The 996169-nt window shown below is 40.0% G+C and overlaps 2 protein-coding genes, 1 long non-coding RNA gene and 6 other non-coding genes across 12 annotated transcripts; 6 read left to right on the top strand and 3 right to left on the bottom strand.

Moving 5' to 3' along the window:
* The first annotated feature begins 21497 nt into the window (after positions 1-21497).
* Positions 21498-233952, top strand: ARHGAP10 (Rho GTPase activating protein 10). Its single transcript, XM_049770194.1, has 23 exons — positions 21498-21683; positions 80126-80221; positions 80302-80363; positions 98739-98810; positions 102485-102586; positions 104214-104324; positions 106832-106936; positions 110595-110724; positions 113722-113828; positions 116618-116712; positions 124615-124696; positions 127152-127188; positions 130639-130704; positions 145157-145231; positions 154021-154108; positions 158006-158064; positions 162781-162886; positions 164704-164863; positions 182918-183068; positions 210897-211056; positions 228657-228788; positions 229821-229912; positions 233387-233952. The coding sequence occupies exons 1-23, from the start codon at positions 21530-21532 to the stop codon at positions 233473-233475; spliced, it is 2331 nt and encodes a 776-aa protein (XP_049626151.1). The 5' UTR covers positions 21498-21529; the 3' UTR covers positions 233476-233952.
* Positions 137078-137210, bottom strand: LOC126005114 (small nucleolar RNA SNORA51). Its single transcript, XR_007494291.1, has one exon. It is a non-coding gene; the product is annotated as a small nucleolar RNA SNORA51 (small nucleolar RNA).
* Positions 231687-231818, bottom strand: LOC126005110 (small nucleolar RNA SNORA51). The gene has a single exon (XR_007494287.1). It is a non-coding gene; the product is annotated as a small nucleolar RNA SNORA51 (small nucleolar RNA).
* A 3027-nt stretch (positions 233953-236979) lies between the features above and the next one.
* NR3C2 (nuclear receptor subfamily 3 group C member 2) lies at positions 236980-580965 on the bottom strand. Of its 4 annotated transcripts, none has more exons than XM_049770010.1 (9): positions 580527-580965; positions 571009-572785; positions 400578-400717; positions 330091-330207; positions 294442-294780; positions 292657-292801; positions 271933-272063; positions 265937-266094; positions 236980-239676 (listed from the first exon to the last, which is right to left on the bottom strand). In XM_049770010.1, exons 2-9 carry the CDS (start codon positions 572781-572783, stop codon positions 239521-239523), a joined length of 2961 nt encoding a protein of 986 aa, XP_049625967.1. In that variant the 5' UTR covers positions 572784-572785; positions 580527-580965; the 3' UTR covers positions 236980-239520. The 4 variants fall into 4 exon arrangements, with proteins under 4 accessions (XP_049625967.1, XP_049625966.1, XP_049625965.1 ...); XM_049770009.1 differs by lacking the exon at positions 580527-580965 and adding an exon at positions 579821-579937; XM_049770008.1 differs by lacking the exon at positions 580527-580965 and adding an exon at positions 579529-579643.
* Positions 580966-593521: 12556 nt separating this feature from the next.
* LOC126004961 (small nucleolar RNA SNORA72) lies at positions 593522-593657 on the top strand. The gene has a single exon (XR_007494162.1). It is a non-coding gene; the product is annotated as a small nucleolar RNA SNORA72 (small nucleolar RNA).
* Positions 593658-600025: 6368 nt separating this feature from the next.
* Positions 600026-600189, top strand: LOC126005747 (U1 spliceosomal RNA). The gene has a single exon (XR_007494783.1). It is a non-coding gene; the product is annotated as a U1 spliceosomal RNA (small nuclear RNA).
* A 49413-nt stretch (positions 600190-649602) lies between these two features.
* On the top strand, positions 649603-675969 carry LOC126003851 (uncharacterized). The gene is made up of 2 exons (XR_007493828.1): positions 649603-649696; positions 675843-675969. It is a non-coding gene; the product is annotated as an uncharacterized LOC126003851 (long non-coding RNA).
* A 106275-nt stretch (positions 675970-782244) lies between these two features.
* LOC126005528 (U6 spliceosomal RNA) lies at positions 782245-782351 on the top strand. Its single transcript, XR_007494579.1, has one exon. It is a non-coding gene; the product is annotated as a U6 spliceosomal RNA (small nuclear RNA).
* Positions 782352-834481: 52130 nt separating this feature from the next.
* On the top strand, positions 834482-834588 carry LOC126005589 (U6 spliceosomal RNA). The gene has a single exon (XR_007494636.1). It is a non-coding gene; the product is annotated as a U6 spliceosomal RNA (small nuclear RNA).
* Positions 834589-996169: the final 161581 nt, after the last annotated feature.

Genomic DNA, 996169 nt, shown 5'->3' with positions numbered 1-996169 from the left:
AGGTAGATGAATGAGAGTTTTTGAGCACATAGTCCTGGCGCTTTCCTATCAGCACCCATTGTGTCCCGAGGATGAACTTAGCCCCAAAACGAGGAACTTCCTCAGTTGTCAATGAAATTTTTAAAATAGATCTAAAATTGGCCCTTTGTTCTAAAGTAGGCTTCATAAAAGTGGAAACTAGTTTAAAATGGTTCTAAAATTTCTTCCTCCCATGCCCCCAAAATTCCCCATATAAACACATACACAAGAGCTGCCCTCACCACAATGACCTGCTCTCCCTAACTGTGGTTCTTGTTGGGTTTTGGTTTGTTTGTTTGTTTGTTTTTGGCTTTAGGGTCATACCTGGCAGTGCTCAGTAGTTACTCCTGGCTTTGTGCTTAGTTATTACTCCTAGATACTTTTCTGCCTCGTGAAAGCAAATGCCCTCCCTGCCCCATCCCCACACATTAGAAATATTCTTCTAACTAGCTTGCATCCTTAAACTTGAAATTTTGGGGGCACATTCTAATGATTCCTTACCTAAAAATTCCTAACAAATAACTAAGTCAAAGGTTAGATTGTACATTTCTTTCTTCATTCTTTTGCTTTTGGGCCACATCCAACAGTGTTTAGGGCTTGTTTCTGGCTCTGTGCTCAGGTATTGCTTCTGGCAGTGCTCAGGAGACCAGATGTTGTGCCTGGGTTGAACTGGAGTTGGCCACATACAAGGCAAGTGCCTTAACTTCTGAATTTTGCTTTCGGGCCAAATCTGGCTGTGCTCAGGAGTTACTCTTTTTTTTTTTTTTAATGGTTTTTTGGGCCACACCCGGTGACGCTCAGGGATTACTCCTGACAATGCGCTCAGAAGTCGCTCCTGGCTTGGGGGACCATATGGGAAGCGGGGGGGGGGGGGGAATGGAACCTTGGTCCGTCCTAGGCTAGTGCTAGCAGGCAGACACCTTACCTCTAGCGCCACCACGCCGGCCCTCAGGAGTTACTCTTGGTTCTGCATTTGGGAGTCATTCCTGGCAGTGCTCAAGGGACCATATGGAATGCCGGGAATCAAACCCAGGTTGGTCTTATGCAAGATAAATGCCCTCCTGCTATGCTATCACTCTGACCCCTGAATATTTTTAAATGTCTATGTAGTAGTACCACTTTTAGCTATTTCTATCATACTAACAACAACTTAATGAATATCTAAAGGCTTTTTTTTTAAGTTTTTATTCTTTTTTGTTTTTATTGAGCCATGCCAGTGGTGTTGGAGACTGCTTCTGGTCTCATGGTCACTCACTCTGAGGATTGTTAATTGCAGGACCATTTAGTATCAGGGACTAAACCAAGGCCTCCTGTGTATGAAGCATGTTACTCATCCTTTCATCTATCTCCCTGATCCAGTAACTTATTTGGAAGGGTGTCACACCCAGCAATGCTCACGGGTTATTCCTGGCTCTGCATTCAGGAACTAATCCTTGCAGGCTCAGGGGATACTGGATATTGAACTCTGCTGACTGTGTGCAAGGCAAACACCTTAACCATGGAAGTATTTCTCTAGCCCCAGATGTTTCAAAGAGTTTTAAGTAGAAGAATGGTATAATTTTCATTTCACTGCTTTTGGAATCATACCTGGTAATGCTTGAGAGTTATTCCTAGAGCAATTCTTTTTTGTTTGTTTGTTTGTTTTGTTTTTGGGTCACACCAGTGATGCTCAGGTGTTACTCCTGGCTATGTGCTCAGAAATCGTCCCTGGCTTGGGGGACCATATGGGACCCCGGGGGATTGAATCGTGGTCCGTCCTAGGGAGCGTGGGCAAGGCAGATGCCTTACCGCTTGAGCTACCTCTTCGGCCCCCTTAGAGCAGTTCTTGAGGGAATATGCAATGCTGAGGATCAAACCCAAGGCTCCCACATGCAAATCCTGCCCTTCAACCCTTTGTGCCATTTCCAAGAACTCTGATTTCTTTATTTGTTTTTCCAGATAAAGGCCCACAGAGTTGTGAGTTGACCCTCAGACATGTGAAGGCAAGTGTTCTACCATTGCAACTACCCCAGTGACCCAGAATGAGAGGATTGAGTTTTGCTTCTGTTTGGGGGCTGGACTTGGTGGTGCTCAGGGCTTACTTCTGGCTCTGTGTTTAGGCATCACTCCTGGGGTTGGGGATCAAACAGAGAATGGCTACCTGCAAGGAAAGCTCATTACCTGCTATAATATCTCTTCAGACCAGTATTATATGGTTTTCAAGAGAAAGATTCCTCTGATCTCCCTGTGAAAGGAGACTTTTGGGGACCATAGGGAGAAAAGTAGTCCTACGATAAAAAGCAATCATTCTTTTTTATTTATCTATTTATTTTTTCTTTTTTGGGTTTTTGGCCATATCCAGTGGCGCTCAGAGGTTACTCCTGGCTCTGGACTCAGAAATTCCCCCTGGCAGGCTCGGGGCACCATATGGGATGCCAGGAATCTAACACAGGTCTGTCCTTAGTTAGCTACATGCAATGCAAATGCCCTTCCACTGTACTATCACTCTGGCCCCAAGAAGCAATAATTCTTTTTTTTGGGGGGTCACACCTGGCAGCGCTCAGGTGTTTTCCTGGCTCTACGCTCAGAAATTGCTCCTGGAAGGCTCGGGGGACTATATGGGATGCCGAGATTCGAACCACCATCCTTCTGCATGCAAGGCAAATGCCTTACCTCCATGCTATCTATCCTGTCCCAAGAAGCTATAATTCTAATGCTCAACACAGTGGCTGCAGCTGGGGAAACAATGGGGCCAGAAACTAGTGTGTAGTTTTCTGCATGTATTTAAAAAAATGGGTAGGGGAATCACATATGGTAATGCCCAGGCTTAATCTTGGCTCTACACTCAGGAATTACACCTGGCAGGCTCAGGGAACCATATAAGGTAGTTGGGATTGTGGTTGGGGTAGCCAGTTGTGGGTTGGCTGCATGCAAGACAACAACCCTATTCACTGTGTCATCTCTCTGGCCCTATGCAAATGTGTATTTTTGCAGGAGGACCCTGGAGGTACAGTGGGAGATAAAGAAGTGTTGGTTTAATTTGATTTTGTTAACACACCCATCAGTGCTGAGGGATCACTCCTGACCCGGCACTCAGAAATTACTGCTAGTGAGGTGCCAGAGAGATAGCACAGCAGTAGGGCATTTGCCTTGCAAGTAGCTGACCCAGGACCAATGGTGGTTTGATTCCCGGCATCCCCTGTGGTCCCTCATGCCTGCCAGGAGTGATTTCTGAGCGGAGAGCCAGGAGTGACCTCTGAGCGGTGCTGGGAGTGGCCCAAAAACAAAAACAAAAACAAAACAAAATTACTGCTAGTGGAATCAGAAAACCATATAAAATATTTAGGATTGAACCAAGTGCTCAGGTCCCAGATAATGATGTGCAGACTGACTATTTGGAAGGATCAAAGTGCTGTGAAGCTGTAGGTGGACAGGTGTGGAAAGACGAGACAGCAAAATTGGCAGGAGGTTTGAAGGAGTTGTGAAGTCCCATTGCATGTGCCTATTAGCCTTGGAGTGTGAGTGAGTGTAGAACTCTGGGGAGAGTAGGGATTGGAAAGGCACATTCGGGGGTTACTGGCATGGAGAAGGTCCATGTGGCCAGGAGCCAAGGACTGATCTGGGCAGGAAGAGCTAAAACTAAAGGAAGAGTAAAACTAAAGGCTGGGAAGAGCGAGACCTTGCCTTCATGAAGGTCACTAGTGTCATTCATTAGACACCCGCACCCAGCTCAGTGAAGGATTTTGCTGCTCCATTCTGCAGAGAAGGGGTGTGGTCACAGAAGGGGAGACTAAGCACACAGTCCCCTGGGGCAGGAGGGGAAGGGATGCAATGAGATACCGTTCCCCTCTTCAATAAGACTCATTATCTTGGAAGCAAGCATGTGAACTTTTCTGCTCAGGCCTTCTTCATTACAACCCCAAACCTTAGCCACAGTCTACATTCCAGTTATACTTTAAAGAATCAGCATGACTAATTGGTTCAAAGGTGCTTTTCTTTCCAGCTGACACACATTCCAGGGAAGAATATTGATGAACACTTAAAAAAGAAAAAATGTTTATGTTCAAGGACTGGAGAAGTCCTTAGTAACTGAGCACATGCTTTGTATGCAGTTGGTCTATTTCTTGTAGCCCTGTGGGTCTGAGAACCACCAGAAAATACTTCTGAAGCACTGAGTCAGGAGTAGACCCTGATCAAAAAATCAAAATAATTTCAACAAGATGAAGATAGACAAACAGAGCACATGTGCTTCAAATGGTCGAGTAGGGTAGAAGCAATATTACAGTAGATAGGACATTTTCTTTTTGCCTTGCAAGCTGCTGACAACCATCACCCAATATGTTCTCCCCTCCCCAAGTCCCACCAGGAGTGATTCTTGAGCACAGAATCAGAAATAAGCCCTAAGCATTACAGGATGTGGCTCAAAAACAAAGAAAAAAAAATCAAGAATACCCATAGGAGTATTTGTCTCCATTGGCCAAACTGAAATATCATTAACATTTGCATTAATGTACATTTGCCAATGCCACGTGGCTCTTGTATAACAATAACAGGAAAAATAGATTCCAGAATGATCAAAGAGATATAAGGGGCGACATGTGTTTTTGTTTTGTTTTTGTTTGTTTTTTGGGGGCCACACCCGGCAGCGCTCAGGGGTTACTCCTGGTTATAAGCTCAGAAATTGCCCCTGGCAGGCTTGGGGGACCATATGGGATGCCGGAATTCGAACCACCTCCTTCTGCATGCAAGGCAAACACCCTACCTCCATACTATCTCTCAGGGCCCCCCACTTATTATTTTGGTTTTTGGGTCACACCCAGCAGTGCTCAGGGGTTACTCCTGGCTCCACACTCAGAAATCGCTCCTGGCAGGCTCGGGGGACCATATGGGATGCGGGATTAGAACCAATGACCTTCTGCATGAAAGGCAAATGCCTTACCTCCATGCTATCTCTCCAGCCCCTTTTGTTTTGTTTTTATAAAGCCAAAACACTCGGGGCCAGAGAGATAGCATAGCGGTGTTTGCCTTGCAAGCAGCCGATTCAGGACCTAAGGTGGTTGGTTCAAGTCCTGGCATTCCATAAGGTCCCCGTGCCTGCCAGGAGCTATTTCTGAGCAGATAGCCAGGAGTAATCCCTGAGCACTGCCAGGTGTGGCCCAAAAATAAATAAATAAATAAATAAATAAATAAACAAATAAAAATAAAAAGCCAAAACATCAGAGCAGGAGAAATAACATGGAGGTAGGGCATTTGCCTTGCATACAGAAGGATGTGGTCCAAATCCCGGCATCCCATATGTCCCCCGAGCCACCAGGAGCGATTTCTGAGTGTAGAGCCAGGAGTAACCCCTGAGCGCTGCCGGGTATGATCCAAACACTGAAAAAAAAAAAAAAAGCCAAAACACCATAAAGTGTCCTTTTAAGGTAATGTTCACAGCAAGCACGAAAATATGAACTCCCAGGCAAAGTGATGTAATGTCCATAAAATAGAATGAAAGAGAGAGCAAGAAAGAGAGCAAGAGTGAGAGCCAGCAAAAAGAACTGCCTACAGGCTACTCCCTAGCTTCTCTTGCTCCTCTTGTGAAGAGGAGGGGTGGAGGGTAGCAACAGGCAGGAAAGGGAAGAAAGTGGGCGATACATTTGCAGTTCCCTTTATTTCCACGAGTTTTGTTTTTATGTCCAGATGGACTTTATCCTGCCATTTTCATTAATTTCTTCCCTTCCACCCCACCCACTTCCTTGTTGTGATTTGGGGGTGTTGGGGGGAGGGAGAATGTTTTTTTGTTTTTTTTTTTAGTTTTTGGGCCACACCCAGCAGTGCTCAGGGGTTACTCCTGGCTGTCTGCTCAGAAATAGCTCCTGGCAGGCACGGGGGACCATATGGGACGCCGGGATTCGAACCAACCACCTTTGGTCCTGGATCGGCTGCTTGCAGGGCAAACACTGCTGTGCTATCTCTCCGGGCCCAGGGAGAATGTTTTACACACACACACACACACACACACACACACACACACACACACACACACACACACACACACACACCGGGCTGAGGTGTTCACACCTTTAGCTGAAGACCCCAGAACCAGTTCTGATGTCCCAGGACAGAAAATGTTTAGCATGTCAGGTCCAGAAGAAGGTGGTCAGCCTATCACATCTGTGGGTCCCCGTCTATGCTCCCACATTGGAGAGGGCAGATAAATGTCTTCTTCAAACTTCTGAATCCATTCTCATCTGCCCCAGAAAGAGCATCACAGACACTCACCTGGGAAGAATGTTTCTTGTTTGTTTTGCTTGTTTTGTGGTCACATCTGTCCTTCTCAGGGTTTATTCCTATCAGTGTGCTCAGAAATCACACCTGGCAGAGCTAGGTACCAAATGGGTGCCGGAGATCAAATACAGGTAATCCTTGTTCAAGGAAGATGCGCTCCCTGCTGTACTAGCTCCCCAGTTCTAAGAATGCCTTACACGTTTGGGGGTTCCCTGAGTCCAGTCAAGTTGTCACATAAAATGATCTATCACTGGGGCAGGTGTAATAGTACAATGGAGAGGGCATTTGCCTTGCACACAGCTAGCATGGTTCAATACTGTGCATCCTATAATGGCCCCCTGAACACTGCCAGGAATAATTCCTGAATACAGAGCCAGGAGTATGCCCTGAGTGTCACTGAGAATGGTCCCCAAACAAAAATAAACAGCATTCCTATGTTTATCACACTATTCACAGTAGCCAGAATCTGTAAATAACCCAAATGCTTGAGAACAGCTAAGTGGATGAAAAAAAATGTGATACATCTACACAATTAAATACTATGCAGCTATTAGGAAAAATTAAGCCATGAAATTTGCTTATACATGAATGGATATGGAGAGTATTATACTAAGTGAAATGAGTTAGAAGGAGAGGTATAGACATAGAATCATCATTTATTTGTGGGTCATAAAATAAAGATAGGATGGCCAAAGATAATAGAAATAAGACCAGGTATAGTAGTCCATGGTAGAAAACACGTTACAGGGGCCGGAGAGATAGCATGGAGGTAAGGCGTTTGCCTTTCATGCAGAAGGTCATCGGTTCGAATCCCGGCGCCCCATATGGTTCCCCGTGCCTGCCAGGAGCAATTTCTGAGCATGGAGCCAGGAATAACCCCTGAGCACTGCCGGGTGTGACACACACACACACACACACACACACACACACACACAAAGAAAAGAAAACACGTTACAATGGTAGGGGGGAGCAGTTACTGCAGAGAAGAGACCTCTGTGACAATGATAGTGGGAAGTGATCACTCTGGACAAGAACTAGGTGCTTGGAAGGAGGAAAAGTAATTGGCATGATAGCCCTTCAGTAACAATTTTGCAAACCATAGTGTATAAAAGGAAAAATTAAGAGAAAGTGAGAGAGTGTGAGAAAAAATGTCTGTCACATAGGGCAGGGAGGGCAGCTGGAGGGAAAATGGGGACATTAGTAGTGGGAAAAGTGCACTGATGAAGTGAGTATTGGACATTGTCTGACTGAAATGCAATCATGAGAAACTTGGTTTCAGTGGGAAGAAAAAAAACAACTGTATTATTAACAACCTTGAAAACCAGTTTTAAAATAAAGTAATAATAATCATAATATTAATAATAATAAAGAGCTATCAGTGGGTTTCAGGTCTTGGTGAGTTAGTTACGTGATCTAAGATGGTAATTACCCACTGAGACTCTCTTTGCATCTGTCACTACTACCCACTGAGTCTCTTGTTGCATAGGCTTGAGACTCCCCTCTTAGTGAAATGGGAAAGTCACTGTTTTCAGCTATAGCACAGCTATATGTCTGGGGTTCAGATACCCTCTCCCGTATCTCCCATGTAATCTCAGGATCTATTCATCAAAATTGGGTGCAAGGAGATAGTCCCGATCCTGGAAGTCCAGGAGGCATCGCGTTTGAAGCTAGCTGGCTGGCTGTCCCTTGTGGAACAGGACATAGACAAGGAGCACGTCTCTGTGGACACTGGTTTGGAGAAGCCAGCTTTGCTTCTGCTGCCCCTGTTTCACCCTATGTGCAAGTCAGAGTCTGGCACAGTAAATTTGGTTGGTGGAGTCAGGTCCTAGGCTCAGCCGTGGCAGTGCCAGCAGAGAGGAAGGGCTTGCAGCAAGCACCCAGACACACATCAGCCAAGACTGTGTGCCATGTGGTAAAACCACCACCCAGGAAAGCTGAATATCCAAAATGGCCTGTGTCCACTCTAGAAAGCAAAACAGCGATGATTCAAGGGGCCTCAGAGTCTGCAAAGCCACGAAGTTAAGCAGTTGTTGAGGCTTTTTACCTCTTCTGCTTTCTGTTGGTTAGATGGCTTCACTCTCTTTCCTCCTGCAGCAAAGAACCCATCGCCTAGACATTAACATTCAACCATATTATTTTCTTGGACTTGTCAGGTATGGGAGTCAAAAAAGATAAAACTAGGTTAAAGGGGCTGGAGTGATAGTACAATACTGTAGGTAGGGTGTTTGCCTTGCATGCAGCCAAACTAGGATTCAATTCCTGGCATCCTGGATGGTCCCCTGAGCCCACCAGGAGTAATTCCTGAGTGCAGAGTCAGGAGTTAGCCCTAAGCACAGCTGGGTGTGCCCCCCCACCACCACCACCAAAAAAAAAAAAAAAAACCCTCAATGTCTGCCTGTGTGGCAGACATTCTGGTCAGAGAGATTATAGTACAGGAGTTAAGATACTTGCCGTGAATGTGGTTAAACTGAGTTTGATCTCTGGCAATGCATAGGGTTTCCAAATCCTACCAAGAGTGAGTGCTTAGCACAGAGACCTGAGCACTGTAGAGCATGGTCCATCCACCTGCAAAAAAATCAGAGATAAAACTGTATGTATGATGCTGGGCATCTTCTCTTTCACCGGATGCCTGTGGATCCTGAGAACATGTTTCTAGTAGGGTCAGATGGGTTTCCCCAGGCTGGGTCCATTTAGGGAAGCTGTGACTCTCTCAGGGTGTGGACTTGGGAACCTGCTCTGTCTTCCTGACCCAGGACCCTGGCACTGCTGCTCTGGGGACCATGTGCACTGCAGAGCCACTTCATGAGACTGTGGGCAGGTGCTCTGGGAAAGCATGTAACAGGGCAGAGGGCACGGAGAGCTGCAAGGAGACTGAGGGGCCACAGATCAGTCAGGCTCTGTCCAATCTACAGTCTCCATTCCATGCCATGGAGGGGAGAGAAGTGCTGACTAATTCCCCCACCCCCTGAATTCTTCTCACTCCACACCAGGGAAAATAAAGGGTCCTACCTGGCTTTGGGGACTTTCATTTCATAGCTGACCTCTTTGAAGATGTCAGCTTTGCTTTTTTAAAACTTACTCCCAGAAGGCCGGAGCAATAGCACAGTGGTAGGGCATTTGCCTTGCACGCTGACAACCTGGGACAGACCCAGGTTCAATTTCCGACATTCCATATGATCCCCCAGCCTGCCAGGAGCGATTTCTGAGCATAGAGCCAAGAGTAACCCCTGAGTGCTGCTGGGTGTGGCCCAAAAACCAAAACAAACAAACAAACAAACAAACAACAAAAACCTTATGCCCAGAAATGCAGAAAACAGACTGCAGGCCATGTTTCAAAACAGCTGAGGCAGAGCCAGGAGTGGCCTGAGGGCACTTGAGTCAGGGCCACAAAATCTAATGTTCTTGTGATGGTCACAGTCTCTCTCTATAATAAAGTGTGCTCATACCCTTGCTCTGCAGATGATAATGCGTGTAAATTTCTGCTTCTCTCCTCTCCGGCCACCTGCCTGCCAGTGCCCTGTCTGCTGACAGATATTCCGTGAAATAAGCTTAGCCCTTTCTTTGGACTCAGGTTCCCAAGTACTAATTTGGCTGGGTCTACCAGCAGGAATCAACCTGAGTCTTCCAAACCCTCAGTTGAAGTTGGTTGGTTTCTTACTGGCTCTCAGTGAACATTTCCCCCCACTGGCTTTATGCTCAGCTCAGGAGTCACTCCTAGAAGTGCTTAAGGGGGCACCCCCAAGGGAGTCAAGAATATACCCCATGGTAGGCTGTGTGCCGACCAGTGTACTATCTGGAGGGCACTGACGGTCACCGTACATTATATTACCAGTGTACTGTGCAAGGCCTGTGTACTATCTCTTCAGGCTTTATTTTATTTTATTTTTTTGGTTTTTGGTTTTTGGGCCACACCCGGCATTGCTCAGGGGTTACTCCTGGCTGTCTGCTCAGAAATAGCTCCTGGCAGGCACGGGGGACCATATGGGACACCGGGATTTGAACCAACCACCTTTGGTCCTGGATCGGCTGCTTGCAAGGCAAACGCCGCTGTGCTAGCTCTCCGGGCCCCAGCCTTTATTTTAGCCTCCTCGGTGTGATTCTATTTTGTTGAATAACGCTTATTTACGTCACCATTAAGCACTCAGGTAGGGACAAACATCAGCATCTTGAATAAGTACATTCCAGCTCGGTGTGTAGGTCAGTGTAGGAGTCTTGCATTCTGCTAGGTATGAGGTCATAGACCCGCTCTACCACACCTTCAGAACTTGGTAGATTAACTGGCCATGAGAGCCCTGGCATGTTCCAAGGGGAGCAGAGGTGAAAATTCAGTTAATGGGGGAGGGGTGCATGGTATGAGACTGGAAGGGCAAACCAGTTGGATCAAGGGGTGGGGGGCAGCACAAGGAGGAAACAAAAGTTAGAATGGGGCCACAGAGGGGAAAAAAGGTGGAGAAGCACTGGATTAAGGCTTTTCCAGTGCCTAGGGTCTCTGTACAAGCCTTTCCCTTTTTATATCTCCCACTTGGGCCTCCGTGAAGGGCAGGGTGGCCTCCAGCCCTTGAGTCACCAGTTACTGTCCTGGCTAAGTCACCACCCACAATGGGGTAACCATGAGTGGGAGCATCTTTCTAAGTCAGAGAGACTTTATTTCTAGGTGTACCAGGAGATGTGGGTGCCATGAGGTCTTTTGGAAGGCCCTGTCACCTCTAGAAGGCTGGAGTGACCAGCCCAGAGGACAGAGAACATGGAAAGGCAGCAGGAGCACAAATCTTGGAGACTTCTGGGTAGGCTATGCTGCCTTTTCTGCCCTGTTCCCCCCTCAGGTTGAGGCATCGAGTGGCCCTCAGACCACATGGAAGAGGCCCAGAGACTTTGTGTCTTTCTTCTCCTGCTGTCTTGTATGTTTTGTTCTGGCTGTGATTAAGGCCTCTTGTTGGGAAGGTGTGGCACAGGTGACTGCCAACCTAAAATTCATTGTTCTGGGGGCCAGAGAGATTGCACAGAGGGTAGAGCGCTTGCTGCCTTGCACGTGACTGACTCAGGTTCAATCCCCAGCATTCCATATGGGATGGGTGATTCTGGGTTGAGTGATTCCTGAGTAAGAGTCATTAGTAAGCCCTGAGCACCATCAGGTATAGCTTCCCAAACAAAACAAAACAAAACAAAACATTGTCCTGGGATGGAGAGATAGTACAGCAGGTAGGTGCTTGCCTCACAGGAGGTGACCCAAGTTCTATCCCCAGCACCCGAGGTGTAATTCCTAAGTACAGAGTAACCCTTGAGCATTGCCAGATGTGGCCTCAAAACAATTAAAAACCAAAATCAAAAGCCATTGTTCCTTTTTTTTTTCTCTTGGAAAGAAAATCCAGATTTCTCTTTGTAAGAAAATCCAGATTGAGGGCTGATGGTGTGGGGCACACCATTTTCCTGGATTATATACCCCATTTCCCATATTTTCTAACCAGGAAGTATGGCCACGTGGTGACAGTTGGCCAATGAGAAAAGGAAATGAGAAAATGATGCTTTAGACAAGAGGCTGACCCACAGCAGAGGGGTGTAGAGGTTCCTTCAAGTGACCCTTCCTCCTTCCCACAGAGACTCCTGGCAGGGGTGGCAGGTTGGGATTCTAAGAGGTGCTCAGTGCAGTTCCTTGCTCTGCTCCGGAGTAATGTCTGCTGGTTCTTGTGGGACCATATGTGGTGCTGGGGACTCAAACCAGAGTCTCAGATGCCTTTTTCTGGTACTTTCTCTCTGGCTTGGGGAGAGTTCTGCATCCTGTACTTGTACTTCATTTCTGTTCTGGTGTCAGATCCAGTCCTGGGGCCTGGAGATGTTCAGAGGAGTCCATGGCACCAAGACTGAGGATTGAACTAGGGCCTCTTCTATACACAATTCCACCTTCCAGCCCTTTGAGCTGACTCGCCCGTCTTCTGAGAATCCTCAGAGACTACAATACAAGGTGGCCTGGCTTCCTTGGGAGCCCTTGAACTTGCTAGACACTTGATTCTTTTAGATTTCTTACACACACACACACACACACACACACACACACACACACACACACACACACACACACACGATGGTCTCAAGCACTGCGGCCTTGGGGTTCCTCTCTGATGGACCTCCAACCTAAAACATACTGAAGAGTCAATGAATAGAGGCACCATTGGTTTTGATGGTCAGCAGGTTGCAACTTGTCTGAGAAAAGTCAGGACTGCAGGAAGAGGATCTCACTTAAAGGAAAACTTTTTGAGAGACCCAAACTGGACCAGCTTGCATTGCTTCAGTTCCCAACTAAGCCAGGCCAAGCCCAAAAGCACCCACCCCTGATGTACTTGATACTTCTTATAGGCCCAGAGTCAAATGAGTAGGAATTAAAATTCATCTCTTTTGCGTCTTGTCACTGCGGAGGCCTTCTTACTTCCAGATCTTCCTGCCACCAAGTTCTACCCATTCATCTCACCTATCAGAGCAGCAGCCTGGGGGACTTCGGCAATTTGCTCATCTTTTCTTTATTTCCTCTTAGAGCTATAAGTGATATCTAACATGACATCTGTTCCATAATGACCGAAAATGTATCTATAGGAGCCAGAGCAAAAGCACAGTGGGAAGGGCATTCGCCTTGCACACGGCCAACCCTGGTTTTGATCTCCAGCATCCCATATGGTCTCCTGAGCCTGCTGGCTGTGACCTAAAACAAAATAAAAAAAAGAAAACATGTCAATATTGCATGAAGATCACCATTATAGACTGGTTAACAGCTCTCACCACATTTGCAATTGTTTAATTTTCTTTTCTTTTGGGTACCATGGCTTGTGATGTTAAGGGGTTACTCCTGACTGCACTCAGAAAACATTCCTGATGGGCTGGGGGACTATAGGGATGCTGAGGATCAAATCTGGGTTAGTTGCATGCAAGGCAAATGCCCTCCCCACTGTGTTATTGTCCTGGTCCTGTTTTTTTGGTTTTTTTTTTGTTTTTTGTTTTGTCTTGTAATGTGAACTTTGAGGTTTTGCTTCCCTCCACAAGCTTCCAATGCACAAATACTATTATTGACTGTGGTGAGCAACGAACAGTGGTGAAATTGCTGGGTGGGAAAGGGCAACTATTTTAGGGCTCTGGGAAGCTCGGTCCCATTTTCCATGAGGAATCTACATTAATTGACAACCTCCTTGAGGTCACCCAAGTTCCCTTTTCTCCACATTTTTGCCCTTTTTTTCCTCACTTGGTTTTTATTTTTGGCTACACGGAGCAGCACGTAGGGTTTACTCCTGGCTCTGTGCTCAGGGATTATTTCTAGAGGCGCACGGACTATATAGGGTGCTCAGTATCGAACTGCAGTAGGCATAAGGAAAGAGCCCTAACTCCCTTTTATCCTATTCTATGTCCCACTCTGTTTCCTGCTCTATCTCTCACTCTGTCTCCAGCTCTATGTCCTGTTTTTGTTTTGTTTTGTTTTGTTTCTGTTTTTGTTTTTTTTTTTGCCACACCCGTTTGATGCTCAGGGGTTACTCCTGGCTAAGCGCTCAGAAATTGCCCCTGGCTTAGGGGGACCATATGGGACGCCGGGGGATAGAACTGCGATCCTTCCTGCTAGCGCTCGCAAGGCAGACACCTTACCTCCAGCGCCACCTCACCAGGCCTGCTATGTCCTGTTTTATGTCCTATTATCTCTCCTGCTCTGGTTCTGGCTCTATCTCCTGTTGTCTCCCTTTATCCCTGCATCATTTGGCGGAGCGCTCTCTGTGCCCAGCTCCCCACCAGTCCTTCTGTCTTTCTCTTTTCCCTTATAGGGACCTTGCCAAGGTGTCTTAAGGGTCTTAGGACCACCCACACAGTGTTGGGGGCTCCTTTATGGCCATCCCTGTGTCACCTGGTATCCTTGCAGTGTTGGACATGTTAGTGGGGCCCCTTGTGCACTAGGCATGTGCTCTGCTTAGCTATTTTTTTTTTTTTTTGGTTTTTGGGCCACACCCGTTTGACGCTCAGGGGTTACTCCTGGCTATGCGCTCAGAAATCGCCCCTGGCTTGGGGGGACCATATGGGACACCGGGGGATCAAACCGTGGTCCATCTTACGCTAGCGCTTGCAAGGCAGACACCTTACCTCTAGCGCCACCTTCCTGGCCCCTCTGCTTAGCTCTTGAGCCTTGCCCTGGGCTGACCTTTTTGCTGTGGTCTGTTGTGGTTCCCACCTGGCCAGTTACTCCCCAGGGTGGTGTGGGAACACCTGGTGCAGGTCCCAAAGCTCAGATGCCACATGCTGAGCCAATTGTTCTTTCCAGGCCTTCAGAACCACCTCCTGGGCCTGAGCCCTTAACTCTAGAGAGTCTAAGAGAGTCTAGAGAGTCTAAGATGCCTCTGGATTCCTCTCCCAGAACTTGCAGAGGAGGCAGGTCTCTGCTTCTCTGCCTGGTTCTCTGGTCACAGATGAGATGGGACTGCCCTGTAGTCCTGGGAACCCCACAGCCAGTTCACAGCTGCATCCTCAGTTGTGCTCTCTTACACTGTTTGGGGGGCCATTCCAAAGTGGCCCCCAGCCCAGTAGTGTGAGTCATAAGCCCAACGTGGCATTTGTTGGGCCCCATCAGCTCAGGATATCCACGGACAGGGCAAGTGTTGTGGTGCTTGAAGCTGGCAACCATTCATGGGCTCTGGTGGGGGTACACTTGACAGTGCGCAGGGCTTTCTCCTGGTGTGGGGGGGGGTTCAGGGGATTGTATGAGATGCCAGAAATTGAATCCTGGTTGGTGGCATAGAACGCAAATGCATTACACACTGTGCTATCACTCGGGCCTCTCATGTGTTTTTTAACTTAGTTTAATTGATTTTAGTTTTGTTCAGGACTGTGCTCAGAGTTCACTCCTAACTCTGTGCACAGGGATCATTCTTGTCAGGGGATCAGACCTTTTGTGGTGCTGGGGATCAAACCTAGTTTGACTATGTGCAAATTAAGTGCCCTTACTGTGTACTTTCTCTCTGTTCCTGTTAATTTACTTTTTAATTCAATTATTTGTGGAAATGAAAATTTTACTTTTATTTTTTTTGCACAATGAAAACTTCCTCTAGGGACTCCCAAGTCCAGTGAGGACTTTTAGTGTTATGCTAAACCCATTAATGACCAATGGTGGCTGGTTCACTTAGCAACATTTCAATATGTGTGTGGGGGGAGGGAAGGCAAAAGAGAAGGAAGGAGGGACGAAGGAGGGAGAAAGGAAGATAGAAGGAAGAAAGGATGGAAGTAAAGAAGGAAGTAAGGAAGGAAGGAAAGGTGGAAGGAAGGAAGAAAGGAAGATGAAACCTGGCAACTCGGAAGCATGGTTTTTTTTTTTTTTTTGGTTTTTGGGCCACACCCGGTGACGCTCAGGGGTTACTCCTGGCTATGCGCTCAGAAGTCGCTCCTGGCTTGGGGGACCATATGGGACGCCGGGGGATCGAACCACGGTCCATCCGAGGCTAGCGCAGTCAAGGCAGGCACCTTACCTTTAGCGCCACCGCCCGGCCCCTCGGAAGCATGTTTTGTGATCACTTTCCTTGAACATGTGTGGCTTGACACATTGATACTACCTGCATTGGGATTGGTTCATGCTTGAATGTTTTATTTTATGCAAATAAATTGACTTGCCTGTTTGCATTATTACTTGCCATTTGCCTGCTTCAAAGTGTCACTGCTTTGTTTTAACAGGGATGGGTCTCCTTGGCCCCCAGGTCCCTGCACTGTTGGGATGCAGCTTTCCTCTCCTCTCCACCCTCACCCCATCATCTTCTCCCCCAATCACTCTCATCATCACTTTGAACAGATATTCTCCAAACAAGGGCTGGAACCATAGCATGGCAGGGAGAGCATTTGCCTTGCATGCAGCCAACCGGGATTAAATCCCCAGCATCTCACATGGTTCCCAAAGCACGTCCAGGAATGATTCTTGAGTACAGAGCCAGGAGTAAGCCCTGAGCATGGCGTTTGTTCCTCAAAGACCTAAATAAAGAAAAAGTAGAAGATATTCCACAACTGGCTCTGTCCAGTCTTCTCAGCAGAACAGCAACAGCCCTGCCTAACTCTCAGTCTCAGCTGGTAAATTGCGAGTTAGAAAAATTTCCTCTTAGCCAAGGTTATACTGCAAAATAGTGAGGTTGATTTGTTAGTTTGTTTATTTGTTTTCCTATTTTGGAAGTGGTCAGGGATCAAACCTGAACTCAAGAGTGACTCTTGGCTGTGCTCAGGGGATGTACATGGTCAGACTAGTCACTATTCTCATGGGGATGAGTGCCTCAGGCCCTGTCTACCTCAGTGGCCCTGTTCATTTCCAACTTTCCTTTGGCCTGGAAGCAACTCTTTACTGGTTGTAGTAGTAAATAATTAACGATGGGGCTGGATGGCGATGGATGGTGAAGGATGGAGGGATCTTTCTCTCTGCCACCCCAGGCCACGTGGCTCCGAAACCGCCATCCAGCCGGCGGGTCCCAGGCCCAGGTGAACGGCGAAATCAAGACTCACTCACAGGCAGGCATCAGGAAGCATCAACTTTATTCACCCCTATTCGCCACATGTGTGTGGCCTATCTCATAACCTTTCAAGCATTCAGCCATTCTAGGCTACCCTGCATCTTAATTCCTTTCAGCCATCTTCCTTTAACCTCCATTCTGGTCAAAGACCAAAAGAGGCAAAAACCCAAAAACCAGAGAGCCCAGCAGGGCAGAGCGCCCCTAATCCCTTCGCTCAAAGGTTTATCTACCTATTCCAAGACCCCTCCCAGGAATGGGCGGGGTCTTGCAGGTAAGGTCACACCTAATATTCAGTTCCCAAGACCCCTCCCAGAAATGGGTGGGTCTCAGATAGGTACACCTACAAATGGTGAGTTTCTAAGCTTCTTCCAGTGGGGCTGGACTGAATCAAGTCAAACCCAATAGGTTCCTCCTCCATGGAGATCATAGCGGCTTATTTAGTAGGGGGCTTGCCTTGCAGGAAGCCAATCTGGAGTTTAATCCTCTGCTTCCCATATTATTCCCTTAAACATTGCCAGGAATAATTCCTGAGCTTAGATTGAGCCAGGAGTAACCCCTGAACACGGCTCCATATGGCCCCAAAAGAAAAAGAATATGAAACAGATTTATAACTACTTTCTGAGAGAGAGAGAGAGAGAGAGAGAGAGAGAGAGAGAGAGAGAGAGAGAGAGAGAGGAGTGATAAGTAACAATGTTTTGTTATTATGCTGTAAAATGGGTTTTCAGTACCTTGTTTTGCTCCTATTTGAAAAACTGGCCACACTGAATTTTTGTGGGGGGGTGGGAGGGAGAATGAACCCTTTCTGTATGTTCATGCTACAGTGCAAGGCTGGAGATCCCCTGGACTTCCGCATCAGAGCATGTGATGCCGCCCTTGGAGCCAGCTCCCCACCCTGGAACAAGCCCCTTTATCTAAAAAAAAAAAAACAAAAAACCTTTTTTGTAGCAACAAATTTCCCATAGTATAATAAAGGACTTTACCCAGTTAAATTATACACTTTAAGTGACTGTGGCTTCATAAAAGAGATAGTACATCAGGTAAGGTGTTTGGGTTTGGTCCTCAGCATCCCATATAGACCCCAGAGATTTCAGTGTATCATGGGCTATAAATCTTTGGGGTGGGGGGGGTGCATCTGCTGTGCTGAGGGCTTATTCCTGGCCCATCTCCCGGGGATTATTCCTGGTGGTGCTAGAGGATCATATCTGGTGCTGGGGACTGAACTCAGGTCAGCTGAGTGCAAGGGAAGCGCCTTCTCTATTATGTTAGCTCTCTAGCTTCCCCCAGATATGTTTCTAAAAATTTCATTTGGGGGTGCTCAGGGAATACTCCTGGCTTGCACTCAAGGATCATTTCAGGTGGGGCTCAGGAGATAATAACGAATGATGGGGATAAAATGTGGGTTGGCCATGTGCAAAGGAAACACCTAACTGTGCCATCTCTCTGGTCACGAGACCTTTTAACTACTGTATTATTGCAGGAATCTATTCACACCCCACCTCCTAGCTCCTGATAATTGAAATGAATTTTCCACCCATTATCTCTTCCCTATCCTGGCTCTTTTGTTTGGCTAGAATAACATTAGATATGGTCTTTTGTGACTGCATTGTCTTAGCCTGATGTTTTCAATAGTTCAGTTTGTATCATGCCTTTTTGACTGCAGGTTAATACCCGCTGTACAGAAACACACTTTTGTTTCTTTACCTGTAGGCCATTACATTGCTTTTGTCCTGTGGGATTAGAAGTAATGTGCTATTGGAAGGTCATGCTTTCATTTCTCTTGAGCATATACTTAGAGAGTTGAATTTTGGCTTAGAAGCAAACTCTAAGTTTAACACTTGGATGAAATGTGACAAGTTCTTGTGAAGAAAGGCTCAGGTTCTGCTCAAGGACTGCGAGTTTGGTTGTCTGGTAAAATACCACACTGCATCTTTGCATCTGTTCTCTTTGCAGTATTTTTGTTTGTTTTTTTGGGCCACACCTGGCGGTGTTCAGGGGTTACTCATGGCTCTGTGCTCAGAAATCGCTCCTGGCAGGCTCAGGGGACCGTATGTGGGGGATTGACCTGGGTCCGTCCAGGGGTGGGCAGCATGCAAAGCAAATGCCCTGCCACCGTGCTATTGTTCTGGCCCCAGCACTTAAAATTTTTAAACATTAAAATAATTTTCTTCTGCTGATTTTTACTAAGAAGTGAAGCTTTTCAACATCTAGAAGTTATTTACTTAGTCTTTGAGCCACATCAGGCAGTGCTCAGGGATCACTCCTGGTGAGGCTTAGGAGACCATCTGGGGTGTCAGTGGATCCAAGCCGGGTTGGCCACAAACAAGGCCAGCTGTACTATTGCTCAGGCCCTAGAAGTTATTCCTAAATCATTCTGACTTCTCAGGACCAACATGAAAGCAATGTTTATCTGTTTATCTGAGGTTAGCCACTCACAGGCTGTTTTGGAACAAGAGCTTGAGGAGACTTATTTGACCCTTTCTCAAAGCTACACTCCTCAGAGGTTATCCAAACAGATTCCTAATTACCCAGCCCAGAATCTGAACCTCTTAAAGAATCACTTTGAAATTTCTGGGGGCGACATTGGCATCGTTATTAAACCTATGTAGTAAACATAATATCGAAGGCAGGTAAAAGTATGTAGCTTTCCGGACATATCTGTCCAAGACATTGTTAGTTGCTTTTAGGAAAAGTTCCTCTCACCAGCACTTGGGCACAGATCTCCTGGGAATAGATTCCAACAATTTAAATGGCCCGCGGGCCACATATTGTATTTGTATCTTTTTTTTTCTTCGTTGCAAAATAAGATATATGCAGTGTGCATAAGAATTTGTTCATAAGTTTTGTTTTTACTATAGTCAGACCCTCCAATGGTCCGAGGGACAGTGAACTGGGCCCCTGTTTAAAAAGTTTGAGGACCCCTGGTTTAAAGCATTGGGGAGGTGTGTTTGAGGGGGAGCCTTTGAGTTTAGTTTCTTTCTTTTTTTCGGTCACACCGGCAGCTCTCAGGGGTTACTCCTGGCTCTATGCTCAGAAATCACTCCTGGGGGGCACAGGGGACCATATGGAATGCCGGGATTCGAACCACCGTCCTTCTGCATGAAAGGCAAACGCCTTACCTCCATGCTATCTCTCCGGCCCCGGGTTTAGTTTCAGGAGTGTACCGAACTTCTGGCCGCAAACCTCAAATTTCAATTTGACCGCTACCACCTCCGCCCCGCCCCGCCCAGGCCTGCACCCCCATCCCGTGCAAACCACATAGGCAACCTGGCATTTGTTTTCCGGCGGTTATTTTTAGAATAATAGCGAACCCGGGTCTGTCTACGGACTCCAGCAAAGTCAATTTGCTGAATGCAATAGAAACAGCTCCCGAGGTGATTTCGACACCCGGTCCCTTCCCCCCCCCCCCCCAAGCCCTTCAGCGAGGCTGCAAAGCGTAACCCGAGCGCAGAGAGAAAACACTCCGAGCTTCCAACGGACTGCGGGGGGCGCCAGCACGCGCCCTGCTTGAAACCGGGCTCGGAACGCTGGGGATCCCCCGCGGCTGGGAGACGCAGACGCTGGAGGTGGCTCTGCAGTGGTTGAAGCTCTCGAGGCTGTGATTATCAGCTTTTGTAAATAAACCACGGGGCTTACAGTATATAAAAAAGGCGGGGTGGGAATAAAATAGAGGGAGCCCCACTAGTGAATCCATCCATATCCAAAGCCATGCGCCTTGGGATCAGTGAAATAAAAGCGCCTTTAATCAGTCGGAGCTATAGAACAACGGGTAGGAGAGAGAGCACAGCGGGAGGGCGTTTTTGCCTTGCAAGCAAGCGGTGGTTCGAATCCCGGCATTCCCTATAGGTTCCCCGTGCCTTTCCAGGAGAGATTTCTGAGCAGAGAGCCAGGAGTAACCCCTGAGCACCACCCGGTGGGACTCAAACACCAAACAAACCAAACCAAACAAAAAAACAACAACGGATAGGTCACTCGCTTTGCAGGAGGCAGACCCGGGTTCCATCCCCGGTATCCCACATAGTCACTATCGGGAGTGATCCCTGAATGCAAAGCCAGGCCAGCAGGGACCCCAAACACCGCCGCTGGGACCCAGCACCAAAACAAAGCCCAGCGCGCACACATTGTCACACGTGAAAAAGAGCTTGTAGTTTCCACCTCTCCAAGGCAGACCCCCCTTCAACCGCCAGCGCCAGGACTACTCGGTGGTGTCCGAGTACCCCCTCGGCCAATCCCGGGGAGCTCAGCTGCGCCGGATGAGTCACCCCCAATTGCAGAGGGAAGGCGAGGGGAGGGGCGACGCGGGACGAAGTTCGGGCGCCGGGAGGCCTCGGAAGGAAGAGGAGGGGCCAGCGCGCGCGGAGAAGGCGAGAAAGAGGCGTCCGGGGCCGGGAAGGGGAGGAAGGAGAGGAGGAAGGAGGAAGGGGAGAAGGCGGAGGGGGAAAAGCCGGGGCGGCGCCCGGGGCGGGGAGTGGCGTGGCGGGGCGGCCGGGCCGGGCCGGCGCGCGGGGACTGCCGGGGTCGGGGCGCCGTGCCGTGCCGTGCCGTGCCGCGCGGGCTGAGCTGCTCGGCGGGCGGGCACCCGGCTAGCTCGGCGCGCTCCGCTGGGCTCCGCTGGGCTCCGAGGCACCCGCGCCTGCTTGGAAGCGAGCGTCTCCGGGGCTTCCAGCCCGCACCTGGCGGCCGCCCCCGCAGCCCGGCTCGGACGCCCGCCCGCTGACGGTGCCAGGCGCGCCCCGTGCGCCCCTGCGAGCCAGCCCTCGGTCATGGGGCTGCAGCCCTTGGAGTTCAGCGACTGCTACCTGGACAGCCCGTGGTTCCGCGAGCGGATCCGCGCGCACGAAGCGGAGCTCGAGAGGACCAACAAGTTCATCAAGGAGCTCATCAAGGACGGCAAGAACCTCATCGCGGCCACCAAGAGTAAGCGAGCGCCGTGGGCAGCGGGGCGCGCGAGGCCGTGGGGGAGCCTCTCTCGGGTGGAGACGGGCGGGCGGGCGGGCGGGCCCCGGCAGCTGGAAGAGGAACGGGAGATCCCTTTGGGAGCAGGCGGAGGCCTGGGATGCCTCTTCTCTCTCGGGTCTGTTTTGCCCCCCCCCCCTTTTTTGTCCCGCCTGGCTGCTGGAGCCTGGAGCTGTGCGCAGAGCGCGCGTCCCGAGAGTGAAAAGAGGGGCCCTTGCCCGGACTCTCCGCGGAGTCTTCGTTCCGCGGTCCCTGTCTATATTATTGCACCCGCGAGCTGCACTGCCAACGCGTGCACAGACAGAAGTTTGACTAGTCGTGACTTGTGATCTCTCCAAAGAACTCGGCCGGGGAAATTCTTTGGCTGTAGAATCCGTCCGGAGTCCCCTAACCCGCACCTGGACCTTGTCATTTCCTGCCCTTCTCTGACAGCTTGATTCCTGGGCCATTGCAACGCGCCCAAACCCAGAAGGGCCACCTGGCTTGCTTTTGCATAGCTTGGTTGGGGAGGGGGCGCATTCCTGCTCTCCGCCCGCGCGCCTACAAGGGTTCAAAGATTGCATCTTGCAAGGATGAGGGGACACCGCCTGCCTGCCCCGGGGCCGCAGCCAAAGCCGGCCCTTGCGCCAGGATTCCGCCCTGCCCAGCTCGCTGCCTCCCGCCCCTGTTGTCCACTTCGAAAAGCTCAGACGACCTGGCTGCTGGAGAAATCCGCGACGACTCCGACTCCGTGTTGGGCTGGGTTGGCGCGGATGCGGGGACTGGAGAAGGCAGGAACAGTGGCAGCGCTGGGTGCACCTGCCAGCCCTCTCTGTGCCCTCTGCCCTAGACAGAGGCTTGTCCAGACAGCGGCAGACGCACCTTAATGAGGGTCTTTATCTCATCTCTGGCTTTTTGTTTTTTTAACTTTAGTCTCCTCCTTTAAAGAATTTACTCCTGAGCCCTTGCTGGTGTCATTACTTCTGGGAAAAAGATCCCGGATCCCTCCTGGCCGCCCCCACCACCCTTGCACTTTGCATTCCCAACGCTGCAATCGTGCTGGACATACCCAGCATAGTGTCTGTGGTCGCAACGACTTATTTAATGAATGAATTGGAATATTTTAATGGGGAGGATGGAGGGTGCCCTACCCTGTAATTTTGGAGGCAGGTCAGCTACTTATTCCACTCCTCTGGCCAGTGGCCAGGGCTTCCTTTATTTAGGTGCTGTGACCTCTTTGGTTTTGTAAAATGTGAACAGAGCAGTGACTTGGGTTGTGTGGGACTGTGGGTGATGTAATGCTGGGGCTTATTTGGTTAATGGGTTGCCAGTGAGTTGGCATTGAGAAGGTGGGTGTGCTGGGAGTGCCTGGCCTATGTGTGCCTGTGTGTGTGTCTGTGCCTTTCCCCCCTGCTTGCTAAGCTGTGCCCTCTGGACCAAGGCTTTGGCACAGAAATAGGCAGGTGGCAGAGCTTCCACGCATTCCCTCCGAGGCCTCCTGTTCACGCTTCCACGGACAAGTACTCATGCCACATCTGGGCAGCTGTGATTCCTCCTTTCCAGGACAAGATTTCTCTGAAATTATCTTATGTCTCTTGAATTTTTTTTTTTTTGGTGGGGGGGGGGCGATGACACTCGGTGGTGCTCCGGGCTTACTACTGACAACCTCCGAGGACCAAATGGGACTCTGGGGATTGAATATGGGTTGGCAGCGTGCAAGGCAAAATACCTTATCTGCTGTGCTATCACTCTGGCCCCCTTCTTTGACTCTTGTTTTTAAATCACAAGCAACATAAATTTAAATCTTTTTTTTTTTTTTTTTTTTTGGTTTTTGGGCCACACCTGGCATTGCTCAGGGGTTACTCCTGGCTGTCTGCTCAGAAATAGCTCCTGGCAGGCACGGGGGACCATATGGGACACTGGGATTTGAACCAACCACCTTTGGTCCTGGATTGGCTGCTTGCAAGGCAAACGCTGCTGTGCTATCTCTCCGGGCCCCATAATTTTAAATCTTATTGAAGAGTGCCATACGAAACAATCCAAACCCCTGGCCCCTTTAATGTTTAATTAATGTTAATTAATGATAAGTTTCTTTCCAAGAAAGCAAGGAAAAAAATCAGCTTTAGCTCCTGTACTTTCTGGCATGTGAGAAAGTTGGTGTGGCCTGTTCACTGCATCTCACTGGCTTCTTGTTCCTCTCAAGGACTCTTCTCTGAAGTGCTTCGAAGGACTCCAGGTTTCCCTTCCCTGGACAGCTCACGGCGGTCTTAATCCTTTTGTCTTCATTTTCTCTTGTCCTACTTCTGGAGGCATCTGTAAGGCTCGGCAGTATGTAGAAATCGTTTAAGTCATTTGAAATTGCAGCCTTGGTCCATGGTTGGCTGAACCAGTTGAGCCTTTCCGTAATGTTGGGGCCAGGGAGACAAGGAAGGGCCAAGCTGGGGGAGGAGCCGCAGCCGGAACAACACTCATCTAGGTCACGTTGCTTCTAGTTTCAGATGTGTTAGGCTGCCTGTTGCAGAAATGATGTTCTGTGCATGTTCAGAACTGTGTGTTCACATTGCTTGTTGCTTGTAATTGTAAGATGCCGCCTTCTGCCCGTGCTAAGTACTTGTTGAATTTGTGTAATGTTGATGACTTGATGCTTTGAGCGTTTCATAAATGATGTTTTTATTATTGTTGTTGCTGTTGTATTTGGGCCATACCCAACCGTTCTCAGGGCTTGCTCCTGGCTCTGTGCTCAGGAATCACTCCTGGCAGGCTTGCGGCACCATATGGGATGTCAGAGATTGAACATTGGCTGGCTGCATGCAAGGCAAAATGCCCTACCGTATGTGCTACCTTTCTCCCACCCCCCAATCTAATGGTATTTCAAGAAGTTGGAGGCTGTTCTTTAGGAGCCAAAGGCTGGATTCAGCTGTGTACAATCAGTAGCTACTTAGCAGCTGCAGTTTGGTAAACAAGAAGATGGAGAATCAGAGACCCAGGGAGGCAGGACGAGACTCGTGTACTGGAGTTTATTGTCCTGGACTTCAGTTTGGTCCAGTCTTGGGGGCATGTTTTGAGCTTCAGTCAGCACTATACTAACTTCTTTTTTTTGCCTTGTTTTTTGGTCCACACCCAATTGTACTCAATTTATCCTGACTTAATGCTCAAGGAACCTTTCCCTTCGGGAACCATTAGTGGTGCTGGGGATCCAACTTGAGTTAACCCCATGTAAAACAAGCTCTAAAACAAGCACCTTAGCTTTCCTTTCCCTATATTGTCTCCAGTTCCTGTGTTTAACTTTTTCATCTCTTTTTTTCTGGGACACACCCAGCAGTGTTTGGGACTTAATCCTGGCTCTGTGCTCAGGCATCCCTTGGTACTTAGGGGACCTGATGGGATGCTGGGGATTGAATCGAGGTCAGATACAGACAAGACAGTCATATTGTGCTGCATTCTTGAAGGAATAAATGGTTAATGGACACAGGTTAAGAAACTGAGTTCAGGGACAGTGTAATGTCCTAGAAACAGCAGCTGGCTGGTGTGGAGTACAGAGCTGTCAGTAAGGTTGAGGCTTTGTGGACCCCTGGCGGATGGGATAGCACACACACTGGAGAGCATAGGGCCTGCAAGCCTGGGGCAGGACGAGGAGAGCAGAGCAGCTGGGCTAGAGGGGGCCCGGAAATGCGGTTTTATCTGGGGTCAGTTGCTGCAAGCCTGATAGACCTTGGAGGTTGTGGAGGGACCTGTCCCCCCAGCCTCTTCTCCTGTGACCTCCCTGTCTTGCCCATCGTCTCCAACTCTTGTACTATCCCTTCCCCGATTTCCGTAATTCTCACCACTTCCCAGGACCCTGGATATCCTAGGAATCTCAGGGGGCCCTCAGGCGCCTGCTGAGACGCTGGTATGGACCAATGTTGTTCAGTAACGGATTCTGTTAACTTCTTCATGGCTGCTGGGTCTTAGGTGCAAGAAGGAGGGAATCTGTGGCAGATACTGATCTCTCCCACTCAGTTCTCTATTAATTCCAGTTTCATTCTCCCCAAGTAATGCAGGTGCTGGTGATCCAACTTCATCGGTCTAACTCATGGTTCTTGGTCTTGCCAATGATTCCAGCCCAGCAGTCAGGCCTGAGAATGTTAGACACTTCCTAACTCACTATCCTGGCAAACTTCTCTTCCCATCTGTAATTAGATTAAGAACAAGAGTGTAGGACTGTTCTGGACACCCAGAAGAGGGTGGGAGTCTGCTTAGTACTTGGGAAGATACCCTGGCATGTGAGAAAGAGGCTTATATATGTGTTGTGATGGCTGGTGCTTTGACCTCCAACCTGGGACCATGAGTAGAGCCATGCGAGTACCTCAGTGAGCACTACTCAGAGAATCAGGGTTTCTGATGCCTTTTTGTGCCTCACTGGTTGTTCTGTCTCTAGCCCACCTTTAGGATAGATTGCTAATGGGTGTCAGGTGTTTGTCAATTGGAGGTGGTTTTTTTTTTTTTTTTTTTTTTTTTGTGGTGATCAGCTTAACTTTGAAGGAGTGCTCTTCTTCTTACCCTGGTGCAGGTGTTTCTCCTTTAGAGTTTAGAGGGCACAGAACAATGCTATTTAGAAATGTTGTTCAAGGGCTAGCCAGAGAGAGAGTACAGTGGGTAGGGCACTTGTCTTGCAGGTTTGATCATTGGGGTCCCTGAACCCAGATCCAGAAATAACCTCTGAGCACAACTGGGTGTTGTCCCAAAACAAAAACAAAAGGAAAAGAGAAGGATCTTACAGTGTTTCCCTGACCTGAAATCCTCCACTACTGCTATGGCAGCACATGGCAGCACATGTGCCAGGGCACATCCCCGGGAATCTTGGCCTGTGTGAGGAGTGGTTGGGCTCTGCAGGATGCTGACTTGCTGTCACTCAGCCTGGTCCTGGGACGAGCATCCACATGGTCAGAGTTCAGATTACTCCTGCAGCTGGTCTTTGGGTGGCTAGGGAACGCTTCCAGGAATGAACCCCCCCTCTCCCCCCAGCAACCCCACCTTGCTTGTTTACTCATCTGCTGGACCCCAGTCAAGCTCACTACCTTTGCCCTGCCTCTCCTCTGGGGCTTCTTTGGCCACTTGCCTTCTGCTCAATTTCTAACTTTGGGTGGGGGTAGATGGGCAGGGAGCATCATTAACTTTTGTAGATGATGCAGGGCATATGTGAAATTTTTTTTTTCCTTCTTTCGTTTTTGGGCCACACTTTCTGATGCACAGGGATTACTCCTGGCTCTGCACTCAGGAATTCCTTCTGGCAATGCTTGGGGAACCATATAGGATGCTGGAGATGAAACCCTGGTTGGGTGCTTGCCTTGCATGCCTTGCTAGCATCCTCCCCACTGTGCTAGTGGTTTGGCCCCATAGTGTGAAGTTCTTTTTTCTGTTTTGGGGTCACACTCAGTGGTGCTTGGGAGTTACTCCTCACTCCACACGCAGGAATTACTCCTGACAGTGTTCAGGGACCACAGGGGAATCTAGGGGTTGAACCTGAGTCAGCTGTGTGTGAGGAAAGCATCCTTCCTTGCTGTACTGTCACTCCGGCCACCCAGGTATGAAGTTTCTTATACTGCTGAGGAGTCAGGAGAGCATAAGAGTGCAGACAGAGGTTCTGTGAGGGTGTCCGCCCCATCAGGACAGCGGCACCAGGGATAGGTGTATGTGTTCTCATTAGTAAGGGTGGGGAGTATGGTCATATTCCATGAATAAAGTTGCTCGCTGGGCCAAATGGTGTCTCACACCCTGAAAATTTGGAATAAGTGTTTAGACTCAATGCCACACTGCCCACACTGTCTACATGGCAGCTGGCTGTTTCAGTAGCAGAGTCCTTTGCTTGCCTGGAAAAGGGGCAGGCAGTTGGGGTCTGAGGTCCAGGGTCTAGCCTGGAAAGGTATTTAATTGCCCTGAGTTGAGGTTTTGTTTTATTTATTTTTTTTTTGGCTCTATCACTGCCAGTGGCCTGGAGGAGCATAAAAGCCTGAATGGGATGGAATGTGTTAGAATCCCTTGAAATCATGAATTAACTAATCAAAGCACAGGGGGTCTTGGGAAGATGATGCTGGAGTGTTCTGGTCACGGAGGCTGAAAGGCATGAAGCCCATCCCTGAATCTCTGGGATCCCTAAATCTCTGGGGTCTCTGAAACTCTGGGATCCCTGAATCTCTGGGGTCCCTGAATCCCCAGAAATGTGGCTGTAAACTTAGACTCTCGCTGGGGCCTGACCTAGAGGAAGAGATCATGGCTTGGCTTTGGTTTCCAAGATGCCAGCAGTGACAGAGCCTAGAGGTGATCTCTTTTGCTGTGGTCTCTTTTCCAAATATCCCTGTTCACTGTTTAGCAGCAGAAAGGCCTCCCTGCTAAAAGGCCGGTTCAGACCTTTGCTGAGGAGGTTTGCAGGAGCAAAAGCAGGTGGCAAAGCTGGCCAGACTAGGATGGTTCAAGAGTGGCCTCTGTCCCTCCCTCTGCAGAGACCCAAGTGTCCTGGACATGCTTCCAGAACAGTAGCGTGTTTGAAGTCTGGCTCAAGAGCCACTGTCTCCCTCATGGTTTCTGTTCTGTGTCTCAGGAAGGATTGGGAATTAAGGAGGATCAAGTGTGTCTCACCATGGGGTTAACAGAAATCTGCCTGTAAGAGACTGAGGCTGTGGGTTGCAGAGTATTAAGTGTTGGTGCTGGAGGGAGGGAGGATGTGTTTGTACAGTAGGTTGTGAGTGGTGAGTTTTTGTGTTGGAACCCTGTGAGTGGAGTGTTGGTATGTTGGACTGTGAATGGAGTTTTGGTGTATTGGACTGTGTGAGTGGTTTGTATGTTGGCTCTGTGAGTAGTAGAGTGTTTGCATGTCATCGTAGTTAGGAGCTTATGGTGTCTTGTCACGTTTGAAACATTGGAAGTTTGCATTTTCACTCTGAAATCATTGCACTATGTGTTTCTGCTTGCCTCCCACCCATCCCCACCCTGACCATCTACACCTTGTTTAAAGCTGTCTTGGTCTGGGGAGATTGCATAGGCCACATTCTGTGTTTGGGCCTGTCTGTCCCCTGCACTGTATGCGACCCTGACTAATGTTGCTGGCTGAAGACTGGTGAACCCGAAAACCATGTTGGGCCTGGGGCATCTCCCACATCCTTTCGAGGAGAGTGGAGGCAGCTAGGCCAGTAGCTGGAGTGTTCCCTGAGCGCTGCTTGGGTGGCAGAAAAGGAAACTGAAAAAGGGAAACAAACTGTAAGCTGGTTTTATTTGAGGTTTTTGGGGCAGTGAGTCTTTAGAAATTTGTAGATTTTAAATCTGATTAGTAGATATCTTGGATATTTTGCCAGTATTGGGTTCCTTTTTTAAATTTAAATTTTACTTTATTTTTAAAACTTTTGTTTTGGGCCATACCTGGCAGTGCTCAGGGTTTATTCCTGGTTTGGTGCTCAGGGATCATTCCAGTTAGTGTGTGTGGGGGATTGAACTTGGGTCAGCATGCTTAAGGCCAGTGCCTTGACCCTTGTACAATATTTCTGGCTATTACGTTCCTTATTTTTGCTTTGTTTTGGTTTGGTTTTTGGCCACACTCGGTGGCACACAAGGTTAACTCAGGATAACGTCCTACTCGCTGTGCTATCATCACTCCAGCCCCTTATGTTCCTTTTTCACTTTGTAAATCGTACTCTGATTTTTTTCTCAGCCCCTCCTGCTGCTGTTGATGATGCATAGTTTTGGGGGTCACATGCTTAGTTGTGTGGTCCTCGCACATCTTTCCTCGTTGTACTCACCAGGTTTGTGCACGTGAGTGATGGCTCAGGTGTTCTAGACAGCAATGTAGTCAGGACCGAGCTAGGTGCTTTTGGTTCCTTTGAGTGATTCCCCAGTACAGAGCCTGGAATAACTGCCTGAGCATCACTGGCTGTGGCCCATCCTCCCTTCATCTCGCCCCCCCCCCCCCAACAAATAATAGTGACTAACTTGTACTACACATTTCCTGTTTGCTTTTTGCTCATAGAGCATTCGTGGCAGTTCGTGTGAAGCTGTGAGTGGTGATTGACCCTGTCTCCTGCGCTCAGGTAACCTGGGAAGCTGAAGCGAGCCAGGTTCTGGCCCTGGGAGGCAGCAGGAGCTGGATTATGAACCAATCTGTCTGCCTCAGGGTGCATAACCACAATAATAGGGATTGTGAATGCGGTCTAGTGCTAGGGGAAGTGATGATGCTGAGTCTTGGGGTGTCTGGAATGTGAGTGCAGCTCCTGACCCAGTGGGGATAGATATCTTTTACTGTCTCTCTTTGTGGGGCTGGTGGCTTATACCTGAGAGCATGGGAGTCCCCTGGGATGGCGATGGGGAGGCCTCTGATATGGTGATGCCAGTACAGTGGAGTGCTCCGGAGATATGTGGTGGTGTGGGCTGGTTTCTGGGTGATGCTCAGGTAGATTTCTACTCCGAGATAGTTTCTCTTCCTGTCTCTTGATTTCCTCCATTCAGCTCCTTTTCTTTCCTCCTTATTCTTTCCCATTCCTTTTGTAGGGTTCATTTTACTTTTTACACTCGTGTAATTTGAGACATTTTTGGTTTTCTTTTGTTTCTTTTGCTCAGAGATCACTCCTGGTGGTGCTCAGGGAACCATATGGGATGCTGAGGATTGAACCCTGGTTGGCTGCATGCAAGGCAAATGCTCTCCTTGCTGTGCTGTTGCTTTGTGTTCCTGCCTTATTTGAGACTTGTTGTTTTTGAGCCATACCTAGTGCTACTCCAGACTGAATTCCTGGCTCTGGATCAGGGGACACTCTTGGTAGGGCAGGGGGCTATATGGGATGCCAGGGATTGAACTTGGGTTGCCTGTGTGCAAGGCAAGTGCCCTACCTGCTGTATTATCACTTGCCCAATAATAATCCCAGGCGGGTTTTTCTTTTTTTCTTCTTCCTTTTTTTCCCCCCACACCTGGCGGTACACAAAGTTTTCCTGGCTTTGCACTCAGAAATCACTCCTGGTGGGCTCAGGGAACCATATGGATGCCAGGGATCCAACCTGGGTCAGCCGAGTGCAAAGCAAACAACATACCTGTGTGTTATTGCTCTGGCTCCTTTTCTTGTTTTTTTTTTTTTCTTTCTTTCTTTTTTTTTTTTTTTTTTAGGGGGCCACAGTAAGCAATACTGGCTCTATACTCAAGAACTATTCTTTGCAGGTCCATATGAAATGCTGAGGATCGAATACTAGTTGCCTATATGCAAGGCAAGGGCTCTCCTTACTGTACTATCCACTATGATCCTTTTAACAACCATTTTAAAAGCATTTGTAGGGACGATTTTTTTAGACGTCTATATGTAGGAAATTCACACCAATAGGAAGCTGAGTAGGGTAGGGGTTCGACCACAGCTTGAAGCCAGGACAAATCCCCCAACATGAAACCCAACTCTGGCTGTTACATTTTCAACACGCCCAGAATTATTAAAAACTTGAGCATCAGGGCTGGAGAGATAGCACAGTGGTAGGGCATTTGCCTTGATTGCAGCCGATCCAGGATGGATGGTGGTTTGAATCCTGGCATCCCATATGGTTTCCTGAGCCTGCCAGGAGTGACTTGACTTCTGAGCAAATAGCCAGGAGTAACCCCTGAGCACCACCTGGTTTGCCCCCCTCTCCCCTCCCAAAAAACAAACAAAAACCTGTGCATCAATGGGTTAGGCTCAAAAACCAACCATCCAGCAAAACAGGTCTCTGGCTTCTTAGACATTAGACCTTCAGCATTCAGATGTAAAAAGAAAAAGAAGTGACATGTTCCTGGTTCTGGGACACTGTGGTTCTGGTCAGGCCAGATGAACTCGACTGGTCCAGCAAACAGGAATCACGGTGGCTTCTTTAATCACCCTGGAGCGTGATGTCTGGACGGGCCAGGGCAGCATTGGCACTGCCGACTTCCTTTTCTGCGCCCGCCCCTCCCCTGCATCATGGGGCTCAAACCTCGCTGCCTGCCTCCCTGGTTGAACTTGAATCTCCTCCCTGTGTGTCTGCAGCAGGATGGAAGGATGTTCCTCTTGCACCCACTTAATACTTGCTGGGTGACTGTCATTTCTCCCCCAAGGGTGCGTCTGCCCTGGGCTGCCAAGTGGGTCAGATGCCCCTCTTCTGGCAGTGGCTGACCCTGGGGCAGGCATGTGGCGAAAGGAAATCAGCCCAGGCTGTACTCACGAACACTCTTTGGGTTTGAATCCAGGTGGTCTTCGTAGATCAGTCCAGCCTGAGTAAGGGAAGGAAAACCCAGATGGCACAATTGCAGGAAGATTGAGCTCTACTGAATTCAATCTGGGTTCAACTCTCCTGGGTGCTCAGGGTCACTGCTGGCTCAGTCCTGGCTGTGCTCAGGGCACCGTGTGTAGTAGAACAGGGTTTGTGTGTGCAAAGCAAGCCCCTTTCCTGCTGTGCTGTGTCCCTGGCCCTGCAGAAAGAAATGCGGCTCTTAATTCCAGGCTTTGATCTGCTTCTGAAGCTGGTCTGGTAGCCCAGACACTGTGGCTTTGGCCTGATCCTGAGTTCCTGCTATTTCGGCTTCTGTGAATGGAGGGAGGAGATAATACACAGGGCTGGGGAGTTGTGGGAGCCATGGCACTGCAGGTAGGGCACTTGCCTGGCACATGGCACACCAGGTCCAGTCCAGGCTTCATACTTGATCCTTTCCAGCTCTTTCAAGAGTGAGCCCTAAGCCCTCATTGCATGCAGGTTGGATGATGGGGGAAATTCTGGCTAGGAGGAGATGGTGATGAGATGAGGCCTGAGATTTCCTCTGGTCCAGCTCTGGCCCATTGTGGATTTGTGAGTAGGGACCAGTGGGCGTTGTGAATGTGTATGTTCTCTTTCTTTTCTGTTTTTGGTTTTGTCTTGCTTTGCTTATGGGTCACACCTGGCGGCACTTGGGTTACTCATGGCAGGCTCATTGGACCTTATGGGAAGCCAGGGATTGAACCTGTGTCTGCTGCCTGCAAGGCAAACTTCCTCCCAGCTATGCTATCGCTCTGGCTTCCTTTTTCTAATAGATTCATTTATGGGAAGGGAGATCTTTGCTGCTGCTCAAGGGCTACACCTGGCGCTACTCCAGGCACTGCACCAGAGACTCCGTGTGCCTGGCCTGTGCTATAGTCTGTCCCTTTTCCTGTCTCTGGCTAATGGCACTTTGAGACTCAGCAACTACTGTGGTTCTCATCTCTGTTGGAGAAACATTTGCACCGGCTTCTCACCACCCAGCCTGTGACTTGTTGGGACCCCACTAGAGGGTTGGGGAGAGCTGAGGACTGGCTGACAGGTCAGTTATCTGGTCCCACAGTGTGGCAGACAGTCCTTTGTCTCACAGTGAGAAGGTGTTCATTTTGAAGATCAGGTCAGAGGTGGCCCAAGCCTAGGCACAGTGATCCTGCAGCATGGTCCTTGGAACCAAGGTGACTTGCCGTGTGACCTTAGAGTCCTTGCTAGCTTTCTCTCTCTCTGTCTCAATGCCACCTTCTGTAGAACTGGGTGCTGGTTTGTGACTTGTAACCAAGCCTGCCAGAAGTAGAGGCTAAAACTTTGTTCTGCAGGTTTGTAGGGAGAAATTGAGGCTTTTCAGACAAAGGCTTGATGCCAGCAGAGGTTGCTCTGGCCCGAATGGAAGAAGTGTCATATGAGGGAGGGCCGGGGAGGTGGGGGCATTGGAGGGCTTGGACTTGGGGGTGGGGGGTGGGTAGAGGAGATGGGGCCAGAGAGGACGGTTTGGTTCGGTCTCTCCAGTCCGGGTTCCTGAGTCTGGTAACGCAGACCTCTCCCTGAGGTTGTCCAGCCTGACAAACAAGTTTGTGGGCGAGAGGAAGTGAGGCTTGTCTGTTCTGGGCTCTGCTGTGGAGAGGTACTCCTGAGTTTTGGTGGACTCCCACTGCCTACTGGGCACCTCTGTGCTCCTTGCCTGGGGGTTGTGCTCAAGGAGTCAACTGGGGGCACCTGTCTGAGTGGAGGAAGCTGGATCTGGACTGTCCCCATGGCACTTGCTTCTGCATTGGATGCAAGAGGCTGAGAAAGGGGGTTTGAGAACACTTGAATTCTTTGATGCACTCAGCGATGCTCAGGACTGACTCCTAGTTCTGTGTACAGGACTGACTCAGGTATATCATTCCTGACAGGGCTTAGAGAACCCAATGGAGAGCCAGGAATCGAACCTGGTCTGCTGTGTACAAGGCCAAGGCCTTAGTGTCTCTTATGTTTGTTGTTTTAAAGTCTCATGTGGGAGGAACCCCTTTTTCTGTTGTTCATTGGAGCGACGCTGCTGGTTTTTCCATTTAGTCTGCTGCTACTTGGTGGAGTCTCCAGAGAAGAAATTTCCAACAGCATTTAAGAATATTCTGGATCTTTCATTTTCAGCCTTTTGGTCTGAGGAAAGAGGATTCAAGAGTTAAAAAAAAAAAAAAAAAAAAAAAAAAGAAGTGATTATCTGTGATCTCAGATGTTCTTTCCTTCCTGTTTTCTAACTAACGACTTGGTTCTAGTTAGCGGCAAAACTAGAAGAGAAAGAAATTCTCAAGAAAGAGGGTTAGATGTGGGAGCCTTGAGTATGGTCCCCTGAGCACTCTTGGCTTTAGTTAACAAAAATATAAATAAAAGTGGACATATACCCACCCTCTCCCCGCAACCCAGGACCATGCAAGGACATGCAAGGCTGGTCCCTTTCTGTGCAGCCACCCTTCCACCTTGTTTTAGAATTATGCTGACAAAGGGCTCTAGTCCAGTGTGTGTGACTTTGCTTCTGCCACTGTGGCTCTGGCCCCTGTCTGACTACAGTGGAGCAGGATCGGATCTGTTGCGTGCTCTCTTTCTCTCTCTTTTTTTCTCTCTCTTTCTCCACACATATACACACATACACACACTGATTACGTCTTTTATAAAAAACATTTCTTTTTTCTTCTTTTTAAATTTTTGGGTTCCATCAAAATTAAATTGAGGGCCCGGAGTGGTGGCACAAGTAGTAAGGCATCTGCCTTGCCCGCGCTAGCCTAGGATGGATCGCGGTTCGATCCCCTGGCGTCCCATATGGTCCCCCAAGCCAGGAACGATTTCTGAGTGCATAGCCAGGAGTAAAACCCCTGTGCGTCTCACTGGGTGTGGCCCAAAATCCTCTCAATTAAATTGAATTTTATTTAATAAAATAAATATTTTGGTCCATTACATTTTTGGATGTTGCTCAGGGGACCATATGTGGGAAGCCAGAGATTGAACCTGAGTCAGCTAAATGCAAAGCAAATGTCCTTTCCGCCTATCCCCTCCCTCTGGCCCCTGGATTTCAGTGGGTCCAAAAGGTCCCGATGTGTTTCTTGGCTGGTCAAGGTGAACAGAAGTGTTCGCCGGAAAAGTGCACATTTTGGAGTTCTCATGATAGTGATGGTGGGTGTGGAGGATGGACGGTGCCTGGTTCCCCTTTCTCTGTCCAGCACTGTGTCATTGTGTAATAAGCCTTTTCCCCCCAAGAATTAGCTTTTACTTCTCAGAGTTCTCTTGATAACCAAGACAGTCTTGGATGTGAATGAAGAGAACTTAGATGATTTGCTCAGGGTTATTACCTAGAAAGCTGTGTGTGTGTGGGGGGGATGTCCATTTCCACACACTTTGAAGCTTTTAGTTTCCTAAATGAGTAGAACATAGTAGCATTGACGCAGCATTTATGAACTTGTATTAGAGGTGTTAAGAGAGATAGTAAAGAGGTTTAGGTCTTTATTCTTGCATGTCCCTGATCTAGGTTTGATCCTCAGTACTATTGGGATCCCCTGTGTATTTCCAGGATTGATCCCTGACACTGCCAGGAGAAATACCTGAACACAGAGCCAGGAGTCAGCCCTGAGCACTGCTAGGAGTGGCCCCCAAACAAAACAAAACAAGCCCTTTAATAGTATCTTTCATAGTATTCCCTTATGTAAAGCCATGTACTGATTTCTGTGAAGTAGGTGATAGGAAATCAATAATCCCATAAAGCAGGGGTCTCAAACTCAATTTACCTGGGGGCCACAGGAGGCAAAGTCGGGGTGATCCTTGAGTGCAAAACAGTAGTAAGCCTTGAACATTGGGGGGTGTGACCCAAACAACTAAAACAAAACAAAACAAAAAAAGATTCCTCTAGGGCAGGGCCACAAAATGTTGTACAGAGGGCCACAAACGGGGCCGCAAGTTTGAGACCCCTGCCATAAAGTGACAAACATCCCATGGGGGCCGGGCGGTGGCGCTAAAGGTAAGGTGCCTGCCTTACCTGCGCTAGCCTAGGACGGACCGAGGTTCGATCCCCCGGCGTCCCATATGGTCCCCCAAGAAGCCAGGAGCAACTTCTGAGCGCATAGCCAGGAGTAACCCCTGAGCGTCATCGGGTGTGGCCCAAAAACCAAAAAAAAAAAAAAAAAAAAAAAGTGACAAACATTCTGGAAGGAAAGCAAAGTCCGGGAAAAGGGAATAATTTCCGAATGATCTGGAACAGGCTGTGCTATTAGTACTTATGTTGCAGAAAGTTGAAACTTGCTGCTGGATCTGGGAGATTAGCTCTACACTTGGGAATTGCTTCTGGTGGTGGTCAGGGGGTCATACGGGATGCTGAGGATCAAATCCTGGCTTTACTATCTTTGTGCTCTCCCAACCCCACTATGTGGCCAGCCTGGGTTCAATTCTCTGCACTGCAGCCTTGGCCTCACTTTGAGCCTCCTGTTCGCCTTTTTGGCTGGGCAGTACCTGGAGGCGCCCAGGCTCTGAGCACTGCTTGGAAGCTTCAGACACAGAAATGAAATAGAGGAGCTCCTGCCCCTATTTAAAATGAGTTTTCTGATGAAGGTCAGGGCGAAAGGGAGGTGGTACCAGGTTCTCATCATTGTGATTCTCCAGAGCCCCGGAGTTTGTTTTGGAAGATGATGCAGCAGGCAGAGTGATGGCCTTGGTTAGAGGTCTGGAACTTGTCTCCCTCTGCTGCTGAGTGATGGGCAGAGCCAGGTTCCTTGTTGCAGTCCAGAGGCATCTTGGCAAAAACCAAAAGAAACAAAAACAAAATTAAAACAAGGGGCCAGAGAGATAGCATGGAGGTAAGGCTTTTGTCTTGCATGCAGAAGGCCGGTGGTTCGAATCCCGGCATCCCATATGGTCCCCCATGCCTGCCAGGGCGATTTCTGAGCGTAGAACCAGGAATAACCCCTGAGCACTGCCAGGTGTGACTCAAAAACCAAAAAAAAAAAAAAAAAAAAAAAAAAAAGATCAGAGGCTCCTTGGGCATCTGGGAACCCCCGTTCTGCCTGGGCCAGCTCCTTAACGGCTCCTCCAGGATTCTTGGATCTAGGAAAATGGAGTGTTGTCCACCCGGGCAGGCACCTCTAGTCCAGAGACTGTGTGTGCTCAGTTGGGTAGACTCATCCTTGGGGCTGAAGATGGACTCCCAGGGGCTGTGCAGAGCTGTTTTAGAGCTCAGATCCTTCCCCTGACACTGCCCTAACCTCAGGGCTCAGGCCACCTACTCATTCACTTGTCTTGGTTCACTCCAGGTCATTGTTCCCTGTCACTGCAGCTGGAAGCAAGTTTTATCTGTAGTCCTCATCCATGGCAGGTGGGAATAGGGGGGTGAGTTTTCCCATGACACATGAGCTGAGCCTGTGCTCTTGTGTTCTGGCATTTTTGTGTTCTGGGAATTCATGTACGTTTAACCACGTTCACCTGTGGCACATTCAGCGTCACATAATGAAAAATAAAGGACATAAACAGATAAGGAGCTGGCCACACCTTAGTGTACATGCTTGTACAAGATCTATGAGGTCCGAGGGAGAATTGAAGCACTTTCAAATGATAATTTAAGAGAAAAAAGATTCCCTAGGCAGTAATGATCAAATACAAGCCAGTGCATTTCAGCAAATCCAAAGCTAGCGTGTTTAGAAGAAGTTGTTATTTTTAAGGAGAACAAAAGGTCATGTTTTCTGTAGTAAAACTGTTTTTCCCCTTACATAACTAGTTTTGGTGATAAAGTCAGTCTGCCCAGGGCCTCACTTCCCACCGGCTCCCCAGCGCGGCCAAACTTTGTTCAGACTTGCGTGCAAAAGTGAGTCTGGCTTCCCCTGAGACCCGGACAAGGGAAGGCTGGGAAACACTCAGGGCTCAGCCTGGGCCTCGCTATGCACTGAATGCAGTGAACACAGCAAACCTCTCTCCCTCCCCCTTCTCTTGCCCTTATCTAGTGTAGGTGAGACTTTCTTTTTCTCTCTTACTGGCTAGAGCATAAGGTCCCCAACTTGGCATTACTGCTTTTCTGCCCAAAGGCTTCTTTTGCCCTTCTGGATTACTCCAGAATCCCTGCCTTGGGAAGCAGTGTCACTAAGGAATGGGCATGTGTAAACAGCTTAATAAACCTCAGATAATGAGTTAGTGACCTCATATATTAATTTTTACTAATTTTATTTTGCTTTAATCCCCCCCCCCCCCGCGTAATATCATTACCATTTAATCGTTGACAAGCAAGGTAAAGTGAATTATTTCATGCCTGCCAAGGTGGGACAAGCTTGGGGATGGGTGGGAATCCTAGGACACAGTGGAGCGAATTTCATACTGGTGGTGGAGTTGGTGTTGGCACATGGAATGACAGAAATAAACATTATGAGCAAGTATGTAAACCTTGGTGTTTAAATAAAGTAATACATATTTTAAATAAACTAATACATTTATTTTTATAGAAATGAAAGGGACATGCATGTGTATAAGTGTGTGAGTGTGTATATAGACCTCCTATGTGATTCTCCATTTTCTACCCTGCTGTCGAACCTTCTGGAAATCACTCTACACAGCACATGGCTGCAGGAGCAGTGATCACAGCTGTTGGATCACGACAGGGCTGGGTCATACTTGATATCCAGGGAAGTCACTGGAAATGGGGCTGGAAAACTTGGGGTGGGGTAGGGTAAGGTGGGGTTCCAAATTTCTTGGACTTTTCCTTGTGGAAACCCTCTCTGTAAGGCAGAAGCAGGAGGAAGAAGAGAGGACCTAAATTGGTCTCAGGGACTTTCCCTTGGGTTCTTTCTCTTGGGCCCAACTTTCCCCCTCGCTACAGGGAAGTTGGGGGACATTGGCTGGGCTGTCCCTCTCCTCCATGGAGAGGAGGAAATGAAAGATGGAATGGCAGATTCTGGGCTGGCCTAAACCACTTAGTAATAGCACAGTGAGGGCTAGAAAGAGCCCAACAGTTTGAGCATAGCCTTGTTTGCAGGAGGCCCATGCAAAGTCCTGGCACCCTGTGCTCCCCTCAACACTGCTGGATGGGACCCCAAACAGATCCCACCTACATACCAGGTCTCTGTTGGGGCAGGAGACCTAGCTCAGGGCTGAGTTGGGCTCTGCATGCAGAAGACCCAGGCCCACTCTGGCACTGCAGGGGTCCTTGGCCACTAGCCGTGAACCTGAGTATTTTTCTGTTCTGCCTTGCTGGATGGTTCCCGGCTTGGGGCCTGAGAGGTGGGCACAGGAGTGTAAGGTGCCACCTTCCAAGGCATGACAGTGGGTAGCCGAAATGGGGTATCCGACACGGGGTATCTGACACCAAGAACTCTGCAGATGTGCTGACTCAGCTCTTGGAAGCATTAGAGAGGTGAAGTGGAACTGGTGTGGGGTTCTGGGGAAAGCGAGACGTGTTACTCGGTTGGGTTTGGGGTGACTTCTCATGTGGTGGAGAGTAGGGGACAACAGGAGAAGCCACGAAGGTTCTGGGAGCAGAAGGTGCTGTGTCTTCTGTGCCCAGGTCTGTCTGATTGGCTGGCCTGTGCTGGTCACAGTCACTGTCACCTGGGCCAGATTCCCCTCTGGGGAGACTTACCCTTACTTCCTCTCTCTCCTCCCCTCTCTACCTCCCTTTTTCCTCTCTCCTCCTTTCCCATTATTTTTTTTTTGTTTTTGTTTTTTGTTTTTTGGGCCACACCCGGTGATGCTCAGGGGTTACTCCTGGTTATGCGCTCAGAAGTCCCTCCTGGCTTGGGGGACTATATGGGATGCCGGGGGATCAAACCACGGTCCGTCCAAGGCTAGCGCAGGCAAGGCAGGCACCTTACCTCTAGCTCCACTGCCCGGCCCCCATTCTTATTTCCCTTTCTCTCCTCCTCTCCTCTCCTTTACTCTCTCCTCCTCTCCTTTTCTCTTTCCTCCCTCTCTGCTGATGATGGAATCCAGGCATCATGCTTTGAGTCTTGAGTCTTTGTTTTGAGTCTTGCATTCCGCCATTGAGCGACATCCCTGGCCCCATTTCCATGTTTCTATATGCATCTTGGAGCTTCTCTGGAAGCCCAAATATCCCACTGCTAGTTTCTGAGATCCCTGGTAAAGAGAATAAGTGCCCAATAACAAAGTTTCCTGCGAACCACCTTCTAGTAATTTCCCCCAGATAGGATTGCTTCTACAGAGCACCAGGATGTTTTGCGAGTATCTTTTCCTCTGACTGTCCCAGTATCCCAGCATTCCTGCTCTGACAGGGCAGGACTTGTGTCCTGGGGTAATAGAGGCCCATAGAGCACAAACCCCACTCCATGGATGAGGCAAACCCTACAGGTCACAGTGTCTGTTCAGTGGAAAAGTCCACACAGCCCAGGATGGATTGCTGGAGTCTAAGGGACTTGTTCTGATCCACCAGGTTCCAGGGTCGGAGCCTTAGTCCTATGGAGGGCGCTTGCCTTGCACTTGGTTAGCCTGTTTGAACTCCTGCATCCCATATGGTCCCTGAGCGCTCCCAAGAGTGATCCCTGTATGGAGAGCCAGGAGTAACCCGTGGCTCTATTTTTTCTTAGTCATAAAAGTTTTTTTTTCTCTCATATATCATCAAACATATATTTTAACATAATTTTACAGCCACAGTCGAAGAATCAATGGCTGGTTTTTCTGCTCTGATGACTAAGTGCCTGCAACTTCAGGCTTCAGCAGATACCCCATCCTGTCTTGATGTTTCAAGGAACAGCTGGACCTGTTTTGATTATTCTTGGGCCACGGTGCCTGTTTTCCCACTTATTTCCTCTTGCCCAAGTCAAGGCAGAGAGTGTCTGTCAGATAAGGCCTTACTTCCAGTCCAAGGGCGGTTGGATCTGATCTAGAGTCTATGAGGGATCAGGCCTTGTCTGTCTTGGCCCTGTCTAGTGCAAAGTTTATCAATCAAACCTCTCGAAGCTCTGTTCTGCATATCACATCACTGTGAACTGTGTTTCCTTCTTTTACTCTCCTCCTCCTCCTCCTCTTCCTCCTCTTCCTCCACCTTCTCTTCTTCCTCCTCCTCCTCCCTTCCCCCCTCTTCTGTTCTCTTTTCTTCCTTCCCCCTTCCCTATGCTCACCTCTTCCTTCTTCCTTTCCTTCCTCCCACCTCCTCCTCCCACTTTTCTCACTTTTCTTACTTTTCTGTTTCTCTGACCCTCCTCATTTTGGTTTTCTTTTGGCCCTGCCTGGTGGTGCTCAGGGTGGGTGTGTCCTGTGTCTTGGAATTCTACTTTCACTTGGCCCTTTGTGCTCTCTGTCTGTCTGTCTGTCTGTCTGTCTGTCTGTCTGTCTGTCTGTCTGTCTGTCTCGCTCTTCCACCCTCTCTACCTCTTCCCACCCTCCCTCCCTCTTGGCCCTTCTTTCCTGTCTTTTTCTGGGATGGGAAGGATGACTTGTTCCAGAGATGTGCTCCAGGTTTGAGCCCCACACTGCACCCCTGCACCTGGCTCTGAGCAAGTCGAAGCCAGCTCCCATCTCTTGTAGGTTGGTAGCAGGCTCAAAGCTGGGGCTCATGGGACCTTACTTCGGGGCACAGAACCCCCTAATCACCTAGGCAATGGTATCTCCTGGAGCTGGAAGCCCAGTGCTTTCTCAGTGTTTCTGATGCTGCAGTTTCCTTCAGTTCTGTGGCCTTGGTGTCAACATTTCCAAAAACCCTGGTTTCCTTTGTAGTGTGCTGGCATCCAACATCAGAATTGGGTGTTGGTGCATTTGGACCTGGGAATTTAGGGTGGCTCCAGGTGGACCCTGTAGCCCCTGGGAGCAATGAGCCCTAAGCAGAAGTGGTTGATGTGCAAAATCAAGCTTCCCCTGCTGTGTCCTAGAATTGAACCTGAATCAGAACTTTTGAGGTTTTCTGCTTCTTGCAACTTTTCATGGATCACACATATTGCCTGCTATGCGTGTTCTTGTTTGTAGCTTCTTGGCTGTCTTCTTGGTGACTGTGATGAGTAAGTGGGCTCCATCAAGACTCTGCTGCTGTTTCTGTCGCCCCCTTGGGTTGGTCTTCAGGCTTCAGGAGCTGTCTGGCACGCAGCTGGTCTCAGTTTAGACCTGGAGTTGGCCCTGCGCAAGGCCAGTGCCCTCCCTGCTGGACTATCTCTCCCTCCCTTAAGAAGTTCTTTCTTCTTTTGGTTTTTGGGCTACACCCAGCAGTGCTCAGGGGTTATTCCTGACTCTGCGCTTAGGAATTACCCCTAGCGGTGCTCCAGGAATCATGCAGAATGCCGGGGATTGAAACTCTTGTAAGGCATCACCCTGCCTTCGAGATGGTCTCTTGCCCTGGGGAAATTCTTAATAAGGACAGTATGTAGTGTTTTTCCTCATTGTGATTTGACAAGCATGGTTATTTTGGAAATATTATCAGTGCCTGCTGGAAGACTGCCACTTCACTAGGAATGTTGGAACCTTTAGAATATCTAGTATAAGCAAGAGCCAACATTTCTACAGGGAGGAATCTGGGGTCCTGGTTCTGATGTGAAGGTTTGGGAACATTCTGAAGTCAGTGCATAGCAATTCCCATTGGTGTAGACCCCAGGAAAACACAGAGGATGGATCATGAATTAACTGCTATGTTAATCTAAGGACATTTCTGGAGATTGGGAAGTATAGGTGTTGGGTGGCATTTTCTCCTTTAATATTTTCATTATTTATTTATTTTTGGTTTGGGGGCCACACCTGGCAGTGCTCAGGGGTTAAGGAATCACTCCTTGCAGGCTTGGTCACCCTGCGAGATGCCAGGGATTGAACCTGGATTGGCCCACATGCAAGGCAAATGCCCTCCCTGCTGTGCTATCGCTCCAGCTCCTTTTCTCCTTTTATTATTAGCCACAATTCATCCTGACATGGGAGTAATTCAGCATTTCTTGAGCTATAGATTGAAGTTTGCATGAGCCACAACAACCAAGTGTTAACTTGCATCCTACTACTATAAATATAGATTAGAATATGATGTGTGTGTCTCTGTCCCATCTGTCCATTGCCAGCCACATATATTCATAACTATTAGATCTTCAGAGGTAAAACCAAGACCCAGCGTTCTCAGGCAGTCCCTGCCACATTTTCTGAGGAATGCTGGTGTGGAGAGAGAGAAAGCAGCTTCGGGACAAGAGCATCTGAGGTCAAGGATTCTTCTGAAACTCAAGGCAGGTTCTGTCCTGTCTGAGGTGGCCTTGTGGATGCGACTCTGGCTGGGAAGAAAGCCTTTGCTTTAGCTCCACGTTCCTCAGTTTGTTTAATCAGGACCTCTGGGCTCTAGCTATGCTCTGGATCGCCTGGGAAATACTACTTGAACCTACTGTCCTCATAGTTGGCACCTAAAATAGAAAGAAGCACGGCCCCAGCTGTAGGCACGAGAAATGTTTACCCCCTTGTAGAGGAGAAACACACATGGCAAAAATCCTTTAAGTGTGTGAGTGTGTGGTGTGGATTTAGTTTCCATGCAGATCTGATGTCAGCATTTTGGACCTGTGAGGTCTGCAGTGAGGTCTGGCTTCTGCCTGGACAGAATTGCAGAATGTGGCCCCTGGGGCCGGAGCAATAGTACAGTGGAGAGGGCATTGCCTTGTATATGGCTGACTCAAGTTCAATCCTCAAACTCCCATGTGGTCCTCTGACTACCACCAGGATTGAATTCTGAGTGCAGAGCCAGGAATTGCCCTTGAGCACTTCCAGGAGCGATCCCAACACCACACCCAAATAAATATTAAAAAAACCAAACCCACAAAATTGTGAACCCCCCCCCCCACCTTCTATAGAAAAAGACCAAGTCTCTGTTTACTGGACATCAAGAATCATGTGGAAAATCAAAACATCATTGTAGGATTTTCTGGTGTTTTTTGCTTACCGGAGGCTTTTTCTTAGTAGAAACAGCAAGTTTGAAAGTAGTTATGTGGACGATGACCAGAGAGTTCAGTTAGTACTTGAATGGTCCTAGGACTAGGTAGGTGTTAGATAACAGGACCAATTCTAGAACTTTATGTCAGAAGGAGGGAAAGACAAACGATTACAAAATCATACAGGATATTATATCTGAGCATGCTGAAAGGTGTCTTTCCCCCCCAGATAGTATGTTCTGTGCAAATAATTCAACGTTTTATTACTATGTGGTATTACGCTGTATGGATATAGAATAATGTGTGTATCCTATTTTAGCTGGTGAAATTTGGATTGTGTCTCATGTTTTGAGAGGGGTGTGTGTGTGTGTTCAGCTACACATTGTTCCATGTGGTGCTGGAGCTCAAACCAGAGTTAGATACGTGCAAACTAGCCTCATCCCATCGAGGCTGCTCTCAGATCCCTATTTGGTGATGATACACGAATCTACTGTGACCACTAATAAGAACTCATCCAGAAAATATATTTTCAAATATTAGTAGACATAGTCTGACATAACTAAATATCTAGCAGAAAGGTTACAAGGTATATAGTTATATGAGTAACTCTTAAGTAAATATTATTAAATATTAAAAGTTATATAGATGTTCCAGTTTACAATAACTCCAGCAAGGTTTTGAGTTTCAGTCACTCATCTGCAAACATTATTATCAGATTTTATTTTTATATTTTTCCTTTTCCTTTCTTATTTTTATTTAACTTAAATTTTATTTATTTTGGGTTTTGGGGTGGTCACACCTGACTGTGCTTGGAGGTGACCAGGTGGCATTGAGGATCAAACTGAGGTTTATATTGGGCCTGTTAAGCCTCTCTACCTGGTCAGGCTATTTTAATTAATTCATTAATTAATTTGAAAATTTTGTCACACAACACTGTGATTTACTAAGTTGTTCATAATGTAATCATTTCAGGAATTAAATGTTTCAACACCAACCTACCACCAGTTTGACCTTCCCTTCACCACTGTCCCCAGTTTCCCACCCATCACCCTAGCCTCCCTCCTTGCAGGCACAAAATGGTTTATTTCATATTATTTGTTACAACACAAAGGCAAATGGAATTATCAACTTCGGCCAGTACTGTCAATTTGAGATATTTTTTCTATCTCTCTGGTGTTACTAAAGTCAGTGTCTAAGGATTTACTGTGCTGTGATTGTTGCTAGTCAGCTAGTCAACTTTCCCTTACTATTTAGGCTCACTGAACTTGTTGATCTTCTCTGCAACTTTCCCATCGGGTTAGCTGTGATCCTTCTGGGTTGAAGTTGTGTCTGTTGCAGGGTGGTGGGCTGCTGCAGCTTCAGGCAGAAAGGTGGCTACCCCCACCTCCAATTCTGAGAAGGCCCCAGAGTTTTCAGCCCAGCCCAGACTACCTGGGAAGAACCAGAGCCCCTCATTTACATACTTTTCTTTTGGAGTTTCGTGTGTGTGTGTGTGTGTGTGTGTGTGTGTGTGTGTGTGTGTGTGTGTATAGATACATGTATATAGATGTGATTTTTGGGTGGGGGGAGTGATTATACTCAGTGGTGCTCAGGAATTTCTGTCTCTGTGCTTGGGAAATCTCTCCTGGCTGTGCGTAAGGGACCACGTGTCGTACCTGGAACCAAACTGGAGTCAGCTGTGTGCAAGGCAAATATCTTTACCTCATATTATCTCTCCAGCTTCATAACAATAAACATCTTTTTTTTTGGGGGGGTCACCCTGGGAGCACTCAGGGGTTACGCCTGGCTCTATGCTCAGAAATCGCTCCCGGCAGGCTTGGGGGATCATATGGGATGCTGGCATTCGAACCAATGACCTTCTGCGTGAAAGGCAAACGCCTTACCTCCATGCTATCTCTCCAGCCCCAACAATAAACATCTTAAGATGTTAAAAATGAAATGAATGTTGGCCCTTTAGGTAGCCCAGCATGTATGTTCCTCAGGCAGCAGCTCCGAGTTTCAACTCTGGCATTGCCTGGTCCCTCCCTTCAGTTCCCTGAATATCATTGGGTATGACCCAAAAGCTCTCTCTCCAAAAATAGTGAATCATTCCTTTTATAGTTTCTTGATGGAAAACTTCCAAATTTTGTTGTTGTTGTTGTTGTTGTTGTTTTGTTTTTTGGGTCATATCCAGCTGTGCTTAGGGATTACTCGTGGCTCTGCGCTCAGAAATCGCTCCTAGCAGGCTTGGGACCATATGGGATGATAACCACCATCTGTCCTGAATTGGCTGCGTGCAAGGAAAATACCCTACTGCTATGCTCTCTCTGGCCCCCATTTTCAAATCTTTAACTGGTTTACCTCACAGACCAGGCATTGACTTGCCATCGAGGGATTCCTTCCCCTGTTGCTAAATGAATGTTCTGGAAAGAATCAGAGCTGCCTGATGGCTTGCTCTGTGGTAGAGCTGGCTTTTCCCTGCCCTGGATGGTGCCTGTCTTCTCCCCGTGCTCCCTGCCTGCAGACCCTCCTGCAGGCCCCTAGCACCATCCCTATCCATTCCTGTTTCAGCTCACTTCAGCCTCCTGGAGGGATCTACTGAGCACAGCTGTACTTCCTGAGCTGAATGCACTGTGAAGCATTTCCTGATCGAAACACGCCTGAGTGGGATGTCCTGAAACTCTCGGCTCCTCTCCATACACAATTCTCCAGGCTTGATCCTCTCTGAGCCCCACAGACTTGAGATCGTGTCCTTTGCTGCTAGGCTTGAGTTTAGCACAGTTGCTGATGTTTTTTTTTTTTTTTTTTTTTTTTTTTTTTTTTTTTTTTTTTTTTTTTTGGTTTTTGGGCCACACCCGGTGACGCTCAGGGGTTACTCCTGGCTATGTGCTCAGAAGTCGCTCCTGGCTTGGGGGACCATATGGGACGCCGGGGGATCGAACCGCGGTCCGTCTCCTAGGCTAGCGGAGGTAAGGCAGGCACCTTACCTCGAGCGCCACCGCCCGGCCCCAGTTGCTGATGTTTTGACCTTGAATGTATTTTACTTTTTTTTTTTTTTTCTCAGAAAGGGAACCTTCAGTGTAATGTCTCTTTAAAGCATTTACTATTACTTAGTTGACAGGTTTTTTTTTTTTGGGGGGGGTTGCAGAATATCTGGCTGCACTCAAGGTATTGGTTTTGGCTTTGTGCTCAGAAATTACTCCTGACAGGCTCAGGGCACTCTATGTGATGCTGGGGATTGAACCCACAGGTATTGTTTGTGTTGCTTTGCCAGTTGAGTCTACAACTTAAGTGGTGCATTTTATTTTAAAGGTGCTTTTCTTTTGAAAAACTATTTTTTTGTTTGTTTTTGAGTCACACCTGGTGACGCTCAGGGGCTACTCTGCTCATAAATTACTCCTGGCAGGGGCCGGAGAGATAGCATGGAGGTAAGGCGTTTACCTTTCATGCAGTAGGTCATCGGTTCGAATCCCGGCGTCCCATATGGTCCCCCGTGCCTGCCAGGAGCAATTTCTGAGCATGGAGCCAGGAGTAACCCCTGAGCACTGCCGGGTGTGACCCAAAAACCACAAAAAAAAAAAAAATTACTCCTGGCAGGCTTGGGGGAATCCTATGGATTGCCAGGCCATGAACTATAAAGTCTGCAGCATGCAAAGCAAAATCCTTACTGCTGTACTATCACTCCTCTCTCTCCTCCCCCCCGACAGGTTTTGCTTTTTATTTGGCCCCCACAGCTAATCTCCGCATATTCTTGGGGTGAAATTATTTACCTATACACTCCGCTCTGCCCAGTTTTCCATTGAAAAATGTTTGTGCCATTTTTTTTCAGAAGTAGAGATTACTTGATAGAAACTGTAGAAATGGAAAGAATTTGCTGTCATTAACCACCCCCCTTGGAAAGTTTTGTTATAAAAACTTAAATAATTCCCAATGGGGAGAAATATATTTTGCAGCATTGACGACCGGAAGCTGGATGATATTTCTACCTTAGCGATGGGGTGCTTTCCCTATCCTGTGTGATCCTCCTGGGGCCATTTTGGGGGGGGGTGGATAGTGAATGTTCCTGAGGAGAAAGGGACAATGAAAGCTCTCCTTAACCTTGGTCCATCATTTCAAACATCTGTGACCCCAACCCTCGTTAGAAAACAGGTCGGGGGCCCAGAGAGATAGCACAGCGGCGTTTGCCTTGCAAGCAGCCAGGACCAAAGGTGGTTGGTTCGAATCACGGTGTCCCATATGGTCCCCTGTGCCTGCCAGGAGCTATTTCTGAGCAGACAGCCAGGAGTAACCCCTGAGCAACGCCGGGTGTGGCCCAAAAACCAAAAACCAAAAACCAAAAAAAAAAAAAAAAGAAAAGAAAACAGGTCTGATTCCCACCCGTTCTGCCTCTGCCCAGGTTCGTCATTGCTTCAGTCCTGTTGCATTAGAATATTACTCTGGTTTTTCTCTCTTTCCAGAATGTTCAAATTTCCCTTAGCTCAAGTTTCTGTCACCCTGGAATTCCATTTGTTAACAGGCTCTTCCTGCATCAGTGATTCATGCTTGTCGCACTTTTACCCCAGGATGTACAGAGTGCTCCTGAGTCATCAAGAGGATGAATTACACTTTATCTGCCTTGGCCGGTAACCCGCCTGTGACCCGTAATTGTTGGAAAACGGACCCTGCGATTTGATTGTGCGCTTTGAGTTTCAATTAAAGGCTCTTTTCCTGATGATGCCACAGAAGAGGCTCCTGGATGCACCTGGGTGGCATTTTCCTGTGCTGGGGAGGGTCAGCCGGAGGGAGGGCTGTGATTTGTCAGCTGGGGTTGATGGGATGAGTGACAGTGACTGAGAGGAGGGAGTCTGGAGTGATGCTCACATGCTGGTCATGGTGGCAGAGCAGAGGGAATGGTCTGGGGACCCTGTGGTGGTGTTTGACCCACATACTAAATGTGTCTCCTCAGTTCTGGACTGGTTTTTTTGTTTGTTTGTTTTTGCTCCATTTCTGGCAGTGCTCAGGGGTTACTCCTGGCCTTGCGCTCAGAAATTACTCCTTGAAGGCTCTGGGGACCATAGGAGATGCTGTAGATTGAACTGGGTCTGCGGCATACAAAGCAAATGCCTTCCCCACTGTGCTGTTCTTCTGGCTGGCTGGGTTCTTGGTAGGGTTCACCTGTTCTGTCTCATCGTAGGGGGAAGAACATTTGCCTTGATTTGTGATTGACATCCGTTTCTTTGATTTGGGGATCAAGGTTCAGTTCTGATTTCATGTGCTGTGCTTGCATGACTATGCCCCCTTCTGTTTCTGGTCTTTGAGGGGAATGGATCACGAGAAGAGGAGCCAGCTTATAGCATCTCCGCTGAATACCCGGCTAAGGGTTCCTCTTGCTAAAGATTGTCTTTTGCACTAAGTTCCAGTTCCAATACCGTGTGACCATGATTATGTGACTTGCCTTTCTGAGCCTCAGGGACCTAATTTGGGCGGTAGCTGTGTCTGTGGTTGCTCCCTTCCCCTCAGCACTGGAGGAGGCTGGAAGCGTGAGGTCTGGGGGTTGCCTCTCTTTTTGGTCTGAAGACGGCTGCCTTCCCTCATCTACATGGCCACCTTCACGCTGGTGTCTGCTCATCTTTGCTCCCTGTGGACAGGACACATCCCCTCTAGCAAGACTGTACTGTGAGGTGTAATCACTTACAGGTTGCAGCACAGGATTTTGGGGAGCATAGTTGAGCTGCCCATAACTGCCTGAGCTCAATTCTTGGGGAGACTCTTGGGAAGGTTCTGTGTGGCAAAAGATGCAGGACCGGGGTGGGATGTGATGGGTCAGCTCGGGCTTCCCCTTTGCATCTCTGCAATAGCAGGTGTTGCTCTTGACTTTTAGCCTCCTAGGACAGACCCCCGGACTTATTGGAATTGGGGGACCCCCTTGGGACTTCCCTTCCACAAGTCCTCTTGTTTGTCTCTCTTCCTGCTGCCAAAGGAGTGTCTGCTTCCAGGCTATCCACGGTGTCTCTGTGTCATTCCCTGTTTCTCCCATCCCCCAAACAGTGTCATGTCTGCTAGAAACTCAGCTGGGCCTTCTAGAACTTTGTAGACAACTACAGGGGTCTGACTCCCTTCTCTGAGTCTCTGTGGCACAGACCATCTTGGCCACTGGCCACTCTTCAGATGTTGAATTTGTGGGTTCTGGACCACCCCTGCCACAACCCTTCCCCTAATTTCTCCATAGATTGATGCTTCAGAGCTGGGAGTATTATATGGGCAAGGAGGCAGCCAGGAAGAAACATATGCAAGCTTAGAGTCTGGTTCTAAGTGGAATTCAGGCCTACGTCCCAACATGGCCAGGACCCCCAGGGAGGCAGGTGGTATGTAGGAGCCTTGGCAGAGCATTGCACTTCTAGAGAATTCCAAATCTACAGAATTCCAAATCTACCTAGGCCCCTTGCAACCTCCTGGGGTCTAGCTGGCCACCAGCTTCGTTTTGTGAAATGGTGCTTGCATTGAGGCTGTGGTTCTGGCTAGGAGGAGAGATGCATTGGTCTGAGTGGTAGGAAAGGCCCTGTGGCCTATGCACTGTAGAAGGGGCCCTTGATGGCATTTTCCAAGGGGGAGCTTGGTTTCCGGGAGGCTATTCTGGGTGCATGCAGCTGTCCCTATCTCTCAGCGCTGCTGCTGCAGTCACGGGGTGGCCAAGCTGATTAGAATTCCTAAGGCAGTGGGGCCTTGGGTGGGCCTCTCTTGGCACTGGCCATGTAGAGTCTTATGTTCTAGAGTTAGACAGCAAAGAGGGTCTGACTTTTTGGGAGCAGAGGGGAGGTGACTTTTGTATCAGTCTCTCTGTGTTTCGATGGAATGTAGGCTTTTGTAGTAAATAACTGCCAACCTAATCTTCGGCATTTGGACTCTTGGAAAATATTGAAAAGAACGTGTTTTCTGTCCCATACTTAGCTTATTTATCATAGGTTAATGGTACCTAATGTTTTTAAAGAGGGTTTAGGGTTTTTTTGGGGGGCATACTTGGAATTTATTTATTTATTTTTTTGTGTTACCATTTGCTCTGCAGTCAGTGATCTCTTTCCTTTTGGGACACCAGGGATCAATTGGTGTGCTAGACAAGTTCCTTCTCCATCGTCCTATGGCTCTAGCCCCTCAAGAGTGGTCTTTTGTGTATGTAGATTATGACAGATCTTTCTCTCTCTTTTTTTCACTTTTAGTTTTTGGGCCACACCCGACGCCATTCAGGGGGTTAATCCTGGTTTTGTGCTTAGAAATCACTTTTGGTAGACTTGGTGGGGGCGGGCATATGGGATGCTTGGGATCAAATCTTGGTTGACTGCATGCAAGGCAAACACCCTACTGCTGTGTGATCGCTCTGGCTCCCATCTTTCTTTTAAATGTTTAATTGAGCCTGATAGTAATTCCACCTAGTATATCACAAGCTTTCGTGTTTTGGGAAAGGGTGTTTGAACTGAGGCTGGTTGTGTTCAGAAATCACTTCTGGTGGTGCTTGGGGAACCCTGTACCTTGTCAGCACTTAAACCTGGGTTGGCCATGTGCAAGTGCCAGGTGCAAGTGCCCCAACTCCCATATTATTTGTCTGAGACCTCACAAGCTTACAGTTTGTTGTGTCCCTCTTGGTAAGAGTTGTGTCGCTGAGTGAATGGACACTTGCTAGGGGCTGGCTTGCATCCTCATGCCTGGCATCATTGCCCGGTGTGTAATGCCTGGTGGCACCATTGCCAGGGCAATGGAAGGTGTCAGTTTGCAGGATCCTGGCTGCCTGGCCTCAGCTTGCCTTTAAAAGTCTGCCTCGGTCTCAACTCCAGTCCTGCTGTGCTCCCGAGTTATAGCATACACGATCTGGCAAGGTTGTTGGTTCCAGTTTCCAGGGCTGCCTGAAGGGAGCTCTAAAACCACCATTTTAAGGGGCCCGAGTGTTAGCACAATGGGTAACATTGCCTTGCACATGGCTGGCCTGAGTTCAATCCCCGGCAACCTATATGGTATCCAGAGCCTCCTAGGAGTGATTTCTGAGTGCTGAGTCAGGAGTTACCCCATACACTACTGGGTGTGGCCCTAAATCCCCCAAATAATAAAAAGGCAAGATAATACATTAAAAAAAGTAAAACCAGGACCGGAGAGATAGTATGGAGGTAAGACGTTAGCCTTGCATGCAGAAGGACAGTGGTTCGAATCCTGGCATCCCATATGGTCCACCGAGTCTGCCAGGAGTGATTTCTGAGCGTAGATCCAGGAGTAACTCCTGAGCACTGCCGGGTGTGACCCAAAAATACAAAAACAAAGTAAAACCACCATTTTTTGTGGGTAAAGCTGATCCCCACCCAGCACAGCCCTTGTGGGAACCCCAGGGAAGCTTGAAGTCACTGTGGGTCTGCACGGGGTGGGTGTCAGTGACTCTACCCCTGATCTCCAGAACACGAATCAGCACAGAGAGGGCACCTTTGGTTGCCCCTACCGGCCTTGTGGTGATGTTCCTTTCCTGGTCATTCAGCCCTCTGGAGTTCTGAGGTGTAGCCTGACGTGGCCATTGAAGCCTTGTGGAGCAGCGCCTGGACCTCGGCCCTGAGGGTTCAGTGGCTGCTGACCTCGTGCGGTGCTGTCTGAAGAACCAACAGCTTGTCCAAGCCTTGACTTCTCTGTCTGCGGAGTGGACATTGGAAGGACTGTGCGGTGCTCCTGGAAGCATAGCGAGCCAACTTAGCACTGAGGCGTCAGTTCCAGTCGCACAGATATAGTGTTGATGCTGCCTCCTCCCTACAATGTGAACCTGTGTCTGCACTTGCTCAGGTCTGAGGCTCCCTGATATTCCCTCATTTCTTTCACGTCTGTCCTGGGTTTTTTTTTGTGTGGACCTTGGCTCTGCAGGCCCGAGGAAAACTCCTCTCTGGGGTGCTCGGAGCTGATTTTCTGTCTCTGTGCTCAGAGCTTACGTCTGGCTCTGTGCTCAGGTCTCACTTTTGGTTGTGTTCAGAGGGACCATCTGGACTTTATCTGGACTATGGCACATGCAAGGCATGTGTCTGGGCTCCTGGACAATCTCTTTGAGTTCCTGGACCATCTCTCTGGTTTCCTGGACCATCTGTTTGGCCCTATCCTTTTCTTCCATTTTTGGAGCACTTTTGAGAGAGTGAAGGACACCTTCCTCCAGAGTCTTGCAGTCAGCCCTGCAGGACAATTCACTGGTGTGCAGCTGTGAATGAGAGCCCTCTTTAGTCTTCGGACACCAGCTCTCTCATCGCGTCACAGGGTGTTGCAAGTCAGCCCCTGAAGAGGTTGACTGATGGAGGGATGGATGATGAGGTTTTTTCTCTCCAGCTTGGCGGTTCTGAGGTGAAACGGTGGGTAAACAGCTCGCAGACAGTCAGGCTTGTGGAAATATTAGCTTTATTTGGTGGACAAGACTGAAGTCCAACATCTCAGCTTCAGTTCCAGCAAAAAAAGCCCCCTTCCTTTCACAGACCCTTGTTTTTATCTCCCAGAATCAGGTACCACCCAATGGTGGGATCAGATACCACCCAATGGTGGAAGCAGAATCAGGTACCACCCTAGGGTGGGGGGCAAAATGCCAGATCACACTGTAGGGTAGGCATAATCACCGATCAGGGTAGGGTCAGTAACATAAGAATCCCATAAAATGTTTACATACACAACAACAGGGGAACCTTACTTACTTCCGGAGGTTTCAGCCATATATGGCATTGCTCAGCGCTGGGAGCTGGTCCCCCATCCTGGCCGAATTTGGTTCCCAGCATCCCGGGCTGATCCTGAGGATCTGTGGCTGCCTGGGGAAGGACCATGTCTCCCGGGGGCTTCCTGACCACTTCCTGGCCAGGCCCAAGTGTCTCCTGATGTTGGTTTTGAGCTGAATGTTTCCACCTGGGGTTTCCGATGCCCCTGTGTGCCTGGGCACCACTAGGGATTTTACGCTAGTTGGCTGGTGTGACAGCAGCCCAGAAACATCAGGCTGGGCTGTGGGTTCAAACGTGGCCTCATGCTGACCCCAGTCTTGAATGGAACCTTCCTGTCCGAGAGACCATGAGTCACACAGAGGGACAGATGCATGACAGGCCTCCAGGATGAATCAGGGGCCTGAAATTTACAGCTGTGTCTAACTTTGCCTCTGTTGCAACTCTGGTTTCTCTGAGTAGTAGGGGTGTGTGTGGAGGGAAGGAAGGAGGAGGAGTAAGAAGAGGAAGAGGAGCAGAGAGAGGGAAGAGAGAAGAGAAGAGAAGAGGAGGGGAGAGGAAGGGAGAGTAGAGGGAGAGAGAGGAGAGAGAAGAGAGGTCCTTTAGTGTAAGCCACTGCTTCTAATTATTTTCTGTCATGCCCCCCCTAGGAAGAAGAAAACATTCTTTCTCGCCCCCTGCAAATAGAATCTTTATTAAAAAAAACTTTAACCTGCAAAACAAAAATATATAAAATAATTTGAGCTGATTTTTTAATCAGAGGTGATGTCTGGATTCATGACTACAATGAGTACGTTTTACAATGCATAGCTTTTTGAAGCGGGGTTTGAAGCAGGACACAGTAACTCTCAGCTCCAGAGACATACAGAGACATAAACACTGGGCTTAGCTTGTTATGACAGTGTTTGCTGAGGTCAAACGCCCCTCCCTTTACAGAGCCTCACGCCCCTCCCCCCAGGAGAGCACCCCACTATTTGAGAAGCACTGGTGTAAGCCATAGTTTTTCTTTTAAACCAATGTGTTTCTGGAAATGATAGCACAAAGGGAAAGTGTTTGCCTTGCACATGGTCCATCTGGGTTCCGTCACTGGCATCTCCTATGGTCTGCCGAGCACTTCCAGGAGTGATTTCTGAGTGCAGAGCTAGGACTAATCCCTGAGCCAGGTGTGCCTCCAAAGAAAACAAAACAAAACATCCCCCCCACCCCCCAATGTGTTCCTGGGCTAGAGAGCTAGCACAATGGGTTAAGGCACTTGTCTTGCACACAGCTGATCTGCATTTGATTCCCAGCATCTCATATGGTTCCCCTAAGCCAGGGGTCTGAAACTCGCGGCCCTCCGTACAACATTTTGTGGCCCTGCCCTAGAGGAATCTTTTTTTGTTTTGTTTTAGTTGTTTGGGTCACCCCCCCCTCATGTTCAAGGCTTATTACTGACTTTGCACTCAAGGATCACCCCAACTTTGCCTCCTGCGGCCCCCAGGTAAATTGAATTTGAGACTCCTGCAAGCCCTTCCAGGAGTGATGCCTGAGACCAGAGTTATGAGCAAGTCCTGGACACTTCTGGATGTGACCCTCCCCAAATAAACAGAAAAGTGGCATTATTTATTATGCTCTCTTTCCTTCCTACCTGCTTTCCTTAACTGTGGTAATGGGGCATTCGGGCCTGACTGGTATGCAGACAGCAGTTCTGGTGTTTGCAGAGGATGTACCTCAGGTTGTGGTGCTCCCACTCTTGGCCACAGTACTCAATAGATTGTGCTCCCCTAGTTGCTACACAGTGCTCACCTTGGCCTACATTCTCTGTTTTTGGGTTTTGGGCCTCACCTGGTATGCTCTGAGAGGAATAGGGCTGGAAAAGACCAAATGATAACAAAGATGGAGCCTGGGGCTTCTGCTTGCACAGTACTTTCAGCTTGAGTATCTCTGCCCAATGTGGGGGGGATGGACACATCCTTGGCTGGGGTGCACAGTGATGGATGTGGGTGCCTGCTCATATGGGACTCAGGGTTTGTGCCGCGGCACCCCAATAGTCTATATCATTCCTGATCACCTGCACTGATAATCACTGGGAATGGCCCTGGGCTGGGGGGACAAAGCCTGGAAAAAGAAGCAAGAACGGGAGACACCCCCCCACCCCCTCCCCCTCGGTGCCATCTGCTGTGGAATTGGGGTATGGCCTTTGCCTGCTAAGTCTTAGGTCATGACTTGGGCTGGAAGCTCTTCCTGCGGCTCTTCCTTCCTCATCTCTGGCAGCTGTTTGCAGAAATGTTTGCAGGAGGGCCCCCGGATCCCCCATCTGACAGAAGTGTGAGTTTCTTCCCCCCTGGAGTCATAGCACCCCTGGGTTCTGCCTATAATTGTTCTGTGCTTAGAACCAGTGCCTATTACACCCCTGGAATTCTGAACTACATGCTGAAAGGGCTGGCAGCTTCTCTATTTGCCACTTTTCTATTTTTGGGCCATACCCAGCAGTGCTGAAGGCTAACTCCTGGCAGGGCTCAGGGAACCTTACAGGATGCTGGGGATCAACCTGGAATTGGCTCGTGCAAGGCAGGTGCCTGAGCTACTATTATTCTATCTTTAGCCCTAGTGTTTTATTTTGTATTGTTTTGGATCATACCTGGTGGTGCTCAGGGTTTGCTCCTAACAGGCTCGGGAGACCCAATGGGATGCTGCAGATTGAACTCGGGTATGCTGTCTCCAGCCCTTAAGTTCTGTGTTTTTCATTGCAATCATGTTAGTTTACATGACTGTTCTAGGGACCAAACTTCGTGCTTTCTTTACAAAAGAATTTTTTTGGTGGTTTTGGGCCATACTTGGTGGTGCTCAGGGGCTGTCCCTGACTCTGTACTCAGGAATCACTCCTGGTGGTGCTTGGGGTGGGGGGTGGGGATCATATGAGATGCTGGGGATTGAACCCAGGTTCGTAGCATGCCAGCAAATGCCTTCCCCGCTGTGCTATCGCCCAGGGTACCTCAGTGCACGTTCCCCCACTGAAGTAGCACCCCCTTCCCTTGGGACCCCCATCTCAGGTGACCTCAGTTCTGAGATCTGGGTCCCCAATTTGGTTTCTACGATTTTGTCTGTTCTTTGCCTCTGGCTTCTTGATGCATGAGATCAACCCACAGTCTGTTTCTGCTAGTTTTAATTTCTTCTTTCTTGGACTCCCAAGTCATGCTTCGGCCCAGCAGTGTGTCAGGTCTCTAGGGCTATACCTGGGGGTGCTTTGGTGACAGCCATTCAGTTCTGAGATCAAGGCTTGCCTCTGTGTGTCTGCAAGGGATTACACATGCCCTAGACCCCTGAACCTGGCCCTGTTCCCAGCTCCGTCACTTCTTGTCTTTGGGCCACATCCGAAGTGGTGCTGGCTGGGTGGGGGTCATTTTTGGTGGTGCCTGAGGGCCCCTCTGGTGCTGGACTTCCACAAGCCAAGCCTGCAGGCTCCTTGTTGAGCCTTAGTTACAGTTCCTCCAATCGCTTATCTTCTCCAAGATTATTGCCTATCTGCTTTCCAAAACACAGGGTCTGTGCAATTTCCCAGGCCTTTCAGTTATTTTGTCTCTAATGTCAAATGTTTCCCTGAGTCTAAACATGCAATCAGTTTCTTTCCCAAAATTGATTTTCTCCTATCCTAAGATTTAAGTGCAAGGCTATTGTTCAGAAACAAAAACAAGACAATAAATGACACAAATAACACAGCAAACAACCCAACCCAACAGCGTTGATATTCCTGTTCCTCTTGTGCCCAACCCTGCTTCATTTTTTTATTTTTTGGTTTGTTTTTATTTTTTGCTTTTTGGGCAACACCCTGTGATGCTCAGGGGTTATTCCTGGCTATGAGATCAGAAATTGCTGCTGGCTCTGGGGACAGACCATATGGGACACCAAGGGATTGAATCAAGGTCCATCCTAGATTGACCACTTGCAAGACAAATGCCCTACTGCTGTGCTATTGCTCTGGCCCCTCCTGCTGTTTTTTTTTTTTGTTTGTTTGTTTGTTTTTGTTTTTTCGGGCCACACTCGTTTGATGCTCAGGGGTTACTCCTGGCTAAGCGCTCAGAAATTGCCTGGCTTGGGGGGACCATATGGGATGCCGGGGATTGAACCACGGTCCTTCCTTGGCTAGCGCTTGCAAGGCAGACACCTTATCTCTAGTGCCACCTTGCTGGCCCTTCCTGCTGCTTTTTGTTGGCACTTGTGTTCTTGGAGCCACAACCTGAATTCGGCTGGATCCCATCAGTCTCTGATTCCAGTTCCCTTTTGATTGGCTATGAAGAGCACCCATATCTGTAGGTGCTCAAGGCTTACTTCTTCCTGGCTCTATGCTCAGGGCTTACTCCTGGTGGGGCTCAGGATCCCCTGTGTTGCCAGGGTGGAATGGGGGTGGACAGTTTTCAGGACAAATAAATGACTTAACCCCTGGGTGCTATCTCTGGGCCCCGTCTGGTCTGGCATGTTGAGCTCTGCATTCATTTTCAACCTCTGCAGGGGACTGGAGTTCATGCTCCGCCTTTTGAAGGCCTGGATTCAGGGGCCCCTACATGGGCCCCTGAGTACTGCCCCATGATACAAAAGCAGGTAGCGGTGAACTTGCTTTCTACATAATTTTTTTTAAGAGTGTGGGTTTGGGCCACACCCGGCAGTGCTAAGGGTTTTCTCCTAGCTCTGTGCTTAGGAGTCACTCTTGAAGGAGTTGGGGGACCAAATAGGATGTCAAGGATTGAACCTAGGTTGGCTGTGTGCAAGGTAAGCTTGCCCTTGCTGCTGTATTAGTGCTTGGCCCCACCTCTGCATTTCTTTCCTGCTATCTGTGGTGGCAGGTGACAGCTCATAGGCAAATCTGCGACTTTCTCAGTATTTCTATAGGCATTCTGTTCTTAGAAGCATGAGATCAGCTGGGAAAATTCTCCTGGTAAAGTTCTCAGGCATCTCCTTAAATATGAATTGTTGATTGGGAAAAGCTAGGGATGGGGCCACTTTGGTGGAGAAGTGCTACAAAAAAAAAAAGCTGAGTTTACAAACAGACTTGTGGTATTTTTCTCTTGAGAACTGGACCTCCAGGGCGGGCAGTGTTCATACAGTGGACATTGTATTTAAATTAGGAAATTTAAATAAGGAAAACCGTTTAAATACGGAAAATGCTTTTCTGCTGATGCAGCAGGCTTGAGCAGTGCCAGAGCCTGGAGGAGGCCATTTGGGCTGTGACAGAGCCCATGCTGTGAAAAGCCGATTTTGAGCAGAGTGCATGGGCTTGGGGTCTGCCCTGTGCGACCTTCACCTGGAACATCTGGCACTCCTGCCACGGCCATTGGCCATTGAGTGTAGGGAGCGGGGCAGGGCCTTTTCCATGCTCCTCCCTGCACGTCTGGCTTCGCCTCCTGCGAATGCATTTGCAGCAGTAGCTCTCCTACAGGCTTGTTGCTTCTGCTTAGAGAAACGAGCTGCTCAGGAAAAGGCTGTCAGCAAAACTGCTTCCTGAGCCCAGAGAGAAGTGGGGCTGCTGAGAAAGGCGCTAACCTACGTAGCTGCTGGCTCCTTCAGGCTCGGGACTCAGTGCAGCTTCACATGAGTTGCAGCTCAGCCACTGTGTTTCGACTTGCTCAGAGGCCTGAGCAGTCTGCAAAGAGCAAAAAGCAGCAGAGACACAGTGGAGAGAGGAGGCATTCAGCATTCCTGCTTCCTTTGAAAACAGCCCTGACTTGGTATTTCAACTTTAAAGAGACAGTGGAATCCTCCTTCGGGAAGAAGTTTTCTTGTATTTTTAGGCACTACCTGCTGCTTGGGTCGATTTCAGTTCCAGGATGCCGAGGCTGGGCATGTCTGGACAGGAAGATCCTTTGCCGTCGTGGCTCTTCACTTTGCTCCTCATCCCTTTGCCAAGAAGCCTGGTCAGTGCAGGAGGCATTTTGGCTGCTCCATGGGATCTAAAAATAAAATCGTGAAGCTGGAGTTGATACCTTCCTTGGGCTCTCAGTTTCCTCCTGGCAGCTCCTGGAGGTTCATTCCTTCTGCTGTGGTGTTCCAGAGAACAGGTTGATGGATGGAGTCCAGGGATGGGCAGGCATGTGCCTGTGAGCATGTTTGTGCGTGTTTGTGTGTTTGTGTATGTATGCACTTGAACCCAGGATCTCAGCCACACAGAGCATGTGCTCTCCCACCGAGCCACCTCCTTGGTCCTCCCAGTTGTCTTTGCACGATGCCTTGGCCATGTGAGGCGTGTGTGGAAGCTGAGCCCTGGGAGTAACCCACCTTTGGCATCAGGGCTACTGTGGACGGTGCCTTTGATGTCTGCAGCACCGCCTGGTGTTTTGTGGACGGCCCTGAAATATATATGTCCACACTCGGCCTCCGTAGACATGATGTGTGTAGGCAATCAGAAAGCGTCATGGCCAGAGAGAGCGCTCAGTGGGCTTGAGCACATTCCTTGCATGAAGGAGCCCTGGGTTCCTATCCTATGGTCTCTTAGAGTACTGCTGGGATTGAGCCCTTGAGCACTGAGATCAGGGTGGATGAGACAACCCCCAGATCAAACAAATCGATCAGGCAAGATGGTTTCCAGATAAGAGGTCCTGAGGGAAGGTTTTCCTGCAGCATTTTAACTTTACTTTTTACTTTTTTGGGTTACTTCTGGCTCTCTTTTGAGGAATCACTTCTAGTAGACTCATCCTGAATTGGTTGCCTGCAAGGCAAACACCTTTCCCTGCTGTGCTATGGCTCCAACCCCTCGGGGATCACTCAAGGCTCAGGGATTGCTCTAGGGATTTGATCAAGACACCATACTGGGTATTAGGGATTGAACCCAGGTTGGCTGTATGTAAGGCCAGTTTATCATCTGTCCAGCCCTAGTACAAGTTTTAGCTTTTGAATTCTTTTATTCAGCAGCATATATCGTGAACACACACAGCCCAGCTATCTAGGCATGTGCACGTACAAAAAAGTGAATTCCGGGGCCAGAGAGATAGCATGGAGATAAGGCGTTTGCCTTGCATGCAGAGGGACGGTGGTTCGAATCCTGGCATCTCATATGGTCCCCTGAGCCTGCCAGAAGCAATTTCTGAGCGTAGAGCCAGGAGTAACCCCTGAGCGTTGCCGGGTGTGACTCCAAAACACAAAAACCCCCCCAAACCAAAAAAACAAATTGAATTCCGCCATAAACACACACAGCCCAGCTATCTAGTGTGTGTGTGTGTGTGTGTGTGTGTGTGTGTGTGTGTGTGTGTGTGTGTGTGTGTACACAGATAAGTGAATTCTGCCAGGGTTCTTTTGGAACGTGGGTGTCCGTGTGAGTGTGTGAATGTCCTGGTGTGTGCGTGTGTGTGTGTGTGTGTGTGTGTGTGTGTGTGTGTGTGTGTGTGTGTACAGATAAGTGAATTCTGCCAGGGTTCTTTTGGAACGTGGGTGTCCGTGTGAGTGTGTGAATGTCCTGGGGCCTGTCTACATGGGCAGAAGTGTGAGCAGATCCGCTGTCAGCAGTCAGCTGCCCAAGGAATGGAAAGGCTCCATGGGTGTCTGCACAGAGGCCTGTCTTTTCCCTGCTGCTGTTTCTTTGCTTAGCTCCCTGCCCTCTGCTTTTTGTTTTCCCAGGGCAGTGACAGTGTCCTCCCCAAGGTCACACCATCACCTTGGACTGCTGGAGCTCTCTCCTTCCTTCTTATCACTCCCCCCACCCCCAGCTGCCTCTGATACCTAAAGTCTCTCCTTTGTTCTAGAGAATCCGCCCTTCTGCCCTTTCCAGCCCAACCTGCTCCCTCCTGGCTAGGAAAGCTTCAACTCCCCTGGTCTTATCTCCCCATAAACAGGCCCCCAGAAGGCCAGGCCTGTGCCATGCACCTGTGCAGTGCCCACTTTGGGGAGACAAAAGAGAGACCTGAGAGCAGGAGCAGCTTTCCTGGGGATGGGGGAAAGACCCCTCTTCCCCAGTGGGAGGGAGGGCAGGCCACTGTCCTGGGGCTCAGGGCTTGAGTGAGCCAAAGCAGGGCTCACGCTAGCCTTCTGTTCTGTTTGTTCAGAGTTTGGAGACAAAGACTTGGAGGGTGGTGGCAGGTTATGGGCTGGGAAAGGCTAGTCCTTTACTTGGCTGCCACTGGTCTGTTCCCTGACTGACCTTCTAGAATGTTCCTGTGTGTGGTTTCAACAACAGGGAAAATCCAGGGAAAAGCAGCATCATCCCTTCACATGGTGTGGGTGTGAAATGCTTCTTTTTCTTTTATTGTTTTGTTTTGTTTTGTTTTGGGGCTACACCCAGCGTTCTGACTCTGAGTTCAGGAATAACTCCTGGTAGGGCTTAGGGGACCATATGGGATACCAGGATCGAGCCCAGATCTGTGTGTGCATAGCAAATTTCCTACCTGCTGTGCTATTATTACTCCAGCCTCCTTTTTTCTTATTTATTTATTTATTTATTTATTTATTTATTTATTTATTTATTTATTTATTTATTTATTTATTTATTTGGAGGGACCACATTTGGCCCCTTTGCAATGAGTCGTTCTTTGAGAGTTGGGTTGAGGTTTGGTTATCCCACAGTTCTCAGAAGGGAAAGGGATATCCCATATCCCCTATCTAGGGAGGACAGGAGAAGCTGGTTCGGTAGCAATTCCCTGCAGTAAGTAATCCACACAGATATCGTGGTTATAGCAAGCAAGAAAGCTCACACTGCAAGCTGTTCATCCACATGCCAATTACTCTACCACGAGGAACCACAAGCCTAGATGGCAGCTCACTTTTTTGTGGGGGAGGGGGTTCACATACGGCAGCTTTCAGGGGTTATCCTGGCTCTATGCTCAGAAGTCGCTCCTGGCTCAAAGGACCATATGGGATGCCAGGATTTGAACCACCGACCTTCTGCATGCGAGGCAAACGCCTTACCTCCATGCTATCTCTCCGGCTCCAGCAGCTCACTCTTTTTTTTTTTTTTTTGGGGGGGGGTCACACGTGGCAGTGCTCAGGAGTTACTCCTGGCTCTATGCTCAGAAATAGCTCCTGGCAGGCACGGGGGACCATATGGGACACTGGGATTCGAACCAACCACCTTTGGTCCTGGAGCGGCTGCTTGCAAGGCAAACGCTGCTGTGCTATCTCTCCAGGCCCAGCAGCTCACTCTTAAGCTCTCCTGCCTCCCATTTATTGAGATCTTATTGTTTTGTTCTAAGCCCCACTCACTGCAAACAGAACCTTTTGTATCTAACTTTAGAGCCTTAATATTTGTTTGCACAGTTCTGGGGAAATGCATGTTAGAGTTTTCAAAGTTCTCAGCTATCCTAGTGAATATTTTTCAATTGCTATGATATTATATTGTGTATCTTATGTAGCAGCTTATTTTCAAACTGTATTATTATCTGCAGAAATGTTCTTGTGATTTTGTTTAGAGAAGCTTATGAAGAGAAACTTGGATGTTATAGACTTATTAATAGTGCTTGGTATAATAATACAAAAAAGGTGGAGAATGTGGGTATCCCCTCCCCAACTTCTTGTTTATCCCACCTGAATGATCAGAACCGCCCATACCTGGAATGGGCTGGTAGAAGAGTCTGCCTGGGGGGAGAAAGAAGGTCTGAAGGAGAGTTAGAGAGAGAGAGAGAGGAGATAACAAGGAAGCATAGAAAGTAGTTGAAAGAGCTGAGGCAGGAGAGATCTTAGAACAGCTGGAAAGAGGCTGCTAGCTTAGAAGCCATGTGGCACATGGTGGTTAGGGCCTTATAATAAAGCTGGATTTCTCCTGAAACTTCAGCTGATTGCTTTGTGAATTTATCTGCCATCACCCTGCAACCTTCAGACCCACCAGGCCACAGGGGCTGCAGGAGCCGGGCCGAGCCGAGAAAGGCCTCACTATCTCCCTACCAACACTGGGATTCATTAATTTATATTTAAACAACACCCTTTATTTTATTTTTTTGAAGGAGACTGAAGAGTGTTCAGGGCTTTCTCCTGACTGTATGCGGTGTCAGGGATTGAACTGGGGCTGACTGTTTCTGCCTTCCTTGCTGGCCCCTCTGTCTGGCCTGCAAGGTCCTTCGTGTGGGAAGCTCCACTTTGTTGGAGCGCTACGGGTCTCCTTCACCATCAGGAAAGGTGTGTTGTGTGGTTGCAGAAGCTCTTCAGGCTTTTGCAATGTTAGGCCAGCAGTTATCAGCTCAAGCAGCATCTGAGGGAAGTGAGTATGTGTGTGTTCAGAAAACCAACTACCACAGCACCTGGACAGGCCTTAGGTTGGGACCAGGCCAAATCCAGGTTGTCATTGGTGAGTCTTTGTTGGGTGAAGGTCACCCTGTTGTGGCCGTGACCGACTCCACCCTTTCAGCTCAAACGTGATGTGGAGTGCTCCAGGGGACCCAAATGAACCATTGGAGTGGTCCTTGGTGCTCTGAGAACTGTCTGATCAGAGGCTGGGGTGTGCTGAGGGCTGAGTTCCCCAGGCTGGGGCTGCCTTGAGCTTCTGCAGGGAGGGGTTGAGACATCAATGTTCCCTCCTGCCCCCACAGGGGCCCTGCTCCCCAGGGCATGCCTCACCCTAATAATAAAGTTCTCAGGGCACCACAAGACTGATGCACATGTTTGCACTGCCCTTCGGGGCCCCTAGAAACCAGTGTATCTGCTGGACAGTGGTGGGCACACAGTGAGTAAACCTGAACATCCTCTTACAGACTTGTGGCTATGGTGGTACCTCCTAGGGGTCCCGGCTGACTTTTCTGAGGTGTTCACTTTTCCGAGGAGTGGTGAGGTGGGTGTAGGAGGTTCTTGGTGCTGTACAGAGTCATGCTGTGAGGCAGCACTAGGGAAGGCTGGTTGGTCTCTGGGGGAGAGATTTGGTGTGGGTGGATGGGGCCTCTGTCCCCCTTTGGAGCAAGCCAGCCTTACCCTCCACTTTGCCTTCTGCCCATTGTCCCCTCATCTTTTCTCCTATTTTTGACTTCCTCCAGCCCCAAACCTGCCACCAGGAAGGTCTCCAAGTGCCAGCACTTTGGGGACCTCAGAATAAACTTGGAGAGGGCAGTGCATGCCATCAGTCACACATGGGGACAAGTCGCACTTGTTTTCCCATTGTGGTCATTTTTAGTTTTGTTTTTATTTATTTTTTTTTAATTTTTTTTTAAATTTATTTAAACACCTTAATTACATACATGATTGTGTTTGGGTTTCAGTCATGTAAAGAACACCACCCATCACCAGTGCAACATTCCCATCACCAATGTCCCAAGTCTCCCTTCGCCCCACCCGACCCCCGCCTGTACTCTAGACAGGCTCTCCATTTTCCTCATACATTCTCGTTATTAGGACAGTTCAAAATGTAGTTATTTCCCTAACTAAACTCATCACTCTTTGTGGTGAGCTTCCTGAGGTGAGCTGGAACTTCCAGCTCTTTTCTCTTTTGTGTCTGAAAATTATTATTACAAGGGTGTCTTTCATTTTTCTTAAAACCCATAGATGAGTGAGACCATTCTGCGTTTTTCTCTCTCTCTCTGACTTATTTCACTCAGCATAATAGATTCCGTGTACATCCATGTATAGGAAAATTTCATGACTTCATCTCTCCTGACAGCTGCATAATATTCCATTGTGTATATGTACCACAGTTTCTTTAGCCATTCGTCTGGTTGAAGGGCATCTTGGTTGTTTCCAGAGTCTTGCTATGGTAAATAGTGCTGCAATGAATATAGGTGTAAGGAAGGGGTTTTTGTATTGTATTTTTGTGTTCCTAGGGTATATTCCTAGGAGTGGTATAGCTGGATCGTATGGGAGCTCGATTTCCAGTTTTTGGAGGAATCTCCCTATCGTTTTCCATAAAGGTTGAACTAGATGGCATTCCCACCAGCAGTGGATAAGAGTTCCTTTCTCTCCACATCCCCGCCAACACTGTTTATTCTCATTCTTTGTGATGTGTGCCATTCTCTGGGGTGTGAGGTGGTATCTCATCGTTGTTTTGATTTGCATCTCCCTGATGATTAGTGATGTGGAACATTTTTTCATGTGTCTTTTGGCCATGTGTATTTCTTCTTTGTCAAAGTGTCTGTTCATTTCTTCTCCCCATTTTTTGATGGGGTTAGATGTTTTTTTCTTGTAAAGTTCTGTCAGTGCCTTGTATATTTTGGAGATTAGCCCCTTATCTGATGGGTATTGGGTGAATAGTTTCTCCCACTCAGTGGGGGGCTCTTGTATCCTGGGCACTATTTCCTTTGAGGTGCAGAAGCTTCTCAGCTTAATATATTCCCATCTGTTAATCTCTGCTTTCACTTGCTTGGAGAGTGCAGTTTCCTCCTTGAAGATGCCTGTAATGTCCTGGAGTGTTTTGCCTATGTGCTGTTCTATATATCTTATGGTTTTGGGGCTGATATCGAGGTCTTTAATCCATTTGGATTTTACCTTCGTACATGATGTTAGCTGGGGGTCTAAGTTCAATTTTTTGCAAGTGGCTATCCAATTGTGCCAACAGCACTTGTTGAAGAGGCTTTCCCTGCTCCATTTAGGATTTCCTGCTCCTTTATCAAAAAATTAGGTGGTTGTATGTCTGGGGAACATTTTCTGAGTATTCAAGCCTATTCCACTGATCTGAGGACCTGTCCTTATTCCAATACCATGCTGTTTTGATAACTGTTGCTTTGTAGTACAGTTTAAAGTTGGGGAAAGTAATTCCTCCCATATTCTTTTTCCCAATGATTGCTTTAGCTATTCGAGGGTGTTTATTGTTCCAAATGAATTTCAAAAGTGTCTGATCCACTTCTTTGAAGAATGTCATGGGTATCTTTAGAGGGATGGCATTAAATCTGTATAACGCCTTGGGGAGTATTGCCATTTTGATGATGTTAATCCTGCCAATCCATGAGCAGGGTTTGTGTTTCCATTTCCATGTGTCCTCTCTTATTTCTTGGAGCAGAGTTTTATAGTTTTCCTTGTATAGGTCCTTCACATATTTAGTCAAGTTTATTCCAAGATATTTGAGTTTGTGTGGCACTATTGTGAATGGGGTTGTTTTCTTAATGTCCATTTCATCCTTATTACTATTGGTGTATAGAAAGGCCATTGATTTTTGTGTGTTAATTTTGTAGCCTGCCACCTTGCTATATGAGTCTATTGTTTCTAGAAGCTTTTTGGTAGAGTCTTTAGGGTTTTCTAAGTAGAGTATCATGTCATCTGCAAACAGTGAGAGCTTGACTTCTTCCTTTCCTATCTGGATTCCCTTGATATCCTTTTCTTGCCTAATCGCTATAGCAAGTACTTCCAGTGCTATGTTGAATAGGAGTGGTGAGAGAGGACAGCCTTGTCTTGTGCCAGAATTTAGAGGGAAGGCTTTCAGTTTTTCTCCATTGAGGATAATATTTGCCACTGGCTTGTGGTAGATGGCCTTCACTATATTGAGAAAGGTTCCCTCCATTCCCATCTTGCTGAGAGTTTTGATCAAGAATGGGTGTTGGACCTTATCAAATGCTTTCTCTGCATCTATTGATATGATCATGTGGTTTTTATTTTTCTTGTTATTGATGTTGTGTATTATGTTGATAGATGTACGGATGTTAAACCAGCCTTGCATTCCTGGGATGAACCTTACTTGATCGTGGTGGATGATCTTTTTAACGAGGTATTGAATCCTATTTGCCAGGATTTTGTTGAGGATCTTTGCATCTGCATTCATCAGTGATATTGGTCTGTAATTTTCTTTTTTGGTAGCATCTCTGTCTGGTTTAGGTATCAAGGTGATGTTGGCTTCATAAAAGCTATTTGGAAGTGTTTCTGTTTGTTCAATTTCATGAAAGAGTCTTGCCAAGATTGGCAGTAGTTCCTCTTGGAAAGTTTGATAGAATTCATTAGTGAATCCATCTGGACCTGGGCTTTTGTTTTTCGGCAGACATTTGATTACTGTTTTAATTTCATCAATGGTGATGGGGGTGTTTAGATATGCTACATCCTCTTCCTTCAACCGTGGAAGATTATAAGAGTCCAAGAATTTATCCATTTCTTCCAGGTTCTCATTTTTAGTGGCGTAGAGTTTTTCAAAGTAGTTTCTGATTACCCTTTGAATCTCTGTCATATCAGTAGTGATCTCTCCTTTTTCATTCCAGATATGAGTTATCAAGTTTCTCTCTCTCTCTCTTTCTTTGTTAGGTTTGCCAGTTGTCTATCAATCTTGTTTATTTTTTCAAAGAACCAACTTCTGCTTTCGTTGATCTTTTGGATTGTTTTTTGGGTTTCCACTTCGTTGATTTCTGCTCTCAGCTTTGTTATTTCCTTCTGTCTTCCTATTCTTGGGTCCTTTTGTTGAGCATTTTCTAGTTCTATTAGCTGTGTCATTAAGCTACTCAGGTAAGCTCCTTCTTCCTTCCTGATGTGTGCTTGCAAAGCTATAAATTTTCCTCTCAGTACTGCTTTTGCTGTGTCCCATAAGTTCTGATAGTTTGTGTCTTTATTGTCATTTGTTTCCAGGAACCTTTTTATTTCCTCCTTGATTTCATCTCGGACCCACTGGTTATTGAGCATGAGGCTGTTTAACTTCCAGGTGTTAAAGTGTTTCTTCTGAGTCCCTTTGGAGTTCACAAATAATTTCAGAGCCTTGTGGTCAGCGAAGGTAGTCTGCAAAATTTCTATCCTCTTGATCTTATGGAGGTATGTTTTATGTGCCAGCATGTAGTCTATCCTGGAGAATGTCCCATGTACATTGGAGAAGAATGTGTATCCAGGTTTCTGGGGATGGAGTGTCCTAACTAGGCCTCTTTCTTCCATTTCTCTCCTCAGGTCTAGTATATTCTTGTTGGGTTTCAGTCTGGTTGACCTATCCAGTGTTGACAAAGCCGTGTTAAGGTCCCCCACAATTATTGTGTTGTTGTTGATATTATTTTTCAGATTTGTCAACAGTTGTATTAAATATTTTGCTGGCCCCTCATTCGGTGCATATATGTTTAGGAGAGTGAATTCTTCCTGCTCTACGTACCCCTTGATTAATATAAAATGTCCGTCTTTGTCCCTTACAACCTTCCTGAGTATAAAGTTTGCATTATCTGATATTAGTATGGCCACTCCAGCTTTTTTATGGGTGTTGTTTGCTTGGATAATTTTTCTCCAGCCTTTTATTTTGAGTCTATGTTTGTTCTGACTATTTAGGTGCGTTTCTTGTAGGCAGCAGAAGGTTGAATTGAGTTTTTTGATCCATTTAGCCACTCTGTGTCTCTTAACTGGTGCATTTAGTCCATTGACGTTGAGAGAAAGAATTGTCCTGGGATTTAACGCCATCTTTATTTCAAAATTTGGTGTGTCTTTTGGGTAGTCTTGTCTTAGATTAGGTCTTTCAGTTTTTCTCTTAAGACTGGTTTTGTGTCTGTGAAATTTCTGAGCTGTTTTTTGTCTGTGAAACCATGTATTCTTCCGTCAAACCGGAAAGTGAGTTTTGCTGGGTATAGTATTCTGGGTGAAGCATTCATTTCATTCAGTCTTGTCACAATATCCCACCACTGCTTTCTGGCATTGAGTGTTTCTGGTGACAGGTCTGCTGTAAATCTCAGGGAAGCTTGCTTGAACGTGATTTCCCCTTTTGATCTTGCTGTTTTCAGAATTCTGTCTCTATCTGTGGCATTTGTCATTGTGACTAGGATGTGTCTTGGGGTGGTTTTTCTGGGGTCTCTTTTGGTTGGTACTCTTCGGGCATGCAGGATTTGATCACATATATTCTTTAGCTCTGGAAGTTTCTCTTTAATGATGTTCTTGACTGTTGATTCTTCCTGGAAATTTTCTTCCTGGGTCTCTGGGACTCCAATGATTCTTAAGTTGTTTCTGTTGATCTTATCATAGACTTCTATTTTCATCTGTTCCCATTCTTTGACTAATTTTTCCATTGTCTGCTCATTTGCTTTAAGTTTTTTGTCCAATCTCTCCTGCTGTATGGAATTGTTATGTATCTCATCTTCCACAGCACCAAGTCTATTCTCAGCTTCTGATACCCTGTCCCAGAGCTTATCCATTTTGTCATTCACTTCGTTTACTGACTTTTTTAGTCCTGTTAGTTGACATGTTATTTCAGTTTAGAGTTTTGTGATTTCTGTCTTCATATTTTCTTGGTTCTTATTAGTGTTCTGTTCAACTCGATCCATGGTTTCTTGGAGATTGTTGAGCATCTTCCATATTGCTAGTCTAAAGTCCTTATCTGAGAGGTTGATTAGTTGGTTGGTCATTATCTGGTCATCAGAATTGTCATCTTCATTCTCTATGTCTGATGCTGGCTTGCGTTGTTTCCCCATTGTCACACTTGTATTGTGGGTTTTTCTACGTGTTGTGGTGGTATTCATTGTCTATATGATGCAGGCAGCACACTCCTCTGGCTCCTCTCTTTCTGGATGGGCTGACTTGCGTCTAAGGGAGGGGAGTCCTCCGTGGATGAAGCCTCACACTGGGTCAAATCTTAGGCCCGAGCATGCAACAGAGAAGACAGTCCGGAGAGAAATGTTTGCTTCTGTGATATAGCACCGTTCTTAGTGTGATTTTTCCTTCTTGTTGCAATGGTGTTCTTTCCTTAGAAAGAGTGCACGGCCGCGTAGCGAAGCGGAGCGGCTGTGCTCCGCTGGAGCCTCTTTTTGCCCCACTCGCAAGAGTTTCACGCAAGAGGACAGTAGACAGACATAGACAGGTCACACTCACAGTTTTTCACAGTTGGGCCCCACTGGGCCAGTGTACTTTCGCTGACTTTCCCCGCCTGGTGTCACACACAGGGAGCCAGCTTTTGCAAAGTCTTGCCGGTTTTCATGCTCTGTCTTAGTTTTGTTTTTAAAGGATTGATGGTAGTAAGTGGGCTTTTAATTAATCAATCATTCGATTAATGGGTTTTGGGCAATACCCGGCAGTGCTCAGGGTTACCCACGGAGGTGCTCAGAAATCACTCCTGGCAGGTTTGGTGGGACCATCTGGGATGGTGGGGATCAAACCCAGGTTGACTGCATGCAAGGCAAATGTTCTCCCCGCTGTGCTATCACTCTGGCCCCTGTTTTTTTTTGTTTTTTTTTTTTTAACTTTTTGGATTTTGAGAAAGTGTGTTTTTAATTACTGAGTTAGGCCCTTGTAACATCATTGCTGGTGTTCCCAGACACTCCGAGATGTGAGTAAACACTTGAAAATATTCAGCTGGACTTGACTTGTGTCTGTTTTTTTTTTTCCCTGCAGTTTATGTGAGAAGGTTTTAGCAGCCAGGCCTGGCACAGTTCTGGGCCATGAGGGGATTAGTGTGAGCGGTGGGAAAGCTGGCTGGCTGGGAGCAACTAAGTGAAGGGTCTCCCACAGCCACCTTCCCTTCAAGGGTCTGTCCCACTGCAGGCAGTGTATGGACAATGTATGGGCATCATAGTGGCTATATGGTCCTTATCTGCTCTTAGGAAATGTCCAAACAGGTTTTAAATATGAGACAAAAGCAGCACTGGGAATTGGGTCCCATTCTCCTGCCCTGGATTCTTACTTCCTTTCTACCTCTCTAGTTGTAACCACTGTCCTGAATTACTTTTGGGGTTGGTGGTGGAGATGGGTACACTTGATAGTGCTCATGGTTGGCTCTTAACTCAGTGCTCGGGCTTCAGTCCTGAATACTGAGTTTTGGTTATTTGGGGGAACTTATGAAGTGCAAGGATTGAAACAGCACCTTCTTTCATGCTCTCTCTCTCCAGCTCACTACCCTGAATTTTTTTTAATTAAACAATTTTTATTTTGACCAAAGTTTATTACAAATTTTTCACAGTAATATTTTAGGTACATAGTGACAATTGCCCTGAATTTGAAGAATATTCAGTGCTGAGCATGTTTCTTGGTTTACTTTTGGGACACATCTGCCAGTGCTCAGGGACTGTGCAGTGCCGGGGGTGGAATTCAAGGCACCTGCCTTCAAAGCTGAAGCTGAGCATCTCCCCATGCCCATCAGCTCTCGTACAGGAATGTTCTGGATGTGAATCTTTCTGGTTCATCTCTTGAAAGCTCCCTGCATCAAAAAGTTAGATGTCCTGCTCTCTAACTTGGCTAGTGAATGCCAGTGTCCCATCTCTCCCTACTGCTCTGGGTACCATTTATGTTTCAACAGGCACCTGGTTAGATTTCTGTGGAGCTTGGTTCCAATATACTTTGCTGGGTGGGGGAAGGCTTAGTGTCTCATGACTGTACAGCAGTAGCCTGTCCTGCCCACCACTGGGAGCCCACTGTGTGAAAGGACAGAGCCGGGCACCTGGGAAGCCAAAAGTAGTTTCAGAGGGACTTGAACTCTGACAAGCTGACTGGATCTTAGCTTTTGTGTTTGGTTATTTCAGTTGTACCGTTTCAAAGTTCTAGAAGAACATCTCCAACTTCGCCCTTGCTCTTTGTAGTCGGGTGGTGGGTCCTACATGTGGATGCCATTGAGAATGGGGATCTCTGGGGAAGTGTCAGGACCCAGCCCAGGACCTCCTTTGTGCAAGGCTGGTACTATTGTATCCACCGAAGTGTCAAGGAAGCTGTACAGAGCTGAGACTGGAACCTGGGGCTCAGAACGGACACTTTACTCTGTCCTTTTGAATTAATCTCTAGCCTTGTTCCTGCTTTAATACGGATCATCTCAATTAAGTCTAAAATAACTTGGCTTCTCCAAGTGCCTGAAAACAGATGAGCAGATGAAGAAACTATGGTACATTTACACAATGGAATACTACGCAGCTGTTAGGAAATGCTTATATATAGATCAATATGGAATGTTATGTTGACTGAAATGAGTCATAGGGAGAGGAGTAGACCTAGAATACTTGTACTCATTTGTGAGGTACGAAAAAATATATTATGACAATAATAACCAGGGACAATAAAGATGAGGGCCAGGAGGGCCAGTCGATAGTAGGAAGCTTGCCACAAAGAGTGGGAGAGTGTAGTGAGGCGGAGAAGGGACCACTATGACAATGAGAATTGGAAATGATCATTCTGGATAAGAACTGGATGCTGAAAAGAGGTAAAGTCATAGGTACGGTACCCTTTCAGTAACAATATTGCAAACTATAGTGTCAAAAAAAGAAAAATATAGGGGAGGGAAGGAGAAGAGAGGAGGAGGGGGAGAAAGGGAGAGAGAGGAGTGAGGGAGAGAGGATAGAGGAGAGACAGAGAGGAGAGAGCTGAGCTTAGGCAGGCAGGGGGAAGGGGTGGAGGGGGAAGGGAACTGGGAACATTGATGGTGGGAAATGTGCATTGGTGAAGGATGTTGGACATTGTACGACTGAAACTCAACCATTAACAACATTGTAACTATCTCACAGTGATTCAATTAAAAATTTATAAAAAATATTAACGGCCTTTTCTTTAGCTATGAAATACATGAATGACCTTATAAAAGAGGAGTTCTCCAAAACTTACCAAGTCTAGCCTTTCTGGAAAACAATATGGAGATTCCTCAAAAAAAAGGAAATTGTGGGGCTGGAGCTGTGGCACAAGCTGTAAGGCATCTGCGTTACAAGCTCTAGCCTAGGATGGACCACAGTTCGATCCCCTGGTGTCCCCCAAGCCAGGAGCAACTTCTGAGCACATAGCCAGGAGTAACCCCTGAGCATCAATGCTCAAAAACAAAACAAAAAACAAAACAAACAAAAACCTCCTTGGAAATTGTGCTCCCATATGATCCAGCAATACCACTCCTAGGGATATACCCTAGGAATACAAAAATACAATACAGATAGGGCCGGAGCTGTAGTGCAAGTGGTAGGACATTCGCCTTGCACATGCTGACCTCAGACAGACCGCATTTGATCTCCCGGCATTCCATATGGTCTCCCAAGCTAGGAGTGATTTCTGAGCGCATAGCCAGGAATAACCCCTGAGTGTTACCGGGTGTGGGCCAAAATCCAAAAAACAAAACCAAAACAAAAAACCACCAATACAAAAATGCCCTTTGCACTCATTCATTTCAGCACTATTTGCAATAGCCAGAATCCGGAAACAACCCATATGCCCTACAACAGATGAGTGGCTAAAGAAACTAGGGTATATATGCACAACAGAATACTATGCAGCTGAAAAAAACAAACAAACAAAAAAAAAGAATACTATGAAGCTGTTAGGAAAAATGAAGTCATGAATGTTTTTTATATATGGATAGACATGGAAACTATTATGTTGAGTAAAATGAGTCAGAGGGAGAGAGATAGACACAGAATAGTCTCACTTATCTGTAGGATTTAAGAAAAAATACAAGATAGGATGGTAATAATACTCAGACAATAGAGATGAGGACTGGAAAGACCAGCACATGATATGAAGCTTACCACAAGGAGTAGTGAGTGCAGTTAGAGAAATAATTACCCCAACAACTATCAGGACAATGGTAGTGAGTGAGAGAAATAAAATGCCTATCTTAAATACTGGCAGGGTGTTGGAGAAAAGAGAGATGGGGCCATTGGTCGTGGGAAGGTTATACTAGTGAAGGGGGGAGGTGTACTTTTTATGACTGTAACCCAACTACAAACATGTTTGTAATCATGATGCTTAAATAAAGATATTAAAAATATGGGCCCAGAGAGATAGCACAGCGGCGTTTGCCTTGCAAGCACCCGATCCAGGACCAAAGGTGGTTGGTTCGAATCCCGGTGTTCCATATGGTCCCCCGGGCCTGCCAGGAGCTATTTCTGAGCAGACAGCCAGGAGTAACCCCTGAGCGCTGCTGGGTGTGGCCCAAAAACAAACAAACAAAAACAACAACAACAACAACAAAAAGAGGGGTTCTCTACCATCAGTTCTCACTACCTCTCCTACCCTCCTTCAAAGAGAGCAAAGAACATAATTTAGACTGCTGGAGCCATCCACCAGATCTTAGATTAATATTCCCCATAGCTCTGCTTGGGTGTCCATAGATGTTACATAAATATCGTTTTTCCTTAACAAGGTTTTTTCATTAGGGAGAGTTAGAGACGGACAGAGTGAAGTCTCTGGGGTTGGCGATCACTTTAGAGACCTCGGAAACAGGGTCAGAATCTGAGCATCTCCTCAGATTCTGGATGCTCAGATTCTGGGGGCTGGTACTGCAGGACTAGGTCTCCAGCAGGACCCACACAGAGTCTCACCTATGCTGGGTGTTGCTTGGGCAGTAGAAGGGGTGCAGCTGCTTCACTCATCTGTGCTTTGTTCCTGTTTCTGCTTGTGCCTTTCTCTCTTCTCTTCCTGTTGTCCATTGCTGGACTGTGAAAGCTTTGCTCTGAGCTGAGGAAAGGGAACAGGCCATCCTGTGCTTAAGCAGAAATGCAAGTCTGAGCAGCGCAGCTGCCATAGTCTGCAGGCTTTTGTTTTTTCTTTTTCTTTTGGTTTTGGGGTCAAACCTGGCAGCACTCAGAAGTTACTCCTGAGGGCTCAGAAGTCACTCTTGGCAGGCTCGGTGGAACCATATGGGATGCTGGGATCCGAACTGGGGTTTATCCTGTGTTGGCTGTGTGCAAGGCAGACACCTTACCACTGTGCTATCGCTCCTGCTAGTCTGCAGGATTTGGAGGCAGATTGTGTCTGTGGGTCACATAGCTTTTTCATGCTGGGGGAGGGTGTGGAGGGGGACAAGAAAGGGAGACAATGAGGGCTTAGAGGTCCCATGCAGAATCTTAGTTTGGGTTTCTCTTTTTCAGTTGTGACACATGGGTGGTGCTCAGGGGTTGCCCTAGCTCCGCACTCTGGGATCACTCCTGATGGTGCTCAGAGGATCATGTGGGATGCTGAAGATCGAAGTTGCTTTTCTTCTTCTTCCTCCTCTTCCTCCTCCCTTTTCCACTCCCCCCCTTTCATCCTTTGCTCCTTCCAGTATCCAGGAGTCTGGGGGCCCCTCCTGACAGTTCATGGCTGTGCTATGATGCTAGACCAAAGATGCTGTGCTGATCAGAGGATGTTTGGTGCCAGGAACCCACTAAGGCCACTTACGGCCACTAAATACCCACTATACTATCTTTTACCTTTTCTCACTTAAAGACACTGACCTGGCCTGTGGAGAGATACCACAGTGGGTAAAGAAAGCCCTTGCCTTGCACATAGCAGTACTGGGTTCAGTCCACAGCACTCTATAGGGTCCCCTGACCACCACCATAGGTGATCCCTGAACGCAGAGCCAGAAGTAAGCCCTGCATACCACTGGCTATAGCTCCCAAACGAAAATAAATGATGAAATGACAGTGTAGTGTTGCTTTTATACGAGTCTGAGATTGAGAGTAATTTTTACATGATATAGTATGATACTAGATTAGGAACTAGATTAGGAACCAGAGATTTTCAGACTTTCTTGGCCTATTGTGAAGTTTTCAGGGGAAAAAAATACCCTCTAGAAATCTACCTTAAGTAAACAAACAGAAAGATCCTTCTCTATTAGGTATGACCCACCTCCCCAGTTTGGAAGCAAGAATAGCCCCTGAGTACAATCTACTGGGTATGATACCACTCCTACCTCTCATTAGTATAAGCCTGCTGGAGTAGATGGGAAATTTGAAGTTCCTATGTTAGTGTCAAGTTATACTTTCAAGTTCTGGTCATGAAGTACAAACGAAATACTAGAAAGTAAAAAACTTCAATTTTGAAAACACGACACAAACACAGCCATGAAGCCATGAACCACCCCTCCCCCGTCCATTATCTCAAGGGATTATGAAGTCAAGTTCAAGTTTGGGTTGTGGTGGCTGGTCAGGGAATGTCTGTTAGTCTGGTTTGTTCTTCACAGGCTTAATCCTCGGGTTTCCAGGTGTTTTGGCAGCCTCTGTGTTTTGAGCATAATTGGCATGGTGTCTGGCTTCGCTTCACCAGTTGGTGGAAAAATAGAAAGGAAACTCAATATTTCCTTTTGGAATCATTCCTAGACATCCCCCTTCTCTGATTCCGCCTTCTCAGTCCTGCTGCACTCTGACGGTTTTACTCTCTTGGAGGCTTGACGCTGTCTAGTTCTAGTTGGCGAATGAGGAGGTAATGTCAGCGGAACTCCTGCTCAGGGTGTACTTTTTTTTTAAAACAGTTCATTTATTAATTGATTGAGTTTTGGGCTACATCTGGTGATGCTCAGGGGTTACTCCTGGCTCTGTGTTCAGAAATCACTCCTGGCAAGCTCGGGAGACCATATAGGATGCCAAGAATAGAACCGGATCCGTCCCGGGTTGGCCACATGCAAGGAAAATGCTTTACCTCTGTGCTTTCTCTCCAGCCCCCCTGCTCAGGGCGAGAAGAATAGGCTCAATCCTGAGAAACATGGAGTTTTGGACTTTTCTCTTGCTTGTTTGTATTGGACTGGAGGAGAGGGACTCCATGAGGTGATCGAAACTTTACCTGGAAAATAAGCTTTTAGGGGCATGTGGCAGTTTATAAACTACTTCTGACATATGCACAGCTGTACTCTTTCTTTTCTGTCATGGCCCCCTCTTTGAAGCACCATTCTACTGCATTTTATTTTTATTTTTTGGGTTTGGTGCCATACCTGGCAGTAGTGTTCAAGGCCTATTTGTCTTCAGGAGGGATCTCACGGTGGGTGGTGGGCAGAGGGCAGGTGTCACCATATTCTGCCCTGTTTCTTGGGCCTGCGTTTGCGTTTTAAGGACTTTTCTGCAGATAAGTGCCTCCATTTATCTGCGGCTGCTTTCATAATGACACTGGAATCCACCCCTTTCCTAAAGATCTAAGATCTTTCACTTAACGTCCTGGCTTCACATTGGTTATAGGTAGGAGGAGAAGTGGAGTGAGTGAGTGAGTGAGTGAGTGAGTGAGTGAGTGAGTGAGTGAGTGAGTGTGTGTGTGTGTGTGTGTGTGTGTGTGTGTGTGTGTGTGTGTTCCTTCAAACTGCCCCCCCCCCCCCCGCTCCATTATGCAAACAGGACTGAGCCTTTGGGCCCCATGACAAAGGGGGGTGTCTATGGCTGTGAAGTGCTGGTGTTCTGGGAGGTGGTCGGAGAACATTCCAGAAAGACCATTTAAGGAAGGGGAGAATTTAACACCCTTGGGACTTGCAGGGAAGTGGATGAAGACAGAGCTTTTAGGGTTGTTTGATGGGACAGGAGAGCCAGAAAGGCTCAGCTCATTCAGTGTTTGTCAACTTTTGGTGATATGGTTTGTATTTTAGCCTTAGGTCCACAGGGATGATGATGATGATGATGATGATGAAAGTGTGAAACTGGGAAGTGAGAGGGGATGACCAGTGCATGTTGGCTGTGCTTTGTGCTTCAGACATAGTGTTAGGGTATCCCAGCCCAGATGACTTGGGGAGCTGTTTTTTTTTTTTTTTTTCGGGCCACACCCATTTGATGCTCAGGGGTTACTCCTGGCTAAGTGCTCAGAAATTGCCCCTGGTTTGGGGGACCATATGGGACGCCGGGGGATCGAACCGCGGTCCTTCCTTGGTTAGTGCTTGCAAGGCAGACACCTTACCTCTAGCGCCACCTCACTGGCCCCTGGGGAGCTGCTTTTAGCAGGGCCAGGCATTTAGCGGATATGCAGCAGAAAGATGAGATTGAACTGTCAGGGCCGTGGAGGAAGTGGGGCAGGGATGATTGTCCAGGAGGTCTCTCCCAGTCAGCCTGGCAGCTTGGGGGGTACTTAAAGTCTTTCTGGTCCCTCTCATCTTGGGACCTGTTGATGCCCTCTGCCTGTCCTATCACCTAGACTTTGATCTTCTCACAGGCCTCTCTGGAGGCTGATCTCTCCAGGGGTTCCACTTCCACACCTCTACTAAGAACCTCCCTTTAACAATCTTAGTTCCTGGCTTTGGGCTGGAGAGATAGTAAAATGGGAAGGTAGGGTACTTGCCTTGAGTTCTAGTGACCTGGGCCTTTTCTCTTCCGGTTTCTTTTTTTTTTTTTTTTGAGGGAGGTCGGTCATACCCACTTGTGCTTAGACCTTACTCCCAGCTCTGTGCTCAAGGATTTCTCCTGGCTGGTCTGGAGGGATCATGCAGTGCTCAGAGCTACCTGCAAGGCAAGTGTTTTTGTCCCCTTTGTTATTTCTCTGACTATCTTTGAAGCTGAGATTGGAGATGCTACTGAGATTAGAGATGCTACTGAGATTGGAGCTGAGATTGGAGAGAGGCAGGTGCTGTGGCTTTGGCTGCTGGCGCCCTGGTGGACCAGGCTGCAGTTGATTTCTGGCCCAGAGCCCCACACACCTGGCTCCCACTTCCTGCTGGTATTTGCTTTGGGCCAAGCTGACTCTGTGGTTAGTGGACGGCTTGCCTGGACATTAACCCCAATTGTGGTTTCTGCTTTTCTCTTCCTCTCTTTTCTTAGGCCATTTTAGAAACAACTTGTCTGCCGTGGTGCTATTTTCAGCACCAGAATGTTTTTATAATCGCCTCTTGGTCCTCGAGCCTCAGTGGTAAATACCTCCAAACTGTCCTTCTCGGTTTATTTCCTATCTCTGCATTCCTGCCCCAGGGTCTCTGTTTTGTTTTATAGTCACCAGGCACTGGCTCGAAGGTGGGCTTCAACATAGGCAGGTGGGGGGGCAGGACCTGCCCAGCAAATGTTCTCTGCGGCTGATGAGGCAGATACCATGTGGGTGGTCAAGCTGCCTTCCCAGAGGTCTGGGATGTTGGAGATAAAATGATGGGTCAGTAACAGGAGCGGGTGTTGTGGGGAGAGATGGAGAAGGCCGTGCATCTCTGGGTGTGTGTCTACGTCTTTGTGCGTGTTTGTATCTGTGAGTGTGTGTCTATGTTTCTATGTCTGGTGTCTGCACACACGTGTCTGAGTGCATGTGTGTGCACATATTTGTGTCTGTGTATCTCTGTGTGTGACCTTGTCTATCTGTGTGTGTCTATATGTGCGTGTATCTGTCTGTGTATCTGCATGTATGTCTGTACATGTATGCCTGTGTTTGTGTGTGTCTTTATGTGTGCATGTGTGTGTCTGTATGTCTGTCTGTGGTCAGAAGAAACTCTAGGCAAAGGACAGGACCCTCAGACTCCATGTTGCTCAGGGCTCTGTTATGCTCTGGAATCACCAGTCACAGGGGTCCTTGCTCTGGGTCTTTGCACCACAAACCTAACGTGTGAGCCTGACACTAGCCATGCAGTGAGCATCCTTGCCCAGGAGTCACTTAATCAGGCTCAGCTTGAAATAGCTGCCAGGTGCCTTGGACTGGGAGGAGGCAGCAGCTTGGGGTGTTTGCTAGGGTGGCTCTGAACACTGGAGACCCCTGTGAATCCCCATTTGAACCTAGGTGGCCAGTCATGTCTCTGCCAGCTCCAGAAGATATGAACAATTTGTATGTGTGTATGTCTGTTTGCGTGTGTCTTATAGATATGCATGATCTTCTCCAATCCCAAATGTGTCTGTCTCTGTGTGTGTGTGTGTTTATACACATCTCTCATCAGAGTCTGAACACTCTTTTTTTGGTTTTGGACCATATTTGGTGATGCTCAGAGGTTACTCCTGGCTCTGCACTCAGAAATCACTCCTTGCAGGCTCGAGGAACAATGTGAGTTGCTGGGGATCTAACCCGGTTTGGCCATGTGCAAGACAAATGCCTTACCCACTAAGGCATTATCTGGTCCCAAAGCCTGAATTCTTGTTGTCAGTTTCTCACTTATAATTGCAAATGGGGCCAGTCCTTTAGGGATGGATCATTACAGATAGCTCCAGAAGTGGAATGGGGAGCAGCTCTTTGTGTCTGGTACAGAACAGCTGTACTGGGGATCTCTGAAACCTTTTCCTGAGCTGAGCATGTGAAAGGAGGAATAAATGCAGGAAAGGTCTCATTTATGGTGTTCTCTGTCTCCCAGGTCTCTCGGCTGCTCAGCGGAAGTTTGCACACTCTCTTCGGGACTTCAAGTTCGAGTTCATCGGGGATGCGGAGACGGATGACGAACGCTGCATAGGTGGGTGCAGCGGTGAGCTCGGTTCCTCTGCACCCCTCCATGTGGCTCAGCCCCTCTTCACCCTTCCTCTCTCTCTCCAGATGCTTCTTTGCGGGAATTTTCCAACTTCCTGAAGAATTTGGAAGAGCAGAGGGAAATCATGGTGAGTGACTTGTGGGATATGGCATGGAAGTCGGGGAAAGTCTGGACTTGGTGCCAGTTTTGGTGCTATTGACGGTGTCGTGAGAAGCAGTAGCCCCAGGAGCTCTGGCCCTGGAGTCAGGGCCCCACTGTCCTGGTCCTCTGGTTGGGATGATCCCAGAGGTAGGGTACTGGGAACATGCTTGAATCACACACAAATTCCTGTTCCTTCGTTTGTCAGGTGTAGTGGGCTAGTCCAGATGCACTTGCTCTGTCTTGTCTGACAGTAGGTCATTTGATGTTAGTTGATGCTCACGATCCCCTGAAGCCTTAATGGAGAGGCCAAAAGGCAAAGGTGTCCTGAGCCTGGGACAATGGCTGAAGTTCACGTCCTCTGCATGCACTGTAGGTTTCTGCAGAGTGAACTTGGGCCTGGAAGCCTTTAAAACTGCCCATTGCTGGGGCTGGAGCTTCAGTTGGGGCATTTGCATTATATACAACCAGTGTGGGTTTGATCCTCAGCATCACATAGGGCCCCTCTGGCATCACCAGGAGTGATTCCTGAGTACTGAGCCAGGAGTAATCCCTGGGCTCCACCAGGTGTACCCACTGCTCCTAGTTGCCCTTTGCCTTAGGGATTCATGCTCACAGTGATGGAACTGACTTTCTGCCTGATGGCTGAGAATCAGCAGAGATGTACCACGGAAGGCTGGAGTCATATTTGTTTTCTCATACCTTGCATGTGGCTGACCCTGGTTTCTTTTTTTTTTTTTTTTTTTTTTTTTTTTGGTTTTTGGGCCACACTCGTTTGACGCTCAGGGGTTACTCCTGGCTATGCGCTCAGAAATCGCCCCTGGCTTGGGGGGACCATATGGGACGCCGGGGGATCGAACGCGGTCCTTTCCTTGGCTAGCGCTTGCAAGGCAGACACCTTACCTCTAGCGCCACCTCACCGGCCCCCTGGTTTCTTTTTTTTTAAACATTATTTATTTACTTATTGATTGGTTGGTTGGTTGGTTGGTTGTTGGGCTATACCCAGCAGTGCTCAGGGGTTATTTTTGGATCTGCACTCAGAAATTGCCCTGGCAGGCACCTTTGCCAGGCTGGGGGACCATATGGGATGCCGGGAATCGAACCAGGTCCCTCCCGGGCTGGCCACATGCAAGGCAAACGGCCTACCGCTGTACTATCTCTCCGGCCCTGACCCTGGTTTCATCCCTGGCACCCTATATGGTTCCCGCAAGCTCTACCAGGAGTGACCCTTAAACACAGAACCAGGAATAAGTCCTGAACACTGCAGGGATGGCTCCCAGACAAAACAAAATAGAAAATTGTTCCTAGCATCCGACACATGGTTATATGATGAGATTATCAATTCTCACCAGTTTTGTTGGGCATGAAGAAAGAATGTGTTTTTTATTTATTTATTTTTTGGTTACACCCAGCAGTGCTTGGAGGTTACTTCTGGCTCTGTGCTCAGAAATTACTCCTGGCAAGCTTGGGACTCTATGGAATGCCAGGATCCAGCCCAGGTTGGCCACATGCAAGGTAAAGGCCCTACCCACTGTGCTATCTTTCTGGCCCTGAGAGGATGATTTTTAATTGTTTTTTGAGAATGAGCACTGCCTTTCACTTGGCGAGTGTCAGGTCAGGCTGGAAAGGATGGTGCAGGGGTTCCAGTGTGCGGTGTTCATGTGATCTCAAGCTCACTTTAATCCCGGCACCACCTGATCCTCAAGCAGTACCAAGTATGACATGGTAGCAGGTAATTACACCACTGTGCTCAGCATCACCATACTTGGGGTCCTGGTTTCGAACCCGGACTCCTCAGGAGGGTTCCTTGGACCTTGGTAGGTAGATTTCCTGGACAGACCATGTCATGTTGGGTTATTGGTCTTCCCTCAAGCTCAGGCATGGCTTCGACTGTGATAATGCAGTTAGGCTTCGCTCTATGCAGGGTTAGATATACACTGCTGAGTTGAATGAAGTGATTCTGTCGTTGCTCCGCCCTGGAGACAGACTCTTTGCCCCTTTACGGGAGAGACACCGAAGCACAGGGTCTTCTCCAGTATCCTAAGGCAGCTTAGAGGTAGAGCTGGTCCTCAAAGCATCAGTTCCTCTGGCCTACCCCACCCTGATTTCTAGATGTAACTGCCACCTCTTGGAAGGTAGGGATGGTGGTGGGTCCTTAGGGGAGACAGTACAACCTTCTTTCTCTTTTTGATGTTGCAGTCACACCTGGCTGAGCTCAGGAATCACTCCTAGCAGGATTTAGGGTGCCATATGGGGTGCCAGGGATCAAACCTGGGTCAGCAGCTTGCAAGGCAAAGGCTTTCCCTTGCTGTGCTTTCTCTCCCCACCCCTGGGCTTTCTGCCTAGTCTGCTGAGGATCGAAGGAAGAGGGAGGCATTGATTGAACCAAAAATGATCATCGCTATCCTGTTTGGTCATTACTATACTTCAAAGTTCAATGAGCGATCAAAATGTTTTATTAATTAAAATTTTTTTTTGTTTCTGCTTTTGAGCTACCCTGGCAGTTCTCAGGGCTTATTCAGAACCCCTAAGGACTGCCAGGTGTAGCCCCCAAACCAATATATATATATATATATATATATATATATATATATATATATATATATATATATATATATATATATATATGAATCTAGCTCTGGGATTTGTTGGGGAAGGGTCCGGGGTTTGAACTATCTCAGATGTGCTCAGAGGTCACTCATGCTAGTGTTTGGGGTGGTGCAAGGGATCGAACTAGTGGCTACTGGGTTGTGAGGCTACTCTATATCTATACTATATCAACTGTACTAGAGCTCTCTGGCCCATGTTATCTTTTTTGGGGGTGTGTTTGGACCATACCCAGCAATGCCCAGGGATCGCTTCTGCCGCTGTACTCAGGAATGACTCCTTGGTGCTTGAGTAATCGAATGAGCTGCTTGGGATTGAAACCAGGCCATCCACATGCAAGGCAAATACTCTTCCTGCTGTTCTCTCTTCAACCTCCCAAGTTAGCTATTCTTTGTTGTTGTCAGATAGACAGTGAAAACACTCACCATTATTGACAGTTGTGAAGATGAAAGCCTACTATTTGTTTTTTGCTTTGCTTTTCATTTTGGGGCCACACCTAGTAGTGCCCAGGGCTCACCCCTGGCTCTGATCTTCAGATGGAACTGTTGGGACAGCCATGTTACAGGCTGACATCTTCCCTGATGAGCTGGTCCCCACCATTCCCCTTGCCTTGCCTCTCTCTTGCCCTCCCTCCCTCCCTTCCCTCCCTCTCTCCCTCCCTTCCCTCCTTTCCTCCCTCCCTCTCTCCCTCCCTCCCTTCCCTCCCTTCCCTCTCTCTCTTCCTTCCTCTCTTTCTACCTTTCTACCCTAGCAGTGCTCAGGGATTACTCCTGGCTCTGTGCTCAGAAATTGCTCCTGGCAGGCTCATATGGGATACTGGGGATCGAACTCAGGTCCTCCCAGGTTGGCTGCTATGAGGCAAATGCCCTACCACTGCGCTATTGTTCCAGTCCCCAGCCTTGTTTCTGATGAATGGGCTCGCCTTTGGGAAGTCCCTGTTGTCCTCCTTAGGGGCCAAATTCCAGGAGGATTAGCTCTCCTTGACAGTATCTGCCTTAGAGTGCTTGTCTAATGAGTGACAAGGAGTGGCCAGAAAGTGCTTGTTTTGTGGTGTCGCTGCCAAAATTCTGGAGATGTGCCCTCTGGTGGGGCAGGACATGGTGTCCTGGGCAGCAGTCCAGGAACTGAGGGCTTCCAAATAGTGCTGTGGGGTGTGGTACTCTCTCTTCTCAGGACCTTCTCATCGTGCTCCCATCTCCCTGTCTACCTATCATCCCTCAGCCCCCCGGAGCTGGAGAGGAGTGTAGGGCCCTGGGTCTGGCCATTGGGGAGCAGTAAGGTCTGGGTGAGTGATGAACTTCCAAAAGAGGAGGCTGAACTCCTCGAATGGTCTTTGCTTTCTAGAAAGGCAGGAGGCTGGCAGGGCCTCCCAGATACTAGCCCCATCCCTTTTTTCCTCACTTTTTCCTCCACTCTTTTCCTACCCAGACCTAAAGGAGGTTTGTGAGACTCTTTTTTGTTTGTTTTGTTTTGGGCCGCACTAAATAGTGCTCAGGGGTTACTTCTGGCTCTGTACTCAGGAATCACTTCTGGTGATACTCAGGGGAAGATGGGATGGAATTCCTTTGTGCCAAGCCAATGCCCTCCCTGCTGGACTCGCTCTCCAGCCCAAGACTTTTTTCTTCATAGCACGTAGTTGAATGTTTTAAGGGCATCAGATTAGGGCTGCCACCCGGCTGCTAGGCCTAGGGCTTATGTCTCAGGAGGGTGGCTTGTGGCTTGAGGCCAGGCAGGCTGGCATCTCCTTGCACAGGTCAGCTTTGCATCTCTCCTTTCTCCAGAATCTTGCAAAGCTGATAGTCGAATTTCCCTCTCAGGGGTGCTGGGTGTCTCGGGTGGAGGGAAGCGACACAATACCAAGCTTTCTGTTTTTGTTTTGTTATTTTGGTTTTTGGACAATACCAGCCGTGCTCAGGTCTCACTCTTGGCTCTGTACTCTGGGCTCACTTCTGGCAGGCTTGGGGGAACCTTGTGAGATGCCAAGGATCAAACCTGGGTTGGTCTCTTGCAAGGCAAGTGCCCTCCCTGCTGTACTATCATCCTGGGCTGCTGTGCCAAGCTCTCTATTATGATCACTTATTTCCCTCCTCAAGGTGCTTTGTGATGTTGTTAAAATAATTTATGTGGGGGTTAAGTTGAAACCAGGCTCTGAGTGGGGTGAGGAATTTCCGGGATGGTTTCTTAACACACTCTAGGGTGGGGACAGAAGGATCATTGTGCTTGAACTCAGAGAAAGAACCCCACCCATATCTGCTGAGTCAGAAACTCAGGGGTGCGCATCCCTCATCCCTGTTTCTAAGAGGCTCTCAGCTTACTTACTTAAGAGTCTGGCTTCAATCAGCTGTTGGCCCTGAGCGAGTAGTTTTCTGCCTGTAGTTCTAACCTTGGCCATTTGTCAGAAGTTAAAATAGTCACGAAAAATCCACCCTCTTACCTTTGACTTCAAACAGATTGTGGGCTCCTTTATTATTGCTTTGTAATTTTGTTTTTGTTTTCCGCCACATCCAGCAGTGCTCAGGGTGACCTCCTGGATTTAGCTCAGGAATCACTCTTGACAGGGTTTAGGGGACTCTATAGGGTGATGAGGATGGAACTCAGGTCAGCTGCCTACAAGCCAGGGGAAGGAACCTACCTGTTGTCCTATCTTTACGGCCCCCATGGACTTGTCTAGATGGGAGCGTTGCTTTGACATCGTGCATGGCACTGTGATAGGTACCCAAGGCCTTACATGCTGTGGGAGATTGTGCACAAAACCGGTTTTTTTTTTTATGATAAATCATCGCAGTTTTAATCTGTTATTTTAAAAATAAAGTGACATGGTTTTCTGTGGTATTCTCTTGGCAGGCACGTTCAGTTGGGGGCGGGCTGATAATCCATCTTGAACTTATTTATGAAAAGCGTTTCTCAGTTTAAAAATTGTCAGTGACGTCCTTGATGAACAACTTTTCTCTCTGCCATTTGGCAGAAACATTTTTTCTTGCCTGTAAATGTTCTGTCCTTGTGAAGCTCTGTCCAGTCTGTGCCACGTGGAGCCTGCCTTTCTGGAAGCTTTCCTCCGAGACATGGGGGGCTTGTGCTGACCCTCATACCCTCCTAGCTGCTGCTGTCAGTGCCCATGCCCATCTACTGGGTACCCGCTTTCCAGGTCAACCCTCTTTATTTTTGGAAGTTTTGGTACCATGCCCTGTGATGCTCAGGGCTTACACCTGGCTCTGTGCTCAGGAATCACTCCAGGAAGGCATAGTGGACCTTAGGAGATGCCGAGACTCAAACCTAGGCCAAGTCAAGGCAAATGTCCTTCCTCCTAGACCAGCTCTCCAGCCCTTTTTTATTTTTTAATAATTTTTATTGAGATCAATGTGAATTACAAGCCTTTCACAGTTTTATTTAAGGTATATAGTGACTGAATGAGGGCAATTCCCACCACCAGTGTTGACCTCCCTCTGCCACTGTTCCCAGCATGCATCCCATACCTCCATCTTTAGCCCCCTGGACTGCCAGCATAACAGGTTTCTTTTGTGTATAGCTTGTTGTAGTTTGGGTCTCTTGGTTCTATTGTGGTTGACTTTGGGTTGGGTATATAGGTCTGATCATTTTTAAATTTCTACTCAATGTTCATGAGACTGCTTTGCCCTGGTACCATCCACTTTTCTTTTTCTCAATTTCTAGGAAGACAGAAATATGGGGCAGAACAAGATGATTCATGTCCTCCCTCTATTTTTAATTAAAAAGAATTCTGGGGCTCATGTTCACACTCAAATCAGAGGCTCACCCTGTTCCCCCACACATAACCACACCCCCTACGTCCCCCTTGTTTCAGGGCCTGCCTGCTGCTGACTCACCAGCATCGTGGCCTCTAGCTCTGACACCCTCAGGTGCCACTTCCCTTTAGAAACTCAGCTTTTCCGTCTCCTGGGGCTTATTCTTGGGTTCCGATGAACCAGTGAACCAGAGCTGTGTGATGGGAAGGAGGAAAAGGTAAAGCCACCTCATCCCACCCAGCCCTGCCCAGGCATGGCTTTCTGGAGGGTGCCAGGAATCCCCTCCCAGCTGCTGCCGTGGTGCAAGGTGCTTCCCTGAGCTATGGTTAGTGGCGGTAAAACCTCCCGTTGCACCACAGACAGTTGCTTATCCAGATCTGGTCATGGAGCAGTCATCGAAATGGTTTTGACTTCCCAAACCAAGAGTCACACTCAGGCAAGAAAACTTGTATTCCTTTTTTTTTTGGGGGGGGGCACACCCAGCAGTGCTCAGGGGTTACTCCTGGCACTGCTGCTGCTGTCCAGCACTGCTATCATTCCTGCCCCAGGATTTCCTTTATTTAAAAATAGAGTGCCAGAGAGCTGGTCTGGTAGAGAGGATACTTGCCTTGAACTCAGAGTTCAAGCCTCGGCATCTCATGGGGTCTCCTGAGTCTGTTTGGAGTGATTCCTGAGTAAGCCCTGAGCATCACAGTTGTGGTACAAAAATAATAAAAAATAAGGGGGATTGACTTGGGAAGGGGGTGCACCTCTTTGGTAGAGGTGTAGGGAATCAGCTCCAAGCTGCTGTCCCTGGTCTCCATTGGATTCTGTCTCCTCTCCCTTTATAGGTCCCCGCCCACTCAGTGCCCTCATTGGCTCTTGGGTTGATGGGTGTGGCCCCGACCAGCCCCATCCACCACATTAGCTATGTGCAAGAACTCACATGGTTAGGGGCTGAGCGGTGGCGCTGGAGGTAAGGTGCCTGCCTTGCCTGCGCTTGCCTAGGACGGACCGCAGTTCGATCCCCCGGCATCCCATATGGTCCCTCAAGAAGCCAGGAGCAACTTCTGAGCGCATAGCCAGGAGTAACCCCTGAGCGTCACAGGGTGTGGCCCAAAAACCAAAAAAAAAAAAAAAGAACTCACATGGTTAGTTCTCTCAAACTTTTCATCTGTGCACCCTCAAATGATCACTTTCGGGAGAAATTTGACTTGTCACTTGTTTTTTTTTTTTGGGGTCACACCCAGCAATGCTCAGGGGCTACTCCTGGCTCTACGCTCAGAAATCACCCCCGGCAGGCTCAGGGGACCATATATGATGCTGGGATTCGAACCACTGTTCTTCTGCATGCTGTGCTATCTCTCCGGCCCCTTGTCACCCGTTTTAAGACCCTGCCCTGGAATGTCACCAATACTTAAAAATGTGTGCTTGGTGTGGAAGAAATCCTGTCAGATATTAGCCCATAGTCAGTCTTGGGGATGCTACAGAGGAAGAAGTAGGGTGGTTGGGTGTGGGTACCCGATGTTGGTGGGGAGATTGATTTGGTTTAGATGGGTTTGTTCTTGCCTTGTAAGACTGACTTGCCTTGTAAGTGGCTAACCTAGGTTCCATCTCTGACATTTCATATAGTTCTCTGAACAATGTCCTTCCTCTGCTTCTCCCTCCTTTTCCTCTCCCTTTCCCCTCTGATCCCCATTCCCTCTCTATCACCCCCCTTTTCCAGTTCTGCTTTTTGTTTTTGGGTCATACCCAGTGATGCTCTGGGCTTACTCCTGGCTCTGAGCTCAGGACTCACCCTGCAGGAGCCATGGTGGTGCTGAGGATAGAACCCAGGTCTGCTGCACCTTACCACTTCTCCACTCATCAACTTCTTACCTTACTCATCTGATTCTATTTCTGCCAGCGATTCTGAATTCGACCACTTAGTTCAGAGATGAAATTTGCCCTCTTATTTAAAGCTAAATAATTTTATAGTACTTTGATGGGCTTATCTTTTGCTCACTTCTCCCAGGCTTTATTCTATTTATTCAGAATGTTCTGCCCAAAGCATTTGTTTCATTTTGTTTTAAATAGAAGCAATGTCTGTGCTATTCCTCAGGAGGAGGGATGGTGAGAGGGAGGTTTCATATTTCAGCACACTTTATTAGGGGACTGTCCCTAATATAGTTGCTTTGTTTGTAGATTTTTAGTCCCCCCCCCCAAAAAAAAAACACCTCCCACTAGTGGTGGAGGCTTTGATTCAAGCAACGTGAGTAAAGTTCTTGTTTTCTGTTTTTGGAGATGTTCCTTTCTCATTGCCACAAGTACCTCCTCCACAAAAACCCTAAGATGGACATTAATACAATCCTACACTTCAGTGAGGAGTGGGTCTGAATTCTTTTAGCCTTTTTTTTGACAACCAAGTTACTATGATCAGGATACATGGAATTAAGTCAGAGGCCTAGAATTGCCATAACTTCGACTCAGATTCTCTTGTTTTGACCATTTTTAAAACTGTTCACAGTTTAGGATGGAAATGATGAAACTCTCTGGGGACATTTTATTCTTGGACTCCCGGGTGAAAGCAGAAAGTGGGAAGGAGCCAGTGGACAGGGAATATTTACAAACCAGGTTTTGGCTCTATGCCACCTTGGCCCTGGCACTCTCCAGCCTGTGCCAACTTGTGCCAGTTTCTACTCTTGACCCTGAACTGGTCCGAGGACATTAGTCTTTTGCCAGTTGTGGTTGCGGGACAGGAGATTATTGGGGTACCACCAGTGGGCGGGGGGCTATGGGTGAACCCAGGGCTCCCATTCTAGGCCAGTGTTCACTCGTTCTAACTTCTAGAGCCACATACTGGCTCTTGTTTGTTTGTTTGTTTCTTTTTGGGGGGGCCACACCTGGTAAGCTCAGGGGATACTCCTGGCTCTACACTTCAGAAATTGCTCCTGGCTCTGGGGAGCATACAGGGTGCTGGGAATCAAACCTACATCGGTCCTGGGTCAGCTGCTTGCAAGGCAAATACCCTACCAAGTGCTACCACTCCAGCCTCACATTCTTTTTTTTTTTTTTTTATACATTTTTTTTTTTTTTTGGTTTTTGGGCCACACCCAGCGGTGCTCAGGGGTTACTCCTGGCTGTCTGCTCAGAAATAGCTCCTGGCAGGCACGGGGGACCATATGGGACACCGGGATTCGAACCAACCACCTTTGGTCCTGGATCGGCTGCTTGCAAGGCAAACGCCGCTGTGCTATCTCTCCGGGCCCAATGTCTTTTTTTTTTTTTATAATTTTTTTATTTTGAATTATGAGAACAAAAGATGCAAAGAAAGAGGATAAGGTAAAGTTACAGTGGAAGGACAATCACCCATAACATAATAATCAGAAGAAGTCCCCTTGCTGATATCTTAAGTTTGAACTTTCAGCCAAAGAAAGTTAAGATAAATAAAACAGAATCCATGTGCAATTACTTTGTCTCTCAAGTTCCCAGATTGTAGCACATTATAATATTTCTTAACAGCACACAAGGCAATCTAAAGCCATCAAACTTACATAACTCCTTAAACATTAGAGGCATAGTATTTTTTACATTTCCATGTATACATGCATATTAGCTTAAGTTAACCTCAAATTTTAAGTGGGTGCGTTTTAAGGATTAGAGTCAAAGGAGCACAGTAAAAACGGTGTTAGAGTGGCAATTGTTGTTTGCATAGGCCCACCAAAATATGAGAGGCATGGAAAGGAATAACCTTGGCCTAAATACAAAGAGATCCTACCCCTGAAGTTTCCTGGCATAAGACCAGCTCTAGGCCTCAGGCAAGTTATCGTTCGATCCAAGACATTGTCCGTAGCGCCAACACACTTATCACAGTCTCTGTTGTTGGTATCATGTTTCTGTATTAAAGATTCTGGAATCTGCATGTCCTACATTGAAGTCATGATGTGGAGTGCCTTCTCGTTTCACCTCACCATGAAAGGGCAATGCAGGAAGCCCTGTCCTGTAAGCAGGTTGTTGTTGTTAAGTCTTCTCAGTGTTAAGGGAAGTCTCTTCAGCCTCACATTCTTGCCTGGATGAGGATGAATGCATCTTGATGCAACTTTTCTTCTACTTGGGAGGTAAAGACCACCTTAGGTTTGGTCTCCTGCCAGTCTGGGGCTGCCAGTAGGTGATCTTCTGTTCTGTGGGTTCTTCCCACTGGGACCCAGGCTCTCCTTGTTTTATGCTGGAACAAGGGCTTGTTTCTCGTTTTTCCTGTGTTCAGATGTTATAAGTAGATAGAGCAGAGCCAGAGGGGAAAGTACTTATCTCCTGTTTGCCTTTTGGTTCTTTTGATTTCTTTGTTTAGGTTTTTTGAACTCACCTCTCAGTGCAATGGTTGGGCCTTGATTATCACCACAAACCACTTCAGGGGACCCTCACCTGTCCCCCTACCAGAGTATTGGGTCACCTCTAGCTCTCTGTTTAAAAGACCATGCAGTGCTGGGCCGGGGTATCGAACTGAAGATATCTACATGCAAAGCAAGTACTGTATTCCTGGCCAGTTAGTCTTTCTCTGTCATTCTGAGGTTCTAATCCTGCTGCAGGCTGGATTGTCCGCTCTAAGGTGCCTCTTATCATTGGTCTATCATAGGCAGGAAGTTCTCAAAGACTCTTCTTCAGATACCTGCAGTGCCTGCGTTCTGGAACTGTGTAGTGTGGCCTATACAAAGTCTTTTTCTTCACTGGTTTTGATGAATGTGAGGACTGCAGACAGCCAGTCCTTGCAGGTTTGCTGCAACTTTTCTGGAACCAGGGCTTGTGTTCTTGGGAGACATTGATGATTGTCATCGTAGGAACCACACCACTGGTGGACTTAGCTTTCCTGCTTCCTCCTCTGTCTGCAGTCTAGGGTAGTTAAATGGAAGCAGTAGGGGTACTTGTCTGTCAGCCGCAGAGTACTATTGGTCTGGGTGGTTGGTGGAACCGCTTCCCAGATGGGATTCATTTCTGTCACCCAGAGAAATCTCTGGTCACTGGGTTTTTCAAAGCACCAAATCTTAGGGGGCCAGCTGGAGAGCTGGGTCAGTGGCTGGAGCACAAAATCTGTGTGAGGTGCTCTGGGCTCTGCCCCCCACAGCTCAGGGTCCTTAGGGTGATCTTTAAGTGCCCAGAATAGCTTTAAGCAGCACTGGGTGGGAACCACCAAAGCCAAACAAATCTCCTGAGGTGTCTAATGATTGTCAGTTTGGGCAGATTTTAGGGTTTTCCTGTAGGGTGTCTGGGCAGGGCACATAGCGTGCAGGGGCTCAGGAGTTGTACCACGTGGTAGATTCCTCGGGCGGAGGGCGGCCTGTCCTGCTGCCTCTATTGCCCAGTTGTATACCATTGCCCAGTTGTTTCTTTTTTTTTTAAATAAAAATTTGAGGGGAGGAGACTGGAACTATAATACAGCAATAAGGTATTTGTCTTGCATGCAGCTAACCCAGGACGAACCCTGTTTTTAATCCCCTGTATCCCATATGGTCCTGCGAGTCTGCCAGGCGTGATTTCTGAGCACAGAGCTGGGAGTAAACCCTGATCGTCACTGGGTATTGCCCCCACCCCCCACCCCAGATTTGTGAGGAAGGGCTCATTGTGTGGTGCTCAGAGGTTATTTCTGATCTTGCACTGAGGAATCACTCTTAGTGGTGTTTGTAGGACCATATGGGAAGCCGGGAATTGAACCTGTGTTGGCTACATGCAAGGCAAACACCCTACCTGCTGTACTATATAACTCAAGCTTTATTTTTTTGTTTTTTGTTTTTGTTTCTGTTTTTTGTTTGTTTGTTTTTGGGTCACACCCGGCAGCGCTCAAGAATTACTCCTGGCTCTATGCTCAGAAATTGCTCCTGGCAGGCTCAGGGAACCATATGGGATGCCGGGATTTGAACCACTGACCTCCTACATGAAAGGCAAATGCCTTACCTCCATGCTATCTCTCCGGCCCCTCAAGCTTTAATTTTTAAGCTAATTTTTTTCTGAAGAATAAAAAGAGAAGTGGCAGAAAAGGACTTTTTCTTTTAAACAATTTTGGTAGCACCCCAGCACCCCTATACCTTCTTCCTCTGGAACTCCAGGGCTTATCCTGACCACATGGCTGGGCAAGCCAGTGAGATGGGTCCCTTGGAGGAGCTTATTGGTTTCCCTAGGCTTTCTCCATTTCCCTCCCGGCTCCAAAGGGAGGGTTTGGGGTGGGGTCTCTGACCTTCCTTCCTTCCAGCTCTGGAAGGATTTCCTTCCTACTCGGAAGCCAGGAGGTTCTGCCAGCATGGGGTTTGGCAGCCCTCCGCCATGCCAAAGGCCTCTTTAATCAGGCCTATGAAGGGGTGCAGGACATGGGTCACCCCAGCACCACTCTACCTCCTTCCTCCAGAACTCCAGGGCTTCTCCTGGCCACAGGCTGGCCAAGCCAGCGAGGTGGGAATAGCAGCACAATAGGTTCTGGCTTTAGGACTTACCAGGGAAGTTTCCTCACTAAACCTGTCCTTTGTGAAACTGCGCAGGGAACATATTGACAAATATTTGGATATCATTGTGTTTCATCTGTTTGTCATAATCTGAAAGCCGTCCAGGAGCTCATTTTATTCCTTTACTCCCTCACTCCCATCTCCTGTTAGCCCACATTTAACCATTTTTCTGTACTAATGCTTTTTGTTTTGGCCAAGGTGGATTACATATCTTTCACAGTAATTTTTTGGGTTGAGTCTGAAGCTTCAGCAGGCAACACGTCACGGCAAGGCTCCACGCTGTAGGCTTTTTGGCCAAGATAAGGGAAAGATGCAGCCTCAGCTGCCCCCCACAGCCTTCTCTCCTTCCTCCCTGTCCCTAGGGTCCCAGCAAGTGGGTTCTGGCGAGGTGCAATTTAAAAGAGACCCCAGGCTTCCTTGTTCCTGCAAGGGGCTGGGAGGGAACTGGTGAACTTCCAACTTCCAGCAATTAGGAAGCAAACGTCTCTCGGGGAGTCGGAAGCTTCAGCAGGCAACAAGGGGAGGACATGGCTCCATATGTTCTTTGCTTGTCCAAATCACAGACCAAAGAGGTGTCTCGGAAACAAATCCCTCCCTCTTGATTTTCTTTGTTTTGTTTTTTTTGGGCCACACCCATTTGATGCTCAGGGGTTACTCCTGGCTAAGTGCTCAGAAATTGCCCCTGGCTTGGGGGGACCTTATGGGCCGGGGATTGAACTTCGGTCTCCAAAATTCCTTGGCTAGTGCTTGCAAGGCAGATACTTTACCTTTAGCGCCACCTCATTGGCCCCCCCCTCTTGACTATTTCTAAAACATAAAAGGGACACGTGTATCTACTTTGTATATCTCAGATGTATTTCCTTAACATCTATAACTCTTTTCGAACATCCTCATATAGTGACAATTTTGCCCACTGGATTTGTTATTTGATTGTTTGATCCTTCCCCCTTTGAGATTTGTTTTATAAGCAATACTGGTAGAAGAGTATCTCTGTATAGATTTCATGTTTGAACCAAGTTACGGGAAATGTTGGACTTTATTAGTTGGCCCCCAGCTGCACCTGTAATCAGGTCAAGGATTTTTTTTCCCCATTTTTCTGGACCTATGCAAACAATGGCGATTGCCACTATCACACCTTTACTATATTTTTTTTACTCTTATCCTTTAAGGAAAAAAATACAATTTACTGAACTTAGAAACAAATAACTGTAGTAGAATGCCTGTCTCGAATACAGGCAGGGGATGGGAAGGAGGGAGGGGGAATGTTACACTGGTGAAGGGGGGTGTTCTGTTTATGACTATAACCCAACTATGATCATGTTACTTAATATATTTATACTTAATATACTTAATATATTTAAAATAAAATAAAATAAACCATGAAAAAAATACCTTGGTAGAAATTTCCCTGTGAAAGGTACCTTCTTACTATGAAGAATGAGAGAACTGAATGCTGAGATGCTTGCACAAATGATAGGTTTATGTAAATTTAAAAGATAATTTAGTTTGGGCCGAAGTGATCTGCCTTGCTCGTGGCTGACCCAGGACAGACCTAGGTTTGATCCCTGGCATTCCATATGACCCCCCCCCCCCCCAGCCAGGAGTGATTTCTGAGCGCATAGCCAGGAGTAACCCTGAGCATCACTGGGTGTGGCCGAAAAACAAACAAGCAAAAATTTTGTTTATTTTTACTGATTGTGATTTGTAGTTTACCGTTGTTAATAATGTTTTCTCTTGCACATCATTTCTAGCATCAAATCCATTACCGGTGTACCTACCTCCTCCCAAGGACTCCAATATCCCTCAGCTCAGTTGTGTAGATCAGTTTTCCCGTTCTGTTGCCTTTGGCCCCTTGTTGTTCCCCTTGCTATGCATAAAAGTCCTGCACAACAGCGATCACTCTATAATTATCCCTCTCTTGGGACTGGCCCTCATTCATCATGGTCTCCTCTTGTTCCAACCATGTTGCTACAGATTTCACAGTTTGGTGCTTCATTCAAGCAAGTTTTGTGGACCAGAGTGATAGCACAGTAGGTAGGGTGATTTCCTTGTATGTGGCTGACCCAGGTTTGGTCCTTCACTTCCAATATGGTCCCCCGAGCCTGCCAGCAATCGATTTCTGAGCACAGAGTCCTGAATACCAGCAGGTATGGCCCAACCCCCCCCCCCCCAAAAAAAAAGGTTTTATGCTTTCTTAGAGCTGTGTCGTAACCACTGTACATACAGCCCACAGCTTCATGACCCACGTAGTTGGGCATTTGGGCCCAAAATTTCCCTATGCTGGCTATTGCACTGTGTGATGATGAGCACAGGTGTGCAGAGATCCTTTTGAATGAATGTGTTTATGTTTGGGGAATCAATGCCAGGAAGTGTATTGCTGAGATAACCCGGTTCTCCCATGAGAAGACGAGGCTGATTTTACTTTGGTCAGCTCGAACCTTTCTGCCTACAGTTATGCGTGTCTCTACCTGCTGCCCCACAGAAGTCAAATACATCTATTTATAGCTTATTGAAATACATGTTCCTCAAAGACACCTTTCTTGGGGAGTTGGCACTCCTGGTCCATGCTTGGGAGTGGCTCCTTGCAGTGCCAGGGACTCATCCTGGGGCTCTGGCATCTGAAGTCTGTAGTCTAGCCTTTGGAACTGACTCCCAAAGCCAAATAAATGTGCTGCTGTTTTCTAAGTAAATAATTAGGGCCTGGGAGTGAGTTCGGGAGATGAGGCGCTGGCCTGGCATGTGGCCAATCCCTGTTCAAATCCATGGCACCCATGTGCTTCCCTTGCGCTCCTGAGCAGAGCCAGGAATTGTCCCTGAGCACTGCTGGGTATGGCCCCAAATGAATCACCTGAAGGCTAGAGAGAAAATAAACAAGGACAGCACATGGCTTGCACACAGCCCCACCCTGGTTTTCTCTTTAGCACCTAAGAGTATTCTTTGAGCACTAAGCTGGGAGTGAGCCCTGAGCACAGAGCTAGGAGTAAGCCCTGAGGATCTCTTTGCTACCTGCTAAGTATAAATCAATACATTGGCCCCAATTTCTCTTCCTTCCTTCCTTCCTTCCTTCCTTCCTTCCTTCCTTCCTTCCTTCCTTCCTTCCTTCCTTCCTTCCTTCCTTCCTTCCTTCCTTCCTTCCTTCCTTCCTTCCTTCCTTCCTTCCTTCCTTCCTTCCTTCCTTCCTTCCTTCCTTCTCTCTCTTTCTCTCTCCTCCTCCCTCCCTCCCTCCCTCCCTCCCTCCCTCCCTCCCTCCCTCCCTCCCTCCCTCCCTCCCTCCCTCCCTCCCTCCCTCCCTCCCTCCTTCCTTTTCTTTCTTTTCTTTCTTTTTGGTTTTTGGGTCACACCCAGCAGCACTCAGGGCTTACTCCTGTGCTCAGAAATTGCTCCTGGCAGGCTCGGGGGACCATGATTATCCTGTGGGTTGGGAGAATGAACAAATGAGCCAGTTTTTTGTTTTGTTTTGTTTTGTTTTTGGGTCAGGGGTTATTCCTGGCTCTACGCTCTGAAGTCGCCCCCAGCAGGCACAGGGGACCATATGGGATGCCGGGATTCGAACCCCCATTCTTCTGCATGAAAGGCAAATGCCTTACTCCATGCTATCTCTCTGGCCCCCAAATGAGCCAGTTTTGCATGAAGGACTCCTGGTTTTGTACTGGCCCTGGTGGCCAAGCACTGCTGCCAGGACCAAACTCTTGAGTACAGTGTTGGGAACAGCCTCTGAGCGTCACTGGGTCTCCAAACCCATCTTTTCTTCCTCCAAAAGATTATTTATCTAGCGGTAGGCAGAATCTTCCGGGTGCTTTTCTTCCGGGCTCTCCCTGTGGTTTTTGACACGACCTTTCAGTTTTTCCCCTAGACCAGTGGTTGGCAACCTGCAGCTCGCGAGCCACATGTGGCTCTTTTCACTTTTAATTTGGCTCTTCTGTGTGCCGGGCGGCCACTCCAGGAGTCAGGACTCCGCTCCTAGCCTCTGTCAGTGCACGCCTTGTGTGGCTCTCAAAATAAATTTCAATCGTGGTTTTGGCGAGATTTGGCTCAGTTGAAAAAAAAAAAGGTTGCCGACCACAGCCCTAGACAGACCCTGCCTGTCTAGGTTCATGTCTGAATCTGTCTTCGGGCATCTGTCTCACCCCTTGGCTGTGTAATCCAGATTCCTCAGCTCTCTTCATCTGAAATTAGATGTCACTAGGGCCCTCTCAACGAGATCCCTGGAACAGTTTCTTGTTGTTGCAAATAATAAAAAGTTCACTCCTTTAGGAGATGTACCCACTTCTTTATTTTTGAGAAATAATTTTTGGGAAAATGTTTCTTACGTTCAGATAAGTAGGATAGTTCCTGGCACCCTTTTGTATCAAAGTTGTGCTTCGAGGAGAAATAAGGCCTGTCTGCTGTTTTTCCTGACCTCAGAGTGGAGGGGTGACCGTGTTCCTTCAGAGAAAAAGGGAGTGTCTAGGGGTCATGGGAGAATTGAGTGTTCCATCTTCTTCATTCTCCTCTGGGGTCCTGTGGGGTCTGGAACATGCAGATCCAGGCTTAAAATAACGAGGACCCTGGGGGCGGGGTGGATTCTGTCTGTGTGTCAGTCTCCCTTGGTCCTGTCCAAATGGAGCTTCTTTTTATTTTTTAAATTTGCTTTTGTGCCATGTCTTGAAATACTCGAGTTATTCCTGGCTCTGTGTTTGGGGGTCATTCTTAGAAGTCTCCGGGGAGCATATGAGATATTAGGGATCAACCTCAGATCAGCTGTGTGCAAGGCAGGCACCCTAATATTGTTCTGGCCCAAGTGGAGGAATTCTCGAGGTGTGTGGTCGCTTGTCAGGGTTTTGCTGTCCTGGCTTCTTTGGTCTGCTGGAAAGAAGTTCCTTCTGGCCTGGGAAAAATCCCAGTGACTCCGATTTCTCCTGCATATGTCGTGGCACTTTTGGGCGATTAGAACAGGAATGGAAGGGTTTATGGGTTCTCGACAGAGAAAAAGGGGAAAGTTCTTGTTCAACCACCATTGTTTTTCAGAAGTATCAGTGAAAGTATGGAAGTGATGTTCCCATCTCCCATCCCCTCCTCTTCCTTTCTATCCTCTCTATTCCTCTCTTTCCTTCTGTCCTCACCTCCTCCACCTCCCCTTCCCCAACTCCCCACTCTACTTCTCCTCTACTTTTTCCCTCCCCATCTTCGTTTTCCTTGACACCCCCCCTTCACCTCACCCTTTGCTTCCAACTCTATTGACTCCAGATTTTACCTTGAAATATAGAAGCCAACCTGCCCTTTCTGGGACTCTGGCATCTTCTCAGGCAGCCATGACTGTTTTTGCAGGGAGGACAATACAGGACAGAAGTGTCATCTTTGGGACTTGATCTCCCCTCCGTAGCTTAGAGACCCCCCCACCCCTGCTCTGCTCCTGAAGAACACCCCCCCTGGGGCTGCCTAGCCTGTGGCTTTTGTAGTGGTTATAGATGTTGGTGGCTTGGGTCAAGTGGTAGCATCTTCGCTGTCACTATCTGGATTGGGTCACCGACCTCCAGGGAGCTCTAACCTTGTGCCTTGTTTTCCCTCTAGGCCCTGAGTGTCACCGAGACCCTCATCAAGCCCTTGGAGAAATTCAGAAAAGAGCAGCTTGGAGTTGTCAAGGTTGGTGGGTCAATGAGTGGCGGGAGGGGAGTGGCCTGCCAGGCTTGGAGGTCACCGTCTCTGGGGAAACCCTGTCCACCACCTCCTGGGGTCCCTGTCCACTGTCTCTTGGGGTCCCTGTCCACCATCTCTGGGACCTCTGACCATCTACTGTCCATGGACATCAAATGTGAAACTGATGAGGCAGACCAGGCCTGCCAGGGGATAGGAAGCCCTTCTCATGCCGAGTCTGGAACTAGGCTGCACCCTCCCTTCTACTCCCCTCCTTCTTCATCCCCTCTTCTCTCCTTCCTTCCCCTCCCTTCTCCACCCAACTTCTCCCCACCCCTTCCTTTTGTAAGTCCACAGCTTTATTGTCAGCTTTCGTTTATTTTCTAATATAATCTAGTTCTATGGCTTCTTTAAGGTACTTTTCTTTATTTTTCCCCTTGCTTACAAGGTTTTTTCTCTACTGAGATCTAATGAAAATATTCTTTTCTCTTTTCTCTTTAAGGCTTCATTTTTTCCTTATGACTCTTTCAGCCCATCTGGAATGAATTTAGATATGAATGTGATTTTTTATTTCCAAGTAGTTAACCAATTATATAAGCCCTATTGGCTATTATTTATTACCTAGTGATCTTGAAAACACTATTATGTAATGTAAACACAGATCGCTTCTAATGTGTTAAAGGACTTGAATTTATGTTTATTTTTAGGCATGTAAATTGATTCTGGAATTCATACACTCACATGTTATCTGACTGAATATACATTATTTGTCTTTCTCTTTGATTTTTGAGACCACACGGTGGTGTTTAGGGACCGAGGCATTGCATGTGGTGCTGGGTTTCAAACCCAGGTCAGACCTGTACCAGGTCAGCCAAGTACCTTACCTACTTCACTAACTTTCTGGTCACTGAATGACTGGTTTTAAGTGATATTTATTACTGCTTTTTACTTATTGGTATGGGTAGCCACTGACTTCTCCTTAGACATATTTAACCTATAATTTCTTTTGGCTGACTTATGTTAAAATCACACACACATACACACATGAACAAACATTTTTTTTTTTTTTTTTTGGTTTTTGGGTCACACCTGGCGGCGCTCAGGGGTTACTCCTGGCTCCACGCTCAGAAATCGCTACTGGCAGGCTCGGGAGACCATACGTGATGCCGGGATTCGAACCAATGAGCTTCTGCATGAAAGGCAAACGCCTTACCTCCATGCTATCTCTTCAGCCCCACAAACACTGTTTCTAACATTTAGAAATCATTGGTATGTTCTTGTTCCGGGAAAAATCAGTAGAGGGTGTGGTCTCAGTTACAGGGCGTAATCCCACAGCCCAACTGCCAGAGCTGTTTCTCAGCTTCACCCTCAGTTTGATGGGTTAGCTGCTGTACCATTCTCTTTACTCCTGATAGTTCTTTAAAACTTTGTTTTATTTTTGGGTTACAGAGTCATTGATGGCTCTGCATTTTTTAATGGAAATTGATATTTATTGAAGTAACATTGTTTTTTTTATTTTTTATTTAAACACCTTGAATACATACATGATTGTGTTTGTGTTTCAGTCATGTAAAGAACCCCACCCATCACCAGTGCAACATTCCCATCACCAGCATCCCAAATCTCCCTCCTCCCCACCTCACCCCTGCCTGTACTCTAGACAGGCTTTCTATTTCCCTCAGACATTCTCATTGTTAGGATAGTTCACAATGTGGTTATTTCTCTAACTACACTTATCACTCTTTGTGGTGAGCTTCCGGAGGTGAGCTGTAACTTCCAGCACTTTCTGTCTCTGGAAATTATTATTGCAAGAATGTCTTTCATTTTTCTTAAAACCCATAGATGAGTGAGACCATTCTGTGTCTTTCTCTCTCTCTGATTTATTTCACTCAGCATAATAGATTCCATGTACATCCATGTATAGGAAAATTTCATGACTTCATCCCTCCTGACAGCTGCATAATATTCCATTGTGTATATGTACCACAGTTTCTTTAGCCATTCCTCTGTTGAAGGATATCTTGGCTGTTTCCAGAGTCTTGCTATCGTAAATAGTGCTGCAATGAACATATGTGTAAGGAAGGGATTTTTGTATTGTATTTTTGTGGATGGCTCTGCACTTTGGCATTACTCCTGGTGGAGTTCAGTGCCATATGGGATGCCGGGGATCGAACACTGGTTGGCTGTGTGCAGGGCAAATGATCCACTGTCTTCATTGTGGTCCTAGACGCATGTGTGATATCACTCACAGCTTCTCCCTGTTAGACCTTCATTACTATATACTACCTGTCCCAGGTTTCCTTTTCACAACATGTTGCTTAATATAAAAATTTTTATTGTATTATTTAATTTTATCCTGGATTGCTCAGTTTAGAGTGTGTGTATAAATAAACCCATTTTTGTATATGTGTGTATATTTTAGTGGTGAAGAATAAATCACACCTTGTCTGCTGTATCTTAAATCCCTTTAAATACATATTTCAGCACAGAAAGTCATCTGAGCAACAGGGCAACATGGAACGAATTGGTCTGGTCATCGTCATGAACACATGCAAAATCAAGGCTTAGGATCCAGTACAAACCCCAGTTGTATTAGCCTGTCCCTAGAGAAGCTGTTTGTAGTTACAGTTGAGGCTAATCTTCTTGGCTAAATTATTTTTATTATCTTTATCATCACCATTATTATCAACATTATTAGTATTTTAAACCATACTCTAAGGATGCTCAGGGTCTGGTGCTTGAATGGCCAAAGGAAAGCAAATGTTAGTGTGACCAGAGTTACCTGAGTTCTTCAGGGTCTTCCCCAAGGGTCATATTAGTTAGTCGGGACCAGGAACCAGACTAGGGATCTTCTAGCCGCGGGATAAATTGCAGGAAACAAAGTTAGACAGTGGCAACCAGGCAGTGAAAGAGGCCGAGATGCCTTGCCAGGCCTGTCCCGAAAAACCTTGTTACTGGATCACCCAGAGGTGCTCCAGAGCCTGTGATTCCTGCCTGTTTCTATGAGTTTGTCCTGCCCTGTGAACAGAGTTGCGCTGAGCCTTGGGGAGCTGAGGGTGGGACACTCATTTACTCTATGGCTGTCATGTCTGTGCTTGTAGGGACTTTGAGGAAAGCTCTTTCCATCCATGCCCCTCCCTTCTCCCAGATGGGATTATTATGATTGTTTTAAATAATAAAGGGGCCATTACGTTTTAAATGAGTTTCATTTTTGAGCCACATCTGTATTGTTTGCCTTATTAAACTTACTGGTCTTGGTATGTAGTTTGTTTTGGTGGGAGTGTTGAGAGAGGGATGGGGAGGGATTGGGACATAAATGACTTTGGAGTAATTCTAAGAACACTGATAAGACTGGAGCTGAAAGAGCACAGGCTTGGCAGAACAGCTCATGAAAGGGGAAAAAAAATCTTCAAAGAGAAGTTACCGAGGAATTTGATGCTCTCTTGCTGGATGCTTAGTGGGGGCCTGGACATTACTGAGTTTTCAGATAACTCCATCACATCGAATGGTATTTTGTTTTATTTGCAGAGAGGGAGAGAGAGTGAGTGAGTGAGAGAGAGAGGAGAGAGAGAGAAGAGAGAGTGTGTGTTAGTTTATGGTTTGGATATTGCAGGGAATTAAGCCTGTGTTGGTTTTTCTTTCTGTTTCATCCTGGTTGTGTTCTCTCTCTTTTTATTTTGTAGGAAGAAAAAAAGAAGTTTGACAAAGAGACAGAAAAGAACTACAGCTTGATTGATAAGCACTTGAATTTATCCGCTAAAAAGAAAGACTCACATTTACAGGAGGTTTGTTTGTGTTGTTCTGCCAGTTGGGTCTACAATTTAAGTGGTACCTTTTTTTTTTTTTAAATTAAAAAAAAAAGATGCTTTTCTCTTGAAAGCTTTACATTTTTGTTTTGTTTAGTTTTTGGGCCATAATTGGCAATGATCAAGTGTTCCTCCTGGCTCTGTGCTCAGAAATTTCTTGTGGCAGGCTTGGGGCACCGAAAATCAAACGGGGGTGGGTTGTGTGCAAGGCAAACACCCTACCTGTGATACTGCTCTGGCCCTCTTGAAAAACGTTTCATCTGAGATGATGAGGGATGCAAGAATGAAGAGGTACAATTCTCTTCAGCTAAGGAAACTAGTTATGGGGAGGACAGAGAATAATCAGTCTCCTCAGGATGAAGTGTGTTTTCCTTGGGCCAGCTGTTTTCTTTTCAGGAATACATTATTAATTGGCCTTCTGCATTTTTCATGGAAGCAAACTGGGCAGAATAAACTCACGGACCATTCATAATCTGTGAGATTAGCCTTGAACCAGACCTTCCAGCTTTCTTGGAGAGATGGTTTGATTGATGAGCTCAGGCCTCACGGCTCTGCAAGGAGCCTCCTGGCAAGAGAAAGTGACCCACTCCATATCTCTGTCTCTATCTGTTTCTCTTTCCCTCTGTTTCTGTCTCTTTCCCTTTCCCCCTTTCTCCTTCCTCTTCTCTGCCACCTGAACAGACCCTTGGCGATGTACATGAAGAGTACACTGCCGTTGTTTGGCCTGGCCTTCCCACAATTTCTTAGCACAGAGGCATTAGGGCTCCAGGGCCTGGGAGCACCCCCTTCCTGGTGAGGCCCTCTGTCCGCCTCCCAGCTGTCTCTTCTCCTTTTGTCTCTTAACACCTGGGAACATCCGGTGCTGTTGTTGGGTGAGATGGAGCTTTGTGTCTCTAATCCCACTGGAACAAGCTTCTTCCTTTCTGCCCATAGCTGCCCGTGCAACATTCTGGAACCTTCTCTCCGGCAGTGTGGTTACAGCTGGTGCTTCCTATGCCCTCTGGCACTGCCTATTGTCCCCCTCTGTCATCCCTACTGTTGTGTTGTCAGGACTCCTGGGGGCTTATCTGTGCCCCAGTGTGTTTGTAACCCCTTTGCTCAGTCCTTGACGTCCTGGCTCTTTCTCTCACCCAGCAACCCTGGGGTTGGGCACCTGGTCCAGGTCCTCTAGCGTTCCTTCCTCTAGTTCTTTCCTTGCCCATTTCTCCTCATCTCCAGGCCCCCTCAGAGCTATCTCCATGCTTCCAGAACCTGCTCTCTTCTGCCCCCAACTCCTCTTTCCTAAAGGTTCTAAGTAGGCTGGAGCTATAGTACAGCAGGGAGGGCCCTTGCCTTACACATGACGGGGATTCGGGTTTTATCCCTTAGCATCCCATATGGGACCCTAGCCCCTGAGTTATCCCTGAGCACAAAGCCCAAAGTAAGCCCTGAGCACCAATGGTTCTGGCCCAGACACCCTGCCTTTGAGGCTTCGGGGTTTCTGCTGCAGTATGAGCACACGTAGTTGTGGTTGTGTCTTGCATGGTGTGATGTGGACAAACACACTGGGCATCCTGCAAGACCTGGCCCTTGTGGGCTCTGACCCATGTCCTCTTGTACTGCCCAGGCGGATGTGCAGGTGGAGCAGAACCGGCAGCACTTTTACGAACTGTCCCTGGAGTATGTATGCAAACTCCAGGAAATCCAGGAACGGAAGAAGTTCGAGTTCGTGGAACCGGTGAGTGTCGGCTGCTGCAGAGACATGGGTCTGGGGCAGGGACACCCCCCCCCCTTTCTCTCTGTCTCTGTCTCTGTCTGTTTGTCTGTCTGTCTGTCTGTCTGTCTGCTCTCGTTCTAACCTACCCTGCCAGCACACATGTTGTCCCTCAGTGTTTCTGGGCAAGAGACACACACTGGCCCAAACTTCTCTTGTGCTTGTGGTCTGGATCCTCTGTCCTTTGACTTTGTTCCACTGCTCACACATTCTGCAACAGGAGGATTTGGCTGGGGATGAAGCATGTGAGGTTGTGGGGTCAACCCTAAGACCTCAAAATGCTGTGAAAGAGATGATGTGGGAATAGGGTTGAGGGTGCTGTGTGTTAGGGCATGGAAGTCCGCCTCCCCCCCCCCCCATTTTACAGCTCTATTTCTAAAGGGAGCCAAATCGCATCCTTCCAACACTTTTGGGGTATCTAGGTTATTTCTAGTGCAAATCACAAGGCCTGTGGTAGCTGAATGAATGTGGATGTGGTGCTGTGGCCTGGCCTTGGATGATACTAGTACTCATCTCTATGTAGAAACATGTGGCTTTGATTATGTTCATAGAGAAGTGCTCATATCCTTCTGGAGTTATATATATGGGCACATGATTTATCTTCTGCATCAAAATGCCAGAGTATTGGGGCTGGGGTGATAGCACAGTCGGTAGGACTTTTGCCTTGCACAAGGCTTACGTGGGTTTGATTCCCGGCATCCTGCATGTTTCCGTGGGCACCATCAGAAGTAATTCCTGAGTCAGAGCCAGGAGTAACCCCTGAATGCTGCTGGATGTGACCCAAGAATCAAAACAACTAACCAGCCAACCAGAACCCATAAAATATAGAGCGTTTAAAACTGGCCTTGAGCAAAAATATGTATTTGCCTAATGAATTATCTTAAATAAGATTTACGGATATTTTTAGACTTTTCTCTGAGTGATTTGTAGAAAGAATTTAATTCCGTCCACACTGAATCTGTGGGTGCGTGTGGCTATGAGGAACAGTCACGACTGAAAATAAGCTCTGGGCAGCTGTGGTGATGTTGGGGTGAGTGAGTTGGAGGGAGTGAGGGACAGAAGCACCCTATCTTGTCACAGCTTTGCCACGTGACAGAAGGAATGACTGCAGGGGGGCAATGACACTCCAGAGACACCCACTCTGCTCTGGATCCCCTAGAGATGTCCTTATGATCCTGTGCAAGTCAGAACGGGGCGTATCACTCAGAGGCTCGGAGCCCCCTGACATCAGGGATCATGCTAGAATCCTAATTTCTAGCCCTGTGGAGGTGAAGTCCAAGTTCAATCAGATAAACCCTCAGCCTCAGTTTCCCCCAGGTGGCCGTGAGCTGCCCTCACATCCAGAATCATCTCTGGGGGCTCCACCCTGGTCAGAGCAAATGTCCTTTGCTGTGAAGTGGATAGATTTGCTCTCCTGGAGCTTCTCATATGAATCTAGCTTCCCTGACTCGGGTCATGACACAGCTGGTCCTGTTGGCCCTGGATCCTGAACTGACTGTGTTGGGCCTTTAGGGAAGGATGATGGCACCTTCTCTTATGAGAAGAGAACCTGATGCTCATGTGGTTAACTGGGGTCCACTGGAAGGTTTTCTCTATTTTATTTAGAAAGAACTGCAGCGCCTGGAGAGAGTACAGTGGTAGGGCGTTTGCCTTGTGGTTCGATCCCTGGCATCCCAAATGGTTCCCCATTCTGCCAGGGACAATTTCTGAATGCAGAGCCAGGAGGAACCCCTGAGCGTTGTCGGGTATGGCCCCAAACCCAATAAATCAATAATCAAGTTTAAAAACTAATAACTGGGGGCCAGGCGGTGGCGCTAAAGGTAAGGTGCCTGCCTTGCCTGCGCTAGCTTTGGACTGACCTCGGTTCGATTCCTTGGTGTCCCATATGGTCCCCCAAGCCAGGAGCAACTTCTGAGCACATAGCCAGGAGTAACCCCTGAGCGTTACCGGGTGTGGCCCAAAAACCAAAAAAAAAAAAACCAAAAAAAAAAAAACCAAAAAAAAAAAACTAATAACTGCAAGGTGATTAGGGGACATAGGTGCTAGTTGTTACTAATTAGTAACATTACTAATGTTACTGTCAGTACCAATGCTATCGTTATTACTGCGACTGTTAACACTTGTTCCTATTGGTACTGTTCGTACCACTGTTACTCTCTCAGTACCACTGTTGAATTTGCCATTGCCCAGACTGTCAGCACCATTATTGCCATTATCCTCAGTACCACTGTTACCATTGCAACTGCCAACACTTCTGCTACTATTGCTGTTCTTAGCATCATTACTGCTCTGCCCTCAGTATGTGCCATTGTTGTTATTGTCAGCAATAGCACTGTCATCAGCACTGTTGCTACCAGTGTTCCTGCCACCTGCCATTGTTACTGCTATTACTGTCACTGCTACTGTTGCTACCCTCATTCCTTCCCAGCTGCTTTTTGGGTGCTAATGCCTGTCCTCTTTTCTCCTCTTAGATGCTGTCATTTTTCCAGGGAATGTTTACCTTCTACCATCAGGGCCATGAACTTGCCAAAGACTTCAATCACTATAAGATGGAGCTCCAGATCAACATTCAGAATGTAAGGAAATGGAAGAATGGAGGGAGATGGGAGCTTTCTGGCGGGAGAGCGTCCTTGGAGCGGGTCCCCAACATTTATGACTCTTGATTTCAAACCCAACTTCACATTCTCATGGGTCTGAGCTATGGTGCCCGGGCTGTTGTGCTGTGCTGCCACCTACTGGTCAGCGGGCTGCACTGCGCACTGACCTTGGGCGGGACATCCCGCCACCTAGTGGCTGTCTGGAAAAATGCACTTTCCTGTCGAACTTGCCCTCCTTTCCAGGGCATGAAAACTGTAGGTTTTCCTCATTTCGATTTCACAGCTTGTTTTGTTCTTTTGTACTTTTTTACATCTGCCTCTACCCCAGCTGTGCGGAGCTTTAATAATAGAGAGAATCCACTTGCTCCCACCGCCAAGGGCATTGCCCTAATCAAAGAGTTGATGACAATCAGCACCAAGTGGAAGTCAGTCTGTCACTTGACTCAGCAAGTGCAGAAAGTGAGCCCAGACATGGGGCAAGTGGGTCTCCTGGTGAGAACTAACCAGTCACCTTGTGACACCACGTGTGGCCTTGTGTCTGCATCCCAGGTATTCCCTCACTTGAGGACTCTGAGGATTTCCACAGTGACTTAAATACCCTAAACAGCCATGAGGGTGTAGGGTGTTGATTCCCCACTTTTCAGTCCTCTGCCAGTGAAAGAATGACAGATAGCACCTTGCTCTAGATCCGGGCACCTTCATTCTACGAAGTTTTCTCCTCTGTGCTAGTTGCTCTGTTGTTGTGATGATTTGGGTTTGGGGCCACCTCTACCCTGTTGTACTGTGGCTCTTCCTGCTGGTAACCAGGGGGTGTACTCGTGGAGCTGAGCCCAGCCCGGCTCTCTACCAGCACAGCCTGTGTTGGTCCGGCCCTCAGTGACCTTCAATCCCGGCTCAGCCGATGTCCTTTCTCTTCCGTGTTTTGAGCACTTTGAATCCACGTTTTGCCTTTCCGAGATGCTGTCAGCTTTGTGCATTTCCTAGAGGTTGTTCAGGCTTTCTTAGGGTCCTGAGTGTAGGGATCATCCAGGCCAGGTTCAGAGAGTTGGAGTGTTGGTTCTGTTTGGAAGGGGGTGACTTGCCTTTAAGTACAGATGCTCAAACATCCATTCTGGTAAAACTGGTGAGCTCTGGGGGCATATTGTATGTTGGGAAGGAGGGAAGGAAATTTAAGCTTTATTTCTCATCTAGACTCCTCTACTGTCTCTTCAGCAGGTGTTTGGTCTTAATACATTGTTTCTTAGCTGGGGGTTCAGGAGAAGTGGGGTCTCTGGGCACGTTGGGGTTCCTGGAACTGAATTACTCATTCAGCTGTTGACTCCTGGGGTTCCCTGAAGCCCCATCTCCTGGGCTCTGGAAATGTGATTTATATTCTTGGAGCTACTTTCTTCATGAGTGAGATCCTCTCTGCCACCCTGCTCCCCATGTCCTGGGATGAAATGACATTTTTAATTATGTTTAAATTTCTGGTGGTGATGCTCAGGGCTTACTCCTGACTCTGCACTCCTGAGCAGTGCTCAGGGAACCATATGAGGATCAAAGCCTCTTGCAAGACAAGTGCTCTATTTGTTGTACTATCTCTCCGTCCCTAATTTGTCTTTTTTGAAGGCAGCTGTCAGGACTTGGGGAGAAAGAAACTTACTGAGATTTTGCAAAGAAGTGTTATGTTTTCCAGATGCTTTTATTTAGTTAGTTTTAGTTTTGGGGCCATACTTGGCAGTGCCCTGAGTGCTGTGCTCAGGAGTCACTCCCCGAGGACCTTATGGGGTTTGGGGGTTGATTTCCATCACCATATGTGAGGCCAGTGCTTGTCTGCTATCCTGTGTCTCTAGTCTCCGTGTGCCAGGTTCTGATAGGAATGTTCAGGTGAGTTGCTGATAGTGGCTCATGACTGACTACAGCTTTGCAGACTTTGTGAATTTCTTTTTATCTTTATTTTTTTTTCTTTTATTTATTTATTTTTTTGGTCACACCTAGCTGTGTTTAGGGTTTACTCCAGCTCTACACTAAAGAATCAGTCCTGGCGATGCTTGGGCGATCATATGGGATGCCAGGAGTTGAACCCGGGCCAGATGGCATGCAAGGCTAACACCCTTCCTGATGTCCTGGCCCCAACTTTGAGATTTTTGATGTGCTCAGCCTCTGATGCTGAGAGTAATGGAGACTTGGGAGTAGATAATGGGTTGAGAAGGTTCTTTGTTGACTTCTGGTTATCTCTTAGCGTCTTTGTCATCTGTTCGACTTGACATGAGAGTTTCATCAGAGTCTGATGCCCAAGAGAAGTGAGTGCTTCTTGACTTGTTCCTGGCCAGGCCCCTGCTGACTATCTTTTCTCCCTGTGGGACCCCCAAACTCCTAGGATTAGTCTCCCCTCAATTCCATGCTGTGAGTGCGCATCCTCCTTTGGTACCATTTCACCTGTAGGCTGCTTGCAATATCTTTGGGGCTTCTTGTTGTAAAATGCCAGAGAGGGGCCCATCTACTAGGTTCCGTGGGGCCTTCGGATTGTTGGAGGCCAAGCAGGCAGGACTCTGACAAGATACTTCAAGCCTTTCTTTTACTTTTTTTTTTTTAACTTTTTTTGTTTTTTGGATCACACCCAGCAGTGCTCAGGGGTTTCTCCCAACTCTACGCTCAGAAATCGCCCTGGCAAGCTCAGGGGACCATATGGGATGCTGGGATTTGAACCACCATCCTTCTGCATGCAAGGCAAACACCTTACCTCCATGCTATCTCTCCTGCCCCTACTTCAAGCCTTTTTAATAGAGAAGTTCAGGGCTCTATGATAAACCCCTAGGCCGAGAGAGGGAGAGAAAGAGAAAGAGCTGGGTTTGGGACCAGAGTAAGGTCAGATTAAGGGCCAGGCAAAGGAACAAGTATATAAGGTAGAGGATAAATAGTCCAAAAGGATACAGCTGGAACTCTGTCAGAATCAGAGAGAAAAGCCATAGCTAAAAGTAGATCCAGTTTGGTCAAATGCTTCTCACACTGCCTTTTCCAACTGCCAGACACTTTCTACCATTGGTCCTCAAACTATGCCTGCGGGCCACATACTGTATTTGTTGCTGTTTTGTTTCTTCACTTCAAAATAAGATATATGCGGGGCCGGCGAGGTGGCGCTAGAGGTAAGGTGTCTGCCTTGCAAGTGCTAACCAAGGAAGGACCGAGGTTCTATCTCCCGGCGTCCCATATGGTCTCCCCAAGCCAGGGGCAATTTCTGAGTGCTTAGCCAGAAGTAACCCCTGAGCATCAAACGGGTGTGGTTGAAAAACAAACAAACAAAGAATAAGACATATGCAGTGTGCATAGGAATTTGTTCATAGTTTTTGTTTTTGGTCTAGTCCCGCCATCCAGCAGTCTAAGGGACAGTGAACTGGCTCCTGTTTAAAAAGTTTGAGGACCACTACTTGACTGTCTCTGTACTCCCAGCCTCCCTGGAGGGGGTGCATTTAGAGTCCCAGCCAGCCACTAATAGTTGTTGATTAATGTCTTTCTTAAAGGGGCGGACCCCTTTTATGGCTGGGGCTGGAGTAATACAGTCATGTAGGACAAGTCAAAAGATCCGCCGACTTCAAGAGGCACAAAAGAGATCAGAACTTCAAGCCTTTGCCTTAATTTACTCTAAACTTCCTTTCAGACGCGGAATCGGTTCGAGGGCACGCGGTCGGAAGTGGAGGAGCTGATGAACAAGATCAGGCAGAACCCCAAGGACCACAAGCGTGCGAGCCAGTTCACTGCCGAGGGTTACCTGTATGTGCAGGAGAAAAGTGAGTCCGTGCACCCCCTCCTGCGGCTGCCCCTGCTTTTTTGCAGGGTCATATCCTTGTGCCTGTTCCCTGTCCCTCAGGGCCAGGATGGTAATTTGGGCATATTGAGGAAGCTCTGAAAGTGAGCACAGTGAACTTGGGGACAAGCACTCTGATTTCAGGCCAAACTCCCAAGTTCTGCACCCCTCTTGATATCGGGCTGAGTGCCAGGGTGGTGAATGTTTACCATGTTTTTTTTCCTCAAAGACACATCTGATCATAAGAGCACATAGTTTTTATTATTTATTTATTTATTATTTATTTTTTTATTTTTATCTAGTTTTTGTCGATTTCTTTGTTTTGGGGTAGATATTGAAGTAGTTGTCCATTTTTTAATTTATATATTTACTTTTCCTTTCTTCTTTTCTCTTCCTCTTTGCGCCTTGTCATATTTCCTATCTCATGACCATGGCAACTATGTGGTGCATATTTTTATTGCTGCAGTGCTCACTGGATATCTTAATTGATTCCTCTTTTTGAACTGTGGTGGTGTTTCACCTTCTTCTTTTCCCCTTTGTCCCTCAAACCAAGGATGATAGCCTCTAAAATGACTCTGCTCATAGTCGGCATAGTCGATTTTTACCCCATTATATTACCTTTCTCTTCCTCAAACAAAACAACATAACTTGAACTTTCTAGTCCCGCTTCCTAATTAGAGGGGGCAGTAATGGAGGTACCAAGACCAAACAGTTATAAGACCACTAAGTAATAAATTAGACACAGAAGGGACCACGCATTCTAGCAGCCCCTGGGAGGAGAGTGGAGGATATGGGAGGCAGATGGGAGCGGATGTGGGAGGACAATTCGGTGGTGGGAATTCCCCTGATTCAATGTAAATATGTACCTGGAATATTACTGTGAACGATATGTAAGCCACTATAATTACAATAAAAATCATATTAAAAAAATCCTGGTTAAAAAACAAAACAAATATTTCTAAAAGATTTCAAAGCTGAAAACAATGTAAAACACATTCTATTTTTTTTTATTAAAACTTAAAAAAGTAAAAGTCTTTTAACTAAGAACTACCCTATTTCATGCATTAAGAATATTTTTGAGCCACCAGCACCAAAGCCCCATGCTTGCACAGGAAAGAAAGGTCTTTGTAAACAACCCCAAACCCTTACTGACACCAACCTTGCAGACCCTAACTCGGCAGGGGTGGGGCAGAAGGACCCCCGAGTCACCTCTTAAATTCAGAGGCACATAGTTTTTAGACGAAGAAAACAAGAAAAAAAATATTCCAAAGCAAATGGTGCAGTGGAACATGCTGTCAGGAGATGGGTGCTGGGAACAACCAACCTGCGAGGCCAAAGTATATTTACAATATGCTGATCCACAGCTGGTCAAACACATTTACCTAACTTTTTCCTTTTTACATCAGAAAATAAAATACTGCTTTTTTAAATACTTTTTTCTTAATATAAATAAAAGGTCGCAGTAACGATCAAATAGTCTTAAACAAAAGCTCTATATGTGACAATGAACGTATGTAAACCTGGGGCCAGAGCGATAGCACATCTGTAGGATGTTTGCCTTGCAAGAGGCCCATGATGGACAGTGGCTTGATTCCTAGCATCCCATATGGTCCCCTGAGCCAGCCAGAGGCGATTTCTGAGCGCAGAGCCAGGAGTAACCCCTGAGCGCCACTGGGTGTGACCCAAAAACAAACAAACTAAAAGTGCGTTAACCTGATTGCTCATACTATGAGGCATGTCTGTGCAATAAAGTGGGAGTAACACTGCTGATATCAAGTGGCTAGTATATGCTCTCCTTCCCTGCACTCAGGCTTCAGCTCCAGGCGGCATTTGCTCCGTAAGATTCACAGGCATTTTGGGGGGTGAGGGGAAGAAATGTGTATTATAGTATGAAAAATATAGTACTTTTCTTCCTCTCATCCTTGTTGCTTACACAGACATATGTACATGCTCATATACTCAAACATGCTTATACTCTCAGGCACTCTCACAGAGACATACAGACTCTTACACAGACATACAACTCCCACACATGCACACAGACTTACACTTACTTTTGTTTGTTTTGGGGCCATACCCAGCAGTGCTCAGGAGTCACTTTTGGTGGTGCTTGGGGGACCATATTGAGGTGCCGGGAATCAAAACTGGGTTGGCAAACACTCTCTTGTTTTGTCACTCTGGCCCAATTCACACTTAACACACTTACCTACATTCATGCACATTCATTTACTGAGTTGGATACATTTACAGCTTCACACACATTTTCTTTTTTTGTGGTTTTTGGGTCACACCCAGCAGTGCTCAGGGGTTATTCCTTGCTCCAGGCTCAGAAATTGCTCCTGGCAGGCACGGGGGACCATATGGGGCGCCGGGATTCGAACCGATGACCTCCTGCATGAAGCGCCAATGCCTTACCTCCATGCTATCTCTCCGGCCCCTCCACATTTTCATATCTACTGATGAACTCACATAATGATATCATATCACGTACGCACATTCACACACAAACTCTTCTGCACTTTGAAAAAACTCCTCTGACCCCCTCCTCCTTATAACCTTAAAAGGGGATGTTTGTGTTTGTGAGGTTTTTTTCCCCCCTTGGGCCACATCTGGCAGTTTTCAGGACTTCTTAGGACTCAGTGCTTGGGGTTCATCCTGATAGTTCTGCTGAGAACCCCCTGTATGGAACTTTAGGACCTGACGCTCTAATGCAGGGATCCTCAAACTTTTTAAACAGGGGGCCAGTTCACTGTCCCTCAGACCATTGGAGGGTCTGACTATAGTAAAAACAAAACTTATGAACGAATTCTTATGCACACTGCATATATCTTATTTTGCAATGAAGAAACAAAACAGATACAAATACAATATGTGGCCCTCGGGCCATAGTTTGAGGACCACAGCTAGTCATGCGTTGGGGATGGGGTATCTTCATCTCCACACATTCACAGACACTCACATGGATGTGTTTGTGTTGAAGGGCCTGCTCCGTTTGGATCCAGCTGGGTCAAGCACTATTGCATGTACCGGAAAGCAGCCAAGAAGTTCAACATCATCCCGTTTGAGCACAGGTCTGGGGGCAAACTCGTGAGTATCTGTTGCCTGCCATGTCTGCCTGTTTGGATGTTTGTTTCGAGGCTTAAAACCTGATTTCAGCTGTTTTCTTTTCTAAAATAGATCGGACAGCAAGAATGAGAGGGAGAGGAGAGAGAGAAAGAGAGAGAGAGAGAGAAGAGAGGAGAGGGAGAAGAGGAGAGAGAGAGGAGAGAAAAAGAGCAGAGAGAAAGGAGAGAGGAGAGAGTGGGAGAGAAGAAAGGAGAGAGAAGTGAGTTATCTTGTGTGAGAGAGAGGTGAGATTATTGAGTTATCTGGGGGGAGAGAGAGAAGGAAGGAAAGAGGAAGAAAGAAAGGAAGGACAGAAAAAGAGAGAAAGAAAGAAAAGAAAGAGAGAAGAGTGAGTTATCTTGGGCTACTCCTGGGTCCGCACTCAGGAATCGCACCTGCTGGTGGTGCTCAGGGGACCAGAGGAGATGCCCGGGATCAAAATCAAACCCAGGGGCCGGAGAGATAGCATGGAGGTAAGGCGTTTGCCTTGCATGAAGAAGGACATTGGTTTGAATCCCAGCATCTTATATGGTCTCCCGAACCTGCCAGGAGCTATTTCTGAGCGTAGAGCCAGGAGTAACCCCTGAGCGCTGCTGATGTTACCCCAAAAAACCAAAAACCAAAAAAACCCCAAAAAAACAAAAAACACCAAATCAAACCCAGATTGGCCGGGTACAAGGGAAATGCCCTATACATTGTACTACCTTGCATGTTTTAAATCTTACCCATGAATCTTCTGATTTTGTCTTCTAAGAGGAAACTGCTTCCCAGTTCCCCACAGCAGATGATAAATTTGGCAACCCACAAATGAATTGCTCCTGTGTGAGGACCCAGAGAGCTAGTAGCATGCATGTATGCACAATTGAAAACTCGCTCTAGACTGGCTGGTCTAACTGTGGCCTGCCTGTCCAGGGCTCTTGCTCAGACAATCCCACTGAGATCACTCTTTCTCACCCACACACAGGTGAGCAAGAAAGGCTGGATGGCTGCAGGGTTCTGTTTCTATGTTTTTAGACAGAACCACCAGCTCTCTACCAGAACCCAGAGCCTGGGGTGAAAGTCCTTTTCACCACACATTCGTGGTACATTTGAAGAGGGTTCAGGCCCATTTCTGGGGCCACAGTTTTTTTTTTTTTTGGGTTTTTGGGCCACACCCGGTAACGCTCAGGGGTTACTCCTGGCTATGTGCTCAGAAGTTGCTCCTGGCTTGGGGGACCATATGGGACGCCGGGGGATCGAACCGCGGTCCGTCCAAGGCTAGCGCAGGCAAGGCAGGCACCTTACCTTCAGCGCCACCACCCGATGGGCCACAGTTTTTGCCATGTGAGGAAAGATGGAGTCACAGGCCACTCACATTTTCATCTCTTTGCTCCTTCCCGAAACATCCCAACACCACACGATGGATACGAGCTTATGTCTTATGGGGAAATGGAGTCTGGGTGCCAGAGAAAGAGAGAAAGCAGGGTTCACCCTCTTGGAGCCTATATAGGGGAGGCTGAATTTGACCTTTGAATTTGTTTCTTCTTGGGCCTGTCTGCTTCATAGTCTCCCTAATGTCAGCCACCAACTTGTTAAAAAGGTGTTTTAGGATAGAATGGCAATGATTTTGCATGTCAGTTTATTTGAAGGTTGAATACTATCTTTTGGAGGTCCTCATTTGAATACTGCTCAAAGGCTCGAATGTTCTAGAATTGTCTCCTCATGTGTCTCCACTGAGGCTCCATATTGCTTGTTCCCTCACCTGTTTCTGATGCTCTCAGAGAGGATGGATTAATAATGATCAATATGGTTTAATATATTTAAGAACATTAAGAGGGTTGATCAAGTGCGTACAGCACTTGGCTTTGCAAGTGACTGACTTGGTTTTGATCCCTGGTACTTGAGATGGTTCCTCGAACCTACCAGGAGTAATCCCTGAGCACAGAGTCAGAAAGGAATAAGTCCTGAGTAACTTCTGGGCATACTCCCAAAACAAAAAGATTTAAGAGCAAATACATTTACTTAAGGAAAGGAAACAGCAGGTGGTTGGAGCAGTTCTAGCTTTCAGGTCCTTCTCAGAGTTTATGGAGGCTTGAGTTATTGGTTCTCAGATTCAAATGGAATCCAAAGTTTTTATAGGCCCAGAGTCTGGAGTGATAGTACAGTGGGGAGGTCATTTGCCTCGTGTGTGGCCAACCTGGGTTCAATTTCTGGCATCCCATACAGTCCCTAGAATCTGCCAGGAGTGATTCCTTTGTGCAGAGCCAGGAGTAACTTACGCCTGAGCATTTCCAGGTATGGACCTTCAAAGTAAAAATAAAAGGTTTTTAATAGGTTTCAGAGTTGCTCCTGGGCTGCTTTATTCAGAGTAAACAAATGAACATACAGGCCTTGGTCCTTTTGAATGTAGCGCAGATGCTGGAGCATGTGGGGACTGTCTCTCCCCTCCCTTCAGAGCCAGCCTACGATGGCTGGTACCATCAAAACAAGTTCTAGAAAACCTTCAGGAAAGGAGAGTCCACCATAGTGATTCTAGGTGGTGGTGAAATGAGTGAATCAGTATGGGACAGAGCAGAGAAGACAGGATTGCACATGGACACCATCCCTATCACATTCTCTCTCTCTTCCTCTCTCTTCCTTTCTCTCTCTCTCTCTCTCTCTCTCTCTCTCTCTCTCTCTCTCTCTCTCTCTCACACACACACACACACACACACACACACACTTACACACACTTAACACCCACACACACTGCAGGACTCGGCAGACCCCGTTCTGAATGTGTGTCTTTGCAGGGCGATGGTGAGGCCTTCTTCCTTCGAGAGTGCACCAAGAGGCAGGCGGACTCCATCGACAGGAGGTTCTGTTTTGATGTGGAGGCTGCTGATCGGTGAGTTGGGTGTGGGAGAAGGGTTGGGGTGGTCTGGACCGTCCTTTTGGCCAAAATGCCTGTGCAGAGGGTGATCTCTGGCGTGAATCTCTGCTTGCTCTCTGCATGGGGCTGTGGATCAGTCGCTTTATTCTGGCTCCTGTTTGCTCACTTGAATCTGTGATGCCTCTTAACAAGTAACTGTGGACTTTCTTTTTTTGTGTTTGTTTTGGGGCTATACCCAGTGGTGATCAGGTTACTGTGGGCTCTACTCTCAGAAATCACTCTTGGCTGTGCTAGAGGACCCTATGGGATGCCAGGGATCAAACCCAGGTTGACTGCAGCAAGGCTAGTGCCCTCCCTTCTGTGCTATTGCTCTCCTTGGAGTTACTTATTCTAGTCATCTGCTGACACACTGTGACGGTTGGTTTCTGTGATATCACCCCATCCATGGTATTTCAACTCTGGGTGATTGGGCCTGATATAGGGTAGCCACAAAGAATTAATCAACCAAGCCAGTCAGGAGAAAATCATGGAGTTGATTGGCTTTTCACCTTGTGGTCTCTCTCTCTGGGCCTGCCAAACTGACCTTTCTTTATTAACCCAGTACAAATTGAACTGGGCATTAGAAAGTTGAGTGAGATCCAGGACTATTACATATCAAAGGGATAGGTGAAGGAAAAAGGAAATTGGGGGACTGCCTATATTTTGGGTAAAAGCAGGGTGTCATCTAACAGGTTTCTTCTCTAACCCACCTGCCTTCTTAGCAAACTCATTAATGAAAAGAGTTTCTTAGGGTTTGGGTTACTAGTATTGGTTCTTGTGATGCCCATTGTTACTGCTTCAACGCCACTGTTGTCCCTGACCCTTGACCATGGATGTCCTACGTTCTCTGCTGCCTTCTGGATTATTCCACAGCTCATTGAAGGCTTCCTCTTGGGAAGAGACAGTGAACAGGCTTCTTTTATGCAACTGATCCTGGTTCCATCCTTGGGACCCCCGAACCCCATCATTAGTGAGCACACAGTCAAGAATAAGCCCTGAACATAATGAAGAGGTGTTCATGATGAGAAGAAAATTCAGGCTACCCTTAGTGTGGGTTCCTTACCTGGTTCCCTCTAGGAAAAACACTCCCCAACACACACTCACAGTCTCACACACATACTCTCAAATACACACATAATAATCTCTTATACACATATATACACAGACTCACATTCACACACTCACACTTATATACATACTATCATAATACATTTTACACATACACTCACATACTTAAACATGAACATGCACTCATAACATACTCATAGTTACACATACACGCACACACACTTACACAGCATTAAGTCACCGACACATACTTAATAACGTACTTACATTTAAACACAAAGTTGTGTACACACACACACATACATACAACTTTTTCTGCTTGCCAATTTCTCCCTCCCTCCCTCCCTCTCTCCATCCCTCCCCCTCCCTCTCCCTCTTCCATTCCCTCTCCCCCTCTCCTGTCCCTCTTTGTCCCTCTCTTCTTTCACAGGGACCCCGACAATGACTTCTCTTTCCCCTTTTCCTCCTCCAAATTGGCCTACATAGCTCCTGCTGGCAGCTTTTGCCAATGCCATCGCTATTGGCTTTCCCAGCCCTGCTCTATCCTGACCAGACACTGGCCACGGACTCTTCACAGCCGCTGCTGCTGCCTTTCGCTTCTCCCACTGCGGCCTCCTCCCTAGCTCGTCCCCAGAGTTCTGGAAGTGGCACTCTGCTCCTCAGTTCTTGCAGGCCATCCTTAGGTCTCATCCACCTCTACCATCCTAGAGCAGCCTCGGGGCTCTGCGTTGCTCCTGTTGGTCCCCATTTATCTTTTCTATCCGTTTCTCTTCCCACTCAGATTCTCAGACTTGCAGCCTGACACTGGTGTGTCAGGTGTCTTGGCAGTGAGCAGTGAGAGCTGTTAACTTGTATTTTAAATTTCTAGGAATTTTTTTTGGGGAGGACAGGGTTTTATTATATGCAGGGAGATGTGACCTTTCATGTAGCTAGATTGATCCCTCTTACATGCTAACCACATGTATATTTTTAACAAGCAGAAGTTGATGGTCTTGTATTTTTTAAAAAGAACTTAAAAATAATATCTTTATTTAAGCACCATGATTACAAACATGTTTATAGTTGGTTTAGGGTTAGGGTTAGGATTAGATAGATAGTCTTGTTCTGAAGCTCTTTGGTGAGCTTTTTTGAAGTCTTTGAGTCCTCCTACTTTTCTACTCAACTGTAGACTTCTATAGTCTTGATTTGCTCATTTTAGGTCAGGCTAGTAATACTCAGGCTTTTTGTCACTGGTAGATAGTGCTGGAGGGGCAGTAGATATCTGCTTCTCTCTTTTCAACCCCCCTACTCCATGTGACTCTTTATACCCCTAATCCATGTTGGCTGTTAGCCCTCATCTCTGGGTGGCCACCTGGGGGGATTACTTTGAGGCCTCATGCCGAACGCTGGGATCTGAAAGCTTTGTTGGTAAAACAAATCCCAACACTGGAATTAATTCCCACATGTTGTATTTCTACTTCTACCCCCAGGTAACGCGTCTGAAGCAGGTAGGGTAAGGTAGCTGCAAAAGATTAATAAACCAAGGCAGTCAGGAGAGAGTCATGGAGTCAGTGGCTTTTTTGCCTGTGGTAGTGGTCCTCAAACTATGGCCCTCGGGCCACATACTGTATTTGTATCTGTTTTGTTTCTTCATTGCAAAATAAGATATTTGCAGTGTGCATAAGAATTCGTTCATAAGTTTTGTTTTTACTATAGTCAGACCCTCCAATGGTCTGAGGGACAGTGAACTGGCCCCCTGTTTAAAAAGTTTGAGGACCCGTGTCTGAAACCAACCGACTTTTCTTTATGTTCAGTACAAACTTCACCCAGATGATCTCACCTAGAAATGAGTGAGATCCAGGTGGGCTTTTAAATATCAAAGGGATAGGTTTAAAGGAAAGAGAAAGATGGGAAAATGCCTTTGCTTTGGCTTAATAGCTGGGTATCATTTTATACTTGTTCTCTGGAGTTTTCATAGGATCAGATTTTTTCTTATCTCTCCTGGTTCCTGGCTAAGTAGACTGCCAGAGAGTACAAGTCAGCTCTAGTTTCTTATCTGCTAGGATAAAAACTTTTTAAGACCCGGATCCCTGGTTTGGGCAAGTCATTGGGGTCTTGTCTGAGATTTTGATGTCATACTGCTTAGGAAACATCGTCTATTGCTGCTTTGTACCTCAGCACTAAGCCAGTGTTTTCTTATTGTGGGCATTCACCAGCCTCGTCCTCGATTAAATGCAGTTGAACTTCACGTGAAAGTGTCAAAACTTAGACTAGATTCAGACAGATGCTGACAGCCAGTCATCTTTTCTTTCATATTTTCTGCAGATCTGTGGGCTCTAGAGCTTTCTTAAGACCCTGAGTGGGTGTCAGGACTGGATTTCTGATAGGCTTTGCACAGAAGACCCAGTCCATCCTTTTGTAAGGCTGTGACTCTTTATACGTTGATTGTCTTTAAGTGTGTCACTTAATCTTGACAGATTTTGCCTTTGAATGCTTATTAATTTTATGTTGAAAAGCACCTGGAAGATTGTGGCACTAGTTTAGACTCTGCCAGAATGAGTGTGCTTGCATTTGATATGGGGGTGTGGACTGTAAAGCAAAGCTTTCCTGAGGATGTGTCAAGTTGGGTCACACATAGCAGAAAACTTAGAGGGCTTAACTGGTAAGGGAGTTTGTTTCTGCTCCAATTGGGAAACATGGAAGGCAGAGCAGTCTTGGGAGTAACAAGGGTTTGGATCCTCTTGGGGACTTATATTCAGTTGTGCTTGGAGGCTACCCTTCTTTCTGTACTGGGGGATGCCAATGCTTAGGGACCATGTGATGCTGTGAAATGGACTGGAATTGGCCATGCAGTTATAAGCATCCTGGCCTCTCTGCCTGACTCTGTACTGTCTCTTCAGCCCCTGGATTATTAGAGGAAACCACATCAGTTCTTGCTTTTTTTCCATATGAGACATTTATGCCTGTCCTTGTTGGGCAGGAGAATGAAGTTCTGTGAGCTGGGGATGTTTGTAGGGATGAAGGCCATGCATGTAGTCAACCTTTCAATCATTGGCCTTATAAGTATCCATAGTATTTTTGGACCAACTCTGGAAGTCCCTGAGCACCACCTGGTGTGGCCTAGAGATCTTGAATACTCCTAGGTTGTCCTAGGGCCCCTAGGGGAATCCCCACATTGAGAGAGGTTTCTCCATTCCCCCAAAAGCTATTAGAGTGATGCCTTCACTCTGAGTAAAAATCCAGGCAGATTGCTTGTGTCATCTCTAAAAAGTATGTGATTGATAGGTTGGTGTTTAACCTTCCACCCAAGAACTGTCATGAAAATAGGTTGTAATGTTCTAATTTCTTTTTTTTTTTTTTGTTTTTTTTTGGGCCACACCCTGTGACGCTCAGGGGTTACTTCTGGCTATGCGCTCAGAAGTTGCTCCTGGCTTCTTGGGGGACCATACGGGACGCCGGGGGATCGAACCGCGGTCCGTCCTAGGCTAGCGCAGGCAAGGCAGGCACCTTATCTCCAGCGCCACCGCCCGGCCCCGCAATGTTATAATTTCTATAGGGTTTCAGAGTGATTTGCTTTCCAGTGCATGACTTGATAATGTGCTGGCCTGGTTTGTTTTTTCCTTTATAGAGAAGCGTCCAGGTTTTCCCAGGAGTTTTCCTTTTCCTATGGTTTATTCCTCTCCCTTTCCCCTCTTATCTGATCAGAAGTCTACCTCTATTCCAGGGTCTCCCAAACTTTTCACTGTCTCTCTCCATTTGGTTCTCTGTATATTTTCTTACTTGATCCCTTTTAGAGGATGGAAGGAAACACATCTTCACATACATTGATTGGACTCAGTGGGGAGAGCACTAATAGAGAAGTGGCTGATGCAGTCTACTGAGACCGACTTCTTTGACTCTATGTGGGTCAGGATAGATCTAATACTTAATCGTCTTTAAAAATACATATATAGGGTCCGAGACATAGCACAGCAGTAGGTCATTTGTCTTGCATGCGGTCAACCTGGGACGGACCTGTTTTCTATTTCTGTTCTTCTGAGCCTGTCAGGAGTGATTTCTGAGCACAGAGCCAGGAAGGAATAACCCCTGAGTGCCTTCAGACATTGCCCCAAAACAAAACAAGCAAGCAAACAAACAAAACTTATATACTGGGGCTGGAGCTATAGTACAGTGGATGGGATTTTTGCCTAGCATGTGGCCGACCCAAGTTCAGTTACTGGCTCCTGAGGTTTGATCAACATGGACCCATGAGCACAGCCAGGAGTAACCCTGAGCACTGTTGGGTATGGCCCCAAAACGAAAAACTAACCCAAAAAACAAATACCCAAAGAAACACTATATATGTATAGGCTGGAGCTATAGTACAGCGGGTTGGGCACTTGCCTAATACACAGCCAGCCTGGGTTTTAATCCCTAGCATCCCATATGGTCCTCGAGCACCACCATTAGGAATTCTTGAGTCTCCATGCAAGCCAGAAGTAAGTCCTGAACCCTGCTGTTCATGGCCTCTAAAGAAAACAAACAATTCTGTATTTCCTTATGAAAATCTAAGACTCAAAACTCCAAGTGGTCAGTATATTTAATGATGCATTGCTTTCAGTACTGAAATTTGAGATGTGTCTTTACTGCTGCAGTGACAGTAGAGTGGGCAGGACACTTGATTTGCATGTGACTGACCCAGGTTAAATCCTGGCACCAGAGAAACTTCCCTGAAACTGTTAGATGTGAATCTTGACACAGCTAGGTTGGCCCCCAAAACAAAAAACAAAATATGTCTCTTACTCCCTGAAGTGTCATTTTGCTTCATGATTTCCTAGTAGAGTTGGTGATGAGCACTTAGGTAAAAGATGTGGAGCTGTTGGGGCCGGGCGGTGGCGCTAAAGGTAAGGTGCCTGCCTTACCTGCGCTAGCCTAGGACGGACCGCGGTTCGATCCCCCGGCATCCCATATGGTCCTCCAAGCCAGGAGCGACTTCTGAGCGCATAGCCAGGAGTAACCCCTGAGCGTCACCGGGTGTGGCCCAAAAACCAAAAAAAAAAAAAAAAAAAAAAAAAAAAGATGTGGAGCTGCATAGTTCATATGTGAAATTGTATGAATCACTGTAAACCACTGTGCCTTAATAAAATGCATTTAGTGGAAAAAAGGAACTGGTGCAAACCCAGGCCAGCTACATTTCCTTCCTGATACTGATGTGAGTGCGGAGAAGTCTGCTCTGGCCCCAGAACTCCTGCACTGTCGTCTGGACTAGTTGCTTTACCCCCAGACTTATGTAACCTGTGAGGAAGGGCTGCAGGAATTGCTGCTGGGGAATATGTCTGTCATGAATTAATTCTCAAACACCCCATTGTTTTGCGTTCCGTGTTATTATTTGTCACAGAAGGAGCAGAAATATAATTCTTTCTCTGTTGGTGCCACGTCTCTCTGGCCTTTTTGTGGCTCTTGGTGTCACCAGGAGCTCGGTGGCGGCTCCCAGCCTGAGTCATTGGTGCTCTGGGCAAGGCTCAGAGTGATGCTTGTGGGTGGATGCCATGTGGGGTTTCTATTCAGGTTTCTATTCAGACTTGGCTGCTGGATAGTTGGCCTCTGGCCCCTTCCACACTCAGGAGCTATAATTTTTTTCCCATAACATTTTTTCCTCTCCCCTCATAATTCTTTAAACTCAGCATCAGTCAACACTTTCCCCCCTTGGGTTCCAATCACTCTAGAACTGACATTTGTCATATCTGACGCCGCTGTCTTCTGCAGGTGTGATATGGACTGAGCCAAATCACAGCCCTCCCTTTGGGTAAACATTAGTCTCATAATATTCCCATATTACTATTCCCATAATTTATTCTCATAATATTATTCTTGTAATATTCTCATAATAAGCAGTAGAAGGCCTAAGGGGAAACCCAAAGTGGGTTCTCCTTCTGGCCACAGAACAGCCTCTTGGGGTGAGAGCAGACCATCCACCCATTATTCTTGGGATATTGGGATTTGTTTATGTTGTTCTCTGGGGGAGTCACACCCAGCGGTGCTCAGGGGTTACTCCTGGTTCTTCACTCGTGGGTCACTCTTGGTGGGCTCAGGGGACTTTATGGATGCTAGGGATTGAGTTTGGGTGGTTGGGCAGATGCAAGGCTTGCTCACTGTACTATTGCTCTAGCCCAAGTGTCTGTAACAATTGTTAAACTGTGGTCGGTTCCTTGGGTAGAAAGCAATTGCCATAGCAGTTCCGAGTGGGAGAATGGCTGGAGCAGGTGAATGGGTCCCCTGCAAACAGATCAGACAACAGCGGCAGCTCCCTCTCTGGGGTAGAGACGCACAGGGAAAGGAATAGGGTGTGTGGGGCTGAGAGATCCTCGGCCTGGGGTACAGAACTGAGATCCTCAAGAGGGAGGGGAAGGAAGTGCTGCTGCTTGGGGACCTGGGAGGTAATGGGCCTCAGATTTGCACACCCAGGTCAAGTCCTACCCAGTGGTGGTCCCCCACTTGCAGCACTGCCAGAAAACATGGCATATACTATTTTAATAGTATATGTTATGTATATTTTTCACAATTAAAAATTTACAAAATTCACAGCAGGGAGGGCATTTGCCTTGCACACAGCTGGCCCTGGTTTGATCCCAGGCATTTTATATGGTTCCCCAAGCCTGATTCTTGAGCCACAGACCCAGGAATAACCCCTGAGCACCACCAGGTGTGACCCCCAAAACCACAAAACAAAACAAATTACAAAAACAATATTGATTTACTTCTTGGGTCCCAATCATTTGGAGGAGCAAGGGTCAGGCTGGCTGGGGAGACATGGTTGTAAACCTAACAGCTCTTTCCTTTTCATGTTTCCAGGCCCGGTGTGTCCTTGACCATGCAGGCATTCTCGGAAGAGGAGAGGAAGCAGTGGCTGGAGGCGCTGGGTGGAAAAGAAGCAGTAAGAGTAACTGGGTTGTTGGGAGCTTTATTTCATATCCTTGAGCCTGTTGGGGGTCATTGCTGTGGGCTTTGTGCTGTTGTCCTTATTGTCCCTTTTGTCACTGGCCTTCACTTTCTTCTTAATAATATATATTATCTCAGAACTTGAGTTGTAGCAAATGAGCCTCATGGCAGAGGCCTCGATCAGCAGTTTTGTTTGACTTCTTTTTTGGAGGCCACACCTGGTGGTGCTCAGGGGTTACTCCTGGCTCTGCACTCAGGAATCACTCCTGGTGGTGCTCGGGTTACTAGATGGGATGTCAAGATCCAATCTGGGTCAGCTGTGTGCAAGCACCTTACCTGGTGTCCTGTTGCTCAGGTCCCTGATTTCTTTGAGTGTCCCACTGGCTCCAGTGCTGGAGGAAAAGTCACCAGGACTCATAGTGTCTTCAGTCCTTTCCTGGTGGGGTTTGGATGATGAAGAGAGTGAACCCAGTTGCCTGGGCCTGATGGCCTGGGACTGCCAGTGAGAGCAGTGAAGATGCCAGCTGCAAGTGATGCTGTAATGATGTGGCTTGGTTGAGTAGTCAGTGGCCACCTGTGGGTAGTTTCACAGGCCTGGCTGAGGGATCTCCGTAACCCCCTGTGAGAGAAATATGAATCACAGCAGAGATAGACAAGTGTTGCAAATCAGCCCTTGATGGGGTTGACTGATGGAGGGATGGAGGGTGAGGTCTTTCCCTTCCAGCTCGGAGCACGTGTCTGCCACCCTGTTCAGCCGCCGGTCCTGAGGTGAAGCAGCGGGTAAACAGCTCGCAGACAGTCAGGCTTGTGGAAATATTAGCTTTATCCGGAGGACAAGACTGAAGCCCAACGCCTCAGCATTTGTTCCAGCCAAAAGCCCTTCGCCTTCCACAGACCCTTGTTTTTATCCCCCAGAATCAGGTACCACCCAATGGTGGGATTAGATACCACCCAATGGTGGAAGCAGAATCAGGTACCACCCTAGGGTGGGGGCAGGATGCCAGGTCACACCCTAGGGTAGGGCACAATCACTGATCAGGGTAGGGTCAGTAACATCATAATCCCATTAAAATGTTGACATACACAACAGACAAGGATCACCTCGATTTTGTGATTCTAATAAATGGCCCATGTAGGAGCCAGGGGCCCTTTTCTGGGAAACATTAACCTTTCAGCCTGGGATAAGAAAAGTTATAATGAGGGGCTGGAGTGATAGTACAGCAGGTGGCAGGTGCTTGCCTAGCACACGGCTGAACATAATTCTGTCCCTGGCATTCTATATGGTTCCTAGAACCTGCTAGGCATTTCATGGGGCATCACCCACATCTCTGAGTGTGTTTATTGGCGGGTTGTGAAATGTTTACCCCTCAGCACAGAGCCAGGATTAAGCCCTGAGCACAGCCAATGTGGCCCCAAATCCAAAAAAGAAAAATAATAATGAAAGGAAATGAGAGCCTGGTTGAAAAATGGGAAAGGATAGGAAACATGGAGGCAGAACAGAGTGTAGGAAATAGGCCAAGGGCTCTGGAATATTTTGGCTAACACGGGTGCTGATCCTGATAAGGACCTTGTGGCCAGTTGTGTGGGATTCCAGCTGGGGAGGTGCACCTGGGTGTTCATTCCAAAAGGAAATCTCAGCTGGGGACTCCTGGCCCTTTGGGCTTCCCCAGGATACTCTAAGGGAGTGAAGTGGCATTACTTTAAAGGTCACAGCCCATCTGGTAGATAAGGGAGGCCTGGAAAGGAAGGGAGGCGGTCACATGGGAGGAAGGCTGAACAGCCCTGACCATGAGGGGCAGTTCTGAGTGCCACACAGCTGGCCACTGCTGAAGTGAGGTGAGCATTTGGTCTCTGGTACATGGCTTGAGATGGAGTCTGCTGGCACCTCTAGGACTTTCTAGTCATTTATTGCCTTTTGGGCCAGAATTCTCTCGAGCACCATGATGCTGGCTCAGCACTTGCTGTTTCTTGCCATTGGGCATCTCCAGGAATAGTGCTCGGTTTGGTTGGACATGCAGACCTTGAGTGTCGACAGTAATTATTGCTATGGGTACATGCAGTGCAGGGAGAGGTCCTGCTGGGACATACCCTTCCTGGGCACCCCAGGGTGAACTGAGCCTTCAGTAAGTGCTGTGTGTGATACAGTGGGGACCAAAGGCTCTTCGTTCACCCCCTTTTGGGGATCTGAAGCAACTTCTGTGCCATTCTTGGCCTCTGTGCCATTCTTGGCCTATGCTGCGATTTGGAATACCCATAAACCAACTGAGGTTCCCGAGGTCTCTGGCCCTCTGTGTTCTTTTCCTCCCTTTTCTCAGTTCCTTGAGGTGTTGGAGCCCCTCATGGGGCGTCACCTACCATCTCTAAGTGTGTTTATTGGCAGATTGCGAAATGTTTCTGGACTGGCTCCGTGGATGTGCTAACAATACTGTCTTGTTTTCTCCTTTCACCAGCTGTACCCCAGAGCCATCCTCCCGAGGCCCGAAGGAAGTAAGTGCACCTTTCTCGAGCAGTGCATCTGCTCGGGATTCGTCAGTTTTCCCTCATGACTTTTCACCCCTTTTCACCATTCCTTCTTCCCACCCCCTTTCCTTCCCACCTTCCTGTTGCCTCCTCTTCTCTTTGTTTTTCTATCCCTCCTCTCCCTTTTCTCTTGCCTTTGTATTATTTTTGTGTAGAGAAAAATAAGATGAAAGCATGTTTTTTGGGGAACAGTGTTTTTGCTAAGCAGCAAGAAACACTTTTTTTTTTAAATACCGTGAATTATAGAACCTTAAACAGTAAACCACCATTCAGTTTTTCCCTGTTCTCTTTGCTTAGCACAAAACCTCCTTAGTTTATAGCCATGACTGTGTCCTCTGAGTGCCAAGAGTTACAATGATTATTTGCTAGTTGTAAATGCGGCTACAGCATTCCTTCCCTGATTCCATTTTTGAAATAAGAATTATCTTCTGGGCCCGGAGAGATAGCACAGCGGCGTTTGCCTTGCAAGCAGCCAATCAGGACCAAAGGTGGTTGGTTCGAATCCTGGTGTCCCATATGGTCCCCCGTGCCTGCCAGGAGCTTTTTCTGAGCAGACAGCCAGGAGTAACCCCTGAACAATGCCGGGTATGGCCCAAAAACCAAAAACCAAAAAAAAAGAATTATCTTTTTTTATAAGATGCATATATTCCAGCCTAAGCATAGGCATCTATATTTGAAAAATACTGTATTTTCAAAGTGGATCTTTCCTATTACACAGATCATCTGTTTTAAATTCCTTGTGAAAATAATAAAGTATTTTAAATGTTCTAAGCATTGTATATATATAATATGAAATCCTTAAACACAATGCCTAAATAGTATTTTTAAAGCATGTTTAAAAGTTTTTCTTCAGTTATGGAAAAACTTGTGTTACTTCTCCAACTGCAGTAATTTAAGAACGTTTACCCATAAATATAACTGAAAAACAAATCCTGAATTATTGTTAGAAATTTCACAAAATATATGTTAATGATTTCTAGATAGCTTTCTCTGGAAGATTTGTATCTTTTTTCTCTGCTGTTGAAAGTGTAATAATGTTTTGATGATACACTGATGATTTATTCATTTTCTGTCCAAATATTTCATATGTGCTCCTATTTATGACAAAATTCTCATTAGACAGGAAATAATTGATCTTCAGCTTAAAAAGTTGTTTCTAGGTAGTTTATGCAATTGTCAATGGGATTTTTTTTTCATTTTTATATTAGTGTATAGAAGTGGAATAGATGATTTTTTATTGACTTTTGTATATTTTTTTTGTTGGTGGTGGTAGATGGGGTCCTCACTTGGTGGTCCTCAGTGGCTACTCTGGGATCAGTGCTCAGGGCTTGCTCCTGGCAGTGCTCAGTTGATCAACACCAGGTCTCCTGTTTGCCAGCTGTGCCCTGAAGCCCTGGTCCATTATCTGGCAATTTGAAATGATTTGCATTATTTGGACAGGTTTTAAATTTTCTAAATGCCAGAAATATTGGAAGTGTTTCTCCTTCTTTTCCAATTTGTATGCTTTTATCTCTCTCCTGCCCAAGAAAGTATAGTATTGGGTAAAGGTTTATGTTAAGGTGGTAAGGTGGTGTCCTTGTTCTGTGTTTTGATCTTCAAGGGAAGACTTACTATTTAGTCCTCAAGTTCCTAGACTCAGTTTGGCTTACTGCCGTATTTTCGGTGTCCCCAGAAGCATCTTCTTTAAGTTCCCTGAGAGAAAGCACCCCTCACCCTCCCCAATGAACCTGAGGATTTCTGGATTTTTTTTGGGGGGGGGGTCACACCTGGTGACGCTCAGAGGTTACTACTCCTGGCTATGTGCTCAGAAATCGCTCCTGGCTTGGGGGAGACGACCATATGGGACGCCGAGGGATCAAACCGTGGTTTGTCCTAGGCTAGCACACACAAGGCAGATGCCTTACTGCTTGCGCCATTGCTTTGGCCCCCTTTCTGGCCGTTTTGATCCTTCTAGACCTCCCAGGCTATGAAATTGCCCACTTTCGGACATGCTGACTGAAAATTTTTTAAATAAATTATATATATATATATTTTTTTTTTTTAATTTTTGATTTTTGGCCATACTAGGTGGTGCTCAGGGGTTACTCCTGACTCTGCACTCAGAAATCACTCCTGGGAGTGCTTGGGGGACCATGGCTTGATCAAACCCATATAGATCAAACCCAGATCAGCTGCATGTGCAAAGCAAAATGCCCTACCTGCTGAACTATCCCTCCAGCCCTGACAATGATTTTCTTTGCTGTTTTTGTTGTTTGGGGCCACATCCAGTAGTGTTCAGTGGTTACTCCTGGCTCTGTGCTTAGGGATCAATTCTGGCGGTGATCAGGAGTCCACATGGGATGCTGGCCCTTAAGAATGAATTTGCTATTGCTGATCCTGTAGGACCTTTGTGATGCTGACATCTCTTCCAAACTCTTCCCTCTGGATTGTTGAGGTTTTTCTTTTTTTCTTGTAACATCAAATGCTTGTTGAATTTTTTCCTATGTTCTCTATCTTTTCAGCTGATCGTTGGATTTGTGATGTCCTGGGATGAAGCCCAGGGTCTTACACAAGAAAGGCCATCCCAACTGCAATAATTTTTCCTTTTGAATCTTCCATGCAGTACTTAGGAAGCCTTGGGCGTCCTCCATGAAATGCCCAACCCACTGAGTATTTGACTCCGCTTTGGCCCTGTGGTACCTGGTTTGCCCAGGCCAACCTTCTGATGCTTGTGGGAGTCTCCAGGCCACATCTTGGGTGGTTGGCCCAGAGCTGACTTTATGCAAGCTATTGTCCTCTCCTCTGTGTCAAATCTCTGTTTTGTTAATGCATACATATGGTGATTAATAATTAGGTATGAGAGCCAGAGAGATAGCACAGTGGTTATTTTAGGCCAACTCAAGGCAGACGTGGGTTTGAATCCTGGCATCCCATTTGGTGTCCTCCAAGCCTGCCAGGAGATATTTCTGAATCCAGAGCCGGGAGTAACCCCTGATTACTGCCAGTGTGTCCCCAAAACAAACAACAACAACCACCACAACAACATAATTAGGTGTGGGATGTCCTTGCATCTCTGGAATATATCTCAGTTGGACCGTCTTTTAATATTTTGTTGAATTTGGTCATTTATTTTTTAGCATTTTTACCTCTAAGTTTATTAGAAACCATGGTATTTTCTTTTGTAACTTCCTCTGGCTTTTCTGTCAGAATAATGCTCTTCTTTTAAATAAGTTTGACTTGGTCCCTCTCCTGTTCTTTTGGAAAAGTTTGAGAATTGGGGTTAATTCTTTTTTTTTTTTGGATTAATTCTTTTGGCAGAATTTTACCAGTGACTTTTTAAAAAAGAGTGAATTAGATTGAATTTAAATAGTTAAGTGTTTATGTTTTAAGGGAGGAAAACTTAAGCTCTATGCCCTTAATATTTTATAATTCTTTCAGGTGCACAGTTGGATAAGATGGGATTCACAATTCTCAGAAAATGCATAAGTGCTGTTGAAACACGAGGTAACATGATTGAATCATTTTATTCATGAAAGGCTTATAGGTATGTAAACTAAGAGCCATTTCACACACTTATGTCATGCCCAAGTGTTGTAGAATTAAATTGAAGGAATGTAAAATAAGGCGTAGATGGTGCCAGAGATTCACTTTTTTCTTCTACAATGAAAGAGTGGAATTTTCCTCTTTTACTTACTATTTTTCTCCCCTGGACTGAAACCTAAAGTGATTGTTAAATCAACTTGGCATTTGTATTGGGTCACCACCAGACACCAATTTCTGTTCTTACTTAGTTAAAGGAGCTCCATATTCTGTTGCCTTTTTGGCCTCCATGAACTAAGTATCTTCATTGACTTAACATCCAAATTGTTGTAGTTTGACAAATAGGAATGGTTTTATAATCACCACTGTAATCAGGGAAGAGTTCTAAACCCACTTCTTTCAATTCCATTGTTCCCCTTTGCAGTCAAGCCATATTCTCTCACTGGCCCCTGGAAACCACCCAGCTTATTTTATTATTTTGCTAAAGCATATTATAAAAATGGAATAACACTCAATGCCTAGAATTGTATTTTTTTTTTAGCAAAATGATTTTGAGATTTATCTTGTTGGGTATTAATGCATTTCCTTGATTTGTGAAGATACTGTTACTTGTGTGCCTATTGATAAGTATTTGGGTTGTTTTTGTTTTAACTTCAAGGAAAATTAACTCCTCCTTCAACTAAGACAACAAAGGCCTTTTCTTTATTTTTTTTCTAAGAAAAGATGATATACCCTTGTTACTTTTTTGCTGTTCTAACCACCTTTGGAGAAACCCAGTGTTAAGCATTGCAAAGTTCTGTCTTTTGAAGGTCAAATTTTCCTTTGTCTAGAGAACAAGTGAATTATGGATGAACTGAATATTTAATTTACTCTCTTGCATTGTATGTCCTAGTCCGACTTTGGATGGGTTAGTGGGCCCAAGCATTGTACACATGCTTTCTGTCTGCACAAATCTTTGTTCCAAAGCCAGGACGGCCACCTGTGAAATGAGACTGGCGGGTAGCAGATGGATATGAGCTGTTTTATGATTTGGGGATTATAATAAAAGAGTTGCTCACAAAGATAATAAAAATCCAGGCTGCAGAGAACCTTTTCATCTCTTACTCTCTTCAGAGACAATTTAGGCTCTGATCGGTTTTCATTCATTTTAACCAACCATGAAGTTGGACCGGCAGAGTTCTTAATTTACTTTACGCTGCAGAAATTTATAGAATTTAGAGGAAGAAATGCTACCGTTTTCATATCTTTGACATCATCATTTGTATTTTCTTTTTCCCTTGAATCTCTTAGTGAGACTGAATGATACAGTTACCTTATGAGTGTGATTTATCCTTTCTGCCCTGTGACCAGGAGAAAAGCCAGGTGACTGATTCCTGGTGGGGCTGGGCATTCTCATGGCTTTTGAACAGAATGATTATATGGAATTATAAATAGATACATCCTTGCATATTTTTGGGGGTTTTTATCTCAGTGTCCTGAATGTTCTCAGTCAAACCAGGCCCACATTTTAGTGCAAGACCTTGAGGATATGAAGTAATTTGGGCCTACAGTATAGGGTCTCCCTCAGCATCCTTCGGGTACTAGGGTGCCTCTAAGGCTGTACCCAGCAGTGCTCAGGGGATATTATGGTATCTGTGATTGACTGTCACTGCTTGCCGAGTATGGCAAGTGCCTTAGCCCCTATATTATCCATTTGACCCCTCTTGGGTTTTTTGGTTGTTGTATGTTTGTTTTGGAGCCACACCTGCAGGCTCAGGACTGACTCCTATTTCTATGCTCAGGATTGACTCCTGGCAGTGCTCAGGGGGACTGTATATAGTGCCAGGGATTGAAACCAGGTCAGCCATACACAAAGCAAATGCCCCACCACTGTACTTTGGCTCTTAGATGTTTTTTTAAACAGTGTAATGAGGCTACACATATTAAGGTAAAAAGCTTTTATTTTTTCCATTCTAATTTTTTCCTATTAAAAATATTCTCATTAATGAAGCAAAAAAAAAAGCAAGTTAAAAATGTTTTTGTTAAAAATTTTTTTGTTGTGAAAGGGCTTCTAATGATTGGTGCCTTTTAATTTAAGTAGAGTAACAGACTAAAAATAGTTAAGTGTCAGCTGTTGGATGATGTTATTAAGAATGGTAGAGAGCTGTGTTCAATTTCTGAAGCTTTAATTCTAAATCAGAAAGTTCCTTTAAGGAACACAGCATTCAAGGATTTCTTCTAAATCAGTCATCAAAGCTACTGATTTTTGATGCTGAATAATAGCACTAACAACAATTTTTTGGGGGGACACACCCAGTAACGCTCAGAGTTTACTCCTGGCTTTATGCTCAGAAATAACTCCTGGCTTAAGAGACCATATGGGATGCTGGGCATTGAACCCTAGATCCTTCCTGGGTCAGCTGTGTACAAGGCAAATGCCCTACCTCTGTGCTATCGCTCTGACCAACAACAATAATTTTTACTGTAATTAGCCAGGATTGAGAAAGCTTGTGTTCCTGCAAATGTTGGGGGCTTAAGAAACACGCAGCCCAATACCTCGTTCTAGTTCTCATGGGTGGCATTTGCCTTTCACCTGTCCTGGCCTGATAGGGCTCTTGGTTGCTTTTCTGTATTAGCACTTGGCTAGGGGAAAACTGCTCTTGAGGATCCAAGTAGCGAGTGAATGCTCAGTCTTGAATGGACTTTTATTTGTACGGTGATTGGTCAGGAATAGCCAGAAGGTTCCACTGAGCCCCAAAGAGTCTAGGTAGATGACTCTGCCAGGAGCCTGGAACAGAGGAGAGGGAATCAGAGAAGAGCATGGATAACCCTGGTGCCCTTCATGGACCAGCATGTTCAGAGGCATTGAGTAGAAAACTGAAGAATACTGTGGTGGGGAATGGGGATGTTGGTGGTTTTTGTGGGGCATTCCTGGCTCTGTGCTCAAGGATTACTCTTGGCTTTGCTGGGGGTGGGGGGGAGTATATGTGGTGCTGGGGATTCAAACCTGGGTTGGCTGCATGCAAGGCAAGCTCCTTACCACCTGGACTATGTCTCTGGCTCCAAAGAATGACTTTTGATGATTGTGCTTTGAACTTGACCGTCATAGTTTGCACTCAATAAAAATGGCAGTTCTGGTAGGCAGCTTACTCTCCATGTGAGGGAGAAGACTTCCATACTATACATTTTTCACCCTCAGCTTGGTTGGATTATTTCATGTGTGACTCTGATTCAGACTCATTCACCTGGGGTTGGAGATATAGCACATGGGTATTGTGTTCTGTTGCACTAAAAATTACCCAACCTAACCCCATGAAAAAAAACATAATGCAATTGTGTGTATGTTTGTGTTGGAGAAAAATATTCTCATCCCCCCATGTACATGAAAGAATGAAGGAGGGAGTTTTCTCATTTCTCATTTGCCTTTATTTGGGGTGAGGCATTTCTTCCTTTTTTTTGTCCTAAGAGAGCACTCATAGATCATTTCTGATGGGGAGTGGGGGGACCATACGGGGTGTTAGGTTCAAACTCAGGTTTGCCGTGTACAAGGCAAGTACCCTTTCCACTGTACTATCACTGTAGGCCTCTCTCTGGTGCTCCAAAGAACACTCAGCTGTTAGTGCTCACCTGCTATAAATATTCAGGAAGGTGGTGCTTTTTGCTCCAGTATTTCAAAATTCGTTGAAAATGCCACCATGGCTGTATTACGTGTTCCTACTGATTGAATATTATAGGGAGCATTTATGCTTCTCAGTGTACTTTCAAGGAACAGCTGTTGTATGGGTTTTTATGTCTTTTTTTTTTTTTTTTTTTGGGTCACACCCGGCAGTGCTCAGGGGTTACTCCTGGCTCTATGCTCAGAAATTGCTCGGGGGACCATATGGAATGCCGGGATTTGAACCACCGTTTTTCTGCGTGTAAGGCAAACGCCTTACCACTGTGCTATCTCTCTGGCCCTAGGTTTTCATGTCTTACTGAATTGTTAGCATATATTTTGAGGAGGATTTTGGACCACAGCGCGTGGTGCTCAGGAGTCACCCCTGACAATGCTCGGAGACCCTGTGTGGTGCCAAGGTTTCAGATGAGGATTGGCAGGAAACAAGAGAAGGGCTTGACTCCTGTATTATATCTCGAGCCAACATTTTTTTTTTCCTTGAATTACAGGCACTGTTTTGGGACAGAGAAATACACATCTTGTTACATGTGATAAGACTCTTAGGAACCTAGTGCTTGGAAAGTATTATAGTTATAGTATAGTTATAGTTATTAGTTCAATGACTAACTCCCCTTGCCGAAGAGGAAAAGATAGAGTTGTTTTTTTTTTTTTTTCTGGAACTACAAAGCACTTAGCTTTTCAGGTGCATTGTGTAATATGCAACTAGAATTTGACTCCTTTTCCTTAGAAACATCTTTTGCATAACTTTCAAAAAAAAAAAGGTCATCTAAAACTAAACTTGTCTACCATGCTTGTTTATGAAACAGCTCTGAAAAAGTCTTCCATTATAAGTGGATTCCCAGACTCCCAAAACTAGGATCTGGGTGAGATGTGGGTCTGGAAGCAAACGTCAATACAGGAAATAATCCACACAGTGAAAGGGTGCAAGAATGGATTCAGTTTTGGAACACTCATGCCAGGAATCTTTTTTTTTTTTTTTTTTTTTTTGGTTTTTGGGCCACACCCGTTTGACGCTCAGGGGTTACTCCTGGCTATGCACTCAGAAGTCGCTCCTGGCTTGGGGGACCATATGGGACACCGGGGATCGAACCGCGATCCGTCCTAGGCTAGTGCTGGCAAGGCAGACACCTTACCTTTAGTGCCACCGCCCGGCCCCTCATGCCAGGAATCTTACCACACAAGCCTTCAGCTCTTAAGAAGGAAAGCAGCTTAGTGGAGGAAAACTGAAGAATCAGCCCTTGCCTTCCTGAAACCTGGGTTTTTATTCCCAAAAACTAGGCCACACTTTAGGGTGAAGAAGGATTACCAAATAGGGAGTGATCATGTGATTCCATACCAGATCATACCCTAGGGTGGAGTATGAATACTGATAACCAGTAATCCAACATTCCATTTGGAACCTTCACTGTAGTTTCTAGGACTAGACAAAGTTTTCCCTGTCACTTTGTCTAGTGCAAGGTGTGAAGTCCTGGGTTGGTTGGCAGGAGCTGCAGGTGAGATGTGACTGAAAGGCAGAATTTTGAGGACTTTGAGAAACTTCCCCGAACTTGGCTTGAGGACTTTTCTGTTTCCAGAACACTTCTGGGATCGTGGGGTGTCTCTAGCAAGCAGAGGAGAATTTCTGCTCTTTGAGGTTGGGAAGACACCCTCAGGAGTTGGCATTTGTCACCTGGAGCCAGTTATGTGCAGAGTGAAGGGAAGGAAGAACAGCTGTTCCCAGAGCATCCTGGGCCTGTCACTGGGCTTTCTGGCTCTTGTGGCTGTTGTTATCTTAAGTGGTGTGAGATACATATGGGCAGACCCACAGTCTAGTCCCAGCCTGAGGTCGATGCAGTGCCATGGAATCTGCAGAAATGCAAATAGAAAATGGAAACATGGAAACCAAGCAAGAACTATGGTCTCAATAGAGAGGTTTTATTAGTTGGGTATAATAAGCCTCCCAATGAGTGGTGGGATGGAATGAATATGGTCAAATAGTCCATCTGTTTTGCCAGTGTCCCTTTTTGTTTTGCCATGTTCCCTTTGGATTCTGGAATTAAGCTTGTTAGATTCAAGACTCAGTCCAGACTCATTGTGCTCTTAGACTCACCAGGGAGTGTAGATTTCAGAGGAATTTAAAGCAGTTTTGCATCCTGAACTCCAACATTAGAGTGAGTTTGTTCCATAAATGATCTGGGTCTTGACTTTAATTGTATATAATAGAGGTGAAACCCCCACACTCCCCCTTTTGTTTGTTTCTGTGGATGTAAATCCCAAGTCTCAGGTGTGCAGAGTTTGCGCCTGCCTCTTCAGATGCTTTGGAAGGAGAGGAGAGTGCTTGAAACATTGGCATTTTGGAAGTGCTCAATGTATGTGAGTAATTGTCTAGAGCTCAGTGTTAATTGTGGCTAGTTGTAATTAACTGGTTGCATTTATTGATTTAGGGCTTTGGGGGCAGGAAGGGACTTTGTTTTCAGCTTTTTATTAGCAACTTGCACGGGAAATTAATCACCCAAGTTCACTTTACTGGGTAACTGTTCAGTGACTCCCAGCTTGTTTGCCTTTGTCTCCTGTCCTTCGAGTCTTGTGGACAGACATCTGGACAGGAAAGTACCTAGAGCAGTAGAATGATCATAGATGGGAAAGCAAAAGGACACTCAGGAATGAAGACTTTGACTTTTATTGTCATTTATTTATTTATTTATTTGGCCCCCAATTCACAATACAGACCAGGCAAAGGGCCTAAGTTGAGGTGTATATGAGGTGCATTTACTGTACCTCCTCTTTCTATACAGTCAGAGTAAAGAACACAGCCTGTGGTAAGCATTGGGAGGCCTTATCTTTTATTTTTTTATTTTTTTCCATTACCAATATCCCAAGTGTCCTCTCCCCCCCTCCCCCACTGGCCTGTACTCTAGACAGGCTTTCTAGAAAGCCTATTTAGAAAGACTTTGACTTTTAAATTAGCTTACTTTCCCTAAAAGAGATGGTCTAGATGGGGGCCAGAGAGATAGTATAGGGGTCAGAGTAGTTATATATCGCATGTGGTGACCATGTTTGATTCCAAGCACTACAGATGGTCCCCTGAGCATGTCAGGTGTGATCCCCAAGCTCTGAGCCAGGATTAAGCCCTGAGCACTGTTAGGTGAGACCTCAATGCAAAACCAGAAATAAAGATTATCTATGCTGCTCACCACCATTGGTAGATTCTCCGATTCCACAGTGGCCCTGAACTGAAGAACTAGAAAATGGCAGTGAGGTCCCTTGAGGCATTGGAGGGAACAAAGAAGAGTCAGTGTTTTAGCTTGAGTTTGATTCTGTTTTCTCACTTAGGAAGGTGACATTTTCTCAGCTAACAAGCTTCCCGAATCCTTTCCTGTTTCTGAATGCTACATGGGAGATGCTTGAGTATTTACATTCTAGATGTCCCATGTAGGAGGGCACTGGTTACTTGAGGGGCCAGCTACATTTGAGCTTGTTCATGGAAGCTGGTGGTGATGTGAGCAGGGCTTTGTCTGGGCAGGGAGGGAGCCAGTGTGGCAGCCTGTAGCTGGCCAGAAGGGGACTATGCAGCTGACCTGGAGCTCTTGGCCAAGTACAGCATGGTTTCTGAGACACACAGAGAAGTCCAGGAGAGAGCTATGGGTCTGGGAGGGACAGACACAGTGTAACAGGACTGACATTACCTGTCAATAGCTAATCTCTTTAGCTTTCACCCACGCCTGCTTCCCAGGCATGCTTTGATTTCCACTCAAGTGAAGGGACTGAAACCTGAAGGTTGAAAGTGTTTCCTCTCTTAGTTTGGGTAGCTCAAATCTCATGACAATTTTATTGCTTGAAATCACCTCATACCCTGCTGTTTTGTCGTCATCAACACAGTGGGTGTGTTAAAAATAGTTTAAGAATTCTGCAATTTTATAATAGAATATATTTCTGAAGTTGTGCTATAATTCCCTGAAACAGGGAATTATTTTTGATGCTAAGTACTTACATTTGAAACTCTTCATGTAAACGTGAGTTGTTTTTATTTCACAGAAACTTTCAAAGTTTGTGAATTGCCCAGTGTCTTGGAGGGATGTCAGGGTATGGATGTTTTTATTTTGATAAAACCCAGAGCAGTGGGTAGCTTAATGTGTAGGTCTACAGATATTAGATGTGCCACTTCCTGAGGGTCTAAGTGTATAGACAGAAATTGCATTATTTTTAAATTCACCTTTGATGGGGCCGGAGAGATAGCATGGAAGTAAGGTGTTTCATGCAGAAGGCCATTGGTTTGAATCTCGGCATCCCATATGGTCTCCCGTGCCTGCCAGGAGTGGTTTCTGAGCGTGGAGCCAGGAGTAACCCCTGAGCGCTGTCGGGTATGCCCAAAAACCAAAAACCAAAAAAAAAAAAAAACAAAATTTTTTTTTCACCTTTGACCTGTAACTATATTCACAAGCCAACTCATTGATTTATCTAGTCTCTTTGCTTGCATGTTATGTTTTACCTGGCTGCTTGGTATTTCTTGTTTTTACTTACATTGCTTTCTTCCTTTAATTTTCAAGATTCCTTCAGGGTTAGTTGTTTGTAATTGTGTGTAAGATACACACTAGAAAACATTGAGAAAGATGACTCCTCTATTTTTTTTCTTGATGCATGAGATGGCATTGCCAGAGGAATTTGTCTTTACAATGCGGGTGTGATCTGTAAACCGTGTTTTAGTCATTGTGACAAGTTGTATTACATGATGTTGGCCTCAGGAATGTGGGACCTTTCACCCCTGTTGTCAGCATGTACACGTACTAACACACCGTCCCATTCTTCCAAGTCCTGACGATCCACCCCATTGCATGTCAAGCACTCCTCTGGCAGCCAGGTAAGAGCTGGATTAGTTTTAGTTTCTAGGCTGTGGAATTTGGTATTTCATTTAAAAAATTCTTTTTTGGGTGCCAGAATGATCGCACAGTGATAAGGTATTTATCTTGCACGTGGCCAACCTGGACAGACCTGGGCTCGATTTCCAGCATCCCATATGGTCCCCTGAGCCTGCCAGGAACGATTTCTGATTGCAGAGTCAGGAGTAACCCCTGCCTGAGCACCACTGTGTGTGGCCCAAAAACCAAAAAGAAAAAAAAATTCTTTTTGTATTATGACACCATAATTTTCAAATTTGTTCATAATACTGTTGTTCAGGCATGAAACATTTAAACTTTAATCCACCACCAATGTGACTTTCCCTTCACCAGTGTCATCAGTTTCCCACCCACCACCCCAGCCTGCCTCCTTATAGGCACAGACAGATGTACTTCATATTGTTTGTTACAATCCAAAGGCAAATGAAATGATCAAAACTTAGATCAATAAGGGTCAGTTTGTAATAATTGTTCTATCTCTCAATGGCATTCTGAAAGTCTCTGCCTGAGGATTGACTGAAGTATGGTTATTTCTAGTTGAGCCTTTTGTATTACTGTCGAGGCTCATTGAGCATGCTGGTCTTTTTTTTTGGGGGGGGGGTCACACCTGGCAGCGCTCAGGGGTTACTCCTAGCTCTATGCTCAGAAATCGTTCTTGGCAGACACTGGGGACTATATGGGATGCCAGGATTTGAACCACTGACCTTCTGCATGCAAGGCAAATGCTTTACCTCCATGCTATCTCTCCGGCCCCGATGGTCTTCTATGTAACTCGTCCATCAGATTTGTTGTGAGCCTGTTGAATTGACACTACTATGAAATTTGGAGGTGTCTGGCTGGCCACATGGTCCAGAATCTCTAAATCTAGAATAAATTTGGTGGCTTGGTAGTTTGACAAGGTTAAACTGTGGACCTGTTCCTTTGGAGGAGTGAGGCTTGACTTCAGGCTGCTGTGCTTCAGGCCAAAAGGAGAGTCTATCTACCTGTCCCCAATCCGGGAAGGCGGCAGAGTTTTCAGCCTGGGCCAGACTACCGGGAAGAGTTGTGCCATTGTCTCCTGTCAGAGCCTAATAGAGGAGCTAGACCTGTTTTTTTTTTTTTTTTTTCATTTTTTATTTCTGAGACTTAGATGCCTGCATAACTCTTATGGGGACCGGTTGCCATTAGGAATCACATTTTGTGACGGAACACATCTTTAATCTTTTTCATTTCTCTCTTCTCTCTCTCTTTTTTTTTTTTTTTTTGGTTTTTGGGCCACACCCGGCAGTGCTCAGGGGTTACTCTTGGCTGTCTGCTCAGAAATAGCTCCTGGCAGGCACGGGGGACCATATGGGACACCGGGATTTGAACCAATCACCTTTGGTCCTGGATCGGCTGCTTGCGAGGCAAACGCCGCTGTGCTATCTCTCCGGGCCCTCTCTCTTCTCTTTTGAGTGACATTTTGCATCTCTTTTGTTATGAAGCACTAGCTTATTATGCTTTATTTAGTTTATTCATCAATTTATTGTTTGTTAAATGCATATCACCTATAGAGAGAGGCTCATTTTTTTCCATTTGTGATCTCCCCTTTTTATTACCCAAGAAATGCAATCCTGGGTGGGTGCTGCCAGAAATGCCCCAGACCCATTCTGTATTTGAGCTTGAGTGAACAGCATTGATGCCTGTGTAGTTTGTGTTCCTTCGATCACTGGTTGTACATGCTGACATTGGCTTAGTTTTTGGCCATTGTCCAGTTGGAAATTTCTGACCAAATTTAATGTGATCCACAGTTTAAGAAACTGGTGTAGAGGACCACATATAACACTGCAATGCTGAGCTACCAGGTAGAGAAACTGGGTTGATTGCTCCCCTCTTGCTCTCTCTTTTTTTTTTTTTTGGTGGGCGGAGGCACACACTGGTGGTACTCAGAGATCACTTCTGGCTTTGTGCTCAGAAGTCATTCCTGTCAGGTTCAAGGGACCATAGAGGATGCCAGGGATTGAACTCTAGTTGTCTGCATGATAGCCAAGTGTGCTATCACTCTGGCCCTTTCTTTTAATCTTTGCCCCAAGTCTTCAAATCAGTCATTCTTCCCTGGCACTCAGATATGGTCATCTTTAGTGAAATTGTCAGGAAATTAAAGATGATTCCATTTTAGCTTAGTTTTCTTCTCATCTGTTTCCAGTTCCTTCTTCCCTCTATCTCCTGCTTTCCTCTCCCTGCTTACTGTATTTCACCCGATAGTCATCCCCGCCTCCACCCCATATTCATTGCACTCTGGCTGTTTAGTCAGTTCCCTTTCATCCTGTAATAGTGACATGCTGTGATTCTGTTTGTCGTGTCGTGTAAGGATCAATAGAGTAGCAGCAATTCACCATCAACGTCTGGACTGGATGCACATTTGTCCCTGGAACTCCTGTGCATTGTCAGTTGCTCATTTCTGAGCACTGAGAACATGCTCACAGGACTGGGCACATTGGCTGGGCTCTGGCTCCCTCTCTCTCCCCCTCCCCCTCTCCCTCTCTCCCCCCCCCCCCCACGCATGGCACTTGGGTTACTTTGGTAGGCTTAGGGGACAATATGGGACTCTGGGGACAATATGGGACTCTGGGGATTGAACCCGGGTCAGCCACGTGCAAGGCAAACACCCTACCTGCTGTGCTATCGTTCCAGTCCCCAAGGACTGAGTCTTGATAAAGGTGTGTTTGTTCTCTTTATATCACAAATGTGTCCCAAGATGAAAAGTGTGTCCCAGTTGTCCAGGCCAGAGCTTTTTAAAACTAACTGAGAGCAGAAACAGAAGCTCTGAGGCCTGGGTAGGTTGATTTAAAGGTGCTGCAGGGAGAACCAAGTGGGAAAGCAGTTTTTCCTCCTCTGTCCCCTCCTTCATTATGCATCAGCAATTAACTCTTCCTCTCAGGTTGATGAGTTTGAATTTGATCAATTATCTGATAATAATTACCACTACAGGGTGATGATTATTTAAGCGGGGACATCCTTATTTCTCCATCTATTTCTTATGTGAGGCACTTTTCAGAGAGGTGCCTGGTATGACTACTTGCAGGCGAGGTCTTGCAGGCTTCAAGGTCAAACAATCCAGGGTTTCCTGCAGAGTTGGAGAGTCACACCACTGCATTGGAAACTCTAAGTCTGGCTTGCAGGCTGTGGCTTGGCTCTGCTATGGCAGCAGGTGCCTGTTTTAACTTAGTGTTTCTGAGTCTTCTCTGCATTCCTCCTTCCCATCCCATGCTTTATTTTGCACTAACCCGCCCCCCCCCCCTCCTTTGCCGTCAGGGAGGGTGTAACTAGCTACTCGTATCCTCTAGATTTCTGCAGAAACTCACCCAGGTGCAAATGTTCCCAGCCTCTGTACTCCGCATTCTGGGGCTTGGTGGAGACCCTTGAGGAAGGAGCCACTTTCTCTGCCTACAGCTGCCCTTGTGTGAGACTTTGGTTCTGTGGCCCTGTCCTCCTCTGCTGATTCATCTTTTCTCTGTGTCTTCATCTGTCTCCCCCTCTCCAAGGGTCTGGGTGCTAATCTCTTCTTCGTTGGTGGGTTCCTGAGTAGTTCTTAGGAGGTTCCAGTTTTGGCAAAACTGCACCCTTGGTTCAGCATGAGGGCTTGAGGGCACGGTGCGGTTTAGGCCATGAAGAACTGGGGACACCTGGGTCACTCCATTGGTGTTAGGGGCCTCCAAGGATGTGCCCAGGGATGCCTGGGGACTAGGAGGTGCTGGGAATCGAACCCTGGCTTTTGCTCAATGTTCGGCCTCTCCATCTCCTCAGGACACAGTTACATGGATGAGACCCATCCAACTGCTTACTTAGGAAAAGCAGTACATGGGTTTTTTTTTTTACACACAACCAACTCGGGTTTGACCCCAGCATCCCATATGGTCCCCTGTTCACTGCTAGGAGAAATTACTGAGTGTGAGTCAGACACTGAGCATCACTGGGTGTGGCCCTCAACCCAAATGAAAATAAAAGACCAAAAAATATAATAAAATAATAACAACAACACTCATTTTTTTGTTTGTTTATTTTTGTCTTTGGGTCATACCCGGCAGTGCTCAGGGGCTACTCCTGACTCTATGCTCAGAAATTGCCCTTGGCAGGCTCAGGGGACCATATAGGATGCCAGGATTCAAACCACCATCCTTCTGTATGCAAGGCAAATGTTATCTCTCCACCCAAGAACACTCATTTTTGTGAAGGGAATGCAGGATCCCAGTGGTGCTAATGCAGACCCTTACCATGGGTGGTTTTGGGGTTTGGGGTTTGGACCTTCTTGCTGCCTCCCTAACCCAGAGTGTGGTGCTAGTGTGCCTGGCAGAGGTGGTGTTCTTCTTCATGCTCACCGGCTTGGCTCTGACTGTCATCCTTCTGTGGACCATGTCTGATGTACTTCCTGTCACCCCATGCTGGGACAGAATCCCTGGTCTTAGTAGTGACCCATTTGTGTTTTTTGTTTGGAAATTTGGGGGACACTAGAGACATCCCCTCATACAAGTCATGCCAGCGTCTGCATTAATGCTGCAGGGAATAAACAGCCAGTAGAAAGTTCTTGTGCTTTTTTGTTTGTTTGTTTATTTGTTTTTGGGCCAAACTCCTGTAGTGCTCAGGGCTTACTAACTCTTGGCTTTGCATTTAGGAATCACTCCTGGCAGGGTTCAGGGGACCCTCTGAGGTGCCGGGATTGAACCTTGGTCCACCATGTGCAAAGCAAGTGCTTTCCCTACTGTATTTGCTAGGCTTTTTTGAAATAAAGATAATAAAAATATGGTTGGGGGGGTCCTTTTTTTTTCTTTTCTGAGCATTTTCTATCAAAGATAAAAGGGGTGGCCCAGTGAACTCTCATGTTCTTCTGTTCAGCCTCCCTGACAAAAGGACTTTGCCCTGGTTGTCTCAGGCCTTGTTTTTCTCAGCTGTACGATGAACCTCTTTCCTTCCCTGCTGTGCACTACTTGGAAACACCACTTTAAAGTCTTCTGACATAAATTTAATGGGACCCCATGTTTCTTGATTGTCGCCCAAAGGACTCTTTACAGCTGGTCTATGTAAATCAGAAACCAAACAAGCCCGTGTTTTCCCCAACAGAACAGAACGATCTTTGATAATACAGTTTCTTCTCTTTGCTTCTTGTCTTCCTGCTCAAGGCCTGCTTTACTTTCAGGTCTGCAAGGAGGATGAATCCAGCAGCTTTGCAAGGTTTCAATGTCCTTTCTCACTCCCTTCATCAGCAGCCTTTGCAAAAGCCAGAAATGGTTCTGTCCTGTTTTAAGTGTGTTTCAGTGGTCTTAAAAAAAAAAATCCATTGAACATGTTTTGTCGTTGGGTTATTTTTTGGGGGGTGGGACAGTAATTACCAGATTACTTTTTTTGTTTGTTTGTTTTTGGTTTTTGGGTCACACCCAGTGATGCAGAACTCCTGGCTCTGTGCTCAGAAGTCGCTCATGGCTTGGGGAATCATATGGGACACCGGGGGATTGAACTGTGGTCCGTCCTAGGTCAACCACATGTAAGGCATGCCCCCTACTGCTGCGCCACTGCTTTGGCCCCCCAAAATTACTTTTAAAAGGCTCAAACTTCAAGAAAAATGCCAAGAAGCAAGTTTCAGACCTGAAACTCAGGCACGTGTGCAGGGACACTGGTGCACTGGAGTGTGTCTGGCTGACTACATGGACATGGATTTGGTACCTCAGCCTCCTGGGACACTGTTCCAGGAGATTTTTTACCTTTCAAGGCACAATTCACGAAAACCAAACTGCATAAAAACCCACATTGGTGTCAGTTCTTGCTTTTGTTTTTGTTTTATTTGACTCAGGCCCCTGGTGGGTCTGAGTGTGGACACTAAACTTGTGAAATGTGTTGTCTGTGTCTTGGTCTGACCTCTTGTCTCTTCCCTTAGGTATAAACGACCAAGGATTGTACAGAGTTGTGGGGGTGAGTTCAAAGGTCCAGAGACTTCTGAGTATGTTAATGGGTATGACTCTTTTCTCATCATTTTCATGTGTTATTTGTTGATGTTTGTTGACTCACTACTTGATATTTAATACTCCCAGTCAGTGTCCCTGGGAAACACTCCTTGGGTGCTGCTGCCCAGACAGTGCTCCCTGAGCTGGACAGAGAGTAGAAGTTTGGCCCTGCACAGGTCTCTCTCCCATCCTCTCTTTCTCTCCTATTCCCTCTTCCTCCCTCCCATTCTTTTCCTCTTCTTTCTCTCTTCCTCTCTCCCTCTCTTTCTTTCTTCCTCCCTCCCTCTCTCTCTCTTCTTTTCCTTTCCCTTTTTTTTGGGGGGGGCCACACCCGCTGGTGCTCAGGGGTTACTCCTGGCTATCTGCTCAGAAATAGCTCCTGGCAGGCACTGGGGACCATATGGGACGCCGGAATTTGAACCAACCACCTTAGGTCATGGGTTGGCTGCTTGCAAGGCAAACGCCGCTATGCTATCTCTCTGGCCCCTCTTCTCTTCTTTTCTCTTTCACTCTCTCTCCTTCCTTTTTCTTGTTTCTCCCTCCCTCCCTCTCTCTCCTTCTCTCTCCCTTTCACTCATGCTTGTTTTCTGTCCACAAACACAGCCAGGCCCTGGGTTCTCATGGCTTCCTGCATCAGAGCACTGGGACATGCTTGTTTCTCCTGTCCCTTCATCCCCTGTCTTTGGCAGTGTGGGCCCAGGCCATTGTTGATCGTGCAGGCTGTGGGTATAACTGACACCAGACCCTTCTCCTGAGCCACGAGTGCCCCATCTGTGTGTTCACATAGACCATGAATTTGGTCCCTCACCCAGGGATGTTTCTGAGACTATCTCACTGTCTTGGATGCGTCTCCTTGGGAGAAGTCATGAGCTCCTCAGGCTGGAGACCCAAGTCAGAGGAATATCTACTCATCCACTCTCACTCAAAGGAACCAGTTTATAATGATACCCTGGGAACACCTGATGCATCTAAACCAACCTGTTTGCATCATGGTGGTGGGAAATTCATTAAAGGAAACAAACCTGGGTGAATGAAATGAAACAACTCCTTCCAGGCGGGATTGCCTCTTTAGCTGCACTAGAATTGAGGGTTTAATAAGCAGCAACCCTACCTTACCTCTTTAAAGCCCAGAGCCACAGGAAATAAAAGCTCAACATCAGTTGGAGAGTTTTAAGAAGACTCTTAAGTCTTTCAAAGGCTGTTTGCCTCCTTTTCTGGTGAAACAGGGCTGATTTTGGCAGCCTGGAGTTTCCTTCTGCCCATTAGTGGTTTTTAGATCGAATCAGCTCAGATTGCTGGTGGGAGCAGCGTGGTAGCAGCCGGAAGAATTTCTTGGGGCCCCGGAGACTTTGTGGGGCAGCAGTGGTTGCTTTGGTTAAAGCTGAGCCCCAAGCACCACTCTGTTCACTGACAGAGCCCTGTGCTGGGCCCCACAGTCCATTCATTGGCGCATGACACAAGTGCTGGAATTTCCAATTCTGTGTTCTGAAGGTCTGATTGCATGGGTATCTCCAGGGTCACCCTGCAGGGTTCTTTCTTTCTTTTGTTGTTCTTGTTATGGGAATGGGAGACAGGTCCCGGAAGAGCTTTATTGGCACATGCATGCAACTTAGAAAATACTAGATGCATGTTCCTCCTCAAATACATCCTGCCCACGGGGTCATTGAAAACAGTTTTTTTATAGGAACAGAGAAGAAGCCATACAATTTCAGAAAAGGGATTTGAAAACTCACCTCAAAGTGTTTAGCTGACTTAATTTTTATTCTCAGGACACAGTGGGTAAAGCACTTGATTTTTTTTTTTTTGTTTGTTTTGTTTTGTTTTTGGGCCACACCCAGCAGTGCTCAGGGGTTACTCCTGGCTATCTGCTCAGAAATAGCTCCTGGCAGGCACAGGGGACCCTATGGGACGCCAGGATTCAAACCAACCACCTTAGTCCTGGATTAGCTGCTTGCAAGGCAAACGCTGCTGTGCTATCTCTCCGGCCCCAAGGCATTTGCTTTGCATGTGGTTGACCCCAGCTCGAGACTCAGTACCACAAATCTGTGGACACTCATGAGCACAGCTGTTGGTGCTAAGTCACAGTGCTAAGTCATGACAGTCATGTGTTCATCTCAGAGATACCCTCACACCTCCCTGCTCTTGGGAGGAGATGCTATGCAGTATATAGCCTGGAACTTGCAAAGTTTTGGAAATAGAGGAGCTGTCCAGAAATTCACGATCTGGTCTTTCCCTTCCCATGATACTCAGACTAGAGAAGAGGACACAAAGGTGGCAAAGCCCTGTGTAAGTGGTCAGCAGAGGAACTGCTATTCGATTGTCCTGCAGGAAATGAGAGGCGAGGGAGGCATCAGTTCGAGTTTGCAACTTTCTGAATCCTGATGAAATCTATCATTCATTTCTGGGACCAGGGAGGTCACATAATAGACTTTGCTTTGTTAATATCTCTATAAATTACTAGTATGAATTTAAGATTTTTCAAGTCATAGAATTTTGATGTCTGTCAACATGACTGCTATTTTCTTGCCAACAATGTAGGTCAATTCCAACATGGTGAAATCACCCCATATGCAATATTTTCACCTTGAGGCAGATGGGTCTGAAGAAGCAGGGTAGCCACAAAGAATTAATAAGCCAAGCCAGTCATGAAAGAGTCATGGAGTCAGTTTGCTTCTCGCCTCATGGTCTCCTTGCACACCAAGCCAAAATTGACTTGTCTTTATTAAATCAGTACCAATTCACCAGGTGGAGGAGAGGAGAGTAAATTCCATGTGGGCTTTTATATATCAAAGGTATAAGTTTAAAGGAAGGAGAAAGTTGGGGGAATGCCTTTGTTTTGGATTAATAGCTAGATGGTCTTATTGTAGGTCACCAGCTCAAACTTGAAGCTTGAATATGGAGTCGCTTTATTTCCATACATATTCAAGACTTCCTTAGGTACCTCCACTGCTTTCACTTTTGATTCAGAAGTGTTCAGTTTGAGATTATAATTCTTCCCCTGGAAAGATGTCTGAGTTTCTGAACAGTTCTGTCCATACTTTCAACTCTTGCGTAAAGTGATCCTTGACTGACTTTGTTCATCACACAGCCACCTCATTTAGAAGTTACAGATTCCACAGAGAAAGAAATGAGAGTCTAACAGACTGTCTCCTTTCTTTTTTGGTATATGGGCTATGCCTGGCTGTGCTCAGGGCTTACTCATCTATATATTTGAGGATCACTTCTGGTGGTGATTAGGAGACCCTATGTGATTACTGACATTGAACAGGGGTTGAGTATGTGCAACGCAAGCACCTTCATCTCTGGACTCTGTCTCTGTCCCTAATAGATTTTTCCTTATCGGAGTCACGCCCTATGGTGCTCAGTTGAGCTGCTCCTCCTGGTGCTCCAGGATCACTGGTCCCCACCAGTAATGGAGTGGCGGGACATGGGTGCTGAGTTCAGTTTCAGGGATAAGACTTGGGCAAGTCCTGTGCTCTTTCACTCTTTCACTCAAGGGCCCTCTCCATCCCGCACTCCCTGATTTTATTTTATTTTATTTTTGATTTTTGGGCCACACTGATGACAACTCGGGTTACTCCTGGCTATGCACTCAGAAATTGCTCCTGGCTTGGGGGATCATATGGGATGCTGGGGATCAAACCCAGGTTCATCCTGGGTCAGCTGCATGTAAGGCAAATGCCCTACCACTGTGCTATTGCTCTGGCCTCTCTTCTGGATTTTAAACTTCGCTCTTTCAACATAAATGATGTCATCCTCTCTTAATTCTGATAATCTTATTCATCTGTTATTCTTCAATGTTTTATGTTTGTTATAGTTAATTTTTTCCTTTTATTTAAACACTGTGGTTACAAATTTGTTCATATTGACTTTTAGTCTTACAATATTCACTACCCTTGTTCCTATATGAACGTTTTCCACCATCACCAATGTTCCCAGTTTCCCTCCAACCCTCTGACAGGCATTTTACTCCCTCCCCGCCTTCTCTCCCCCTTTTCGTTTTTCCTTTTAGACACTGGTTTTCACTATTGTGAATGAAGGGGTACTGTGCACATTTTTGTTCAATACCCAGTTCTTGTCCAGAGAGTGATCAGTTCCAGCTATCATTGTTCTAGTGGTCCTTTCTCTACTCTTACTGCACTGCCAATGATATATGTGTTTTTAATTTTAATTTAATTTTAGTTTTATTTTTTGGGTTTTCAGAGTATATCATGCGGTGCTTAGGGGTTACACCTGGCTCTGTACTTTGGCATCACTCTTGGTGGCTCGGGACCATGTGGGATACCAGGGATCAAACCCATTTCAGCTACTGTGCTGTTACTCTGGCCCTGAATTTTTTTTAAGCAAAAAGTTAATCCAGTTAATCTAGTTTTGTCAAGTTTGACTTTTTTATTTTCCGAAGCACATATTGTTTATACTGCAGTTTTCTTTGCATCAGTAAAAAAAGATTACTCAAAAAAATTTTTTTTTTTTTGGTTTTTGGGTCAGACCCAGCAGCACTCAAGGGTTATCCCTGGCTCTATGCTCAGAAATTGCTCCTGGCAGGCTCAGGGGACCAAATTGGATGCTGGGATTCAAACCACTGTCCTTCTGCATACAAGGCAAATGCCCTACCTCCATGCTATCTCTTCAGTCCCAAATTACTCCATTTTAAAGTATTTGAGGAAAAAAAAATCCCAGGGTCATTTTGTCTTTTCTGTTGACAGAATCCATTTTCCTGGTTCCCTGTAGTTCTTGAGAGCTATTGATTTATTTGATAAAATTTTCCACATGTCCAATTTTGCATAAAAATGTTTTTAAGCAGTTAAAAATACTCTAATTATTCTTTCAGTGCCCAAGTTACAGTCTCTGGTGCTTGCTGAGGGATGCCTGCTTGCCTCTTTATTAATTGCTTTTTGGGCCACACCAGTGGTGATCAGGAATTTCTCTTGGCTCTCTGCTCAGAAATTACTCCTGTCAGGCTCAGGGGACCCTATGAAATGCCAGGGAGCGAGCCCAGATTGGCCACATGCAAGGCAAATTCCCCCCCCCCCCCCCCCCCCGCTGTGCTGTTGTCCAGTGCCTGCTTGTTGCCTTTTGTGGATACATCTTCCCAAAACATAACAGGGCCAGGGCCAGTACAGGGATTAGTGTAACTCTCATTCAGTGCTGGCACCAAGTTGCTCCTGCAAACACTAATAGCACTGGTGGCTGCTGTGTCCTTGGGTCCTGGTGTTGAACTACAGTGTGCCCAGGTCACTGCTGTGGCCCCAAGCTCCCTCACTCCACTTTGGGAATTCCTCTGCCCCAATAAATTCACAACAAATGTTTGTGTTCTTCTTTCCCTGCCCCTTCACACATTCCCATTCTCCTTCCTACTGCCAACAATAAATACTTATGGCCCTCCATCATAGAATGTTCTCTGAATGGGGAGTCATTGTTTTTCATTCAGCTTGTGGCCCATCATAGTCTGGCCTGGGTAAGGTAGATTAGATGTCAGTCAACTGTCTCCAGCACACCATTTAATCACTGTGGCTCAAGAAATTATGCTTTTAGAATAAAAGCATATTTCCGTGAGGTTAGAGTGTATAGGAAGTAGGGCACATGCCTTATGGCGGGCACCGTGGCCAGCCCTACTTTGATCCCCAGCATGAAGGCCAATCCTCTGAACACTGCGAGGTTTCATTCCTGAGTAAAGATCCAGGAGGTAGGACCTGAGCACTGCAGGCTGGTGGCCAACCCTTGCCTTAGCCCTCCCCAAATAAAGCATCTTTCCAAAACTCATGCCAACACTCATGTTCTTGACAGGGTCCAGGTCAATGTTCAGTGGGGGCACTGCTCATTGCATTTTAACTGGGTTGAAAATATCCATTAAAAAATAAGTCTGGGGTCTGGAGAGATAGCACAGCAGTAGAGCATTTGCTTGCACGCAGTTGATCCAGGATGGGTGGAGGTTTGAATCCCGACATCCTATATGGTCCCCTGTGCCTGCCAGGAGCGATTTCTGAGTGCAGAGCCAGGAGTAACTTACCCCTTAGCACTGGCGAGTGTGATCCAAAAACAAACAAACAAACAAAAAACCTCTGGGTTGTATGATTATGGAAAGGGTAACTTAAGTTAAAAAACCTTACTGCAAAAAAAGAAAAATCATTGCACAAGTACGTATTAATTTTTATTTCTAACTAATCATGACTATGGACTTTTGAGCAAAGTTTTAGTTGTATAATATACACTTTTTTTTTTTGGTCACACCCAGCTGCGCTCAGGGGTTACTCCTGGCTCCATGCTCAGAAATCGCTCCTGGCAGGCTCGGGGGACCCTATAGGATGCCGGGATTCGAACCATTCTTCTGTGTCTAAGGCAAATGCCTTACTGCTGTGCTATCTCTCCGGCCCCAATATATACTTTCTGATCCAAGTTTTTAAGACATAAGTTTGGATTCCAAATAAGTTGCCAACAATTTCTCCTGTCCCAGGGTACACAGCTGATCATAAAGAACTGTGGAAATGATTGAGTTATTTGAAAACAGTAAAAATTTAATAGAGGATTAGTAGTGTAGTCATTCACTTCTGCTATGACAGCTACTTGTAATTCCATGAATTCAAAGGATGGTTTATTTTTCCATAGAAAGAATATGATTCTCAAAATATAGACTGATAATTTGGCAGAAAGCTAAAAATATAAGATTCTCTTTAGAAGCCTTCTGGATTTTAAAATGGTGATCTCCCCCCCCCCCCCATTTTCCTGGTAGCAAGTTGATTGAAAACATTATCTGACTTGTATGTTAAAATGAGATTTAAATAATTGATTTAATGAGAGAGAATATTCAGTTACTGGAGTAATTGGTTGGCAGTGCCTTTCTAGCAGAATTATTTCGTCCTAGTGATAAAGGATTGCACCTTTAATCAGGGTGCTTAATTTGATTTCTGGAGTGTATCTGGGGCTTGTCTGACAAGCTGAGTAACAAATGAGTTCTGAATTGTAGGAACTGATCAAAATGTAATCAGTGTCAATTGCCATTGTTGTATTTTATTGCGCGTTGCTGTCATTTTCTGTAATCAAGAGCCCTGGAAGGGCTTTAAAAAGCCTCCAGACTCTAGAGTTATCGGAGGAATCACTCTGTGAGATCTTGTGGCTGGGAAATAACCAGCCCTTCCTGCAGACTGGATCCTCCCAAGTCTGCCAAGAGCTTCCTTCTTCCTTCTGATCCCTGAGTTCTGAGCAGCTTAAGTGACAGAAGGATCATGCATGCTCATCCCATCACCCCTTCACAGAGACCCCTCTCACCTCTTTTTTAGTGCTTTTCAAAGGGAAACAGGAATATGGTAGACAGATACTAGTATAAAGAACAATAAAATACCAAACGACTCGAGTTTTTAAAAAATGGTTTTGGAGGGGATCCTGATGGAAACACCATGCTGGCATGAAGGAGAAATGAAATCCTGGCCTTTTCTTTTTTTCTGAGTATGTGTATTTGTGAGTTTGTGTCTGTGTGTATATATGTGTATGTGTATGTGTATGCATATGTGTGTGTGTGTGTGTGTGTGTATAGAGAGAACCAGGCTTGCCCGTGTAGATGGTTAGGTAACACCCATTTCTGCTGCCATCGGTTCCCTTCGTGACTCAGCTCAGCCCTTGGTTACTTGTGTTGTCATTTTGGCAAGTCTGTCTCGTTCCAGATTGCTTTGATGCTCCAAGTCCAAAGCATCGAGGCTTCTTCCACGTGCAGATGGGGCTTTGAAGTCAAGATGGGTTTGACCCTAAACTTGTGTGGGACTTGGGGTATCCTGGTTTTGAGCCCAGGCCCCTGTCTCTGCCACTCATTCCTTTTGCCAAGCCACAGCTGGGTGAGGTGGCCCGGCCTCTGTGAGAGATGCCTATATGCACCCAGAGACTGGCTTGGTCCTACTGTTTTCTCCTCTGATTGCAGCCAAAGGTGCCTCTTCCTCAGCTTCTCTCTTTCCTCTCTCTCCTCTTCCTCTCCTCCCCGCCTTTCCCTTCCATCCCCATGTCCTTTTCCTGTAGAACTTACTAGCTCTTTTCAGGGGTTCATGGAAGGAACAGTCATTAGTAGGCATTTCAGGACATGCATCTAGATGTTGGAAGTGTGGGGACAGAATGAATCTCTTTTGTGCTCACATGTCATTGTGATGGTGCCTTTGCACTAGGGCCCTGCCCGCTCCCCCTGGTACAGTGTGGCAGGGCAGTGGTGAACTAACAAGGAAAGTGTCAGCTTTCTGAGCATGACCGAAGGGTGGGCCTTGTAGTAGAAGATACTCTTGATGATTTCATTGGAGATGTCAGAACTAACTGGACACAATACCCAGTTTTTCTGATCCCAGCTCAGCCCTCATTCTCTTTCAATGGGATCCTCATTACAAATTTTTTTGAGTTGTATGAGAAATATCTGGTAATAGGGGTGGCACATACATTATAAGAAATTGTATAGGATTTTTTTAAGTAAGAAATTAGAGAATTAAATATTTGTGATTTGGCCCCTGGAAAAATAGAAACTGGACTGGAGAGAAAGTAATGGGGCTTGAAGGGTTCCATCCCAGGCACCCCCTATGAGTGAGTCACCCTGAACACTACCAGGATTGATCCTGAGCACAGAGTAGGAGTAAATCCTGAGCAATGCTGAGTGTGCCCCAAATTCTTTTTCCCCTTCAAGTCAATGCATTAAAAAAATAAAATGGTAAGAAAAAGAATGTGTTAAGAGCTTCTGAAATGAAATAATGAAATGTGAATGCTCTGTAAGTCAGTCACGAGGGCTCTAGAGTATTCTCCATTTTCATTGCTTTTTTTTCTCGCTGACTAGATGTGAAGACATGTAATGAGGTGGACCTGGAGAATTCCGTAGACTGGGAAGTGAAGACAATAACAAGTGCCCTGAAACAGTATTTGAGGTGAGCAACTTAGTAATAGGTTGCAAGAATGGACAGTTTGGCTCTCTCACCTGTAACAGATTCCAGCTCTGTACCTAAATTTAAGCAGTCACATGAAAGTTTTTTGAAAAGAAATTGGGGCCAGGAAGATTTCTCAGTGGGCAGTGCACTGGTCTTGCCTGTGCAAAGCTTCAGTTCTGTTGTTGGCCCAGCTTTAAGAGACCCCCAGCATTGATGGCTTTTCTGAGCATCTGTTAAAATTGTATCCAGATTCTTTGACTATTTGGGGGGGGTTCCCTATAGAAAATATTTGGAGGCCACATTAGGTAGTGCTCAGGGGTTACTCTTGGCTCTGCACTCAGGAATCACTGCTGGCTGTACTTAAGGGACCACATGTGGTACTGGGATTGGCCTTGGACCAGTTGTGAGCGAGACAAGCACTTTCCCTTCTGCATTATCTCTCCAGCCTCATCATTATGGTTCTTGAGTCCTCAGAAGCAAACCTACTATCACCCTTGGTCTCCTGTTGCCTTTCTGCCCTTTTCACTCAGTGCCTCACTTCATCTCACCTAATTCCATTTTCTGGCAAGCATTGCCTCTGGAACCAGATGTGACTTTGCTCCTAACAGCGTTGATATTCTCACTACATAAAGCGCTGAGGTGATTATTTGGAAATGGCAGTGCCTTAGGAAGATTGGAAAGCTGTTTTCCCACCTCTCCCCTCTCCACCTTCCTCAGTATTTTTAGCCCCTGTAGCCATTGTGATGCTGAGAATTGATTTTGTGGATACTTTGGTGGTGAGACTCCGAGTAGGAGAAAGCCAGGTAATCTCTTACCAGTACTTTGGTAACACAGTGCTGCCCAAGCTGGGTATTTTTTGAGTTCTGGAGGTAGCACAGGGACTGATGGCCCTAAGTCAAGGAGGGTGCTGTCACCCTAAAGGAACGGAAACAGTGGAGGGGTCAGTGGCTCTGTGCTGGGGCCTCATGTCCCTGTGGTGGCACTTTCTGTTTGTTGGTGTGGCCCAGGTCGATTTTAAGGAGCAGAATTATATATATATATATATACATATACACACATATAAAATATAAATATATATTTTTATATATGTGTGTGTATATATATATATATATATTTTTTTTTTTTTTTTTTTTGGCTTCCCTGAAAAGTTTGGGGCAAGAGCCATAGCACAAGGGTGAAGGCAGGTGGCTTCCTTGCATGTGGCTAACCTGGCTTCATCACCCACACCACAAGAGTTCTTCTGAGTCCTGCCAGCAGGTATGACCCCAACTGGAGGAAAAACAAACAAGAGGCTGCAGACATGACAGTTTGGGACTCTCTGGTTTGGCAGGTTTGGAACCTGCCTTTGGGGCCTGAAATTCCAGCTCTGTTCTCTTGGGCATCAGTGGGATAGAGCCACCAATTGTTACATCTGTGCCAATGCTGTTTGAATGCCTTTCAATTTGTCTTGGTGCAACAATTCAACCACCTTTTGGGTGGGAGGAAGCAAATAGATAAGCCCTTCCCTTGAAATGCAAAAGGGAAGAACAAGAAAAGGATTCATGGGAGCTGTGGATACACGAGGCACCTCCCTGGACCCTTCTCACTCCTTCTAGAAGCTCAGCCCAGGTCTCCTGTCCCCACACTGTCCCTGGTCCCCAGTGACATCTTCCATTTTTCAGTTTTTCTCAGGATGGAGGGGCTGTTTGGTGGCTTCTTGTAGAAAAAGGATGTTGCCTCAAGGACATTTTTAGTTCGTGACGTGGACAAAAGATGCCAGCGTAGGCGGATATTTGGACTTTCATTCCCAGCCCCATGGATGGCAAAGAGCAGAGAGCCAGTGGGGGCAGTAATGAGGAGCATCTTGCTTAGGGCTCCTGTAGTGAAAATTAATACTTCTCCATGCACAGGCCGGCTCTGGTTTTGGGAAGCTTCTGTTTCTCTCCTTCTTAGCACTTCTCTTTCAGTTGGGCTCCTTCTTTATACCTGTTTGGATTTTTGAGCCCCTGAGGCTGACTATTGGCTTGCACCCTCTTTGTCTTCTTTTGGGCTGACTCAACCTTTCCTGGCCTGGTGGAAGTGAAGGAGAATAGGGACCGAGGGGAAAATGAACTTTTCTTCTGCACTGCTTGTAGTTTCTGTGGATGTGTCCAGGGTGGCAAACGGGCTGTCCTATTTTTGTGTGCCTTTGTGTGTGTGTGTGGGGGGTAAGGAAGGATTTTGTCGGAGTTTAATTTATAGACTCGTATTTGGAGTATACAAGTTGATGCTTTGACATGGGTTTGTCTTGTGAAGACAACACAGAGTCAAGTTCGAATCTGGCCAACACTTCAACCCTATATCTTCCCTGTGCCCATGGGTATTCCTTTCATATCCTTCTCTTTCCCTCATCCCTAGGCATCCCCTGGCCTGCAGCATACCAGTTTGTATTTATGATCATTTCTTCTGTATAGGATCAAAAGTATGCTTTCTTTGTTTTTGTTTTGTTTAAGTTTTGGACCACATCCAGCAGCACTCAAGTTATTCCTGGCTCTATGCTCAGAAATGACAACTGGCAGGCACAGGAGATCATATGGGATGCTGAGGGATAAAACCTGGGTTGGCCACGTGTAAGGCAAATTTGCCCTACCCACTGTGATATTGCTTTGGCCCCCAGTATGTTTTCTTTTTAAAAATAAATCCGCGGGGCCACAGTGGTGGCACAGGTGGTAGGGTGTTTGCCTTGCACACGCAAATCTAGGACAGACCATGGTTTGATCCCCAGGCATCCCATATAGTCTTCCAAGTAACCCCTGAGCATCACTGGGTGTGGCCCAGAAAGCAAAAAAAGAAAAAAAGTCCTTTTGGGAGGCTATTGTAGGATGGAGCCAGAGAGGTGCTTGGGTTGCACCTTGCAGTACTTGGGGTCCCTGTGGCTCTGAGCCCAGAACCTGGGCATTCCACATACAGACCATGTATTCCAGCCCTCTAAGCCATCTCCCAACTCTTGATTCCTGTATATTTATTTCATTAAAAATTGTCGGTAGTGTATAAAAGAGCTTCTGTTATGCCTGGCATTTTTCTTGACTTTGCATATATTTAAAAGTTATTTTTGGGGAGTGAGGAGAATGTGAATCTTTGGTCTTTAAGTTTTGAAAGACAAATTTCTGGATTTGTAATTTAAGTTCTTCATAAGAACTTTTATGAAGAAGGGCTATACAGATTCAGATTGCTATTCGTCTGTGTGTTAGGTCCTTCAGAAGTTTGGAAATTTAGTGTTGTAGAACTTAAGCTGTGTATAAGAATAGATAGAACTATATATAACGTTCTGTTGACCACAGGATAAAACAGACTACTGTTTGTATGATCTGTTTTTGGAAAATTAAAATAGTCTTTAGAGTTGACATCATTTTATTTTATATATCTTTTTAACTCATTTTGTAGGCATAAGTCAACGATAAATCTCATTTTTATAATGAGATAGTTTGGGAAGATTTTATTGACGTTTCTGAATCTTTTAATCGTGTTCTTTGTGCCACCTTCAATTAATACCTAGAGAAGATTTTCAAACCTATACATTGCTTTTGGTTTGAGTATTGATTTTAAAATCATGATTCTATGAGAGAAAATTTTTTTATATAATCTCTGATGTGTGAAACTAGGTGCTTTCCAAGACTGATGTCAGCTTCTCTGTGCTTAGATCTGTTAGAAATTTGTGACTACTTAGCCTTCTATAGTGCTCTATGCAGGAAACACTTAATAATTCATTTGATTTATGTCTCTTTTTGGTATGTAAAAATATTCCTTAGGGAAGTTTTACATTTGAGCTTAAGAAAGGCATGCTTGATTTCTTTAGTGAATAATGTGCAGAGTGGTGATGTGTCTGGATATATGGGTAACTGTGCATTTGCATTCTCTCTATCTTTCTCTCTCTCTCAGGAGTCTACCAGAACCTCTTATGACCTACGAGTTACATGGAGATTTCATCATACCAGCCAGTAAGTATGTAGAGACGCTGCAATTTCAAGGGTAATTGTGTATATGTACTGATTTTATTTTTATAATTTTTTATTGAGAACAATGTGATTTAAAAGTCTTTTACAGTTGTATTTAAGATACATAGTGATAGTGAATTAGGGCCATTCGCACCACCAGTGTTGATTTCCCTTCATACATGCATCCCATACCTTTACCCATAGGCCCCCGTATTGCTAGTGGTTTTGACATTTTCACATAAAAATTTAAGAGTGTATTGGGGCCGGAATGATGGCACAGAGGTAGGGCATTTGCCTTGCATGCTGCCGACCCAGGATGGACCGTGGTTCGATCCCTCAGCATCCCATATGGTCCCCAAGCCGGAAGTGATTTTTGAGTGCATAGTCAGGAGTTATTTACCTCTGAGCGTCACTGGGTGTGGCCCAAAAACCAAAAAAAAAATTTTTAAGAGTGTATTATTACAATCCGTGTTCAAATAATAATCACTTCAGAAAATGTTAATTAATATAGTCGTTCATCTATTTCCTTTTTTTGTTTTATTTTTGGGCCTTACCCAACTGTGTTAAGGGCTATTTTGACTCAGCACTCAGGGCTGTATGGGATTGAATTTAGGTCAGCTGTGTGCAAGACAAGATCTCTATCTGCTATACTATCTTTCTAGCCCATTTTTCAACATTTATTTAAAAAATACCTTTTTTTTTTTTTTTTTACCTTTATACACTATGGTTTATAAAGTGGTCTTTAATACAATGTTTCAGGTGTTCATTGTTCAAGCACAGTTCCACCTCCAGTGTCAGTTTTTTTTCCACCTGTGTCCCTAGTGTTGTCCCCCAAGCCAGCTCCCTTAGCAGGCACAACCAAATGCACTTAATATTGCTTATTACAATAAAATGGGAAATTGAATTATCAGATAATAGAACAGTAAATATCATTTTGCGATCATTGTTATATCTAAAAGTTGTGTTATTAAAGCCTTTGAGGGTTTCCTGAGCTTCTGTGGTATCGTTTCTGCTCATTTTGCTTGGCGGGCTTCTATACAACTTTCTCATCTAATTTATTGTGCTCCTACTGGGCTGTCAATACTGTGAAAATTGGAAGTGTTACGCTACGGGAGTTATTCAGTTATTCAGTTATGTCTCTTTGGGATTAGTCGTGAAGCTGGGCCATTTATATGCTGAAGGATATGGCATGTGTGTAGGACTGATGGGTCTTCTGGCAGACCAGGGGGACTGGGAGAGGCTTCCCAACCCCACTCTGAGAAGATCCCAGATACCAATATTTATTTATTCATGCCTCCTGCATGCTAGTCAGGTAAGGGTATGACCAGTACACAGACCTTTCACAAGACCATAAAATCTATAATAATGACCTGATCTGACCTCAGTGGAACATGGAACATTATAATTTGCAGAATTGAGGAGATTTAGCAGGTATGGAAAGAGTATCAGACTGGAAATGGTTTCACATTGAAAGAAATTTGGATGAAAGTAGAAGGGATATTATAAGAGAATACCTATCCAGGTGGGTTTTACATATCAAAGAGATTTAAATGAAAGAGGAAGATAGGGGAGCACCTTTGTTTTGGGTTAATAGCTAGCTTATAGACATTGATTACTAAACCTGTAATTTACTCAGGCCATTGACGCCTCCTGTGTTTTTGTGCTATTGAGTTATGTCCTTAACTGCATTTGAGCATGGCCTTCAGCTCTGGATCCTTGATAGATCACACTGGGCCCAACCAACACATTCATTCTCACTGGACTAAGGTCCGACTGATGCCGAAGAGGACAACTAAAACCTGAGTGTCCAGTATAGTATCACATGGAACATCTCTACCACGGAACAGGAACTCGTCAGAGTATTGTCTCCCGTATTCAAGTTAACTAAGTTGTGAAGCCAAATCCCAAACCCAAGACCTGAGTCTTCCCTGATGATGAAAGACAGAGGGGCTATTACAGGGTTCAGCACCCAGGGGTTTTACCTGCACAGAATATACCACCTACCCTATTTAGTAAGCCCCCATAGGAGGGAGTCTAGGTCTGAAGAGAGGAATTGAGAATGAATTCCACTCCTGTAGATAATGTTTGCCACAAAAATGCGAGAATTTTCTACATCTGTTGACCAGAGAGCCTCGTCCCTTGTGGGATGTTGGCTGCTTTCCTTAATATGACAGTATTGATCCCTGGATTTCCTTTTGGCCTGAGCCTACCAGGGGTGATCCCTGAGTGCGGAGTGAGGAATAAGCCCTGAGCACCCTAAGTGTTATGACATACCCTGTCACCCTCAAAAACAAACTAAGATGCTAGTATTATGACATCTTAAGTATTGAATTTTATACTTCTCTGTCAGTATCTTTGGTTGAGTTAGGACTGTATCTTCCTTAGTCTTTATTATTTGGCTCAGCATTAAACTGTGGTCAACATCTCACAATCTAAAATCATTTACAGTAGATGCCTGATTCTCTGACATATTTCAGGAATTTGGTGCTATGATTTGTTCAGATCCAAGATTTCAAAAATCATGCCTATAATTCTTTTTTTCCATTTTCCCCATAAAAATGCAATGTAGCATCATCAACTAAAAGTGATTTACTTGAGATGTTTTTCCGAGTGCCTTGAAGTTGTTGCTATTTTGCAGCCACTTGAAAGTGGTCATGCAAAGTCAAGCAGAGCAGTAAAGAAGCCTCACTGAACTGAAGTATTTTTTTTTTTGAAGTAGCCTTTAAAAAGTCTCATTGAAAAATGTTTGTTTTGAAGAAGAGCGGAAGAGAACAGACTTGGAAAAAGTGGGTGGGCGTGATTTAAAGCAGTGGGAATGGTGGGGGAAGGTAGGGGAATATGAGAAAGGAAGCGAATGGTTTGGCCCCAGCTTTCCAAAACAGATTTTTACTGCTTATTTTTAGGAAACAAATCATCCATAGAGGGTGGGGAACAATTTCTCGTGCTTGCGTTTTTTGAGAACATAATACCCAAGTACTAAAAGGATCTTTTTGGAGAAAGAGGATTATACATGAATTAGAAGAAGCTTTCCATTCAAAAATTTTAAGAACTTTCACTATTTTAAATACAACATTCCTTTCCTAAGTCATCATCTGCATGGGTTTGATATTCTTTATTTTAATTTTTTTCTAAGTTCCTGTTGTGATTTCATATTGGAAAACAATACTCTAAATCAAAAATGTCTTACTTTTATTGCTTCTCATTTTCTCTGGCATTGATTTGGCAAAGCATTAACTTGGCTATGATTCTAGATTAAAACTGAAGTCTGTAGATCCTGGTTTCCCAAAGTGGGTAATACCTCCTGGACGCCATTGGAAAGATTTTAGGGTGGGGGTGCCATAATAGAAACCTGGGTGCAGTTGTAGGGTGCTTTCTGTGAGTTCCCTTAAGGAAGGAAGATGTATGTTGAGCTATCACAGATTTTTTTTTTTTGGTTAATGCCCAACATATAATTCTGCAAATTGGTTATGCCAGATACAAAAATGTTCCTTCGAGAGGAAATATGCAGTACTGTTCATTGCCAAGATATGGAAACAACCCAAATGCCCAAGACAAATAAGGAAGTGCCATCCAGAAGTTGTAATAAAAACACACAAGGGGATACTATGCTAAGAACAAAATCTAGCCATTTGCAGCAACGTGGATTGAACTAGAGGATATCAGGCTGAGGGAAGCCAGTCAGAAAGAAAGGGATAGATACAGAATGATCACTTTCATGTATGAGGATTAAAGATACCAGGTATCAGCCAAGGGCCAGATGGACCAGACATAATGGGAGGATTGAGAACTGATACACAAAGTTGAGTTTTTGTAGGGGACATGAAAGGCAAAGGGAGGAAGGTGGGTACACTGGTGACCAGTGTAGTTTAGAAAATTTTGTGCCTGGAGACCATCATTGACAATGTTGTAAATCACAGAATCCTAGTCAGTAAAAGTAAAGAAGTGGATGGTTCTCAGTCCATTCCCCATGTTGTCTTCATCTTTTTCTCTACCTGTGCACAGCATTGGTTGTCCTGTCCTCTCTGTGGTCCTGGTCCACAATATGACTTCTGGCCCTGCCCTCACTGGGCTCAGCAGGCCTCCTCTGTGGTCTGCCCCTCTTCAGCAAGGTTCCCTGTCCCCTTGTGAGAACTCTGGTCTTCCCGCTATCCACCTGGGCCAGGTAAAGGATCACAGTTGCCTATCTGGCTAGATCTCCATTTTCTTTAGTCTGTTGTCTCTTTTGACTGCTTACCTTTTTTGGCCAGGAAAAAAATTAAAGGATCAAACATATTGTCCAGATTACCTGTTTCCCTCCACACTCATACACTATAATGTATGAGACCTTGGGCTTGATCTTGGTCCCCCGCATGGTGTCCTGAGCACCACCACATGTGGCCCTGGTGAACGCTGAGTACCAGCTGTGACCTCTATAAACCTCCTGGTGCATCATTCTCAAATTTAACTGAAATCCTAAATGTATCTAGTTCTAAGAGGTGCACACAGTGGGGACTGGCCTACACACAGCCCAGGGTAGAGACCCTAAAGTCTCCTGATTTGGAGCTGGTAGGGAGAGAGGGAAAGGTAAACTCTTCCATTATCCTTTTCAAATTGACAGAATATATCCAACTTCCCTTGGAAGACTGGAAACAGATGAGCTGTTGTCACGGTTGATTTGGAGGGACCTGAGGGATCCTTTTATGCACTGATTCTTGGCTCTTCTTTTTTGGTGCTTTCAAGAAAGCGGCAGTCCGGAGTCTCGTGTGAACGCTATCCATTTCTTGGTCCACAAGCTGCCTGAGAAGAATAAAGAGATGTTGGACATTTTGGTGAAACATTTGACGAAGTAAGTACCCCTCTTTGTTTGGCTACAGGTACTCGGCTAGGCTAGTGCTTTTGTTGCTGTGGTGAGTGAGAATGGGGAGTCCACGGTTCCCGGGGCCTCACGTGGAAGGACTAACAGACATTGACTCACCTTGTGTTTTGGACAAGAGTGTTGAAACATGATGCTTTCACAAAGTTATGCAATTATTTGCTTAGCGTCCCTGCCAGCAATTCAGGGCTGATTGGAAGGAAAAGAAGAGAATATTACCACATTTCCCTGTCCATGGATTCTGGAAATGTGATTCTAAGGCTGTTAGCAAATTTAGCTTGGTTTCACACCTACCTAACTCTGAGTTTGAACATGTTGTCTGAGTTTGTTTTAATCCAGTAATAGGCAATTCCTTCCTAGGGTCTGTTTTTGCCTCTTAAAAGGCAAGCACAGTCTAATTCTTTAGTGCTGAAGCGCGCCCTTCAGATGTAAATGACTCTGAGATCATCATTATTCTAGAATTTCAGGGAGGCGTGGAACATGAAAACTATGTATTAGAAAATTTTACTTAGTAAAAAAAGAAATGGCTAATTTTCTGACTTGCCAAGTTCCTACTACCAGTCTGAACATTGATTCATTTGGTTAGCAGCTATTTTTTTTTAATAACTTCTGAAAATAATATATTATTGGGAATGGGCACATGGTATTTAGGGCTTACTCCTGGTGGTGCTCAGGTGAACCAAATGCAGTACCAGGATGTGAATCAGGAGTCAGGGTCAGCCATAACCTCTGTCCCCTCTCCACCCCAGCAGCATATTTTTCTTTTTTTTTTTTTTTTTTTTTTGGTTTTTCGGGCCACACCCGTTTGATGCTCAGGGGTTACTTCTGGCTAAGTGCTCAGAAATTGCCCCTGGCTTGGGGGGACCATATGGGGCGCCCGGGGATCGAACTGCGGTCCTTTCCTTCTAGCACTTGCAAGGCAGACACCTTACCTTTAGCGCCACCTCGCTGGCCCCCAGCAGCATATTTTTGAATGTAGTTTTTGAAAGGCTGATGGGTCTACTGATACACAGTTGAACTAGGAAGGATATAATTCTACCTTATTTAAAGTCTCTCTGAGAGGAAAAGGAGAATAAACAGATCATATGTAAAATTGGAAAATTATTTTAGGAGGTAAAAAAAGATCAGGGGGGCCGGGCGGTGGCGCTAAAGGTAAGGTGCCTGCCTTGCCTGTGCTAGCCTCGGACGGACCTCGGTTCGATCCCCCGGCGTCCCATATGGTCCCCCAAGCCAGGAGCAACTTCTGAGCGCATAGCCAGGAGTAACCCCTGAGCGTCACCGGGTGTGGCCCAAAAAACAAAAAAACAAAAAAACAAAAAAAAAAAAAAAAAAAAAAAAAGATCAGGGGTGAGGGGATAGATAGTTTATGTTGGGTGTTGGAGTCTGAAGAAGGTTATTATGGAAGGCTTTCTTCAGGGTGAGACCTCTGAACTGGAAGCTGAATAAAGTGGCCTATATAGGTGTTTCATGAAACATAGCACAGGCTTATGGGTAGAAAGTGTGGGTGTCCTGATTCAGTTCTGTGTGCTGGGTGCTGACTGCTATTTGACTGCTGAGGGAGGTGTTATGAGTAGAGAGAAAGTGGTTACTGAGAGCCTCTAAGGTAAGTGCCTGGATCCTCCATGGAAAGATCTGGAAAGTCGCTGTGTGGTACAGCTCGAATGGTGTATCAGAGAGGAGCAGCGAGGAAAGCCATGGTCTGCCATGGAGGGCTCTGAGTCTTGGCTGAGGGTGCATTTCACATGGTTCCTACTCTTCACCACATGCCTTTCTCTGTTCCCCACTTGCAGCGTTTCCAATCACTCCAAGCAGAACCTCATGACCGTGGCCAACCTGGGAGTGGTGTTCGGCCCTACTCTGATGAGGCCACAAGAGGAGACTGTGGCAGCCATCATGGACTTGAAGTTCCAGAACATTGTTGTGGAAATCTTGATTGAAAACCATGAAAAGGTAAAAGTGGGCTGATGGTCTGCCTCTTTTATAGAGTTTGTGTTTGTGTTTAGCATATGAGGGCTCACTTTCCTTTCCCATTTCTTGTCAATCTTTCCTCTCTCCCAAGCTCAACTTGGGGTGGTTGGTGAGCTTTGTGCTAAGAGGCACTCACAGGGCTGGCCTGCCCCAGTCTGAAGTGTCCCTTTTTTCTTTGTGTCTCATGTATATCCCTATCATCTCTCATTGCTGGTGTTGAAGTGAGACAACGTGGGATGCAGATGCAGATGGACATTGGCCATGTTTTGGCAAGCTGTGGAGACTGTTTTTTGCTGCTTTCACTCCTATCCTTAAATTTCTCACTCAAAGTCTATTTCTATAACACAGGGAAAATATTTGTGTCAATCTATGTCACACTTTCTTTGGAAGAAATGCACATAACTCCCCCTCTTCTTTCAGTTAATGCTTCAGATTTCAGGGGAATCATGAGGGTCCTTGAATTTGGGAACCCTAAAGTGAAGATTTTCTGGTTTGCAATGAATAATCTCTTAGGGGACAGGTAAAAGCTTCTCTGTAATAGAGGGAATAATTGATATTTCAAGGCACAATAGACTTAGTGTTGACTTTTGCACCCCTTTTTCCATTCTCTCAACTACGAAACTTTGCTAAACATTTTTCTCACATCTATGTTGAAGATATGAAAATTGGAAGCTATTTACATCTTGGTCATTCTTCTTTTTTTTTTTTTTAACCGAAAATTTATTTTTTGAGAGGACTCCCAACGGGAGTTCAGGGGTTCTCTGTCAACTAGTTCAGTGTTGTGAGTGATGATGTGGGTGAGTATTGAGTGTTCGGATGTGGATGAGTGCTCAGTGTTTGATGTAGGTCAGTATGAGGGTCCAAGGATGAGGTACTGCTCAGACTTTATGTTACGGGATCTCTCATATCACCGTAGGGCCCTCAGTTCATGTGGCTCAAATCCTGCTCAAAGCTCAATGCACCCCTAACCCTGGCCTGTTTACCCATCCCTCATCAAAGGCGGTTTTTATTTTAAGTTCTTAAACTATACCTGGATCTCAGGCTCAGGAATCATTCTGGCTGGGGGGACTTGTTTTACTCCTCTCTCCCTCCCTCCTTCCCTCCCTTCCTCTCTCCTTCATTCCTTCAACCTTCCTTCCTTTAATCTTTTTTTCCTTAATCTTCCTTCTTTTCTTCCTTCCTTTCTCCCTTCTTTCCATCCATTTTCCCTTTCTCCAGTTTTTATTTGTATTATTACTTTTTACTTTGTAAGATTTCTTTTTTATATTTATTTATATTTATTATATTTATATTTCTTTATTTAAACTGTGGTTACAGAAACATTCATGATTGGGTTTCAATGATTGAATGTACACTACTCTTCACCAGTGCGCTCTTTCTGCTACTCTCTAAAAACAGGGGGACTTTGGTGGCGGGAAGAGCCACATAATTGGGCTCCTGCCTCTGAAGTTTCCTGGAGCACCTCCCATTTGATTCCCACAGAGGTGCAGTCCTGCCTCTGGTCTGTAGCTACTTCTGTCTTTAGAGCTTCACCACTGGCTACTGGTGCTGCAGCTGCTTGTGCCAGTCTCAGCTGGTGGCGCAGAGGTATCCCAGGATGCTCTCTTTTCCCTCCCCAGCCTGTAGGCTCTGTCTTGGTGGGTGAGCTAGTTAGAGCTTTGGCAGTGGGCTTGGACTCAGAGTGGTACTTGTAGAGGCCAGGGGATTCCCTCTTCCTTGCTTGTCTCTCTGTTGCCAGGCTGCCTGGTACTAGGAGAATTCAGCCTACTGGGGAGGAAGATCCTCCACTGAGGGGCTCTGAAGTACTGGCATTGCTGGCCCATAAGCACAGCCCCCCTGAACCTTCCTGCCAAGAACCACAGTGACTGAAGACAGGATCCTTGGATCCTGCCTCTATCACACTCTTTTTTTTTTTTGCAGTTGGGATTTTCATAAACACACAGCGAGCCAGGCCTGGCTCCTAGAACCGTTGTTCCCCCTGATTGTTCCAGGCTGGTATCATCCAGGCCATGTGCCCAGCAGAGGCTCTTCCGTGGTCTGGGTTGGCTGTGGTGGTGATGGGGCAGGGAACATTCCAGTGGTAATAGATGGGAAAGGCTGGGAAGGAATCATGTAGAAGGAAGACATTATGCTGGCTAAGGGGATGAAAGGAGCCTAGCCAGAGGCCAGAGACAGACAGTATCATACCATCTTCTTTTCTGTGGTTGTTTATTTTTGTTTCTTGAGGAAAACAGAAAATGTGGATTGGAGTGTTCAGTGCATGAAGGTGAGATGGGGGTGTGTGTTCCTCCAACCTGTAATTAAGGCAAGCAAGCTCCAGATTAGCATTGGATCTCGAGAAAGAGACCTCCCGAGGTTGTGGGCCCGGAGACCCTAATTTATCCTCTTCCCCGGGCTGTTTTTATAGGATCCACATGTGCTCGCTGGGAAACTTAACTCATCTGTACTGGCAGTGGGTTCCTTAATACATGAGGATGTTGTTTTAAAGGAAGTGTGTGGAGGCCAAAAATATTATCAAGGTCTTTCTTCCTTTCTAAACCAGAAAATTGCATTTCCCAGGTGGAATCTGGGACCTGTGAAATTCTCAAGGATTTTCAAATTGGTGGGAGGCCATATCTCTCACCCGGGGAGTCAGGGCCTTTGAAAGAGCCCCAGTTCCTGGTTAAAGGAGATTGGAGGAAAGGAAAGGCGAGGAGTTGAGGAGGGGGAGGGAGAAATGACCAGGCATGGGGGTGAAGGGACTTGTGGACCCTGAGCCAAGACCGCTAGGGCTGGGGAGGAGGCATTGATGTTTTCAAGGGGGCTTGGGGGTGTTTTAGGGGTTACAGCATGGTGCTAAGCAGGTGGAGATGCGTGAAAGGTTTTCCTAAGGTGTGGGAGATCAGACCAGAGAGAGGGCTCAGGAATGGATCCTGTTGGAATGTGAGATTAGAGACAGAGCAGGTTGGGGAAGCAAGTGAGAACACCAGTGTCCAGGGCCAGAGAGATGACACAGGACATAAAGCATCCACCTTATATGCAGCAGGCCCTGGTTTGCTCTCTAGCACCATGTCTAGTTCCCTGATCTCAGAGCCAGGAGTAGCCCTCCCGCCTCCTTTTTGTGAGTTTTCTAGTAAAGGGGTTGAGGAAGCTGAGACTGGCAGAATGATTTTAGATTAAAAATAGAAGATCAGAGAGCACTCAGGGGCATGGGGTGTAGACAGTGTGGCACAAGGCTAAAGCTATCACTGTGGCTAGCAGAGCATAACAGAATCCAGGCGCTGGGTTGTGGTCATCCCAGAGACAATGATCTGGAGGGCTCTGATCAGTTGAATAGGGATACCGTCAGTATGTGGAAAAGATAGTTGTTGGGAGGGCCAGGAAGTTGGACTCAGCATATGATGTGCTGGATGCCCTCTGTTGTCTGGATGGGTAGCCTGTGTCGACTCTAGCATGGGAGGTGATGGGTGGTAGAAGCAGAGGGGGTGAGAAGGCCTAAGAAAAATGTTGGTATTGGTGTTGATGTGATGTGCACACTGCTGTTGCTTGTATTTATTTATTTATTTATTTATTTATTTATTTATTTATTTATTTATTTATGTATTTATTTATGTATTTGTTTATGTATGTATTTATTTATTTGTGTTGGGACACACTCAACGATGTTCAGGGCTTATTTCAGCCTCTAACTCAGGAATCACTCATAGCTGTGGATGCCAGGGGTTGAATCTGGGTTGCAAGGCAAGTACCCTTCCCACTGTACTATCTTTCTGCCCCCTGCTGTTTTGTGTTTGATAGTAGCACAGTCATGTTCTTCTAAGTCCAAGACTTGGATCCTTGTGGAGGAAGCATCTTTTTTTTTTTTTGCTAGGAGAGCCTGGATTGAATGTGGATCAGCCGTGTGCAAATCAAGCCCCACTTCTATTTCATCTCCCCCAGATTTCGCTGGGGTACCTAATAGTCATTTAGTACCATTATTGCCCAGTTCCTTGGTGAGCCTGCTACCTTGGTGGCACTCAGTGTTGGGCTTAGCTAGGGGTGACCCTTTGTGTCCCCTAAACTCACTGTCATCCAGCGCTTTCTCCTAGAGATCTGAAATGGGGGTGTGATAAACCCAATTTGGTACTCTAGGGTGGCCCCTGAGTTAGGTCAGGTGTGCTGAGCCAAACAGAGAAAGGCTCTGGAAATGTCAGGGCCAATTAGAACCCCCAAAAGAGGTTTAGAAGCAGGGTTTAATGAAGGGAGATGCAGAGCAGGGAGGCGAGGGACTTTACAGCCTGTCCACTAGGTCAAGAGAGGGAGAGAGAGAGAGTGAGCCAATGTTGGGACCAGGGCAAGAAGTCAACCAGGAAAAGGATCAGAAAAAAGGAAACAGCAGAGGCTGCAAAAGGCAGCAGGAGCAAGGAGTCTGTTAAACAGTTTCTCCAGCAATCAGGCAGCAACCAACCATCCAGCAGGAGCAATACAGCAGGTGTAGCCGCCACCTACTTCTTCAGCCCAGGTTTTTTTGTTTTGTTTTGTTTTGGGTTTTTTTTTTTTTTTTGCCCCCTCCCTTGCCCCCTTCAGCCCAGGTTTTTTTTTATATGGTTTCTATACTGGGCCAACTGCTCTCTAAGGTCTTCACCCTAAGGGACAGTAGTCTGCTAATGGCTTACCAGACAAATCTGTTTCCTTATAGGAAAAAAGGTAGATGCATAGATAAGAGGTGGAAAGTTGCTTTTGGCCTGTCAGTTCACATAGGTGCTGCCATTCATTTTAATTAAACCACATACAAATGTGAACCACTGGTAGTACCCATCAGCTCACTGTGTTGTGTCTCCAGCCTTCTAACACCTTCGAACTGACACCTGCCTGCCTACTGGGCCACACACTGGCAGTTGGAACTAAGGCATAAACCAGGGGTTTGCTCTTTCCAAACCATCAGCCTGTGTCCTAGAAGTTGAAGAATACATGTTTAAGTTACTTGTACATGGCAGCTTTGAGTCCTGGCTTTGAGCTCCTTCTGATCTTTGTCCTCAGTCTCTTTTTACTATATCAGCTGGGTCACATGTTAGTTTGGGTTGCAACCAAAATATCTGAGGACACTGAGACAATAGAGCCCAGAGTATCTGCAGTTTGACAAATGGACAGACACAGCTCTCTGCGGACTGGACTCTGTTTTAGTTTTCATGTCATGCCTCTGTCCTGAGTAAACTTGAGGCTGGCTCTTTGCTAAGCCCAGACTTTATGCAAACAGACTAATGGTATCTAGTAGAAAGTGTGACCTCGAGAGTTCCTGCAACCTGGACCTGTGGTTGTGGCACTGTCTTTATGACCAGAACTTGATCGGCTTTCACTTGTATAGATTGAGCGAGAAACTAGAAGCAACTTTTCTCTTCATGTTTCAGTTGTTTTCTCGACAGTTGCTTTCCTCATTCTTGATCTCCAGCTTCATCTTTCTGTCGATCACCTTTCACTCCTTCCATACCTCCTGGTGGTTGACCCTCCAAGTTTGCATCCCTATTCTATCCCAGGCTTATTTTGTTCCAGGTAGCACAGTGGCTTTGAAACTTTAGTTTAGTGTTATTCATCCTTTTCCCCATAGTGGCTCCCTCTAACTTTCTGTAAGGATGTGTCTCATCTCTGATTCTCCTTTTTCCACAAGTCATGCTCTGATGCCTCTGATCTGTCAGGGTCCCACTACCAAGGAAATCTGTTCTTAAACCCTCATTCCTCAGTGTGACACTGTAAAAAGTGAGTCCCAACTTCAGGGCATTCTTCTTTTATGATGATAGACACTCCCATCTTGTTCTTTGGGGTGCAGATCTCTGTGGGTGTGCAGCAGAGGGAGGGGTCTCTGGGGAAACCCCTAGATCCAGACCTAATCTCCAGTGAATGAACTCTCCCCCCAAAATCAAACCAGGCCGAGGAACCCCCATTGCCTTTTAAGGACTCTGTACTGGGGCATCTTTGCAAATCAACTTAGTTATTTGTTCTCAGAAGATGCCTATTGTCCTCAATGGCAAGATAAAGGAATGGTTTTTTTTTTTTGGTCACATTCAATGATGCTCAGGGGTTACTCCTGGCTCTGAACATTGGAATCACTTTTGACTGGACGTAGGGGACCATACAGGATGCCAGGGATTGAACCTGGGCAGGTCATGTGCAAAGCTAGCATCTTATCTGCTATTCTATTTCTCTGGTCCCCTTTCCTAAGTGTTTTGTCCTCTTGATTGGAGAATTCTGGTCCTTGCTGGTTCTCGCATCCCTCTTGCCAGGACCAGCCTGCGAGCCTGGGGAAGTTAGGCAGTGCTGCTTTGCCTGCCCTGTAGAGGCGATTGGAAGAAGCGAAGCTTGGAGCATTGACATAAGCATACCCAAGGTCAGGCAGCTTTTTTATTCATTTACAGCAGGCCTCATTCCAAAAAGGATTTCAGCAGTTAAGCCACACAGCTAGAAAGTTTTCTATGGTTTTTCTACAGGCCCAAGATAAACAAGACTCCTTCCCCCTCTCCTTCTCTTAAGCTTAAGTGATGCATAATGTTTCAGTTAATTTTGCTGCATGGTGAGCTCCAAGTTTAAATTGTGCAAAAGTGCTTATGTGCGCCTTTGTTGGAATGTGTGGGCATAAGAAAGAAATCTCAGTATTTGATTTTGTCAAGTCAGGAGGTTTCACGAGGAGCTTGGGACCCCATGTTGGGCCAGGTCGCTGGCACCAGAAGATTAGGCGGGACTGGCATGGCTGGAGGGTCTTTTGCCTTCATCATTACTTACACACGATCACCGGAAGCACACATGGGCTGCAGGCCGCTTGTTGTGCCAAACCAAGTCCCTAGAGTGGCTGGATTAATAGGTTCGGAGGGAGATTTATAATCCTTTGTCAATAAGAGTAATTCTGCATGTACAAAAGAAATTCACGTGCAGTCTGCATCATATATCTCTGGCAATACCGTCTCCAAACCCCCCAAACCCCCCTCCTGCTCTCCTCACTCTGGCACCATATCAACATTGTGGCTTTTGTGTGTTCACAAGGAATCTATTTTATAGCCTTGATCTGTTTTCTTTCTTTGCCATAGCTGTATGGGATGGTGGAGGCATTCTTTCTTTACTTTTTTCTCCTTTTATTTCTCCTTTCTTCCCAAAGGACAGGCCTCAAACTCTAGGATGTTACTTCTGTGCAGATGATGAATAAGGTCCATAAATTCACCCTCATTCCCAGAGTGTCCTGAATACATACACTGGGATATTTGTGCTGAATGTGTGATGCGCTCTGAGTGAGCTGCTTTGGGATATGCTGGGAAACCAGCCCTTAGACTGATGTGTTGGTAGGATCCGATCATGTTTCTTATTTCTCCAGGATGCCTGCTGGGCCTCCTCCAAATGGGCACATCCACTCTTGAACTCTGTTGGAAGTCTGCTGGGACCTTATCAAACTTCCTTATATATCTAAAGAAAAGCCCTTTGATTTTGTTATTCAGATGAGTTATTCAGATGAAGACCTTTTCATTCTACCTCAGCCCGGTTCAGTGTCTCTGGACCAGTTTTGAAGTTTTGTGCCCCTTTGGGAGTTTGGTGAATGAGAACAGTCCTGCTTTCTGAAAATGCATAGTAGAATAGACATACTTTATATGCAGTTTGAGGGTAAACACTTGTACCAGAGAGTCTGCAAGCGATCTCAGCCAGGAACGCTCTGCTTGGGTGAATTGATTCAATAAAAGTTTGTGGCCCATGTAATGTGGAGAGTGGGGAAGTGGTGATGTTGGTTAAGTTAAAGGCTTCCACATGTGACGGTGCATTCCTGAGAATGTTGTATTTATCAGTGTTATTTATTGCTTATTTATTATCTAAAACATATTTCAAATGTGTGCTTTAGGATGGCAGTATAAAGTCAGTTCTCACAGTCTCCTAATAGAAGCCAGAGGGAACTTCAATAAAAGAGATGAAAAAAAAAAAAAAAGAACAAAACCCAAAAGTAGCTTACAGGGAAAAGAAACTTAAAGCTAGGCTACAGAGTGATTGCTCTGCCATTTAAAAAATGTTTTGTTGGGGCTGGAGTGATAGCACTGTGGGGAGTGCCTTTGCCTCGCATGTGGCCGACCTGGGGTTGATCCCCAGCATCCTATATGGTCCCCCGAGCCTGCCAGGAATGAATGACCTCTTAAGTGCAGAGCTAGGGTAATCTCTGAGCAGCGCTGTGTGTGGCCCCAAGACCAAAAGAGGGTTTTGTTGTTGCTTTACTGTTTGTGGCCTTCTTTAACTCAAGAGAGCAGCTGAACTCCTCTGAAGGGGGCGGATAGCCACCACAGTCACCATGTAAGTTCCAGTCCTGTCACCACAGAGACCCACTCACCATCCCACTATTCCCCTGCTCGTCCCCCAGCCACCATAATTTTCAATTTTGTTGGGTTCCAGTGCTTCATTTGCAGTTTTGAGTATTTACCTTGCACAGGAGGGAAGCTGTCTTTCACCTCCTTCTTTTCTTCACTTGACCTCATTACCTCCAACTACAGGACCGATTTCTACCTTGGAACTCTGCACAGTTTTGACTTCCCCAGTGGCTCAAAGGCTGTAGTTTCTAAGAAAGCATTCAACTCAGTGAGTGGCTCCTGAAAATTCAAACTGTCGGGCTGGAGTAAGTGGGTAGGTTTCTTGCCTTGCTTGAGGCCAACTGGGTTTGAACCCTGGCATTTCATATGGTCTCCCATATGGAGTAATTCCTGAGTGCAGAGCAAGGAGTAACACCTAGGTATGGCCCCAAACTATAAAATAAAATAAAATAAAATAAAAGGAAATCCTCACATAAAAAACCCTTCTGCATGGATGTTTTCTAGACCCCGAATTCAAACTATCCTAATGAAAAGTTGGAATGTGACTGTGCCCTAAGGTGTCTAAACACTGAGTAGGATGCCAGAGGGATTGTATAATGGGTAAAGCTCTTCCCTTGAATGTATCTGGCCTGGCTTCTATCCCTGATACCCAATGTGGTCCCTTAGGCACTGCCAGGAGTAAACCCTGAACACTGCTGGGTGCAACAACTCCCAAAAGAAACAAACTCAAGCCCAAATGTATTTCTGAGAGAATCATTGTCGGAGGTTGGTCACCTCCTGGGTACATCTAGCAACCACATCCTGGAAGGTTCAGGAGCCCAAGTGTGATGCAGCATGGTGCCATGAACACGGGGCAATACTCCACAGACACCAGCGTTTTCACTCTTCTGTCTTGGCAAAGGGGACAAAAGGGGAGGTTGGGCAGCTTTATCTTCTAAGAGCATTCTTTTTTTTAATTTTTAATTTTAATTTTTTTGTTTTTTCTGGCCACACCCATTTGATGCTCATGGGTTACTCCTGGTTAAGCGCTCAGAAATTGCCCCTGGCTTGGGGGGACCATATGGGAAGCCGGGGGATCGAACCGTGGTCTTTCCTTGGCTAGCGCTTGCAAGGCAGACACCTTACCTCTAGCACCATCTTGCCGGCCCCTAATTTTTTATTTTTAATTATGAGAACAAAGATGCAAAGAAAGAGGACAAGGTAAAGTTATAGTGGAAGGGCAATCACTCATAAACAGAATTCTCCGAAGAAGTTCCCTTGCTGATACCTTAATTTTGAACTTCCAGCCAAAGAACATTAAGAAAAATAAAACAGAACCCATGTACAATTACTTTGTCCCTCAAGTCCCCAGATTGTAGTACATTATAATATTCTCTAAGCACATTCTTTGTCACATGTTTTTACACATGAAATGTCATTTATTTTCTTATTTTTGGGGGCCACATCTGGGGTGCTCAGGGGTTACTCCTGTACAATTTATATTTGTTACCATTTTGGTGCTGCCAATATGTTTAGGGGTGGAAAGTTTTGATAGGCAGATCAGGAAAACCTCAAACTCCCTAAATGCTCAAAGTGGTAAGTACACAGAAAGAGTTAATCACTCCCTTCTCCCCCACTTCCTTGAATTTACCACATACAAACCCTGGGTTTCCTTGAGACATTTTCATTTTCTTGTGGGCTAAAATAAAAAAGAAATGTGTTGTATTATCTTTAAATATACTCCAGGTCATGCCTAGGGCATGGAAAGAATTGCAGATGATTTTGATAAAAACAATCCTAGATGTACCTGCTAGAGAGGTTTTTTCCTCTAGGTCTTGTTTTAGCTATTCTTTCTTGGAAAATGGCCTCACAGCTTACCTGCGATGGTGCTTGGCATTGGGAAGAACAGGCCTGCAATATGAAAGTTTCCTAAATTGTTGAGTTTATTCTCCATGTATTTATGTATATTCAGGTTCAAATCTTAGGGATGACCTTAAGAGAAAAACTTGCTTTTATTTTTTAATATAAGCTCAGCTCTGGGTTGGGTGGGGAACAGTACCCATTGTGCCTTTGGAGAGATCATGAAGAGTTGGTTTATTGTGCTTCTGACACTATTGTAGAGCCAAGTCATCTCTAAAATTTGTGCCTCAGAATTTAGCAACTTGGTAAAGAAGCTGAATCTTGGAAGCATCTGTACCCTAGCATTGAAGGAGAAAGAGGAAGAGTGAAAGCAAAGACATTTTCTGTGGAATTGGTCTGTTTCCTGGGTGGTCTTCTTGACTGTGTTGGCCAAAATAACAGCTCAGGCTTGTAGTTGAGTGGAAGATTCATTGGGGAAAAGAAAAGATTCTAGCGAGGCTTGACTTTTGAAGCAGTGGAGAATATTTGTAGACTTTTGGGTTATGAAAGTCAAAGTTGCAGCTGTGTTTGGGTAAGTGTTTTCTTCTGGCGTGGGAAGCGTGTGCTGCGTTTCCCAAATGTTTGCAGGTGCAAATTGATAAAACTGCACCTGGAGTGTTTATAAAGGTTTGCAAACCAGAAAACAACGTTTCCTAATTGGGAGTGTATGTTCACACTGTGAATGGAAAAGTGGCACCGCCCTGGTTTAATTAGAGATTCACCTTGTGCATCGGGGAGAAAGTGCCTTTACCAGCCGTTGAAATGCCTTGAATGCTGTTCAGCTACAGATGAATGATTAGTTATTTTTTATTCTTATTAAAACTGGGGGTGGGTGCTAGACCACATTATGCTCTTGTGCAGAGGTCAGTGGCCAAGGGCAGGCAATTCTGAACACAGTTCTTTGTGGCCCATTTGTAGACATCATTGTCACCCTGACTCTGCTCAGTGGAGTCAGGCATCATCATTGGCATCCCCACTGGGGTAAAGGAAAAGGACCTGGAAATACTTCTAACAACTAAGGCTAAAAGTTTATATATATATATATATATGAAAATAACACAGGAGTTTGTCTTTTGGCTCCTTTCCTCTACAGTGTATGTTTGTGTTTCTCTCTCTCTTCCTCATGGTACACCAACATTACAATTGTTTTTCTAGGAAGGCCACTAGCTCCACCCAGTTCCTGCTTCCCTTCTCCCATTTCTCCTCCATGTGCTCCTGTGGCTTCATGGAGAGGCCTCTTGCTTATGGCCAGCTGCATGCCCCAGGCAGGACCTGTCCAGCCCTGGTTCCTCCAATATCTAAAAGCAAAGCATGTGGAAAGATTGCAGCCTCTGAGAAAGGTCTCTGCTGATGGGAGGGGGGGGGGCTCCTGAATAAAGATGGTTTGTAGGAAAGAGATCAGAGTTAGTGGGATGGGAACACAAGTGCTTGGTTTGCAGACCTTGGTCTTGGCTTACAGGTTTGGTCTTGGTCTTGGCTTATAGACTTCATCTTGAAAGGGAAGGTGAAGTTTGCCATGACCACCAGTGTGAGAAAAAGCAAATCATTAACCACTGGGACTTCCGTTTGTTCAGCTGTAAAAGGGAGATTGGCCCTGTAAAGACTTCAACTTAGATTCAAAATTTTCATGCTCTGAGACTCAGAGTTAGGAGTGAGCCAGAGCAAATCTGGGGTCTTCAGCTATATCCAGCAGCCAGCTTGAACTCAGTGCATGATTCTTGTCAGTCCTGGGCAGACCCATATTTGATCATGGGATGTGATTCTCTCAGACAGGTTCTGAGCATTCTGTTGAGGTCGGTGCCAGCGATTTTGGAGCTCCATGGTGAGGTGGGTAGAGGAAAGCAGGTCACTTAGGGCCAGCCCAGGCCTTTCGAGTGCATGTTCTCTTTTGACCCCGAAGCTGATGGTGCCATGTGGCCATTTGGAAATTATATTGGTGCTTTGGGATTATTCTTGATGCTATGCTCAGGTGTAATCCCTGGTGGTGTTTGGGGGTACCTTATACAGTGCAAGGGTTTAAACCAGGGTTACATGCTAAAGGCGAGTGTATTAACCCCCTCCTCCCATATTATGAGGTGGTTTTTTTGTTTTTTTTTTTTTAAATCTTACTTTGACCCTGGCTTCCGTGTCAGGGACTTTCTAAGTAGGTATTGCTCTGCAATCTCTCCTGGTTGACTGTCCTGTCTGTCTGGCCAGGTGTGAAGATAGCATTACCCAATATGCCACACTGTGGGGCGCTGGAATAATAGTGCAGCTGGTTGGGCATTTGCTTTACCTGTGGCTGATCTGGGTTCAATTCCAGGTATCCTGTATGGTTACCTGAGGACCACCAAGAATGACCCCTGAGCATAGAGCCAGGAGGAACCCCTGAGCACTGCCAGGTGTGGCCCTACCCCCCCAAATAGTTGGGTCCAGAGCAATAACACAATGGACAGGGCATTTGCCTTGCATGTAGCTGATCCAGGTTTAATCCATGACATGCCATATAGTCCCCTGAGCCTGCCAGGAGTAATTTTTGAGTGCAGAGCCAGTGGTAACCCCTGAGCATTACCAAATGTGGCCCAAAAACCAAAACCAAAAAAATGTTGGAGCCAGAGCTATAGCATAGCATGTAGGTCATTACCTTGCACATGACCAACCCTGGTTCATTTCCCAGCATTCCATATAGTCCCTAAAGCCTGCCGAGTAATTTCTGAGCTTAGAGCCAGGAATAACCCCTGAGCATCTCTGGGTTTAGTCCAAAATCAACAATAACAACATCAAAAAAAAAAAATGCCACACTCTGAACAGTGACCAAGATGCCTCTTAATCAGGTTCAAAATCAACTTGGCCTGATTTTAGGCATCTGTCAAATGCCCAGTGGCCACAGCTGTTCCCAATGGGATAATGGAAAAATCCAAACATTCTAGTCATCCACCCTTGGGCAAGGCCGGCAGCCTTAGCTGTAGAAACAGCTTTGCTAAAACAGGGCATCCTCACTCCCTTCTCCCCTCCATTCCCCAGCACTTGACCAAGCAGCCAACCTCGGTGCTGTGGGTCTGCGCTGGGCCTTCCTAAAGTCACATTCCCAAAGTATCTCTGTTTTCTGCCAGCCATGGTGTGTTGATATGTGGGCTTCTGTGCTGTTGGCATTTGATTGTCTTCTTGGTGCTTGTGTTTCGTGCTGCAGGGACATAGATGCAGTGAACGCAGTTTCTACCCTGGGGAAATAAAGAAAAAGAGAAAGCTTGGAGTTGACACAAATTATTCTAAAGACTGGGAATCTGGTGCTGGATCTGAGGAAGGTCTAAAGCTGCAGCCATAGGGTGGTGGGTTGGAGGTTCATTTTTATTTGTTACCCGTTGCCTGTTCCTGATGGGATGAGCTCTCGTGACTGGTAGACTCTTGAAGACTGCCTGTTCTGTAAGTGTTCTCTCATTTAATTGCTATAATACCTTGGGATGTAGTGGTGGTGGTCCTCATAAACAAAACAGCAGGTTTATGATTGTAAGGAGTGCGTCCCAACCTGGAGTCCTGCCAAGCCAGTCACTGTGCCTTTAGTAGTTGGTGTCTGTGCTTTGGCACTGGTTTTGCCTTCTGATTTTAGGTCAGTTCTGTGACTTGCCAGTACAGTATGGCTGGTTGATCTTGAGAAACTCAGGAATGAGTCCCACTTACCAGGCCTTGGGAAGTCCAGGGAATGAATTAAAAAGGCCTAGTGCTTTCTGGGGTGTGTGTATCTGAAATGACATTTCTGGTGTTTTGATGCTGGCTTTCATTTTGGTCCTTCCAGCCCATGCTTAGAAGACTTTCTAAATGTAGCTGCTGCTACACATTAAAATTCTGTCAACTTCATGTATTAGACCTAAAAGAAAAACGTGAGAAAACCTGAAGCTGAGGCCCAGGTCCTAATGAGACAGCTCTCTCCCAGTTTTATTGAGATTGTCCCATAGCAGTGTATTAGCTCAGGAATACAAGATAATGTTTTATTATTTGAATATATATTGTAAATTGATTCTTATATTAATAGCAATTATATTTTACATAGTCACTTTTTTTTTGTTGTAGGATATTTTTGCTTGGTTGGTTGGTTTTGGGGCCACACTCGGTGGCTCGAAGGGATTACTCTTGGCTCTGTGCTCAGAGATCACTCCTGGCTCAGAAGACCCTATAGGATGCCAAGGATTGAACCTGCATCAGCCACATACAAGGCAAACACTGTAACGGCTTTGACTTCTGTGTGGAGAATTTTCAGATACATTTTCCTAGCAAATTCCAAATATCAATAGTATTTTAACTTATTTGGGTGGGCACACCTGCCAGTGCTCAGAAGCTTTTCCTGACTCTTTGCTCAGGAAACACCACCACCCTGGTGGTGGTGGAAAACTGCAATACGGAGAATTTGAGCCAGGGTTGGGTGAAAAAGGCCATGTATAAGTATGTGCCCTGCTCCCTACTGTCTCTGTGGCCCACAACAGTATAATTAACTATCATCACCACATTCTATTTTATATTGTATAAAAAAAGGGAAGAAATTTGTACCTTTTGACCACCCAGCCTCATCTCCCCCTCTCCTGCCTCCCTGCCTCTGACATTCAATCCATTTGGTTTTTTGTATCCATGAACTTTGTGGTCCCCCTCCCCCCATATTATAAGAAAGATTGTACAGTTTTTTGCCTTTCTCTAGCTTTATTGCACTTAACATCCAGGTCCACATATTGTCATTCTGCCTGGCAGAATTGAGGATCAAATCATTCTCTCCTAGAGATAGAAACAAGGCAGTGTCTGTTGTCTGTGGGATGTTCAGCCCTGGTGCTTCTGACCATACCTTCTGAGCACTTAGGCACACTTGGACGACTCCTGCTGTCCTTGTAGCTTCCCATTTCCGTGTCCCCAGGTAAATTCACAGAATGGGGAAGACCAGGAATCTGCAGCATTTGTCCCCTTCCTGCCAGTCTCCAGATTACCCAGGAGTGCCATGGGCAAGTTGGCAGCTCACCCGGCCCAATCGTTGGGATATGACTGCTGAATCATTTACTGAAGCTCTGCATATCTTGGCTGCGATTTCTTCAATAACATCTTGAAGGCATTTGCCCTGTTTGTAAAGATCCAACATGATTGTGAAGTTAGGGCTGGTCTCTGTGTGGGTCACACGTGGGAAAGCTTTCCTTTCTGTGCACAACATGTTCCCTACTTTCCATGTTGCCTCCCTGTGTCACACATACTCTTCTCAACCTGACTTCCTCTTGTTCCTACTGCTCTAATGACAGACGGTTGTAAATCCGGCTCTGGGGCAACCGTCTAGACAACTGTGGATTTCTCAAGGCAGACGAGTACTTTGCTTGTTTGCCAGAGTGGCTGATTGGAACATGGCATCTGTAGAAATGTGGTGCTAGCAGGCTACCAGTTGGAGCCCGAAATTAAAATCTCACCAGCAAATATTTGTCCCCAGTACTTTGAATCACTTTAAAAAAAATTTCTGCTTACACGTGAGGGGGCAGTATGATACTGTCAAGCCAAAGGCTCTGTGGAAATGGTTTATTTTTATTAGTATATAAAAGTTTCTATGTGAGAACCAACTTTCAGAGACTGCGATTAGAACTCCAGCTTGGGGATGAGTTAATCAGTGGAACATGCAGGTACAAGTGCCATCCTGGCTTGTAGTCACAGGTCACATGCCTGTTTACATGCATAAATAAGCATTTTCTACTGACTGCAGGACACTTGTGCTGCGTCTTTTAATTGTGTTTCATATTTGCAATTGGTTTTGAGCTCACTGGTTTTCTTCCTGTTTCCTCCAGAAACAGAGCTCTGGCCCTCTGCAGAGGCAGTATCTGTCAGGCTGATGTTTCTAAATATTTGATGGTATGCTCAAGGATCTCCTGCATGGAGGGACAGGAAGTGTCTTCCCAGGTCTTGGGGACCAGGGGAAATTGATAGTAAATCACCCCCTAGATGAATTACACTGTTGAATTACCTAGATGAATTGACTGTTCTCAAAGGACAGCATCGGCTAAGCAGATATCCTGTTACTGCTCATCTGTGGAATGAGCAGTAATCAGGGGTCAGATTGGGGGGTAATTAAGAGAAACCAGGAGGATAAGAAATGGATGAATGAAAATTCTGAAAGGTAACTTTCTAAACAATTAGCTATTTTCAAATGTGTAAAAGAGAGGTCCAACTTTGACAACGGAGACGAGCAGAACTTCTGGAACCATAATGAAGACTCTGTCCTAGGCTTCAGCCTAGTATTTGAGCAAAAACCAAGACTATTTATTACAGAAGACTTATTACAACAACAGTGCACTTCTAGAACCATAAAGACTCTATCCTAGATACTGTCCTATAACCTGTGCAAATACCAAGATTTCTAGCTACAGAGGCCCATTTTATCATCCACAACTGAGTGGAAAGTTTCCTGGCACCATAAAAAAGACCTTGGGGTGAAGTAATGAGCATGTACGGAGCCAGTAGTTGTTCTCATGACATTATGCTCCAAGGGCAGAGAAAGGTGAATATCTGAATCTGAATCCTGAATCTCTTAGGCCAAGGGAATTCCCTTTCTTACTTCCCCAATACTTACTGTACCTATGTAGGAAAAAAAATGGAGGGAGCACAAAACCTTGCCACACCAGCACTCCTTTTTTTTTTTTTAACTTTTTTTTTTGTTACGTTTTTCTTCTTTTTCTGTTTTTGTTTTTGTCTTCTTCCAGCAGAACCACACAACTTGAATCATTTTGTTCTGCCTCATGAATTTAGGGGGAAAATAAAAATTAGTGGTACCGGACCAAACAGCCATATGAACATTGAGTGGAATTAAAAATGATCAGACTTAAACACCAAACCCAAAGTCAACAACAACAGAATCAATACCCTATCTATAACAAGCTATCCACAGAGGGGAACATTTACACTAGCACTCTGGGGGGCAACGGAGGGAGATGTGGGACACATGCTGGGAAAAGGGGGGAGGAAGGACAACCTTGGTGGTAGAAATGGCCCTGATTCATTGTCACTATGTACCTTCAATATTACTGTGAAAAATTTGTTATTTACTTTTTGGTCACTATATTATTATTAAAAGATATTTGAAATTGTTTGTTGCTGCTTGTGTTTAATTGGGGGAAAATCAAGACCAGAATCTTGATGTAAATACAATCCAGTGATGGGGCCAGAGAGATAGCATGGAGGTAAGGCGTTTGCCTTTCATGCAGAAGGTCATCGGTTCGAATTCCGGTGTCCCATATGGTCCCCCATGCCTGCCAGGAGTAATTTCTGAGCATGGAGCCAGGAATAACCCTTGAGCACTGCCAGGTGTGACCCAAAAACCACAAATAAATAAATAAATATAATCCAGTGGCAAACTTAGTAGGATGTTTGTTTTTGAATATTTTGTCCTGGCAACTTTGATAAAGAGCAGGGGAGGGTTAGGTAACACTTGGTCAACACAATCAGACCTGCTTTGGGGGAGAGAATGAATTTGTTTTTCACTTTACATGGCTTTCCTTGATTTTTATTTTATTTTATTTTTTGTTGTTGTTTTTGGGACATAACCAGTGACATTCAGGGGTTACTTCTGGTTTTGTGCTCAGAAATCGCTCCTGGCAGGCTTGGGTACCATATAGGATGTCAGGGATTGAACCTGGATCAGCTGCTTGCAAGGTAAAAACCCTACCTGCTATGCTATCGCTTCGGCCCCTGGCCCCTGTCTAGATTTTTAAATTGAAATTTCATTTCATAATCTTCTGTTAAGCACATAAGAGCTTGTAGTCTCTCCCTAAGTAGGATCTAAAGGATTTTGAGAACAAACTTGGAAATCCAATGTTTGATGATGGTTATCTGAGAGAAAAGCATATGTTCAGGAGAGATAATTAATGTCCCCTCTTCTTTACAGATATTTAGAACCCTGCCTGATGCCACATTCCCTGAGCCAGTGCCCCCACCAACATCACCTCCCAACGCTCCTCCCAGGCAGTCGAAGCGACAAGGCCAGAGGACGAAGAGGCCCGTAGCTGTGTATAATCTTTGTCTGGAGCTGGAAGATGGTAAGTTAAGAAAGACATTATTCTGAGTTGTAGGTATGATCATGGTTTTACCATCGGTGTTAGAGCAGAATGATCTTCTGCTTCCCCTGGGCTTTCATGCCTTTTCCCCCAGAGATTTTAACAAGGTGCTGCGTGAATCGCTTTTGTCAGCAGAGAATGACAAGTTTGAGTTTTGCATTTGCCTGGCGCAGTTCTTTTTTATTTTGAACAGAGAGCTTTGATTTCTTTTTCTGGGAAACTTGTGTGACCTCTGGTGAGGTTGCATAACCCAGAGACACATGGCAGGCGGAGTAAAATTAAAGCAGATCTTTGTGAGAGGAGCTGAGAGTCGCATGTTAAATGTGTCTAGATGCAACACGCTTTCCTGTTGTGCTTTTCAATTAAGTTGTTGAGTTTGAGGCTTTCATACCTTACTTGCCCTTCTTCCTATTTGTTGTTTGTTTGTTTTGGCAACATACCTAGCAATGCTCAGAGGTTATTCTTGCCTCTGTACTCAGTACTCACTCCTGGCAGTGCTCTGGGAACTATATGCAGTACCTCGTATTGGCAATGGCCAAGGCAAGTTCTGTAAGCCCTGCCCTATCTCTGGCCAAGAGTTCTTCTTAAATGACTTTGTCATAAGGCATCGGGTGGGTATCCCATTCTATGACAAGGTACCCTGGAGAATCAGTTGGAGTGATTTGTACTTCAGGGAGTCCTTGACAGGCACCCACTCTCAGGTTCCATGCAGACTTCCATGGCCCTGCTGGCTGACCCATTGGCTCAGCATGGCCAGACTGCCTGACATGGAAGAGAGCGAGGATGTTTGACTTGGGAGCCAGGGCTTGGCCCAGCAGGACACAAGGTGCTGATTTTTGGGTGCCTGATAGCAGGAACAAGTGACCCTTCTGCTTGCTCCCCCATTCCAAGGAGTCTCTCCTGTCCCAGAGCTGCCGAGGTTGATTTGACACTTGTCTGACAGTACTGTTCTTGACGCTCTGGGGTAGGTTTCTTGAATTTGAATTCCTCATTTCCTTTCTTTCATTTGTTAGCCTTCCGAGGTGCCCAAATTTTTTTGAGAAATGCAAGATGACTGTTAGAAGGGGAGGAAGGGAAGGAAGGTAGAGAGACATGGAAGCTCCATAGCTAAATGTCTGTGTAATTTCTATCCAAAACCCAAGTGGACACCAACTCAACTATCTTCTGACTCCTGGGTGGCTGCCAAGGACCTAGGAAAGCCTTCTTGGAATAGCACTGGGGGCCAAAACCTCCTGGGACCCTTCTAGATGGTTGAAGACCTTATCACACAAGCCAAATAGGGTTTCACAGCAGGGTACAATTTTCTGGGACAAGGATCATAAAAATCAATTCGTAATGCCAAAGCTTCCTTGTATACTGTGGTTTTAATTTTGAAGCTTGGGTAACTTGTTTATTTTCTCTCTCCCCCTCCCTCCCTCTTTACCCCTCTCACTTTCACTCTTTCTCAACAGTTGCTAATAAGGAGTAAAACTGACTGGTTTGAATTGCACCTTTTTGAGATCTCACTTGTCCTCTACTGGTGGTGTTAATAAATAGTGAAAGAGGCCTTGTTGCAGAGTGGGAGGGATGAGAGAAGTCGGGAGGACAGGATAAGACCTATTGAGGTTCTATTGCCTTCGAGCAAAGTGACTCTTGTTTTCTTTAAGGAAATCACCTTAGAGGGGCATTTTGGCCTTAAAACCCCATTATATTTTGGGCAGTGCTTGCATAGTTGGGTTGAACTATTCAGCACTTGGGCCCAGGATTACTTGCCATTACTTGAGATGGGACCATAGGTGCCAGGGGGCCACCAACCTGGTCCCAGTGATTGTAGTGACTGCCTGCCTGCCCAGGACTTGGATATGGCCCTTGGGTACTCCCACTTGACAGCTGGACTTGGACATACTCCTTGGATATCCCCACTGTAATGACAGTTGAACCTGAACACCCCCCTGGACCCCCTTGTCATACCGGGTGTAAAAGAAAAAACTTGGATGGTTGGGTGGGGTGGACAAGATAGTGACCAAAGCTCAGGCTTAGGGAGCTGCAGATAAGCATCGCGAGATGCTGCCTGTTTCTATCCTTTTATCTCTCTTTCTTGAACCCAGGCCTCCCCCAGCCACCTCTGGCTAGTGAATTTCTCTCTCTCTCTGTGTCTGTCTGTCTGTCTGTCTGTCTGTCTCTCTCATGAAAGACCGTGTGATATGGACACTTAGCTCAGAATCTTGTGAATTCAATGCATGCTCCCTGATCCCTGAGCTATTCCTGTCACCAAGAATCATCAATTCTTAATTATCACTGGCTATTAAGATTCAGAAGCTTTTTGGAAAGGGAGCTTAGTGCTAGCTAGTACAGGGGTAAGGTGCTTACATTGTACCCACCTTGGTTCAGTCTCAAGAATCACATATGGTTCCTTCGAACCCCACCAGGAGTGATCCCTGAGCACAGAGCCAGGGAGCTTGAGCACAGCTAAGTGATGCACCAGAGCCAAAACAAACAAACAAACAAACAAAAAAAACAACTAAATCTTTCCTTTTGTTTTTGTGCCACATACATATGCAACTAGGGCTATTTCTGGCTCTACTCAGGAGTGACCCTTGGTTGTGTTTGGAAGATGGTATGTGGTATCAGGGATTCTAGTAGGACTTAGGAACATGCAAGTCAGTCATCTTCCTCCTCCGCTGCCTCTCTAGCCCCAAGAATCATTTCAGAATCTTAAATAATTTGATTCATAAGAAGACTCAGAACTGGTATTTTTTACATTAACTTATTTCAAAATTAAGGACTCACTTTTGATGGGGCTTAGAAGACCATATAGGGTATAGGGTACCAGTGATCAAATTGGGGTTATTTGAGTGTAAGCATCCTACTTACTCACTGTACCGTTGCTCCAGCTTCCTCTCTACATCTTTTATGGGAACACAGAATGTGGGAAAGACAAGAGCTTTTCTTTAGTTTCATTGACATAATTCTTAGAAATTGTTGGGTTATAAGGGGCACAGGAGGTCAGAGCTTTTACTCTTTTTATGCTCACTGTTTATGATATTTTAGTCTGTGTCTCATATTTAACGACTTTAAACTGCATTGGTGGCAGTCTTGGGATTTCTTTTCTGGAAGGTTGTCAGACTCGGAATGCCCATGAGTTTGATTATGGAAGGATTTTTATCATGGAGGTCATAAAAATATATAAAATGATTTTTTCCTCCCCCAATTGTTTACAGGCAAACTTTTGTGAAATTTAGGCTATATGAAAATGAGTTTCTTTTTTTTTTTTTTAGAGAACACAGTAAGGACCCACTGGCATTGTTTTTACTTATTTATTTTTAAAGGGAAGTCATTAAAAAGGAAAAGTGAAGATGCTTTTACAAAGAGTTAATCTTGCAGTGGGTGGATTCTGAAAATTGTTAAATTTTGTTTAGCATTATTTTTTCAGCCTCCAATTGCTTGCATTCTTTTTTCTTTTTTTCTTTTTTTCTTTCTCGCCCTCTTCAGAAAAGAATTATTCTCATTACTAGAACTTGTCTTATTTCAGGTGGTTGAGTCACCTAATTGTTAGATCTACTTGAAGGTTTCAGAATCTGTCATTGTCCTCCTTGGTGATTTTTCTTGTTGATGTTAGTGGAGCTGCTTCCCTTTTTATCCCCCCATGTTCAAGTTCAGCTGTGTGTTATCACCATTTTTGCGCCCCCCCCCCCCAAATTCTATAAGTCTGGTACAAATGTCAGTGTGCAAAGTGTTCTTCCTTTTGCTTGTGTAAGTAAAATCCGACATTAATATGATCCGGGACACGGCATTTTTGTTTCAGGATTGAGGTAGATCCTGTGCCAAGAGTCAGGGTTGGACATTGTCTTCAGCCCAAACATTTGCTCCCAGATTTGGTATTTAAGTGAAGTGGTTTGTGGTTAGTTATTTCTTCACTTACATTGAGTATAGCCTGAAACTTGGGAGCTCCCAAACAGCGACCCTTGAAAATGCTCAATTTGGGTCTCAGTTGAGTGTCAGGGAACTCCCAGAGCCAGAAGGTCTGTGGAATTGGGCAGATTGGCTGTGTATGAGATGAGAAAGACCCCTCTGCTGGCCTCTAACAGGACTTTTCCTCTGTCAGCCACATACCCCTCTCACGTGAGTGAGAGTGTTATTTGATCATGTTCAGTTAATAATACATGGTCTTATCTTTTCTCTGATAAGGCCTCTATTTGACCTAAGGCCTAGCTTACCATTCTGTAGGCTCAATGCCCATTCCTTCTCTTTGCAATAACAGTTAAGTTGACATTAAGCTTACTATTTAGAAGAATTTAAAATTCTGGTTCTTGCTTAAGGATCTCAGTGGGTGATTAATATGTACTGTAATGGAGATAATATCTAGCTAGATTAATATTTTTTATAGAGCAGCCATTAAATCTTTACAGCAACCCCTTTCTTTCATTATTTTATAGAAGTTACTTTGTGTGTTTTCATATAGCCACACATAATCTTTTTTATTTTAGTAGTACTCTCAATATTTATTCTGCTAGGTAGTTAAGGGAAGGTAAAAGTTTTTCATAGGGGCTGGAGAGATAGCACAGCAGTAGGGCATTTGCCTTGCACACAGCCGACCCAGGACAGATGATGGTTCAAATCCCGGCTTCCTGTATGTTCCCCCGAGCCTGCCAGGAGTGATTTCTTTTCTTTCTTTCTTTCTTTTTTTTTTTTATGTTTCCTAAGCCTGGTATTTTTTTTTTTTATATTTTATTTAAACACCTTGATTACATACATGATTGTGTTTGGGTTTCAGTCATGTAAAGAACACCACCCATCACCAGTGCAACATTCCCATCACCAATGTCCCAAATCTCCCTCCTCCCCACCTGACCCCCGCCTGTACTCTAGAACACGCTTTCCATTTCCCTCAACATTCTCATTATTAGGACAGTTCAAAATGTAGTTATTTCTCTAACAAAACTCATCACTCTTTGTGAGGTGAGCTGTAACTTCCAGTTCTTTTGTCTTTTGTGTCTGAAAATTATTATTGCAAGAATGTCTTTCATTTTTTTTAAAACCCATAGATGAATGAGACCATTCTGCGTTTTTCTCTCTTTCTCTGACTTATTTCACTCAGCATAATAGATTCTGTGTACATCCATGTATAGGAAAATTTTATGACTTCATCTCTCCTAACAGCTGCATAATATTCCATTGTGTATATATACCACAGTTTCTTTAGCCATTCATCTGTTGAAGGTCATCTTGGTTGTTTCCAGAGTCTTACTATGGTAAATAGTGCTGCAATGAATATAAGTGTAAGGAAGGGGTATTTGTATTGTATTTTTGTGTTCCTAGGCTATATTCCTAGGAGTGGTATAGCTGGATCGTATGGGAGCTCGATTTCCAGTTTTTGGAGGAATCTCCATATCGCTTTCCATAAAGGTTGAACTAAACGGCATTCCCACCAGCAGTGGATAAGAGTTCCTTTCTCTCCACATCCCCACCAACACTGTTTATTCTCATTCTTTGTGATGTGTGCCATTCTCTGTGGTGTGAGGTGGTACCTCATAGTTGTTTGCATCTCCCTGATGATTAGTGATGTGGAGCATTTTTTCATGTGTCTTTTGGCCATTTGTATTTCTTCTTTGTCAAAGTGTCTGTCCATTTCTTCTCCCCATTTTTTGATGGGATTAGATGTTTTTTTCCTTGTAAATTTCTGTCAGTGCCTTGTATATTTTGGAGATTAGCCCCTTATCTGATGGGTATTGGGTGAATAGTTTCTCCCACTCAGTGGATGGCTCTTGTATCCTGGGCGCTATTTCCTTTGAGGTGCAGAAGCTTCTCAGCTTAATATATTCCCATCTGGGGCCCGGAGAGATAGCACAGTGGCATTTGCCTTGCAAGCAGCCGATCCAGGACCAAAGGTGGTTGGTTCGAATCCCGGTGTCCCATATGGTCCCCCGTGCCTGCCAGGACCTATTTCTGAGCAGACAGCCAGGAGTAACCCCTGAGCAATGCCGGGTGTGGCCCAAAAACCAAATATATATATATGTATATATATATTCCCATCTGTTAATCTCTGCTTTCACTTGCTTGGAGAGTGCAGTTTTCTCCTTGAGTATGCTTTTAGTCTCAATGTCCTGGAGTGTTTTGCCTATGTGTTGTTCTATATATCTTATGGTTTTGGGTCTGATATCAAGGCCTTTAATCCATTTGGATTTTACCTTCATACATGATGTTAGCTGGGGGTCTAAGTTCAATTTTTTGCAGGTGGCTAGCCAGTTGTGCCAACACCACTTGTTGAAGAGGCTTTCCCTGCTCCATTTAGGATTTCTTGCTCCTTTATCAAACATTAGGTGATTGTATGTCTGGGGAACATTTTCTGAGTATTCAAGCCTATTCCACTGATCTGAGGTCCTGTTCTTATTCCAATACCATGCTGTTTTGATAACTATTGCTTTGTAGTAAAGTTTAAAGTTGGGGAAAGTAATTCCTCCCATATTCATTTCCTCAATGATTGCTTTAGCTATTCTAGGGTGTTTATTGTTCCAAACGAATTTCAAAAGTGCCTGATCCACTTCTTTGAAGAATGTCATGGGTATCTTTAGAGGGATCACATTAAATCTGTATAATGCCTTGGGGAGTATTGCCATTTTGATGATGTTAATCCTGCCAATCCATGAGCAGGATATGTGTTTCCATTTCCGCATGTCCTCTCTTATTTTTTGGAGCAGAGATTTATAGTTTTCTTTGTATAGGTCCTTCACATTTTTAGTCAAGTTGATTCCAAGATATTTGAGTTTGTGAGCCACACATAATCTTGAAGGGACGTCAAGGCTCAGTAGATCTAAGTCTGTAGTCAAAAAATAGCTAAGTTTGAGTTAGAGTGCTGAGAAGATGATGGAAAATGCAAGTTTTGTTCACGTTGTTTGTTTGAACTATTTTTTGGTTCAGTAAAGTAACTCGGGGAAAACTCTTTTTTCTTCAGATTTATGTTCTTACCACCTCTTCTCTAAAAAAAGACTGTTGGTAGTTTGTGTTTATTGTAATCCCGGCCAATACATGTTAAGTTTACAGGGTGTTAGGGAGAGATTATCTTTTTGTTTGTGGCAGAGAAGGATTTTATTTTCATTTAGATTTTGGTTTTGGGTCACACCCAGTGGGGTTTAGGGCTTACTCCTGGCTCTGCCCTCAGGGGTCATTCTTGAAGCTGCTCTGGGAACCCTATGGGATGCCAGAGATTTAACTCTGGTCAACCACTTGCAAAGATTCCTTCCTCTCTGTACTATGGCCCCAGCTCTGAAGCAGAATTTGAGAGGGTGGTCTGGTGGCTGATCGAAAAGCCTGTTGGTGGAACCAGAAGCCCCTTGCTTCTTGCCATGAGCTCTAACTTTTTTTTTTTTTTTTTTTTTGCTTTCCCTTGGGTAGTCACCAATTCTGCCCCCAGGGTCTTTCTACATGATGCAGCCACTCATTTAGTTAGGTAGCTAAGGAATCTGAGAACGAAGGAGAAAACACAAGCATTTCAGAGCCAGTGGGCAGGATTTGATTGTGTTTGAGCGTGGGTGCGAGGGGTGCCAGTGGGATGGGTACTCTTGGATGCACTGGTGCGAAGGCTGTACATTCTGTTGAGCAGGTGGTATTGGAGGCCCAGACACTACCATAGAGAGGCAGATTTTCCCCGGCCAGTGTTCAGAGACACTATGGAAGGCTCGAGGAGAAAACATGGAGAAAACTGTCTTTCCTCTGCTGTTAAGGAGTCATCTGTGCACTGTGAAGATCAGTTTAGAAAACAGACCAGGACGAGCCAGGTCTCTTTAGGGGTTTTCCCCGACACCTTTTGCTCCTCCCTTTCCCTCTGTGAAGCCACATCTGACTGAGCCACAAAGTGTCACAGACTTTATTCTGGTTTCACATGCAGTACCCATGAACCACTGCTTGATTGATGCTTTATCCACCCTGGTTTGCCAAGTTTGGTGTCCAGCATTGAAGTGGCCCCTAGCAGTGAGACTACAGTGGATGCCATCTTCTCTCTGTGGGCCACAAGGAGCTGGTGGAATTTTCAAGTCCAGGCAAAAGAAAACTGAAAAGCTGTTCAGTTTAATGTAAACCCTTTGCAAATGGACAGCTTGTCTCCTTCCGAAACATAGAGGCCTCTTAGGACTTTGGAGTCTGGTCTCTGTTCTTTGGTGGGGATTGGGACTGAAAGTGAAATTGGAAGCATGAAGCTCCATCCCTACCTCCTCCTGCCCCTGCAATGTGTGAACCTTTGTAAGTCCTGCATCAGGCCTCTCATGGTCACTCCTTTTGGAGAGTTGTTTGCTCTAGGGCGAGATAGGAGATGGAATAGCAGGAAATGTCCAGCTCTTGGCTCCGAGGAAGGAAGCTCTCAGGCTGCGGAGGTGGAAACGTTCTATGGTTTCCCATGCCAAGCCATTTCAGCAGGAGTGTGAGTAATGGTCATTACCTCAGTGAGATGGACAATGTGACAATGGAGGGCTTGGCTGAGGTGGCATGATAGGTCTCGTTACGGGACCTGGGAGAGAGGTCTTGGGAAGTAGGGAATGGGTGTGGGGTGCAGTCTGGGCTGGAAACCCACATACCAACACTAACAATGGATAGGTAGCTGACTTCTCCCTACCATCCATTCCTTGCACTGTCACAGCAGCTGTTATGGTAAATCCATAGTAAGAGCAGATCACTGCCATCATCTTAAGCAATGTCTTAGAATAATCTATAAACATTAAAGTGTGCTAGTAAGACACTTAAAATCTTTAGGTGTTTTAAGCTTTAAAAGGGGGCTGGAGAGATAGTACAGTGTAGATGGCTCTTGCCTTGCACTCAACTGACCCAGGTTCAATCCCCTAAATCTCATATGGTCCCCTAAGCCCTGCCAGGAGTGATTCTGAACAAAGAGCTAGGAATAAACCCTGAACATCACTAGGTATGGACCTAAACCAAAAACCTTAAAAACAACAACAAACAAATAATAATAACAACAAAAACCCACTAGGAGCTGGGGAGAGAGTGCTAAAGGAACACCATTCACATTGTCTGGCTCCTGACTGTGACTTTTCAGTCTCTGATGCTATTCAAAGAAGCCTCATTTTCAGTAGCAGGAGAAATGGTTGTTTTTCAGCAAAGGAAAAGAACTTGACATGGGGATGAACATTAGAGGATGTTTTATCTGTCTGCGGATCCTCAGGAGTCAGAAAGGCAAGGCTGGCTAAATAATTCATTTAGAGATTGATGCTGGCAGAGACCAGTCCTAGGAATGGATCCGCCACTACACGTCTGCAGAGATGTTAAATCCAGTGGTTGGGATAGATACAGTATGAAGGCCCATCACTGAAGCCATGTCCTCAGCCAGGTTTTGATTTTCTGGGTACATGGGTATGTCTGTTTATTTACATCTCAGCTTTGCCTTGGGGTTTTTAAAAAACTGTGTTTAGGTCATTTTTTCATGGAAAAGAAAGAAACTTCTTAGTTTGTTAGCATCTTCAATTCATATTGTTTTACATTACTGTCTTGGAACGAAGGAATAATAAAATTAGGAAAAGATGTGCTGATATATATCAGCGCTACTCAAGATAAGATGTACTGATATAAATTAGCGCTACTCCATATTTCTATCTGAGGACTGATCACTATCCTGTATGTGGGTCCTCAGACTGGCAGTTCTAACCGATGGAGGAGGTTTTTAGCATCTCTGTCTATGGACCCGCACCCTGAACTGATGGTTGAAGACATTGCTATGGAGTGTCTGTGGAAAGCCAGTGACCAGAGAGAAAGCCTGTATTACTAAAGTTGCCATCATCTCAGAGGAAGAGGAGTCCTGAGTCACTCCTGTCTTCTGCTTTTCCAACATCATAGACTTGTCTTGGTTCACGGGAAGCATTTTCTGCATCCACTTTTGTAAGCAAACAGTACTGACTCCCTTGTGACCAGGACATGTTCAGGGACGAGAAAGCTCACCTAACCAACAGCCACTTGGATGGTCTGTGTCATGCAGCCAGCGATGTCTCCTTGTAGACAAGAGCTGGGGAGCTTGGTGGATTGCCCAGGTAAAAGTGATGTGCAACTTGGCCATTGTCACTGGAGTCTGACCGTTTCTCTCACATGACACTTTGCAGATAATATGTCCTAAGTGTCAGGGTCCTGTGGTCCCCTTTAGAGTGTCGTGTTTTGCCACCTTGATATGGGCTCACTGTGCGATGAACTTTTAAATCCACAGCGGGGCTCCATTCAGTGACTATCTATGTAGACATATAATTTCTTCCAAAATGTGGAGATAAATGGAAGGGGAAAGGCAGCCAGAAATTTCGGGGCTGTGATTGAGCCATGGTGTGACCATCAGCCAATCTCCCCTGTGCCAGCATCTCCACAGAAACCAGTTCCCCCCCTCATATTGGTGACAAAGCAGAAAGTGGCTTTTGAGGGCCTTCCTGCATCATGCTGCTGTGTGGGCTGTTTGCTCCCTTCTTTGCTTTGGAAGGAAGAGAGCAGAGGGGGAGAGACATTATTTAACAACTTAAAAAAAAAATCACATCACTGCCTCTGTGGTGAAAATAAGTTCATAGCAGGTAATGCGGACTTATAGAAGAAAGAGAAAGCTCTAAAGCTCGTCTCCCTGTGGCGTGGGGCATTTTCTTCACTTCTAATAGCTTTTATTTTAATTTCTAGCTCAGGATTCAAGCAGCTGTCACTCTCTTTATAGCCCTCTTTGGAACTCTTGCAGCGTAGGAGGAAGCCGGGCTGTCTAAGAAACATCTTTTCAAAACCACCAAAGTATTGTTTATCCTGAACCAAATGGAATTTTTCAGGCTGTCAGGCATGACTGATTCAAAGCATCTTTCTCGGGTAGCAGGAAGATGAGCAGAAAGTTTGGACAGGGGTGTGGGGTGTGTCCAGGTACCAGCTCTGCATATCTGGTTCAAGAAGTTCCTGATGCCTTAAAAAGTTTGATGGACTCCAGATGAAAGAAACAGAAGCAAGAATAAAAGTTCAGCATGAAGCCAGAAGGTGGCTGGCATGTCATGAAGATAATTAAGCATTTGTGCAGTCTTTGAGAACCCCCTGAGGAAAAAGACCTGGAATGGGGCTGAGTTGATGGTGAGCCCGAGCCTGGAACCTAAGTCTCCAGGTGTCTGTTCTGTTTGGTTTTGGGTCCATACCTGGTTCCATTCATGGCTTACTCCTGACTTTGAGTTCGGGGATCCCTCCTGGTGGTGCTGGTAGATAGGGGGTAGAGTACTGAACCTGAGTTGCCCTTGTCCAAGTCAAGTGCCTTACCTACTGCTGTACTATCTCTTTGTGCCCCCACCCCGTGGTTTTCCATGGGCTTCATGGAGAAGCTCCCGCACAGTGCCCTTTGCTGTTGAGGTGCATGGCTTCTCCTGGCCTATCTGCTGGCTTCCACCCAGGGTTTACAAGGAGCCCAATGTCATCTCTGAATAAACAGAAATGATCCAAGCCTATGAAAATGTATTTGCAGGCTGACATTTTGCATGCACTAATAGTTGCCCTCTGTGGTCAGCAATGTGATATTTTGAGCTTGTAATGTGATTATGGTTCATGATTTTATTTTTCTCTTTGGGTCAGACTAGAAATAGTCATTAAGTTTCTTCTTCTTTTTTTTAATCTTGGCCTTTAATTTTTTTTATTTTAGACACTGTGGTTTGCAGTATGTTAATGGTAGAGCTTCTTGTATAAACCATTCCAGCACTACCCCCTCTAGCACTGTCTCTTGCACTTCACCATTGTCCCAGCATCCTACCCCCTCTATGGGCAGTGTTCTATTGGGGACCACTTCTCAGTGTATCTTGCCTTTGGACATCTGTTATTCTCCCGTCATGCTTCTTTCCACCCCACAAATGAGGCTGAGTCTTCTGTGTCTGTCCTCATTCTGCCTAACTTTACTCACTTTGGAACTATGTAAATACAGCCAGGAAGCAGCACATTGCATGACTTCGTATTTTTTTTATGGCCAAATTATATTCCATTGTGTTTGTGTTTCATAATTTTTTCCCCAGTCATCTGTTCTCAGACACTGAAGTTGTGTCCAGATTGAAGAATGATGCGATGAATACAGGAATATAGGTGTCTTTTTTGAAGAGTTTCTGATTACTTGGGAGTAGATGCCAAGAAGTGGAATTACTGGATCATTTCAGGGCTTAAATCCTTTTTTTTTTTTTTTTTTGAGGAGTGTCTATAATGTTTCTTTAAAGGTGAAAAAATTTTCATAATGCAAGGTTGTCCTACATAGCGGATACCTGAAAGCAATTAGTTGAATCACTATGCCATATTAGCTGCTATTTCTCATAACATATATTAAACTTTAGGGCATCTCCATGTCTCTTCTAAAGGTGTAGTGTCAGTCTTGATTTGGTTTGGGAAACTGAGGCACAGTGAACCTTGGTCTCGATTCCAGGTAGTCTCGCAGTTGGTTAGGCAGAGCCAAGACTGGACACAAGATAGCTGTCAGAATCTCCCCTCCATTGCTTCCAAGATCTGTGCATTTTCCTTCTGTTCAGAATGTTCTTTAATCATAATAAACGTGGCTAATTTTGTTGTAAGGGATTCAGAGCTCCAGATGAAGGAGAAGAATGAACCAGAAATAAGTATGTTTTTCTTCCTGGGGTACTCAGTCTGTTGTAGCAAAAATGGGCCCTCCCAAAGAAAAGGGGAGCTTGTTTTTGTGGGTGAGGCCGGGGCAGACACAGTGATTATTTCAGTAATACCTTTTGTCACAAATGCCACCGTTGACTTAAGCAGGGGTCTCAAAGTCAATTTACCTGGGGGCCGCAGGAGGCAAAGTCGGGGTGATTCTTGAGTGCAAAGTCAGTAGTAAGCCTTGAACATTGGGAGATGTGACCCAAACAACTAAAACAAAACAAAACAAAAAAAGATTCCTCTAGGGCAGAGCCACAAAATGTTGTACGGAAGGCCGTTTGCGGCCCTTGAGTTTGAGACCCCTGACTTAAAGGAAGAAACTTCTGGTCTGACGTATGTGATGCTGTTTCTTTCAGGTACCTAATGCTTTAACAGGTTGTTCAAAATGAGTAAGCACAATTAGGAGTTTGACATTGATGAATATTCTAGATTTCCGGTTGTTGTTTTTATTTCTTCCTCTCCTCATTAAGAAAGAAAATAAAACCAAAACAATGATAGTGATGTAAGGTGAAAACTTTGCTTACCACATCACTTCTTTGGCATCTGCAAACCAGCTCTGTGAACTCAGATCCATGCAGGTTGGAATGGAAAAGTAATATTCATGAGGCTAGAGCGATAGCACAGTGGGGCAGGCACTTGCCTTGCACATGGCTGACCCAGGTCTATTCCTGGGTCCTCAAGCCTGCCAGGAGTGATTCCTGAGTGCAGAGCCAGGAGTAACCCTTGAGCAATGCTGGGTGTGGCCCCCAAACAAAAACAAACCATTGTTTCCTCCTTTAGTTCACATTCATTTGATACTTTGCATTTTTCAGACCGTGTTCGTGTGTGTGTGTGTGTGTGTGTGTGTGTGTGTGTGTGTGTGTGTGTGTATTTTTCCACTGAGAAGATTGACATATGGTGAGATACCAAAGATCCAATGCTGTTCACACCTTAGTTTCCTGGATCCTTTTCTCCTGGAGATTCAGGTTACATCACCAGCACCATTACTAAGTCTGCCCAGTGCAAAACTGCCATGTGTCAAAACATGATTGAACAGTGGCAGTTTCATACTCACCTTTACCCTTCAAAGGTGAGAGCCAAACTTTCATGATGTTTATCCAAGCACAAGTGCTTGTTTTCCTCCAGGATACCCAGTAGCAGCTGTAGCTAATGAAAATAGTTTTTAAAACAATATATCTTGTGTTTCTTCCTTAAAAAAATTTTTATTAATGGAGTTGTCTTAGCTACAGTAGTATTGAAGACTTTATATTTCAACTAGTATGCTCACACTCTTTGCTTTGTGAGTGCTGTGTAAATGGCCTCTAGTTCTATAGGTGGATTTATTCCTAAGATGATCTTGTCTTACTACAGCCACACATACCACCTGATACATTTCCCCTACCTAAAACACACAGGATTATGGCCTTCAGGTATCCAAAAAATGTTTCCAGAGTAGCAAAGACACAGGATATCAAAGCTATTTTTAACTGTAAGATTTGTAAAGTGACATACATATACACAAAATAAGGAAAATAAAAAAATCACTAACATAAAAACTTCAAACAACATAAAAACAGAAACAAAGAACAACAAAAATTTGTAAAGGGAAAGCCTGGAAGTAAATCTTGAAGGATATTAGTTATGCCATAGCGATGGCTGCCCCTAGGGGGCGTGCCAGCTGAGTTTCTTTTTTAGTTATTTTGGTTTTCCTCCTGCATTTTACTGATTATGCACACACAGTGACACATGCACACTTGTTCACCTGTGTTAAGGTAAATTGGTCCCCACCTTATTCATGGGGACAGGTCCAAGACCACTCATGACTTGCCTAAAATTGCTGATAGGACTTCACCTTGTCAGTATTATGTGATTTCCTACACAAACATATTGTAAACAACTCAAGTGTCCAGGAATAAATAATTGGTAAAGAAACTATGGTACATCTATGCAATGGTATACTAGTCTGCCTTAAGAAAAGATGAAATCATGCAATTTCCTGCTACATGGATGGATCTGGAGAGTGTCATTCGAAGTAAAGTTAATCAAAGGAGAGCGACAAACACAGAATGATCCCTCCCAGGAGTAGGATATCAAAACACAAAGTAGAAAGCTAACAAGTACCCCCAAGGCAATAGAAATGAAGGTCATGAGAACTGGTCTTAAGTTGGAAGCATTGGGGTGGGGGTAGGTAGGTCAGGTAGGGGACTAAGACAAAGTAGAGGGGGTAAAATACCGGCTGGAGGGAAACTGGGGATTATAGTGGAGGGAAGGGGGACACTGGTGAAAGCATTAATGTTTTTGGAAAACGTATACCTGAAACTCAAATAATTTGTAGTTTTGAAATTGTTTTTTAAATTTTTCTTCTTTATTTTTAGTTACTTTATTTTTCAATTTATAATTTTTTAAAAAATATTTAAACACCTTGATTACAAACATGATTGTTGTTGGGTTTCAGTCATGTAAAGAACACCCCCCATCATTTATAGCTTTGTAATTTAATTAAAAATATCCTTGTTAAAGTTATATAAGGCATGGCAAGAAATAAAAACAATAATGAAAAAAGAACCATCAATATCAGTAGAAAAAGCTCTGTAAATATTGTCTCTTATTCACACCCATACCTTACTATGTCTAAGAGATTTTGTTTGTTTTTGGGCTACATCTGGCAATGCTCAGGGATTACTTCTGGCTCTACACTCAAGAATCACTCCTGTGGGTACACTGAGGACCTTATTGGGATGCTGGTGATAAAACTCAGGTTGGTCATGTGCAAAGCATATGCCCTACCCATTGTATGGTGTTTTTTTTTTTTTTTTTGGTTTGTTTTTGTTTTTGTTTTTTTTGGGCCACACCCAGTGATGCTCAGGGGTTACTCCTGGCTATGCACTCAGAAATTGCTCCTGGCTTGGGGGACCATATGGGACACTGGGAGATTGAACCACAGTTCGTCCTAGGCTAGCACAGGCAAGGCACCACCCTACCCATTTTATGATCTCTCTGTTCCATGTGAAGATTTTAATCATACTTTTTTTTTTTATAAACAACTTTATTTATTGATTGATTGGTTTTTGGGCCACACTTGGCAGTGCTCAGAGGTTACTCTGGCTCTGCACTCAGAAATTGCCCCTGGCAGGCTGTGGGGTCCAAATGGGATGCCAGGAATAGAACTGGGTCCTTCCCGGGTCGGCCTCATGTAAGGCAAACATCCTACCACGGTGCTATCTCTCTGGCCCCAATTTTAACCATAATTGACCATTAGAAACTGCAGTCCTGAAAAGAAACAGTGGGTAAGGAGTGTGTGTATGTGGGTGGGGGTGAGAGTGGGGGTGGTGTACAAGTATTTATTTTTGAAGCCTTCATTTGAATGCATCTATATTCTGTGCAGAGTACTTGGTGCACTGGGACTGAATGGAAGATATCTCGTGGGAGAGTGTAGCAGCACCCTAGGATGACACATGGGAGATCCCTCTCTCCTGAGTTGGCCTGGAGACACTTCAGTAGTGCCATATTGAGAGTGATGCTCAGTGATTGGGTGTTTCTCTGCCCAATTGGATATGTCTTGCCTCTTTTCAGTGATGGTATCAGGGCCACACCATCCCAGCATGCGTGGGGCTCACTGAGCCTGGAAATTTTTAGATAGCTAAGAGATTTATTGCACAGAAGATTTGGAGAGGATTGAGTTTGGGTTTTAGCTAACCTAGGCCTAAATCTCCACCCTTTTCTTGCAATCTCTTATGATCTCAGCAAACTCCTCCCAAAGCCCCAGGAGTGTGGGCAAGAAAGATTTCACTGGCTTTCTCATTAAACAAATGAGTTGCAGTCACTCAGTATTTAAGAATTTTAGCTCAAATATGCTTGAGCTGATCAAGTAGAGGTAATACTTTCATATTTGGAAAGAAGATAGATGCAACTTAGTATTTTGCTTTTGTTTTATGGATACTTTTGTCCATTCTTTTTTTTATTTTTTATTTTTTTTTTGGTTTTTGGGCCACACCCGGCGGTGCTCAGGGGTTACTCCTGGCTGTCTGCTCAGAAATAGGTCCTGGCAGGCACGGGGGACCATATGGGACACCGGGATTCGAACCAACCACCTTTGGTCCTAGATCGGCTGCTTGCAAGGCAAACCGCTGTGCTATCTCTCCGGGCCCATTTTTGTCCATTCTTAACACCAAATCTTTTTGGTTTCTAGACAACTGATGATAATGAGCATTGTTCAGGGGATGAAATGTGAATGGCTAAGAAGCCTAGTCCTTGTCTCAGCCCAACCAGGGGTTATGCTCTGAGCTCAGGGTCTTTCAATTTCCTGAGCTGTCACGGTGAGGCTTTCCCAGAAGTTTATGGAAGACAGTTTCATTCAGTGTGTGATTTCTTTTTTGGTTCCTAAGGATAGTAGTATATGGTTGTTATATTTTTGTTTGTTTATGTAGGCAGAAATCTGTCTGTAAATAATGCCTCAGGACTGTGATTATGATATTAAAATGCTCTGCTTTACTGAATAAAGCAATTTGCTTGGACTTCTGTTGACATTGCAGCTCACTGATCTTAGTCCTGTTCTAATTGAATTGCTAGAGACTTTCACTGACCTTTGCAAGTAGTGGAGGTGGTTCCTGGAGTTATAACCTAATGCCCATTAGCTGCTGTTACAGCATTATAATAGCTGTGTTTGATATTCTGCGATTGTAACACATTCAGCTTCCTCCACCCCTTATCCTCACTTGCACTTTAGCATACCTTAGCAAACCAGGAACTTTAGTTAGCAAGCAGGATACTTTGAAAAAAATTACACAAAGAAAATAAAATGTGCTCCATAATTTTATGGACATTTCATTCTATCGCTTCATGCTTTAATGTGATATTGATTGCACAATGCAGCGATTTCTCAGGTTTTTTTTTTTTGGAAAGCAGTTTGTTTTGTTTTGAGGGAGGGAGCCTGCATAATCTTTCTATAGTTCTGGGTTTTATACTTTGGGGCCTGAAGATAGGGTGGGAGGCTATGCTGTTAGGTTGCATGTATTTTTTTTTTTTTATAGTCATGGTTTCAGCTCAAAAAAATTGAATTACCCAAGTAAGTTATTTCTCTTTGGCCACAGTCATTAATCTTTGTGTTATTTAGCTTCATTTTGGCTCCCAGTATGGATGGTTTCTCCTGTTCTATGAGGGCAAAATGAAATGCAAGGAACTAGGACATCTTGCCCCCTACCCAGCATGGCATTGCCTTAACTGTCAGTTAGACCAAGAATTGGGGTAAGTGGGACTTTAGGAACTTTTCCTTCCACTTGGCAATTCTATCCAGTATCAGTGCACCTCCCATGGAGGGGACAGGCCATTAGCTTCCTGTCCTTAATGCACAGTTGATGGGTTTAATAAGACTCAGGGAAGAAGTTGTGATCAAAGACTGTAGATTGTTTTCTAGTAAAAGTTGCTTACCACCTGCTATGGTGAAGTCTCTGTGATTGGGGGACTTGGATTTGCTGCTTAAGGAGAGATACCCAATTGCATTAGCAATGTGAAAAAAAAAAGTGCTATTTTCAAGACTAACTTGAACCTCCCCAACCTGTCTTTACAGGTTTAATTCGTTTCAGAAATTCTGTGTGAGTGTGTGTGTCTATGTGTGGATGAGTTTGTGTGATTTGATTTGATTGTGTGTGAGCACACACCGGACGTGTGTGCTTTTTCCTGGAATCCAGTGTGGAAAAGACCAAGTTGTAAGTGGTCTGGCCTGGGTTGAGAGGAGAAGAATGAAGCATACACTGTGAAGAAGTCAAATACTGCTGGCTTTTGTCTTGCTTTGCACTATCGTGTGTTTTTTCTCTGAAAATCCGATCTGTTTGATGCTGCCTGGAAGCTGCCTTTTACAGCAAGTGGCATCAATTCTTTTGACCCTTGTATTGGAAAGAGACTTGCCAGTGGACCATGTGGAGAGAGTGCTGGGCTTTCTCTGGTCAGAGGTTGGGTTTTGGATCTGTCACAAACCCCATCCACCAGTGCTACTCATGCAATGTTCCTCTGTGTCATTAAAGGTGAGGGTGAGCTTGGCCTTTGATCTTGTTCAGCACTAAATCTATTTATTGGCTCAGTGAGAATCAGTGGGGAAATGACTACTTTTTCCTGTTCATACATCTGATGCTTCTCACCAGCTCCTAGATGTATTGACCTTAAGTCTTATAGGCCACTTGCACCTTTTATTGTCAGCATTTGGTTTTATTCAGTGTCTAGTCCCAATAATACATTGAGATGGGGAAGGCTTACTTTATTTATTTTTTTTTTGGTGTTTGAGTCACACCCAGTGGTGCTCAGAGGTTACTCCTGGCTCTCTGCTCAGAAATCACTCCTGGCAGGAGTGGGGGACCATATGGGATGCTGGGATTCGAACCACTGGTGGGCCTGGGTTGGCTACTTGGCAAGGCAAATGCCCTATCTCTCCAGCCCTAGGGCTTATATTTTGACTGTGTAATTTGTAAGTGTTGGAAATTGTTTTTTAACGGATGAGCTGTAGCCACTCACTCTCTTTGGAAAGTGAGAATGATGTCAGAATACACAGGCATCAATGACTGACTTGGGAGTTCTATTCTCCAGAGTAGACTCTCCTTTTCAGCAGCCTATGTCGGGATGACACTGGGAGGAAAGGCCAGTGTGGTCTGAAAGAGATTTTGTTGATGTCCTAAGGTCAGGTAATGGTAGAAATCAGGGCAGCAGGACTATTTCAGGCTTACTACAAGGGTGTGTTTTGAACAGACTTATGTAAGTAAAATAAACACACAGAACTTGCCTTCTAACCAAGCATTTCCTGAAACCACCCAGTTTCAGTCTCTTCCTGTCAACTACATTCCTGGAGCTGTTCATTTCTGCTGTGACTTTTACCTAGATGAGATTTGCCCTGGACAACTGTGTTGACCCTTCCCTACATTCTGACAGCTCCAGAGAGTAGCTGAATTGTTGGTGCTAGAGTTTGCCTCGGGTTCAGCACCTTTAGGGTAGACACATGAGATGGACAAAAGAAGACAAACAGAGTATTGTTGGTTATTGTGGAATGGGGATTTATGATTATTTTAATGAGTTTAGGAATTTTATTGATGGGCCAGAGATGTAGTTCAGTTACCACTTGCTTACTACACACAAGGCTGAGTTTGATCCTGGACAACCCCTGGCTCCTACTTTTTCACTTCTCTGCTTCCACTGCAGCCTACAGCACTGGTGGCCTCCAGGCACCATTGGGTAGGAGTCCCAGAGTGATTAAAATGTTTATAAATTGGAAATAGTTTTGTATTCTATATTTTGAGGTATGTATCATTGCAGATAGGCATTTGTGTATTGTACATTATATTCACTATTGAAAATCTCACCCTGTTCTTTCCCACATAGTTGTGATAGGGATGCGGGTGCTTGGTAGGTGTGTTGTGATGGACACTAGTGTATGTGGTAGCTGTGTTGTGGTAGGTACTTCCTACCACAACTGGTACACTGGTATGTGTGGTAGGTGCGTTGTAGTTGATACTGGTGTGTGTGGTAGGTATGTTGTGGTTGGTACCTTGTGGTTGTGTTGGGTGTTTGGGCATTGAAAGGAAGCAGGGATTGGATTATTCTGCTTGAGGAGAGGAGGGCTTATGTCCTTCAAACTCTCAAGAGCTGACACATCTTCCTATTCTTCAAGCTCATATCTGGATTCTTGGGTGAACTGAAGTGAACTAGTGAGTTACCATCTTTGCTTTTTCTCATGCTTGTGCAAGGATGACACAGAATCTTTCCTTTCTCTTGCCTCTTTCTTCCCCTTCCTTCTGTTAACACTGAAACCAGAATGTTAAAGAGAAGGGAGCAAGAATATTCTAGCTGCAAGGGAGTTTGTGTTTGAGGCATGGTAAATCCTGCTGTAGTTTCAAATCCTCCCCTGATGTTTTTGCTCTTGTGGAGGACAGCAGGCAAGGGGGTTCACTGTGACTGACTTCTTTCTTCCAGGAAGCATAACAGCAGGGAAGGAAAGGGAGGAGAAATAGAAAGGCTTGTTTCTTGAAATAGCGCTGAAGTAGTTTTTTGGAGGTGAGGTATCTAGAAATTAGTGTGGGGAACAGTTTGCCATCGTCAGAACCAGAAGGTCCAAGTAACTAGAGCCAGTTTATCAGTACATTGTATTGTAGGAGCTAACTGGTCGCCTCATTCTTAGTGTCTTGTTCCCTTTCCTTGCTCTGATGTTCTGTTGGTCTTTTTTGCTTTCGATTTTCATGCAAAGAAAACCCTGATTCATGGGCCCTGGACGTAGCTCAATGAAAATGTGCTTTGCAAACAGAGGCCCTGGGCTTGCCAGGGGATACCACTGAATTTGGAATAGACTTGAGTACTGCAAGGTGTGGCCTCCAAACCCAAAACTGGATAAAACAAAAGAGAAACTCCAAACAAACCCAAGTTCCTGAGATCCTGGCCAGAAAGAAATCCAAGGAAATCCTGACATCCAGTATTTGTGACAAGCCTTGTACTTTTCCCCCCAAACTGAATGGTATGGCAGCTCATGTCTGTGGGGACTGCTCATTACAGAACTGATTTGTCTGAGTTTAATGTCATGCCAATTCCTTTTGCCACTTCCACCTCCAACGCCACCTGTAAGGAGATTCCTGCTTCTTTTTAAATCCTCCCAAGGATTGATTGTCTTTCTCTGACTCCTCCTGTCTTTTCTCCCTGCAGTGACTCCAACTGTACCCATGAGACTTGCAAATAAAGCATAAAAATAGCTCCAGCCCGAGCTTCCAAGTTCCCAAGCTTTCAGATTCCTGCCTTAGGACCCTCTCCTATGGGTCCCTTCTGGATTTTGTATTGATGCCTCATACCCATCTGATTCCTGTCAGTTCTTTTCTGTCTCTGCTCCCCATCCTAGTGACTAACTCAGCCATCACTTCAGTTACCTAAGTCAAGCACTTGAGGGTCCTCTCTCACCCTGCCCTGCTTTCAGAGTTTCAAACCATGACTGGGTTATCTCTAGAATCTGTTCTGTCACTCTTGTTGCTTCCCTGCTGAATCTCTGCCATGACTTCCCAGTGCCTGCATGGAACTGTCAAAAGAGTCATGCATCACTCTCCATTACATTCTCCTGCCCTGGACCACCCCTCCACCCCAGCTCCAGTGAAGCTGACATCACAGAGACCCCTCCATGCCTCTAGTATTTATTGGCTGTGGCTTAGGAATGTGGGGAGCAGCGAGATAGACTTGAGAAAAGAGAGGCCCTATCCCTTTTGCTTCAGTGCTCAGAGAAGTGCTGGCTTGGATCAGGACTGGTAAATTTTGCTGTGAGCATCTACAGAGCACAGATAGATGCTCACATCCCGCTAGCCCACCGGGCAGCTGTCAAGTTGTGCCTTGAGTCCAGTTGTTCTGCCCAGTGTGGGAGATGATCCATACCACTCACTTTGTTGGGGAGCTGAGAACTCAGGCTGGAGCAGGGCATCGCCTTTTGCAGGACAGTGCAAAGGCTAGCACCCTACCCGCTGCAGCATCTCTCTGGCCCCTTCCCTTCTGCATGTCTCCTGGACTTTCCAGCCGTTCTGTCCTGATAGTTCCCAAATCAGAACCTGGCTGCGGAATCAAGGCTCAGCAGGTATGAGGAATGTGCTATGCTATCCAAAATGACTTCAAGGAAATGGGGAGCAAAAACTAGATTGTGACAGTGCCCACAAACCTGACTGTTGCTTTGAATTGTGGAAAGAGACATGAGGAAGTAGGAGAGGTGTTTTTGTTGGAGAAGGTGCCGACCAGGCTGGATGTGGCAAGAGAGTCATGTTGGCTTGTCAGTTCAGGCACTCGTGATCCGAGGGAGCATCTTACCTCCCAGCTGCTCCTCACAGAAGCCCTTGGGCGCCATGTGTGTTCACCTCCCCAACCACCTTGTTACGCTCAGGCGATGAGTCTGGCTGTAGAAGCCTGTTAAGTGGTAACACCTAAGAGCTAGTGTGACACCCAGAAGAAAAGTAAGGTGAGAAGTAACGAGAGGATCTGGCTTCAGTTCTCAAGTACAAATTCATCTCCTTGGACTTACTTTAGTAAAAAGAAACTTGTAGAATTGGTTGAACCGAGGCTTTCTTCAAGATTCGTTATTTTCATACTGCTTTAAAAAGTAGTCATTTGATTTTGATAAGTGAACATTTCCAGCGATGGAATACTTCGTGTTTATGTGCCTGACATTTATGTCTCCTGGAATTAATGATTCTCAAGTTGATTGGCTCATTTCTTTTTTTTTTTTAAATATAAATTACTCTATTCAAAGACCATGTATCACAGAGTTGACAAAGTTGATAATAGTACATCTGTTTCCAGGTAAGTGGGAGCAAAATTATTAAAAAAAGAAAACAAGAAAATAACAGAAAGAAAAAGTAGAGCAGGAAGGAAATTTGTGAAAATCATTGTATCTTGTAATGAGGTTACTAAGTCATTGTCAGAAGGTTTACTAAGCTCTTGCTGCTAGTTGATCATTCTGTTACTTATTTCTGAACATCTGATGGTTTCAGTGATTGATTCATTTCTGAACAGTGAAGGGGAAAAGAGTTTTGGCGACATGGGAAATGGGGTGATTGATGTAGTTCTTTGGTCAGTTTTGTGTCAACAGACTCCTTTCTAGAATATTCTTTTCACTTGAAGTTTTAGGTTAGGGCTGCTTGGCCGGAAGGAAGAGAGAGTTCCTGTTACTAGCAGGCGATTGAATGACCGCATTTGGATGGCTATTTATGCTGTGTCAGTCTCGTTGGGCAGGGGACAGCAGGCAGAGATGAGCAGTATCTGGTGGCAAAAGCCTCCAGGTAACCTTTGAAGGCAACCTGAGTCTCTGGCTCTCCAGTTTGCCAAACTTACTGCTTCTCATTGACTAATTTCTCCTTGGAGCAGAGTGTCAGGGGAGAGCTGGCCCCAGACTCTGCTGCTTTTGCTGTTTCATGCCCTGCTCTGCAGACAGGGAATGTGGCCCAGACAACAGAGGGCCAGGATCCATCCTCTCACAGCCAGAAAGCTACTTGTGCCTGGCATAGGGGGGACGGGGCTGTCCTCTGCTTCAGAGCTTAGCAGATTTTGCTGCTTCTTGCCAAGCCTCACTTGGCAGCTGTTGTGCAAGTCGTCTCCTTGTCCAGACGTCTACTTGAGACAGTGCTGGGGGTGGGGGTGGGGGCCTTCAGAGGCTGTCTACATTCCAGACCTTTTCTTGTTCTCAGTAGCATGAATGGGGTTCAGGAAAGCTGAAGTTCTAGCCACTTTTTCTCAGGTTTCTTTGACAGAAAAGGTGGATGCTCTTAAGCCAGCCAGGCTGGCGAGGGTGGGTGGGGGTGGCATAGTGTAACATTAGCTTCCCAAAGAACTATGCCTCAGAACACAGTCTATCCTGAGGACATCCTGGTGGCCATCAGAAGGGCCCAATTCTTAACCTGCAGTTTGGCCCTGCTAGGTGGATCCTAAGTTCTCCAGATAGGTAAGATGTCCATGGTAAAAGGCTGCAGAAGGGAGTTCATTGGAAGAGGAATCATTAGGACTTGGAGACTAATGTGGTGGCTGGACACAGTGAGGTTGGGGGATCATAGGAAATGTACCCTCAGAGATGGCTCACATGCCCACTAGAGTACCTCACCCCACCCCTGCAGTTCCACACACTCCTGCCTCCCCCAAACCTTCCACATGGGTCACCTTGGTTTCCTCTTCTCATACTTTCCCCTTCTCACCCCAGAAATTTCTTCTTCTACCTTCCACCACCATCTCCAGCTCCTGTCCTTCAGCATCTGGTTCTTCCAGCTATATCTCAGCTTCTCTCTCTTAATATTCCTGGGAAGCTGGGTCAGAATCTTTTTTATGTTAAGAAAATGGATCACAGAGTTGACATAGTTGGCCATAGTACATTTGTTTCCAGATAAGTGAAAGCAAAGTTATTGGGGAAAAAAAAACAACAAGGAAGGGAAGAAAGTTTAAAAAAGACAGAGGGGCCAGTGAGGTGGCGCTAGAGGTAAGATGTCTGCCTTGTAAGCGCTAGCTAAGGAAGGATCTCAGTTCTATCCCCAGGCGTCCCATATGGTCCCCCCAAGCCAGGGGCAATTTCTGAGCGCTTAGCCAGGAGTAACCCCTGAGCATCAAGTGGGTGTGGCCCAAAAAACAAAACAAAACAAGATAGAATAAAGAAAAAGTATAGTAGCAAGCACATTTGTGAAAATTATTAAATTTTCAATGAAGCCATTACTACAATGGTAGACTGTTTAGTAAGCTATTGTTAGCTGTCCATTCTGTTAATTTGGGGTGTAACTATAGGGATAACAGTATCAAACAAATGAAATTATCCAGAAATTCAAAGCACTATTACTGATACTGTGACATTTAGGGGTGTGTACAGAACGGCCAGCTTTTTGTTGCATGGACCAGTATACCCCTTGTACTTTCACAGCTTGGTTTACATCTTTTTTGAGAAAAGAGTGACACTCTGGAGTTGGCCTGAGTTTGAACATGGCAACTGCATTTGTGGGCGTGGTTACAGCTGCCAAAATTAACAGGAGAAGGAAGTGCAGGGTGGGTGCCTGCAATTGCTCCAAGAAGCCCTGTTAATATTAGCCAAAGACCTGCGTACCTGAAATTTGGTCAGATTGGTGCTCTGAAGGCAATTGTAGAGGGGAAATGAGGCCAGGGGCATTAGGAAATGGTGATTCTGAGTAGTGGAGACAGCATGCATGGCTTTGTCAGGACTGAGACTTGACCCTCCTTCTGAGATGGCCATTTTTCTACTGCATGATCTTTTATGGCTTGGTTTATATCTCATTGGAGAAGAGTGAGCCTATGGAGCTGGTCTAGCTTAAACAGTCTTTGCTAGAATCTTAAATAAGAAACTTAAGTAAGAGTCACTTAGTACAATCAATTTTCTTGGGGCTGGAGCAATAGTACAATGGGTAGGGCTTTTGCATTGCACGCTGCTAACCTGGGTTCAATTCCTGGCATCCCCTATGGTCCTTCGAGCCTGCCAGGAGTAATTTCTGAGCCCAGAGCCAGGAGTAACCCCTGAGTGTCATCAGTTGTGGCTCCAAAACTAATGAACAAACAAACTAAATGAATTTTCTTTTTCTTTTATTTCTTTCGGGGTGGGGATGGGTTGGGTCGCACCCAGTGATACTCAGGGGCAACTCCTGGCTCTGTGTTCAGATGTTGTTCCTGGCAGGCTCAAGAGACCATATGGGATGCCGGGAATTGAACCGGAGTTCGTCCAGGGTTGGTCACGTGCAAGGCAAACTTTCTACAATGCTGTTCTATCGCTCTGGCCCAAATGTTTAAAATCCCCCCCACCCCCAATTATTTTTCCTCCTGGTATAGGGCTTATTGACCTGAATTTTAAAAGAGCTGGTTTTCTGAGGCAGGACCCTTTCTGTTCCTGGGAACTGGGAAGATGAAGGCTACTCTCAAAGCAATTAGAAGATGGATTTGCAGGAGAGTCTGGTGACTCTCATGCCCTATTATATCCACCGTCAGCCCTGAGTCAGAGTCTTCTCACCAAGCCAGGCTGCCCCTGCAGGGCCCCCAGAGAACCAGTAGTTGATGTGATCATGCAGTTAGCAGAGGGGTTTGGGACCTACTGTAGACATGGTCATCGCTGTGGATGCGTGGAAACTAGAATGGAGCAGCTGCTCTTTCCTGTGATCTTTTCTGTTCTGATTTTCACCCAAGTCCAGACCATGTACCTGTGTCCGTCACCATATTTCTCAGCTTGTCTTCTTGAAATAGTCCTAGCAGACAACCCACCCAAAGGGCTTCTTAAGCTGGGTTTACCACTTGTCTCTCTGACTGACTCTTGGTCCACAGCCCTTCTCATGACTATAGGGAAAAGGATCTTTCTGTGTTGGGATTTTGGTAGCTGAGGCTATCTACTAGCCAGAAGACGAGTACCCTTAGGGTTGTCAGTTTACCAGGCACCAAGTGGCAATTATCAGGGAGAGGAGGAACCAGTGGGGCAATCATGCCATTCTGCTGTGTCTGGGGTCCTGCTCACTGGTCCCTGCTGCCTTCTTGCTTATAGATTGCCATCATGGCCCTCATCAGAGCTGTCCTTTGCCGGTCTGATTTTCATTCTTCTGTTTTCTCCTAGGGAGAGACTTGCTTTGCTGTGTATTCTTTTTAAAAATTTATTATAATTCTGTAGTCTACCAAAGCTATTCATAATACAGCTGTTTCAGGCATTAACTTTTTCAATACCAATTCCACCACTACTGTGACCTTCCCTCCATTAGTATCCCTAGATTCCCCTCTAACAGTACAGCCTGTGCTCCTGCAAACACAAATTTATTTTATATTGTTTGTGACAACACAAAGGCAAGTGGAATGATCAAAACTTAGATTAGTAAGAGTCAATTTGAAATATTTGTTCTATTTCTCCACGTGGTTACTAGAGTCAGTGTCTAAGGGTTGTGGTTGATGCTAGTTGAGTCTTTGTGTTACTATTGAGGCTCATTGTAACTTTGCTATTAAATTTGTTGTGATCCAACTAGGCTGACACTACGGTGAAATATTGAGATGTCATGCCACCCTGGGGCTATAGATCTGGAATAACTTTGGAGGTTTGGCAGCTTGATAAGGTTAAGTTGTAGAGCTGGGCCATTTCTGTTGGAGTTATGGGGTGTGGCACTGGGCTGCTGTGGCTTCAGGCAGAAAGAGGAATCTACCCCCAACTCATTCTGAGAAAGCCCCAGAGTTTTCAGTCTGGACCTGACTGAAAGCTACCTGGGAAGAACCAGCGACCATCATTTTCTTTTTCTCTTAGCTGTGTTCTATCTGTGATTTGTTTTAAGTGTCTTAGGCTTGACAAAATAAACCACAGTTACATAAGAAGAATGGAGGGGCCTGGAAATAGCATAGTGGTCAGGGCAGATACTGACCATCTGTGAGGTTTATTCCCAGCACCACTGCTGGTCACCCATGCTTCACTGACTGCAGCCCTGGAGACCTCCAGCACTGCCAGTGTGACTCAGGGATCGCTGGTGCTATGGTATCCAAGCAGCATCACATTCTGGGACCTTTGGCAAGAGTTACCGGCAGGGGGCCCTCAATTTCCCAGAGAAGCTTTTGGAAGCACCCCTCTCCCCAAAAGTAAAGAAAATTCGGGTATCCAAATGCTCTCAGGAGGAACTGTGTACATAAACCTGGATATATTGGCCAATCAGGAAATGCCCTGGGCTCTCTATGAAGGCTTCTGAGTATGTGAGTCTTGATGCCTTTTCCTTCTCTCCCCAGGCGACAGTCCTCACCCTTCCAAGGATGACGCCTTCACCAGCAGTCTGGACTCACTTTCCTCCCCTTCTCCTACAACTACCACCTCCATCCTAAGTACCCCCGGGTCAGACAAGAACCACCTCACAGACGGGGGCGGCCCAGGGGACTGGGCATCCACCACGTGAGTAAGGGTACTCCCATTGGGGCACAGTGGAGATGATCACAGATAGTGACCCTGGGTGCTGTAGACTTCGCAGGGTCTGGGTGGATGGGACCATCTCAAATCTCTAGCCAGGTTGGCAGCTATTTAGGGGTACATTGAGGAATCTGGTTATTATCTTAGCTGACTGTCTTATTATGATTTCTTTTAACTCTCAAAGCTCTAACAGGCCACACCGAGTGTTCTGTGGAGCCTGGCAACTCCAGAACATTCCTAGAATCATGGAAATTTTGAGGTGCTTGGTGTTCTTTCTCTTTCAAGGCACCCTATGAATTGACAGTTGTGGGATGAAATGTCAAGTTTTCTCTTTTAGGTTTGGTTTCTGAACAGGCCTCTGCCTATGAGGTTCAGGCACCTAATCTGTGAGATTCAGCTGTGCTATATTAGGGCAGAGACTTTACAGACAGAATCCCGTGGTCTGGTTTATCTTTCTGGCAGAGTCTGTAGGTAGACTTGGTGTGATTCATCAGAAGGGGAGACCAGCACTGGTCATTGTTCCATCATGGTGCACACCCACACACTTGTATACTTCAGCCTGAAAGTTTTTGGGTATTCATTCTTATTAAGTTAACACACACATGGTGTGTGCTTGCAAAGCATTCCAACCTTTTGGACCATCTCGCTGGCCCTAACAAATATATGTGTGTAAATATGTGCACAGTATATAAAAATACGTTATATATGGGCCGGAGCGATAGCGCAGCAGTAGGGCATTTGCCTTGCATGCAGCTGATCCAGGAAGGACCTCTGTTCGATCCCCGGTGTCCCATATGGTCCCCAAGCCAGGAGCGATTTCTGAGCGCATAGGCAGGAGTAACCCCTGAGTGGCACCGGTGTGGCCTAAAAAACAAACAAAAGTTTTATATATGTATGTGTGTGTATACATACATATATCTACATACATACACACACACATAAATTTCCCCCAGAATTGAAGTTGCCTAAAATAAGATCATAATGTCATCCACTATGACTTGGTCATTCTTAGGCTTTAAGTGAAATTGGAAAGTGTCCTCAAATTACTTGACTTTTTATAGTTTCTGCTGAATTCACATGAAATCATTATGAACTTATTAAATATTAAAGGAGACTGGGAGAAATTTTGCATGCTAAAAATTGGAGGGACCGAGTTTCTTTGACAAACTTCACCAAAAGCCATTCAGGCCTCACTCTTCACCCCATGTTCTCCCTTGAACATGTTTCTCACTTGTCTCTATGTTTGCTTTTTTGACCCACTGGAGAAGCAAATGTACATGTATTTCATCTTTCTCTCACTTCATCTATTTGATTGTTTGATCATCTGTTTGATTGTTTTATCATCTGTTTGATTATTTGTCTTTGGGCCATACCCATCTGTGCTCAGGGGTAACTCCTGTTCTGCACTCAGAAATTGCTCTTGGCTGGTCAGGGGATTATATGGGATGCCAGGGACCAAACCTGGGTCAGTCCCAGGTTGGGTGCATGCAAGGCAAACAACCTACTCACTGTGATAGGTTCTGGCTCCCCCATCAGATATTTCTAAGGCACCTGTTATTGGTGTTAATCATATCAGGGCATCTTCAAGGAGGAAACTGCCCTCTCCAAGCAAGTGAAAGCAGAGACTAACAGATGGGAATATATTAAGCTGAGAAGCTTCTGCACCTCAAAGGAAATAGTGCCCAGGATACAAGAGCCACCCACTGAGTGGGAGAAACTATTCACCCAATACCCATCAGATAAGGGGCTAATCTCCAAAATATACAAGGCACTGACAGAACTTTACAAGAAAAAAACATCTAACCCCATCAAAAAATGGGGAGAAGAAATGAACAGACACTTTGACAAAGAAGAAATACAAATGGCCAAAAGACACATGAAAAAATGCTCCACATCACTAATCATCAGGGAGATGCAAATCAAAACAACGATGAGATACCACCTCACACCCCAGAGAATGGCACACATCACAAAGAATGAGAATAAACAGTGTTGGCGGGGATGTGGAGAGAAAGGAACTCTTATCCACTGCTGGTGGGAATGCCGTCTAGTTCAACCTTTATGGAAAGCGATATGGAGATTCCTCCAAAAACTGGAAATCGAGCTCCCATACGATCCAGCTATATCACTCCTAGGAATATACCCTAGGAACACAAAAATACAATACAAAAACCCCTTCCTTACACCTATATTCATTGCAGCGCTATTTACCATAGCAAGACTCTGGAAACAACCAAGATGCCCTTCAACAGACGAATGGCTAAAGAAACTGTGGTACATATACACAATGGAATATTATGCAGCTGTCAGGAGAGATGAAGTCATGAAATTTTCCTATACATGGATGTACACGGAATCTATTATGCTGAGTGAAATAAGTCAGAGAGAGAGAGAAAAACGCAGAATGGTCTCACTCATCTATGGGTTTTAAGAAAAATGAATGACACCCTTGTAATAATAATTTTCAGACACAAAAGAGAAAAGAGCTGGAAGTTCCAGCTCACCTCAGGAAGCTCACCACAAAGAGTGATGAGTTTAGTTAGGGAAATAACTACATTTTGAACTGTCCTAATAACGAGAATGTGTGAGGAAAATGGAGAGCCTGTCTAGAGTACAGGCGGGGGTCGGGTGGGGAGGAGGGAGACTTGGGACATTGATGATGGGAATGTTGCACTGGTGATGGGTGGTGTTCTTTACATGACTGAAACCCAAACACAATCATGTATGTAATTAAGGTGTTTAAATAAATTAAAAAAAATCATATCAGGGCAAAAACTCTTGCTTTTTTAAAAAAAATTCTTTATTGAGACCATAGTGAATTACAAGTTTTTGTAGTTGGATTTCAAGCATAGTGACAGTGAATTAGGGCCATTCCAGCTACTAGTGTTGACCTCCTTCCACCAAAGTTTCCAGTGTACATCCCATACCTCCACCCTTAGCTTTCTGACCTGCCAGTGTAACAGGTCTATTTTAAGTATATATTATTATAGTTGGGGTCTCTTATTTTATTGTCATTGAGTTTGGCTTGGGTATTTTAGTTCAGGTCTATTTTTCCCCTTTATCAATGCACCCGAGACCACTTGGTCCCTAGGCCCCATTCTCTGTCTCTGTCTCTGTCTCTCTCTGTCTCTCTGTCTCTCTGTCTCTGTCTCTCTCTCTCTCTCTCTCTCTCTCTCTCTCTCTCTCGCCCTCCCTCCCTCCCTCCCTCCTCCCCCCCTCTTCTTTTCTCAAAATGTAAAAAATCCACAGGAATATGAGTTACAACAAAGTAATTCATGTCCCAAGGTTCTCTGAAAAAGGCAGGAGCCCCTATAAAGAAGATACAAATAGAATTTAAAAAAGGGGGTGTGGAATTTTTTTTTTTTTGCATAGGTGTAGCAAACCTTGGGAAAATTAGAAAGGAAATACCCTTGGCCTAACCAGAAACAGGGTGTCTCTACACATGAAGCATTCTGTCCTAATATTGACTACTGACTCCATGCATACTAATTGTCCAGCCCCACATTCTTTGTTCATGAACCCAGGAAAAGTTCTACTCAGTCACATTTGTCGCAGTCAGGCATCTTTTATTAGAGACCTTGGTTTTTACACAGATTCTGTGTTGCATCTGGGGTGTCACTAGTGTCTTCTGATTTCATCTCACTATTAAGTGGAAAGGCAGGGAAACTTGCCCTGAAAGCATGTTGTTGCTGTTTTCTAGATGTCAGAGTGTCCTATGAACCCACCCTGCTAAAAGTTAGTGCCAGGGTGACATTAAGGTCGCTTCAGGTGGAAGTTTGATTTCCAGTGCAGAAAAAAAATGCTAGTTCAAAGAATGGGATCCAAGGTTTGGGGTTGGACAGTTGATGTTCAATCAGCTGAGGCCTAAGTCGAGTCACTATGGCAAATATTCAGGGTGAAAGGTGTTCCTGTGTTACAAAATTTATGAGTTCCTGTACCTATTAGATAAGAACTTCTTTCAATTCTTAAGATTTCCCCATTTTAATTGTGCCTATGCAAAAAAGAAGATTGCCACATAAAAAGTGCTACTGGTACATATGGGGTAAAAATAACAAGTTCTAACCCAAACTCAGATCCCAAGAGAGACTTATTGACTAGAATTTCCTACTAAGCAGATCCAGAAAAGGAATGGAGACAGCTACCTCTACATATGGAAATATACACTAAGAATTATAGCTGTTAAGGAAATACATTTAAAGAAATATACAAAGGAAATATAGATATCATTTGAAATAGTCTGGGGGGTGGTTTATACAATCAAGAACACAGTTTCATCCTGCGCTGTGGTATTGTGGAGTGTCCTCGAGCTCTCGAGCTGAGGGACTCTCCAGGGCTGAATCTGGTAGTGAGCAACAGTCTACATTGAGGGGAGCTGGGATAAAAGGGGTCGCATAGGATAAGTCAACAGGAGTGGTGGTGGCAGCTTCTTCCCGGGCTGTGACAAGGCAGGTTGGGAGGCTGTCTTTTCACTTTGGGAGTTGGCTGGCAGCTTATTGGGCCAAGGGAAATTTTGGTTCCTGAGGGGTTAAGAACTGAGGGTAAAGAGGGCTATATAGAGAGAAGTCATGGATCAGGGTTGAGAGAGGGAGAGGATAGAAGAGGATTTGTAAGGTGGTAAGCAGGGGAGGGTTAAAAAGGAGGGGGTTATATAGAAAAGGAGCTTTATACAACATGTATACACTTTATACAACATGCATACATGTATACAACATGAATGTCATAGACATACATAGAGTTGTCCATCACTTACACACATACACACACATGCACATACACAGACATTGAAATTTGATTTGTAGGCTGCAGTTGAAGAACTAATTCTTGTGGAATGGGTCATACCACTTAAAAAAAAAGGTCAGCAATTCAGGAGGAGAGCTTTTTCATTTTCTAGGCAAATAATTATTGGTGAGGATAAACTTTGCTAAGTAGAGGCATCTGGGGTTAGATTGTATATGGAGTATTTTTAGAACAATCATAATTTTACGTCTAGAGTAATAGGCTGTATGGTAGTGAGCGTTGTAAGAGGAGTCTAACCCATGAGGTATCGCCTACTAGGTCTCGAGCATCCAGATTCCTTTCCTGAAAGCAAACAACATAGACATTATGATGTAAAAGTAAACTAGCTTGAACTGTAAAAGAATAAATTGCAGAAATATAATCAATAAATGAGGACTGTAACAAAAATCTATGGTGTGCAGTTGTCTATTTCAATGGTTTCTGTGGACATAAACATTAGATCATAATAGCAGGCATAATAGAATGGAAAATGGTTAAATCAGAATATTTTGTCAAGTCATTACCCTAATTAACACTGTATTTGTAGTCTAATATGATATAGCACTGAAATGTGAAACTAGGGCAGCCGTCTTATATCTCTAAGAATCACTGAACAAAGAAGTTAAAAAGTTATTATAGGTATTTTAAAATTAAGACACTAGAACATTCTTATAGTGGGCACTGTAGTGGGAGTCCCTGGCTGCCAGACTCATTCAACATTTATCCATTTCTGTGGATAAAAGCCTTAGAACATTATTATAGACATAAATAAAGAGCAGTTGATTGGACACCTGCTCAATCTAAACAGCTGTATCCATTGCTGCAGGTTTCTTTGAAGTATAAAAGAGAATGAAGGCTTTTGTGTTTCTTCTTTTTCAATTTATTTCTTCTCCTTACTATGACCTGGCACCAATAATGTTCAAGATATCTACCATTTAGACGATTGTGATATCATTCTGTATTTATCCTTCTTCTGGCTTACATAATATCTTCTAGTCCCATCCATATTGTTGCAAATTGCATGATTGTATCATTCCTTACCACTATGATGTATTCTATTATATATATTATATTATATATATGAGCCACATCTTCATGATTCACTCGTCTTGTGTTGGACAACAAGGTTGTCCAGGTTTTTAGGTTGACCTGATTTCAGTTCTTAGCTAATGCAATGAGTGCTGCAATGAATAGCGGTGTATATACATTTTTTGTATGAATGTTTTTGGGATAGATACCTAAGAGAGGGATTGCTCGGTCATATGGCAGCTCAATTTTGAGTTTACTGAGAACCCTCCATACTGTTTTGCAAAGGATCAAGCAGCATTCCTACCAGCAGTGGCTAAGAGTTCCTTTCTCACCACATCCCCACCAGCAGAGATTGTTCCCAGTATTTTTGATGTGTGCCATCCTCACTGGTATAAGATGGTACCTCATTGTTGTCTTGATTTGGATTTCCTTTAGGATAAGTGATGATGAACATTTCATCATGTTGGCCATCTGGTGATCTTCCTCAGAGAAGTGCATGTTCATTTCCTCTCCCCATTTTTTGAAGGGTTTTTGGGTTTTGTGGAGCTAACTTTTGTGAGTACATTTTATATCCTAGATATCAAACCTTTATCTGTTGTGTTGAATGCAAAAATTTTCTCCCAATCAGTTAACTGTTGCCATACAAGAACTTTTTAATTTGGTGTAGTTTATTTATTTAGGTTTAATGCTATAGTTCTTGCCATGGCATCCTATCATTGAATACTTAAGTAGGGCGTTCGCTTTGCATGTGGCTGACCTGGGTCTGATCCCCAGCATCCCATAAGGTCCTTCAACCTTGCCAGGAGTGATTTCTGAGTGCAGAGCCAGGAGCAACCTCTGAGTATCAATGGGTGTGACCCAGAAACTAACAAAAAACAATAAAAAATATCAAGTTTAATTAAAAATAGTCAATAAAGAATATGTAATCAATAAGATTAAAAAATAAAACTTTTTATGGAATAAAGACACAGTTTACAGATTCATTCTGGTATAATAAGCAACAATAACAGGTTCCATTGAAACTGGAGCCAGTCATCCAGGATACCCTGGGGATGGAAATTTAGCTGTTTTATTTTTTATTTAGAGCAAACCCACATCTCTAATGGTCACTGCTTAGCTAGAATCCTTCTTTCTGGGCATTCTGCAGCCCATATATTCCGAGCACGCTGCGGCCACTGCTCATTTCATAGCACGTCCAGGCCCGAAACCTGAGGAGCTTGATATTCTTGCTCATAAATCAAGTGGGGAGTGAATTCCCAAGCTCCTCTTCATACACATTTTAGAATGTCAACCTTGAGAGGCCAGAATAAGGGTGTGTGGAAGGCACCGTTGAAGCAGTCTTGAAAGGAACTTTCTGGAACAGTGCAGCCTTTCCCCTAATTTCAGAAGCTGATTTGTTTCTTTCTTGTGCATTGGAGAAAATCCACGTGTGTCTGTCAAGTATTTTAGAAGTGTCTTTGACCTTCCTGTATACATGCAGATTGGCACTTGTCCTGCATACAGACCTATAGACAGGCAATTGTAATCAAAGTGGGAGACACATGGTGTTCACCTGTCTACACCTGCGGACTACTGGCTCAAAATTGATGATTGGAACGTGCCATTGCATAGAGTGTTTGCTGTCTTTTTGAAAGGTTTCACTTGTGAGTGTCCTTCAGTCCAGAATCATCATGCCACTTGGCTTTGAAAATGTGAGGGCTATTGGGGTTACATCGCAGAGTTGCTGAACCCATAGAGCCAGGTCTCAATTTACAGAGCTACTTAAATATGAGAAGGAGCTTGAAAATGCATTTCCTGGTATGGAGAGATAGCACTGCAGGTAGGGCGTTTGCCTTGGATGAAATCAATCTGGTTTCGATCCTCAGCATCCCCTATGGTCTCCCGAGTCTGCCAGGAATAACTTCTGAGTGCAGAGCCAGTAGTAACCCCTGAGCATCCTTGAGTGTGGACACCCCCAAAAGCAAACAAACAAAAACAAAAACAAAAACAAAATGCTCTGAGAACATCCCCTCCAGCACCTCACCAGCTGTCCATGGGCCCCAGCCTCCCTTTAGAGAGCTGGAAGGGGAGGTGGATGTGCTCCTAAGATGCTGTTTGCTGCTGTCTGCTGTCCACATGTGCTTCTGCAGACTGGAATTCTGCATGACATGACTCCCCTCGTTTTATCTCTCAACAATCCTGATCTCACGTTAGGGTTTAATTTACAGGCCAGGACACTGGCTCTGGTGATTATTTGGGTCCTTGATACCCATAGCTTGGTATTTGCCTTTGAGGACTAGTTAACAGTTTTCTTTCTTGTTTGATACTTATGTGATCTTTGTATGTAAGTGGATGACTATAGCCCTATCTCAACCTGCCATCCTGTCCTATCTGTCCATCTGTCCAGTCTACTTTGATTTATTGTGTGCTGCTGAACCAAAGTGGCTTAGACCTAACAATAACACCAGGGGCCGGAGTGTTGGTGCAGCGGAATGGCGTTTGCCTTGCAAGTGGCTGACCCAGGATGGACCACGGTTTGGTTCCCTGGCATCCCATATGGTCCCCTAAGCCAGGGACTATTTCTGAATGCATAGCCAGGAGTAACCTCTGAGCATCATTGGGTATGGCCCAAAAACCAAAAAAAAAAAAAAAATTACAACACAGGAATATTTTGAAGTTCTGAGGAGGGAAGTCACTAGACGGGTCTCCGCATAACCAGATTCTGGCAGGAACCTGCTCCTGGTCCTCAGATTGTTGGTGCCTTTTATCTGCTCATGGTGGAGTCTTGGAGGATGGAGGAGGGAGCCTGTTTTCTCCTGACTCCTATGAGCCCCCAAATCCCATTACTGAGCAGTCTCACCATGGCATCATCTAATGCAAGTCCTTCCCTCTGGTCCTGCCTACAATAGTCCACAAATTTGTGGGGGGAAAACACTAATACTTTCCCTTATTCCAGAATAGCTTACAAAGTTCTATTTCTTTCTTCTGGCATTTGGATGGCAGGATGAGGTGAGAGGCCTGGTTTGCACAGCTGCAAATGCTGGGGACAGAACCTAGATTGGGCATAGCCAAGGCAAGCATCTTAACTCCTAGACTACCTCTCTGGCATTAGGTCATATTGCCATTAGGCCTGGCATAGGCTGTGGAATTGGGTCTTAAAATTCTTTGAACTCTTTTAGAGATATTAACAGTTGTCCATAAATATTTTACTTCCTGTCGTGGTGCTGTTGTGCTCTTGAAAATGCTTCCCTTTCACTTCCTTTCATCACTGGGTGTCTTTCAGGTCACTGGTGTTTGGTTTCAGGTTCGCCTTCCTCTTCCTCCTTCCTTAAAAAGATGAAGAGTTCTTCCTGCTGAAATCCACAGGACTCATCTCACTATTTTCTTCTTTCAGCATTTTCCTTTATTTCACTGCTGTTTGCAAGTTTAGTTTTCCATAGTTGTGAGTGTGTTTTCTTGATACTTCTTGTCTCTGTCTGGTCTCTGTTTACCAGACAATGGAATTGGACCCAGTCAGATCTGAGTGAATACTGATGAAAAGCCTGGGTCCCTTTGAACCAGAGTTGCTGAATTGGGCCCCGGGGATCTTCCTCAGAGATTTTCAAAGCAGACATTGCGGGGCGGCCTGGGTTTCATCCTTGTCAGTGGCTCATTATTAATAAGCCTGCACTGTCCTGACAGAGTCCAAATGGATTTGTATCTCACAGGCCCCACTAGCTCTTTCATGCAGGGATGCTTGTGACCCAGGCTGCGGGAAAACACGTTTGCAAAGAGAGAACATTTGCAAAGAAAGAACTTTGAGCTGCGAGATTTTGTGTGTAAATATAGCAGTGCCACTGATTGGCAGGAAATAAGACAGAGGAGTTGGATGGCTTGAGATTCCACTGCTGATTCTGACTTGTGGACATTATTTATTGCAGCCAGTCCATGCAGAACTATTACTTACCTGCACACTCAGTAAGGTGATGGGCAAGTTCGTTGCCAGTGAAGAATTGCTAGCTCAATCTCCTTGGAGGATGTTACATCATAGGTCAAATTATTCCCAATGATGGGTCTGGAGCAGTGGCACAAGCGGTAAGGCATCTGCCTTGTCCGCGCTAGCCTAGGACGGACCGCAGTTTGATCCCCTGGCATCCCATATGGTCCCCCAAGCCAGGAGCGATTTCTGAGCGCATAGCCAGGAGTAACCCCTGTGGCCAAAAAAATATTTTCAGTGTTCCAAAGTCATACAATTTTTTTGTTCCTATAAGCAAATTTCTCTGCCTACCATTATAAATGATGGTGTGAAATAAGGCCTCACTTTTAGATTGCCCCACTGAAGAAAGCCTTTATTTTGGGGAGCTATACCCAGCATTGCTCATGGGACCAGCTCAAGGAAAGTCTCTTTTTAAGAAAGATCAGAGTTAATTGTATATCTGAAATTCAACTATGAAGGACTCTGTAAATCACAATTGTTTCAATAAAATAAAATAAAAAAAAAGAAATATCAGAGTTAGAGAGTACATATTTTAAGGTGCCTGCCTTGCTTGCTGCAGCTATGCTTCAAATTAATCCCTATATTGGAAAAGGTTCCCTGAGCACTGCCAGGAGTGACTCCTGAGCATAGAGCCATGCCTAAGCCCTGAGCAGTGCTAGGTGTGACCTCAAAACAAAAAAAATAAACACATCTTTTTCCTATCTCTCTTTCCTCCGTCTTTTTTTGACTTTGTAAGGCAGAGCAGACAGCTAGATAAATTTATTAGGAGGTCAGGAGGGGAATGAAATTGCCCTTCCGAAGAATTTTCCGCACCCTGATCGGATCCTGGAGGGTGGTCTCCGTGTCAGTTTACATTTTCTCTGCTCACCTGGGAGTCAGCTCTGTAGTGGTGTGTCACATGGAGCCAAAGCTCAGGAAGAGCAGATGACTTCCTGTAGGAGTACAGACCCTGTGGGCTACTGCCAGAAAAGATGCCCAGTCTTGCCCCCCAGAGGTTGCAGAGACTGGGGCTAAGGTAGCCCTGTTGTCAGTGTGCATGAGGACTGGGGCCAGCTTGTGGGAGTGTGGGGCTGCCTTGGAATACTGTTGGGGCTCATTGCTTCTGGAACTTTGAATGGGCTGGACTCTCCATTGTTAGCAGTGGCTAGTGGCAGGTCGCTGCAGAGAAAGGCTGGATTAAGGGGCTTCTCAATATCTTCGGAGCAGGAATGATTGTGGCCACCAGGATTTGGAGGGAGGGAGGGAGGGAGGGAGGGAGGGAGGGAGGGAGGGAGGGAAGAAGGAAGAGGAGGAGGAGGAAGAAGAAGAAGAAGGAAGAAGAAGGGAGGAGGAGGAGGAAGAAGAAGAGGAGGAGAGAAGAGAAGAGAGAGAGATATAGATATGGGGAGAGAGGGAGAGGAAGAGAAGAAAGGAGAGAGGAGGAGAAAGAGAAGAAAGGAGAGAGAGAGGGGAGAGGGAGAGGAGAGGAAGAGAAGAGAGAGAGAGAAGAGAGAGAAAAGAGAGGAGAGAGAGAGTGTAGCAAAACCAGGAAACAGACATCCAATAAGAGGCTTGGGGGAAAGGCTTCGGGAGTTCTGTGGACACTGTACCACCCAGTGAGTGTGTGTGTGTGTGTGTGTGTGTGTGTGTGTGTGTGTGTGTTCATTCACTTTGGGAGCCTCTTCTGTGTGTGTGTGTTCATCCACTTTGGGAGCCTCTTCTGTGTGTGTGTGTGTGTGTGTATAACTCTGTGGACACTGCACCACCCAGTGTGTGTGTGTATAGGTGTAATGCTGGGGGGTAGAGCCTGGCACTGCACTCCCCAGTGAGTGAGAGTGTGTGTGTGTGTGTGTCTGTGTGTCTGAGATTTGGGGTGGGGGCCTCCCTTCCTCACAGCTAAGCCCCAAGACTTGGTCCATCTGGATATTGCCCAGAGCCACCTGACCATGGAGCTTCCTAAAGCTTCTGCAGTGAAATCTCGAGGTCCATGGACTTTGCTCGCAGGAAGTGACCTTGAAAGTTCCGTGATCTGTAGAACCATGGCTCCTTATGCTCAATCTTTCCAGCTTACTCGATATTAGTGAGAGGGAGCTCTGAGTCAAAAGGGCATTTCTTCCTGGTGAACCCACCTGGGCCTGCAGTAGATGGTGCAAAGCGGGAAAATCATGAGAGTTGAGAGTTGGGGGTTGAGGATTGGAAGGGATTAGACCACACCTGGCTATGCTCAGGCTTACTCCTGGCTATGTTCAGGGATTACTCCTGGTAGTACTTTAGGGACCATATGGGATGCCAGGGATGGCATCATTGCTGAATGCAAGGCAAGTGCCCTCCCTGCTGTACACAGCTCCTATCACAGTGGACTCTTCCTGAATCATGCATGGCCAGGAAGGGAGTACTAGGGTTCTATGTGGCTGGGCTCTCCACAGCAGCTTCTGGCTGGTGCCTTGGTCCTTGCTCTTTTTCTTGCAAGACATTTCCCTCTGTAGGACAGCAGTTTCCGGCTTCTGTTGCTGACCTAAACTGGCTCTCTCTCTCCTACATGGGAGATGGGCTGTGTGAGTTTGGGGTGTGCTGTTCCTGAAGCACACCCAGAAGTTTTCCAGCTGCTGATAAGTCTTAGAGGATGTGGGGGGAGGGCCAAGGTGCATTCAGCCCTAGGAGTTGGCCTTTAGTGTCCGCTCACTCCACTTCTGAATAACTCCTTGCCTGGCCCATCTAATCCACAGACAGGGTTCCCTGCAACATAAAGACATGCAGCTCCACCTATATTCATTGCAGTGCTATTTACAATAGCCAGAATCTGGAAACAACCAAGATGCCCTTCAACAGATGAATGGCTAAAGAAACTGTGGTACATGTACACAATGGAATATTATGCAGCCGTCAGGAGAGATGAAGTCATGAAATTTTCCTATACATGGATGAACATGGAATATTTTATGCTGAGTGAAATAAGTCAGAGGGAGAGAGATAATCACAGAATATTCTCTCTCATCTATGTTTTTGTATGTTTTTGTTTTTGGGCCATATCTGTTGGCGCTCAGGGATTACTTTCTGGCTATGTGCTCAGAAATCTCTTCTGACTTGGGGGGACCATGTGGGATGCTAGGGTATTGAACCATGATCCGTCCTAGGCTAGTGCTTGCAAGGCAGATGCCTTACCTCTAGTGCCACTGCTCTGGCCCCCTTGTCTATGGATTTTAAGATAAATAAAAGACATTATTGTAATAATATCCAGAGACAATAGAGATGAGGCTTGGAAGGACTAGCTCACAACATGAAGCTTACCACAAAGATTGATGAGTGCAGTTAGAGAAATAACTACACTAGCAACTATCATGACACTGTTAATGAGTGAGAGAAGTAGAATGCCTGTCTTTAATACAGGCAGGGGGTGGGGGAGGAGGGAGATTGGGGGGTATTGGTGGTGGGAATGTTGCACTAGTGAAGGGGAGGGTGTTCTTTTTATGACTGAAACCCAACTACAAACATGTTTGTAATCATGGTGCTTAAATAAAGATATTATTAAAAAAAAACATGTAGCACCACTCTGGTGCCATTGGTCTCTGCCAGGTAGCCAATTAGGCAAAGAGGAGATGCACCTGCAGCATTGTGGCTCTGTGGTCTGGCCCACCTCTCTGTTCACTAGCAGAAGCTCTTGGTGAAGGCCATGGCTCCTCCTAGTCTGTTTTTTGCTGGGAAGTGGGTGTGCCGAGTAGGCTAGTCATGCCAGACACTGTCCTGACTGACTTTTTACAAAAGGAGCTTGAGGCCTTCATGTGATTCATATGTGCAGCACAGCTTTCTGGAAAATTCTTAAAATTCAGCTTCAGGAAATGTCTCATAGAAGGATGCCCTCACTGGTCCCACCTCTCGTGCCCATAATGGATCCACCCAGAATTGACTGTGCTTGTCACCAGGGACCACACACAATTGACGCTCCTCCTTGGCCTCACCCATTGACATGATTTACCCCTATGGCCTCCTTGGAATATCCTGTTGGTATTCAGGGTGTCCATAGAAAAATGCTGGTGTAGATGGAGTCGTGTTTTGGTGTAGATTGACCATGATTGCAGGAGGATACACACACACACACACACACACACACACACACACACACACACACACACACACACGTGTTCTTCTCTGTACCCATCCCTAGAATTATTAGACAAACATGACTTTTTAAATAATATATTTAAGCACAGTGGTTATAAACATGGTTGTAGTTGGATTTCAGTAACAAGAAGTACACCCCCTTCACCAGTGCAGTGTTCCTACCAGTAATGTCCCCATTTTCTTCTCCCCCACCTCCTGCCTATCTTCAAAACAGGCATTCTGTTTCTCTCATTAATTAACATTGTCATGATAGTTGTTGGTGTAGTTATTTCCCTAACTTGATGTCGTAAGCTTCATGTCATGAGCTGGTCTTTTAGCCCTCATCTCTATTGTCTCTGGATAGTATTACCATACTGTCTTTTATTTTTCTTAAATATCACAGATGAGTGAGACTATTCTGTGTCTGTCTCTCTCCCTCTGGCTTATTTTACTCAGCGTAACCATTTCTGTGTTCATCCATGTATAGGAAAATTTCATTACTTCATCTATCCTGATGGTTGCATAGTATTCCATTGTGTATATGTATAGCAGTTTCTTTAGCCATTCATCTTTTTATTGGGCATCTTGGTTGTTTCCAGATTCTGACTATTGTAAATAGTGCTGTAATAAATATAGGCATGCAGAAACAAAACAAGATTAATGCTTGGATTGAGGATGTGGTTTAAGAGATGGAGGTCCTGGATTCAACCCCCAGACCCTACACAGACACGTAAGCACCACCAGCTATGTCCTCACTGCCCACCAACAATGATAGAGAAAGTTACCATTAAGTCTAAACCTCCCTCCATCTCCCTACTGTAGAAGGAGATAGATCATCTAAGATTCACCTTCATTATATGTCAAACAGGGCTTATATATATCTAAGCTACCTCAATCACTCTTAAAAGGTCAGAATCAAATAAAGCAAACTGAACCAAAAATTATATGACTAGACATTTCCTCAGATGTATAAAGATGTGCAATGACACGTGAAAAAAAATGTTCATTGCTGATTTTCAGGGAAAGACAAGTCAAAATGACGATGAGATATCACTTTCTAATGAAAAGACCAATATCAGTAACTGCTGGCAAGGATGTGGTGAAGGGATAATTCTTGTGCACGGTTGATAGTCCTGTTGCATGGTTAAGCTTCTTCAAGGTGGTTTGGAGGTTTCTCAAAACATGACAAACAGGAAGAGGTGAGGTTAAGTGATTGTGATATCAGCAGCAAAGTACTTGGACCAAAATTTGAATATGCCAAAATAATTTGAACTTGAGATACTTATCCTTACTAAAAGAACTAATACCGGAAGTCAGTTATCTACAGATTGAACATCTATTGATTTAACATCAAACATTGAATGGTGGTTTGGCTATTCTAATTTTATCATGATGGAATTTGCTTTTTTAAAAATTTACCGTGGATCCATGTTAAACTGCAGTAAATAAAATTAATTTTCCATTCAATTTTCTTTTAGAATATGGTATAGTATATTGATTATACATAGACTTAGTACATGTTATAAAACTGCACAAACATTTTTTATGTTGAAGGACAATAAAAGCACATTGGAGCCAAACAAACAGAAGAGGTTGGTGCGTTAGTCATTGTTGGTTTTAGCTACGTGTTTGGGGGCCTGGTGGGAGGAGGCTGAGCACAGGGATAGGCCCTGGGCCTTGAACAAGAGGTTCTATTTCCAAAAGGTGGTTTTTTTTTTTTTTTAATGAAACACAAAGAGTCACATTACAAGGAAAAAAAGAGAGGTAAAGATCAAGTACATAATAGCCATGAAATTTATGATCTATATTGTTAAACAGCCTTGCAAATATATTCGCAGTTTTATTCTATCTCCCCCCTCTAGTTGTCCTCCCTCTTTGCAAATGGATCAACCATCATTTATGCAGTTGGCTATTGATGTCAAGAAAGAGGGGATAGGGGTGTGGCAAGACCCTCTCATCTCCTGGGCCCCATCACCCTCTGAGCACCTTGAATAATGGCCCGGACAGAAAATAGCAATTGTTTGGCAAAGTGTGGCCTTAAATTCTCTGTTGGCACATGGCCCATCCCTTCCTCTTCTGGGCTGATTAGTCAGACACCATTAAAGGTTCATTTTCTGCTAAAGAATTGGGTAGCTCTCTTGGCTGGGACTGCAGCTCGTTTTGAGATTTATAGGCTTCTTCTCTTGGCATGAAATAGATTTTATGACTTTCAAATAAATGGCCGGATAGGGGGATTGTATATAAGTTGCTTCGAGAATGATGTTTTGAAAAGTAACTCCCCTCCACCCGCCTTCTCACACTCACTTCAGTTGCCCCCAGCCTGCCAGCCTTTTGTGATCCAGGGATAGGAAATTGGTGACTTAAATACCTATCAAGTCAATGCGATACTGCAAGCACCCACTCACAGTGTCTCATTAGAGTTCTCGCACGTCTGAAATGGGTGCTCAGCTGTTCCTTTCTGCCTCGCTCTAGGAAGGGAACAGTTCAGGTTCTGATCATGTCCCAAAGCAGGGGACAGCTGAAAACATCTCCCATTAGCCCCCACCAGCCTGCCAATGGCGTGTACAGTTGTAGTGACTGGAGAGAGGCCAGTTGGGAACACAAACTGGGGCCCTGAGGGGTGGGATGAATCCAAGGAGAATGAGCAGAGGTATGACAGGGAACCCCCAGAGATTGGAATGGGGGTTCACTCATTTCTGGTGAGGAATATCAGGGAGAATGTGGCTTTGGTAGGTAGGAAAGTAGATAGGGCTGATGGACAAGTTGAGCTTGTCTGGGGCTGGGACTTCGGTAGGGGACTAGTGGTGATACCTGTGACTCCAGTAGGAGAGATGAGGTAGAAAAGGGAGGAGGAGAGAAACTCCTGGAGCACTGAAAGTAAACAGACAGGATGTTAACTGAGGAAGAGCCACCCATGGCAGGGCTCTTGGATGGTGAAGGACACAGAAGCCACTTGTGGAAACTAGTTTTTTCTGATGAGTGAATCTGAGTCCGGAAAACACCTGGGGTGAGTGACTAAAGAAAGCTTCTTGAACTTGAAAATGGAAAGAAATGGACATTTCTAGCTCTGTGTTCCCAAGTCAGTGCCCCATCCATGAGCCTGTATTGTTCACCTCTAGGGAAAAAGTTTAATTCAGGGTCACACAGGCCAAATTGGCTGATTGGTGTTGAGCAGTGCTGCTGAGAGTCTGTTTATTTAAATGACTAATAGTAGGCATGTGGAGGACATGGGGGAGTTTCTGACACAGTTTTGCTGCTCCCTAGTTTCCCCTACATCCCTCTTTGCTCTCCTTAGAAACCTAGAATTCCTGGGCATTTTGCATGCATAGCTGACCAGGTAGAAGAGTGTCCAATGTTCCAGGCGCCATTGAATCTTTGGATCTCCTGATGGCAAGCTTGGCTGCAGATTCCTTTTTAATAGACTTTCCTCATTAGTGGATAGCATCACGGCCTCACTGGTCTTAGCATCTTGTGTGAGCACTAGTGAGGACCTGGGGTCCTTTTGGTGAACCTGTTCAGCGCTAGCTGGACCCACAACTGTCACCAAATATCTGGAGAGGTACAGTGACCTCTGGTTTGGGAGAAAAGACTCTTATAGACTTAGACCTGGCTTGATGTGGAGAAAATACAGTTTCATCTGCTTGTCAGGAAAGAGGACGGAGCTACCTGCTAGCCAGTTCAGGGGTGCTACACGCCTGGTATTCACAGCCATCCTGCCATTTACCGCCCTCTCTGCTTGTACCCTTAGTCCCTGCCAGACGCGATCATCCATGGTCCAGTGGCTGAACCCGCAGTCTCCGCACACGCAAAGCAGCAGTCCAGCAGCCACGCCCCTGTTACCCCAGGCCTCACCTGGCCCTGCAGAGAAACCACCAGAAGGGTATGTGGCTGCACCAAGATGCAGAATGGGTGTGGACGAGCGTGGGCAGCCTGAATTCATCTCTAGGGAAGATTCCGAGGTTTTTCAGGCTCCGAGGCACCACCTTGGCTCAGGCTGAGCCTCACTTTCCACTCCAATGCTTCCTGACCAGAGGTCAGCTGGAGCCTCAGATACCAGCACTGGTTGTGCATTTGGGGCCTGTGGTACTGTTCCTGAAAGAGTTCTGGTTTTGGACTGACTCCTTGCACATGCTCTGTTTGGTTTTGTTTTTTTCTGTTTGGGGTGATAGGTGGGAAAAGATGGGGTTAGGTGCACCCCAGGAAGTGTTCAGGAGTGACCCCTGGTGGTGCTCTGAGGATTTGAACTGGGCCAGGCCTACATGAAGTGTCCTAACATGCGTCCAGTGGCTGTCATTTCCAGACCAGTGAACTGGCCGATGGGAGGCACTGTTCTTATCCTTCCGGGCTCCCTCACTCCAGTTGTGGTCCACAATGACCTGGGGTCTGCCCCAGGACTTTTGCACAGGCCGTGAGAAGCAGAGCCTGTTGCATTATTTTCTTTTTTTCTTTTTTGGGGGGTCAGGAGGGTGAGGGCACCCTAAGAAGATCAAGGAGATCCAAGTTAGAGCAGAAAGCACCTTGAACAGTGAGATTAACTCTAGTAAGTTGTGTAGACAGAGCAGAACTTTACCAAAGCCACTGAGCCACATCCCACTTGTAGACTCAGACCGAGTTTTATGATTTCACCAGGTGGGCCTGGGGACCTCAGGGTTGCTGAAGAATGGAGGACAGAAGTTCAGACTGGAGCTGAATCTCTTGTCAGAGGAATAAGTGCCTAGGTCCCAGGGATTCAGCCCAGTGCTCCCCCAGCAGAGGTGGATTGCAGCCAAGAGCTGTGTCAGGTGTTAGCTTCACTGTTCCTTTAATTTGGGGATAAGGTAGGGGCAGGGAGAAGAAACTGCTCCGCAGGTGACATGGAAATGCAGTTGGTGCCATGTATCTCACTATCACCCTCTCTCCCGCTTCCCCTCAGCACCAGCACCCGCAAGGCACGAGCTGTATACCCCTGTGAAGCTGAACACAGCTCTGAGTTGTCTTTTGAAATTGGGGCGATTTTTGAGGATGGTGAGTGTGGGTGTGAGGGGGGCTATCTGCAATGGCTGAGGGAAGAGACTATGCTTTGGGGACCCGGGACTCTTGCCAAGGGGCTGCATCCTGGGTGCATCTTATCCCATCTTGCTTACATCACCCTCAGTCCCTCTCCTTTCTCCTCCTCTCTTCCACTTCCTCCTGCTTTACCCCTTCAGCTCTTCCCCTGGCAGCAGCTTCCTTTAGCTGTGGAAGCAGCTGGCACCCCTTGGAATTCAGAGATGCCTATGACTGCCAGCCTTGCTTTCCCTCCCAAGCTGCCACTCCTGGTGTTTGAGCTGGGCTGGGTGGAGCTCTCAGTCTGAGCACTGTGCTAGAGCAGTGTGTTACGAGTTCCCCAGGCCCATGCACATGTGTGGATCAGAAGTGTTTGTGAGCCTCAGTGACAGCTGAGGTGCTGACAACTTCTGTCTTAACAGGAGGGGAGGAGTGACCCGCAGGCCTCTTGCCCACACAAAGGTCTAGGGCGAGGCATGAGCTGGAAGGATAGAATTCTTACAGATTTCGTCTCCAGCTCCGTGTGTGGCCCTGTCCTGCCTCTTTCTCTTGTCCCATCTATTAGGAAGTTTTTGCATTGCTATGGAAACAATGATGTCATGTATGTGGGAGTAACTGGCCAAAGGGGTTCTTGGGGAGCCAGGAGCACCTCAGAGGCCTGGAAAACAACTGGCTACTTAGCCCAAATGTTTGAGCTCAATGGAAAATAGCGATGCCACTTTGGGTGGCAACAACACATATTGGCTGATTTATGTTTTTGTTTGTTTTGGTGCCATTCTGAGCAGTGCTCAGGGATCATGCCTGCCAGTGCTTGGGGGACCATATGGGATGCTGGGATTGAATTCTGGGTGACTGTGTGCAAGGCAAGCACCCTGCCTGCTGTTTTATCATTCTGGATCCGGTAGAAACAATTTTTTCTTTCTCCTCTCTCCTGCCCATCTCTCATCAGAGTGCAAGTGTCATATACTGCCCACATCAGCCTTTTGCCCCATGGAGAAAGCTTGTTCTTGGGGTTGAAGCAATAATATTTCTCCCAATACTACTTTGCCTACATGTCCATACTGATGTTCTCTCTAGGAGAGAGGGCCAGCCATGCCCTGCTCACTAGGAGAGCCATTCTGCTCCCGATGGGAGTACCGGGCAGAAGGAAAGTTGAGGTGCTCACACTGAAACCTGCCAGCCTGAGAGATGATGAATGGGATTGTTAGGGGCCCTGGCACCCCTCAGAGAGAATTGTTTGTGAGAGACTCATACGGGGAGAAGGGGCATCTCTTAAGATGCTCAAGAGAAAAACACACAAAACCTAAAACTAGTGCTCATGGCCCAATCACCCATAAAAATAAGCATGTATTAAGTCTAAAAGGTGTGGCTTCCAGAGTTGTTCATTCATAGTGTTTGAGGTAGTATAAAACCCTTCAGTTGATCTGTGTCGGCTGAACTGTTCTCAGTTTGTAGACCCAGGTCCTCCATCTGTTGTCCCATCATGGCCACACCTACCCTAGAGTGGGCAAGTACTTCATCCTGGTAATCCTCTGTTTTTTTTTGTTTTGTTTTGTTTTTTTATTGAGACAATTGTGAATTACAAGTATTTTGCAGCTGTATTTCAGGCATATCATGACATTGAATTAGGGTCATTCCCACTACCAGTGTTGACCTCCCTCTACCAGAGTTCCCAGCATGCATCCCATACGTCCACCCATAACCCCTTGGTCTACTATTGTAACAGGTCCATTTTATGTTTAGCTTTTTTTTTTTTTGTCCTCCAATTCACAATACAGACCAGGCAAAGGGCCTGGGCTGAGGTATATATGGGGTGCATTTCTGTACATCCTCTTTCTATACAGTCAGTATAAAGAACACAGCCTGTGGTAAGAATTAGGAGGCCTTTTCTTTTCTTTTTTTATTTTATATATTTTGACGTTTTATATATATATATGTATGTATGTATATATATATGTATGTATGTGTATATATATATATATATATATATATATATATATAAAATCCTTCACCAGTGCAACATTCCCATGACCAATAACCCGTGTCCTCCCCACCCCACACTGGCCTGTACTCTGACAGGCTTTCTACTTCCCTCATTCAGTCACATTTTGTTATGATAGTTCTCAGTGTAATTATTTCTGTGACTGCACTAAACAATCCCTGTGGTGAATTTCATGTCAAGAGCTGGACCCTCCAGTCCTCCTCTATTTTGTCTGGGAGAATCCTTACACAAATGTTTTTCATTTTTCTCAAAACCCATTGAGTGAGACCATTATGTGCTTATCTCTCTCTCTCTGACTTATTTCACTCAGCACAATAGATTCCATATCCATGTAGCTTGTTATAGTTTGGGTTTTTTGATTCTACTGTCGTTCACTTTGGCTTGAATATTTAGATCTGATGATTATTTTTCCCACTCATGCTCCTGAGACCATTTGGCCCCTGGATCCCATCCACGATTTTTTCTTTTCTCAATTTGTAGGAAGGCATAGAAATATGAACAAATGATTCAAGTTCTAAGATTCTATTAAAAAGGCATGGAAGCCCCTATCTAGAAGAGTTAAGTAAAATTAAAAGGAAAAAAAAAAGGGCAGATGTGAGGAGAGTGGTTGTTGTTGTTTTTTTTTTTTTTTCCATAGGTGAAGTAAACATTGGAGAAATTAGAAAAGTAAATTTCCTTACCTAAGAGTTACAGAGTGTTTCCACCCATGAAGCATACTGTAGTAATAATGACAGCTGGCTCTGGGCATGTTGGTTATCTAACCCCAAGGTATTTCTTTATGGTTCCAGGAAAAGTTCTGCACAGTTGCAGTTAACAAAGTCAGTCTTCTGTAATTAGAGATTTTGGTTTTTGCATTTTTTTTAAAGACAAAGACATGAGTGATCATATTGGGGTAAACCTCTCATGAACCAATCCAGATTCAATATCCAGCATCCCATCTGTAAGCCCATCAGGAGCAATCCTAGAGCATAGAGCCTGAGCTCTGTACTCTCTTCCTTCTGTGTGACCCTATGAATTCTTTGCATGCTCCTTATGCCGGCTCTTTCAACTCTGTCTTTCTGGCCACTTAGGATAGTGCCCCGGCTTGAGCCTCTGAAACAGCAGTTGGGGAACCGGCTCTTCTTGGCTCACTGAGGATAGGACTCCCTTGGTTGTGCTCAGATCTGGAGCTCTGGGCTGCCTTGTCTGGCTCTGTCCATACTTGTGGTCAAAGCAGCAGGTTATTGGGGGTGCCCCTCAGCCTCTTCTTGGCTACTTCCATAGCTAATTGCCTGGTCGCAATCCTCCTCAGCTTCCTCTAGGGGAATTAGGGGTGCTGGTGAATGAGCAGAGGGTGGTCAGATCAGCTACAAGAGCAGCTTGTTTCTGAGGGACACAGTGCAGGAAGGACCCCACAGGGCTGACTCCTCTCTGGGATGCCCTGTTGAAATGTGGCCACTCTTCCTTTCCAGTGCAAACCTCACGGGAACCTGGCTGGCTCGAGGGGACGCTGAATGGCAAGAGGGGGCTGATTCCACAGAACTATGTCAAGCTGCTGTAGCTCTGATCATGTGAAGGCTCTGCACAGACCCTGCATGGGCTCCACCGGCCTGCTGCCTCCTCCCACCCCTGAGAGTGGGTTATATCATTCTTTGGACACATGTGGCTCCTAGCTTGGATTGGCACTTGGGGGCAGAGGACTCCAAGCAGCTGGAAGCTGGTGTCAGAATGGACAGATAGAACTTGGTGCTGGCTGAGCTACAAGACCCCTGATTTGAACTTGCCTGGCCAAGGGATCAGAACGAGGCCTGTGGGCACCCCAGTTTCCATGGGACTCCTGAGGACGACTTCTGCTGGTACTGACTACTGGACCTAGCAGTCTTATCCCAGATGCTGCCGAGGGTGCTTCCTATACAGTGCTCTGCATCCCACAAGGCCCCCACACCGTGGATATGAAACCAGCATGCTCCTCAACTGGTTCTGTCCAACACTGCCTTCTCACCCCGTCTCTGTTCACAAAATAAACTTTCATTTGCTATTTGATGTGTGTGGTCATGGGGGGAGATGCAGGGGTCCCCAGGGATCACTGGGGTTCTTTGTCTTCTTGCTGCCACTGGACATGGCTTCTGGTCTCATGTGGCAGGGGGTGGTGCAGGAGTGGGGTGGCAGGCTCAGGGGATCAGGTGTGGTCCACGGCCCCCTGGTTTTTGCAGGATGAAAATGCCAATCAGTGAAACTGCTCAGACTGTGTGCGAGGCTTTTTTTTTCAGAGAAGTTTTCTGAAAAGCAGGAAAAATGGCCCTAAAGGGTGAGCTGGGACTGAGCCATGGTAAGACTTACTGTAGGGGTTTATTGGATTGATTGGTTTGAGGGCCACACTTGTCTGTGCTGAGGCCACTTGGGGCTCTATACTCAGATCTCTCCTGGCAGGGCTCAGGGGCCAGATGTGCTAGGAATGAACTGGGGCAAGTTCCCACACCCTGGTAGTCTCTTGGGCCTGTGCACACGTGTGTGTCTGCCTCCTCGCTGTCCCCCAAAGAACCCCTCTCTGCCTCTCCTCTTCACTGGTCCAGGTCCTGGTCCCGGTCATCTGGCTCTTCAGGCCTCTTCCTATCCTCCCAGTCATCTTGCTCTTTGAGCCTCTTCCTATCCTTCCTGTACAGAATGGGGCCTTAATTTTGGGGTGGGGAGGGGAGGTGTCCTCAGTAGCCTGTCTGGTCTGACTCAAACCCAGTGTCTGGCTGTCTTTAGCTTTCAAAGGAAATGGACCGGGAGGTGTTGGTCCAGTTGGCGGGGAAGGCCTGAGTTCCAGGGATGTGTGAGTGTTGGGAGTTCTGGGTTTCTGTCTTCTGGGCAAGTTGAGCTGCAGAAGGAGACCCCACAGTGGGAGAAGGGATGAAACCAGTGCCAGGAGCTTCCCAGAGCGAGAGGAGCTTCTAGAGGGAGGAGATTCTGAGTGGGAGGAGCTACCTAATACTGGGAGGGGCTTCTGAGATTGGGGAAGCTTCCGAGGGAGGAGCTCCTAGATTGTGGGCGTGGCTTCTGAAAATGGGAGGAGCTTCCAGGTAGTGGGTGGGACTTCTGAAACTGGGAGGAATGAACACTAACCCAGGGCTGGATTTACGGCATGAAGAGCCAAAGAAATGGACGTTTGAGATCATAGGAACCTTGAAAACTGCAGCTTTGGCAGCTATGTTCTCAAAAAAGAACATCTTCCAATAACATTGGTTTGTATCACTGCTCCCTACTGTCCTGCCAGAGGTTGACTCTAACTGTGACTGTTTGACTTGCCCTGGTCTGTGGTTGGGCTAGAGCAGACTCCGTGGAATTAGAGGCTAGATGATGTCTGAGTTTGAACTGGCCCTCATTTTGGTGGTGGTGATGGTGGGGACATCTTAGGGGTGCTTGGAGAGCCTGGGGCATTCCCGCAACACTGGGACTGCAGGCACGTGTGCATGCCCAGAATGGGGTCTGATAGTCCAGCAAACCACTGCATGCTGTTATTTGACTAAAAGGCAAGTTCTTCAGATGCTTGTCATCTGTGCATACTCATATAGAGGGACCATGTTTTCTGTTTGTGGGAGGCTGTTCACCCTACAGAAGCAAACACCCCCTAATTATAAACACATCACACTGCATAATTGTTGAGGCCTTTGCAGACAGTGCAGGCCAACTTATCAGCAGAGGCTCCATGCTCAGAAGACAGTTTTCAAACACAGAGTGGGATTCTTTAGATCTAAGAGCAGTTTTGGAAGCTCTTAGAAATAGTGACACTTGACCATGAAGGAGCCAACTCTGGTAGTATGAGCCAGCTTTTGCTTAAAGTAGAGGCTGTGAGTGGGTAGGGCACCTGCCTTACACCTATGTGGTTCAAAGTTGGTCCCTGGCACCCCATTAAGGTTCCCCCCCCCCCACCAAGAGTGATTCCCTGAGCACAGCTAGGTGTAGCCTAAAGACTAAACAAAAAAATCCAGGATTGTGGAAAGCCTGGCTAGTGAATAGGGTATATTTATGATGTCAAATTATCATTTATAGCAGGCAATTTTCAAATACATTTACACATAAACTTTAAAGTAGATAAAGCAGCTGGTTCTCCAAATAAAACTACCATACTCTTAAGGTTGCATTTTCTTCCAGTGCCATGTTTACTAGTTAGGCTGTGTTCCAGACATACAGCTATTGTATTGAAGTTGAAGTTTAACTCTCAAAATTCTCTTCTGAAAGTTGTTTGACCATAAAAAGAAAATGTCAGTCATTAAAACAACACATTAGAAATAGGCTTGAATTTATCTGATGGGAAATAAATGTTTTCCAGTTTGAAAATTAGCTCATTGCTGGTTGTTTTTCAGTAGTCCTGATAATGAGAACCCTGTAAGGGGTGGGAGGTTTCAAGGCTTGGGCCCCCAACATATTCATATGGGGGTTGATGGCCAAGGCCACCGTATAAGCCTGGGACTTCAGTACAAAGAATTCGTTAGGTGTCTGCACCCTGATAAAATTTGTCAAGCAAGCACAGTGGAACAGCAATAATAATGTGTAATAAAATCTGTGTGAAGGTGGCTTCTCTCTCAGAATGCCTTATTGTGATAATTTCAGACTAAGACTATGAAAAGAACTTGGACAAGGATTCTTCCTCTTGTCTGTTTAGCAGCTGTGAAGGGGTAGCTACTGTTTTCAGACTGTCACAGGATATTGTAGAGAAGCAGGTATGACAGTAATAAGCCAGGGATATAAACAGTTCCTAAATATTATTTTTAATTTTAACACAGGTTGTTTTGTTTTGCTTTGCGTGGTGCTCAGGGGTTACTTCTGGCTCTGCACTTGGGGATCACTCCTGGTAGAATTCAGAAGACTCTGAAATGCTGAGGATTGAACCCTGGTTAGTCATGTACAAGGCAAGCGCCCTATCTGCTGTACTATTTCTCCAGCCCCTAACACAGGGTCTTTGTAACACTTTATATAAGCTTATATATATAAACCTTTCAAATGTCCCGGGAAATGCAAAGACTTTAGGAAGCACAGGTGTTCCTCTAGACATTCAAATGAACTCTTTCCAAACAACAGGTGATTAAAGGAAAGGATTTATTGTAATCTGCTTACAGTCCTTTGCAAAGACAGACGTATGTTTTTGCATAAAGATATAAATTGCTTCATTTTAAACTAATTTAGTGTTTTTAATTATATGAAGAAGTTTTGGTGAATTATGAATTGTACCAAATCAAGATTTTTTTTTAAAGAGCAATATGGTACAAAAATAAGAGCAGACAGACAATTTGGACTGGGACAGGCATTCAACAGTGAATTTAGAATATGGCTTTGCTGTTTAATCAAGCAAAGTTACCCGGAGACGCGTGACGAGCCAGTAACTTTGTTAATACAGAAAAGCTGCTGCAGACCATCTCCCCACATCCGGTGAGCGTGGAAATCCTCCCTTTGCACATGGCACAACCTAGCTGCTCTTTTCCCGAGCTGCCTTTCATCTGGAACTAGCCTAGTCCGCATGCTGCTGTGTTTCTTGATGCCTTCCAGGTGTGGCTTTCATTCCGCTGTTGCAGGTTAAGTTGGCTGTATTGAAAGATATGCCTAGAAATGAAATATTCCTGAAATTGCAAATGATGTCAGATAAGCCTCCTCCCTCCAGCATGGCGCCCACAGGTCTCCCGAGCATAAGGCCGGTGTCTTCGGAAAGACAAGGTGATGGTGCCTGCGTGGTGACCGCCGGGGATTTCTTGGGGGGGGGGGGGGCATGGCTCTGCCTTCTCCAGGCCTGGAGCATCTCCAGCTTTCAGGTTTTGGAAAGTAGTGATTTCACCGAGTACCTGATGATTATCATCACGTTCGAAAGATTAATTTGGCCTCTATTCAAAGTAGTTTAGTGCAAGCATATTATTAAAGTCTTCCCAAAGATCTACAGCTAAGCTAGCTCTAGATAGTTGTGTTTTGGGATGGGGGTGGAGGTAAGGGGTGTTGGGCATGAGAAAAGTCATCAGTTGCATCGGTCAACTGCAAAAGTCATCAACTGCCAAACAGATTCATGAATTAAAATTTTTTTTGTGTGTACACTGTCTTGCATCTATGAGCTTCAGGAAATTTTTTTTGTTGGTTTTGTTTTCCTTCCAAAATTGTTTTCTGTATAAAATTTATTTCGAAAACCTACCTTTTAAAAATCTAAAAACCCTCTCTCATCCTGGCTTGGTCTCCACGTGGTTGGGACCTAGCCAGGCTCTTAAGCCATGACCTACGTGTCCGTGTTCCCAGAACCGAGACCAGAAGAAGCAGAGACCCCACTGCTAACCCTGGGCTGGGCTCTGCATCTGGCTCTTTCTGGAGCCCCCACGCTGCTCCAGAACCATCTCATGGGCATAATTTGCCAAGTGGCAGCTTTCTTTCCCCACATGGGGAGAAAAGCCTGGAAATGAGGGTGAGGGTAGAGGGTTCACCAGCACCCCCGGTGAAAGCCCCAGGACCAAACCAAAGCACGGGAAGAATAGAAAGGCGTCAATAACCCAAGAGGTCAAAGTGTAGTTATTTACAACAGAGACTGGAAAGTGGTAAATTAGATATGAAGCTAAAAAAGGCACAACTTTCCCTTTCTTAAATACACTGTAAACGGTTCAGGAAGCATGCAGAACAGCTCACGTTACCAAAAAAAAAAAAAAAAAAGATAAAGAAAAAGGATTTTTTTTTACTTTGTTTAGACAAAGATAGTACTTAAATAGTCTCCAGCAAAATAGAATTCTTTCAAAAATACTTTCCCATTCATCCTTTTAACCATTAAAGTTTTTTTTTTATGTCATTTACAAAAGTTCCTTATACCTTATTTCAGGTCCTTCACAATTTATACATACAGTAATGTACACCACAGCAAAAGACTGCAAAAATTATCTGTAAAGCCAACACAATAGATACTAGAAATCGAAACCAAGGCATTTGTTTTAACATCTTATCTGTTCTAATTAAATAATAAATGGACGCTAAAGGGTATGTGTTCACCAGTGATGCAGAAAAACGGGCCTCGCAGGAGCCACCGAGGGGCCCCGCCTGCAGCCTCGTGCTTCGTTATTACACAACAGGAATCTATTTTTCCCTCTGTGTGTCTTTTAAATAACAAAAGAATATTAATGCCCCATATTGACTATACTTTGTTGTTGTTGTTGTTTTATGTGCAAACCAAGGGTAAAAGCTTACAAAGTTCTTTAGTCCTTGAACCCTTCGAAAACAAGCCAGTGATCCCAGAATCTACATGGCAGAGTTAAAACTTCCATCTGTTAAAATATCAGAATCAGAGTTATTGACTAGATATGGCTTTTCATCCAGAGAAACAGGAACTGAGTGTCTTAAGCGGCTGGGATGGGAAGGGAAGGAGCCTTTTCTGACCCGAGATCGGTCAGCCCCTCTGGGTCCACACTGCCTTCCCGGGCTTCCCAATCCCTGGAGACAGGATTCTTTTTGTTTTGTTTTTCGAATCTTGAGAAACTGCTGGACAAGTGTGATCCTTCATTGTGTGTTTAAAAATAGGATCGCTTGGGTCCTTCATGGGTGCAGAATGAATGATATGGGGGAAACGTTTAAGGCAAAGTTCTTCGAGGTTGGCTGGCCCACCCGGTCACTTCCGGTGGAAGTAGAGGGGCTTGGCATTCCCCGACTCCACCTTGGGCAGCTGGTCGCTGATGATCTCCACCAGCATGGCAGGGAACTCCACCTTCAGGGCCTGGGACTCACGGAAGGTGTAGAAGCAGAATTCCAGCAGGTCACTCACCAGCTGCAAGACACAGAGCAGGTATGTGACCTCAAGCTTGCATTACCCACCCAGACCCCAGACCCCAATCAATGGCAGTCTGAGTGTTGTATCCAGGAGCTGGGCTCCTCCCACTTCCCCCCCACCCCAGCCACCACTTTTGCTGGCTTTGGTGACTATGACTATGTCTGTCCTGCAGGAGGAAGATAGGACCTGGGAAAGTTCAGAGTGGTTGGGGCCACAGAATTCCTCTTATCCAAGTCTCACTTCTAATGCACATGGGCTGGAGAAAAGGCTGAACTGGCAGCAGTCAGGGCCCTTTCAGCCACTGGGGCACTTGGCTGGAAGGAGCTGAGATCATGGTACAGGGTCAGCTCCCTGGCCCCCCTCTCTTCTGCAGGCTTTGACCTTGAGCAGGGCTGAGACTTCTCACACCACTTTACATCCCAGCCCACAAAATTGAGATTTTGTGTAAGTTAAGGTACAAAGTAGTTTATGTGATGCTTAACCGATACCAAGGGACCAGTCAGTGTGCCTCTAGCATCACACAATTGCTATTTCCTTCCTGTGGCCAGAATGCGAACCATCACACTACACGTATCTAAAGCTGTAATACACTTTTCTGAGCAATCATCCACACCAGCCACTAATTCCCGAAAGGACCTGGTCACTCCCATCTGAAAGTCTGTACATTGTCTCCAGCTAGTCACCATTCCTCTAAGCCTCTTCACTCAGAGGAGGTCACACAGCATTTGTCTTCTGCTGGCCTGAACCTTCAACAGTGTGTACTAGCATGACAGAAGAATAGTGCATACAGCATGTTTGTATACACCCAGTGTGACCACTGGTTCATTGTTTTCTTGGCCATTTTGGACAAGCAAAGGGGTCCTTGGCCAAGGACCCTCTTAGGCCTGAATGACAAAGATGCAACCATTACCAGTTGGCCCCTAGAAATATAGTGTCAAAGATGAAAATATACACTCAAAGCCTTCTTAATTTCATATACATTTATGGGGAAAAGGCCTTGAGAATACATCTACTGCAGTAGACAGTACAAAAATAACTCTATTGGGCAAGATTACATCTCCAACTTTCTCTTGGGATTTCCAAAACAAAATTCAAGACTGGGAGATGGATATATTAGAGGGCTTGGAGTGTATGTAGAGTCCCTCAGGCTTGCTCCTGACTCTGTCAAAATACCCCACCTCACCCCAAGTATCCCCAGGAGTGCATCCCCACCACTACCCAAACATTCAACATTCAACTAGCAACCTTGACTTGAGTCAGACAGTAAATAACTGGGATCAAGTCTTTGGGACACACCTAGAATCAAGGAACTTGCATCTGGAGAAAAAAAAATCCCTTTAGGAAAGCATGGGAGCCAGAGGGATTGCATAGTGGGGAGGGCACTTGCCTTGCATGAAACTGACCCAAGATCCATCTGGTATCCCATATGGTCCCCCAGGGCCACGGGGAAATGATCTCTCAGTGTAGACCCAGGAGTAATCCCTGAGCACCACTAGGTGTGGCCCAAGCCAAAATAAACAGAAAGCATTTGCCCACTCAGGGTTTCAAGGAGATGTATGAAGGAGGCACAGGGTAGATGATCTGGCACGGTTTCCCTGCTACCGTCTGCTCGGCCTCAGTCTCTGCATCTGTGAAATGGGGATAATGACTCAAGAAGCTGCTCCTGTCCTGGAATGAGTCTGGAGGAAGACCTACTCTGAATCAGACCAAGTAGTCCTGGAGGGGGGCCTTATTCTCCCTTTACCTATGGCCATTTGTTGGTGGGATTTGGTGAGCAAAACCTGTCAAGGTCATCTCCCCTTTCTGGTGTAGCTTTGCAGGCTGTGCACTAACCAGCCATGCCCTTGTCCTGCCCTTCCTGGAGAACCAAAGAAGCAAATTCTTTCAGGAGCTAAAAGCCGGGGGTTGGGTGCTGTCCAGCAAGGTAAGAAGCACATGATACCTGTGAGTTTGCTCAGCCCCATGTACAAATTCACAGGAACCATTATGGCCCACCCAGGCTTTGAACACGAATAAGGTTTCAGCTCAAGCAGACCATGTGCATTTCTCTATGATTCTTCTCTCATGCTCAGAGAGAAGACATAGGGCCCATGTTCTCAAGCCACAGGGACTCGGATGACCAAATACCTGTAGGACTTGCTCTTAGGACCAGCTGGGTTCAGACAAGTTTCAGTGTGCACCATTGGCCATGGTTGCAGACAGTGGTGGCCTGTACTTCTGGAGCCCAGATATGAAGTGGCATCCAGAGCAAGTGGCCAGGCAGGCCCTAGGCCCAGGACTTGGCACTGGTCAGCAGGCACCTGTGCTCCTCTGCAGAAGTACTAAGTGACCCAGAGCACAGTGACCCAGCTCTGGACACCTGCTGGACTGACCTCTGTGGACCCACACCCCAGGCATTTCTGTGCCCAGAATGAGGGAGAAAATTGCCTTGGAGATGCAGAGCACAAAGACCAGGATGGGGAGAGGCCTGGGAAGGGGTGTTGATAGCAGCAGGTTGGCTGGGGACAGGTGTCCCAGACACAGCCCAGCCAGCATGAATATTCCCCACAGCTGCCCATCTACTTTTGTTCTAGTTCCCAGGATGGAAGAAAGAGCTCTTTTCTAGACACAAGCCCAGAGCTGGTTCTTTTCCAGAAAAGCTGTGGTCAGGCTGGACTTCTGTCCCTAGGGGCTCGATGTTACCTTAGGGAGCAGCTCAGGGACCAAGCTTGCTATGGGTGAGGCCAGACAACCGGGGACTCAGCAGTATGGATCAAAACCAAGAATGTTGGACCCTAAGCTGGTACTGCATCCAGTAAGCAAGTCCCTGGCCTGGGATAGTGGGTACATAAAGGGGTAGTCAGTCTGGGCCAGGGAACAGAGACCTCATTCAACCTTGGCCAGCTGCAGTGGGTCAGAACAATTCTCAGGGATCCCCAAATGATGTTGGGGTGGTGCCGATGGTCAGAGTGGAAGGAGGTAAGGCCCAGGCCTCAGAGCTGAGGGTGTGACCTGAGCCTGTGGGGGGGGAGCTGGGCTGCTCTGCTCCACTCAGGGAACACAGAGATGGTCCCTTGCCCCCCCAAAGCAGAAGATCACCATCCCTAGTGGTCCAGCCATCACCTCACCTCAGATATTCATGCTGGCAGGGAGTGTTTCTAAACACAAGTCTTGTGTCCCAATTCCTTCCCTCAAATCCCCCTCTGCTCACAGATGCAGCCTTCTTTTCATCTGCCTTGGCATGAGTCAGGGGACACCACTTTCTCCATGACCCAGGAAGGGCCCCTTCATATTGGCTTTGCTCTGAGCTTCACCCACTTACTTCTTCCAAATGCCAAAGCACTGTAAGCAAGTGCCTGATTCAGACAATAAACTGGGGGTGTCACACAGCAGAGCTCAAGGCCGATTCCTGGCTTTGTGACCTGCTTTGGGGTCACTCAAAGTAGTGCCAGTGCTCAGTGGGGTTGGCCATGTGCAAGGCAGGCAGGCGCCCTCCCCTATTATTGCTCCTGCCCAATAATAGAGAAGTACTATTCTTTTTCATTGTTGCCAGTTTGAATCAATGACCCCAAACAAAATCTAAGCCATGAAAAGAAGCATCATTTTGAGGAGCATTTAAGAAACACAGCAGAGGGCCCGGAGAGATAGCACAGCGGTGTTTGCCTTGCAAGCAGCCGATCCAGGACCAAAGGTGGTTGGTTCGAATCTCGGTGTTCCATATGGTCCCCCGTGCCTGCCAGGAGCTATTTCTGAGCAGACAGCCAGGAGTAACCCCTGAGCACCGTTGGGTGTGGCCCAAAAACAAAACAAAAAAAAAAAAGAAAAGAAAAGAAACACAGCAGAACTCAGCTTCTCTCTAAAACAGGAGGCAAAACTCTCTCTTTTTTTCTGTCCCCCTTGCACCTGGTTTAAACTCAAGTTTGATGGAACAGCTCCCAAGCCAGAATGCCACCCTCAGGGCCCAGCCTGCCAGTTCTCTGGAGAGTTCATGGTAGGTAAGTAGGTTGTAGTGGGGTGACAAGAACTAGTAATACCATCAGTTACAGAGTCCTGAGTCAGGCGAAGTCTGGTGCATTTACAGCCTATTTCTGCACAAAGTGCATCTGCAGTGCCCCTAGAGGTGAGCCAGGCTGCTCCGTGGGATGGCCCAGCTTACAGGAGAGCAAGGGTCCCTGGGAGGTCATTGGAAGGTCCATGGTGCTTGGACCCTATTAACACTATACCCTGCTTCCTCACCAAGTGGTCTTACCTTATCATTTCAGCAGTTCAGTACCAGTTCCTTTAAGAAATACCTTAATCAACTACTATTGGCTGGCTGGGGCTATAGTACCACCCCCCAACCACCACATACACACAGTGAGGCTCAGAGTGGAGAGTTGGTATAAGTTGGTGGTAGTTGGAAGAGTCAGGTGGAGCTGCAATCTGACCGAAATGTTTCTACTCCTGGCTATGGCTATTCTCCCTGATTTCGACAGACATTCAGCTGTATCTTTTTAGACTGTATCCTTTACTTCCTTTACCTGTTCCTTGTATCTGGCCCTGAAATTTGACCTTACCCTGGTTCCCGAACCAGCGCTCTCTCTGTCTCTCTTTTGTTCTTATTTCCATAAGGCCTCTGACTTCTCTTCTTAAAAAGGCTTAAAGTATCTTGTCAGAATTCTACCTGCTTGGTCTCTAATAAATCAGGTCTGTTCCTGTTGGCACCTGAGTGGTGACCGGTGCTATTGGCCTCTGGAAAGTCAGGCAGGGTCCCAGCTGGCCTCAGCTGTTGGCTTATTCCTCCCAGTGATCTGCTGAGTCCAGAACTTTTAGCTCATTAGGAATGAGAGGATACAGGGAAGTTTCTCTTCCCTGCTCTGGGTTTCAGCAGTTCTCAGGATAGGTCAGGGGCAGAGACACAAGCTTCAGCTCCAGAGGATGAAACAACCACAGAAAAGGCCACCAGCCTTCCCCTAAGGCACCCAACCTATGAGCACTGACAGTGGATGTCCCAGAAAAGAACAACAGCTCCTCTGAAAAAGAACAACAGCTGCCTCTGACAATAGGCAGCTTTCAGTGCATGATTTTAGCTACCTCTCTAAAAACAGACCTTAAGCGGACACAGAGAAAGCACCCCCACCAGTTGCACAGGACATGTTCTGTCCCTCTGCCCACACTGAGTCTAGCACCCCTTAAGGATCATCAGCATCCGCTCTGGGCACCAGTGTGAGCTGCAGAAAGATGGCATGAGGGAGAGGTGGTAAGGCATGACCCTTTAACTCTCCCTTTCCAGAGAAAAACTGGATTTCAGCCCCTCTGCTGACAGTCTGAGAGCATCACATTGGCAGAACCAGGGCTCCTGAAGCATGCTGGGAACTGCTAGCTGGGGTTGTGCTGGGCCCTGGGGTGATACCAGGGGAAGTAAATGGGAAGCAGCAAGTTAGGGGATTAGGGGGTAACTGCTTCTGCATGCAGTTATGGCACTATAGGCTTCCCTGAGCACTGGATGGGGCGGGGGTAATTCTTATGCTCAAAAATTTCAAAAATAAGAAGTGTTGGGTCAGCGAGATAACATAGCAGGGAAGGAACTTGCCTGGCACAGGGCTGACCTGGGTCCAGTCCCCAGCATTACATGTGGTCCCTCAAGTACAGCCAGGAGTGATTTCTGAATGCAGAGCCAGGAGCATCTTGGGGTGACTCCAAACAAAAACAAACATAAAAATGCATTGATCTGGACAGCAAAACTTTGGAAGCCCAGTATGGATATCTCAGCAACTGGAGATTAAATAAATAAAAAAAACAAACCCACAGATGGGGCCAGAGAGATGGCACAGCGGTAGGGCTTTTGCCTTGCACACAGCTGAGCTAGGATGGACCTCGGTTCAATCCCCCGGTGTCCCATATGGTCCCCTAAGTCAGGAACGATTTCTGAATGCATAGCCAGGAGTAAGACCTGAGCGTCATTGGGTGTGCCCCCCACAAATAAAAAGCCCAGATCAAGGTGTGTGTGTGTGTGTGTGTGTGTGTGTGTGTGTGTGTGTGTGTGTATGCGCGCACGCTGTGGAGGAGGGCTGCCTCTACAGGGGTGGGAGGGAGATGGGGTCCACATGTCCACAGAGTACTGAGAACCCAGATGAAGTGAATACCGGAGGAGGGGTGGCCCAGGAGCACTGTGAGGGCTCCGCAGCCTAGGAACCTCAGAATGAGGTTCTGGCTGGTTGAGTTTAGCGTGTCTCCCTCCAAGTCTCCCTAATGGTCCCTCTGTCCCGAAGACACAGAGCTCCACGCCATGGCTAGCTCGGGCACACTTCAGGAAGCACAGGCAGAAATGTAGGGCCACAGGAGCCACTGAGCTGTAGCAGCACCTTTTGGAAAAGCCAAGTGTGCAGCCAGCCTGGTGAGGCCTAACCAGAGAGGAGCAAGAGCTTATAAATTCAGCCACCAGAGGGCGCAAAGACAGAGGAGCAGGTGTGTCCATAGAGGGGGAAGGCCCTACACCTGGAGTAAGAAACCAACCTTGCACCTATCTGAGGTGAACAGCAAAAATTCAAGGTCTGGTGTGAAGTATGACAGTGGAACACAAGAAAGTGAGTGACACGAACAGTCAAGCCCACACCTTGACTATGATTCTTGATACACCAAGAAGTCTCCACTAGCTGAGCTCAAAGACATGGGATTCATTTTGTAATATAGCTAATGAAGAAGTCAATAAGAGACACCAGCTACAGAGAGGAAATAAAAAACTCCAGAGAAGTTTTCCAGCGGAAGAACTCAGGAGTGAAATGAAAACAGGCAAAAGAGAGAGCATCATCTGTGTAGAGCAAAGGAAAGAAAGAATTAGTGAGTTTGGAAAAACCCATTTGGAGAACAGAGCAAAAACTGAAGAATGCCTCTGGTGATCAATGGGATAGCAGCAAAAGGACATTTAGATTATAACTGGCATTTCAGAAGGGGACAGAAAGCTTACTAAGAAATAAGTGCTGAGAACCTACACATTTTTGAAAGTAATTGATCACTTCATCTCAAAGCAAAAATGCCTCCCCTAAGAGGCATTACTATGTAGTAATGAAATAGTCAAAAATCAAAGGTAAAGAATTCTAAAAGCAGCTCTGAGGGAAAAATACAGATTAGACACAATAAAAATTATTTTAAAAAATACAGATTAGAACCCATAAATGAATCCCTTCGGTTAGGTTATCAGCAGATTTCTCAGTAAAAACTGGAGCGAATAGGATGACCTATTCAGTTTCAAACATTAAGAGGGAAAAATTAGCAGCCTACAAGACTCTTATCTGGCAAACAGATTTCAGATATGCAAGAAATATACTTTGCTAGATAAATGAAAAGCCGAGGGGAAGAGTAATCAGCACTTTCTTTGCTTTATGAGAAATGCTATAAGTTCTCTGAGCTTAAAAGACCAATCTGTGGTTGGATGACAAATAAAACTCTACAACACAGTGATAAAAGTCAATGTACTGGGTCAGTCAACTCACTCTGGATCTGCATGGTGTGTTAACCACTTAGCTAGAGGACAAAGGTCGAAGTCAAAGAATATTAAAATCTAATTATAGCTACAATCTTTATAAACATACAGAGTAAAAAGTAAATAATGCCTAAAATATAAGAATAATGCCTAAACATAAGAAGGAGTAAAAGGGTGTGGATGTAAAAAAAAGTAAAATGCCACTACATAAGAGGACTAATGTGAATCTCATGGCTAGATTACACTCTGCTTTTACCCAAAACAAAGGCGACAGTCCACAGCTTTCTTTTTCCTTTGACATGTAAAAGTCCATCTAGCCTAGATTAAGGGTATAGGTACTTTGGTCTCTCACTTGGCCCTCTCTTGCCTGGTTGAACTGGTAAATAGAGGTTTAGATTTGGTGGGCTCAAAGAGAGACCAAGAGATCTCTCACTTGGCCCTCTCTTGCCTGGTTGAACTGGTAAATAGAGGTTTAGATTTGGTGGGCTCAAAGAGAGACCAAGAGATAAGAAGCAACTCAACTCCATAATTTTCTCCCTATGACTGACTTGGTTTATTAATTTGCGCGGCAACCCTATTTTAACCTGCTCACTCGGGGTTGGACATATAGCATGTGGATTTATTTTACACTCAGAATAACCACAAAGCAAAAATCTAGAGTAGATGATTAGAAGATAAAGGGGAGACACTACAGAAAATGCCAATTTCTAAGGATTCACCAAAACAAAAAGCAAAACAAAACAAAAAAATACAGGAAAGTGGAAACCAAAAGAGAGAAGCTATTGCTATACTTATATTATAGGCCTTAAGCCAAATAACAATTGACAAAGGTCAAAATAAGATGATAAAGGAATTGATTCATTAAGATGATAACATATATACCCAACAGTGGAACTTCTGAATATACTCGACAAATTAAATAAGTAGACAACAATACAATATTGGAGGGGATATACATGCTTTACTACAGTGATAGACTGACCAATTGAAAGACAAGCAACAGGAAACATTAACATGTGTTCTATATTAGACAAAATGGATCCTGTCTAGGACAATACAATTGAAAGCAGAAATATCTATTCTATCAAGTATACATAAATTTCTCCCTAGAATAAGACCCGCTGATGTGTAGATCTGATATAGGAGCTTTAGAAAATTTAAGAAGACTGAAATTGTACTAGATAGTTATAATAAAAATTTGGCATGAAAGTAGATATTAAAATGAAGAGAAAAGATGGAAAATTTACAGATATGTGGAAATTAAACAAACCTGTTGACAACTTATTCATCGAAGAAAACAAAAAGTGAAATAAAAATTTATCAAAACATAAGGAAATGGAAAGGCAATAGATCACAACCCGTGATGGAAGGAAAAAATTTCTGAGATTGATATTTACAACATTTAATAATGAAGCAATCTTTATAATAAAAGGAACCTGAAAAAGAAACAAGTCCAAAGTTAATATGATCAACATAGAGTGGAAATATATGTACTAAAAATGGTAAAGGAAATATCAATAAAACCAGGAGTAAATTTTTCAAATAGTTATAAGTATTTACATAGAAAAAGAAAAATCAAGTCAAATATTTCTGACTTGAGTCTAGTTCAAAATATAGAAGATAATCTGAGGTTACTTATTATAACAGCCATAAATGAATATATTGGACTGTCTTAGACACACACAACCAAGCTCATGGAGAAATAGGAACTCTGAACAGATCAACAGTACAGTAAGGAATTTGACTCAGTAATCAAAAACTTTCCAATACAGAAATCTCCAAGACCAGATGGTTTCACTTGCAAATTCACCAAACATTTAAGGAATAATTAACACTAATCTTACAAGCTCCCAAAAATAATAGCAGAGGGAACCCTTCCAAGCTCATCTGATGAGGACAGCATTCCGTTGATAATAAAACCAGATAAGAACATGATAAGAACACTGAGACTTCAAAATAGTGGCAAATTAAATTCTGTAGTACATTGAAAGGATTATTTTTTTTTTTTTTGGGTCACACCCGGCAGTGCTCAGGGGTTATTCCTGGCTCCAGGCTCAGAAATTGCCCCTGGCAGGCACAGGGGACCATATGGGATGCCGGGATTCGAACCGATGACCTCCTGCATGAAAGGCAAACGCCTTACCTCCATGCTATCTCTCCGGCCCCTGAAAGGATTATTGTACACAAAGTCCAAATGGGAATTTACCAGTGAAATGGAAGGATGGTTCAATGTAGATAGGCAAATTGATCAGTGCAACTTAGGTTTTGCTAAAATACAACATCTTTTCTTTTTTTTTTTTACAACATCCTTTCTTGACAAAAGTCCTCTACATGATATAAGATATATACCATATTATATATATATATATATGTGCACATTATGTTCAAAGTGTAAATGTAAGAGTTGATTATTACTATTTATATAATACTAGAAGTCCTGGCAATGCCAGTCTAGCAAAACCAAGAAACAAAAGCATTCATATCAGAAATGAAGAAGTGAGATTATTGTTTTATATAATAATATAATCTTAGATACATAAAATTATAGACTCTGCTACAAACTAAGTTGGAAGATATAAGATCAGCTTACTGAAAAAAAAACAGCTCTTTTTTAGGTACTCATAACATCAACAATGAAAAAATGCTTTCACAATAGCATCAAAAAACAATAAAGGAAGTGAAAGATCTAAATAATGAAAAGACAAGATTTCAATAAGTGGAAAAACATCTGGTGCTCATGGTTAAAGAATTAATATTGCCAACAAGTTCATACTACCTAAAATCATCTATAAATTCAATGCAATTCTTACTAAACTTACTTGGCATTTCTGAGGAGAAATAGAAAAAACTACAATAAAATTTATTTGGCTCCTCAGAGTTCTTGGGAAGAGAGAATACGGTTCTTCACAACACACTGATTCCAAATTATTCTACAAAGTCACAGCTACTAGAAAAGAATGGTACCGGCAGAAAGACAAATACCTAGGCCAACAGAACACAATAGAGAGTTCAGAAATAATATTCTATAAATAGTTACCAAAATTTGACCAGAGAGCTGAGGAGACCAACAGGAAAAGTATAATATCTTTAAGAATTGGTGTTGAAAAGCTGAATAACTAGACAAAGTTAAATGAAACTGGACTCCCAATTTAAAGACATTCAACATGAATTAAAGAATTAAACAGTGAGACTTGGTTCTGCTAAATCCTAAGAAAACACAGGAAAGTAAAAATTCCTGAAACTTGGTTGAGGCAAGGTAGCTACCCTTAGCTAGGACACCAGAATCCCAAGCACTCAAGTCTACAAAGGAGATGACATCAAAGTAAGAGGCATCTGTACAGCAACAGGAAGTACAAAATGGAAAGTCAACCTATGAATGGGAGAAAATATTTGCAAGCCAACCATCTGGTCAGTCCCAGGAACATGAAGACACACACCCCCTTTACCGCTAATCATGGCAAAATGCCAATAGAAACCACAATGAGATCACACCTCACACCACTAAAAATAGTTGTCATCAAAGAAGACAAGAGATAACAGGTATTGGAAGCTACAGAAAGAAAAGGGAGCAGTTGGTTCACTGTCGGAGGGAATGCAAATTGGCTTAGCACCTATGCATGGAAAACAATATAGAAGTTTCTCAAATAAATTAAACTGGAACACTCCATGAGATAGCACTCTTACCCAATGGAAACAGGATATCAAAGAAGTATCTGTCAGCATGACTTCAATAGCCAGGGTATAGAAATAACCAAAGTGCCTGCCTAGGAACAAAAGGCTGTGATGTTGAATGAGTGAGGGGGTTCTGTCCCTGCCCCTGTGAGGAAAGGGGGAACTTAGCACTCATCACACAGATGGGCCATGAGGCTTTAAGCTGTGAGGCAAGTGAGATAAAGAAAAATAAAGGGTGATATCTCTTTCGTGGGGGACAGCATTTGTCAATACTCAGAGCTTACTCCTGGCTCTACACTCAGGCATCACTTCTTTTGGTGCTCAAGGTTATTTACCATTGGGTACCCAGGATTGAACCCAGGCAGGTCTGCCATGTGCAAGGCAAGTGCCTTACCACTGTATTGTCCTCAAGCCCCTTGTTTGGTTTCTCTCTTCATGTGGAATTGTAAAAAGTCTAATTCACAGGAACAGACTAAAATGGCAGGGCCAGGGCCATCGAATAGCACAGTTGGGGATATGATAAAAGATGCAACCAGAGGTAAATAAGTCTTAGAAGTCTTATATGCCCCACACTTAGAGACAATACTGTGTTATAATCTTTAGAGGTGCTGGTGATTTATGTAATGTGATAGAGGTGTTTGCTGTCACCATCATGGTGATCATAGTAATACAGAAAGATGGTTTGTGACTATGTACATAAACACGCTGCAACTCTCACATGGATGCAGTGTTACAAATATCACTTTTATCTCAGCAAACAGCTAAAAAGATCGGCTTTGAGAACCTCACCAAGACTTTCTGGGAGCTGAGCAATGAGCACCATTTGGAAGATGAGCTAAAGATTCTAGGCCTGTGTGCTGCTTGGGATATACTCCTGGTTTGAAGCTGACTTTCAGAAGAGGACAATCCCTTTGCTGACTTCCTGTTTTCAAGAACCTCCTCTTCAGACCATGCACACAGGGCACACCTGGTCCCAAATGCATCCATCAGGGGGGCTGCTGGCTCAAATATTGGAGCTCTGTGTGCAAAGCCCATGCTGGAATGGAAGCCCACACTAGGCCCAGATCCTCTTAGATTCCAGAAGGATTGGGCTGTCTGGAGGATACCCTAGACTAGAGCCTCACATAGTGAGTTCTGGGTCCTATGCTGCCTCTAGGCTCGGAGAATGCTGCCAGATCAGGTGAACAGGCATTGGGGGGAGGCTTCAGGGGAGGGAGAAGGGTTTACCCTATTTCTTCAGAACCCAGGACACTTTTGGATCTCTGACCTGCCCTCACCCATTTGCATTTCCTTAGCATTTGACATCACATGGTCACTTGTCCTTCCTCACCATTTTTCATAACAAATTCAGCACACATAATTTCTCTCCTCTCTGGTGAATAGTAAAACCTTTAAAATGTTATGTGGCTGCTGTGTTAATAAATAACATGGCATCCATTTCCTTCTTGCTCTCTCTTTTTTTGGGGGCTACTTAGATTTATTTAATTCCTACCCTGTTTAAATTTCCAGTAGCTGAAGCCCTGTGCAAGGTCACAGTCTTGCCTTCTTGTGAATAAGGTCTATTGTACTTGTGAAAAACACAAAGGAAAAGAAAAAAATGACACAGTGGAAAGGGAAAAAGCAGAGCTTGGAAATAAAGGATAATTAGAACATCACGGCACTAAGGAATCCTAATGAAAGGGTTGTGTTTGAAATACATTGGCAAGTTACTGTATATAGGAGTATGAACTTTGCCTAATTTTGTTTTCAATATTTTTTTGATCCTTCTTGCCAGAGTAACCAACTCAACTATTCTTATTAAGAAGTTACCAGTTTTGGAGTTAGGTGAACTCCAGGAGATTAATCATAATTTCAATCTCGGAAAAATAAGGAACAATAAGTAAGAGTAGACAAACCCCACTGGATCAGGCATGTTGCTTCTGATCCAAGGAGGGACAATGGGAACCAAGTTGGTTTACTTTACTCCATAGATCCTCTGATACTATCAAATGCATCAGGAAGTAAAAAAAAAAAACAAAAAAAAACCAAAGTCAAATTTTGTGATGTCTGGAAGGCATAAGATGATTTTACTAGGATAGAAACAGGTTCAATTACTGAGACACTGATGGTCACTTTTATGTTTCACAGCTGAGTAATCTGGGCACCCATAAAGCCTTACTAGATCAAGGATCAGGCCCTTTATGGGATGATTTTATGGGTCCCTATAAGGCATGTCAAGGATTTAGTCTCAGACTGTAGGAGAACAGTGGAAGAATAGGCCCTGGCTATTGACTAAAACATAAAAATCAGGTATATGAGATCTTGTAATTTCAACAATCTATATTAAACATATAAAATTGTGTGTATGAAAAAAATATATATAGCTTGGAGGCCACACTCAGCAGTGATTAGAGCTTACTCCTGGATCTGTGCTCAGTATCAACCCTGGGAGTGCTCAGGGGGCCAAACGTGGTGTTGCGGATCAAATCTGGGTCAACCATGTGCAAGTGCTTTAACCCCTAGACTATCTCTGAAATACTTAGATTTGGAAATAAAGACCATGATTCAATCAGTATGGGGCTGCTAGGTAAGGCTCCCACATCGTATTTGGCCCCTTGGAGTATTAGGGCAATGCTTCAGTAGGAATCCAGGTACATAGAACTGTGCTCTGAGCCCAGAGGTTGCACAATCCACATTTTCCTATAGTCCCATCAGTCTCATCCTTCTGACTTCATCTGAAGGTCTCACATATATGGCGTATCTCATTATGCCCGGCTCAATAAGAAATTCGGGTTATGTCCATCCCTACTCCTGCCTACTGTGACCACCCTGTTTATTTGACACAACATACCTAGCTTGGTTTTGTGTGTATTTGTGTGTGTAGGTGTGTGTATGTATGTAGCCTTACCCAGTGTGCACCGTGAACTCTGACAATGTATTCACAGATAACAATTACAACAGCACCGAGTCTCCAGCCTGCGTGCAACCTTATCAATTTTCTTCTCTGCTGGGCCAGTGCAGCCTCCTGTGTTTGCGCGCATGCTCCATTTGGGGACCATTTTACACAGCAAACTCATCAACACAAAAACAAAAACATGTGGCATTAAATGGACCATGCAAAGGACACTGATCCTCAGAGCTGACAGGGAGGCAGGCCATCACCTCGTGTGACCTTGACTGGAAACATGCATGTCACTTGCCCCACGTGTGATGAACTGAGTCGTACAGGAGTGTGGGTGTTAACGTTCACAACTAGGTGCGTCAGTGAAAGACACAGCCAGTAACCAAGGGGTCAACTGAACCTATTCAAGTCCTGGGCTTTGTCTAGACTCTTAATGGGGTTTTGGTGAGCAATGTTGATCCTGATCAGTGACCTTTCTGAAGCCCTTTGACCCACACTTGGCTCAGATGCCACTGGTCTTAATACAGCCACCTCCTTTCTCTGGCTGACAAGGATCTCCCTGGAGAAATGTCCTCATAGCTCTATTTGAATTACTTCTGGCTCTGCACTCAGGGATCACTCCTGATAGGTTCAGAAGACCATACAGGAGTGTCAGGAATTGTAGTCAGCCACCTGCAAAAGCAAGTACTACCTCTCCTGCATCCCTCACAGTTGGTTTTTTTTTTTTTTTTTTTTTTTTTAGTTTTCTTATAGTGTTCTTTTGTAGTAGAAGCCCTCTATGCAACTGGGGGTGGGAGGAAACCTTGGTTCTTACAGAAGGCAGATTTGCAGGTGAGCAATGAATGAGGTAAGTCTTGTAGTGCTAGACCAATTATATTGGGGAGCTTCTGCCTATCCACAAGGTTCCTTCATATACTGGAGTCTCCCTTTTCCTATTCCCTGCCCCACACTACAGCAGCTCCAATCCAGAGCTACATCTGTGTTCAGAGCCAGAGTAGCACAGTGTATCATGCCTGTGCAGTGGCCAGCACTCTCAAGTGCATCATGTCACGCAGATGACTAGCCCAGAACAGGCTGCATCACTTGTGAGGATCTGTGCAGGGGAAAGAGGGGATCCTGGGGTCAAAGCTTATGGCAAATATGAAGACTGGGCAGGAGAGTCTTAAGGCAAGGGGAGCACCTGTCCACTGCCAGGTAGACATTCTAAGGGGATGTAGCTCCAGTCTGGGGCCAGCCCCCTCCACCCCTACTTTCCCTTCCCCCTATTGCTTTTCAACTTAGAAAATGCACCTCCCTGCTCCCAGTTTGAATTCTTTTCTCCAAGAGAGAGAACTTATTTCTTTATTTTTGAAGAATAAACAGGGCTACAATTTCCCTTTGGTAAAGGGCTTCAGAGGAAGTGATGGGAATAAAGAGCATTATTGACTCATTCCAGCCCCATGGAGACTGTTAAAGGATTTCACAGCAGGTCATAGGGAGAAAGGCACCAGGAAAATCCCAGGGGTTAGTGAATTATTTTATTACAGGGAGTGGGATTTAGGCTTGTGAGAGTGGGGACTCTATTGACACAGGTGTTAGGCTATGAGCTGCTTTTCCAAGACCATCCCCAGACACAGTTTGCAACTGGGAAAGCTCCCTCCATGTTAGGCTATATTGAGATGTAAGAATCCGCAAACACCACCTCTATGATGCAGTGGTTCTTTCTTCTGATATATTGTTCTTTTAACTAAGAAGGATCATGCATCTTAAAGAGGTGGGTGGGAATGAAATACACAACTTCTTTACTCTTCCCCAAGCAAAGTCCAGCACTCTGTTCTCAAAGAGATTTTTCCAAACTCCCAGTGACCAATGACAAGTGTCCTGTGAACATGCAGTGATGCTCTGACTTCAATGAACAAGGCCAAGGAACATCTATTGTTGGAAAACATGCATTTCCCCTTCCTTCAGTTAGTTGGGGTGAGTTACAGCTTTTCATTTTGCCAGTTCATGATAACAGGATAACTGCCCTTTATCAGGATTGTTCTTCAGAGAGAGTGTGGTGCAAGGCCAAATCTGTGGACCAGCAGGAGAACACTTTCCTGGAAGGTGCTCCTGAAACCCTAACTTCAATTCCCAGTTCTGGGAAAATAAAAAAGAATCCTGGGGCTGGAGTGATGGCACAGTGGGTAGGGCATTTGCCTTGTACATGGCCAACGTGGGGTTGAATCCCGGCATCCCATATGGTTCCCCAAAGCTGCCAAGAGTAATTTCTGAGTGCAGAGCCAGGAGTAACTCCTGAGAACCACTGGGTGTAGATCCCAAACAACAACAAAACAAAGCAAAAGGGCCCGGAGATTTAGCACAGTGGCATTTGCCTTACAAGCAGCTGATTCCAGAACCTAAGGTGGTTGGTTCGAATCCCGGTGTCCCATATGGTCCCCTGTGCCTGCCAGGAGCAATTTCTGAGCAGATAGCCAGGAGTGACCCCTGAGCACCGCTGGGAGTGGGCCAAAACCAAACCAAAACAAAACAAAACAAAACAAAACAAAGGTATTACCAAAATAAAACAAAAACAAGAATTCTGACCCCCAAACAAAACTCATAGAGGGATGAAGCATTCACAAATCCCTGAAACTCAACAGCATAAAATGAGACAGCTTGTGTTCTCCAGACACAGAAATAACCAACAAGCAAGTGGAAAGATATTCATCATCAATCATAATGGAAGGGCAAAGATTGAGATAACACTCGGAGACCTGTGAGAATAGATGCTACCAGGTGCCAGCCAGGACCAAGTTACCGTAACCCTGTGTTCTAGTGGTGGGAATGACAGCCATGGAGAAAGGTTTGGCAGCTCTGTCAAAAAGTAAAGACAGACGTCTCTTATGATACAGCTACTTTGCATCTAGGAATGTAGCCAAAGAATTGGAATCAGAGTCTCAAAAGAAATTTCTGTAACCCTTCTTCAAAGTGGCACTATTCACCAGAGTCAAGAGGATAATATAGTGCCTAGGATACAAAAGCCACCCACAGAATAAGAGAAGTTATTCACCCAATACCATTAGACAAGAGGCTAATATATAAGAGGATAATATCTGAGACAGAACTTAACAAGAAAAAAACATCTAGGGGTTGGAACGGTGATGCAAGCAGTAAGGCGTCTAGACGCCTTGCCTGCGCTAGCCTAGGACGGACTGTGGTTCAATCCCTTGGCATCCCATATGGTTCCCCAAGCCAGAAGCGATTTCTGAGCCCATAGCCAGGAGTAACCTCTGAACACCACCTAGTGTGGCCCAAAACAACCACCACAACAACAAACCCAAACATCTAACCTCATCAAAAAATGGGGAGAAGAAATGAACAATTTCTCAGAGAAGAAATACAAATGCCCAAAAGGCACATGAAAAAATGTTCCACATCAGGGCAGAGAGATAGCATGGAGGTAAGGCTTTTGCCTCGCAGGCAAAAGGATGGTGGTTTGAACCCCGGCATCCCATATGGTCCCCCTAGCCTGCCAGGAGCAATTTCTGAGTGTAGAGCCAGTAGTAAACCCTGAGCACTGCTCGGTGTGACCCAAAAACCAAAAAAAAAAAAAAAAAAAAAAGTTCCACATCACTATCAGTGAGATGCAAATCTATGAGGTACCATCTCATGCCACAAGACAGGCACACATCACAAAGAACAAGAACAATCAGTGCTGGTGGGGATGTAGAGAGAAAGGAACTCTTATTCACTGCTAGTGGGAATGCCATCTAGTCTAGCTCTTATGGAAAACAATATTGAGATTCCTCAGAAAACTGGAAATTGAGCTCCCATATGATCTAGTTATACCACTCCTAGCGATACACACTAGGAACACAAAAAAATGCAATACAAAAATACCTCTTTCACACCTATATTCAAATTTTCCTATTCATTGATGGACATGGAAACTATTATGCTGAGTGAAATAAGTCAGAGGGAGAGAGAAACACACAAAATAGTCTCACTTACCTATAGGTTTTAAGAAAAATAAAAGACATTATTATAATAATGCCCAGAGATGAGGCCGCAAGGACTAGTTTGCAATATGAAGCTCACCTCAAGGAGGGGTGAGCGCAGTTAGAGAAATAATACACTAACAATACCAATACAATCTTAATGAGTGAGAGAAGTAGAATGCCTGTTTTGAATACAGGCAGGGGGTGTGGGAGGAGGAAGATGGGGAACATTGGTTGTGGGAATGTTGCACTGGTGAAGGGGGCTGTTCTTTTTGTGACTGAAACCCAAGTACAGTCATGTTCATAATCACAGTGTTTAAATAAAGATATTATTTAAAAAAAGAGATAGAAGCAACTTATGTGTATGTCATGCAGCTAAGGGAGAAGCAAAAGGTGACCATCTGCAAACCAGGCCAAAGTACTCAGTCTTAAAGAGCTAATTGTGGGCCCGGAGAGATAGCACAGCGGTGGTTGCCTTGCAAGCAGCCGATCTAGGACCAAAGGTGGTTGGTTCGAATCCCGGTGTCCCATATGGTCCCCCGTGCCTGCCAGGAGCTATTTCTGAGCAGACAGCCAGGAGTAACACCTGAGCACCGCCGGGTGTGGCCCAAAAACCCAACCCCCCCCCCCCCAAAAAAAAGAGCTAATTGTCCTCTATGCGATAGCATGGATGTTCCCAGTGGCTATTGTGTTAAGTGAAAGGTGCCAATCTTTAAAACACAAAGACTATAATGTGCCCATATACTTGATGTTCCTTGTTTCAGTTGAATCAGAGAAAGTCATAATGGGATCTATACATGACATGTTTTAAATGATGATTAGTGGTCAGTTGTTAGATTCTACCATGTTTCACCCAAAACAAAGATGATCCCCGGTTCCTTTGTATCTGTTTGTTTACAATGTGGTTTTACCCCAAAACAAATATTATCTTACATGTAAACCTGGGTGGGACTTGCTCAGTATAGACTGAATTATCTGTCCTTACTCTTTCCTTACTCCTCTACCTGGGATGCTCTGTGTACTCAATAAAAACGACAGTTCTGGAAGGTAACTTACCCTCCATATGAGATAGAAGATTGCTAGATTACATGTGTTTCACCCTCAGACTGGTTTTGGATTATTTTATGAATGACCATGCTTTAGACCTGGTCACCCAAGGCTGGAAATACAGCAGGTGGGGTGATTTTATAGTCAGTGGCTGATTCCATTCAGGGTACTGCATTCAGAACAAGGTTAGACCCTGAACATCATACCTGCTAGAGATGAAAAAAGATGTTCTAAGTCACCATCACTATTATTGCCATCGTCATCAGGAACCAAATAGGACTCAATGGTGCTGGGGTCACTCCCAGAGACACTATGCAACTGGAAGAGGTGCTGAAAGTTATGAGGGCTTTATTTAAGAATGTCTGGGGCATTGAAAAGTGTGCCACGCCGGAGAACAAACTGGGGACCTCTAGTCCATTGTGCCACCTTCTCAGGCCCTACAAACAGCTTATGAACTGGTGGGTGGAAGAGACAGTGGCACATGGTGTGAGGGGCCTTCATCCTGGGAAAACATCACCCACCACCAGAAAGGACCCCAGAAAGGAGCTAGAATGTGGGGTGCCTCCACCACTGTGCGTAACAATAACTCTGTCTCCCTTCAAACAAAGCATTGTTTCTGGTATGCCTAGTTGTGCTTTGATGATGGATTAGCTGGAAGGGACCAGTATAGAATACCTGGGGTACTTCATGCCCCACACTGGTCTTTCCTTCCTACTTCCTGGCTTCATTTTGCCAACAGATTTTCTGCATTTCCTGAACTGAGGCCCCTAAGATGTTCCTCTAGGGCCACAGGTAAAGACTGCCAATTGGGAACCATAACAGATTAGGAAGGAGTTGGAAGAATGCAGGCGCAGGTGCAGGCGCAGGTGGGGAAGGCAGGTATAAACAAGGTCACTGGAAGAGTCACTGCTGGAAACCATTGAAGACTGTTCATTCCTGAGCAGTACCCAGCTTGGGTGATGGTGTTTAAGTCATTAAAACTGTGCAATGGGAGCTCCTTGGGGGAACGGAGGAAATCTGAGAGAATGCCAGCAAAACTTTCCTTGCCCAGGACTAAGTCTCCAGACCTCGGTACTGCATTCACTTCCACTTTTGGCTCCATTATTCACACCCAAAGGCAGCATGGTTCCCGTGGAACAGTGAAAGAAACAGAGTGTGGAAAAGTGGGAGTCTAGCATCCAGGCTCCCTGCGGTCCTCAGAGGTCACATTACAGAGCCAGGCTTCTAGTCTCGACTCAGAGTGGGGTAACTCTTTTTCATGATCCTCAGTGCTAGATTCCTGATAGCCAAAGAGGAAGCCCAGTCTAAAACTTGACAGCTTCTGTCAGTCTAAGGCTCCCCACTGGGTGAGTGCTGTCTTTCTTGTGCACTAGGTAGAAGTTAAAGCCATGTGTGTACCCCGAGAAATGATTCCCTCTGTCTCCTTCTTCTTCTAAGTCAGCCAACAGTCTTAGGTTAGGTATGCTCAGTTGTTGTACCTTGGGTTCCAGAACAGTGGGTGATGGATACAGAAATACAGGGATGAATGAATGGATGAATAAAAAAATGCACAGGTGTTCTCTAAGGTCCTGCTCAGGCAACCAATGTTGGCATTATTTTCCAACTGCCTCTAGAATCTAAACTATTTGAGGGCTGGGTTGATGGCATGCCTTTATTTTGTGTAATCTGTGTCAATATACATCTTTGCTATGAGTGTTTCAAGTTGAGAAAAACTTGAATCCAATGGTATGAACTTGAACTCGTAGAAAGGGGCATTGTTTTTTGCCTCTGTGAAATACTATTAATATCCTCACTTAATATTCACTAACTGATCGACACTGAGCATAACATAAATATAGTCCTAGATCTCTGTAGGTGAACAGAAATTTCCCATAAAGTCAGTAAAAGTGTGCTTCTTACACAAACAATATTAACTATTTATTAATATTTCCTAGGAATGACTAAAATAATTGATCAATTTTTTCTAGAAGAATAAGGAATATATATGCTTTATATCTAACAGTCATACATTTACAATGCAAAAATACATCGAGGCTCAGGAGTCTGTCTATAGCTCCTTTCTTTGAAATGCTTTTTTTGAGAGAGAGAAAGATTAGTGATGATGAGGTTATGACTCATCCAAGCTGCTAATCAATTCAAATGTTTAACTGCCAACCTAGTCTACCAAAATGTTCCTTTCACTTACCATGGCACTGGTATGCCAAACACAGGCACAGTATGTGGGATAAATGCAGGTGTCTTGAGAACCAGGTTCATGGGTCCGAGAGGTGGGTGAGCTAAGTACACTCAGCACAACTTTGATTGACACTCAGGGGCTCTTATTTGTGGGATGCTTAGGAACTCTTTCTCTTTCCACAGGGGACCAGAACTAGGTTCTGAGCACCCAGCATGCACCGTGCTGCTCTGTTCCCTGGAAAAACATTCCACAAATGTTGACTCACTAATTTACTCTAATGAAAAAGCTGTAGGCAGTCTCAAGTCTGAGTAAGCGTGAATGTTAGAAAGGTCCCTCTAGACTTAGAATGCATTTTTCAATGTTCTGTCTGGAATAGGAGTATAAATAGAGCATTCAAGATGCTTTTGTGAGGCTACTTCTAAGATCAAACATTTTGGAAGATCCAAGCTCAAGTCTTCAAATTAAAATGACTCAAATGATATCCCCCAAGAGTACTGTTCTTCTAGCCAAGATGGAGTAAGATTGGTTAGATTAATCCTCGCAATGGGCACAACCAAAATGACTCAGAAAAATAAAAATTAAATGATAGTGTCTGAGACTTTATCAGCAAACAAAGGTTCTAGATAAACTTTTATGGTACTGGCTTACAAAGTATTTCTTAGAGATGAGTAATTCAAAAGCAGGCTTCATTAAAGATTAAAAAAAGGCCTCAGAAGAATGGGCATTCTCCATTCACTCCTGATCTAGGGAAGCCATCTACGAAACATCCAGGGTTGTCTATAACATCACCTGAAAGCAATCCTCTACCAGGGAAGACCTTACTGCTGCTCTGACATTGACCTACTCAAAAGAGACTTCCCTTAACACTGAGAAGACTTACAACAACAATGACCTTCTTACTGGACAGGGCTTTCTGCATTGCCCTTTAATTGTGAGGTGAAACGAGAGGATGCTCCACACCAGCCTGACTTTAATGTAGGATATGCAGATTCCAGGATCATTAATACAGAGACCTGATGCCAACAATAGAGACTGCGTGAAAAATAAAACTGTATTGGCACTACAGATAATGACTTGGATTGAACAAACTAGTTTGCCTGGAGCCTAGTGTTGGTCTTATGCCAGGAAACTTCAGGGGTAGGGTCTCCTTGTATTTAGGCCAAGGATTTTCCTTTCTATGTACCCCATATTTTGGTGGGCCTATGCAAACAATATTTGCCACTCTAACACCATTTTTACTGTGCTCCTTTGGGTCTAAACCTTAAAAAATAACACAAACTTTTGATGTTAACTTAAACTAATATACATGTGCATGAAAATGTAAAAAAAATACTATGCCTTTAATGTTTAAGGAGTCACATAAATTTCATGGTCTTAGATTGCTTTGTGTACTGCCAAGAAAAGTTATAATGTACTACAATCTGGGGCCTTGTGGACAAAGTAATTGTACATGGGTTCTGTTTTACTTTTCTTAATGTTCTTTGACTGTAAGTTCAAAATTTAGGCATCAGCAAGGGGATTTCGTCTGAGAACTCTGTTTATGGGTGATTGTCCTGCCACTGTAACTTTACCTTGTCCTCTTTCTTTGCATCATTGTTCTCATAATTAAAAATTAAAAATAAAAAAGTCACTTGATGGCTATTAAAATGGAAAATGGTTCTTCAAAAGTATTAAGAGAATAAGAAGACAAGCCAGAAATTGGGACAATATTGACAACTGACAATATTTAAAATATTTGACAATCATAGAGCTTATAAAGGGATAGAAACTAGAATACATGAAGAATATTCAAAATTCAGAAAACAAATGGTTTAATAATTGTAAATAAGCAAATAGGGATTACAGAGACAGTGCAGTGGGTAGAGTGTTTGCCTTGCGCATTTTGGTTCAGGTTTGATTCCTGGCACCCTATATAGTCCCCTGAGCACTGCCAGGAGTAATTCCTGAGTGCTGAGCCAAGAGCAATCCCTGAACATAGTCAGGTGTGGCCCCTAAAACAAGTAAAATAAAAAAATGAGCAAACAGCTTGAATAGACACTTTGGCAAAGGACATGCAGATAGTGGCTTTCATACATGAAAGGATCCTTAATTATTATAGCCAATGAAAAGCAGAGTGAGCTATTACCTGGGTCTCTGAAGACACAGAGAACTGAAGAGACTAGCAAGCAAAGGTAGGGCAGCTGTTTCAACTTCCACATACTTCAAGTGCATGTACAATATGTGGCCACCTCAGAAAACTGTCCATCTATCTCATACATGCCTATCCTGCAGGCATTCTGTTCCTTGAGATTTCCTCACATAAGAAAGCCAAATCCACACCAAGAGGTGTGCACAAATGCTCAGTGAAGCTCAGTGTTACTTAGTCCCTGATTTGGAGGAAAAAACCTGAATGCCCGGGGCCCAGAGAGATAGCACAGCAGCGTTTGCCTTGCAAGCAGCCGATCCAGGGCCAAAGGTGGTTGGTTCGAATCCCGGTGTCCCATATGGTCCCCCGTGCCTGCCAGGAGCTATTTCTGTGCAGACAGCCAGGAGGAACCCCTGAACAACACCGGGTGTGGCCCAAAAACCAAAAACCAAAAACCAAAAAAAAAAAAAAAAACCAACCCTGAATGCCCACCAACAGTCTCCTGGACTACCAGGGTGGGTAATAACTGGACACTCATGTGTTACTTGACAACAAAGACCATACTCTACTGATAAATGCAAACACATGGACCAGCCACAGCATACTTGTGATTAAGTGGAAGTCAGGCATTGAAGATGACATTTGTGTGATTCCATTTATATGAAGTTTTGGGATAGAGAAATCAGTCCTTAGTGCTAAAAAGCCATGGAGAAGGTAAGTGGGGAGCAGGGCCTGGTAATAAAGATTAAAAAATGCCACAAAAGAATTTTTGGGGTGCTCTTACCATAGAGCTAATAGAATGGGGGGCCTGGAAAAGTTTCTAGGTGGCTTTGTTCTATAGTGGGTATCATGGTAATATACACATGATATATCTCTCAAGTTGTATGTTTCAAGTATATTCATTTTTTCTGTATTTTGCCAGTTATGGCTGGATGGAAATAATCACTACAAAGACCATGATTTGCCTTGGGGGACCTGTGTACACAATCATTACTTTTAACAAAACCACTCAGCAACAATTCCTTGACTTCCTTCTATCTTGTGCCAAGTGTTCTGCTACATTCTGAAAGCTGAGTAAAGACAGTGTGATTCTAGGTGTGGCCTAGGTAGGTTTTACCACACTTCCTCCATGAAAGAAGGAAGGAAGACTTACAGAGAAGTAGAAGGGCATGCTTTAACTTGTCTTCATCCTCAATACATGGAGATTGCTTCCAAACAGAACATCTATTATCATATTTTGTGCTGCAACTATGGCATCATTTTAATCCAGCACTTGGACTGACCATGACTTTGAATGAATAAGTGATTTCATCAAGAACTACATAGGCCAAAAGATGTTAGGGTGTGAAGTGAATTCACCAAGAGCTACATGGGCCAGAAGATGTGTGCCCAGCTGAGTTTGATTCCTGGCATCACCTGGTCCTTAAAACACTGCCAGGCAAAGTCCTTGAGGCCTCCAAGCATTGCCAGAATGGCCTGGGTATCCTTTACACTCAATGCCTGAGCAGAGCATATCCATAGGCCTGTCTCTGCATTGAACTGCTGGCCAAGTTGGCTGAGAATTGCCAGAACTTAGAATTGCTGAGAACTTAGGTATCCTAAGTTCTGCTTGGGAACTTACTGAAAGGGGAAAAGAAATAACACAAATCCCCTATTCTGAGCTCTACTAATAAGGGCCTTTAATAGGACGAACAGCCCAAAGCAATTCAGTTCTTATTCTCATGTTCTCAGTTCTCAGTGTCCCAGTGTGAAGTGTGGGGAATATTATATGGTGTCACCCACAAAGTCTTGTTTATTCTGATCTCTTATTTCTACCATTTTCTTCTAGCAATCTCTGCTTGAAAAGCGACCCTTGAATCCAGCTTGTGAGGATTTGACTCTGAGTATGCAACAAGTTCTGAGGAAGTAGCAGGCAGGATGGTGCACAGACCCTTCTGTGGAAAACACAACAATGTGACATTCTTTCATCAACTCATCCCCAGAGAGATAACAGCCCACTGGCATAAACAAAATTCTAGAGTATGAGCCATTATTTCAGTAGGAAGACTACAAAAATAAAGAGTCTTCAAGCCTGTCAACATTTTTATTAATGACAGAAATAACTGAAATGATGCAAATCATATAGGCCAAATGTGTTCAATCCAGTTTCTAAAAGGAAGATTGGAAACCACACAAATACAAAAGGATGAAGTTGGCATGACCCTGATCAACTTTCTTTGAGCTGAGATCAGAGAAAGTGTTTGCAACAGGAAACAAGGGGGGGGGGGGCATGTTTTAAATGACAGAACAAAGCAAGTTTTCCAGATCCATTGTTTCGGGTCAACTGCTAACAGCTCCCTCTGTATCCCAACAAGCTTGGAATTTACTATTACACTAACACAAGTCCAGCAAGAGGCCCCTGATGAAGAATAATGAACACTGGATTCAGCACTTGGCAAAGACTGAGGTGATCCCTGCTGGCCCTGGCCCACAAATAATGTTTGGGGAAGGTCAGGTTATTAGCTACAGAGTTGTTGGAGATGGGACACTACTTTTGCACTGCTAATGCAAGCATTTCTACAACCAAACATTTCCTAAATTGCAAGCAGGGGAAACCTGATCAGGCTTACATGGCTAATATACCTACCTGGAGACCTTGTCTCTCCGTTATGGTGTGTTCAGTGTTCGGATCCTGCTCAGTGAAGGCACTAGCTGCACCTTCCAGCTTACCATATTGATGCCAGAACTGTGATCTGTGTTACTTAGACCATATTCAAGTGTGAGCCATTAGTGGTATGTGCTCATGTTAAAGGTGGTCTGTTCCAAAATAATGTGAAGGTACTCTACCCACTTCCCCCACTGGAAACTCTCTCCCTATTCTCCTGAAAGCCCCAGGGACTCTGTCTCAACTCACTTGTTTCACTGGATCCACAGTGCATACTGGTTGAGTGAATGGATCCCTACAGGTTCTACTCACATCATGCATGGAGTCCAGAAGTTTGGTCAGTTGGTAGAACCGCTGCCAGCTCTGCCCAGAATTGCTGGGGCATTTCGTCACCACCTTCCTCAGTTCTTTGATGTAATTTGTCCTCATTTCTTCAAACGCACTCTGGCATTTGAGGCCATCCTTTGGAACTGTGTTGAAGGAAACATGTAAATTCCCAGCATGTTGAAAACAATTTTAGAATCTTAGTCATGAAGGACCTAGAACATTGTGAGGCTCGTAGGCTCAAACTGGAGAGATTAATTAACTCTTAACTAATTGCACTGATGAATAAATATGGCAGGTACCTAAAAGGAAATTCTTATATAGACACATAAGCAAAATAAAAGCATTTTTGTGACTACACCCAGCAGTGATGAGGGATTCCTCCTGGCTCTATGCTCAGTGATCACTGCTTGTTGGCATGGCTCAGGATACCATATGCAGTGCCAGGTCAGCCTGACTTAAACCCAAGTCAGTCATGAGAAAGGCAAGTGTCTTCCCAACTGTAGTATCTCTCTGGCACCATTAATAGCACTTTGAGTATTTTTCTATACAGTTTGCATAAGGTACAGCTCCTTATTCTTGACATCAGTCTTCAAACATGGATGTTTCTCAATTCTTACATTATAGATGAGGAAAAGGAAGACAGAAGGTTTAAACCAAGGATATAATGTGAGCCTTTGGAATGCTATCAACTCAAGTCTCTTTCCAGAGGCTGCCTCTTTGCCCCGATTGCCTTATGGCCTCTCATAAAAGTATTTTCTGAACACAAACTTGTCAATACTTCAGAAGTAGGAAAATGGACTTTGATTTTCCAGGACAACTGGCAGAGCTACCACGTAAGCTAGGGCTAGAATTAGAATGCCACATCTTCAAATTCAAGTTCAAATATCAAAGACACTTGGAAACTGGCTGCCTACCAATGGGAGAATGTGCATGCTAAGATGCACTTTCCACCCTCTCTGTTCCAGGGCCACTGGCCTTGGTACACGGTCACATGATCTCACACATGGCCAGGGTGTGGGGGCGAGCACTGTTTTTTTTTTTTTTTTTAATGTGTGTGTGATGGTTATTAGCAGTGGGTGCACAATTCAAAGTACTATTTGCAGCCAGGCAAAAAGTGCAGGCCTGTGCTTTCTTCACGTATGCAGGGACTCCATCTTATATTGAATCCAAATATGCTTCTTTGGAGACTCTGGGACTCAGAATTTGGGAGTCAATTAAGTATTTCTTGGACCTGCTGGAAAGTGTAGCTTTCCTCCACGACACATGGCAATCACAGTTTGCCTTCTGAAAGGAGAAGCAAGCTCCAGGCCCCCATCTCAATAGCTACCTGCAGGCTTGATTTCTGGTGACAGCTGATACAGAGCTCGCTGAGAAAAAAAAATCATTCCAAACTCTATATTTAGAAGACCATGAGTGGATGACAATTCATCGGGAGATTATGAACATTTGGAGGCTGATGCTGCCCTTACTTGCTCATGTTAATCTCACAGCTGGCTGATTGGTCGGTCATGTCTTGGTTGGTCGGTTCACCCTTTGTGTGGTCAGTAACACTTTGAAAGGGGTGTGTGTGTCTGCATGTCTGTGTGTTCTGGTAGCCAGAAGATGCTGTTTCCAGAAAGAAAAAAAAAAACTGTCCCGAAAAGGGCTATCTGTGGATTCTCTCACCCACCAGCTTCAGGGGTTCTGTTCAGAACCTCCTTACCTCTGCTTTATTTCCCTTCAGGGAAATAAATTCCCACCAGCAACAACTTGGCCACCCCAGTATTGGTGGTTTCATATTGAGGGTTTGAAATTCAGATGAATTAAACGCCATCTACTCTATGCTTTTTTTCCTTTTGAAATCTAAAATCACCTCTCTTTAAAAAGCTATAAAACATACCTACCCAAGGCTGGTAAAATCCTGGATGTTACTAGTAAAACTATAGGCTGCCTTTCCCCTAGTTGTAATGTTAATTTCGAACTTTTAGAAAGAAATGAAAAGTACCCTTGGAGTCAATCATTTATCACAAAGTGAACAATTCTGATCTTCAAACTAAGCCACTTTTCTTCAGACTTACTTCAAAATGAGTGTGGAATTTTATGAAATGTTTTGCAGTCAACAAACCTTATTTTTCAATTTATTTAGGGCCATTACCCTGTACTTTGGGCCACATCCATAGACATACTCCTGGTTCTGTGCTCAGGGATCTTTCCTGGCTGGCTCAGGGGACCAAATATGGTACCGGTGATTGAACTTGGGTCAACAACATGCATGGCAAATGATAGTACCCATGGTACTATCCTATCACTCTAGCCTTAAAACTATTACACAGTCAACAACCTTATTTTTCATTTAGGTATAGGTATAGGCTAATACCCTATACCTAAAAGTAAAAATGGAAAAACATTTCACTCCCATATTCTGATAATCTCCTCTCATTGACCGGACTGTCCAAGATCTCACTGCTGTACTCTGAGAAATTCTCCATAGCATGACCTCATGTCAAATATCCCCATGTATGTTTGTTACATTGTGACTTGCAGTTAGGGCACTGATTTCCCAGCCAGTTTCTTTTTTTTTTTTTAAAGACACTGAAACAAACTCACAAATAAAAGAGAACTTAAGCAAACCCTCAATTTTTGGAGGCATGCCCAGATTTTCTGATTTACTTATTAAATGCAGCAGGGCATTTGGAAATCACCCAAAATCTAGGGGCTGGAGAAGAGCAAAGGGACCACAGGGCCGGAAGCTCATCTGTTTTCCTTCGGAAGCAGATGGCTCAGGAGGTCCTCTTGATGTCACTGCTCAAAACCATCCCCTATTCCAGCTATCAGGTGTGCCACTGAACATTCTCAACAACCAGAAACATGTTCATGCATCCTTCAGAGATGAGCAAAATAAGCTTATAACTAAAGCCTGTGGCTTCTATGATTCATGCATCGTTCATGTTTTGCTGCCCTATTCAATTTGCTTTCCTTGCTTCTACACACATCAGAATTCAAAAGTACTGAGCTGCTGGGAAACGTCATGAATTCATTCAGGCCACTTCAAACTGAGAGCAGAATTGACACGAATGAGCCGTATGACTTAGTGGTGGAGGATAATGCTCAAATTAAAGTTGTGAACGTTTGTCACAAATCAACATCATTTAGTGGTTTTTGTTTGTTTGCTTTGTTTTGGACCACACCAGACAATGCTCAGCTGTTACTCCTGCCTCTTTTACTCAGGAACCACTCCTGGAGGTGCTTGGAAGACCATATGGAATGCCAGGGTTGGCCACATGAAAGGAAAACATGCTACCTGTTGTATTATTTCTCCAGTGCCACATTAGCATTTCTTTTGAGGAGAAAAGTTCATAAATGTATTTAGGGCACTAAAAAGCATTTTGTTTGTTTTTGGGAGGGAGCATAGCTATCTGTGCTATGGGCTTATCCCTGGCTCTGTGCTCAGGGATCATTCCTGGATAGCTCAGGGGACTAAATATGGTAAAGTGATTGAACCTGAGTTAGCATTATGCATGGAAAATGCCCTACCTGTGGTTACCATCACTCTGGCCTTCAAAATAATTTTTAAAAATATTTTTTCTCGGGCTGGAGAGACAGCATAGCCATAGGGCATTTGCCTTGCATACAGCCAACCCCAGAGATGGTGATTTAATTTCCAGCATCCCATATGGTCCCCTGAACCTGCCAGGCATGATTACTGAACAAAGAGCTAGAAGTAACCCCTGAGCAACACTAGGTGTGACCCTAAAACAAACAAACAAAAATAATAACAAAAAAAATTTTCTGGGGAGGGGGAATAAATTTTTTTCTTTAGGTTTAAGGCAATAGTATTGTTTGGGATTTCTGCCCTGTATGCAGATGATCACCGTTCATTCTCACCATAAGGCTCCCTAAATCCTACCAGGAATGATTCTGAGTACAGAACCAGGAGTAAATACTGTGCAATGCAGAGGAAAAGAAAACTAACCAACTATGACATCATCGATTGTGTGTTCCACAATCTCCAGAGAGGGAGAGGGATCCCCATGGCCCCAATTTGGGTAGGACAAGAGATGCAAGTCCGGCAGCAATTCCGATGCAGGAAAAAAATCACACATGGTTGGGAAGGAATAGCAGGCCATAAACTCACACCACAAGCTGTTTACCCACAAGCCAGTTATTCCACTAGGTGGAACAATGAGCCAAGATGGCATCTTTCCCTCCAGACCTTTATTGGGAAAAAATAAAGCCCACCCCCAAGGGAGGGGAAAGAGCCAGATGAGGAGGCAATGGGGAAACATCTTTTGAACAAGTAAACCAAAGGAACCAATCAAAAGACATCTAATTAAAAGGCAATATGAAAACCAATCCAAAGGCCAGTTATTACAAAGAAAGAAAAAATAGCTAGTACCAACAACCAACCAATTTCCCCCCCCCTAACCAGAGTAACATCACTTGGGAAGGGAAATCAAATCAGCACGTTTCTGATGTTACATCCACCTGGGATAAACAGGAGCATAGCATTGGTTCTGGGGGTCCAGTGGATGATGTCTCAGGAAAGGAGTTTGTGTGAGGAGTGACCACCAGTGAGGTCTGTGGGAAAGAGGAGGGAGGTCCCGCCCCGCTAACAAAACTGATGACAATAAAACCGAAGGCCAAAAGCAACCTCAAAGATCTGGGCTGGCCAAACCAAACACAGCTGGGAAGGAATCCCTATGCCCCGCAGGGTCACAAGTCAGCTGCTCTTGGGGCATCCAGACACCTTTGCCCAACATGCTCTCTCCATCATGCCTGGGGACTTCCCAGCCTGATCTTAACATCCAAAATCCTGGGTGTGGCACTTTGGTTCTCTGCTTCAAGTCAGTGTTTCTTATAACCTAGGCTGGTGAGAATTCCACTTCTCAATGGGAGCAGCCAGCTCCAGCACCCCTGGTTTCTGCTCATCTCCCAGGCCTTGAGCACCCAAGACATGTCCCCAACAGTTTCATAGGAAGTCTTGGCTTCCTCTGAGCCTCAATTCTCTCTTTGCTGGTCTTTCTCCTTTCTTTTCCTCACAACCTAGTCTACTGCCAGACATATCTCCACAAAACCATAAAACTGGCATTGGGCATGTCCCCAAGTGCCTTCAGTGGGTCCCCTAACCAAGGCCATATGTCCGTGGCAGAATGACAAAGTATTCTGGTTCCCTCTCCATCCCAACCTTATTCCCACACCTCTTGACCCGAGAGTAGCTGGTGCAATTTTGAAAAGTTAAATGGACTTACAAGTAAAATAAGAATAAAGAAACTTAGGAACCAGAGAAACTACATAAGGTGCTTGCTTTGCCTGGCTTGTGACTGACCGAGTTCAAATCCCATGCAACACATACTGGTTCCCAAAAGAACCACTAGGTTCATTCCTGAGCACAAAGTTAGGAATAACCCTCAAGCACAGTGGGGTAAACAAAAGTGAAAAATAAAAAAAACTAAAGAGGAGGCTCATAAGCCTTTTGGACTGCCTAGCTGGCAGCTTGGCTGGCCACTTGTCCACACTTGCTCACACTATGTTCAACAGGAGCATATTATTTCCAACATTTGCTCATCCCCTGCTAAGTTCTCCAAGAATCTGCCTCCCCATTTTCACTCCCACAAGAAAACATGGTCTTCCCTCTCCTGAATCACTGGACATGTTCTATCTCTATCCTAAAGCATGTCTAGATCATGGAGCGGAGGCATCTTTGAACTTCTGTAACAGTCTGTGCCCCATTCACCCTTGCAGCTATTGACTTGACCAGCTCTTACCCTATAACAGACACTTAATAAAATACTGTGGTTGCATGGGTGAAGCAAGGAGGGAAGGCCCATCATTAACCCAAACTCTGAAAGAAACTCGATACACAAAGCACCAAAGCCTTCCACCCACCAGATCCATTTTTTTTAAATACAACAACTCCCCAACCACTATCAGCAGATGAGCCTCCTTAAGATATGACAAGAGCAAAAAATAAAAACTGAATGCCTGGCTGGACACCCACTTACTTGTGCTTAGCAGCAGCAAGACTTTCATAACTGTGTATTCTTCAAACGTGAGCTGCAGGCGGACAAACTGAAGGCTAATTTGGTGCATCCCCTGGCAGAGTTCATACATGGCCGACTGATGCATCTTCTCTCTGAGGAGAGAAAGAAAACAGTGGCTGAGAAGGCCAGGTCAGCTCCCACCTCAGCTGGGCAGCCCTAGGCACCTTAATAAGATGCCTGAGTCTGAATTTTCCTTCTTGGCTTTACTCCATAACAGATGCATATTTTGAAGACTAGTTAGAGACCTTTCACCATGGCTGACAAATTGCTTAGACCAATGGTTCTAGGCCATTTTCTTGTCAGGAACGTGCTCAAAGTACTGAAACCAAGTTCCCCTCACTCTTTTGGCCAATGTATTTTGTACTCTTTTGTTACTATTGTTTTTAATGATAGAATTGGTGACAGGATACAATAGATTTTATGTTTCAGGCCTTGACATACAATAATATTTCCCAAAGCACCCACCACCAAAATGTCCAAGTCCTTCCGCTATCTCTTCATCCACTCTGGGCCAATGTTTTAATCACTGTATGTATGTATGTATGTATGTATGTATGTATGTATGTATGTATGTATGTATGTATGTTATTGTGCCAGGGCAAGAATAATTCCAGTGGGATGTGTGTATTATAATGGAATCATCCACAAAGCAGAGCTCCTGCTCGATTCCTTCTCACTCAGAGGTTACGAGCGCTCCCTACAAACTCAGGCTGGCCTCCACCAATCTTACTTCCATGGGGCCAAGATTTGTAGCTGTGTTTTTAGAAAGGAAAATGTGAGTACTATCCTAAAGAGGAGAAGCCCTGCTGGGACAAATCTCTCCAACAGAGACAGTGAGTGGTAGGGGGTGCAGGATGGATATAATTCTACTCCCACTACCAACCAGTCCTCTCCCTCCACCAAATCCAAATGGGTCCATCACAACCCATGGTTATGCCAAACAAGGCATCATTTTCTTGTTCTGGGAATTCAGCACAGCCTCATCTGCTTTTATGTTCCTGACTAGCAATAGATACAGCTCAACCTATCTGATAAGGGTCCGTAAGGTATTCCACCTTCCCCTCATCAGAGTGTAATAAATGAGACTCTGAGTAAGCAACTAGAATGGACTTCAGCAAGGCCACAGGACCAGAAGAGTCTAGTTGATAGACATGTTCATAGGCAAACGGGTATGTGTGAAAACAACTTTGTGTCACCTCCTTCTGCCTGGGCCACTTCCTCTCTGCTTGCAGAAGTCACCCTCATCTCTGGAAGCTATATATGGCAAAATCAACCCTAAAATGCTTTGTTCTGCATCATTCTTCTGTTCTTTCTCTCCGCTAAGAAGCTGGGAGTTTTTCTGAAATAAGGAAATATTTTCAAAACATATAGGCACACATACATACAGAGAAAAATAAAAGTCTATGAATAAATTGTTCAGGAATAACAATGAAAACAGATGCTAATATTTGGGCAATTTTTCCTTCCCTTTATGCTCTTTAATCTTGAGGGTACCCAGGGCTAGTTTCCTACTCAGTTTCCTTTCCTTTTCTTCATCCAAAGAAGGAGCCGCCTGCTGGGATTTCCCTTTCTTAGCAGTGGTATGCAGAGTAGCTCACTCAGTAGCTGTAACAAAGGACACACAGATGGCTTTTCTCATGTGAACGTGCCATGGATTACCCACATTCTCCTACCATGCGAAGATGGGTCCATGTTCGCACAGGTAACTACATGTGTTCTCACGCGGTGCTGTCATTGCTGGACTATGACACTGTTTACTGAGCCAGTGCCCTCTTAATGGACACATACTGGGCTGGTTACTCTTTATGGCTTCCACAAACGATGCCCAGAGAACACCCCCGCACAGTAATTTCACTAGGGCAGGGAAGGAAAGCAGAAGAGTAGGAGATTTGTGAGCATCTGCTGCTGTTGCCCCTGTCAGAGCCTCCATGCCACACCCTTGCCAATACTTGACAGGAGCCAATGAGCATGTGATCACTCTGAGCTGGGTTGAAAGGGAAGCCCGATTTTGCTGTTTTTTTTTTCTTGCATTTTTATTACTGCCAGTTGAAAGAACATTTCTTCAACGTGCCCTCTCCCAAATGTTTACTAACCATTTGAGGTTCTGTTAGAGATATTTGTCTCTTCAGAGCATTAGCAATTTTTACTATATATTTTTCTATCCCCCTTCTACCGCTAAAAAGCAGTGACAGATGCTTACTCCTAATGATATATATATATATATATATATATATATATATTGCATTTAAAGTTTGGTCTGATATTAGTATTCCTTCCCCCTCCCTTCTCATCCTTCTTCTGTTCCCTCTTTAGAATTTGTCTTTTATACCGTTCCTAATTGTTGAGTTCCAAACTTCCCACATAATTATATTCCACACATGTCTCTTATAAACAGCAAAAAAAAAAAAAAAGCTGGATTCAAAATGGAGAATCACTTTATTTGAACAGCTCACTTTAATCTGTTTTCATTTATCATGATTACTGATACATTTGGATTTTTTCCAACCATTTAAATTTTCTCCCTTTCATTCCTTCAACTTTTCCTCCTTTCATTTGATTGTGGCAACCTTAAAAAAAACAAAACCCATTCTTTGCTCCTCTGCTGGACTGAGAAGGTTTATATTCCATTTTCCTCTTTAAATAATAAAAGACTCACAAAGAATATCTAAAAACCATCTAGGTTTCCTACTTTAAAGTACTTTTTTATAGTTTCCTAAATTATGCTCAATTATATCTGCAAATACTTAAAATTTGTTGTTTTTGTTTTGGGCAGACAGGACTTTTACCTGGCAGTACTCATGGGTCACCTGGGGGACCATATATAGTGCTGGAGATGGAAATGGGATCCTGCTGTGGGCAAGGCAATCTTAATTCCTGTACTCTCTCTCTAGACCTAATCTATACATTTTTTTTGTTTTTGGGATCACACCTGGTGGTGCTCAGGGGTAATTCCTGGTGGTGTTTGGGAGGCCAAACCCAGGTCGGCCACATGCAGGGCAAACACACTACTTGCTGTGCTATTGCTCTGGTCCTGTCCATACTTTTAACATGTTTACTTTAGTGTTTACTTCCAGATCCTTTTATGTGGGAGCATACCTGGTGGTACTGGGAGGTGGGGGGACTGTAGAACTGTGGATTAAATTGAGAGCATCAAGCATGCAAGGTATCTCTCAACTCCTAAAAGCACATCCCAAGCCTCAGTTTTTGCTATTTTTCAGTTTTCTTTTTTCTTTTCTTTTCTTTTTTCTTTTCTTCCTCCCTCCCTCCCTCCTTTCTTTCTCTCTTTCTCTCTCTCTCTCTTTCTTTCTTTCTTTCTTTCTTTCTTTCTTTCTTTCTTTCTTTCTTTCTCTCTCTCTTTCTTTCTCTCTCTCTCTCTCTTTCTTTCTTTCTTTCTTTCTTTCTTTCTTTCTTTCTTTCTTTCTTTCTTTCTTTCTTTCTTTCTCTCTCTCTTTCTCTCTCTCTCTTTCTCTCTCTCTCTTTCTCTCTCTCTCTTTCTTTCTCTCTTTCTTTCTCTCTTTCTCCTTCCTTCCTTCCTTCCTTCCTTCCTTCCTTCCTTCCTTCCTTCCTTCCTTCCTTCCTTCCTTCCTTCCTTCCTTCCTTCCTTCCTTCCTTCCTTCCTTCCTTCCTTCCTTCCTTCCTTCCTTCCTTCCTTCCTTCCTTCCTTCCTTCCTTCCTTCCTTCCTTCCTTCCTTCCTTCCTTTCTTTCTTTCTTTCTTGGCTTTTGGGTCACACCTGGCAGCACTCAGGGGTTACTCCTGGCTCTACACTCAGAAATTGCTCTTGGTAGGCTCAGGGGACCATATGGGATGCCAGATTTGAACTACCATCCTTCTGCATGCAAAGCAAATGCCCTACCTCCATGCTCTCTCTCAGACCCCCATTTTCACAGGTTTTTATAATGCTAATGTTCTTCAGTGTGAGGGGCCAGCGAGGTGGCACTAGAGGTAAGGTGTCTGCCTTGCAAGTGCTAGCCAAGGAAGGACCGAAGTTTGATCCCCCTGGTGTCCCATATGGTCCCCCCAAGCCAGGGGCAATTTCTGAGTGCTTAGCCAGGAGTAACCCCTGAGCATCAAACAGGTGTGACCCCCCCAAAAAACAAACAAAAAAATTCTTCAGTGTGAGCAAAAGAATGGCTGGCATTTCTCCTTTTGGTTTTTGGGGCTACACCCAGTGATGCTCAGGAATCACTTCTGGCTCTGTATTTGGAGACCTTTGAGGGCTGGGGATTGAACTCAGCTCTCTTGCAATGCTCTGCAAATGGTCAGCCCATTGTGCTCTTTCTCTGACCCTAACACATATTGCCTGGATGTCAATTATCTCCTGGGTGAGTGCCAGCAACTGGTGAAAGGGATTACCTATTTAGGAAGTTTTAGCCTCGATAACTAGCTGGATTATAAGGATCACACTTCTTCTGGAAGTGTTTGTTCTAATTTCTTGGCTTGCATACTTGGGTGAAACTCATGTAGTTTCAGTTACATTTGGATGCTTGCTGCATCCTGCTAATCTTGACATTGGATGGGTGAGAGGGAATGTCCTTATTCCTGGGCAATATTAGTAGAACCTGCTTGGCTGATTAATGAGCTCCCAGTGCCTCTCAGTCCAGCAGGACACTCGACAACTTCTGATTCTCTTGTTGTTTGTTTTCTATTGCCCACCCATAAGACATCAGTACAGAGTAAGCTTGTAGGCCAACTGGGGCTTTTGTTCACACTGAAAACCCTCTAGCTGTAATTTTTCTGTGCTTGCACCTTTTTCTTCCTTTTCCTTTTGAGCTTGGCTATGTATTTAAATAACATTTTCCCCCTAAATGCAGATTTTTTTATGTTTAGAGTAAAAATTAAAAAAAAAAGGGCTCGATTTAGTTCCACTATTCTCAGTGCCAACCAGAATTCACAGCTGATTTACTTAGGGGAATGGCAAATAGTATAGGATGACATAGCCTGAATGTTGGTCTTTATAGATATTTCCTGAGTGAGTAAAAGACAGAAAAAAAAGAAAAAAAAAGAAGAAGAATCCATACAAACAATCAAAGGAACTGAGAACACAGATGTGCTTTGTAGGAGACAATGTTCAAGACAGAGAGATGGCACTGGGACATTCATGAAATCTCTTACAGTAAAAATGTAGTTTTAGATGCAGAGTGTGAAAAATAGATTGCAAATTGAGGTGTATGTGTAACTTAACGCAGCATATACCTGCTTCTTGAACCTATGAGGAAAAGTTCGTCTCAGCAGGGTCTGCAGATTGTGAGTGTAATAGTGTGACTCAGACAAAGTGTGAGTCTGCCATGGGCGTGCTTCTGAGATACAGCTTGAGACATGCACATGGGATGGTGATAATAGTAATGCAATCCATGCAAGGGTGGAGGAACAACTCCATAGGACCATGAGGGGAGGCAGGATTTAATATGATTTTTAAGACCTAGTGATCCTGCTTCTGGGTATTTACTTGATGACTAGCAAGTGCATCTGTTTCAAGAGACAAGGTCCTGCCCACTCATTCTTCCCAACAGTTACAAGTTGGGAAGCCACCCAGGTATCTGAACTTGACAACAGATGATGAAATCTTGCCAAACTATGCAGCTCCAGGAGAGTGGATGTCTTGTGCTTTCCAAGAAATGCAATGGGCCTCCGTACAGGCACACTCTGAGATCCAGATGAGTCTGATGGAAAAGAGATCTCATTCAATCACACAAGACAAGCAACAATCACGTAAGCAAAATAGGACAACGGAAACTTTCAGGTTTTAAGACGGAACTGTGGGTTTCCAAAATGCAGAGGAGAACCAGGTGGGGCCTATGGGATAAAAGACTACAGAGGCACTCCTGAAACACAGCTTTTGATAAAAATAATAAACAAAAAACAAAAAGCCCAAGTACTATTAGATAAAACAATAACAACCACAAACTAACTCAATCACTCTTTCCTGTTCCACCCACTTGTCTCTTTCCAATGTTTTCTCTCTCTGATACAATATAGAGAAAGTTCTTGAGACATCCATGATTGACTTTGTTGAAACAAACCCAGGATGGGCTGGAGTGATAGCACAGCAGTATGCCTTGCATGCTGCCAACCCAGCATGGTTGGGTCCTGGTTCGATTCCTGGCATCCCATATGGTCCCTCAGAGCATACCAGGGTTGATTTCTGAGTGTTGAGTCAGGAATATTCCCTGAGCAGTGTGACCTACCCCCTAACCCCCCCCAAAAGAAACAAATGCAGGAGAGAACTGAAATAATCATCTGGCTTTCCAAGAAAGATTCCATCTTTAATGGGATGTACCAAGGGAGGGCAGTGAATCCAGGGTAAAGTGAGAGAGTTAGAATAAGCAAATAACCTGCCAGAGATTTGTCAGCAGTGAACATCACCCACAGATTAAAGGTTTGAGAGAGCCTTCAGGATATTAAGAATATGTAATGCCCCTCTGAAAGTGACTTTTGTTTTTGGGCACGAAGAGAATCTTATTCCCATTGTTTGCATAGAGCCAACTCTAGTTCAATCATTGGCACTGCATGGTCCCTCAAGTACTACCAGGAGTGACCCCTAAGCACAGGGCAAGAACAACCCCTAATCACCACTGGGTGAGGACCAACCTTATTCCCCTTTCTGCCTATAGTGGAAAAAACAGCAGGATATAAATGAAGCTGGAATCACTTCTAAATTGAACCAGTATTGGACCTAATGATAACTGAGAAGCAGTGATCTCCAAGGACAGGGCCCTGGATCCAATTTAAATATGCTTTCACCTCCAGGAACAAATTCTACTTCTGGATAAACAAACTCAGTTCCTGCAAGAGAGACAGTACAGGGGTTGGCATGCTTGCCTTATATTCTGTCAACCAATGTTTGTTCCGCAGTATACCATATGGTTTCCCCAATCCTTACCAAGAGGGATTCCTGAGCACAGAACTGGTGTAAGCTCTAAGCACCACTGGGCATGGTCCCCAAACAAAACAAACAATAATCAACAAAATAAGATTAAACACCTCCCAGTCTCAATTCTAAATACTTAGGGTTCTAATTTTTAAATACTTTGGACTCTAAATTCTAAATATTTTGGATTAAAATACAGGAGAATGGTAGTTCTAGAGAAGTCTTAAAGAAACAGTGTAGGGTTGGGAGAGGGTTGTAAACTTGTTATTTTCTCAAAGTAGGAAACCAATTTTATTCCTCACTTCATCTGTGAGAACATCCATTATCCTAAACTACAGCCATACGATCATTTGGAAACAGTTTTTAAAACATTCAATTAAATAATTTACTACCTCCAAACCCAATTTGCTTGGCAAGAAAGTAAAAAAAAATCAAGGAGTTAGAAAATATTTTTATTTCTAGCTCTTGAGAAAGTTGGGCATTGGAAATGTCATTTATTTACATAGAGTGGGAATGAGGAAATTCCCCATGAAATCAAGAGGGAGAATGGCATTTCTAACTTAAAGATTTTTTTGGTAGTTTCCTGCCTTAAATTTAGTAGCCAAACAATCTGAAAACACTTTTCTATCTATAAGACCTTCTTGGCATCCTTAGACATTACAATGGTGTGAAAATTTTAAAAAATAGTAGAACTCAGAGAGATAGCACAGCGGTGTTTGCCTTGCAAGCAGCCGATCCAGGACCAAAGGTGGTTGGTTCGAATCCCGGTGTCCCATATGGTCCCCCGTGCCTGCCAGGAGCTATTTCTGAGCAGACAGCCAGGAGTAACCCCTGAGCACTGCTGGGTGTGGCCCAAACCCCCCCCCCCAAATAGTAGAACTACATATGGTGCAACAAATCCATGCCTAACACATGAGAGCACAAAAGGATGAGTCCCCAAAGCTATATAAACCTATGTTCACTGCAATGCTACTTACAATAACCAATTCTGGGAGTGTCAATGACAACCAGTGTCAATGACAGATGAGTGGATAAAAAATGTGTGGTATGTAGAAATGAAGGAATACTACTCTCAAGTTAGCTGCTGAGGATGACATCTGTCTCTGGTGCTCATGGTCCTTATAAAAGAATGCACATGGTGAGGTGTAGATCAGGGCCAGTGTGTCTGCTTTGCATGAGTGAGCCTGCAAGTTTGATGCCTGTGCCCAGGCCTGTTCTGAATCTGCATCTCCAGCAGTGACAAAAAGTGAACCCAGTGTCATAACTGTGTGAATTATGGAATAAGCCATCAAGGCTGGGAGCCCTTAACATCATGACAGTAACAATGAAGGGACAGGACAAGAGACACTGATCTTCCAATCTTGGTCCAGAAGAAACCTTGTTTCTGGGAAAAACAACAGCTTCCACAAAAAGACTCTCTGGGGGCCAAAGTGATAGCACAATGGGTAGGGTGTTTGCCTCTCAAGCCTCGAACCCGGTTTGATCTCTGGCATCCCATATGGTATACCCCAAGCCTGCCAGAAGTGATTCCTGAGAGCAAAGCAAGGAGTAACCCCTGAGCACCACTGAGTGTGGCACCAAAACCAAAACCAAACAAAAAGAAGTGAGAAGTGAAACCAGGGCCTCAAAGTGGCATCTACATGCCAGGTTCAGTGCAGCCCCATCCACGAGTCCAAGAGCACTGAGAAGGTGAGCACATGAATAGCAAATGCTGTTCACACACACCTGGAATAGTCTATGCAGGAAGGACACTGTGACATGTGCTACAATCTTGAAAACAAGAGGACTCAACATTATGAAAGGACAGGTGCAGTGTGAATCCACTTAGAGAAGATATCTGTGGCACCCAGACTCACAAGACAAAAAATAAGAGGATTGTTCCAGGGGCTGGCACTGGAGGGTGGAGTGAAGCCTTGTCTACACAATAACACAAATGCATTTAGAATACTAATGTGAAATACGGTTAAGATGGCAAATGTTGGGGCAAGAGAGATAGTACAGCAGGGAGGGTGCTTGACTTGCATTCATTTGACCTGGGTTTGATCCCCAGCATCCCATTTGGTTCTCTGAACACTGCCAGGAGTAATTCCTGAGTGCAGAGCAAGAAGTAATCCTAAATCTTGCAGGGTGTGCCCCCCAAAAAGATGGAAAATGTTTAATTATGGTATTTCATCAAAATTAACAATTATTTTTCTAATAGAGTATTTTTGCCAATCAAGACTTTACCCCTACAATGTTTGTTTGCTGGAGATGAGAAAACAGATCTGTGTTCATCTGACAACTTCTGTTGAAGGTCAGGATTTTTATTCATCCTTCTTTAAAATAAATAAAATCTCATTTCCCCCTGCTCTCTTGCTGCTTGCCTTTTGGTGTGTTTTGCTGGACTTCGATTCTCGCTGTTTGAGTGCTTTTATAGATGATAGTGCCAACACTTTCTGAAGGCAGGAAGAGTAAAAAATTCTTTAATAGCTGTTACTCTAAAGAGTCACTCAGAAACATTCTCTCAAAGGCCTGTGTTGTAATTTTGGGATCTGAAGGGGAAGTACAATTACTTTGATCACTCCTTTTCTTTAAAAAACTCACATTTAATAAGTGTAATTCTTAAACTTTGGGGAGTTTTATAGAGGCCAGAGCACAGGAGACACCTAAATCCTTCACCTCTAAAGTCCTATGAACGATGCAAGGAATTAAGCTGCTTTGGCAATACTGAACTAAATGTACCTTTGTCCCCTGAACTTATCTTTGAGGTAGGTAAGACACCACTATTTTACTTAGTAAGCAGCTATTTTACAAGGAACATTAAGAAAACTTTAGACTAATTCACATTAGCTTTGAATTATAAAAAGGCAAATTTGATCTTTTTTTTGGGGGGGGGGGCAACAGGGAGCCACACTCAGCAGTACACAAAGCTTACTCATGGTTCTGTGCTTAATGAGTTAGAGGGGATTGAACCTGCATGCAAGGAAAAAACTATCAGCTGCCTATTCTATCTCTCTGGTGTCAACTTTTATTTCTTTGAAAGTCTGAGTTCTTTTATTAGATAATAAAGTGCTACTAAGAACAGAAAAGTCATCACAATTTCAAATGTTTTGAGTGTTGCTTCAAATACAGACAAAACAAAGCAACTTTCTCTTAGGACTGGACTTGCTTACACCAGTAACATTACAAGAAGAGTCTTCTTAATAAAATGTTCGTGGATGGATGGTACAACTTACAAGAACTGTTTCTAGGGGTGTGTGCAAATGCATGTGTGTTACATTGTTAGAATGCATGCAGCATGTCAATCTTACAACAGAGAATAAACAACTAGAGAGGGTCATGTACAACATCCATACAACATCACTGCCCATCTTGCAAGGTCAAACCATACAAATGACACTGCAAACTGCATCATTATGTCTGAATAAAGTGATCATCTTTGCTACATGGACAATGTAACAGATGGTCCCTGTCTCAGGCTTGTTATGTTCCTGAAAAACAAAAGAACATGCAGAAAAGGATTTTATCTCAAACCTCACTTAAATAAAAATGACCTCAACTCAAGCATTCAAATTATTCCAGTGGATGATTTTTAATTTGTTTTTCAGACCAGGTTTTTCCTTAGCTGACAAAAAAGATTAATCTGTATGGCCCCTGCTAATTGTCATTTTCATGTTGGTTCATTTTCATAGACGGTACATCATTTAGTTACAGTCAAGGCAGAGCCCAGATTGCTGGTCCTTGGGATTTCTAGAGACTGCATGCGAAGTTTGTTTAACTGGAGGAGAGGAGGGAACGGGAGAGGATAAAATGGGTTGAGGAGGGAAGGGGAGGAAATCAAGGTAGAGAGAGAAGTGGGAAGAGAAGGGGTGAGAAAGAAATGGGTGAAAGTGTGAGGAGGGAAGGGGGAAGAATAGAGGGAGAAGGAAGGGGTGAGAAGCAGTGAAGAGAAAAGGGGAGAGAAAGGGTGAGGAGAACTCCTGGTGAGGAGAACTCCATTATGACAATGATCTATTCTCCATTCCATGGTCAGTTCTAGTAATAAGTGACTTCAATATTTTTTTTTTTATTGTCACCTTAGCTGATGTTCCAGAAGGAACGTATTTTCTAGACCTTTCCTGGAACTTTAACATCCACCTTCCTTCTGTATGTCACAAAAATCACAATATTAGGTGACAAATTAAAAATGCACAACGAAGTACATCACTGTAATGTAGCGGGGGAAGGCACTTGCCTTTCACTCAGCCTACAGAGTCAGGAGTAACCCCCGAGCATCACTGAAATGCCCCCAAACTTAAAACCAAAACCAATCTAAGTGCCAGAGAAGGGATGAGTGGCTAAAGAAACTATAATTCATCAATGAAATACTATGCAACCATTAGGAAAAATTAAGCTATAAAATTTGTTTATACATGGATGGATTCAGAGAGCATTATTCAGCTGGAGATAAGCATAGAACGATCACACTCATTTGAGGGATATTAAAAAGAAAGTAATAATATTCAGAAATAACAGAGATGAGGACCAAGAGGACCAGTCTATGGCAGAAAACTTGCCAGAAAGGGTGTATATGTGTGCAGTTAGGAGGAGAAGGGAATAAATACTATGACAACCATAGTTAGAAATGATGACCCTGGGCAAGAAATGAGTGCTGAAAGGAGGTAAAGTGACTTAAATGATATTCCTTCAGTAACAATATTTTAAACCACAGTGCTTATAAAAAAAAAGGAGAAAGAAAGAGAGGAAGAGAAAGAGAAAGAATAAAAATGTTTGCCATAGAGTCAGGCTGTGGGGCAGGAGGGAGGGAACCTGGGACATCGATGGTGGGAAATATGCACTGGTGAGGGGAACACGATATGACTGAAACTCAGTCATGAACAACCTTGTAACTATGTGTCTCATAATGATTCAATTAAAAATTAATTAACAACAACAAATCCCAGAAGGAACCAGATAACATGGCAACCAGAACCTGTCATTGACAATCCCAGAAATCTGAGACAAATTTTCTTTTTACCAATAATTTTATTTTAGTTATTTGTGGAACATTTTCCAGTACCTAAGCTTTGGAATGCCCCAACTGTGAGGATGGACTCATCTGAGTACAAGGCCACATGTTTTTGGAAAATGGGCACTATCACCCACTGTGAAAAATTCCAATTTTAGAGAAAGTTAAATTGGGGGTTACTGTGATAAATCACGTAAAAAGAATGCTTTGGCAGCACCAGACATTTCATCTTAGTAATAACCAAACTGTGAATTTCCCTCAGGCCAGTCACAATGTCTTTCATTTAAAAAAGTGATGTTTAAAGCAGCCTTTCATGACTCATGCCTGTGCCTCATACCTGTGACTCTCCCTCTAACATGATGTAAGACTCTATCAAACCCAGGCGAGAAGACAGCACCTGGTGAGGCTGAATGCCACGCATGGGTACCCAGTAGGGTATGAGTCCCAGCACCATAGGGTTCCTCATTATCTCCAGGGGAGGCCCTGGAGGCCCCCAGCAGTGGCCCAGGCAATGCCAGCATCATTATCACAGCCACAGGCTGGAAAACTGACTTTGTCATTTCATCAGGTGGGAATCACTGTTAGGCCTCTTATGGGCCAATTGGATCCCCCAAATTCAGCAAACCACAGATTACTGAATCAGGACAATCCCATAGACAGTCTATCTTTGCAGGGATACTGTACCTTTGACTCAGGCCTATGGTTTGCTTTTCTGACAGGAGGCAAGACCACCACCGGCCACTCTCCTCACAGGGCACAGAGAGCTGTGAGGCCTCCCAAAGAAGCTTTAAAGAGCTGGTGTACTCATGTCTTGACTGCTGGGTTTGGGAAGGAAGTTTATATATGGCAGAGTATTCCTGGGTCCCAGTGTGCTCTTAGTATCAGTCAGTCAAAAGGAGAGAGACAGATATAGAATGGCATTTCTCTTTTGCAGGACTTAAACTATACATCGAGGTAACAGCAGAGAGTCAAAGGCAACACATAGAGAAAGAGAACTGACCCACATAGTTGGTAGGAGGGGATGGATAGGAAGGAGTGTCGGGGTTCTTGGGGTAGGGAGGTACGTTCAGTGAAGGGCACAATGTTGGAATGATACGTAAAGAAAACTATTATTAACAGAATTACAAATAATTAAAACATCACTTTAAATAAATCACTAAGATTCAATCAATTTAAAAATTAAAAAAACTTTTTTAAAAACCACACACTACTAGGGACGAGAAAGAAGGTATAAAGGTTAGGACGCTTGCCTGAAATCCAGCCTACACTGACACCACATGTTTCCCTGAGTGATGCTGGGTATGATCCTAAAACCTAAAAAGATTCAAACAACCTGGAGGGTCAAAAGAGCCCTTCATAAAGTAGTTCCTATTCACACTTTCCACTCCCCAACCTTCAACTTTTATTCTCACACGAAGGATCTGAGAGACGAGTCTCTTGAAGCAAAGAACTACCTTTCATTCTTCATACTCTTTGCTTAGGCTCTGGATTTCAATACTCAATCTCTGGGAACATAGGGGGATGCAGGACCTAGATGGTGCCACAGAAATCAGACAGCCTTAGCAGCTACTCCATCCCCTCACTGGTGGTGCACAATCGGCCAGTGTTTTCCTCAATTGTACTAAGGGCCTGTGTCACAAGGTCAGACTACTTGAAATCTCTTGAATCTCAAGAAAGTGAACAAAGCTACTGTCACCAGACTCTTGTTTGCTGAAAAGGTGAGAGGAAAAACTACTTTTCCCTCACACAGTAAAATATCTGCAGCCACCTGCATCTTTGGGAATCATTCAAGGTATGATTCTGAGGCAAGAATCTCACTGTGAGGGCTGTTAGTATCCTTCTCTGGTTCTAAGGAGGACAGAGATCTGGAAAAAATAAATGTCTAGTTATATTCCCTGGGCAGCCTAAGAGACTATCTCAATCTCCAGTCACAGAACTGGACAAGAGGTACATTTTAAGGGTGTTCTTCCTCCACAGTTTCCCGAAACCCTCCTGCTTCCTCCTTAACTTTTTCTTTAAAAGAAAAAAATAGCAAAATTCTCCCAATATTGTTATCCCAGAAAACCTTTGATTCATGAATCCAGCTAGGACCTAGAATACATATTGGAAACACAAATTCTTGGGGAAAGGTAGATGGTTCCTTTTCCCTTGAGAGATCCTAAAAGCAGATTTATTATATTCCTAAAGATATATGTATACTCAACTCAATGAATTCCTTTGAGATGAAGTCATGAGTCCATTCTTGGCTATGATATGGACTATATGTCACTGAGAGGTTTCTGCAGGGACATTATGAACTGCATCATGGGGATGCCCATGGGAAGCATGTCTGGAATCATGATGGAGAAGGAAAGGGGGTAAATATAATTTGGGGTCTTTAATATTACCCCATAGGCAAGAGGGGTAGCCAGTCAGATAGATAATAAAAGGGTGAAGGGGTGAAGACAGGAATGCCTGAAAGGGGGAGACAAGGCAGATAACTTCCTCTTTGGCCCTATTCTCATGCCCAAGTGGACAGAAGATGCTCTCTGACATGCCACCTGTACCTGAGCACAGAAGTAGTAGCAGTTTTTACATGAAGAATCAAGTCCAAATAACCAAGAGAAACAATCACATACATGACTCAGAGCATCAGACCAGCAAGTCACTGAGAGCATCAGCATCAGATACACCCAGTCCAGCTGAGGAACACTGGACATGAGGAGCAGTGTCAGTCAGAGACCAGCATGGACCATGAATGACATGCAAGAGGCACTGTCAAGGGGCCCCCAAACTATCTTTTTTAACTATAACTTTCTGGAGTTTTGTATGTTCAGTTGACAAGGCCCCACATGTAAGGAGTCACATCCAATTTGTGGCACTGCCTGGCACATGTCTAACTGAATTAGGGGCTATCAGTTTCCCCTACAATGTGCACCTTGGGCTACTGACCACAGGCTTGGGACATGAGGGCCAGGCTGGTCCAAAGCCAGCATGGTCCTTACTTTTTTCTTGATGCTTAAAGAACAATTACCTCAACAAGGAGGTTTGACAGTGTTTGTGTTTTTTTGTTTTGTTTTGTTTTGTTTTTTTCGGGCCACACCCATTTGATGCTCAGGGGTTACTCCTGGCTAAGTGCTCAAAAATTTCCTCTGGCTTGGGGGGACCATATGGGATGCTGGGGGATCAAACCGCGATCGTGATCTTTCCTTGGCTAGCGCTTGCAAGGCAGACACCTTACCTCTAGCGCCACCTCGCCGGCCCCAGATTGACAGTGTTTAATATCTTCTCTTATCTTCTCTGAAAGTCTCACCTTGTCAATTTCCGGAGAGAAAGCCACAAGACTATGACAATGCCATCCCAGAAGCAAACAGATTTTGGGGCTACACTTCAAAGGTTCCCAAGCAGGTAGAAATTCCAGGCTTTAAACATCCAGCACCACATGAGAGAGATGGGAGGACCATGCCAAGCCTTCCTCACTGGATCCCAGTAGCACCGAGAAAGGGTTGGCAAGGGCAGTCACTTGGCAACCAAGTGTTCTGAAACAAGGAGAGGTTCTGGAACTCTCCAGTAGACAGGGGCTGTCTCCAATGAGGGAGTGTGTGCTGCTGAGCTCTGGCCTCCAGTGACTGGCAACACCATTAAATGAGCCTCAGAGGGCCAGGACCCAGGCCATCTAAGCAGTGAAGTATGCATAAATGGAATCCATCTTAATTACAGCGATCAGATCACCTGGTCCAGAGATTCTGAAAGGGGCAGCCTGAAGACTTCAGATGCGATCATTGTTTCCAGAATCTATAAAGTTCCTCCTTTTTCCAAATACCTATCTGGATGAGGCTGAATTTGGAAGGTTATTTTTGGCCATACCTGGCAGTGCTCAGGGTTTCTCCTGGATCTGTGCTCAGGAAACACTTGTGGAAGGTTTGTAGGGCAATATGGGATGCTAGGGATTGGAACCTGGGTCAGCTGGATGCAAGGCAAGCACCTGATCCACTATATAATCACTCTGGCTTTTGAATTTCTGTCATATACTTTGACCAAAACAACTGAGCACAGTAGATGAATGTGAGAAGGATGAATGAAAAGAAAGCACTGAGTCCATTTAAACTTGATGGAAGAGATTTTTCTAAACATTATGCAATGCCAATTTTTGTTTTGTTTCAAAATAATTAGCTACGTTCCATAAAAATATGTGTGCTCTGTTATCTATATGACATAACACAGGCTCACTATTATTTTTAGGTAAGTTGATATAGCAATATTTTAAAGTTTCTGCTTCACTTTCTAACATGGGTAAAAATCATTAGCTGAGATTTACATAAAAATAAGCTCTTTGATCATTTCAGTGATTTTAGTATATCTGTGGGGGAATTGGATGGGGGATGGTATTGAAAATGGAAAGTCTATGAACTACCTAGCTGGTCACTTCTGCCAATGCTGGACTATGGCAGTATCACTGGGTGCAAACTCAAGATAGAGACCCAATAATTTATAACTCAGCTCCAAAATAACATAATCATGATAGCAGAAAGGAGATATTTGAAGGAATAATTCCAATTCTAAACCATGTTCCAGTTTGCCTAAGGAACATCATCCTACATTCATGTTCTTTGTACACTGGGCGTCTTCTCCCTCATTGAAGTAACTGTATGGTGGGAGATGAGACACGACTATGCAAGAAGATAAAGTACATGACATCTGTAAAACTATCCAATAAACCTAGTATCTACTCCTAAGGTCAGCACAACAAATAGTGCCGGGAAACCAGTTCCATCATCTGGAACTGTCTTGAGAAAGCTGCAGAATGGTGAGTTTTGTCATGAAAGATCTATGACATTACACCTTTGACCATCATCTTTTTTCTTTCTTTTTTTAAGGCCATACCCAGCAATGCTCAGTGATTATGTCTGTCTCTGCCATCAGGAATCACTTCTAGTATGCCTGGAGACTATCTGGGATGCTGAAGATTGAACATGGGTTGGCCATATACAAGACAGGCTTCCTATCTTCTGTACTATCTCTCCAGGCCCACAACTCCTCATATCTCTCTCTCTCTCCCTCCCCCCCCCCTCTCTCTCGCCACACTAAGTGGTATTCGGGTACTATTTCTGGCTCTGAGCTCCACAATACTTTCCGATGAGGCCCATATGGACCATATGGGGTACCAGAGATCAAACCCAGGTCAGCTGCATGTAAAGCACTGTACTATGCTCCAACCTCCTAACTCATCTTTAAGATGAGGATAAACTCCCATTTCAGAGAGCTGTCTTCAAGAAGGTCTGGGAAATGGTAGGCCCTGACACCCAATGAAGATTGTGCTAAAGCACATGAATGCTGGGGCTGTCATTCCCGTTTCTTGCCATCTGGTTGCTCATCAGTGGTACTCTGCTTTATCAGAAAGTGCCTAAACTGAGGTGCAATATGAAAATTTGGCTTTCATCCAACAAACTAACTAAAACTTTAGAAGAATCAGTGAATAATTTTTCAGCTCAGTAGCTGTTTATTTAAGTCTATCAGAGGGAACATCTAAAACAGGAGCCCCCAGTGGTTCTCACCAGTGTCAACATGTTAAATTTCTTTTTTCTTTTTGTTTTGTTTTTGGGCCACACCTGGTGGCACTCAGAGGACTACTCTTAGCTTTAGGCAGGCTTAGGAGACCATATGAAATGTTGGGGATCAAACCTGGGTCGGCCACATGCAAGGCAAACACCCTACCCACTGGGCAATCACTCTGGTCTCAAATTTCTGATTTGTTACTGGGAACTCTTTGATTTCTACTTCTAGGCTGCATATTTCTGGATCTGGGGGTGGTAACAGAGAAAAGCTACAGAAGTCCTGGTGCAGGGATCAGATGCCTCTGAGCTCACCATCTCCCATGTGCTCCCACCCCCATAACTAGCCACTTTTGTTCCTTTAAAGGCATTCCTGCAGGGAAAATGAAGCATCAGAAACTGAGTGGCTGGGCCCCATTTCCAAGCTGATACTGCCCTGCAATGGGGGAGGGAATTTAGGAGGTAATATAGGGAGGGCTGGAACCCTGATGGAATCAGTGTCCTCAGAAGAAGCAACAGTTGGGGTCAGAGTGATTGCACAGCAGGTAGAGTGTGTGCCTTGCATGTGGCTGACCCAGGTTTGATCCCTGGCCAAATGGTCCCCAGTAGCTTGCAAGGAGTTCTGAACACAGAACCAGGAATATTCCCTGAGTACTGCCAGGTGTTGCCCATAAACTAAAACAGAAGATAATAGTAATGGTCTCTGTAATATCTGAGCACAAGAGAGAAGGCTCAGACGTGGAGTTCACCAGAGCATGATCCCCCAGTAAAGCCTGGGGAATGATAGAGCCAGGGATTGAAAGGATGGACAATGCATCTTAATCTTGCTCCCCAAGTTTCAACTTTATTTATGATTAATGAGCAAGGTATTGAAGGGCCATGGGGCCTAATGCCTATATCAACAGGCACTTGTTCCAGTATCTTGTTTTGGATGTGCTCTTGCTGATGCATTAACATTGAATTCACAGCCTGTAGCACTACAGTCTTTGCCTCACTGAAGCTGTCCAACACCTTTGTGCTCCTTTCAGAGCACATCACAGCCTTCTAGCACCCACAAGCACAGGATGGTATTTTTGCACTCTGCTGGAAGAGCATCAGGTGAAAAAAGAAAACTATCCATAAAGAGTAGGAAACACGGTGCTGGAAGAACATCAAGAGGGAAGGTGCTGAAAGGCCCAAGAGTGCAGGAAACAAGTAGGCAGGGCATCTCTGTTGAAACATGCCATGAGCTACTTGAGCTGATGACTGTCCTCCCCATCTCTGAAAAGGTGATGGTGGACTGGTGGAGGTTCAAGTGCTGACTCTCGGATTCCCAAGTGCTGGTCCCCCAGTCACAAATTGACAACACCCAACTTCTCATGTGGTGGGCTTATTACACATCCCACAAAATCCTGATCTATGTCCCGTCAGGAAAGAGTCCTGAAGGCACCAAGGTAAGTGAGAGAAGCCAGGCACAAAGGGAAAGATAGTCTCTGATTCACCATGTACAGAATAACTCCAAGAGGCAAGTTCATGCACTCGAGATGACCAGGGGCTGGAGGAGAGCAGACAAAGAACTAATGAACGATTCAGCAAGTGCCTAGTTTCTGCTGAGAGTGATACAAAGTCTGAAGGTGGAGCTAGAGACCAAGAAGCACAAGAGAGGGTGGATCTTCCAGGTGCTGAAGGAACTGAAAATGGGTCAGGGCTGGAGAGATACTACAGAGGTTTAGACATCTGCCTTCCTCAGTTCTATGCCCTGTACCACATAAGGTCTCCAGAACATAACCAGGGTAAGTCCTGAGCACAGAGCCAGGAGTAGTTACTGAGCACCATCAAATTTAATTTCCAACCCCTTACCCTATAATAATAATTATATAAATATATGTAAATATATAAATTATATAAATAAATATATAAATAAATTATATAAATATAATTAAATAAATATGATTGAAAGGGAAGCTTTTATATGATGCACATAGACATATCTATATGTATAATAAAACTGAATTAGTACATATGATAAAATTAGATAAAGCAAATTGTTTAAATCATTAGTTAAAACCAAACTCAGTACAGACCCAACTGTTGCCACACTCACAAAGATGTTTATTTACCAATAATCCATTTTTAAAATAAGACCCTCCTTGCTATGTTGGTGTTTGGGCTTCGCACTAGGTTTTACTAGCAATGACGGCAGCTCACTACTGAGGAAAACAAGTAAAAGAAAATGTGCCTATCAGCTGCCTGGTCTCACCTCATGCTTCTGGTGAAAATTTATGCAGTACTTTGCAGTGCTCAAGGTGATGAGCTGTCAAAAGAAGGGCCACACAAAGAATCAAGAGCTGATGTTCTTAAATTCATCTCAGAAATAAAACAGCCTTTGTGGTGCATGGGAACTGGATAGCCCGGAAGGCACAGGCAAGGAACTACTGGAAATATTTAGGTGTCTTGGCAATAATGTGTTCACTCTGCCTTGTTTTCACTACTTTTCTTTCTTTTTTATCACTGGTCTATTCCTTATCTGCTTCCTTTCCTAGTGAAAAACCTCTACTTTTATATCTCTGGAGAGAGAGTGAACCGTCTGTTAGAAAATGGCTGTGGTTACAGTCATAATTCCAATGTTCCTTTTTAAGGAATTCTCGACCCAACAATTACAAAGAAGCACTGCTGGAGAGGAACAGAAATGGAACGTGCTAATGTGGAAGGCAAACAGTAGGAAAATGTAAACGGAACATAAGAAGGATTGAGGCCAATGCAGAGAGGGGAGGGAATCTATTACGATTTCTTCCATCTTTTTCTAGAATGCAATAGGAAACTAAAAATGTTTCACTACAGAACATTTTGGCTTTTTTTATTATGGGAAAGGAGGATAATTATGATAGTCATGAAAACATATTGGGCATCTGTAGACTGTTAACAAAAGGACCATTCTACAAGTGCTCATGAAAACTGGCACTTGACATATTCATGTCTCCTAGAATTTGACAATCCAAGGAATGGCCCAGAAGGACTGTTCTCTATTGACTGTGGCTCTGTACCATCTAGTGGTGGGAGCCACCTGGATCATCCTCCTTTTGGGACAATTCTGACATACCACTATGTGCAATCTATCTATACTGATTTATATATATATACTCCGATGGGTGCATGATACATTTATAAAAAGTTATCTTGGCATTGTCATCTTTAAAAAAACATACTCCTAGTCAGGGGATTCTTTCACAAATGAACATCCGTTTTGAGATCATGGAAAAAGGAAAGTTAATAAATAACTGCAACTTATTTTATGAAGGCTAATTAATAGGTACTTACTCATTAAAGACTAGGTCTGGTGCAAAATAGAGAAACTGGCTGTTCGTATGTTTGTACGATCTCCAGCTCAAGGCAAATGATGACAGACACATCCAAGAATACTGGATTAGGGTAATTTGGTCCTCAAGAGGCAAGTTTTTAAATCCTGAAGAACAAAACAATCACAGAAATACACTTAGCATTTAAGTAAGCATCTTCCAGATGAAGCTTAAACTGCTCCCTTTTTTAAACAGATCCTATTCAGTGTCACACATTTATGGAGCATTGGTGTGTGTGTGTGTGTGTGTGTGTGTGTATGCGCACATATGTGCATGAATGTGTTCACACAGACACACACACATCTTATCAGGGGTCTGGCTCTTCTTGCCTCATTTTAAAATCACCTATGCTGGCTGTGAATGTAATGGGGAACTCTGTGTGGATGAAGGTCAAAGCCCTTCAGAGAAGAGCAGGTATCCACTTAGGGGCTTCATCTCATCCTATAATCAAGAACACAAAAATAGAACTAAGATACTAAATAGAACTTGCTATAAACACTAACTACTATATTATTGAAGTATTGTAAATAAATACTATGAGAACAGTAAAACAGACACCTGCCAACATAGCAGAAGTAATAGAGGACGATTAAATTTCCATGAATTCGTGGTGGTTGAAAAATCTCTCTCCTTGAACCCCAAGGCCTGAGATAATACCAGGCATTTACAAGGTTTACAAGGAGAATAAGGCTGCTGGGATCTGACTTCCTTTCTCTGTCTTCATGTCACTTTTCTCTCTCTTAAAAATAAATTTTAATTGAGTCAACATGACGCACACAGTAAAAAGTTGTTGATGATTAAGTTTCAGTCATACAATGTACCAGACCCTTCACCAGTGCACAGTTTCCATCACCAATGTCCCCAATTTTTCTTCCAATCTCACCTCCTGCTTCTGAGGCAGCCATTCCTCTTCTCTCTCCCCACACCTTTTTTCCTTTATGACACTGCGGTTTGCAATATTGTTACTGAAGAGGTATCATACACATCCCTTTCCCTCCTTTCAGCATCCAGTTCTTGTCCAGAGTGATCATTTCCAACTCTCTTTGTCATAGTTCTCTCTACTCTACCTTCACTGCATTTCCTACTCTTTGTTTTAAGCTTCCTAATGTGGACTGGTCTTCCTGGCCCTCATCTTTATTGTCTTTGGATATTAATAGCATATATATATATTTAATAGCCCACAAATAAGTACAATTATACATCCCCATTGGCACGTTGAAAACTTTCTTTTTGCAGATCATCTAAGTGTTATTTTGTAGGTAACAGTCGTCAATTAAGACCTATCATATAAAAAAATGACTGTGAATTCCAAAAAATAAATGAAAGGGTTCAGGTATATGTGTATGTGGGTAGCTGGGGATATAACTCAACTACAGAACACATATCTGGCTGTCAGGACCTGGGTTTGATTCCTGATGTGGCATATTGGGGTGGGAGTTTTAGAAGCAACAGTTTACTGTTTCAGGTCTAATGTGTCTGGGCTTCCATTCATCCTAGTTCTGGGGTTTCCTCAACAACCAGCCTGGATTTGATCTAATTCCCTTTTCAGGATGAAATTTCAATCGCTGTCCTGAAAAGTATCTCTGTTACGTCCCCAAATCAGAGCCCTTCACCCTAAGGACTCACAAGAACTGGATTCCTTGGCTGTATTTCTGTGATATTTCCCAGGACTTAGATTTCCATGACCCAGACCTGGCCTGGATCGGGGAGCAAAGACCCCACCAAACGATATGCGTGCCAGTCTTACCTGGAAGTACCTTTGCCCACTTCACCACCTGGATCATCTGTTTGCCGGCCAGGCGGTTGAGGGTGGAGAGCAGACTTTCAGGGGTGTCTGGTTTGGAGTTGTCGTAGCCCGCATACACCACCTCGGGCTCGATGGTCTCCAGGATCATGGCCGGGGATGGCGTGAGGGCACGAGACAGGGTGGACAGCTGAGGCACCAGCGCACTGTTGACCGATGGCTCCTTGGCGGGGGCGATGTAGGTGGTCCCTTCCTCGGGGCTTTGGGGGGGCGGAGGTGGGGGCTCCTGAGACTGACTCTCGTGGATCCCTTTTAACTTGCCCAGCTTCTTCGACTTTCGAGCTGTAGGAAAATGAGGAACACCAGTGGCCAATAAAAATCTGATTTGCAATGGTGGATAGGGAGCCTTCATGGTGCAGATTAAGGTCAAACAGTCAAACACGTGCTATTTATTTATTTATTTATTTATTTATTTATTTATCTATCTTTGGGCCACATCCGATTGTGCTAAGGCTTGCTCCTGACTCTGCTCTCAGAAATCACTCCTGGTAGGTGTCTTGGGGGACCATCTGGGATGCTGAGATTTAAACCCAAGTCAGCTACATTCAAGGTAAGTGCCTTACCTGCTACTAAGCCTCCAGAAATCTTATTTATTTGTTTTTAGGGCCACATCTGGTGATGTTAAGGGGTTACTCCTGATCCTGAACTCAGGAATTACTACTGGTGATGCTCAAGAGACCATATGGATGCCAGGATTGAACCTGAATCTACTGTGTGCAAGGCAAATACCCTGCCTGCTATACTATTGCTCTCGCCCATCAAAGCACACTTTGATGATGTTCTGTTATCCAACCAGGAAAGGTACTTTGTCAACATTCTAATATCAGAGCCGGTCCTAAGCTTTATTCAAATGAGCCAGTTTAAGAATTCATGAGCTGGTAACTCATTTTATAATGAGCGACCTAAAACTAGAAAAGTTAAGGAATTTGTCAAGTATCACACACAAGAGAGAGAGAAAAAAAATAAAAATTAAAGTTCTGATGAATAGCTTCATCCATGAATAAATGCAAGTCCTCAGCTAAATTTTTGTCTTGTTTCAGGACCTCATCTAGCAGTGATCAGGGTTTACTCCAAGCTCTGTGCTGAAGGATTACTCTTAGAGGTACTTGGGGGGCCATAAATGGTGCTGGGAATTGAACCCAAGTCAGTCACATGCAAAACAAAAGCTACCTGCTATCACTCTGGCCTCAAGCAATCACTTTTTATTCCAAGTAGTTTTTGTATAGATGATCCCTGCCCTGTGTTCCCAGCTATACTTTGAAACACTGAGTGTGGGTGTTCCTTCCAGAACACCGATGCCCAGGAAAAAAATTTTCTAGACTTCCCTAGAATGGATGGGAGTCAATCAAATCCAAAGAAAGGCATTAAATACTTAGAGAATTTCAAACTGGATAGCTGACTAATGAATATTAAGGAATCTAGTCCCCATTCAAACTGAGTTAACTTACACACCTACAGAATCATGAAATTTCAGGGAGAAGCTAGGACAACAGAGAGGATGGACCAACCCAGATTCCAGCCCTGGCACCATATGGTTCCCAATCTTAAGAGGGACAGCTTTGGGGAGGCCTTGAACACTGCAGAGAATTGGGGTAGCTGGATAATTCACGGTACTTCAGGATCTGAGACACCCAGTTAGCTGAGAAGCAGAAGTGGGGTCCATGGATCCCCTGAGTACTGTTTGGAAGATCCCAATAAAAGAATCAAAAAAACTATTCCATTTAATAGTATTCACATGAAAAATCCAGATGCTAGAGAACATCACACTGAGATGAGGCTTGATGCTGTACCAGAATCACAGCTTGGGCCCAAAGCCCAAAAATTCATATCAGACTCTAGAAGAAATGCTTCTCTTTCATGTCTTTCTGGAGTTTGTGTAACTAGATTGTGGGAAACATAAGCATGGATGTGGAAGGGAGGATAGATTGGGCAGGCAAAAAGGTACCGGGGAAGATTGGAGTGGATGGATAAGAGATAAGCTGGGTCTGAACTTCACTTTCACTGGGCTGAGAGACAGTACAGTGGAGAAGGCCTTGTGCACAGAAGACCTAGATTCTGCCTGGGGTTCACTGCACAGAATCCCAAAACCGCTACTGAAGTGATGTCTGAGCATAGCTGGGTGAGACTTCAAAACCAAAAGCAAAGACAGAAAGTGTAGAAGCATCCAAATAAACTCAGAGTTGTGGGAATATCTTCATGTCACAATATATATTCACTTTAAGGTTTGACATCTTATTGAAGGAAAAAAAATTTTTTTAATTCACAAAGAACCAGACACTGTTGACTTATTGAGAGCACATGGAACCTAAAATGGGTGTTGCCCTCCCGAGGCACTTACATTCAAAATAACCACTCAGGGTTAGAATGACAGAATTTGTGAGTTACCACAATGGGCTAAAAACACCAAGTCAGACCATTATTATAAGTTGTTCTTCCACAATACATATCTGTCTCCCGGCCCAGAAATGGTCTCTGAAATACCTTCCCATCTACTTAAAATGACAGCACTGTTTTAAAATACCCGTCATTTCAAATCAACCTGTTTCTCTGTAGATGGTCTCCTGCTGTAAAAGATCTCAGGGGACACATTCACAACCAAATTGCGAGTGAGCTGTAGACACACAGGGTCCCCCAGGTGCACAGGAAGCGGTCAGTAGCAATGCCCAAAAGGGGTCGCACATGATACTTCTGATAAATGGTCTAGAGCATTCATTACCAGGGATGTCCAGGTGGTCCTCCGGTCTGAATCCATGTCCTAGTTGCTTAAGCATCTCTAGAAGAGGCACCAGGTTCCCTAGAGCAGCGTTTTTCAATCACTGTGTGGCTGCACACTAGTGTGCCGTGAGATATTGTCTGGTGTGCCTTGCAAAATATTCCAATTTCATTCATAACATGCGGCTTCAGCTCACAAATAGACCAATCATTAGATTATTTCATAGTAAAGTAATTATAAAATAATTTCTTTATGTTTATTTGATCCCTATTTAAGAGAATTATTTTATATATAGTCAATGTAGGCACATAATAGTGTGCCTCGTGATTTTTTTTTTTTAATGAAAAAGTGTCCCTTTGCACAAAATGGTTGAAAAACATTGCCCTAGAGCATACCAGGTAGCTCATCCCCCACCCTAATCTGCAAAGGACTTAAAATATGAGGGCAAAACAAAGGTAAAGATCTATTGAAAGCTTCAATAAATTACAATGCTGGTTGGTGCTGACTCTATAAATTCCCAAAGGTACAAATGACCAGTATATCAATTGGGTGAGTTTAATACCCATAGCTACTGCTAAATGTTCAGTTATTCATCTGTAAAATGGGCACATGATACCTCCCTCACCAATCTTACAGTGTACTACATGGAGGTGGAAAATAACATCCTCAAAATTCTTAGAACTGATGAAATTTTTAAAAGCTACTTCTACTCTTTCTATTATTTTGCAAACACAGAGACTATTTCAGTTCATTAAAATTCTCTCCTGCCTTATAAAACTGCATCTGACCATAACCATGATTTGCCTGACTACAAAGAGCCCAGGGTGATATTTTCAAATTTTATTAAAAGTGATATTTACTCGTAAATTAATTATAAAATTCCTATTTACTCTAGGCCTTAGGTCTATAAGGCTTTATTTATTCTCGTGACTGATGTAAGGTCAGTGCTGGGAAATATCATAAAGAATGCTTAGCATTTTTTCCCTAGCAAAATAATTATGCAGGCTGGAGCACATACGAATTCAACAGATTATCAACATCATGTTTAGCATTTCAGTTCTATTCAACTGCAGGCTACACTTTTATGAAATATGTGGGACACACTTGGAATTGAATAATAATCTATACTAACTTAAACAGTTCAAGGTAATAAATATTTTCAGTGTGCAGGGTTTTTCGCAAGAGGATTTACATACTTTCTGTTCAGAAAGAGAGTATAATGTCACAATTAATTGCACTTATATCAAAGTAGTACTTCCTAAAGACCGAAAACTATTGTACTGTTTTCCTAATACATGTTGTATTCTGAAAAGAAAACTCTTCCCTTGATTCTGTATTTTGGTTTGATTCCTGCTGGTACTCCTTATTACTGGAGCTTCACTCAGGGATCACTCCTGATGATGCTGGGGGGGCCCTATGAGGTGCCAGGGATTGAAGCTGGGATGACCACATGCAAGGTAAGACCCCTCTCCATTGCATTATTGCTCTGGCTCCTGAAAACTTTTGAGAACTGAAACTCATACTTTGTTTTCTTAGTACATCATTTTCCCTAAAATTTATGAGTAGTCAGTATTTGTTGATACATCTGTGTAAAATTTTAACAAAGCTTAATAAAACATTGACCTTTAATAAAAAATATCCTATTCTATCTATGCAGTATTGATTTACTTCCATGTTGGAAGTATGGGCGCGCTTTGGGGATCTGAAGATAAAATTTCTGTAGTATTATTCTTCTTAGAAGCTTCTGCTGTGTGAACCAGATACTTGAACACTCTTGTAACTATCAGACCACAACTACAATTAAAAAGAAACACACCCATATAATGATTTATTCAGTTATTTTTAGAAGCTACATTTATGTAGCACTTGGGTGCCAATCACATCTCCTAACCCTTTTGCTAATGTAAGTCTTTGCATATCCACTAAGACCGAATGATGAGGCCAGACTGGACCCACTTTGCAGATAGGGAAACTGACCCAGAGCAAAGTGTTTCTTTTAAGGTGGTAGAGCTAGGAAAGCCCAGACAAAGCCTGATTACAGCTACAGCTCACCACCTGCACTCAGCTTCTCTGTGCTGTGAAGTGGCTCATTTCTTTTGCTGTCTGCCTTTTATTTGGGAAGAGGGTGACTGGGAAACACCCAGCATTGTTCAGGGCTATTCCCAGCTAGGTGCTCAAGATTGACCCATGGCAGACTTTGGGGTCACTATGAGGTATTGGGGAATTCAAATCTGGGTCGCTGCATGAAAGCAAGTAAGTACCATACCTCTCCTACTATCTTCCCAGCACCCTAATTTGTATTATTTTTATGTTTTAAGAGTAGTAAAGGCTTCAAATCCAAGAGCCCAATAACCCAGGGGCATCTGTGGTCCATACCCTTAATGAGCCCATTTCCATTATGCAGGACCTTTTTCTGAACATCAAATTTAGGGCAGTATCCTGTTAGCCTGTTTTCTGCAAGAACTCTGTCAATCCATGCTTGTTCCAATAACATACAGTTCCTCCTTGACTGCTAGAGTTTGTAGAATGTGTATCTTTGAAAACTGAATACAAATCCCAAGGAAATTCTGTGATTTTCAAAGACCCTGATACACAGCGTTGTTAGGCTGTCAGTCCTTCCTCCTGAACTAGCTGATCTAGCCTGTTATCCATATAGCCTCTGACAACTTACTAATGCAGGAGAACAGTGTGTGGCAAGGGGAGATTCTTCCCTACAACCCATGCACTTCCATCACTGCTTTCTCAAATTGCTCAATGACAGTCTGCAGTTCGAATATTTGAAGTCAGAATAGCTCTCCCATTCCTCCCCACTTTTCTTTTGGAATAAAATGAAAGACTGCTATCTAGAGGAATATAGCATTTTTTTTCAATCACAACATATCACTAGAAATTTTTAAAGTGAGAAATATGTCATTGGAGAAGTGCTTCATGCCATGTCTTAACATTCAAGGTCTTGGCAGTAAATATTAGAGATGATAGATTGAGATATACAAAAACATCTATTTTCTGATCACAGGCCAAATGTAATTACTGGTTTCAACCCACAGGACAATAACAGCACTCGAATCTCTTTAACAGACCCAGTCTCTCACCACCGTCATCCTGATTACACTTATTTTGCTATTTTCCACATTTTCTTTCTTTTGTATGAATTTTTGCCTTTCTCTAGCCAGAGGATGAATTCTCTGCAGTTAGGGTGGTACACAGCCAACTATTACTGTGCCATGAAATCAAAGGACTGTGATTCTTTGAAGGGTTTACCATCCATAGGCAGCCAAATTTCTCTCATTAGTACTCAAGGAGAAAGAGCATCTCGATGGTTTTGAAGGCCTCACACACTTGCATAACTGGGCTCAGGCCTCCAGCCACACAGCTTTAAGAACTCACTAGATTCTCAAATGATCAAAGTCAGTGAGAGTGCAACTGTTTATATATATATATATATATATATATATATATATATATATATATATATATATATATATATATGCTTCAAGTGTGTCTAGGTTATCATAAAAAAGTATTGTTATCTTCAGGTGGATCTATAGCAGGGATCCTCAAACTTTTTAAACAGGGGGCCAGTTCACTGTCCCTCAGATCATTGGAGGGTCTGACTATAGTAAAAACAAAACTTATGAACGAATTCTTATGCACACTGCATATATCTGATTTTGCAATGAAGAAACAAAACAGATACAAATACAATATGTGGCCCGCAGGCCATAGTTTGAGGACCACTGATCTATAGAATTTAAGAAATATATAAAGGGCCAGAAAGCTTGTACAGGGGTTACATCACTTGCATGCAGCTGACTCCAGTTTGATCCCAGTAGCCAGCACTTATAGTTCTGCAAGTATCCCAGGGCCCACTACTGAGCACAAAGCCAGGAATAGCACCTGAGCTATTGAGGTGTGGCCCTCAATTCTCCCTTCCCCCAATGACAAGCTTTATCAATTTAATTAGCAGAGGAAACATGCTAAGACAAACTCAAACTAAACAGCACATAGACACACCACATGCACAAACTACTAATATCAAAAGTAATAGGCATCATCTAGTTTGACTGTTGGCATCATACAGGCAAGTTTACATCAAATTACCATTCTGAGATGTCAAATATTTGGTATTTTTTCTCTTTGTCAAACACAATGCAATATAGCTGGAAAAGAGATATTTCTTTTTGCTACCATTATGCTACACTCTGCAGTACTCAAAAGATACTCCTGTCTCAGTGCTTAGGGATCACTCTTGCAGAACTGGGGGGAATGTATGGAGTGCTAGGGATTGAACCTCAGTGGCCAAGTGCAAAAAAAAGCACCATATCTGCTGTATGGTCTCTCTGGTCCTTATTTTCTTTATCATTATTTCTATTTTATTTGTCTAATGCGTAACACTATTTTTTCCACCATGTTTTTTCTTTTACTGCTAGCCCATCAGGAATGTATGTACACAGGAGCATGTATAGAAAGAGTGCCCAAGACAGAATGTGTCACACAACTCTCTCTGACCAGGTAATAAATTGGTTGTCCCAAGACAGACTCTCTGGAAAGGGGAAATGGTGTACAAAACGCCTATTGCTAATTACCAATGACTGGTTAGCAAACATCCAGAACTTTCTTCTGCTAAAATCTCAACTAGTTCAGTATTAAAAAAGGAGCAATTATTACAGCATTGAGTGATGGGAGTGGAGAGCTAAGCTTCAACAACTATAAAACTTCTTCTAGCACCTCTGCTGGGAAATCGTGATAGCAGCTGGAGAGACAGTGCAGTGGAGAAGGTGCTTGTCTTGCACTCAGCTGATTTGCATTTAGTCCCACCATATAGGGTCCTTGAAACCCTATCAGAAATGATCCCTGAGCACTGCCAGCTGAGGTCCAAAAACAAGGAGGAAACATTCGAGCAGAGGCAGAGCAGTGTGGTGGGCCCATCTAGTACTGGATCAGATACCCATGACCTGGCTCTTGCCACTGCAGAGCTGTGGGAGAGTACAGATGGAGAGTGGAGCGACAAACCCATCACACACTGAGGCTTGGACAAAAGTGCTCATGGAAGAGGGAAAGCAGAAAAACTCCGGGGCTGCCTTATTTCTGCCTTATTGCAGGGTACATATGAGTGGCAACAGAAAGCAATGGGTCATTTCTAGTCTTGGGGAGGCCTGATTTTCAATTCTCACAGAGTCAAGCTAAACTGCAGAGGGTTTAAAAGGCAGAAGATGGGACTCAGATTAGACATCAGGAAAATTTCCTCCAATGGTTCTGGAATGTGCGATGGAGAGACTGGAATGTGTTACGAGCAAGAACATGCAAGAGCCTATTCTGAAAACACTCCACAGGGGCGCAGGCCTCCCGCATGTCTGAGTGCAACTGCAGCAGAGAAACGTAGAGCCCACAGCCCTGGAGATCTGGTGGGTGCAGAGGGAAGGCCACACACCCAGTCTTCACTTTGTTTGGAATGTTAGTTCCACATCTAAAAGAGACTGTTTTCTTTTCTTACCGAGAAAGTCGCTTTAGAAAGTCATCATTAATAGAGAGCATCAAGGACAAGGCCAACATGTAAAGCTCTTACTTCATTTAATAAGGAAACACCCTATAAAATAGGAGAAATCGCTTCCACACAGAGCAGAGTTACAGTGATGCATGCATAGTAGTAAGACAGACACTGCTAGAGACTGATAAAACCAGCCATTCAGTGACATGAGAAGCCAGAGACAAGAAACCCCATTAGTTTTGTTGAAGATATTTCATCAGGTAAAAGGGGGATACTTTTTTTGATAATAAAGAAACTCCAGTTATTTGTGGGATTTAAAAAATTAGAGCCAGGAGGACTAGTTAATGGTAGGAAGCTTGTCACAAAAAGCAGTAGAGTGCAATTAGGGCAGAGAAGGGACCACGATAGGACAATGAGAATTGGAAATGATCACTCTGGACACGAACTGGGTGTTGAAAGAGATAAAGTGATAGGAATAATACCCCCTTCAGTAATATTATTGCAAACCACAGAATCTACAAAGGAAGGAGGAAATGAGAGAGAGAGAGAGAGAGAGAGAGAGAGAGAGAGAGAGAGAGAGAGAGAGAGAGAGAGAGAGAATGTCTGCCACAGAGGCAGGATGAAAAGAGGGAAATGTGGGGCATAGTGACAGGAGCTATATACCAGTGAATGGTGTTGTTGGGCATTCTATGACTGAAACTCAGTCATGAACAACTTTGTATCTGTGGTGGAAAAAAATCCTCCAACTGTATTATGAACAACCTTGTAACCACAGTGTTTAAAGAAAATAATTTAAAAAGGGTGGGTGCCAGGACCCAGAGCCCAGTGCCTTCTCCAAATAATAAGCCAGTTCAGCCCTAGCTCAGGTCTACTGAAGAGAGGAAATCTTTTCATGGGGGCACAGAACATATGCTCATCTTCAGATGTCCCCCTCCACCCTAGACTCCTAACTTCTCTGAATAACAGTTCATTTTGCAAGTTTGGGGTTGCTCTCAGAATGGATAACTCAGGACTTCTGCTTCTGCTCTGTGAACCTATCACCTTCATGAGACATGACACCTTCATGGGAGAACAGTTCCAAGGATGCAACACTGGGGCAAGCCTATTGCAGGAAACAGAAAAGACTAGGGAGAGGACTTCACTCTTCTGATAAAATCTGAGAGTCTAGGGGCCTGAAGTGATAGTATAGCGGTAGGGCATTGCCTTGCATGGGGTTGACCAGGACTGACCTGGGTTTTATCCCTGGCATCCCATATGGTCCCCCAAGCCTGCCAAGGAGCAATTTCTGAGAGCAAAGCAGGAGTAACCCCTGAGCACTGCTGGTTGTGGCCCCAAAACTAATAAATAAATAAATAGTAAAGTAAATAAAATCTGAAGGTCTTCAAATTCATTAGTGGAGAGTTGAGTTCTTTGAGCACTTTTTTTTTAGGTTTATAGTGCTCAGGGGTTACTCATGGCTCTGCACTCAGAAATCACTCCTGGTGGGTACTGGGGTGCTAGGGATTGAACATGGGCCAGCTGCATGCAAGGCACATGTCCTACCCAGGATGTTATCACTCCAGCCATCTTGAAAAAAATTTAAATCATATGATCATTCTTTAGAAACTACCCATAACTTTATATGCTTTATAAAATCTAATTCTTTGGGGGGATGGGGTGGATGATACTTACAAAAACCTTTGGCGGATGAAGGAGAAAGCTCCCAAAGTGGTCAAGCTTTCCACTGCCTCTTATAAACCATTTTAAATAAGAACAACAATGTGGCAATTACTGAGGCCTCCCAGATCACGATCCCTTTCCTCTGTGAAGAAGTTAATTTTTGAACAGAAGTCGGGCTGCTTGCCTGGCCTCTGGTTTGAACAGAGAATTTATTACACGAAGCACGTTCTCATTGGACATGCAAGGTAAATAGCCTCATTAGGACTGTTTTAGGCAGAAACATTACTGTTCTAACAAGGTCAAGGGGTGAACAAGGTCCAAGAAAGAGGCACAAGGCAGTGACCTGGAAACTGACTGTGGCATGCAGCTTAATTTACTGTGCCCTCCCAAGTCCTGGCATGGGCTAGAACAGCTGCCAGGGACAGGCGCCGTGAGAAGGAAGCCAGGCCTGGCTCCACGCAGGCGTGACCAGGCTGAGTCTGCCCCTGGCCATAAATGTATGTATTTATAAGTCTTTACACGGCATGTAAGTCAGAGCCAATCTGACAGATGGATGAGAAGGTTATTTACACCAAGTAATGGCAGTTATCTGCCTACGATTTTCAACAGGCAATTCTGGAAAACCCTCTCAAAGCATTTCCTTCTCTCCCTTCCTTTGTTCCTTTGCCCAGCCATTTCTCAGGACTTACTCCTTGCTCTACATTTAGGGACCACTCCTGGTAGTACAGGGTACCATATAGATGTCGAGATCAAAGTGGACTTGGTCACATGCATGCAGGGCAATTGCCTTACCTCTTGTACTAACTCCCTGGATTCAAGAATCCAATATTTCCAAGTACACAAGCTGCCTAAATGCACTCCAAAAATGTTGGTTTATTATTACTATCTATGCACAATGAAAAAAAAAATGTTGGGGTGAGATGGAAAAACAGAAGACAGATTTTTTTATCTCTAATACCTCCTAATATTTCAAGATACTCCGTTCCTTTTGGTTCAAGTTTCTTCCTGTAATTACTTAAGATTATATTTTATATTATATTATATTATATTAAAGTATTTTCCTCAAGAACTATCTCCTAGCAGCAGATTGTATGTAAAAGTGCCTTAATTTTAATCAAATGATAAGCAAATTTTCAGGTGAAGAGTGAAATAGTGGAGAATGCCTACAATGCTGAGATGACAATCTTTGAAAATTATTAAGGGGAGGGCTCTGACTCAGTGGCATTCCTCACCTATTTCCATTCCTGGCACCACACACACAATTCACTTTGCTTAGTAAGAAGAGGAACTGCTGGGGCCAGTGAGGTGGCGCTAGAGGTAAGGTGTCTGCCTTGCAAGTGCTAGCCAAAGAAGGACCGCGGTTCGATTCCCCAGAGTCCCATATGGTCTCCCCAAGCCAGGGGCAATTTATGAGCGCTTAGCCAGGAGAAACCCCTGAGCATCAAATGGGTGTGGCCAGAAAAAAAAGAGGATAAACAAACAAAAGAATAATCCCCTGAGTTGAAACAAAAACATCTTTTCACAAGTAGTATAAAGGAGGAAGAGCCTCCATCTTTCTGAGAAGTGGTATTCTGGCATTAGAAACATACTCAACATGAGTCAAAGAAATCAAATAGACTTTGAAAACATCTTTTTGCGAGAAGCTAAGATGTTAATAAGTTAACAGGAAGCACTCAAGTTTGGATGGGGGTGGCAGTGAAGTCAACAGGCCTAAAAAGAATGAGAAAATGAAAATCCATGTTTATTGCTCTCAGGCATTCTAAATAAATATTCCCCCACATTTTATTCCACTGACACTATCAGAATGGGTCTAAATTAAGAATTCATGGTAGCCAATGATGCATGTTCTGGAAGAAAAAAAATATTTTTCTAGGCTGAGATTTCTTCAGGAGAAAGGCTGAACTAGTTTGAAAACTCCAGAGTGAATGGAGCCAAACCAAATTATTTTTCTTTTTCCTGAAGAAATGATTTTCTCAAACTGACTTATCGTGTTCCCACTTCAGCTCTTCTCTGCACATGGGGTTCGGGGGAAAACATCTCATGGTGCTGTGTTGAGGCCTTGTGTTGACATGTCCTGAGGGTGGGGAGCCTGGGACTGCTGCATCAGGATGCTGGGCAGACCAGCACCCACGCCTGACTTCCATGGCCTGCTCAGGAGACTAACTGCTGTTTCTCATTTGGAATTTGGCCACTGTGGACATTGCAGAGCCTCAATGACTCTCTCCCAACTCAGCCATGCATGGCGGGCTGAACAAGTGTCTTCAGGAGAATATTCTGGAGTTTACACTTCACAAGCTGTCTTCAAATTCATGATCACTTGGCTATATCTACAAAACACACACACACACACACACACACACACACACACACACACACACACACACACACAAAACCCAATGGCTCCAAAAATGACCTAAGAGAGAATTAAAAATGGTCCTTAATAAACAGGATGCCAACTTTAGGGTAGGAGGAGCATACTTCTAGAAGGAAACACTGAATGCCTTTTTAAATTTTTAGTGTGGCCATAGGATCAGGATTTTTCCTTTCATGAACACTAGAACCACCAAGGGCATAGCTGGGAATAACCCAGACTCCATGACTCCATGCAAGTGGCCAAGATGAGCCAGGTCTTCTGAAGACACTTAAGGCACTTTGGAAGACTCCCTGGGCGACTTCTATTTCTCTGGAATGGCAGATCACATGAAGCTCTCAACTGGCCGTTACTAGCAGTTTGACTTCTGGAATATATACTCCTGCACAGCTGTGCTTGGGGGTTTACTCCTGGCTTGATCCTTGAAGGTGCCTCATGTTTGGGGGACCATACAATGCTGGGACCAAGCTTATATTCAAGCACTTTTTATTGAAGTCCTATCACTTCTCTAATAGAGAAAGCAAAAACAGTTGCTTTTGCAGCATAAATTGCTCATTTTCCTGCTAGTATTCTTCCTTGTTCTAAAACTGGGTTCTGGTCAATTCAGTCAACCCCACACTCTATAGGAGTTATGTAGCACAGCTTTAAGGGAAGTGGAGGGTACTTTGGATGACAGGATGTTTTTTGGGGGTCTTTTTAGTATGAGCTTCTCCTAGTATCAGAATGGGTGTAGACGCTCATTCTGGAATTGATTATGGTTACTGGTGAATGGAAAGAGTTTGATGACAATTTTATGGGGAAGTCTATAAAAGTGCTTTTCTGGAGCTACCCAAAGATGACTAATGAAAACCATCCCTCTGCTTTTTCAAATATAGCATTTCAGCGATGTCAAGAGATACAATCAAGGGCTGGAGTTGTCCAAGCTGGTGAGCTGACTGACTCTGCTGGCATGACCAAAGTTCACCTACCTGGTGAGAAGGACATCTATGCTTAGAAATAACATGACGGGGCCGGAGAGATAGCATGGAGGTAAGGCGTTTGCCTTTCATGCAGAAGGTCGGGAGTTTGAATTCTGGCATCCCTACCAGGGGCGATTTCTGAGCTCAGAGCCAGGAGTAACCCCTGAGCACTACCGGGTGTGACTCAAAAACGAACAAACAAACAAACAAACAAGAAATAACATGACAAATAGGTGTTGAGAAAGGACTCTCTAACTGTTACTTGTCATTCTAAGTGAACATTCAAGAACTAAAGAATCACTTCTACATGAAGCTCACCACAGAGTGGTGAGTGCAGTTAGAGAAATAACTACACTGAGAACTATCATAACAATGTGAATGAATGAGGGAAGTGGAAAGCCTGTCTAGAGAGTACAGGTGGGGGTGGGGTGGGGAGGAGGGAGACTTGGAACATTGGTGGTGGGAATGTTGTACCGGTGAAGGGGGATATTCTTCACATGACTGAAACCCAACTACATTCGTATTTGCAATCAAGGTGTTTAAATAAAGATATTAATATAAAAAAAGAAAAGAAGGAGAAGAAATCGCCCAGCTCTGAACTTGTGCAAAGGCATGAGGCCCAAATCACTTTGAGATGTTGAACTCTTTTGAACTCTTTGAAGATGGAGAAACTAAGGCACCACCCAGATATGGAAACTGGGGGGACAATCCAGAAAGGAATGAGGTCCATACCTCAGAGAAATTTCAAGAGAATCTTAAGGTCATATCTGAATATAAAGAAATCACCAAGAGTGCAAGAACTTCTCTGAGACAACCACCCTGATTTTTATGTAAGCAGCAGACTTCAGGTCAATACTATTCAGAGAAATTGCATATAACCTTTTCCCTAAAGCCCCTCTCTCTGCATTTCTCCCCCTGGAAGAACCCATGTTCTCTCTTGAAATCTCTCTCCCTCTTTAGGTCCCTTCACATTTCTCAAAGCTAATTTCTTTAAAACCATTCTGCTGTGTACACACATAAGGCAAAGTAGCCAAGTTGTCATTTTCTTTTTATTTCCAGAGAGTCAGTATCAGTCAACTCCTTATGGGAAGGGCATATAATGCTACTAAAAACATGGGATTAATTTAAAAATCCAGGGCAGGGAAATGGTTCAAGAGTTGAATTCCCATGTGCTTTTTCTGGCCCTGTGTCCTTTCCTTCCCAAGTCTGGCCAGTTTGAGTCCTGATGGCCACTAATCACCATTGGTTTGGTCTAGGGGCCACTCTGAGTACTTGGCCCGATGTTAAAAGAAGTGAATAAAAATTAAAATGGGAAGAAGAGATGAGTGATTTGTGGAGGAAATCTGTCCACAAAAGAAAAAAGCTACATGGGTATCTTTGAAGACCCAAATATAATGTTGAGTCCGGTGTCATTTAAACTTCTTGACCATGAATAAAGTTGAACTGAGTTATTTCCCAAAGTAGAAGCAATTATAAAAGAGAAGGCAGGAAGCCTGTGTTTTTGTAATTTGTCTTGTGTTTCTTTTGAGACTTTTGGTTGTTTGGGACAAACCTAGTGGTACTCAGGCTTACTCCGATTTCTGAGCTTAGTAATTACTCCTGTTGGGTGATCATAGAGATCTCAGGTCAAGACAAGCACCTACATACCACACACTCAGTCCAGCCTAAAGGAAACCTGGGTTTTCTGTTTGTTTTTTGTTTTGTTTTTGGGTCACTCCTGGTGGTGCTAAGGGGTTACTCCTGCCTCTGAGCTAAGAAACTGCTCTTGTCAGGCTCAGAGAACCATATGGGATGCCAGGGATTGAACTCAGGTCCATCCGGGTCAGCTACATGCAAGGCAAATGCCCTACCTGATATGCTATTGCTTCAGCCCCTGGAAAGCCTGTTTTAAGAGCTTATGAAAATCACAGAATATAATTGAGAAGTTCCACTGATAAGGGATGTATGAAGAAATGGTATAGGGCCAGAGAGAATGGAAAAAAAAAGATTATCTTACTAATTGTTCTTATTTTCTCATTTTTGGTGGCAGTGAGGTGCCCAGGGGCTACCCATGCTGTGATGCATGAAGTTGCTCCTGATGGTACTGAGGTTTGAATCTGGGTTCCCACTCACAGAGCCTGTGGCTTCTCCAGCACTTGGAGTCATTTCCTCAGCCTCTATACTCCCACTTTCTAGATTTTTGGTCCAAGTATGATTTTCCTTTGGACAACTTGGGTGCAGAGTTTCTTGGTTGTCTCAAGTCTACATGTAAAAGATCTGCAAGTGGGGACTGGGAGTCTCCATATCAGCTAATTCTGAAAAGATGGTGAACTTGAGAACTATCACCATCTCGGTTCTTTAGTGGCATCAGAGAAGGAGGTGAAAAAAAGTGAACCAGGGAAGAGGAAGAGATGGGCAGAAGTGAAAATAGGTATAAATATACACAGGATATCTCTTTGGCATCACTACTGACATTCTGAGCTGGATAACCATTTGCTGTTGGGCTCTGTCCTGTGTCATGTAGAATATTTTATAGCATTTCTGCTCCTCTAGTCTCTAAATGCTACCAGCATCTCCTTGTTGCCTATGTGACAATCAAAAATATTTCTGACATTACCCAATGTCCCTCTTGAGAGTATAACTGCCCCTGATTGAGAAGCCTATCTAAGCTAAGGACATTGTTAAAACCAAGAAGAGCGAGCTAGAAAGATAATTAAATCCCTTGACTCTGAAAAAATCTATCAGAAGAGAACTGAAAGAAGCCGCCTCATCCATTGTCTTCCTAAAGTTAAGTTTCCTTGAGAGCAGAAGTCATAAACCAGAAAGTGATTTAAAAATAATTAAAATAATTTCATTTTCATCTTACAAAAGCTGGCATGTTTCACAGAATCTTGTGGATTTGTGGTATCTATCTCAATTCAGAAAATCCAGTACTTTCTGTTGAAAACAGAACTGCTCCCATTTAGATGGGCATTGTAGGGTGGGATGGGGTTCCCTACTGTGCTCTGTGCAGAGCGGACACCTACGACACACCTTATACATAGGGGTTCTGTTGTAAAGAGGCACACCTAGTCACCTACCTAAGCTTGGTCTTTCTGGACAGTTCAGTGCTTTTGAGGTAATATATCAAAACCCTAAGAATTGGGGCTGGAGAGGTGGCACAGCAGTAGGACATTTGCCTTGCATACGACTGACCCAGAACAGACTGAGGTTAGATCCTCCACTGTTCCATATAGTCCCCCAAGCCAGGAGTGATTTCTGAGGTCAGAGCCAGGAGTAACTCCTGAGCATCACTGGGTGTGGCACAACTCCCCCCCAAAGCAAAAACAATCCCAGAAATCCTCCTAAGAATTAGCACTATTACAAACATGTGACCCAAAGTATAGTAATAAGAAAAATCTTGCATTATTGTATTTTTCTACTTTTAGGAATTTGGACTTTTTATCAAAGCTTATTAACAGGGTCATACTTTTCAATGACAAGCATAGTTGATGATTAACTTCTAGGCAGGTATATACCCACTGAACAAGCTCCCCAAAATAAGGCTGGACCATAGCAAAGTGTATTCTGGATGCTAAACTACTCATCAAAAATCAAGGATGACAGGCAGATTTCAACATTCCTTCCCACATTCAGACCCAAACTGGGCTTCCAGCAATAGGCATCTTTACTAAGCAGCCAATAAATGCCAGTATTTGTTGCTATGCCCCAATAGAGTGTTCCATACTACCCTCAAACTCATTCTCCTCCAGCTGGGGGAGGGGCACTGTTTCCTAGGTCCAATTGTGTGCTGTCATCATCACAAGAATAAAGAACTTCCATGCTCTGAATTCTATAGTCTACTCCTCATCCTTGAAGGTACAACCTTGTACCAGATCCAGGAATGACAGACTGTACCCAGCCCATGTAAGAGTATGATCATACAGGGCACTAAGGAGGAGGTATTTCTGAGTAACCTGCATGTTTCCCTCAATCAGGCTTTGCTCCCAGATGAAGGTCTCCTGAGAGCCTCCCTCAGGAGACTGACCACTTCCTAGAGACAGGGCTAGAAACCCATCCCTATCCCTGTGTTTTTGGCTAAGGGCATAGCACTATTTATGTTCATGGCTCAAAACTGGGATGACTGAATTTGGGAGGTATATTTCTTATGGGAGCTTAGGGTACAAAAATATTAAAAAATATTTTCCCACTTCTAATTCCTGACTTTTGACATTGGGTTACATTAGGTTATGATACTCTTACACTAGATTATGACTCTTCTAGAAACAATGAATTCCACTGATATGATTCAGTCTTGAAATTTACTCCTTGAAGCTTCTATAAGGAATATATCTTCTCAACCTACTCATATTGGGCTTTCTCCTCCTTCATTTTTTAATTTCTATTATCTTAGTTCTCACATTTTCAAATTCATTTAGGAGCTTCATTCTCTTACTCTTTTAACTCAAGGTCAAATAATATTGACCCAGAACTACAAAAAATAGTCAGGGCTAGAATTCCTCTTGGGATAACATTCATTCTGCTGCTAAGTACCCACCAATACCATCCACTTGTGCAAAAATAGTGGTGCTACAAGACTAAGCTCAAGACAAATCATGTGTTGATTTTTTCCCCCCTTAGGTAATTGACCCTTTTTGGCACAGAGACAAAAAGAAAAATATTGAATTAGAACCTTTTCTTTTCTTACAGAGATATATTTATTAACTTAAACACAAGATGTATTTGATCAAGATTCTGGAGACAAAGATTTAAATTGCAATTAAATAGGCAAATCTTTTTTTTTTGTTTGTTTTTGGGTCACACACAGCAGCACTCAGGGGTTACTCCTGGCTCTATGCTCAGAAATCGCTCCTGGGACTGTGAGAAATTGTGAGTGCTGCCTGTGTATGTCTGTTTCCTGTCCTGTCACCTGAACCTCTTGGGAGTGTGCCGAAAAGAGGCTCCAGCAGAACACAGCCACTCCGCTTCTCTACGCGGCCATACGCTCTTTCTAAGGAAAGAAGGCCATTGCAACAAGAAGAAAAAAATCACACTAAGAACTGTGCTGGATTACTGAAGTCCAGCATTTCTCTCCAGACTGTCTTCTTTGCTGCATACTCGGGCCTAAGATTTGATCCTGTGTGAGGCTTCATCCACAGAGGACACCCCTTCCTTGGAGGCAAGTCAACCCACCCATAAAGGGCGGAGACAGAGGAGCGTGTCCGCGTACATCTTTTAGCCAATGAATACCACCACAACACATAAAAAAACCCCACAATACAAGTATGACAATGGGGAAACAATGCAGGCCAGCATCAGACATAGAGAATGAAGATGACAATTCTGATGACCAGAAAACGACCAACAGACTAATCAATCTCTCAGAAAAGGAGTTTAGACAAGCAATATGAAAGATGCTCAAAGAACTCAAAGAAACCATGGATCGAGTTGAACAGACACTAATAAGAACCAAGAAAATATGAAGACAGAAATCACAAAACTCCAAACTGAAATAACAGGTCAAATAACAGGCCTGAAAAGCTCAGTAAATGAATTGAATGACAAAATGGATAAGCTCTACACCAGGGTAACAGAAGCTGAAAATAGACTTGGTGCTGTGGAAGATGAGATAAATAACAACTCCATACAGCAGGAGAGATTAGAAAAAAAACTTAAAGCAAATGAACAGACAATGGAAAAATTAGTCAAAGAATGGGAACAGATGAAAATAGAAGTTTATGATAAGCTCAACAGAAACAACTTAAGAATCATTGGAGTCCCAGAAACTCAGGAAGAAAATTTCCAGGAAGAATCAATGGTCAAGAACATCATTAAAGAGAAACTTCCAGAGCTAAAGAATATATGCGATCAAATCCTGCATGCCAGAAGAGTACCAATTAAAAGAGACTCCAGAAAAAATACCCCAAGACACATCCTAGTCACAATGACGAATCCCACAGATAGAGACAGAATTCTGAAAACAGCAAGATAAAAAAGGAAAATTATATTCAAGGGAGCATCCTTGAGATTTACAGCAGACCTGTCACCAGAAACACTCAAGGCCAGAAAGCAGTGGTGGGACATAGTGACAAAATTTAGTGAAATGAATGCTTCACCTAGAATACTGTACCCAGGAAAAATCACTTTCTGGTTTGATGGGAGAATACATGGTTTCACAGACAAAAAATAGCTCAGAAACTTTACAGACTCAAAACCAGTCTTAAGAGAAAAACTGAAAGACCTAATTTAAGACAAGACTGACCAAAAGACACACCAAATTTTGATATAACGATGGCATTAAATCCCAGGACAACTCATTCTCTCAATGTCAATGGACTAAATGCACCAGTTAAGAGACACAGAGTGGCTAAATGGATCAAAAAACTCTATCCAACCTTCTGCTGCCTACAAGAAACGCACCTGAATACTCAGAACAAACATAGACTCAAAATAAAAGGCTGGAGGAAAATTATCCAAGCAAGCAACAGCCACAAAAAAGCTGGAGTGGCCATAATAATATAAGCTAATGCAAACTTTATACTCAGGAAGGTTGTAAGGGACAAAGATGGACATTTTATATTAATCAAGGGGTATGTAGAACAGGAAGAAATCACTCTCCTAAACATATATGCACTGAATGAGGGTCCAGCAAAATATTTAATACAATTGTTGACAACTCAGAAAAATAATAACAATAACAACACAATAATTGTGGTGGGATTCAACACGGCTTTTTCAACACTGGATAGGTCAACCAGACTGAAACCCAACAAGAATATACTAGACCTGAGAAAAGAAATGGAAGAAAGGGGCCTAGTGGATATATATAGGCACTCCATCCCCAGAAACCTGGATACACATTCTTCTCCAATGTACATGGAACATTCTCCAGGATAGACTACATGCTGGCACATAAAACATACCTCCATAATATCAAGAGGATAGAAATCTTGCAGGCTACCTTCGCTGACCACAAGGCTCTGAAATTCTATGTGAATTCTAAAGGGACACAGAAGAAAAACTTTAACACCTGGAAGTCAAACAGCCTCATACTTAATAACCAGTGGGTCCGAGATGAAATCAAAGAGGAAATCAAAACTTTCCTGGAAACAAATGATAATAAAGACACAAATTATCAGAACTTATGGGACACAGCAAAAGCCGTACTGAGAGGAAAATTTATAGCTTTGCAAGCACACATCAGGAAGGAAGAAGAGGCTTACCTGAGTAGCTTATGACGCACCTCATAGAACTAGAAAGTGTTCAACAAAAGGATCCAAAAATAGGAAGACAGAAGGAAATAACAATGCTGAGAGCGGAAACTACTTTGAGAAACTCTATGCCACTAACAATGAGAACCTGGAAGAAATGGATAAATTCTTGGACTCTTATAGTCTTCCACGGTTGAATGAAGAGGATATAGCATATCTAAACACACCCATCACTATTGAGAAAATTAAAATGGTAATCAAAAGTTCGCTCAAAAACAAAAGCCCAGGCCCAGATGGATTCACTAATGAATTCTTTCAAACTTTCCAAGAGGAACTACTACCAATCCTGTCAAGACTCTTTCATAAAATCGAAAAAACAGAAACACTTCCAAATAGCTTTTATGAAGCCAACATCATCTTGTACCTAAACCAGACAGAGATGCTATGAAAAAAGAAAATTACAGAACACTAGCGCTGATGAATACAGATGCAAAGATCCTCAACAAAATCCTGGCAAATAGGATTCAATGCCTCATTAAGAAGTTCAACCACTATGATCAAGTAGGTTTCATCCCAGGAATGCAAGGATGGTTTAACATCCGTAAATCTATCAACATAATACACAACATTAACAACAAGAAAAATAAAAAAATCACATGATCATACCAATAGATGCATTTGATAAGGTCCAACACCCATTCTTGATCAAAACTCTCAGCAAGATGGGAATGAAAGGAACCTTTCTCAATATAGTTAAGGCCATCTACCACAAGCCAGTGGCAAATATTATCCTCAGTGGAGAAAAAATAAGAACCTTCCCTCTAAATTCTGGCACAAGACAAGGCTGTCCTCTCTCACCACTCCTATTCAATATAGCACTGGAAGTACTCACTATAGCAATTAGGCAAGAAAAAGATATCAAGGGAATCCAGATAAGAAAGGAAGAAGTCAAGCTCTCGCTGTTTGCAGATGACATGATACTCTACATATAAAACCCTAAAGACTCTACCAAAAAGCTTCTAGAAACAATAGACTCATATAGCAAGGTGGCAGGCTACAAAATTAACACACAAAAATCAATGGTCTTTCTATACACCAATAGTACTAAGGAAGAAATGGACATTAAGAAAATAACCCCATTCACAATAGTGCCACACAAACTCAAATATCTTGGAATCAACTTGACTAAAAATGTGAAGGACCTATACAAAGAAAATTATAAAACTCTGCTCCAAGATGTAAGAGAGGACATGCAGAAATGGAAACACATACCCTACTATGGATTGGCAGGATTAACATAATCAAAATGGCAATACTTCCCAAGGCTTTGTACAGATTTAATGTGATCCCTCTAAAGATACCTGTGATATTCTTCAAAGAAGTGGATCAGGCACTTTTGAGTTTCATTTGGAACAATAAACATCCCAGAATAGCTAGAGCAATCATTGGGAAAAAGAATATGGGAGGAATTACTTTCCCCAATTTTAAACTTTACTACAAAGCAATAGTTATCAAACCATCATGGTATTGGAATAAAGACAGGCCCTCAGATCAGTGGAATAGGCTTGAATACTCAGAGACTGTTCCCCAGACATACAATCACCTAATTTTTGATAAAGGAGAAAAAAATCCTAAATGGAGCAAAGAAAGCCTCTTCAACAAGTGGTTTTGGCACAACTGGCTAGCCACTTGCAAAAAATTGAAATTAGACCCCCAGCTAACATCATGTATGAAGGTAAAATCCAAATGGATTAATTACCTTGATATCAGACCCAAAACCATAAGATATATAAAACAACACGTAGGCAAAACACTCTAGGATATTGAGAATACAGGTGTATTCAAGGAGGAAACTGCACTCTCCAAGCAAGTGAACGCAGAGTTTAACAGATGGAAATATATTAAGCTGAGAAGCTTCTGCACCTCAAAGAAAATAGCGTCCAGGATACAAGAGCCCCCCACTGAGTGGGAGAAACTATTCACCCAATACCCATCAGATAAGGGGCTAATCTCCAAAATATACAAGGCACTGACAGAACTTTACAAGAAAAAAACATCTAATCCCATCAAAAAATGGGGAGAAGGAATGGACAGACATTTCGACAAAGAAGAAATACAAATGGCCAAAAGACACATGAAAAAATCCTCCACATCACTAATCATCAAGGAGATGCAAATCAAAACAACTATGAGGTACCACCTCACACCACAGAGATTGGCACACAGATTGGCACACATCACAAAGAATGAGAACAAACAGTGTTGGCGGGGATGTGGAGAGAAAGGAACCCTTATGTACTGCTGGTGGGAATGCCACCTAGTTCAACCTTTATGGAAAGCGATATGGAGATTCCTCCAAAAACTGGAAATTGAGCTCCCATACGATCCAGCTATACCACTCCTAGGAATATACCCTAGAAACAAAAAAATACAATACAAAAATTCCTTCCTTACACCCATATTCATCGCAGCACTATTTACCATAGCAAGACTCTGGAAACAATCAAGATGCCCTTCAACAGATGAATGGATAAAGAAATTGTGGTACATATACACAATGAAATATTATGCAGCTGCCAGGAGAGATGAAGTCATGAAATTTTTTTATACATGGATGTACATGGAATCTATTATACTAAGTGAAATAAGTCAGAGAGAGAGAGAGAGAAAAACGCAGAATGGTCTCACTCATCTATGGGTTTTAAGAAAAATGAAAGACATTCTTGCAATTATAATTTTCAGACACAAAAGAAAAAAGAGCTGGAAGTTCCAGCTCACCTCAGGAAGCTCACCACAAAGAGTTATGAGTTTAGTTAGAGAAATAACTACATTCTGAACTGTCCTAATAAGGGGACCATATGGGATGCCGGGATTCAAACCATTGCCTTTCTGCATGCAAGGCAAATGCCTTACCTCCATGCTATCTCTCTGGCCTCTAAATAGGTAAATCTTTAAAGAAATAATCTGTTGACTTTTTGAGCAGTTGAAGAACAAGCCAAGGATTTTGGTTCCTCTTCAACTGCCAGGAAAGTCAATGAAAAATAGTTGAGACAACCAAGCTGTCTTCTTTCTTCTCATTTCATTTTCTTGGGCAGTAGTTTTTGTTTTTAATTTTATTGTGACCAAAGTGCAGTATAAGTCTTTCACTGCATCATTTATGATATATAGTGACAATGAATTGGGGCATTCCCACCACCAGTGCTGTCCTCCCTCCACCCCTGTTCCCAGTATGCATCCGAAATCTCCCTCCTCTACCCCCCAATATGCTAGTGCAACTGGTCTCCACTTTACAGCTTTTTGTAGATTGAGCACCTATTCCACAGTCATTGGAGACAAAAAGGATAAGAAAAAGAGGAGAAAAAAATTTGGTGACAACTACCAAAAAAAGAAAGAAGAGAGAAAAAAAAGAAAAGAAAAATGGAAGAAAAAAGAAAAAAATGAACCTGGCAAATAAAAATAAATCTCTAAATAATAACCACAAGAGTGAAAAAGAATGAGAAAAGTGGAAGAAAAAAGAGAAGGAAAATAAAGTCAAAAACTAATAAATCAAAACAAAACAAGAAAAAGTATGGATGCTGGAGTGGTAGGGTTTGGCGTTCCCCCCACTTTTTTTTTTTTTTTTTTTTTTTGCATAGGCACAGTAAGCATTGGAAAGAAAGGGAATTCCCATGGCCTAAGAGATTCAGAGTTTCTCCATCCTTGAAGCATACCATCATGGGATCAACCCCTGACTCCATATATACTCATTACCCCATCCCAAAGGCTATTTTGTGATGCCAGGAAAGTTTCTTCTCGGTTGTGTATGAGAAAATCAAGTAGTTTTTTTTTTTTATACTAGGACTTTTAAAATATCATTTCTCAAATCTATGCAATAGGACTTACTTTTTGAGCGAAGCCTTGGTGCTTTTAACAGCTGTCCAACTGAGCTCTGCCTTTTGGGTGAGATGAGCTTTCATGAATGTTTGTTCCCTCCTTTACTCAATAAGTTTTAAGTGTTTTGAGTATCTACTTGGATTAAGCACTTTAGACAGAAAGACAAAAGGCCAACTTGTTGAGAAGTGTAAACATTATATAGTAGGAAATTTCTTTACACAAAGAATTATAATAAATCTTGAGAAATACTACAAGAGATTTTGGAAGCAGAGAAAAGGCACTGATTAACTCCACTGAGAAAAGTTATCAAAAGGTTTAGATGTCTGAAGAAATCTCATAGATAAAAAAATAGCCTGATTCTATCAAAGAAGGGGAGAGCAGATAGGTAAGGTGGATGAGGGTAACAAGGAAGGCATCCAGGAACCTCATCAACAGCCATAGCTTTTATAACTAATAAAAATATAACAGGTGGGTTTGCCTAATTTCCATTTTAGAATGGTTGAATTTGAAGACTGCTAGAGTAGGAAAATTTTATATTGAAAGTTTTTTAGGAATTAGTAAAACTTCAAAAACCACCACCACCACCACCATCACCATCCCTGGTTCATACAGGGCTGTCTCCTCATTTCTTGGAAGCTGGGTGAGATATGTTCTAAAGAGATTTGAGGGGTCAATACATGTAAGGGTGGACTTATGAGACAAGTGGGATGGCATCTCACTGTAAGTAGCTCTATGAGTCCTAAGCATTGTTCACATCTATTCTATTACAAGAACTTTGTGAGAGATGGGCCAGGCATGTGTTCCTGAACCAACCCAGGTTAGTCTTGTTGTCTTCATACTAGAAATGACTGAACAAGCCAAGGCAGCCAGAAATCTTTATGGTGAAGTAGAAGCTGTTTTTTGGTAAGCATGAGAAGGAAAGATTTTCAGAGTCTAGATTCCAGGAGTAAGTGGAATGGGTGAAGGGTTTTTTCAAGCAACACACGAGGCAGGGACCCTTGTGAGTGGGTCCTGTTAGGGACCCCTGTGTGAGGTTGGTAGCAGCAGAAACTGCAGCCTCCTATATACTATCCTACTGTGGAAGCTCCTCTGTAGACCAACTGCGTGTCCATGAGTATCAGGAAATGTTGCAGGATCTGTGCCTAAGATCCACGCCCAGAAGAAGTGACCAAGTGAACCAACCAAAGACTGGGAGTGGAGGCACAGAGAGCCTTCCCAAGGGCTCATATGGGGTAGGGATGGGGGAGAGAGGAGAGAGGAGAAAGGAGAGGAGAGAGGAGAGAGAAGAGAGAGAGAGAGAGAGAGAGAGAGAGAGAGAGAGAGAGAGAGAGAGAGAGAGAGAGAGAGAAAGAGAGAGAAACAGACAGAGGGACAAAGAGGAGAGAGAGGGGGGAGAGGGGGGAGAGAGAGAGAAGGATGAGGGAGAGAGAGAGAGTACACTACAGGGATGTGAGCCGAGGGCCTTGGAAGGAAATGCCATGTGCATTGTTATTGAGCATCCCACAAGCAGCTTCCCTTGGCTCTGTACCTGCATGTGTGAACATCAACCCTGGAGCACGAACCCAATGTCCGCCTTGTTCTGACTACATGACATCAGTATGTGGAATTCTCATGTTAGGCCATGCAGTGGATCTGCTCTAGGGATGGTTGAGAGATGGTTGATTGGAGATGCACCTTTTTTTAAAAATGTTTACTTAAATATTTTTCTGTTCAGGTATTACTTCTGGCAGTGTTCAGGTGACCCATATGGGGTGCTTGGGACAGAACCCAGGTCAGCCTTGTAAAAGGCAAGCAACCTACTCTACTATCTCTCTGGTCTAGCAGATGCACTTATGAATGCTCTGATCTTCTCCTGAGTTAATTATATCCATGAACTGATCTTAATATCAAAAAACCAGGACTGCTTTTTTGCAGCACTGTTTCACCATGTCTCACTTTATTTCTACGCTTCGAAAGAAGGTACAAAACCCTGAAAGAGGAATAGAGGACAATCTTAGTCTGCAGTTTCTTCTTTCTGTGATTTTACCCAGAAACTTTATTTATATTGTTGTTGACAGATCAGAATCATGAGCAGCCTGTCCTGCTGGTTCCATTTTAAGAACCTGTCAAAATGCAAATCATTCACTGTTCATCTGTAAAGAAGGTACCCATAAAACATCTTGTCTTCATCATTTATCTTCTCATAATCAGAGAACCTCCATTCTCTTTATTAATCATGATGACATGTGTAGAAGTTGATACATGGATAAAAATATTAAAATATGTTGGTATTTGGTTATACTTTAAAAGGTATGTTTATTGGGTCAAGAATGATCAACTTAAAATATATTAATCACATTAATGTCATATAAATAACAAATATTTAAAACAGCATTTAAAATGGAAGGACAATTGATGAATTAATTGAATGCTGTTTTGTATCTCTAGAGGTCAGAGTTCATAAGTTATTAGTGACATATTTTCTTCAATTCATCTTCATAAGCCAAAGATTTTGTGTTAAGATCAGGAGAAAGACTTCTTTCTTATAGGAAGCCTATGAGCAATAGATCAGTTTATGATGAGTACAGCAGTAATTTGGTTTCAATGGAAAAATAAGAAAGTTCTATCCCTCAGTGAACATACCCATAGACTAAAGCAAAGAACCATTCTTCTAACTTTGGGGAACCAGAGTCTGAGGCAGATATACAAATGTAGAGAGAATAAGCAGGAACTTCCTTTTTTTTTTTTTTTTTTTAACTCTATCTAGCAGTGCTCAGGGATTACTCCTGGCTCTGTGATCAGGAGTGACTCCTGGTGGGGCTCAGCAGAACACAGATGGGATTGAACCTGGGTCAGCTATGTGCAAGGCAAGTATGATTGCTTCTGCACTATTGTTTTTACTCCTATGAAATTTTTTTTGTGAGAGAGGAAAGATGAGAAAATTAGTGAACCTCCCTCTCTTTTCCTCCCTCCCTCTCTGTTCCTTCCTTTCCTTCTTTCCCTGCCTGGACTTGTGAGCTCACCCACAGGGACAGAGAGGACTATTTGCATACAAAGAGATGTTTCACAAGAGAATTTACACTTTACACCCCAAAGGCTGTTATTTTGCTTGGCCAACCTGCTTACTAAAAATGGAACCCTCCTGACCTCTAAATAAATGTATGTGAGTGCCTGGTGGGGTGTTGGAAAACTTGCTATGACTTCAGAGATACACTGCAAGGCACAATGCGCTTAGCATTTGGATGGGAGCTCAGCTGCTCCTTTATGAAAAGTGGGACCCACATGTTTGCCACACATCAAGGTGCTCTGAACCAGAGAAACCACCATGGGGGGTATGAGAGATTAAGAGATAGATAGAAAATGTGTGTGTGAGAGAGATAGAACACGAGTATGTGTGAGAGTGAGCAAGTGATAATCCATACCCCCCACTTCTTTCCCTACCACTATACTCTACTGTTCAAAAGTCCCAAGGAAATTCTGATTGCCTATAAACAAGAGGAAAGGAAAGGAAATTAAAAATCCTGAACAATGGCATTTTTACTAAAAATTTTCTTCCAGTGGGGCTCTCAAAATATCTATCGACTGGCTATTGCCTTGTCAGTCACAAGAGGTCCTTAAGGATATATAGTTTTTCTTACTGGATTTCAAATATTAAACCCACACACCGCTTGGCATTTATCTGCCTTTTTTTTTTTTTTTTTTTTTACTCTCTCCTTGATCTGTCATATTTAGCTCTCAATCTACACTGCCTTTGAGAAGAGCAGCTGAGTCCCATGAAGAGTTACAGCCAGAGGTGAGCAGAGCTAATTTTCCTCCAGGGAAAAGCTTTCTTTGGGTGAGTCCAGATTCTGTCTGGCTCTGGGCTCTGGAACTGCATTTTTGCTCATTCATTTCCAGTTTAGAGGTGAAAGCTACAGAAATGTTGATCCCTCAAGTGCTTCTTTGATTTCAAGTCCTTTCTCTCTTCCTCCTTCCGGTTCTCAGAATTTGCCTGTAGTTTGAGTAGGCCTGACTCTTCACCTCTTCTCTCACCTGCAACAGGAGGTTGCAAATCCCTTACTTTTCCTCTCAATATTGTGATGTCTCTTTAGCATAAAATTGGCTCCTTTATTAATGAACTGGCAAAGAGAGGGACACATTTTATCTGTGGAAAATCCCACATTTCCTCATTGTCTTCTCCCTCATGCAAATGTTTTTCAATAGAGTTGTCATCCCTGACATTCAGAAGCTCCATTTTTCTTAGGACTTAAAAAAATAATTCTGGACAATCATTCTAACTGCCCCATTTTCCTTATTAAAAAAATTACTGTCCTCTTTATAGGCTGATTAATATCACACTCTGCAAAGGATTTCAAGAGTTTTTCCCTTGCCTGTTGTTACTTTTCTTAGTATCTAGGGTACTGTATCCTTAGGAGATGCCAACTTTGTAGCCTGACATCCACTTTTCTTTGGACCTGGCTGCCTTCTCTCCCTCTCCAAATCTGCTATCATTATCTGCTGGTGTCAATGCTTCCTGGGACCATGAATCTCCCCCTTTTTTTTACACGACAAGTCCCATTATTGGAGGCCAAGGCAGAAAACATGGGTTCCCACTCATTGAATGCAAGTGGGAGGTGAACAAAGAGTGGAACCTGAATGAGGATGATGCTGTGACTTGTCAAGTCCTTGGTTTTAAAGGGAAGGGAAGCAAGACAGGTGCCATTTTAGAGCTTCAAGAAAGCAACATGGAAGTAGACATTTGATTTTATTTTGGGGAATGGGAGATTACTCATGCTATCCCATGGTTCATACTAAGGGCTTACTCCTGACTTGGAATTCAGCATGAACTCCTGGTATTGCTCAGGAGACCTATGTGGTGCTAGGGATTGAACCAAGACAAATGCCATATTTCCTCTACTCTCTGTGGTCCCTGTGAAAGTAGACATTCTAGTTTGCCTAATAAAAAATGAAACAAGAGGTGTAGCTTGGAATGATGTTGAATACGAACCGTGATCCCGCAGTTTTCACAGCACACAGTCATGGAATCCAAGTCAGTGATGTTTGAACTGAGAGGGCCAGTGAGACACCCTCAACCCCCACTGAGATCTCTGAATTCTGCTATCCTAGTTTGCCCAGTTAGAAACACCCTAAATGACTCCTCATTCTGAAGATCACTTAACTTCAACACTGTGACAGGGCTTAGAAGATGCTCTGAAGGATACATATCAATTTCTTCAGAAAATGCCAAGCAAAAGTCAAGTCATTTATCCCTCAGCAAGGCCACAGATTCTCATGTATCAAGAACTACGATTTGCAGTCCCATTTAAGGGTCAATAGCAAGAGTGGCAGGTCATGCCTGCCACCAGAAAAAGCTGTTATTTTCCTTTCAATTTCCTTTTGACATTCTCACATCCTCTGCTATTTCCCTTTGCAGGCAGCCTGCAGCTCAGCAGGAATTTAGTGAAAAAGAAAAAGCTTGTGGTAGGAGGAAGGGAGTGGATCTAAGGAAAAGGGAAGAGGCACAGTGTAAAATTGTGAGTTTCTGAGAAGCTCAGACCTACTTCCTCCTTTCTTTCCCTTTCAATGGCAGAGGTGACTTTGGGGACACTAACGCCACATGCTAAGGAAACTAAAAGGAGAGAGAATAAATCATTCCAAAGCAGTGAGAATTGCTGAATTGTTTAAAAAAAAAGAGAGAGATCTTCCAAGGGATAAGAAGGAGAAAAAGGAGGCTAGCATGAAGGAATGGTAGTCCAGTGAGTAAGTCTTTTACCTTCCATGGAGCTGTCATAGATTTAGTCCCAAATAACACATATAGTCCCATGGGCCCTGCTAGGAGTGATTCTTTGAGCACAAAACCAGGAGTAAGTCCTGAGCACCACCAGGTGTGGCTTCCAAACTCAAACTAAATGAAAAAGGAGTAGGACAGAAGTGTTGAGTTGGGAAAATAGGGATGAGGTTGAAGTACATAAAAGGCTTCAATTTCATTTGCAGCTTTTAATTGCCATGATTTAAAATCAGTTAAACAGTTATACTTTGGATGATTTTTCTTAACATAAACAAGTTGCCTGTTTTTCTTTCTGCCCACCATTGAAACTGAAAAAGTGAGGCTGCAAAGTAAATTATTAAAGAAAAAGAAAATTACAATGTATGTCACTACAACTGGGTAACCGGATGAAGTTAATTATTTAGTGCACGAGCCAGAAGTGGTTAAATTATAACATGAACCTAAAGAAAACAGCAGATTCATAAATACTGATTTCCATTAGGCCCTCTGTACTTACTGGCCTCTGTAAGAGAATGACCTTGAGATTTCAAGTACAGTTTCTCTCTAGTGAGTTTGAGTAAAAACTATAAATCAATCTGCCTGTATAGAAACCAAAAACAAATTCTATGAATCTGTACTGTGAGCTAAAACCACACCATGCATATAGATCTTTTGAGACACAAAAAGATGCTGGAAGAGTGTAGGGTTATTAAGCAATTGTGTGATCTATTTTATTTTTAATTTTTGTTTTTCTGGGGTCATACCCAGTGGTGCTTGGGGCTCACTCCTGACTCTGGCTCAGGGATCACTCCTGATAGGACACAGGGGACCATATGTGGTGTTGGGGATCAGAATTGGATCCCTTGCATGCAAGGCAAATACCTTACTTACCCATTGTACTAAAACACTAACCTCCACCAGAGAACCTAAGTTGTACAAACAACTGATACTGGCCATGAGATGCCAGGACCAGAGACCTGAGTTCTGGCTCTGCCAACTCTGTGGCCTTATGGATGTTTTTAAGGGGAGGTTCCAAGATGTGCTCAGGGGCTTTTTGTTTTGTTTTGTTTTGGGGCCACACCCGGCAGTGTCAAGGGTTACTCCTGGCTGTCTGCTCAGAAATAGCTCCTGGCAGGCACGGGAGACCATATGGGACACCAGGATTTGAACCAACCACCTTTGGTCCTGGATTGGCTGCTTGCAAGGCAAACGCCACTGTGCTATCTCTCCGAGCCCACGCTCAGGGGCTTTTAAGTCAATCCCAAGGGTAGTTCATCAAATTGGGTAGATGATTTCATGCTTGAGATCAGTGTTTTGGGGGGCCACCTGGACAAATCTCAAGATTTGTCTCAAGAGATCTCAAGGGCTACACCTGATGCTTAAGATGACATTGGGTGTTGGGGAATGAACTCAGACCCTGACACACGTAAAGAATGCACCCTATGCACTGCCACTAAGCTGACCCCCCTTGGCCAGCTCTTAAACTTCTCTGACCTCTAAAAAGATCCCCTTATTGTGGGCAAATTGTTTACATGTATCACTGAGGGTGATATGAGAGATTTCCAAGGGTGGCTTGCTGTTCAAAATATTAGTCCTCCCAAAATGCCAACCATGCTATGTTTAGCAGCTCCCTTCAGAACAGCAACAATGTAGGAGTCAGAGCCATAGAGCAGGGCTTACAGCAGTTGGCCTTGCATGTGGCTGACCCAGGTTCCATCCCCAGAACCACATATTGAGTCAATTAATCCTAATGCAATCCTAGGAGGTAGAATTCTAGGTGTGGTTGCTTTATCCTTTTAATCAGTAATAATTATATCTTATAGAGTACAATTAAATAAAATCTATAGTATAATTACATACTACTGTCTAGCACATAATTATATCATGTTTTAAAGGTTACATAAATTGTATGCAGATAGGTAAAACATTTAAACAGTATGTATAAGTGTTTACATGTTTAGTTGGACTTTTGATTTTGTTTTGACCTCACACCTAGTGGTGTTCAGGGATTTCTGTAGTTTTGTGCTCAGGGATCACTCATGGCAGAGCTTGGGAGACCATTTGGGATGCTGGGGCTAGGTCATATGCAATTCAACTAACTGCCTTACTATACTACTTCTCCAGGCTCTCAAAAGACAAGTTTTAAAAAAAATTGACTAATGAGGACCCAGAGACAGGGCATTTGCCTTGCATGCAGAAGGACAGTGGTTCGAATCCCGGCATCCCATATGGTCCCCTGAGCCTGTCAGGAGCGATTTCTGAGCACAGAGCCAGGAGTAACAACCCCTGAGTGCTACCGGGTGTGATCCAAAAAAAAAAAATTGACTAATGATCACTTAAGAGTCCATGCTGATCCCTAGTGCCATTGTGATTTTTATGGTTAAATGCTCTACCTTCCCTTAGATTGCTCTAGGGGCAAAGATGTATGTTTGCACCATGTTTATGATTATAAAGATAGTAGACAGAGAGAACTGCAGTTAACAAGTAATGCCACGAGTTCAGAGAGCTAATATCTAGCATAATCATCTACTAGCAGCAGTATCTTTGACCAGTTGGGTACCTGAGCTTCATGATCACCCAAACATGGTAATCTAAGAAATGTCAGAGCATGAGAGAAAATGTTATAGACAGAGAGTGGGTGTTATCTTGCTATCTACTGTGCCATCCTGGCTACCCATGTCTTTGCAGTGTGTGGGCTCATTCAATTTGCACTTCAGCAAAGGAGGTAATGACGCTGGTTAATATGACATGATGAAGGAGCAGGCACAGGAGGATAGCCGTGGCCATGACTGAGGGTCACAGATGAGGAAGGCGGAGATTAACGGTTCCACACAGCCATCTGGCTCCTGAGCTCACCCTTATAACCAGCATCAGATTCTCAAGCATTTGCCCCAATCTCAGGCAATCTCAGTCTCTTTTCCCACAGTTCCATCTGCTTCCTACTTTTTTACTAGTCAAGCAGCTATGGTTAATTCCTTCATCAAAGCAGATAGGCAAAAGTTTTGTGCTTTTTTTTGAGGTGGGATGTTTGGACTAAACCTGACAGTGATCAGGATACAGTCCTGGTCACTCATGGTTGTGCTCAGGAGCCCATAGGTGGTGCCAGAGATAGAACCAAGCTGAATGTGCGCAAGGCAAGGGCCTTACCACTGTACTGAGTCTCTAAAAAAGTCCCACTTATTCCTTTGTCAAAATATTTCTTTTAAATAGATAATGCATGTGTTGTCTATACATGCATTACATACATTCAATATGTATATTAGACACATATACTGTCTATATTGAATTAAATATAAAACAAAGATCAAGGACACAGAAAATATATGACAATTAGTTCTTTCTCTAACCTTGTCTCTAAGCTATGCAGGTCTGTCTACTGAGATAATTATCATTAATGATTTTGTGTCTATCAAACAAGCAATGTTCTATACAGAATGCATCCTTTCTCAGAAATCACTATCACTGAAATATATGAAACATTCTATTCTGAAACCTGGATATTTGCACTAAATAATATTTTGCAAATCTGCCCTTCGAGTGTTTCCATTATTTTATATTGTCTGCAATTGATTTAATCAATTCCAAACAGATGAATAGTTCTGATTTTGAACAATACTAAAATGAAGAGCCTAGCTGTATTTCATTTCTTATGTTTCAGAAATGTACTTAGAATAAATTCTTAAAAGTGGAACTGTTGAGTCAGAGGATGTGTGTGCTTTTAACATTTTATTGAAATAGCTAAATTGCTCTCCATAGGGGTTGTATCAATTTATATTTCCACCTAAAATGCATGAGATCACCACTGAGTTTTACTTTATTTCTATATTCATCAAGCAACATGTCATAAAAATGCTTTATCTTTGCTATTTGTAAAAAATATACCTCATTTTAATTTTCATTTTTCTTACTATGATTGAGAATCCTGTGTATCAAGAACAAATTGTATTACATCTATGGGTGTTCTTTCTCTTCATACTCTTGCTCTGTTTATTTCCTTTTTTTTTTTATAATGAGTTGGCTTTATTTTCCTGTGGGATTACAGGAACTCTCTATCAATGCAAGAAACAAACTCTCTGCCTATAAATTGCAAGTCTCCCCCCAACCAATTCCTTATTTTTTTTTTGCCTTCACAATAATAATATTTAATTTGTAATAACTAAACTTAAAATTATTTTCTTTTAGAGCTTCTGGGTTTTATATTTAGAAAGGTTTCTATTTGGTGAATTATTTTTTTTAAAGGCCTTTTTTTCTTTAAGTATTTCTGTGGTTGTATTTCCAAGTTAAAAACTTTGAAAGACCAGAATCAGTTTTGTTATCTGGGAAGTGTCTGGATTCAACTTTCTTGTTTTGCAGATGGCTTTCCAGTTGTCAGAATAATTTCTCTTATTGAGTAACCTCTTCTTTCTTTCTCTGATCTGAAATGCCAAATTTCATTATGCAAAATTTTTCATATTGCTTTAGTTTATTTCTTAGATTTCTGTTAACAGAACAATCATCTACACATATATATTCTATAGTTGTATCAAAAGTTTGATTTGGTAGAGCTCGTAGCTCTTATTTATCTTTCCAAGATTTTTCTGGTTGGTTTTTAGAAACATAGAATCAGTAATTGGAATTTATATTTGAATATATTAATATTCAAATATAAATGTTATAAATTAATATTTAACATAAGAATATTAGAAAATTTGTTTACAATTATCAGTTAGTTTGGGTGAAAATTGATACCTATAAGAAAGATATTAAATTTTCTCCTCTATGGATGTTGTAAACTTTCATCTTTACCTCTCCACTGCTCTGGGAAAGTTTCTATAACATTAAAAATATTTTTTTCTATACACATCTTATATTTTCATTTGTCCTAGAGTTTAGAATATATTCTTATATGTTTGATGTTATCATATACCGCTCTTGCTTCTAAATCAATGTACATGGTAAAATAACCAACACAGCTACAGTTTTCTATAAAAAGTCATTCATTGAATGAGGGAAGTAGAAAGCCTGTTTAGAGTACAGGTGGGGGTGGGGTGGGTAGGAGGGAGATTTGGGACATTGGTGATGGGAATGTTGCACTGGTGAAGGGGGGTGTTCTTTACATGACTGAAACCCAACTATAATCATATTTGTAACCAAGGTATTTAAATAAAGATATTAATTAAAAAAGGAAAAAAAGTCACTCATTTTTTATTTTGGCTTTGTTTTGTGTGCCTAGTTCACAAGGGTTTAGAATACCCAGGATTTAAACCTTCACAAAATAATCACATACCATAATTCTTTTTAATTTCTGCAGAGAAATGTTGTCCTGCTAAAATGTTTTAACGTGAAAAATAGGACTTATTAAATTTTTAGCCGTCTTTGTGCTATGTTAAATTCTGAAAGTCTGGGACTGGAGAGATAGCATGGAGGTAAGGTGTTTGCCTTGCATGCAGAAAGATGGTGGTTGGAATCCCGGCATCCCATTTGGTCTCCTGAGCCTGCCAGGAGTGATTTCTGAGTACAGAGCCAGGAGTAACAACCCTGAGAGTTGTGGGTGTGACCCAAAATCAAAAAAAAAAATTCTGGGAGTTTATTATGCCTGTTAGTGCTATCATATCTATTAATAATTTTTATTAAACAACACACAAATAAAACTTACCTCCTAAATTCATTCCAGCTTGAAGGCATTTCTGAAGTCTGCAGGCAGGACAATTCTTCCGTCGGATTTTATCAATGATGCAGTCATTTCTGCCAGCACATAAATAATTGTGTTGCCCTGAATAAAATGAAAAAGTTGTCAAAAAAAAAAAGAAGCCAATATGGTAATCTAAAGCACTAATAAATAGAGTTTGAATATAAAATTCACACACCTTCAAATCTTCTATTCAAAAGAAGGAGAACTAGCAGGTAAGAGAGACAGACATGGTCAGGTGCAGTCCACTGGTTACACAGTGGGTGGTATTCCACAGGATGGGATGAACCCCAATGTGTGAGATTGTGGGAGCCAACTTAATTGAGGTGTGCATCTGACAGCTGCGCGCATCATCTCAGGGGATGGGTCCAAACTTGATTCCACATCCACCAACATTAAGTTCTTGCTGCAGCTGTCAAAGCTGAAACGCTGCTATCTACACGTGTGGCACATATCTAGGAACACACACACACACACACACACACACACACACACACACACACACACACACACAATGTAAGCAGAGCAGATGCTTAGAAAGTGGTGGCACCTACTGGCAAGATATAAGACTGCAACCTAGCTCTATTATTCAATTCTTCATTTCCAAGATACTGATAAACATTTTGTGATATAGTGATACAGGCCTGGTAAGAAACACTGAAGAGAACTGGAATAATGGCACAGCAGGTAGGGTGTTTGCCTTGCACATAGTTGATTCAGGTTATTTCCCAATATCTCATTTGATCTTCTGAGCACTGCCAGGAGTAATTTCAGAGTAGAGAGCCAAGAGTAACCCCAAAACCAAAACCACCACCAACAAAAAAACAAAGCAAACACTGAAGAGACAGCAATAAGCAACACATAGAAATCCATGCTTGTATTCTATTAATTCTTACATTAACTCTGAAGGGAAAGCATACAGGGCTAAGACTGTGGGCATACAGGAAGAGCTACTCTGAGAAACAGAGTAAATAAAACAGAAACAAAGAAAATGTCTCTGAAAGGCGATCCTGAAACCAGGTCTGCAGAAAATGAAAGTGCTCTGTGACAGTCAATTTGGGGAGGAAATACACTTTACACCAGAAGAAACGAATGAGCAATCAGCAGGAGTGGGGAGGATACTGGGCAGATTGAGGGATCAGCATGAGAGAGTGGAGAGAAGAATGAAATTAAGAGCAATGCTGCCAAGTGAGTCAACTGATCCCAGGCATCCAAAAGACCATATCTAAGATGCTGACTGCAAGAGAGATGGGAAGTTGCTAAGGCTGTAGGGTTTGGCACAGAGAAAGAAGTGATTTACACTTGAGAAGATGCTTCTGGCTGCTGCACTGGCAACTCAGGACTGGAGTGTAAGGTCAGAAGGAGTCTCAGAGGACTTTGATGATCTTGGGGAGGGATGCCGGGTCAGAGTCAGGAACTGAGGACTAGTGAGAAGTGTGGCTGATTTACCCTCTCAGAATAAAGATGCCAGGGTTTGTGGACAGAGCAGAGAAGCAGGGAGGCAAAGAGGTGGTTCAATACTTAGGAGAACTAGAACAATGGAGTCTCTGAATTCAAGTAAGATGGCAGGACATATGGCTTATGGGGAACTATATCCAGTTTGATTAGTTTGTGGTATCCAGAGCAATTGAAATGCAAGTCAGCGGAGTCCAGAGCTTACTACTAAGTTAGGAGAGGGCTGGGAGAGAGAGGAGGGGAGGGTATTTTCAACCAGGAGGCTGGCTGGAATCCCAGGAAGCATGAACAGAGATTGAAAAGAGAGATCTGAACCGAGTTAAAGGTCACTGAAAACATGCAAGGTGGGGAGGGCACTTCTCGGATCCCTGAATGCTCCCTGCTGCCTGGCACATCACATGCTTTTGATGGAGAGATGCTTTGTAAATGAGAGGAAATGCTCAATGAAAATAATATGCATCATTTAATGTAATGAAAATAACTTAACCTGGTGCACATTCTCAGAAACAGTAAATATTATGAATAAGGCTAGTAATACAACCCCAACAATGCAAGAGGGAAATCTATCAAAATGAACAAATGAAACCCCAAGGTCAGAAAAAGCCAACAATGATTATTAGCTTTTATTTCTTTTAATTAAAAATCTAATTTTTTCAAAATGTTGAAGACCCATTGTTAAATATGCCCATGTTGGTAACTCCACAAAAGCAATTAATATCTTTGGTAAAGATCACAATCGATTAATATGTTTCATGATACCACACAGAATCTTAAAGGGAGAGGGCACTATTTTTATTTAGGGAGGAGGAGATTTGGTCTCCCCCAAGAGGTGCTCAGGCTCAGGGCTCATTCCTAGTGGAGCTCAGGGGTCAAACCCAAGTTGACTATGCACTAGGCCTTAAAACTTGTGCTCTTTGGTCCCAAGAGGTCACCATTTATTTTTGTTTGATTTTGTTAGTTTTGTTTTTTGTTTTTGGGGCCACACCCAGTGGTGTTCAGGGGTTGAAGAAATAACTCAGCAGTTAGGTACACAACAGTTAGAGAAATAATGACACAAACAACTATCATGACAATGTTAATGAGTCAGAAGTAGAATGTCTGTCTAAAATACAGGCAGGGGGTTGAGGAGGAGGTAGATGGGGGGCATTGGTGGTGGGAATGTTGCACTGGTGAAGAGGGGATATTTCTTTTAATAACTGAAATCCAATAACAAACATGTTTGTAATCATGGTGCTTAAATATTTTATCAAAAAAAGAAGTAATAATAAATATATGAAGAGCCCCACTGACTTGAAAGTAAATACTTCTAAATAACTTATGGCTCAAAAAATCACAAGGAAATTATTAAATATTTCACAGGCAATGATAATGAAAACAACCTATTAAAATTCATGGTATTTATCTAAGGCAGTTCTCAGTAGAATTTAGCTTTCATATATGTAGAAAAAAAGGTTTACTCCCAAGTAATATTCTCTTTTTGAGGGGGCACACCTGGTGATGCTCAGGGGTTACTCCCAGCTATGTGCTAGAAATTGCTCCTAGCTTGAGAGCCTTTATGAGATACCCGGGGATTGAACTGTGATCTGTCCTGGGTCAGCCACATGCAAGACAAACGCCCTACCTCTGTGCCATTGCTCCAGTCCCCTCTCAAGTAATATTCTAAATTTCTTTTATTTCCTTTCCTGTTTTCTGATTTTTTTTCCCCTCCTGGTATTTGGGTCACACTCAGTGGTGCCAGAGACCACTCCAGGCTCTGTGCTCTGGGGAATAAATCTAGTCCTGAGGATTGAACCAGCATCGATCACATGTAAGGTAAGATCCCTAATCCCTGTACTATATTTCCGGCCTCTAGATACTATCTTTTTTGGGGTTGCCCACACCTGGCAGTACTCAGGGACCACTCCTAGCTCTATGGCCAGAGGCACACTGGGATTTCTTGGGAAACCATATATGGTGCTGGGAATTACACCACTGTCCACAGTTGTGATCAAATGCAAGGCGAAGTCAGTGCTGTAACTTCTGCATGATAGCTTCAGCCTCTAAGATTCTAGAACAGAGACATAGTTTATGACAGTAAGGCCAGATTAGTAGTAGAAATCTGAGTCAGAGAGAAAAGAGAGTACTTAGGCACTTGCGTGGGAAGATGAGTCTCCACCCACCTGCAGCACTGATCACTGTTGGGCTCATCCATGGAGGTCTCCAAGCATCCCTGAGCTGCCCCACCTGGTGATTCTGAGTTACACTGTATCCTCCGATCCTTGCACTGAAGTAAGACCCCTAGAAGGGGATCCCAACCCCTCTGAGTATAACGTGGAAGGCCCTCACCCTCAAAAATAGTACAGAAATTAATGACAAAGAACAAAAGACAAGCAGCAGAGAAAAGTCAGCATGGCCAGAGGTTGTTCTTGGCTATGCCTAGCAGCCATCAGCAATGGGGGGAACAGGAAAACCCCACATGTTCTCACCCCAATCCAGGCACAGACTCAGCTTCACATGTCTGTCAACTTCATGGCAGTGGGGCTGGAGAGTCTGAATTAGCCAAGATATTTGTCTCTGAGCTATTCCTGCCAGTGCTCAGGGCTTACTTTTGGCTCTTCAGCTCAGGGATCACTCTTAATGGAGATCAAAGGACCCTATGCAGAGATCCAGCTGGGGTTGGCCACATACAGGACATGTGCCTTAACCTTGCACTCATTCCTCAGGCCCCAGATTCTGATGAAATTAGGAATGTTCCATTCCAAAGGACCATTCTCTTCTTACTGCTCATGTTTCTTCCAGTAACCTCACCCAACCATGTAAAGGCCATGAGTGAGAATTTCCCCTTCCTTGAGAAGCCAGAAGATGAGGCAACATGGTGACCCTCAAGCAGATGAACCACAAGAAGGAGAAATTAGATCATATAAACTTCTGTCTCTGACACTCTCTCTTCTAAGCAGCACTTTTGTTTTATTTTTGCACAAAGTACTTTTAATAAATGAAGTTAAGGGATGTAACATTTCTAAGTCAATATAAGTCATTTTAGAAAAAAAAAAAGCCATGGGATAGTTCAATAAAGATAATTCAGTGACCACTCTTTCTCTCCCAAGCTCAAATCCTCATAAGGTACTTAATGTTAGAATATGATACTCTAAAGCCGGGGTCCTCAAACTTTTTAATCAGGGACCAGTTCACTGTCCCTCAGACTGTTGGAGGGCCAGACTACAGTTGAACAATAGTGGCTCGCATGTTGTAGTTTGAGGACCCCTCCCAGAAAATGAGGAGTAGAGACAGAGAGGAGGAGGGAGTTGGAGAGTGTGGTGCATATCCTATACAAGTGCACTGCAGCCTCGGATGAGTTGGCAACTAAGCAGGACAGGCAGCAGTGGCAAAACCACTGGAAAGTCTGGATAAATGTCCTTGTGGTCCACATGTGGTCCATGGGGCACAGTTAGAGAACCCTTGCTCTAAAGTATACATACTCAGGAATCTGCACAAAACACCAGAAAGTAAATAAATTAAAGGCAATTAGGAGAATTTCCCACAATTTTCAGATAGAGTATGATTATTTTCCTTTATAACAATTGATTCAAAATACTTTCGAACTAGCTGTTAGGAAACATCAGAAAAGATGAACCAGTCGAAAGAAGGGCAGCCCACAACGCAACAGTATTGGAAGAGACAGAAGGAGATAGAAAAGCTTCATCTAAAGGCAACATATTTTTAACATAACATCCCTTTCCAATGAAACTTTCGTTTTTTTTTTTTTTTTTTTTTTTTTTTTGGTTTTTGGTTTTTGGGTCACACTCAGCGGCACTCAGGGGATACTCGCTCAGGAATTGCCCACCCCCACAGGGGACCATATAGGATGCTTAGATTCAAACCACCATTGCAAGGCAAATGCCCTACTGCGGTGCTATCTTTCCGGCCCCCCAATGAAACTTTCTTACAACCACCAGAGGCCAAGGCTCTCTACTACTACGAGAATTCATTTCCAAGCTCCTGGAGGAGGAAGAGCGAGAAGACAAAGAAACCATGTTACAATTACATGCACACAACTGTTAGTGAGAAAATGCCGGAAGAATGAAGTGCACATATGTTTCCAGACACATAAATGCGAGTACAGCACCCAGAAGGCCTGTGGCAGACAGAAAAACCCACAGGGAAGTTTGTGGAGGGCTTCTAGTCGAGAGAAGCCCTGCATATACAAATGGGGCTTCCTTCCTCAAACCCCCTATCCTCAACCCCTTCTCTTCCTGCAAAAGACAAAAGCTCTGAGGATTGGCGATTCTTCACTGCTATTTGTTTACAATGGTCTCCATTTCATTCTGCTCCACTTGCCACACTGATGGCTCTCTGCCAGAGTCAGATACTGGGAGGTTCGAAGGTCCTTGTTTGCTGGTGTCACACAATCTGCTTGCCAAGTGTGACTTAGCAAAGATTCTTGAAGGTGAATAAGCATCTCTGTTTGGGGGCAGATGGTGAACAAAATACCATTTGCTTTTGCTTTTTTTTTTGTTTTGTTTTGGGCAGTGCTCAGGGTTTACTCCTGGATCTGTGCTCAGGGATCACTCCTGCAGGATCCAGGGGAGTCTATGTGATGCTGGGATTGAACCTGCATGGAAGGCAAGTGCCTTAACCTGTGTACTAGTTCTCTGGCCCAAATCTTGTTCTTTCAGGAGACTTGAGGGAGACTATACCTCTGGAGATTAAAAGAGTGAGGGAGCAGATAGGAATTCTAATTTGTTCCTGATTTAATTATATTTAAAAAGGTTCTTGTTTTTTCTTTTTCTTTTTTCTTTTTTTTCCTGTATGGATGGGAGTGCATTTGGTGGATCTAGTGTTGGGGCTCAAACCTGAGATCAGTATTTTACAGGATGAGCCTATCCCTTGAAGTCACACCAATTTCCAACCCTATTTAGCCAAGATTTTAAAAGCAAGATGGAAAAAAGCAAAGTAGTGATTATTTATGTCTCTAAGATTCAAAGTTCCAGGAGGAATGAGCGGAGGTGGAAAAGGGTGGTCAATAAGATAAATCATGTGAGTTGGGGCTGGTATGGGGTGAAGGAAGTTGGGAGGGTGTGAACTTGAACTTGGGTGGACAAGCAGACAGGCTTCAGGTTCAGGAACTGACTGGACTACAGTCTACATATTGATGCCAGCCCTGCACATCTGTGTTCATTAAGCTTCATCCAAGTGTGAGTCACTGGTGCTACCTGATAGTGTCAATGTGTTTCACAACAACAGGGAAGGCAGATGCCGCAGAAGATTGGGTAGTAGGAGTTGCATTGCCCCCAATTTCTGGTGGCCACAGGCTGTCCCAGGCACAACCTCCAACGTGGGTTAAGAGGCCTTTCTTCTCATCATCCCACATGACTTTCCAAACCCGTCTCAAAGACAGAATCACGTGGGCCAGAGAGTTAACTCAAGGGTTAAGGCACATGCTCTGCACACCACAGACCCCAGGTTGAATCTTGATATTGAATCATCAAGCTTTTACAGTGACCCTCTAGCCTGACTGACCAAGATGACTGGGAGCAGTTCTTGGTCTCCAGAAATTGTTTGGGGTCCTCTCCCTATCCCCCAAAGGAAAAAGAACATATGCAGATACTCCCCACCCCCCCACAGACAGCACTCTGACTGGCCTTTGAGAGCCCATCTTTTGAATTTTTGACTGTGAAACCAAGCTCCATATTTTCTCTGACACAATCCCCAGCAATCCTTTCCACTCAGTAGGTCCCAAGGTCCTGATTCCTCTCAGAGACTCTTTCTGGACTGGTTCCTGTCTCTTCATTTCTGGGGTCAAACTATGAATTGTGGAGCTGAAGCCTTGCCTTGCTTATTGTCTATTCGTGGGATCTAAGGTTCTTAGCCTTAACCTAAGGATTAATCTTTCAGGCCATTTCTCCTCCTTCCTCTGCTCAGGAAATTTGTCAGCATGCAGCATGGGAGGCCTTAGGTACCACCACTCTTGCTTTCATCCAATTATTGTGACAATGATGATGACTTGTTGCCTAGAACTGTGTCCTTTCCCTGCACTTTATGACAGAGACTTCTCTCTATCTTATCTCTCTTCTCCCTCTCCTCTTTCTCTCTCTCCACTTTCCTAGCAAATGTTGTTTCTAAACTTTACCTCAAAAAATTTCTAACCAAATGCACTTCTCAACTGGTGAGAGCAGCAAAGGAAGAGCCACTGGGTTGAAATGATCTCTGAGTCCTCCCAGTTGCAGCCTTGACTATTCCCAAGAGCACTCAGGGTGCTGTCACCAGTTCCTGGAACTGTCCTGAGAGAGTCTAGGGTCTCTTCTGGAGCTGTTCAAAGACCTTGACTCATGGACCCCACAGTTCCATTTCTCTCACAAGGCTTCTTGTACCAGTCACTACTTAACCTTCCCACTTTCCAGATTCTTTTTCAATTATGGTATTTAAACACTGTGGTTGCAAGGTTGTTCATAGTATATTTATTTGACTTTTCTTTTTTAGTTACAAAATTGTTCAACACTGAACCTTAGTCAGACAACGTACAGCATCCTTCACCAGTGCACATTTCCCACCACCAACATCTCCAGTTACCCTCCTGCCCTCATCACTGCCTGTCTCTTCTGCTTTCATCTCTCTTTTTCTTTATCTCTCTCTCTCACACACACACATTGTAGTCTACAATATTGTTAAGAAGTGAAGAGGTATCGTGCACCTCATTTTATCCTTCATTTTCTTTCAACACCCACTCAATTTTTGTCTAGAGTGATCATTCCTATCAGTCATTGTCATAGTGGTCCCTTCTCTGAACTTTGCAGATTCTTGAGTTCATTATTCTGAGATAATGCAGGCAGGTAGGTCCCAAAGAGGGGGCACTGACAGAATTCAGATACAGAACAAGTTTGTTGCCCTTTCTGGTACACAAGCGAAGCAAAAACCAAGGATATCTAAGCATCACAATGAAGATTTTAAAAATATTCATATTGAAGTCACATTAATTCACGTTAATGTTTACATGTTTGGTGGCCAGTTCTTATACTGCCACTAAAGTACCCAAAGCCCTGTATCACTGTCCTTGTGTCACTGCTGTCCCAGGGCTCTTTCCTGTAGGAATTTGGTTTGTTTTGACTTGGTTTTTGTTTATTTGGGGGTTATATCCAGTGATTCTGAAGATGTAGTCCTGGCTCAGTGCTCCTGAGCAGAGCTTGGGATCTGTATGTGATGCCTGGTATAAAACTTAGGGCAGTGGCAGGTCTGGCCAAAACCAGAACCTTGTACTTACTTTTTATTATGAAAATAATACCCAGCAATGCTTTGGAGGCACTCCTGGCAGTGCTCAGGCAATGCCTGCCCCTAGCCCTGTAGCCTTACTCTGATGCTTGAGTCCAACAGTGCTTGGGACCTTGGGGCTATACACATTGGTACCAAGGTGCCATTTGATTTTTTTTTTTTTTTTTTGGTTTTTGGGCCACACCCGGCGGTGCTCAGGGGTTCCTCCTGGCTGTCTGCTCAGAAATAGGCTCTGGCAGGTACAGGGGACCATATGGGATGCCGGGATTGGAACCAGCCACCTTGGGTCCTGGATTGGCTGCTTGCAAGGCAAACACCGCTGTGCTATCTCTCTGGCCCCCAAGGTGCCATTTGGGGCCTGAGAGGGTGCCAGGGCCTTGCACATGGTTAAATTTGTGTTCTACCACACTGGGCCAGATCGCTGTGTTCTTTTATTTTTGTTCTGGTGTCACACCCAGCAGTGCTCAGGGATTAATTGCAGTACAGTACTTGGGAAGACACTTCCTGCAGTGCTCAGGAACCAGGGGTGGTTGGGACAGAACTCAAGCTTCCTGCATTCAAAGCACATACTTAGTCCACTGAGGTCTCTCTCCTGGCCTGAGCTATTATTTTTATTGGTATTTTCAGGTGCTTAGTACTGTGAATGCTTTATTTTTATTATCATTAGCAAAAAGACAGTGAGGAAAGTGCTTGCCTTACACACAGCAAACCCAGATTCTATCCCAGGTGAAGTGAAGCCTCATGGCCCAATCCCAGGGAATTGGGCAGACACAGGTCTGGAAGCAACATCGACACAGAAAATAATCCACACACAGTTATGGAGATAAAACAGGTTCATTGACTTTCACCTCGAGCCTTGGCTCACTAGTCTTAAGACCAACAAGCAGAAATTTCAGTTATGGTACTAAAACTGTAAGCAGCTTCTTCCAGAGGCACATTGGCTTTATTGGGAACCCAAAGATCATATCCAGGAGAGGAGAACAGGTGATCTTTGGCACCAATCTAAAAGGTACTTCAATCCAAAAGTGCTTCTGTCCAATGACAGTACCAACAAAAGAATTATCCTGACTAAAGTGAAGACAGTTAATCCAATACCCTGGCACCCGATTTGGTCTCTTGAGCACTGCCTGGAGTGACTCCTGACTGCAGAGTCAGAAGTTAATCCCTGAGCACCACCAGGTATATCCCACTCCCCTCACAAATAGACAGTAAGTTTGGTGGCTTGATCTAGCAAAACAGAAAAAAATTAAAGTGATGATTTGTGCTGGCCTTTCTATTTAAGGCCTCAATAGTTTTGCTCTGGCAATGCCAGACTTGAAGCTGGGCAGTGCCACAGCCCTGAACCCCACTCCCAGAGAGCAGGGTTGCTCACACAGAGATCAGAATTTAGCCTCCCTTATTACTCTCCCACTACATTCAGATTACGGTCACAAATCCTCTATCTGCTCTGTCCTGTTCTGCTCATTTCATCCTCATAATACTACATACTTTGCAACCTCCCACCATGTTCTGTCCTCCTGGTAATGTTGTCTGGTGTTTGGGGGGAACACACACAATTCTCTTCCTGCAACACCTGGAAGCCACATCTGGGAATCAACTATGGGGTCAGGGTGGTCCTCTAAACTAGCCAAATCACTAAGCTGTGGACAAAACCAGAACTGGAAGTAATCAGGTTACAAAGTAGACAGCATGAGGCAAGCACCTTATTTTGTTTCCTTCCTTGCTTCTGGAAGGATCTTTAAAGGAAGGTGTCCAGGGACCAGAGTGAGAGATAATATAGAAGGTAGCACACTTGCCAACCTAGGGTGTGATCCTCAGTATCCTATCCCACAGGTTTCCCTAAGCCTGTCAGTAGTGATCCCTGAGCACAGAGCCAGGAGTAAGTCCTGAACACTGGGTGTGACACCATCCCCCACCTTTTAACAACAACAACAACAACAACAACAACAACAACAACAACAACAACACATTTAAGGACAGTAAGATACCCAGAGCGCCTAGTGAATGATTTCCTGGGGAGGCATTAAACTGGGTGCAGCAGACCCATGGCCATATTCCCCCCAAAGCCTGGAGCCTGAGGTGGCACTAGCTCAGGGTGTGGGGGATCACCGCCTTGACCTCCTGCAAAGGCCTCTGCAAATCTGCTGCATCCAGCCTCCTCACTCTCAACAGGCCCCTTACTCCCTACTCCCCTCAGGCTGGGAGCAGGAAATCCAGGGACACAAACAGGCCCATCTGCCAAGCACCAATCTTTGTTCTCTGGGACCTTGGGACCCCCTGGAGAGCAGGGCCCAGACAGATCTGGGTGTTAGGGGGAGGGATTCCCTGGACCTGTCAATGCATGAACCTGTTTAGGGGCTCAGGTACCAAACCCTTCCCTTCTGTTTTTTGTTTGTTTGTTTGTTTTTGGTTTCTGTGCCACACCTTATGATGCTCAGGGTTTACTACTGGTGAGCTTGGGAGACCAATATAGGATGGTGGGGAATGGAACCTGAGTCTACTGCATACAAGGCAAACAACCTCTCAATTGTGGTATTTATCTAACCCTACCTTTTATTTTTTGGGGGAGGGTGATCTACCTAAGCCAGACCCTTCACTTTCACCAGGAAGTGGCTCTTCCCTCCTGTCCCCTAGTAGCTTCCTTTACATTCTAACTTGCTCAAACTGGGTGGGGGCGAAGAAGGCACCATTTGACAGTTCACAGAGAACATGAGAGGTCTAAACAGTCTCCCCAGGACCTAGATCTCAACAAGAACCAGCAGGATAACAGACAAGGTACTTCTCAAAGACCCCTATACCCCCTAACCTGAAATTTCACTTCTGGGTCCCCAACCTACTGTTTCAGGACAAGGGACACGGTCCCCATGGGAGTTCCAAGGGCAGCTAAGCTGCTGGAGCTCCTTCCTATTCTGTTTTCCTTCTAGAAGGAACAATCTGTTAGAGATGTTTCACTGCAGCACCCTGCTTTCCTTGAAAACCTCATTTCCTTGCCTCTGTTTGATCTATATTTCTTTTGCACACCTTGAGGTTACAGGAGACAGTCAGGACCGACATGGGTGAAAATGCTTCATTTTACCCTTTTCTGCTGGGTCTGGCAAGGGTGGTGATTTTGATACTCTGAAGCCCACGGAGGAGATGAGAGATGGGAGAAGGGCGAGCTGCCTTTCTCCCAACAATGAACCCTCTGTTGCCATGCCAGGAGGCGGCCCTGCCCTTCGGCAGAGAAACCGACTTCTCCCATGAGGTTCTCTTAGGACCCTCGAAAGGGTCTGTAATCAGAAAACCCCCATAATTTTCTTTTATGCAAAAATATCCATTCCTTTTCAATGAGAGAGGAGCCTCTGGTCCCGTTTAGAGTGAGATTTTTTGTTTCAATCTGCTTTTTATTTTTTTAAAAGTCCATTTGTTGTCCTGCAGGAGGATTTTTTTTTCTTTTTCTTTTTCTTTTTTTTTTGAAAGCAGTTGACAACTGCCCAGCAACTGCAGCCTGTGTTTGCAAGTCACTATTTTGGGCTACATCACATGTCACTTACATAACCTTGTTTAACTGCTCTTGAACTGGTTCGAACAACCTGGGAAACAGATTAGGGCTGTCCCAACAAATTCCCCCAATGCAGAATCTGATGGGCCATTTCCCACCCCCTCCTGCCCCCCCCCAATCCCTGCACCCCTGTTCTCTGTCCCTCCACCTTCTAATGCTGCCCTGTGAGTGAGTAAAACAGCATCCGGCCAGAACTGGTTCTTCACTGTTGCAGCCAACTAAAACATTTGATAATTAACTTCCTCTGCTCAGTTCCAACCAGTCCAGTCTGCATCAGGAACCCAGGGACAGTGATGGCTGCTGCTGAGGTTGGGGCATGAGCCTGAAGAAACAGGCTTTAAAAATGCCCGGAACCATCGGGCCCCTCTAGAGCAGTAATTATGGGTGCCTCAGCAACCCTGATACTCAGATTTTTGAAGTCTTCGGGATTCAAAGATTTTCAGTAATAAAGTAGAATGGGGGAGGCTCCTCCCTTCTTTCCCTCATCCTGTGATCTTTCAAGAGTTTTTCCCATGAAGGAAAACACAGAATATCCAGAGAAACATGCTTATAGGTGGAAAAGGTAATCTTTCATTAAAAATAATCAATAGATGGACATAAATAATTTATAATGATCACTACTTAAATTTTAGGCATGAAATTTTAGAGTAAAAGGCAGAGAAATTAGTATAGGACAAAAGGCAAGAGCTATAAGCTTTTCTAAAGCAATTTTATTTTTAATTATTTCATGAGGGGTTATACACAGCAGTACAGGTCTGTATGAGACAACTTAGGGCTGTGGGGTTCTGGGACAGAGCCATGGGATTGGTTTTCTGGAAGTGCTTGAGAGGATGTGAGAGGCCTGGCTGCACTCCAATCTTTGCGCCCAATCCACTGCCCAAATGCTGCTACCTTTAAACTTGTGTGTACCACAAAGTTCACTAGGACCAGAGATGGCTCTACAGGGCCCAGGAATATGCCTGTATCCTCCAGATAGCTGACTTTTGCACATACACATTCATTAAAGCTTCACTTCATCATAAACATCTGTTAACTAGATAAGCAAGTAACTTATTGCGAGCAGTGGGCAGGAAACCACATTTGCAGAATTCCTAGTATATGACAAGGGCTTTGCCAATCCTGCCATTTAATCCGTAATTTAGAAAAATCCAATGGGGGAAACTCCCCATCCCTCAAAATGTCCCCCAAGACTACTTGAGGGAATCACATGGGATGTTGGGGTTCCACAGTTGGCTGTGTGCAAGGCAAGTGCCCTACCAGGTATTCATTCTCATTCTTGTTTTTTTCTCTCCTCTCCTCTCCTCTCCTCTCCTCCCCTCTCCTCTCCTCCCCTCCCCTCCCCTCCCCTCCCCTCCCCTCCCCTCCCCTCCCCTCCCCTCCCCTCTCCTCTCCTCTCCTCTCCTCTCCTCTCCTCTCCTCTCCTCTCCTCTCCTCTCTCCTCTCCTCTCCTCTCCTCTCCTCTCCTCTCCTCTCTCTCCCTCCTCTCTCTCCCTCTCTCCTCTCTCCTCCCTCTCTCCCTCCCTCTCTCCCTCCCCCTCTCCCCTCCCCCCCCTCTCTCTCTCCTCTCTCTCTCTCTCTCTCTCTCTCTCTCTCTCTCTCTCTCTCACACACACACACACATGTCCCCTTCCTCTCTCTTCCAGCCTTGCAGAACAATTAATTTCGGGGTCTGCTGAAGAGCTTGATTCCTGGGAGGTAGCACAGAACCAGAAACTGAGTCTGAGCAGGAAAATCCTTCACGCTCACTCCAAACACTAACTGGCACTACAGAAGGAGTAGGTGGACAGCTCAGTGCAGCCCAAATAGGCCAAGGGCAGCAAGTTTCTGCACACCTCAGTTATGGTCTGTGGTGTCCTCTGAATACACTCTCTGCCCCAGAGCTCGAAGCCATGGCCCAGCAGCAGTGGAAAAATCTTCATGCTGCTTTCTGATGCACCACTCTGTGCCTGTAAACCTAACCCAGGAATCATTCACCATCTCAGAAACAGCAACGAGTCCCTGAGGGGAAAGGAGAGAGGATGCTTGTTTGGCCACTGCAGCATCAAACTGTTTGAGATCTGAAGGTGCTACCCTAGTTCTGGAACTATTTGCCTCTTACATGAGTTTAGGATCTAACTATTTGCACAGTGTGAGGCAAACACAAGTCTGATGAGATGTTCTGGTAACAGAGGTGGCAACTGCACCATTAACTACTGGGGGCCAAAATCCTGCTGGAAGGGGCTTGAAAGATAGGGCAATTCCTGTTTGCTGTCCAGCCCATGGCCTCTGAGGGTACTGGGTAGAGCCTGCTGAGGTGGCCCAGATATTCCCCAGCACTACAGCGTCTGAAAAGCATCACATCCTCATATGCAACCCCTGATATGAGTGACCAAGTAACGCTGGAGAGGCCCCTGAAAGTTATGAACATCTTTCAACATTCCCTTCCCATATATATGTGTGTGTATATATGTATATATATATTATATATATACACATATTTTTTATGTAGAAAAGAAATGATGCATCTGTTTTTTATGAGGTTGTTATGCTAATCCAGAAATACACCCTAAATTAGAACAGTTTTCACATTTTATGTTGTTTTTTTTCTGAGGGGGGAAGCCACACCCAATATTGCCCAGGCTGACTGACTCTATGCTCAGGCATCATTCCTAGGGCTGCTCAGGGGACCACATATGGTATCAGATGGAGTTAGAATCAGCTGCATGCAAACCAAGTGCCCTACCCACCGAACTATCCTATCTCCCTGGCCTCTTGCATATATTATGATACAAGGCACTCTCAGGGCCCAAGTGCAAGGGGCACTTTTCTCTCCTTTCCTCTATCTTCTATCTATTATTTTCCTTCCCAAGAGGCAACATCTTTTTTTAATTAAAAAAAATTTTTAAATATATTTTTTATTTAAGTAACATGATCATAGTTGGGTTACAGTCATGACCAGTACACCCCCCCCTTCACCAGTGTAACATTACCCCCTCCCCCCTTCCCAATCCCCTGCCTGTATTCGAGAAAGGCATTTTTTTTTAATTTTTCTTTTTTTTTGGGGGGGGGGCACACCCGTTTGTTGCTCAGGGGTTACTCCTGGCTAAGCGCTCAGAAATCGCCCTTGGCTTGGGGGGACCATATGGGACACCAGGGGATTGAACCTCGGTCATTCCTTGGCTAGCGCTTGCAAGGCAGACACCTTACCTCTAGCGCCACCTTGATGGCCCCCAAGACAGGCATTCTACTACAGTTATTTGTTTTTAAGTTCAGTAAGTTGTTTTTTTCCTTAAAGGATAAGAGTAAAAAAATATAGTAAGGGTGTGATAGTGGCAATCGCCGTTGTTTGCATAGGTCCAGAAAAATGGGGAAAATGGAAAAAAATCCTTGACCTGATTACATAAAGGCCTCACCACAGAAGTTTATTGGCATAAGACCGACTCTGGGTTCCAGGCATACCAGTCTGTCCAATCCGAGTCATTCTCGGTGGTCCTGGTGAAACTTTTTCACACTTTAGCTATTGTTGGTATCAGATTCTTATATTTAAAGACTCTGGATTCTGTGCATTTCTTTCATCGATGTCAGGCTGATGTGGATCATCCTCTAGTTTCAGCATACCATTAAATGCGGAGCGATCTGCCCTGCATGCAGACTGTTGCTGAGTCGTCTGGGCGTTGGGAGCACTCTTTGGAGTAAGTCAATGCCAAAGCAGTGGTAGGTCTTCCCTGGTAGAGGCTTGGATCCTGGTAATGTTATAGACAATTGTGGTTGTTTCCATAGATGGTATCCATTGTTCAGGTGTGTGTGGGCGATGCCCATTCTTCTGAGGCCTGAGCCAAATCTTTATGCCAATGTTCAGGGTAAAAGGCCTAATTACATTACCAAATTTGTATAACACCTCTTCATCCTTATGCAGGTTTCTCAGGGTCTATGTTTTTTAACCACCATAAACATGACCTCTTTGTTAGGTTATGTGCTACTGGCTCAAGGTATCTGCTTTTCCTTTTTCTAATTAATTCAACGAAGAGTTACTGGGACACTATTAAGCCATGTCTGTTACTTGGAGCAACACAGGGCAGTTAAGCGAGGAAAAAGACAACTCTTTCTCCTAATTAAGGAGAGACTTGGGTCAGGGGAGGAGATAGAGTCTGAAGCAAATCAGAAGCACAAAATGTGAGAAGAACTCAGAAGACGAAGTGATATCCTTTGCCTCTGATGTCAGAAAAATCTTTTTTCTAAGAAGACTTATGTGAGACCTGCCATCTTGAGGCATGTTTGTAAACTGGAAAAGGGGTTAGAGGCGCTTTCAGCCAGACACAAAGACAAAGTCTTTGGCCCAGAGACACACTTGCTTTTCACATGGCCAATATGGGTTCAATTCCCGGCACCCCATATGGTCAGTCGCCTGAGCCACTTCCACAAGGGATCCTGAGCAGAACCAATAGTAAGCTCTGAGCACTGCAAGGCATGGATCCCCAGAAAGAATACTGTTGAAGGGCAGCATGGATTCGGGCAGTGCAGACCTGTTGGGTCTACCTTGCTAGAGTGAAGCTCTAGGACCATCTGTGGATGCTCAGGTCATGAGGAAGCCAGTGCAGGATTAACCTGTGATCTAGGACTTCTCTGGCAGCCTTGGAAAATGACAAAATCCTTATGCCAAAGCTCAGAATCCAGCCCCCAAAGCAGTTTCCCTAAATCGCATCTTGTCAGCATTTACTCATTATCCAAGCAAGAAAAGCTGAAGCCGACTACAATGATTTCTATCTGGCTCTAGCCCTGCGTATAGTCCACAAAGGTTTTCCAATTCACAGGGGCAGCCTTCTGCCTGCTGGATTCCATCACTGTGATCTCTGAGGCTTTCTGGGGCAGCATAGTCATGTGCCTTTTTTTTTTTTTACCTTCCAAACAGTCCTGTCCCCTTTTAGTAATTATTCCCCATAATAGTGACACATCAGTTTAGTGTGTTTGAACAAAATGTGGGTACTTTTGATGATAGTATGATGCAAAAATGGAATCTGTTAGAACCCCATTCGTGTCAGGCATTTTCAGGGTTAAATGAGAATCAGTTCTGTGGCATCCCACATGCTATTGCTGGCTGGAAAAGAGACAGGCAGGGGTGGATGAGGGACCAGATCCAAAGAGTCTGGAGCAGACATAGGAACCAAAAGTATGAGATAGAAGTGAGGAGAAGAGTATTGGCTGGGCATCTTCTCTGCTCAAGACTGCAAGATGCTTTTAAATTTAAACTCTCTGATTTGGGGTGGGGGGGTGGGTGGGCTCACAATTGATGGTGCTCAGATGTGACTTCTACTCCTAGCTCAGTGCTTAAGGGTTGCTCCCAGAAATATTTGAGGGATCATTTGCATCATCCAGGCCTCCTGTATGCAAGGCACGTACTCAGCCCCCTGGCCCCCAAGGCAAGGTTTTAGATGCTCTTTTGAATGGGTAACATTTTCCTCCTGTCTTGGGCCAAGAGATATGTCAATAAGGATATGTCTGTGATGCACTGTGCAGCCAGCAGGATGATAGCTGGTGGTGGTGCAGTGGGATTAAGACAAAGCCCAGAACCACTCAAAGGCTCTCTGGCCAGAAGCAAACCACACATTTATTTGCATTCTTGGGAATCTGCTACAAGCTCCACCTCGGCCATCGGTTTTTTTGACTCATATGCTTAAATAAGGAATTGCCCAGCTAGACAGAAGCTTACTGCATTTCATTACAGAATCACTGCAGGTTGCTTTTTCATTTTTTAACTTTTGTTTAGTTTATTTATTTTTTAATAAAGTCCTTTCTCCCCCTATTCTTTGAAAGTAATTTAATTCATTTTTAAAAATATTTTTTAATTGAAAGAATTGTGATTTACAAAGTTCTTCACAGTTGGCTTTCAGACATAAAATATTTCATAAAATATATCCCACCACTAATGTCAACCTTCCCCCAGCAATGTTCCCAGAGTCCATCTCATACCACTCCCATCCCCATCCCAGACTGCCAGCATAACGGGCCCATTTTTAATTTTGATTATTAAAAGTTTCAGTGTCATGATTTCACTGTTGTGACTCTGGCTTGGATATTTAACTCTGTCCTCTTTTTTTTTTTTTGTTTTTGGGTCCCACCCGGTGGTGCTCAGGGGTTACTCCTGGCTGCCTGCTCAGAAATAGCTCCTGGCAGGCACGGGGGACCATATGGGACACTGGGATTCGAACCAACCACCTTTGGTCCTGGATAAGCTGCTTGCAAGGCAAACGCCGCTGTGCTATCTCTCTGGGCCCACTCTGTTCTCTTTTAACTCCACCAATGCACCTGAGTCTCCTTGACCCCTGCCCCCACCCTTTCATATTTGTGTTTCTTCTTCTTCACTTTCCTTCTCCTCACTATACTGTGGGACCTACAGTGTTCTCAACAATCCCCATTTAAACCATTCCCTTTCTTCATGCAGTTATTTTAAATGCCACATATAAGTGATATCATTCTGTATTTATCTTCTTATTATTTCATTTAACATAATATCTTCCAGTTCCATCCATGTTAAAACAAATTGCATGATTATCACTGCTTATAGTTATGTAGTATTCCAATGTATATATGTACCATTTTTAGGGCTTTTGGGCCACACTCAGTAGTGCTCATGGAGTGTGTATTCCTGGCTCTGTGCTCAGAATCACTTGGGGATACTATAAAGTGATATTGGTGATTTGAACCAGGGTCTGCTGCATGTAAGGCAAGCATTCTATATTACACACCTTAATAGTACTATCTCTCTAGCCCTTGCTGCCAATTTTATGTCATATTTTTTGGCCAAAAATACTTGAGTGTGGTGACTAATTTTCTGAAACTTTAAAAACTATAACAGTATTGCTTCCTACAATGTGTTGTTATGCAGTGGGATGACCAAGGAGTAGCAGACTGCAGTATGTCCAGCTATTACTTGGACATGAGTTCTTCCGACTCCATAACATAATATTATGAGTAGGCAAACTTCAGATTCTGTTACTCTGTAGCTTCAGAGGGCTGAGCAAGCCACTGACCCTTCTCCATGACATTCTACACTTGATCTTCTCCAAAAGGCTGAGAGGCGATAGTCTCCATGATATTCTAAGGGAGATCAGGGGAATAGTGCAGTGATATATTTCGTGCACCCAGCACCCAGTCTGGAATGAGGCCTTTCTTTTTTTTTTTTTTTTTTTTGGTTTTTGGGCCACACCCGGTAACGCTCAGGGGTTACTCCTGGCTATGCGCTCAGAAGTCGCTCCTGGCTTGGGGGACCATATGGGACGCCGGGGGATCGAACCGCGGTCCGTCCGAGGCTAGCGCAGGCAAGGCAGGCACCTTACCTTTAGCGCCACCGCCCGGCCCCAGGAATGAGGCCTTTCAAATGCACAGCTCTTCCTTGGGTCATTCCATCAGAAGGTTTTGGAGCAGGTAGTCTGGTTCCCTCTGGGTCCCTTATTCCTTGACCATGACAGTTGGGGTGGACCATGGTCATGAAGGCAGAGTGTCCCATTCCTTCAGTCATACAGGGACAAGGATGGGATCTCTCCTGTGAGGCCTGTCCCCACTTTAGCCCTCTCTTCCAAAATAATGAGAAGCCCCTTTTCCATTTCAGGCTTCTCTGCCAGACTCTTTGTTGGTGCCTTCTTTCCCCAAGCACCAACCCCCACATTGTACACAGAAGCTAACTTCATCTGAGACCAAATATTCAGTCTTGCACCAGATCTTGGGGGGCACTCTTGCCGTTCACGAGTGCCCACCTGTCTCCTCTTGCACCCACAGCCTTTCATGGTGTCCTGCCATGTCACAGACTTCTCGACAACCCCTTCTGGGCTGATATTTTTCACAAGTGGTTACTGCCTTGTGTTGGTGAACAGGTTTTGGAGTTGGCTTCATTGTCACCCCTCTTCATTCATTTTCAGAGACAAAATTTCTAGCTCTCATGACAGTCGCCCTTTCTCTTATGTGAAAGATGCAAGACATGAAGAGAAAGAAGTGATTGTATTAAACTTATTTGCACTGTAATGAAGCCTTTTTCTCTCTCATAAAGCTAAGGCTCACCACCAGGGACAAATGCAAAATGCTTTCTTTAATCATTCGGTATAAACATTAACAAGCATTACCCAGTTATCGTCCTTGCCCTCTTTCAAGGAGAGAGACATACTCATTTTAGTAGCCCAGGGAACTGGCACATTTTCCATGGAACTGGAAACCACAAGATGGTTTTTCATGCAATGGGAGAGGGGGCTTCCTTCTTTCCTTTTTACTTCCTTTATCCCTGCAATTCCAAGTCTCCTATTCTCATATTTCATTGAGTTCTAAGTCTCAGGGGTGAAGTTGGGCCTCTAAATCCCTCCAGCCTATCCCACACTTATTCTCCCAAATTCAGGACCTCTGGAGTCCATTTGCTCAGCACTGCTTAATGTTGACCAGTAAAGTGACTTTCAAATTTAGTTTCTCTCTGGGTCACAGATCTTCAGTCAAGAAGGTCCCTCTGTTTGAAAAAAGGGGACTAACTAGACAGGTCGGCTACCTTTTTGGCTAACAAAATGAAGGTGTAGACAAAGGCTGGTTGGACTCTGAGCTCCTTACATCCTATCTACAAAGGCAGAATGCCAGGCCAGTGATTGACTGCCAGAGGGCTGGTTTGCTGCCTTGCTTGAGCACCAGAGGCATTCCCAAAGGGAGGGAAAGAACTGGGCTTTGGGGATTGTGGGGCCTTGGATCTAACTCCCATCCTTTATCCTAATCTTCTGAAGGGGCTGTAAAGGTGAAACTTCAGTTTGCTCATTCTCCTCCTGGACACTTACTCCTGGGCCCTGTGCTTCTGTCCACAAAATCTAATGTCCGTGAGTGCTCTGCCTATTCCCAATCTTCTTCCTGTTTGTCCTAAGATGCGCTATAAGTATAGCACCCCATTGTAAGAAAGAGAAAGCTCTGCCTAACAACCCATTCACAGCAATAACAATCTGGTTTGAAGCCTTTTCTATTCATGGTACCGAAAAAATAATTAATTTACTATAATAAATATTTACCTAGAAAAAGTTCCTGGCAATCTTAGTAAATCACAACCTTGGGGGTCATAATCTGTCTCTAAAAATATAGATTTGGGATCAGATAAACTCTTGTCTCAATCCTTCTACTTCTTGGTTCCATGACCTTTGAGAAGAGGGACAGAAAAACAAACACAGTTCACTACAATGGATTGGTGGCTAATGGAGAAAGAAACCTTATTGCCATTGTGCAAACATGCAGCGTCCTTCATGTAGCCAGACCAAGAGCAAATTGCTAAAGGCAGGAGCGGGAGCCATATTGCAAATCTTTATTTCACACCAGAGTCTTGGAACTGCAAGTCAAAAGGATTCAAAGGATTTTGATAAGAAAGGCAGTCAAAGAGGAGGGAAAATAGCTTAAAAATAATTCTAAGTTAGCGAGCACATCACTAGGAGAAAAACCCAAAGCAAACACGTGTACTTTGCAGAATCATCTCTAGTCACTCATATTTACAGTAAATTGCTGTGCAGGGCTAAGAGTCAGACAGAGATGGCATAGTGATCTGCTAGTGAGGCTCTAGGAGAGACAAAACTGGGGTGCCTTCATTAGACAATCAAAGATAATAAAATGCAGAAATGAAGGTTGACTTTCCTATTTCTCTGCTTGGCACAGTCTTAAGGGGACTTTGCTTATGCATTTAAGCTGTAATGCCAACATCGATGAACTGCAGGGGGAAAATAATTGAGAAGTACTATTTCAAGTCAATGAAGAAGTAAGAGATGATGATACTTGATAAACTGTGGTCGTGCTGGAAAAAAAAGACTGGTGCAAGACATGTAGCAGTTAACGCCTTAGATGGAGGTACTGGGGATACAGCGACTGTAGGAAGCAGGACTGTGATAAACACAATGCAGCTTGTAGGCCAAAAATAGTCCCCATTTCCACCAGCACTGAATTCTATCTGTCAAAACAAGGTGTATAGGGGCCGGAAAGATAGTATGAGGTAGTGCATTTGCCTTCCATGCAGAAGTATGGTGGTTCGAATCCTGGCATCCCATAAGGTCCCCTGTGCCTGCCAGGAGCAATTTCTGAGCTTAGAGCCAGGAGTAATCCCTAAATACTGCCAGGTGTGACCCAAAAAAACAAAACAAAACAAAAAATAAAATAAGGTGTATAGTATTCGCCAAATAGCAGCAATGCATAGAGAATTGGGCTAATTTCATCGTCTGGGTGATCTGGTTTTATTATGCATGATTCTTAGTGACCATCAATGCATGGAATCCATTACCATGGTTAAGCAATCATGGCTCTGCTCATTGGAGCTCAGAGATTCAACCAGCCTCTTTCTGGACACAGAGGCAGAAAACTTTGGTGGACAGAATACAGACTGCCTCTCTCTAAGGCTCCACTAGCCCTCAAGCTTCTCTGAAATATTTTTGAAACATCTCTCATGGCATTCTCCCTCCTCCCTTTCTTTGAACTTCTGGGACCCAAAGAGCATAGACCAACAGCTCTGGGACACTAAATCCTACACTGAATCATTTTCATGAAGATTTGCAAGAAGTCTCTGCTAATGCCAAGCCCTGGGAAGTCAGTCAGAAGAAAAGAGAGCATGTGGACTTTTCTGCTCATGTGGAACTTTGAGATACACAGCAAGGGGCCAAAGGCAACACAATCAGAGAAATGAGCCTCACCGCTGAGTTGGGGTGAGAGAGGGGTTGAAAGGAAGGGTGTTAAAAAGGTCTTTGGGTTGGGAGGTGGGTACTTTGGTAATAGGTGTGGGGTTGGAATTATGTGCACTAAAACTGCTGCTAATGGTATTATAAGCCACATAATAATAATCAGTAAAACTCAATCAATAAATATTAAAATATAAAAGATTTTCAGGAAGACCACCTACTCTGGAAATGATGGCCAAAGCATGCTCTTGTGGCCTTGGGAAGTTCTTAACAGTCAATTATTTCCTTCTTCTTGGAGTGCAGGTTGGGAGTTTGTTGCTTCAGACCTTCATCACAAGCCTTCAGAATCAGGGAGCCTATCCCAGAAAACTAGAAACCCAGAAACTTTGGACATGGAGAACCGAGAATGTGGACATTTACACTTTTCACAGCATAATAATTAATAATTTTATGAATTTATTTTTCAAAAAAGTAGACTGTAACCATTAAATGAAGCTTTAAAAAATGTACTATTACTGAAAAAAAAATTACTGGTGAAATGTGATAAAGGGGCACACTTATTTTTGTTTTTGTTTTTGTTTGTTCTTGGTTTGGGGTCACTCCCCATTGTGCTCAGGAATCACCCCTCATGGAGTATGGGAGACTAAGTTCTGGCGATCAGAACCAGGCTGGCTGCATGCAAGGCTTATCCACTATACTATTGCTCTGGCCTCACTTTCCCTCTTTATTTTTTAGCTCACTTTAGGATCCACATCTGGAGGAAATAAAATATTCATGAAGAGAATTTTGCAGCACTATTTGCAAAGCCATGTACGGAAACAGCCAGAGTGCCCATTAACAGAAGGGTGGACAAGGAAAACATGGTGTGTGTACATGTATGTGTATATCAAGACAGATGACACATATATACAGAAACATAAATCTATAAGAATACTATGCAACCTTGAGGATAAAGGACATCCTGCCACTCACAACAATATGGAAGAACCTGAAGGACATTCTGCTAAGTGTAGTTAAGTTAAAGACAAACAGTGCCTGGCATGAGTGGAATCCAAAATAAAAGTTAAAATTGTAGACGAGGAGTGGGAGACAGTGCCAGGGGCTGAAGAGTGAGAACAGGCAGAGCTCAGTAAAAGGTCATTAGCTTTTGGCTGTATGATGAATAATTTCTGAGATTCTGATGGTATTAGCTACCATTAGACTGAGGGATCAGGCAGATAGTGTAGGTATTTAGGCATTTGCTTTAAATGTGACTGCATGGTTTCAATTCTAGATACCATATGGTCACCTGAGCATCTCCAAGAGTGAACCAGCAGGGATGCCCTCAAGCATCTCCACCAAAGGGCCGGAGTGGTGGCACAGTAGTAGGGCATTTGCCTTGCACTTGGTTCAATTTTTGGAGTTCCATATGGTCCTCCTAGCCAGGAGTGATTTCTGAGTGCCTAGCCAGGAGTAATCCCTGAGTGTCACCGGGTATGGCACAAAACCAACAACATCCACCCCAAAACTCCAAACACATCTTTACTGTTCCATAAAAATTATTTTACTGAATAAAATCCACAAAGAAAGTAGAATGTAAATGAACTCACAGGAAGAACCTAAACAGATAGTAGTGTGGAGTAATTCAACAGTGGAAATTATTTTACACATATGTATATATCAAATCATATTGTACATTTTATCTTTTTTGGGAGGATTGAGATTTTGCACACTTAGTGGTGCTCAGGGGCTATTCCTGGCTCTGTGTTCAGATGTGACTCCTGGAGGTATCTAGGGGACTATTTGCTGTGCTGGGGATTGAATCTAGATTGGCAGCATGTAAGGTGACTGACTTACACCCTGTACTATCACTCTACCTGTGTCCCCCCCCCCCACTTTAAATACAATTTTGTCAGTTGTAGTTCAAAAAAATCTGACTTAATACAGGGAAGAAATAAATAAGGAAAGGTGGTCAGAGAAAAGAGATGAGGAAATCACCTTTAGTCCTTACTTCAAAGAGGAAAAGCCATTTCCTGAAGTGCATAAACTAAAGGACAGAATTCGTCAAGGGAGATGAAACCCCCATAGGAGAGGTCACACCCGACATCAAAAGTGCCTTCCACAGAGGGTTCGTTCGAAACCAGTGAGTGATGTAAGGGAAAGTCAAGAATAAGCCAAGTCATAGGTCCCAATTTTGAGTCCCAGTAATGAAGATGAATTATTATAAAAATATAAGAAAAAACAACCATTCTACCTAAACCAAGAATAAGAGAAATATATAATTCTAAAGTCATAGTGAGAAAATGAACCCTCAGCTGAATGAAATTTTTGTGAGGGTCTGGAGGCACACTGTCACTTAGTAAAAATCCATCTTACATTGGAATATTTTTGGTGGTATGTTTATCCCATATAAAATTAAAGTGGAACATTAATTATGTGATACTTTCTATGGATATGGCCTTTCACACATACTCAGCCTTTAAGTCAATACAATCTAATAGCTTAAAAAAAACATTATGTTTCAGACAGCCATTCTGCCCCCAAACACTCTAAATTATTTAAATTGAATTTTGATTAAAGTGAAAATAAAATCTTCAACAGGGCATGCAAGGTTCTTAGAACATGTGCAAATGAGATCTTGGTAATCTGATTTGTTTCATCGAGGAATGCCATGGGATGAAGAGACCATTAAATAGTCACTGTAACTGTCTGAACATCCAAACGTACATCCCGTGTCCTTGAACTTTAAGCAAGGTAGGGAGGGGAAAATGGGACAAGTGATTCTCCTTGAAATATAAATGCTAGCTACTACCTTGAATTATTGAATTGCAGAGGCTATTCCTTACAGAGAACTGTTTGATATGTCTGTGGATTTAGAAAATCATATTCATTGAGAGTTGGAGGGAATCTCCCCCTCTTGGATATAATGGAGAGGTGTTAGATTTTATAGGAGGTAGGAAAAAAGGTGGGGTTAGGCCACATCTGGCTCTTGCTCAGGGCTTGTTTTTGGCTCTGTGCTCAGAGATCACTCCTGGAGATACTCCAGGGGTCATAAGTGGGGGGGCCAAACTGAGGTCAGTAGAGTAGAAAAGAAAGCACCTTCACCACTACACCATCTTTCCAGCCCTAATAGGTAGGCCTTTCATTTGAGAGTCCAGTTACTAGCTGTGTTATCTAGCACAAGTTTGTTTACATGGTCTTAGTTTCTTTTTTTAATTTATTGAAACCATTGTGATTTACAGAGTCCTTCATAGTTGGGTTTCAGACATACAATAAATCAGGTCCAATCTCATCACCAGTGTCAACCTCCCTCAAACATGTTCTCAGAGTGTATCCCAATCACTATCCTTTGCCTCCACAACCTGCTAGTCTAACTGGCCCATTTAAAAGTGTAGATGGTTAGATTTGGGGTCTCTTGATTACATTGTGATTGACTTTGGCTTGGATATTTAGTAGTTCTCCTTTTTCCTCCACAAATGCACCTGAGACCGCTTGGCTTCTGGACCCCACCTTATCATATGTGTTTTTCCTCCTCCATTCTGTTTTTTGTTTGTTTTTTTTTTCTTTTCTTCTCCTTACTATACTCGGGAGCCAAAGGAGTTTGAGACAACTCCCATTTAGACACTGCATTTCTTTATTTCTTCAAAATACCACATTTGCCATAAGTGAAATTTTGTATTTCTCCTTTTTCTGGCTTTATTTAACATAGCATCTTCCAGTTCCATCCATGTTGCAGCAAATTGCATGTCTGCATCATTCTTTACAGCTATATATTATTCCATTTTATATTCCATTGTACCACATCTTCATAATCCACTCATATCTTGTTGGACATGTAGATCTATTCCAAGTCTTAGCTATTGTACTAACTGCTGCAACAAATAGCAGTGTGCATATATCCTTTTGGATGAGGATTTTTCTGTCCTGGGGATACCCAAAAGAAAAATTGTTGGGTTGTATGGCTTCTTATTGTACAAATAGACTGTACCTCCTACATCAGTCATTGAAGGTACTAAATAAAATGACTAGCAGGAGAGGTGAGTCAACAGCTAAACTATTAATACAGATTATGAGGCTCAGCTCCAGAACCAAACAACCCCCCCCCTCCCCTGGCTCAGTCAGCCCCCTTCCTGTCTGTTAATTTGGTCTCTGCTGGTCAACTTTACAAACAAATGCCAAAGGAAACATGATTTCCCAAATTTAAGATAAAGCCAAGATGTCTGGGGACAGGGGCCTTGAGAAGACAGTGACCTTGAATCACTGAAGAAAACAGAGGTGCTAATTGAGTTCGCCTAGAAGGTGCACCCTTTCCTGTGCCATCCAGGAAGTGGCCCTGAGATGAAGGACTGAGCGGTGTCCTTTGGGAAAGAGCAGATTTAGTGGTTGTTCTGGGGCTGCCTGGGACCAGTGAAGGAGTTGGGGAGAGTCTTCCCCATTCACTGCCAGCCACTGAGCTGTGGAGCTCTAGAATTCTACTTGAGCCTGCATTCCTTAGCTTCCCTGTCCTGTCCATCTCTGCTAGGCCCAAGTTGTAGTTTCTGAGCTTTATGGAAACAACATTCAATTGGAGACAGCTCTCTGGCTCTCAGGAAAATTATTCCAGTTCACTAGGCTGCAAATGTTTGGAAACACCCTTGAGGCCTTTCTCCTCCTCCTGCCACATTTGGTGCTGCTGGCTGGGAGCTTGGGTGAGCTGAGCTCCTTCCTTGTGAGGAACCCCAAGTCTGAGAGGATAAACAAAAAGGAGAGGATGGAGGTAATTGATTAACCCAAATCCTGGGGGCTGCACACACGGGACCTTGGCAGGCTTTTATGAAGGCGGAGGGACTAACATAGCTATGGAAGCCGTGTCTCTGCCCTCAGCCCCTTAGTATGTCAACAGAAGAACCACCTCATGGCAGAAAAGAGTATCCAAAGGTTTGCCCACCCTGGTGGAGGGTGTCCATAAGGCTCTGAGTGCAGCAGAGTCTCAAGATTTTGTGGGTTTTAGAGGAACTTACAATTGCTGTTTTTCTTGGTGGTGTCCCACTGAGGAATCGCAGCCACAGATCATGGAAGAGGATTGAGTAGAGGTGTGTTCCAATAAAATTTTGACACTCAAATGAGAATTTGCTGCCATCATATATATCACAAACTATTTTTCTTTTCTGTTTATTTTCTTTTTGGAATAAGTGATCTAGGGATAAAAGGGCCACTCTGAACAAGCCTTCACCAACTGATCTTGATAGTTTAATGTTCAGGTGTTGGGTCGCCCTAGTAGCAATGGGGTCCACCGGTTTATTACCAACATGCCAAGGGGCTATGAGGTACTATTGGGGGCAACAAAGGTTTCATGTATGCAAAACACATACCTATCACCACTATGCTACCTGCTTGGCCCTTGCAAAATATTTTCCTTTGTTCATTCCACCCCCATAAAATTTTAGCTTAAATAGTCTTTTTTTTTTTTTTTTTTTTTTTTTTTTTTTTTTTGGTTTTTGGTTTTGGGCCACACCCGGTAACGCTCAGGGGTTACTCCTGGCTATGCGCTCAGAAGTCGCTCCTTGCTTGGGGGACCATATGGGACGCCGGGGGATCGAACCGCGGTCCGTCTCCTAGGCTAGCGCAGGTAAGGCAGGCACCTTACCTCCAGCGCCACCGCCCGGCCCCGCTTAAATAGTCTTTAAAGACAATAGTCTTTAAGCTTTTTGCTGCCCAAATAGGCAGCAGGCTGGGTGCGGATTCTAATTTGGAGAAAAATAGCAATTCTGGCTCACCCACTACCAATAAAGATGGGTACTTGATTGCATCTATTCCTTGACGTATGACAACAACCACATAAAATATTCTCTGATCACCAATAGCTCATACAGAAACACTGAAGCTTGGAGCTGTCAAAGAAGTTTCAGAGATGCACAGGTTGGTTGTGGTTTCAGTTAGAAAAGTTAGAAAAATTATATAGGCTCTAGTAAATGAAATAAAGGAAAAAGTCAGAACAGTGTCTTGGTACTGGCTGGGCACTGGAATTTTACTGTAGAGTTTTAGAAGATACTGACATCTGGATAGCATCCTCCTTCCTAAACATACTCTTCTCTCTCTCTCTTTCTCTCTCTCTCTCTCTCTCTCTCTCTCTCTCTCTCTCTCTCTCTCTCTCTCTCTCTCTTTCACCTGCCATGGGATCCTGGCATCCTGATTCCCACAAAGGTCTTTGAAATTCAAGAAGCATCTCTCATCTCTCATATTTCTTGTCTAGTCTCTTGTATTGTGGGATCAAGTATGATAGAGATGGTTCTATTGATTAAAGAACTTTTTATATGCTCAATCTTCCCCATGCAATGTAAACCTGCTACTTCAATCTTGTTCATAATCACAATTTATTTATAGACATCAGTTATAGATCAGGCATACCAGAAGCTGAGTAGCAGATGGTGCCCAGAGTTTCATACAACAATGCCACCTTTGCTGAATATTATTGCCATGAAGCTGTGGATGAGGCATCCTTGCATTAAACTGCATCTCTAAACCACATCAAGAGCAAAGAATGGCAAAGACAGAATGAAAAAGAAATATAAATCATGAGAGAACTTAAAAAAAAGTGTTTACATAGAACAAGTCTAGCTGGACAGAGCTTATTTGGGATGAAACGTTTAGAGGCCATGACTATAATGGAGTCCATGCAGTGGCGGTCAGAATCTCAGTACAGCTTTCAGAAGTGTAAGAAGTGTAACATCAGTAAACTAATATGTAACATCTCAGAAGAAGTAACATCTCAGAAATGTAACATCACTGAGTTAGAAACTACTGGTCATACTTCGGGATCCCCTCTGCCTAAAGGAACCCAATGGAAAACACATAGAACACCTCTGAACAAAAACAGAAAGCTCTCAGCTCACATACATGGTAAAAAATTCACTCCTGGCCTGCAGACAGAACCTACCTAGTCCTTTACATCTAAGATGTTCAACCAAGAGCCAGGGCTGGTCCCTTTGTCTACTAGAACTTCCTCTCCTCAGAGACCACTTATGTAACAGATGTGGAACTTTCTAGAGTGATGTAACTCTGTTCTAGTTGCCCAGGGATACATCCATTCTCCTCCCGAGTCTTTATACTAGTGCAACATGCCTGTCTGCTTCTGTCTTTTCTTCTAATGAACCATGAAGATAGGACACCAGCCAATATTTCCTCTGGTTTTTGTCTATCATTATATGTCTGTGATATCCAATGGGAATCCAGGGCTCTGAGGTCCAGAGCGGTCTAAACATAATCAATCTCTCATTGGAATTATGTTAATCCCAATACTCACACAAAACACTGTTTAATTCAAGCAGCCTAAAGCTGGAGAACTTATTTATCTAAAGAAGCAGACAGAGCCTAAGTGTCAAGAACTGGTAAAGAACATTTATTGCCACAAGCCAAAATAACCCCTCAACAATGGTATGTTGAATATAAAGTGCCATGAAAATGGCTTAAAATAAGTATAAATCTACTAGTGCAAGAGCATGTCTTTAGTTGCTCAGAGAGTGATTCAATCTTATAGTTGTGCTATTTTGTTCTAATTTTCTAAAGGATACTGAGTAACTTAACTGGAGTGTGACAGAAGAAAGTCACCCACAATTGTTCATGACATCTTGAGACACTAGAATCCCAATATTGAGAGTGAGTTAAGGCTGTGAATTGGCTTTGAGCTTAAGTTCAAAATAAGGGTAAATGAGTCAGTCACAATTATGTCGTGTTGGGTGGATGAGAAGAAATGGAAATAAGAGAAGATTTGAACAACAAGAATGCCACTCAATCCAGGAGTACTATTAGGAAAGATTTTTGGACGCACACACACACACACACACACACACACACACACACACACATTAATATAAACATTTAAAATATGTAGGCTCTAGTAAATACAGGAAGAAAGAAAATGTTTTGGCCCAATGAGAATCTTCAAGTAAGTTCTATGTGAACATCACAATAACTGAATGGTACACAGTTCTGGAGAATCACAGGAAATGTTATTGTTCCTGGGGATCTAACTCACTTAAGGACATAGTCACAAAGACACTCTTAAGTGAAGGAAATACTGGAGTGACTTGCAATTATAGAAGTCACCTGCAAGCATTCTCACTAGCCAGAGCCAAACAAACACAATTTACATAATCAAAGATAACTTGCCTTGGGGGTTCAGCTAGAGGTACAAGAAGCATGAACAAAGTGGGAGAAGTAGGTATTCTCTGGGCAAGGGTCTCTGCTCCTGGGCTTTGGTGGTAAGGATGGTGGTTGGGACTGCAGAGAGTCATGGATTGATGTGAAAGGATATATAGAGCGAACCCTGCTGAATCTCTGGTTTGAGCATCAGCTTTTTTACTTAGCACATGTCAAACATTTTTGAAGTCTTTGCCATCACATCCTAGCAAGTAAATCAAGAAAGTATCAATTAAGGAAAGTCTGGAGGTGAAACTGACTTTCCCAAGAGACCACTGTTGAATATTCATCACTTGCTGTAGCAGAAGGCATCATTCAAATAGTCTCTGGGGGTATACCCTGTCCTCCCAATCAATTCCACTCACCCAGTTCTACAATGTTTATCTACTTCTAAGAACGTAGTGGTCAAAAGAGAGAGACTGAGGGTAAATTGAAAGCTTTTGTGTGTGTGTGTGTGTGTGTGTGTGTGTGTGTGTGTGTGTGTGTGTGTGTGTAAATTCACTATCATTTTCTTTGGAATACATTTGTGGAATCTCATGATTTCCTAACCAGCAAGCACTAGAAAATTCTTTGAAGTACATTATAACTCAGAATAACTTTTCTTTTTCTTCAATCACTGTATATCACTGTTCTCAGACAAGCTCAAGTTTGAAGAGGATTATCTATCAGGCAGATGGTCATAATATGTCATGAAACATTGTAAATGACAATAAAATTGATGAGCAAAATTGGAAGAAAAAATGATTAAGAAAATTGCATAAGCACCTTCAAAACAAATTAATGAAAAAGCTATAATATCCATTCTACTGAGACTAAAAATTAACAAAATCTACAATAGCAACCACATTTAAATGAAAGGTATAACATTTCATTATCACATCGCTAAATTTTAGAGCAGGATGATAATTTTAATGATCATATGGAAAATTACAGCAATTCTAATATAGATGTGTGTATTAAACTAATATAGCATATTAAGTATGGCTGGAGAGATGGTACAGTAGCTGAGTACTTCCTCTGCACATAGTCAACCGGGTTCAATTCTTGGTATCTATACAGTCCCCTGGACCTACCAGTGCTGAGACAGTAATTCCTGAGCATCTGGGCTTTCTAACCACCTTTCAATCTGATCACTGAGTGTGGCCCATAGACAAGAAACTTATAAAAAAAAATTCCTAAGAGGTTCCTATTTCTTAAAAGATAAAGCATTTGCTATGTACACAAATCCTGGTGATTTACTAAAAGAAACTCCCATTTGATCCTAAATGCCTGAAATAAATCAAGTATCAAATTCTATTAATAAACTTGACACACCTTGTTTTGTTTTATACATCTTTCTTTAATCGTAACTCTTCTTCCTATTAAAAGTGGAAATAATTCTTAAAAAAGTTAAATGATGGGGCCGAAGCTGTGGCACAAGTTGAAAGGCATCTGCCTTGCCTGTGCTAGCCTGGATGAACCTGATAGCCTAAGATGGATCGCGGTTCAATCCCCCAGCATCCCATATGGTCCCCAAGCCAGGGGCGATTTCTGAGCATATAGCCAGGAGTAATCCCTGAGTGTCACCTGTGTGGCTCAAAAACCAAAAAAAATTTTTAAATGATAAAAAATGCTAAAAAAAAATCTAGTATTATATAAACCAGGGGTCTCAAACTCAATTTACCTGGGGATGCAGGAGGCAAAGTCGGGGTGAGGCAGGATCGCATAAGAAATTTCACAAAATATATGTCTTCAAACATCATTATTAACAGTTTTAGTTATTTCTTCTGAACATGAATAGAACATTGAGTGAAGATCATAAACAGTTCTTCTGAACATGGCATCTTTTGCCTATTCCTTGCTGCCAGAGACTTGACAGCACTTCTTCTCACAAATCTGAACCACATTTGGCTTTAGAGAGGAAGCAGTTGAGACCCTCAGTATGGCTTGAAGATGATCATCATTAAATCTAGACCTGTACTTTGACTTATTGAAGTTCAATGTGGAGAATAACTTTTTATACAAATATGTGCTCCCAAAAAGGCACATGGTGTGTTTGAACATTCGGGAAAGCTCAGGGAAGATGGGGCAATTCTCCCAAAAACTGCCCATACATGTCTGCTTTTCCACTAATCTCCCTGAACTTGGCTTTGAGATCAGAGTTGCATTGCAGGTCAATGAGCTCCATTTGAAGCACAGGAGGGGCATCTTGCACATCAAAGGAAAAGGGGTCCACAAAAATTTGGAAAGTGGCTCAGTGCTTTTTGAAGTCTGCAAATCTGTAATCAGATTCTTTCTCTAGCTTAAAAATAGCATCAACATATTTTTCACCACTGAATGGTATGCCTATATCCACAAGTTCCTTGCATGCTGGGAAATGGCAAAGGTTTGACTGAGAGAGCTGGGATTTCCATAACACAAGTTTTGTGGAGAATGCTCTCACGTTGTCATAGGCAGCACTGATAAGCTGCCCTGAGTCTTGTAACATCTTAGTACATTCTTGTAACATCTAGTACATTCAGCTTATGTGTGATGTCAACAAGAAAAGCTAAGTCCATGAGACATTTGTGATCACTCAACTCAGAAACAGCATTCCTATCCTTCTCCATAGAGGCTTTCACTTTTCTCAACTCAAAAAATCTTTTCAGGACCTTTCCCCTCCTGAGCCAACGTACCTCGGTGAAATAGAGCACATCTCCATATTCTGACTCCATTTCCTCTAAAAAAGCACGGAACTTCCTGTGCTTTAAGCCCCTGGATCTGATTTGGTTGATGCATTTCACAACAACAGACATCACATTGTCACAAAGCAGGCATTTACTGGAAAGGGCCTGCTGATGGATAATGCACTGAAGAGCAATGGCCTTCTCTACAACCTCCTCTTCAAGTGTTTTTTATAAACAAGTGCCACCAGTCCATTTTTTCTCCCTGTCATTGATGGTGCTCCATCGGTTATTATTCCAACAAACCTCTTCCATGGCAAACCTGCATTCTCAATGGCATCACACAGATGCCAAAATATCTCATTAGCGGTGGTCTGGCCATGCATTGGAATTATTGTGAGCAGCTCCTCTGTCAATTCAAAATTGCAATCAACAACACGGACATAAATTGTGAGCTGCACAGTGTCTGTTATATCTGTGCCATCCTCAAGAGCAACTGAGTATGCATCAAAACATTTGGCTTTCTCACACAGTTGATGATAAATATCACTTGACATGTCAGAAATGTGCTCTGCCACAGTGTTGGCAGAAAGGCTGATTTTGCTAAACTGACCTTTCTTTTCTGGACAGATAATACTTGCAGCCTGTAACATGCATTTTTTTTTTTTAACAAACTCTCCCTCTGTGAATGATTTCCCTGCCTTAGCAATCATCTCACTAATCATGTAACTAACTTTGACTGATGCAACATTCTCTTTGGTTGCTTTCTTGAAGAAATCTTGTTGCCTCATTAGACATGCTTTACGACTGGCAACCCACTTGGCTCTCTCATTTCCCTGATATTTTGCACATTCCTCAGCATGTTTAGTTGAATAATGGCGTTTCAAGTTGTATTCCTTGTGCATTGCAATTTTCTCTGAGCAAATAAAACATGTGGGGATGACCCTGTGCTCAACAAAGCAATACAGCGTCTCCCACTTTTCCTGAAATTGTCTGTGCTCGTCATCAACTTTCTCTTCACTGCAGGCTTTGATGAAGTCATGATGAAGGTATGACAAAATCTAATTCTGTAATAAACTTCTCTCCCTTCTCTCCCTTAGGCCCTGATAATGCAAGGGACAGAGTGGGCAGGAGCAGCGGAAATGACGTCTGCGCTAGGCACAAAGTATTCGCGATTATTTGCTTACCGAATATTCGCAATAAAGAATTGCACTAGTAAGAAAAAAAATCACATTAAACATTTGCATACCCTGAACGGAACTGCTCGGGGTATGCGAATGTTTGATGTGATTTTTTTTCTTACTAATGTGATTTTTATTGTGATTATTCGGTAAGCGAATAATTGCGAATACTGAGATATCTGAAGGCCAGCCGTGGGCCACAAAATGTTGTACAGTGGGCCGCAAATGGCCCGCGGGCCGCGAGTTTGAGACCCCTGATATAAACTCACTTATTACATATTGACAGAAAAAATTTAGTGTACTTAATTTTTCATTATGAATGCTATCATTTAGAGAATTAATAAATTTAACAAAAACAACTCATTTATAATGCACACTCTGCATTCTATTTGACCAACACTCTTTTACTTAGATAATTTTCTAGCTTGCCATTAGAACTATTAATTTAAAAGGTGCAGAGAAGTCAGAAGTTTGCCATCTATTTTGCTGCATTTCAGTAAAAATAAGTGCTGATTGGTCATGTGCTGAGTGTGTGTTCCTCTTGGCTTTTTAAATGTGTAGGGAATACAAAGACATAGAGAGGCCATGTTTTATGCCCTTGGGAACTCATGTAAGATACTGGATATGACAAAAAAATCAATTAGTTTGTCTAAATGTGTGGAAGATAAGAGAAAGAAGAAAAAGAAAAGAGAGAAATATCAGGGGCAAAATATCTAGTAAAAATAAATATGATCATTGGGTTAAAACGGAATAAATTTACAAACAAGCATTACATAGAACTATCCTAGGAAGAACATCAAAAGTGGAGAAACATTCAATAGTTAATGAATCAGAAAATAGTCTGGACTTGGTGGGAAGCATAGTGATAAAAAGGGCCTGCCTTGGAAAAGCGAGACCACGAGTTCCATTCCCAGTGCCACCCACCCCTACCAGGCACAGTCTCAGAGGCTCTGCAGTCAGGAGACCCCAAACTGAGTACCGAAAACAGAGTGTGCCATCTCTGGCAGCCAGCGGTAGACAGCAACACTGAAATTAGAGAGTGTCACCATCTTGTGATTCGCAATGATGGAAAGATACATAGGTTCTATCCTGGGAGTCTGGACCAGGCTGACATGGATGGAGGTGAGCAACACAGTGCTAGTGTGCAAATACCACTATGAAATAAACGACCTCCGGGCACTCATGCATGCAAACACTCCAACTAAGGAAGGTGGACTCCAGACTAGCCCTAGCAAATCCTGTGGTGAAGTATGCAAGCACCACAACCAGGCAGAACCCGCAGACAGGACAACTGCTGCAGCGACCAAGGGAAAAAGGAACATCCACAATACAAAGGTATTGTGGCTCTACCCTTGTTTTTCAACCTGAACATCTGAGTTACCCAACACTGATGTTCCCCATCAATTACAGGGGTCAGATTCTGAGCCACCTTCAAATTGCCATCTCCCTTTCTCCCCAATCTCAAATGCATTCTTTCTACCCTGCTCCTAGACAAATAAATACCCTCTAAGACCCAATGGCAGACCCAGAAGAATCCATTTGGTTCTCATTAAGCACTACCATGTATCATGGGTTGTTTTCACACATGTTTTAGTTCTCCAGCTCTACCATAAACTGCCTGGGCACATGGGCCCTGGATTATCCAAATCTGTGCATTTCCCTCTGTGCTTGGCAGGATTTCAATCAATTTTTGGTAGCTGATGAAGGCAGAATGTGATTTAAGAGCAGACAGTTAAATTTATTGAGCTGTGATAAGCTTGACCGAGGAAAGGCCTAAAGAAATAACAATGAAGAAAAACAAGTTGAGCAGGAGAAGGGCTGGCTTTGTTTTGAGAGAGTCTGCCACATGATAGAGAATAGAATACCTGAGTAAGTAGGAGAAAGTATTTTTGAAATTATTTTCAATCAAGTGAAATACGAATTGTAGAGTAATTTTTTGCTTAAGAACAATGGCAAGAGTTGAATCTGAATGCCTTCAAGGCTATAAATCTTAGTACCTGCAAAAGGAGGTTGTTGTCATTAATAGCGCTGCCAAGTTTGCAAGATGTAAAAGGCTAAATTTTCTTCTTTTGCCTTAGCTATTTTCAATATATAGACACAGACAGATTCTAAACACTACTGAACAACCAAAAATTGAAGATGGATGTGCAGAAGATACTGAATGGGAGACTGTCACAAACCTATTATATATAACAAAGGGACTCCGTAAAAATGGGAAAACTTCAGGGCTAGAGCGATAGCACAGTGATAGAGATTTGCCTTGCATACATCTGACCCAGGATGGACCTATGTTCAATCTCTGGCATCTCATATGGTCCCCTGAGCAAGGAGTGATTTCTGAGGACAAAGATAGGAGTAACCCCTGAGTGTTAAGGTGTGGCACTCCCCCAAAAATACAAAAAAAAAAAAAGGTAAAAGATCAAGGAGTCACCAAAAATAAGAAGGGAGGTTATGAATATGAAAATAAAACCCAAAATCAAATGGGTATAGCAGGTATGACTGTGCCTTACATGCAGCTGATTCTGATTCAATTCTGACATCACCTATAGATCCCTGAATCCCAGCAGGAGAGATCTTGAGTGCAGAGCCAAAAGTAAGCCCTAACTAAACACAGCTGGATGTATCCTCAGAACAAACCAATGTGGAAAGAAAAGAGAGATCAAACATAGAAAACAGGGGGCAGACCCAAATCTCAGGAAGATGAGGATTTGGGCACAATAAATGACATCAGCTAGACACTCAAAATGCTCAGATGTTCCCTGAGGACCTCAGGGAGGGTGAGAGGGAAACTTGACATTGGTGATGGGAAATGCACACTGATGAAGGTTGTTGTACATTGTATGACTGTAACTTAATCATGAACAACTCTATGTGTGAAAAAACAACTGTTGTATGAGCAATCTTGTAACCATGGAGTTTAAATTAAAAAATAAATAAAAATTTCTGTTTGAGGGACAAACTGAATTTTAGTTTCAAGATTTAGTGTCTGCATAATTTTTGTTTATTTATTTATTTTGGAGTCATATTGGTTGTGCTCATGGCTTATTTTTGGAGGAACTCAGGGATCATAAATGCTGCCAGGGATGGAATCAAGTTGGTCGTATGCAAGGCAAGGACCCTGCCAGTTATAATCTTTCCAGCCCCAGTTTAAAGATTCTTATGAGACTATATACATGTATTAGCACTAAATAAAATGAATCATAGCAATTTATGATCTAATATTCAAAGTCCAGGTTTCTTTTTATCTATTTCATTTCTTTACATAGTAAGGCTAATACAAAATCCTGCCTAAAGTATGCTATGAAAGAATATCAGTCACAGACACATGCAAAACATATCTGAGGTAGCAAAACATTGTGGATTGCTGTCACCAGATGATAAAGCTCTGTCCAGTTCAATGGAGTTTGGCATAGGAGATTGTGTGAGATGTTTCCACATTCTATGAGTTCCCCAGATTTTAAGCTTCAAGAGCTAGTTGGCATAGCAGGGGTAAGGAGGTTGGGGGAAATTTGAGATTTGGAGCTGAACAACATGGGAAGAATCCCAACACTACCATTTGACAACTCAGTTTATTTGACAACTTTGCAGGTTCTGGAAGGAACGAACAGTAAATAAGAGCATCTAACAAGAATGGAATAAATAAAAGATTCTATGTGTGACAATCACACATAAAGACTGGGCCTGACTCAAAGGAGGGGAATGAAGAAGTATAAGTTTACTTTCTTCCCTATTTCAGGAGAGCAAACCATATTTTGGCTACTCACATCATCCATGTTCAACAAGTATTTCCTCTTAGTGCCAAATCAAGGCATAATTTGTGAGCAAAGCAAAATGAGCTTAGGACTAGAAATGAAGGATGTGGGCATTATTAAGGCATTATTAAGCCAGGATGTCATCTATGAAAAACTGGAATCTTAAACTTTGTGTGGGCCAACTGGAAACCATGAAGATACAGTTGATAAAAAGATTATTTTTTTCTTTCTTTTGAGAAACTAGAATTCAGTATGCCCCATTCCACTTCCCACTGAGTGGGTCCAAGAGTCTAGGCAACCTCCCATCAAGTCTTTATAGTTCTAACTGCAGGCGAACAAGCTGATTTGACAATTCACAGGGCTTTTTTGTTGTTGTTGTTGATAAAATCCAAGTCAGAAAATGCTGTGCTCATTTCTAGAAAAGTTTATTCACCCACACATTAGAAAATATGAGTTACTGTTTGCCAATATACCTCATTATGAAACAACATAAAACACTTCCTCGAAAGATAGATATAAAAATATGAATTTCCTCATCTCTGGAACTTTGTTTTCAAAAGTTTATACATAATAATTTTATGAATTCTGTAGGAGTTTAATTTTTTCTACTGCTGAAACTGACACAAATATTCATTTAGAAAATATTCATTCCCTTCATCTCCTAATGAATTATATGTAATTTGTGAATATTAAAACTTGACTAATTTTGAAATAATTAAAGCTCTTTTGAAAAGAAAATTTCAATTTCTCTTCTATACTCATAACAGCTTTACTCAGTTCCAGAAAAGTGTCACCCAAAAAAGCCCCATGAAAAAACATTTTTTTATTAACAAAAACCAGCCTCCTGAGAAAATGAGATGAATGCAAGGTATTTAATAGCAGATTCATCTAGAAGATCATAATCTGAATATTTTTATACTCTTAGCTAAGCAAACTCAAACATCTGGCATTCTGTTCCATTACTCACAGGGTCATTTCCCTTCTTTCAGAAAAGATGATTCTAACTTACTAATAGGTGTGCCAGCTTCATGCATAAGTTGACAGAAGTAGAAGATATTTTGAGATGTATGCAGTCCACTAGCTATATTAACAGAATAAAGATGAAGTTAAAACATTTAATTAGACTTTCCTAAAATATGCCTGATAATCAGTAAAGTTTCCTTTGGATACTTATCACAGAAAAGTAACTGAAAGATGAAAGGAGAACATTAACTTAAGGCTCATTTTTTAGATCTTCTATTTTTGTCCAAGTTATAATTTCTTCAAATCTTTCTAAGGTCTTCTTCTCCATCTGGGCCTTGTTTTAAGAGATAAAAGGCACTGCCTGACTCAGTAGGTTGAGGTAAATATCTACACCCATAAAAGAAAGAGAAAAATATTTTTTATCATTTCATAAAGAGCACTTAACTTCCTTGAGCCATCATCTGTGTTGCTGACCACTTGATGGCTTTCAGCTCCCTCATTCCTCCTCATTAAATGGATCTCCACTGTTTTAGGAAGGAGTTATTTCATACATGATATTGCTCAGGGGTTACTCCTGGCTCTGTGCTGGCAGTTCTAAAAGGACTATGCGTGGTACAAGGGATTCCAATCAGGGTTGTCCTCATTAAAGAAAAGTGCTTTATCTTTGTGTGGGAGGAAGGAGGGCAAACTTAGCAGTGCTCAGGGGTTATTTCTTGCTCTATACTCAGGAATCACTCCTGGCTGAGATCAGGGAACCATATGAGAAGCCAGGTATCAAAACACCCTCTCTGCTGGACTACTGGTCTGGTCCCTAGGTGCTTTATCTTTTGTACTGTCTTTCTGGCTCTTGGAACATTACATAAAAGAAGAATCATTACTTTTCTCCCATTTACACACTTATCATGAATGGAATGAGGTGTATTTAATATATGCTATGGCTTATCAGCTGAAACTATTGTTCATTTATTTTGTGGTTCAAATTGCCCAGGATTTGCCATTAGGTGTATTTCCAATTAGCTCTTGTGTTGTTTTGACATGTTTTCATCATTCTGTTGACTCCTGAACGTTGAGTGCCACCCGATGTTCTAGAGTCAGCTTACCTTCCCCAATATCTTCTTCAAGATCTTGGTCCTTTTGTTAGGAGAATGCTATTAAAAATAAAAATCTGTCTGCTAGATATGAATTTAATCAATGCTTCTGACCAAGGAAATGTCTTTTAACTATAAACAACTATGCCTACACACACACACACACACACACACACACACACACACACACACACACACACACATTCACTTTTATTCCTTATTTTATCTACTTAAAATCTTTCTCAAATAAATTCAGAAAGATCTTTCTCATTCCTCTATTTAGTCATAGGAAACTATTCTGTGCAGCCATAGAATGAGTTATTTAGCAACCCTATGGAAGACATTTAGGTGGCTTCTAGCATTTTATAATTATAAACAAAAAGCCTCAAAAATTGTTTGCAGTGATGTATCCTCAAATATATCAATATATACATCTATTATAGATTATGGACAAAACTGTCAAATATGTACGATATAGGGGAATTTTTCTTCAGTCTTCAACTTCCCTTTGTATATCTTTACAATTTGATGAACAGAGTTTAATATTTTAACCATATCCAACATTTGGATTGAAAGACAGTAAAAAAAACTTTTACAAAAATCTGTGACAGAGGTGTTTTAGTGGTGGACCATATGCTTTGCATGTGTGAGGCCCTGATTTTGATCTCTGGCATCACGAAACAATTCTTTAAAATTTTTTTGGAGAGTCACTAAAATTTGATCACTGATTTAAAAATAAGCCCCAAATATGCAAGTGGAAAATCTTGCAATTTAAGAAATCTTAAATTGAAGCCTCAATAATAACAGTGTTCAAAACCGTGAAGTATCCACTGCAGTCAGGCTGCTGGCTGGTGGGAGAGCCAAGGGCAAAGTCTTGGCTTGTAGTATGACAAAAAATGTGTTGGGCAGATAGAAGACAGGAGCAAAAGAGGATGAAATTTGAAGGACAAAGAAACACACGTTGCACTGGTGAAGAGGGGGGGGTGTTCTTTTTATGACAGAAACCCAACTACAATCATGTTTATAATTAAGGTGCTTAAATAAAGCTATTATTATAAAAAAAATACTGGTCAGACCCTAGGAGAAACGGATGAAGCCTGAGGGCAGAAAGAGGCTATAAAGCCATCACTTAAGGCATTGTTGGAAGTGGAACAAACCCAGTGAGAGCACAGGCTGAAAAGTAAACGTGAAAGAAATTATGCTGCTTAAGTCATACATCCAACAGTCCATGTGGTTTCCTCATATCCCGTTCACATACCTTAGTTGTTAAAACATAAGTAACTTCAAAATACAAATGTCAGTTACTGAAAAGCAACACTTGTTATTCAAAGTTCAAGAGAATTCTAAAATGTAATATTTATCCAAGTGCATGATGGTACACATCCTAATAAAATAAGATGGTTTTATTCTATGTATGAGAGAGAGAAGAAAGAAAAAGAAAGAAAAGAAAAGAAAAGAAAAAAGAAAGAAAGAAAAAGAAAGAAAGAAAGAAAGAAAGAAAGAAAGAAAGAAAGAAAGAAAGAAAGAAAGAAAGAAAGAAAGAAAGAAAGAAAGAAAGAAAGAAAGAAAGAGAGGGGCTAGAGAGATAGCATGGAGGTAGGGTGTTTGCCTTGCATGCAGAAGGACAGTAGTTCAAATCCTAGCATCCCATATGGTCCCCCAAGCCTGCCAGGAGTGATTTCGAAGTATAGAGCCAGGAGTAACTGGAGCGCTGCTGGATGTGATCAAAAAAAAAAAAAAGAAAAAGAAAGAAAGAAAAGAAAAGAAAGAAAGAAAGAAAGAAAGAAAGAAAAAGAAAGCAAAAGAATGAAAGAAAAGAAAAAGAGAAAAACCAGTAAAGAGCTTGCATTACATACAGTCAACCCTGGTTTCATCCCCAGCATTTCAAATGGTCTTTCTTTGGTCACAGTAAGAGTGATCTCAGAGCATAGAATTAGGAGTAAGCCCCAGTAGTACTGGATATAGGCACAAAATCAAAACAAAAAATAAGAATAAATCAGGAGAAGTTTCTTGAGCTATGGGTTGTGTCTCCAACATTCAGCCATGTAAATTAATGTGGGGATCTCAAAAAAATAAAAAAACTTTAAAAAAGTTCAAAAATAAATTTGACTTATTTTATTAAAAATGCTTTATTTGCATACCTATATTATATATTGATAAGTCATGGGGTTATATAAATATTTCTTGGGTGAAAGGGTGGAAGGTCGAATCTAATGACTGTCTGATAATACAAGTCTAGGCAATTTTTGCCTCTGGAGAATATTCAAATGCCTATCACATCTCAATCAACTCAAAAGATTTTCTGCTTGAGGAGAATTCTGTGAAACATGATGCCTGGGAGAATAGTTCTATCCTGGAAGTAAAGCTTTGGATTTCAGGTCCAGATAAATGAAAGAGCCTAACCAAACTGATTGAAACTTTTCAATTAAGTTTTTTTCCTTAAAAAAAAAAAGAAAAGGCCCCAAAAGTAAAATAAAAAGACTTGTCACAACCACTGACACATGCTTCTATGTTCACTTTGAGAACAAAATAATCTACTTCCAAAACATGTGAAATAACACATGGTCTGATTTAATGATAATTGAAACTCTCTCAGCTATCCCCACAGGCAAGCCTGATTTCTGCCCGGGATTCCCAAGGTCCTTAGCATATTCTGTACACTAAAACCAGGACTCAAGAAAGCATTTTCCTCCATGGCAGATAGGAGAAAAATAAGTGAGAAACCAACATCTTTTAAAAATTAAACTTAGAAGATCTGCTGTATTATACATGGAAATATTTTCATAAGATATTTGGGCTAAACAACATCTGCTGTTTTATGGCCTAGCATGAAAACATTTGCAAGACCTTTGGTATGGTTAACAAATCACATTTAAAACAGCAATTTCTAGTTTCTAAGATGCATCTTATATATGTACATCTGTATGTACATATATAGTACATAGACACACACATATATATGTGTGTGTATATATATATGTATATATATATATATATATATATATATATATATAGTAGGACATTAAGATTTGAAAAGCATCTGTGGTTCCTGATTGGAACAATCAGAAAGACACCCTAGGATGTTAAGGAAAACCTCAATAATTTTTGGTGAAATTGTGTTTAACAATTTACACTCATAATTCTACACACATAATTTATTTAAAAAATTGGGGTAGGTCTCACCTGGTGGTTCTCAGGGTTTATTCTTGGCACTGTACAATCTCTCCAGACCTTTAGCTATCTTTTAATTTTTTTTGAAGGGGGTTTGTGCCATACTTAGCAGTGCTTACTGCCTCTAGCTATATTTGGGGAAGCATGCAGCTGTGCCTGGGGGGGGTGGGGCGTCAAATCTGGGTTGGCTGCATGCAAAAAAAGAAAAGTACCTTAATCCCTGTATCATCATCCCTATAGGCCTGAGATTTACTTTTTGAAGAAGATATCAAAGATACATATTGAAGAAATGTTGGACACACTGTAAAATAATCCAGTGAGGCGAACAATAAGGAGAGGTTCGGGGGACCATATGAGATGCTGGGGATGGAACTGAAGTTCTTCCTGGATCAGCCACATGCAAGGCAAATGCCCTATCACTGTGCTATCACTCCGGATCTTTTATTTCCCTTTTAACTGCTTCTCTGTGGTGGAATTCATATATCAGAATTTGTCCACCATCAAGGCATACACAGATGTACTTCCACACAATTACTCTATTTTATTTTTTGTGTGTCTTAACACATGTCCTATTTTTTTTGGATAAAAATCCCTTTACTTTTTTAATATTTACTGTAGTAAAATGCCTGTCTCGAATACAGGCAGGGGATGGGAAGGGGGAGGGGGTAATGTTACACTGGTGAAGGGGGGTGTTCTGGTTTTGACTATAACCCAAATATGATCATATTACTTAAATAAAAATATTATAAAAAAGTAGTGCTATTAAAATATGAAATCAGGCAACTAGGGACAACCACTCATTCTTACAAGCAAGTCATGAGAAGCAAATTTTAAATAACTGAGAATGTGACTCAATGGAAGAGGATATACCTTGCATGCTTGAGATACAAGGTTTGCTCCCCAGCATAACACACATTTTTTTCATGAATGGTACTTAACAACAGCCCTCATTAAAGAACTTTCCAATAGCGGGCCCGGAGAGATAGCACAGTGGCATTTGCCTTGCAAGCAGCCGATCCAGGACCAAAGGTGGTTGGTTCGAATCCCGGTGTCCCATATGGTCCCCCGTGCCTTCCAGGAGCTATTTCTGAGCAGACAGCCAGGAGTAACCCCTGAGCACTGCCGGGTGTGACCCAAAAACCAAAAAAAAAAAAAAAAGAACTTTCCAATAGCTAGTCTCAAGTTCTAAACTTAGACAACATGAGCTCTCAGTATTACAGAAACTAAAAAGAACATTAAAAAAACAACTGTTCCTTCATAGCTATTTTGCCTTTACACCCTGGATATACTTATCTTTGATTTTATAATACCAGTGGACTATGAATTTCATTAACTCATAGTCAGTATGGCTTGAATTTTCTACTCATATTGAAAATACTCCATCCAACATCTCACCTTTCTCTTGCACTGATTTCACATTTTAACTTACAATTGAAAACAGTATGCAAAGGTCCCTCTTTTCTCTCTATTTGGTACACAGATGGGGTAGAAGGAAAGGGAAAGCAAGCACTTGAGGACTGCAGGAAGTCCAGGCCTCACACATGGAAAACACACACGCCTGCCTCGACAACTGTCTTTCAAGGCTACAATAATGTTTGCCCTCAGCCATGGGTTACCACTGAATTGATCCCATCAGTCAAAATTAACACTCTTTTCTCACTGGTAGTTGGTAAGAATGTGGAATGTGAGATATTGGAGCAAATCATTCTAACTTAGCCCAGGAATGAAAAGGGTATAGGCTGAGAGTCAGAGAAACCAACAGGAACATGGAACTCAAGGAAGCTCTTGAAAAGTGTTTGGACAATGTGAAACTAGCAACAGATACAAATAGCATCCATAGACCATCATTAAGCATCTGTGTTCTATTTCTCAGAGACCCCATTCATGGGGAAATAAGCTGCCTTTGCTCCCAGTGACGTGGTGCATGACTTAATGCTTTATTTTTTCTGATATGACATGAGGCTTTCATGCCTGTGGTCTACAGGCAAGGTAGAGGAGATGCAGGTTTCTTGTCATTCCCTGATTTACTTAGCTCATGTGCAACAGGAGATAGAGACTGAGAAAGGGCCCCAGGAAAAGGTCTATGCTTGGGAGCTAGGAAGCTACCCCAGGGAGCCCCATCTAAATGGGCAGCTGGATCTCTGGCATAGTGAGTGGAGTGATTCATTGATGGCAAAGGGGTAGAGGGCCAGGAGGAGCAGCAGAGAGGCAGTAGGCTGCAGAGGGCATCTGCCCTGCAGAGAACAGGGGCTCCTGGTGCCAAGTGAGTAGACGTGCAGACTATGAGCATAAGAAATGATTCTCCCACCATCTGCTTCCCAGTGTCCACCCCTCTCACCACAAGGCTCCCAAGCAGTGCTCTGAAGCATTGCCAAAGGCAACTGCCTTGAGATCAAGGCTCTGGGACAGGCACAGTAGGAGTTTGGACCTGGAGTACTCATGTCCCATGAGTCCAGGTGTCCTGACTTCTGTCCTGGCTGTTCATGGGTCACCTATGTAGCCACTATTATGTGCCACTACTATCACGATGGACCAGTGACTTGTGGGTAGGAAGGACTCACAGGGTAGCCATGACTCTTAACTCCATGGAAGCCTGGGGTACCAGGCTCTGGTAGGTGGGTGAGGCCCCATATTTCTAAATACAGCTAATTCGGGTTTTGCTCTAGGGCAGGTAAAGAAAATACAGCACTAGGAGAGAGACACCACTCTTTGGGGGAAAGTCCCAGGGAAGTTTGGTTTCCCAGGGGTCCAAACCAGAAAGGGCCAAGGTGATGATTCGATAAAGGGGATAGTGTTTCCTTTGGAAACAGTCTAAGAGCAGAGTGTGAAGATGGGCCTGTGCCTATTGTGTGTGCATATGACTGGATGAGACTATTCATGAGCACCCATACACATGTGCATGCCTTTGCCCACACATGCTTATGTGTTATCATGTGTAACTGTATGCCTGTGTAGAGATGCGTGTGACTTCATGTGTGCAACACATGCCAAGAAGTGAAGTAACAGTCAAAAAAGATCCTGTGAGAGTTAAATTAAGAAGTCAGAATCAACAGGTGAAGTTAAGTGCATTTCCAATTCAATATATCCTGAGTTTACAAGAGTCTTTAATCTTTAAACAATCTTTTCTGTTAAAACAAATTCTCCAAACCCCAGAGTTTGTAGCACATTTGCAACGTATCTTTACCCAAACCAGCCATTTTCTGTGTGAGAAAAGCCTATGTGGCTGGGGTCTGCCCTATGGCAATTGCAGATTTAGGGTGCTGAACTCTGGGATCCCTCACCAGGAGACATCAGCAAACAAGTTCTTGGGCTCAGGGTGGAAGGAGCTCACCTGGGGGAAGGGGAGGGTCTTGGGTGAGGAACTATGGCAAAAATGGACCCAGAGGCAGAACCTGGTAGGGCTGGAAAGGCATTGGACTAACCTAAAACTCAAGTTGACAGTGAGCTCTTTGGAATGTAGATTTTGTTTTGTTCTGTTTTCAAAATACCTTTCACAGCCAGTTTTATTCCTGAAGACTAAAGGTCAGACACAGCTTTTTTAAGTGCCAATCATATCTCTATAACACAGTTAGTTACAAAAGCAGTAAAGACTGAGGAGCAAAGGAGAGCATCTTCCCCGACTGCAGGGAATATTGATAGTGAAAAGGCTCCTTGTCCCCTTGCCTCTGAAATAGGAGGTGAGGCTGTGGTGGTTTCAGCCTCATAGGTGGTTCCTGGGTATTTCCCTTCCACCCTCTGTCCTTACTTGGGATGTCATGAATATTTGCCTAGACAATAGAGTGGAGCCACCCCACAGCTTATTCCAAGTATCTTGTGGAAAAAGAAAGTCCCTCTAGCTGACAGTACTCCTTGAAGTCCTCTGTCCTTCAACTCTACTTGGTTTATCTTCCTATCACCTGCTTTCCAATAATGCTCAGGTCATATTCTTGGGGCATTTGTATGCACCAGGACACAGGCAGGGATTTATTTCCATGTCTGATTCTGTGTCCTGATGACTCCACTAAGTATTGTGGAACATAACCACCATTTCTTTAGACCCCAGCTACTCTCATCTTTATTTTCCCCCCACTAATTCTAAGTATCTTCTTTGTAAATCATCATGTTCCTATTTTCTGGGCAATCAACAGGGATTGGCCCAACCCCCAGGAGATGCTCAATTAGTATTTCATGATAATAGCAGTTAATGAATGCTATCAAATATAGTCTTTTTGCCATTAGCTATTCAGGTGAATCATGTCTTTAGGAACAAATCTTTTATCACACACAAAATATTTTTATTGAGAACATTATGCTAAGCAAGATAAACTGGTCACATGAGGCCCCTAGAGTTGTCACAGAAACAAACAGAAGGCAGAATGGTGGTTTCCAGGGACTGAGGAGTCAGTAGCCGATGGGCAGTTTCCATTGGGCAAGAGGCAAAGATGTACAGACATGGAAAGGGGGGCAGGAGGTGAGGGCTCAGCTGAGTGTCACTGAGCTGAACAAAACGGGGTTAAATTATAGGTTCTGTGTATTTTACTGCCACTCTGAAATGGCATCTCCACATAATTAGAGAAGAGAATCAAGTAAAATGTATGGAGGTGTGATAAGGGAGGGCACAGATCATAAAATGCCAGGGCAAGTGTGAATTGCTGAATCTTTAAAAAAGCTATATGGGAGCATTTCTTAATAGGAGACTTCAACTTGATTCTGAAATCCTAGCCTGAAAATGATCAAACATAATAAAGACATATAGGAGGGCCCGGAGAGATAGCACAGTGGCGTTTGCCTTGCAAGCAGCCGATTCATGACCAAACGTGGTTGGTTTGAATCCCGGTGTCCCATATGGTCCCCCGTGCCTGCCAGGAGCTATTTCTGAGCAGACAGCCAGGAGTCACCCCTGACCACCGCTGGGTGAGGCCCAAAAACCAAAAACATACAAACAAAACAAAACAAAAAAAAAAACAAAAAACAAAAAACAAAGATTTTGGGGCCAGAGAGATAGCATGGAGGTAAGGTGTTTGCCTTTCATGCAGGAGGTCATCAGTTCGAATCCCGTTGCCCCATATGGTTCCCCGTGCCTGCCAGGAGCAATTTCTGAGCCTGGAGTCAGGAATAACCCCTGAGCACTGCCAGGTGTGACCCAAAAACCACAAAAAAGAAAAAAAAAGACATATAGGAGATCAAACTAGAAAATATTCTTCTTCTATATGGGATGGGTCCATAATACTTTTATTTGGGGGTGTATCCAATGTGCTATTTCTATTAAGTAAAGCAAATGTCATAGCAGCAATCCGCTATCATAGAAGTCCCATTATGTTTAAAAATTTAGTTTACTAAATCATTTTCCAAAAATATAGACATACAAAAATGGCATCTTTACTCAAGGACACTCACTGATGGATAAAGGAAATACTATTTGGTTTTAATGAAGTAGGAACTTTACTTAGTTACAAAGAAGCTACCTTTTTTTACACAGTAGGTTTTCTCTGAGCTTTGGTTTTCCTTTTTAAATAAGATTGGTAGTTGGCTATGAAGTAATTTCTTTAACTCCAGAAAAGATGGTCCCATGTTAAATAGGATTTTCTCAAGTACCACTAATAAGCTAATTACTATAATGAAAAACAACTCAGAGTGAAGTTAATTTTACTTTAACCGCCTCAATGATTGGTTTTTAAAAGGATTTTCCAGAACTTACTTCACATACTTTCTGAGTTCTATTTGAGACCAGACCAGTTTGCCTTGATTTTCAAGGGCTCCCTGGTTACCTCCTTACATATCAAGGAACTATATATACCACCTGAAGACTCATTTATACCATTTTCATTTCTCTAAATACAGACTTCCACAGAGTGGGCTTTCTTGAAATGAATAAGTGAGACAGCACACACCAATGCTCATGACTACCTCCCAAGTGCCCTATGTGTCCAAGAAAATCTACAATGACACATTCACAGATTGAAAATGTAAATCATTCCCATTCTGTTCAATGGTGCAGGGATTTGAAACAGTTGGAGACCGAATCAGCTGTTGACTTGAACACCAGGACGACTCCAATCACTCCAATATCAGCTGCATAAAGAAAGGTGCTCTATGATTGAAGCTTATAGTTTCTGCAACAGAGTCCTTGCCTGGATTGACATCACTTAAAACTGACACCAAGCACCAGTCATGAAGAAGCGTTGGCTTTTGCAGCATGGCAATAAAAAACACATTTGTATTATAGGAAGTGTGGCTAATACGGATCAAGAGAGTCAGCCCCACAGGCAGGGGGCTGTGACAAAGTGACAAAGCTGCTGCCATCTTGTCCTGAGAGCACCCTTCCTTCCAAATGCCAGCAACACAAAGGTTATTCCAGTCAAAGTTCCCTTCTTACTCTTCACTCCATACCTTCTCTTAAGGAGTTGAATGCAGGCTTGTAGATGAGAGGGATGTTGCATCTCAAGAAAATGACTAGCAATTAAACTTATTTTCAGAAGACCCTGCCAATCAATACTAATCTGAAAATTTTAGCCAAAGTCCATCCTTTTCAATTTTCTCTATGGGCTAGTCCCTTTGCCAGGAAATGACACGGGGTTTGGGGGATCAGGTTTGGGGTTGAGTATATGCTTTAGTCATTTATTAGCTGTGTCAAAGTGTCTACATCCCTTACGCATCAGCATTTCTTGATACAAAGGAAAAAACGGACAAATATGAGCTATTCTTCTGTTGAGCAGACAGGAAGCAGTGGAGGTGACCTTTGCTACATATGGCCTCTCAGAAGCAAGCCCAGAGGTTAGAGGTTGTCAATCTGGGTTGACATGGTTACTAGTGAGCTCTAGTTTCTACACACTTAAATAAGAAGCCAGAAAAACCTTTGCTCTCTGTGTATCCACACGTGTGTATGCATTGCAAGCACTAAATTTTTCCTTAATAAAAAAGCTTTTAATTTTATTTATTGGCATTTGGGCCACACTGTGCTGTGCCCAAGGCTTTTTTCTTGGCTTTGTGCTCAGCGATCACTACTACAGTGCTCAAGGGACCCTCTACAATGCTGAAGATCAAACCAGAGTGTACAAGGCAAGTACCATCCCTGCTGTAATTTCTCTCAACCCCTTAAAAGTTACATGATTAGTCAATGAGCATCAGAAAAGCCTCTGTGTGTATGTACGTATGTGTGTTACTGTGTATCTCTTTTAAATTCCCCTCTAAAAGTTTTGAAAATGATACCTCCATATCTGTCTACAGGGACAGACTTTTAGGAAAATTTTCTTCTAAATTAGAATTCAAATTATGCCTTTTAGAAAAAAATTACAGTTTAGGACATTTGACCTGGGTCTGCACTGAATATCATGTGGTGAATCTCTTCCACATAGTGGTACTGAAGAGTATTATAGCTTTTAATGTCATCCATCATCCTATTTGATAATAAAACAGAGTTATTTTAACAATTGGAAAAGCTGCTTGCCCTAGACCTACAGCTGATTTCAGTGGTATTTATTCTCACCAGGATTCAAAGCAGTGCCTTCCTGGTTTTAAACCTACTTTTATATTTAATGAACATCTACAGGGTGGAATTTGACATATAAAATGATTGTTCCCCTGACATTTATACCCTTCCATCAAGCAACTTAGAGAGCTTTGCATACACTGTGTCCACACTGACAAGTAATAAGTGCATCACGAACAGCTATAATTCGCCATCTGTGAGGAACAGAGTGATTGGCACACAGCATCTCTAATTGGCAAAACATTCCCATAAGTGAGGCATTACCTGATTTTTATTTGAGCATTAAAGATTAGGAAGACACTGGATAATTTGTCCCAGATCCTGGGCCAGTAGCACAATGTTGTGGAGTCACATACATGGAGGGTTTGAAATGAATTTCTGCCTTGCTCCTTCTCCTGAGGACTATTGACCTATGTCTGAATTCTAATTATATTACCAGTCAAAAGCAGAGACACTACTGAACTACTACAGAAAGTGTTCAGAACCAGGGAATGACCATTTCTGCAACCAGATTACTGTAGCATTTTTTAAACATCAAGTATGATGAGTCCCATACTTAGGGAAACAAAGTTTGAACACAGGCTCCCAAGGCTGTTTTTGACTCAACTATGGTGCAGCTAAAGTCAGCATGCAAGATGACATTGATCACCATCTAAGCTTGATGACAATTAAGACGTTGAAATAAATATAAATAAAACGCTTAAAGGGAAAAACATAATAGTGATTTTTAAGAATTAGGGGAGGGGCGAACAGGGAATTACTCGTGAATGAGCAGAGATATTTCAAATTCATAAAATGGAAAAGTGTCATAGTGAGGGAATGGTAGTGAGATGGTTACTAATAATGAAAATATACTCAAAACAGTTTGCTTTTTGACTAAAAATGGTTAGCATGTAAGTTTTATGTTGTATGTCATTTTCCATAATTTAAAAAACAAGCTTTCCTAGACCTAATCTGGAAATACTGACTTTAATGGACTTTTTGTGGGTTTTGTTTTTTGTGGTGCCAGGAATCCAGCCCAGATCTCATGCAGTCTGGATATGCACTTACTTACCACTAATCAACATCCCTGCCTCTGATGGAGACTTTGCACAATAAAACTAAATTATGACCTATTTTATATGACAGTCTGTCTTGACATCATCTGAACACATCAACACCGGTTATGTATTACTAGTGGCTCATATCTGAATCTGGTTTAATGACAAGCAAAATGCCTGCTATTAATAGGGTCTTAAAGAGTGAGAGTACTACCCTATGATTTACTTGTTCTCATTGATGTTTCCAATTTGCCATTGATGAAGAGCAGTGAGGACAGGGTTTGAAGCTTGAAGTTATGAACTTGACTGAGCCCCTGAGATAGACATGCATGGAGTAAGATTTGATGAGTAGTAATTTATAGCTTAAAAAGAGACTGGTATGTGGTAGGTGTGTTATGGACCCCAGCAATGACTCTCTGCATACTAACATTTCCTTTACTAAAACAAATATACAACACATACAATGAAAAAGTCACAATGACTTCAAATGTCAACCAGACTAATGACACCATGCAATCCATGTAGAAATCATTAGTGCAGGGAAAAGCTTCTAGTACATGGAAAAGACTTGCCAAGGTCTCAACTTGCTCGTATAACCATGTTTTGAAGTAACTATGAAGTATTTAATACAAATGGGATTTTGAGAAATTATTTGCGAGTGGTATGATGCTCCGACTTAACATTCCTATTGTAGTTCAGTTAGCAGCTGAGGCTCTTCAAACACTCACTATTACTGTAAGTAAGAGTACATCACTTCAAAGACCTACAGGCAGGCTGGGGTATTAAGCTCAGAGGGGAAGGGTATGCAAGGAGCCCAAGTTCAAAAGCTGGTACCACAGATTCCAGTTCATGGGGGTGGTTTGGGCTCTCTGGGTATGGGGAGTTCCATATCTGGGGCACTGTCTTGAGTCTCCTGGTCCATAGGCCCTTTAAGCAACACTTGGGAGGAGAAAAACTCTCCCTTCAACATATTTTTAAAAAGAATCATAATTTTTTCTCATAGACCATTTAATAATAGTACTTTAAAAGATGTTTTCTTATGAAGTATCCATTTTCATAAAAATTATATTTTATACATAAATTTTCTAATAAAAATGGATTCTTATAAATTAATTATAAAATATAAATATATAAAATTCTTATAAATTTCTTGTGTAAACTAATTTTTATAAATCACAATGGTTTCAATAAAATATTTTTAAAAATTAAAAATTAAATTAAATAATACTCATTTCTACTATTAATACTATTTTCTACTGTTCTTTGAAAAATGTAATTGCAGTTCATTCTCAATAGTTAAAAATATGATAAAGCAAATTTAATACTCTGGAATGGTTAAGTCACAAGAAGGCCAGAAGAGAACAGAGATTGTTTTTTTTACATAAAGTCTCATGTGCACACACTAACCTTCTGACATGCTCCTCACGCTCCGAAATACAATCTGCTTGATGTTTTCTCAGGTAATTTTAAAAAGCCTTTTACTTTACGATTTGTTTTGCAGACGATGTGTTAATGGTTCTATGGAGGTTAATCTTTGCTGCTAAAATAATTTCTTTGTTGTTTCTCTCCTCTCCCTTGAGGGTCACAACTAAAAATTACAACTTATGCCATCTAATAAAGAAAACTACCACCAAGACTAGAAAACTTTCATTTTTGGCCTACCAACTCAGTTCCACAGCGAGAAACTTTGTCAACAGGGCCTCTTACATGGTTTCATGGGCCCAATGACGGCTCCCCTGAAACAGACAAAACTCCATTCCTATGGTGCAATATGGTTAATTTTTGTTTTAGGGAACATCCAAGTTAGAGTAGTGATGTCAGACATACACAGTACCAAGACTAGAATGAAACAGAGGGAATTTGAGTCTCTCATGCATCTTTGTTCAGGAAAATGTCCAACACACACCAGCACCTTATACATAGTTGATGCTCAACAGATGTTGGCCCAGTCAAACCAATGGACTTGGATTTTTTTCTTTTAATATTTTTGTTTTGGGGGCTACACCAGCTCGGCTCTTGGTTTCATGTTCAGGGTGGGGGGGTCACTCCTAGTGATATTCAGGACACTGTATCTTGTGCCAGAAAGTAAACCAGTGCCAGTCAAGTGTCAAGGCAAGCAATTATAGGTAAGTCCTGTATTATCTCGCTAGCTTGGACCTGATGCTTATCTAGTCCCACACTGTGTGCCCTGATGTTTTTAATTATGCTTTCTTTATCTCCAAGGGGCTGTGATTCTATCAGTTCCTTGCTACTACATTTGTCTTTGTTTCTCCTCAACTGAATTTTTCACATTTCTGGGAAACAGATTGGATGATGGTCACCCCCAGAGCTCTACTCTATGAGCTGTTCACTAAAGTAGTAGGCAGAAGCTAGGAACCATCAATACCTGGGTTATGAAACAACTCTGAAAATTAACTGTTGTCATTTATAGCAAAGGTAGGCTCTTCAAATACATCTAAATTTTAACTGGAAGTATAAGAAGCACATTTAAATGGAATGCTTGGGACTGGAGCAATAGCACAGCAGGTAGGGCATTTGCCTTGTATATGGCTAATTGTAGTTCAGTCCTCACCATCCCATATGGTCCCCTGAGCCTGCCAGGAGCAGTTTCTGAGCACAGAGCCAGGAGTAACGTCTGAGCACTGCTATGTGTGGCCTCAAAATCAAAAGAAGAACAAAGGGATGTTGAAGGAGTTTTTAAATGTAATATTTAACAACTGTGCCTATTACAATTTGATTTTTCTCTTTAAAGAACGGACTTTCAACAAAAACAATGGTACAGGCCACTCATCTTCAGTGGCTAAAACCCTGGTTCCAATGAATGGCCAGATATCACTCTTGAGCAGAGAATTAATTAGGATCCCTGGGTAAATCCAAGTCCAACCCCTTGACCTCCAAATGAATAAAAACAGATTCTTTCTGGCTACAATCTCCTTCCTATATCCTTTTTTGGGTGAGTGGGGGGGGGGCAGACCTACTAGCACTCGGGTTACTCCTGACTTTGTGCTCAGAAATAACTCCTGGCTTGGAGGACGATATGGGATGCGGGGGATGGAACCCTAGTCTGTCCCTGCTCAGCTACAAGCAAGGCAAATGCCCTACTACTTTGCTACCACTCCAGCCCATTCCTATCTCCTAATACAAATTCAGTTCACACTAGCTAGTGATAAACAAACAGATAAAGAAATAGCAGTAAGGGGCCTGTGAAGATACTGCAGGGATTAAGGAATTTGCTTTTCATGCAGCCAACCCTGATCCCTGGAATTGCATATGGTTCACTGAGCACAGAACACTGAGCAACTAGGCTTGGCCCCAATCCTTCCTCATCTGCCACCTCTTGATAAAGAAAAATCAGATTTAGTAATGCTGGTAATATCAAATAGTTAAGCCTGGGAAAATACTAAGAAGTCAATGAGGTTTTTCCCAGTTTGTCCTGCAATAAGAATAGGATAAAGGGAGAACCCAATGCTTTATTTATTTATTTTTTAAGAAATCTTAATTAGGGCCTGGAGAGATAGCACAGCGGCGTTTGCCTTGCAAGCAGCCAATCCAGGACCAAAGATGGTTGGTTCAAATCCCGGTGTCCCATATGGTCCCCCATGCCTGCCAGGAGCTATTTCTGAGCAGACAGCCAGGAGTAACCCCTGAGCATCGCCGGGTGTGGCCCAAAAACCAAAAAAAAAAAAAAAATAAAAAAAAAATCTTAATTAAAAAAAAAAGATCTGGGGAACGGAGTGATAGCACAGAGGGTAAGGTTGCCTTGCAGACAGCCAACCTGAATTTGATCCCCTGCATCCCATATGGTCCCCAGAACCTGCGAGGAGTGATTCTTGAGCACAGAGCCAAAAGTAATCTCTGAGTACCACAAGGTGTGACCTAAAGTCAAAACAAAACAAAACAAAACAAAAGCTAAAAGTAATGGAATCATCCATACTGTCTTTTTTTTTACAAAGAATGTGAATATTTCTTTTAAAATTTTTTAAATTATTATGAGATTGTTAAAAAGTTATTGATAGTTGAGTTTCAGTATGCAATGTTAAACACCTGTCCCTTCACCAGTAAGAATGAAAACATTTCTTTATTCTTTTATATCAGATGGATGAATTCAGGCAGACTTAATAAATCCACCTCCTTATTTTCTGGAGGGCCACATTTGGCTATGGTTGTGAGGTGTCTCCTAGTGGTACTCAGGAAATCTTGTGGTACCAAGGATCGAACCTGGAGTGTCAGCACTCAAAGTATGTGCTCCAGTCCAGTCAAATTATCTCACCTCTGAACTTAAGTCCTGACCTTAAATGCAAGGTTGCCCACTGTGGCCCCTGAATAGGACAGCTAAGGCCAAGATCCAAATACTATTTTTTAAAGTCTGTCTTTGTTCATTGCTATTGATTCCCTTGACTGGTCTTTCTCTATTCCATAATAATTCACATATTTTCCTTCTTTTTGGATGAGAAGTTGGGCCACTCCTAGCAGTGCTCAGAGGTTACTCCTGGAATCATTCATAAATCACTCCTAGCAAGCTCAGGAGACTATATGGGATGCTGGACTCAAACTCAGGTTGGCCTCATGCAGGGCAAATGCCCTACCCACTGTGCTATGACTCTGGCCCCAGGATCCAAATTTTGTCTAAAGGAACATACATTTTATTTCTTCTCCTTCAAACAAGCTACTTAACATGCACACAATCTTGCAACCATATAAATATTTCATTAAAAAAGAAAACCTGAGTATTTGAAATTATTTCCTAGAATGTAAGATTTTAAAGTTGTAATGTTTGCCAAGCAATAATTCTTTACTGTGGGTAAGACACATGTTACATGTACTAATTTTTATCCTCACTCAGATAGAGAGGACAGATACTTCTCTAAGACTTATTTTCTTTGCTTTATAAAAAGTGAAACCAATTTTACTTATAAAATCAATTCAGGGATTCACTTATAATCTCAGAGTGGTTAGTGTAATTCTTGGTCTGATGCCAAGACCAATTCTCTTGCAACTCATTAATTCTGTCCCCAAATGACTTTGCCCTTATTTGGATGGTGCCTTTCTGGAGAACTCTTGTAGCATGAGTTCAAAGTGTGAGATAACATCCAGGTTAGTATCCACTAGGAAATCAGAAAGTGGTCAATATGGCATACGGGACCTCCACACCCAATCTCTTCCTTGTCCTTGCATGCCAGAGAAGGGAAATACAGAACAAAGATGCCTTCAAAAAGTGAAACAGAAACTTCATATGAATTGGCAATGCTACTCCTGGGAACTTAGCTAAAGTATATAAACACTTGTAAGGGTCTTTGCACCCCTATGGTCAGAGCAGCATTATTTACAAAACAGGAAATCAACAGGTGATTGGATGTTTGGGACAAAATGTTTGTGTGAGGGTAATGGGGAGGTGTTTATATAAAGGGAAAGACCTTATCAGATGGCTTCACTCTAAGGTAGAAAGTGAACGACTAAACCAAACGGGTAGAACACTATGACATTCACTCCTGGACGTGGTAAAAACTATAGGGACTAAAGGCCAAAGTGAAGAAATGGTATTAAAAATGGACAGTTACAGAGAGATATGGGTCAAACCCTGACATTCTCAGAGTTTCTATGAAACAAGTAAATCAATGAAAAAAATTAAATGGATACAATAAGGAGAGATGGATGAAGAAAAAAAAAACGTGACTTTCTCTTCTCCAATCAATTTTTATACACTGAGACAAATATGGAAAGAGGTTAATGAGCCTGTACTATAGTTGTTTCTCTTTAATAGTCAACACTACATAATAAGTATGCACTAAGTATGGATTCATATTAATAAGTCTAATTTGTTCCTTAGCTGCTTTGTACAATTTTTCAATTCTTATTGATAAAAGTTATGATACCGCTCTAAATATATTGTCCTTTAATCTTTTTTTAATTACTTTGCTTTAGTTAATATTTTCACTATTGTAAATGTAAAAAAAGTATCTTTGGGGTGACACCCAAGGGCCACATAGGGGTGTTCGGAGATCACACCTGGCAGTGATCTGGGGATCTATGTGCACCAGATATTGAGAAAGGGGACGGGTGAATCCAAGGCAAGCACCTACTATACTATACTATCACGCAGGCCCCAAGAAAGTATTTTTATACACATGGATAGGTTTATTAAATGCTGGTATTCAACGGTGCCTTGCTTAGGCCAGTGGAGAGAGAATACATTTCTCACACTTCCACCGGGATCCTTCTTTGCTCTGCACAGTGAGAGTTCATGGATTAATGATAACACCACCCATGCAGGAAAGTGACACTTGTTCCTGTAATATTAGAATCCACAAATTCCAAATATTTATTAAAAAGTTTCAGCTAGGGACAGCCCTGGAGCTGAATGGAATCAAATATGCCTGGGCTGTGGAAAATCCAGGAATTTAATGAGTATGTCCCAAGTTCTTTGATTGGAATCTGTTTTTCTATGTATGCAGATCTATTCTATGATATGGGAGAGGAGAAAGAGAGGAGAAAGAGAGGGAGAGGGAGAGGGGGAGAGGGGGAGAGGGAGAGAGGGGGAGAGAGAGAGAGAGAGAGAGAGAGAGAGAGAGAGAGAGAGAGAGAGAGAGAGAGAGAGAGAGAGAGAGAGAGAGAGAGAGAGAGAGAGAGAGAGAGAGAGAGAGAGAGAGAGAATATGTGGCTCCAGGGTGATCCCAGCCCAGTCTAAAGTCTTCAAGTTGACATTTCAGGTCTCCCCCACTCCCAACCCAGCCACTGGGGGAAAAGAGCACAGCTCACAAGTGTGTGTGAGTATCATATTTTACTTATCTCTTATCTTATCTCTAGAAAAATCAGCAAAAGCCTTGCTCTTATCTAAGAGGCAAAGGAGAAGGTAAATTGGCTATCAAGGAAGAAGGTTAAAGGGAAAATTCTAGGTCTTGAAAAAAGCACAATGTTAGGGGACAAAGGGTGGTTTGGAACAATGGTATCTTTTATGAAACATCTGTAGCAGGCTTACAGACTTCTTCATCAGGAATGACTATGGGTGTGACTGGGTGGAGGTGTCAGAAGCTGCAAATAGCATCACAGAAGAGTCTCCAAGGAGGAGTCTTAGAGCACATGTCCTGCAGTGACTCCCACGATTGACCCCCAACTCTCTCCTGATGCCAATTTTATTGTACAACCCCCCACACTTCACCCTGCAGGTTGCAGAAATTCAACCCCACATCCCCAGACCCTGGGTACCAGGAAATAAGGCCAATGAGTGCAAATGCTCAGAATCTATGGGAACATTTTCCCCATGCCACACAGGACTCAGTTGTGGAGTATACCCTCAGAGCTTTGTTTCTGCCCTGCTCCTATGGATCGTCCCACCTAACCAATTCACAGATCCAACTTACACTGAGGGCTCCACCTTTAAACTTCTTCCCAGAATCCCACACTTCTCAGAAATAACTGGCCTAGAGACCTGCCAGGCCAAGATCCTCTCTCAGCTCCACTCAGGCTTCACTTCTAACCCACTGCTTCCAGACTGAGGGAGAGATTCTCCCTGTTCAAGTCCATGCAATTCTGGACTGCCAGCACTGATATGTTCTCTGAGAAAGCTACTTAGGACAGATTTGTGGTACTTAAAGGAAGGGCTGAAATCTCTTCTCTATAGAAGGGCTCTCCTCCTTGATCCCACATCTTCATTCCAAGTCCTGCCTTCTCAGGGCAGGGAGCTGTGGGGTACCAGACTGGGCTTTTGTTAAAATGGTTCTGCTTAAGGCCTCTCTGGACCACCCACCTCCAGGTCTCTGTTCATGGTAGTGTCCCTTATATTCCGCACACCCCATTCTCCATGGCTCTACTTCATCTGCAAGCAGATGCTGTCAGTTCAACAGCTTTACTGCTCTGGGTTCAATCTCAAGCATTAGGCCACACCAGCTGCAGGATGCAAACTAGCAACAGGAATTAATGCAAGTTCAGGGGGGTGGCCTGTAGCTCTTAGGTCTGTCACCATGTCTGAGGCACAGAAGAGATGCTGAGGAATCAGAAGCTTTCATGGTTATTGGGATTGTGTGGTGGGTTGGCTCACTCAGGTTTGGATGTTGGCACCAATATGGTCCCCAGGTATTTCCAAGAGTGAGCCCTGAGCAATGCCAGGTGTGGTCCCTAAATATTTCTCTTCTCTTTCTCTTTCTTTCTCTCATCTCTTTCTCTCAAGAGCCTTCAGCTATGTATCAAGAAGGCCATTATCCATGGTTCACAAAGGTTGATGGGCTACATCTAATTTTTATCATATATAGGAAATGAAATACAGGGAGTTAAAAATGTTAAGAAAAGCTCTTGATTAATATTAATATTAAGGTATTAATGAGGATGAAGATGACTATTTTAAAAATATGTATATACACATATGGAGTTAATGCTTTAACAAAAAAATATATGGAGACTACCAAATTTTTTCCCTTTAGGGCAACAGACATTCAAATGAGAATTTCAACTTGGAATGGCCAGGAGTTAATTATTTAGAGGCTTGCAGGATAACTGTTAAAGTATAATGTGCTCTTCTTAAGCATTTGAAAGCCAGAGATGCTGCCCTACTTTTGGGTAAAAATAGCTGGGATCTGATATCACTCTGTGAGAGGTAGCACAACCTATGTGTTAAGTACGCAGGCATTGTATCTGGGCTTCCTCAGTTCAAGTCCCAGTTCCACCATTCCCTTCAGTCTGGGTGACCTTGGACTAATGAGTCACTTCAGAGAGGTCTCAGATGAGTCATTACTAACCTGAGACCAAATCCTCTCTGGGTTTATTGTACAGAATTGTGACAGATGACACTGAGAGCTTACAATCAAGTTCCTAGCATAAGGAGCATGGAACTAAAGTTCTTAGATAATTACTTTTCTTATTTGTTTTAAGAATTGGGGAATCTCATCCCATAAAGGCTTGGTGAAAATTATTCAATGTTTTCCTTTTCACAATTGCTTAGAGAATTCATATGTAACAATTCTTACAATTCTAACACACCAAAAAGAGTCAAAGAGATATAACTGGTTAAAGCACTTGCCTTGCATTTGGCCAACCTTGGTTCAATCTCTAGCATCAGTTAGGGTCCCCTTGAGGCCTATCAGGAGTAATTCTTGAATGCAGAGCCAGGAATCCTGAACAATGTCAGGTGTGGTCCCAAAAGAAAACCAAATTCAAATGAAAAAAATAATGACAAAAAAGACCAGATTTCAGAAAGTTGTTGTGGGGAATGAGATAAGCTCAGGAGGATTTGGCACTGTGTTTGGTATCTAGTAAGTACTTAGTTAATGTCGTTATTTATTGACACCAGAGCAGGAGTTGATAGAATAAAGGACCATTATCCTTTAATAATCCTTAAATTATCCTTTAATAAAGAATAATAAAGGAACTCCCTCAGTTCCACCACACTCTTCCATGAGTACAAGAGAGATGCTGATGTAAATCTGAGGGTAGAATTCTCATGTTTACATAATAATAGGTACCTTCTTGCCCAAGTATTTCATGGAGATTTTCTTATAAACAGACAATACCCTAAACTAGATATTTTGGTGGAAAGGGCCACACTCAATTGTGCGCAGGGATTACTCCTGGCTCTGCTCTCCTGAATAACCTGTGTAAGTACCAAGAAGATCAAAAATGGTGCTGGGGATAAATCCTGAGTTGGTCACATGCCCAGGAAGCATTCCCCCTGCTGTACTTTCTCTTAGGTCCTACACTAGATTGAAGAACAAAGAGGTAAAGTATCTTTTCTTTGCTTTCCAATTGGCTACTAAGAAAAGCAGGACCATGTATGATTTTCCAAAGGCCCCAGGTATGAATTCTCCATCACATATCTTTTTTCCCGGGCCATTTCTCTCTTCTTTGATCTCTCATCTTCCTGTCCTCCTGTTTTTTATCTCACTTAGAATTTCATTGTAACCCACAGAAATCTGTGAGTGACTTTTAGTATTATTTGGAACATAATGGGTTGTAAACTAAACACACAAACATGAGGAATAGCTTTAAAATTACTCCATTCTGAATTTATGCTCAATCTGGCTTATTAACTGTGTTTAATTGAAAAAAAAAACTTGAAGTACAAACATTTCTTTTTGGATAACACTTACCTACCTTCTCCCTCAATTTTCTCAGACTAACTCAATTCTAATAAATGAATTTAAATATATTTTTCTATGTAATAGAAAATAAAGGGGATATGGACAGACTCAGGGGTTATCCCATATACCGATGTAAGAGTCACTGAACTGAAGTCCACAAATGGGCCTGAACAATCTTTGGCCCATTATGCATTTTACTTGCAGTATTTAGAAAATCAAAGATCCTTGAAACCAAAGCTTAAGGATGAATAAAAAACCCAATAAGGCATGAAAAACAGGAAATGCAGGAAGTTCTGATGTTCAGGTTAATTTTGGGCAGTCAGAAACCAAGGAACGGATATTTCTTCTAGGAGAAATTTGGAAGAGACAATAAAGCGATTCTCAGTGTAACATGTGTGTAACACACATTTACAGTACAGGGAAATAAAGGCTACAAACAAAATGGCAACATGCATGTGTACTGCAATGCACATAAGTAATATTTTATGTTTCTATCATCTAAGCCTCTTATTTGTATTGTAAATATCTAGTTCATAGGAAAATGTATGTTTTTCTTTCTTGTTTTGAGGCCATACCTGGCAATGCTCAGGGTTTACTTCTGACTTTGCTTAGGGGACCATAGTGGGTCGAGGATTGAACCTGGGTTGGGAACATGAAAGGAAAATACTCTACCCTGCTTTACTGTCTTTACTGTCTTTCCTGCCTATCTATATCTTCTTTAATGAAAAAAATATCTTAGTTTCAATGATGCCTTTCATAATCCAATGACCTTTTGGGAATGTCCTATAGACATTTGAAACTCATTTTTAGAAGTTCAGTCATCTCCATTTTGGCAATGATTTCTCCAGAGGACTAAGCAACATTTTCTCTGCCACATTAATAAGTCAATGAGTTAGTCAATAAGTCAATGTTAGATGACTTCCCTCACCCCTAGAATTTAGGCCCCACCATCTTTTTGTGTTTGCTTGATTTTCCTCTAAGTGCTCCCTTAAGTGTCTAGAAAGGTCTGGCATTTAGTAGGTATTGAATAAGTATGTGCTGGATGGAGAAAACTTGCTCATCCCTTCAAAGGTGCTCCTCCTCCCAGTGTTTGTAATCAAAGGTCCTGTGAGAAGGAACCTGGTGAATCTTTTTGGGTCTCTGCTTCCTGACTGTGTATGTTACTTTCCAGGAATCTTGTTAACTTTGTCCCCTCTTGATCTTTAATCCTGCCAGGTTAGGTCAATCCTTGAGCATCTATAACTTGAACTGATTTAATGAGCCACCTGAACTGTCTTCTGACCAAACATCTCTCCCTGCAGCCACAAATTATATGCAAAGCTTCTGCTTATGAAAACACTCAGAGCTTCTTTTTGGTCTGAGAATAATTTCAGGCTCTTCCTGGGAGAATGGGACAGAACAGGTCCTGGGGTCAACACAGTGCTCCTGGCTTCTTTCACACTAGAACTTAAATTTTCACAGCATCAACACAAAATGACTTCAACTGCCCTGTGTTGACAGGCTGCCCCCCCCCCCAATTGGCCAATTCAAATCAATCAAGATTCAGCTTGGGGGTCAATTCTTAAATAAGCTACCTTTGACCTTCCAGGTGAGCCTAAATGTCAAGGCTGTGTTCCCATAACAACTCCCTGATAAAAGTTATCTCAAATCTGAGGGGACATTTGCAATTATCACAGAATTTTGAGGTTCATGGAAAGAGGAAAGTGAGTGTTCAGAGTAATTATGGATCAAATATTCTTTGGTTGGGTACATAATGCTTGAAGCTGACAGTCATCAATGAGTAAGAATTGGGTTACTGAGGTTCTAATTTATGTAAAAGAAAAAAAATATCCTTAATCTTTCCAAAGTTTCATGAGATAATTATAAGCCAGAAAAAGAATTCTTAGCATCCTTTCATTTTTTTTTTGGAGGGATTTGGGTAGAGAGAGACCACATCCAGTGATGCTCAGAGTTTACTCATGGCTCTAGACTCAGGGATCACTCCTGGTGGTGCTCAGGAGATGTCATCTGAGGTAATAGAGATCAAACTTGGGTTGGATGCATTCAAGGAATGCATCCTGTAGCCTTGAACCCTTGGGTACGTATCTCTGACTCAATCACTTGGCTGGTAGTGATGCTGAATTTTGCTGGCCAGTAACAACCAGATCTCAGGGAGGGTCATGTCATATCTCAACTGAAAACATAGAATTAAATACACCTTAAATTATTGGCTGGCATGATCACTTCCTTATTTTACACTGCCAGCTGTAAGGGAATAAATTCTTATGTAACACCATCCTGCCTTAGGGTGTAATCACTAAATTCTGAGGCCTTGAAAGGTCCAATCTCTGTCTCTCTCATGCAGACACAGCTTGTGCTTTTTCACAATCTTGTTTATTTATGGCCCCTGGTATGTGTCTATGCACATTTTATACAAGGATGTCTTGGGTATATGACATAGAATTCACTCAGTTTATTTAACTTATGTTAGATAAGCAAACACAAGAAAGTAGTAAGCATCTCCTTAAAACTGTTGCCATACTTATAGACTAATCAATCTGTAAGATACAAAGATTTTTTGACCTTTATGCAGTGACTGACCAGCAAAAAAAAAGTTAAGATTCATGTTTATAGGTTTCACCATCGCCTTAATATACTGTAACTTTGGGGAACCTGGGTCCCATTCCCCATATCTTTTAGAGAAATCTCTTCAAGAAATGGATGTTGGGCCCGGAGAGATAGCACAGTGGTGGTTGCCTTGCAAGCAGCCAATCCAGGACCAAAGGTGGTTGGTTTGAATCTCGGTGTCCCATATGGTCCCCCGTGCCTGCCAGGAGCTATTTCTGAGCAGAAAGCCAGGAGTAACCCCTGAGCATCGCCGGGTGTGGCCCAAAAACCAAAAAAAAAAAATGGATGTCAACAAAATAGTCTCACTCATCTATGGGTTTTAAGAAAAATTAGACATTGACATAATTCCCAGAGATGAGGGCTGGAAGAACTGGCTCAAGATATGAAGCTCACCACAAAGAGTGGTGAGTGCAGTTAGAGAAATAACTATACTGAGAACTATCATAACAATGTCAGTGAGTGAGGGATGTAGAAAGCCTGTCTAGGCGGGCTAGGGGATGGAGAGGGAAGAGGCGGGGGCATTGGTGATGGGAAGGTTGCACGGTGAAGGGAGGTGTTTTTGTTCTGACTGAAACCCAACTACAATGTTTGTAATCACGGTGTTTAAATAAAGAAATTATTAAAAAAAAAAAAAAGGATGTCAAAGACTCTTACTTAAAAGCCAAATGATTGGGTATGAAAACTTGCCTCATTAGGTCTGGCTGGCCTGACTCTGGAGACTCTGCAGTGTATGGGTCTGCTCACAACACACATATACACATTCTCTCTCTCCTCTCTCCTTCTTCCTCTCCTCTCCTCCCCTCCCCTCTCCTCCCCTCCCCTCCCCTCCCCTCCCTCCTCTCTCTCCATTACCAAATTAACAAGTCTCCCTTTTCCAATCTTCTAACTCTTCACTGATTAGTGGTCACTGTGGCCTCTGGAGTTCTGTGTTTACAGAGTGTCTAAAGAGGAAACTAACCAGGTTATGAAATCACATGGCTCTACTTCAAGAGGAAATACATATGAGATGAAACCAAGGGCAGTGACTGTGGGACAGATGGCAATGGGAGAAACTCACACTAGAACTGGAAGTTAGATGCTCGAGAGGCACAAAGGCCAGTATAGCTTCTCGGGGCCACTTACTGATTTGGCACAAAGTATTGTACCCCGATGGCTCCTATGCCACCAAGAGGCACTCATGTGTCTCTTCCAACATTCCTTTGGTGGCTACTGATTCCACCTCTCCAGCTGGCATTAGGAGAGAAGACTCCAAATTCCACTGTGCAGTCTAACAGAGCAGTGTGCTGAGCAGTGGGTGTCTCTCTGGCCGCTCCTCTGGCTCCCTCTTCCTCAAAGTGGGACTCCTCAGTCAATTTCATATGGGGGCACTCAATAAATAGTCTTGAGAGCAATGGAATTTTAGAGAATCTCAACAGACCTTTCCACCTTGTAGCTCCCCCTGGCTTATTAAGAACTTGAGCTGTGATGCCCAAGGATCTATCAACTCTACAGAAAAGCTCCACAGACACAAGAAACCAGTACAGGGAAAATGAAGGTCAAATGAAGACCTTGGAAGATTGTCCTAACATCTGTGGGCAGTCTGTGCCCAGGCGCTGTCAACAAGCCTTAACGCTTGTTCCTAAATGCTACTAAAGGTGGAATATTTTGATAACACTCTGTGACTTATGAAATGTATTTTTGTAGCAATATTAAGGTTAAACATCTCTATATTCAAGTTAAATACCTTGCCCCAAATTGATAGCCCAGTTTTCTGAGCCTAAAATCATTTCAGTTTTTCACAAAAGGGAATCACCAATGAACATATGTGAAGCACGTGGAAAACATCTGTCTCTATGCGCAAGCTCATTCTTTCCCTTTGCAAGGCAGAAAGGTTCTGACAACCAGGAAGCTGTCAGCTCAGCTTTTAAAAGAAAAGGATGAACTTCCACTCGTAAGGGGCAGAAATATGGCTCTCCACTGATGGTGTCACATAAGGGGCACTGGAGAGTATTTGAGTGGTTTTATATTAAACATTTAAGAGGCAAACACACAAACATAGCTACATCCCATTAGAGGGAATACACAGGATGTAATTTACACTTGTAGAACTGTCATCACCATCCACCTTACACCGTACAACAGAATTTCAGAAGGATGCGCTCATGGCAGGGGGCACAGAACCTCCAATCAATCAAGTCCCCACTCTGCCTGTGAGAATTCATCTCCAGGCTCCTGGTCTTGCCCTGCTGTTGTTGTTTTTGGATTTCCCTGGTACCTTTCAGCTTCCCCTACCTACTGCTGCCCAGAATTATCACCTTTCAAGAAGTAGTTTAAAGATATCAAAAGGAAACAAACAAACAAACAAACAAGTGAAGTAACTAGAGAAATCCTCAGGAAATACTCAAATAAAAAACAGCCCTGTGTGTGTATGTGTGTGTGTGTGTGTGTGTGTACATATAAGCAGATGGACAACAGAGAAGGCACATGGTGTCTAACTGCCTTCTTAACATGCTTCTGCTTCTTTCATAGCTACTACCTAGGCATAAAATATTAAAAGGAAAAGAACACCCATAAACTTTGGAAACAATGTGGAAAGTAGAATAAAGAGTTATGATATATTCACTTGGGGTTTAGTTTGGAGTGAAATACTTTAATATGGTTTGTCTTTGGACACATGAACTTACTGATTCTGATTGCAAATACCTTTATCTCTAAAGGGGAATAAAAATAGTATATGTATGTAATACTTTTGTTTATTTTTATTTTTTTTATTTTATTTTGGTTTTGGGGCCACACCCGGCAGTGCTCAGAGGTTACTCCTGGTTATCTGATCAGAAATAGCTCCTGGCAGGCACAGGGGATTCAAACCACCTTAGGTCCTGGATCGGTTGCTTGCAGGGCAAACAGTAATGTGCTATCTCTCTGGCCTCATATACTTTTGTTAATAAATGTTTCTCATTAATTTCTGAAGTTCCAATGTAAAGATATCCTTTCCAGGTACCCAACTTGCATATTTATTTTATACACAAATATATAATACACATAATATACAAAAATAACAGATGCCACACCACTGAACAAATCAAAACCCAACTAGTCCTTTCCTCAGAGAAAATTTAGATTTTAAACTGAGAGCCTTGTTTCATACAGGTGAGTGAGAAAAATCCCACCTTCTTGATAAACATGGAGTAAGCTATGCTAATCAAGGTCTTAAGAAGTGACTCATCCACTTCCCTTATGGGTTAATGAAAAAAGATAAGATATTTAGGCTTTTAACTATTCCTCAGTTACAAAAAATGACTTGCAATACTACCAAAATAATTCAGCAAACAAAATGAATGATTAAATGATCAAAAACAAACAAAATCCTTTTGCTTCAGAAGCAGAAATGGGCTTCAAGAAACAATAGTCTTCAAGAAACCAAGATTTGGTATCAAGACAGGCACCTGTCTCTAAGTCTCTTCTCTATTCCAGAGAATTATCTTAAGACCCCTTCATTGGATAGGGTCACTAATTAGCCAGGGGAGGAGAGCAGCTCCTTCATCAGAAGGTGCCAGTGGGGTGTTAAGAAGGTACTGATTTATCTCCTACTGAGCCCACCAGCGAGTTATGGAAAAGTGACAGGGGCTTAAAAATTAGGTACTGTACATGGTCATTGTGCCACCTTGCCTGGTAACCAGAGATTGCCTTTTCCTTTAGGAGAAAGCCCTTCCTCATGCTCCTCTAGGTGGTTCCATCAGATCAGTTCCATCCAGGATTGGTTTGTCATCCACTGCATCCTCCAGCCATGGTCATACTAGGAGGGACTTTTGAGCCAAGTTCAGTGTATGACGGTTTAATGGGAGACTTATAAAATAAATGCTGGAAACAGCATCTATATAAGAAATATTGGGTAGTGCATCTCTTTTTCATGGGAGCCCAGAAGCCATCTCAACCTCATGAGGTGAGTAAGCAGAGGGAGCCCCTGGTTATACCAATATGATGGGAAGAACAGGGTTGATTTTTGATGACCTGGCTAAGGACCATGACTTGCCTGAAGCCAGCTCCAGGCAAGGACATTGGAGGTATAGGTGCCACTGAGTTTCTTTCTAATGGTGCTCAAGACAGTGTGTGTTGGATTTTATCATTAGTTACCAGGAGCCTATATTCTCTGTAAGTGATTCTGAATACTATGTATTATTTCCATGCTAGTTTGGAGCATTAGTGAATAAATGGTAGTGTGAATAATGTAAAAATCAAAGATAAATTAAATAATGTCACATTCATAGCAAAAGAAAAGGACTTAGTTCTTGGGTAGTTTTTTATATCTTAGACAAGTGACATGCTTTTGTAGCCTCCAGCAATACAAAAATAAAATATTTGACAAGTTTATACTAAGTCTCTAAAATATACTTTATCTTAAAAACTTTGCCTAAGAAGTAAAACTACAGGCATCTTACTATTGAGATTATTTCCAGCAAATTGGTGTCAATTACTCAATAATACTTCTATCAATAGCTATACAGCCTACACTTTGACCCATGATGGTATTCAACATTAATAAAACCATCTGGCCTAAGTCTGTTGTTCATTAATTGCCTGTAAGTGGGGGTAGAGAAAACAAACACAAAAAAACAATTTTTTCTTATGAAGTACCATTATTTGGACAGAAGCCAAGCTAACCTGAAAGAGAATCTCACATTTCTTTTTTGTTTGTTTTTGTTTTTAGGGTCACGCCCAGCAGCATTCAGGTTACTTCTGGCTCCTCATTCAGTAATCACGTCTTTCTTTGCACTCAGGAGTCCCAATTCCTGGTGGGACTTGGGGGCCCATATAGAACTTTAGTGGTCAAACCAGCATCCACCACATGCAAGAAAAGAGATCTACCAGCTATACTATCTTTTCAGCCCCGTACAATTCCATATTTCTTTTTATTGGTTCTTATTAAAATGAGTTTTTCTTTTAATTTCAGGAAGGGCTATGGCAGGATTTGAACCTGACCCAAGGACTGTGTATAGAACACAGCTTAAATCACAGATGTGGCCCTGATGATCAAAGTTTTAATTTGCCATTATACCTATTTCCCCAGAAAGAGAAAAAGGCCATGATGGTGTATTCCACTAAGTCACTTAGTGGACTTGAAAATGCTCTTCCAAATCTTGCAGATTACAATTTATGATAACACAATTATTTTTTTCTGAGTCTTGCTGGGGGAGAAAAGAAGAGAAACACACAACAACAATAATAACTATTCTTGACTGATCTCAGTTCAATTTTCAAATGTTGTCCATTAAATAGTGCTTAGTGGAAAATTTCCAGTAGGTTTGTAGATAAGGCAATAGGACTATTTATCACCGACAGATTACATCAAAGAATCATTTTAAAGAATTTCCCAATAATGCTATAGAGTCAACCGTGCAAGCAAATCACACCCTATGAAAAAATGTGCAAAAGTAACACCCATGTGAACATTTACCTTCCACTGCTCTTTTGAAGAATACTTTGCAGCTGCCACAGGTTACCACCCCATAATGACATCCTGAAGCCTCATCCCCACACACCAAACATATTTTGGAAGGTCTTGAGGATCCAGTAGAAACACTTCGTAAAGTAGAGCTGGGGAAAGAAATCAAGATTCACGTAACTACGCTGAAATGACACATGACATATGCTGTATAGCTTATTAACTCAAAATGTCAGCAATCATGGTTCTTGAAATGAAAACCAACTCAAAACTCATCCTTCCCTATGGCATGTGGCTTACTTAGCACATCAATGCAAGGCCCATGGTGTGCGTGTTAACTCCAGAATTCTGGGGAGCAAAGTCTCTTCTCAGTCTGGAGAAATGATAATCACAGAGAAACTTTTTGCATTTTTCCTATTTCTAGTTTTGGGAAAATTTACCACCACATCCCCAAATATTACTTGTATGCCAGGTGGGCAAGAAAAAGAATCCTAAAGCCAAGTTATCCTGAATATATTTGGGGCATCAAAAACTATTAGCCAGATTATTATTATTATTATTAATTATTTATTAGCTAGATAATTTATCTAACTGACACCAGATTTTTCTTTTTCAAACTCCTCTATTACAAAAAATGGGTTAAAAAAATCCCTGCACATTGTATGGAATGTAAGTATATTTTGGAACAGATTTGTAATTTGTACAATTTAATGCTTTAATTATTAAAAAAAAATCCCTGCGATATCTATATTGCCACCAGTTTGAACCCTGTAATCTCCTGCATGATTTCTCATGTTATCCTATACAGATAAATTAAGGCAAAATCAAAGTATTTCTGTTTGCTTCCTCAGCTGACAATGCAGAGTCATATTGGGTAGACAGAGAAAGGCTCTGGGCTCTAGTTCTCAGGAAGAAATGTAACCCAAATGATGCAGTAACCTGCAAGAACTCTTATAAAGCCCCCCCACCCCCCACCTCATGATGAGATGACACTGTTGGCTAATGATGTCCTCTGAAGAGTGTTTTATAGTTGACAGGGGAACCCCAGGTGACAGATGTGTGCCATGAAGCAAAGGAGCCAAGAGTTGTTATTTGTGACACATAATACACCTGTTTGAGGTACTGAGGACACAGATGTGAAGAAGCTAGTCTCTTTCCTCACAGGACCCATAGTTAATGCTGTGCTCATAGGGTCATAGCACAGTGTAGCTTCCACCGGCCTGAGTGGGAAGTAAGGCACCCCAGGTAAACAGCACAGCCTTAGAGGTGACAGCTGAGCTGAGTTTTGAATCATGGGTGGGTAAGCCAAGTGACTGAGAAAGTGGGGGGTACTTGTCAGAAAAAGAGCCGAGTGTGTTGGGAAACAGGGTAGATTGACTGTACGCAAGCCAGCACTTTGCAATCCAGTATAGCATAAAGATGTAAAGAAAACAAGTCCAAAGGTGATAAGGTGATAGGAGGAAGCTGATGATTATTTTGTCTATTTTCAATGGGCTAAAATGTGATAGTATAGTGTCTGATCATTTTTAAGAAAGTAATTTAGAATGTTTTAACACTCCCCAAAAATAAATGCAGGAACAAACCAAGCCTCTGTGCTTGGAGCACTGTAGCATGACTGACTTTATAGAAAATGAGTTCCTTACATCACGAGCTACAACAATGTTCTCTAAAGTTGTTTGTCCTCCTGAGAAAAGTGCTCTTTATGATTTTTATTTGTGTCCTTTGACTTCTTTATGGCATTCAAAACATTCCATTTCAGCCCCAGTAACTTCTTCAGCACATTAGCCAGGCAAACTCAATCCACATTTTGTCTGGCTTGCTTAGATTTTACAGGAAAATACCATGACTTTGTAAAACAAGGAAAGAGATGAAGGGACATCATCACTGAAAGGAAAATGCTTTTCACAACTTTTAAGCACACAAGGAATTTACACTGAATGTGTTTCTGAGGATTGCTCTTGTGTTGGGCTCCCTGACATTTAAATTTTTTTTAAATTATAGTTTAAGTCACATATTTATAGTAATACCTAAAGCTTATAGGCTTGATGTACATAGTTACCTCTCCATGATCAAAAGGCCCAAGGCCCTCTGAAGTCCCCATTATTTTCAGTCCAATTCATCTTTCCCCACCCACCCACTCCCCACTTATTTAATAATCCTAGTTCTCTAAGCCAGGGCCAAAGTTTGCCACCATTTGCTAATTCCCACTCTTTTATTCCATTTCCTCTATGTTTGGTCTTCAAACTTAACTGTTCTTTAGCTTCTATGGTGTGAAATCCTCTCTTCTGGCTGATGCGGATATGGTGATATATGATGATATGGTGATATAAAAACACAGCTATCTCTGTGTTTACTTTGTGAGCACCTCAGTCATCTTATTCACAGGGAGTTCTCCCTGTCTGTGTGTTTGACTCCTTAGTTCTTAGCCCCTTTCACATAGGCCCTCCAATACTCTTGGTCTAGGTGAGCGCTTCACCATATCAGCATATCACCATATCTCTGCTGGCAGAAATAGCCAGCAAACTACCAGAAGTTGAGAGAAAAAAGGGGCCCCCTCACAAAGGGGGAAGATTCTGCTTGCACATTCTTCCCAGCTTCTGGCCCCAGCAGGAGACAGTCCTTCCCTATAAGAAACCTGCAAGTGGAACTTTGTCCTGGAAGCCCTGCACATAAACTAATTCTCCTGTATTTCCTCACACCTTATGCCCACTCTGTTCCCTTGACCTCATTCCATCCTCCGGCTTCACTGTTCATTTTCCAACCCTCTCATTGGAACCCCTGAAGCTCCCCTACCAACACTTCTTTTCTGGGACGTTTTTCAAAGCTTCCTCAGCTCAGCTTCCAATTCCTTTCCCCTTCTTCATAGCCAGAATGATTCTCCTTCAAACCTTTACTCAAAGGCATCCAAAAGCTCAGCCTCACTCTTGGAGTCAAAGCTGAGGTCATGTCTCTGACCCTGGGGCAGTCTGGCCCCTGACACATCTCTATCTTCATGCCTTCACCTTATACAGCTTGGCAAGGCAACATGAGCCTCCTGGCCAGTCCTCACACATACCTGGAAAGGAGCCCATTTTAGGGCCTATGACCCTGTAGTCCAGCCTCACTCAGCTCTCTAAGAACTACCCTTTCTTCCCTTCTCAGCACTTTACTGATCATTGTCTCAGAGAGATCCTTCTATACACACACACACACACACCTTCCTACTTAGCATCCAGCATATCCACCATATTGTCTATTTTACTTGTCTAGTTTATTTACTGTTGCATCTGCACAAGAACTGTGAATAGGGGCCCTGATTTCTCTGTGTCCTGTGTCACTTCTGCTGTGTGTGTCCCCCCATCTCCCCGCAGAACTGTATCTCCACCACAAGCATGCACTCACTTGAGGTGAGAGATACACCTAGCTCTTATGCCTCCATTCTGAAGTCCTGGTGTGTCTCTGTAAATAAATACACATGATTCTGTTTTCAACTCTCCTGTGAGGAGAGAGAGGGACAGAGAGACAGAACAAGACAAAGTCTTATAGTGAGACAGAGTGAGAGCACATGAGTGTGTACACTGGTGTTCAGAACATAGTGAATTCAGAATTCAAACAGTTTCATGCAAAATCAAGGCAAATACACATTATATTTTCTTTGTTACAAACAAGTCTTAATGACAAAGTACAGAATCTGGAATCCCCTTTGTGCCACATGAGGCTTCTGGGCTTTCTAGGACACAGTACTGAGATTATCTGCTCCTAAGGTCTCTATTTTCAAACTCTTTATTGTGTCTCCATCAGTCTTCTAACTCCTACACAAGACATCTTCTTCCTGATTTCTTGTCTACCTCTTAATAACCTCATCCCTTATCCCATCTCTAGCTCCTCTTATATGCACCTTCAAATACTTATTTTTTAACTTTTAGGTCACACCCAGCAGTGATCAGGGGTTACTGTTGACCAGTAACCCCTGATCACTGCTGGCTCTGCACTCAGAAGTTACTCCTGGCAGGCTCAGGGAACCAGATAGAATGCCAGGGATTGAACCTAGGTTGGCCATGTTCAAGGCTAATGTTGCTATTCACTCCAGCTTTGTGTCTTCCAATACCTTAATGTCCGGTTCCAATTTTCTGCCATATTTCAATTCATGTCTTTCACTTAAGGTTTCTCATGTCCTGTTGACTTTTGAAAGTGCATTGATACCTGCCAGCCACTGGGTCTCTCAATTTACCTGCTGTCCAGAAGTCGTGATCAGCTTGTCAATGGACAGGGGCCCAAGACAGACACTCTCTCTCTCTCTCTCTCTCTCTCTCTCTCTCTCTCTCTCTCTCTCTCTCTCTCTCTCTCTCTCTCTCTCTCTCTCTCTCTCTCTCTCTCTCTCTCTCTCTTTCTCTCTCTCCCTCTCTCTCTCTCTCTTCCTTGGGGCTGTGTCCTGACTCTACGTCTCCACTGTCCACTCTTCTCAATAGGCTCACCAAAGAACATTCCTATTCAGATCTCACAACTTCCTAGCTGGATTATCTTCAACTGTCATCCTTTCCTCCATGCCAACATCTAGGAAAACTTTATGGCCCTCAGTCAAGCTCTGTTGGTCCTCAAGCTTCCCCTGTATAAGCTTCACTTGCCATGTCAGAGGATATCATTTCACTCCTGTTTTTCTTCCTCACTCAATCCAAAAACCCTGTTCCCCTTCATAGTCCCTGATGCCATCTCAGACAGAGGCATCACACACCTTCCTGATACCTTTTGTTCTGGTTAACCTCACTTATTAGCCATCCTTAGCCTCATTTCTGCCCCTTCCATCAGTGACCTACGCCAACAGCCTAATCTCTTGAGGGCAAAACCATTGTGCTATATATTTACAGTGCAGGCACTAAGTATTGAATAAATAAATAACACTCATAAGCCTGTTAGAGTAGAATATACATTTCCAAAAGGAGATTTTATGAAAGGTCAATGAAAAGGGCCAAGGTTAGAGGTTCTATTTCCATATAGCTCCTTAACCTTTGCACAGAGGGAGAAATAAAACCCAACTCAACAACATCCAGGAACTTAGACTATTTTCAAAAGCTTAATTAATGTCTTACCATATTCTACAAGATTGGGAACAAAGAAAGGAGGAAAAAGGAGACAGATATGGACTCTGTTAGACATCAAGTGTCAACCAAATGCAAAGCTGAATCAATGACCTGATGTGCCAGAATTTATCAATATGAACAATCTTACGGAATTTATTTCCTAAGTCTTAAACAAGGAGCTCAGTCTCAGCATGTACAGGCAAACAAGCAGCAAAAGAACCAAATAAGTCCAGTGAGGTGGCCTGGGTTCTATTTAGACTCAGTAATAATATGGAAAATCTTTAGCAAAATCACCTGTATTCTTCTCACCCAAAGTCTCAGCATTAAACAAAGTTAAAGAGATGATCTCTAAGACATGTTTCAAGATACCCTTTTAAGAGAAAGACTGAGTAGAAAAAAATAAATGGGATGGTCTGTCATTATCAAGTTTTACCCAAACTGAGTATCAAGATCAATGAAAGATGACGCATTATACACAAAAAGTCACCATTTTCTGGTGTGGATCAAGCAGGGGGAAATTTGCATATGAAGTTAGGTTTGTTCTAAACAAGTTCATTGTGGAGCACTTAATCTGCATTCCCTACAATGGCATCTATGGTAAATATGGATAAAATGTCTTTATAAATATGTATTCAAATGGTACTCTACCCTCATTCTATCCCACCCCCAAAATTCTTTTCTGAATTGACAAGGTGGAAAAAAGTGACCCAAGCTGGCCATTTCTGACAATCAAATAAATACTGCTCATGGAAAGAGGTGGTTCCTAAAATTTTATACCAATGTTCAGCAAATATGAGAAACTTTATTTCTACAGTGAAGACAAGTATTTAAAAAAATTCAAGTGTATTGTATCAGTTTTCAGTCACAAATATAATAGTTCTAGTGAACCAATAAACAGACTGAGAAGATCAATGAATGATGATGATTTGAGTGACCACTGGGAAAAGATGTACCTACCAATCAGCAAAAACACTTATTGGATGCTCCTCCCTTTCTAGTCACCCCACCTTTCTCCATTAGATGCTTAGGGAAAATCAATAAATATTTATGTAAGAATAAATAGTTTTTATTTATCAGCAAGTCTGGAAAAACCAGCTCAATGAGATTTTCCACTTCCCAGGAATTACCCTATGAAAATTGTATTTCCTCATCTTTATAACAATTATGCAACAATAGAATAGTGATTGACCCACTAGGCAGAGGCCAGAAATTCTTCGTAAGAAAAAATAAGATTAATATTTTCTCAACTCACTCAGTATGCCTTAAACCTATCTCTTGACTTATTGTCATCTATAATTGCCACCAGCTGCTAAAATGATTTTGTACATGTATAATCAATGGAAGCCTTCATTCTGCTGTGAGGAGCAGAGAATATAGATGAATATACAGATCACACTCAAAACACACAAACACCCTGACATACTCAGCCCATCAACCTGGTATATTTAAGTCATTTGTTATTAAAGTCTTCTTTGAAAGCCTAGGGTGAGTCCCACTCAGATGAACAAAAGAAAATGCCTACCTTCATAGTTTATACTGTCATGAAAAAGAGAAATAATTCAGAAGTAAAGTAAAAATAAATTTGGCTAGTGAAAGAGGTTATGAAGACAAGGGCAGAAACTGAGAATGTGTGGAGTAGAGTAAGCGGGTAGATTTCTATAGAAAGGCAGCCAGAAGAGGTCTATTGGAGAGAATGATGTCACAAAGTGAAGAGCCTAAACAAAGAGAATTGCAAATGTAAAGTTCTGGAATGAATGGGGCATGTCCCAGAGTCAGGATGCAAGGGACTGGAGATGGACCATATGGTCCCTGGAGAAGATGGAAGAAGATACCAAGCTCTTTGAAGCACCATCGGTGAAGAATGGGTTGAGGGGTAAGGCTTCTGTAGGCTGTGGGGGGATGAGCCAAGGAAGGCCCTGCAGTGATCCAGGCCAACGATAATTCTGGCTAAGATTAGGTTTAATGCAGTTGAAGCAGTGCCAAGTGGCTGGATCAGGGACTGTTGTTCTTTCACAAGTAGTGCCAAGAGAATTTTCAGATTTGGAAAGCAGAGCCTGATAGTTAAGACCAGGATAAAGAGGTTGGAACTGGGAGGAGTTGTTTTGAACCAGAAAGTGATAGCGGAGTATTAGGGGTGAATAGTTATTTAAATAGTGCAATAACAATGATAATAAAAGATTACCCCCTGTAAAGACTGTATATATGTATTATTATAATTTTAAACTTTTAATTATATATATTTTTATTACTTAAACAAGAGAGTTACAATAGTGGCCAGTAAAAAGTTATTGCACATCCCCACTGCCTAACTACTAAGGATCCTCCCCACATCCCTACTTAAACTCTAGTCAACATTCCTTCTTCCAATCTGTGAATAAATGATCAACAGAGAAAGTTATGGTTTTAGGAAACAGTCAGCTCATCATCACTACCCACAGGATCAAGACCCTCCATGTCCCCATGTTACTTCTGTCAACCTATTCATCTTCTTCCCGAATCTGACACTTAGACCTGTATTCTTGCATCTGAGGGTTATTACTGATATTATCCATGTTCTTGATTTGGTTCTCTATACACTACAGGTTAATGAGGTCATCCTGCATTTGTGCTTTTGCTCCTTTTTTTTTTTTTGGTTTTTGGGCCACACCTGGGGACTTCCAGGGGTTACTCCTAACTCTGTGCTCAGAAGTTGTTCCTGGCAGGCTTGGGGGACCATATGGGATGCCAGGGATCAAGTCCAGGTTGATCAATCCAGGTCAGGGTTGGCTGCATGCAAAACAAACACCCTACCACTGTGCTATCGCTCTGGTCCCTGTTCCAGCTTTTTGATCAGCATGATCCCTCCAGTAGCATCCAAAGTATTATGTACTGCATGGCTTATACTTACTAGTAGCTACATAGTATTCTACTGTGTGTATGCGTGTATATCTATTTATCACATCTTTTTTTTTTTTTTTTTTGGTTTTAGGGCCACACCCGGTGACGCTCAGAGGTTACTCCTGGCTATGCGCTCAGAAGTCGCTCCTGGCTTGGGGGACCATATGGGGCGCCAGGGGATCGAACCGAGGTCCGTCCAAGGCTAGCGCAGGTAAGGCAGGCACCTTACCTCCAGCGCCACCGCCCGGCCCCTATCACATCTTTTTTAATCTATTCATCTTTAGTTGGACATTTGGCTCACCTATAATATGTGGTTAATAGTGTTAGTTTCCAGAGTTGCACTATTCATTTTGTGTAAGAGCACTTAGAAGACTGTCAGGAATGAATTCCAGTGTGAGTTAAATCATGGTTATTAATCAGTAGTACTTACTGGAGGGTCTGGAGGGTCAATATTTCTAAAGAGTATCTGATAGATGTAGAATCACTGATAATTCTACTTTTCTCTCACAGTTTTCAAAACTGCTTTTACTCTGATTAATAATGTACAGAATACTGGAAAGCAAAAGAAAAAAATACTAAATAGAGTGGTACTGTTGAATTTATAGTTCTTAATAGTGATTGAAGTGGAGCAACCAATAATTCTAACACCTTAATTTTTAGAACTTCTCTAATCTTTATTTTTAATTGGCATGTGTATAGAATACTGGTAAAAAGCAGAAGAAAAAATATATCAAATATTGGTGTTGCAAAGGCTGTGTTGTTTATTTACTGAGCAGGCTGTTTTTCTTGGCCATATGGGTCTGAGTATTTCTTGTAACAATTCCTGAGACTCTGGTGTTTGTAGAATATAGGCAGGGAACACTCACATTAGATTAGTAGGGTAAATAATTATTGGGATTTAAACATACATTCTTTCATATACAGAACATCAAGTTTAAGAGAAATAGAATTCAGGAGAACATTAAAAAAACATTTCTTACAAGCATAATCAACTTTTAACAATGGGTATATTTAAATCCTTATTTTAACTCTCCAATATGACTATGATATTAAACCAAAACTTTATCTTTGTTTGGTAAATATATATTTTGAGTCATAATATTTAATCTAAACTATTTTGTTCCAGCTTCCTTATCATTTAAGAATACATGAGAATGACTCCTGTAGTGAAATTTCTTTTATGGTGTTACCAGTAATGATAAAAATTATTAATCTTTGGGAATAACATAGCATTAAATAAGGCATAAATTCTTTTTTCAGTTTTTGAATCATATCTGGTGGTCCTCAGGGCTTAATTTTTGGGTCTGCAACCAGGAAGCAGTCCCAGCAGTGCTTTGGAAACCATAAGGAGTGCTGGGAATTAAACATAAGTAGGCCACTTGCAAGGCAAACACCATACCTATGGTATGCACTCTCTGACCCAAGGACTCACCCTCTTACTCCATGAACTTTAATGATAACTCAAAGAAATTAAAATATTGTGATGTATTTTAGCTTTTGTGATGTATCAAACTCAGTGGTATGAATAAAGGTATAACCAATATCACCTGGCAGCATATTCAGGACAGATTCAGGACTAGCTCAATTTAATTTTATTCCATTAAAAGCACCATGATGGCTGATTAGCCTTTCCAATTTACTTTCCTTTGTTTGTTTCTCTAACAGCCTGTATCATTAATAATATTTATTTGAGTGCTTCTATTTAATGAGATTATGTATTTTATGCTCCAAATTTCATTTAAATGAATGCAATTTGCACACAAAAGACTTAAAAATTATCATCAAGAAAGCAGAACTATAGCACAGCAGAAAATATTCTGCAATATAGTCAAAAGATTTTACAAGGTGGGAATATTCTGGGCCACAGCAACTGTAACCCACACTAACAGGTGAGTAGGATTCCACCTAAAATAGGGATCTGCTCCTTATATTGTGGCTATGGCAAGTAAGCATCTGATAAAATCATGCAAAATATTTTAATAAGCAAAAGTTTTATTCTAAATTAAAATGTACTTTCTACAAAAACAAAAAAGTCAAAAGTAATGAAGGGCAACTATGCCATTAATGAATCATCTTATTCAAATGATTTCTTTTATGAAAATCCTTTTGAGAATACGAAGGTTACACATGTCTTTTAGTCTGTCAATTTGTTATAGCATAAAGAAGATAAAGTCTAGAAATTAGTAAATATTAATCACCATGACAATAATTTAAAAATAAATCACAAATTTGATAAATTTAACCAGATTGAAGGAAAACTTTGAGGGGAGATAGGGAGGTGGTGGTCATGGCGGAAATGAGTCGTACCCTATACAAGTCTGTGGACAAAGCATACTGGGATCCAGAAATCAATTAGCTGCCTTAAAACAAGCAAGAAAAATGGCCAGAAAAATGACCCAGTCAGACTAAGAGTCTGTAACAACAGCTTTAATATCTACATATTAGTCTAAGACAATGAGCTGAAACAAATATAAAAAACGTAAAAAAAAATTAAAAGTGATGAGAAAAAATCTACCAGGTAAAACATTGACATTGACTGCAATTGTGAATGATGGCTTGTAATGTATACACGATGGGATAGTGAATTCAAAGTGGGTGAATGAAAAGGAAAGTAAATTACAGAAAAGATGGTGATCACAAAAATCTATTCAGCAAGAGAAAGTGTGGGGCACAACTTTAATGACAGGTTATTTTTAGAGAAAGGAGGAGAAAAGGTTGTAGAGGAAATCCATGGAAAACTAACATGTTTGAGTAAGCAGGGAAAGAAGAACTTGCTATCAGACCCGAAGAAGAAAAAAACAGAAAGAAATACAGAGGAAAGAGAATTCTGAGCTGAAGTTAAAAAGAGGTCCACAGGGTCAAATGTAATCAAGAGTAGTCTTAAGGTTGACCATTGGTATGTGGTCATTTCTGATACCACTAATCTTTTTATGAATTCCTTTTTTATGAATATTAGATGTCTATATAAACCATCATGAAGTGAAAATCTCTCCTCAGCTTTTCTGTTTATATTTCTATACTCATGGACACTGTCTTTGTCACAAAGTTGTACCTGAGAATGTAGTATCATATTATCTCCAAATATATTAATGAAGCAAGTACACAGAAGAGAATGATTTTCACAAAAGGTTCAAATAAACATGCATACAATGACCTTTATTTTGTTTTCTGCAACCACTGGGTACAGTGAGTGAATTAATATGCATCATGTTAGGTCTTTAGAATAAAGGACTTAGGTCAGTGCTTTTTGATGTCTTTTTTAAGGAGATTACCTTTAAATGCTTTCTTGAGTACATAGCATCAGCTCACTGCCTTTCCTCTCCCAACCTTACACTATGGTTTTACATGCTATATAGAGTTAGCCTTTTTAAACTCAAAAGTCTACCTGTGGCAAGTTTAGAGATGTGCATTCCAATAAAATGGAAACAAATGGCACTATGAGAGAAGTGTAAGAGTACTTTTAAAAGCTCACCTGACACTGAGTCCCATTTCCTTAAAATCTACTCAATGTTTTAATTTCAAAAAAGAATCTTACCACTCGTCAGAATCCCCCAAATGACTTAAATGCCACAAAAAAATCCTAAGGAATGTTTTTGTTAGTGAGATCAAATGAATTCATTCTTTACATGTCAGTTTCAGGGAAAAAAATCAAAGTTTGCACTTGAAAGTCAGAAAAATATTCTGAAAAAACTTTGAAAAAATTACCAAGTAATATTTTCATAGGGTTAGAGTTGTAACTACAAAATAAATACCAGTGCTTTCAGATAAGCTTCAAACTGAAATATTTTAGTAACAAGGAATATATTAAAAAAATCTTCCCATTCACACATTAGCTTCTTAAAAGAAGCCAAGATTACTTTTTAAAATACAAATTGTTCCAAATACCATGCATTCTCTGTTTTATTATTTAAATCAAACACTGTATTATAACATTATGTTTCAGGATGCATCATTAAAACCATGTTTTAAGTGCATTAAGTTCACCACTGAAAGTCTGATCTATCTTTCCACATATAATCATTCCCTTTCTTCAGACAAATCTAACCTGCTTGTCTTCAAGTAATCATGTAATGAGTCTTAAAGTTCAAATGTTTGCTTTGTTTTACTTAATTCATCTGTTTATTTGTATTCCCTTTATACACATGAGTGACTTCATGTGGTGTTTATTTTTTTTACATCTAAAATATCTCACTTAGAATACCCTCTAATTCTTTCCATGTAGTTGCAAATGGGGTAGGATTTCATCTTATTTTTAATAGCTGAATACTATTCCACTGTATATATCTACCACATCTTTATCCAGTCAGCTACTGAGCTTTGAGATTGTTTTTATTTCTTAGCTACTACACTTAAATAATATTGCAATAAACATGAAAACATGCCTCCAAATTCATGTTTTTGTATTTCTTGAATGAGTACCCAAAGGGGATAGTTTAATCATATCAAATTTATATTTTCCATTGGAGGGGGGTTCCTGTTACCTTCTAAAACACAAAATTATATCCTCACTAACAGTGCAGAAGGACCCTCCCCTTTCTCATTTGACTCACACTCTTTGCTCCTGGGATTTTGAAAACAGTCATCCTGACAGATGGAAAATGACATCTTATTATTGCTTTGATTTGTAGGCACTTTCTAAATAGTAAGAGGTGATCAACATCTTCTCAAGTACCTCTTGGTCAGTTCTATACATTCATGGAGAAGAGTTTAGACAGACCAAAGGGCCATTTGCAAACAGGAATGGGCAAAGGAAGTCTTTCTGGGAACCACACACACATGAAAGATCAACCCTGCCCTTATTTGGTTGAAAAGCAGAACTTACACATAAACACCACAGTTGGTCACCACAGAGCAGAAAGGGCTTTGTTAGCATTGCAGCATGGTACTTGAGATAGACTTAGATGCACTGGGAATCTCTAAAGAAAGAGTGAGAGTACACACACATGCACCCACATAATGAAGCATGCATACATCTTCTGCAGAGTCAGGTACTTTTTACATCAAGAATTATAATACAGCATCGGTTAACGTGTTTGCCTTGCCTGTTTTCAACCCAGGTTTGATCCTTGGCACTGTGTATGGTTCCCTGAACTTTCCAGGAGTGATCCTTGAGCAAAGAGCAGGTGTAAACCCAAAAGCAAAATTAAAAAATTGGGAAAAGAAAAGAAAAAGAACTCTCACCCCAACCCCTTCAAAGGAAGCAGCAAGTGCTTGGCCTGGAGCAACCATAGCTACTAATCCTTAGTTACTAAACAATACAGGAAAAGAAATTTTTGTTGTTGTTGTTTTTGGCCACACCCAGTGATTCTTAGGGGTTCCTCCTGGCTATGCGCTCAGAAATCACTCCTGGCTTGGGGGACCATATGGGACACCGGAGATTGAACCCCGTTCCTTCCTAGGCTAGTGCTGGCAAGGCAGACACATTACTGCTTGCGTTTCGGCCCCAGGCAAAGAAATTTGTGGCCCCCTTTCTACTCATCCACAAGGGTCTTAAAGGATGTGTAACTGCTGGTTTTTTTTTAATTTTTTATTTTTAATTATGAGAACAAAGATACAAAGAAAGAGGACAAGGTAAAGTTACAGTGGAAGGACAATCAACCATAAACAGAATTCTCAGAAGTCCCCTTGCTGATATCTTAACTTTGAACTTTCAGCCAAAGAACATTAAGATAAATAAAACAGAACCCATGTACAATTACTTTGTCCCTCAAGTCCCCAGATTGTAATACAAAATTTCTTAGCAGCACACAAAGCAATCTAAAGCCATAAAACTTATGTAACTCCTTAAACATTAAAGGCCTAGTATTTTTTTTATATTTCCATGCACATGCATATTAGTTTAAGTTAACCTCAAAAGTTTTAAGTGGGCTTTTTTTTAAGGATTAGAGTCAATGGAGCATAGTAAAAAACTGTATTAGAGTGGCAATTATTGTTTTCATAGGCCCACCAAAATATGAGGGACATGGAAAGAAAAAAACCTTGGCCTAAATACAAGGAGACCCTACCCCTGAAGTTTCCTGGCATAAGACCAACTCTAGGCTCCAGGCAAGCTAATTTGTCCAATCAAAGACATTGTCTGTAGTGCCAACATACTTTTATTTTTCACACAGTCTCTGTTGTTGATATCATATTTCTGTATTAAAGATCCTGGAATCTGCATATCCTACATTGCAGTCAGGATGTGGAGTGTCCTCTAGTTTTACCTCATAATTAAAAGGTAATGCAGAGAGCCCTGTCCTGTAAGCAGGTCGTTGTTGTTGTTAAGTCTTCTCAGTGTTAAGGTAAGTCTTTTTTGAGCAGGTCGATGTCAAAGCAGCGGTAGGGTCTTCTCTGGTAGAGGATGACTTCCAGGTGATGTTATAGAAAACTTGTATGTTTCGTGGATGGCTTCCCAGGTTCAGGAGTGAATGGAGAATGCCCATTCTTCTGAGGCCTATGCCAGGCCATTATGTCAATGTTCAGGGTGTAAGGTCCCATTGCACTACAAGATTTGTGTGTTCCAATCTCTATTAGATACGATCTTATTTGTATGTATAGTATTTTCCCATTTTAACGTGCCTATGTAAACAAGAAACAATGCCACATGGCGTTATCGGCACCTATGGGGGTCATAAGAACAAGTCCAACAATCCCCATGACATGGTTAAATCATAAGCATTAAACTGGGAAATCTTTCACCAAAATTCCTTATTGAACAGCTCACAAAGGGAAGAAAAAATAAAAATTGGTTAGAATCGTCACTGTATAAGTGAATATTTAGTAAGACTTATACATCTCAGAGAAAAAACACATAAAATATTCAAAAGACATTCGTGTCCATTTTATGTCTTTTGAAATAGTTGGGGGTTGTTAGTGCCAATGCATGGCTTTGGTCTGTGATTAGGATTGTGCAGTACTGAAGTTAAAAAGAATAATGTTGGTTACTGATGGTTGGGGGGATGAGAGAGTTAAGGAGAAAAATAGCTTTGTAGGGGTTTGAAAAAGGGCAGAATACAAAATGGACATTCTGCATACGCGAAACATAACTTAAGGATACGGAATACTCTTAATATATACTAGCAACCCCGCGCGATTTTGAACATGTAGATTGGTAAGAAATTGCCAGTAACATCCTTAGTGCAACCAAACAATCTCAGCACACCCTAAGTTAGGGCCCACTATTTTTGGTCACTTGGGCTGGCACCCAGGGAAGGCCTGGAGGCCAGGGGCAGAAGGGGGGACGGGTGGGGGCCTATCAAGGCTCCCAGCACACCCAAGTTAGGGAGAAGGCCTTCGACATGGGGTCTCCCCAAACCCCATGCCAGCTAGAGCTAGCCTCCAGAATCAAGAAATGAGTCGGTAGAGAGCCAGAAGCCAGGATCTGCCCGCCCTCCATCCTGTGCCCTTCCCACCCTAGTGCTGGGGGAAGGGTGGGGAAGCTTGGAACCCCATCCAGGAGGGACCACCCGACACCCATCTTGTCTGGCCGCCTGGGCTGGCACCCAGGGAAGGCCTGGAGGCCGGGGGCAGAAGAGGGGACGGCTGGGGGCCTATCAAGGCTCCCAGCACACCCAAGTTAGGGAGAAGGCCTTCGACCTGGGGTCTCCCAAACCCCATGCCAGCTAGAGCTAGCCTCCAGATCAGATTTGTTCAGATTTTGTTCAGATTTCTATGCTCACTACTATGTTCTCTAGATAGCACTCTTTTGAAATGTCTTCAAAGCACAATGTGTGAGGTTTACCTAGAGAGAATACTTTGCTACTTTTCAACTGTTTTTGGACTTGTAAATTCAGAAACTTCATATGGTTAGACGAAACAAAAGTCTTTATCATAGAAGCACATTACTAACTTAATAAAACAATTTTTTATTGTTCACCTAGATCATCATTACTTGAGAGTAATAATGTCGCATTGAATTACCTTCTACTTCTTATTTCCAAACGTCTGAGTTCCCTTCCATTGCCATGTTTTCTCCATTAACTTGGATTATTTTAAAAACTGTTCTATTACTAGATTCAATAAAAACAATGGTGGTCCCAGAGGTAATGGAGAGAGGCTGGAAGAAAAAGGAGGGTTGAGTTGTACTTGTGTCTTTGATGACGGAAGTGACGGAAGTAGAGACAATCTCATCTATTTAGAGATACCAAATAAAATAAACTTTATTTTCCCTAATAAAACCTGTCACATACTTTGCTCATTTTCCCTGATCAATTTCACTATATCTTTGAAGTGAAAACATGAGCTTTAAAAAAAAAGATTTTAATAAACCAAATTATGTTCATTTCCGGACTTTGCATGAAAGGAACAATGACAGAATCCCAAATATATTTTTTTTTGGAGTCTTTGTTTTCGTTAGGGTTTGAAGTGCTGAGGGCTGGTTCTTTGATCTCCTCCCTGCAAAAGAATTTGAAGCCTAAGGTTTAGACTGTCCTTCAGCTTGCTGAGGTCATACCCAGCCAAGCTGCTGACAGAGTGGGTCCGTGGTTCATAGAAAGGCACATCAAAGTACATTCAAAAATGGACTGGCCACCACCCTCTTTTCCAGAGACTTCATATTGTCTCTTCCTTTTAAAGAAAAGTCATGAGAAAAAAAACAAAAATAAAAAACATCTACCAATACTCAGCCTCTCTTGTGCTTCCTTTCCCTCTGACTCTTTCTTGTCTCTTGTCTCTTGTCTCTTTCTTCCTCCTTCTCCACTAACTCATACAGATTTTTTCCTTTGAAAGAAGAGCCACCATCATCACAGGTATGGGTGTGGTTGAGTACCTTAGCAGAAAAGGGTTAAGAATTTTTTTTTAAATTAGTTTATCCTTACTTTATCCCTGAAGCAGCAAACCCAAGAGCAGAAACTGGAAACATTTTCCTCCAGGCATCTCTCAGCACTCAGTAAGCAGGTGCTGAAACAACCACTTTGTCTCTTACGTCTTTGCTCAACACCCTTACTGAACTCCCAGAAAATGCCAGGCTTGGGTCTGGGTTTCTGATAGATTGGTGCATCAAATGCACTAACATCCCTGACAGTTTGAGAACATGATCTACTACAGGACTGGAGATAAGAGATGTTCAGTGAAAGTAAAGAGAGAGAATGTACATGTCGCAGATATTATATATATATTCTTATATACACTTCTCAAATGATTGCTTGTATTTTTCTCCACTCTTTTATTTAATCACCATGAAATTATAAAGTTATTTCATGATTGGGTCTCAGGCATGCAATATTTCAACACGGATCCCTTCACCAGTCTGTTTCCTTCCACCAAGGTTTCCCAAATCCCTGTTTGCTTTTCACTTACCAATTGCTTCTATGACAAGGACTTTGAAAATACTACTATTATTATTATTATTATTATTATTTTAGGTTTTGCATTGTTGTTTATAGCACTGTTGCTGATAGAATTTTATACATAACATTTTATCACCTTTCAGCATCACATCTTCCTGGTTGAATGCTTCCCTCCACCACAGATGTTGGCCCCTCTCCGTCCTATTCCCTTACCTCAAATAGCATATTTCTTATCAAATACCAATTCTCAAGCCTTCTGAAAAATAGCCATTGCCCAAAGTAAGGGGAAGAAATCAAATAAGAGTACTATTGTTTCACTTAATGAGAAGTGTTTCTTTTAAATGAGTACATGACCTGAGAATAGTGGAGATGAGAGGAGAGGTCCCCAGATGACTGAATTAGAATGTAAATGAATATTTTACTAATTAGTCCTGGTGAGTGTTGTGTGTGTGTGTATGTGTGTGTGTGTGTGTGTGTGTGTGTGTGCACGCGCGCATGCGCACCAAGGATTTTATGTAAGTTAAGTATGCTAGTCTCTTTCCACATTCAGTGAGCTAAGAGGCAGTTCATCCAAATATATATATATATATATTTGTATATATTTATATGTGTGTGTTCTTACATTCTTATTCCCAAGACTGAATTGCTTGGTTTAATTATTTCCAAAGTTACAAAAATCTCCACTTGAAAAGACAATTGTTAACTCACATCCAAATAACTCTTATCATTTCCTTGACATTCTTGAGAGCAGTTACAAAAACCTTTCTCAAAAGCTTTAAAAATTAAGGTGGGTTTTGGCCTTTTGCAAGAGATCTGAGGAAAGATGAAAACTGTGTTTAAAATGAGGCCATGGCAGAGATCATCAAAGCCAAGGCAACATTGTCTGGTGACAGGAAGTTGTGCCACAGGACATATAAACAGCAGAAAAGGGTGTTGTGGAGCTCTTAGGGATGAGGCAGGCATGTCACAAAGGGGCTGAGGGTTCTCCACCTGATTGGCCCCCAAAAGGCTATAGGCTGCTTAAAACTCACCTTACTCACTTCCACATCTTCCTGCGACTGACTCAGCCTAGAAATCAATGCAGCAGGAGAGCTACCACCTTACCATGTTGCCTGACCTATGTCAGGATCTGAAAAAAACCTAAAGTGAGAATTAGAAAGCCTGCCCAGCTTTATTCCAGCACCTCAAAGCTGGTGGCTTCCCCATACCCACTTGACAAGAATATTGCCTATGCCTATGCCTATGCCTTTCACTCCAATAGTGCTGGCCAACTTGTTGACCTGAAAAAATGTGGTAATTGACATAGAGATTCCCTCCCCACCCTAGTGTTTGCCCCATGTTGGACATCCTATAGGCACTTGGACTTAGGGGCTAAGATGAATATCAACTATTCTACAACTGAGGGATTATAAAACAAATGTGTATACATACATATGATTCTAGACAAAATTTATTGTGTATTCAAGAAAATGGTCACCGATGAAAATATTTTAATATGATGAAATAATGTTCAGGATGTCAGATGGCATCTTGGCCTTATTTAATAAAAATTATCCAAACTGAGAATGAGAGAGGGATTGTCAATGTGCTGTTGTGATTTGAATGTAATGGGTGTCCTGAAAACAGGTAGGAACTTCTGAAAGTCAACAGCTTCTTCTGAGGTGACCCGGGTCACCAAGAACTTAGCAGAGGGAAAGGGAGAGGTGGTCTAGGTAGAACTGGACATTTGGTCAAGAAGGTGAGGCTGCTGCAATTCCCAAACTTTTTGGAAAACTGGGAACAACCCCATCTCTCTGGTGAATAGAGCAAGAGGCAGGTTGCTTGACTTGCCAAGATTAAAGACCTTGCCATCAAATCCAAAATTTATAAGTTATATAGAAGAAAAAGTAGGTAAAATACCCCATCAATGTCTAGTGTTTTGAGGCATATTGGTATTGTTTCCCAGAAAGGCTGGACTAGACAGCATTCCTACCAGTAGTGACTGAGAGTTCCTTTCTCCCCACACCCAAGCCAACACTGGTTGTTCTTGTTTTCTGTGATGTGTGCCAGTCTCTGTGACGTGAGTGGTACCTCATTGTTGTTTTGATTTGCATCTCCCTGATGATTAGTGATGTGAAACATTTTATGTGCCTTATGGCAATCTATATTTCTTTGAGGAAATGTATGTTCATTTCATTTCCCCATTTTTTAATGGTGTTAGTTTTTTCTTGTTCTGTCAGTTCTTGTATATCTTAGTTCTGTCAGTACCTTGTATATCTTAGATATTAGCCCATTATCTAATGGGTATTGGGTGAATAGTTTCTCTCATTCTGTGAGTGGCCCTTGTATCTTCATCACTGTTTCCTTTGAGGTGCAGAAGCTTCTCAGTTCAATGTAGTCCCATTTGTTTTTCTCTGCTTCCACTGTTTGATAAATTGTGTTTCCTTCTTGCAGACACCTTTAGTCTCAATGTCACGGGTCTTTTGCCTATGTTTTCTTCTACATAACTTATAAGTTTCAGATTTGATAGCAAGGTATTTAATCCTTTTTGAATTGACCTTTTTGTGTATGGTGTTAGATGGAGATCTAAGTTCATTTTTGCATATCGCTGACAAGTTGCCCTAACACTTGTTGAAGAGGCTTTTCTTGCCCCATTTTGCATTTTTTGCTCCTTTATCAAAGATCAATTGATTTTATGTCTGGAAGTCACTCTCTGTATACTTAAGTCTAGTTTTTTGAACTGAGAATCTTTATTCCAATACTATGCTGTTTTAATGACTATTGCTTTGTTTTTTGTTTTGTTTTGTTTTTTGTTTTTGGGCCACACCCGGCAGTGCTTAGGGGTTACTCCTGGCTCTATGCTCAGAAATCGCCCCTGGCAGGCACGGGGGACCATATGGGATGCTGGGATTCGAACCACCATCCTTCTGCATGAAAGGCAAATGCCTTACCTCAATGTTTTCTCTCTGGCCCCAACTATTGCTTTGTAATACAATTTAATTACAATTTATTAAATTGATTGACTTGTGTATGTTAAAACAACCTTGCATCTCTGGAATGAAATCTACTTGGTCATGGTGTATGATCTTCTTGATGAGGTGTTGGATCCTATTTGCTAGGATTTTGTTGAGTTGTTTTTTGCATCTGTGTTCATCAAGGATATTAGTCTGTAGTTCTCTCTCTCTCTCTCTCTCTCTCTCTCTCTCTCTCTTTTGGTAGCATTTCTGTCTGCCTTTGGAATCAGGGTGATGTTACTTCATAAAACTATTTAGGAGCATTTTAATTTTATCAATTTCCTGGAAAAACCTGAAAAAGATTGGTAGTAGATACTCTTGAAAGGATTTAAAGAACTAATTATTGAATTCATCTGGCCTGGGCTTTTTTTGGGAAAACTTTTGATTGCCATTTTAATTTTCTAAACAGTGATGAGTCTGTTTAGATAGGCTAGATCATTTTGGTTCACCCTTGGGAGGTTATAAGCTCCAATAATTTATCCAATTATTCCATGTTTTCTTGTTTTATGGCATAGAGTTTCTCAAAGTAATCTTTAATTACCCTTTGAATCTCGGTAGTATTCTTCCTCTTTTCATTTTTTTTTTCGTTTTTGGGCCACACCCATTTGACGCTCAGGGGTACTCCTGGCTATGTGCTCAGAAATCGCCCCTGGCTTGGGGGGACCATATGGGACACTGGGGGATCGAACCGCGGTCTGTCCTCCGCTAGCGCTTGCATGGCAGACACCTTACCTCTAGCGCCACTTTCCCGCCCCCCCCTTTTCATTTTTAATTCAGTTTTTTTAGTTACTCTCTCCATCTTTGTAAGTTTTACTAGTGGTTTGTCGAGATTTCCTTTCCTTTCTTTTTTTTTTTTTCTTTTTTGGATTTAGTCCACATCTGGTGGCACATAAGGGTTACTTCTGGCTATGCGCTCAGAAATCACTCCTGGCTTGGGGGACCATATGGGACACTGGGGATGGAACAGAGGTCCATCCTGGGTCAACCACGTGCAAGGCAAGAGACCTACCACTGCACTATCACTCTGGCCCCTATTGATCTTATTTTTTCAAAGAACCAACTCTTGCTTTCAGTTATCTTTTGTATTTTTTTAATTTCCAATTCATTTTTTATTTCCAATTCATGTCTAAACTTTATTATTTCCTTTTGTCTATTTATTTTTGGTTCATTTTGTTTGTCACTTTCCAATTTTATGAGCTGTGCCATTAAGTTATTTACATAGGCCCTTCCTTCCTTCCTTCCTGATGAGAGCATGCAAAGCTATAAATTTTTCTCTTGGTACTGCTTTTGCTGTGTCCTACAAATTCTGATAATTTGTGTCTTTGTTCTCATTTGTTTTCAAGAATATTTTGATTTCCTCTTTGATTCTATCTCTGAACTATTTGTTGTACAGTAGTGAGTTGTTTAATTTTCAGGTCTTAAAGTTTTTCCTCTGCATATGTTTGTAATTCACTTCTAATTTCAGTACATTATGATCTGAGAAGGTAGTTCATATAATTTCTATCCTCTATATTTTATAGAGATACATTTTATGGGCCAACATGTGGTCTATCCTGGAGAATGACCTATGTACATTGGAGAAGAAGGAGATCCCTATATATCTACTAATTCACTCTTTTCCATTTCTCCTTTCAGAGTCAGTATATTCTTATTAGAATTTAGCCTGGTTGTCCTATCAAGATATGGCAGTGGTTTTGAAGTTTCCCACTATTATTGTGTTGCTACGGATATCTTCTTTCAAATTTGTCAACGATTGTATTAAATATTTTGCTGGTTGGTCCATCATTAGGAGCATATATATTTGGAATGTGATTTCTTCCTTTTGTACATATTCCTTGATTATTAATGTCATCTCTGTCCCTTTTAACTTTTTTAAGTCTAAAGTCTGTGTCATCTAATATTAGGATAGCCACTCCAGCCTTTTAAAGGTATTCTTTGCTTGGATAATTGTCCTCCAACATTTTTTTTGAGTCTAAGTTTGTTTTGACTATTTAGATATGTTTCTGTAGGCAGTAGAGTGTTGAATTCTTATGTATGAAAAACTAAGTTACTATTAAAAGAAATAGAGACACAAGAAAATTTAAAAAACTCTTCTTTGTTCACAAACTCAGCGTAATTCTAATGGAATTTCAATGGAGTTCTTTCAAGATCACAGAGAAAACATTATTATTTTTAGGGAACCACTATATATATTTATATATATGTACATATATAAATAGATTAAGCAATCCTGAGGACAAAGATAGTAGGCTTCACAGATATCAATGCTAAGCCATATTATGTAACTAGTAATCAAAGTTGTATAATACTATAAAAGAAACAGTCACTTAATCAATGGAATATAATTGAGGGCCCAGGAGTAAACCTTCAGATTTATGGACAGTTTATTTATGACAATGGAAGCAAGTTTGAAAGAATAAATGCCTCTTTAGAAATGGTGATTAGCATTGAAAAGGAGTATAATTGGACTCTCACATTGTGCATAGAGTTAGTAAGTCAAAATGAACTCGAAAGGACTATGATATACAGTTCAGTAGCAATAAGGCTGTGAACTCAGTCTTGAGTGCCACTCACATATACCAACTAGAGTCCTGTGACTATGCTATCTATGACCCATGGCTCTGCAACACAGTATGTGATTTGCAGAGCACTGCAGTTATCTGTGTATAAAAAAATATACTAAAAATGGCCAGATATTTGATCCTGGTTAAGTATGTTTTAGCACAACTACAGTGTACCAAAACTATAGTACTCACCACAACCAACTTTTCTGTCATTAACACAAAACAATATCCTATTTTGGGGGGCTAGAGCTATAGCCCAGTGGTAAGGTGTTTACCGTGCAAGTGGCCAATACAGGAGGGACCCCAGTTTAAATTCTGGCTCCCTGTCAGGAGCGACTTCTGAGCACAAAACTAGGAGTAACCCCTGAGCACTGCAATAATTTTCAGAGACAAAAGAGAGGAGGGCTGGAAGGTCCAGCTCATAACATGAAGCTCACCACAAAGAGTGATGAGTGCTGTTAGAGAAATAACTACATTGAGAATTATCCTAACAATGTGAATGAATGAGGGAAGTAGAAAGCCTGTCTAGAGTATAGGTGGGGTGGGGTGGGGAGGAGGGAGATTTGGGACATTGGTGATGGGAATGTTGCACGGGTGAAGGAGGGTGTTCTTTATATGACTGAAACCCAACTACAATCATATTTGTAATCATGGTGTTTAAATAAAGATATATTAAAAATGAAAAAAAAAGAATGTTGAATTCAGTTTTTTTTTCCATTTCTAATCTTTGTGTCTCTTAAATTGTGCATTTAGTCTATTGACATTGAGAGAGATAATTGTCATAGGATTTAGTGTCATCTTTCTGTAGGAGTTTGATGTGCCTGCTGGTCTGTCTTAAAGTAGGCCTTTCAGTTCATCTATTATGCTTGGTTTTGAGTCTGGTTTCTGAACTGTTGTTTATCTGTGAAGTTGTGTATCTTTCCTTCAAACCTGAATGTAAGCTTGGCTGAGTGAACTACTATTGGAAAAGCATTACTTTCTTTGAGTTTTGCCACTATATCCCACCACTAACTTCGAGCCTTGAGGGTTTCTTGTGACACATCTGCTGTAAATCTTCAAAATTCTCTTTTAAATGTAATTTCCTTTTTTGTCTTACTGTTTTCAGTATTCTATCCCTATTTATGGGATTCATCATTGTGACTAGGATGTGTAGTGGTGCTTTTCTTTGGATCTCTTTTAGGTGGAACTCTGGGAGTTTCTCTAAAATGATGTTCTTATGTTGTTTCTGTTGAGTTTTTTTCTCTGTTCATATTCTTTGAAGAATTTTTCCATTATCTGATCATTTGTTTTAAGGCTCTTTATTTTTATTTATTTTATTTTTGGGCCATACCTGGTGATGCTCAGGGGTTACTCCTGGCTATGTGCTTAGAAATTGCTTCTGGCTTGGGGGACCATATGGGACACCAAGGGATCGAACTGTTCTGGGTCCGTTCTGGGTGCAAGGCAAATGCTCTACTACTGCGCCACTGCTCCAGCCCCTTAAGGCTTTTTTAATCTTTTCTGTTTTATGAAGTTGTTTTATTTATATATATATATATACATATATATATATTCTTTCAATCACTAACTCTGTCCTTAGTATTTATTAGTCTGTTAGAAAGGCTTTCCAGTGAGATTTTCATTTCGCCTACCAACTTTCTCAGGCCTGTTATTTCTGTTTGGAGTTTTCTCATTTCTACTTTCATATCATCTTGATTCTTATTTGTGAGTTTTTTTCCAGTTCATTCCATGCTTCCTTTGAGTTATATAAACATGCTCCATATTTCTTCTCTAAGGTCCTTATCTGAGAGGCTAAACAGGTGGTTGTCACTTTTCATGTTATAGAGCTGCATCTTTATTCTCTAAGCAGCATTGTTCTTCCATTATTATACTTGTAGTGTGGTGTCGTCTACATATTATACTGGGCTTCATTAACTAGAAGTGAGCAGCCTTTGTGTGGAGTCTGTTCTCTTGCATTGACATGCTGCTCTCATATGAATGGTGAGGAAGCTCTGCTCTTCGGGGTGATGGTCATCTGGGTGCCCGGTGCTGTTGGAGAGTTCGCATACTTCTACTTCTGTGCTAACTCCTATTCTCATTCCTGGTGCTGGGAAACCATATGAGGTACTGGGGATGAAGTACAGGTTTTCCATTTGCTAGAAAAATAACCCATTTTGGGACCAAAGCAATAGCACAGTGGAATTAGCCTTGCATGTAGAAGACCTGGATTAAATCCCGGTCATTCCACATAGTTCCCTGAACACTGACAAGAATGATCCATTAATGGCAGAGTTAGGAATAACCCCTGTGCACAGCCAATTGGGCCTAAAATCAAACAAAACAAAACAAAACAAAAAACCAAAATGCAAAACACAGCAAGTCTGCAGATGGTTGGATCACTGCTTGGATAGTTTCTTTCTACTTAAAAAAAGAAAAGAAAAGAACCCCTGTCTTATCTTTCAGGCTCTTGAGAATCATTTGAGAGAAACTGCAAAACTGCTCTGAAGGGTAAATATGTTCAAAGGCAAATGACCAGCGCTTTATTTGTTTGTTTTTAAAACTCATCTGGTGATGCTCACGGGTTACTCTTAGCTCTGCAGTCAGGAATCACTCCTGGTAGAGGATCATATGGGGATCAGAACAATGGACAGCTACAGGCAAGAGATCTGCTTGCTGTACAATTGTTCCAGCCCTAAATGTTCAATGACTGATTGGAGTCTTAAAGAGATAGGTACAAGTTTAGTCTGAACAATTCCCAAGTATTTCCATAGAATAAACAAGAAAGTAGAATAAAAATAATTGGAGCAAGAAAGAAAATAACTCCCAAGTATAAGGTTACGACTTATCTTTGGGAAGAAAAGACATAAATTAATTGAAATTCTTAAAAACACATTAAATGAGAAAAATTAGAACAGAGTAGGTGCAAACATTGATAAAAGGGAGAAAAACAGATTTGTCTGGATAGAAGAAAAGATTAACTATACATTTGCAGGGTAAGAAAAATTGTTTAATCTAGGATTAAGTAAAAAAACTTTTATTTACCATTACTTGTAAAAGTTAAACTATAAAAGCAAAGAGGAGGGTTTATGAGGAATTTAACTTCTTTTAAGCTAACTATATCACAGACCATCTAAAATATGAAATAAAATGAAAATAAGATGTTGTTTGACATTTATATGACTAACAAGAAGAAAAAAGAGAACTTTGCAAGGGCAAATAGATACTGAGAAAATTTTTTATTACTATCTTTATTTAAACACCTTGATTACGAATATGATTGGAGTTGGGTTTCAGTCATGTGAAGAGCACTCCACTTCACCTGTGCAACATTCCCATCACCAATGTCCTGCACCCCGCCTGTACTCTAGACAGGCTTTCTACTTCTCTCATTCATTCACATTTTTATGATAGTTCTCAATGTAGTTATTTCTCTAACTGCACTCATCACTCTTTCTGGTGAGCTTCATGTAGTGAGCTGGACCTTCCAGCCCTCCTCTCTTTTGTCTCTGAGAATTATTATAAAAATGTCGTACTTTTCTTAAAACCCATAGATGAGTGAGACTATTCTGTGTCTATATCTCTCCCTCTGACTTATTTCACTCAGCATTATAGATTCCATGTACAGGAAAATTTCATGACTTTATCTCTCCTGACAGCTGCATAATATTCCATTGTGTATAAGTACCACAATTTCTTTAGCCATTCATCTGTTCAATGGCATCTTGGTTGTTTCCAAAGTCTGGCTATTATAAATAGCACTGAAATGAATATAGGTGTGAGAAAGGGATTTTTGTTTGCATTTTTGTGTTCCAGTGGTATAGCTGGATCTTATGGGAGCTTAAGTTCCAGTTTTTGGAGGAATCTCTATATTGCTTTCCATAAAGGATGAACTAGATGGCATTCCCACCAGCAGTGAATAAGAGTTCCTTTCTCTCTACATCCCTGCCAGCACTGCTTCTTCTTCTTCTTTGTGATGTGCACCAATCTCTGTGGTGTGAGATGGTCATAGTTGTTTTGATTTTCATCTCCCTGATTAGTGATGTAAAGCATTTTTTCATGTGCCTTTTGGCCATTTGTATTTCTTTGAGAATGTGTCTGTTCATTTCTTCTCCTTAATTTTTGATGGGATTAGATTTTTTTTCTTGTAAAGTTATGTCAGTGCCTTGTATATTTTGGATATTAGCCTCTTGTCTGATGGGTATTAGGTGAATAGTTTCTCCCACTCAGTGGATGGTTCTTATATCCTGGACACTATTTCCTTTGAGGTGCAGAAGCTTCTCAGCTTAATATATTCCCATCTGTTTATTTCTGTTTCCACTTGCTTGGAGAGTGCTGTTTCTTCCTTGAAGATGCCTTTAGTCTCAATGTCATGGAGTGTTTTACCTATATGTTGTTCTATGTACCTTATGGTTTCAGGTCTGATATCAATGTCTTTCATCTTTTGTACATGATGTTAGCTAGGGGTCTGAGTTTGCTTTATTGCAAGTGTCTAAACAGTTGTGTCACCACCACTTGTTGAAGAGGTTTTCTTTGCTCCATTTAGGATTTCTTGCTCCTTTATCAAAAATTGAGTATTTGTATGTCTGGGGAACATTCTTTGAGCACTCAAGCCTATTCCACTGATCTGAGGGTCTGTCTTTATTTCAACACCATGCTGTTTTGATAACTGTTGCTTTGTAATATAGTTTAAAGTTGGGGAAAGTAATGCCTCCCATATTCCTTTTCCCATGATTGCTTTAGCTATTCGAGGGTGTTTACTGTTTGAATGAATTTCAGAAGAGTTTGTTCCACTTCTTCAAAGAATGTCATGGGTGCCTTTAGAGGGATCACTTAAATCTGTACAATGCTTTGTGGAGTATTGACATTTTAATTATGTTAATCCTGCCAATCCATGAGCAGGGTATGTGCTTCCATTTATGAGTGTCCTTTCTTATTTCTTGGAGCAAGGTTTTATAATTTTCTTTGTATAGGTCCTTCACATCTTTGGTCAAGTTGACTCCAAGATATTTGAGTTTGTGTGACACTAATGTGAATGGGGTTGTTTCTTAATTTCTATTTCTTCCTTATTATTGGTGTATAAAAAGGCCATTGATTTTTTTTGTATTGATTTTGTAGCCTGCCACATTGCTATATGAATCTATTATGTCTAGAAGCTTTTTGGTTGAGTATTTAGGGGTTTTCTAGATATATTATCATTTTATTTGCAAACAGTGAGAGCTCAACTTCTTCCTTTCTTATCTGGATTCCCTTGATATCTTTTTCTTGCCTAATGCTATAGCAAGTACTTCCAGTACTATGTTGAAGAGGAGTGGTGTGAGCAGACAACCTTGTCTTGTACTAGAATTTAGAGGGAAGCCTTTTAGTTGTTCCTCAGTGGTAGATGGCCTTAACTATATTGAGAAAGGTTTCTTTCATTCCCATCTTGCTGAGAGTTTTTATCAAGAATGGATGTTGGACCTTATCAAATGCTATCTCTGCATCTATTGATATGATCATATGATTTTTATTTTTCTTGTTGATTTATGGATGTTAAACCATCCTTGCATTCCTGATCATAGTGAATGATAATCTTGATGAGGCACTGAATCTTATTTGCCAGGATTTTGTTGAGGATATTTGCATCTGTATTCATCAGAGATATTGGTCTGTAATTTTCCTTTTTGGCAGCATCTCTGTCTGGTTTAGGTATCAAGGTGATGTTGGCTTCATAAAAGCTATTTTAAAGTGTTTCGTGTTTTCAATTTCATGAAAGACCCTGGCCAGGATTGGTAGTAGTTCCTCTTGAAAAGTTTGAAAGAATTCATTAATAAATCTATTTGGGCCTGGCCTTTTTTGGGGGGGGCCGACATTTGATGACCGTTTTAATTTCCTCAAAAGTGATGGGGTTATTTGGATAAGCTACATCCTCTTTATTCAACCGTGGAAGGTTATAAGAATCCAAAAATTTATCAATTTCTTCCAGGTTCTCTTGTTTCTTGGCATAGATTTTTCTCAAAGTATTCTCTGATTACCTTTTAAATCTCTGCAATATCTGTAGTGATCTCCCCTTTTCATTTCTAATACAGGTTATCAAGTTTTCCTCTCTCTTTCATTGTGAGTTTTGCCAATGGCCTATCAATCCTTCAAACCTGAACATGAGTTGGGCTGGGTGCAGTATTCTAGGTGAAGCCTCCATTTTATTCAGTCTTGTCACAATATCCCACCACTGTCTTCTGGCCTTGAGAGTTTCTTTTGACATGCCTGCTGTAAATCTTATGGATGCTCCTTGAATGTAATTCCCCCACCTTTCTTTTTTGTTTTTCTTTTGGGGGGGGCACACCCGGCGGTGCTCAGGGGTTACTCCTGGCTGTCTGCTCAGAAATAGCTCCTGGCAGGCATGGGGGACCATATGGGACACCAGGATTCGAACCAACCACCTTAGGTCCTGGATCAGCTGCTTGCAAGGCTGTGCTATCTCTCCGGGCCCTCCCTTTTTGATCTTGCTGCTTTCAGTGTTCTATCTCTATCTGTGCAATTTGTCAGTGTGACTAGGATGTGTTTTGGGGTGTTTATTCATGTCTCTTTTAGCTGGTACTGTTCGGGCATGCAGGATTTGATTGCATGCAGTCTTTAGTTCTGCGAGTTTATTTGTAATGATGTCTTTGACTGTTGATTTTTCCTGGGGATCTCCTTCCTGGGCCTCTGGGACTCCAATGTTTCTTATGTCATTTCTGTTGAGTTTATCAAAGACTTCTATTTTCATCTGTTCACATTCCTTGAGTACTTTTTCCTTTGTCTGATCATTTGCCTTAAGATTCTTTTTCAGGGCTGGAGAGATAGCATGGAGGTAGGGAGTTTGCCTTTCATGCAGGAGGTCATCGGTTCGAATCCCGGCGTCCCATATGGTCCCCCGTGCCTGCCAGGAGCAATTTCTGAGCCTGGAGCCAGGAATAACCCCTGAGCACTGCCGGGTGTGACCAAAAAACCAAAAAAAAAAAAAAAAAAAAAAAAAAAAAAAAAGATTCTTTTTCAATCTCTTCTGCTGTATGGAGTTGTTCTGCATTTCAACTTCCAGTTCAATGATTCTGTCCTCAGTGGTTGTTACCCTGTTGGAGAGGCTTTCCATTGAGTCTTTCAGTTGAGCTACCTTGTTTTTCAGATTTGTTATTTTAGTTTGGAGTTTTCTGATTTTTTCTTTGTGTTCTGTTCAGCTAGAGCTATGTTTTCTTTGATTTTCCCTGAGGATCCTCCATATTTCTATTCTAAACTCCTTATCTGAGAGATTAATCAGATGGTATTTTTTTGGGTCATCACAGCTATACATCTTCATTCTCTGTGCATGGTGTTTGCCTGTGAGCTTTCCCAATTGTCATGCTTTTAGTGTGATTTTTTTCTGTGTATTATTGGTGGAGTTCATTATTTAGTGTGCATTTATTAAGAGTGCATGGCTGCACAGGTTTTCACTTAGTCTTTCTTGGCCTTTTCACCTGAGCGGCTTCAGGAGACAGTTTTTGCTGGGCCCTTCCTGATCCTCTCAGGAGAGCTTCAGGAGATCAGAAGAGAAGAGAAACACGCCAAGCCAGCAGGTTCCCTCAGTCTTTCCCAGTCACCAATCTCTCAGCAAGGCCAGACCCCTCCTGCCTGCCTTCACACAAAGGAGTCACCTCTCTGCCTCATGACTCTGGTCATACTGAAGAATTCTAAACTAACTTCTAAGTCAATGGACATTTGTGGAAGTTTGAAAAGTAGCTTAACGTTATTAAGAGAAAGTATAATCACAATAAGAAAAAGATAATTTATTTCATGAAATTTCATAATACTACTGGAAATTAACCTAAATATTAACCTAAACACTATTATTTTTGAAACTCATGGTAAACTCATTCTGATATACATAGAATAAAGCCTGTGGCTTTACCAGAACTTACCCAGAACTATTGAGTTATTACTTGAAACAATTTATATACTTTAGTTGAGCCTACTTTCTGAAGTAGGTGTAGAGGGCAGTGATACAGAGTGGAATGAGGAGCTAGTTCATTGAGGAAGATTTCCTATTGGCCACTGGAATAAAATTCTGCCCACAAACTCATCATAATGGCTTCTCATTTATTTGCAACCGAGTACCCTTGGTGTGTTTTTAAAATAATCACTAGTTCTACTAGTTCTAAATTATCTATACTTTATCAACCTTGAAGTTGACCCAGAATTATAGTAATGAAAGACCAAAGTGTTGACTTCTGTCTTATTAACATCTGCAAAAATTTCAAAGATCTAGAAGAATTCCATAATGACACTAGAGTGAAACAAGGACAGAGCGTGCTCTTCCTACTGATGGCCATGGTCCCAAAATGCCTTCCATAAACTAGATAAATCTACAGTCTGAGAACAATAGTTACACAACAGCAACGGTTCTACAAGTAGAGCTGGATGGCAAGAAGGGCAAGGTCCCTTCCCTCACCCATAATTAGTAAGATTATGGGAGGGCATGGATTGTCCATCATTCAAAAGAGCACCAGCATTTCCTATTGTCTGCTCAAGAGAAATGGGGGTATCATGCATTGGGGAGCAAGCGAGAGAAGACAGTTGGTGCTTCTATTGTTCTCTCACACTAGAAAATAATTGGGTGACAATATGTGACAAGAATACCAGGCCCCTGTGATAAATGTCTTTGGTGAGTATTGACAGCTGTCTTTCCCCTCTAGTCAAAATAACTGATTATATTTGTCTGACTGTTATTTCAAGCAAGGTAAAGATTGAACATAATATACTGGGTTTGGGGCAATCTGACCATAAGCCCTTAATTGCATGTATTTCCATTGATCTTTAGGAGCCAGCTTTCCATTTATAAATGTAATGAAAATACACAATCACTTCTGAATTGGTTAAAAATCTGAGCCTCTCAGGCAAATGTGTGTGTATACAAATCACTAGAAGATTACTATCACTTCTGTCACAGTTGAAGAAAAACCCTGCCAAATGGAATATGCTATCCAAAATATAAGCTTAAATTTCAACTTAAAGTGACAAAAATCAGGCTGTGACTTTGCAGGAGAAAGCAAGATCTAGAATCCCCAAATAGGGTATCTAAGGTTTATTAAATTGGTAAGAATATCAATTTAATGAAGAGAACCTGGAATCTTCACCATTACAGGCATTCTCTGATACACTGGCAAAAAGAATTTAAATATTATATTTATATTTTTAAGCTTATCTGACAGTGCATCAATATATATCATACTTATGATAGTCAAGCTATTTATAATATAAATGTCTCCATCTTGAAGAAATCAATCTACTTGAGCAGTACAGGCACTTTACAGCTCTTTTTTTTTTATGTGCCCAGTAAAGTTCAAGTGAATAACAGGAAAGAAAAGTTTTACACATGGTGCCCAAATCAAAAATAATAGGAAGACTGTGGCATGGGCCTAACCCCACCCAGCACTCCTGCCAGATTCCTGCTGGCACTGTGGCTACAGTTACTCTAGTCAACCACACCCGGAGCTAAGTGTAAAGCTAGGATGTGGGGTGGCCCAAGAGAGCAGCACATCTCTAGGACTTCATGAAAGTCCCCACCTGCCTTGCCAATTTTAGACCAAGTATGCCTGACCTTGTTGTAAGCCAAAGCATATATTCTAAGAGAAAACAGAAGCAGGTCCCTAATGGAGCATCCCAGCATACCTGTATACAACTGATTGAAATCACTTTAAGGAAGTGTGGGCCAGGAACATACAGAATCAGGTATCCAGGACAATTAGTTTGGGGAACTGAATATAGTCAGTTTTCAGACTTGTGTGGACACGTCAAATGTTCAAAGGCCTCTAGTCAGTTTACCAATGAGGGAGTCTTTAAGTAGGAAAACTTTCCTTTTTGAAATTTTGGTGAATGCCTGGCTCCCTCTCCCTCACCACACCCCATACAATTGATATCTCAAAAAAGTCCAAATTTCCTTACAAGTTTACAGAGAGATGCAACCCTATACAAAGCTTCACCTGGTAAGAAGTGTCCTGAATTATTTAACTTAAAAATATATATGTACATGTAATATATAGAAACTCTATTTCCACACCACAAAGTGGTCAAGTATGTATTAGCAAAAATGAGAATTATTTGCTTTTGTTTTTGGTTTTTAGCCAAGAACATTCTGGCTTTGAAATCCATCTTGAATTTTGAACTCAAGCCCTGGAGGGTGGGGGGTAAATCTTGGCTGATTTCTTAGCTTAATTTCCTCCCACCCCCTCCCATTCATAAAAAAAAAATGTCAGAAATCATTCCAGTGACTAAATTAGACTACAACTTGGTAAAGAGCAGAACCTTAAGTGAGCATAAACTTTATTTCCTTTTCTTCCTGTTATTGGAAGTGATCTAACTATCAAGACACTGTATTTTAGACTGGGCTCATGAAAAGAGGAAACAACACTCCAAAAACCCCTTGACTAACAATAAAATATAAAATATATAAAATATAAGCACAGTCAGGTCTCAAGCCTTCAAGCTCAGAAGACTAACCAGAAGGTTTCAGAACAAAAGTGATGAGAGGTTGTGAGACCTGGACATAAAATTCACATATATCTATTTATTATCCCCGATGGAGGACAGACTGAGAATTTGACTTGAATCAAGTCACGCATGCATTCATTCCTTACCACACTCTGTAAAGTGGTAACTTTAGTTGGTTTCAAGCTGACAAAGGTATCCTATTTTTACTTTTAAGTAATCTGTTTATATCAGAAAAAATGAAAACCTAATAATAGGAGATAAACTTATCCTTGAACAGAATTTCACTGAGTTCCTATGGGAGTCGTTTTCAACGGCTTTTCAAAGAAATTTTACAGCATAATGGAGCCTTGCAATTTTTCTGAAGTGCACTTTTTTTCCCCTAACTATTATCAGAGTTAGCATGATCCTATTTCCCCGGAGAAATAAAGCTGATAAATTCTGCAAACCTGCATCTCCTAACCATGGTGATCTACTTGCTGAGAAGGGTTAACTGCAAAAGGTATGAGCAATACCAACAAGAATGCTCATGATAACCAAGAAAAATTCTGTGGACTTTGAACTAAGAATAAGGTGGGGCTTTCACTTGACCTAGTAGATCAACGGCCAGAGGCAATTCTGCTTGAGAATGAAGGACAGACCATGGCATTTCTCTGCAGAGCCCACAGGAGGGTGAGAGAAGACAGTGACAGGCATTCTCCTTTAATCTGGTATTGGGAAGAAGGTGTTTGGGAGAAAGGGTGGAGGCTGCGTGGGGAAAGCAAGAAGCCAAAAAAGAAAAACCAAGTTTCAGGCATGCAGGGCTGGGTAGCTGTATCTCCGAGGGTCCACAACAGCTTCTCTCATGCCCTCATCTCCACTCGTGTTTGAGTCCTTCTGGCTCTGCAGCTCTTCAAAGTCAGGTGACCTAAGTGTTGACCTGTCCAAGTTGCCCCTGGACCTTACAGAAGGACAAGAAACAGAGCACAGAGACTGAAAGTAGACACTTAGCCCCAAATGTGATTCAAAAATGAGGGGAAGCATTTTGTTCCATTTCTCTCCCTAAATCCAGGGCTTATAACTAATAATAAAAATGCAGGGACATGGGAACCACAGTAAATACTATTTAACTGAAAAGTGTTCAAAGACTGGTGGACTGCGGTTTTCCATGTTATAATAACTTCTATGCTTTTTCCTGGTTAAGAAATATAGAGCCGGGGCCGGGCGGTGGCGCTAAAGGTAAGGTGCCTGCCTTGCCTGCGCTAGCCTCGGACGGACCGCGGTTCGATTCCCCGGCGTCCCATATGGTCCCCCAAGCCAGGAGCGACTTCTGAGCGCATAGCCAGGAGTAACTCCTGAGCATTACTGGGTGTGGCCCAAAAACCAAAAAAACAAAAAAAAAGAAATATAGAGCCCTATGTGTCCATTTATATAGCATCTGTTGTTATCAGATACATTTATTGACATTTTTTCTTCCCAAAATTCAAAATATTGTTTGGCAAAACAATAAGAGTCACTATGTGTTTTAAAGCTTCAGACACCAGCATTTTCAGACATGTTTTAAGCTTGTTCTCTTCTCCATGTAAGCTCCAAGCCTGTATGTCTTAGGAAGAGCTGTTTTGATAGCAACACTTTCTGAATTTTCATTTTCTGTATCTTTCCCCTGAGGGGGTACTGTTGAGGCACACCTGGAGGAGCTCAGTCAGGGGCTCTTCCTGGCTCTGTGCTCAGGAGTGACTCCTGGCAGAGTTGGGAAAGGAATTATAAAAGGCAAGTGGCTTATCCCCTGGTACTATCTCTGCAGTCCTTTCTGTACTCTTACCTCCTGAATAAGTCTAGTACAATATCCACCAAGTATCAGCATTACCCAGGGAGGGCATGAAGCTAAATGTATAGGAAGATGAAGAGAGGATTCCTGGCCTAGTAGAAAGGACTAAAAGGAAAACACAAATACAAGCTTAAAAAAAAATCACCTTAAATAATGCCAATGCTAGTAAGAATTTATAAAAACAAGACCAGAGAAATCAATTCATCAGGAAGGCAGTAATCTTAAGGTGAGTTTTGGCATACAAGTAAGATTTCAACATTTGAAAGTTTTATGATGTCTTCTGATTTTTCTTTCAGATTATATGTTTACCACATTGTAGGATCAGATCACAGAAAAGAGACAGAACCTGTTTATGTCCCAAGAAGAGCAGAGGGAAATTTACTTAAGATGACTATTATGGGCTAAGACTAACAATATCTAGTGTATAAAGGATCAAAGTGGCCGAGTCACACTTAGCCAGGCACAGAGAGGACTTTCACCAAGTAACAGAACTTAGGAAATCAAGGGAACCTTCTTAGGGGAAAACCAGAGTGTGATGATGGCATGAGAATGAAAAGACCCAAAGGCACAGAAGCTCCAGAAATCCCAGGAATCACTTCAGATCTATTTCAATCTATATTCCACAGAACTGCAGGAGCAGTGATGAGAGGAAAGAAAAAGGAAGCTGAAAGAGTGAAATGAGCTGCAAGGCAAGAAAAAGGAAGGTAGAGCATCAAGGAAGAAGGGCAAGGGTAAGGGCAAGGTGGACATAGGAAGATCAGGAAAGGGAGAATGGGACAAGAGGGTGGGTGAGACAAAGAACATGTCAGGAGTCAAAAGCACAGAAACAACAGTGGGGAGGTGAGATTAGGAGGAAAAGGGAGAGTTGAGGGGAAAAGCATGAGGAAGGAGTATCATTGATATTCTGCTCCTGCAGAAGTGTAAGCATCCGAAACTGGACAGGTATTATCTGACAGGGCAGCCAGGTTGTTTGGAAGGAGGCAGTGCAGGTAGCAAGAGACTTTCAAGAGGATGGTCAGGTAAGTCCTTCTGAGTCATTGTAACCAACTCAAAGCATCAGAGCTATTAACCCCACCATTCTCTTTAATTCTACAGAATAAAGGCAAAAAAGTATGAAGCTTGCCCAAAGGCCCTTGAATTTTGGAATGAATGACATCGAATGTATAATCAGAGGGGGACCTTCATAAAGGGAAAAAGGGACTCCAAGAATTTCCTTTTCCCCAGTATGACTGCTGCTGAAATGTTTCGTGATTCAGGAAAGACTATTCAGAGATGTCAAGAGCACTAACAAACTCAGCTTAAGAGAACTGCCATTCTCCTGAGGGACTGTTAGTCACCTTAGGGGACTTATCTACACCTCTCACTTTTGTAAAGCAATTGGTAAAAAGCACTTTTAGAGGTCAGTGAGATATATAGGGGTTAAGGTGCTTGCCTTGCATGTGGGCGACCATCATTCCATCTTCAGCACCACATATGGTTCCTGAGCACTACCAGGAGTAAGCCCTGAGCATCACTAAATGTAGCTCTAAAACAAACAGCAATAACAAAAAGGCACTTATGACCTATTTTCAGTGTGTCACGAGTAACACTAAAAGTCAATCTATACCATAAAAAAATTTAAGGCAATTCTTGGTTAATTCATAGCTGTGGCTTGGACAACTAATAACTTAGTTCATTAATTCATATTTGATTGCATCAGTTTCTAGTAAATTACTACTAATTTTTTTAAAGGTAACTTGGAAAGAAATTTAGATATTCAGTGTAGAGGAAGGGCCTTGTTCTTCTGAGTAATGCTAGCTTCTGAGGTATTCTCTAACAATTCAGTTCACTTGGAGAATGTGGCCTTGATCTTCTAAATCGTGTACCTCTGACCCTGTGGATAGGAAGATTAGGAAGAAAAAGTAGGAGGACAGGGAGGTGACAGGTAATGGGGAGCTTGAAGGTCTAGTCCAACCCTATGTGCCTCTCTCCATCTTTATTCCACACATCACTCTGGGTGCACAGGTTTCCTTCTCTATTTCTGGAAACTGGACAGTTTGCCTTCTAATGTTTGGACATCCAGCAAAATATGCCTGACATGTACTAATAATATATGTTTTTTGAAATTATTATGCAGATGATTTAATCAAAGGACCAATGTTCAAATTTTCTATGATAGTTAATGGCAGAATGAAGACTAATCCTAAAAAGTGACCTTTATTTTTATCTAGATGAACAGATTTGTTTTTTACTTTTTTTTTTTTTGGTGGTTTTTGGGTCACATCCAGCAGTCCTCAGGGGAAACTCCTGGCTCCATGCTCAGAAATTGCTCCTGGCAGGCACAGGGGACTATATGGGAAGCCAGATTCGAACTGATGACCTTCTGCATGAAAGGCAAACGCCTTACCTCCATGCTATCTCTCCGCCCCCCCCAACAGATTTGTTTTTTATCTTCCTATATTTATTTGCTGTTTGTTTCTGGGTGACACTTGGCATAAACACTTGGCTCAGACCAATGTGATGCTGGGGATTGAACCTGGGTTGTTGCTCTGTTGTGCAAGTGTCCTCCCCCAGTGCTATCTCTCTGGCCACAGTGTTTGTTTCTTTTTGAGGAGATAAAGGTGGACACTTGCTGCAGTATTCAGGGAATATTCTCTGTGCTTAAGCAGTCTTCCTAGCAATGATTGCTATCTCTCTGGCCACAGTGTTTGTTTCTTTTTGAGGAGATAAAGGTGGACACATGCAGCAGTATTCAGGGAATATTCTCTGTGCTTAAGCAGTCCTCCTAGCAATGATTGGGGGTCCCTGTGGTGCTGGGAATGGAAACCACTTACACTCAGTAATCCAGATTCTCTCCAGCCCTGAGATTTAGATCTTTTGGAGAAAATACTGCTGCTCCACCTTTGCTACAAGATTATGATGATCTGAGGCCAGAGACATAGTATGGAGGTAAGGTGTTTGCCTTGCATGTAGAAGGTCATTGGTTTGAATCCCGGTACCTCATATGGTCCCGAGCCTGCCAGGAACAATTTCTGAGTGTAGAGCCAGGAGCAACCCTGAGCACTGCTGGGTATGACCCAAAACAAACAAACAAACAAAAAAAGATGTTCTAACCTTCAGACGTGCAGGGAGAGTAAAAATGTCTCTGCATGGAGCATGCAGTAGGGCTCAGGGAGGACAGTCTGGCCAGATAGCAGGGAAGTCCCAAGTAATGAAATTGAACTGAATCTGAAAGCTCTGAGGGCCAGGGCCTTCCAAGACCCATTCCTCTTCATTCTCCAATAGACCAGCCAATGATTGAGTATTGTTGCCTCTTACGGATAAGCAGCCCAGACCAGGGAAAGGTGAGCTTCATCCAGCTTCCCAGAGGTCCTGAACAGAAGCAGTCTGGCCCTGATGGACTGGGGCCCAGAGCAGCCAACTTTCTGCCCTTTTTGGTATCTGACAATCCTCATATGTTTCTAGACTCCAGACTTCTGGGTAGGAGCCCAGAGATGCAGTCCTCGAGGGCAGCAAGGGTTTTACTCTGCATCCAAAATGGCACCAGAGATAGTGAGAGTAGACCAGGTTTTGGGGTGATGTGAGCCCAGAAAGAACCATCTTTACCTTGGGCAGCTGGTAGAGAAGAAGGATTTCATGACAGATGACAAAGACAAAACACCTCTCCTGAAGGTTGAGGGCACAGAACAGCCCCCAGAGTTACTCTAGGAGAAGCAGCACTGTTCCAGGGTTATAGAAAAGGAAGGTGACACATCTTAGAAAAGGCCAGCTCCTATGATGTGGGCACAGATGTGGAGGCTAAAGATTCCGACATGCAGAGGAACCACAAGAGCACTTCAGACAGTCAAGTCTTCTGTGAGCCTGACACAGGGACAGAGACAGCGCGGGGGCCTCACCCTGATGTCCATACCCACAATGACACTCTGCAAGTGATCTGAAGGCATCACGGGATTCATCTGAGCGGGAAAATAACTCCTTGAGAGTTGGTCCATGAGTGATTTTACAATGTATGTTTTAAGATGATTGAACACAAACTGAGAGTTAGCATTTGAACAGATGAAGATTCTAGAAAGACTGAGATGGGATGGATGTGTTAATGAGGAATAATGGGAAAAATCTGCTTTACTGAAAATATACTGAGCTGGTGCTTGGAAGATGGGTGGCTGGGCTCTATTTGTGGTACCACGTGGGTCCCCCATCACTAAACTGCTGGGAGTGACCCTTGAGCACTGCACCAGGAGTAGCACCCAAGCATTGCTAGGTGTGGACTCCCAACAAAAACAAACAAAAAGAGACATTGCAGGCAAAGTCAGGCTGTAGCACAAATAATTCTGGTCTATGAATATTAGTCAACTATTCAAATACTTAAAAATGACCACGATGAACAGGAGAATAATAAAACAGGCTAGAATGTTAAGTCATTTTAACATGTTCAAGTCAGTCAACAATAGTCATTAAGCAAACCGAAGCCTGTTCCTAATCATGACTTTAAAGTTTGTTCCTGTTGTCTTTTGGGTACTTTCTTTTCATTGCTCCAGGATAGATAAGTCAGTAAAGAGCCAGTCACAGAGCTATGAAAACAACTTGATTTTATGAATCAATTGCCTAGATTCTACAGACTTTATCTGCACTCACTTCTATCAATTGCATGGACCTTCCTAGGATCATACTGATCACCAGGTTTTTTTGTTTAAAGGTCCACAGAAGCCATCATTTCATGAAATAAAATCACCCGAACAGTCATTCTGGGCTCACATTGTTGGTTTTGATGAAGAAGGAATGTACATGTTAATGAACCTCAATAGTAAACACAGACCATTCACCAGGATAAGGCATCAGCATATACTGTCAAGAACAGTGGTTTCCTACACCATTGCCTATATTACCCTGTTAGGCATGAGTCAGAAAGGCAGGACCCAAGAAAGCCACATTCAACCCTAAGGCAGCCAATGAATCCAACCTCTTAGATCAACATGTCATCCCACAAGTAAACTCAGTGGCAGTAAGTATCAATTGGCATGACTTACAAACAATTTACAGGCAGGTATGAGGCAATCCATAATGCTTTTCTGAATGAAGAAGCCTATAAGTCTCAGAGACTCATCACTCTGCCTGCACCCCATTCTGACTCTACTTCTTTGTTTCTAATGAGCTTGTGGCCACACTGCTAATTTTCAGTAATTTCCAGGGGAACCCTTCATATGCTGAGCTCTCCTACAATGGCAAAGAAATTCAAAATATTAGTTGCAAAATATGTTCTTTGTGAGCAGAATAGACATTATAGCAGGTAAGGAGCTTGCCTTGCATATAGCCGAACAAGGTGTGATCCCTGGCACTGCACAGAGTCCCCTGTTAGAGTTTATTAGGAAAGACAACAAAATCCAAAAATGATAAGAAGCAAGTCTATTATGGAACAGATTATTATGCCTAGTGCCCATTTTTCCCCTACAAACTTTAAATTCTGATCAGAGTTGCTATGAGTGGATCTAACCCTGGAGCCTCTTTACAAATCTTCACAAGCCTCTTATTAAAGCACTGGGAAGGCATCCTATCTGATACTCGGCCAGCCACTGTCCTCTTGGACAAAAAACACTCATGTTATTAGACTGATGAACATCCCTCGGTGAGAAGCTTCACAATTTCACTGATGATCAGCTCGTGAGGCTGAATTGTTGTCTTGCCCATGGCTTTTAGATTTATATAATTAGCCCAAATGAGCTTGATGTTTAAAACACAATGCCAGCCTACTCATTTATTTTTGGAAGAACACTTTGGTGAATACAATGAGTGGGCTGATTTGGAATTGCCAACTTAAACTGTCAAAGTTTTCCTATAAAATTACTATACTTTAAAAAAATTCAAGTTCTAGGAAGCCAAATACCATTAAAAATAATAAAAGCTTGGGATGAAATAATGAGGTAGCACATTATTTTCATCTTTAGCTTACTATGATATCCAACTAAGTTCTTGTATAAACTACTTCACACTGTTCCTAGGCGTTTGTGCTGTATATATCATTCATGCACAATAACTCTGGGAAAAGCAGATAATGGTTTTGGTTACACCATCCTACAAAACATACCATATACAAAATGATATGGACTATCATTCACATTAATGTCAGACAGAATGTTAGCAAGTGCTGACTCTATCCTCAAGAGTAGTAGGTAGGAGGGGGTAAAAATAACTTGAGGGAAGAGTTTGGATTTTTTTTAAAGCATTTTAACTTTTTTAAGTGAAACAACTGATCTGCAAAAATGTGTTTAATTACCTACAATTTTTTATAAAGGGAGGAACAGAAGCCAAAAATTATTTTCATAAAATGAAACCGCCTGAAAATAGCATAAAGTCTGAAATTAAAATCTAGCTCCTCAGGCTATTTCTTGTTCCACTAAAGCCAGGAATATGCATTGCAGAGTTACCCACTCCTTAGTTTCAATAATTTTGAGCAAATTCAAACTTCTCTGTAGCACAGTGGCTTTCTTTTTATTTTCGCTTTCAGGACTATGATTGATTAATTATACTTAGGTGGTTACTACAGTATCAAAGTGGATGGTATCAATACATAAAGCAAAGGCCACTTGAATCCTTACCTCGTAAACCTAGTTGTACAGGAGTCTTTTATTAATTATGTAAATACCACAAAGCCCAAGTATATAAAACAAGTTGAAGGACTGGAGTGATAATACAAGAGGTAGAATGTTCGCCTTGCCTATAGCTGACCCAGGTTAAGTCCTAGAATCCCATATATCTCTCTGAGCACCACCAGAAGTGATTCCTGAATATCACTGTGTGGGGGCCTCAAACAAAACATAGATGGCTAGAAATGTTGCTCCCCAGAGCTTATTTCTGTGAACCAGCTTCAGCCCAGGTTACTGAGCATGACTAAAGTCAGGACAGTGCCCACAAGAAGCTGTTACTCAAATCAAGAAGTGGATGCCACCACCCCCAAAATCAGCTTGACCTCAACTCTACATTCAGTGACCAGTTCCCAAGTCCCTTATCTAGCTGCTCTGGCTCACCTAGAAGACAGAAGAACATGAATTCTGTTCCACTGCTTCTCTCTTTCATCTCTTATTTACTCTGCTTCTTTTCCTCCTATTCTATTCCTCAATCTCAACCATCTACAGTTTAAAATTGCATCAGACACAAGGACTCAAACTGGATGGTGCAGGGTTAGATGCAGGGATGTGGGTGACTGGGGAAGCAGGACTTTCAGCACTGCCTACAACAGAACAGGCAACTCTAGTTAATGTTTAGACTGCTTATGATGCTGGGCAAAATACATCAAGATCTTTGGAGCTAACGAACATTATGAGAAAAAGACAAGACCTGTTGGCTTAAAGTATGTTCTCCTGTGGTCTGGATAGTTAGTACAGCAGGTAAGGTGCTTGCCTTGCATAGAGCTGACCCAAGTTTGATCCCAGGCACTGCAGAGAGTCCCCTGAGAATTGTCAGGGATGATTCTAGAGCACAGAGCCAGAAATAAGCCCTGAGCACAGTTGCATTTGATCTTCCTCAACAAATTAAAAAACAAAACAAAACAAAATATATCCCTTTCTTTAACCAAGTCAATGTACAGAGGGTGCAGTGTACTTCATGTATAAGGAAAAAATGGATAAGATATCAGGTAAATGAAATATAAATTTTTGGTTCTTCCAAAAATTCTGGTTTGCACAAGCCAGCGCCAGAAAGGCATTTTTGAGAGTACACTGACGAAGTAAGCATGAATGGGACAAGCCGACATAATAGCTGCTTATCTCCTTGTATCACTATCACAGCAATATGCCACAGTCAAACATGAACATTTCTTGGAGAAAGAAATGTGGGCTGAAATATTTGAAATAAAAAGTCATGTTGTCTATAATTTTAATTTTAGAAAGTACAGAAAAATAAATAACAAGGTTAAAAAAACAGTCAGCCTCAGTGATGATTATGCATTCTTGGCTTTTTTTCCTGTCGTTTGATCTGTTTTATAAAAAATAATTTTTGATATAGGGGACACTCCCTGCTTCTGGCCACTTATTGACCCTTATGCTCCTTAAACTTCCTTCAGTTACATTAAGTATAACTCTATACAGGTTGTTAGTGTTGTATTGCAGTTATATAACTCAATGACTATTTAAAAATAAAATCAAATGACTCACTAACCACCATGAGGAAAAGAGATGGTTTACAAATTACATAGTGTTACCACATGACACGTTTCTCCCCATGCTCTGACATTTTTCTATTACACAGATAAACTCAATGGCAAATACAGACTTAGCGATACTCAAAATCCTTTGGATGACTGGGGGGTGGGAGTGTCCCCACAAACGCCACCTTCTGACACTGTATGAGCCTCTCCTTGATTTCTGGGCAAGACCTGAAAACCTCACACCAGCAACAGAATTAGGGAAGCAAAGTCCAGTCTCCTCCTCCTGTGGTGTGGCTGGTTCTCGCTCTCATAGGCCTGTCTGTGAGCAGCTGAGCAGACCCAGAGGACCTCCTAACAATGAATGTGAAAACTAGGCCTCCAATTCAAGAACATACCACCAAAGAGCAGAAACTGGATAATACCTGTAGGTGGGCTTGGTGATTAAGCCTATCTAAATAAGCCTGGGGACAGTTGTAGCCCATGATAGGCCAGACAGCACCCAAGTGTTATGGAGTGGCTGGCTGAAGTAATGGTGGGCATCTCATCTCCTGCACCTGGAGGCTCCAAGAATGAGGTCTGGGTTGACAATGCTCATTCTTGGGAGACTTCTCTCCTTCACCTGCATATGAGTCCTTTCTCACATCTTGACTATCTACACAGACTGCCACCAAACCTTTTCTTTGAATAAGGTCTTCAGTTCTCCTAGATAAGGATCAACCCTTGGAATATCCTCTTAGTGATATGGCCTCTTTATTATTTTTTTCCATACCTAGCAGGCTCGGGGGACTGTATGTAGTACCAGGGATTGAACCATCTTTGTCTTCTTGCTTTGGTCCCTTGATAGTCTCTTTAATAGTTTGTTGCTACTGCTGTAGTTTTCCCCATCTGGTGGCGTTGTGAATAGTGTTTGGCTTTGTCATATGATGCTGAACTAGAGTGAACTTTTAGTAAGGATTATTGATTAGACATAGAGTGGTTATTTAGCAACAATAACCATCAGTAGACTCTTTCCAATATAACAACCAAAAGGGAGCCTTCCATAGCATATTCCTTCCAATAAGATGTGCATGTGTGAGTCACCAGCAATACATTAAAGAAAGTGGTCTTAGGAACTTTGGAGGAAGAAGGCAGGTACCCTGGTGATTGGTGTGATGCTGGAATGAAGTACATATCAAACCATCATAACCACCATTACAAATCATAGCCATGATCAATAAAGATAAAAAATTAGAGTAACTACTATGAGTGACTTATTATGCTTTATTATATAAATATGACAAATTCAGGCTCTGAATTTATAACAAATTGAATATATAACAAATTGGCTGAATACATAACAAACTGACTGCATATTTTCTTGGTTTAGAATGCATCTATCTGAAGTGGTCAATGTTCAGTAAATAATTGCTTAAGAATTATTAGGCACAAACCTGAAACATATTTGTCTCATAAATTCCAAGTCTAGATTTTAAATACCTAATGTTAATAACATTTTGTGAATTGGGTAGATAAACTTAGAAAGCAAATAACTCCATATAAAAACACAAACATGTTCAGTCAGCCTCTGTCCAACCTTTAGTACACTACAAGGCAATTCATTCCCAATTGACAGCCAAGGAATGGGTTCAACATATAATATAAAGAATTTTAAGAGTTTGTTAAAACATCAGATTCGTTCTTGTCTGTGTCCAGTTACAGTTGTCAAAGGTCTTTGGACTACTAAAGAGCTATTCGGCAGATATTCTGCAACAGAAACAGTAGTAATTCAGATATGACAGGTTAAAGTCTATAGCAAAATAGGATTTGATAGATAACCTTTTATAATGCACTTTACTGACTTTGATCCCCCCCCCCCACTCCCCTTTACTGACTTTGTTAAAACAAACAAGTCACTGTATACTGCCTACTAGACACTGGCTCTATAGCCAGAATAAGGGATGGTGGGATGGTGCTAAGTAAGAGTTGTAGTGAACACTAATATATATATATATATATATATATATATATATATATATATTTTTTTTTTTTAGTTCTTTTAGTTAATATAGAACAGGGTCAACAGTTAACTTTATGGCTAGAAAACTTTTCAGAACAAAACCAACTGAACCCACAGCAAGGATATCCCCCTTTTCTGGTCTTTTCTTTCCAATGTAAATAATAATGAGTAACATGCTGTCCAAAAATTACAATCTATATGAATAACATCAGAACATTAAACATAGGGAAGAACAAGCTGGATATAAAACTTCAATTAAAAAACAGAAAAGCTATAAAAAAGTATGAACTTTAATTTGGAAGGTGTAATTCCTCACTTGGGAACACACAGGGAAATCATTTAGAGATGGGTCAAAAACCACATCAGAACTCACTGGGGTAGGTGGAAAACTCAATGGGAGGGGAGAAGGCATAGCAGCTTATTATGCTGGGAACATTCTGGAAACCAACACTGACCGCTTGGGATTCCTTGTTTCTGCTCCTTCGTCTTGCTGTCCCACTTCTCCTTTACATACTGGAAATGCCTTACCAACAGGAAACAGTCATTTACGTTCAGGCATTTAAAGTCATTTCTCACAACTGTTATTGTTGTGAGAGAAAGAAAGTGTGTCTGTGTGACAGTGTCTACAGGAAACCATTTAGAGATTGGTTTGAGCTCTGTACGTTTTAGAGATGTGGGGAAAAAGAGTCACATATGCATGAGAGCATCCCCACCTCTAAAGGAACAGGCTGAAGCCTGGTTTGGTCATCTGCTTTTTAGGATCTATTTTAAAGAAGCTTGAGTGGCAAAACTTTTCCATCAACATATGCGCCCACACTTGAACCCCCTACCCACACACACACACATACACGCACACTTCTTAATTGCCTTCACTTGTTCTCTGTCTGAAAGCAAAATCTTTTTCATGAGAAAGTCCACCCTCCTTCACACTAATCTAGCAAGGTTGTCACTGGGCTTGGTGCCCCTCTCTCTTCCCTTTTTTTTTTTTTTTCTGTGCCTTTTTCTCTGGCACATGGGGATTGGTCTCTTTTGTGTATTCACCTGGCTATGTGCACACACTCCCAAAATCAACCAGTGCTGATGGGTATTTACAGACCTTGGTCCAATCTCAGCAACACCCTAGACAATGAGTCCCTCCTCTGTAAATGGGTACCTAAAGCTGACTTGCAATTATGAGGATTAACTTAAGACAGTTACTAGGGATGTGGTTAGCACACACGACTCAGCTCCACTTGAATGTCATAAATTTGAATAAGTCTTGCTTTCTTTTGAATGGGTTCGAGAAGATATCTGTTCACATCGAATTGACTTTTCATCCATGTACAACCCGAGCATTGCAACTTTTGACAGTATATCATTTAATCACTGGAAACCTATTAACCATATCATTATCCACCTCTCTCAAAATAGTCTTTTATCCTCCCCTGATGTAATTTAATGCAAGTACCTTGGGTATGGAAAATAGAAATTTTAATCAAACATCTATTTGAGCTCACAAATTTGTTAGGAGTTTCTTGATTGATAATAGACTAAACATCTTCCTTTGTAATCCACTGACCAACTGGCATAGAAATCCTCAAATAATGTAAAGATTGATAAAAAAAAATGAAACATTTAAAAACTAATCTCAAATAAAAGAGATAACTATAAAAAATGAAAGAAAGTAACTAACCAAATCGAGTGAACCTACTAAATTTTATCTGAGTTTAGGAATTGAACAAAACAGAAGAAACCCCCTTTTTTTTTTGACTCTACAAGTCTTTTCTGGAACCAGCAAATAAACTTTGGCCCCAAGAAGAACTATAACATTACTTCCAAATCAATCCATCTCATACTGAAATACAGCAAGTATAGAAAATGGTGGGCAACTTTGCTTCAATTTAGTACCTTCCTTGAAGCAGAAATACATATGTTTTTAAATTTGACTTTAAAAAACACAACCGACAGTGCTCAAGACTTACTCCTGACTCTGTGTTTTCTACAGGAGGCTCAAGGGGCTCAAAGAATTACCTGGGGGTGGCCCTGGAGATCCAACCTGGGTCAGCTGCACATATGGCAAGTGCTTTATCTGCTCTACACTCTCTCTAGTCTTGAACCTAGAGATTATGGGTATCACCTAAGGGTGCTTGTTGGGGAGGAAAATGAATGGAGTCACCCAGGCAAAGCAAGCAGAAATTAGAAGCTTTGTCAGCTTAGAGAATGACCTATTCAATTTACAGAACATCAACTTACTTAGCATTTGTTCTTGATAATTTTGAAGGATAAAAGTAATATTTTTACTGTCAATTTATCTGTGCTTCAGCATTACTTAATATCTTATCATATTTCTGGGAATGGCTCCAAAAAAGCAGTTCTCATTGGAGGTTTTTTTTTTCTTTTCCCCAGATCTACATAATATTCTAGATTAGGGAAAAACTGAAAAGAAGTAATATTTTATCTTGTGCCATTCTAGTCGGTAGAGAAAGAGAATACCACCTAATTAGACTCCTTTATTTGTTTTTCTTCTGAACACAGAGAAATCATACCTTTCATAATCACATAATCATTGAAACCAAATGACTTCATTCATAAAAAACTGGATTGTTTTTAATGATTCATTGTCTTTATGACTTCAGTCTGCTCGATAAAGATCCAACCAATTAAAACAGCACATGTGCCTATATCCTACATGAAACAGATGGGGGGGTGTCCAACACCACAAGCAGAAACTGGTCTGGAGCCACTACTGCCTGACTTACTTCAAGCAAAACTGTGGACAGTTGAATGCACATTTTTATAGCTACTGTTATTCTAAATATACTTGGTAGAAGCATTTAGATCAATATACACCAAATATAGCTTCTCAGCATTGATTATTTTGTGCTTCCATCTATAAGGATGTTCTGGCTTTGTTACTATGCTGGGATTTGATAAACTGAACTAACAGTGAGAGGGAAGATGAGTGATCTCTCTGGCTCCCAACTTTTCATTGTTTTAAATATATTACTATTCAATTTTATTTTAAATCCCCAGCATCAAAAATGGGAAAAAAATAAAGCCAGAATTGCACTTTCTGGTATATGTGTTTTTTTGTTCTTTTAGCAGTTTTTTTTGTTTTTTGTTTTGTTTTTTTTGTTTTTTGTTTTTTTGGTTTTTGGGCCACACCTGGCAGTGCTCGGGGTTACTCCTGGCTGTCTGCTCAGAAATAGCTCCTGGCAGGCACGGGGGACCATATGGGACACCGGGATTCGAACCAACCACCTTTGGTCCTGGATCGGCTGCTTGCAGCAAGGCAAATGCCGCTGTGCTATCTCTCCGGGCCCTCCTTTAACAGTGTTAATGCAATACCTAATATACCTGAACATATTTATTTAGATTTTGACTATTCAACTCCAGACACTTGACATAATTAAAATCTGGTTTAAAAGATTTTAAATATGTTGTTCAGTAGACTTGATATCTGAGCACAGCTGCTGGTCATGGTTACAAAAGCAAGTCACTGGGTCCTGGGCGATAGCATAGGGGGTAGGACGCTTGATCCCTGATTTTTGGGTGTGGCCCAAAAATTAAAAAAATAAAAATAATGTAAAAGCAAGCCACAATGAATATGTCTATTAAAATAGAAAAGTTCTGCTGGGCAATAGTTAGACAATCACAATAAAATTGTTCCTGTGGCTAGACTGATAATAGAGCAGGTAGGACTTTTGCTTTGAATAAGGCGAACCTGGGTTCAATTTCTGGCCTTCCATCTGGCTCTCAGAGACCTCCAGGAGCGATCCCTGAGTACAGAGTCAGGAGTAAGCCCTGAGAATTGCCAGTTGTGGCCCTTGGCAGTGCCCTCCCAAATTGTTCCTGAATGAGTCACTGAATCAAATACTTAGTTACCAAGTAAATCTATTAAAAATGTAAGTTTCCAGGGTCTGAGTGGTGGCTCAAGTGGTAGGGTGTCTATTTCTTGCACAGGTTAAGCTAGGACAGACCGCAGTTCGATCCCCTGGTGCCCCAAATGGTCCCCCAAGCCAGGAATGATTTCTGAGCACATAGCCAGGAATAACCCCTGAGTGTCACTGGATGTGGCCCAAACCACCCACAAAGTAAGTTTCCATGCTGTCATGAAGGCTCATCATTTCTTAGTTATCTTTCGTTACTTTTCATCTTAAGTCTTTATCTGTTTAGCATTCAACTAAACATACTGACAAAATTGCCTGTAAAATATGGAATGCAGACACACTTCCTAATTTTCAAATAAATAAATAAATAAAATACCCAAACATCTAAGAATAACAGAGAAATTCATATACATTAATAGAAGAATTATTAAAAATAGATTGTAAAAATCATGTCATTCATTATGGGAATGAAAATTTAAAGGTGGAGGCTGGAGCCATAGTACAACAAGTAGGGCATTTGCTTTGCATGTGGCCAACATAGGTTTCAATCCTCTACGTCCCACATGATCCACCAAGCACAGCCAGAAATAATTCCTCAGGGCACAGCCAGGAGTGAACCTAAGTCTCGCCAGACATGGCCCCAAAATTAATTAATTATAAATGGGTAACATAAAAAGTCAGCAAATATGAAGAAAAGAAAAAGAAAAGCTCCCACATGCTGGCAGAATGTAGGATGCTATAACTACATAAGGAAAATGCCTCCTATAAGGTAATCCACAAACCTGCCTACAAATCAACTACCTCTCCTAGCATTTTTTTTTTTTTTTTGGTTTTTGGTTTTTTGAGTTACACTCAAGTGTTCAGAGGCTTCTACTCACTTGCTGCTTATTCCCAGTGGTGCAAAGGGTGCAGAAGGGGGAACATTTGGTAGCAGGCATTAAACTTAGCCTATTGCACTGGTCAAACACACATACTAGCCTTCTGAGTTCTGGCCCATCTTATCCTAGCTAATCATCCAAGATGAAGACCTGGCCCTAGGAAGCCCTATAGCAGAACAATCACAGTAGCTTTGACAAACTGCAGATAACCCAGATCTATCAACAGAGAGAACCTGTACAAAATCCAGACAATGAGATACCATACAATCAAAACATATTATAAAAATGCACTTAATGATTTCAAAATATCTGAAGTACATGATAAACATAGGCTCCATTTATATGACAGTTTCAAGTATATGGTCAAACAAACAAGAAGAAAGCAAACAAAATCTAGGGTAGTAATTGCCTCTAGCATCAGATGGAAATGGGAATTTAACTAAGGAGACTGAAATGTGTTATGCCTGGATTTGTTTTTAAAATTTAAATCTTGCAGGATTGGGGTAATAGCGCAGTGGTAGGGCATTTGCCTTGCATGTGGCTGACCCAGGATGAACCTGGGTTCAATCCCTGGTATCCTATATGGCCCCCCAAGCCAGGAGCGATTTCTGAGTGCACAGCCAGTAGTAACCCCTGAGCGTCACTGGGTGTGGCCTCCCCTCAAAAATTAAAGTCTGGGGTTTAACCGAAAGTCGGAATTGAATTAAAACAAAACAAAATTATTTGCTAAGCTTGGCTCTTCATTACTGGCAAAGACAAAGTTCAGTCAAAAATCAACAGAAGTGAGGGCTGGAGAGATAGCACAGTGGTAGGGCGTTTGCCTTGCATGCAACCAACCCAGGATGGGCAGTGATTCTAATCCCGGCATGACATATGGTCCCCAGAGCTTGCCAGAAGTGATTTCTGAGAGCTAAGCCAGGAGTAACTTCTGAGCACCACCGGGTGTGACCCCCCCCAAAAAAAAAGTGAACAGAGATGAGAACAGATATACAGTTGCAACAAAAGGATCAATTCGATCAGAGAGCAAGTATCAAGGGTCCTTTTGTAGAGCTGTGACTTTTGGATTCTTCTTTCAGTCGTCTCTCTTCTGCTTCTGATCAGCACTAAGACAACAACAGTAAACATAGCACAGAAATTGTTCTTAATCAGCTGCAGATAAATTACTGAGGTTTAGAACAGATGCATCCCACTCAACAAGGCTTTTGTGGTTAGAAATGATCCTTAATACTCAACTCACAGACAGCTTTTGATTTACCATTTTCTGCAGTTTTGGGAAGTTCCCAATAATAAAAATGTCCTTGTGATCAAAAAACATCTTGCAAAGCATTTCTGGATTTATTAACATATTCTAAATATTTTAAGAAAGGGAAAAATGAAGGTGCTTATTTTCCATTGAATTATTTGGAATCTTGCTTGATTTTTCCATAGTTTTGTTCTAGAGTGTAGGTCCTTAATCTGTGACTCTTATCCCTATCTTAGTCCACACTGCTTTAAAAAATTGTTTCAGAAATTGGAGAGTATGTGCAAGGATTAAGGCGCATGTTTTACATGTAGCCAACTCTTAGCTTAATCTCTGGTACCACCTGGTGCCCTAAATACCAATGTGTGCTGTCCTAGAGGTCCTTAAGTACCTTCTGATGCTCCAGCCCATAGAGCTATTTCCTGACCCTATAAAATGGTTTTATTTTAACTTTCTATTTTTTATATTTTTAAAATTTATCTTTACTTAAGCACCATTATTACAAACATGTTTGTAGTTTGGTTTTAGTTATAAAAAAGAACACTTCCTTTCAGGAGCTGGAGATAGCACTGTGGTAGGGTGTTTGCCTTGTATGAAGCTGACCCAGGATGGAACTGTTCTATCCCCAGCATCCCATATGGTCCCCCAAGCCTGGAGCAATTTCTGAGCACATAGCCAGGAGTAACCTCTGAGTGTTACCGGTGTGGCCCAGAAACCAGAGAAAAGGTAATAAAGAAAAATAAGAACACCCCCTTTCACAGTGCAACATTCTCACCATCAATGTCCCCAGTCTACCTACCCCACCCCTTGCCTGTATTCAAGACAAGCATTCTATTTCTCTCACTTACTATTATTGTCATGACAGTTGTCAGTGTAGTTATTTCTAACTGAACTCACCACTCTTTGTGGTAAGCTTCATACAGTAGGCTGTCCTTCTAGTCCTCAACTCTATTGTCCTTGGGTATTATAACAATAATGTCATTTATTTTTCATTAAACCCATAGATGAGTGAGACTATTCTGTGTCTATCTCTCTCCCTCTGACTTATTTCACTCAGCATAATAGTTTCCATGTCCATCATCCACGTATAGGGAAATTTCCTGATGGCTGCATAGTATTCCATTGTGTATAGCCATTAACATTGTGTGTAGCCATTCACATCTATTGTCAGGCATCTGGGTTGTTTCCAGATTCTGGCTATTATAATTAGTGCTGCAATGAATGTAGGTGCAAAGAAGGCATTTTGTGTTGTGTTTTTGTTTTTCTAAATTATATTCCTAGGAGTGGTATAGATGGATCATATTAGGGGACTCAATTTCCAATTTTTTGAGGAATCTCCATATTGTTTTCTATAGAGGCTGGACTAGATAGCATTCCCACTAGCAGTGAATGAGAGTTCCTTTCTCACAACAACCTTGTCAGCACTGATTGTTCTTGTTTTTTGTGATGTATGCCAGTCTCTGTGGAGTGAGATGGTACCTCATTGCTGTTTTGATTTGCATCTACCTGATGATTAGTGATGTGGAGCATTTTTTCATGTGCCTTTGGCCACTTGTATTTCTTCTTTGAGGAAGTGTCTGTTCATTTTTTTCTCCCCATTTTTAATGGGGTTAGATTTTTTTTCTTGTTAAGTTCTGTCAGTAACTTGTATATCTTAGATAGTAGCCCCTTATCTAATGAGTATTGGGTAAACAGCTTCTCCCATTCTGTGGGTGGCCTTTGCATTCTAGTCACTATTTCCTTTGAGGTACAGAAGCTTCTCAGCTTAATATAGTCCCATCTATTTATCTCCGTTTCCACTTGTTTGGACAGTGCTGTTTCCTCCTTGAAGATGCCTTTAGTCTCAATGTCATGGAGTATTTTACCTACATGTTCTTCAATTTACCTCATGGTTTTGGGTCTGATATCCAGGTCTTTAATTCATTTGGATTTGACTTTTGTGCATGGTGTTTGATGAAGGTCTGATTTCGCTTTTTCGCATGTGGCTGACCAAGTTGTCCCAGCACCTCCTGTTGAATAGGCTTTCCTTGCTCCATTTTGTGTTTCTTGGCCCTTTACCAAAGATTAATTGATTGTATGTCTGGGAATAAAATGTTTTCTTAAAGAAATAAATATCAAGATAATTCACCTCAAATTATGATTATAAATAACTGCAAGAAGGACTTGGCATGACATCAGTCTTTCCAGCCCTTGCCTACTCTCTGAAGAACAGATCCCTGTGACTTCCCTTTGGGAATTCTTGGTGACTCTTATTTATCTTCACACATGTACCTCAGCTATAACGATATAACAATATGAATTTAAAATGTTAGTGATGTTGCAGCTTCTGAATACATAAATGGGAGCTGGTACATATGGGAGGTGACACACAGGATCAGTCCTTGTTTTGTGGGCTTGGCAGTAAAGGGGGAAGACTGTTCTCAGAGTCATCAAGGGGGAGTCTCTCTTCCCTTTTGAACTTAACTTCTAAAAGAAAGCCAATGAAATAGTTTTATTTGTATTTTTTGAGCAACAGTTTGATAATGGCATCAACCACAAACATTTTTGTTTGTTTTTGTTTTGTTCTTTGTTTTTTGGGCCACACCCATTTGATGCTCAGGGGTTACTCCTGGCTAAGTGCTCAGAAATTGTCCCTGGCTTGGGGGGACCATATGGGACGCCGCGCGGTCGCGATCTTTCCTTGGCTAGCGCTTGCAAGGCGGACACCTTACCTCTAGCGCCACCTCTCTGACCCGATCCACAAACATTTCTACGATGGAAGGGAATTGATCTACTTTTAGAAAGGGTACAATTTCCTAGGTGAGAAGAAAATTCGAGGGAAGAAGAGAATAAATACGATACTATAGCTTCATTTTTAAAGGTGCAGAAGTCAGGGAGGAAGAAGTAAGATCATTTTCATGGCATGATTACTAGTAAATTGCCTGATTACACTAAAATAAACAGAACAATCTGTACAAAGTTCTCCAATCCTTCCATGGTCATCTCATTCCTTGGTGAGGGACAACTATGCATTTTATGGCACCATCTCATCATTTCAAACATGGACTTTGTTGTAGTCATACCCAATTACACCTCACTGTTCATCTTCTCCAACCAGATTATGTGACTATTAAAGCAGCAACCATCTCACAGAACAAATAGATCCTGAATATTCCTCTAATGTATCTTGAAACTTAAAAATGAAATTAACACAAACAGGACATATATTTTTTTTCTATTTTAGTATTTTCCAATTGCTTATTTTTGTATCAATGATTCTGTAATATGACAATATTGAAAGCATTTGAGTTCAAATTTCCACAAGATCCAAGAGAAGCCTTTTGCGTGATGTTTCTTAGACTCTGGACTGTACATTTGGAAGGATAGTGTTACATGGTGAAACCCCCTAAAGAAGAAAACACTAATTAAGTGTCTATTTTCCAGTAAGTTCTAACAGATGGCTTCCAAACACATACCATAGATTTAAATGCATAATTTCACCCTATAAATATGTCATCCAACATTAAAAATAGATGATAGCACATATGCCTTATAGGGAAAATGAAATAATAGACATTTTGTATGGGATAAGCTTCTAGTTAAGAGATAACACTTATATATGACTATGTACCCTTTTTAGTAGATTTAGTGGAATTACATGTAAGTTTTATACAAAACACTATTTCCTTGATCTACTACTTAATATCTCAACACAGTAAAAATGGAAGTTTTCCTTGGAACCTAAATATTTTCTTGAAAGTTTAGGGTTTTTAACTTCTTTTTCTATTTCCCATTAATAAAAAATTAAGGTGTATTCAAACATTAGAAGAGTTAGTTACAGCATTAGGTATAAAAGTAAGTAGAAAGATATAAAACCTTGATCAAAAAAAGAAAAGAACTATCTGAAGAAATTTTTCTTTTATGGTTTTCCCTGTTTAATGAATACTCCTTTAAAACAGTTATATTTTAGTATTTCATATCTAATTTAAGTTCTTTATTTAACTTTAAAATCTTAAGTTGAGATTTAAAATGAGCTACCTACTAAAAGATGAAAGTCAAAAGGTAAGTTAAGAAATCAATTTATGATTCTGTGTATTTCTAGAATGTTTTAAATATTTTGTTTGTTTGGGGAGCCACATGGGGCAGTGTTTAGGGCTTATTCCTGGCTCTGTGGCTCAGGGATTATTCCAAGTGATGCTTGAAGGACTATATTTGGTGTGAGGGATAGATTTCAATCAGCCATTCAAAACAAGTACCTTACCTGCTCTCTCTGTCTCTCTGTCTGTCTCTGTCTCTCTATCTCTGTCTCTTTCTCTCTCTCTGTCTTTCTCTCTCTGTCTTTCTCTGTCTCTGTCTCTGTCTCTGTCTCTGTCTCTGTCTCTCTCTCTCTCTCTCTCTCTCTCTCTCTCTCTCTCTCCCTCTTAAGCTTTTTATGTTTCCATAAATTGCCCAATACTATTACCTGGCAGATTCACTGAGGATGAAATGACGTGGGAAGGTAAACAAGAGACTCAAAGAATGCAAGAGATGTGTGCATGGCTCAAAGGCAGCACTAAATATCTTTTATTTTCAAAGTTATCATGACATTGTGCTTGGAATATCTTGATACAATAAGCACCAAGTGAAACATCACCCTTAGCCACAGCAGCTCCTGCAAATATGTGACACAATAGGACAGGATAACTTGACTTTCAGCTGGACCCTTTGTACACTAACATGGGATCATCTAACCAGTTGGCTCTGACTTGTATATGGCTTCATTCATACACAAGACAATGCCAGGTTAATGTGTGTTAAATATAGCCAGCAGGCAACATGTAATCTGCAGCATAGACCAATGTACTTAATTCAGAAAGGAGAGAATGAAAGGGGAATAGAGGAAGGGAGGAAAGAAAACAGCACAAGGAAAAGGGACATTTAAAGATACATCCAAAAAAGGAATCTAGGATTGGGCACACAGGAAGCCCATGAGATAGAACAAACCATCAGCCAAAGGCAGCAGAACAAAGTGGGAACTTGAGTCAACTGTAGATCCAGAAAACTAACAGAGACAAACTTCAGATTCCCGAGTTAAATACCTAGGAGGTTTAGGAAAGGCTTCACCCTTCCAATAAAGCATTTAATAAAGGTTGGATTGTATTCTTTAGAAAGACCCAACAGACATGCCAACTAATGCATACAAACAAATGGCACTTTTTTGTTTTCTTTTGTTTTTTGTTTCCCCTAGAATACAAATTTACATGTATACAAACACACTTGCAAACTTCTCAGGAAAAGGTGCATTTTTGATGCACGATGACAGAAAAGCTCTGGAGGATACTAACTCTCCCCCAAAAAACATGTTGAAAGCTGCCATATGGTAGCAAAAAAAAAAAATCTAGCAACAGAATAGCCAATATCCTAAGAAATCTTGAAATTCTTCTGCATGACAAGTAGGCATACAGACTGTAACCACACAGTGAACACCAACTTTTCATGGGCACCCATGAGAAAAAAGGGAGAAAGCCATTATTTATGACTGCTAGGCACTGGGAAAAGAGTATGTGAACCAAAACTCAAACCATGCCCACTTAAAGCTCTGTGGTTAGCACTAAAATTATGTGACTAATACTTATTTACTCACACTATTGTTATGAACAAAACCTCAGTTTTCTCCTTAAGGGACCCACAGCTAGTCAATATGGACATCATGTTTAATTGACAGAGAACAGCAGGTTTGAAAGAGTTCCAAGATGAGCTATAGTTCTGGGAGCTCCTGAGGATTTAGTTGACCAGTGAACTGAAGGCAGGAGAGATAGTTCAGGGGTTAAGGTGTTTGCCTTGCACGCATTCCTCACCGCTTTTATACTCAGCACCACACATGATCCCCTGAACACTTCTAGATATGGTCCATAAAGAAACATTTAAAAATAATGAGCCATACAGGGTGTTTGCCACAGTTTAATCCAAGGTAACACATAAGGTCCTTCTAACATCACCAGAAGTGACCCCTGACCACAGAAGTGACCTCTGAGCACGGAGCCTGGACTAAGTCCTGTGTACAACTGGATGTGCACCTCCACCCACAAAGTAACGCACAAAGAACCGATGAATAACACTCAAATATGGCTAAAATGGGAAATGTCATGCTTTCATCTTTAATACCTGAACAAAAATTTACCTGAAAGAGAAACATCTTTTAAAGACAAAAAATTAGGTTCAATTAACCCAATTATTAGAATAAATAAATAAATAAATCAGAACTTAAACATTACCTTCTCTCTTTATAGATCTTGGGAAATAATGGGGATCATCCAAGTGTACATGTGGTCATGGGTAATCATTTGAATTATTTTATTCCTTATTTATTTATCATAGTAATCACAAAGCTTATAGACTGTATTAAATAAAAAACTAGATACATAGATTCAGATACATCACAGGCATTTAATTGGTACCTATTTAGTGAATAACAAAGGACAAAAAACATAAGGAGTCTCCAGTGTGTGGAAGAAGGCATAGGAAGAGAACTAGAAAAGGAAACTGCTGATAAACCATTGGGCCGGTCAAATAGCATGGAGGTAGCACATTTGCCTTGCATGCAGAAGGACAGTGGTTCGAATCCCGGCATCCCATATGGTTACCCAAGTTTGCCAGGAGCGATTTCTGAGTGTAGAGTGAGGAGTAACCCCTGAGCACTGCCAGGTGTGACACTCCAAAAAAGCCCCCCCCCCCAAACAACAACAACAACAAAAAAAGAATACCACCATTGCTAGTAAGATTCAACTCAATTATTTTATTCAATGCTTTGTCAACAGGTCCAGTATACAAATTCAGGATTTCACAATGCAAGGTAAGCAAGCACTCTACCACTGAGCTACACTGCCAGTCCAGTAATTAATAACTAAATTTTTTGACTAAAATTTTTTAAATTAAATCACTGCAAGATACTCCATTACAAAGCTCTTCATCATTGAATTTCAGTCATACAATGTGTCAATGCCCATTCCTTTACCACAGCACATTTCTTTCCACCAATGTCTAAGTTTCACTCTTGCCCCCCACCAATAGCCTGTCTCTAGACAGACAATTATTCCCTTAGTGTTTCTGTGTATATGTCTCTCTCTCTCTCTCTTCTCTCTTTACTTCCCTCCCTTTTTTCCCTTTTAGGAACTATGGTTTGCAGCAACATTACTGAACATGTATCATACATAATAGAAGGTAATTATTAGGCAGAACTTTTCATGACCTAATTTATTTTTACAATGAAAGTTAACAGAAAAACATTGTACACTTTCTATGATACTGAAATAGATTTATACTAGAATGTAGATAATCACATGCCCAGATATTTATTTATTTATTTATTTGGTTTTTGGGCTACACCCAGCCACCAGAGATGCTCAAAAGTTCCTCTTGGGTCTAAAAGGCACCAAAAATGCTTCACCTTTATGTTGTTGGTTTTCCTATGTATCAGGTGATCACATTCTAACACTGTGCAGTGACACTCGACTTCCATTCTTTCCATCTGGTCATACCTATCAGCATGCAATGTAAATTTGGTTGATTACATTCACTTTGTTAGTACTGCTGGAATACTAAACCACAGTGCATGACTTTACATCTCTGCCACATGTCATACCTGGTGATGTCACATTTGGAGCCTGGGACTCATGGAAGAATTTACACCATAGATATTGGCAAACACTAATTCCTGTGACACTTCCTTCCCCACTCCAGTGGCCAGTTATAAAGATGTTCCTCTTCCCAGGATAGGGCTATTACATTGCTTGGGGTTCAGTACCTAATATGTGCCTGGCACACAGCAGGCATTCAAATGTTGAAGGAAAAAAAGATTAACATGCCTCTGAAAGTCACAAAAGTATAATTAAAGGAAAGAAATCCCCAAACAAATGTTTTCTCATTTGACAAGTCATGTTCAGTTTTATGCAGTACTCTATTAAATCATGTCCCATTAATTCAAATAAATGTCCCATAAATGATGATTCAACATAGCTCTCATTGGCATTTTTCCAAACAAATAATCATACTTTTCAAATGAATACATTTTTGCTTCAGAGTTACATTTAATATTGCACACCAGCAGACTTGTAAAAGGGCTTTTTTTTCCTCAAAGCTTTTTTCTTCCATTAAAGACCTATAGCAATTAAATATTACAGAATTGCGGGTTCTATTTTGTACTGTTTTAATGTTTCACCTTTGAACTACTAGAAGCTGTAAGTACAGATAATAAATGCATCATTAACCCACGACAAATAAAATTAACACTTTTCAAAGGCATGGAATAGGGAATGGTCTTCTTAATTACTTGTTTAAATGATCCAGGACTTGCTTTTATTACCAACTGCAGGGAATAAGCCATATGAAAATGAAATAGAACACGATAGACAATTTACCAGAGAAAGGAAACGTTTCAGGCTTTAGAAAGTGCTTGGGCAATAGTCCAATAACATTTATCTTGTGAGTGGTAAGCAGATTTATTACAATCCATTTAAAAAAACTATAAAACACGATCACTTTAAACATAGTCCTAAAAAAATAAACCCTTTAAAATTGTAACATGTTCATTCTGCTCAGTGCAAGCTTGAAAATTTAAAAATATTTGCAAACCATATAATGCACTCTATTGGTGAGAAAATTTACCTAGTGGACAATAATAATAAACTCTGGTGTGACCCCTACTGAACCTTGTATTGATTGAAAAAAAATGTTCTACACAATAAAATCAAATAAAAGGAACAAATAAAACACTGTTTCTATTAATTTAGCTAAATGCTAACATCTTTTCTAAGTCCAACCAAACTACAAAGTTAAATATTGGTCTCATTTTTTCCTTGCTATTTTTTCCACTGATTTGTCATCTGTTTTTTAGTATTATGAACTGTCAAGAGTTTCAGTTCACATCTCAATAGGCAAGAAATTATGACAAGTCCCATCCAAGTCCTACCACTAAGAACTTTCTGCTCCTCCCATACCCCACTTTCCATTTTTTTCTGAGAATCACCTTAATTTTCACCTTGTTATTTCCTGGTGTGTACAAACTAAACTTCAATGGATTACCCAAGATTACACAGTAAGGAGGAAAATATGGCTCCCAGGTTTGGGGTGTAAATTCTTCACTTTCTAGTAACATTCTGTAAAATTTCAGGTATTCCCAGTCTACCAGATTTTGAACTTCAGTGGTTGCGACCTTACTTGCTGCAACTAGCTTTCCCCTTCCCCAGTGTCTTCTCTGTCTTTCAAAGGTAGAAAATACCCAACCCACTAACCTGCTGCCCTAGGTGAAGCAATTATTTTTTTCAACAACACTAAAATCTTCAGATCAACTGTAATTGTATGCCAAGTTTTTCCTTCTGCCCACTTGTAGGTTCTATGAAAATGACTAAAGGAAACTGCATCTTGCATCATATCTAGAAAAGAAACAAGTGATGGAAAGGTATTCATTTACAGAAGCTGTCAAATTCCAACTCTGCTAGAAAGTTATTTTATTCTAATAGCAGGTAGATGGTAACACCATTCTAACCCTGACCAAGAAATCCTGAACTGAGAGCAACTAAAAAAAAAAATTCAATCCTATGATTTAGTGTTTAGACAGAGGACAGGCAAAAGATCTTCCAAAGATATAGGGTCATGTATTGGAGATGGAAAAGAAAAAAGTAAGAGTGATGTGAAGAAGATGAAGCTTCTTTTTGCCACACATCACTCCTTATCCACAGTTTCAAACATAAGGACACTCAATTAACCTGGTCTTAAACATGGTGATCTTTGCGTTCTTGGGAAAACACCATTATTCTCTCAGACAGATGACCAATGCATAAAATATAAAATTTGTTCTTGGCTATGTGCTTAAGAATCACTTCTGGAGGTACTTGGGGGTGTATGTGGTGCCAGGGACTGAAAAAGGTCAGTTAAGTGCAAGGCAAAGGACTTATCCTCTGTACTATCTCTTTAGCTCAAAAAATAAACTATTCTTTTTTACACTTTACAGCTTTATTTGTGATAAACAATGGAGAAAATAATACCTGGAGTTTAATATGTACATAGCCTATTGGCATTTTAATTCTTTAGCTAGTATAAATTTTTATTTTACATTTAACAATATAGATAATAATGAAAATTGAGTTCCTAAAGGTCTCTATTTGATACAATATTTTAATACCACTATAAAATCCCATATGCCCATATATTCATATACACATATACATATTCAATTTACTGTAGTGAGAATAGTTTTTAGGAATGCAAGAGCTTCTGTTTAAGAAATATAATATCCCTCACCAATCCCCATCAGTGAGCCGATATCCTCTACTCCAGCTGACAGATCCACCTCTTCCCTCTGTATTTTAATACAATCATGATGCTATTCACAAACATCTACTTTTGGAGGGAGGCACACCCTATGACGCTCAGGGGTTACTCCTTTCTATGCACTCAGTAATTGCTCCTGGAAGGCTCTGGGGACCATATGAGATGCCAGAGATTGAACCCAGGTCCATCCTGGGTCAGCTGCATGCAAGACAAACACCCTACTGCTGTGCTATCACTTCAGCCCCAGTCATCTACTTTTTTTTTAATTTACTTACTTAATATACCACATAGTTAAGATAGTTGATCCTAATACAGTTGTTTCCAGATAAGTGAAAGCAAAGTTATCAAAAACAGAATAGAACGAAAAAATAAATGGAAGAGAAAAAAATAGAAAAAAGAAAAATTACAGTAGCAAGCACATTTGTGAAAATTATTGTAACTGCAATGAAGCCATTAATACAATAGCCTAAGTCTTAGCTGTTCATTCTGTTAAATTGGGGTGCTCCTTTAGGGATGACAGCATCAAACACATAAACTTGTTCAGAAATTCAAAGCACTATTACTGTACCTTCAAGGGAAAACTCATTTAGAAAGTATCTCCTATCTACAGTGGTGCTGGTGTGAACCAGTAGGATTCCCACTTTCTTATAATCAAGAAGACAATCCAATAATAATAATCGAAGTGCAGAGGTGATGGCTCTTAAGGAATGCACCTGGGAGATCTATCGTTGGCACCATATTCCCTCCAAGCACTGCCAGGAGGAGCACAGGAGGCCGTGGCACTGCTGAACTGGGTATCACATCTCGGTTCCCTGAGCAATACTGTGCAGGACACCCCGTAATTGAAATAGAAAATGAAATACAAAGCTCTCCATGATAACATATTTGCAAGAAACAGTTGCTATATATAGAAATAGGTTGCCAATTTCTCATTTCAAATGAAATGACCCTCTCCTAAGAAAATATCCATTCAGAAATGACACCAGTGCTTTTAGTCAAGTGGGAAAGTCATTTGAATGCTTCAAAAAAAGACAAACAACAGGAAACTATCTCTACCATACACAGGAAGAGTGAAAATGAAAACAGTGCTTATCAAACTTGATACAATAAATGACAACCATGTACTTTCAATGATGAACAGTCACAATCATCTCTAATTTGGAGAAAGTCTTAAATCACCAGTTTTCTGACACTGTCAAAGTTGTCATGAGGATTGATTTTTATAATATGGCTTTTGCAGTATGTCACAAGACCAGAATAGTGAGGGTCATATCTGTTTCCTTCTCCCTCAGGACTTGATCTTCAGCTTCTGGGATCTGCCCATCACTTGCAAAAGTCCCACAGGATGTCTGGGCTGACTGTGTGGCTGTGCCATTTACTCAGTCAGCCCAGGACAAAGCACCCGGTGGTCCCTGAACCTGAGTCCACCTGTCATGAAACATGATCCGAGCAAGCACTTCCACTCCTATCATGTCTAAAGCTATCCAATGCCTAAATAAAATCTGAGCAATTTTTTTTTAAATAAGCTTCTGGAAAATTCTAACATCCTCCCCCACCCTTCAATCAAAAAGTAAATGTTTTTCACATTTACAAGCAAGACACAACATCTCTTTCTGAGTATTTTTTCCCTTGAAGTTGCTTATAAGAATTCCTTGGTTTCAGGGATGGGAATGTGATTCAAAGTAGTAGAACACTTGCTTTGCATGTGTGAGGCCCTGGGTTGGACCCTGACATTACATGGCTCCTGAGAACCACTGGGTGTGATCATCCCAATTAAAACAGGAAAAATAATTATTTGCTTTCAGGTAACTCGGAAAACCTTACTCACAGTAATGTGAGTTGCACTGCATTCTCACATAGAGCATCCACTTTCCAAAATGATTCGTAGCCTTTGACTCCACAAAGAATTCCCCATTGAAAGTCATTTTAAAGTCTCAGAAAAACTTAGTTATGAATGTACTTCACACGAGTTGTAGGAGAAAAGAAATCAATAAGAACTTGAATGGTAAAAAAAAACCCCACAAACCCTTAAGATACATTATGATCTATAACATGAGTTATATGCTAAGATTTCTCAAGTACTAAAAAGACATTGTATCTTGAAAATGCCTGATGTGCTAACTAGAAATGACAGAAAATAATGATGTACTTAAGTGGTTTACTTAATTAATATAACATATATAGAGCTTTATATAATTCAAAACAAAATACTGATAATTAACAAATATTACTTTCCTCCGTTAATGGGGAGGTTAGATTATTTACTTTCTGAGAAGTCTCAATCCATGTAAAAATGAGTCATCAATTTGCTGTACAACAGTTTGTTTAGGCACTGACACATCATAAGTGCCAATACTTATGGAATATGAGGAAGAAAATTGTTTTTACAGAAAGGATGGAATGAAAAAAATGATGTAATTTGATATATAAAGCATTCCATAGAATGTTGAGAGATAAGACAGGTATTTGTGAAATTGCTTAAGAAATTTTTGTCATTCATGAAAAATATTTCTAGAGTTATATAGACTTTTTATTTATAGATGTTATGCCTTTATATTCACATTAAGAAAATATGTCTTGAGGGTCCTATCATTTACTTAAAATGAAATTATTATTATAATAAATATAATATATAATTATATATTATAAATTATTAGAATCTTTAAAAGAAAAATTATAGTCTTATTAAAGTTTAGGAATTCACTGGTCTAACACATTAATTTATGTATCAGAAAATTCCCATCAAAATAATTATGAGTTAGAAGGGTGACTTTATAAAAATTAGACAATTTAGACAAAATTACCTTATATGTTTCTTTAATAACAAAAATAGGTCAACAAAATATAATTAAGGCAGGTTTTTGTGCATCTATTTTGAAAAATTCATAAGACTGTTAGAAGCTAATATAAAAAACGACAATGAGCATTGGCAAAATAAGGATACAGAATGGGCACATAGGTTTGAGGATGAGAAACAGAAACAAAAAATAATAATCTTCAAGAGAATATTTAGCATCAACTGTCCTTGAAAGACATGTAATAAATTATTTAAATGCATGTGTATAATTAGGAGCATAATAAAACAATTATTTCTATATAGATATGTATGTAGTAGCTATGTTATACATACATACATACATACATACATACATACATACATACATACATACATATCCTCAGTTCTCAGTCTCAAAATTCATCTAAGCATACTTTTAGGATAAGCATTTGTTTTCATTCTACAAATTAATCATTTCCACCCCTAACTATCTCTCACAAGGAACAAATCTAAATGCCAGGGGCAGTCAGATAAGCAGCAACTATATGTATACTATTATCTCTCTAGATACTCCATTATTAGTTAAAAGGAAGAGTGTAGCTTTGCAAAAGATCAGCTGTTTGGGGACAGAGAGATAGTATGGAGTAGGGTGTTTGCCTTGCATGTAGAAGGATAGTGGTTTGAACCCCAGCATCCCATATGGTTCCCCGAGCCTGCAAGGATAGATTTTGAACATAGAGCCAGGAGTAACCCCTGAGCGCTGCCGGGTATGACCCCCCAAAAATTTTTTAAAAAAAAGATCAGCTGTTTTGTGCTGGTTAAAGAACCATTTATCTACCTATACAATGTAGAAATCTACTGATGTGAATTAACCAGATTGATACCTTAAAGCTATGGAAAGACACGTGCAACAAAAGCCAAATGCAATGTGTAAAACTGTAAAGGCACAGGAGAGAAATATAAGAGTCTTATATTGCAGGGACATCTACTGACAACCAGAACATTCACAAGTATAAAAGTACAAGATCATTCTCAAAGAGAGGCATCATGGGATCTGGGGCTGAGATTAGACTGAATTATATGATAGTATGTGCTTATCTGGTAAGATGCAGGACACTAAACAATCATTTGACAAAGCAGGAAACTCTTCACTCAATTAGCAGCTACTTTTGTAATGAGACCAAAAATATGGTAGTCATGTATAGAACTGAAGGCTGGCTGAGATTGTGTGTAAAGTAATTCTTGGAAGTCATGAAGAGTTCTATTTGCTGAACATCCACCATGGACTAGGTAACACTAGCAATTCGACATCTACCAACCTCAAACAAGTGCTGAAAATATTATACAAGTAGCTAGAACCTTCTATATCTCACTAAGAAACCAAGGTTGAGAAACTCTAAATAACTGCACATAGTTGAGCCTAGATTTAAAAATCTGAACTCCAAAATCAACTATTAAAAATTAAATTAAAAACATCTAAGTGATTTTGATTGTGATTTTTAATCTGTTAACAAAGATTTTGTTTAACTCAGCAGTCTAACTTGAAACCCAAGTCACAGATTGTAGTCTATATAATGATTTTTCATTCTAATCATCTCTTTAGTTATGGAGACTGTGTTCCAATAAACACACATAAACATACACACCAAAAAAACAGAAAAAAAGGCAATGACCCTGCAATACTAATGTAAGGGCATGTTTAAAACAATGGGCAGTTGATTTAAAATTCAACAGTGAGGGCTAGAGCAATAGTGTAGTTGTACGGCATTTGCCTTGCACAAGGCTGATCCAGGAAGGACCTTGGTTCAATCCCCCGTGTCCCGTATGGTTCCCCCAAGCCAGGAGTGACTTCTGAGCACATAGCCAAGAGTAACCCCTGAGTATCACTGGGTGTGCCCCCCCCCAAATTCAATAGTGAGTTTCTTTGGTTTAAACTCATTATCTAGAAAATTTTGGTGTTAATGGAAGTGGAAAAAATTAATATGCCTTTAGCACCTCACATACTTTTCATATTCATAAAATTGTGCAAATATTAACTAATGAATTCTAATGAAAGTTCCACAAAACACATAACGTCAGACTCGTGCTCAGAAAGCATTTATAAACTAGGCAATTGTGGCTTCAGAGTTTGAAGGACTTAATACTATTGCAGGCATTACAAAATACTAAACCTTTCAGTGGTCCTCAAATTATGGCCTGCGGGTCACATATTGTATTTGTTCCCATTTGTTTCTTCACTTCAAAATAAGATATATGCAGTGTGCATAGGAATTTGTTCATAGTTTTTGTTTTTACTATAGTCTGGCCCTCCAACAGTCTGAAGGACAGTGAACTGGCCTTGTTTAAAAAGTTTGAGGACCACTGCTAGATACACAATGGGCTCATCTCAAGTTCTGATGAAATAGCAGAGTTTGTTTCTATTTCCATAAGTAGAATTTCTCATCTTGAATCTCATTGCATCCCATATCCCACAAATTCCATTTGGGTTATGAGCAGAGATAACCCCCATTTAGATGCAGGATCCTGGACAAGACAAATTTCTCAGGAACTAGAAAGCTGGAATTAGTGATGCTAAGATTGGTCTTATAATTAGGCAACACAACTCTCTGAAACAAGATTTAAAAATCTGAATTAAAATACCAGTGCCTCACTTCTATTAATTTTATTTTTAGAAAACTAAAATAACTAAATATTTATTTCCACTGAGAAGATGGCCTGATCATTTAGAAAATAGAAATCATGAGGTGGAGAGGTCAGAGAGATAGTACAGCAGGTAGGGCAATTGCTTTGCACAGTACTGACTCAGTTCCATTCCCCAGCACCAGCTATGGTTCCCTGAGCCAGCCCAGAAGTAATCCCTGACCACAGAGTCAGGAATAGGCCCCGAGTACTACTGAGGCCCCCAAACAACAACCGTTGCACCAAACTGTGAGTGAGGCTGAAACAAAAGAGAATACATAAAACATCAGCTGGGGTTGCAACAACCAGAAGTCACAAGTCAACTGACTCCTCCCTGCACAAGTCTTCAGGAAAATGATAAAATACTGGAATTAGATATAGGTCCAAAGAGAGATGTTTTTAGGTTTCAATTTTGATGCTATTGGGTTATCTGGCAGCCTGTGGCTTCAACCATGTGTGTGTGTGTGTGTGTGTGTGTGTGTGTGTGTGTGTGTGTGGTGTGTGTGTGTGTTTGTACACTCACTATTCACTATGTGCTTATGTATGTTCACTCCTCATTTATTCTGATATCTACCTCTATCTTCACCCATCATCATATGTGCATGTGTTTATGCAGGGGTCTGCCCTGGCACAATCTGAAATAATAATAGAGCTGTAGTGAAGGTCACATTTGGAGGGACTGAGATGACCAAGATTCATTATAAGAATTTAAGCAGGACACACTCTCATTCATAAAGAACTCAGAGGGAGAAAAGCCAATCTTACCTTTTCCCACCTTCACTGGGTGAAAGTGATATGAACTGTCATGCCATTTAGCATTGATCTTTATTGGTATTTATTTGAGCCTATGCTGAAACATTAACATTTATAAAGTCACACAATAACTAAACCAGGTAACGAATAAACCAGAGATGGGCCATCTCGCAGAGAAAGACACCAGGACTGACCAGACCCAAAAGAGCCCAATTCCAGACCAAACTATCCACAGAGCACACAGACCCTCTATAGGACCTCAGACCTTTCAATGCATTGTGGTTAAATGGGAAACAGGCATTAAAAGCACTGAATGCTTGGAAATTCCACATTTACAAAGGAACATGATCAGAAGATTATTTTACTGACTCTGAGACTATTCTCCCTGTTCCATACAAATATTCTATTCAACTTCTGAACTCCTGGTCCCAGTATATTGTGATATAAATACATCACAATGATGGTGGTAGGCAGAAATAATCCAGTTACCTTGGAATGAAAAAAGATGGTTTTAGAGGTCCTACTTTCATGTATAGTCTTAGATCTCCAAGAACCTGGTGATAATAAACTAGCACTCACTACAAAATCTAAAAACTCATACAATAAATACAGCCTCAAAACCAGGAACACCAACTCCAAGATGTCACACTACTATTTCCTAAGGACACGATAGGCACAGAGAAAGTGGCCCATGTACAAAGACTCCATAGTACTTATTTATAAAGTTGCAAACATAGTCTTGCTGTAAGCAGAATAAATGACTGAAAGAGCAGGACTGCAGTGGTACAACATAATTCAAAGGACGCCTCTGAAATGGGTTAAGAAAAACAAAGACATAATATACAAAAATATAAAAGTCCAATTGCATGCGCAACATGATTTATCTGATTTTTGACCTCATCCAGTGATGCTCAGGAGAACATGCTGTGCCAGGGATTGAACCCAGGCCCCGCCTGCAGGCTAGATGCTCCAGTCCACTGAAAGGTCCAGTGATGTAGTTTAGAATCAGTTGGAGGGGCCGGAAAGATAGCTCAGGGGTAGATGCTTGAAGGTCAAAATTGGAGCCTTCTCAGAACCATTTGGCCCCTTGGCACTGCTGGATCAGTCTTATCGAACCCTTGAACCACTGAGTCATCTCTGATGTCCTCAGTGCCACCAGCCTTTCTTGAAACTGAGCACTGTATTACCTGACCAAACTGATTGGCTGAATATCAACAAAAGTGACCTCAGGTCGCTGGGACACTGATTGAGACAGCCTCTCCAGAAAAAAAAAATAACTTCAAAATAAATTATTTAGGCACAGAGTTTTAGAAATTATATCAAGATTCTAATTGCTACTGTTTCTTTTTTGATAATGGCATGAAATATCATTATTTTTTCTCTAGATAATATAGCAATCTGATTTTAAAATGGGAAAACCATTCAAAATAAACATGTGAGCTGAATATTTTTTTTTTTTTTTTGGTTTTTGGGCCACACCCGGTGACGCTCAGGGGTTACTCCTGGCTATGCACTCAGAAGTCGCTCCTGGCTTGGGGGACCATATGGGACACCGAGGGATCGAACCACGGTCCGTCCTAGGCTAGCGCAGGCAAGGCAGGCACCTTACCTCTAGCGCCACTGCCCGGCCCCGAGCTGAATATTTTTTCCTTTTAAGTTGAAGTTGATTTTTGGCACATGTGGCTTTTGGCTGATTATTTTTATGATTACTGACTTTCATCATACCAATCAGTTAAGAGTTTAGTGATTGGTTTAACTTGGGGGGGGGATTTGGGCCACACCCGGCAGCACTCAGGGGTTACTCATAGCTCTACGCTCAGAAAACAATCCTGGCAGGCTTAGGGGATCATATGGGATGCTGGGATTCGAACCACCATCCTTCTGTATGCAAGGCAAACGCCCTACCTCCATGCTATCTTTCTGGCCCCTTGATTGGTTTAATTGATACAAAACAAGTAGTGGATAAAGTAGATACACCGGGGAGAAAAGGTAGTTTTTATTATGATCAAAATCTCATAAAAATTTAAATCTGGCCAAAATTTTTTGGGAGTGGGTCACACCGAGCAGTGCTTAGGTTCTCCTGTGTTTCTGTGTTCAGAAATTACTCCTGGCAGGCCTATAGGATGTTGAAGATTGAACCCCAGTGAGTGACATACAAGGCAAATGCCCTCTCTACTATGCTATTGTTCGGCCCCAAAAATCTGGCCAATTTTTATAAAGAATTTATTTGGTCTTCCTTTCCTGAATTTTAAAACTGAATAAATATTTAGATCTGATTATCTCTTTATTTTAATAATCGAGAGAAAAATCAATATTCACAAAATAAGCACTGGGGTTAAAGAGATATGACAGGGATAAGCTGCTGGCCATGCCCATGGTCAAAAGCTGTTTGCACCCAGGCACTACATGTGTTCCCTTGAACTAGGAGTGGTTCCCCGGGCACAGCCTGGAGTAAACCCAGAGCACAGACAAGTATGCCCTCTCCATCTAAACAATAATAAATAGGCACAAGTTTATGACACAGTCATGAAATTATGCTAGAATTTCAGGCAAAGCAAATTAGTGTTTTCATTAACATAATTCTAATTTGTTGCCTTCTGTATACAAATGGGATTCATTTTCTTTCTTTTTTTTTTTTTTTTTTGGTTTTTGGGTCACACCCGGCGGTGCTCAGGGGTTACTCCTGGCTGTCTGCTCAGAAATAGCTCCTGGCAGGCACGGGACCGTATGGGACACCGGGATTTGAACCAACCACCTTTGGTCCTGGATCGGCTGCTTGCAAGGCAAACACCTCTGTGCTATCTCTCTGGGCCCGGGATTCATTTTCTAACTTATTTTTTATTTTATTTTATTTTTGGGCCACATCCATTGACACTCAGGGGTTACTCCTAACTATGTGCTCAGAAATTGCTTCTGGCTCAGGGAACCATATGGGACACCAGGGATCAAACCCAGGTCTTTCCTGAGTCAGCTGCATGCAAAGCAAACACCCTACCACTGTGCTATCGCTCCGTGCCCTATTTTTTAATTTTTTTACAAGAAGGGCCAAGTAAAAGGGTTTTTGTTTTTGTTTGTTTGTTTTTAAAAAAAACAGCATGTTGAATCAATGTTTGGGTCTCTCTGAAGTTTTGAAACTGAGTACAGGTTTGCTGAAGTTAAAATATTCTGCATCATCATAATTTTCCTACTGTGTAACACTGAGATAGTATAAGAACTGACCTCTCTTAGAGTCTGTCAGGACTATTAAATGCCTTTGTCAAGCCCATGAACACCAACTAAGCACCAACATGAGGTCATATTCTTCCTGGTCCTAGGAACAAAACTTGGTCAGAAGCAAGAAAGTGACTTTTTATTATAGAGATTCCCCCAAACCCCAAGGTATTTCAGAAAAGTTGCTTTTATTTTTGAGATTCCAATTCTGTCTTAGCAGCACAGTGATAAAAACATTAAACATAGGATCATTAAAAGCTAAATACAGGGGCCGGAGAGATAGCACAGCGGTAAGGCGTTTGCCTTACACGTGGAAGGTCGCTGGTTCAAATCCTGGCATCCCATATGGTCCCCTGAGCCTGCTGGGGGTGATTTCTGAGCGTAGAGCCAGGAATAACCCCTGAGCATTGCTGGGTGTGACCCAAAAACCAAAAAAAAAAAAAAAAAAAAAAAAAGCTAAATACAATGTGGCCTTTTAAAGGTTTCTTTTTTAAAGAAAATGACCATATTTTTAATCTTTTAATAATGTTGAAGAAACTGTATCTATACATTATACTATGCATGTGGTACAAACATTTGCAAATGGTTTATATGGAATGATTAATGTGAAAATCAAGACTCAAGACTCTGAAAGTTTTAAGAGTTACCAGTAGGTAGGAGAAGAAAAGGAGCAAGAAACTGAACTTAAAAATAGCAGCTAATAAAGTAGATGCCTGACAGAACCCATTGGAAGGCCCAACTGGGTATGATCAGTTTGGTCCTGGGATTAGGTATATTCCCCATCATTCAGTATATTTCCAGTGATAGCCCTTTTGAAGCATTTAAATGAATAATAATAATAATAAAGCATGGAATTACCTAAGTATGTCACTATTTCAAATATTTACTTATTTTGCATTCTCTCCTTTGAATTGACCAATAACTAACATCCACCACTATATGTTGAAGTAATGGCACAATGAACAGAGTAAAGTGAATTCAGTCCAGCTTTTCATAGAAATACCAAAAGAAAAACAGGAAGAAAAAAAAAAATCTCCCTGTGATGAACACTCTAGATTTGACTTACCTGAGCACTTTTCTGTAAATCCTACATGTTAGTTATCCTGAGCTCACTAGTACTTATTTACTTGATGGTTAAAATTTATACTGTCTGACTACCTTCCTCCAATTCCTTCTCCTCCCCCATATCTTTGATTTATTTACTTGATTTATTTATTTATTTACTTTGATTATTTACTTGATGGTTAAAATTTATACTGTCTGACTACCTTCCTCCAATTCCTTCTCCTCCCCCATATCTTTGATGAAGAGTCACAATTTTCATCTCTTGTTGCTGTTAAGTCAAGAAACAAGGAGGAAAATAACATCTGAAATCTAAATACCCCCACAGGGCTACTTGGACACAAGATAGTGAAGGCAACTAGGGAGCAAATGACTTGTTGCTATTAGGGGCCACCTCCAGCAGTGCCTGGATGTGCTCTCTCTCTTCTTTCTCTTTCAACATGCTTAGAATTTATTTTATTTCTTTGGGTTGATGCTCAGGAGTTTATTCTGGCTTCACTTAAGAATTACTCTTCCTGGTGGTGCACAGGGGACCATAAGGAGTGCCGAGATCAAGTCGCAAGCAATGTATAAACCCTACCTGCTATGCTACCTCTCTAGTCTATTTTACAAAATAGATGAAAAAAGAAGGAAAATAGAGATCTTTTCCTTTTTAGCCAGACTTCTCTGAAGTGCCTTACAAGTGAAACCAATCTGAGATTAGACAATTTAGAATGCTCAGAGCCTGCACTTGGGTAGGGTCTCCTTGTTTTTAGGCCAAAGGTTTTTCCTTTCTATTTTCCCCATCTTTTGCTGTGCCTATGCAAAAACAACAATAACAACAACAGCAACAACAATAAAACCCTTTCACACACACCTTTTATTTCTTTTAAATAGGGGATCCTATTTAAAAGCCTTTTTCATAGAACCTTGAGGCACAGATTACTTCATTTTACCACATATTTCTGCATTTTTCTATAAAACTAAGAAGAAAGGAATAAAAAAAGGGCTGGAGCCAGGGGTCAAGTGGTCTCAGATGCATTAGTGGGGAAAAAAATAAGGAAAGAACTAAATATACAAGCCAGAATCAATGACAATAGAATTGAGACCTAAATTTTAACAATCTAAACTTAAAAGGGCCTGTTATACTGGTGGGCCAGGTGGCAAAAGGTGACAGTATATGAAGCATTCTGGATTCATTGGTGGAGAGATGTTGACAATGGTGGTGGGAATAACCCTGACTGAAATTCAACTATGAAGGACTCTGTAGATCACAATTGTTTCAATAAAATAAAATAAAAAAAAAGAAGTAAAACACTCAAGTTATCCAGAATATCAGATATAAATAGTTAAAAGAGTTCCTAAAGAATAGGTTTTCATCTTCCTTTGTTCTGTTTTGTTGATTTTTTTTAATGATATACATATACAATCTTAACCACAGAGCCACTAACATTGAAAGCACAAGATCCAAACTACAACCACCAAACTTACAATTGGACTCATTTAGGATGCACACTGGTTCGTGGAGGGAAACCTGGGGACACGGTGGAGGGAAATTGACTCTGGTATAGGGATTGGTGCTTGACTATTATAGAATATTGAATCTCAATTATGAATAACTTTGTCAATCATGGGCCTCCATAAAAATGAATTAAAATAAAATGCTTCAAGTCAGAATATAACTCTAGGCACACTAGTTTCTTCCAAACATTTGACTATTGGCCGAAATTAACCATTAATAAACAGATCAACCATAAGCTGACTCCCCTTAGCAGTTGCTCAAATCAAGGCTTCCCAATGAGAGATAAACCTGTCTGTGCTTTTTGACCTCTTTATATACTTCTTTGTTTTATTTTTTTTTGGGGGGGGGGGCCACACCCAGCGGCACTCAGGGGTCTCTTCTAGCTCTGAACTCAGAAATTGCTCCTGGCAGGTTCAGGGGATCATATTCGATGTTGGTGACTGAAACCAGGTTGGGCATGTGCAAGGCAAACACCCTACCCTGACCTTGTCTAATTACTCTACAGAAAAAAGCATGTTCTAATAACAACAGGAGGTGTGATCCTCCCCTCATGGTGGCTGGCACTGGGGAAGAAAACAGGACAGTTAACCTTCAACTCCACACAAATGCAGAAGCCATCAGCCAGGCCTGCTTTTGTTTGCTCAACTTCCAGCTCCTTGGCAGCCAAGAAACTCGGTCGCACTTTTTTTTTTTTTTTTTGCTATTACTGAGTTGTGGTTATTTATTTCTATTAATATACAATTTTCAAACCCAAGGAAAACAAGAACTTGAGAACATTTTAAGTAAAACAGTTGTTGGTGATGTTAAACACAAGCCTATTTCTCAGTCTTCACAAGTCAGCATAATACAGTTATGTTTTCAGTGCTAAATTTTGTGTTATTTTAATTTTTTTGTTATCAAAATTCGCAGCAACTTTATGCATCATCACCACAAACTGCAATCTCAGAATCCCTTAACAAAACACAAACAGTGGTGGGGTCACCCAAGGAAGTACTATTCAATACTAAAAATGAATCAAAGCCCTTATGTAATGTGGAAGAATGTCCAATGCATTATGTTAAGTATATCATGATCCAAAGGCTATATCAATGTCCCATCATGACAGGCCCACAGTCAACATCTTACTCAACAGAAAAAAGCTAAAATTCTTTTCTCTAAGACCAGGATGTCTACTCTCCTCACATTATTCAACATTAATACCAAAAGTCCCAGCCAGACATGTGGCAAGAAAATGATAAACACATAAAATGCATCTGCACTCTTATGTTTATTGCAGCACGATTCATAATAGCCAGAACCTGGAAACTACCCAAGTGTCAGAGAACAGATGAGTTGAATAAAAAATTATGGTACATATACACAATGAACTACTATACAGTTATGAAGTTATGAACTTTGTTTACACATTGATGAATATGAAGTGTTATGCTGATTGAAATGAGCCAGAGGGAGAGGGATAGACAGAGAATGGGTGCGATCATTTGTGGGAAATTTAAAAATGTATAATAATAATCAATAGAGATTAATCAATAATAACCAATAGAAATAACCAATAATAACCCATAAAGATAAAAGCCAGGAAGACTGATTCACAGTAGGAAGCTTGCCACAAAGAGGGGGGAGGGAGTACAATTAGGGTAGAGAAGGGATCACTTTAAAATGATAGCTGAAAATGATCACTCTGAACAAGAGCTGGGTGATGAAAGGTAGATAAAGTGATATTCATGATACCCCTTTAGAAATAATATAAAAAAAACCCACGATTCCTAAGAGGAGGGAAAGTCTGCTATAGAGGCAGGCATTGGGGACATTGGGCGGAAATGTGCACTGATGAATGGATTGGTGTTGGAGCATTGTATGACTGAAACTCAACCATGAACAACTTTGTAATTGTGTATCTCAGTGATTCAATTAAAAATTTATAAACTAAAACATGACAAAAGGTAACTAAACTTTTTTTTTAAAATATGTCTGCAGGTGGCATCATTTATATAGAAAATCCTAAAGATTTTATGATTAAATGAATCTTTGAATTTGTAGTATATAAAATCAGTCTACAAGAATTAGCTATATTTCATGATTTGATTTCAGAACCAAGACTATAGTGTGGTGCCTGTCTTTATTGCTGTAGTGCTCACTGGTTATTTAATTCGATATTTTTTTCTGTATTGTGGTGGTATTTCAATTACCTTTTTCACATCCTCTCTCAAACTGAGGTTGGAAGCCTCTACAGGGACTCAGCCCATTTTCAGCGTATTTGACTTTTGACTTCTTTTTTTTTTTTCCTCTTATTTTGTACCCCATTCTATTGCTTTTCTTGCCTTCAAACAAAACCACATACCTCGATTTTTCTAGCTCTGCCTCTTAAATAGAAGGGGAAACAAGGGAGGGTTCCAGGACCAAACAGATATATGATCACTAATAGTAAGCCAGACAAAGAGGGGTCCACCTACTCTAGCAGCCCGGGGGGTGATGGTGGGGTATTTAGGTTGTAGAAAGGGAACTGGAATTGGGGGAGGACAAAGTTGGTGATGGGTATTCCCCTGACTCAATGTTAATATGTACCTAAAATACTACTGTGAAAGATATGTAAGCCATTATGGAAAAAAATGTGTTTTTAACCAGAAACTTTCTTTCACTTACATGTATTATTATTATATTATATTATATTATATGTTATGTTATGTCACTATATTATGTTAGTTTACCTCATTATGTTAATCAATTTGTCTCTTGAATAAATTCTTACAATAAAAAAAGAAAAAAAAAGAATTAGCTATATTTTACTAAAAAATATGGAGATAGAGTTCAGGGGTTTACTTGATGAAATAATCGGTGCATTTTAAGACCTCCCTTATATTCAATTTTTTGGGATTTGGAGGCTATCCTATCTGTACTTAAAGCTTGTGCTGGTTCTGTGTGCACGGATCACTCTTATTTTTGCTTGGGGGATATATGCGGTGCCAGAGATCTAATCAGGAATGACCATGATGCAAAAAAAAAAGCTAAGGCGGGGCCGGAGAGATAGCATGAAGGTACAGTGTTTGCCTTGCATACAGAAGGACAGTGGTTCGAATCCCCGCATCCCATATGGTCCCCGGAGCCTGCCAGGAGCAATTTCTGAGCATAGAGCTAGGAGTAACTCCTGAGCACTGCCAGTGTGACCCAAAAACCAAAAGAAAAAAAAAAACTAAGGCACTGCAGAAGGAATATATCAATAGATATGAGTAAAACTGATGAAGATTATTAAAACTGGTGAAACCCCAAAAGCTGAAAAAATAAAATTAGTGTTCATTCTACCCAAGACAGAATCTTCAGAGTGAAAGTATTTCTCATCAAACCTCAAATGGCATTTTTCACAGAAATGGAATAATAAACTTAAAAAGGCCTTAAAATGTATCTGATACCACAAAAGATCTTGAAGAGGCAAATAAATCATATTCATGCATTAAGTGAACTCCCCAAGCAATGCTCAGGCATCCTTGGGACCCTCTCAGTGATACAGAAGGCTAATCTGATTGCAAGTCTTGCTGACAGAACCGCTAGGTCAAACGAAGGGTGCCAGAAGTCACAGGGGCTACACCAAGGGCTCCTTGGAGTCTATGTAGTACTGGGAATTGGGCTGGGGATCTGTAGAGGCAAGGCCAGGACCTTGGCCCCTGTACTATAATCATGGTTCCATTATTTTACTTTGCAAATGAATTTTTCCTGAAGCCTATAAAAAACCAGGTTGTTAATAATAACCAAACTATTATTCAATAAGCATTTTCAACAACTGATTTTGCCAGAAGCATCTTTTTCATTCCCAAGATGTGGCTTGCAAAACCATGCAAGCTGAAAATCAGGAGAGCCTCTGTTTGCTCTGTCCGATTGCTTCCACGCTTTCCAGAAGTAGAAGAGCCAGCATGGCTGAGTACAGCCCAGCAGCTCCTCCAGGAGACTTCAGCCTCTGGGGGACCTTGATAAGGAACCAATTGCCAAGAGTGAGCAAAAGGAGCAAAGAGGATAGAAAGCCCAGCATATGCCTCCCATAACTCATCCTGGCTGTTGGAGGCAGTGCTGCATACTTCTCCATCAGGGTGACTTAGAGTGACATAGAGACAGGGTCTTGTGGCTGCACCCCTAGGAGAACACACCTGCATTTCACCCTAAAAAAGCCCTGCACCACTGCTCTAGAAGCCCCTTAGGAGCTAAACTGAGCTCCCTCTCTAAATCCTTTCCTGCATATCTGAACCTGCTGTGGGATTTTTTTTTTAAACCGCTATTAGCAGTGACTAAACTCCTAATCCCCTGCTATGCCTTTATTATCAACACATACAATTACCATGCTGCAGCATTAAGGAGCTGTAAAGAACTTTATCTGATTCCTACATCTCACCATGCTCAACAGGAGAACAAGGAGATTTTCTCAGTAATACTATTCTGGGTCTTTCTTCTAACTTGTGTTTCAGGATAGGCTTATTGTTTTTTTTTTTTTTTCTGGGGGGAGGGGAAGGGTAGGAGATTTTTGTTACTGTAAATGACTTCAGATCTAAGGTTAATTGATAGCTCTTACAGGCTATGTGAAATTGCAAAGTACCTGAAATGAATCATTAGGAATGCTACTAACTTCAGAGAGTAAGTCATCTTTCTCAGTTGCTATAAAGACAGGCAGATTTGCAGTCTGATGGAGGTGAAAGTGGCAGTGAGTTGCAGAAAGGACTTTACTGGCCCTCACCATGATGATTCAATCAGTTAAGTGGCTCTTGTTTTAATGAGACTTAGGGAAAACTGGTTTCAGAGCAGTCCCGATTCTGGGCTGAGCTCAGACAAAGCAAATACCCACTACCCTGACACATACGTGTTTGGGAGGTAAAACTAAAAAAAGCATTCTATTCCTTACTCTTGTGAGTAAATTCTTTGGGATGATTGTGCAATGGTGCTCAGGGCTTTCTCCTAGTTCTGAGATCTGAGATCAGGGATCATATCTGTTAGTATTCAGGGAACCGGATATGGTGCCCAGGAGGAAAGCATGACTGGCTACAAGCAAGTGCCCAATCCCCCTATACAATCTCTCTAGCTTCTGCTTATTTTTATTTTTTAAATATGTAACACTGCTTTGCAAGATTGCAAATACTGCTCTATTTTATGGGTCTAAAGTTCCTACCCCGTGTTTACCACTAAGGTGTCCCTACCTCTTACTCCCATGCTTTCTTTCTCTCTCTCTCTCTCTCTCTCTCTCTCTCTCTCTCTCTCTCTCTCTCTCTCTCTCTCTCTCTCTCTCTCTCTCTCTCTCTCTCTCTCTCTCTCTCTCTCTCTCTCTCTCTCTCCCCTCTCTCCCCTCTCTCTCTTCCCCTGGAAAGCTCAGTTCTGTGTCAGACTCTAACGGCTTGTTTTCTTTGGACACTGCTCATTCTCTTGCTCATGAGAATCATCTGGGATTTGACTTCCTTCTTCTGACTTATTTCACTTAGCACAATGCCCTATCCATGTGGTGCCAAAAGGAAGACTTCATCTTTTCCTACAGCTGAGTCACACTCTACTGTACCTGGACCACAATTCTTTATCCACTCATCTGTTGTTGGGTTCCATCCCTGGGACAAAAAAAATACATGCTTTTATCAATACACTATGAATTCTGTATGAAAAGACCAGTTGATGAGTGGTACTTGGTTGGGCTGCTCAAGCAGGACCAGCCCAGCTGCACTGCTGTTTGCAGAGGCCCAGCAATGACAAGCAGGACTTCAGTTGTTGACAACTCCTGATATAGCTTTGAACTGATTGCTGCATGCCAACTTGGGCACAAGGCGCTATCTAGAGAAAGGACGGGAGCCCCATGTTTTATTTAACACTTCAGAAAAGATACTAAGAATAGTTCTAAAGCCCTTATTCTTTTTTTCTAACCCACAAGGACTGAACTTACTCCAAAATAAAAGGAAACTTCCATCTAATTTCTCTCTGGAGTAACAGAAATGGCTACTTCTAAGTTTCTATCTTTAAAAATAAGAAGTTTTAAAAATTCTAGAAAACATTGTTTTTCATATAACATGGTTTGACGCAAACCATATTTTGCAAACTATAGAATAACACATTGTAAAGCATATGATTTGGGCAACAAGGAAGGGGAAAATGAGTAACATAAGGCATCAATACCAAGACAGGAAGCATGGCCACGCAATGACCTGGCTCTTGAGTGCCAGATATCAGTGTTGGAGATAAACTCTACTGGAAGCTATGTCAACTTGGCAAGTCAGTTGGCTAGTGTCATTTCAAAATGGAGTTAGCACAGTGTCCTTATTGAGATAACAGGCTGAAAGACCCAGGGCAGCGTTGTACCTTATCAGCTCTCAAGATCCTCCAATAGAACAGACATTTGAACAAACTGCAGCTGACAGGATTTGCATTCTCTTCTGTCCACCTCTACAGCCCGTGGACTTCCTCCACTTCTTCAGGACTGCTTCTCTGTTGTTAGTCAGAGATCAACATGGCTACTCATTGTGTTAATAAGATAGGTTTAGAAATTCGAAAACTTGATGGTGAAACGTTAATTCTCATGGGGAAGATGTAGAGTAACATACATGATCAAAATTTGCTTCTCGGCTGGACTCAGCTCTGATTTGAAGAGTCAGAGGAATGATTAACCCGTAAATGATCTGGTTCCTTTGAACCTTATTCCCAGAGCATGCAGAATTAGCAATTCTGCCCGTTTACTTTCCACTGATTAGCCAAGGATTAAAGACAAATAAATTCAAGTTGGGTTTTCAGATGCACACAATTAAAGATTGAGAAAAGTTGGTATTTTCAAAGCATGCAGCAATGGAGGATTTCTTTTTAAGTTTAATTGTTCTTTCCAAAACTTTTAAACATTCAGTGAAATAATCTCAATTTGCTTTGCTTTGTTCTTTTCTTTCAAATACTGTAAATGGCTGGATTCCAGCTAGAGCAGTTATCCTCAAATGCCTTCCAATGAGGCCTGCCAGAAGCTGTGGTTCTGAAGTAATTTAAAAGCAGAAATGTGTAACAAATGAGACCTCATGGAAAACACTAGATGCTTTATAGTTGGAAAGATCACTTTTTTGTTTTCAGTGAAAAATAGATAGTATGTACGAAGAGATGTATCTGAGCAGATATACACAGAAACCTATGTAAGCAAGAAAGAAAACAATTTCACATGTGTTTTATTTCTCTGCATTATAGACAGTAATTGACAAGGAAAAATATGCATTGTTCTGGTTCATAATGGAAAAGAACACAACTCAAAGCACAGCCATTAACCAAACTCAGTTAATAACACTTAAGTCATGGTACTTAAATAAAGATATTATTTTGCAAAAAAGAAAAAAAAACTAACATTTAAGTCAAAAAGAATAGCTCTATCTTAGAAAATTTGGAGGGGAAATAAAAAAGATGCCGGGTTAAAAAGCTCCTCTCTTAAGTGAGACAAAATTTTCCCTATCTAATGTAATAGTATTAATAGTGACTTGTTCAATGAAAGAAGTATCCATGTAATTAGTGAGATTTCTAACATTATGCAAGCAGATGAGCTGATGGTGGTGGAGGTGGCTAGGTCAAAATGAAATGTGTTATATTCAAAACACATGCAAGTTTTCAGAGACAGTAATAAGGAAATTATATAGGATTTTGTTAATTTTTATATGGACTGTTCAAATGATATTTTTGATATGTAAATTTACATAAAGTACACCAAAACTGACTTCTGTTGCTTTGTTTCCAAAATATGGCTACAAGAAAATAAAAAAAAATATTGCAGTGACATTTTCATCATGACTCACATATTTCTATGGAGCCAGACTGATAGATAGTAACAGAAGTTTGGAAAATGATTAAAAATATATTGTTGTTAATGAGAGTTTGGTCTCTGTTGAAGCTGCAGGGTTTGACCCGTGTAGGATGGGTATGGTGAAGAGCAGCTAGTACCATGGAATAAACAGAAGAGGTTTCCAAACTTATCTGGGCTATTGCCTCCTCCTGTTCTAGAAAAAGAAATTAATCAGAACCCTTATATCTCCCCCTCCCTCAGAAATCTATCTTCTTTAATTGAACAAACAAAAAAGCACACCCCAATTATCAGAGACTTCAACCATCTCTAGATCTTTCCTAAGTCCTCCAGAGGTTCCTATCACCCACTTGGAGAAACATTAATGTAGAATATTAGGCCAGTATAGCAGAGTCTGGACAGCAAGGAGTGCAAGCCTGGGTCAAGTTTTGCTGGGTGTTAAGAGTAAGAAAAAGATCAGATATTATAGAAGGTAGGGCATTTCCTTCTATGTGGCCAACCCAGGTTTCATCTCCAGCATCATGTATGATCCTCTGAGCCAGCACAAAACAAGGATTAAGCCCTGAGCTCTGCTGGGTATGACTCAAACAAAATAAAAAACAAAACGACAAGAAAAAGATTGCAAATCATATTTAAATTAGAACACAGACGATGGTGAAAATAATAATTTATTATAATTTTTATAATTTTTCTGCTTTCAATATATAATTTACAAATTTATTATACAGTCTTCTGATAGCATTTTTGTTTGTTTTGGGGCCATACCAGGTGATGCATAGGGGTTACTCCTGGCTATGCGCACAGAATCGCTCCTGGCTAAGGGGACCATGTGGGATGCTGGAGATCGAACTGCTGTCAGTCCTGGGTCAGCTGCATGCAAGGCAAATGCCTTACTGCTGTATTCTGATAGCATTTTTAAGAAAATTTAAGACCACTACTTTCTCTAAATCTTCTAATCTATAACTTTCCCCTCACCTCAAACCCTGACACTGTTCTCTTCATTTTTGTTGTCAATATCTGCTATTTTGTTTTCATTTTGTCTATTAGTTTCATTTGCTTTATCACACAACACAGATGTAATCATCCAATATTTGTCTTTCTCCTTCTGATTTATTTCACACTGTACAATACCTTCAGTGCCTCCAATTATACTGCAAATGGCTACATTCATTCTTTCATATCTAAATAGTATTTTATTATTACACATAGGCTGTCACCTGCCTTCTTTATCCAATAATTTATCAATGGACATTTTGGTTGTTTTTTTTTATTTTTGGCACTGTCAATATTGCTCAACTCTATCAGGGTTAACATAAGTTTAACGATTTTCAATTCTTTGGATAGCTAGCTGGAAGTGGTGTTATGGTTCATATTACAGGTCTTATTGGTTTAACTGACAAAGTTCCAAACTGTGGTCCAAAACAGCTGCAAGGATTTACATTCTCACCAACAATGCAGAAGGGTTACTTTTCCTTCACATACTTACCAACACTTGTTATTATCCATAATAATGTAATCCATAATGATCCATTATCACATATGTAAGGTATTTTCTTTGAAATTTTCATTTGCATTTTCCTAATAAATGGTAATGAGCATTTTTCATGTACCTGTTTTTTCATAAACCTCCTTAGAAAAATGTCTATTCAAATCTACTATTCATTTTTAGTTTGTTTTTATTGTTGCTGTTTCATAACTTCCTTTTATATGATAGTAAACCTAAATCAGATATGTTGTGCAGCTTCTTCCATCTGTAGAATGTGTTTTTATTCTTTTTTTGTTGTTGTTGTACAAAGATTTTTAATTTAAATGCGTTCCAGTGATTCAACTTTCACTTCCCTGGGCATCAGGGTTGAGTCCTCAACTGCATCTATATAATTTATGATTTTTACAATGATATTCTAAATCCCTTTACATTTATTTTTGTATATAGAACTAATGATCCAAAGTCATTCTTTTTGCATCCTTCTGTCTACTTTTCACAGCATCATTTGTTGAAGAAATTTTTCTGGCACTCTCATGCCACCATAGTTCCTTTATTATACATTAACTATTAAGAAATGTGTGGATTTAGTTCTGGTCTCACTCTTCTGTTTCATTGATTCTCTTTTTTATCCAGTACCTTACAATTTTCATTACTGTCACTTTGCAATATAGTTTAATGTCAACTAACATAGTGTCTCCATTTTCTTCATTTTTTTTCCCCCCTTAGAGCTGCTTCAGTTTTTGGCGTGGTATTTTAAGCCAACTTTTTGGCCTTATATTAGTTATGCTTCTCTACATTACACCTGAAATGTCCTTAACATAGCATTTAAAACTCCAAATGAGTGTCATAATTGAAAATAAAGCATTGTTTTGAATGACATCTCCTTTCAATTCATAATGTACTCATTCCCTCAATGGAAAGATTTCTTTACAGAATCACAGATGTATATAGTCTCTCTTCCAGTTATAAGCTATTATGGTTAATTCCCCCAAATTCTTCATTTCATACTAAATAAGATCATATTTTTCCCATATATAGAAGCTATCCTAAATGCACATATTTAGGTGTAGTAAACATTTGCCTATTGTTCCTATTTACTTAGCAAAACACTTTTTTTTTGTTTTTTTTTTGGGCCACACCCAGTGATGTTCAGGGGTTATTACTGGCTATGTGCTCAGAAATTGCTCCTGGCTTGGGGGACCATATGGGACACCATGGGATCAAACTGTGGTCCATCCTAGGCAACCTTACCACTTGTGCCACCACTCTGGCCCCTTAGCCAAAACACTTTTATGAATAAAGTCTCTATGTCTTAATAGGGATACAGCAGTGAACATTAAGTCCCTGCTTTCACTGGACATTTAGGCTAGTAGGATTAAATAAGTTCATCTCACTGATAAAAAATAAAATCAAGACAGAACCCTAACCCTAACTCTTCCTCTTTCAGGGAAGACCTATTGTCTTGGTAGGGAATCTAAGGTAACATTCCCTGCCCATTTTTATCAACTATAAACCTGAGGTAACAACACCATTACCCTGGTAATTTCCAACATATGACTGATGGTTGATCATCCTAGTGTGATGTGTTGACAGAAGCTGTAACTACTTTCATGAGGCAGTAGCTAGAATACTCAAAAGATAGAATCTGTGCAGAAAGTACAGGCTCTATGGACATGAATTAACTGTCCAAATTCAGGAAATGTTATTCATGTAAGGGTCCCAGTTTTGTACCATGCCATGAGATTTCTCTTATCCTCATCTGCCGCCTTGATGGTGCAGAATAAATGTAATTATACCATCTCCGGGTCATCATTATAAACTCTAATTTTGGTGTTTGATTGTAAATGTAGTCTTGCCATCGGGGAGCTAATGGGGTTTATAGGGTCGTTTGCTCAGATAACAGATAGCTCCTTAATTGCTGTGCTAAGTGCTCTGAAGGATTTTAATGTCCTATCCCACTACTTTCAATATGTTTGTTCTCGTTCCCTAATTTTCTGCCTCTAACAAGAAAGCTGATACTTGCTTACTGGCATTATCCAGAGAGCATGGGGCTTGATGCACAGATTTCCAGATATTGATTTTAAACTACTGAAGTTAGTGTCTCCCTTTTTCCTTCAATGACTTTCAGCCATTTTCAAGCTGTCATGTTAGCTTCCTTTTCTGAGTTTTGCTGTATCTGGGCAATGTGATCAAGTAAATAGAAAAGAACTTGAAATATGTCTGATCTCAAAACTGAACCTGTACTAAATCCAACTAACTCATTTATTTCAAGGAAGGCAGAGACTTGATAGTTTTCTATTAACCTGTAATGGATATAAATAAAACAATGCTTTCCAAATTTGGGACGTTTTGGTGAGAAATTCAATGACAGACCATATAAGACAAATTCTTCATCGCACAGGGATTTCTCATCTAATCTGACTACCCTGACTCCACCAGAACCTGCCAGTGGCAGTGTGTATATATATATCTGTTGCAATACAACCTGAGTCTAATAGTAACTCTTCAGAGACAATGTATGATATTATAAAACAGAATGCTAAGTTAGAAAGTTAAAATGATATTATAAAACAGAATGCTAACTAAGAAGAACAAAATCACTTGCCAAGAAGGGTGTGTGACAGATGCCCATCATCTTCTGCATGGTCACCTCTTTAGAGGCTGCAACAAAAGAAATTACAAATATCCACAAGGATACTTCCTGGTCTAAGAGCTGAGCAAATCTTACTAGTGAATATCACCAGCCATAATATATAATGGGTCTGTAAGCTGCTTGGGAGGAGTTCCTAATGACCACTTTCCATAGTGTTTTGAACAGCCTGGCTTTGTGGTCTGGGTGTTCATGTCTGGCATATGAGAGCCTAGTTAGTTTCATGACTTCCACATCCCATTTGACCAGTTTTCATTATGTGCTAAATGTCTTGAGTCCCAGAAAAGTGTAAAAGAAAGGCTTATGATGTATATTGTTGGTATCAAATAATACTGCATTTGACTGTCCTCAAGGTAATAGATTGGGCCAAGGGAAAACATTCGGAGGAGGAAGAAAAAATATATAAACATAAAAGTGGAGGATATACGAAAACAAGGGTGCTATTATATGAGTGGCAGAATAAACAAAGAGGCCTCAAATTACAACACAATTTTCTTCCCTGAAAGACAAGGATCTTATCAGAAAAATAAACAAGAAAAATCCATTTTTTGCTTAGAATATGAGCTGGTGTTGTGCTGTGGATTTCATGTTCATGATCAACCATATCTTAACTACAGAAAAGATACAATGCCCATTTTTCAGCTGAGAATACTGAAGATAAAAACAAATGAACTAGACCAGTGATTTTATAGTACCAAAGAAGATCAGTCGGACCTCAAATTGGCAGGGCTGTATGCAGACACCAAATGAAATTCTCTCTGATCCTGACCTCTGAGAACAAGGGAAGACCCAAGACTTTTCCAGCAATGGGAACTGAATTTGTATAAGTTAGTCTACACACAGGAATTCATATATATGAATGAATGACTCCTCCCTTTCACCAAACTTTTCAAGTTACTGATACTGGTAATATTCAAAGAGAAAACTCATAGGCTTATAGGTCTTTGAAAGGTCATGCTTCCAAATTTTTTTAGGAAATTTATAAGTAACACCACCTTTCAGGCCTTGTTATCTTCATAGACTACTGGATTCGTTGGCTAATGGAGATGCTTAAACTTTGCAGAGTGGCTGTAGGAAAAGAAACAAATCACAGATGTGAGGTTCTCACTTCTCTGTTTCAAAGCCCTCAACAACTGCACTAAAGGACGTCTAGACCAAGTTTCCAAAGTCAGGGTTCCCTCTGCAAGAGACCTCAGGGCCCCAGGAGAAGCACCCACCACTCACCTGTCTTATTTAATAGGCTACAAGCTGAAGGGTGAGAAATAAATTCTATTAGTGCAATAAATATATGTTGTAATGAATTCAATAATAAACTGCCTTAAACGTGGCACCAAAATATTCCTCTAGCCTTTGCTCTTTTTCATGATTTATTCACTACTTCCCCATCAAGAGACGACTCCCCCTTTCTATTATATTCATTTCTGAATGGCAAAGTATTTAGTGTGTTAGGTCAACAAAGTTATAAAATTAAAAGTCCTAGGAGCTAGGAGATGGTTCTGGGGTCAAGGGTGCAAATCTTGACTGTGTGAGGATCTGAATTCAATTCATGGAGCCACTTGGTTCCCAGGGCACTAGTGAGTGTTGCCCTTATCACCTCCCAAAACACTTCTGAGGCTAAGCAGTAAATTTTCATATGATTGGTTGAATATTGCTGGGAGTATTGGATATCCTCGGGCTCCACAGAGGATATTGTTGGGATACCCCTAGAAAATAATTATATAAAATAAAAAGTTCTTTCCAGGCTCTTGTAATTGCACTTCATTTATTCAGTGAGCACTGAAAAGGAGCCTCCAATGAAATCTATGTCTTCCTCTTACAAATCAATTTCATGTCCCAGGCTAACTTGCATTTGACAGCTTAGTCAATTCTTTCTTATCACTGGCTGGGAATTCAACTAAGTCCTCTTTCTCAGTGCCTTGGCCGCACTGCAATGATCCTCCTTGCTGCGCTGTCCTTCACCCAGCTGAGGACAGCATCCTGCCAACTCCATATCCTTAGCATCCTCCTGGGCAGCTGGCAGTTGATCAGCAAATGTGTGTCAAGCAAATTGACTCAGTGGCCAATGCTGAGTCTATGTTTCCACAGACATAAAGAGTGATAAAAGTTCCCCAAAAGGTGGCATGAGATATTGCATATGATGTTACTTGCATCCTGGGAGTCATTCTCAAATGTGGCCAGCAATCTTTTGTTTTAAATGAGCAATAACTGACACACAGTACTGAACTATTGTCTTAGTCTGCGGTACATAACAAGATTTGCCAGACACACATACTATAGGATGATTACTAAGATAAATTTGTTTGCCTGCATCACAAGATAGTCATACATTTTGGGGGTGGGATGAGAAATTTAAGATCTATCCTCTTTGCAACTTTCCAGTCTCTCTTACTGGTAAGTAGAGTCTCATGTTGTGTGTTTCATGCCCTGGACTCATTTCCTTTATAACTGAGCATCTGTATCTCCAACCACTCAACACTCAACCAATCTGTCCCTGCTTCCCCTGGCAACTACCTTCTGATCTCTGCATATATGTTCCTGTCCATCATCAATTTTAGCTTTAGCTGGTCAAGTACCATGTTTCCTTGCAAGCCTCAACTCAGAAAACCCAGAAAAGAGTAGAATTTCTGGCTTTTAAGATGGAAATTTGGGGATCTTACTTATAAATAACCAATGGAAACATTGGTTAATACCTTGGCAATGGCATGGGCTACCAACGGCTCTCACTGAAATGTCACATCTGACTGTGCTAAAGAGAGTTACTGTTGCCAAAATATTATATTACACTCCAGTTCAATGCAGTCCAACAAAGTGGAACAATGTTAAAGAAGCTACACAGTTCCCTGCAACAGCACCAGGAATCAAACACCCCCCTCCCCCCGGTAGTGGCTAATACCACCATGGCACAAATTTGTGCCAGGTTGATACAACATCCTGACCACGAGGAAACAGCAACAACTGGATCTAAGAGCAGGTTGCCCTACCTCATCACCTAATGGTGAGATTAAATCAGAAGACACTCCATCCCTGATATGTGCAAAAACCAAGATCACTAATTACAGAAGACTAACTTTGACAACTGAGACTGGAAAGAACTTTTCCTGGGTCCAACAAGCAAGACCCTAGACTAGGCTTTGCCTAGTATTTGATTAAAAACAAAGATCTCTAATTCTAGAGGTCTGATTCTGACTATCACAACTGAGCAGAACTTCTGGAACCACAGGGAAAGACTATATCCTTGGCTCCATCCTAAAATCTGTTCAAAAACCAAGATCACTAATTACAGAAGACTGACTACAACAACCTTGATGAAGCAGAACTTCTAGAACCATAAAGAAAGCTCTATCCTAGACTTCATCCTACAACCTGTGCAAATACCAAAATCTCTAATTACAGAGGCCTGATTTTGTCATCTGCAACTTAGCAGAATGTTTCTTGGCACCATAAAAAAGCCTTGGGTTTCTATAATGAGCATGTCCAGAGCCTGTAGCTGTTCCCATGACAGTATGCTTCAAGGGTGGAGAAACCCTGTATCCTTAGGCCAAAGGAATTCCCTTTCTAATTTCAATACTTACTGTGTCTATGCAAAAAAAAAATAAAGACACAAATCCACAAAACCTTCTCACCAGCCCTCTTTCAGTTTTTTCTTTTTTATTGTTGTTATTTAGTAGTTGTTTATTGCGTCATTGCTCTCCCCCCCCCCGCCTTTCTTCTTTTAAATTGATATTTTTTTTAGCAATTAGACTCACAGCTTTTTTCCCCCCAACAAAACCACAAAACTTGAATCATCTTGTTCTGCCTTATAAACTGAGAGAAAAAACAAAAGTGGATGGTACCAGGAGCAAACAGTCACATGAACACTGAGTAGAAATGAAAAAATGATTAGGCCTAAATACCAAACCCAAGCCAAGGACAACAGAATCAAGATCTACAACAAGTTGTATACAAAGGAGACCTGTTACACTAGCAGTCCAGGGGGCAAAAGAAGAGGTATGGGATGAATGCTGGGAACAGGGGCGAAGGGAGGTCAACACTGGTGGTGGAAATTGTCCTAATTTACCTTAAATATAACTGTGAAAGACTTGTAATTCACACTGGTCTCAATAAAAATTATTTTAAAAAAGAAGCTACCAGATGGCAAGAAATCCAAATCACTTCAACCTCCGTGTGTTCGTCTAGACTTGCTGATGGAGAAACCCAATACTCTCTAGGAGATATTAGTAGCACATAAAGTTTCTGGACCACATTCAGTACCCTATATACACCTCATGATTCAAACACGTGAAAGTACTGTAGCACTGCTCTGAATATCTCAGCTTGAGGAAATCATCTTTAGAAAAGGTGATTTGAGTGGGTGACAGTTCTAGGGTATGATTTTATCTTTAGAATTGGGTACCTAAGCAGTGCTCTGGGAGGTCCAGCAGTTAGTCTTAGCAATACTTAGTCAACAAGGGTAGATAGTTCAAGGCTGGGGCCTAAAGACATGTTAATGATCTGTCTAGGTACTGGGGACAACCATGGCCACACCTGGCTCTGCTTGTGAAGGAGTATATAGTGCCAAGGACCACTTTGTATATAAATTCCACTTCCTGCCTATGCAAATGTTCTTGACCAATAAATTCTCTTGCCACCCTGATAGTAGTGGTCCCTCTAGTGAAAAATGTTTCTCTTCGTTTTGTCCAAATAAAGACTCTGAGCTCAAAATTCTGGGACTCTGACTCTGTGTCCTTGTTCAGTTACCAGTCTTCTGCTTGACACTGGAGAGTTGATAATGCTAGGGTTGACTCTGCAGGTGTTGCTCAGTGAGCTCAGAAAGGTCCCTATGCCAACTCTATGGGTGTTTGCCCCACTGGCAAAGTTTTTAGTCACTAGAAAGGTCTGACACTGCACATCTTTGACCACTGGTGTTTTTCTTACTCAGAAAGACAATAAGCAATGCACTTTCTCCACAATGAAATCTAGGAAGGGAGCAAACTATAGAGTCCTCAGACTTCTAGAATCTATTTTTTGTTCATTTTGGGCCCACACCAAACAAAGTTTGAGGCTTACTCCTGATTCTGTGCTCAAGGGCGATTCCTTGTGGTTCTTGGGGTATCACTTAAAGTGCCAGGAATCAAACCTGAGTCACAGAAAAGCTGTTTAATAAATAGCATTTTATCTTCTGTACTCTTCTGTACTCTTTTTGTATCTTCTGTACTCTTTTCTCAGTGCCTAGAATTCTACCTTAAAAATGCTCTGGAAGAAAAAAAATGCTCTGGAAATATCAATCAGTTCATTCTGATTTTTTTTTAAATACTAAAGATGTAAGTACACTGATTGCTAACTTTGCAAAACAGTCCATGGAAAAATCCTTGTATAATGTGGTTTAAAAATGTAGGGTAGCTAACACAATTACATTAAGTAACACTTAACACATTTTCTGAAGTACTGTACGATATAAAGTCTAGCAATGAATGAATAAATTTTAATAAAAACACTGTCTCACAGGTTATAATATTAGAAAATTCCTCAAGAAAACTATACTAGAGAGAAAAAATAACTTAAATATTTACTAGAGGGTCATGTATGTCTTTAAAACTCTAGGAAAATGTTGAAATGCTCCTTAGAATGATTAATCCAGATTACATAGTTTCATGTTTATTTATGCTCTCCTTTGTTCCCAAACACATAAAATTGAAAATACACAACTGAAGCATCAATCATGGCTTTGCCAATACAAATTCATATTAAGTTTTTAATTATAAAATTCTGATTTTGGGGCCAGAGAGAGAGCACAGTGGCGTTTGCCTTGCAAGCAGCCGATCCAGGACCTAAGGTGGTTGGTTAGAATCCTGGCATCCTACGTGGTCCCCTGTACCTGCCAGAAGCTATTTCTGAGCAGTTAGCCAGGAGTAACCCCTGAGCACAGCTGGGTGAGGCCCAAAAACCAAAAAAAAAAAAAAAAAAAAAAAAAAGAAAGAAAGAAAAAAAGAAAAAAAGAAAAAATTATGAATTTACAGCATATTAAAATGACAAAAGAAACTTCTCTAATAATAGTGGACTGTTAAATACATTGACAGAATTATATATATACATATATATATAATTTCCATATGTGTAAAAATACAAACACATATATAGTATAGAACAAGTAATACAACTGGAAAATTTTATGAAATACAGTAAACACTGGTAGTTACAAAGACAGTTTGCATAAAAGTTTTCTAAAGGATGAATAGATAGTACAGGGATAAACGCTCTGGTCATGCATGTGGCTGACACCAGGTTCAACCCCCATCACACATATGGTCCCCTAAGCACTGTCAAGGATTACTTCTGAGCACAAAGTCAGAAAGTGTCCCTAGGATTTGTCAGAAATGATCTCTGAACATATTGCCACGATTAATCCCTGAGCACCATTAAGTTTGGCCCCCAAACAGAGAAATGTTTTCCTAAAGTGAATGTATGTTACTTATATAAATTGGAAACTTGTATTTTTAAGGAAAATACATTATAATTCTTATAATTATATTTCTATTTAAAAACATGTTCACTGCCTCTAAAAATTAAAAAAAAAACAACTGATACCCTAGGAAAGTTACAGTAGAGGTCTATTATTGTTTCTCACTAAAAATGCTTTAGGACAAGTTTATTGTTTTATAGGATAGAAAATTACTCTCAGACAATTCATGTCCTAAAAATAAGGGACAATACCATGAATAATAATTTATTGCATATAAAAATATTCTTTAATAGTGGTTTTTTCCTTTAGGCTAAAATCCCTTTTATTACCATTTAAAGTATTAAACAGATTGAAAAATTACATAAAATCATATGTCCCAAATTATGTATCTGAATACATAAAAATAATTTCAAACTTATACAATTTTGCAAATACCATTCATTCAATGAAGGGAAATAATTGTAAAGAGAAAACTGAAATACATTTTCTGAAGGACATATCATTAAATAAATTACCTTACTATGAAGAATAACTTTCAAGGGACTTTTTTTCAGGTTAGTGCTAGGTATGTTGAAATCAAAAATACTTATTAAGACAATGATAGAAAGAGGATAATAATGAAAAAGAAAATTTTCAATGTTACTGGTTCATAATATATATAGAAGAACAGTTTATGAAAATATTTTTGTCTCTTCATTTACTTAATTTTGGGAGCATACCCAGCAATGCTTAGGGCTTACTCCCTCCTAGGTATGTGCTTAGAGGTCACTCATGATGTTGTGGATTAAACCTGATTGTCTATGTGCAAGGTAAATATCTTAGCTATCTCTCTAGTTCTCATGAAATGATTAGTACGAAACTTCTAAAAATGCCAGTGATAAATGATATAGATTCACTTAATGAAGCAAATACCTACTTGAAGAAATCTGAACCAGTACAACTAAAATACAGTAATGTAAATCAATATTACATTACCCCTAGAACAATCAATAAAGTAAAATCAGTTCAACAGAAGAGAAATGAGGATAAACATCATATTTAAAACTAAAGCGAGAAATTAAAAAATGTTTAGATGATATGTATGCCAAGCCTGATGTTTTATTGATAAAAAGACCTCTATCTCATATCACACCTAAATGAATTCAAATGTGGTATCAATGAGATATCATAAAAGACAAATTTTCAGAAAATGAAGCCAAATTTAACTAATTCCAATTTAAATAATATTGGAAAGTTGAAAATAAGCTGCTTTTACTGTGTCCAAGGGGCAAGAGTAGGTAAAGATTCTTTACTTTGCCTCCATCCTCCCAACCTACATCAAGCAGCTCAAGGTGAGGCCCACATTCTTCCTAGGATATATATATGAGGGTGGGAAGATATCAGAGATTCTAGTCTCTAGAAAAAGAACAAAAACAAAACAGCAGCCAAGTTTTCTTAATTTTCAGACTTTCTTTTTTTAAATTTAATTTAAAAGTTTTATGTTTTGTTGACTCACTATTAATTATGAAGTTATAAAGATATCTGTGACTGAGTTTCAGATGTACAATGCTCTAGGCAATAAAATATTCCCCATTATCTATTATCCTCCACGAATAACCCAATTTCTCTCTTGCCCACCCCCCAGCCTGTCTCTGCAGCAGCCACATCCCCCTCCATCACTGTCCTATATTTCCTCCCCTAACTTCCTCCCCCATCCCTGCTATCCCAGTGGCAACTTCCTACTGAAGAGCAATTCTCTGGGTCTTCCTTTCTATTACCACTGAGCATTTGATATTTCCTGAGAAGTTTCTCTATATCCCACTTACAGAGAAGGAATCATTCAGAGTCTATTCCTCTTCCTCAAACTGATTTCAATCCACATGATACTCTCCAGATCCATCCCCATAGCAACAGATCACAAGACTTCATCTTCTATTATGACCTCATAGTATTCCACTGTGCATATGTGCCATAGTTTTGGACTTTCTGAGTGGAATCCTTCAGGAAAGAATCTCCCTCCAGTCGTGGATACACCAATAAGTTCTATGTAGAGTTTAGCTGTGTCTGCTCCCAACATCCTACTTCACTGGCATCTGATTCTTTTCCATATCAACAAATGTTGGTCTTTGGTCCTAGGGTCATGGCCAGAAGAAAGCTTTCCTGGATGCTCCAGGCAGAGGCCCCTCTCTGAAACTGTCCACCCAAGGCACACCTGCCCCCAGACATTCTCTCTAGCAGTCTCTTCTTCAGCTCTCAGAATGACATAGAGTAGACCCATGAGCTACTGGCTGTTGCACCTTATCAGCAAGCAACAAAGGAGAAAATGGATCTAAAGCTCAGAAGTCCAACAAGGTCAAAGAGGTTCTACCTACCTACTAAGCCCACGGCTCGCCTATACAATACACAGTGCTCCAAGGAATAAAGCTACTTGTCCAAAATATGGAGTTATTAAAAATAGGCTTCAGTTTTGGAGATCAAGTCCTGTTCCTGCCACCTAACATGGGCCACATGATAGCACTTTCTGAGATGTCTTCATGTGGGAGATGGGAACAGGGCTAACTAATCCAGGTGGAGTTGGAGGAGGCATCTGATGGGTCAGGGGCATCCAGTACTTAACTGAGTGCCACACAGGAGGAATGCTGTTTGCCACATACCACATGCATGAAACTTGTAGAACATGAACATCACTTCAGAGACATTAAGTCAAGTGATCATGGCAGGAGGTAACAAAATAAAAAGGGAGTGAATTTGAAACAGCTTAGAGAGGAGATAGTCCAAGGGTTAGACTACCTGTTTGAATGCCTGGCATTCAAAGGGCCCTGGGTTCAATGCCTGGTACTGCATAGCCTCCCAAGCCACCTTTGAAATTAAGGGGTCGAGAGATAATATAGGGGGTGTTATTTTATTATTATTATTATTATTATTATATTATATATATTATTATACATGCCTTCCGTGCAGATAATTCCTGTGCTAAACCTGGTACTATAATCCCTTGACCTCTGCCAAAAGTAACCCCTGAGCGTAGAGCCAGGAATTAAGTCTTGAGAACAGCTAGGTAGGGTTCCCAAAACCAAAAATATTTTTAGAAAGTCATTATTGTTATAGTTATATGTTTGGTTACTATATGCTGGAGAAACTTCCAAAGTACACAAAAACACTGACAAAAAGTAAAATCTGCACCAAATGCACAGGTGCTTATTCTAATTCCATCCCACTGTGTGTGCACCAGTGTGTTTGGTTGTAATTTTGCAGTAAACTATATAAATGTACCCGAGGCAAAGACGGTTTCATGAGTGACAGCGATTGAGGACAAAGTTGATCAAATGCAGTTTTCTTCATGTGACTATATCAGGAGCTTAGTTCAAAACTTCCCCACTATGCACTGGAATTTGCTAAAGGAAGACTTAGGACACTTTGGTTATTATGACATTATTTACAACCAAAAAGACTGCTTCTTAAAGCAGCCTAAGTATTCTGCAAGGATTCCAAGAAACCACTAATTGAAGAAAATACTACTACAGTAATGTGGGAGTGTGTGTGTGTGTGTGAGAGAGAGAGAGAGAGAGAGAGAGAGAGAGAGAGAGAGAGAGAGAAAGAGAGAAAGAGAGAAAGAGAGAAAGAGAGAGAAAGAGAGAAAGTATGTTTATTAAATTGAAACTTCACATTTTCATAGTCTGTGGTCATAACTTTGTAATTCTACTCATGTATTTTAGAAAAAAATTTTAAATAATCTTTTTTATTTATCTATTTATTTATATTTTTGATTTCTTTGTTTGGGTTTGGATACTGAAGTTGTTGTCTCCAATTTTTTTTCCTTTTTCCGCTCTGTTATGTCTTCATTTCAGGAGCATTGTTATTATGTGGTACTTGTCTTTATTGTTGTAGTGCTCACTGAATTTTTTTTATGTGAGATCTCCTTTTGTAAGGTTGTGGGGTTTCACTTTCTTTTTCCCTTTTCTCTCTCAAACTGAGGTTCAGAGACTCTAAAAGCACTCTGCCCATTTTTGGCTTATTTTATTTTTACCCCATTTTATTGCTCTTTTTTTCTTCAAACAAAACCACATAACTTGAACTATCTAGTACTGTCTCTCAAATAGGAAGAGAAAAAGTGGAGGGTATCAAGACCAAACAATTGTATGATCACTAAGTAGTAAGCTAGACACAGCGGGGACCACTTATAATAGCAACCCGGGGGTGAGGGTGGGGGATATGGGATGCAAGATGGGAACAGGGGTTGAGGGAGGAGAACTTTGGTGATGGGAATTCCCCTGACACATTGTTAATATGTACCTAAAATATTACTGTGAAAGATATGTAAGCCACTTTGGTCAAAATAAAAATTATATCAAAAAATTAGGTTCCATTAGTTTTTTTTTTTTTTTTTTTTTTTTTAGTTTATGGGTCACACCAGGCAGCGCTTAGGGGTTACTCCTGGCTCTACACTCAGAAATCACTCCTGGCAGGCTCAGGGGATCATATGGGATGCCAGGATTTGAACCACTGTCCTGCATGCAGAGCAAACACCTTACCTCCTTGCTATCTCTCTGGCCCCAATTAGTTTCTATTTTTGCTTTGTTTTATTGGGCCCCACAAAGCAGTGTTCAGGGCTTGGTCCTGGCTCTATGTTCAACAATTCCTACTGATGAGGCTCAGTGAACAAACCAGAACTACATGAAGATAAGTTCCTTACCTACTGTACTCTAACTCTGGCCCCTTGAATTTGTTCATTTCTGTCTTAAAAGCAGAAGGTAATATTAAGCAAGCTCATTTATCTACTGAAAGAGTACCTCTCTTAAAATATCATGATCACCCCATTCTTTGCAGTGAAAGCAATAAATCCTGAGGTATATCTCAATAAAAATTCCATGTAATTTAGAAGAACTAGGCTTTAAGTATTTCCATATTATATAGTGGGTGTAACACAGAGGTCTGTTCAAGCCATAACTTGACCAAAGTTCAGCAAATATATCATCGCATACACATATTGCTCTAAACATAAAACATGTTGTACTTTATAAATTAATGTTCTCCTAAGTGAACATTAACATGAAAAGCTTTGCTGTCAAGTACAACAAAGCTGCCAATGATTCTTTATTAACACTGATTATCTCTCCTTTATTGTAACAGACAATGTTGGTGATTCTTTGCTAATCCCAATGACACTTTTCCTTTTCAGTGATCATTTTTAAAAGTGAATTCAGGGGGGAAAAGATAGCTCAGGTTCTGAGTATGACCCCCCAGGCAGTCACTCCCATCCCAAGTACTAATGGGTGGGCTAGTGGGCAGAAACACTTTTGGATTGAAGAAGCATCATCACTGCCTATCTGAGCATTGAACTAGATGGTTAGTTGGTCCTAGTTGGCCTAGGAATGACCTCTAAACCATTGATATCTTGTTTGGGAGTCCCTCTCCCCAAAAGATAAATAAAAGAATATAAGTCACATTAGACCCTGGCATGTTGAAAATAGAAGTTCAAGGAAAAATTACCCAGTTGAGGGGTCAAAAAAGGAAAAAAAATTAGGGCACAGACACTGAGATCATAAATGTTTACTTTTCGCTTTGTAGGTGATTTCCATGAGAAAAAGATCCAAACAAGTGTATTGAAGTTATGAAAACATACTGAAAGAGTCCTCTTTCGAAAGGGCTATATTTATTCAACTATGTGTTCCAAATACAAGGTAAACCCCTTATTAAAATGCCATACCTCAGTTCTTTGTTTGCTAAATTAAAATTGCATGAAACTGCTTAATCACCAATGTTTCTAAAGTAGTAAATCCTAGAATCTCAAGGAGAGAAACTTCTATTTGAAAACTCTTATAGTTGTACTGAGTAGTTGACTAATAAGTTGATATTTAATTGTCAACTTCCTTAGCATACTGTAATAGTATACCAGTTTCCATAATAGTATTTCCCTAAGCCAAGTTTGCTCCTGAAAAAGGGAAAAAAGCTATAAAATAAGCTAAGCTACAGTTCACCAAGAAAGCAAATTAGTAAATGCTAAATCTGTGATTTACTTGCTTGGACATAAAAAATATATGTTCTGAGTATTTTTTTCTATATCTCATCATGACTCCAGAAGTTCTATATAAAGAATATATTCCTTTGCTTTGTTGTTTTATTTTGTTTTGTTTTGTTTGGGGGCTACACATGGTGCTGCTCAGGGGTTATTTCTGGACTCAGAAATTATTCTTGCTGGGGCTTGAGGGACCATATGTGATGTTGGTGATCAAACCCAGATTAACTACATGCAAGGGAAATACTCTACTCATTGTACTATTGCTCCAGAACCCTAAAAAATATATTCTTAATGGAATCAAATAATCACTAAATTGCTTTTGCTGATTTATAATTTCATGCAACTTTATTATCCAGTTTTCTCCTATTTTTAGTGCCATTCAACTTGGGTATCATCCAAAAAGTTCTCTTGCCAGCTCTCTTATAATAACTGCACCTATTTTTTGAACAACTATGTTTACATTCTTTGTCTTGACCTTATTGTAAGTATTTAAAAAAAAAACTAAGGATGTTATCTGAACAAATGAGACTATTTCAAACTAAAAAGTTTCTGTATGGTAAAAGAAACATAGGCTACAACTAAACAACAGCTGAGTGGGAAAATGTATTTGCACTTAAAAACCAGACAAAAGGTTGATATCTAGGATATACAAAGTACTCTCAAAGATGAATCCCCCAGCATATAATACCCCATCAAAAAATGCTAACAGATACCTTTTTGAAGAATACCAACAGATAGCCAACATTAAAATGTTAAATCATAAACATTAAAATGAACATTAGATGTTCATTATCTCTTATCATTAGAGAAATCCAAATCAAGATGACAATTTTGATATTGTTAGTGGGGATATCGTGAAAAAGGAACTTCCATCCACTAATGCTGAGAATGTTGTCCGGTTCAACCCCTATGAAAAACAGTATGGAGGGCTCTTAGTAAACTCAGAACAGAACTGCCATATGACCCAGAAATTCCTCTTTTGGGTATCCATTCTCAGAACAGAAAAACATTAATTTAAAAGGATATATGCACACAGATATTTATTGTATCACTCAGAACAATAACTAAGACTTAGAATCAAGCTAGATGTCCAACAACAGACAAGTGGATTATGAAGATGTGGTACATATATATAATGAAATACTACATAGCTGTAAGGAATGATGTAACCATACAATTAGCTGCAACATAGATGAAACTGGAAGATATCACATTAAACAAAGTAAAGCAGAAGTAAAATATGAGGTGATATCACTTATATGTGGTATTTAGAATGACTGCATGAAAGAATACAATGGTTTAAATGGGGGTGTCTAGAATACTCTTGGCCCCAGAGGATAGTAAAGAAAAATAAATAAATTGACTGGAGGAGAATGACAGACGTGAAATAATGGTAGACAGTAGTCAAGAGGGCTCAGGTGCATTGGTGGTATTAAGGAAGGACAGAACTAAATATACAAATCATAGAGCCAACAATGAAATCATGAGACCTGAACTTTAATAATCAAACTTAAAATGATGCCTGTTATAATGGTAGGTTGGAGAGGGGGAGAGGTATGGACTCTGGGAACATTGGTCAAGGAAGGCTGACATTGGTGGTAAGATTGGTGCTGAAATATATATGTCTTAAACTTAACTATGATAACTTTGTAAATCACAATGTTTTAAATAAAAATAATTTAAAAACTAGTAATTTGAACACCTCATATTATGGATAAAATGTTTAGAATTTACAAGATCTCTAATATGGTTCTTGTACGTTCCAGATAAAATCAAGATTTTTATCATCTATAACTTACGTTCACTTGAAACTGACAGCACCTTTACTTCTCCCCAAAGAGGCATCTATTTAGATACCTTTGATGAAAAATGGGAAGGTACAGAAATAAACTGGTATAAGATGCAAGAAAGTACCCATAAAATTTACATGTGCCAAAATAAGGTCATTATCATTATATAATCTCCTGTTATTTAAGAATCCATTTTCTATTTAAAGGAGAAAGACTTAATGATAATTGAAATCTATGTGAATGCCTTTTTTTTTTACCTCTTATTTTTGGTGTCCAAAGCCCCCTAGAAGACAACTGTAGACTCTTTTTTTCATATGTTCTTGAGTAACCAAGTCTGAGAAAGTGTGGGACAGAGTACTGGTATATAAGGTACTTGTCTTGCATGTAGCCAACCCATGGTCAACTTCCAGCCCTGTACATCTTGTTTTGGGGAAAATGAACTAATTTTCCTAAGCAGCCTGTTCAAGTACCATGCACAGAAAAGATACCAGAAGTCATGTGGTATCATGGAGCAACACAAAAGCATTTCTCATCTCCCTCTAATTCAGACTTGGTCATCATTTTAGCATCACACAATAAATTTAAGATAAAATTTATCTATCGAACTGGCACTATTTGGCTAGAGATACATACACACTTGTATAACACCTACCAATTCTTTTTTGCACAAAAGTATATGCTCCATTCTTGATAGAAAACCAAAATTAAGCCTCAATTGAAATTACCTCATGGCAATCAATCTCCACCACTCTGTAACCACAGCATGGATTCATTTCTTACTCAATTATTAAAAAAGCTGTAAGACTCAGGTGCTCAAAAGAGAAACAACTCAGTCAAAACCTATGTGATAACCAGCATTCTATTTTCATTAGAGATAAACCACTTTTGCCCTAAATACGTTTTTTTTAATGTATAAGCATCTAAACACACATTAAAGATTAATCATTCCTGTTAGGATTTAGAATGTAGTTGGATGATAAGATGTGGGGAAAATCACACTTTTGAATCACATTTGTTAAAAATCATGACTACTGGAACCTCCTGATTCAAAGTCATTATTTGGGTTTGGAAAAAAGAATTCATATAAACCTGAGTGTATGTACTAGGTATTTTAATCATGTACATATTTAATTTTGAGTACGTTAGTATAATGATACTATCTGGACACCTCTCATAACACTAGAAATTTACTTGGATCAATAACTAAGTGACGTGGTATGTTGTATCCCAGACCCATTAAGTCCAAGGGTCTCTAATAATAATAAAAAAAAAAAAAGTGCTTTAGTCATAGATTTTAACTCTGCAAAAGCACCCCAGGCTACTCCTAAGCTCTCTTGTGTCATGAACCTCTGGATCTGTTATCGTGTCTGCACAAGATTTGGGCCCTTACTAGCCTTTTCAGCTCTTAAATGCAAAGTCTCAAATATGGATTATGGTGCATTCTGGCACCTGGCAACACAATTCTGCTAAGAAAACAAATAGGAAATGCACATTGGCAGAGGATGGGAGGTAAGTTGGGGTCCTGAAGAGTGCAATGGGAATGCCAAGATGCACTGCCAGTGCAAACTCGATGTCTCTACATGGTTAACCCAGGGAGGTGGAGGGTGCCCGGAGAATCTTCACTAACAGAGATGCTAAACTGCTCATTGTCAGAAGCAATTTCTCTAGACTGGTACCATCTCACTGTTCCTCAGTGGAATGTGATTCTTTTTTGCTCACCCCTGTGAGCAGCAGACTGGATTGTGGAATCAGCAGGGTTCAATGATAGGAACCACCAATGACAAAGCTAAGAGCTCATCCAGCAAGCAGATCCCTCAAGAAGGCTCTGAGACTGCTTCATCCAGCTCCATAAAAACATGTAATCAATGAAATTTGCCTTGATTAAAAAGTATCTGACTTTGACCTCGGCTCTGACATCTTCAATCAATGGAGTCTTGGATCCCGTTCAAGATTGGTGGGTGTGGGACTTAGTCATGTCTCCAGGTCCTGATTGTTGAAGGGTTAAAGACTTCAAAAGACCATTTATTGGGGTCTCCTGGAGAGAAAGATGGGGAGAAGCTCATCTCTCTTACAGTTGGCACTCCTCTGCCAACCTCAGAGGCTTACCATCACATTCAGGGTTCCTCGGGTATTAGGGATCCCTTTTCTGTTGCTGCTATTTAAATAAAAAATTACTAAAGTAACAATAGGTACATATATAACTGTATATATCCTAGGTATATAACCTCACACATTTTCAAAATATATATGACCACACCACAACCACCATCCATATGCCAATATTCTTCTACTACTGTCCTTTTTGCTCCCCTTCCACTTGGACAGCCATAGTTTCTGAACCAAGAATTGGAAAATATATAACCACCACGCTCTTTAAGAAATTTCCTAGAAAATTCAGAAACTGTGAGACACCCCAAGGAGGACACAGAGTGGCACACTTTGGATTAGATTAAAAAAATGCAATTTTCAAAGTGATGGGCCACAGTGCACCCTAAGCAGTGGATGAGCCTGTAAAGGAGGAAAAAAGTTTCTGTTGGGTTTTTAACACAACAAGCATGAGGAAACGCCTCTATTTACTCCATATTATTCACCCAGAAATACATACTATGAGAAGTGGAAAAGGATACTGGCCAGTGTATTGGCGATTTTGATCATTTCTCTTTATGCACCTCATCTTATCTATGTGAGTCATACAATATAGATGTTAACTTCTCAAATGATCATGCAACTCATAACTGACAATACTTACTTGCATGTCCAGGACTAATTTTCAAAACCTTTTGAAGCTTATTAGTGAGTAAAACTACTGAAGCATCAGGTTTGAAATTGAGTTCTCCCTTCATTCCCCTGTCAAAAAGACAATTATTAAAGCCTCTTCCTGTCCTTGCCTCCTTCCCTGTAGAGGACACTGTCCCACATACACCATAACAGCCCCTATAACAGACAGCCTAGCTCATCATCCTTTCTTGGGGATACCATTCTGACTTAAAGGCCTCATTCTCCTTCAGGAGGCTAGATGGTAGAATCTGTCCAAAAACCAGACCCCTTCCTTCTCTACAGAGTACACACCAGTTGACCTGTAACCTTGGAGCAGGTGATTCCATTATGACCAAAACAGTTCTAGAACTGAAAGAAACAAGAACAGAGATAGCAAGACTCAGACTTCTTATCAAGTGGCAGTATACCCAGCCTACTATCTTCTCTCAATAGTCATTGGTGGTTCTATATAAAACAGGCACAATCCTAGAGCAGTTCTCTCTAAAGGGGGATGTGGCTGAGGCATAGACTGAAGTTGCAGTGTGAAAATAGAATTGATACAAGCAACTTCATTTATATGTGTAACAATTATTAGTGAGTCTGTGTCCTTCTGCTACAAAGGCCAAACAGATCACTCAGCTTTACTTATCAGCATTTTCCGTATGCAAATGCTGTCATTTCTGGAAATGATCTCCAAAGCTTTATGTATTTCCTAAGCAGACAGGCTTTATTGTCCTATGGAATAAATGTGCTGCCAACTGTGTGTGACCCGTGTACTGGGTCACCCAGCAGGCCTCAGGAAGAAGTATGATCTTGGTTGTCTGGATTGGAGGCCTTTTGTGAGTTTTCAGCAATCGGGAAGTCTATGGGCGCCTTCTAAGAGTCAGGCTTTTAATTTTCTTAAGTGTAAAGTAGAATTCATAGCAAACAATGAGATTGACAGTTATCAAAATATTTTAAAATGTGATATAGTAATGGACTTTATAAGAGTGTTAAATAACCAGAAATGAGCCTAATAAATACTGCCATTTTAAAATACTGATGAGCTTCAATATTTTGAGATACAATCTACAACAACCCTAATGTGATATGTAAATAATCTGATTTCGATGAGTGGCAAAGTCACAGACTGCCAATACTACTGTGTTAATTCTCTTCTTTCATGAATTAAGGGAAAATGCTAAATTTTGGTTGGATCTTAGTGAAAATAAATGTGTATTTTCTCCATCTAACCCCATAAATTGCCAGAGATTCTCCTAAGAAAAACCCCTGATCTTTCTGAGATCTCAACTATTGTCACTAAAGAGTTTCCCAACCAAGAAGTTAGAAGGATTGTTTATGGATTTCAATCTATGACAAAGGTGATATCAAAATCAAACAAAAAGAGGCCAGAGAGATAGAATAAGGCGCTTGCCTTGTATGGTTCCTTCAGCACTGTTAGGAGTAATTCTGAATGCAGTCAGAGTGACCCCTGGATACTGCTAGGTATGGCTCCAAAACAAAATAAACAAAATCAAAATCAAACCAAAAAGCTAATACCTTTTATTTCATATACTTAAGGATTTTATTTCCAAATGGTACCAATCTGAATATAGCAAGTGAGTATATAGTTTATTTAAAAATATTTCAGAAAACATACACTTTAATCACTTAATTACCAAAAACATGTTAGTGTTTACTGTGATTTATAAACAAAAAATATTACCACAGTAGGTAACCATTCACACACAAGGATATTAAACATTTGTTTAATATCTATTAAACCTATTTGTTCATCTTGCTTTTCCCAAATCCCTTCTGTATAGTTTCTTCCTCTCTCTTTTCCTACAAGAGTTTTGTATACTTAATGCTTACTCCTTGACTTCTATATTATTCAAGATAGCTGTACCTGGTACATAGGTAACTTCAGTGGAGAACAAATGAATTCCCCATGGATACACATACCACAATTTCTGAACTAACAACTCAACAGAATGCTTTATATAAGAAAACTCCAGAAAAATCTGTAAGCTGCACTCAATATCAGCCAGAAAAATTATTTCTCCTTCTAAAAATAGTGCAAATATTCTATAACTGGTATATACACCTAAGTCTTTTTGCCACTTTTGTAAATGATGTATTCAAGCATTAGAGAAATTTTACTTGAACTCATTTTTAATGGTTTTAAGAAACCATGAGGGGCTAGAGTGATAGCACAGTGGGTAGGATGTTTGCCTTGCATGCAGCTGAACCAGGCTTGATCCCTAGCATCCATATGGTCCCCCTTCTGAGCTCAGAGCAGGAGTAACCCCTGAATGCTGCCAGGTGTGGCCCAAGAAACAAACAAACAAAAAAGAAACCATAAAATTCTAAAAGATATACTACAAAGAAGAAAATCACTTAGAAATTTCAAGATATAAACACTATCTTTACAAACTATAACTTGAAAATTATTTCCTCTTTTTCTCACATGCTTATTAAATACAGCGATCATACTTAACTGACCATAACAAAAGCTAAAATTACCCTATAAAAAACTCTAACAAGAATAATAAAGATTATTTTTATGGAATCTCAAATCACAATGAAATGACCTATTAATTATAGATGGACTTAATAAAATAGATATATTATTACACTATAAATTATTTCAACATTGCCAATTTATAAAAATATACTTTATTCTTTTTTTTTCTTTTGGTTTTTGGGTCACACCCGGCAGCACTCAGGGGTTACTCCTGGCTCTATGCTCAGAAATAGCTCTTGGCAGGCTCAGGGATGTCAGGATTCGAACCATTGTCCTTCTGCATGCAAGGCAAATGCCCTTATCTCCATGCTATCTCTCTGGCCCCAATATACTTTATTCTTACGATTTATGTATGGCAATTTAGCTCCTAATGAATCATTCTAATAGTTGATAATGTTAATAGTAAGCAGAAAATAGTCCCTAAAAAGTTCAGAAATAAATGTGACACTACAAACCCAGTCTAGTTTTATCACCTTCAACATTTCCTATTTAAAAATGAGTTCAGAGGACAGAAAGATAATAGAGAAGTTCAGGCACTTACCTTACATGTGGTTGACCCTACTACAATCACTGCCACAACGTAAAGTCCCTTTAGCATATCCAGGGGTCACTCCCGAGCACGGAGCTATGAAAAATTCCTGGGCAACTTTGGATGTGACCTAACCTCTCATAAAAATGAGTTTATATCTGTTAGACATTGCAAAGGAATTCCAGTACTTCTATCTTTGCAACCCAGTCATAAGATACATTAAAATGGATTTGTCATATGTATTTCACATTGCAAATATTTTTAAAAGTTTGGAGTTATCTTCAACCATTGCAACTGTTTGAGCTGATATAATGCCCTAAATCTTAAGCTTAAACTTTCAATATATTCTCACTATCCATGCGGGATTTTTTTATATTAAAATCAAAATATTAAAGATAAAAATACAGTCCTGAAAGTGATAAGTATAATATTTACAATGTTAAAGCTGCTCTTAAATTGGAAGAAACGTCTATTAAAATTCAGCTTGAGTTCAGTATGAAAAATGTTAACGTACTAAAAGAATTCTAGATAAGCAATCATGTAGAAACCGAGATATTAGCCTGAAATTTAAGACAAGCTGCTGGATTGAATGATGAGACCCATCAGTTGAGTTCTTCAGTTCATTAGCTTAACCACAATCCCAACCTAATATCCATAAAGTCACAAAAGCAAATGTAATATACCTCCTAAGTTTAGAGAACTACACAAATCTTTCATTATTCACATCATGAAAAATTTATGTCCAGCGTTACTTTAGTGACAGTGAAGAAAGACTAGAACAGCCACTGAGGATGAAGTTAACTTTTTCAAAAGCAATAAAAATGCTGGTTCTTAGTTATTTGCTTTTACATAATACCAACATCTTAAAAACCAAACATATATCCATCTTTAAAAAAAATAGGGGGATAAAAAATAAATCTTAAAAAATAATAATAAATAAAGGAGCAATAGCATAGCAGATGTAGCATTTGACTTGTATGCAGCCAACCAGGGTTCAATCACCAGCCCCTCATATGGTTCCCCAAGTCTGCAGGAATAATTCCTAAGCACAGAGTCAAGAGTAACCCCTAAGTGCTGCTGGGTATTCCCCCCACCAAAAAAAAAAAGTCCTGTAAAACAACAGAAACTCAAACAAAAACCTCAAACTACAAATAACCCACTTTTTTCCCACTAGAGAGACACTGCCATCCTCCACAGTCTGCCCTCCTGTCATCTCTTCTACTGCCTCCCCACTTTTTGATTATGGTCCCAAACCCTTCCCTTCCCCAAATATTCAGGAAGGAACACTGATTTCTTCTAAAGAATCCTCAGATTCAACACTTACTAAGGCCTACCTTTTCCCCACAGAAGGCCATACACCCATCACTCCACTCTAATCCACACTCCTTTAAATCCCACTCTAATTCATGACCCCTGCTGGAATCTTTCCCATTGAGACTCACAATTTCCAGGTCTGCCTTAGAGTCACCAAGTCTGGCATCTGTGTTCTGCTAATAGCTACTCCCTTCTGTAGTGGGGAAGAACTTTCCTATGAAGAAACCATTTCACCTGCGCCACTCCCTCCTCCCAATAGACACCAAAAAGGAACAGAGTCTTGAATTGTGAAGTCAAGCATTAGCCGTCTAGGTTGAGTTTTTGCTTTCACCAACCCGTATAGACAAGTTGCTATCTTGTCTAATATATTATACCACTATTATATACATGACCATTATTATTCCTAGTATCACAGGTATATATTTTTAATGGATTTTTTTTGGGGGGAGGTGATTTTTAGACCACACCTCACAGCACTCAGGGCTCTGCACTCAGAAATTACTCCTGACAGGCTTGGATCATATGGGATACCTAAGATCAAACATGGGTCAGCTGTGTGCAAGGCAAATGCTGTGCTATCTCTCTATCTCCATATACTTTTCTGATGAAGATAAACATGGTACTTAGACATAAAAGCTCAGAGAGAATCCTGCCCTGATCCTTTACCCAAGCACAACAAACGTTTTAGATACTCTCAGTATACAGAAGCTCATGAAGTTCTTTATGTAGCAAGAGATGTGAAAACCAGTTGGGAAGGAAGGCTGAAGAATGGGTTACATGGGCAAGTATTTAAATAGAGATGCCATAAATGGGAAGCCTCACACTCGTGATAATTGGGGAAGATTGGCTTTAACTGCTTTCCCTTGGGTCATAAATTAGGAGATCTTTAGAACTTTAAGGCATCTAGAACATATATTAAAACTAAACCAGAACCTAACTCCACAGAGACGGATATAGCCACCTTCAATGCTGCCATGTGCACTCTATCCCACATAATGTATGGCTGTCCATCCCACTGGCCTGATCAAATTAAATGCTCCAAATGGCAGCAATACCAGAAATAGCCACTTAGCTGGAAGCATGAAGAATCAAAGTTGAAACACACACACACACACACACACACACACACACACACACACACAAATCAATTGTCAGACATCACCACAGATTCCAAAACTAACATTTAAATGCTTTGCCAGCATGTGGCTCCCCCTGCATATCTCCTCTTTGGTCTTCCAGGATGTCTTTCCATTTTAAAACACAACTACCCTTTCTCTATAGCAGATGACTGTATTCAACTTCGATATCATCATGTCTCTCCCCTTCTCACCCCCTGCAGGATCTTAACCTGGAAGATGAAGGTTTTGAGGGAGAAATGGCAGTTGAGTTGCATTACATGGCAGCAAGCACAAGCACTGAGTCTGAGCTCATGGTAGCTATGAGCTAACATAGCTCCGCATCATGCAGAAGTGCCCGAATCAGATACAATGAATAGATAGGCACTGGGGGGCTGGCCCCAGGCCCACATTTTTGGAAGCAGTGATTTTCGAAAGCTGCATGCACCGACTCTTTTTCTACTGAGATGATGGGCCAGTGCATGCCTGGAGAAGCGCTCACTTTGAAGTGCTTTTTTCTGGCCATGGAGAGTGATGATAAGATGTCCCATGGGGACAGATGGCTGGTGGCAGGTGCAGGACAACCCTCCAGATCAGTCACGCAATCAAACCACAGAACAGAGGGCCTCATCCCTGGGGAGGGGAATTGGCTCCTGGAGTCCTTGTGGGCCCCCTGACTGACCTGGCAAAGAGACATTAAGAAAAAATGAGACCTGGCAAAGAGACATAAAGAAAAAATGAGAAATTAAAATAGAGATCAGAAGGTCGTTTTGAGGTGGTCTATGGAATATAGCTCAACATTGGGGCAACCTTTGGTTTAACAACCTATGAAAATAATGCCACAGTAAGAATAACACTTCACTTACTAGACAAATAAGAAGGTGCTGTTCAGCTTATTTTGCTGTTTTTGTTGTAAATATAATCTCGAGAGTGGTAGCACGTACAAGAGTTCCATAATTCACTTTCCCACAGAACTTTTCTTCAATCTTAGATGTGTGTATGTCCATGTTATAAAGAAGCAGATATGCGTTATCTGGGATAAAATTACATGGCATGTTGTCAAAAATGACTTTTAATCTTAGAGGTGTTTCCTTAACTATGCTGTTTACAAGGAATTAAAATAGTTGAATGGGGGCTGGATGCTGAAATTTACACATTGTCATACAAAACAGGAGACATACACAGTAGAATTGACTTGAACAAAGATGAAGAAAGGGCAGTAACATTCCAAAAAGGGGTGGAGCCCTATCTCTTACATTTATAATACTGTAAACTGATCTTGCTTAAAGAATAGCTTAAAAATTAGATAATTAAAATAAATTAAAATAAAAAGCTGGAGCAGCTCACTAGTAAGTACTCAGAGAGCAAATTGGAATGGTTAAAGTCACACATTTTACATTACATAACTATACAACTAAATTCTGAGTGTCACTATGTCTAAATTAGAATTGCATGCTCTTCTTACTCAAATTTCAATATAGGTAAGAGGGAATTTTTGTTTGTTTTTTGGGCCACACTCAGTGACACTCGGGGGTTACTCCTAGCTTGTTTTCAGAAATTGCTCCTGGTTTGGGGGGGTCATATGGAATGATGGGGGATCGAACCACTGTCTATCCTAGGTCAGCCACATGCAAGGCAAACACCCTACTGCTGAGCCACTGCTCCTGCCCCATAGGTAAAAAGGAATTTGTATCTAGACTTTTATGATGGATTATCTCATTTGAACTATTATTTTGCATCTGAAGAAAACTGGGCCCAGAACAATTCAAGAGCCTCAATGTCATATTATTATTAAATAAAGGTCAGGCTAATAACCTGATGGCCTCACTTCCATGGGTCACAGCAGCTATAATAGCAGAACTATGTCAGGTTTCTTGAGGAACACAAAAATTGTTAATGAGCTCATTCAGTTTCTAAAGGATCTTCAGGCCTAGAGTCTAGTCTCAATTTTCATAGAAGTAATCTGAAGTACAGATAGCTAACAGTCTATATGGGCTTTTAAAACTTATTATTTTTAACTAGTCCAATGAAAATACCCCTTCAAAACATTAGAACTGTATTAAGATATAAGGCGTGCTTATTATAATAAGATGAAGAGCATGTTACAGACCATTTGTAAAAGCTGACTTCTGACTTCCTATGTCCATAATCTATACTTTAATCCTCCACATAGCCTAAAAACTTCTCTGATTATAAGTAGAATACCCTCCACCTTGAACTGGATCTGAAAACAAACCAAACAAAACCGTTTGATTATATTCTAAAAAAAAAAAAGACTTTTTTTTTAATATAAGGAACAATTAATGTCTAAAAGAATAAAGTAAAAATACTTTTATGTTTACAGTGAAAAAGAAATCATGGTAAGGTCACTTATGTAAGCATGGGTTGGTCAGTTCCTCTGAGTCTGATGTGTTTTTTTGTTGTTATCGTTCCAAAACAAACCATGATCTACATTTCTGCTGAGATCTAGAACGCCTGTCTATATGCCAAAGGACTAAAATGGCAAGAGTAAAACATTTTTCAGACAAGATGTTATTTACCTCCAGAAAGTACCCACTCACTGTCATTTCTATTTTATTAGCAGAGCAAATAATCCTTTCAAAACAACACTATTTCCAAGCTTGTTCTTCTCTTTTCAAAAGTTTCCAAAGGCACACACCCTGTCATTGAAAGGCCCTGAATTTCTCATACTCATTGGGCACAGTTGTAGCCATGCAAAAAAGGACCCTGGAGGAAGCCAAGTGGGGAACCATCAGAAAGAAAGTAGTTTCCTCCATGACCAGACTCCCTAAGGCTAAATCTTCCAGGACAACAAGAAGTGAAACCAGGAAAACAGAGAGGAGAGAGGGAGGGCCCCACACTCAATCCTCCTCAGGGTGATGGGCTGTCAAAAAGAATTCTGGGCTCCTTCTCAGCCTCTCCTGGTTCTGTCAGGAGAGGACATTTTTCTTTTCAAAGCCGGAACCTTATTCTGCTTCTTTCCTTAGCCTTCTAATTCAGTTTAGGAGAAAGAATTGGGATAAGGGGAAGAATTTTGGGGTACCCCTATAACTTTCTTCTTCTCTGGTAGGAGAGAAGAATCTCTTCAGTGTGGAAGGAGAAAGTAAATAAAAGGAAGAACTGTCATTCTTGAGCCCCTGCCAGTTTACAGTATTAAAAAAAATCTGCGCCACAGCTTGGCAGTGGGCCATATTTACAGTAAGCTATCTAGTGTTTTGCCCAACGGGAAGAACAAAGAACTCAGTGTTATGCTGCTGGTTTTGTGTGTCTCAAAGACTGTGGAGAGGTGGAATGTAGCCCCACATGCAACAAGCCCTTTCCCTTTCAGCTCAATTGCTGAAAACATGGTTACCAGAGTCCATGAAAGGGCAAAAGGGGTGCTGACAGTTCCAGGAGTTTGGGCCTAAACTTTCAATACCCTTTCATGGCACTTACACAGATGAAATCTAGCCATGAACTTACTTTCAACTTCAGCAATTCGAAAGCTAAAAAACACAAGGTGTTTAACAACACAGGTAATTCTGTCTTCCGAGAACAGCCAAACTTGCTACCAGGACATGAACTACCACTTTTGGGGGGAGGGTATTGAATGTATTTTCCTCTCCTTGTATTATTAGGAAAAAAATAGCAAGTGAATGGACTAAAAAACAACAGGGCAATAACAGTAAGGATCTAATAGACTATGTTAAAATGCATGTCCCTATCTTATTCCCAGAAGTAAACAAAAATGTAAAGTTACAGCTTTATGACCAATGTATTTAAAATAGCTCGTTAAACTTCTTTTAAACTGTGTCTCTCCACAATGTAAATTTAAATTAAGCACATTCAAATTTCTCTTGTTTTATAGATACCTAAACTACACATTTGCTTGGGTTGAAAAACTTTTTCCATCATAAACACCAACACATCTGTAATTTTTTTTAGTATTCTTATTGGTATTTCATACCAGTGAATAAAGAAGACAAAAAGAAAATTACACATGATAAAAGTGGTATGAGAAGAATGAAGTATGACTGTTGGATTGTGAGTATTGTTAACATTAAAAAAAAAAAAACCTCGGAGGTAAGGCGTTTGTCTTGCATACAGAAGGATGACAGTTTGAATCCCGGTATCCTATATGGTCTCCCATGCCTGCCAGGGGCGATTTCTGAGTGTGGAGCCAGGAGTAATTCCTGAGCGCTGCCGGGTGTGACCCAAAAACCCAAAACCCAAAACCCCAAAAAAAAAAAAAAAAAAAAAACCTCAGAAAAACTAAGAAGCAATGAAAGGACATCAATGGGTGACAGAGGGAGCTAAGTCCAAACTTCAGCAGTACCCCAGAGAAGTTTCCGGAAAAATGAATGTGGAGTCACTGGCACAGCTGAAGGGAGCCAGTGTGCTCCCTTCTAAGAGCACATTAGCTACTTAGACCAGAAACAACACAAATCGGCTGGCATTCTCCACTCTGATGGAGTCTTGCAGATGGGAAGATACAAAAAGTTTCCTCAAACTGGAAATCCCTTTCAACAAAACAAACAGGTCTGGTCCCCAGGAAGCAAAGTGCTCAGAAGAAATGAGGGAAGGAGGGAGGAAAGAGCCAGCAGGCCAGGGCAAAGCCAAGTGGCATACAGCTGGGAATCCAAGGAAAGTTTCTAAGTGTCAACGTTCTTTAGGACAAGTTGGAGACACTTCAGGTTGGGCAAGAACTTCAGAAGTATTCGAAGCCAGGGAAAATTTGCTGGGCTACTGTGAGGTACCACATTATTGAAACCTGCTTTTTGTTCATTAGTTTCCATGGCTTTGTTCTATTTCCTTCCTCCATGTGGATTCATGGAGGCTGGGGAGTGGTTCTGGGACAAATACATCAAGCCTCCCAATGCTGAGTACTTGAATACTGGGGTGACAGTAGCAGACACGTCAGAGAATAGGCAAGCAAGCAAAGGCTGATACTAGGGATCTCTGGAGTGACTCAGATAGGCCTGGGAGAGGGTTTTAGGACAGATAGTAGAGAGAAGCCTGAAGATGCCTTTTCACATCCAGCTAGTTGCTTGGAGGCGCCTTAGACAGAGAATTCAGAATCGAAAGGTAACAGGAAAACATTCCAACCCATGAGAGGAGCAAAAACTTTCAGCTTGTTAGTAAGGGCTGTGGCAAGGATGGAAAACAAGGAGGACTCTCATTCATCCCAGGCTGGTAGGACTATAAATTCTTGAAGAATCTGGCAACAGCTATGGGTGGGGGGATGGAAATAAGCATGCCTCTCTCCTGCCTCCCAATTTCATTTACAGGAGCATACCCAGAAAAAAAAATTCTGTATCTTTGTACACAGAACTTGATAAAAGATGAATAGTGCTGTGGTTCAAAATAGCAAAAAATGACAAAGAATTCGCATCAAGGGATGGAGAGATAGCACAGTGGTAGGGCGTTTGTCTTGCATGCAGCCGATTCAGGATGAACAGCAGTTCGAATCCCAGTATCCCTTATGGTCCCTTGAGTCTGCCAGGAGCAATTTCTGAGTGCAGAGCCAGGAATGTCCCCTGAGTACTGCCAGGTGTGACCCCCCTTCCCTCCCCCCCCAAAAAACCCCAAAAATAAAATAGAATTTGCATCAAAAGAAACAAACCGTGTTCGCTTTATATATTCATAGCAATATTTTAGCTAAACCAACCTGTGCAGCAATGACCTCCCCCACCAAATTCAAGTTATAAAAGTAATTAAAAGCTGGAGAATAATACTAGAAAGGGAGTTCGCATCTGATATAATTAATGAAGCAATAAATAAATGCATTTAATTTTTAAAATATAGTAAATTAAAAAGCATCTTATAATAATGTGCCCAAATATAACTGACTAGAAAATCCTATGCCTTTTCCCAGAGGATGCATTATTATTGTAGCTGAGTCATTTTTACTTAAAATAATCAATTTAAGAGCCTAAAAAGATGGGACAATGAGAAATTCCAGCACTGCATATGGTCCTCCATGCTCCCCCCTTTTATATATCCCAAGCCTCACCAGAAATGATCTCTGAACACAAAGCCAGGAGTAAGCCCTGAGCAAACAAATTGGGTGTGGTCTAAAAACAAAGTCATTAAAAAATAAAATTTTACTTTTTATTTATTTAATTTTTGGTTTGGGGCCCCAAAAGAAATGCACTCAGCGATCATTCCTGGCAGTGCTGGGAAACCATGCAAGAATCAAACCTGGATAAAGCTTCATGCAAGTCAAACACCCTCCCCACTGTACTATTGCTATAGTCCCCCCAAGTTATGGCTTTAAATTAAATATTAATTATGCCAGAAATTCTCCAGGGAAAGGGGTTGTTAAATCACCAGTGAGCCTAGGCACAAATCAGCCTCTACTTCACTTAGCTAGCAGGCAGAGGAAAGGATCAAACTGTAGCAGTGCCAAGCTACATGGTGTAACTCCCAGTTATTCACACCTCCTTTCCAGCATAAGGTTGTGTGTGCCAAGAACAGGGATGTGGGGAAAGGGGGAGAGATGCACTCACAAGCCAGGAACCTCTAAAGGGGGTTCCTGTAGGCTTTAAAACACTGCTGGTAAGTGTTATGGAAGCTTCTACTAGTAAACAAGAGATGCCAAGAGGCAATAGTCCAATTTTCAAAGAAAAGAAAAAATATTCACTGTTTTCTCCCATATTATCTGCTACATAAACAGCTTCCCTTCTTCAAGATAATGTACAGTTTAACTGTCCTTAGGTTCAAAGAATAATTTGAAAATGTACTTTAAAAGTAGAAGAGTGGGCCAGGGTGATAGTGCAGTGAGGAGGGCGTTTGCCTTACCTGCAGCCAACCCAGGTTCCATCATCAGCACCCTAAATGGTCCCCTGAGCATAGAGCAAGGAGCAAGCCTTAGCAGCACTACTACTATGACCCCAAACTAAAAAACAAACAAACAAAAACCCACAAATAAACCCCAGGTTTAAATTTAAAAAACTCCAGAGCATTTTGTCAAGGATAATGCTAAACATGGTGGCACATCTGTACTTGATTTTCTACACTTAAGTCCTTTCATGAGTCATCAGGAATAATATTTACACCAATTAATACTTTCCCAGCTGATTTGAAAAACTGAAGAATTAGATAAAAAAATATCCTAAATAAATTTACCTTAAAAATAAATAAATAAATTTACCTTATAATAATATTCAATTTATATATATACACACACACACACACACACACACACACACACATATATATATACATACATACATATATATAATCCATTTAGGGGAAATAGTATTTAGGTATCTGGATACTCTACCAGCGCCCGGCTTTTTCCCATTTCTGATTATTTTTTCTTTGTTTGTTTTGGGGCTACACCTGGCAGCACTCAGAAATTACTACTGGCAGGCTCGAGGGGCCAAATGGGATACTGGGGATTAAACTCAGGTTAGGCTGCATGCAAGGCAAATGCCATACCCGCTGTGCTATTGCTCAGGGCCCTTAATCAAGATATAATTCATGGACTGCATAAGTCATATTTTAAAAGCGTGCAATTCGGTGGCTTTTAGCACATTTTCAAATTGTGCAACTCACCTTCTTGATCTAAAATGTCCAAATTTGTATCATTCCCCAAAGGGACAAGGGGACGAGGTGTCCAACCTGGGACATCCCCTGTTTCTCCTCCTCTCCAGCTTGCATCCATGAATCTGTGTTCTATCTAGGTGTGTGGCTTTGCCTGCTCTGGATATGTCCCATACACACAACCCAGTCAAATCATATGGAGCCTCTTCTCCTGGGCCTTTTGCACATGGCACCATGTTTGCAAGTGGCTAATATGCTGCAGTACCTACTATTACTTTGTTCCATTTTTTTGCTGCTCAAAAATCCACGCCTTGTCAGACACACCACATTGGTTTACCCATTTGTCAGTACATGTGCATTTAGTTTGACTTTGTAGTTATTATGAAATAGCGGCCCTATGAATATTCATGAGCAAGGTTTTGTGTGAATATCTATTTTCAGTTCTCTTGGAATTGCTGGATCATGTGGCAATTTTGCGTTTAACCTTCGGAGGAACTTCCATACAGTCTTCCAAAGACGCTGCAGCCTGGCTTCGTTTCACATCCTTTTTGATCCTAGATATTGTGTGAGAACACAACACACCTAAGTGAGAAAAAGTGGGTTCTCACAGGGGCCCCGACTTACACTTTCCTAGTAAATAATTCTGTCCAACATCTCTACAGAGCTGCCTTTTGAAATACTAGTTTGATATTTCATTTTTACGTCATGTCTTCTCCATAGCTCAAGAGCAGAGCTGCCTAAATTTTGTCTACTCACTGACCCTTCTTAACCAAGAAATTGTTGTGCCACCCTAGGCATATAAAATAGGTCCACAAATCAAAAACTGGTCAGTTACAAACCATGCATTCATTTCAAACGAATTTTCTGCAGCTTCCACATTAACTACATAAGCTCAGTTTTTGGAAGTGATAAGTCAGAGCGAGAGGACAGTGGATAAGACACATTGCCTTGCATGCAACTGATCTGAGTTTGATCCCCAGCATCACATTTGATCTCTCCTCGATCCCTCACCACTCCACCAACCACTGCCAGTACTGATAACTAAACCCATTCCCTATGGCCCTAAATAAAAGAAGCAGGGGTTCAAGAACTAATAAACACTCTAACAATAATGAATTCAGACCCTTGTTTAATTTCTTCCTTACGTAAGTAGCTCACAAAAAGTCTTTTTAGAGAGTCATGGAACTTTTTTTTCATGAACAAGGAAACTATTAGCTAGGTGATGAAAAAATATATACATGCATATACATGCACACATATGTATATGTATATGTATACAGATATGTATATGTATATACTCACACAGTATATCTTTACAAATCACTATACACAGAAATCAGGCAAGATAGCTCACAAGGTTGGCATGCAAAGTTGGCACACAGAAGACCTAAAATCTGATTTCTGGCACCAAATGGCCAAAGCACTGCAAGGGGTGGTTCTGGTGGCCCCCAGAACTGCTGGCCCCAGTAGCCAGTGTGTTGCAGGGCCAACCACTGAACTATCTAGCTCATACATCAGAAATGAGCATACAGTCTAGAATACAGGGCTAGAATAGCCCTGAGCCTCCTAGGCACTGGTTTCCCCCATTCCCCAGCCCCCAGATACGATTTGAGGGCACTTTTTCTTCAAAAGAAAACCAAAACAAGTATGGAGTGATAGTATATCAGGTAAAGCTTTTGTGTTGCAGGCAGATGACCTGGGTTTGATTCCCAGCATCTTAAATGGACTCCCAGGCACCACCAGGAATAATTCCTGGGTGCAGTGTCAGGAGAAACCCTTGAGCATTGCCTGACATGGCCCCAAAGCCCCCAAGCAAAAAATTACACATACTACTATTTTATATATTTTTATAATTAGCTTCTTTATCAGAAATGGGTGATCAGAAGAATGTTAGAATGGAAACAGGAAATAGGGCTAAAAAAAAGAGCTGCTTAACATCTCCTGGGAAGATACTGAGGGGTGGAAACATGCACTGTCCTGCTTTATGCCATTCTTTTTCCCCCAGAAAAGTCCACTGATTCTAAATAATCACTAAATTTCCTAATTTGTTTTTAAACTTAGTTACGACTCACTCCTGCAACCTTTTTATTAAAAAAATTGCAAAGAAAACATGAAACATGAAGTTAAATTACATTCAGCTGTTCATTGCTAACTGAGACACTAGGAGGGGCACTTTGTAGATGACAAAACCCCGTGGCACCCCCACTGTGATCAACAGGGCCTCTGTCCTGGAAATGTTCATGGGGAGGCTGATGTTAGAAACATGCACAATTCCACCAAAATGGTGCAGGCTTTCAAAACATTAAATAAGGCTCAAGAAGCCCTCCAAGTCCTGTTGTTGGTTAAGAGCTAACTTATTCAAAATAAGATTATTCTCATTGAGCAGACACCCACTTTATTACTAGGTAAATGATAGCATAGCTTTTCCCACTGAAAGCACCAAATCCTTTAAAGAGTTCTGCGAAGAGCAATTTTTGAGAGTTTTGTTGTTGTTGTTGTTTGGTTGGTTGTTTTTTTTTTTTTTTTTTTTTTTTTGGCATGTGTTTTCAGATGTTCACAGAATCTCCATGTCTGGAATATTTTTATCCCACTTTTTTCCTAGCCAATGCCAAGCCACCAGATCCAATAAAAGCTTTATATTTTACATGGAGCCATTCCATCCCTGACAAATAGTGATAACAAACTGGAGTGGGCCATCCAGCTAGATTCTAAAGAATCAAAGACTACTCCCAGACTTCTCCTTTGGCTAATTATAGAGATGATCATACCCACTTTCACTTCAATTTATAAAGTCAAGTAAAGAGAACAATCTCCAAATCACAATCCTGTCCAGGGTCTCTGAGTGAGGATGCCTCGATTCAGTCATTCATTCCTTCTCCACTTTCTAAATGGGCTCTGAAGTAGGTGTTAAGGACAAAGAAGGCTCATGATAATAATTGTTGAAAATGAACTGGATGCTGAAAGGAGGTAAAATGATATCCATGATACCTCTTCAGTAAGTATTGCAAACCACGGTGACTAAAAGGAAAAGATGAGAGAGGAAAGAGAGAGAAAAAGAAGTAGAGTGTCATAGAGGCAGTAGCAGGGAAGGGGATAACAGGAAAGGAAAATGGGGAAATCGGTGGTGGAAGATGAACACTGGTGAAGGGATGAGTGCTGGAGTGCTGTAGGACTGAAACTCAATTATCAACAACTTTTTAACTCTGTCTCATAATGGTTTAATTTAACATTTTACAAAATAATAAAATAGAAGGCCAGTTAAATCTCTGAACTTCATCAAACAGAATTTACTAGTTGCTACAATCTGCATTATTACTTTTTAGCTTTGCAACAAGATCCTATTATTCCTACCCTTTGCACAGAGAGAGAGAGACACACACACACACCAGTTGTCTGTTGGAACTGGAAAATTCTGACAATACAAAAATAAAGACAGAATTTTAATCATTTCTAAAACACCAAACCATACACATCTCAAGCAAGTCAATTGTGTGAGTGCAGGGAGCACTGAAAATATATACTCTATAGTGCTAGCTACTATGATCACCGTGCATTTGTAACGAGGAGCAATAATACTTGTAATTTCCATGATACCATCCAGGCAAAAGGCTAGCCTGGATACTTTATTCTTTTGTTATTATTTTGTTTGGAAGCAAATACAGCTGTGCTCAGGGCTTGCTCATGGCTCTGTGCTCAGGGATCACTCATGGCAGAATCCAGGGATTTCGACTGGTGCTAGGGATTAAATCCTTCGTTACATGGAAGACAACTGCTTGCACACTATACTATTTCTGCAGCCCTTAATATTTTATTACTTCTCATAATAATGCCATTTCTTTTAGAAACATGACCCTTTAGAAGAATTTTAACAATACAACATGCTTAAAGTTTTCTAACTTTGCTTATAGTTTACTCACTTCTTCCTGCCAATCAAGAGCTCAATTTCTGAGAAAAAAAAAGCAAACATCATTCTAAATACAGAAATATCAAAAAGAAGGATATGGGTAGAATCTTATTTTAAAAGTAAAATTGCACAGGAGACAGTGAAATATTACTGCTTTTTCTTTCCAAAAATCCAAACAAACAAACAAAAAAAACCCACCTATTTTCTCTGAAGAAAGGGCTCAAGTTTTTATTTCTTCAAAGGGAATTATTTTCCAATCTAGCTTGTGCCTATAACATGAAGATAATTTACCCGGCATGTAGATAAGACTTGAAAAGTTGGGCAATGGGTGAAGACACTCAGAATATTCTCTAAGTTAGTCATGACTGTCTTGAATGTTTTTACCTAGATGGGCTCCAGCACATCATTTACTCCATGTTTTATCATGCTCTATAAAGTGTGAAAGTTATCCTTGGGGCTTCCATGGTGGCAATTTCAAATGCTTTTCTGGAATTTTCCTCTTTGATTTAAGAAAACTAAGCTAGAGGCAATAAGAATAAACATAAATCTACTTTCTTCAAAGGCATTTAAATCAAAACAATTTGATCATAAGTTTTCTTACGCCCCAGCTAGTAATAAACTAGAAATCTAGTATTTTTAAAATGAATTCATAATTTATGTTTGGTTAAAAAATTAAGTTTTCTTTAGTTTGACTATATCTGAAATGAAACACCATAGTACTATCATACTTTCATGAAGTTTAATAAATGTCAAGCAGCAGCAGTATGACTTGGAATTTATCATACCATAATGCAAATGAACATCACTACTAGGGCAAAGTGTCTAAGTTTACAACTTAAATACCATAACCCTGACCATAGCTTAACTTCCTGGGGTATATAAATAAGGATCTTCTATAATTGAATGACAGCAATAAGGAACTACACACAGAGGAAAATCATAGACTATTCTATTGTTTTGTAAGAAGCAAGATTCACCGGCAATTTCTGAGAAATAAAAACAATAGATTTTACGTAAACTGCCCTACCATCCATTGTTTTACATACTCGAAAATATAATTCAACTGATCTTTTTTTTTTTTTTTTTTTTTTTTGGTTTTTTTGGGCCACACCCTGTGACGCTCAGGGGTTACTCCTGGCTATGAGCTCAGAAGTTGCTCCTGGCTTCTTGGGGGACCATATGGGACGCCGGGGGATCGAACCGCGGTCCGTCCTAGGCTAGCGCAGGCAAGGCAGGCACCTTACCTCCAGCGCCACCGCCCAGCCCCAATTCAACTGATCTTAACTGATAAAAAAATTCATGTTTATATTGCCCAAATTATTAAAGTGTAAAATGTTTTCTCCATGTAAAACAGGAGCCAAATATTTCACATCAATCTGGATTAGAGGGCAGTCCTTTTATTTATATGAATTTCCAGTATAATATAAATTTTTATTTAGAATCTCATTGAATTTTCTGCCCCATAAACATAAGAATTGTGAACACAAGAATTGAATAACTATAATTTTTCAAGATAATACTGATAAGAAACGCTATGGGTTTTTAAAACTTGTATAAAACCTACAAATAGTATGCCTATCAACACAACTCTGAATTATTCAAGTCAAAATTTCAGTAGAGAGTTTAAACCAGAAACTGTATTTACCCAATTCCTAAATTGATTGCCTAATTGAAACCAATAGTTTCCTTATTCTATTTAGTCAAATTATATATTTTTCCCTCCAATATTTGTCATCAGTACACAGCCAAAATCTTCCACTGCATCTTGTCTCCTTCAAAAAAATCAACTGTAACATGTTTTGGGGGTTAGCAGAGTGGTAACCACTCTGCAATTATAGGTTCTATAATAACTGTAGAGAAACAACCCATCCAACTCTATTCTTCATGGAACAAGGGTCTCTCAGGATGCTTTATTCTGCTGGGAAAAATTAGATTTTTAAGATCTTCCGAGGAGCCTTCCTTTGAGGTTCTTGTGGTCTTTGGGAATTAGCTGGCAGGTAAGGAAGAACAAACAGGCCACACTGGGAGAGACTCCTACAGGAACCACAAAATAGGAGAGCCACACTGAAACTGCCAAGGATAGAAGCTGAGAAATAAGATGCCACCTTAAGGGAAGTAGAAGTTGGTAGGAAAAACAGACACATCACCATTATATAATGCATCATGCCGCCTGTGCTAAAATGCTTAGTGATCTCATTCTTACCAGAACAAATTATCTGCCAGAAAAGACCTTCAAGGTCAACCCTGGCAACAATTAAAAAATAATGAAAAGCATGCATCCCTACGGCCCAGTTTGAATGTTTTGGTTTGAAGCAATGCGCTGTATACTTTATTAGCTATAACTTGTTTAATTATTCATTGAGAGTCTCCTTATATTCCATACTGAAACCTCAGGTCGCTCGAATTTCTTTCTGAGATCTTTTTGCCCCCCACCCCCACCCTCACCCTACTCAAGGGCAAATGATTCAAGTGAACACGATTTCTATTCACTATGTTCAACTGAACACAGAAAACGTTGTTTGAAAGAAAATACTAAATTGGAGACAGAGGAAGAAAGAAAAAGACTCAATATTTTGATTTGGGGACCACACCCAGCCAGTGCTCAGGGCTAATTCCTGGCTCTGTGCTCAGGGATTCCACCCAGCAGATCTCTGTGGTCCCAGGGATGGAAACAGGATTAATTCATGCAAGGCACGTGACTTAACCCCTGGACACCCATTACTTAAGACACATTATTCTTACCCCAAATCCCTCTGACAAGGTGTTTGAAAAGGTGCTCAATACTTCCTTTGGCTTTTCAGTTGCAGGGACTTCAACTCCAACCCCTCCTCCTTCCTCTGCACACCCTGTCTCCACTCAGTGTTCACCCTCTGGGCTCCGGAGATTGCCTGTAGCATTTCCTAGGCACTTTCTAGACACTTCTAAACTGCACTACTCAGCCATGAAGCCACTGCAGTCAATCTTCTGGGAGATGATTGCAGGCACACGTTGCCCTTAAATATTGCCATCCATCCAATCATCTCTTATACATACTGAGTCCCACTGGGTCTCTCTGTTGTAAAGAAGGTACAAAGGAACTGAGGTAGAGTTCAGGGGGAAGCTCCACAGTGGGATGCAGATGGGGCCGGTGTTTCTAAGTCTGCTCTCTGAAGAGAAAGTCCCCTCAGTTGCATGCCTATGAAGATGATATTCACCCCACCCCCTAAGCCCCCACAGTGACCAATGGAAAGAGTCCAAAGAAGAAAACTCAAAGGTCACAAGAAAATGAGGCCACTCCCTAGTGTGGTCACAGGGCCAAGCCACAGAGGGGTGTCAGTGGGGTGTGAGGCCTGAAAACTAATATTTCTTCACTTTTCATACAAGTGAACTAAGCCTTAACAAGGAACCTGACGTTCGTTTTTCATACAAATGACCACAACTACTCCATCAACAGAATCAAATTCACATGCTAGGTACATGGGAGTCAGGCTGAATACCACTCACTCAAATCTGTAGTATGTATATATGTTTGTGTATGTGTGGGGGGAGTGTTTGGGCCACACTGATTGGTGAAAAGGACTTACTCTTGGTTCTATACTCAGGGGCCTCTCCTGGAAGTGTTGAGGGGCCCATATGCAGTGCCAGGGATTGAACCCAGGTGAGCCCTGTGCAAGGCAAGTGTCTTACCCTTCTGTACACCATCATCAAGTTTTCTGCCTCCTTTGAGAGCTACAAAGGAGGAAAACCTCTGTCTGGACAAACAAAGCATTGCAGTTCAGCTTAGCAAAATAAGAGAGGAGCAGAGTCAGGTTGTGGATGGCAAAAGAAGGCTCCAATGCTGGAGCTCTCTTTGGTAACAGAAGAAAGGTCTGAGTGTTAATTTTTCTCTATTGTTCTCAGAGCTCTGTCGACTTCCTAATCAATGATGAAAATTGTACTTGGTCTCAGACAGGCTCTCTCCCAGTCCTTCCTACTGACCTATGGCACCTCAGCACATGATGCAGGAAGGGTTCTTTTCCTGTCTCAACTCATCTGTCTTCCCTTTTCTCAGAGGCATAATACCTGTTCTTCACAGATTTCCCTTTTCCAAACTAAAAACCACATGTCCCACCTTTGGAGGTCAGCAGGCTCTAGTACTTCAAGCCAGTGAGAAGACAAGTCTTTAAAATGAAGCAATTTCTCAAATAAAAACACTAACCTTAAGAGACACAGGCTTGCTCATGTTTGCAGAATCAGGATTTGTCAGTGCCAAGAACTAGACACAATATACATCCCAGAAAAGGATGACTGGATAAAGATGTGATGTACCGTATTTTCCGGTGTATAAGACGACTTTTGAAACAAACAAAAAAAGTCAACCGAAAATCGGGGGTCGTCTTATATGCCGAGTATATCCCGAAAAATGTTTCAATATGCCACTAAACGAAACAACAACAACAAAAAAATCAGTTTCAAAATCTCTTTCTTGGGGCTCCCAAACAGTACTCAGGAGATCTGGGGGCCACTTCTGGCAAAACCCAGCTAACCGTGTTGGTGGTTCAGTGCTATGGTCAGAGGATGGGGTGTTGTTTCGTTCATGTAGTGGGGAAGATTAACTGACGCCACCAAGGAATTGCCAGAAAAGGTGCCTATAAGGGACTAATCGCTACAAGGATGCTCGTACCGCCTCTCTAACTCAGCCAAGTCAAGCAGGCTTTTTATGCATGCAAATTAGACAATGTTCTGGACCCGAATCCACACTGTAAAAAGCCTGCTCAGATTGGCCTGAGTCAGAGAGAAAGTCTATTACAGTATAACCTTTGAACCTTTGCTTGTTGTGATTGGCTCACTGTGGTACATACAGTTGCAGCACAGGAACGTTCTGTCTGATACAGCGAATATAGCCCTAAACCTATGTTTTAAGTGCAAAATTAGGGGGTCGTCTTATATGCCGGAAAATATGGTATGTGTAGATGGAATACTATGCAGCCATTTTTTTTGCACCACACCCGTTTGATGCTCAGGGGTTACTCCTGGCTAAGTGCTCAGAAAGTGCCCCTGGCTTGGGGGGACCATATGGGATGCCGTGTGGTCGGGATCTTTCCTTGGCTAGCGCTTGCAAGGCAGACATCTTACCTCTAGCGCCACCTCGCCAGCCCCTATGCAGCCATTTTTTAAAAAGATAAATCCTGTCTTCTGCAACAAATACATATGAGTAGGGATGGAGAAATAATACAGAAAAAAAAATTCTTGCTTTGTATGCTACCCAGACTAGATCACTGGCACAGCATAAGGTCCCACAAACACTGCCAGAAGTAATACCTGAGCACAGAGCCAGGAGAAAGTCCTGAGCATCAAGGCCCGCCCCCTAGCAAAAGCAAAAACAAAAACAAAAACCAAACAATATGGATGAACCTAGAGGGTAAAGTCAGCCACAGAAAGTCAACAACACTTTCTGATTTTATTCAAGTGGAAGAGAAAGAAAAGCTACACAAGCTAATAGTGTTACTTCAATTAAAACAAAATGAGATAAAAAGAGATAAGTCATAAGTACAAAGGAACATTATTTTTCTGGTTTCTAGGCTGAATTTCTTTATTCCCAGGATGATCCAGGAAGTGTGGCAGCCATTTTTGTGATCAAGAAGAGTAAGCAGTGATTGAATGTCAAGTCACAAAGATTGTCCATGCTGATGAGCCTCTGAAGTTCACTGCTCAGAGACCGCAATACCACTGGGACCCTGTGGTCTGGTTTTCATTACCTATAGCTGGTATCACTCCTCACTGACAGAACAGGCCCCAATAGGTGTCCCATGAATAAGAAAAGGAACATCACCATTTGATGCTTCAGCCTATATAGGACAGAATTTTCATTAGAATAGTCCTCATTCTCTTATTTGAATTGACATGTGGCCAATGTCACATGTCATTGTGACATTGTCTGATCAATACTTCCCTTTGTAAAAAATACAATCAGAACAATACATCAAGTGCTAGAAATGGCTGTTGGGTACTGAGGCAAGACAAGAAAACTGAGTCAATAATTCAGGAGCTTGTAATTTAGAATTTCACAGTGACATCAAAAACCCCTATATGAACTGGGGAGTCTCAGAAGAAGATCCCAACAGTGGCATTTCAATGTCTTCACTCTGTAATTCAGGTAAAGCCATGTTTTATATTTCCCATTATACATTTTATGGTCAATTATTGTCTGATTACGAGCAGGTTCCTAAAATGACTGCCTCCTATCCTGTGTCCTGAGTAGGTCATTTAGGTCTGCATTTAGTCCCAAGATAACCCAAGAATTCTCAGTTTCTGCAATCTTGGCCTCTGACAGGTACAATCTTTTTTTTTTTTTTTTTTTTTTTTTTTACTTTTTGGCTTATGGTTCCTACTACAGAGTCATCAAGGGTCATCCTGGGTGGGTTTGGGGAACAGGTAGGATGCTGGAAAACCCATTATTCACGTTTCAGTACAAGTGTCTGACCCACTGTTCCAACTTCCGGACATGACAAATTCATTTTTAAATTATGTTGTTTGCAAATTTCAGAAAGTTAAAAATGAAAAATAAAAGTTTCAGAAAACAATTTATTGGGTTTTTTTTTGTTTGTTTTTTTACCATTTTTACTCAAGACGAGGGAAACTAAGTAAAAGTCCACTATATGGACAGAACAATAGAATAATATAGATTTACTAGAGTAAATCAGCATGGAATAGTCACTCTTCTGAGTTATATAAATTTTTTTGTTTTGTTCTTTTGGGTCATGCCTGGCAGCACTCAGGCGTTACTTCTGGCTCTATGCTCAGAAATCGCTCCTGGCAGGCTCAGGGTACCATATGGGATGCCAGGATTCAAACCACCGACTTTCCGCATGCAAGGCAAACACCTTACCTCCATGCTCTCTCTCCAGCCCCAAGTTATACAAATTTTATTACCATCGTTTTTTAATTTAGAGAACCATGATTTGCAAAGTTATGATTAGTAGAGTTTTAAGTATATCATATGTTAACATTAATCCCACCCCCAGTGCCAACCCCCTCCACCAGTGTCCCCACACTCTATCATCCATCCCCCACCCCATCTCTGCCTGCCATTTTGATGGGCACATTTCAAAATTCTGTGGTTGCAGCTTAAATCTCCTGTTTCAGTGCTGTTGAGTTTGCTTTGGATTTTTAGCTATACCACTTTCCCTCTTCAATAAGTCTATTGAGATCACATTAGAACATCATGGATAAATGCACTGAACATCAATATTAATTTCAACCTATAGAATAACAATATGCTTAGATGTGTGTAGGAGAGGATCAGTCATTTCTGTGAATGAAACAAACCATTACATTATATAACCATTATATATATATATATATATATATATATATATATATTTACACACATAGCACTTGGTTTTGAGTAGCCCAAATATTAATGTATAGAGAACTAAGGAGATCTAACAAACTGAAAGATTGGGGGCTCACAGAAAATCCCACTGAGAAAGTTGTGTTTGGAGAGCTCACCTGCTGGTCAGTTAGTCTTCTCCAGAAGAGTAGCTGGCAGCCAGGCACAGTCAGCAAACAGGAAGGAGACCAGAACTCTGGGACCCAGGGACCTCTGCAGGCTACCCTCTACAAGCAGAAATCTTGGCTTAATGAGTCCAGCATGATTACATTGCACTGTGGGTCAGTATATCATAGTCATTGAGCACCAATGATTTCAGTGTTCAAATATTGGATCTTGACCTTCTACCTGCATTGGTGGCTCAGACCCATGGCAGCCGTCTCATCTGCTTTCCAAGTCTTTGAAGCACTCAATGTGCATTTAAGAGCAGCCCAAGGCCTAACCAGATTTTGCAGAAAGGTCCCTGGTAGAGGCCAGAGCAGTTGGTGCAAACAGTAGAGTGTTTGCCTTGCTACGTGCTATCCTAGGACAGACCGAGGTTCGATCTCCTTGCATCCCATATGGTCCCCCAAACCAGGAGTGATTTCTGAGTGCATAGCCAGGAGTAACCCCTGAGTGTCACCAGGTATGGTCCAAAAACCAAAATATATATATATATATATATATATATATATATATATATATATATATATATATATATATATATATATATATATATATATGACCTGTGTACACAGACAATGTTAGAGATTACTTCTTACAGTATATATTCTAGTTTTTGGTAAGTAAAAGAATGTACTAAAGAAATTCAGAGGCATACTTCAGTCTGCTGCCCCTTATCAAGATTAAAAAAGAAATCACATAGTGCCTCTGTGGAAATCTACTTTCATTAAGCAAACACAAAGAAAGCCTCACCAATGCACCGTAGGCCACTACTGATCCACCCCCAGATCATCCAGTGTCCCCACAGATAGTATCACCCACTTTGGTATAAACCATGAACTTGAAATGGCCATTCCAAGAGTGGTAACATCTGGAGAAGGAAACATCATTAGGAACCCTTCAATTCAAACAGTCCCTCTAAAAAAAAAGTCAGGGAGCTGCCTTAAAAACAGCCATGGCCAACAATTCCTCCAAAACCTAATGCATAAAAATTTGCTTATTTTCTAGTTGTTTCTACATACAAAACTATTCCCCATCCCCGCACACACAATGAAATGCCACATTTATTTCCTCTCAATATCTCAGCCGAAGATCTTTTTCAATTTTATTAATTTTATCATCTTTTTCTATTGATTGATCCTCTGTGATTTACATTTGGGAAACAAATCTTGAGGTGGAATGAACACAGCCTTGGGTGAAAACAGAGCCACATGGAAGCTGTGGTTAGGGAAAGAAGTTGGAATGTGGTTAGAACTCAACTGATTTGGGGAGAGTGGCAGGAAGGGTCTACAGGAGAGCTCAAGCGCTGTGCTTGAAATCAGCTGTGAAGAGGACAAGGTGGGATTGTCTGGGCAAAGAGCACACTATGGGCGCTGTATGGCTACACAAGGTCCTATTCAAGGGAGAACTTTTGACCTGGTGAGGGGCAAGCCCAGTACATGATCCTATTGAGATCAGCTTACTCTGAAGCCAATGGAACTATACTATGTTTGTTGCATAAGCTGAGACCCTAACTATGGACAAAGCCACTTAAAGATGCTAGTTAGAAGTGTCAACCCTGAGTGATGGTTTTGAGAGCACAGAAAAATTGTTTTAGAATGTGTGCCTACCTATAAATATTTTAAAAATCTGATGTCTGATCATAATAGGAATCTGAGTAAAGTCAAGAATTTGCCTTATCTATTACACCACAGTAATTTGCTATAAAGCTTTATGAAACGGTGAAAATACTGTTACAGCCAGAAACCAATTGTTGCCAAAGTGCATTCACAGTTAAAATGGAAAATATAGGGAAATAAAACACTGTAATTGTCTCCAAACCCACATTGTATATTATGCAGCTAAATTATATACTATTATATTTTTCTACATTTTAATATGCTTCCCCATAGAGGAGTTGATAACATAAGGAAATGATTCTCTGCCTGTATTTCTGAAGACCTAAATAATATCCTACACATATTTATAAACCAAGAGGGCCTCAGCCTCTTATTAGATCCTAAGGCTTATAAAAATCTATTTCACAAAACCATGACATGTAACAATGCATGAAATAGCTAACATAAATGGTTTTCTGTTCTCCATCTTCCTTTAATTCACAATTGGGAGAATTACATACTTAAAGTGTGCCACAGAGAGTTACATATTTAGAGTGAGTTGGCAAAATGTATATGGACAAAAATCAAGGTTTTATTCATTTTATATCTTTTAATATAGTATTACATAATTTGCATATATAGGTCTTTGACCTTGACAATACTTTAACCTTGCTTAAGCAGTGAACAAGTGAATGCAGGTTAAACAGAGAAGTCTCCCCACGGACATGCAAGAATTCCAGGGGCCTTACCCAAAGGGAGCAGGATGAGAAGAGATTACTCTAATTAATAATATGGGAGGTACTTAAATAAAAATCAAGCATATTCACTGCTGTGCCGGAGAGATAGCACGGAGGTAAAGCATTTGCCTTGCATGCAGAGGGATGGTGGTTCGAATCCCGGCATCCCATATGGTCCCCCGAGCCTGCCAGGAGCAATTTCTGAGCATAGAGCCAAGAGTAGCCCCTGAGCGCTGCCGGCTGTGACCCAAAAAAAACAAAAAAAAATTTTATATATATATATTCACTGCTGGAAACTTTGTGAGATTAAAAAAATAACTAATGTCATAAAATAATAGAAATCTGGATAAATAAGAAACTATCTCAAGACAATCAATGATTTAATAATATAAATTAAATTTATTTAATTTAATCAAATTACTATATATTAATAGTATAAAATTATTAGCAGGTTCTGGGTGCAGTGCAATAGAGGGTAGGGCATTTCCTTTGCATGTGGCAGGCCTGGGTTCAATACAAGGCATCCCAAATAGCCCGATGAGTGCCATTGGGATTAATTCCTGAGTGCAGATCCAGGAGTAACCCATTAACACCACTAGGTGTGGCACAAAAAAATACAAAAAAAAATTATTATTAGCAGGTTCTTAATTTAAACAACCCTGATATTTGGGGCTTCTTTTTTAAGTTTTTAAAAGAAGGGTCAGTATAATGCAGTAAACGTACAGTTTTCCAAGAGCTGACAAGACAAATCAAAGAAAACTGAATCCAAAGAGAAAAAACTTGGTGAACATTTAAAAAAACGGAAATGGCTACATAACTTTTTCCCAGTGAAAAGGGCAGACTTTCCATGTGAAAAATAAAGGCGCTTCACTGCTGAAACCGGAAAAGAAAACAGCATGCTTGTTTTGCCCCTCCTTTTAAGGGCTCAAACTTGATTGTACTTATTCCAGGAACCTTACATTTATTTGCATTTGCTGTAAGTAAAGGAAACTGAAATTGTATTTTTCTCTTCATTGGCAGAACAGGACCAGGAGTCCTGAAGGGGCTTGCACTTGCTGCTCTCCTGCGCCCCCTGAGGGCAGGGCAGGCAATGCAGACCGAAATCCCTAGGATCCCACCAGCATTTGTTTAGGATTAATCTTGAACTTCAGGAGAGTTGAGCTCAAAATAGTGAAGTAGCAGGTTTGGGGGAGGAGGCACAAAAGATTACCTAAAATGTAGTTCTTCTCAAAGACTCTCAGGCAAGAGCTAGCCACATCTAAAAATATAAAAACACAGGGTCCAGGCATGTGGCTCAGTGGTAGAATATGTCTGACATGTGCCAAGGTCCTAGGTTTAATTCCTAACATTGCAAAAAAGAAATTATATACCTATAGATATATATGATAATTTTGATAACTGAAAAGTAAAAGTGCTTTATTAAAATATCCTCAAACATATCTGCTTTCTGATATTCTCCAGAGGTAAAATTGTATTTACTGTATTGTCCTGAGCATTGACTAAAGTTTTTCCTCAATTTCAAGGTGTGCTGATGAGATAGAGTATCCACTACTAGTGATACTCAGCAACTGTGATAGACAGTTGTCTCTCTCCTTTATAAAAAGCTCTTTCTGAGCTCAATAGATAGTACTTGGGGATAAGGCACTTTCCTTGAATGCAACTGACTCTGGTTCAATCCTGGGAACAGCACATAGCCACAAGCACAGAGCCACGAACATGCCCTGAGCATCACCAAGTGTGGCCCCCAAGCCCCAAAAGAAATAATGTAATATAAAGTAAAATAAATATATCTTAAAGGAGAAAGTAAAATAAATATATATCCTAGGAGGGAAGAGATTCAGGGGCTAGTAAAAGAATCACTCCTAAAATTTATTGTTTCAATTTGAGTTTCCTCTAAGTGGAAGATCCCTGAAGCTGCAATAAATGCCATCTTTTTTCTTGCTTTTGAAATATGGAGAAGGTAGTTTCTGGAGACGAAATTAAATTTTCCAGCAATTCACAAATTAATTTCCCTCTATCAGTCTCATCATAGACTCTCTTCAGAGAGAAGTTAGGAGGAAAAATGAAAAATGGGAAAGCGTGACATATTTTTTAGTTGAGAAATAAAGTAAATCCACAGGCCAACTATTTCTCATTTATACCATGTTATTCAAATAACATTCATGGTAGTATCTCAAGCCAGTGTCTCTTAATGATGGGTGTGTACTTGGGCTGAGGGGAGGAGGTGGGGTAAAAATGCATCTCCCCACACTCTTCACCTGCAAAGCTAACTCAAAACTAGTGCCCTAAAAACTGCACTTTTAAGAGCTTCGATCCAGTGCTGATGTCCAAAGCTAAAATGTCACAGGGTTAAAACTTGTGGCTGAGGGCCCAGAGAGATAGCACAGTGGTGTTTGCCTTGCAAGCAGCCGATCCAGGACGAAAGGTGGTTGGTTCAAAATCCCGGTATCCCATATGGTCCCCCGTGCCTGCCAGGAGCTATTTCTGAGCAGATAGCCAGGAGTAACCCTGAGCACCGCCGGGTGTGGCCCAAAAACCAAAAACCAAAAAAAAGAAAAAAAAAAAATCAAAAAAAAAAAAAAAACAAACTTGTGGCTGAGAGAGGTGATTTTTAGCTAGTAAGTATGTGAAGCAAAGACACCTCCCAAAGGACAGGTTTCTTACTTCTAGTACTTTGGAAATTTGCCCTGATATCTCCAGGACTTCTGATATTAAAGAGAAGATGGCTTTTAGGGTGCAGTTTCATAGGAGTACTTGAGTTTAAGTGTTTACACATGCCAATGAGGCCAGTAAGTTATAAAGAGATAAGGCCCTTACCTTGCATGTGGTTGACCCTCAGCTCCTGGCACTTTGTCAAGCCCCAAGCATCACAGGGGTTAGTGCAGAACACCACTGGATATGGTCCGACCATGTACCGCTCAAAAAAGCCAAAGATCACATGGAAGTCTTTGTGCACAGTTTGTGATTCTCAATAAAAAGCAAAATAATCCTTGCTTACTTGTGTAGGTATCCAATGAGGCAGGAGGTGGCAAAATCTCAGCCTCACAGAATGCAGCTCAATCCATCAAAGGCTATTCTGCATCTCCCATCCTCTGAATATCACCGACCTTGTGACTTCTTTTAAAAATATAGCATAGTAAGAGGGGCCCAGTCCCTTGCACTGTCCCCCTCTTTCAGGGCTTCCACTGCTACATCAACAAGCATGGGTTGGATAACTAAGTCAGCAAGGCCACATACATTGAAGGGTGTGTTCAGTCCTCAGCCCCACATGTGAAACGCTCTCAAACTCCAACCCTGATGTATCAACCATTGATCCTGACATCTGCTTAAGTGGAACAAGCTAAGACCACAGCACTGACCTGCCAGCAAAGCCCACAAAGCCCACAAAGCCCAAGAATCGTGAGCAAATAAATACCTATTACTTTAGCCATTCACTTGGAAGGGGATCACTATATGCAGTAATAAAAGACTGGTACGAAAGCGGAGTGTATTGCCATAAGAAAGGAAAATGGGAAGAAGCAGGACAAAATAATAAAGAGGTAATTAAAACCTGGAAAACATTAGCTTGTTGTGGTGAAATGACTGGCATTTTTGCTGGCAAGAACTTGCAAATGTATATTAACAGGTTGAAATGGATAAGAGGATCTCAAGGAAAGCTGTTAAAAGCTGCTAAAAACCAAAGAATGGGGGGTTGGCTGAAGTTGGGGAATAAAGAAATTCTTCCATTTTCAAGGGTAATAGAGAAAAAAAGCATCTCCAGGTTTGGGGGTTAAAAACAAACCTGCATCCTTCAAGTTTCCAAGGTGACAGAGAACCTGACAGAGAACCATGTGAAGCAAGGAAAAGACATAGAGGTTTCCTGTTGGTTCAATTTTTTTTTTTAGCTGAACACACTGATATATCAGTAATATACCACCAGTGGCTCACCCATCAATGTGGTTTAATTAGCACAAATTGCTAGGTGGGCATCAAATAAGAATCAATGCACAGATCCTATATTGGCATAGATTTTAAGAATTCTGCTCTTATAGCTTGTGGTTTAGGCAAGCCCTCATTCCTGCAACAGGATATAAGTCTTGAGGGGAGGCTGTTACTACATTTTGGATGCCTGCTGGGGGTCAGACCTGGCAAGAGCGGATTGTGGAATTACAATTCTTCACCAAACTGGGCAGATGTAAATAGCAGAGAGATGGAGATAAACAACCAGGATGAAAACAGATTCCAGAGTCCAGAGAGATAACGTAATGGCATTTGTCTTGCACATTGCCAACCCTGGTTCCTTATCTATCATCACATATGGTTCCCAGAGCACAGAGCCAGGAGTAAGCCCTGAGCACTGCAAGGCCTGATACTCTCTTCCCCAGATGTGCATGCCTAGAGCACTCTCTATAGTTAAGAATGACCTCTTCCTTCAAGGTCATTTCTTCACTGGAGATAAGAATGAATCACACTCAAAAATAGTTTCCAGACTCATGACAAAAGAGACTATTTAGGATGAGACTGACAACTAGACAAGATCATAGCGACAAAGTACACGGAAGCTATTAATTGCTTCTAAGAACTTTATGTCTGAGTATAACAGTTTTATTAAGCCAATGTCAATGATTATTCCTGTGCCCTGCATGTTGCTGGAAACGAGTCATGTTATTTATTACTCATGTCCTACTTGATTCCATGCAAGTAGAAGTGGGAGAAGACATAGGGATGAGGCATTCAACCACCTTTGAGAAAACAAATTCTCTATGTCTTTAAAACAAACCATACAAGGCTCACTCATTCAGAAGAGAGATTTTCTTTGTATAATCTATTTAACAAGACAGGAAAACGGGCAATTTATTTTAGACAGACTTCTCTTCCAAATGTCTAAAGCAAAACAATCTTGAATCTTAAGCAAACTATCAGCTCCCTGGAATGATCCCAACACTCAAAGTTGTACTGAACATATCATAAGCAATATTTCATGATACATCATATAAATATAAAGCAGCACATAAAATAAATTACATATATAAACAGAGACTAAAAATTCATATGTTAGTACTTTGAGTAATAAAACTTGAAATGGTGTGCTCTCCCTGGGGCAAAGTTTCTTCATTTTATTCTTTAAAAGTTCAAGGCAATTGAGAAAAATTTATATCCAACCATTGTATATGCACTGAAATCTACTCTCCATTACTAAGCCCCTCTCACAAACAAAAACTGTAGAACAATAATTGAAGCCTAATTTAAACTCTGTAATTCTATAAGAATATTTTCCTTCATTATTAACTAAGTTGCTGGAAACCGTTTCATTAAACAGAAAGAAGTAACTTTAATTCGATGTGTGTGTTATTTTTTTCCATTTCAATAATAATATAGGGATAAAAATATCCACATTTAAGTCTTTGAGAACAAGTCATCTAAATACATCTAAAATGTTTTACCCAAAGTGTCATTGACAAAACTAAAATCATAAAAATTAAGAAATGCATGATATAAAATTCCTACATTCCCTTCTTATAATATTATAAAGCTTCAATTGTAAGTTTTGAAAAATTACTCAGAAATCCAAATCACATAGAGAGTACTGAAAAGGAAAAAATCCTATTTCACCAGCCTCTTCGTTCTTTACACTTTGTTACAGTCTGCTTTCCATTTACCGGGTAATAACATCTTTATTACAGACTAACTCCCTCCTGGCTTCATAAGGAAATCTTTCACTAGAAAGTAGTCAAGTGTTGAAAGGAAGGTGATCAGACCCAGGAGAAAATCAAAGTTTAGGGAGATGTTCCAGTTTCTAATGACTGGGAAGAAAATATCTGCTGCTTGCAGATTTCAATCCTGCCCTCCCAGAATATTACTCAATTTTATTTCTGCATATTCTTTACAAATTACTCTTCTGCTTCAGAAAATACCTTTTTCTACAGAATCAGATATGAAAAAAAAATAAATCCATAAGACAAATGTTTTATTATATTAATTTTGTTACAGCAATTTACAAATTTGAATATTCTAAATAATACCCATTGGGAGGAAAGTATTCCTGTGGAAGTTCAAAACTTTTAATAGTTTTTTTGAGCACTTTATACTATTTCCTATACCTAATCTATATATTTCAAATAATGTATATTTTCTCAAGTCTTTTCAAGTACCCCAAATGTTAAATTCTGTTTTATATATTTCCTGTTTTAAATGTACTAGGGAAATAGTGCTAGGGGTGAGGTGGGGGGGATGGACAGTGATTATTTATTCTTATATGAAGTTTTGCATTCAACTACAGCTTTTTATACTGGCCTGCTCTTTTTTGATCATTAGTATTCCCATTTATTGTGTGAGGGAAAGGGGAGTTAAGGCAGTGGTGACTGCTTAAGGCAGCTCTGAGCTAGCTGCATAGATCTTTGAACTAGTTATATCTGAGTTCAAATATTTATGGTTTTGTTGGTTTTGATCTGGAACTACTTTGTAGAGTATAAGCTCATGTCCAATTTCTTTGTTTTTATTTTATCTAGATGGGTCTGGCGCACCTGCATACAATAATTGAAAAGTCATTGCAAAACCCTGTATTTCAAATGGAAAGCATTCAGTCATTGCTTACATACCCTAGAAAATATTCTCTTTAGAGTCGGATTCATTGAAAACTAATGTTCTCCTATACAAACTTTAAAAAAATGATATATAAAACAGGTTCACAAAAGCAAACTAAGAATATTTCTTATTAAAGGCAATGATATTTCTAGCCAACGTTGTTACTGGCCAAAGATTATTTCAAAGCTCCAGAGCCCAAAGATCCCTTTTTGGTGCTTGCTTTTGTTTTGGAGAAAAGGAGATAAAGAGATCTGCAAACAGAATTCTGAAAGATGGTTTTTCCCTTCTCTGCATACATATCATCCTAGCATAATGCTCGGTTAATTTCCAGAATCATTTTCTAACACTTATGATGTGCCATCTCATCTAGAAATTTAAATTCAAACTAATATACACAGATCTTGATGAATTTGGGAAAAGGAAAATGATAAAATGATGTTAAAACATAATATCAAAGCCTGAGAAAACATCATAAAAAAGGAGCAAATGTACTTAGGGGCATACTTTCAGTAATGATGAAAGTCTATGTAATGTTTTTCATTTACATTCACAATTTATTTGTAATATTTGCTTCTCAGAATGTTACCTGAAGGAAAAAAATTATAATCACATTTAACTGACTTAACATAACCAGAAATAAAAGCATATATTTAGCAAAATCATCTCAGCTCTAAAACTAAAATACATATAAAGAATTAACTGGTTCTAAATTCATGCACTGGATTAGTTTTTATTTTAGAAAATTATTTCAGCATATAAAATCAGCGAACTATCAAATTTCAAATGTTATACATTCTTTTTGTTTGTTTTGAGGGTGAAACTCAGCAGTGCTCAAGAGTTACTCCGGGTTCTGCCGTCTCAGAGGACTCTATGGGGCGCCAGGGATCAAACCTGAGTCAGATGCAAGGCAAGTGCTTGACTGACTGTACTTTTGCTCTGGCCCCATCAAAGTTTATATATTCCTGATTCATTTCAATTAAGGGCAATATTTTACAAATTGTCTTCTCTTATAATATGCAAATGAATTGATGTCATTTTTAAAAAGCTTAGTAAATGGATATAACTATATCGGTAATAACTTAAGGAGTAGTATTGTATGTTGGTATAAAAAGATGCACTTCTTCCCCAAAATCTCTAAGACTATTTAAATATCTATCACCCTTTTACCTCCAACTCTCCTGAGCCAACAATGTTATATGTCTTTCTCCAATTTACCTGCCTCCAAACAGCCTTCCCTGCCCTGCTCCCATATCCTCAAGCTGGCGTGTGAAAACAAAAGCAGGTTTAAAACTCACCGGTTGGTCACATCCTTCCTGCACATTTTAGGTTCTATTCCTGACAGGCACAGAAACTGATCTCTCCATCAACTACACTTTGGGAAGTTACCATGTTGAATAATATTCCACTGCAGTAAGATACCAACTCACCCTTGAACTAGCCATACCTGGCTTTCCTCAGCCTCTTGCCACCGTGTAGCTTTTGGAATGGCTTGGGCTGACAAAAACTGCAGAAACATTTGGGATGACAAAGCAAGCGCTTGCCAGCTGGAAGGTTTCTAAACAGGAAGTTAGCAGCTCCTAAAGGGAAGTTCTGACCTCATACTCCAAAGACTAGTGGCCAGGCACCTGTGTGAACTACTGTTCCCCAAGCTCTGTCTTTTCCTTAAATGGTTCTCACTGGTCTTGCTACACTCACTAAATCAGAGACAAGAGGTTCTAACTTAATGATCCAACCTTAGGTAAGTGGATCAGGGTGACCTCTTGGGAAGTACAGTCTAGATGCAAATATGTTCAACCAGCAGAAACACTGCTCTAGCCATGCTAATAATTAGGTTACTGATAATTATCTTTGCATTATCAATCATATTATGGCATGACTATTACATTCATATCAGTTAATATAGTGGATGATTCCTTTATACATGTGGCCAATCCAGGATCAGTCTGAGCCCATCCAGAAGGAAAGAGGTCAGGAACAAACCCTAAGCACCACACCAAGTGTTTCCTTAGACCAATAAATAAAATATTATATTAATATTGATAGACATATTTAGAAGAATTGTTAAGAGCAACAAGATGTAGGAAGTGAAATTCAGGTCAGAGTCGGAATAATGAGGTTCTGATGAACCCTGAAGTACTAACAGGAAGAACACAGGGGACACAGGGCAGTTTGTAAAGCTGGGAAGTGTGCAAAGATTTGCTCTCCAGAGGAAAACTGTCCACACAGTAAGAGCTGATTCACCTGGAAAAATTAGAGGAAATTCAGCACAGTGAGAGTTGAGTTATGTGTGATAATGAAGGGAAGGAGTGAGTAAAGGGTGGTTAGCATCAGACTAAGGTCTTATAGGTGATACTGAAGAGCAATGGGAAGGACAGAAGATGAAAGTGAAGAATTCTGATGAATGGGATTCCATGGGATCCTACAAACAGACATTTGTGATTTCTCTAATAGAAAACTCAAGGATATTAATAACAAATTAAGTGTTCTACAAGTTAACTGGTAAGCAGATAACTGATCATTTTATTGGCCAGCAGGATTCTGTGGTCTAGAAAGCACAAAACATGGACTTCTTTCAGTGCTGAAATGTGAAGTCTGAAGGAGATGCAAGGAAATATAACTTTACATTGTATAATTATTGGACTTACAAGCTTTAGTGTAAGAATTTAGTTTAAGAAAAATGTAATAGTGGCCGGCGAGGTGGCGCTAGAGGTAAGGTGTCTGCCTTACAAGTGCTAGCCAAGGAAGAATCACAGTTCGATCTCCCGGCGTCTCATATGGACCCCCCACCACAAGCCAGGGGCAATTTCTGAGCACTTAGCCAGGAGTAACCCGGAGCATCAAACGGGTGTGGCCCGAAAAAATGTAATAATTAGGCTATTTTGAATTATGTTACAAATGGCACTGATCTATAGAGTTAACAATTACCTGTCCAACATAGGACTAAGCTCTAGTTATATGAGTCATTTTTTCCCTCAACATCCCTTAAGGAATTAAGTTCATTGTTGTAAATGGAGAAAATGAAGACTTTCAAATTTTAATACTTTCCTAAGGTCACAGTGTACACAACGATCCAGAAACGTATATCAAGTGTAAGTCAATGCAATTTCAGTACCTCCTCTGGCCAATGATCATAGTCTTGAACATGGGATCATGATATTCAACATCTAAGTGACAACAAAACCCCTCTCATATGTAGAATTCACTGCTTCAATTTTATTCAAGTTACCAAAGTCTATATTCAAAGTCTACATACATGATCATAAAAATAAATCTCTTCATAGTGTTCACCATATTTAAATGACTATCATGCCTCCCAAACATATAATTATCTTTGATTGAATGATTTACTTTTGAGAAAATTGTATTGATCCATTCATTAAACAGAGTATTCTTCAAAGAAAGCAGTGTTCAAATCTGCATAAATTACTGACAGGCAGGATTTCACGATACATCCAAGGATGCCAAATATCATTTTACAGAGTTCTAAGATTGAATTTGCAAGTATATATGCACACAACAAATTTAAAGCAACATAAATCACTCAATCTATCAGAGGTCCCACTTTATTAGCAATACAGCCTGCTTTAGAAATTCACAGGGCCGGAGAGATAGCATGGAGGTAAGGCGTTTGCCTTTCATGCAGAAGGTCATTGGTTCGAATCCCGACATCCCATATGATCCCCCGAGCCTGCCAGGAGTGATTTCTGAGCGTGAAGCCAGGAGCAACCCCCGAGTGCTGCCGGGTGTGACCCAAAAACCAAAAAAACAAAACAAAACAAAAATCCAGAAATTAGTTCATAGCCCAATTGTGCATTAGTTAGAGGACTTGTTAACTACATTAGTACTGCTGTAACATTATAAATGCCATATGTACTAGTATGAAATGCAAGAGACTTGATGACCACTTCTTACAGAGCACAATCTAGAATTTTTAACATATTGCTTTCTATTTTACTGGCAGTACTAGAAATTGAACCTAGTGCCTCATATACAGTACAAGTATTCCTTGGAGCCAGAGCAATAGCACAGCAGATAGAGCATTTGTCTTGCGCACAGGTAACTCAGGTTCGATCCCTGGTATCCCAGATAATCCCCTGAGTAGTGCCAGGAATGACCCGAGTGCAGAGCCAGAAGTAACCCCCAAATATTGCCAGGTATGACCCAAAAACTATAGTGCAAGTGTTCCACTCAGTCACACCCCCCAAACCTCCCTCATAATACTTTTATGAATATGAAAGGCAATCACTTGATTTCCAATTTTATCTTGGCACTCATTTTTGGTGCTGGAATTAAATCTAGAGTGAGACTGATAAAAAAAAAAAGCATGTATTCTACCACTAAATTTCATTCTCTACCCAGGCAGTATCTTACTTAAAAGGAAAAAACATAATGGATAGAGAAATAGTACATCAGGTAGGGTGCCTGCCTTGTACACCCAGATTTGACCCCCAGCACCTCACAGCACCTCACATTGGACCTAATTAAGTGCTGCCTGGAGTGATCCCTGAATCCAGAGCCTAGAGTAACTTGAAGTATACTCTGAGTACCACTGGGTATGGCGCCCCCCAAAACAACAAAAAAGAAAAACCTGTGAACCAGAGAGGGGTAAGATACAGGAAGTGAGATAAAGATAGTTGTTTTGTTTGTATGCAGCAGACTATGGGTTCAAATCTCCGGTACCACACATAGTTTCCAAAGCACAACCAGAGGTCCTTCCTGAGTGTTCTGCCAAATGAGACCTTCAGACCACCCTCCCTACACCCACCCCAGAAGGAAAAAGCCTAAAAGGAATTCTCTATCCTGTCTCTTTCCTCATGCTGTGTTCTCAGGCAGCAGGAAAGCCAACATTGGACCCAATTAATATTAACTATCTTTATATTCTTTATATGACTAGCAGTAGCCCATATCTGCAAATGAGTGTGTTTTCAAGTTTGAATCTACAAATGTAAAAGAGGCTGATAAGATCTCAAATTGGTTACTGCAGGCCTCCCTGAATTCTTATGACCAAAATGAATAATTCCATTTACCACTGACCATTATGGGGTAGTCCTAGGCACATGATCTAGATTTCTACCCCCTCTGTTTTATTTTATTGTTTTTTTGGCCACACCTGGGGGCGCTCAGGCGTTCTCTGCACTCAGAAATCGCTCCTGACTTGGGAGGCTATATGGGATGCTGGGGATTGAACCCAGGTCTGTCCTGGGTCAGCCACATGCAAAGCAAACATCCTACCACTGTGCTATCGCACTGGCTCCTTCCCCTCTGTTTTAAAGTAATTAGAAACAATGTCTGACAGCTCAGAACTTACTGAAGGTTTTTTTTCCCCTATTGCTTGGTCTTGTTTTCCAGTCCCAGGATTAGTCTCCTGGAAGGCAGAGAACAGGCAAGTATTTCCCAATAATCCATGGCTTCCTAGAAGTGGGGATACTAGGTCAAAGGGGGAGGAAATAAGGCTCTTCAGAGGCTGCCAAACTGCCTTCATGAAAAGACTTCGGAATACAACTTTCAGGAGAAGCTTTCATGAAATTAGAGATAGCCATTTTTCCCATTCAATATGTAAAACAAACCACAGATACTCATTGTCTTGCTCTGTATTTTCCCATACAGGTGGGAGGCAATCTCTTTCACATATTTATTAGCTATTTCTATTTTCTCATCCCTCTCCACAAAAACCCTTATTGTTTTTTTTCTTTATCAGACTAGAACTGAATTTTGAATAACTCAAACTATTTGGATTAGCTCAAGTAGTGATCTTCAGGGTACTTTCCAAATATTTATACACTAGATTAGCCCTCATAGAACTACCTCATGTTAAATATAAGAGAGAAATATTTGAAGGAACAGTTGGGACAACACCTGGTGGTGGTCCAATGCTACTCCTGGTTCTGTGCAGTGAGCACCTAACAGTGCTCAGGGGACCACCAGCTCAGGACCAGTTGCATTAAGGCAAGCACCCTCTGTCTTGTTCTATCTCTCTAACCCAAAAGGTCATTCTTAATTCCAACCTTGATTGTTCATTTCAAAATTTTAGACTGTCAAATTCAAAACCCATGTCGGGTTTATTCCTTTCTCATTTTCTAGATCATCAAATTCCAAGACCACACTAAAAGTTCTAGGAACTATGCAAACTATCTTGGATATAGACAATTTCCCATTGTTAGGAAGGTAAGTAGTTTTCTGAACTGCACTCATCTAAAACCTCCTGGCTGCTTCTCTCTGGATTATTGTCTCAGGTGACCTATGCTTCCAATAAAGGAAACAACACAATTTATTACTCAAGTTTTATACAAAAGTTTGTGCTTAACATGAGAACATAGACAGAGAAGAAGTCTTCATGACATGAGACCATTTTCCCCAAGATAACAAATCAGACTCTCTCAAATCCTCCATTTAATGCCTTGTCCCCTTTCATTGAGCTATAACAGGAGTTTATGGTATTCAAATTTACAGATGTAATCCAGAGACCTAGTCATACCACATTTCAGTATTAATGCGGCTGTTTAAATCCAAGTTTCAAATACAGAAATAAAATTAGAAGACAAATTAGTATTATTGACATGATGGTCATATTTCCCTGTGTCAAAGCAGCAGGAGAATCTTTTATTACCTACTACTTGTGAGGCTCCTAACATCTTAGAATGTGTGAGAGAAAAAGTCAGTCCAGGCAGGGAGAACGTGGTAGATCAGATGCTCAACTCTATCTTTTCCCTAGAAGAATAAGGGCAGCTATCTTAAGGATATATCCTGCAGTGGTCATACAACATTGGGCCAGGAGTTGTGACAAAGTGTACTTCGCATGTCACTGCCAGATACAGAGTACACACAGCCACTTAATAACAAAGATACAGAATTCCTCAAGGAACCCTCAGGAAATCTTGAGTACTCCAACTTTCCCCTTCCATGTTCCTTTACATGATGTGAGAGTCCCAAAATACTGTATCCAGCTACACATAACCTGCCTTCTTTTAGTAAGGGCAAGAAAAGGTTAATGTCTTTCCTGTCCTGTGGCTATCAGACTTTTCTTTTTCAATGGTTATAGCAGTAAATAGAAAGACAGGATTCCAAAATATTTTTTATGTTTGAGGGCAGTCATGAGTGTTAATCTTCCTGGCTTACAATCCACCTATTTTGTGGCGATGAAGGTTATTTAGGATAAGTTTATTTTTAAGCACTACAAAGGAGAAGTGATAATATAAATGTAAAACAAAATATTATGCCATTCAGTTTGAGGAAGAGTCATACCATCAAAAAACAATACTCAGTGTAATAGGGAAGACAGTACTACTAGGGGAGTTGGGAATCTCTGATATGCATAGTAAGCCCAGCTGCAGCATTTACTATATGGTTGGGTACTACACTCTCAGCCTCTCCAGCACAGCTGTCTCCTAAAAACTGGTGCAAGGGACTGGTAGCTGGGACTACCCACTGCTGTGTGATACCCCACTTCTGCCTCTTTCCAGGAGCCTGCCTTTTTCTTTTTAAGAAATGGTGCAGCATTTTATGCTTCCTGTTAGGAAACCAGTAAAATCTCTCACATTTTGTCAATGATTTTTCTAGATACAGATTTATTCCGAAAAGTGCCTCAAATCATTTACAATCTTTTAAATCCCTAAAAGTTTGTTAAATTACAAAAGACAAGATGGTCTCAAGAACACCTCAGCAGAGCTTCCCTGATCCCTTTTATGAACCTACTTAGTAGGAAATTCTAGAAGAAAAGTCTTCCTTGGGATCTGAAGTCAGGTTATAGGGATTGTTTAACTCGTTATAGAACTTGTTATAGTCAGGTTATAGAGATTGTTTAGCTTGTTAATTTAACCCTCATATGCACCAGGAGTATCATATGGCATTTTTCTTTTTACATAGGCACACTAAAATGGGGAAATCTTATTTATGTATAGAAAGTTCTTATCTACTAGGGATAAGAACCCATACATTTTATAGTACAGGGATGCCTTTCACCCTGAACATTTGTCATGGAGATTTGACTTAGGCCTCAATTGTTTGGACATTGTACAACAGGGATCCTTGGATCCCATTCTTGGAATCTGCACAGTTTTCTGCACCAGCACCAGGATTCAAACTCCCCACTGGAGTGCAGGATTACAGGATTTGTCTGTCTCTATGTCCATCAACACCCACATGGTTTCTCATTGGATGTTATTCTATAAGTGCAGTACCTCCGATTTGTACTGAAACTGGATGATACCACCTTCTAAGTGTGACATTTTTTACTTTATTACCTCTCCCAGTTTAGCATCAGCTACAGCCAAGGGTTCATAGGCTTTGACTATTTTCTTCAGAACTCTCTTCAGCTTTTTATTGATTTTACTCTCCATCATAGCTGTGAATGCTGCTAATACTTCTATTGTATCTTGAAATTTCTCAAAATGTTTTAGCATTACTATTTTATTTGCTTTGTCTTCAAATTCTTTCCACAAACTATCAACCTCTTGGAAGTTTCTTTCCATTGTGAACCTTAAAGATGGCGCCCCCCCCCCCCCCCAAGGCCTACAAGATCCGCAGATCCTTGGCTGTAGCTGATGCTAAACTGGGAGGAGTAATAAAGGAAAAACGGCACACTTAGAAGGTGGGATCATCTGGTTTCACTACCAATTGGAGGTGCTGCATTCATAGAATATTATCCAATGAGAAACCACGTGGGTGTGGACTGACATAGAGACAGACAAATCCCATAGTCCCATACTGGGGGAGGCCCTAATGCCACCTGGAAGCAACTTGCTCCAGGCTAGGTTCATCTGACACCCTGATGAAGAGGAAACAACAACAACTTGCTCTAAGGGGAGGCTTCCCTGCCTTGCCATCTAATGGTGAGATGAAATCAGAAGACACTCTGCTCTGTGACACCCCAGCTTCAACATAGGATATGTGCAAAAAACAAGACCCCTAATTACAGAAGCCTGACTGCTAACCGTGACTGAGCAGAATTTTCCCTGGGACCATGAAGAAAGACCTTGGGGTTGGACAATTAGTATGCCTGTTATTTTTAAGCCAAGAGTATTTCTTTCCTAAACTCCTCAATGTTTACTGCACCTATGCCAAACAAAACAAAACAAAACAACCTGCCTCCCTTTTTATTTTATTTTATTTATATCTTCTAGATAGGGGTTCCTGCCTTTTTCATAGAACCTTGGGACATGAATCACTCTGTTTTAAATCATATTTCTATATCTTTCTACAAACTGAGAAGATAAAAAAAAAGTGGATGGGACCCAGAATCCAGGTGGTTTCAGGTGCATTGGGAGGGAAAAAATGGTCAGAACTAAATACCCAAGCCAAAGTCAACAACAGTAGAATCAAGAGACCCAAACTATAACAAGCTAAACACAAAATGGACTTGTTACACTGGTAGACTAGGGGACTACGGATGGAGGTATAGGATGCATACTAGGGAACTCTGGTAGAGGGAGGTCAACACTGGTAGTGGAAATGGCCATAATTCACTGTCACTATATGCCTGAAATACAACTATAAGGTACTTGTAATTCACAATGGTCTCAATAAAATTTTTTTAAAAAAGAACATCTAAGCAAAACATTTTTAAAAACCCAATCCAGTGTTCCAAGTAAAAATTATTCTATTTTTTTATACCTGAAACCCAGCCTCTTTTCTACTGTGAACTGGCAGAAATAGTCAAGGCAATAGACTGATAGTTCTCAACCTTTCTACACCAGTCCAAGAACCAGAGGTTGAAGACCATTGTTCTAACCAGTTTCTTGGCTAAACTGTCACAGTACAGAGTGTATAGAGGGAAGTTTAAAATGAAGCATGAGGCAAAAGCAAGAAATGTGGAAAAGGACACTAGAAGTTATGTTCTTTTTTTCTTTAGAAGAAAAATCTAAGTCTGTCTGATAGAACTGAAATGCAATACTAAATGTAGCCTTAAAAGCTCAACTGCAGGGCTGGGATGTGGCTCATGGTACAGAGCATATGACTCTTACTGTGAGTTTAATCCCAGGAAATTCCTACCCTGAGAGTACTGCTGGTATGTGACCCTTATTTAAAAACAAACCATAAAAGTGCGTGGGAGGGAGGGGCGTCAGCCAGCATTTACCAGGCATATGGACATTCTTTTACTTTACTAAAACTTTGTGATTTCTGAAAATGTCCCCTTCACAATTTCTCTGAGCCAAAATGTAGCACAGAATGTATAAATGTGTGTCTGAATGTATGCACATATAATCTCTTTAGGTACCATCTTGTAGACTTACCAATGGTGCCTGTCACTCTTAAGATGACAAAAAAATGTTGTGTTACAGGCATATATTTCTATCCCATGAACATTACTGGCCCACACAGTCTTACGTAATTTCCAAAGAAACAGAACATAATCATCTAAGACAAAATGTATACTGAGTTCATCATCAAAACTAGACCTTTCTGGGCCTGAGTAATAGCAAGCATGTAGGGAGCTTGTCTTAGACACTGCTGACCTGAATTTAATCCTCAGCACTCCATATTGTCCCCCAAGCAGTACCAGGAATTACCCCAAAGTACAGAGCCAGGAGTAACTCCCGAATACTGCATGATGTGGCCCCAAAACCAAATTAAAACAAAACAAACTATACCTTTTATCTATTCCATCCTCCAACCCCAAGATTACTTCACCAGTATTTTAAAATTGAAACCAAGCAAGCAATAAATGCACCTTAGACTTCTGTGTATTACCCTGGGATTTTGGGGGATTCAAAATAGCATACAGCAGTCATTCTTATAAATTGAGACTTAACCTGCTGTTATTAGTTCCCTTAAATACCTATGGAAAGGAACCTAGAGATGTAAAAAATTATCTTAGAAAATGGGAGTATCAATATACCATTTCCCATCTGAAAAAAAAATCAAATAACAGATGAGAAATTTTTATATTAAAGGAAGAACATATATTTACAAATATATACTGAAAAATATGTTTTTGAATATAAGGAAGAGAAGTATTTCCTGGGCAAGGCAAGTAAGACACAAACCTTACAAAATATTGAAAAGCTGCAAAATATTGAAAATATCTAAAAGCTTAATGGCATAAGAAGGTCAAAAAACATAAGTTTTTAAAAATTATACAATAAGTAGGTTAAAAAACAGGCCACTAGTACAAGTGATTTACTTTTAACTCATACAACCCAAAGATATACAAGTTAAATATCTGATATATCAATAAGAAAGCCAAAAGAAATCTGGGAAAATGGAATATGAATGGTAATTTATAAAATGGTAATTTATAAAAGAAAAAAGAACACCTGGCTAAATCTATACAAAAATATCCAACTAGTAATTAGGATAGTTATATTTAAATGTCTAATAAGAAACTATTTCCTATTCACAATATTTCAGCAAGATCTTGAGGAAAGACACATTTTAAGATTTATTATTTATCCACTCCATTACCCAAAAAAGCTACTTCTAATTGTGTTTCTTTTGAGAAATCTTTTGTGTATATCAGAAAAAATTTATGGGGGTGGGTTCACACTCAGCCATGTTGAGGGTTTACTTCTGGTTGTGAAGTAAACACAGGTTGGCCTGTGTTGGCCACATGCAAGGCATACACCCTACTTGCTGTGCTACTGCTCCAGCCACTTCATGCATGTAAGAAGACTTTTAAAGTTGGCGTTTGAAGCATATGTTTTTTAGGAATAAACTCAATGGCTACTACCAGAGAGCAGAAAAATCAGAGAGAAGTATAAAGCAATTAAAGCAAAATAAAGTTTACCTTAAAGCGTCACTACAATAGAACACAAATTATTTTGTTGATTTGGAAGGGTAGGAGCCCACTTCTGTAAAACTGAACTATCGAGATAAAAGATGTAGAGAGTTACAGGGAAGGGGCATCAAATATGTCTACCATTCTTTGATTGTCTTTATTAAGACTGGAAGGAGAGAATGAAAAAGACTTGAACTTCATCCATTTTTCTTTAAGGATCTGACACAAACAGGTAAATGAGCCTATAAACTTGATAGCAGTATTTGATTACTGTCTTTAATAGTTTAATTTTTAAAACAACAAAGACAAGCATAGGGCACATATAAGATGAAAATTTCAAAATCTGCTTAGCTCATTTCACCTTTTTTTTCACCTTTTACCACCTTTCTAAAACTTCATACCAAAATAATTGTCAGCAACTCAAACTTAAGTTCAGGAATATTGTTTAGAAGATAATTTGTCAATATGCAAATATAAAATATGAGAGTTTCTAAAAGTAAATATATGTGCAGATTTATTTTCCTTAATTTGCCTAATGAAGATGTACTAGTTAGCAATAACTTCTGAGAAATTATAAATATAACCATATTTATTAATATAAATCCAGACAAGCCACTATTACCATGGTCATCAGAATCTCAAGAGCTATACTCTCCAATAAGCCAAGAAAATACAAACTAGAATTTGCATATATATCAGTATTATATTTCCTTTTTTGTTTGTTTGTTTTTTGTTTTTTCGGACACACAGGTGACACTCAGGGGTTATTCCTGGCTATGTGCTCAGAAATCACTCCTGGCTTGGAGGACAATATAGGATGCTGGGGGATTGAACTGTGGTCTGTCCTAGGCTAGCGCATGCTAGCCTTGCCTTACCACTTGAGTCACCACTCTGGCTCCATGTATTGTATTTTTAATAGAAATTTTATTTTATGCCAGCAAGCCAATCTTTAAAATATTTCAAAACACAACATCTATTAGATTTCCCAAGGTCTCTTGATACCAGTTTATAGTTCAAATTATTTGTTTATTCACTTACAAAGTTTCTTCAAATTCTCAAAAAGATCATATGTGCAATGTAAAGATATCAGAAAATGGGAGGAAAAACAAAAAGTAAAAAAAATTCCCAGCTAATCCAAAAAGAGTTACTCATTCCTACAAGACCCTAGGAACTGTTAGCATCATATATGGGATTTGCTCAAACCAGGGTCCCACAGTGGCAGAGAGATCATTAAGGCAGAAGAGAAAATAAATGTGAGGATAATGTTTTTTTAATGCAATATTTTTACTCTGTACTAAGAGCACTTATGTCCCTTTATTAGCTTTGTGAAATAAACTACATTATGAAAACCTTGTTTTATTCATCATGCTTGCTTCTTCAGATAATTATAAACATAACAACTTAATTTACTCTCAAATAGTTCTAATAGATATTACCACAAATGATCCCATGCCCTGTAAGCCTCTCGAAGCTGGCAAAATCTACATGCCACAGCACAGCACCTAAGAAGTCAATATGGGCTTTGCTCTATCCCCCAATCTTCCTTGAGTTCTCAGGGGTGCTCTTGAAAGCAAGATGCAGGATCCTCACACATAGCCTTTAGGGAACCAAACACCCATCAGCTGAGAATTCTGCATTTCTCTGTGGAAATGGCAGTGCCACCTGGAGGCAGAGAGCATCTTGTCCTTATATGTGAGGGGATTTGTTAGCTGCTCAAATGAAATCATTACCTGCTGCCCTTTTCACCATCATTTGGGTGTGGAGAGAATAAATGCATTCTCACTGTAGAAAATGGGGACAGTACAAAAAAAGAGAAAGAGTATCAGAGCAGGAATTCTATCATTCAACTAGAGCCATGATGATTCTGAGGCATTTCCTTCCATCAAGAAAGAAATACACACATCAAGGATGAGATACATACTGAAGAATGTATACAAATTCCAGAAATACAGTTGCATCAGTGCTTAATGATTTCCTGTGCAATTACCTCATCCCCATAGAAGTGACTGGGCATATTGGTCAATAATAAAAATAAACAAATCATAATTTTGTTAACACAATTTTATTAAGAGTAGGGAAAAATAAAGCTTTTTTTCACTTTGCAAGTTATATTGAAGGACATATGAATAACACATGAATCTTTGTGTACATGTGAACTATTTCCTGATGGTACATTTCAAAAAACTGGTCCATAAATGGTGGCAATAATAAAAAAGCAAAATTACTGATGTAATGTTTTACATGAGCAATGTGCTTTCCTAAATAATTCACTTACACCAATGCAAAGCATGCTAAAATAATCCTATCTAGTCATTTTTTTTAATGATTATCTCTGCTTTACAATATACAAACAGATATACTAAGCAACTTGCCCAGGGTCACAGAGCAAAGAAGTGGTTAAATCTGGGAGTCCTGTGAGCCAGTAAGGCTGAAGCTTTCTTGCTCTGTCTGGAAATGACATCACACCCAATCTCCTGCTGTCCCCACTCCCAACCTGCTCCCTTTTCCTCCTCTTCCATCCCCATGGTCCATTCTCCACATGGCCATCTACCCACCTAGTCACTCTTTGGTTTCTTTCCTGCCAATCTGGGAGAAGACAAGTGCTCTCTACTTGCTTTCTTTGCTCTCTGTATTTATGAGCATGACTCTATTTATTAGCATGACTAAACAGTTCAGAAGTTCATCATCTATATTTGCTTGCCTATGAGCAGCCTGTTCATGTGCTTTGTCTATTTTCTCCCCTCTTACTGGAAGTCTTCTTATCTATTTGTATTGGCTACAAATATAGGGATATTAACTTCACCATCATTCCCTATCTTTTGTCTTCATCCTACATGGCCTCTAAACCTTTTGAATTTTTATGGACTCAAAGTGCCCAGTGGACGTGAGTGAGCTTCTTCCTCTGCTCTATCGTGGCCAGGCTTTTTCTCTACTCCGGACTCCACTATGTGGTCAATTAAATGCTTTTCTCGATTGAGCTTCTCTTTAAGCAACTGGAAATTATCTGGTAGATGATGCTGGCATTAAATCTCAAGCATAGTGGAGCTGTTGGAGACTTGATACTATAGATGCTTTTACATAATATGTTTTTATCTCTATGTCGTTTTTAGACTAGACAGCAACATATGCTGTCTTATTACAGTAGGATTACTCAATCTGAGGGGAAAAAAAGTCATAATCTAAGATGTTTCTATTCTGGTTATAGCGACACTCGAAAGCTTGAAACATGAAAATTCTCAAAAGTTTGAGTTCTTTTTGACCTTTAAAACTTTGCAGAGTGAGTGAAGCAGTCCTGGGCCTTCCTTAAAGCTCTGAGGAGAATGCAAAGACTGCAGGTTTCTCATAGATGCTGGAAATCTCTATCGAGGTTTCTGATTTATTCTGTGGTCCAGTGAAGCATTGTCTATTTGGTAGCATCTGATGATAATTTCTTCTATGGAGCCACACTGTAAAAATTAGTGATGTTAACATATGGAAGAGGAAGACTCCTGACCTTTGTACTGACCCTGAGTTTTGGCTCCTCCAGAGATTTCAGTCAGGACAGTCCCTGTAAATAACACAGAGCCTGGCTAGCTGGAAGAGCTTGGAGACAAGTTATTTGCTCATCATGATCCTGGTGGTGCTTGTGAGTAATCTTTAAAAACATAAACATGGACTGTGCATATCAGGTTATCAGGTGGGGCAGAAGTCGGGGGGTGGTGATTTGGCTGGAAGTAACATAGAGGCACAGGCAGAAGGCTGAGATGAGGTAACTATACACTAGAGCTATAAATGTCAACACTACTGTAAACCTATTACTTAAACTGTAATAATTTTTTAAACATTTAAAGATTAGCTAGAAGGGCAGGAGTACTTGGGTGGTGATGTAATGACATTGCATCAGAATTGAAAATGGTCATAATATTGTAGCCATATTACTTAAATTAAATATACAGAAAGTGATTAGAAGAGAAAGAAGTAAAAGAGGGAGGTGGAAAGGAGGAAAGGAAGGAAAGTTAGGAGGAAAGGATGGGAGGAAGGAGAGGAGAAGGAAAGGGAGGAGAAGCCGGGGAAGTGGAAGGGAGAGAAGAGGAAGAAAAACATGAATGCACGCTTATACTTTTCCCTACAATAAGCAACTCACTTGCATTCTGATGTTTTCTATAAGTGGGAGAAGAGATAGAGACAAAACCCATCACACATCATGTCTCCATGGAGCCTAACTTACAACAGCCCCAAATAAGCAAAACTTAGCAAATAATAGTTTTGTGCCAAGTATTGATTTTAGTGAATCCTACCGAAGCCAAAAAGCTCCTCCTATTCTGTGCTTTCCCACCCCCACACACAGAACCATACAATCAATGTTTTCAAGTCAAATCTGCCTTAAAGTACGGGCTATGTGTGAATACTAATCTTCATTTGTATTGCTCTAACAAGGGTTGAGAATCACTAGTCTAAACTATCTTCCTAATAATTGCTATTTTTGGAATCCAGAGAACAATAGAATTCTCAATTAAGGATCTCACGAGGGCACAAAGAATTGCAAGGATTTCCTCTCTAGAATATGATGTTAGTTTTGTGGCTGAATATATTAAACGTACATTGCTAATTCTTTTCATGGCAGAATTGCTTAGGTCATACTTTCATGTGCACAATGATTTACCCAGGCATGTTCTATTTGGACCTATTTCTTCCTCTACTTCAAGTCTTAGTGGACTCTGTTGTAGTTGTGAGTTTTACTGTGAGAACTTAGTTTTTTTTTTTTATTTAGTAATTACCATATGCAGCAGTATGTGCACTGGTTCAGACAAATAAAGTGCTATGGTGAAAAATGAAATCTCTACCAGAGATGCTGGTTTCTTGCTCAAGGGCAAAATGACCAGCAAGCCAAGTCATGACCCTCCTATACTCACTCTTCCTATTCTGTTCATTTCTTCTTACATTGTACCTGGTTTACTCAATCTTCACTTTATTGTTTCTTTAGTTTAGATTGTTTGGCATAAGCACACACAGTGGTGCTTCCAGATATCACTCCTGGTGGGACTGTGTTGGTCATATGTGGTACTGGGAACCAACTCAGGTCATATGCAGGCCATGCAAGCACCATACCTACTTTACTGTCTCTCTCTGTACCGTCTTTCTGAAGATCATGCTGACTGATTCTGCTCTCCCTGCTTATCAATGAATAACTGCAAGTTATCTGGACTGTTTTATATGAACCACTTAGAGCTCCTTATTCTATGGAATCCTTTTGTCCCGATGGCTCTCTTGCATAAATATTCATCACCTCACAAAATTTTATGAATGAATAAATACATATCTGAGTATGTGGTTGGACCAACTGTTCAACATGCATTTTCAGCGATATATGTTTGATTGGTGTCCAGTCACTAGGGGCCTCTTTCTATGATTACACAACCATATTTTAAAAATGACCAAGAGGAGTCTTGTTTAGCCCAGAGTCCAGTAGCGGAGGAGGCAGTTACGAGTCAAGGAGGTGTGTTTGAATTTGTGCATGAAGGCAGTGCTGGGATGCCGAAGTAAATCGATACTAAGAAAATATCACTTGGTCAAAAAACAGCAGGGGACTTTCAAAGAACAGCCTCTCTGCTACACACCAAAATACCATTAAAGATGCATTGAGGCTGACAGGTAAACAGTGGTGACCAGTTCCAGACAGTCAAGGCCCATGCTAATGGGGTCAGTTCCATGAGCCTTTCAGAGTCCTATTAGTGCCTTTTTTTTTTTCTGTAATCAGAGAATAGGACAGAATTGGCAGGACCTCCTTAACTTTCCTGATTACTAGTAAATTTCCCATCACTGAAATATTCTTAGGCAGCAAAAATGACCCAAGCAATAGAGCACCTACTCTGCATGCCTGTGGCCCTGGGTTTGAGCCTCAGTGCCACACACCCTGTCTCTAGTACTCCCTCATGTGTCCCCTGAGAGACACCCACCAGCACCACAAGAACAGCAAAGCATCTATAAACATGAAAGACACAAACAGACCTGTGTCACCTCTGAAAAGGCCCTCGCTCTGCTCAATTTTCTCTTTCACAGCTTGTGAATATTATCAGATAGGATGACAGTGTAATGTTATTAAAGCAGATGTTTCCGTAGCAGCAAAGTCTTATTAACAACAATGATTATTATCATTAACAACATTCAGCAATGGGATTAACCTTTCAAATTAAGGGAAAGGTAGTCACTGGTGATGGAATCAGCTTGTGAAATTCCAGATGTTGAAATTCCAGAGTTGACCCTGATGATTTGGAGACCACCCTTTCGTTGTCTGTCCACAGGAATGGGAGAGGCCAGGCCCTCACCCTGTCAGATGCATCCACATCTGCATGCACCACCCCTGTTACAGTTAGCCCAGAGATCTAAGACATGCCCAGGAGCGATAGAGAAAGGTTATGCCCTTTCCTGGGATCAACAATTCCTGAACATGTCAGGTGGAACACTAATGGCCAGAGAACCTCACAGTCAAATTGAGAGAAAAGAGAACAGTACCAACAGGGCATGATTCAGAACTGGGTGAATCACCCAATAAAATATGAGGTGGAACCACCCCTCAAACTTCCTTCACTTCTCTTACAGGCCAAGAGATTTGTCTCATTTAAGCAAAGCAGGCAAAAGTATTCTCTGCTACTTACACACCCAGAGCTCTCATGAATCACATGAGAGGTACTGCTGCCCAACGTGATTTTCATGGTGAAATTAATATTTCTAACTGGTCTTGCCCCAGGGCCTCACCACAGGGCTGGTGCCTGCAAAAGAATTCTGGCCACTTGCTGTCTTTCTGTCTCTTCCTGTTTGTCCTACAAGTGAAACTCTGCTTCCAGAGCAGAAGAACTTTCTTACTCTCTGACCACACAGCCATTCTGGGCTTTTGACAGAATGAGGTGCTTAGTAAATAAAGGCCTGTTGGATGGAGATTAGTTTCATCGAACACACCCACGCCTGATGCTAAGCTTGTTCTACTGATGAAGAGTCGAGGTTACACTTGACCCAGCTACTGAGCCTCAGCTCAGAGGGGCTCCCCATTCTGGACTGTCAGAACTCCTTGATGCCTATTCTCCTGTGACAGATTTCACTGCTGCAAGGAAACCCCCATTAAGTGTCATTCATTTTTTCTTTCTTTTGGTTTTGAGGTCACACCTGGCAGTATTCCAGGCCCTCTCCTAACAGGGTTCAGTGGCCAGAGATCAAAGCCAGCTCAGCTGCAGGCAAGACAAGTACCCAAACCCCATACTATCTCTTGAGCCCATAAATGCCACCCTTAGTTTGATCCAATTTACCTCTTAGTCACTTCTCATGTCCAGTTCAGTGGTAAAAAACACGTTTGCACTATTGTGTTACCAACTCCACCATCTGTCTGCCTTTTGGTTCAGATTGAAGCACTTTAAATATATTCTTTCCTCTCTTGCAGATTGTAGGCAATTTAGTAAATACAACTGGCATTTCATTCCATTATCTGGTAGTAGGACTTTCCTCTTTTCAACATACCTCTGATTTCCATCGTCTAATATTCTCTCTTGCTCTGTAGCCTGGGATGGACACCCTTTTTTTCAAAGCCAAGTAGTGGAAACATCAAAAGCACCTCATGTAAGATGAATGTGAGGAGCAACCTGTTCCCATTCTTCAGTGATTAAAAGCCCAAGGGTAGCTCAGGACTTGCATGTTCCACTTAGCTAGTGGCTCAGGAAGCTACTGGTCTCATGTATGGAACAGACCCCAGCGTGGAAATTCTCATTAAAACAAGACCACCTGATTAAAGTGTTCTATGTTTATCTTCAGGAAAAGGAGAGAAAGGGGAGAGGAGGGAGGGGAGAGGGTGGGAAAGAGAGAGAGAGAGAGAGAGCGAGAGAGAGAGAGAGAGAGAGAAGAGAGGGAGAGAAGAGAGAAGAGAGAGGGAGGAAGAGAGGGAAAGAGGGAGGGATACAGGGAAAGAGAGGGAGAAGAGAGAGAATGAGAGAAAGAGAGAGAAAGAGAGCAAAAGTAACCCTTTTTAATCTTTCTGGAGTCTGAGGCCTGCCACTGTCCAGGGGTTTCTGAAAGAGAAGGAGAGAGATTGATGGAAATTCACCAGCCAGTGGGGTAGGCCCAGGTTCAAGAAAGGGGAGAGGTAGATACAAAACAGACAGCATCTTGCTGATGTTGCCAGGAGGCAGGTGCTGCTCTGGCCACTATCCTGGGCTCCCCCTAACTGTCCAAGTTTTTTCATTTTCGACCTGGCATGGCAGGGGCGTGTCCAAGGTTTGACTGTCGTTATGGTGGGGTTAGCCAATGGGGTGTGTCCAAGTCCAATTGCCATTACATCAACAGAGAAGGACTGGTAAGAATGAAACTTATTTAGAAAGCACATTTATTTCACCGGTGTTATGAAATTACAGAAGCCAGGCATGTTGTGTTAGATGTCACTACTTCTACCCTTCTCAGATGCAAGCACAAGATTTTCCCTCCTCTTTGCCCCCACAGGAAAAAAAAAATACCCACACATTTTATATTTTAAAACCCGCACAATTATACTTATCCATAAAAATCTTTGGCTATTTAAATAAACATCAGCTCAAAAGTAGGAGGTCGCTTGCCACTGAACCTCTCAACTACCCATGGGACACTGTACTTCAGCAGTCCTGTAAATGTGACTGCAACTGGTTCCCAATTTTCAAGATGAACAGCTGCTGTGTTTATAAGTTCTCCTTCCCTTACTCTAAGCATCTGTCTCTTAAAAAAAAAAAAAAAAAAAAAAAAAAGAAGCATTTACTGAAAAAAACAAATTTTTGCTGTTTCTACCTGAACCATAGCAACCAAGTCCAAAATACAGGGTAGGTTTCAACCTAATTAGCATATTCCTACCACATGCAGAAAAGTCAAAAGACTTCCAGAGTCCCTCTCCCTGCACTGGGTCTTTATGAGACAGAGAAATCTCACTCTCCTGACCACAGAGCCTCTGCCTTGTCTGGCCATGAATGCTTCGCTCATACCTTACAAGCTTCTGAGAACAGAGCCTCTCCAGCACGTAATTTCAAGTTCAAAATAGAAGCTGAAAATCCAAGTTGAAATGAATTAAGAGAATAGCTACTTCCCCCACCTCACCCTGCTCTCTCCTCTCCCCAACCCTGCATTTGGAATCTCTCAGAGATTTACCAGGAAAATATTTTTTAAGTAAATACAAATTCTGCCATGTGACAGAAGCAAACAGGCACTTTTTCACTTGGGGAATGAGCTCTGGGAATTCAAACAGCAGTAACTTGGAGGATGCAGAAGGAGCTTCTGCTCCTCATTATCCTTGCCTATAAATCAGAAGCCCTGGAACACCCTTTCAAATTCAATCCTATCCTTCCCCAATTTGCTTTGTCAACCCAGGAGGCTGCTCTCTGTTCCCTTTCCCTGGCAGGGGTGAGAGGTACCTTGGTCTACGTAAAAAGCCCTCTCATTTGGTATCTAAATGATTAGGTTTTACCTTTATCTAAATAGCAGGCTTATTTCACTCCTGTCCTACTTCTACTTAATTTGGCTTTATTAAAAACCACCTTTGAGGTTTTCTCCTATACTTGTTGGCGATTGACTTCTCTTGGGGCTGTGAAAACATGTGACTTCGTGGTTTGGTGGGAAAGGAGGAGGCTTAGGGTCAGATCATCTGGTCTTCAGTTATTTCTTGCTTTCAGCTCTGCTGACCTGGGTCCACCATTCAATTCCTTAGGTTGAATAGCCAACAAGAGTCTCTCATCTGCCTTCTCTGTGAGTTTCAGTTGTTGTTTTTTCCTCCTTCACCTTTTATTTTTCTTTATTCAAAAGGAAGGCAGACTGCCACATGCAGTGCCTCATTTAGATGTGTCTGGAATCTTGGAAGCTTGACTACCCTACGTTCTCGTACAAAAGGATCTTGAGAGCTTGTTTGGGGGTTCTAGCAGGAGAGCGCAAATGGATCTTGAGAGCTTGTTTGGAGGTTCTAGCAGGAGAGCGCAGCTAGCTGTATACCCTCAACCGAAGAACGATCCATTTCTGTTCAGGGAAGGCCATCCTCTTCGACCTAGTATGCAGCTTGGGGAGGGACACACATGGAGCCATGAGGGAGGAAGGGGTCACCCGTCTAGCCAGCCAGCAGCCGAATCAATCCTGGCGATCAATGGGGTGACAGATGTCATAGCCAGATTGCCCTCACATCCTCCTACAACTTTTTTGACCTTCCTACCTACCCTTTCATGTCATTTCTATTGTGAAAAGGGCCAAGCAATGAAGTTACCATAAGGAAAGGGGTCCCCAGAGATGAATGTGTGGGGAAGGCAGAGGTAGACTTTCAGTGGTAAACTGAGTCAACTATGCAAATTTCTTTTCAGTGTAAAGAAACACCTGCTGGAAACTTAGACAATGTCACAATGTGATGGGACCTTGGTAAAATAATACTAATACTAATACTAATAATAATAATAAGAAGAAGAAGAAGGAGGAGGAGGAGGAGGAGGAGGAGGAAGAGGAGGAGAAGAGGTGGAGGAGAAGGAGAAGAAGGAGGAGGAGGAGGAGGAGGAGGAGGAGGAGAAATGTAAAGGGCCCAGAACAGTGGTGCAAGTGGTAGGGCATTTGCCTTGCACATGGCTGATTAGAATGGACTGCGGTTCAATGCCCTGATGTCCCATATGGTCCCCAAGACAGGAGCAATTTCTGAGTGCATAGCCAATAGTAACTCCTGAGTGTCACTAGGTGTGCCCCCCCAAACAAAACAAAACAAAACAAAAAAAGAATATATAAAAAGGAAGAAAATTCATTTTAGTTTTTGCAGGTATCTAAGATCCTGTTTTCCCAACTGCTATCAAATCTCTCCAAGCTCTCCCTCTGTTTGTCTCCCTGTGCTCACTTTGTCGTGTCATTTTCCTTCTCACAAATACCACCAATATTTTAATGCCTAGAAATCTTACCTCCTGCATGAAGCATAGAATGATTTCAGCCACACAAGAAATTTTCCTTTTCTAATTGTTGGTAACAATTCTTATCAGTGCCATAAAACCAAACACATCAGCAGGGGACACTAACAAAAAGCTCAGTACGCTGTGCTGAGTTAACGGTTATCTCCAAGTGAGGAGGAAGACAACGAAGCACATTGGGCTTGTTTCCCTCCTTTATTTGGGTTGTTCATTCTCCTGGAGAAGTCAGTAGAGACTAAATCATTTTAAAACTGTCCCCTATTCTCCCTCTGATATTACATAACTGTTTTCTTTTGGTTTTAAGTCTTCCATCAAAAATCTCAACCTGAAATATACTACCATAAAAGTCAAAAAAGAAGCCAAGAACCCAATAAAAATAAACCAAAACACATCAATATGAGGTGCAGAGATGGCAAGGAAGCACATGAAAAAAAGATGTCTATTATTTTCACTTCCACATGAGAGATAGGAACATCTAAGCCACAATGAGATATCACTGCACTTAGCATGAATGAGCACCTCTAGGAATGTCTAAAACACACACTTACGTGAAAACAAGGATGTGACAGAATAGAAACTCACTCTACTTGGTGGCATTCTATAATGGTAGAACCACTCTGGAAATGTTTGATAGTTTCCGAAAAACAAAACCCACTCCTATTGGTTGATATAGCCATTGTATATGTAGGTACTTAGTGAAGAAAAAATATATAGCACCCATGCATAAGGAGAACAGGGAGTGCTGTCAACAGCTTTATTTGCTAAACTAACACTGGCAATAACCACGAATCCACCTATAATTAACTGGAGAACAAACTCTGGTGTGACCATAAGGGATAAGCTCAGCATGAAATAGAAACTGAGGGGACACTGCCCCAACATGGATGACTTCACATGCCTTATGTGAAAGAAGAGCAGTCAGAATCAAGGCTATGTGAATCAAGGCCCCATTTACACAACAGTTTAGAAAGAAAATGATAGTGGTTGGGAGCACTGCATACATACATGGTCATTGGGTTTGGACAGTGTGGAAGGGGTGGGTTAAAAAGGATATCATGAAGGATTTGGGCTGATGATAGAAACACCTTGCATCTTGAAAGACTCCATGGCCAGTGGCTACATACTTGGTATAACTAACAAGATTGAATCAGCCAGGCAGGAACTTTACTGTCTGTGAATGGACAACAAAGCGATGATCTCATAAAAGGAGGCAATGCCACCTTTAATCTCGGAGTCCACCTTTACCAACTATTCCATTAGGTAGGGATTGCAAAGGGGGGAAGAGCATATGCTGATTATGTTATGAAAATTTGAAAACCATGCTATGTTTTTAACTCAGCAGCACTCTCACTAATGAACAACTCCAACTTCACCATCGCCAACTCTTACCACGTCGCCTACTGGCCTGGTTAATTCACTCTTTCGGTCAAGCAGGATCAAGTGAACATCAACAGGGCAGCTGGTTCTGCTCTGGGAATAGTGAGCAGCAGACACTGCTGAAAAGAAGCCAGCCTGGAATTGGGATGAGAGGAATTGACCTCTTAATGTGATAAAGGATGTGATGAAGCTGATGAAGGAAATGGAAGGTATTTTAGAATGAAGGGCTGGTTGGGTGGAACACTTTGAAACAGGAGGATCAAGAAGCTGAAGGTGAGGAGGATCCTTGGCTCTGCCCTGTTCCCAGAGCACTGCTGAGATTAGCTCTTGAATGCTTGCAAGGCCACAACAGGGGGAGACCACACCATACAACTCTCATCTCCAAGATCCCTACATTCTTGTTTCAATAGAAACTTTCTAGGACCCTGGAAAACTACTCTGTCCCTTCATCATATCTTCAGTCTCAATCTCAGCACCAGTGCTGTTCTTTCTCTCACTGTATGTATTTGACATTTATTTTATAAAATAATTTTTATTTAAAGAACTATAATTTATAAAGTCCTTGATAGTTGAGCTTCAGGAATATAATATTTCAACAACACTCTTACCACCAGTGTTGCCATAATCCATCATCTCCCACCTCTCACACACCACCTGTCATCTTAATAGGCACATTACAAGTTTGGTGGTTGCAGCTTAGGTCTTATGTTTGCAGTGTTGTTAAGTCATGCTTTGAATGTTTAACTAAACCACTCCCCCACATCACCAATATAACCAAAGCCCTGATCCTTGAGTAGCCATTACTTCCCGTTCTTTTTTTTTTTTTCCTGTCTTGATTTATTTCCTTCTCTGTTTTTCTCCTCCCTAAGCTCTGGCATCAAAGATAATTTGAGCAGCGCCCCACTATATTACATTTCCTTTTCAAAATCCATATCATAAAATGAGAGGAGAAATTAACAGCCACTTCTCAGAGAAAAACAAGCAGATCACCAACAGGCACATGGAAAAGTGCTCAGCACCACTTATCATTAGGGCATCCAAATTAAGACAACAATACAATATCCTCTCACACCAGTGAGGATGGCACATATCAAAAATAGTAGAAACAGGGGCCAGAGCAATAGCGCAGTGGTAGGGTGTTTGTCTTGCTGATGGCTGATCTAGGACGGATCTCGGTTCAATCCCAGCTGTCCCATATGGTCCCCCAAGCCAGGAGCAATTTCTGAGCGCATAGTCAACAGTAACCCTTGAGCATTACTGGGTATGGCCCCAAAACCAAAAAAAAAAAAAAAGTAGAAACAATCTGTGCTGGTAGGGATGAAGTGAAAAAGAAACTCTTGTCCACTAGTGTTGTTTGGTTCAGCCTCTGTGGAAATGGTATAGAGAGTCCTCAGAAAACTTAGAATTGAGCTGCTGTATCTAACATTCTCTGCCTTCTTAATCTCTGGTAGCATACCTCTTCCATGCACACCATTCTCTTTCCTCCTATATGAAAATACATTGTCCTCTCTATGACTCACTTTCTCTCCAGCCAATGACTGTCCCACCCCAGTTTCCCACCCCACCTCCAACTCTTCCTGGACAAAATCACTAGCACCTCTCAGTCAACCATTCATGGGTCTCACTTCTGGTTTTCCCAGCCCAGTCATCCACTGAGAACCACCTACTGGAAGGAAAGAATGTTGTAATAGAAAGCCAGCCAGGCAGCCAGGCCCTTACCCCCAGCCCTGGCACTAGCTGCTCTGAAGGAAATTGGCAAAGCATGTCCTTTCTCTGGCCCTTCGTTTCGTGTCTGTATGCACATTTCTCTGGCTAAGTCCACACTGAGAATGGGGTTTCTCACCAGCATTAGGGCCCTTGGAGTTCAGCAATACTAAAGGGATCATGTATCTTCCCTTGGGCTTCTGTGACCTTGGCACTATCTTGAGTCATGGAGCTTCTTCAACTGTGGGTCACAACCTCGTAACTGAAGGTAGAGATGTGAAAAACTCATTTTCAAACAACTGCCTGACGTAGGCCTAGTCATGGCTCCTATTTTACACACCTGGGGAAGTGAGGGAACAAAGCTGCAGCTGCTCTGCTGTGCCTGACAGCTCCATCTCCATCAGTTCCCAAACCTCACCCCCTCAAACAATGTATCAGAATTCAGAGGAAGGATAGTTCAGGCTGGGGGGAGTTGTCACCTCCAGGTGGTACAGAGGCTGGTATCCCCTATAGCAGAGAAAACCCAGCCCTTTCATCCAGACTGTGCAATCAGAAACCCCCCAAAGTGAGGAGAGCACCTGTGGGCAGCAGATGCAATGCTGCTCTGAGAAATATCTCAGACCAAGACCAGGGTGGGAAAAGACCAGATGAGTCAAAGCAAGAAAAGGCCTAGAGAAGAATGAGAAGAAGGCAAAGGGCCTCAGAGAAGGAGGAACTTGGGCTGGCAATAATGCTGGAAGGGGGTATGCAGGAGATGTAGGATTAACAAAATTGTGACTCCTGGTTGCCTCAGTAAAAATGGATTTAAAGAAAGGAGGGGACTGGAGAGATGGTACAGTGGGGAGAGTGTTTGCCTTGCATGTAGCTGAGTCAGGAACAGTCTTTGGGTACCCCATAAGGTCTCATGAGGAGCCCACTAGGAGTGATTCCTGAACTAGGAGCCAGGAGGAAGATCTGAGCACTGCCAGGTATCTGGGTCTGGCCCCAAAGCCAAATAAAATGGTTTAAAAAGGGGGAAGCAGAATGATAGCATAGTGGGTAGGGCACTTGCCTGGCAGATGGCTGCCATGAGTTTGATGCCCTATGTCTTGTGTCTTATACTGTTTCCAGAGCCCTTTAGGAGTGATTCCTAAGCATAGAGCCAGAAATAATCCTGAGCACTGCCATGTGTGGCCTGAAACTTTCCCCCACCCCCCAAAGAAAAACAGGTGAGGGACCAATCTCAGCAGGAACGAGCTCTCAAAACAGTGGCTCATGGCAGAAGTGAAGACTGTGCAGATGAAACCCTACAAAACAAGCGTGATAGTGGGTGGGGGGACTGTGAAGGGTAAAAGCACATCTCCCTGCAAAGCACATCCTAATGGCAAATTAGGAAAATAACTTTGCAGCAAAAGGGTCTGGCACCTGGGGGACATAATTCCAGGAAAAGCGGATAGGTGAGGAAAGACTGCTCATTGCCCAGGCCAACCCAGGACGGAGTCTTCCTCAGTGCCAGGCCTGCTGGGCCTCTCTTGCAGCTGGACCAGAGAAACCTAAACCTCTTATATGCCCAAAGGCAAGGACCACACCTGTCCCAGAGCAGCAGCCATTAATGCCTAATGTCAGGAGATGCTGAGACAAGTCTGAGGCTCCATCTAAGACAGAAAGGGGAAAATTGATGGTGCCAACAAAGAGGTCTATATTCCCATACTGTATCCTTAGGCTCAGGAGCTTCCCTGGGACAGCACAGCAGGACAAGAATAAGGCCTGCATGTCCATCTATGTTTTAGTGGTGCAAGTCCAGAAGGGCCTCCTTAACAGAGAAGCAAAGACAGCACAGCACAGGACTTTGTGTTGCAGATGGCTAATCCGGTTTCAACAGCCAGCACCCCCTTGTCTTCCAGAAGTGACTTCTGAGCACAGAGGTAGGAGCTGCCCCTGAGCACCATCAGGTGTTCCTTTCCTCCTAAAAGCATGACCTTAATGATAGTTCATTCATTGTGCCGCCAGCTGTTGTGTGAGTTGGTGATTCTTTCAAAATGCTCTATTATTTGCCCAAAAGCAGCTTCTACAAAGGCTTCTTCTGAAAGCCCAGAAGTTTTATCCTTTCTGTCCCCACTCATCCTGACCTCCAGAATCAAGTTTCCACTATGGCCAGACACTTTAGGTTCCTGAGGGTCTCCCACACCCAACATGTGCAGCCTAAGAATGGGTTTTCAAAATGTCCTTCAGTCTGGCCACGTTGCCACCCACCCTTCAAGAGCCTCTAAATATCTACCAAATTATGTACACATTTCTTAGGGAGACTTTCTAGTTCACCATCACCTGAGTTTAACTGGCCTCTTCTCTGTCTTCTGCCACACCCTAGCCCCAACTTCCTACATTCCAACAAGTCCCTCACCACATTCCCCTCCTGTTCTCCAGGGTTCAATTTACAGAACTCTCTTCACCAGTAACACCCGCTAATGCAAATCTTCCAAAACTGACCATAAAATAACCACCCAAACTACCTCCCTATCTCCCACCTTCAGTGATGCCCAATGTGACCCTTCCTTCATTCTGTAATTTCTACTGCAATTTATCTGTCTCAGTAACTCCTAACACTAAAGGTGAAGTTATGTTCTAAAGAGAGAATAGTTGTTAATATAAAGATGTTTGGCTCACTCACATCTTTTCTGGGATATTAAATTTTGAGGGAGGGGGTAGGGGACCCTCCCAGCAGGTTTTGGGGCCACTCTCAATGATGTCTGGAGTTGCTGTTGTTCTGATGGGCCCGTGTAACCCAGACCAGAGGCATTGTAAGTCATCAAACTATTCAGTGTGGTGCTAGGGACAAACTCAGATCAAATTTGAATGAGCTCCGAGCTCCTGCTTGTATTCTAACCCTTTGAGCTGCCTCCCAAATCTTCAAGGCTGTGGACTTTAGCCTTCAGCTCATACTTTTATCAGTTCTCTTTCCTTACAAAAGACTGTTCCAGTTCTGGCACAAAATGCGAACAATTTCCACCTCTTTTCTCCATAGGAAATTCCAGCCTCTGGCCACCAACAAGGACAAGCCCAGCCATTTCCAGAGCTTCACTTAAGTAACACAGTTTATATGTATTAACAAAACGAAGGGGCTAGAACGATAGCATAGCAGTAGGGCGTTTGCCTTGCATGCTACAGATCTAGGATGAACCTGGGTTTAAGCCCCAGCTTATGGGTTTAAGTCCCATATGGTCTCCTGAGCCTGCCAAAAGGGATTTCTGAGTGCAGACCCAGGAGTAACCCTTGAGCACTGCTAGATGTGACCCAAAACACCAAAATAAATAAATAAATAAAACTGAAACAAAACCTATACCTGACAAACTTCAAACTAAGAATTGAAGAATGTGGGATCCAGATATTACTTGCTATGGAACCGTCTCATTAATTAGCTCCTGGATTTGCACTAAAAAATTTTAGCATGAGTTCTCCTCCACACACATATATACCATTGCCTGGCAATGTTTCAATGCCAAGAAGGCAATACTTTTCTCTCTATTCCAGTTTAGAAAACGAGGTAGGGAGAGAAATTAGCAGTAGAGCTGAAACCAATTTCTTTTTAAAATCAGGAAATGAGTAAGTCTGAAGCTAAAGTTACAGTTGGGAATCTGAGAAAAAGGTACGATTTTGTAGAAAAATATCATGGCTTTAAAGCATTAGGGGAAGTTTTACCTCTACATTACTGATGGACAGTGGTACATCAACATTACATTACTCCAATGCAACGGGAGTAGATGTAACATGCCGGGCATACCCTGAATTTCAATGATAGCAATCCATTAGCCAATCTATTAAAGGTCAACCTTCAGGGCTACATTCAGCATGTCACTGGTACAGAAAATGCCTTTAGTTGAATCATTTCAGTTTATTTAACTCATGGTTTTATATCATCTTTTTTAGTTCTCTAAGTATGATGGTGTTGTTGATGATTAAAGGTGAACAAGTTGACAGAAATCTAAGAAGCTGGTGATGGTATAAAGAAAAATGTGTATCTGAAGACAGCTTCAGGGTTTGTCCCCAATTAAATAATTGTTCTCTTTACAGAAATACCCTCTATGAATGTAATAATTCATCAGGAGAGGCAAGTCTCATTCTAAAATCATTTCTTGACTATTGTTTAAGACATCAATCTGGAGAAATCAGCCATCTCAAAGTCAAAATAGAAAGGAGACAACCACGAAAAAGTTTTGTATTTTTACTAGCAAATTACCTAAGTAATTCCATAATGGGACTTATGCCACTCATCAATGCTCAATTTCACCCCTTTCTTTCATGTTTTCTATGCCTTCCCCCAATAAAAACTGCTAATCATCCGTTACATGCAATATATTTTAATGTTTTAATGGTTTATTCAGGAAGTTTACTAAGAGACAAGGGCAAACTTTGTAACGATATACTTCTTGAATTCTAATGTTTTGCATTTATTATAGAAGGTGAGTTTCAAAAAACTCCAAGCCAGTTTACAAAAAATTATTTTACTACATTGCTTCACTTGTGAGGGCAGACATTCCAAAATAAAGCTCAACACCTAATTACCTCTCTTAAAACTATCTGGAATATCCTTTTTAAATTCATGAACTTGCTATTTCAAAGGCTAAGACAATTGAACCAGGTGTAATGATACTATCATGGACTCATTAATCATCACTATAAACACACAGTGAAGTGTCAACAGAGAAGCCCAGTGTCCAAAAGGAGAATAAGTGAAAAGAACCAGAAAATCATGGAGAGTGTCATTGTGTATGAAAGACAAGATGCGAGGGATGGACAATGATCCTGGCCAGGGACTGGAGCCCAGATGAGCGCATAAGAAGCAGGTTGAAGGACAATCTCTGTGGCTCCTCCTCTTGAGCCACTCTGAGGAAGTCCACATGGCCACTCAGTGGCAGCCTTGGCAGGCCTCAGCCAGTGACTTGCTCCGTGTCATGGCTTTAAAATGAAGAAATGAAGGTGCAGAGCCACCGTGACTCACACGAGGTCAGAGTTCCCTCTGTTTGTGGATTGACAGAGCACTGCAGGTCCGTGTACATCCCAGGAGTTTGACAGGCGACTTTGTCATAATTTCCTTTACAATTTGGCGCCCAAACGATCTGTGGGCTGGAAATGATTAACTGACAGAAGACTCTGGCCCTGCTCTCACAGAACGCCATGGGCAGAAAGTCAACAGGCTGCCAGGCCTGTCTTCACGTTTATCAGCTTGAAAGACAAAGCCAGAGGAAAAGCATTCCTCTTGCTGGAATCGAACACTTCATCCTCAGTGCTATACTCAAGAGATGCTAATCAAATAAAGTGATGTCCTCCTCCTTTAGCAAACACAAGAGACCAGAGGCTGGCACAGACCTGCAATTTTTTTTTTTTTTTTTTTTGTGGTTTTTGGGTCACACCCGGCAGCGCTCAGGGGTTATTCCTGGCTCCATGCTCAGAAATTCTCCTGGCAGGCACGGGGGACCATATGGGACACCGGGATTCGAACTGATGACCTCCTGCATGAAAGGCAAACACCTTACCTCCATGCTATCTCTCCGGGCCCAGACCTGCAATTTTTAACTACAGAGTCACAGGATGTCCTTTTCCAATATACAAAGAACACCAAAAAATTTGTGCTCATAGACATTATATCTTGGGGAAGACTTACTGTATTAGGAGTTAAACGCAAGGGCTAGAGAAGTGACTCAAAGAACTGAAGCAAATACTTTACATGAGGAGATCTGGAGTCAATCCCCAGCATCACCTGGCCCCCGCTACAGCACCATCAGTGAACCAGTTGGCACATAAATTGCCATCCCATGTGCCACCATCACAGGTCTGCACCACTGGGCTGAATAAGACAGAGAGTAAATCAATGAGCTCTCTAGCACTGCTTGGGAAACACATACAGAGAAAAAAAAATAAAATATTATAACTCATTTCCAAAGAAGTATGGTATCATAAACATGTAACTTTCCCTTGATGATGAAATACCTTTGGTGAAAAGTATCTAATAGTTTTATGTTTTCTTTGTCTTTAAAAAAGACAAATGGATTTTATATCTTTTTTTTTAAAATACTTGTTTATATTTTTATTTTATTTTGGGGGGATCACATCCTGTGACTCTCAGGGATTACTCCTGGCTATGCCTTAAGAAATTGCTCTTGGCTCAGGGGACCATATTGGACACTGGGGGATGGAACCACAGTCCGTCCTAGGTCAGCACATGCAAAGCAAATGCTTTACCCTGCTACACCACCAGTCGGGCCCCTGGATTTCATATCTTCTAACAAACTCGACATGTGGCAAGTGGCAAATTTTGGTTCAAGTATATATAAATAGTCAGGCCTTACATAGATACATTGTTGGAAAAAAGAGCATTTTCATGTATCATTATTTCAGATAATGGCAAAAATAATTCAATACCACACTGAAAACTGATGAGAAAACTTTCTTATAAGTCAGTGGCAATGTAGAATTTGAAGCCCTATTTGAACATCTTCTACACTCATATTAAAATAATTTCTTCAGCTTCCATTTCAAATGAGTATTTTACCAACGCCTGTATTGCTGCAGAGACTTCCGTCACTAGAAAAGTTTATAATTCAACCTAGAAGTAATTCAAATAGCTTTGATCTTTATAATGTTTTATTACTAAGGCATTTTCAGTTTATAACATCATATAAGTTATTCCAAGTGTACATCATAAATCTATATCTGTTTATAATACATAATACTACTGAAAGTCTAATTCCATTCTTTACCATACAATTTACTCCTTTCACCCAACTGAAAATATTTATTTCAGTAATTTTTTTCAATGTCCACAGATCTGGAATATGATTACAAATTATGAATAATGACTAAATAGGATTTTGCTTTTTTAAAAAGAACCTAAAATACTCCCAACGGAACTTGGATGAGATTCAACTAGGATAACATGTAGAAAAAAAACAACAGAAAAAGATCTAAATATTCTTTTATCCTGAGTCTTCATTCTGAGAATGAGCAAAATAACAATATCTTGAAACCTTGATAATATTCACTGAGATAAACTGTAAAGAATTAGCAAGCCATAGGAATATTCAAGGTTTGCCATTAGAGTTTTTGAAAAAAGCAACAGGATGCATGTTCTAGTTACAATGCCAGTCTGTATGTGAACAAAATGAATCCTCCTGGCTCTATGATTAAATTTGCAAAGAAGTTTGCAATAAGAGAAACAGTAACCAGGAAACACATTCAGAACCCAGCACCAGAGAGATTTGAGGTCTTTGAATCATATTAATACATTTGGAGACTTGATCACTAGACCTCCAGGGGGGCTTCCTGAGCTGAATATGACAACTCTGATTAAGAGCAGGTACAGAATAAATATGAGTTCTTGACTTTTGTCACAGTATCTCTAGCATTTCTACCAGACACCTCATTATCCAAAGCAATAGCCTTCAAAATTAAAAAGCACAAATATAAACAAAGTTACTCATGCTCTGCACCTACATACTAAAAAAGAAAAAGCAAAGTAGAATTTAAACAGAAGAATTAAGTATTTCTTGTCACTGTGTTTACAGTACTTCTTGAAAAGAATTAGAATTTTATGATGAAAAGCAATGGGAATGAAAGATCATGAGAACACTTAACATTAACATTATTTAAGATGTTATTATATCATGAATTATTGATATGTTATTATATCATGCATTCTTGATATCAGATGATAATCCAAGTACTGTTCATAAAATAACTCCATTTTCTTAACTTCCTTTAGGATAGAACTATCCAAGATTCCCTTGTTAGGAGAAAAAGAATGTTTGGAGACATAAGATATATACACAGGGACAAAAGCCATCCAATGGCAGAGCTGGGATTGAACTGAGCAGATGACTTCCCGTTCACTACCAGGCTAGTCTCCCTAGCTCACTAAAAACATCACTTGTGAAAATACCTATGTTGTGCACAAAATGACCTTGTCTAAACGAAAAACAAAGCATTAGCCATGGAACACACAGCTGTGTTCTGAAGGAAGCCAGGCTTTCTCATGACTTGCCTTAAGAGTTGCAAGTTTAAAAAAAGAGTATAGAATATGACTGAATAATTCCATCTACTGAGAACCAGAAAAAAAAATTCCCTGTAAAGAACGTTTGCGCCCAGAAGTGGGTCATACAAGACAGGTGTGACTCAATGATGTGTAAGAGACTTCTTGAATCCAAGTATCTGTTTTCTGTTCAGAAAAGAATACAAGGAGAACTATCTGTGCATCAATATAAACCATGTATACTCCCAAATAAAAGATGTTTCATAAGAAAATATCTTTATAGCCTTAAATGCCCAAGGAATGTCTTGTTTATAGGAAATCTATTCTTTATATGTTCAATAAATGATCATTTATCACAAACAAGTAATAAAATAGGAATGAATCAAAGTCCAATATAAGTACTCACTCTGTAACTTAGAACCACCCTTTATAGGCATATAAAACCTATCCTTGTGTTTTTTTTTTATCTAAATATATGCAGCATGCCATCTACAACATGGAAAGCCAAGGTATCATGTAGAGTAGGCAAAGTAAGATTTCTTGCAGATTTTAAGAGGTCAGAAATATACCAATTCAACACAGCACTGACAGAATTTAATTGCCATGTGAGTAAGACGCTAAGGTAATTCCTGGGAATATCAAGATGTGTGGAATGAAGGGAATGGTTTGTACTGAAAACCACACTTTACATATAATTCACATACCTAGCAAAGGGCAGAAAAGGTAGGGAGCTCGTAGGTAATAGGTCCAGAGTTCAATTTCCCTTTATAACTGACAAGTACATAAATAAATCTTAAAAATCGAAGACCACAAGGAACCTAATTCTAAACCATTTTTAGTGAATCAGTATGCAGCTCCTTAAGGAAAAACATTCTAGCGCTAGTCTGCTGATGTAAATATAGGAACAAGCAGTAGAAAACAAAACTTTCTCCAAACACCTACAAGAGGAAACATCTCTCTCTATACGCCTTCAAAAATTCAACACAAGCATTTTCTAAGAGATGTTATGTCTGCAGTATTTCTTCATTTCCCCACTCCCCTAAATGTAGTAAGGTTATACCAACAAGTAGGGTGTAAGGGGGCAAGCAACTGTCAAGGTAAAAACAAATAGCTCGGGATTTGCCACAGGAGAAAGGGCCCACCCACTTACCTTGACACATTTTCTGGAATGTATTCTAGAACAGGGTAACCATCCCCTCTCCTGGAGGACAGGTCCCCGTGGGGTTTCCATGGCTCCACAAGAGTATTCACGGGCGGGAAGGAGCTCAGGTGCTGGAAAGACTGGTCTCTGGTGGCCCGGGAGAGCGAGATTGTACCTTGAGCACCAATCCGGTAGTGGAAGGACTGTCCGCCGGAATTCACACCCACGATGGCCGAGGACGGGATGCTGGCCTCGGGGTAGTAGCTCCCATCGTCCGGCTCTTGCTTAATCCCCATGGGGAACCCGCTGCCCTCGCAGCTCCCGTCGAAGCCTGGCACCGGTGGTCCTAAGATTCCTGATAGCGAGTAATAGTCTTTATCATCCATAAAGGAGAAATACGAGCCATCCATGAAGGGAAACGGGTTGACCGGAGGGTTCCCTTTGAAAGAGGTGCCGGAGCACGAATGCTTGGTGGCTTCTTGCTTGATGGGGACTGAGAAGGGAGAATCGGGGGCCACTTTGCTATTGCTATTGGCTGCTCCGAGGCAGGAGCTGCCAAAGGCTCCCTCGGGCTCGGTTTTAATGTACTGGACAATGTTCAGCTGGCCCGTGGCCCCGTTGGAGATGGGGTTCTCCACGTCCTCAGTCTTTGGGAAAGGGACTTCGTGAGCACCTTTCTCGTGTGTATCCGGGCTGGGCACCACTACATCCCGGGCTGCACCAGGCCCAGAAGGGGTGCCCGAGGCCGTGTAGCTGAAGGCATTGAGGGGGCTGCAGATGGACCCCACGGTACTGGCCGCCGGGCTGGACAGAGTGGATCGGTTGTTGGCATTGTTAGGGCTAGAAACGGAGCACCTCGAGTTATTGAGCGTGGCCGGGCTGGACATGGCGGAGCGCAGAGAGATGTGATTGGGGCTGGACACCGGTGACTTGGCGCTGCAGTGGCTCGGGGGGCTGGAGATGGGGGACTTCATGCTACTTAACGGGCTGGAGAGGGGTGAGCCCACGTTGCTGGCGTGCGCTGGGCTGTGTGACCGAGAGCCCCGGCTCTCCACATTTGGGGAACAGGTCAGTGGCGTCCCCTGTGTCAGGGGGCTGTGCACGGGGAAGCTGCCAAAGCTGGCAGAGGTGGAGGACACGGAGTTGATCCCCGCAGGGCTGGACCCTGACGAAGTCAGGTTAAGGGGGCTGCACCCTGAAGGACTCTTCTCGTGGCACAAGATAGGGCTCCTCACCGCGGGGCGTAGGGCGCCCCCATTAACCGCACCCCCAGAGTCGATCAGAAAGGACCGCAAGGGCCGACTGACGCCCCCCAGGGCCGGAGGCCGGTGGCCATTCTCTTTGTAGAACTTCATAAGCTGCTCCACGTTCTGGTAGAGCTTGGCGGGGCTCACACAGTCCTGGGGGTGCAGCGGGTCGTAGGCGGCAGCGGCGTAGTCGGCCTCACGCACGGAGTCCATGTACAGGCCCATGGACTCGGCCACTGTGGCTGACAGTTCCTTGGACTCCAGCTCGGTTTTAATTTCCGAGGTTAACACCCCAGGCCGGTGGGCATCGGGCTGGATGCATGGGAGTAGTTGGAGTTTCTCTTTGCTGCTTCCTTGAGCACTGTGGTTGGGAATAGCACCGGAAACACAGCTGACGTTGACGACTTCCATGCAGCTAGTTTCCTCGGTCCTCTCGTTCAGACCCAGAGTGGTGCGGTCCACACCCTGGGAAACTGGGCCCCACCGTCTCTCCATGTCTAGGCCGTCGGGGAGACTGTGGTAGCCTTTGGTTTCCATCGCTATCAAATAAACGTCGAAAAGATTAGTGTCATTGAGAGCCAGGGAACTGAGCGTCTGCAAAGCCCTTTTCAAAATGCCATTGCATTGACCAAAGCTCTAAAGCCACATTCTGCTTCACCTATCAGTACTAGGTTATATTCCAAAGGGTTACACCTCGATAGGGGTTGACTAATACAGTATGGACCTGTTGGGTGGGAAACTCTAAGAAAACTATCCTGGGAAACTCTTTGCAGCTTAACCAAAGCAGCATCTTTGGCTCTAACACAGCCTTTACAGTTTCAAGGGTAATTCACAAAAGTTGATTCATTTACTGTTCAATGTCATCCCAGGGGCTGATGAGGTGGGCAAGAAGGAAGCAGGATTTGGTGACGGGTAACTTGGCCATGATTAAAGGCACGAAAAACCTGAGTCTAGTAGAATCTTCTAACTCCACAATTTTACAGAGGCTATGTTCTACACCTCATACATGTCTTTGTTAAATACCAGAAAATGTCATTAATGTCACAAGTTCCCATTACAAGCATTATCGAGTGAGCTATAATGGGGTAGGGGGCTTCACTCAAAAATAATGCTTTCTTAAAATGGATCTGTGACGAGGATAACCGAATGGTAATTCTGAAGAGTAAAGATTGCCGCAACCTGATGAAGACAGTCAGAGATTAAGAACCCCAGAGTTAATGGAAGATCCTGGGAGCATCTACCATCCCTTCCACCCTGCAGTGCTGACATGGGCCTGCAGTGGCACCCTGCTCTATGGTGACCTCCACCCAAAACACTCCCTGCAGACATTTCTTATAGCTCAACAGCCAATGGGAAATGCTGGAGATAGATCGTGACAATGTATGTGTTTGTTTATTCAACAAATATTTAACGAGTGTGTGCTACACCCTGGGCCTACAAACAGTTACCTACAGTGATAGACACAGAGGCAGGATTCCATCATCTGGGAGTCCACAGGATCGCTTCATGTAGACAATCTAATACATTGGCCCTCTATACACATGTAGTTCAGGGCTGAGAACTGTTGTAGGCAATACTAAAATTTTAGACTTTAGACAATGTTTATAATAGGCTGCATTTATGTAATACATATCTTAAAGAATTCAATGAAATTATCACAAGTCATTCCCATACATGATTTATACTTCTAAGCAACCCAGTAATACAGTTAAAAATATCATTAAATGATCCAGGTTAAGAAACTGAGGCATGGGTTACATAGCTAAGTGGCAGAGCTGGAATTTGACCATTGGGCTCTTGTTTAAGCCAAGAAATCTAAATCTAGAGACCCCTGCCATTTGAGATAGGATAATTTCTAATATCCTGATTCCCATGCATTTAAATGTCAATAATACTCTTTCCTTCCCCTTTCCCGGCTGTGATAATCCACACAGTCCAAATATAGTCAAATATTCTTGGGGATTTAGTTTGGGGTAAAAGTCTCTTTCTCTCTGTCTCTCTCTATCTCTCTCTCTCACACACACATTACACATCACTCTAGAGAAATTTAAAGAATCAAATACATTCATTCACAGTAAAATTGCATTTGTACACCTCAAGATAGAGAATTCCTCCAGTTTTTATGGTTGTTTTTCTCAAATTCTGGGTAATCTCTGGTCTAAACAGAAAGTTCCTCATGTCCATGACAGCATGTCTAAAGATCTGAACAGGACAACTTTCATCCTTCCTTTCATCCTTCGTTTCATCCTTTGCTACTTCTAAGGACCTCCATTCCTTCAACATTTACCTCACTGGAAAAACAAAGGAGGAAGACTTTTAGGGACAGAACTCATACTAATGAAGAATTATCTCACAATTGTAGTGAATTGGTATTAGAGATTATCAGGCTCTATTATGAAATGGAAAGCCCCAATTGGCCAAGTTTCGTTAATTATCTCTAACTTCACAGTATTTTACAACAGATCTTAAGTTCTAAAAGGGCAGGAACCATATCAATTTCACTAGCTCAGCCCCTACAGGCAGCACAGTGCACCTTTCTTCAAAATTTTAATTAACCATTTTATGCCACAATTTGTCCATAAAGCTAAAACCTACCAATTATGTAACATACTTCCTTTTACGTGAAGAATCCTATTCTACCTAGATTCCTAATCCCAAACCAATCACAAAATAGAGGAAAATAAGTCAAGGGTCAGATTCTGAGGTGGCTGAGCTTGTCACACCAGCCAAAAAGGTTTTAGAATGGATGTAAGCCAAGAGTTGAAAATACATACATATACTGAAATGGGACCTGATAAAAATAAATGAGGCCTTTTCTATCTCACTGGAAAACTCATTTATAATCAATCTTGGATTGAAAAACACTAATAAATTTTGTTTATCAACTCCCAAATATTCTGGCCTCCCCAGACCAAACCTGAATGGATAGATCTCTGGGGTCTAGAAGTTTTTAAGCCCAAAGTTTCTAGAGTCCATAAGAAACCTACTCTATATTCAAATTCATGATGGAATATCTTCTTACGTGTCATTCCATCTCCTAATTCTACATTCCCTAGGACCCCTCAATGCCTAGAGTAACTCTGAAATCAAGGCTGCCATCAGCTCCTTTCTGCCTACTCCCAAACCCACAGTTTAACCTCCCTCAGCTCCCAGGAGGCTTTTTGCTTTGTCTCAATGGGAGACTGAACCATATCCACAGCTTCTCCAAACTTCCATCCTCCAAACTACCTTTTGCCAAGGGAAAGCTTTGACTCCCTGGAAGTCCCCCAGCTTCCAAACCAGTTTCCTTTGTAATCCCAGTTCTCGAAGTAGCTTGGCTCTTGAACCCTAATTTCACAGAATACCTTTGGAGATTCTGAGGGCAGTTCTCAGCCTTTGGCCCTCATGCAGGATCCAGCCAGATTGCAGGGCAGAGAGGAAAATGGGATTGGAATGGGTGAAGGCAGGAGAGAGCAATCTTAGGTGCTGGCCAAGGAAGCAGCTTATCAGCCAATATCATGCAGCTGATCACAACTTTCCAAGTCCTGTTTGGTTAGCCTTGAACTCTCAGAACAGAAACATAAAACATCTACAATTTACCACATTAGTGAATTTGCCAATGGGTTTCTAAGTCTAAATTAGCCCTTTCAAGTCCTCTCCTCACCTACCAAGCAAAATGTACCTCTCCCGGCCCAAAGAAAATGGAGCAACGGGTTAACAGCAGTAAAATACCCAAGAATAGAGGACTTCAAGCATCTCTCTGCCTGATCCCAGTGGAAGCCTTTTTTAAAAGATCAGATTTATTTTAAAAAACCAAAGTGCTGACACAATTTTAGGCTGAATTTCTCATTATTTTAATTCATCTTCTCTATAAACAAATGGACCAGGTTAGGAATTTATTTCCTATGTTGTCCAGGAAACCAGGGTTATATTTTTGGAACTGGCATGATGGCCAGGGCTTGAGCAGAATTTCAGTCAACCTGAACTTAACTAGCGAAGACTGAAAATATTACCTGATGAACTCAACACTTCCTTATTAAACCTTGATTCAGAGATCAAGAGAAAAAATTGCCTTACTAGAACCTTGAAGGTGAAGCATATACTAGCAACTCTGTCTGGTATAAAAATAAAACTAGTTCTCTTACAGTGAGAATTGCAACTAAGACAATACAAACAGGACCCCTTCATTTTCATAGAAATGACCTGCCTCCAAAGCCAAAAGGAAATTTCAGGTAAGAGAGGAGATGCTCCGATGGAAGCACTTCCTGAAGTTAAAACATGCTATTAGTAATCCTTTTTGCACAGGAAAAACTTGAATTTAATATATATCTATTATATATATATATATTTATGTGTTCTGCTGTCTATTTCAAACTGCCATTTTCCAAATACGAAGTTACCTCTCCTCCAATCAAGATTATTTATTAAGTCTAATTATTAATATTTTCTCCAGAAACTGTAAAATTCTTGCAAAGTGGTATTTTCTCAATAACACTGTTTTCACTTCTAGTATCCCCCCACCCAAGCACAATCTTATTTTCAACACAGCATTTTCTATGGTTATTTCACGATCCTACGGAAACTTGAAAGCTGGACTTGAAGCATTTCTTGATTTTCACCGGTTGCTCAGAGGCAAAAGTTGCCTGCTTGGAACTACTTTTTCCTTGTCATGCCCACTTCAGAAACTGTTCTTACACTCCCCTTCTTTTATAGATGTGGTAAATGATAGAAACTGGCTCAAGGTCACCTAAGAGAGCAGGAGAACCAGTTAGAACTGAGCGCACCTGATTTCTATTCACTCACCTAATTCACCAGCCACCTGATCTTTCCTAAATCCCCAAACAAACTATTTATTTCTCCCTTAAAGGAAAAAAGTTCCCCTTTCCCTGCGTGACAACTTCTCTCCTCAAACATTTAGCAGGAGAGCCTGCCGTGAAGGCGAACATCAAAATTCAAACTTCCAAGCAGAAATTCCCAGATGGAGCAAGGCTCTCTCCTGAAATATCAGAAAAGGCAGCGAGAGACAAGGCAATACCAATTCAGTTGAAATGCAATTGCAAACAATTCAGCGGTCCCCAAATTTGCTTGCAAATACAAGTCTGCCGAGCTCCTACATTAGAATAAAGCCTTTTAAAAAGGTGGTGCCGCCTGGATGAGTTAAACTTGACCCATTAAAGTCCTCAGCAGGAGCCAGACCTGACTTCAGCAGGAAGGGCAAAGGATGCCACCAAAGAAAGCGTCTTCCCCTTCTCCTCTTCCCTTAAAATTGCCACCGATGCCACCAAAGAGCATAGTCTTTCAAGAGTTTCGACAATCTTTGGGGAAAGGGAATGCCAAGCCTTTCCAGAAGCACCTTCCCATGGGATCCAGCAAGCTCTGCATCTCCTTCAATTGCCCTTATCAGCTACACCTCCAGCTGAGATTTGGGTGCTTCCGCAATTGATAGAGAGGCAAAGAACTATTATTCAAAATGTCCTTTCAGATCTGCACCGGGAAAAAAAAATGGGCTGACATTCGTGTTTTTGGGGGGGGGAAGGGAAGGCTTGGAGACTTCCCACTGCCAGAGGCGGCGGAAAAGCTGCTCCTTAAAGGGCATTTATCCAAAGTGGCCAAACTTTCCCAAAATAGTCCTCTAGCGGCCGGGAGGGGGGGGGGGAGTGGAAAAAACAAAACAAAACAAAACAACAAGCACCAGACTGCCAGTGCCTCCGGATTACGCAGCTACTTATCTCTGCAAAGTGCACGCTACCCGCGCCACGGCCGCCAGCCGAGCCCGGCGAGGCGAGTGGCAACCCCGCCGCGCGCCCCCTTCCTTACACACCTGCCTCGGCTGGGGTCGGTCCGTCGCTGGGCGTCTACCTGTTGCAGCGCTCGCCTACGCCACGACCAGCCGGCTGCGGAGCCCCCCCGAAAAATCCAGCCACATCCAGGCCCGCGAGTGCAGCTCCCCGCTTGCAGCAGGAGTAAGCCCGAGGTTGCATGCAACGCTCGGGCACCCAGGTGACTTGCACGGGCGGCCTCGCTGCCCGAAGTTGGCTCGCTTCTCCCCGGTCCAATGACACCCGGGGCACCAAGGGACGGAGAGGAGAGGAGAGGAGGGGACGGGAGGAGGGGGCGGGGCAGGGGCGGGGAGGGCGAAGAAGGGAGGGAGGGAAAGAGGGACAGAGGGCTGGGCGAAAGCCCGGAGGGGGAGTGGGCAGCGGGAGGGCTGGCCCTTTTAAATGCGGGTCACATGGCCACCCAAAGTTCAGCTTGCGGGCCCGCCCCCCGGGGCCCAGCCCATTGGCCCGCAGAGAAGCGGGGCTCCACGCTGCTCCAGCCAAGCAGGCTTCTCATTGGGCCTTGGCGACTGTCAGTCACCGGGAGGCGACATGACTGATTCAAAGTTGCTGCGACACAGCCTGGACTCGGCAGCTGCCTTAAAGCCGCAGCGAGCGGGATGGTGCCTTAGGGTGCCGGGCGAGACAGCAGATGCCAGACCCCCTCGCCCCCGGCGCCCGCCGCCCCTGGCTCGATCGCAACCCTCCCTTCCCAACTTGCTCACTCACGCCCACCTGGCCCTCCTCCTCCTCCTCCACCACCTCCTCCCGACCCTTCGAGGGTCTTGCAAGGGTGACACGCAAGAAGTCTCCAGCGAGGAGGTGTCCCCTCGCGTTTTCCACCTGCAGCGCCAGGTGAGCGGCAGCCCGGCCCCAGGCGCCGGCCCTCCACCCCCATGTGTGGGCGTGCTGGGCACAAGAACTGCAGGTGGGCTCCGTGCAACCCCCCGGCCCGCCTTTTCGCGCCCCTTTCCTAGGTCTCCGCCGAGTTACCTCTCGGCCAAGCAGCACCGTCGTCCCGTTGCCAGCAAGCAGGCTCACGTTCCCCCCCACTCGATTTGAATTTCCTGGTTTTAAATGTGCAGGATGGGGGGGGGGAGGAATAGGTGATTTCAGTGCAGCCAGAGCCCTTTAATCACACCCTCTCTGCCACCCCCACCCAAACAGGGGGTAAACAAAATAAAATAAAATAAAGTGCCAGGGTCAAGAGCTGCGAGCTCTCTCCTTCCTTACATTTCGTGGCCCTATTTACAACTTTAAGCATTGGGATTTTTCCACTAGTGCCATAGCCATTCGAGGAGAGACACTTCTCTCCGGAGGGTGGGAGGGGTGCACTAGAATTGGGAGAAATCCATAGGGAAAGGGGAAAGGAACCAGTAGTCTAAGGATCTAGCAAGAAGAAATTCAGGTCCCCCCTGCAGCCCCGACCCCACCCTCCGCTCCCCACCCGCCCACCCACCCACCCAAACGCTTTAGTTACCAACCCGAAGGACGAGCTTCTTAACTTTGATTTTTAAGCACTTGGCGGATCCGCGTTTGGAGCCTCCCGGCTGAGCCTCCCGGCTGGCCCGGAGTCAGCATCAGTGACGTACACACCTAAATCTGGTACCCCCGGCCCTCGGCGACCCGCAGCCCGGCCGTGGCAGCTGTGCAACCTCCCTCCTCACCCCTGCCCAGCGCCCTTTCCGTGATCGGAGGGGCCTGGGTCGCCCCATCAGCCCCCCAAAGGTTCCTCCTCTCCTTCCAATGAATTAAGCCTCGGGATTCCTTCCAGACCTGGACCCGGAGACGGGGGACACTCGAACTCTCCTAGCTGCAAATTGGGGATTTCCTCCCGCAAACCCCCAAGCCGGGTGACTGAGGCGGCGGCGGCTGCGACTGGTCAGCTGGTCCCGGTTCCGACTCCAGTGTCCCCAGCAGTCCCCAGCGCGGAGCGGCCCCGGGCGCCCCTGCAGCCGGGAGTCCCCGCGCCAAGTGTCCCAACTTTCCCGCGGGGCCCGGAGTCACGCGCGCTCGCCCGTTGGCAGGCGGGCACCGAGAGCCCCCCGAGCCGGGCCACGCGGGGCAAAAGCCAGAAGGAATGAGGAGGGGGTCTCGGCGCGCGAGGCGGTGGCGGTGGCGGCGGCTCGTCCAAACGCGGCCCCGGTATTCATTATTAAAGGAATTGGACGTGTCTCTTTTACTAAGTTTTTACCTCCTGGTCGGAGGGCCGCCCTTGCCCTGGATCTGTGTTTCTGGCAAAAATCTAGGTTAGCACTGAGCTGGAGCAGCTGCCCCGGATGGCTCAGGCGGCGCCCCAGCACCCCGACCTACAGCCCGGGAGACGAGGGAGTGGGGAGCCCCCTCGCTCCCTTACCCACCTAGCTCCGCCACTCCGAGCCCCGTGCGCAGCAGCCCCTGTCCTCCCCTGGGTCGCCCCAGCGCAACCCTGGCCCCCGCCCGCCGCTGTCAGCGCTGACAGAGTGACAGTCGCTGCACTCACCTTTTCTAGGACATGGTGGGGAGACTGGGGCGCAGGGCGCGCGGGGGGCAGGCGGGAGACGCCGCGGAGACTCCCACCGCTGCCTCCGCCGCCGCCGCCGCGGTGCCCTGCAAGTCCGCTGGCAGCCGGTCGGCGGCGAAGATGGAGAGGATGGCAAAGCCCGGCGTCGCCGTGCAGACGGTGGGTAGCGCGGGAGGGCAGGAGAGTGGGCACCCCGCAGCAGGAGGCGAGGCGACGGCGCCAAAGCGCGCACAGGGGGCCCCTAGCGACCGCCTGCCCCCCCCCCCCAGCAGAGCCGACTGGGCCTAGGGCAGGCCCTTCTGCACCCCCCCAAACCGGGGTGGAGGGGGCTGGAGTCTCCCGGGGTGTCGGGGGTGGTGGAACAATATCCCGCGCCGCCACCCGGCAGCACCTCTCCGCGCCCCCTCCCCGGGCCTGGAGTGGCCGGTGACAGCCCCCGCGGCGGAGCGTGTGTGATTGTGTGTGTGTGATTCTGTGTGCGTGTGGTTGTGTGTGACTGTGTGTGATTGTGCGTGTGCACGCGCGGGCGTGCAGAGGGGGAGCCCGTGGCGAAGCGGCCCCCTCCCCGGGTCACACCCTCAGCATCAGGAGGAGGAGGTGGCCAAGCGTCCAGCCCAGGGCGGGTGGCACCGCGCTCCTACCCGGGCCAGCAGCGGCAGCAGCAGCAGCTCAGGCACAGGGGAAAGAGACTTCCCAAGCCTGTCCCTCCCAGGGCAACTCCCTTCGTCCTCCCCGCGTGCCCAGCAAGTCGGGCCGGGACACCCTTGCCGGGGGTCTCAGGTGCAATCCTGCACCCCTCCTTCCCGGCCCTTGCAAACTGCAGGGAGCCGCGGACCCGGGAAGCGCTCAGGAGGGGCGGGAGGAAAAGTTTCTTTACTGGCTAGCTCGCCGCCCACCCTTGGGGCAGCTCTCCCCTCTTCCCGCCGCCCCCCTCCCTGCAGCAGAAGCGCCTCTGCTCCACCCCCACCGTGGGGGGAGCGGTGGGGGTAGGGAATGTCGCCGGGGATGGACAGACAGGGTGTCTGCACCCTGGGGCGCGCCGGGTCCCCGCTCCAGCCCAGCGGCGAGCTTGGGAAGGGGCTGAGTGCCAGGCCCCGTTCCCTATGCTCCGCGCCGCCCCGCGCCGCCCCGCGCGCCCGCGCGCCCCCGCGCCTGCCAGGGCAGACACCTACGCACACCCCAGAGTGAAAGGAGGGCTAAAGGGCCCCCAAGGAGTTGTGATAGGCGATATTGGCTGTGTCCAGATCCTACTGAGCCTAGGAGAGCCGCTGGTTTCCTCAGCGCTCTGTTGTGCCCCCCCTCCCAAGTCCCACATCCCCTGGTCCCCCCATCAAACACAGCTCGCACCCTGCCCCAGTAGATGTGTGTGTTCCTGCGTGTTCAGGAGCTCTCACGTGTGCGACAGTCACGCTTACTCCGGTCCCCAGTCGGGCACCGTTTTATTCTCACGGATGGAAGATAGAGGGGAGGGTCTCCTATTCCAAGTATCAGGACCACTTACTGGCTCCCAGACTCCAGAACCTTTAGGACTCTGTTAAACCTCTCGAACTGGCCGCGTGCACCCCTTTCCAGGCTTAACATTCACTCCCCTTTCCTGCAGGTTCTATTGGTTCCCAGCTACCCCCACCCCTAGGTACTCCTCCCCCTTTTTTATTTGTCTGGTTTGTTAGCTTTAGTTGTTGTTGTTGTTGTTGTTGTTGTGTTTTTCTCCTTTTTAAATAGCTGTAAAAGTTGCTGATCATCTCCCACACAAGACCGTGTTAAACGCGGGGCTGCGCAGTTCAAACAATCCTGTCTTTTCTTCCACCACATTCCCGCTGTCCGAATTTCCCTGCAACTCCATCACCCACACACACAGCGCTGGCGCACCTCAGTTCTTAGATGGCTTGAGGTGGCATTTTGGCCTCTAGCAAAACCAACCTTGGCTGGTTTCCTTATTTGCAGGAACGTAAAATTGGTCAGGTATTAGGTCCTAGGTAAAGTCGAGAAAATAATACGTAATGTATTTGCAAAATTAACATGTTTCCATTATCTTTCAAATCACTTTGAAAAAAAAAAGAACAGCTTCATTTCAAACTGTACTGATTGCAAAACATGGATTTTGGAGGGCATCAGAAGTCATTATGCAGTGACATTGTTGAGTCTATAGGATGGAGTTTTTGTTTGTTTTTTGGCTAACCACATATATAAGGTACAATAGCAATGGAAAAACCAGGTGGTGGGTGTGCCCTCCAAAATTCCTTTAACTTTTGTGCATATTTGAAATGTTTCATAATAAGATATTAGAGACCAAGAATTCTCTAAGTTAACATAAATTTGTTAACATAACTTCTGTTTATAAAAGTGGCAAATTAGGCACTGATTATTCATTTCCTCTTTACAAAATGATTTAAGGCAAAAAGCTCTTAACTAGGACTTTACCAATGTATTAAACAATAATTTTCACTTCCAACCAACTGTCAAGGATGAGATAAAATGATGCCAAAAATATAGCTATTATACCAGTAATCATCCACAGAGGTAGATTTCTACCTATGTAATGTTATTTTTTTCTTGTACATTTTCAAATTTTAATCTTTCCTAACTTTAAAACATTTTGACACTAAAAATAAAGCTCTTTTAAAATCTTTTCAACCCAGGACAGTATCATGTGGAAGTGGGGTGCACATGAAGTCCAGTATGTGTTTCATTAGGTTTGGGGGAACACTTTTCTAGGGCTTTGAGAGAGTTATTAGGGGATCTTGCATTATTAATTGTCAAGACTTAGTTTTTAGATATCTGAATCCTTAGATATTTTATCCAAACAGGTGTCAATTTAATTTTCTTTTCTTTTTTTCTTTTGCTGGCTTTAAGGAAAGACTTGGTTCTTTGCCATCCTAAAAAAGAAGCAAAGAGGACTATGATAAGGTTTGTGCTAGCACTGGTTTTGCTTGAATCACCTCATAAGCAATGCCTCTGAGAGACTCATCAACAAGAAGGGGTGCAGGATTTTCTAGTTGGTCCAAGTACTCTTTAATGCCCATTAATAAAGAGCCCTTCTTACTTAAGAAAAAAAGATCTACACATAGCAATATTATTTAGTGTCTTGTTTTTAAAACTTGCTCTTACCAGGCTTCTTTTTTCACCTTTTAGCTAGGCATATATTTGCTTTGCCAAAGGATGGCTGATTCTAAGAAAAAATAAATAAAAGAAAGGAAGGAAAAGGAGCAAAAGGACTTAAATTGTGTGTGTAAGAGTTAAAGACCATTTCAGCTGCTTGTCAGTCTAAAATCTTGAAGAGAGACCCCTTCTCTTGACAGCTATTCACCCTTCTGCCCAGCCCAGGACATTAGGACACCTCCTTCCCTCAGTCCATTAATGTCACACTCCCTGAGGTTTGTCACCACAAAGTGCAGGACTCAGCATTTGCGATTTACATGTGTGACATCACATCCTCTATTATGTAACTTCAGATACAAAGCCTAATAGCATGGAAGTTTGTGTTGGGGAAAAAAAAACTCCCTTGCTCTTTATTTTAGCTGTAGCAGAGGCACCCCTGAGTTGCCAGAGCCTAATCCCTTTTCTTCAAACAGCTGACACTGGTGGGGGAGTTAGGGAATAGCATGGAGTGCTTTAAACTGTGAAATCATATGCTCAAAACAAAACAAAAAAAAAAAAAAACCCCTACATTTTCAAATGTGTTTAATACTTTTCCCTTGTCTACTTAATGTCCAGAAAAGGCCACTGGGCATTCTAGAATGTAATTGCATTTATTAAATTATTTTAAGTTAAAGCCTAAGCATTTGATCAGAGGTAACTTCATTAATAAGCCTAGCCAAGCTGGCATTTCTCTCTCTCTCTAAAAAGCTAGGCTTCCCCCCACCCCCTCCTGTCTCTTACCAGCTGTTGGAAAGAGTTGAGAAAGACAGAGTCAGAGAGAAAGAGAGAAAGGAGGGGGTGTTGGAGAGGGGAGATGAATAGGGAATAATGTAAGATAGAACTTCTTCTTTGTTTATTGCAAAACACACATGTTACAGTTTATAAACATCGCAAGCAAATAAGAAATTGTGGACCAGAAGAGAAAGAGAAAACATATCAGGGATTTGTTTGTGTGTATGTGTGAATATTCAAATAGTCCCCAACACAATTTTCTCCTGACTTGGAATATTTTTATTAGCTTTGGTTGTTCATTAATTCTTGTGTTTGTTTACCTAGGTATTTATTCATCTGTCTACCTAAATTCATTTGTCATCCATTGAAGTAGAAAACACACAAACCAAATACATTTTGATGGCCAGATTTTGCAATGACAGAGCCCCAAACAGTACATGCATCACAATTAGAATGCCATATTATTAGAAGCAAATCAGATTTCACTGTGCCTACACTGATGTTCTAAATTTAGAAATAATGTACAGTCGTTGCAAAAGGGCTTAAGAGCAGTATATATTCATAAAAATGCAGATCTTTGCCATTTCTCTTGCCTCTCCCCTTTCTTCATGGTTTCATACAGGAAATTCATCACCTTTAAATAACAGTGCTAATCTTACATAAATAACTGCATAATGTGTGTTCTCATTAGAATGATGCAGTCAGGCTGTGTCTCTGATATTCTATGCAATAACCACTACAGAAAAGTGAAACAATGCAGTGGGTCAGGTGTGGGAAACAGAGGAGTCTCTGTTGAACTTGCTAAAAACTCATTTAGAATTTCTCGTTAGGACTTCACATGAGCAGTTAGTTTTTCAGTAGCTGGCGCTATATTTTTAGCAGCATTTTAACAGCTGTCAGTAACAACTAAGACAACATTTTGATCAACACTATTTTTTAAATTCTAACAAAGATGGTTGCAAAGAATAAAATGCTTCCTGATTTGTCTAGCTATGACAAGAAGTAGAAGGAAAAAATATTTTCTTTCTTGCTATATAAAAATGTTCCTGAGGCATGCAATGCAGACCAAAAGGTAACTAAATAAATGAGACCTAGTAAATGTTCACTTTTTCATTTCCTCAAGTCAATAAGCACACAATAAACCTCAGTTCATTCTTAAAAAGTGGGCTTGATGTCATAAATAAAAAAATTAGAGTGAGTGCACTATAGTCAGTCATATATTTGCAAGTAGGTCAAGGATAGGCACCCCCAAATGATTAAACTCTTACCCCTAACATTAGAAGGTCTAAAGGGAGGTTATCACATGTCAGATACATGACACTGGAAAGAGTAGACAGAAAAATGTCAGAAGCCTCATGGCAGATGCCATCTTTATTCCTAAAGATAGAGGTAAATTTGCTGTGTGCACATGCATTGCAAAACAAACCCAAACTAAGTGTCAGATTTCCCTCTGACCTATAGTTTCCCCAAAATGAGTGATTTGTATTCCAAAGAGAGTAGGGGTAATGGTGTATTATTAAAACAGTCTACTAAATCATTGTCTTTGGAGGTCATTTAATCATTTTTAGCATCTAATCCAAGTTGTGAGTTGATCCCAACTCAGGCAGCTGAGTATTTCCCACCTCAGCTAGCTGGCACAGTACAGTAGAGAATTTATACATTCTTTTATCAAAAGATATTTTTATGATGTTGCATTTGTTTCCTTCTTCATCCTCTGGGAAACAGTAAGTCTATTAACTCTTTCAGTATCTAACATTTCTAATTGCTTGTAGAACTTCTTTTACCAGTCTATATCTTATTCAAAGTTGAGGTCCCTATTCTTCCTGTTTCTGGCTCAATTCCTCCACCACAACACCAAACATTTTTTGTGTCAGTGGATGGTGTTTCACAGATAATTACATTTTTACTAGTACCTATTTTGACACTGAATACTAATGTATAAATAAAACATATATAAACATATTCTCTATGGAAAGTATATGCCATGTCAATGATTAATATTTAATTTTGTTTGAAGGCCACACCTTGAGGTGCTCAGCATTTTCTTTAAGCTCTATACTCAGGAATCACTCCTGGCTGGCTTAGGGGGCTGTAAGGGATACAGGAGATCAAATTTGGGTTGGCAATTTCCTTACTTGCTATACTATCATTCTAGCCCAATGATTAATATTTAAGTTTAATGTATTCATATGCTTGGTGTTCGTTATGGATAGATTTAAATTTTCTACCCAAGCAGTAGACATGTTTTTATTTAGAATAACTCATACTTTTGAAAATATTTTCTCACATTCTTACAATGAATATGGTAGGATCATGTGCTCTAAGTAGAGCCTAAACTACATTTACAATGTTAAGTCCTAGGGATATTTTCCTGTAAAATAGATATGTCTATATTAACTTTTTTTGTCTTGATAAAATACAAAATCCCATAGTTTTACAAGAATCTTGGATTTCAAAGTAGACTGGAAAAAATTCTAGAAAAATTATTTTTGTAATTCATCCGTTCCACATGTACATTGCCCCATTGATAAATTATGCTGATCTTATCAAACTTTAAGTTAACGAACATCATTACATAAACATTATCTGAAAATACAGCTACCTTTTGAATTATGTATATTTGTAAAAAGAATAGTTAAAAACTGTCAAGTAGGGGCTGGAGAGATAGCATGGAGGTAGTGCGTTTGCCTTTCATGCAGAAGGATGGTGGTTCGAATCCCGGCATCCCATGTGGTCCCCCGTGCCTGCCAGGGGCGATTTCTGAGCATAGAGCTAGGAGTAACCCCTGAGCGCTGCTGGGTGTGACCCCCCAAAAAAATAACCAAAAAAAAAAAACCTGTCAAGTAATAAAATGCATTCTAAATATACATGTATCTATCATATGTACATTTATACATTCTATGCCCTTTTCCTGGAGTAGTATGCTAGACTATTAAAGCACAAAATTTGGGTCATTAGTGAAGAATGAACCCTGCAAGACTACTCACTGATAAGTTTAAGTAAACACTAACTTATATAGAAAATTAAAAAGCTCAAAAGGGAAGTTAAAACTCAGTCTCTTAAAACTAAACAAAACACCCAAGCAAAATCATTTACTCCCTTCCTACAGAAACAGTACATCAAGGAGAAGCACCAGCTCGCAAAACTTTGAATATAGGCTCCATCACCATTATCTTCTGATCTAGCAATACCAACTTCGCATTTCTAAAGAACAGTTTCCTCATTTGTTAAATATGATTACTGATATTTCACCAGTATACATACTCAATATTCTGTACTTTGTACTACTAGTGCTCTCTGAAAAGGCTATAGCTAATCCTATCCTGGTAAAATAAAGGTACTTTGGGAATTTCAAGATCTTACTATTTAAAGGTTCTTGAGGTCTCCAAAGAACCTGGGCTTTTCTTGAGGTCCTCAACTCTTCAGAATTCTAAGAATTCTCTTCTTTAGTATAGGAATTCTCAAATTTGCACACATCAGAATTATGCAGAGAGTGGGTTTAAGATTGATTACTAGACCTAAGCAGTAGGCCTTGGGTAGGGGGGTCTAGTAACTTTGCAGGTTGACTCCATGCTGTTCATCTGCAGATGACTTGTTAAAAACCAATGACCCCCTAAAGCAGGTGAAAAATTAAGCCCCCACTACTTAAGTTCTTGTTGGCAGCTGCTAAGGGAGTAGGTGAGAGGGAGAAATAAGAAGCAGAATAGGGAACTGAATAAAATTAGATCTAGTAGAGATAGAAAGGGAAGGGTGTCTTCACAATCAGAATCTTTGGCCTAATGAATTAGCTGCGAAGGTGAAGGACAGCCTTTGGTTTTTAATACAAAGGTCTAACATTGAAGAATTAATGAATCACATTCCTCTAAATGGCTTTTTTAATACAAAGGTCTAACATTGAAGAATTAATGAATCACATTCCTCTAAATGGCTTTATACACACTTTACTGTGGGCACATTCACTTCATCTTTCTTCCTAAATGAGCCAGAAGATGGGTTTTTAGCCATTGAGATAAATTTAAGAGATGTGTATACCACCCCAAAGGAGAATATTTGATCAACTAGACATAAAAAGCTTTTGGCAAAACCACAGTGGTTATTCCTAGTTTTAAACAAATCATTTTGTACTATTTTCAAAACTTTTCTGAGAAACTTAAGCCTCCTTTTATTTTTCTATGATTTTGTGCCTTTATTAAGAAATATTGACTTGGGGCCCAGAGAGATAGCACAGCGGCGTTTGCTTTGCAAGCAGCCGATCCAGGACCAAAGGTGGTTGGTTCGAATCCCGGTGTCCCATATGGTCCCCCGTGCCTGCCAGGAGTTATTTCTGAGCAGACAGCCAGGAGTAACCCCTGAGCACTGCCCGGTGTGGCCCAACCCCCCCCCCCCCCAAAAAAAAAGAAAAGAAAAGAAATATCGACTTTAGATTATTTTAGTTCCTTTAGAAGTAGGAAAGTTAAGTTACATCAAGACAGATGAAATTTCCACAAGTTTTATCATGGGTCTAAAGAACAATCAAGAAAAGCCAACAGAACTATACTAGAACCATATTCTCAGTGTCATTGAAGGTTGGTTGGTTGTATTAGTGGTTGCCATAATATAATAGGTATAGTGTTGATTTTTCTTTTTTTTTTTTTTTTTGTGGTTTTTTTGGATCACACCCAGCAGTGCTCAGGGCTTATTTCTGGCTCCAGGCTCAGAAATTGCTCCTGGCAGGCACAGGGGACCATATGGGGCGCCGGGATTTGAACCGATGACCTCCTGCATGAAAGGCAAATGCCTTACCTCCATGCTATCTCTCCGGCCCCCAGTGTTGATTTTTCAATGATGCAAACTTGAGATGTACAGAATGCTGTAATGTAATATTCAATAAAACTAAAATGTAGGGAATTGGAGATAGCTCAGTAGTAGAAGTCCTGCATGTAGGCATAATGTCATAAAATGGGCTCCTAATATTTCCCTATAAGCCGAGTATGATTCCCAGCAAAACCAAGTGTGTGACTTCTGGTCATCACACTAATAAAAGAAGAAAGGGAGCAACATGTACTTAAAATATATACTCAAAATGAAATTCGAGCTGGGTGAAGGGTGAATAAGATAAAAAGAACACTAGAGAGGAAACTTGCTATTAGGGAAACAGGTTAGAGAGATAGAGAAGAACATCACAGAGTTTGAAAGTAAGACACACACACCCATAAAAATTAAAATAATTTTCTTCCTTAACCAGATGAGAGAAAACTAACCTAACAACTCTTAACAAATCTTACCTTAATAAAGGTAACCCATGATTTCATTTTATTTTATGCTTCTATGAAAAATCACTTGAGTTTTTGACTGCTTCTTTTAAAATAATGTTATATTAATATCTAATCACAATATTATAAAGCATGACATACTTTATGAATTTATACACATTACAAAATATTTCAATCACACAAAAATAATAGAATCCAATGCAGCCTTTTTTTCTCTTATGTTCCTTGAACATATGAGCCAAAAAGGTATAAGAACTTACAAGAAAGAGATATTTTCTTAGCTCTTGAAAGAAGTTATTGCTGGAGAGGGAAAGAACCCAAAAGAAGAAGGGTAGGGCTTTTCATTACTTGGTCATCATCAGCATGGTTTATTCCCAATGGTATAAGCCCTGGGTATTACACAGTTTACCACAGATCTCGAGAAAAGTAAATTTGTTCTTCAAATATCCAAACACTCAGATGGAATATAGCATGACATCCTGGCTTATGGTTTCAGTTGAGGTAGGGATTCTGAAGTCAAACTGTTTTGTAGAACATACTTGGAAATAAAGAAAGCACCAAGAATTGCCTATTTAGAAGGGCATAATTGTTTGAAATAGAGCATGCAAACACTATCCATTTCTATGATACCACTTACTTACTGGGTGATTCCTGAATGTTTTAAGCCCAAATGTATTCACCTTTACTCCCTGAAAGGCAGGACTGATAAATTATCATACGCTGAACTATTCTAATGGGTCAGCCCCACCCCTTTCCCTGTAGTAAGCACTATGTTTTCAGAGTCAAAGAATTGCAAGTAATGATTTATCATTCAAGTTTCTGTTGTTGTTGTCGTTTGGAGGGGGGGTCATATATGGTGATGCTTAGGGGACATATGTAGTGCCAGGGATTTGAACAGGAGTCAGCTGTGTGTGAGGCAAGTGTCTTATTAACTATACTATACTTTCAACATCGTCATAAATTTATTTTATTTATTTATCTTTAAATTTTGGGTCATTCCTGGAGGTGCTCAAGGGTTACCCCTGGCTTTGCACTCAGGAATCACTCTTGGCTGTACTCAGAGGATATGGAAAACATCAACATATGGATGTTGGGGATTGAACCCAGATTAACCACGTGCAAGGCAAGCACCTTACCTGTTGTACTATCTCTCTGGCCCCAAGTAATGAAAATTTAAAGTTAAAAGAAATATGTATAATGCAAGCAGAGATCAAATGAGTTGTTGACATAAACTAGAATTTTAGCTCTACAAGAAAACTTGGCAGAGTTTGATAAGCAAGTGAGACTATTCTGTAGAAAGTCAGAAAAATTCTAATCTTATTTTTTTATCTGACATGGAGAGTAGTATGTGGCCTTCTGCATGTTTTCTCAGGGGAGAATAGGCAGGATGTGACCACCTCTTTTATCACAACTTTGAGACTATCACAGCCCATTTAATTAGAACCAAGACAAGTGGATTCCTTGCTTACTACCTGTGTCCTTCCTGATTGGCTAAAATCCATCCATAATTGATTGGTTCAGTCCTACAGGTCATTAAAAATATTCATGTGTTCTTTGCTTTCAGAGTCTAGTCACCATCTTCTGGATAAAAGTTTATGCCGCAAAAGGCCAAGGAAGAAGAAATCCTGAGAACAAGTATTTCTTTCTTGTAATACATAAACATTCTATATAGGAGATAGATGTACAGTGATAGAAGAAAAACCCTGGTTTGATTGTCAACTCTCAGCGATAAATGTGGAGGGTTGCAGAAAGATTAAATTAGAATGCACTGATCTTTCTGGAATTCGGATGAAACTGTTCAGCATTACTATACACTGTAGATGCCATATTTCTACTCAATTAACAGATGAAAAAATGTTGAGTGACAGATTAAAACGGAAGTGGTGAGCTTCCTTGGCTGGAGGAATTTGAAAGTAGGATTTCCTCTGATATGGAAGGGCAGAGGAAGAAGTTTGTAAGCAACCTGATGGAATAAGGTATATATCTACCAGGGCTTGCCTTTAAGTAATTACTTTGCAAAGAGGAAATGAGAGCAGGAAGAAAGGCCCAATATAGCCTGATGAGTCAGTGGGTCATCAAGTATACTGGAACTTTGACATTCAGACTTTTAACATTTTCCTTGGAAAAATTGCCTCTGACATAAACCAGGTAATCCATAAAGAAAGAAAATGCAACAGCACTTATCTTGTAAAGTTCAGGGAAGTATAAAATTTGTGCAAATGGTTTTTGGGGCCAGTCTTACAAGGGTTTGAATTCTAGTTCAGCTTTTGAGTAATTTTATCAGGGCCTGAATTTCATCACTTATTAAACAATATAATAGAATGTATTTCATAAAATTATTCCGGGGTTAACAATCTGTAAAAGATCTGAATTACATTTGCTCCTTCAAGTAATGCCTCCATTCGCTACTGTTTTTTCTACTTGTCATCAGTTTATTCTTTCTTTCTTTCTTTCTTTCTTTCTTTCTTTCTTTCTTTCTTTCTTTCTTTCTTTCTTTCTTTCTTTCTTTCTTTCTTTCTTTCTTTCTTTCTTTCTTTCTTTCTTTCTTTCTTTCTTTTTTTCTTTCCTTCCTTCCTTTCCTTTCTTTCTTTCTTTCTTTCTTTCTTTCTTTCTTTCTTTCTTTCTTTCTTTCTTTCTTTCTTTCTTTCTTTCTTCTTTCTTTCTTTCTTTCTTTCTTTCTTTCCTTTCTTTCTTTCTTTCTTTCTTTCTTTCTTTCTTTCTTTCTTTCTTTCTTTCTTTCTTTCTTTCTTTCTTTCTTTCTTTCTTTCTTTCTTTCTTTCTTTCTTTCTTTCTTTTTTCTTTCCTTCCTTCCTTTCCTTTCTTTCTTTCTTTCTTTCTTTCTTTCTTTCTTTCTTTCTTTCTTTCTTTCTTTCTTTCTTTCTTTCTTTCTTTCTTTCTTTCTTTCTTTCTTCTTTCTTTCTTTATTTCTTTCTTTCTTTCTTTCTTTCTTTCTTTCTTTCTTTCTTTCTTTCTTTCTTTCTTTCTTTCTTTCTTTCTTCTTTCTTTCTTTCTTTCTTTCTTTCTTTCTTTCTTTCTTTCTTTCTTTCTTTCTTTCTTTCGATCTTTCTTTCTTTCGTTCTTTCTTTCTTTCTCTTTCTTTCTTTCTTTCTTTTTCTTTCTTTCTTCTTTTTTCATTCTTTTCTCTTTCTTTCTTTCTTTCTTTCTTTCTTTCTTTTCTTTTATTCTTTCTTTTTTTTCTTTTTTTCTTTTTTTGCAAATAGTCCTACTTAACTATTTGATATTCAAGGCTGTCTGCCTGCTTCCTCCCACTAACATTCAGGCACAATGTCCTCTCACTATTGTGCCTTCCATTGTAAAACATGCAACTCGCTGGCAGAGTTCCAAGCCCCTGTTATAGTCTAATATTCCATGGCATAAACTTGTCCTCACCTTTGCATAATATTTATAAGGGTCTTCCAACTATTTGAATAAGTCAATTCCCCATATGGTGTAGAAAAGGCAGTGCTGTGTGTCCATCAAATTCATTTTTTTTAAGTTCACAGGAAGATTAACTTATCTAATCCTTTTGAATTTTTGTGGGGTGCATAGAACTGGGTCTGGATACTTGTGAATTGGTGGAGATGTTCTCCTGATTATAATCTCTGTGATGTGGTGCTGTCTAGAACCTGATTTCCATTCATTAAAGGTTGGAATAGCAGATTCATAGTATGGAAGGGAGCTGGAGTCCCTTGTTGGAGGAAAACTATCTAGGAGAGTCATTTAAATGGCATTGGACTGCGGTTTAAGTGAGAAATAAATATTTATTGTATGCGTTACTGTGCAACATTAGGATGCACTAACCTGATTAATTTAGGTTCAAATAGCAGTATTTGAACAAAATATAAACCAACACTACGAATATTCTCACTGTTCTGATTGTTCCATAATCAGGGCAGGCTAACCATTCGCTATATTAAGACGATGCTTATGTCCCCAGGCCTAGTTCTTTACCCACCTAGGTCTGGTTTTGGTAATGCTGGTGATAAATAGTCTGGAAGCCCTAACTAAGAGTTTCTAGTTCAACTAATCTAGAAGGGTAGAAGAGCTATTGGGAGACTGGGGGAAGGAGGGATCACTGCTAATTTGAGTTTACCAATTGCCAATAAATGTAAAATTGCTATTTCTTTTTTCTTCTCTAGAAAAAAAAATATAAACCTACAGTGAATAAGATTTCAAGGGAATTTAGCTAACAAACAACATTGCTGAATTAATATGAATGTTTAAATCCTTCAAAGCCAGATTTGAATTCTGTATCAAACTTTGACGTTAGTAAGTTCTGACTCTGAAATCCAAACTTTTTTCTAATAGTGTTATTGGGCAAGTCAATTAAAACCCACAAGGCCTATCTCCTCTGTCTCTATATTCTTCAGTAGTTCAATATTCCAAAATTTAATTTTAGCCATTCTCCATTTTAAATTGCTTTTTATTAATTTGACTTTGTTAGGAGCACTGGCCTACAATAAAGGGTAGCAATTTAGTTCAAAGAAAGTATCCATATACTTAATTTGTGCCCAAATAAAAGAAAATCATTATCAAAGTTTTATGCTTTGGAAATAGTACTTAGTAGCGAACACTCTTCCCTTTATTTAGTGCATTATTTAGAAAGTTCCCATGATGTTGTAAAGCCAATGTCTTGTGCCGTAGCACAATCTGAAAATATTGTATTTAATTAAAATGGGAATTTCTGAAATTATTATGATAAAATTTATCTTTCTAACCCTCCCATGAAAACTTTGACCCATGCAACATTTATGAGCTCATTTTCTTTTCCTCACCTCATCTGAGCAATCAGAAGCATCAGCCCCAGTTAAAATAATTGAGAGCAGGCAGGCCATTGACAAATGCATGCAACTAAGATAGAGAAAGTTGTGGTCTTTAACTGTTCTCTTTTGTGTTTCCTTCACCACACAAAGCACTTGAACACATAATGGAAATTCAGGTTTCAAAGGCACACCTTCATGGGTGTCTATTGTTCCCTGGTGTTTAATATTTAAACAGATTAGAATTTATTATATATATATATATATAGCCACCAAGTATATGCCATAGATTCTGAATATACAAAGCAAATATACAAAGCTCTTTCTATAATATAGAAAAAAAGCAATTATGCAACATGTAAAGCAAGCTACAATATAAAAGGAAATATACATATGACAAAATGATCCACTAGCATACAGAAAAATATTTTATTCAACAGATATCATATTGCAAGATTAGGAAGAACTTGATCCTACATTACATAGTAAATGTCTTTCAAAAATCAATATTGCCACAGACTATACTCTCTGTGTAGTTTTCCACTTTAAAAAATTAGTAAATGTCTTTGCTCAGTTATAATATAGAAGAAAAAGTGACTCTCTTGTTTTTTTTGTGCCTTTCTAGTTTTCACTTAACATTTCTTCTTCTCTTTCCTCTTTGAACCATTTCAGCCTGCACTGTTTCTCAGAGCTTTATTCCAAGACCTCTAATTCCCCCATATCACCATCTGCTACCCCTGTCCCATAGAATTATAGAATTTGGCTCAAGGTGAAATATTTGGCAAGGTAAAAAAATTATATACAAAGTACATTTTGAAAAAAATCCCTTGATTTTCTCTTAAACACAATATCTGTGGCCATTTTTTAAAATGCATATTTGAGGCTGGTATGCCATCCAAGTCAGCCAGTTTTTCCTCCAGCATTGGAACAGATGGCTGTTTTCTCAGCTAAACACCTGATGAAGTAGTTGGCTTGCATTTAGGGGCCATGTTGTACAAAAAATGTATCTTTAAACACTTGAATCTCATTCAGTGTGGAGAGATGCTCATACTATGAGAGCAATTCAGGAGCTGAGACGGCTGGAGGAACATCAGAACCACCTTTCTTTCCTGTGCTTTGCTGGGGCATATGTTCTAGTGGAAAGAGGGACAGAATCACCCACACTATTTACATTCTTCCCTTTCTCTCATTCTCTTTCTGGCAGAGTAAGTATAAGAACTCGATTTTATATAGATCCAGGAAAAATTCTATTTGAAATACAACTTATTCGAAGAAGAATAACTCACTTTGAAGGCAAAATTAGGGGTCTCTATTATTGCCATATGCTTTACTGGGAATCAGTGGCCCCTTTCATTTAATGGCATCTTGGTGGGAAGGGGCATCACAACTACAGAGACTTAATGTTTGGGATCATGGAAACAAGAGAGAGAAGATGTACATCATGTTACAGATTTTTCAATTTTGACTCTACTGATATATCGGACCTGATAATTCCACAGTAAGAGGTTGAACTGTACATTTTAAGATGTTTTTCACTATCCCCAACCTCAGCTCACTAAGTACTTGAAGTAACCACTCCTTCCTCAAATTTATGGTAAATGTCTCCAAACATGGCCAATTTACCCTTAGGGTATAAAACCATGAGTGATTGGTAAGCTATCCTCTATATAAAAGAGCAGGATGATAATTATATCTTTGAGGTGGGAGAAGAACGACAGAAAAAAAAAACCTGTGAGGTAATGAGGTGGATTGAGAAGAACTTTTTAAATCAAACAAGACTGGGTAAACAACAGTATGAGAAGAAATAGCCTATGAAATCCTTAGTCACAGGATAGTAGAGGTTTTAAGTAACAGGGAGACTTAATATTCCATTTGGAGCATTTTTCTTTTATAGAAAGTTTCTTCCATTTTCTGAGTCCTAAATAAGACTACCGGGACCACCAACAGCATGGGACTACAAGGGCCTACAAAGGAATATACTTCCCTAAGCTGACACATCATAGAACAGGGCCTGCTCACGCTGAAATATTATTTTGTTGAGAGGAAATGGGGTCTTGGAGCCAGGTTATAATTTTCTTTTTTGTTTTGTTTTGTTTTGTTTTGTTTGTGGCAGTGCTCAGTGGTTACTCCTGACCCTACACTCAGAAATTGCTCCTGGCAGGCTTGGGGGACCATATGGGATGCCGGGATTTGAACCACCATCCTTCTGCATGCAAGGCAAACGTCCTACCTCCATGCTATCTCTCCAGCCCCAGGTTATAATTTTCAACATAGATTGTGCACAAGGGTTTCCTCAGGATTGGATTAAAGGTTGAGTATTTGAAGGGATTTGAAGAGAAGGGATCAGGAGCCCTCCATGGCAATACTAGTGACACTTTGCCATCTTAAAACCTGGAGCTTTTATAGGCCACAGTGAATCACTGGGCAAACTATCAGGGCTTAGTATGGAAGAAAATGTAGGGGCTTATCTCTTATTTTCACACCACTGCCTCAAAATTGAATGTCTTGTTTGATGGGAAGTGACCACTGCTAAGGAGGGTGCTCTGAACTCCCCTGGGAGATCAGCTCAGACACTACACATCTCAACTTGGAAACCTCATAGTCTCTGGCACTTCTCCATCTCACCTTGCTTATTGGCTTGACACAATGCCACAGACATTTTTCTATAAGCATTTCGGATGTGGCCCTTGGTCATCTTCCTGAGACTCTCCAGTGGGCCTCAACCCAAAAGTGCTTCCCCTTCTTGCAGTTGACTCCTCTTTGAATGTCAGGATCTTCCATCCTGTTAGGCAGAATGTGTTGCCTTTATCAGCTCGGCCTTTTGTGGCATAGTTTTCAGGAGCTCCTCTCTACGGAAACCCTGTTAGGGCTACATATTAGGGTTTTGGTTTGACTCATGCTTGACTTGAACCATTTCAGAATACTATATAAATTCTATGAGCAATCTTCTGAACCTAGAGAATTGTATTTACATTTCATTAGCAATGTTGCTCATCTTCTATCTGTTTTAATACCTCTAGACTAAGGACTCCTTGAGAATAAGATCTGGAAGGGGCCCGAGAAATGTTGCAGGGGTGAAAGTGTGTGTTTTTCTGGCCTTGGTTAAATCCCCAGTGTCATAGGGTCACCTGACACTACTGGGTGCAACCCTAGAGACCCCCACTTCTGTGAGAGTGCCATGGATAATCTCTGTCATCTCAAGGCCTAAGCAGCACCATGTCCTTGGTCACTTGCATTGCTCCTGGGGAGTTAAATGTTTCTGGTAAGCACCCGACCGGAAAATGAGCAAACTATGTCTTAACATTGATAAGCCATAATTATAAGGGTAATATAATAATATCATAGTATTATTGACTGTTGATAATAATAGCCATTATGTAGCTGAATTTAATTTTCTTTTTTTTTTCCTCAAAAAGAACTTTAGGTAACTTAAGTGAATATTGACTAATCCAGGAAAGAGACCTAAAAAATGGAAGAGGTATATAAAATAAATAAGAATGATAGATTATCAATAAATGTTTGCTAAAAATATCAGTTTCATTTACAGAACAGTTTTCCAGTCTTAGGTACTAACTATATTTGTTTTCTCTCAATTCTCCCCCAAATTATGATATGCGGCCTCCTTTATCTCCCACCACCAACTCACAACTGCCCCTTCTGAAACTTGGCCATGTATTATGATACAGTCCGTTTGAAAGCAGAAAGCAGAATTCCTCTGCAATCTTTCCTTCCTCACCTCAGTTGCTCATTTAATTCAAACCCAGTCCAATGGCATCCTTCTCTTAAATTTTTGGAGCTGAAACAAGAGGTGAGAGCCTTTTCTGCACGGATGACAAACCAGGAATCTTGCTGAATCACCACAGTCCAAGATAGAAAAGGTTGATTTTGGGGTGGAATGTTGGTGGTGGTGGCAGTGGAGGACCAAAGTCAACTTATAGAAAGACTCAGAAATCAGAAACAGAGAATTCTGGTAGTCCTTGAAACCCTGATTCTAATTTCAGAGGGTCCTTCTCAAAGCTTCCTCCTGTGCCTGCCTTCCAAAGTACATTGGTTAGAGCTTCCTTTGATTTTTTATTGGATCAATTCCCAAGCCCTTGAATCTGGCAACCAGGCACTTCCAGCACCCAGTCGGCCTTATCTCACTGCTAAATTCTGTGCTGTGAGCTGCCTTCACTGAGTTGCCAGGCTCATTCTTTGCTCTGTGGTTTTTGTACAGTTATTTCCTTACCTTGAATGACCTCTTGTCTTCTCTCTCTGCAATACTAATTCTAGCCTTTCTTCAGGGTCCAATTTGAGAACTCTCTCCTGCCTTAAAATCCTTCTTGATGGATCTTTTTCTACTGCAAATAACTGGCATCTTTATATCCCCAGATTTTTATCCCCATCCTCCTTGCTATCTGAAACATTTATTTTTTTTTTCTGTTCTCGTTAGCTGTCTTACATGTTTTTTTGTGTAAGAGAATATTTTTGTTTATTACCCTCAAACTTAACTGCCTCTGAGCTCTGTTCATTAGCCACTTGATTTGTTTGGTATGACAGCTTGGGGATAGGAGCAAGGGAAAATTCGAGTGGTCTCTAAAAAAAACAAGTATTGACTATGAGACTCTTATAAGCAACTGAGAAGAAGAGAATTAGGGAGCAGAGAGGGGCTTCTAGGAAGAGGAAAGAGCAGAGCAGTGATGCAGAAGGTTATGAATAGCTCAATGGGATCATTCTCTGGGATTCCTAGTGACTCAGAAAATGGAAATAAACTCATGCTTGTTTTATGAAAATCAGGAATGGATTGAATTTGGGGCATGGATTGTTAAGGGAGAATACAGGAAAACGCAGATGCAAGCAGCTACCATAGACAATGTGAACATGAGGAAGTACCCCTCGTGGGGATTAGTAGACAGAATTTAACAAGTATCTACATGCAGAAAAGTCTAAATTTGAGGGCTCAAGATAAGGGCCATGAAATCCCAGAATACCCCTTAGTTATAGTGTTGATATATTCAGTATGTGAAACATAGGTTTTGCTTCTCTTGCTTAGTAGTAAACTCCAATAGTGAAGACCACTCTCTCTTCTTTACCTCTTCCATCTAATATTCCAGACATTTCTATAACTTCTTGAATTCAATACCTACATTTTTTTTGCTGAACTTCTCAACCTTTAAGATAAACTCAAAGATTGCTACTTAGCTCTTTTATTTGGCATCAGCTATTTTTTTTTTTTGATTTTTGGTTTTTGGGTCACACCCGGCAGTGCTCAGGAGTTACTCCTGGCTCTGTGCTCAGATGCTCAGATACTGGGATGCTAGGATTCGAATCACCATCCATCCAGGATTGGCCATGCTCAAAGCAACTACTATCTCTTCAGCCCTGGCATCAGCTATTGTTAAAGCACTTCTTTTCAATAATATTTATGCCAAAAGGAATTAATTTTATTTTAAGTGAAAATATAAGCAATGCACATGTGTGACCTGCTTTTGGGGGGATTATGTACCAATTTATATATAAAAGCTTACTGTAAATCAACATTTTAAGAAGTCAATGAAAATTTTACCTTGTATAAGTTAAAATCACATGGAATCAAAGGTTGAAAATTGCTAAGGTTATACTTACCTGGCAGGGGAGATACCATGATCACGAAGGTGGTTTCCCCAGGGTGACGCTCACCCATTGCACTCCGGGTGTGCTGACCCCTGCAATTTCCCCAAATGTGGGAAAATCGACTGCATAATTTGGGGTAGTGGGGGACTGCGTTCGCGCTCTCCCCTAAAAAAGAAGAAAAAAAGAAAAAAAAAAGAAAATTGCTAAGGTTGAAAAAGAAACTTGATTAAGTAGATAGAAAGATTTGTAATAAAGGAGTCAGAGAGATGGTACAGCAGGTAAAGTACTTGCTTTGCATGCAGCCAACCCATGTTCTATCTCCTATATCTCATATAAACTGGCCAGGTGTCATTCCTAAGTGCAGAGCCAGGAGTAACTTCTGAACACAGCTCTGTACATCCAACAAATAAACAAACAAAAGAATAGATTTACTCTAAGGTGATGGTAATTAAATAAGAATTATGTCATTCTCAGAATAGACAAATAGACTACATAGGACAGAAACACTGACATAGACAAACATGCACAAAGCAGCACAAATGAACGGATGGAATATCAGGATGCATAGATAATTGTTTCAATCAATTGTAAGGACGATAGTCACTACCAGATTTTAAAACAGTAAGTAAATTCCAGGTGAATTAACAGCTCAAATGTCAAGAGTAAAAGCTGTCATATTGGCAAGATTAGGTGTAACGTTGTTTGTTTGGGGGTCACACCCTGCTATGCTCAACATTTCTGACTTGGTGCTCAGGGGAACCATATTTTGTGCTGGATTTTGAAACTGGATTGGCTGCATACAAAGGCATGCACTTTACCCACTATACTCTCTCTCTGGCCCCCAAAGTAGAGTATTTTTGAGTTGATATAAAGAAACACATTCTAAGCACAAAATATGTGTGGACCATAAAGGGAACAAGATGAATGAATTTAACTACATGAAAATTTAAGGCTTTTTTTAAAAAAATTGCACCATAAAGCAAGTTAAAAGACAGTTTGTAGAGAGGGAGAAGATACTTCAAATTATGTATCTCACAAAGAATCATATCAAGAATATACATGTTCTAAGCTCAATGAGAAAAAGACCAAGAATGCAGTAGAAAAAAGAATGAACAATGAAGTGAATAGGAAATTCACAGAGGGAAAAACTGTTCATTTATATTCAACTCTTTTGTTATACTAGGGAAGGCAACATATAATGAAATTAAGATGCATATTTTATTATATTCCCTGTTTTATTATAATTATTTTAGCTATATTTAATTAGCAATGAATATAGTAAATAATATTTAATGTATAAATAGAATAAATACACTATAGCCTTGCATACTAATGTTTTATATTCATAAAGTGAAGTGAGGTACTTTAAGAAGTTCTTGCAGTTTTGAATCAATAGATATATACAAGGTTTCTCAACAAAATCATCACTAAACAATTGTGAAATATGCAAATTCTCATTCATAGGCGACATATGAGTAAATTGTGCTATTTCCAAAACTCAACCAAAATGAATAATCCAAAGCTACATGAATCAACATGAATTTCTTTAAAAGAAAAAAACAAAAACAACTTGAAATGGAGACAAGCAAGTTGTGGTATGTATGGATATATATATATATATGTATGTATATGTGCATGTCTGTATAAAACAATACCATTTACAGTTTAAAACACTAAAAACCTGATTCCTGTCATTCAAAGACAAGCATTGTGTGGAAGAGCAGACTGGAATCTTCATAAAGCAGGTGTATGTCTGTATGTGTTTGAAACAGATGTAGAGACAGGACTGGAAGCCTGAGAAAATAGATGGAGGAAAGTAGACACTGTGAAGGGATTAATATTGAATCATTGTAGGCCTGAAAATAACTCAGAATTACTTTGTAACTTTGTAATCCATGGTGATTAAGTTAAAATAATAAAATAAAAATATTGATTTATGGGGCCGGGAAGGTGGCGCTAGAGGTAAGGTGTCTGCCTTGCAAGCGCTAGCGTAGGATGGACCGCGGTTCGATCCCCCAGTGTCCCATATCGTCCCCCAAGCCAGGGGCGATTTCTGAGCGCATAGCCAGGAGTAACCCCTGCGTGTCAAACGGGTGTGGCCCAAAAACCAAAAATATATATATATATATATATATATTGATTTATAACCAAAAAAAGTGAGAGAGAGAGAGAAAAAGGGAGAGAGAGAGAGAGAGAGAGAGAGAGAGAGAGAGAGAGAGAGAGAGATGATCAAGGCAGAGGTAGAAGGGGTGTTTGAAAATGAAAAAAAGAAGCAAAGGATGCAGAAACAGGCAAAAAGAGAGTCTGAGCTGAGTTTGTCCTAATAATAGCCTCCATCAAACCTTGGGAAAGCCAGAAAATTGGGATTTTCCTGGGTTGGGGAGAGGGTCTGGGCCTTAATACTCCTGAAGTATATGAGTCTATGAATGCAGGACAGTATGTAAACTTGGATGACTTTGGGGAACATCCTTTTCAATTTCTGCTTAGTCATTGGACGTGATCAGAGATATTCTAATTTTTCTTCTGGATATCTGATAGTATTAAATTTTCTCTTGTCCTTTAACTGAAATATAGTTCTGTGATGTTCTTGGACCAATGAAACTGGAATAGAAGTAGCATAGGGATCACTGCTGGGTGAAAGTTTTTCATAGACTCAATGTGATTCTCCAAATAGCCTCCCTCTATCATGAGAAATATAAGGCTTTCTAGATCCCTGGAGGTTATACCAGCTGCATGTTTTAGAGGATATAAGAGAGACTTTGGGCTCTATGTGACTTTGTTATACTGTAAATGGTATTGTACATATACCACAGCTGTGTTTCTCCAAGTTAAATTTTTGAGAAGTAGTCCTGTGGATTAAGGTAGCTATCGGTCTTTTATTTTATTTTTTTTTGTTTGTTTTTTTGGTTTTGGGGCCACACCTGTTTGACACTCAGGGGTTACTCCTGACTATGCACTCAGAAATTGCCCCTGGCTTGGGGGGACCATATGGGACGCCGGGGGGATCGAACCGTGGTCCATCCTACGCTAGTGCTTGCAAGGCAGACACCTTACCTCTAGCGCCACCTTCCCGGCCCTCTTTTATTTTGATTGAGTTTTAAATACCACAATAGTAGACATGAATGAAGAATAAATACAGATTTTTTTCAACCCCTAAGACACTGGATTGACACACAATAACTAAAGTATCCCAACTAAAAGTATCCCTAGGTACTAATAGTATTTTTACTATTATTGATTTTTCTTTTCTATACTAATATATAATTCTTATTCTTTGTTATCTTGTTTCTGAGTTCAGGGTCTCAAAAAAGTTCTGTAGCAAATTTTTTATGTTATGTGAGCAGCTCTTCAAAATCATGGTTTTCATGACCAACATTGGTTCTTATGACAACACAATCTATCCGTCTCTCAGGGATTTCTAGCTATTCATTAGCATATTAAATTTCCAGTGGAGTTTTTCCATAAGGCAACCTGTTTAAACTAATTTTAATCTCCCATTTCATAAACTTATTTGACTCTGGAACCCTAAAAATAACATCTATTAACATCTGACAGAGAAACACATTTTTGGAAACTATGCCCTAAGCAATCTTCTTTCCATTTCAAATTAAACACATCCATCCAGTGTATTTGGAGCTAACGAGGGGATAGAACTGGGACATATTCACAATGGGTACAAGAACCAAGTCTTTCTATTAGGATAAAATGTCAATAGCATTGATTTTCAAAAATATCTGAACTGTTCAACTGCCTTCAAAATCAATTGACATACAGGTGGGACAGATAGACTCAGAAGCACAAATAGCTATTGAATGTGGGCACCTTAATCATCTGAAATTGATGGGCAGTTTGCAAAGATACTGTGTTGACACACAGAGAGTACAACAATAAGTATATAGTCACTGTCAGTGACTGTAGTAAATAGCATCTGAGGTTGTCTAAGATCACATAAGTGAGGGTCAAAGTTGAAGACTACATCCCACAGACAGAAACAGGCAATCAAGGCTTCACTAAGTTGGGAGCACTTAATCTTTGATATTATTCTAAACCTCTTCTCTGAAGTATGATGTGTAAGAAATTCAAATTTTAAAAAAAATAATAAGGGTGAATAACATTTCTGTATATTTCCATTGTGGCATCAGAAACAGAGGAATACTTGCCAGTTACCCAGTCCAAAATCTGCTGCTTGCCTCTCTTTCAGTGTAGCAAATTATAGCACTGCATGCTAGCTGAGCCAAAGGCTCACTCCACATGAGGAGGCAGAGCAGGCAACTGCTGCCTGTCCCTTTCAAATATTTTTCTTTACAGAATTTAGAAGAGTTAAAAGATTACTCTTTTTGAATAAAAACTTTACATGTTAATAATTTAGAGTGGTCGACACTGAGGATGGATGGAGCAGAATGTTGCATAATTTCTAGCCTCCTCCTTTTTCTTTTTTGTGTTCAGAATAAAGACTGAACTATTTTAGCTGACAGTAAAAGAAAAAGACAAAACCCTTTAAAAGAAACACAAAACGACCCAAATTCTTGCATTGGCCTCCATGCTAAGCATTGGATATAGGAATAAAATTTGTAGTGTAATATATTAGAGACACAGAATCCAGATATTTTGGGAGTAGATGGCTCAGCAGAAACACAAATTACTTTTAGACCCAATCTATTATTTATTATTTCAATTTATAAAAAATGCACCCAATGCATCTTTGGGATGAAGAGTTCAAAGTCATTGTGCTTGTTTAGTAGGCTTTTCACTGGCTTATAGAAGTCTACATACTTTATGTTGACTTCAGTTGTGCTCTATAGAAGACTGTTCAGCCACAAGATCAAAAAATTAAATTTAAAGACTAAATTAAGTGCCAACATCTATTTTTTTAATTACTTTAAAATTATATATCAAATGATATTCTGTCAATAAGATCATTTAATTAAATTATAAGTAATGGCGGTTAAGATTTGGAGTGGGGCCTTCTTTTCAATCACCACAGTCAATCATTCCTATTGCCTTGATGTCATGATGAAAAATTCTGTTTTAAATTCACATTATTAAAAGTATGAACCCCATTCTTTGAATTTTTTAAAAATTCATTTCTATTGCTTCTTTCTAGTATAATGTTACATATCTGGTAGGCTGTACATAATTTCCTACACAATCAAAGTAATAATTTACCATTTAACCACGTAATAAGTGCTACCTTTATTAAAGGCGAATAGCTTAAGAACTTAGCAAATAAGGAGCAACCACTTGGGCAAACATCAAATATTAAGTTCAGTGCTGTTTAATTATTAAGACATCTAGGTTAAGGTGAAATGCTAATTAAAGTCCAGTTAATAACAACTCTCTATTCCTGACTTATCATTCAGTGTCCATCAAAAGAGTCAAAGATCACCATATGTTTTCACATATGATTATCTAGGAAAGAAATCTGGCTGTTAAGTCCAGTATTATTGATTCTAAATCTGAATATAAAAACTCATAAAATAGCTAAATAACTAATCAATAGAGTGATATTTTAAATTTATAAGGGATAAGACAAGCTATCTTGAGAAGTACATTTCACATTTTTGTGTAGAAGTAAAAGCAGCACAACATTTTCAAATAGCAGGAAAATATACATTTGTATTGTTTTGCCACCAACCCAACATCTCTGTAGGCTCAAGTAGGATGGACAAAGCTTAAGAACAAAGCTTCATATTCAAGTTTTATCTGGCTTTTCATGAGTGTTAACAAAAATAAATCAAAATTTTAATCCAAACAAATTACTTATCAAGAAGTAAACTTAAAAACACTGGTTTAAAATAGTTTTAAAGATATATACAGCATGACAAGGAATCAGAGATTTCATTATCTGAATGATGAAGTAGTTTTGGAGCTACTTCATTTTTCAATTTCTAGTTCACATAAATTAAACTGGCTGAGTTCTTAAGAAACGTTCTACCTAGAATGCTCTAGATCAAATTCATATAATTTCAAACACTATTATTGGCTTTCTACTATTTTGCTTTCAGGAAAACACTAGACTAAGTTTACATGCCTAATCCCCAAAGTCTAAAGAACTAGACATTTAAAAGAAGTATCTCATACCCTTTGTCTAAGATTTCAACTCTATTTTGTGTTTATTAAAGAGAAGTTCATGGGAGAGAAGAATTTACTTGATTGTATCATTCTGTCAAGGCAAATTTAGGACAGAAAGATCATTTATTGAATTAATGAGCTAATGGAACACTTTTTTAGTGAAGCCAAGTACTAAGCTGGGTACTTTATTTTTTATTTTTTATAATTATCTTTATTTAAACACCGTGATTACAAATATGATTATAGTTGTATGATTACAGTCATGTAAGGAACACCCCCCTTCACCAGTGCAACATTCCCACCACCAATTTCCCAGATCTCCCTCTGGGTACTTTAAGCTGGGTACTTTAAATGATCCACCTGGATCACTGTTTCAAGCATATAGCCACATGATTTTGCAGTTACCTTCATCAGAGGGTGAACTCCATATCCCCATTCTCTTGGGACCCCTTATTCTCTCAGATAAACAAACCCTGGTCAAATAACTAGCGGATGAGAGACCACAATGGCCAGAAGGAAGTTAGCCCAGTTATCTCAACAGTGTCCCAGTCACGTGAGCACCCAATCACAATGAAGACCTTACTGGATGCCACGGATCTGCCTGAAGCTGATCACTAGCAGTAAAGAGCCCCACTAAAATCAGAACAACCGCCAGGCTGATCTCGGCCTAAATTGCTATGAGCTAAATAAATAGGCAGCTGATACAGTTGATCATATCCTGTATTGTCATCTGATCATGTGCCATTGTTCTCAAATAATGACGTTGCACTATAGCACTAGGTCAATATACTCAAGATCTAAAGATAAAAACCTATTAACTTACATCCCTATATTTACTGTCATCTTAGTAGACTCTGTTGACTAAATTTTTCTATTTGCCAATGTTATGCAGAGATTAGACTGATAGTTACAGTTTTTCAGTGACTTAAAAAAAAGGTTATTAACCATCTAAAGCTAAATGAAGTGTGTAAGTTATTTGTCATGTTATAAAATTTTCTGTACTATTTAATTTAAAATTATATATTGAGGGGCCCAGAGAGATAGCACAGCGGCGTTTGCCTTGCAAGCAGCCGATCCAGGACCAAAGGTGGTTGGTTCGAATCCCGGTGTCCCATATGGTCCCCCGTGCCTGCCAAGAGCTATTTCTGAGCAAACAGCCAGGAGTAACCCCTGAGCATCGCCAGGTGTGGCCCAAAAACCAATAAATAAATAAATAAATAAATAAATAAAATTATATATTGAATGATTCAAAGTTGATAACCAGAAATGGTTACACCATATATGTCCTCTACTGACTAAAATGCAAGCAAAAAATCTGGTGATAATACAGATAATATTATCTATACAAGTATTAAACATGTCATCAATTCTCCCCTGCATTTGGCGTTCACAATGAAGGACCATTCTATCAAAATAGAGATATGAAGTTCTCTTTCCCACCCTGTATCCTCTTTCTACTGTTAAAATTTTATTCAGGTTCCTGTATATCAATGCTTAAATTTATCATGAGCTACAGATCAGACAAAGAGTAGCATTTTAAAGTTAGAAGGAACTTAATTTAGTGATTATGGAGGTGAAAAAGGCAATAGTATATGAAGAACTTAATTCTGATCCTAGCTGTACCATGTATAACTTCTTTAACCTATGGATTCTTATCATCAGGATGAAGATTTGTGTATATCTGCTTCTTGAAATGAAAGGCCAATTGACAAAAATAAATATTTGTTAAAAAAAAAACAAAAAGCTGAAATTCTCAGGACAACAGAAAGGGTTGTTGAACAAGATGAGGGTAGGGGGTGTGTGGAGAGAGATGTCACTAGATAAGAGGAATATAATAGAAAAACTTGGAGAGGTATCTTTTGTAAGGTTTGTAAGTTTACCTGTAAATCTTGCCAATGCTTTGTAAGTTAGAGTTTTGGCTCAACTTGAGGAGGAGCAGGGGACAAATTGAGAAGTAAGATTAAATTAGAAATTTTCAAGAATTCAAGTTAGACCTCTGTCCTCAGAGGTCTAGTTAAGATTGAGTTATGTAAGATTTTTTGGTCATCCAGAAGTCTCTGGGCTGTGAAGACTGCCCCTGTTTCTTACACAGATTCTAAATAGTAGTGCTATTTATTCTAAATTTTCTAACTCAGATTTTGATGATCCAATTGGGGCTTGGCTGTTATAGAGTTCTGTGCAAGTGTTGGTCAAAGAAATAGGTGGCACAAACAAGATGATAAAAATGACACTTGAAATACTTGTAAGAGCGATTTTCAAATGCTCTCAGTACTTTAGGCAAATGATTTAATCACTTTTCCATAAAACACATTACAGTGTTATTGCAAATGATGTAAAGGGAATATCTCTATAATTTCTCAAATCTTGCAAAAGGGTCATCCAAAGATACTGCTTTTTAAAAATTTTTGATTTAAACACCAGGATTACAAACAGGACTGTAGTTGGGTTTCAGTCACTAAAAGAAAACCCCCATTCACCAATGCAACATTCCCACCACCAATGCGTCCCATCTTTCTCCAACCACATCCCCTGCCTGTATTCAAAACAGGCATTCTACTTTTCTCATTCATTAACATTGTCATGGTAGTTATTAGTGTATTAGTTCTCTAATTGCACTCATCCCTTTTTGAGGTGAGTTTCATATTATGAGCCTGTCCTTCCGGCCCTCATCACTGGGCATTATCACAATAGTGTCTTCAAGTTTTCTTAAAACCCATAGATAAGTGAGACTATTCTGTATGTCTCTTCCTCTGACTTTACTCAGCATAATAGTTTTTAAGTTTATCCATCTAAAGGAAAATTTCATGACTTCATTTCTCCTGATGGCTACGTAATATTCCATTGTGTATATGTACCAGTTTCTTTAGTCTTTCAACTGTTAAAGTGCATCTTGGCTGTTTCCAGAGTCTGGCTATTGTTTTTTAATTTTTTTTGTTTTTTTTGGGCCACAACATTTGATGCTCAGGGGTTACTCCTGGCTAAGCGCTCAGAAATCGCCCCTGGCTTGGAGGGACCATATAGGACGCTGCGGGATCCAACTGCGGTCCTTCCATGGCTAGCGCTTGAAGGCAGAGACACCTTACCTCTAGCGCCACCTCACCAGCCCCAGAGTCTGGCTATTGTAAATAGTGCTGCGATGAATACAGGTGGAAGGCATTTTTGTATTGGATTTTTGTGTTCCTAGGGTATATCTCTAGGAGTGGGATAGCTGGATCATATGGGAGCTCAATTTCCAGGTTTTTTAGGAATCTTCATATTGTTTTCCATAAAGGCTGGACTAGACATGATTTCCACCAGCAGTGAATGAGAGTTCCTTTCTTCCCACATCATTGCCAGCACTGATTGTTCTTGTTCTTTGTGATGTATGCCGGTCTCTATGGAGTGAGATGGTACCTCATTGTTGTTTTGATTTGCAACTCCCTGATAATTAGTGATGTGGAAATTTTTTCATGTGCCTTTTGGCCATTTGTGTTTCTTCTTTGAGAAATTGTCTATTCATTTCTTCTTCCCATTTTTTTGATGGGGTTAGATATATTTTCCTTGTTAAGTTCTGTCAGTACCTTGTATATCTTAGATATTAGCCCCTTGTCTGATGAATATTGGGTAAATAGTTTTCCCATTCTGTGGGGGGGCTGTTGTTTCCTAGACACTATTTCATTTGAGGTGCAGAAGCTTCTCAGCTTAATATAGTCCCATCTGTTTATCTGTTTCCACATGTATGGAGAGTGCTGTTTCTGTCTTGAAGATGTCTTTTGTCTCAATGTCCTGCATTGTTTAACCTAAGTATTGTTCAGTATACTTTATGGTAACAGGTATGATATTCAAGTCCTTAATCCATTTGTATTTGACCCTGTTGGTGCATGGTGTTAGATGGAGGTCTGAGTTTGCTTTTTTTTTTGCAAGTGGCTGACCAGTTGTGCCAACACCACTTGTTGAAGAGGCTTTCCTTGCTCCATTTTGAATTTCTTGCCCCTTTGTCAAAGATAAATTGATTTTTATGTCTGAGGAACATTTTCTGAATACTTAAGTCTATTCCACTGATCTGAGGGTCTGTCTTTATGCCAATACCATGCTGTACCATGACTATAGCTTTGGGGAAAGTGAAGCCTCCCATACTATTTTTTCTAAGAATTGCTCTGTTATTCATGGGTGTTTATTGTTCTAAATGAAATTCAGGAGTGTTTGATCTAATTCTTTGAAGAATGTCATGGGTATCTTTAGAGAGACTGCATTAAATCTGAACAATGCTTTGGGGGAATATTACCATTTGAATGATGTTAATTCTGCCAATCCATGAGCAGGGTATGTGCCTCCATTTCCTTGTGTCTTCTTTTATTTCTTGAAGCAGGCTTTTGTAGTTTTCTTTGAATAGGTCCTTCACCTCTTTAGTTAAGTTGACTCCAAAATATTTGAGTTTGTCTAACACTAATATGAGTGGGGTTTTTTTTTTTAATGTCCATTTCTTCTCTATCATTATTGGTATATAGATGGCCATTGATTTTTGTGCATTTATTTTTGTAGCCTGCCACTTTGTTATGTGAATCTATTGTTTCTAGAAACTTTTTGGTAGAGTCTTTAGGGTTTTCTAAGTATATTATAATTTCACCTACAAACAGTGATAGCTTGACTTCTTTTCCTATCTGGATGCCCTTGACATCTTTTTCTTGCCTAATCTCTAGGGCAAGAACTTCCAGCACTATGTTGAATAGGAGTGGTGAGAGAGGGTAGCCTTGTCTTTTTACCAGATTTTTAGAGGAAAGGCTGTCATTTTATCTCCATTAAGAATAATATTTGCCATTGGCTTTTGGTAAATGGTCTTGACTATATCGATAAAAGTTCTTTCCATTCCCATTTGGATGAGAGTTTTTTTTTATCAAGAATGGGTGGTGGACATTATTGAATGCTTTCTCTGCATCTATTGATATGATCATATGGTTTTTATTTTTATTTTTGTTGTTATGGTGTATTATGTTGATTGATTTGTGTATGTTAAACCATCCTTTAATTCCTGGAATGAATCCTACTTGGTCATGGTTTATGACCTTCTTGATGAGACATTGGATCCTATTTGCCAGGATTATGTTGAGGATCTTTGCATCTGTGTTCATCAGGGATTTTGGTCTGTAATTTTCTTTTCTTGCAACATGTCTGTCTGGTTTTGATTATAGGGTGAAGTTAGCTTCATAAAAACTATTTAGGAGTGCTCCAGACACCACAAAAAGACCTAGGGGAGAGTAAAAGATCATGTATGGAGCCTGTAGTTATTCCCATGACACCGTGCCTTTGCAAAAGGGACTGGGGGAAGGAAGCACAATTTTTTTCTTTTTCTTTTTTTTTTATTTCGGGCTTGTGATTCATTGCTTGGTTGTTGTATTGTGGTGGTGCTTTTTGGATTTTTTTTATTGTAGAATTTTTGTTTTATTTTGTTTTGTTTTCTTGTTTGTCTGTTCTTTTTTTAATTTTTATTTTACTTTTTGTTGTCTTTTTGTGATGTTTTTCTTCATTATCCCTTTTCTTCTCTTAAATTAATATTTATAACTCTCCATATGAACCCCTCCCAGATTTTTGTTTGTTTGCTTTTTTTCTTTTTTTTGTGACCTTTTTTTAAAATTTTATTTAAACACCTTGATTACATACATGATTGTGTTTGTGTTTCAGTCATGTAAAGAACCCCCCCTTCACCAGTGCAACATTCCCATCACCAAGTCCCAAATCTCCCTCCTCCCTACCCCACCACTGCCTGTACTCTAGACTTCTACTTCCCTTATTCATTCACATTGTTATGATAGTTCTTTGTATAGTTATTTCTCTAACTGCATTCACCACTCTTTGTGGTGAGCTTCATATCATGAGCTGGACCTTCCAGCCCTCCTCTCTTTGTCTCTGAGGATTATTGCAAAAATATATTTTATTTTTCTTAAAACCCATAGATGAGTGAGACTATTCTGCATCTATCTCTCTCCTTCTGGCTTATTTCACTCAGCATAATAGATTCCATGTACATCCATGTATAGAAAAATTTCATGACTTCATCTCTCCTGACAGCTGCATAATATTCCATTGTGTATATGTACCACTGTTTCTTTAGCCTTCATTCAAAACAACCAAGGGCATCTTGGTTGTTTTGAGTCTTTCTTGTCTGTTTGTTTTTGTTTTGTTTTTCTTTTTCTTTATATTTCCTTTCAAACTGAACCACATAACTTGAATCACCTTGTTCTGCCTCATAAATTGAGGGGAAAATGGATGTTACCAAGACCAAACAGTTGTATGAACATTGAGTAGAAAAAAAAAGATCAGTATTAAACACCAAATCCAAAAGCGATGACAATAGATTCAATACTCACTCTACAACAAACTAGACACAGAGGGAACCACTTATACTAGCAGCCCAGGGGACAAAGGAGGGTGATATGGGATGCATGCTTGGAACAGAGTTGGAGGGAGGACAACACTGGTGGTGGGAATGCCCTTGGTTTAATGCCTCTATGTACCTAAAATATTACTGTGAAAGATTTGTAATTCACTTTGGCACAATAATAATTATTAATAAAAATTATTTGGGAGTGTTGCTGACTTTTCAATTTCATGAAAGAGTCTAGAAAGGTTTGAAAACATTTGTTAGTGAAATATTAGGGCCTGGGCTTTTGTTATTTGGTAAGACTTTTGATTACTCTTTTAATTTCCTCACTAGTAAAGGGTCTATTTAGATATGCTAAATCATCCTGGTTTAACTGTGGAAGGTTGTAGGAGTCCAAGAATTTATCCATTTCTTCCAGGTTCTCATGTTTCATAGCATAGAGTTTATCAAAGTAGTCTCTGATTACCTTTTGCATCTGCAGTATCTGTAGTGATCTCACTTTTTTCATTTCTGATCCAATTTATTACGTTTCTCTCTCTCTCTGTTTCTTTGTGAGTTTTGCTAGTGGTTTATCAATCTGGTATATTTTTTCAAAGAACCAACATTTGCTTTTGTTGATCTTTCAAATCGTTTTATTTTTATTTCCATTTCATTGATTTCTGCTCTAATCTTTATTATTTCCTTCTGCCTACCTATTTTTGGCTCCTTTTCTTGGTCATTTTCTAATTTTGGGGGGCACACCCAGTGACACTCAGGAGTTACTCCTGGCTATGTGCTCAGAAATTACTCCTGGCTTAAGGGACGATATGGGATGCCGGGGGATTGAAAACAGTCTGTTCTAGGCTAGTGCCTTACTGCACCGTGCCACTGCTCTGGCCCCTCATTTTATAATTTTAAAAGCTGTGTCATTAAGCTATTTTATATATGTTTTTTTTCATTGAAAGTATTTTTGTAATTTATTTTTTTAAATATATTTTTTACTTAAGTAACATGATCATAGTTTGGGTTACAGTCATAAACAGAACACCCCCCTTCACCAGTGTAACTTACCCCCTCTCCCCTTCCTGTATTTGAGACTGGAATTCTACTACAGTTATTTGTTTTTAAGTTCAGTAAATTGTATTTTTTTCCTTAAAGGATAAGAGTAAAAAATATATAGTATAGGTGTGATAGTGGCAATCGCCGTTGTTTGCATAGGTCCAGAAAAATGGAGAAAATGGGAAAAAAATCTTTGACCTGATTACAAAAAGGCCTCACCCCAGAAGTTTATTGGCATAAGACCAACTCTGGGTTCCAGGCATACCAGTCTGTCCAATCCGAGTCATTCTCCGTGGTCCTGGTGAAACTTTTTCACACTTTAGCTATTGTTGGTATCAGATTCTTATATTTAAAAACTCTGGATTCATTTCTTTCATCGATGTCAGGCTGATGTGGAGATCCTTTAGTTTCAGCATACCATTAAATGTAGAGTGATCTGCCCTGCATGCAGACTGTTGCTGTGTCGTCTGGGAGCACTCCTTGGAGTAAGTCAATGTAAAAGCAGTGGTAGGTCTTCCCTGGTAGAAGCTTGGATCCTGGTAATGTTATAAACAATTGTGGTTGTTTCCATAGATGTATCCATTGTTCAGGTGTGTGTGGGCGATGCCCATTCTTCTGAGGCCTAAGCCAAATCATTATGCCAATGTCAGGGTAAAAGGCCTAATTACATTACCAACTTTGTGTTCCCATCTCTATTAGATAAGAACTTGTTTGCATATGTATTATTTTCCCATTTTAATGTGTCTATGCAAAAGAGAAGCAGTGCCACAAGATATTGTTGGTGCATCTGGGGGCCAACGAATAAAGTCCAACATTTCCCGTAACTTGGTTCAAACATGAAATCTATACAGAGATACTCTTCTACCAGTATTGCTTATAAAACAGATCTCAAAGGGGGAAAATCAAACAATCAAATAACAAAGCCAGTGGGCAAATTGTCACTGTATGAGGATGTTTGAAAAGAGTTATAGATGTTAAGGGAATACATATCTGATGTTAAGGGAATACATCTGTCCCTTTTATGTTTTAGAAATAATCAAGAGGGAGGGTGTTGTTTCTGAGACACCACTTTGGTCTGTGATTTGGACAAGCGAAGAGCATATGGAGCCATGTCCTCCCCTTGTTGCCTGCTGAAGCTTCCAACTCCCTGAGAGGTGTTTGCTTCCTAATTGCTGGAAGTTGGAAGTTCACTAGGCCCCTCCCAGACCCTTGCAGGAACAAGGAAGCCTGGAGTGTCTTTTAAATTGCACCTCACCTGAGGCTGGAGAGATAGCATGGAGGAAAGGTGTTTGCTTTTCATTCAGGAGGTCATCGGTTTGAATCCCAGTGTCCCATATGGTCCCCTGTGCCTGCCAGGAACAATTTTTGAGCCTGGAGCCAGGAATAACCCCTGAGCACTGCCTGGTGTGACCCAAAAACCACACACACACACACACACACACACACACACACACACACACACACACACACACACACACACAAAATTGCACCTCGCGGAACCCACTTGCTGGGACCCTGAGCAGGTGCCCAGGAATAACCCTGGGGACTAGGAGGAAGTAGAGAGAAGGCTGTTGGGGGCAGCCATCATTAAGCTATTCATGTAGGCCCCTTCTTCCTTTCTGATGTGTGCTTATGAAGATATGAACTTTCCTCTTAGTACTGCTTTTTCTGTGTCCCATAAATTCTGATAGCTTGTGTCTTCTTTGTCATTTGTTTTCAGAAATGTTTGATTTCCTGACCCACTGGTTGTTCAGCAGTGTGCTGTTTAATTTCTATGTGTTAAAGTTTTTCTTCTGTGACCCTTTGTCGACACTGTCTTTTTTTTTAACATGTGACTTATAGCAAGATTTAAATAAATTGACTAATATAATATGGGAAGCTGATTGGAAGAATTAGTAAATTAATCCATGCTGTTCCTGTACATACAGTAAGTCTCTGAGATGGGAACATTTAATTGATTCTTTGTTGAGAAGAAAAGATGTCTGCTGAACTGTTCATATAAATTTTTGGAAAAAAGCAGTCAGTTGACTTTTATATTAATGGGAACTAATTGTTATTATGGCAGCATTAATATTATATATCAAAGTTCATTTTAATTGAAGCATGGTTATTTTATTTGCTATCCTATTAACATAACTTCCTACATTCCCAATCCAAGAACAAGTAGGTCTTTTTTTTGTCTTCTACCTTGGTATATAACATGCCTTGGCTCAGTTTCCAGTATCTTTTGTCTCTATATTCCCCTCATTCTTCCCACATCATTTTAATATTCTATTTTCTCAAGTCTTATGAAATATCATATGCATCAAGGTTCCATGTAATGTAGTAGAGTGCAGAGGGAATGGTATTTGGTCTGCTTGAGTTGGGTCTAAATTTTGATCTCTTTTTTGTAACACTACTGACTCAGGGGATATTTAAGTATAGTCCCACTTTCTTCATTTATAATGTGAAGGTAATAGTATCTACTGTTCAGTGCATGGTTGCTGGGTTAATTCCAAATGATATTGTTAAAGCTTTTGCAACTTAGCACTGAATTTGGAGCTAAAATTATTTTCTCTGCCAGTTTCCTTTGATAGAAATCCAGAATGACTTTGAATAACATGCTTCACCACAGTACTCAAGGTGTTTCTCCTATATTTTGGCACAAGAGGTGCTCAGGGGTTTAGGGCTCACTTCCAGGCTTTCACCAACCAAGCCAATCACTTCATTGCTTGGGTCTGAATTTGCTATAGTGCTGTTCAGGCCTTGCATTGTCAGAGTCAGCCCAGGCCACACCCTACAATGCTAAGGGTCCTCCTGGGTTATAGCTAGAGGCACTCAGGAAATCATGGGGTGCCAGGGATCAAACTGGGGTCAGGTGCAGGTAACATATGTGCCTTTACCTCCAGTCTATCTCCTTGATCCCATTTTGGCTTCTTAAAGAGGACCTGTATCCCTTCAAAAGCTCTTTGCATGTTCTTACTGTCAATTTTTATACAATTTTACAGTTACATTTCTTTCAAGATGAGGGCTACATATTTGTAGCTAAAAATTTATATGATTATTCATCTAATTGAATCACACAGAAATCCTAGGTAGCAAAAAGGACCAATATTATTTTGATGAAATGTACAGTTTCTTGGACTGTTTATCTACGGCTCATCGTTTATTTTAACTCTATGAACTTGGGGAGTTGTTTCACAGTTTCTCTCTTAATTCAACATCTCCTGTTATCTCAAATGACTTCATGACAAACAAAGATGAACCACAGAAGGCCTTTCTATACACCTTTCAACACACCTCCTATGCCACATCATCAAATTCATTCAGAGTTATGTCTCTAAAATGTTCTGATCCCTGGAATCTTCTTGTAAATGTTGAAATGACTCCTCTGATCACAATCTCGTATTAGTTCTCTTCTCCTTTCTCTAAATACCACCAACCTGTTGTCTGTCTCATCTCACTCCTGCTTCTGGAATCCTTTTAGTCTTTCTATGAAGTCCTTTTCTATTTCATTTCTTCCATAACCAGTCAGAAATCTAAGACTGTGCTCTTTCATTTGCCTCATGCCTTCTATATGTGGGGTATTGGTAATAGACAAGACCTCAGCTCTGAATTTACCTATGGTACTTCTTAGTCCTATTTATTCCACTTTCATCTTTGGTACTCTTCTTCATTGTCTTTCAATTCCATCTGAAAAACTTGTGTTTTATTTCTCTTTCTCTGGTATTAGACATGTTGAAGTTCAACACTGCTCCATAGGAATCCTGACCTTAGCTGGATATATGATGCAAATATGATTTCCCAGTCATCCCAAACACCCTCTTTTTTCTGTTCTTACCATTCTCAAATGCAACTGTCTACTCCAGTCTTTCTTGGCTTTCTTGCATGACTCATCCTGGCTTCACTAAGAACATAAGAGCTATAAGTTACATATTGCTTCAATATTCCTGAACATTCATCTATACTTTATCCATATTTCCATATTATTCTTTTTTATGAGCAAGATAAAGCCAGAGAGACAAATTATGAAGCTAGCTTATCTAAAAGTAGCTAGAGCTCACCTCTGTCCTTCTCCTTTGACTTGACCTTGATCCGTTTATTATATGCTCTTTTAAGATTCCATTTTCCCTTCTCTAATAGATTTTTCTCACACATAGCTTTTTCTTTACTCTTACTGCTACTCAATAATCCATCACAACATTCATCCCATTTTGGAAACTCTATGGAAGTCTGGGCTTATAGGATACTTCCCTAACCAACCTCTCTATTTTTCTGACATAATGTAATGTCTGCCTTCAAAACTAAAAAAAATTTTTCCAATGCTTAATGCCAATCCTTAGGGGTACGTTGGTCTTCTCTTACTAAACACATCTTAGTATTAGATCTATTCTGACATACTCTACTATCCATCCAGAACTTAATAAGAAGAAAATTTGGCAAAACTCCAGGCCCTTTAGTTCCTTTTCTAGTTTTGATTCCCCACCTCTATGGTTATGCATTTACTTGATGTTTGAACTCTTGCTCCATCTCTGATTTTCAGCCAGCATTTATCACTGGAATCTGGTAACAGATTTGCATTCTTGGCAAATCTTTGGAACATGTCCATGGTATCTAATATTATTCCAAACACTGTTATCCTACTCCATGGCTAGTTAGCAGATCTAGTTTCCCTGCTGGGTATGGTCTGAATTCTCTGTGTGGGAGGGAGTCTTAAAATCTCTCCTTCACTGGCTTATGATCCTCTGCTCTCTTGAAGCTTTTTATAGTCTTCTAATAATTTTTTTCAAATATTCTGTGAATTTCTTCTTCCTTCTTTTTTCAGTCTATAGTTTTTTTTTTAGGATATTTGCCCCAACACCAGGACTTAACCATCATCACTTATTGTCCTATCCCACATTTATTTTTACTAGTTTTGAATTTCTCTGAGTGCTACTTACATGAGGCTAATTGAATATTGATAATTTATCTAAATTGAACTTCAAGTTAAGCTCTCTAAAATGTTTAGGACAGTAGTGATATTACAGCAAGTAGTATTTCGCCTTGTATGCAGCCAACCCATGACCATTCCCAGATTTTCATATAACCTCCTAAGCACAGCCAGGAGTAACTTTTTTAGCACAGAATCAGGAGTAAGCCTTGGCACTTCAGGATGTAATCACAAAACCAAAATAAATATTTTCCCCAAAACAAATAAAAATAAAATTCACCATCCTTTTCCTCTCATTTATTTTATGTTCCATGTCTCAGTTAATGAGACTTCAGTTTTTCACAAGCAACAACTATCTGGACATTAAGCTTGAAAATTCCCTCTCTAAATTGTTCTTGCGTGATTTTGTGTCAATTTCTTTGGAGAAGTTGATGAGAACCAAACTTGTACTGTGTTCTCTATAATTTTTTCCATAATCTGGTAACTTATTTATCTCTCACATTGGCTTCCCCTCCTATATTATTTTTTCATTGTTAAATATAATTTACATTTTTATATATAAATTACCTTATTTAAATACCGTGTATTAAATATTAATAGTTGATCACCCAGTCATGGTGATATTTTATTTATATTTTTATAATACCATGAATACAAACATAATTGTAGTTCAGTTTCAGCCATAAAAAAATACCCACCTTCACCATTGCAACATTCCCAACAACAATGTGCCCCATCTCCCTCCCACCCCGTTGTGCCTGTATTCAAGACAGGCATTCTACTTATCTCACTCATTAACATTGTCATGATACATTGTCATGTCAGTGTAGTTATTTCTCTAACTGCACTCACCATTCTTTGTGGTGAGCTTCATATCATGAGCCTGTCCTTCCAGCCCTCATCTCTATTGTCTCTGAGCATTATTCTTCTAATGTCTTTTATTTTTCTTAAAACCCATAGATGAGTGAGACTGTTCTGTGTCTATCTCTCTCCCTCTGACTTATTTCACTCAGCATAATAGTTTTCATGTTCATTCATCTATAGGAAAATTTCATGACTTCATCTCTCCTGATGGCTGCATAATGTTCCATTGTGTATATGTACCACAGTTTCTTTAGCCATTCATATATCTTGGTTGTTTCCAGAGTCTGGCTATTATAAATAGCACTGCAATGAATATAGATGTGAGGAAGGAAATTTTTTATTGTATTTTTGTGTTCCTAGGGTATATCTCTTTTTTTGTTTTTGTTTTGGGGTCACACCCAGCAGTGCTCAGGGGTTACTCCTGGTCCTAGGCTCAGAAATCGCCCCTGGCAGGCACAGGGGACCATATGGGATGCCGGGATTCAAACCACCATCCTTCTGCATGAAAGGCAAATGCCTTACCTCCATGCTATCTCTTCGGCCCCCCTAGGATATATCTCTAGAAGTGGTATAGCTGTATCATGTGGGTGCTCAATTTCCAAGTTTTGAGGAATCTTCATGTTTTCCATAAAGGTTGGACTGGATGACATTCCCACCAGCTGTGAATGAGAGCTCCTTTCTCTCCATATCCTTGCCAGCACTGATTGTTCTTGTTCTTTATGATGTGTGCCAGTCTCTGTGGAGTGAAATGGTACCTCATTGTTGTTTTGATTTGCATCTCCCTGATGATTAGTGATGTGGAGCATTTTTCAAGTATTCTTTGGCCATTTGAATTTCTTCTTTGAGAAATTGTTCATTTCTTCTCCCCATTTTTGATGGGGTTAGATTTTTTTTCTGGTTAATTTTTGTCAGTACCTCGTATATCTTCAATATTTACCCCTTATCTAATGGGTATTGTGTGAATAGTTTCTTCCATTCTGTTAGGTGGCTTTTGTATCCTAGTCACTATATCCTTTGAGGTTCAGAAGCTTCTCAGCTTCATAAAGACTCATCAATTTATCTCTGCTTCCATGTATTTGGAGAGTCCTGTTTCCTCCTTGAAGATAACATCAATCTCAATGTTGTAGAGTATTTTACCTACATATTGTTCTATACACCTTGTGGTTTCAGGTCTGCTATCAAGGTCTTTAATCCATTTGTATTTGAATGGTGTTAGTTAGAATTCTGAGTTTGCTTTTTGGCATGTGGCTGACCAGTTGTCCCAGCACCACTTACTGAAAAGGCTTTTCTTGTTCCATTTTATATTTCTTGCCCCTTTATCCAAGACTAGTTTATTGTTTTTCTAGGAAGCATTGTCTGAATAGTCATATCTATTCCACTGAGCAGAGGGTTGGTCTTTATTCCAATAGCATGCTGTTTTAATAAATATTACTTTGTAATACAATTTAAATACGGGGATAGTGATGCCTCCCATATTCCCTTTCCCAAGGATTGTTCTAGATATTTGTGGATGTTTATTGTTCCAAATATAATTCAGGAGTGTTTGATTCACTTCTTTGAAGAATGTCATGGATATTCTTAGAGAATTTGAATTAAATCTGTACAATGCTTTGAGGAGTATTGGCATTTAATTATTTTAATCATTTTAATGATTAATCATTTAATTAAATCATTTTAATCCTCCCAAACCATGAGCAGATTATGTGTCTCCATTTCATTGTGTCCTCTCTTATTTCTTTTTATTTTTTTTCTCTCTTATTTCTTGAAGCAGAGTTTTGTAATTTTCTTTGTATAGGTCCTTCACCTCTTTAGTTAAGTTGACTTCAAGGTATTTGAGTTTATGTGACACTAAAATGAATGTGATTTTTTAAATGTTAATTTCTTTCTCTATCATTATTTGTATATAAGAACCCTACTGATTTTTGCATGTTAATTTTGTAGCCTGCCACTTTGCTATATGAATCTCTTGTTTCTAGAAACTTTTTGGTAGTCATTAGGGTTTTCTAAATATAGTACCATGTCATCTGCAAAAAGGAAGAGCTTGACTTCTTCCTTTCCTAACTGGATGCCTTGATATCTTTTTGTTGCCTAATATCTAGGGCAAGAATTTCCAGCTCTATGTTGAATAGGAGTAGTGAGAGGGGGCAGGCACCCTTGTCTTTTACCAGATTTTAGAGAAAATTCTTATCATTTATCTTCATTAAGAACAATATTTGCCATTGGCTTATGGTAGATGGCTTTGACTATATTGAGAAAAGTTCCTTCCATTCCTATTTGGATGAGAGTTTTTTTTTTTTTTAAATCAAGAGTGGGTGTTGGCCCTGAGATTAGCACACATCACAAAGAATGAGAACAAACAGTGTTGGCGGGGATGTGGAGAGAAAGAAACTCTTATCCACTGCTGGTGGGAATGCCGTCTAGTTCAACCTTTATGGAAAGCAATATGGAGATTCCTCCAAAAACTGGAAATAGAGCTCCCATATGACCCAGTTATACCATTCCTAGGAATATACCCTAGGAACACAAAAATACAATAAAAAATCCCTTCCTTACACCTATCTTCATTGCAGCACTATTTACCATAGCAAGATTCTAGAAACAGCCAAGATACCCTTTAACAGATGAACAGCTAAAGAAACTGTGGTACATATACACAATGGAATATTATGCAGCTGTCAGGAGAGATGAAGTCATGGCTCCCACCTTCTTGGGCAGAGCAGACCTGCACCTCTGGCTCTTACCTTGATGATGTGGGTGGAGATTTTTTTTGGTCGGTACTTTCACTCCTGTATCTCGTTGCATCTTGTTGGCAAGCAGGGGACAGGAAACCAACCAAGCATGCACAAAGCAAGCAGTGGCCATTTTAAATATTTCTCTTTTTTTTTTCAAGGCACATGGTATGAAACTACATAATTTTTCTTAATAAATTTGTTTTTAGGTGAGTGAGAGTGAAATAATTAAAAAATAAAGAAAAATAAAAAAGAGTACAGCATCAGGAAAATTTGTGGAAATTATTGTGTCTTGCAATGAGGTCATTAAATCCTTGATAGAAGGTTTACTACGCTCTTATTGCTAGTTGATCATTCTGTTAATTATTTTTGTTTTTGAACTGTAGGTGACTCCAAATATATATATTTTTGTATAAATAGGTGCATTCCTGTTAGTATGACAATTTTTTTCTTTCTTTTTTTTTTTTTTTTTTTTTTTTTACAATACTTCCTTCAACCTGAACATGAGTCTGACTGGGTGCAGTATTCTAGGTAAAGCATTTATTTATTTATTTTTTTTTTTACATATGTGTGGCTTTTTCTGAAAGTTCAAAATAGGTTATAAAACACCTTCTAATCTTCAACTTTTTTTTTTTTATCCTTTTCTGTTTTTTTTTTTGTTTTGTTTTGTTTTTTTTTGACTGGTGGTGCTGCTAAATCATGTCCACTATCAAAGTACTGTTAAGCTCTTGAGACTAAAAAAAATTCAGTTTTTCTCTTATTATTAATTGTATTGTTATGAATTTATACAGTTTTCTAATGATTATATTGTTATACATTTATGCTTTATGAATTATTATGACATAACATTTTTTTTAACACCACCCATCACCAGTGCAACATTCCCATCACCAATGTCCCAAGTCTCCCTCCTCCCCACCCGACCCCCGCCTGTACTCTAAACAGGTTCTCAATTTCCCTCATACATTCTCATTATTAGGACAGTTCAAAATGTAGTTATTTATCCAACTAAACTCATCACTCTTTGTGATGAGCTTCCTGAGGTGAGCTGGAACTTCCAGCTCTTTTTGCTTTTGTGTCTGAAAGTTATTATTGCAAGAATGTCTTTCATTTTTCTTAAAACCCATAAATGTGTGAGACCATTCTGCGTTTTTCTCTCTCTCTCTGACTTATTTCACTCAGCATAATAGATTCCGTGTACATCCATGTATAGGAAAATTTCATGACTTCATCTCTCCTGACAGCTGCATAATATTCCATTGTGTATATGTACCACAGTTTCTTTAGCCATTCGTGTGTTGAAGGGCATCTTGGTTGTTTCCAGAGTCTTGCTATGGTAAATAGTGCTGCAATGAATATAGGTGTAAGGAAGGGGTTTTTGTATTGTATTTTTGTGTTCCTAGGGTATATTCCTAGGAGTGGTATAGCTGGATCGTATGGGAGCTCGATTTCCAGTTTTTGGAGGAATCTCCATATCGCTTTCCATAAAGGTTGAACTAGACGGCATTCCCACCAGCAGTGGATAAGAGTTCCTTTCTCCCCACATCCCCGCCAACACTGTTTATTCTCATTCTTTGTGATGTGTGCCATTCTCTGTGGTGTGAGGTGGTATCTCATCGTTGTTTTGATTTGCATCTCCCTGATGATTAGTGATGTGGAGCACTTTTTCATGTGTCTTTTGGCCATCTGTATTTCTTCTTTGTCAAAGTGTCTGTTCATTTCTTCTCCCCATTTTTTGATGGGATTAGATGTTTTTTTCTTGTAAAGTTCTGTCAGTGCCTTGTATATTTTGGAGATTAGCCCCTTATCTGATGGGTATTGGGTGAATAGTTTCTCCCACTCAGTGGGTGGCTCTTGTATCTTGGGCACTATTTCCTTTGAGGTGCAGAAGCTTCTCAGCTTAATATATTCCCATCTGTTAATTTCTGCTTTCACTTGCTTGGAGAGTGCAGTTTCTTATGAATGGCATACTTTACGACAAGGCTTACCAACAGACACACCAAACTTTAATATAAAGATGGCACTAACTCCCAGGACAATTCTTTCTCTCAATGTCAATGGACTAAATGCACCAGTTAAGAGACACAGAGTGGCTAAATGGACAATTTTTTTTAAATGGAGTTGCTGTGTGGTTGTGTATGTGGCCCTTCAGTGTATAAATCAGCACTGTGGCTGATACTGTGGCTTTTGTGGGGCATGTTTTGATTGTAAGCTTTCTGGAAGTACAAAAAGGTAGGAGGAGTGTACCTGCATTTACTCCAAAAAAGTCCTAATGATGTCAACCCAAATACTGGCATACCTAGAGTTTTGGTCAGTTTAGTGTCTCCAAAAAAGCTGTAGTTGAATGGTGAAGCTGGATCACTGGCAAAGCAGTGATTGTGGGTGCTGAGTTCAGCTGGAATGTCTTTAGCAGGGTGGGGCAATCTCCTCCAAGATTGTCAGTTTTCAGCTGTGTGAATGGTGTTTCCATAATTTTTCACAGTTTTCTTTATATCTTTTTTTCAAGAACAGAGTGAATCTATAGAGCTGACTGAATGCAGACATGGTAACTGTGTGGGGTGTGTTTTCCTGAACTTCACATCTAATGGAAGTTTTATTTATGAAACTAAAAACATTTTCTGGATTCTTATGCCTATAGGATAAAAGTTAAATTCTAATTTGACAGCTTCAAATGTCAAATGACATCTTCATCATAGCAATTCAAACTTTATTGCAAGGTGCAAAGCCTTGTCTGTTTGATAGTGTGCTCAAACTACATTAGACAACTTGTTTCAGTAATGTAACCTAAAAAATTATCATTGGACCTCTATGCATGCACCATCTTCTACCAAAGCACTTATTTTCTTTCAACTGGAACCTGTTTTAGTATCTGTCTCTTATGCAATGATGTCTGAAAATCCTTTCTTTCCTGAGGCTTTCTGTTAAGGTTTCATGATTTTTATTTCTTTTTTTCCTTACTGACACAGAGACCTAAGATTCTTCTGTGCACCATCTCTTGGGGCTCAAAGTGTTTCACATCATTCTCCACAATTGATTGAGAGATGAAGGAAATAACTGGGGATTGTGCTGGGAGAATGCTTTACAGCATAAATCATTGCTGTTGACAACCCAGTGACCAGAAATTAGTCATATGGATGCAACTAACAACAATGGAGGCTGGATTCTGGTTGAGCAAAGAAGTCAAGGGAAATGGTTTAGTGACCCAGTACTGAGAGTCTTCCACATGAGCTCATGGGAGATCATTAATATATGTTTGTAAAGTGGATTCATCAATTCATTACAGAAAGGGTATTAGTTCCAATTATGCTAGATCAATGTTCATACACTTAGACTGACTTCCCACTTTGTAATTTAAAAAGACAAATATTATGCAATTTGTTATACTATATGACCAGTTATACACATTGTCAGAAAACTGAGCTTCTGGTTTAACCACATTCTATTACTATAACGCTATGATTTACAACTTGCTGAAGTTATAAATATTTAGTTATAGATCATTCTCCAAAGAACCTTAAAATGTAAAGAAAATCATTTCAGGTACAGGATTCATGTGGTTCAGAAATCACTGTAATTACTTCATAATATCTTTATTCTTCAGGTCATTAATTTCAAAATACATCTTTTTAACCATTTGTTTGGTAATGGCAGAATTTGTCCCAAATGTGACCTTATTTTGTATAGTTAAGAGAGTAATGGGGATTTGAATTACATGCACTTACCCTGCATCTGGAAGTACAACAGATGAAACAGTGATACCTAAATGAGTTCACCTTTAGAAGAATGAATTTAGTGGTCTTTACACCTCAAGAACTTTTATTTTTAACATTTCTAACCTTTTATTAGATTAAATTTTGTTTAACAATATTAGTTATTAATGTATATGCTGGTTCAAATACTAATAGAATGGTAGTTGATGGGGTATTCACTATTTCAAATGAAGTTAAATTAAAAATTGTGCTTAGTATTAGAAGTGTACTAATCACCCTTAAGAGACAGGGGCATGTGCTTTCTGAAATTATTTCAAGGTTTTCGTTAGTGCTATGCTTCTAATCAGACTGAAGTGCTCCAATTATTGGGCCCTATTTCAAAGGTTTCTCCCCTCTCCTTGTTCATGTTTTGCTACTAAATGATCCACCAACAGGCCAATGACTTACATTTTCTTAATAGCATCATCTGTCAAGATGCCATTATTGAAAAAAAATAATGACTATTTGTTAAGTGCTTGAGAATGGTTGGCAAAGGATTTATTTAGAGACCTTGGAAGTAACATCCAAGGACATGTGATTCAGTTTTTGGTGTGGAAAAGACAGCTCTATCTACCTTACCTCACAGGTATTTTCCTCCCATGTTATCCAGCATTAATCAATATAACCTGATTTAATTCCAATAAAGTCAAATGTGTGCATCCACATACAATTTATATCCACCATGTCTCTGCAATAGTCTTAATAGGACTTTAAATTTAAGACCTGTGACCCAGAACCTAATCTCTCTACTTACTGGATGTGCCATATTCACTAAATGCTCAAGGTATGCTCCCTCACCTTTATTCATGAAATTATAGCAACGCATTCCTTTATTATTTATCAAGCATCACCTATATTTGAGGTGCTGTTTGGGGACCAAGGACACAGAAGCAAATATATAAGAAATATATAAAGTCCCACCCACAAGAAGCTTACATTCAAGAACAGAAAGACATACATGTATTGACAGATGGCAAAAAGTATTAGTGAAGATTTGGGCAGTCAAAAAAAGACTCTGCAAATGTGACATTTGGATGCAATTTGAAAGAAATAAAGGACATAACGATTGGTATATCAGGGCAAACTATGTTTTAGGAAGGAGTACGTGAAAAAGGCAGAGCAAATAATGTCTTTTTTTCCCCACCTACATTATAAAGTTACTATGAGGACAAGTGAAGTTATAGATGTGACTGTAAATTAAACATTTAATTCATTCTCACTGCTTTTGTAGTTAGCATTTGTATTGTATACGGTTGCAAGCTGAACTATTTTATTGTATGTTTTGTTAAAGACTAAAATTGTCTGAAAATTTAAAGAACAAGTAGACACTGTCTTAATCTTAAGGTACTCTAGAACAATTGTTCTTTATCTATCTTAGCAAATAATATATAAACTACTGGGAGAAGTCTCCAGAACACCAGCTGAGAAGTAAGAAAAGGAAGGAAGTGAAAGGTAGATGCAGTAGTCAATGACTCAGCCCTGAGTCTTGGAGGTGCCAATTATTTTTTTTTTTTTTTTTTGGTTTTTGGGCCACACCCGTTTGACGCTCAGGGGTTACTCCTGGCTATGTGCTCAGAAATCGCCCCTGGCTTGGGTGGACCATATGGGACGCCGGGGGATCGAACCGAGGTCCTTCCTTGGCTAGCGCTTGCAAGGCAGACACCTTACCTCCAGCGCCACCTACCCGGCCCCAATTATTCTTACAATAACAGAGCCAGGTTTCTCTCTGTAGGATTACTTCTCTCTACCTTAAGTCTCCTTTGCTTCTCTCTGCTTTACTTTCCTTTTTCTCCTGCCTTCTGAACACAAGTTATCAAGTGGTTTATAAGAACAGTACAAGCAATAAATAGTGGGTATGAAAGACAAATGGATAATAGTCATGTGGATAGAGCTAAACACACATTTCTTAGTGTTAACTTCAAGCACTAATAGGCATTGTCATGACATTTTATGCAACAAGCAGATTTTATATGGTTCTCAGATAAATAAGAGTGGGCTTTGCTCCTATACCTTCTCTTCTGACACTAGGAAGAGTTGAGTTGAGTAGGGATCGAGTTTGAACATTCTCTTAACCATTATTTGTATTTGTTGCTATAGCATACATACAACAAAGATAGACAATCCTTTGTGAAGTGAGCTGGAGTGTATACAAATATATAAATATCTAACTTTGAATACAGAGACACAGAATTGAAAGAATATTTGCACAGTGAAAAAGTAACTTTACAGAGATGGGTTAGCATCAGTTACAATACTGATTTCTGGGCAAATCATGGCTCATTGTAATGGTTATTTATTGTATGTATTTTATTTATTTTTGGGACCACATCAAATGGTACTCAGGACTTACTCCTGGCTTTGTACTCAGGAATTACTTCATGGTAGGCTGGAGGAATATATGAGGTGCCTGGTTGGTTTGTGCAAGATAAGTGCTCTAACCTCTATACTATAGCGTTGATCCCTAATAATATATGTTAAAAAATACACTTTAAAAATTACAACACCATTCCATATCCTCTACTTTAATCACTAGTTTGAGAATTAGAATCTCATTATTATGATTTGTTCTATATACTAAGTCCTATATTCTTTCATTCATACCCACATAGAGTTCATGATTTGCTATGGTTTTTGAGCTGCACCTGCTCTATAACTTTAATGTAATAGATACTGCTTAGGAAAATAAACCAGTTCTAGAGGTGTAGAAGACTAGGGTTTAATTTCTTTCATTAGCAAAGAGAACAGGACTTTTGCCTGTGATTGCCCAGGTCTCTTTTCTTAAATGTATGCCAAGTGCTACTCCTTACCATCACCAAATCCTTCCCAGGGGAATCATGACAGACATAAATGTACTGAAAACATACCTGGAGTGCCTGCTGCACAAGAGAAATCCAGCAGGGCTTATTGAAATCCTGATTCAGCAGGGCTTGTGGCATTGGGAGGGGGATTTCCCCCAAATCTGTATTTTCACCAAGGACCCAGGTGTTTCTCATGCAGATGGTCAGTGGTCCAAAGCATAAGAAACAATGTTTAGACAAATGTTGGAAGGTGACCACTATAATGAGAGAGAAACAGCTGACAGGTGGTTCTGTTTGAGCAGGAGGTTGGGATCTTGTGAAGCTGGTAGAGCACAGAGAAAGGATTTGTATGTATTTTTAGAATATGTTAATAAAGAATTACAATTTTTTAAATATCAGAAACTATGAAAAAGGCTATAAAAAAGGACATAGATGGATCAGAATTAGATGAATCTTGAAAATAAGGATGTGATTTTTCCCAGGCAGATATGGGCTCAGTATAGTATAAATAGGGGCTGGAGCAATATTACAGTGGTAAGGGTGTAATGTGGCCGATCTAGGATGGATCTAGGTTCAATCCCTGAGTCCCTGAGCCAGGAACTATTTTTGAGCGCATAGCCAGGAGTAACCCCTGAGTGTTACAAGGTGTAGTCCAAAAACCCAAAAAGCTAAAAAAAAAAAAAAAAAGAATAGGGATAAATAGCAGACTGTTTTAGCTACAACAAACTACCTTGAAACATAGTAGTTTAAATAATTTTTTTTGTTTTGGTTTGTTTTGGTTTTTGGGTCACACCCGGCAGCATGCTCAGAAATCGCTCCTGGCAGGCTCAGGGGACCATATGGGATACCGGTGGGACTAGAACCATGGTCCTTCTGCATGCAAGGCAAACTGCCCTACCTCCATGCTATCTCTCCGGTCCCCAAATAACTTCTTTTTAATTCTCTTTATTGATCAGGAATTTGTATCAGATACATAAACATGATGACCTCATGGCATTTGAACGTTTTATTCTGTGACCATTAGCTTCAGGCACTTGTTCCTCAGTAAACATTAGTTTTCCAGTAAACAAAGTAAAATCTACATTATCATACATTTTTGGTCTAGTTTCAGATGTCACACCATGTCTCTGATTGGCCAAAGCATATAAAAGCCCACATAGATTTAAGGGGGGGAAGATTAAACTCATTTCTTCATGAGGGAGTGGCAAAACTATATAGAGGAAGAGTAAATTGTACAATAAATACTGATGTACCAGTAATAAAATAAAAGGTGTCTGAATCTAGGATAGCTAGGTGTCTGAATCTGGGTAGCTAGAAGAATGGGGAAAAATGGATGCATCAATAGTAGTAATTTATTCAGTGTTATACTATGCAATTGTGAAACCAAGGAAACTATAGCTACATATATTAACACAAAGGAAGCTTAGAAATGTGTGTTGTTACAAGTGCAAGATACAGAAACTTTATAATGTGTGTTTTATAAAGTTCAAAAGAGTTAAAAATAAGCAACCAGATACATATTCAAACTGCAAGGTCAACAACACTGAAATCATGAAACCTAAACTTTAACAACCAATCTTAAAAAGGTGCCTGTCAAGATGGTAGACCGGGAGAGGGAGATTTAGGATGGAACCTAGTGGAGGGAAGTTGACATGTGGAGGGCTTGATGCTGGAATACTGCATTGTTTAAAACTCAACCATGAATGTCCTTGCAAATCATGGTGCTTTCATTAAAAAATAAGGCAACCTAGTTTTATTATTTAGGTTTATCTACATATTGGTAGGACTGTAAAGAAAAATGCAAGCACAGAGACAAAGGAAAACAAGTTTTGGTATAATGAGGACTTTTGTGAGTTAAATGTGACCAGATGAAAGAATGGAACAGAATAAAAATATAAAAGCACTTTCTAGATAGATCCTGGGGGATAGGTTCATGGATATTGATCCCATTTCCTTATTGATATAGTGTCCATGTTGAATAAATAAAAGATTCATTTCACAACTCATTCAACTCAGACATATGAAGAATCTAGTACTAATATGTCTATGATGTGTTAGGCAGCAAACATAGAAAGAATAAATAGGACAGCTATAGTTCTTGCTCATTGGGATAATTTGCAATGAGATAAACATTAGAGGAAAAATAAGCAATGACATGCAGTGAGGTCAGCTGTCTCCTTCAAGAAAAGCAGTGTGGGCCAGGAGAGATAGCACAGCAGCGTTTGCCTTGCAAGCAGCCGATCCAGGACCAAAGGTGGTTGGTTCGAATCCTGGTGTCCCATATGGTCCCGCATGCCTGCCAGGAGCTCTTTCTGAACAGACAGCCAGGAGTAACCCCTGAGCATCGCCGGGTGTGGGCCAAAAACCAAAAACCAAAAAAAAAAAAAAAAAAAAAAAAAAAGAAAAGAAAAGCAGTTGTGATAGACATATAGCCTAGATATGGAAGTCAGTAAAGAGAGGCAACTTGGGAGGTGGAGGAAAACTGAGGACATTGTTGAAATGAAAAGGACACTGGTGAAGGGATTACTACTGTATCATTGTATGTCTAAAACTCAATCATGAATAATTTTGTAATGTGCTAATTCATGGTGATTCAATAATTTATAAATAATATTTTGACATTTAGACCATACTCTGTGCTGCTCAGGTGTCACTTCCAACTACACTCAGGAATTACTCCTGGTGGTAGTTTAGGGACACATGTGGGATGCCAGGGATTGAACCTTGGTTGGCTATGTGCAAGGCAAGTGCTCTACTCATTGTACTATGGCGCCAGTCCCTAAATTTTAAGTTAAAAAATTTGGTTTTGGTTTTTGGGTCATGCCCAGTGACTCTCATGGTTTACGCCTGGGTCTGCATTCAGAAATCGCTCCGAACTGGCTTGTGGGAATATATGGAGTGCTGGGCACTGAACCTGAGTAGGTCCTGGCTTGGATGAAAATAAAATAGGAATTAACCTTGACAAAAAACTCTTGCTTGTACAAGCCTGGAGCACACACACCTCAGCCGAATCAAGCAAGAGTGATTTTGATCACAAACATGAAATCTTATCTAGAGTACCTAAGGAAAATGCTGGAGCAGTTTTCAGGGATAAACAAGGAAGTGAAATGTCATCTCTCTCTGTGCCTTGGCTTGGCTCTCTCTCTCTCTCTCTCTCTCTCTCTCTCTCTCTCTCTCTCTCTCTCTCTCTCTCTCTCTCTCTCTCTCAACATCTTTACCCTTGAAATCTTGGAGAAGAGATTTCCTTACTGCTATGATTAGAACAGTAAGTGTAGGTTTCATAGAAGCCAAGGAGATAGAAGGGAGAAATGGCTTGAAAAGATGCTCTAATTGACTATGTATGCTATGCTACACACGGATACATTTGCAGATTCCCCAAGTCTGTTGTACTTATAGGATAGTGGTATAATCTGACCTGCATATTACATATATAAAATTTGTCCTACGTTTGGCAATAATCCGAATAATGCTGGGAAGGACAAAAGAGAAAGGATTGCTTTCTTGCCACAGGTTAGAAATAATGTGGGGTAGATAGTGGCGAAGGAATATTGAGGGCAAGTGGGGGAATTTCTGTTAATTTTCTTGCTAATTTACTGGTAGACTTGATTGTTTCAGACTGTGTCTTTAGAGTGTTAAAAAAAAAAGTCTGGCACTCAAAGAGGTGTGGGAAATAGCTTTTGTTTTGTTTGTGGAAGAGTTTTTGTGGCCAATAAAACAATCTTTCCTAGGAGAGTAGCAATGTTCATTTACATCTCTAAAGATTTCGAAGTTTATCTTAAAGAACAGAAGCCTAATTGCCTCTGACCCCTAGCTTCCCAAATAAACTTCTCAGGAAAGGTCTTTTCTTGTAATTCCTAGGAGCAGCTCTCTGAAAGATGCCTTAGTTGGAAACTCACAGAGATCATGGAAAGAACAGAAAATACTATTTAGGGCTGTTTTACCAGCCCGTTTATAGATTATCCTAGGGACCACTACCCTTGAATAGTCTTCAGCTTCAATTCTGTCTACGGCTTGAATTCTCCTTCTCCCATTTTGATTATGTAGGAGATATTTTTATTATGCTGTTGCTTCCTCATTTTTGCCTGATACAACTGAAAAGCCAATACAGTACAAACTCTTTCCATTTCTAAGGTTAGACCTATTTCCTTTCTTTGTCACATATTGGGGTGGGGGTTTAGAAGACCCCATTTAGGAAAAAAATGCAAAACATTATATAAAGATTAGACCTAGAGAGGAAAATTACATCTTATAAATGTCATGAACATTGCAAAATTGAGAAAGTAACATAGTTTTGTTACCCCAAATGACATCTATTTTACCACAATTTTTTTGTTAAAAATTTTTTTTGAAATATATTTTTTATTTAAGTAACATGATCATAGTTGGGTTGCAGTTATACAAGAACACCCCCCTTCACCAGTGTAACATTACCCTCTCTCCCCTTCCCATCCCCTGCCTGTACTCGAGACAGGCATTCTACTACAGTTATTTGTTTTTAAGTTCAGTAAGTTGTATTTTTTTTCCTTAAAGGATAAGAGTAAAAAAATATAGTAATGGTGTGATAGTGGCAATTGCTGTTGTTTGCATAGGTCCAGAAAAATGGGGAAAATGGAAAAAATCCTTGACCTGATTACAAAAAGGCTTCACCCCAGAAGTTTATTGGCATAAGACCAACTCTGGGTTCCAGGCATACCAGTCTGTCCAACCCGAGTCATTCTCCATGGTCCCGGTGAAACCTTTTCACACTTTAGCTACTGTTGGTATCAGATTCTTATATTTAAAGACTCTAGATTCTGTGCATTTCTTTCATTGATGTCAGGCTGATGTGGAACATCCTCTAGTTTCAGCATACCATTAAATGTGGAGTGGTCTGCCCTGCATGCAGACTGTTGCTGAGTTATCTGGGTGTTGGAATCACTCTTTGGAGTAAGTCAATGCCAAAGCAGTGGTAGGTCTTCCCTGGTAGAGGCTTGGATCCTGGTAATGTTATAGACAATTGTGGCATCCATTGTTCATTCTTCTGAGGCCTAAGCCAAATCATTATGTCAATGTTCAGGGTAAAAGGCCTAATTACATTACCAAATTTGTGTCCCCATCTCTATTAGATAAGAACTTGTTTGCATATGTATTATTCTCCCATTTTAATGTGCCTATGCAAAAGAGAAGCAGTGCCACAAGATGTTGTTGTTGGTGCATCTGGGGGCCGACAAATAAGTCCAACATTCCCCGTAACTTGGTTCAAACATGAAATCTATACAGAGATGCTCTTCTACCAGTATTGCTTATAAATCAGATCACAAAGGGGGGGGAAATCAAACAATCAAAGAACAAAGCCATTGGGCAAAATTGTCACTATATGAGGATTTTCGAAAAGAGTTATAGATGTTAAGGAAATTTTATTTTGAATTTTATTTTATTGAAACAGTTATGATCTACAGAATCCTTCATAGTTGAATTTCAGATGTACAATGAGTCAGGGCTTTTCTCACCACCAGTGTCAACCTCCCTCCATCAATGGACCCAGAATGCATTCTATTCTACTACCCTTTGTCCCCTCGCCTGCCAGTGTAACAGTCCACTTTGAGTTTAGTTTGTTAAAGTTTGGGTCCCGTGATTATTGTTGACTTCGGCTTGGATATTTAGTTCTGTCCTTATTTATTTCTCTGCCAATGCATCTGAGACCACTTGTCCCCTTGTCCCCAGCCTTTCTTTATTCCTTTCCTCTTAGTTTTACAGAAAAATATGGGAAAATGTGGTAAAATTTTTTAATTTTTTAAAATTATGTCAAAGAGTTCTCTATATTCAGAAATGCCACTTTATAAAGAGAGAATTTGCAATCTTTTCTAGAGAAAGAATGTAAAGAGAACTCAATATTTTCTTTACCTTGCTGGTGGTAAATTTACAGAAGTACTAATAGCTTTTAAGATTCTTTTAGATGCACAAATCATTACTGGTAGTGTCATGTAAATGGTTATAAGCTGAAAATTGATTATATATTTATAAAAAGTTTATTATATTTAAATTTTTGGGGGGCCAGACTGGGTGGAGCTCAGAGTTCTGTCTCAGAGACTCCTTTTTCTGTGCTCATGGTTCATTCCAGCTGGTGCTTAGAAGATTACATATGGTGTCAATACTTTGAACTAAGGTACTTAAACTCAGTGCTATCTTTCAATCATAACATTTCTTAAATGATTTTCTTTAGACTTGAGAGTTGTGACTAAAAGTTTAATTTGTAAATTTATGTAAACCCTGTCATTTTGATAATTTCTATTTTATAATAATAATTTTATGATTTAACTATAAAATTAATTTTATAATTTAAAAAGGAATTAAGAATGATGTTTTAAGTATAAACCATTAAAGAGTTTATGACATATCACATATTACATCTAGAAAACTGCATTGACACTTATTTCAGATAGGACAGACCATCTAATTTGATTAAATATCAATGAGAAGAAAATCATCTACTTCTAACTTTTTAACGTCTGATAGAGGCTTTACACAAACTTTCTTTTTGTTTTATAAACTTAAAAATGTGTTCTCCTCAACCACCTAAAACTAAGGTTTTTAGGCCATTTTTTGTGTAAATACAACCTGTAGCCCAGTTACTTCATGCCAAGATTTCAGGTAAGTTGGTTCTAGGGCATACATTGCTTTTGAAACTCTTCTGTATAGAGATAGCTATAACTACACAGAACATGAGTGAAAAACAAACTAAATCTCTTGCCAACTCAAATTCCCCCCAGTCTAATTTCCTAAATGCTCATAGCCCTGTAAGTGTACACAAAGAAGGGATATGAAGGAAAGTAGCTATGTGTTATGAATAACTCATGTTCTTCAAAATGCATTCCCCGAGGCCTAACTTCCAATATGATGGTATCTGGACTTTGGGGAGTTTCTGGACTAAGTTAGGTCATGTGATGAAAACAGTTGCATTTTGAAAGGGAGATATCTCTTTCTCTTTCTTTCTTCCCCTTTTCCTTCCCTCCCATGTAGAAAGTCATGTAAGTATATACAAGCACACATAACCATAAGGCAAGTTGAGAACTCTCACCAGAACCAAACCATACTGGAAACATTATTTCAGATTTTCAGTTTCTAGAACTATGAGAGAGAAAAATGTGAGAAATGTTCAGTCACTCAGTCCATGGGGTATCAGATAACAACTGGGGCGTATAAAGACAAGAGTAGAAAGGGTAGGTCTGACCAACTAAAATTTACTTTTGCAAAAATTATCAATCCACATGACCATGGGAAGAAATTGCTGGCATTTTTTCTAAGGTCTTTCCTGTTACCCATGAAGTAAGGGACCCCAAAATGAAGCTTCATCAGCATCATTCAAAGTGGAGCATGACCCTACTCTTCTCAACCCTAACACTTTGTGCTAAGATGAATGCATGATCCTTTAAATAAAGACAGACAGAGGGTCAGGGGAAAGTTGCACTGGTGAAGGGGTGTGCATTTTATGGCTGAAACCCAATTACAATCATGTTTGTAACCATTATGCTTAATAAAGAAATTATTAAAAAAATACAAGAAGCAAGCTTAAAAAATGTTATCTAAATCTTCTGTTACAACCAGTTTTTACACAAGTACTTTGCGAATTTTAATTTCCCCAACCAAGTCTTCTGTCACTGGGATCATTTTCATTTAAAGAACTGGACAACTACAATCTTTATATTGATGTTCAAAGTCTCTGTGGCTTAGCTGAAAAAAGTTTGTTGGTTGGGAGGGACTTGGACCACATCTTGTGTTCTCTGGTGCTCTTACTGATTCTGGGTTCTCCTATTCAAATTCTAATGGTACTTAGAGGCCAAATGTGTGGTGCAGGACATTGATTCCAGATCAGTAAAGCAAGGCCTTACCCCCTGCACTGTTTCCAACCCATGATAGAAACTTTGTTTACAAGTTTTATCTCTGGATTTCTATGCAAACAAAGATTAAGAAGTTCTTGGTGATTTTCTTATAAGCATTTTCTCCAATGTTAATATTTAAAAGTCTGTAACAGTCTTGTACCTTATATCTTCTCTCAAAACTGTGTATGGGAGAACAGAGCTCAGAGATAACAGAATAGTTTGATACCAGTTCTGCTTTTACTGCAGTAACAGCTGTTGATCTTCAGTCCATGAGTCCATATAGAGCTGGACATGGTTAAAGCATCCCCTTTATTTTCTCAGTAAAGTTTCTCAGTTTTACTTTCTCAACTCTGGGCTCTCCCTTTATCTATACTGCCAGTCTCCAGTCCTTGGATTATGCACTAGGCATATATCTTGTGTTGTCTTGCATTCAACTTACCATTATGGATCCCAGTCTCACCTTGGTTCTAAGCCCTTAGAGGACAAGTTTTTGATGCCTTTGTGCATTTCTCATAATATTGGGTGAGGTGCTCTGCACTAGTCAATAGAAAATTCTAGAATGACTATATCTGTTTATCAGTATAACTCACCACGAAGGTCAAGTGAAAGAACTAGCCTGCCTCACCACCTCTTGCTACTTCCCTACCCCACTATGGGAGTAGTAGCTGAAGGAGCATGGCCACTGAAACTGGGCTTTAAATTCTGCTCAGAAACATGACTGCTGATTGACAAGACCTCAGAGGATATGAAAACGGCACAAGTGCCAATTGGCATTCGCTGACACAAATGTGTGTTATTCCCCAAAGCACTCTTCTCAGAGATCACTGACACACCCAACAGCCTTCACAACCGCAATTGAAGATTAGAGTGTGAATCCCTGGAGACTTGAACGCTTTAATTGGAGAAGTTGAAATTTCCTGAATCACTCTGACACACGTCCAGTTTTCTTGAGTAAAGAACATTTCCTTTCTGTTGTACTTATTGTTGGGTTTTGTCTTCCACAAGGAGGACTGCCTTCAGTTTTAAATTTTCATTTCCTGCTAGCAACTTTTGATAGCAGAACAGTTGAAATATGTAAAAAGCTAAGCACATTGTCTAGTGAACATTCAGGTAAGTATCACAAAGCTTCTAAAATGAACACCCCGTGGTTTATCTTGTTTCATTTATCCTTCAGCTCTACATAATTTACAGCAAATCTCAGCAATCATATTATTCGATCCTTGACTCCCTTTTTAAACACGACAAAGTAAGACTTTGACAAAAGAAGCTCAACATAAAAAAAACTTTAGTGTTAAATTTTAACATGACAAAATTTTATTTTAAATCTGCCATTTAATTTATATTCTGATTTTACAAATAATACTTAGGCCGGAAAATCTACGCCGGCCCAGTGGGGCCCGACTCTGAGAAACTGTGAGTGCTGCCTGTGTGTGTTTGCCTCCTGTCCTGTCTCCTGAACCTCTTGGGAATGGGCTGAAAGGGCTCAGAAAATTCGCTCTCCCTGAGGCTCCAGAAGAGCACACTCCTGTCCTGTCTCCTGAACCTCTTGGGAATGGGCTGAAAGGGCTCAGAAAATTCGCTCTCCCTGAGGCTCCAGAAGAGCACAGCCGCTCCGCTTCGCTATGTGGCTGTGCACTCTTTCTAAGGAAAGAACACCACTGCAACAAGAAGAAAAAAATCACACTAAGAACTGAGCTGGAACACTGAAGCCCAGCATTTCTCCCCAGACTGACTTCTCTGCTGCGTGCTCGGGCATAAGATTTGATCCTGTGTGAGGCTTCATCCACAGAGGGTGCCCCTTCCTTGAAGGCAAGTTGACCCAACAACACAGGGCAGAGTCAGAGGAGCATGGCCGAACATATCATTTAGCCAATGAACACCACACAACACAACACGTAGAAAAACCCACAATACAAGTGTGACAATGGGGAAACAATGCAGGCCAGCATCAGACATAGAGAATGAAGATGACAACTCTGAAGACCAGAAAATGGCCAACCAACTAATCAATCTCTCAGATAAGAAGTTTAGACAAGAAATATGGAAGATGCTCAAAGAACTCAAAGAAACCATGAATCGAGTTGAACAGAACACTAATAAGAACCAAGAAAATATGAAGACAGAAATCATAAAACTTCAAACTGAAATAACAGGTCAAATAACAGGCCTGAAAAACTCAGTAAATGAATTGAATGACAAAATAGATATGCTCTCCAACAGGCTAACAGAAGCTGAGAATAGAATTGGTGCTGTGGAAGATGAGATAAATAACAACTCCATACAGCGGGAGAGATTAGAAAAAAAACTTAAAGCAAAATGAACAGACAATGGAAAAATTAGTCAAAGAATGTGAACAGATGAAAATAGATGTCTATGATGAGCTCAACAGAAACAACTTAAGAATCATTGGAGTCCCAGAGACTCAGGAAGAAAATTTCCAGGAAAAATCAACAGTCAAGAACATCTTTAAAGAGAAACTTCCAGAGCTAAAGAATACATGTGATCAAATCCTGCATGTCCAAAGAGAACCACCCAAAAGAGACCCCAGAAAAAATACCCCAAGACACATCCTAGTCACAACGGTGAATCCCACAGATAGAGACAGAATTCTGAAAGCAACAAGATCAAAAAGAGAAATTACATTCAAGGGAACATCCTTGAGATTTACAGCAGACCTGTCACCAGAAATACTCAAGGCCAGAAAGCAGTGGTGGGATATAGTGACAAAACTCAATGAAATAAATGCTTCACCTAGAATACAGTACCCAGCAAAACTCACTTTCAGGCTTGATGGAAAAATACATGGTTTCACAGACAAACAATAGCTCAGAAACTTTAAGACTCAAAACCAGTCTTAAGAGAAAAACTGAAAGACCTAATTTAAAACAAGACTGACCAAAAGATATACCAAATTTCAATATAAAGATGGCATTAAATTTCAGGACAATTCTTTCTCTCAATGTCAATGGACTAAATGAAACCAGTTAAGAGACACAGAGTGGCTAAATGAATCAAAAAACTCAATCCAACCTTCTGCTGCCTACAAGAAACAAACCTGAATAGTCAGAACAAACATAGACTCAAAATAAAAAGCTGGAGAAAAATTATCCAAGCAAAGAACACCCATAAAAAGGCTGGAGTGGCCAAGCTAATATCAGATGATACAAACTTTATACTCAGGAAAGTTTTAAGGGACAAAGATGTACATTTTGTATTAATCAAGGGGTATGTAGAGCAGGAAGAAATCATTATCCTAAACATATATGCACCGAATGAGGGGCCAGCAAAATATTTAATACAATTGTTGACAAATATAAAATATAATATCAATAACAACACAATAATTGTGGGGACCTCAACACAGCTTTGTCAACACTGGATAGGTAAATCAGACTGAAACCCAACAAGAATATACTAGACCTAAGAAGAGAAATGGAGGAAAGAGGCCTCATAGATATATATAGGACACTCCATCCCCAATAACCTTGATACACATTTTTCTTCAATGTACATGGGACATTCTCCAGGATAGACTACATGCTGGCACATAAAACATACCTCCATAATATCAAGAAGATAGAAATTTTGCAGGCTACCTTCGCTGACCATAAGGCTCTGAAATTAAATGTGAATTACAAAGGGACACAGAAGAAAATCTTTAACACCTGGAAGTTAAACAGCCTCATACTGAATAACTAGTGGGTCCAAGATGAAATCAAAGAGGAAATCAAAACTTTCCTGGAAACAAATGATAATAAAGACACAAACTATCAGAACTTATGGGGCACAGCAAAATCAGTACTGAGAGGAAAATTTACAGTTTTGCAAGCACACATCAGGAAGAAAAAAGGGGCCTACCTGAATAGCTTAATGACGCAGCTCATAGAATTAGAAAGTGCTCAACAAAAGGACCCAAAATAGGGAGACAAAGGAAATAACAAAGCTGAGAGCAGAAATCAACAAAATAGAAATCCAAAAAACAATCTGAAAGATCAACGAAAGCAGAAGTTGGTTCTTCAAAAAAATAAACAAGATTGATAGACCACTGGCAAAACTAGAAACAATAGACTCATATAGCTAGGTGGAAGGCTACAAAATTAACACACAAAAATCAATGGCCTTTCTATACACCAATAGTAATAAGGAAGAAATGGACATTAAGAAAACAACCCCATTCACAATAGTGCCACACAAACTCAAATATCTTGGAATTAACTTGACATGAAGGACCTTTACAAAGAAAACTATAAAATTTTGCTCCAAGAAATAAGAGAGGACATGCAGAAATGGAAACACATACCCTGCTCATGGATTGGCAGGATTAACATCATCAAAATGGCAATTCTCCCCAAAGCATTGTACATATTTAATGTGATCCCTCTAAATATACCCGTGACATTCTTCAAAGAAGTGGATCAGGCACTTTTGAAATTCATTTGGAATAATAAACACCCTAGAATAGCTAGAGCAATCATTGGAAAAAAGAATATGGGATGAATTACCTTCTTCAACTTTAAACTTTACTACAAAGTAATAGTTATCAAAACAGCATGGTAATGGAATAAAGACAGGCCCTCAGATCAGTGCAATAGACTTGAATACTCAGAGAATGTTTCCCAGACATACAATGATCTAATTTTTGAAAAAGGAGCAAGAAATCCTAAATGGAGCAAAGAAAGCCTCTTCAACAAGTGGTGTTGGCACAACTGGCTAGCTACTTGCAAAAAATTGAACTTAGACCCCCAGTTAACATCATGTACAAAGGTAAAATCCAAATGGATTAAGGACCTTGATATCAGACCCGAAACCATAAGATATAGAACAACACATAGGCAAAACACTCCAGAACATTGAGACTACAGGTATATTCAAGGAGGAGACTGCACTTACCAAGCAAGTGAAAGCAGAGATTAACAGATGGGAATATATTAAGCTGAGAAGCTTCTGCACCTCAAAGGAAATTGTGCCCAGGTTACAAGAGCTACCCACTGAGTGGGAAAAACTATTCACCCAATACCCATCAGATGAGGGGCTAATCTCCAAAATATACAAGGCACTGACAGAACTTTACAAAAAAAAAAAAACCATCTAATCCCATCAAATAATGGGGAGAAGAAATGGACAGACAGTTTAACAAAGAAGAATTACTAATGGCCAAAAGACACATGAAAAAATGTTCCACATCACTAATCATCAGGGAGATGCAAATCAAAACAACTATGAGGTACCACCTCACACCACAGAGATTGGCACACATCACAAAGAATGAGAAGAAACAGTGTTGGCGGGGATGTGGAGAGAAAGGAACTCATCCACTGCAGGTGGGAATGCCGTCTAGTTCAACCTTTATGGAAAGTGATATGGAGATTTCTCCAAAAACTGGAAATCGAGCTTCCATACGATCAAGCTATACCATTCCTAGGAATATACCCTAGGAACACAAAAATACAATACAAAAATCCCTTCCTTACACCTACATTTTTTGCAGTACTATTTACCACAGCAAGACTCTGGAAACAACCAAGATGCCCTTCAACAGACGAATGGCTAAAGAAACTGTGGTACATATATACAATGGAATATTATGCAGCTGTCAGGAGAGATGAAGTCATGAAATTTTCCTATACATGGATGTACACAGAATCTATTATGTTGAGTCAAATAAGTCAGAGAGAGAGAAAAATGCAGAATGGTCTTACTCATCTATGGGTTTTAAGAAAAATGAAAGACATTCTTGCAATTATAATTTTCAGACAAAAAAGAGAAAAGAGCTGGAAGTTACAGCTCACCTCAGGAAGCTCACCACAAAGAGTGATGAGTTTAGTTAGAGAAATAACTACATTTTGAACTGTCCTAATAATGAGAATGTATGAGGGAAATGGAAAGCCTGTATAGAGTACAGGTGGGGGTCAGGTGGGGAGGAGGGAGATTTGGGACATTGGTGATGGTAATGTTGCACTGGTGATGGGTGGTGTTCTTTACATGACTGAAACCCAAACACAATCATGTATGTAATGAAGGTGTTTAAATAAAAAAATATATATTGTAAAAAATACTTAGGCCAAATATTTTTATTGTAAAAATCATGAATGCATCAATTTTGAGTATTTATCAAAGACAAAAATTAAATCAATCTTGTTCTTTCTGTTCATTAGGGTGCTGATTAAATGGGCCTCATAAACTGTCTAGCTAATCCAGACATTTTGATGGAGAAATCTTTTCAATTCTATTTATCCAATTTACATGCTTGCATTCTGCAGTCTGTTTCCTTTGCAATAAGCTGTGTACAATTTGTTTGGCTCCAGCATGACTACTGGGTTATTGAGATTTCTCTCTCTTCCTCTCTCTCTCTCTCTCTCTCTCTCTCTCTCTAAGGCTTGGATCTCAGTAGAATTAGAAAGATCTGTACAGTAGGGAAGAAATGTATTGGTGCAAAGTCCTACCTCTTGCCCCCATTTGACTCTTAGAGTTAGTTTTCCTTTTATCATAAGAGAGTGAGGCTCATTTTGACACTCCTAGGAAACTCAGGATGCAGGGTAGGTGAAGGAAGTAAAACAGAGACAATGTCAAAGACATTTAATGAAACTCATTCAATGCCTTGATCTTTTGAATTTCTGACGCCTCTCATTGTCTCTTAGAAAGGATTCATGCTCTCCTCCAGGTTGCTATGATGAGACAGATGTGGAACTTTTCATTTTCTGGGATTGTGTAGACTTCAGCTGTCATCTCTCCTGAATAAGTCAGCTTACAAGACAGCTCAGTTGGGGCTTTTTGTTATTTTTATTTTTGTGATAGTAAGATAAAAAGGGCTGATGCAAAGAGAGGGCTATATTTCTCCACTACACCAGGGGAGATTTTCTGCAGAGCAGTAACTGATAAGGGAATCAGCAGGGCACAGTTCTCAAAACTAAGAAGGGGTGGGGTAGGACTATTTGGGGGTCCAAAGAGAAGTAGAAGAAATCTGTGCTTCTTTCCTAATTGTGCACCTAGAGAGGAAGGACCCTAGGGGTGAGGCCCCTGAGCTCAGCTGACCTCACCCTGCATCTCTGCTCTTGGACCACCACAGAACTCAAGAAAGACTGGAACCTGCACAGATGAAGAAAAATGGGGTTGCGGGGGAGGTTCTTTAAACATACTCAGTCAAGTATCATGTTTAGTATCGATACTAGGCCCTGGAAGAAATGAAGTGGTAGAGCCCTAACAGTAACCAAAGCAGACTTTCCTGCAATATTATTTTAGAAACAAGGGGCCAGAACAATAGTGTAGCAGCTAGGGTACTGGCCTTGTACGTGAAAAACAGAAGTTTGATCCCCAGCACCCTATATCAGCACCCCTGAGCCCCAACAGTAGTGATACCTGAGCATATAACCAGGAATAAGCCCTGAGCACAGCAGGGTGTGGCTCCAAAAGAAAAACAAAACAAAATAGTGTGTCATTTCTTAAAATTGAGATGAGGAAGAAAATTCGGCGCAATGGTATTTTGGTATTTTACATTTTGCCCGATTTATTTTCTATGAAATTTTGGAAAAATTCCTCAGAAATAGTAAGGGAAAATTCCCCCCTAGAATAACTTTCTTTAAGATTTTTACATTGATTTCATTTTTTCTTCATCATTTCAGGGCATGTGCTCTCCTGCTAAGCTAGAGCCCTGTCCCAGCGTTTCTTTATTTGGTTACATGCTATGGACATAATTGTGTCTCACTCTTCCTCTATAAAATGTAGGCATTAAAACTCTAGTACCCTTTGTGATTATATTTAATGCTCTAGGCCTTTAAAGAGATAATTAAAGTTAAATTAGGTTATAAGGGTGAGTTCTTTATACATTATTACTGCCATCTCCCAGAGAAGAGACACTAAGATGTATACCCAGAGAAGTCAGGAAAAAGATATGGCTTGAAAATGCTCATCAGAGGCCGAGACAGAGACCATAGGAGAAACCAGCTTCGCTGACACCTTGACATTGAACTTTGGCTTTCAACAGCTTTGGTGTTTGAGTTCTACTCCTACCTTCCCCAGTTGGTGGTCTCTGGTTATGAGCGTTCTCTCAAACCAATACACCACTTATATATATATATATATATATATATATATATATATATATATATATATTTTTTTTTTTTTTAATTTTATTTAAACACTGTGATTACAAGGTTGTTCTTAATACAGGTATTTTTTCACAGATAAAGTTGTTCATGACTGACTTACAGTTACACAATGTACAACAACCTTTCCAGCCACCAATGTCCCCAGTTTCCTCTTCCTCTTGTTCTTCTTCCTCCTCCTCCTTCTCTTCCGCTTTCTTCTCCTCCTCCCCCCCTCCTGTTCCCCTTCTTCCTATCTTCCTCCTCCTCCTTCTCTTCCCCCCTCCCTTCTGCCCTAGGTGCATTAGCTTTTGCTAAAATTAATTTTAACTCTGAACCTGAAGGGGTTAAAATGGCCATTCTCATGTTACATGAAGTAGCAGAAATTATCTGCTGTAAACAGGATTTGGGAAGAAGGGGGAATGACTGTAGCAATTTGCTTTTCCTTTTTGTTTCTACAACCAAGACATTTGTACCTTGATGAGAGTCCACAACCTGAATAATAATCAGTGCAGAATAATTTTTATTTGGAGCCCACAAGCTCCCTCTTCTCTCTTTTCTTTCTTTTTTTTTCTTCTGAATTTCCAGTTTTTTTCTTCTTTATTTGAACATCTTGATTACATAAATGATTGTGATTAGGTTTCAGTCATGTAAAGAACACCCCCTTCACCAGTACCACTTTTAATACATCCAAGATCAGGTCTTTGTTTTTATTGAAAGTGTTTTTATTGAAAGTCTCCAACAACAGAGACTGTGTGAAAAATAAAAGTGTGTTGGCACTACAGACAATGTATTGGATTGGACGATCTAGCTTGCTTGGAGCCTAGACTTGGTCTTGTGCCAGGAAACTTCAGGGGTCTGGTCTCTTTGTACTTAGGCCAAGGTTATTTCTTTCCATGTCCCTCATATTTTGGTGGGCCTATGCAAACAACAATTGCCACTCTAACACCATTCTTACTGTGCTCCTTTGACTCTAATCCTTAAAAAGAACTCACTTAAAATTTGAGGTTAACTTAAGCTAATATGCATGTATATGGAAATGTAAGAAAATACTATGCCTGTAATGTTTAAGGAGTTACATAAGTTTTATGGCTTTAGATTGCCTTGTGTACTGTTAAGAAATATTATAATGTGTTACAATCTGGGGACTTGAGGGACAAAGTAATTGTACATGGATTCTGTCTTATTTATCTTAATGTTCTTTGGCTGAAATTTCAAAGTTAATATATCAGCAAGGGGACTTCTGAGAATTATGTTATGGGTGATTGTCCTTCCACTGTAACTTTACCTTGTCCTCTTACTTTGCACCCTTGTTCTCATAATTAAAAATAAAAATTAAAAAAAAAAAAGAAAGTGTTCACTTTTGTACTCTAGAAGACTTTGTGTTCTGTGTGAGATTGGGTAAAAATTATTGTTTCTGATAAAGAATTTTGCAAGGACTATAGAATATATTGGAAGACCATTGACCAAGACCACAAAAATAAAATTTTTCTCTAACAGTGACTAAAAATAACAAGGAGTTGGTGTTTATATATTTAGGAAAAGCTAACTACTGTAAGTTAGAGTCCTAAATGATTTCCCTAGGAACTGTGGCATCACATCAAATGTTATTAATATGAAGTACTGGGTACATGTTATATATCCAGGGAGATGAGATTAACTTATAAAAATTACTTCCACACTCCTGTATTTTCTGTTTGATGCAGTTACAATGATGCTTAGGATCTTTAAAGCTTGAGAGTTGATCTGCCTCAGATTTTATGAGCCTGTAAATTGCAAGTTAAATTTCAAAATATACTATGATAAACTGAGTGAGAGAGAAAAAAATACTTGTATATATAGTAAACCAAATGTATAGAAATATATTATATCAAAAGTTCCTTTTTTAAAATAACTTCTTTGAGGGCCCAGAGAGATAGCACAGCAGCGTTTGCCTTACAAGCAGCCGATCCAGCACCAAAGGTGGTTGGTTCAAATCCCAGTGTCCCATATGGTCCCCCGTGCCTGCCAAGAGCTATTTCTGAGCAGACAGCCAGGAGTAACCCCTGGACATTGCCGGGAGTGGCCCAAAAACCAAAAAAAAAAAAATTCTTTGAAATATAATTCACCTCCTATCTAATAACAACCTACACATAGAAAAAAAATCTCTATTACTAATTTAGTAAAATGCAATAAAAACCACAATGATAATTCATATCTGCTATGATACATGGTTTATACCCAAATGATTGGAAATAAATATTAGGAAGAATTTGAAGAATATTAAGTGAAAGAGATTCTTATACATTATTAGTGAGAAAGTAAATTAGTATAGCCACTTTGGAAAAGAGTATGAAATACTTTTAAAATTAAAATAGTACAGAATTACCTTGTGTCCACAAAATCTCATATTTTGGCATCTGTAAGAAGCTTAAGAAGATGCTAAATTATAAAAGATATGCACACTCTTATGTTCATTGCACCTCTATTCACATTCGACTAGACAGGGATGCCCATCATAAATAGTGCAATAGAGAAGATGTGTGTGTTGACAATAGAGTATTATTTGCTGTAACTCTTGGCCTTTGAAACAATTAGGATGGAACTGGAGAGGTGAAATAAGCAGAAAGAAAGCCATTTTTGTGCAATTTCCATTTACATTTAGAATATAAAGAAACAAAGCAAACCTTTGGATCCTTAGCTACTGCAACAAGGAAACTGGAAGGCGGTGGGGAGAACAATAATGGGGTGGATTGCAGCAGTGAAAGACTGATAATACTTTGCTGGTGGGATGACATGGTTGCATGAATTTGTAGCATAAAGCTTTACTCATAAATAATATACACTGGCAAACAAATGCCATCTCAGTAAAAGGTATAAAAATATAAAGTAAAAATAACCAGAGAGAGCACGGGGGGTAAGGCACCTGACTTTCACATGCCAACCTTGATTCCATCCTGGGCATGGATATGGTAACCCAAGCATGACTAGGAGTGAGCACTTTCCTTAAAGAGCCAGGAGCAAGCTCTGGATACCACCAGTTGAGGCTCCCAATCCCCCAAATAAAATGAAATAAGATAAAAATAAGGTGAACAACACAGAGTTATTACCATGCTTGGTCTTTGGTAAGTGCCATAAACTCATCTCTCAAAAGAGAGGCAAACTAGGTTGTGAAAATGCATGGATGTACAGGTCTTACAGCTGATGGTACAGGGTCCCTGGGGGAAGGGCAAGTTCTCTGCCTGGGTCATATTTCTGCAGCTTCACACACAGACACATCAACAAGTGCCACTCTGCCAATGGCCTACACTGACCACTTTTCTACTAATCTTTGCAGCGTCTTCTAATGGCCAGAAACTCTGGTATACTGGCTCTGTGGCTGATATCTCCAGGACTCTGGGCCAGGCAGGCCACCTTCCCTCTATTTCCCCCATCCTCTGTACTTCCAGAAGTCACAGCAGCCACAAACAAAATCCACATAAGATTTCATATGAATGATCTCATTCACCTAGCTCCACAGATTCTCAAAGTCTTGGACCTCAGTTGTTTTATTACTGACATTCCACTAGGAATACAACAAATTAGATGTAAAATTATCATAAAAGTCACATAAGCTCAACAAAAAAAATGAACAACAGAAAGCTCAACTAGCAATAAATGACTTAGTAAATCTTCAGACAATGACATAATAGTCCTATGGGAGAGATGACAATTTTCACAAGCTTTCTTTTAATCAATTTTTTGATGATTCCATTATTTAGCTGTAATATGTGATCTTTTTTTTGATCTGGGCCACACCCAGCAGTGCTCCAGAGTTATTATTGCTACTAGCAGGCTTAGGGGACCACATGGAATTCTGGGAATCAAACCCAGGTTTGTACTGAGTCGGCCGCATGCAAGGCAAATGCCCTACCAATGTGCTATCTCTCAGGCCCCTTGTAACATGCAATATTAAATAAATTATTTGTACTTGCCAAAGGGAAGGATTGGGAGAGTTTGGGATATTGGCAACAATGGTGGATGGAATGGTACTAGTATGGTACAAGTGGTGTAATTGGTATTGAAATATTCAATGCCAGAAATAACCGTTATAATTAGCTCTGTAGACCACAATGTGGAAAATAAAAAAACTTATTAAAAACAAATATGTACTGTTTCACTGGATAACAATTAAGGTGAACAATTCAATGACTTCTAGTACATTCATAGAGTTATGTAGTATATTTAGCATTTAACCATACATAAAGTCATGCAGATAGTCTCTAGGTTATGTACATAATAAATAATCTTGAATGATGTATATGATTATATACATACTTAACAATAATACTCACTTTGAAACCTTTGCCACTATAAAACTCAACAGTAACTCTCTTTAGAGCCTTTGCCACCACAAAAACAAATCTTGCATCTTTTAGCTGTGACCATGAATCCTTCCATCCCTCCACCCAGGTTAACCACTCATCTATTTCCTGCCCACTGTGGACATTTCACAGAAACAGAATTATAAGTCATTTGACCTTTTATGTTCAACTTCTTCCCTTTTTTATAGTATTTAAAAGGTTCATAATGTGGTGTCATATATTAGAATTTCATACTTGTCTTTAAGCTTCCTCTTTGCTAGAAAAATAAAACCAAAGATGAATAGTATTTATCTGGTCATGTAACTATTACCATATAAATATGGTAACATTAGTATTATCTATCTCTATGTTAGGAGAATAGATGTCAGTAAGAATTGCACAAAATATATAATTCTACATTTGCACAACTAAATGCAAGAAAAATATCTCATTCTTAGTCAGCATGTCGCTTCTCAGGTGCTTATCCTGAAGTAGCCACAGTGAGTTGAATAACTTATGGATGAACTGAGGGACCTGAAGGACAGAACATGCTGAAGTGAAACCTGTGTCATTGGGTCTGATTAAGTGAGGTTTTTGCAGTGCTCTTGGCAAGTTTTGCAATGTATTGATCACACAATCAATGAAATCAGGAAGTATAGAGCATATTAGCCTACTCTTGCTTAGTTAATTATGATGTTTTATCCTACCAAAAATTCTGGTTCCAAAAACAAAATCTAATTTGGTCTTAGTGCAGTGATAATGCTAAGGATCAATGTTATCAGCTCCTGAAATGGTTTTCTTAGGTGGCCACATTGGAACTGGACCATCACCCATGGCTCTCTGTTTGCCAGGAGAAGGGGCTGGTACCCAAGATGGAGACTTTGGAAAGGCCTTTGGTAAGTACCTGGATATGATACAGAGCAGTGCCTTCTACAAGCAGCTCATACAGCCTCTGAGTTTGCCAGAAACATGGTATATTTCTCTTTCTCTGTACAACAAAGAACTCATTGAGATAGTTCTGCTTTCTCCCATCAGTGTTTAAATTTGTCAAGGCCTCCAGTGGTATTCTACTCTATAGGACTGTTTCATGGTCATAGCTCCCACATTCTAGCCTGAAAAATGTCAGTAAAAGATTCTATAACTCTGACCACTTTATTCCAAAATTTATTGTATTTTACATAGAAAACATCACTAGGTAGAAGAAAAAATATTGTAAAGCAGAGGTACTTTGGTACTTTTCTATAGATTATTATTATTATATAAATAGGTACTTTTTATATAAAAAAGATCTTATTGTTTTGAAACCTATAAAAGTGTGAAAGACAACAAAGCTTAGCCAACAACAATGTTCTCATTTCTTTTTTCTTTTTTTTCACGGGTGGGGGACACACCCAGTGACACTCAAGGGTTACTCCTGGTTATTGTGCTCAGAAATCGCTCCTGGATTGGGGAACCATATGGGACTTTGAGGGATAGAAACAAGGTCTGTCCTGGGTTAGCTGCGTGCAAGACAAACGCCCTTCCGCTGTGCTCAGAAAACCCTGGGGCCTCTCCTTATATTTGGCCAAAAAGACCCAGAGAGTTTCGTTTCTGACAGTCTCGGGGGCCACCAGGGTCACCTCCAGCAGCTCTCCGGGGACCTGCTGTTTTAGGAATGGCATTTGCATGTAAGGCACTCTAGCCTTTGGGGTTATATAATCTTTCCCCCAACTTTCTAATTTTTAAGACAAGTAATATGAGATCATAATTTGATTTCTGGGGGAAGAAATATTTTTTACAGTTATGCCTATGAGTTATTACTTTGCATTTATAGTGCCAACAGAGATGGCAGCATCTAGCCTCAAATTACTTTTAAATATTAATTCACTGTGAATAATATAGTGCTCATTTAAAATGTTCAGCTTTATTGTGATATATAATTAACAAATAAAATGATGAGATATTTAGAGTGCATTTCATGGGGTTTATTATATGGCTAAATTGTGAAACAATTCTGCCATGTAGTAAATTAGCATATCCATCACCTTCCACATTTATCTGATTTGTCTTTTGGTTAGTCGGTTTGCATTTTGGAGAGATCATTTTGTTTTCTTTTCTTAGCAAATCACAATTATGCAATAAAGCATTATCAACCAGAATCACCATGTTTTACCTAAGTTTCTCAGACTTTATTCATCATAATAAAGTGTATTTGAGACCTTATTAATCATAGTAACAGTATATTTTATGAAAATGAATAAATTTATTGTTCTGGGCCAGCGTGATAGCACCCAGGGTAAAGCACTTACCTTGCATGCAGCCATTGCCAAGTTTGATCCCCGGTTCCTGAGCCTACCAAGAATGTTTCCTGAATGTAGAGCCAGGAGTAACCCTAGGGCACCACCAGGTGTGGTCCAAAATCCAAAATACAATTATTGTTTATTTCTTAGAAAAAAAAGCAAACCTTCCTCTTAATTCTCAATCTGAAACAAGTCTGAAACATTTTATGAGAACTGCTATGTTGGTAGAAGCCCAGAGAGAAATGCAGTTTTTGGTTTCTACTGCAGGTATTGAGAACCTATGGATTTGTCCTGGACTGAAACAAGTGGGACAGGCACAGTAACTTAATAATATCTGAATTTTTAATGAAAGAGTTGGATATTTAAGGCACAATGTCCTTTTAAGGGATTACTGTTCTAGTTAATTGTAGGAATGAGATTTTGTCCACATGGTGTTTTTTTTTTTAGGAGGGGGCACACCCAGTGTGCTCAGGAGTTACTCTTGGCTATGCACTCAGAAATAACTCCTGTCTTGGGGGATCATATGGGACGCTGGGGGATCAAACCATGGTCAGTCCTAGTTAGCTGCGTGCAAGGCAAATGACCTACCACTTGCACCACCATTCCAGCGGCCTCATATATGGTGCTTTTTTTTTTTTAAATAAAATTTTCTCCTTTCTCTTTTTCCATTGTTGGAAGATTGTATGGAAAGAAGGGCATTGGTGAAAACATGGTTGTCTGTTGTCTGTATTTTCACAGCTCAGTTTATGAAGAGGGTCAAGGTTAAGTTTTGGCTACCAAATGCAGAAGCTGAACTCCACATCAGGAGAAAATTCCAACTTTGTAATTTGTCCAGCAAATTCTAATCTTAATATTTCAATGATGTGCATGTTTGATAACCTTTTAAATATCAACTAGATACATGAGTGTATTTAGTAATAATTAATACTTTGTATATATCTACAATGTGCTGGGCTTTAAAAATTATTGAGTCAAAAAGAAGAAAAATTAGAATCATTTAAGGAGACTTAAATTTTTTTTTTTTTAAGACTTTTACGTGCACCTTAGAACTCAAAACTTACATTGGCTAGCTGTGGAAGATGAGCTTGGTGTATTTGTCTTGGTTTGCTAGATAAAGCCTTAAAATTTAGCAAGTTTAAGTAAACATTCACATAAATCTGGCTACTCAGGAGAGGTCCAAAGATTGGTACTTAGGTTTTGGGGGGAGCTCAATCAATCTGTCTTTCCCTACAATATATATGTTGTTCCAGCTGTACAAGCTGAAGAATGTATGAATTATGCTATAGCCTTTTACTTGAATTCCACGTCATTCCTACAGTTCCAACAAGACATAAAATATATAAATTCAATAGTTTCAAATTACAAAGCACTTTCTTTGCCATAGATATCCACCTTGTTTATTCATTGCAATGTCCCAAACACTTATAATAGGTTTTTTAATAAGAACAAAAAGGTTCTTATTTATATAGCAAATAAGCTGGGTCTTTCTGCCACATCCTGAAGCTAAGAACCTTGTTATTTTAATACATTTATAATATATTCAGAGTCATCTGGATTAATTTATTTAGGAAGAGTCTAACTGATCATCTTTGGAGTCCATTAACTGGCATACATTCTTATCACCTAGAGTCCATCAACACACCTGAGGTTCAGAGGGATCTATCAAACCCTGGAGTGACCATTCAAATAACTAAGATAAACCAATAGCTGAATGCAATGAAGAAAGAGGAAACTTTGGAAAGAGAACTAGGTTCAAATCTTGGGCTACAATTTAGTATCTCTAGAACCTTAGGTGTACCACGAAGATGCTCTAAATCTGCATTCTTGTCTTCAAAGCAAAGGAGGTAAGAATTATACTTATTTACCTGCTACAATATTTTAAGATCAAAAGTACTGCATGTGAATTGCATACTATTTACCTGCTACAATATTTTAAGATCAGAAGTACTGCATGTAAATTGCATACCATGGTGCATGATTACTTGCTAATTTGTTAAGTGGCTTTCTCAGGATTAGCAAGATAGAGTGCCTGAATTAAAATTTGGCACCAAATTTCCAGTAATGTATTTACTATTACGTTGTTCGGTCTGGGATAGGTCAAAATACTCCTTGTGCTATGGATTAAAACTGATCGTGCTTCCTGAAAACTCATATGCTGAAATCCTAATGGCCAATGTAATGGAATTAAAATTTGAGACTTTTAGGAGGCAAAGTTTAAATAATATCATGATGGTACAATCTCCAGGACAGGATTAGTGTTTTTATTTTTTAAATTCTTTTTTTTTTTTTTTTTTTTTTTTGGTTTTTGGGCCACACCCGGTAACGCTCAGGGGTTACTCCTGGCTATGCGCTCAGAAGTCGCTCCTGGCTTGGGGGGCCATATGGGACGCCGGGGGATCGAACCGCGGTCCGTCTCCTAGGCTAGCGCAGGTAAGGCAGGCACCTTACCTCCAGCGCCACCGCCCGGCCCCATTTTTTAAATTCTTAACTTATTTTATTGAGGATTAGTGTTTTAACGAGAATTCAGAACTTCTTCCTTTCATCATATGAGTGGGCAAGAAAGTGGCCATTGTATACTAGAAAGAAGGTTCTCCCTAGAAACAGAAATAGTAGACACCTCAGTAGGGACTTCCCTGTCTCTAGGACTGTGTGAAATCAATGTGTGTTATTTATGTTGGCCAGTTGTTTGCATTCTGTTATGGCAGCTTGAGTCGACCAAGACACTTTACTTCTATGTACTTGAGTTCTCTAACACTGTGGCTCTCCAACTGAATGGCTATCAACTCCCACTTTGTCCAAGCAAATTATTCTAGGAGGAAAGATCCTGCAGTAATCATACTAAACACAACCAATATTTGTAGAGTACTTGAATGTTTGTGTTTACACAGTCATGGAGTCATTTCATAACCTTGAGAAATGCCATCTAAGATACAGATCTAGCAACCTCCTAGGAACGAAGGGTGGCATATGCAAGATGGGATCAATCTGTCCCAAATCCTGCATCATTACTGTTCTAAGTGTCCCAAGACAGTACAGGATTTTGCATTTGATTATAGTGGATAATAGGCCAATGGTTCAGACCCTTAATCCTACTCTATGTGTCAGGACTGAAAAAACGTTTGGAAAAGTGGTCATACCCCATATCACGGTGGTAGAGAAGGAAGTCAAGAAGGGGATATATGGGAGCAGACATAGAAGAAAAATACATAGCCACGAGGTAAGAAGTGGGTAAGCCAAACCTTTTTCAGGTGTTCTCCAGTATCCGCTGTAATTTTAGTTTGCTAAAAAGAAGCATGTGATTTGAGGCCTTTGAAAAGTGGCAAAATGTTGCCTGACAGTATCACCTTTACCTTGGCACAGACTAATTTTTTTCTAGTGTTTTGATAAGGTTAACAAACATTGCCTTCCCTCTCAGAATTGTTTAGCTATTAATTAAATTCTGAAAAGATAAAGTGATACATAAGAGCAACACCAAAGTAAAAACAATCCTGTTTGGTCATTGTTTTTGATGATATATACTATAATTGTTTGGAGAACTGATTCCTTTAATAGGTTTATTTTTACTGTTTTGAAAATATCAGAGTTATAGAAAACTAAGAGGTTAATGAATATCAGAAGAAATTAAAGTAACTAGTCCACATATATTTAGTTTCATGGGTCCTATATTTTATATGCCAAGTTATACCAAAATAGTATATAATCAAAAACAGAGAACTGAGAAACAAAATAGAAATTCATCCTCTTCCTTACCTATCTGGATTCCCTTGATATCTTTTTCTTGCCTGATCGCTATAGCAAGAACTTCCAGTACTATGTTGAAGAGGAGTGGTGAGAGTGGACAGCCTTGTCTTGTACCAGAATTTAAAGGAAAGGCTTTTAGTTTTTCTCCATTGAGGATAATATTTGCCATTGGCTTGTGGTAGATAGCTTCAACTAGATTGAGAAAGGTTCCTTTCATTCCCATCTTGCTGAGAGTTTTGATCAAGAATGGGTATTGGACCTTATCAAATGCTTTCTCTGTGTCTATGATATGGTCATGTGATTTTTATTTTTCTTCTTGTTAAACCATCCTTGCATTCCTGAGATGAAACCTACTTGGTCGTAGTGTATGATCTTCTTGATGATGCATTGGATCCTATTTGCCAGGATTTTGTTGAAGATCTTTGCATCAGCGTTCATCAGGGATATTGGTCTGTAATTTTCTTTTTTGGCAGTGTCTCTGTCTGGTTTTGGAATCAAGGTGATGTTGGCTTCATAAAAGCTGTTTGGGAGTATTCCTGTTTTTTCAATTTCATGGGAGAGCCTGGCTAGGATTGGTAGTAGCTCCTCTTGAAAGATTTGAAAAAACTTATTAGGAAATCCATCTGGGCCTGGGCTTTTCTTTTTGGGCAGATGTTTGATTACAGTTTTAATTTCCTCAGTAGTGATGGGGATGTTTAGATATGCTACATCCTCCTTACTTAAATGTGGAAGGTTATAAGTGTCCAAGAATTTTTCCATTTCTTCTAGGTTCTCATATTTAGTAGCATAAAGTTCCTCAAAGTAGTCTCTGATTACCCTTTGGATCTCTGCAATATCTGTCGTGATCTCCTCCTTTTCATTTCTAATACGGGTTATCAGATTTCTCTCTCTCTTTCTCTTTGTGAGTTTTGCCAATGGTCTATCAATCTTGTTTATTTTTTCAAAGAACCAACTTCAGCTTTCGTTGATCTTTAGGATTGTTTTTTGGTTTTCCACTTCATTGGGTTCTGCTTTCAGCTTTGTTATTTCCTTCTGTCTCCCTATTTTTGGTTCCTTTTGTTGGTCATTTTCTAATTTTTTGAGCTGTGTCATTAAGTTATTCAGGTATGCCCTTTCTTCCTTCCTGATGTGTGCTTGCAAAGCTATAAATTTTTCTCTCAGGACTGCTTTTGCTGTGTTCCATAGATTCTGGCAGTTTGTGTCTTCATTATCATTTGTTTTCAGGAAATTTTTGATTTTCTTTTTGATTTCTTCTCGGACCCACTGGTTGTTCAGTAGTAGGATGTTTAATTTCCAATTGTTAAAGTTTTTCTTCTGTGTGGCTTTGTAGTTCACATCTAATTTCAGAGCCTTGTGATCAGCAAAGGTAGCCTGCAAGACTTCTATCCTCTTGATTTTGTGGAGGTATGTTTTATGTGTCAGCATGTAGTCTATCCTGGAGAATGACCCATGTACATTGGAGAAGACTGTGTATCCAGGCTTTTTGGGATGGAGTGTCCTGCAGATGATATGATACTCTACTTAGGAAACTCTAAAGACTCTACCAAAAAGCTTCTAGAAACAATAGACTCAAATAGCAAGGTGGCAGGCTACAAAATTAACACACAGAAATCAATGGCCTTTTTATACACCAATAATGATATGGAGGAGAAGGAAGTCAAAAAGGCAATCCCATTCACATTAGTGCCACACAAACTCAAATATCTTGGAGTCAACTTGACCAAAGATGTGAAGGACCTATACAAAGAAAACTATAAAGCACTGCTCCAAGAAATAAGAGAGGACACATGGAAATGGAAACACATACCCTGCTCATGGATTGGCAGGATTAACATAATTAAAATGGAAATACTCCCCAAAGCATTATACATATTTAATGTGATCCCCTTAAAAATACCCATGACATTCTTCAAAGAAGTGCATCAAACACTTATGAAGTTCATCTGGAACAATAAACACCCTCGAATAGCTAAAGCACTCCTAGGGAAAAGGAAAATGGGAGGCATTACTTTCCCCAACTTTAAACTGTACTACAAAGCAATAGTTATCAAAACAGCATGGTATTGGAATAAAGACAGACCCTCAGATAAGTGGAATAGGCTTGAGTTCTCGGACAATGTTTCCCAGACATACAATTACCTAATTTTTGACAAAGGAGCAAGAAATCCTAAGTGGAGCAGGAAAAACCTCTCAAGAAGTGGTGCTGGCAAAACTGGTTAGCCACTTGCAAAAAAGTGAACATAAACCCCCAGTTAACATCATGTACGAAGGTAAAATCCAAATAGATTAAAGATCTTGATATCAGACCTGATACCATAAGGTATATAGAACAACACGTTGGTAAAACACTCCATGACATTGAGACTAAAGGCATCTTCAAGGAGGAAACTGCACTCTCCAAGCAAGTGGAAGCAGAGATAAACAGATGGGAATACATTAAGCTGAGAAGCTTCTGCACCTCAAAAGAAATAGTGCCCAGGATACAAGAGCCATCCACCGAGTGGGAGAAACTATTCACCCAACACCCATCAGATAAGGGGCTAATATCCAAAATATATAGGGCACTGACAGAACTTTACAAGAAAAAAAACATCTAATCCCATCAAAAAATGGGGAGAAGAAATGAACACATGCTTTGATAAAAAAGAAATACAAATGGCCAAAAGGCACATGAAAAAATGCTCCTCATCACTAATCATCAGGGAGATGCAAATCAAAAGAAAGATGAGATACCATCTCACACCACAGAGATTGGCATACATCACAAAGAATGAGAACAGTCAGTGCTGGTGGGGATGTGGAGAGAAAGGAACTCTTATCCACTGCTGGTGGGAATGCCGTCTAGTCTAACCTCTATGGAAAGTGATATGGAGATTCCTCCAAAATCTGGAAATTGAGCTCCCATTCGACCCAGCTATTCTACTCCTAGGGATATACTCTAAGAACACAAGAATACAGTACAAAAACCCCTTCCTGACACCTATATTTATTGCAGCACTATTCACAATAGCCAGGCTCTGGAAACAACCAAGATGCCCTTCAACAGATGAATGGCTAAAGAAACTGTGGTACATATACACAATGAAATATTATGCAGCCTTCAGGAGAGATGAAGTCATAAAATTTTCCTATACATGGATGTACATGGAATCTATCATGCTGTCAAATAAGTCAGAGGGAGAGAGAGATGCAGAATAGTCTCACTCATCTATGTGTTTTAAGAAAAATAAATCTCATTTTTGCAACAATCCTCAGAGACAATGAGAGGAGGTGTGGAACTTCCAGCTCACTTCATGAAGCTCACCACAAAGAGTGGTGAGTGCAGTTATGGAAATAACTACACAGAGAACTACCATAATTATGTGAATGAATGAGGGAATAAGAAAACCTGTCTGGAGTGCAGGTGGGGGTGGGGTGAGATGGAGGGAGATTTGGGACATTGGTGGTGGGAATGTTGCACTGGTGAAGCGGGTGTTTTTTACATGACTGAAACCTAATCACAATCATATATGTAGTCAAGATGTTTAAATAAAGGGAAAAAATGAAATTAATCCTCATCTCCTTCAGCAGGAATTGGCAAAGACATCCTATTTTCCTGAAAAGTACTAACTTTTGGCTTCTTAGCAAATCATTCATTCTTTCTAGACTAAACTTTCTCATTTATGATCATTTACATTAGTATTTGGTTTGGCCTTTTACTTCCCACCTTGCTTTAATGAAATGACCTGTTGACAGGTAGTAAAAATAATTTGAGTTTGTTGTACATAGAACATTTATTAGACATTCAAATAGAATGCATACATGCAAATGGATGCACATACATGCATTATTTGTAGTCTACCTGGCAGCCAGGCCAAGGAGTGTTATGAGTTTCCTTTTCTATATGAGGAAATGAGCTCAGTTCCTTTCGAGATTGGTCTACATTAGAATTGAGCTGACAATTACAATTGTCCGACTTTAAATCCTATGCTCCTATAGAGAAGCATAGTTTGAAGAAATTAAAAGATGTTTGTTATTATAAAAGCCATGTTAATACACAGTTCATATAACTCACTTATTCAACACGTGTTTATTGAAACTTTATTATGTTTTAAGTGATAAGAGCTGAGTTTACACTGGTGAACCAAACCAATAAGGAAGTTATACTATACTTGGAATCATACTTTTTGTGAAATAGCTTGGTGGATAACTATTCTAGTAAGGAGAAAACTACACAGGACTGTTGTTAACAGGTACTATTTCAAGTCCCTAAATAGTTACTTGAAGAAAAGGAAAAGTATAATGTTAAGAATAAGAATAGAACACAGACTGTTAAATTTTGTCTCTAAAAATTGAAATGTATTTTTTTCCTTTGAGACAACATGATTCACAATATTGTTCAGGATTGAGTTTATGCATACAAGACCCCAACACCACACCCTCCAAAAGAAGAGCTGTCCTCTTCCCTCTACCATTATCTCAGGGTCCTATGCCATTCAACTTCCACTCACCTCCCTAGGCAAACTCACTTTTATAGATTAGTTCTCAGGTTCTATTGCCTTCAACCATTATTATTCCCCTGTTATGTTTCTTTATATCCCACAAGGCAAATAAGTTCTTATGCAAACTCACCTGGAACTCCTTTTTGGAAATGTATTGTCTATTTCCTCCACTGAATGCTAAGTTAGAGAATTCTTCTACAGACACAACAGAAGAATCTCCTAACATCTCTCTCTAAGAGTAAGTATATCTGATTACATCAAAAATAAAAAACAAAAAAATAAATTCTCATTGATACTAAAAGGCCTCTTTAAAAATACTCATATATTTGAGACCCAGGTACACCATTTCAGGGAATCCATTTTTTCTTAATGTTTTAAAGTTATTACTAGTTAGCAGATAATTAAACAGTATTTATGAGTGTTTATTTTCTTGGGGAAGTGTGAACTCATTAAGAGTAACAGTTATGTATCTTATTGATAATTAAAATTTATAGTCTGTCCCCAATACATCCTCTTCCATTAAGAAATAAAACCTAGTAGACACTACTACTTATTGTCCTAGAGACTGACTAATGAGAATTGTGACCTTGAATTCAGCCTGATATCCGGTCTCTCTTGTTTCCTTGTGTTAAATCCGATCGCAACTGAACCTCAGAATCACTCTCTTCTCTCTATTCTTTATTACCCCAACTTGAATTTAATGTACCTGATTTACTGTAATTAAATCTCAAAGATAATCACATTTTGCTTCCATATTTCCTGAACATGAAAACTTCTCTACAACTTGGAGAACTCTATCATTAAACTTTTAGTTTCACTCTAACAGAGCTGATGTAACTAGACTTGTCCAGATATGCCTGAGAAAGAAGTGTCAAAATAAAAGACAAATAAATCAACTAAATACACAAGATCAAATAAAAGACAAAAATAAAGCCGAGAATATTTGCCCATTGCAATAGAATCTCAGATCTTCTTTAAAGCATGACATCCTTTGAGTGGTAAGAAGTCAACTGCTTGCCTCTCTTGACAAAGTCTAATCCAGTGTTTTAACATATTTGTTTAAAAGTCCTCCCATGGGGCTGGAGCTGTGGTGCAAGCTGTAAGGCGTCTGCCTTGTGTGCACCAGCCTAGGACGGACCAAGGTTCAGTCCCCTGGTGTCCCATAAGGTCCCCCAAGCCAGGAGTGATTTCTGAGCACATAGCCAGGAGTAACCCCTGAGCGTCACCAGGTGTGTTCCCCCCAAAAGAAAAAACAAAACAAACAAAATAAAAGTCCTCTTATAAAGTGAAAAATAAAATAATCAGATATAAACTCCAAAGATGATACATGGACTAATACAGTGCAATGTTTTCTTTCTTTCTTTTTCTCTTTCTTTCTTTCTTTCTTTCTTTCTTTCTTTCTTTCTTTCTTTCTTTCTTTCTTTCTTTCTTTCTTTCTTTCTTCTTTCTTTCTTTCTTTCTTTCTTTCTTTCTTTCTTTCTTTCTTTCTTTCTTTCTTTCTTTCTTTCTTTCTTTCTTTCTTTCTTTCTTCTTCTTTCTTTCTTTCTTTCTTTCTTTCTTTCTTTCTTTCTTTCTTTCTTTCTTCTTTCTTTCTTTCTTTCTTTCTTTCTTTCTTTCTTTCTTTCTTTCTTTCTTTCTTTCTTTCTTTCTTTCTTTCTTTCTTTCTTTCTTTCTTTCTTTCTTTCTTTCTTTCTTTCTTTTCTTTCTTTCTTTCTTTCTTTCTTTCTTTCTTTCTTTCTTTCTTTCTTATTTCTTTCTTTCTTTCTTTCTTTCTTTCTTTCTTCTTTCTTTCTTTCTTTCTTTCTTTCTTTCTTTCTTCTTTCTTTCTCTCTCTTTCTTTCTTTTTCTTTCTCTCTTTCTTTCTTTCTTTCTTTCTTTCTTTCGTTCCTTCCTTCCGTCCTGCCTTCCTTCCGCCTTCCTTCCTTCCTTCCTTCCTTCCTTCCTTCCTTCCTTCCTTCCTTCCTCCTTCCTTCCTTCCTTCCTTCCTTCCTTCCTTCCTTCCTTCCTTCCTTCCTTCTTCCTTCCTTCCTTCCTTCCTTCCTTCCTTCCTTCCTTCCTTCCTTCCTTCCTTCCTTCCTTCCTTCCTTCCTTCCTTCCTTCCTTCCTTCCTTCCTTCCTTCCTTCCTTCCTTCCTTCCTTTCTTTCTTTCTTTCTTTCTTTCTTTCTTTCTTTCTTTCTTTCTTTCTTTCTTTCTTTCTTTCTTTCTTTCTTTCTTTCTTTCTTTCTTTCTTTCTTTCTTTTTTCTTTCTTTCCTCTTTCTTTTTTTGGCTTTTGAGCCACATCCAGTGACACTCAGGGATTACTTCTGACTATGCACTCAGAAATCGCTTCTGGCTTGGGGGACTATATGGGACGCTGGGGGATCAAACTGTGGTCCATTCTAGGTTAGCGCATGCAAGGCAGACACCTTACCGCTTGTGCCACCACTCAAGCCTCTCAATATTTCTTAAGATTTTGTAATTGAATGAAAATTATTCCTAAAAGATTTGGACATTCAAGTCATCTGAAACAAAATCTTGTCTCCATGTTTCTTGACATTTTCAACTTTTATTTTTAACAATACGTGTGAGGGGTCATACCCAGCAGTATTTGGGTTACTCCTGACTCTATGCTCAGAAATTGCTCCTGGCATCTCAAGGGGCCATATGGGATTCTGGGGATCAAACTTGAGTCGGCCTGTGCAAGGCAAACTGCTATCATTATGATATCACTCCAGCTTTAACATTTGAATAATATTGTGGCATTATCAATTTTCCCATGATTATATCAATCCTTACTGACTTATTTATAAGGTTATTTCCCTCATTTAGCTTATAGCTGGAGGTCTACATGAATAAAAAGCTTCACATTAGACCTTGCTAATAGAAAATTTTTTTCAATAAAGCTTTCAATAGTTTGAAAGTTCTGAACTTGGAGGTTGGGGTTTCTGCTGCCCATTTCTTCCCATGGAAAAAGTGAACTTTAGAATATGGCGTCCACTTCTATGATATTAAAGCAGGAGGCATATGCAGTGTGCAATACAGGAATGTTCTTCTGGGTTTCTTCCCATCTGGGCCCAGTAGAGAAGTCTCCTTCTAGTCCTCCCTAACTGCCAAAGTAAAGAAGCTCTGTGTACAGTTAGTAGATTCAGATAAAAGGTATAGAATCCAGGCAGATGGGGCCAGCTTCTGTTTAGAAAATTACACACATGTATTATATACATATATGTATACATATATGTACACCTAGACATATAATTTTGAGTAATGGTCAATATATTATTATTTACAACCACATAATGTATTCATATATACAATAATAATACAAAATGTATTATTTTTCTTCAGATGTATTTTCTTAATAGATATAACTCTTACTGTCTATCTTCTTATATAGTGGCAGTTTCCAGCATTATATTTTTGGATCTAGTTAGTAGGGAATTTTAGTAGATAAGTTTCTCTAGTGTTCTGAGTTCATGTTAGAACCAGGTTATCGGATTGTTTAGCTTGTTATTTTTACCCCCAAATGCACCATGTGGCTTTGTTCCTTTTTGCATAGGCACATTAAAATGGGAAATCTTATGAATGCAAACAAGTTCTTATCTAATAAAGAAAGGAACACATAAATTTTATATTGCAGTGGGATCTTACACTCTGAACACTTGTCATAGTGACTTGGCTTAGGCTTCAGAAAGTCGGACATTGATCATTAACTCCTGACCCTTGGGTCCCATCTATGAAAAGATCATGGTTTTCTATACCAGCACCAGGAATCGGACTTCCACCAGGGAAGGCCCTACTGCTGCTTTGGCATCGACTTACTCTAGAATGAGTTCATATGACAATTTGACGTCTTGTTAATAGCAACAACTTGCTTTCAGGGCAGAGTTCTCTGCATTGCCACCTAAATGGTGAGATGAAATTAGAAGATGCTCCATGTCACCATGACTTTGACATAGGATCTATACAGAAACCAGAATCTCTAACCAAAAAACCTGACAGCAACAACCATGATTATAAAGTGCTTTTACTGGGACCACAGAGAAAGACTTTGGTAGTATACCTGGAGCCTGTAGTTGGTCTTATGCCAGGATGCTTCATGGGTACGGTGTCCCTTTTTTAGACCAAAGGTTTTTCTTTTCTATTTTCCCCATATTTTCTGTGCCTATGCCAACAAAACAAAACACCAAAAATAAACAAAAAAATAAGACAAAACAAAAACCAACAATTGCCACATATATATTTTTATTGTATTTTTTATCTTTTATCTTTTTTGTTTGGTTTTGGTTTGGAGCCACACGCTGTGACACTTAAGGTTTACTCGTAGCTATGCACTCAGAAATCGTTCCTGACTTGGGGGACCATATGGGACGCCGGGAGATTGAACCGCGGTCCGTCCTAGGCTAGCGTGTGCAAGGCATTCGCCCTACCGCTTGCACCACCGCTGCTGCCATTATCTTTTATCTTTTAAATTGGGGCTCCTGCCTTTTTCATAGAACCTTGGGATACAAATTATTCTATTTTACCATATATTCCCACATTTTTATATAAAACTAAGAGGAAAAGAATAAAGAAAGGCTGGGTGCCAGAGGGTGATGGGATATGATGCACTCTAAGTCCAGTGGTGGAGGGAGGTTGACCCTGGTAGAGGGAAGGGCCCTGACTCATTGTGTATCTGAAATTCAACTATGAAGGACTCTGTAGATCTCAATTGTTTCAATAAAAAGAATTATAAAAAAAAGAGAATTATGGAGAGATAGCACAGTAGCATTTGCCTTGCAAGCAGCCGATCCAGGACCAAAGGTGGTTGGTTCGAATCCCGGTATCCCATATGGTCCCCCGTGCCTGCCAGGAGCTATTTCTGAGCAGACAGCCAGGAGTAAACCCTGAGCACCGCTGGGTGTGGCCCTCCCCCAAAAAAAACCAAAAGAAAAAATAAAGAGAATTACAATGCTTCAAAAAAAAAAAAAAAAGAGAGAGAGAATTACAGTGGTTAAAAAAAAAAGAGAATGAAACTAAATATCCAAGACACAGGCAAGATCAATGAATCAAGAGACCTGAACTATAACAATCTAAATGTAAATTGAGCCTGTTATATTGACTGACTGGCTGGGATGCTTAGGGGGTAGTAGGGTATGCACTTGGGGAACATTGGTAGAGGAAGGTCTGGTGGTAGGGTTGGCCATGATTTATTGTATATCTAGCATTCATCTATGAAAGACTTTGTAAATCACAATGGTTTTAGTAAAATAAAATAAAAATACATAAATACATTTTAAATATAAAATTCATATATTTCCATCCATAGACATTTTCATCTAACTTATATGATAATATTTATATATCCATACATAGAAGAAACAGAAATTTCTAGAAACATTCTAAATTCAATTTTTTTTTTTGGTTTTTGGTTTTTGGGTCACACCCGGCGTTGCTCAGGGGTTACTCCTGGCTGTCTGCTCAGAAATAGCTCCTGGCAGGCACGGGGGACCATATGGGACACCAGGATTCGAACCAACCACCTTTGGTCCTGGATCGGCTGCTTGCAAGGCAAATGCCGCTGTGCTATCTCTCCGGGCCCCTGAATTTAATTTTTAATGTTGTATTTTTTTTTAAGTTTTGGGAGGGTTTTGGGCCACACCTGATGACACTCAGGGGTTACTTTGGCTAAGCGCTCAGAAATGGCTCCTGGCTTTGGGGACCATATGGGATGTGATCGAACCTAGATCCGTTCTGGGTCAACCATGTGCAAGGCAAATGCATTACAGCTGTGCTATCACTCTGGCACCTTTAATGTTTTATTTTAAACATTTCTGAATATTATAGTAACTCTGGCTATAAATCAGCTTATATGGTAGAGGTAAGAGGATAGATTTCAACTCAGAAACATGTGAACATTCAGAAGTCAAGAGAGCATGAGTGGGCTGGAGAGATAGCACAGCGGTAGGGCATTTTGCCTTGCAAGAGGCTGACCCAGGACCAACAGTGGTTTGAGTCCCCGCATCCCATATGGTTTCCCGTGCCTGCCAGGAGTGATTTCTGAGCAGAGAGTCAGGAGTAACCCCTGAATGCCACCAGGTGTGACCCCCCAAAAAAAAATCCTACTAAAAAAAAAAGAGCATGAGTAATTAATGATACAGCTCCCAGCCCAGGTCTCTTACGCTTTGCTATTCTCATGGTAATAACTCATGTCTTTCTCATCAGGTTATAAAGAGCATGAAATGAAATCATACATGTAAAAAGTGACTTACAACCTGTGGAACCCTGTGCCACAGCACAGTAGTATTAGTAAGTATGACACATACACTGTTTTTCACTCCCTGACAGCTTATGTTAAAATATTATTGACCTTTTAAATACATACAAAATAGGTACAGAAAGGGTTTGAATTCTCACCTGAATTTTGCTTATAATATGAATATGATATGACTATCAAAAACTATTATTTTTGAAAGTCAGAAATGATTATGTTTAAAAGAAAATTACTGCTGAACTGAACTCATTGGAGCAAGATGGAGTACAAACTATTCCTGATTCCACTCATACATGTAGATAAGTGTCTGATATTGCCACAGTTTTTTTTTTCTAAAATTTTAGTTTCAAAGAAAAAACATTTCAGTTCCTTAGTTATTTTTTTATAGTAAAGCAAATTAATATGTAAGAATATGAAGAAAGAACCTATAAATGCAAATATTAATGGAGCTAAAATGTATAAAGGCATGATTAAAAAACACAGTACTTTGAAAAAAGCATTAGAAATATAATATGTACAACTTTGCAAATAGCTTTATACTCTAGTTATGCGTTTATAAATGGAATTGTATAATTAGCAATTATTGAATGCTGTTCATGTTATGAAGTATAAATAATTTAAATTTATTTTCATTAAAATCTATCAAAGTTCTAAAAGAGAAATCTAATTACCCAACTTGCATATAAGGAGATTGATTATTAAAAGAAAAGTGTTTTTCAAATAGCAAAATAACTAAATTTTGGATAATGAATTAAACCACCTTTAATAAACTTGGAACCCAAACCTTAAACTTTAATACTGCATTGACTTTCAACCAAATGTACTTACCATCTTTATTAATATGTCTAAATATTAGGATCAAAGTGATAGGACAGTAGGTAAAAACATGTCTTGTTCCAGGCCTAGCTGAGTATGATTCTTGTCATCCTTATGGTCCACTGAACCATGTCAGTAGGGTTCCCTGAGCACAGACCCAGGACCAAGTCCTGAGCATTTCTAAGTGTGACCCAAAATCTAACAAATAAAATGATTCAATAAATAAATAAATAAACCCCCACATTGGCTTCTTTTTTATTATAAAAATAATTTTGTAGAACACAACCCACTTAAAAAGTACCTACTTACAAATATATTTGAGTGCATCTTTTTTTTTTTTTTTTTTGGTTTTTGGGCCACACCCGTTTGACGCTCAGGGGTTACTCCTGGCTATGCGCTCAGAAATCGCCCCTGGCTTGGGGGGACCATATGGGACGACACTGGGGGATTGAACCACGGTCCGTCCTACGCTAGCGCTTGCAAGGCAGACACCTTACCTCTAGCGCCACCTTCCTAAGTTCTCTGTTATAGAAGAAATGTCATATATGTGAAAATAAAACATGTTTATTATATTCCAGAATAATAGCTTCAAATGAAAGAATCAAACTTTGTAGCACATTTTTATTAGTAGTCTAATGTCTAGTCATGGGTATGATGAAAATAAAATATTGAGGAATAAAAAGAATCTCATGCACCTGATTGGAAACCAATGAAAAATGGGATTTGATCTATAAGAATGTGTGTGTGTGTGTGTGTGTGTGTGTGTGTGTGTGTGTGTGTATTGGAGGTCACACCCAGAGGCACTTAGAGATTATTCCTGGCTCTATACTCCTGCATTGCACTCAAATATAGCTCCTGGAAGGCTTGAGGGGCCATATGAGATGCTGGGAATTGAACTGGGGTCTGTCTGTGGTTGGTTGTGAGCAAGGCAAATGCCCTACTGCTGTGCTATTGCTCCAGCCCCAACAATATATACATATTGGTTTTGGGGTCACACCCAGCAGTGCTCAGGGATTACTCCTGGCTCTATGCTCAGAAATTGCTCATGGCAGGCTTGGGGGACCATATGAGATGCCGGGATTTGAACCACCGTCATGCATGCAAGGCAAATGCCTTACCTTTATGCTATCTCTCCAGCTCCAACAATATACATATATATACATATACATACATATATATACATATACATACATATATATATATATATTTGATTTTTGGGTCACACCCAGCAGCTCTCAGAGGTTACTCCTGGCTCTATGCTCAGAAATTGCTCCTGGCAAACTCGGGGGACCATATGAGATGCTGGGATTTGAACCACTGTCCTTCTTTATGCAAGGCCAAAGCCTTACCTCCATGCTATCTCTCCGGCCCACCAACAATATATATATTTAAATAACACTTAGTTAACACTAATTTTTTTGAACACTAATATTTTGAACTCTAATTTTGGGGACATTAAGAGATTAAAATGCATTTTTGTGAATAATTATTCATCAAAGAATATGTGTCAATGAATTAAAAATATTACTAGTATGTCCCCATCAAGAGAATAAATAAACATTTCAAAGTAAAAAATAGGCATGGAAGGAGGAGCCCACTCACCTCACTCATAAGGCCAGGACTGCTGTATTTCTAAACTAAGTCTCTCAGCCAACTGGTATCAGCTCTGCTATGCCCATCATCTACCTGCTCCTTCTGCTGCCATTGTATGAAAGGTCTGGGGTCTTAGCATCTACGGCCAAAAGTGCTTTGGGTCTGTCTTATCATCTGAAATGACCTCAACTAAACTGAATAAAAACAGAATAATTAATCTTAACAGCCTAACCATCAGGATTAGTATATATTTTCATGCCAATGTTAACATCTGTGATAGTATTAATTGACTGGTAAACACCGAAGGTTTTGTCTCCCGAAATAACCAATTTACTTTCAGTTGGCCTCAACTATGCTCTGAGTGATGCACCTTTGTTTTTCTTTTTTTTTTTTTTTTTGGTTTTTGGGTCACACCCGGCATTGCTCAGGGGTTACTCCTGGCTGTCTGCTCAGAAATAGCTCCTGGCAGGCACGGGGGACCATATGGGACACCGGGATTCGAACCAACCACCTTTGGTCCTGGATCGGCCGTTTGCAAGGCAAACACCGCTGTGCTATCTCTCCGGGCCCACCTTTGTTTTTCTTGACCGAAGACACTCTAGGTATTTGCTGGCCCTTTTCATTTCCAGAATCAGCTTGCTCAAGTGAGAGCACAACCAGCTAAGGGTTCTCAGGTATGACCAGACATCACTTACAAGTAAGTTAATGTTCTTTTTTAAGAAGGAGCTCAGAAGCCTGGAGGTTTCTCTGATGCAAATGTGGTAGCTGTTTGCTGAAATGTTGCCAGCCTTTAGAAGCTGTGTTTTCTCTACCACAAGCTCTGGGCCTATGTGTATGCTTAGGGCTTGGAATAAAGAAGTTTTGGTATTTTATAGCTCTGATGAAATCCCATCAAATTTCAGTTCCTTATTAATATTTCTGAGACATTTTATAGTCTCACCTATGTGATTCACTACTCTAAAATTTGAAGGCATTTTGCCTTCTTTTTCAAAAGGAGTGATTGTTTTTATGTGAGCATGTGTGCAGGTGACATGGGACTACATTTGTGTCCCTTTCCTGCCAAACAAATACCAAGATACAATATATTAAAATTTTAATGGAGATTGAGTGGAGTTATTTTAAATTTACCAGAACAGCAACTTATAATGAAATTATGATAGCGTTTGGCACAAGTTCTGATATTCATATATTTACAAGCCTGCCTTTCACTTGCTGAAATAGTGAATGATGATTATCTATAATATATTAGATCTATTTATTTTTCTTAGAGCCACATATTTTGGTCCAATTAGGTATGGTTAAATCTTTCATCTTTAGGAGAAATAATTTCAATTGTTCTAAATTCCCAGGGAATAAATTTTGTATAAGATTTAAAAAGCATGGGGCCGGCGAGGTGGCGCTAGAGGTAAGGTGTCTGCCTTGCAAGCGCTAGCCAAGGATCAGGACCAAGGTTCGATCCCCCGGCGTCCCATATGGTCCCCCCAAGCCAGGGACAATTTCTGAAAGCTTAGCCAGGTACAACCCCTGAGCATCAAATGGGTGTGGCCAAAAAAACAAAAAAACAAAAAAAGAAAAAAAAGATTTAAAAAGCAAATCTCTGTTTTATCTGTGATTTAAAATGTAATTCAAATGTTCATAAAAGCTATGTTTTATCTTCATGTTTACAGATGGAATTTCTGGAATGCTGTTACATACATAAACAGTATATTTTGTTTTTATAAAGATGCTTATCATATTTAAAAGAATTTAGCTTTGTGGCCATATTCAAAATAAAAACTGAAAAAATGTGTCATATTTGTATGTCTTTATTTCTAGAAGTATAATATTTCCCGTTAACTAATATTTCCAAGCTGAGAAAACTTTCACAAAAATATATCTTTCAAATATTATAGGAGTCACTTTTAATTTATTTTTATTTGGGGGGGCTCATACCTAATAGTACAGAGGTGTTACTTTTGGCTTTGTACTTAGGCATTACCCTAGTGGTACTCAATGGACAATATGGGATGCAGGGGATCAAATCTAGGTCTGCCACATGTAATCAAATACTCTACCCACTGGTACTATTTCTCTGGCCCCACAGCTCACTTTCTTTTTTTTTGGTTTTTGGGCCACACCTGGTGGTGCTCAGAATGACTCCTGGATCTGCACTCAGAAATCACTCCTAGTAGGTTTGGGGAACCAAATGGGAAGTTGGGATCTAACCTGGTTCATCTATGTGCAAGGCAAATACTCTACCCACTGTGCTATTCCTCTGGCTCCACAAATCATATTTAGAATGTGAAATATCTCTCTGTATTTCTCATTAAAGTTTCCTGTGAACACAAATTATTTTTGTTTTAAGAAATATATTAAAGTATCTTATAGATTTCAGATACTACATAACACATAATTCACTAGTTGAACTATGTTATTTAAAAAAAAATTTTTTTTTTTTTTTGGTTTTTGGGCCACACCCAACGTTGCTCAGGTGTTACTCCTGGCTGTCTGCTCAGAAATAGCTCCTGGCAGGCACGGGGGACCATATGGGACAACGGGATTTGAACCAACCATCTTTGGTCCTGGATCGGCTGCTTGCAAGGCAAACGCCGCTGTGCTATCTCTCCGGGCCCCATAAAAATTTTAAATTAAATTTAATACATTCCTGATAATTAAGTTTTAGGCATATAATATTTTAGCACCAATCTTATCATTTGTGTCAACTTCCCTTCAGAACTATGGTAATTTTATATAATGAATTAATATCTAGTGATTAAATTATTTGTATTAAATAGTATTTATTACAGGAGGCACTATAAATGATGTATGGTAAGTCTTATTGCAATATACTAAAAGCAAAATTTTGGTTCAAACCACTGGCCTTCTGCATGCAAGGCAAATGCCTTAACTCCATGCTATTTCTCTGGCCCCATAAGACGACTTTTGGTGGTTTTTTGTTTTTTGTTTTTGGGTCATACCGAGCAGCACTCAGGGGTTATTCCTGGCTCTATGCTCAGAAATTGCTCCTGGCATGCTCGGGGGACCAAATGGGATGCCGGAATTCTAACCACCGACCTTCTGCATGCAAGGCAAATGCCTTACCTCCATGCTATCTCTCTGGCCCTGGGATTGTTTTCTTAATGTCCATTTCTTCTCTATCATTGTCAGTGTATAAGAAGGCCATTGACTTTTGCATGTTAATTTTGTAGCCTGCCATTTTGCTATATGAGTCTATGGTTTCTAGAAGCTTTTTGGTAGAGTTTAGGATTTTCTAAATATTTTATCATGTCATCTGCAAAGAATGAGAGCTTGACTTCTTCTTTACCTATCTGGATGTCCTTGATATCTTTTTCTTGCCTAATTTCTATAAGAAGTACATCCAGTAGTATGTTGAATAGGAGTGGTGAGAGAGGGCAGCCTTGTCTTGTACCAGATTTTAGGGGAAAGGCTTTTTGTTTATCTCCATTAATAATAATATTTGCCATTGGCTTGTGGTAGATGGCCTTAATTATATTGAGAAAAGTTCCTTTCATTCCCATCTTGATGAGTGTTTTTATCAAGAATGGTGTAAAACCTTATCAAATGCTCTCTCTACATCTATTGTTATGATCATATGATTTTTCTTTTTCTTTTTGTTGATATGATGTGTTATGCTGAACGATTTACTGATGTTAAGACATCCTTGCAAAAGCTGGAGTGGCCATACTAAGATCAGATGACACAGACTTTTAGACTCAGAAAAGTTGTAAGGGACCAAGATGGACATTTTGTACTAATCAAGGGTTATGTACAACAGGAAGAAATCACACTCCTAAACATATACAAACCCAATGAGGAACCAGCAAATTGTTTAATACAATTTTTGACAAATCTGAAAAAAGATATCAATAACAGCACAATAATTGTGGGAGACCTCAACACTGCCCTGTCACCCTTTGATAGGTCAACCAGACTGAAACCCCCCAAAAATATACTAACACTGAAAGAGAAATGGAAGAAAGTGGACTAGTAGATATATATATGGCACTCCATCCCCAGAAACCTGGATACACATTCTTCTTTAATACACATGGGTCATTCTCCAGGATAAACTACATGTTAGCCCATAAAACATATCTCTATAAACTCAAGAGGATAGAAATAGTGCTAACTATCTTCAATGATCACAAAGCACTGAAATTAGACATAAACTACAAAGGAATACAGAAGAAAAACACTTGGAAAGTAAGCAGCTTAGTACTGAACAGCCAGTGGGTCAGAGATGAAATGATGAAATCAAAGAGGAAATCAAAACATTCTTTGAAACAAATGACAACAGAGATACAAATGATCAGAATTTATGTATCCCACTTTAGCAGGGCCACTGAAGCAAAGGCTCAGAGATGAAAGAAAGGAGGACCCCCAGAAAGGAAGACAGATTCAAAACATCTCTTCTTCCCATCCTCCAAGTTAAAAAATAAGATAGAAGGGGAGGAACTTGAAGATAAAAGTTTGCTTTGGGAACACTAAGACTGACAAGACACATTTATTTATTTAATTGGTCATTAATTCAGTAGATGTAGGTTCAAATGCTGGATCCATTGTTAAATAAGTAGATGACCTTAGCATATAGGTCATTTAACTCCCCTGGGTAACACTTCTCCAAAACTTGATTAGTATTCAAATTTATATTTTGCCAATTTAACAATTCTTCTGGTGTAAAGGCTAAGTTAAAATTCTATCTAATGTGTTAAAATAATTCAGGAGGCGTAAAAATGCATGCTAAATTTTAATGATTTGCATCAGAAAACTTCACTGACTGCTTCAATGGATATGTTTTACCTGATTTCAATGACTCCGTTCATCATTGAACTACAGAAAACCTAGGTTAAGATAAAAAATGCACAGAGAGAGAGAGAGAGAGAGAGAGAGAGAGAGAGAGAGAGAAGAGACTGACTGTTGTAAAAATCAAAAAAATGTAAAATATTTTCAGAGTTATTTAAAATGACAAAACAACAACAACAAGAATTATTGAGCTTGTGTCTCAATAGGCTGAGAACCTGAAAGACAAGTTTTAGTTGAAAGAAACTGTTGAAAGTGTCTTATATTGTGTATATGTACCACAGTTTCTTTAGCCATTCATCTTTTGAAGGGTATCTTGGCTGTTTCCAGAGTCTTGCTATGGTAAATAGTGCTGCAATGAATACAGGTGTAAGGAAGGGATTTTTGTACTGTATTTTTGTGTTCCTAGGGTATATTCCTAGGAGTGGTATAGCTGGGTCGTATGGGAGCTCGATTTTCAGTTTTTGGAGGAATCTCCATATTGCTTTCCATAAAGGTTGAACTAGACGGCATTCCCACCAGCAGTGGATGAGTACTTTTCTCTCCACATCCCCGCCAACACTGCTTGTTCTCATTCTTTGTGATGTGTGCCAATCTCTGTGGTGTGAGGTGGTACCTCATAGTTGTTTTGATTTGCATCTCCCTGATGATTAGTGATGTGGAGAGCGTTTTTTCATGTGTCTTTTGGTCATATGTATTTCTTCTTTGTCAAAGTGTCTGTCCATTTCTTCTCCCCATTTTTTGATGGGATTAGATGTTTTTTTCTTGTAAAGTTCTGTCAGTGCCTTGTATATTTTGGAGATTAGCCCCTCATCTGATGGGTATTGGGTGAATAGTTTCTCCCACTCAGTGGGTGGGGCTCATGTATCCTGGGTGCTATTTCTTTTGAGGTGCAGAAGCTTCTCAGTTTAATATATTCCCATCTGTTAATTTCTGCTTTCACTTGCTTGGAGAGTGCAGTTTCCTCCTTGAAGATGCCTTTAGTCTCAATGTTCTGGAGTGTTTTACCTACGTGTTGTTCTATATATCTTATGGTTTCAGGTCTGATATCAAGGTCTTTAATCCATTTGGATTTAACCTTTGTACATGATGTTAGCTGGGGGTCTAAGTTCAATTTTTTGCAAGTGGCTATCCAGTTGTGCCAACACCACTTGTTGAAGAGGCTTTCTTTGCTCCATTTAGGATTTCTTTCTCCTTTATCAAAAATTAGGTGATTGTATGTCTGGGGAACATTCTCTGAGTATTCAAGCCTATTCCACTGATCTGAGGGCCTGTCTTTATTCCAATACCATGCTGTTTTGATAACTATTGCTATTATGCAGCTGTCAGGAGAGATGAAGTCATGAAATTTTCCTATACATGGATGTACATTGAATCTATTATGCTGAGTAAAATAAGTTAGAGAGAGAGAGAGAAAGATGCAAAATGGTCTCACTCATCTATGGGTTTTAAGAAAAATGAAAGACGTTTCTGCAATAATAATTTTCAGGCGCAAAAGAGAAAAAAGCTGGAAGTTACAGCTCACCTCATGAAGCTCACCTCAAACAGGGATGAGTTTAGTTAGAGAAATAACTATGTTTTGAACTATCCTAATAATGAGAATGTACGAGGGGAATAGAAAGCCTGTCTAGAGTACAGGTGGGGGTTGGGTGGGGAGGAGGAAGATTTGGAACATTGGTGATGGGAATGTTGCACTGGTGATGGGTGGTGTTCTTTACATGACTGATACCCAAATACAATCATGTATGTAATAAAGTTGGTTAAATAAAAAAATAAATTAAAAAAAAAGAAAGTGTCTTATATTGCCTAGAGGGGGCCTGAAGTGATAGCACAGTGGTAGGGCGTTTGCCTTGTATATAGTTGACCCAGGACAGACTTCGGTTCGATCCCCTATGTCCCATATGGTCCCCCAAGCCAGGAGCAATTTCTGAGCACATAGCCAGGAGTATCACCTGGTATGTCCCCCAAATATTACCTAGTCTTAGAGCAATATTAAGTAAACTGAGTGGTGGGTTAGATTAAGCAACTTTTAGTCTTGGCTTCTAATTCTTAGTCAAGTAAAAGAAGGGGAAAGAAAAAAGATTGTAGAAAGGAAGGAAGAAAAGAGGAAGGAAAGGGGAGAGAGGCAAGAAGGGAGGGAGAAGGAAAAAAGAAAAAGAAGGAAGGAAAGAAGGAAAGAAAGGAAGGAATAAGGAAGAAAAGAAAGGGGAGAGGGGCAAGAAGGGAGGGAGAAGGAAAAAAGAAAAAGAAGGAAGGAAAGAAGGAAAGAAAGGAAGGAATAAGGAAGAAAAGAAAGGAGGAAGGACGCAAGTGAGGATGGGAGAAAGGAAGGGAGGAAGAAAGGGAGGAGGATATAAGGAAGAAAGGGAGAGAGGAAGGAAAGAAGGAAGGGAGGGAAGGAGGGAAGGGGAAAGGAGAAAAGGAGGGAGGAAGGGAGAAAAGAAGGAAGGACGAAATGTGAAAAAGGAAGGAAGGAAGTGAGGAAGGAAGGGAGGAAGGAAGGGAGGAAGGAAGGGAAGATGGAACACAGGTAGGAAGAAAGGAAGGGAGGAAGCAGAGGGAAACAAAGGGCACATTGCTATTTTTTGTTGGAAGAGAGGTTTAGTCTAGTAGACTTTAAGTAAAGTATCAGTTCTTAACCATCCAGGAACTCTGACTCTGAGCGATAAAGACACAGTGTGTGGCCCTCATATCCTTATCAGTAGAAGCAGAGGTTTGGGCCAGAACAATTAAAAAGGCCCTTTCAAGCAGAGGATACTACAACATTGACAATATTATTTTGAAGGCTAAGGATTGTGGGTTTGTATACGGAAAGAGAAATCAGTCACAAGAAAAAGTCATCACCCATCATGATTTCATTTTAACACATACATGCAGTTGGAGAGTATTGTTTTTCAGCAGATAGGAGCCAGTATTTTTAAAATAATCATTCTAGTCATTAATCTCTATTATTTAGGCAAGATGTAATGGAAGACCAAAATCACTAAAACGTGCCCAGAGATTCAGCTTAATATTTCTCCCAGTGGATTCAATTCTTCTGTTACCTGTATCCCTTCCTAAATAACATGAATTCAAAGAAGTTCTCTTCATTTCTGTTGCAGAAGCCAACTGAAGCCAGCCTCTAAGCCAGAGAAGGAATGCAGGAGAGTTGAATGAACTGAGATACCCAACTCCAACTGGTTGATGTTGATGCCTTTTCTGCACTTAATAAATGCTTAGCAAATATTACATAGCTTCCTAAGCTCCTGGAATTTGAGTACTCTTTTGAGATAGGGAATTTACTCTGCAGTAGCACGCAGATTTTTATTTTTATTGAAGAGATGGCATGCCCTTTTGTGAGCCTACTACCTTCCTTCCACTTAAAACAAACAACAGAACATCAAGATTTTCATTGAAGATATTGCAAGTGTCTAAGAAAAAGTATGTTTACCCCTTAAAATCAAGGAATCTTTCAAAAACTCTTTATGGTGCAGAGTTGGGGGGACAATAATTTTTAGGGTCAGAATTTTTAATAGAATCAAAGAACTGAAAGTAAGCCTGGTATATTTGAGACTTAAAGAAATCACTTGAGTGTGCAGGGTCTTTGAAGACAGTGAAAGATCAGAGGTTCACCAAGCTCAGTGTCCCAGGATAGCTATCACCTCATTGTTCCTTGCAAACTTAAGAACACAAGTATATCGAGTCCTCTTAGATTGCTGTTTTCATTTTCTTTCACTAGAGAGATTGGTAAAGCACTTTAGCTGATACAAGGTTCCAGAAAGTAATTCTATCTCTTTATATATAAAACTTCATAGGGACCCAGATAGATAATATAATGGGTAGTGTATTTTTCTTGCACTACAGCTTACCCTATTGGGAGTGATCCCTGAGTACAGAGCCGGAAGTAAGTCCTAAGCACCACTGAACAGCTTCCTCTCTGCCCAAAAGGCAATCCCTAAAACCAAAAACCAACCAATCAAACAAAAACCACACAGGACTTTAAATAGCAGTTTTAAGGAAGAGGGAGTGTAATTGGGGTTGTGATGTCCTTTATCATTGGGGTTAGGCCTGGTTCTATCATAACTGCTCATCATCCTTCTCCAGTCTTGATTAGGAAAACTATAGTTTGGAACTTCCTCCTCTTTTTTTTGACAGAAACATTTTCAAAATTACTTGACTACTTAGTCCCATAACTGTTCATATGTGGCATTTATTGGAAAGTAATTATTCACACTTTCTGACTATGTATAGTTCTGTATTAACATGCATTGCTTTATTAAAAAAAACTTACTTAAATGGCACTCAGAAAGTGAATGATCACCCTCAGCCCTCCATCTTGAAGACCAATATTCAAATTGGGTTGAGGGAGGGACCAACTCTTTCTTTGCTCTGCTATTATCACTCTATCATCACTTTTCATTTTTCCTAATTTTGTGGCAATTATTTCTAGTTTTCTCCCCCCCCCCCTATAAGCTTGGCTCTTTCTCCCTCTATCTTTTTTCTGGAATACAAAACTCTTTTCTTATGGGTTCACCTATATTTTTAATATTTTTAAAATGTAAACTCTCTGGTTACAAGGTTGTTCGTACTACAGATTCTCCTCCCCTCCCCCACAGATAAAGCTGTTCATGATTGAGTTACAGTCATACTGTGTGACAATTCCCTCCACAATATCAACAGTTTACTTCTCATCCTCCCTAGTTTATCTACATTTGCCAATCTGACTGTGCCAATCAAAATCGCTTGCTTTGGGGCCGGTGAGGTGGCGCTAGAGATAAGGTGTCTGTCTTGCAAGCGCTAGCCAAGGAAGGACCACGGTTCGATCCCCCAGCGTCCCATATGGTCCCCCCAAGCCAGGGGCAATTTCTGAGCTCTTAGCCAGGAGTAACCCCTGAGCATCAAATGGGTGTGGCCGAAAAAACAAAACAAAACAAAATTGCTTGCTTTGATGTTATATCAGAGTTGTTGTGCTCTTGAGCTTCCCTTAACTTTTTGTATACTTCTAACTGTGTCTTTTCTTCAAGGTAGGTGGAAGTTAATTGTGTGAGAGAATTTCATTGAAAAGTAACTAGCATTTTTATTTTCCCAGAATATCTTAACAGTTTGGCTTTATGTAAGCCAAAAAAACATCAAAACAAAATATAAACAAAAAGCCCCAAAGAGCCATACAGAAGGGCTGTTTATAAGTCTGGTGTATTCTATATCACAGAACTTACTTTCTCTGTTCCTTCTCCTGCCCCATCCCCATCAGAATATACATAGCATTAGGCACAACGAAGATACTTTACATTCAATTCATACATTTTTTCTTACAGATTTTTAAAAATTCTCTTTAAGGGTATGCCTGAAACCCAAGCATGAATAACTTTGAGATTTATGGTAACTAAAGAAAAAAACAAACAAACCAAAATCCTCTCTTTAAGTATGTTTTATGTATAAATTTATTTCTTTTGATTTAAAACATTTATTATCTTTTTTTTTTTTTTTGTCTTTTGAGTCATTCCCTGAAGCAGAGCTCAGGGTTTCCTCTTGGGGTCTGCATTCAAGAACCAATCCTGATGTGACTCAAAGGACCATATTTTGTGCTGGGGATTGAACCCAGTTGGCTGCATGGAAAGATAGCATCTTAACTGCTGGATTAGAGACTCTAACCCTCATTTTTACTTTTCTTTTTACCAAGACTTACAAAGTTATTTCTAGTTGAGTTTTAGGTTAGTCAAGTCAGAAATTCACTTTGAAACCTATCTTTGCTTTCTCAAGATATATATATATATATATATATATATATATGTGTGTGTGTGTGTGTGTATATATATATATATATATATATATATATATATATATATAAATGGCTAATCTTTAATCTTGAGGTGGTCTGGATGATAGTGAAATTATCTCTATACCAGATCTGTCAAATATACTGTTGAAAAACATAAAAGATATTCTTTAGCATAAACATGGATATCAAAGATAAAATTTTATGTTGTTAAATTTGAAAAACCAGAAAAACAAATAAGTGCCTTTAAAATCACAACTTATCAAAACTCATTAAAAAAAGTCTAAGGCTGGAATACATTGGGTAGGGTGTATGTCTTGCACACTGCTGACCTAGGTTCAATCCCCATCATTCCAAAGTATCTGCCAAGCTTCACCACAAGTAATTCCTGGGGACAGAGCCAGGTTATCCCTCATTACCACCAAGTATGGCTCAAAAACTGAAAAATAACAGTCTACATAGTTCTATTTAAGAAATGCAGCTCCTCTTTTGAAATTTCAGAAAACATTATCTGGGTTCAAAAAATATAATATATATTACCAATGACCAATAAATCATTCTCACTCATGATAATCAAAGCAACAAAATTTCAAATACTATTGTGAGAGAGAATTCCACAGCAAGTGAAATAGACAGTATTTCACAAGGGTGGTAGATGTGGCCTCTGAGAGAACCCACTTGGACTTGTAGAACTGATTTCTTACTTATCCCTGGCACTGCCAGAGACCCTCTGCCTCCCTGCATGAAGGTTATAGATACCAGAGAATTAACACTTTCCAGGAATAGTCCTCAACAAATGATTGATTGGTGAGGAGAGGTTGTTTATAAATATTCCAGTCGCTCATCTCTTAGGTGGAATAATTGAACCATATGCTTCCACAGTTTCCCAGAATTAGTGGTAGGCTGCATTTTTTCATCACCTACCATAGTGAGGGTTCAAAATTTCACCCCATATTTAAAATTTTCTTTTCTCTCCTGGCTCTTCAGCTGTAGCACCACCCCTCTACCAGCAGTTGACTTTCTGGCCACATGCATGAACTCAGAAAGACGTATTTACCATAAAACATGAGGCAATAATCTTTCAAGTTAGATTAACAGAGACAAACTGATAAGAATGGTTGCTAAAAGAGTATCATAAGAAGAAACAATACATGATATTATATGTGGAAGCAGCCCAATACCATTTTTCAAGTTGACAGTATTAACATTCAGAGCTTGCAGTTGTATGATCATTGTATTAATTAATTTTGTGGTATGACCAGCCCTATGTCATTCTTTCATGAATTATTGTTTTGATGCTGTTCAATATATTTTATAAAATGCTTTTTAAAGTTCATATCCTCACCTAAAATCAGAAGATTTTTAAAATTAATGACCATGTCTTAAACCTTTTTCCCTATCCTTTATTGTATCCAAAAATTTTTTAGGAAATTTCTATATATATATTTCTAAATATATATATATATTTGAAGTGAGTGTAATAGGTGAATAGGTTGGCTGCTGGAGATATAATATAGTCTTGATTTGCATGCCGCTGACCCATAGTTGATCCCTGAAACAGCATCATTCCTGAGCTCTGCTAGGAAAGATCACTGAAAACAGAGCCTGGCATAAGCCCAAAGTACACACAGGGGTGGCCCCCAAATTAAAACAAACAAAACAAATGTAAAAACTATTTTTGTTTTTGCTATTTTGGGTTCATACCCAGTGATGCTTGGGGCTTTCTCTTGGTTATGCATGTAGTGATTACTCCTGACAGTGCTCAAAATACCACATGGAATGGTAAATTTTGAACCAGAGTCAACTGCATGCAAGGCAAGCACCTCACCCACTGTACTATCTCTCCAGCCTAATTATGTTATAATAAAATTAATCCATGACAAGAGCACAAGTATAAAAAATAATTTAAAAAACTTTTCATAAACATAAGTTTACCTGGTTTCTATTATAGCTGCTCCTAAAAGGAGAAGAAGAGGCTGAGAGAAAAAAACCTTTTTTTAAAATCTATTTCCATCAAAATACAAAATGCTAATGGATTAAACAGCAAAATGGTCTGAATTGATACTGTGGTAATAAATGCTAAAGCAAGCATGAAAATCCTCCCAATAATCAAATTAGAGGCTTCAAATAACCTCCCCTTTAAAATGGTTCATCAGTAATCACACTTGCCCACCTTAAAAGTACAGTGTGTCTAACATGGATAGCACTTTTTTATTCTATGACTAAGTGAATGTTATAAAAACTTCATAGACTTGGTATAAAGAAAACAAGTGGTATTAAAAAGAAAAATGAATTCAAAGGCATAAAGTGTTGGTGTAAATGAAAGAAGCATTTAGAATTATCTTAGTAGTCTTCGGCCCACATATGCTTTTTGTACTGGCCAGCAACACACCAAACAGCCAGAGATAAGTACCTTAGCTTCAGCATGTAAATGGTGACAGGAGGGTTATGGGTCCCTGTAAGCATTGTTGGTAACTAAAAGACAAAAAGTTGAGGTAGCTCAGGATCTCTGCAGTAGTCCAAGACCATTTGCTCTAATTAAAACCCAAACTATGTGCTGTATATATTGGAAACACACACCTGCAATTAAGAGCTATATGAATGAAGATATCAAGTCAACTTGTCAAAATTGTCAACTAGAAACAAATTTTTAAAATAATATCAGAATATGCACTGGATATTCAAGTGAAATAAGGTAAATATTTATACTTAACTACTGAGGTAACAAAAGAAAATATGAGTCATATCATTCAAGAAATTAATCTCTAATTTAAGACTTTCCCAGAGTGAAACATCCGAATAGAATGAATACTCATTTGTTTGTAAAGCCTGGTATGAGCCTGATGGTGCCCTGTAGTACCCAGGGGTCACATCTCTGTTCCTTTGGCTGCTTGGGGACTTTGTTGCGCCTGAGACTGAACTCAGGACTTTGAATATGTCTGGCATGTGCTCTATCGTTTGAGATGTATCCTTGATCCTCAAGCTATATTTTAAAAATTAAATTTTATTTTGTAGTGGGTATTTCCAGAAGTGTTTGGGAGTCCATCAGGACTATAACTTGTAGTACTGTGGGAGTTTGGTGGTAAAAGGGAGCAAATTTAGGTCCTAAGTCATTTACAGTATGTGTTTTACCACTTTAACCACATTCCTGACCTTAATACTTAAGCTATTTAAGGAAGAAATATTACCACTAGCCTACTTCCAAAAAATAAAAGAATCAACAGAAAAATCCTAAACACAATATTAGCAACTAGAATAAGGGCTGGAATGATAGTACATTGGGTAGGGCACTTGTCTGGCATGTGGCTGACACACATTCAGTGCTGGAATCCCATATAGCCCCTTGAATCAGCCAGGAATGATCCCTCAGTGTGGATTTAAAATTAAGTCTTGAGAATCAAAGGGTATGGCCCAATCTCCAACACACACTATATTATTACAACACAATATAATTTATTCTTTGGAATAAATTCCAAGGAGCTTGTACACTTAAACAAGAAAGATAACCTGATAAAGTTGCTAGAAAGTAACATGGACAGATCCATTTCCCAACTTTTTTCAGATATAAACATTTATCTGTGTAACTTTAAGGAGATTAACATGTTGATTTGATATGCTACATATTAGTATGCTCATCACACTAGTGTTAGCCAATGCCTCCATCACATTTATAATGGTCATTGCTTTGTGACAACAGCATTCAGTGCCAGCATAGAATTAATAACTGCAATCATTATGCTATATATTAGATTAGTGATGGCAGTCATAGATGGGGGGTTGTACCCTTTAACCAACACATGCCATTTTCCCTACCCTGGTTGGTCCCTAATAAGCAACCTTTACTCTCTGGTTATAACTTTTGGTGTGGATTATTATACAGTCTCTGAGTTCTCTTTTTGGTGGGCTGAGGGCTTCCCAGAAGTATTTTGGTGCTTAGGATTGGCTTTGTGGTTCCAAAAATACTCAGAAATCATGAGCTGGGGTGGGGGAAAATTCAGTCCCTTGAGCATTTACTCCTTGATGCTATCTCTTTGGATCTTTAATTGTCAATCTTAAACAACAAAGGTTGTTGTCTAGTTTGGTATGTGGCTGGTAACAACTTGTATATAAGATATATAGGGTCTAATAAGATAAAGCATGAAAAATTAAACTCTTTAAAAAGCAAGACCTGAGAACATGAAAAATTATTGAATAATGGACTTTTAAAAATACCCAAGAGTTACTATTTAGAATGTACGAGGGAAATAGAAAGCCTGTCTAGAGTACAGGCGGGGGTTGAGTGGGGAGGAGGAAGATTTGGGACATTGGTGATGGGAATGCTGCACTGGTGATGAGTGGTGTTCTTTACATGACTGAAACACAAACACAATCATGTATGTAATAAAGTTGTTTAAAAAAAAAGAGTTACTATTTGTATGCTTTGATGACCCATTTTAGAAGAATTCATTTCCAGGGCTCCTGGGGCTGACTCAGCAATAGTGTATTTACTTTACAAGTGTGAGGCCTCACACTAGAGCGTTAGAATAGTGGTAGGGCATTTGCCTTGCACGCCATGGCCCTGGACTGACCTGGGCTCTAGAGCTAGTGTCCCATTCAATTCCCATACAATTCCTGAGCCAGGAGCTATTTCTGAGTGTACAGCCAGGAGTACTCCTTGAGTGTCACTAGGTGTGGCCCCTAAGTAAAACAAAACAAACAAACAAACAAACAAACAAAAAGTGTGAGGCCTCAAGTTTCATCCATACAAATGCCTTTTGGCCATTTGTATTTCTTCTTTGACAAAGAAAATCTGATCATTTCTTCTCCCCATTTTTTGATGGGATTAGATGTTTTTTTTCTTGTAAAGTTCTGTCACTGCCTTGTATATTTTGGATATTAGCCCCTTATCTGATGGGTATTGGGTGAATAGTTTCTCCCACTCAGTGGGTGGCTCTTGTATCCTGGGAACTATTTCCTTTGAAGTGCAGAAGCTTCTCAGCTTAATTTATTTCTATCTGTTTATCACATCACTAATCATCAGGGAGATGCAAATCAAAACAACTATGAGGTACTATCTCACGCCACAGAGATTGGCGCACATCACAAAGAATGAGAACAAACAGTGCTGGCAGGGATGTGGAGAGAAAGGAACTCTAATTCACTGCTGGTGGGAATGTCATCTAGTCCAACCTTTATGGAAAGTGATATGAAGATTTCTCCCAAAACTGGAAATTGAGCTCCCATATGATCCAACTATACCACTCTTAGGGATATACCCTAGGAACACAAAAATACAATACAAAAGTCCCTTCCTCACACCTATATTCATTGCCGCACTATTTATAATAGCCAGACTCTGGAAACAACCAAGATGCCCTTCACAGATGAATGGCTAAAGAAACTGTGGTACAAATACACAATAGAATATTATGCAGCCATCAGGAGAGATGAAGTCATGAAATTTTCCTATACATGAATATACATGAAATCTATTATGGTGAGTGAAATATGTCAAAGGGAGAGAGATAGATGCAGATTAGTCTCACTCATCTATGAGCTTTAAGAAAAATAAAAGACATTTATGCAATAATTATCAGAGACTAAGAGAGGAGGGCTGGAAGGTCCAGCTCACGACATGAAGCTCACCACAAAGAGTGATGAGTGCAGTTAGAGAAATAACTACATTGAGAACTATCATAACAATGCAAATAAGAGAAGTAGAAAGCCTGTCTCAAGTACAGAAGGTGGGGAGGAGAGAGATTTGGGACACTGGTGATGGGAATATTGCACTGGTGAAGGGGATGTAAACTAAACTATAACTATATATGACTATATATCTATATATCTCTATATATAAACTATAACTATATATATCATATTTATGATCAAGGTGTTTAAATAAAGATATGTATAAAAAAGGAATCTAAACTGTAATGGAATATTTTGCCTGCTTGTCTTCTTTTTCCTGGTATCAAGTATACTCAAATATAAGTTTGTATATATATTTGTATATATAATTATGTTATATATACATATATTATATATATTACATATATTGTATGATATACAAATATATTTGTATACATTTGAAATTATGAATGATTCTGGTGATGCCACAGTAGCCTTACACTAATTATATGTGAACTTTATTAAGTAAATAAAATTAACTTTTTTTTAATCTAAAAAAATATGTTTTCTTCCCACAAGGTCATATGAGAGTACCACAGCCAGGATGAACAGGAAGCATGGGGTCGGGTGGAGAACAAACCTTTAGATGATGTAAATCTCCTACTTGGTTGCTCATTCTGCCTCTCTTGTTTACCTTCCTCTTATTTAATTGCTCACCCTCCCTTCCCATTCCCTGGGGTTAACCACTCTTCTAGGAATATGCTCATCTATTCCTGCCAGGTCCTCAGAGTTTGATCCACCCCAATCTAATGCATTTTCTTATTAGGGTCCCAGCAAGAAAAGTGACAACTCACTTAATTGTGTGAACAGAGGAGGGTCTGTAAAGGGCTTATTTGCAAAGGTGTGACCTACTGCAAAATGCTGAAAGGTAAGTGGCACTCCTGAATAGCAGCTTTGGAGTGCCATTACCACCTTGCAGGAGCTAAGAGCAGGTACTCAAAGATGGCATGTGGGGAGGGTAAGGCTGCAGAGCAGTTTTCCAGGCCCAGTGCTTTGTTGAGATGAGGAGACATTCTAGGAGACATTGATGGAAGGGCTAATGAAAGGAGCTTTCCTGCAACAAGCTGTCATTGAAATCTTGAAGCTGGAGCCCTCAATGATGCAGAGGCCAGATATCAGCCTCCCAGGGCACTGAGGAAAGAGGAGGAATGGGAGGAGAACTGCTAGACTACAATCTCTGCTGGACACAGAGGTCTATCTCAATGCCAGCATTTGTGGTCACACCGTATTATAGCCAATTCATCATGAGCTTTATCTAACCTTTTGGATATTGTTTTTATACTCCAAGTTTCTGGAACTAAGTCCATACTCAGTATATATTTTTTTGAGTACTACACATTTTGTTTCTTTCTGGACAAGAAAAGCTTGAGTCAAGAGGCACATTCTGCTCTAGTCAGTCTAGTCTTTAGTAATGTTAGTAGATATGACCACAGAGCCAATGGCACTGTGATGAGTGAAGACAGACTAAAAAGGCACACTTGGCATCAGCACACATCAGAGTGTCTGCAATGGCCAAAGAACCAAGCATGGTGGCCTGGCCTCTGGAAACAACTTGCTTAGGGCTAAGAGTTTTGCAGAGCTGGGACCATGGTCACTGTGGTCACTGTGGTTTCTGAAGATTGGCTCCCCCCTCCCCCCACCTGCCTACTGAGGTCACTTTACCCCATACTCCCTCGTTCCTTCTTGTCTCTTTCAAGTTCCCTGGAGGAGAATATTGGTGAGCCTACTTTCTCTGCAGTCAAATCCAAAGCTTGTTACTTACCTTAAAGGGAAGACAGGAAATTAATTCACTATCTTCTGATTTAGGAACTGCAAAGATCCTCACATAGGAAGGCTGTTCTACTTGCCAGGCAGTCTTGGAAGTGTGACAAATGTCCATGCACTATCCCCAGTTCCCTGAGCTTTAGCTACCATCTTTATGCTAATTCCTGCCTCAGTGCCTCCTATGATTTTTCTCCACCAGAAGAATCTCCCTTTTTTTCTCAGAGGACTTAGAAAAGCACTGGGACTAGTCTGAACTTCCTGTCTCTGAATTCTGATAGCGAGTATTACCAAAACCATTCAATTAGGCACTGATGTTACCTTTTAAATGGTCATAGTGATTTTGTTAAAGTAGTATGAAATGCGTTTTTATTGTTGGTCATGCATTTTGTTATTTGATCTTTTTATCTTCATTAGCATTTTAGAATCCTTGAGGGACAATGATGATCATTACATTTCATAGGCTGGTTTATTGCTATAAGCAGAGAAGATACAAAACAGACATTGCCTTTGGATAGCACCATGTTTGAATCTTTAGGGATACAGAGATTATGACAAGTATTTAAAAAATATATACAGATTTATATATTTATGCTCTTTTATCTACTGGTAAGACCATATAAAAAGCAACTTCTACTTCTTAAACTCCTAGGTATGAAGGAGTATAGTTATTAATAAGGTTTATTAATTAATAATATCATAAAGGTTTATTATAAAATTAACATAACATAATTAATAATATTATAACGGTTATTATAACATTTATTAATAAGGTTTAGCCTGTTCTACTTACCAATTCTATTCTGACTTTTCCTAGAAAGCTAAGGCCATAGAAAATATGGTATTCATTTCATTCCAAAGGAAAATAAAACTTGAATAATAAAACATTTAACCATTTTAAATTCCAATTGAGGAACAGAATTAATAAGATGTTTGGAGGGGGCAGATTTACACTGAGATGCATGAATTTAGGCAGATAGCATGTGTCAGAGAATTTTGTATGAATGACATATCAATAGCAATCTTTGTACTTTATAAAATATAGTCTTGGTAGTAACTAATCAACAAATGAATTTCTAGAGAACGGAAAGTCAGTAACTAAGTGACCTGCATGTTGTGAACCCATATCTGTACACCTCAAAGGCAGCTGGACCACTGAGGAGAGCTCATAAAACATATGGTAAGTGGGCTGGAATAGAAATAAGATCACAGATGTGATAAGATGCTAGGATTAACAGAACCATATTCCGGCTCGTAGAGAGGAGCCAAACTGTCATTTTTGATTTGTAAGAGGGATCTTAAAAGCCACTGTGATTCTTACCCAGGATATAAAGGAAGTCAAGAGAGTCAGTAAAAACACTGAAAACAGGAATATTCCAAAGTTTAATTTGCACCGACATATAAGATCCATTTTTTTGTATGCATCTGATATGTAGCTTGAACTGAGTTCTGACGAAGTCAAACCCATCAGTATTAGGCACTGATTAAGTGCAACTGTTTAAGGAATATTAGCAGGGAAAATGTGTTTTCCACCCTACAGTGGAAAGAAAATTGTTCACGGTCACAATGAAAGTTCTCTGTGACCAGGATGCTCTTCTACTTCTAAGAATGATAGGGAAGTAAATGAAGCAATTGTTTCTTGACAAGACTCATCTATACACTTTTGAGGAATATTTGACACTAAATAAATCAGACAGTGAGGTCCTGCACTTAGAGGACATATACTCCCACAGAAGGAAGAAATGCCAAGATCAGCAGGTGTAAAGAGTGGAGACATTGGGAGAGGGAGAAACTCTCTGCTAAGTGAAACTATGAGTAATATCAGAGTGACCAAGAGGAAAACCATAGTTATCCTAAGGTGACACTTCCATACTGAGTGTAATTCTGAATCCCAAGTGATACTAGGTAATGCTTCCCTTGAGTTACTTAGAAGTAGAGCCATTTCTGCATTATTTTAATGGGCAGAGTAGGAGTTTTCAGGACAAAGTCACAAATAGCTGGGAGCTCTGCAAATACGACTCCAGCTGTTATCCATAGAATAGCCTTTATGTGTGCTCAGTGTGGGGAGAACAGTTGGTCAGGCAAAGGTTTCTGCAGCCACACCTGTTCACTCAGATAACAATCACCAGCACTACCAGCAGCATTATCTCTAAATACCAAGATAAATAGATATTTTATATGTCTTTGTTGACTGGAAGAACCCCAGCTTGAAACTGTGGAAGTTAGAGGGGCTGATTTTGGCCTTTTTTCAAACATAAAATTCATAATAAATACTGGTAGAAACTGAAAATTGAATTGAAGTAGTAGGGGGATACTCTTTTAGTTGAGATAATTTTTGGAGAGTTATTAGCATGGTCTCATTTAGGAGTGCAAGGCTGGTAGAAACTTGTTATGAGATGACTCATTAATTATATGGAGTTTGTTGTATCATGGGTCAAATCACATCTCCTGAAGTAGAACCACCACATCGAGAAAGCCCGAAACAATGCAGTTGGCCCATTAATCATTCACTCACTCAATAATTCATTCTCTCACTCCTTCAACAAACACATATCAAGTGCTTCCTAAACTGGAGGGATTATAGATAATATAAAGATGAATAATTTATAATCTATGTCCATAATTTTTTTTAAAAAAACTAGTTTTCTCTTGGGAGATTAGTATTCCAGAAGAATTATGTTAAGTTTTGTGAGAAAATTAATAGAGAGCATAAAATAATTTTATCCTAAAACGTTTTGAGAAACGTCCATGACAGCTCCCTAAAGAACAGCTTTGAGACCATTTATTGGACTTGAAACTAAAATAAAACGCAAGACGTAAGTATCAGTGTTCTTACTGGATTAAACTATCTTCACGATGATGTAATTTTAAGATGTGTAGCTAAGGGTGGAAACTTATTTGTTCTGTTTGTCTTTCAACTGAGCCTTAACTCAGGCATAACTCTGACTAAAACGCAGGATGTTTTTCTGGTAAAAGTCATAGATGAGGCTAAATTTGTCTGCTTCAATGTCTTCTTCCATTAGGGCTTATAATTCAGAATGAATGAGTTGACTTCTTGTTTTCTGCTAGAAGATGGTAATGTCCATTACTATCTTGACTGGATCATTGACTGGATCATTCAAGACTGCCTAAAAATAGGCCCATATAAGGCAGTGGACTAGTGTTCAATCCTGGCACTACATACAATACCCCCGGATTTGCCAGATGTGGTACAAGAAACAGAAACAATAAAAAAAGAGGACATTTAATTTACCACCATTCTGGGGCCATCTGGAAAACTGTTGACTTTTTGAGCTCCTTTGTCATCCTTACGGGTCAATTGTCACTCAGCCAACATTAATTGGATAATCCCTCTGTAGAGAGTCCAGAGACCTTCATATAGGAGGCTAATTTTATGACACATGTTTTCTCATTCTCCAATAGTCTTTCCCTGGGTTTGTCCATGTGGAAGTGGAGAGTTTCCTAGGAGCATATGGGGACAAGGCCCAAAGTACAAATCCTTAACAGTCTTCAGGATCATCTTGATTGAGAACCTTTGGACTAAACCAAGAGAAAACACAATGAAACTAAAAGAACCCAAGGTTCAAAGAGGGAGAACAAAGATGCTTCCTTGAACATTATGGATATTGCTGGGAAGGATCAAAAGTCACAGGGCACTGGGCATTTGAAATTCTTATAGAAACAGGAAGAATCCATAGCCATCTATTTGTGACTGACCACACCGTGTTCTATAATGATCAGCATCTCTCTACTCTCATGAATATCAGTTACAACTTTCAAATTATCTGTAGGTTGATTCAGGGTCTGGAAGTTAAAACAAAGAAGTAACTAAATATTATCAATCTAGGAGCGATTTTTTATTTATTTTGGGCCTCCCAAAGTGGTACTTAAGATGCCTGAGGGCCTTACTGGGGACTCTCAGCCAACTGACAGATAACTTAGCTCCCAGAGTGCTCAGGCCCTGGGGTATTGGGGGGTATTATATGAGCTCAGTGGCTCTATTCCCCCATATACCTATTAATTCTCAGGGGACCATGTGAATTTGGAACTGTTTTCATAAGTAACATTTACTTACAACTAGACATTAAGAAACATTTTTTGGTTGTTTGTTTTTGCACTGCTCTTAAAAAGTGAATCCTCCATCCTTATCCTTTCTGACCTCTTTCCACATCCACCTGCTGAACTTTTACAAATTTTTCTAGAACTCAAAATACTTATTAACAACAGTTATATCAGTTAATGAACAAGTAGTCTATTACTTTCCCCATCACTATCATAAAACAAATATTATCATTTCCAATTGGTGTTTTCCTTGGGACAGCTCTAATATTGATCCATGGTGTGATGTTAGCCATTAGCCCAGTTCCTGACACATAATAAATTCTAAGTACTAGTGATTACTGGGATTGAATGAATTGATCGAATGAGTGAGTGAATGAAGGGTGTGAAGGGAAGTTAATTAGACTATTGTGGTTAAATGGGTCAGGTTACATCTTGAGCTCTTGTACACATAGGATGGAACTATTCCTGAGAATGTGAACTGGGTAAACCTGGGTATTAGAAGTAGACACTTGGAGGTTAAGCCAAGATTCAGTTTAAAATCTTATGATTCAGGGCCTGTGAGGTGGCGCTAGAGGTAAGGTGTCTGCCTTGCAAGCGCTAGCCAAGGAAGGACCGCAGTTTGATTCCCCGGCGTCCCATATGGTCCCTCCAAGCCAGGGGGAATTTCTGAGCGCTTAGCCAGGAGTAACCCCTGAGCATCAAACGGGTGTGGCTGAAAAAAAACCAAAACTAAATAAATTATTAAATAAACTTATGATTCAATTTAGGGTAAGAAGGAACTTAAATGGGAATATCTCTGCTCTTCAAAAATAAAGGGTAGTTTATTAGTTATTTTGAACTAAAAAAAACTTTGCTGATGGTTTATTCATACAATGAAGGGGGTTTATTTTCTTTAATATTTCTTTCTATCTATTAATTTGTTTGGATTTTCTCTAAACTAATAATCTTCTACCTCTGATATTACTGAGTATATTCTTAGAAAATTCAAATAAGTTTTAATATTTCCCTAAGTGATGCAAATTAGGAATGTAAATTTAATGTAAATAATTATGTTTTTCAAAACCCATTTTAAATTGCTTTGGAATATCTGCTGTTTTCGATTATTCAGATCAATGCTTCTATTATCTAACCATGGATAATGGAATTGTAGTTGATTAATAGTAAATTGAACCTGATTTTCTGAATTTATAAACAGATGTGTAGAACAACTGTTTTTCTTGGATTATTATTTTATAGTGTTCAGGTTTGAAGAAGATGTTATATTTCTACAGATAGAGTTCCTTTGACTTGCACTTGTATAGAAAATTAAAAATTATGTTGAAGAGGTATTTCTGTCGCTGGGGTCTGATAAAGGTGGTCTTACATTATTTGAAGAATACCAAGTTAATAAAGATAAATATATCAATGACTTTTTCTACTACTTTTCTAGTCCTTGCATTAACAATCTCTTTAATTCAAAAGCCATTTTTTGAAGTTATTATGTATGTATATTCAATATCATTTTTCCATTCGTTTCTCAATTTCCTACCTAGTCTTTTAGTCTGCATTCTAATCTCTATCTCTACTTAAAATGTTCAACTTTACCAATTTTCTTCTATACAATCCACTGGGTATGCTGACATTTTTATTTTACTGTTTGAACATCTAATACTGCTAATTTTCATCCCCTGTCAGCTGAATGAGATTTTACAACAAGTAGACTAAGCATATGCATGAGAATTTTGTAAAACTAAAGGAGAAATATCTCAAGATCAATAGCTTTTATGAATTTAGCTAAGTTTGTCAGAGTTCGAAAGAATAACTTGGATTTTCATGTAGCATGAACTAATGCCTTATAAATAGAAAATATATATACTACTTAATGCAATTTAATGTTACTATATAAATATATAAACATCAAGATATATTCATTTAAATTTGAATTATCTATGTGAGAAAAAATAAAAACCTTTTAATGTTTTAAAAGACTTTATTTAGGTCCCACTTTTTGAAATTCATATCTATTGATTTTGTGAAGCTATTAGAAATTCTATCTTTTTAATATATTTTTAAATATGTTTTAAAATATGTATAATAAATAATTTAAAAGGATTTATTTTTAAAACATAAAATATTAGGTGCCAAAGTGATAGCACAGCAGTAGGGCATTTGCCTTGCAGGAGGCAGATCCAGGATAAACCTTGGTTTGATTCCCAGAGTCCCATATGGTCTCCTGAGCCAGGAGTGATTTCTGAGCGCATAGCCAGGAGTAACCTTTGAGCATCACAGGGCATGTGGCTCAAAAGCAAAAAACAAACAAACAAAATCAAACAAAAAAAAATCAACCCCCCCAAAAACCCCTACAAATTAATTTAATTAATAAATTAAAATAATGTAAAAAAATTAAAAAATTGGGGCCGGAGAGATAGCACAGTGGTAGGGCATTTGCCTTGCACACAGTCCATCCAGGACTAACTGTGGGTGGTTTGAATCCTGGCATCTCATATGGTCCCCCCAAGCCCTGCCAGGAGCGATTTCTGAGCACAGAGCTAGGAGTAACCCCTGTGTGCACCTGGGTGTGGCCCAAAAACAAAAAGTATAATTTTTATTTTGATCATAGTGGCTTACATATTGCTGACAATAATATTTTAGGTATATAATTACATAAAATCAGGGGGATTCCCTTCACCAATTTGTCTTCCCTACACCTCCGTTCCCGTCATACCTCTCATATCCTCCTCCCTCACCCCCGGGGCTGCTAGAATATGTGGTCCCCTAGCTTACTACTTAGTAGTCTTACACCTGTTTGGTCTTGGTACCTCCCTTATTTCCCCCTCTAATTGGGAGGCAGGACTAGATAGTTCAAGTTATGTGGTTTTATTTGAAGAAGAAAAAAGTAATAAATGGGAAAAAAAATCAAATATGCCAAAACTGGGCGGAGTCCTTCTAGAGGCTCTCATCATCAGTTTGAGAGACGAAGGGGAAAAAGAAGGTATAACACCCCAACAGTACAAAAAGAAGTGTCAAATAAAATATCCAGTGAGCACTCCAACAATAAAGATAAGCACCACAAAAAAGCCATGGTCTTGAGATAAAAAACATGGCAGAGCACATAAAGAAAGAAAAGAAGAGAAGAAAAAAAATACATATAAATGGAGACAACAACTTCAATAACCACACCAAAACAAAGAAATTGACAAATAGTAGATAGGTAAATAAAAAATAAATTAATTAAAAAATGAAAATAAAAAATGTTTTGTGCTTTTTTTGCATTTTTCCCCTCCTGCATGGGCACAGTAAATATTGGGGTCATTCGAAAACAACAAAATAATTTTTTTTTAAATTACCTGAGAGATAGCACAATGGTAGAGTGTTTTTCTTGCATGCAGCCTATCCAGGACTGACAGTGGGCGGTTGGAATCCCAGTATCCCATATGGTCCCCCGTGCATGCCGAGAGTGATTTCTGAGTGCAGAACCAAGAGGAATGCTTGAGTGGCTTTGGGTGTGACCCTCCAAAAACAAACAAAGACATTTAACTTTGGGGCTGGAGTGGTGGTGCAAGTGGTAGAGCATTTGCCTTGCAAGTGCCAACCTAGGACAGACTTTGGTTTGATCCCCAGGCATCCCATATAGTCCCCCAAGGCAGGAGTGATTTCTGAGTGCATAGCCAGGAGTAACCCCTGAGGGTAATTGGATGTGACCCAAAAGCAAAAAAAAATGAAGAAAATTATAATTTGAAATAATATATTTAAAAAAATATTGTGAACATTTTTAATGGCTCTTATTTCCTTTGCAGGAATTTGAAATTTTGGTGTTCTTTGGGGTTCTGTTCCAAGTTCTCTTCTCTTCTCACTCTGTATTCTCTGGTGACCTCATACATGTCTAAGGCTTAGTTTCCTGTCACAATGCCTTTTAATTTTGCATAGTTAGAACTTTTTCTTCAATTCTCCGAATAGTTTACTAAATAATCCTGAAGTAATTATCCAGATAGATCTTGGAGATGATTTAGGCTCAGTGTGCCTCAAAATTATTTCAACATATTTATCCACAATTCTCTCCTTCCTTCTATTCATTATTGTAGTGAATGACACCACAGTACAAATTGTATACTCAGATTTATGGCTTAACTCCTCCCACTCTTCTATTGGCATAGCCAATCAATCACCATGTCCTAGGATTCAGCTCCTTTCTGTGCTCGATTATTTTGACTTCTCTCTATAGCTGCTAAAACACCGCTCCAGGCCACCATCATTTCTCTTCCAAGTTACTACGATAATCTTTGAATTGGTCTTCTAGTTCATTCGCCAATTTATAATCAGAATGACTTTTTAAGTAACATGATCCTGTTTCATCTCTACTTAAAATCAATATTTTCAAGATGATTTAATAATCCTCTATGGATTCATCCAAACAATAGGGTATTATTTAGTGCTTGAAAGAAATGTGCTACCAAGCCATGAAAAGACATGAAGAAGCCATACAATTCTGGCACATCCCTCAGAGAAAGAAGCCAGTATGAAAAGACTCTATAATCTATGATTCCAATGATACACTATTCCAGAAAGGCAAAAGTATCAAGACAGTAAAGAGTTTTGTTGTTGACAGGGATTACAGAAACACAAGTGAGGAACAGAAGAGCACAGAGGATTTTTAGAGTGGTAAACACTTGTGTAATGGTGGATTTGTGTAATTAGATATTTGATAAAATCCAGTGAATGTATGACATTGAAAGCAGGTTTTAATGTAAGCTATGGATTTGGGAGAACAATAAGAAATCAATGTAGGTTTAGCTATTATACAAAATCTTTATATGTGTGAGACAGGAATATTCTACCCATTTTTGTGGTGAATTTAAAATTTTAAAACTATTCAAAAGATTTCATGGACTGGCTTCTATTTTGCCTTTTAAATAATCACATCTTTGGGCTGAAGCCATACATAGCACAATAGGTAGAGTGTTTGTCTTGCATGCAGCCAACCCAGGTTCGATCTCTTGCATCTCATATAGTCTCCTGAGCCTGCCAGAAGTAATTTCTGAGCACAGAACCAGAAGTAACCCCTGAGTGTCTTTGGGTGTGCCCTCGCAAACAACAACAAAAGCAAAGAATCACATCTCAACATTAACATTGTCATAGTTGTTAATGTAGTTATTTCTCTAACTGCACTCACCACTCTTGTGGCAAGCTTCAGATCATGAGCCATCCTTCCAGCCCTTATCTTTATTGTCTTTGGGTATTATTACAATAATGTCTTTTATTTATCTTAAATACCATAGACGAGTGAGACTATTCTGAGTCTATCTCTCTCCCTCTGACTTATTTCACTCAGCATGATAGTTTCCATGTTAATGATAGTTTCCAATGTTAATGAGTGAGAGAAGTAGAATGCCTGTCTCAAATAAAAGCAGAGGTGGTAGAGTAGGGTGATGGGAGACATTGGTGGTGGGAATGTTGCACTGATGAAAGGGGGGGTGTTCTTTTTATGACTGAAACCCAACTACATACATGTTTGTACTCATGGTGCTTAAAGAGATTATTTAAAAACACACATGAGCACTGCTATTTATTGCAGCACTCAGTATAATTACTAAGAGTTGGAATCAAAAAAATAATGACATCTTCATTCAACCCTTACATTTTTGAAAATATAGCTTCTTTGTTTCTTTGAACTAGTCGTGTTTCTGTCGAGTTCTGAATGTGTGATTATTTTTTCTGGTTTTTATATTTCCTTGCAATCTTTCTGTCCTTTGTTGTAGTTCAATGTTAAAGTATTTTCTGTGCCAGATTAACAGTCCATCTTACTTGTTACTATCTCCAGTGCTTGGCAGAGAAAACACTGAGCAAGTAAATGAGTGATATAGAACTTAGAATAATTTTCTTGGAACCCAGGGGAATGACTCAGTGGCTTAGATCACCTGCCTTATGAGCATAGTGTTGTAAATTTGATCCCTACTACCAGCATATTCACCAAGTACCGTTCTGGCAGTTGTGTTGTTAACTCTAGTCACATGTTCTCTATGATCCTCAGAACTAAAAGAAAATTCTTCACTTGCTTCACCAAAGCAAGGAGTGCATGAGTTCTACTATAAAATAGGAAAACCTTAGGTGAACATGTTTGTCAGCACCACAATAAAATTAGGACAACTCTTGGCAAATACCATAACCAAATGTATGAGCACTAAATATATAAATCCTGATGGCCACTATAACTGAGCACGTAAACATTGTGAGCACTATACCACAGTGAGTTCTGTGAGATGGGTGAGAACCATGAGTAAGCATGATGTGAACCATGGTCACTGCAATGCCGACAACAAAGGGAAGGAAAATAGGAATGAATATAAATATTTTTACATGGAGAATATTTTTCTCCTATTCTTATCTAGGATTACTCTGATTTTATTTTCAACTGCTCTGCATACTTTATAAGACAGCACTATATAATGATAATCATCAGTTAGGTTGCCAGGTTTAATATGGGCCACAACATAAATGGCTCTGATAAATCTAAATTTCAGGTAGACAATGAATAGCATCTTAGTAGTGTAAGTCTATCCTCAGTTATAGTATTTTAGATTCATGTAATATTTTATAATATTTGGGAACATTGATATGAAAATCTTTTAATTGTCTAGAATTCAAATGTAATTGAACTTCCTGTATTTTTTTCTGGCAAACCTACCCAAACCCCAAGAACTGTTTCCTGGTTACTAGAATAATTTGCTTAATCACAGATAATAGCATTAGGTAACTGCACCCATTTTGAATTTGCTGCAGTAAATTTCTGCCAAATACTCCATTTTTTTCTTTTTTCAATTTTTCAGCATTTGTAGCAGATCATTTATTTTTCTCAGCCCAGGAAGAAAGTTTTCATCATTTATCTGTAGGTAAAGTTTGCTTTTAAGCTATTGCCTTGTCTTTTGAAACCATGTTATTGACATGTATTTCAAGGACCATACAATTCACCCATTTCACATGTATCATTTAGTATATTTAGAGTTGGGAAACTGTCACCACAATCTAATTTAAAAACAGCTTCATCACCCCGAAAAGAAACCTTATACCTATTAGCAGTCATTTTATATCCATCACCCACTCTAGCCTTGGGCAATATCTAATTTTCTTTCTGTCTATACGGATTTGAACATTTCATTGAAACAGCTTCATATAATATTTGGTCATTTGTATCTAGCATCTCTCTAGTAATAAAATATCTTTTGGTTCATCCATGTTGAGGCATGTATCATACATTATTCTTTATACTGGTGGATATTATATCATTCTGTGGGGGTACATTTGTTTATCCATTTACTAGTTGAAGGGCATTTGGGTAGTTTCCATTGCATTTTGGGAAGAGTCATATATTGAAGCTAAAATTTTGTCCATTTTGTGTTTTCTATCTTTGGTCAAGCCTTAGAGAAAAAAACAGGGAAAATGCTCTGTTAGATTTAACTGTAGGTGTTTATTTTGTTTTTGAAATGGATACATAATTCTTGATCTGTGTTTTTATCTAAATACTTTATTTCATAAAGGAATTATTTAAGTTAATATAAGAATTTTGTTAGATACTTTAATAAACAACTAAAGATTTTTGTTTCTGATGTGTCTCAGAAACTTCAAATGTGAGATTTTATGGTTCAATAGATCCATGACCACAGTGAACAATATAGACAAGAGCATCTAGAATTATCATTTTTTTTTTTGGGTTTTTGGGTCACACCCGGTAACGCTCAGGGGTTACTCCTGGCTATGTGCTCAGAAGTTGCTCCTGCATTGGGGGACCATATGGGACACCGGGGGATCGAACCGCGGTCCGTCCAAGGCTAGCGCAGGCAAGGCAGGCACCTTACCTCTAGCGCCACCACCCGGCCCATGCAATTATCATTTTTAAGTGACACAGATATTTGAAATTATGGGACGATGCTGGAATTGGTGTGCCATTTATTACTTTTGTGTAATACATTCAGATCTGGTCTGTAGATGATTGCATGAAGAATGGTAAATCAAAATATAAAATCAAAACATATCAGTGCTGGCTTCTGCAGCACATATACTAAAAACCAAAACATATCAAAGTAATGAAGACGTTTGAACATTCACCGAAAGCAAAATGTCATTTTTAAAACAAATACATTTTATTGAGGTATAATTGATATATACCAATATTGACTTTGGACAGATAGCATAATCATTTGATATTTATGATTATTACAAAATGATGATTACAAGTCTACTTAACATTCATTCCTGTTCAGAGTTACAATTTTTTCTTTGTTTTGAGTACTTTCAAAATCTTGCCTAGCACTTCTATATGTGATGCAATATCAATGAGTGTAGGCACCAAAATGTAAACTATATACCCACGACTTATTTATTTTCTAACAGGAAGACTTTACATTTTTATGTCCTTACCTTATTTTAGCAATTCTTTATTCCCGGCCTTTGGCAAAAACCCCAATATATTTTGTGAGTTTGTGAGCTTAGTTTTTGTGAGTTTGCCTTCATGATCTATCCATATGGCACAAATGGAACATTTTAATTTTTTCATTTTATTTAGTTTCTGGGCTAATTTTGGTGGTGCTCAGGGCCTATAACTGGATATAAACTCAGAGATCATTCCTGAAAGGCACACTCCTTATCCACTGTGCTATTGCTCTGATCCTGTAAGATTTCATTTTTATAAGGCCAACTAATATTCCATAGTGTATATATGTGTTTGTATATATACCACACCACATCTTTTTAATTCATCCATTAAATGACACATACATTGCTTATTTTGACATTTTTAATAATGATGAAACAAACATGGGAATGTATATTTTTATTTTTTAATACAATAAGTAACTTTATATAAGCACCTTGATTACAAACATGATTGTAGTTGGGTTTAAGTCATAAAAAGAACACCCCCCTTCACCAGTGCAACATTTCCACCCCCAAATCCCCAAATTTCTCCCCCCCCAATGGTATTGGAGATAGGCATTATAATTCTCTGACTCATTGACATTGTCACAACAGTAGTCAGTGTAGTTATTTCTCTAACTGCACTCACCACTCTATGTGGTGAGCTTCATATCATGAGCCAGTCCTTCTTGCCCTCATCACTATTGTCTCTGGGCATTATTACAATAATGTCTTTTAGTTTTTGTAAATCCCATAGATGAGTGAGACTATTCTGTGTCTATCTCTCTCCCTCTGACTTATTTCACTCAGCATAATAGATTTCATGTTCATCCATGTATAGGAAATTTTCATGACTTAATTTCTCCTGATGGCTGCATAATATTCCACTGTGTATTAACCATTCATCAATTGAAGGGCTTCTGGGTTGTTTTCAGAGTCTGGCTATTGGAAATTGCTTTGCAATGAATATAGGTGTGAGGAAGGCATTTTTGAACTGTATTTTTGTGTTCCTAGAGTATATGGTACAGCTAGATCATATAGGAGCTCAATTTCTACTTTTTTGAGGAATCTCCATATTATTTTCTGTAAAGGCTGGACTGAATGGCATTCCCCAAAGCAATGAATGAGAGTTCCTTTCTCTCTACATCCCTGCCAACACTGATTGTTCTTGTTCTTTGTGATGTGTGCCAGTCTCTGTGGTGTGAGATGGTACTTCATAGATGTTTTGATTTGCATCTTCCTGATATTTAGTAATGTGGAGCATTTTTTCATGTGCCTTTGACCATTTGTATATCTTCTTTGAAGAAGTGTTTGTTCATTTTTCTCCCCATTTTTGATAGGGTTAGATGGTTTTTCTTGTTAATTTCTGTCAATTACTTGTGTATCTTTGATATTAGCCCCTTATCTGATGGGTATTGGATAAATAGTCTCTCTCATTCTGTGGGTGGCTTTTGTATCCTAAGGACTATTTCCTTTGAGGTGCAGAAGCTTCTCAGCTTAGTATAGTCTTATTTGTTTATCTCTGCTTCCACTTGTTTGGAAGGTGCTGATTCCTCCATAAAGATGCCTTTAGTCTCAATGTCATGGAGTGTTTTAACTATGTGATGTTCTATATACCTTATGATTTGGGGTCTGATATCAAGGTCTTTACTCTGCTACAGATGGTTTCTGTCTTATAGTGCCAGTGTGATTTCTGTGAATCCACTTCAGGGAGAGTAGGTTGCTCAAACCAGGCGTACGGAGAAATATAAAATATGAAATAAATGAAACCACACAGAGAATGTGGGGTCAACACATTTCTGGCAGGAGTGCGACAAGTTTAATTTTTGAGCAGGGGAATTTATAGGGGTAAAATTAGCCACAGGTGAAGAATAATTGTAATCACAAAGCCTAGTACAACAATAACAATACCTAAGCTATGGGTGTGATTATAAAAATTCTAAGTTACAAGAGAGAAGGTCACAGCTCAAGGTAACTCTTAGCAAGCTTGCTTTAAATGCAAAATCAGGATTAGGAGAAAATAGGAAATATCTAGAAACTTGACCTTTCTAGGCTGGACTCTATATTTTCAGAGGTCAAGTAAAGGGTGGTACCAAAATCCCCAAGAATGAGCTTCCCTATTACTAAAGGAAAGTCAATAATCAAAATCTGCATTCAGGTTAAGCCCCTGATTACCAGAAACTGCAGTTGCAAAGGACATATTTGAAAAGGAGAGGAAAATTATCTTTGCTTTTAGAGCTGACTACATCAAGAAAAAGGGGTTCTCAAATAAACTTTGGTGCTGGAATTTCTGAACCAAATTATTTGATAGAGACTATTATTTTGCCTGATATATACAAAGGAGAGATAGTCAAATACTGGCTGAAAATGTAATGCCAGGTGTCTCTTTGGAAATTCCTCAATCATCCATGCATGGGAAAAAGGCATCCACAGTGGGCCTTTTGAGGAAACCCCATGGGGGTTAAATTAGTTCTACCCACCAGGAAAATCTGAGGATACATCTGGTGGGCTGAACCCCCCTAAAAGCTTAGGCATGCCCTTGCATTACTCAATTTGGATTTTACCGTTGTGCATGGTTATAGAGGGAGGTCTGAGTCTGCTGTTTTGCAAGGGCTGGACAGTTGTCCCAACACCACTTGTACAAGAGGTTTTCCTTGATCCATTTTGCATGTCTTGCCCCTTTAAGAAAGATCAGTTGATTGAATGTCTGGGGAACATTCTCTAAATACTCAAGTCTCTTCTACTGAGGGTATATCTTTATTCCAATACCATGCTGTTTTAATGACTATAGCTTAGTAATACAATTTAAAGTTGAGGAAAGTGATGCCCCCCATATTCTCTTTCCCAAGGGTTGATCTAGCTATTCACGGGTGTTTATTTTTTGTCTCTGTGATGCAGGTACTTTACTGCAAAACCACATTTTCAGTATCCAGGATGAATGTCAAGGAACACATTTATAATTTATTCTAAGAGTTTTATGGTTCCAGGCCTGTCAAAAATTTATTTAAATAAATTTTGTTTGTTATAAAATATGGCTATTTGTGATCTTCTGGAATTCAAAAAAGATTTAAGATCACTTTGTTCTGTGAAACTTTTTATTTTTTTTTTTACTGAATTTAATAGGGATTACATTGAACATGTAGATTATGCTGAGTAAGATGAATTATTTAAAGATAAATTTATTTAAAGATGAATTATTTGCCCCATTAGGATGAAATATCTTTCTATGTATTTGTATCTTTTTTATTTCTTCACTGGTATCTTGCAGATTTCGGTGTAAAGATATTTTGCCTCTTGAAAATTGTTGTTAGTCATTTTATTTGATTCACTTGTAAAAAAATTGTTCTTTAAAAATTATTTTATATAGGCATAAATTTTTAGTACATTTATTTATTCTTATTCTGAAGGTTTACTAAATTTATTACTTGCATCTTTTTTTTTTTAGATTTGGAGAATGTAGGGTTTTCTCTATATGTTATGCCCCTTAAAATGTTGATCCTTTGTGTTTTCTATTTGGATTTATATTTTTTATAAATTATCTTTATTTAAACACCATGATTACAAATATAATTGTAGTTGCATAATTACATTCATGTAAAGAACACCCCCCTTCACCAGTGCAGGATTCCCACCACCAATTTCCCAAATCTATCTACTCCCCACCCCATTCACACCTGTACTCAAGACAGGCTTTTTTTTCCCCCTCACTTATTCACATTGTTATGATAGTTTTCAGTGTAGTTATTTCTCTAACTGCACTCATCACTCTATGTGGTGAGCTTCATGTCATGAGCTGCACCTACTGAGAAGATAGGGGAAATAAGGGTTGGGACTGAGGCAGTAAAATATTAGAAATGAGATTTGTAGGGCAGTATCAAGGTCACAATACAAGATGGATGTTATGGATATATACAATACTATCAATAGGAAAACAGGAGAAAAATATTCCAGTGACTGTCCCAACATAAACCAGTACTAAAACGGCCCGCCCTCCTCCCAAAGTGCATTTTCATTAGTGTAGGGAGAGGTAAGGGGGAAGCCTGAGGACCACTAAGAGTCCACCTGAACCCACTTCTGGCCATCTGAGCTGGCACCCAGGGAAGGCCTGGAGTCAGGGAAAAAAGACAAGGACAGCTGGGGGCCTGCCAAGCCTCCCAGCACTCCCCAAACCAGGGAGAAGGGCTCCAGTATGGGGTCTCCACATATTTGGATTTATTTTAATTTTACTTTATTTATATTGCCTACTTTTTCTATTGAGGACTTCCAAAGCCATACTGAAGACAGGTGGGTAGCCAGAGCAGCCTCTGATCATGCAGCTGATCTTAGAGGAAAGAGATTTTGCTGGTATTCTGAGTTTATCATATTCATTATGTACAGGTATATTTTCTACTTATCCATGTTGCTCACATTTTAAAAGTTCAAAAAGAATATAGAATTGTGTCAAGTGCTTTTACTGTGGTCTATTAAGATGATCATTCAATATAATTTCATTAATGTAGTATATCACATTGATTATTTTTTATATAATGAAACATTCTTTCACCCTTGGCATAAATTTCACTGATCCTTTTAACCCAGCATTGAATTTACATTGCTAATATTTTGTTAAGAATTTTGCATCCAATTTCATTACAGATATATTTATATAATTTTTTTGTAGTGTCCTTGTATAGGATGTCAGGATATGGTGCAGGTAAAAATGTATTTAGAAATGGTTCTTCCTTTTCTCTTTTTGGGAAGAGTTGGAAAACCTTGGAATAATTTATTGAATGTTTGGCAGAATTTACCAGTGTATTGTCCAGTCCTGGACTTTTGTTTTTCCAGAGATTTTTGATTACCTTTTTAAAAAACATTCTTTAAAACTACTTATTTTTCTGTTCAGATTTTCAGTTTTTTATGATTCAGCTTTGGAAGACTGTGTTTTTCTGAGACTTGATTCATTTCTTCTAGGACGGTTGTCCAATTTGTTCACATATAATTGCACATTGTATCAATAATTTCTTGAAGTAGATGAGTTCATGAAAGCCAATATTGACTTTAACCCAAAATTTGTGTGTTTTGAATCACATGATTTTATTTACATTAACCCCAAACAATATTAAATTTGGAAGATGAAATTTAATATATGATGTGTTTATATTACTAACGCATGGCAACTCTTGTTAAAATATTGCTCAAAATATTTGGGTTGCACTTAGTGAAATCATAATATTCTGAGCAATTTTTAAGGGTTTCAGAAAAATTTCTAAATCAAATGAATATGTATTCATTTTAATTTTAGATTTTAGGTGATGAGGACTTACTCCTGTTTCTGTGCCTAGGGATCACTTCTGAATCATACAAGATGCAGGGAATGGAATTGGGGTTGGCTGAACATAAAGTAAATTTCTTAAATTTTATATTATTTTTATGGCCTTTCACTTTAATATTTAAAAGTACAGCTTAAATTATTACTTGATAACACTAGATGTGAAATAAAAACTGCTAGGACAGAAAAATTTTGTAGAGAGGTAGCTTACTCTATTGGGAGTTGTGCATTAAACAATTTTAAGCAATTTGAAGAGCATAATTATTTTTTTCAATTGTACCTTGTCCATGCCACTATTGTTGTCTTTGTTTTTTTTTTTTTTTTTTTTGAGCATACTCAGTGATTAGTCTTGGCACTGTATTCAGGAATCATACCTGGTGATCCTCGGGAATTATAAGTGGTACCAGGGATCTAACAGGGTTTGGCTTCATTTGAGGCAAGCACCTTAGTCCCTGTACTATCTATACCATACCTATAATTTTTTATAATCTTAAAGTTGATGCTTAGAAATAAAACAACCAAGCTGTTTAAATAATAAAATAATTTTATTAAATTCTAAATCATTTCTTATTAATTACATAAACTGAAAATATGAACAGTAAAAAAATAGAATGTCCTCAGTGGGTAAAAATTTTTGCTTCTCAGGCAACAGTCATTGTAGAATTGATTATCTTGAGAGATAAAGGGAGAAAACAAACAAACAAACAAACAAAAACAAAAATATAAGTGATTTTGGTCCACTGAAGTTTGCAATTGCTTTTTTTTTCAGTTCCAGATGATTTTACAAGTGGTTTCTTAAAGGTTTAGAGTCAAAGGAGCACTGTAAAAACAGTGTTAGAGTGGCAATTATCATTTGCATAGGCCCACCAAAGTATGGGGGACATAGAAAGTACAAACATTGGCCTAAATACAAGGAGATCTTACCCCTGAAGTTTTCTGACATAAGTCCAATTCTAGGCTCCAGGCAAACTAGTTTGTCCAATCCAGGTCATTGTCTGTAGTGCCAATACAGTTTTATTTTTCACACAGTCTCTGTTGTTGGTATCATATTTCTGTATTGAAGGTCCTGGAATCTGTATATCCTACATTGAAGTCAGGATGGTGCGTAGCATTGTCTAATTTCAACTCACAATTAAAGGGCAATGCAGAAAGCCCTGTCCAGTTCACAGGTCATTGTTTAAATCTTCTCAGTTTTAAGGGAAGACTCTTTTGAGTAAATCGATGTCAGAAAAGCAGTAGGGTCTTCCCTGGGCAATTGCTTTTTTGTTTTGTTTTGTTTTTTTCAGGTCACACCCATTTGATGCTCAGGGGTTATTCCTGGCTAAGCGCTCAGAAATTGCCCCTGGCTTGGGAGGACCATATGGGACGCTGGGGGATGGAACCATGGTCCTTCCTTGGCTAGCGCTTGCAAGGCAGACACCTTACCTCTAGCGCCACCTTGCCAGCCCCCGGGCAATTGCTTTTAAATAAAAGTTTCCTAAATATTTATTGCCTAGATTTATATTACATATATTAATATATAAATGAAATGTTCCTTGATTCCATACACTGTTAAGAGACCAATTAGCTGTAATAAACATTCAAATATGTCTTGATTTGAGAGATAAAAGAAGAAACATAACTATTTCTAATATTCATAAAAAGTAGCATGATTGTAGAAATTTAGTTATACTTAAAAGGCAACTCTATACTGAAAGCTAGTTACAAATTGGCCACATATACAAGGACGGCCAATTTAATATGGTTAAAATTAATACAGTAAGAAATTTAATATAGTTAGAAATTAATTGTGCACTTAAATATGCTTAATTCTAGGATAAGTCCTTGCCCTTGTCCAAAAACTGAACTGGAACCATTTAATTAACTAGAACTTTCTACTTGTTAGTCACATTCTATATGAGTCATTGTATTAATTAAAAGAGGTGGATTGTGGGAGAAGAATGATAGTATAGTTGGTATGGTGCTTGTTCTAAATGTGGCCAACCTGGTTTCAGTGCTTGTCATCTTATATGTTTCCTCAAGCACTGTGATTCTTAAGTGCAGAGCCAGGAGTAACCCATGAGCATAATCTATTCTGGTCCCCAAACAAAACAAAACAATATAAAATAGGTAAATAGATAACTGTGAAACATGAATCAAAATATGTGGGAATTTCTATCCATACTATTGTATTACTAACTGGCAGAAAATCTCCTGAATTTTCTTTAGTTTTATGTTGTAGGACAATGTGGACATCCAATGCACTGTATTTTAATCATTAATTTTGGGCACATAGAATAATTGATTTTATTTTCATAATGGTATAACAACTAAGTTGTATTTTTTTAAACACATGATCATAATGACATGGACTCAGTCTTTTCACAGCTCATGTAACTCTCTAGGATTACACAGCATGTAGCTGGCTGAACTTGGCTTTCAACTTTGTTTTATTTACTGTGTCAGACTGTGTTTCGCAAATACCTTATTAAATACACAGAAATGACACCTCCCATCTAGCTGAGCTTTGGAAAGATAAGATAATGAAGAGACAAGCTGGAAGCTGGAAGTATTGCCTGAGAGAACCAACTCTAAGTAGGGCTGAGTTGGGTTGACTGGAGCTATGAGGAAAATGAAAAGAGAACGAATGACCGTATTGGTTTACAGTTTCCTCTCTATGCCTGTAATCAGAACAAATAATTCCAGAATGTAGTTTATGCACCTTTTCCACATTTTCCAGATTTCCTTCGATTCAATATTTTATTGTTCCTCAGAAAAATTTTTTTTTCTCAGAAAAACTTTTAAACTGGATTACTAATTCTGCTAATTGCAGGGCTGAAATTCTTTGATTTTAACCCAATACTGATTATAATGTTTATTTACCAGCATGAAAATCTCTGAATGTTTCTTTTCTTTACTTTTTCTGACTGTAAGTAAGGAAAAAGAAAAAAGAAAGTACAATAAATACTTGTATATATGTGTTTATTCATATCCATGCCCACACCTGTATATTTATATAACTAAATCATAATGATTGTGTACATAATGATTGTGATGAAGCTTGTGGAAAGATAAGGTGAATTATCATTATTTTACCTCTTCCTCGCCTACATATATTCATATATTATACATATATACATACATATACATATATATGTGTATACATAGTATTCATATTCATTGTCTCTGTCTAATAATAACACTGAAGGACTATAAGTACTAGGATGTTGTGTATTAATATTTGCACAGAAGATTTTTTTGATCTACTGCAAACTTTCAAGTTTAATCATTAGATTAAACCAACTGGAGTTCCTACTTGGAAGAAATGTGCAGAAAATAACTGGGCTGTGTTGAAATTTATCCGTTCATTCCACAAATATTTAGACAGTTCCTACTATATTTCACAGTATATACATTTTTCTAAAAGATGGATCTCCATAGTGGTGCACAAACCAGAAAAATCCTCCATCCTTATTCCAGTTGATATAGAGACACATGTAATGCTGCCAATTAGGTCTTAGAATCTTTCAGAGAAACAGGAGTTTTTGCTCCTCCTTTTGCTTTGAAAATATCTCACTCACTTTTATCTTACAATTCATACTCAATCTTTATGTCTTCATTTAAATAACTTTTCCTCTGGAAATGCTTTGTAACTTCACAGTTCAACATACCTGCTCTTCCCATGTATATTTTTCATGAAACTTTGCATCGTGCATTTTTTTTAGCTCTTGTACTACACTGATTTTAAAGTCATAAATACAAACACAATAGGAACCATGACTTTTTATTGTCATCTTTGTACACTCAGCAATTGTACTGTATTGGCATAAGACAAGAACTGTTTTCTCAATGAATAAATGATTGAATAAAATGTCTTATTTTGTCACATCAGTTTCTTCCAGAATATAATTCAAATTCCTATTTCCCCATATTGTAGTATATTGGATGGTTGTATTGGAAGCATCCACTCTGGATATGAGAATCTCGTCTTCAATAAATGAAATGCATCGACTTCCTAGTCATATTTTAGTGGGGTAGAGAAGCTGTTTTTAAAATATTTTTGCCTATGGGCCGGAGCGGTGGAACAAGCGGTAAGGTGTCTGTCTGCCTTGTCCATGTTAGCCTAGGACGGACTGTGGTTTGACCCCCCCCCGCATCCCATATGGTCTCCCAAGCCAGGAGCAATTTCTGAGCACATGGTCTGGAGTAACCCCTGAGTGTCACCGGGTGTGGCCCAAAAACAACAAACAAATTTTTTTTGCCTAATTAGGCAATCACACATGTGCCTATGTGTATGTGCTTATGCCAATTGGGTTGCATGCAAATATGTACATTGACCTACAAAGATATACACATGTGCATGCACAAGTACAAAAACATGCAACGCTCATGTTTTCATGCTATATTCATGCATTTTCATATAAACATGAATGTACACAATGCATATACACACCTGTTCTAGATGTAACTTTATTTATTTATTTATTTTGGGTCAGCCCAATGCTGCTCAGACGTTATTCCTAGTTCTGTGCTCAGGGATAATTCCTAAGAGTGCTTGGGAGACCATATAAAATGCCAGGGATCAAACCCAAATTGGCTGTGTTCAAGGCAAACATCCTTCCCACTGTGCTATCACACTGGCTCCTGAAATGCTAACTTTAATTTGCCACATGTTGGCACATAAAATCCCAAAATATAATACCTATATACACTAATATGCTAATACTTATATACACAGCCTAATACTATATATACAAATATATAAAGATATTGAGGCTGGAGTCATGGCCCAGTGGTAGGGCATTTGCCTTGCACGTGGCTGACCTAGGATGGATCATGATTCGATCTCCCGGCGTCCCAAATGGTCCCCCAAGCCAAAAAAAGGTTTCTTAGTGTATAGCAGGGGTCTTCAAACTTTTTAAAGTGGGGGCCGGATTATGGTCCCTTAGAGAGCTGGAGGGACGGACTATATGAGCTACTAATTCCTACTCACACTGCACATATCTTATATAAATAAAATGAAAACCATTTATAAATAAACAGATCATGCACCAGTATTTCAATGGGAACTGTGGGCCTGCTTTTGGCTAATGAGATAGTCAATGTCCGGTTCCATATTGGTCACTGCCAGCTGTAACAAGTGATCAAGTGGGCATCAGTTAATCTTGATCTGGTTGGAGATTACAGATGTTTCATTCTTGAAAAGGTTTGTTCACAAGCATAAGTGCTACCAAAGATGGTTACCATTTTGAGTGCATGGTTCCTGATATTTGGATATATCTCAGAGGGGAGAGATGCATAGAAATTCAAAAGGTTACTTGACTTAAATGAGTCTTTCAGAGAGTCACAATTCTGCAGTTCAGCCAGTTCCATTTGGTAAATTGTAAGGACATTTTCAATCTCAACAGAAAACGGGTTACGAAAAAGCTGTATGTCCTGTTCATGGAGATGAAGCTCTTTGAATCTAAATTGAAACTCCTTTTGCAACAATTCTAGTGAAGCCAGACATGTTTCCTTTGGGAATGCAGCCAATGGTTTTTCCCCTGACAGGTTTTGAGTTGTTGGGAGATGACTGAAGTTTTCCTCCTGTACTTGTTTGATGAGAAGGCCTAATTTTACTTCAAATGCTTTCACATGCGATGCCATATCACAGATGAGCTTCCCCTTGCCTTGAAGTTGCAGATTGAAACTGTTGAGTAGCTCAGTTATATCTGTCAGAGAGGCAAGGTGCCATTTCCATTCTGCATCATTGAGCTCTGGTACTTCTTGGTTTTTTGAAAGTAGAAAAGCTGTAATCTGGGGAAGTAAGTCATAGAAACGTTTCAAAACTCTCCCTCTACTCAGCCAAAGGACTTCTGTGTGGTACAGAACATCTTCATGGGCAACATTTACCTCAGATAGAAATTCCTGAAATTGTCTGTGGTTTAGTGCATGAGTTCGAATGTAATTAACACAAGATACCACAATTTTCATAACAGAGTCCCACTTCAGTGATTTACAACACAGTGCTTGTTGGTGGATGAGGCAGTGTATGACAATTGGATGAGGATGGTTATGCTTGTTCATCTCTTGTGTAATGTGAACAATTACTCCTCTCTTAGACCCCACCATGCTAGGAGCACCATCAGTTGTTACACTGACTAGTTTAACCCAGTGCAGCTCCAAACCATTCACAGTTTGGCAAACCTTTTCAAATATATCCACTCCTGTGATTGTACCTTTGATACTTTGCAGTGCAGCAAGCTCTTCTGTGACTTCAAAATACTCATTTGTCCCACGCATATAAATGAAAAGTTGGGCAGAATCACGAACATCATTGCTTTCATCGAGTGCCAAGGAAAAATAGCAAAGTTTCTTTGCAGAGTTTTGCAAATGGTGCAGCAAATTTTCTCCCATTTCTTCAATCCTTCGTGTCATTGTAACTCCTGAAAGGCTCACTGTACTAAATAAATCGGCCTTCTCTGGACACATCTCTTTGGCAACAGAAATAAGGCATTCTTTAACAAGTTCTCCCTCCACAAATGGTTTGCCATTGCGCACTATTAGCTTGGCAACTTGAAAACTTGCCAGCAGTGAGGAAGTATTTAACTGCTTCTGCTTCACAAAAGTATTTTGCTGAGTCATCAGTATATGTTTCAGTTGTAATATTTTATCTTTTCTCACTTCTCCAACCAAACAATCATATTTATCTTTATGTTGAGTTTGATAGTGGCGTTGCATATTGTATACTTTGAACACAGCAACTATATTCTGGCATATCAGACACACAGCTTTTTCTTTGTACCGCATAAAAAAGTAATCATAAGTCCACTATTCTTTGAATATCCTACACTCGCCATCAATTTTTCTTTTTCTTGACATTATTGTTTCCTAGGGATTCCAAACTGATATTAGTGAAATACAAATATGTGTGTATATATACACACAGTGTATGAACCCCCATTAGTCCCTGATGTGAACACTTACCCCTTGCAGACTTTTCTAAGCAGACCAGCTCAGTCCCTGATAGTTCAGTTATATCTCCCTATATAATGCCCAAATATATATGTTTGGAATCAGCATGTGAACACTGAAAATAAATTGCAAAATGCATATAAAATTTTCAATATAACCCCCCCTTTTTTTTTGGTTTTTGGGCCACACCCATTTGACACTCAGGGGTTACTCCTGGCTATGAGCTCAGAAATTGTCCCTGGCTTGGGGGGACCATATAGGACACCGGGGGATCGAACCGCAGTCCGTCCTATGCTAGCGCTTGCAAGGCAGACACCTTACCTCTAGCGCCACCTTCCCGACCCCCAATATAACCCCTTTAAAATGCTTCAGCATCAAACCCCTAATTTTCCACATGGGCAGTTCAGCACCGAACCCATAACCTCCCAACCACCACCCACCCCCTAACTTTGATTTCAGCACTGAATGCCTCACCACCCCCAAAGGGGAATTTTCATATGAGTCACCCACAGCCCAATTGGGCAGAACCCCCCATCTGGCAAAAATTTATTTCTATGGCACTTTTGACTGACCTTTGGAAGTGGAGGGAGTGGAGGAAAACCTCACTGACAGGCAGGCACAGCACACAGACACCGCATTGCCTGGGGGTGGAGCAGGCGCCTTTTTACATCATATAGTCACCCACATGTGATACTCTTTTCCACGCGGCGCCCGGCGCCCTCCAGTGATGTCATCAGCAACGCACGCACCAAGCGCCAGGCGCAAGGGCGCATCAGTGTCCCTCTCAACACTGCCCTCATGCCCACCCTCCCCAGCAGGGCAGAGGCGGTTGACGTCATCCCTGAGAAACTGTGACACTGAGTATATATGCTGGCAGGTATCTTGGCAACCAAACAGTGCTCACTGCTGGCGGGCCAGATCAGACTCCTCTGTGGGCCGCATGTGGCCTGGCTGTAGTTTGAAGACCCCTGGTGTATAGGAAGGAGTAGCCTCTGAGCGTCACTGGGTGTGGCCCCAAAACAAACAAGCTAACAAACAAGAATATATTTACAATATATTAGTAACATATATTTATTATGTGTCATATATGTTTACAAGTCTATAGTATGAGAGATTTTAGTAATAAAATAACATAAAAGCAGTGATGTGAGGAATAATAGAATGATGGTTACATATGTATTTAATCTTTCTATGTTAGAAGCACCTCACATATACTTATTAATTTAAATATATTCCCAACTCGTTGAGGAAAATGCAACCCACATTCAATACCATAATAACATGGTGAGTAAATAGTGAAGGAGGATATGAAATCTAAAGCTTCTCTAGAGATCCAACATTCCCATTCTACTTCTGAAATCTGAAAAAAGAACCCAAATGGCACTAGTCTGAATTTTAAAAAAAGAAAAGCAGAAAAGAAGAGACAGAGACAGGGAATACCACTTGGTTTGGACAAAAATACTTTTTTCTTGATGCATTTAAAATTGACATAATTGAAGCCACCACGAATGTCTTTTTTTTTTTTTTTGTCAAGGGAATTAATTGCTTATTAGACAGATGGAAGAGTTCAAGTGAGGGGGAAAGTGCTAAAGTATGTAGCCTATGTGAGAGAAAGGGCAAGCTTGGCATACAGTGCTCTGCCAAAAATACTTGCAGAAATATGTCAGCAACATAGCAAGCAGGTGACTAGCATTGCAGAGTCCACATGACTGAGGCCAAGATGGGAAATGAGTAGAAGGCAAAGAAAAGGAAGATGACAGGTGAACAAAACCTCTTTATCTGTGAGGAGTCTTGTGCAGTGAAAGAGAAGAGATGAGTCACAGAGCTGTAATTAGATAGGGAAGAACTTTGTAAATCAGAGATTATCAGTATAGGAAAAAATGTCAATGACAAGCAATTTACATCAAATAAGTTGAGAAAAAATAATTCTGATGAATGCTCTTTTGATGGGAATGCTACAGGACCAAAGTAGATTTTCTTATAACTGTTGCAGCAAATGTGAAAAGCTTTTCCCACAGCCCAGAGTTAGATCATGCTAAGGGTAGCATAAAAGGACATTTTTTAAAAGTCCTGGAAGTATTTACAAAACAAACATATTTGCATTAAAACTTGAAAATAGGCAACATGGTGTCAAGGGTAAAATAAAATACTACGAATTTTAAAACAATTTAGACATTTCTTCAGTTACACATTTTGCTGATCAATCTCATGTTCTGTGAATCTTCTTTAATAAATAGCAAAGCTATTTTGTTTCGTAGCTATTTTGTTTCGTTTTGTTTTGGGATCATGCCTGGTGATAGCTCAGGGCTAATCCTAGCTCTGAATGGGAAATTACTTCTTGGGGTGCCTGGGATCATTTCTAGATCACTTGTGTGCAAGGAAAGCCCCGTACCTGCTGTAATATTGCTCTGGCCCAGAAATAGCAAAGTTTCTTGATTCTCTCTTGATTTCTGTCTTTCACTCTCCTTGTTTTTATAATCTAAATTCCAGGATAATCTAAGTACACCCCTCTCCCTGCTTTCGTACTTTGATGGGCCTTGTCCGGTTATTCTATGTAAGTGAGATCACTTGGTATTTGCCCTTCTTCATTTGATCCACTTAGTTTGATCTATCCTCTAGTTCTATTTAACTTGCAGTGAAATCCATGATTTCATCATTCCCTGCATCTGCACAGTGTTTTAATAATCTCCCATCCATCCTCCCTCCCTTCCTGTCTCCCTCCCTTCTTTCTTCCCTCCCTTCCCCCTCCCTTCTTTTCTCCCTCTCTTCCTCTCTTCCTCCTTTCCTTCTTTTCTCCCTTCCTTTCTTCCCCTTTCCCTTAATCCCTCCTTCCCTTAATCCACTCCCTTCCTTGCATCCACCCTCCCTCCCTCTCCCATCCTTCCTCCCTGTATTCCTCCCATTCACCCTCCCTCCTCTCTCCATCCTTTCCTTCTTTCCTCCCTCCCTCCCTCTCTCCTTCCCTCCCTCTATTCCTTCCTTCCTTCTTTTTTCTTCCTCCCTTCTTCCCTCCCTCCCTCTAGCTCTTCCTTTCTTCCTTCCTTCCTTCCTTCCTTCCTTCCTTCCTTCCTTCCTTCCTTCCTTCCTTCCTTCCTTCCTTCCTTCCTTCCTTCCTTCCTTCCTTCCTTCCTTCCTTCCTTCCTTCCTTCCTTCCTTCCTTCCTTCCTTCCTCTGTTATAGCCCAGAAAACTACAACTCCTTCCTAATACTGTATTTCTATTGCACTTTTCATTGCTGAATTATTCCAATATCTTTATTTGTCTATACTACTGAATTTTCAGATTGGAAATTAAGTTGATATTTTTTCTAAATTAGAGTGTTTAAAATATAAATTTTTGCTTTAATGTGTTCAAAATTGGTGTTTTGATTAAAGAAATCTTAAATCTCTAAATGCTTCTGATAATAAAATTATTTTTCAAGATTCACAAAATGTAAGACTATGGAAAATATGAAATATGTATTTATTCTATGTAATTAAAGTAAACAGGCAATTTTCTCCTTTGTATTAGACTAAATTGCTGTTAATGCTCTTTCAGTTCTATTTTTGTACTGAGTAGCTTGGTTTTGTGAATTTTTGGTAGATGCTGCTTTCTTTGCATTGGTAAAAATAATTTAAGGGAAGAATTCATTCATTATAAGTTAATTATTTCTAAGGAGCTTTCAGATGAAAAAGATAAATATTATTGCTTATGTTTTAGCTTTTAGAATATTTTATATATGTATCTGAGATGATTAAAATAAAAAGAATGCTGCCTTTCTTTAATGAATTAATGGAATGGGCACTCAGAAGTTTCACTACAAAGTTCAACCAAAGCTACTTAAACCTTCTTCCATAAATCAACTGAGTTGGTTCAGTAATTTCATAGTCAATGGATAATGTTTTTCTGTGCCACTCTTTTATCTTCTGCATTCAATTTACGTGCACACACTCATTTGATACACAACTTGACTTTTAAGTTTGTATGAAGGAGGCAACATGATTTTATTCTAAATATGAACCTGACAATATGGATTCAAATTTGATTCACTTATGTGCAACCTTGCGTGTGATATCTGAAACCAGAAATTGTCAAATGGTATATCGAAAAGGTAAATTAGCATTTGCTCAGTGCAACCTGACATGACAGATGGGTAGGAGGAGGGCTGTTATTCTCGAGAAAAGACTAAATATATTATAATTTGGATGTATACACAAACTCAATAAAGATTTTTATAAAAGGATTTTCAATGCAGAATCTATTTTTCACACTCATAATAATTAGTTAGGCTCCTTCTATCACTCACTTCTTTCTATGCTTCTGTGAATTTCTTTGCAAGGCACCCAGGCATGAAACTGACTTTATAGAATTTGCTTTTATTGAGCATATATTAATTTCAAGGCACTCTACTAGGCTTGTAGAATACAAGGGTAGATCATTTTCACCATAACAAAACCAGGAACAGTAACAATACAAATGAACATACTGATAATTGCTATTAGTTGTTGGGCATTTATCAAGTGTGAAGAAATGGCTCAAGTGTTTGATGTACATTTTGAAATCCACATGCCTGCACATGCACAAGTGCACGCACTTGTGCACACACACACACACACACACACACCACACAGACACACATATCATCATTTCCACCACATTGTCGTACAGTAAAGAATGAATGTAGCCAAAATTTGTTAGGAGAGGCTTAACTCTTGCAGGCTTACATGGAGAACCCATACTGCTCTTGGACCTGTAAGGAGCATGGGGTGAAAAAGAGACTTTGGGGTCAAGAGTTAGAAAGAAGCTCTGAAATAAAAAAAAAATAGAAGTTGTGATGAGTGAAATCAGGATGGGCCAACACATTCTGTATTTGGCAGGAGGTGAGAACTGAGAAGATCAGCTTGATACCAAGAACATGGCAAAACCAATGGCATCTATTTGGTTTAATACCAGTCAGTCATGGGGATCCATTGAAACTTTTGGGAAGTAACTTGAAAGTGATAAGTTGGGGCAATTTCCTTGGTGACTGTGCAGAATGGTAAAAACAATTAAGAGGGTATGGTTGGGAAATGACTTCAAGTGATGAGAGGAAAGAAAGGGGGTATGCTTACCCCATTTTCTGTCAGAGGGGAGCAAAGAGAAACAATGACTTGGTCTGAGGTTGTTGGCCTGTGTGCCTGTCAATGTGAAGACTTAACTATGAGAGGAAGGTGACCAAGTGGCCTAGTAGTGTTCACAGGGGGTACCGATGTGAACCAGGTATACAGAGAGGACTGGAATGCAAGGTATGATATTTGTGGGAGAGGCAAGACTGGGGAAGTTGTTGGTCTCATGGTCTAAGAGCTAAATGGGAGAGATAGAAAAAATTCAGTTCTCCAGAGACATAGTATGGAGGGTGGAGAGTTAGGGTCAGAGAGAGAGAGAGACAGAGAGAGACAGAGAGACAGAGAGAGACAGAGAGAGAGAGGTTGAATTATAATACAAAATTCATTGACATTGAGAGGACAGTTTCAGTGAACCAGAGCATGAAGAATTTATTTTAAGCATCTGTTTTTAATTGATTAAAACAAATGACTTGTTATTGACAGCTACCTGCATTCTACCAATTTTTAAGGAATCTAGGAGGCTAGGTTGTCTCAGAAATATAATTTAGGATTTTGGTTTTCAATAATGATATGGACAAGAGGTAAATGACTTGATAATTTTTATGTTAGCTAATTGTAGAAATAAGCTAATATGAGAGACTTAGACTCTTTAGACAATAATATCCTCAAAACTATTCTTCCTAAAAATATGAGAGTAGGAGGAGACAGGTTTGGAGATGTGGGGTAAGGGGGGCTGGGAATGGCAATGGGTACTGAATCCTATGTATAGTTTGGGGTGAACATCTTTCCATGTAAGAAACATTTGATTTAATTTATGTAATAAAAAGTTTTGAAAATGATACATGACTATTTATGATTCTTAGGATGTTAAAACTGTAAAAGCACAGAATTATTTTTAGCTCCTAACAATTTAATTCAGAATGATTTAAATTAAAATACTAGTATCTCCTAGCAAAATCTTATCAACATCAACAACAACAAACACAAAATAAGTTGCTTAGGAATTACAGAGATTTCAGTGATGAATGGTGATGGAACTCTAGGCTTGTACAATCATCCTGACTTTTCAAATGAACAGTGAATTCAAATGGAAGTTGAAAGTTCACATCATTAGAGGCACTAGCCACATGTCCAGTGTTTTTGAGCCACAGTTGTGAAACCCATTTCCAAGACCACAGTGAGTTCTATTAGTTCTATTATACAGCACTCTCATAAACTATCACACCATCTAAGCACAGTCTGGTATCATAACCAGATGTGGAGCGCCATATATAGATGATAATCTTATTTCAAAGCATACAACAATATTTCAAAACTGCTTTTGTGTTGGTTAAATCTTGTTACAAAGGGCTTATTTGCTGCACAGTCTTGCATTAAATTTTTTCTTATAGAAATTCTTACCATCAGCTTGGAGTTATTTCCCATATATATGTGGTTGGAGGCGAGTTGTGGGGGAAGTATTTGGAGAACCTTTAAACGATTGTTTCTTGAAACAAGGCAGATACAGTGGAGTCTTTTAGACATTTCTTCCAGAGTTCTCTCTATGTTCTTATGATATATGGTGAGATAAAGCTTCCTTCCTGAAGGCTCAAGCTAAGGCCTAGCTGTCCTTTGGGGGCTAAGCCCAGTTGATTTGGTACTTAAAAAAGGGGAGTTAGAAGAATGAAGCAGTGGATTTGAAACATCTAAATGGGTATGTGGGTTGGAGAGAAAGACAGCGAGGGGCACCCACCTAAACCACATCCTCCCCATGGGGTTGCAGAGGCATCGGAGCCTAGAGTGTGGCCTCATTCATAATCTCTGCCCTCCTCATTGGTGCCAAGATTGCCAAACAGGATTAAGGAAACTTGGGTGTTAGTCAAACAGGAATTAGAGCATAAATAGTATTTGCTAAGGAGAAAGGTTTCTGGTTTCAGGGAGAAGGACATATTTCATAAGTCCTGGCTTCAGATTTTCCAAGGTGCCTTTCTAGAACAAAGTCTTGTGCTCTTCTGGGTTTTTTTTGGAAAGCACAATTTGAATTGGGGGCCTAGGAACAGAGAGTTTATTTGAGGAGTGATCTTAGGAAGTTGGTGAGAAGGGAGAGCAGTGGAGAGCAATCATGATACTGGGGAAAGAAATGGTATTGTTCTGAATAAAAAACCTTTACCAGCATGCAAGGCACAGCTCTTGGTTAGTGGTTATTTAAGAAGTCTCAACTCTATCTTTGACCAGTTCTTTCAGTGGCCCACAGAGCTGGGGATAAATGCAGAAAGGTTTGAGGCACTTTATTGCTTGGGGGCATTAGTACATTGTGATGTAAGGGACGCAAAAACATGACTCTCCTCCTTATCTGTGGTTGGGAAACAGAGTCTAAGGGAGATGCTAGAGTCTCTATTTCCTTGTTACAGTCATCGACACTATACTAAGAGCACAAACATGTTCTCATTTAGCCACACACTTCATGAAATGTATTTGTGTCTGTATTTCCTAGACCATATGGAGACTAAGAGAGATTCAGTACCTTGCTCAAGAACCCTGATATATTGAATGATTAATATCACAAAAAGCAGGCATGGGATTCTGGGACTGGCCTGCTCTACTCACTTAGTCTGCTTCCCTTTCCTCTAAGATTCTAAACTTGCCCTCCCCACCTCCAGTTCTGGTACTTGTTTTGGGTGATACCTTATGCCACCAACATTCCTTCTCCTATCCCCTCCCTCATTTTTCTTTTTTTAGTGCACCATTTGGTGTATGGGCAAACAGAGACAACTAAAGAACCTTCATCACCGCCATGATAATCAATTCATGAAACAGTTATCACCGCAATCTTCCTCTAAGACCCTCTCCCAGTTCCTCTATGCATTTCCAGTTTCCTACAAACACTGTCTCATTTTGCTTTGTTTCCTTATAGAGCTGTATTTACAGGAATGTCACAAAAGTGGAATTTGAGTACTCCAAAGTTTTGAATCTGGTTTCTTTTGCATAACGTAAGGCATTTGAGATCACCTAAGCTGTTCAATAGCTCGTAAGTATAATTGAATTATAGGGCCATTGGAAGGCTGCACCCTCAAGTTTGTATTCATTTATTTGCTGAGGGGCATTTGGGTTGTTTCCAGTTTGGGGTGATTACAAGGAAAGCTGGCTATAAACATTTGCACAGAGGTATTTGTGTGAACACAGGTATTCATTTGGGTAAATACCTAGAAATCAGATTACTGACTTATTATTAAGTCTGCATAAAACTTTTAAAGAAATTGTCAAACTATTTTAGAAGCTGACTTTACACTTTCAATTCTCATCAGAATTGCTTCAGTCCCCTCTATGAATGTGTTATTATTATTATTATTATTATTATTATTATTATTACTGTTGGTGTTTGGTGACATAGTATTGTGTTCCAACGTATTTCCTTATAAATTATGATAAATAATTTTTATGTACTAAACTTCAATCTATATTATTGTTAAGTAGTTGATAATGCTTTGGTAAAATATATTCATTTTCTCTTTTGCTTGCTTGGTTGTTTATTGTTATTATTGTATTTTGGAAGATATTTTAATATTATGTATATATAGTTTTTTTTAAGAGCTAGGACAGGTATAATAAACATTACAACTACAGTTTTATTTTTATTCTCTTAATAGTTTCCTTCAAAGTAGGAAAAGTAAAATTAGCTTTTTATTTTCTTTTTGTTATATTTTTGAACCATACCTGGTGATGCTCAGGGATTACTCCTATGACTGCATTCAGGAATTACTTCTGAAGGGTTTGAAATGCCAGAGATTGAAGTTGGGTCAGCTGCATACAAGGCAAATGCCCTCCCCACTGTAGTCTCACTCTAGGCCCAGTTCTTAATTTTTATAAAATACAATTTTAAATTATTTCCTTTACAATTTGTGTCTTTGATATCATGCCTATAAAACTAATTGACTATCTTCAAGTCACAAAGAATTTTTCTCTTGTTTTCTTCTAAAAGTTAAAAACATAGATTTTGTAGGTAGGTATGTAATCTATATTGGAATTAATTTTTTAAGAATTAAAATGTTTTTTTGTTTTTATTTGAGATTAATTTAATTTTTAATTAAATAATTACTTTATTTAAGCACTGTGGTTGCAAAATTGTTCGTTATTGAGTTTCAGTCATACAATGTACACCACCACCCTTCACTAGTGCACATCTCCCACCACCAATGTCTCCAGTTTTCTTCCTAACCTCTCCCCTGCCTGCTTCTCTGTAGATATTTAACTTCTCACTATTTTTCTATTTTCCCTCTCATCTCCCCTATTTACACACTGATTTACACCATTGTTTATGAAGAGGTACCATGCATATCACTTTATCACCTTTCAGCAACCAGTTCATGTCCAGAGTGATCATGTCCAACTTATCATTATCATAGGAGACCTTTCTCTACTCTAACTGTATGCTCTGCTCTTTGTCTCAAGCTTTCTGCCATAGAATGGTCCTACTAGCCCTCATCTCTATTGTCTCTGGATTTTAGTATCATACTATCTTTTATTTTTCTAAATTACCATAAATCAGTGAGATTATTTCATATCTATTCCTCTCCCTCTAACTCATTTCACTCAGTTGTAAGAAGTCATTAAATTTTTTTATACTGATGGTTTCAGTCTTTATGAAAATATGATCACTTTACATTGAAGTATCATACCTATATTGAAAATCAATTGAACATATGTGAGTTTATTTTTAGGCTCTATTTTATTCCATTGATTACATTTTCATCATTTTTCCAAAACAAGTCAATAATTTGACTAGTATAATTTTATGCAATATCTGGAAAAGGGAGTGCTATTAATATATTTATTCATTTAAAATACTAATATGCTTGGTAAGTGCTATTTTATTTTTTATATAACTTTAAGATTTTGTATGATTATTTCCAAAAGAAAATATCCTGCTGAATTTTGATTAGTTATTGAACCTATTGATGATTTTGGGGGAAAAACACTATATCTTTTATTTTATTACTAGTAAGTTGTCACATGAAGAGACTAAACATATGCAGTCTAATGAAAGGAAGATATCTGTATTAAAAAGTGGTGGAAAATTTTAATAAAACCATTTACAAGTGTATATAGAATGAAATTTCAACAAATATTATAGCTTCATATTGATAAGTGAAGGGAACAGAGTATGTTGTTATCAAGAGAATAAGCTTGCTATAATCCTCTCTAACTTTTTTATTTCCTTGTAAGGGACCTATGTATATAAATATATTTATTATTATATGTATATATGTATATATTATACATACCAAATCTAAATAACATATTTATACCTTTTTTAGAAATCCAAACTCTGTTAAAAATCACCTTTTAGTGAAACAGATGGAATTATAATATATTCAGAAACTTCCATTCCTGCCATTGAACACATTCATAGCTAGTACATATGAACTATTTTGACAAATAGATTATATGCTAGGACAAAAAAGAATGAAGGATAAATATATTAATACTGAAATGATATCAAACCTATTTTCTAATCACACAGAAACACCCTCTAACAATTGCATTAAAAGCTACTAGATATTATTAATAAATGAAAAATAATTAGTAAGTAAAGTTACAAGATAAAAATTCCATACAAAACTTACTGCAAATTTTCCCCCACAAAAGATGTATTGCAAGTAAGGAAATTAAGAAAGTCCTACTTCAAATTGCAGCAAAAAATGAAATATATTGAACATATTAGTCACTGAAAAATTATAATATATTGAAAGGAATAGAGAATATCAATAGTGGAAAAGACAGCTCTTGCTCCTGGATTAGAAAAATAAATATGATTCAACTGATCGTTTGGCCAAAAGCAATGTAGAGTTTCAAAAATACCCTGTCAGATTGACAATGACATTTTCCTTTTTTTCTTTTTTTATAAAAATGATATCTTTATTTAAGCACATTGATTAAAAACATGATTGCAATTGAGATTCAGTCATATAAGGATCACTCCTTCACTAGTGCAACATTCCCATCACCAATGTTCCCATTCTCCCTCCTTCCCCATCCCCCACCTGTACTCAAGACAGGCATTTTAATTCTCTTACTCATTGACATTGTCATGATAGTTGTCAGTATAGTTATTTCTCTCACTGCACTCACCACTCTTTGTGGTGAGCTTTATATAGTGAGCTAGTCCTTCCAGTCCTCATCTCAATTGTCTCTGGGCATTATAAAGATATCTTTTATTTTTCTTAAAATCCATTGATAACTAAGACTATTCTGTGTTTAACTCTCTTCCTCTAACTTATTTCACTCAGCATAATAGATTCCATGTACCTACCTGTATAGGGAAATTTTATGAGTTCATTTCTCCTGATGGCTGCATACTATTCCAATGTGTATATGTACCACAGTTTTTTTCTTAGCCATTCATCTGTTGAAGGGTATCTTGATTGTCTCCAGACTCTGGCTATTGGAAATTTTGCTGCAATGAATACAGGTGTGAGGAAGGCATTTTTGAATTGTATTTTTGTGTCCCTAGGGTATATCCCTAGGAGTGGTATAGCTGGTTCGTATGGGAGCTCAATTTCCAGTTTTTTGAGACATCTATATATTGTTTTCCAGAAAGGCTGGACTAGACATCATTCCCACCAGCAGTGAATGAGAGTTCCTTTCTATCCACATCCTTGCCTCCACTGATTGTTCTTGTTCTTTGTAATGTGTGCCAGTCTCTGTGGTGTGAGATCGTACCTCACTGTTTAGATTTTCATCTCCATGATGATTAGTGATGTGGAGCATTTTTTCAGGTACCTTTTGGCCATTTATATTTCTTCTTTTAAGAAGTGTCTGTTCATTTCTTCTCTCCATTTTTTTGATGGGGTTAGTTATTTTTTTCTTGTTAGTCTGTCAGTACCTTGTATATCTTTAATATTAGCCACTTATTTTATGGGTATTGGATGAATAGTTTCTCCCATTGTGTGGGTGACTCTTATCCTTGGCACTATTTCCGTTGAGGTGCACAAGCTTCTCAGCTTAATATAGTCTCATCTATTTATCTTTGCTTCCACTTTTTTGGAGAGTGCTGATTCCTCCTTGAAGGTGTCTTTAGTCTCAATGGTATGTAGTGTTTTAACTATGTGTTGTTATATATTGCTTATAGTTTTGTGTCTTGTATCAAAGTCTTTAAGCCATTTAGATTTTACCTATGTACATGGTGTTAGATATAGGTCTGAGTTTGCTTTTTTGCAAGTGGCTGACCAGCTGTGCCAACACCACTTGTTGAAGAAGCTTTCCTTGCTCAATTTTGCTTATATTGCCCATTTATAAAAAAATAATTGATTGTATGTCTAGGGAACATACTCTAAATACTTGTTTGTTCCAAAGATCTGAGAGTCTGTCTTTATTCCAATACCATGATGTTTTAAAGACTATGGCTTTGTAATACAATATAAAGTTGGGGAAAGCGATGCACCCCATATTTCTTTTCCCAAGGGTTATTCTAGCTATTCGTGTATATTTATTGTTCCAAATGAATTTCAGGAGTGTTTGATTCACTTCTTTGAAGAATGTCAAGGGTATTCTTAGAGATATTGAATTAAATCTGTACAATGCTTTGGAGAGTATTGCCATTTTAATGATGTTAATTCTCCCAATTCATGAGCAGGGTATGCATCTCCATTTCTATGTGTCCTCTTTTATTTTTTGAAGCAGGGCTTGTAGTTTTCTTTGTATATGTCCTTCAGTTCTTAATTTAAGTTGGCACAAGATATTTGAGTTTGTGTGATACTAATGTGAAAGGGATTGGTTTTTTTTAATGTCAATTTCTTTTCTATCATAATTGGTGTACAACAAGGCTATTGATTTTTGCATGTTAATTTTGTAGCCTGTTACTCTGTTGTATGAATCTATTGTTTCTAGAAGCTTTTTGATAGAGTTTTTAGGGTTTTCTAAATATAGTATTATGTCATTTGCAACCGGTGAGAGCTTGGTTTCTTTCTTTCCTATCTGAATATCTCTTGATATCTTTTTTTTTCCTAATCACTATGCCAAGAACTTCCAGCATTATATTGAATGGGTGTGGTGAAAGAGGGCAGCTTGTCTTGTACCAAATTTTAGAGGGAAGGCTTTTAGTTTATCTCCATTGAGAAAAATATCTGCCATTGGCTTGTGGTTGATGGTCTTTACTATATTGAGAAAAGTTCCTTCCATTCCTTCCCAATTGGATGAGAGGTTTTTTTTTTTATTATCAAGAATGGGTTTTGGAACTTATAAAATGCTTTCTCTTCCTTTGTTAATATGATCATATAGTTTTTTATTTTTCTTTTTGTTGATATAATGTATTATGTTGATTGATTTACATATGTTAAACCATTCTTGCATTACAGGAATAAAACCTCCTTGGCCATGGTGTTTGACCTTCTTGATGAGACATAGGATTCTATTTGCCAGGAGTTTGTTGAGGATTTTTGCATCTGTTTTCATCAGTAATAGTGTTCTGTAGGGATATTGGCTCTTTTTGGCCGTATCTCTGTCTGATTTTGCTGTCAAAGTGATGTTAGCTTCATAAAAACTATTTGGGAGTGTTCCTGATTCTTCAGTTTTATGTTTGGAGTTTTCTGATTTCTATCTTTGTGGATTGTTCAGATTGATCTATGCTTTTTTTTTTTTTTGAGTTCTCTGAACATCCTACATACTTCTTTAAGCTTCTATCTGAGAGTCTATCTAAGTGGTTGGGACTTTTCAAGTCATCAGAGCAGCTATCTTCATTCTCTATGCATGGTGTTTGCCTGCGTTGTTTCCCCATTGTCACACTTGTAGAGTGTTTTTTTTTTCTTCTATGTGTTATGGTGGGGTTCATTGGTTAGAAGATGCGCTAGGCTGTGAAACAAAGCAGAGAGGCTGTGCTCCTCTGGCTCTACTCTTTGTGGGTGAGACAGCTCATCTCTGAAGAAGAGTTCTCAGGAAATGAGAGCCAGAGAGGATCAAAGTCCAGGCCATCGGAGAGAAGAGAAGAAGGAACAGAATGTCTGCCATATTTCAGGTCTGCCAATGATATTTTTCAAAGAAATAGATTAAGCATTTTTTAAATTTGTATAAAATCACTTCAAAAAATCAAACACCCCTGAATATTCAATCAATCCTGAGAGAAAGGGAGAAAAAAGGAGGCATATTTATTTAATTCAAAATATATTAAAACTTACTAGTAATTAAAACATTGCAGTATTGTTTTGTATGATCCCTTGAGAACTGCCAGGAGTAATTCCTTAGTGCAAAGCCTGGAACAACTCCTTCCCAGTGACTGTTGTGGCACCCAAGGCTCCCAAAAGATAAAAATCTTTGGGCCAGGGTGTTAGTGTAGTGTAAAAGCTACTTTCTAGGCAAGCAGCTGACCCAGGTTTGATCCCTGGCATTGCACTTGATCCCCTGAATACTGTCAGGAGTGAACTTTGAGCATCATTGGGTATGGACACTGCCCCAAAGAAATCAAATGTGGTATTGGCATAAAAAGGGATGTATAACAATAGAATGTAATAGAGAACCCAAACATATATCCAGACATACACAATCATTCAAATTGCAATGAAAAAACAGAAATCATATAATAAAGTCTCTTTAACATATTGTGTTAGGAAAACTATACCAACACATACCAAAATAAAAGAAAGAAAAAAAAAGAGAGAAAGAAAGAAAAAAGAAAAAGATAGATAAAGGACTGAGTTCACAATTGGTAAATATGTGCAGCAGGTATAGAGATTTCTTAAAATTGGGGGTAAAAAGAAACTATATTAAGCTGAAAAGCTTCTGCATCTCAAAGGAAATAGTGCCCAGAATACAAAGGCCACCCACTGAGTGGGAGAAATTATTCACCCAATACACATCAGATAAAGGGCTAATATCCAAAATTTACAAGGTACTGACAGAACTACACAAGAAAAAAACAACTAACCCCATCAAAAAATGGGGAGAAGAAATGAACAGACACTTTGAAAAAGAAGAAAGGCAAATGGCCAAAAGGCACATGAAAAGATGTTCAACATCACTAATCGTCAGGGAGATGCAAATCAAAACTACTATGAGGTACCACCTCACGCCACTGATATTGGCACACATCACAAAAAAGGAAAACAAGCAGTGCTGGCGGGGATGTGGAGAGAAAGGAACTCTTTTTCACTGCTGGTGGGAATGCCGTCTAGTACAACCTTTATGGAAAGCGATATGGAGATTCCTTCACAAACTGGAAATTGAGCTTCCATACGATCCAGCTATACCACTCCTAGGAATATACCCAAGAAACACAAAAATACAATACAGAAATCCCTTCCTTACTCCTATATTCATTGCAGCGCTATTTACAATAGCCAGACTCTGGAAACAACCAAGATGCCCTTCAACAGATGAGTGGCTGAAGAAACTGTGGTACATATACACAATGGAATACTATGCAGCCATCAGGAGAGATGAAGTCATGAAATTTTCCAATACATGGATGTACATGGAATCTATTATGCTGAGTGAAGTAAGTCAGAGGGAGAGAGAAAGACGCAGAATGGTTTCACTCATCTATGGGCTTCAAGAAAAATGAAGGACATTTTTAACAGTATCTCAGAGACAAGAGAGATGAGGGCTGGTAGGTGCAGCTCAGGACATGCAGCTCATCACATAGAGTGATGAGTGCAGTTGCAGAGATGACTACACTGAAAACTATCATAAAATGTGAATGAATGAGGGAAGTAGAAAGCCTGTCTCGAGTACAGGTGTAGGGGGGTGGGGAGGAGGGAGATCTGGGAAATTGGTGGTGGGAATGTTGCACCAGTGAAAGGGGGTGCTCTTTACATGACTGTAATCATACAACTATAATCATGTTTGTAATCACGGTGTTTAAATAAAGATAAAAAAAAAGAAACTCTAATTTTCATACAATCTACCAATACTATATTTTAATTGTATGTATCCAATGATATACAAGCACTAATTCAAAGAATATTTATACCTGTATATTCCTCAACAGTATTATTCATAACTGCCTACCAAATTTTCAAACTTCTTTTGAAAAGTAAACAACTGGATAAAGAAGCAGTAGTTTATGTTCTTAATGAAATACTATCCTGCCATTAAAAAAGATGGAATCTTGCATTTGGGAAAAAAATAAATGAATCTTGCCTTGATCATGATAAGTGAAATAAGCAAAGAAGTGAAATAAGCCATATGGTTTCACTCATTTGTTGAAATATAAATACCAAACACCAGCAAAAAGCTGGAAAAAAAATAAATAAAACCAACAAAACTCACCCTTAGGACTTATAAAAACAATTGTGATTACCAGGGAAAAAGGCAGGAGGGTGGAAGCAAAGAAGGAACTCAGGTTGCTAGAATGTTAGTGGTATGAATGGTTTCAGTTACTTACATACATGTATAGATGTAATGTTAAATCTTTAAAGTTTCCTAATACCATGGGCCAGAGGGATATTACAAAGGTCAGGAAACTTGTGTTACAGGCAGCTAAGTTGAATTTTATCTCATGCATCTCATAGCATCCCCTGAGCTGCCCAGGAGTGACTGCTGCACTAAGCACTTCTGGGTGTAAATGAAAGCCCTAAAACAAATAAAAATTATATAATACTGTAATTTCATAATACTGTAACCCAATGCTAATACAATGTAAAACAGGAAAGAAAAATAATCCAAAGAGATAATCACTCATTAAAATATGTTTAAAAGTGAAATAATCTCCACTCTTAAAACAATGTTGGAGCTTTGATAGAAAGCAAATCTAAGTTGCTTATTGTTATTATGACTATGATTATTAATACTTTTACTATGACTACAGTTATTATTACTGTATGTAGAATAGGCAACAAAGAAGGATATTTTAATGGTGATTTCTGATTTTGCATATCACACACTTGGATCTACAAGTATTCAGTGGAAATTAAAATTACTGGAATTTGCTGAATGTCTGTGCCTATTTTAGTTGGTAACTAATCAAAACATAAAAATTCAAGACATACTTTTTTCTGTTAGTCTTCAATGCGGTATTTTTTTCCACCTTTATTTCTGCACACCCCTCCTTCCTGTTGTTCATGCCCCAAATTCAACTTTCAGAACTCTGCTACTTGCCAGCTCCATGCTTTAACCTTCCCTGGCCTATTGCTGGCTTCTTGGCAGAATGTCAAGCCTGTCCAAGCAGGACATCAGCCCCGTCCAGATTCAACTAGTTTGATGGGAGGAACAAGCCAGTGCAAAAACAGCAAGCTCCTCGTTAATGTTAATCAACGGCTCCAAACAGAACCGCACAAGGTTATTTTCCCTAAATGAATTATTGGAGCTAATATAAGAAGTGAACTTCTCTGACAAGGATTTTTAACCCTAGGGCTTGGTAAAAATAATCTTATAGAAGACCTGCATTCCTGTCAGTTCGTTCACTCTCCTTGGTTGAGGTAAATGTTCCTTGAAAGTATGAAGTCATGATCTAGGATATTTCTTCCAACTCACCCTTGTACTAAGAGTCAAATTATAAAGTTCAAAATTTTCTGGAAGATGCTATGGATATTTATATTTCCTCCTCTGGGAAAAAGGTAATGATAGAAAAAGTTAAACACTAGAAAAAATCACTTTTCTTCCATAAAACTCTAAATAGGCTCTCCTCTGACTTCTCTGTTTTAATGATTCTACATTAAAATTTAATTTGGCAACTTTCCACTTATTTCTCCTATTGCTTATTTTTTCTATATTTTAATACCCTCCAAAAGCAAACTGTACTGTTTCTATGAAAAGGTTTCCTGATGAAATAAATTAAATGAAAGAATAGTGTGCTTTTCAGAACTTATAAAAATATCATCAAAACATTAAAATAATAAGTAAAAATGCTAAAGTATGGAATGTTGATTCATAAATCCAAATAGCATGCTAGATCAAAGACCTTGCAAATGTCTTTATCAGTTGTACTATAAACCTTATTGTTTGAATAAATATCATAGGCATGAACATTGTTGGTTTCCTTGGCAGGAAGATGTCCTGGTGAAGAGATAAAAGTGCTTAACTTTAAAGTTTTCCTAAGAAACTCTGATGTGGAGTTACTGTAACAATTTTTGTGAAAACTCAGAACACTGCCAAAACTGGCTCAAGCCGCTGACCTAGCAGCCGGAGACCCAGAGAGACCTGCTTTAAAAGCCGTAGGGGTTGAACCAAACATATGGTATCGGATTACTATTAATCCTGAGAAATAGACCATCAGCAAATTGAGGACAGAATCTCAAATTCTGGTGTTTTATGAAGCCTTTTCATTTCCATCCTAACTCTTCCTTTCTGATCTGTCTTTTGCTGTTTGCCTTACTGGCAAGTTAGGATTATGAATTTCTTAATACATATTTCCCACACAAATGTTTATGCTCATATTCCCATTAATAAATTGTCAAGTTTCAAACTGGTATTGATAAATAGAGATATGCCTTTAGATCAGAGCATATCAAGAATCATAGATTGATAATAATTTATATATCAAGTATAAGTTTACTGCTATTTATTATATATATTATGTATTTTAAATCAGACAACCTCTTTTATAAATTCACAGCAGACTTATCAAATCATTTCACCCAAGATAAAATATGGTGTTTATGCTACATATTATTACTAACAGAGAAGATCAAAGCTTTAGGAAATTCACAATAGTTTTAGCCAAAGTTAGCTGTTGTGAGAGATTCTATCTCCTATGATAGTTATGTTTGACAAATAAGTTATTATTATATGAATACAATACATATTATCATATAATTAGAACTAAAAATAAAATTAAAACATGCCATATTTTTCAGGTTATCAGCTGAGAAATTGTTTCTTGGAAATGTAATAAATACTCCGTGTTCATGGCATCCTTCGAGATGGTTCCACTTGTGGCTGGTGGATGTGTAAATAGAACAATCTTATGAGAAAGTACTGGGTCTATTTTTCAAGATTCTTCAAAAAAATCTCTTAGTATTTAACAGTATTTTCAGCTTTTGGAGAGAAAGATTTGTATTTACATACATGAACCATACAACTCTTTGAATGGAAGAAAATGTATATGAAATATTCATTAGCAGAGGAACATTAACTTTTGGTCATACATTAAAACATTATTACTTAGAATATACAGAATATATTCAGAAAATATATTTTCTGAAACAGTATAAGGGAAAATAACATGTCACTATTATAAGATTATTATTTAATAAAGATCATTATCTCATTTTAGTTATTTACTATTCACATAAAATTGGGGGCTACATACAGCTATGTTCAAGGGCTATTCATGGCTCTGCCCAGGAATTACTCCTTTCGTATTTGGGAGACCCTATGGGATCTAACCCAGGTTGGTACATGCAATTTAAGTGCCCTACCCTCTGTACTAAAGTTACAGTCCAATGTTCTTATTTTTTTAATATCAGATCTCAAATGTAATCTAAAAAATAGAAAACTACTAAACACAGTTAAATCTTAGTGTTCATGTTTAGGTGATATGTTTGCTGTATTTTTTTAGCTTTATTTTTTTTAGCTTTTTATTAAGGATACAGTACTTGAAGCTATGTAAAAAGTAATACAAGTAAGGTGATATCTCTTCCTGAAGCAATCCTTGAGCACAGCGTCAGGAATAAACCCCAAGAAAGGTTGGGTGTGGCCTTACTTTTCCCCAATTTTTTAATTCTTAAGAAAGAAAATTACTCATAATAAAAAATCATTTAAAAGAATAAAAAGAAAATTGCCAAATAAATGGGAAACATATAGTCTGAAAATATCTTATCTTAAATATCTTCTTTTTCTCTTCTTCCTCTTCCTCTTCCTTTCCCTCCTCTTCTTTTTACTCTTCTTCTCCTCCTCCTCTTCTTTTCTTTATCCCCCTTTTCTCCTGCTCCTCTTCTTCATTTTTATTTATTTTTATATTTTGCTATTAAGGAACTAATCTTGAGTTCATGGCTATTGCTCAGTGACAGCCAAGTTGTCTTACATGTGTGAAGCCCTTGGTTTTCTTTTCTTTTCTTTTTTTTTGGTTTTTGGGCCACACCCTGTGGTGCTCAGGGGTTACTCCTGGCTGTCTGCTCAGAAATAGCTCCTGGCAGGCACGGGGGACCATATGGAACACTGGGATTCGAACCAACCACCTTTGGTCTTGGATTGGCTGCTTGCAAGGCAAACGCCGCTGTGCTATCTCTCCAGGCCCCAGCCCTGGGTTTTATACCCAGTACTATATAAAATAGCTTCCTATTTATTGTTTCTTTCCAAAAATTACTGAACTCTGCATATATTGAAATTTTGGAACATCAACCGCTTGATCTCACACTTTTGAATATATGAATTACATACTAGTTTTTATGTAGGATTCTATTCTACCTATTAAAATGTTTAAATAATCACGAAATTTTAATACATTTATGTTATTCTTATAAAAGAGACACTATTATCTTCAATGAACAGAAAAAGAAACTGAGTCTCAGAAAGATACAAGTTACTTTTCTTTTTTTTATTTAAACAACTTTATTACATACATGATTGTGTTTGGGTTTTAGTCATGTAGAGAACACCATTCATCACCAGTGCAACATTCCCATCACCAATGTCCCAAATATCCCTCCTCCCCACCCAACTTCCGCCTGTACTCTAGACAGGCTTTCTATTTTTCTCGTACATTCTCTTTATTAGTATAGTTCAAAACATAGTTATTTCTCTAACTAAACTCATCCCTGTTTGTGGTGAGCTTCATGAGCTGAGCAGAAACTTCCAGCTCTTTTCTCTTTTGTGTCTGAAAGTTATTATTGCAATGTCTTTCATTTTTCTTAAAACCCATAGATGAGTGAGACAATTCTGCGTCTTTCTCTCTCTCTCTGACTTATTTCACTCAGCATAATAGATTTCATGTACATCCATGTATAGGAAAATTTCATGACTTCATCTCTCCTGACAGCTGCATAATATTCCATTGTGTATATGTACCACAGTTTCTTTAGCCATTCGTCTGTTGAAGGGCATCTTGGTTGTTTCCAGAGTCTTGGTATGGTAAATAGTGCTGCAATGAATATAGGTGTAAGGAAGAGATTTTTGTATTGTATTTTTGTGTTCCTAGGGTATATTCCTAGGAGTGGTATAGCTGGGTCATATGGGAGCTTGAGTTCTAGTTTTTGGAGGAATCTCCATATTGCTTTCCATACAGGTTGAACTAGATGGCATTCCCACCAGCAGTGGATAAGAGTTCCTTTCTCTCCACATCCCCGCCAACACTGCTTGTTCTCATTCTTTGTGATGTGTGCCAATCTCTAGGGTGTGAGGTGGTACCTCATAGTTGTTTTGATTTGCATCTCCCTGATGATTAGTGATGTGGAGCATTTTTTCATGTGTCCTTTGGCCATTTGTATTTCTTCTTTGTCAAAGTGTCTGTCCATTTCTTCTCCCCATTTTTTGATGAGATTAGATGTTTTTTATTGTAAATTTCTGTCAGTACCTTGTATATTTTGGAGACTAGCCCCTTGTCTGATAAGTATTGGGTGAATAGTTTCTCCCACTCAGTGTGGGGCTCTTGTATCCTGGGCGCTATTTCTTTTGAGGTGCAGAAGCTTCTCAGTTTAATATATTCCCATCTGTTAATCTCTGCTTTCACTTGCTTGTAGAGTGCAGTTTCATCTTTGAAGATGCCTTTAGTCTCAATGTCCTGGAGTGTTTTACCTACGTGTTGTTTTATATATTTTATGGTTTCAGGTCTGATATCGAGGTCTTTCATCCATTTGGATTTAACCTTCATACATGATGTTAGCTGGGGGTCTAAGTTCAATTTTTTGCAAGTGGCTAGCCAGTTGTGCCAACACCACTTATTGAAGAGGCTTTTTTTGCTCCATTTAGGATTTTTTGCTTTTTTCTTTTATCAAAAATTAGGTGATTGTATGTCTGGGGAACATTCTCTGAGTATTCAAGCCTATTCCACTGATCTGAGGGCCTGTCTTTATTCCAATACCATGCTGCTCTGATAACTATTGCTTTGTAGCACAGTTTAAAGTTGGGGAAAGTAATTCCTCCCATATTCTTTTTCCCAATGATTGCTTTAGCTATTCGAGGGTGTTTATTTTTCCAAATGAATTTCAAAAGTGCCTGATCTACTTCTTTGAAGAATGTCATGGGTATCTTTAGAGGGATCGCATTAAATTTGTACAATGCTTTGGGGGAATATTGCCATTTTGATGATGTTAATCCTGCCAATCCATGAGCAGGGTATGTGCTTCCATTTCTGTATGTCCTCTCTTATTTCTTGGAGCAGAGTTTTATAGTTTTCTTTGTATAGGTCCTTCACATTTTTAGTCAAGTTGATTCCAAGATATTTGAGTTTGTGTGGCACTATTGTGAATGGGGTTGTTTTCTTAATGTCCATTTCTTCCTTATTACTATTGGTGTATAGAAAGGCCATTGATTTTTGTGTGTTAATTTTGTAGCCTGCCACCTTGCTATATGAGTCTATTGTTTCTAGAAGCTTTTTCATAGAGACTTTAGGGTTTTCTAGGTAGAGTATCATGTCATCTGCAAACATGAGCTTGACTTCTTCCTTTTATGCGACAGGACAGGAGACAGACACACACAGGCAGCACTCACAATTTTTCACAGTCAGGCCCCACTGGGCAGGTGTAATTTCGTAGATTTTCCCAGCCTGATGTCACAAACAGGGGACCTGGCTTCTGCAAAGTACTGCTTATAGCTGGTTTTCATGTTATGAAGCAGTTCTTGGCGTTCCTGCCCTAGAATGAGCTTCTGGGAGAGCGAGTTTTCTGGAGCCTCTTTTTGGCCCACTCCCAAGAGTTTCACATGACAGGACAGGAGACAGACACACACAGGCAGCACTCACAATTTTTCACAGTCAGGCCCCACTGGGCAGGTGTAATTTCGTAGATTTTCCCAGCCTGATGTCACAAACAGGGGACCTGGCTTCTGCAAAGTACTGCTTATAGCTGGTTTTCATGTTATGAAGCAGTTCTTGGCGTTCCTGCCCTAGAATGAGCTTCTGGGAGAGCGAGTTTTCTGGAGCCTCTTTTTGGCCCACTCCCAAGAGTTTCACATGACAGGACAGGAGACAGACACACACAGGCAGCACTCACAATTTTTCACAGTCGAGCCCCACTGGGAAGGCATAGTTTCCACAAGTTACTTTTCTAAGAAAACATCGATAAGCCCTCAGCTCTTTCTAGCACTTTAGCTGCACAGATGTTTAATTTGTTATCTGGTACTTGGAACCCTTGAACCCCCTTTTTTTGAGATTTTACTAGGATCCTTTTGATTTCTATAAATAATGCTATTACTATTCTATAAATACCGTATTTGCTGGCTTATAAGACAACCCCCTAATTTTGCAGTTAAAACATAGGTTTAGGCCTATATTCGCTGTATCAGACAGAATGTTCCTGTGCTGCAACTGTATGTACCACAGTGAGCCAATCACAACAAGCAAAGGTTCAAATGTTATACTGTAATAGACTTCTTCTCTGACTCTGGCCAATTTGAGCAGGCTTTTTACAGTGTAGATTCGGGTCCAGAACTTTGTCTAATTTGCATGCATAAAAAACCTGCATGGATTGGCTGAGTTAGAGAGGCGGTCCGAGCAGCCTTGCAGTGATTGTTGCAGGATTGAGTTGGGAAATTTGTTTTGTGGCAATATTCAGACAATCTTCGTTTAGCGGCATATTGAAACATTTTTCGGGATATACTCGGCATAGAAGGTGACCCCTGATTTTCGGTTGACTTTTTTTTTTGTTGTTTCAAAAGTCATCTTATATCATCTTATATATGGTATATAAAAGGAGAATAATTTATTTCTAGGAGTAATATGTTATGAAAACTAAATTATTGATACCAAGTTGTGGTTACCAAGAAAACCTCATGTTCATTCAATTATATTTTTTATTGGCCTATCCATTTTGAGAGATATAGAATTAAGCTATAACTGCCATCTGACACCTAGTGTTTCTTATAATCCTAAATTTTCTACTAGATCCACAGAAAAATTAAGAGGAAGATATTGCTCCTATTATCTTGATGGTAGCTCTCAGCCACAAATTACACTGGATGCTTTGCACTTTTGTTGACTTGAATGTCATGTTTATTAGGAACTTTGGTTTAACCTAGGCAGGTGTTAATGAAAGGACCACTGGGTATTGAAAGTTAGTATATTCAGCATTTTCTCTGGGAAAGAAGTCAATCCAAATCCAATCATTCATTAAGAGTCCTGCAAGCAATCTCCTCCATGCCTTGCCAACATTCATCAAGTTAAGGGCCAGGAAATCTGAGTGCAAGGGAGAGCTCAGAGAACCACACAAAAGAAGTCCGTCTCAATGACAAAGTTTGCACTGGCTGTTTTCTTTGAAACTACAGTATTGGAGAGAAATCTGAGAGGTTATTCAGACCTTTGCAGAGTTCATTTCAGGAGGAATATCTTAGAAGGAACAAATTAGGATACTTTCCTCTTCTGCAATTTCACAAGAATTTTGATACTTTCCTATTCTGCAATCTCACAGGGTCTATGACTTGTGGGCTCAAAAAATCACCGAAACCTCAACTCGGAGGCACAGTGAATGTTTGATACCATGGCAGGGAAACTACAAAACTGGGAGAACAAATAAAATAAAATAATCTAAAATTCTTTGCAAAATGTGCACAATGAGTGGCCATTACTAAGAACCCACTAAGTCCAAGACCATAATATTTTTTGTGATTTGACATTGGATGCAGTAGTGATTATTTTGAAGAGGCAGATCAGGAGTTAATATTTGCCCATCAATGGCAGTGATAGAGCACAGAAACCTGCTCCTCAGAACTCTCCAGAGATTCTTCAACTCTCAGGGGTCTCATTATGAGATAAGAACAGGTTGCTTCTCTCATCTGCCTAGAAAGAGATTTGAAACTCACCTGTCATCCTGGAGACATCCAGAATAATTACTGAAAACAAATGGAGGTTGAACATGCCTGAGACATTTTGACAGTGGAGAAAACAATTCGAAACAGCTTGGACTTTTAGTACCACTCACTTGTTATGTAGCTTTGGTATGTGCATGTAAACTTGGATGGGGGCATGAATGAGTAAAATAAAAAAAACCTCTCTAGTTCATTTCATTTTTCTCCATGACCACAGCAGTAATCTAAGTGGCAGAAAGAGATACCAATATAAATATCATGTTAATGTGATCAAGAGGGTGGCTGCTCTGGTAGCTATTTTTTCACTATGATTTGCCAGGTATTAGTAAGTGACTCAGCTTCATGCCTGGAAGAGTCACACTGCAACGGGAATTCTAGTTGAGAGCATAGAGCATTTCTACACTGTTTGAGAGGAAAGTCCATGGTTACAATTTCCAGAATTTCCTCTTAGGCTCAGCTGCCCAGGGCATGCAAGCCTGTAATTCTGGTATGTGTGACTTCATGGACAAGGAAGCAGTGTGTGTTTCAAGGGTTGCTATATTGCTGGAGTGGGAAGCACAAGGGTTGCTGGGAAAACGTTTTCTTTGCCAACTATCTATAATACCCCATTTCTGCTGGCATAGATGCTCATGACATAGTCTGTCTCTGTGGTGAGTTCTAATTCGGTGTAAGGAGAGCACTTGACAGCTAATCAGGCGAGGTGAGGGAGGAATTGAGATATTTCACATCTGGAGCTTGGGCTGTCGGGCTGAGGAATGAAGGAAATCTGCCATTATAAACAGACATTTTTGCTGATGCACTTTCCACACTTTGTCTCTTGGCATGCTACTACCTGTTGAAAAATCTCCAACGACGGGTCTCTGTTTTCACTTTTCTATTGGTGTCCTAAGTTTTTGAGTCTGTGTAAAAGTAGGTGAGAGGATAAAGGAATGAGTCAGGTGCCAACAAGGACGGTGTTTACTGAAAATATGCTTCAAATTGATCTGCTGGAGGAAGTTGTCCATTGGCTTAATGTAGATATCTGAATGTTCCTTAGGTCACTGGTCACCTCAGCCCCTAAGACACAAATCCCAGTTACTTTCCTTTATTGTCCTTTGGGGAACTAGAGCTATTTCCACATGATGGGATTAACAGTCATTGTGGTTGAGGAAGAAAGATTAGAACTTTCTAAACCCTAAGGAAAGCAGAATCTAATAAGCTGAAATGTTACACTGTACACTGTCTTCTTCCTGCTTCTATGAAGACTGTAGATTTTTTTACCCCCACCCCATTTCTCCACTTGGGAACAACACTGTCGGAGACCCCTTTAACTTCTCTTAAGGTTACTACTCTTCCCCAACCTTCCTTGTAGCATTTAAAAACTCTTATGAATGCATTTTAATATAAAGTAGTAATGTATTTTTAATTTGCTTATGGTGTATAAATGAGGAACATAACATAGCTAACTTAATAAAGAACAGCCAGATTCAACACACAAAATTTGTCTGTACCAATGTTAAATGCTGAGTCAGCCAAACCCTAGAGTGGCCATTCATTCTTTCACAAGCAGGTCTAGCAGGAAGTAGAATATTGCTTTATAGTGTTTGCTGATTTCCATGATATAAATGCTGCTACCATGACTTATTTCAAACCCAATGTCATTGAGAAGAGAGATGGAAGCAATGCATTTGGTAGTATTTCTGAATGAGTTGGTTTTCAACTAGCCCTCATGAATAAATGTTAATAGATATTAACCATATCTATTAAGCAACCATAGTAGAACAAAATTGGAAACACAAGGCAAAATTAAACGCATGGGTGTGCTTAGGTAGAATTTTATTTTTATTTAATTTTTTATTTAATTTTATTTTGAAATTTTAAGATCTACTTTCACAATTATTTAGCTATTATATTTCTTCTGTTTGTTATTTGAGGGGCAGAGCTTCTAATTTACTACCATCTATTTTGTTTCTCTTTGCTTCTATTTGCTGGGTCAGTGGATACTCTATCAGTATTTTATTTTATTGTATTTATTTATTTGGATTTTAGGCCACACCCAGGGGTTATTCCTGGGTATGCACTCAGAAATCGCTCCTTGGGTAACTATATGGGACACCTGGGGACTGAATTTCGGTCAGTCCTAGGCTAGTGTGGTCAAGGCAGATGGCTTACTGCTTGCGCCACCACTCTGGCCCCTCTTTCAGTATTTTAAATCATAGTACCTAACTGAAAAAAAAGAAAAAAGTGTTTGCCACAGAGGCAGGCTGGGGAAAGGGAACAGGAGGGAGACTTGGAACATTGATAAAGGGAACTGGATACTGAAGATATTGGTATTGGAACACTGTTTTCCTGAAATAAAAAACGAATACCTTTGTAATTTTGTAGTCAATGATGATTCATTTTTTTAAATAAAAGAAATGAAACTCCACGTAGCCCATTCTACCAGGAGCTCCTCTCCCTGCCCTAGTAATCACTGCCCTGAAATCACTTCCTTGTGTTGCTTTGTGGTTTTACTTTTCCTTCCTTACGAGCTTATATTTTATTAGACCAGGATTAACCTGTAAATACTATTTGTACTAGCCACAAAGTCTATTTCCATGTCAGTCAAAATACTAATCTAAGTTCTCTTCAAAATTCAAAAATCTTCCTTTTCAAAGGAGCGTTCTGTTCATATCAAACTTGAGTGAAGTGTATTACATTATTGTCACTTTCTACTTCCTGTTTGACCCTTTCTCTGGCCCACAAATTCACTTACTGCCCACACAAGAGTGATAAATTTGTGACAGTGAATTCTGTGGTGCATGTTAGGCTCCCCTCTTGATGCTGCAATTACTACAGAGTTGGATAGATGTACAGTAACATTTATCTACCACACTAACAGGCAGAGTAACCAATGCCTTCAAATCATTTATAATTTGACCAATAGCCTCACAATCACCCTAATTCCTGAAAATCAGCACTATATTTCTTTCTTTTTCCATAGTTTTGCTTCTTCCACTATCATATTGTTGCAATTGTATAGTATGTAAACATATTTTTTGGGGGGGTCACACCCGGCAGTGCTCAGGGGTTACTCCTAGTTCTACTCTCAGAAATCACTCCTGGCAGGCTCGAGAAACCATATGGGGTGCCGGAATTTGAACCACTGTCCTTTTGCATGCAAGGCAAATGTACTACCTCCATGATATATCTCTGGTCTGTATGCAAACTTTTTATATATTTTTTTCAAATAGTAATATACATTTAATATTTTTTCCTGTCAGATCTGGATAGCTTGTTTCTGTAAATCCTAATTGATACTCTATTATCTGCAAGTATCACAGTTCATTTATCATCTTGGTTACTTCCAAGCTTTGACAACTATTTTTTTTTTTTTGGTATTTTTTTGGTATTTTTTTTATGGGTATTCAGGTCAGGGACAGAATTTTGTGAGTATTTTTTTGGTATTTTTTTTATGGGTATTCAGGTCAGGGACAGAATTTTGTGAGTATATACATTTTCCACTTCTCTGAGTACACAACAAGAAAAATAATTGATTAACAAATGCTTAGTTGGTGGGTTTGTTTGTTTGTTTGTTTTGTTTTGAAAGAGGAAGGGTTTGTGATTAGATCTTACTTTGGCTTTGTGATTAGGGAACACTCCTAGTTGTACTCAGGGCACTGTATAGTGAGTTGGGGAATTCTATACAAATCATATAAGGTAAGGTTTCGTCATGTGGAAGGTAAATGCCCTGCTCCTGTACTCCCACTATAGCCTCTTAAAAGTTGTCACTCTAGTCTCTTAAAAAACTGTCACTATGTACCTTAAATATTACTGTGAAAGATTTATTATTCACTTTGGTCACAATAAAAATTATTTAAAAACTTGTCACTCTGTCTTCGCAAGTGACTAACGTTTTGCAATGCTAGCAGTAAAAAAAATAAGAGCTCCTGTTGTTCTTAATCTACATTAGTTTTTGGTAGTCAAATAGTTGTTTTAATTTTTAACTTTTTAAGGATAGATGATGTTATATGTTTTTATATGCTTACTTGTCATTTATATCTAATTTTACATGGCAACTGTTAAGGAGTATTGCTACTTTTTAGACCTGCTTTTTATTTTATTATTTTTGCATTTAAGAACTCATACTATTTATTTGGATAACATTCTTATTAGATGTACCTTTTTCAATTATTTTCTCTCAATCCATGGCTTGTCTTCTAATTCTTGTGCTTGAGAGCAAAAGTTGTTTAATTTAGTGAAGTGAAGATTATCAAGACTTTCTTTCATGAATCATGCCTTTATTTTGGTGTCAGGGTTCAAATCCAGGGCTTTCTACATGAGAGGTGTTTGTTCTACTACTGACTTGCAACCCTGAGCAATAATTAAGACATGATTAAGTAGAAAAAAAGACATAATCATATCCAAGTTTACCTAGATTTTTCTATATTATCTTATAGGATTTTTGTTGTTTTGTGTATTACATTTAGGTTTATATTCAATTTTGAGTTAACATTTTAGAAGGCTATAGTTTTTGTGTTTAGGAATTTTTGTTTCTTATCTTTATTTTTGGAGGGGGAGTCTTAACACTTAGTGACTTATAGAAATTATATTACCAATTTTGTTCTGAGTATCACTCCTGGTGATCCTTGAAACATTACAAAATGTTGGGGTTTGAACCTGGCCTCCTATATGTAAAGTATGCACTCTAGTCTTTTAACTGTCTCCCTAGTTCCATGTTTAGATTTTTAGGGCTTTAGCATATATTCAGTTGTTACAGAACCATTTGTTAAAAAGAATATTCTTTGTAAATTATGTCAGTATTTTCAACTGCAATATTTTGAAGCAATAAATGTCATCAATTGATTAATAGATAAAGAAATGTAGTATAGATATAGTGGAAATATTTTTCAGCTATAAAAAAGATGGAATCTTGTCATTTATGACAACATGGATAAACTTTGATGGCATTGTACTTAATTAAATAAGCCAGAAAGATAATTAGTATTTATTTACTTGGAAAACAAGTAAAACACACAAAGACAACAAACAATATATAAACAAAATGGTTATCAGAAGGGAAAAGGAAAATGATATGGATAAACTTAGTAAAAGGTAGAGGATGAAAGCTAGTGGCCAACATAAAACAGTACAGAGATATAGATATATACAATTGAGCACTATACACATAAATCATGCCCAATGTTGTGGGGTTTTTTTTGGTTGTTTACTTTGGGGTTATATTGTCAATGCATAAGGTTTACTTCTGGCTCTGTATGCAGGGATCACTCCTGCTGGACTTGAGAAACCATACTGGGTACCAGGAATCAAATCCAACTTGGTTAAATGCAAGGTATTTTGTATGCCTTACTTGCTGTTTTATTGCTCCAGCCCCAGTCCTAGAGGAGTTTTTTAAACAATTATATTTTCATTGTGAAACTTTGCTCCTCTACCAATTGAATTTCTAATCAGAGTTGATTTTGCCTTTCTTTTCTATTGATTTATGTTCAGTATTTTTGCCAACACAATAATATCTTAGTTATCGTAGCTTTCTGACAAAAAAAATTAAACTGGGTAATAGAATTCCTATGACTTTTTTTTCTTTTTTAATATTTAGTTGGCCATTTTGTCTATGAGTATAATAAATGTTTGAATAGTTTGTTGGTATAAATGAAATAACTTGTTCAATTATTGTTTGGGGCGAGATTGAAGTGCTATTTCAAATGGTCCACAATATTGAGTCTTCCTACTGATAAGCATCTAATCTTGCATCTACTACCAAATGACTCAAAGCACAGTAAGTGCTTAATCATATCTTGATTTACCCAAATTTTGAGTTAATAAAAATTGTTTTAAGAAAACATTTTAAATCAATTAACTACAATAGCTTTTAGGAGACTAAAGGTACTGTAATACTTCCTAATTCTAAGATGCCAGCATTTTACTAAAATAAAAATCAGACAGAGATATTATCAGAAAATTATGGACTCGTTTCTCATAAACATTATGCAAATACACCTTAGCAAAACATTAGCAAATGACACTGCTGATATGTAAAGACAACTATATGTAATGGCATTATATTCTATGACTAAGGGTGATTTATACTCAGAATTGAAAAGTTAGATCATCATTAAAAATCAATTCATGTCATGTATCACATTAATAGGATTAAAAATTACATAATCATAACAATAGTATAAAAATGGCATCTAAAAAGAAACCTTTACACATTCACAATAAAATATGCTCTGGATGTTCAAACTGGGACAGCTCCATAGACTCATTCTTTTCTTGAATGAGATTATACTGAGCTGTGAAAGATTATGGTTACATCGGCCCATGCAGCACAAAGCTGACAATCTCAGAAGGAGAAGGTGGGCCAATACCTCACACTTCCAAAGCCAAGCTTTCTGCTTCCATCACCCAGAATTACCAATTCCCCCAATGTTCCTGCTTCATCACTGACTTTCTATGATTCCCTTTAAGGATACCAATATGAGCACACACCAGATACACCAGTTTGGGGGCTGATATCACCAGGGCTAGTTTGGGAGCGAGTGCAGACACCCTCCCCTGTATCTCTCCAGAAAAGCATGGCAACTGTAACCACACTCACAAATGCAGTTGCCATGTTCAGGCTGGGCCTTATCCCATGATGCCCTGAAACAAAGTATATGTCCTTAAAATTTGTAGTAACATAGCTTTGGATTTCTGGTTGTCATTTATTTGCTGCTGTCATCCCATAAAGGAACATTTCATTTTAACAGACTGGACATATAACAGGAGTTTACTAAAACTTCTGCCATTTATTAATGATTTCATTAGTAATGCAATAATTTTCACAAATAAGCTTGCTACTGTAATTTTTTCTTTTTTTTCTCTTCTCTTCCATTTTATTTTTTCTTTAAAAATTTTTTAGTGGAGTTGGAAGCTTCAGCAGGCAGCATGGGGAATGGCATGTCTCCATGCTGTAGACTTTTTGGCCAGGCTTCGGGGAAGATGTGGCCTCCAACAGCCCCCACAGCCTTCTTTCTCCTTCTTCCTGGACCCCAGGGTTACCTCTGGCCCCCTTCCCAGGGTGCCAGCAAGGTGGGTACTGGTGAGCAGTTTAAAGCAGACCCCAGGCCGCCCTATTCCCACCCTGCACCAGAGGGGTGGACTGGTGAACTTCCCTTCCCACTAATCCCCATTCCCAAACATAAAATTTATATATATATATTTATTGGATTTATAGGATATCATATAGTTTAATCGACTTTGCATTATACAATATAGATAGTTAAATAGGATATCATAGGTGTTCATCTATGTTTACAATATACAGAATGTCTATGTTGTGTTATTTTCTCCCCTATTGATTCACCACCTCGCAGAATCATTTCTAGTCCTTAACTCTCACCCCACTGTCTATTATCCCACATGTAACCATTTTTACCTTCAGCTCTTTGTTTCTTATGAAGCAGATTATTATCCTCTCTCAAGCTAACTGCCAGCCAGCTCCCAAAATGGAAAAATAGACGCTCAGCCTGAGAAGAAACCAAAACTCTGTTTCTATCAATCTATTATCAACTGACTCCTATCCTCCAACTCCCTTTGCGGGGTACCTGTGCTTGCTAACATAATCAGTTCGAGAAGCCCCTACTCAAAGACATTTCCTGATACGGGAGTGCTGGGAGTTGTTTACAGACTCTAGATGGCCAAATCACAGACCAAAATGGTGTCCCAGAAGCAACACCCTCCCCACCTGACTATTTCTAAAACATAAAAGGAACATGTGTATCTCCTTTGTATATCTTAGATGTATTCCCTTAACATCAGGGTTTTGTGTGTGTGTGTGTGTGTGTGTGTGTGTGTGTGTGTGTGTTTGCTTTTTCTCCTTTGGGATCTGTTCAATAAGCAATGCTGGTAGAAGAGTACCTCTGTTTATAATTTATGTTAGAACCAAGTTATGGGGAATGTTGGACTTGTTCCCCCAGATGCACCAACAATTACTTGTGGCATTGTTTCTCTTTTGCATAGGCACATTACAATGGGAAAACATTACATATGCAATCAAGTTTTTATCTAATAGAGATGGGAACACAAATTTTGTATTGTAGTTAGGCCTCAGAACCTGAACATTGGCATAATGATTTAGCTTAGGTCTCAGAAGAACTGGCATTGCCCATAAATCCTTGAACAATGGATACAATCTATGGAAACAACCACAATTGTCTATAACATTACCAGAATGCAAACCTCTACCAGGAAGATCCTACCAGTGCTCTGGCATTGACTTATGTCAAAGAGTGCTCTCAACATCCAGACGACTTGCAGGGTAGGTCTCTCTGCATCTAATGGTGAAGTGAAACTAGAGGATGCTACACATCAGCCTGACTTCAATGAAGGAAATGCACAGAATCCAGAATCTATAAATACAGGAACCTGACACCAACAGCAGCTAAAGTATGAAAAAAGTTCCACTGGGACCACAGAGAATGACTCAGGGGTATATGCCTGGAGCCCAGAGTTGGTCTTATGCCAATAAACTTCAAAGGTGAGAACTTCTTGTAATCAGGCCAAGGATTTTTTTTTGTTTTCCCATATTTTGCTGGACCTATGCAAACAACGGTAATTGCCACTTTCACACCTTTACTACTGTATTTTTTTTTAACTCTTACTCTTTAAGAAAGAAAGGAAAAAAAGCTTACTGAACTAAAAAAAATAACTGTAGTAGAAAGCCTGTTTTGAATACAGGAGGGGATGGGAAGGAGGGAGGGGGGCCATTGGGAGTGGGATATTGCACTGGTGAAGGGGGTGTTCTGTTTGTGATTAAAACCCAACTATAATCATGCTTGTAATCATGGTGCTTAAGTAAAATATTAAAAAAAATTTTTTAGTAACCTTGCCTTCATGTATCTGGAAACAAATGTATTATGATTATGTGATGCATTTCCCGTAAAAAATAAAACAATAAAAATGCTCTAAGAAGTGGAAATAAACAGGAAATATTTACCAATTTTATAAGCACTATCTATAAATACTTTACAGCTAACAGTGAGAAACTTGCAGCTTTATCATGAAGATCTGGAACAAAGAAGTATGTCCCTTTCACTACTAATTTTAAATTTTCTACAAATATCAGAACAAGAAAGAAAAAACATGAAGATATATATTTAAACACTTGTTTTAATACATAGCTTATCATTTTTACTAAATTAAAACTTTTAAAAACTTGGATGGGTGAATTTTTTAATAAATAATATCTTTATTTAAATACCGTGTTTACAAACATGATTGTAGTTGGGTTTCAGTCATAAAAAGGACACCCCCTTTCACCAGTGCAAAATTCCCATCACCAATGCCCCCATCTTCACCTCTGCCATCTGTATTTGAGAAAGGCTTTATACTTCCCTCACATATTCACATTGGTTTTTTTAAATTAATATCTTTATTTAAACACCTTGATTACAAACATGATTGTGGTTGTGTTTCAGTCATGTAAAGAACACCCCCTTTCACTAGTGCAACATTCCCATCAACAGTGTACCAAATTTTCCTCTTCCCCACCCCACCCCTGCCTGTGCTCTAGACAAGCTTTCTACTTCCCTTATTCATTCACATTGTTATGATAGTTCTCAATGTAGTTATTTCTCTAACTGCACTCACCACTCTTTGTGGTGAGCTTTATGTAGTGAGCTGGAACTTCTAGCCCTCCTCTCTTTTGTCTCTGAAAATTATTGCAAGAATGCCTTTTATTTTTCTTAAAACCCATAGATGAGTGAGACTATTCTGCGTCTATCTCTCTCCCTCTGACTTATTTCACTCAGCATAATAGATTCCATGTACATCCATGTATAGGAAAATCTCATGACTTCATCTCTCCTGATGGCTGAATAATATTCCATTGTGTATATGTACCACAGTTTCTTTAGCCATTCATCTGTTGATGGGCATTTTAGTTGTTTTCAGAGCCTGGCTATTGTAAATAGCGCTGCAATGAATATGTGTGAGGAAGGGATTTTTGTATTGTATTTTTGTGTTCCACATGGACATATTCACATTGTTATGATAGTTAACAGTGCAGTTAATTCTCTAACTGCATTTACCACTCTTTGTGGTGAGCTTCATATGGTGAGCCTGTCCTGGCCCTCATTTCTAGGATTATTTCAATGTCTTTTATTTTTCTTAAAACCCATAGATGAGTGAGACTATTCTGTGTTTCTCTCTCTCCCTTTGACTTATTTCACTCAGCATAATAGATTCTAGGTACATCCTCATCCTTATATAGGAAAATTTCATGACTTCATCTCTCCTGATGGCTGCATAATATGTCATTGTGTATTTGTATAGTTTCTTTAGCCATTCGTTTGTTGAAGGGCATCTGGGTTGTTTCCAGAGTCTGGCTACTGTAAATAGCGCTGCAATAAACATAGGTGTGAGAAAGGGATTTTTTGTATGTGTTTATGTGTTCCTAGGGTATATCCATAAGAGTGGTATAGGTGATCATATGGGAACTCAATTTCTAGTTTTTTGAGGAATCTCCATATTGTTTTCTGTAAGGGCTGGACTAGGTGGCACTCCCACCATCAGTGAATGAGATTTCCTTTCTCCCCACATCACCTTCAGCACTGATTGTTGTTCTTTTTGATGTATGCTAGTCTCTGTGGTGTGAGATGGTACCTCATTGCTGTTTTTATTTGCATCTCCCTGATGATTAGTGATGTGGAGCATTTTTTCAGGTGCCTCTTGGCCATTTGTATTTCTTCTTTGAGAAACTGTTTGTTCTTTACTTTTCCCCATTTTTTGATGGGGTTAGAAAATTTTTTTTCTTATTAAGTTCTGTCAGTACCTTGTATATTTTAGATATTAGCTCCTTCTATGATGGGTAATGTATGAATAGATTTTCCTGTTCTGTGGGTGGTTTTTGTATTCTAGGCATTATTTCTTTTGAGGTACAGAAGTTTCTCAGCTTAATATAGTCCCATCTGTTTAACTCTTCTTCCACTTGTTTGGAGAGTGCTGTTTTGGATGGGTGAATTTTATGCAAAGTGAATGTTCTGTTATACCTTTGTTTTAATAGGCCCCTTGCACCTTTCTATGTCAAGGTACTATATACTCTAATTTTGTTCATTTCCTTATCAGACAAGACTCAACTCTGTCTCTAGAATGCACCTATCTTCTCTATTTCTTTTGGAAAATAATAATTCAATATCTCAATCATTACTACATTGATTATTACTTATAAACCTTTTTAGGAGTTTATAAATACATTGGTCATTACTTATAAATTTTTTCATGAATTTATATATAGCAATGGCAGCTTTAAAATTCATTTTATGTATTTTAAAATTACACATTTTATTTCTAATGCTTTAAATTATTTATTTCAATTTTGTAATTTATAGTGTTGTATTTTTTAATTTTATAATGCTGAATTATACTATTTAAAATATTTTATATATTTATTTTTTGCTTGTTTTGAAATAAATAATTTTCCCTTTGTTTTGAGTATGTCTTACTGGCATATTTTCACTGTCTACAGATATTTCTTTCTGGTTCTTAGAGATTTTTTTCTGTAGCAGTTTATATGGAATTTAATTTCAATAATTTCATGTTATTCATTTTAATGAGATTTTAATTTCACTGAATTCTTAGAAGTTCATGTAGCTTTTGGATTTTACAAAATTTTCTATTTTTGCTTGTTTTAGCTCAGTATTAAAATATGACATGTTTCCTAAGATTTCAGATTCATTCAACTTTGTCTATTTTTACATGATTCTTTTGTCTATTATTCTAGCCATTTTTTTTTATTTTGTTATCATCCTAGTATGAATATTGTCCTATAAGTGAGTCCTGTCACTTTAGCTTCAGATGTTACAGGGGCAAGACTGCTTCAAACTTTTTTTTTTAAAACTTTGAATCACCGTAAAAGAAAGATATTTATGATTGAATTTCTGACATACATTGTTCCAACATCAATCCCATCATCAATGTACATGATCATCATCCATGCTCCTAGTTTCCGCCCTGGTCCCAGCCTGACTTGACTCTATGGCAGGCACTTTCCTCCTCTCCCATTGTCCTAATGTTTTCTACCTTAACTCATTCTTTCACATAGAAGAGAGATATTCTAAGCATGTTCTTCTCCCTCTGATTCATTCCACTTAACCAGATCTATTCATGTTACAGCGAACTGCAAGATTTATCTTATGTCAAAGTAGTATTCCATTGCTTGTATGCACCCTAGCAATTAAGAAAAAAAAAAAAAAAAGATATGCCTTTCCAGGTAGGAAAGGCATAAGTCAATCTCTCACAATTTGCAGATACTATATTTAGAAAATGCTAATGACTTTATATAAATGCTCCTCAAAAATATATTTATATAGTAAAGCAGAAGTCCACAAAATTAATATGCAAAAGTCCATGGTTTTCTATATGCAAATAATGAGACTGAGAAAAGATATTTTTTAAAGATATTTTTTAAAAATCCCATTCACAATTGTGCCTCTGAAACATTAAGCACCTAGAAAATGGGTGAAAGAAGTGAAAGTCCTATACAAAGAAGACTACAAAATACTATTTAAAGAAATAAAAGAGGACATGCAGAAATCAAACATACCCCCTGCTAATGGATTGGGAGGATTAACATAATCAAAATAGTAGCACTAGTGAAAGCACTAGTCAAGTCTGTTAATTATTTTCTTTATGGCATCTATACTTTACAGTATTCCTGTATCTTTTTCAAAGTTAAGAAAACTATTTTAAATACTCTACTACTGTACTTTTTAATGTTTAGGATTTAAATTAATATGGATTTTTATATGTGTAGTATAAAACATATTACAATTTTATTTTATTGAATGAACAATCACTGAATAAAAGGCACTTTACCCATTACCTTATAAAGAAATACTAATTTTAAGTAAGTTTTAGAGATAGTTGAATGACTTTCTAGACTCTATGCTCTACTTTTAACAAATTTTGTGCCATTATATTTTATTAAAATTGTAACTTGATGTTAATCCATCTTATTTAGTAAGTTAAAAATTATTTTATTTTCAATTTATTGGTTATTGTAAATTTACATAATTACCTTTGTGTATAACATTTAAAGGTATTTTTAACATACAGTTACATTATTTTAATTTATCTGAATGCCTTCAATTTATATATTAATTTGGAAAACTGACATTTTAATGGTTTTCTATGCTGATATATACAATATACCTATAAACAAATATTATCTTTCCCAAATTATTTAGGTTCCAATTCTGTGACTGTGTGTCTATATAAAGAAATAGACTTAAAAGGTTTCATTTAGGTCTATAGACTATATCTGTGCATATATCTAATCACACACATAAAAGCTCATCTTCCCCAAAGCAAAGATTTTGTAGACCATGTTTTCTAGTACGAGCAAAGCAAAAGAAATAAAAAACAACAAAAAGCATTATGTTGATGATATTAATAGATAACTTTGTGATAGAGGATTTGAGCCATACCAAGCAGTGTTCAGGACTTAACTCTTGGCATTGTGCTCAGGAATCTCTCTTAGTGATGATGTTCAAGGGGACTATAATGGTGTTGCCTGTGGACTTGGAAATCTCCTTAGCCTTTATACTAACTTTTTGTTCCCCAAATAGACTTAATTTTATAAAATAGTCTGACAGATTAAAGTTGGATACTGAACACACATACGCAATAGAGTTTCAAAGTGCCAGCTCTGTGCACAGGTGTGTACCGAAATGCATAGCAAGAGCAAAGCTGTCAACCAATGGGCAATGAGAAAGAGGGAAAAAGGTAGTTACATTGAAAAACCTAAACAGTACTTCACAACTATTAAACAAATGAAATCAGATAATAAAGAGCACACACTGTACATCATTTACCTAAAGACTAAATAGGCAAAACTACCAGATACTGTGATAGTGTCTCCCCTGATGGAAGAAGAACTTCAATGGTTACTTCTCTGTCTATCATATTGTGAAAAACTGTAATTATACACTTATGACTTATGTATACTCTTAAATATATATATTGTCTAATAACAGTCCAGAATGTGTCCAGGATCTATTGTTCATTGTATTCATCTCCTAAACTAACAAGCAGAAAACCATTAACCAAACACAAGACCAAATAAACACATATATCAATTTCAGCACACAAAAACACAATCTTCTTCAGATGAAAGAGAGAGTCTCTGTTGTTCATCAATTAGATTTTGGGGCCTCATTTTTTCTTTTTCTTTTTTTCTTAATGGAAGCTTTGACAAATGGCTCAGGAAGAATTAGTGTATAATGAGATGAATATTAATTCAAGGTAGTAACTGGTCCTACTATTTCTTTTTAAGTCAGCTCAGCAACCCAGTTTCATGTAAGCAAGTTTAAACAGCAGAATGGCCAGTTACCATGCACTGTAGAATGGCTAAAACCTGAGCATTGCTGTAATGTATTTCTTACCTGAACTTCCCAATTTCCATGCACATAAGTGGCTCTGAACACATGACTCTTATCGAATCCAGGGTTCTGTGCCTCTTACTTCTGTTTTGATCCTGTTTAAATTCTCCTCTTGATGCTTCTCATGGCTATCATGTAAGTGTATGCCTGCTTCTCAGCACCCTACAACTTAGAATAAGTACCTGCTCCCCAATATTTTAGGTTATTCTCAGTCTTAAAAAAGAACTCTGAATCAAAGGAATAGATTAATTTTTAATCTTATCAAAGCATCAACAGCATGCAAAAATAATAGCAAATTTTCTTGTAGTTTTTTTTTTAAAGAAAAGCTACAGAAATGAATTCTGTGTATTATCTTTCCAAGGTTCTCCAACTTGTTATATTTAAATTTTTTCTTTTAATTACATTTGCTTGATTATCTTTATTGATCTATTTTTGTATACTTGTTATTTTTATTTAAAGCATTGTGATTTGCAAAGTTATTCATAGTTAAGTTTTAGACATGCAATGTTTCAGATTCAATCCTAGCACCAGTGTCAACCTCCATCCATGTTCCCAGAGTCCATCCCACACCACCACCCCTCATTCCAGCCTGCCATCATAACAGGAATGTTTTTAAATTTAGTTGTTAAAGTTTGGGTCTCATGATTTTGTTGTTGCTACATAGCTATAAGGAATGATGAAATCATGCAAATAGTTGCAACATGGATGGAACTGGAAAATATTATGTTAAATGAAGTAAACCAGAAAAAAGTAGATCCAGGATAATATTAATCTTATGTGATATTTAGAATAACTGCATGAAGGAATGCAATGGTTTAAATAGGGTTTGTCTAGGACACCCTTGTCCCTAGAGTACAGTGAGGAGAAGGAAAGAAATGGCGTGGAGGAGGAGAAAGGCAGATGTGAAACAACAGGGACATGGGCCAAGGGAACTCAGGTGCACTTGTGGTGTTAAAAAGGACAGAAATATCCAAGACATAAAGTCAACAAGAAAATCTCGTTTATTTATTCTTCGTGGTAGCTTTGTTCCATTAGGACTAATGGCAAGGGGAAATGTACGGCTAGTTTCTCAGGAACACAGACCTGCTCATATTTTCTTTAACTGATCAATTCACACACTTTTAATGTAGCAAAGACATTTAAATAAATATATATTGTCGATTAGCACAGAGTTTACATTATCCAACAACAGTACAATGGCATGGGTGATGCTCATCTTACATAGTTTTTTTTTTTCTTTTTTGGGAGGGGCACATCCAACTATGCTCAGGGATGACTTCTGGCTCTGTGCTCAGTAATTACTCCTCATGGTGCTTAGGGGATATGACATATGACATGAAGAGAATCAAATCTAGGTCAATTGTGTGGAAGGTAGACACCATCCCCACTGTAGTATGGCTCCATCCCAACAGTCTTTTCTAAGGCCTCTTCTTGCACTCAGGAATACTAGATTCTTCAGCAATATGTTTGAAGGCATTTGAAACATCAAATCTGCTAACAAAATTACTTCTAATAAAATGGATAAACCTTTCACATTGAATTGACCCAGAAAAGGGCATTTATGTGCAGTGTGATAAATGAAACAAAAAAAGGTTTTAACTTCGGGTGTTCAACTTTGACTGGGAAACACAGGCAGATGACACCATTTTTTACTATTCACACATTTCCATGAATGCCATAAGGAAAAAATATTGTGATAACAAGTAAACATAGTAAGCCAATCCAAAAACAGGAAACTCACAAATTGTGAGTCCCCACTGTAGAGGCATATTTATTTTACATGGATGGACAGCTGATATTCAGATGTTTGTCTATCTCTACCTGTCTAGAATGGATTCAATCTCTCACCTAGCCATTGATTTCCACCTGAAAATTCAGCAAATTTCTGAATTTTAAAATAAGTTAATATATGTACAGTTCAAGCCAGACCTTATAGAAACATACATCCTGGTATTATGATTAAGATGGCATCTAAGGAAACATCAAGTAATCTCATGAAGCAAATAATTTTTATACTTCCCTGATGTATCCCCTAACTATAAAAACTCAAACCCCACAAAAATAATATAAGCAAAACAGAATTGGCTTTAAGAAAAACAATTGTACATCCAAACAGGACCATTAAAAATCTTTCCATCAGGAGGTGGCCTAGAGGTAATCTCATTATCATTTTCCCCATCATTACCTCCCAGGAGTATACATTTAATTTTATTGTTAAACTTGACTTTTAAGATTTGCAGAAAGCAGTATTTACAAAGTTGTTAGCTGAGTCTCCCTTAAGGTAGGAGATATATGGATTTGATTAGTCTGTGTTCACAGGCATGTTGGAAAGGGGTATATCCTGGGAGTTGAGTTTGAATTTAAGGACTGTAATTTCAATACAGGAAAAGTTTGTTTGCTTAACTAGAGTACTTGTTCTCGTCCCATTGGTCTAGTGAATTCTCTGCATGGTCAAATTTTTTTGGTATAAACTGAAACCAACAATATGTGAGAGTACTGTGCTGTGGATTGGATGTTTGGTAGCACTGAACATAGAAAAGAGTGAATTGTTCACCTAATTCTGTGTCTATAATTGGAATGATAAAATAAGAAGCATATAGCTAGAGAAAATTGGAGATCAACTTGCCAAACTGAGTCTTCAGAATTTTTCACATCCAAACATATTTTTAAAAGGCTTACATTTGGGGCCAGAGAGGTGGTGCAAATTTGCCTTGAATGTGGCTGATTCAGGATGGACCTCGGTTGGATCCCCAGTGTTCATATGGTCTCCCAAGCCAGGAACTATTTCTGAGCACATAGCAAGGAGTAAACCCTGAGCATCACCGGGTGTGGCTCACATAAAATAAAATAAAAGGCTAACATTCGGTGTGAGATTTTATGCTACATGCCTTTTGTTATTTTACTTTCACATTAATTCTAGCAGTAGGGATGACTACTCTATACCAATGCTTGAACTGATCTTCTGCAACTTGCCCACATCACACAGTAAGTGATTATTTGAAATCTAAAGTCAGAGAGAACCAAAAAGTTTGTGCCCAGTTCATCACATTACCCATTTCTTTTGCACACAATCGCCATGTTCACAGGTCTGTTGCTATACCAATGTTATTGGGAAGGAGAGGGGAAAAAAAAAGAAAGATCAGGTCATTGTTTCATTGATTTGAACCTTTAAATCTTCCTGGGGTGGAAGATCTAAGTTGACAAAGATGGGCATGGATCTGGTAACGTCCTATTTGACTCCTGATCAGCAGTTTCTCTTGTGTCCTTACTTATGTGTAGAACAAGGTCAGGCAAACAGCAGTTCTCAGTCACGTAGCATGTAGCCAGAGAACCAAGAGAAATGAAGTGACAGGGGTACTGCTGTTATATCTCCAGAGAGCCTCAGCCAGGGGACACAGTTTATAGGATTCAGGGTTCCAGCTTTACCCCTCAGACTTGACAAATATAACTAGACTGAGCACATCAGGGGATAAGGCCAGACTGACACTCTCTGGAGGTGAGCGGACAATGAACAATAAGTCCATGGGATCAAATTCTGGACAGGACTGCAAAGAACCAGAATGAATGACACTGTGCCTGGGTAAAGAGACTTTGACATGGGGGAGGAATCTAGAACCATCTAAATTGTACAATGATTTCTAACTTCATAATCATCTGGAGTTTTTATGCAAATTTTAATACAATCCTCAAGGACCCACATACTTAGGAATAATTCCATTTTCTAGGTGACAGTAATAGATATTAATAACTGCTGTAGGACAAGAAGAATTATGTATTTGGTAAAAATCTGCTTTGGGTATCTTCCTACTCATCATTTTTAATCTCAGTCAATCCCAGTGACTAATCTGCCTCATGACTTAACTCAATGTCTCTGAAGAATTTTTCCCCTTATCTACCACTTATTTTCTCAGATCCAAAGGTGTCACCTGGACAGGCAGATAAATTAATATGTGAACATGTGAAATAAGAAATAATGAGATGAGTATCTTTTGAAGAACACATACACGTTTTTTCTTAAGTCAGAGTTAATATGGCATCTAATATATGAAGGTGAGATTTTTCAGGCCAATGTATAGATATTTGAGTGAGATCAAGTCTACCAATGAAGTAAAGAGGAGCAAATTTGTGAAAATGGGTTGCTAAGGCCAGTTCTTCCATGTTATCTGTTTTATCACTCTTCATGTGTTAAAAAATAGGGATAAGAAATAAAAATGGCACATGGGGATATAAAGGAAGACTTAATCCAAACAGGCTATTATTATCAAGTTAGGTATGGGAAAATTTAAGAATGCTTGACTCAATGTTCTATTATTCTTTAGTAATTCTTCTATTGATTTTTAGAGATTTGTAAAGAATGTAAGCTGAAGAAACAAAAATATCAGAACATGAGGAAAAGTGAAAAGTACTGAAATAAAAGTATTGAAAGCTTCAGCAGTATGTGAAATTACTAGTAATCTCTAAATCCTTAGTTTATGCTAATTCCACTGTGCAGATGAGCTTCAAATAGCTGGAGAGTTTGAAAACATCCTTAGTCGATGAAATGGAAACATGGACAAATTTTTTTGCAGTCATAAGGCATGAGGATTATTGTATGTCAAGGGAAAATTCACATCCGAACTCCATGTGTTTAACATCTGCTAAAGGAGAAAGAAAAATGAAAGACTTAACCAAAGCTCTAGAAACAATTAGTTCACTAATGTAGAACTTCATAAAAACCTAAAAAATTAAATGGGGGGCCGGGCGGTGGCGCTGGAGGTAAGGTGCCTGCCTTGCCTGCGCTAGCCTAGGACGGACCGCGGTTCGATCCCCCGGCGTCCCATATGGTCCCCCAAGAAGCCAGGAGCAACTTCTGAGCGCATAGCCAGGAGTAACCCCTGAGCGTCACAGGGTGTGGCCCAAAAACCAAAAAAAAAAAAAAAAAATTAAATGGGAAATTGTTATTACCAAAAATATTTTATGGTCATCAGTTTAACACAAAAAATTAGCTATGTACATAAATATGCATGTGCATACAATTTTTGTTTTATCAGCTATCAAAACTATGTAGAGAACAGGAATGTTGGCTCAGAACAATGAAATTAAATGAGTATCTTTAACTCAAACAAGGAAAACTACTTTTTTCTCCTTCTTACTTTTAGTAAATACACACCAGGGAAGTGTTATTAAATAATGACTTACTAAGTTCCTAAAGTTGCTTTGATCTATTTAAGTAAAGAGTTTCCACTGGGCAGTGTACTTATTAGGACTAATTCTCTCTTTTAGTTATTTTTGATTGTGTAGATTATTTTTTATTTTATAAATCTTTATTTAAGCACCATGATCACAAACATGTTTGTAGTTGGGTTTCAGTTATAAATAAATACCCCCCTTCACCAGTGCAACATTCCCACCACCAAAGTGCCCCTCCCCCATCCCTGCCTGTATTCATAACAGGCATTCTACTTCTCTCATTCTTTAACATTGCCATGTTAGTTGTTAGTGTAGTTATTTTCCTAACAGAGTTCATCACTCTTTGTGGTGAGCTTCAAATTGTGAGCCGGTCCTTCCAGCCCTTCTAGCCTTTAACTCTATTGTCTCTGGGCCTTATTACAATAATGTCCTTAATTTTTCTTAAAACTCATAGATGAGTGAGACTATTCTGTGTCTATCTCTATCCCTCGGACTTATTTCACTTAACATAATAGATTCCATGTATATCCATGTATAGGAAAATTTCATGACTTCATCTCTCCTGACAGCTGCATAATATTCCATTATATGGTCCACAGTTTCTTTAGCCATTCATCTGTTGAAGGGCATCTTGGTTGTTTCCAGAGTCTGGCTATTGTAGATAGTGCTGCAATGAATATAGGTGTGAGGAAGAGATTTTTCAATTGTATTTTTGTGTTCCTAGGGTATATCCCTAGGAGTTTAATAGCTGGATCATATGGGAGCTCAATTTCTAGTTTTTTGAGGAATATCCATATTGTTTTCTACAAAAGCTGGACTAAAATGGCATTCCCACCAGCAGTGACTGAGAGTTCCTTTCTCTCCACATCCCCTTTAGCACTAATTGTTCTTGTTCTTTGTGATGTGTTCCAGTCTCTGTGGTGTGAGATGGTACCTATTGCAGTTTTGATTTTCATCACCCTGATGATTAGTGAAGTGGAGCATTTTTTCATGTGTCTTTTGGCCATTTGTATTTCTTCTTTGAGGAAATTTTTGTTCATTTCTTCTCCCCATTTTTTGATCAACTAATCTTTGATAAAGGGTCAAGAATTCCAAAACAGAACAAGGAAAGCTTCTTCAATAAGTGGCACAACTGGTTGGCCACTTGCAAAAAAGCGAACTCAGACCCCCATTTAACACCATCCACAAAGATCAAATTCAAATTAATTAAAGACCTCGATATCAGGCCTGAAAAACCATAAGGTACATAGAACAACATGTAGGTAAAACACTTCATGACATTGAGACAAAAGGCATCTTCAAGGAGGAAACAACACTCTCCAAACAAGTGGAAACAGAGATAAACAGATGGGACTATATTAAGCTGAGAAGCTTCTGTACTTCAAAGGAAATAGTGCCTAAGATACGAAAGCCACCTACAAAATGGGAGAAACTATTCACCCAATATCCATCTGATAAGGGGCTAATATCTAAGATATACAAGGTACTGACAGAACTTAATAAGAAAAAACATATAACCCCATCAGGACTAATTCTTTTAAATTGACTGTGCTTCTTCTTTATAAACCATGATCCATAATCCACCGGGAGCATGTGGAGACCTAAAGGAAGTGACATAATTGTGATGTTCCACCAATAAATGCTTTAGTTTTCTGAGGGTATAGCATACTAATCCTTAGAAGAAATGGTATTTCTTTGGATTGACTTACTTCTAATTGTTTACTGTTGAATTAAATATTAATTAATGAGTCCTATTGGTGAATGGATAAATGGTGAGCCCTTTCTTGGTCCGGTCCGATGCCTGCAGCCCCTGCAGCCTGGCAGCTCTGTAGGTTCAGGATAATGGCGAGGAAATGATCCACAGCAGTCATGTGACGTTCCAGGAGAAATCCAGCTTTATTACAAGGCCCTAACGGCCACGTGCAAATTTCTCACATGGCCTCTAAGATAAGCATCCTTTTTCTACTCCTGCATCCAACCTCTCTCTGACCTCCTTCCTGCTGCTTCTCTCTGCTGCTTCTGCCCCTTCCTGACAGGCACTCTTAAGTGCCAAACACAGACCTCTCCCAGCTGTGGGAGGGTCTCAAAATCAAGATGAGGTAGGCAGGAAGTTGGGGGAAGAGTAACAGTTTACTTTACTCAGATATAAATTCCAAGGATTTCCTATAATAGATCTTATATCAACCACCGTTATTTTCTACCTACATCAATATTAGTTACATATTTAGAATCCAAATACATTACTAAAGAGTTGATTCAAGGATTTCCTGGACCTATTATAAATTTAAAATCCATTTCTAGGTTATAGCTACATTCATTACTTAACTGTCATAAATTCTCATTCATAGAGGAGAATTATGATGGTATTTTACAACCCTAGGTATCACTTGGTATCCTGGGATCTTTATCCTGATAAATGTATTCATATTTCTTTGAAGCAAAATATAAAGGGCCAGAGAGATAGTACAGCAAGTAGGGCCCTTGCCTTGAAGTGGCTAAACTGGGTTCAATCCCTTGTCCCTGGCATCTCACATGCTTCCCATGAACTGTCTCAGAATGATTTTTGAGTGCTGAGCTAGAAATTACTTTATAGTGTGTCAAAAACAAAAACAAACAAAAAGCAAAAAACAAAACCCCACACCATCTAGAAAAAACCAAACCCAAGAAATTCACCATTTCTAACAGTCTCTGAAATAAATTAATTCAGGGATGGACAAACAATCAAGAGCTCGGAAATAGTCACAGATTGGGACTAGGAATATCATTCAAAAGCCTGGAGCCCATTATTTGCATGTGGCAACCCTGAGCTCGGCCCCAATATGACAAGGAATTAGTTCACAAACATTAAGCTGGGAACAGCCCCTGAGTACCTTTGGGTGAGTTGTCGCCTCCAAACAGTATATACTAACAGCTAAGAGAAATACTATATTCATGGAATATATCCCTGCCTCAATCCATGTAAAAGTAAATTCCAGATGAATGTTTTAGAAGTAAACATAGAGGGCCAGGAAGGTGGTGCTAGAGGTAAGGTGTCTGCTTTGCAAGCGCTAGCGTAGGACGGACCTCGGTTCGATCCCCCGGCGTCCCATATGGTCCCCCCAAGCCAGGAGCGACTTCTGAGCGCATAGCCAGGAGTAGCCCCTGAGCATCAAACGGGCCCAAAAACCAAAAAAAAAAAAAAAGTAAACATAGAACAATAACTTCACTTATAATTTCCATCTTAGAGATGGAAAATACTGCTTAATCAAGGAAACAAAAATATAGAATAAGAGGCAACAATTATAAGGGAAACTTTGATAAATCTGATAATTTAACATTAAAGCACTATCATTTAAAAGACAACTCACATATTTGAGAAGATATTTCCAATATTTTAGGAGTATTCCTATCTAGAATATTCAAAGATCATCTACTAAGGTAAAGATGTAGATAATTTTGTAAATAATATGAATACTCATTGTCACAGGAGCCAGCCAAATGGCAAAACTAATGAAACCTCAAGCCAAAATGAAGTTCTCTTTTTATATAATCAGAATTCCATCTTATAATAAGGAACATTGGAGAATTTGTGGAGTGACAGCAGTTTTATATGTGCTATTGGTAAAATATTTAACAGAATGGAATGTTTATATCCTATAGTACAGTGACTGCGTTTCTAGACTAATTATAATTGGAACCATACAGAAAATGTCTTCGTTCCTAGTTTGTCATATTATTTAAAGCCCAACAAATTGATACATGATTTTCTATTAAGCTGCTCTTTCTAAATGTAATGCTGAAAATGCAAATATATTTCACTAGAAAAATAAATTGACTATCAAAATGGATTATATAATAGACTTATTTATCTCCTAGATAAGTGGGGAAAAAAGAATATTTTAAAAACAAAAGTTACTGTTTGTTTTTGTTATTATTGTTTTTGACCACACCCAGCAGTGCTCAGTTACTCCTGGTTGTGCGTTCAGAAATTACTCTTGGTAGGTTTGGGGGACCCTATGGGATGCCAGAGGTTGAAGCCATGTTGGCTGTGTGCAAAGAACACATCCTACCCGTGTGCTATCGCTCTGTCCTGCAAAATTTACTGCTGAAAGAGATTCAAGGAAGAGCCTTAGGGATAGAAAGCACAGTGGTAGGATGTTTGCCTTGGACACAGCTGATCCCTGACATCCCATATGGTCCGCAGAGCCTTCCAGTGTGGCAAAAAAAAAAAAAAAAAAAAAAAAAAAAAAAAAAAAGGAAGGGAAGGGCTTTAAGGAAATGGCAAGAGACATACCAGCACCTTTTTCTTCTTCATTTTTGACATAGCTTCTTCTCAAACAACTTCTGATATGGAAAGTCTTTGGAGTTCAGTGACGTCTTTGGTTTCATGGGAGTATTAGCAGAGATGTCTAGTAAGTATTTCTTCCCAGCCTCCCCTGCAGTGAGCCCAGTGAGCACACAATATTCCCAGGGGGCACAGTGATAAGAATTATAAATTGGGAAATGGTATTTTTAAGTTGTGTGGATCAGGATTTAATTAACCAGGCTAATATTGGCTATAGATCATGACTTGAGTGTTCTCCCGAAGGGAGAAATGACAGTGTCATTTCAGTAGTGTTTGGAAGAGGGAAAAAAGGGAGGCTTTCTCCAGATTTCTCAACAGGCTGTAGAGACCTTGGGAAAGAACAATGATTCTCTCTCAACCAATTGAGAGAACCAATTGAGAAGCATAATATATGCCTTTTTATACAATCTATTAACCACGGAGCTGATAAAGTAAAAAACAACTCCCCTAAAACTACTAAAGATGGAAATACTATGTTGATGGAATAAGAATCCTGAAACAAGTTACAAAAACATACAGATAGATGGCGTTTCTGTGAAAGAACCGCTGAAATGAAAAGATGAAACATTAACATAAAAGTAATACATGTGCTTGAAGAAGCTAATATCAGAAACTTGTTTTGGGCTCCCCTTCCTCAATTCTGTTGCATTAGTAGCATGAAGTTCTGAGGTAGTCCTGAAAATTTACATAGATCCTACAACATTAATTCTGTCCAGATAGACTGGAATGTTTTTGTTGAATTTTCAAAGTTTTTTGTGGAATTTCCAGAAGAAGATATTGGAAGAAACCATACCTTCTAAAAATATATATATTTAGCTCTAAACTAAAGATTACTCTAAACGCAGCCAAAGAATATTTTAAGTCTTTGATGGACCAAGAATTCTAGATAGTTTAGTGATGTAGTGCAAATCCAAAGTCCAGAATGTAAGGTTGCAAATTTTACAATGTACAGAGTCCAATAAATTAATTAAATATGGACAGGTAGTAAAAATGCAATAACAAAAAGAAAAAATCCATTGATAGCAAGTTTGAAAATGATAGTTATTGGGGAAATATCAGATACAGAGTTGAGATAAAAGTCAGCAGTATAGTTCTTGCATTACACTGCCAATTTTTTTTTAAAGTGAAAAATGTATGATCTTCAATGGAAAATTCACTGCATTGGAATTAATTATAGTATAAATTCTGTGGAGAAAGAGAAAGTGTATTATTGAAAGATATGGCTATAGAAATAAATTAAATGTAATCAAACTAAAAATACTTGAAATAAGGAGAATAAAGCAGAAATTAATTAAACCATATTTTAATAAAAAATAAAGAAAGTGAGTAAAAGCAATCATCAGATCTTTGAGAAAATTAAGAAATGGATAAATTAGGGGCTGGAGTAATAGTACAGTGGTAAGGCGTTTGCCTTGCACTTGGCCAACACAGGACAGAAGGTGGTTCGAATCCCAGCATCCCATATAATCCCCGAGCCTGCCAGGAGTGACTCCTGAGCACAGAGCTAGGAGTAACTCGTGAGGTCCACCAAGTGTGACCCAAAAACAAACAAACAAACAAACAAAAAAGATAAATCGGTATATTAAATAGTAATATCAAATAAAAAGGGAAAAAGATGTTTATTACCAGTAACTAAAATAAAAGAGGAAAAATGAGATATAAAAGTGATAGTAAGAGGTTGTTTGTATTGTAAGTTCAAAATTAAGGTGTCAGCAGGGAGATTTCTTCTGAGAACTGTTTTTGAGTGATTGTCTTTGCACTGTAACTTTACCTTGTCCTCTTTCTTTGCATCATTGTTCACATAATTAAAAAAAAAAGAGGTTGTTAGCTTAAACAAAACACAGAATTGAGGTTCTCTACATTTACCAAATAGAATTAATTCCATAATTGAGCTACCAGATATCAATGATTTGGTTCATTAATCTGTTAAAATAAAATTTTATACAAACTCTATACAAATTCTATAAAAACTCTTCAATAAAATGGAAAGTAGAGGGTACACATCTAAATCATTTTAGGAGTATAGTAATATCCTGATACTATAAAGTATTAAGTAAAAGGCTACATATGAAAATACTTCATAAATATAAATATAAAACCCTATAAATATTTTAGTAAATATAAACAATATTTTATTATCAATATAATTATTTCTAAGACTACTAAGTTGTTTTAAAATTAATCATATTTTACAATATTAAAAAGGTAAAAGACTATCACTATAAGATGATATCAATAGAGGGGGCGAAAAAGTGGCCCAGGCGGTAGGGCATTTGCCTTGCACTAACCTAGGACGAACAGTGGTCTGATCCCTGGAGTTTCATATGGTCCCCCAAGTCAGGAGCAATTTCTGAGAGCATAGCCAGGAGTAATCCCTGAGAATCACTGGGTGTGGTCCCAAAACCAAAAAAAAATTATGTCAACAGAGAAAAAATGGCAACTTAACATTCTCAGTAAACACAAAGTAAATCCAACTGATAAAGTGTAACTACAAATGAGTAGATATATGAGGAGATATTTATCACTTTTTAGAGGCAAACTAATTACTTTGAAACCTGTTGAAAAAATATTTCAAAAGACAGAGCAAATAGGTGAGTTGGGTATCGATAAATAGGATACAATGACTTACATAATGAATTATATAATGAATTAAAACAGCTAACACAAAAGTAGACATTTCAAAAGAAAATTCAGTAGAGATAAGTAACAAATATTATCAAAACAAACAATGTTGTAAGAACATTTTCCTCGGTCAAGTAAAAGACCAAATTCAGTATGGAGGAAGAAAAACACATATGGGCATTTGCTTACAAAATTATTGAAAACAGTAGTATAAGGACTCTAGGATCCATTAAATAGATTTGATATCCATTAGTAAGACCTCAGATATATAGACAGGGAATTCAGAACAAAGGAACCAAGACTATAAAGTGGAGCAAGGAATATTTCTTTGTCTTATGGTTCTTGGGAAACTGCTTAGCCACATGAAAAATAATTTTTGGACTACCATACTATATCACAAGCACTAAACTTGTTTCAACTGATGTTAGAGCCAAATTCATTAAATATATTGAGGAACACATATATGGAGCTTCCCATAAACACCTCTGATATTGACTTTAGAGGTTTAGTCAATGATTTGACACCATGAACTAAAGAGAAACTAAAGAAAAAACAAATTAGGGGGCTGAAGAGAAAGCACGATGGGCTGGAGAACTTGCTTTGCATGCTGGAGGCCATAGTTCAGTCCTGGAGCTACAGAATCCCCCATAGCTAAATACATAAAACACTTAGATACAAATATAATATAAATAAAATAGGTAAAAAAAGTTTTATAAAGTACTTTCTCCAAAGTGATTCAAGAGAAGGTGAAATTTAAAAAAAAAGTGCCATTTAGGAAAACAAAAAGAAACATATTAAAAAACAAAAACAAGTAAAAATAAAAGAAAAACCATCATAACATGGAAATCATGTATGTCCTATATGATTCATCTTTAGATTGAAACTGATAGAAGAAACATAGGAAGTCTCTTAATATTTGGAAAATTTAATGCTAAAGCAGTACATTTTATAGTAACTAAATGAGTAAAAGAAAATCACATTAGACATTATAAAATATTTTGACCTAATAATAATTATAATGTGCTATATTGAAACATAGGATAAAGATACATTTAAAATAGGAAATGAAATATTAGTTATACATGCATAAACTAGACAAGGAAATTTGAGAATCTGGGTTCAAGTTTTTATGGCATGCAACTAAAATAATGAACTGAAAATAAAATACAAAGAAAATGTTTGTTGTTGTTTGACCCTGTAGTGTCTAGATACTTGCTTAAAAGCTACTCTGGGTGTATTGGTAAGGCTATTTTAGGATGAGAGTAACATTACTGAGTACAGTGATTTACTTTCATTTTAATAAAGGCCTGGACAGAACAAAAAGGCAGAGTATAAGAATATTCATTCTTGGGCTGGAGAGAGAGCACTGAGTTAGGGCGTTTGTCTTCTACGCAGCCGATTCAGGACGGAAGGTGGTTCGAATCCCGGCATTACATATGGTCCCCTGAGCCTGGCAGGAGCGATTTCTGAGTGCAGAGCCAGGAGTAACTCTGAGCGCCGCCGGGTGTGACCCCCCCTCCCACCCAAATATAAGAATATTCATTCTTTGGCTATTTCCAAGCTGTGGCATCTGTAATTTCCACTAGAACTCAGGCCAAACCAGATATCACCCTCAAGCTTCGGTCTCAGGAACCATAGCATTAAATGTTTCTATTCTCCAGATAACTGCACATATGGGACTTCTTTATAACAAGATAAAACTATTTCTTATAACAAAATCTGGGGTTGAGCAGGTCAATACCGGCCGTTGCTCAAGCATTAGTCCCGGTTTGGTGCTCAGGAGTGACCTCTGGTGGGACTTGGGATCATAAATGGTGCTGGGGATTTGAACTGGGGTTACATGCAAGACAAGTGCACAATAACTCTCCCGCTTCAATACATTTTTTATTTATATTTCTTTTTCGTTTGAATTCTCTAGAAAACCTCTAATTCTATGGAAAATCTCTGAAAAATTAAGATAAAGTACAGATTTGAATACATAAAAATTTTATAAAAAACCTAATAAGATTGATCAAGAAAATAAAGGATTACAACTATTGTTAAGGATGAAGAATTTTATTGTCATTATTTAGGATGCATGATTAAAATAAAAAAATAAAACAGCATATTTTCCCATAATTATAAATTTAACAACTAAGATGAAATAAAAGTGTCATAACTAGAACAAACACAATAAGCAATTAATAAACTTCAATAGTTTGGGATGATGCTAAATAAATGGAATTTTGAAGTAAACGTCTCAGAAAGAAAATTTTCAAAGAGATGTTAGGCTGATTATTCTAATATTTGTAGAAGAAAATAAATAAATAAGAAAACAAATAAAATAAATACAAATATGAAGAAACTAAATAAGTAAAACATTTTAAGTGATTCTAGAATGATAAAACACTTTATTTTGTGAGATTAACATAATGCTAACATAAAACCTTGACTATTGGGCCCGGAGAGATAGCACAGTGGTGTTTGCCTTGCAAGCAGCCGATCTAGGACCAAAGGTGGTTGGTTCGAATCCCGGTGTCCCCCGTGCCTGCCAGGAGCTATTTCTGAGCAGACAGCCAGGAGTAACCCCTGAGCACTGCCGGGTGTGACCCAAAAATAAAAAAAAAAAAACAAAAACCTTGACTATTACATTAGGAGGGAAAAATGAAAGAAATATAACTTATAAAAATAGATGTGAGTTCTTAAGCTTTATATTAGTAATTAATATAGTAAAATGTGAAAGGATGATAAATCATGACTATTTAGGGTTTATTCAAGTAATACAAAATAAGCTTAGTATTGAAAAATCAACCAATAAAATTTATCTAATTTATTATATTAACAGAATAAATAAAAACATAGCAGATATAGAAAAAGTTCTTTATAAAATTCAACACATTGTCACAAGATATCTCATAAAGCATAAAGAAAACAGGAACTATCTCAAACTAATTCAGAGAACACATTAAAAATATAGTTATTCATGGGGCTGGAGCAGTGGCGCAAGCGGTAAGGTGTCTGCCTTGCCCACGCTAACCTAGGACAGAACACAGTTTGATCCCCTGGCATCCCATATGGTCCCCCTAGCCAGGAACGATTTCTGAGCACATAGCCAGGAGTAACCCCTGAGCATCACTGGGTGTGGCCCCAAAACAAAAAAAAAAAAAGCCCCATAGTTATCCACAGACTTAGAATTAAATATTAAATGCTTCTTCTTTCACTGAACTTGGAAAGATGGCAAGATTTCAACCATAATAATTTCTACTCAACATTATTCTGGAGGTGAGAGAAAAATACTAGAAAAAGAAATTAAAGTATGTAAACATTAGAAGGAAAGAAAATCTTATATTTTCTTTTTCAGATGATGTGATTCTAATTAGAAAATCCAAAAACATCAAAACTTTGTGTTTAATAATCAAATTTAGCAAGATATTTGGAAGCAAAGTCAACACAAATTATTTGTATTTATAATGAATTTTTATTATGCATAATTAATACAATAACACCCTGAATCAAAACATTTTCTAGGAATTAACTAATGATGTGAAAAAGGTCAAAGAATTCTATTTAAGAATCTGTAAAGTAGTCAGAGAAATTAGGAAAAATCTAACTAAATAGAAAGATAAATAATTTTCATGGAATGCAAGAGTCAATGTTTTAAGGTATCAATTACTCCAAAATTATATGTAGATTTATAATTTTTCCAATCAAAATTGTTTAGGCAGTGTGTGTAAATTATACATTGTCGAGGCAGTTTTGAAGATAGAAAACAATTGAAGAATTTACATAATATATTATATTTACTTACCAAAATATCTTTAGTTAAGGAAGTCTAATACAAACCTAATGCAAAAAATTTGTTGAACTGAAAAAATATGGGACAGGAGCAAAAGTACAATGGGTAGGGTTCTTGCACATAGTCAGTCTGGGTTCAGTCTCTGGCATCCCAGAGCATCACCAGGAGTAGTGAGTACAGAGCTAGGACTTAATACTGAGCACCACCAGATGTGGCTCAAATAGAAAAAAAAGAAAAGAAAAGAAAAGAAAAGAAAAACTATAGAATGCAGAAACAATCACATATATGGGAATTACTACTACATCTAAAAAAAAAAAGGATGGTAAGAAAAGGATGGTCTTTTCAATAAATGATAATTTATTAATGAAATATTGAGAAAGTAAACCTTACCATTTTACAAAAAGAATTGCTCCAGGTAGTTCAATGATCTAAATATTAAAGAAAATCAATTTTCTAAACAAGGTAAACAGAATATCTCCATTACATACTCCAAGATAAGTAGATATGGTATAAAAGTATCAGATTGATGGCATTGAAAGAGTGAAAATAAAGCTATAGAACTGAAGATGTTTGTAATGCTTACAACTGACAATGGTTTGAATCCAAAATATATAAAGAGCTTTACCAAAAATAATTAAAAGGAAACCTGATTATTGATCAGATAAAACACTTGAGTAGGTGGGGGCTGGAGTGATAGTACAGCAGGGAGGGTGTTTGGCCAATCTGGGTTCAATCCTCAGCATCCCATATAGTCCCTAGAGCTTGTCAAGAGTGATTTCTGAGTGTATAGAGCCAGTAGTAACCACTGACCCTTGCTGGGTATGGCCCTCAAAACAAACTATCAAAAAAACAAAATAAAATGTAATATCTCATTTCACAGGTACCAGAATGACCAGGTTACAAAAATTAAAACTTTTTATAATGACTACATATAAATTAGAATACGAGGCAGCAAGAACTGTGGATATTTCATGAGAGAGTAAATGGGAACAATCTTTTGTTGAAAACTATTTTGTTGCTTCTCAACACAGATCTACTCAATGATTCAGTACCTGCTATAGGCATTTTCCAAGAGGAATGATTGATACTTCTACCAACAGACACAGACACAATGATTTTAGCAGTTTTACTTAGAACAGCTAAGAAGCAAAATGATCCAATATTTTAGATCATTTTATGGTGGTTTTGAGGAGAAATAAAAATATTTAACTGTTTCTGCTCTATATTTGAATCTCACATTGAGTTAAAATTATAGGCAATTGTGAAATTGCTACATGAACTATTTACATAAAGTTGTAAAACAATTCATCTGAGATGACAGAAATTGTAATACTGATATCCTTTTGTAAGTGGCATGTACTGTGTGCAGAGACATAGAGGAATTTCTGGAATGCTCTAATATTTTCTACTTTAATGTGAAAGTATATAATATGAGAAATTTCATTCAATTGTATGCATAAGATATATACACTCTGTGTGCCATACCTCCATTGATGCTAAAATATATATAGTGACTTCTCAGTAATCCAAATGTCTAACTAAAGAAAATATACTTCTACTTACAAATAAGGAAATAATAATGACAAAATAATAAAACATCACTTTACATAACACATGATTGTCAAAAATTAAGTCAGGTAATGTATCTCTCGCAGAAATATAAATTATTATAGTAACTTGAAATGCAACTTGTCAACATCCATTAAATTAAAAACCATGTATTATTGTATAAAGAATCTCTTACAGGAAAAAAAGCTCTGACACTCAGTAATATAAGTATAAAAATTTTGTTTGTTTGTTTTTGGATCACAGCCTGCAGTGTTCAGAGGTTACTCCTGGCTCTGCACTCAGAAATAGCTCCTGGCAGCACGGGGGACATATGGGATGTTGGGATTCAAACCACCTTCCATCCTGGATTGGCTGTCTGCAAGGCATACACCTTACCTCTGTGCTATCTCCCTGGCCCCTATATGGAGAAATAGTTTTTAGAAGCATAGTTTGTAGAGGATAAAAATGGAAACAGACTTAACACAGTTAATGATTTAAAAAAAAACTATTGATATTAACATTATGCTATAGTAACAACAATAGAATTAGGTAAGCGACAGTCATTTTAAGTTTAGAAAGAATAAAAAACTTTATTATATTCCCCCAATGAGAAAATTTCTAAACATGCTTTTATTTACACAAATATGCATGCATTATTTTGCTATAAGTATATGATAAACATTGCAAAATAATGGAGTTTTTAAACATGAAATACATGGATGGATAATCCATAAAGAGAGAGTTTGAAGATATTGAATAGGAAACGAAATAAAATTAAAATAGGACTACACTTACTTATAATAAAATTAAGCTTCTGTGCAAATTTATATAAAATTAAACATTGCATATATTTATACGTATTACCAAAGATTAAATATGCAATTATTTCCCCAGAACTAAATATTCTTAAATATATGAAATCATTTCTTTCATTATTAGTTATTCAATTACATATATTTCCCAGTTTCATTTGTAGACACTTTGTAGATGTATCTTAGTCATTACATATCTACACTTAAATGGTTTCATATGTATGTCTTTTTATATTTTATAATGGAAATTTCTATATATGGAATCAGTTATATTTTAATTAGGATTATGTTAACATTCTAACCATAACCACATTTGCCTATGTAACATTTTTCCATTAAATAATTTAATTACTTTAAGTTCCTGGGAATGTGGTTATTGGGTCAAAAGGTTTGGAATTTTTATGACTTTCAAAATTTACTGCCAGAATTTATTCCCAAAGATGGAACATACATTTTAATACCAGAAATGTGTTACTGTCATCACAATTTAGAAAATGATCTTTAATATGTATGTTAGCTGTTTGCTCTTATGAATGGGTTTTATGAGAAATAAATTGAGTTGATTTTGTTTGTGCAGATGGTTTATCTCCTCACTTTTATTTAGGTACCATGAGTTTTCAGTAGTAGTAGTAGTAGTAGTAGTAGTAGTAGTAGTAGTAGTAGTAGTAGTAGTAGTAGTAGTAGTGACAGTGGTTAATAATGGAATAGACGACACATGGCATTCCAACACCATATTCTTTACCTTAACCCTTTTTACCCAGGCATGTCTCAAAGTCCCTTCACCTCACAGTTTTGCAACTTTTTTTATGTAGCTTGATCCTGTGACCATTGCTCAACTGGTTTCCCCTTTTATGTGTATTTTTATTCCACATATAAGAGAAATAATTCTTTAGTAGCTCCTCTATTTCTCACTGACAGGCTTTTCTTAGCATGCCTTCCTCTAGATTCAGTAACATGGCAATGGACTGCATGATCTCATCTTTTCTCATAGCTGAATAGTATTCCATTGTGATGCACTCCACTTTCTTTATCCACTTATCTGTTCTTGGTCACTTGAGCTGTTTCCATATCTTGGTCATTGTGAATAGCACAGCAATACATATAGGAGTGCAAGTAGTATTTTGGGGTCCTTGAAATAGAGGCCAACAAGTAGAATAGCTAGGTCATATGGAAGGTAAGGTCTTAAGATTTTTTTCTTTAAATTTAACTTTTATACTGCTGGAGGTGTGGGACAAACAGTAGGGAGTTTGCCTTGCAAGCACTACCTAGGACAGACCACGGTTCAATCCCCCGATGTCCCATATGGTCCCCCAAGCTAGGTGCAATTTCAAAGCTCATAGCCTGGAGTAACCTCTGAGTGTCACCTGGTATGTCCCTAAAACAAAACAAAAAAAATTAACATTCATAGACATAATGAGGACACATGACAACTAAAATTGGAATAGCAAGTCTCCAAGTATGGTAGAATATGCTATTGTTGAGTAGTTGTTTGGAAGATGAATATAATGTAGTGTGTTATAAAGAAGCTTATAGACCCTACATGTCTCATTCTAGATATTGCTCCCTTATAATGCTGCCTGTTAACACCAGACCTAAGAATGATCTTGGCACTTCCTTTGTCTTACAATAGTCAAGTTACCTTTTTGTCTCTCTTTAAGAATTCCACAGACTGAAATCATCTCCTGTCTCTCTCTCAAAAAGGAAGTAATTGCCTGTGAAGCATTGTTGATATTTAGTATCATTATAACCAGAATATCAACCGAAAGTTGTTGCATGATTTTAACTCTAAGAAGTTAGAAATTTGGAAGCAATGTCAAACAGTTATGTAGACAGATGATTGTATGTTTTCTCTGAAGAGGCTTCTATAACTTGCTGTTGGAGTAGTAATAATGGGCATTCCAATGTTTAAACATTAGGAATTTATGAGTGCTTTGTAAAGAGGTGTTACAAAGTAATTTGATGGTGAAATTATTTAAGGCAATGTAGCAATTCATAGAATTGACATCTAATTATTAAGAGTGTTCTTTAGGGGGCCGGGCGGTGGCGCTGGAGGTAAGGTGCCTGCCTTGCCTGCGCTAACCTAGGACGGACCGCGGTTCGATCCCCCGGTGCCCCATATGGTCCCCCAAGAAGCCAGGAGCAACTTCTGAGCGCATAGCCAGGAGTAACCCCTGAGCCTCACAGGGTGTGGCCCAAAAACCAAAAAAAAAAAAAAAAGAGTGTTCTTTAATTATTTGCCTTTCATGTTTTTTGTTTTTTGTTGTTGTTGTTGTTGGTTTTTTTTTTTTTTTTTTTTTTTTTTTGGGTCACACCTGGCAGCTTTCAGGCGTTACTCCTGGCTCTGTGCTCAGATCAGAAATCGCTCCTGGCAGGCTCGGGGGATACCAGGATTCCGCATGCAAGGCAAATGCCCTAATTCCATGCTATCTCTCTGGCTCCAGAAACTCATATAAATTTATAACTAATTACCTTATATAAATTCTGGTTATATAGCTGATATTTTGTTTTGGGCCAAAATTCTATTACTAGAATATTCTCAATAGAATACTATTACTAGGAGATAATGTCTAGAACACATTGATTTTATTATCATTGAAGGAAAACTGACTCTTATTTATAAGATATTTAATGGGAAGAATGGCAATGACCAACAATTGCATATACTTATAAAACAGACACTGTTCTAAATGATATATATTTAAATGCATTCAATTTTCATAAGAACCCTATGGGACATCAACCTCTTAAAATTTATGTCATTATAGACACGCATTAGTTAACAGGAAGAACAATGCTTTGTCACAGACTTCCTGTGTCCCAGATTTTCTTCTCCCAAACTATCTTCCAGTAGTTATTCCTGAAACATTTTATTTTAATGTTTTGTAAAGAAAGAGCTAACATGCTATTTCAAACTTTTTATTCTAAATAAAGTCATTAAAAAGCAACATCTTTTAAGAACGAGCAATTGCTACCAAAAAGGCAACATCAACAAAAAGTAATGAATAATAACAATAATAATCACACTTTACATGGATTAATCATTAGCCATTAGCCAGGCACTGTGCCAGCTTCTCCATAGATCATCTTTAATCCTCACACAGCCCACTAGTTATTATTTTTAATGGACCATAATTACAAGAAAGAATATAACTTAATTGAAAAAATTAGGAAAACATGACTGAATAAAGTTTAGTCTGAAATTGAATACAATGTGCCATTTTGAAAAATGTAAAAAGATAATTTTATGTGTCTATGTTTTGTTTGCTTTTCTATAAACTGTACATTCTAATTTTTATGATAATAGCAGAGAAAGGTCATTCCACATTTCCCCCAAACCTATTAAATGCTCACTACCAAGAGCAAACCCTAATGTGAACTGTGGGCTGGGCTGGTAGTGTAGATTCATCCCTTGAAGCCAATGGGGATCTGTTGGCGGCAAAAATAATGGGAGAGACAAACATGTATGGGGAAGGTGTACATGGGAACTCTGCACTTACATGTAATTGTTATGAACTGGAAGCAGCTCTAAAAAGAACTCTTCAAAAAACAAAACATCCTCTTTACCATGTACCAGCATTTGCTAACCCTGCCTGATGCTATTTTGTTTCTCTGTCTAAAGACAAAAAAATCTTTAGCAGCTGTTCCTAAAACTGAAGCAGGAGATGACTGCAGGTTCCAGAAGAAGAAATGTTAGCTTGTCATCTTGAAATACAATTTAAAGCCGTGTTATGTAGTTAAGATATTCCAGGCAGAGCAGCAGCCAAAAGACCCACTTGGCAGTGAGTAAATCCATGTAGCTCTTTTAGAGCAAAGACATCAGTAACCCATTGAGCAAAGAGACAGTCATGAGAAATGATTTGTTCTAAAATGGTCTTTAGAGTTGCTAAAATAGGACAGTCCTCCCATGCATCTGCCCATGTGGCAAGACAGTTAGTCTCTCTCAGAGATTTTTAACCTTAACTGCATATATGGCAAACAATTCCATTAGTAGTGTTATCTGTGAAATCAAACTACAACAATGCATTATATATGGGAACTAACATATTTGCAGAATTTTAAAGTGTGTGGCAATGTGAGTTGGAGTGGGGCTGTTGTTTATAACATATATCATGAAATGAAGAACAGATGATCTAAGAATGAACATTTGTTGGAATGATCTCTTTGGGCTTAAATATTTATTTTACTTCTTCCATTCTCCTCCTTTTTTTTTGACAAAGTACTATGTTTTCCAAAATTTACAACATGAAACCATAGAAAGTTTAAGACAAAAATCACCTCAAATTGCTACCATAAATTATTACCTCCTACAAAGTCTTTTTTTCTGCAGTGTGCAATTAATCAAGGAAACGAGTTATTCTTTCTCATTAAGGAGCTGGTTATAAGAGTTTATTTTAGGTGTGAGAAGGTGTAGTAAATCTCAGGGGGAACATTCATGGCTGTCCTTCGGTTGTACTGAACATTTTTTTTTAAACTATTGTTAGGGTTGAATATATGATCCTAACGATGGAAACTCTTTCATTTTATTCTCAGTGTAAGTAAATACTTATAAAACTGTGAGTTTTTCAGATAGACTAACAGGAGAAAATAGGCCTTAGTATGGTATGTATTTTTTATGGAAAACTTCTGGGAGACACACTTAAAAGAATTATTGAGTACCAAGATACAGAACTCATTAGAAAGAATGAAGTTGATTTATTTTCCTCTTAGTTCCTGTAGGCTATGGTGGGGATCCCATTGCCTATTTTATGGGATTCCCAAACTTTTTGCTCTCTGATAAATTATATCATCCAAAGCTCATTTGTCCTGTGGTTTAATGATTCATCTCTTTATTGCTCAACCTTTCATTCATCCTTCCATTTATCTATCCATCTAAGCATCCTCTAGTCAATGAAATGAATATTAATTGGGCATTAGACATATGTAACTGGAATAATGACCTGTACATTCAAATACAAAGAAAAAATTCTTTCAGCCTGTAAGAGCTCACAGGTCAATATAATTGCTCAAAGTAAAATTTTACTTACTCCTTGAATTTGTTTTCTAAAATTGGACCATGATAAGACTCTTGCAGTCTTCATTGCTTTTGAAATACAACTGGTCAGTGTGCAGTTGTGGCTTTTATATGAATTTGTCATCAGTTTATGTTATAGCTTCTATTATATATTATAGATTTTTACCACATCCATTCTTAAGCTACACAGTTCAATCTAGTTGGTTATTTTGAGCCTAGTTGGTGGTGTTCTAGAGAAACTCCTGTTTACCTGATGGTGATTCCTGGTGATTCCTGGTGGAAGGGTCATTTGGTTCAGGAGATTGAATTCAGGCTTCCTGCATGTACTGCATTTTCTTAGACTGTTTGAACTACTTCTCTGGCCCCTACTTCTATTTTAAGTAATTTTCACATTTTGGGCCTGATCATTTTTCTGTCTTCGTAATCTCACATTATTATATTTTCCCTGAATAAATTTTCTATAATTTGACTCCAACTCAAATTCTTCCTCATTCAGGAAACTACTGTTTCACAATCCAACAACCTCACTATCCTACAAGTTTACAGTGATCTTTCTTCAGAATAAACGTAGTCATCTCTACTATATTTAAAACTACTTAATGCATTTTAAGAATAATCTACTTATTCAGCATAGAATCCAAGAGCCTATATTATCAGGCTCCTGATTGCTTCTCAAGTGTTGGTCTGACTGGACCAAAAATATATGGAATATTCCTTGAGCCATATTCTTCTAGCTATACAATTTCCTGCATACAGATTTCAAAGATTCTTTTCTTTTCCTCAACTATGCTCCAATTCTTTCTACCTAATAACTTACCAGTAGTCTTTTAGGTCTCAGTTTTTGGGGGGCCACACCTAGTGGTGCTCAGAGGTCACTTCTGATTCTGCACTCAGAAATCACTCCTGGCAGGCTTTGGGGATCATATGGGATGCCGGGAATTAAACCTGAGTTTATCCTGGGCTGTCCATGTACAAGGCTAACGCTCTACCACTGTGCTATTGCTCGGGCCCCCGTAGGTCTCAGTTTTGTTCTTATTTCTTTTTTATTTCAGTGTTGATCTTATTTCTTCCAAATAATCCTAACTACTAATGATTACATTAGAAATCATCTGCATGTTCCTTTATGTCATGAATTTTTTTCTAGCAAGTATAGTAAGTAAGATTCACATGCAATAGGTACTAGAAATAAGTGTTAAAAGAAGACTTGCTTAGTTAGGATATTGTGTTAAGTCATCATAATTTCCCTCAAGAAATGTGCAAGCTAGATATTTCTGGCAGTAGTTTATCACCTGCCTAAATAGAATTGAAAACTGGAAGAAAGTAGATGAGCACTGAGGTTAAATAACCCGATCTTGGAATACAGAGACCAAACTTTCTTAGGTGACTTGATTTTCAGTACCATTTTGATGGAGTAAGAATTTGCTGTCTAGAAGCACAGTAGATATTGTCTCAAAGAGGGAAGTCATTAGAACCTGCAAAGGCAGTTCATGCTTATGGCTGTGCAGTTATTTTATTTACTCTTTTAATTTGTTCTTGAGGAGCAACTTTCTTCCTTATATCTCATGAAACTAAACAACTCTAAGTAAATCATTAAAAATTATCCTTAGAAGCTGTGCAAACAGCTAACATGGCCTGCAAAAGAGGGACATTTCTGTGGTATATCCAGATTCTAGGAATACTGTTAAGGTAATCCAAGGGGTTAAAAAAATTAATGGCCATGGCTGTCTCAAAATCACCAGTTTGGGAAGTTTCCTGCACAAAATATGTCCAGAATAAGCAAGACTAGGGATCTATCATCAATTACATATTTTTCAAGGACTGGAGCCAATCTGGGGATGTGGCTCTCTGTATATTAGATTTTAATGATAATGTAACCAAATTTTGTAATCACAACCTGGGCAAGATTGGAAACTTTGGCATTGTACATCGTCCATTAAGCCATATAAAAATAATCTTTGTTAAAATGATTCTGTTTTCACACTTTAAAAATTCAGTTGTAGGTTTGGAGATAGCCCAAAGAACTGGAATACATTCCTGATATGTTCAGGGTGCAAGTTGTATTCCTGGCAGCACATAATGTGGTGTAGGCTTGGAAGCCTCTTCCACCAATTCTTCTAAAAAACAAGAAAGCGAGTTGATATAAAGTGAAGAGCATAAGACCTAACAAGTTTTAGGTTGATTTTTCTGTATCCAAGTGTATAACCACTGAAGTTGTTGAAATAGTGTCAAAGCAGAAAAAAACCAATACTTCTTTAGATGGCTCGCTCTTTTGTCTTCTGTGTAGGGATGTGCTTTGCTTCTGTCATAGTTCCTCTAGTGGTGATACAAAATCCTATTTTAACTGAGACCTTGAATTTAGATGATAACATGGATTAGTATAATATGGAAATGAAGTCAACAACCAATGATTTGTGCTACTGAGATGCAAAGGATAAATAGAGGAAACTGAACATTCTTCAAACTTCCTTTTAGCTATTCCTCTGGACTATGTTCTTCAGAAACTCTTTAAAAGACTTACTTTAAAAATAAACTTTTAATTTCATGCCTTTTTTCTATTTACTTATTCTATGGTGGGTAATAAGGATCACTGAGATCCATAAAAGATAAGGAGGCAGTATGGGATTCAGAGATAGGAATGTGGATCAACTGGAGGCTACATTCATGCATCTATAAATTCCACATTTCTAAATTACCAACCTTCTTTCTCCAATTGCTCTAGTTCACGTCACATTATAAGTTGTGTGATCACTGTGCTTACTATGTCATTTTGGATGTGAAAAATGCACTCTTTTAAAATAGTATTCTGAAATGAGCAAAGGCAACATGGTCAGTACAAGTTCAAAAGCTATGACTTACATAACAATTAGGTGCTACAAAAGAGACTGAACTTACTATTTTGTGAAAATGGGGCAACAAATAATAATTACTCATCTGGTAGTTAAGAACAGTCAATTAAAGGCATGCACATTTACATAAATTGAAGAACCTAAATTTTATCATTTCCTGACTGATAGGATTAAACTTCCAAAGAAAGTGTGAATTAATGCAAATGTTAACATGGCATCTCCTAAATCCTTTTCTACTTTTACCACCAAGAACAAAACATAGAAAAGTACAAATACATAATGAGAGGCCAGTTGCTGCTTGTTTTGTCATTTTCCCAAGGAATACCAAGCGTGCCTAGAAATCATGGAAAAGTTAGCAAGATTTCAGGTAGCAAATATCTACACAGATATATATGGATCTGTAGCTCTCTCTCTTTTTCTCTTCTATTTCTCTCTCTCTCTCTTCTCTTTCTGACCTGATTTCATGTTATGAAGGACCAGACTATAGACTTCTTGAGAGGAAATGTTGGATGGGTTTTCTCTGTTGGAGACTTTCCTAGTTGGTCTGATTCTGTTGATGCGACTTTGTTCTTTATAATCTGTAGAATCTTTTTGGAATGGCTGCCTGTTCCATTTTCTCTGCCCTCAGAAAGAGATTGATCTCTTTGTTTCCTTCTTTTTCCTGCAATTTACACCCTTTCTAGGTGTCATTGTGCTTGAGACTTCTACCTGGATATGGGAAGCACAGCTCTCTTTTGGTAGACTTGTGTGTCTGATCAAAAGGGTCAGGCAAGATACAATGAACAAACAAAACTCAATCCTTCCAATCGGAACTTAAGCTGCACAATGCTAGCTTGCTAGTTACCACTCACTGTCTTGAATGGAAACTGCTCAGGAACTTGGACATTTGGGTTGTAATGATGCTTATTTATCAGATTTTCTTTGGAAATGGGTAGAAGGCACTAAGTACTCTAAAAGGTTCCCAATTTCCTTGGCTTGGAATGATTGACACTGCTTATTAAGCATTCACATGTGTTTCTTCTCATCTTTGTGACTAATTTTGGGACTACTTTTGGACACTGCATAAGCTTAGCTAACTTTTATAGCTTACAGAACTTTTTTTGTTCTCGTTTGCTTTTGCATTGCAAAAGTTGGGTTAGTCTATCAAAGAAATTGACTTCCTGCTAAACCCACAATAAAAAAGTTAAAACAGTGTTTGAAAAAGGTGTTTTCATAAGAATGCAAGTTAATGTCCCCATAAAACACAGTATGTTACATACTAACACATGTAAATAGTTATTTAATGGCCTGAATGAATTCCACTTTAAGTAACTTTTAAATTGTTTGGGTGACCCATCTACTTTTTTTTTTTTGTGTGTGTGGTTTTTGGGTCACACCCGGCAGTGCTCAGGGGTTATTCCTGGCTCCAGGCTCAGAAATTGTTCCTGGCAGGCACGGGGGACCATATGGGACGCCGGGATTTGAACCGATGACCTCCTGCATGTAAGGAGGTCAAACGCCTTACCTCCATGCTACCTCTCCGGCCCCAACCCATCTACTCTTAACAATGCTTTCAATCTATTAGTTATCACAGAAAAAAAATCACATGTGAAATTTTAAGCTTCAATTATGTTGGGTTGCAGCTCTGCTAAAAATAGCCACATATCTGGCAGATGGCTTCATGATCTCTCTAGTCAGCTAGCCACCAAAAGGCTTGTTTCTGGGCTGAATTCTAATTCCTAGTTTCTGAGTAGACAATTAATCAAAGCCATGCCCTTTGTTATAAATGCTCTTAGGATGTCATCAGAGGTGACTGAGTAGAATGATGGGAAGAGCCTCTGAGCTAGGGCCTCCAAATTAAATTAGCTGACATACCTCAATAGAAAAAAATAATTTTCTTGACAAAATAAAAATATATTTATTCATAATGATAATATGGGACAATAACAGTTTGTAGAAAAGAGAATTCTTTAGGATGAAGATTACTGGGCATGTGAAAAAATGTTATATATTTTTCTCAAGTGTTCCTTAAGTCTGTTAGAATACATTTTCTGTCTCTGGTTAGTTGCAACTTGATGTTAAAAGAAAAAATGAAACCATCCAAATTAAAATAAGACATTTTTAATTATTGTGCTTGTCCTCATCTCCAGGTGTAAGTGAATTTCACATATGTCCAGGCATAATTTTAAAGTTAGAGTTGGTTTAGAGTTTAGAGTTGGTCTACAACTCAAGTTGTTTTTTTTCTGTATTATTCCAAGGTTTCTTGAAGGAGAGTAATTGCTTAGAATATAGAAGAATGAAGTATAAGAAAATAGGAACATAGGCACATGTAAATGATGGACATAAAGCTTCCAGGAATTTTTCTTCATGGTTATTGAGGAACTTTAGATAAACACAGAATGATTTAGACATGCTTCAAGTAATGTCATGAATCAGACACGATAGTCTCCCCAAGGGGAGAGACAGGATCTTCTCTAAATGGTACATTTGCATTTCTAATGTCTGGAGAAAATATATAGGCAATGCTATTCCAATTTTAGGATCATAGAAAGATTAAAGAAGAGAAAATAAGTAAAATGAGTATATTTAGTAGAGAAAATAGTTTTTCAGAAAATGTAAAAGTTAATGGTGATTTTTGAAGTCTCACAAACCCACAAACTTGCTTGAACTTGCTTTCAACATGTCTCTTTATGATGATCAGTAAGTACTTCCTGCCTTTATCAATTTGTGATTTTTTTTTCATGGAATGATCACATTCCACTAATTCACTGATGGGTTTTATGAACTGTGTTCGGTGCTATGGATTTAAGACCTTTAAAATACCTGCTAAAACTCTTGAGCTTGTATTGTCACTACAGACAATGATTTGGATTGGACAAACTAGTTTGCCTGGAGTTTAGAGTTGGTCTTATTCCAGGAAACTTCAGGGGTAGAATCTCCTTGTATTTAGGCCACAGCTTTTCCTTTTCATGTCCCTCATATTTTGGTGGGCCTATGCAAACAATAATTGCCACTCTAACACCATTTTTACTGTGCTCATTTGACTCTAATCCTTAAGAAAAACAACCCACTTAAACTTTTGAGGTTAACTTAAACTAATATGCATGTGCATGAAAATGTAAAAGAGTAATTTGCCTTCAATGTTTAAGGAGTTACATAAGTTTATGGCTTTAGATTGCTTTGTGTGCTGCTAAGAAATATTATGTATTACAATATGGGGACTTGAGAGACAAAGTAATTGTACATGGGTTCTGTTTTACTTTTCTTAATGTTCTTTGGCTGAAAGTTCAAAGTTAAGATATCAGCAATGGGACTACTGAGAATTCTGTTTATGGGTGATTGTCCTTCCACTGTAACTTTACCTAATCCTCTTTGCATCTTTGTTCTCAAAATAAAAAATAAAAAATAAAAAAAATTCTTGAGTTTAATGTATGTGTAGGAGAGTGATGATTCAAGAGAGGTGATGTTTATAACCAATCTCTTTGAATACTTCTCTTTAGAATACACAATAAGATCACTCAAGTAGAAATATCAAAAGCTTCTTCCATTGCTTTAGCAGAACATGTTGGGTGACAGCTGGCATATAGAAAAAGTCAAGCCATTCGCATTCAAGGATGAAGCAGACAAATACCTGCACAGACTGACTCTTCTGATCCAGAGCAAGAGGACCAGCAACATTGGGTCTCAGGGGACAACACATTCCAATATATGACAACCCTTGGAGAGAGGCGCTTACGTGGGAAGACTTATTTATTTTATTCTGCAGACCACTGCCCCTCAGAAAATGACTGTAGTCATTGTTAGAAATGAACAAAAGCCAAGTGACTTTCAAGTGAAAGTTTGATAAGCCTTCTTCAAGGGCTCTGAGAGCTCCATGGCTTAGATACCTTTGTCCTGAGCTTCTGCTGGCCCAGAAGTTCTATGGTTTGTGCCTGAAGATTAACTGTGACTCCCAGAGCCACACTGATATTCAGCCAGACCACAGCTAACTGTGTTTGATTGTCACCACATGTAAGTGCAATCCTTGGAGAACACTGCAACTAAGATGTATGCATGAGCATTGTGGGCTGTAAATAGTGATCATGATAAGAACATGGAAACAATAAAGTGTGATATCTCCCCTTTCCAGTGAGCACCACAGCTAAACATACAAATACTTGGAAAAGTGTACCGTATTTTTCGCTGTATAAGACGACTGGGCATATAAGACGACTCCCTAATTTTGCAGTTAAAACATAGATTTAGGCCTATATTCGCTTATCAGACAGAACGTTCCTGTGCTGCAACTGTATGTACCACAGTGAGCCAATCACAACAAGCAAATGTTCAAAGGTTATGCTGTAATAGACTTCCTCTCTGACTCTGGCCAATCTGAGCAGGCTTTTGACAGTGTAGATTCAGGTACAGAACACTGTCTAACTTGCATGCATAAAAAGCCTGCTTGGATCCGCTGAGTTACAGAGGCAGTTCAAGCATCCTTGCAGTGATTGGTGCAGGATCGAGTTGGAAAATTTGTTTTGTTGGCAATATCCAGACGATTTCTGTTTAGCAGCATATCGAAACGTTTTTTGGGATATACTCGAAGTATAAGATGACCCCTGATTTTTGGTTGACTTTTTTTGTTTCAAAAATCGTCTTATATGCCAGAAAATATGGAATGTGTGTGAGAGGTCTTTGGTCACTATAGAACCATCACCACCAGCAGCAAAAACAATGACAAAGAAACAGGGTGGCAAAAATATTTAGATTAGAAAGGGACCTCATGTTGAGCAAAAGGTTGGCACCAAAAGATTTATACCAAGTTACAAGGCTGTTGTTTAAGAAGAATAAGCATACATTCTTATCTATCTGTGGATGATATGCTGAGACTGGGAATCTGAGCAAGAGAGAGGAGTTGGATAATTTAATTCAACTAGTGAGCTCCAAACATAAGAACTGATCTTTGCAATGCTTGCCTTCATCATGGGGGCAGGACTAGTGATTCTTCTGCTTTTTCCCATAGAACTCCTCCCATGATGTAAGGCATTCAAAGGCTATAGCTGAAAGAGTACTAGGGCTAAGGCACTTGCCTTGCATGTGGCCAACCCTGGTTTGAACCCTAGCACTGCATATGCATGGGATATGATTCCTGAAGCTCTGTACAGAGTGGTCCCTGATCACAGAGCCAGGAGTAAGCCTCAAGCACTACCAAGTGTGCCTCTAAACCAGTGCTTCTCAAATAGTGGGGTGCTCTCCCAGGGGGGGCACGAGGCTCCATAAAGGGGGGCGTTTGACCTCAGCAAACACTGTCACAATAAGCTAAGCCCCGTGTTTATGTCTCTATGTCTCTGGAGCTGAGAATTGTTGTGTCCTGCTTCAAACCCCATCTCTGGAGCTGAGAATTGTTGTGTCCTGCTTCAAACCCCGCTTCGAAAAGCTATGCATTGTAAAACATGCTCATTGTAGCCATTAATCCAGACATCACATCTGATTAAAAAATCAGATTATTTTATATATTTTTGTTTTGCAGGTTAAAGTAAATAGTAAAGATACTATTTACAGTCGTGTGGGCCACGAAAAATGTTTTCTTCTTCCAAGGGAGGCATGACAGAAAATAATTGAGAAGCACTACTCTAAACAAAGAATAAAAATTGTTTCTCAGCAGGGATGGACTGAATAAAAATTATTACATAGGCTTTACATAACATTGTCATATTCCACTTCTCAGTTCCTTTAGAATATTTTTTTAAAACTATCTAGGCTATATATCAATTAAATTTTGAGTTCTTCAATTCTTTGGATAGTATACCATTTCCTAAGCTTACTGAAGCTGAACTTTTTCTTGAAATCCTATATATGCAGGAAAATGTTCATATATATCTCAGTAGGTTTTCACAAACTGAACACAATACTGGAACCAGCACTAAATCAATAAAAAGAAAATGACCAATACCCAGAAGCCTACTAGGCTTCCAAACTCCCATAGCAAATGGTAAACATGATTCTGAATTCCAACACCATAGAACAGTTTTTTTTTTCCCAGAAGCATAGAAGTTTATTCCAGCATGCTGGAATTAACAATCTCAACCATTGTGGAGAGAATGGCAACCACAACAATAGCTTACAAGTCATTTTTATAAGGAGTCTAGGCAGTTGTCAGCAACCTTTTTTTTTCAATGAGCCAAATCTTGCCAAAGCCATGATTAAAATTTATTTTGAGTGCTAGCTTTGGCAGCACATATACTAAAATTGGAATGATACAGAGAAGATTAGCATGGCCCCTGCACAAGGATGACACGCAAATTCGTGAAGCATTCCATATTTTTCTTTTTATACAAAAAAAATTATTTTGAGAGCCACACAGGGCGCACACTGAGAGAGTCTAGGAGCAGAGTCCTGACTCCTGGGGTGGCCGCCCGGCAAACAGAAGAGCCAAATTAAAAGTGTAAAGGGCCACATGTGACTTGTGAGCCACAGGTTGCCAACCATTGGTAGGGGTTTCCACGTAGTCATAATTGACCTTTAAATCTATAGGATCTGCTGCCTGCTTCAGAGGTGGATTGGGAGGTACACACACTGAGTCCTGCCGGTTTCTGCTGGGTGTCAGACGGGCGCAGAAGCCATCTTGGGCCTTGCCATTTCCAGCCGCCTGAGACTGGATTTCATCAGCAATCTGGCCTTCGATCCTCCCTGCTTCAGAGTTGGGTCGGGAGTACACATACGGATTCCTGCTGGATTCTGCTGGATGTGAGAGGTGCTCGGCGGCCATCTTGGGACTTGCTGTTACCAGCAGCCTGAGATTGGATTTCTTCAGCTTCCTTACTAGCGGACTTGCCAATGAACACCACCACAACACATAGAAAAACCCACAATAGGGCCCGGAGAGATAGCACAGCGGCGTTTGCCTTGCAAGCAGCTGATCCAGGACCAAAGGTGGTTGGTTCGAATCCCGGTGTCCCATATGGTCCCCCGTGCCTGCCAGGAGCTATTTCTGAGCAGACAGCCAGGAGGAACCCCTGAGCACCGCCGGGTGTGGCCCAAAAAAGAAAAACAAAAAAAGAAAAACCCACAATACAACTGTAACAATGGGGAAATAATGCAGGCCAACACTAGGGAATGAAAATGAAGACAGCAACTCTGATGATCCAAAACGGCTAACCACCTAGTTAGTCTCTCAGATATGGAGTTTAGAGAAGAAATATGGAGGATGTTCAAGGAATTCAAAGAAAGTATAGAAGAGAACACTAATAAGAATCAAGAGAATATGAAGATAGAAATAAAAAAACTCCAAACTGAAATATCAGGTCAAATAACAGGTCTGAAAAACTCAGTAGACAAATTGACAGGCAAAATAGATAAGCTCTCCAAAAGGTAATAGCAGCTGAGGATAAACTTATTGTACTAGAAGATGAGATGAATAGCAACTCCATACAGCAGAAGAGACTGGAAAAGAGCCTTAAAGCAAATGATCAGATAATGGAAAAATTACTCAAAGAATGTGAACAGATGAAAATAGAAGTCTTTGATAAGCTCAACTGAAACAACTTAAGAATCATTGGAAACCCAGGAAGAAAATCTCCAAGAAGAATCAATGGTAAAGAACATCATTAAAGGGGACGGCAAGGTGGTGCTAGATGTAAGGTGTCTGCCTTGCAAGCACTAGCCAAGGAAGGACAGCAGTTCAATCCCCTGGCATCTCGTATGGTCCCCCCAAGTCAGGGGCAATTTCTGATTGCTTAGTCAGGAGTAACCCCTGAGCATCAAACGGGTGTGGCCCAAAAAACAACAACAACAGCAACAAAGTTTAAAAAAAAAGAACATCATTAAAGAGAAACTACCAGAGCTAAAGAACACATGCGACCAAATTCTGCATGCCCGAAGAATACCAACTAAAAGAGACCCCAGGAAAAACACCCCAAGACACATCCCAGTCACAATGATGAATCCCACAGACAGAGACAGAATCCTGAAAGCAGCAAGATAAAAAAGGGAAATTACATTCAAGGGAGCATCCTAGAGATTTACAGCAGATCTGTCACCAGAAACACTCAAGGCCAGAAAGCAGTGGTGGGACATAGTGACAAAACTCATGAAATAAATGCTTCACCTAGAATACTGCACCCAGCAAAACTCATTTTCAGGTTTGAAGGAAGAATACATGGCTTCACAGATAAACAACAGCTCAGAAACTTTAAAGGCTCAAAACCAACCATAAAAGAAAAACTGAAAGATCTACTTTAAGACAAGACTGACCAACAGACACATCAAACTTTGATACAAAAATGGCACTAAATCCCATGACAATTTTTTCTCTCAATGTCAATGTACTAAATGTACCAATTAAGAGACACCGAGTGGCTAAATGGATCAAAAAGCTCAATCCAACCTTCTGCTGCCTACAACAAACACATCTGAATAGCCATAAAAAACATAGACTCAAAAGAAAAGGCTGGAGCAAAATCACCCAAGCAAACAACATTCATAAAAAAGCTGAAGTGGCCATAAAAATATCAGATAATGCAAACTTTATACTCAGAAAAGTTGTAAGGGACAAAGATGGACATTTTGTATTAATCAAGGGATATTTACACCAGGAAGAAAACATTCTCCTAAACATATATGCAGCAAATGAGGGGCCAGCAAAATATTTAATACAATTGTTGACAAATCTGAAAAACGATATCAATAACAACACAATAATTGTTGGAGACCTCAACACAACTTTGTCAAAACTTGATAGGTCAACCAGACTGAAACCTAACAAAAATATACTAGACCTGAATAGAGAAATGGAAGAAAGAGGCCTAGTAGATATATATAGATCACTCCACCCTCAGAAACCTGGATACAGACCCGCGCTGAGCCCCCAAACACCACAAACAACCCCCGCCTGGTCTCTCCCACCTGCCTCAGGTAGGTAGAGCCAGCTCAGACCCAGCACCCAAATTTCTTTAATAATTCATAGCCCATAAAATTGGAAGCAAAACACCAAACAAGCCAGAAACAACTATATCAAATTAGACAGGTGACAAAAGTGAGCTATAATCGAAAGGTCCTGCAATCCAGGCAACAAGAATTGCAAAAAAATATGGGTAAACCAAGGAAGACCCTAACATCTGGAGATATAGAAAGAAACACAAACAAGTTTCCAAGTCCACCAAAATGAACAGATCCAAGAGATGAAGATCTAAAAGCAGCCATGAGAAAAGAAATGCAAATCATGGTAAATTTAATGAAAGAGGCACTATCCAGCGAGCACAAGAAAACCATGGATGAAAAAAATCAACCAATTTAGAGAAGAAATGATACAGAATATGAGAGATTCCATACAAATGGAATTTCAAAAAATAATAAACAATGTAAAAAGTCACACGAGTAGAATCTCACAGTGGGAGAAGCACATAGAGCAACTCAAAGAAAAACTGCAATCAAAAAATGACCAGGAAGCCAACAAGGAAATACAAAGCAGAGCACTGGAAGAGAAAGTCCAGTACTTAATGAACAAAGACAAAAGAAATAATCTAAGAATTGTAGGTATACCAGAAAGGGAGGAAATAGGGAAAGGAGAAGAACAAGTGGTCATGAAAATAATAGCAGAAAACTTTCCAACCCTCAGGAAAGAGGCTGAGGTGCAAATACAGGAAGTGAAAAGAGTTCCCAATAAAATAGACCCTAATAAACCAACACCAAGACATATAGTAATCCAAATGGCAAAAAAAAAAAAGATGAATTCTTTAAAGTAATAAGGGAGAAAAAAACCCTCAAGTACAAAGAATCAAACCAGATCTCCCATTTGAAACAATTTAAGCAAAAAGACAGTGGAATGACATATTTAAATGACTGAATGAAAGAAATTTCCAACCTAGGGTCCAATATCCAGCAAAACTCTCATTCATATGGGAAGGAAGACTAAAAACATTCTCAAATAAAATCGATCTTGCAGTATTTGCGCAAACAAAACCAATCTTAAATGAGCTACTCAGAGACAAACTACACAATCCAAATCCCTGATTGTAACAACAACAACTACACAAAACAACTACACAACAGTCCTCTCTGTCAATAATCTCCCTAAATGTTAATGGATTAAACTTTCCCATTAAAAGCATATACTAGAAAACTGGATTAGAAAACACAAACCGGACTTCTGCTGCTTGCAAGAAACATACCTACTAATGCAGGACAGGCACAGGCTTAGAATAAAAGGATGGAAACCAATTATTCAGGCCAATGGAAAACAAAAAAGAGCAGGGACAGCCATCCTAATATCAGACCAAATTGCATTCAACATCAAGAAAGTGATCAGAGACAAGGAGGGTCACTACATACTGATCAGGGGAATGATAGATCAAGAAGTACTAACCCTGGTCAATATTTATGCATCTAATGTAGACTCAGCAAAAAATATGAGGCAATTACTCACAAACCTGAGAAACACATGAAGGGAAATGTGATAGCAGTAGGAGATCTCAAAACTCCACTATCACCACTAGATAGACCCAGCAGGCAGAAAAATAGCAAAGCAATAAGAGCCCTAAATGAAAAACTAGAAGATCTAGGGCTAGTAGACTTATATAGGACCCTCCACCCCCAAAAAGCAGAATACACATTCTTCTCAAGCCCACATGGAACTTTCTCCAGAATAGACCATGCCTTAGGATATAAATCTAACTTGTATAAAACCACAAGTGTAAGGATCATCAGAAACACCCTATCAGACCACTATATAACAGAGGTCAAAATTGACTGTAAGAAGAAGCAATGGAGAAAAATCAAACACCTGGAGATTAAACAGCATGCTGCTCAACAACAGCTGGATCAAAGAGCAACTCAAGGATGAAATAATAAGATTCCTCAAAAAAACAATAATGAAGAGACAACTTGTCAAAATCTGTGGGACACAGCAAAAGCAGTAGTTAGGGGAAACTTATAGCAATACAGGCTTATGTCAAAAAAGAGAAAAATGACAAAATCAACAATTTAAAGGATCACTTTAAGGAACTGGAACAACTACAGCAAAGAAATCCAATCACAACCAGATGTCAAGAAATAATAAAAACCAGAGCAGAAATAAACAATATAGAAACTAAGAAAACAATACAAAAATCAATGAGTCGAGGAGTTGGTTTTTTGAAAAAATAAACAAGATAGACAAATCACTGGCAAGACTCACCAAAAAAAAAAGAGGGAAAACACCCAAATTAATAGGATCACAAATGAAAAGGGAGAGATTACAACAGAACCCAAAAAATACAACATATTATGAGGTCATATTGTGAACAACTATACTCAGGCTAAAGAACCCAGTAGAAATCGACAGATTCTTGGAAAAATACCAGCTTCTGAGACTGGTAAGTGAAGATCTAGAAAACAGGCCAATCATTTCAGAGGAAACTGAAGATGTAATTAAGAAACTCCCTAAGAACAAACGTCCAGGTCCAGATGGTTTTACAGGTGAATTCTATCAAACATTCAGAGAAGACTTACTACCATTGATCCACAGACTTTTCCAATCCATTGAAAAGACAGGAACCCTCCCCAACTCCTTTTATGAGGCTAATATCACACTCATTCCCAAAGATGGCAAAGACACCACCAAGAAAGAAAACTACAGACCAATCTCACTAATGAACATAGATGCAAAAATTCTCAACAAAATTTTAGCAAACTGAATCCAGCACTACATCAGAAAGATTATACACCATGACCAAGTGGGTTTCATCCCAGAGATGCAAGGCTGGTTCAACATAGGTAAATCAATCAACATCATACACCACATCAACAACAAGAAAAACAAAAACCACATGATCATATCAATTGATGCAGAGAAGGCGTTTGACAAAATTCAACACCCATTCATGTTTAAAACACTCAGCAAAATAGGGTTAGAAGGAACCTTCCTCAAGATAGTTATAGCTATCTATGAAAAGCCCACAGCCAACATTATGCTCAATGGCAAAAAATTGAAAGCATTTCCACTAAGGTCAGGAACTAGGCAAGACTGTCCACTCTCTCCACTCTTATTCAATATAATCTTAGAAATCCTAGCAATAGCAATCTGACAAGAGAAGGGAATAAAAGGAATCCAAATTGGGAAAGAGGAACTCAAACTATCCCTTTTTGCATATACAAACCCTAAAGAGTCCACGGTAAAACTCCTAGAAACAATTAACCAATACAGCAAAGTGGCTGGCTACAAAGTCAATACCCAAAAGATAGTAGCATTTCTCTATACAAATAATGAAGTAGAGGAGAGATTAAGAATTCAACTCCATTTAAAATTGAAACAAAAAACATTAAGTACCTAGGAATCAACCTTACAAGGGAAGTGAAAGACTTATACCAGGGAAACTTTAAAATACTTCAGAAAGAAATTGAAGAGGACCTAAAAAAAAATGGAAAAACATCCCATGCTCATGGGTACATAGGATCAACATAGTCAAAATGACTACCCTACCCAAACTCCTATATAGATTTAATGGTCTCCCCATCCAAATTCAGACATACTTCTTTAAAGACTTAGAACCATCAATCATAAAATTTATCTGGAACAACAAAAGACACAGGATAGCCAAACACATACTAAAAAACAAGAAGCTGGGTGGCATCTCACTACCTAACCTGAAGCTATACTATAAAGCCATAGTGATCAAAACAGCATGGTACTGGTACAAGGACAGAGTATCAGAGCAGTGGGTTAGAACAGAATTTCCAGACAAAATCCCCCAGATATACAGTCAACTAATATTTGACAAAAGAGCCAAGAACTTGAAATGGGACAAAGAAAGTCTCTTCAACAAATGGTGTTGGTACAACTGGAGAACCACCTGTAAGAAATTAAAAATTGACCCATATCTCACCCCATATACAAAAGTCAACTCAAAATGGATTAAAGACCTTGAAATCAGATCTGAATCTATAAAGTTTATTGAGAAAAAATAGGCAGAACACTCGAAGACCTATATATCAAAAAAGTCTTTGGTGATAGATTGCCAATGACAAGAACTTTAGCATCCAACATAAACAAATGGGACTACACCAAACTAAAAAGCTCCTGCATGGCAAAAGAAACCATACTTAACACAAGAAGACAGTTAACTGAATGGGAAAAAAAACTTTGCATTTAACATGTCAGATAAAGGGCTGATATCCAGAGTATACAAAGCACTCAGAAAGATGAGCTCCACAAAACCAAATAAAACCATAGAAAAATGGGGAAATGAAATGAATAGACACTTCTCTGAAGAAGATCGAAAGATGGCCAACAAACACATGAAAACATGTTCACCTTCACTCATCATAAGGAAAATCCAAATCAAGACAACAATGAGGTACCACCTTACACCAGTGAGGGTGGCTCACATCAAAAATAATGGGAACAATCTATGTTGGTGGGGATGCGGTATGAAAGGCACTCTTATCCACTGCTGGTGGGAATGCCCTCTAGTCCAACCCCTATGGAGAACAGTCTGGAGAGTGCCCAAGCAACTCAGAATCGAGCTGCCATTTGACCCAGCAATTGCTCTTCTAGGTATCTACCCCCAAGTTGGAAGGAGATTCATTCCAAAATATGTATGCACCCCAATATTTATCACAGCACTCAGCATAATAGCCAAGTCTTGGAACCAACCTCGATGCCCAACAACAGATGAGTGAATCATTAAGATGTAGTATCTAGGGCCTGGAGAGATAGCACAGCGGCGTTTGCCTTGCAAGCAGCTGATCCAGGACCAAAGGTGGTTGGTTCGAATCCCGGTGTCCCATATGGTCCCCAATGCCTGCCAGGAGCTATTTCTGAGCAGACACCCAGGAGTAAACCCTGAGCACTGCCGGGTGTGGCCCAAAAACCAAAAAAAAAAAAAAAAGAAAAAAAGATGTGGTATCTATACACAATGGAATACTACATGGCAATCAGAAATGATACAACCACAGACTTTTCAGCAACGTGGATGGACCTAGAACATATTATGTTAAACGAAGTAAGCCAAAGATGAAAGATAAACACAGAATGGTAGCACTATTCTGAAGCACCTAGAAACTACACCATATATACAACTAATATTCAAAGATCAAATAACAGGATTAAACAGGGTAGAAACTCCAAACACTGTAACATTACACATATTCTGGGGAGTAGTGCCCAAAACACATGAAAGAGGAACAACATATATTCTCGACCACACATTATCCCATAAAGAAATCAGCAACAGCAGAAACATCAGCGTAGAGAGAACAGGTATGTAATCAGCCTGTTACTACAAAGGCCCATAATAATCTCTTAGAGATCTTGTACAAGATTACAGGTAAAGAATACCATGGGAAATCACTGAATCCAATGGAAGCACTTCAAAATAATATGTGTTAATGCCTTAAGTTTATTATATTTAAAGTAACATCTCAGCTTTTCTGTCCACAAGCTTTCTTGGATACAAAGGGTGGACAACCTAAGGTGATACCTCGGAGCTAAGCTACACGAGATACCATATCCAGGTTGCGGTATGAAATCGCCTCAATAAAACACTTTAACATACTCTTTTTCTCTAGGTTATACCTTCTATTATGACCTGAAGCATGTGACCAGCCAGACCACCGAAGCAGCAACTGTGATCTACAGACTTATACTAAGGGGCCTACTCATCGAACATATTCAAACAAAATAACATGCCCACACTCTTCTCTCTTCTATTCTCACTACTTCTTTTTTTTTTTTTTTCGTTCTCTTTTTCTAGTTTATCTATTTTCTCTTTTCTGCCCCTTCCATATACTTTCCCCTTTCCCCCTTCTAGGAATCTGGCTATCCGTTCACCCCTCAATCCCACCCAGATTTTCCATCTTATTAAACCTCTTCACACTCAGTTCTTAATCTATTAGGCATCAAGACTCATCTCCTACCCCCAACAAACCAGTACCCAGCACCCAAGTGAAGGGACACCCACTCAAACCCACAACTCATCCCCGGCCGGAAAAGACAACCAACACCCCTGCTGACTCATGCTGTGTGGCCCTCCCGACCAGCCCTTCCTAATGTGGGCCATTGCTGGATACTGGACTTAGCCCTAAAAGGACTCCCAATGCAAGAACTCTACCCAAGACTCCCCTGCCACAAATCTTTTATCACTCTCAAGAAGGGCAGGGTATGCAATGAAAAGGTGCCTGGGAACCCACACCACACAAGAAAATCTCAAAAGACAATGGGGAAGCCTATAATTCCATCATAAGTATAGGACCAGAATAACACTACCTCTTTATTTATTTTTTATTTCAGTTCTCTATTTTTATTTCAGTTTTCTAAATCATTTTTCTTTATTCATATGTGAGCAAATGTATTTTTATTTTTATTCTTATCTTTTTTGGGTGTGTGACTTATTTCTCTGCTCTTCTTTTTCCTCCCCCAAATACACCAGCAATATAATGAAGCACCATTTCTTCCTGCAAAGGTACACTAAAAAAGGAGAAATCTCACGTATATAAACAATCTCTTATCTATTAGGGATAAGAACTCATACGTATTTACAATACAGGGGAAACTCCCACCTTGAAAATATGTCATGTGGACCCATCTTAGACTCCAGGAGGTTAGACGTTGACCATCAGCCTTAAACCCTGAATCCCAGACATAGAAATGACACAGTTCTGCACAACAGCTACAGGAACCAAATCCCATCTGGGACATCCTGAATACTGCTCAAACACCAACATGTGCCAGCTCTAATATGATATCCTGACAACAAGGAAATTAGGAACAAATGGACATAAGAACAGGGTATCCTCCCTCACCAACTAAAGAAAAGACAAAATCAGAAAACTTGTCACACTTTGGGCTGTGCAAAAGCCAAGAATGTGATCTACAGATGACTGGCGGATAGAACCATGACCGGGCAGTATGTAATCTGGGACCAGCAAGAAAGCCCTAGTCTAGGGTTTGTTCTATGACCTGCACAACAACCATGATCTCTAATTACAGTGACCTGACTGAGACAATTGCAACTGAATGGGTCCTCTGGAAACATAACAAAAGATGATATCCCAGGCTCCACCCGAGGTTCAACACAAGGGCCAAGACCACCAACCACAGAAGACAGATTAAAATGACATTGAGGAAACAAAACTTCTAAAATCACGAAGACTTCATCATAAGTTCTACTCCTTGACCTGTGCAGAGACTGAGATCTCTAGATATAGAGGTCTGATTTTATCACTCAGATCGGAACAGAAGTCTTCCATACAACACAAAAACACCAAGGGGAGAGTAAATGAACTTGAAAGGAGTCTATAGATAATCCCATGACAATATATTCCAAGGGTGGAGAAACCCTGTATCTCTTAGGCCAAGGGGATTCCCTTTTCGAATGACCCCAATTTTTACTGTGCCTATGCAGGAGGGGATTAAAGGGGGGGGGGCGGAGAGATAGCAGGGAGGTAAGGCATTTGCCTTTCATGCAGAATGTAATTGGTTCGAATTCCAGCGTCCCATTTGGTCCCCTGTGCCTGCCAGGAGCAATTTCTGAGCATGAAGTCAGGAGTAACCCAAAAACCACACACACACACACACACACACACACACACACACACACAAGAAAAAGACAATAAGCACAAAATAATTTTTTTTCTTATCTAGTTTTTGTCGATTTCTTTGTTTTGGTGTAGATATTTAAGTAGTTGTCCACTTTTTTATTTATATATTTACTTTTTCTTTCTTATCTTCCTTTTTGCGCTCTGTTATGTTTTTTTTATCTCAAGATCATTGCAATTATGTGGTGCGTATCTTTATTGCTGCAGTGCTCACTGGATATTTTATTTGATACTTCTTTTTGAACTGTTGTGGTGTTTCACCTTCTTTTTTTCCCCTTCATCTCTCAAACCGAGGATGAGATCCTTTAGAACAGGGGGTCTCAAACTTGCGGCCCGCGGGCCGCAAACAGCCCTCTGTACAACATTTTTGTGGCCCTGCCCTAGAGGAATCCTTTTTAGTTTTGTTTTGTTTTAATTGTTTGGGTCACAACCCCCAATGTTCAAGGCTTACTACTGACTTTGCACTCAAGGATCACCTCGACTTTGCCTCCTGTGGCCCCCAGGTAAATTGAGTTTGAGACCCCTGCTCTAGAAGGACTCTGCCCATTGTTGGCGTAGTTGATTTTTACCCCATTTTATTACTTTTCTTGTCCTCAAACAAAACCACATAACTCGAACTATCTAGTCCCGCCTCCCAATTAGAGGGAGAAGTAATGGACGTATCACGACCAAAATAAGGACGTCAAAAAAAGCAATCAATCAATAAATATATATGTGGAAAAATGATTATTTTGTGCAAGCCAGAAGACAAAAGATAAACACAGAATGATAGCAGTATTCTGAAGCACCTAGAATAGGCACCAGATATATAAGCAAAACCCCACAATTAAATAACAGGGTGTAACAGAATAGAAACCTCAAACGCTCTAATAATCACCGTATACTGGGAAGTAGAGCCCAAAACAAAGGGAAGAGAAACAACATGAAGCCCGACTACACATTATATCATAAAAAAAAAAAAACAGCAACAGCAGAAACAGTAGCATAGAGAGAATAGGTATGTTAATTATCGTTTTACTATAAAGGCCCATAATAATTTACTAGGGATCTTATACAGGAATACAGGTAAAGCTTATGATGGGAAATTATTGACTCCAATGGAAACATTTCAAAACATTATGGTTGAATGCCTAAACCTTATCACATTTAAAATAACCTCTCAGTTTTTCTGCCCATAGGTGTCCCTGGATACAAAGGGTGAACATCCTAGAGTGGTACCTTGGTGCTGAGTCACACGAGACACCATACTCAGCTTGCATCATGAAAATGTCCGGATATAACTCTTTAACATACCCTTTATCTCTAGATTATGTCTTCTTTTAGGACCTGAAGTGCATGACCAGCCAGACCACAGAAGCAACAACCGTGACCTACAGATTTTTACTACAGGGCCTAAGCATCGAACACGTTCAAGCAAACTAACATGCCCTTGCTCTTTACCTTCTCTTCTCATTACTTCATATTTTTGTTGGTGTTGTTGTTTAATTGTTGGTTTGTTTTATTCTGTTTTGTTTTCCCTTTTCTCTCTTCTTGTCTTTCTCTTCTTCCACCTTCTTCTCCTCATTACCATCAATTCAATCCATGTCAAATAAAAACCACATGGTTACCTCCTCTATAGAAAAGAAAAGAAAGTTGAGTGCTGTGGACAATACTGCAAAGGGTAAACACCTATATAGATAGACCTCACTAACACAATGGTTGGTACTGGAGACACGAAATCTATACATATCCAAATGTTGATCTATTAGTTTCCTTTTCTTACAAGTACTATACCTACCTATCGTTCTGTACTCAGTATATCTCTTGCCTTCCCCACCTCTCTACATTAATATATACCTAAGCTAACTTCTATATGTTTATATGGGGACAGAAGCACACAGTGATAGGAATCCTCCTTAAGAGACAAACCTAAACCACAAACAATCCATACCTATACTCTACATAACCCCTCCCATATACTATCCCCTTTCCCCTCTCAGAAACCTGACTATCCCTTCACCCCTTAATCCAATCCCTAATACCCCCACCATGTTATAACTCTTCACCCTCAGTTCTTAACCCATTAGGCATCAAGACCAACCTCCTACACCAACGAACCAGCACCCAGTTCCCAAGTGAAGAGACACCCACTCAAACTCACACCTCGTTCCTGGCAAGAAAATACAACCAACACCCCGACTGACTCATGCAGTGTGGCCCTCCTAATCACCTCTCCCTATTGTGGACTGTGGCTTAATACCGGATTAGCTCCAAAAGGACTCTCATTGCAAGAACTCTACCCAAGACTTCCCTCGTGGAGCCCACACCTCACGAGGAAATCTCTAAAGACAATGGGGAAGCCTATACTATCATCATAAGTATAGACCTATATAACACTACCTCTTACACTGTTTCTCCCCAAATGTAAAGTAATCTCCTGTAATCACTTTCTCCCTTTTTCTTTTCTTTTCTTTTTCCCCCTTGTTTTATTATTATTATTATGATTATTATTATTATTATTATTATTATTGTTGTTCTACTTTTTGTTTTTTGATTTGATTTGTTTTGTGCTTCTTTTGGGTCACAGCTGGCAGCGCTCAGAGGATGCTCCTGGCTCTATGCTCGGAAGTTGCCGCTGGTGGGCATGGGGGACCATGTGGGATGCCGGGATGTGAGCCAACGTCCTTCTGCAGGAAGGACAGATGCCTTGCCTCCGTGCTATCCCTCCTGGCCCCACTTTATTCCTTTAATTATGTCCTTTATTTAATCCTTTTATTTTATTTTAAGAAACTCTTTTTTCTTTAGATATGTCTGAGCATATATATTTTTAGTTTCTGTCATGGGTCTGTTTTTTTTCTCTCTCCACCCCCAAATCCACCAGCATATAATGTAGCACCACTTTTTCCTGCAAAAGCATATTAAAAATAGGGGAAATTTTATGTGTGAAAACAAGCTCTTATCTACTAGGGATAAGAACTTATACATTTTTATAACACAGGGACATCTCCCACCCTGAATGTATGTTATGGGGAACCAACCTAGACTCCAGGGAAATAGGCACCGACCATCCAGCCTTGACTCCTGGATCCCAGACATAGAAACGACAGAGTTCTCCACAACAGCTCCAGGAACCAAGTCCCCTACAGGGCATTCATAATGCTGCTCTGATGCCAGCATACGCCAGTTCTAAATGGATAACCTGACAACGAGGAAATGGGAACAACTAGATCTAAGAGCAAGTTATCCTTCCTCACCAGCCAACGATAAGACAAAATTAGAAGACATGTCACCCTTTGATCTGTGCAAAAACCAAGATTGCTATATACAGATGACTGATTGTTACAAACAGGACTAGACAGTGCATCCTGGTACCAACAACAACAACAAAAAGCTCTAACCTAGCTTTTAGTCTACAATCTGTTCAACAAACAAGATCTCCAATTCTAGAGGTCTGACTGAGACAACCACAAGTGAACTGGTCTTCCAGAAACATAACGAAAGACTCTGTCCCAGGCTTCATCCTAGGAGCAACATAATGACCAAGAACACCAACTACAGCAACTACAGAAGATGAATAAAAACGACACTGAAGAAGCAGAACTACTAGAACCACAAAGAAAGCCTTCATCATTAGCTCTATTCCTTGAGCTGCACAGTCACCAAGATCTCTAGATACAGAAGACTGATTTTACCATCCATGACGAAGCAGAAGTCTTCCATACACCACAAAAGCACCGAGGGGAGAGTAAATGATCCTTCAAGGAGTCTATAGATAATCCCATGACAGTATACTTCAGGGATAGAGAAATCCTGTATCTCCTAGGCCAAGGGAATTCCCTCTATAATATCTCCAATAGTTACTGTGCCTATACAGGGGGAAAAGAAAAAAAAAGCACAAAATAATCATTTTTTCTACAATAAGTTTTAAAGACAAAAGAGAGGAGGGCTGGAAGTTTCAGCTCACCTCATGAAGCTCACCACAAAGAGTGATGAGCTTAGTTAGAGAAATAACTACATTGAGAACTACCCTAACAATGAGAATGTATGAGGTAAATAGAAAGCCTGTGTAGAGTACAGGCAGGGTGTGGAGTACAGTACAGGGTGTGGAGGAGGGAAAATAAAAATAAATAAAACTATAGGTTCTTAATATATTGCATCAGATAAATGTGTGGGTTTGGCTGTATGTTTAGCAAAAGGAAATCTTTTTTTTTAAATAAATATTTATTTAAGCACCATGATTACAAGCATGTTTGTAGTTGGGTCTCAGTTATAAACAGAACATCCCTATCACGAGTGCAACATTCCCACCACCAATGCCCCCCATTCTCCCTCACCCCTGCCTGCATTCGTGACAGGCATTCTACTTCTCTCATTCTTTAACATTGTCTTGTTAGTTGTTAGTGTAGTAGTTATTTTCCTAACAGAGTTCATCACTCTTTGTGGGGCCACAATAGTTTGCTTTGCTAGAAATTTGTCTCTAGACATTTGGATTGATATCAGCCTTGCTGCTGTCCCATGTTCTGCAGGTAGATGGGCCCCTAACTGAGTCTGAGTTCTTCCTAAGAGAGCAGCTCCAACAGTGGTTCATTCTCTGGGGAATCAAGGCACTTATAGAGGACTGCAAAAAAGGGGAAAGTGGGCCTTATGATAAAAGAACCCAGAAAAAGTGAAACTATCAGAGGTCCAAGGGAAACTTTCTCTTCATCACTATGCTAAAAAAAGTGTTGGAATTAGCGCTATCATTTATTGTTTTCCAACTTTATTCTCAAAACTTCTGCTTCTGTTTTTTCCTGTCAAAGAAGTGATACACCTGGAAGTACTTGAGAGCTATGTTGAGCTCTGTTCTTGTGATAGTTTTTCAGAGGGGGATTTTCTCAGGATGTGCTCAAGGTGCCATGCAACTTTGAGAATTGAACCTGGGCCTCCCACATGCAGGCAAGCCCTCCATCCCCTCTTCTTGAGCCTTTGATAGGATTCTTATTGTGAACTTTACCATTTGTGTTTATAGAGAAAGATAAAGGCCACTTTCATACCAATAATATATTATTAAAGACATACTATCAAGATTTACAAGGACATTGTATTATCTTATTTTAGTGCATTTCCAGGGAATGTCTTTACTGGGGCAAGAAACACCCCATGTTTTTGGATTATCCATAGATCATAAGTCACAAACAGGTGGTTCAAAGATTAGTCAAGGCAATTATGCAGTTATTCATCATTCATGAAAGGGTGGAGGGTGAATAGAAGTGAATGGCTTTAGGTGCATATTCTTGTTGTCTATTAAAAAGCATGGAGAAGAAAATTCAGTAAAACTTAAGGTCTCCTTTGCTAAGGGTAGAGCTTAGTTTGTATATTTTTTTATTAATATCTTTATTTAAACACCTTGATTACAAATATGATTGTAGTTGGATTTAAGTCAGTTCGTATGTTTTGTTCCTCTTAAGAGAAGCATCAATGTAGAATTTCCTTTAATAAAAATGGAAGTAGTTACTGATGAGTCTCATGGAAAGTCTGAGAACATCACCTTTATCATTAGCAAAATTCCTGGAAGGTCTAGTTCAAAGAAAGCAAGACTCCTGGAAATCTTCAGTAGCCCCATGCTTCCTCTCTAATTTGACACAGACATTCCACCTCTCAATTCTGTAACAATGGTATCAGGTTTGAACCATGTAAGAACTTTTGTTTTTGGCATCGTTCCTGTATCTTTCCAGCACAGCTAGGACATGGATGAGCTGGGGATGTCTTACAGCTGCAGAGTCCTGGCTCTGCTTTTCCACACAGGCAGGAAAGCAGCTGCACCTGACACCTGGAAATGGGTCTGGGTTTCAGTTTCTTGATATCCCTGAGGCAGAGAAGCAAAGGCTCTAAAATTCAGGGAGGTCAACCTGGGAGTTTCTCTTTTGGGAAATATGACAGGAATATCAGGGTAATGTCTAGGGAATACCACGGGGAATATCTGGAAAATTTCACTGGGTCCCACATGAAAAGAGTCCTTTGAAGTTTCTAAAGCCTCCATTCTCCTTTCCTTTTCCAGTTTGATCTCTCTATTTATTTCCCTATCAAATAACTCTAACCCTTATGCCCTCTAGGTACTTCCAACTTAATTTTATAAAAAAATATTTATTTAAAGAAAATATATCACCTAGTTGACATAGTTGGTCATAATACATTTGTTTACAGATAAGTGAAAGCAAAGTTATTGAAAAAAGAAAAAAATGGAAGAGAAAAAAAAAGAAAAAAGAAGCAGTATAGTAGCAAGCACATTTGTGAAAATTATTGCCTCTCTAATGAAGTCATTAATATAATGGCAGATTAGCTGTCCATTCTGTTAAATTTGGGTGTTTCTTTAGGGATGAGATGACAGCATCACATAAATGAAGTTGTCCAGAAATTCAAAACACTATTACTGATACTATAATTTTTAGAAGCAAGTACTCAGCTGCCAGGCTTCCCAGAAGAAGGAAGATATGGGTGGTAGGTGCTCTTACTCACTTTAAGAAGCCCTGGAGATATTAGCCCCAAAACTGGTGTATCTAGTGTATGGTCATGTTGATGTCCTTAAAGGGAATTGTAGATGGCCAGAGATGAGTCATGGCCATCAGGAAATAGGGTTCTAGGTGATGGAGGCAGAAGGCCTGGCTTTGGCAGGGCAGGAGCTTGGCCCACCCTCTCGGCTTGAGATGGTCAGCTTTGGCTGCGTGGGCCAGTGTAGCCATAATCTTTCATGCCTCAGTTTACATCTTGTTCCTAGAAAAGAGTGAGTCTATGAAGCTGGCCCAGCTTGAAATCCAGTACTTCTAATTTCTCATGTGAATCTGTTCATTGGCCTTTCTACTGAACTTTGTGATGTTGACAAGATAAAATCATTAAGGCAAATTCTGATTCTTATTTATATAATCTTGTTCCAAGAGGGTGAGAACAAGCTGTGGTTAGCATTAGCGCTCCCTCATCCTCTCTCCCTGGCCTCAAATTTTTCTCTGTGCCCAATAATTAATTTATAATGAGAACTAGAAATGTCAGGTTTACTTTAGTGCATATTTTGTTAGCTGGTTTATTTAGGTCCCAAGACATCTTAAGGGGGTTATGGATGAATATTACCATGGTATAAAACTAAGGGGTAATCAATAGGATGAGGGCAAGGAAGAAAAACGTTCAGAAGGAGATCATGGTGAATAAAAAATTGAGGAGCATTCTATAGTAAAGCTTGTGGCTCTGAAATAAATGGGTCCTTTTACTTGGATCAGATGCTTGGGACCCCAGTTCTGTCTGCAGATCTACTAGTATTTCTGGTGTATTATGGACCTGTGGGACCATTCTATTCTGTGTACAATTCATGGAATTTCATTTTTGGTCTTGAAGATTGTTTTTTCAGTCTAATTTCTCACCTTTCTTTTCCTGCTGCTTTAATGAAGCATTTCTGCACGTCTGTCCTTTACTCTCTCCTTTTACTACCTCTTTTGGCTCCTTTGGATACGCTCTTGTTTTATGTTCTATGACTTACAGTCATTGTCTGGTTTTGTATTTCTGTCTCTGTACTGTTTTCCACCCCTCTACCTCCTTATGAAGAGACTCATCTTTTGTCGAAGGAAAGCAGTCCATCTGAATGAATAAAGTCACTGATCTTACCACATCTTTTTATTTTAGCATTTCCAGAAGATAGGAAAGTAAAACCTCCATTACATTCTAATAACCCTCACTTCAGCATTGAGTATGGATTCACAGTACATTCAAGTTTTTACAGGTAATTGCTAGCCATGACAGTGACCCATAAAAATGTTAATTTGGAGATTTTAATGCATTATTGTTCATTTTATTTGTTATGTGATAAAATAGTATCTACCTTTAAAAATTTATTTTTAATTAAAAACATTTTTTGTCTATTTATCTCACCAAAGTGGGGGAGGGGAATGAAGGAGACACATCTTAGGACCTGTTCTTAATTATTTGCTTTAGGCTTATTGTCTGCTGTATTTTTATTTTTCCCTGAGTAAATAAGAAACTAAAGAAGCAAAGGGTGATGGTTTAAAGTTGATGAGAAAATAAACTAAAGGATTAAAGTGGGATAATGATATCATTTTTATTGCATTTTGTTGTCCAAACCTTACAACTTCATTATGTAAAACAAAGATGCTATAAATGAATGAAATCAGAATAAAAAATTGGCAAGGTAGAAAAAAGTTTAAAGGAAACCTTTGTTTTTATTTTTACAATGTGAATTAACTCCAACTAGCTGTTTACAATATGTTGCCAAGTAAAACTCCTACCACAAGTGATTTAATGAACTACAAAGACTCATTTACAAGTAGTCTTTTTTTTCTCCTAAGGACACTTGGTTGCTTTATCATTCCCCTGTTACTTGGTTTATATTGATGGACTGTCAAAGTATGTTTTCTCTGTTTAAGCATAAATGGCAACAAGGAGCTTGGCAGGAAAGAAGAAATCTAAAATCCCTTTTCTGGAGCAAAGTCTGCATTTTTCATACCCCCAGGTGATACCTATAAAGTTAGAAAAACATACCTAGAAAATCTTTTACCTCAAGCCACCACTAAAATGTAATCTATTCTTCATAAGATGATCTAAATTCAGTATTAGTCAACTCAAAATGAATTAGCTTTACTACATATATACTTGCATTATTTTATTTCATAGCCTGTGTTATCTATTTTAGCAAAATAACCTATTAAAAGGTGAATCTAGGCCTGAGAAATAATAACTAGATAAAATACTTGCCTTGGATACAGCCAATTCTCTTTAGATCCTCAGTATCCCGTATGGTCCCCTGAAAATCTCTAGCAACAATCTTTGAGCACCAAGCCAGGATTAAATGCTGAGTACTGCTGAGTATGATGCAAAAGCAAAAACAAAAAATCTTTGATCTTTGAATATTTATACTTTTTTCAATAATTAAATAAGGTAATGCTTTTATTAAATATTGTATATATATTCAGGTGATTTTTTAATTTTTGTTTTTACTACAATATTTTACTTATTGCTGACACATAAAAATTATTTAAAACACAATATTTGGGGGCTGGTGAGGTGGTGCTAGAGGTAAGGTGTCTGCCTTGCAAGCACTAGCCAAGGAAGGACCGTGGTTCTATCCCCCGGCATCCCATATGGTCCCCCCAAGCCAGGGGCAATTTCTGAGCGCTTAGCCAGGAGTAATCCCTGAGCATCAAACAGGTGTGGCCGAAAAAAACAAAAACAAAAAAAACCACAATATTTTAAAATGTAAATCTGGTATTTTCTTTTTAGTATGAAACACACTTTTATACTTGTATAGACCTCTTCAGATTTTCTTTTAATTTTTAAAGATTTTCCTTTCCTCATATTACTAAATCTCATGGTTATAGTATTTGTCTAGTTCATGCAAAATTTAAAATGAATTAGCATAGAATTATTCAAATTATCATTTAAAATTTATCTACCTGTAAAAATGTTCTATAATACTCATTTTTATCAACTTTATTTTAATTTATTTTATTTCAACTTTATTCTGTGTACATATGTGGGTTTCATCCCCTCCATTTAAAAAACTCTCATATGTTGAGAATAAAGAAACATAATAAGTGAACAAATGTTCAGAAGCATTAAAATTGGAGATTTGTCTCTAGAACAGAGCTTACCTGGGCAGGGTGAAGGGATATTCCTGGGAGGAACTCCTAGGATGCTGTTGGAAGGAATCAGACACTCTGGTGGTGGTTATGGTGTTGAAAAAAATGTGTGCATAAAAAGTATAATTAAGAGTATTTTTATTTTTAAGAAAATAAATTATTTGATTGAATCACCATGAGATACACAGTTACAAAGTTGTTCATCATTGAGTTTTAGTCATACAATATCCAACACACATTTCCCACCACCAATGTCCCCACTTTCCCTTCCCCCCTTCCCCTTGCCCTATACCCTGTCTTTTACTATAGCAGACATTTTTCTTCTCTCTTCTTATTTTCTTTCAAACAATGTGGTTTGCAATATTATTAAAAAAAGGTTATCATCATATCACTTTATCTCCTTTCAACACCCAGTTAATTAAGACCTTTAAATCATGGCACCTCAATAAAATGGTAAAAAATAAAGTACTGAATTCTTATCAGTAATATCTTTTTTCCTACCTATAATGGATTTTGTACATAGGGTTCTTATTGAGGGAAATTTTAGTAGTTTTATTTTCTTTCCTTTGATTTTTATATTTTCTCAATTAAATAATTTACTTTAGCCCTCAGTAAAACTTATGTATTGTGTTTTTATTCCCTGAATAATGAACTACCAATAGACTTAGGGAAGTCTTTCTAGGGAAACCTGACAGTATTTGAAAACTATTGGCTGTGGTAGACATTTATTAAATACTGTATAACACATTCAAAGACAAATTGGTGTTCAAATTGGATTCGATATGTGAAGTAGCAGAGTAAACTTCTGTATACTTCTATTTAATGTGGAAAACACCTTCCAGCTCTGATTTCTATATTGTCTTTCTTTTTGGTGCTTCAAATAGCTTTCAGTGGTTTAAACTTACATAAACCAAAAATTATAAAAAGAACTGTTTATCTCTGCTTCCACTTGTTTGGAGAATGCTGTTTCCTCCTTGAGATACTTTTAGTCTCAATGTCATATAGTGTTTTTACCTACGTGTTGTTCTATTTACCTTATGGTTTCAGGCCTAGTATTAAGGTCTTTAGTCCATTTGGATTTGATCCTTGTGCATGGTGTAAGATGGGGTCTGTAATGACTCCCATATTCTTTTTCCTAATATTGCTTTAGCTATTCGTGGGTGTTTATTGTTCCAAATGAATTTCAGAAGCTGAAAACCTTCTGCACTTTAAAGGAATAGTGCCTAAGATACAAAAGTCACCTACAAAATGGAAGAAACTATTCACCCAATACACATCAGAAAAGGAACTAATATAAAAATATACAAGGTGCTGACAGAACTTAAGAAAAAACATATAACCCCATCAAAAATGGGGAGAAGAAATGAATAGACATTTTCTCAAAGAAGAAATACAAATGACAAAAAAAGATACATGAAAAAAATGCTCTACACCACTAATTATGCAAATCAAAACTACAATGAAGTACTATTTCACACCACAGAGACTGGCACACACAAAGAACAAGAACAATCAGTGCTGGTGGGGATGTGGAGAGAAAGACATTCTTATTCACTGCTGATGGGAATGCTGCCTAGTACAGCCTTTATGGAAAGCAATATGGAGATTCTTAAAAAAAAAAAAAGGGCAATTGAGCTCCCATTTGATCCAGCTATACCACTCCTAGGGATATGCCCTAGGAACACAAAAATACAATTCAAAATCCCTTCCTCATATCTATATTCATTGCAGTGCTATTTACAATAGCCAGACTCTGGAGAAAAACAAGATGCCCTTCAACAGATGAATAACTAAAGAAACTGTGGTATCTATACACAATGGAATATTATTCAGCCGTCAGGAAAGACAAAGTCATGAAATTTTCCTATACATGGATGTACATGGAATCGATTATGCTGAATGAAATAAGTCAGAGGGAGAGAGATAGACACAGAATAGTATAACTCATCTATGGGTTTTAAGAAAAATTAAAGACATTACTGTAATAAGGCCCAGAGATGATACAGTTAAGGGCTGGGAGAGCAGAAAGGACCAGCTCACAATTTGAAGCTCACCACAAAGAGTGGTGAACGCTGTTAGGGAAATAACTACACTTACAACTAGCATGACAATGTTAAAGAATGAGAGAGGTAGAATGCTTGCCATGATACAAGCAGGAGCGGGAGAGGTGGGGGCATTGGTGGTGGGAATGTTACACTGGTGAAGAGGGTGTATTCTGTTTATGACTGAAACCTAACTATGAATATTCTTGTAATCATGATGCTTAAAGATTTATATCACAAAACTTATAAGGCAAAGTGAAAGTAGTACAAATCATATTTATCTAACATTTTCTATAAGAACAACTTATTGACAAATGTGTGAATCTACATTTTCCATTTTCTCTTTAAAGATACATGATAGTGTAGCTCTCTGGATGGCATTTTAAATTCTACATATTTATAGGTATTTTCTGAGGTAAAAAGACGTTCAGGATTACCACTTGATTGAAAAAATACACATTTTAGACATTGGTGTATCCAATATTAGCTGAATGTCAAATTATGGTGCAATGTGACTATAACTGCTCTGAAAGCTGTGTCAGTTTTATATACTATTGTTTCTTCCAGCACCTGGGACAGTGCCCCAGATGCAGTATAAGAAAAAAACACTTGTTGACAGAATGAGCTCATGAGTAAGATTAAAATGTAAGGCTTGAAGAATATGAGAACTGGTGTCTAGCAAGAAACTTGCACTTTGATGATGATGATGGGGATAGGGCGAGAGATAGGACAGGGGAAAGAACCCTTCATCAATAATAAAGGGAAGTGGTCAACTAGGGAAAAGAGGGGAAGCTGAAAAGTGCTAAAGTATTATACACAAAACCCTAACAGCAATAGTAAGGTAAATAACAATGCTTAAAATGTATAAAGGGCTTGTCATAGAGACAGGGTGGCGGGTGGGAGGGAAACTGAGGACATTGGTGGGGGAAGTAGAACACTGGTGAAGCGATTGATGTTGGAACATTGAAAGCCTGTCTCTATGACAAACCCTTTATACATTTTAGGCATTGCGGTTTACCTTACGATTGCCGTTATTCATGGATAACTTTGTAAATCCTAATGATTACATAAAAAGCAACATACACACAAGCCACATAAAAGAAAGGCTCTTCGGAATGAAATGGTTGGGATTTATTGCCTATTGATAGCATTTTTCTGAAAGTGTCTTTTCATAATAAAATTCTCCCTGGGAACAAGCTCTTAAATAAACAACTTCATAATAGCAAGCTGATGATACTTATGAGTGTCGAAAGCTTCAGGACATTATGCAGGAATGACCAAAGCAATAAACTCTTTACCTAAAGCTTACTGAGTTCATGACTTTTATCTCTAAGAGTATCAGAGCTTATGTGCTGCCCTTTTTTCTATCTTTCTCTTCAGTTGAGAGTACATTAGTTTAAATACCATAGAAGTTTTTTTCTTTAGTTCTTTTTGGGCCACACCAGTTTGATGCTCTGGGGTTACTCAGAAATCACCCCTGACTTGGGGGGACATATGGGACGTCGGGGGATCGAACCGCGGTCCTTCCTTCACTAGCACTTACAAGGCAGGCACCTTACCTCTAGCTCCACCTCTCCACTCCCAGAAGTTTTAAGAGAACCGTTTTACTCTTCAGCAAATGTATAGACTTTACCACACTCACCAAAGATCTACTTATACTCACCAATTTTCATCTGATGTACTTTATACATCGTTTTATGCTCCCTTTCCCATTTACTTGCATTTACCCATTATTTAAAAATCCCTATAAAACTAAATATAAGAAATATAATTATAGAAAATATATGACCAATACATAGCTAACAACATAGTCTTTAAAAACTTAAAGTATTGTCCAAGAGATGAACAAGATAAGCTTGTCAATTTTTTAAAATATTCTCTTTATTTAAGCACCTTGATTACAAACATGATGGCAGTTGGGGTTCAGTCATTAAAAGAGCACCTCCCTTCACCAGTGCAACATTCCTATAACCAATGTCCCCAATCTCTTCCTTTCCCCCTACCTCTGCATGTATTCAAGACAGGCATTCTACTTCTCTCACTCATTGACATTGTCACCATAGTTGTCGGAGTAATTATTTCTCTAAGTGCACTCACTACTCGGAGTGGTGAGCTTCATATCATGAGCCAGTTCTTCCAGCCCTCGTCTCTATTGTCTCTGGGCATTATTACAATAATGTTTTTTTTTATTTTTCTTAAAACCCATAGATGAGTGAGACTCTTCTGTGTCTATCTCTCTCCCTCTGATTTATTTCACTAAGCATAATAGTTTCCATGTGCATCCATGTATAGGAAATTTTTGTGACTTCATTTCTCCTGAAGGCTGCATAATATTGCATTTTGTATAAGTACCACAGTTTCTTTAGCCATTCATCTACTGAAGGGCATCATGGTTGTTTCCAGAGTCTGGCTATTGTAAATGCAATGAACATAGATGTGAGGAAGGGATTTTTTAATTGTAATTTTGTGTTCCAAGGGTAGGAGTGGTATAGCTGTATCATATAGGAGCTCAATTTCCAGGGTTTTGAGGACTCTCCATATTTTTTTCCATAAAGGCTGGACTAGACAGCATTCTCACCAGCAGTGAATGAGAATGCCCTTCTCTCCACATTCCTGCCAGAACTAATTGTTCTTGTTCTTTGTGATGTGTGCCAATCTCTGTGGCATGAGATGATACCTCATTATAGCTTTGATTTTCATCTCTCTGATGATTAGAAATGTGGAGCATTTTTTCATGTGTCTTTTGGCCTTTTGTATTTTTTCTTTGACAAAGTATCTGTTCATTTCTTCTCCCCATTTTTGATGGGGTTAGATGTTTATCTTGTTAAGTTCTGTCAGTACCTTGTATATTTTGAATATCAGCCTCTTATCTGAGGGGTATTAGTTGAATAGTTTCTCCCATTCTGTGGGTGGCTCTTGTATCCTGGGCGCTATTTCCTTTGAGGTGCAGAAGCTTCTCAACTTAATATATTCCCATCTGTTAATCTCTGCTATCACTTGTTTGGAGAGTGCTGTTCCCTCTTTTAAGATACCTTTAGTTTTAATGTCATGGAGTGTTTTGCCTATGTTTTCTTCTATATATCTTATAGTTTTGGGTTTGATATCAAGGTCTTTAATCCATTTGGATTTGACCTTTGTGCATGGTATTAGATGGAAGTTTGAGTTTGCTGTTTTGCAAATGGTTAACCAGTTGTACCAACACCACTTGTTGAAGAGGTGTTTCCTTGCTCCATTTTTCATTTATTGCCCCTTTATAAAAAAAACTAATTGATTGTATGTTGTGAACATTCTCTGAATTCTCAAGTCTATTCCACTGATCTGAGTGTGTGTCTTTATTCCAATACTATGCTGCTTTAATGACTATAGCTTTGTAATAAAATGTAAAGTTGGGGAAAGTGATGCCTCCTACATTTCTTTTCCCAAGAGTTGCTCTAGTTATTCTTGGGTGTGTTTTGTTCAAATTAATTTCAGGAGTGTTTGATACACTTCTTTGAAGAATGCTATGAGTATTTTTAGAGTGATTGCCTTAATTCTGTACAATGCTTTGGGGAGTATTTACATTTTAATGATGTTAATCCTATCAATCCATGAGCAGGGTATGTGTCTACATTTCCATGTGTCCTGCTTGTCAATTTTTTTTTTTTTGGTTTTTGGGTCACACTCAGCAGCACTCAGGCTCTATGTTCAGAAATCGCTCCTGGCAGGCTCGGGGGACCATATGGGATGCTGGGATTTGAACCACTGTCCTGCATGCAAGACAAACACCTTACCTCCATGCTATCTCTCTGTTCCAGTCAATCTTAACAACTACTATTCAATAAAACTTTGGAACTCCTACCCATTCAGAGTTATGAGAGAAGAAATAAGATATGAAAAAAAGCCAAATTGGAAAAAGAAGTAAAATTATCATTGTATGAGGATGAATAGATAATGTACATTAAAAAAAAAAGCCCTAAAATGCTTTAAGGTTATTTTTTCTTTTTCCTTCTTTAACTTCCTTATATTAATAACTTTATTTAAAACTGATTACAAATAAGATTGTAGTTGGGTTTCAGTCGTGTAAAGAACACCCCCTTTCACCAGTGCAACATTCCCAACACCAATGTCCGAAATCTCCCTCCTCCATACCCCACCCCCACCTGTACTCTATAGACAGGCTTTCCACTTCCCTCATTCATTCACATTGTTAGTGTAGTTCTCAGTATAGTTATTTCTCTAATTGCACTCAGCACTCTTTGTGGTGAGCTTCATGTCATGAGCTGGACCTTCCAGCCCTCCTCTCTTTGTCTCTGAGGATTATTGCAAAAATGTCTTTTACTTTTCTTAAAACCCATAGATGAGTGAGACTATTCTGTGCCTATCTCTCTTCCTCTGACTTATTTCACTCAGCATAATAGCAAGGTCATTTTTTTCTTAAACTGCCTCTTCTTCTAAATCTTTGGCCTGATCCCACGCCACTAACTTGTGACAAGGTGGTTTTTTCAGAGTGATATCCTTTCCATTTACTATCTGTTGCCTTGATGATCTTGAGATATTTTCATTTTATTAATATCTTTAAACACCTTGATTACAAATATGTTTGTAGTTGGGTTTCAGTCATGTAACGAACACACCCTCCTCCCCCCCCCCCCCGTCACCAGTGCAACATTCTCATCACCAATATCCCAAATCTCCCTCCTCCTGCACCTTGCCTATACTCTAGACAGGCTTTCTACTTCCCTCATTTATTCACATTGTTATAGTAGTTCTCATTGTAGTTATTTCTTTAACTCAGCGTTCTCAAATAGTGGAGCATGCCACCAGTGGGGCACTAGGCTCCATCAAGGATGGTGTGTTTGACCCAGCAAACACTGTCATAACAAACTAAGCCCTGTGTTTATGTCTCTGTATGTCTCTGGATCTGAGAGTTGCTGTGTCCTGCTTCAAACCCGCTTTGAAAAGTTATGCATTACAAAATGTGCTCATTAATCCAGATATCACCTCTGATTAAAAAATCAATTCAAATTATTTTATATATTTTTGTTTTGCAGGTTAGTTTTTTTTAATAAAGACACTATTTACAGTCATGCGGGGGGCACAAAAATGTTTTCTTCTTCCTAAGGGGGCATGACAGAAAATAATTGAAAAGCACTGCTTTAACTACACTCACCACTCTTTGTGGTGAGCTTCATGTCATGAGCTGGACCTTTTAGCCATCATCTCTTTTGTCTCTGAGAATTATTGCAAAAATATCTCTTATTTTTCTTAAAACCCACAGATGAGTGAGACTATTCTGCATCTCTCTCTCTCCATCTGACTTACTTCACCCAGCATAATAGACTCCATGTACATTCATGTATAGGAAAATTTTGACTTTATCTCTCCTGACAGCTCCATAATATTTCATTGTGTATGTGTACCACAGTTTCTTTAGCCATTCATCTGTTGAAGGGCATCTTAGTTATTTATAGAGTCTGGCTATTGTAAATGTGCTGCAATGAATATAGGTGTGAGGAAAGGATTTTTTTTATTATATTTTTGTGTTTCTAGGGTATGTATGTCTCTATGAGTGGTATAGCTGGATCATATGGGAGCTCAAGTTTCAGTTTTTTAGGAAATCTCTATATCATTTGGAACAATAGACACCCACAAATAGCTAAAGCAATACTTGGGAAAAGGAATATGGGAGGCATTACTTTCCCCAATTTTAAATTTTAAATATATCACAAAGCAATAGTTATCAAAACAGCATGGTATTGGAATAAACACAGGCTCTCAGATCAGTGGAATAGGCTTGAGTACTCAGAGAATGTTTCCCAGACATACAATCACCTCAGTTTTGATAAAGGAGTGAGAAATCCTAAATGGAGCAAGGAAAGCCTCTTCAATAAGTGGTGCTGGCACAACTGGTTAGCCACTTGCAAAAAAGCAAACTCAGACCCCCAGCTAAAACCATGTATGAAGGTAAAATCCAAATGGATCAAAGACCTTGATATCAGATCTGAAACCATACGGTATATAGAACAATACATAGGTAAAACACTCCATGACATTGAGACAAAAGTCATTTAAGGAGGAAACAGCACTCTCCAAACAAGTGGAAGCAGAGATAAACAAATGGGAATATGCACCTCAGAGGATATAGTGCCCAGGATACAAGAGCCACCCACTGAGTGGGAAAAACTATTCACCCAATATCCATCAGATAAGGGGCTAATATCCAAAATATACAATGCACTGACAGAACTTTACAAAAAAAATCTAATCTCATCAAAAAATGGGGAGAAAAAATGAACAGACACTTTGTTAAAAAAGAAATACAAATGGCCAAACAACACATAAAAAGTGCTCCACCCCCTGATTTTATGTAAATATGTACCTAAAATATTATTGTCAACAATATGTAAGCCACTATGATCAAAATAAAAATTATATTAAAAAAAGTGCTCCACATCTCTAATCATCAGGAAAATGCAAATCAAAACATCTATGAGGTACCATCTTACACCACAGTGATTGACGCACATCACAAAGTATGAGTATAGCAGTGATGGTAGAGATGTGGAGAGAAAGGAGCTCTTATTCACTGCTGGTGGGAATGCTGCCTAGTCCAATCTTTATGGAAAGCAATAGAGCCTATTTTTCAACTTAAACTTGACCTATTACATTCTCTAATTGATCATTTAGTAGTGTGTTCTCTTGCAATTTACCCAGTAATCTTATTCTCAAATTTATCTCCCCTTTCTTTATGGACAAGCATTCTGTATTTTGATAATGAATATATACAATGACAATGTTAGATAGCAGGCAGAATAATTATTTTCCTCTTGGTGAAGTTTTGTGTTCAGAATAAATTCAGTTTTCTCCCACTTCAGTTCTATTCCTTAAAAAAATCTTCAAAGAAAGTAGGCCTTCCCCTACCCTAGGTCTTTTTTTTTTTTTTTTTTTACTTTTTAAAATCATTTTTCTTGTGACCAAAGTGAATTACGAATCTTTCACAGTAATATTTAAGGTACAAAGTGACAATGAATCAGGGCCATTCTCACCACCAGGGTTGTCCTCTCTGCACCCCTATTCCCAAGATGCCTCCCATATCTCCCTTATTTGCCCCCCCCACCCCACTGCTAGTGTAATTTTTCCCCTCTGTGAAGTCTGAATGAATGTAGATGTTCTCTGAAAATCTCAGTGATACAAAAAAACCTTTAACCAGTTATGAGCATAGTTCTAAATGAGATCATTAAACATACTTATTAAAACATAGACATTAAGAATTAGGGTGAAATAGTTTGAGTTATTTTCTGAACTACCTAGTTAATGCATACATAAGCCAGTCCTAACAAACTAGAAATTACAGGGTATTTAAATGCTATGTTACTATAGTGACAAGATAAGGTCACAATTGCCTGTTTTCCCTTTTCTGTTCCTTTGTACCCTAGATTCCCTCTTCAGAGATTTCTTCTTTATGTTCTGTTATTCTTATTGTCACTTTCTTTTTTTATAAATATAATTTTTATTTTAATCATAGTGGCTTACATATTATTGACAATAATATTTTAGGTACATATTAACATAAAATCAGGGGAATTCCCAACACTGATTTATCCTCCCTCCACCTCCGTTCCCTTCCTACCTCCCATATCCTCCTCCCTCACCCCCAGGGGCTGCCAAAATAAATGGTGCTCTCTGTGCCTAGCTTACTACTTAGTGGTCCTACACTTGTTTGGTCTTTGTACCTGCTTATTTCCCACTCTGATTGGGAGGGGGGACTAGATAGTTTAAGTTCTGTGATTTTGTTTGAAGAAGAGAAAAGTAATAAACTGGGGAAAAATCAAATACACCAAAAATGGGCAGAGTGCTTCTGGAGGCTCTCATCCTAGGTTTGAGAGACGAAGGGAAAAAGGTGAAACACCACAACAGTAGACAAAGAGGTGTCAAATAAAATATCCAGTGAGCACTCCAACAATAAAGATAAGCACCACATCTTGAGATTAAAAAAAAATGCCAAAAATGGGCAGAGTGCTTCTGGAGGCTCTCATCCTAGGTTTGAGAGACAAAGGGAAAAAGAAGGTGAAACACCACAACAGTAGACAAAGAGGTGTCAAATAAAATATCCAGTGAGCACTCCAACAATAAAGATAAGCATCACATTTCTTGAGATACAAAAACATGGCAGAGCACATAAGGGAAGAAAAGAAAAGAAGAAAAAATAATAAATATGAATGGAGACAAAAACTTAAATATCTACACCAAAACAAAGAAATTGACAAAGGCTAGATAAATAAAAAAATATTTTGTGCTTTTTGCCCCTTTTTCCCCTTTTTTCTTCCCTCCTGCACAGGTACAGTAAATATTGGGGTCATTCAAAAAGGAATTCCCTTGGCCTAAGAGATACAGGGTTTCTCCATCCTTTAAGCATTTTGTTATGGGATTAACTATAGACTCCTTTCAGGTTCATTTACTATCCCGTTGGTGCTTTTGTGGTGTATGGAAGACTTCTGTTTCTTCCTGGGTGATAAAATCAGACCTCTGTATCTAGAGATCTTGGTATCTGCACAGGTCAGAGAGTGGAACTTATGATAAAGTTTTTCTTTGTGGTTCTAGAAGTTCTGTTCTCTCAGTGTCATTTTAATCTATCTTCTGTGGTTGGTGGTCTTAGTCTTTGTGCTGATCCTAGGATGGGGTCTGTGATAGCGTCTTTCATTATGTTTCTGGAAGACCCATTCCATTGCAATTGTCTCAGACAGACCTCTGGGACTAGAGATCATGGTTGTTGTGCAGGTTGTAGCTCAAACCCTAGACTAGTGATTTTTTTTTAATTGGTCCCAGGAAAAATACAGTCCGGTAATGGTTCTATCAGCCAGTCATCTGTAAATCGCAATCTTGGCATTTGGAGAGACCAAAGGGAATCTTATCACCCTAAGTCATTTTTATAGAATTTAAAAAGAAAAATATTTTTGAAATGTCTTTTGAAAATGTGACTTATAATTTTAAAAGAAAGGTGCAAGTCTGTTGTTTTATATTTAATTTTTCTGTTAAAGTTATCTGAGCATATGAAAGTGACTCTATACTATCTTACCAATTGATATAGAATCTTAATTTCTACTAGGAAATAATTACTAAAACATGATTTTCTACTAAACTTTTCTTTATTACTGCAACATATATAAACATCTACTTACAATATAAAAATCATAATAGTAACTCAATGACTTGGAAAAGAGATTATAATTCTTTAGGGAATATTAAGAGTAATTGGTACCTGTTCAACTTAGCCTTTGGCCTAACACGTATATTCTCAATCTATGTACAGAACCATTAGGTAGAGTGGCAAGTAGATATAATTTCTCTAGTCAGAATTCCAATTCTGCTGTTGACAAGTTTTATTATCTTAGAATGTTAAACTACTACCTCTTGTATCCCATATTTCTCATGTAAAAGAGACCTGCTTCATAGGATTATTTTAAAGGTTTAATGGGATAGTGAGTGCAAAATATAGGGACAATGATGCCACACTTCTTGCAGGCCCTGCCAAAGTAACTCTGAGGTGAGGAGACTTCAAAGAGTCACCAGTAACCAAAGATTTTCTATAGCAGTAGAGGAGCAATGGCAGCAAAAACGGGAGAAGCAAATTAATGCTTAGAAAATTTTGTAGAGGCTCAAGTCAATATTCTAAGAGGATTATGGGAGATACTTATTTAATAAAAAACAACTGATTAAAAATATGAAGTAAGGTAGAGAAAAAGACAGCAAGATTGAGAAATGGAGATATGCACATACACAAAGCAGCCATTTAGTACTAAGTTTCTTACCTATGGGATAGAAAACAGTTCTCGGAACGCTGTAGAATTTCATGATGGGAAATTCCAACTCAGTAAATCCTTTGAGTTCCCTCAGAATCCATGTTCAGGATATGGCTCCACTTAAAGTTGGTCCCCAATTGCCTCAGACCAACATTCTTGAAGCTCTAGAATCTGTCACTTGCTGTCACCATTCCCTGCCTACATCATAATTCTCCTGTGGAACAGTGCAGATAATCCTCATGCTGACTTCTAAAGCCAGTTAAAGTAGAATATCTGGAGATGAATCTGGGGTATTGTGCTTTTCTTTCTTTTTCTTTTTTTTAAGTACCACAAAGAATTGTGAACTAGGGGCTCTGAGAATCCTATGCCCAATTAACCTGGACTGTTCTTCAATTTAATGTAATTAAGTTAATTCCAAATACTGTATATTTATTAGATACCTGACATTATGCTTGGTGTTAGAGATATAATAAATGAGACAAATATATTATTAGTCAGTTGGAGAGAATGAGGCATATTCATATATATTTTAATCTGATGAGTATCACATTATGGATAATTAGCTATTGAGAAAGATAATGTTTAATTCTGCCTGGGTTTATCAGAATAAAGAGATAATCTTCATAAAATAAATGAAAATATGCATCTAAAAGGTAGGATATTAATCTATTATTCTTTGAGGATGAATAGAATTTCATGAAGAGATCAAAACAAAAAAGAGCAGGAAACATTCAAATATGGTGAATAGCTCATCTGACTAAAAAAATAGTTTAACTGGGTGAAAAGATAGAGATTAAATAAAGCAGTGAGACCACATAGCAAAGGATTTTGGATTGAACATCCATAAGAATTGAAGCACAGAGCTCTATTCCAAAGGTACAAAAATAATAAAAGTCTTTATTTCTCCAACTCATTATATGGATGAGTCAACTATGAAGTGCTGTAGAGAAGCAGAACTGTGATTTCAGAGAACAATGTTAATCCAACACTCCTCAATATGCAATGGAAGTCTGTGAAAATAAGTCTAAAAATCAAATTAAGAGGATATAAAGAGATGATTGTATAACATATTTCAAAGTGTAGATGTTAGGCTATCACTAACAAGAAACTAGGATTATTTGAATGTGAGGGTTTGCATAGCTCATATATGATTAATCAGAGATAACAATACTATAGTCATTAAATTTTATTTGAAAAGAAGGTGATACAAGAGATAGGAGAGAAAAAAGATCAGTAAGAACCAGTAGAGTAGCATACACGAGACAGGTTCTGATCTGAAGTGGTAAGCTTTTGTCATTCATGGGCACATTTTATGAGATTTGGGAGGAAAGTGAAGGACTATTTTTCCCCTTTGGAAGGGAAAAGAATGAAACCTGAACTTGAGAATATTTTCTGGATTATACAGGGGGAAGCAACAGTTGATATACAACTGTTGCACAGGTCAAATATATGAAATATCCACCAGTTACATAGATTAATCTAGAGCACTAAAGTTTGTCTTATGTTAGCAGTGTAGGAGAAGATGAAGCCAACATACAGCATGAATAAACTCAAGGGAGCTGAGGAAATAAAAATGAACACAAGAAAGTAAATAAAAGAAAAGGAGAAAGACTAGAAGAAGACAAGAGAAATCAGATGGGAGGAATATTTCTAAGATTTAGATTCTAGATGTTGAGGAGAACATTTTGAGCAGTCAACAGTGCCAAGTATAGCAAGAAATTAAAGACAAAAAGAGAAAAGAAACGGAGCTAAAAAGATAGCATGGAGGTAGGGCATTTGCCTTGCATGCAGAAGGACAGGGATTTGAATACCGGCATCCTATATGGTCCCCTGAGCCTGCCAGGAGTGATTTCTGAGCGTAGGTGCTCAGTAACTATGCAACAAAGTATGGATGGAGGTTACCTGAAGGGACAGAAACTGCTTTTGTTTTATAGTTACTTATCTGAAATGCTTATTAGAAATAGATGTTGGACCAGAGCGATAGCACAGTGGTAGGGCGTTTGCATTACATGTGGCTGACCCAGGACGGACCTTGGTTCGATCTTCAGTGTCCCATATGATCCCCTGAGCCAGGAACGATTTCTGATAGTATAGCCAGCAGTAACTCCTGAGATCCTGAGCGTCACTGCGTGTGGTCCTAAAACAAAAACCGAAAAAAAAAATGAAATAGAGGTGGGTATTTTGCTGATTTTCAAATAATGAAGGGAAAATTAATTTAATGGGAATAAGACTATATTTTTCTTGTTGAGAAATGAGCATTCTACTGCACAAAGGGGCTTTCTTCCCTCCCTCATCTGCAAATAAATGATATATTCTGTACTGAACAGTGGAAGATGAAATAGCACATCCATCATTAATTTCCTATGTCATCATAAGTATGTTCCTTTTGACCTTTACAAGTTAAATTCAATTTTCCCAGTAAGGGCATTAAAGTTCTGAGGCAAGAATTGAGGCTGAGTTCAGAAAGATTTTATAAGTTGGAAGTGGGTCAGAAGACATTAACTACTCATTTTTCAAAATGCACCTAATATATCATGACTTTTCCCTAACATTTTCATATTCTGTCCCACTACCAAATTCTATCTATTAACTGATCAATTGTTATATTAATTTGAAAGTAGCCAAATCTCTTTTGACCATACTAAAAAAAAAAACCTGATAGATTCTTTGAAAAATTAGCACCTGAAATGATTTAATGTTACTTTTAAAATCACCATCTCTTTCCAATAACTACACACTTAAATAGAATTTTTAAATACAAATTAGCTTGCATCCTAGTAATTTTTGATTTAATATTAATGTTCAGTGGGATGAGATCTAGATGAGAGCTTTATTATTATTAGATTATTATTATATTATGTAAAATTTTTTATTGATTTTAAATAAAAAGAAATTCAGGTTTTGAATATTATAAATACATAAGTGCTCTGAACTATAGAAAAATAGGGTATTAGTGATCTTAGTGTCTGTCATTGGAATCTCTGGAGTAAGCTCAGAGAGGAGGGTTTGTGGCCAAGTTACTTATTAATGAGGACTATTAGAGACATTGGTAAGGGAACAGAAGTTGAGACGGTAAGAATACTGAAATGATGGGGCCGGGCGGTGGCGCTAGAGGTAAGGTGCCTGCCTTACCTGCGCTAGCCTTGGACGGACCACAGTTCGATCCCCCGGCGTCCCATATGGTCCCCCAAGCCAGGAGCGACTTCTGAGTGCATAGCCAGGAGTAACCCCTGAGTGTCACCGGGTGTGACCCAAAAACAAAAAAACAAACAAACAAACAAAAAAGAATACTGAAATGAGATGGTGGGAGATTTGGGACATTGGTGGTGGGAATGTTGCACTGGTGAAGGGGGGTGCTCTTTACATGACTGAAACCTAATCACAATCATGTTTGTAATCAAGATGTTTCAATAAAGATATTATAAAAAAATTAAAACTTAGACAACTGGAGAAAAATCTATTATAAAACAAACTGAAATTTATATAACAGCTATTTATTGTATATTCACTTTTCCCATACAGTTTTAATTGCAATTACATTTTATATAAATCCCTCATGTTGTATTTTATTTTTAAAAAATTTTACTTTTTTCTCTAAGAATTTTATTTTGTTTGCAACAAGATGTAATGCAAATAATGTATACAAAAAATGTACAACCAGTAAAGTTGAGTTTGTATAAATCTTTTTGTACTACTAAGTTCAAATAATATTACATTGATGAGTTAAAAAACAATAAAACACACATATCATTTGTTTTATCATGTCAAAAAAAAGAATACTGAAATGAGCAAAAAGGTAGTATTTTAATGTGTCTTTCTTGACAATAATTTGAATTCAAAGGGAGAAGAATTCAAAGGGTACTACAGAGAAAGTATCATATCATATAATATATCTCAGATTATCTGTCTAATTTGGTTTCAGCTAGTCATTTGAAAGTGAGGGAAAAGATGAAGAGAAAAAACTAAATAATTCACCAGAAATTTTATATATGAGTAAGTCTGTGTTTTGGTTAGTCAAGGCCAGATCCCCAAAGTGAGTCTTGGGCATGGTCTTAGACACAAAAGGAGCAGCTATGGAGGATGAATTGTGAAAGGGGTGGCATAATAGAGGTAGCAATCTGAGGACAGCTAAGAGAAGCAACAACCTACTTTATATCATTACAACCTCATGTCCTTGAAAATATTACAATGTTCTGATTTTTTTTTTCAGTTCAGGTTTTGATGGATTCATAGCCCACATAAACAAGGTTTTATGACTTGTAGTATATTTGACGTTTGGTGGAGAAGTTAATCATATTCTTTTTTCTCTAGAGACAAAACCAGGTAGAAACACACTTAGAGATCCACTAGCTGGCTAAAAGGAAATGTTCTTTATTACTACATGTTTTATTGACAGAGGCATCTTGCCTGTGCCTACACAAATATTTGCATGTAACATGTCTTCATAGTAGAAGCAGGTGAATGATTCACCAAGCTAATTTCCACTTTATATTTGACAAATGACCATTTTTTCTCCCATTGTGAAAAAATATTTTTTCTGGATTTGCACAGTTTGTTTTGCCTTCTATATGCATGGCCATTCTTTCTTTTCTTTGATTTGCTAAAATGTCTGCTGGTACAAAGATAAATAAGCCATATAAATGCATGTGGTGGTGCTTTCTTTTAAAGCCACTTCATAATTTGATGAAATTTGGACCAATTCAGCAAAAAATTGTTGATATTAAGTATTTGTTTTTCTTTTGTGGCAAGAATGCTATTCTTGCACATCATTGGTGGTGGCTCCGAGGTATCTGACCTTGCCCTATCAAAAAAGTGATATTCTAGGGCTAGAGCTCTAGTACAGTGGGTAGGCAAGCATTTGCCTTGCAAGGGGCCGACCTGGGTTTAGTCCTCCAAATCTTTTTTTTGTGTGTGGTTTTAGGGTCACACCTTACCTCCATGCTATCTCTCCGGCCCCTAGTCCTCCATATCTTATATGATCCCCAGAGCCTGCCAGGAATAATTTCTGAGTACAGAGCCAGGAGGAATTCCAGAGAACCATCAGCTGTGGCTCCCAAACAAAAAGAAAGTGATATTCTGAGAAACAATGGTGTGTGTGGAAAAATGTTGCTTAGTTCACTAGGCATTTTCTCCTTTCCAAACTTACATCTTACTATTCTTATCTCCTGTGTAAGGAGAAAAGCACAAGGAAGTCATTTTAACGTAGCTCTGAATTCATGAACTTGTCTGAGCATTCATTGCATTTTTCTACTTGTCTTCTGAAAGTATTTTACTCACTTGAAACAAGAAAGTTTTGTTCATTTATTTTGCTTCTAGCTTATTTTTCTTCAACTATAAATGTCAGCAAGGCTTGAAGATCCAACAAAACTCATACCTTCATGGGCAAAATGTCAGCTCAAGATAGAATATTAAAGAATAAAGCAGAATGAAGACTTGTGTAGAATCAAAGAAAGCGGAGAAAGAAAAATGTATCCTGAGACAAGTGTATCCCTTTACCTCAATAATTAAATGAACTTCAATCTTCTTGCTTGAAAGAAAGTTAAAAAAGGGGGGTAAAGCTGAAAAAGTATATCTGGTCTAGAGGAATGAACCACAAATTGGTAACAGGAACTTGACCCAGGTTGTTCTCACCAATTTTGTCATGTCTCCCAAAATTTTAGACAGAAATCACAAATATCAGAGGAAGAGTTACATGTACAATACATGCCCACCAAATCTGAGATCCAGAAATAATGCTGCTGCTAAAATGGTATTTAAAATGGGACCATTTTAATAAAATGGTGAAAAACAGAAAGATACTGAAATAACTATATTTATTAACACTGTACTTCCACTGTGGAGGGAAAACTTTAGAAATAGCAGCAGGTACAAAATATGCTGGAAGATGGTGGGATAATTCTGAAGTTGGTTAAAGTGAACATTCCTTTCCTCCCCTACTTTCACTTACTTTATTTTAAGCATTGCTTCTCATTTTTTTGAGCTTTTTAATGGAACATACATCAGGTACCACAATATCTGCTTTTGTGGCCAAATTGTAGTTTGATAGCAGGACAAATCATATTTTATTCCCATGTCTACATAAAGGTGATTCTCTTGCTCTTCAAAGGAATTTAAGAAAGGAAAGGAGAAAGTGTGCATAGAATAATCTAGAGGTGACCTATCAAATGTTGCCAACTTATCTCATGGGGAATGTTAGGAAACTAAGAGAAAGCACATGTAATCATTTGGGTTACACAAGTACCAACAATTTATTTTTGAGCTGCTGCTGCTGCTACTACTAGTACTACTACTACCACATACTACATACTATGTACTACTACTACTACTACTACTACTACTACTACTACTATTACTACTATTAATAGCTATGCTCTATGTGGCTATTGCAATATTTGACTTAACATTTCATGCACATATATTCATTAACCCAACAGCTGAAACCATAGGTTAGGGGTTCAGGAATGGAAAATGTGTTTAAGCATTTTTCTGCAGAAATATATAGTCATTCAATTGAAATTAACCTCTAGCCCAGTTCAGAGATTACTACTCTGCCATTGTGATCTATGTTTTCTTCCAATGAAGAAAGAGATGAGGCAGAGACTGGTACATATCATAAAAAACAAGGACAATCAGTGCTGGCGGGAATGTGGAGAGAAAAGAACTCTAATTCACTGCTGATGGAAATGCTGTCTAGTCCAGTCTTTCTGCAAAACAATATGAAGATTCCTCAAAAAACTGGAAATTGAGTTCCCATATGATCAAACTATACCACTCCCAAAGATATACCCTAGGAACACAATAATACAATTAAATAATCTCTTCCTCACATTTATATTCATTGCAGCGCTATTTACAATAGCCAGACTGAAGACAACCAATATGCCCTTCAACCAAGATAAATGGCTAAAGAAATTGTGGTTCATATACACAATGGAATATTATACAGCTGTCAGGAGAGATGAAGTCATGAAATTTTCCTATATGTGGATGTACATGGAATCTATTATGCTGAGTCAAACAAGTCAGAAGGAGAGAGATAGACACAGAATAGTCTCACTCATCTATAAGTTTTAAGAAAAATTAAGGGCATTAGTGTACTAATGCCCAAAGACAATAGAGTGAGGGCTGAAAGGTCTGGCTCACACTATGAAGCTCACTGCAAAGAGTAGTAAGTGAAGTTAGATAAATTAACTACACTAACTTCTATCATGACTATCTTAATGAGTGAGAGAAGTAAAATGCCTGTCTCAAATACAGGTACGGGTTGGGAAGGAGGGAGGGGGGACATTCGTGGTGGGAATGCTGCACTGGTGAAGGGGGGATGTTCTGTTTATGACTGAAACACAACTATAATCATGAGTGTAACCATGGTGCTTAAATAAAGATTTTATATATGAAAATAAAATAACATATAAAAAGAAAAATATAAATAAAAATACAAACCAAAAACCAAGGAGGTGAGGGAGATGACAGTGAAGAATGAGGAGAAAGGACAAAGTCCGAGAGGCTTATATGAAGTTTATATGATGTGATTGACCTTCAGTTGATGAATATATCCATATCAAGATACTAAAATGTCCCTTTTAGAATGACAAATCAGTAAGATAAATTTTAATGTCTTTTTGTGATAGAATTAAAAGCAAAAAAATGCCTTATATTTTCATGGGACTCTTATTTTAAGAAAGATATACTACTCATGGCCCCCTTCCATAGACAATTAATATTCCAGTGCACCATGTAAAGTTCTGTTTATTGAATGTTTGAGTTTATTGTAATAAACATGTATATTGCTTTTAGACATGCTAATAGAAAGAACAAGAACTAATTTTTTATTGTAAGAATTTATTCAAGAGACAAAATTGATTAACATATTGAGGTGAACTAGCATAACATAATATATAACATAACATAACATATAGTATAATTAATATAATATAATAATACATGTAAGTCAAAGAACATTTCTGATTAAAACACAATTTTTTTATCATAATGGCTTACATATCTTTCACAGTAGTATTTTAGGTACATATTAACATTGAATCAGGGGAATACCCATCACCAAATATGTCCTCCCCCATCCCAGTTCCCTTTCTGCAACCCACATCCCCCACCAACACCCCCACCCCCACCCCGGGCTGCTAGAGTAGGTGGTTCCCTCTTTGTCTAGCTTACTATTAGTGATCATATATCTGTTTGGTAACAAGGACTAATTTAATGAACAAAAATATTGGTAGCAGGGCAAATAGCCAGTCATCTCACACCATGTACACCTATCTGAACCAACAGATTTTGAAAACAAAACAAAATAAAACAAAACAAAACAGGAACATACATCCTTATTTAGGAGCAGGAATTCTATGTGTTATCCTTTGGTAGACAGAGTCCCCCAAATCAATTTTTGCTTAATGTTCAAATATTTCTCTCTCTCTCTCTCTCTCTCTCTCTCTCTCTCTCTCTCTTTGGTTTTTGGGATACTCCCAGCAGTATGAAATTTTTATTATTGGCTCCATGATCAGGAGTTAATCCTGTTGTCTTGGGGGATGTTATGTGGTGCCAGGAATCAAAGTTGTGTCAGACACATAAAAGGCAAGTGCCCTGCCTGCTGTACTATCTCTCTAGTCCAAAGCAACATTATTATATTTTAATTTTATTAATGCACCATGATTTACAAAGGTATTCATAGTTAAGTTTTAGACACACTATGTGGTAACACTAATCCCACCAGGGCCTACCTCCATGTAAAATGATACCAAGCTATCAACCCAAAATAAGGTATTTCTCCAACTTCCTCCTTCTCTAAACCTCTTCTTTTGGTATGTAAAAGCCCACTCAACCTTTCCCCTCCTAGTATTCAGAATTGGTTTGAATAAAGAAAGGGCAGTGTGTCAAGCATTCATCATCATTGGGGTCTTCTCGGGTTCTTGGGTTCTGTGTCTGTGTTCAAGAATCAGTTGTTGAATAAAAATTAAAATATAAGTAAAGGGTGTTTACTCCACATGTTGGGTGAGGCCTTCCCTGGCATGGCACCTTTAGTCCCTTAGGCAGGAGGTTCTGAAGATGCATAGAAATAATTCACACTTTTTACCCAGCAAGATAATGACTGATGCAAATAGGGTTAAAGATTAACCTGAAACAAAGTTAAGATGCAGGAGTTTCTGAAAAACAGTCTCTCCTCTGTTGATCTTCTCCTGGGATTGATCCTACATCTTCTACTCCATCTCCATCTGTTTTAGGCTGCCAAGATCATTAGGGACACAAAGTCCTTCAGTTCCAGAGCTGGAATCTGGTTTGAGGGACCAGCTCTTCTGCCTGCTGCTGATCCCCCTCCAAAGGAGTTTTCTCTTTGGCTTCTTCCCAGTCAGTGATTTTTATAGGTTTTTTACAGGTTGGGAGGCCCAGGTCCTCAGTAGAAAAAAGGCTGTGGGGTCTCAGCCTCTGAGGAACTGCTCCAAGTATTCAGCTCTGTCCCCTTCACTATTTGTTTCTGTCCAGCCTGTTCAGAACAGGTGCCACACACGCCAATTTTCTGGGCTTTACATTCTCAGTCCTGTTCAAGAAGGCCGGGAGGGCAGTTCTGACTTTTGGGCTGAGGCAGAGAGAATGAGGCAAAAGGCATGGACTCCAAGTTCATACTTTCTTGATTGCTTGGTGTATTATTTCTTCACTGCTACCCTGCTTCTTCAGACCTAGTTGTGTGGGTTTTAGAAATACAGTGCCTGGGATAGTCTCACACCCATGAAATTTTTATTTACACCTCCATCCACCAAAAGTTTCAGGTTCTTTCTCATCTGCCCTCTATTTATCTTCAGCTGCATCTTATCTGGGGCATCTAGTTTAGTCTTCGTGGCTGAAGTTTGAATATTTTACTTTCAGTGCTGTTGAATTGTGGTTTGGATATTCAACCGTATCTCTCCTCTACACAACCAATGTACTCAGATCCCCTTGATCCCTATTCCCCATTAATTTCCATCAAGTTCTTTACCCCACCTTGATTTCTTTCCTTCTCTATTCTTCTTCCTATATACTCTTGACCTAAGGAATTTCCCTTTCAAACATTGCATTTCCTTGACCAGCTATCCTATATACCACATAATTAGGGCCAGACAGATAGTGCAGGGGTTAAAGTATTAAAGTATTAGCCATAAATGTGGTTGATCTCAATTCAATCTCTGACACTACATGGTTTCCAAGGCACCACTAAGAGTGACAGCCAAGCTCAAAGATGAAAGTAACCTCTCAGCAGTGCTATGTGTGACTCCACAGTAGCAACAACAACAAAGTCCCCCTCAAATCAGCCTAAAACTATTCCATTGGTCCTGTGGCCCATGTAAATTCATTGTATTGTCTTTCTATTATATGCACCTAACTAATACTGTATTTATCTGTTTCTAGTATTAAATACATACATTAGCTTCAACACTGGCAAATTTCTCGTTTGTACATTTACCACTTCCATAATTTAATTTCCAACTCAAGACCTAGCAAACATTAGGTATATGCTCTAACACTTATTTTCCTGACTTGTTTGCATTTTTTAAATTGAAATTCAACTTTTTTTATTATGTATTAGTTTGTCTTTTGTTATAGTCAACATGTTGTAAAACAACATGAACTTGTTTTACAGAACACTTTTATTTATCTATCTATCTATCTATCTATCTATCTATCTATCTATCTATCTATCTATCTATCTATCTATCTATCTATCTATCTATCTATTTATTTTGGTTTTTGAGTCACACCCAGCAGCGCTCAGGGGTCACTCCTGGCTCGATGCTCAGAAATCGCTCCTTGCAGGCTCGGGGGACCATATGGGGTGCTGAGATTCGAACCGCCAACCTTCTGCTTGCAAGAAGGTCACCTTATCTCCATGCTATCTCTCCGGCCCCTATTTTGTTTTTGTTTTAAATTTTTTTCTATGATTATGTAATCTCTGAATATTATCTGATTTCTCTCTTTCCAACAAACAAAACATTTTTCTTCTTGTTTTGTGCTATAAATAGGCTGAAAAATTTATAGACAATGATTTGATCTGTAAATAGTTTGTCATTTTTTCCCAATAGACACATTTTGTTTTATTGCTTTCAGTAGGACTCTAAGTATTTCTTCACTTAGAAATCTGCATTTTAGTGTTATAGATTTTCCTGTAAACACAACTTTTACTGCATCACCCCAAATTTTGAACTTATATGGCCATGCCAATTTATTTTAAAATATTTAAACATTTATCTCAACTCAAAAACCCATATAGTAAATTCCTAAATATTTAGAGACATTTCAGTTATCTTTAGTTTGAATTTCATTTTATTATGTGAAAATATATTTTACAATTTCCGTTCTTTAAAATTTGTTAAGAGGCACTTTACAACTATACTATAAATTATCTTTCTATTTCAGGTGGGTTTCAGAAAAATGTGTAGTCAGCTGTTGTTGTGATATGTCAATGTCAGATCAAGTGGACAAATAGGTCCAGTTGCCTGGTAGTTCAGGCAACTACACCTTTATTGATTTCTTGTCTGCTTCACCTATTGCTCTCATTCATTACATGCTGAGAAAGAGGTGTTGAACCCTGACATGTGGAGCTATAATTGTGCAGTAATCTATTTCTTCTTTCATTTGAATTTTTATCTCATGTTGGATATTTAGGTACAAATAAATTAGGATGATCACTTTTTCTGAGTATGAATCTCTTTACAGTGCATATTCTGTTACTTACCTCTGATAAATTGTTTTGAAAAGTTCATTTTGCCTAAATAAATATAGTCAACTGTAGTTTACTTTGATTAGTTTTCTTCATAGTATTCTTATAAACTACTAGTCTCTTTATATCTCTAGTGAATTTCATGCAGACAATATATAATTGTCTTGCTTTTTATTCACTCTTACAGTATGTCACTTAATTATGTTTATTTATAACATGAATATTTAAAGGAACTATTGTTTTATATATGTATATATGTATCAATTTTTATTTGCTGCCAGAATCTTCTTTTACCTCTTGTTTTAATTGAGCATTTTATGATTCTGTTTTATCTTCTAAGTATATACTTTCCAAAATGTGACAGTTGCCCTAGATTAATTAACATGCACATTTTAGGTTCTAATTCCATTTTCAAATAACACTACTTTCCTTCATATATTCTGCACAGACTTTCCAACAGTTTTTCATTATATATCCTTTGTGATATTGCTCTTATTCATAGATATGTAAGACCCAAGGGTGAGAGTCATCTATGCTAGCAGCTATTTTTTTCAGGTATTAAAAATATTTGCTTTAAGGTCCCTTTAAACTAAAACACTAATTTACATAGCATGTCTCTTTGGATAGGAGCAACAATGACATTCATACTTAAAATCAAAATCATATACTTTTTGTACAGAAAGTAAATTTAACAATTATTCATTATATATGTTTCTGTTTAATAAAGTACCATTATTTATTTTTTATATATTTATTTTTTATATATTATTTATTTATCTTATTTATCATAATCTTCAAGTAAATTGCTCCCACTATACCCAAGAATAAAGAAGTAATAATGACAATTACAAAGATTAGCTCTGCTACATAGATAGCATATTTAGTGTTGGTCTTACCCTTAAAAAAATGTTCCTTTAAAATTTTCAAATAAAAAGTGGTTATTGGATTGGAGAGATAGCATAGTTGGTAATGGGCTTGCCTGCTGCTGGTCTGGGTGTGACCCACAGCTCTACACTCTGCCAGGGTTAGTCATATTCCTGAACACAGAGTTAAGAGAGTCCTGAGAACCATCAAGTGTGTGTCCTAAAGTTTTAAAAATGTAGGTAGCGCACTGAACTCTGCTGGATCTCAGATGCCAGCACCCCTATCTGCCTCTCTTCTGTGCTGTGCTGCATTTTCGGCCTGATTTCATCCTATGTGTGGCTCATCTGCAGACGGCCTGCCTTCTTGTGAGCCTTCCGTGGTGAGTCAACACGCCCAGAAAGGGAGGAGCCAGAGGAACATGGCTGTTCCACTTCGCTTGGAGAATGTGCACATCATTTAGCCAATAAATACAACCACAACACGTAGAAAAACCCACAATACAAGTGTGACAATGGGGAAACAATGCAGGCCAGTGCCAGACATAGAAAATGAAGATGGCAACTCTGATGACTTGAACATGACCAACCAACTAGTCAGTCTCTCAGATAAGGAGTTTAGAATCGCAATATGGAAGATGTTCAAAGAACTCAAACAAAGTATAGAAGAGAACAATAATAAGAATCAAGAGAATATAAAGATAGAAATCAGAAAACTCCAAACTGAAATTTCAGGTCAAATAACAGGTCTGAAAAACTCAGTAGATGAATTGAAGAAAAACATGGTTGAGCTTTCCCATGGGTTAACAGCAGCTGAGGATAGAATTAGTACACTGGAAGATGAGATGAATAACAATTCCATACAGCAGAAGAAATTGGAAAAAAGCCTCAAAGCAAATGGTCAAACAATGGAAAATTACTCAAAGAATGGGAACAGATGAAAATAGAAGTCTATGATAAGCTCAACAGAAACAAATTAAGAATCATGGAGTCCCAGAGACCCAGGAAGAAAATCTCCGGAAGAATCAATGGTCAAGAACATCATTAAAGAAAAACTACCAGAGCTAATGAATACATGCGATCAAATCCTGCACGCCCGAAGAGTACCAACTAAAAGAGACCCCAGAAAAAACACCCCAAGACACATCCTAGTCACAATGACGAATCCCACAGATAGAGACAGAATTCTGGAAGCAGCAAGATCGAAAAGAGAAATTACATTCAAGGGAACATCCTTGAGATGTACTGCAGACCTGTCACCAGAAACACTCAAGGCCAGAAGGCAGTGGTGGGACATAGTGACAAAACTCAATGAAATAAATGCTTTGCCTAGAATACTGCACCCAGCAAAACTCACTTTCAGGTTTTAAGGAACAATACATGATTTCACAGACAAACAACAGCTCAGAAACTTTACAGACTCAAAACCATTCTTAAAAGAAAAACTGAATGGCCTACATTAAGACAAGACTGACCAACAGACACACCAAACTTCGATATAAAGATGGCACTAACTCCCAGGACAATTCTTTCTCTCAATGTCAATGGACTAAGTGCACCAATTAAGAGACACAGAGTGGCTAAATAGACCCAAAAACTCAATCCAGCCTTCTGCTGCCTACAAGAACAAACATAAACTCAAAATAAAAGGCTGGAGGAAAATCATCCAAGCAAACAACACCCATAAAAAAGCTAGAGTGGCCATACTAATATCAGATGATGCAAACTTTATACTTAGGAAAGTTGTAAGGGACAAAGATGGACATTTTGTATTAATCAAGGAATACGTACAGCAGGAAGAAATCACTCTCCTAAACATATATGCACCGAATGAGGGTCCAGCAAAATATTTAATAAAATTGTTGACAAATCTGAAAAATAATATCAATAACAACAATATAATTGTGGGAGACCTCAACATGGCATTGTCAACACTTGACAGGTCAGCCAGACTGAAACCCAACAAGAATATACTAGACCTGAACAGAGAAATGGAAGAAAGAGGCCTAGTAGATATATACAGGACACTCCACCCCCAGAAGCCTGGATACACATTTTTCTCTAATGTACATGGGACATTCTTCAGGATAGACTACATGCTAGCACATAAAACATACCTCTATAATATCAAGAGGATAGAAATTTTGCTGAACATAAAGCCCTGAAATTATATGTGAACTACAAAGGGACACAGAAGAAAAACTTTAATATCTGGAAGTTAAACAGCCTATTACTGAATAACCAGTGGTTCTGAGATTAAAACAAAGAGGAAATCAAAACCTTCCTAGAAACAAATGACAATGGAAACAAAAACTATCAGAACCTATGGGACACAGCAAAAGCAGTACTGAGATTATAGATTTATAAGATTTGCAAGCACATATCAGGAAAGAAGAAGGGGCATACCTGAATAGCTTAATGACGCAGCTCATAGAATTAGAAAGTGCTCAACAAAAGGACTCAAAAATAGGGAGGCAGAAGAAAATAACAAAGCTGAGAGCAGAAATCAATGAAGTGGAAACTCGAAAAACAATCCAAAAGATCAACGAAAGCAGAAGTTGGTTCTTTGAAAAAATAAAAAAGATTGATAGACCACTGGCAAACCTAACAAAGAAAGAGAGAGAGAGAGAAACTTGATAACTTGTATTAGGAATGAAAAAGGAGAGATCAATACTGATATGATAGAGATTCAAAGGGTAATCAGAAACTACTTTGAGAAACTCTATGCCACTAAAAATGAAAACCTGGAAGAAATGGATAAATTCCTGGACTCTTATAATCTTCCAAGCTTGAATGAAGAGGATGTAGCATATCTAAACACACCCATCACTATTGAGGAAATTAAGACAGTACTCAAATGTCTGCCCAAAAACAAAAGCCCAGGCCCAGATGGATTTACTAATGAATTCTTTCAAACCTTTCAAGAGGAACTACTACCAATCCTGGCAAGACTCTTCCATGAATTCAAAAAAAAAGGAAAACTTCCAAATAGTTTTTATGAAGCCAACATCACCTTGATACCTAAACCAGACAGAGATGCTACCACAAAAAAAATTACAGACCAATATTGCTGATGAATACAGATGCAAAGATCCTCAACAAAATCCTGGCAAATAGGATTCAATGCCTCATTAAGAAGATCATCCACTACGATCAAGTAGGTTTCATCCCAGGAATGCAAGGCTGGTTTAACATCTATAAATCTATCAACATAATACACAACCATCAACAACAAGAAAAATAGAAATCACATGATTATATCAATAGATGCAGAGAAAACATTTGATAAGGTCCAATACCCATTCTTGATCAAAACTCTCAGCAAGATGGGAATGGAAGGAACCTTTCTCAATATAGTGAAGGCCATCTACCACAAGCCAGAGGCAAATATTGTCCTAAATGGAGAAAAACTGAAAGCCTTTCCTCTAAATTCTGGCACAAGACAAGGCTGTCCTCTCTTACCACTCCTATTCAGCATAGCACTGGAAGTACTCGCTATAGTGATTAGACAAGAAAAAGATATCAAGGGAATCCAGATAGGAAAGGAAGAAGTCAAGCTCTCATTGTTTGCAGATGACATGTCACTCTACTTAGAAAACCCTAAAGACTCTACCAGAAAGCTTCTAGAAACAATAGACTCATATAGCAAGGTGGCAGGCTACAAAATTAACACACAAAAATCAATGGCCTTTCTATACACCAATAATAATAAGGAAGAAATGGACATTAAGAAAACAACCCCATTCACAATAGTGCCACACAAACTCAAATATCTTGGAATCAACTTGACTAAAAATGTGAAGGACCTATACAAAGAAAACTATAAAACTCTGCTCCAAGAAATAAGAGAGGACACACAGAAATGGAAGCACATACCCTGCTCATTGATTGGCAGGATTAACATCATTAAAATGGCAATACTCCCCAAAGCATTGTACAGATTTAATGCAATCCCTCTAAAGATACCCATGACATTCTTCAAAGAAGTGGATCAGGCACTTTTGAAATTCATTTGGAACAATAAACACCCTCGAATAGCTAAAGCAATCATAGGGAAAAAGAATATGGGAAGAATTACTTTCCCCAACTTTAAACTGTACTACAAAGCAATAGTTATCAAAACAGCATGGTATTGAAATAAAGACAGGCCCTCAGATCAGTGGAATAGGCTTGAATATTCAGAGAATGTTCCCCATACATACAATCACCTAATTTTTGATAAAGGAGCAAGAAATCCTAAATGGAGAAAAGAAAGCCTCTTCAACAAATGGTGTTGACACAACTGGCTAGCCATTTGCAAAAAAAATTAAACTTAGATCCCCAGCTAACATCATGTACATAGGTTAAATCCAAATGGATGGAAAACCTCGATATCAGACCCAAAACCATAAGATATATAGAACAACACATAGGTAAATCACTCCAGGACATTGAGACTAAATGCATCTTCAAAGAGAAAACTGCACTCTCCAAGCAAGTGAAAGCAGAGATTAACAGATGGGAATATATTAAACTGAGAAGCTTCTGCACCTCAAAAGAAATAGCGCCCAGGATACAAGAGCCCCCTAATGAGTGGGAGAAACTATTCACTCAATACCCATCAGACAAGGGGCTAGTCTCCAAAATATACAAGTCATTGACAGAACTTTACAAGAAAAAAACATCTAATCCCATCAAAAAATGGGGAGCAAAAATGGACAGACTCTTTGACAAAGAAGAAATACAAATGGCCAAAAGACACATGAAAAAGTGCTCCACATCACTAATCATCAGGGAGATGCAAATCAAAACAACTATGAGGTACCACCTCACACCACAGAGATTGGCACACATCACAAAGAATGAGAACAAGCAGTGTTGGCGGGGATGTGGAGAGAAAGGAACTCTTATCCACTGCTGGTGGGAATGCCATCTAGTTCAACCTTTATGGAAAGCAATGTGGAGATTCCTACAAAAACTGGAAATCGAGCTCCCATATGACCTAGCTATACCACTCCTAGGAATATATCCTAGGAATACAAAAATACAATACAAAAAATCCCTTCTTTACACCTATATTCATTTCAGCACTATTTACCATAACAAGACTCTGAAAACAGCCAAGATACCCTTCAACAGATGAATGGCTAAAAAAACTGTGGTACATATACACAATGGAATATTATGCATCTGTGAGGAGAGATGAAGTCATGAAATTTTCCTATACATGGATGTACATGGAATCTATTATGCTGAGTGAAATAAGTCAGAGAGAGAAAGAAAGATGCAGAACGGTCCACTCATCTATGGGTTTTAAGAAAAATGAAAGACATTCTTGCAATATTAACTTTCAGATACAAAAAAGTAAAGAGCTGGAAGTTCCAGCTCACCTCATGAAGCTCACCTCAAACAGGGATGAGTTTACTTAGAGAAATAACTACGTTTTTAACTATCCTAATAATGAGAATGTACAAGGGAATTAGAAAACCTGCCTAGAGTACAGGCGGGGGTTGGGTGGGGAGGAGGGAGATTTTGAACATTGGTGATGGGAATGTTGCACTGGTGATGGGTGGTGTTCTTTACATGACTGAAACCCAAATACAATCATGTATCTAATAAAGTTGGTTAAATAAAAAAAAAAGAAAAAATGTAGGTAGCATTCATGATATGAAGCTTATCACAAAGAGAGGTGAATTCACTTAGGGAAATAACTACACTGACAACTATCATGACAATTATAGTGAGTGAGAGAAACAGAATGCCTTTTTGAATATAGGCAAGGAGTGGGGAATTAGGAAGATGGAGGACCATTGGTGGTACAAATGTTTCACTGATAAAGGGGTGTGTGTGTTTTATAACTAAAACCCAACTGCACACATGTTACTTAAATAAAGTTATTTTTTAAAATGTGTCTCTGATTTAGTCTAATTAATTATTTTCTAGGTCCAATCCTATGGAATATTTGAAGTAGAGTCATAGAAGATTCTCAATCCTGCCTCCTGTTACAGAAGAGTTCAGTCCCTGGAAGTATAATGGTTCCAATTCAGGTTCTATTTTGTATAGGAGCATATGAAGAGATAACGACATTTGAGTAAGTGAGAATTCCATATTACAATACAATGCTGAGTTAGAAGAGAAAAAGCAATTTTCATTATTAGCCATTCCTTTCAGTTGTTCAAAGCCTTCTGAAATAATCTCTTTTAGGTTTAAATTATCTATACTTGAAAAGATGCATGGCAGAATCCCAGAAGTAATTTTATTTTGAAAAATTTGGGCAGTTTCTTTTTGGATACCTCAGGTTAGTGGAAAGTGAAAGAAGAAAAAATGAAACTCATAGGCTTCTTAGTTTTCATTTAACACTCAACTGACTGTTGGAATCTAACTTTCTTTAATTTTCTATTTTTACTGAAAAAATTAAAAAATATAGTTGACTAATTAAAAATTGTATGTTATTTAAATTTTTATTTATCACTTTAAACTACCAACAATACAGATTCCCTTAATCACCTATACTTTATACCTTGTTTCATCTGCAAAAGTTTTTTGTCTTTAAACCATCATAAGCATAGGAAAGTTTCAGTTTCAGACCCTGAGTTCATCTCCTCAAAAGGAAAACCAAGTCAATGGTTACAGATGTAGCAACTGCCTCTTACAACTTATAAAAAACTTTGTGACTCTTACAACAGAGAAAACCAATAGGAGAAATAAAATTGAATTATGCATAAGAAAGTCTGAAACAGACACAATCTTGCTACCAAATACTATCCAGCCACATTTCTCCAATTGGTCAAGGTTTCAAAATCCTAACTTCTCCCTGAAGACAGACTTTGAATACCCCTATATTTATTCCCCCATCTTCTTGAATTATCATTTGTTTATAAAACTATAAAATTTTAGGGGCCTAGAGTAACTCTTTATGTTTTAGAGGACTTATTGCATCAACCACTGAAGTTCATTTTACTCTTAAAATGATCCTTTTCCCCACTCCTTTCATGCATGTCTTTTCTTTCTATTAGTCATCATAGTTTTCACCAAATTTATTGAACTTGTTTTGTTGACAGAGCATTGTTTTAGTGATTTGTACTCTGCATATGAATGAGACCATATAGCAATTATTCTTCTACTTCTTAACATATCTTGAAAAGATAATTTCTAGTTGTATCTCTCTTGTCCACAAAGGCATATAACATATTTTTAAAAAATATTTAAAAATAAAATTTTTTGTTAAAAAATGTTTGTTTTTTTGGACCATATCCAATGGTGCTCAGGGGATTCTCTTAACTTTGCACACAGGGACCATTCCTGGCAGTGCTCAGGGGACCATATGGGTTACAAGGGATCAAACCTAGGTTAGCTACATGCAAGGCAAGTGCCTTTCCTACTGTGCTATCACTCAAGCCACTCATTTTTGTTGGATCTATACAGCTTCTTTTGCCAATTGTCTATTAATGCTACCTCACCCCTGCCCTCATGTCTGCCTCCCTCTCTCCTCTGTTGCGTGGCACTGGATATCTCTTCTACTCTGAGGTGCCTAAGTGGGGTAATGGCGGCAACCGTGTCCCTGCTTTCGGGTCTCTGCCTCTCTCCTTTCAGAATCAACATTATTAGTGCCTATTAACAGACAATTTAATTCCATATTTGGGCTATTGCTAACAATGTGTTCTGAACATAGGATCTATACTTGAGAAATAAGTGAAATAATGAGTCTCACATTTATGAATTAACCGAGAAATGGTTAATAAAGAATACTTACATTCAAACTTAAACATCTCAAGGATAGTGCTAAGTACTTCACACAGGCTTTATATGAAAGAGGCTAATTTTTATATTAAAATAGTGACTTAAGGAAGGCATCCAATTGCACACATATATTGGAGCTTGACTGGATATGCTGTCTTGAGTTTAAGATAGAAACATGGTGCCTGTGCTCGCTTCGGCAGCACATATACTAAAATTGGAATGATACAGAGAAGATTAGCATGGCCCCTGCGCAAGGATGACACGCAAATTCGTGAAGCGTTCCATATTTAAAAAAAAAAAAAGAAACATGGTGCCTTAATATTTCTCCTCTACCATGTGCCAGCTTGGTTTCTCCTATTAAAGTTGGGTACATTTGTATGATGCTCAGATTTTTGTAGCTGCTGACAGGGCTTATGCTTTCAGGTCATAGGACTAGAACTAATGGAGAAAGCATTCTTCAGTGGTTCTAGACCCAGGGAACATAAAAAGCAATAGTTCCAGGACCTCATCTTTTTCCCTGAAAGATGCCAATGCCATTGCTACAACCTGTGGTACAGCTCTCAAAGCACATGTGAAATGGTTGACTAGAAATCTTAATAAAACTTGTACTATAACAATTGTGTAGCCTACAAGATACAATGATGTAAAATACAGAAGAGATTAAGAAATGAAAGCATATCACTAAATAAAGTCATCAAGCCACAAAGGAAGAGGCAAGATAAGAAATTAGAAGAAACTATAAAATAGCCATAAAATATTTAAAAATATGGTAATGAAAACATCCCTAGTAAAAACAGTTACATTACATATAAGTAGATTAAATTCTACAATCAAAAGATAGATGCTAAATTTTTTTAAATTAAGACCCAACTATATATTTTCTATGAAAGATTCTATATTGTTGTTGTTGACGTCTTTATTGTTTCTGGCTTGTAATTTGTCTTTGATTTTATCCATACAGTTCTCTATGTATGTAATTCTGCTGCTGTGGCTTGATAGCATGTTTGTTAGTTCCCTTAGTTTTATTTGTATGACCTCTCTAATCTTCTGATAGAGCTCTTCTTTGAGTTGGATGAATTGCTTGTCTATGAATTTTTTAATTTCTTTCATCAGTGATTCTTTAAATTCCATTGCTAAGACATTAAATGCTGATTTTAGGTCCTCATCTATTAAGTTCTTGCATTTTGGGGAATTTGTAAATCTGTTAGAATTTCTCTCCTTACTTCCAGCTATTGATGTCTTTCTTAGTTTCCCCATTGTTCCAGCTATTGATTGATGTCTTTCTTAGTTTCCCCATTGTTCTTTGTGTAGGGTGGATTGGGGTGCTAGAATTTCAGGGTGTTTTTTTAAAGTGTTCTGTAGTGGCCGGAGACTGCACTGCTCTACAGCGCCTAAGCGGGGTGGTGGAGGCAACCATGCCCCTACCCTCAGATCTTCCGCCCTCTCTCCTCTATTACCTGTGGCGTGGCACTGGGTAGCTCCTCTGCAACGCCTAAGAGGGGTAATGGTGGCTACCTCACCCCTGCCCTCGTGTCTCCTTCCCTCTCTCCTCTGTTGTGTGACTGGATATCTCCTCTACTCTGCGGTGCCTAAGTGGGCTAATGGCGGTAACCATGTCCCTGCTTTCGGGTCTCCGCCCTCTCTTCTCTCAGAATCAACATTATTCTCAAGTACACTTGGAACATTCTCCTGCATAGATCACACAGCAGAACACAGAAGTCTTATTAACTGTAAAACCATCACAAATAAAATAACCATTTTTAGGTAAATTTTTGTTTGTTTGTTTTGTTTTGTCATACATGGAAGTACTCAGGGGTCACTCCGGAGGGTACTCCTGGACAATGCAGTTCTAGGTATTATTCAAGTTCTCTTGACTGAAATTTTCTCTCCAGTCCTCTGAGCCATCTCCCCAGCACCAGAATTAAAACTTAGCATGCATATATTGTCAACATAAATTATAGTTAGTGGGGACCTCATTCAATAACAGTGTCAACAGTAATATAGGATACAAGTGTCATAGGCGCTCATTTGGGATGTCTTAACTGGATATCCATTTTAGGGATCCCAACATGCACAGCTATTACGTATCACATTCCCCAAGGAGTTTCCCCTCTACCAGCTTCACTATGGAGGAGGGATGATTGGTGGGTAGAGAAATGTATTCAGGTTTCTTCCCCAAAGAGGAACAAGAAAATCAAATTGTTAGATGCTTATTCTAATTGATCTGTACATATGGAGAGCCAAAGATAGAAATATTTGGTGGGCTTAATCAGGTATCTTTGAAAGCAGTGCTTGCTTACTGACTCTCTATTCTTGGTAATTTTTCCCCATGGGACTTCATCTGCCTAGCTAAGGAAGAGGCATCTTAGACTTGGAGCCTGTCCCTAGTGCAGTTGTGACTTTTCACCCAAACTCAGGGACAAAGCTGTTTCAAATAAGCTATGGTAAATGAATGAATGATATTTTTCAAAACAGTCTCCCACCACCACTCTAAGATTTTCAAGGTTCAGAACCATCTATAAGAGAAGTAGGACAAGCAGAGAGATGAAGAGAGGCCAAGTTCCTTGCAGAGTAGAAATGTTCATCAATGCAGCAAATGGGAAGCAGCAATTAGGAATCCTAAGTCCTGAGAAATCTGCTTCAAAGTTCTTTCAGTCTGCCTGATTAGCCAGGTGGTTAATGTGAAAACCATAACACTATTGTTTGAAAAATATCTCTGGAAGTGCTAATTTTGTACTGACACGAAGGCATCTGGTATTTGTAAATCTTTTAGACTAGCAGAGGGTCTGGCTGGTACCCATTTCTACAGAGGGAAGATTTACCATGGAGTAATACAAAATAAAACAAAAATGCACCTGGGATAGAGCTCAAAGCTTTAGAAACTAGATTGGACCATATGAGATGTTTGACCTGTGGCTTTTGTGAAACTGAGTTCTACATCTGAAAAATGCAGGTGCAATACCACTTTTCCTTCCAATGTTCTGTAAACAGAAATCTAATATGCATAGACTTAAAACTGGGATATTCATGAAGCTTCCTTCTCACTTCTACTAGATCTTCCTCTGCAGAACCCTAGAACTCAGAAAGCACTTCAAAATGATTAGATCCCCCTCTGTTATCACTGATTATGATTTGGAAGTGCCTGAGATCTGAATTTAAAAAGTCATACTAGCAAACACTTATGATACACACCTCTGTGAATTAGTCATTTTGGAATCACTCAGTCTAAGTTACTTGAGGGCCTTGAAATTCTAGTTTAATTACGGGCAGATCTGTAGCTTAAAATTTCATCTTATTTGAAAATTCTTTGGTGTGGTGATGAGATACACTATATAAAACTGACTTTTAGCTTGACAACCATTGAAGGAAGATTTAAATACCTGTCAGGCTGTGGAATACTACTCTCTTCCCAAAATAGACTCATGTAAAAATGCAGTCCAAGTGGTGAAAAAGGAGTCACTTTAACACCCTAAAGTTCTATGTTAAGATCTCATGGAAAGGAAAACTCTATTGAGGTTTTTCTTTTCTTTCCACAAAGAATACATGGGCCATCTAGTTAATTGATTTAGCTAAGATAATTCTTAAAAGGATGTACACATTTTACCAATGTCCCTTTTTAGATTTTCTGTGGAATGGGATGGAATAAGGTAGTTATACAAAGGAAATCTTCTCTATTAAATATGTGCTGATTCCACCATATATTTCCAACTTGATAATAGGACTAGTGTCTACTGAGATTTTTTTTGTGACCTCAAAGAAAATTATTTATTTGGAATGGAAATAGACTCGTGCTCATTGGAAGAGATCTAGGATCTGTCAGATTAGTTTGGTACTCAGAACACTCGCTCATTCCAAAGGTCTTCAAAACTTTATTTCCTCACCTAAAAAAACAAGTGAATAATCTCATGACTCTCACACTTTACAGGAGCCTTTGTGGTTTGTACCTAGAACTGGAGAGGGGTACATTACTTCAAAATATTCATGTCATCAAAATAGGGTGAGGCTCTTGTTTGACTCAATGTCATGTCAAGTTTAATTGTTGCAATAGTCAATATTTTGGGACTGATCTGTGGAATTTCCAGATTAAACATTTCCTAAGAATTTACTGACCAAAGGAAGATATGCTAAAACTTTCATTAAAAGGTAGACTCTTCCATACTGATTGAATGGTAGGATGCTGAAGATGATTAGTCAGATTGGAAAGCATTGCATAAGAGGACCATTTGCTGGGGCCAGAGATATAGCCTGGAGGTAAAGTCTTGCCTGCAGAAGGAAGATGGTTGGAATCCTGGCATCCCATATGGTCCCCCGTGCCTGCCAGGGGCGATTTCTGAGTGTAGAGCCAAGAGTAACCCCTGAGCACTGCCAGGTGTGACCAAAAAACAAAAAACAAACAAAAAAAAGAGGACCATTGCTGAAACAGATATTTCTTGCTGTTCCTTCAACTCTATCACTCTCAAAGCCAAGGCAGTAAGTTGTTCTACATGTAGCTGTAGAAAAACATACCTATACTGTGTTTGTGTATTATTTATAATGGCATGTAGTTGTTCCCAGTAGTTCTAGAAATTCTGAACACATTGAAATTTAAATGAACTCTATTTTGCTGCAATATATTTACCACTTTATATTCACCATTTATACAATACTTTTATACAATATATTTACCATATATCCAACAATGATTTATTTTTAATCTTTATAGATGATAGATTTTCTATTTTTATAGGTTGGAAAAATAAGCATTAAATTTAAGTGTATGAATTAGTAGGATCATATCCATCCCTAATTAGACTCAATAAAAATAACCCAGGGCTGGAGTGATGGTACAGCAAATAGGGTGCTTGCCTTGCATACTGTAAACTTGAATTTGATCGCTGGTACCACATAGTAAGTACCCTTGAACCCTGCCAAGAGTGAACTCTGAATGCAGATCAGGAGTAAACTGTGAGCACAGCCTGGTTATCCCCCAAAAAAATCTCTCCAGAAATTTTATCAATATATCCTAAATTTGAGTCTACATAGATTTATATATGTGCTAAAGTTTATTTCTGTACATCTCTATGGATAATGCTGTATGGTATTGAGAATTGAGTAATTTTATCTTAACTTTAGAAGTTTTTTCATATGAAGAGGACTTTTTTTTTGAGAAATAGAAAAAATGTAATGAATGAAAGACTAATGGCACAAGAGTGATAAATCACTAGCCTTTAGAAGTCCTGCCATATTAAAAAATAAAACAACTAATGTGGGACCTGTTGGTAGATGTTTCCATAAAATGCTGAGTAGTTTCTCCATTTCCTCCTGCAGCCTGGCCATCTTCCTTGCACCTGTGTTATTTAATGTCTCCTACAACTGACTTAGAAAATGTTTTTGTTGGTTGTGAGACAGCTGGGAACCTAAGCTTTCTACCTCATTATATTCTTCTTCTGAGCTCATTGTTTTGATTGCAACCAATGTCTAAGCTTTGTTATTCTCAGTCCAGTACAAATATGTACCAGAGACACTGAGGATTGCTCTGGGTTCAATCAATGTTAAATCAAAATAAAATGTTCTTTTCATGGATCACATATCCCAGAATTATATGGGAAAAGCATAAAAGATTCTGAAATGCTTTTCATAACTATTTTAGGACAGTGAACAAAAGAACAGGCACTTGAGATAGCTTGAGTAAAAGGTATATCTTGATAGTTCACAAGGAGCGAGAAAGACTTATTTTTCATCTCCTCCTTCAGCTCCTGCTATTCAGGGGATCGAAGGTCCTGAGTTTTCTCCTCTTCTCACAAGAATATGGTTCAGGTGTTATATACTCAAGCTTCCCTTCCTTGGTGAATATTACAAAAAATGATGAATAATACCAAAAGATAATCTGAGAACTGGGTTCAAATCACAGGATTTGTAATACATGACTATTGATGCTATTTAAATTTTATCTTAATATCTATGGTAAATATTATACTCTCTTTTATTTCTAAAGAAAAGGCATCTGGTTGAAATTTAGATGCAAGTACTAATATCTTGTTTCATTATTAACATCAATATGATATTTCTTTCCTGGTTCTACTTGACCTCGTTTATTTATTTATTTATTTATTTATTTATTTATTTATTTATTTATTTATTTATTTATTTTGGTTTTGGGGCCACACCCAGTGATGCTCAGGGGTTACTCCTGGCTATGCACTCAGAAATCGCTCCTGGCTTGGAGGACCATATGGGATACCAGGGGATCTAACAGCTGTCCATCCTAGGTTAGCATATGCAAGGCAAATATCCTACCGGTTGAGCCACCACTCCGTCCCTCGACCTTGTTTGAGGATCTCAACTTTGCTCTCCCTTCTCTTGTTCTGATCTTACTTCAAGCTTCTGACCCTTTAGTGTCTTGCCTTGCTCTTGCATGCTGGCTGGTTTGTTGGATTAATCAGCCAAAGGCATTCACAAAAGACCAGAGGGTGGAAAAGGGAGAATTGAGGGTTTTTTTTCTTTCTTTCTTTCTTTCCTTTTTTTTTTTTTTTTTTTTTGTGGTTTTTTGTGGTTTTTTGGGTCACACCCGGCAGTGCTCAGGGGTTATTCCTGGCTCCATGCTCAGAAATTGCTCCTGGCAGGGGACCATATGGGACTCCGGGATTTGAATTGATGACCTTCTGCATGAAAGGCAAACGCCTTACCTCCATGCTATCTCTCCAGCCCGAGGATTTTCTTTCTTATCTGAATCTACAATCTTGTCTGGGGCCCCAGTGCCTTGAGTTCCTGTGGTTCTAGCTTTGTCAATGGCCCAATGCTAAGCAAAGATTCTTCCTGCTAGAGGAACTGACCAATCAGCCTCTTTGTGGGCCTACATCCACTTTTTCCCCCTACATCTGCACTCAGCTTTGTAACCAACTTTTGTTATTCAATTAGCTCTTGTTTAAACATGGTATTTAAACAGTTTCTGTTTTCCTGATTGGACCAAGATAGAAACCTCTCAGTTTATGGTAGTATTTGGACAAAGTGTGATATGATCATTCAGGCTTAATTCTATTTGGCTCTTGTATTTCAAGAAAACTTATGATGGATTTTATTTTTCAGAACAGTTTTAAGTTCACAGAAAAATGCTGTTAATCTACAGAGTGCCTATATGTTCTCTCATTTTCCCAAGTTTTCTCTATCTTTAACATTTTATATTAACATGGTGCATTTAATAATGATAATGAGAATACAGTTTTACATTATTATTTCCCAAAGTCCATATTACATTACAGTTCACTCTCTGCAATGTATTACATGTGTTTGGACAAATAGTGATGTTTATCCACTATGATAGTGTCACAAAAAAGAACAATTTTACTGTTTTAAAAATCATGCTTCCTGTATTCATTCATCTTTCAACTCTCCTCCCAATAACTCATCTTTTACCAGCTTTATTAGTTTTGCCTTTTTAGAATGTCACATATTTGAAGTCATACAGACTTTTCAAATCGACTCCTTTTTATTAAAATAAGGCATTTTAGATTTTCAATATATTTTTTAGGATTTGGTGGTATATTTTTTTCCAAATAATATTCTACCCTGCGGATGTACCATAATTTATTCATTTATGAATTGAAGAACTTTGATTGCTTTCAGGTTTTGGCATTTCTGATTGAAATCATTATAAATATTTGTAGGCAGGCCTTTGTATGATAGTATATATTTTCAGACTTCTTGAATAAATATAATAGAATGCAATTGATAAAGACAGTGTGCTAAGATTTGTAAAACTATTAAAATATCTGCCAAAGTTGCTGTGCCATTTTGTATTTCCATCAGAAATAAAAGAGTCTCAATTGTTCCATATCTTGCCAGCACTTTTTCTCAGTGTTCTACATTTAATCATTCTAATAGTATTTTCATCACTGAAATCTGACTCTCTTTTTTGGTGGTGAAAAGATTAAATAAGTTGATATTTCATAACTATTTGTAAGAAATCCCAAGATAATTTGTCAGACCTAATAATATTGATAAGATTTTTTTTATCTATTTATTTCTTTGGGTTAGAAGATATTACTTATTAATTGGTAGTGAAATCAAAATCAAATATGATGTTGGTGTTTGTGTGTGTTTCTAAGAACATATATAAAGAAAAGGGAATGAAATATTTTATATATACTGCAATGTATATTTTATATGTATTATCACTATCCATATCTGTTGTTCTGGGATTGTGAATTATAGATCTATAAGCTTAAACCTCTATTTGCATTCAAGGAGCTGTTGCAGAGCATGGCTGTGAGTTTTGAGACCAACCCCCACCCAGAAAACCCCGAGGAATCTGTGTGAGCAGAGGTAAGCTGGAAAAGTCTAAGCAAGGTGGAGTCTGCTTGCTGGGGAATGAATGCTATTGCAAGGGGCTGCAGCAGACCATCACTGTGGGTTTTGAGACCAATTCTGCCCAGAGCCCCTGAGAAAGCTGTGTGAGTGGAGGTAAGCCAGAAATGCCCAAGCAGGGTGGAGCCTGCTTGCTGCTGCCAAATGTCATTGCAAAGAACTTCAGCAGACCACTGCTATGGGTTTTGAGACCAACCCCCACACAGAAGCTCCCGCATAAGCTGTTTAACTGGAAGTAAGCCAGAAATACCCAAGCAAGGTGAAGACAGAGGAGCATGGCTGCTCAGCTTCATGACTACTCAACTTTGGGCCAAGGAACTCAATCATAATGCATAGAAAAGCTACACAACAAGTGTGACAATGAAGAAACAATACAGGCCAACACCAGGCATTGAGAATAAAGATTGCAGCTGTGATGACCCGAGAAGTGACAACCACCTAATTAGCCTCTCATAGAAGGAGTCTAGAGAAGAAATGTGGGGAATCCTCATAGAAATCAAAGAAAGCATAGATTGAGCTGAACAGAACACAAATAAGAATCAAGAAGATATGAAGATAAACAAATCAGAAAATTCCAAACTGAAATAACAGGTCTGAAAAACTCAGTAGACAAAATAAAAATTTCAATGGAAAACCTCTCCAACAGAGTAAGAGCAGTTGAGGATAGAATCAATGACATGGAAGATGAGATGCATAACAACTCTATACAACAGAAGAGATTGGAAAATAGCATTAAAGCAAATGATCAGACAATGGAAAAGGTACTTAAAGTATGTGAACAGATGAAAAAAAGAAGTCTTTGATAAACTCAACAGAAATAATATAGAATCACTGGAGTTCCAGGCAGAAAATCCTCAGAAAGAATCAACAGTCAGGGACATTATTGAAGAGAAAATCCTAGAGCTAATGACTGCATGCAACCAAATCCTACATGCCTGGAGAGTACCAGCTAAAGAAGATATGAAGAAAAGCACCAGAAGACACATCCTAGTCACAATGATAAATCCCAAAGATAGGAATAGAATACTGAAAGCAGCAAGATCAAAAAGGCAATATACATTCAATGGATCATCCTTAAGCTTTACAGCAGACCTGTCACAAGAGACCCTCAAGGCCAGAAAGTAGTGGTGGGATATAGTGACAAAACTCAATAAAATTAATGCTTCACCTAGAATACTGCACCTAGCTAAAGTCACTTTCAGATTTGAAGGAAGTATACATAGCTTCACAGATAAACAATAGTTCAAAAACTTTAAAAACTCAAATCAGCCTTAAAAGAAAAATGGAAAGGTCTACTTTAAGGCAAGAGACACACCAAACTTCTACACAGAGATGGCACTAAATCGCAGGACAATTATTTCTCAAAGTCAATGGACTAAGTGCACCAGTTAAGAGACACAGAGTGGCAAAATGAATAAAACAGCTGAACCCAATATTCTGCTGCCTAAAAGAAATACATCTGAATTGTCAGAACAAACATAGTCTCAAAATCAAAGGCTGGAAAAAAATTATCCAAGCAAATAACTTCCTTAAAAAAGCTGTAGTGACCATATTAATATCAGATGACACAAACTTTACTCAAAAAAGTTACAAAGAACAAAGATGGACATTTTGTACTAATCAAGATATATGTACAACAGGAAGAAATCACATTCCTAAATATATACACACCTAATGAGGGACCAGAAAAATATTTAATACAATTGTTGACAAATCTGAAAGAAGACATCAATAGCAACACAAAAATAGTGGGAGATCTTAACACTGCTTTGTCACCCCTTAAGAGGTTAATCAGGCTGAAACCCAGCAAGAATATACTAGCTCTGAAAAGAAGAATGGAAGAAAGTGGACTAGAATATATATAGAGTTATTGATCTCCAGAAAACTGGATACACATTCTTGTTCAATGCACAGAGATAATTCTCCAAAATAGACCACATCCTGGCCCATAAAACATATCTGCATAAAATAAAGGGAATAAAAATTTTACAGACTATCTTCTCAGATCACAAGACACTGAAATTGAAGTGAACTACAAAGGGACAGAGAAGAAAAACTCTAACTCCTGGATATTAAACAGTACACTGCTGAACAATGAGTGAGTCAGAGATAAAAATCAAAGAAGAATAGGGATATCTCCTGCCTTGAAAATATGTCATGTGGAATCAAATTAGACCTCAGGTGATTAGATACCATTCATCCAGCCTTGAACCCTGGATCCCCGACATAGAAACGGCACAGCTCTTCACAACAGCTGCAGGAAACAAACTCCATCCAGGACGGCCTTAATACGACGAGACCAACAACAAGGCCCAGCTCTAACATGATATCCTGACAACGGGGAAAATGCGATCATCTTGACCTTAGAGCAGATTAGCCTACCTTACCAACTAACGACAAGACAAAACCAGAAGTCTTGGCTCCCTTTGGTAGGACAAAAACCCAAGATCGGGATTTACAGATGACTGGCTGCTTGATCCACGACCAGACTGTATACATCTTGGGACCAATAAATAAGCCCTAGTTTAGGGTTTGAACTATGACCTGCACAAGAATCATGATCCCCAGCCCCAAAGATCCGGCAGAGACAATTGTAACGGAATGAGGCTTTTGGGAGCACAAAGAAAGACGCTATCCTAGGTGCCACCCTAGGCTCAGTGCAAAGACCAAGATCATCAACCACAGAAGATGGATTAAAATGACACTGAGGTAACAGAACCTCTAGAACCACAAAGACTGACTTCATCATAAGTCCCACCTCAGGATCTGTACAAATACTGAGACCTCTAAACACAGAGCAGAAGTCTTCCACACACCAAAGGAAAAAAAAAAAAGAAAGAAGAAAAAAAAAAAAAAAAACACCACCGGGAAAGTAAAGGATCCTGAGCAATGTCTAGAGTTGATCCCATGACAGTATGCTCCAAGGACGGAGAAATCCCATATCTCTTAGGCCAAGTGAATTCTTTTTCGAATGACCCCAATATTTACTGTGCCAGTGCAGGAGGGAAAAAACAAAAATACAAAAAGCACAAAACCTTGGTTATTTTTTTGATATAAATATATATATTACCTTTATTTATTATTGTTATTATTATTTTTGATTTACCAATCTATTTTGGTCGATTTCTCTGTTTGGGTGTGATTATTGAAAGTGTAGTCCCCAATTATACTTATTTTTTTTCTCTTCCTTTCTTCTCTTTCGTTATGTGCTATGCCATGTTTCTTAATTCAAGACCATGGCGTGATTTTTGTTTGTCTGTTTTTGTTTTGTTTTTTTTTTCTACTTGTTTGTTTGTTTGTTTTGTCTGCTCTGTGTGGTGCTTATCGATATAGCTGGAGCCCTCACTGGATATTTGACACTTCTTTTGGTACTAGTGGAGTGTTTCACCTACTTTTTCTCCATCTCCCAGATTGATGATGAGAGCCTTTAGAAGGACTCCGCCCATTTTCGGGGTATTAGACTCTTACCCCAGTTTATTACTTTTTTCTCCTTCAAACAAAGCCACGCAACTTGAACTAGCTAGTCCTGACTCCAGTTAGAGGGGGAAATAAGGGAGGCATCAAGACCAAACAGGTGCAAGACTACTAAGTAGTGGGTTAGATACAGAGGGGACCACATATTCTAGCCGCCCTGGGGTGAGGGAAAAGGAAAAGGGAGGTAGGATAGAAACGGAGGCGTAGGGATGACAATTTGGCGATGGGAATCCCCCCTGATTTTATGTAAATAGGTACCTAAAATATTATTGTCAACAATATGTAAGCCACTATGATCAAAATAAAAATTTATATTAAAAAAAATCAAAGAAGAAATAAAAATTATCCTGAAACAAATGACATCGAAGAAACAAATGATCAGAATTTATGTAATGCAGCAAAAGCTGTTTGAAGAGGAAATTTTATAGCTTTATAAGAACACACCGGGAAGGAAAAAGGGGCCTAAATAAATTGCTAAATGGAACAGCTTATAAATTGAGAAAATGATCAACAACAACAACAACAACAAAACAAAAATAGGTAGGCAAAAGGAAATAACAAAATTTAGAGCAAAAATCAATGAAATAGAATTAAAAAAAATCAATGAAAGCAAAACTTGGTTTTTGAAAAAATAAACAAGATTGATAAACCATTAGCAATACTCACACACACACACAAAAAAAAAGGATAGCAAGAAACTTAATAAACCAGATAAGAAATGAAAAGGGGGAGATAACTACAGATACTGCCAAGATTCAAAGGGTAATCAGAGACTATTTTGAGAAATTCTATGCCATGAAACATGAGAACCTGGAAGTAATAGATAAATTCTTGGACTCTTATAAATTCCATTGTTAAACCAGGATGATCTAGCATATCTAAACAGACCCGTCAGTACTGAGGAAATTAAAATGGTAGTCAAAAGTCTTCCAAAAGTCGACCCAGGCCCAGATGGATTCACTAACAAATTTTTTCAAACCTTTCAAGAGGAACTACTACCAATCCTTTTTAGAAATAGTCCCAAAATAGTTTTATGAAGCTAACAGCACCTTGACACCAAAACTAGGCAGAGATGCTACAAAAAAAGAAAACTACAGACCAATATTCCTGATGAACATTGATGCAAAAATTCTCAATAAAATTCTGGCAAATAGGAACCAACTTCATCAAGAATGTCCTATACCACAACCAAGTAGGTTTCATTTCACGAATGTAAGGATGGTTTAACATACATGAATCAATCAACATAATACACCATATCAACAAATACAAAAAAACCCCACATGATCATTTCAATAGATGCAGAGAAAGCATTCAAAAGGTCCAACAACCATTCTTGATTAAAAACTTTCATTCAAATGGGAATGGAAAGAACTTTTCTCATTATAGTTAAGGCCATCTTCCACAAGCCAATGACAAATATTATTTTCTTTTTTGTTTTTGTTTTTGTTTTTGGGTCACACCCGGCAGTGCTCAGGGGTTACTCCTGGCTGTCTGCTCAGAAATAGCTCCTGGCAGGCACGGGGGACCATATGAGACACCGGGATTCGAACCAACCACCTTTGGTCCTGGATCAGCTGCTTGCAAGGCAAACACCGCTGTGCTATCTCTCTGGGCCCCGACAAATATTATTTTCAATGGAGATAAACTAAAAGCCTTTTCTATAAAATATGGTACAAGGCAAGTCTGCCCTCTATCACCACTCCTATTTAACATAATGCTGGAAGTTCTTGTTATAGCAATCAGGCAAGAAAAAAATATCAAGCGCATCCAGATAGGAAAGGAAGAAATCAATCTCTCACTTTGTAGATGACATGATGCTATATTTAGAAAATCATAAAAACACTACCAAAGTCTTCAGAAACAATTGATTCATATAGCAAAGTGTTGGCTACAAAATTAACATGCAAAAATCAATGGCCTTCTTATACAGTAATAATAATAGAGAAGAAATGGACATTATAAAAACAATCCCATTCACATTAGAGTCACTCAAACTCAAATATCTTGTAGTCAACTAAAGATGTGAAGGACTTATACAAAGAAAACTAGAAAACCCTGTTTCAAGAAATAAAAAAGGACACAAGGAAATGGAGACACATACCCTGCTCATGGATTGGCAGGATTAACATAATTAAAAAGGCAATACTTCTCAATACATTGTACAGATTTAATACAATCCCTTTAAGTACATCCATGACATTCTTCAAAGAAGTGGATCAAACACTCCTGAAATTCATGGAACAATAAACACCTGTGAATAGCTAGATCAACGATTGGGAAAAGGAATATGTTGACATTACTTTCCTCAACTTTAAATTGTATTACTAAGCTATAGTCATTAAAACAACATGGTATTGGAATTAAGACAGATCTTTAGATCACTCGAATAGATTTGAGTATTCAGAGAATGTCACTCAGATATGGAATCAATCAACCAATCTTTGATAAATGGGTAGAAATGCAAAATGGAGCAAGAAAAGCCTCTTCAACAAGTGGTGTTGGCACAACTGGTCAGAAACTTGCAAAAAAGCTAACTCAGGGGCCGGAGTGATAGTACAGTGGCACAGCATTTACCTTGCATGCAACTTATTCAAAATGGACCTCTGTTTGATCCCCAGCCTCCTATATGGTCACCCAAGCCAGGAGCAATTTCTGAGTACATAGCCAGGAGTACCCCTGAGCAACATCTGGTGTGGCCCAAAAACCAAACCAAACTAAACAAAAACAAAAGAACCCCACAAACCAATAACCAAAAGAAAGGGGGGGGCAGATCTCCATCTAATAACATGCACAAAGGTCAAATTCAAATAGATTAAATAATGATTGATTGATTGATATCAGATCTGAAACCATAAGGTATATAGAACATCAAGTAGGTAAAGTCCTCCATGATATTGAGACTAAATGCATCCTTAAGGAGGAACAGGACACTACAAAGAAGTGGAAGCAGAGATAAACAGATGAAAATATTTTAAGCTGAGAAGCTTCTGCACCTCAAAGAAAATAGTGCCTAGGATACAAAAGCCACCTACAGAATGGCAGAATCTATTCATTCAATATCCATTAGATAAGTGGCTAATATTGAAGATATACAAGCTACTGACAATCTTAACAAGAAAATAACATCTAACCCCATCAAAAAAAAATGGGGAGCAGAAATGAACAGACAATTTCTCAAAGAAATACAATTGGCCAAAAGGCACATGAAAAAATGCTCCATATCACTAATCATCAGGGAGATGAAAATCAAAACAACTATGAGGTACCATCTCATGCCACAGAGACTGACACACATCACAAAGAACAAGAACAGTTAGTGCTGGTGGGGATGTGGGGAGAAAGACACTCTCATTCACTCCTAGTGAAATGTTGTCTAGTCCAGTCTTTCTGGAAAACAATATGGTGATTCCTCAAATAACTGGAATTGAGCTCTCATATGATCCAGCTATACCTCTCCTAGAGATATACCCTAGGAATACAAAATCACAATATAAAAGTATTTTCCTCACACCTATATTTGTTGCAGTACCATTTATAATAGCCAGAATCTGGAAACAACCAAGATGCCCTTCAACAGATGAATGGCTAAGGAAATTCTGATACATATACACTTTGAAAATTATGCAGCCATCAAGAGAGATGACAAAAACTACGAACAAATTCTTAATTACACTGCATGTATCAGGGGTGGCGAACAAGTTCGACACAAAGAGCCAAAAAAAATTTTTTTTAATTAATTAATTTTGTTTTTGGTTTTTGGGCCACACCCGGTGTTGCTCAGGGGTTACTCCTTGCTGTCTGCTCAGAAATAGCTCCTGGCAGGCATGGGGGACCATATGGGACACCGGGATTCGAACCAACCACCTTTGGTCCTGGATGGGCTGCTTGCAAGGCAAACGCCACTGTGCTATCTCTCCGGGCCCCAAAGAGGCAAAATTTTAAACTGTGAGAGTCAGAGAGCCACATCACACAGTGACCTGCCAAAACAGATAAACACTCACACAAAAGCATATCATTTTAATAATAATCTATTAAACACATATTGCGTTTTGCCATTTTGAGTGAGGGTCAAAATCCTGCAGTGATGGTGAGGGTGTGCTGCATCCTCCACACTAAGAACCAATGGCAAGATGTGACCCAACATGTGACACACGGGTCCCCAACCCCCCCCCCCACTGGCCCGGCCAGTTGTTTCTGAATGATGGGAGACGGGATGACGCAGCCTGGGAGCCTGGGGCGGGACTAGCGCTCGGACATCTCTCCTCAGAAGTCCCTTCTTAGAAGCAGCAGAACAAAATCCAAACTTCGCAAAGAGCCACAGTATACAAAATAATGGTAAGAGGCAAAGAGCCACATTCATTTTTGCCTGGAGCAGCATGCGGCTCGAGAGCTGTGTGTTCGCCACCCCTGGCATATATCTTATTTTGAAGTGAAGATACAAAATGAGAACAAATACAATATTTGGCCCACGAACTGGACCACAAAATATGTTTAAGACCACAAAAGCCTCAATGGATTTGCATTTATGATTAAACTAAAGCTGAATTTACCAGAGTTGCTGATGTAGCTACATTATAGAACAAGAATGTCACATTTGTGAGACCTTCAGTTCGATCATCAGCCCAATCCTTTTAAAAAACATCAAAAGGAGCCTTAGCCTGGAGGTTAAGATCATTCACATTGTCCTCCTGCATCATCAGTCATGTCAAATTTTCTTTATGTTTTTGGTTTTTGGACAACAACTGGCTGTACTCAGAGCACCATGAGGGGTTCTGAGGAGTGAACCCAGGTCAGTCATATCTGGACAAATGCCTCCCTGCTGTACTATCTTTCTGGCCCCCATTCCTAAATATATTGATCATATTGGGCTAAGCTTTTTATTTCTCTAACAGAGTCCCTGAGTGCTTCTCTATTCACTTGATTCTCTCATATTATTAAATTTTCTTCTGATGTCAACCTGTAACAACTTCGAGTTTTTCATTTCAAAGATTGATCTGTCATTGAAGACCATTGGGGACTCTCTCAATACATGCAATTCCCTCTGTCCACTCAGGGCTACAAGTGCATTATGATATTTTACCTAAATTTGATCATTCACATAGTTTACATACCTTCCTAGGCTTTTATAGATCAAAAGTCGTCTGAGGGCTATTCCTCATAGGGAAGTTAGTTTTTCTACCATGATATTTAAAATTCTTTGTTGAATGAGTAAAATGATGAGTTGTCATTCACAGAATGCCTAAAATGGTCCTAATATTTGTCAAGCGTTAAGGTTTAATTCTTAGGAAAACACGAACTTTACTGTCCTTCCAACACAAAGACCCAAGTTTCACTGCACAGGATCAGTTGCTCTTTAGAATATTGTTCCTCTCATTGTTTCCCTCAAGCAAGTGTCTAACACTACAAATATCCTGTGTCCTGAACAGTCTTTTAGTTATAATTACTTGGCACTCTGGCTCTTAGGGTTTTAAACTGTGTCTAAGATTGTCGGGATTGTAGAAAGTCAATTCAGAAGTACTGCAGTTAAAGAGAAAATGAAGAAGGGATGGACTCTGGGATGGAAGTGGAGATCCCCAGATAGAAATGGTAAAAGCACAGGGCCAGAGCGATAACACAATTGATAGAGTGTTTGCCTTGCATGTTGCCAAATCTGGGATGGACCTGGGTTTGTTTCTAGGCATCCCATATGGTTTCCTAAGCCTGTCAATAGTAATTTCTGAGCACAGATCCAGGAGTAGCCCCTGAGCATTGCTGGGTGTGGTGGCCTAAAAACAAAACAAAATAAAACAACAACAACAGAAAAAAAAGGAAAGAAAAAGAAAAGAAATGGTCAATGCTAGCTCAGACATAAGTGCATGACCAAACTGATTCCTGAATTTACTCTAGTTCAGGGATTAAGGCACTTGCCCTACATTCGACTGATCCTCGTTGGATTCCTGGCACCACGTAGGTTCTTCAAGCACTGCCACGAGTTCAAGAAATGATTCCTGAGCACAGAACCATAGTGAGCCTTGGGCAATGCATGTTACGACATCAAAACTCTCTTCAAAAAATCTAAACTCAGGCTAGGGTTGATATATGTCTGTGATTAAATACCCTTTTTGTTGTTTGTTGGACTTACCTGGACTCACCTGTTCAGGGGCCACCAGGGCTATATCCAGTGTTTCTGGGAGAGGTCTTAGAGCACAGGTGCTCTGCCAGTAGGGCTACAGTCCTTGTCCAAAATGAGCTCTCTGTATAAGTGATGAGCACTTTTACATGTGTTATGTCTTTGAATTAAACAGGATACCAAATTTCTCAGAAACAAAACGGCTGGATAGCAGTAGCTATGAAAAGAGGTGGCTCTTTTGAAATTTGTTTGGAACAATAAACACCCTATAATAGCTAAAGCAGTCATTGGGAAAAAGAATATGGGAGGAATTACTTTCCCCAACTTTAAACTTTACTACAAAGCAATAGTTATCAAAACAGCATGGTATTGGAATAAGGACAGACCCTCAGATCAGTGGAATAGGCTTGAATACTCAGAAAATGTTCCCCAGACATACAATCACCTAATTTTTGATAAAGGAGCAGGAAATCCTAAATGGAGCAAAGAAAGCCTCTTCAACAAGTGGTATTGGCACAACTGGCTAGCCACTTGCAAAAAATTAAACTTAGACCCCCAGCTAACATCATGTACGAAGGTAAAATCCAAATGGATTAAAGACCTTGATATCAGACCCCAAACCATAAGATATATAGAACAACACATAGGCAAAACTCTCCAGGGCATTGAAACTACAGGCATCTTCAAAGAGGAAACTGCACTCTCCAAGCAAGTGAAAGCAGAGATTAACAGATGGGAATATATTAAGTTGAGAAGCTTCTGCACCTCAAAGGAAATAGTGCCCAGGATACAAGAGCCACCCACTGAGTGGGAGAAACTATTCACCCAATACCCATCAGATAAGGGGCTAATCTCTAAAATATACAAGGCACTGACAGAAATTTACAAGAAAAAAACATCTAATCCCATCAAAAAATGGGGAGAAGAAATGAACAGACACTTTGACAAAGAAGAAATACAAATGGCCAAAAGACACATGAAGAAATGCTCCACATCACTAATCATCAGGGAGATGCAAATCAAAACAACAATGAGATACCACCTCACACCACAGAGAATGGCACACATCACAAAGAATGAGAACAAACAGTGCTGGCGGGGATGTGGAGAGAAAGGAACCCTTATCCACTGCTGGTGGGAATGCCTTCTAGTTCAACCTTTATGGAAAGCAATATGGAGATTCCTCCAAAAACTGGAAAATGAGCTCCCATACGATCCAGCTATACCACTCCTAGGAATATACCCTAAGAACACAAAAATACAATACAAAAATCCCTTCCTTACACCTATATTCATTGCAGCTCTATTTACCATAGCAAGACTCTGGAAACAACCAAGATGCCCTTCAACAGACGAATGGCTAAAGAAACTGTGGTACATATACACAATGGAATATTATGCAGCTGTCAGGAGAGATGAAGTCATGAAATTTTCCTATACATGGATGTACACAGAATCTATTATGCTGAGTGAAATAAGTCAGAGAGAGAGAGAGAAACGCAGAATGGTCTCACTCATCTATGGGTTTTAAGAAAAATGAAAGACATTCTTGCAATAATAAATTTCAGACACAAAAGAGAAAAGAGCTGGAAGTTCCAGCTCACCTCAGGAAGCTCACCACAAAGAGTGATGAGTTTAGTTAGAGAAATAACTACATTTTGAACTGTCCTAATATTGAGAATGTATGAGGGAAATGCAGAGCCTGTTTAGAGTACAGGCAGGGGTCGGGTGGGGAGGAGGGAGATTTGGGACATGGGTGATGGGAATGTTGCACTGGTGATGGGTGGTGTTCTTTACATGAGTGAAACCCAAACACAATCATGTATGTAATCAAGGTGTTTAAATAAAAAAAAAAAGAAAAGAGGTGGCTCATATGTCTGAGTGACATGGAAAGAGCTTCAATGAGAAGCTTTATTTATTTATTTATTTAATTTGGGTCACACCTGGCAGTGTTTAGGGGTTACTCCTAGCTCTCTGCTCAGAAATCACTCTGGCAAACTCAGGGGACCATATGGAATGCTGGGATTAGAACCACCGACCTTCTGCATGCGAGGCAAACGCCTTATCCCCATGCTATCTCTCTGGCCCCCGAGAAGCTTATTTTTGAGGCACAAAATAATGGGGATACTTTGAAGTTGAAAAGAGACCAAAATAAACACGACCCTCTGAAGATTCCCAGGGTGAGATTTCCCCAGTTTAGGAAAGGCAGCAAATGAAGGTTGTGCCTTTTTTTTTTCTTTAATCACAATGCTGCTCTCTAAACAGAAATTTTCAACCATTATATACCTGCACACCAGCACCTAACCTGCATATTGGCCTGTAGATTAGCAGTTACAACCAAGGCAGTAGACCAGTAGACCTGGGAATGGACAATGATCCCACCAGATTGGTGGTCACAAAATGCTGCTCTAAAATGGGCAATAATTCTAGTTGTGGCTAGATTTGTGTCTTGTCCTCCTTCTTTTGACATGGCACTTGCAGGGGGGAAGGGTGGGAAGCCTAGAAATGGCTGTGTATAAGGAGATGATATATAGTCAAGGTAAGATCAGGGCCTAGAGTGATATGCAGTGGGTAGGACAGTTGTCTTATATGCTGCAGGCCTGGCTTCAATCCTGGGCATTGCATATGGTCTTGGAGCACTGCCAGGAGTGATTGCCTGAACAGAGCTAGATGTAAGGCCTAATATAACCCTAAAGCCAAAACAAAATCAACAAAGAGATTCAGAGTTAAGACTAAAATTTGAGGAGGATGTTGAAGATAACAAAAGGGACATAGTGAAGAATCAGAGAGAGGACTTTTTTTATAAATTCAAAATATAATCATCTAATGGAACTGCTTCTAGAGCCATAATAATGTTTCACTCACTAGCCATTCATTCCCTTTTCCTGAACATCCTAACAGTTTTCTTTGCATAGAGTTTTATATAGTTTTCTAAATATCTGTGTACTAATCTTGGTAAAAGAAAATTCTGAGTCGGGGCCAGAGAAATAGCATAACAGGAAGGGCATTTGTCTTGCATGTGGTCAACCTGGGTTTGATCTATGATACCGCAGATGACCCCTTAAACCTGCCAGGAGTAATCCCTGACTAGAGCCTGATGTGTCCCCCCTGAAAAATAAAGAAAAAACAAATTCAAAATAAAAGCATTTTGATGATACAGAATATTTGACTTGCTCCTGCCTGATATGTGAAATAAAGTACCTCATACAAAAGACAGAAGACTGTAGAGACTCTGGCAAATACTACAGAAGTCAGCAGAGCAACTCCTTTTCACAACCATAACTTCTAAGTTGTTGCACAAACTAGAGTCAGATTTTCCCCAAGGCAATTGAACATGAGAGTATTTAACATGGAGGTAGTGATGAGTTTTTTGTAAATTAAAAATGTGTGCACAACAGAAGTGTACATTTTAATAAACTTCAGGGATCATTGGATTTTCATTGTTTCCTTAGATGAAAATATTGTTACTGGGTAAATGGCCTCAAGAAAAAAATAATCACAAAATTTAGCAGGTGTAAAAGTCACTCAGAAGCTTGTCTTACCCTATAATCTTATTACCCCAATCATCCAACTATTTTATAATTTCTCCTCTTAAATTCCCTAAAACATTTAGTACTTTATGGTTCTAATGTAGGATTATCAAATTTATTTGAGGATATTAATAGAAAGGCCAACTTTTGGATACATATATAATAGAATCATCAGTGAGATTACAAATAAAACACTGTAGCATAAAACAATTAATTGACTCAAATGTTTGTTGACTTATTCAAACATTAGTTCCAAGGGACTCAATGAGTGCTCTATACATGGGCCCTGAAGTCAAAAAAACATCAGGGATAAATTGTTCCTTGTTTTCTACTTAGGAGTTTATTATGGAGTTGAGTTATTAAAGTCTATATCTCACCTACATATTGGAATAATATTCCAAAGAGATATTGTATAAAGGTATGCAAACAAGTTTTGTGAACAGGAGTTCAGTAAATGATAATTATAATCAGCAGCTGTGCTTTATATGCAAGGAAACTATGAACCAAAAAAAAGCTGAACCACCAGTGGAAGGTCACACAGCTGGTGACCAGCTGACTCATGTGCAGGTGAGACTACTGTGTCCCTCCTAGCATGTTTACACATGTACACTTCATTTTATTTTATTGAACAATACTTGTGAAAACACTACTTTCTGTGGAGGTTTTCCATGACATTTCTCTTGGAATGTGGAAACAGATGATCAAATACAAGAATGGTTGGGCAGGTATTAGTGAGAAAAAGAAAAAAACAACAATTGTTATCTCACATTGAATCTTCCCTCTCAAAGCATAAGGGACTTCAGGAACTGTTAGATGCCTCCTTCCTGCACATCTATTCCAATACTGCTTCTCTCTGACTAGACTTTTAAAGAAAGGCTGGGTGTTAACAGTAAGGAATAGTTATTTTTTAATAACCAGTCCAACATTACACCAAAGCATGCCCCTGAGGGCAGAGGCTCCCATTTTAAAGAACCATACATTACAGAACTTGGGCAAACAGTCTGGCCTTAACAGGCTTCTATAATGGGTTTTCTGCATAAAGAAAGATGAAGAGGTCATGGGAGCCCATGAGTCATAACAATTCTGAAAGCTTTAAGTTTAAGGGCAAACGAAGTTTCTAGAAGTGCCCAGGCTCTCTATTATCCCCTACTAAGCTACATTTTCAGGAAATAAAAATTGTTACCTCTTTCAGGACTGGTTTGCTCCAGAAAAGAAACAGAAGAATTATTCTCATGAATAGACTTGCTCCTTCTTGGTCTCCATCAGGGGGTTCTTCCCCAGGGTTTCTCAAAATCTCAGGAGAACTTGTGAATAGTGATTTTAAGGGCCCATCTAGACCAAATAAACCTGAGAAGGATTTGGGAGAGACTGCAATTTGAAAAAAAATTTTATGTGACTTTCCCATCACAGGATTAGGGAAAACTATAGGTGTGTCTGTCAGTTAATTGTCATACTCTGGAACTTGTTTTAAACCAGTGTTTTTCAAACTTGATTGCCTATAAGAATCTCCTTGGAACTTGGGCAACTGAGACTTCTGAGATAATTGACCTGTGATAAACCCAGACAGGTAATACAGGAGCTAGGGCACTTGCTTTGAGTACAACCTGAATTCCTTAAGACCCCAGCAAATCAGTCAACAGATAGAACCCCCTGAGCACAAAGCCAGGGACAACAATTGAGCCCAGTACACTGGGTGTGGCCCTATCTCTCTCTCACCAAGTAACAGTTGGTCTAGGACGAATGTCATCATCTGTTTTCCATGGGCTGTCAAGTGTAGTTGACATTGAGTAGCATGTATGCCTTCTTGGATCCTTACCTGGTCCTCTCACCATACTTCTTCCTTCCTTCTTTGTGCCTTTTTTCCTATCACTTTCTCATTTATTGCTTCCTTTGCTTGCTACATACATTCCCTAATTCCTGACAGTTGGGAACAGACTGTTTGGTCTGTGAAAGGGATGCTCTAAAGCACAAAAAGCAGGAAGTCATTTGGTATTTAATGTCTGTATTCCTTAATTGTAACTCGCAGGAAGGTTGTACTCCAGCCTCATCCTATCATTTAAATAATACCCTTTGCACCTGTCCTTGTGACTCTGATTATGGAAGAGACTAACTTTCAAAATAAAACAGAGGAAGAATACTGGATCCTATTGCTACTGATGTTTTAATTTACCTTGGTAATATGAGAAAGGCTCATGGGACATATGTGACTAAATTGTGTCTTTTATAACTTTTGAGTACTTGAGTTGAAGACAAATTTGTTTATTTCTTTTGCTCCATCCATAACACTTGAAGATTTATTTTTTTCCTTTGGATGTTAGGGATCATTTTTTTTTTCATTCATTAGCTTCATTTTCTTTTTTCTCCTGTTTTTGGTTTTTGGGCCACACCTGGTGACACTCAGGGGTTACTCCTGGCTATGCTCTCAGAAATCACTCCTGGTTTGGGGGACCATATGGGACACAGGGAGATCAAACTGCAGTATGTCCTAGGCTAGCATGGGCAAAACAGATTCCTTACCGCCTGTACCACTGCTCCAGTCCCCAATAGCTTCATTTTCTAAATATCTATATTACAGCAAGAATATTCTGTAACTGCATGCAACAAAATGGATGAATCTTACCAGCAATATGTTCTCACACACAAAAGTAAATGTATTGTATGATTTATGTAAATTAAAAGCAAATACAAAATTAATCTATGCTGTCATAAATCAAGATCATAATTACCCATGGGAATGTATTGACAAACAAGTCAATCAAGGATTTATGGGGGTAAAAGCAGGGTTCTATTTATTAACCTTGGTGCTGCCTATTTAAATATGCATATATTCATATGTTAAGAATGCATTCACATTGAACAAAATTATTGAAATTTCTACTTATGGCTTAGAAACATTTTGAACTATTTTGTATTTTATTAATAACTTTAAAACTTTAAAACTACATAAAAAATTGGGGGTACTGTAAGGCCCTAGAGATGCAATTGTAAAAATGGCAGCTAATCACCTCATCTTGATTATATTAGCAATTGTGAGAGTTTCTAGAAAAATTTAAAATTTAGAGGAATTAGTACAAACAGAAGAGATGGAAGGAGATAATGTTTATAGTAGAAGGATGTTCAAAGTATTCAGATAGAGGGTAAAAGAGCATGTGAGATGGCAGAACTGATAATGTTTAGCGTTAGCAGAATATTGCGAGTACAAAGACATGGAATAGAAGATGGAACTGGACAGAAAAACAGGAACAAATTAAAAGAATCTTTACAAACTTTCTCAGAAGTTTAGCTGCCTCTTAATATTGAGGTCACTAATCTAAACAAATGAAGAGGGAAATAGATTGTAATGCAAAGCACAGAGGCAAGTCTGTAGACTGTGATGCCTATAATTCATGCTAAAGATAATGGAATCATTGTGATGGCTGTAGAGTAGGGGTCTCAAACTCAATTTACTTGGGGGCCGCAGGAGGCAATGTCAGGGTGAGGCAGGGCCACATAAGGGATTTCGCTTACCGAATATTCACAATTAAAAATCGCATTAGTTAAGAAAAAAATCGCAAAAAATCGCATTAAACATTTGCATACCCCGAACAGAACTCCTCGGCATATGCGAATGTTTAATGCAATTTTTTTCTTACTTATGCGATTTTTATTGCGATTATTTGGTAAGCGAATAATCGCGAATAAAGTGATATTTGAAAGCTGACCGTGGGCCACAAAATGTTGTACGGAGGGCCGTGAGTTTGAGACCCCTGCTATAGAGAGAAGTATTGAGAAGCAGTTGGAAATATATTTGCCAGGATTTTGTTCTCAACTGAAAGTGAGGGAGAAGAGGAGTCAAGCCTGAATGGTCAGAGTGGAAAGATGGAAAGATGATGAGCTCAGTTCAGAGAATAACCCCATCTTAACTTCAGCTGAGAATTATTTTTACAAAAAAGAGAGATGTTGGGGCCAGAGAGATAGCATTGAGGTAAGGCGTTTGCCTTTCATGCACAAGGTCATCGGTTCAAATCCCAGTATCTCATATGGGCCCCCGTGCCTGCCAGGAGCGATTTCTGAGCATGGAGCCAGGAGTAACCCCTGAGCACTGCCAGGTGTGACCCAAAAACCAAAAAAAAAAAAAAAAAGAGAGAGAGAGAGAGAGATATGCTTCTTTACAAAATTCCTTCTCATGGAGAACCTTAGATAAACTCATAATCTTCATATGTGTTGAGCTTTTAATGGCTTAAATAAACCTAAGGCAAAATGGATGATAAAGACCAATTCTCCCAACCTCAAAGACAGAGTAACATCTGTATATTGGTTGATCCCAAAGTCTACAAGCTCTCCAGGTTGATTAAGAGATACACTATTGCTGATCAAAACTGAGCTGCTGCACATTTTACTTTTCTGAGGAGGTGATGGTTATGGTGGTGATGGAGGGGTTGACTACATCCAGTTGTAATGAGGGCCACTTCCTGTCTCTGCACTCAAACATTACTCTTGTTGGGATTAAAAGGTCATTTGGAGATGTGAGGATCAAGTCTGTGCCTTCAGTGTGCAAGGAAAGGTCCCCTCTGAACTGCTTCTTCAGACCCCTGCATATTTTCAAGAGGAGGTCAGAACTGATTAGCCAAGAAAAAACAGACTGTAAACCAAATGCTATCCATCTTTTCATGTTTTTGTTTTTGGGTCACACCAGGTGATGCTCAGGGGTACTCCTGGCTATGCGTTCAGAAATCGCTCCTGGCTTGGGGCACCATATGGGACACTGGGGGATCAGACCATGATCCGTCCTAGGCTAGAGTACGCAAGACAGATGTCTTACCATTTGTGCCATGGCTCCGGCCCTGCTATCCATCTTTTACGAACCTTCTGAGTTCTGCTAACTTGGCATGATATTGCATTTTTTAAAATATAAGTGGTGAAAAATCAGCATCTAACATTCAAAAACAGTAATACTAAATGGTGTGATTTATGGGTCAGCCTCCAATCCTTGGTAACAAGGGCTACTTCCAAACAGCTGTATTCATTGTGAAATAAAGAGAAACTATTAGGTTCATTCATTGAGCAACCTGAAAATTAATAAGCCTCACACACCCACAGGGATATATAGATGATAAAATGGACATGTAATTGTACGCCTGCCACCTAAACGCAAAGATTTATCACTTTCGTTACTACTTCATTTTAATTTAGGAAAGCATTTCCCGATCATTTTGTTTTTGATATTACATATAAAAAGTCTATTTTCTTGTTGATTTTAACTCAGACAAAAGGCATTTCTGTTATCGATAGGGAAATTTTGGAAATCAGGCCCTTCTCCAGTTTTACCTTTGAGATGAGTTGTTTCAATATTGTTGTTGCTCTTTCTATTTTCTATGCATTCAAAAAATTGTTCCAAAAGTATATGTTGCTCTTGAAGTTACTGTCTGCAAGTTTTAGTATATAAATGACCACCTTCTTAAAGGTGGTTCTGGATTAAAGGACCAAAGGATCATTACCAAATTCTCTCTTTCTCTTTCTCTCTCTCTCTCTCTCTCTCTCTCTCTCTCTCTCTCTCTCTCTCTCTCTCTCTCTCTCTCTCTCTCTCTCTCTCTCTCACTCTCTCTCTCTCTCGCTCTCTCTCGCTCTCGCTCTCTCTCACTCTCTCTCTTTCTCTCTCTCTCTCTCTCCCCCCCAGTGGGAGGGAAAAAATCAAAGATTTCATTTTGAGATTTTCCTTTAGTTTATTAGGTATATGCCCAATAAGATAAATGAAATACCTTCTTGCATGTGTGCTTGGAAGAACAAGTTTATATCTAATGGTTTATTTTTTCACAATTTATTCTATCACTATGAAAGTTAAAGATTTTTTTTCCTTGGTTGCTTAAGGTTTCTGGGTTATGATGATTGTATGGTATTGACTCAGTTGTGACATCTATATATTCTTTTTGAATTCAAAAGTAATCTTGATACTTACTTTATACTACAATAAAAGTTTATTATTTTTAATATTTAGGAAACACGAATTTCATAAAAATGACAGCAACTAGTATCAATTCATACAGTTTTGTTCAGAACATAGAAAGTGATTCGGTAGTTGTTGAATATGTATGTAGCATTACATGGTATTAGAAAAGAATCAATTTAAAAAAAACAAAGAAAAGAATCAATTTGACTGAAGAATTTATTATATATACAATTTACTTTCTGTATCACTGTACATCCAAGTACTTCTTAGTGAATTTATGCAATGATCTTGCAGTCTAGATATTTTATTATATTTTAGGCAATTTTCTTTTCAACCTCTCTTCCAATGTACCAGTTCTTTTCTTATGTAACCCCAACTGTTCTTTAATATGGTATTTATCTACCTTTGTCTGATTATGGCCTAGTTCTAATTTATTTCCTTCCAATCCTATTAGCCAACTTCTTACTATTATGCTGTGGCTCCCCATTTATGCAATTCTCACCTGGTTTTCTCTTTGAAAGTCCCAGGATAACATAGAGAAGCATATAACACTCCCATCCCTGCTGAGAAATGTAGCTTTAATCTATCTGATAAGATTTTTATTTTTATTTTGCAGTTCCTATTTTACTGTTTATGTTAGGTTGATATTTTAAAACCCACTTGTCTTTTTTTTCTGTAAGAATTATATAATTTTATTTAACACTTAACAGTGGGTAACTTGTTTACCTATAACTCATAGGTTGGGACTATGCTGAATAAGCAGTTTATTTTTTCTGTGATAGTTTCATCCTTTCTGATGCAAAATATACCTCATTCTCCTACTAAGGGACTCAACATTGAGTTGAGGGGTTCTTTATTTCCACAAAATTCCCTTTTGTTCCTGCCTTACACTTTTTATTTTTTATTTTTACACTTTTTATTTTTAGATCTGCCTTTTCCCTTTTTTCAGAAATACCTGGCACCAAAATATTTCTGTACACTATGGAACTAGACTCATATTTATTTCAAATGGCTAGATACATGAGACTAAGAAAGAGGCTATATCTTTTTTTTACCCACCCTCACCCCTAAAGAGGCTATATCTTAAAAGCTTCATTTGAGAATATTTTTAAACATTATTATGAGTAGCATTAAATACAACCATTAGAATAATTAGTAATTTCAATAAAATGCAATTACATGTTTGTTCACAAGTATAACTGTTATACTAAACTTGTTATTGATTACATAATATGTGTTGGGTTCTCTTGGTCATCATTGAGACAAGGTTGAACAGAATTTATGTCATTAAGTACACTGACAAGTGGCCATTTAATTTATGATATGATAAGCATTTTTATAGAATTTCAAGAAATATTCTGTATCACAAGTGATAATTAATGAAACCATTTATAGATAGTGACTTTGCTTTGATACTATGCTAAAGATTTAATTTGGGGGACCAGAGAGCTGGTATAGTGGATAGAATGCTTGCCTCATACAGGATCAAGCTGTGCTAGATACCTCCTGAGCCCTGGAATAATCCCTGAGCACAGACCCATCTTGAGCACAGACAGGTATGAATCAAGACAAAACCCACACACACAAAATATTTTATTTTAATAAGGGACATTTATATCAGTTCTTATTTGTGCAAAATCATAACAGATCATAGTAACTGCTGTACTTATATTCTGGGAAAAATTCTGTGGGACTATCTGGAAGCAGTCAGAGATCACAGTCAGACCTGGGGATCTGGATACCAGCTCCGAACCTGTGAGTGTGTGACTGAGGGGCCAGAGCAGTGGCACAAGCAGTAAAGCATCTGCCTTGTCCACGGTAGCCTAGGACGGACTGCAGTTCGATCCTCCCTTGTCTTATATGGCTCCCCAAGCCAGGAGCGATTTCTGAGCGCATAGCCAGGAGTAACCCCTGAGCGTCACTGGGCGTGGTCCATAAACAAACAAACAAACAAAAAGTGTGTGACTGAGATCTTCCTGGGAACATACTGTGTTCACTGTTCTAGCCTAGGGTTTGCTCTCAGTCAGCTCCTGTGGTCACACAAAACACCTGCCTTTTAAACTAGGTTTCACAGTCTTACTGAAGATCATTCATGCACAGTAACACATCCATAGTAAGCTAGAAACATGTACCTGCAGATAGAGATATGTTGAAATTAAGGGAAACCTGTGATGGGTGGTCATAGCTGCTGACCAGTGGGTCTTGCTTTCACTTAGTTCCCACAGGCATAGGAATGTATCTACGTGGGTTCAGCAGGCTTCTGGGAAGGCTGCCTTATATAAGACTGCAACCAGGAAAGGTACATGCCTGCAGTTGAACTCATATTATAACTCATATTACCACTCTCACAATGATGCTTGCGCTTGCGCTTGCGCGCGCGCACGCACGCACGCACGCACACACACACACACACACACATATGCACCCCTCTTACACACACACCTTCACAATGATTATAACTAAACCTCATGGGAAAAAACTTCATTCTCTGTGATCATGCCAAGACTGAAGTTATGGTATTAGTTATAGCATGATGTTTCTAGAAAGCTCTTTCAATGGAATCTGCCTTGAACTGGCAATGGATGCAAATTGCTCCCTCAACCCAGTCAGCTATTGCGTTCAGAGAGGCCTGGTGCAGTATCCTCTTTGCCCCTCACTCCCTGGTTCTCTACCACTTGACCAAGTTCTTGTGACACTGCTTTCCTCTAACTAATTTCTCTAACTAATTGATGTTTATAGCTTTCAACCATCCAGAATGATGCTGAGACATTAAACTATAGAATACAAGAACTCCTAGCATCTCAGGCAGAGTCTTAGGCCTGTACTCCGTAGGCATACTACACTCTATCGTTTGTACCCTGCATCATACCTAGAAATGGAAAAACCTGTTTAATGATAAACGAACACTGAGCACCAATTAAATAGGGGGAAAGATAGGGAAACATTCCAATCACTGGATTAAGAGGAAACCTTGTGAAAAATTCTAATAAATCAGGTTTGTTAATTACTGTCAATTAATTTTTTTAAATTTGTTTTAGTTTTTGGGTCACACCCGGTGGCACTCAGAGGTTACTCCTGACTCTGCACTCAGAAATCACTCCTGGCAGGCTCAGGGGACCATATGGGATGCTGGGAATCTAACTGGGGTCCATCCTGGGTTGGCCCTGTGCAAGGCAAATGCCCTATTGCTATTCTATTGCCCTGGGCTTAATTACTGAATTACTGTTAATTACTTGAAAATATTTTATTTTTTATTTTGGTTTTGGGGCCACACCAGGCAGTGCTCAGGGGTTACTCCTGGATCTATGCTCAGATATCACACCTGGCAGGATCAGGGGACCATATTGAATGCCGGAAATCGAACCCAGATCCGTCCTTGGTCATCCACAAACACTCTACCACTGTGCTATCGCTCTGACCCCTACTTAAAGAATATTTAAAGCAACTATTTTAATTATGTTCCCTTAAATTATAATAAATTTGTATGAATACAATGCAAACCAGGAGAAAAAATATGAAAGAACACTCAAAAGTTTTAAGAAGATTGAATAAAATAATGAATATCATAATTGAATACTATAAATAAAAACATGATAGAAGACTTCAACAGTTAGCATGATAGGGCAGAGAATATGCCCTCTTAGTTTAGAAAAAAATAGTGGAAACATAAAAAATATAAGCAAAAAAACCCACAAAAAAGAAAAATACTTTAAAAAGATAAAATAAGAGACCACATGGCAAAAAGAGCGACATTAATATCAGACATAGTATAGAAGAATATGAGTGAGAAATTTGTGTAAATCTTATTTGAAGAAACAGTAATCGATAACTTTCCTAAATAGGGAAAAGACTGACATCAAAATTCAGCAAGTCGGATGATGAAAAGGAAATAATGTTCTCTATTACTAAAAACTGAAGGAAAAGGAAAGACTCTTGCAGACAAAAGTAAAAGAAATTCAGCTCCACTAAGACAGTTTTGCAAGAAACAATAAAAAGGCACTACAATTAAAAATGCTTTTAGCATCAAGACACTAAATCATAAAGTGTTAAAGGAGAAGGTAAAGTAAATAATTGTTATTAGAATGAGGTTTATTGCATTTTTTTCAATTTAATAAAGGTTATATGCATGAAATCTTATTTACAAACCTTATGGTTACCTTAACACAAAATAATTTAGAAGAAACAAATACGAAAATGAATCTGAAATGCAAACATACCACAAATGGTAGTTGTCAAAATACAAGCAAAGAATAAATTAACAGAGACAAACTGTAAACTTGCGGAATGCAAAAATTGAATGATAATATTACACTTACATAGTCATAATTTTTCTAAACATCAATTGTCTAACCTCACCAACTTAAAGATTCAGAGTGCTAGAGGAAGAAAGGCACAAGTCAACTCTGTGTTGTCTGTAGCAGTGATACTTGACTGACCTTCACAGAAATACATAGCCTTAAATTAAAGAGTTGAAAATAATCCTGCAAAAAGTGTAAATAGGGGCTGGAATGCTGGCATAAAGGGTAAGGGCATAAGGGTAAAGCGGTAAGGGAGCTAGCCTAGGAGGACCTTGGTTCAATCCCCTGGAGTCCCATATGGTCCCCAAGCCAGGATGATTTCTGAGCACATAGCCAGGAGTAACCCCTGAGCATCATGGGGTGTGGCCCAAAAAACAAACCAAACAAACAAAAAAGTGTAATCAGAAAAGATTAGGAACTAAGACACTTGGATTAGACACAATAAGCCTACAGCTAAAAAATAGCAAAACAAGATGGACATGTTATAAAGGGCAGATCCATTAAGAAATCAAAACTCTCATCAATACATTTCTATAATTAAAAGAGCACTTATTAATAGACCTTAAAAAGAGACATATTGATAGAAACACTATTTTATACTTCAACACCCAATTTATACCAATTGACAGATAAACTAGACAAATCAATAAAGAAATGAAAGCTTAATAAACAGAGATCAGTTTAACAGACATAGAAATTCTACAGAATTATTATTTATTTTTTGGTCACACCCAGCAGTGCTCAGGGGTTCCTCCTTGGTCTACGCTCAGAAATCACTCCTGGCAGGCTCCGGGGACTATATGGGATACCTGGATTCGAACCACCATCCTTCTGAATGCAAGGCAAACACCCTACATCCATGCTATCTCTCTGGCCCCACTACAGAATTATTAAACATTCTTCTCAGGCAAACATTGAATAGTTTCTAGACTAGACTACTTCAGGACACAAAATAAATTTTAATAAATTCATAAAGTGTGAACCACATCAAACATATTTTGTGTGTATGTCACAGTGATACAAAATTAGAAAAGAGAGATAATGCATGTGGTCAAACTTAACGGTTAAGTCTCTGGCATGGCATATGTTCCTCTCACTATTGCCAGGGGTCAACAATAGCCCCTGAACTTTGCTGACTCTGGAATAATCACTTCAAACTAAATCAATCAACAGCAACAACAACAACACCTACAACAACAATAAAAAAAAACAAAGATAAAAACTAGAAATGATCCAAAAAAAGAGAAACCTGTGTAAATGTTAAATGTATAAAGGCTAAACAAGATATTAGTTTTGGTCAATGAGAAAATCAAAGAAAATATTAAATAATATATGAAGACAAATGATAAGGAAGACACAAGTCTGAATTTTTAGAATGTAGCCAAAGTAGTACTAAGAGGAAATTTTAAAATAAAACCGGTTATGTTTGGAAAGAAAAAAAGCTCAGTTAAATTATTTAACTTGATACCTAAAGAAAACAAAAAATATATAAATAATACAATTACAAGAGGAGACAAATAATCAAATTTTACAAATAACCATTGAAATTAATTGCAATTATATTATGCACATTAATATTATGATAAATGAAAAGGCTGGGTTCATCCTATCAATAGAAGTTACACCTCTTATACCAGTTTATTACTTTTCTCCTCTTCAAACAAAACCACATAACTTGAACTACCTAGCCCTGCCTCCCAATTAGAGGGGGAAATAAGGGAGGCATCAGGACCAAACAGGTGCAAGACTACTAAGTAATAGGATAGGTACAGAGGGGACCACATATTCTAGCAGCCCTGGGGGTGAGGGAAGAGGATATGGGAGGCAGAACAAAAACAGAGGAGTAGGGAGGACAAACCAGTGATGGGAATCCCCCCGATTTTATGTAAATATGTACCTAAAATATTATTGTCAACAATATGTAAGCCACTATGATCAAAATAAAAATTATGTTAATAATAAAAAATAAATAAAAGAAAAAAAAAGAAGTTTACCTCTTATAAATGGAGAAAGTATTCCTGAATCTATTCTGCTCCTTATAAGAAATGTGGAGGAAGTTTTCAGAGTGGAGATGGTGACTAATATGAATTTAGGATGAGAAGATAGTACTCAGTTAAGGGGTATTTATGTAAGAGAGAGATCACAAAGTATGTGGAACATCTAAAATGGGAGCAGCTTGCTTTAGTGGAAACCAAAGGAGCAGCTTGCTTGGGGATGATGTTGCAAGGATGATCTTGATTATTTTCTCTGATATTGCCCAGCTCCAACACAGTGCTGGGGTGAGAAAGAAGCAAATGATTTAAGATGGGATTAGGTAAGGGTTATGTATACTATTGGATTAGGATAGGTTTAGGTATGTCTAAGTACACAGTTGACACTATACAAATAAGGTATATAAAGTTACCATATTGGCATCAAGGACAAAATCTCTGCTCCTGTTGGCTCCTGGGTAATAATACCATACTGTTACTATTTAATGAGCATTTGTGCCCACCATTCCATCCTGATGCAGTGTTTTCTCCTTTAGATTCTCAGAGCTGCAACCACACCAACATTTTCAGTAGAGGATTTCACTGCAAAGGCTTCAATCAACAATCCTTTCAAAATTATTTGCTGCTGTTGGACTTTGCAAAGGAAAGTAGGGGAACCTATCCCAAAACTTGTTTCTGGAGAAGACAAACTTGACAGTTAGTGACTTCAAGCAATCAAGCTACAAACAAAACAATAATCATTGGTAGAAACATTTAGGATGAGGCATGCCATCAATGGTGCTTTTCCTTTCTGGTTGATTTGGGGTTTTGGCTATGATTGTAGGTGGAAGCATCTCTCAAGAATGCATTTAACTCAAGAAATATATCACAGAGAGGGTTTTCTTTTTAATGCTGTAATGTGTTTTTACAATTTGTATAACAAACAATATTTTGGGGCATTTTTCTGTGTTCACAGAGAGTAGTCTTTTTTAGAGAAAATAAAGACATAGTAGTTACTTGTGACCCTTTGCCCCTATAGTTATGTCCCTCTTGGGTATACATAGCCAGAGATAAAACAGATTTTCTGAGTACATACTTCTCTGAAAATCTCTATTACAGTGTTGGGTGACTATCATAAGTTTAGTTGAAATTGTGTTCTTGAATTCTGCTCACTGTCAGCGATCTTTTTTTTTTTTATTTCAGTGTGGTATAATCAGTAAATTCCTGTATTTATTTCCATTTTGCCAATTAGCTTTAGTAGAGAGCGCAAATTTGTATGTCCTGGTTCTTCTAAGCCCTTGCCAATTACTTTGGAACATTGAACACTTAACTGTGCTTGCTCTGGGATACTAGCAATGAAACAGTAATTAACTGAGATAGTTGCTTCTCTTCCTTAAAAGCTAGAGAATGGGATTATACTCCAATAAACAGGCTTAAAGTAACACAATAATAACTCTTTTGATAACAAGTTCTTAATCATAGTTTACATGTGATTTATTTTTTTACATTAGTTAAACACTACAAAAAAATGGAAACAAACCAAATTGTAGTTAGTCAGATATAATAAATTGCTAACATCAAACTGGTTTTATTTAACAAAGCTCTACAATTTACATGATGTCTTAAATGGATCATAAAAGTTCATAAAGCAGAAATTTTGACAATGTCCAAGTAATGTAATTTAGTTCTGCCATAGGGAAAATTGATTTTTTTTCTAATTACATGTTTTATCTTTTAAAAAGCCATTGCTATTTAAGAAAAGGCAGGGGAAAAAATCAAATACTTTTATCACTTCTAACAATTTGGTTATTTTTCTGTATAACAAAGTAAATGAGGATGTTATTCTAAATTAAGTTGAATTTTAACACAGACACAGGAGCATTCAATAAATTAGCAAATAGATTTGCTGCATTTCTAATAGACCTAGTTAAGGATGCTAAAGAGCTGAGAAAATACTAAGCAATATGTTTAAATCCTTTTACTGATTAAACAACACTAAGGAACACATATTATATGAGGGTATATATTAAGTATATGATATATTACCTAAATAGATATTTATATCCCTCTATGTACCTATCTGCAATGTTTAGGTATGTATGACTTTCCATCCTATTATGAGTTTGTATGCTATTTAATATGGTTCTAATACTTTAGAAACACACAATTCAAGATAATACAAGAAGACTCATGTGTTCTGTGACTTTCAGATTTGTTTTGGGAAAAGACTGAGATGGAGAAGAGGGAGATCCGAGTTGGTAGCTTCTCAAAGTGATACAAAGGAAAAGATTCTTTCACTATATAAAGGTTTAGTGTATTCAGAACAACCAGATACTCCTTTTCTTTTTAAAAACCTTCTGCATAGGAGAGGAGTTTCCTGGCACCATAAAAAAGCCTTTGGGATGGGGTAATGAGTATATATGGAGTCAGGGGTTGATCCTATGATGGTATGCTTCAAGGATGGAGAAACTCTGAATCTCTTAGGCCACAGGAATTCCCTTTCTTCCCCAATGCTTACTGTGCCTATATAAAAAATAAAAATAAAAAATAAAAAAGTGGTGGGAAAGCCAAACCCTGCCGCTCCAGCACCCCTACTTTTTCTTGTTTTGTTTTGATTTGTTAGTTTTTGACTTTATTATCCTTCTCTTTTTTTCTTCCACTTTTCTCTTTATTTTTCACTCTTGTGGTTATTATTTGGTGATTTATTTTTATTTACCAGGTGCATTTTTTCTTTTTTCTTTCATTTTTTTCCTCTCTTTCTTTTTTTGGTAGTTGTTACCAAATTTTTTTTTCCATTTTTTTCTTATTCTTTTTATCTTCAATGACAGTGGAATGGATGCTCAATCTACAACAAGCTGTAAAGTGGAGACCAGTTGCACTAGCATTCTGGGGTGTAACGGAGGGAGATATGGGATACATGCTGGGAATAGGGGTAGAGGGAGGACAGCACTGGTGGTGGGAATGGCCCTCATTCATTGTCACTATGTACCATAAATGATGCAGTGAAAGATTTGTAATGCATTTTGGTCATAATAAAAATTACAAAAAAAAACCTTCAGCATAAAACTGTTTTTTATATCTAATTTTATTATACACATAAAAACTATTGGTTTTAAAATGATAAATATTATATAGCAGCTTTCAATTAGCTATTATCAAGGTTTCATAAAATAAGAGATACTTAATATTTTAATCAAATTTCTTTCATCAATTTATCTCCTTCAACAGGAACTAATATCCATTGCTGATGTTCTATATTGATACAAATTATTTCTTTTCCATTATGGCCTCATGAAAATGGGAAATTTTAAAGTCATAGAAGTAAAGTTGCTTGTATAAAATGTGGAAATATTCTCAAGGAAGTTTATGTTTTCTCCTTGGGAAATGGCTCTGTGTATTTTATAGTTTATTTCTCTTTACTTGGAGAAACAAGGACATATTTCTTTGTGTATATATTACATTTCTAAAAGAAAAATCTAGTACATCTATTCTTAAATAGATGTTTTAAGATGAGCTGAATTTTCTATTTAATTCATGTTGAAAGCTATACCGTGTATGTAAATGCATTTTGCTAGGCGACTAATATTTATCTGGACATTTGTATATGTGCTGTTCTTTTTTTTGTGGGGGGGAGTAGGGCACACCTGGCAGTTCTCAGTCTTACTTCTCATTCTGACTCAGGGATCACTCTTGATGGGTTCAGAGGACAATATAGGATATGAAGAATTATACCCAGGTTAACCTTGTGCAAAGCAAATGCCTTATCTGTTGTGTAAGAATTCGATATATCTGTTTCTCCTTAGAGGTTTCAAATCCCCCCAAACCTATAAATTAGTATTATAAAAACCATTATCTAATTTGATCATTACTGTATTTCCATTTTATTGATAAGAAAACTGGAGCTTTAGAGACTTAAATGACTTTTTCCAAGACTGTGATCTAGAATATGTTAGAGAAAGAATTCAAACTCACTTCTGGTTTCCTCTATCATAGAAATTCTAAACCAAGAAGGAACATGCCCTCACTTTTAGGAAATATTTTTCATTGTCTGGGGATAATTTTGGCTGTCATAATAGAACATGAGGAGAATAGTTACACAGAACTGATTAAACAACAGAAGATTAAAAATGGCAATAGCTCTACAGTTGAAATGCTATTCTAGAATTTATACTTATGGCAATTATGTTAAGCTGTTAAGCCATAGGTTTTGAGTTTCAATTTGAATATTTTCAAGGGTGAAAAACTCACTTCTAGATACTTATTTCAAATAGACATTTCAACCTTGGCAAATCTAGAACTCTGAATCTCCAACTCACTTATTCTAGGGTATCCCCACTTACATTCTCCTCAGCTCCACAGTACTTCAGACAGAAAACCTTGGTGCAAACACCACCCTATTTTTAACCATCCATGCTGCTTTACCTAGTCTGTCTGATATAATCTCTCTATATTTGTGTAGATGTACTATATAGATGTAAATAAAGTATATATAAATACATATAGATTGCACAACACTGGTTATTTTGGAATGCAGTATGATTTGTCATGAGTTTTCATTTAAAATATGAGTCAATTATTGCTTTCTGATCTATCTTGTAATACAAATCTCTCAAAGACATAGAGCAAAGATTTTTGACCCGGGAATCTAAAATAATTATTCAGAAGGAGTATAATATCAATACATATTTGTGAAAAAATGATGGGATAAGCTATGAATAAATTCTGAATAGAGATTTTTGGATTAGCTGTTGAGCTAACAGTACACAAGAACAAGGAATCTCTTGTGTACTATCAAATTTAAAGGTATCCCTAAATTGCTATAATTTCATTTTGAAATCAAGTAAGCTTAATAGCTTAATTTCTAGAGGTAGCTTGAGAATGACTAACTGTTAAGAAATATAGTAGTTATATTTAATTTTATATCTTATCTGGACTAGATTTATAATATGTAACATTGTAAGAACAATGAGGGAAACATACAGTGGTCTGAAGAAAAAAATTAGATTTACTTTTGTTACTTTTGTCATTAAGTATTGCAAAGAGCTGCTTCATCTTAATACTCTCAATAAATTTAAATTATTTTTGATTACATTTATTCAGAATAGTTATAAGCTAGGACTGAATAATTTTGTACCTATTTCTTACTACAAACAAGAATACTAGTTTATTTGGTTTTCTATTAGAATGTTTTAGAATGGGGCTAGAGAAATAGCACAGCAGTAGGGCATTTGCCTTATATTTGGCTGATCCTAGAGGGACCCAGTTTGATTCCAGGCATCCCATATGGTCCCCCAGCCTGCCAAGGGTGATTTCTGAGTGCAGAACAGGAGTAATCCCTGAGCGCCACTGGGTGTGGTCCAGAAACAAATCAATCAATTAATAAATGAATACAATTTAAAAATATATTTTAAAAAATAAAATGTTTTAGAACGTGTGAAAATTAAGAATAAATAAAGGAAATTCATAAGTTATTTTTCCTATTAGATATTTAAGATAGCCAGCTCTTTGTCAGGTAAATTAATTATATAGATAATTTGTGAGTGAGTTGTATTTTTATAGCTAAAAGACTATTACTATTCTGTTTTTAGCAGATGCATGAGTTTTCTATTTAATGTGCTTCATTAAAGTATTCAAAATTTAGATAATAGTTTTTAATAATATAAATGAATTTACCTTTTTCCAGCCAGTATTTCAACTTATAGATTGACCTGCTTTTAACTTGTAAAAGAGAAATGATTAGAATTTTAGAAGCAAAGGACATGAGTAAAATAATTCAACAGTTTATAATCTGTAGTTCTTTAATCTATGCAAGCCATCTGGAAACTCACATAACTTTGGAACTGGAAGGAATATGTAAATCTCTGATGAACTCAATTTCTACTTGTGTGGAATTCTGACTGAGAAAATGTCCAAAGGTTTTCCACCTAACAGCTAGTCAGTGGCTGAAACTGCACTCATTGTGGTAAATTTCTGATTCTCAGGAGAGAACTTTTCCCGTTTTACATGTAACTTATTGTATAATCTTTCTGTCCACTTCAGTTTTAATTAAATCTGATTATTAATAAAAATAATTTAAAAATCTGATTATTAATCTTACTATTAGAATATACATTTTGTGTTTAAAAGCAAAAACTAACTGAGAGGCAAGGCTAAGGTAATATGGCACCAATATTGCTCTGGACATAGATGTGGATTTGGTTTCAATCAAGCAATAATATTATAGATGTAATATCTTGACACTTGATGTTTATCTCTTCCAAATTTTCTCTAATGAGCCACATATCACTCAAAGATATTTTACAAACATTCTAATAAAAGCAGTCAATATGATATATGATATATCAAATATATTTAACATACAATAATATTATAGAGTAGATTCTATACAAGTATTTCTTTAAGAATGAAATTTGTAAATTTTAAAATATTGTTACTTGTGATTTTTTTTAAAGCACACTAAAATAAGTTGCATGAATGTCCTTTCTTTTTCTGATTTCTTGTAAAAAGATCTTTGTATAAAGGTACATGTTCACCATACACTTGGAATCAAATATTTGAAATATCTACGATATATCTAGTAGATTATGTGTGAGATTTCCACCTCTTCTTCTCCCCTAGTTAAATTTCTCTTTGGGGAAACTAGTACAATGTTTAGGGTGCTACCCTTGCATGCAGCTGACTCTGATTCAGTCCTGGCACCCAATGGTCCCTAAGTGCTCTCAAGTGCGGCTCTGCCAAAATAACCTGGATGATCTTCAATGCCTCAGGACCCCCCAGCATCAACTCCTTAGGCTCTTTCATAGAAGCACTGACCTTGTTGGACAAGAATAAAAGATTCTTTCCCTTTCTTCCTTCCCCTTTTAAAATTTCTCTGTTCTAAAGTAATTAAACAGACAAGCTTCACCTTTCTTTCTTCTCATTTTTTTACTCTTGAGGGGTGGGGTGGGTGGGGTGGGAGAGAAATACCCAACAGTATGCAGTTGTCAGTCCTGGTTCTGCACTCAGGGCTCACTTCTGGAGGGACCTGGGATCATACATGGTGCTATTGGCTAGCAAGTAAGGCAAGTACCTTTTCTACTGTCCTATTCATCTAGTCTGTTTGCCTTTCTTTATAATGACTAATTGCATTTCAGCCATGTTTTATTACTTTTCTTCTTTTTTTATTAATATATTTATTTAAGCACCAGGATTACAAACATGTTTGTAGTTGGGTTTCAGTCATAGAAAAAGCTCTGGTGGTTTTCATTTGAACTTTCCACAAGTGCAATTCTATGGCTTCTTTAGAATCCTGTCTTCTACTTTAACTTGGCTAAAGAGAACATTCTTGAGCATGGAGAAGATATTTCTACCAGGAAGCAATTTGTATCTAAGAACTATCCAGTTGCCAACACCATTAGCAGAAACACTTAACAATGCTGATCAATTGGGAGATATTTGGAAGGGAAAATGAATTTGTAAATTATTCTGAGAAATAGAAATCGACTGGAGAAAATATAAAAGACTAAAAGGGAGAAGTGGAATGAGGAAGTATTTGTGCCACACTGAGCAGTGCTCATTGGTATTCTTGATTCTGTGCTTAAGAGATGCTCTGGTGATGCTCAGGGAGTCAGAAATAGTGCCAGAGATCTAACCAGGGATTGGACTAGGCAAGAAAAATGCCTCATCATCTGCACTATCTCTCCAGAATGTTATTTAGATACATTTATTTGCTAAGTACCTTTTTAAATTATTATTTTTTTAAATTTTGGGTCACACCCGGTGACACTCAGAGTTTACTCCTGGCTATGCACTCAAAATTGCTCCTGGCTTCTGGAACCATATGGGACGATGGGGAATCCAACCCTGGGTCAGTCCAGGGTCACTGCGTGCAAGGCAAATGTCCTACCACTGCACCATCGCTTTGGCCTCTTGCTTAGTACCTTTTAAAGTTTTACCTGACTTAAAATTTTACTAAAATTGACACATTCCATCCTGAGAAGAGGCTGGAGAATGGCACAGCGATAGGGTGTTTGCCTTGCCTACCCACGACGGACCTCGGTTAGATCCCCAGCATCCCATATAGTCTCACGAAACAGGAGTGATTTCTGAGTGCATAGTCAGGAGTAACTTCAGAGCATCACCTGATGTGACCCCCCCCCAAAAAAAAAACAAAAACAGGAAACTACGCCTGCCCAGTAAAAAATTGTGAGTGCTGCCTGTGTGTGTCTGTCTCCTGTCCTGTCTCGTGAAACTCTTGGGAGTGGGCCAAAAAAAGGCTCCAGAAAACTCGCTCTCCCAAAAGCTCATTACAGAGTGGGAACGCTAAGGAACTGCTTCATAATGTGAAAACCGGCTATAAGCAGTACTTTGCAGAAGCCAGGTCCCCTGTTTGTGACGTCAGGCTGGGAAAATCTACGAAACTATGCCTGCCCAGTGGGACTGACAGTGAAAAATTGTGAGTGCTGCCTATGTTTGTCTGTCTCCTGTCCTGTCACATGAAACACCTGGGAGTGGGCCAAAACGAGGCTCCAGAAGTGCACGGCAACTTTGCTTCGAAAGAACACCATCGCAACAAGAATGAAAAAATCACACTAAGAACTGAGCTGGATCACTGAAGCCCAGCATTTCTCTCCGGATTGTCTTCTCTGCTGTGAGCTCAGGCCTAAGATTTGATCCTGTGAGAGGCTTCATCCATCTAGGACTCTCCTCCCTTGGAGGCAAGTCGACCCACCCAGAAAGGGTGGAGCCAGAGGAGTGTGGCTGCGTACATCATTTAGCCAATGAATACCACCACAACACGTAGAAAAACCTACGATGGGGAAACAACACAGGCCAGCATCAGACATAGAGAATGAAGATGACAATTCTGATGACTAGATAATGACCAACCAACTAATCAACCTCTCAGATAAGGAATTTAGACAAGCAATATGGAAGATGCTCAAAGAATTCAAAGAAACCATGGATCTAGTTGAACAGAACACTAACAAAACCAAGAAAATATGAAGACAGAAATCACAAAACTCCAAAATGAAATAACATTTCAACTAACAGGCCTGAAAAACTCAGTAAATGAAGTGAATGACAAAATGGATAAGCTCTGGGACAGGGTAACAGAAGCAGAGAATAGAATTGGTGCTGTGAAAGATGAGATAAATAACAATTCCATACAGCGGGAGAAATTGAAAACAAAACATAAAGCAAATGGACAGACAATAGAAAAATTAAAGAATTTCAAAGAATGGGGACAGATGAAAATAGAAGTCTATGATAAGCTCAACAGAAACAACTTAAGAATCATTGGAGTCCCAGAGATCCAGGAAGAAAATTTCCAGGAAGAATCAATGGTCAAGAGAAACTTCCAGAGCTAAAGAATATATGTGATCAAATCCTGCATGCTCGAAGAGTACCAACCAAAAGAGACCCCAGAAAAACTACCCCAAGACACATCCTAGTCACAATGACGGATCCCACAGATAGAGACAGAATTCTGAAAACAGCAAGATCAAAAGGGGAAATTACATTCAAGCAAGCATCCTTGAGATTTACAGCAGACCTGTCACCAGAAACACTCAAGGCCAGAAAGCAGTGGTGGGATATTGTAACAAGACTGAATGAAATGAACGCTTCACCTAGAATACCGTACTCAGCAAAACTTAGTTTCCAGTTTGACAGAAGAATACATGGTTTCACAGACAAAAAACAGCTCAGAAACTTTGCAGACTCAAAACCAGTCTTATGAGAAAAACTGAAAAAACTAATTTAAGATAAGACTAACCAAAAGACACACCAAATTTTGATATAAAGATGGCATTAAATTCCAGGACAATTTTCTCAATGTCAATGGACTAAATACACCAGTTAAGAGACACAGAGTGGTTAAATGGATCAGAAAACTCAATCCAACCTTCTGCTGCCTACAAGAAACGCACCTGAATAGTCAGAATACACATAGACTCAAAATAAAAGGCTGGAGAAAAATTATCCAAGCAAATAACACCCATAAAAAAGCTAGAGTAGCCATACTAATATCAGATAATGCAAACTTTATACTCAGGAAGGTTGTAAGGGACAAAGATGGACATTTTATATTAATCAAGGAGTATGTAGAGCAGGAAGAAATTACTCTCCTAAACATATATGCACCGAATGAGGGGCCAGCAAAATATTTAATACAATTGTTGACAAATCTGAAAAATAATATCAATAACAACACAATAATTGTGGGGGACCTCAACACGGCTTTGTCAATACTGGATAGGTCAGCTAGACTGAAACCCAAGAAGAATATACTAGACCTGAGGAGAGAAATTGAAGAAAGAGGCCTAGTGGATATATATAGAAACTTGGATATACATTCTTCTCCAATGTACATGGGACATTCTCCAGGATAGACTACATGCTGGCACAAAAAACATACCTCCATAATATCAAGAGGATAGAAATTTTGGAGTCTACCTTCGCAGACCACAAGGCTCTGAAATTAATTGTGAATTCCAAAGGGACACGGAAGAAAAATTTTAACACTTGGAAGTTAAACAACCTCATACTGAATAGCCAGTGGGTCTGAGATGAAATCAAGGAGGAAATAAAAAGGCTCCTGGAAACAAATGATAATAAAGACACAAACTATCAGAACTTATGGGACACAGCAAAATCAGTACTGAGAGGAAAATTTATAGCTTTGCAAGCACACATCAGGAAGGAAGAAGGGGCTTACATGAGTAGCTTAATGACACAGGTCATAGAACTAGAAAGTGCTCAACAAAAGGACCCAAAATAAGGAGACAGAAGGAAATAACAAAGCTGAGAGCAGAAATCAACGAAGTGAAAACCCAAAAAACAATCCGAAAGATCAACGAAAGCAGAAGTTGGTTCTTTGAGAAAATAAACAAGATTGATAGACCACTGGCAAAACTAACAAAGAAAGAGAGAGAGAGAGAAACTTGATAACTCGTATTAGGAATGAAAAAGGAGAGATCACTACTGATATGGCAGAGATTCAAAGGGTAATCAGAAACTACTTTAAGAAATTCTACACCACAAAAAATGAAAACCTGGAAGAAATGGATAAATTCTTGGACTCTTATAATCTTCCATGGTTGAAGGAAATTAAAACGGTAATCAAATGTCTGCCCAAAAACAAAAGCCCAGACCCAGATGCATTCACTAATGAATTCTTTCAAACTTTCCAAGAGGAACTACTACCAATCCTGGCAAGACTCTTTCATAAAATTGAACAAATGGAAACACTTCCAAATAGCTTTTATGAAGCCAACATCACCTTGATACTTAAACCAGACAGAGATGCTACCAAAAAAGAAAATTACAGACCAATATTGCTGATGAATGCAGATGCAAAGATCCTCAACAAAATCCTGGCAAATAGGATTCAATGCCTCATTAAGATGATTATCCACTATGATCAAGTAGGTTTCATCCCAGGAATGCAAGGATGGTTTAACATCCATTATCTATCAACATAATACACAACATTAACAACAAGAAAAATAAAAACCACATGATCATATCAATAGACGCAGAGAAAGCATTTGATAAGGTCCAACACCCATTCTTGATCAAAACTCTCAGCAAGATGGGAATGGAAGGAACCTTTCTCAATATAGTTAAGGCCATCTATCACAATCCAGAGGCAAATATTGTCCTCAATGGAGATAAACTGAAAGCCTTTCCTCTAAATTCTGGCACAAGACAAGGCTGTCCTCTCTCACCATTCCTATTCAACATAGCACTGGAAGTACTTGCTATAGCAATTAGGCAAGAAAAAGATATCAAGGGGATCCAGATAGGAAAGGAAGAAGTCAAGCTCTAGCTCTTTGCAGATGACATGATACTCTACTTAGAAATCTCTAAAGTCTCTACGAAACAATAGACTCTCTCTTGAAACAATAGACTCATATAGCAACGTGGTAGGCTACAAAATTGACACACAAAGATCAATGGCTTTCTATACACCAATAGTAATAAGGAAGAAAACGACATTAAGAAAACACCCCCATTCACAATAGTGCCACACAAACTCAAATATCTTGGAATCACCTTGACTAAATATGTGAAGGAACTATACAAAGAAAACTATAAAACTCTGCTCCAAGAAATAAGAGAGGACACGCGGAAATGGAAACGCATACCCTGCTCATGGATTGGCAGGATTAACATCATCAAAATGGCAATACTCCCCAAGGCATTATACAGATTTAATGCTATCCCTCTAAAGATACCCATGACATTCTTCAAAGAAGTGTATCAGGCACTTTTGAAATTCGTTTGGAACAATAAACACCCTCGAATAGCTAAAGCAATCATTGGGAGAAAGAATATGGGAGGAATTACTTTCCGCACCTTTAACCTGTACTACAAAGCAATAGTTATCAAAACAGCATGGTATTGGAATAAAGACAGGCTCTCAGATCAGTGGAATAGGCTTAAATACTCAGAGAATGTTCCCCAGACTTACAATCACCTAATTTTTGATAAAGGAGCAAGAAATCCTAAATGGAGCTAAGAAAGCCTCTTCAACAAGTGGTGTTGACACAACTGGCTAGCCACTTGCAAAAAAATTGTACTTAGACCCTCAGCTAACATCATGTATGAAAGTTAAATCCAAATGGATGAAAAATCTCGATATCAGACCCGAAACTGTAAGATATATAGAACAACACATAGGTAAAACACTCCAGGACATTGAGACTAAAGGCATCTTCAAAGAGGAAATTGCACTCTCCAAGCAAGTGAAAGCAGAGTTTAACGGATGGGAATATATTAAACTGAGAAGCTTCTTCACCTCAAAAGAAATAATGCCCAGGATACAAGAGACCCCCAATGAGTAGGAGAATCTATTCACCCAATACCCATCAGACAAGGGGCTAATCTCCAAAATATACAAGGCACTGACAGAATTTTACAAGAAAAAATGTCTAATCCCATCAAAAGATGGGGAGAAGAAATGGACAGACACTGACAAAGAAGAAATACAAATGGCCAAAAGACACATGAAAAAATGCTCCACATCAATAATCATCAGGGAGATGCAAATCAAAACAACTATGAGGTACCACCTCACACCCCAGAGATTGGCACACATCACAAAGAATGAGAACAAGCAGTGTTGGCGGGGATGTGGAGAGAAACGAACTCTTATCTACTGCTGGTGGGAATGCCATCTAGTTCAACTTTTATGGAAAGCAATATGGAAAAACTGGAAATCGAGCTCCCATATGATCCAGCTATACCACTCCTAGGAATATACCCTAGGAACACAAAAATCCAATAGAAATATCCCTCCCTTACACCTATATTCATTGCAGCACTAGTTACCATAGCAAGACTCTGGAAACAGCCAAGATGCTCTTCAACAGATGAATGGCTAAAGAAACTGTGGTACATATACACAATGGAATATTATGCAGCTGTCAGGAGAGATGAAGTCATGAAATTTTCCTATACATGGATGTACATGGAATCTATTATGCTGAGTGAAATAAGTCAGAGAGAGAGAGAGAGAGAGAAAGATGCAGAATGGTCTCACTCATCTATGGGTTTTAAGAAAAATGAAAGACATTCTTGCAATAATAACTTTCAGATACAAAAGAGAAAATAGCTGGAGGTTCCAGCTCACCTCAGAAATCTCACCACAAACAGGGATGAGTTTATTTAGAGAAATAACTACGTTTTGAACTATCCTAATAATGAGAATGTATGAGGGAAATAGACAGCCTGCCTAGAGTACAGGTGGGGGTTGGGTGGGGAGGAGGGAGTTCTGGGACATTGGTGATGGGAATGTTGCACTGGTGATGGGTGGTGTTCTTTACATGAGTGAAACCCAAACACAAATATGTATGTAATAAAGTTGTTTAAATAAAAAAATTTTTATCAAATTAAAAAAAATAATTAATCTATTTGGATATGGGCATAGGTTATTATTCTATTGGAGATAATACAATATGGTTTGTGGGGCCAGAAAGAAATTGTATGGTGGGAGGGCGCTTGCCTTGCACTTGGCTGACCAAAGTTCTATCCAGGCACCGCATATGGTCCCCTGAGCCTGCCAGGAGTGATTCCTCAGCAAAGCCAGGAGTAACTCGAGTTCCTCGGGATGTGGCCCCCAAACAAAAACAAAAACAAAATGAAGTTTAGCTAGCTGTGTTCAGTGTTTTTATCTGTGAAAACACCGCATTGGAATTAAAGAGTCAAACCAAGGTAGATGGAAGCCTGTGGGAAGGCAGCAGGGCAAGAGCTGACGAGGAATGAGTTTGTCAGGAACTGGCTCATCAGGCACAGAGGCCATAAACTAAGGTCAGAAGGGACACAGTGTGCTCAATGACAGTAGTAAATCCGTTTCAAATAAAGTGAACTGTTTGCTTAAACTTTCCTCTGTGCCATCAGACCTTTGGTGCTGACTGAGAACCAATTCAATATAGAAATAAGTTCACCCAGAAGCCGCAGGGTAGAAGGGCTCAAAGCACAAGTTGTCACCTCAAAATTGCATTTAGCAACACACACACACAATCACACACACACACACACACACACACACACACACACGCATGCGCGCACACACACACACATCTTGGAATATTCGCTATGAGACTTTTTAGAACTTACTAGGGTGAACGAATGACACTTTCTTCTCTTACACATCTCCTTTCACATCCCCTTTGGAACAAGGCACTTCCCGGTGGCACAAACATGAGTTTAGCTCTCTCCCAAATCTTTGTGCTCTTTATCTTTTAATTATTTTCAATTAAAGTTCGACAAGGAAAAATGGTGGAGCACACCCAGGAAGCCTTGGCTGTACTTATGCTCACAGATATTTCCTGTTTTGCTTTATTTTGATGTGGGCCCTTTCAAATCCCTTTTCTCCAGCAAGGATTGTTTCAAATAAAGCTGTCTGACATAGAAAGATGTGGTTGCTAGGGAGCCGGGGTCACGATGGCTGTTGTTACTAGGGAGGATGCAGAGGTGAGTCTCTGATTAGAGAAGGGAACCATTTTTCATTCTCCTTGAAAGTGAGTCTTCTTTATATACAGATGACAAGTTCACTAACTTGGTTGGAATAAGACTTCAGAAAGAAATATGAAAATTTAATATTTTCCCTCAGAGTGAAATAAATCTGTGGATAATTCTTGAGGTTGGATGGGAATTACATTCATCTATATGCTGAAAAGGACTTTGGGAAAACTATGTAGTGCAAATTCTTTTTGGTTTATTAAACTAGGTGAGCTGAGTCTTGGTCTCATCATCTTGGTATGATATATTTCCACCTTCATATTTGGTTAAGCATAGGGCTATCAACACATATTGAAAAAGTCTATATGCTAGGCATTTTATTAAGGAACTTTTATATATTTTCTCATTGACTCCTAAAATCCTGATATGAAGGTATATTATGTTATAATTTCATTTATTTTTTTTCTTATTTTTGGCCTACACAAGGTGGTGCTCAGGGTTTGCTATCAACTTTGCACTCAGGGATCACTTCTAGTGGGCTCAGGGGATTAGGTTGGTGCTGAGATTGAACCCAGGTCAGCCCTCAAGGCCCTGGCAACCTTACCCACTGTGTTATCTCTGAAATGACCCCAGATAAATTATTTTAATAAATCCTAAGGAAATACCCTAGATTAGGGGTCCTCAAACTTTTTAAACAGGGGACCAGTTCACTGCCCCTCAGACCATTGGAGGGTCTGACTATAGTAAAAACAAAACTTATGAACGAATTCTTTTTTTTTTTTTTTTGTTTTGGGCCACAGCCGGAGGTGCTCAGGGGTTACTCCTGGCTGTCTGCTCAGAAATAGCTCCTGGCAGGCACAGGGGACCATATGGGACACCAGGGTTCGAACCAACCACCTTTGGTCCTGGATTGGCTGTGCTATCTCTCCGGGTCCTTATGAACAAATTCTTATGCACACTGCATATATCTTATTTTGCAATGAAGAAACAAAACAGATACAAATACAATATGTGGCCCATGGGCCATAGTTTGAGGACCACTGCGTAAGGAAGGTAGAACGTGAATCCTGCTCAGAATTCTTAGTTTTTTTGTTTTCTGTGAAAATAGCTCTTGAAATTCAGAGCTGAAGAAGAATAGATGCATAAAGATATGTTTTATATAAAACCCACCATTGTACATTTTTCTGTTAGTTTTCCTTTTGAAAATAACATAATATAAATCTTACCTTTTAAAAATCCAGATTCAATAAAATATAATGAGATGCTTTTAGGAAATTATTCTGGTTTTGGAAAACAAAACCTACTGAACAGTGCTTAAGCTCTAACATTAGTTTGATCTGTGCTTTATTATAGAGGTTGCTTTTAGGATATTATTAAAGTCCACACAATCAAGCCTAATTAAAACATAGATTAATTAGTAGATTCCTTTTATATAGTATTGCTTTAGAGTGGGTAAGAATGACTTTATAAAGTTTTCTTGATCAAACAGTGTGGCTATTGCCAGATTGGATATGGGAAACATTCTTGAATAGAAAACTCAACTGTCTCTTCCATATTTGAAATTAGTAGATAATTAGTGTGGTCAACAGTCTTTTTAACTGAAACTCCAGTATATTTGGATTCTTTAGTGAATTTTTCTGAGATTCTGGAATTTTCTATGTCACTAATCTCTTAATTTGGAATCTGAATAAGGAGAAATGAAAATCACTAATATCCTGGAATAAGAGGTTGTGAAAGTTCAGTCTCACATATGAAGGCATGGGCCAAGTTGTAGAGAAGATTGGCACCCTATTAGCCCAAGAAGCCACATTTTGTAGTACAGAGTATCTTTCAGAAAGCAAAAGTGGATTTAAAAAGAGAAAGAAATGTTCTTGGAGAGCAAGCTGTATGACCTGAGTGAGATTTATGGAGGCAATTATTGTGTCTGGGTTTTCAAAAGTGCTGAAGATTTTTATGATCACAACTCAGCACTTGTAGCCTGGTCAGTGGAGATGGAAGAAAAAAGTTATTTAGTGCTTCTGAATATGGACTAACTGTCTTTGGAAATCACAATTCTGAGTCTTTCCATGTAGTGCTTTTTTCCTATTATTTTAAAAAGTTAAAAAAAAAAAAAGAAATCTGTTTTCCTCTGAAATATCTTTCCATTGATTATTATATGGGACAAGACTTTTTGGTGGACCAAGTCAAGAACAGCAAATTCCACCCTTTGTTAATAGAGGTTGCTTAGAAACATAGTGTTTGAGGATTACTGACTCAATAGTTATCTACAAATTTAATACTGCCAATCTCTTATTTCACAAGGGGCGTGGGCAAACCCTTAAATGACTCCAGTCTTAGAGATTTTGGCGGTTGGCATTAGACATCAGCCTTTCCTGCAGACTTGAGCCTTGAACACTGTCTGAGATAAGAGAAAAATGTCTTTATGTGAAAGACAAAGCTTGTTCCTCATGATGCCAGGTACTCAAAAAACAACAATCAAATAGAGCTTCATGTCTTTAAACATAGAAAGAGAGAAAACATGTTCTTCCACACACTTTGTGACTTTCTCTGAGAGCCATCTTTTCAGAAAGCCTTATAAACAGTTCTAGTAAAATGCACTCTTTATGCACAGTTTTAAAGATACAGTAAAATTAAAGTTGCTATGAGATTGTATTGCTTCTAAATAAGGCTATGTGACTGTTTTGAAGGATATGATGATTCTATTTGCTTAAAACAGTTGAAATATTTGTACAGATGGCCTATAATAAGTCTAGGGATTAAGTGGGTAAAGATAATTTATAAAGCTCTTTTTTTTTTTTGTTTTTGTTTTTGGGTCATACCCAGCAGTGCTCTGGCTCTATGCTCAGAAATCACAGGCTCAGGGGACCATATGGGATGCCGGGATTCGAACCACCATCCTTCTACATGCAAGGCAAATGCCCTACCTCCATACTATCTCTCCGGCCCCCAAGCTTTTAAGAATTAATAAGATGTGGGTCCAGAGATATAGTACAGTGGTTAAGTTACTTGCCTTGCAAGCAGCTGACCTGGTTCAATCTCTAGCATCCCAGATGGTCTTGGATTTTGCCAACTCTAATTCCTCAGCTCAAAGCCAGAAATGGCCTCTGAATGGCCCAAAAGCCAAAAGAACAAAAAACGATTAGTAAAAAGCTTTGAATATGGTTTAATGTGGACTTCCCTAGAGCACTAAAAAGGGTCCACACAATCAACTGCTAGGATATCTACTGAACCCTTAATGTGAGTAGGGATTAAACATGAGAATAATAATATGAAGGTGTTTAATTGATTAAAGAAATATCATTTAACACAACATGGTTCATGAAGAAGATTGTGCAAAGCCAAAAGGACTGTGCAAAGCAAACTATGCAGAACCAAGTTTTGGTCTTTTTCTCATCTATCCTTTTTCCCATATCTCTTCTCATGTTTCTGTCTATATTCTGTTCAGCCATCTCAGCTATCACTATTCAAAGGACTTGTGTAAAGCAGGTTATACAAAGTCGAATCTGATCTCTGTGGTCTTCTTTGCTTTTTTGACTACTTAAGAAGAATTTATCATAATAGCAAAGGTTCAAGGTTGGTATGGTTGTTTTTGTTTGTTTGTTTTGTTTTTGGGTCACACCTGGTAGTACTCAGGTGTTTCTCTTGTCTCTATGCTCAGAAATCACTCCTGGCAGGCCTGAGAACCATATGGGATACCAGGATTCAAACCACTGTCCTGCATGCAAAGCAAATGCCCTACCTCCATGCTATCTCTCCTGTTCCCCGAGATTGGCATAGTTTTCTAAGATTTTTTTTTTTTTTTTGCTTTTTGGGTAATAGCCGGTGACACTCAGGGGTTACTCCTGGCCATGCACTCAGAAATCGCTCCTGGCTTGGAAGACTGTATGGGATGCCTGGGGATCGAACCATGGTTCGTCCTAGGTTAGCATATGCAAGGCAAACTCCCTATTGCTTACACCACTGCTCCGACCCTATATACAATATTTTGTAAAGACTTCTACATAAACATTGAAAATATTCTTTGTTTTTCAGCTATATTCAAATGATTGTAGCTTCATTTTTTTTTCTTTTTCACTTTTTCCTTTAACAGACAATGGTCACTACTTTGTCAGAATATGCAAGAGTCACTTGATTTGCATAATACTAAATTAAATCTGCTTAAGAGAAAAACATCTTAAATTTTAATGTTTCACTTAAGGAGGCATCTGTGCTAATATTTAAAAATAATGTTATGGACATCTTAGGTTTTGAGCTTTTGTTGAAAACTATAAATTTATTTTATTCTTTTCCCCATTCCCTGAAATGTGAGAGTATCTCTTAAATGTAGTTCAGTCCAAAAATGGTGCAAATCTTACTTCAGAGTTATCCACTATTTTACCAGTTTAAATAAAGGTTTAGTCATAAACGTGATCATATAAAGCAACGTTACCTGTAATGTTATTTTAGTATATTTGATAGAGGAATAAAATGACCATAGCATCAAGTATGCACCGATAAAATATTTGTTTTATTACTTTCCTCACTGATTTGAATTACTTCCATCCTCCAAATCACTAATGGTCAAGCAATCCTAAGATTTCTATGACTATAGCTATTCCTGTTTTGCTTTTAATATATCACATGAAACTCTCAAGTGTGGCCAGAATACATTTCCCTGTTTGAATTTTTCTCTCCTTTATATTGGCATATATTCTTACTGCACTACTTCCTTTTTACGAAGAGACTGAATACATATATTCATATGTAAAATTTATATGCACACACGTACATATATGTGCTCATTTTGCCTCATGTAATACCATATTGTAAGAAAAGTAACAAGACTGGCACGCTTTTAAACATTTGTTTGGGTAAGCTTCTAAAAGTTCTAAGAACTTTAGTTTGTGTGTTTGCAAAACCAAACCAATCCTATTCACCTCGGGAAAGAGTTGGTTACAAAAATTAAATTAATATGCAAAACAAATAAATTCTGGCAAATTGTGTGTGATAAATAAAGAGTCATGTTCTCTTTGCTATTAATTGTTGAATACATCAGCAGATCAAAGCAAGTCCTTCTTTACTTTTTTCCACTAAAATCCCAGAGAAATGGTAAGACTATATTTTACTTGTCAATCAGAAGGAGGAAGATTTAGTTCTCAAAGATAATCATGGTGCTTAGGGTCCCTGAATCTAATTACAATGTGAATGTGAAAGTTTTTCCATACCAATAAGCAATTCTGAGTGAGATACCAACAGAGAATGAGATAATTTAACTTAATTCTGGCCTCAGATACCACAGGTAAAAGAGTTAGTCTCCCAAAATGGCCCTTCACTTCTGATACTTGTCACAAGTCCACAACGTTACCTGTGCTTCTGACCAGCCGACTTTAAATTGGAGATTCCTGTGACCCCCTTCTTATACTTCATGTGAGAGATGCAAACCCATGTGCTTAAAATAATCTGTCTAGAGTCAAAGGCTTCTAGGACAATGTCTCACCCAAGCCCCTTTTCAAGAAATTATTTATGGAGGCATCACACTTAAATGTGTTTGAATTACCAGCCACTGGCAACTGTGTTCAGTCTTCAGTGTCTCTCCCTGCCCAGAAAATTGGTGGGCAGTATTGAGAATTTCACTCTTATGCTCTTGTTGGTTTTCCTTGTTTCCAAACTCCTCCCCTCAGAAGTTTTTCAGAAATTGCCTTTATTAACTAAGTAAAAGATAGCTTACTATTTTTAACACTGATGACATGCTAAGTCTTTCAAGAGCTATGGGTTAGGAACTATGATTAGTGTGAGAAATTATTTATTATTTATAAATTATTTATATTATTTAGAAATTATTTATTATTATAAATAAGTATGAGAAATTATTTGTCACCTGAATTGCCAAATATATGATTTTCTTATAAATCACAATCACACATGATGTTGTTTTCTTAAGTGACTCAAGTAGACTCATTTGAGTTTTATTAGCTCCAGAAACTCTTGTACAGTTTGACAAATAGTTTCAGTAAATAGAATTGGCTTAAATCAATGTGGTTTTTGGAGATGCGTATATGCAGCCTATATTTGGGGTTTTGCCATGCCAATATTCAGTTCTCAGTTATGCCCAGAAACACTTCCTAAGGAATTACCCTATAACACAATTTCCAAAGGTAGTTGTTCACATCTAATTTTTAACAAATTCTGAGTGGTAGAACATTTGTGATGGAAAATCTCCAAATGGATGGTGGTCTCCACCAGTTCCTTTCTTCTCTGCATTTTACTTATAGAAGAGAAACTTAAATTTCATCTCCTTAAATGCGGACTGGTCTTAATGATTACATGGTCAACAATACATCACAAGAGGAAGGTCCTCTTGTCTCTGAGTCAGGATTATAAGAAGTTTCAGATCTTTCCATCTTTGGGGATTTTTACTTTCAGAATCCACCTGGTTTTCTGGGAGCAGTCCAGAATCCAGTCTTGTGTAGCAATTCTAGTCTACACCCATTATGGAGCCCAACAAGTAGCTATTTTAAACTCCAACAAGAGAAATAGCCTTCTGGAATGTCCAGCTCAGTCAAGGCTTAATGAAACTCTCATCCCAGTGGCCTTTACACTGCAATTACATAAAAAGAAAAGAAAAACAAAACAAAACAAAGCCCCAGTTTGACACCAATCCCCAAAAGAACCTTAAGAAGGAATAACAAATTGTCCTATTAAACCACCAAGATTTGGGTTAGTCTGCCAAAGAACAATAGTTCACCAGAATAGCATTATAAGTAAATTACATAGTGACTCAAACAAACAAGTTCACGCAAAGATGTGGTATCTGTTAGATTAAACCTCAAAATATTTAGCACTCCGTACCCTGAGTACTCTCATTTTGTGTGATTTGTTCTTTTTGTTGTTTGTTTCAGTGTGATCAGATATCAAAAATATATTATGTGTACAAAACTGGATTTAAGGGGAAGAATTGAAATATGGCATTTTAGAACAGAGCTTCTTATGTATCATTCATTCATTTAAATATTGATTATGTACATATGCAAAGCAATATGCCAGGTGCTGTGGGGGATAAAGGATGAGTCAGAAAACTGCACCAATATTAGCATTTTGGAGACCCTCCCTTTTTTCTCAGAAGAAAATAGAACACAATGTTTAAGCTTCTTTCTGGGCTTTCATTTGAATTTGCTTCAGTTTCTTTCTACTTTATTCACTTTTATTCCTCCTTCCCCAAACTGTTATTTTCTTTGAGATTTTGGAAAGAACAAAGGAGCATATCTTCACCTGAAGGAAGTATAGTTTCATCCCTAGTAACAGGGATCTAAAATGCACACATTCGCAAGTGACCCTAATAAGCAATGAAGACTTTTGGTTAAGATTTTCACTTATTTTTCACATCAGAATATTGCTGTGCTATTTTCAGTGATATTTATATTCCTGATCTGGAAAAAATGAACTTATGAAGAAAATAATTCTTAAAGAGCCCAGAGCTCAGAGGCTTTTAATAGGATCAACCATTGTGGGGCTTTAAGTGTTGTGATGTTTGGCAAAAAATAGGCTTCGAGAGGAGAGAAACTCAACTCATTTCTGACTCTGATCATCACTATTTTTTTCACTATAGATATTTTTGAAAATACTTTAAGCCTGTTTCATTGGTCATAAAATGAATGACGTGGCCAGAGCAACAGTACAGTGGGCAAGGTGTTGTCTTGCCTGTGGCCAACCTAACTTTCTTTTGTTTTAGTTTGGGGTCTCAACCAGCAGTATCCAGGACTTCTTCCTGGCTCTGAACTCAGAAATTACTCCTGGAAGTGCTCAGGGCACCATAGGGGATGATGGGGATCAAACCCTGGTTGGTCATGTGCAAGGCAAATACTCTAACCCATTATATGATCTCCCTTGTCCTTGACTTGGGCCTGATGCCTGGCACCCCTTCTGATCACCTGAATCTACCAAGCATGATCCCTGAATGCAGAGATAAGAATAAGTCTGAGTACTGCTGGGTTTAACCCCCAAAACAAAAACAAATAAAATGAATTAATAAAGAAATGAAGAGTTGGCTTTTGGGACCTGAGTTCTGAACAAAGAGGGCGCCATTTTGTAAAGGCTATACGACAGGCTTCTTTTCAGGTTCTGAGCAAGGAGAGACACCATTTTGTAAGAACCACATGGTATACGTCATATGCTATGTCTTCACAAGCCTGTTTCCATAGACAGTGCCCCAGCTACGTATCCTATATCCTTTCCCTATATAATCTTCCTCATGACCTTGGGCGGAGCTCATCTCTTTTGACTTCGGACCCAATCGAGCACAGAAGGCTGGGAGTACGGTTCCTAACTTCTTTCTCTGGTACTCCTCAAAATCCCATAATTCCTGGCACTTTTAGGACCGGGAGGTATCAGGGTGCTGGAGTTTAGACATTGCAGACCAGAGAGATAGTCTAAACTCTCACAACAAAGACTTTCCATCCTATCAAATCCAGTTAAATGTGGTTCCCCGAGCCTGTCAGGAGCGATTTCTGAGCGCTGTATAACTATTCCAGGGGGCCAGAGAGATAGCACAGCAGTAGGGAATTTTTCTTGCATGCAGCTGACCTGGAAGGGACCCAGTTCTATTCCTAGCATCCCATATGGTCCCCCCAGCCTGCCAGGGACAATTTCTGAGTACAGAGCCAGGTGTGATCCTTGAGATCCTTGAGATCCATTGAGTGTGGCCCCCAAACCAATCAATTAATAAAGTTTTTTTAAATAGCTATTCCAGGGTAGGAGATAATAAAATGGTTAGGGTTTAGGCACACGAGGCAGAGTTTGATTCCTGGCACACATAGCTTTGGATGTCATCTGGAGGTTCCCTGAAGTTCCTGAAGTAATACAGACACTGTGAGGTCAATACAACACTACAAAGACCTTCTATAGAAGAACATGCCAAGTAGTTGTTGGGGTCCTTGAGCACAGTTTGGGAGCTCCCCTCACACACACACACACACACACACACACACACACACACACACACACACACACACACAGCCCCACTTTGTGGGATCAGGTATATATCTTAGCAGTAAATCATGTGTTTTTGCCTGTCTGGTGCCTTGGGTTTGACTCCAAGACAGCAAAAATCAAAGTAATGACAACAACAACAGCAACAACAACAAATCTCTCCCAAACCCTACTGTAGAAGGGTATGTGAGTACATTGTTTTCTATGTTTATAGCTCTATCTATTCTGATCCTGCTTTACCTTGTGTTGTAAACCCTTAAAATTATAAATTATTTTAAAGGTCCCAAGTCATTCCTGCCCCTTCTGAAGGGTTTTCCTCTTCCCTTGGCAACCTTCTGGTTTTCAGACATCAAACTGAAACTATTTGTTACCCAAATTTGCAGAATGAGGCTTAAGGGGTATATGTTTTAAGAGAAAAACAGCTAAAAGAGATTTAATTTGCTTTTGCAGATGTTTTATCCTGATTACAAAATGAAATCTCACATGTTTCACATGAATTGCTCAAGCCAATGAGACTACATTTTTATTGCATTATTTCAGTTTCATCATTTTGATATCTCTAAATATGTTCTAGGAAATTGGATGGAGGCACCACTAGCTGGTTCACATAGATATCACTTTTCATATAAAGTAAGTCTTCTTGATGAATCGTAACATAGATGTGTTTGACCAGACAGACACTTTCTTTGAATCCCTTTTCTCAAGACTTCCAGCATTTTCCAGATGTGTTGGCAGATAGTCAGAAGATTGCCTCACTGAAAGTTTTACTTTGGTAACTCTAGTCCATAATTGATCTAGACTTTGGGTTATTCTCCTGTTCTTGTGCTACTGACATTGGAGATCTGGAAGCCTCTTTCTACCAGAGGAACAAATTCAGAGTTTGCTGGAACAAATTGTTGCTGGAGCAGTCAACAACAGCTCTTTTAATTAAATTAAAATAAAAATGAAATATGCTCATTAAGATGTGAAAGAATGGGGATATATATGTATCTTTCATTTAGACTTTCCCTTTTTCTCTCACACATATGTACATATGTATGTATAATTAGAGCACTTGGAAGGAAGGATGGCAAGATAATGCTACGACATTATCTGATAAGGAATGGAAATAGCAACTTTTCCAAGTTCTCTGGCTTACAGATGGCCCCTCCCTTCAGCCCCCAGCACTACCAGGAGTGACTCATAAGCACAGAACCAGGGCTCTGAGAACCTGAGCATTGCTGAGTGTACTCCTAAAATCTGTCCCCTTCCCAGTAAAGGGTCAGAGAAATAGTACAAGTGTTTAAGCACATGGCTTGCATATGCTTGGAAACTTTGGACCTTCAGCAACACATCTGGTGCCCCAAACTTTGTCAGGAAAGAGTCCCAAAGAGAGAGCAAGGAGTAAACCCTGAGCATCTACTGGAGGGGCCAAACTCATCCTCCTTTCCAAAAATATAAAAACTTTGCTTTCTGGGGCCGGAGAGATAGCATAGAGGTAAGGCGTTTGCCTTGCATGAGGAAGGAGTTGTTTCGAATCCTGACATCCCATATGGTCCCCTGAGCCTGCCAGGAGCGATTTCTGAGCCTAGAGCCAGGAGTAACCCCTGAGTGCTGCCGGGTGTGACCCAAAACCCCCCCAAAAAACTAAAACAAAACAAAACAACAAAACAAAACAAAAACTTTGCTTTTACTTTTCTATACTTTCAATGTAAATCTTTCCTTTTTATTATATTGAATATATTATCCTTAGTGTATAGCTATAATTTCTAAAATGTAGTCTAAAGAGTTATTTCCCCTTTATCTGTGACATATGATACATTTGAATTTAGTGTTACTAACAATTAAATTAATTTTGTTTTTTGTTTCCTTTCTTCCTATTTTAGGATTATTTTATTTTCTTAATTCAAGTAGTTTCTTCTCAAGCTATAAAAAACATGTGCTATGCTTTCTTTGATGATTTCCTTAAAATTATAAGACTTTTGAGTAATTACCACATCAAAGTTAAATAATACCTTTACCTCTCTGCTAGAGAATAGAAATATTTTTGTTTGCTTGTTTTGCTTGTTTTGGGGGCCATACCAGGTTCTGTTCAGGATTGACTCCTGGCTCTGTACTCTGGGTTCACTCCTGGATTGCTCTGGGGACCATATGATATGCCTCTGATTGAATTGGATTAGCCAACTTCAAGGCAAGTGCCCTCTCCACTGTACTGATAATCTGATGCCTAGAAAATACAAATCTTAAAAACTTTAATATGTCCATTTGTCTTTGTATATTACTTTTCTTGCTATGCTCACTTTTTATACCCTATATTTTTTATATTTAGAATATATTATTACTATGTTCATTTTCTATAGTTAAATCACTTAGATATTTGAAAAGATGAATTTTGCCTTTTGTTTATTTTAGTGTTTCAAACTTTTCATATTGTTTCTCTTTCTTTATACATGAAGTAATCTCAAAATAATGCTAAAATAGCCTGTAGATTTTTATTAGCTGTTCTGTAGAATTTTGTTATAAAAGAAAGTTTACTGGTGGAATTTTTCTCAACGTTTATATAAAAATGTCATATTGTGCTCTAAAATAAAATAACAAAAATATTTACTCTAAATATTCGTTAATATCTTTTAAAAGATTGACAAATCTTTTTTTTCAGATCATTAAAATATTTCAATTTTTGCTTTATTGAAGTGATTAAAAACTAAGAACTTACCTAATTGCTAAAATCTTGAAAGATATGAAAGAAATCTTCCTTTCCTTCTCTGTGCTTCTTCCATTATTTTCTCTTTGACTTTGTTGTTCTGCTTTGCTTTATGTGATTTTTTTTCTGATGGGAATGTATTACTTTTAAGTGTGGATTGATATGTCTTATCATTTCTAGAGCATTTTCATCTTTTCTCTTTGTTTTCTTACAAAATTGTTTTTAGAAAGTAAGTTGAAAATATTCATCTCAATATTTGACTTCCCTTTAATTTCTCCCCATTTCTTTATATCTTTATAGTGTATTATTTTTATTCTAACTATCCTAATTTTCTCCTTTGTACTTAATCTGCTTACAAATTCACTAGTTCTCAAATTAAAATAGATATACTTTTATTTCTATATTATTTTTTTCTTTTTCAGAATGTCTGAAATGTCATTTTCATGGTGCTGTTGATATGCTAGACTTTTTGTTAAAAACCATTTTATAAAGAACTCTCATCCATTGCTGGCAAGAATGTTGTCTGGTTCAACCCCTATGAAAACAATATTGAGGGTTCTCAGTAAAATCATAATCTGTGTAACTCAAAACTCATAACATAAACCCATATGACCCAGTATCTATCTCCAGGACAGAAAGAAATCATTCGAAAAGATGTATTTACACCACTATGCATTGCAGCATTCAGCACAATAGCTAAGAGTTGAGGTCAATCTAGATGTCCAACAATAGTTGAGTAGATCATTAAAATATGGTACATATACACGGTGGAATAGCTGTAAAGAATGATGTAGTCATGCAATTTGCTGCAACATGAATGAACTGTGAAATATTATGTTAAATGAAGTAAACTAGAAGAAGGATAAATACAGGATATCACTTATATGTGTTATAAAGAATAACTACATAAAGGAATGCAGTGATTTAAATTGGGGTTGTCTAGAACACTCAACCCAAGTGTATGGTGAAGAAAAGGAAAAGATAGATGTGAAATAATAGAATGAGGTGAAGGGGAGTCAGATGCATTGAGAAAGGACAGAACTAAATATCCAAGCCACAGAGTCAACAGCAATGAAATCATGAGACCCAAAGCTTAACAATCAAACTTAAAAAGGTGTCTGTTATGATGGCAGGCTGGGATAGAGTAGTGGTGGGTGGCATATAATGAACTTTTGGAAACATTGGTATGTATAAAACTCAGTTATGAATAATTTTGTAAATCACAATGCTTAAAATAAAAAATGCTTATAAAAGCATTTTGTAACTTATAAATAAGTATTCAAATATCTTAAATCTCAATACATTTTTGCCATGTTTATCTTTTTGTTTACTGCCTTGACACTAATTTTCTTTGAGAAACTACTTATTACACTTTTTGAGACTAGCATGAATACAAATTACTCTTAAAATTCAGATAATAATTTGTTTCTGTCACTTACCTAAGGGACTATTTATGACTAGGACCCATCTCTTTTTCTTTCTTTTTTTTTTTTTTTTTGTTTGTTTTGATTCTTTTGGTCACACAGAGTAATATGCAGGGTTTCTCACAGCTCTACAGTCAGGAATCACTCCTAGCAGAGCTTGGGATGCAGGAGATGGAATGTCTGGGGCTAGTTTTAACCAAATTTGCTGAGTTTTCAGGACCACACAAATTTAAGCTACAAATCTATACGAAGGTTGGTTTATGATTAGAACCTCACAATATCTCAAGAAAGATTTATCCTTTTTCTCTCCTAAAAATCAATGTAAATTTCCTTATAGTCTTTTTGAGGGATGGAGAAGGGTTTGCTTACTTTTTGTTTGCATCCACTGAGCATGTACATACTTGCAGTTCCAAATTATCGGTGAGGAAGTGTCTCACAGAATTTTGACTAAGGTAAACCTGTGTTCTCTTTTCTATCTCTATAATTCCATGAGGCTGAGGAATAAAACTCAAGTTCCTAGGGTTAGAAAATGCCTTCAGGGCAAAAGCAGCTTAATCCTCTGTTTACTTCAGATTCTCTTTTCACTTAGCTTTTGACTGGCAGTAGCTTATTATTTTGCTATATCATACTATTTTTTAACATGACTTTTTTTTACATTTAAGCCAGGATTTTAGAAGGATAATCGTTTCTTCCAAATTCCTAGCCCCTATAATATTTAAAGCAGAAATTCCCACACTTGTCTCTTCTATTAGTATAGCACTAAATTGTTCGAAGATATTCTTTCTTTGTTGTTAGTGTTGCTAGTGTTGTTGAAACTTTGGTCTGTGCCATGGTTAAGATAACATCCTCAAATTATCTTTTCTGTGATGCCATGACACCTAAACTTTAAAGTTCATTATATGGGTATCCAGTATATTTTTGGTACTCATTATATTTTGGTTGATTGAAAAGATCATTTCTTCATTCAACTAATATTCTGTTTTATCTGTCGATGAAACATCACTGATCACAGGTAGTCATTCAGATCCTTTATTTACTCCATCAATATGGATGAATTTGTATGAATCTATTCCTAATCTCTGTACTGTGTATAATAATATTTGTTACCAAGCCCTTCTTGTATTCATCAGAAAAAGATGGGCGCATGCTTGATTATACTATTCTGAAGTGTGTGACATGGTAGTGATAGACATGCTTAATTTTTCCTCAGTACCTATACTACTTTTCTATCATTGCAATAGGGATAAACACATGTCTTCTTAGAATAGTAGAATAAACTGGCTGGCTTCTTTTATAGTGCCTATGAAATAAATATAAAATTATTCTGGTCAATGAGTTGTGAGTTTATCTTGTCACAATATCTAGTGGTCTCAATATTTGATCACTGGCATGGACATACTGAATCTTCTTACCCTTTCCCCCACCATGTGTGTCATCTAGAATACATCTACTGGCTGCAATTACATCTCAAACCGTGGCAGAGTGGCAAGTTAGCAGGAGTCTGGGTGCTGAAAACTATGAAAAGCAAGGATGTCTGACTCCATCCCTGGATTGTTTACCTCCAAAGTTATACCCAAGAGACAAATCAACTTCCAGCTCCTTTAAAGCATTGCTATTTTTAGGTTTCTACTATTCACATCTGAATGATATCCTAAATAGTCCACAAGTAAACAAGAAATTCTAGGAATTATGTGCAGCCAGAAGAGGTTGTTTATAAGTATCTGTGATACTTATATCTGTTTATAAAGATCTACAATCCATGATATAACATTTAGTCTCACCTGATTAACAGCTTTTGTCAATCCTTCGAGAGGTGGGATGGTAAATAGCATACATTAACTGCATAGTAAATGTTTTATGTGCTTAAATTAAATGCACAGTGAACTTTATAGTTTTCAGTATACGTTTTTGTGTTCCATTATTCTGGCACTTCTTTCTTACCTTTTTAAAAGAAGTCTCCAGGTCAAATGTCTTTTCTATATATTGTTAGTAATTGGCTCCATCCAAAATAAATGTTGTTATACATGTTTCCTTCTCTTTAAATATTTTATTGTAACACTTCGATTTACTAGTTAGTTGTTCATAATAAAGTTTTAAGGTATTAAATTTTCAAACACCAATCCCATATAGAATTATCAAAATATAAATCAACATGGGTCAATTTGTAATAATCCCTGGTGTTACTAAAGTAATCATCAAAGGATTTTCTGGATTGTGGTTGGTGCTAGTCTTTGTATTACTATTTAGACACACCGAGCTTGGTGGTCTTTTAGGCAACTTTCCCATCAGAATTGCTATGATCCTACTGAGCTGACACTACTTTGAAATTTGGAGGTGTGTGATTGCATGTGATCACATGATCCAGCATTCATAGATAGATCTGGAATAAATTTGGTGGCTTGGCAGTTTGATAAGGTTAATTGTGGGTCTTTTCTGGCAGTGTGTTGGGTTTGTTTATAAGCTGTTATGCTTTTAGGCAGAAAGGACAGTCTGCCCACCCCCAATTTAAGAAAGTCCCATAGTTTCTGCCTAGGCTAGACACTAGAGAAGAGTCAGTGGTTCTCATTTTCTTTTCGAGCTTAGTAGATGAACTAGGCATTTTTTTAAAAATATATGGTTTTGTTTCATGTCATAAAGCATTGGACAGCCCTGGAATATTGAGATGACTAGGTGTTTGTTATTTATATCCATGTAGATTAACGTCTACATTGAAAATATAATAAACAGATGAGAGCAATTCTATATTGCTTATTTTGATTATATACTTGAAGTATTAATATGACTTTTACTTTTATACATTTGATTAATCTTATGATAATAAAAAGGAAATTATCAGGGCTTATTTAAATCTCCTAAGAACAGATAATTATTATGTAGTTTGCCTGTTCTAGAACTTAGAATTTGCTAACTTTCCAATTTATTCTAAAAGATAGAAAAATCTTGCAATCAATTTTGGAAAAAAATCTAAAAATTGAAACAAAAAGTTCAATTTATGGATATATATGTGACAATTAAATAAAATTGTAACAAATTGAAATGGCAACAAATTACCAGACATCATGACCAAGAGTACCACTCTTTCTCCAGGTTTGAAAGTATGATTAGGAGAGGTATTTGTGAAATTGTTTTTTCCTATGGATTTATTTTCTTTCTTTCATTTTTGGGGATGGATGTAGAGCCATATCAATGATTCATTGGGTATCCTATAGGTGCTGAGAACAAACCTAATTGGCAATGGTATATTGCATATACAATCTCTTTGGACTCTGTTTAGTTTTATTTTTTCCCTCTCCTTAATTTTCAACTTTTATCTAGGCACCATAATTTATAATACTGTTACTAATAGAATTTTAAGCTTACAATGTTCCTATACCTACTCCACCATTGTTGGATTAGTCACTCTTTGCCCTAAATTGTTATGGTCCATCAGCCTTCACCCTCAGTCATTATGGCTTCCTCTTTTACATGTCAAAAATGCACCTGAATGGGAAGGACAGGAGCCACCACCCCATGGGGTGGTCCTAACTTCCCAATAAAGACTGTGGTCCTGGGAAGGCTTCTCTCTCTCTCTCTCTCTCTCTCTCTCTCTCTCTCTCTCTTTCTCTCTCTCTCTCTCTCTCTCTCTCTCTCTCTCTCTCTCTCTTTCTCTCTCTCTCTCTCCACATGGGTTTGGATTATTTCCTGCAGTGGTCCTACTCCAGACCCACATCCTTTTCCCCTCGGGATTCTAGATGATGAATTTATTCATATACCACCAATTTCATTGTCCATTACCTAACATTTCAAGGCTCCCTTCTATGTTGACTCTGTCAGCTGGCCTGCAAGGGGAACTGAGGACATTTCCCCTCCAGCTCATGAGTGTGAAAGAATGGGTCCCAGGCTAATGACTAGAGATTTTATTCCCTTCCAACAATGCTTAATAGAACCAAAAAAAAAAAAAAAAAAAAACAAACAAACCTGGGATACCTGCAGGGTAACAGGACATAGAAGAGGAATAGCCTGGGGGTGGTGGTAGGTGAGGTGCTGGGTAGAAGGTGAATATGAACAAGGGGGCTTAAGAATGCCCTTGTGGGGCCAGAGATGTGGCTCAAACCATAAAGTGTCTGCCTTGCCCGTGCTAGCGTAGGACGGACCGCAGTTCTATCCCCTGGTGTCCCATATGGTCCCCCAAACCAGGAGCGATTTCTGAGTGCATAGCCAGGAGTAACCCCTGAGCGTCATCAGGTGTTGCTGAAAACAAACAAACAAACAAACAGGAATTCCCCTAGAGCAACAGTGTTGATAGGTATTTTATTCTTTAACCAGAGTTCTCGGAAAGGTGAGAGGGACAACCTGAAGTCAAGTCCCATTAAGAGTTGGAGACTCTCTGGAACAATTGCTCTCTAATCCTCCAGAACAGGCAGCTTTACAGGGGTTCCTTTTAACAGGCGTTTGGAAACAAAAGGCATCCATCACCCTGCTACCTCTCACTCTATAACTCTGAAATTGTTTATTTTCAGTTTATAAATGTATATTCTTCTATAGTTAAAAAGACTTGATAAATAGCTAGAGAGCATTTCAAAGTGAGAAATAATTAATTATCGAGGTAGCATATATGATGTAATTTTCCTTAAATTGGAAAGGCCTGTGATAATGCATTTTTTTTGCAATGATATTTAAAAGTTTGTAAATCAGAGAAGAAAAACTAAAAAGGAAAAAATTTGTTCAAGAAATATTTCTAGGTGATGTGTATAGATATATATTAATATATGTCTGCATTTATCAGTTTGTTTATATCATCTATACACACATATAAATACATATATATATTTCTAATTCTAAATATCACCCTGAAGGACCAAATAGCTTTTACTTAACTGTTAACATTTCCTAAATTAGGAATAAAATTCAATTATCAATGCTAACATACTCCTATTACCAATCTATGGTATCATATCAGATTTCTATCATGTAATTTCTACAAGATGAAAGCAGATGTTTATCACTTGAATAGAAATGATGCTTTTGAACCCCCACTAATGTTCCAGAAAGCCAAGGTTTTCTCCAGAAGTAAAATATAAGCTTAAATTGGATAATGATAACACCCCAAAAAACTGTTGAGGATTTCCACTTTACATAGAAAAAGAGGTCCAAGACTTTAGAAAGATAGTGTGGCATCTCCTAGATCATTTGTTGTAAGAGGAAGACAAACCATTTCTTCTTTTATAGTTACAGAAAAACTAACTGACAAAACATATGTACCAATTACATCTTCACTAGTTGCTGCTTACGTATTCAACTTCGTATTGATCCTTTTATAAACCCTTGATTGCTTTACTCTATGTCCATTAACAACTCTGCCATGATGCCATGGTTTTAACAAGGCACGAAGAGACAAGCGAGTAGGCAGAATACTCATTGAAATCATAGTGAACTGGCTATGGTCTAAAAAGGAAGAAACCTTAATTCTCTTCTTGGTTCAGAAATTTTAGCATGGAAATTGCAGCTATGGTGAAAGCACTGACTTTGACTATAAACTTATGAAGTCAAAGAGGGTCCACTGTAAAAAAAAAAAAAAGTTGAGCTCTGTGAAGATACTTTATAGATGAAGTTGGAAGTCATTACAGAGAAACTGTTTTACCAGTCTCTTTGATCCAGGCCAACTACCTTTGGATGAGATCAAAAGCAGTTATTTTAGGCAGCCATAAAGCCTAAAAATTGTTTGAGAGTTGATGACCTTTTAGCTGGGAATGGAGTCAGTTAGATTCTTAATAGCATTTCCTGTCAGTAATCAAATTTTTATGACCAATATTAGTTTGTTAACTCTATTCAACATGTTTATCTATGTTCCCCATGTCTAAGCACATTTTTATTTTTCTAGTTTTTGTACATACCCCATTGTAATTTTTGGACCCCAAGTAAGTTATATGCATTGATTTTTTTCTCTATTGTCTCCTTAGTTTGAGATTACAGAGCAGGGAATGCTCTCAGGGTGACTATGTACTGTTGGGGCTTGACTTTGGCCTTCTTGAATATGAAACATGTACTCAGCCTGTTGAACTAGCTATTGTACAGAAATATAATTTTAAAAGTCAAATCAGTCAATATCAGGATAAAATTAGAATAAAATTGAAATTGACATACAAATCTTTATGACATAGGTTTAATGTCTTTCATTAAGTGACTTTCCCTATAGAGAATGAGAACTTTAATTACTTGTGCTCCATATCAGTAGTTTATTATAAAGCATTAAAATATCCTTTGGTTATGTTAAATATAGATTCAAAATATGCTTGGCTTTCCTTTTTGATGATCTTTGCTTCGATGATCTTTGCTTTCTTTATTAATGGACACAGAGAAATAATTACTGATCAGAACTTAGATCATAAATGACATAGTATACATTTCTTGAGTTGAGTACCAAATACTTTGATGAGAATAAAAAATAATATTATATGGCCCATGTTATAATAAGGGCCAGAGGACTTTAGTACAGGAGTAAAATGCCTTTTTAAAAAGAATTTAAAAAATAATAATTGCCTATTGCAACTATAAAATTACTATATGGTATGAATACAAACTAGAAAATAATAAAGTTATTCAGGATAAATGGAAAAATGTATCTCTTGATATTATTTTAGAGATAATCACAGTGATGTTTTTATTATGTTGCTTTAGTTTTATTTTTAAGTTATATTGATATAGTCTCATAAATTCCAATACTCTCAAGAATTACCTACATACTTTTATGTCTTTCCACTGATTGATCACCTGTCTTTTCCTCAAAACAATATGCATACAAACCATTTTGTTAAATGAATAAATGACAGGAAAATAATGAGGTTTTTTTTTTAAGTCAATTCATGGCTTTAAATGCATCTAAAATTGCAATAATACCTTCCTTTTATGAATAATAAAATATACTTTCAGGTGCTAATAGTCCAGTATTATCTAGATCAAAGCTTAAGTTCCATGCAAATAAAGGATTGTTTTCCCACACCTCCAGCTATTACTGACCTTAAAGGTTTAAAGACTTAAAATGAAGAAGCTTTATCCTGTGCTGCTGTTGGACTCTCAGAATTCAAATCCAGTTGGTGAAATAAAGGGGAAGAGGCAAAGTCTTACATGACACATACTCTTTTAGTTCCTTTTTGACTAATATTGGTTTTAACTGTGCTCTCTATTTTGGAAAGTACCAATTAGGATGAATTTAACATCATATACATACACACAATTTAACTTGCTGTATTGTTCCAACACAAATATTCCCCCAATTCATTATTTTTTGAGGGTGTGGTTTCCAGTGATTATCTGGGTCTGAACCCTATTTACCTGGATTTGTATAGATATGGTTCAGAGAACCCTATGTGGTGCTGGGATTAAAACTGAGTGACGAAGCTTTCGAGTTCCCTTGCCAGCAATTCCACCTGTCTTCTTGATACACCCCATCCCCAAGAATCTAGCTAATATTTTAAACCTTCTAAGTTGACCATAGAATTCTGTGCCACAAGGGAGGATATGATAATGGATAATGGGCAATGCATAAGGCAAACCCAAAAGACTCAGACCAGCTAAACCACTCTATAGGAATCTTTCATTCTTCATAAAGAAATGCAAAGAACCTTTTTAAGCCTTTACAAAGATAGTTTTCTTATAAACCCTCCCACAAAAGGAGCCAAATTAATTAATCCTATACTAAGTTTCTCCCCACTTAGGGAATTTCATTTCCTTCTCCTTTATTTTTCAATATACTTTTCTGCATTCTGAGTCTGAGCATTATTACTACTTGAAAATCTTGAAGAACCTGGGACTAGTGATGACCAGAGGCCTGCTGTCAGAGAGCAGCAGCAGAACTAGGGTAAAGCTGCTGCTGCTGCCGCTGCTACTTAGAAAGCAAGTGTCTTGTTTCTGTGCTGTCATTCCCTTCACTGAGATCTTACCATCTTCATTCTCATAAGAAAATCCTGTCTCCTTTCTTGTTCTCGCAGCCCCCAACTGTTACTTATGGGTGGGTCACATCATTTATGCCATTAACCTCCAGGAAAAAGTCTTAAATTGGCTAAATGGTTGAAAGGCAAACTGCCTCAATGGTTGCCTTTTGTTTTCATCTTGCAGTGTCAGGTGATCCTAGCCCATTTATTTCTTTCAGATTGAAAAACAGGCAGGATTCTTTCCAAATTCCAAGGCACATTTCAAATTCTGTTAACTTTCCTGATTAGTGGGACAGTAATGCCTATCATTCCTCAAGGCTGGGATTCATGTTGGATGCTGTCTCTCTAGCTTTCAGTTGTCTCATCCTTGTGTGGACATTTCTTTTTAGAACGTTTGAGAGCAGCCTGAGCAGGAAGGGTAAGGGAAGAGGCCACTGAATTTCCTCTAAGCTTGACTACTCTCTTTAGTCTACATTTGAACCTTACTTAGACTTTACTTAAGTAGGTTAGAGGTAGTGGTGGTGGGGTAGTTGCTAAATCAATTCTGATCCTTTGACTAATTCCTTTATGGGTCAAGGGAGTCTGGGTCTAACGTTTCTCTTTAGAATGCGAAGTTATTTATAACCCATTGTTCTCAGTTTTGGGGTTTCAGCCAAAATTCTAGGACAACAGGAAAAACCTATTGAAATTTTTAATATAAATGTATATGAAAATTTGATTTCACAGTGTCTATGCAATTCTTTTCAACCCTTTTTTTTTAACTTAAAATTATACGAGCATTTAATCATTGTATTTTTGGGGAATGAAATATCAATGGTTCCAAAGTATTTCATCTCATGAAATTGTCACAATGTGTTTTCCATTTTAATTATTTAAAATGTTGGTGTTTTGATTTGATTAGAATGGCAACATGTACTCATTACAGTTCTGGTAGATATGGAAAAGGACAGAGAAGGCTACACCATAGTAGTCACAGGAAAAATAACTGCCTGCATTTGATCATGTTTCTTTCTAGGCTTTATCTTCTGAATAAATATACATATAAAGAGAGACATGGTAGTAATTATATTGATGTTTTTATAGTAGATGTCTATATCTATATTTATGATTCATTTTGGGAGGGCCTCTCCAGAAGATCGGAGGTCTTGAGAACCACTCCTGTCGATACTTACCTAGCCAAGCTGTATATGTCGGATGATTATGTGCTTGGGCCCAGCTCTGTGGGTCCTGGTGCTCAAGGGCCATCAGAGTCACACAGAGCAGTGACTAGGGGCTGTGTGATGCTGGGGACTGAACATTAGGAAATATGAATTATGCACTTCAGCCATGTAAGTTATCTCCCAGACTCCTATCCGGCACATTATACCCCATTAATAATCATTCATATTGCCATACATATGCATTCAAAAAGAATTGTTAGGATCTAAGATTTAGAATTAACCATAACCTAAATGTTAATGTTAGAATATAGTGTGCCTTTGCTTACAGATACCATTGCTTTGGTGCTTGCTTCAGGAAGTTAACTGCTGTAAACCTGGCTTTGCTATGAGCCTAAGTACAAAGACTAGCCCAGAAGAACAGCCAATTCCTGGAACTAGACCCTAGGGATAAATGCCAGGAAATACCATGTATAATTATGGGACTATTTTAATATATTTATATGTTCTGTATTCTAAATATTTTCTGGATGTACTTCTAATGAGATATTTTATGTATTTAAACAGTATTTGTCTATGTATGCATTCATGATGATTTAAAATGTGTCTACAGATTTTTTTGACATTTCTCCATTAAGAAACAGGTCTTAATCAGGTATGGACTGGACTTGACACTTGTTTTTATTGAGAGAATATTACTTAAGTCTGTAAAACAGATCTTAAGTTCTCTATTCATTTTCTTTCTCTCTGTGTCTCTGTCTCATTTGTCTCTTTTGGGAAAGCATTATTGTGGACTGCCCTACAAAAATGTCCACAGTAGAGGAAATAAAGCTTTTGTAGTCCTCCTGAGCTAAGAAAAGGATCTCTCTGCCCCAGCCAAATTCCAGAGACTGTAGCTCTTCATTCTTCAGGATTCCAGACTTTGGCTGCACTTCCTACATAGATTTTTGTGGCTTCCCAATTAATTGTATCGGTGAACAAGTTAGACCAGGAAGCACCTCAGGACATTTTTTGTTTCATCAATATATCTTACTTTCATAATTGTGTGGTGTGTGGTGGCAATTCTAATCCCTCTTGACAGTCAGAATCAGTCTTAAAAGTCAACATCATAATCCCACTTATTACCTATTCACTTAATAGCATGAAGGACCTGAATTAGCCTTGTATTGTCAACTTACTAATTAATGATCCCATTGTTGTATCTTCTGACCTAAGCATTCTGTCCTTGGTTGCCAGGACAACCAAACCAACAGCTCCCAGACATTCATGAATGGGAACTAAAATGTATGTAGTGCCTGTCTTTTATGAAGGGTCTTCTGAAATCCAGAATTTACAACACTTTCACTCAGCTGATCATCAGCAGTTCTTCACTACACGTTAGGCAAAATAGAGGAAAGGAATACTAACAAAACTCCAACAGCTACCTGTGGAACCCAAGCAAGTCTCTCTCTTCACAATAATTTTCATTTGATGATAAGACACTTTGGTGATCTATACCTGATTATTCATAGTTAACTATATTCATAGGTTATATTCATCATATATATGATAGGTCCCATGATGACATGTTTAGTTTATATTGTTTCGTGACATATAATTACCAGAGATAAGCTATGATCTATAATTCAAAATAAATATGGACCTTTAAGAAAAAGGTAAATAACTTTGCTCATGGTTCTTTAGGATTTCTGCTGTGATTCTCCTATTGGCTATCAACTTAAACATGGTATTTCTTTGTTCTCAGGTCAAATTAATGACTGTATGCAATAGAGTCTGATTTTGTGTCCCTCTAGGACCTGGCTTAAAGTTGACACCCTATAACAAGCATCGTAAATGCTCAGATGGTACTCAAAAACCATTTTTATTTTCTTTCCTGAAGCAAGCATGTCCCAAGTGTTATGCCTTTTTGCACTGAAAACAAATGATTGCATTATACTATTCACTTTGGGAAACCCCAGGTTACCTGGAAATATCTTTTCAGTGAGGTTAATATTAAGCATTTGTATTTTTGTTATTGTATTTTTTTTCTGAAGAACATTTATTTTACTCAAGTATTTTTTACCTAGGGTTCTTACTATTTCCCATTACCCAGAATAAATATCTGTAGGATGGATTTCTATAGGATCTATTTCTCTAAAGGAAACTCAGATAATCTCTTCTCAGGAAAATATTGAAGTATTATGTTTTATATCTAAAAATAGTATACTGTTATATATTGACTAAGCCTCGACAAAAGGAAATAAAAAAGAACTTTTGTGATATGGAATGTAACCTATTTAGATGTCTGGGACAGTGAGAAATGTCTACTTAGTAATGAGTGATTCATATTAGGGCTGGATTTGCAATCAAGGATGACAAAAACACTATTTACCGAGTTGAATAAATCTTAGCAATATTGGAAAACTTGAAAACAAGTCTTTAACAAAAAGGCCATTAATTATTTAAAACATAATTCAAATACAAAATCCAGTGTACTTTTTGTCCTTTCATCAGGCTGGGCTTAATGAATTAAGTAAAAGAAAATGCTTCAAAATTTGTAGTTGGTATTGTACTATTTCCCTCACTTCAATAATTTTTGGAATAAATCTAGACTCCATAGTAATTTATCCTAGGAGAAAACTAGGGAAGTGAATGTAGCTCTGGTTGTTTAAGAGGTGACTTTCACACTCAGCCTACATGCTTTTGATTCTCTACTCCATGGCAGCAATGGGGAGCCTTCCAAAGCAACCCTTGCCTTGCCTGGGCAGAGGTGAAACCAATACTTAACCAGACTTGACAGCTTTTCCATCCTTTATTAAGTTTCCTGCCAACTTTTTCCGTTTTGTTCAACAAATCCTCCATCCCTTTTACTATTTGCCCAACCCAGTCTCTCGATTCCATTGTCTCTCTTCAGATACATTTACCTGGATGAAGACATTCCAAGAGTAATTACACAAGCATAGCTTTTAACAATTCACAAATAATCCTTTAGTAATGCCATGGTAAAAACATTTTAATTCCAATGAAGTCTAATTATTATACTAGATCTTGATATTTCAAGTTCTGGAGAATATCTAATGTGTATTAGATCAACTTATGCTAAAAGATATATAGATAATATATACATGCATAATTAATACATATATAATTAGACCATATATGCTAATAATACTTGTCAACATACATCAAAAATTATATCAGAATTCGTTCTTGTAAGTGAAATTTCTGGAAAAAGGAGATTAAATATTCATCAAGGATTGGAGTAAATATGGTTACAAGAAATATACATTGCTGATTTTGCCAGTAGTGTACAAAAATCTAATTTTCTTTCATTTCTCATAATTTCCATTTTTTGTTAATTTCTTTTTATTGCTAGTTCTTATAAATACAACCTTTGACAACATGTTAGCTAATGGATTACATTATTTATTGAATCTTTTTATTTGTTGACGGGACTTTGAAGCAGCACGCAGGGACAAAGGTACCATTCCCAGTGATAATTCCACTAGGACTGTATAGTTCAATGCTGGTGTCTGAAGATGCAATACTGGTCAGGCCCTATGGTGTTGGCATACCCAGAACCATAACTAGTGAATACAGGGATTGAATGGGGGTCCCATATGTACCCTTCACCCATTTACCTCTCATCAGCCACTATCCCATTAATTTCATTTTAATTATATAAAGGATCACACAATGCACAGTTGAGGTCCTGGGCCTACTACTGGTGATTCTTGGGCAGTGATGTAGGTCTTGCTATTTACTGCTTTTGCCTACTGGTACTCCAGTGCATCCAAGGCCACACCAAGAAGTCCTCAGGGTTGGTTCATACTATGAATCAAATTCATAGTATGGGCATGTTAATCATGTGTTTTACCGCTTGAGCTATTTTCCTAGCTCTTGCTTTTCTTTGTGTATATTAACTTTGTGTATATTATTTTACTTTAGGCACTGTGATTTACAATAATGTTAATGACAGAATTTCATGCACAAAACACTCAAGTGCTACATCTTCCACCAAAGTGCCCCTTTTCTTTTTTTTTTTTTTTAAATTTTTTTTTTATTTAAACACCTTGATTACATACATGATTGTGTTTGGGTTTCAGTCATAAAAGGAACACCACCCATCACCAGTGCAACTTCCCATCACCCAAGTCCCAAATCTCCCTCCTCCCCACCCAACCCCCGCCTGTACCCTAAACAGGCTCAACATTTCCCTCATACATTCTCAATATTAGGACAGTTCAAAATGTAGTTATTTCTCTAACTAAACTCATCACTCTTTGTGGTGAGCTTCCTGAGGTGAGCTGGAACTTCCAGCTCTTTTCTCTTTTGTGTCTGAAAATTATTATTACAAGGGTGTCTTTCATTTTTCTTAAAACCCATAGATGAGTGAGACCATTCTGCGTTTTTCTCTCTCTCTCTGACTTATTTCACTCAGCATAATAGATTCCATGTACATCCATGTATAGGAAAATTTCATGACTTCATCTCTCCTGACAGCTGCATAATATTCCATTGTGTATATGTACCACAGTTTCTTTAGCCATTCGTCTGTTAAAGGGCATCTTGGTTGTTTCCAGAGTCTTGCTATGGTAAATAGAGCTGCAATGAATATAGGTGTAAGGAAGGGGTTTTTGTATTGTATTTTTGTGTTCCTAGGGTATATTCCTAGGAGTGGTATAGCTGGATCGTATGGGAGCTCGATTTCCAGTTTTTGGAGGAATCTCCATATGGCTTTCCATAAAGGTTGAACTAGACAGCATTCCCACCAGCAGTGGATAAGAGTTCCTTTCTCTCCACATCCCCGCCAACACTGTTTATTCTCATTCTTTGTGATGTGTGCCATTCTCTGGGGTGTGAGGTGGTATCTCATCGTTGTTTTGATTTGCATCTCCCTGATGATTAGTGATGTGGAACATTTTTTCATGTATCTTTTGGCCATTTGTATTTCTTCTCTGTCAAAGTGTCTGTTCATTTCTTCTCCCCATTTTTTGATGGGGTTAGATGTTTTTTTCTTGTAAAGTTCTGTCAGTGCCTTGTATATTTTGGAGATTAGCCCCTTATCTGATGGGTATTGGGTGAATAGTTTCTCCCACTCAGTGGGTGGCTCTTGTATCCTGCACACTATTTCCTTTGAGGTGCAGAAGCTTCTCAGCTTAATATATTCCCATCTGTTAATCTCTGCTTTCACTTGCTTGGAGAGTGCAGTTTCCTCCTTGAAGATGCCTGTAATGTCCTGTAGTGTTTTGCCTATGTGCTGTTCTATATATCTTATGGTTTTGGGGCTGATATCGAGGTCTTTAATCCATTTGGATTTTACCTTTGTACATGATGTTAGCTGGGGGTCTAAGTTTAATTTTTTGCAAGTGGCTATCCAATTGTGCCAACACCACTTGTTGAAGAGGCTTTCCCTGCTCCATTTAGGATTTCCTGCTCCTTTATCAAAAATTAGATGGTTGTATCTCTGGGGAACATTTTCTGAGTATTCAAGCCTATTCCACTGATCTGAGGACCTATCCTTATTCCAATACCATGCTGTTTTGATAACTGTTGCTTTGTAGTACAGTTTAAAGTTGGGAAAAGTAATTCCTCCCATATTCTTTTTCCCAATGATTGCTTTAGCTATTCGAGGGTGTTTATTGTTCCAAATGAATTTCAAAAGTGTCTGATCCACTTCTTTGAAGAATGTCATGGGTATCTTTAGAGGGATGGCATTAAATCTGTATAATGCCTTGGGGAGTATTGCCATTTTGATGATGTTAATCCTGCCAATCCATGAGCAGGGTATGTGTTTCCATTTCCGTGTGTCCTCTCTTATTTCTTGGAGCAGAGTTTTATAGTTTTCTTTGTATAGGTCCTTCACATATTTAGTCAAGTTGATTCCAAGATATTTGAGTTTGTGTGGTACTATTGTGAATGGGGTTGTTTTCTTAATGTCCATTTCATCCTTATTACTATTGGTATATAGAAAGGCCATTGATTTTTGTGTGTTAATTTTGTAGCCTGCCACCTTGCTATATGAGTCTATTGTTTCTAGAAGCTTTTTGATAGAGTCTTTAGGGTTTTCTAAGTAGAGTATCATGTCATCTGCAAACAGTGAGAGCTTGACTTCTTCCTTTCCTATCTGGATTCCCTTGATATCCTTTTCTTGCCTAATCGCTATAGCAAGTACTTCCAGTGCTATGTTGAATAGGAGTGGTGAGAGAGGACAGCCTTGTCTTGTGCCAGAATTTAGAGGGAAGGCTTTCAGTTTTTCTCCATTGAGGATAATATTTGCCACTGGCTTGTGGTAGATGGCCTTCACTATATTGAGAAAGGTTCCCTCCATTCCCATCTTGCTGAGAGTTTTGATCAAGAATGGGTGTTGGACCTTATCAAATGCTTTCTCTGCATCTATTGATATGATCATGTGGTTTTTATTTTTCTTGTTATTGATGTTGTGTATTATGTTGATAGATTTACGGATGTTAAACCAGCCTTGCATTCCTGGGATGAAACCTACTTGATCGTAGTGGATGATCTTCTTAACGAGGCATTGAATCCTATTTGCCAGGATTTTGTTGAGGATCTTTGCATCTGCATTCATCAGTGATATTGGTCTGTAATTTTCTTTTTTGGTAGCGTCTCTGTCTGGTTTAGGTATCAAGGTGATGTTGGCTTCATAAAAGCTATTTGGAAGTGTTTCTGTTTGTTCAATTTCATGAAAGAGTCTTGCCAAGATTGGCAGTAGTTCCTCTTGGAAAGTTTGATAGAATTCATTAGTGAATCCATCTGGACCTGGGCTTTTGTTTTTCGGCAGACATTTGATTACTGTTTTAATTTCATCAATGGTGATGGGGGTGTTTAGATATGCTACATCCTCTTCCTTCAACCGTGGAAGATTATAAGAGTCCAAGAATTTATCCATTTCTTCCAGGTTCTCATTTTTAGTGGCGTAGAGTTTTTCAAAGTAGTTTCTGATTACCCTTTGAATCTCTGTCATATCAGTAGTGATCTCTCCTTTTTCATTCCTGATACGAGTTATCAAGTTTCTCTCTCTCTCTTTCTTTGTTAAGTTTGCCAGTGGTCTATCAATCTTGTTTATTTTTTCAAAGAACCAACTTCTGCTTTCGTTGATCTTTCGGATTGTTTTTTGAGTTTCCACTTCCTTGATTTCTGCTCTCAGCTTTGTTATTTCCTTCTGTCTTCCTATTCTTGGGTCCTTTTGTTGAGCATTTTCTAGTTCTATTAGCTGTGTCATTAAGCTACTCAGGTAAGCTCCTTCTTCCTTCCTGATGTGTGCTTGCAAAGCTATATATTTTCCTCTCAGTACTGCTTTTGCTGTGTCCCATAAGTTCTGAGAGTTTGTGTCTTTATTGTCATTTGTTTCCAGGAACCTTTTTATTTCCTCCTTGATTTCATCTCGGACCCACTGGTTATTGAGCATGAGGCTGTTTAACTTCCAGGTGTTAAAGTGTTTCTTCTGAGTCCCTTTGGAGTTCACAAATAATTTCAGAGCCTTGTGGTCAGCGAAGGTAGCCTGCAAAATTTCTATCCTCTTGATCTTATGGAGGTATGTTTTATGTGCCAGCATGTAGTCTATCCTGGAGAATGTCCCATGTACATTGGAGAAGAATGTGTATCCAGGTTTCTGGGGATGGAGTGTCCTATATATATCCACTAGGCCTCTTTCTTCCATTTCTCTCCTCAGGTCTAGTATATTCTTGTTGGGTTTCAGTCTGGTTGACCTGTCCAGTGTTGACAAAGCCGTGTTAAGGTCCCCCACAATTATTGTGTTGTTGTTGATATTATTTTTCAGATTTGTCAACAGTTGTATTAAATATTTTGCTGGCCCCTCATTCGGTGCATATATGTTTAGGAGAGTGAATTCTTCCTGCTCTACGTACCCCTTGATTAATATAAAATGTCCGTCTTTGTCCCTTACAACCTTCCTGAGTATAAAGTTTGCATTATCTGATATTAGTATGGCCACTCCAGCTTTTTTATGGGTGTTGTTTGCTTGGATAACTTTTCTCCAGCCTTTTATTTTGAGTCTATGTTTGTTCTGACTATTCAGGTGCGTTTCTTGTAGGCAGCAGAAGGTTGGATTGAGTTTTTTGATCCATTTAGCCACTCTGTGTCTCTTAACTGGTGCATTCAGTCCATTGACGTTGAGAGAAAGAATTGTCCTGGGATTTAACGCCATCTTTATTTCAAAATTTGGTGTGTCTTTTGGGTAGTCTTGTCTTAGATTAGGTCTTTCAGTTTTTCTCTTAAGGCTGGTTTTGTGTCTGTGAAGTTTCTGAGCTGTTTTTTTTCTGTGAAACCATGTATTCTTCCATCAAACCGGAAAGTGAGTTTTGCTGGGTATAGTATTCTGGGTGAAGCATTCATTTCATTCAGTCTTGTCACAATATCCCACCACTGCTTTCTGGCATTGAGCGTTTCTGGTGACAGGTCTGCTGTAAATCTCAGGGAAGCTTGCTTGAACATGATTTCCCCTTTTGATCTTGCTGTTTTCAGAATTCTGTCTCTATCTGTGGGATTTGTCATTGTGACTAGGATGTGTCTTGGGGTGGTTTTTCTGGGGTCTCTTTTGGTTGGTACTCTTCGGGCATGCAGGATTTGATCACATATATTCTTTAGCTCTGGAAGTTTCTCTTTAATGATGTTCTTGACCATTGATTCTTCCTGGAAATTTTCTTCCTGGGTCTCTGGGACTCCAATGATTCTTAAGTTGTTTCTGTTGATCTTATCATAGACTTCTATTTTCGTCTGTTCCCATTCTTTGACTAATTTTTCCATTGTCTGCTCATTTGCTTTAAGTTTTTTGTCCAATCTCTCCTGCTATATGGAATTGTTATGTATCTCATCTTCCACAGCACCAAGTCTATTCTCAGCTTCTGATACCCTGTCCCAGAGCTTATCCATTTTGTCATTCACTTCGTTTACTGACTTTTTCAGTCCTGTTAGTTGACATGTTATTTCAGTTTGGAGTTTTGTCATTTCTGCCTTCATATTTTCTTGGTTCTTATTAGTGTTCTGTTCAACTCGATTCATGGTTTCTTGGAGTCTGTTGAGCACCTTCCATATTGCTAGTCTAAAGTCCTTATCTGAGAGGTTGATTAGTTGTTCAGTCATTATCTGGTCCTCAGAATTGTCATCTTCATTCTCTATGTCTGATGCTGGCCTGCGTTGTTTCCCCATTGTCACACTTGTATTGTGGGTTTTTTTACGTGTTGTGGTGGCATTCATTGTCTATATGATGTAGGCAGCACACTCCTCTGGCTCCTCCCTTTCTGGATGGGCTGACTTGCCTCTAAGGGAGGGGAGTCCTCCGTGGATGAAGCCTCACACTGGGTCAAATCTTAGGCCCGAGCATGCAACAGAGAAGACAGTCCAGAGAGAAATGTTTGCTTCTGTGATATAGCGCCGTTCTTAGTGTGATTTTTCCTTCTTGTTGCAATGGTGTTCTTTCCTTAGAAAGAGTGCACGGCCGTGTAGCGAAGCCGAGCGGCCGTGCTCCTCTGAGCCTCTTTTTGCCCCACTCGCAAGAGTTTCACGCAAGAGGACAGTAGACAGACATAGACAGGTCACACTCACAGTCTTTCACAGCTGAGCCCCACTGGGCCGGTGTACTTTCGCGGATTTTCCCCGCCTGGTGTCACACACAGGGAGCCAGCTTTTGCAAAGGTTAGCCGGTTTTTATGCTCTGAAGTCCCTCCCTGAAAATGGCGTCTGGGCGAGCGAGGTTTCTGGAGGCTCTTTTTGCCCCACTCGCAAGAGTTTCACGCAAGAGGACAGTAGACAGACATAGACAGGTCACACTCACAGTCTTTCACAGCTGAGCCCCACTGGGCCGGTGTACTTTCGCGGATTTTCCCCGCCTGGTGTCACACACAGGGAGCCAGCTTTTGCAAAGGTTAGCCGGTTTTTATGCTCTGAAGTCCCTCCCTCAGTGCCCCTTTTCTTACAATAGAGTAGTATTACACTGTGTGTGTGTGTGTGTGTGTGTGTGTGTGTGTATCATAGTTTCTTTATTCAGTCATCTGTTCTTTTTTTCTGCTTTGTTTTTTGTCTTAAGGCCACACCTGGCTTGGGAAATCATATGGGATACTGGAGATGAAACCCGGGTTGGTTTTGGATCAGTTGTATGCAAGGCAAATACCCTACCCACTGTGCTATCACTCCAGCCCCAAGTCATCTGTTCTTGGGGTTGGGTTGTATCCAATTTATGACTTGTGCATAATACTTCAACTAATAAAGATCAAATATCTTTTCTGAATGGAGTTTGTAAGCTCACAATTCCACACCAAAGGTGGAATTATGTATTATATGAAGGCTCAATTTCTAGTTTTCCTTGAAAAGTGCTCATGTTGTTTTCAAAAAACAGTTTAAAAGTATTTTTAAATGACTTGTGTATTCTTATAGTTTTCATATAAATTTTTCCATTTCTAATGGAAAATTTTCCTTATTGATACATTTATACATTAAGACTATTAAGCATTTACAGATCACTTAGATTTAAGATTGTATCTACAGGGTCACATGAATATTTCTGTTGTTAAAAAAGACCTGCTTTGTGAAAGTGTAGCTGCAAAGTTCTATTCTGGGTATCATTCATATATGCCAAGTGCATTTTGAGGCTATATTAAAAAAGTTCAATCTAGTACACATCAATCAGGGATGTGTGAATAACTCCCATAACTCAAGAGTTCAACCTCTAGCAAGAACAATTATGATGACCACAAGATGTTGTCCTAGCAAGATAGAATCAGGATGTGTTAGTACCTGCAACTCGGTGTGTGTGTGTGTGTGTGTGTGTGTGTGTGTGTGTGTTCTCTGTCACTACAGCCAAAAGAAAAATAGAAGAGCATATGAGAATTAGAATAAATAAATTAGCATTTTCTTGCATTATTTTATATGGCCTGGATAGAAAAAATACATATTTTAAGTATATTATACTATTACCAAAATGTGTCTATTACTCTATATTGACAAAAGTCTATGTTAAGTATTCTTTAAATACACTGATAATAAATATGCCAATATCTTTTATTCTGATGATTCAGATTATTAGATGGTAAATTTAGATATTATTTCTGCAAATTTTGTATAAATGTCTCCTATAATTTTTATACAACATTTTGCTACAATACTTACATAGAAATATTCAATCTGGTGTACCTTAGAAATTGTGATACAATTTTTTGTTCTCGCTATAAGTTAATTTCCCTTTACTCTCTTAGTAAATATATATTTAATTTTTAGATAACACCCAACTATACTTAGGGCTTATTCCTAGATCTGCACTCAGGGATCACTTCTGGCAAGCTCAGAAGACCATTATCCAGGATCAATCCCAGACCAGCAAAATGCAAGGTAAGTGTTATACATGCGGTACTCTCTCTCTGACTTTAAATAGATAATTAAGATTTTATTCTGATACATTGAACTATTAAGTATGTTCACATATTTGGAGTATTTGTGGACATACTTCCCTGTGCAAACATCTGGTTTGATTCTGCTTCATTGGTACAGATTATTTTATATTTACTTAAAAAGCAGCCTTTTTTGTTGTTTTAGTTCTGGTTTTAGACCAAATCCAGAGAAGTTGAGGGGTTACTCCTACTCAGCACTCAAGAATTACTCTTGGTGGTATTTGGGAGACCATATAGGAAGCTGGGGATTGAGCCTGGATCAGCTGTGTGCAAGGCAAGTGCTTTACCTACTATTGCTTTGAACTCTAGCATATTATTTTGATATTTTAACTCTACATATATTACAATTTTGTTATTCTGTAAAATGATAAATTTTATATAAATGCAATGATTAATTATTCTTGTCTGGAGTATATCCTGATACTTTTTTCTTTCTTTTTTGGTTTTTGGACCACACCCAGTGACACTCAGGAGTTACTCCTGGCTATGTGCTCAGAATCGCTCCTGACTTGGGGGACCATATGGGATGCCAGAGAATCGAATCATGGTCTGTCCTAGGTTAGTGCGTAACAAGGCAAACACCCTACCATTTACACCACCTCTCTGGCCCCATCCTGACACTTTCATAATTTTTTAGTAGTCTATATTTTTCTGCATGGATGTCTATTCTTGGTCATTGCCACTCAATATTTTTTTTGAGAATTCGGAAAATTGGTCTTTTCTTTTCTTTATTTTGGGGGGAGGTGTCACACTTGGCAGCTCTTAGGAGCTACTTCTGTCTCTGCACTCAGAAATCACTCGTGGCAGGTTTGGGGGACCATATGGAATGTTGTGGATCAAACCTGAGTTGGCCCCTTGCAAGGCAAATGCCTTACCTGCTTTTCTATTAGCCCAGCCCACATTTTTTTTTGTTTTGGGGCCACATCCGGGGGTGCTTAGAGGTTACTCTGATTGTGCTTAGGAATCACCCAATCACCCTTGGTGGTACTCAAGGGACCATACGGGGTTCTAAACTCAGATTGACCTCATGCAATGACCTCATTCAATCCAGAGCAGAGCAATGATACTCCCAAGACTTCAATGTCATTTTCTATTATTTAAAATATTTTCTACAATTATGTCCTTTTGTCTCATCTTTGTTGTTGTAGTTGTTGTTTGTTTTTGGGTCACACCTGGCTGTGCTCAGGGCTTACTCCTGGCTCTTAGCTCAGAAATTGTTCCTGGCAGACTTAGGGACCTTATGGGATGCCAAGGATCAATTCCAGGTCAGCAGCACGCAAGGCAAAAGCCCTACCGCTGTGCTATCACTTCGGTCCCATTTTGTCTTATCTTATTATTTTATTTTACTTCAAATATTTTGTGTGGAATCCCTGAATTTTCTGCATTAGTCATAAACTACTATAAACTTAAACTAATTTCCATATGGACACTAATGCTTCCATGGAAATGTCTATTTTCCACATTATTATTGTATTTATTTCTTTTTTTTTTTTTTTTTTTAATTTTTTTTTTTATTTAAACACCTTGATTACATACATGATTGTGTTTGGGTTTCAGTCATAAAAGGAACACCACCCATCACCAGTGCAACATTCCCATCACCCAAGTCCCAAATCACCCTCCTCCCCACCCAACCCCCGCCTGTACCCTAAACAGGCTCTACATTTCCCTCATACATTCTCAATATTAGGACAGTTCAAAATGTAGTTATTTCTCTAACTAAACTCATCACTCTTTGTGGTGAGCTTCCTGAGGTGAGCTGGAACTTCCAGCTCTTTTCTCTTTTGTGTCTGAAAATTATTATTACAAGGGTGTCTTTCATTTTTCTTAAAACCCATAGATGAGTGAGACCATTCTGCGTTTTTCTCTCTCTCTCTGACTTATTTCACTCAGCATAATAGATTCCATGTACATCCATGTATAGGAAAATTTCATGACTTCATCTCTCCTGACAGCTGCATAATATTCCATTGTGTATATGTACCACAGTTTCTTTAGCCATTCATCTGTTGAAGGGCATCTTGGTTGTTTCCAGAGTCTTGCTATGGTAAATAGAGCTGCAATGAATATAGGTGTAAGGAAGGGGTTTTTGTATTGTATTTTTGTGTTCCTAGGGTATATTCCTAGGAGTGGTATAGCTGGATCGTATGGGAGCTCGATTTCCAGTTTTTGGAGGAATCTCCATATGGCTTTCCATAAAGGTTGAACTAGACAGCATTCCCACCAGCAGTGGATAAGAGTTCCTTTCTCTCCACATCCCCGCCAACACTGTTTATTCTCATTCTTTGTGATGTGTGCCATTCTCTGGGGTGTGAGGTGGTATCTCATCGTTGTTTTGATTTGCATCTCCCTGATGATTAGTGATGTGGAACATTTTTTCATGTGTCTTTTGGCCATGCGTATTTCTTCTTTGTCAAAGTGTCTGTTCATTTCTTCTCCCCATTTTTTGATGGGGTTAGATGTTTTTTTCTTGTAAAGTTCTGTCAGTGCCTTGTATATTTTGGAGATTAGCCCCTTATCTGATGGGTATTGGGTGAATAGTTTCTCCCACTCAGTGGATGGCTCTTGTATCCTGGGCACTATTTCCTTTGAGGTGCAGAAGCTTCTCAGCTTAATATATTCCCATCTGTTAATCTCTGCTTTCACTTGCTTGGAGAGTGCAGTTTCCTCCTTGAAGATGCCTGTAATGTCCTGTAGTGTTTTGCCTATGTGCTGTTCTATATATCTTATGGTTTTGGGGCTGATATCGAGGTCTTTAATCCATTTGGATTTTACCTTTGTACATGATGTTAGCTGGGGGTCTAAGTTTAATTTTTTGCAAGTGGCTATCCAATTGTGCCAACACCACTTGTTGAAGAGGCTTTCCCTGCTCCATTTAGGATTTCCTGCTCCTTTATCAAAAATTAGATGGTTGTATCTCTGGGGAACATTTTCTGAGTATTCAAGCCTATTCCACTGATCTGAGGACCTATCCTTATTCCAATACCATGCTGTTTTGATAACTGTTGCTTTGTAGTACAGTTTAAAGTTGGGAAAAGTAATTCCTCCCATATTCTTTTTCCCAATGATTGCTTTAGCTATTCGAGGGTGTTTATTGTTCCAAATGAATTTCAAAAGTGTCTGATCCACTTCTTTGAAGAATGTCATGGGTATCTTTAGAGGGATGGCATTAAATCTGTATAATGCCTTGGGGAGTATTGACATTTTGATGATGTTAATCCTGCCAATCCATGAGCAGGGTATGTGTTTCCATTTCCGTGTGTCCTCTCTTATTTCTTGGAGCAGAGTTTTATAGTTTTCTTTGTATAGGTCCTTCACATATTTAGTCAAGTTGATTCCAAGATATTTGAGTTTGTGTGGTACTATTGTGAATGGGGTTGTTTTCTTAATGTCCATTTCTTCTTTATTACTGTTGGTGTATAGAAAGGCCATTGATTTTTGTGTGTTAATTTTGTAGCCTGCCACCTTGCTATATGAGTCTATTGTTTCTAGAAGCTTTTTGATAGAGTCTTTAGGGTTTTCTAAGTAGAGTATCATGTCATCTGCAAACAGTGAGAGCTTGACTTCTTCCTTTCCTATCTGGATTCCCTTGATATCCTTTTCTTGCCTAATCGCTATAGCAAGTACTTCCAGTGCTATGTTGAATAGGAGTGGTGAGAGAGGACAGCCTTGTCTTGTGCCAGAATTTAGAGGGAAGGCTTTCAGTTTTTCTCCATTGAGGATAATATTTGCCACTGGCTTGTGGTAGATGGCCTTCACTATATTGAGAAAGGTTCCCTCCATTCCCATCTTGCTGAGAGTTTTGATCAAGAATGGGTGTTGGACCTTATCAAATGCTTTCTCTGCATCTATTGATATGATCATGTGGTTTTTATTTTTCTTGTTATTGATGTTGTGTATTATGTTGATAGATTTACGGATGTTAAACCAGCCTTGCATTCCTGGGATGAAACCTACTTGATCGTAGTGGATGATCTTCTTAACGAGGCATTGAATCCTATTTGCCAGGATTTTGTTGAGGATCTTTGCATCTGCATTCATCAGTGATATTGGTCTGTAATTTTCTTTTTTGGTAGCGTCTCTGTCTGGTTTAGGTATCAAGGTGATGTTGGCTTCATAAAAGCTATTTGGAAGTGTTTCTGTTTGTTCAATTTCATGAAAGAGTCTTGCCAAGATTGGCAGTAGTTCCTCTTGGAAAGTTTGATAGAATTCATTAGTGAATCCATCTGGACCTGGGCTTTTGTTTTTCGGCAGACATTTGATTACTGTTTTAATTTCATCAATGGTGATGGGGGTGTTTAGATATGCTACATCCTCTTCCTTCAACCGTGGAAGATTATAAGAGTCCAAGAATTTATCCATTTCTTCCAGGTTCTCATTTTTAGTGGCGTAGAGTTTTTCAAAGTAGTTTCTGATTACCCTTTGAATCTCTGTCATATCAGTAGTGATCTCTCCTTTTTCATTCCTGATACGAGTTATCAAGTTTCTCTCTCTCTCTCTTTCTTTGTTAGGTTTGCCAGTGGTCTATCAATCTTGTTTATTTTTTCAAAGAACCAACTTCTGCTTTCGTTGATCTTTCGGATTGTTTTTTGAGTTTCCACTTCCTTGATTTCTGCTCTCAGCTTTGTTATTTCCTTCTGTCTTCCTGTTCTTGGGTCCTTTTGTTGAGCATTTTCTAGTTCTATTAGCTGTGTCATTAAGCTACTCAGGTAAGCTCCTTCTTCCTTCCTGATGTGTGCTTGCAAAGCTATAAATTTTCCTCTCAGTACTGCTTTTGCTGTGTCCCATAAGTTCTGAGAGTTTGTGTCTTTATTGTCATTTGTTTCCAGGAACCTTTTTATTTCCTCCTTGATTTCATCTCGGACCCACTGGTTATTGAGCATGAGGCTGTTTAACTTCCAGGTGTTAAAGTGTTTCTTCTGAGTCCCTTTGGAGTTCACAACTAATTTCAGAGCCTTGTGGTCAGCGAAGGTAGTCTGCAAAATTTCTATCCTCTTGATCTTATGGAGGTATGTTTTATGTGCCAGCATGTAGTCTATCCTGGAGAATGTCCCATGTACATTGGAGAAGAATGTGTATCCAGGTTTCTGGGGATGGAGTGTCCTATATATATCCACTAGGCCTCTTTCTTCCATTTCTCTCCTCAGGTCTAGTATATTCTTGTTGGGTTTCAGTCTGGTTGACCTGTCCAGTGTTGACAAAGCCGTGTTAAGGTCCCCCACAATTATTGTGTTGTTGTTGATATTATTTTTCAGATTTGTCAGCAGTTGTATTAAATATTTTGCTGGCCCCTCATTCGGTGCATATATGTTTAGGAGAGTGAATTCTTCCTGCTCTACATACCCCTTGATTAATATAAAATGTCCGTCTTTGTCCCTTACAACCTTCCTGAGTATAAAGTTTGCATTATCTGATATTAGTATGGCCACTCCAGCTTTTTTATGGGTGTTGTTTGCTTGGATAACTTTTCTCCAGCGTTTTATTTTGAGTCTATGTTTGTTCTGACTATTCAGGTGCGTTTCTTGTAGGCAGCAGAAGGTTGGATTGAGTTTTTTGATCCATTTAGCCACTCTGTGTCTCTTAACTGGTGCATTTAGTCCATTGACGTTGAGAGAAAGAATTGTCCTGGGATTTAACGCCATCTTTATTTCAAAAGTTGGTGTGTCTTTTGGGTAGTCTTGTCTTAGATTAGGTCTTTCAGTTTTTCTCTTAAGACTGGTTTTGTGTCTGTGAAGTTTCTGAGCTGTTTTTTGTCTGTGAAACCATGTATTCTTCCATCAAACCGGAAAGTGAGTTTTGCTGGGTATAGTATTCTGGGTGAAGCATTCATTTCATTCAGTCTTGTCACAATATCCCACCACTGCTTTCTGGCATTGAGCGTTTCTGGTGACAGGTCTGCTGTAAATCTCAGGGAAGCTTGCTTGAACATGATTTCCCCTTTTGATCTTGCTGTTTTCAGAATTCTGTCTCTATCTGTGGGATTTGTCATTGTGACTAGGATGTGTCTTGGGGTGGTTTTTCTGGGGTCTCTTTTGGTTGGTACTCTTCGGGCATGCAGGATTTGATCACATATATTCTTTAGCTCTGGAAGTTTCTCTTTAATGATGTTCTTGACCATTGATTCTTCCTGGAAATTTTCTTCCTGGGTCTCTGGGACTCCAATGATTCTTAAGTTGTTTCTGTTGATCTTATCATAGACTTCTATTTTCGTCTGTTCCCATTCTTTGACTAATTTTTCCATTGTCTGCTCATTTGCTTTAAGTTTTTTTGTCCAATCTCTCCTGCTGTATGGAATTGTTATGTATCTCATCTTCCACAGCACCAAGTCTATTCTCAGCTTCTGATACCCTGTCCCAGAGCTTATCCATTTTGTCATTCACTTCGTTTACTGAGTTTTTCAGGCCTGTTAGTTGACATGTTATTTCAGTTTGGAGTTTTGTCATTTCTGCCTTCATATTTTCTTGGTTCTTATTAGTGTTCTGTTCAACTCGATCCATGGTTTCTTGGAGTCTGTTGAGCACCTTCCATATTGCTAGTCTAAAGTCCTTATCTGAGAGGTTGATTAGTTGTTCAGTCATTATCTGGTCCTCAGAATTGTCATTCTCTATGTCTGATGCTGGCCTGCGTTGTTTCCCCATTGTCACACTTGTATTGTGGGTTTTTCTACGTGTTGTGGTGGTATTCATTGTCTATATGATGTAGGCAGCACACTCCTCTGGCTCCTCCCTTTCTGGATGGGCTGACTTGCCTCTAAGGGAGGGGAGTCCTCCGTGGATGAAGCCTCACACCGGGTCAAATCTTAGGCCCGAGCATGCAACAGAGAAGACAGTCCAGAGAGAAATGTTTGCTTCTGTGATATAGCGCCGTTCTTAGTGTGATTTTTCCTTCTTGTTGCAATGGTGTTCTTTCCTTAGAAAGAGTGCACGGCCGCGTAGCGAAGCCGAGCGGCCGTGCTCCTCTGAGCCTCTTTTTGCCCCACTCGCAAGAGTTTCACGCAAGAGGACAGTAGACAGACATAGACAGGTCACACTCACAGTCTTTCACAGCTGAGCCCCACTGGGCCGGTGTACTTTCGCGGATTTTCCCCGCCTGGTGTCACACACAGGGAGCCAGCTTTTGCAAAGGTTAGCCGGTTTTTATGCTCTGAAGTCCCTCCCTGAAAATGGCGTCTGGGCGAGCGAGGTTTCTGGAGGCTCTTTTTGCCCCACTCGCAAGAGTTTCACGCAAGAGGACAGTAGACAGACATAGACAGGTCACACTCACAGTCTTTCACAGCTGAGCCCCACTGGGCCGGTGTACTTTCGCGGATTTTCCCCGCCTGGTGTCACACACAGGGAGCCAGCTTTTGCAAAGGATAGCCGGTTTTTATGCTCTGAAGTCCCTCCCTGAAAATGGCGTCTGGGCGAGCGATGTTTCTGGAGGCTCTTTTTGCCCCACTCGCAAGAGTTTCACTCAAGAGGACAGTAGACAGACATAGACAGGTCACACTCACAGTCTTTCACAGCTGAGCCCCACTGGGCCGGTGTACTTTCGCGGATTTTCCCCGCCTGGTGTCACACACAGGGAGCCAGCTTTTGCAAAGGATAGCCGGCTTTTATGCTCTCGTATTTATTTCTTCTAACTTGACTTAACCCTGGACCTTCTTCTTATTCTTTGGGAGTGACGGGAATATGCTGGCTCCAAATATCTTTTTGACAATGGCTCATTCATGGGAAGAGACCAGGTAGCAGGATAGAAATGAGTTTTGAAAGATATTTTTGAGTAGCCTTTTTCCTTACAAACATTGCCTTCTTTATTCTGGAGACATCTACTCTTCTTATTTCTCTAAGCACAACAGAGGTGAACTATTCTTGACTTTGCCTTCTACCAAAGGGTCCCATTTTCCACTTTCTTTGTCTTATCTAAGAAAATTTTAATTTTATAGCTGAAATTAATATGGGGCTCATTAAATTTTTTTCTAGGCCTTTATCATGTGCACACAAGGTATATACATGTTAATAAATTTCTTCTAAATTTTTCTTCCACTAATTTTTTGATTCTACAGCAACCACTGAAGAATCCAAAGACCTACACAATAATTTCCTTTGTATTCCCAAACCTATTTACTTTAGTTTGAATCCATAGATATAACTATGTTGCCTCAATATATTTCATGCTCTCAGGACGTTTCCAATAATGTATATTGTTACAAAAATAAACTATGTCTCTTGTCCTTTAAGTATATGATTTTCTTCTTTTCTAGATAGAATTTCTTCAAATATCCACTATTAATAATAATAATAATAAGCAACCCACTCTTGAATAAAAGAGATGAATCCAAGCTCAATTTTAGTTATTAAACCACTGAGCTCAAGCTGTTTAGCTGTTTCTTGCTAAATTCATAGCTCATATTTGAATGAGGTGCTCAAACCTTTCTCTGGTTTGTGAGGACTGTTGTTAATTCTGATGGTAGCAATTCTATTGAATTCCATAGAAATCTTTTATAACTTGTGCCTAGTTTATTAAAGAGAAATTTTCATATGTACCTTAAGGCATCATATACTGAGAATATGATTTGAGTATGGCTAGAAGGCCAGATGAAGAGTGAACATGAATGTACAAATTCAAAGAATACAGGACTCCACATACTGAGCAGTTCTAGGTGTAGGTCATGCTGTTCACTTCTCTGGAGTGGGAGATTCTCTGGAGGTTGTAGAGAGAACCCTTTGCCTTTGATTCAAGAAAGTGCATGTAGGCTTGTCCTTGAACATAATCACCAGTTTGACTTCTCTTTTATTATTTGCTTTTTAATAAACCTACTTAATTGCTTACATGCTAGAATTACTGTTTTCATTGAACGTCAATGATAAATTCTTCCTCTGTTAGAAATAGTATACCCTTAATCAGTGCTGTTCCAATCCACTGAATTGTTCTGAGGCCTTCTGTTGTCTGCTGCTTTAAGTTCTAACCTCATTACTTTATGGCTCCTTCATGCTTCCTCCACTTGAATGCTGATCAGTGTTTTGGAAATGACTTATCAATAGAAGAAAAAGCAGGAATGACTAGAATGTGAGAAAGATGAGCCAGAAAGGGATTCACTTCTGTTAGAGAAATCATACTTCAATTTTAAAAATATTGCCATTGAAACTTTGAATCTTGTGTTTGCTGTGAGGGAAGAAATAAAGTTTTCAAAAGAAGAAATACAGGACAATAGGCAGGAGTCTATGATCTGTAAATAGATCATCTGAAAGACTTATAGGACAATCTGCTAGACACAGGATTCAGCCCAAATAAGTATATATCTTTTTAAGTGCTGTTTATTGCATGTTTATTACACATAATCCATACTGAGCATATCACTCAATTTGTATAGTTAACAGTTCACAAAGGTTTATCAGGTTCTAGTTCATAAAGCTTTCTGAATTCTTAAGCCTGGATCAGATTACAGCATTCACATAGTGTCAGAGATCAACATACCCCAAGTCCACTTTGCAGGGGTACAATTATAAGAAGTTTTGGACACATATTCTTACCTTAGCCCAATTACTTCCCTTGATTTCTTTCTTTTGCTGAAAGCCAGAATGGTCATTTGTTATTAACTTATGTTTTAATGGAGTACAAATATAATCTCTGGATGGTATGAATTGTTTTGCTTGCATATGCAATATTTGATGGACTCTTGACATTTTTTTTAATAATAATACTTCTTATTTTGACCAAAGTGGGTTACATATCTTTCACAGTAATATTTTAGGTACATATTGACATTGAATAAGGGGAATTACCACCAACAAAGTTGTCCTCCCTCTATCCTTGTTCCCAGAATGCATCCCATATCCCCCGCCCTTGCCCCCAGGACTGCTAGTATAAATGGTCCCCTCTGTGTCTAGTTTGTTGTAGATTGGGTATCAATTCTGCTGTTGTTGGCTTTGGATTTGGTGTTTAAGTCCGATCATTTTTATTACTACTTAGTGATGATACAACTGTTTGGTCTTGGTATCTTCCATTATTTCCCCCTCAATTTTGGAGTCAGAACAAGATGGCTCAAGTTATGTGGTTCTGTTTAAAGAATAATAATAAAATGAGGCAAAAATCAAACAAGCAAAAAATGGGTGGAATCCTTCTAGAGGTTATAAATATCAATTTGAGAGAAGGGAAAAATGAAGAGAAACACAACAACAATACAGAAAGAGAAATCAAACAAAAAAATCCAAAAAGTACTATAGCAATAAAGACAAACATCACACAATAACCACGGTCCTGAAATAAAAACAAAACAAAGCACAAAAAAATGAACAACAACAACAACAACAAAACCAAAAAAATTATTCTGTGCTGCTTCTTTTTTTTTTTTCTGCATAGGCATAGTAAATATTGGGGAAATTAGAAAGGGCCTGAGATACAGAGTTTCTGTGCTCTTGAAGTATACTGTCATGGAATAACTATAGACTCCATACATGTTCATTTACTTTCCCCCTAGGTCCTTTTATGATGTATGGAAAACTTCTCTACATCATGGATGATAAAAATCAGACCTCTGTATCTAAAGATCTTGGTATCTGCACAGGTCAAAGAATGGAGCCTATGATGAAGTCTTTCTTTATGTTTCTAGAAGTTCTGTTCCATCACTGTTGTTTTAATCAGTCTTCTGTAATTGGTGGTCTTGGTTTTTGCACTGATTTTAAGATGAAGCCTAGGATAGAGTCTTTCATTATGTTTCCAGAAGACCTGTTCAGTTGCAGTTGTTTCAGTCAGACCTCTGGAATTAGAGATCTTGGTTGTTGTACAGATTGTAGGCCAAAGCCTAGAGTAAGGTTTTTTATATTGGTCCCAGGATACTTTCTGCCCAGTCATGGTTGTCACAGTCAGTCTTTTGTAGATAGCAATCTTGGCTTTTGCACAGATCAAAGGATGACAAGTCTTCTGATTTCATCTTATCATTAGATGGTGAGTAAAACAACCTGCTCTTAGATCAAGTTGTTGCCATTTCCTCATGTCAGGATATCATATCAAACTGGCATATGTTGGTGTCAGAGCAGTATTAAGAATTAAGTATTAAGAATTAAGAGGGAGTTTGTTTCCTGGAGCTGTGTCATTTCTATGTGTGGAATCTAGGGTTTGGCGTTGTATGGTTGTTGTCCAATCACCTGGGTCTAAGTTGGGTCCACATTACATATGTTCAAGGTGGGAGGTTCCCCTGTATTGTAAAAAAATGTATGAGTTCTTATTCCTAGTAGATAAGAGCTTGTTTCTATATGTAAAATTTTTCCTTTTTTAGTATGCCTTTGCAAGAAGAAATGGTGCTATATTATATTGCTGGTGCATTTGGGTGTGGGAGTGTCAGGATCCATCCTCTCTGTGCCCTGGTTTTGACCTGAGCTATTATCCCAGGTAAGACATTTTATTGTAGGTTTTTGTACCAAGCAGAACCAAAAGAGGTGAAGTTAAGGAAAACAGAAACAAGATGAATATATATATATATACTCACATATATATAAAGAAAAAATATTTTAAAAATGAGTTTAATAAGTAATTAAGGGAACAAAGTGATGCAGGAGACTACCTTACATTTGGGATAAACAGGTTAAGAGGTTAAGAGGTAGTATTATATAGGTCTTAAACTTATAAAGGAAATATAGGTTTCCCCATTGTCTTTTGAGATTTTCTTCTGGGGTATGGGATCTAGGGCACATTTTCATCACACACCCTGGTCTTAATGAGATTGAGAAAAGATTTGTGGCAGAGAGGTCTCTGGTAGGGGGTATTGGTTGTAGTTTCTTGCCGGGGACAAGGTGTGGGTCTAAGTGGGTGGCCCTTCGCTTGGGTGCGGGGTAATGGCTTATTGGGGTAGGAGGTCGTCTTTATACCTAATGTGTTAAGAACTGAGAGTAAAGAGCTTAGATAAGGTGGAATATTAGGTTGGGATTGGGGGGGGGTGAAGGAATAGTAGAATTTCTGAAGGAGGGGGAGAGGGGATAGTATATAGGGGATAGTATGTAGGAGGGGATATATACACTATAGGCATGGATTGATGACAATTTAGGTTTGGCTCTCATGGTGGGGACTCTTGACTTTTATAGAGTTGATAGAACTGTTATTTATTGTCCTGAACTTCTTATGGAAGGTCACAGAGTCTTTTCTTTCTTAATCATTTTTTCTCATATTACGCTGTCATTTACATAGTTCTTTTACAGTAGGTTTTCAGGATTGTGGTGCTTTAATAAAATAAAAATTTAAAAATATGCAAAGTAATACCAGTAAATGCATTTCTACCCTGATATGCCTCTCTCTTCCTCTTCCCTTTCAATCTGTCTTGTCCTTCATTTCCTCCTTTCTAATTCCACCATTTTTCCTTCCCTTTCTTCCTTCCTTTTCCTCTTCTTATCCATTTACAACTCAATTCTTTCTTCTGATTTTATTCTGCATCAATTATCCAAATAAAGATAAGACATCAGACTGTTGAGAAATGTTCAAAGCTGGTGCCAATAAATTAACAACCAAATATTAATTAATATGTTAGATATCTAATCCAAGGAATCATAGTAGGTTGGTGGTAGAGATCTGGGCAGGCTAGGGGCATAGAGTGGTAAGAATGCTATTGTTAAATCTTGACTGAAACCCAACTACAATTATGTTTGTAATCACTGTGTTTAAATAAAGAAAGTATTTAAAAAAAAACACCAGAAAATAAAATCTTGAGTAGTATGAGTTCAGTGTTGTTAAACCCAGGTGTTTTGGATATTTGCTCTGTCACTTCTTAAAACCACTGAGATACCTAAATCCCTTTGAGCCCTTTCCCATTGCTACTCTGTCTCTTTTCTCCCTTCCCATCACTCAATTTCTTTCCTTCTCCATCCTATGCTCTGAGACCAAGGGTAATCCAGGCATTCCCTTTAAGCCATTGCATCCCCTCATCCAATTATCCTAAATACCTATAAAATGATATCACATATAAATGATATCAAATATATGTATTTGCTTATAATAAATGGTATCACTATGCATTTATCTTTCTTCTGGCTTACTACATTTAAAATGACATAGTTCAGTTCCATTCAATTTGCAGCAAATTCATGATTCAATCATTATTCATACCTTGTAGTATTCCATTGTTTGTGTGTGTGTGTGTGTGTGTGTGTGTGTGTATGTGTGTGTGTGTTCAGTCTTTCTTCATTGATTGACTTTTAGGTATAGTAATTCATCATTTGTTTTTGATTCCTGATTTGTTACATAGAGAAAGAATGACTTTTTTTCTCACTCTGATTGCTAAGTGGATATCTGCTATGTGTTGTTAGCATGAACCCTTCCATCTTGTTTTATATTTCATATATATACTCTTATCAAGACTGTACACATAGGGGATGAGGGGACAGAGGGGATGAGGCAAAAAAGGGGCTCAGTGTTTAATTATAATAGAAGCTTGAATATGGAGTTTAACTTTATTCTAAAGAATATGTTGATGGTTTAAACTCAGATGGGATATGACATGATAGAGAGATATCTTTGACAATAATCTGATGAGAGTAGGACACACTCAAGGAAAGAATGCACAGAGAAAGCCATTATAATTATCCAAGAAAGAAAAAGTGAGCATACTGAAGAAAAAAAAATGAAAACTACTGTGACTGCATTAGAAGACAAAGAAAAGGATGATGCTTTTGCATTTATTTAATGTCACAGGTTAAGTGATAGTAAAATTCACAGAAATAAATTGTTTTATTGGGTCTGTAAGTAGACTAATACTAGTTAAATTTAAGAATTTTTTTGTTTAGTTTTGTTTTGTTTTTGGGTCACACCCGGCAATGCACAAGGGTTACTCCTCGCTCTATACTCAGAAATCGCTCCTGGCAGACTTGGGGGACCATATGGGATGCCAGGATTCGAACCACCAACCTTCTGCATGCAAGGCAAACACTTTACCTCCATGCTATCTCTCAAGCCCTAAATTTAAGAATTTTATTATTGATTTTATATGACTTTTCTACAAGTCAATAATTATCTTAACTTTTGTGCAACAGCATCAACAAAAAATATTTGAGGAAAAATATAAGCTAAATTTTTAGAATGAATGTACTCTCTTATTAAACTATCTAGTTGTACTATGTTATGGGTAGAACCAGTAAGAAAAAAATAAGATTAGTATTAAAAATCAGAATTAAGTTGGCAGTGAAGGCTGTGAGAAGGAGCTTAGTTTTGGAGGACAGAAGATGAATATCATTAAATTTTTTCATTAACATATTAACAGTAGGATTTGGGAGAAGACACAGTCAGTTAACTTCACAGTTCCTATTAGTAAAAGATAGATATTATCTTTCAAATTATTTCAGACTTTAATAATTGAATTAGATAGCTAATAAAACATGTCCACATACTAATTTCATTATATATAAAATGATGAAAAGTGAGATAGTGTATATTTTGTGAAAACTGCATTGGGATAAGATTTTTCTCGTGAACTGTCCCAATCAGTGAAAAACAATATAGCTGTTTGCACAATTTTTTCTGTGTTTGTCTATTATATATGGTGATCTAACAGATACCCCTGTTGCAGGGTCTCCAGCATTGCTCAGCATGACCCCTCACTCTTTGTAGTGAGCTTCATATTGTGAACTGGTCCTTCTAGCCCTCAACACTATTGTCTCTTTGAATTATTATAATAATGTCTTTTATTTTTCTTAAAATCCATAGAGTAGTGAGACTGTTCTGTGTTTATCTCTCTCCTTCTGACTTATTTCAGTCAGCATAATAGTTTCCATGCCACTCTATGTATAGGAAAATTTCAAGACTTCATTTTTGCTGAGAGCTGCATAGTAGTTCATCGTGTATATAAACTACAGTTTTTTTTAGCTACTCAGTTGTCGAAGGGCATCTTGGTTGTTTCCAGATTCTGGCTATTGTAAATAGTGCTGCAATAAATATAGGGGTGCATAAGGCAATTTTGTATTGCATTTTTGTATTCCTAGGGTATATTCCTAAAAGTGGTATAGCTGGATCATATGGCAGCTCAATATTCAGTTTTTGTGAGTTATCTCCATATATATATATATTTTTTGGGCCGCACCCGGTAATGCTCAGGGGTTACTCCTTGCTATGTGCTCAGAAGTTGCTCCTGGCTTGCGGGACCATATGGGACACCGGGGGATCGAACCTCGGTCCGTCCAAGGCTAGCACAGGCAAGGCAGGCACCTTACCTTTAGCGCCACCGCCCGGCCCCATATATTTTTTTTTATAAAGGCTGGACTAGACGACATTCCCACCAGCAGCAAATGAGAGTTCCTTTCTCCCCACATCCACACCAGCACTGATTGTTCTTGTTCTTTGTGTGTCAGACTCTGTGGTGTGAGATGGTACCTCATTGTTGTTTTGATTTGCACCTCCCTGATGATTAGTGATGTGAAGCATTTTTTCATGTACCTTTGAACATTTGTATTCTTCTTTGTGAACTGTCTGTTCATTTTTTCTCCCCATTTTTTGATAGAGTTACATGTTTATTTCTTGCTAAGTTCTGTCAGTATCTTTGAAGGTCAAATGCAAATGGATTAAAGACCTTGATATCAGACCCAAAACCAAAAAGGTATATAGAAAAACATATAGGTAAGACACTCTATAACATTGAGACTAAAGTCATCTTCAAGGAGGAAACATCACTCTCCAAACAGTGGAAGTGGAGATAAACAGATGGGTCTATATTAAACTGAGAAGTTTCTGACCTCAACGGAAATAGTGCCTAGGATCCAAAAGCCACCCACAGACCTGGAGAAACTATTCGCCCCAAACCAATCAGATAAGGGGTTAATATATAAAACGTACAAGGTACTGTTAGCACATTTTAATGCCATCTTTACCTAAAGGCTACATCTAATGCAAAATTTTAAAATACAGTGTTTATTTCAAGCCAAACTTGGAAGTCCTCAGGGTTTAGTCTTGTTGCTGTACTCAGGTATCACTCTGAGCAATGCTTGGGGTGCTGGGGACTGAACCCAGTAGCCTGCATAGAAGGCAAACTCCTAACCTATTTATTGTACAATCACTCTTAAAACAATTATTTTGGGACTAAAAGTTGCAAATGTAAATTCTGACATATTACAAATAAAAAACCAAAATGGTAGGACTTACTTATGCCAGAGATTACAAACTATTTTTTTGTAATCAATTTATTAGCATTTTCCTTTATTAAAATACAAGAAGAGAGAAAAGAAAATAGTTTGCATTCAGTATTAATATAATTTTTAACTCCTGGCTAGGATTACATTATAAACATCATCACCAAACTTCTTACAGAACTAAAAACAGAGCATTTCATATTCTTTCAACTAAGTTCACATAATTAAGAAAGTGTTTTTTAAATGAAATAGAATTATCTCATTTACTCTGCTGTATTTACATATGTCTTTCATGAAGAGCTATTTGGCAGTAAATCTAGATGTTCTTTAAATAAGCATACCAAAATACTTCTTTAGAGTCTAAAGTTCTGCTAAGAAAAAAAAAACTACACTAATTTTGCCTCTGAAAAGATATTATCACTGCTCTTTTTGTTGGTCTAGAGACAAAATATTGGAGGAAATGGAATTTTACCAAAAGCAAGTTATGACTTCTCTTACATAGAATTTTATCCTAGTTTTTTTTATAAACCAATAAAAATTAATGGATTAGAAGAAAAGTCTTGCCTCAAAGTATTTTAGAATAAAGAAACTAAAATTTTTTACCCAGTGGCAATCTTAGGTAAGCTGTCCTTGGGCACAATTCCAAAGAAAAGACTTAAACTGACATCTGTGCTGGTCACAGGAAGTTCTCTATACTTAAAAAACAAAAAACAAAAAAGAAAAAACTAGATGGTCCCAACTAGATATTATTAATTAGTGTCCATTCAGCATTTCTTAATTTGGGTGTTTTATTATAAACCTTAATTTGGTAGAGATTATAATAACTTATATTGATCTCTTTTTTTTTTTTTTAGTCCTGAGGATGGAATCTGGAGCCCCAATAAATTAGGTGTTCATTTATTTTTAAATTTATTTTAAATCTCACTCAGTATAGATCTAAATTTGATTCTGGTCTTAAAACTAACTTAGTTGGGGCCAGAGCAATAGTACAGAGGGAAGGGCCTTTGCCTTGCATGAAGCCAACCTGGTTGGTACTCAGGCACCCTAGATGGTCCCCAGAGCCTCCCATGAGTAATGTCTGGGTGCAGAGCCAGAAATAAGCCCTGGGCACTGCCAATTATGGTTCCAAAACCAAAACCAAACCAAACCAAACCAAACCAAACCAAACAAACATAAAACAAGTTATTATTTTTTTTACCTCTGAATAGTTTTGAGAACATTAGCTTCTAGTTATTGTCTTAAAATCAGTAAACACATTCCTGATGATACTAGGGAGAGGAGGTGATTAATCTTGTGATTGAGGCCTCTTCTCTACAGTCAGGATGCTTGGATCTGAACCATGGCTTGAGCCTTTGGTAATTTACAGTCCATTTCTTTCCTTCCTTAAGCACCAGTTCCTTACTTATAAAATGGGAGAAACAGTCCAGATCTTATTGTCAGTAATAGAAGGAAATAGAGTGTTTAGAACAGTTCCAACACATTGACAGTGTCAGTAGCTGCTATTGTTACTATTATCAGCACAGAAAATTGTTATCCTAGGAGGTCCCATTATAATGAAGGAAGGAAAAGATTAGGCTTTTTGCTTGGTGCCCTTGACTTTGCAGGAATTTGGGCAAGGAATGCACCAGCACCCTTTACTTTAAGGAACTTTTGCAAAAGGATGCCTTTCTTTCCTGTGGCTTTGAATCTCTCTTGGAAAACCAGCAAGAAAATATCACTTTATCCCTAAAAGCTGGCGACCTAACTGGAACCTTCATTCTTTCCTTATTCATTCCCAAGTGAATCCCTCTTCTCTTTCTCCCTGCCCCCGCAGACTTGCAAAACCCACATGCCTCACTGGAGAAATACATGTGCCAAGTCTGAAATTTTAAAATTCAGATTTCTTTAATTTTTTTTGCATCCACATAAATTTTGGCAATTTTTAAAGCTGGTTAAAAAAACCTCACATTTTTTTTTTTTTGCTTGTGGAATGCTATTATCTCTCCAAACGATTGAACAGATTTCTTCAGCCTTTCTAAATGTAATTCATTACCAACAAGACAATAAGAATGAAGAATTTCTTCTTCAAGGGGAAGAATTTCTCTTTAAGGGTCATTCTGGGAGAGGCTTTACTGAGTCTATGCATGTGGCACAGAGGATGTTGCCTCTCACTCATATAAAGTCACTTTATATACTTCTCATTTATAAAACTCAAGAGAGAGGACATAACCGGAGCAAAATGAAGAACCAGTCTCAACTGTTATCATCAGGATAGCGGATAATTTAATGTTGTGAGGAGATTATATTATCCTTTTTTTTTTTCCACTCTCACACTAATGTAGGTGGTACTACAAAGTTGTTGTTTTTCTTTTCTGTAGTAGTGGTTGACATCTGCAATCAGTAGGCTTGAAGTAAATTTGGATGGTGTGGGTAGGCTCCATTTAATTTCTTGAAGACATAAGAGCAGAATGAAGGTTTTGCTTAAAATGAATTCCATGTCAATTTTGGTGGGCCGCAGTCCCTATGAGCTTCCAGCTGGTATGTCTACCCTGTGAATTTCCAACCTTTCTCTACCAGACCCTTAATTATAGAAGATAATTCCTTGAGTATATCAATATATAGAGATATCTCCCACAGGCTCTATTTCTCTGGCAGATTCTAATTCTTATGACAATGTGAAATGAAATGAAAGGCACAACTTTCATAGGCACAGCACTGAGATTTTATACTTAACAGGCAATAGTATTTTTATTTTCAAAATAATTTTAGCATCAGGCATAGTTTTTTATACTCATATATATGTATACAAAAATAATACACATAAAATTGAACATACCTGGGTGACCATCTCCCATATCAAGAAATAAAATATGATTATTAAAACTCATTTGGGTGTTTCTTCTCATGCCTCTATTAAGTATAATCAGTTTCCAGACTTAGAAGTGCACAGATTAGTAATCAGAATTAATCATTTAAATATAAATACATGTGATTTAAAGAATAGTTGTTCAGAGGCCTTTGGAAGGTCTCAAAACAAAGATACAATCAGATTACTCAGAAATTACTCCCAGGTCTCACTAAAGTTTAGAACAAATGATTATATTTTTATATTACTTGAAATTCATAGTCATTAGATTATAAAATTTAATCAGTATAAAATTTAATCAGAATATTGATAAAATAGTTATAGGTAAAGTCTATAGAGCAGAGGATTTAGTAGACAGATTTCTGCATTCTTGTTACTGAATAATAAATTTTAAGATTAATTCTAAAAATGTGCAGAAAATAAGAAAATATCCCTATTGTTGACATTTGCAAGATCTATTATTGGTAACTCTTAACTGTCTTGGTGAAGTTCCCCTAGGCTTCTGCAGCTGTTTCCCAGTTTCACATATGCAACCAATCCATTAGTTCTCATTGAAAAAATCAACTCATAGTCATATTCAATGTAATGAACAAATTAAAATAAAAAATAAAAGTCAGTAGATGATTTGATTCAAGTAAGTAGAACTGGCTTTACAACACACCCTTCCTCAGTGATGGAAATAGGGCTCTTGTACTCAGCCTAAAAGGTTTGTGGTTGAATGGATCTTTAAAAGGAATTTAGCAAAGGGGCTCTCCAAAATCCTTTGTAGCCCCTCATAAGAAATGCCTACTCAGGCCAGAAAATCAAGTTATTCAAGTTATTCTAGCATGCCCTTGCTTACTCAATTTGAATACACTATCCTAGTGCTATCTGAGAGCAATACTCAGATCTAAATAAATAAACACCATTTCCCATAGCCCTAGGTTATAAAAAGTGTCATGATTTTTAATTATGGATGGAAAAAAGAAGGAAAAAAATAGGGGAACTGGTTTCTTATACATTCTAGATCTGAGTGTGTTGATAATAGCAAAATCAGATGAACCTGCTTATTTTTTAAATAATTTGTATTGTGACCAAAGTGAATTACAAATCTTTCACAGAAATATTTAAGGTACATATTGACAATAAATTAGGGCCATTCCAACCACTAGTGTTGTCCTCCCTTCAACCCTATTCCCAGAATGCATCCCATATCTCCCTTACTTGTCCCCTGGACTGCTAATGTATCTACACCCCTCTGTGTATAGCTTATTGTAGATTGGGTATCAATTCTGTTATCATTGACTTTGGGTTTGGTATTTGAGTCTGATCATTTTTTTAAATTTCCAGTCAATGTCTATATGACTATTTGGTTCTGGTAACCTCCATTTTCTTTTTCCTTCAATTCATGAGGCAGAACAAGATGATTCAAGTTATGTGGTTCTGTTGGAAAAAAAAACTGGGAGGATTTCTTTTAGAGATTATAAATATTAGTTTAAAAGAATAAAGGGAAAAAAGAAAAACAAAACAAAAAGCAAAAAAATGCATTTACTAAAAAAAATCCAACTACTAAAAACAACCACCATCATATAACCATGAGAATGAAAGAAAATAAAAAAATTAAGATAATTAAAAAAGAAGAAAGAAAAATAGAAAAGAGAAGAAAAAGAAAAAATAAATAAGAAAAAGAAAAAGGAAAAAGAACTGAAAAATGACGGAAGGAAGGAGGGCTGGTGTAGCAAAATTCTGTGCTTTTTTTTTTTTTACATAGGCACAGTAAGTATTCGGGAAATTAGAAAGGAAATTCCCATGGCCTAAGAGATACAAGGTTTCTCTTACCTTAAAGAATACTGCCATGGGAACAACTATAGGCTTCATACACGCTCATTTTCATACCCCAAGGTCTTATGGTGCCAAGAAACATTTCACTCAGTTGTGGATGATAACACCAGGCCTCTGTAGTTAGAGATCTTGGTATCTGCATAGGTCATAGGACAAAGGCTAGTAGAGTCTTTATGTGAACCTGCTTATTAAAGAATTATTTGATCCATTGGTTATTTGACCCATGTTGATCAAATGCATATATCATATATATCATATACCTATACCTATAGATATAGGTTGTTTCTTCCTTAATAAACCAGAGATATCATAAGGAAAATATATATTCCCAATAAAGGTATGTATTTCCTTATGGTGCCTAGGACTGAAGTTCAATATTTGTTACATGGGGGGTGGTGGGCAAAGAGATATAGTACAGCAGTAGGGCATTTGCCTTGCATACAACCAATCCAGGACAGACCTAATTTTTTTACTGTTGTTTTTTTTTATTTAAACAACTTTATTACATACATGATTGTGTTTGGGTTTCAGTCATGTAAAGAACACCACCCATCACCAGTGCAACATTCCCACCACCAATGTCCCAAATCTCCCTCCTCCCCACCCAACCCCCGCCTGTACTCTAGGCAGGCTTTCTATTTCCCTCATACATTCTCATTATTAGGATAGTTCAAAACGTACTTATTTCTCTAACTAAACTCATCCCTGTTTGTGGTGAGCTTCATGAGGTGAGCTGTAACTTCCAGCTCTTTTCTCTTTTGTGTCTGAAAGTTATTATTGCAAGAATGTCTTTCATTTTTCTTAAAATCCATAGATGAGTGAGACCATTCTGCGTCTCTCTCTCTCTCTCTCTCTCTCTCTCTCTCTCTCTCTCTCTCTCTCTCTCTCTCTCTCTGACTTATTTCACTCAGCATAATAGATTCCATGTACATCCATGTATAGGAAAATTTCATGACTTCATCCTGGCATCCCATATGGTACCCGAGCTTGCCAGTAAAACCCCTGAGCACCATTGGAGGTGACCCAAAACCAAAAAAAAAAAAAAAAAGAAAAGAAAAAAGAATTGTTACATGGGTTAAAAATAATACTTATTATTTAGTTTATAATAGTAAAATTTTAACAATTTAGGCAGTTTGGAATTAATTTTATTTGTTCTCCATAAGAGATTCAGATTTCCAGACATTAATGCCTTAGTCTTCTAAAAGAAGAATGAGTAAATAAATCTAAATAAAACCTTAAGATCATTAAAACCTGGAAGATTCCACATTATTTGGCTTACTTTTCCTTGAGTAACAATTAGCAGAAATAATGAAAGAGATAGTTTTCTGGAAGCCAGTGTTCCCTACACATATAAAGCTCAGCATTCTTGAAGAAAAAAATATTTTAGCTGACTTGATCTCACTGATTTCTTGAGTGATTAATCTTTTCTTAGAAAATCTCTTTATAGGATATCTTTTAGCTAGGATCAAGTATATATATATATATGTATATATATACATATATATATATATATATTCCTTTGTCACCTACTTTTTGCTTGCACCAAATTGACTAAATGATAACTGAACAATGCACTTTTCCCAGTATTTCATTTACTGTGGTGAAACTGACCTTTATCTCTTTGGTGAAGGTCTTGACTTTGCTTTTACAAGTCCTCTTCAGCATTCTCCTATGCCTGCTGTTCCTACCAGATATGTATGCTGATTATTCACCATGTCTGAGACACATTTGTGTTCGAATTCAACTCCTTACTATCTTCCACTATTTCCATACACCCTTTTAGTCTTACTTCTTGAGTTACCTTATTTAAATTAGTTATTCTCAAATAGATTATCTCAAACTCACCTTTTCTGATATTCCCAGTTCCAGCTATGAGCTGCTAATAGACATAACTATGTGTTATGTGTCCAGGACCATAGAGATAGTACAGCAGGTAAGGTTGTCTTGCACAAGTACAACCCTGGCTCATTCTCAGATCCCACATCTGACTTCCTGGGAACAATCATGCATGATCTTTAAGCATGGAGTCAGGAGTTTGCCTTGAGCATGACTGGGGGTGACCCCAAAGAAGAGCAAAGAAAGTAATGTGCCCAAACTGACCCCTCATTTCCCTCCAAAGCACTCCATGTCTTTCACTGAAAACACTTTTCAGTGGTCCTTTTTTTCTGTTAGTGTCTTGTTTTTGCTTATTATATTTTGACCTTCCAAGAAGTACTTATAGATCTTCTCTGGTGATATTTGTTCAACAAAGCCAGACAATTCTATGGAGAACTAGGTGTGTGGAGATGTACAACTTAAAATACCAGGTCAACCTGGTAGTGCTTGGAGCCTCTAGGGCTGTACCTAACAGTCCTGGGAGGAGGTACCAGAGATTAAGCCAGAATCTTGCACATGCTGACCCCTATAATATCTTCCTGGCCTCCAAAGTCTTATCTTTAGGGTCAGATAGACTGTACAGCACACATTAGTCATGCGTAAAGTCAATCCCCATAGCCTGTCAGGAGTATCCCAGGAGTAAGCCCTGAGCACGACCAACTGTGGCCCAAACACAACAATACAAAACAAAAAAAACCCTTAACTTTAATTACTTTGTTTTATATTTCACACATCATCTATTAGCAAATACTAGTTTATTTTCAAATTTTCCAGAATTTTTTTGAGGAGGATGCTCAGGAGTTACTCCTGGCATTGCACTCATTCATTATCTTGGAGGAGTTGAGTAATGCCATAGGATCCTGGGAATCAAACCTGGGTTGGCTATGTGAAATATAAATTCTCTGCTTGCTATATTATCACTGTGGCCTCTATTTCCAGAATTTACCAAAAATCTACCTCTACTGTAATCTCCCATTAGATAATTAAAATTGGTTTCTAATACTAGCCTCTCCTTCACTCTGGCCTTCCCATATATATTCTTTTCTCATACCTAATGTTTAGAGTAAATTTATCAAAAAGTAAGTCACATCATATACCTTTTAGGCTATAAACCTTTCGTTGGCTTCCCAGCACAGTCGGAGTAAAACCCAAAGGCAATTTTTATATTGGCCTTCAGAAGTCAACATCTTCCAGGAATATCATTTCTTAAGACTTCTTTCTTCCTTTATTCATACTCCTTCATATTACCCAAGGTCTCAGAATTTACTCCTTCCCTGGCCAGAACATTCTTACCCATAGTCACTCCCCGATTACTCCCTCACTTTCATTCAATGAGTTTTTTGGGGGAGTTTTTATGAGGGCTGAAACTTGACTAGTGTTATTTTTTTAAATTCACTTTCTTAGTTGAGTTTTCCCAAAGTACTTGTGAAAAAAATATATTAGCTATATATCTTATTTTTTTTACAGAAAAATCTGGGGCTAGAGGTAGATAGGGAAACTTCCCTTGCCGTGTGTGCAGTCTGATATGTTAATCTTCAGGCAACACATGTTTCTCCGAGGCCTGCTGGGAGTAATCCCTGAGAACAAGAGAGGGTTAATCCCTGGAGCACAGCTGGGTATAGCTTCCAAACCAAGATATAATAATAATAATATAATAATAATAATTTTTATGATGATGGTGTCATAGAAGGCAAGGAAAGTTAGTTTTGTTTATTTCTTGGTTCTCTGATAAATACCATATTTAGCATTTTAAATATTCAAATTATTGATAAATACACACTCTCATACTTTTCTTCTTTTACTTTATTTTGTCTTCTCATCTCTTCTTTTGTTGATTTTTCCAGTTATATAGTTTTAGTCACCATCAATATTTTAAGTCCAGGCATGTTTAATAATTCTTGAAATGTAATGTGTTATCTGTTGGTATTGAGTAAAGAAGAAAGGTAATATAGGAGTAAGTTGTTGTTTTAAATAATTGATAATTACCAAATGGGACTAATTCCTAATATCAACAACTTTTTACTCAATCTTTCTCATTATTTCTGAGTTGTGAGTTCAACTCCTAAATATCAATGTAATTATATCATTGTAGAGATGTATCACCATAATGATGATGATGATGATGATGATGGTGATGATGATGCTAAATAAAAATGGAGAAAGGCATAGAACCAAGAGTTTTGAAACTGGAAATAAGCCTTGCTCTTTCATACAAAATTAAATGTTTTTTTTTTCTCTATATGACTTAGTCAAAATGTACTCATAGGCTAACGTATGCCTGGATTATATGTACACACACTATTTCAATTGCTTAAAAATGTATCTGAGGTGACTCAAAACGCCGGTCTTTCCATTAAAATATTAAAACATTTCATTTTTACAATACACCTAGAAATAAAACTAAAATCCAGCCTGAGAATCAGGATGTAATCTTACAATTCTCTGAACTGTTACTTGTCTTTAGGATCCAGTTTTGGTCTGGTTAGCATCTTAGCTAAAACATCGTCTTCCATGAAATCCATTTTAGACCAATTTCATTTATTTGTTAATCTATACAGGTTTTAGTGGTGCAGAACATGTATATACTTTTTTTGAAGGTAACACAAAAGTTGAAGTGTTTTCCAAATCTTTCTATACTTGAGTGACATTTTTTGCTGGCCCAAACTTCTTTGGCTAATTGATTCTCTAAACAAGACCTTAGCCAACCTTCAGAGCAGCTGTTTCTGGAATAACGGAGACTGGCAAGTGAGGGAATAGCTGTGGCTTCAACAGGCATGCATTTGCTTTCCACCACATTCTAAATTGCCTTCTCTGAAAAGGTTGCTTTTGATGACCAAATGCATCTTGTTTTCTTTTGGTTTAGAAAAAATTGAGAGAAAAGAAGAAAATACAGCCCTATTTTTTAGACCATGATAACACAAGTCACTGGAAAAGTTGACAGGAGTGAGTATAGTTCCTAATAGGCTGGCCACTGTAACTTGGAATATTTTTCTGAGAAACCCAGTAATGCCTGTTTCATTTTGGAATAGTTTCCTTCCCCATTGGCTCCCCAGAAGCCTTGCTGTCTGTTTCAATTATAAATCCCAAGTTTTCTCATCACAGTTCCAGTACTCTCACTGACTCCTGGCCATTTATGATCAATCGAAAGCATTTAGCTAGGAAATTGTACCATTTGTTGAACAGGTAAAAATATCTCACACATGGCATCAAAATTAAAATATCATTCAATAAATTGGGTGTATTGATAACTAGGGAATCTCAAAAAAGATACTGGCATTTTAAAATGATAAAATTTAGAGTTCTAAAGGAACTTAAGTTTATCATTGATTTTACATGTAAGGAAACTAAGACCAAAGGAGAGTAAGTACCTGGCCAAGGTCATGGCTGGCTTAACTGGATCAGTCACTAATATTTTCCAAATGCCTATTTCATGACCATGATTTTTTTTCTCAAAACAATGGATGGGCTTTATGAGAAAGCATGATGGGAAGACAATCAAAGGCCTAGGTGTTTACTCTGGTCATCGAGAGTTCTCCGTTTAGTAGTGGGCTTGGGTAGGGTGGGCATGGAGAAGGAACAGATATGCAGCCTGAGTAGCATCTGAGACCTTTTTATTTGACTGAATGTATTCAAGGATATTACCTCTGCAGACTCAGCAAAACAGGAGAATGATTCAATAATCTTTTCTGGAAATACTTACAAATACCTTGGGACTTAAAATAGGAAGCATGAGGAGTCTAGATTGCTATTTGTAGTCAGTTTGAATTTGAGTCACTAAAAATTTCTTCGATTCAGGATGATCTTGATAATCGTATACATATTTTGTAATATGACAACTCCTATCAGATTAGGAATAAATATGGAAAGTAAACCTGGAAGACCCTTGGAAGAAGACAATATAGAATAAATTGTGAAAAATAAAGTCTTCGATTATTTGTGACTAAAATACTGAAGTTTGATAGGAAGTAAGGGAAAACATTTTTATAATCTTTCTTATATCTTCAGAAATTTTAGGTACACATTGATGTCTCTTAAAATGGTTCCTGTGTTCAGGATACATACAGAATAGTGGCACTATGGTCTCTGGGGTCTTTAAGTTGTGTCCATCTTAGGACTTGAGTGAGACTGGTTCTTTGCAAGACCTACAGATTACCTATAAACTAAATATTTTCATTATTTTGGATATTAATATTTGATTATGTAATATTCATGTCTTGATATGAGGATATCATAGAGTAGTACTATAAGATAGATGCTTGTGTTTTCTGAATCAATGTAAGAAGATTATGAAGTTGTGTTTAATCCAGAGAGGAACAGGAATCCAATGACACTTTTTTTTTTTTTTTTTTTTTTTTGGTTTTTGGGCCACACCCGGCGGTGCTCAGGGGTTACTCCTGGCTGTCTGCTCAGAAATAGCTCCTGGCAGACACGGGGGACCATATGGGACACCGGGATTCGAACCAACCACCTTTGGTCCTGGATCAGCTGCTTGCAAGGCAAACACCGCTGTGCTATCTCTCCGGGCCCCCAATGACACTTTTTAATACTTGAGGTTGGACAATCTCTTCTGGAATTCTGGATCATGTCACCCAAAAGCTTCTAGAAGTCTCTTGTTTCTAGTATTTTTTTTTCATCTAATTTGGGAAAAAAGGTCAACTTTCCCCAGTAAGTCATCAAACAATGGTAAACTATCTTCTGTTGGCCTGAATGTATTGTGTTAATAAATTTAAGGAATAGGAAAGTGTTTGCACTTGTTAAGGGTCATGAAATCTCTAATTTCTAATAATCGGCTAGACTAATATATTCTATTTTTCTCAATGAGCATTTATTGATGTCCTATTTTTTTTTAAATATTTGGCTTTTATTAGAAAAGGAAGAGTCCAGAAGTTCCATATGAAAGTTAAAATCAGAAACTCAAATATATTTTATTTTAACCTGAAAATTTATTTGAAAAGAAAACCGGAAATCTGACTTATCTATATTTGACCAACTATTTGTAAAGAAATAATTTGATTTCTCTTTGATGATGTTGATCAAGTCTCTCCAACTCATTGATTATACTCATGATCATGTTTACCAGAAAGTCAAAGTACAGGCCTAGGAAATAGCCAATATCATTTTTATGAGAATATATAATGGCTCCACTATGCTTGTGGTGATAGAAAGATTTTATAACCCATATGAATGTATAAATATTAATTTATACCATATAGAGTGAGTGATTTTGCACTTAAGAGAGCTGATTAGTTAGAACATCTGATGTCTCTGGGAGGAAGTGTTGAAAAAGATAGAAGGGTTTTCAAAGCAGAGAGATATCAAGTTCAATAACACCTCATTAGGTGCAAGTGCTTTGCAATCAATGATATCTCTATATCTTACAACAGTTGTCTTCCTAATATAACAGCACCATAAACAAATTTCTATGCTAACACTATCTATGCCAGTTTCTCTTTTGGGTCATTGACTTTGACTTTCTGGTAGTTAGACTAAAAGTTAAAAATTGCCAAATAATAATATTCAAAACATTGCCAGTTCTTTATGGTTCAACACTTTGGCTCTCACAAACTGTAGACAGAAGAGGACAAAAGAAGCAGTCCCTTAGACCATGTTAAAGAGCCAGATTGATAGGAATGTTTACTAGAATATAAGGGATCTCTTTCATAAAACAAAATTTCCTTTTTAGTGAAAACAGTGATTTTTCTACTACAAGGGCCATACAAATTTGGGCTTAGATGTTCTATTCTGTAGAAAACTTGTAACACAAGTTATGGATGAGGAAAATTCATAGGTGTGGGTATCCCTAACCATTTCCCCAAAGATTTGGGATTTTTTTAATAAGTATCATATGAATTGGAAGTATTGGTAAATAACACAAGTAACTGGTGTCTTCCAATAGATCAACTCAAATGTTAGAGAAGATATGATCTATCAAGGCTATTTCAGATATTAAAAAACATTGAGAAATCTGTGAGTATGCAGACATGCAGACATTAGCTGGTTAGATATATCTTTAGTACAGGCAGAGATAGTTAAATGTAGGCCTGTTTGTGAGAAATGAGTAAGGCTCAAACAAAGATGGCTAAGGAAGACGATTTGGTTGTGTTCTTTTATTTTTTCTTTTTTAATACACTTTAATTTAAACACTGTGATTACCAAGTTGTTCAAAATTGCAATGCACATCCCCTTCACCAATAAACATTTCCCACTACTAATTTTCCTGGTTTTCCTCTCACCTACCTACCTCTGTCACTCTTTCTTTTTTTTTTCCTTTTTAGACTCTGTGGTTTGCACTATTAATGAAGGGATACTGTGCATAAAAGTTTATTCTCCATCCAGTACCCAGTTATTATCCCAAGTGATCAGTTCTAATTATCATTGTTATTGATCCATTCTTTGCCCTAATTACACACTCCACTATTTGTGGCAAGCATCCTACCGTGGACTGGTCTTCCTTGTCCTCCTCTCTATTGCCTTGAGATATTACTACCACATTATTTTTTTATTTTCCTTACATCCAATAAATAAGCAAAATTATTTTATGTCTATTTCTCTCCCTCTGACTCATTTTATTCAGCATAATACTTTCCATGCCCATCCATGTATAAGCAAATTTTATGAGTTCATCTTTCCTAACATCTGCATAGTATTCCATTGTGTAGTTGTACCATAGTTTCTTTAGTCACTCACCTCTTCTCGGGCACTTGGGTTGTTTCCAGAATCTGGCTTTTGTGAATAGTGTGGCAGTGAACACATGAGTAAAGAGAGCATTTTGTATTGTGTTTTTGTTCCTAGGGTATAACCCTAGAAGTAACATTGCTATTATCATATGGAAGCTTAATTTCTAGTTTTTTTGAGAAATATTCATATTGTTTTCTTTTCTATTTATCACATCATTCCAGGTAAGACATTGTCCTGTTTTCTTTGAGCTCTGGGACAGAGAACCACACTGCAAGGCAGGCAGAGGATACTTATCCTGGGCACATATTGGGCAATGGTCAGCAGGGCTGAGGAAGATCAATGTAGATTCTATTTGTTCCAACAGTTTTCTTACCCCATGCTCTTGGCAAAAGTTATTTTTATTCTTACATTTTTTTTGTTTTATCTAGTTGTGCTCAGGGGTTACCCATGGGTTCCATGATCAGATGATGACTCCTGGTAGTGCCCAGAGTAAAAGTGTGATGCCAGAAGTTGAGTTTGGGTTAGCCAAATTCAGGGCAAGTAAGTGCCTTAACTCCTTTAGTCTCTCCAAATGATGTCAATCTAGGGGACCTTTCTCTGAATAAAGAACTCCAAATTTTCCTTCTAGTAGCCTTTCATGCAAAAATATTTCCATGAATATCATTCCTTTCAATTTTCAATTCTCCTAATTACAAAATATTGTAAGACATTATAGAAGCATCCTGAGACTTCTCCCAAAGTCTTATGATAATTTGTCACTATTAAAATAGTTATCTTGCCTAGATTTCCTTGGCTACATTGTTTTAGAAAAAACATACTATTTTCTCTGTAATATCATTTTCATACGAAATATTTTATGCTCATTTGCATTTTATTAGCTTATATAATATTTGACTCAGCTATCAGCCGAAGCAATGGGCATCACTAAGTTTGGAAAAACTAAAACTACTGTTGTTAGTTTTACTAATTTGGTGGGAGGTAACTAAAAAGCTCATTGACATGTTAGTAGCCCACTGGCTTTAATACTCATTGCCACTGTGGTACATATTAAATTATCAGAAATAATAGGAAAGACACCATTTTAAAGTATTCCTTTTTCAAATAGATAATGCCTTTTGATTCAGTCATGTTACCAGTTTATTCCAAGAGAGTAAAAGGCAGTTTTATAGAAAAAAATAGTTAAGTTTCTATGAAGAGCAACTATTTTTTAAGGCAATACACAGAGAAAGCTATAATATAGGAAATAAAAAATAATAATAAATAGAAAATAAGACATAAAAATTAAGCTTAATGAATACCTTGGAAAGAATATGGAAGAAGAACAATAGGTATAAAAGGTTTATGCAAAAATAATATATGAGAATTTTGCATTAAATATACATAAAAGATAGAGTAATATTATATATAAAGACAAATACTAAATTAAGATCATTTAACTAATTAATGCATCAGTGAAGAACAGAGAAAGCGCAGAAAAGAGAAGCTAATAATTAGCATACATAAAAAATAGGTAGGATGAATAATTGAAAACAAAGACCACTATTTCTATAGGAAGAAGCAATTTATAAAACTTCAGAGATATTTTCTGGAGAGATAGTAAAGTAATTAAGACACTTGTCTTACATGTTGCCAAGCCAGGTTCAATTCCCAGCATCCCAGGTGGTCCACTGAGCATTGCCAGGAGGGATCCTGAGTACAGAAAGCAGGTATAACTTTTGTGGTTCAAAAAACTAAAGAAAAAAAACCTGCAGAGATAAAAGAGAACAGTGATAAATTTAGTTTAAAAATCCTTCTATCCTTCAAAAGCTAGATGATATAAAGTGTCTTCCTTGATGTAGCACAACCATGCATGATCCCATATAGTCCCAATACCCCCAAGAGTGATCTTATGTACAAAGCTAGGAGTAAACCCTGAGCACTGCTGGATGTGGTCCATTCCCACTACCTTCCAAACTTTTCAAATAATAATAAACTTTTATATCCATAAACTTCTAAAAGTTTCTAAAAAAAATACATTGACTATCTACAAAGGAATAATGACCATGTTACTATCAGACTTACTGATGTTGGGCTATTGGAAATAGGAAAACAATTGAGAAATATCTTTAAAAGAAAGTAAAGATTGGTCTACTGTCAAATAAATTGATTTAGTATTAAAATTGAATAGGCAAATTAAAAACAAAATGTTTTGGTTTCAGCTTATAAATGGACACTGAAAAAATAATGACTCCTAGTAATGTTTACTCCAGCATATAGAGAAGTGACATGGTATTGAGTCTGTCACTTACTCATGGTTTGTATGGTTACCCTCTACCAGAACAAGAAATTCTGTTAAAGAGCTTGTGGGAGAGGCAGCAAAAAACAAAAAATATTCTGTTCACTCCTAACTTGCTAAGGGATTTTACAAATTTATAATAATGAATTAACATCTTATTTATATTGATGTTCTATGTCTTATCAGTTTTTCTACATCCATAGTTTTATTGTAACATTTTATTTATTAATATAGACACTTTAAACAGTTATTATTTATTTCCTAATGTTAAATACAAATGTTCTCTTTCTTTGGATAAAACATTAAACTTTTTATAGTTATATCCAAATTTCACTCCCTTTAAATTCTTCTTTTTTTTTCTAGCTACTGCTTTTTGTACTTCAGACTTTATTTTTCCCTCCTTAAATAATGTATTTAATGTCATACAACTCTTAAGCACATATGGGATTGGAATCACCAGATGATTTTATTTTATGTACTGATTCTTGGATTTTACTCTCAACCTTGATCAAGTCAAGAAGATTTCTGTGAAGTCTCTGGATAAAACTGATGTAATTGTATGGGAACATATTAATCATATATTATCCTTTGAAATAACATTGGAAAATTTTATAGAAAAGCCACGTTTAATTTGTTTGTCAGCTTGTGATCTTCAAAAATTGATCTTTCCAAGCAAAAAAAAATTTTCTTATTTATCTTTACTTTTATTAAATTTCTACATTTGTAGGTCTTACCATATTCGAGTGCAAATTACAAACTATATTAGCAAAGAATATTTTTTTAGAGTTTTCTTAATGACAGGTAAAAACATCATGATTACCACAATGAGACCCAAGTACAAAATAAGATTTAATGAACTAATATTCTTAGATTCTAGAGGTTGAAAACTTTTTAGTAAATAAATATAGGTCATTATATAATTTATTACACGATATGTAATATATTATATTAAATGTTTTTAAAAACATTTGTATTAAGAAGGAAAGCACATGGAAAATTATTGCATATATAAATATGAAAATGGATATATCAAAATGTGTGAAATGAAGTGAAATAAGCATTAAAATAATTTTTCCAGATGGGGTAAAGAATTAAAAACCAAGGTAGAGGTTAAAATCATATATCAATCAATAATGCCAAATTGCCTATTATGGATTTCTGATACTTTTGCCATTCCTTTTGTTTCTGGAGCAACCACTATAAAGTCAATCTGTTATGTGCCTGTAGAGGAGGCAGAATATAGGGTATGAGGAAAACTGAAGACACTGGTGAAGAAAGGGTCACACTGGTGGTGGGGATTAGTCTTTATTGTAATACAAAATATATCCCAAGCCACAATAATCCAAAAGTAAAATTAAGATAAATTATGATCCTCTAAAAGATTTTTTCTTGTTTATGGCTAAAACATAGGTGTTTATTTGTTTTGTGTTTATTGTGTTTTTGTTTTGGGACCACACCCAGTGACACTCAGGGTTACTCCTGGCTCTGCACTTCAGAAACTTGACTCCTGGCTCTGGGGGACCATATGGGTGGGGAAGTTGGAGGACTGAACTGCAGTCAATCCTAGGTCAGCTGCCTGCAAAGTAAATGCCCTACTGCTGTCCTACCGCTCTGGCCCCTAAAACATAGGTGTTTATAAACTTTAGCAGAACTCAAAGGAAAAAGAATGTCATGAGTTTTATATAATATGTGCTTACCACAGGAATAAAAAGGTATGGCATCAGGTATTAAACAGAAGAAATTTGTTTCAATAAAGAAAAGGTAACAGAAGAAAAATTGAGAACTAAAATTATTAAAATAAAATTCAACATAATATGGTACAAATAATACATGTTTACAATAGAAAAGAGTATGATAAAACACCATTAAAATATTTAGACTAGGGCCCGGAGAAATAGCACAGCGGTGTTTGCCTTGCAAGCAGCTGATCCAGGACCAAAGGTGGTTGGTTCGAATCCCGGTGTCCCATATGGTCCCCCGTGCCTGCCAGGAGCTATTTCTGAGCAGACAGCCAGGAGTAACCCCTGAGGCAACGCCGGGTGTGTGACCCAAAAACAAAAAGAAAAAAAGAAAAAAATATTTAATTAATAAAGAAAAGCAAGAACAGACATGAAATTTTCCCTATACATAGATGTACGTGGAATCTATTACGCTGAGTGAAATAAGGTCAGAGGGAGAGAGATAGAAGCAGAATAGTCCCCACTCATTTATGGGTTTTAAAGAAAAATAAGACATTTTTTGCAATAATTTTCAGAGACAAAAGAGATGAGGGATGGAAGGTCCAGCTCACAACATGAAGCTCACCACAAAGAGTGATCAGTGCAGTTAGAGAAATAACTACACTGAGAACTATCATAACAATGTGAATGAATGAGGGATGTAGAAAGCCTGTCTACAGCACAGGCAAGGGTGGGTTGAGGAGGAGGGAGACTTGGGACATTGGTTATGGGAATGTTGCACTGATGAAAGGGAGTGTTCTTTACATGACTGAAACTCAACTACAATCATTTTTGTAATCAAGGTGTTTAAAGATATAAAAAAATTATAAAAAAAAAAGGAAAGCAAGAACAACCAATACATTGATTAGAAATCAGTAAAAGGACTAGGAATTTGGCTCAATAATGCTAATGCTCAGCTTGATTTAGATCCCTACCATCGATGGGTCTCCAACTACCACTGCATATAGACCTCATGACTCCAATCACAGCTGAGCACAAGCACAGTAGTACTGAACCAATCACTGAAATTTCAGGTCTGCAATACCAGCTGAAATAAGCTGGTCATGAAAGTTTATGAAAATTTTTATAAAGTAGTAAACAAAAATGATTTTAAGCCAATGCTCATAAAGTTAGAATATAAAAATATCATAAGGGCAATTTGCATAAGCAGAAAGGTAGCAAATTCAGAGATGAAAAACTAAATTTAAGAGTTTAAATAAAGGGGCCAGAGTGATAGCACAGCGTGTGGGGCTTTTTGCCTTGTATGTGGCTGACCCAGGTTGGATCTCTGGTTTCCCAAATGGTTCCTGGAGTATGCCAAGAGTAATTTTTGAGCACAGAACCTGGAGTAACTCTTGAAAATTACTACTGGGTGTGGATCAACCCCTCCCCCTCGCCCACAAAAAAAAAAAAAGAGTTTGACTAAAGTGAAAGAAGGGTCTTTAGTAAGAAAAAGAAGAAAATAATAATGAATGCTTATGCACTATTAATATAGTCTCAAAATATAGAAATAACAAATGAGAAAATTGAAAAGCTAAATGTAACAATTGATGTGAAACAAGTGAAACAACAATCAACAAATTAAAATTATGTGAATAATTGTAGCTGGAGAGTTTAATGAATGGAATCAGAAAAATGTAAAATCAGAATTCAAAAGTTTACTAAGAGGACCACTTAAACACACGAAATATTTATCATGGGATCCAATTGACATGTTCACAAAAATTTCCCAAGTGCTACTAATCCAAAAATGAACTCTAAAAAATTAATGTTATATTCTTTGAAAAGAATAAACAAAATTTATAAAAAAAATCAGCTAAATTAGCATGTATATTTGAACAATAAATCTGCCATTGCATAACACTATATTAAGAAGGAAAGCACATGGAAAATTATTGCATATATAAATATGAAAGTGGATATATCAAAATGTGTGAAATGGAGTGAAATAAGCATTAAAATAATTTTTCCAGATGTGCTAAGGAATTAAAAATCAAAATAAAGGAGCTCAGTTTTCAGTTCATGTTAGCTTGCAAATAATAATCAAAATAAATCTAAAAAAGCAAGGAATTCCCCAGATAGGGACAGAAATTTATAAAAAGAAAACAACAAAAACCAAAAATCAAAAGGAAACAGTTTTTTTTTCAATAGTTTGATAAAACACATTGTCAAAACAAGTAATGAAATGGAAATAAGCACCAAATTTAAAAGTGGAAAGTAATGAAAAGAAGCAAATTACAAATTGGGAAGAAGCTCATATCTACTCTATTACAATAGTTTCAAAACCTAATGTGAATTTGACATCGTTTTTCTATGTTGTTTGTTTACTTAGAGTGAAGTTCGTGTTGCTTGGGCGCAATCAAAAGGTGGTCTTTTCATTTTGATTCTCACTTTGGCAACTTGCAAGAAAGTGATTCAGCTTCAAGGTTAAATCCTTTAGTCTGTCAAGGTTAACAAGTTAAAGACAGATGGTCTTGGCTTGTTAAAACAGCTCCGGGTCAAATACTGAATTTAGCTGATACTGCCCAATGCTGGCAAATGAATAAGAAAGGGAATTATACAATAAAGCACTAACAGAAGCCACCTTATTCTAAGGGCCAAGGACCCCTCATAAGAGAGGCAAAGCTGACTTATGAGTAAGTCAGCTTTCTGGGGGTCACCTCCTGCTGGAGGGAGCTCTGGGTGCTTTCGTGCTTACCAATTAGATGAAGAAGAATGTTGACTGAGGCACATGGAGTTGACCTGGCTTTCTCACTTCCTGTGCAGCCTTGTGAACCATCCTCCCTGGAGTCAGATTAGCCTCTGGTCACCCTGGTGATTCCATTGTTTCTAGTTCTATCTTGAATCATCAGAGTTCTGAGTGACTTTCAGTCGGTATCAGTAACTTGGATCAACTATTAAGTGATATAGTCTGTCTGTGGAGGTGGCAGAATTTATAACTTTCTGAGTAAGTACTTTTTTTATAGTCCAGAGATCTGAAGGGAATATAACAAAGTGAAAGGGTTATATTTCTGAAAAAAAAAAAATACAGTTTTGTAATACTTCTCAAAATACTTGGCAACTACATATAGAGGAAAAGGAAATCTGTCCTTTTGAAAAATAAAAACATATTTGAGAATATTCATCCTTCATTTGATAAGGTGTTTGCATCATAATTTTACATTTTGATAATATGGCCAGTTGAATCTGTGGTTTAGTCAATTAACAACAAAATTACTATACCATTTATACCACAATATTACAAAGAAGCTAGATACACTTTTTCAAGAGACTGATAACTGGCCTTGTTAGTTCACTAGTTCTGACTATATAGTAGAAAGACAGTTCAATAATTTTTTTAACCTGATTTTTTAGGTTGACTCTATTCTGATTTTGGTTCTTTTGGAAAGCTGTTAAGTTTATTCTTTATTTGAATTCATGTTGGGATACATAGCTCTAGAGAAAAACTGGACGGCAAACTAGCTGAAGGATTGGATTATCTCTAACTCAATATATTCCTGATAAAGCCTGACTTAGATACAAAGAATGAAGTAGAGTCCTTCTATTTATTTTTATTTATTTATCGATCTGCCTCTCAACTTATTTTTTGTTACAGCAGAACTTAACCTTCTATAACATATGACTTGCAATTGAAAATTTAAGGAATTTGTTCACTTTTTCTTCCCAAACTTGGTGCCTTTAGAAGCACTTCTCCATTTCATATTTTACTATAATAGAATTTTAGGGAGAGCTTTTCTTTAGATTAATGGACTTGGCTGACAGATTGATAGAGATACGAAACATTTTTTTGTTATATGAAGACATTCATTTCTCACCTCTATAAAGAATAAATATTGTCTGTCTTGTAGTGTAGGAAAGTAATTAGAGAGTTTTAAAATAAAAATGAGGGTGGGGATGGGAAAATGATTTGAAGTTCAGGCTTAAAAGTATAACCAAGGCAGGAATCTTTTACCTAGGCAGTGCTTTAAAGTTCTGTGATATTTGTAGTGAATTCAAAACATATCATTCATTCATATACTCACGGATTTAGTACTTACAACTTACAAACTATAGACAACACAGATTTTTTTATATTTCTGAAAATTCTGTGAATTGGATGATGTCTTTATTTCAAATGTATAGTGCATATTTCGAAGTGAGTCTTAACATTGCTTTGTATTGTGGTTCATCTTACTGATATTTGCTTTTATTTAAGTCTTCTTAGGGCTTTAGAATTATGGGGTCAAAGAGATCAAGGGTTTTAAACAAAGCACTTTGCCTACATTATTGGCACAAAACTCTAACACAGATGTTTTACAAGGAATTTCATTGAATTTAGTAGATGTTTAGGTTAAACAGCTACTTTAAGCTTTAGACCATTATGAATATACTATGTCCATAGGTATTTTTTGTGAGAAAATAAAAGAAGGAACTAAGAGTGGTTCATTTCCTACCCTTCCCCAGAAAGCTTGATTTAAAACATTTAAGAATTAATATTTTCTCTGTGCTCCATTTACAATGAAATGATTGTACTAGGCACTTTAATATAAATTCCTTTGCAGCAATTATCCTTTGATTAATGACTTAAACTTTTATTTTATCATAGCAAGAGGCCCACTGATGGATAATTGTCTGTTTGACCACCTTTTTCTCTACTAAGCTTCTTGGAACATTTGTGTCCTTCTACTTGTACCATGCCAGCAGGAAGCTCAGTACATAGTATTTAATGAATATTCAATGTAAGTCTTCTATCTACATTTCCAAAGATTATTTTTTCTACTCAGAGGCATGTTAGTTTAGAAGTTATTGTTTGAAAAAACATAAATGCCAAAATAAAAATTCTTTCTTTAATGGATGTTTATTGAAGAAATGGATTGTCTTCTTTCTTTGGTAGTATTTATATAAAAATTTCAGAGAAATCCTAATTTAATTAAGCTACTTAATACAAAAATATGTAAAGTTTTCTCTATTATAAGCAACATAAGTCAATGCTATGTGCATATTCTATTTATCACCTTTAGTTCTATATGAAACATTTAAGACCATTGTCTTAGCAATTTTCCATTATATAATATGATTATTATTTTAAATGGCAATTATATTAGTACGCGGCATACAATTATACTTCTTTTTTATTTTCTTATTTTTGGCTGTAGCATAGAATTTACCATATTTCACCTTGAACAACTTTTCTTGGTTTCCCTAAGAGTAGTAAGAGCAGAGTTCAGCTTGGGCTCCAAAGTCCCTCTTTATGAACATGATGATCTTCACTATCTTCCTGGATTTTGCTTTGGGCTAATACATTGATAAAATTTTCTCTGGTAGGACTAAAGAGCAAAAAGTAGCATTTATTAATCATGCCCTGATAAAAATATAGACACACTTTAAGGGCCATTCAGAAAGATGTTTCTTCTCTTTTTGGATGTGTGTATGTTGAAGTACCATTTGGGGCATTCGTAGATGTTCTCAAGAGTTGCTTATGGATCTGTGCTCAGGGAACACTCTTGATGGAGCTTAACTATTAAAATAGGATAACTACAATAGAGGCAAGTTATTATTGCTTGGACTGCTTCTGGGCTCCCAAATATATTTATTAAAAATGTGATTCTAGGGGCCGGAGTGGTGGCACAAGCCAGCACTAACCTAGGAAGGACAGTGGTTTGATCCCTCGGAGTCCCATATGGTCCCCTGAGCCAGGAGTGATTTCTGAGCCAAATAGCCAGGAGGAAGGAACCCCTGAGAGTCACCAGGTGTGGCCGAAACAACAACAACAACAACAACAAACAGTGATTCTTCTCCATTTCCTAAAAGCTAAATATCATAGATTTATTGGCACTTCCAACTCAGACAAGAAATGCTGTACAATGATGTAACGTTTTGTATTTTTCCTTTCAAATCCTAAGTCATTCAGAGACTGATGAGGGCAAGAAAAGAATTTACCACTACTAAATGCAATGAACATCCACACAAATGTTTTATAGTTGATATTAATTACACCCTTTTTACTGATGGTCAGATTGAGGTCAAAACCTTGCCATAGAAGGTGTGGGTCTGTGGTGGATCTTTTCAGCATTGTGCTGCTGACAGTCTGTTACATGTTAAATGAAAAAATCCACTTCAGAACATTTCAAATGTGCTTGGTGAACAGATATAAACAAAAAGAGATTGGCATCCTTGTAGCTATAGCTTATGTATTCAAAAGCCCCTTTCCATTCATGGGAAAAATACAGAGTTCATTATGTATTTATGAAAAACAAAATTACCTATTCATAAAAATCAAAAGCAATATGTTTTGCTTATACTGACGAGTAAAATTAATACAACTTTTCCTATAATAGTTCATTTGCTCTGACATGATTTTGAATATCAGAACAAAATGTCAAGAAGAGTTATAAATTAGAATATGAGATAAAATTCTTCAGGTAAATTGTTTTCTCTATAGAGTCATATGAATCAATTATTTATTATTCATGGAAATGTTAGCACCTCTAATTTATACAGGGGCTTTCATCTCTACTGATTAATTCACCTATAGGGCATGCCCCTACTGTAAACATCAAGGTACATTATTATTATTACTGACATTGCCTATTAATAACTGTATATTGGAGCTGTTTCCATTGACATTTAATCTGCTTTTGATTAAACCAAGTCTTCAATTATTCTTGCGTAAGATTTCCTTGAATTATACTTTTGAATATTATGAACAAAAACCTTAGTCTTATTATCTTCATATATTTTCACATTTGTTTCTGTCTTATAGAAATGACTATAAATACAATGAAACTTTATGGTAAGCTATCTTCCATTTATTAATGCTTCTTTCTCAGATCAAGGTGGATAGGAAAGATGACCTAACTTTTGTAAGGAATATTAAGAAGTTATGTGATCTATAATGGCTCTCTGTATATGCTTTAGGAAATAAGATTTTTTTACATGAAAATTGTTTGTTTTGTTTTATTTTTGTTTTAAAAATATCTTTATTTAAACAATGTGATTACAAACATGACTATAATTGAGTATCAGTCACAAAAAGGAACACCTTCTTGTAGTACTCACAGAAGTAATTTCTTTGAACAAGAAATATATGATATGGCTCTAATTTTAAAGTGGATGGTTTTATCTGCTGTAATATACTATGTATATAAAATTCTAGACATACCAAACAAAAATCCACATAAGTAGTACATAACATACTTTCAACATGTTGAATTAGCACCTTTGAACATTTTAACAAATGCTACTTTTGTTATCATTTTCATGGTTTTAAGATGATTAGTCTTTTCCAATACTCTCTAGGGACTGGGTGACTAAAGATTGACTTGGCTGAAAATAAAATAAAGAAGCAGAAAATAAAAAGTGACTTCACCTAAACATTTGAAAGATTAAAAAATAGTAAGTTGATGTTTTATTTCTTCAAGTATTTTAATATACTTTTATTATTTTATATAATAATAATTAGATTTATATGTGTAACTAGACAGGGCCTTATAAAAATGACTTCAAAAGATGTCAGGATAAAATATAATCAAAATATTTTATTTTTGCTTTTTGGGCCACACCTGGTGATGCTCAGGGGTTACTCCTGACTATGTGCTCAGAAATCACTCCTGTCTTGGGGGACCATATGGGACTCAGGGGGATCAAATTCCCTGGTCTGTCCAAGAGTAGCATGAGCAAGGCAAATGCCCTACCGCTTCTGCCACTGCTCTGGCCCCAAAATATAATTAAAATTTTATCTGACAGGAAGAAATGTTAATGTAGCATAAAGACTATAAGAAATAAAAATGTAAAATATATCAAATATTAAATGTTAGAGATATCCTAATAACATTGCTAAATAATATTATAATATAACTAAATACTTTGAGTATTAAATACACATTTAAAGACTGAATCAGCATATATTTAGAGTAGAATTTTTAGGATCCATGTTATCTATAAACAAAGAAGTCTCTAAACAAGTTGCTATAAAAGAATTACTGGAAGATTATTTCCTCTAATTGTGTGACACTGAAGATACAGGATTATTACATCAGTCAATGGCCAATGAATAGTATATAGAAATAGATATTTCACATCTTTTCCAAAATGCAATTTTACTTTCAGACATATATAATTGTTGCTTTACTTTGCTAAGATTTTTAAAAATATATATTCATTTCTGAAAAGATTATCATATCTGAGATTGGCTTAACAATTATCAGCATCAACTGGAAGATAACGTGGAACAAAAAAAAAAAACACAAATGATCTGGAAATATGCCTGGCTTCTTTTGGAATGATAGTTTAGGGAGAGTTAGAGATGGGAAAGAGGAATCTTTAGGCTTTCTGGAATTGATTTTGATTATTTTTATATTCTTGGATGAAGGTGAGGCTTAGAATTTTTATGGTAAATTAAGTGTGTGTGTTCTTAGCTAGAAATGATTTATTCTAATTGGATTGACTAAGTTGTAACTTTTCTTTACCAACTGGTAAATTCTACTTATGACAAAAAGATGCTTAATATAGTACTAAAAACTTATATTTATTGGGTGTCTGCCATCTTCCAAGAATTCAGCTAGGTACTTTCACATATATTATCTCATTTTCACAAAAACACAGTCCAAATTGATGGAGAAATTAAAAGCCAAATGTAAATGTGTCTCTATTCTCATGAAGCATGGCATTGGATCTTGGCAAAATTGTAGCTGTTTATCTTGGGTCTTTCCAGCCTCTTTTTTCCTGCATCCCTTCCTAAATCCTTGCCCCATGACTATCTATAGAAAGCTCATGATATTCTATTTGCATCTTATGAATATTTAAGCAGCATCAACGTCAAAATTCCAAGAAATTTTTATGCTAATGTATAAAAAAAAAGAGCAGTAGCTTATTTTCATATTGCACTCTGGATGCTCCCTAAAGTACAAGAATCGATGGATTCTCTCAGATGCTGAGACTCATAGGTGCTTTGCAAAACTTGGAGGTAACAATAGGAGCTGTGGAGAGTGAGAAGTTTCCTGGTTATGGGTAAGACTATCTGATCATGAATCCAATTATGTTCTACAGTGGTATTGGTACTTGTGGCTCTAGGGCCCTGTGTAATTAAAGCAAAGACTCATCTATATTATCAGAAAATTAAAAAGTGAACCAAGTGTCAAGTTTTATGTTCTTTTATGAAGGAAATTAAACACACGCATCTGTGTGTCTTTGTGTGTTCATACAAACTAAGGTGTATATATCCACATCTCTGACTTAGTATCTATGCTGCTACATCTTTCTTTTCTGAAAGAAAAAAGCACAATGAAGAAGACCCTAGGGTAATTGTCCCCTAGTGATAACACTTATTCCACTCCCATCTATGCTACATTAGTACTTTTACTGTCTTTTGATATTGGTCATCATCACTAGTGCGAAATGATTTGTGTTATTATGATTTGCATTTCCTTGATACTAAGTGGTCATAGACATTTTTCATTTCCACTGGCCGTTATCTTCTTCAGAGAAGTATCTATTTTGCTGGGCTGTTGGAATTTTTGTCATGACCTTTCTGAGCACTTTATAGGTTTTGGTTGTTACCCCTTTATTTGATATACTGTGTGCTGATATTTTTCTCCCATTCAATTGGGTGCTTTTTGATTTTAACTCACATTTTTTTCTATGCAACTGTCTTTTATTTTCATACACTTTAGTTTGTTTAGTTTTGTTTCTGTTATCTTTGTTAATAAGATCATTTTATTGAAAATACACTTGAGGACCAAATCCTGGAACTTTCTGATGTATTTTTCTCAGTGGGTTCTGGTTTAATCCAGAGATCTTGATTACCTTAGAATTGACTTCTGCATAAGGTGTGAGACATGGATCCAGTTTCTTCATTGTTATTTTTTTTATGTTAGCGGCAATCCAGTTTTCCAAATGCATTTGTTTACAGAGCTATCTTTTCTCCACTTTTTTGTTCCAAATTAGCTGTTCACAGTACTGAAGGGGATTATCTTTGAGTTTATTCTAACCCATTTATTAATTCTAACACTTCATTACTCTAATGCTGTTTTCATTACTTTAAAATAATTTTAAGTCAGGTAGCCTGACATATTCTGATTTCTTATTTTTTCAGAATGATGTTGGTTATGGGGATATGTGGCAAAGAAATTCTCAGGGCCAGAAAGAGAGTATAATAGGTATAATAGTATAGTATAATGTCTTGCATATGGCCCATTTAAGTTCTAGTCTCAGCATCCATTATGGTTCCCCAAGCCCTACAAGGAATGATTCCTTACTACTGAGACAAAAGTAACCCTGAGCATCACTGGATGTGGCCCCAAAACCAATAAAATTTTGAATTCTTACTCACTTTTGGTAAAAATGTTGCCTGATTCAACCCCTGTTGAAAACTGTATAGGCATTTCTCAAAACAAAGTAAGAGTAGAGTGACCATAGCACCCAGTAAATACACTTTTTTGTATTTACTCCCCAAGCACAAACACATTTATTCAAGGGGCCAGAGAGATAGCATAGTGGTAGGGTGTTTGCCTTGTATGTAGCCAACCCAGGACAGATGGTGGTTTGATTCCTGGCATCCCATATGGTCCCCATGCCTGCCAGGAGCAATTTCTGAGTGCAGAGCCAGGAGTAACCCCTGAGCACCACCAGGTGTGATCCAAAAAAACAAAACGTTCATTCAAAATGATATATGCACATCTTTGCTTTCTGTAGCACTTGGTACTCCCAGAATTTAGAATTTGGAACCAACCCAAATGTCCAATAACAGATTAGTGCATAATAAAGTTGTAGTACATATACAAATGTAGTATTATGGAAACATAAGGAATAAAAAAACACACTTGATTTGTTATAAGCTGAATGGAAGTAGAGGATGTCACATTAAGTAAATCAGAAGAAGGAGGACAAATATTAAATGGTTTTCACTAATCCATGGTATGTAGAATAACAAGACATTTCAAAGGAAGGCATCAAAGTCAGGACAAACTTTGACCCTAGATTAAAGAAATGAAAATGACAATGGAAGGGGAAGTAAGAAGATATAGCTCTTTTTTTTGTTTGTTTGTTTTTTGTTGTTTTTTTGGGCCACACCCGTTTGATGCTCAGGGGTTACTCCTGGCTAAGCGCTCAGAAATCACCCCTGGCTTGGAGGGATCATATGGGACACCGGAGGATCAAACCACGGTCCTTCCTTGGCTAGCGCTTGCAAGGCAGACAAACACCTTACCTCTAGTGCCACCTCACCAGCCCCAAGAAGAGTAGTTCTATTGGTATCATGGCGGTATTGTTTATGGGCCTTGGACACATCAGTGGCATGGTGAGATGGTATGTCTATAAAGCAAAATCATCAGAACCAACACTATAGTAAAAATGGGAAGCAAGCTAAACTAATCACGGCTAAAAATATGTTTATGGAACCTGAGAACACTGGAGGGAAGTAGACTTTGATGTTAGAATTGGAGTTGGAACATTGTAGGCCCCAAACTCTATTGTTGTTAGCTTTGTAAATCTTGGTACCTAGATTAAAAATAGAAGTTAAACATTAACTCTTTTTGGGATATAAATCTTCAGAAATTATATTTATATAAGAAATACAAAGCAGTTCAATGAAGTAGATGATGTGGAATATAGGAAAGGAAAAATAATTCTCCTATAATATTGCATTTCCAGAGAAATGCAATCAGATAATACAAGAGGTATAAAGAAAGAACAAGAGTGTAACTGGAGCATTGAGCATCTGAGAAATCTAGAAGGGCCATGACTAGTTAGATGAACTGAGGATTGTCTTTGGAAAGAAATATGGACCTTCTGTTTGCTTCAATTTCTTGTCTACGATCAGCACTCTAATCCAGGTCAATTAAAGAAACTTGGCAGAGGTTCAGTGATGGACACAAAAGCAGATTTTCATGCAACATGTGCACTAGGTTAAGTAATGGCAGCAATGGCTTCTTGGGACAGGATGTACCACTGGATATGTGTGAGGTTCATTACTGAGGGAGCTGGAAGCATCCACCAGGGTTACAGTCAACAATTATTAAATCCATTTCCTCTTGTGTTCTCTGAGGTTCATCACAGGCCTCCTTCTGAGGTGACCTGATTCTTCTGTCCTGAATGTATAGTGTGACTTGCAAAGCTCCTCTCAGTCGACTCACATTGCACTCTTTTCATTATTGTCTTTTCCTCCAGGGCTGAGCATTTTTCTCAACTGGCTCTTATGTGGCTCTTGAGAAATCAAATCCTGTTCTGGCTCTGTGTACATCACTATGCTGCTTTAGTGTTTATTATTATTATTACTGAATATTTATGGATGTGACATCAAAAGCATCATGGGCCCATTGGCAACTTTCTTAACCTCATTTTGACAGCCTGTATCCACAGGGCTACAGATGATCTGTGAAAAGAAAAAAAAAGGTGCTGTTTTCAGAGAGCACTTTGGTGAGATTTTGTTAGCGAGTTGCTAATTCGCAGGTTTTTCTTGCATCATTTTGGAGAGTTTTAGTCTTGCTCTCAGCAATTCTGCACCACGAATTATTCCCCCTCCCCACACCTTAAAAATACACAATGAAATTTTATTTTATGAAACAAGTGTGGCTATTTCACTAAAGACTTAGTGTTTGGTAAATTTTCAGAATTTCCTTGAGCATTATTCCAGAATCTAGTCTATGAAAAAAATGCTGTCACTGCTATCGAAAGTTTTGTGACAAACTTAATGAGATCTCATGATAATTTTTGGTGTTACCTTATTGGAATTCCCTGTAGTATAATTAAGCCCCACAGTCCTCTTTTTAATTTAGAGGAGAAAATTCTGAACTGTAATGTCAACAGCTGCAAACACTTTATGAAAATGTGACGATGGTTAAGCAAAGCCAAAATAGATATAGAAGACTATTATGCAAATTATAATTTGGTGCTCACACCCACATAACAAGAGGAAATTTTGCCTAAACATGAGACAATGATTGATAAACTTTGCCTCTGCTTTACCAACTGAACACCACCTCCCTTTCCCTTCTTTTCTAGGCAGAATAAGGAGACCCACGTCATCCTAGATATTCTTCTCCTTGGTTTGTTCCTCCAGCTATGATTTCCTCTGATACTGGATGTTCTTGTGTTAAGGTCCCCACCTTTGCCCTACTGTTTATTCTCAAAGATGCTAAACTAACTAAAGAGTACACCGGGGAAGTAAGTAGCCTTACTGCTCTCTACTTCCAAACCACTTAGCCTGAATTCAACTTCAGGATCTGATTTCTGTTCTACAGTAATCTCTTCATTACAGGAGGAACTAAAGAGCTAGTAGATATCCTATCTCTGATCTTAGGAGCCTCCTGTGACTATAAGCACATTATTCACAGGGGATATAATTTTTTTTTTTTTTGGTTTTTGGGCCACACCCGGCAGTGCTCAGGGGTTACTCCTGGCTGTCTGCTCAGAAATAGCTCCTGGCAGGCACGGGGGACCATATGGGACACCGGGATTCGAACCAACCACCTTTGGTCCTGGATAGGCTGCTTGCAAGGCAAACGCCGCTGTGCTATCTCTCTGGGCCCAGGGGATATAATTTTTAGCTGAAATTATAATTGAAATACAATCTTTTTTTTTTTGGGGGGGGGGCCACACCCTGTGACGCTCAGGGGTTACTCCTGGCTATGCGCTCAGAAGTTGCTCCTGGCTTCTTGGGGGACCATATGGGACGCCGGGGGATCGAACCGCGGTCCATCCTAGGCTAGCGCAGGCAAGGCAGGCACCTTACCTCCAGCGCCACCGCCCGGCCCCAAAATACAATCTTTTTCTATCTTAAAGCAGAACATACTTATCCAGTATGATCTTGTAGATTATGGGTCTAGGAATATTAAACAAAGTTCCTACTAATAATGGTAAAAAGGTTCTGGTAATTCAGATACTGGTTTATAGATGCATATTTGTTTTAAAAAAAAAACCACGAAATCATTTTTAGGTTAACCACATTACCTTGATTTCCTCACAGGTATGTAGAATGGTCCGGAGGCAACCAGCTTTTCCACACTTATTAGATATTTGGTTTTGCCAGCTATATTTTAGTCATTTTCACTGGAATCTGCTATTGTGGAATTAGTTTGCATTTCCCCAGTGGCTAATCATATTTTCATATTTGATGAGTGTCCTATGTACCTTTTCCATTGAAGTGTCCTTATACTTTTCTCTCATTTTCTAGTTGGAATGTTTCATTTGTTTTCTAGCTTGTTACTTTTGAAATTTAGGACTTCTTTATTCTAGATATAATTGTTGTTCTGATAGACTGCCTTCAAATTTGTTTTTTACCAATCTTTAGGATGCCATTTTTATCTTCTTCACCTATACGTTCAATGAAAAAGTTTTACATATCTATTATGGCTAACTGGGTTTAATCACTAGTACCACATGCTATCCCTGAATTCTGCCAGGAGTGATCCCTGAGTACAGTCAGGAGTAAGTACTGAGCATAGCTGGGGTGTGATCACAAAAAAAAGTTTTAATTTTTTTGAATATTATTTTATTAGTACTACAAGTAAGGTTTAGGGAAATCACTGTTGCCAAAACCCCAAACCATATTAAAATAGAAACGAAGCTGTAGGCAGGGGTCTCAAAACTCATGGCCCCGTACAACATTTTGTGGCCCTGCCCTAGAGGAATCTTTTTTTGTTTTGTTTTGTTTTGTTTTAGTTGTTTGGGTCACACACCTCAATGTTCAAGGCTTACTACTGACTTTGCACTCAAGGACCACCCTGACTTTGCCTCCTGAGGCCCCCAGGTAAATTGAGTTTGAGACCCCTGCTGTAGAGTCTACAGAACCTCATATATGTTCAATATGCTAATAATAACAGAAGGTAAAATAGAGGGCATTTTGAAGACAGGTTGTAATACAGGATTTTCAAATAATTTATCTATTCATTTAGTATTCAGTGAGTCTTATGTGTTCTTTGGGGGCTCTTTGTGTTCTTTGGCGTTCTTTGGGGGATGCAATAGAGGTAGAAACTACAAGAATGGCTAAATCCATAAAACTACAGATGGATAAATCTATGGTAGTTTGAAACTACACCTAATCTGTCAAACATAACCATAGATTGCTCTTAAATCTTTCAGCCTGTTATAAAATTAAAAAATCATAAGTTGAACTCACCAAGGATAAAAACTCTCTCTATAAATACAATTGAAGCAAGAACTTTAAAGTCACAGAATGTTGTACAATAAGAATGTAGAACAATGAAACTGAAATTCTTCTAAGAACTAAATCCTGAATTTAAAGTTAAAGCATTAGTAGGCTTTCCTGTGTAAGGACAGAAAAACAGGTAACAAAATGGGAAAGGAATTGTGAAATGAACATGAGAAATGTTTGTGTGCATGCATGCAAGTGCATATATGTGATACCACACACAATGCAGACCTCACAGTGGGAAGGGAGCAGAATAATGTAGGAATGAGAAGGGCAACTGGAGGGTACGTAGGCGAGGGGACGGAAGGTGCCAAAAGAGGTTGAACGTTGGTCCTTATTCAATAGTTTCCGTAAGTTTTATGAAGGGGAATTGGGCAACAAGAACTCTCTTGCCTTCTCAAAAAACATTCCTAGATGTTGTCTCTCTCGAGGAATGGAGGGGGCGAGGAATGGCAGTAAGCACACACCCTCATGATGGCAAAGATATTCTAGGGTGGTTTTCAAAGAATTCCTAGTCAGTCTTGGGGAAAGATAGTATGGCCCTTTGCCTATATTTTAGAGATGACACTAGATAACTTTTTCTTACCACTGAGAATTGAGCTAATATGCTATCTCCCTTAATGTTGTGATGTTTTCTTCAATCATAACACAGCCATTTTGTAGATCCAGGATTTCAAACTCAATAGTCATGAGTACTTCTAAGACATAGGTCATACGAAAACAACATGAATATATAAGTATATATATATATATATATATATATATATATATATGTATGTATGTATTTACACACGCGCGCACATATATTCTGGTTCATGGCCAGCAGTACTATGGGTCCTTATGCAATGTGATAATTGACTCAGAACAAGTTCCTTAAATGCTTTGCTATCTTTTTGGTCCAATAGTATGTTTGGTTTTTGTATTGTTTAAAAGAAGAAAAAGTAGAAATTAAAGGAATTAAGAAAATGAAGGATGGGAGGAAACTAGTTGAACTGTGACATTCAGAACAAAGACACTAGGTGCATATGATGAGGGTACTAGGCATCTATTATCAACTGGCATGCCTCAAGCATGGAGAGCCTCTGTATTCATGGCTCACTTTCTCTAGCCAGTTTGATGCTGAGCTGTATTTTTAGTGGAAGAGTGTGGCAACTTGGGGCCATATAAGAAAGAAAGGATCATGATAAAAGGAAGTTCAGACAGGGATGGTTGTGCTACTTTTTCAACATTAAATAGAAATAAAATTTTACTAGAAATTCCATGTCATATTCCAATCTATTTGAAACATTTAGTATCTCTGCTTTATTATTTAAATGGCAAATCATTTTTTTGTGCTTTAATAGTTTCAAGAGAAGATCTTAGATAACAACTAAATCATAGAAATTATTTAAAATAATAGTATTTTGAAATATTCAAAATAATATAAACAGAATTTCCCAAAATACTCATGAAATGGAAAAGAAAATTAAGTAATGAGCTCAAATTCAATATATCTAAGATTAATAAATAGAAGTTCAATATATCTAAGATATATTCAACTCTTCAATATATCTAAGATTAATAAATAGAAGTTCAACACCAGATGTGATTTTTTATCTTAAGATTGAAAGAAAGGGGAAGGATCTCTCTATAACCTAACAGATAAATGAAATCTAAATACTTATATAAATATATGTATCTAAATGTCAATTTTTTTCTAGTAAAAATTTTGTTCTGTAAATTTAGGCTATTAAGTGTGTTAAGTGTAGTTCACTTGGTAAATTCAGAAGGATTACATTTTCCACATTGATGGTCTTTAGGTAGGTTTTGTATTTTATTTCATTTTACTTTCCTCCATCCTATCCACAATTCGATTCTAGCATATGGGAAATATTGGCAGTGCTGGTAGACTGGGCTTTGGGGGCAGTCAGGGCAGCTGGCATCCCAAAAAAGAAAATTCTGGAATACTCAAGATGGCATTTAAGAAGTAATTGCAATTATAAATGGTGGTCTCAGGCAATCTATGCAGATTTTACTTTATGAAAATGACCCATTTTTTTAATGTTTGGAAAAATTGGGAAGATGTTTACTTTCCATCTGTGATAACTATGTGTTTCACACTTCCTTTTGTATTCTATTAGACATAGTTTATCGGAAACCGTTCTCTATAAAGCATTCACAAACTGGTATTAGTCTAATACGTAGTCACTATTCCATATTCAAACTATTGTAAGGTAAGATTCTTTCTCTTGCCCTATATAATAAAGTAAAGAAAAAACTGCAGGTAAGAAAATCACAGGAATTAAAAAATTGAACCAACTATAATCTTCTACCCCACCTCATTAGAAAGTATTCAATTTATAAATAAATTTATGGTTTGAATTCAGAACTTTTACACAAATAATTAAACCTTCCAAATTCTAATCTATCTTGTAAAAAATTAGTGGTTTTAGAGATGTTTTAACAGCAAAGAACCTGTTTCTTGGTTTAATTTCTATGTAATTGTGTTGCATTCTTCAAAGAGGCCAAGAAGAGAATGCATCAGTTATTTATGAAAGAACTCTCCAGGGATAAAAAAAAATTTCTGATTGTTCCCATTCTCATACATTTGAGAAACACTTTGTAGAAACTTGGGGGAAATGATGACCCTCTCTGACCCCACTCACTGAAAGTATGGATTGTCAGCACCGTGAGAGAGTGAAGCAAAGGAATGGAAGGACAATGGAGGTAGATGTGTGTGGAAGGCTCAGTCAACTGATGACTGGACAGTAAAGAAATTCTCAGCACATTTCTCTTTTCAAGGCATTAAGGAATATTTTAGTGCCAGGCATTTATGTAGGTGCTTTGTTCATTAGGCAAAGAAGTTAAAAGGAAGAATTGCTTTAATACACCTGAGCTCCCTGATAGTAATGGGGAACCTAGAGCATCCCCAATAATATATATTATATAGATAATATATATATATATTAATATATAATAAAGGCCAATGACTAATGCCAAGGATCACTTGGACATACTGGAGAGTGGTATCTGAGAAACTTGAGATGTTGATGACTCTAGAGATTGTTAATAGATCATGAAATCTCTACGGGAGAAAAGTAAAAGGAATGCCCAGTCCTTGCAATAAAATGAATCCAGACTAGCTCATCAATGCCTATGACAAGTTCTCTAATAAGATGCTAAGATTCCTTATACTTTTTTGGAAGGAGAGCTTAGCCAATTTGCTTATGTATATTTATGAAACTACAAGAAAACAACTTCCAAGAGGAAGGGGAAAGCAAGACCATGACAAGTATGTATGATAATAAAGCCACTAACACTTCTGAAAAGAAGTCTAGATGCCTAAACTTTAAAATCATACATCAGAGGAGCTAGAGCAATAGTATGGCTGAAAGGCCTTTTGCCTTGCACATGGCTGACCTGGGTTCAATCCCTGCATCCTATACGGTCCCCTGAGCCTGCCAGAAGTAATTTCTGAATGCAGAGCTGGGAGTATCCCCTGAGAACTGCCTAGTTTGACCCCAAACCTAAATAAATAAAATAAAATACTACAAAGAAAGGGAAACATCTAAATATAGACTTATAGAGAAGTAAAAATTTACTTATGGAGGTAAAGATTAGGCCCTAAACTTCTTCAAATGGTTGCGGACTATTTCTCTTCTTAGTTGTTTTTGGCCACACTCAGTGATGCTCAGCAGATCAGACAGAATTTAGGGGACCAAACCTGGGTTAGCTGCATGCAAGGCAACCTCTCTAGTAGATGTCCTATTTCTCTATCCAAAAGGGTGCAAACTATTTCTGCACATGCCATTAGTCAGCACCCACTGATTATTTCTCCATTCTTCCAATAAAATTGAATGCAGTTGTAAGAACACTGCCATATGGGTGTTCAGGCCTGTGGGTCAGCACATTTGTGACCAGTGGGAGCAGTAATATCTTCTGGTATTCATCTTTTTCCTAGGATTGAATGTCTCATCCTTCTAGCTTTTGGGAATGTTAAACATTTAACATTGCAAAGCTAAGTTTATATTTCTTGAATGAAATTATTATTCTTCCTTTTCAGGGAAGCTTGAATCTAATGTTTGATGAGTAGGATGGAAAGTCTAGTTCCTTCCCTCAATTTCTTTTGGATTTCAGGTTACTCTCTGTTGTGCTCAGGGTTTCCTCCTGACTTTGTGCTCAGGGATCATTCCTGATAAGGGTGGGGACTATATATTGCTAGGGACTAAAATTGGATTGATTTATATAAGGTGAGTGCCCTAACTGCTGCATTATCTCTCTGGCCTACCTCCCCCAATTTTAATTTTTGTAGGTTTGTTTTAGGATCACACCCAACAGTACTCAGAACTTATTCCCAGCAGGGCTCAGAGGACCTTATGGGATTCTAGGTATTGAACCTATTTGACTGCATGCAAAACATCTGCCTTACCTGCTGTATCATTGTTACCTTCCCTTCCTTCCCCATTTCCCTCAACTTTTGACAATTCTGCTGTCAACAATCCTGACTCAGCTCCCCACAAGATTGAGGTGTTAGTGGGTACATCATTTCTTTCTGCCCAGTTCTGCATATTTTACTACCAAAAAGGTGATGACACCAACAGAGCTCCTCCGGAAAATATACCATCCAGTCTCAGTCTTCTCAGAATTATTTCTCAGAGATCTCATCAGCAGCATTATCCATTCTCCCTTCAAAATCAAAGAGCTGTGGAACTTTTGATATTTTAAAAATCAATATTTTATTATTTTAAAATATTTTGATATTTTAAAATCAACTTTATTTTAATATTCAGGTCAAGACTGACTAGAAAGACCAAATAGATTCATTAATTTATCTTGACTATTTCATCTGGTGTTAGGCATATTTCATGATAATTTATTATTTATCTACTCAAGATAATATTCCTTTGATTTTTTGAAAGAGAAGTGTAGAAATACATACATGAAATAAATTTTATTATTGTTTAGGCCCAGTTTACCATTCTTGTTTATACTTTAACATCAAAGGATACAAGGTATTCAGGTGTTTTTTTTCCTTCTGGTAGAGATATCCACCCACCTTCCACTGCTGGAGAATTCAAATCCTACCCTTTGAATCATATTAGTAAGTAAAAATGAGGCATTTTATTCCCTAAGGTCACATGTTAAAACTAAAATAAATGCATTTTTCTTTCTGTAAAGTAATTAAAGAAAAGAAAATTACTGTACTTATAATAGTAAATCAGGGAAAATTCCATATCTCAATATGATATTTTAAAATAATTTTTATTTCAAACTTAGGGTCAAGATTGAGTTATCTATTGCTTTTAGAAACTATTACAGTAACTATATTTAGGATGTAAAACACACATACAAATGGATACTTTTTAATATTTGTCTGCTATACCACATGTCTCCTTATACTTGGTTTATACATATGTGTTCCTATATTTAATCATTGCAGCCACCATATAATTATTAATACCATGATGTAAAAACCTGAGCGATAAATTGACTATAGTCAGACTGCTCATAAGCTGGATAATCAAGGTTAGAATGCAGATTCTAAATTCAAATTACAAACTTTTCCCACAGCTTAATTTACTCTATTTTACTCTAGGTGCTTATGACTAATGCTGAATTCTTCATGGAGATATTTTAACGTCTTAAAATTGTTTCATGATGATACGCAGCATTCTGATTTTGTAATCAATGTGAATTAAGATCTTATTGGTTGTATGTCACATTTCATAAGCCATAGAGAATATTTTGGGATGATTGAGAAGATAACTTTCTACTTTCTGAACCAGAGAGATAATACAGGTGCTGAGATGGCTGCCTTGCATGTGACCAGTCCTGGTTAAATCCCAGCATATAGTCTCCAAAGCTCTTGAAAACATCTGCATGTTGCCCAGACACCACACACACACACACACACACACACACACACACACACACACACACACACACACACACACACACTCACAAAATGTTTCCCTTTACCTCTGAAAAAGGTGATGAATACATAATGGACACTTAAAATTCATTGGTATATACTTGAAAAATGTTTTCCTTTATATGTAATGATAATTTTGTATTTGAATGCAATTAATTGTAGCTTATTCATCTATGAGTATGTGAATGTGTTTGCTCTTATGTGATTAACTTGCATGATTAATTTGTATGACATTAGTATAAATTCACTTTAATTCCTGAAACTGAATTAAAAGACCAGTTGAGTAGTTTGGAAAAATTTTTATATATTTGGGAAATAATTCTTGGCCCAACTCACCAATGTTTCAAAAAGATTCCACAGTAATTGGGAATGGTTTCCCTAAATGGATAGTCTCCTAGATCATGACTGTCCCAAAGGAAGAACAAGTTCTTGCCTCTTTCTCTTCTTTGCTAGATCTGAAGTTGATTAACTCTGACTGAGTAATAATTGAAAGAAACACATTAGGAGGAAAATCTGCTGTGTCATCTTAGTAGCAAGAAAGTCTTCTAAAAGTTATAGTAGGCTACTACAACCTAGCACAGCTTAGAGAGGGAGGTGCCTTTTAGTAGTACAGTGGAATCATTAGAGAATGTAATGAGAAGTAACAGTATCTCTTTAAGTGAAAAGAAGACTTTCTTGAGCCACATTCAACCTCTGTTTTCTTTTCTTTCTACTCTGGAGAAAGCCATCAGGAAGTACAGCTGCCATTTATGTCAGTACATCTACTTTCATTGGTTCTCTGAAATAGTGACCCAAGGGTATTTTAAACTGTTGTCCACCAGCTATATGTTTGTTACTAAATCTTTCTTTTAGTATCTTAGGGTAAGTGTGATTTTACATAATAAAACCACATCTATTCTTCTCAATAGAATCTATTCTGAGAAGAAACTAAGGAGCAAAAATGGTACTGGACATTAACTCAAGAGGGTTATATGTAAATCCTCCTCATTGCTCTAACAAATGATTCATCTTATGTAACACAGCACCGCAGTGTCAGTAAAGACCTTTGCTTCAGTAACTAAAGCAAACACTGCACATTTTCCCCATGAAATCCCTAGTGTCTTGCAGTTAAAGTATTGAAGTGATAAGAATTCATTCTGTGTTTACTTTATAATAATTTCAAAGAAAGAGTTCTGTTTCATTCATTGCCTGGAATATTTAATATGACTAATCACTTCTTGTTCTGGAAATGTACATATACTTTAATAAATTATTGAAGTGTCCAGGCATAGAAATTGGAAAGGATTTACATTTTTGACACATGTGTAGCATTTAAGTTAAATGAAAGGGACCTCCCTATCATATATCAAACAGGTTCTTAATTGTGATTGTGGAAAATCACTGAAATGAATACAGACTTTGGAAACTAACATTTTAACATTTCTAGGATATTTTTAAAAACTGGAAGCCACTGAGCCAATTCCTGTTGACAGGTAAAAAAAAAAACATAAAAATTTGATTTATAAACAGGGGCAGAGCGGTGGAGCAAGTGGTAAAGTGTCTGCCTTGCATGCTCTAGCCTAGGATGGACTGTGGTTCGTTTCCCCTCATTGTCCCTTATGGTCCCCCAAGCCAGGAGCAATTTCTGAGTACATAGCTAGTGGTAACCTCTGAGCATCATCAGGTGTGGCTAAAAAACAAAAAAAAATGTGATTTATAAACAGTCACCTTACATAATTATGTACAGAGCCACTAAATATTATCTAGTACATGAAGCACTTGCCAAGACTAAGGGAAGACACTGAAACCTATAGGTGGTATGTGTGCATGTGTATGTGTGTGTTTGTGTGTGTGTCTGTTGAGGAGATTAAGAAACAATGTCACCAATTGCCTTTTTCAGTCATGCAACCTGATTATATAATTTGCAGATAGATAGATATGTCTCTTTACTAGATTATCTATAGAAGCAGATGTTATCATCTGACTAGAAACCAGTACAACATATATTCATAAAAGCCAGATGGATGACACTGCTCATAGGGAGTTTAGTGTCTGTCTATAAAGACCAGATGGGTGCCGCTTCACAAAAAGGTTTATATTGGCCCATGATGGCTTCACTCCAACAGTGTAATGAAATGCTCTCAATTCTCCAGTGAATTTCTCCACTTGCTCCCTTCCATTGATATAATCAGACTTACTACTGATATAATCAGATACACCCTGTATCTGTGAGTACATAAAAAGATAAGGAACTAAGGAAGCACTTGAGTTAAAGGAACTAGCCCCTTTTAAGATTTTTTTAGGATGTTATTTTTTTCTTTAATTCTAAAATGATGGTGAATGCTGTAGACAGCCAGAAATATGTTAAAGGGTACAAGACTAATCTATTCTCTTCACCTGTACTAATACATAAAATTTCAGAACCTTGCAGAAAGTGGAAATAAAGCCAATACTAAGCTGAGCCTAAGCAGATATTTCATCCCTCTGACTTCCTCACACTCTTTGCTGACATGGTGACTGAGTTGGCTATGCTTGGTTTCCTCACTTTTATTATCATAGTTTGCTTGTGGCCTAATCTGATTACATATAAACCATAGATTTACAGCCAATTCTTGAAAGTCAAGAGAGCCATATCAAGACTCAGAACATATTTAAATGGATGAATATTGCAATAACAAATTATTCTCCCCATAAATATTTGTATTCTGTGTCCCATAATTTTCTTAGCTTACATTCACTTTCATTTATGCCTCTAGCAATAGCAATTCTTTTATGTGAGGACTATTGTTTTCATAGGCAACAATATCTGCAACACCTCATGATTTTCATTGTGCAGACAGTGACATGTAGAGATCTTAGCTATTGGTGGATGATGTGATCAGTAGCTTCAAAGTTGCATTCTGCACTTTCTTTTTTTTTTTGGTTTTTGGGCCACACCCGGCAGTGCTCAGGGGTTATTCCTGGCTGTCTGTTCAGAAATAGCTCCTGGCAGGCACGGGGGACCATATGGGACACCGGGATTCGAATCAACCACCTTAGGTCCTGGATCGGCCGCTTGCAAGGCAAACGCCACTGTGCTATCTCTCCGGGCCCGCATTCTGCACTTTCAAGGGTATGTTATTAGTGAAACCTAGGATGTAGAAATTAGTTAATATTTAGAGTTGATCATACTCAATATACTTATATATAATACATTTTTAAGGTTTTGGAGACAGTTGAGTATTTAAAATAGTTGAGAAGAGAAAGAAAGCTATTAATGAAAGTAAGAGAATGAATCTTCTGATCTTTAGGAATTTTGTTATCACTAAGTTTCTCTAGCTATTTTACAATAGTTTGAAAAGCCCGAAGCTAAAAAAGTCAATGGTATACTCCTTTACAGTTCAGGTGTTCGTGGGGCCAGGAATTTACAGTGAACACTACTTTGGTTTTTTAGTGAAATATTCTGAGAAAGGAAGCACTAATATACAGTAAAACTAAACTATTCATGGGACAGCAGGTTCTAATTATATAGCAAGTCCATATATCTGCTGTATGTGGGGTCATCTACACTTTGATATATTTCAAAGTTGTGAAGTTTCTTTATAGGTAGTACTTGAAGATGGGTGCTATTTGGTAGCATATACTTTGAAAGGTATAAAATTGCACCCTAAAATATATAGTCATAAGCTAATAACAGCATAGTAAAATTTAAATATAAATGCAACTTTTATTTTATTATTTAAAATTTTGGGGTTTTGGGCCACATCTGGCAGCATTCAGGAGTTACACCTGGCTCTGCACTCAGATATTACTAATGGCAGGCTCATGGGACCATCTGGAATGCCAGGTATTGCATTCGAGTAGGCCATGTGCAAGCCTTTCCTGCTGTGCTATCGCTATGACCCCAAATGCAAATTTTCAAGTAGAAAGTAGTATTGTGGCAGTATTAGGAGAAAGCATCTTATAATATGGCAGTCCTACCTCTTTACCTTTGTTCTACTCATCTTGTGTCAAAGGAATAAAGAGTAATTCCTGGTGATGCTGTACTGGCAAGATATATCTCATCTTAGGAAAAAAAAAGACTGTGGGACTAGATATCTGCCAAATATGTAGGAACATGATTTCCATGAAGATTTTACAAAGTTTGGAATAAAGTCTTGTAAAATATTTGAAATTGTCATAGCATGCAATTACATTTTTCTCAAGTGAAAAAACAGCATTATGAACAAAGTATTATGTCTTCTATGCATCTTTTAAGCATATTTTTAAAGTGTTATTACCAATTCCACAAGTATCTGTCATCATTTAGTTTCTTTTCTTTTTTTCCCCATCATTTAGATTCTTGAGGAAATTTATAATTAGAAGTTTGCTCCTAATTGGAATTAAAGATCTTTTTGTTACAATTAATATGATTTTAATGAATATACTAATTCTAAAACTCACAAAGATTTGCATACACTGAAGAGAATTTAAAGATATGTAAACAAGAAAGTTGAAAATATATGAGGAATTTCAATAAATAATAATTTTGTATATTTGTTTTATTTAACTTTAGATTGATCACTATGATCATATTAATGCTTATTGAAATATGTGGATAATTCAGGGATAGGGTCTCCTTGTATTTAGACCAAGGCTATTCCTTTTTATGACCCCCATATTTTGGTGGGCCTATGCAAACAATATTTGCCACTCTAACACTGTTTTTACTATGCCCTTTTGAATAACCCCCCCAAAAACCTCTTAAACTTTTGATGTTAACTTAAACTAATATGTATGTGCATGAATATATAAAAATACTATGCCTTCAAAGTTAAGGAGTTACATTAATCTCATGGCTTTATATTGCTTTGTGTACTGCTAAGAAATGTTATAATGTACGACGATCTGGGGACTTGTGGACAAAGTAATTGTGCATGTGTTCTGCCTTATTTTTCTTGTTTTTTTGACTGTAAGTTCAATATTTAGGCGTCAGCAAGGGGGTTTCTTCTGAGAACTCTGTTTATGGGCGATTGTTCTTTCACTGTAACTTTACCTTGTCCTCTTTGCATCATTGTTCTCATAATTAAAAAAAATTAAAATTTAAAATAGAAAATAAAGAAAAAACTATAAGTAAAAAAAGAAATATGTGGATAAAATGGCATTATTTAGAAAAATTATAGTATTTTCTTTGTAATCATCATTGAAAAGTATTTAGGGGCTGAATAGATAGTCCAATTGGTAAGGTTCTTGTATATAACTGACCAACCCAGTATCTCCTATACTTATATGATCCTCTGAACCTGATAAGAGGGATGCCTGAGTTCAGAGCCATGAACAAGCCCTGAACACAGCCATGTGTGGCCCCCTGACAAAACAGAAACAAAAACAAAAATGAAAATCAACAAAGTATTATGAAGTCAAATAACTATAGGAAAAGGAAAACAGGGCTGCTTTTTCCCCCACGTAGGTGCAGCAGCTCAGAGAAGGTATTGGGCACGATGCCACAGGTGACAGAGGAGGGCGGGAGATCCAAAGATTCAACCTCTGCTCTCCACAAGAATATTTCAAAAGGCTTAATGGGGATACCTATATTTCCTTTGTATGTTTAATACCTCTATAGTAATACCTCTTAGTGTTTTTTTCCCAAATGTAAAGGTTGCCTCCTCCATCCTTTTTTAATCGCTTTATAAAAATCTACTTTATTTATTTTTATTACATATATGTATACATATATGTATAAATACTTATATATATTTTTTTTTAACTTCACCTGTTTTTGTTTTGCTTGGTACATAAACCTAGAAAAAAAAGTCTTTCTTGGGATAAAAGCTCAGGTCAAACCCATGGCACAGATATTGTATTGTCTGTCATACTTACCTTCAAATTATAGCAATATAATATGGCACCATTTCTTTATGCAAAGTTATACTAAAAAAGGGGAAATTTTATGTATAGAAACAAGCTCTTACCTAGAAGGGATAAGAACCCATACATTTTATAATACAGGAGAACCTCTCACGCTGAACATGTATCATGACTTAAACTCCATATGACTTAAACTGACTTAAACTCCATATGATCAGACAGCAACTGTCCAATCCCAAACCCAGATCCCAAATGTAGAACTGACACAGTTCCCTTCAAGAACACCAGGAACCAAACTCTCCCTGAGGAATTCTTTATACAGCTTTGGCAACAACTTGTGCCAAGTTGATACAATATCCTGAGACGAAGAAACAGGCGAGGCAACAACCTGATCTAAATCAGAAGACATGCTATCCTTTGATCTGTGCAAAAACCAAGACCACTAATGACAGAAGACTAACTTTGACAACTGCAAGTGGGCAGAACTTTTCCTGGGACCAATAAGAAAAATCTTAGCGTAGGCTTCGGCATAGGATTTGAACAAAACCAAGATCTCTAATTCCAGAGGTCTGACTTTGACAACTGCAACTGAGCAGAACTTCTGGAACCATAAGGAAGACTCTATCCTAGGCTTCTTCCCAGGATCTGTGAAAAAAAACCAAGAGCACTAATTACAGAAGACTGATTACAACAACCGTGAAGGAGAAGAACTTCTAGAACCATAAAGACTCTATACTAAACTTTGTCCTAGGATCTGTGAAAATATCAAGATCTCTAGCTCAAGAGGACTAATTTTGTCATCCACAACCAAGAAGATTGTTTCCTGGCACCATAAAAAGATTTTGGGATTCCATGATGAGCATGTACAAAGCCTGTAGTTGCTCCCATGACAGTATGTTTCAAGGGTGGAGAAACCATGCATCTCTTAGGCAAGGGAATTCCCTTTCAAATTTCTCCCAAACTTATATGCCTATGCAAACAAACAAACAAACAAACAAAAAACACAAAACCTTGCCACACCAGCCCTCATTTTTTTTCTTCTTTATTTTCTTGTGGTGGTGGTTTTGTTATTTTTTCATTGCTGTTGTGTTTTTTGTCATTGCTTGTTTTGTATTTTTCTTTATTTTTCTTCTTTTATCCCTTTCTTCTTTTAAATTGATATTTATAGCCTCCAGATGAACTCCTCACAGCTTTCTTTTTATTTTTTTCTTTCTCCAACAGAACCACAGAACTTGAATCATCTTGTTCTGCCTCATAAATGAAGGGGAAAAATGATGGTAACAGGAGCAAACAGTCGTTTGAACATTGAGTGGAAATAAAAAAATGACCAGACTTAAATACCAAACCCAAAGTCAATGACAACAGAATCAAGATACCTAACCTACAACTAGCTATATATAAAGGGGATCTGTTATACTAGCAGTCTAGAGGGCAAAGGAGAGAGATATGGGATGCATGCTAGGAACAGGGGTGGAGAAAAGACAACACTGGTGATGGGAATGGCCATGATTTATTGTCACTAGGTACCTTCAATATTACTATGAAAAATTTGTAATTCACTTTGGTCACAATAAAAATTATTTAAAAATAAGAAAATGGAAAACGTACTTAATTTTATAACTTACTCTATATAGATATCTACTCCTTTATATTCATTTATAGTTATTATATTTTTTATTTTGGGTCTAAATAAAGTCCTGGCCAGGGGTTGGGAGAAAGCTGGGTGACCCCAGCAGTGCTCATGGGACCCTGTAATGCCTAGAATCGAAATTGGAACCCTATACGGAAGTAGTATACTGCACTCTATTGCTACTGGTTTAAAATGTTCATAAACATGAGGAACTCCAGTTTGATAATTTATTAAACAAAATCTTATTTAATCTACTGGATTTTAATCAGATAGTCAGAAACAACATTATCTGACAACGTTTCCAAACCAATTTGGTTCCAAACAAATTCCACATATCCATACCTTTCCTCATGTTTTAACTAATTATTGGTGGTTTGTTTTTGTACTAAAGCAAAGTCTTGAATTGGTATAAATGCCAAAGGAATGTTTTAATTTATTAATTAGAATGTTTGTGACTTTTTCAAATTGGTCTCTGAGTGCAAGCTAAGGCAGTGATCTGTGAATTAGTTTCTATTTTCAAAGGTAGAGTTGCTAGGAATATTTAAACAGGATACAACCGAAAGAAAATTCTCTGGCTAAATCGAAGCCTTTTAACATTTTTTTTTTTTTTTTTTTTTTTGGTTTTTGGGCCACACCCGTTTGACGCTCAGGGGTTACTCCTGGCTATGTCCTCAGAAATAGCCCCTGGCTTGGGCCTTTTAACATTTTAGTAAAGTTTAGATTTCATTTCACTTTCCAAACTTGTAAATGAAATTTCCCAATCATGAAAGGCAGAAAAAGAGAAGAGCTAGAAGGAGAAAACTTCTGCGAAGTGATGCTTGGTCCTGAACTGTTAAGATTATTCTTTAGTCTCCCCAAAGCTGTTCAGGACATCTTTTATGTCCACTAATAATGAAAATGGAGCCAAAAGCAAGGAATCATGAGATGTTCTCATTGTGCAAAGACAAATCATTCATTTTTGGCTTGGGAGATTAGACAATAATTTGAGACAAGGAAAAAGACAGTTCCTTTTCTACAGTGGTTTTCTAAGATGTCTCAGGATTCATAGTGATTGAGAAGTCCCAGACCATACTGGCACTTTGCAAAGTAAATTTGTCAGATGGTTTCAGATAGGGTCAAGAATTCATTTTCTGGGCCCGGAGAGATAGCACAGCGGCGTTTGCCTTGCAAGCAGCCGATCCAGGACCAAAGATGGTTGGTTCGAATCCCGGTGTCCCATATGGTCCCCCGTGCCTGCCAGGAGCTATTTCTGAGCAGACAGCCAGGAGTAACCTCTGAGCAACGCTGGGTGTGGCCCAAAAACCAAAAAAAAAAAAAATTTCATTTTCTCATCAGATCTGATCTAGAGTGTAGCTTCTAATATGTGGATCAATACTGAATGTATAGGTTATGCAAACGTGTTTTAAAATAAAATTAGGATTCATTATCAGTAGATGTTTTATATCTAAGACCTTTAAAAAAAAACCTCAGTGTTGCATTAAAAGCTTTCAGGCAAAAAGAGACATATTATTTTAAGAAGTTTAAGGAATTCTAGTACTAGATGATCTTTTCCTGTATCCCTAGAGGAGAAGAAAGAGATAAGCTACATCTCTGATTTGCCTACATCTTGAGTGTCAAATAGATCGATGGCTTTGGTTGAAGTTAAGTTAGAGCTAGCTTCTATTTTTCTTCTTCAAGGTGTGAAGAAAGACAAAATAAGTCACAACATGCACTGTTGAGATTTCTTGGCTATCAACCAACTTTTTAGAAAATGTTCCCCATTTCTTATCCATCTCAGGATCTAAGAATTGTCTTTAGACTGAAAAAAAAAATGAGTGCTTTGTTGGAAGCTTAAGAGACTTTGTAAATTAAATCCTTAGCATTTATAGGCAAATCTAGCAGTTAAGATTGAAGAAACCAATAGGGGTAGAAGAATTAGTTCATGAGTAATCAAAATACAGAGGGAACATGACATTAAACCTTGAAGATGGCAGATTGTTAATTAAAATGGCCTTGGAAAAACACTAGTACCTGTCAATGTCCTTCCAACTAAATTGAAACTACAGATAAGAAGAAGCCGAGTTTACAAACCTCAAGCCCCCATCCAAACAATGTGAGTATCATGGATCTGAAATTTCAGAGTATCCCCTAGAGAGCTTGCTAGTATGGTAGATTTTAAATCTAGTTCAAATCAATGTGGAAAAACTAGAGAATGGTTCTTTTTTAAATGGATTTCTGTAACTCGTGAAAAAAAGTGAATACATCTAGAAAGAAAAAAATTCATGAATCTTTGTCTTAGACCAGTAGCTCTCTTTATCCCTGGTTTTGTGAAAATGGAGTATGTGACAAAGCTTATGTTCTCAGGCTTTATTGATAGATGCAATCACAGAGCAACAGGTTTGAGGCAAAAAGGAAAGTGAGGCAGGGGAGGAAGGAATGCAAACATGAAATGATTTATGACTACGCTGGCCAGGGCTTTATAAGAAACAGAACTGATTGCTCAGTTCTTCACTGTATTTTCCAAACAGTCGCTATCTCAAAGCAAACTTTTTAGGGCAGGAGTCCACAGATTATTTTTTTCTTTCCTGTAAAGGGCCAAATTATATATATTTAGACTTTGGAAGGTAGATGGTTTCTGTCACAATTACTCAGCTCTGTTGTTGAAGAATAAAGGTTGTCACCAACAGTAAGTAAATGAGTGGGCACAGCTCTGTTCCAATCAAACTCTTCACAAAAATAGGTGGCAGGCCAGGTTGGCCCTTGGACTAGCTCGACAATCCCTGTTTTCGAGAGAAGGAGGGAAAGAACTGCTCTTTCTTTCCTGCCTCACTTCCTCACTAGTCAAAGTTCACCTCACAGGGCATAAATACTTCTGCATGTTTTCACCTGCTCTCCAGATAATCACACAACAAATTTCATACAAAACCATGTGATTCATCATTTAAGCTTAGAGATGTCAGAAAACTTACAGCCTTTATGGGTCCATTCAGACTGGAAATTTGGAACTGATTTCAAGAGTTACTGTAACTTATGATAGCCATGCACTGGGGCAGTGTCCGCTTGAACCAGCAGCCATGAACTTGAACTGTAACCCTGTTGGGGTTGGAGGGGTTGATGCAACTTGGACTTCCTAATCTGGAAATGATAATGTTTCTGATTTGAATATGGATGAAAATTCTCTCTTGAGGAGGTAGACTGAGGGGACTACATGAAGCATAGCACATGTCTGATTTGATTTAAGGTTTGGTCAGCTGCCTATATTATAAAACATTTGTAAATGTTCTTTGGGATAATGCGAAAGAAATTTTGGAAAAACGTCATTACTGAGTGAGCTTTCAGGAGTTAAGAGAACATTTGACCAACATTTGAAGGAAAGTTGTAAGAAGATGCAGTGGTCCTCCCAGATGCTTTCAGAAATGTTTAATTCATGGGAGAGCTAGTTGGAGGTCCTGATAAATGAGTCCCTCTCTGTCCATATCTCATACTGATCACTGGTTTTTGAATTCTCCTGGAGCAATGACTCCAATGCCAAGTTTCATAATATTTCTGAGCCGGTTTCCTTGTTTATTATAAATTAGGAAAATACACCTACTGCTATGAGGATTGAATAGGATACTAAGTAAGCTAACCACACTTGGCACACATAGGCATTCGATACATGAATCTAGTAGCTGCATTATTCATAAGCTTAATAAAGCTATTCTCACATGCAGTAGGAGCCACTGAGAGGCAGAGGCCTGAGAGTGACCCATTGGGTCTCCTTTCTCCTCTTTACCACACTTGTCGCAAACATGAATAATGACTATCTTCATCTCTGTGAGCCTGTTTTTCCATCTGTTAAATAAGCATGCTTATATTATCAGTCAGCCGGAGGCTTCTCATTTGTCTTGTTTTCTTTGCTTTTGGGCCACATCCAGTGGTGCTCAGGGCTTACTCCTGGGTTTGTGTTCAGAGATAAATCCTGGTGGGATTGGGGGACCATATGTGGTACCAAGGATTGAACTTAGGTAGACCAGGTGCAAGGCAAATGCTCTACTCAATATCCCTGGCTCTCTGCACAGGAATGATCCCTGGTGGTGCTCTGGTGAACATATGTGGTGTTGGAGAACCAAATGGATTGGTTGCATGCAAGGCAAGATTATTAACTCCTGTCCTATGTTGATGGCCTCTCTCAATATGTTTTTATTAGGAGCATAAATAATTTAGAAAAATAACCTGCATATCTAATATGTATACAAAGTACTATATTTGCACCATTGTGGCATAGTGGGCATTTGCTCAATGGTATTTGTCACAATTACCATGAATATAATGAACAATTCATCCTCTATAGAAATATAATCTAAGCAATGAAGTCAGTGACTGCTTAGTGTGTATGTTTACTCCAATAAACACTTTCTGCCCCAAAGATATAATGGCTGTGAACAAAATGTTAAAAAAATATATAAATCTATTGTTTCTTAGTCCAATCTTCATTGGTATTCTTTGATAGCCTCTGTTCTGCCAGAAACACTGAACTCAGCAGTGTGCTAAGAGGCAGATGGAAGCAACATGGTCCCTGAAGTTTCAGAGCTTCTGCACACTGAAGTTGTGGTGGTGGGCAAGGAAACAGACACTCTCCCCTTTCTCAGCACAGCTGCCTCCTAGATATATTATTTGGCTTTCTTGTTATCATCACAGGCTTACTCATGCTTGGAGAATTTATGTCACTTCCCCTAGGCTGTAGAGTTCTTTGATGACCCACTTGAGACACAGAGTTGTCTGGCATCTAAATTCTTGTCTTTCTACTGTTCTCCACTAAGCACCTGTGTGAATATGGAAGACACAAATTTCCAGTTCTACCCTGTTGTAAACTTGATTTGTGATCCTGAACAAATCCTATGAATCTCAAAATTCAGCTTGCTTATCTTTAAGACAGGGTCTTGTCACCACTATCAGGACTCTTCACTCTAGAGCTAGTTTCGTGTGATGATTAGAAGAAATAAATATAATGATGAGAAGTGCATCCATAACTGGAAAGAAGTGGCTCTTAGATATTGTTGGAGAAAAAGGATACATAAGGTAACATCACTTCCCTTCTCATCCTTGTCACTTAGCTGGCTGTACGTGCATGTGGCTCCAGTCAGTTGAAGACTAGAATTGAATAATATATGTAAATAAAAACTAATCATTAGTTAAAAGTTAATAAAGTAATGTAATATTATATATGCATGTACATATATCTTATTAAAAAACCTAAACATTCATATTTACTAGTTTTGTATTTAAGTGCAGTATTTACCTTAACTACTAGCAGTCTCTAAAGTATATTTAAGCTCTAAAGATTGAATAAAATATTTTTTACAATGGAAGGACTTTATGAGGGTATGCCCTGAGCGTACCCTCATAACATACCCCAAATGAGTAGAACTGGGTGATCTCACTTGTGAAATGAAAAATAAAATAAGAAATAAAACAATGGTATAGGTTATATGAATTGATAGCAAACTCTGGCTTTGGTATATAAACCTAGAGCACTAGATTTAGGGGTTGGGAGTTGGTGAACTGGACGTTACAAAGGTACATATGTGTGGGCAGTGACAGGCACCTCGGTGCAGGCAAATTCAGGTAACTGAATAAACCAAGATAATAATTTCAATACTATTGAAAACACATTATCTATAATAAAACTATTCTAACTATAATAAAATGTAAATATAAACTAACTATAATAAAATATTTAAAGGTTAAAAAGGATTTTTAGAATGGCAGCAAGATTTTAGTATTTCTATCAATACTCAAAATGAATTATAAAATTTTAGTATTTCTATCAATACTCAAAATGAATTAGAATTTATTATAAGTAAATGATAAAAATCCTGAGTTTACATATTCATTAGATAACATGACCATTCCAATTAGTAAAACATCTTGGAACAAATTAACATCAGTATAAATTAACTTCATATTTTTAAAAATAAGAATGTCCTCAAAATTTTTAATTCTGTTAAGTGATCTTGATTGTGAATTAAACTAGTATTTTGGAATCTGCCTTATTATATGAAGCATAACCTCTGAACATTTGATTTAGAGACAGCAAATGACAACATTCAAGGGTTATTCCCAACTCAGTGCTGCTTTATTCCTAGTGATATCAGGGATCAAACTTGGGACCCTTTCATACTAAGCAAACTCTGTAACCACTAAGGTATTTCTATGACCCATTCTGAGCATTTTAATCAGTATTTCCCTAACATTAATATGCATGTAAATCTTCCCAGATTTTGACTCTGAAGGCTTGGTTGGGCAAGAACTGGGATTCTATGTACTATATTCTCATATGGGTGAGAGGATTCTTGTTCTCAGTCATTTGAAGTGTCAGCAAATACATGGAGCAGCTATGTCCTAATAACATCATTTCCAAATTGAAGAGATCCTTTCTAGGACGTGTTTGATCAATACAGTGACAACTGGTGTTAGTCAGCACTGGGATGTAAGAGAGAGGCCTGAATTACAAATACCCCCTCCTGTACCCCTCAGTGGAAAGGATACTCCCATCAGCATAGGTGCCTCTACTTTCTAAGGAAGGTCAGAAGGTATCCTGACTTCTCTCCATGAGTAGAATTTAACTCATGGTTGTTTCCCTGGGCAACAAGTTCTTAGAAACAAATATTTTACAACTGTCTCTGTCTTCTTTTCTCATAACAGCAGTGAGAAGACAATAACTGAACACTTTACCCCCTGAATTACACTGTGGAAGTGAGCAAGTAAAAATGGGGAGCAACAATCACAGATTTATATTTTGGCATTATAGCCTTAACAATTACATTTTCTCCCCAGAAGGAATTTTGCTTGTTTGAAACAGATTCCTCAATATTTTTAGTAGTGATGACTGATAAAACTCAGAATATGAATCTCAATTTAACTCTGGATTGGCAGAAAAATGGCAGGACATCAGGATAAAGTTTTGGGGGCCCAAGAAGCTCCATGACTTTCCGATTGAAGAAGAAAATTAACTTAAATATACTGTTCTACTCCTCACAAAACTAACAAAGAATTTCTCTTTATTCAGCAGGAACACATGAATGGAATGATTTGTTTCTTGTCTTCATCTTCTTCCTGACTTTAACTACATACTTTAGAGTTAATCATGACAGTGATGAGAGAAGCAGAATACAATTTCCCTACAGTTTCTACACCCTACAGGTTGAGTGGCATAATAACCCTAAATTCACAGTTCTATGCAGTTTCAAATTCTTCCTTCCTTATATCCAAAGAAGACAGAAATGCTCTTCATTTCTGGATAGAACAGGGATGGTATCCACCACCCAAGTAATAGGATTACCTTATTTTTCCCATCTCCATCGCTCCATCAAAAAACTGGGTCCTATCTATTTTCTAAGGTATATATTATAATAGATTTTATTATTTTTTAATTTTATTTAAACACCTTGATTACATACATGATTGTGTTTGGGTTTCAGTCATGTAAAGAACACCACCCATCACCAGTGCAACATTACCATCACCAATGTCCCAAATCTCCCTTCTCCCCACCCGACCCCTGCCTGTACTCTAAACAGGCTCTCCATTTCCCTCATACATTCTCATTATTAGGACAGTTCAAAATGTAGTTATTTCTCTTACTAAACTCATCAATCTTTGTGGTGAACTTCCTGAGGTGAGCTGGAACTTCCAGCTCTTTTCTCTCTTGTGTCTGAAAATTATTATTGCAAGAATGTCTTTCATTTTTCTTAAAACCCATAGATGAGTGAGACCATTCTGCATTTTTCTCTTTCTCTGACTTATTTCACTCAGCATAATAGATTCCGTGTACATCCATGTATAGGAAAATTTCATGACTTCATCTCTCCTGACAGCTGCATAATATTCCATTGTGTATATGTACCACAGTTTCTTTAGCCATTCGTCTGTTGAAGGGCATCTTGGTTGTTTCCAGAGTCTTGCTATGGTAAATAGTGCTGCAATGAATATAGGTGTAAGGAAGGGGTTTTTGTATTGTATTTTTGTGTTCCTAGGGTATATTCCTAGGAGTGGTATAGCTGGATCGTATGGGAGCTCGATTTCCAGTTTTTGGAGGAATCTCTATATCGCTTTCCATAAAGGTTGAACTAGATGGCATTCCCACCAGCAGTGGATAAGAGTTCCTTTCTCTCCATATGCCCGCCAACACTGTTTATTCTCATTCTTTGTGATGTGTGCCATTCTCTGGGGTGTGAGGTGGTATCTCATCGTTGTTTTGATTTGCATCTCCCTGATAATTAGTGATGTGGAGCATTTTTTCATGTGTCTTTTGGCCATTTGTATTTCATCTTTGTCAAAGTGTCTGTTCATTTCTTCTCCCCATTTTTTGATGGGATTAGATGTTTTTTTTCCTTGTAAAGTTCTGTCAGTGCCTTGTATATTTTGGAGATTAGCCCCTCATCTGATGGGTATTGGGTGAATAGTTTCTCCTACTCAGTGTTTTGTATCCTGGGTTCTATTTCCTTTGAGGTGCAGAAGCTTCTCAGCTTAATATATTCCCATCTGTTAATCTCTGCTTTCACTTGCTTGGAGAGTGCAGTTTCCTCCTTGAAGATGCCTGTAGTCTCAATGTCCTGGAGTGTTTTGCCTATGTGTTGTTCTATATATCTTATGGTTTTGGGTCTGATATCGAGGTCTTTAATCCATTTGGATTTAACCTTCGTACATGATGTTAGCTGGGGGTCTAAGTTCAATTTTTTGCAAGTGGCTAGCCAGTTGTGCCAACACCACTTGTTGAAGAGGCTTTCCCTGCTCCATTTAGGATTTCCTGCTCCTTTATCAAAAATTAGGTGATTGTATGTCTGGGGAACATTTTTTGAGTATTCAAGCCTATTCCACTGATCTGAGGGCCTGTCCTTATTCCAATACCATGCTGTTTTGATAACTATTGCTTTGTAGTACAGTTTAAAGTTGGGGAAAGTAATTCCTCCCATATTCTTTTTCCCAATGATTGCTTTAGCTATTCGAGGGTGTTTATTGTTCCAAACGAATTTCAAAAGTGCCTGATACACTTCTTTGAAGAATGTCATGGGTATCTTTAGAGGGATAGCATTAAATCTGTATAATGCTTTAGGGAGTATTGCCATTTTAATGATGTTAATCCTGCCAATCCATGAGCAGGGTATGTGTTTCCATTTCCGCGTGTCCTCTCTTATTTCTTGGAGCAGAGTTTTATAGTTTTCTTTGTATAGGTCCTTCACATTTTTAGTCAAGTTGATTCCAAGATATTTGAGTTTGTGTGGCACTATTGTGAATGGGGTTGTTTTCTTAATGTCCATTTCTTCCTTATTACTATTGGTGTATAGAAAGGCCATTGATTTTTGTGTGTTAAGTTTGTAGCCTGCCACCTTGCTACTATCTTTAAGCTCTACGACATTAAAGAACTCAGTGTTAGCCTCTCCTTTAAGCCACACCAATTAGTTCTTCTTTTCTTTTCTTTTCTTTTTTTTTTTGTTTTTTTTTTGGGGGGGGGCCACACCCACTTGACACTCATGGGTTACTACTGGATATGTGCTCAGAAATTGTTCCTGGCTTGGGGGAACCATATGGGATGCCGGGGGATCGAACCTTGGTCCGTCCTACTCTAGTGCTTGCAAGGCAGACACCTTACCTCTAGTGCCACCTCACCGGACCCAGCTCTTATTTACAAAGTAAAACTCACAACTATGATATTCTGTGTTTTTTCCGCACTTGCATCAATGACCACTGTAAAGTGTGAAATTCTTTGTTACACTTTTTTCCAGCTGTCTCATTTTTGAAAGAACAAAAGTCATAATACTTTGTTTTTCCTTTTCTCATGAGTATATAGGTTTTTTATTTTCAAAACTTCCTTTTATCTTTGCTTTTCGTCTTTTGTTTTTGTACCATACCTGTAGGTACATACTTACATTAGGTACTGGCCCTACATTTAGAGGTTGCTTTCAGACAGGGTTCAGAGGACCATTTTGGCTGTCCAGGATTGAACCCACATTATTAGTGTGCAAGGCAAGAGCCTTACCCACTGTACTATCTATCTCTTTGGTCCTGTTAAAATTTCTTAAATGAAAAGAATCAGGATTGGGAACATGTGATTTTGTGTCTCTATTTACTTTATCTAATTTCCTTTCTGAACTTTCTTATGAATTTTTCATATTACTAACATCATAACAATATATTAATAAGTAATACATAATACTTATGATAAATAAGACATTAAAAGAAGATTCCATTCATTGACTAAGTACTGTAAACCTCTGATTTCAATCTTTTGCCACTAAAACATATTCTACAAATGCTAACTTTCATTTAATTATATTTTCTTTTCTCATGCTTATTTAAATAGGTAAGTTTATAATTAAACAGTAATTAAATGATTTATCTTATGCATTAACTCAAGTTTTGACAAAATTCTGGTGTTTATACTGTCTTTGATATTCCCACTAATACTTCCTTTTTATGTCTCAGTGAAATTATTTTCTACCTGTTAAAAGATTTCATGATCATGTAAATAACTAATTTTTAAGTTAATAAAAAAGACCAAGAAAAATTTATTCATATGTATTTTAGCATCTAAAAATATCAAGTAAGAGGCTGGAGTGATAGTACAGTGGGTAGGGCAATTGCCTTGGACATGACTAAACCAGGTTTGAACCCCCACATCCATTATGGTCCACTGAGTATTTCCTGAATGCAGAATTAGGAGTAATTTTTGAGTATTATAAGTGTGGTCCCAAAGAAAAATAAATGAATGAATAAAGAACTAATAAAAATGTCAAATAATAAGAATTGTGTAATCTATGAATTAATAACAACTTTTCATATTTGGGGAAGGTGTTTGTGACTTGGATATCCAGGTTCCCTTTATAGATAGTGTCATGCAGGCCCAAGATGACAAGGTCTATGTTTGTGGAATGATTTCTAGGTTCAGCACCAGTTATATGGACATAACTTTGCTGGTTGCTATGTACATAATGAGTCGCAGTAAACATGCTCAAGAATATTAAAGAACACTTGAAAAGAGATATTGAGAAGATCAGCTCTCCAAGGTAGAAGAAATTTACAAACAATTCTGGTTTAACCAAGGGATATATTTTTGGTTATATTCTATCAATTTTTAGTTATTAAATTTTAACTATTTAAAAATATAATTAATTTCTTTGTCCTATAATCCACTATAACATCCAGTAATTTTATATTAGGTTTTTATGATTACCATTACATGATAGCTATGTTAGCTTTTCCTTCAAAGCCTTAACATTTTTTTCAATTAATTTTCATCAAGGAACATATTGAATGAATTTATTTTACAAAAGAGTAGTTATTAAATTTCAGTGTATATGTATGTGTGTATGTATATGTATGCATGTTATATCTAGGAACAAGTTTGCATTTCAGGGTGGAAATTTGGCACTCCAGTTTCATAAGAATTATTTTTATGACTTAGTTATAAACTCACAAAAGCATGTCCTTATAATGTAAATGCTGACATAACCTTTAAGTGTACCCAACTATAAATCAATGAACTATAAAACTTCATATTTGAAAAGTCAGGCCAGGTAAAATAATGAGTTAATGTTTGGGGGAATTTTTTTTTCAACTGGTTAAACACTTCTACTTTCAGTTTTGGATAAATTATAGACCTTTTGGCTATCTTCAGTGACTAAATAAAATGTTAAATTACTATCATACATGCATACATAGTATAATATAATACTTCCATGCAAGCAAAAGAAACGTCAACAAAGAGTGTACTATTTTCCTCTCCAAAATCAAATCTATGAATATCACTGGAAGTTACTTCCCTGAAAAATTCATGTTAAGTCTTGCATGATTTGGGTTATATTGCAAAGGTGGTCAATTCTCATTGAGTATTCTCCAAGGAGAAAGACTCAAATAGGATACTATGTCAGCTAAATTCACATTGAAAACTTGATGTCACATATTTTCTGGCCCTGGGTTTTCCATTAGGTTATTTCAGGTTAAGGTACTACTGAAAAAACATAACCAACTTAGTGGGTGAACTGCTGACAAGCTTCAGGGGTTTGGCTGGCATTCCAAAGTTTATTTGAGTTAATCTACATTCTCACTGCCCTGCAGAGCCCAGGGAAAACTGGCTTTTCGGCGAATATTTCCATTACTTCCTGATTGTACTGGTATCAGAAATAGCACATGGCAAGTATAGGGGAACAATTTTATAGGAATAATTTTCTTTCATAAGGAAAGACATTTTATAAAAAGGCACAAAGAGTATTTGTTTGTTGTTTATTTGTCATACATGGCAACTGCAAGCGGAAGTAGTAACCTAAGCCAGTCTTATTGGCATGAGAATGATTTGTTTTGGGGGACTATTTGAGTTTATACTTTTTTTTTTTTGGTTTTTGGGCCACACCCAGTGTTGCTCAGGGGTTACTCCTAGCTGTCTGCTCAGAATGCTCAAAAATAGCTCCTGGCAGGCACGGGGGACCATATGGGACACCGGGATTCGAACCAACCATCTTTGGTCCTGGATCGGCTGCTTGCAAGGCAAATGCCGCCGTGCTATCTCTCCGGATCCGAGTTTATACTTTCTACAGATGATTCTGAAGAAGTCCTATTGATTGCTTAAGAAGGTAAAAAGTGCCAAGGAATGATAGCAATTCTAGAAAAGCAACATGATCCCATAGACACATGAGTTGCATTTTAAAATGTAATGGATAAATGCCTGAGAAAATGTTAGACTATTTAAAAACCTTTATTTTATGAAATATTTGGCACTGTAGTTGAATGATGTTATAAATTATATGATAAATCTTAAATTTCCACATATTCTATTTTACCCTGTAACATTATAAAGAGTGACTACTTTCCTGACAATTTCATGTATAAAATTCTACTTATGCTTAAATAATGGCTAGAGTCAAACTAGGCTCTATTTAGACCTCTCAGGTGAGTGAAATTCGATTGTACATACTAAGAACAATTTAGTTAACAGTCTACTGGGAAAGCAAGAACCACCTGCCTTAATGGCTGAGTAAGTAGACACATGTTGGTTATTGGACTTTGTTAAAAGGTTGATTCGAGTTGATTTCTGAAAGCCTTTATAAGGCCTCTAGTTTTCTTGAAGGGGAAAATCTGAACCCAAGAATCTCTTTTATTGCTATATAAAAAGGGATATTTTTCAAGGACCACCTGTGTCAGGGAAACCTTAAAAGGTGGTACAGTGAGTTGACTTTGCATGAAAGATGGATGGCTCATTTCTGACTGCCCTAGTCTGCCTATGATCACCACATCTCATTTTCCTTGTGACAAGAGAAAGTAGCAATGGGCTGCTTTGATATTGGAAGTGAAAGAAGAGATTAGGGCATGCCTATATACTTCTTAATATAAAACACTATCTACTAGCAACTGTTAAAATGTGGTTCAGTAGGTGTGAGTTTTTGTCCATTCAGACTCAATGTCCTCTGCCGAGGGTGGCCAGGGCTTAGGTTCTGCAGGCCTTTTCTTCTCTGTGATCAGAGATGAGAATGAGACAGGAGAGGCTGGTTACTCATGTTCTGTTTCCCCAACCACATAGTTCCTTCTTAAAGTGCAATCTTTCATATATTTCTCACACCAAGTGGCTGCAGAACTGGCTAACGACCCCCTTAAGTTGGATGTTACTCCCAGAAATCCACTGAGAGGTTGGCTATAGGTCAGAAATGCTTATACAAAACCCAACCTGTTGCTTCGCTTGCTCCATGCACCTTAATAAAATGCTCCAGTGCCTTAAAGATCATGTCTAAACATATAATGCATTCTCAAATATGCTGGACACTAATTTCTCTCTACCCATTCTTTTACCCCATAATCACAACCACCTATGAAATACAAACTCTCAAGAGAATTAGGCAGGACTTCCTGTAAGTCTGCTTGGAATTTATCTTCTCTTAAGAGCTCCTGCCCCCAGGATACCCTGCTGAGAGGAAGTTAAGTTTAGAGATTCCTGGCAATGTTTGGCAGGGCCCCCCAAGAGCTCAGTAGTGAGTGTGGGTCAACTCTTTCCCTTTTGCCTTAAGCAGCAGCAAAGTCCCTGCCCTGCTCTGCAGGTCTCCTTTTGCCTCTATTCTCAAAAGTGAAGCCAAACCCTGCCACTCCAGCACCCCTACTTTTTCTTGTTTTGTTTTGATTTGTTAGTTTTTAACTTTATTTTCCTTTTTTCTTCCACTTTTCTCTTTCTTTTTCACTCTTGTGGTTATTATTTGGTGATTTATTTTATTTTTATTTGCTGGGTGCATTTTTTCTTTTTTCTTCCATTTTTTTCTTCTCTTTCTTTTTTTGGTAGTTGTTACCAAATTTTTTCTCCCTTTTTTCTTATCTTTTTTATCTCCAATGAGGGTGGAATGGATGCTCAATCTACAACAAGCTGTAAAGTGGAGACCAGTTGCACTAGCATTCTGCGGGGGTAAGGAGGGAGATATGGAATTTATGCTGGGAACAGGGGTGGAGGGTGGACAGCACTGGTGATGGGAATACCCCTCATTCATTGTCACTATGTACCATAAATGATGCAGTGAAAGATTTGTAATAGACTTTGGTCACAATAAAAATTTAAAAAAAAAGTGAAATTCTGCACAGTCGGGAGGACTGGTGCAGAGTTAAGACACGCAGAGCCAAGAATTAAAGAGTCAGATGTCCCAGCAGCTTTCTGTGAGTCCTGATTGTCACCACCCCCAGAGCAACTATGAAAGTGGGAGGGACCAGATGAAGACATTTAAAAATTGGTTCTGCTCCACAGTGATCTGGAGCAAGCTGGGGCTTGGCTGCCTGAGGGCTCCTCTATGGAGTCAGAACAGGAGAATGGCAGCATTGCTTCTCTGAAACGGCCCTGAAGCCCCTTACCTGCAGATAGGAAGAGTGAAACTCTGTTTTTCTTTTATCTCAAAACATGCACATATTTCTTTTAACACACAATAAGATGAAATCTAAACCCATGAAAATCCAAGTCAGTATCTATTTCAACAAGCCACAGACAACTTCTGGTCTTTGTTGTGAGCTCTCACTGAGGGAAGTGTGTGGGTGTGGTGTCAAATCCGTGCTATTCATTGGGTCTACACTGCAGAGCACTCTGTGTGAGTTAAGAATTCCTTGTAGCACATATGTTACCAGGGGAGAAAGGAAGTGTATACTTCTGTGTGATGTTAATAAACACACAAACTCAGCACAACATGGCAAAATACAACTTGTCAGTGGAAAGAGCCAAACTAAAGCAGTGAATACTTAAACTCTGGAGAGGGAATTATAAAACTTGGGACTTTTCTTGGAGATGGAATGAGGTTTCATATATATATATATATATATATAAGCACCTTTTTGTTGGAAGCAGTGGATAGCTACCTAGTTGTGGGACTATTTAAGAAACATTCATAGAAAGGGAACAAGTGGGCTTTGAAACAGCAAGAAAAATAAACCTACCTTTTTTATCAACTGGCATATGATTCAGCAAAGCTTGAGCATCTGTAACTGTCTTGTAGACGTAGAAGATCTTTCAAGTGACCAAGATCATCTTAAGTGACCTTGGGAATTGTCTAATAGAGACAAGGTCTGTCATGAGGTAAGTGTTGAGTGGATAAGGTTGAAAGATGAGTAGATTAAACTTTCTTTAATTCTTTTTCATGACATCACAGAAAACATCTGTGTTCTCTGCCAAATTCATTAAGGAAAAAAGATATTAAAAAGGAAACAAAATTATTGAAGAATAGCCAAAGAACTTTAGATCACTGTTGACATGTGTTCTCTTAAATTGTATCCTAAGGGCTATAGAATATATAATTCTAAATTAAGGAAATTTCTTTAAACAACAACAGGGCCAGAAAGAGAGTATAGTGGGTAGGACACTATCTTGCACATGACAAATCAGGGTTCAATATGAGCCCCACCAGGAGTCAACCCTGATTGCAGAGCCAAGAGTCAGCCCTGAGCATACCCTCACATCATACCCCAAAAGGGAAATGAACCATTTCCTTAAATAAATGATAGATCATCACCACTTAATACAACGTATACAAAAAGTTTTAATACCACTTTTATTGTTTCTCTGCATCTCTCTGCAGTTTCCCAACTTAAATGCCTACTTGAGTTTTGCTGTCTGGCTCATATATCTTGCCTAGTATCATCATTTTATGGAAACACTTGATCTAGGAAGATCAAGTGATTTGTCCAAAGTCACAGAGAGCTGGCATTAAAACCAAGATCTCTTTTCCAGCATAGCACTTTTTTTTTTTTACCACAATATCCTTCTGCCTTTTTTCCTTTGTGGGTGGACTTAATTTTTGGAAGAAAATAAAGGCATAAGTTATTCAAAGTCAAATCTAGTGAAAAAGATGGATGGATCAAGGCAGCGCACTGCAACAAACATTCCTTGGTCACTATGTATGAAAAAGCTAGCAAGGATGGCACATAGTTGGGAAGGGTTAGAGAAGTAGGTCATGAGCTTAAGTTAACTAAAATATATTTTAAAAGTAAGGAGTGGTGGGATTAGACTGGTAGCACAGCACGAAGAGAATTTGCCTTACACACGGCCAACCCAGGTTCCATTCCTGGAGCCTGTTAGGAGTGTCAGGAGTAACCTCTGAGTGCACGGGGTGTGGCCCAACAAACAAAACAAAACAAAACAGAACAAAAAAACAAAAATAAAAATAATGAGTGGTGATCATAGTAGAACTGAATGTGGTTACCTTGAGTTTCTGATTTTGCATGATAATATCCCTCCAAACAATAGGTTTGTATTTATAAAATTACCAGCAGAATTAGATCCTACTTTAGTTACATGCCTATTCATTGTGTTCATCTTTCAAATTCACAATGAGGGAATTAGATTCACTATGAACTCATGAAAAACGATGAATCTTTTAAATGGAAATAGGGCCTAACATTTTAGGTAAGGGTTCACTTATTATTTTCTGTGAAACATGTTAGAATTTTTAGAATATTTGTGTACTGCCAAGTTGCTATGTGGATACCTTGGGGGAAACTAAATCAACACAATCCGTCTGTGGTGACAGACCTTTAGTCAATCCTGCTTTATTCTAGAGTTTTTCAAATATGGCCAATGTTTCAACCTGCTGCTTTTTAAAGTCCTCAAAGATAATAATTACATTGTTCATCTGGTCTGTCTTTTTCCATTAGTTTATATGCTGTTGAGATCATTAGCCTCAAAGCCCAAGCTCATAGCCTACATTCTTTATAATATTTTCTATAATAAAATCAAGGCCTATTTTATAAGAAGAGCTCACTGTTGGCCCATTATCCATTGAGTTTTAAGTTTTTCTGGGAATATCATTCACTTCAGAGCTCAACATACATAGTAGATGCATGTACATTTTGAAAACAATAATTGTTTCACTAACACTTTGAATATACATAGTAACTTCCTGGGGTAAGTGTTACTAACTCAGAACATTGAGGTTGAGAGATGCTGCTGAATAAATGGCCTATGTGGGCAGAATGAGCAAGCATCAGGGCTGAGGTTCAAATCCAGATCTTAGGGTTGCTGAGATTTGTTTTCTTAATTTTTTATACTTGGACCTTCTTCTTGAAAACAGAAGCTACATGACCTTTCCTTGCTATCACCAAGGCATCATACATTGCAGAATGCTTGGCTATGGAAGAGAAACTAAGTGGAAAGAAACGAATGAAAAAGTAGTAGTTATAAGGACTTGGGCTTCCAAATGGACTCCCAATCCACATTTTTGGTGAACTACTTCTCCTAGACACACACTGACTATATGCACAGAAATGAGTGTCTGGAAAATAAATCACTCATAACAATGGTGTCTTTGACTACATAGCCTTAATAATTTCCTTGGATATATAAGGCTTTGTGAAGAAGCTTCAAACTCTTCCACAGCCCAGATTCTGTCCTATTTCCTCTTCCCTCTGATACCCACCTGACTTCTAAGAAATCTTGGAGTTTAGAGGGAAGAGATAGAACTTTATTCTAGTTTATTATGCTGGGAAGAAGCAAA

This window comes from Suncus etruscus, chromosome 3 (assembly GCF_024139225.1).
Source record: "Suncus etruscus isolate mSunEtr1 chromosome 3, mSunEtr1.pri.cur, whole genome shotgun sequence".
Classification (NCBI taxonomy): Eukaryota; Metazoa; Chordata; class Mammalia; order Eulipotyphla; family Soricidae; genus Suncus; species Suncus etruscus.
The sequence above is the reverse complement of the archived record's forward strand: the minus strand, read 5'-3'. Positions and strand labels throughout refer to the sequence as shown.

Bases quoted from the DNA above. Each gene is read 5' to 3' on its own strand.
- ARHGAP10 (XM_049770194.1), top strand. From the start codon at position 21,530: ATGGGGCTGCAGCCCTTGGAGTTCAGCGACTGCTACCTGGACAGCCCG. The intron at 98,811-102,484 runs GTTGGTGGGTCA...TTTATTTTGTAG, and splicing joins AGCAGCTTGGAGTTGTCAAG to GAAGAAAAAAAGAAGTTTGA. The intron at 106,937-110,594 runs GTAAGGAAATGG...ACTTCCTTTCAG, and splicing joins TCCAGATCAACATTCAGAAT to ACGCGGAATCGGTTCGAGGG.
- NR3C2 (XM_049770010.1), bottom strand. From the start codon at position 572,783: ATGGAAACCAAAGGCTACCACAGTCTCCCCGACGGCCTAGACATGGAG. The intron at 400,718-571,008 runs GTAAGTGGGTGG...TTCTTTCCCCAG, and splicing joins ATTCCAGAAAATGTGTCAAG to CTCTACTTTACGAAGTGTTT. The intron at 239,677-265,936 runs GTGAGTAGAACC...TGTGTCTTGCAG, and splicing joins TTCTGGACTCCATGCATGAT to CTGGTGAGTGACCTGCTGGA.